Here is a 1,153,433-nt window from a genome sequence, read left to right as displayed (position 1 = left end):
ACTCGTTGAGTGCGGACGTTTCTCTGCAAAGGTCTTCGCCTGCTGCTGCGCCGGGACTACCAGCACGCAACACAGCACTCATGTTTCCCGACGTATTGCCAGATGGCGTCCATATCTCACACAGCGCCTCTTCTATCGTCTTTACACGACATTTGCAGCGAAGCACGCAGATACGCGGCCAATTTTTCCAAACCAGTTTATATACCTGGCGTGGCTCTGTGGTAGGATACCTAATTGCCACGCAGAATTGTGCTTGGGTTAGATTCCTGCAGGGATCCTAATCTTTATTCTTTCCATTTGTCAGGTCAACGCTGCCGATATCGGTTTCTCTTAACGTTCTCGCATTTAAATTACCAATGTCTGTTTCGCCGTTCCTGGGTAGATATAAACTGTCAATCACCTGTGGCGCATACCCGTACACTGCGGCCCGTGGTAAACGGGTACGTGCCACACGTATCTGGAGGAAAGCGTTTGCCGACGTACGCGACAGGATTTTCACGTTATTCACGTCAAGACCCGACAGTCATATTCGTCAAATCCTCTTACCCTTCCCTGCCAATTTTGGTCTACACCAAGTTAAGGAAGCGATCAAGAGAGCACCCAGACTTAGGCGGATAGATAGATAGATAGATAGATAGATAGATAGATAGATAGATAGATAGATAGATAGATAGATAGATAGATAGATAGATAGATAGATAGATAGATAGATAGATAGATAGATAGATAGACAGATAGATAGATAGATAGATAGATAGATAGATAGACAGACAGACAGACAGACAGACAGACAGACAGACAGACAGACAGACAGACAGACAGATAGATAGATAGATAGATAGATAGATAGATAGATAGATAGATAGATAGATAGATAGATAGATAGATAGATAGATAGATAGATAGATAGATAGATAGATAGATATGCCCAAGGTGTCAAGTGTTCGCTAAGAATTAAAACAATACAAATGCTGGTACATTGATGAGTTATGCAAAGCACTGGGTGCGAAAGAGCCTGATGCAAGAGAAACAAATTGCAGAAGGCTGTGTTGAAGGGCCAGTTGCTACATGTTACTGCGTCGAAAACAGCGCGAAAACGGCCCGAATGCTAAGAAAACATAAGAACAGCGCTTGTGTTGTTTGTTACCCTTCGTCCCGTTTTCGCGCTGTTTGCAACGCAGTAACAGGTATACCAACTGTCCCTTCAAGAGACCCTTCTGCAATTTAAAGGAGTAAATAATTAAATTGATAGCTACAGGCAAATAATTATTAAGTGCAGATATATAGTAAAAAATAACTGAAGGTTAGGATTGCAAAGCATAGGATGATAGCCTAAAGAAAGAGGGTGAATGCATTAGGAGACTCTTGCTAATAAACCTTTTTCAAGCAATCCCAGAACGCCCCACGGGAGCGTGAAGCACTATGGGAAAACTGTGTACATCGAGCGAGCCAGCCGTTCGGTCGCCCGCTGCTTGTTGGCGCCGTGGGAGCGCGACACGAAAAGAACACGTTGAATATTCTTACATCGTAAAACAATTCACATATCCGAACGCATCTGCATGTATCTCTACGCATGAAATGTGAAAGGAATAACGCAGTCAGTGTAGGTATTGCCGAGCGTATGTATATATATCGGACGTAGCACTTAAACGGCATGTGTGGTACCGTGTGCCTATGCCGTCAAGACGTTCTGCTGTCATCAATATGAGCCGAACACCGAATTTTAGTGTCCGAATACTTGTAATGTACTAATGTAAATGTAACGCACTCAGTGATGCTACCGAGGACTTCTGATTTGGAGCAATTTTTGGAGCAGCAAAATTTCCGTTTTGGAGCACTTTGGAGCAGCAAAATTTTCATCTTGGAGCACTTTGGAGCAGATAATTTTGCATCTGGGAGCACTTTGGAGCAGCGAATTTTACATCCTGGAGTGCAATACAGAAGCATATTGCATTAACATTCAAGCACCTGAGTATTATTTTGGGGCTCTTATGAAGGCTAGAAATATTTCGATTCATTGCAAATCTCATGGAAAAAATCATCTCAGGAGAATAGGCGTGCACACAGGGGGGGCAGGGGGGGGGGGGCGCAAAATCTGCCCCGTACATTGACCCTTGCGATAGCAATTATATGGACACTCTCGGCGGATTTTTGCCGTCGCCGTTGCCGTAATTTTCCGTATAAAGTCCAAATTAATAACGTCACCACGCTTATTCTAGCCGCGGGTAAATGCTCGCGAGCGCTGGCGACGAACGCGGCTGAAGCGGAGATTAAACTAGCCGGCCTCTGTCTCCGCCGCACGGACAGCGCATGAGATAACATCTTCCCGCGTGCGGGCCTGCCGTCGATTGCTCATCAAACAGAGAGGAAACGCCCCGCCCGTCTTTCGTAAGGAGCATGAAGGGACGCCAGGGGAGCGGAAGGGGGGGGGGGGCGCATCTTTCGAAGGGCACAGTCGCTTGCGCGCGCGCTATCTCGAGGCATCAGGAGACGGCTCGTAAACTTGCTGTGCTCTCAACGCTTACTTCGCGTTTAGAGAACTCGGAGCAAGAAAACGCTTCGGTTCCTGGAGGGGCCATATTCTCTTAAACCAGCGTTTTGTTGAGTTACGCGAGATCGGATCCAAAAGAGTTAGCCGCTAGTCTTACTTCGTTTCACAATACAATTTTTTGGTATCGCATTCAGTGCTTCGCTCTTAAGCGAAACTGAGTTTTTTTAACCGTTAGCTATTGACCCCCGAAAGCGAGGGGCGGACGTGTAACATGGCGTAGCCGCTTCACTGTGGGCCGTCAGCGACGGGCCCGCTACTGACAGCTGCGCATTTGCGGCTGCTCCGACCAGGAGATATGATTTTACTAATGAGATGACATTTTTAAAAAAGCAAGCAAAAAATTCGAAATGGAACCCTAGCAAGTGAGCTCGAAAGGGCAGGACCTTTTAGGGGGTATTTACCGCAGAGTGATTACAAACTCGGACGTGCTGGCGGAAGGAATTACGACAAAGCTGTTCTGGATGAAGATCCATGGATAAAGTATATCTGAGGAAAAGTGTCAACGCGTTTCCACCGTTCGCGTGCTCTTCCATAAACGTGAAGCAAGGAAAATTCGATATTGTCCCATATATCTACGGCGAGCGATCACAGATTTCATTCCGCGATGTCCGGAAACAGAAGTGACAGACATTTTAGCGGCACTCATGTAGTTATTACTGAACATTGCTTTCCTTACGTGCCGTGCGACGCTTGAAACGAGCTATCAGCAGCGTTTCTGGAACAGACGACGTCCGCCGATGAATCGCCGTAGCACTTTCTCGCTACCGATAGGCCTAGACGTCACGACCCTCTGCGGAGAGCGCGTTTTGCTGTTGAGCCGACTTGCAGAACAGAAGCTGCGTCGGCACCGTGCATGGCATCGTGGCTTACTCGGAACGCACGCGCTAGCGCTATTTATTCAGCGGAATAATTCTTGGTCTATGATTGCGACTTTATTGGCAGCCCCAAGATCGAGCTGCACATGTTCTGACGCGCCGGCGGTGCGATTGCCGGTGATAGACGCCCCCAAACCCGAGACTTTGGCGCAGTTTGGCGCAAATTTCGTCGATATTATCAGGATGGCGCAGTAAATACAATTTGGCGCACTTTGGCGCAGTTGGCGCAGGAGTGGAATCACTGCGCACTTAATCGCCATAGACACATTTCCGTTTGAGCATTTCGTGTCGAACACTTTTGCGCTTGCTCGCTGCGTTTAGCCGCTACGGCCTATTTAAAAGGTAATTTCAAGTTGCAGGTCATCTTGCTCACGACTATACATATCTGCGGCATACATTCACCTGCTAGCCAACACGCGAAAGCACAACCAGCGTTTCTAAAATGCAACAACTGCAGTTAGTATCAACGAAGGGTGGCAAAATCTTGTCGTTTGATGCATATATGGTGCGAGCGACGCGCACGCGATCTATCTATACTTTATTTCAGTATACTTTATACTTAAATGTGTACTTTATTTTAGTAAACACCGACTATACTCTCTCGAGTACTCTCTGAATATTGCAACCTCACCTTGAGCTGGTCTACAGTGTCGATGGACTTTGTTTCCAAATGGATCCGCGAATAGCAAAGACCGCTTCTGAACATCATTCAGGAAGCCGAATTGCATTGTTTTACTTAATTTATGGTGTAGGGGCAGGGGACATTGCCCGGCTCGCACGTGAATAACTTCGTCCTATGTTTTTATTAGTCATCTCTAGAACGGACGGAGCCTCAAAGCGGTGAAGAGAAAACTGGGCACAGGCAAAAACCAGATGTATGTACTAAGGGACAAGAAAGGCAAAGGCACTAACACAAGGGTAGGATAGCTTAAATAGGTGAGGAGCTTTACGGAGATCTGTACACTAGCCGGGGACACCGGGAAGATAATGTAATAAGTAGTAGTAGCCCAGAGAAATCGGACATCCCACCGGTAACGACAGGGGAAATAAAGAAAGCCTTGGAGGGAAAAAGAGACAAAGCCCCTGGTGAGGATCATGTAACATCAGATCTGCTGAAAGAGTGGACAGACTGTGTTATAAAAACTGGCCACCCTGTATACAAAATGTCTCTTAACGGTGAGGGTACCCGAATCTTGGAAGAATACGAAGATAATCTTAGTCCATAAAAAGGGGACGTCAAGGACTTGAAAAATTGCAGACCAATCAGCTTACTGTCCGTTGTCTACAAGCTGTTTACAAAGGTTAGGACAACATTAGAACTCAGTCAACGAAAGGACCAAGCAGGATTCCGTACAGGCTACTCGGCAATAGACCACATTGACACTGTCAATCAGGCGATAGAGAAATGCGCAGAATATAACCAACCCCTATATATAGCCTTCATAGTTTACGAGAAGGCATTTGATTCGGTCGAGTATCAGCAGTTGCACAGGCGCTACAGAGTCGGGGTTTCCACAAACCATATTTAAAAATACTGAAATAAATCTTAGGTTTAGGCGCACGTTAAATGGCCTCAGGTGGTCAATAATTCCGGAGCCCTCCACGACGGCGTCCCTCATAATCATATCGTGGTTTCGGGACGTTAAAGCTCAAGAATTATCATTATTATTATCAACAACACTTGATACTGGTAGAGAGTTGGTTTATGTAAATTGAATTACCAAAAATGAAAGCTCGAAGCCTTTATATTCAACCTGGTTGAATGTTTCCTCCGCCGTGCATTGTGGTTTAAACCGCACTCGTCTTAAGCATCTAGTCGTGTTTTGGATTTCTCATCTTGCAATATGACTGAAAAAAATACAAAGACCAGGACAAGCCATTTCTTGACTTGTACCCCGCGAAAATACACACTGCGGTGTAGCTTTTCGCATGCGACAGCAGCGCCAGAAGACGGCCTAGCGAGCAAAGCAAGCAAAACTAGAGGAATATTATAAACTTCTCCCTTTATAGACTTTTTTTTTTATCCTGCGACAAGAGCATCTGTAATTCCGAAGTGTCCACGTGCGCATTCACGTGGCTACTTGCGAATTATTAAAATAAGCAAATGATAGAACATGCACAGCGTTAATTTAGGCAAAACTCGGTATGTGACACTATCGCGTTAATCATGAAGCGTGTGTACGGAGTTGTTTTTCACGTATTATTTCTGTTGTCGCCGAGCGGCCTATGTAAATAATAATAATTTAAGGGATTTTACGTTCCATAACCACATGGTCATTATGAGGCAAGCCGCAGTGAGGAAGTCTGTAATAGGTTTAAACACCTGGGGTTCTTGAACGTGCACCTACATCAAAGTAAGTGGGTGTTCTTGCATTTCGTCCCCACTGGAATACGGCCACCATGGGAGGCAATCGAACCCGCGACCTCGCGTTTAGCAGCGCCCGCTTTACCTGCCAATCGCTCCCACGGCGGATACACATTATGTCGGTGGCGCTGTAATAAAATTTAACCCCTATAGCTGACGCTTAGAAGACCAGAGTAGGCTATGCTCTGGAGAGACATTCATTAATTAAACTACTTTCACGTCCTTAGTCAATTGGATTGGTCGTCCCACCCTCACCCTGAGGCATTTTCCACCTCACCCGTTGTTACACAGCCTCCGGGTATCGGCCCACACGAGTTTTGGTACCAACGGTGTTCGCGCCGACGAAAGCCGGATTTTTAAAATCACGAGCCATACAACGCTCTCGCCTTAATGAATGATAGTTACTCATCACCCTCTGACGGTGCGAAGTGTTTATTGACATTACTCTATGATTGAGACGATGATAATGAGGGATGCGATGAAACCGAAGAATTTGATCATCTAAGATTCCTGACCAATTAGGTCGGTAGATTAGTAGGTGAACATCGTGTCTGCCAAGTATGAAAATAATAAAAGGTAGTCCGTGCATCTCAGAGGGGCCACCCTTCCTGCGAGATGTGAGTCGCGCACTACGGCACACTGCTTTTAGCGTCATTTGTTACAGCACGTGACTTCAGTTAACCTCCCACTGCGAGACGCTCAGTGCGGTCACTCTAAAGGCGCCGCGAAGAAAAACACAAAGGTGGGGCTCGTCATGTAAGCAAAACAGGGCACATTGCCTACGATACGTAAGGGAAGGCAGGGAAAGAACTCCGCTTGCAGAGTTCTTTCCCTGCATCGCCTTGGCAAACGTAAGGCCAGCGTTAATAAGAATATCTGGGGTTTTATGTCCCAAAACCCCGATATGATTATAAGCGACGCCGTAGTGGAGGGCTCCGGAAATTTCGACCATCTGGTGTTCTTTAACGTGCATTGATATCGCACAGTACACGGGCCTCAAGCATTTCGCCTCCATCGAAATGCGACGGCCGCGGCCGGGATCGAATCCGCGACCTTCGGGTCAGCAGCCGAGCACCATAATCACTGCTCCACCACGGCGGACAAGGCCCGCGTTGACAGTAATGTTTACCTTCTGGCGGCACGGTAACAGGGCAGTTCAGTGCCTTCCTACTCTTGCAGTCGTGAACAGCGAACTTATTGACCAAAAAAAAAAAAAGACATTTGTGAAAGGTTGCTCAGCTTGCCCCAAACATCGCCGGGTGAGGTGCTACGTCGTCTTACGGTAAACAAACACGCGACACAGAGAATAAAAATAAAAGGGCTTTTCGAGACCTTTCTAGGTCCCTTGCTCACATAAAAGAAATATTTCAGCTCGTAATCAATATATTAAACGGGTCCTGACGAGGGGCCTTTTAGCGAACTTTACCATGTAAAAATAGAAACGCGCTTATTCTGTCCCGAATAAAGCTGGCCGCAAGAGCCGGGTTTCAAGACGCGACCTCCTACAATTCTGCAGATCAGCATAGGCAGTCAAACAAGAAGGCGAGTTTCTCGATACTTTATGTGAATCTAATCTGTTTCATTATTCTTTCACCAACACTTAGCAGAGAGGTAAACGCGGCCTGTGTAGCATGTCATGCGTAAGTCAATGCACTTTCCGGCGTTCAGTTATGTTATTTAGAAACAAAAAGCGCGCTGTTAAAACTAAAGCGACTTTATTAAAACCATTCTTTTTAAGATCATCGAACAATATTCTGCTTGCAAAGGTATTCTTCCTTTACTTCTGCTGCTTATTGAGCTTTAAAGAAAAATGTCTGTGGCAGCGAATATAACGCGGCCAGGCGTCTTCACATAATAGCGCAAAATATTGATTTTATGAATTGAGGCCCAAAAAAATTAGGGACGTCAAGACTCCGCACATTCGGAAACCCGCGATCGTCGTCACCGCCTCCCAAGCTTGCATTATTTTCTGGAAGTTAGTTTTTTTTTTTTACATTACAAAAACAGCAGCGCTAAAGGACGCGTTCTTGCTTTCTTTTAAGAAACCCTTCGGAGCCAACAATATCATCGGACGAAATATATTGAAGAGGCAGGGGATGAGAAGAAGGGCAGCGCGCTCTTTCGAGAGTTCGTAGTTATCAAGCACAGCCAAGCGACGTGTATGTGTGCACCCTTTCAGTGCAACAGAACTGCTAAGTCACAGTCGAGCAGCCCAACCGGCCGCGCGTCGCATGCGTTGCGGTTATCACTCGGCGACGGAGGTTCGCGCTGGCTGGTTGTAGCGGATATCGTCGTCGTGCTTTTTTTTTACGTATTGTGGTTTTCTCAATCCGCGCGATTACGGCAAGCGTCATCGCGCGAATTTTGAACGTTGAAAGTCCGTACGCCACGTGGTGTGAAAAACAGTGAACTAGAAGCGATGTCCCGAATTCCTGGGTATGGTTCAAAACTAAGCGCGCTTTGCCTTTACTTCAATTCATTGTATTACTTAATGAATATTTGCAATGAATACAATTCATTGTATTGTATTCATTGTATTACTTAACATGTTGACCGTTCATGATGAGTAGTGCCTATGTTGTGCTCCAAATTCCTAGGTTGTACTGACCTAGTGATTTGGAGGTATGTAGACGCGAAAGGTAACGCCAAGCGGTTGCTCAACACCACCGCAGCACTAATGTCATTGTTACAAGAGAGACAGAGTGCGTCGTGTTCATGCTTCTTTGTGTGCGCGTAAACACCGTATTCTCATACTGTAATCAGTAGGTTAATATTAACCGCGATATTTACGCCGCATAGAAATGTGAACCTTACTTCATATATCCAAAAATATCGCAGTGTCGTTATATATCCTCCTGAGACCTGAGCAAATTTGTGGCCACACAGGTGAAATCAAAACACATTTTTGGAATGTACACACATGCTGTATGAAACCAGAGAAAAATTGCGTCTGTATGGCAAACAGTTTTTGCACAGCAGTGTGTGCATTATATTGCACACTGGGTCTCAATGCACGGAAAACGAGCGACACTCGCCTACAACGAAATTTTGCATTTGCTCGCGATAAGCACGCTTATTTGTTGTGGAAACTGCCTCCAGAAGTTTCGCGCGGATGTGATGCAAAGAACAATGTTGCACGTGATGCACCGGAACTTTGTGCGTTGAGCATAGGCGTGCGTAGGGTACCTCATCAGGGGGGGTGAAGGTTCATCGCAGCGCCCCCCCCCCTACTAAGTCAATGTACGAGGCAGATTTTGCGCCCCCCCCCCCTCTTAGGTGACTAGGGGCGTCAACGTATGGGGCAGATTTTGTGCCCCCCCTCTTAGGTGACTAGGGGGAGCGGCCGACCCCCCCCCCCCTCTGCGCACGCCTATTGCGCTGAGAATATCCTGGGTTTTGGCACCTCGAGGAGGATCCCTAGTTCTCAAGCTCTGAAATGTGGCTTGCTTGCGCAGTTCTTGGCTCAGCAGGCATGGGCCCAACCTTGGCTTTCAGCAGCTTCTGTGGTGACTCATTAGGGAGCTTTCAAGTAGCGTATGCTAAGCTTTGCGTTGGCTTTTCGCGCAACTGCGCATGCGTCGTATGCTTCCGCTTGCCGGCTCCCGTTAAGGGATGGAAATAGCGGGCCGCAAACGCTAACGCTAACTTAGCGTACACTATTCGAAAACTGCCTATTGTCAAATTCTGCACCACACCTGTCTTCCGGCCACAGGTAATGGCGAAGGGACAGCCTCATCGTATTAAAATTCTAGGTCTGAGGTGTCGTTGCTGGTCATTTACTCAAGAACACGTTTCTTTATCATTGATTCCTAGGTAAAACAAACGCCAAAGCTTAATGCCAAAGAGTAACGAACCGCATCAGATTGACAAACATACGCAGGAAAAAGCACCCATTGAGACCGAGTGTGCATTAAAATGCACATTTGAAGAAGATAGCTTGTGATAACAAATATACTCGCCCTTAGGGTTACATGACGTGTGGAAATTATCCCTAAACCCTTCCTCAGTAGATTTAAACAACAATTAAGAAATATGACACGACGATTATTGAGCAATTTGTGAATTACTTGGACGCCGTGAGCAGAACGTCGAAGACGAGAATGACGCCATGTTTCAAAGCGGGAAAACGGGGCTTCCACTGTAGTATGCTTCCTGTATTGCTGACCAGATGGCACCACATGATAGAGCATGCGATTGCACCAAGACTGTTGGCTCTAATAGTGGCGCGAATTTCGAAAACTGGGAAAAAACAAATGTACATTTTAATGCACGCGGGGTCTGAAGAGGATATGCTTTCCGTTCAAGCGAAGTTGCAGTTTTTGACACCATTGCTTATCGCATGACAAATGTAGTCCTCTAGCTTCAGATATCATCGCACTATCCAGCTTTGGATACGATAACTCTCCATCTATGCAGGCGAGAACTTTTTTTTCTGCCAGATCATGAACAATTATTATTCCACATTTCAAATAATAAGCTTGCCTTGAGAGGACTCCTGCCTATATAACGGGACGGATTCCGTACGTCACCGTGTACGTAATTTTTTTTTATCCTCATGATATGCGAACTTACGCAAAGCCTGCACTGAAATATCTCGACGTAAACTCTGGACCGACTATGCACATTTCAGCGCCTTTTAGTGCCTTACAAAATGTAGAACAAAAGAAGGACGACTTTTTAAACTTCGCAAAAATTTTATTGCTATATTTTGATTTCACCGGTATACTCAAACTTGCTTTTGCCGGCGTTTCCTGCATGAATTGCTGAAAAAAAGTAAGACAGACTTAGAGAGCAAGTGCCGTAAAGAGTAATGTGTATGACCTAACTTTGGGACATAAGACTTGGTAACAGTAATGATACTTTCGGATGAAGTAGGCAACTATTGAAAATGTGGTGTTTTCTAAATCAGGCTTCTCGTTGCTGAATCATTTACAGTGTATTCTACGTAAAAAAGTGCGAAAGGCAACATATGGATATCGGGGCCTTTTCACTCAAAGGCGAGATTGGATCATGATAGTTAAACACCTGTAACGACCGAGTGGTGGTTCGTCAAGTTTGCGAGTGCGTGGCTCCACGGGACAGGCGACAAGAGAATACGCACGAATGAGCTTCAATCAACATTTATGGGGACAAGGGATTCTAGGGACGATGACGGAGAAGAAGCACAGAGATAAAAACACATAAATCAGTATGAAAGTCCTAACCGCGGAATGTCCGATCAAGGTTACCAAAAAAATCTCACGACTTGTAGATGACGTTGTCTTGCGGAGGATCAGTCCACGTGCGGCGACCAGTCTCGTCGAAGGCGAGCCCAAGCACGCAGGTGACACGTCCTGTGTGCCTTACAGCAGGAAGACAAGGCCTCCGGAAGGCCTCCCGTTGATCACGGCCTTGCGCCGTCCCAGGTGGCGACGGTGTTCAGGAACTCTGATGCCTGCCCGCCGACACAGCAGGAGCCGCGCCCGGTACCGGTAGCCCCAGGCAGGTACCTAGGCTCCCCAGGTCTCACCAAGAACAGGAAGAGGAGCTCCCCGGACAGCGCCCTGGTCCGGCACGTCCTCGCTGGAGCCACCGCCAACGCCCGAACCACCAGGCAAGCACCAGACCTCGCCGAGCAAGGCCACGAAAATCTTCTCGGACAGAGCCCTGGTCCGGCGTTCCTTCGGCTAGCTTCGCTCAGCCCTCTGCGCGTTCCACACGCGCCTCTTCTCTTTCTCGTCTTCTTTTCTTGTTTTTTCTTCTCGTGCCGCCGTCGCGCGTGCCACCTGCCCTTGGCTCATCTTCATGTCGCCGTCGTCTTCATTTTCATAAATCCGCACAAACATATCAAAATTCCACCAAAAGATCACAAACATATAAATTCCCTCTAGAAATTTCCTCCATTCACTACAACACCCAACAGTTTTATGATGTGCTGTGTCATCTCTCTTATTGTATTCGATTATTTGTACGCTTGTTTTCTGTTGTATTCGAAGCTCTCAAAGCTAGTAAGATATGAAATAATCAGTATTTTATTGAAACACGCTGATAATGTACACATAATGTACTTAATTCTTTGAAACATTCGGAATACCTGGCTGTGTTTTTTTTTTTGGCCACCACAAAAAATGTCGGATTACAATTTATACAAAACAGCCTTAACAAGGGCATTTCATAGAGACAAACATAGCAATATGCATACGTTTGTTGTGCAGCACAGTGGAGTAGCCTAGGCACCGAGACCGATGCCGTAGCTCACGGTGTAGTTTCTCAGTCCGTAAACACAGGATGACGCACCATGGCCAAGTCTGTCACCATATGAAGCGAGTGGGGCTTGATATCCCCCATAGGCAGCATTGACTGCGCCGGAGTAGCCTTAGGGTTATCCGGAGTAGACAGTAAAGGCGCAGGTGGTCAGGGCCAGGATGATGCAGGCACGGATCTGTCAGAATATTGGAATAAGAGATGTTGTCACATATAGGAGGTGACAAATAAAATGTGATCGAAGAAGAGGAAGACGTCAAGCGTAGCCTGACGTGTAACCGCACGACGAGAAGAAGAGAAAAACGAAGGAGAAGATATAAAAGAGAAGATGACGTGGGCAGTGGGGCCCGGAGTGTTCGAACGGCAGCGCGTGGGCTTGGAAAGCTGGGGACGAGCGTCGCCGGCCTGTGTTCCGGGCGCTCCGGCTCTTCCTCGGGCTACGGCATCGCACCGTAGCCACTGCCTGTTCGAGGACACGTCCACGGACCTGGGACTACCAGCAACGCTGTTATCCGGAGATCCGTGACAGATGTGTTTGATCCGCATTTGGAAGGAGCATGATGCCAAAGTGGTCTAGCTACCTTGGACGCAGTATACAGAACAACGAGAAGCAAAATGGGAGGATAGCTTAGTTTAAGTTTGAATACGCGGCATTGTTTGCTGCCAAACTTGCACGCTAATGCTTTGCGTGTGATACCTCATTTCTTATGTTTGTTTGTCTTTTACTGTATCCGCTTCAGTTGTACCTGCAAGTGGCGTGCGGTGTTTTATAAGTAAATACATTTATAAATTCGTTTTTCTTAGATTTCGCAATATTAAAACGTACTTTGTTTACATTAGGTGTAGCGTGGTTTGTATTCTACCATGCTGCATTCTCAAACATATTAACCTTCTGGTTCCCGAAACTATAGGACGCGTTATGCACTGCCATGTAGCTGAAGATCAATGTTCTCGCTAAAGGAATATTCACTGCCGTTTCGAACGTATGACATTCACGTAAATTGATTGTTAAAAGCAACACGCCTAACAGCACGCCCTGTCTTTTTAGAATGAATACTTACCAACTAGCTCAGCTCTCTGTTATTCTACGCCTAACAAGTCATGCTATGTTGATGGCGCTTCTTATCTTTGCTACGAAAAAAGAAAACTTTTCAGGCGTTCTCGAAAACGTTTTCGTAGTCTGAATTAAAATTAGACTATACGCGGTTTTATAGTTAGTGTGAAAAATATTTTTTGCAACGCATTTGCTGCCGAAGATACCCACGCTTTGTACACCACAAACCAGGCAAATAAGCACTTAATATGCTTTTTCTTAGGGGATTTGAAATTAGAAATGATAAATCCTTCCGGATGTGACCCGAAACGTGTCGCACGTATATAATAGCTCACAATAACTCTTGTGCGCAAACATAAACCGAGGCGGTGTGTTCTTGAAATGGTTGAATAAGTCAGCGGATGTTCACAGAAGCAATCGACTGAGGCTCACACTGAGCGACAGTGCCTATATGGTGAGGGCACCATACCCCGTCACATATGTTCTGCTCTGACTTTTATGCTATTCGTTCCTTTCGCACAAAGCTCAATCTACGCAACTTCGTCGTATCGCACGTAATATTACAGTTTATCGTGGGTTTAAATTCAGCAACAATTTACACTTGAATTCCACTATGACCAAGCAGGGTAAAATTGTTCCGTGTCCGCGCGATTTCCTTACGAGCTTTACGGCAGAAAAACATGTTTCGCACGCCATCGCATGAATCGGTTAAGTGCATAACTTTCAGAATATGTAAATTTTTCTTCATACACGTCGCAGGAGGACGGTTTTCAAGAGTACGTGCATTCTATGGACCCAAGCATGTTGTGCACTCTAGTTCGAAGAATGCGCTTCATTTTGAAATGTTCTACAAGAGAAAATGGCCTTTGGTCGACTTAGTTTTGTTACATAGGTGTCTACAGTTTAGATTTATGCGCCCATTTTTTTCCTGTACATTTTGGTTCTCGGGGGACTGAAATAAGCAAAATATACAAACGACTCATATCATAAATAAAGCTGACGTTTTGGAAGCTTGCTATACGTTCACTGCTTTGTCACTATCCGCCAAATTAGCACAAAAATATAGGTTACGGCTTCATTCAGAGAACTACACTTCTTGTGATCTAGATTTTTACAATATATGCGTATTGCGCAGCCGTATGGGTTAGTCGAGAGCCATGCAGAAGTGCATATTGCGCGAGTTAGTAAGTGGTTATGTTCGTTTTAAAAAGCTGTAAATATATTTGATTGTCCATGACTGACCATTTATTATCGGCCGGCTCGCAAGTCAGCGGATGTAATTTTCTTTCTCTATTCAATGGAAAATATTTTGAAAAGTTATCGAAAGAACAAAGTATGCGCCAGTTACGTTTCTGCACTGAATATTATCAATATACCTAAATGTACAGTAGAAATCGTTGTTCTTTCTTCATATGTGATTTGATGTGATGGACGGCGATGCTGTTCTGTATGATCTAGTACACACTTCATTCTTTTATAGTATAATTGTCGCAATTTAACGTCCCTGAACCACGCTATGATTATGAGGGACGCCGTAGTGGAGAGCTCTGGAAATTTCGACCACTTGGGGTTCTTTAACGTGCACCAAAATCTAAGTACATGGTCCTCAAGCATTCTCGTCTCCGTCGAAAATGCGGCCGCCGCGGCTGGAATTCAATGCAGCCGCGGCGGCTGAATTTAATTCAATTTTCACCAAATTATTAGCCCGTTTTCGCTGGTTTCACGGTGACCGAAAGCGTATCTTTTAAGTGGTATTCTGAATTTATGCTCGTGAGAGTAATTTTTTTCACGCTGTACCACTCTATGCTTAGGCAGGCGCATACGTATACTTCCAGTAACATAGAAGTGCGCACTGTGTATTGTCATTGGCTAAGCGTACATGAAGGATTTTAATTTTGACGAACTCCTCGTGATTCCTGCTCTCATTCCTCACCTCTCTGCACAACACTGGTTTGTATTTCCCACTATTATGTTATCACGCAAATCGAAGAAATCTATAAGAACTATTCTGGATTTCTTTTTAATTAAAACCCAATTTATTCGAATTACCATGCTCTGGCGAAAGTTGGTATCTTCTAAATTACATCCGCATGTCTGCCTACTTTTCCTGAAACCACCTTAGTGTGTTACGGACGTCTCAACATAGGACAAAGTAGCGTTTTTGCCAAATTCAGGATAATATCTTAAAACTTATTCGCTGCACATAAGAGAAGCGAAAATTTTAGTATATATTGAGCTTTAGGGAGTGTTGTATAACTTAAGCTTTTGGTCTAGGAACAATGTTTTTGTAAAAGAAATCCCATATATGCTTAAATTTGCTCAGACTTACCTCGGTGCTAAGGAATTAAGAACATAAAGCTATTTCTTCACACTGTCTCTTATTCAGTATACAATGCCAAGATAATGCGAAAACGCAAATACTGAAAGAATGCGCAATACGGTTGATTTTTCGAGAATATTTTCGGAACTGGTTTCCTACCATTTCCTACAATTCGAGTGACCCTGAAGTACCCAAAAACTTTTCGCTGCCCGGGTTATTTTCGGAAAATACTTTGACACTAGCGTTCATTTGCGTGTGCATTTTTGCAATTCTTTTAGAGAAGCTGATTTTGGTCGGGTACTACAGTTCGGAGAGTTCGCGTAGAATATCCCAACTCTAAGATTGATACAGCTCTAAGACTGATAATATCAAGGAAAACTTGTGCGCGGATATGAATTTGCAACCCGGAAAGAATGTCTGGAGCGCCATCTCCAGAGCCCGTGCCTCCGGATGCCACAAAAAAGAGTAAAGTAACAGAAAGACAAGTTTAGCAGGTTTCAGATGCTTTATTGCAATGCCTTCAGTTCGCAAGTACTGTACATTGCAATTGCGGGTCTTTTTTTCTTGGATGCATTTCTGAAAAAAGTACAAAAAAGACAGGTGTCAGATCAAGTACAGTAAGGCGTATGCTATTTCCTATATGTCTAGGACATCAGGTTCAATAGGAATAACTCTAGCGGAAGAGACAGGTAACACTTAAAAAGGGGATGTTTCTAGTCCAGGCTTCGAGTTTTTGAGATAATATCATAGACAAAACATGAAATGCACGAAGCGGATATCCGGCCCCTTCCCTCAGCGCAAATGGAAACAACGTAACGATAGTAAAACCCACAGCAGATGCAGTATATCTCCGGTCGTCTTTCTGGATGCACCGAATTATTTACACGCTCGTTTGTCATATCACAAGTTTTCGAAGATCCTCAGGGCGAAAATCCTTAGTATTTCATTACAACCATCTGGTAACAAATTGAAAATTTACTTCATTCCTGAAGATACTTCAAGTGTCTAGCTGCGTTTATTGTGTTAGTCCGTAAACGATATCTCTAGTTCCGATTTATAGTTATAATAGCATTGCGAAGAGCAGCTCCGAGGCAGAAATGTAAGAATATGCTTACATTTCTTGTGGAGCACAGAGGAGTAGCCTAGACCACCGAGACCGCTCCCGTAGCTCACGCCGTAGCTTCCCAGTCCATAGCCATACGACGGCGCACCATGGCCAAGTTCGTAGCCATATGAAGTCACTGGGGCTTGATAACCCCCATAGGGAGCAGAGATAGCGCCAGAGTAGCCGTAGGGATAGCCGTAACCGACGGCAACGGCACAGGTGGCGAGGGCCAGGATGATACAGGCACGGATCTGTAGACGAGTACAATATGGTACGTTAACATTGTGACTTTAGTGGAACACTGATGCTAAAGCGATCGACGGAAAGGAAAATGATAGGTGTAACCTTAAGAGACAGGAAGAGAGCAGAGTGGGTCAGGGAACAAACGGGGGTTAAGGACATCATAGTTGAAATCAAGAAGAAGAAATGGATATGGGCCGGGCACGTAGCACGTCGGCAGGATAACCGGTGGTCATTAAGGGTAACTGACTGGATTCCAAGAGATGGCAAACGCGTGAGGGGGAGACAGAAAATTAGGTGGGTAGATGAGATTAAGAAGTTTGCAGGTATTACGTGGCAGCAGAAAGCACAGGACCGGGTTGATTGGCGGAACATGGGAGAGGCCTTTGCCCTGCAGTGGGCGTAGACAGGCTGATGATGATGATGATGATGATGATGATGATGCTAAAGAAGGCTGGCTACCTGGTATGTAATTTAAGCAAGCAGTGCGAAAATAAAATGAGCCAATGCCGTAGCTCCAATCTCAACACACGTCGATGCCTGCAAGCCTGCACATATATTCAGGCTTCTGCAAAGTATTTACACAAGAGTTCCTATCATGACAGAAACTTCTTTCCATAACCAAGCGATTGTGCTAATGAGTTCCATGTGTTACTTAACTTGTGAATTGGGTTGTTATATTTGTATCTGCCCCATTAAGTTTACAAATGGAGCGAAGCGTTTCACCCAATAAATGAAAAGTTGCTTCATTTTGCGTTCCTTTGGAAACATGAAAAGGTCACTAAGAAATGAATGTGCTGTGTTTTAAATTGTTGCATTCTAGAGCGTCATAACACGTTACTTTGTAATGCCTGGGGACATTTACTTTCGAGTAGGTTAGCAAAATTGATTGCATTTTCAGAGATCTCATTCGCAAACAAATGCATTGTTCAAGGCAGCGCTCATGCGTAGGGCATATCAAAACTTCATGTGGCATAGCCTTTCGTGTTGATTGGAGCTATTTCTCTGGCACGACTTATTCCGTCCAGGTAAGACTTGGTTCAGCGCATTCGCAAAAACATTCTCGTAGACCGTATTGACAGTAGTTTCAACTGTCGTGCTTGAAGGATATGTTTTTCGTGTCTGATTTACTGGAAAAGGCATGTGCAGTTTGTACGCCTTAAGATATGCTGAGTAAGTGCTGAAGCTCTTTCCCATATACGCATCTAAGTTAGAAGATTTTCAATGTTATTAAGTGTGCCCTAAAATTATAAACTGGGTAATCGGATGACGGGGCGATAAGTGGTACACTTCTAATAGCGCGAAATAACACATAAACCTAAAGGTTAGCTCAAGTAGTATGTCCTTACCATGGTTGAACGAAGAAGCAGGAGTTCGCAGAAGCAACTGACTGACTTTCACCCACAACCACAGTGCTTTTATAGTGAGAGATCCACCGCGTATCCTCGATGTCTTGCGTTTACTTCTGTGCTCTTTCCTTTCGTACAAAGCTCAGCTTTCAAAACTCCGGAGAATCGTGCGAAGTATTACAACATCTGTATAAGTTCATATTCAGCAACAATTTTAACCTTGGTGGCTCGTACGGCCATGAAGGCTGAAATTGTTGCATGACAGCGCGATCTCGTTACGAGTAGTCCAGCAAGAAAAGAGCGTTTTGCGCATACAAGTTTACCGGTACACTCACCGCATAGAAGGAGTAATCCTCGCCCTCATGCTGTCATATAAGGACCATGTGCAGAAGTGCGTGTGTTTTGGCATTCATAAAACCTGTTCACCCGGATCTTAAATATAAAATGCTTCTAGTTGGAAGGTTTCTGCAAAATGATGTTGAATAAAGTGGTTTCAGCTAGGTTTAAATGAGTAAAGTCAAGCTTGCGTGCAAGGTTCATAAAAAAGGTAGCAATGGTGTTTTGCACTGTTATTAGATAGTTGCTTTACGTTATACAGCGGAGTCCTCATTTCGCCTGTGTGGGAGCCGGAATAAATGAAAACACACAAGGAATATATCAGATTCCAAAAAAAGCTTTGGGTGCATAGCACAGCTTCACTAATTCTTCATAAGGTATAATGCCAGATATTGAAACAATAGTATGAAAAAAATTAAGGCAGCTTTGCATCAGTGGTGCCAAGCATGAAGGGTGTGCGGAGCTGGGGGTCTTCTTTGCTTCTCTTTATTTTTTTCTTTCTTTTTTCATCTCTTTTTAGGGGCGAAGCTCCTCTTAGTCTAACCTTGTCACGTCTCCGTTGTCCGGCGTAACCACCTTTGCAAACTGCCCACTCCTTCGTCTTTGCAAACATCCCACTACGATCCATCCCGATCCATTACGTGACCGACCATAAAGCCGTTATAATGAAGGGGGCACGGAAGCCACCTTTGCAAACTGCCCACTCCTTCGTCTTTGCAAACATCCCACAACGACCCATCACCGATCCATAACTTCACCGACCATAAAGCCGTTATAATGAAGGGGAAACGGAAAGGACCACTTACGATTAATAAAATTTCTTGCATAAATCAATACACTGTTTGTCACGTCTTTGATGATGTACTGGGCTATCGCTTTGATTACTGCTGGGCGAAACCACTGAAGATTTCACGGTGTAGCCATGATTGCTTCAGGAGCTTCGCCCAAGCTCTTCATCATTCACCCGTGGATATGCTGTGAATTTAATTTTTCTCTCGCCTCTCTATGTTTATTTTTATACCCGCCAAAGTTGTCTTATGCTTACGGCGCTCGACAGCTGACCCGATGGTCGCGGGATCGAATCCCGGCCGCGGCGTCCGCATTTTCAATGGAGGCGAAAACGCTTGAGGCCCGTGTACTTAAATTTAGGTGCACGTTAAAGAACCCCAGGTGGTCTAAGTTTCCGGAGCCCTCCACTACGGCGTCCCTCAAAATCATATACTGCTTTGGGATCTTAAACACCAGCAATCATTTCTATGTTTATTTTTGTTTATTTCTTTCTCTCTATATATATTTCTTCCTCTGTCTCTCTCTTTCTATTTTTCTTTCTCTTCCTTCCCTTTTTCGCTCTATTTCTGACTTCCTCTTTCTTTCAATGATGAGCTTTACTCTCTCTCTCCCATGCTCGTTTCACTCCACCTCAACCTAACCTATCTTTTCCTCCGCCTTTCCGTACTATACTATGCAAGGCTCGGTTATGCTCTGCTAGCGTGCCTGGATAACTGAGTAATTACGATGCTCGCCTTTGAATTGTGGGAACGCGGGTTCGAATCCAGCATCATCAAAAATTTTTTTTCGGCAAAAATTTCTCTCTTTCTCTTTCTATCACCCATCATAGTTACTGCATCCCACGCTGGACGAATCGGCGAACGTGTTGTGGGAGCGAAGCAGAAGATGAAGAAGTGGATGGGAGGAAGAAGATGACGAAGAGGAAGAAGTGGACAAAGATAGCGTGTGTTGGCTCATTTTCTGTCGACGCGAAACGGCATAACGAGAAGCTTAAGAGCTCCGCTACAAAAGAAAAAGTTATGACATCAATTAGCAAACTATATTTTTTGATGTAAATTATGGCATGTCAAGAGGTGCGTTTTCGTATTGGATCACACAGTGCTGCTCGTGTACATTGTGCAACATGCTCAAAGGCAGCTACCCTTTGCAGTGTTCCAGGCGTGAAGATTTACGACAACATTTCTTATTGAGCAGTGTGAGATGCTGGATGTAATAAAATTGCCTTTTCCTTCTAGGGGTGAAATCAATCTTGGGAAGCCGCGCGTAATATCAGTGAACGTCTCAGCAACCTCTCTACTTTACACTTCACCATTTTGTCTTAAAACCACTTCTAGTACGGTGCACTGTGCTTTATTTTATCTGCTTTGCTTAAGTGAGGAACGAACATGCGAGTTAATATGAGCTAGCATTTGCGTCATCTTCCAAGAGTAGCGACTACCAATGACTTCAGCCAGACATATTTTCTAGAGAAGCAATGTAACTCAATATTCTCGCAATAACCAATTTTTCACAGATGCAATGCCATCCCAAGAAAAAACAGACAAACTTCAGACGCGAAGAGTGATTTTCTGCAATTACGTACGTGGTGAGAAAATATTGCGACTATTTGTAAACGTCAACAAATCCGATTGTAAAGCTTCTGGAAGAAACGTGAAGGGTAATATCAGTCATATTAAGTTATAAACATGTTATATTGAAATAAGAACTAAACCTGAAATGCTGAATTATTGTAATATACGCTGTATTTAGACAGTGTTCACGTAAACAAGCCACACAAAGCATAGCAGAATATGTCGAGAACCGTGGCATTGTCAATAGCGAGGACAGTTATGACTGCTAAAGTTACCTTAAATAAATATTTTCAGACAAAGGTATAACTTGGAAGAATGTTAACACATCATATAACTTATTTCACTGTATTGAAATTGGTGCAGAATGCCCATTCTTGGTGGAAAACTGTTGACATTGTATCGCTGCTACGGTAATACCAATATGAAAAAAAGTGCACAGGCATTCAAGACTCTTTAGGTACATTCAATGGTATAGCTCGGCTTGTCTGGGTATAACGACGGCATATATTGTCATACTATTTCGACGTCCATGCCACCTGATGGTGCCATTATGACGCTAGAGCCTGATGCCTTTACTTGGTCAAGCTAATTTTCATGCCATGAGGTGGTAACGCCGACGCTCTCCGGACGGACAGCGCATTTTCGACTTCATGCGGCGTACAATGGATTGGCATTAATATTATTAGAGAAAAGCGACCTAGCAAAATTCTCACTTTTCTTGTGCCCTAGGGCGTTTCAATTGAAAGAGCAAAAGCATGTGCTGTATATGGCATATGGCGACATGAATGTCTTCATCACGTTGAGCTTCTTCGTTCAACGTTCTCTCAATGTTATATAAAAATGAAACAATAAATTAGGGGCTATTCTACTCTTTGAAGGCGGATGACCAGTGGAACTGTTTGGCACACGACGAAGAGGTGACAGATAATATGGAAAACAGTACGACTGTTAAGAGGCTGTGGCCATCTAAACTCTTAAGTTGTAACATGGCAGCCCACGACTGACCTGAGCAATGGGAAGAAAGGAATATACATTCTGTTTTATAGTACACGCCATCTCAGTATCTCAGGTAAGCTTATTTTCGACTCATAGTTCACAGAAAGGGGAATTACACGAGGTGTCAGGATTAAAAATACCAGGATTGTCCTTATGCAATATTGTCAGTATCTTAGCGAACGTATCAGGCGGAAATTAATCTGTAAGAAGTAACACAAACAGTATCAATATGCCAGCCACGGGGACGACAGTCATTCTTGGACACACACAAGTAATGTGTGTAACGGAACTCAATAGCTATACATCACTGGAAACTTGTTTATCTGTCACCTAAACACGTTCTTAAGCAATATTTCTGGGAATTCTTGTTTACCTATATTCCTTAGTGACCTCTCTAGAAAAAAAAAGACTTTCCCTTAATTCGTAGATTTTTTAGACAGTTAAATGGCATTACTAAACCAAAAATCTCGTCCAGTTTTGTGACCAACAAAATAAAAGCGTAAAGAATTCTAAATATAGACAACGTACTATACCGCTTATCGCAAACGCCACGCGTCATTTTTTGTCCGAGTCAAGATTAAGCTGCAGAAATTCTTAGTTTGTGCTATGTATCACACCATGTCAAACACGCTCCTATATGTGTGCAATCTTTTTCTATAAACAGCAGTAAGAACCAAATGTCACAATCGTCTACGTTATAAGCTCTGTACGTGCTAACGACGCGTGCGAAATCAGTTTTTCTTCCTAGAGCTCTGGTAGCACCATCCTGTCACTGAGGCCAAGGCTATGGTCGTTACAAAATTTCAACCAATACGCACCAAGAAATATTGCGCAGCAGACGCTCTGCTTGCGCAAATAAAAGCAATAATATAAAAAAGCCAAAGTGCCTAACTAAGATGGAAAACAGCCGTGTACTCTTGAAGAGCCCGCAGTATAAAAGCTTTCTTGATCTGCACGAATACTTGTCAGTTGCTCCTGAGAACACTTGTTACTTCATTCCACCATGGTAAAAAAATGCCAGTTGGGAGCTTTCAATAGATGGTATTTAATGCAATCCGTTATGCAGAAAGTACATAACCTCCGCATATAGTAAGCTTCTCTTCCCATTTAGAACCTACAGTTGTCGATTCACAGGCTTTCCACTAACGAGAATTTTTTGCGAGCGTTATGCTAATTTACAAGAATTCCACAGAGAATGTGTTTTCTTTTCAGGCGATACCAGTCAAGCGAAAAATTTTTTGCAGACAGTGTTCTATTGAGCGAAGTTTGCTACCTTGCGGTTTTGCTTATTGTGCTTCCGTATTTAGTTTCTGTACGTGTTTCGGTGCTTAGACACTAATGGTCATAGAAATGTATATCTATGAGCACTCATCTACGTCGTCGCATTCGTTTAGGTGAACAGAAAGCCAGTCACATATATATGAGAAAAAGGTGTAGAAATGACTCTTATACTGCAGTTCTATCCGGAGTGACTGCAGTAATTGAACAGTGTGAAACGGGCGTCTCACTGTTTCTGTATATGTTAATGGAATAAATTATTGCTCATAAAGTCATTGGCACAATTATTTAGACACATGTTTTAACATCAGTGCTCACTGTCCGAACGCCTGCTAGGAATATAAAACCAGTACTTGTTTGATCAGCTTGCGCAGACCACCCTTTCATACAGTACATCAGGATTTGGTTCATTTCCCTAGATAGTTCAGATAAAAAACATATCTTCTCTTCATTCAGCCTCACGCCTTAGCTTTTGTCTTTTATTGTTGCATGAGCAAGTGGCACTTTAAATGTTCTCCACATTCATTTTTCTGGCGAAAGTGATAATGTAGTAGCACGACCAATACAAATTCTTCATTTGCTTGAAAAAGTAGTAGCAGTGAAACTGCACCATGCTTCACATCAGGCTCCTGATGTTGCGTGCATAAAGCTTGGCATTTCTCTAGAACATTTTAGCTTATTAAAGGAGCCTGAACAGTGTAAAGTGTTCAATTGGTTGAAAGCGCTGTTACACTCGTATTTTTTGCTTATTTATTCTCTCTCTGTATATTATGCTCTCATATCCACTGTGCACCAGTTAACTACTGAACTGTACTAGGTAGTTTATATGATCTTCCTGTCGGTCCTATTACAGATCCGTTTCTGCCTTCTTCTGGCCCTGGCCACCTGCGCCTTCGCTGTGTACTCGAGCTATCCCTACGGCTACGCTGTCGGCGCTCCAGCCTCCTACGGAGCTTACCACGCCCCAATTAGTTCTCTGTCCTCGTATGGCTATGGTCTCGGTCATGGTTCGCCAGCGTACGGCTACGGACTGGGAAGTTATGGCCTCAGCTACGGACACGGTCTTGGCGGTGTCGGCTATTCAACCCCACTCCACAAAAAATGTAAGCGCATTGCTACATTTCGCATGTTCATGCGTTGACTTGTGATACAATGCGCCATCACTTGTCGACACTACGAACCCTTTGCATCAGCTTGGCTTCGGCTTGCAAAAAGAGATGCACGGCTTCTGTACGAAACTAGAGAGTTATGACTTCAGGAATAGAGACATATTGCTGTAATTATTCATGTGTGCTTCCGAACCTTAGATATTCGATCAGTTTATACAATAATCGTCAGTAAAAAGGCTGCAAAAGAAAGCAGCCGATGGCTCGTTGCTTGATATCTCGCGCTGTTTCCTATTACAGTGGAAATTTTATGTACCATTGTATTGTGGTGTCACAAGTTGCATTCTGTTCATACTTACACTACAAAAGTTTTGCTTTACTCTAGATGCACTTACGCACTATACATCAATCAATGTAATAAGTTGGAAGTTACAAACCAAGGTTACTTAAACCAACAACTTTCGTGATCGTACATATGCATCGCTCTGAAAAGGCGCGTATGTGTCAGCATATTGTGACTGGGTGTAATCCCGAGGGATTCTATCTTGTATGCTACATCTTGCCGCAATATGTATGTTATTTTTTAGGTTTTTCCCTACGTGACCTAATTATATTATCTTTTTTGTGTTTTCAGAAATCTATCCAACAAAGGCCCGGACTGTCCCTACAAGTATAATGAAAATAGTAATTTAGCAAAAAAATTTGTTTGAAGCAGGTAATAGGTCACTCTTTCCTTTAAGTTATCCGCTTTTATAGCGTTGGCATGGCGGCCTGGAAACTTTTGACATACCCTGTACCTACCTTACAGACTTATTATATTCGCGCTTCGACTGTACCACTCTCGCCAGCGGAGGAAGCTAGACAGCTACCTGTCTTTCATTCAGTGGGGGTGTTGACGTAGTCACGCATGCTTGACGTGTTCTACCCTATCATCTCATACGTTTTTAGCATGATGTGCCACCAAAAGTTGGCCACTTCAATATTTTGATGAAAAGCAATCAACAATCCAAGATGTCTGTTACTGGTTATTGCGAACTCTTCAGGTAATACTACGTCTTGTGGGCTTAATTGCAGAAGCCTATGTATATTAAATTGCAAAGCAAAGCGCATCTTTCTTTGCCAAACTGGTGAACTGAACTTCCCACTCAGACTGTTCTCCACAAGGCAGTCTGCTCAGTGGGCAGCATCGCAGCAGAAGTGTCGAAGTTCCTTGCGATATCTTTCAGATAATCTGACAGAATATTAGCTATACTGCTTTTTACCCCCGCTAAATACACAGATCATAGCCTGCACCATGATGCCCTTCATATATCAGTGGTGCTGGAAGAGAACGCTGGGATACGGGTTCATGTCAGCAGTACCTCTTTCAGTACCTGGGCTGAGTCAACTGTGCAAGAGTAAATCATGTCCTTACACGTAAAGTCCTTCATATACAAGGATACCTCGTACCCAGTATTGAACCGTTAAGTGTATAGCACTGCGTTGCTACAGCGTTCCATTTCTTTTAGGGGCGAAGCTCTTTAGGGTCTAATCTTGTCGGCGTCCGTCAAGCTACACAAAACCGGAACCGAAAGTGAACACCTGCACACCGAAAAACGAAAAACACCTTAACAACTTAATAGAACGCATTGCTGGGCGAGTTGGTGCATTGTCTACAAATAAAAGCAGAGCGCGAAAAAGACGGGACACAAGAGACAAGAACGCCCGTCCCGTCTTCTTGTCTCTTGTGTCCCGTCTTTTTCGCGCTCTGCTTTTATTTGTAGATCTTGACAACCTCTACCTTCCCTTGTCGGCGTTTAGGGGCGAATCTTCATAGGGCCTAGCCTTGGCGTCCGTCACGCTACGGAAAACCGAAACAGAAACTGAACACCTGTACAACGAACAAGGAAAAACATCTCTACAGCCTCTACCGCTCCTTGTCGGCGTACGTCACGCTACACAAAACCGAAACCGAAATTGAAAAACGAGAAACATCTTGACGACCTCTAGCTCTCCTTGTCGGTGTTTAGGAGCGAAGCTCCTTAGGGCCTAGCCTTGTCGGCGGCCGTCACGCTACACAAAACCAAAACCGAAACTGAACACCTGCACAATAAAAAATAAGAGAACATCTTGTCAACCTCTGCGGGCAACGTACGCAAAATCTCGGTACCACCGAAACTCTTTCCGGGCTTCACTCGTCAGTATTCACTTTGTGGATATGCGGTGATTTTTTTTTTCTTTTGCGCAAAACGGAGTGTGTTTTGTTAGACATAAAAAATGAAAACAAGCAATCTGGTAGGCTTCTTTTATTTCAGTTTTCATCTAAAATTCTACCTTTTTTCACTTTGTTGTACCTTGATGAGTTTCTAAAAAAATGCAGACAGTGATGTTTACAGAAATGTGAAGTCAGAAAGACTCATCAACACACAGCAGACGCAATGTAGGTCAGAAAATGTCTTTATTATGTAAAATTTATACAGCAATATTTTTAACCCTTTTCACTATCACTCTCTTAGATGGAGACAACAGTAGCAAACGACGGAATAACCAGCTGTGAAAGTCAACAAAATTTGTTAAATTGCAGGAAGCACATGACTCTGGTTATTAGTTTTACCACGGCAAAGTATTACTATTTGGTTATGCTCGAATTTTTTTTTTTTCGAACTCGTTGGCCCGTAAAATGTTTTCAGAAACTGTGCAGTCGTAATGACTAGCAGAAGAATAAAATTACGTTGAAATAAATGAATCTGCCAAAAAAATGCCTACATTTCTAGAGCAGGAAGGTGCTGTAGCCAAGGCCTCCAAGACCGTAATCGTAGCTGAGCCCATTGCTGCCGAGTTCATAACCGTAAAGGGTAAGTCCATAGCCGAGGCCATAGCAAAAGCCGGCTGCATGATGTACATTTGACACAGATGTCAATGGAGCACGATAAGCTGCGTAGGCCGGCGCAGCTACGCAGTAGCCGACGGGGTAGCCAGCCTATCCGGCAAACTTGTTGGTGGCCAAGGTGAATAGTACGCAAGCACGGATTTGTCATTAAGTAACGAAATACTTATGCCATCACGGAGCTCATAATATATTTTAAAATATTTTTCTGCGAAACCACGAAATATAAAAGCAAAATCAACTGATTCAGTGCCACTACCGCCTGAAATAATAGAAAATGTTTGAAAAATATTCAACGTTATACTTCTTTCATGTCATGTAGACACGACAAAATATCACAGCTATACGAATGTTACGTAGACAGTAAAACCTCTCTAGTTGTGGCGAGCATTTTTTATTGCTAATGCCAATATCATCTCAGAGAGTTCAGGTAGTTTTTCACATACTAGATACCCCTCGAAAAAAGAGGGAGTATAGTTTTTAAATCTTTGACTTTTTAAAATGCGAGAGCTGCAGCTATGTACCTGTGTTCCGAGGGTCTGATGACTCTGTAGATGAGTGATTGATGAATCCTGAAATGTTGCGATGCTTATAAAGCGCGGCGAGCTAATGGTAACTCTGTCACTCTGAAATAAATTTACATTCTTTCCTATAGAAGTACGTCCGCTGCGGTGGAGCAGAGGTTATGGTGCTCGGCTGCTGATGCGAAGGTCGCGGGTTCGAACACGGCCGTGACGGTTGCATTTCGATGGAGGCAAAATGCTAGAGGCCAGTAGGCTGTGCGATGTCAGTACGCGTTAAAGAACACCAGGTGGTCGAAATTTCCGGAACCCTCCACTACGGCATCTCATAATCATATCGTGGCTTTGTGACTTAAAACCCCACATATTATAATTATCCTATAGCAATACATTCAGGGATCACTTCTGCTGATATTGAAATTCACCTGAACCACTGCAGAGCTTCAATAAATCACGCGCCGCTTCGTTATCTCCAATGTTGTCTCTTATGTTCGACACCATGGTGCGAGAATTTCACTGTAGTAGCAGATAAGCCCTTCTCAGGCGCAACTTAGGGCCTTGGAGATCACGTGAAGAAGTAAAAATCCTAAGAGTTGACACTTGTTTACCGAGGGCCGAGAAGTGAGAGCCCTTTTATTTTTCGTGCTTTCTTGTCAGCATTTGTATCACGTACAGAATTTCTATTATAATCACGTACCCTTACTAATGCCTGCAGTTATGCGAATAAAATCAGTATGACGCTCGCATGCTATATCGAAGCGCGACGTTTCTCATGGGAATTACCTTAATGATGCGGTGTCGTTCCACTGGCTCGAATTCTTCAGGAATCGGTATACTGTTTGCGAACCGCTGCTCGAGCCTATTCTTGCTGATTTTAACTCAGTTAGGAATTATGAAAATCTGGTTTGGTATATTACAACACACGCTGCGGTGTGGCACTGTGATTTTTGTGAAAAGACAATGCCGGCACAAGCTTGTATTCTGCGTGACTTTAAAGCTTATGAACACTTTTTGTAACATGAGGGGTTGCACATATCTTTCAAAAGCAACGGGATTACTAAAAAGGGTTTACTCCGACTTAACATTCTCCCACTGTTGTTTGAAATGTCAATTCGTAAATGTTACTGCGAAAATGAAACAGACGTAGAATTCCTAAATACGCAGAAGGCAATTTTATCTACGTGCACATAATTTTTCTTTAAAGTGCACAATAAAGTTGTTTCCATTCCACAATAAAGTTGTTTCCATTTAGAGTGCACAGCTTCGAGACCGATGCGACGTGCCTTTTCAAAATTTAATTTGTGCATTCTCTAAGAGTCTTGCTTAAGGCGTTAAGGAGTGGCAGAAGGATGGAGAGGGGCGTCACTAAAAGAAATAATGTAGAAGAGCAATATTCAGGCATTCAAAATATTATTAAGCAGAAGAGCATTGCAACGGTGATAAGAGCGGCTTGCAATGCATCAGAGACAGTCGATGCATGAAATTTTTTATTAAATATGAATCTACCAACTCACCTTTCTCAATTATTTTTGATAAGCACAAGAACCAACCAGAGACACGAAGATAGCACCGTTTTCTTTCTAACTAGGCACTCACTGCGAAGCTTGGTGCAGACGCATAGGTCAAATACTTCTAATCAGACAGGACCGTGATCCCATACGACTGCCTTGTGACGAGTGTACCAACTCGTTGTTGCTCCTAGGCATTTGAAGCTTTCACAGAAAACCCTACAACTGCATTTGAACGTGTGGTTGCTTCAGGAATCAGCGTTTGATTTCCATAGTTTTAATTTTTGACTGCCCTGCAGATTACACTGTAGTTTGTTTAAAACATATTGCTAGTAATTTACTGATGATTATCCCGAAGATCGCTTTCGTTGAGAATGAGTGTTGTTTCCTGCAAACATATATATCCTTCCAAAGATTGCCTGCGATTGTGATTGCCTGCGAATGTTTGTGATTATTACTTATCTTATTGCTAAATAAAATGTTCTGCATTCGACGCAATATGTAGAATATCATTAAAAGGGCTAACATGCAAGACGACCCGGCGCTAAACTGCAAGTGACATTTTACTCTCCCGAGGACATTCTATACTTATGAGAGAGGTGGTTCGGCTCCTCCTGAAGTGTATCCAAGATACCGCGTTAAATTTTTAACGGTTAAATGTGTGGCTCGATGAGCTTGGATAGAGCTTACTTGATTGCTGCGAGGTTTTTCGGCAATTTAATTACGCATGGTTGTATGATGAAATGAAGAAAAAGAAACAAAGCTTGCTCTAGGGCGCGACAAAAACCTGCTATTTGTACCTGCGCAGCTCCGCTTTCACGGCCTTTTCGGCTGCAGTACATAAAAAACAGAAAAAAAGTATATCTTCTATTGAAATTGCACTCAAATTCGTTAAATTATGGGATAGCTCTAAAGATGTAAGACTGGGTGAATTGGTTAAGGTTAGCTTAAAGCAGCGCAAAGCATGGAAGTGAAAGACCTAGAAGACCGCAGGGACAAGGTGCTGTCTTACCGCCTTGTCAAATGGTCATCTCTATCTTGTGTTGCCGTCTTTTGCGCTCTTGTAACCTTCTAGGCCTAACGATACACGGATTATTTGATGTTGAGAATTTACTGTAATGTTTGCCTCTTTTCCTCCTCTACAAACACTGTAGGAAATAAACGCATGTCATAAAAACTGAGAACATCTTCAAGCATCACTGCTTGTAGAAAATGGGCTTGACAAGCATACTATGGAACATTTATTCATTTGGTGGCGATACTTCGGCAATTGAGCACGTTTTAGAAAAACGTGTTCATATGTATCCATAACAGCCATTTACGCTTCGAGCCGTCCATGTCGTCGTTATTAAAGCGGATACCTTGAAGTATTAAATATGAACGAGGTTAAGTGCTGCTTGTATGGTTCTTCAAGAGCATGTTTTATTCAGAAGTGTTTTTATTTAGGGTGCACGGGCTACCCTGCTGCCAACTTGTGTTCCGTTCACGTTGTCTTCCGTAAACCCACTGAAAGAAAGGCAAATATTATTTCTTTAGAAGACTCGTAGTATGTTATTAAACGCCATGAAGGAAATTGGGGCAGCTACGCACTAGAGCTCCTGCTCACCCTCACGTCAATCCTCATATTCCTCGCATACCTTTCCAACCTCTTACAATACTATATTTTACATGGCTATGCAATGATTTACTTTCTCCCTCCCCCCTTTCCCTCCTCCTGATCCGCGCATTCTTGATAGTGAACGAAATTAAGTGATATATGTGTGGTTCTTCGAGAACATTATTTATCCAGAAGTGTTTGTTCTTAGGGCGTACACGCAATAAGAGTTCACTAAAATGTAGCTATTGATTCGTTTCGTTCTGTTCCGTTCACGTTGCCTTGGGTAAATCCGCTGAAAGAAAGGGAAACCTAAGTTTTTGAAGTGCCCGCGCTTCCCGGCTTGTCATTCATCCACTGTATCATGTCGCATGGTCACGTTGGGGTCCATACAGGCCTAAAACAAGGCTAACAATGCTCAAAGCCAGAGCACAATAAACTGCACAAGGTCTAAAATAAATCAAATACAGAAATAATCACGAATGAATCTATATAATTCACCAAAAATTTCGAAAAACGCTTATGAAAGATCCGGCTGATATCCGCGCCGCGCCACCGCCTCGGCAAGTGCGTGGTTGCCGAGGCGGTGGCAAGCCAACACTTCAGTGCGCGATTGCAAAGAGAATTGCTGGGTAGCCACAGCTAAACACTTCATCAGGTTTCACGGTACTGAAACCTGAGAAAGTTCTTAGCCCCGGCTACACAGCTGCCATCTTAGCAAAAAAGAAAAAAAAGCAACCTCGATAAGCGAATCCAGAACTTACAACTACGACCCACAGTACTGAAAGGCAGTTTTTATGTGTACTTGCGTTGCTTCTAGCTCTTCGTATATAAATATACGAGGGCGAACCAAAGAAGTAACGGCCGTTTGCTAATATTTGAACATTTACACATCAGAATGGAGATTTATTGTGCAGCGCCATTCGTTATTTCTTTGCGAATGTATTGAAGTTACTGTTCTGACTCAGTAGTCGTCTGCTTGTCGGGGAATGCAAACTACAATGTCTGCGAAAATTGTTACTCGCGCCTGCTGTGAGGTGAGAGCTGTACTTCGATTTTCGCTTCCAAAACGATCATCAGCTTCTCACATTTATGCGGAATTGTGCCTGGTTTATGGACATAAAGTGATGAGTCAAGGAAAGGTAATAAAATCGTGTTGAGACTTCACAAATGGCTGCACAAATGTGCACGACTAAGAGCGGAGTGGATGGGCCAGAATCCAGACCAATGAAACTTCTCAACAACTGGACCTGGCCTTGCGATTAGATCGACGACTGACAGTTAGTCGTCGGCCGGATGAATTTCCTCTTCTCAGCCGCACAACAAACTGCAAAACTGTAACTGAAAAGCCCAGATATCACAGTCCGTGTAAGGTGGGTACTAAAAATGCTTACCGACCAACTCAAACAGCAAAGACCGAGCTTTAAAGGAGCGCTGACATCAAATTTACGCATGTCAAGATTTTTGCATCCACGAGTAGTTGTCTACCCCCTAGTAGCGATTCGCGACCGAAGGTGCGACTGAGGGACGAATAACTATCTGTTTTATTGATTTATATCACCGGTATCTAGCACGATTCAAAACGGCCGGCAAGCCCGCCATTTCTTAGCGCTGGCAGCGCTCCCTCGCGGTCAATTCCAGACCGCGCCCCAGTTTACCACTTGTCTACAGAAAGGAGTGACGTGAGGATCAGCTGCTCAGCTAACCTTTCGTCTGCTAGGCGCGCACGTTCAGTCATGCCTTGTCACCAGCATCGCCGTCGTCGCCGTCAAAAGTGTCGACTAGTGTTGAAGACGGCATTTTAGAATCACCGCGATACGCGACGTCGCGAATAATTTTCGCTTCGAGCCTTTGCAAAACAGCGATTCAAAAATGAACGCTGTTCCAAGCAGCAACGAGGATGTGCCCGGGGACGCACGCTTGGGCCACACTCGCTGGTGTGTCTCAATTAGCAATATCAGAGAATTTTAGCGTGCACAACATTCCGGTATACGCAAATGGGTCTATGCAATATCGGCATAGCGAATGCACACCAGCGGAGAAATAGAATACGATAGGTTTCTACAATAACAATTCTGTGCTTGCCAGGTTCTTCTTTGCGCCGCCAGATGGCCCCACCTATCCGGCCTCTCACAGTTACGGCTGCAGTAACCCAGTATTACGCTAGCGCAAGGAAGTCCACGGACGAACTAACATTCACTAATAACGCTACATACGTGTTACTTGTTCGCGATGATATTTATCTATAGGCTGCTCCACTGATAGCTTGTGGCCGTGTTGGCGTGTACCATACGTGTAATGAAACGCCACGCACTTTCCGCTTTTTCCGCGCCTCGACGAGCAGGTCCGTACTACGCAGCGGTTCCCCGACATGCTGGCACGTAGTCGCTCCGATTGATCGCACTCGCGCTGAGGATCACACGACAAATCAGTCGATACAAAACGATGAATCTCAGGCACGGATCGGGACAGCGAGGAGAGCCACTGGCTGGGAGTGAGAGCCGGTGAGAGCATCTCCTGGCTGGCCTGGCGTCGGCGGCACAGTAAATACACTCAGATCGTCGACGTCATTGTTACTAGCGTATCGTCACTCAGGATGGTATTTGCGGAATGTATCACACCTTACACGTAGCACTAGTGTCGATGTTGCAGCGTGATGAATCTTCCGTTGAGCTTTCGTACGCTGTTTGCCCTCGAAATAAAATTACTTCCACGCGATGGACGCCATTCAAATTTGGCCAAGGAGACCTATGCATACCGAGCAATCGAATGAAGGGCACATCTCGACTTTGAAATTTGATGTCAGTGCTCCTTTAAACCACCCACTCGTTGCCCAATTAGCATTGTGTTTCGCCTAGTTGTTATCTTACTCTTCTGGCACGCTATAATACTTATGGTAACGCGATTCCTTGCCCGACATGACTCCTCTAGAGGGTCTTTTTGCAAGGAGCTTCAAGTACCAGCGTGGCTCTGTGGTAGCATACTCAACTGCCGAGCAGTCGAGTCTCATCCAATCCTGGATATTTTTTCTGATATCATTTTTGGCTTATTTCGCAGGATAGCGGTTTCTGACACCGATGGCGGAGGCGGTCAACTACGGCACTTTTGTTGTGACATCATAACAGCGTTCGCTGTAAAACTGATGAAAATCACAGCAGTGGTTGCCGAAGCTACTTTTACTTCAAATGCCTTGCTCTCCACCAAGGTCGCCGCGAAATTGAAGTCGCAGAAGATTTCTGCGTGAAGGTTGCCGGTCAGGTGTCCACGTCCACCACGCGTTACTTAGGAAGCGCGCCAGGTTCCAAAGATTCAAGAATGGATATTCTGTTCTCTCCAGAGGAACTTCAGGCAGCCTTGACTGCATGCAAGCGATCTTCATCACCTGGACCTGATGGAGTCACTTATCTGGCACTTTGCAACCTCGGTCAAGCAGCTCGGCGTGCCCTTCTGGCCGTGTACAATGACTCATGGTGCAACGGACTGGTACCGTCTTCGTGGAAATCCAGCCGCCTCGTTCCTCTGCTTAAGCCAGGTAAATCTCCTCTAGACTTGACCTCATATCGCCCCATCGCACTTGCCAGCTGTTTTGGAAAAGTAATGGAGAGGATGGTATTGACTCGCCTAGAGTGGTACTTGGAGCACTATAAGATATACCCTGAGGCTATGACCGGCTTTCGGCGTGGACGGTCGTCCATCGATAACGTTATCGACCTGGTTTCGTCGGTGCAACAGCAAAAGAGCCAAAAAGATTAACTGCGGCGATGTTCTTGGACGTGAAAGGCGCCTACGACAACGTATCGCATGAAGCCATTCTGGATGTCTTGGCAAGTATTGGATTAGGAGGCCGTGTTTACCAATGGATTGACAGCTATTTGAAGGCCAGGACCTTCTTTGTACAGACTGAAGATGGTCCAACCACGCACCATTACACCTGTCGCGGCGTGCCTCAAGGTGGAGTTCTGAGCCCCACACTTTTTAACTTAGCGCTTCTCGGCCTGGTTGACGCACTTCCACGGTCTGTTCATCTATCAATATATGCCGATGACATCTGCATCTGGGCTTCGGGGGTGACGCGTCTTCACGTACGTGCCAGGCTTCAGAGAGCGGCTACACTGACGACAAAGTACCTTCAAGGACGGGGGCTGGAGCTGTCATCAGAAAAGTGCTCACTTGTTGCCTTCACGCGCAAGGCGATGGGCCCGTATGTAATTAAAATCAACGGCCATGCTATCACTTATGAGAAGACCCACCGCTTTCTGGGGGTCATAATTGATCGCGACCTGTCCTGGAGCCCTCACATCGCCTACATGAAGAAGAAACTGACCATGATCACCCACGTCTTAAGGTTTCTTGCTGGAAAATCGTGGGGTGCATCTGTGCGAGCGATGCTTCAACTTTACACCGTTCTGTTCCTCGGTTTCATGCGCTACAGCCTACCTGTGCTTTGTAAAACCCGAAGAACGAACGTACGTGTCCTCCAGTCGCTTCAAGCTCAAGCACTGAAAATATGCCTTGGCCTTCCGAGATGCACATCTACAGCAGCGACTGTCGTCATCGCGCGTGACCATCCAATCACTACATACATACGCGTCGATGCTTTGAGAATGCACATCAGACATTTTGCTCGGATTCCGTCGCACCACCTCGCCTCACTTCCTACATCTAGGCCGCACTCTGCGTTCAGCGGTACTGTAGCATCACATCGAACAGTGATTCCCTCGACCTTCAAGCATGCAGAAAGACCGCCGTTACCATTGTGGTGTCTACACCCACTCGAAGCCCTACTCACCATTCCCGGAATCCAAAAGAAGAAACAGTCGTCATATTTAGCCCTACAACAAGCCACCTACTGTACCTGCACGAGAAACACAGCGGACGCCTTCACATTTACACGGACGGTTCTGTCTCTTCTGAAAGCTCAGCAGGGGCAGTATTTATTCCCGCGAAGTCAATCACCATAAAATTCAAAACAACGCATTTGACATCATCAACGACCGCAGAACTCGCCGCCATCCGTGCAGCACTAGAATTTGTAATTGAAGAACCTTCGCAAGCTTGGTCCATCTTCTCTGACTCCAAGGCAGCTTTTCAATGTCTTATGTCGCCATTTCGTTATGGACCTAATGAGCAGTTAGTCGCTGCTATAAGGCTTCTCCACCACCATGCAGTCGAGAAACAACACAACATAGCGTATCAGTGGATACCGGGTCATTGTGGTATATACGGTAACGACCGTGCGGATGAGGCCGCCCGATCTGCACATGACAGTGACCACTACGCAGATATACCGTTCTCCAGAACCGACGCAGCTACAAGACTTCGTTCGCTGGCACGTGAACTCACACTTGCCCAGTGGAACTCGGCTGAATTCTCCAACGCTCGTCTACACAGCTTGGATCCCAATCTCCAGCTCCGTCTTCCGTCAGGAATATCGCGAGCTGAGGAGACGCTTCTGTGCCGCCTGTGGCTTGGCGTGGCCTTCACGAATGCCTACTCCTGTCTGATTGGAATGGCCAACAACTCCACATGCAATTACTGCAGATGCGAAGAAACGATCTCCCATCTTCTGTGTGAGTGTCCCCGTTTCAGTGCGCCAAGACAAGAACTTTCCAATGCGCTAGATAAACTTGATAATCGCCCTTTGTCGGAACAAAGGGTTTTGGGACCCTGGCCGAGTCCATCGTCAGCACAGAAGGCTTTAAAAGCATTATTGCGCTTCTTGCGGACAACTGGTCTTAGAGACAGACTCTAAGAAGTGACATATTCTCGTTTCCTTTTTTTCCCCATCTTTTTTTTTTTTTTTTTTTCCTTTTCTGGCTCTCCTTTTTCTAACATCTCTCTTCTATCATCTTTTATCCCCCTTACCCCTTCCCCCAGCACAGGGTAGCCAGCCGGTCTAAGAACTGGCTAACCTCCCTGTCTTTCCGCTTGTTTCTTCCTCCTCCTTAACATTTACCTTGTGTTCCGGGTAGAGCTCGAAATTAAAACTACAGTGTATTTATGTATATTGCGGCAGCATTTCGTTACACAATTCCTTGACAGTGAAAGGAATAGCACAGATCTTTTCGCGTGAATTTTCAAAGTTTAGTGTTGTAGTTTTAATCACAGTGACTAATTATGTCGAGAGGTGGAGCTGTCACTCAGTTATTTCTAACCATACAATTCCACGTGGAAGTGGAACGTTCTATTGAATACGGAGTTCGTTTTATTGTTTCTGCTGTACATTATAATAGACATCGTGAAAGCGACAGTACCATGTAGCATAGAGGCTTAAGCAGCCGTACTTTTAAGATATAGGAAAGCCATTTTACCCTTCAGAAATGAGTGGAAGGGTTGATCGATGAATTAGAAAAAAGAACTTCGAATAAATATGAATATACCATGCATGTATACTTACGAGCATTGCTTCTTGCAATATCCTATGTGGGAGAATGAATTAACGTTTGCCGCAATGGACACGAAGGAGCACATGCTGTACTTATGGCAGTCTCTCGACGTCACATTGTAGAAGTATCTTGTTGGCTTGTCTGGAGAGCTTGTATCATTGCACGCGCCGGGTGGACTTGCGGCACAGAACGGCGCGCCTTGGCCTAAGTGTATTAGGTAAAAGTCAATGTACAGGGCTTTATAATAAACTCGCACATACACACACGCACACGCACACACACACACACACACACGCACACACACACATACACACACTTGAATGAAAACAACAAATCCATATGCCATTCAGCAGGAGCATATGCCGTTTGTCCAACTGATTTGACAGGATTATCGGTCATCATGTCAACCTTTTCGTGCGAGATACGCATGCAGCATAAGTGTCGGATACTCGAGACGAAGAATCGTCGAATAGGAACTCCGTTGAAGTAATAAAGCGAAAACCTTGAATGCCTCATCAAACAAGAAAGTTCACCGGCGTCCCGCGTCGTCGGCGTCAACCCAAGTGATGAAAAAATAGCCTTCACGGGATGTCATCACCATATGGCGTCGTCATGCCGCCACAGATCGCCAGAATTGGGGACTTCATCATGACCTCACTGTGACGTCACATAACGTGACGTCACATGGTGACGTCATCACATGACATCCTTACTTGGTCAAAGGTGGGCTGGTCACGGGGTAGTGCAAAACCACGTTTGGCGCAGAAAGCTTTCAGAGGGAGGCAGGCAGGATCAACACATCGCATGAGAAGAAAAAGAAGATGGCTTCCGTCTTCCAGTCATCTTTGATTAATGCATAAGGGACCCTGTAGGTTTTTCGAATCTACACGAGAAGTAGTCGCGTATGTCTTCGCCGCTATCAACCCAACTACTTTGTTTTGTTTTTTTTTTCTCATGCACGAGGATAGCAACCAAAATGTTTTATTGCTTCTTTTGGTGTTTGTCTTAGAGAGTTGGAGCACTTTAGCAAAATATTTTTTTAAGGCATTGAAAATAGATAAAAAACTGCCGAACTGCGCATGCATCTATTAAGTGCTTTCCTTCTTTCCATTGAATAGTGATCGATATTTCACAGGCACTTAGTTGTCAAATAATTCGTCAACGCTTTAAAGCAGGTTGGCCGCGAGTGGTCAGGTGGCCGAGCGTTCTTACTTTCTCTTGTCGATAGCGTTCTCGTATTTTCTGGATATATCTTTGTATTGGCAATTGATGTGATATATCACGTTAATTTTCGATTATAGCAAACAACGTACCAACTAAAGCCCTTTAAAGACACTTCTACGTAATTTCTTATTGTTAACTACGGTTACACCTATTTGTCAAGTTACCTCATTACTCAGCTTCTTCTTGTACACAAACGGTGAGACGAAAGCATTAAAAGAAGGCGCAGCCTCTTTTGTTACTGCGAAATGAGAGAAGCTGTCATTGTTAAAACGACATACAAGAACGCTCTTACGAACTAGCTCATTTGCTCTCTCAGCTTGCACTACTCGCCGCCTTGCATCGCCACGCGCAGGGTGCGGAGGAATGAAACAGCTCAGCTCCCTCTTATTCTAAACACACTTCCTCACGCACCACCAGACACGTTCATGCTACGTTTGGTGCTAAATGCCCTGAATATTCAAACACTATAATGTTAGTAATAAAAAAGCAATTGGTTGCTTGATTGATTGATTGATTGATTGATTGATTGATTGATTGATTGATTGATTGATTGATTGATTGATTGATATTTGAGTAACGAGTGTTCAATTCACATTTTCTCCCTTTGCAGACAAAGTTCAGGTTGAATTAGGTAGCGCTCATTGAGCCTGGAGCGCGGGGAGCCTTCGCCTGCGAAAATTATCTCACGTAGCAGCTTTGGTTTTGGTGGCGTTCTAGACAAAGAGATCACGCTCCTGTGCGTGAGCACTTGAGAGCCGAAGTTTCATAATTGAGACGATGACGCTTTTCTTGTCAAGGTTTTTTTTCCCTAATCTTTACCCATCGCCGCTCTAGGACCATACGCGTAAGCAGCAAACGGCGATCATAGGAGAGCTCAAGAGCTTCCGGCACCTTCCTGGGTGGAGCCACCTGGCTGAGCTAGCGGGACCTCCAGTCGCGTTCAGCTTCTGCCACTTTTGGACCAAAATAAAGTTCTGACTCACTCACTCAAGAGATCATAATGAAGCGGGTGGCGTATAGTCTACGCAGAACCTAAGAACCGCTGAAGAGATAAAATCTGGAAACATGGCAGTAAGTTTATTAGGGCCACTGAAGCAGAAACAGGCCAGAAGGTAATTCTCTAGTGAAATTGAATGTGCGTGGTACAGTCGAGCTTATAGGGGACCTGCGACACTTTTATTGCGATAGCAATTATGTGGATACTCTCGGCCGGTTTTTCCCATCGCTGTCGCCGTCAGGGCCCGTGAATATATATATATATATATACATATATATATATATATATATATATATATATATATATATATATATATATATATATAGTATGTATATATATATATTATATATATATATATATATATATATATATATATATATATATATATATATATATATATATATATATATATATATAAGGATGTTTCAGCTAAAAAGCACCAAGTATTAAAAAATTAAACATAGGTGCTATGCACCTCTAATTAGTGCAGTATTGTTCTGAGACATATAGAGCACGTGCGAATATTTTTTCTCATCCGCCAAGCTCGGTAATTCACAAAGATTGCCTAATGAACTTCTTCAATAGCAACTCTAGAGAAAATTTTTCACTACAAAAGTTGTAGCGCTTGTTCCGAAACATCGAATTTTTAAATCTCTGCTAAGATAACTCCCCTGCTTAATTTTTTTTCCGGCCTTTCTTTAAAGCGCGCGAATTTTTAAAAAATAGCACGTGACTGCCGCCAAAAGCGCGGCGTTTCTAGGGCTCTCAAATGTAATTTAAACAAATTATTAAAGGCTGCTCCATGCCCGAAGGTCGATTGAGCAGGCTACCGGTGACTGCGATGGACGCTGAATGATGATAGAGGTGTACCATCTAAAAAACAAAAACAGAAGATCTACGAAAGAGCGGCCGTCACGTGTGAGTGCATCTTTTATCTCGGTCCTTCATCACGCTGTCATCCTCACCCCTGCCAATATGTTTCTTCATTGGTGCGAAAACAAAAGAAAAAATACCTACGCTGCACCAAATGCTGCCTACAATCTCAGGTAGCATTTGCTCCTTGGCTGCCGTTATTTCATTGAAGAATTTTTTCGTTGTTGAAACGATATGCTCATTTTGCCGCTTGACGTCCATCGCAGTCAACGGTAGCCTGTTCCATCGAATTTCATGCGCCAAGCAGCCTTTGATAATTCGTTCAACTTACATTTGAGGGCACTAAAAGCGCAGCGCGTTTGTGGCAGTCACGTGGTATTTTTTTAAAATTCGAGTGCTTTATGAAGGCCGGAAAAAAAATTAAGCAAGGGAGTTATCTTAACAAAGATTGAAAAATTCGACGTTTCTGATCGAGCGCTACAACTTTTTCATTGAAAACATTTCTCTAAAATTGCTATTTAAAAAGTTCATTAAGCAATTTTTGTTAATTGCCGAGCTTGGCGGATTGGAAAAAATATTCGGACGTGCTCTATATGGCTCTGAACAATATTGCGCTAATTGGAGACGCGTAGCGCCTTTGCTTATTTTTTATTACTTGGTGCTTTTTAGCTGAAACACCCTGTATATATTAAAAGCGACAAAGAAAAATAATTCAGCTAAATTTTTTTCCGAAGCGAGGAATCAAACGGGTGACCTCTCGCTACGCAGCGCGTCGCGTTATACGGCTAGGCCACGAGAATACGTCTTTCAGCATGCTCACGCCGAGCTACTTATATACACCATTTACTTCAACAGGCTTTCTTGGTCACCAGCGATATGGTGCGAAGTGCGCGCGGGGCGCGCTTTAAGGTCGTCGCTCCGCTCGTTGCGATGCGTGCGCGCTTCCTGCCACGCCCGTGCTCTTCGCCCTACAGGGCGTGGTCGCCTGCGCGCGCGCTTATCTTGTGGAGGAGGGGCGGGGTGTATGTCTCGTGCTTTCACCGCGATGCCACGCTTGATGTTACAAAGCGTACGAAGGTCACTTCGCTTGATGCGAACATTTTCTTGCGTACAGTGCTGTCCCAGTAAGCAGGTTGCATTTGTATACGGAAGAAGACCTCATTATTTTATCACCCTCCCCTTTTATTCTTTCGTCTGAAAACATTTCAGGAATGGCAGATTAGAATATTTCTTGGTTAGTATGGGTTAGTATACGTACTTGGATTGCAGAAATACACACACTCGTGAAGGCTATCAAACACGCCATCTTCATTGCAACCAGACCATTTGAAGTTTTCGCATTTCTTGGAAGTTTGATTGTAAAAGTACATGAGAGTGATGCGATTACAGCTTGCGTTACGTTCGTTATTGGGAGTCACGCAGTAATTTGTACTTGCATCATCCTGCCCGCTGACCTCTGAGGAGACTGTAAGGCAAGAAATTATGGAGACAAACGCTCTTTCATTGGCGTATTTCGACATTGAAGTTTCAATCGACTGCATGTTTAAGCGCAAGAAGGGTGCAACTGTGCATATACTGTGCAGCGCATGCGCTCATCCAACTGTGATGAAGGAGATGCACTTTTGACTATGCTGAAAAACCTGCTCTATGTCTGAAATGGAAATTATCTATATAGGAACTAAAGCGAGATTTGTCAAACGTATTTTTCCGTCCTCATCAAAAACAGAAACTTCCGAGCTGAAACAGCTTTACGAATTGAACGTATGACATTACAACTATCACTGACAAGTAAATTCAAGACAAAATATACAGGAGAACAAGTAAAATCTTGTTTACACAGCCCAGAAACATTACCTTCATGCTGACATTTTCCTGGATACGCCCACTCTTGCCACCACCTGAAATTTCTGCGCATAGATAAGGTAGCAGCACGCGAACGACGTCCTGCCCAGACGAAGTAACACAGGCAAGCAATACAGACTGACCGCTGCTACACTCAGCGGCAGCGGCGCGCTCGAGCGCTTATTCGCCCGTACACGTCACCAATGCTTGCAATGAGAAGCAGTTAGTAAAGGACCTCAATGACATATTTTTAGCGTCTTATACTGTCTTCGGTTGTGCCTCGCACATTCATCCGTCCAAGCGAGGCTACTGCTCTTCAATAAAGAAGGCAGCCGAAATTCGGGAAAATGTTCGTGATGCGAAGATTGGCGCAATCGTTGTAGCACGTAAACTGGCTAGTAGCATAGCGCAGGAAGACACAAGGGCAAAGAAGAAGTACGAGACGAACACAAGCGCTAAATTTCAACAACCTCAATTGTTCGTCTCGTACTTCTTCTTTGTGTCTTCCCGCGCTATGCTACTAGCCAGTTTACGATGAACCAACAAGCCCATATTGGTACCCTTGTTGTAGCACGATGCAGGAAGGCGTGCGTAGCTGGCGGAAGCGTCTGTCCAGCCAAAGTCGTTCAGTAAGAAGACAGGATAAATGTTCAGGCGTTGTGTTGTCGAATATGTGTACACACGTTTGTCAGGTAACGGAACGCTAATGCGAGATGGCTCCAAAAGTGGGACGATGGTGGAGATAAATGGGTGGATGGATGGAAGAACTTTATTAAGGTCTATTAGGTGACGCTAGTTGTCTAGCCCGAAGAAGGCCGCTCCCACGTTGGGACCGAAAAACTTATTCGGCCATTTCGCAGGCCCGTTGGACTGCCTATAGCTATTGTTCTAATGTGCGAGTGTGTAGAGCTGAACCCCACCACCCTTCAGTGTTGTCCTTGTCGCTGCGCAGCGCGGAGCCACGCCAGGTAGTGCAAAATTGAACTACATTTCATTAGTTAGGTATCGGCCAGTCAGATTCACCTAACTACACTTAAAAAAAGGAGTCACTTCAGTCTTTCTTGCGAATGCTGCCTTACCTTATACATGACTGCTTTTAAAGAGGCACGTTAACTCTCTTCAGAGATCATTCTAGTCCCGTCGAAGAGTCGCAGGACCTAAAAGACAATTACAGTGCCTTTTTTTAACGCGGGCGGCAAAGGTTAATAGGAAAAGGTTGCATTCCGCCTCCAGCTGGCGTGTCTCTCGCTCCTACAAGGTGTGACATTCGCCCGTCGAGATCGTTGCCTTTCTGCGGCGCTTACTGCACCACTTTTATTAGTCGCTGCTATCGCAATCGAAACAGTAGGCGGAGGAGAACACATTTGATCAATGTGGAAGCTGCACTATTCCGACAACGAGCCGTCACACGCTAACACGACGCGAAAGGCAAAGCACGTAACTGCACTTAGGGAGCCTCCCCCATCGCTTAGGGTGCCTCCCGCCTCTATGTCAGCTAAAGACCCTAAGAGATCCTTCGCTGACATAGAGGCGCCCTAACTGCATCATCACTAAATCCCTCCCTACGGCGCTTATTAGTGTCATGACGCAGCACTCCATTTCAACGCCCCCAGACGGCGACATCCGCCCCGCCATTTGTGGAGCCTCGTACGTGTACAACGGTAGCCCAGTGGGTAGAGCGACGGGCACTTACTGTCGCGCACCGAGAGGTTGCGGGTTCGACCTCTAGGTGGTTAGCCTCAGTGAAACATTTTCTTTATAATCTGTTATTGTGAGTTTTATCACCGTCATATCCGCCATGGAAATACTTCGGTGAAGTAATGGTGGACCCCGGCATAAAACACCTTCGCGTGAAAAAAAGATGGGATCACTTCCACTACAGGAAAAAATGGGGCAGGTGAAGCTTGGCGCGTGCGTGACTGACCTACTGCATTTGTTTCTTTCTATCGGATTGCGCATTGCTTCCTCCTAACTTTTTTCTTCATCCATGCCGGCAATTGCATGGTCCTTCATCCACTGTCCACAGCAGTACAGGCAGCAACGATGGTCATGAGTTCATATCCAGGCAACAACAAAATGTTGCCACCTGAAATAACCCGAAATGCGCTTGTCCTTGTCTTCCGATGCCCCTGTTTAAGTTACGCGCTCGTGTTTCAACTATCTGAAATAACACGTCATTTCGATAAGATATCAGATCGCCATATAAGAAAGGGCTCATAGCTGACAAGCTCACAATCTAGAAAGCATCAATTATTGACAAAAAAACGCCAGGCCTGCGCTGAAACCGCAGCACAGTCACAGCGAAAGCTGGAAGAGCGGCATTTCTAGAGCCCGTTGTAATCTCTCTTGGGGCTACTAATACAAGTACACTAGCAAGGCACCCACTACGCAATAAATCACAATTTTTTGTGAAGTTGGTAAGCACCTATTAAGCCATTATTCGTCATTCTGCGGAGAACCGAGGCACCAGCTACACGTCTGTAAGGCATTATGTGCACTTTGTTGACGCGACGACTGATGACAATGAAGAATTATGGCTCAGCCCTTTGTAATGGGTTGGGAGCTTTAAACGGCCCACCAGTTATGTAAATTGCATTGGGTGACGCCCGGTCGCTATTTCCCTCTCCCGTCATGCTGTATAACATACGTTGACGTGGGAGAGAGGAGGGGGGGGGGCGAAGAACTTTACAGAGACCCCGAGGAAATGGATCATGCGCTTATGGGCTTCCTTGGCAACCAATTCAAGTGCACTTTTACCTGGTTTTCAATGCGAACCATTTTATGGGATCTCCTATACATGGTCTCGCACATCTCCATATGTCGCGCAAATGCAGGTATCTGGTTTACTGTGAAAAATATATCTAGCACCCTGACGGATGAATGAGCTACGTCATCTAAAACTACCACAATGGTTGTGCTGGTTGCAATCTCTGTTCAGTCCAAGACCATGCATTAAATCTAGGCGTCATGAGTGAATTTTTTCAGGGCAAAAATGTACGTCGCCAAGAATACATCTCCTTTTATATAGAAAATTTTCTAAGGGGGGAGGGGGCTTTAGGCCTGTTCCGTTTGCTTAATCGGTGTTCCACAACTAACGTGCAGTCCATTATTGCGCTATCTCCGGCATCGGCCCACTATGGTGGTGATGTCAAATCGCGATGCCCACACATTCCGTTTGCTTAATCGGTGTTCCACTACAAACGTGCAGTTCATTATTGCGCTATCTCCGGCATCGGCCCACTATGGTGGTGATGTCAAATCGCGATGCCCACACATTGTCTGATGGCGCACAGGTAGTGTAACAATTTTTACTCCGTTTACCGACAAACTAGCTGACAGTGAACGTATGAGCTCCACCAACTAAGGAAGCGTCGAGTTCTTGTGCTACAAGTAGTCGGGAAATGCATCGCACAGGGACATTCTTCCGAAATTTGGCCGCATTATCTTTATATGTAGCTTACAAACACGGCATTGGAAAGTTAACACGTAAGAGTTCACAGGAGAAATATCAGGTGAACCCAATAAATCCTACAATGAACCTGTCACTGAATGTCTCATGCATTTTCTACGCGACAGTATTTTTATTCTGCCAGCAGCGAAATGAAGAATAGCCGTATTTCACATGTGATGCCTTTCCATACATGTGATACCTGTCTTAGAGCAACTCTTTTTGTAACTTTATAGGGAAATGTTTGGTATATCTGCCAACATGTGTTCGCGGAACCACATAGTAAATATTTCCTACATTCTAACCTTCTAGCAAAGCGTTTGCGGGTAAAACTTGAACCATAGTAAATGTAGGAATGATTTAGACAAAAGTAACTTTGTCACATTACCGAATCCCGAAGCGATGAGGGTGCTCGCCTTGACGAGGAGAACTGCTAGATGCATTCTGTTATTGATGAACAAAAATTGGCAAATATATCCAAATATTTGTCACTACTCGGACACTTGGGCCTGTGCAGACAAGGCTTATATACTTGTAAGTACTGGGCCAATGTGCTAAGAATATAACAAAGGTCGTGACAAAAATGACAATAAAACATGACCCCAACTTGAAGTAAGAGGGATATGTGTCAGATGTCCCTAGAATTGCGAAACTGACATTTCCAGAAGTAGTGTGCCGACGTTGGACGTAAGGGATCATTCAGCATGATCATCGTCATGAGTACAAATTTGGAGCCACGACGGGCATTTGTAGGAGGATTGTTTTTAAAGACGTAGTAGCTACTAGAAGTTCACCTCTTCGAGGTTGGCATTTCAGGGAAATCGAATATCTAGCTCATGAAAGAAGCGTTGAGAGTTTTGTTATTGCTTTCCATTTAAACGAATATGCTATCCGTAAGTTCTCCCTCCGAAAGTTGGCGCGTGACGCAGGAAGACATAAAAACCCTGCTGACGACGTCCCATTTTCAACTTATTTTTGTATTCTGTGACAAGTGCAACCACTCAAAACATTAGAGGGCTGCTGGAAAAGAGCGTCTGAGCCCAAACGTTAACTGAAAAACACATTTCTATATTCGTGTCTCAAACCTTCTGTCGAAGAAAAGATCAGAGTGAAATTTGTGCAGAAAGCAATGGTGATGATTGTCGACCATGCAATTAGGACTGCGCTTCAAGAAATGTATTACTAATAATAAATAAATGGCGTAAATAGTGGGTGTACGTTATTACACTGAGGACAGTTTATATTGTTTCACACTTTTTCTTGTTGTACGGTCGGCATGCTTCGCGAACATGCGGCACAATAACTCCGTACAGTCCAGATGATCTTTTGAGCGGAACTTTTCTACGGCTGAATGACGTGCTGAAGAGGGCCACTTTCTCGCTTTCGCCTTTAAGTTACATAACAAAGAGCGCGAGAACACTTGGTGCGACAAAATTGCGGCGCTCACTTTCCTTCCTGGGCCGCTTGTGTGCCTGTCACTTCTTTCAAGTGCACCTGGTCTCTCATCGGAACTCTGCCCAAGAATCAGGGCCCTTACTGTATCATCGAGTGCACGTCTCCTGTCAACTATGGTTTTGAAACCGTCACAGCTTCTTCAGACCTGCGCCGCCTTGGACGAGACATCGTCCACGTACAGCGCCTCAAGCCATACTGCGATCAATGAGAGTCGCGAGCTGCTAGGTCACCGGCGGTCTCCCTTTTTGTAACCGCCGGTAATTACATTTATGAACAGCGCTTGGCTCTGAAACGGCGCTCCTGCTGAGAACCCGTGCCCTGTTCTGACGGTTGACCGTTGCACTGCTGAGCAGGAAGTTGCTTTAGATTTGATTATTTTACCAGTGTATCTCTCACTATAGAAAGATGTCATCTAGTAGAGAGTGAGAGAGAAACGTAATGGAAATAGATAGGGAGAGAAGAGGAAGAAATAGAGAGAGAAATGTGACGTAAAGACAGGGAGATTAACGAGAAGAGACCTCATATTGGCAACCCTGTACTTGGGACGAGAAAGGTTTGTGTGAGAGACTGAAAGAGAAAAGTGTACGATTACAATGCAAAGTCATTAAGACTACGCCAATGTCCAGCTAATGCACATAAACATTGTCAATGCACAGTAACAATTCGCGATTCAGTCCAGTTTCATTCCAGTTGCACCATACATCTATATCAAAGGGGTGCGAGGCAGCCAAGGGTGCAGTTAATATCTGTTGTTCTAACTTCCCTCCATTAAGTCAAAGAAATCTCGGCTGGATAAAATCATGTCATAAATCAGACCTTACGCCTCTCGTCTTGCAGATGGAAATTTTCTGATTTCTGGTGCTTTACCTGGATCATAAATCTGGTAGCCACTGACAGCGACTTCAAATCCACTATAGATAAGCTGTAGGATCATTCTACCCTGAGCTGCGATACTGGGTGTATACTAATAACCTATAAATACGTTGCATCTTTCACATAACAAAAAGTCGTATGATAGTATTGCTGTCGTTGATGGTGGAAAAATATTAAGGTCACACTAAATGTGTGCTGAACGTCTATCAGACGCTTCTTCTGGACATTGATGTTGCATACCGAATATTCGATCGCCATATAACGCCTTTCCCACTTCTTGCTCTCTGCCAGATGAATCAGTGTCTCTTTTGTAGAAGAAAAAAGCAAGTATATTGCATATTGATTTATTTCAACATCAAAATACACGACGTCCTTGTATCCATCGTTGGTATTTCCTTGTCTAAATTCTGAAAAATATATGAAAGAAAAAGCAAACCTTTTATTGAAGATTATGTCAACATGAACAATATAACTAAACGCCCAACTAATTATGATTTTATTAATGAAATATGAAAATAAACTGGCGCATGCATTGTAGTGTTTGGCGGTATTCACAGGTTTAAATGTTTGACAGATTGCTGTTATCATTAAAAAACGTAGCACACAGATTAAAACACAACCTCCGTATTGAAGCCAACTGCCAGTTTCCGGGCCGCAGAGGTATTTAGAGTACTTGAAGGCATCGAGCACATCAAAACGCCCCTTTCTAAAGTTTAAATCTGCTCAGCGAACGTTTGAGTAGTACCATAGTTCAATACTTTTTCTGGTCACGAAACTTCGCCGTCACGCTATGGGAGAGCTTGATATGGCGCGGAAAGCTGCCGCGCCGCGGCGCCACCATCGCTTAAGGTATACATTCACACCGAAGGCGGGGCGGCAAAGTGGCCAAGCGGGCTTTTCAAGGCGGCGAGGCGGCGAGCGCGCGTACCTGTTCAGACCGCGTGGCTCTCTTGGCTGCCCGCGCGGCCGAGGAAGCGGGGCCTCTCGCGCTTTAGCGCACGTGTCGCTATCACGTGGCACGGATTCTCCCAAAGAGACACCCGCTCCACCACCGCGCCACCGCCGCAGCGCGTTCTGATTGGCTGCGGCAAAGCGGCGAGTATACCAACGAGCGGCAAAAAATTGGTCCGAGAGCGATCGGACCTGCCGCCTCGTTTTCCGCCCCGCTTTCGCCGCCTGGAGAGGAGGTTTTCCCGCTTTCTGCCTCACCGCTTTGCCGCTTTGGCCGCCCCGCCTTCGGTGTGAATGAGCCTTTAGGGTTCACCTTTCTCCGGGTTGATTCCGCAGTGACAGCAGACGCGGCCGCGCGAGCTGAAAATCTGACACTCTATCAGTACCTCCTTTTTAGATGCGAAGTACCTTAAGGCGGAGCTCAATCCGGTGGTGGCGGTGGTGGTGGTGGTGGTGGTGGTGGTGTGCGGCGCGACCACCCTTACTGCGCATGCGCATACCCTCTCCACACACCTCCTCTCCAATCACCCTCTCCCCTTCCACTCTCCACTTTCCCTCTCCACTATCCCTCTCCCCTTCCTCTCTCCACTCTTCCTCTGAAACGCGGGCTAGACATGCCGAAATTCTCTCCTGCGCAACGACGCGATGAGCTCGAGCACATGCGCGTCCCCTCCCCTTCTCGCTCCTCTTCTATGCTGCCCCCTCTCGCCCGCCTGTCGACCGCGTTCCCCGCTCGCCCTGTGAGAATTAACGGCCAGGCTAGATGGAAGATACGACGCGCGTAGCGTCCCTCTTCGCGTTCCACGACGCGAGGTCGGTAGCATGCCCAACGAACGCCAACGGAACGCGATCGTGCAAGTGCTCCGGCTTCGCATCGCCTCATGGTCCCCTTTAGCGGGAGATGTTTATAAGGGCCATGTTCAGATATTGTACAGATAAAGCGGCACGGTCGCGTCAGGATGCCGTTCAGGTGCTGTGTACCGAGGTGCCTTTTCGGCTACAAGGGCACTACTGAAAATGCATCGTTATTTTGCATGCCAAGTGTTGTGCAAAACTGGAAGTGAGCCATAACGCGGCGAGAAACGGACGACTTCAGCGTTGATTAGAAGCATGTGCGTGTGTGTGCGAAGCACTTTGATTCATCGGACATAATCTATGTGGACGATTCCGAGATAACGGTGACACCGTATCGTCGCCGACAAACAAGCCACGCTTCAGGCCTAACGCCATTTCTCGTGTGTTCGACGGCCCGCCAGCCTACTCTATACCAAATCGGACATCGCAACCACTGACAGGTTTAACGCCACTTATACTACTGAAACGACCTCGAGAGTCATCGTGCGCAAGGGGGGTTTCCAGCTGGGATAAACGTGTCATTAGCTGCCTAATCTAAGAAAAAAAAAACAAGATGCAAGATTTATGTGTCAATACTCTTTTAAGATGTCTTTTGAACTATACACTACTCTAGTGCTGAGTGAAGGCGAAGATTATCTGCTATTTCTCATTGGCATGTATACGGTTTCATTTCCTTCAAAGGAAGATTGCGATTACAATCCTGTTAAGCGTCCTGGTTCGCCAAGGAAGCACGCCACTCAATGCAAAAGTGTGTCAATCCTTCTCACCCTGCTCTCGCGAGGTAGAGATTAAGAAGCGCATTGCGGAGTCAGGTGGATATATTATTCTATGCGGTTTGCATAGCGGATATTGGCAACACAAACCGCGTTAGAAAACTTCGTCGCACAATTGGTCTGATACGCACGAAAACTAGCAAAGCATTCGAGGCCTGAAAAACGACAACATTTCCCATCAAGAAAGCGTTTCATTGACGGCTAGGATCTGCCGATGTATCTGTTCTAGACAGATTACCGGCAAATGCAAGCTCACGTCTTAGAACATTTGCTGTTACGTAAAATTAGTCCGTCACCAATGCTGAAGTTCATGAAATAACAGTGCACGACCTACAGCTCAAGTTGTCATGCATTTAATGGTAACGCCGCTGATGTCTTATTCGTTGCACAGCGCATGAAAGTCACGTCAAAGTCTTTTTTCTTTATTTGAGGCCCTACTAAAGACAAACCGCAGTAACAAAAGGTATACGCGCGTCGTCTGCTGCCGTCAGCTGAATTTGAGAGTGTTTGCTTTTTGTATGCGCCTTGTCTACGGTACAAAGACATTATCAGAAGTTCAAAGTTTAGTGCATATAATTGTTACGAGGAAATAGAATGTAAATAATGTCTACAAAGAGCGGGGCTTTCGGCCGCGATGTACCAAAGAAACAGATAAGCGCTGCCTGCTGCGGCCGTTCCACAGGGTGGCCTTTCTTTCACTGTGGCACCCACAGCGGCCGCCAGTAGCTCTATGTTAAACTGAGGCGGCCGTTTAGTCACCAGAAAAGCTATTGAGGGACTGCGGTAGTACAAAGCGTTCGGCCAGAAAACGGCAGTTTTGAATATTGGAGGAATGAAAGCCCGCAGGGAAGAAAATCTGTAAGCACGACACTCACACTTCTTGCGAAGGAAGGTGCTGTAGCCAAAGTCGTCGAGGCTGGAACCATAGGCGCGCCCAAAGCTTCCGATTCCAAAGCCATAGCCCGGAACTCCGTGTTCAAGACTGTAGCCAAAAGCGGGCGTGTGGTGAACGGTTGACACTGAGGCTATCGGAGCATGATGAGCAGCGTACCCGGGAACAGCGACGGAGTAGCCGATCGGGTAGCCAGTGTGGCCAGCAAAGGCACAGGTGGCCAGGGCGAAGAGGATGGAAGCACGCAGCTGAAGATAAAGCAAGCAAAACGGTAAACATTACCCGTAGCGTAACGGCTATTTCGAAGAGCAGTCTATTCAGTACAGGGATCGAATGAAAAGATTTGATGAATTTCGAAACTTCAGGTTTTGTTCTTAATTGAACGCGACTTACAATTTTAGTTGGTGTAATTTTCGGTATCTTCGCAAGGAATAATCCAAAGCGAGAGGAAAAAGTTGCCCGATGTTTGGACGGCTACAACGAGTCATCAGAAATTTCCAATAGTCGAGACCATTACGCATTGCCAAAGCCGGAAACACATTGGGGTTGCGGCTATCGCTTTTTAAAATAAAATGCACTTAACCGAACTATGGCTCCGTAACAATGAGGCACTTTGTATAGCTGCACCCGCACAAAATCTTACCATGGTTGTAGTCAATCAGCTCTCCTGGAAAGGGACCAATGAATCTACGAGAAATGTCGTGGTGCTTTTATAGTCGAACCAGCCATTAGCGTGACGGCTATTTCGTGCAAAATATGGTGTTTTCCTCAAGCAGTTCTGTTTTCGCAAACATGGCATCGTACATGCAGTGGCAAGCTGGCTGTCATTATTCACATGGCCACCTGCCTCACTGTCCTGCATTGCACGCTTGTGTGGTACGTATAAGAGAGATACGGCTGATATGCGTAGCACGAGGTACAACTCAACGCATGCAATAAGAAGGCGGAACGCAGTACATCTATGACCTTGCTGCTTTTTCAGTTAAACGAAACCCTGCGTCTCTTCCGTTCAGCTCTTTGCGCTCTTGTACACACATTTTAAGCTTCTTACTGTGCATGTATTTCCGTCACGTTGCCAAGCAGACAACTCATCTTTTTTAGTTCAGAAGCCTGGATTGAGGTATGATTATAAATGGGCTTACATATAAACACACAGATTTATTTCGTGCAGGTAGCCTGACAGGGAACAGTAGTAATTAAGGCCCATTTATCAAGTGTACAATGTCGATAACGCTGTCCGGGAGAAGACGTGTCCACACGATAGTGTCGAAGAACTCTTGACTGCGAGATGAGAATCAATATTCTTCTCACACGCTAGAAACGCGCTACGCCTTCCATAAGAACTGTCTTATTGCCTAGATTGCTTCTAGTAAGCCTACCTGTATTAGCCTCGAGATTCGGGGATGAAATTCCTTTTTTTTTCTCTTTGACGACAATATTATTACATACCACCGACGTTCTGAAATATTTATTTTCCTTTTTAGCATTTAGCACCAGTGTTTTGTTACTCAGTTTATAGCTAATAACCGGGAAACTTTATTCGGTAACATGAGTGCTTAGGATCAGCAACCGATGTAAGGCACATGTCGACCAAAAATGTGAAATCAGGCACGTAGGCAAGGGAGGGGGACAAAGAGGCCCGGTCCCCCTCCCCCCGAACTTCGTCCAGCCTTCTATATTCCCGGGCAACTTTTTTTCTTCTTGCCATGGAAATACCTTCTTTCAAATAATTAGGCCTTGCCGCCCCCCCCCCCCAAAAAAAAAATACTGGCTACGTGCCTGTAAAACCAACCAACATTAGCATTTGCCGGGGCACGTCAGTCTCGTTCTACAGTAACTGTGGAAAATAGAGAGAGAGAGAAATGTTTTAATGAAAAGCAGGAGCTGTTAGCCTGGCGATTCACCCGACAGGTGTTGGGTGATGATTATGGCATATACACTGATAAATACATAACAGCACATACAGCCACACGCACACGCATAGACTACACTGCTTACAAAGTTTCGTGCACACTCTTAAAAAAAAGAGAGTCAAAAGGGAGTCACGTCTGCTTGACTCTCTTTGTGGCAGCCGATGACCACCTTTTTTTCTAAGGGGAGTCACAATGCTCTGGTCGACGCTCCTGAATGAAATAGATGACTCCCTTGCTCCAAGGGAGTCAGTGATGGTTCTGCATATACAGGGTGGGTTTTTTTTTAAAAAGAAAGCTTCACTGGCTGCGACCAAGATACAGTTCGCTGCTTTGGCTTGTGGTATACCGAAAAATTTTGGTTGAGAATATATAACATGGATTCGTAAAATGTGGAATTACGCACGTATTGTGTTATGGCTTCAGTTACGATATTGCTGAAACGGCGCTTCGAAAACGTCTACAAGTAAACAGGGTTCTTAAAAATCTTGCCCCCAAGCGAAACATTCAGAGTTATGACAACGTTTAACAATGGCAGCGCTGACAAATTTGCGAATCTTCGCACGTTTGCAAGCGAGGTTTGTAGATTCCTACGACAGCATGTATGGCAGAAAACATACATTTATTAGTGAAATGGACGTGCATGGTGTCGAACGCACTGGCGATCGGGAACACATCTAACTCGACGGCCGTAAAAACATGTGCCGCAAAGCTGGCATGATAACCGCGCAGACCGGTTATCAAGGCGACGCTTTACCGCGTCTCCTAAAGAGCGACAATACTACCAGAATTATAGCTCGCGTGGTCATCATTTCTGCCCGCCACAGCTAAACTATATCTTCACGATAATCCGCGCGGGCCACCAAATCGCTCAGCAAACGTTGAGCACAGCTAGGCACGCACACACGGCCTCACCGCACTCTCCCTAGCCCCTAGAGCAGGGGATGCACGTTCACCTGCGCCCCCTCCCACCGTACAGCCCTTACAGACACACACAGGGCACGCTTCGCCTCCTCCACCCTGATATTATTCAATGGAGCTTTAACTATGCATGGATGTGTGTTCTATAGCACCAAAACAAAACCGAAGCCATTTAGGCGTTCGTGGAGGCTACTTTATTCCAAGGAGGATTCCAAAGCCGAAGCCATCAATACGAGACAGCCATTTTGGCCTGGCGTCGTGAGACGGCATTGTTCGTGATCCGTCTCGTTGTGGTCGTTCTTTAGTCCGCCAGAATAATCTGTGTCGTCAGGCGTGATTGCAAGTGATTGTTTTGCGTGACTTTCCTTCCGTGCTATGCATTCGTGGCGTAGTATCGTGTCGTCGGCTCACGCTTGCCGTGACTGGCTGAAGCAGTGTCACTCAGTGTTTGGGAAAAGCAGCCTCCGGACGGAGAAGTCCCTGCAGTAAGCTTCGTTTCGTCGTGAACTTGCCTGAGCAAGATGGCAGCGCATGACGGATCCCAGTGGCACCGACAGACGAAGCCTGTGGACGACGCTCCTACGGTCGTTATAGATTTCAGGTGAGTTCTGCCGGCTTCTGCCTACAACTCTTTTATTCGCTTCACACGTAGCTTTGCCACTTGCCTTTCTGATGTTCCAGTTGCACGGATTTTGCTATCGTGTTTCAATGGCTTGGCAACGACGAAAACCGCACTGCACTATCCAGTAGCGGGTAAAACGGAGTGGTGCGCGCCAATATCGTGTTTCCTTATTCCATACATGCCAGAAAAACATGAAATTGCGAGTTGAAATCTCGGTTGCAAGTCGAGTGTGGTGACACGTAGAGCAACGTTGCACCGATATATATTTGAAGGGTAAGTAAGATCATCTGATCAAAATCAATCTAATGCACCCGGCCCGAACATGCCTGATATCCAGATCATGATTTTGGCTCGTGAAACTCTAGAATTTAGTGTTTCTTTCCTTTGCTACCCAGACGTTGAAACACGTTTGATACGTATTTATTCGCTGCATATTCGAACTTCTCGCCGTGGTTGCTTGTTTGTGTGTGTGTGTGTGTGTGTGTGTGTGTGTGTGTGTGTGTGTGTGTGCGTGCGTGCGCGCGCGTCCGTGCGTGCGTGCGTGCGTAACTGCTATAAAACTTTGATGCAATAGCTTTTGTAGCACGGTTTCATTTAATTGAAACAGTGGTGACTTGATCTTATGATGCTAAAAAATATCATGCAACAAAGGTAAATGTGAGTTCACTTCAAAGTTGTAGTTTTTTTTTTCCACAAACTGCATACGAGCATAACCTCATCCTCCTGTGATACTTGCTTTGTCTAATGTGGTGTGGTGCTAGTCATCATCATCATCATCATCATCAGCCTGTCTACGCCCACTGCAGGGCAAAGGCCTCCCCCATGTTCCGCCAATCAACTCGGTCCTGTGTTTTCTGCTGCCACGTTATACCTGCAAACTTCTTAATCTCATCTACCCACCTAATTTTTTTCTCCCCCTCACGCGTTTGCTGGTACCTAATAGTAAACACAACACCGGCTAGTAATAATGGCAGTAAACATACTGCTCAAATGCTGTGTTTCGTGGATACTGGATGCCTTTGTTATACCAGCCGTGGTTCAGTTCGTTATTATTTTCAACACAAAGATACAGTCTACAGTGATGTTGTGGGCAGTGGACAAAAATCCCTTAAAATGGACTTGGAAGCGTTACGCTGCGAAGCCCAAGGACGCGGGTTCTATTCCTCACCCCGGCAGCTGCATTTAGAAGGGGGCGAGATACAGAAACTCCCATGCCCTCTGATTTGTGCACGTTGAAGAACTCCAGGTAGTTGAAATTAATCCGTGATCTCCCACTATGTAGCACCGCTTAATCGCATTGTGCTTTTCGCTCATAAATCTCTAGCAATTATTGCTTCGTCATTATACCTCGAAACACTCGCTGTATCCTATTTGAATTCTATTCGCCATAGTCTGCAATGAATATTTAGCACTTTTTACAGCAGGGTACCTCATTTGACATTCTTTTACAATGCACCTTAATTGTCCCAATTTCGTGCCATAATCAGCTGTTGTTTTTAATATGTATATAAGTCACTTCAGCACTGTTCCTTTTGTTTGACCGCTTCTCATCACCTCAATTGTTTGAGGTTTGAGGTGATGTTTGTGCTGCACAGTTTGCCCGAGTTTGCTCCCAACCCTCTATACTGGTCAACGCTGGCTGGTGGGTTGTCCTTCCAGACAAACGGAAAAACGAGACCTTTGCCTGTTGATATAGATCTGAAGAAAAAATGGCACATTAGGCCTTTAGAATAGCTGCACCTTCGTGCAGCTGTTCTGAAGCCAGGCACTAGAAGGGCACGCTCACAATGATGCAACAGAAAGAAGGCAGTAAAGGCAAGCCTAGTCTTGTCGTACATTCGCCATATTTCGTGTAGCTGTATACACATTTTGCCGTTTTCTTCGTTAAACTAATAATAACATTTGGCGTTTAACATCCCAAAACCACGATATGATTGAGAAACGCCGTAGTAGAGGGCTCTGGAAATTCCGACTACCTGGGGTTCTTTAACGTGCAGCTAAATCTAAGTACACGGGCCTCAAACATTTTCGCCTCCAACGAAAATGCAGCCGCCGAGGCCGGGACTCGATCCCGCGACCTACAGGTCTTCGTTAAAATACTGCTAGTCTAGTGGTTATGGTGCTCTACTGCTGACCCGCAGGTTGCGGGATCGAATCCTGGCCGCCGCGGCCGCATTTTCGATGGAGGCGAAAATGGTTTAGACCCGTGGGCTTAGATTTAGGTGCACGTTAAAGAACTCCAGGTGCTCGAAACTTCCGAAGCCCTCCACTACGGCGTCTCTCATAATCTTATCGTGGTTTTGGGACGTCAAACCCCAACAATTATTATTATTATTAAAATACTGCTGCCATGCTATACAGGGTGATTTTTTTTCAGACAGTACATATCTTTTATAAAAAAACTCTATGACAGTCACGCTCCAGTAGTACTCTAGTTCGAGGCGGAAATATTCTGCCGCAACAAAAAATGCGTTGACGGGACTAATTAACAAAAACCCGTTAACTAATTTTTATTTATTGACTTGAGGGCAGTTGTTTATATTAGAAATTTGTAGTGCGTGCCGCTTTATGGTATACACATTTTTCAGAAATCATGAAAGTTTTACGTAACCCGAGATATTTATTGTGAAATTTTAAGGGCTAAATCAAAACTGATCGTGTCCGGCACACAGAAAACGCGGTTTTTCTGTTGCGTCAGACCGGAGCTGCCCGCGACAAGGGAGTGACGAAATTTGAATGAAGGCGCGTCGTGGTCGTACCTTTTCGTGAAAACTGGCAAGTCATCTAACTTGCGTCAGCGGATCGCCTTACCTTTGCATGTGGCGTTTGGTGCTCATTTGTTTCTTTCGAGATGCGCACATCCGAAACGGCAGTAATATCAACCTTTTCTTTCTATGTTTACAGATAAGTACCACACATCGCACCCAAATAATAAGCTGTTTACTTGTGTATTTCTGAATGCTTGCAGATTTTCCTGATCACATTCTGCTTCGGCCCACCTTCATTAAACTATCATCACCTTCTTTTCACGTGTAGCTCCGAGCTTACGTAACAGAGAAGCGACGTTTCCTGCACGTCAGGTGCTATCAGTTTCGATTTCGTCCTTGAAATTCAAGGATGAATATCACGAATTACGTGTAACTTTCGCGATTAAAAAAATGTGTATGCCATAAATTGGCACGCGATACAACTTTCTAATATAAACAACTACCTCCAGGTCAGGAATTAAAAGTTAATTAATGAGTTTTTGTTAATTAATCTCTTCATTGCAATTTTAGTTGCAGCAAACTATTTCCTTCTTGACATAGAGTGTGTGCGCGAAAACATCTTGAGCATGACTATTATACAATTTTGATAAGAAATATGCGTTCTCTAAAAAAACATCCTTCTAATTGTACGGAGGTCATGCAGCGGAAACAGTTGCAGCTGACTAAGGGAGTAACAGACCCTCAAAGTACAGCAATGTTAATGAGTATCCCTGGTTTTGTTCATTGCCATGACACTTCATGGAATCTGGTGTGTGAGCGCTGCCCTTGTCAGATTAAAAGGTGATCGATCTGTCTGTCATCATGTGTTTATTTTTGTGCACTTGACTATTTCAGGTTGCTTCAAGACTGCACATTGAAGCTCTACAGCTGCATTTGACCAGGAAGCCTCCTTGGAAACTTCGTGTCTCGAGGTAGTCAAGACGTGTCCAAGAATTCGGAATAGCCACGCTTAAGGTCTGGCCGTGAGTGTTCTCGAATCAGTGCAACCTGCTGTCCTTTTCGCCAGAATGCCACCTGACCCTGACATGGTCTGGGAACACGACACTGCCAAGCTCATGCACGCAAGCTGTGTCACCTATTGGGGTCCTGTATCTCAGATGACTACATGAGAATCCTGTACTACATGAGAACTACACATGTTGCATGTTTTGCGCTGTATGCCACATAAAATATGTAATGGATGTCGCAAAGAAGCGCTTGATGGCTGGCCATTGATTCCTATTCATAAAAACTGACTGCTGGCTATGCTAATGTTTATGCCAGGTCTAGTATATTGCCGCATTTGACAGTAATGAACGATGTTAGCGAAACTATTGCTTTTCATATCTCACTCATTCTGACAGTAATGTGTCTCGCTGTATTTCTAGACGGTGTTTCTGTATTTCAGTTCTGTACAGAACTCTCCATACCACCACTAAATATATATATTTATATATATCATACCTTATATATATAAGGTACTTGACACACGACGTACGTTTTAGCATTAGCATAGTGCTAAAACGTACGTCGTGTGTCAAATGCCTTCCTACAGTATCAGGACCTTCGTGATCTTTCTGTAGCTCTTATATTTAAGGGTCATTCCATGCCAAGTGTCCCAGACGTGGCGCTCGCACATCGCAGCTTTTGCTGATAAAATTTGTGCCTTTTTCCTGTGCCACATGGAGTATTGTGGCAAAACATTCTTGCTCGAAAAAATTTTTGACGGTCCTGGCACCCCCTCGAATTTCGCTTCTATTTATTAAACTGTACCTAATAGAAAAATGTGTATAAAATCTACTTTTGTCTGTTGACCTTCTAAACTGCGCTTGTGCTATCGCAGAGGTTCTGTTTAGTTGTCCCATTCATTATTTCCGAATTTTTGTGTTTCACTACCAGCTACGTAGCTTCAAAAACTACAAAAATCTTCAAAGTTCGTGAATTTTTCTTGAGCTATCTGGAACTCACCCTAACCAATATTAATAATAGCCTGATTTCCAGGAAAGTGTATTTTAGTACAGAAATGTTAAGGGGTAAAATAGACTTCAGATCTTTCCGAAAAAGAATTGTGAAATTAGAGAAAATGTACGATTTGTTGCATGTTTGACCATATTTTTCATACTGATGCGGTCAAAGTAAAAATCCTCGTCATGCGGCGTTTGATAAAAGACTTTATCGTTAAGTAATGAAAAAGTCTTATCAAATTATTTTTTTCTTTTAAGGAAGAAAATAATTTTTGAATTTGGCCCTCCGAACGCGCAGTGCATTTCATTTTGTTGCCACTTCGCCGCAAAGCACGTGGTAGCCCTTGCAGCTGACACTCGTCACAGGCAACGGCCAGATGCGAGATGTATGTCAGTGGCTCGTGAGTGGTCGAAAGTCTTGTCACGTTGATGTCAGGGCGACGAGTAATGAATTCGCGTTACAATGTGAGCTTGCTTGGCGGGCCCAATGGGAAGTATGGACGCCCGAGAGCAGCCTATGGCGTCGTTGGCACATTGTGCTAGAGGCCGTCTGTACAACATGTATACCCTGAGAAAGAAGTGTGTACAGTGTGCATTATTTCTTTCAGTATGTGTATGCTAGTTGTGCAGACGTCCCTCTAGGACATTGTGCCAACGACTCCACATGCTGCTCTCGGGCGTCCATATTTCCCATTGGGCCCGCCTAGCAAATGCTCATTGTAACGCAAATTCATTACTCGTCGCCCTGACAGCGCGACAAGACTTTCGACCACTCACGAGCCGCTGACATACATCTCGCATCTGGCCGCTGCCTGTGACGAGTGTCAGCTGTAAGGGCGCCCACGTGCTTTGCGGCGAAGTGGCAGCAAAATGAAATGCACTGCGCGATCGGAGGGCCAAATTCAAAAATTATTTTCTTCCTTAAAACAAAAAAAATGATTTGATTAGACTTTCTTCGTTACTTAACGATGAAGTCTTCTATCAAACGCCACATGACGAGGATTTTTACTTTGACCGCATCAGTATGAAAAATACGGTCAAACATGTGACAAATCGTACATTTTCTCAAATATCACAATTTTTTCGGAAAGATTTGAAGTCTATTTTACCCCTAAACATTTCTGTACTAAAATACACTTTCCTGGAAATCAGGCTATGATTAATATTGGTTAGGGTGAGTTGCAAATAGCTCAACAAAAATTCACGAACATTGAAGATTTTTGTAGTTTTTGAAGCTACGTAGCTGGTAGTGAAACACAAAAAAAATCGGAAATAATGAATGGGACAACTAAACAGAACCTCTGTGATAGCGCAAGCGCGGTTTCGTAGCTCAACACACAAAAATAGATTTTATACACATTTTTCTATTAGGTACAGTTTAATAAATAGAAGCGAATTTCGAGGGGGTGCCATGATTGTCAAAATTTTTTTCGACCAAAAGTGTTTTGCCACAATACTCCATGTGGCACAGGAAAAAGGCACAAATTTTATCAGCAAAATCTGTGATGTGCGAGCGCCACGTCTGGGACACTTGGCATGGAATGACACACACACACGCGCACACACACACACACACACACACACACACACACACACACACACACACACACACACACACACACACACACACACACACACACACACATATATATATATATATATATATATATATATATATATATTGAGAGAGCGTAGGCATCGGCAAGTTGGTAATTCATGTTTGACTTTTTGAGCGCGCAAAAGAACAGGGACGAAAAACGACGCAGACACAGCGCTGACTTCCAACATATGCTTTATTTTCTACAGTGGTACATATATATATATAGACAACAAAAAGCAACGCACGCAGGCGCATTGTACAGGGAGGCTTCATGTAAAACCACAAATAAGTATGCATGATAAGCAATCAAACAACCTGATACCGGATTTTTTTCTTCTTTAAGAGATCAAGCGGTCATTCCTGACTACCACTATCGTCTAGTCACCCCGTGGGCCTTGCTTAGAAAGTCTAGTTCTTTTTGGATAGGTCAATTGAAGGTGCACTAATGCACATGTCTCCCAAACTTGCAATCTTCGCCGCTTCAATTATCTCACGTGTTGTTTGTGCCTGGCTCCTTCCTGTCGCAGTGCGCTGCGAATACATGGGATCGCACCCACACTTCCTGCAGTGGAAAGCCAAATGTCCCACACCTCCAGTTCGCACATTATTTGCGTGCTCACGCAGCCTGTCATTGGCACACCGTCCCGTCTGCCCTATGTACTTCTTGCCACAGGACAGCAGTAACTCATAAACGATGTTGTTCTCACATTTACCAAAGCTTTCTTTGTGCTTTTTTTGGCACCTGGGTTTTTCAGAACCACTGTAGGAGGCCTTGCACAGATTATAAAGCTTGTTTGGTGCTGAAAGGACGACTCTTACGTTGGCGTTGTTTCCTATCTTTTTCAGCCTATGTGAGACATCGTGAAGGTACGGTATGACGGCGCATTTCTGCTTGACAGGCTCCGTTTCTGGTGAAGCCTGCTCCTCACCCTCGAGAGCATGTTTGACAGTCTTGAGAAGACCCTCCGCCACAGATGTGACGACATACTGAGGAAACCCCGCCTTTTTCAGGCAGTCAGCTTGCGCCTGGAAACTACACGAACACTTGTGAGGACATGAGCGGCGAAGCGCATTCATTAGGGTTAATTTTGCAATACCCCTTTTAACTAGCTTGGAGTGGCCCGAAGAAAACGGCAGAAGCGGCTTATTGGCCCTAGGCTCGTACGACCAGCAGACCTGGTCTCGCTCAAAGAACATTCGTAAGTCAAGAAAACGCAAGGCGTTTTGCGGCATTTCATGCGTGACTGCGAGCGGTTGCAGGAAACGCGTGAACAGATCAAGTACGTTTGAAGAATCATTGCCAAATTCGCCTGGACTTGATTCTAGAAAGACAACGTAGTCGTCTACATATCTAAACACCTTCTTTACATTTGTGCCTGTTACTAAAAACTAGAAACAGAGCTAACAGGCACAAATGTAAAGAAGGTGTTTAGATATGTAGACGACTACGTTGTCTTTCTAGAATCAAGTCCAGGCGAATTTGGCAATGATTCTTGAAACGTACTTGATCTGTTCACGCGTTTCCTGCAACCGCTCGCAGTCACGCATGAAATGCCGCAAAACAACGCCTTGCGTTTTCTTGACTTACGAATGTTCTTTGAGCGAGACCAGGTCTGCTGGTCGTACGAGCCTAGGGCAAATAAGCCGCTTCTGCCGTTTTCTTCGGGCCACTCCAAGCTAGTTAAAAGGGGTATTGCAAAATTAACCCTAATGAATGCGCTTCGCCGCTCATGTCCTCACAAGTGTTCGTGTAGTTTCCAGGCGCAAGCTGACTGCCTTAAAAAGGCGGGATGTCCTCAGTATGTCGTCACATCTGTGGCGGAGGGTCTTCTCAAGACTGTCAAACATGCTCGCGAGGGTGAGGAGCAGGCTTCACCAGAAACGGAGCCTGTCAAGCAGAAATGCGCCGTCATACCGTACCTTCACGATGTCTCACATAGGCTGAAAAAGATAGGAAACAACGCCAACGTAAGAGTCGTCCTTTCAGCACCAAACAAGCTTTATATTCTGTGCAAGGCCTCCTACAGTGGTTCTGAAAAACCCAGGTGCCAAAAAAAGCACAAAGAAAGCTTTGTTAAATGTGAGAACAACATCGTTTATGAGTTACTGCTGTCCTGTGGCAAGAAATACATAGGGCAGACGGGACGGTGTGCCAATGACAGGCTGCGTGAGCACGCAAATAATGTGCGAACTGGAGGTGTGGGACATGTGGCTTTCCACTGCAGGAAGTGTGGGTGCGATCACATGTATTCGCAGTGCACTGCGACAGGAAGGAGCCAGGCACAAACAACACGCGAGATAATTGAAGCGGCGAAGATTGCAAGTTTGGGAGACATGTGCATTAGTGCACCTTCAATTGACCTATCCAAAAAGAACTAGACTTTCTAAGCAAGGCCCACAGGGTGACTAGACGATAGTGGTAGTCAGGAATGACCGCTTGATCTCTTAAAGAAGAAAAAAATCCGGTATCAGGTTGTTTGATTGCTTATCATGCATACTTATTTGTGGTTTTACATGAAGCCTTCCTGTACAATGCGCCTGCGTGCGTTGCTTTTTGTTGTCTATATATATATGTACCACTGTAGAAAATAAAGCATATGTTGGAAGTCAGCGCTGTGTCCGCGTCGTTTTTCGTCCCTGTTCTTTTGCGCGCTCAAACATGTCAAACACACACACAGATATATATATATATATATATATATATATATATATATATATATATATATATAATGCTTAACAATTGTGGTGACGTGGCGGCTAAGGACTACGCATTATTCGCTGGATGTTGTGCCTATAGTTTAGGTGCTTACTGATAAAACAGTAGGTTGTCATTACAATGTGAACATGTATGAAATGGCATGAAGTGTTTAAAACCGATTCAAAGAATAATTTTACGAATCGCAGAAATTTCAGTTTGTTTATAGGATGAAGGCATGCAGACGTGAAAGAGAAGACACAGACAAACCAAACGCTTGCGTTTGAGCTGTCCGCATCTCTTCTGTTTCCGTGTTGCATGGCTTACTTTCTTCTAGAATCAACATTTTTTGTTGTTTTACGCGAGCGGAAATTGTTCTGAGACTCATCTATATAAACTTCGAGTAGTATTTTATTTCCCCCAGAGGAATCGAATGCAGCACTGTAAAGTTGCTACAAAAATTGTTGCGGCTGTCATGCATCCACCACAGTGTTCCTGTTTGAGTAAACCCGGTGGAAGTGCCTTGTTGAGTAACAAGAGGTAGCGGCACCAACTTTCGTCGATTGTCAGATAAAAACCCTAATGGTGTTCGCTCTGATTTGAAGTTCTTTTGAAATTCTTGATCAATCTCTATAAAACTTGTTTAGTTTATGTGTATTTGTACGTTGATTTTGAAAATGCAAATATTTTTCTACTATTATATGTCGTGTTAAGTATATCAAACATTTCATGTGCCATGTTAGGCCTGCACGAGTTACAAAGTAAGCATATCACAATAGTATGAAATGGGAACTGTATGCAACATAACCAGAATGCATGTCCTAAACCCACTTAACAATAGTCATAGTATGCTGAACATTGACCAGTAAGTGCATGTCTAGCTGGTGATTCGCTCACGAGAGTTCAATATTACGTAACTTTTAACTCAAATGGGTTTAAAACGCGAGTTCGTATGTGGGCTAGTGGGTTCATGAACATTATGCCAGAACAGCGCAGTAAACTCCTTTGCCAGAACAGCGCAGTAAACTCCTTTAAAACTATTGCATACAGTTTTTATCCCCTAACTATAGCGATATGTCGATTTACTTTGTAACTCCAAGTTTGGAAAGGCTTGCTCATCAAGACACATGAAATTTTCATGTGTAAAAACTGCGTTTTCTTCCAGATAATTGCATATTTGAAATCGCCACATAAGTAAACCTAAACTCAGCAAGTTTCATCAATATCGACCAAGAAGAAAAATAAACGCATTATTTGTTGCAGAGTGTCTCATTGAGTACCACGAAGTGGTCACACTGACTCTTGCCAGGGGAGTCATGTACACCACTGTCCTTAAGGACAACGGAGTCAAAGGAACGCTCCAGTGGGGGTCAGCGTTACCATGGCAAAGGGGTCACTGACTACCTAGAGGTACTAGCGGGAAATAAAAGGTAGTCATGTAGACTCCTGCGTTGGGAGTAACGTAGACTCTCTGCTTGTGAAGAAGGGAGTCGTTGGTCTGAAGAACGAAGGGAGTCGTTTGACACCCCAAATTGTGAAGAAGGGAGTCGTTGGTCTGAAGAACGAAGGGAGTCGTTTGACACCCCAAAAGGTCATCATATGTGTAGCGAGGCGATTACCACCCAAAGGTAGTCAGTACAGACACCCTTTTTTTTAAGAGTGCAGGCTTGTGGCCCGCAAGAAAGTCAGCAGCGCTTTCGTGGCGCGTAACTCACAGGTGTTGCTTTGCCATGGGCCCAGAATATGTCGCAGTTCTAAACACGAGCCCCGTTGAATGTGCAAGGCCTTCAACGCTCAATGTTCAATGTCCCCGATGTCACCGCAAAAGTACAAAACGGGGAAGCGTATTGCCCAGTCTTGAATGACCAAGCCGGGGTGTATGCGGTGCCGGTTATGCGGTACAGCCGCGTCGCTTGTTCTTGAAAAAGCCTATGGATTACACATGCTCGAAAAATGATACATTTGTGGGTCAATATATTGCCACCACAATAAGCGTGCACCTTAGTACTGCACTTCAAGGACCCAACGCACAAGTATTGGTCTCCCTCAATTATTGGTTATTTTGTCGATTTATAAAGTGTCACGTGCAGGATGATCGTGTTAGAACAGCACGTACTCTTGACATTTCGTCGTGGCCATATCCTCAAAAAAGCAGCTGCAACTGGAAATATCAAGGTGAAAAAACATTTGCGAAACTTTAACTGGCATTGATGAAGTAACATTGCGCACGTACTCTCAAGCATTTTCAAGAAAAACATTAAGGCATAAATCCCGATGGTCACCGAAACGCTGTATTTGTCCTGTTCGCACGCGCACCACGCGTTTGTAAAAGGGCCACAGTCCGACATGAACTACTGTCAGTTTCTACTGTGAGCACCTGTCACTCGCTTCAATCATGGTAAGGAAATTGTCAACGCCAACATGTATAGAATTTAGATTGCTCGCGCAGTTGTACAGTTTACTTACCGTACTTGCCGCACCCCTTATATCTTGCGGCTCAAATTAATCGAACTAGAAATCTTGGCATTCTGAAACCTCGACGCGAACATCTATGCTCGCTTTGCTCACGCATGTCTGGGAGATACAACCTTGGCGCAAACGCACTTATTGATATATACTTCATATTGTAAGAATGGTTTTGGTATAAATATACGTTGTCTCTAAAAAGTTCCTACTCGAAACGTCTGTAAAAGAGAGGTAATGGCTAATGCATAAATGTATTTTACACACGTCATTGTAATTTTAGTGCCGAGTTTTCGTGCACGCGCTGGATAGAGTGCATTTTTTTCGGTATACGCCGGGTATTATGCGCCATTAAAAACGCGTTTGTTCCTAGTATGCTATGTGTAGCAGTGCATTTTTTAGCGGAATTTATAACGCATAAGTGCAATTATTTTGTCACAAAAGGCCTCTCATAGACCTAAAACACCCAGAATAAATTGTTCGGCAGTAATTTCCGTAATTTTCTGGGCAAATATTTTTGTGCATGGCAGGAGAGTATTACGTCAGGAGGTAATGAAATAAAAATAAATCCTAACAATAATCGCAGAATAGTCTCCCTGAAACTCCTGTGAACTTTCAGTATGTTATTCCGTACACAAAAACAGTGTGTACTAATGCTCCGCCACTTGCCTTCTGTGAGGCATTTTTCAGTGACACAAAAAAAAATCGTCGTCTTTATGTCCTCATCCTATGCTTTCAGATCCGTACCTGCTTTCTCCTGGCCCTGGCTACCTGTGCTTTTGGCGTCTACTCGGGTTATCCTTACGGTTAGCCTCTTACGGAGCATACAACGCCCCAGTTGGTTCCCTACTCTCATATGGCTATAGGCTTGCTCATGATGCGCCGCCCTACGGCTACGGACTGGGAAGCTATGATCTGAGCTATGGAACCGGTCTTGGTGGTCTTGATTATTCTACTGTTCTGCACTGCCCCGCCACGGTGGTCTAATGTGTTTCTTGTGAAAGTCGTTAAACTCTTCAGCTAATGTTCTTCTTTTGTTGTTTTATGCAGAAGCTACAAACGAAGAGAAGTCACCAGAAATTACAACAACAAATGATCAATAAGCTGCAATAAAGTAGTAAACTGTTTCATTGCTCTTTCTTCTGTGCAAACGTTGCTATAATCAATATCAGGAAGGGATACCAAAGGCACGTCAATATTCTACACCATCGTCTTAAGGCGTAGTGACACCAAATTCCGTAGATGAGTTTACCCTGCCATATAAATCACCTGTATACAGAGACGGCTCTGAGCACGTGTTAAGCTCAGCAAGTGCTCATAAAATATTTGATTTTGACAGTGAAGTCGTTTTGTTATACTGCGCACCCACTAACATCGACGCTATCGCGACGTCAAGCTACTGTGTCAATTCTGGTGACTTTACGCAACGGTTTGCTTAGTTGTCATGACGTCAGGTACCAAAATATTCAAAATGGCCGCTTTTGCGTCACCAACAGAGCCATGGAACAGAGCGGCCGTGAAAACGCCACTATATCATTCGCGAGCACGTGACAAAAAGCTGACACCATGCTGTGACGTCAGGGTACTGTGGGAACCAAACTAGCTGTTAGAAACATACAAGTACATTTTTGGGCTCTTTAGTGCTTGACCTTTCGTTTGACGCAAAGAAAGAACAACTGAAAATTTTCCTGTCAGTACCCATTTGAGAGTCTCAGGGCCGCCGTTGCAAAATGTTCAACTTTCGTGGGGACCTGTCCACTTCGTGGCACTCTGATCAATTTCGTCGCTGTATAGGATATATAGCCCTGAGTCGGTTTCAGTAACTAGAAGTTTTTGCCAGCTAATATTTTTTTTTTTGACTGCTTGCCAGTCATTTATGGCGGGATGCGCGGCCGCCACCGAGAGATGGTGTGAAGTGTATCTGCCCGTAAGCCTCGTCAAGAAAACCGCAAGTTTAATTTCTTCTCCACTCTATTTCTCCATTGACTTTGAACAACATATTCCTCTTTGAACCCTTTCGTTCGCATATATCGCAGCACATATCGAGATTAATCAGATGCAGTAGTACACAACCTAGAGCAATAATACACTATGATTGAAATCTTTAGGTTTTGTCGTTGTGTGGCTAGTATTATGTCGAGGTCATTTATATTGTTGTGTACTTACTGGCATCATTTCCTAAACGCAGGCAGGACCGATACTCTATATATAGTAGCCCTTAATTTACTCTTGATAAGTATCCTAAACTGATTAGGATGTCGCAGTATTAAAGTCCTTCAAATATCGAAGCCTGCGTCACGCTTTAGATGTACAGTCTTCTTTCTTTCTTTCGCCGTTCATGCTAAAGCAAACTCCAGTCAAGCTCAAGTTATTAATGCGTTGGAACGACTTTTACTTTTTATATTCCTTCGCCGACCCTTCTACTTATCACAGAAAATGTACATAATATTGTACGAAGCTCCAAAGATAACTCATAATGGCAGTTCCTATATTGGCGTGGATCAATGTTGGCGGTAGGGCTATAGGTGGGCAATTGGATTAATGGCTGTGAAACTGCGATCGCTTAATTCTACTATGCCTTCCCCGAAGTGCCTCTTCAGACGCTTTGGCCTGCTACCTCCTGCGTTGAATACAACCGTTTCTCGACTGCCGCTAATGCGCCTAGCGAAACATTGCAATGAGAGTAATGCTGCGGGCATCGCCAGACTTTTTTTCGTTTTTCTCATCGAATAGAGTTTCCAGATTTTGTTAAAAAGAGTATCACGTAGCGAAATTATACAAACGCACAACAAGGTTCTTCTTCCAGGCGTCACAAGAATCGCACCAGAATTGCTCGGTTGGTGAATGCCTGCACTAGTGCGTCTGAGGCCAAATATTTTATGCAATCGCTCGTTATTACAAAACACGAGTTTTAAAAGTATGGTCGGTCTTAAACCGTAAATTTTAATCGGCTTCAAGAATCTTTACAGGGGGCTGTTTATTACCGTGTACGATTATTTATCGGCAGGTTTCATTTTCGTTTAAATATACGAAGCCACATAAAATCAATTATAATAGCTATTCCCGACGTACTTCCTAAGGAATCAATGAATATACGGCTGTTAGCGCCGTTTCGCAGTAACCAGGATGCAGAATGGCTGTAAATCTCTCGCTTGACAGTGAAATATCGCCGCTAAAATTGAGCATTTCAAGGAAGCTCCATACTTACAACTTTGGAGAGTGAGAGGCCGGAGGAGGCTGATGAAAGGGGGGAAATGCTGATATAAATGAACGAAAGGCAGGTAGGTTAACTAAAATTGAAGCATATGGTCTACTACACCACACAATGGAACACGTGAAAGGGAATAAAGATGGAAAGATGGGCTGAGAGCAGCAGCAGGCGGGCGCGAAATGAATAATAACACAAAATGTGAGCAATTGAAGCTATATAGTTTGTTTAATGGCCCACTACCCCGTAAAAATCAATGAAGCATTGACGGACTTCCTGTGAGACGGCAGTTCGGGCCGGCATTGTAAGATTGCCTCTTCCGACAGGGCCATATTGCCAAAGCGGGCGCACAATAACGCTAGCGACATTTTGTGCGCGTCGTAGCGAGGACAGCGGCAAAGAACATGTTCGGTGACGGCAGTTCGGGTCGGCATTGTAAGGCTGTCTGTTCCGACAGGGTCATATTGCCAAAGCGGGCCGACAATAGAACTAGCGACATTTTGCGCGCGTTGTAGTGAAGGCAGCGGAAAAGATTATGTTCGGTGATTTCATCACTGCCGCAGGGGTTAAAGCTTTATAATTTGATTAGACTTATGAGGACGCCTGTCTAAGATCCCAGTATCGGCCCGCAGGGCTATCTACCGTTTTTTTTTTCTTTTTTACAGCTGAGCTGTTTAAGCTTTGATTAAATCCGGTGGCGTTTTCTAAAGCTCGGGCGGTTTTGCGCCACAGGAATTAGGGAAGCCCCACTGCCACGGCAGAGAACAGATCTAAGGATCTCTTCTCTGCCATGACACGACTGAAAACAAAATGAACGCGTGCAGCGAGTAAAAACTGTCCGAATGAGCTTTTTCGCTATGCTTTGACGCTGTATAGCAGATTGTGGCTGCCACTATAGGAATGGTGTAGCTTTCCTTCGTTAAACGGTAAATATTAAGCAAAGTCAACTTAGTTTCAATGTTCGGCGAGTAAACATACCAATCGCTTTCTACAAGAGCATATACTCGTTCTCTTCGGAAGCAATCGCTGTAAAGCATCACATCGTGTCTTACATCGTTCAAGGTTCTCTCACCTTGCATCGCACTATTCAAATGAGCGCAGGACGTGACCTGTGTTCAAGGAGCGCGTTGTCAAGCGAAGAGCCAGGTAGACATAAAATACACTATTTAATAGCGCGAATCCCTATCAAGGTGTTCTCTGTGAAAGCAAAGGTGTGCGCACTGAGAATGGAGCAATTTAAATGAATTTCAAACAACCAGGGAAGCATACCAAGCTGCTCACGGAAATATGAAAACTTATCAGACTAAACTCACTTTTACTAAAAACACTGATTCTCAAGTGCTTGCAAAAATAACAATCCTAAGATCTCCGATACAAAGCGTCATAAACTCATCTTTATTTTGTGGTACCTCCGTTTAATTTCGGACAGTGCTACTCTACGATTGAGCGCTTGAGGTGACGCACTTTCTGCTAGTAGTAAGAACAATAATCGGTTACCTATTGAGTGGGACGTAGTCGACTCTATTATAAGAGCTTGAAGCTGTTGAGAGGTCATTATGAACGACCTATATGAAATTACAATGGCAATTCCTAAGAAACACCCTGCGAATGCTGTCCACTGATTATGGTAGCCTTGTTCAGTTTGCTATCGCAAGCATAATTTAATAATAATAATAATATCTGGGGTTTTACGTCCCAAAATCATAATTTAAGTTTAAAATTTCACGCTACTTTAAGAAATTATTACGGCAAATTACTAAATATTAATAACATCTTCAAACTGAATGTTTTTGGCTCTAAGAATTCCTAAAAATTGCAGAATTAGCTATACCCTTATGAGCAACAAAGCTTCTTACGTTGGTTCTAATAATTCTGGGAGCCACCATATGGAAACACAATTTGTTAGGCAGGTTTCATGAGCATAAATAAGAGCAACGACAAGCTAGGCGACATTTCTATATAGGTGGACCTGTCTTTCAAGCGAGACTCTTCATCCTTGGCGTGGTAATATCACAGGGGTCTGGTCGGTGACGTCACGCCGCGTGGTGTCGCTGTCAGTAATTGCCATCCGGGTACTTGACGTCAGCGACTAAATTCCTTTAAAACTAACACGCCAAGGATTACCAGGTGCCTCTAACATAGATAGGTCCTGCCATCGGAACGTCGGCCAGCCTCTCTGAGGCCCATTATTCCTTGTATACCTCTACAGCCGATTGCTTCTTCAAGTGTTAAGTTTATTCAATCGTCCCAGAAACATGGCCCATTTGGGTTACTTGCCGCGCCTAGTGGGAAAGTTCCATCACGAATTTTTCCGCCGTATGGTAAACTACGAGGAGTTGTCACGCGCAGCATAGCTACCGGCACTGCAACTGCGTACAGGATACCAAAGGCCGTATCGCGCGTGACCCGTCTTCGCTGTCTGCTGCGTGCCGCCACGCGCTGCGGAATTTACCCGATGGACGCTATGGATAAGAAATAGCGATCAAGGCCCCGCGTGAAAGTTACACGTTAGACTAGAGCAGTGGATTGAGGCAGTAGGGCGTCGGAAAAAGATTCAAGACCAGCCCAAATAAAGTATATACTCTGATGACGTAGTCAACGTTCCTTAGTTTTAAAAAATTCTATTCTGTGAATGTACGACAAGCTTAACGTCACATACCGTCATGCGAAATTACCAGAGAACCCAGGTCACTAGTGGGCAGGGGACAATGGGCCTTGCGAGTAAAGTGCGACTAAAGTGCACGTAAAGTGGTCTTTTTTAAGTTCATTGAAAGGAAGAAGTGAAGATTTATCGTATATAAAGATTGCTTTTGAGACTGCGAGCATGCAACTCATGCCATTGACGACAGTAATATTCCCAGAAAATATCCTGAAAACGTAAATAATATTTTTTTTAGATCTCACTCAAGGCCGTCAGATCTACGAAGGCTGCTAATACCTCAGCCCGCAATAGAGCAGCTGTAGTGTTTCAGCATGTTAGCTCGCGTTACCCGGTCGTTCTAACAAACACTATCTCAACCAATGCAAAAAAATCTCCCTTTAGTTTTGGTACCTCAAGATTGAACAGCCAGACCGTCATTTATTGTTTAAGAGACATTTCACCTTGTGCGTTTAAGCAACGTTATCATTAAGCGTTCAGCACGCTTCTTAATAAATGTTGTAGCTTGTTCGTACCTCTAGAACGCTGCCAATCTCTTGATCTAGCTCCTCACTTTTATCAACATTTTCTTCGTTCCGGCTGTGAAGTTCCGCGAGCGCAGAGTTTTTCTTTTTGTCCCATCAATTATGCGTCAGCTTACCGAACCATTCAATTATTTTAAAAATAACAACGCACTGAAATGACCCTGCTCCAGCTCACACTAATTGCGAAATCATTTCTGTTACACCTGCATGTATTTACGAAACCAAAAGGGCATTTACTTAGCGGGCGCTTCCAGATTCTGCATGGTTTCAGAATTTTCTCCCAGATAGTGTCGTCTAATATATTCTAATATGTTCACTTGTCAATGAACCGCCATTATACATTGCTTCATTGATACAACGGGATCTTTACAACACGAAATGATAAGAAATTCACTGTATATCGCTTACTAATTTGTACTTCATAATCATACTATTTTTATTACACTACAGTGTTCTTTCATTAGGTAGTGAGCTCGATAGAAGGTATTTATCGAGATTAACATGACCAATATCTTTCGGCGCGTATTATTTGTCAGATTTATATTGTGTGTTTCTTGCTTTCTTTTGAGGTATTGAAACGTTTACGTATGTGCCAACGGCTAAATAATGCGCCTTTACTCATTGAGTGCCCTGACGCTTGTAAGAGGTATTTTAAGGAAATAAATGCTACCTTTCACCTGCACAAACTGTCAATCATCAATCCGCTTATTGTTCTTCCAAATTTCAAGCAGCATATCTTGAAGATTAGGGGCTGAATATTAAGGTAACTCGCTTTTTATGTCGAGAAAAACGTGGCAACGCACGATACACATTAAGATAGTCTTGTCACTACTTTCTTTAGACTTTGGCGTCAAATCACTTGTATAATAATAATATCTGACATTTAACGTCATAAAACCACGATATGATTCTGAGGGACGCCGTAGTGGAGGGCTCCGGAAATTTCGACCACCTAGAGTAATTTAGCGTGCACGTAAATCTAAGTACACGGGCCTCAAGCGTTTTCGCCTCCATTGAAAATACGGCCGCCGCGGCTGGGATTTGATCCCGCGACCTTTCAGTCGGGTCACTAGTCGGGCGCCATAACCACTAGACCACCGTGGCGGAGTAAAATCGCCTGAATGTACACGAAGAAGCCATACAGGGAATATATATACTACGATGCAACATAGCAGAGCATTCAGCATTGAATAAGCACTGCACAGTTCAAATTTACCCTGCATTCGCGGGACACATAAATTATTTTGTTGTATTCTCACCTGTAATCACAAAGTGAGAAAACGAATTCAGCGTCGCCAGCTATCGGAAACACTGGGAACTCATTTCGCGATTACCTATTTGTACGCCAGGCACGTAATGGAGGTGTACGTGCAGTGTTTGCTGCTTCGCTTCTCAAGATATAGATGGCAGCACGCGGTCGTTATTTCTTCCTCGGATTGAGCCCCGCATTCGCTTAGGGCAATCTTTTGAACTCTGCACACAACTAGCTCAGATTTTTATGATATGAATTAACTTATTCTACCGAAATATAAGGCAGACATAGGACAAGAAACGGTGACAGGTAGTTCCTAATACGCTGATGCCAGCTCCTCTTTTTTTGTTTTTTGACGAACGAGAGGCGTTACCGACGTACTTACAAACATTCCTCAACCGATTTCTGTGCTTAAAGAGTCCATGGGAGAGTACATAATGAGCCGCATTAGAACATGCAAGGAACAACAACACGAAATGTATGTAATTTAGCGGCAAACCCAACACAACGAACAGAAACAGTGAGAGAATGTTCAGCGATGTTACTAAAAGATGCGTAACGCAACAGTAAAAAAAAAACTCTGAATACTTTTCTGATTTAAAGTGTCGCGCAAACACGAAGAATTCTCTCTCAATAAGCCTAAAACAAGAACCTATGTGTCGGTCATTAGGGCTCCTCTACACACTTGAGTATACCAACCGATTCGTACGCAGTTATGGTGGGAAAGTGACAAGGCTGGTACCCTCGAAAATGTAACAGTTCTTTCCCACAAGGTAAGTATACCGTTTGCGATTTCCCGATATCATTCCTAACTTTACCACTTGCCAGCTGCTTCCTCAGACCCACTGCCTGGTAACGCTTTGGTCAAATGTACAAAGCGAATTATTTTGGGCAGCGTTGAAAAGCAGCAAAATTTCACCAGTGTTGCTGAGCAAGATTTTTAAATACAATAATAGGTCTTTCGAAAATTGAGAAGTGAGGTGTTGAAAATACGCTTTAGGGCACGGGGAGAAAGTTCAGGGAAAGTTGTGCCTTGTTCCTTCATTCTACTTTCTACAAATCCGACCAATATTGGCAGCTAAACAGTGAACGTTTCAACTCTTCTAATCGATCGATCCACTGTGATCGCCACCTTGCCAAGGCACTCGTTATGGGATTGTTGGGTATAGAAATTATATGTATGCTCTTCACGTGGGCATTTTGACTGAGCAAAAGAAACAAATGACAAGCACAGCAGCAAGGCTACTAAAGTCCTTGGACACCTACTGCTTTTATGTGGGGCTTACTCACCATTTGTCTATTTCTAGACGTAAACGTACGTGTGTTGTATAACGTGTGTTCTCGCGAGTTGGTAGTGGCCTTGACAATCAGAGGATTAAGGGGACTTACTACCAGCTCCCAGACCGATTGTCATCTTGAACACCGCAAGCTTAAATATCAATGAAGAGAGTAAAATAAAAAAAAAACTGCCTTATGAGGCACTAAGGAGCAATATTGATTATTTTATTCTGCGTTGGCATGGTGTAATGATATGGTGGTACAGGGAACGAAAATTTCGCACACGACAGTTGATTTGACAACAGAAATTGGAAGAATTACAGCAAGCTAACTAACACTAATGTATTCTGGAGGTAAAAACGCGAACGGTCACTCTGACTTCAAATATTATCAACAAATTTCCGTTCGCAATATGCCTTTGGGCAAGCGCGCACTGATTAATCCCTGACCTTTCGTATTATTCTTGTTATAAACAAAATGCGCATCCATTGAGAACTACTGTGTATTTGAAAAGTAGTTAACACGCGTTCGACGAATGGCGCCGTTTCAACAATTTTGCTTTAGGTAGTTTCCGTGGGTCAGGCAAAAGGGCGACGACACTCAATATATCAGTTAAAGTTGAACACAAAGCCGCACGGCTGATAAAATGCCGCTTTAGGAGCTTGCTTTTTCTGCACAGAAAAATGGAATGTTAAACACGCTTTTTCAGGAACTGTAGCCTTCATCACTCAAAGTTTTATTTGAAACCTTTATCTGCCCCTCGTGGTAAGTCAGTAATAAAGCATTTTGCGTGCACTAGCAAACCTTTGCCATTTTCCATGTGATCACGTGCGTGTAAGTATGGAACTCCATAGGTGTGCACACAAGGGGACAGGGTGGAAGAGGAGGGCAGGCATTCGATACAGTAAGCAGTCAGGACTGGCGATGATCTCCTACACCATAAGCGGTTCCCCTCTCTCGGCACTATCATACTCACAAATGTCTCATATGTCAGATGGGCTTTTATTTGTTTGAACGACTTGCGATATAAGAATCGACAGCGGACTATTTAGTGTTGCCGGTTTGGGTTTTACCCCTGTTGTTGCACCCTGCACAAAAGTGCTTGCTCATTCCGATCAGAACAATGAAACAGGCACGTTCGATAACAACACTGCACAGATAGTGTTTCCGAATGCATTAAGACATAGCGAGTGACGAAAGGTGCTTAGGTGCCCGGTTGACTCGACTGGCAACTACGCTGCTCCATGAAGCGGTTGCGATCCTACGTCTTTGTGAAAAATCTTTTGAGAAAGGAGCACTTTGTGCAGCGAAATGAAGCACATGAGTGTAACGCTGTATGTAAAAATGGTGTCTTCGATTGTGCGCGGTTTCAATTTTCGGGCGCCACTGTTGGGGACTAATAATGTAAAGCACGGGCTAGCAAACTTGAGCCTACAGGTGAAAGACGTTGCATATGGTTCAATGTATGAGAGCCGCAGAAGTGTAGAAAAAAACGGAAACGTGCACGTAAAGCTCTGATTTCATTCCCTGCCAAAACTTGGCGTTGCCTGCAGCTCATCGTGGGAACATCTACTTACTTAACGAAGCCTCGCAGATGATGCACACATGCTGTGGGAAAAAGGGCTCATATCAACAACGTCAAAGTGTACGAGGAGCAGTTCACGGAATATTGTGGTGAGATTAACGCCCACCAAGGGCACTCACTGACCTTGCGTGTAGTTGAGTTGTATAATGTGACGACGTGTATGCAAAAGCGGACTGCACGTTTGCATGTGTTGGCTCTTCTTTTGGTCCCTTTGTATTCTACTTTAGAAGTCCTCCTCTCCATCAACGAAGCCGCGCCCTGGTGCTTTATTTCTATATAAGCAGAGACGCGCTCAGGACTGAAAAAGACATTCGCAGGAGCAACTTCCATCATGGTGAGTCACCACTTTGTAACAAAGCAATCTCCCTTGTAGTTTTTAGGAGCATCGTTTCAGGCCGGCGATTTTACTTAGTCTTTCCTGAGTGTATTTGATAGGATCGCAGGTAGCAAAGAGAATGTTTTCTTCTCTGAAATCTTTTATTGCAGTTGAAGTTTTGACTCGTACATCAAAATAATCACAAGTAGCACGTTCTAATGGGACTGAGTACGTTAAAACGCATACGAAAACGCTGCTTTTGAGCGGTCAAAATTGTGAACACCCTTGTTCAACTGCCTCTTTAGCTGCATAAAAAAAAAACAAAGCTTCCCTCCATCGACAACCCGTGCTCAGAAATTTTCCATCACTTCAAGCTTCCATCGTGCCTTGAACTTCTGCCTTATTTGAATTTCCTCAAATTAGATTTTTTTAATCCACCCAATTATGAGCGCGCTGTTGACCTGAACAACACTGGCGAAAGCATCTCACCTTCCCTAACGATATGCCCAAAATGTGCACTGATGCAAGTTTTCTCGAATAAAGTATGATGTCGTAAGATATCGTTATGTATGGGATCTGCTTATTCCCAGGACGAATGAAGCAGCGAAAAGTGGAGGTCGCCGACAGTCAGGCATAACCTAGTTCACACGCATTCAAATCCTCACTCTCCTCAACATCTCCGCCACGAAACCTAAATCTATTTCGTTTGCGTAAGCCTTGAATTTCCTCTCTATGCTGCAAAAGGAACAGGTAGAGTGAGCTGAAGCAGAACTGAAATTGTAACCGGGGTGAAAAGTGACTGGGCAGAGCAGGTTGACCTGCTTGGCCTGTGTCTTTTCTGGGGGCAAGGGCGAAGTTGCCGGACGATACAATGCAACAACCTGTGACTATGTCACATGACTCACTCCAGTTGCGAATAATATACCGTTGTATCTATCGGTTCATGCTAATACCACTGTTATGCCTGTACTTGTATATTGCGCAGATTCGTGCTTGCATTATCCTCGCCCTGGCCAGCTGCGCCATCGCGGGCTACATTGGCTATCCAGCTGCGTACACTTACGCCGCCCCGGCAATCACCACGTATCAAGTGCCTGTAGGAGCCGTTTCCACAGTCTATCCTGCGCCTACCATAGCCACTGTAGCTGACGTCCCAGTTTTCGGGTTTGGCAACAGTTTCCCTGCATACGGCTATGGATTTGACTCCTACGGCCTTGGCTTGGATGGACATAGTGGTCTAGGCTACGCTGCGCTACTCAAGAAGTGTAAGTGCTGTATCACGGCAGTTTGTTTATATATCACTGTTACAAAAACCAAATGTTGGTGTAATTGTTGACTGCTTTGACTTGATGCTCCAAAAGTATTGCGACCACTGAACTAATCATTGATACGATCTTTGACTTTTTTTTCTGTTTTGCAGGACCTTGACGTCTGCGCCACGTTCAGCACAAGAAACGTGAATAAATTTCTGATGAAAATCAAATACCATTTGTTGTTCGAATATTTGCAGAAACTGTAACAAGTGCGGTTTTGAGTCATCGTAATGTTCATGTGAAAGCATTAATCTTTCAATAGTAGGTGACATAAACATCTCAGAATATATAGAAAGCCTTCAACCGGGCAGAAGATTTACGCCAAGAAAAAGTGAAGGTAGCAATCAGTGAATGAACTATCTGAACGTTTATTTTTGCGTTAATGGTGTTGATGAAAAGATATCAGCCGTCACAGTTACCTCTTTGTAAATGTCGTTCATTCGAGCTCATTTTTAGGGTAGCAGAAAAATTATTAAATTTTTGTTAGACACCTCGTCTTTACCCTTCCTTAATATATGTATATTCGGTTATATATTCATTCTCAAAGCGAGATGTGGTCACCAGATCGCGGGGCTTGTTATGAGAAAAGGCTAAATTCAGATAGGAGGCCAATACTTCCACCACAAAAAAAGAGAATTGAGCAACAGAAACACAGGCACAGTCAATGTAATGTTCTTAGAGGCCACACTGAGGGATCGAATCAAGTGTTTATTTATTTTTTTTTTGCCAAACTTGGACGCGCGCAGCGCACAGATTTTCTAGACGCTAATGAATCTCAACGTAAGAGCTGCGATGTCACATTTGCCTTTTCTAGAGGTGCAAATTCATAATGTATTCTCATAAATTCGCGATCAAAACTATTTCGTTTTTCTTGCTTTGGCCATCTGGGCTTTAAGGTTTTCCCTTTTTTTTTCACGCAGCTACATTCTCTACGACTTCACCTCAATTTCCCATTCGTAGGTACAATATTTTACACGAGCACCTAGTGTATGAAATAAGGCACGACTACCTGCCCTGAGGAAGGACACGATATTATACTTCAGTGGTTGCCGAGCTATTGTGTAATTGTTGGCAAAGGCGCCTCACACGAAGCTGCACGGTCGGCTGATGAACAAGACCTGTGGATGGCCATACCCCTCTCGAAAACGGACGCTGCGCGGCAGCCACATTACCCTTTTACAATGGAATACAAAGAGCTTCTTCAACTTGCGCTTGTATTCTATTGACCCTCATTTGCGAGTTCGCTTGCGGTCCGCGGTCTCGGAACGCGATGCCACTTTGCTGTGTCGCATGTGGTTGGGTGCGGCCTTTACGAATGCATATTCTTATCTCATTGGAATGGTCAACAGTGCGGCATGTAACTTATGCGGCGGCGAGGAGACGATTGAGCACAATCTACGCCACTGCCCACCCTACCAGACCCAACGACGTGTTCTTGGAGCCAAATTCCATCGTCTTGATGCAAGAACACTATCAGGAAAGAAAATCCTGGGATATTCTTCTACGGTTTCCTGTATGCACAGTGCCACGAAAGGCCTATTGTGCTAACTGAAGATGAGCGGAGTTCACGAGTGTCTGTGAACTACCAGCGCGACTTCGTGTTGTGTGCGTTCACACTAACTTTTCATTTCTTCGTTTTATTACTGTTGTTCTTTCTTCTCTATCTTATCTGTTATTCCTCCTTTTCCCAACCCCACGTGTAGGGTAGCGAACCGAGCAAAAAGCTTGGTCACCCTCACCGCCTTTCCTCCTCGTTTCTCTCTCTCTCTTCACCCCATGCCGTGGTCTATTATTGCAAGAATTCATAGCTGCCATATCAAATTTTCTAACCAAGGTAACATGGTTTACACGCAAATTTAGCAGAATAGTTAGCAGTAGAGGCACTGTAACTGGAGCAAGCTTCTTGAATTTTTTAGTTTTCATTAAAATTGATATTGATGGGTGGCATTATCCCGTCAAGTGCTTCTGTTGTCGTACTAACAGTTATTTGCCGGCCACTTAGCTCAACAGAATGCGGAACTTTGATATTCTCATCCTCACGCAAGGTCGTGTGGTGTTCTAACGTTGCTTTATTCTCGGTGTCTTCAATAAGGCACTCACGAAAACTCTAGACCTTCTTTGAAAAATTTTCTTTTTTATCGGTTTATTGCGTTGGCCTCGGTGCCATCCCTCCTCTTTTTTTATTTATCTTTCTTTCTGTCTATATATCTCCTAATGGATTTCTGGACCACTCGTACCCGGTTTCAAATTAAATTTGATGTTGATTATGTGTTCTATCTGTATAGTGGACCTTCCTTTCCAAAGAGTGCTAGAAAAATTGCGCAAATCCTGCGTGCATAAAATTATGCCTTGTGCGGTTCATACTACTATAGACGTCCGTTGGCTCCGTTCTAGGGGCCGTATCACGAGACGTTTAATTTCGGCGACAGTACCGTTATTGTGTGACGCATAATCTCTTTTGTGCAATGATTTAAGCGAGCACTTGTCCGCCGTTGCTCGGCCAGCCAATGAGCGCGCACTGCATGCCACATCTCCGATAGTGATCGTCTCAGAATACGGCCCCAGTGTAGAGGAGACGGCGCCAGAGTTACAGTTTTCGGTTATGTTGCTGAATAAGTGAAGGACGTTTAGGGACATTGCTTATAAGGAAAACTCAGGAAAGGATGGAAGCTTGAAGAGAGGGGAAACTGGAACATGGGGTGTCGCTAGTGCAGCGATTCGACAAGTGGTCTTGCTATCTTCAAGGCAACAACTTCCTACCTTAGCGCGTGTATGTGTAGAGGCGTGCCTTGCACTTTATGCCCTTCTTTTAAACTGCACTCTACAACAACCAATAAGTTTCCAGGCACTCCTGTAAAACGTTCAAAACTAAATTGTCGAGTGATGCACCGGAATTCAACGCGAGCCTACCATGATGCCCTAAGATGGCAAGATGAAAAAATAAGGTCCTTCTCTATATTTCTGCAATACCGGCTAATTCATTTGGCCCATCGCCGAGCGAACAAGCAAGCTCTCAATTTAATCATGGAGTCCTGCTTTCTTTTTTCGTTCAGCCTGTCTGCTAGATAAACAATTATCCCGCGTAACTCATGACTATTCCTTCCGCCAATTTTTCTTTTCTCTCATTGTGGCTAACTTCTTGAGTTTCTGCACACAAAGGAGTGCTGAAACGAACATGGAACGCACCTTGGGGAAACCGTCTTGAATCACAATCACGCGGCAAACATGATTGTGATTGGAATAATCAATTCGTGACCGATAATCTTTTGTTTGGCTTGGCGTTTCGTAGAAAACTGCCTTCCAAGACAACTAGACAAGCTTGGAAAGTGTGAAGCGGTGACATATAAAAAGAAATAGGAGCACTACTACTCACACAACCTCATTCTTTTTCGTTTTCCTTTTTTTTTCTCATTCAACCAGATGCAGACGTATGACGTGGTAAAAAGCAAGGTCGCTTTTTATTTATTTCGTCCAAGCCGCGTCATGGTCATCTTGATTTTTTTTCGAAGCCACTAGTACTCACCTCATGCAAAGCTGTCTCGCTTTGTACCATTCAATTCAAGGCTTTTGAATGTTTATACACATGGCCTAGTAGCATAAAACCGAGGATAATGAAATTCCACCACGGCATGGCCACCCATTCAGTTTAAAATAAAAAGCAAGAGCCTAGCGTAACCACTCAACTACTTATACTCAATCACCGCAGATACCATTGCACGTGAACGGAAAAGAACAAGCAGATTAAACAAAATGTTGGAAAATAAATTATTTGAAGCTTCTTCGTGTATGCAAGGCATTCGCAGCATGCAAATGACGCACGTGCAGTGTTGTCGCCTGCAGCTTTGAACTGCCTGTGTTAGGTGGACATAGAACTATTTCTTAAGCGTGTCGCGAAGAAAGGCTCGTCCAGATCGGCGCACGTATCGCCGGCTGCGCTGCTGCGACTGGCGACCATGGAGCGATTCAACGCGACCGATGCAGGCATCGGCTAGTGCGATCTAACAAGCGCAACAACACAGAATTCCTCTCTGGTCGCATTGCCATATCCACGTAAAGTAAGCTCGCTTCCTGCTCCGGCTTCTCTAACTCGTTCACAGAGGTTTGCGATTGCAGTCGCGCGACAGAAAAATCGAGCTTGCCGCAGATGTGAAATGAGCTTAAGGAGGTATGGTAGGTTAGATCGACCAAAAAAGCGATTTTTTTTATTTCATTTGGACCAAAAAATGCCAAACAATGGAAAGGTGAGCGCGTAGGAGTGCTCCAAGCCCTTTAAAAATGGCGCCAAAGACCGCGCCGCGTCACGGATACGCAGACCCTATTCCATCATTGATTTTTCGTGTATGCATTTTTTATAATAACTATGGCTAGATGGGTGGAATATATTCACTTCCTACCATTTTCATACATTTTGATCGCAACTTTTTATGCCAAAACGCTTTTTTTTTTAGTGTAAGTATTGCTGTACGCTGTGAGCACGTTCCACGCGTGTTTTTAAGCATAAAATTGTGTTTTAACACGAACGTGTTTCATTCCGGGGTCCACCAAGACTTCAGTGACGTATTTCCGTCACGGGAATGACGTCGAAAAAATGTACACGATCAGATGGCAAAGAAAAAAAATTCCGTCAACGGGCATCGAAGCCACGACCGCTCTGTCCCCAACAACAGATGCCGGGCACGCTATCCACTGCGCCACGGTCACAGACTCTAGAGGCTTTTCAAACGCGCCTTTTATATTTATCACTATCCCGGTCGGCGGGGTGGTGTTGCCCTCCGGGAGCGGCAAATTAGAGTAATTCATCATTACTGTGGCTTCCGCGATTAGTACCTGCAACGCGTTACACGTTCGTCCTATTCGGCGCGTTTTCAATAGAAGTTCAATTTTGTCAATGCCTTAACACACCGCCAGGTGGCGACCTTAACGCAAGCCTCGCAAAAGTGTCGGCCTCGCTTGTAGCATCACGCTAATCAAATCAAAAATAGCTCTGCGACGCGCGCCTGCCTCTCCTGGCTGTAACACCGCGTTCCCCGCCTACGCGCTCGCCCCGACAAAAATTGCGGCCGAGCTACCGGAGCGGCACGACACGCTTTGCGTTTCCCTCTAGTCCAGCGCTTGGTGTTCAATCACATTTTAACATGCCGCGGGATGGTGACCAAGTTCTGCGTCCAATATGCGACGCTCCTCTGGCTATCACACCTCGTTCTCTGAATACGCTTTCACCGTTAACTACTACAGCTACCACAAGGGTTTGTTTAATCATTTAACATAGACGTTGGTCGTCGGGATGGAGGTGTACCATCAATCATCAAAGTGGGTGCATCCACGTTAAACGGTGCTATAGCTACCAGACATGAATACACATTGTGCAAGCTCTCTTATATCAATGTGCAGTAAACATTCCGTTACTTCTGTAAGGGCACGCTTTACTTTCGTGTTATTCTGATTCCTATGACGGAGGGATCAACCATAATTTTTTATAAAAGCGGATAGGCAACACAGCATGTACAGTTCGCGCTGCCTCGACGTGATGGTCTTTTCCCGCAGCAGTTTCAAGCACTGACGTGGCTCTGAGGTATAATACTTAACTGGCTGGGTTCAATTTGGGCACGAACAATAATATTTATTGCTTGACAGAATCGCGATCTTTTTCTTCACCGACAATGCCGCCAGTGCTATCGGTCATAAATGTAAAGTGATTGGTGCTTTTCTTCGCTGTAAGCAAACGTTTTATATTGCTCATGGTAAGATGGCGGAGGTCTCGCTTCACCTGCAGGATATAATTTTCATTCCGGCTATTTTTAAGCCTGCTCTGGCGCGCCACGGTTCTGAGGGTCGAGCTTAAATTTATTCTTAAGGGGACAGGGTAAGCGAAAATTCGTAAAAAATGTCGATTTTTATTTCTTTTTTTTTCTGAAAATCAAAATCGATTTTTGCCGCATTTTTTATGTAACACACTCATCCTGCGTAGTTTTTATCAACGAAAAAAAATCTGTGTGAAAGCAAACTCACCAGCGACATGCCTACTTTTACGGACACTGCTTTCGTAGTTTTCTTTCATCGTAAATCGAATAATAGCCTTAAGTTTTTGTGTTCTTAGTTATAGGTAAAAGCCGTCTAGCAGCAATGTTTAGGTTTTTAGCTACAACTGAATAAATAAGTCAGAGATGCTGGCGGAGTGAAAAACGTGAAATTTAAGTTATTTACTTTGAACTCTTTTTTATAAAAACGACATTTTTCATTATGTCGGTGCACTCATTTTCACAATGAAGGAAGATGGCATGCTGATTTTTTGCGCACGTGCTCAGACTTTATTTGGCAGTGCACTGAACTAAACAGGCTCTAGGACGAATAGTTTATTTTATGTTAAGACAATATACCGAAAATGTTATAAAATTTTGTGCTGGAAAAACAAAATTGTTAATCATTTTATTTTTGGGATGATAAAACGATTTCAGTTGAGTTGATAGAACACAAGACACTCAATAAAATGATTTAAACATCTGGACGCTATCTCCATTAGTTACTAAAAAAAGTGCACCAAAGTATGCCCTAAATGCATAGGAAGTATACGCCTTACCCACTTGCAGCCGACCGCAGCTAAACCATAAACGATCAAACATCATACAAAGTTGCTACCATGAAAGCTACAGGTCATACTGACCTTTTTAAAGACGATAGTCTTTCTTGAGATACTTAAACGAAGAAATTTTGGTCTGTCTTTCTGTTTTTCTGTTTGTCGGCACGTCACTCGATTCAGCCAATCGGCCAAAGTTGAACCACATGCCCAAGGACCAGCCATCTTGAACGGCTGACTAGGTTCATACTTGTGTACATTGTCGATCAAAAAGCAAACATTACGCATATCTGAGGCGCAACATGACTAGGTAAGTATTAGGTGGTGTGTTCCTTTAGTAGAAAATGCATACATATGTAATTCTAAAGACCCTAGTTTCTTAAGCTGCGCTGAAAATGCGACTGCGCTGAAACTTGCCTTCATCTGTGCCCTCTGAACGAGCTCATACTTGTGTTTCGGTTTCGGTTCTGTATTGCACTGTACGAATGCCATGGGGCGCCGCTCTGGCATTCATGTTTCACCCAGGCGACGTGTAAATAAAAGAGTGTGTGGAGAGTACTCGTTGAGTGCGGACGTTTCTTCTGCTTCAGTGCTTCGCGCCAAACCGCGTGTTCGGGCTGGCTGGAGTCCCCGCAGGTCGCGTTGGTCACCGCCGGTCTTCGCCTGCTGCTGCGCCGGGACTAACAGCCTGCAACACAGCACTCATGCTTCCCGACGTATTGCCAGATGGCGTCCATATCTCACGCAGCGCCTCTTCTATCGTCTTTAGACGACATTTGCAGCGAAGCACGCAGATACGCGGCCACTTTTTTTTAACACGAAAGTGTTTTATGCCGGGGCTCACGAAGACTTCAATGACCTATTTGCGTCACGGAAATGACGTAGAAAAAATATACACGATCAGATGGCAAAGAAAAAAAGTTCCGTCCACGGGCATCGAACCTACGACCGCTCGGTCCGCAACAACAGATGCCGGGCACGCTATCCACTGCGCCACGGTCACAGACTCTAGAGGCTTTACAAACGCGCCTTTTATATCTACCACTCTCCCGGTCGGTGGGTTGGTGTTGCCCTCTGGGAGCGGTAAAGTAATTCATCATTACTGTGGCCTCCACGATTAGCACCTGCAACGCGTTACACGTCCCTCCTATTCGGCGCGTTTTCTATAGAAGTTCAGTTTTGCCAATGCCTTAACATACTGCGAGGTGGCGACCTTAGCCAAGCGTCGTAAAAGCGTCGGCCTCGCTCATAGCTCTGCGACGCACTCCTGCCTCATCTGGCTGTAACACAGCGTTCCCCGATCACGCGCTCAACCCTAGAAAAATCGCGGCCGCGCTACCGGGGCGGAACGACGCACTTTGCGTTTCCCTCTGCTCCGGCCACGGCGTCCAATCACACTTTAACATGCCGCGGGATGGCGACCAAGTTCTGCGTCTAATATGCGACGCTCTCCTAGCTATCACACCTAGTCCTCTGATTACGCTTTCACCGTTAACTACTACAGTTATCACTAGGGTTTGTTTACTCATTTAGCAGGGACGTTAGTATACGGGATGGAGATGCACCACCAATCATCAAAGTGGGCACATCCACGTTCAATATACATTGTGCAAACTCTCTTATATCAATGTGCAGTAAACATTGAGTTACTTCGGTAAGGGCACGCTTTACTTTCGCGTTGTTCCGATTCCTATGACGGAGGGATCAACCATGTTTTTCCAGCTATGTTTAGTACATTAATTCGTCGAGCATTAATTGTTGTCAATGCATTAGAATTAAAGCCTAATGGGCACAGCCAGGTTGCTATGCTCATTGGTCTCGGAGAAAAAATGGGACACTTTAGTGAAATATGCCTCATGGTTTCTTCTATGTTCTCACATGCTCGGGTTGCACGGTCTACAGTGGACGAACCTTCCAGGATATGTGAGCTCAGCGAATAATTATGTCCTCGTTTCTGGATAAGTTTTTGTGGAGGCAAAATTACTGCTCCCCCGCAATACAGTGCTTAGTACTCTGAATAGTTCAACTTCCAAGCTTGTCTTGACTGACATGTGAGGATGGCGGTGATGGTGTTCCGAAAAACCCGTCGCCGCGGAAGAAGCACGTGACGCGCTCACCCAAGAACACTCCTCAACCATAGCTGGCGCGACCCAAAGGAATAATAAATGAAATTAAATAAGTATTCCTTCCGGGGCTGTGGTTTGAACCCGATTCCACCCTGTCCAAAAGCGAGTGCCTTGACCACTATGCCACGCGCCCATGCTTGCCGAATGTGAACGGAACTGAATTACAGGAATGCCCGCTACTGACGATGCAAAAAACAGTTGGGGGCAGTACACTTTCTATGAGCGCGTCATTGAAATATTTCTGCTCGGCGGACTAAAATCGATCTACTGCAGAGAATGCGTAAGGTCCATATCAGGAATCCCACATTTGAGGAAATTTCAAAGTGCACTGTAAAGAAATTTTCTTGAAAAAAACAGAAATTGTCTGGCAGCTGGCCTGCCAGAAAATTTCTGTTCTCTTTCTGTTTTCTGTTTTTACGTTTTTGTAAATTTACATGTCTTTTCTGTTCCTGCTAACAGAAAATTTCTGTAATTTAGATGTTTTTTTCTGTTTTCAGTAACAGAAAACTTCTGTACCTTGACATGTTTTTTTCGGTTTTCACTAACAGAGAATTTCTGTAATTTTACTACACTTTTGGTTTCTTAGTACAGAAATCTTCTGTGACTTGACAAGTTTTTTGTTTTCATTTGTTCTGAACAGGGAGTTTCTGTAATTAAAATAGGCTTTCTGCTTTAAGTAACAATAAATTTTTGAAATTGTATTTCTTGCTCATCGCAGCAACGTCAGTTGACAAATATTCTGCAATTTGACAGGTTATGCAAACCTAAAATGTATGTGGTGCAAGAATAGAAAATCTCACAAACAGAAATCACCACAATTTTTTGCATCTGCATTGTCCCCTTTATAGCACGCATCCTCTCTCACAAATTCGTTAATTCAGTAAACCATATATAGTGAAATGCAAACAAGTTTATTGACATGAAACGCAGAAGTTCAGGCAGTTGCCAACATGTGCATCTTGAAATACAAGAGATGCCCATATTCCATGCGGTCACTATGCATTATTCGAAGGTCGCCGGTTCGGTCCCTGCCAGCGGCACGTTATCTTTTCGTCCGCTTTGCTTTCTTCACATTTGCTTCGTAATGACTACAAATAACATCCCCTGTAGTTGCCTTGGCTTTCTTGTCTGTTGTAATTAATGTTGTGTCTAACAAAGAAAAACAAGTCATTACAATTCTCGTTTCGTTCACTATACCCACAGTATCACAAGGGGTCCAGATTAAAGGGACCCTGAAACGGTTTTGACGATTATGTACGAATACATTGAGCCGGTAGAACAAGTCCTAAGGAGCATTTACAGACCGATTTAAGCTCTGTGCGAAAACTGTGTAATTTATTACAAGGCTTTAAAGCTGCGAATCGCCACCGATCACAGCGGCTCAGCCAAACGCGTTTTCAAACCGCCCACTTCCAGTGCGCGTCGTATTGGAAGCGCGACGTCACGCAGGCGGCTGATCTGATTGGATATGTCCAGTACACGTCACTGAACCTCCTGTGGGCAGCGAGCGTCGTCTGCCTGTGTTACAACGTACTCCGTGTTGACGTGAGCTGAGCGAGAGTGTTTATCTTGAGGTTTCTTTTCTTGGACATAATAATTGCCCCAGCCTTGTTGTGCACCACGAATCTAGCAATTTCTAGCAATTGGTGACTTGTAAAGCTGCGACATCGTGCAATGTTCGTGAGGCATCTGGCGAGCGGAATCCCTTCAGCTCGTCGCTGCGATGAGCGTCGCGCTCTAGCTATACATCCAACGCCACGATCCACGTTTTTGTGGCTGTAACTTCACACCTGCAGACACAACCACATTGCCCGAGTTTACGCTTATCGATATGACCGTTCTCGAATTATTTTTGTTTGTCCGCATGCTGTTGCAGATTGTCGCCGTACAGAATAAAAGAATATCTGCTGGTAGTGTGGCGGCACCTGTCGGAGCAGATATCAACCACTCCGCGAGCTTCGTCTTTGTTGGGCCTCCGAGATTACGCGCAACCCGTCGCGAAGCTCAAACCGTCGAGTGCGCTCATGAGAGCACTGCGATCGCCGGCGATGTCAGGGTGTCTGTGAGTTGAGGGTGCAAGGCAGCGGTGAGGAGGAGGGTATAGATATAAATTCCGTAGCGGCCTTGGTACACAGTGCGGCGCTTAATTTCTGGTGCGAATGATTTGGGGATGCTCCTGCCTAAACGCTGACAAAACTTCAAAAAACCGTTTCAGGGTCCCTTTAAGGAATCTCCCGGGGATATTGTTCGAGTTGGCAGGCACAGATGTTTAAAAGTCAAGTCCTTGAGGGAGCTAATCAATGACGCCACTTTCGGGTTCATGTTGTGCTGTTTCCCACGTGTATGCTCAGTCTTTATGCCCTTTCCGGAACTGACAGTGGCAACTGACCTAAAAAGAAGAGGCAATTCTATTTAGCAGTCCAGAAGTACCTAAATATTCTTAGATACAGTGTAACTACAAAGGCACCCACTTTAAGAATAGGCTTTTCTGCATACCTCCATCTCTAGTTACATTACGTTCACTTTATATACAATATTGCCACATAAGTCTAAAATGAAACTTCTAACCTATCTAACACTAAAATTAGAATTTGAACCTTCTAATGTCTAAGTACTGACAGCCAGTATGTTTGTGGATACTCGCAAGCAGTATACCATAAAACAGGTAGCTTTTCATTGAAGGGATAATGGTTTAGTTTTAGTATTTTGTTCCAAAACGCTTTCTTTTCCTTTTAACTAAATGAAGCCATCTCAATAAATAAAGGTATTTTATGTGAGCAATGTACCATACAGTTTTTTTCAATGTTACCGGAAAGCTAGAGTTATTGACGAAAGTATCGTGTCCAAGATTTAGTTTCAGTCTCACGTATGAGTGAACTCCAGGGTAAGACTTGCCTCTTTTGGGTAGGCAACGTTGACGCAAAGTGTGCCAGGAATAATATCTTGAACGCCTCTCTCGGACTGGATGCTTGCATGAGAGGAATTGTCAATGCAAACTGTGAAGGACTTCGCTGTCAGGAAACCACCCCCTGCAAGTTGAAAATTTGGGTTCATAATTTACTCATATTTAGAAGGGGAGAATAGCATACCTTTCGCAAATATGAAAGGCCAACTTGGCATTTCCTGAAGGTCATCATCCCAGATGGTATCCTTGAATAAAGAAACGAGCATTGATCGAATAAGTAGGCACGAGGCAAAATAGAATTTGTTAATTTGTTAATAACAGGAAACAGCGCGGGCAAACGGACAAGAAGGGCTGACAGGACTTTCTTGTCCCGTCTTCCCGCGATGTTTTCTGTTATGAAGCCAAGCCAACAAGCTCAAGCCCTTTAAACAATTTGTTAAAACTGGATGTTTGCACATATTTTAACACTGCGTACTCTCAAACACTTTGATCGCCCCAGCGATGCTTAACAAAAAGCACAATGCAAGAAAAAGATAAAAAATAAACAAGCGATATTCAGTCTGCATTAGCACCGAATCTCTTGCCCTAAGTGGAAGTGAAATGGCACATTTTGAAAGTGCTGGTCTGCACCTGCGATGGTTCGCTCTATTTTCGGTGTACAATCGAGCTCGGATATATCGAACTCGATGGAGATTGTGAAATAGTTCGATAAATAAATATTTCGATATTCGAAATTGTGCTCGTAATAAGAACTTAGCACGTCTCTGACAAATGTGTGAACTCGCAAAAAGACGGCAGATTACCGATTCGCGTATCCAAAAGCAGCAACGTCGATAGGCACACGACGGTGATAAATGATTTATTCGATGAGCAAAAAGCCGATCAGATCAACGTGGCTCAACTGCCAGCACACGTGAAATGCGCAAGAAGGAAGAAGTGCTGAATGAAAAAAAGATTGTTGCAGTGGCTTAGCTCGGCTATTCCAGGATAACGTACCGTTAGCAAAGGTTCAGCTAATTATTCTTAGCTTTCCTGAATGTCTAGGATTAGCTTGATTATAATGCTTACTGCTGCTCCAATAACACACACACGGTATATGTATTATGTGGCGCATGTATATTTATTTTGTCAGGCAACTACTTCGCGATCCGATGAGTTAAGCTTCTCCGCTCTTCTGCGCCGTTGAGCAGCATTTGCGCTCTCCTTCTCCATGGCTATACCACACTGGCAAACGCCAGTCAGAGGCACTATCAAGCGGCTCCAGCGCAGTGTCAGACGGCGACTGCACAGCGAAGGCGAATAGCTGCGCACGCGCCGGCGCAAATACGTCTGCCACGGCTACGACGTCACTCCTCTGGAAAGCCCAGACCGGCAGTGGCGAGTCGCGCGCTGCGGTGGCTCCTGTGCGTGACATCACTGATCCTCGCGCATGCGCAGCATGGCTATTGAGGAGCCACGCGAAACTGGCTCGGCTAGGCCAGTGGAGCTAACACTACAAAAGGTCAGTTTGGTGCCGAGAAAGACATACCCTCTCGTCATATGTAAGCGCTGTAGTCACATTCAAAATCCAGCGTCAAATCACGGCGCCGATACCTCCGACGGAGCGCAAATTCATCAAAAGCCGCCACTTTTTCAAAGCACCCACCCTCCCCCCATGCCAGCGAAACGCGTGCAAGAACAGCCAGCGTGTTTCAAACAAGTAAGCGCTTACACCACATTCAAAATCCAGCGTCAAATCACGACGCCGATAGCTTCGACGGAGCGCGCATTCATCAAAGGTTGCCACTTCAAAGCACCCACCCTCCCCCAAGCCAGCGAAACGCGTGCAAGTACAGCCAGCGTGTTTCGAACAAGTAAGCGCTTACACCACACTCAAAATCCAGCGTCAAATCATGGCGCCGATACCTTCGACGGAGCGCGCATTCATCAAAGGCTGCAACTTCAAAGCACCCGCCCTCCCCCCCAAGCCAGCGAAACGCGTGCAAGAACAACCAGCGTGTTTCGAACAAGTAAGCGCTTACACTACATTCAAGACCCAGAGTCAAATCACGGCGCCGATACCTTCGACGGAGCGCGCATTCATCAAATGCCGCCACTTCGAAGGGGCGCCGGGCGTGCTCAACTGCGCATGCGTCAAGTCGACGTAGTGCTCGGTTTTCGCGTCAACGTAACGTGACGAACCAACGAACGTGGCGTCGCCAACTTCTGCTGACGCTGGTTTATAACGGGCAGTTTATAAACTATAAAGGGCAGTTTATAACGAGGCTGGCAAAGCAGAACTAAAAATCACGCATCACAATCTGACGCACGCGATCCGCATAAATGGGCCTCATTCCGCCAGCGCCACATGACACGAACACATTCTTTGATGGCAACATTAGCGGAGGACCTGCTTCGGTGCGCCTGAACTAGCTCCTGACAGATAAGACAAAGGACGAACACATTGCAGTGTGACGCAATCTCGCGCACTCAACGCCTGAACTCGGCGTGCACGACAGTACGCTCTGCGCGGTAACAACGAAGCACACTGCGCAGACGGCGGCAGCCGTTTGGCACATTTCAAATTGCAGTACTGTTCTGCTTACACCTCCTGCCGCACGGCTAAGCGCAGCTGCACAGCTAAATACGACGTGCACTAGCAACCAACATTTCTACATTGGTTCAAAAAACGTTCCTAACTGTGTATGGCTACACGAGCCGTTGTCATCAAGCGCTACAGCAGCAACGTAATCACGTAATAGCACTTCAGTAACACAGAACAGAGTTCAGTAATCACATAAAGCAGCAAGGGAACTCTTACTCACCTTATGGACGAACTGTAACAAAGCGAAGTGGTTCAATGGCAGCAGACCGTCGACGAGCAAACAACGAGGAGCATCAGTTGGTCCAGTCCACAAAGAAGAAACTAGGCCTACGCAGCGTGAAATTTGAATCTGTGCATTGAAGCGCGCCGAAAGCAAGGACTGCAACATGTACTAATACGCATATTATTTGAAACAAAATTAATTACTACCGCTCGCTTGCTTCCTAAAATATAAGCAATTTATTACTTGGTGCAGTCTATTTTTTATAGTTGTTTTTCAAGTACTAAGAAACACGTGATCAATCATCTGTAAAGCGCCCACGTTAAAGACAGAAATTCTCTGTTTTTTTCAGGTACATATCTCTGTTAAGGGCAATTAACAGAAATTTTCTGTGTGACCACAGACATTTTCTGTAAAGATGTCTGTACTTTTACACATATTTTTTACAGTGTGTGTAGGGATTACGAAGTCTGCAGCAGGCTTTCGTCTTCGAATGGTACAGTGTGTGTCACATGCTGCTGACTTTTTTTTCTTAACGAACACTCTGTCGTCTTCCTTTTGTTACAGGGTAGTTTTTGGTAGCTCGCCTCCCTGATTTTGCGCTGTCTGTCCGTGTTGACACTTCTACCCTAGCGCGAAATGGGCAGTAATAGCACATTTTGAAGCACTTAGCTGGAGCCTCGGGTGCATCTATGGAGAGGCGGAAGAAAGTATTGCATTAGAGAATAAAAAAAATAAATGAATAAACAAAAAATGCAGGATAGGTGGCCGCTCTGCAGCCGCTCCTCAACGAGTATCTGGAAGTTGGCCACTAGCCTACGCACACTATTTTCTGTTATTGCCGTGTGCAACATGGGGCACGAACTGAAGACAAATGCATATATATATATATATATATATATATATATATATATACATATATATATATATATATATATATATATATATATATATACATATATATATATATATATATATATATATATATATATATATATATATATATATATATATATATATATATATATATATATATATATATATATATATATATATATATATATATATTGTAGCGAAGCGTTGTTAGTCTGTAATGGGTCGCCCTCTCGAGCGCTTTCTAGTGGGTCGTCCCCTTCGGCTCCGCTCCTCGCGCTCAGAGCCCGCGCTCTGTCTTGACTGTCGCCTTTGTGCTTCGTCGACTAGTGCTGTCAATAAACGCCTTTATAATTTGGTGGAGAGTGCTGCGCCGTCCAACCAGCTTCGGTCCGTTCGATGCCCCTGGCGCTTCAATCCCGTACCGTGCCCTCTACCATGCCTCAAGACGCCGCCCAGCAAACGCTTCCCCCTGTACCGACACCATGCTCCGGTTCCCCCCGCATCCGCGACCCTCCTATATTCACCGGCGCGGATGGCACTGACGTGGAGGACTGGCTCGCGATATACGAGCGCGTGAGCGTACCCAACAAATGGGACGAGGCAGGAAAGCTGAGCAACCTGGTTTTCTACCTCGCGGGTGTGGCAAGCCTGTGGTACAACAACCACGCAACCGATTTCCTCACGTGGTCCGATTTCAAGACCGCCATCATCAACGTGTTTGGCCGACCTGCCGTACGTAAACTGCAAGCCGAACAGCGTTTACGTGAACGAGCTCAGCAGACTGGTGAGTCGTTTACCAGCTACATCGAAGACGTCCTCGACTTGTGCAAGAAGGCCGACGTAACCATGTCTGAGTCTGACAAGATCCGACACGTTATGAAAGGCATCGACGACGATGCCTTCACCATGCTACTCGCCAAGAACCCTCGTTCCGTGAGAGAGGTGATCACGCTCTGCCAAAGCTACGAGGAGCTGCGCCGGCAGCGGTTGCTGACCCGTCGACCTCCATCACGCGACGCCGACCTCGCTGGCTTGTCGGCCATTTCTGATCACTCGGGCTTGCTCGCCGAGGTCAAGTCATTTGTGCGCGAGGAAATTGCCCGCCAGTTTTCTCTACTGACCTTGCCTCAGTCGCAGCATGTTGAACAGCCGTCCACCACACTGCTGCCTCCCTTACGCCGCGCTATTCAACAGGAAATCGCGGAGGTCATGCCGGAATACCACCAGCCACCTCCGGCGCTTGCGCCACTCAGTTACGCGCAAGTTGTGGCCAGGCCACCCCCAGCGATCCCTGTGTCTGCCCCACATCCTTACGCCGAAGTCGTCACCAGACCACAGGCCTTCCAGGCGAGTGTGCAGGCTGCGTACGCCGACGTCATTCCTAGGCCACGACTGCAGCCCACCATGCAGTCCTATCAGCCGCCGCCCCGTCCACCGCGTCTTGGGCCATGGATGGGACCCACCCCGGCGAACCGATGGCGCACTTCCGACAACCGCCCCATCTGCTTTGCGTGCGGTTGCGCCGGTCACGTCGCCCGCTATTGCAATCGCGTGCAGTCGCCCCCAGTCGCCTCAACCATGCCAAGCCAGTCGAGCCGCCCGTATTACGATTCACCGCAGCCTATGTCACCGCCGTCTCGCCCAGCGCCCTCTACCCGCCGTTCACCGTCACCACGACGCCGCTCACTGTCCCCGATGCGGCCACGTCTGGTCCCACGCGACCAGGAAAACTAGTCGTCACGGTCCACCCCAGGAGCTGCTCAGCGATCGAGGTCGTGTCTTCTTGTCGGAAGTCGTCGAAGCCATCCTGAAAGAGTGCCACGTTGTTCACCGGAAAACTACTGCTTACCACCCGCAGACGAATGGCCTCACCGAACGCTTTAACCGCACGCTCGGCGACATGCTCTCGATGTACGTCGCCGCCGATCACACCAATTGGGATGCCATTCTGCCTTTCGTCACCTACGCCTATAATACCGCCCCTCAGAGCACTACTGGTTTCTCCCCCTTTTTCTTACTGTACGGCAGACACCCGTCGCACACAATCGACACAATCCTTCCATACAAGCCGGATCCGTCTGAGTGTGCGCCTATTTCTGCCACAGCCAGACTTGCTGAGGAGTGTCGGGAGCTTGCCAAGACGTTTACTACGCATGACCAAGAGCGGCAAAAGAGCATTCGCGGTGACACCACCACTTCTTCGCCCACGTTCAGCCCTGGAGCACTCGTATGGCTCTCAGTCCCTACCACTGCACCTGGCCTCTCTTCCAAACTGCTGCCCAAATACGACGGCCCCTACCGTGTCGTCGAACGCACATCCCCGGTCAACTACCTGATCGAGCCCATTGAACCATCTTCGGACATGCGCCGTCGAGGGCGCGACATTGTCAACGTCGAGCGCCTTAAGCCCTATCATGACCCGCTCATAGTGACAAGCAGTTAGGTCGCCAGGCGGCTTCCTTTTTCGTACCCGGGGTAATTGTAGCGAAGCGTTGTTAGTCTGTAATGGGTCGCCCTCTCGAGCGCTTTCTAGTGGGTCGTCCCCTTCGGCTCCGCTCCTCGCGCTCAGAGCCCGCGCTCTGTCTTGACTGTCGCCTTTGTGCTTCGTCGACTAGTGCTGTCAATAAACGCCTTTATAATATATATATATATATATATATATATATATATATATATATATATATTAATGAGTTCTCAATATCATTGTGTTAAACAAAAAACAAACCCTTATATATATATATATATATATATATATATATATATATATATATATATATATATATATATATATATCGATTTCATGATGTACAGGACAGGCATCTTACATTAGATAGATAGATAGATAGATAGATAGATAGATAGATAGATAGATAGATAGATAGATAGATAGATAGATAGATAGATAGATAGATAGATAGATAGATAGATACGCTCAAAGTCGCAGAAGTTCGCTGAGAAATGCTCCGCGTTTAAAGAGGGAGTAGGCGCGTGTTGCAATCAGTTACAAAAACATGCAGGGTGACAGAAAAAATGCAAAGTGGTTGGAGATTGAGAAGTTAAACAAAGAACTTACAGGCGTTTATGTGGTTACAGAAGCACACCTTAGACACTTGGAAGAGCCACCACATATTGATATTTAAGTTTCGGAAGTTTGCAACATGACCATATCATAAATGAAAAGTGGGGATGTGGAAATGCTAATTCACCGCGGAGTCAAATGGGATAGATTGAAACAGACGTGTTCAGAGCACCTCAGGTTTTGGGCACAGTAGGTGAAAAGAAAACTTGGCTCGGCGTAGCTTATTTGTGGACGTCGACATCGTTGCGTTTACTACCCGGTGCAGCGCCTCTGCTATTTCTTTCAATGCCAGCCAGATGCACCCGATCCGACTATTCACCACCCTCTCCCATGGTCCTTTCCTACTCTCCTCCGTCGACTAGCGTTCGCGCCTGCTTTGCGTCGTTGGGGGCGAGTACCCTTTAGGTGGCGCCTCTCAAAGGAAGTCAGAGGAGTTGATTTTTTGTTCAATTGTGTTTTTATCCGTGGAGCGGCGTCTTGTATCTATGTTGTCACGCTGGCTCACAATAATAGCAGTTGTTCAGTGTACGAATACAACCGATGCGCGCAGCTCCTTATAAATGGGGCGCAAACGACTATGCGCCTGATCTCGCTGCTGGCTTTCATGAAGGCGGTAGGGTGGGGAGCGGGTGGCGAGATCGTCTGCGGCGGTCGGTGGCGGGAATGACTGAGCGAGTGTGTGCGGCGCGCGCAGCGCAGAGAGAGGGTACAGGAGGGAGAGCGGTACGAGTGGTGATGCGGCGGGGAGCTTCGACGGCGGCAACGGAACGCCGCGCACAGCGTTTCATTGTCTTTTTGCGCCGGCGCCGGGCGGGAAGAGCGTCTGCTACTACCTTCGACAAAGCGCCCGTAATGCGCTAGAATGGTGGTTGTCATTTCACAATCCACGACTCCACAATCCACGGTGAAAGTGAACACGACCATTATAACCAGTTGTGCACAGAGCTTATTTCTTTGAACCTCGAATTTCTGGTGCGCTAGAACCAAACCGCTCAAGACCTAAACATTTCCCCTTAAACCAACGGTCACTGAAAACTAAAGCGATGCTTAAGAGAATGGAGCTCCGATGGCGACGGCGGGGTGCGGCCCTAAGGAGCTTCGCTCCTAAAAAATTCTAAAGCGCACTGGCCCGGATTTAGGTGGGATTCCTGAAGTGGTTTTGCACTACCTCCTGCATCGGAGGCACCTCGCCTGGTTTTGCACTGCCTCCGTGATTGGCCCACCTTTGACCAAGCTACAATGTCATGTTATGACAGCTATAATGCTGAACATGGTGAGGATAGAAAAGGCGCTAGAAGGTAGCAAGATTGGTTTTAATTCGTCACGCAGTTAGGCCGGCGTGATAATTAAGAGGTAGCTTACAGGTATATTTTATGATGACGATGTTTTCTTATTTGCGGACAGCCTAGATGATATACCGCGGCTGATGGATATATGCGGAAGGGAAGGTGAAGCTACAAGGTTTAGTGTAACAATATGTGGACTGATGGTACTCAATGATTCCAACGATCAGGTGGTGTCAATACAGGACCAAGAAATACGGAGCGTAAATGAATGCAAGTAGGCCTACCTCGGAGTATGGGTAAAGAAGGCTGATACGTAGGTGGAGGTACAGGAAAAATCCTTGGCAGCAGAGGGAAAGAGGAATGCTGCAATATTAAGGCACAGGGCGTTATGGGGATACAATAGGTATTATGTGCTTCGATGTCTGTGGAAAGGTACAATGGTTCCGGGGCTTACATTTGGGAACTCAGTGGTACGCATGAAATCAGAGGTGCAAATCAGGACTGCTTGTGAATCAAAGGACTGTGGGACGCCTCTCGCGTTGGGTGCTCAAGACGAGACGACAAATTGAATTGAATTCAATTGAATTGAGTTTATTCGCAACAAGTTTGCCAGGATTACCAGGCAAACAAGCTGCATTGGGCAGCTTGAGGGGAACCTGGCCACCTCATACACTGGGCAGCTTCACAACGGGCAAGCAGAAGCGCACAGTTTACCTATTGCATGAACAAACTAAATGAGTTAACAACCAAGGTCAGAAATTAATAAGCAAAGTTATCATCGAAAGTTGGAAACATTTCGCGCACTTGAAGTGAAAAAAAATGTAGTTATGGAGACGGAGGAGAAGAAAAGGCAGATGAACTTATGGTAGCACAAGCAATCACATAAATATGTCGCGTAGCTTTTTTCGCGACCGTATAGATACACTGGGACCATTTCTTTTGTGTATTTGGTTGTAAATGCGGCTGTAACGGGCGATATGGGATGCACAAGTTTTGAGGTGAGGGAAGCTCATAGCAAAATAAGGTTTGAAGAGAGGCTAAAAAATATGAAAGCGAGTAGAAGGGGAGAGAAGGTGTTCTGGTACTTGTATAGGAAGAGCGTTGACTCACAGAGGAGAAAACGAACTAGGAGACTCACCAGCAAGTATACGGCTGGCAGTGTAGGTGATTTGGCAACAAAGAACGTTAAGAGAAAATTGAGCGAGGCGGAGAGAATTTGATAGTAGCGATGGAAAAAAACGGCTCTGAGTAACTACCACAAGGCCAAAAATGAAATAAGGAGGGAGGCATCTTATTATAATTCAAGGGAAGGGCTCTACTGTTTGAAGCAAAGTCGGGTTGCCTTACAACGCTTAGTTATAAAGCGACATTCAGTAAAGAAGAAAAAGTGCACATGCTGTATGGAGCTTAGAAAACGGCGGGGCATGGTCTGATTGAATGTGGACATATCCACCCGGGTGTATGTTTCGCCACGAGCCTACATGTAGCCTTGGGTTTTAGGGACAACAACGGAAAGCTCAGCACGTCGGCGATCGAATTAAGTAATAGACCGTTAGAGTATTGGTGGCAGAAAAGTAGAGAGCAAGGACAAAAAATAAATAGTGGGGAAATAAAGTCACTCTGCCGTAAAGGGCAGAGAGCTGGGCTGTGCATTTATATATTTTTTTTCTATAGTAGGTTCGATTTAATCAAAATAGAAAAGGCATTCGGCCAACAAATGTTTTTTTTTCTTTTGTATCGATCCTGGCGGCACACATGTCACCGCCCAATTATAAAGGCGACGCTCATAACATCCATCCTTTCATTTCTTAAGAGCACAGTCACGTGTTATTTTTTATATTTCGCGAAATATGAACTTTTTCGCGTTTTTGCAATAGTACCGGCTTTTCCACCGGTATTTATGCAGAAATTTGCAAGGTCGCATCAGCGTCACACTGCCGCTAATGGCGATACCAGTGGTATTGATACCACTAGTACTATGCCATTGACTGGCACTGCCACCACGACCGGTAGCCCGCAAAGCCGTCGAAGCTTCCACGTGACGCTCCTGTACCACGTTACAACACCTCGTCGACAGCACCACCATTAGAATTACACGGCTATTTTACTCTAGACTATTTCAGCGATTGGCAAATGAAAATGACCATGTATAAAAACATTCTTCGATATCTCTGTAGTTTATATACATTCGAAGACTTGGTAGAATTATAACTTTATAAGTTTTGCGAGTAATAATAGTGCTTCTGTTTGCTAATCGCTAATTTTGTCAGAAAGGCCCTCCCACAATTACAAATTTAGTGCACGCGTTTTCATGCGGTTACTCTCATTACACATCTCATTGCAAAAAATGTTAGTCCAGTCACGTGAAGTGGCATTCATGAAAGCGGAAGATGCTTGCTTGAGTATATTTCACAACTTCTTTTCGATAAAAAACTACGCCGTATATGCACATAACCAGAGTTGACTGCAAAGAAAAGAAATGCTTAGTCTCTTTGTAGACGAAAGGCTTTTTCTAATCTAAACCGTCTGGGGTCATGGGGTGCGACCTTCGCCGGCGGGCAATGTGCGTATATACTGAATCCAAGAATATTCACATTCCGCCTTGCTTATCAGCTCTCCGTTTCACTAGAAAACGTTGGGTAATATTGGAAAACATTCGGTGCACGTGCATCGAAGCTGCCGGAGAAAGCCACACTCCTGAGGTGTCGGGATGGAGGGTGTGCAACTGCATAATCTATTCGCCACCCGTTTCTGGCAGCGGCTTGCGAGAAACAGGCTACCCGCATGGAGGTTTCTCGCTTGCCTCGGGTGCCAAGTTCTCATGAATAATGCCATCGAGTAGGACAAATAGGAAGTCTACCGTGTGGGGACGTTCGTTTTCAGAAAACCACCTTGACTTCTAACGTGGTGCTTTCCCACAGCTATGTATCTTCTATTTTCATTTCTGAATTGCAACTATGCATTGCTCTCACTTCCAGTTTACACTTTGCTTGACACGCATTGTTCTGAACAAAGTGAAATATCATGGGTGAGGACCTGAAATAACGACATAATTCTTAGGAAGCGTAGCATGTTCAAACATCGAGCGAAACGAGCAGGTTTGAGGATAATCTATCGCTTACTGCACCACCAAGTAATTAACATTCAAACACGCCGCGCAATGTTGCCAAAGCCAAATCAAGAAACACGCGGGAATGCCACGTAATGAAGATACTCCTTGTAAGTTCCATGCAGATGCCATGCCATCTGACACTCGTTTTTTTTTTCATTGACAGAAGGAGAAAGGGACTATCTTACTACTCGCATTCCAAGTAGCTCGTCGTCAGAAATTCGCAGAAAAATGATTTATTAGCCAATTCACAGCCGTGTTATGTGTGTTTAGATTTGCTACCTTTGATCGTAAACGCTGTATTATGAATTTCCATTTTTTCCGAGTTAATAATTTTGTCGTGGACGGACGCGCACAGCTCACGACTGTTCGCCGGCAACTCTCCCCCGGGCCACTCTCTGTGCTGGCTTATGAAGCATTCGCATATGAAGGCACATGCGCAGTGGTGCTCGTCGCCACTTGTCATCACCGCCGCTGTGGATGAGGGCATGGGTTGCTATCCGTGTTCCCCAACGGCTTGATTTGAACCCGGGTATCAATGGTCCGAGGGCGAACGCCGTAACCACTCGGCTATCCAGGCACGCTAGTAGATCAAGCATTTATGGGAACCATATGATTTCATTGCTATGGGCGAAAGAACGAGACAAAGTGAGCGAGAAAGGAAAGGAGGAAGAAGCGAGAAAGGAGGAGGAAAGAAGGAGGGTAAGTGGTAAAGTCTGGCATAATCTTGTATAATGCAGTTTAGCAAAAGGATGAGAAAGGGATGTTGGAGTGAGAAGGGCTGATGTTAGGGTGAGGAAGAGGCGAACGAGGAGGTGAAAGGGTATAACAGAGCAGAACCATGTGCAGTATAGAATAGCAAGGGACGGCAAAGAGTGTTGCGAATGCGAGAGGCCAGGCCGCACCGCAATGAACGGACAGGCGTCGACCAACAAAACACGTGCGTTTATTCGAAGCACGCCAACATATAGCAAAACGGGGTGGGGGAGAAGGAAGAAAGAAAGATACACGGCACGCGCAGTGCTCTACTGCGCATCAGCAACAGGTGACTTGGAGGTTGCAGCAGAGAGAAGCGAGGTTGAGGAGGAGTGAAAGGGCAATGCACCAAGGGTGCTATGCAGGATGGCCCGAGTTTGGCGAAACTCGGTATCTTTCCGAGCTCTGGCAACACCCTCTTTTGAACGAGCTAACAGTACGAGAAGGTGAAATCCATCCCTCAGCGCGCACTCCGTTCCATTGGTCACGATGGAACGCGGCGTCACGTCAAGGGCGGTCGAGAAGGTTGGGTGGTGCCGTCAAACTAGAGGCAACTTCATTCATTTGCTTGTTCCACTGAGTGCAGAAGTGCACCCATGCAATGAAAAGTGGCTGAAAGCTCTACTGACTATATTATGTGTGTGCGGCCAGTTTGAATTCATTTTCAAGCGTTTAATGTCTGCACTAAGTATCCTTTAGAATAATCAGCACGGTGGCCTCTGTGATTAGTTCTGACCGAGCGCCTTACAACACCGCGGCTAGAGCTAATCGCCGAGGCCACGTGTATAATTACCATTGTCGGCCAATACATTCTAACGCGTTTTTCGGCCGGTGCGTGCCCTCGTCGTTCTCCTCTTCATCGTCTGCTTGATTCCAGAGCACATGCGCCCGGCTGATTAGCTAATTGGCTGGGCGGCATACCTAGCTAAGTCAGGACGTGCTATGACGAAGCTGATTAGGCCAAATCATCCTAAGGCCGAGCAAACTAAGCCACGTCTTACTAAGACCACGCTAATGAAGTTGTGTAAAGCTAAGAACAAGGTAATTAAGATCACGTTAATTAACACGACGCTAATTAGGAGCGCATAATTAAATCCAAGATAATCAAGACATTATTCACCGATATCGTGTTAATTAGGATCGTGCTTATTAGGGTTATACTAATTACCTTTGTACTATTCAGGACCTTGCGAATTAAACCTCAGTAATTAATGACGAGATCATTAAGACATTATCAATTAACGTCAATTAACACGAACGCGAAATAGGAGCGTGCTAATTAGAAGCATGCTAATTACCTCTGTACTATTCAGCACATTGTGAAATAAATCGGAATAATTAATGGCGTGGTAATTAAAACAATAACGATTAATGCTAATTAACAAGACGCTAATTATAGGCGTGTAATAAAAACCAACATAAACAGGACCTTACTCACCGAGGTCGTGTTAGGATTGTGCTAATTAGTATTATGCTAATTACCTCTGTGCTATTCAGGACCTTGCGAATTAAACCTGGGCAACTAATGTCGTGCCAATTAAAACATTAACAATTAAGAAAGGACTTTTCAATATCATGTTAGTTAAGACCTTCCTAATCAATAGCACTAATATTGAGACCGAACTGACACGGTCATTACTCCGAAGCAGGCCAAGCATACTGAGTAGACGAGCCACGTAAAAAGCTGGAAGAAGCTAGGTCATCACGAGCTCCTCCGATGGCCCCAGCCTTGCACAAGTAGTGCAAGCTGGCCAAATTATTATATATGCAAACAAGCTGCTGAGTAGCGTCCACCTCATGAAACACTTGAAAGGCACACCGGCACTATGACAGTCACGAGTTAAACTGGGGCATTTTCAAAATCAACGAGTTTGTGCCCGAGTTCGCGCGTCAATCAATTTGATTGACAGACGCCCGCGGCGAAGAGCATGTCCGCCCACCGCGTTTCCTCTTGCCGAGGAGCAGTGCTCACGCCGCAACGCCAGCGAGCGGCACGATTCAGCTATGAGCTTAATCGCACAGATTATGCACATATGCACGAGGAACTAAAGGTTACATCACCACGTGGCTACGACCGTCTCGCATTCAATTTCACCGCTCTCACGACGTACCACTCACAGCTATGAAGGAAGCGCCGCTGGTGGGATTTGCGGCGAGAAATGTTACTATTTACTTGTTTGTGGAGACATTGTTTCTACCGATTCGCTACTACAGAAAAATCTTCAGACGTGTAATGTAAGTATAGCAGTAACCTGTCCATTTATTTATCTGTAATATTCCAGAGAAGCAAAACGAGCTGCACCAGAGTGCTACGTGTAATCCCTTTTTGCTTTCGAGAGTGGAAATTTCCATGCTGCAAGCGGAATGATAGAATTTTCCGAAAGAGGACAAAACGCCCACGAGCACGCCTGTGGGAGGCGCGGTGATCAGTTGGCAAAAAGATAGCGCGACAATCACGCTGCCGTCGCTGCACTGTCAAAATGTTGACTAAGTGGCGGCGCTGACGCGTTCGCATCCGGTGTTCCTTGGAAAACCGCCGCAAATGCCACACATTCGTTTGGGACGCCATTTTCCTTCTTGTAGCCGTTTTTATCAAGGCTGCTATCGCGTGCTCCGCACTGTCTTCCTCTCATGACCGCCGTAATGCAAGCTCGGAGCAAACTCGCGTGCCCGAGAAGCTCGCGGCAATCTGCATAGCACCCTAAGAAAGATGAAAGAAGCAAGAAACGAGAAGATGTAGAAAGCTGTTGCCAGCCTCGCCGTTTCCTCATATTGCAAAAACGTGGAACTAGGTTTAATTTTTTTTTTTGCTACACGTTGGAATCATCACCTTATTCCCAACGAATCTGAACAAGGTGAGGTCTATGGTGGTTGTTCTTTGTAAATTACATGTTCAAGCATTGGCAAAAAATTCTGGAGAATTTCCCCAATCGTAGAAATGGGGATAAGCGAAGCTTGGCGGGGGCGTGCCTGACCTACTGACGTTATTTGTCTTTTTTTCTTTCTTTCTTTCTTTCTTTCTTTCTTTCTTTCTTTCTTTCTTTCTTTCTTTCTTTCTTTCTTTCTTTCTTTCTTTCTTTCTTTCTTTTTTTTCTTTCTTTCTTTCCTTCTTTCTTTCTTTCCTTCTTTCTTTCTTTCTTTCTTTCTTTTTCTATATCTTTCTTTCTTCCTTTCCTTCTTTCTTTCTTTCTTTCTTTCTGTCTTTCTTTATTTCTTCATAGGTAGCGGCCGTCCCCGGAACGCTGTTTTTTGCGCGGAATCGCAAAGGGAAAGTGGAGAGGGGAGGGGAGAGGGTGAGTGGAGAGGGTATGCGCATACGCAGTAAGGGCGGTGACGCCGTACACCACCACCACCACCACCACCAGATTTGAACTCCGCCATAAGATACTTCGCATCTAAAAGCGGACGGTCGCCAATGGAACTACGGCAAAGCCCAGCGCAAAAGCTGCTTCGCATATAAAGAGGAAGGGGGAGGGGGGGCAGTGTTTAAGTCACTCGTAGTCGGACCGCGGGGTCTCGGGCTCTAACGCCTGTCCGGGAAATGAAATTAACATTTTATTTCATCTATTATTGCATCCGTGCGCGCGCGCCAGCTGTGGGCGGGCAGGGTTTTTTAACACGAAAGTGTTTTATGCCGGGGTCCACGAAGACTTCAGTCACGTATTTCCGTCACGGAAATGACGTCGAAAAAATATACGCGACCAGAAGGCAAAGGAAAAAAAAGGTACCGTCAACGGGCATGGAACCCACGACCGCTCGGTCCGCAGCAACAGATGCCGGGCACGCTATCCACTATGCCACGATCACAGACTGTGGAGGCTTTACGAACGCGCCTTTTATATCTACCACTCTCCCGGTCGGCTGGGTGGTGTTCACCTCCGGGAGTGGTAAGGTAAAGTAATTCGTCATTGCTGTGGCCTCCGCGACTAGTACCTGCAACGCGTTACGCGTCCGTTCCATTTGGCGCGTTTTCAGTAGAAGTTCAATTTCGTCAATGCCTTAACACACCGCGAGGCGCGACCTTTGCCCAAGCGCCGTAAAAGCGTCGGCCTCGCTCAGCATCACGCTAATAAATATCTCTGCGACGCGCGCCTGCCTCACCTGGCTGTAACACCGCGTTCCCCGCCTACGCGCTCGCCCCGAGAAAAATCGCGGCCGGGCTACAGGGGCGTCACGACGCGCTTTGCGTTTCCCTCTAGTCCGGCCGTGGAGCTCAATCACATTTTAACATGCCGCGGGATGGCGACCAAGTTCTGCGTCCAATATGCGACGCTCTTCTGGCTATCACACCTCGTTCACTGATTACGCTTTCACCGTTAACTACTACAGCTACGACAAGTGTTTGTTTAATCATTTAACATGGACGTTAGTCGTCGGGATGGAGATGTACCACCAATCATCAAAGTGGGTGCATACTAAGGAGGTTGTGCATACACGTTTAACGGCGCCATTAGCTGCCAGACATCAATATACATTTTGCAAACTCTCTTATATCAATGTACAGTAAGCATTCAGTTACTTCTGTAAGAGTACGCTTTGCTTTCGTGTTATTCCGATTCCTATGACGGAGGGATCAGCCGTGTTTTTTTTTTGGAACCCCACCAGCTGCACAGGTCCGTCAGTAAAAGCTTCTCTCGTAAATTTCCGTACGATATTGTGTTTAGAGCAAATGTTAGATCAATTAAAATATAATGTAGTCCTCCATGGGAGAACATTAAGCTGTCGCCGCGTGTCTTTAGGGACGTTTTTGACAAAATCGAGTGGTATCAGAACGCGCTTAGTACTCTCTCTGTCGCCGTGCTCTAAAACGCAAGGGCGCTCCCTGTTATTATGTGACGCTCTAACGCACCCAGGTGCCTTGTCTTACTTTATCCTAATTACACAAGCCTCTAAAGAAAGTGGCAATTTCATTCCCGGCCTTTTTTATCCAAAGTACCGTTAGGTTTCGGCCTTTATTACAATTTTGAGAAAATATTTATTTGAATTGGCCATCCATAGCAAGTGCACTGCTTTTAACTTGTGCTACAATCGTCGGTAGGACGCAATTATATGCTTCCCATATAATGATGTTCTGCAAGCGAAGGTGTTTAACCCGGCGAATAAAAAATTGCGGAGGGGCGAAGTATGTAGGGCGGGGTGTTTCAGATCGACTAACGTGAAACTTGTGGAGGGGCGAAGCATGCATCGTGCGCCGGTGTTTTTACACAGCGAAATCACTGCTAATGAGCAATGCGAGATAGAAGGAGATAGATTGCGGATAGAAGACACAGAGGCCCGCAGTCCATCTTTAGTTAACGTGCAGGCGGCGAATCTTTTTAGATGCGAAGCAGCTTTTGCGCTGGGCTTCGTCCGTAGTTCTATAGGCGACCGTCCACTTTCTAAAACCTACCATAGCCATATATTGAGCGCCCGCTCGCGCCAAGGAGAAGTATTCTTCGTCTTGTTGTTCGACCGCCTTGATGATGATACGTGCAGAGCACTTTATTGGCCCGGGCTGCCGTATGCTGTCCTAGCTTGGTGTAACGCAGACCAAACCACCTGTGCTGGCACGCGCTAGCACGTTCGGGCCTGTGTAAGGGGCTGGGTAAGACGCTGTGGCCTCTCCCCCTTACACTCTCTCAGCAATCATGTGATGGCGTCGGGGAACGAGATTCTGCAGACGCGCGATGAACCCGCTTTGCGTGCTCCAACAAGAGTTCGGGACGTGTAACAGCAACAGCAACTACAGTGAATTCATAGAGTGCTTTACATGAAAGGACGCGTTAACATCGGGCAAGGTGCCCGTGATGAACAGAACTTTAAGTCGCCCCATGCGCTCCTTCGCATCCCCACATGATACCCTTTAGTGGGAGATGGTGAAATTTTTTGTTCAACTACGCACGCGAAATCTCCCACCGGCACTACATTGCAGGTCAAGATCCAGTGGCCTATATATACGGGGTGGCCGGTGAACCGTTGTGCAGCTCGAGCAGTCGGTTTTTTCAATAAAGAAACTCGCTAGCAGACGCTACCTGCGTCGGCCTTGTCTCTCTCGGGCGAGGGCGCGTTCTCGTTACTTGCGAGCCGGTAGTTCAGCGTTTCCATATTCAACGCGCGCCTTCCGCTCTATCTTGAAACATGGCGAGCGCTGAGGCGGGGGCGCCCTCTCTTGCGCTCAAGCAAATGGACAGTCACTACAGCAGATGGCGATGCACGCCAACACGCCGAGACTCTAAGGTGCTTCGCCCCTAAAAGAAAAGTGTTTCTCTAGTCCAATGGTTCTGAAACTTGCCTTCGGACCGTGAGGGCCCGGATTCAAACCCCGCCTCGCCAAAAAAAAAAAAAAACACTTGGTTTTCTTTCTTCCCGTGACTAGCGAAAGCCACCTCCGGCGCACGGTCGACTAAGGCAGATTACGATCAGTTACGATCCCTTGTAGAAAAACGCGACCACTTGTAAATCACAAAGTTTAGATCGAAAGATCGCAAAAGTGGAGGTCATTTGTAGAACACTGTCGTGGCTTGCCCCCATGTTACTTCGACCGACGACACAGCAGGATACGTAGAAGCATAAGTTTTCGTAATCCTAACCGTACTTATCATCCTGCTCAAGATACGACTATTTTACGTGCCTAACTAGAAGAAGACCTCTTCGGGCAATTCCTAATCAGCCCATCTTGATTCAGGCGAAAGCCTCCTATGATTGCATAATTTTTTATCTCGTAAATCCGCATAATCCTTCCGCATCGTTTCCCTTCCCTTGGCAGCGGTCCCTTCTGCTGGCCTGGCACACATCCGGTTACATGAGCAGGCCTGCCCAGCCGTTTACTTTTAACGCGATCGCGTTAGAGAGCTTGTTTCGCCGAAATTCCGGCGTTGGTGTCGGCGTCGGCGTCGTTGGTTATGAGCGCAAAATGAGCGTTTTAATCACGAGTGGGATTCGAAACCACTACTACTGCGTGGCAAGGAGGTCTTCTACCACAAAGCCACGCCCATGCTCGAAACTGTTTCGAAAAATATACTATATGAATGTCATATAGTGCGAGGAGTTTCCTTGGCGCATGTAATATTGCGTGGTATAAGCGTAGAATAACGCCAGGCTTCAAAACGTGTGTATTGCACAAGGAGTGAGTGGTTTATAGGCCCACGGAATTACAACGCGCTCAGGCATAATTAGTCATCATCAGTAGCAACAGTATCAACAAAGTGAGTAGATGGGGAGGTTAGCGTGTTGCCTTACTGATCGGTAGTGGGTGCTCTCGCAAATTCGTAAAATGAATCATTAGGGCGTAGTAGGCACTTAACAACAGCACTTGCAGCAGGCATTCTAGGAATGTAACTCAAGCAGACGCTCCTTCTTTGGGGCACGGTTGATGTGTCCAGCGAGACGCAAACCCCGGCCAGCGATTCTGAAGGCGATGGGAGTCGTTTACGCTATTGCGTTCTGCTCTTGCGGACAAGATCAAGCGTCCTCCAAGTTCTGGCCAGTTTGCTCTATTATCCGTACAACGATGTCCTGATATATTTACTAGGGGCGCGTGAACAGTCATTTTCAGGTCTGCATTGAAGAAAACTCAATTAGTACCTCAAGTGCATTTTATCCAACGCCGTGTACCTTTGGAACAGTGAGGGTCATATCAATAGAATAAAAGTATTCAATTTTAACACGAAAGTGTTTTATGTCTGGGGGAACCTAGACTTCAGTGACGTATTTCCGTTACGGAAATGACGTCAAAAATGCGCACGATGAGATGGCAAAGGGAAACATGAATAAAAAATCGCCAGGCCTGCGCTAAAACCGCAGCACAGTCACAGCGAAAGCTGGAAGAGCGGCGTTTCTTGAGCCCGTTGTAAACTCTCTTGGGGCTACAATACATGTACACTAGAAAGGTACCCACTACGCCATAAATCACAATTTTTGTGAAGCTGGGAAGCACCTACTAAGCCATTATTCGTCATTCTGCGGAGAAACGAGGCAGCAGCTACACGTCTGTAAGGCATTATGTGCACTTTGTTGACGCGACGACTGATGACGATGAAGAACTATGGCTCAGCCCTTTGTAATGGGTTGGAAGCTTTAAACGGCCCACCAGGTATGTAATTTGCATGGGGTGACGCCCGGTCGCTATTTCCCTCTCCCGTCATGCTGTATAACATACGTTGACGTGGGAGAGAGACGGGGTGGGCGAAAAACTTTACTGAGACCCCGAGGAAATGGATCATGCGCTTATGGGCTTCCTTGGCAACCAATACAAGTGCACTTGCGAGGAACCCACTACGCTATAAATCATTCTAATTTTACTGAGACCCCGAGGAAATGGATCATGCGCTTATGGGCTTCCTTGGCAACCAATACAAGTGCACTTGCGAGGAATCCACTACGCTCTAAATCATTGTAATTTTACTGAGGCCCCGAGGAAATGGATCATGCGCTTATGGGCTTCCTTGGCAACCAATACAAGTGCACTTGCGAGGAACCCACTACGCTATAAATCATTGTAATGTTTGAGAAGTAGGGCAGCAGGCACTGTGCCATTTTTCGTCATTCCACGGAGAGCCGTGGTACCTGCTAAACGCATGTAAGGCATTATGCGCACTTTGTTGATGCTGTGCCTGATGACGACGAAGAATTATGCCAGATCCCTTTGTAATGGGTTGGAAGCATTCAACAACCTACTTGTTGCGCAATTCGCATTGTGTGACGCCGATTTACAGAATTCGCGTTGTGCGACGCTTGGTGCTTATTTTACTCTTCTACCACGCTATATTGCATATGCCAATGTGGTTCCTTCCCGACATGAAGCCTGTATAGGATCTTTTTGCAACGCAGTTTCAAGCACCGGCATGGCTCAGAGGTTGAATACTGGGCTCCCACGCAGAGGGCTCAGGTTCGAACCTCGTTCCATCCTGGAATTTTTTTGTTATTTCGTTTTTTTTCTTATTTCGAGCGATACTGGTTACGGACACCGGCGGCGGCGGCGGCGGACAACTACGGCGCCAAAAACGGCCGGTGAAATGATCTCATAACAGCTTTCGCTGTAAAAGGTTCCAGCAACGGGAGTCGAACGAACGACCTCTCAGTCCATGAAAACAGATGCCAGGGACACTATCCACTGGGCCATGGTCACACACTCCGGATGCTTTACAAACACGCATTTCAGGAGCTGACTCGCTAGGTTATTAAGCTGGGGCGAAGTCCCGCGCCGTACGCGTAACCTTAGTTCCAGAGGCGACCACTACAGGCGCAGCTCGCGCGAAAGAGAAGTCTTCTTCCACTTGTTCTTCGAGAGCCTTGATGATGGTATTAACGCAGGCAAAACAACATATGTGGCGTTTTTTTTTTTCTAAAAGAACCAAGTGCACTTTAGGTTAAACTGAGAAAAACGCATTTTTATGCTACTGCAAATATGGTCGGGCCTCCTCCAACATTGCTTTGCCAGTGTGTTCCTGTCCCCTAAATAAGTAAAAGCTATATTGTGGCTAAAATTTATATATCCCACTATAGTCGGTATTCAGGAGTAAACTTTGTATTTGGCTCTTACAGACTGGAAGATTTCATTTGGGCTTGAATTAGCTCGTAAAAGAAGTCTAAAATGATTCGAATGTACGATACAGTAATATTTTGCGATAAAATTAACATCCTGCTTGTGCTTCCGTCGGTGCCGTCCTTCATCGCATTCGCGTAATGGCGATGACTAGACTTGAAGAGCGAGTGGTGCTTTATGGCAAAAGGCGCCCTATTCTGGACTGGCGCCATCGTTTTCTTGTTCCTAGCATCTATTTAAGGCCTTGAAAAGTGCTCCAGCCTTTTGTCCTCTTCTTCTGAGCTCGTTTTATGCCGTGCCATTTCGGATCACTTCTTCTTCTTCAAGGAATAGATCGGTGCCCAATATCTTCATTTCATGTATTTTTATTTCAAATATACCGTCTTGGAGCGGTCGCTGCTTAGGCTCGCCAAGAGAAAAAATTGGCAGCGTATCTGCGTGCTTCGCTGCAAATGTCGTCTAAAGACGATAGAAGAGGCGCTGCGTGAGATATGGACCCCGTCTGGCAATACGTCGGGAAACATGAGTGCTGTGTTGCGGGCTGGTAGTCCCGGCGCATCAGCAGGCGAAGACCGGCGGTGACCAACGCGACCGGCGGGGACGCCAGCCATCCCGAACACGCGGTTTGGCGCGAAGCGCTGAAGCAGAAGAAACGTCCGCACTCAACGAGTACTCTCCACACACTCTTTTATGTACACGTCGGCTGGGTAAAACAGGAATGCCAGAGCGGCGCCCCACGGCATTCGTACAGTGCAATACAGAACCGAAACCGAAACACAACAATGAGTTCGTGCAGAGGGCACGGAGGAAGGCAAGTTTCAGCGCAGTCGCATTTTCAGCACAGCTTAAGAAACTAGGGTCTTTAGAATTGCGTATGAATGCATTTTCTATTAGAGGAACACACCACCTAATACTTACCTAGTGATCTTGCGCCTCAGATATGCGTAATATTTACTTTCTGATCGACAACGTTCACAAGTATGAACAGCCGTACCAGTTCAAGCTGGGTGGGCGGTAAGCAAGTGGTTCAACTTAGGCCGGGTGGTTGAATCGAGTGACGTGCCGACAAACAGAAAGACAGACCGACAGACCAAAATTTATCCATTTATGTATCCCAAGAAAGACTATCGTCTTTAAAAACGCGGCCGGGCTAGAGGGTAGACACGACGGGCGTTGCGTTTTCCTCTAGTCCCGCCTTGGTTAAACTTAAAGGGCCCTTAAGCCACCCAGAGGTCGAAATTTAGTTGGGGCGTTGCAGTTGTGTGCGAGTGTACAGCGAAACCTGGCGGAGTTGCACGCGTCTTCTCGTTTCGCTCTTTCCTTCGCTAGGTTGCGTTCGCCGGTTCGTCTATCCACCTGTCCGAGTGCCCTTCCTCAGAGTCCGAGGTGGAAACGCAAGAAGCGCGCGCATCTGCTAGCAAAAAAAACAGGCTCTTGTAAGCCCCCTGACAGCGTCTCTTGCTCGCGACGTCACCTAACCGTACAGATGACGTCATAATGGCTGTTGTCGATAGAGAAAAGGCACGGAGAGGAGCACGCGAGCGTCTGTTGGTGGTTTACGGGCCCTTTAAGTTCTCAGAATTTAGCTTAAATTCTGCGTCTAATCAGCGGCGCTCTTCTGGCTGTCACACCGCTTTCTCTGATTACGCCCTCACTATTAACTATTACAACTACAACAAAGGTTTGTTTAATCATTGATCATGGACGTCAGTCGCCGTGATGGAGAAGTGCCAACAAGCGGCAACGTGGGTGCATACATGTTACATGGTGTGATGGCTGCCAGACACCAATATTTTTGTGCAAGCTCGCTTATATGAATGTACAGTAAACATTCAACTACTACTGTAAAAACGCGTTTTACTTTCGTGTTATCCAGATTCTTATGGCGGAGGGCTCAACCATGTTTTTTTTTTCTTTAGTCATCGTAGGCAGTAACTGAATTCTAGGATATCTATGTGACCAAACAACATGATGATATCAGGAGGCTTGCCGTGGCGGGGTACTGCAGATTAATATTTACCACTCGCGTACTTTAACGCGTTCCTTAATATAAGTACGGCCATTTATTACTGAAGCGCAAATGGTGCGCTGCAGAGGTACACGCAGAGGAATGATCACAACGAAAGCAAGACACGGACCTTGCGCACTAACAACTTTTATTCATTCCCTTTCGCTCCTCAAATATTGACATTGATAGCGAAAAATAGCGTGTGCAATCACCCGAGAAAGTGTGAACCAAATAAGGAAGTTTAGGGAGTAGATATTTTTTAAGTTTGTTTAGACACAACATTGATGTCAACCAACGCATAATCAAGCCAACCAAAGTATAGAGGACGTTATTTGTAGTAATTGGGATATAAATGTGAAGAAACCAAAGTGGACGAAAAGACAACTTGCCGCCGACAGGGACTGAGCCTAAAACCTTCGATAGCGCGTCCGATGCTATACCAATTAGGCTACGGCGGCAGTCGTCTTCCTGTACACTTCAGCGGATATATCTGGGAGTTTAAACCTGAGAGTGTTAGCCAGTGCAGGTCGAAGCCATGACGGCGAGTGTGGAACACTTTTTTTTCGCCTGCTGACGTCACGCATCACGCAATCTTTTTTCGAGCTGGCAGCTGACCAATAATCCCTCACATACTACCTGAAGGCATCATGTCTGCCAGAACGACTCGACGTCATGGCAATGAGCGGCGCTTACTAACACTCCCAGTATGAAATCCACCGATATATGGATAATGTGTACGTGAGGACTACGGGCCGCCGTAATTCAATTCGTAGAGTATCGGACTCGTTATTCGAAGGCTTCAGGTGCGGTCCCCGCCGGCGGCAAGTTCTATTTTCGTCCACTTTAATTTCTTTACATTTATATCGTAATCACTACAAATAACGTCCCGTATACTTTCCTTGACTTGATTGCCTGTTGCTTGTCAACAACGAAGTGCGGCTTGACAAGCTCCAAACAAGCACATATCTTAAAGACATGAAAGGATTCGTCGACGTACGTGGAAGATCTCCAACGGAAACGTATGTGTCTTAATCTAACGCTACTCACGGAGCACTTACCCGATCCGATATCTTATTTACGAAAACAGTTTCAATGACATCTCTCTTTCTCCTCTCTTTTCCGGCATGCGCTAGCTTCTTCGTCATGTGATAACTCGGTCTACAGTGTGAAATAGAACAGGTCATTGCTAAATTGCCCTAATTAGGCAACTTTCCGATCGATTTTTGATGCTGTCGCAGTCTTTTGCTCAGGCGTTGGCCGATTCAGGCTGACGTATGTCTTGCCGCAGGTAAGTGGAATTTCATAGACCACACCTCTCGAGCATTCTAGATATGTATACTAACGCTTAAAGGACCCCTGACACCGAATTTGGAAACTCGAGATGCTTGTGTTGTTTGATAGTCCTGCATGCGGGTGCACTTCTGACCGATTATGAGTGACGAGCGTTGCCTTTAAGATATTTTAATTTGGTTTTAAAGTAAGCCTGAGTGCTCATCTGAATTTTGAACTCCTATCAACACAACCACTAGTATGACGTAGACGTAGGCCCCTTGTGACGTAGCGGAGGTAAAGCAAGTGTTGTCGACGTCGCAGACAGAAATATGCGCGGTGCATGCACTGTGGTATATTGCGAAGCATGTTTGCTCTCCCACCTTCTTCTTCTTCGGTACGTGTTGGCAGGCAGCGTGAGCTCTCTGTGTGTGTTCTCCAACTGGCAGTTCAACAAGCGCGTGGCTGACGTCACCCAATACTGAGCGCACGTCATCACGCGTGCCCCGAGGCGCGGCCGCCGCAGCGCGGCGCTAGTTTCTTATCCTCTTTCGGCGCGAGTTTTGAACCTACACTAAAAATGACCATAATTAACGCTGCTAGGATTATTTAGACATCACGTTGGAGGATTTATGGTGTCATTCCGTGATTACAAGACATAGACCTACTTATTACGACATAAATGTCACAAACAAAAAATCGGCTGTCAGGGGCCCTTTAACCGCGCACTTTTCATGAGTCACCTGCTCAGCACAGTTTCACTGGAGTGGCTTTCACCTTATTCCTGTCGCCACCTCGGCCAAACCGGCAGAGTTGGCTGTTTATCAATGCACTCAAAGAGTAATAAAAGAACTGGACAAAAAGAAAATGAAACAGTGTGCACCGAACCGGGCGAGAGCTGTCGCGACTCGCCTCTCCGCGCCATTCGGTTTCTTCGGCGCAGCAGGTTGCAATGAGAAACTTCTTTTACAGCGAAAGCTGTTATGAGATCTACACTAAGGTGCGTATTTGGGCCGGTTGGTACATGTTCAACGATACGAGAAACAGCGCGACACACAGGACAGTGAAAGAGAGAGACAGCGCTTGGTCCGTCTCTTTCACTGTCCTGTGTGTCGCGCTGTTTCTCGTATTGTTATGAGATCATTTCACCGGCCGTTTTTGGCGCCGTAGTCGTCCGCCGCCGCCGCCGCCGGTGTCCGTAACCACTATCGCTCGAAATAAGAAAAAAAAAACGAAACAAGAAAAAAGTCACAGTTTCGCCGCAAGGGCGAAGCAATGAATGCGATAGCAAGAAATTAATGCTATACGAAGTGAGGCTCGCCAATGGATACTCTCAGTTTGAACAGCGTTCTTGTTGCAAAGGCGGCCGAAGCAGCGAAGGAAACTAGCGTGCTTCAACTGTCGAGCTGTGACACTTGATAGTTCGCGCTCATCTTCTGTTTGTTCGTTTAGCGGCGTCCCTTCAGCTCGAGTGACTTTCGTACGCTCGGTAACATGAGCGCGGACATCACGGTGAAAGCGTGAAACATTCCTCTTCCCCTCACCGCGAGAAAACCGCGCGAGCAGACAACGGAAGGGCAATGTTCTCGCTGCGCAAATATAAGAAGCGAGCGAGCTCGACGACGACTTTTAAATGCGCCTGTCGCGCTGCTAGCGCCATCTCGCTGGTAATGAAGAAAGCTTATTATCGCCTGCCGTCTGTGAGTCCGTCCAGCGGTAAAGGGTATGTATATAACGCTCGCCGTTAGCTACGTGGAGGATCTGCGTTTCGTGGCGTAGTGGATAGCGCCACTCGCTGCGGAACAAGAGGTCCCTGGTTCGATTTCGCGCTTCGGAAGCATTTTTCTGAATTATTTTTCTTTGGGGCTTTTATATATATATACATACTTATACATATACGGTGCATGACGGCGACGGCGACGGCAAAGTCCAGCCGAGACTGTCCATATAATTGTAATCGCAATAAAAATTCCAGGATGGAACGAGGTTTGAACCTGGGCCCTTTGAGTGGGAGCCCAGTATTCAACCTCTGAGCCATGCCAGTTTTTTTTTTATAATTGTATAGCTCTACCTTTTTTTTTTGTGAGTATGTAAATAGTCTTGGTATGCAAGGCAATAAAGAAAAAAAAATCTGAGCCATGCCAGTGCTTGAAACTGCTTTGCAAAAAGGTCCTATACAGGCTTCATGTCGGGAAGGAACCACATTAGCATATGCTTTATAGCTTGATAGAAGAGTAAAATAAGCACCAAGCGTCGCACAACGCGAATTCTGTAAAAAGGCATCACACAATGCGAATTGCGCAACGAGTAGGTTGTTGAATGCTTCCAACCCAGTACAAAGGACTCTGCCATAATTCTTCATCGTCATCAGGCACAGCATCAACAAAGTACGCATAATGTCTTACATGCGTTTAGCAGGTACGACGGCTATCCGCAGAATGACGAAAAATGGCACAGTGCCTGCTGCTCTACTTCTCAAAAATTACAATAATTTATAGCTTAGTGGGTTCCTCGCAAGTGCACTTGTGCACTTGTATTGGTTGCCAAGGAAGCCCATAGGCGCATGATCCATTTCCTCGGGGTCTCAGTAAAGTTCTTCGCCCACCCCCCCGTCTCTGTCCGACGTCAACGTATGTTATACAGCATGACGGGAGAGGGAAATAGCGATCGGGCGTCACCCAGTGCAAATTACATAACTGGTGGGCCGTTTAAAGCTTTCAACCCATTACAAAGGGCTGAGCCATAATTCTTCATCGTCATCAATCGTCGCGTCAACAAAGTGCACATAATACCTTGCAGACGTGTAGCTGGTGCCTCGCTTCCCCGCAGAATGACGAATAATGGCTTAGTAGGTGCTTCCCATGTTCACAAAAATTGTGATTTATGGCGTAGTGGGTACCTTTCTAGTGAACTTGTATTAGTAGCCCCAAGGGAGCTTAGAACGGGCTCTAGAAACGCCGCTCTTCCAGCTTTCGCTGCGACTGTGATGCGGTTTCAGCGCAGGCCTGGCGTTTTTTTTTTTTTTTTTGCTTTGTCGTGAACTTGTCGCCTTACCTTGACGTTCCAAGGACTGCATGTAAAATAACGCCTATATGGAAGCTGATCGCCGTAAAGCTCATTGTGTATAGTTTGCTTTCCTGTATTCCTTTCCCGTTAAATTTGTGTTTCTGCGCGCACGAATTTTCAAGCATTCGTTTCAATTCAAACACTGAGCCATAATAACTGGGGCAAATGAAGTATTATGGCGAAACTTTACTCTTTTTCTGCACAGCTAGTAGCTCACTATTCCTAGCAGTGATTCGCATTGACTCGCTTTTGTGTGCAATCTAGATTAGACGGTTAAGGTGGTTTTTTTGCCTTTGTTGCCCAAGCCAGTATATCTATACATAATCTGTAGAAGTAGATGTAGCTCAAGCCACTGTGAATATTTCTGTTTTCTTAACCATTGTTGTGACAAGGCAAACTACAGCTCATAAAAAGGCAAGGCGTTGGTGCAAATGAAAGCTATTGTTAGTCAGAGCTTGTACTGTGGCCTTGTGTGGGCTGTTGTTTCTTGGGCTAGTTGGACTTGCATAATGGTATTGCGTTGCGCTTAACAAAGGTAGGGACTCAGCTAGGCGCACGCCAAAGCACAGTCTGCTTCACTACGCCCAAACCAGTTGGTTTTTAAACATATTACGCTGCGATTTGACCTAAACCTAAAAATAAGCGAGATGAGTTCAGGCTCACCATCCTCAAATCTCCAGGTTTACGATATGATATTTCTTCGAAGCACTAAGAAGACGTCTGATACTTATTAGTTTTGAGATTGAGAGTTTCTTTTGCATTTGTTCATTACATGCGGTTGGTTTTAAACAAAAGCTTAGAAAAATAGCTATGAACAATATCATTTGAGCTTTGTACAAATGAAGACATGGTGCGTGCCACTGTATCCTATTTTCAAGTAGACGCAAGGCCCATATTTTGGTTCATCTCAGAAATTTTGTGCAGCTTGCCGCAGCAGTAGCATGTATGTAAATACTTGACTTTTTTTACCATTCTTTGCAGCGTATCCCCGATTATGGTCTTTCCGGGTGGTACAACATGTCGCCAAGATCCACCACTAGACGACCTTCGCGATCCACGCCGACGTGTTTTATGCAATCTCCCCAATCTGTTCACTTTTTATTACACCATCGACATCATCGCGATCGGAACACTTTTTATGGCGCCGTTTCAGAGATCACCGACGTTTGATAATGCACCATCTTTAGACTCGGACCATATTCAAGTTGGATAGAAGCCAAATGAAAACACAGGCCGGACACCGCGGAAAAAGGCACACCAAGATTCGATTTTTTAAAGGTGAAAGCTTTATACGACTCGTCAGTCAAATAATCCGGTGTGCGGCGGCGTCTTGAAGACTAATGGAATCGAAAGTTTTGTGACATCGTTGAATGGCAGCAGCTACAAACACGAACATACACGGACCATGTCATCATGAACCACGTATATCCCGAATTATATAGAACTAATCTATGCCAGTGTATTGTTACACCAGAACCACGCTTGACCCCATCCTAGGCATACGTCCAGCATTATTCAGCAGTACTAGAGTCGCTGTCTCCAATGATGGCCTTCCGTCACGTTGGCGGACTGCGCCGCTCAGTTCCGGTCTGGACAAGTAACTCTGGGCGATCCAGCGGGCCGAGGAGGCTGCTGGGAGACACGTTCTCTCCGTTAGCTCCTACGTGGGTAGCCCAGCCCTGCAGTCACCAGAAATCAGTAAGTTTATCCCCCCCTATCTCTCTTTCTCTCTCAAATAAAGAAACGATGGTGTCAAATCATTAGCTGCACAAAAATAATGCGAATATAAAGGGAAATAAAAGCGAATTTAAGGTCAATAAAGAGTGAGTGAAAATACGTTAAAGTGAATCAAGTGAACGTAGTGTGAATAAACATGCATTTAAACAAATCAACAAAAAATCAAATCACTTCAGGGAATGAAGTGATTAAAGCGTGAATAAAGCATGAATCAACCAGCTGAACAATGCATAATACAGTCCTAAGGGAGTGACAGATGTTAAACGCTTCCACACGCTGCATCATTGTTGAGCAATGACTGCGTAAATCCACGCTTGAATACTGTCGCGTAAGGTGGCGATTGCTGGACCTTTAGGTTCAGTCGCCACTGACGTCTTTACCGTTTATTAACTGTTAATGAACGAATGAGCGTCTCCACGAGCCTACAACAACCTACACGTCAACCTGTCACTACGCTCAAAATTGAACCCCACTAATAGGTGCCTCAGCGAAACCAGTTTATCGCGCCCCAAGTTCTCTCTAGAGCTATGTTGTGATATTTAGTTTTCGTCTGGGATGAGGGTTCCGCAGGTTGATCACCTTTCGCCTTTCAAGGTCACAGACCACCGGCTCGAACGGGCGCTGGGGGTCTCGTCTTGTTTCGTTTGTGCGGGGATGCCTCTGAGGGCACCGACCATGCCCGAGTTGATATATGCAAGTCCGAGCAAAACGGAACCAAACCCGTCCGCGTGGGCTCGGCGGGCCAGAAAGTTCATAACCTCCTCGCCCTGTGTCTCCGCGGAACCATGCGCTTATATAAGGCTTCCCTTCGGTGCACAGCGCATGCTTGACTCCTGGAAGTCGTGAAAGCCATCTACCAACGATGGTAAGTCATCGCTGCGGGCCGTGTTACTTCCTTGCGACCTCTATTCATGTGTACCAACCACGAAACTTAACTATTTATTATGTGCAACGTTTTGAAGAAATTCAGAAAATACTCGTTAATTAGACCCTCGTTAATTTGGAAAATCGGATAATTAGGCCGTATTCTCTGGTCTCGCCCAGCATATTGACACGTGCATAAACATAAACGACGATGACGATGGCGAGGTTTCACAGACTCCGGCTAGTGGGACAGTAGCTTTCGGTGTGAAAGACGAGGAAGACGTTTTTCTGTTCAGCTGACTTGAACACGCTGCTTCTCTGTCGCAAGTTGTCCTTCTTGTTTGTTCGCGTTGCACCGCGACACTGGTGGAGGTGCTGGGTATGCATTGTTTAATATGCATTGTTTAACGGCATCGCACTCTCGTTAGTGCGGCCATATTTGTCCTCGACTCGGTTAATTCGGAGGGCCCCCGGGGCGCACCGAGTGCGCAGTGCCGCAAATGTGCGGCGCAAGAGAGCGAAAGCGAGTTTCGCGAAGAACCGAAAGAAAGCAGCGCAGTCAGCATCGCCATCGCCATGAGTGTGAACAGTACGTTAACGACGGGGAAGGTAGAACGCCTTATGTCTGTTTGCGTTGACCACCGCATGTGACACCGCGTTGGTCGCGGGCATTTGAAAAGGCGTGGCCACCACCCACAATCGCGTTCTTGGTGACCAAGGCTAATGTGTTTTAGAAGCGCTCTGCATAGGCTTCAGCGGCTGCGGCAAACTTCTTTCATGGCCTCCATGGTTTGCTCCGGCAACAGAACGGAGCGTTGCCAGAGCTAATCGCGGTGGTCAGGCTTCTTTTGTTTTTGTTTTATTTGGCGCACATTAACTACGAGGGTGCTATCTGTGGTCGCGTGGATAGCAGCTGCGGTATCATCTGCAGCGGTTGCGACAAGCAGTAGTTTCGTTTTCGCCGCATGCCTTCAGAACTGCGTAGTCTCCATCAGTGGCGTAGCCGGGGGGGGGGGGGGGGAGGGTTGCACACCGGGCACGTGCCCCCCACCCCTGAAATCTTTCCCATGGGATGCAGAGCACAAAATGACACTCCACCCCACCTATCTGCCCAGACCCAATGTTGGATCAAGGAATTGCACCCCCCCCCCCCACCCACCTCCGAAAAAAATTTCTGCCTACGCCACTGGTCACCATCCATTATTGTGCCAGTTTTCTTCCGCACCGGCTACGACGCTCAGTAGTTTTGCTTCAACTCTGTGTGCATAGGCCGCGCATGTGCCTTCAGAACTCCGTGAGGGCTGCCTATGATTGCGAAGCTAGCGACCACGTTTTTGTCCACAGCGGATGCGGCACTGAGTAGCTTCACTTTGACTAGCTGTAATGGCGTGTAATGTCACAAAACTCAAATGTGGCACAATCTGCTGAAGATTACCTGCTGTCAGCCGCGGTCGGCATGCAGGAAAAACAAAATTGTGGCTTTTACACTGCTCCTATGCAAAATAAGTACATGATTTAAGTCTGTTGATGTAATAGACGTTTATTTACTGTTTTTGTGATACTTTCAATAATTCGGCAATCAGTTAAGGCGGACATTTTTTCCGGTCCCGTGCAATCCGAACAAACGCGTTTTTACTGAAAGTTCCCCTGCGAGTGGAGGTCAGCAACTGCGCCCATGAGAAATATATGTCATCCTACTTTGGCTTGAATAACTGTTCTTTTAGAAAGAGAATATTAAAATGCCCTCATCCTAGGAATGTTCAGTGCCGATTATAAAAAATACCGAATTTTTTCCAGCGTTGAATTTTATCAATAATAATTAAAACAGTTTTTGTCAAGCATAGCAATGATCTGCATAATATATCAATTATAAAATCAACGGGTGCCATCGTAAATTTGAAGCATTAAATGGCTGTGCTTTCTTCATACATGACGTCCACTGCGCTAATATTGTAAGGCTGCTTTCGCATTCGTATGGCAAGTGCTATCGTATCGGAAGACTGTAGTACCGGTAAGAAAATTTTGCCGGTCTTAAGGATAACAGGATCATTGCAAATAAAAATGTCATCGGCATGATGGTATTACATGCGTCATGATTAGTAGGTGGGCGTAAACCTGAACTTACGTCTAGGTTACGTGATGCTCTTCCTCTCAACATATTATCTAACTGTGAAAGAACATACGCTATAAATACCACCATTTTTTGCAACTATGTATTGTCCAAGGAACTATTATCGTCGTTCTAGGATACCTTAGCCAGCTAAGAAAAAAAGAAAAGAAGAATAGAAGGCAGTAGCGCTCCAGCTACTCTTTGGAGCTGAACCAGTGTTCCAAGACAGACACCAACAACTATTCATGTGATTTAATTTATTGGCTCCGAAAGTCAACGTACATCTGAAATTCTGCCGCTCAGAAGGTTGCCACATAGTCATTTCCTGCATGTCGTAGCACTGCTGTTGATTCTCGACGCTATTTTCTTGAAGTTAACTTAAAGAGCGGACATCCACATAATGAATTCAACCCGAACCGTAGAAAAACATCCTCGTAGTCAGACATGTTGAAGTACACTAGTTTATTTACGTTCTCGCAGAAAACCAGCTTCCGCTAAGTTGTTTTTACAAGCGGTAGCACTGAATTCGCGTAATCTGTTTGAAGGGCTAAGCCTTATTGGGATATGTTGAAGTTTTAATCAGTCAGAATAACTCACAAATTTCGGCGAAAGGAAGTGAAACACGGTAAATCGGCAACAAAGGTTTACACGTTTTGTTTCTTGGGCATTATAATGTTGCAAACCGCGATAGAGGAGACAATGTTCTGTAGCTGCAACTGCTATGTACGGCTTTTTCATGATGTTATGTCCTAAACAATGCTCGGTCGGCCTGTGTATCAACAGCTGTACATTCCTTAGAGCATCGTCTCCTCTACACTCGACCGAAAGCGTGCGCATTCTCTGGAATAAGTCCCAGTAAAGTGTATCGTTACATCACTGCAGTGATCGTTATTTGACCTGCTCAGATCCGTGCGTGTGTCATCCTTGCCCTGGCCGCCTGCGCCTGCGCTGGTTACGTCGGTTATCCCTACGGCTACTCCTGGGGCGCCCCAGCTGTACCAGCGTACACGGCTCCACTAGGTGCCTACGGCTACAATTATGGATATGGCTTTCCTGCCTACGGCTATGGATACAGCCCGTACGGTCTCAATTATGGATACGGCCTCGGAGGTCTCGGCTACCCCACAATCATCGGCAAAAAATGTAAGTCATGGAGCACTTTTTCTTCACACACATATTGAAAGCGTATTATGGAAGTGAACTTATTGTATCGTCCTAATTCCTTAATTCAAACTTTTTTGTCACGTTCTTTTTTTGCGAGACGCAAATTTGTTTTTATAGCCTAGATGATCGTGGTAAAGCTATCGCGTGCAAGGTAAATTATTTATAATCCCGACAGGCTGTCGCGGTAGTAATGCACGTGTAAGTGACGCAATACCTAACCACAAAAAAGAGCCGGGAGAATACTTAATTCTCGCTGTCCATGTTTGATGTTTGGTGCGTACACTGATATATAATTTTAGTGCTACTTCACTTTACTCAAATGGACATTTTTTTTTCGTATTTGAGTAGGGTTGACTAATAGAGTGTGTATTATGTATCGAAGCACACTCAATGCCTTTGTTAACAGCGTCTTATGAAATTCCGACGCCATGGCACCTGTACCCTATTCAAGCACTTTGATACCATTGCATTGCGCGTCTACGTGAATGCTTCAGAACTTGGAACGGTTATCGTATGATATAAAATCAAAATCTATGACAGGTGAGCAGGAGCCATACGCACACAGCTGTTCTGAAGATATTAAAAAACTATCACTTATTATTACATGTACAAGTACATCGTTCATGTGCCTCTGTCTTCTTTCACAGAGATGTCACGACTTCTCACCCGGACAGCATCGCTGATCAGTTTTCACGGAACGAAAGAAGGAAACAACGCCGATTTCACCGTCATGACCAATCCTCGACACAATGCACAATAAAGACTCCAAACAGCATCATCGCTGCGTTTTTTTAATTATTCATTGTTCATGATAATGCAAGCATAAGACAAAGAAACGCGAGCAAGAAATTACAAAGTAGAATAGCCTTCATCATTATTACCTCTACAACACTGTCTGGGACCGCTAAATATGTGACAGTCAAACATGGTTCATGCCTCAGAATAAGCGTGCAAGTCAAAATCATACCAACGCTGAGCATACTGGCGGAAACACGAAGGAAAGAAAGCATTTTAGTTAACCCCAAAGTGTTCGTATTTAAAATGTGCACGGCTGCACACATCTCGAGAATCACAGCATCCAATGCAGTCTTTCTAGACAAATAAGATTATGCCGGTTTCAGTGGATTGGTCTTCCTTGATTTACGGATGAATGATCTCCATTTGCCAGTCAGCCGCTACGTGCATGGCAGAACGGCTACTGTGTCTGCCTAATGACCTCAACGCAACCTGTATGCCATCGACATAACCATCGGGCCCTTGAGTCCCAGCATGCTGAGTGTGAGGAATGAAACAGCGAGATTTCTCGCATAACCGCATAAAAACCTCCAACACCGGAGGATCCACGTGCACACATGGCTGCCACTTTACCTCAGGCCACCACATGCAGCGCTAAGGAGATTACGCAAGAAAGGTAAGAAAAGTTACAGGGCTATAAAAGAACACAGAATTTACGCTGTTGATCGAACGACATATAAAAAAAGCACAAGCAGTCCCATGACTGCCAGGATCTGGAGACACTGGCCTTCACGGGCAAGCGTGCACTGGCGTTCCAAACGTGCTCCGAGCACGTTTCCGAGCCTGCTCCGCGTCCATGGTGGGAAAGGAAACCTTCATTTTTCTCGCAGTGGCGCGCTCTGCTCTTCACGCTCATGATCGATCTAACTGCGCGGTATATAATATGGACGACAAGTAGACGGGGACAAGCGCAGAGGATGAACTGAAGGTTTATTTATCACATACCACATGTATATGACTGAAGCAGGAAAAATAAAAAGAAAAGAGAAGTTTTCCGCAACTTACAATCTTTCCCAGCGACATGTGTAAGCAACAAGCCCAGACGCTCTAGCAATGTCAGGCATAAAACCCAGTTTTTCAGATGTGACACGAATGTAGTAAACAGAATTCCGCTATCATGTGGTGCGTGTTACATCGGGCAGACTGGGAGACGCCTCAATGAGCGCCTGCGTGAGCACGCACCTAATGTACGCAATGGCAATGAGGGTTTCTCGGCTCAGCATGTCAGCACGTGTGGTTACCATGCGCAGTTCGAAAGAACAGCTGTAATGCATAAACACAAAGACAATCGTACCCGTATGATCACTGAAGCCGAGAAAATGGCGCTATAACCTGACAACCGCGTCAGAAAACCGTCTCTGCTAGATGAAGAGCTACAGTTCCTGGCAAATGGCACGCATGGCCAATGAATCTACTCTTCTGCCTCGTACATCGGGTGTACAAATTTTCTTTTTCATTGTTTGTTAACAGCCAACATTTCTTTTCTTTTTTCTTTTTCCTGTTTTAGTCATATATATATGTATATATATATATATGGCATGTGATAAATAAACCTTCAGTAGATGGTTTGCTCTTTTACCCGTCTTCTTGTCGTCCGTGTTCTCTACCGCGCAGTTGCATCAATCATGAATCGCCAACTAGCCCAACCGTCCGCTTTGATTAGCCTCCCCCTCATTTCTATTTCCAACACAATATACTCAACTATACAGGGCTATGCTATGTTTTACCCTCCCCTCCTCCTTTTCCTCCTCCTCTCTCTCATATCTCTCCTCCCGCTACCACTTCTCTTTTTCACACCCTTGTTATTCCTTACTATTCACGGATATGCTACGCTTTACCCTCCACCATTGCCCTTTCTTCCTCCTCACGCTCACACTACACATCCTCAACCGCAATTCTCTTTCCTGCTCCTATACATGGCTATGCTGTGCATTACCCTCTTTCCCCTCATATCAAAGCTCGTCACCCTCACTGTCCTTTCCCGCCTTTGCTATTGTATAGTAATGATAGCTATGTTATGCGTGGCTATGCTATACATGGCTGTGCCTGCGTTACGCGAAGCGACTTGAGATGACAGGAGATCACATCAGACATGGGATGACAGCCCACGCTCCTAAAGTCCTCCGAACATAAAGGAACAGTGCACCAATTTGAAAAAAAACACCTGCGCTAAAAGATTTGAACAATATACTAAAATATAATAAAATTGAAAGTTCGTTACAGCATTTTTGGTCACCCTACGTAATCCATCATCGATCCATGCTCAGTATCACTAGTCATACTCGCACAAAGCAAGATTGATGACGCATTACTCGATACGCTAATCTTCAATAGTTGTCCCAATTCACTTTTTTTTTTCGCTGTGATGGAAAGCACAAAGAAAAGGATGCTGGCGTTCTGCTGGCTGTCAAAACGGCGTTTCTACCGCATGTGTTCCAATTTTCGAATGTGCATGGGTCATCGAGAAACGACTTTCAGTTTATTAGTTTTATTTTATTTCACTCAGTCACAGCATGATCAGCATTTTCTCACATGCATTTCCGGGGCATCAATGTTGGTGATAAACGCTCTTCTAATTGCACTTTCACTACCATGCAATAAGATATGTGGAACTGAGAACCAATCATTGCTAAACACTATGACATACACAAATTATCGCTTTGTAGCAACCAATCAACGTTTCTGGCATGCACTAGAGCCACGCAGTGATCATGGAACTTACAAACGACAACAGGAATGTATCCTCTGATCTCGATGGTGCTAGACTGTTAAATAATATATTAACATGCGTTTTCACACTGGGACGTACATCCTCCACTCTGACATAGTGACACTTGTGATCGTGGGCGTTGGCGCCCTAATATTGACGCCCTAAGGCATCTGACAATCTCCGTTTTCATGAGAAGACAATAAAGAGCATACGGGCTTGCCTTCCGGTTTTCTATGTGCCCTTTTCACGCAATAATTATAATCTCACACTATTTCTGAAGATTGGTGAGTTGCCGGAAGCTTGTCACTGATAAATCAGGTGAGTGCTTACATCCAGGATTATCGCCCTATTGTCCTAACAGATACGACCCGCAAAATATCAGAACCTAACATATACCCTCGAGTAATAAAAAAAATTGAAGATCACAACATCCTTTGTGATCAGCAACTCACTTTTCTCAAGGCATATTCATGAGGTAGCCAACTCGCTGGGTTTAGTCACGACATCCATTCTGCACCTCACTCGATGCCGAAACGAAAGTGCGGCTCTAAAGGAAGACGAACTATCTCTAATAGCACTAGACTGTTAAGAAAGCAACATTATCTCTAATGTCGCTTTCTTTACTCGTAACAGTAACACTTTCACATTGGAAAGACAAAGTGCAGACGTCTGCATAATCACATTTCGCTACCACTGACACTGGCAAAAAAAAATAAACAACACATTTCGCCTACTCGTCAGCTCATCCAATCGCCCATCTCGCGACCGACAACATCAGTACATTAACTACCAATAGTTGGCGCACGTTATCACCACACGTAAAAGTGACGAAGTGTCGACTCGATCGCCTTCAATTCGTACCGGCAAGGACATTCGTCGACCTCTTTGGAGACGTCTCCACCAGCTTCGAGATCTGAATCGCTAGAGCAGTAGTGTTACGGTTTCAACTTCGAATGCAGCCGTTGAAATTTGAATGTCGCGAACAGGGAGCCCTAACGCGAATGGTGATGAATACAGAAGAAGCATTCAGCAAGAGCCTGTGAAGAAGTCGAAACAAAATTTAAAAGAAAGGAAAGTGATAAGACTACTACACGCTAGAAAGAGCGGGCGTGTATACCATAAAAAAGTTAGTCAATAGTACGTGCCACTGCTGCACTGGAGAGCTCGCGGACTCGCTGGACTGAGTTTGCACGAAGGCTTTTGGCGACTGCCCCACATACGTGACAGTTTTGTCTCATCGCTTTCCTCTCTGCGAGACACATCCCACTGGGCATCTTGCCACTGAAAGTCGTAATGAAGGGAGGAGAACCGAGGACCTGAAGGGTGGGTAACAAACGTGCTCCCACCTCACCCGACATCTGCATGAGCTTACCGAAACCAGTTTGTGTGTGCCTTACTGAAAATGTAACCCTCGCCGGCGCGCAGTGTTTATGTATTCTTCCATCGTTAAAATCCGCCTAGGTTATCCTCTCAGGAGTGTTGACGTGCGGTGAGGGCGCTGAATAACGCTATCGAACAGACGACATACCTGTCAAGGTCAGGGCGCTGCTTTGATTATGTGTAGCAGAACACGAGCTACGTTTCCGTCCCCTCTCAACCTTCCTTTCTGTAGCATAGGTACGAAGTGTTACCGTTGAAGTCTCTTAGATCGGGAAGAGTTTCGTAAAATATGCGGAAAAGACTGTTATATCACCTTATCTGTTTTTTTTTCGTAAGCCAATGGCACAACGTCTCTGCCGGGTCTGGTATAAAAAGGCTCAGCAGACGCATGGATGGCAGCAGTTGGACCGTCAGCAGCTGAAAGGAACCATGGTGAGAACACTTCTCCAATATCTCCAAGCAGCTTTAAATGATGCTTTATCGAGGATTTAGAATACAGCTGCTCTCTTGCCACAGGGGTATTGAAAATGATAGATGTATACGTATCTCAGGTAGCAACTAAGGGTGTACATTACGATCACGTAAAACATGTCTATGAGTATTTCACTAGACGGCGCTGCTTATCTTTCGAGGGATATAAGAAATAAGTCACGATAAATTTTGTGTGATTACGAGGCTTCATAAAATAATTTAAAAAAAGACAAGTGCAATAGTTGTTCCAAGCACGAAAAGGCCGCATACCGGTCCAGCCGCATCGGCTGCGAACTAGCCTTGAGTTCACCTTTCTGCACAATGCAAGCCAACAAAGTTGACGTGACTCTTTTCTCCTTTTCACGGTAAAAACCTCACGCTTCTACATAAATTGAATTACTGTTTTATGTATAATTAACTGGGTCATTGTGAATCGCGATAATTAACTTCACTGCTAATTATGGCAATTCACATTTATGTTATTCGGCTCTGTATTCTGAGAGCTACAGCTTCACTATGTAAATACCTCATTTATTTCTTCGGAATAATGCGACCACAAGTTTAGCATACAGCCTTCATCCTACCACCCTTGAAATGTTGACAAAGCAACTAAAAATAAAAAAAAAGTGTTGAGCGTTTCCTCGAGGGAGCTTGAATCCGACCTTTACTTTTATTTCTAGATCCGTGCCTGCATTGTTCTGGCTCTCGCCACCAGTGCCTTCGCCGGCTACGTCGGTGGTTACGCTGGCGGCCTAGGCTACGGCCTTGGTGGCTACGGCCTCGGCGGCTATGGCCTGAGCTCCTACGGCCTTTCCCACGGTGTTGGCTACTCCGGTCTCGGTCTCGGCTACACCTACGCCCCAGCTGCCAGCTACGCCGTCGCTGCTCCAGCTGTTGCCCGCACTGTCGCCACCTACCACGCTGCTCCAGCTGTGACCGCCGTCCACGCCGCCCCAGCCGTGGCTACCGTCGCTCACGCTGCCCCAGTCGCCACCTACGCCGCTGCCCCAGCTGTGACCCGCGTTGCCACCTACCACGCTGCTCCAGTTGCCACCGCCGTCGCTGCCCCAGTTGCCACCTACGCTGCTGCCCCAGCCGTGACCCGCGTGGCCACTGTTGCCCACGCTGCCCCAGTTGCCTCCTATGCTGTTGCTCCAGCCGTGACCCGCGTCGCCACTGTTGCCCACGCTGCCCCAGTTGCCTCCTACGCTGTTGCTCCAGCTGTGACCCGCGTCGCCACTGTTGCCCACGCTGCCCCAGTTGCCTCCTACGCTGTTGCTCCAGCCGTGACCCGCGTCGCCACTGTTGCCCACGCTGCCCCAGTTGCCTCCTACGCTGTTGCTCCAGCTGTGACCCGCGTCGCCACTGTTGCCCACGCCGCCCCAGTCGCCACCTACGCCGCTGCTCCAGCTGTCGCCACTGTGGCTCACGCCCCAGTCGCCACTTACGCCGCTGCCCCAGCTGTCGCTGCCGTCCACGCTGCCCCAGCTGTTGCCACCACCACTGTCCACCATGCCCCAGCTGTCGCCACCGTTGCCCACGCTGTCCCAGCTGTCGCCGCCTACCACGCCGCTCCAGCTTACTACGGCTACGGTGTTGGATCCCTCGGCTACGGTGTTGGCAGCTACGGTTACGGCCACGGTCTCCTCGGCTACGGCCTGAACTACGGCTACGGTCTTGGCTCTCCCTTCGACTACACCACCCTCCTCCGCAGGAAGAAGTGTGAGTACATAGCATCAATAGTATACAACTGAGTTAGGGTCAAAATGGAATAGGAAAATATGACCATACGTTTTTTTTAGTATTACGATGTGTTAGAGACATCTGGGACCGTTATTACGTACGCTCAACTTTTCTAAACAAATGAAGACAGTAACTGCGAAGTGTGAGGCGTCCTGGTGATTCCAAGGCGTCTTATTGCTTTGCGGCAACTTTCTAAAAACTATGTGCAATGAGAGTTGCAAGGTTTTTGTGCACTTATGTATTACGAGTTATTGACTCTTAGTATTTAAACATTCATTCAGGTTTTTTGCACAACTTTAGTGATGCGCTGTGCTTCAAGCTAGAAATAAGCAACTGAGTAACCCTTTCTGTTCTTCTTCCCTTTTCAGAAATTCCTTACTTAGGAACTGCTGCTTTCATCCTGTCAAGACTGTAAATTCAACAAATTTAGGCAATTCCTCATCATCTGCGTCGTTACCGCGGCACAAACGATGGGCTTTAATAAAATTTAGTATTTTTTTCTTTTCTACGCCAAGGCTTTTGTGTTTATTCAGTAACCTAATATGCGAGCAACACTGTTCCAGGCTCTGTCGCACAAACATTTCCTGAACAATAACAGAATTCGCTTGATACCATTGCGTCAACAACGTCAACACGAAAATGAAATATTACAGTCTACTTGCGTAGGGTTCGAGAGTGTGCAGCGGGTTGATTCCACGAACATTGTCGTGCGCATGTCAGTAAATGCACAATTGCACATAAAGAATACACGAACGCAGTATGAGTGCGGGCCGTTTTTCGTCAACGGAAAACATTAATTGATGGAACGATGCAAGACGAGTGTTAATTTGCCCACGAATCACGAACTTTCTCTATTAGGGCCTAAAGCAGCCTTCTAACTTTAGGTGTGAAAACACACCTGTTTTTTTTTTGGGGGGGGGGGGGGGACAGAGTGCACAGGTGCAACAGTAGCTGCCTGACTTATCATAAGTATTGTTCTTTAGCAGAGTGTGACGTAGGGCGAGTTGGTGCATAGCTTAATGAAATATTTGTGGCGCCATTGAGATAAGCGAGAAAACAAGAGAAGACAGGATAGGGCACCAGACTTTTAACTAGTTTATTTTCCGTACATCATCCAAATATATATATATATATATACATATATATATATATGCTCACAGAGAGAGGGCGCAGCACGAGCGACTATCACATAGCACAGAGAAAAAAAAAAGCTATCGCACAGCGCAATCTAAATATACGTATTCATTCTTGTACGAAGAGATCGAAGGGACACTGACGCATTCATCCCTCTTCTTCTGTATGCGGTATGGCTCCAGTACTTCACGTACTAATGTTTCCCTGCTTCTTCCTTACACATGAGTTTCTCCGAACATTGGTGCGCAGCCGCACGAAGTGCCATGGAATGGCAGGTGTGAACCCCCGCCATTCTTAATTGATGATATATGCTGCCTAAGGCGATCATTGACACAGCGGCTTGTTTGGCCTATGTACGACTTGCCGCAGGTCAACGGAATTTTATAAACAACGCCCGCCATGCAACGCAGAACTGGCCGGGCGTGCTCCTTTTCGCATGAAAGCTTGCTTTTCGCGCAGAAATGCGGGCACTAAGCTTCGAGAGCTTGTTGCGTGCCGAGAAAACCACTGGAACGTCATGCCTGTTTCAAACTTTTTTTTTTCAAATTGTGAGCGATCTTGTGCATGTAAGGCAGAACCAGTGGCTTCTTTTTTTCTGCACAAGTCTGCGTTGTTGAAGTCGTGCGAGCACACCATAGACGACAGTTTTCAGCTAGAGATTTCAAAGCTGGTGGCAGCCGGCTTCGCTTCGGCGGTCTTAACCAGTGTGTCCGAATCTCTGCTCCGGAAGCTTAAAGGACGCAGCAGGCAGCCAGAGGCACTGTGAGAACCTTGAGAGAAATGTAGCGATGATCTACAATGTCATTTATGCAACTAGTATATTGGACTTCATCTGACGGACGAGGCACGAAAACCGCTTGCGGAATAAATCCCGCCAAATAGAATACTTGCTTTGCGGCTTAGTGGTTAAACGCCGAATAATGGTGTCATTCTTGTTTTGATTTCGAACATTCTGGGAGATGACACTGCAGATGCACACGACGAGGATGTCGTTGAGCGAAACAAAAAAAAAAGCTTTTGATAACAGAGCATGCTGCTGTGTCAGAAAGTAAGTTTACTAACCATGTGATGATAATTGTTGGGGTTTAACTTGCGAAAACCACGTTATGATTATGAGGGACGCCGTAGCGGTGGGGTCGGGAAATTTAGACCACCTGAGTATCTTTAACGTGCTCCTAAATCTAAGTACACGGGCCTCAAGTATTTTCGCCTACATCGAAAATGCGGCCGCCGCGGCCGGGATTGATATAGAAATCCCTGAAGGCTAGGGATTTTTAAGGCGAAAGCCTCAGATCTATATGTTTAGAGATCGTTTGAGGTTGAGCAATTACAGCGTGAGTGGGAGACCTGCACGCCCACTTCGTCTTTCAGGCGTTAATGTCAGTAAAATACCATAAAAACCCAAGTATAACGTGGCAAGACGCCAGTATCGGGCAGGAAAGACTGAAAAATTAGGAGCCCTTCCCATATCGGGAAAATGGGGGCAAGCGAAGCTTACGTGCGCGTGCCTGACCTCATTATTCATCTTTCTTTCTTTCTTTCTTTCTTTCTTTCTTTCTTTCTTTCTTTCTTTCTTTCTTTCTTTCTTTCTTTCTTTCTTTCTTTCTTTCTTTCTTCTTCTTTCTTTCTTCCTTTCTTTCTTTCTTTCTTTCTATCACATTGCGCAATGCTCCGTCGTAACTTTTTTCCCTCCTCCATGCCGAGAATTGGACCTTCACCCACGTGCTCAGCTGCGCAATACTTCGGTTGCTACACACAGCAACGATATTCGTGCGTGAAACAATGAAATGCAACAATGAAATTTGGCAACGTGAAATCACAAGCGACCTCGATGAAAGATCTCTTTGCCATATCAGAAACGGACGATTGCCGACAAGCCCACGACCCGAGAGAGCATAAGTTATTGGGAAACGGTGCATAAGAATAGTATAGTGTTTTAAAGGCTTTAATAAATGTATTTAATAGAGCTCTGTCTGGCAGGGTACGGAGTATGGGACAACGTGCGGCCCGAAACCATTGGAATCCTTTCAAAGCTACCAACACCGCCAGGGGAGAACCTAACAAAACCTGAAAAGGCAGCAATTCAAGAACTTCGAAAAGACCCAACAATAATCATCCTTCCAGGAGACAAAGGTAACTCAACCATGATACTCGATCGAAAATCCTATGAAGACGAGCTCAAAAGCCTGCTCGACAACCCCGAATACGTGAAGCTCACGGAAGACCCCTCCACCCAGAGTCAAGAGCGTTCTAGTTGCGCCTGATATGCAGAAATGGCTCTGCGCCATTTCTCCGCCTCTGATGCCTGCAACTCATAGAAGCTTCGCTTAAAACTTCACCACGGCGGAAGGGGCTAGAGCAGCTGGATATACCGCTCGTCGTAAACGCCACCGACAGGAAGAGGCTGTGAATGAAGCTCCGGCAGGGGCCAGACGAGAGCAGGATGCGCCCTAATGCGACGCCCACGTTCTAAGAATGCAGAATCGCCGAAGAAAGAGGTCGCTTTCGCAGCAGCTGATCAGCAGAAAGGTCAAAAGTAGATTAACAGGAGGTCTAACTAGTCTTTCCCCTTCGTATTCTTAGAAAGTTCTCCAATCACATTTTCCTTTGTAAACAGTGACTGGCTCTACGCATCTTCGTCATTTGCTCCATGATCAAGTACATAACATACTGAACAAAGAAGAGACCCGAGTGAGTGAATGAAACTTTATTTTAAAAAAACATGGCTGATCCCTCCGTCATAGGAATCGGTATAACAGGAAATTGAAATGTCTTTGCAGAGGTAGTTGAGCGTTTATTGTGCATTGTTTCGCCGCAAAGGCGAAGCAATGTATGCGATAGCAACAAACTGGAATGTCACGCAAAGTACGGCAAGCAGCAAACAACTTGCAGGGCACTGCTCAAGCACAAAGGATGACCGAAAAGAAAACACACACAGCACGAGCGCGAACTAGCAACTGTCACAGTTGTTACTTTTTTGCGCTTGAGCAGCACGCTCCTTTAGCAAACGCGGCCGCTGCAGCGAGCGAAGTGAACTTCGTGCAGTCTGTAACTTCAACGTAAGCTGCTTGCGGCGAAAACACAAGACGTACAATTTCATGCGGTCCCCCCACGTTCACTCCTGCATCGCTTTTGAGGTGGGCAAGACATCGGGACTGCACGTCAAGCGTCGCAGCTCGGCACGCAAATTCTCGAGCTGGGGCGTGGGCCGTCTCGTTGCCCGCGAGGGAAACAAATATAATTTGAAATATTTGGATCTCTGCTTTGGCTTATGGCAGTCTCCCTTTACTATCTCATTCTATTGAGTAGTGTCTAGCGGTCCGAATCTAAACTATTTAGGACACCATAATTCCGGAATTGCAAAGTGCTAAATTCTGGACAAGAAAGAGACTAACATAGCAACGTTAGTATGTTTGCCGCTCATTCATGGGTGCTTTCATGCTGTTTTTCTTCGCGGGTCTATCTTCTGAGATGGTTCTCTAAGAGTTCGTGTAAGGTTTCGGTCTGAAGGACAATGCGACGTCAAACACTATTACAAACAAGGTTGGCAAATAAGATATATTATTTATTTCCCCCAATAGGATCTTCAAATTTCGCTGGACAAGCGACACGTATATATTGTTCCATCGATGAAGGTATCTACCGTAGTTCCAGGAACGCAAGGCAATTCTGCAAAAGAATGAGACAATCATTATACAGAGTCATAGAGAGAACTTTTGTACGGTTCGTCTCTCCTACACACACCGAAATGAGAATGCAAGACAGCATTTACCGTAACATACTATTACCAAGCGAAAGTACCATAGATGAGCTTTCGAAGAAACAGGGTATCTATACTGGCGACCCTGTTAGTGGTCGCAGCCAACAGGATTTTGACATTACCAAATTTTCATTATTTTTGAAAATACTGGCCTACAGCTTTGGGCAACGAAATGTGATAATATATATTGGTTTAACGCGTGCCGCTTTGTACACGTACTGTAGTATGCTGAGAATTCCTCCAAAATATCAAAGTGCGATAGCGAAGTGCGAAGTTGGCTGGCTTAAAGAGATCATAGAACTCACACTTCTTTCTGCGAAGGAGAGTGGTGTAGTCGTAGGCAGAGCCAAGACCGTAGCCGTAGTTCAGGCCATACCCGAGCAGACCGTGGCCGAAACCGTAGTTGCCAACCCGTAGCCAAGGCTGCCAATACCATAGCCGTAGACTGGAGCAGCGTGAGCCACGGTGGCCACAGCTGGGACATGGTGAACGGCGGTGGTGGCAACAGCAGGAGCGGCATGGACGGCAGCGACGGCTGGAGCAGCGGCATAGGTGGTGATGGGTGCGGCAACAGCAGTGGTGACGGGGGCATGAGCCACAGTAGCGACAGCTGGGGCAACGGCATGAGCGGCGACTGGGGCAGCGTGGGAAACGGTGGCGACTCGAGTCACAGCCGGCACAGCGGCAACAAGTGGAGCAGCAGCGTAGGTGGCAATGGCTGGCGCGGCAACAGCTGTGGCGACTGGTGCGTGGGCCACAGTGGCAATAGCTGGGGCAGTGGCGTAGGTGGCAATGGCTGGGGCAGCAACAGCGGTAGCTACAGGTGCGTGGCTACAGTGGCGACAGCTGCGGCAGCGGCGTAAGTGGCGACTGGGGCAGCGGCTACTATGGCGACGGCTGGGGCAGCAGCCAGGCCAACGCTGTATCCAGCGGTGCCGATGAAGCCAGCCAAGGCGCCGGTGGCCAGAGTGAGGATGATACAGGCACGGATCTGTATGAGAACAAAGAAGCATTACCAAGAAGGAAGCATTACAAAGAAGTAAGTACAAAGAAGGAAGTTACACGTGACAGGCGCTGGCTTAAAACGAACGCTTATTCTGAAGCGCACCTGGAATATCTACGGTTGTAACCTTAGTTATTATCATATTCGTTTTCTGAATGACCAACAAGCAAAAAACGCTGTCACCTCTAACAATAAAATGCGCAGGCGCATATGTTAATGAAACCGTAAAAACCGTAAAGGGACAACAGACAATGAGGAACATATAGCGTCATTGCAATCAGACAGACTACCTTATTAGAAGAAGGTATCCGGAGGCCGATCAAAATGATTTTAAAAAAATGTATAAACGTTTTGACTCCCGCATGGGAGCCATGTTCGCAATGAACATGGCTCCGAGGGGGGAGCCGGAAATTTAATACGTGTGTTTTCTTTGAAATCATTTTGGTCGGTGTCCGGATCCCATCTTTCAGTATGTTTCATCTAGTCCAGACGGCCGTTCGTCATAGTCCCGATATCGGACATACTAGCTATGTGGCATTGCTAACAGCGGTTAAAGAAGAACATTTCATTGTCCAAGAGGCTCAAGAAGGTTGGCTAACTCACGCAGCATCCAGCTTCCGGATATAAAGCGCCTCAATAAATTTCTTAATTAAGTGATTATTTTTCTGAAAAAAAAAAGAACGGCTGTGCCTTCCAATACGGGCTGGCAGCTGCATTCTTTGCAGTTCAGTGCCAAATTGGAGTAGCAAATCTTCACATTCATCCGGCAAGCTGAAGATTAAGAGCGCTTCATTTTCTGTCTTGCATTCATTGCGAAGTCTGTTTTCTTTCGGAATCGAGCACAGAGTGGGGGCTCTGCCGGCAAAATTTCACTCCTCCCCTTCATCACAGAACCCTACGAACGCCCATGGCTGAAACATTATAGCCTTCTAAGGAACTTATCATTTTCACTTCAGCGTTTCTGCTGAGCCAGCTGGTGACTTCGGTCGGTATCGGCGCACCTTATATAGGACGACTCCTGTACCCTAATATTATGCATAACGAGAAACTAGAATGATACAAGTGAGGACGTAGTGGCATATGCAATGAAAAACGTAGCTTCAGCTTGATTCCGGACGTTCGAACCACAGCCAAGGCGGCACGCACTGAGGAGAATAACGAAGCTCCACCCTTAAACATTGATAACCTTCAATGTGGGCCGTAAGGAAGGATGTCCAGTTCCCTGGATGGTAGACAAAGCACAGAGCAGACGAGCGACAAATACTAAAGCCAAACTCTTTCTTTTTTCTTCAGTCGACGGATGATCAAGGAGAGTATGAACTTGAAATGAATCACCCACCTTGAAAGCGCCTTACTGCGTAATAAAGCGACACCGATGCCAAGAATAGATCATTCCTGTGTCATGCAATTAATATCCGTATGTTGGTTTGGAGTTCCTTCAATTCAACGGGATAAGGCGCAGCGGGCGTTTCATACCCAAATTGTAGGGCATGGTATTTTGTGCTTCTTTGACAACCTCCTTAAAATAACGTAAGAAAATTTCAAAAAAAATTATTCATAACAATGCAAGTTGTATGTCTTTCTATCGAATTGTGAACTGACAGGCATCGTCTTCAGCACGCCGACAACAGTCAGAGGTCACATAAACTGGCTTTTCAATTATGGGTCAAGCGTAACGATCCTTATTGCTCTGTTTTCAAGCATACTGTTTTCGGGCTCTTCGATTTCTAAACAAGTGCTTGAATAAGGCGCGTGTTCCATATCATACAGTGTTCTAGCTGCTTGATAGGCCAGTATGTAATCTTCTTCCCAATATGTTCTGTTTTATTTCCGAGATTTCTCGGAATTCCCAGGTTGAATACAGCGGAAGCCGTAATCAGGCAGATGAACAGAACGATGTTACCAAAATCGCCGCCTAATTGGGGCGGTAGTCTTCCTCTTCTTCCGCTAACAGTTTTCCGTTTTTTGCGTTCTTTCATCGCAATGTGTTTGAGCCTCACATAACTACTTCGACTGTCCGCGACTAATGTGAAATCATACGTGCTCAAAACCAACATTTACAGTGAAGTAGAAGGTATCCGGGGTGACCTTGTCGAACTCCTCAGAACAATGATCGGCTGAGAGTGCAAGCGACATATGCGGCGTTCCTTTAAAGACGATAGTCTTTCTTGGGGAACTTAAACGCAGAAATTTTGGTCTCTCTTTCTGTCTGTCTGTCTGTCTTTCTGTTTGTCGGAACGTCCCTCGATTCAGCCACTCGGCCAAAGTTGAACCACTTGCCCAAGGGCCAGCCGTCTTGAACTGGTACGGCTGTTCATACTTGTGAACGGTTGTCGATCAAAAAGTAAATATCATGCATATCTGAGGTGCAACATCACTAGGTAAGTATTAGGTGGCGTGTTCCTTTAATAGAAAATGCATACATACGCAATTTTAAGGACCCTAGTTTCTTAAGCTGCGCTGAAAATGCATAAGAATGGAAGCTTGAGCGAGTTGCTATGCGTTCATCTTTGTTGAAACAGCGCTCACCATACCTGGCGACAACTTTCTGTGGCAGCACAGCCAAGGCTACGCAACCGAACCACGCACTTTTTTACTCCGCTTCTGTATGTAGTCCGCGAACGCTAGCTTTTGTAGAATACGTAGCATAAAAGAAAACATAAAACAAAAGAAATAGGTATTACGTTCAAGATTGCTTGCGTTGAAAGTAAGAATGATAATCCCGTAAAGGATTTGCGATTTTTCTCTTTCGAGTTTTCAGGTTTTCTGGTGTCCGTTTCACGTTTTCCGTCCCCACAAAACAACGATGGCGTCGCTCGGCTGCAACAGGTGCACGTCAAAGCTTGCAAGTGAGCATAAGCGCGTGTTTGTTAGGTGATTTGTGCTCATCGACCAGAAAGAAACGAAGACAGCGGTGCGTTGTGAATTATTTTGTTGATTTGCCCATACTATCACCGAGAAAGAAGTGTGCAAGTGATACAACCATCGCAAGTGGGTCTCTCATCGCGATAGCTTCCTTGACGTTGACGACGGCGACCTGCAAGTATTCAGCAAGAAGAGCCGCTTGAAAGCAAAACTGCAATTGGAAACAGTACGTAAAATAATTGGCCCATTTCATAAAATGCGTTGCATACATGGTCGGTATTTGGGTTGCCTACTATTACTAATACAGTCGCACCGAAGATTGCGTCTAACACCGTGCCCGTCGGCGTCTACGGCGGGAGGCGTTTTGGCGTTTTGAACGAGAGCGATTTGCGGTGACAAAATCACCCATGCACAGCTTTCCCTCGGCAACGGACGCGTTCATGACTAATATGCGACTGACAGCGTGATTTTCAATTTCCAAAAAAAGCATTCTTGACCACCGAAGTAAGGAACGCGTTTCACCCGTTTGTATAACCGCACACGTGAGACGCCCGCTCCTTACTGGTCGTGGCCAAGATATCTGCTGCCTTTCGATGCCTTCGCGTCCCCTAACAAAATAACGCGAGCGTCCTCGAGGAAGTAATAGCGTCTCCAAATGTAGGAAAACGACGATGTCGACCCTGTGTGCAACGAAATTCAGAAAATGGCTTGTTACCTTTGCGTAAGATTTCCATTTGCGCAGTTACTGCTGGGCCGTGGCTTTTCTTTTTTCTTTGAAAAGTAAAACCGACCGCTTTAATAAAGCTGATTCCTGCGTTCACTCGCAATTCAAGATATTCTATCGCTTTCCCAAAAATTAAATGTAAACAATACTAAATGGTGCTCGCTTTGCACGTGGACTTGAACCGCTTGCACATTAGCGTTATATAATTTGATTTGCAGAAGAGCTCAGCAACGATTCCAGGTATTTGTGCTGCATGCTTAAGTATATCAAGTCATGTGGTAGATTTCGACTATATCTGTGAATAATCTGCGTTATTTCCCAAATAACATCATGAGCTATGAATACTTGTATGGAAACGCACCTGTTGTATGCGCTCGCGAAACCAAAACCGAAATCGCCCGCGAACGGACTACTTGGCGTAGTGACACATGTGCAGAAGCTCCGCCCACGTAGCTTTGACTGTGCTGCCACAGAAAGTTGTCGCCAGGTATAGACGACGACGAAGTAAAAGAAGGCACAGGACAGGCGCTGCCTGTCCTGTGCCTTCTTTTACTTCGTCGTCGTCTAGTGAGCGCTGTTTCAACAAAGCTGAAAATGCGACTGCGCTGAAATTTGCCTTCCTCCGTGCCCTTCGCACGAGCTCATTGTTGTGTTTCGGTTTCGGTTCTGTATTGCACTGTACGAATGCTATGGGTTGGTGTTGAAAAACTTTAGTTTTGAGAAGGCCAAGAAGGTGAAAAAAAATATTTAAAAAATGAAAAAGCAGCGTTGTGGGCGGCCTTCAGGCTGCCGGTTGTGGGCGCCGCTCTGGCGTTCCTGTTTTACCCAGGCGACGTGTAAATAAAAGAGTGTGTGGAGAGTACTCGTTGAGTGCGGACGTTTCTCTGCTTCAGGGCTTCGCGCCAAACCGTGTTTTCGGGCTGGCTGGCGTCCCCGCCGGTCGCGTTGGTCACCGCCGGTCTTCGCCTGCTGTTGCGCCGGGACTACCAGCACGCAACACAGCACTCATGTTTCCCGACGTATTGCCAGATGGCGTCCATATCTCACACAGCGCCTCTTCTATCGTCTTTACACGACATTTGCAGCGAAGCACGCAGATACGCGGCCAATTTTTTTCTTTAAAAGATCGTAGTCTACTTTAAGTGACACTGAGAAAAACGCAGTTTTTTGCTACTGACAATTTGGTCGGGCGTGCTTCAACAATATTTTTCCAGCATGCACATGTCACCAATACAACTAAAATTTATAAGCGGCTAAAATTTACATAGCCCACTATCACCAGCATTTATTAGTAAAATTTCGATGAGCTTCTATAGATTCAAATAACTCATTTAGGTTTGAACTAGCTCGCAAAAGGAGTCTCAATCGCAGCGAATGAACGCTATAGCAATCTTTTGCGCAAACGTAACATCACCGTCGTGCTTTCGTAGGTGCCATGGGTGTCGGAAGGGGAGTGCAAAAGGGGCACCTTTTGCCGACACCCATGTAGGTGCCGTCCTTTGTTGCATAGGCGTAATGGCGATGAATAGGCTTGTAGAGCCAGTGGTCCTTCCAGGCAAAAGGCGCATCATTCTGGACTGTCGGAAGCGTTTTCTTGGTCTTGGCATCTATTGAAGGCCTTCAAAAATGACTCAGCTCTTTTTCTTCTTCTTAGCTCGTTTTATGCCGCGCCATTTCAGATCACTTCTTCTTCAAGGGGTAGAGCGGTGCCCGAAATCTTCATTTCATCATCAGCCTGTCTACGCCCACTGCAGGGCAAAGGCGTCTCCCATGTTCTGCCAATCAACCCGGTCCTGTGCTTTCTGCTGCCACGTTATACCTACAAACTTCTTAATCTCATCTACCCACCTAATTTTCTGTCTCCCTTCACGCGTTTGCCATCACTTCGAATCCAGTCATTTACCCTTGATGACCACCGGTTATCCTGCCGACGTGTTACGTGCCCGGCCCATATCCATTTCTTCTTGATTTCAACTATGATGTCCTTAACCGCCGTTTCAGTTTCAGTTGGTTTCAGAACCAACTATGATGTCCTTAACCCCCAGTTTCAGTTTCAGTTGGTTTCAGAACCAACTAGCCCAGAAAAAACAAATTGGGGACCGAAAGCTTGATAGTAAAGCAACTAGAACACAAATGAAACAGATTGGACGCGGCCATGTTGTTTGTTTTGATCACGAATGTTCACGCGGCGCTGGTTAATTGGATGTGGCTCAGTTTGATTCAAACTGGTGCACGACTTTGCTCATTTTAGATTCGAAACTGCCGTCTTGAGTTCACGTTTGTGGGAATTCAGGCGTTCACACCAGTGGCTCAACGCCATTTTCCCTTGAAAAATTCTCGCGTCACTCTCCTCGCGACCGGACGGTTGGCAGCTGGTCATAAATTGCCGTCACTTTGCTGCCAGCCCGCCCGTCGAAGGATTGACACGGTGTCCCATTGGCCTAAGTTTGACGGGATTCGGGCCTTGCTCGCGCCCGCCCGAGAAGCGAGGGCTCGAGACGAGGTTCGGGGAGACCACTTCGGGACATCGGAGGGTGCGTATGCGTTTTGGCCTCTGCGGCCTGCGGCGATCCTTTGTTCTTTGATCTTCGTCCCCGGCCGGTGGTTACGTCGTCGCGTCAGGACCCCGGCCTCGGCGAGCGCGCGCTCCCGTCCGCGGTCTTCAAGTCCCGAGGCAGCGCCTCGCGATCGTGCACCGTATGTTCCTTTCAAGTGTTCCCATGTCTGTTCTGTTTCTTCTGCTCTGGGGTGCGAGATCGCGGGAGCGCTGGCCGAAAGGAAGGTCGGCTATATAAAAATGGTTCTTTGTTTGTTGGTTTTATAGGTGTGACATTCGTGGCCACTAATCGATACAGTTTGTAAATTATATTAGCTAATTGGTGTCATGTGTTAATACGTCATTTACGATTGGTTCTGGTGTAAAACAGTTGATATCTTTGTCCTAAATCCCCGGTAATAAACCACCAATTTGGAGAATGTCGCCTAGAGTCTCCCTCGCTGCGCGCGCGGACTCGCCGTCTCTTCACGGTGATGGGCGAAGTTCTCGCGCGCAGCAGCGCGAACAGTACACGGCGCGGGACGAAGGAGGACGCGGCACCCTGCCTGAAGCTCCCAGTGCTCGAATCCGCGGTGGTGGTCGGCGTGTGCGGTGAGGCCGTACGCGCCGGGTGTAGGTAAGGTCGAGTAGTAACAACAGCAAAACAAAGCAGGCAAGCCCAAAGCATCAACACCACACTTAACAATCAGGAATTGCCCCAATTTGATTTCAATTGCTTTAAAAGGGAAAGATATTTAGGCGCGCTTCACGCTCCCTTGAAATTTAATTTAGCCCAGTTTCAGTTTCTGGATTTGGCTCTGTTAGGAAATAAACGCCCCCCTCCCCATATATATATATATATATATATATATATGTGACGCTATGAATGGGAGATGGCGAGCGGCACAGACGCCATACTTTTATTCTATCCACGCGCACTTCTTCATCCTCGGCTTCTACCAGCCATCCCGGCATGCCTGCTTACGTCACAGGATTCCCCCTCCCCCCGAAAGAATGCGCGAGTTACAGACAACAAAAAATGAAGAAGCAGTCTCACAAGCGCAAAAATGTCAAAATGCGGGTAGTTGCATGTCATAGGGAGTTCCGTAAACTCGCACAAAAAGATTCACAGGAGAGGCCAGCAGTCCAGGGATATCAAGGAGAGCTCTGGGGGGCGAGGCTGGCTGTTGCGCTCGGGCCAACATAAGCATGCCTTGAACGTGGACACTGATAATGACATAGCTGGTATTTGTCTGAGGAATGGAGGAGGTTTGAAGACTTTGCAGGATCGACCGCTGGGATTTCGCAGGCGTCGTATTCTTCGTTGTGATTGGTACACACGCCATGCATGCAGTTTGCGTGCCTGTTGATTGAAGCTGATTGGGCGCTGCCTCTCTGCCTGCAGAGTCCAAGGGGTGGTTTTATGTCTTTTTGGGTGTTTTATGTGGTGATGTCGCAGTTGTTTTGATCGAAGGCGCAATCTTGATCTTTGGTGCAGAAGGGGTCCACGACGATGGTCCTTTCGGCTGTGTCTTCTGCGCGGGTTTCTTTTCAGACTAGCTTCTTTAAGCCGTGAGCGAGGTTTCGATGACGTTTTCTTTCGTCGTTGCCCATGTTGATGTGTGCGTTGTAGCCGCTTGATTGTGTCGACTTGCTTGTGCTGGCCTCGCTGATGAGGCAACCCTTTAGGAACATGACTCTGATCTTCTTCGCAAGTTGATGTGATGTCCACTGGGTAGCTGGTGCACGGCGGGCTGTTGTATTGCTTGTCAGGCAGTGAAGGCTTGTTCAATGGTGAATGCGTGTCACATTGCGAAACTACCGAGCTAGGTCCTCCTGAAGCATCAAGTTCTGTGGAAGGGCATTGGCTTGCCAGTGTACTTTCCGGATACTTTAGCTGGTCTGTCACGGACGTAGTAAACTCGTGAGAGTTACAAGCAACTGAAAAGCCACTTGACGTAAAACCAGGTGGTGGGCCACGTATACAAGACGAGTGGTGAAGCGAGTCGGGTAGTCGAATATTGACTCGATTTTTGTAGCGGAGTGGAGAGGTAGGAGATGGCAATCTTTGCGCAGATGGGAAACGTGGTGGGAAGTCGGTTCTTGCGGGAAAACATCTTGGGTGACTTTCAGTCAGCTGATGCTTTGATTTGTCTTGTGGGAATGGCCGATTCATGCTCGGTGTTCGAATGCATGAAGACTGCTTGTGAAAATGACGACTGAGTGCGACTGTACGCAGATGGTGCGTTATAAGCAAGTCTTCATCGTAGTCTTTAAATCGGGTGACCATCTCTTCTTTGATTTTTGTCCACGACTCATTGTTTTCGAAGATGTGCGTGAGATAAAATCGGAAGGCCTCACCAGTGACGTATTCGTTGAAGTTGGTGACCATCTCCCTTTCCGACCATGATGCAGCGGTAGCGTGGAGCTCGAAAAGGTGGAACCAGTCCTGTACGGGTCCATCGTCCACTGATCCGGTGTACTTGGGGATGTCAAGGTCAACTGATGGTTCTGTCATGATGCTCGGCGCTGTGTGGAGCAGGCTCTGCTTCGGTGGTCTGCATGGGGTCAAGGTGTATTGCTGATGGCTTTGCTGGTGATGTGCGGCTGATGAGTCGGCTGCCAGGTCTCCATCCTGTCGACTTGTGTGACGCTATGAATGGGAGATGGCGAGCGGCACAGACGCCATACTTTTATTCTATCCACGCGCACTTCTTCATCCTCGGCTTCTACCAGCCATCCCGGCATGCCTGCTTACGTCACATATATATATATATATATATATATATATATATATATATATATATATATATATATATATATATATATATATATATATATATATATATATATATATATATATATATATATATATATATATACACCCTCGCAACTCGTGACCTCCGCATCACCCTTGACTCTTGACTCTCATCAGTTCTTTTTATTTTGAAAGGCTCGACTTCATTTCAAGCATTCGTCACCTGAAGTTATAACACAGGCGTAATGGACAAAAGCGTCGATGTTTACATGTTGTGGCGCTCAGGTCGCCTCAAGTCAAAAGGTCAGTAGACATCCGACGTTAGTGCACATGATGTACCATGAGGTTCCCTGTGTACGCTGTAAGCCACATTCCAGTCACGCTGTGACTCATGCAAAAAAAATAAAATAATAAGTATTATCTCACGGCAATTAGCTTCATAGACGAGGTTGAATAGTATTCTGCGTTATATTCCACTTTTAAGTGACAATTTGTTGCTTGATACGAATGTTTATATAGGTCCCCACGTCTTCCTTGCAGCTGTAGGACAGTATGCTTTTTGTTTACCGTAAACAAAATTTTATTTGTGCATGTTTTTGCATAACAAATAGTAGAGTAGCCGTGAGTTCTCCAGTGCCACCTGGTTGCTAAGCGCACGTCAGCTGTGATAGAGATTTCTGTGTTGTACGCTAGATGGCAGCGTACTTCCGCCGCATTTCTTTCACGTTCTTGGAAGCGGCAGGAATACGGTATGTATGTTGGTATACCCTCGCTGAAGGGGCACGCAATTTCCACACTTCTTGACATGAATGCTGCACGTTGTTTGCCTTTCTAGAGAAGGTGGCAAGGGCTGGGGCCTATGTTGCGCCGCTAAAACGGCCAATTTTCGCGCTTATCCATGCATATGGTACTTTTAAAAATAAATGCCGAAAGAAAGGAATGAAATGGTAGAAACTATAGTAGACTAGTTATATCCTAGAAGTGTTAAATGAATGAAAGTGAATGCAAGAAAAGGTACCAACGTGTCGGGCTGATTTTTTTAGAGTAACAAAATTTATGTGGTCGGAAATTTATCCGTTTTTTCACACGCGCCGTTCGAATGGTTCAGTGGCGTAGTAGGGTTGGCCACGCCCTTGACAACATATGACATTCTTTCAAAAAGATTTTGCAGTATCTTCTTTTGGACAATAGTAAAGACATTAAGCACAGAAGCATAACATAGGTGACCACGAACATCGACAAATGCAACCGCGTCTACTTTATCAAATGAGAAGCATTCACTAAAGTAGGGTCGGCTTCGCTGGTCGATGTTCGCGGCTTCACTTTAACCGTTTCTATCTATCTATCTATCTATCTATCTATCTATCTATCTATCTATCTATCTATCTATCTATCTATCTATCTATCTATCTATCTATCTATCTATCTATCTATCTATCTATCTATCTATCTATCTATCTATCTATCTATCTATCTATCTATCTAACCACTATTGGCTCTGCTGTTAAAAACGATCAGTCGAAAAGAAAAATACTGCGGAGCTATCGCCGCCCCACATTAGTACACCACGACCACATTACGTCTCAGTTAGGCCATTACCCGGTTCCCACCACGCAGAGGAAGTGAGAGCATAAACTTCTCTCCGACGCATACTGGCCAACGTAGTTTTCCGGAAAGGCCCGGCCGAGCGCAGTGGGTTCAGGCCCTGAAGCTCCCTGATAATGATGAACTAATTAATTTCTCAGGTTTTACATGTCCAAAACGAGCAAGTATTATGAGCTTGCCGTAGGGCGGAACTTGGGATTCATTTTGACTACCTGGATCTAAGTGTACATGCACTGACGTTTTCACATACGTCCCATCGAAATGCGGCTGCCCTTGTCAAGAATCGAACTCTCGTCGAGGACCTTGGCAGCGCGACACCTTTATCTCCTAAGTACAGTGTATCCTAAGCTACCATGGCGAATAAATGATGATGATGAAGGCGGTGCATACAGCGCAGCCCACTACTATATAGTGCGCCTTACAATGCCGGACATTAACGGCGCTGCACATCGCAGCGAGCCCCGTATCGACATCTCTACATCTTGCAGAGAACATTAATCTACATTAGTCGTCGGTCGTTCAAGAACAGGTGCACTTTAATTTCTATATTTCCCCTCATTATTATTGGAGATGTGTGGCGGTGCGGGCGCGTCACGATGTAAGAGGGAGAAGACCCACAATGAACCTGATCTGATTCTCAAATTTAAAATTCTACGGGCAATGCGCGATATCAGGGTTAATTTTTCTTGCGCGAACTGTCACCTTGTAGAAAACCGAATCATTAGTTCAGTCCAGGTGTTTCCCAACCTCGACCGCGCCTGTTTAAGGAAAAGCTAGGTCAGGCACGAGAAGCAACAAGCCAAAAACTTGCCAGAGCTTGCGTAATTTCTAGAAGCATCTGAGTGTGACTCATGCCATCGTTTCGCCAAGGTTACTGTTGGTATCATTGCTCTTGAGAAGGCTTCCTCAGTTGTATGGGCGCTTGTTTCTGGCTGCGGCTTTACTCGCCTTCGCATTTTTAAAGGCGCTGCGTGGGCTTTGTCCTATATTTATTGAAACAACGATAGGTACAAGTCTTCGCATTTATATTGCTGTTTCTGCCCGTAATAATTTTCGCTGATAAGACATCATGATGAAATTAGCAAGAATACTGCATCACAGCTATCAACATCGCAGAAACATAATTTTTTGGGGGGATATGCTTACTACAGATACTGGTTCCTGGCCTATGCAGAGAAGAGTGAAGATGGGTCTCTGCGAAAAAACTGACAATGGTTTAAATCAGGGGGTCGGCAACCTGCGTCCCGCGGAACAGTATTATGCGGCCCTCGGCACGACATCAGAACAACCCCCCTCCCGTTGTCACTTCCTATCTGATGGCCGACATGGCAGTTTTGACCTCAAATGGCGTTAGAGAGGAACAAAGGAAGATCGCTTCCAGTTGGCATTGTTCCGCCTTCTCACTTAGACAGACAGATTCTTCACTTCCGGGGGCAGGTCCAGAAAAGGGGGAATTGAATTGAGTTAAACAAAACTTTGATCGAACGTTCGGGTTTCGCAAATAAGGGGGAAGAAATATTCTTTGTAAAAATACAAGGTCAGAGAAGGCCCTTCATAAAATGAACAGGAAAACTCGTAGCCGACATGTTCGCAGACGTTAACGCTTTTGAGCTGAAACTAAACCTTTTTCAACAGCAGGCTAGTGAGTCTATTCTTTGTCACCGTTCCTTGCTGAAAAAGTTTTGTGGGAGATACGAGCACACCACTTCGTACAAAAAAACAAAAAAAAACTGTCAAATATAATGAGGTTTAGAAAAGGAGCTCGAAGTTGGTTTTCCGACTTATGAAAACATTCGAGTAGCATCCGATTCTTTCAGAATCCGTTTAAGGTGGGAATAAGTACCAGGTGAAACTAGCTGATCTGCAGACAGACGATGAGCTGAAAGACGTACTTGCTGCGAAAAACATTGTTTATGCTGGCCTCACAGACTCAAAGATTTCGAGTTTCAAGAAAATAGCAGCAGCCGTGATAACAGCGCTCGGCAGTAAATACACTTTATTGAGAATGAAATTCATCAAATGAAACGTTCCCGATTAGCCGATAAACACCTCCACGAACTTCTGCGTCTGTCGGTGAGCAACCGTGATTCCAGTTTTGTTCATTATTGTCAATTCGCAGTTTTACTCTTTGCCTGCAAAGCACCCCCCCCCCCCCGCCACCCCCGGTTTTGCTGTGCGGCCCCCGCCGTGTCGGCTTCATGCACCTCGGCCCTCCGCCTCAAAATGTTGTCGGCCGCTTGTTTCAATACACGCAAAAGCAGAGGGTTTAGCCGGCAGCATTTCATGCGGTGTTACCTGTAAGATGCGAATAACCTCCTTGCGAGTCTACGGTTTATTTCTATCTATCTATCTATCTATCTATCTATCTATCTATCTATCTATCTATCTATCTATCTATCTATCTATCTATCTATCTATCTATCTATCTATCTATCTATCTATCTATCTATCTATCTATCTATCTATCTATCTATCTATCTATCTATCTATCTATCTATCTATCGCAGTCACCGGTAGCCTGCACAATCGACCTTCGCGCGCGGAGCAGCCTTGGATAATTCGTTCAACTTACATTTGCGGGTACTAAAAGCGCCGCGCGTTAGGCGGCAGTCACGTGCTATTTTTAAAAATTCGCGCGCTTTAACGAATGGCCGGAGAAAAATTAAGCAGGGGAATTATTTTAGCATACATTTTAGCATAGCATTTTAGCGGCCGTGGTAACTACGCAGGTCACGATGCTCAATTCAGCCAATGGCCGTGGACTTGGCCTTTATGGAGAGGTCTATTGGGTTTATGGCATCATTAGTCGAGAGAATTGCGAGCGATTTTTAGCACACTTTGAGAAGTAATTGTAAATCCCAGGCCGCTTGCTGCGCTACAATCTTTGGCTCACGTGTTCTGAGGAGCCTCGACTACCGATTGGCAGCGTTTTCCTACCATGTTGAAAACGTGCTTCAGGGCCCCTTTAAGAAAGATTAAACAGCGCAACAAAGACGGTTCACACCGAAAGAACCACAGACGCAGCGCTGAATGTACACTTGGCATTATCACGTGTTGTTATCATTGCAAGATCTTATGTAATCACCGTTCCGTCTCAAAAAAATTCAGGCAGGTTCGCACTGTTGGTGCCAAGCCTGAAGAAAGTGCGGAGCTGGGCGAGCTGCCTTGTTTCGCTTTACTTTTCTCTTTCTTTCTGCCTGTTTTCTTTTTTCTTATTTTTTCTTCTCTCTGTTTATCCTGTCTTTTTTGTCTGTGTTTATTTCTGTTTCTTTATTTCTTTCTCCATCTATTTATATCTCGTTGCCGCTTTCTATCTTTCTTTGTGATCGCAATAGGGCTGCTAATGCTGGCTGGCATTGGCTAACACTACTTAACTGCCGGCTGTTGATGGCTTTTTCTGGCTAGAGCTTGCTCATATTTGCTAGTGGCGACTTATTGTGCGATAATGTTGGCTAACGGTCATCTAGCGTTGGCTAGTGCCTGTGTATGTTTGCTAATGGTGGCTTCTGTTGGCAAGCGCTGGCTGACTTTCGCCAACTGTCGACCAGTGTTCGCTGACCTTGGGTAACATTAGATGACGTTGACTAACTGTCAGTTACTGTTGAGTAGCACTGGCTAATGTTGATTACCTGTTGCGTATGGCTGATTAGAGTCACGCAGTTTTCGCGATCCGCTGTTTCAGCATTGGAATAAATATTACGGAAATACTGCATAACTAGGCAACTTATAATACAGCGTTGCTCGTTCCCTCGGGAGTATACAAACTTATGATAAGCACGACAGCCTACCGAAGAGGTGACCTCTGCTCGACCGAACGGACGCCTGCGCTCGAACGTATGTCCAGACGTTGCATCGGAATGAAAACTATCCTGTGTTACAGTGTTGTCGATGTGCTTGGTAAGCCCACATAAAGCCCACATCTTCCCAGTTTACATAATGACGTCGATTCGCCTCGCAATGCCTGTCTCCGAGGCAGACAATGTTTCTTACGGCGCTCCTCGCTGACTGTTTTGCTTAACGTCGATTACGCAGTGTGTGAGACCGTCTGGAATTTTTAAAACTAGAAATTCTTAAATTACATTCGCACTCCATGATGTTGCTAGAAGTTCTTCTGCCGCTCTTTTTTTTTCGAATGTACAAATTCTACTCAAATGAGCTGATTATTTTCCTGTTGCCACTTCTTATTTTTTGCATATTTAAATAGTAAAATCAAAGTCGCTAAATCTCCCTTCTAAAAATTGTAGGCTTTTAGAAAAGGTGCCCAAACTTTACACTGACTTTAGCATTCGCACTGTTTTCCTTCATGCCGCGAACGCTACTGTGTAGAATCTTGTCCCCAACAAACAACATTGCAGAAGAAATGGCACTGCTGTGAGTGAGCAAATTGACCGGCGCTATGGCTCCGAGAAAAATAGCATAGATTTGCAGGTGTAGTGAGATTTGTTTTGATGAGTGCTGAATGCCGAGAGTCTGATATTGTCCCAACAATCAGATCAGTAGCAACACACTCGAAGATTTTTTTAAAAAATGGCTCACCACGTGCGACGTTTTTGCATGCAGTCAAAATTGTAATGTAGCCATTAGCTTTAGCCAATATCCCAGAATTCAAATTTAAGCGTTTATTTCCTGCTTCCCACCGACAGATGCTCGTGTTCTGGTTGTAGGCTATTACTGACCCTGAGGCAGGCTCTCTGCTCACGCAGCGCAAACATTTTGACACAGGACAAGAGAGAGGACAAGATAGAGGACAAGAGAGAGAGGTTCGGTTCAGTTGTGCCTGCCCGTGCTCCGTGGTTCTGGTGGATTTGCTAAAACTCGAGTGCTAGTAGAGTTTTTCCTTTGCATTCTTGCGTATTCACTGATAAGTTTGGAAAGCGTCAGCTGAGGCCGATGTCTAAAAACTCTCCTGACAGGTGTTTCTCCCCTTAGACGGCATCTCTTCCATCTAATGACCTCCCTTTGGAGTTTTTCTCTCGCAGCGGAGTCACAAGCATCCCGGTGGCCTTGGTACCATCCAGCGGAGGTTCTATTCGTCTGAACAACGCTCAGGCTATCCAGGAATCACTTCATGCTGCCACTCCCTTATACCAGACAATCACGGATGTGAGACAGTTCGGTCGAGGAGGTATCGTGTGTAGATCGCCAGACCAGACCTGTGTTGCTGACTTGCTCAGATGTTCCACATTCGCGAGAACTCCGGTGAGTGCATTCATTCCTGCTCACCTAGCTTGCACCAAGATAATGGTAAGAGGTGTCGATTCTAGTCGAACTCCTCAGCAAACACTGGAGAAATTAGCGGCAGCTGCTGTTATTGCAGTTTGCCGCTGTAATAGACTAGTTGACAATACCAGGGTGCCTACTGAGTCAGTTATAGCCACTTTTGCGGTAACTACATGCCCTTCCGAGATTAAGATATGGCCACTGGGTATTCAGAGTAGATCAGCTAGCTCCGCACCTTCTTCAGTGTCATAATTGCTGGCGATTTGGTCACAGTGTCGGCGAAGTAAATCGGGCCAACGCTGCTGCAAATGTGGGGAAGACCATGCCCAAAAAGACTGTACTTCAAAATATGAGCGGTATTGCCTATGTGGTGGAGATCATGCCGCGGATTTTCCCAACTGTTCAGCTCGCGCCCAGGAAGTACAAATTCTGTAAATAATAGATAAACGGCGATGTTCTAGGAGAGAAGCAATCATTACTGTGAAAGAAAGGGCATATGGTTATGCAGGAATTGCTTCTAAACATAATACAGTCCCAGAACACTCCCTCGCTGCAATTATTGAAGCAGCTGTGCAGAAGGCAGTAGCGAAGGCTATGGACCAGATATTGGCGAACCTGGGAGACAGCATTTCACAGGCTATTTCGGATAAAATGAATGCCGCCATGCAAACTGCTGGTCACTGCTCTGTAACATCTTTGAACACTGAACCTACGCAGCGTACCAACGAGGAAAGAAATCAGATACCCAACTCTGAGTGTGGTATTGCATCAATGAGCTCATCTTTTCCTCCTCCTATCTCTGAGAACCAGCCCATCAACGATATAGAAATGACAGATGCAGAACATATTGCTAGGGCTCAAAAGAGAGCAATATCGTCTGCCAGTGAGGACTCATCATCTGTACCTCAATCGAAATCGAAGAAAAGTCAGCCTAAATCAATTTTGAAAGAAAGTATACTAGAGAAGGCAATTTCTACTGCGGCGCTTTCTTCACCATAGGGTAGTTGAAAGTGCTTCAGTGGAACTGCAGCTCCATTTTATCAGCTTCTGTAGACTTATATTGTCTTGTTCTAAAGTATCTAAAGCAAAGGATGACTACGACACTAAGCATTATGATTTCCTATATAAAGCCAAAAATAAAAGTGCGCTTTTCAAATTCCTCCGTAGTAGGAAAATTCTTCAGTGTCCAAACATAGATTCTTTGGTGTACTCTGACAAAGAAATTAAGCAAATGCTAAAACATATAGCAAATGGTCTCGAAAGCAGATTTTCATCTCTACTATCATCATACACTAAAGTTGCAATACCGAGTGATGATTATAACGAGATATCAATGACTGAACTGGCCACGGTAATGCAAGTACTTCCCAATTCTGCTCCAGGCAGTGATGAAATCACTACAAAAATGTTAAAAATCCTTTTCAGGGAGGCCCCTGATATTGTATTAGCTATAGTTAATCATTCTATCAAATGCTCATGGATTCCTTCTAATTGTAAAATTGCTAAAATAATTCCAGTTCTTAAAAACAACTCTGCAGGATACACCCTTGACAATATTAGGCCAATTGCACTAACTTCTAATCTGCTTAAATTAATAGAAAGAATTCTTTATGCTCGTCTAATGAAATTGGTAGAGGGTAATGAAGTTTTCAGCCCCTTCCAAATTGGCTTTAGACCTGGATGTTCTATTTGGCATGCACATGTGGATTTGGAGAGCCGAATCCAATTAGCGCGCCGTCACAGACAAATAGCAGCCTTGGTAACATTGGATATCTCGAAAGCTTACGATAGTGTAGAACATAAAATATTATTAGATCAATTAAAATTTCATGATATCCCTAATTATATAGTGAGGTGGTTCAGTGAGTTTTGAACTGGAAGGGAGTTTTATTGTTCACTAAAAGGTCATTCTTCAGGTATACATTGCCAGTCAAGAGGGGTTCCTCAGGGAGCAGTCACCTCGCCTCTTCTTTTTAATGTATTGCTCAGCACTATTGCCAGCCATGATGGTGTATACACATACGTATATGCAGATGACATAGCATTCTTTGCGTCAGACACTGATTTACATTCGCTATATACTCGCTGACAAACGTATATGTGCGCCATTGAAAATTGGTTAGAGGCTATCCATTTATGTCCTAATGTCTCAAAGAGCGCCGTGCTAGTTTTCCCTTTGGATAACCCAGCTAATATAACACTAACTTGCAACCTGCAGAACATACCACAGGTGGACTCAGTAAAATATCTGGGAATAATTTATGATACTCGTCTCCTCTGGCATACACACATTGAATACATAACAAAGACAGGAGTACGGGCGCTAGGAATCCTACGAAGACTTTGCAGCAGTCGATCGGGGATGCGAAGGGACACACTAATTATGATATACAAAATGTACGTACGTCCAGTATTAGAATTCGGATGTGTTTTATATTCGGGTGCACCAGCTTATAAATTGCGTCCTCTTGTACTGCTGGAAAGAGAGGCCCTAAGGTTATGCCTTGGATTACCGAAATTCGTAGCCAATAATGTCCTCTACTTAGAGGCAAGATTGCCCTCTCTTTTGTGCAGATTTAGGATTCTAACGGTTCAAACATTTCTAAAGATGTATGAATGTCATGTAAAGCTAAAAATTGTTTTCATGTATCACCCAGCGTTATTTTTTCAATCTTACTGGTCTCGGTTTCATACACCACAGGTTGGTTACGTATAAGCACTTATAGGACCATTAGATGTTAGTGAAGTTCCTTCCATTGACAAGGAAAGGCACAACCTTAAAATAATTTTTGACGATATATATCCAAATCATGCCGCCAAAAATTTGCCTTACCAGATAATAAACGGCCTACTTCAAAGACATTTAGAGGGGATAAATGCAACAAATAATATAGCTACCGATGCCACACAATCCGAAGAAAAATCTGGCATTGGTATTTTCTCCGAGACATTCAACTGGTCATTCTCATTAAGACTTCCTGATTTCTTATCAGTGTTTTCGGCGGAATTTCTAACGGTGATTATGGCTTTACGAAAGCTGAGCCCATCAACCTCAAGAGTGGCCATAGTTACAGATTCGTTATCTTTGTGTTCAGCACTGGCTGCACATATTGATTCTCAATTATCACGCACTTTTCATTTTCTTGTTCCCTCCCATGTAACTTTAGTCAGATTAATCTGGGTACCAGGCGAAAAAGGGATAAAAATGAACGAAATGGCGGACACTCTGGCGAAAGCCGCTCTCAGTGGTCCGATACTATCGATTATCCCCGCGTCAACACTCATAATTCGTGACAGATTTAGAAGGCGTGCCATAATCCAAGATTCCGGTAAAACATTAATCACTCATCTAAACGAATATCGACATCTCTTGTTCCCTTGGCGTAGGAATTTCTGTTTATCAAGAAAAGATGAAGTTATTTTTACTAAATTACGATGTCGCGTTCCAAAATTAAACTTTTATATGCATAGATCTGGTCTGGCTCCTTCCCCTCTTTGCTCGCTTTGTAACCAGGACGAAACAATTGAACATTATTTCTTATCATGTAACCGCTTCAATTTACCGAGGAAAAACATTCTCAAAGCAGCGTTTAATCGTATTAGATTGTATTTCATTACTTCGAATACTCTATCCTTGGGAGCCTCCCCATTAGGTCATTGTCACCGGGATGTCTGTTCCGCTGTACAAAAATTCTTAATTGAATCAGGGCGATTTTGATTCGGAATTTTTTTTAATTAGCATTAATAATATATTCTAACCTTCTATAATTCATTTTCTCATGTGACCACTTTTACCTATAAATTATCCGTTTCTTGTCCAATCCCCCGGAGTGGGTGTGAGCCATTTATAAAGCTCATCATCATCATCATCATCATCATCATCATCATCATCTTTTCTTGTCCTGTATCAAACTTTTTGCGCTACGGGAACAGATAGTATGCAGCACCAACAAGCCCAACTTGACACGTAAGGTTGTACATGTACCGCTTCAACAAGTCTGTCACATAATCTGTTATTGTTGTAGGATGAGTATTTTGTGAACGCAAGTTCTCCCTCTGTAAAGAATGTTATTCACATTGAGGGCACAGACATTATGATAGACTACCGATTTAAGAAACGAAGGTAATGATTGTACAGCGTTATTTGCATAACGTTAATTGCACAAGTTCCGCTCTCATGAAAGGTCACGCCGTAAGAAGCGGTTATATAGCTGTAATTTAAATTGCTACATTTCTAACCGATGAAACCAACCTACGCGTCTGTAAGGAACGCGAAAAACCCGAAAAATAAACGACGAGATCATGCGCATAGGCGTGCGCACAGGGGAGGCAGGGTGGGCGGCCGCCCCCCCTAATCACCTAAGAGGGGGGCGGGCGCAAAATCTGCCTCATACATTTCCCCCCTAGTCACCGAAGAGGGAGGGGCACAAAATCTGCCTCGTATATATATTGACTTCATAGTGTGGGGGGGGGGGGGGCTAAGATGAACCTTCGCCCACCCCCCTGATGGGGAACCCTGCGTACGGCTCTAATCATGCGTAAATTTTTTTTGCAGTATTCCCACTGTTATAAAAGAGGAGCGATCTCATGTTCATGAGAAATCCAGCGCTTATATTTATGTACGCTTTATACAGCAGGTGTTCGGCGCTCGCTTTTTGATTTAGTAACAGTCATTGGGCTTTAAGTAAAACTGAGAGCTGGGCGAGTTGGTATGAATTCATGTTGAAACTTTTTTAGCGCGCACAAAAGACGGAGGACACAGAAAGAAGGTACAAAACGAGCGCTTACTCACAACTGATTTATTTTTTGAAAGGGACTAAACATATAAGCACAACTAATCATCACAAAGCATGCGCGGAGCAAGTCATGAGGCATATTAGCAGAATACAACAAGTTAACCACAGTTCAAAAAAGACATTTCTTTATCAGTAAGCGCCACCGATGCTTGACTGATACACTTTATCCCACACCTACTTATATGGAACGCTTCCGTGACTTCACGTGTAAGTTTATCATTATGAGCAAACAAAATGTCCGTCTCACTGAAAACAGGATTACAGTGGCATGATTTGCAGTGATTGGACAAGTGCGAAAAAGTCTCTTTTCCCAAAGAACTTTTATGTTCTTTTAGACGTGTATTGATGCAGCGTGTATTGTGGGCTGAAGGAAGGCTCTAAGTTCATTAGGTGCAGAAAAGGGGTTGTTTATCGGATACCGTTAACTTGTGGAAATATGTATATCGGACAAACGGGCCGCTGCATCAATACACGTCTAAAAGAACATAAAAGTTCTTTGGGAAAAGAGACTTTTTCGCACTTGTCGAATCACTGCAAATCATGCCACTGTAATCCTGTTTTCAGTGAGACGGACATTTTGTTTGCTCATAATGATAAACTTACACGTGAAGTCACGGAAGCTTTCCATATAAGTAGGTGTGGGATAAAGTGTATCAGTCAAGCATCGGTGGCGCTTACTGATAAAGAAATGTCTTTTTTGAACTGTGGTTAACTTGTTGTATTCTGCTAATATGCCTCATGGCTGGCTCCGCGCATGCTTTGTGATGATTAGTTGTGCTTATATGTTTAGTCCCTTTCAAAAAATACAGCAGTTGTGAGTAAGCGCTCGTTTTGTACCTTCTTTCTGTGTCCTCCGTCTTTTGTGCGCGCTAAAAAAGTTTCAACATGAAGTCATTGGGCGAATACTAGATCAATAGTATAAATTAAACTTCGAGCTTAAGTAGCTGTAAAACAGCTGGAAAGTTTTCCTATTTTTTCAACGCTCTGCAGTGCGGTATAACCTGTGTCTATCACCCCTCTTTTTGCGTACTTCTTAGTAGAGCTCACTGAATATGCAGGTAGGCAATAATTTTCGTGCTTTCGATTATGCAAATGCGACGAAGGAATGCCACGATTACCAGAATAAAGTTCCTACGCCGTAAAGAAGTGGCGCTCTCTCAACACCACTAGAGCGGCTAAAGTCTGTGCTTGTATGCAACTTGCATTGATGCAAACCTCGTGAGAAGACTTGATAAGTTCGCAGTGAAAGTGTTAGCCACATTCACAGTTTTTGTGCGCTATATCATTTTCGCGTATTATCAACATTTTGTTGTGCATGTCTTAGAGAGGACTTCAGTTTCTTCACCGTCCGCATGAAAGGGTGTGCTCATGGCAGGGATGCCAGGCACGCTCTTATTCTGAACTGTGCAATCGATACCGTCTCGGCGTCATGAGTAACTAGCCTGCATAAAAATGAGAGGGCCAGAAACCTAAGGTGCGTCTTAGCGGGAGCACGTGATCTATCTTGTCCAGCCTTTTGACCTTCGAGAGCAATATTTTCCAGCGGTCATCTAACTCTTAATGCTGCGCCCATCTTCATTCGAGTGGTGCGCGAATAAATCCGAAACTCTGCCCATCAAGCGGAACTTGCTCTGCGGCGGACTGGTTTTGTTCGGTGCAGTTGATCCCGATCACCAACGCCGGGTCGATTAGTTTCACCACCGGGGCTTCTTTATGATTCGCCTTGCATCTCATTCGACTGCAGCTCGCGTGACATCACACGCTCGGCGCCAAGGAGAAGGGCTGTGCACTCGAGCTACCGGACGCTATACCAAGGCGGATCCACTTTAGCTTTTTTTTTTCAACGGTGAACTCCTAAAGACTCTGTACATGTAAAGCGCTTCGTATAAAATCAGGTATACATCAAGGACGCAAGGCAGTTAGGCCAATAGGAACTGGAAAGCAGACATGGTAAGCGGCGGTTTTACTCGCATCTTACACGCTTTATTGCCGATAAAACACGAAACGCATAGATGAATACCTAAACCACGCGGAACGTTGCATACAATTGTTACGCGAAACAAAACTGTAAAAAGAATATTTTGTGTAATTTGCTTGTTTAATTTGCCTCTTATTTTTTGTTGACTTAAAAACAAAGCTTTGCACGCTGGCAAAATTATCTGACAAACACAAACTCACTAGCTTGCATTTTTGTCTTCATTCGAGTTAAGATAAGCACAGTCCAGCTGGCCTTCTCAGCTAGCTATGAATGTCTTTCAGATTCGAACCTGCGTCCTTCTAGCTCTGGCCGGCTCGGCGCTAGCTGGCTACATCGGCCACGGTTATGGTCTCGGCTACGGGATCAGCCATTTCGGCGTCCAACACGGCATCGGCTACTCCGGCCTGACAGGCTTCGCGCACAGTATCGGCTACGCTCCAGTCATAGCATCTGGCTACTCGCTCATTCCAGCGTTCCCTGCCGCCGTACCTGTTCCTACCTACGCCGCCGCCCCAGTAGTGGCTGCGGTGCCTGCCGTCACCCGTGTCGCCGCCGTCCATGCCGCTCCAGCTGCCGTTGCTCCGATTGCCTCAGCTCCAGTCGTAGCCGCCGCTCCAGCCACAGTGACCAAGGTGGCCGCCACATACCACGCCGTACCACATGTTGCTGCAGTTGCCGCTCCAGTTGTCACAGCCGCTCCAGTTGTTGCCCCTGCTGTAGCAGCAGTCCACCATACTGCCCCAGCTGTCACCACCGTCACACACGGCGCACCAAACTACGGCTATGGCATCGGAGGCCTTGGATACGGTGTAGGGAACCTAGGCTACGGTCACGGACTCGGCGTGTATGGCCTCAACTACGGCTACGGTCTTGGTACGTCGTTGGACTTCAATACCCTTCTCAGGAAGAAGAAATGTAAGTTTCGCTTAATTTTTTTCTGACCACGTATGCTCCTGACCGAAGAGAACCTTGGTAGCGGAAAAAACACTAACGTAAATGCGACATACAAAGTGGAAGATTTCTTAGGATAGCAATATGCTATAATTGATCCCATACTACCAAATAAAATGGAGTATCACTACTGTAGTAATACTACCGTAGTAATGGAGTACCGAATCGCCCGGCGCTTAGTCCTTTTAAAAACCCTATACATTTATAAAAAGAATAAATGCTTCCCATAAACATGCAGCAAGCAGGAACTAAACTTATTCAGCGAACAATTTCACTCTATGTAGGTCCATAAAAAAAATTGTTTGTTTTTACTTGCCAAAATTATGTTCTCTTGAGAACGGTGTAAGTGCTCCTTGCTGGAGTAGTTGATTCGTGCTGAAACTTCAGGAAAAAAAGCAAAAATTAGGAGCGGACATGAAGGGCAGGTGTTGTGTCTTCTTGCCTCCGCGCTTGTATTTACTTTTTCGCCCGTTTTTTTTTTCTCATGTTTTTCTCATGTTTTCTCATGCTCCCGGGTGTTATTGCCGTTTCACTTACTCATAAAATGTCATGTCCAAGCCTAATCCGGATTTTCCAACCCGCTGCTCCAGACAGCCGTAAGCTCATAGAGCCATGGAATCTGTGATGTAATCTCTCGATGAGAGGACGAATTACCCTTTTCTCTTACACTGATTCCCGTAAGAAGCGATTCAACGCCTATCAAAATATTCGCGCTTCCAGTGATACTTAAAGTACGAGCTCACTGCACCGGCTTGACCTTAAATAAGGTGCTGTCAACGTGTACATGCACTAAAGCCGAATTACGAATGAAATCTCAAATGAGAATGATGTAGGCAAATAATAATAAAGGATTATTCATAAAAAATTTGCGACGATTTGCGGAAATATGTCGTGCACAGTGACGACTCGAAAAGACGTACGTAGTTTCGCAGGTATGTTTTGCTCGCGGATTGAAATGCCGGTCGCGGCTTGCGCGGGCTTTCTTCTTCTCTCTCTTCTCATGCAGAAATGTGATAGAAAATGGAATCTCTCAAGGAAGGGCTGCAACTTCGGTGCCTCAATAAAGTAGATCATAGCACGAGCAAAACTAAAGTGCAGCACTTGCCGTGTGAAGTGCAATGAACCTGAGACACCGCTGTTTTGATTTCTCTTCCAGAAGGAACCTCGGTTCGTTTTGTACATACTGCCGCCTTCCTGAAGACCTGCGAGCTGCCATAGCACTTTTTACCCACGTGGGATTCTTGTCAATGTTGGATCAAATAAATGGATCTACTTGCTATGGCACAATGAGAAAATGCGAAAACGTCTTGCTTCTGAGGCCTAATCCTTCAAGACATCTAAGGTCAATTATTTGTCATGTCACGTGTATTTACATGAGTGAGAGAGCTTCGGAGGAATTATTTGAAGTGTACCTGGCACTAAATGTAACAGTACGACATCTGAACCGCTTGCTGCGCAAGTAAATTTACATTTAAGAATGAATAAGTACATATAAATAAGCACAATTACAGGGCGCCCCAGCTATCCTTAGCCAGAGATTAAATATATCCAACGCACTCTATGACGAAGGTACCTAATTCATGTTGCTGGCTACTGCATGGAGGAAACCGCGCTATTTTGGTGTTCTCCTTTATCGCCTAACTACGTAAGACTACAATAACGAACATCGAAGCTAACGAAGCTGGGCTAAAAATCCAATTATAAAGTCCTAGGTCTTTTTGCAAAATGCTTAATTCGACAGTTTCTAACTTCCTACGTATTACCTATATTAGGGTTTCTTCTGCTTTCTGCAGGTGCCTGCAAAATACGCACAAAAAAAAAAGATGTACCGCGTGACATGCCCCCCGCTTTCGTACCGTGATTATACTGAACTCTAACATTCCGCGTGCAACCGACCATAGCATTTGGCTGGATGTGCTGCCACTTAGGTGACAAGGCAGCAACGAGGGTGCTGGCTGCGCGATGGCCTACCTGTTCCTTGCGGCCGCCCAAGTGATAACCGCTACGTCTGATTATCGCTGTCATGAACCGCCACGACAGAAGCATACCTTTTGTACACGGAACGTTAGGGAATACTATGATGATGATGATGATGATGATGATGATAATAATAATAATAATAATAATAATAATAATAATAATAATAATAATAATAATAATAATAATAATAATAATAATAATATCTGCGGTTTAACGTCCCAAAACCATGATATGATTATGAGGGATGCCGTAGTGGAGGGCTCCGGAAATTTAGACCACCAGAGGTCCTTTAACGTGCACTTAAATCTAAGTACACGGGCCTCAAACATTTTCGCCTCCATCGAAAATGCAGCCGCCGCGTTAGGCAACACTGCTGTCCGTACGTGGTGAAGTTTTATTGTACACGTGCCTTGTAACCATAAAGAAACACAGTATAGACGCTTCTCAGATATACACTTACAGACAGATTGCCGCTCTATATCCAGAAGTACACAAACTAAAATCAACAATAAACTGGACTACATTACCTACATATTGCATATTGTCTTGTGCACGCACACAGAAAATTGGGAGGTCAGCTAGGACGGGACTATTTCAAAAAAAAAAATCAGGAGCCCTCTCTCTATCGGGGAAATGGGGGCAAGCGAGGCTTGGCATGTGCGGGCCTGACCTAGGAAACAGTTCTGATTGGTCGTGGGCGTGGCGTGAGTGTGCCCATGCAATTGGCATCATCTCTAATGACTCGGGGTCTGGCGCCGGAAGGTGAAGTCATGCGTTCATATCTAGGCGACAATGAAATGTGGCAACGTGAATAACATGTGACCTAAAAAAAAAGAAAGATCACATTGTCATATCAGAAACCGGAGACCGCCAACCAATCCGCGATCGTCAACGTACCACTTATTGGAAAACAGCGCATACAAATACGCATGTAATCGGCGCACTTTCCAGGACCACCGTTATGTACGTTCGATGGCACCTGCTTTTCTTTTTTTTTTTAGCCCACGACAACGCCGCAAGGAGAGTGCTGTTCAGAAAAAGAAAAAAAGAAAACTGACGACGTTTAGAATGCTACGTAAGTACTCGACTATGAAAGTGCAGTAAGTTCCCCCTGTACAATAATGAAGTAACTTATTAAGCTCATTGATAGCAAAGGACGAGATCCCGGAACGCAGATTCACTATGAAAACGTAGGCTAGAAGCATTGTACTATCCGTGCTCTTATGCGTATGTTGTCGAACAGAACCGCCACCAGTTTACGAAGTTCGCACTGAACATACTTCTCAAATAATCTCTCATTTAAAAAACGCCAAAACGAAGTACAGTCGCAACGAAAAAAGATTAGCACAAGGGACTGTCGGCCGGAGTGGCGAAACTTTTGACGCGTGGCGCTGTTGTTCCCGAGAACGCCGATAGCGAGAGTGCCAAGCCCGTTCCATTTTCCAAAGCAGAGATGGCTGGCAAAAAGCAATGCCGCTGCTCGCAAGGCCAGCCAAAAAAAAGAAGAAATGAACTCACGCCCGCAGCAACGTTGGCGCACGGCTTTGCCGATAAGCAGCGAGCAAGCTGTCATTTCAAATGCAAGATATTTGTTGAAGTGCTTTCCGCCGGCCACCCCTGCTTGGGAAAATGAAATCTGCTTGACAGTCGCTCTCCGCGTGCTCGGGAACAACAGCTCCGCGAGTAGCAGTTTTGTCACTCCGGCCCCGGGTCACTTGTGCTAACCTTTTTCCGTTGCGACTGTCCAAATGCTGACCTTGTCCACTCAATGCGCAACGCGTGCCCTTTAACCTAGCATTCATGTCACAAACACGTGTGGTCTAACTTACACGTAATCGAAGCATAATGACCGCGCTTACTCACACGGGCCCAGCGTAGCTACGCGATATCGCGGGCTAAATCAAGGAGGCTTAAAAAATAAAGGAAGAAAAAGAGAAACTCCTTGGGCTAAGCATACGCAGTGTGAAATCCCAGGCATAGTCCACTCTGACTTTATACAAAGATAAAGTACTTACACGTATCAGTTAGAGAACATGGACTCCACTTCGTGTACAGGAGACACAATGATGCGCACAAATTTATTGTAAAAGCAGATCGTATGTGCACCTACTCTTTCAGCTGATTCAAGCAGAGGCCTAAAAATCCACGTGTGCGTTGAATGCAACAAAATTTAGTATATTTGCCTATTCATTTTCATATTCTCACAGTATTTCTCAAACTAAGCTCAGGTAAATAACTGAGAATAATTAATTATTTGTATATTGAAGTATTACTTGAAACGCATATTTAGAGCGAATAAGTTGTAAAACCTGATAATTGGTGTTCAAAAACGTCTTGCCATAATGCCTAATGGTATTTTAATTTAACAGAACTTCCGAGAGTATTCAGGAGATTTAAATTGTTGCGCGTGATTAGGCATTAAAAGGGTTACATTGAAAAATTCATTATAAGCTGGCTAAGTAGTTGCTGACCTAGTTCTCAGTTTGTTAAAGAGCCAGCAAATGATATTAACACGTTGCGATCTCGTAGCGCGCATGAGTTTTGTAAGCCCGGCTCGACTTACATGAAAGGCTAGACCAGCATATTTACAAACACATACTAACTATACGTAGTTGCAGGTAGCGCTAATTTTCAACAAAGACACAAACAGGGAATCACAAACCAGAAGCGCTTTCGGTTTGTCCCTCTTCATTTCACAGCGAGAGCTGTTATGAGATCACAAGGGCCGTTTTTGGCGCTGTAGTTGTCCGCCTTAACCGCCGCCGGTGTCCGTAACCGCTATCGCGCGAAATAATAAAAAACGCCAGGCCTGCGCGGAAAGCGCAGCACAGTCACAGCGAAAGCTGGAAGAGCGGCGTTTCTAGAGCCCGTTGTAAGCTCTCTTGGGGCTGCTAATACTAGTACACTAGCAAAGTACCCACTACGCCATAAATCACAATTTTTGTGAAGTTGGGAAGCACCTACTAAGCCATTATTCGTCATTCTGCGGAGAAGCGAGGCACCAGCTACACGTCTGTAAGGTATTATGTGCACTTTGTTGACGCGACGACTCATGACGATGAAGATTTATGGCTCAGCCCTTTGTAATGGATTGGAAGCCTTAAACGGCCCACCAGTTACGCAACTTTCATTGGGTGACGCCCGGTCGCTATTTCCCTCTGCCGCCATGCTGTATAACATACGTTGACGTGGGAGCGAGTGGGGGGGGGGGGGGGGAACTTTACTGAGACCCCGAGGAAATGCATCATGCGCTTATGGGCTTCCTTGGCAACCAATACAAAGTGCACTTGCGAGAAACCTACTACCTATAAATCATTGTAATTTTGTAGAAGTAGGGAAGGAGGCACTATGCCATTTTTCGTCATTCTACGGAGAGCCGTGGTACCTGCTAAACGCATGTAAGGCAGTATGCGCACTTTGTTGATTCTGTGCCTGATGACGATGAAGAATTATGGCGGAGCCCTTTGTAATGGGTTCGAAGCATTCAACAACCTACTCGTTGCGCAATTCGCATTGTGTGGCGCCTGGTTAAGAATTCGCGTTGTGCGACGCTTGGTGCCTATTTTACTCTTCTACGACGCTATATAGCATATGTTAATGCGGTTCCTTCCCGACATGAAGCCTGTATAGGGTCTTTTTGCAAAGCAGTTTCAAGCACCGGCATGGCTCACAGGATGAATACTGGGCTCCCATGAAGAGGGCCCAGGTTCGAACCTCGTTCCATCCTGGAATTCTTTTCTTATTTCGTTTTTTTTTTATTTCGAGCGATAGTGGTTACGGACCCCGGCGGCAGCGGCGGCGGCGGACAACTACGGCGCCAAAAACGGCCGCTCAAAGGATCTCATAACAGCTTTTGCTGTAAAAATATCCCAGATGGAACAGGATCGATGATTTATAGCGTACTGGGTTCCTCGCAAGTGAACTTCTATTGGTTGCCAAGGAAGCTCATAAGGCCCACATGACCCAATTCCCCTTAGGGTCTCAATAAAGTTATTTCCCTCTCTCTCTCTCTCTATCTCACGTTAGCGTATGTTTAAAAAACATGGTGGGAGAGTGAAATAACGACCGCGCGTCACACAATGCGAATTACGTAACTAGTGGGTCGATTAAAGCTTCCAACCCACTCCAAAAGGCTCAGCCATAATTCTTCATCGTCATCAGCCGCCACAGCAACAAAGTGCACATAATGCCTTACAGATGGTACCTCGCTTCTTCGCAGAATGTCGAATAATGGCGTCGTGAGTGCTTCCGAACTTCACAAAAATTATGATTTGTGGCGCAGTAGGTATGTTGCTAGTGTACTTGTATTAGTAGCTCCCAGAGAGTTTATACCGGGCTCTAGAAATGCCGCTCTTAAAGCTTTCGCTGTGACTGTGCTGCTCTTTCTGCGCAGACCTGGCGTTTTTGTCTTAGTTGAAACTTGGTACTAGCTACTGTTGTGTATTCGTACCAGCTAAGAGGATAAAATTGCTGTGAAGTCTCCCAACAAGCCCACACTGTCAGACGGGTAATACAAGTTTAATGCATGAGCATTCTTTGGCTAGGTCTCCAGCATAGAGCACGTATAAGTTTCTATCGCAGCGTGAAAGTGTCGCCAAAAACAGTCGGTGCAGCAATAAAGCAGAGCACTGCAGTATACGCAAGAGCTAACCAAGTAGAACTTTTGTACTCCTGCTACAACGCCCTGAAGCGGCAGTCGTAACGCCGATTTGGCGTTATAGTGACCTTTACGAGCAATCAGCACAGGAAAACGGTGGAGATCCTAGAGGAAAAGCACGACATACTAAGATTTGTCTCCCCTTTTTCAAAACAAAAGAGGCTCATCAAAATGTGAACTTTTTCCGGAGTTCGGCAGGCTCTTAGTTCCACGTTGTCAAAAACGCGGCATTCGCTTTGGTTAAATGATCTTCTATATCATTCCGAATAGGATATTTGTCACTTAAATATTATTCTGCACAATCTTCAATAGGATATGCAACACGCTAGAAAACGTCTGCATAATCATACCTTGTGGTTTATACTGGGCAGAGTAGGCGTCTTACATCAAACTTCCTTTGATAAGCCGTAACTACTTCTGTGCACGCCGGGGCGACAAAGCAATTGCTCTTACTCTAAATTTCAGTCTTGGCTATCGGTGCACATTCGTTTTATACCTGATAAAACGCTCAATATATGCAATTGGCTATCGCGACTAGACATTACTGCTGAACACTTACTGTCTTCTGTCCCTAGTTTTCTCTTTCTTTCGCGCAAACATATTCTACCACGCTACAACATATGTAGGGTACGTTCTACACGAATAGTAAACCTAAGGCAACAAAAATTACGTTTATGTGAACAAGATCATGAGACTGTTTACGCGTATGGGGCTAATTGGCGTATGAACAAATTGCTCCACAGATTTGATTACTATTACTTCAACGGCCTCCCCTGCATACCGACGCCCAGCTCGCCGCCATCGTCTGCACTTGCGTAACTCGCGAGCCTTTGCAAATATTCAGCACATGCAGCTTTTAGGGTACGCGTGGTGCATTGAAAACGCTCAACTACGACCACATCGCGCAAGGCGCTCTTTTCCCCATCCTCGCTATACTGAAAGGCTTACATTTTTTTCCCTGTGTTTCTTTCCTTAGCCTTTCTTGTTCTTTTTTTTGTCAAAAGTCGTTCTTCACTACGCTGTTACCGAGGCTTGATCACTTCGGTGCAATACCTGCTAGCTGGCAATGTGCCGCATACGGTAAAGCAAAACCCAGTGAAATATGACTTCCCGAAGAAGAAGTACTCTCATTTTGCTGTCTTGCAGAGAGCTGAGGATTTTCCTGCTTTCTATCATACTGCAACTGAAATAGAACACCGCCTCGAGCGCTCGTCTGTGCCAGTCTGTAACAACGCACCAAGGTAACTACACCGCCGGTGAAGACTGAGTAGCTGGTGCGCGAAGTTTTATGTGCTTCACTGCCTTTCAGGTGCCCAGGGGCGCTGAATGAGAACGGACGGATAAGATACTGAGATAAGCCGAGGCGAGACGCAGAAAAATTATGGTGAGAATTTTTCAGTATTTTTTTTGCATTTGTGTAAGAGCAGTTAAACACATTCCTATAGAAATCATCTTATCCTGCTTTTTTTATTCTGAGAAAAAATGCAAATACTAATAACAGCAAGGAACTTAAAAGTAATGTTATTACTACAGGAGCTACCGATGCGCTGTCGTAATCGGCTCTTCCCTGTGGTTGCAAACCTTAACTATCGAAGCTAGTTCATAGTACACTGATACGCGCTTTTGAGGTACCAGTTACAAGTGTCGCAAAACAAGGGAATACTTAAGATGTCTAAATATTGTTATGTAGCATAAGCGATATCTTTTTGCGGCCCGAGAACTCCAATTATGTAACACATGGTAGCTATGAGGCTTAATGAGTCCTCTGTTCAGTTAGTGGATGTTAAGTGTTATTTCATTCGCAAGCTATAAAGTGGTATAAAGAAAGTGCTAACAATCTCTTCGTGTGCTCCCACTTAGAATATGGCTATGTCGTAGAGGCATCTTGCTTACTGCCTTTTCTTTCAATGTACACGCTTCTAGTTAGCACGAATTATTTCGTCCATATACATTTAGATACATTGCAACTTGTACGAAACTACAAGACGCCAGATATTTTCCAACTTCTCAGCCCGAATATATCTGTCGCCTGCAGAGTAATAATGATGAGTATTTGATTGAAATTGTATGTCAAAGATAGTCCAAGACAACCAGTGAGCTGGCAAAGAACCCGTCTCTAATATTATATTAGCTATTGATGTCTAACTAAAAGCGCCCAAGGGCAGTTTTGTGGTCTACTCTGAAAGATGGAGGGAAACACTCAATTATTGCCTAAGCGTCAAACTTATGTCAACACAATCACATTCGTGTCTTACTTGGGAAAGAGCTATAATGTAAGGGCATATAAACGAACACTAGCTCACGGTGATGTGCCCGTTAGTAATTGGTTTTCCTGAAGAAGCACTTCAACCAGTCACTTTACTAAAGTGGATGAGCTTGATCTGAGAAGATATATATGGCATAACAAGCGAAGAATAGATGAGCGCTGTTGGAGTAGCAGCCACAACGCGAAAGTGGATCCTCTGTAAGGAAATGCACGAATGTGCAACATAGTAGTGTGGGCTGAGCAATGTCAGAGCCACTTGCTTGAAGAATGAAGGGTCAGTAATAACGTGCAAAATTAATGAAATATGTTCACTCAGGTGAGCATCTTCCTGTCAAAATGTTTCGCTTGACATCTACTACATTGCAGAGCAGTATTTTATAGTGGAAGTAGCGAAGGTGAAAGCCAAAATTAACGCCCTTGAACAATGAGCTGTCACTTGAACTCAAATTAGCAGGCCCTAAAGAGCCTGTGAACGGCCCGCCTGAAGGCTTCATACAGCGACCTGAAGACTCTGAACCCAGTGCACCCTATCAAGGCCACAAGACTATTTAAATTGTCATTAGCAGCCAGTGGTACTTGAGAGGTCATTACCTTCCAAGTACAACTTGTCAACTCGCATGTCAGTAACTGCGTGGCGGTAGCCCCTTATCAGGGACTGTGGCAGACCCCAGTGCTAAAGGGGGGGGGGGGAGTGGTTAGGTCTGGTTAATACTTCATTTAGATTAGAGTGAGGTGCACACAATAAATATACCGCTCCTGTGAATGTCTGTACAACAACTTTGAATGTCTGTGCAATGTCCATTCCAGCATGATACTGTATGTCTAGAACTAAATGCAGCCGCTAAATAGGCGCGCGTGCAGAAAGCGAAGGAGAGCGTTCCCCCACCTTCTCCTACCATTCACTGCCGTAACTGACGCTTCTGCTGCAATGTATACGTGTGGTCGATTTCCGGAATCGCATCGTTTGGCAATGGGCGCGTGATGAGGTCGTGCAGAAATGTCGGAAGTCATTAAAAGACTTACGGGCGTTTTGCAAAGTCCGTAACATCGACGTTTATTACCACAAGTACAATCGTGCTGCCAACGATGGCGTCGCCGCTATCGGTCGCTCGTATGGCTTTCCACCGGCAAGCGAGACTTGAAAGACAGCAACCTCCGTCGAGTCATCGTCGTGTGCAATGTTGCTCGCGTTTTAATTGTTGCGATTATTGCAGCACCTGAGGTGCCTCGACTATAGGCTAGTTAGTCATCTCCGAAGCGTCTTCTTAGACGTATTCAAAGCAGCTACACTTTCAAACCTTCGTATGCAAATTGAAAAAAAAATCTGTTGGTATAACTTAAGCGTGCGTTAATAGAGAGTTTTAGTCTGTCCAATACCGTAACCGTATACGTTAAATGCCGGATAGGTGGTGCCATCTGGCGGGGCCAATATGAACCAGGCAAGCATAGGCTTGTTACTGCAGAAACACAGGGCATTCTACTTCCCCGCTGGAGTAAATTTGCAGCAGCCGCGTAATATCGAATGAGTTGCCTTTTAAAACCTTGACCCCTCACGGACATGGCGAAAACAGACAAGCGTCTGTATAATTGTTGTTACACGAAGGGTCACACGATGTCGATACCAACCACCGGCAAGCCCGGTAAGCAGGCATTCCGTAATCCCCTTTGCGTATACCGGAATACCTAACAAGCTAGAAGCCTCTAATGTAACTCTTTTTGCGAAATATGGCGAGTAGGTGAGCGTCCCAAAAAGTAGCAATAAATACAATGGACGAGAGTCCAGCCTTCAGAAGCATCCCGTATGAACGAGGGAGGCTTCACCGCACAAATTTGAGTGCAAGATGGCGGACCTATGCGCAACTCAAGGATTTTTTAACCTCCTTGGCGCAACTCTGGCTCCTAAAGAAGCCATATAAGGTAACCCTAGCAGATAAAACATAAAAGTACCATTTCTCGTAGACAGCGCAACCTACCCGAGCTGGCTTGCAAGCGCAGATAAACAGGTCTCAGCGTGAAAAGATGAAAATCAAGTGTACGGTGCCGCTATACACCAGAGCACGCCTGTCTCGCACCCAGGCTGCTGGTGAGCCGAGCGGATACTCTCGCACCCAGACGCCGGGCTGCTAAGGCGCGCGCGGGTTGCACCAAGTTAACAGGGCAAGCTGCAGTTCTGAGGCTTTAAAGGGCGAAAAGGTACTCGTCCGCGCCGCTTCAGCGTATAAGAGCTTGTCTGGGCACTACTGCGTCGTCTTTGGATGCCAAAACAAGCAACGCAACAGGAGGATATTACTTAGCGTTGCCTGCGACGATCACGACGCGCCATGGGAATTGTGCCGGTGCGGTGTTTTTAGCTTCGTCGCGAATGGATAACTGTGATTCAAGCAGAAAAACTAGGAACCGAGTGAAAATGCGCGAGTAAGTACACTAACTGCGTGTATTCTGCAGTGTGATGCCCACCTATTTCATATTACGAACCTAATTTGCGTGACACGCAGCTGGGTTGAAGGCAGGCGCGAGCTTTGTGGCGGTGTGCACTTCATACCTTTGAGCGTTTCGTTTGATGAAAATGTAGTTCAAGGTAGTGCTTTCAAGCACAAGCAAGCAGCATGCTTTGCCACTTTCAACGTAGTATTAAGCTTTAGTGCTTTTGATGGCATCCACGTCTTCAAGATTTCGTCTTCAAAAGGTAATAAATGGTACGGTGTTCCTCGACAGCTAGCCAGAATTTCGTGCTTTCATTTCAGTGTTTGATGTCCGCAAATTTATTTGGACACAAGGCATAGTACTCGCGCCAGTGTCATTTACGTCGCAGGCGTAGCGCTACTCAAGCAGATAAACTTTTTAGCGTATTTACACAGCACACATTTAATAAAAGGCAGCTGGATGCCGCCCATGTCAATATCGGCTTAACTAAGAATAGCACAGTTTCGCTTGTAAATCATCATCGTTACAAGATCAAAATCGCGCAGATAGCTTCGAAAAGGGATCGATGAACGAAACTGCAGGTATACTCTCTGATAGCACGCTTTTGTGAGCAAGACGCATTATTGTAAGAGCGCTCGTGAAGCAAAAGTTACGTTCCGCGGAACTACCTGTAAAGCGTACTCTAATTATGACGCGATGAACGTTGAAATGATGAGCTTTCACAAAACTTTGTGCACAACTTGTAATATGGGGCACCAAAACATCGTTTCACTCTTTCGGACGTGTTTTTTTTTTTTTTTTTTTTACAAATGTAACGGCATACGTACCTGACGAGGTTGCTTCCGTAGCCTGCTCAGCACATACTGCATACATTGTGGACTTGCATGAGCAAGGTGTTCTCGATGTTCCAATAAAAACACCGAAAGTGTCCAGGCTAGAAAAGCCGCAAAACACGCTCTTCGACGGGCTGAGTTTCGCGAGTTTTACGTTTGCCCTGTGTAGCGTCTGCTGGCATGGCAGCCCGCGCATGTTGTTTCGTCGCGGTGCGATAGATGGCGCGAGGCGCGATGCAAATATGGCGCTGCGCATGGAATTCGCTGTGTTCTGGTCTATAGTGTACTAGAACAGGGGAGTGCCCGGAACGAGCTTCGAAATGTTGGAAGCTCGCGTGTTGCGATCGGTAGCCTGCAATGGGTCGCCGTTTAAGGGTTGCGCGCAGCTCCACCAAAGCGGTGCAGTGGTAGAATACCCGCTTCCCAATCAAAAGGCCCGGATTTGAATCGCAGCTGTAGATGGTGGGTTTTTACATTTAATATCCCTTGTTTTAAATAACTGAAGCTTATAATATCAGAAAAAGGGGAGAACAGTGCAATAGTGTGCCTTCTATTGCCCTACATGATAGCGAGGTTAGGTTTCTAGATAGCACAATATCTTAACTTCTCTGGTGTTGGAGAGTACACGTGCTCTGCGTGAGGCTCTTCATTGTTCAGGATGTCAGCGGACCTGCCGTTTCATTGGTTTTGTGCGTCACATGGGTGTGAGGATTGAAGTGTCCCCCCCTTTTTTTCATTCTTGTTTTCTAATAAAATATTCAGTTGCGAGTCAGCGCTGTGGTTTGTCTCCTCTTCTCTTGTGTCCTAGTCGTCGTTGCGCTGTGTTAAACATGTTCAAGTATTATCACCAACTGGCCCAGCTTTCAGTTCTGCCGTTATTCGAGATGACTCTGCCCGTCGCTACGAATCTCGCTGCTAAAAGAGATTGACTCAGATTTAACTGTCCCAGTCGAAATTACGCGGGCATGACACGAACTGCAGATGTCGGAAACAACGCCTTCGCATACTTAGCCATAAATTGACGCGTTTAAATGTACGACTACTGTATATATTTGTGTTTCAGATAAAATTGAACAGACTAGCGTTTCGTAATGATTTCACCCGGGTGTAATGTAACTATAGGCTGTTTTTTTTTTCTCTTCAGATTTCAACCGCACTTGTAGTGTTGTCATTGACTACGGGAAGCTTTGCCAGCTACATCGGCGCTGGCTACGGCCTCGGCTACGGCGTTAGCCACTTCGGCGTGTCTAGAGGCATTGGGTACTCCACTGTGACGGGATTCGCCCACAGTATTGGCTACGCCCCGACGCAGGGCTACTCACTCATTCCTGCCGGCACAGCACATGCTCCTGCCGTACCACTGCTCACGGCGCACGCAGTTCCAGCTGTGGCTCCGGTAGTCGTTCCAGCAGGTGTGGCCACGGTCACGACAACTTATCATGCACCAGCTACAATTACTACACTCACTACAGTACCAGCCACGGTGACCAAGGTGACAACCACGTATCACACTCCTGTAGTGAGTACAGATGTACACCTGGCTCCTGTCTATGGACACAAGATCGGCAGCCTCGGGTACGGAACTGGAAACTATGGCTTCGGATACGGTCTAGGGTCGTACGGCCTCAACTACGGCTACGGTCTTGGTACACCTGTGCAGTATCTGATTCTCCTGCGTCGGCGGAAGTGTAAGTAATGAAGGCAATTTATCAAAATCATCAAAGTTGATAGTAAAATGACTGTTTAAGCTGCCTGCAGCAAAGCTCACGTAAAAATGGCTGATACAAGTGCGGCGTTTTTTTTTTTGCTAAACGGGCCAAATGCAGAAACCGAAACTAGGCCAGTATCTTTCCATTTAAAACACTTGTAATCAAAATGAGGCAATTCCTGATTGTAACGTAAACTTAAAAAAAAAAACACTTTCGAATGAATAATGAGCCAAATCGTGCAGTTGTTTGAATCAAACTGAGCCAGATACATTAAACCAGCAGTGCCTCAACAATCGCGACCAAAACAACCAACGTGGCGCATCCAATATGTTTCATTTGTATCATAGGTGCTTTCCTATCCTGCCTTCGTTCCTTAATTAGCTTTTTTTTGGGGGGCGAGTGGGTACTTACTGAAAAACATGATGTCGTAGGGCAAAACTCGAATGTAAATAGTAAGAGGCCGACTTTCCTACTTCTTTCTGGCTTTTAGTGCTTCTTTTCGAGTTTAGCGCTGCTTCTCTCGCTCCAACCCGGTATACTGAAATAGTAAACAACTAAAATAAAGATATTGGGCACCGATCTCCTCCTTGAAGAAGAAGTCTTTTGAAATGGTGATTTATAAAACGAGCTAAGAAAAAGAAGAGCTGAAGCATTTTTTGAGGGCCTTCGATCTATGCCAGGAATAAGAAGATAAAACGCTGCAGACAGTCCAGAATGGTGCGCCTTTTGCCTGGAAGTACCACTGGCTCTACAAGCCTAGTCAACGCTATTACGCCCAGGCAACAAAGGACGGCGTCGACGGAAGCACGGGGATGATGATGATGATGATGATGGTGATGATGCAAACTTTATTGGGGTCCAGAGAAGACGCAGGGGAGACCCCGCGCCACCCGGCTAGTCCCACGTAGGGACCGCACGGGGATGGTGTTAATTTTGTCGCAAAATATTCCTGTATCTTTAATTCACTGCGATTTAGACTACTTTTAGGAACTAATTCATGCCCAAATAAAGTTTTCCAATCTATAAGAGCCAAATCTAAATTTTACTCCTGAATATCGACGATAGTGGGCTATATAGATTTCAGCCGCATTATAGGTTTGAGGTATTTTGGTGACACAAGCACACTGCCAAAAATTGGTGGGAACGCCCGACTGTATTGTCAGTAGCAAAAAACTGCGTTTTTCACAGTTTCAGTTAAAGTGCATTCGACTCTTTCAGAAAAACAAAATAACAAAGAAACACCACAAGTGCTCTAAAAAGCCATAGTCAGAACCGTTACAGCTAGCGCTGACTAGAAGCTTAAGCGGCGTATCTGGCAACTATAATGAGTGGATAATGTTAGAATTGTATAGGCGACAAGCAAAGCTGGGGGAGTTTGAAGGAGGCACTTTTCTGGTAACAACTCGTTATTAGGAAGTTTGAGAATTGGAGACCCAAGATGCTGGGCCCCCAAGCTGCGTTGGGTAGGCTGCTCTTGCGTTCGGAGGATAAGCAGAGTTAGAGAATTGGGTCAAACGCACGGAGCGCCACACGTGGCGAAATTCAAATTATGCATGACGTGGACCATACCGTGTCGTGGCCTCGGTGGCGACCCTAGACGGCAACATCCCCCCCTCTCCCCCCTAAAAAAAGAGGCCTGTAAGAGGGAGAAGGCTGCGAAAGACGTAAGGCGCGATGGTCAAGCTTCGTGTGTGAGTTTCGGTGGCGCAGTTCAAGAGACCTCGAACAATGTGACAGCTGTTCCGAAAAAATTCAACAGATCCCACGTATTGTCGGAATCGGTTTCATGCGAAGCAGTCATGCAGTAGTGTCCATGCTGCATTTTTTGGCGTTGAGCCAAGCGTTACGAGGTGGATCGGCGTGTTTTTGTAAGTGTGGTGGCATACCGCGGCCCACGGTAAACGGCTATGTGCCACAAATGTTTGAAAGAAAGGGTTTTTGACAACGTACGCGACATCATTTTCACATTATTCATGCCATGACCAGACAGTCAAATTCGTCAAGCACTCTTACCCTCCCATGCCAATATTGGTCTGCACCACGTTGAGGAGGTGATCACGAGAGCACCCAGACGTAGGCAGTTAGATAATTAGAAAGATAGGTAGATGCGTAGATAGAGGCGATCAAAGGGGCTTTTGGTTCGCTAAGAAATGCTTCGCATTTACAAGTAGCGGCATACAATTTCTCACACGTACAGATTGATGTACGTCACCCAGCCTATCTGCATTAACCGGTCTGAGCCGTCAACGTAGCCAGAAATGTTGTCATAAGAAGGGGGGGGGGTGTTAACTGTACTTTATGTATGTTCGTGCGCGCGTTTGTACGTGCGCGTGTATATACACATGCAAAAGTAAAACGAAAATCAGGGGGAATAGTTCGAACCACCCGAACCCCCCCCCCCCCCCGGCCCCCACATCCCTGGCGACGCCACTGGTCTGAACAGATTTTCTGGTCTCATAGATTCATAGGTTGATGGCCATATAAATGTTGCAAATTTGTGGCGAATTCTCTGAATGTACGACCAGCACAGTGCAGCACTTGTAATACATAAAATGACTTGAAAAAAGACAGAAAATGGTTGCAGGTTTCCGCTTTACCGAGAACGGAAAGGTCATGCGGTATAAAAAAATTGGCCGGGTATCTACGTGCTTCGCTGCAAATGTCGTCTAAAGACGATAGAAGAGGCGCTGCGTGAGATATGAACGCCATCTGGCAATACGTCGGGAAACGTGAATGCTGTGTTGCGGGCTGGTAGTTCCGGCGCAGCAGCAGGCGAAGACCGGCGGTGACCAACGCGACAGGCGGGGACGCCAGCCCGCCCGAACACGCGGTTTGGCGCGAAGCGCCGAAGCAGAAGAAACGTCCACACTCAACGAGTACTCTCCACACAATCTTTTATATTCACGTCGCCTGGGTAAAGCAGGAATGCCAGAGCGGCGCCCCATGGCATTCGTACAGTGCAATACTGAACCGAAACCGAAACACAACAATGAGCTCGTGCAGAGGGCACGGAGGAAGCCACGTTTCAGTCGCAGTCGCCTTTTCAGCGCTGCTTAAGAAACTAGGTTCTCTAGAATTACGTATCTATGTATTTTCTATTAAAGGAACACACCACCTAATACTTACCTAGTGATGTTGCGCCTCAGATATGCGTAATGCTTGCTTTTTGATCAACAATGTATACAAGTATGAACCTAGTCAGCCGTTCACGATGGCTGGCCCTTGGGCAAGTGGTTCAACTTTGGCCGAATGGCTGAATCGAGGGACGTGCCGACAAACAGAAAGACAGACCAAAATTTCTACGTTTAAGTTCCCCAAGAAAGACTATCGTCTTTGAAAAGTTAGCATAATGCTCATGGCCTGGAAGCCTTCTTGCACGTAAACCTGGTGAATGCGCCACCTGACCTAGAAGCTTCATGCGATTTTTCTCTACGACCATATATGTGGAGATTTATGCATGGAGTTTAGTTCTCTGTTGTTCTTTTTTTAGCAGTTTGGTTTTCAAACGAATATTTGCGCCGTGTATCACGCAATAATCTTTACGGATATCTAAGGCTGTTTCCGTTACCATTTTAAACCATAGATAGATAGATAGATAGATAGATAGATAGATAGATAGATAGATAGATAGATAGATAGATAGATAGATAGATAGATAGATAGATAGATAGATAGATAGATAGATAGATAGATAGATAGATAGATAGTTAGATAGATAGATAGATAGATAGATAGATAGATAGATAGATAGATAGATAGATAGATAGATAGATAGATAGATAGATAGATAGATAGATAGATAGATAGATAGATAGATACGCTCAAATTCGCAGAAGTTCGCTAAGAAATGCTTCGCATTTGAAATTTATTCACTTTCTTTTGTTTATTTACAGAAACAACGAACAACGGACTCCTTGAAATGTGACATGGGCTTCCGTTTGCCATTAGGAACACTTTGCTCATGCTACTACTACGAGAAAACGCGACTATTCTAAGTACATTTAGGTGTTATCTAGTCTTTTTAATAACCTTGCCGCTGTGTTTCTACGTATTTCTGCTGGTAATCTTACGGTTAATGGCTACGTCGCGAGAAGTTTGGAATAAATCACACTGGCAGCACTCGTGGAGTGCACGATAATAAATAAAAGACATTACTGTTGAGTTTGCCAGTCGGGTAGGCCGGAGTCAGGTAAGTGAGACGCCGTGTCAAATGTTTCTACACCACTGCAATGCTGCGCCATGGCTTGGTGCACCACATAAAAATAGAGCCAAGGTGTAACCACGTGTTGCATCACTGCTCAAAAATATGCCACCATTTCTTTCTACACAGTAGGACCTCGGTGTAATGAAGTAGCAATGTCGCCATAAACTAGTTCCTTATAACACATAATCATTGTAACAGCAGAAATAAAAGCAGGCTCTCACGCGGACCAAATATGTTTCGCTTCAGCGGACATCGTGGCCGCTCCTGCGTTTTTTTGTTTCCCTATAAAAAGAATAAGTGCCACTAAACTGCAGCGTCAACAAGCGAAGTGTGTATTTGGTTCGCTGTACCCGATAATTCACTATATCAGTGTTCGTTATAACGAGGTTAAACTGTAGTAATGGTGGAAGCTGCTTAACAAAAAGTGGAGCTGATATTCATACATGAAACTTTGCCTTGAAGACGGTCATGAGGTAATTAAATGTGTTCATTTCATTTCATTTAAGATTAACCTAGGGGCTCGACAACATTATAAGGGAGGACAGGAAGAACGCCAAATGACAAAGCAAGGTAATTAAATATGGCTGTAGCCATTTTACCGCCTGTACGAAGCACCAGAGATAGCTAGGGCTAACGAAATGAATATAACTGTAGAATTTAAAATATGAACATCCTAATCAACAATAAAAACACCGTTGCTCCCTTCATCATAGGAATCGGTATAGCACAAAAGTTAACTGTGTTTTCACAGTAGTAGTTAAGTGTTTGTCGTACATTGATGCATGAGGCCTCGCATAGTGTCTGCTGTTGTTTGACAGTTACAGCACCGTTTAACGTGGATGCATACACTTTGACGCCTTGTGGCACATCTCCATCTCTAAGAATAGCGCTCATGATCATGATTTAACCCTTGTGGTAGCTGAAGTAGTTAAAATACACCTGGGCACATCATGAATTCCGCGCATAGATGGCGTCAGCAAGCACATTATAAACTCTGGTACTCGATATGCAGTCCTTCAAAGCGTTGTGATTTGACGAGAGAAACGCCAAGGTGTGCGCTCCCCAGGAATAAGATAACCTACGCCTGTGCTCATGCATATACTATACAGCGCTTCACCGCGAGAGGCAGAGTTCGTAGCTTGAACCGCGAATGCGGAAAGGTGTTCCGCTTCCCGCTGGCGTGTCTCTGGCTGCACCGAAACAATCACTGCGCGACGTTCGCCCATCGACGTCATTGCCTTTCTGTGCTGTTGGTTGCAGCAGCTTTATGAGTGTAACCGGCAAGAAATTTCATGCATGCTTTTCGACATGTTACAAAATGTCGTTAATAGCTGTTTTGTGTGTTTTTTGTCACCTTGTCCGCGCGTCGAGATTGCGCTTTTTTAGACGTGCTTATATTAGATAGAACAAACCAAACAGGAGTTGTAATTCTGAGCCAAAGACATGTAGTGCCACCTACTTTTCCTTACACGTACTAATAGTTCTGCGCTGTTGAGAGTTAAAAGTGATGGCGTGGTGGTGGCGCCATAATATTCATTGCCTCTGTCCGAGTGCCACCAATTTATAGCGCTGAAGCCCAGCGCAATCTTTATTTTTTATTAACGCTGCGCTAAATAAAAGCGATAGTCAAGACACACGTGCGTGTGTGCTTGAAATAAAAGTAAATGGAAATCAACATGCAAAACAGCGCGATGGCTTTAAAAACTAGTTGGTCCAGTATGAATGGATGGGAAAGCTTTATTAAGGTCCCTCGGAACGCGCTCTAGCACGTAGCGTACCGCTCTCACGTCGGCACAGAAAAAGTAAGTCTCTCTGCTGCGTTGCGGGCCCGTAAGACTCCAGAAACCAAAGCAAACAAACTGGTACACAAACACACAACGGTTCATATTTCACCACACCATTTGACAACGTCATTCCCCGGAAGTCTACTCGACTCAAACACATATCACCAGCCAACGCCAAGGGTAGTAGAGGCAACAGCGAATCTTGTTCTTTCCTCCAATCACGTAAACTCGCCACAAACTACAGATTATATTTGATGAAATGTTCTAGCTACCTATATGAACAGAAAATTCCGAAAGGTCTTAAAATTAACCTCAGATGTGACCTGGGTACTCTACCACCCAACTTATTAGCAAAATGGAACTGCATTTTAAAATTAGCCTATTTTTCAGTAATAGATATTTCAAAAGAGCATTGCGGAAATCAGCCTACTTTAATATCCATCCAAGTTAATAGCATGAAACTCTCTGTAGAGGAAACTGAAAAGCTTGCCCAATTTGTAAAGCGTAGCGAAAATAAAGTGTTCATCAAAGAGCAGCGCTACCAAATTCATACTCGAACTCTGTCCTCAGTAATTTGATGAACAAGGAGGAAAGCGCCGTAATGCCTGTCAAACGCCCTAGAGCGCAGCAGCAAAGTGGTAGACATATCACAGTGCTTAACTCCCGTAGATGTAGATCTGCTGAAGCGCGGCCTTACATTTTACCCCGTAAACAATGCAGTGAATGAGTAGGAGCTCCACAAAGATTAGCTGAGTTTGCAAGACGTTTGTGAATTAAGGCGTTCTTTTTTCATAAGGCAGATACTGAAGACGTAAGCAATGACTCACTGCAACCGCCAAGCACTTGGCCACCAGATACACAAAGATGCCAAGAGTTAGACCAACACATAAAACTAGTCTCAAGGGAACTTCCGAGGAAAACTAGACCGAGTCGAAAGCTTAAGAACTTAACTTACGCAGAACACGATGTCTTCAAACAACTCGCAAAGAGAGAGGACGTTATTATAAAACGTGCAGACAAGGGCGTTGTATAGTAATCTGGCCTAGAGAAAAAGATAAAAACGAAGCTATCAGGCAACTCAGCAACAAACACGCACTACTGAAAATTAACTTCTCACCCGACTCAAGAATATAGTAAGAGCATGTAACATATGATAACAGGCCTTCTAGACAGGGAATTAACCACATCCTCCGAGTGCCGCTTCTTGTTGCCTAAAACAAACAAGACGGCCGCTTTTGCATTCTTTCCTAGACTCATAAGGTTTCCAGTATATTAGTTTCTGACCGTGGTTGTTCGCTCATTTTGTTAGTTTATGCGATATGTATAGTGTGTGTTTCTCTTTGACCGCTGTGAAGCCGGCCAGTGTATGAGGTGGCCAAGTTCCCCTCATTCTGCTCAATGCAGCTTTTCGCTTGGTCATCTTCGCAACCTTGTTGCAATTAAACTAAATTCAATTCAATTCAATCCATAGATGAAATACGACACCCAGAGCTTCGCCCACTCGTCATGATTCACTCCGTGGAGATGCGTGGTTTTTTCGTCTGTGCTGGCATGGGTAATATATCATTCGTTATATAACTTGGGTAGTTTTGTATGCTCCAAATAATGCTGCGAAGGCAAGAAACCAACAAAAAATGATGATTCCTTTTTTACGTGAATCACTCATAACACAAGTAGTTGCAGTTGTGTTCGAGGTTAAGAAATACAATTTGCCAATGTGTTTCCAATTTGCCAACTTGTGTTGACTCGCAATCGCAACGCCATACAGCGGCCTAGCAAAAATTTCTTTCGGGGTGAGGAGGCGGGAGGGTTCTGGTGCTTCGACCACACAAATAGTGGGGAGGGGACAGGGATGCTACAGATCCAACTGCTCTCTGAGACTGAAAATTCAGAGTCTATTTTAAGGAGGTTAGTAACAAGTAGTGATCCAGTCGGTCGGATTTAATAAGAGACATAGAAACGTAAATGCCGACAGGTTAACCATGTCACACTTCTTTGCTACTCTATCCGGATAACGTGCCTATAAGACAGCGTATGGAACAGAAGAAGTCGGCGAAAACGCAAGTAAACAAGCCACTCGCAGTGACCCATTTTCACCGCTTTTGTCCGGTTCTCTGTACTGCTCCACACACTTCGTGACGATTAGTTACCAAGCAGCCCGACCATGCTGAAGTTGTGACATTACTCGAGGGAAGGTATTTTTCTCGTTTTTATTGGATCTATCACAGCGTGGAATTCCGGCTGCCACCCTTTGGTCGTTTCTTTCTTCATTAAATGCAACTTCATTGTATATTACAGCAACCTTCTTATTCTTTTTTTATTTTTATGCGGATCTGGCTTACTTCAAATGCTGTCCAGTTATCACTTCCAACGGCATAGAACGCTAACGTTTCTAAAATTACGCCCTACCCCTCCACCCCTCCCCGCTTCGCTCACCTTTATACAAGGCCCCGCTGCTTCCTTGAACCTTGGCCTATACTGCACCTCAGAATACGAAAAATCATTCCGTTTGCTCCGTGTCGTCGCGCTTCGCGCCGCACATGGGGAGGCCCTGGCGTATTTCGAAACGGCCATTGAAAAGCGTTTTACGAGTGCTTTTCCGGATAGCATTCCGCATTCCATGGTACGGTAGAGGTCCGCTGTTATGTCTGCTGTGTGCCCCTTTTTCTTTTGCGCCCGCATCTTCAGATAAGGTTGCCACGTTCACCAACACTCGCTTTCCTTGTTATTTTTCCATCACCGTTGTTGGTCAAGAAACACATAGAAAGCGATTTTTCTCAAGAATAAACTAGATCTGTTTTGCGGGCCTCCGTGCTTGACGTCGCTTTCTCGACTACCGGAGCTCGTTCTAGCGCTCAATACGTAACACTACAACTCGTTTGCACATTCATACTTCTCTTAAATCAAATACGAATTTTACACTTATGACACCTTGCAGCGCACCTCCTCAAGATTGTTGTTTCGAGATGCAGAGAATTTGGCGGAATCACTCCGCTTCTTACAACACCTTTTAGCCGCCACCACCTGCAGATTCGCTTCGCATTCATCTTCATCATAAATTGAACACCAACTTTCCACATATTTTTATGCGCTGCACAATTTTCCGTTGCGACGGAAGAAACGAGAATGGGGGAGGGGTGTCAGATAATTTGGGGGAGAAGGAGGGGAATGTAGAAGCCTCCCTGTCTTTTGCACCCCGGTATGTTGCCATGCGCTTAGATTCTCGAATGCGAGAAGCAGTTCGTGGTGTGCGCCTCGAACGCGTGAAAGAGTGTGCTTTCCGCTTGCGATCGTCTCGCTCATCCAACGCGAGATCCAACAAAATCATGACCGTGCTGCTCGGAACGAGAAGGTCGCGCATCTTTTCGGGGTAGTACTGTCATCACTGCAAACTTGAGATGCATAAATGACGCGTTCCTGCCATCAAGCATGCTTGCGCTTGTGGCGTTGTGTCATCGTGCCAGAATTCTATCCTTCAAAGTAGTGAATTTGGTACGTCGAGTCCCGGTCGAGTAACCCAGGCTAGCTTTCTCTGAATTTAATTCGTCGCTGCCTGCGATCCCTTTTCCAGAAGTCAGTTCCGTGACGGAAACTACGTGCACATTTCTTGGCGTGCAGTGGCATAAAGCACCTTCATGTTAAAAAAAGACGGCAGATCCCACGCATTGTGGGAATCGATGTAATGCGAAGCAGCCAGCAAAGAGCTGCATACATCGTCTTGTATGTCATGGTTTTCATGTTAACTCCTATTATTTATGTTCGTCACACAATAACGTCGCGCAATACCAACTTCGGGGATCAAGCTAGCGAAACGGCCGCCAGCGCACCATGAGCGTGGCACGTAAGTCATGCTGTACGTGACATGCGTGTCATGATTTTCATGTTAACTCGTGTTATTTATGTTCGTCACATAGTCATGCCGCACAATACCAATTTCGTGGTAGATCAAGCTAGCGAAACGGCCGCCAGCGCCCCATGAGCGTGGCACGTAAGTCATGCTGTACGTGACATGCGTGTCATGATTTTCATGTTAACTCGTGTTTTTATGTTCGCCACACAGTCACGTCGCGCAATACCAATTTCGGGGTAGATCAAGCTAGCGAAACGGCCGCCAGCGCCCCATGAGCGTGGCACGTAAGTCATGCTGTACGTGACATGCGTGTCATGATTTTCATGTTAACTCGCGTTATTTATGTTCGCCACACAGTCACGTCGCGCAATACCAATTTCGGGGTAGATCAAGCTAGCGAAACGGCCGCCAGCGCCCCATGAGCGTGGCACGTAAGTCATGCTGTACATGACATGCGTGTCATGATTTTCATGTTAACTCGCGTTATTTATGTTCGCCACACAGTCACGTCGCGCAATACCAATTTCGGGGTAGATCAAGCTAGCGAAACGGCCGCCAGCGCCCCATGAGCGTGGCACGTAAGTCATGCTGTACGTGACATGCGTGTCATGATTTTCATGTTAACTCATGTTTTTATGCTCGCCACACAGTCACGTCGCGCAATACCAATTTCGGGGTAGAGCAAGCTAGCGAAACCGCCGCCAGCGCCCCATTAGCGTGGCACGTAAGTCATGCTGTGCATGACATGCAAGTCATGATTGTCATGTTAACTCGCGTTATTTATGTTCGCCACACAGTCACGTCGCGCAATACCAATTTCGGGGTAGATCAAGCTAGCGAAACGGCCGCCAGCGCCCCATGAGCGTGGCACGTAAGTCATGCTGTACGTGACATGCGTGTCATGATTTTCATGTTAACTCGTGTTTTTATGTTCGCCACACAGTCACGTCGCGCAATACCAATTTCGGGGTAGAGCAAGCTAGCGAAATGGCCGCCAGCGCCCCATTAGCGTGGCACGTAAGTCATGCTGTGCATGACATGCAAGTCATGATTGTCATGTTAACTCGTGTTTTTATGTTCGTCACACAACACGTCACAAGATACCAATTTCGGGGTAGGTCAAGCTAGCGAAACCGCCGCCAGCGCCCCATTAGCGTGGCACGTAAGTCATGCTGTACATGACATGCGTGTCATGATTTTCATGTTAACTCGTGTTATCTGTGTTCGTTACTGAGTCACGTCACGCAATACCAATTTCGGGGTAGGTCAAGCTGGCGAAACCGCCGCTAGCGCCCTGTGAGCGTGGCACGTAAGTCATGCTGTACATGACATGCGTGTCATGATTTTCATGTTAACTCATGTTATTTACGTTCATTACACAGTCACGTCACAAGATACCAATTTTGGTGTATATCAAGCTAGTGAAACTGCCGCCAGCGCTCCATGAGCATGGCACGTAAGTCATGCTGTACATGACATGCGTGTCATGATTTTCATATTAACTCGAGTTTTTACGTTCGTCATGCAGTCACGTCGCGCAATAGCAATTTCGGGGTAGATCAAGCTAGCGAAACCGCCGCCAGCGCCCCATGAGCGTGCCACGTAAGTCATGCTGCACATGACATGCGTGTCATGATTTTCATGTTAACTCGTATTATTTATGTTCGTCACACAGTCACGGCACAAGATACCAATTTTGGTGTATATAAATCTAGCGAAACCGCCGCCAGCGCCCCATGAGCGTGGCACGTAAGTCATGCTGTACATGACATGCGTGTCATGATTTTCATGTTAACTCGTGTTATTTGTTTTCGTTACACAGTCACGTCACGCAATACCAATTTCGGGGTAGGTCAAGCTAGCGAAACCGCCGCCAGCGCCCCATGAGCGTGCCACTTAAGTCATGCTGCACATGACATGCGTGTCATGATTTTCATGTTAGCTCGTGTTATTTATGTTCGTCACACAGTCACGTCGCAAGATACCAATTTTGGTGTATATCAAACTAGCGAAACGGCCGCCAGCGCACCATGAGCGTAGCATGTAAATCAAGCTGTACATGACATGCGTGTCTTGACTTTCATATTATGACTTGTCATTTATGTTCGTCATACAGTCATGTTACGCCATACCAATTTTGGCGCACATTCGATGAACCAAGCGACCAGGAGAGCACAAAGTCGTAGGCGGCTAGATAGATAGATAGATAGATAGATAGATAGATAGATAGATAGATAGATAGATAGATAGATAGATAGATAGATAGATAGATAGATAGATAGATAGATAGATAGATACGCTCAAAGTCGCAGACGTTCGCTAAGAAATGCTTCTCATTTAAAATAGATGTCGATCAACTGCTTATCACTAAAGCGTAATTCTGTTTGCTGTCCAAGAGGAGGACTGACAGAACATGACAGATACTACATGCTTGTGATAACACGTACTTGTGACGGTGTGTTTATTTGAAACGTGTCGTTGAAATACAGTAACGTAATTTTCAAACCGGACCGAGCAGCTGCTTTAATAGAGCAGTGGTTGGCAACGGGGCCATCCCTGTATTAATTCACTTGCTCTTCAGAGGTTGCATTTTGACGTTACGCTTGCCCTAGAGTGTTGTTGGCGTCATGGTGCTGCTTTTCCGTAGCCCGAAGGCACAGGCGCTGCTGCCTCGCTACCTTGTCGTACTGCTCGGATGCTCACATCTGATTTATTACCCTCTTCTGGCCGAGCAATCATTCACTTGAACGCACTTCGATGAATCAGGCAAATCAGATCATCTTATACAATGAAATATCGCTAACCAGTGTGTGAAATAAATAATAAATAAAATAAGCGCGACAAATTATTTTTGAGGGATTGAGAGTAATCTGCCCCCGCACATCAAGTGGGAAACTTCCATACCTCGCTCGGCATTGTGTCGTAGGTTGGAGAATATATTTCTACGTTCACGCTCTTAGTAAACAAGAAGTTACTTTGTGTCACACAGTAATATTTCCCCTACGCTTTATTAGAACGGTTCAGATCCCTAACTTTTGATATGCTGCATTCCGTGAAGTACAGGGTAGGGCCGCATCAAACGAAATTTGGAGTTACACCCAGCCTAAAATAATTGGTCTGTGTGGCAATGCGCTATAGCAAATTTGAACAACTTAAATAATTAAAGAAAGTAATAATTTGCACCGCTTTTCAAGGATGGGTAGTAAATAGTAATTTTCAGGCCCGTAGCCAGTACGTTTTTTCGGGGGGGGGGGGGGTGGCACTTGCTGAAAACCTTGACTATTTGAGAACAACACCTATTTTCATTATTTATTTTTTGTAAAAACACCTACTTCACAAAACTTTCGGGGGGGGGGGGGGGGGAGGGAGACCGAGCCTCTAGGGCCCGGGCGTCTGACGTTCTATCTGTTGTTCTGACGTTTGTATTAAACTGTGAACATCAGTAATGTTTAACCCTTTCCAGAATCATCGTTTCTCAAGAGCCATAAGTGACGCTCTGTTTCAAGGCAATCCTTCCGTATGTACTTCTAAAATTACTGCTTTTTTGTTCAGATATAGCTTACTTATTTTTGTCTATGAATATTGTTCTTTTTTTATACAATTGAGGAGTTATAAACAACTTTATTTAGGAACACCCTGCGTCTTGCGAAATAAAGTTGTTCGTTACTACTATTCAGCAGCCAGTGTAGAAATGATCGAACTATGTACCTAGTATACAAGCAGAATATAAGCGTTTTGAAGCGGTCAAAGAGCCCACACTAACTGCGTTAGGTGTCAGCGGTTGGTTTTATCACCGCACTGTTAGCGGGCCGATTGTGGAGTTATTGGACAGGTATAACCTCATTATAAATAACAAAGATAGAGAATGAAATTACCTGCTGATGCAGTCACATGATATAAGAACACTTTACTGGTAATTACCTGAGGACATAGGAGTGTAACGTTGCCTGGAATGTGAGAAGTACGGATACAAAAAGACGACGGCTTAACGATGACATTGCCCGATTCTCCACAGCATAAAATAAAGCTGTGCAGACAGTGCATGCGATTTCTGATAGGGATGCCAGGTCGAAAAGACGAAAAGCAGACAGAAAATTGGAAAAGCTAGCCAAAAAGTGGCTGAATTATGCCGCGGGCTGGAAAAGTAGCCAAAATAGCCACGCGTGCGTGAAATAAATTGCGAAGTTTTTATTTAAACGGCTAAATTTAAAAGTGTTTTAGCCGAAATGCAAATACGTACGGTGCGAACAATTCGAAATCGGAAGTGCTGCGATTTAGGCAATAATTGTTGACTCTATCAAGCACTTCGTTCAGCATAATGAAGTGTCTTTGGCTGTTGCAAATGTGGCGGCATTCACTTTACGCGTTTTACGTGAGTTTTTTGCAAAGTACTGGAAGTCCCAGCTTTTTGGTGACAACCAAAAATGGCCACAGCATGAGTGGGATAAAAATCACGGCTACTGTGATTCACTCAGAAACTGCAGTTATACACATTTTGTGGGAACAACGCACATCGGTTATCTGTACGGACGCTGCAATCGCTTTTGCCATTTCTTGTGTGTTGATGAAATCCAAGCAGTTAGCATTCCTGAGTGGCAGTCCGTATTTAATTTGAAAAAAAAAAAAACATGAGGCAAGCAATTTGTAGAACATCCGATTTCTAATGTCATTGTATGCATAGTGCGCTCGACGCGGAATACGCAGCGCTTGCGATTCTCCTGTTCACTTCCAACTTTGGTTTAATGTAGCATTAAGCAGTAGGTGCTGTGAAATTGAGGTATGATGCAACAGTTTTCCGTGAACGCCAGCGCGTATCCCAAAGGATTTGCTTTTGTATTCTTCAAGCGCCAAATTTAATCTTGGGGCTGGGGGACACACTTTGGCCGCCATGTTTTGACACCTCATACTCGAGCGACAGCGGCTGCGACGTCACCAGACATTAATAATTCGGCTCCACTCGAGGGAACATAATAGTAGCCAAGAAGTAGCCAAGTGGCCAAGACATTTTTTCTACCGCCACCAGCCTAGAAAAGTAGCCAAAATGGCGCAAAGTAGCTAAACCTGGCAACCCAGAATTCCGACAGTTGCAGTAGCGAAGAAACGTCCACAGCGAGACTTCTGCTGCATAGTCGCCAGAGCGCAATCTAAGAAAAAAAAAAGAGTATGCGTGACTCTTTTTCGGAGAGTTCTGGCTTGTTACGTATACAACTCTCTTTAAAGACTCGTGGTGACTCTCTTGGTGGGTCAGAGTCGGCGTGCTCTAGGAGAGTACCCTGACCGTCGTAGGAAGAGTGGAAGGACACTTATCCGAATGATCACATTACCACTTATGAGAGAGTCAGACGACTCTCGCCGGTAACACTCCTATGGGGAACAAATGACACACGCCGAAGCGTCAACCGACTCCAAAATTATCTTAAGTTATTCAGTTGGCCCATGCTCTACATTGGCACGACTACTGTTGAAAATAGTGAAGTATCCATTTTAAACAAGTCAAGTAATACTTGCCGTTGTGCCCAGCAACTGCAAGAAAAAAGTAGTTCAATATTAGCATTATTTTAATGAAACTCGTCAAAACAACAAACCTTTTCCAGCAGAGTAATCTAGAAAGCGCAAAAAGATGGCCTGGGATTTCCAATTAAGCAGTTGATGTAATCCTTATTTACGCGCTTGCATGAGTATAGTCAACTAAAATGCGTGAGTAACGTGCATAGTGTCATATGGAGCAACATAAACGGCAGAAATCGGCATCATGTTTTCATATTTATTCCTTATGATTATGAATAAATTAAAAAGTGATGACGCCTGTATGCATCAGACTTGAGACTTGCTATGTTGACGCTCCTGTTCAGCGTGAGCAGCCATGAAAAATTGTATTTGAAAAGCAGACGTGATCTCATGATGAGAAAACGGAATTACAGTAAAAGTTAGCAAAACCTGCAGAATAAGGTATTTACACAGACATAATGAAGGCTCACAACAAAACAACAAATGGAAACAGGTGTGGTAAGGAACGAAGTTTTTTGCCGTTATCGTGTAAAACACAGCTGGCAAATAGCAGCTTTTGTAACACGTCACTTGGCGGCAAACTTGCAGCACCAGATGATGTCAGCCCCTTTTAAACAGCAAACTAAACTTGTTTAGGCTCTTTTGCGTGGGCGTCACTCACCTCCTTTCCTACGTCGTGCTGTCGAACCAAAAGAAACGTAGGGCCGACTGCCTTGTTGACTCCCATCACGAGTGGTGAGGCGCCGTACCATAGCGACGCCTTCGTTTCTCTGAGTGTGGCTTTCAACTGGAGCGCAGAGGCGGGAGAAGCAATCCGGGATTCTGGGAATAACCAATACGCACACACATTGATTATATCTATATAAAACCACCCCTTGTTCAACACACCATTACTATAGGCACATCTGACACGAGTGTTTCGTTTGAAATAATTTTGCAACGAAAACACATATTCAAGTAAAGGGCGGCGGGAACCTCGTTTCGCAATAGCCACTGGCTATGCACGAATGAAAGCACTTTTTTTCTGAGAAATCGCTTCAAAATTCGCTTTCAGAATAAGCCCGGCTTTACGCCGGCATATTCCGACACCCAAGCGCATCCTCCGGCAGTCAAGGGCACGGCGTGACCGGTTATTGACGGCATGCTTTACAAATATAACCCATCCAGGCGCAACAGACGCAACAGGTGCAAGTTGTCCGTGTCCGCAGCTCCATGAATAGTGCACCCTCCAGCATCACTTCGAGCACGGAGCCTGGCGTGAACGCCACCGAAGGTGCGCATGCTTGCTCGAACACAAATGACTAATTTTAAGGCACGCAACCCGCGCAACCAACGCAACACGCAACCACGCAAAGCATTCCAAAGGGACCGAGGAAACTGAGAGAGGAGGCGGACGCGGCGTGCCAACCCGTCTCCGTCAGCGAGCCAGGCGAGCCACCGCTGCCACCGCGCCAGAACGGCGCCGAACGGCAAACGCGCGTTATGTATGGCGTATTCGATGGCGCCTTCATGATAGAAGCCAATCGAAACGCACTTTAGGAGAGTCTAGTGACTCCTGTCGAAATGCTAACTCTCTTTTTCTGCTTCTAGCTTCCAAAAAGGGTCAAATGGACACCCGAAGATAGTCACGGTGCCATGATCCTCTTCTGAATTTTACAGCGAAAGCTGTTATGAGATCATTTCACCGGCCGATTTTGGCGCCGTAGTTGTCCGCCGCCGCCGCCGCCACTGCCGCCGCCGCCGCCGGTGTCCGTAACCAGTATCGCTCGAAATAAGAAAACGAAATAAGAAAGAAAATTCCTGGATGGAACGAGGTTCGAACCTGGGCCCTCTGCGTGGGAGCCCAGTATTCAACCTCTGAGCCATTCCGGTGCCTGAAACTGCTTTGCAAAAAGGTCCTATACAGTCTTCATGTCGGGAAGGAACCACATTAGCATATGCAATATAGCGTGGTAGAAGAGTAAAATAAGCATCAAGCGTCGCACAACGCGAATTCTGTAATTAGGCGTCACATAATGCGACTTGCGCAACGAGTAGGTTGTTGAATGCTTCCAACCAAGGAGGTTTAAACCTCCTTGCTTCCAACCCATTACAGGGCTCTGCCATTCTTCGTCGTCATCAGGCACAGCATCAACAAAGTGCGCATAATGCCTTACATGCGTTTAGCAGGTACAACGGCTCTCCGTAGAATGACGAAAAATGGCACAGTTCCTGCTTCCCTACTTCTCAAAAATTACAATGATTTATAGCGTAGTGGGTTCCTCGCAAGTGCACTTGTATTTGTTGCCAAGGAAGCCCATAAGCGCATGATCCATTTCCTCGGGGTCTCAGTAAAATTACAATGATTTAGAGCGTAGTGGGTTCCTCGCAAGTGCACTTGTATTGGTTGCCAAGGAAGCCCATAAGCGCATGATCCATTTCCTTGGGGTCTCAGTAAAGTTCTTCGCCCCCCCCCCCGTCTCTCTCCCACGTCAACGTATGTTATACAGCATGACGGGAGAGGGAAATAGCGACCGGGCGTCACCCAATGCAAATTACATAACTGGAGGGCCGTTTAAAGCTTCCAACCCATTACAAAGGGCTGAGCCATAATTCTTCATCGTCATCAGTCGTCGCGTCAACAAAGTGCACATAATGCCTTACAGACGTGTAGCTGGTGCCTCGCTTCTCCGCAGAATGACAAATAATGGCTTAGTAGGTATTTCCCAACTTCACAAAAATTGTGATTTATGGCGTAGTGGGTACCTTTCTAGTGTACTTGTATTGTAGCCCCAAGAGTGCTTACAACGGGCTCTAGAAACGCCGCTCTTCCAGCTTTCGCTGTGACTGTGCTTTGGTTTCAGCGCAGGCCTGGCGTCTTTTTTTCTTAGAGTGCACAAAGTGCAATTTGGCTACGAGAGACGCTGTACATCATGGCCTCCTGATAAATTTAAGTATACACTGCCTTCGCCATTTTGCTCGGTTAATGTGCAACAAGCATTTATGAATTGTGGCAACTATAAAGACGACCTCCGCGGCCGACAATCCCTTGCGCTAACGTGATTATACTCGGCCGCAAAACAACGCGAGATTTGTGGGTACACTTACATAAGTTGCCATAGCGTGCTACTCTTGGATAATGAAGTCAAGGTAATTTACCAATGTTAATAATTCAGTATTTCTTACATGAAAATCAATGAAGCACTATACAATGAGCCTAAGTTTTCTTTATTGTAGTCTGTAGCACCGTCGCACAATAAGAATAAACTTTTAACATAGCGAGAGATAGTGCAACATAAATGCACATTTCTCAGACTTTAGCATCAATGATGCAGCGAATGCGGCTGTCAGGTTTATGAGTTAATACAGGGGTTTTAATTATTCCACCATTATTCCACCATTATTCATTCCACCAATCTAAGCGCTTTTACGCTTAGAGAAAAGACGAGGAGATTTCAGCGGCTCCTGAAAAGAACAGAGGTAAGGTGGCGGCGATAATCTATCAGAAAAGCAAGCCACGCGAGCGTTTTACGCCAACTCATCCATTATAACCTATTCCAACTTTTCTGCGTGAATCATAGCACACTGTTATTCTATCCTCGAAAACGAACATAAGCATCTTCCATCGACGTCTGCATCAACGCTGTCGTTAAATCGTAAAAGAAAAAAAAAGTCCACAAAATGTACCGAGTGGACTGATTACTGTGTCGAGCCTCATTAATTTTCGAAATGCGTGCCTCCGTTTCTATGCATGGCATGCGGTTGCATCGAGGTGCCTTAAGATACCGGCTATGCAGGATCATCAATTTTTTTTTCTTATTGAGATTACTTCGGTGCATAAATAAGCGTGGATCGCGCTGGTATATAAGCCACCGCCGACGAAGCACACACCAGCAGTTGACACAACAGCGGCTGTAAGATCAAGATGGTAAGAAAATTCTATTATCAAAGTTTCTACTTTATGCACCAATGCGCAACAATGTATTGCTTGTCCAACTCCTAAACGTTTTCGAAATGGGACGTTCCATTGTGCTGATGTCACTACCGCGCACTAGACATTCGCAATCTAATTTGGAAGTCAAGAAAGCGGACACTTAGCGAAATCGATAACTGTTGTCTAGTGCAATTCCTCCTTTTCAAAGAAAATTACCACCACGAGCTGTACACGGAATCTTACAGAACAATCGATGAGGTTTTATAGTATATTTGTATAGTACAGAAGTTGTATAGCACAGCACAGCAAAAAAAATGTCTTGACGTAAACAGCATGTATTCTTGCCCACGAATTTGCTTTGTCGATAATATTGGCGATCAAACCATTACGGCAGCTTCGAACTAGTGGCGCAAAGCCCGAAAGAACAACGCCACCGGGTGGCCTTCCTTGTGTCTCTGTACTTTTCTCTTTCTTTGTTCCTCTCTTTCCCTTCATTTTTATATGTCTTCATCCTCTCTGTTTCTTTCAATTTCTTTCTATCATTCTCTGTCCATTTCTTTCTAGCTCTTTCTCGATCTCTCTGTGTTGTTTTTACCTTTCTTCCCTTTCTTTTCTCTCACTCTGTATTTCTGGCTTCTTCTTTCTTTCCAACACTCCTTTCTCTCTCTATTTGTTTCTCTCTCTTTCTGTCTTTATTTCTCTTTCTGTAATGCTCTCTGGTTTTACTATCTTTTTTGGTGTCTGTATCTGTCCATCTTTTTCTATCTCTCTCTATTTCTTTCTTTGTCTTTCTATACGTTTCCTCTTGTTCTATTTCTTTCTCCGAATTTCTCCCTTTCTTATCGTTCTATCTCTTTTTTTTTTCGTTCTCTCTTTAACTCTTTCTCTTTCTCCCTCTCTCTACTCTTCGTGTCGCCCGTCCGAGTTCTTGCATCCTACGCTGGACAAATCGGCGCAGCGACACAGCGACACAGCGCACTTCAGGCGCATGTTTCGTAGAGCGAAGCAGAGGATGAACAAGAGGTCTTAGGGAGCGCGCGCCGGCGAGTCACTGCGTTGCACGCGCAAGAAATGTAGAGGCCATTCCTGGTCATAGTTTTTACGAACGCGTAACGGCATAAAAAAAACATAGCAGCTCCGCTGTAAAATATTTATAAACCTTTATCTGCATACAAAGTCGGTGCTTTGTCTGTTGTCGTCCTTTTGACACGTTTGTTTCTCTTAACAGATCCGTGCTTGCATTGTTCTGGCTCTGGCCACCAGCGCTTTCGCTGGTTTCGTCGGCACAACCGGCTACGGTGTCGGCCTGGCTGCTGCACCAGCTGTGGCTTCCTACGCCACTGTTGCCCACGCCCCAGTCGCCACCGCTGTTGCCGCCCCAGTCGCTTCCTACGCTGTTGCTCCAGCTGTGACCCGCGTCGCCACTGTTGCCCACGCCCCAGTCGCCACCGTGGCTGCTGCCCCAGTCGCGTCTTACGCTGTTGCTCCAGCTGTGACCCGCGTCGCCACTGTTGCCCACGCTGCTCCAGTTGCCACCGTGGCTGCTGCCCCAGTCGCTTCTTACGCTGTTGCTCCAGCTGTGACCCGCGTCGCCACTGTTGCCCACGCTGCTCCAGTTGCCACCGTGGCTGCTGCCCCAGTCGCTTCCTACGCCGTTGCTCCAGCTGTGACCCGCGTCGCCACTGTTGCCCACGCCGCTCCAGTCGCTACCGTCGCTGCTGCCCCAGTTGCCACCTACGCCGCTGCCCCAGCTGTCGCTGCCGTTCACGCCGCCCCAGCTGTTGCCACCACCACTGTCCACCATGCCCCAGCTGTAGCCACTGTTGCCCACGCTGCCCCAGCTGTCGCTGCCTACCACGCCGCTCCAGTGTACGGCTATGGCGTTGGCACCCTCGGCTACGGCGTTGGCCACTACGGATATGGCCATGGTCTTCTCGGCTACGGCCTCAACTACGGCTACGGTCTTGGCACTCCCTTCCACTATGGCGCTCTTCTCCGCAAGAAGTGTAAGTATTTGATGTATGTTGCATGTAAATTAGGCGCGTGTTTACTTATCAAGGTATGGTTATGAGGCATATTCCTTAGCGAGCGGTGTTATCAGGCAGCATTGTTGTTTAAAAATGAAATTATATCTTCATCTCATCTGTGAACGGCCAAACGTGGTATCTTGCCGTTGCTATCGTGTTATTTAATGGAACTTTGCGACGATGGCAAAAACTGATATTTGCAATCATTTCTAGTTTGATGTTCATAGGTGTATACCTAGCTCTCGCGGTTTATGAACACACAAAATGTGCTATAATGTGTAGGCTGGACGAACGTGCTGACGTTGTGTTTACATAATATTTTTTATTTGTTTGCAGAAACAATTTTCCTAGTTACAAGAAGAAGATAGAAAATGATGGACTAAATTATTCCGGCTGTTCTTGGATGGTGCTTCATCGACCATTGAACGCCACATCAAATGAAATAAAATTGTTTTTCTTGCATTTACATTTGTTCAGATTTTGTTTGATTGTTTGAGGGCTTGGCTATTCAGCACGCCTCTGCGGCACAAAGACAGAGAAACATTTGGGACTAAAACTAAGGAATACTATAGCAGGGATGCTGTACCACATTTGCCCATTTGAGCTTATAAAGCTGTGCTTATCTCTGGTTGGAGTCTTCCATCCCCTTTTTCATCTACTTGACTTGTGGGGAAATGCGTTCTCAGAGATTCCAATACTTTACTCTATAGGCAGTGTACTGTGAACGTTCGTACGATTTTCCCTGGTACTAGGCAAAGAGCCGTCTCTCACAATCATATCGTAGTTTTGGGATGTTAAACCCCAACAATTTTTATATGAAGGCAAAGAAGTAAATTCTAAAGACGTCTTTTTTGAAAGTCAGAAGCTAGAATAAATGAGTTAGGATAGTAAGGCAGTTATTTCAAAGTATTCGTCATAAAACAGTATAATTTATGTCATTTCACAAATTGTCGGTTTGGTAATTTCGTGTGATAGCTAAAGGAAAAAAATTGGCAGATCCCACGCTTTGTGGGAATCGGTTTCATGCGAAGGAGTCAGCGACTAGTTCTAATCCGTATTTTTTGGTTATTAGTCAAGCGTTATGAGGTGAATCGACGTGTTTTTGTAAGTGTAGTGTAGTATACATGTTTTTGTAAATGTAGACAACACTAGCGTTTAAAAGGTAACATATGGCCTGACGTAACGTCCGCACTCTCGTTAGATAATATACGCCGGTATTATCGAAAGGAAGTGCACTTTACGGTGCGATGATGCGAATATCATATGCAAGTTTTTTTAGAGTATTCTTCCAAGGTCGAGCAACGCAGGAATATAGCTTGCTGAATCATATGAATAAAATTTATAGCTTAAAACGCTGCTATAAAAGTGGAGTCAACACTGGAGCCACAGACGTAAACCTGACATGGCGCCTGTATCTTAGGAGTAGATATGTAGTATTTATTGCTTTGTTATCAAATTAGATAGCCAGCACCAAGTCCACACTTGACGTTGCACCGACATCATGCCTGCATAGGGTGTTTTTCCAAAGCAGTTTCTAGACCTGGCGTGGCTGTGTAGTAGAATTCCTGACTGCCACGCACACTGCTTGGGTTCGAATTCCTGCTGGGATCCTAATTTTTAATCTTCTTTACCCTTCGTGTCAACGCTGTGAATGTCGGTTTTTCTTAACGCTCGCGAACTTAAATTACCAATGTCTGTTGTCATCGCCCCTGCGTAGATATAAACTGTCAATCATCTGTGGCGCACACCCGTATAACGTGGCTCGTGGTAAACGGGTATGTGCCACACATGTCTTCAGGAAAGCGTCTGACGGCGTACGGGACAGGATTTTATGTTGTTGATGTCATGAGCCGTCAGTCATATTTGTCAAATCCTCTTAACCTCCCATGACATTTTTGGTGTACACCATGCTAAGCAGGCAATCACGAGAGCACCCAGACGTAGGCGGATAGATAGATAGATAGATAGATAGATAGATAGATAGATAGATAGATAGATAGATAGATAGATAGATAGATAGATAGATAGATAGATAGATAGATAGATAGATAGATAGATAGATACGCTAAAAGTGCCTAGGGTTCACTAAAAAATGCTTCGCATTTGAAACTCGAATCTCATGCGAACGTCTTATGTATGACGTCGAGCAAAGCTGGTGGCTCCTTCCCCATTGCACAGCGCATGTGTACAACTTTTTTTTGTAGATTTCGTACTGCACGTTGATCCTGCACTGAAGGGCCTCTCCAACTTCTATATGGAAGCTCTCACGTGTATGCAAGCCAAAGCACTTATGATGTGTCTAGAACACCGTGGTCTAGTCTTACAAAAAAAAAAAAACATCGACCAAAGGACCCGTGACAGAAATTCTACTTTCGGTTCCGCTGTTGCTAAAACTGAAATTTAGGTTCATTTGAGATCTTGATTCTGTCTGCGTCAGTATTTATACCTTGCTCGTGAGCATGTGAACACCACTTTTAGAAACCGCCGTCGCATTTGAACTGATAGCCGTCTCATACATGCATCACCATCTGCCATATATACGTCTGCGGACCCCTTCAGTGTACCTTTCCATATTTCTCATACTCAGTCATTGCACCTTAACCATTGCTGCTGAGATTTTCGCGCTGCGGAGGGCTCCTCTATATAGTATCGACGAGAGATCCCGTCCTTGGGTTGTATTCTCCAACTTAAGGAATGCTCTATGATTTCGCAAGACACAGCTCGCGTGAGAACTAGTCTTGGATACCAATCCCTTAGGTTCCTATGTTTAAGAACTCCACAACAACTTCAGTGTACCACAGTGTGCTGCGGTGTACTACAGTGGTTACAAGGCCACTGCGGTATTCAAGGAAATGTTAGTGCTGGCTCAGGCAATCGCTATACCTTTCTTAAGAAAAGGAGCGGTTACTCTGGTGTCTGCATTCCTTGGAATGTTCAACAACCAGCGCCGAAAGGACAAGGCACAAGAAAGGGAACATCGACAGCGCTTGTCTATGTTCCCTTTCTTGTCCCTTGTCCGTTCTGCGCTCGTTGCTGAACATGGATTACCACTAGTGCAATCTCAAACTTTACTTCCTTGGAATCTTGTGATATCTTTATGGTTTGTTGCAAGAAACCAGCACGTACAGCTGCGCGAAATGGTCTTGTTGTAGCTTTCCCGTGCCGCGACGGTTATATGGGTGAAGTGCATCGCTATACAGGACTCCATGAAGACTACATGATTTGCTTTAAGCATAATATTTGAGAGACTCTTCAATGTACAGCACAAACATTTCTCAGGAAGACGGTACACGCGTTTTAACTGCTGAGCTGTTTAGGCCGGAAGAAAAGACTGTCGTGCACAGGAAACTACCATCATCACGAGCGGCCTTTATATATGGAATCTCGCGTCGCCTGGCAACGCGTTGCAGGAAGGGAATTAGGAGGAGAGGAAAAGTGAAGAGGAGGAGAAGAAATAAATTAAACAAAAAACTCACAGGGTCCCAGATGCATTCAGCTAAGATTACTAGAAGAAGAAAACCGTCTTCTTCTTCTTCTTCTTAGTCGATGTAATGATCCGGCCCCGTCACCCTCCGAACGCTTTCTGCACCTAACGTGGTTTTGCCCAACCTCCGTGATCGGCCCACTTTCAACTAAGCTACGATAGCATCTGATGACGCTATATGGCGTTACGTCACGTGACATCGCACTGACGTTACGATTACGTCATAATGATGTACACATTTTGGCGATCAGTGACGTTGTGATGACGTCATATGGTAAGTCATCACGTGATGATGATTTCTTGCATCACTCGTGGTTCCCCGATGCCGCGGGACGCCGACGCCGACGGTCAATTTTCGTGTTTGATGAGGCATCTAAGGCATTTGCCTTAAAACGAAATTTCTTGGCGAGGCGAGATTCGAAACTGCCTACGCACGGTCATAAGGCGAGCGTTATAAATACTCGATTATCCAGGCACGCCAGACGAACAAGCATTGGTGGGAACAATATGATTGAGTTGCTAAGGGCGAGAGAACGGGAAAAAATAGAGAGAAAGAGAAAGAAGGAGAAACAGAGAGAGAGAGGAATAAATAAAGAAAGAGAGACAACGATAGATATAGAGAGAAAGACAAAGAAAAAGTAGAAAGAAAGAGAAAGAGAGAGAAGGAAAGCATAACATAGCTTTGTATTCCATAGCAAGGGGATGGGAAAGAGAAGTGAATGTGAGGGAAAGGAGGAGGGACAGATTAAAGCATAGGATAACCTTTTATAGTATAGTATAGGAAGATGTGCCAAAGGGAAGAGGGTGAAGAGGAGGAAAAGGAGCAGGGAAACAGTAAAGAATGACAAAGCCATGTCCAGTATAGTATAGCTAGGGGTGGAAAATGGAAGGGAGGGTGAGGAGGAGGGAAATAATGAGGTGAACGTCACGAGCTGCCTTGTTTCCCCCGTCTTCGCCCAACTGCATAGGTGCCCAATTTTACAGCGAAAGCTGTTATGAGATCATTTCACCGGCCGTTTTTGGCACCGTAGTTGTCCGCCGCCGCCGCCGCCGCCGCCGCCGGTGTCCGTAACCAGTATCGCTCGAAATAAGAAAAAACTAAATAAGAAAAAAATTCCACGATGGAACGAGGTTCGAACCTGGGCCCTCGGCGTGGGAGCCCAGTATTCAACCTCTGAGCCATGCCGGTGCTTTTTTTTTTTTTTGATCATGGTATTTAATAGAATGCGTATGAATATAGTATACAGTATCACAACAGTAGAGTTACACTACTACAGACACTTAGCGACAATGAAAGTACAAGCACTTCCACAAAACTGGAAGACTAACTTATAGTCCTTCATTCCAGGGAGAGTTCTTCATCAGGTGTTGCACAGAAAAGGTGGCGAGGCTAAGCACCTCGCGAATATTGTGTACCAGTCCGGTCTGAAATCAAGTTCGTCGTAAACTTCTTTTAAATTAATAACCATTCGGGTGAAATGTATACGTGACGAGGTGATCGGCTCTGCGTTACGGTCCTGCATTCGCGTCTTCCACAAACTGTGCATACCAATAACAAGGAACATATCGTACGGCACTTCATCAAGAGGTGTTGGCATCAAATAACGAATAGTGTACGAATTAATTTCAAATTCTTTCTGCAGAGTTCGCTGAAGGACATCCCAGAAAAGAATCGCATCTTTGCAGCTCACGAAGCAATGCTCTATTGTTTCAGGTACATCACAGAGACGGCAGTTGACCGAGGATACAAAAATGCCTTTTGTTTGTAACCATGTTTTTACGGGGAGTGTTTCAGAATGGAGTTTATAGAAGAATGTTTTTGAATTGGGAGATATATACATTTTTTGCACTCGTTTCAACACATCATGGCCTGGAAGATCAAAATATGATGATCGGTACAGCGGAGGTGGGAAGAGCATAGATATTAAGTCCTTATATAGTGTTTTGCGTGATACAGTATACAAATATTCTGTTGAAAATCGGGCTTTAAGAAATCGAACAGCAGAGTAAACTTCCTCCATAAATCCCCACAGGCATGGGCGTGCGGAGATGTTTGAGGAAACAACCAAGTCAGGGAAACAATTAACAAAGTTAACTTGCAAGAACGAACGAATGATGGGATGGGAATTGTCACGGAAAAAGAAGAAGCGTGAAACTGTTTGCTATAGATACAAATGTATTAAGCCCAAACCACCGTCACTAACTTGTCTGAAAATGCTGTCACGACGCATGGGCTCAAAAGTCGAAGACCATATGAACGTTGCAAATATACGATGGAAGCGTTGCACGTAAGACCTAGCACAATGAATAAGCTGCAGCACATAGTAAAGCTTTGTTGTTAAAAAAGTATTACAAGCTTCGGCTCTCCCAAAAATGGAAAGGCGATATGGAACAAATGCCTGGGCCTGCCGTTCAATCAAAGGGACACGTTCTTTCCAATAGCGTGCACTGAATCTATACGCATCTAGTGGTACACCAAGGTACTTTGGTGGAATGCGAGTCCAGTTAACCCCTGCAAACTGGTTCGGCGTACTGCGCCATGAGCCAAACCATAATCCTAAACTTTTTGAGGAGTTTAAACGAGCTCCAGAAACAATGCCAAATTTCTCAATTTCAGATATCGCATTTTCAACACTTGGTTTGTCGGTGCTCCATACAAAATAATATACACGTCATGCGTACAGTTCTTCAGTACTGCTACAGTTGTCAAAAACAGCTGGCAATGTTGCAGGTAGACCTCGCAAAAGCTTTTGATCGTGTGAGCCATTCATTTCTTTTTTCTCTCCTTGAACATGTCAATATTGGTTCCATAGTATTTAACGGAGTCAGACTTTGTTATAACGATTCTTCGACTCGTCTAATTGTTAATGGTCACCTTTCAAAATCAGTTGCTATTGGCTCGTCTGTAAAGCAAGGATGCCCAATGTCACCACTTTTGTTTGCCCTTTATCTTGAACCACTGTGTTTGAGCATAGTACAATCGAGTCGTATCCGAGGATTCAGTATATTAGGCAATGAAGTTAAAATATTAGCTTATGCAGATGATGTAGCGATCATGAGCCATGCCGGTGCTTGAAACTGCTTTGCAAAAAGGTCCTATACAGGCTTCATGTCGGGAAGGAACCACATTAGCATATGCAATATAGCGTGGTAGAAGAGTAAAATAAGCCCCAAGCGTCGCACAAACGCGAATTCTGTAACCAGGCGTCACACAATGCGAATTGCGCAACGAGTAGGCTGTTGAATGCTTCCAACCCATTACAAAGGGCTCTGCCATAATTCTTCATCGTCATCAGGCACAGCATCAACAAAGTGCGCATAATGCCTTACATGCGTTTAGCAGGTACCAACGCTCTCCGTAGAATGACGAAAAATGGCACAGTGCCTGCTGCCCTACTTCTCAAACATTATAATGATTTATAGCGTAGTGGGTTCCTCGCAAGTGCACTTGTATTGGTTGCCAAGGAAGCCCATAAGCGCATTATCCATTTCCTCGGGGTCTCAGTAAACGTCTTCGCCTCCCCCTCGTCTCTCTCCCACGTCAACGTATGTTATTCAGCATGACGGGAGAGGGAAATAGTGACCGGGCTTCACCCAATGCAGATTACATAACTGGTGGGCCGTTTAAAGATTCCAACCCATTACAAAGGGCTGAGCCATAATTCTTCATCGTCATCAGTCGTCGCGTCAACAAAGTGCACATAATGCCTTACAGACGTGTAGCTGGTGCTTCGCTTCTCCGCCGAATGACGAATAATGGCTTAGTAGGTGCTTCCCAACTTCACAAAAATTGTGATTTATGGCGTAGTGGGTACCTTTCTAGTGTACTTCTATTGTAGCCCCAAGAGAGCTTCACGGGCTCTAGAAACGCCGCTCTTCCAGCTTTCGCTGTGACTGTGCTGCGGTTTCAGCGCAGGCCTGGCAATTTTTTCGTATCGCCACCGCTACTGCTCCAAACTACAGGTTTCGGAGGCCTGTAGTTAGAGCATTTTGCTGAGGCGCCTTCTCAAACTCTGGCAAAGTACCACTTCTCCGCTACGCTACAAGATATTTTTTTATGGTCAACAGGCCACAACAAAGCACTTTGAATAAAGAGTGGTGTGTGTGTGTGTGTGTGTGTGTGTGTGTGTGCGCGTGTGAACCTTCTGAGAACTTCCCCCCTTACATTCGCCAGCCGAGGGTGAAAGGACAACATTTCTCATATTTTAGATGTGAAGCATCTTATAGCAGAGTTCAATCCGGTGGTGGTGGTGGTGGTGGTGTGCGGCGTGTCCACCCTTACTGCGCATGCGCAAACCCTCTCCACACACCTCCTCTCCCCTTCCCCTCTCCACAACCCCTCCCCTCACCCCCTCTCCTGCGCAACGCCGCGATGAGCGCCAGCACATGCGCGTCCCCTTCCCCTCTCTCTCCTCTCCTACACTCCCCCACGCGCGCCTGTCGACCGCGTTCCTCGCTCCCCCTGTGAGAATTAACGGCCAGGCTAGCGGGAAGACACGACGCGCGTAGTGTTCCTCTTCGCGTTTCACGACGCGAGGTCAGTAGCATGCCCAACGAACGCCAACGGAACGCGATCGTGCAAGTGCTCCGGCTTCACATCGCCTCATGGTCCCCTTTAGCGGGAGATCGTGTAATTTTTCCCTTTCTCCTTCCTGTTGTTAGACTAACCGCGGCACGCAACAGCCCCGTCTCATCGGAGAGGAGTTATGTGCCAATCCTTATTGCTTTTGTATGCGTAATCATGTGAAAGACGACTAAAATTTGCGGCTGAATATCTCGGAGTGTGGGTGTGCTAGAATAGTTCTGCCAACTGGAACGGCGTAAAAACATGACTGATTCTAACATTTCACTGCAAACATCCGCGGTTACTGCTGTCACGAAAAGGTTCGTGATATATTTGTTTTTATTTTCGTGGTCGATAGCAGTCGAAGACGTTGGTAGTGCCGATCAGTGTCAAAGAAGTGTTCGATCTCACTTCTTGGTCCCTATTGAGCAAAAACTTGCAGATTCAAGGAGTAATATTAATAATATCTGGGGTTTTACATCCCAAAACCACAATATGATTACCAGGGACGCTGTTGTGGAGGGCTCCACAAATTTCGACCACCTGGAGTTCTTTGACGTGCACCTAAATTTAAGTACACGGGCGTCAAACATTTTCGCCTCCATCGAAAATGCAGCCGCCGCTGCCGGGATTCGAGATTCCAGCAGTGGTCTTCATCGTGATAGTAATATGTGTTTGCGCTGTTCGAAGCGTAAAAAAATCTTTTGAAACTCCGGTATTCAAGTTAATTTTTGGCAGCTTCATCCGCTTTTTCGTTTCCCGAAATAACACCATGACTACTATCCACTAGAGCGTGAGACGATGCCCAGCAATACAACCTTATGGTGAAGATAGGCACGATCAAATGCTGCAAGTTGGTGATTACTTTGCTAATCCAAGTTCTACGTACTTAGTAGGGCTGCGCTACACGCTAGAAATTATAGGATCAACGGCGTTGAAATCTATAAATATCACCCATGTTATGGCAGCTGGCGTCGAAACATAAACACAAGGTCCTCCTTAACGTCATATAACTCTAATAATATCTAGGGTTTAACGTCCCAAAACCATGATATGATTATGAGAGACGCCGTAGTGGAGGGCTCCGGAAATTTCGACCACCTGGGGTTCTTTAACGTGCACATAAATCTAAGTACACGGGCCTCAAACATTTTCGCCTCCATCGAAAATGCAGCCGCCGCGGCCGGGATTCGATCCCGCGACCTTCGGGTCAGCAGCCGAGCGCCATAACCACTAGACCACCGTGGCGGGGCAACGTCATATAACTCAGCTGACGTAGAAGATGTCGCTCGCTGTAGGCGAAACGTGAATGATTTTCGTGTAGAGTGCACAAAATTTGCGCACGATTATGGACGTTGGGCTGCAGACCCATCCAAGAATATGTGTGTTTTGGCTGCGTATTTTTTGTGCATATATTCCAACGCTCCATGATGGTCTACTGGTTCGGGCCTTTTCTTTTTTTGCAGTGGCTTGAAGGATACATGGTTCAATTTCCAGTAGTGCCAGTAACTAGGGTAATATTATCCGTGGCATGTGTGACGTCCGGACAGGGACCGGATCGCGTGTAATATTATTCGTCGTTGCTAACAGTGCCAAAAACGATGACGAAGACAAGAAGGGGACACGGCACAGCGCTGACTTTCTACTGAATTTTTATTCAAGAAAACGATAACATATATAAAACGGGTCTTAATATATTTACATATACGTTATCATTTTCTTCAATAAAAATTCAGTTAAAAGTTAGCGCTGTGCCGTGTCCACTTCTCGTCTTCGTCTTTGTTTTTGGCGCTGTTAGCCACGATGAACCTGCACCACCTCGCCCAGATTTCCATCCTACATAATATTCGTGTGTATTGCTCAGTAAGCGTTGTGAATGTAATATTTGTGAAACATTGATTGCTATTTTAGGCTTTCATATGTAAATGGTTATTGCAGGTACCATTTAGTAACGTTTAGGGTATTGGTAATATTAAATATAAACATTTGGTGCAGGAGGCTGTTCGGTGCGAAAAAATGCCTCATTACAAGAGGTGTGCGAATATTCGAAACATTCGAATATCAGTTGAATATTACATTTGCAATATTCGTATACGATTCAAAAACCGTGTATTCGAGAAGTTTCGAATATTCGAGATGACTCGATTATTCGATGCTTCCGAATATTCGGTCGTACATATTACTGAAAAGAACGTCCAATTTTGCACCTTTACGGCAAGTGCATGAGCGGTCGACCAGTGATTAGTACCACGACTTCGGCGCGAGTGCGATGATGCCTACACTGATAAGGATCGGAAATACACGGTGCGTGATGACGGCTACCGACGAACGCGCCGCGGCACTTCTCCGCCACAGATCTATCAACGATAAGCATCTTAAGGAAACTAAATCATGAACTGCCTGCTTGGAAGTGTGTGTAGCGCTGTTGCCGCAGGCGTTCGCTGCCGCACACTTCTGCGGGACCGCTTCAATTGAAGTTCGTGTCGCTTGCAGAAATGAAAGCAGCTTGCCGTCGCCACATTGGCCTCACAGCGTACTCGGCGCTCTTTCACTCGGTCCGGTGCTTTCCAAGCGCGGAGAAATCTCACTGTGCACGCGCAAACGCAGACGTACGTTACAGCAAACGCCCCGGCACGTATATAGGTGAGCTTAGCAGGCGACGCGCAGCACACAACTAACTACGGACGTTTGGCTCTATGCTGCAGAATTACCGCGTCCCATATGTAGCTGCGACGGTTTTTGTTAACGGATCGCCATTGTGGGAATCGCGCGCGCCCTCCTCTTTGGCGCCTCGTTCCCCAGCTAGCGCGTGTGCTGGCCCCGCGTGGCTCGAGCGCCGGGAACCGCCGTTAATCGGCGATATGGCTACCGTGGCTGCGCCGCCCGGCCTTTTTGCCTGGTGTGAGCCATGCGTTGGTCTTCCCCGCACGGCACCACGTGTCCAGACATGTCAGAACACTGCTGGCGGCTTACTGCGCTAGACTACGTCACTGCGCTTCGCTGGTCCTCACTAGACCGCCAGTGACAACCCCCTTCCCCCATTTGCTCGCTTCTGTCTGGCGCGGGCTTGCCCGCGTGAGACGCTCGCACGCCTGCACCGAGGTATGTCACGCTCTGCCATTGCAGGCGACTTCTCGTTCGCGTGCTTCGGCGGTTCCCCCTTTGTGTGGTAACCGTAGCGCCGTTCGCAAGCGTACTCTATCGGTCTTGCGGAGTTACCTTGAGGGCCTGCAAACCCGTGATTGTCACACTGTGCTGCATCTTGCGTTAGTAAACTCGTGTTTGCTGATAACCTGCCTCGAGTGCCTTTTCTGCGCCGTGTCGGCGAGTCGATGAACCCGGCCGTAGCGTATTTGTGCGCTGCGGCAGTGGAGAATGTCGCGTCCCTTCCAGGTCGCATCGTGGGGTAAGCTTCGTACAAAACCTATCTGCACACCATACAAATGTACTTGCAAGCATTGACGAAAGCCGCACGAGACGACCGTCCGCTGTGCCGCGATGTCAGCCGTTATACGACTATACTTGGCATAGTTCTGAATTGATTCGGTGGTAGCGCCAGTTGTGGGCACTTTCGGTAACCTTTACTGTGGCGACATCATGTATATTTCTTTCTAGCCAGCTGCGGCGCACGTTAGGTGAAGAATATACCGCGTAGTTACGCAGCTCCCGGTAGCGCGCCTATAGACCTTATGCAAAATCTGCTGCCATCTAGCGGCCGCCGTGCGCATTTCCGCCATGTTGAAGGCTAAGCGCGCTCCGCATGTACACACACGAAGACTAAGTATTGACTTGTGGCGGCTCATAGAAATGGCAATGCCGGCATAATTTCGTGTGCCGTGTTGCTGTGATTGAGGGAAATGGGATGCTGAAAAAAGGTTTGCAGGAAACTAGCCTCCATGCGTCATCAGGTTTCCTTGCGGCCGACGAGAAGCGGCAGATCGTTCCGTTGCTCCCGCTACTGCTTACGACTAACGCCGTGTTTACGTTTTCCGTTCTTAGTAAATGTGGTATGTGACAGCATCGGCACTAATCAGAGAACACTATTTCGTGTCATGCCGGAACAAGACAGTTTTCACACCGTTTACTTGCAGGCACAGACAAACCGGCTCCGTGTACGAGCCCCATAGCTGCATCGCAGCTACTCGCGCATTCCTGCGCAGTTGTTGACACCATTACTTTGTTTATCACATTGAGATTACAGTTACATGTTAGGTAGCTCGTGCGCGTCATCAATTCTCAGCGAACGGACCAATTCGGCTGGAACGTGTTGTTCGCAGTTTGTTTTCGATTTTGGAGTTAAACAAGGTATCATTTGGTGGGATGCTTTGCGCGCTTACTGCTTCCCTATGCGTATTTTTCAAGCATGTCATTTGCTATTATTGCCAAATTCAGAGGGCCTGCCAAAATGGCCTGACCCCCCTCCCCCTCCCTACTTTATTTTTTATTTATACCTCAAGAAGAGCACATATCAGGTTCTCTCAGCTAACGCTGTTCCCCCTTCGGAAAAATCCTGTGTCCGCCCCTGTGTTCTATGTTAACAGATGCTTGTGTGTGGCACTTTTTGTACTGAACTGAAAAAAAAAATGCTGTTCCCGCAGATGCGTTACAATCGACCGTGGGTGCGCTACCGTTGGTTACGCACTGAGGTGGTTTCGCAATCGTTCTGTCAGCGACGCAGTACTGCCTTGCTGCAAATTGTCAGGCGTCAACAGGCCCCTAAAGCGACGATGTGAACGCGAATATTTTTGACGGATCGCGTTATTTACGAGTACATGTCGGAAGAATATTCGATAAAATTCTAGCTAATCAGTGCCCAATTCTTGGAGCTACTAACGCTTTTCATGTTCACTTTTCACGTGCGTGGGAAGCGGACCTTTCTTACATTTAAACCATGCGATAGCTCAATGCAAAACATAACTAAAGCTAGTTACTAGCATAACTAATGCTAGTAACGCGTACAGGGTCGTCTGACGTTTTTATGCCCGGATTGCCGTCTATCAAAGCAGATACAAGCAAGAGAAGTTTTAGCATCGATAGCAATACGATTCGGACACAGGCCTCCAACACGGCGCCGAATCGGTGGCTTCGTCAAACCTCCAACAGATGGCAGCAATTTTGCGTAAGGTCTATAGAGTCTATCGAACGCGCATCACACTCGGGCGTATCGTTCGTGTGATCTCGCCAATGCGGTCCTCGAAGAGGTGAAACAACGCGCTCTCCTCCGACACCGCATTTTGAACAGGATCGAATTGCGGCTCCGTAAATTGCAACAAAAAAATTACACCATCTCCCACTAAAGGGAACCATGTGGTGATGCGAAGTAGCGCATGGGTCGACTTATACCCTTGTCACATGGGTAGTCTAACCACAGTTAAGTACGACGGCCGTTAAGTCTATCGGTTGTTGTACCTTGTCACACGACAACCCTAACCGCAGTTAATCCGCTAACGACCGTTTTCGTAAACGGAGGTAGGTAACCCCTGTTAGCGCCGTAAACTGACAACTTGGCGGCCCCCGTGTCGGATGAGCAGCTCGGCTCCCAGCGAAACATCGAGCCAAAAGCGTGTCGACTGGACCGTTGCTGATAGAGTGTAAGGGGGAGGGGCCACATCCCCTTACACAGGCCCGAACGCACTAGCGCGTGCCAGCACACATGGTTTTGTCTGCGTTACGCCAAGCTAGGACAGCATACGGCAGCCTGGGCCCCTAAAGTGCTCTGTACGTATCGTCATCAAGGCGGTCGAAGAACAAGAGGAAGGAGACATCTCCTTGGCGCGAGTGCGCGCTCAGATGGCTATGCTAGGTGGCAGAAAGCGGACGGTCGCCAAGTGACGGACACAGCCCTGAGCAAAAGCTGCTTCGCATCTAAAAGGCGTACTTGGGGCGTCTTTTTGCCACCCAACAATAATGTCAACTATCTCGCGGGCTTTCCTTGCGTTATCGCCGCGCGCCCGGTACTTCACGGACATGAGCGACGTGCGGCTATCAGCATGCCATAGCGTTCGTGATAGGAAAGGGGCCAGAGCGCACAGTTTTCGAGAAAGGAGAGGCAAGCAACCCAGATAATGATCGTTGTGTGGCAGAAAGACACTGCAGATACTCCCGTTAGCCTTAGTGTTGGCCGGTGATAACAGGGGCGAAAATATATATAAAAAAATAACAAAAACATGAAAGTTCCGGGGATTGTAGTGCCAAACATAGGCATGCGCACGGCGAGGGGGGAGGGGGGCGCCGTCTCTCTTGTCACTTAAGAGGGGGGTGGGCGCAAAGTCTGTCCCATATATTGACTTAGTAGGGAGGGGGGGGGGTGCTGCGATGAACCTTTACCCCCCGCCCCTAGTGAGGAACCCTGTGCACGCCTATGGTGCCTAAACTCCCGAAACCCGGATATGATGATGATAGTGGGGGAATCCTGAGCAGATATGTGACCACATGGGATTCTTTAATGGGCACCGTTACATTTCACCCCTTCATAATGCAGCCGGGCAGGAATCAAGCCAGCGCCCTCGTGCTGACTAGTATGACGCCACAGCCGCTAAGCCACCGAGGCGGGTGCAAAAGCTTTTTTTTTTCTAATACAGTGCTACCGCATAAAGAAAAGGAAAGAGAAAGTTTGTTCAACATGTGAATTGAGCCAAGGCCAGTAAGTCACAAGCTCCACTAAATAAAATACAGTTATGCACTTCCTGGCAAGTACAGATAATTCTTTTGTGCAATAACAGATTTTGTGCCGATAGCATACAAGTGTACTGTTTTCAGCATAAGTATGTAGTAAAATAAAAGATTACTGGTGGAAAAAAAATTACCTCTTGATTATTCGGTATTCTATTCATATTCGAAGCTAAGTATTCGTATTCGATTCGTATTCGAAAATTTTGATATTCGCACATTCCTAATTATTACCAATGTATATCTTATAAAAGCCCTCGAGCTCGACCTTCCTGTCAAAATATTCATATTTTTTATGTAAAGACAATGTATGAGATGACGGGAAACTGACTGTATACGCATGATCACACATACATTCGGTTGCGAAGGAAACAACGCAGGTCGTAATTCCAGTTTGCGAACAGGCCACTCGCACTGACTCGTTTTCGCCGCCTTTGTCCTGTTCTCTGCACTGCTCCAAAGGTTTTGTGACCATTCGTCACCGACTAGCCGGACCGAGATGAAGTTCCTGTAACTCACCTTAGCGAGCGGGGTTTTCTCGTTTAGGTTGAATACATTACAGTGCGAATTTAAGGTAATTACCTTTCCTCATTTCTTTCGTCATTACAGGTCATGTCATCGTACATTACAGCAACCTTTTTTTTAAGCGCTTCTTGCTCGTTTGAAATGCTGACCAGTTATCGCTTCTAACGCATGCAATGCTAGTGTTTCTGGAGTCGATCCCCACCAACCTCCCTCCCCTCATCCTTTCTACAAGCCCCCTGCTTTCTTGAAACTAGCGTTATGCCTTGGGGGGCCTATAGACTATTTTACGGATGCGTTTTAGTGCTGCCATATTCGGTTGTTAACCTTGACACTTGTGATCTTGAACAGCTGAACGAACAGTGCTGCGGTGGGCGTATGCACATGAGAAAGTTTGGGTTGGTGCATTCGACTTTTCCTGTCCTTATCAGTTCACGTCACGAGATACATGGGTTTAACATGGGTTTAACAGTCTTACGTAGAATAGTCCATACCGTAGCATGGAATACGGAAAGCCATGCCGTTTGCTCCGTGTCGTCGCGCTTCGCGCCGAACATGTGGAGGCCCTGAAGTATTTCGAAATGGGCAATGAAAAGCGCTTTACGAGCGCTTTTCCGGATAGTATTCTGCAGTCCGTGGTACGGTATAAGCCCGCTCTTATGTCTGCTGCGTGCATCTTCTTCTTTCGCGCTCTCACCTTCGGATAATATTGCCACGCTCGCTGACAGTAGCTTTCCGTTTTATTTTTTCACCAACCGTAGCTGGTTAACAAACATAGAGAAAGTGCTTTCCTCAAGAATACACGAGATCTGTATTGCAGACCTCCATGCCTTTCGCGCTTCCTCGACTACCGGAGCTGTTTCTGCCGCCGACTACGCAGCAGACCCACTCGTTTTCACTATTCCTGCTTGTCTTTAATCGTATACCAGTTTACACTTAATTATGACATCTCACAGACCACCTCATGAAGCTTGTTGTTATGAAATACAGAGGCTTCGCCGGAATAGGATAACCCCGCTTCTCAACAGCCACATACGCTGCCATTCCCTCCGTATTGACTTCGCACTCATGTTCGTCATTAATGATACGCCAGCTTTCCGCATTTTTATGCACTGCGTAACTTTTTGTTGCGACGGAAGACAGGGGTGGGGAGGTTAAAAACCTCGAGGAAAAGGAGGGGGATCGGGCCCCCCAAACTCCCCGCTGGCTACGCCACTGCTAAGTAGAACTCAGAATATGGTGAGCTGGTACAGATATTATGTAAAAAAATGGCTTAAAGCCCTTTGGTCTTTTCCTGTAGCGCTGTATTCTTAATACGTCACTGCTGCCATATCTCGGAGTGCTTTCATTGGACTCCGTAACGTCTTTAGAATCCTGGTACGTTGCCACGCGCTCAGATTGTCGAATGCGAGAGGCAGAGTTTCTAATGTGCGTCTCGAACGCGTGAATGGGTATGCTTTCCGTTTGCGCACGACTGCCTCATCCACCACAGGGTCCAACAGAAATATGACTGCGCAGCTCCGCGACAAGAATTTCGTGCTGTTCTACGGCGTATTGCTTGGCTGCACCACTTCTAGATGGCGGCGTCAAGGCTGAACAATTGAGGTACATAAACGACGCGTTCCCACTATCAAGCATGCTCGCGCTTGTGGTGTTGTGGTCAGCGTGTCAGGCCTCTATCCTCTAAAGTAGTGGATTGGGCCGGTGGACTCCCGAGTTGGGTAAACCAGGTTCTCTTTTCTTAAATTTCTTACTGAGATGCCCACGAGCCCGTTTATAGGCGTCAGTTCCGCGACGTGCGCCAATTGTTTGTTTAAAGCGGCACAAAAACACGTTTATTTTAAAAAATTGGGGAGCAGCGAATCACGTAGGAATGGGTGTTTCAGCTCCACTAACGTGAAATCTGTACAGGGGAGAAGGATGCAGTGTGCGCCGGTGTTTCTCACAGCAAAATTACTGCCAATGGGCAATGAAAGACAAGAAAGATTACACACAGAGACCCGCAGTCCGCTTTTAGTTAACGTACACGCTGCGAATCTTTATTATTCAACTACGCACAAGAGAAATCTCCCGGCACTACATTGCAAGAGAAGATCCAGTGCCTGCATACACGGGGTGGTCGCTGAATGGTTGTGCAGCGCGAGCAGTCCATTTTTGTCAATCAAGAAACTCGCTAGCAGACGCTGCCAGCGTCGGCGTTGTCTCGCGCGCGAGGACAGGTTATCGTTCCTTGCGAGCTGGTAGGTCAGCGTTCATCGCAGAAAGAGCGTTTACATAGTAAACGCTCGCCGTTCGCTCTCTCTCGCCACTCGGCGAGCGCTGAGGCGGCGGCGCCCTCTCTTGCGGTCAAGCAGAGGGACAGCAGACGACGATGCACGCCGCAAGAAAGACAGCGACGACGATGCACGCCGAGACCCTAAGGTGCTTCGCTCTTAAAAATAGATGTTCATGAACTACGTATCACTGCTAAAACTGAATTTAGTTTACTTTCCACTAGGAGCAGTGGCAGAATATAACAAACCTTAGATGCTTGTGATAAGACGTACTTCCGAAGTTGTGTTGATCTGAAGCATGTCGTTTAAATATCTGAACGTAACTTTCAAATCTTCCCAAGCAGCCGGTTTAAAGGAGCAGCGGTTGGCAATGTGTGCATCACTGTATAAATTTACTGCAATGCCATCAGTATCAGAAAATGGGCCATGTGAACGGAATTTGGAGGTTTGCGTGTTTGCCCCCGATAAGCAGAGTCCCACAGAGCTGAGTGTCAAAACTGCCATCGATCGCAAGAAGCTTCATCAAGAGACGGTCCATTAATGAAAAATAATTGGAGTGTATTGAAGCAGATGGTAAGGGATGGCTCAACACACAAAGAAGCCACTGATATTGTCAGAAAGCGACAACAAGTTTCCAGTCACCGACGTAGTTCTAAGAATACTCGTACTCAATCTGGACCGTCACCGTGATCTTCTACAACATCGGACCACCGGAACTCTCTTTGCTGACAGCTGCCACCACTACCGCTACCACCAACACCACCACCAGGAGCCAACGCGTTACATTCGGAGATCCGAAAAGATGCGGAGACGATGAAAGCTTCGGCGGATGTTGCGTGGCCGTCATTACAATCATTGGGCATTCATAGAGAGCCAGCAGAAGATTTTACTAATGGTCTCCGCAATGAAGACCATTGGGTCATCGTTGTTTTGAGGCCATTTATAAGCACAATGCGCCCACTCCTCACCGGAATGACACCCGATCACCTCGCAGTGAACTGCAAGTCCTGGGTACGTTAAAGCCAGTCCATGCAAACCGTCAGTTAACATCATGGATTGCAGTCTACTTCACCCAGGACAGTCGAAGTGGAACCGTACTCTGAGACATTTCGCAGCATGAAAGCTTCTGGCTATGCGCGATGAACGCTGCTATGCATGCGAGCGTACTAGTTGTCCTCTCTTTCCTTTTCTTTCCTCTATCCTTTTCCTCCATTGCCCCCTACGCCCTTGAAGGGTAGCAAACCGGGTGCAACCTGGCCAACCTCCATGCATTTCTTTTGCATTTCTTTCTCTCTCTCTCTCTACTTTCTGCTAGAAGGTCGCATTTCGTCGTTACGCTGGATCTACGAGTGTTTTTGACTTCATAGATTGTGGTGCTTTTGTGTACCGCGGCGATACAAACGCTGCTACCTCGTTATCTTGTCGGACTGCTCATCTGGTCATGTCTGACTCCTCACCCTGTCCTACGTGAGCAATCATTCACTTCAACACGCTTCGGTGAAGACCGCAGAGTAGTTTAATAAAATACCGCTACTCACTGTACTAAATGAATTCAATAGGTGTGAGAAATTATTGTTGCGAAATTGCGAGTTATGCGCAGTGCAACGAGTGGAAAATTTCCAAACCTCGGTCGGCTTTCTGTCGTAGGTTCGAGAACTTCTGTCTACGTTCGCGCTTTTACTAAGCAAGAAGCTTCTTTGCATCAGAGAGTAAAGTTACCCGCTACGCTTCCTAATATTTCTACAGATTCATAACTTTTGATGAACGGCGTTCCGTAAAGCACGAGGTAGGGCCGCATCAAGCCGGGTTTCAATTACACCCATCCTCATATAATTGCTCTGTGTGATAATGCGCTACAGCAAATTAGAACAACCCAGATAATTAAATAAGACAATAATTCATACCTGAGTTCAAGGAGTGATATGAAATAATAATTCGGATTTATATGCCAGTAATATGATTTCGCGTTTGTAATACTTAATTCGCGTGGTCTTCCTTCGTTTGTTATATAAACACGAACACCAATAACATTTACCCTTTTTAAGAATCATCATTTGCGAATGGCCATAAGCGATGCGACGCTTCAAAGGAATTCTTCTTTTCGTACTTCCAAAAGTGATTGCTTTGCTTTTGTTTTTTTACTGTTGGTATGTTGCTGGCTTATTAAGGAGTAATAAATAACTTACTGAGGAAAACACACGGTTTTACGAAGTAAAGTAGTTTATTATTGTTGGACCTCTAAGCCTTCCAACTGCGGCGCGGTTCACATCGAGCCAAAAACACGTCTTGCAAGATGAACCGCTTTAATGGAACTAGAAAAAAAAGGAAAAGAGGGCGAGCCAGCACTGCCACGTGAGCACGCGTCAGCTCGTGAGGAGCATCCAATGATGATGTTTGGTCATCTGTAGACGAATGACGAAGAAAAGGAAGTCACAACAGTCTCCCGCGCCGACAGATGACGTTAGTTGGCTTCCAACGGGTAAAGTAGCTGTACGGGCCGCTTCACAACAGAGCCGTCGGGCAAGCATAAAGAGCAGGTCCTGACAATGCTGTCGCGTCCGCTGATCAGTTCTTCTATGCGGGCCAAACTCCACAGTTGCCTTGGAAGCTGTTTATCCCCGAGTAGAACTACGTTGCCTTTCTTCAAAGAGTCATTTCTTTTGGCTTGGTTGGATGTAAAGTTCCTGAGTTCATTAAGGGCCCCTCACCAGGCCACATAGCAAATTTTAGTTAGACGCTGGAATTTGTTGTGTGCCGAATGAAGAGCAGTATGCCGCAAGAATTTTTCAAATCGGTTCATTACGAGCTGAGAAAAACAATAATTTGTAGCGGCGCGAAACCATGATGCGAGGAGGCGAGTTTCAAACCCTTGCCACTCGCCCCGTGTAGCCTTAGCAAGCCAAATCCCTTCCCTGCCTTCTTCACTTGACACATACGCATGAACACGTCATGCGCGTGCATGGCCACGTGCGCATGACGTGCCCGAGCCAGCCCAAGCACGCGAGCGGCGTTGCACGGCCGCTACCTTTTTTTTTTATGTAGCGGCCGTGGGCGTTTTGTCGGCGTTCTCTGTGGTGTACTGCCTGTTTCTGCAGGACGGGCATGAAAGTTGAGACATTTGTACGGGCACGAGAGTGGCGGTATCATGAGCCAGTGCGGCATTAACGTTTACTTGGACGCGGTAGAATAAATGAGCATAATGAGTGCTCGAACACGCCAAAACATCACCTTCGTTTCCAGGACTGGCGTCTGCTCGATGCGCTAACCGCGGGGACACGAACGCACGGGAAAGGGAGGCACATTAGCCCCGCATCTTGCTGCAATTCACGAAAAAAAGATGGAAAAGACGCACACATTCCCTTTGTGTGTCTCATTATTTCTCTCAAGTTTTATTAATCTATTCAAGCAACAAATTACACAAACTACACATGTCGTGTCAAATAATTATCGCAGTGTCACGTGGTACTGTTGGCGACGTCAGAGCACAGTCGTCTACGTAGAGGAGCGACGTCACAGCACTGCCACCTACGTAGGGCCATTTTCTCATGTACGTCATGCCCTCATTCTCTAAAGCTCGCGCCCGCGAGAGGAAGGGCAAGCAGCGTTCACCTTGAAATTTGACCCATTTCCGCGGCACGTAGCGTTGCAAATTTTGGCAGACGTGATCGTGAACGCCCAGTGTATGCATTGCGCTCGTTAGCTCAAAATTGTCAAACCTGGTGAGGGGCCCTTTAAGGTACTCTTTATACCAACGAGACCAAAATGCTTGCAAATCATCTTCTCGCTTGCTCCAAACTTTCTTCAGTGCATCGTTGGTAGACTCGGGGTTGATTTTCAGTTCGTAATGTGGTAGCGTTGTCAGTCTCCTTCCAACGAGAAAATCTGCTGCAGATAGGGGGTACGGTTCATCCACGTCGTTGAACACGTAAGTCAAAGGTCGAGAATTCACCACGGCCTCCACTTCTGTCAGTAGAGTAACTAACTCTGTCCGACTGACAAGCCGTCGCCCAAGCATCTTCTTCAAGCAGGTTTTTACAGAACGAACGAGTCTCTCGCAGAACCTGCCCCACCAAGGAGCGCTCGGGCAAATGAATTTCCATTGGATCTTCGAGGAGGAAAAGAAGGCGAGTACGTCGGGGTGTCTTATCGTTCGCCAAAGCTTCTGTAGGTCCTTGGACGCTTTGACGAATGTTCGTGCGTTGTCGCTGTAGATAGTGTGACAGAGACCCCGCCGTGATACGAATCTCCGTAGGGCGCAAAGAAAATTCACTGTGGTCAAGTCTTCCACCAGTTCCAAGTGAACAGCTCTTGTCACCGCACACGTAAAAAGAGCGATATAGGAGCGCTCGTGGGGATGCCCTTTGATGTATAGTGGCCCCGCAAAGTCAACTCCACTCACGAGGACCGGAGGGGCTTGAGTAGCACGATCCTGAGGCATACAAGGTGAAGATTGCTCAAAGGTTTACTCTGTAGGCGTTGGCAGATGACACACCGTCTTATCGTTTTCTTCACAGACTGTCGTGCTTGAAGAATCCAAAATCGTTCTCGAACTTGAGTCAGAGTGTCTCGAACTCCCCCGTGGAAGACCTTTGCGTGAGCATGATTGATTATCAGCATACTGAGGTGTGAGTCTTTTGGTAGGAGGATGGGATGGCGAGAACTGTATGAGTCGTCAGCCCTGGGAGCTTTTCCTTGTATCCGAAGAAGCCCGTTTTCGTCTGTGAACAGTCTAAAATGCCCAAGTGGACTTTGTAAAGGGAGCGGTTTCTTGCTCGCGACACAGTCTGCTTCTTTACCAAAGTGAGATCTCTGTTCCTCTCGAAGCAAATAGCACTTCGCTTGCTGAATTTCCTCAGCACACAGCTCCCCAGACCTATCATTTTCCTTCTTCAACCTTTTGGCATAACGGAAGACCCATGCCGTTACTCTTAAAAGTTTGGTGAGGCTGATGAATCGTTCAATTTCAATCAGCGATGGCAGCAATGGTCTCGTATTAACAGCATGGGTGCTGACCTTTAGTTCTGTCTCAGCTGCCTCGAGCTTTCCGTTTTCGATGTCAATCCTTCCCCCGTACACGGGCCAGCACGTATCAGACATTGCAAGCCATGTCGGTCCAAACCACCACAACTGCGACTGCCTAAGTTTGAGTGCAGACAAGTCTCGAGTGAGCAAATCGGCGGGGTTTTCTTTTCCAGGACAAAATCGCCATCTGGTATACTCAGTCAAAGTTCTGATTTCTTGCGTCCGGTTCCGCACAAACTCCTTCCAGGTAACGGGATCCTTGTTAATCCAGCAAAGTGTAATCTGGAAATCGGACCAAAATGTTGCTTCACCAATTCCAAGGTCGCAATTCTTCACGATGTAGGCGTAGATTCGGGCTGCAAGCAATGCTGCCATCAATTCCAGCCTCGCTAGAGTGACCGTCTTTAACGGCGCAACTCTGGTCTTTGCCATCAGTAGCATAGTCCGGACGGTGCCACTGTAGTCGGCCGTACGAAGGTAGGCTGCAGCCCCGTATGCCGACTCGCTTGCATCAGAAAAGATGTGGAGTGCTGCCTTTTGGTACGGGCCTTCTCCGCCGGCTGCTAAGAACCTTGGAATACTGAGATCACTAAGCATGGTTACCTCCTTGCTCCATTTCAGCCAGACAGCAGACAATTTGGGTGGCAATTTCTCATCCCAGTTGAGGTTTTCCTTCCATAGATCTTGTAAGAAGATTTTCGCCCGTACTAAGAAAGGTGAAAGAAACCCCAAAGGGTCGTAGATCCTTGCAACAGCCTGAAGCACAAAGCGTTTTGTAATCCGATGCTCCTGTATGAACTGGAGGATATCCTGGGGCTTGAACGAAAAGGTATCCGTCTTCTTGTTCCAATGAAGTCCCAGTACTTTCAGAGGTCCAGAAGGTGAGCAAAGATATTTTTCCTGTGAAGTGATTCCTTGTTCGAAGGCGTCAGATATTAGAGGATCGTTGCTGGCCCACTTGCGAATGTTCATGGAAGCTTGCCTGAAGATCTCAATTATTTCTTTGTGCATCTGGATAGCTTCTTCAGCTGTGTCGGCTCCAATCAGAAGATCGTCCATATATATGGAGCTTTGCAATCGTCGAGCTGTCACAGGATAGAGGGTTTCTACGGACCTGAAGTGGTGTTTCAATGTAGCAGTCAGTAAGAAAGGACTTGAAGTAGCTCTGAAGGGCACTCTAGACATTCTCCAAACTTCTATTTCCGGCATTGGGCTGTTCACTTGTGGGGAAGCTTTGAACCACACAAAGCGGAGCGCATCTCTGTCTGGTTCTCTCAGGCCAATCTGTAGAAACGCCTTCTCGACATCGGCGTTCATCGCTACCTTGTAGCGTCGGAAACGAAGCAGTAGGGCCACTACGTCAGGATTTAGATTTGGGCCAGCTTCCAGGTTATCATTCAATGACTTTGAACCTGATTCGTGAGAGGATGCGTCGAATACGATGCGTACCTTCGTAGTAGATCGGTCCTCTCGTATTACAGCTCGATGTGGCATATAATACAGGGGTCCAAGCGGATGCTCTTCTGTTTCAGGTACTCTTTCAGCAGATCCTTCATCGAGGTACAGTCTAATAGTCTCATCGTATCTTTTCAAGAGCTCGCTGTCCTTGTCAAGTTTTTTCATCAAACTATGCAGACGTTTGGTTGCAACTGCATAGTTATCTGCCAGGTCAACCCTTTCCTTCCATGGTAGCGCGACTTCGTACCGATTGTCTTTCTTCTTGATGTTCTCGAAGTTTTCCAGCACTGAATCGGCGACCTTCGTTTCTTCGTGTTCGGCCTTGATCCCGATACTTTCAAGATCCCAAAACCGAGTCAGAAGTTTCGAGATGTCTTGCTCTGTCACCGTGGCTCGAAGGACTACGACACTGGCACTCTGTATTACGTTGGTTGTAGCAGACAACGGCCCTTGAACAGTCCATCCCAGTCTTGTCTCGACAGCTTTCAGCTTTTCGTGCACAGGCTTCACGGTACCAGTTACTAGATCCCAATAATAGTCTGAACCAATGAGGACCGCAATCTGTCTTCAACTCCTTGCAGAGAGAGAGCTTGCGTATTCAATTGCATCTTGTTCATTTCTCTCAAAACGTTTTCTTCTGGTACCGGAATGCATTCACTGCATATTGTGTCCACCACCAGCGCATCGATTGAAATCGGAATTTTCTCTTTCGCAGGGAGAATCGATACTCGCACCCTCTGCATGGTTTTCAGCGCGTTTTCACCACCGAACACGCCTACGGTCAACGTCTCCACTTCTATTACTTCGCAGCCAAGTCTTTGGGAAGCTTTCGCCGTAATGAAGCTCCGCTGACTTCCGCCATCGAAAAGGACTTGGTAGCGACCAGATGTTTTGGTTCCTGATATGGTGGCCGTCAGAGTCTGCAGCATTACGACTGAGCTTGGCTGCTTGGAGATTAGATTGACCGATGCAGATAGCACCTTCTCCTTGTCGCTTCTGATCTCTTCCGATGCGCAAACGGATGTTGCGTGCCTCCTCGCACACTTTCCACATTTCAGCCGGCTTCTGCAATCTTTCGCCAAATGGCCCTGCTTTAGACAACGGAAGCATCTTCCGGCTTTGGTAAGCATCTCCTTTTTGAGCGAGAGGCTGATCTCCTTTTTATCACAAATTTCAGCAGAATACTTTTCGGAACGGCAAAACAGGCACTTCTGCGGACTACTAGCTGAGCTTTGTAGAGCAGCTGTCATGGAAACGTCTCGTGGATGGCTGGGCTTTAATCCTCCTTTCTCTGGTGTGCGACGACTTCTGTGTATCTCTTGTTCGGCCACAGCTTCCCGACAAGTCAGTTGAAGGTCGAAGAATTCCAAAAGCATTTGAAGCTCGTTATCTTCTGTATTCGAAGAAGCTGCAGCTGATGATGATGCCTTGCGCACCTCATGAAACCGAAGTACCATGTCAGTCGGGAGAACTCTTAACAGGATTTCTCGCAGCATGGTGCAATAAGTTGTCGAGTTGGTGCCAAGCGCCTTGAGGCTTCGAATATGAACCTGTACTTTGTCGTACAGTTTCCTCAGCTGATGGACGTCTGCTGATGATGACACCGGTTTGAGGTCCAGCAAACCTTGTAGATGATCTTGAACGATGATCTGTTCATCTCCGAAACGCTTCTTTAAGATTTCAATGGTGTCTGCATAGCACTCTTCCGTAGCTTGCAATCCCGATATAGCTGAGGCGGCTGCTCCGGTCACCAGACTGCTCAAGTAGTTGAACTTGTCAGCTGTGCTCAGCTCGCTGTTGTCGTGAACTGCTGATGTAAACTGGGTCCAAAATCGCGGCCACTGTCTGCGGTTCCCGTCAAATTTTAGGAGTTCTAGCTGCGGAAGCTTGCTCTTGCCGGAAGGTAACGGGCGAATAACGTTAGTAGGGCGTGGGGTTGGAGGCGACAGACATTCATTCAGTTTGACGCGTAGGTTCGCTGTCAGGGTAACAACCTTGTCACGGTATTTTCCAGCGTCTAACGTCTCGCTGTCTAACAGGTCGTCTGGCGTCTCTTCAAAAATCGCCTCATCAACTTTCTCTGTCCGTAAAAGGAGCTGATTCGATCGAGGAGTACACTTACAGTAGCTTTCGTGACCTCTCGATTCTCTCGCAAGTTGCCTTCCGCCTCGGCCAACAGGACATCGAGTTGAGACCGCAGGCTGTTGCGTCGTCTAAGCTGTCGTTCCATTTTGTCGCACGCAGTCGGGGAATATCGCCGAGGTCGCAGGCGCCGTGTCTTCTTAGCTGTCGCGGCTCCGTGCGTCGATGATGTCAGCGGTGTCTAAAGGTCCCGGGTTTTCGGCACCATGTGTTGGACCTCTAAGCCTTCCAACTGCGGCGCGGTTAACATCGAGCCAAAAACACGTCTTGCAAGATGAACCGCTTTAATGGAACTAGAAAAAAAAGGAAAAGAAGAGGGCGAGCCAGCACTGCCACGTGAGCACGCGTCAGCTCGTGAGGAGCATCCAATGATGATGTTTGGTCATCTGTAGACGAATGACGAAGAAAAGGAAGTCACAACAATTATTACTACTTAGCAGCCACTGCAGCAGGTATCGAACCAGATACCTAGTATGCAAGCATAACAGAAACGTTTTTTTGAAGCGATAAAAGAGCCCAGTGTAAGCAAGTGCTTTAGGTCGAAATGGTTCTTTACAGCGAAAGCTGTTATGAGATCATTTCACCGGCCGTTTTTGGCGCCGTAGTTGTCCGCCGCCGCCGCCGCTACCGCCGCCGCCGCCGCCGGTGTCCGTAACCAGTATCGCTCGAAATAAGAAAAAAATTCCAGGATGGAACGAGGTTCGAACCTGGGCCCTCTGCGTGGGAGCCCAGTATTCAACCTCTGAGCCATGCCGGTGCTTGAAACTGCTTTACAAAAAGGTCCTATACAGGCTTCATGTCGGGAAGGAACCACATTAGCAAATGCAATATAGCATGGTAGAAGAGTAAAATAAGCACCAAGCGTCGCACAACGCGAATTCTGTAACTAGGCGTCACACAATGCGAATTGCGCAACGAGTAGGTTGTTGAATGCTTCCAACCAAGGAGGTTTAAAACTCCTTGCTTCCAACCCATTACAGGGCTCTGCCATAATTCTTCGTCGTCATCATCTACAAAGTGCGCATAATGCCTTACATGCGTTTAGCAGGTACCGCGGCTCTCCGTAGAATGACGAAACATGGCACAGTGCCTGATGCCCTACTTCTCAAAAATTACAATAATTTATAGCGTAGTGGGTTCCTCGCAAGTGCACTTGTATTGGTTGCCAAGGAAGCCCATAAGCGCATGATCCATTTCCTCGAGGTCTCAGTAAAGTTCTTCGCCCCCCCCCCCCGTCTCTCTCCCACGCCAACGTATGTTATACAGTATGACGGGATAGGGAAATAGCGACCGGGCGTTACTCAATGCAAATTACATAACTGGTGGGCCGTTTAAAGCTTCCAACCCATTACAAAGGGCTGAGCCATATTTCTTCATCGTCATCAGTCGTCGCGTAAACAAAGTGCACATAATGCCTACAGACGTGTAGCTGGTGCCTCGCTTCTCCGCAGAATGACAAATAATGGCTTAGTAGGTGCTTCCCAACTTCACAAAAATTGTGATTTATGGCGTAGTGGGTACCTTTCTAGTGTACTTGTATTGTAGCCCCAAGAGAGCTTACAACGGGCTCTAGAAACGCCGCTCTTTCAGCTTTCGCTGTGACTGTGCTGCGGTTTCAGCGCAGGCCTGGCGTCTTTTTTATCGCCGGTATGTTAGTGGGTTGATTCTGGAGTTAATCGACAAAGGTAACCTCTTTACAATTAAAAAAGGTTTGCAAATAAAAAGATCTGCATATGCAATCGAATCAAAATAGAACACTTCACTGATAGTTACCTGAGGGTATATGAGGGCTGGGCTGCCAGGAATCCACGAACAACGGAGACAAAAAGACGATGAACGCCTGAGGACGACATTTCCTGAGTCGCCACAGCAGATAAGAAAGCTGTACAGACAGTGCGTACCGTTTTCCGACTGTTGCAGCAGCGGGAAAACATCCGTAGCGAGATTTGCGTTAGGAGTATGAAGAGCTCAAAGTTCAATTTAGCTGGGAGAGACGGTGTATGTGATGGCCTCCTGGTAGACTTGAACAGCGCAGTGCCTTCGCAATTTCGTTCGGTTCATGTCCAACAAGTGTTCATGAACTCTGGCAACTGTAAATACGTCCTCCGCGGCCGGTACTCACTTGCGTTAGGGCAATTATGCTCGAGTGCAAAACGCAGTGAGAGATGAGGCACAGCACTGCGTGCAGTGGCATGTCACCATACCACGAAATTTTGGTATAATGCAATGAAGGCAATTAAGCAATTATATTACTTCAATATTTCTCATGTGATGCTGAGCGAAGCACTACGCAGTGATCCTAACTTGCCTTTATTGTGGCCTTTAGCACTGTAGCGGAATATTAATAATCTTTCTACATACTTGTAGACAATGCAACAAACAGCAAACATTTCTGTGACTTTAGCGCTAATGAATCTGCAAATGTGGTTGCCAGGATTATTAATTATAACAGGTGCACTAATTATATTTCACGATTATAAATCCTATCAGCGATTCTATGCTTAGAATAACGACGAACCACTTCAAAGCTGCTCGCGAAAAAAAAAAAATAACCATAAGTTGTCGGCGATATTCTGTCAGAAAAAGCAATCCGCGCGATCGTTTTTCTTCAACTCATCCGTTTTCAGCTATTTCAACTTTTCTGTGTGAATCACAGCCCATTGTTATTCTATCCTCGAAGGTGAACACGAAACATCTTTCACCGACACCTGCTTCAACGCCGCCTATATTATGTAAAAGAAAAACAAAAAGCCCCGAAAACGCCCCGAAAACGCCCCGAAAACGCCCCGAGTGGACTGATTACGGTGTCGAGCCTCATTATGTTTCGAAATGCGTGCCTCCGTTTCCTATGCTTGGCATGCGGTTGCATCGCGGTGCCTTATTATACCGGCTATGCAGGATCATCAATTTTCTTTTTCCTATTGAGATTACTTCGGTGCATAAATAAGCGTGGATAGCGCAGGTATAAAAGCCACCGGCGACGAAGCACACACCAGCAGTTGACACAACAGCGGCTGTAAGGTCAAGATGGTAAGAAAATTCTATTATCAAAGTTTTAAGTTTCTGCACTAATTCAAAACCATTTATCGCTGATAAAATTCCCAAACCTTGTCGAAAGGGGCTGTTTCATTGTGTTGTTTGCGCACGAGACATTCTCAATCTAATTTGGAAGTAAAGAAAGTGGACTTTTAGCGACAGCTATAAATGTTGTCGATATATAAACAATCGATGGGGTCGAGGCGGTGGTTATAGAGCAGTACGATTATTTTAAATAAATCCATATAAAAGTTGTAGATTACAGCAAAAAATGCCCCGACGTAAATAACATGTATTCTTGCTCACGCATTTGCTTTGTGGATAATATTGGAGAACAAAAAGTTAAGGCACCTTCGCACTAATGGCGCAAAGCCCCAAAGAACAACGCCACCGGGTGGCCTTCCTTGTTTCTCTGTACTTTTCTCCTTCTTTGTTCCTCTCTTTCTCTTTATTTTTATATGTCTTCATCCTCTCTGTTTCTTTCAATTTCTTTCTATCTTTGTCTGTCTATTTCTTTCTAGCTCTTTTTCTATCTTGTTTTCACTTTTCTTCCTTTTGTTTTTCTCTCACTCTCTTTTTCACACTTCCTCTTTTTTTCAATATCTTCTTTCTCTCTCTTCCTCTCTTTATTTCTCTTTCTGTTTTTCGCTCTTGTTTTTCTATCTTTTTTGTGTCTGCTTCTATCTATCATTTTCTGTATCTGTGTATTTCTTTCTTTGTATTTCTATATTTTTCCTTTTCTTTTCATTCTTTCTTTGAATTTCTCCCTTTCTTTTTTCCTTCACTCGTTATCTCTTTCTCCCTCTCTCTACTCTTCCTGTCACCCATCCGAGTTATTGCACCCCACGCTGGACAAATCGGTGCTGCGAAGCAGAGGATGAACAAGAAGCTGAAGAGAGCGCGCGCCCGCCGAGTTATTGCGTTGCACGCGCAAGAAATGTAGAGGCCATTCCTGGTCATAGCTTTTACGAACGCGTAACGGCATAAAAAAAACATAGCTCTCCGCTGTAAAATATTTATAAACCTTTATCTGCATACAAAGTCGGTGCTTTGTCTGTTGTCGTCCTCTTGACACGTTTGTTTCTCTTAACAGATCCGTGCTTGCATTGTTCTGGCTCTGGCCACCAGCGCTTTCGCTGGTTTCGTCGGCACCACCGGCTACGGCGTCGGCCTGGCTGCTGCTCCAGCTGTGGCCTCCTACGCCACTGTTGCCCACGCCCCAGTCGCCACCGCTGTTGCCGCCCCAGTCGCTTCCTACGCTGTTGCTCCAGCTGTGACCCGCGTCGCCACTGTTGCCCACGCTGCTCCAGTTGCCACCGTGGCTGCTGCCCCAGTCGCTTCTTACGCTGTTGCTCCAGCTTTGACCCGCGTCGCCACCGTCGCCCACGCTGCTCCAGTTGCCACCGTGGCTGCTGCCCCAGTCGCTTCTTACGCTGTTGCTCCAGCTGTGACCCGCGTCGCCACCGTCGCCCACGCTGCTCCAGTTGCCACCGTGGCTGCTGCCCCAGTTGCTTCCTACGCCGTTGCTCCAGCTGTCGCTGCCGTTCACGCCGCCCCAGCTGTTGCCACCACCACCGTCCACCACGCCCCAGCTGTCGCCACTGTTGCCCACGCTGCCCCAGCTCTCGCTGCCTATCACGCCGCTCCAGTGTACGGCTATGGCGTTGGCACCCTCGGCTACGGCGTTGGCCACTACGGATATGGCCATGGTCTTCTCGGCTACGGCCTGAACTACGGCTACGGCCTTGGCACTCCATTCCACTACGGCGCTCTTCTCCGCAAGAAGTGTAAGTATTTGATCTATGTTGAGCCTAAATTGGGGCATTGTTTGCTGAGCGAATTATTTTTATTGGGCCTTTTCCTTAGAAAGCGCTGTCCTCTGCCAGCGCTGTTGTGTAGTGATAAAAATTAGATTTTATACATGTTTGTGAACCATCAGATGTGATCTTTGGCCGTCTCATTTTTGGCATTTAATATAACTTTCCTAAGCTGGCACCGCACATATTTGCATTGTTCGCGAGTTTTTTGTGAATAATTGCATGCCGCGACTAGAGCTTTTTGATCACATAATTTGTGCCAGAATGTGTAGGCTGCACGAACATGGTGGCTTTGTGTTTACGTGATATTCGTTTGTTTTGTTTGCAGAAACAACTTTCATAGTTGCAAGAAGAAGATAGACAATCATGGCCTAAATTATTACGGCTATTCATGGTTGGTGCTTCATCGACCATCGAACGCCTCATCAAATGAAATAAAGTCGTTTTCCTTGCATTTGCGTTTGTCCTAATTATGTTTGACTCTTTGAGGGCTCGGCTTTTCAGCACGCGTTTGCGGCAGCATGATGGGCCTTTTCTAAATGAGACTACGCAATACTCTTGCGAGGGACGCCTGAAACACGTTTTCCGATTTGACCTTATGAAACTGTCTTTCTATTTTCTATTTGGAGTGCTGCTTTCTATTTTAACACGAAAGTGTTTTATGCCGAGGTCCACCAAGATTTCAGTGACGTATTTCCGTCATGGAAATGACGTCGAAAAAATTTACACGATCAGATGGTAAAGAAAAAAAAGTTCCATCATCGGGCATCCAATCCACATCCCCTCCGTCCACAACAACAGATGCCGGGCACGCTATTCACTGCGCCACGGTCACAGACTCCAGAGCTTTCACTGCGGAGAGCTCTTCTATTCAGTATTGACGAGAGACCCGATTCTTGGGTGATGTTCTCCAACTCAAGAGAGGCACTGCGATTTCCTGGATATCAATAGCCTAGGCTATATTGTTTATGAACTCCATCACAATGCTGTACTGCAGCAGTTACAAGGTCCCTGAGGTATTCAAGGCGATGTTCATGCTGACTCAGAGAAGCTTTATGCCTTGTTGAAGAAACGATGCGGTGATTCTGGTGTCTGCATTTGCTTGGCATTTGCAGCTATCTTAACGGTGGGAAGGAAAAAGCCAGCACGGACCAGTGCATGAAATACTCATCTTGTGCCTTTTACGTGCCCCGTAGGTTGTACGGGTAAGACGAAGCGTGTATTCGCCACAAAAGGCTCCACGGAACCTAAACGATTCGCTTTAAAAATTAAGTTCCCCAGACACTTCGATGTTATCTCTCAGTTATTATTATTATTATTTATTATTTGGTTTGAATACATAGAAAACACGAACAGGTAGAGGAAATATGGAAGGAACAGGATAACAACTGCCACCTAAAGGGGCACAACGCCTGGCTGCTCATTTGGGAAAGGGGAAACATAGAGGAAAGGAAGATAGGGGGAAGGAAAGAGGAAAGAAAACAAAACAAAACAAATAACACAGACGTAAACACAAGAAGACGGAAAACACGCATTTTTTATCCGCACCACCACAGCTCAGAGGAACAAATTTTGGAGGCCTCATGGCTTCATCAACGCATCTAGAGTATGTTGCTGAGGCACTTCCTCTACCTCTGGCAATGTACCACCTGTTGGTTAGGCTACACAAAATTGTTGCTGACGTTTCTAAGGACAATAGGACATAAAGAAGTCCGATAACGTTTGCGTGCGTGCGTGCGTGCGTGTGTGTGTGCGTGCGTGCGTGCGTGCGTGCGTGTGTGTGTGTGTGTGTGTGTGTGTGTGTGTGTGTGTGTGTGTGTGTGTGTGTGTGTGTGTGTGTGTGTGTGTGTGTGTGTGTGTGTGTGTGTGTGTGTGTGTGCCTGCGTGCGTGCGTGCGTGCGCGTGCTACCGTGTGTGTCATCAGGGAGTAGCTTTGTGTCGATCCTTAGTATTTTGGGTGCGTAATCTTGCGAAAGGTAATTAAAATTGGCGGCTGAATATCCCGGAGCATGGTTGTGCTAGAAGAGTTTTGTCAACTGGGACGGCGTAGAAACCCGACTGTGTCAAAAGTTTCGATGCAAACATGCGCACCTACTCCTGTCACAAAATGTTCATGATTGAATGTATTAGCTTCTTGAAGTAGGTTGGTTGGTACCCACTGATCTTGAACGAAGAAACAGCGCTAGAGCAAGACGAAGACGAGATGTTAGGCATCGCCGCGTTTGTGTATCCTCGCATTCGTCTTCTTATAGCGCTGTTTCTTAGTTCAAAATTTGTTTAATATTTTTTATACTTGGACGCCTGATAGCAGCAATACATAATTACTAATTGTGCGTCCCATGGTGATAAAGCTTATTTGCAGAAGTGGTCCTCAAGTAACGGCTGAGTTTAAGGGAATCATTAAATTCACCTTTTATCACTCTGTATATAACAAAAGCACAAAGTGTCTGAAGGTCTTGCGTGGGTAGAGCTTATGAAATTCGACAAGCACTAATATTTTGACTCAAGACATTTCAACGCAGTCATCGCATGGCTCCGTTATATCTACCTTTCTGGACAACTCAGAGATGACGTGCAATCTGCTTTTCGAATAGGCCAATTTGAGCGTAATTTGCGCCATCTGGGATAATAAACAAAATCAGCAGAAGTAAATAGCATGATGTTTCGTTGGAGCCCAAGGTTTCTCTATGTGCGTTCGATATTCAATTTTTCGAAGTATACAGGGGGAAAACTAAAAATTTCGAAATAATCCCACAAAAAAAACATATCGCTGTTCTCCAACATATCTTCATCAAAGCATCTGAATCGCAATATTAGGAATGCATTTCTACCATTCAAGAGGAATTAATGTGACATTTACGAAGTCATGGCGAATGTTTCCTTTACAAGGTATTGGCTCAGTTCAGTGTGATGTACCTTATATGACACATATGTATTTATTCGTGTATTTCTTCATTAGTTCTTTTGTACAATCAGCCAATAAATAAAGAAATCAAGCAAACACCTCATTCGATTTCGTCTATTTTACGAAGACAGGAGCTGCTAACAAAAGCTGCCGTCCGGCTGCATGATGAGCTCGTTGCCCATATTAGGAGGGCTCAGAGCAGCACAGAAATAATTGCATATAACATAAAAGCATACGAACAAAGAACCAAATAAATGACGTCAATATGAGCACGTTATTATGGACTACGTCGTTAAAGTAATACGATAGCAAACGTAATCACCGTGCATCAAATTTTATAGCAGGAAATGTTGGCACGATTCACAGCCCTGATATCAGAGAGACGTACTCCATATTGGAAAAATAGATTTTTCCTGGCACGTACATAACTGCTGACATGCTACTTTGTACAAGGATGGAGAATGGGCTTAATGACTCCTGAAGAGAGGGAAAAATAAAAAGGAATATCAATAAACATCAAATGCGCAAGTGAACCAGATACTAATTTCTATAAACAGGATGTTAGGTAAGTAGGGGCTTTTATATATATTGTAGCAAATCAATAAAGCTTTCCTATTAGACCTATTTCTCACAGGTATTTGAATAATGGCTCCAAACCCCGTCGTTGTTTTGATGGGTTGGACAATGGACCTTACATATGCTGCGTAACGTTAACGGGCCACGGCAAGTGATACTGATTTGTCGCTCCAAGAACTCTTTCTCGTCGAAGTACTCGGGGGATTCAAGTAATAGATGCAGCATTGTCTTTGAGCCGCCACAGTCATTGCAGTAGAAATTTGTAGTACACCCGGTGACAAAGCAATAGCTCTTCGTGTATACCACGTTCAGTCGAAGAGGAAGGTACACTGTCTCTATGTGTCGAGGAAGCGTTAATGATGCTTTAGATTTCACTTTTGGGAAAATATAACGCAGAAAGGTATGCTAATGAAGCGGCAGATTCTAGAAGAACTGTTTATCGTGATCGGCATATTTTTTTGCGATGTTCGAAGCGCCAGCCTTGGTGAAAAATATCCTGGAAATCGGTATTAGAGTCAGCTTCGGGCAGCTTCATCCGCTTTTTCATTTCCGGAAATACGAGGCGAGGTGTCTACTAGAACGTGATTCAATGCCCAGAAATTTAGCCTTGTGTTGTAGATAGGCAATATTGTATGCTGCAGGTTGGTGATTACTTCGCTTAAGCCTCTTCCGCGTATTATGTATTACGTGGAACAGGCATTGAAATACGTAAATATCACCCATGTTCTTCGCCGCTGCGGTCGAATTATAAATACAAGGAAGGGTCTCCTTAACGCCATATGACTCTGCTGATGTAGAAGATGTCGCTCGCTAAAGACGAAACGAGGATGATTTTTCTCTAGAGGACACCGAAATTGAGCACGGTGGTGGACGTTGAGTTGTAGATATATCTACGAATATGTGTGTTTCGGCTATGCATTCTTTGTACATATATTCCGAAAACCTCTGATGAGTCACTGTTTGGGAATTTTCTTCTTTGCCCTGACTTCAACGATGCATGACCCAATTTCTTGCTGACAGTGTCTAGGGTGATATGCTCCGTGGCATATGCGACGCCCGGGCAAGGATCAAAATAATAATAATAATAATAATAATATCTGGGGTTTAACATCTCAAAACCACGATATGATTATGAGAGACGCCGTAGTGGAGGGCTCCGGAAATTTCGACCACCAGGGGTTCTTTAACATGCACCTAAATCTAAGTACACGGGCCTTAAACATTTTTGCTTCCATCGAAAATGCAGCCGCCGCGGCCGGGATTCGATCCCGCGACCTTCGGGTCAGCAGTCGGGCGCTATAACCACTAGACCACCATGGCTGGGAAAGGATCAGAATACCTGTAATATTATTCGTGCATATTGCTTAGATAGTGTTTGGAATATAATACTTGAGATACTTTATCATCTTGTGATGCGCTTCCAGGTATGACACAGAACAAAAAAAAAAGGGAGACTTCGCAGGGTGATGGTCCGTGTCATAACTGGCAGCGTATCACAAGATGAAGACGTACCGACTAGCCCCTGTGGCAGCCTTACGCGATACTTTAAATATCAATTTTAGAATTGCATATGTCGATGGCTATTACAGTTACCCTTTAGTAAAGTTTATAGTGTTTGTAAGAAGCAATAAAAGATTTGTGCAAAAAAATGCTCGATCGTCGAAGAAATGCCTCATTACCAATTTATATTCTTTTAACACCACTAGAGCTATACGTTCTGCTCGAAATGTTCCTGTTTTTATGTAGACAATGTATGGGAGGATGGGAAGTTGGCCGTATATGCCTGACCACACGCATATTCAGTTGCGAAAGAAAACAACGCTGTTCGGAACCACAGTTTGTTTTACACCGCCCCATGTAACAATTTTTAATTCATCCAATGAAATAACCTTCTAGGATGTCTTAAGGTGTTGTTTGTATGATAGGATTATCCTGTGGAAGCAGTTATGTCGGGCACACAGATACTTGCCAAAACGTTCGATTAAGGTGCCTTGTAGGTGCTTGTAGATGCCACAAAGAGGAGGACAACAATTGGTTTTAGGCTGCCGTGACTGGGTGCGTTCCGCACTTCGGCAACACTGCGGTACTATTCAAAGACAAAGGTTCTTGCACGCGCGACATTGTAGAGGCCGCAGCGATGAATAGTGATGGTCAACAGTGCAATTTTTCCGTTGTGCTGCAGCTTATTCATGCTCTGTTCGAGTATGCCGGTCTAGTGTTCTGGCTCATGCCGCGGCAGATGCTGCGTGCCATCCTGTAACCATCATGTACCCCTTACTTCTGCTCCTGCTGCCACATTCTGACACTGTGGACATTGACAAAGAAAATCTTCGGCGCACCACGCGAGCTCTCATACCCCCGCGCGGTCATGACCTCCCGAGTGGACTTACTCGTCAAGAGGAGGTATACCTCCGAAGAGTTCGCGTGAGTGCGGCTGTGACGCCTTCAATCCGCGCTAGGTGGGGCTACACCGACACAACTTCAAGCTGCCCATTTTGTCCTGCGCCGGTGTAGGAAGCAGACTTGAACCACCTCTTATGGACATGCCCTGGGCTACAAGCAGCTCGTCGACGCCATCTGCTGCGTGCGGGACTTCAGCACAACAGGCCACCGGACTTGCAGCGATAGATATACGGCCGGAACCATAGGTCCCTCCTGGACTTCATGGAGGAAACACAACTGCACCATTTTGTGTAATGTGTATTGATGCCGCAGGGCAAACCAACGCAATAAAAAAAAAAAACTCGCCGTTTCTGGCGTTATCTGCCAAATAAGTTTTCTTGAGGGCATCTGGTAAAAAGCGCTTTATTATGCGCACGTGTTGTATGATCGCGTGATCAGTTGTGCTTTCTATTGCTTGCTGTATGTATGTAGGGAGTCTGGCACTAAACAAAGTGGAAGGTAGAACCTGTGCGCCTCGTGTCTTTGTGGCTTTCTTTTTTTCTAGATGGCGCTAAAATGAGATGACATCTTTTAAATACCTTATTACTTCACCTTCCCATTCTTCTAACTCGCGCAAGTGTGGAGTTATGGCGTGTAGTTCACAGCATGTCTACAACATTACTCAACCACCAGCATGCAAAATCACTACTGGTCGTAGAGAGCTAAAAAACACGGGGGCCATTCGGATGAAGACAAGACGATACTGAATTTTTATCGTTCATTAAACTGTGTTGCACAGTATGTATATCCTTACTTTCTTCAAACGCCCTAATGAATGACAAAACTCGTAACACACGAGCCTCGTGGCAACACGGATATTCTAAATGGAGGAGCATTTCTATGCCAAGTCAACGACAAAACTGTCCATCTGTCTCTCTGCCACGTAAGACGATCTTCTGTATTAAGAAATAATTATATGTAACAAAACACATTTTCTTGGCGGCGTGGGGGTCCGGACCCAAGCTCCCAGGCTTGCAGAATATGAATATATCTGAGTCATATGAATGCGTTGTACCCGCGGCGCAAAATAAGTGTAACACTTTATATGAAGACTTAATCGAAATGTCCCCTCTAAGGCAGCCAAAATGTAGGATTGTAAACGTCAGCAAAAAGATATTGGGAAAATTTATTTCCAAGCTGTCGTATGCGCCTTTTCAAAGACGTTCTAGAAGTTAAAGAACGCGAAGAAGAAGTAGCAAGAGGCCATAACAATGCCGCTGAAGACTAAGTTTTTGGGGAGGTGGCCACATGCAACGGAACTCTACGCTTGCGCACTACTTGCACAACTCGCAATGGCGAATCTGTGCTGATGTCTTGTAAACACAAGAAACACACATCACTCCAATGTTTCTATATTCTGGGTGCCTTTTTATGTCTGTCAATATCTCAAGATAAACACATTCCTAACTCATTTCTCTTTACCGGATTTCAGTTTTGAACAATAATAACATCGCAATGAGGTCTAGATTAGTGCGACAAAATTCGGCACCCCGTGAAAGCCCACACGAGCGACTACAATGCAGCCCGACACTACCTCACTTAAAATATTTAGTGCATAGGTTCAGTTAAGAAACACAAGTGCAAATGTTAATCAATAAATTCGAGTTCCTAGGTTGGCCTATGAATCAAGCGAAACACACAGCACAAGTTATTAGACTGGATACAAAAGGCACGATCATAACAGTACTCATAACAATCATAACAGTACGTTTATACCCCTGATTTACCGTTCAGGATATACTAAAATTTGAATTTCCACAAAGCGTTCGGATCTTCGAAAAATAATTTGAAAGCGTTACGCGCTCTTCTCTGAAGGCCCATTGATGGCCTTGGTCCAATATTTTGCTTGATATAAAGTCAACGAGGAATAAATACATGTGCACTTAGTTTATAACAAATGAACATTTAGTAGCTGTATAATTTGGATAACTCAGCAAACTGGCCAACAATTGCATAAGCATGCTGCATTTGTTTCGGCGCCGTCTGCAGCAGCTTTTCATCCTAAACTTACTCATGCAATGCACCATAACTCGTGACTCGTTAGGAGAATAAGTTTTGCGCCAGTATGGCATTTTGAACTGTGGGATATCACAGCATATACAATATCCCAAAATAAGAGCAGAAAGGCATAGGAGGGGCCGCTGCTGAATATTATAACACTTCTGAGCGAGCTCAGATATTGCTATTGTCAGCTACTGAAGTTCCGGGCGTAGGATAAGGCCATAGGAATCTTCAGTCACTTGTAAAATAATCTGTTTGAGGACGGAGAAAATGCGTAAAAAGCCACATCTGCGTCACGTGAGCCTTTTAATCTTACTTGTGCTCATTCGTTTTCAGAATTTCTGACTTTTTTTTTCATGCACGAAAAGCCATTGTAATTCCGTCCTGGGAGCTTGAACTTGGAACATCTTTCATCTACTCCGGCACCAACGCCCTGGGTAATGCATAGAAAAAAAAAGAGAAAATATTCCGAGAGGACTGATTACCGCGACGAACCGCATTATTTTTCGACACGCGTATCTTTGTTCTTATGCTGAACGCGCGACAATATTGCCCTACACTCAAAATACCGGCTCGGCAGGATAATGTTTTTTTTTTTTTTGGTCAGCTCTGTACGGAGCACGAATAAGCTTGGAGCGCGTTGGTATAAAAGCGAGCGCTAAAGTGGCAGAAACCAGCAGTTGACACAACAGCGGCAGTAAGATCAAGATGGTAAGATGTAACCTTATTTTCTTAGTTCTTTTTGTGCAACTTAATGGCATCGTTTAGACACCTTGTAAAGTATTTAACCTGAATTAAATGGCCCTGCCCTTACTATATTCAGCACAATGCCTGCGATCCAAGTTTGTAACGAAACAGTACCAGTAAAGTAAGACAGCGAGGAAGTAGGTTTTCTAACTATGCTCAGCTTTGGAGAGCAAGACTTGATATTAAAATGACTGAATCGGCGGGAACGTCTTTGCGAATCATACGATGGGTGTCTTCCTGCTGTAATTATATGCAAAATGGTATAACTTCATGTCCACCTGTAGTAAATTGTTGGCAACAACTTTAAAAGATCTCTTCCCCACATTATCAGTCAGCTCTGCGGAATTGCAGGAAAGCCAGTCTGACAGTCGTATACTTCCCTACAGGAGCTATGTGCTATGTGTTTTGCTTTCTCTTTGAAATGTTTTTTTTTTTTCGTTTGCAGATCCGTGCTTGCATTGTTTTGGCTCTGGCCACCAGCGCTTTCGCTGGCTTCGTCGGCACCACCGGCTACGGTGTCGGCCTGGCTGCTGCTCCAGCTGTGGCCACCGTTGCCCACGCTGCTCCAGTGGCCTCCTACGCCACTGTTGCCCACGCCCCAGTCGCCACCGCTGTTGCCGCCCCAGTCGCTTCTTACGCTGTTGCTCCAGCTGTGACCCGCGTCGCCACTGTTGCCCACGCTGCTCCAGTTGCCACCGTGGCTGCTGCCCCACTCGCTTCTTACGCTGTTGCTCCAGCTGTGACCCGCGTCGCCACTGTTGCCCACGCCCCAGTTGCCACTGCTGTTGCCGCCCCAGTTGCTTCCTACGCAGTTGCTCCAGCTGTGACCCGCGTCGCCACTGTTGCCCACGCTGCTCCAGTTGCCACCGTGGCCGCTGCCCCAGTTGCCACCTACGCCGCTGCTCCAGCTGTCGCTGCCGTCCACGCCGCCCCAGCTGTTGCCACCACCACCGTCCACCACGCCCCAGCTGTCGCCACTGTTGCCCACGCTGCCCCGGCTATCGCTGCCTACCACGCCGCTCCAGTGTACGGCTATGGCGTTGGCACCCTCGGCTACGGTGTTGGCCACTACGGCTTCGGCCACGGTCTCCTCGGCTACGGCCTCAACTACGGTTACGGTCTTGGCACTCCCTTCCACTACGGCGCTCTTCTCCGAAAGAAGTGTAAGTATGCGCTCGTTTTGAAATTTCCAGATCAGCTGGGTATGCTATAGAAGAAGAGGAACGTATTTAAAAATTGGGATTTACAGCATTCTTTATAACTGATATAATAAGGGAAGTAAGCTTCCTTTCTGCACAAACATATTGCTACGCTAATGCGACAGGCAGGACGAAAAGAAGAGGAGGACGAAGAGCTCTTGGCTTGCGAGTGTATCGGTGCCAGGCGGCAGCCATTCAGCCCTTTTGCCCATCAGCCCATCTTCAAATAAACATCTTTCATCATAACAGTTTGGTGGAGGTGCGGGGTACGATAACGGCGCTCCCTACGAACGACGACGCACCGACTGAAGAGACGCAGTACGTCGTGATTCGCCGAAGTAGACGAATTGCTGGTCTGCCGCCAGAGATGGATTCCGAAACGGACAACGAGCATCTGGCACCCGCTTCCGGTCTCCCGACACCGGCCGCCTCAGGTCACCCATGGCAACCCTACATCGAGCCACGAACCTTCGCAGGAAAAGCCGGTGAGGATGTGGACGCTTGGCTGAGCTTCTACCAACGGGCAAGTCGGTTCAATGGTTGGAATGCCACCGGTCAGCTTACCAATGTCGGCCTCTTCCTTAAGGGAACCGCGTCTGTGTGGTATGAAAACCACGAGGAGAGCTTGACAACGTGGCCGAAGTTCGTCGACGAGATTAGGAAGTGCTTCGGAGATCCAGCGGCCAAAAAGAAGCGTGCCGAGCAAACGCTGATGCAACGCGCTCAGGTTCCTGGGGAAACCTGCACAACGTACATTGAGGAAGTGCTCAAGTTGTGCAAGGTCCTAGACCCTCGGATGACCGAAGAGGACAAAGTGGGTCACCTTCTGAAAGGAATTGCAGAGGACGTCTATCACTACCTCATCGCGAAGGAGAATCTAGAGTCCGTGAGTGACGTCATCCTTCACTGCCGCACATTTGAAGCATTGAGAGCTCGGCGCATCACACCGAAGTTCGGCCGCTTGGCCAACGTAACGACTGTCGCCAGCGTTGACGTCGCTCCAGCCCCGTCTGACCTCGCGTCAATTATCCGCCAAGTGGTGCGGGAAGAGCTCGACCGACGTGAAGCGGCGTCTGTTCCATCTCCTCGGGCTCGGGAGCCTCTTCCTTCGTGCGATCCGAGTGTGACGTCCATCAACGCTGCTTCCGTTGATGCATACGACTTCGCACCGCGTCCAATGGTACCAAGCCCTGCAGTGAACGCCCATCTTGGTTACGAGGGCCACGACGGCTTCGTACGCGGCCAATCTGCAGTTTCTCAAACGTGGGACGGCCGCGCCATGTATCCTCCCGCTGGCAATTTCAGCATGTCTCGTGAGCGCCCCATTTGCTTCCAATGTGGCGTCCGCGGCCACGTCGCCCGATTTTGTCCCCAGCGACGTCGCATGTCAGCCCCATCAACTGAGCGACCACGCACTTTCTATCGGCGCAACAATCACCCTGGTGACAGAGCCAACTGGCCTCCCGGCCCTGATAGCAGGACACCCTATCGGCTGAATTACCGCAGCGACTCGCCAGCGTCCGTGCGGAGCTTGACGCCACCGCCTGGACGGCAACACAGGTCTCCATCTCCTCTACGACGTCTCACGTCCCCACCGCCGGGAAACTAGGCGGCGCGACCGATGGAGGTGAGGTCGCCGGTCATCTTCAGCCACATTCCCCTATGCCTCCGCCAGTCACCATGCATCACAACAAGATTAGTGTTTTAGTGGACAATGTTGCTACGTCAGCCTTAGTAGACACGGGAGCGAGTGTATCTGTCATCAGTCTGGATTTCAAAACCAAACTCGGTCGTAAAGTAATGTTTCACTGGGACAACGCTAACACATTTCGTGCTGTAAGTGGACAATTGCTCCGACCCCTTGGTGTGTGCACAGTGAACGTTTATTTCTCCGACAAGTTATATCAAGCCGAATTTGCAGTTCTTGCTCACTCTACACATGATGTAATTCTTGGCCTCGACTTCTTACAGCAGTGCGGTGCCACGCTTGACTGTGGGACCGGCGAGCTTTTCCTGCCCCCTCTTGCCGACCGACCTTCTACCTGTTCGCGCACCCTCGCCGTCCTTGAAGATGTCGTCCTCCCGGCACATTCCGTATCCAGAGTTCGAGTAGCTGCTGATAGTGTTGACATTGATGCACTTGCTGCTATTGCCGAACCGGTGTCTTCGATCATAACGAAGAAAAGTGCGTTCATACCTCGATGCGTCATCTCTTTGGCCCGCGGAACAACCACACTTTGGGTGTCAAATGTATCTGACGAGTCTATTGTGCTACCCAAGGGTATGAGGCTTGCATCGTTTGAAGTGGATACCAGCATCGATATAGCAGCTTTAAATAATGACACATCGCACGAAGAAGCCCGAGCAACTGATATTAGCCCTGGTGTTCCTCAAGACTCATCACTTTTCCTGAATATGGTTAACAAGTCACTGACCTCCGAGAAGCGTCAAGTGCTGGTCAGTGTCCTCAGGAAGCATGCATCGCTGTTTGATTTCAGCCAGGAAGCTAAGGAAGTGCGCATTCCCAACACACGGGCTCGTCACAGGATCGACACCGGGTTAGCGCATCCAATAAGGCAGAAGCCTTACCGCGTGTCCGCGTCGGAGCGTAAGGTTATCGCTGACCAGGTGGATGACATGCTGGCCAAGGGCGTCATTCAAGATTCTTCTAGCCCTTGGGCTGCACCGGTCATACTTGTGAGAAAGAAAGACGGATCCTGGAGGTTTTGCGTCGACTACCGGCGCCTCAATTCCGTGACGAAAAAGGATGTGTATCCGCTTCCCCGTATCGACGACGTCATTGACTGTCTCCACTCGGCGTCCTACTTTTCATCTGTGGACCTCCGATCGGGCTATTGGCAAATACCGATGCATTCCACTGACAAAGAGAAAACAGCTTTTGTGACACCAGACGGCTTGTTTGAATTCAACGTTATGCCGTTTGGTTTGTGCAACGCGCCCGCGACGTTCGAAAGGTTCATGGACACGGTTCTGCGCGGCCTAAAATGGGAGATTTGTTTATGCTATCTAGATGACGTCGTAATTTTCGGTCGCACTTTTGCAGAACACAACCAGCGGCTTGACGTTGTTTTGACGTGCCTCGAACAGGCTGCCCTTACCCTCAACTCAAAGAAATGCCAGTTTGGCCAACGAGAGGCGCTAGTACTCGGACATCTAGTGGACAAGAACGGCGTACGGCCAGACCCACAGAAGGTTGCCGCAGTGAGCAATTTTAAGCAACCGCAGTCGCAACGCGAGTTAAGAAGTTTCTTAGGTCTTTGCTCGTACTTTCGACGTTTTGTGCCCAATTTTGCCGAAACTGCGTACCCTCTGACCTCATTGCTACGCAAGGACACGCCTTTCACCTGGACAACGGATTGCGACTCTTCGTTTCGGCAGCTAAAGTTCCTGCTCTCTTCCGGACCCATACTCCACCATTTTGACCCTTCTGCCACAACGGAAGTGCACACCGACGCAAGTGGAATTGGCCTCGGTGCCGTCCTCATCCAGCGTTTTGGTGACGCCGAGCATGCCATTGCGTACGCCAGCCGTTCGTTGAGCAAGGCCGAACAGAATTACACCGTAACGGAGCAAGAGTGTCTCGCTGTAGTTTTTGCTGTCCAGAAGTTCCGCCCGTATCTCTACGGCCATCACTTCACGATTGTTACCGATCATCATTCGCTATGTTGGTTAGTTGGTCTCCGTGACCCGTCTAGTCGCCTTGCTCGGTGGGCGCTACGCTTGCAGGAATTTGACTTTACGGTCCGTTACAAGAGTGGCCGCCAGCATGCCGACGCCGACTGTCTTTCGCGGCTCCCGCTACCCACAACTGCTTGTGACGCCGACAATTTTGATGAATTCCTAGCCGCCATTGACGATACACGTTTTCCCGACCTCGCCACCTTCAGGAAAGAACAACGTGACGACCGGCACTTGGATGCCCTTTTCGACTCAGCTGCTCAGCCGACAAACAACAATGGCTTTGTTATGCAAGATGACCTGCTCTATAAAAAGAATTACGCGGCTGATGGTGCACGCTTACTATTAGTGGTCCCCACAAAGTTGCGACGAGACGTGCTCCGCGCTATGCACGATGACGGGACCGCTGGCCACATGGGTTTCGCCAAAACGTATCACCGCGTTCAAGGTAGATTCTACTGGCCTAGAATGAGAAGGACTATAGAAAAGTATGTGGCCAGTTGTGACAAATGCCAACAATTCAAGCGCCCGAACACTGCCCCGGTCGGACTCCTTCACCCTTTGACACCACCCTCAACACCTTTCGAAATGGTCGGAGTGGATCTTGTCGGCCCTTTCCCGCGCTCATCAAACAACAACCGTTGGGTCATCGTTTGTGTTGACCACCTGACGCGTTATGCGGAGACCGCAGCAATACCAACAGCCACGGCAATCGATGTTTCGAGTTTCCTCCTGTCTACAGTCATACTTCGCCATGGACCACCTCGCATTATTGTGAGTGATCGTGGACGCCAGTTCGTTGCCGACGTGGTCGAAGAACTCTTGCGTCTCTGTGATTGTCGATTTCGCCACGCGACCCCTTATCACCCGCAGACAAATGGTCTCGTCGAGCGCACGAACAGAACGCTCACCAATATGATTTCTATGTACGTCAATTCAAGGCATAAGAATTGGGATGACATCCTCCCCTTTATTACGTACGCCTACAACACGGCGAGGCATGAAGCCACTGCCTACAGCCCCTTCTATCTTCTTTACGTTCGACCACCTCGACTCTTCCTTGACACCATTCTGCCATTTCATACTCATGTGGACCTTTCTATTGCCCAGACTCTCTGCCGCGCAGAGGAGGCACGGCGTGTAGCTCAGCTTCGTACGCTGGCATCCCAGGACCGTTCCAAGATCACCTACGATTCACAGCACAAGGACGTATCTTACGACAAAGGCGACATAGTTTGGCTCTGGACGCCGCTTCGCAAGCGTGGCCTGTGTCAAAAGTTTCTGGCACGTTACACCGGCCCCTTCGTCATCGTCGATCGCCTCAGTGACCTCACGTACTCAATAGCTCGTCTCCTAAACCACGGCTACCGTTCTCGGCAGACGCAACTGGTTCACGTCGCGCGCCTAAAGCGCTGTCGTCCACGCGACTCCGCGTTCACGTAGCCGTTACTCGCCCGGCGGGCTTCGTCTGTGGAGGGAGGAGTGCTACGCTAATGCGACAGGCAGGACGAAAAGAAGAGGAGGACGAAGAGCTCTTGGCTTGCGAGTGTATCGGTGCCAGGCGGCAGCCATTCAGCCCTTTTGCCCATCAGCCCATCTTCAAATAAACATCTTTCATCATAACAATATTGTTGTTGCAGCAGTAGTGTTATCGTTTACTGCCTGAGAATCTCTCTCGCGTAAAACTGCTAGCGAAATGTACTCATGCTGTATGTTGGTGACAGACAGAAATATTGATGCTATTGCGTTGAGCTTCTTTCTTGACATTCGGGCTTGTGGATTTTGCCTTGTCTTTCTTATATTTACTTAGAGTATACCAAAGCTGGCAACCGAAGCGTTTTTAAAGTTTTCTGGTTGCATTCTCATAGCTTTCAGAAGGCACCTGGTGTGTTCTGATCAGATAATTTGTATTTGAATGTGTGCACTACACGATTATGAACGTTAACTTTTATGGGATGGTGTATTTTCTTCTTTGCAGAAACAATTTTGCGAATTGCAAGAAGAAGATTTACAATCACAGACTAAATTATTACTGCCATCTTGCGTTGGTGATCCGACGACTATCGACTGACACAATAAATGGAATAAACGTGTATTACTTGAATATTGTTGTTTTTATTGCTTTTGCATCAACTTCCTTACACGGCACGTAGTTGTGTGTGCGTGAGCGGAAAAATTAATTTTCCTACCACTGAGAAATACCGTACACCGACTTGTAATGCCACATCCGAAATTTCTGCTTCATAAACCTCTTCGTCTAAACTTTGGATATTTTTGGCTTCCTTCTCTCCTTGCAACAGGGCGAGCTATTCATAGTGTAACATTCGGAAGCTTTACTGTTGATTCTGTAACGTGCAACAGCCGTTTTTGTTCCACGCTTTATTATCAGTAGTAAACCATTATTTTGTGCATTATATTTTGGGTGAAAAATGGGAGATGAATTCTGTAAATGTACCTCGTAGTGATTGCAGCATTTAAGCCTTCAGTGTGAAATATTACCAGTACATCTGCATGGTGTATAGTTGAGGAACGGAAATCCCACAGAGGTGCACATGCATGATCGACAATAAACAGCTGCGTCGTAGCTGTATGGGCTCGACTCAGAATAGCTCAGAATATGGTTGAACAGGCGCTGACGCTTGTCGGAGCTCCTGGCGCACAATTTCAATCACGGATGAAAATGCGAACTCCTGTGATGACGGTGCTTACTTTTCACTTTCTTTTCTATTTTATGCAACCTCTTCGCACATACTGTGTCGCATCAGCGTTCAGAATTTTCACTAGTCGCCGCTATTCAAATAGATGTATAGCTGCTGATGTTGTTGACGATCTAACTCGTATCTAACGCCTATTTAATAAGCTGAATCTCTGTTGTCAGTGGCTTGAGCGCAGTCTCAGCGAGCACCTGTTCTTGGCAGACCCGCCTAAGGTTGTTCAGCGGTGGCTTCGCGAACGTGGTGGCACTCATTTGGTTTTTGCATCCGCGAGTCAATTACACCTAGCGAATACAACTTTTACGTTATCACGCCGATTCAGGCTCCCGAACGTTCTTAGTAACCGAGGGGAAAATTTGTTCCACATTGTCTAATTTTACTCGTAGTTATGGAACGTCGTTCTTGCGCCGTTATTATTGGCGAAAAATGCGTGAAAAAGCATGTAGTCGAAGTGCCAGTAAATAGACTTATAATGCATTTGACTACTCGCTACAACGTACTGACTGTGTCTGTAGCCATTTGGAGCACGCTTTTAATCCTACACAGAGAAGCCGTGTCGGTGCCGCACCTACCACCACTCGATCGCCCGAGCAATCAAAGGTTGGAAGATGATGCACGCCAGGGATTTAACGTCTTCTGTTGCAGCCAACCACGGCATGCAGGAGAGACAAACCACAGCACACGCTGGCATCACTCAGGTTATGCGAAAAAAAAAAGCAGCATGGGTCACGTGACCGAAACAACGCCAGATCTTCATCGTTCTCAGGAATCAAAGTTGAGAGCGTTCCGTGCTGGAGAGCGGTGCTCTAAAACTACCAAGTGAAGGCATTCAGGGAGGTCAATTTTGAGTTGACGAATGTGACGCGCATCGCCAGAGTTCTCTCAAGCGACAAACACAGGCAGGCAAGCGTACCATTAGCAAGCTGTAAACAAAAATTCATAGTTTTCCGCCTGTTCCTGAAATTCACCGTGAAATGCATCAGGAAGTGAAAACATTCTAGCAGCAGTTCTTGTTGGGCTACTTGCATATGTAAACTCTCTTCAGCTCTTGAGATGATACAGGGTCTCCCCTCCTAGACACTGTAACCACAGAGTACGTTGGCATTACCGCAGCGACAATTACACAGTCATAGTCAAAACGATCGTGAGGCGATTGGGAAGTACCCAACTGCTCGACCAGTATCGTGTTTCGCTCAGTACATGAGTTTCATTGCAAAATTCAAAGGGAGCCAAAGGGGGTACACCGCACGCGTTATTTATACAGTGAAGATAACCAAAGAAAACTTCGAGGACAAGCGCTGCTACTGATGTGGCAATACACTCGGAAATATGTCGCGGAATAAACAAAGATTACGAGAGTAAGAAGCTGGATGAAATGAAGGCTACATAAGGTCAACGATCACACCTGTTTTAGAAATTTAATGACGTTTGCAAGCAGGCGAATTGAGTTGAGAGTTCACATGCTTAGAATATATATTCAGCGTTTGTCAACTCGAGTAGCAGACAGCAGTCGTTTTCTTCCTAATTCGCCGCGTTTACATGACTGCGAAGATGCATCGCACCTAATGTGGGTTGCATAATTCTAAGAGAGAAATAAAAACATAAGGGAAATACAGGCAGGCTAACGAGGCGTACCTCAATTGGTTTCCCTGCAGTGGAAAAGAGACGAAAACGCGAGGTACGTGAAGTTCGCACATTGCATAAACACAAGCGCATAGAGGTGCGCTCTTCCTTCCCTTTGTCTCTGAGGCCTTGTATAGAAACTGAAGTAACTAATATTATTCTGCAGACTACAAACCTTTTTTGCAATTTTATTCGTTACAAATAACACCAAAATTGTCTCCGCAAACATTAAAATACATAAAACCTGCTAATTGAGGGTCCTAAGTTCTAGTTATATTGTCTTAAATTTGATTCGTACTCAGTAGCTTCATATTTTTTGGTCATTTGAAATGTTCACCCATTTCAATGTGGAAATGATTCGACGGAGTCTCGTACAGGCTTTCGGCTGCCCTCATTAGCCAAGCAACGTCGCACGAGTGTCATCGATTCTTGGTTCACGGAGCTCACAGTGTCCTCCAGTGGCGGACAAAGGATCATTGGTTAGACAATTTGTACTGAGATAAGCGAACCCGTGAAGTAGCGAGGCACGCGCAGGCACACTGACGTCCACCGGAATACATAATGAAACTGAAACTAGCAGAACGAGATACCTCCCTTCTTCTCCCCTCCACCAAGGAACCACCCGCTCCGAGCTTTCACTAAAAGGTAAAGATGGGGCACATTTGCCGACCCACTGCAGTTCACATAAGTGTGACCCGTGCTTGAATAAGATTCAGATTCTGGGTAGAAGCGGGGACACCACGGCTCGAGAGTTGTTGGAGGCATATCATATCAAAGCACGAGGTTCCATGTGTATCAGTGACACTTCATTGTCTGTTTCGCAGGCAGAGCGCAAGTTCATAGATAACAGGTTGTGATTAGGGTGGTATGCGCTCGCTGTGTGCGTAGTTTGCTGCGCATGTCTGTGCCTATATATTTGGTTGCACTGTCTCTTGAATAAACAGTCGAAAGTTTGCGCTCCCGTGGACCCCTTCCCTCGTTATTTCCTCGCGCAAGAGACAGCCACACTTTGTGGCTTGTACTTAGACACCCGCTCCAAGAAGGTATTTTTTCTTCGTCTGCACCTTCAATCTTTTTTCGAATATATATCCAAATGCATTCGTTAAAGCAATGTCGAATGCACTGAACATTAAAATGCAGCTTTGCTTTCTTCGACAGCTGAATTAGGCAATTCCGCGTCACCTTTGAAAATAGTAAAGAAGTTAGGGGACACAGTTTCGATATAGCGCAAACTTTAAAAGCGTTTCATTTCATCCCGTTCTTTGTCTAATCACTAGATTCTAAAAGTTACATTGATCTTCTGACCTGCTCTGATTCACGCGGATGATTTCTAGTACTATAAGATTTTGTGCACTATTGTGATCGCTGTATTTTCAATCACTAATTTTTCATGCCAGCCTCTAGCGTTTAAAGCGCTTTTATAAAGCTTGTTGTGTAGGGCTGCGTGCTGATATTCCGGATGTATTTTTGTGTCCTATTCGACCCTGTCTTATTTTCTCCTGATGCTCCCATGATGTGTTTTAATTCGTAAATTATAAATACCATGTTGAACTATCAGTGTCATTTCATAATTATTGTTACAAGTGCGCTTCTTTATTTGATAAAAACTTTATATTTAAGTGATTAGCGTCTGGTACTTACAAGCTGTGCGGGCAAGCACGTGGACAAATGACACTAGCTTGGCTGTAGTAATTCTTTCAGAAGTGCGGCATGTATCGATAGATGATGACGAGATCTTGCATCAAGATCATCGTACTGTATTCGCAAATATTTTGTTCCGTAATATCGACATGGTCGGCAATTAGCAGCTTTTAATTTTCGCAGTAATCAATTACATATCTCATTCGCCCTCTCAGCGTCGTTTTAATGTGCAAGCACTGCTCGCCTGCAATCGAAGCGGCACTGATGCCTTGTGAGCGCCCGCAACCTCGGCACTTTGAAAACTGCAGTTTGAAATGCGGGCGATAGCAAGAGAAACCTTGCCGCACCATGCAGTTTGAGCGCATTTGTTCTTTGTTAACAACCTTTTTGTGTTTATGTCAGGCTGGGGCGGCGTAGCAAGAAAATCCTTCCGGGCGTGTAGGGTTCAACCATCGTGCATGCGTTTCTATGTGTACGCGTATATGCACATGGAAAGTTAAAAAATTTCGGAGAGAGGCCAGGTGGGGTCTGTTCAACCATTAAGCACCCTTGCTGCACCAAATATGCCGGATACAAGGCATTTTAACAACTTTTATGCAGTTTGTATAACATGACTGGTGGCGCGGCCACTCGGCTCCGTTGGTCAGATTATACGCATTGTGACTTGTTAGCAACTAAAATAATGCAGAGTTATGCATTATTTTAGTTGAATACGTCACTGACTTCAACCAGATGCATTTAAAGAAATAAAATATGACATTTTTAGAAAACCACTTCCAAAGCTTGGCGTTTTTCGCGAACCATATACGCTTCAGCACAACTTTGAAGTATATGAGTGTGCGCGAAAACCAAGAAAATTATTTGAAAAGAATGAAGGTATAACATCAAAGTCAATAGGTAGCGACTTTTATTATCCTATGTTTACCTTGTATATTCCTTTAAAGCTCTAGTTTGAGCTCTTTACTATGCTTTTGATTTTTTCCCTCAGAAGTCCTTCCGCAGCAAAGAGGAATAAAATTCAGCTATGATTGCCTTTTACGAGATCTTTGATGGGAATGAGTACTGAGACCAAAAAGTGCACCATTTTTTCGCGAGGTGCGCTCAAAATTCAGAGATTGCGAAATCGTCAGACAAAACATGGCAGATCCCTCCGTCGTAGGAATCGGTTTAACACGAAAGTGAAACGTGTTTTCCCAGACGAAAACGATTATTGCATTGTGCATTGATCTAGGAGAGCTTGCACAATGTCTATTGGTGTTTGGCAGCTATAGCACCGTTTTACGTTGACGTACCCAGGTTTACGCCTAGTGGCACATCTCCATCGCCACGACTAACGTCCATGATCATGATTTAACCGTTGCGGCAACTGAAATTGCTAACGTATACCTGGGCACAGCAAATCGTGAATCCCGCTCAAAGATGGCATCATCATGCACAAATTAAACATTGGTACTCTATATGCACTTCTTCAACGTGACGTTAATTGATGAGACACGGGTCGGTGTACGCTGCAGAGCAATAGGGTAACCTACGCCTGTGCTCATACATACACTACCACACTGCGCTTCAGCAACGCGAGAGGCAGGGATTCGTAGCTTGAGCAGAGCACACGCGCAGGCGTTCCACGTCCCGCTGGCCTCTGTCTCACTCCACGAACGCACGACATTCGCTCGTCAATATCGTGGCCTGTCTGCGGCGCTCATTGCAGCAGCTTTATTACTCCCTGCTCTTCTTGTGCTTAAGGAAGAAGAAGAGAGCAGAGTGGATCATGGAACAAACAGATGTGAAGGACATGTTACTCGAAATTTCGTCCACCTGGGGTTCAATAATGTCCACCTAAATCAAAGCATACGGGCCTCCGGTATTTCGCCTCCATCGAAATGCGGCCGCTGTGGATTGGACCGAACCCGTGACTTTCGGGTTAGCAGCCCCGAACACCGTAGCCATTATACTATCGCGGTGAGCTAAAAAAATTTAAAAAAAGCTCGCATGGTCCTTATGCACTCGCCTAAGAGGACTCGAAGAAGAAAGCCTTCTTTTTTCTTCTCAGTCAATGTATTGATCCTCCCCCGCCCCTCTCCGAAAGCTCCCTGCACCTAACTATCCACAGGATCGGAGGCAGTGCAAGCTTTCTACACCCTGGTTTGCACTGCTGAGTGATCGACCCACATTCGGGCAAGCAGCGATGTTTTGCAATGGCGTCATGATGTGACGTCACGTCATAGTGACGCCATGGTGACGTCACTGCTTTGGCGATCTATAACGTTATGGTGACTTCATATGGTGGCGTCATTACGTGATAATTTTTGTGCATCACTCGTGTCGACGGTCGCCGACGGTCAACTTTCGCGTTTGATGAGGCATCTAAGGCGTTGTGATGAGTGAAGTGCGCGTTCGAATTGTGCGCCTTAAAAAAATGCGCAACATAAAAAGAAGACTAGCGCGCGCAAACAGTCGCCAACGAAGACGACGACGTCGAAACAACGTCCAGCACGAGAGCACGTGGCGCAAACGTTCGACGTGCAAGTGGCCCAATAAGAAAACAACACGGATCATCTCGGGGGCCAATCACTTGCCATCACCGAGATCCAGCAGTCACCAATGAGGAGTGGACAGGTGTGCCCGAGGGCAGAAAAAGCCTGGCCTCAGAGGGTTCCGGGGGAGTTCGAGGATACGTGGCGAAGAGAAGGTGTCACCGGACCGGGCGCTGAAGACGGGCAGTCGGGTTGCGGACCCGAGCCTCCAGGGCTTCAACCGGCCGGAGCATCCTGCCGCCTCGCTCCTGTGCGACGAGACCTTAACCATGGTACTCGAACACTACCTCAAGGCCTGCGGAGTTCGGCTCCGACAGGCAAGCAGCAGCAGTTGGGCTACGGGCCCGAGCTGTGCGTTCAGGCGCCTAGCCCTGCTCCTCCGGGCATCTCAAGGTGTCGCTCAGTAGCCACTTTTCCACGTCGCAGCCAGCCAGCCCGCGTCCACTCCACAAGCGGTAGCCACAGCGTTCCGGTTTCCCAAACGTCAGCCAGCATACACGACATGGTGAGACTGACCACCAGTTATTCCGCCGCTCCGCCGCTCGTCCGCGATGAACTGTAAAGCTTAGTTTGAATCTCTAAACTTTCATTTAGTTTGTCGGTAAAAGTGTTTTATTGTGTGCATTGACTTTTTTGTAAAATGTTTAATTTTATATAGATAGATAGTTGTTCGCTTTATTTAATTATTAAATGTTTTGTGTGGTTTCTGTAAAAACAAGCGGCCTTGTCCTTATTAAAACTCTCGGAGGCTCAGCCGCAGAGAGCTATTACTAACAGTAAAAAGAACCTGCATCACAAATTGGCGTCCGCGAATTGTCGCCTTAATGAACATGCTAGCTAATCATCTGGCAACTTGAGTGGTCACACAATCAGCACGTGAGAAACGCCGCTCGGACGCCGCTGATTTTTCTGCAGTAGAGAACTCCATTACTACGCATATTCGTGTGCGTAATGGAGGGGATATTGGAAAGTGGGTGTCATTTCTTTTTTAAATCGTTGCGTTTATTCTTCCGCGAGCAGTATTGCCAAGTGCAATGCAGTGCCGAGAATGCGGGCGCACCGCAGAATTTGCTTGAACAGATTATTTTCAGCGACCTAGACCGATTGACGCGGGAAATTTTGAGGCCTGGAAAACAAGAAATGGAGGTCATAACTATACGTAGCCAGCCTTCAGTCGCCTTCCAGGATGAAAAAATCATCTTAAATTAACCAAATCAGTGACAGTAAATTGTTAAGATGAGTCGCTCTATAACCACCAGTGACGGTCGTGAGTTGTTTGCTGCCTTATAAGAGCAGTCGCAGTTAGGAGTACTTTAACGTGTTCTGACAACAAAATTTACACTTGAAAGTGAGCGCTCGTGTTGTTTCCAGACTTCGTCAGCATTCTTCAAACCAACACTTACCCGAATCCGGTGGCCTACAGCCGTTATTACCCCGACCAATACGATGGCAAATGCCAGCTATGCAGGGAACGGGCGAATCTGCGACACATTCTGTGGGCTTGCCCTCAGGCGTCCCTACAGGGTCGCAATATAAATAATGATGAGCAGTGGGAGGCCTTACTGTTAAGCTCGGATCCGGAAGAGCAACTCTGGGCCGTCCAGCTGGCCGAAAACGCCGCCAGGACCCAAGGGCTACTGGCCGCCGTTTAGGCGGGGACCTGTTCCCCAAACCGCTGGACCCAATAAAGTTATTTCTCTCTCTCTCTCTCAGTCCTCGTCTTATTTGCGCGGTTTGCTTACATTCGCCGCGAATTGCGGATTGCAACGTTAGGTGTCACGTGCAAGGTGTCTGCATCAAACGCGCAGCTTTTTCCCGCTTATACATGGAAGGAAGGCCGACGGGATGTAGGCAAGCAGACGGCATGTTCACGCGGTTTGTATCGGAATTTTACACCTTCTCTGACGCAGCCTTCACATCCGATGACGACGCAATGCGCCGCTTGTGTAAGAGCAACGGCGATCGCAAATCCGTAGCGTCGATGATCAGTTAGGTCAATAAAGGAGGTAGAGCATGCGCGCCTGCTCGGTAAGTGCGAACTTTTTCTTGCGTCGGAAAGACGACTGGAGACAAAGGTGACCCCCCCCCCCCCAAAAAAAAAAAAATGGGATTCACGTTGTGGCTCCGACCACATGCAATGACCACTGAATTCAAATTTCTATGAGTAACGTCAGGATCTTCGGTTTGAAGCATATTATTCATACTTTAAAATGGTGTTAACAATCATGAGCATGCTCTGTCAAAGACACTATGGTTGACCCTTCAGCTTTATTCATGTTTCATGAGGTGGCGTTCAACATCCTTGTTATTACGGACTTGCTTGTATCTGTGCCTTCGCAGATAACAGCATAAGAGGCTCGGCCTTAGAACTCAGCACTGCTCACAATGTTCGTGATGTTTCTGGCTACTTATGACATTCAAAACTAATGAAACCAAACGAGGCATAAAGGCTGCGATGCCCAAACAGCAGCGCGGCTAAAGGATAGCTGGAACGTGCGCTCATACGCTGCGCTTGGCGCACGACAGCCGTCTTCTCCCGAAAGTACTTTATTCATATCAAAATTGAAAGGAAAACTTTTGCCTACTCCAGCCTGTTTAGTTTAACTACTATTGCTACATACTGTGACAATAGCAAGAAGCCCATCGGATCCATTCGCCGTCCTTGATTTACGTCAGCTGTTGGCCAAAAGCAACAATATGCTAAATCACGAAATGTGGCTGCCACCAGAACCTTTGAAGCATGTGAGGATGCCCCGCTGTATGACGAAAAAGGGGGCATTGAGAAGGTGGCAACATTGCACTCCGCTTGCTAACTGTGCGTGCCACTCACGACTGCCAAATTTTACTAAGCCATCAGAGCCGTGCTGGCTGTTCGAGAAATTTCTTTCTAACAAAGCGCGAGGGGTTGTTCAGGACCCCTCTAAGACAATCAAGTAAACTGGAGTGTCAGAGCGGCATCTCTATCACATTGCAATTGAAGGCGGAAATATTCATAGTGAATCACGGATCTCATGACATTTTCAATAGGCTGAATGTTGCCCTAGTGAATGACCACGACAGAGCTCAAGTCCAAGCTAAGTTGTTCCATATACAGGCTTAGGAATGCAGCAGCACAGAAATGAGGCCTATCATGGCGATCATTGCTTCAGTTGTGTCAGGCACTCTTTAAAGGGCGGTTAACGTAGAGCATGAAGATTATTATGAATATTAGCCCTTCGAACCCATGTACAGGTTGTTTCACGCTTAGGGCAAAATTCCGGGCGCATTGCAATGTGCTTCGTGTTTCCCCCACGTGTGAAATAACCTGTACGTTAGAGAGCTTAAAAGCTGAAGCATTGTGAACAAGCCTTGCATGCTGCAGTCAATAAAACGGTGTTATTAATATAACGGAGCCTCTTGATATTTGAGCTATTATTTGTTACTTTATTAGTAGGTGAAGCTTCGTGGGCAAGATGGTGAATCATAACAGCGCGAACGTAAAGCAGGGGACGAAGAAGGAACACACACGGTGATACGAGCGCTATCAACTCTTTATTTCTTGCGTTTGCGACGTGTAAATACCTACATGAACTATCAGCAAGGAACAGAAAAGAAAGGAGATTAGGTGATATTCACAGGACGACTCAGCGTTGTGCTTACTGCCAAGGATCTAATAGCGCAATCTTTCTGCTTGATAGTGCAAGAGATGCAGCGCTCACACACCTGTTTCCCGCACGTTCAATGTTCAAAGCCTCTGTAATGTCCTTAACATACATGTCTTTGTGACGACTGATAATCTGGGGTTACGGATACTTACTAACCTACTTGTGGTTAGTTCTGACTGATAATTTGTGGTAGGAAATAAAGAGTTGGAAGAAATAAAGAGGTGATAGTCAGCGCTCGTGTCGTCGTGTGTGTTCCTTCTTCGTCCTCTCGTGCTTTACGTTCGCGTTGTTCTTACGATCATGTTCCTTTCAGATAAGAATCAATTGCGGCCTTAAAAGAAGACCTTGATATCTCATTGCCGAAGTTATGGTGGCATTATATATTTATGCCCTGAGAACTAGGAATCGCACAATGTTTCCATATATTGCAGGGTACTGTGGCTTACATAACAGTGAGTTTGCTCACATGGAGGCATAAGTGCGCCATGATGATGTAGCGGAAGGGCCCATTCCGTTTTCTCGACGAGACGCCAAAAATTTAGCGCTAAAGTGCTTTAAAGGGACGCTAAAGAGAAACAATGAATTAGTTTAGATTGATAAAGTGTGCTTTTCACCACCATAGGCTTATTATTAGAGGAAAAAACCAAGTTCAAAGTGTCATTTTTAAATTTCGCGCCGAACTTTGTAATTCATGACGTAAAAGACTTCAAAGAGCATTTAACGTATTTTGGCGCCACTGGCTCGACGAAGTTTTCACAAACTTGTTATGTCAAGTCTCTGGCCCCCTCAGAGGACAATGTATTTCGATTTAACCGATTAAGAACTACGTAGGCCCAAGCAGGCGCCGTCAAAATTATGTGACGTCAAAGCAAATGGTGCGGGAATTCCAAGGTGGCGTCGCCACCTGTATTTCCTTTTTGCGCGTTTTCTCGCTTATTAAGCGTCTTCGCGCAAAAAGCGGGGTGTTTTTGGCATCGTGGAAGACTACTTTACTAATGCGAGAAAAATCGTTTTGCTCTTTAGTGTCCCTTTAAATCTGTGCCTCTTCATAGTGGTCCTCTTCCGTATACTCCATCCAATATACAAATCAAGCTTCAACTTGTTGTGAAAAGATGCAATACAAGATTGCTGTGTAAGTTACCACTAGGTGTAACTTTCACTTGGCGCTGCCTTGACCTCATACTCTGCAGATGGTCCGGGTTACGAAAAATGGGATATTTATGAGACGACGAAAGACTACTTGTAATTTACCCCACAATATGTTCGAAAACACGATCATTCGAAGAACATCGACAGAACGTTCGTCGAAATATACCATGAACCTTCCGCAGCAAGTATTGTAAATTTGACCGGGCCTTTGTCGTGAGCGCGATGTCCCAGAGGTGCTGAGCAAACTGCAATTAGCGAGGAGTCTGTACTTGATTCTTGGAACTGCTTGCAGTCGTTACGATATTACACGTCCTATGAATAGCGCCTTATGAATAACACCTTGCATCTCATATCTAAAGGCTGGGCGCAAATTTTGCAAGCTAACCAAAGTGATCACAAAAGATGAGGGTGCACACATTTTTTAATGCTAGACTTGAACACACTCTACACCAGTGTGAGTGCGCGGGTGATTGCCCCAGGATCGTCCCGCCCGCAGTGTGGTTAAGAACATAACAGCCCCGCTGTCTTCTCTTGTGGATAAATCCCGTCTGTTCTGCCTATCCCAACAAATATTTCTCTTAAAGCTTATTCCGCGGTGATGACAGATACCACCAGAACAGATGACAAGATATGTCTTGCGTTCGTTCATCAGGGCTGTACCGATTGCTGAAAGTGAGACTATCAAACCATTTCCGCTTAAAGTTCTAATTCTAAATATTTTTTTTCGGTCTCTTCCTCTTAAAACTCATTACCCTTCCTAATACTTAGCAGCAGGCCGAACTTTGATTTAAGCTGACCCCTGCGAAGAAACGTACGACGAGTGCAAATAATCATATCACTTTTGAGCGACCACAATACGTTCTGGAGAACGCGCGCTATGTGTTTTCATATGAGGAATAACGAATTATGTTTTGCGTAACTAACATGAGCGTATGAGTACATAAGAACTCTCATTACATGCCTAACGAGATATAAAATATCTGTTTTTCTATCTGTGTACACTAAAGCCCTCCTTTTGCAATAGCATGGATTTGTACTGAGATGTGCTTTCTCGCTGTCTAAACTTTTTTATTAATGTTGCCATGTCAGTTTTAACAATGTAAAAGACGCAGGAGCTTCATTTGGCTATTTCGACTGCCATTTGAATTCGAAATTCAGCCAGCGCTCTGAGATAATCGGCAGTGTCAGAAGAACAAAGCATGAAAGGTGGCCTCAGTTAGCTTCTAACTTACACCCTCATTAACCTTCCATAAGCGTCCATCTTTCTTGCTGCCGCTACGAGTGCACCGGTTACATCATCTTTAATCCGCTTCGTATGCAGGATGTTTTTTCTATTGTTTCCCCATGTTCATGCGATGCATGGGTTATTATCTGAATGAAGCAGTATAAAAAGCCCCGACTTACCACAGGAGTCAGCACTTGGCACAAGAGTAGCTGCAAGCATCATCATGGTAAGACGTTGATTTCACTATTCGTTTAGAACTCTGAAGAGATACGGACCTTGCTATGTCGGTATTACCAAACTACACATCGTTTTTTTACAAGGCAGTACCTGAAAGATATTGTGAAATTTCTTTTCCAGAGAAACATTTAACAGCTGGTAGACAGGAATGCATTTACTATTTCACAGCTTTATTCTTTCAAACATAGGGGTACCGATTAAAGTGGCTAGCAACTACCAGTGACATAAAACAAAAAAAGCAGTGAAAGTAGGTTATCTTTAAAAATTGTACGTAAAATATGGCTTAAAACGAACACAACAACCAACAATTAATAGTAGACAAAGAGGAAAATATTAGGGTAATGATAACAGTGATTTGTGAAATGGCGATAGGATAGTTGTAAGTCCAGGGCACAATACTGGAAACTTCCAACACATTTTTACTTTGAAATGTGGCAAAAAGACGTATAGATAATGCAATATTAGGTTTTTCCTCAATACACGATCTGTCATATGAATTACGATATTGGGTTCATCAATCCGTTTCTACAGATCCGCGCCTGCATCGTCCTTGCCCTGGCCACAAGCGCCTTCGCTGGCTTTGTCGGCACCGCCGGCTATGGTGTTGGACTGGCTGCGGCTCCAGCCATCGCCACTGTTGCCCACGCTGCCCCAGTGGCCTCCTATGCCACTGTTTCCCACGCTCCAGTCGCCACCGCTGTTGCTGCCCCAGTCGCCTCCTATGCCGTTGCTCCAGCTGTGACCCGCGTCGCCACTGTTGCCCACGCTGCTCCAGTTGCCACCGTGGCCGCTGCCCCAGTTGCCTCATATGCTGTCGCCCATGCTGCTCCAGTCGCCACCGCTGTTGCCGCTCCAGTCGCCACCTACGCCTCTGCCCCAGCTGTTGCTGCCGTTCATGCTGCCCCAGCTGTTGCCACCACCGCTGTCCACCACGCTGTCCCAGCTGTGGCCACCGTTGCCCACGCTGTCCCAGCTGTCGCCACCTACCACGCTGCTCCAGCTTACTACGGCTACGGTGTTGGATCCCTCGGCTACGGTGTTGGCAGCTACGGTTACGGCCACGGTCTCCTCGGTTACGGCCTGAACTACGGCTACGGTCTTGGCACTCCCTTCCACTATGGCGCTCTTCTTCGCAAGAAGTGTACGTATGTTCCTGCTCTTCGAGGTTAATTATGTGGCTTTTGTATGTAACCGTGCTTCATGTATACCCATGTCAATTAGTCAATAGTTGAGTGTAGACGAACATCCTCATATATTTCCCTTCAGCTTCTCTGAAGCAGATGATCTCATCTTCCAAGACACGATGTTTTAAATAACAACACTTTCTTTCTAGTTTATACAACGCCAAGTTGTTATACTGAGACGGTGTCTCCATTATGACTGTTTCTAATGAAGAGAACTCGGGCCGATCTCGATTGATATGTTTTATTTCTCTTCCTTTTTTCAGAAACCATCAACACAACGAGAAATCTCAAGGATCCAGTCATCGATTAAATTATTTCGGATTTCTTGCGTCAGTCTCCCAACGACGATGGAATCCCATATCACGAAAAATAAAGAAATTTATTTTTGAGAACATTGTTGTGGCTGTTTCATATTTCTTATGCTTCACTCTATATTATCAAGCCGAATTCCCGAGGGTAAGGTGTGTGGTTGGTCTTCGTAGGCCAGTTTTTTTAAGACTGGATTTTTAAAACACGCAGTGCAATGCTGTCAGAGCGTTGAATATGGCTCTCACGCGGGTGAAAAAATGTGGCATCATCCATGTTTTCCCGGCGTAGCAAAAAATTCGGCAGATCCCACGTACCTTGGGAGTCGATGTTATGCGAAACATGCGGTGGGTAGGTGACTGTGGCGCAACTTCTTTTACTGAGCGAGATGTTACAAAATGACGCTAAAGATTTGTATAAGTTTTATACACACATATATGGTGAGGAGCCGCATATGTGTTATATAACCAGTTGTTTACGGTTGGGTAACGCTGCCAATGGCAACGTGGGTATTACCAACGCCAGAAGCGGTAAGCGGATATGTAGTGCTTATACGTGTCCCGAGAACGCACGCACGTTTCACGAACCCGTGTGCATGTGTGCAAGAAGTTCTTAACTGTTCTTGAACAAGGGCACCATCACCGTGATCAGTGAGCACCAGCAGCTGGTCATGACTTGTTATAGGATCCGGTCGTGATCGTGGTGACGAGGCGTCCATATGTAGTGAAGTATGTGGCATAGTAGAGCTGTTGGAATTCGTGGATGCCTCGGTCATTTCGTCGACAAATTGTCTGTCGACAGAGCCGGCGACATGTCGGAACCTGAAGCCACCCTTCGCGTTGGTGAGGTATAGGCCGTCGAGGCTGGTAGGCCTGGAAATTGCTACGTAGACCAAAATCAGTGGAGTGTGTTTGTCGTTTTTGTAGACTACCTGGGCGTATGTGGCCTACGCAGCCTAGTCTAAAAAGCGGCTGTCAATCAATCTGGTATCATCCTTGGTCAGCATGAGGCCATCGCCCAGCCTCGTAAGAAATGAAGAGGACACTGGGTCGTTCTGGCGGACTAAGTGCACTTTACGGTGCGGTGATGTGGATATCATACGTAACTTTCGTTAATGTATTCCTGCGGGGTCGAGCAAGGCTTCAATATAGCTTGCTGAATCATAGGAATACAAACGTAATGTTTATTAGACTGCTATAAAAGCGGAGCCAACACTGGAACTACAGACGTTAATCTGATATGACGCCTGTATCGTAGGAGTAGATATCGTAGGAGTATCGTATCATATAGTGTTTATTGCTTTCTTGTAAAATTAGATCGCCAGCACCACAACCACAATTGACGTTGCACCGATATTACGCCTGCTTAGGCTGTTTTTCCAAACCAATTTATAGACCTGGCGTGGCTCAGTGGTAGAATACCTGATTGCCACGCAGAATGCTTGGGTTCGATTCCTGCTGGGATCCTAATTTTCGTTCTTTCCATTCGTTGAGTCAGCACTGCCGATGTTGGTTTTCCTTAACGCTCTAGAATTTAAGTTAACAATGTCTGTTCTCGCCGTTGCTGGGTAGATATAAACTGTCAATCACCTGTGGCGCATACCCGTACAACGCGGCCCGTGGTAAACGGGTATGTGCCACACGTGTCTAGTGGAAAGGGTTTGACGACTTATGCGACAAGATTTTAACGTTATTCATGTCGTGATCCGGCCGTCATATTTGTCAAATCCTGTTACCCTCCCATGCAAATGTTGGTCTACACCAAGTTAAGGTGGCGATCATGAGAGCACCCAGACGTAGGCGGCTAGATAGATAGATAGATACGTAGATAGAAACGCTCAAAGTGCCAGAGGCTCGCTAAGAAATGCTTCGCATTTAAAATGAATAAGCTGCTTTGTTTCGCCTAATTGGGAATACCTTGACTTAAACAAAAGTTCTGACAAGCAGTTTCTCATAAGTGTTGCTCTGATGAGTTGAAGGCGAGCAGTTTAATTGAAAATGACTTCGATGCTTCGATTAAACGAAACAGAAATGAAATGGGATTGGTAGCTCTATAAACAAGGGCACAGATGTAGGTTTCCCCTTTGCCGAGGTCTACACAGCCGTGTCGGCGTTAAGAGGTTGACTTCATAATTATACTACACGTTTAGTACAAAATGAAGCTTTGATTAGGGCGGCTTAGGTATGCGCCACCGGCTAGGAGACTAGGTATTCCTGTGGACGAGTTCGCTAAGATAAAGCGATCGCCCCCTTTGCAGCACCACCCTTGCCGTCTAAACGGACCACTAAGTATATGGTTATCTGCAATAATGTTGTACAGGACGAAGGAAGCGTTAGCAATAGATGGAAATGTCAGTACAATGACGACATGAAATTCGATCTTGCCAACATTTGTGCAAATAAAGACGGCTCGATAATGTTTGAAATAGCCCTCGACCTTGAGGAATATTTACATGGATGTCAATAACCCTAGTCTCACCGCTGGCTTACAGGAGCCGTGTTTTGCAAATGGTTAACAAATGTAAAATTCGGATATCAACTCAACACATCTGTTTTCATTTCTTGCGGTAATACCTGATTCATGGAGCGGCGACATGCTCCATTATGCTCTTATTCTTCAACACCGGATAGTTATTTAGTATTGGTCGGTCCTCCAACGCCTCCTGGCTCATAGAAGTAGGTCACGTGATCCAGGGAAGTATTCGTCCATTATTAGGCTCTCGAGCAAACGCCGGGGCGTTTTAGTTGGCGTCTATCTTCATTTGAACAGCGAAGCTGTTTGAGCGGTCGGTAACTTGTGCTCCGTCGTAAAAAAATTATCGTCATCATGAACCGGCAAGCGTTCTCATCGTTCTCTTCACAGTGATGCTGTTCAAGCTTTCGGTAACTTGTGCTTCGCTGTGTAAAACTCCTCAGGTGGGTATGTGCCACAGGGATTGGGCAAGCTCCCACTACAGTGTACAGCAGGTGCGAGTGTCAAACGAAAACGAACATGTGAAAAAGAGAGAGAGATAGAAAGAATGAACTAGAAAATAGAGAGAAAGAAAAGGAGAAAAATAGAGAGAGAGAGAGAGAAAGCGGTAGAAAGAAAGAGGAAGAGCGAAATCGCCAGGCCTGCTCGGTACACGCAGCACAGTCCCAGCGAAAGCTGGAAGAGCAGCCTTTCTAGAAGCCATTGTAGACTCTCCTGGGACAACTAATACAAGTACACATCCAAAGTACCCACTACTCCATAATGATCGTTATTTTCTTGACGTAGGGAAGTGTTCACTACGCCATTTTTCGTCAACCGTGGTACCCGCTACACATGTGTGAGGCATTATGCGCACTTTGTGCCATGGCTGATGACGTTGTAGAATTATGGCTTATCCCTTTGTAACGGGTTGGAAGCGGTCAACGGCCGACTCAATGTGCATTTCGCATTAAGTGACGCCTCGTTGCTATTTAACTCTTCTACCACACAATATCGCATGTGTTAAAGCGATTCCTTGAACGCAGGACGGCTGTATAGGGTCTTTTTGCGAAGGAGTTTCAGGCACTGGCGTGGCTCTCTTAATGCAACTAATACAATTACACATGCAGGGTACTACGCCATAAATCATAGTATTTTTTATTCAATAGAAAATCACACACCATGCCATTATTCGTCATTATCCGGAGAACCACGGTACCCGATACACATATGTAGGGCAATATGTGCACTTTGTGTTGTGGCTGATCACGATGAAGAATTATGGCTCAGCCCTATGTAATGGGTTGGAAGCAAGGAAGTAGGCGGAATTTTTTTCAGATGGAGGGGGGGGGCACCTTCTTCATCTGAGGTGGAGGCCGGGCAGGCAGATGTGGTCAAGTGTCATTTTGTGCTCTGTATGCCATGGCAAAAAAACAAAAAAAAATATTCGGAGCGGAGGGGGGAGCACGGGCCCGGTGTGCCACCCCCTGGCTACGCCACTGGTTGGAAGCATTCAGCGACCGACTCCTTGCACAATTTTTATTGTGTGACCCCTGGTTGTTACGTTACTCTTCTACCACGCTTTATTACATATCTTAACGCGATTCCATGCCGGACACGACGTCTGTGTAGGGTCTTGTTGCGAAGGAGTTCTAAGCACCAGCATGACTCTGACTCTGTGGTAAAATATTCGACAGCCAGGCAAAGGGCCCGGGTTCAAATCCCATCCATTTCTAGAATTTTTTTTCTCATTTCATTTTACGATGAAACCTCTTATGAGATCACAACAGCCGTTTCTGGCGCCGTAGTTATGCGCCGCCGCCGTCGCCGTTGTCCGTAACCGCTATACGCGCAGGCCAGGCGATTTTTTTTCTTACTTCGCGCGACAGCGGTTACGGACACCGGCGGTGGCGGGCAACTACGACGCCGCCGAAAACGCCTGTTGTCGTGATACCACAACAGCTTTCGCCGTAAAGAAATTTGGGGCAGGTCCGCACTAATGGTGCAAAGACTGAGGTATCAGCGAAGCTAGCTTGCGCTTGTGTTGCAAGGCTGGAAACAACAGCGGAGCGAGTGCTCAGACTCCCGAGGAAGAAGCTGCCCTCCGAAGCACCTGTCCTTTCCTGAATTAAACGACATGGGTTTGGCGGGAACATGTCACGTGACTAGTGTCGCGTGATTTTGGCGGGGACATGTCATGTGACTAGTGTTACGTGATTTCGCCTGGAACATGTTCCGCGATTAAGGGTATGTGATTGTACGTCACGTGACTAGTGTTACGTAATTTTGGCGGAAACATGCCACCTGCTTTTCGCGCGAACTTCTTGCCTATAGACAGAAAAACTTCTTCCCGGCATTTCTGTTCAAATTTAACTTAGGCTTTCCCGTGATCAATAAAAAGTGTAACAATTTCGAACCAAATCCCTGATTTGCGGGTCATATTACTGTTTCTGCTAATCTTGACAGTTTTCGGGCGTTTTATCTGTAACTGCAGTTTAGGATCTTGAGCGTAGCTGCCACTCCATTGTAAAAAAAAACACGTGAATTTTATTTAACATTACGTCAGCCCCTAAATGGGCCCGGAGTACACGTCAGGCAAAGCTGACTGCCTTGTACCAGTATCCTTCTACGTCGTTGTAACCACCCGCTAGTCGTGCTTTGCCACCAACTTGAAGGGATTCTTGCGTCCTCATTTACAAGGCATCGTCTAAAGTGCAATGCTATCGCCTCTTTGTTCGCAGAGCGAGCACTGTCCTCCAAAAGCAATTCACGAGGGACTTGTTCAGTGAACACTTGAGACAGCGAGGCACGCAGACATACTGTAATGCCCATCGGAATACATAAAAACTGCAACTAGCCGAACCAGATCCAGCAAGACCTTCTCTTGTAATTTTTTTTCTATTTGACTGTTGCTGAAAATTCAGCAAAACGAATTCATTAATATACAATAGAGGGCTTTCAACTACAGGATATGGCCTGGAATTATTGCAGGCGTGTACATGAAACCGTGTATGAAGTCATAAAACAGGGTGGGCGTGCAAAGACGGACACAGACGAGAATGTGTCCAGAATAGTCTCGTTCTCATCTGAGTACGTTTTTAGAAACAGTACAAGCGCTAAAGAACATTAACGATAAAAGGCATGGACACACGCACACGCACACAAACATACGCACAAACGCGCGCACACGCACATACTTCTAGGCGCTTTGTGTGCCTTTTTTCATGCGTGTTTTCCTTAGCGCTTTAAATTTTCTTGAAAATGAATTATCAACCTGTTATACTGCCATATACGTGTCCGTGTATGAATGCCTGCCTTTTTTCATGATGAATCCTTAACAACTTGCTCAACTCCCTGTCGTTCTTCGCGTAAAAGGTGCATTCTTCAATTAAGGAAAACTTCAAAGTGTTGCCTGATTGCATCTTTCGCCGCAATATTCACTTTTTAAACTGAGTTTATTTCTATTTCAGTATACATAATACGACAAGTGTCGAGAACGTCAGCTGGCTCTATACGAGCATCAGTTCTTCATCTATCACTTGATATAAATCATTGTTACCGCTTTAGCCTCTCAGCTATGAATACACTTAGGTCATTGATATTTACCCTCAGCGCAGAGGGCTACCAGATCATTTTAAAGACTGCAAATGAGAGACACTTTCATTATAACTTGGATCACTTTCTGCTTGGTCCTTTTAAAGTGCCTGATTCGGTCGGTGAATCTTTTCGAAGAGTAAAACTAAAATTTGGCAGATCCCACGACTCGTGGGAATCGGTTTCATGCGAAGCAGTCAGCGAGTAGCTCTATGCTGCAATTTTGGCTTTGAGGCAAGCGTTACAAGGTGGATCAATGTGTTTTTGTATATGTAGTTGCTGTGTGCAGATCGCGGGCTTCCCAGGCACGCCGACAACACTGGCGTTTAAAGGGTAAGTTATGGTCCAACGTAACGTCAGCACTCCCTTTAGAGTCCATACGTCAGTATTAACGACACAAGCCTACATTACGTTGCGATGATGTGAATATCATACGTAACATTCGTTGGCGTATTCCTGCGGCGTCGAGCAACGCTTGATTATTGCTTGCTGAAACATGAAGGAAAGAAGATGACTCTTAAGGGCTCGTTCTCTTTGTTAGACACAATATTAATGAGAACTAACAGACAATAACGCCAAGGAAAGTATAGGGGGTGTTATCTGTAGTATTTAGAATATAAATGTGAAGAAAGTAAAGTGGAAGAAAAGATGACTTGCCGCCGGCAGGGACCGAACCTGCGACCTTCGAAAAACGCGTCCTATGCTCTACCACTGATCTACGGCGGCGGTCATCCTCCCGTCTACTTTATGGGGTATATATGTGCATTTAAACCTAAGAGTACGAAATGTAACTCTTATTAGACTGCTATTAAAGCGGAGCCAACACTGGAACCACAACTGACGTTAACCTGAGATGACGCCTGTATTGTAGAAGTACATATGTAGAGTGTATTGCTTTATTTTAATATTAAATAGCCAGCAACACAATCACAATTAGCCTTGCACCGACATTACGCCCCCATGGGGTGTTTTTCTAAAGCAGTTTCTAGACTTGGCGTGGCTCCGTGGTAGAACACCTGACTGCCACGTGTAATGCTCGTGTCCGATTCCTACTGGTATCCTTATCTTTTTCTTTGCATTCTTCGTGTCAACGCTGCCGATGTCGGTTTTTCTTAATGCTCTCGCATTTAAATTACCAGTCGCTGTTCTCGCCGTTCCTGGGTAGATATGAACTGTCCACCACCTGTGGCGCATACCCGTATACCACGGCCCGTGTTAAACGGGCATGTTTGAACCTTAAACCAAACAGTGCTGCCAGCATTTGGCTTAACAAGAGCTTTTTCAATTCATTGGTTCTTTAGTAGAATCTTGCGGTGTCCAGGTATGCCCGTTTCCATAAGATACTCCAACAGCTTGGAGTTTTGCGCGAGTTGAAAGGAAAACAATGAGGCAGCTGACTAAACTTTTAGGATAAGCTACATTAGAGCCCCAAAGATATTATAAACGAATGACGGATGCTGTATGTATAGAGAGGCAATGAATATGAATCAACCAATCGGAATGAATATGGCCAGTGGTTCCGGTTCTTCTCTTGCGTAGAACAGCAGTTTTTCAACGAACCGCTTGAATCGATCGATTGATCAAGAGTTTTTGCTTCGAAAAAATTGGCATGGTTAAAAAGTACACATAATGGGATATGATTTTGCCTGCATAGAAGAATTACGTGAACAATTTCGCCTCAAAGACAAGAACACGCGCATAGTAAATAAACGCCATGACGTTTTTCAGCTTTGGAACAGCGGGGTTTTTTTATGCACTACTACAGGGCTTCAGTTTGAGACCTCCGTTGGCCGCTGTTGGTGAGATAACATGAGTCATGTAAATGAAACAGAGGGATTTCTCACTGCATATATCTTCATACGCTCAATATAATCAATAATAATTATATATTGTAGCAATCATCACTACAACTTGTTAGTAGGGTTATATGTTACCGCAGTGCGGTAGTAGAAGTTTACGACGGCATTTCGGACCACAAAATTGTGTCTTTATGCGTTCAACTATGCTTCGCTAAAAAGTCCGATAAAAAGATCGGCGTTGTACCCCTGCTTTCGCGTTCTAGTGAAGTGGACATTATAGACAATTTCGATCATTCTTATTCCTATTTTCTAACGTCTTCCAATGAAAATGAATGCCCTGTGGATCGATTGTGGTGCTTTTTCAAAGACCTAGTAAAAAAATGTCTTCGAAACACTTTTCCTCACAAACGCAAGGTATTAAACCGGTCTAGCCACTGGATGATGAAAGGAATCGTACGTTTGGCACGAAAACTTAAAAAGGCAAGAAAGCAGGAAATAAAGCGACCATCATTGTCTGGGTTAGATAGGGTATCAGAGGTTCATCGTACACTGAAAGGCAATTTGAAAAACGCAAAACAAAAATATGAAAGCGAGGTTTTGAAGAACTTTCTCTTGACGTCACCGAAGAATTTTTGGCAGTACCTTTAAACCAAGAAAAAAAAAAGTCCAGTTTTGAGCTTATCCATAAACGGAAAAATTGTAACCGATAAGAGGGAAATAACAGAAGCAATGAACGATTATTTTTGTTCAGTATACACACATGATAGTGACGTTGCCCCTGATTTCACTACATATGGCCTAATACCGCTTATCCATGACGTCTGTATCACTGAAGAAGGTGTATTATCGCTTCTGTTTAATCTCCATCCCAAAAAGTCCCCAGAGATCGACTCCATATCAAACGCCTTTCTCATAAGATATGCTGAATGACGTGCCAAATACCTATTTTTATTCTTTAAATCCGGTCTTTCGTGCACTGCACTTCCGATTGATCGGAAGCACGCCAAGAACACGCCAGTACCCAAAACTGATGGTCATTCGCTAGTATCCTCGTTTAGGCCTACCTCCTTGCTATGTTCTGTTGTCAAAATTCTGGAACATATAATATTTAAACGTTTGACTGTCTTTGCCGAAAGTAATAACCTATTTACATCCTTTCAGTACGGCTTTCGCAAAGGGTATTCTACGGTAAACCTGCTTATCGAGCTGTTTCATGACCTAGCAGCCGCGATTGATATAAATGGTCAAGTAGATGTTATATAACTGAATTTAGAAAAAAAAGCTTTCAATCGTTTAATCACCATAAATTGTTACTTCAACTCAAACCAATGCTGAAAAATGACAAATCACTTGCGTGGATAGCAGCTTATCTTTCCATGAGAAGCCAGTGTGTTACAATTGATGGCGTAAGCTCCACCTCCGCCCACGTGAAATTAGGTGTACCTCAAGGATCAATCTTCAGGCCGTTGTATTTTCTGTTATTTATTGTTGATATAGTGCTAAACTTACCCGTAAAAATAAAGCTTTTCGCGGACGACTGCATATTGTATCAAGATAGTCATAGTCATAGTGATCAAGAATGTTTAAACATTGCATTAGCCACGCTTCAAACGTGGTGTACAGAATTACAGATGACACTTAATTATAAAAAAAAGCAGTGGCAATGAGAGTTACGCGTAAAAAACAGCTGCTTTTGTTTATCTATCACATCGATGGCTATGCTTTATCGGAGGTCACTAGACACAAATATTTACGACTAATAATCACATCAGATTTAAAATAGAATGAAGATGTTGAGTATATTGAAAGAAGGGCAATGAAAAAGCTTCTCTACCTGTGAAGGAGGCTTGTAAATGCAACACCGCACATCAAACTTCTCGTGTACAAAACTTTTATTAGACCAAAATTAGAATACGCAGATGTAGTGTGGGCTCCCTTTATGTGCAATAATAAAAATAACTAGAAATGGGTAAAAAAAATCTGTTCGATGTATGTTTAACTGTTACAGCTGGCGCACACCACCTTCACTTCTCATAGTAGTGGAGATCGAAAAATAACAAGAAAGAAGAAGAACTGAGAGGCTGAAGGTTTTTACCTAAGTTTTCATGGCAAAACTTGAATTAGTACAACAGTGCACATTAAATAAACAAGTGAATGCGCTATGAACTCATGTCATTCAAAGAAAGTTGTAGATTACTTATCTCGCACAGACGCGTTCAAGTAATCTTTTTTTTTTTTTTTCTTAGAACAACTTGTGAGTGGAATAACATAACGGCCGATGTTGCAGAATGTACATCAGTTGACTTATCTCCAAAATGATTAAAAGTTGTACGATTAATGATATTATAATCATGCATTTATCAGAAATACGCAATGTTTCCCTTTGTGTTCAATATGTTTCAGCGGGTAAAATCATGTTATTCGTTCTAATATTTTTGTCTTGTTTTTCTTAAGTTGTTACAAAAGTGTTCTAATGTATACTTCTTGCATTGTATGTCGGGTTTTCTGTATGGTTTTTTTGCAATTATTACCGCTGTCACCGTGTCTGTGTGATGTTATTTGCTTATGTTGCTTTTGAAGCGAAGAGTTCTGTGTGCCCATTCCTCCTTAAGACCTAGTAAGCCGGTCGGCGATACGTTATAAGTGTAAAAAAATAAGAGATCCGTCATAGTCACACTTCACTAGCTTTTATCTTCACAGTAGTGTAATAACTCAAAATTTTAGAAACAATAGAAACATGGGAAGTGCTATAACCAGCATCGGCAAACTCTTGAAGTTCGCTCACCATCTTTCTTTCCGGTAAAGAGAACGCGCGAAAGGCGAGGATTATTACCAATGCATCGGCTATGTTTTTGGCACGACAATTTTGGCTGTCGCTTGTCATATTTGTTGGTAGGCTATTCCTATTCACATCTTCGGCCTACACAAAGCGTTTTCCATTCCTCAGCCGCATCAGTGAGGGTCTCTGCGCACAAGCGTTCATAGTCGCGAGGTGCCTTTTTAATCCTAGCGTACTTTCCCTCCCGGTCTAATAAGCTAGAACCACCTTACCTATCGTCACGGAAGTAATATAGTGGCAGCGGTGTCCTGTATTTTTCTCTGTCCTTGTGGGGTTTTTCTTGCTTTAAATGCGAATGCATTTCTTAGTCGGGCTATGTCAGGCGTCCGGCGTTGTCCGCGGCGCCCTCTCCCATAGCAACAGCTACGGGCGCGCACGCTTATCCTCGCCCCTAGCAACCGGGGCATGTGGTAGCGAGAGAGTGTAGGAGAGGGTAGGTGCAGTGCTTCGCCGCTCCTTCTCTCGCCGTTCGCTCTCTCTCCTCCCTGCGCCCCACTCTGCCGTCCGCTCGCGCCTCACTCTCGACCGTTCGCTGGCTGGGCGCCTCTCAAGAACATCCGGAAATGTGTGCTCGAGACGCCGCTGTGAAACGCCAACGCCGAGCCGAGAACGCTGGCGCCCCTCTCTCCCGTCCGCTCGCGCCTCACTCTCGACCGTTCGCTGGCTGGGCGCCTCTCAAGGCGATGGCAGAAGTCGGTGAAGGCGAATGTCTGACGGCAACGGTACCCTCTCTCGGCGCAAGAAATGCATTCGCATTTCCTCACGATTCCTTTCGGGGAGGTGTTTTTTTGATTTCCCTGCGATAACTTCAGTACATACAAACCACCTCTTTCACACACAAACAAAAAAAAGTTTACTGCAGATCTTAAAGGCTTTCATTGAAGATTTCGCGCTCGCAACATAAATTCAAAGGTTCGCTAGCTTGTGGCCGTTTAATTGCGGATGCGCATAGCGCAAAATACTTTCTCTTCTGCACTAGAATTGTAAACAATACGAACGTGTTTGCATTATCAAAAGAGACACGTTGATGTTTTTAGGCTAGGTATTACTTAGCTGACCACAAGGTTTTGCGACAACAGTCATGTGGGGCTTCATCTGGCAACAAAACTATTTTGTTTACTCACTTGCTTCGCAGAAAGCTCCAAGTACGCATTTACTTTGCACAGGCAAAACAAATAATTTGATACATTTTATTTTAAGTCAGATAGCATCGGGTTCGCTCACTCTATTGTCTCTATATGACACATCAACCGCTTACCTCTGATATCTACGCTCACCAATGCTCCGTGAAGAAGCCTTCACAGAGCAAAAAAAAAAAAAAGAGAGACACGAATAAAGCGTGGCAGGTAATAGAGTCAGGTGATCGCCAGTATAGATCGTGAGTAGCGAGTCAGTATATATTCACATGCTCAATTTAATTGCAGGTTTTGTAAAAATGACATGCAGGTAATCTGAGAAACGCCGGAGAAAAATTACAAATGCGTATTTGCAGCTACCGAAATTAATCGGTTCCCTTTACGCGTTTTCAGTATACACGTCACCACCTTTCGCATTGACAGGCAGGTGTGATCATTTATCTTTTTATAATGGTAGGCAGAAGCACCACGATACAATTTAGATCTACATTACGGGTGATTCTTCAAGCCAGCTCACGCAGCGTCTATTTAAATTCTGCTGTGGGTGTACCATGAATATACAAGAGGCCGGAACATTTATCTTGCTGTTACAAATTGACATCTCGACTCCGATTTGAGTCACTGTTCTCAGATGAGGGCCGTTTTCGAAGGAAAATTAAAACTTGCTTCACACTGCACCCTCATTAACCTTCCGCGGGCGTATATTTTTATAGCGCTCCGCGCAGCAGGGACAGGCTGGTTCATTGGAGTATCGCTTTGTATGCAAGGTCATTTTTTGCATTTTTTTGTGCGTTCATGCAATGCATGAATTATGTGCGGAATGAACAGGTATAAAAGAGCTCCGCCGCAACGCAGAAGTCAGCACTTGGCAGAACAGTTGCTCCAAGCATCACCATGGTAAGATTTTGTCTTTGCATTTGCGAGTCATAAAGAAAGACTGATCCTCCCTTCTTGTAGGTTCAGTTTCGCAGCTGTTACATTTTCGTATTGTTACAAGATGGAACATTTAGTTTTGGGAAACGACTTATTTAAGGGCCTTTTTCGGCGAATTTTAACAGACCACTAAACAGTCAGAGGTATGCCCCTGCAACTCAGCGTTTTATTCTTCAATTTTATTAGGTTACACATATTTCCATTCGTTAAATAATCGAAGAGGTACCCTAAAGCAAACACGCTCATGATTTAGGTGTAGTTCACGCAGGACAACTACACGGAACCATAGGCGTGCGCAGGGGGGCGGGGGCAAGGGGGCGAGAAGGGGGGGGGCGCAAAGTCAGCCCTATACATTGTAGGGGGGGCGAGAAGAGGGGCGCAAAGGCAGCCGCATACACTGACATAATAGGGAGGGGGGCGCTGCGACGAACCTTCGCCCCCCCTGAAGGGGAACCCTGCGCACGCTTATGCACGGAACAATATCACAGCTAGCAAAAAAGGTAGTGCTAACGTCCACAGGTCAGCAGACTACAGTAGTGGCAAAATTTAGAGAAGCACCTCATAATGTTGAAGTCGAAGTCGACAAATTGTACAGCTTTTTACACGCGAGAACATACTCCAACGTCTACGTGTACGCATATCAGTTCCTAATGACCAAGTCTGTTAGTTGAAATGGGAAAATATTACAAAAACTTTAGTGGGAAAGTATTGTGCATTGGGTAACTTGCACGGCCTACCATCATGTTTCCCGTTTAATAAACGTTTTTACCACAATTGCAGGATTGAAGTAAAAATGATAAGCAGCATGAAAGTTATAAGTATGTTTACCATTCAACAGAAAGTAGGTTGGGAAAAAGCTTCTTGAGCAAGGAACAGCAGGTTAGACAGCGCGAGCAGTTCACGAAATATTCTTCAAGCAATATTCTAAAATGCTCCACTATTCTTGAACCTCCTTCGAACTTAATAATAAGAGCAGCTTCCGATACGTCTTAACATGTGCATTGCAAATTCTGAAGTAAAAAGAAAACACCAAAGGTATATACAGAGAACATGGCTCAGTGCGCCTTAAAAAAAAAGACGAGATTACGACAAGTCTTGCAGTCATGGGATTTAAGTTTTTTACTGGGAACCAACGCACAAACACTCAAAGAGCACAAGCGTAGTTCGCAGTGGTACAAGACCATCGCAAATGCAATCATTGACTGGTCTCAATCATATAGTCCGGTCGCAATGGTTCAATTTGATGGTGTACTGTCGGCGTTTCACGTAGAAACGCTGCTACGAATATTGAGTTACTCACCAATAATTTCTTACAATCGGAGGCTATCTAACGAACACCAAATGAATAGCAGTAGAGCGTTATTTCATTTCGACAGCTTCTGGTTTAAACCACCGCGGCAGGAATTCTACCTTTCGCGTTATCAGCAGCATAACACGCTCTCAGTTGGCTACCCCGCCGGTAGCCAAAGATCAAAGCAAGCGATCGCCCTATGAAGAGGCAAATATCTCGGCATTTCTCGAATACTCATTAAAAGGCTATTGGATACAAAGTTCACATGATGCATAATCGCAGCAAAAAAAAAACTGAAGACAACCTAAGTTTAGGTTGGTAAACTACCGTGAAAGCAATACGTTCAACACTGTACAATTCCGAATGTCGAAAGTGTGACAGGGGTCCAAAGATTTTTCCCCTAAATCAAGTCACTCGCAACTCCAGATCCGCGCCTGCATCGTCCTTGCCCTGGCCACCAGCGCCTTCGCTGGCTTTGTTGGGACCGCCGGCTATGGCGTCGGACTGGCCGCTGCTCCAGCCATTGCCACTGTTGCCCACGCTGCCCCAGTGGCTTCCTACGCCACTGTTGCCCACGCCCCAGTCGCCACCGCTGTTGCCGCCCCAGTCACTTCCTACGCTGTTGCTCCAGCTGTGACCCGTGTCGCGACTGTTGCCCACGCCGCTCCAGTTGCCACTGTCGCCGCTGCTCCGGTTGCTGCCTACGCTGTGGCTCCAGCTGTGACCCGCGTCGCCACTATTGCCCACGCTGCTCCAGTTGCCACCGCTGTTGCCGCTCCAGTCGCCACCTACGCCGCTGCCCCAGCTGTTACTGCCGTCCACGCTGCCCCAGCTATTGCCACCACCACCGTCCACCATGCCCCAGCTGTCGCCACCGTTGCCCACGCTGCCCCAGCTGTCGCCACCTACCACGCCGCTCCAGCTTACTACGGCTACGGTGTTGGAACCCTTGGCTACGGCGTTGGCAGCTACGGTTACGGCCATGGTCTCCTCGGTTACGGCCTGAACTACGGCTACGGTCTTGGCACTCCCTTCCATTACGGCGCTCTCCTTCGCAAGAAGTGTACGTATATTCTCTTTAATTATAGTTTCGGCCCCTAATTCTCACATTCAATGCACAAACTTCCGTCATCACATAATTTACTCGTATCAAAATACATGCGAACTTCCCATAAATTTCGCGTTGCCAGTGCTTTTGTTATTTAACAGTCACGAACTTCCTTTCAAGCCAGTTAGCTTAAAGACACCCAGCACTACGCTGCCAATAGTTTATTGTGCTAAAGGGAGGCTTATGGGAAAAACGAGTTTTCTTACCATTGGAGAACACGATTCGTAAGCGAGAAAATGCGGCTCTCGATGCCACCTTAAAGGGGTCATGAACCACTTTTCCAAGTAATGATCTAATGGCCTCAGTATCGGAGTGTACTGCCTCCCGAATCGATTGCCGCAAAAATTTCTCGAATCCGTCAAGAATCAGCGGAGTTACGGGGGTTTGGCGCACGCTCCCAGCGCTTTCTCTCTTTTCTCGTGCCGACGAGCGCACTGGAAGCTAGACAGGGAGGGATGGCATGGGGGAAAGAAGTTACGCCAGCGCGCGTCATGAAACGCGATCGCTCTCCCGCTGTGATTCGCTTGCGCGAGTGCGGCTACCGTGTACTGAGGAGTGCGGCGCCGGCAAGTGGCGGCACCCCGCGGCAAGAAGCGCATCTGATCCGAACGCCGCTCTCGATTTACGTCGGCTATCGGCCAATAAGCATGCTATGTCTCTTGCGACGTACAGCGGACAGGCGCCCCGCCCACCGACGAGAGTGAGAACCGGCCTCTGTTTGAAAAGAGGGTGCCTGGGGAAACGGCAACTTCGTGCTCCGCTTGTGGCCATTACGCGGCGCGCACGACTGTAATATTTGGCAGAGCAGTTCATAGCCGTGTCAGCTTTCCGCAGGATGTGTTTTTTCAATCAGCCCAAGGGGTGCTTCATGACCCCTTTAAGACTTCCGAACCAAACGCTGTGACGTCATAGATTTTGACGATGTCTACTTGGTCCTGCTTAGTTTGTAACCGGTAAAAATGAAGCACGTTGTCCTGTGAGGGCGCCTTGACTTAACATGCCAAGTTTTAGCAAATTTAGTTGAGGCAATGTCGGTGAAACACGAAATATGCTTTGTAATTCGTGAAGTCATGCATGAAGATTTCGGCGCGAAATTCAAAAATAAAATTTTGACCTTATCTTTCCCCTCTATTATAAACATACAACATCGAAATTAACGACATAAGATTTCTCAGAGCACCATTCACGAATGTAAACCAATCCATTGTTTCACGTTAGTGTCCCTTGAAGAGGACTGTCTTTAGTGTGTTTTTTTAAAATGACTTCTCTCCGAAAAATTCATGGAACCTGGTGTGTAATACATTTAATCAGCGCGACTTTTCTTTTCTGTTTCAGAAACCATCTGCATAGATTGAATTATCAAGAACCCAATCATGCACTAAATTATCGCGGCTTCCTAACGGCAGTGTTTCAGCTGTGGGGGACTCGCACACCACCAGAAATAAAAGTTTATTTGAAAGAACTTTGTGCGCACCATTTTGTCCTTTACTGTACGTTATTTTTCTTCTTGGGCATCACTGTATATTAGCGCCATAGGTCGGCAGATTCACCCAAGAAATATATTTCGCGCTTGGAGCTCACTCGAACTCAGACTCGGCCGAATTTTCCGGAGCCTGACCACTCGGACTCAGGTTCCTAAATTTTTGTCCAGCAGGCTCACTCGGACTCAAAGCCACCAAAATATTAGTCACCTGGGCTCACTCAGGCTTACGGCTCGGTCTGAGTCTGAGTGAGTCTGAGTCAGTTGACTCATGAGGGACTTTGACGACCTAGGATTATCACACACGAAATCACAAGAAGGAGTGGAAAAAATTGTTCTTTCAGAGCATTCGGCCGGGCTTCGTTTCTTCTGTAACAGACATTTGGGGACAGAAAACTTAATTTACAGGAGCATACGTGATAGATAATATAATAATATTTCCTCGTTACATTTTACTTGTAAGAGGTCAAGCGTGTAAAAGAGATACATTCATTACATGGACACCCGCACACGCTCTCGCGGAGGACAGCAACAACGGGGTGGTACACGACGCGGCTCGAGGGCTTACGGACCGCGCTGCGATCTCAAGTGCCGCCGCAGCACCCTCCGGACGTGACGGCGCTGTAGACGAATGGGAGTGGGAAGACCGAATGACCAGATACAACGATATCACAAAACATTATAGGTTACAGAGGGGCATATTTCCGCCACCTCACCGAAAATTGACAACACAGCAGTCTGTCGAATGGCGGCTGTTACAAACTAGGACGTATCCGAATCCCGCGCTCTCGCACATCATATATCCGCATATATACGAAACGGACAAATGTAAATAATGTGAATCTAGAGCCACTCTGGAGCATATGTTATGGGAATGTCGATGGCTTAGTCACAATACCGAGAATGCGGCCTCTAGTGACAGCCTTCGTGCACACTGGGAAGCCACGCTGCTCAGCTCCGCCCTCAAAGATCAGCGTGAATATCTTTTTTTTTATTTCACTCGTTACCATAAAATGTCAAGGCAGGAACTTTCTTTTGGGTACAAAGTGTGTGCTACATAAATATGGCCATGCTGCGACTGTTCAAAATATTATTTTAAAAAGAAACAAAAAATTCACCACATGTCCCATTTTGCTCCAACCTGCGGCGCAAAACGAGACGCCGCGTGAGGCAAAACGAGACAGCGTGAAAAAATTTTTATCCTTTCAGTTCTTGCAGTAGAAACACTTCAATGTCACTCCGTGGACCGCCACGCAGTCTTCATGCACCCAGTCTTTGCACTCCACGCATTGAATCCACACAAAACCCAGCGCTGTGCTGCTCCGAAACTCCTGAAAAGCATTTAGTGCTTTTTTCATGTCGTTTTCCTCCCAGGAAACTCTAGATGATATTCTCTTGTACGTCGGCATCATCCTTAACAAAATCATGTCATATATAATGAGCGTAAACAAATGGTTCACTTAATAAGACACTCTCTAAGGCAATTCAGTGCCTTTTTGTCGCGTTTTGCCCCTCTCACATGCCCGAATTAAAAAAAATTTCCCCTTCGTCCCACGGCACCAAATGAACTGAACTTTTGGTGGCATGTAGCTAGTAGTATAAAGTAACAACATAAATACTTACGTTGTTGTACTGATGCGTAGTAGCTTCATGCACGGATCCGAAAATTTGGCCGAGCCGAATTTCGCCCCTTTTTGGCGGGTCACGAACTCACTAACATCAGCCGCGCAATTTTTTCCGCTTGAACGCTGTGAGCAATAATCAACATTTACACATAAAATGTCGAAAACTACCGGCATCTATCACTGAAATAGAGAAACAAAGAAAATGTACTTTCTGTATTAGCTTTAGAGGGTGGCAAAATCAAAATGTCACGTTTTGCCCCGCGTCTCATTTTGCCCCGCCTTACCCTAATCACTATGATCAGCAAAAACAGCATCAATAATAATAATATCTGGGGTTTAACGTCTCAAAACCACGATGTGATCATGAGAGACGCCGTAGTGGAGGGCTCCGGAAATATCCATCACCAGGGGTTTTTTAACGTGCACCTAAATCTAAGTACACAGGACTGAAATATTTTCGCCTCCATCGAAAATGCAGCCGCCGAGGCCGGGATTGGAGCCCGCGTCCTTGGGGTCAGCAGTCGAGCGCCGTAACCACTAGACCACCGTGGATGGGCGAAACAACACCAAGAAAGCGTGCAGCTGCGCTTGTGCGCGCGTTGCCGCACGGACGCGTAGTGGGTATTTCGCCAGTTCGAAAAAGGGAGAATTATGGTGTAGCGGGCAGTTCACAAAAGTATGTCCAGTAAACAGTCTGAGATACTTTGAAGCGGCGAATGTTACACACGCAGAGGTTCCTTCCCTTGCGGCACGTTTGCGGCATCCACCGAGAACCGAAACCAGGCTAGCAATTGAGAGGGCGATGCGCACGTGGCCCCATTTATAAGCGCCCTACTCTTGAAAGCGAAGCTCAAGCATTCCCCGAGTTTTTCTCCTTTCTGCCTTCCGCAGGCATTGTATCCTGTCTCTCTCACTCTCTCTGTGATGACTCCTGGTCGCCTGATAGCTGATTTTCTTGATCGCTTCCGCCATTCTCTGTCCATGCATTTTAGGGAGAAGTATTTCCGTACTTCTTCATGGTGTAACAGCGCAACAAACAACGGACGGAAACACAAAAGAGAGAGAGAGAGAGAACAACTTTATTGAAAATGCCTGCAGAATCAATTAGGTTTCCTCCACGCAGGGCAGACGAGCTTTCATCGCGACGCGGCCATCAGTCCCGTGCTTTGTGCTCCTCGAGGTCCCTCGCTACTTCCGCGGGTGCGAGAGGGCCACCGCCCCCTTCCTGGGGGTGCTGCCCCCCTTCTCCTTAGCTCTCTAGAGCTGCCGGGACCTGCTCTAGATCTGCCGGTTCCTGTGTCTCTTGATCGTAGATCATTGTCGCAGCCTCTAGCGGCGGCGGGATCATCGTCTTCCCACTGGCTTATCACGTATTTACGCTACAGTCTCAAAGGATGTGAGCCGCGGTAGCTCTCTCCTTCGTGCAGTCTATACACGTCACTCGCGCACACACTCGGAGACACGTGCTTAGCTAGCATAGGGGTGAGCAGACACCCCGTCGCTAATTGTCTGTATAACACTGCCTCCTTCCGGGTAAGCCCCGGGTGAGGTGGCGGCATAGTCTGTCTGTTCAGTCTGTATAGTTTCACGAGGGCAAGATGACCACTTTCAACGAAATAGGGAACACAAGAGAGGATAAAGTTTCAGCTGTTAGTCAGCACCTGGTTGTTCTTTCATCTCCTTTTCTCCGTTCCCGTCCTTCTCTTTTTTTTTTTGCGCTGTTGCACCATGAACCAGTACCAACTGGCCCAACTTATCACGCTTCTGCAATTTCCGTACTTTACCCCCCATTTCTTTAGAAGCATATTCTGCTAGAAGGACAGCGCCATCTGATATAGCGTCGGAAAGTAGCGGCTGGTGACGTGTGGATACGGACGGCGCAGCGCGTCGCGTCAGAAACAATAATAAAGGCGATGGTTACAGGTGTTGAAGATTGGGCGAGTTGGTTCGTCGTACTTGAAATGGTATAGCGCATTACGGGGAAGAAGAAACGGCCTAGCAGACCGACACAAGAGGACAGAGCGCTAACTTCCAACTGAGATTTATTGTCAAAATGCATCAAATATGTAGACTTGCGCAAGCATACAAAAACACCCCAACGCAACGCCAAGATTAGACACCATCGCACCGTCACACACCACAAATTCACAGACGGTTTCCCTGATTAAGAAAGGTCACTTCATGTTCAGATAAAGCCAAGGAAGGAGCGCTGATACACGTGATGCCAGCTCTGGCTATACAATGCGCTTCTATTATTTCTCGAGTGATTTGTGACGGGTGCTTTTTTAACACTTCACATTGATCAAACATGGGGGAACATCCACAATCGCGGCAGTGAATTCCAATATGGCCCTGGATTGCTTTGTGAACATTGTAATGGTGCTCTTTTAGCCTTTCATTAAGGCAGCGTCCCGTTTGGCCGATATACCTCTTACCACATGAAAGTGGTATCGAGTAAACAACCCCCACTTCACATGGCACAAACCGAGTTTTGTGCTTGGTTGAGCAAACAGTGGCTCAACCAACCAAGCAAACAGTTTGCTCAACCAAGCACAAAACTCGGTTTGTGCCATGTGAAGTGGGGGTTGTTTACTCGATACCACTTTCATGTGGTAAGAGGTATATCGGCCAAACGGGACGCTGCCTTAATGAAAGGCTAAAAGAGCACCATTACAATGTTCACAAAGCAATCCAGGGCCATATTGGAATTCACTGCCGCGATTGTGGATGTTCCCCCATGTTTGATCAATGTGAAGTGTTAAAAAAGCACCCGTCACAAATCACTCGAGAAATAATAGAAGCGCATTGTATAGCCAGAGCTGGCATCACGTGTATCAGCGCTCCTTCCTTGGCTTTATCTGAACATGAAGTGACCTTTCTTAATCAGGGAAACCGTCTGTGAATTTGTGGTGTGTGACGGTGCGATGGTGTCTAATCTTGGCGTTGCGTTAGGGTGTTTTTGTATGCTTGCGCAAGTCTACATATTTGATGCATTTTGACAATAAATCTCAGTTGGAAGTTAGCGCTCTGTCCTCTTGTGTCGGTCTGCTAGGCCGTTTCTTCTTCCCCGTAATGCGCTATACCATTTCAAGTACGACGAACCAACTCGCCCAATCTTCAACACTTGTGGACTTCATTTCTTGTACATCGGGCTCCCTCCTACCTTCTTCTGCAAATGCATCTTTCATTGCTGACCTTGTCGCGCTCGCCGTGTGTCGTGCGCGTTCTTTTGCCTACTGCATTCGAGTGAAGCTCCTTCCACCCGATGTCAAAGCGCTCCTAGCAGGTTTCACACCATCTGCTGGTCACGGAACGCGAATCTGTAAGATTCTTCGCGCCGAGTGGCTACGCCAGGCTCGCTTCTACAGGGATGCCTTGCGCCTCAAACTCCAGACTGCCGAAGGCATTATCAAGGCGAAGATGAAGTGGCGAGAACTGTGAGCTTCAATTGACCAAAAAGCGGAGTACCTGTGGCAGCATATGCTCTTCCACCTTCGTGCAATGACCCCCAAGAAGGTGACTCCGACGAGCAACCCTGTACACACTCTGGGCGGTGTTGTGCTCCCGGTTAGACGCGTGTTGTGCCGCGGACCTCAGTTCGCCACGGAACCGGCCAATTCGCCGTACGATCTGCTCACCTACGTCAGGCAAGTGGCTCGACAGATACCTGAAGGTGAAAGGGACAGGTGTGTTGCCGATGGCGTCGATGTGATTTCGCGTTTTATGCCTTCTACCAAAAAACTGCCAGTTAGGAAAGTCGTGGGTTACTTCAAAGACAATTCACTAACCCTGTTACCTTCTGACAAAGAGGGAGGTTTTGTCGCTTTACCTAACTCTTTATTTGTTGAGAAAGCGACCACAGCCGTTCAGTCCGTCTTTAGAACTGAGGACGACACTTCCCTCTGCAAGGTTAAATCCCAAGCAAAAAAGCTGTGCGCCACCTTGGGTTTTGAAAAACTTGCCAAAGCAATAGACAAGTGCAAGAAGCTTAGCCTTGATATCTTCTTCACGGCCAAAACACACAAGGTCGATTGCCCCCTGCGGGTAATTGTGACAGAGAGAGGAACATGGCAAAAAACTGTGGCATTATTTCTGCAAGAAAAGCTCCATTTGCTCACCGTTGATGACCCCTTTTTAATAAGGAATTCGGACATTTTGGTTAACTTTCTGGAACAGAACGACAGGGGCTTAAAAGCATTTTCTGTCGATATAAAAGATTTATATTACTCTTTGCCGCATGGGAAGTTGTTAGAGTGTGTTGACGATGCCATTGACTCATTTGGTGCTATAGCCTTCCAGAATCTCACGGGTGTCCATAACAGTAACCTCTTAGAGCTTCTGTTTTTTTATATCAGGTCGACTTTTGCATCTTTTAATGATCGGACATACATACAGAATAGTGGTGTCTGCATTGGGTCATGTCTCGCCCCGATCCTTAGTGACATATACCTTGCATATCATGACCAATTGCTGATGAGCATGCTTGACCAAAATATTGTCGCCAAAGTATGTCGGTACATGGACGACTTTTTGATTTTCATTGACTGCAGCGACTCTGCCTGCCAGCACCTAACCGACGGTATTGTAATGACTTTTAAAGAATGTTTCAAACCGCTTTTATTGACACATGAAATGCCAATTGACAACAGCTTACGCTTTTTAGATTTGAATTTGATTCTTTCACCTGACCATGTGTGCTGGCTATATGAACCTAGAACTGGAAAACCTCTTTTACCCTATGACTCTTCCCATTCCAAGTTAGTTCAGCGAAGCATCACAAATCTTTGTCTCATCAATCCCCTCAGGAAATCATGTCATCATGTAATGCAGCGCAGCTTTGCAGCTCAGGCTGAAAGGCTTTTGAGTGCTGGGTAACCAGCTATCCTACAGGTATCTATAGCTGAAAAGCTATTAAAACAGATAAAGAGAGACTGCAACTCCGAGGCTCAGCCGCAATCTAACGACCGAAAAAGACCCGTAGTTTTACCCTACGTGCATGACATTTCCCACCGGCTAAAAAAGATAGGGGAGAAAGTCAGCGTGAAGGTGGTGTTTTCGGCGCCGGATAAGTTACAGCGGCTTTGCAAAGCATTCAGTCCCCTCAAATCACGTGCCACTGTTTGCTCAGCCAAGCACAAAACTCGGTTTGTGCCATGTGAAGTGGGGGTTGTTTACTCGATACCACTTTCATGTGGTAAGAGGTATATCGGCCAAACGGGACGCTGCCTTAATGAAAGGCTAAAAGAGCACCATTACAATGTTCACAAAGCAATCCAGGGCCATATTGGAATTCACTGCCGCGATTGTGGATGTTCCCCCATGTTTGATCAATGTGAAGTGTTAAAAAAGCACCCGTCACAAATCACTCGAGAAATAATAGAAGCGCATTGTATAGCCAGAGCTGGCATCACGTGTATCAGCGCTCCTTCCTTGGATTTATCTGAACATGAAGTGACCTTTCTTAATCAGGGAAACCGTCTGTGAATTTGTGGTGTGTGACGGTGCGATGGTGTCTAATCTTGGCGTTGCGTTAGGGTGTTTTTGTATGCTTGCGCAAGTCTACATATTTGATGCATTTTGACAATAAATCTCAGTTGGAAGTTAGCGTTCTGTCCTCTTGTGTCGGTCTGCTAGGCCGTTTCTTCTTCCCCGTAATGCGCTATACCATTTCAAGATGGTTACAGATAAGCGAAGCAGACGTCGGGAAAGCTAAGCACAAATACGGAAAATTGCAAATCCGCATTACAAATTCTTATGTAAGTTTTCAATTGATCTGCATAAGATCTTTCAATAATGTTTAACGAAGGAAGAGAATTTTGAGGGCTCGCTTCTTTGTTTCACACAACCTTGATGAGAACCAGCAGATAATGAAACAAAGACAGGTATAGGGGACGTTAATTGTAGTGTAATCGAGCCTGCAACCTTCGGACTACGCACCCGACGCGTTTAGTAGCTTACCGTTTAGTAGCTTACCCTTTGTATCCTAGTAGTAAAAAGCAAGAAAATATAAAGAAGCTGTCGCTCAGTGAATGTTTGTATTATAGCACAACTAAACATTATTTCTGAAGTTTCACGCGCCAGCACCACGACATGCTTATAAGACACGCTGTAGGGGGGGGGGGGACTCTCGGGTAATTGCCACCATATGGGGTTCTTTAAGTGAACCTAAGTCCAAGTACACGGGCTGTCTGGTACTTCTCCAACATTGATATGCGGCCGCCGTTGTCGCACACTGCACCTACGTCCTCGAGATAAGCAACTCGAACGCTTACCTGGTATGCTGGCACGGCGAGTGCAGTATGGAACAGAGAATAGCACAACTCATTTCTAAAATCACGCCTCCGAGACGTCTGGGCTCTACGAGAACGACGCAAGTCCGAAGCCGCCAAATCATACAACACCGGCCCAGCGCCAGATTTTCCTCTTCAATAAACTGTGTGTTAGGGTTACATGAAATGGTTGTAGTCGTACGAGCAATAGTGGTTATATGTATCTTCCAGTGTATTGAGCCAAATATTGGACGGCGGCGTACCTTCCCCTATGTGCAAGTCTCCTGGACAGCTACACGAAGCCATTTCTGCGGTAACACAGGGAGTGGGGGGTGGGGGGCACTATATCGCTTTTGTTAAAGGGCCCCAAACCACTAAGAATTCAAAAACGAAAGAGCAGTTTCTCGCTTTCACTACTCTTCCTACAGGTACTATCTCCTTCTCGCCAGTTATGTTTCCTTAAAAAACGTAGGCTACGCCAACACTGAGTTCGAAGCCTATCAGTATTTCGCGCTTGTCGGCTATACGCTGTTAAGGGCGAGAGAGACGGTACGATTTTTCATGCGATTCGACGTCCGACACGGCGGAGGGGAAACCGGAATGGTGACCTTTCATAGCATCGTACAGCCACCATTCCCTCTCCCCCACCGCGGCGTCGGCCGTCGGATCGCATGGAAAATCGGACCCGTCTGTCCCCCGCTTTATCTCGGGTTGCGCAGTCGGAAACGCACAATACGAAGGGAAATCAGTTGATCGCACAGGATAGATATGTGAGGCAAGGCAGAAACAGGCGTGCGAATGCATGACAATTCATGGAAGGATGCGGATATCGGTTGTATATGGACCAATTGAGAGCATATTTCATCGTGACGTCAAATGACAAGAATGCTGACGTCACGAATTGTGCCGAAAAGACGGCAAACGCTAGGAGAGAGTAACGCGCTCATTTTTTTCTGTTGCCAGAGGTGGTTTAGGAGTCCTTTATTACGGTGGAATCCTTTCTGAAAAGCTGTTGGCAAAAATATTTATGGCGACCATCCCACATTAGCATATGTGTAGGTGAGTGCAGCTTCAGTTTGCGTAAAACATCAGACTGGCTTGCTAAAGAATGAAATATTATTGTACATCATTTCTTTCTGTATACGAAGCTAGCGTATGAAGGCAACACATTATTACCGAGTGAGAGAATACGATGAACTGCTTTCGAACTACTTTCTATCCACGTCCACTATTAGACATCTCTTAAATCGTACAACGTTAGCCGAAGAATGTTCTTTAAAAATGTGACGTATACGCCCAGTGAGCCTTCCTAATATATTCAGCCACAATACATTTGTATTCTACTGGTCTAGTTACTCTTTCCCTAGTACCCTATTTTATCGCCTCGTTCTTGCTTGCGCACTCGCAGTGCTCTGGAGCGTCCGGTGCTGTGCTGACAAAATCATGCGTGGGGCTAGTACTTCTATGCACGAGGGCAAGCAGTCGGCATACACAATCTCTGCCAAGATCTAGAATTCGGAATGCTCTCAGAATTCGTTATATTAGTAAGCGCCACCTCAGAGCTTTTATATCCCCCCTCCCAACTTTTTTCTTTTGATACACAGAAATTTGTAATAGTTAGCTTTCGCAAGATGCGTCTGACGAGCAATGTAACGTAGGTTTTACCATCACCTGCACACTGCTCAAAGGACCTTGAAGATTGAAACCTCTTGCGAAGTATATGTCTAGCTGTTCTGCACTGTGGTGTGTCGTAAATGTATCCGTATAGCCCGAGGCACAACGTATTCTTCATAATCTGCAAATCGTGTTGTGATGTTGCCGTGACAAATCAGACAAAGCAAGAACTTCATGACAGGAGAGAAAAAGACCCATAAGGTTCTGAGCATAGGCTTTATCCACTGACATTGCACTGAGGAGCGTCATCAGCGCGGAGTTATCATTTACGTGCAATGAAGAACAATTTAAACTGCAGACTATTATTCAGATATGGGTGACTTGTTGTCATGAATAATTATTAGTGTAATATTTGTTACTTGGCAGGTTGCCACTCTAGCAGTTTATATATTGGTCATACATTATTTCCTTTTTTGTGCACGGTTACAGAACAAATGTCAATTGATTTTTTGCCTTTGCTTTTATGTCTCTCGTTCTTTTTTGTGCCAAGATTGTATTTAGCGTTTATAGAGAGCCCCTTTCCCTTCTCAATATTGTGACAGGTAAGCTAATACTTCTCTAAAAACGATGTCCAGTTAAACTGGCCACTAACGTATCAAGCCAGCGTTCCCATGGGAGGTGCACTTAATGATGGAAGCGACTATTTTATAATCTATGAGGCAATCTAAATTCTTCGCGACAAAAATTTTTGGTGAGCTTCTTCTCAATGTTTCCTGTTCAGTGCATTTCCGTTAGTATTTCATTCAATGTTATTTGAATAAAATGTGCAAGTCTATCATTATATTTACTAAACATTTTTATGGTGAGGCTGTCTTCAACGTTGAAAGTGCCTTTTTCAAGTTTGCAGACGTTTATGTAGCTTTATTTTAGCTTCTATATAGGCTGCCTGTTGAAGCTTATTTCCTAAATTGTAGGTGCAACGGAAACACAATTTCAATTAATGTGCTTGTAACTACATATTTGGCAATCTTGGTTTCACGTTTCATGTGTCTTTCATTTGTATGAGTGAAACTTTTTGCATCGGGAATAGAGACTATTAGAAAGCTCACGTTCGCAAGACGCAATGTGCGGCCGGGAATGAGACCGCCACATAGTGACTCTGCATACAACCGTTCAAAATTCATTATTGCCAGCTTTCTTTTTAAGAAACACGCGTTCAATTACTCCCATTTTAAAAGCAGAAAAAGCTACCTCAGTCTTGCCGTATAGTTGTAAATGCGGCATGCAATTGTATTATGCTTTCAACAGTTCTAAATCAATGCAAGTTTTGTTTATAAATCGAGTTGTTTCGAGATCAAGCGCCATATATCGCGTTTCTTTCTGTTTATGTTTTGGCACTATGTTATGATCGATAAATTTCACTACACGTTTCAATTAATGTTTCACGTCCATAATTGTCCTTCATTTTGGCACTGGGCGTCCTAAAACACTTATATTTACGTATGTGCCACTTCGTGGAGTCTATTCGCAGTAAAAATAGTAGCGAGTAATATGGGCACACATATAAACACCCCTGCTTCATCAGGAACCTCTCAAAACCCGCATTAAGGGTTGCGGCTGGTGTCTGGGCAACCTGGCAGGCGATCCGAAAGTATTATGCAATTTTAAGGTGACCTGACCATATTGTAAGCTCACCAGGCTCCATAGCAAAGACCTAGCCAGACAAGATTTCTGGAAAAAAAATTGAGTGTCAGTTTTTTTGATGCCTATATGTGTATATGCCATTCTGCGGTGGTGTGTACTGTTGTACACAACGGCAAACTTGTCCCGCTACACCTTTTACATCAACTTGTTTCAAACGGGATGTGCTCATTTGCACATATCTCCCAGGTGGACAACTAGTATTCATTTAACTTTATTGGACTGCATATTCCTGCATATGATCACTTTGCTGAAGACACTACCTTGTTCTATTATCCCTTCAACACGCCCCGTTGCTGGTGCCACAAAAAAAAAATAAATATATAATTTTTGTTTGCTCGGAGTGCATATAATCAATGGCAAATCGCCCATTTCAAGCCTGAGTTGAATATTTTTATACAGAAATACAGCATGATCACCTCAAGATAAACAGATATTCAATTAAAGAAAGACTAATTAACACCAACTACTGAGCGAGAGAGAGAGAAAACGTTTATTTATCAAACGTCCCTTAAAATTGACATGGACGGGCTTTTCCGTGTAAGTTTCCACTGGCTATAGCGGCTCGCCGAGCCCGATCCAAGGTTGCCAATTGGATTCCCAGGCCCTTTTCGGAGAGTCGCGCCTCCCGCGACCAGTGTGGTAATGTGCTTGTCAGTATTAACGAAAACATGTAAATCAACATACCACGACCTTCCCTTTCTTGCAATAGAATATCATAAGGCTTAAAAATAAAGTTGTGCAAATTCGACACATCTAAAAACATTCCGTCATAATTCGCGCATAAAGGGGACAACTTGTGTTACGACGAAACACGTCCGAAGGCTCGAGCAGCAGGAATATTTTTACACTAATTATTAACGCCAAACAAGCTTTCCTCGACGGCTAGTACAATGAATAGGCAGGTCGTCGAGTTCTCATTTAAAAAGAGCATATTCGATTTTTCTTTCTTTTTAGAACAAACGCTAAGTAGTTACGTTAGGAGCTGAAACCTAATTAAGTATCGTTACACGTACTACTGTCAGTGCAAGCGATGTCAGCTAAGTTACGTTGTAGTTACAACCTGTTGCCGCAGCAGGATTTTTCATTATTTTTTTAGCTTTACGTGATGCGTAAATTAACCATTGTATGATTTGGTATAAAAGCCTGTGGATCCAAGGAGAGCATCAGCAGTTGGTACGGCAGCAGCTCTGAAGTCACCATGGTAAGCTTCACGTACGCTTCTTTATCGAAGAACACATTTATGTCAGGATCTGAGGATTTTTTGCCTTAACATATCGTAATAGGTTAAAAGTTATTTCGTTGCATGTGAACTTCTCAAAAACAACTCCCGGACATTTGCGAAAGTATCCGTCGGAAAATTATCAGTCACTCAATTTAAATTTATCTATTCTGCTCTAAAAAAGTGCAAGCACACCACACGGAAAGGACCAAATTACGACATTAAATTAGACCAGATTACATTAGAGCTCATCGAACGTAAATTCAAAATTTCTTTAGTATATTGCAGTGTGTGTTCGAGGCCATACTAATGTACCAAGGTCGACTAGGCTTCATTGCAGTTTCTCGGCATAGAAGAACGCGCTCGGCGAATCTAAGGAAGTACTGCAATATTTCTGTGCATTCCATAATATTTCCGTGCGCATGTTGGCCACGCTGTTTTTCGGTTTTCGTCTTAGTTTTTTTTTTATTTTGGTATTGTCGAGAAAAATTGTCAGACGATCAAACCGCATATAGTTTCGAATAACTATATAATACCGCATTCTTGCTCGTATTTTCTTTATGCTTCGCTAAACTGAGCTAGGAAACACCAAGTATCTAAATACCCTGCTACCGTAGAACAAAAAAAAATAAAGTACAGTAACTTCGTAAGGCTTCACGCGTAGGACGTTTATCCTTAAATCTACAACCTGACATAAGATTTGCGTTTGCAATAATCAACTTTCGATAATAGCATAATACAAGAAAATTAAGGAAGGATACATTTACAACGAAAATATTACATTCAGGGAACTCCTTGGGTAGACCAAAGCAACAGGATTCTCTTGCTACTATTGTAAGAAAAGAAACTTTAGTGGCCCCCTAACGAACATATAAATATCCAAGCTCCATTCTTTTGCTGACTAAAAGCAGCTACCTTTGGGGACAAACACGAATCTGCTGCATATGCTAATTATGAACCCCTGCGATTAATTCAGTTTCCCCCGCCGCATTCCTAAGCAATCTCATTACATAACAACATAACGTAGGCGGTCGTACATCATTGAAAAGTAGAAAATTTGCAGAAACAGGCTACACAATTAAAAATGCGTAACGTGGGTCACTTCTGTGTAAAGTTTATTTGCCTCTGTCAGACACAAACAGGGTTTTAAATATGTTTCCGGAATAGATTAAGGCCGCAGAATGCAAAATATATTTCGCCTAGATCCGCGCTGCATCGTTCTGGCCCTGGCCACCAGCGCCTTCGCTGGTTTCGTCGGCACCGCCGGATACGGCGCTGGCCTGGCTGCTGCCCCAGCCGTGGCCACCATTACCCACGGTGCCCCAGTTGCCACTTACGCCGCTGCTCCAGCCGTGACCACCGTTGCTCACGCTCCAGTAGCCATCGCTGTAGCCACCCAAGCCGTTGGCAGCTACGTCGCTGCCCCAGCTGTCGCTACCTTCGCACACGCTGCCCCAGTTGCCACCTACGCTGCTGCTACAGCTCTGACCAGTGTCGCCAACTATGCTGCTGCCCCAGCTGTCGCTGCTGTCCATGCTGCTCCTGCTGTTGCCACCACCACCATCCACCATGCCCCAGCTGTGGCCACCGTTGCCCACGCTGTTCCAGCTGTTGCCACCTACCACTCCACCCCAGCCTACTACGGCTACGGTGTTGGCTCCCTCGGCTACGGTGTTGGCAGCTACGGTTACGGCCATGGTCTCCTCGGCTATGGCCTGAACTACGGTTACGGACTTGGCACTCCATTCCACTACGGTGCTCTCCTCCGCAAGAAGTGTATGTATGAACTTTTTTTGTACATTGAGTTATTTCTTATACCTGTATACACAGACACTGTAAATAACGCATTACAACGCGACGAATGCATTAACCGTGAAAGTATATTTATGCGTTTTAGAAAAGAGATATAAATGTTCTTTCATTTGTGACAATAACTTCAGATAACTGGGGTCTATTGCTTAACGCTGGTTTTTATTTGCGAATATTATGTTTCTCACCGAATTTACCTGTCGTAATTTCATAGAAAAAGACGGTCTGTATAAAGCGGACAACGCGCATCCGTAGTTGTGTAACTGTATGAGGTTTTGTATTACATGTATTAGTTTTTGTGTATATTGTGTACGCCTAGATGACGTGTTATGAAAGCACTTTTGTTTACCACATCTCTCTCTTATCTTTCAGAGACGGTTGTCGTAATTGCGAGGAACATCGTCAAGATCAACGGATAAATTATTATTATTCGACATCCTTCATAGAAGGGCGGCGATGGAGTCATACATCGCCGCAAATAAAATTGACTGCTCATGTACAATTTATTGCGGACTCACTGTCCTACCTTTGCTGTGTCCATGTACCACAGTGCTTCTTTACACATATGGCTTTTCTCTACCACTATAGCATTCTCTAGAAGCGGAGTGACGTCACGGCTCGCCATGGTTAGGAGAAGCGGTTGCACTATGACGTCATGAATAGACACCTGTACGAAGCACGATGAAACCAGGCGCAGATGTGTCAGGTGGTTGCTAAGCAACGGGCAGTGACGTCATAGCCAGGAGAGTTTCTGCGAACGTCGTGCATAGGAACGGCCAGCGTAAACTGCTCCGCTGTTTAAACTACACTACGTCGTAGGGGCAGTCTTCTCTGATAATAATCAACATATGGGAGCTCCAGTATCATTACTACAACCAGGCACATACGCCTATGAGAGATAGTTTTTGCACAGTCATTGTGTGTCTTCCGTGCGTCACAGGGCCCTTGTAGAAAGGTGTTCTTGTTTTAGACGCCACAAATGCTCACGGGCCTGTAACCACCAGTGCTACATTATGGGCACAGACAAGATGATGCTGGAGAACTGAATTGTAATACAAAATGTATGCGCCAACTCTACAGTATGAAATAATCTTCTGTCTGACGCGATAAAACCAAATTCTATATATCAATTCCATTAACAAATTTTCACTAACATTGCAGGATAGTAGGAATGCCCTTCATAGTTCGCACGTAAAGATGACATGTCTCTATAGAAGGCATACACGACCGTAGAATTGTAATACTTAGAAATGCGACCACTCCTGCTCCGTGGTTTGGACATGTCAGAGCAGAAGTGAAGTACAAACTGCAACACCTATATTGACAACATCCTGTCTCCACGTTTTCTGACATGAAATGACAGGTGAATGGGTCGTTTTTCCTAAAAAGGTTTATGTTCTTGCTTTTATTTTTATGGAGAAAGCCTTCGATGCCTCATAAAAAGCGAAAATTGACCGTAGGTGTCGGCGTCGGCACGAGTGATGTAAAAAACGGCTTCGGCTTAGCTCGGTTGAACGCGGTTATGCAAGCGAAAGCTACTTTAGTTGGTTACGCTTGCTTACCCTCGTACCGAAGCAGTTTGCCAACCAACCAATACGGGTAGTCGAACGTTCCGTACTGCGTGTAATCACTACATTCGTTTCATCCTTTTCCGAAACTGTCGCCGCAGTCCAACCCGAGACGTCCATTGTCACCCCTAAAGCTCGTCGCTGTAGGGTGGCAATGGGGTGGCAACAGGGGTAGCAATCCTTCTCCGGAAGTTTAGCTCGCCGAAGTTCTCCTTCTACACTCGTTTCAGCCTGCCACTTTACGCTCTTGTACTGACGTTTCCGCTTTGACTCATTAGCAAGTCGAGCGACGTCCGCAGGATGGTCCGGCGCAGCTTACCGCCGTCGCCACTGCGACCGCGCAGACAAGTTCGGCAAAGATAACTTCGGCTCCCTCCTTCAATCGCACCACCATGGCACAACGGCTGAACTGAAGCCTGCTGGCCCGGCGTGGCAGAAAGACCGGTGAGTCACGTGGTTAGTCACGTGAACACGGCCGGAGAGGCAGCGGTAGTCATCCTAGTAGCAGTGGTGGAGCCCGGCTTGTCACAGGGTATCCGTTGTTCGCTTGAAGGCCACGCGGAGATACACAGGGAAACTCGCTCGACTAGGCCAGTAAAGCTTTCGCTTTAAAAATCATCGTACGTGATGTCGACATCACATATCGTCAAAATTTGTGCCCATCACGACGTCACAATGACGTCCGACAACGTGTCGTCACACGATGAAGTCATCACATATGACATCGCTGCTTGGACATATGTGGGCCAATCACGGAGGCAGGGCAAAACGAGGGGAAGGCAGCAAGCTTGCAATGCCTCCAACCCTGCAGGCAGTGCAAAACCACGTTAGGTGCAGAATGCCTTCGGAAGGGGTCGGGGGAGCATCAATACATCGACTGAGAAGCAGTGTTGCCAACCGTGGGATATTTACCGTACTTGGAGGGTATTTACGGAATTTTTCGGCCAGTGTGCGAGGTAGGGCAGGGCGGAAAGACGATTTTCTTTTAAGACGTAGCGTTATTTCTGCACTTTGCTCATCATCGAGCAGCGAAAAATGTTCACGATCCGCGCGACATATCCGGACGTTACATTCAAAAGTAAACCTTTCTTTTAGTAAAATTGGAACTGTCTCAGCACATGTCACTAGCACAGGCCAGAGACGAAAGATAATCTTTGACACATTCCTGTACTAACATTTTTTTTTCTCATGGATGGTTTATTCCCTCGTCGTCATCGCCTACCATTTGTTCGATGCGCGGAGGGGCTTTTTAATTTTGTGAGGCGGTCGGTTCCAGTTATGAAGGCAAAAGCCTTAGTTGCCTCATCAAACATGAAAAGTGACTGTCGGCGTCAAGACGAGTGATGCAAAAAATCATCATGATATAACGACGTCACCTCATGGCGTCAGCGTGATGTCACAGATCACCAGAATTTGTGACGTCTTCATGAAATCAGGGTGACGTCACTGTGACATTACAATGTGACGTCATATGATGACATCATCACCTTACACGGCCATAGGTGGGCCGATCCCGTAGGGACGTGAGGTGCAGAAAGCTTGCGATGCCTCCAGTCCCGGAAAATAGTGTAAGACGACGCTAGGCGCAGAAATCTCTCGAGAGCGAGGGGATAATTTGATCGACTTAGAAGAAGAAAATAAGAAAAACGCCTTCGCCTTGCAGTCATCTTAGGCGAATGCATAAGATACTATGCGAGTTTTTTCGATAACAATGAATGAATGGATGAAAAAGCGTCCCTTTCAGAACGGAGTGGTGACCTGCACTCCGCCAAGGTCAGGATTTTCTTCTTCTTCTTCTTCTTCTTCTTATTATTATTATTATTAATATTATTATTATTATTGCTATTATTATTATTATTATTATTATTATTATTATTATTATTATTATTATTATTATTATCATTCGTACATTGTGACCTAATCTTGTGCAGCTGAATTAAGGTTCTGCCCGACCACTTTACGTCTTCAGACACCTACTGGACTACGCCGACATGATGCCTCTCTGCTTTGCCGTTTATGGCTAACAGTGGCTTTCACGAAGTTATTCTTCTTTCGAATCGGAATGGCTGACAACCCGTTTTGTGACAACTATGGTAGTGCGGAGACACTACAACCCATCTTCTGCGACTGTCCTCGTTACGATGTGCAGAGAAAATCACTCGCAGTCGCTCTTGCTCGCATAAATCCCAGACCTATGACGGCAAAAACCACTCTGGAATGTCATCCGCCTTCATCTGCGATGACCTCAAGAATGGAGGTCATCGTGAGTGAAGGCGACGAAAGCAGTGCTAAACTTAAAGGGGTCATGAAGCACCCCTTGGGCTGATTGAAAAAACAAATCCTGCGGAAAGCTGACACGGCTATGAACTGCTCTGCCGAATATTACAGTCGTGCGCGCCGCGTAATGGCCACAAGCGGAGCGCGAAGTTGCCGTTTCCCCAGGCGCCCTCTTTTCAAACAGAGGCCGGTTCTCACTCTCGTCGGTGGGCGGGGCGCCTGTCCGCTGTACGTCGCAAGAGACATAGCATGCTTATTGGCCGATAGCCGACGTAAATCGAGAGCGGCGTTCGGATCAGATGCGCTTCTTGCCGCGGGGTGCCGCCACTTGCCGGCGCCGCACTCCTCAGTACACGGTAGCCGCACTCGCGCAAGCGAATCACAGCGGGAGAGCGATCGCGTTTCATGACGCGCGCTGGCGTAACTTCTTTCCCCCATGCCATCCCTCCCTGTCTAGCTTCCAGTGCGCTCGTCGGCACGAGAAAAGAGAGAAAGCGCTGGGAGCGTGCGCCAAACCCCCGTAACTCCGCTGATTCTTGACGGATTCGAGAAATTTTTGCGGCAATCGATTCGGGAGGCAGTACACTCCGATACTGAGGCCATTAGATCATTACTTGGAAAAGTGGTTCATGACCCCTTTAAGACATCAGACTTGCACCGGCCGTTATAGACTAACGACGTTATCATGACTGTGAGATGTGTGTGACTGTGCGTGCGTGTTCTCCTTCTCTCTCTATCTTTATATCTCCCCCATCCCTTCCCCCCGTGTAGGGTAGCATACCGGTCCTTCTCGACTGGTTAACATCCTTGCCTTTCCTTTCTCTCCTGTTCCTTCCTTCCTACAAAATAACCTTATAAATCCACAACTCGACGTTCGGTGCCTTATCGCAGATGAACATTAATTTTCCTCCTGTTTTTTTTTCTTTTTTTTTTGCTTTTTTGCTTATTTTTCTGCCACCAATCATCCAGTGGTCTTTTACCTATCTTTATCACCGGCCTGCTTACCTTGCCAATGTTGTCTCTAAAACCGAAGGCTTAATGTAGGCTAGTGGCCTAATATACACCTGAGTGCACTTCTCCACATTAAATTAAAACATGTTGCGTCGTTTCGCAACCTCACCTCCCGTCCTCTTGTGCAGTAAAGAAGAGATTTTTTAAACACGAAAGTGTTTTCACAGGGGTCCACCAAGACTTTCATGACGTATTTCCGTCACGGATATACGTCAGCAAAATTAATGCCATCCGATGGCAAAGATGGCTCTTCCATGCAAGTGCCGCAACACTTTCTCTTCCAATCTGCTGTCGTTCATGACCCTTCGTCTCTTTTCGAAATTAATTTTGAGGCGGCTGAAGTCGCTACTTCAGCGCCACCACACGTCTGCATGTAGTACGGTGAATTATAGTCGGTACTTTATTATTGTTACACTGCTGTATTTTAGGCGTCGGGTAAAATGTAGGGTAGTAAAAAAAGTTGTGTAGCTTGAAGTAGGGCAATTTTGACCGTGACGAAGGGTATTTTCCAAAACTTTGTTGGCAATACTGCTGAGAAGAAAAATAGCAAGAACATGGCTTCCGCTTTCGAGTCGTCTTATTAAGGTTTAAGGCATGGGGATGTAAACCACCGAAAGACGGGCTATTCAACATGGTCTTTCCAGCTAGCTTGGTATATCGGAATAATGTGGAAGACTTATTCGGACATAATTGTCAAAATAACTGAAGGCTTAAGGAGAAAGCGACAGTACATTGAACACAGTAGTGATATTTCTGGAGTAACCTTCTGGTATATTTCTTTTTACCGAGACCCTATTTGCTAGTGGGGGTACAAATTATCGTCGACGTCGCCACAGTCTTACAATAATTGTGAGATAGCGCAGAAATACGATAGCGTGATGTTATCACCATTACCCACTGATTTGCTTCATAGTTTCCCACTTGCGAAATTGTGAACTACGAAGTTGTGCTGAGGCGAATGGATGACGTCCGTAACAGCCAGCCTTGCCGCAGAGAAATGTGACTGAGCGCCCAACTCTCCGGTGTTCTCGAGTGAAAGCTTGCGCAAATTAGACGCTGCTGCTCAAGGAGAGATTAAACGCGCCCTTCAGCTTCGTCGGGCAAAGGAGCAAGAAAAAATTCCCGGGGGGGGGGGGGGGGCTGGGAGGGGCTGCGTCGTTAGGGCATCCAGTGCTAACTTTGATCAAAAGGGCGTGATTGCACGCGCTATCTCGATGGATATCAGTACATAGCTCCTACCTGTGTACATGTTGTGCTCTCCCCTCTTACTTCGCCTTGAGGCGACAGACAGCACGAAAATCGCTTCGCTTCCTGGAGCAGCCGTAATTCATTATTCCAGCGTTTTGTAGAGTTACGCGAAATCGTACGCTAAAGGAGTTAGGTGCTAGCTTTACCTTGAATAACATCCCGATTTCTTTCTCTCGCATTTATTGTTTCACTCTTGCGGTGAAACTGGCACTTTTTTTTTCCTTTTGCCTTTTATGTCACAACGGAGATCAATTGCTTGTTTTGAGGTGTCTAGGCTATCCGGGACGCCATAGTGGATGCAGTGTGTCTGCATCTAGCTAACAGATCGCGCCACTGATTGGCAATCTATTTGCGAATCTAGTGTATGAGAAATCTATTCCAGGAGCCTCATGGATGGATGGATGAATAAACTTTATTTCGGTCCCTCGGAACGCGCCCTAGCACGTTGCAGGCCGCCGCCACGTAGTTTTCAGCGCTTGATGGGGGACTCTTTGAGTCCTAATCACCACAAAGCAAGCTAATGATTTTACTAGAAACGACAACGTCGAGCCTATATTTCATCGTAGGCTTAAGATGAAAGTATGCATCGAGTGATGTTACCGCGCCTTTCTTACAGTAGCAAGGAACACGGCGGAATTAGTAGGGTGCTGTCTGGGTGTTGTCATGTCGCTGTGCTCTGACAACATACGGCAGGCACATGCATGTGAAAAGTGGGGCATGGTAACTTAGAGACATGCGCACTCATGGGAGCTGGTACCGGTAAAGCTAATGGTCAGATAGTGACGCCCTACTAGAACACTCTAGTGACGACATCGTGTTAGTGAAATATGAGACCGCTAGCTTAAAACGAAATTCAACCGACATAATTTTTTTTATATGTACAGCCGCGTCCAACGTTACTAGAGCAGGTTCAGTTTACAAACTGCGCCGCGTCGCGCGGAACCGCCAGCGATTCCGCTTTGACTGGCGTTGCAGTCGCATCCGGACCCCGCGCTAGGGTGGCCCGCGCTGCGCAGTTAGCTGCAGTTAGCTCGAGTAAAGTGGTCTAGATGTTATCTGGTAGTACTTCGTGTAGTCTCCGTTGGAACTGCTTGTGGAGGCTAACCTCCCGCATTCTTTCTTCTGTTGCTGTGTGTTCGGAACTTTGCCAGTGCTCTGTAGCTGATGTGTTTACATGACTGCTAATTCGATGAACTGTTGTGTGTGCGTCTCAGCCGACCAGGTAATGCCGACGTGTTGTGTGCCCGGTTGTACGAGTGGGTACCGGAACGACACAAGCCGGTCCGCCACTTTTTTTCCGCTCCTAGCTCTCTACACGTGCTTTAAAGTTTTATTGAGTAACTCGCGTGCATTTCTATGCAAAGTTTCTACGGCAACACAAAGACACGAGTGTGCAAGTTGCCAGAAAGCGTGCAAAGCTCTTGTAAGTACCGGCCGAAGCAATGATATCTGGGGTTTTACGTTCCAACGCCACGTTATGATTATGAGGCACGCCGCAGTGGAGGGCTCCGGAAATTTCGACCATCTAGTTTTCTTTAACGTGCAATGACATCGCCAGTACACGGGCCTCTAGCATTTCGCCTCCATCAAAATGCGACCGCCGCGGCCGGGATCGAACCCGCGACCTTCAGGTTAGCAGCCGAGGACCGTAACCGTTATAACACTGCGGAGGACATACGTACCGGCTGCACTACTTGAGATTTGTGCCGTGTGAACTTGAGCTTACACAAATGTGGAAGGACAACCAGCGCATTTATCCTTTATTTCGTGGCAGTAGGAGTAGACAGAAGTGAATACACCTGAATAAACTGATGAATGAAAGCCCTGTTGCTTTGTTACTTTCTAATCAATGCTGAATCGCTAGTGAGTACAGTGGCCACGATTAGCCCGCCGAGTTAGCATGAAGCAGCATTAACGTTGAAAGGGGGGTGCTCACGAGCATAAAAGCCACGGCCGTTAGTTGCGATGCGCGTGGGTTTCTGTGCGAATCATTTGTATAGAAATAAAAATGCAAGATGTTTTGTTCAAATGACGCGCGCTATAACCTTAGGCTAATTGCAAAAAAGCAGGGCATGCGGGAAAGTAGCGAACAATGTTACTAAATCGTAGCGAAACCACGCACGCAGTGCGAAACGCCTGATGTTCCGGGAGCTTTGGACTCGAGACTAAAGCATGCCGCGCTCACATGTTTTGAAGCAAGCAGAGGAAACGCCTGAGGCTAAGATATGTTATAAGGTCGAAGTCTGGGTCAGTTGGTACATGACGCTGAGGCAAAAACCAGTCAAGAAGACGCCCGACAAGGGATAGAAGTGACACACACAACGATTGGCTATGATAAGATAAGATATGTTGCAGCGATGCATTTGAGGTTTTCCACACGGTTATGTGTAGATAAACGTGCACATTGGGCACCTGAGCACAGCCTTGCGAGCCGCGAGGGTGGATCTCGATGGAACGCCCTCGCAACCTGTCGGCCAAACGGAATACGGAGACACAAGCGATGCACGGCGCCGGCGGAGAGTTTGTAAACTGAACCTACTCTAGTAACGTTGGTTGCGTCCACGTCTGTGTGTAGTGCCAGAGCAGCGGGATGGATGGATGGATGCTATGAGCATCCCCTTTATAACGGAGTGGGGATAAGTATTCCACCAGGCTCGACACAAAAAAATATTTTACCTTTTTCTTTTTTTTAAATGTTGGCCTATAATGTCTCTACATCGATTAAATCTATCTTACTACAGGAAAAAAAGACGTAAATTCTCAGCCCACTTCTCTGCCCTTTACGGCAGAATGTCCTTACTTTTTCCAATATTTATTTTTGTCCTCTTTCTTTCTAATTTTCTGTCACCAATACTCTAACCGTAACCGTCTCTTACTTGTTTCAATCGCTGGTTTGTTCAGCTTTATATTGTTGTCCATAAAACCCAAGGCTCCTGCCCAAACGTACACCTGGGTGGATATCTCCGCATTCAATTTCTTTTCCTTTCCAACCGTTTCCTTATCTTCCCCGCAGCATGTGCATTGTTCTTTTTTTTTTTACTGACTCTCGCTTTATAACTACGCGTTATGCGCAGTTATGCGGGATGGATGGATGGATGCTATGAGCGTCCCCTTTATAACGGGGCGGTGACATGTCTGCCACCAGGCTCAAAGGATAAAAAAAGAAAAAAAAGAAAAAAAAACTCCTTGTTTCATGTTGTCCTAATGCCTTATCTACATTGATTAAATCTATGTTATTATAACAAAAAATATAAATTCACAGTCCATCTCTCTGCCTCTTAAGGCGGAATAACCTTTTTTCCCCCAATTATTTATTTTTGTACTTTATCTCTACTTTTCTGCCACCAATACTCTAACCGTCTCTTACTTATTTCTATCGCGGGCGTGTTCAGCTTTCCATTGTTGTCCCTAAAACCCAAGGCTTCATGTAGACTCGTGCCCACACGTATACCTGGGTGAATATCGCCACATTCAATCAGTACATGTTCCATCGTTTCCTTAGTTCCCCCGCAGCATGTACATAGTTCTTCTTCGTTACTGAATCTCGCTTTATAACTACGCGTTCTCAGGCAGCCCGACCTTGCTTCAAACAGTAAAGCGCTTCCCCTTGAATTATCATAAAACCTTTCCCTCCTTATTTCGTTTTTTCCTTTTCGGTAGTTACTCAGAGCCGGCTTCTTTTCCATCGCTGTCCTCCAATAAGTCTTCTCCGCCTCTTTGACCTTCCGCTTAATGCTCCTTGTTGCCATATCGCCCGCACTGCCAGCCGTATATTTACTGGTGAGCCTCCTAGTTCTTTTTCTCCACTGCGTGTCAACGCTTTTTCTATACAAATACCTGAAAACCTTCTCTGCCCATCTACTCTTCTTCATTTTCCTCAGCCTCTCTTCGAATCTCATTTTGCTCTGCGCTTCCCTCACTTCAAAGCCTGTCCATCCCATATCACCCTTCACCGCCTCATTTATCGTCTTCCCGTGAGCGCCCAAGGCGAGGCGGCCCACCGTCCTTTGATTTACATCCATTCCTGATTGCACCTCTGACTTCATGCACACCACTGAGTTCCCAAATGTAAGCCCCGGAACCATCACACCCTTCCACAGCCCTCGAAGCACCTCGTACCTATTGTATCCCCATAAAGCTCTGTGCTTCTTAATTGCAGCATTCCTCTTTCCCTTTGCTACCGATGCTTTCTCTTGTACCTCCATATATCTATCCCCCTCATTTACCCATACTCCGAGGTACTTGTACTCGCTTACCCTCGGTATTTTTTGGCCCTGTATTAAGACCGTATGGTCTCCGTGATCATTGAATATCATTAATCCACATTTTGTTGCACTAAATCCTAGTCCTAGGGCCTCACACTCCCTTCCGCATATATCTGCCAGTCGCTGTATATCATCTTGACTGTCCGCAAATAAGACAATATCATCAGCATAAAATAGACCTGGAATTGGACCGGATTGGAAAAAGAAGGTCCTAACGTGCGTAGCGCTTATGTTTGGTTTAACGCGCACCCGACTGAGTCGGGCGCGTGTTATCAGTCGGAACGTGTCATCTTTTCGAATCGAGGTGCCGAAAGCGCCCGGACACAAGGTGTCCCCTTTTACAAGGTGTCGCCCCGCTCGGCGGGGCGACACCTTGCGGCAGTTGAGGGCTCTGACATGGTGCGCCTAGCAACACGCGCGGCCTTATAGACATGCAGGCCTGCTTTGCACGAGTGACAACGTTGAAAAGTGCGCTTCTTTAACCGAAGATGCGCGCTCCCTCCGGGCGCTTTCGGCACCTCGATTCGAAAAGATGACACGTTCCGACTGATAACACGCGCCCGACTCAGTCGGGTGCGCGTTAAACCAAACATAAGCGCTACGCACGTTAGGACCTTCTTTTTCCAATCCGCCGAGCGGGGTAATTAACAAGGACTGCTTAATAAACGTATTAGTTGGTACCTTTAGCGTAGATACTTCAATACAAAAGCTGTAGCGCTTGTCGTCAAATGTCGGAATATTTTATTCATGCTAACGCATCTGCCATTTTGATAAGCTGGGTAAATAACAAAGAGTTCAGTTTAAACTTTAAAATAGTTACTCTAACCAAAAATGTTCAATAGAAAAGTTGTAACGTTTGTTCAACAACTTCGGATTATTTCATGTATGCTGAGATAACTGCCCTGTTTAGTCTTGTCTCAGCCTTTTTTGACAGTGTGCGAGCTTAAAAACTACTAATGATTGTTGGGGTTTAACGTCCCCAGAACAACGATATAATTATGAGGGATGCCGTAGTGGAGGGCTCCGGAAATTTCGACCACCTGGGGTCTATTTAAAGTGCACCTGAATCCAAGTACACGGGCCTCAAGCATTTTCGCCTCCATCGAAAATGCGGCCGCTACCGCCGCTATTCGGTCCTGCGCCCTTCGTGTCAGCAGTCGAGCACCATAACTGCAAGACCGCCGTGGTGGGTGGAAAAATACCTGAAACATCCTGTGTGTGTTTCTTGCATTTTTACACCATTTCGCGACTTCTTTTTCAAAAAGGACAAGAATACGTTGTTTTCAGTTTACTTATTTAGAAGGTACTTAACATGGTGTAGCGATCCTCAATAGTTAAAAACGCAGTGTTCAGGGTACGGGATGGCGCCTCATTAACCTTCGGTGCGCGTAGCTTTCTCGCCAAACGCCACGAAAGCCGGGGCTTACGTTACACTGCAGTGCTGGTTATGCAGGCGAATCAACTCTCTTTCCTAGCTTCAGTGACATGCCGCGCATAATTAAAGGCAAGCAGTGGTGGTATAAAAGGTCCGCAGACTTGTGCACTTCAGCACTTGGGAGAACAGCAGCTGCAAGGTGACCATGGTAAGGCACTTGATTTTGCAATAAGTTATAAGGAACACCAAACCCCACTGCAGCCTTCAACGCTTGTGGCGGTATTGATGCATATCTGCGTAAATTTTTCCTGCTATGTTATTGAATTGCATATTTCGTGGTGTTGCATTTAAGTCTACTATGCAGAAAGAATACGAAAATCACTAGCCCGTATTCTGTAAAGATGTCAATATTTTTAATTTAAAGTTCGCATTACAAACCTTACCGATTTCTCATTAATAATCTTAGCAACTGTCCAGAGCGTTGCGATAAGTCATCCATCAATAACACATATTCAAAGACCATGAAATGCAAATTATGTGCCACGTCAACATTCGAGGTACTGGAGGCTTACTCCTATAGGTCTGACCGATAAAAATAACTTATGTCTCTTTTTATTGATCACGCAGAAATGATATGCAAATGACAGAGTGTTGCGTTGTACGAATTTCGGAAGGGCCATATCCACGCTGATGTGCCTTGACTAGAGCTGATTGCGAACATAAGCAGAGTACAAAAACTTTGTGAGTAATAGGGATTATGCCTTTTGGAGTAATAGAAAATTCAAGTCATAGGTTCAAATTACAGTCAGAAAAAAACAACTAAAGCATATGGCATTTTTTCTACAACTACTGAATAAATGCCCCCAGTAACCTCACTTCTTTTCTTAAGATGCATTATCACTAGTCCCATTGATGATGGATGCGCACACCCTGCATGATCGACCTCATTTGACTTAATTGTTTATTCCGAAGTTCAATAAGCATTCTACCTTGCAGTGACCCATTAGTGTCTGATTAGACGATGCATTCTATAAACTTAAAAATATGCCAATAACTACGAATGATATCGATGAGGGAGGCACTAAATTCAAAGTATATCAAAAGCTGTATCAATAACACAGGGTTCTACGACAGATCATTTTGCGAGCGGTTAATATGGTTAACTGCTTACGAAATGCAGCGCCCTGGAATAAACTCTGCCGCGTAATCCTCTCAGTATGCACCTTCGTAACAGACTAAGATATTTCCTCCTGCCGAAGAAGCTGATGGTGTTGACATCCTACGAATGCCCTGCACTGTTGGTAGATGTTACATCACGCACGTAGCTCATGCAGTGTTTTAGAGCTACTGATTTCGCCTTCTTCAAATTGAGTGTAGGTTCAGCCAACAGAAGGCGTCTCTAGAATGAGAGCTATTGTCTTTTTCCCAATCCAGAGAGGCGTACTGCTTCGAACTTACAGCAGCAGCGATTGCAGTAAATAAACTCGTTATGCGCTGTACTGTACCCCAAATTTTCATAAAAAATATCGAACAACAGGAAATATATCTCACCGTAAATAGATGAACCGAACCGCGGCTACTAAACGAAAGTGCATGTCTACCTCTGTTCGTTCCTTTTTTTTTTTTTTTCAGAAATCGTGGTCACGACTGTAGAGGTCATCATACTGTCATGGACTAAATTTTATTTTTGTTCCCTCGTTGGCGCCACATCGCTGTAATAATACGTCGTCATTAATAAAAATACATGAATCACTGGGTATCATGTTTGTTCGTTTTTGTTTTGTTTTCGCTCTGTTTCTCATGTAGAGCAATATTTTTACATGGTGCATCAGGTGTTGTATTTCTGGGTGACGGGCTCTCAAGGTGTTCGTTTATTTTTCTCAGGGAACGTTTCAAACATTCGCCGCCTTTATATGACAAAGAAATTGAACGACCACTCCGAAATATGTATGATTTTTTCGGTGAAGTATAAGGATATGTCTGTTGTTCATATTAATCGCAAAACAGTTTTCTATGTCGCTTTTGTATTGCTATTTCTGTTAATCACAGCAAATTCAAGCAATTTTTATGTCACTTTCTGTATTAGTTAGGTGATATTGAAACTGCCAACCTCTGATACCTAATGGTCTGCAGTATGTAACAAATAAATAAAAATAACAAATTATTATCTATTGAAGTATGCCATTTGCAATATCAAAGTTGCATGTTGGAAGGTCAGGTATCCCTTCATATTGATATGTGATCGAGCGAACTTGTTTCGTCGTAGTGATGAACATCCGAAAGTATACCGCACAGAACAAATGTGGTTGATTATACGAATCACGTCGCTTTTGTCAGTAGTTTTGTCTGCGTTAGTATTGCTGTATTCAAAATTATATAGAATACGTGGCTGAAGTATTAGCTCCCTGTAAAATGCGTGGTAGAATTGCATTCGAAGGGCTAGCTTTATACCCGGTGGTACGAATGTTCTAACACGCCTGCTTTGATTCATCACCGAATATTGAGGCTTCGGGTCCGGAAATTGATATCACAACATTATTCTTTATTTGCCATCAGCCTTGAGAGCGAAAGGCAAAATGGTGCTGCTCAGAATCACTAAGCAGCTTTAAGTGCCGCATACACCTCTGTCGATGTCTGCGCACGTAAGAAGGCCGCGTTGAAAGGGGGAAGGTCATGGACGATGACTGTTGCGAAGAGACACAACACGGCGTACACATGCATCAATTGAAGTTGAGCACTGAGCGGGTTTTTCAATGTGCTTGGCGACAACGCCAGTATTGCAAGAAGGACTGAATTGGAGGGTTGCAGTTTTATGAAGAAGGATATCATTGAAGCGTGTGCGCATTTATCTATGCGGCTACAATCATTACGGTTGTTTTAAACAATCCTTTATACTTCGGGACAATGAGCTAGTTTTAATACGGTAAAAGAGTTCCGTGTGTATTGACGTGTGACTGCAACCAAACCGCCGTTGTATCTAACCAGGTAAGCCGTACGCTGGTAATCTTCAGAGAGCTGGCTTTATTCCTGGCCACACCGGCTCCGTTCCAATGAAGACGAAATAGAACGCTGGTGTAACTAGGTGTAGGTGGATGCTACAAAGGCCCACGTTGTCCAAATCAATTTAGTGTTCCCAGTAAGGCATGTCTCATAATTGCGTCGTGAATTTGGTACTTAAAACCGTCGTGCCAAATATTATTACATGTCGGTGAAAACGAACGGTTGCCGATTGCGGGCATTTGACGAACTACCTAGCCTTCGGAGTGCTCGTTTAGCTGCGACTTCGATATAAGCCGATGCCATCACACTTTTTTTGCTCCTATTTAAAGCTTAACTACAGCTCTGTTTCTGTACGCTGCCGCTTACATCATGATTTCGACAATTATATGATATTATGGCATTTTTAAAATACAAGCGAGCAATGACTCTTCAGTGGATCTATCCTTGGTTTAGACCGCACGTATCGCAATTTGCTGCTCTAGAGGAAGCAAGGAAGCCTTGATTTCCAAATTAGGAGACAAGGTATTACGCTGATTTCAGCTGCTCATACTCTTTTCCTTTCAAAATGTGTTCTAGCATAATAACGTCTTACACAAATATTTACCACAATATTACACCTAATTCTACAGTTTCTCAGTTTTCCTTCTTACCTCTTTAAGTGTATTCTCTCGAGCATTTCCGCCTGCTGCGCTGCATGCCTGATATTGAAATGCAAATCGTGTTCGTATTCTGGAGATACCACTTCCATTACCAAGGAAGTCTCGCCAGTCGTGAAAGAGAACAAAAAATGTCCTACCATTGAATTCTAATTGTACGGTTCCACCCTTGAATGAGGAAACTACACTTCTTTGTTATAAGAAGTCTCAAGAATTCATGCTTATTCCAGAGCGGAAAAGGAAAGCGCTTCTGCCTCGCTGACGGCAGAGCAGTACCCTCATTAGCGTTCAAATCCCGTAACGTTGTGCGATAACACTTGCCACACCAGTTTCTTCCCTTCTTTCGTTTCTGGGAGGCTTTATATGTACTATCGCGTCGTTGCTATCCCAGGACAGTAAGCCGCGTCTATTCCGGTTGAGGCTATGCCTGGTATATAAAAGGCTGCGTGCCTTTAATACGAGAGCAACTGAACCAACCACCGAGAGCTTCAAATTCAAAATGGTAAGCACTTTTACCGTTAACTAAATAGGGATAGGCGCTGCGAATCACGAGGAGCATTGAATTCAAGCTCTTTCCTTTCAAGTTCGCCATGCATCAGGTTTCTTTTACATTAACTGAAAAGGGCAGTCAGTCATTGCAGTGCTCTACTGTAATCCATGCTGCTTATTCCTTTGAGTTCATTGAGTGTAGCGACAATAGGGCGCGAGAGCAATGATAACATTCTTCACAGACAGCTAATGCATTTTACCTCAGCGCATGGTTACTTCTAGCGGCCACCAACTTTGTTCACTAAAGCACCGAGCCAAAGATACCACTTTCGTCGAAGGCTCGAACCTTCCCAGATAGTGCAGGGGTTAAGCTATCGCTGGAACCTCTCGGACCTTTTTTCTATTTTTTCGCGAGTGACGCCGTGTTGAGGCGAGGCGTTATCAAGCGAGCTACGGCTGGACAGAACAATCTAGAAAGGTCTCAGTGGATCTAGTACTAGCTTAATCCTCGCGATACCTATTATTGTTCGATCCTTCGGAAACAATCTGTGCTTCACATGGTGCATTGCAGGCGTGTTTCGATGCTGCCGCGATGAGGAGGGACCACCTATCGCGATGAAGGCGTCGCCGATCGATGATGCACACAATAAGACCAGTAAAAATTTGACGGCATTAGCCAGCACGCGGCCAATGGTCACATATCGTTAGGTTGACATTTACTGTCCGCTCAATTTAGACCATTGTACAGACTAAGTGGCTTAGCTAGAACGCTGGTGTGCTGATAATGTGCATGCGCGGAGTACTCATGCGAGCGTACTTTATAATTACCAACGTAAGGTAGAATGTTGGGCTCACTCGGCAACCAAGCCATTCCAACCAAGTCCTGGCCATACGTCCTGTTCGCCTCGTCGTTTCCGCAGCCAAACGCACAAAGCCTCCTCAGTTCCGGTGTGTCAACGGCGCATGCGCTGTCGACAGTGGGACCGAGACGGTTATGAAGGCGCAAATGGTGATCCCATGAACGGCCCTCGGAAGTTGGCGTAATGTGTAAATAAAGACCACGTTGCAAAAACAAACTAAGCATGACCGTACCATTTCTGCACAATCCCAAACAGCTGTTTTAACGCTAACACCTCTTTGTATATGTTTACGCGGCGCATTGGATGTGAGCATCATTTCATCGTCAATGTACACGTGCGTGTTTGAGTGGTGTAAGTGCGTGAGCGTGCGTGAGCGTATGTCTTATGTATGCGCGTGCGCGGTGCATGTGTGTTCTTGTTTTGTGTGTGCGTGTGCTTGCATGTATGAGTGTTTGTGGGGCGTTTTCTTGCGTGTGTATGTGTGGCATGTCTATCGTGTTTGTGCACGTATCTATGTGCGTGAGAGTGCGTTGCATGTGTGTTTGCGCAATCGTGATATGTGTGTTCTGATGTCTTAGTCTGGTCTAGGCTCCAGCTATCTAATTTGTAAATATTTATAAATGCATGTGTTAATACATAGAATCTAGAGGTTGGACAGCGGAAAGAGCACGTGCTGCAGATTGGAAGGTTCTTTTATTTCTTTTTTAGGCGGAATCTTTAAAACTGTTCTGCACCGAAAAAAAAATATACGGCTGTTTCGGTCATAGATCTAAGTTGCCCTTTGATGCCGTCTTGGTACACTAAGACGGAATAGACGACCGGTGCTTCGGGACTGAATGTTCAGAGCACGCGCCTTGCCTTGTTGGTGGTTTCTTCACGCCATCTCTTGGACAATTATCGAAACACCATAAACGTTTCATCGGAATCCGCTATTTCAATTATGGACACATTGTTTTGTTGTCTCGTAAGACGTGGGTCATTTCCAGCGAACAATTTAACAGCAGCAGGAACGTCATCTAGATGTAGATAACATGTATATATGTCCTTCGTTTAGACAAGGCAGCCTCTGCTGTTCGGTTTGATCAAGGTTTGTTGCTTCTACTAGTGTCCGGCGCATCGGCTGTTTCTTCGTCACACTTTCAATGGTCATTCAAGCTGTTATTACTATATTCTTCAAATATTTACTGCTGTAACAACTGGGGTTGCATCGAGCTCTGTTTGCTTCTTCTTTCAGCTATATTGTGCCATGAAGTCGTGCAGTTAGTCGGGTTTTGTGACAGTGACCTTAGAAATATCCCCATGGTCATATTTACTGCCGGTCTAATGCCTCGTTTCTTTTATTTTTGCTGCACCATTCCGTGTTCATAGTTATCTGACATTTTTATGCAGCATCCTAGTTGGTCTTTCCTTTCTCTTTATGCTTACACCCAGGCATCTATACTTATTACCTATAGTCTTGTGTTTATGCTGAATTGACAGCACGACATTTACCTTATTTTTCAATAAATAACATATTTCTAACTTTGCCCATGGGAAAATTGAAACTTAGATATTCGCCAGACACTGGCGAAGTATCATGCACGCCATGCTAGCAAATGTATGTCATCCACAGCTTAATGTCCATCTGTTGCAATATAAGTCGTATTTCTATTACCGTAACACCAGGCGTAAACTATGCAGGCATATTTCTACAGTCTTTAATTCGGTGGCCTTCCACTAACACTCTGAGCTTTCGTTCGCCTGATAAGAGTTGTACTTAGTTTCTTTGTGGTTCTAACCCGATATCTCGACGAAATTGTTGTAATACTGTCGTTGCTTCTGGGTCCACTTTAATTCCCTTCCATTTATGTCATAGTTACTACATTACAGTAAAAAACTACAAATAATTTCCACTATGCCTTCTTTGACTTCAATGCCTGTAGGCTTCATGAGAGTGTGTCTGACAAAGAAAACGAGCTTTCGACCCATGCCCCTGCTTTCGTTCTTTCATAGCGAGTATCTCGTCCCGGAAGACTTGATGTCTTTAGATAACTTGCGAGGGTTTATTGGTCAGATGCCAGGTCGGAAAACGTTCGCGTGCTACGTGACGCACCTTGGCAATGGTCCACACTCTCCGCTTTGGCTACGAGTGATGCTAGCGAAGACCAACAGGTTTAGACGTAGAGAAATACCCGGTGATGTGCACGGGAAAACGAGCACAGTCGTAGGGCACCAATTGGTAGAGTACCAATCGGATGCGCTACCCGAAGGTTCAGTCCCCACCAAACAGCAAGTTTTTTTTTTCGTCCCCTTTAATTCCTTTTTATTTATGTATGAATTACTACACCAAAGTTTAAGACTGCAAGTAATTCCCCTACATTTTCCTTGGCTTCACCTTCTGTCGGTTTCATGAGGCTGTGTCTAACAAAGAAAGCGAGACCTTGATGCACCCCCCCCCTTTTTCTTTCTTCTGACTGTGCTTGCGTAGAAACGTAAACCAAAAATAAATATAAAGAAAAAAAAAGCGATTCGTCACACATAAGTAGCCAGTTTTACTACTGCGTACATTGCGTCCGTAACGGTGTTGCATGCGGAAGAACGGCACGTTCTGCATAATGCGCATGCGCAGATGTTCTGCGCTAGCTCATGGCGTGAAACGTGACGCTCTTGCGTGTGCAGCGCTGTCACATACGCAGTGCTGAAACTCGCTTGTTTGTGGCTACTATGAGAAGTTTCTTTTAAATATTTCCATGACAGTGTTGCGATGCAGCTGCAGCTTGTCTAATCAGGACTTGAGGTCCCGCATACGATACCTCAATTTCAAACCAGACACCTGTAACATCAATGAGTATTTAAAAGCATACAATTGCGTAACTTTCTCTTTTATTATAGATCCGTATTTTCACTGCCCTGTTCCTTGTCACGAGAGCTCTCGCTGGTCCGATTGGAAGCGTGAACTACGGCTCAAGTTCGGGTGTTTCGCGCGGTGCTCCCGCAACCAGTGACCCGTCTACTTCAGTTGCAGCATACGACTCTGGTCGTCTAGGAGCCAACAAATTTTCAGCCAATTACGCCGCTGCTCCTGGTGGCCCTGCTACTCCAGCTGCCACAAAAGTTGCCGCTCTCTATGGGTCATCCCAAGCCGTCGCCAATGGCACCTCAACATACAACGCTGCTTCAGCTAACCCCAAGGCTCCAAGCGGTTACGGTGGCTTTCGAATTATCGGCACATTCGCTGCACCTGTTAACAGCTACGCCACCCCTGATCCAGCTTTGCCAGACTTCTTTGCGGGCTACGCCGCCTCTCCACCTTATGGCGCTGTGCCTCCAGTACGCTTTACCAGCTATGGCACTGCCCCAGCTGTGACGTCGTTTGATGCCGGCTACGCATATGGCCCAGCCGTAGCGAAGTTCGATACCAGCTATGCCAATGGCCAAGCAGTACCAAAGTTCAATACCAATGGTGCATCTGTACCAAAGTATGACACCAGCTATGCCAACCCACCCACTGCGGCGAAGTTTGATACGGGCTACGCCAATTACCCAGCTGGGACGAAATTTGATGAGCGTACCAGCTACGCCGCTACCCCAGCTGCTGCCGCTGCCGCCCGGGACACATTTTCCGGTCTCACCGGTTCTCCAGCTGTGACAAAATTTGCTCCCAGCTCGGTTGCAGCTCCAGCACTTGGTAGCGCCACGCATACTTCGCCCGCCTCCACTAGCTCTACGGTTCAAGCTCCTAACAACGTTATTGGTGCTCGACTTGCCGGAACTGGCCCACACGGGAAACCTGTGATTGAACCTGTCTACGCCTCCCCGGTTGCTGACCCAGGTGTTTCCAACGTGCAAGCTGTCCCTGTGTTCGTCGATCCTGGTTTCCCTCAAGGCTTCCCTGCCTTCGGTGTATACCCAGATGCCCCTGCCTACTACGGCTATGGCGTTGGCGATCTTGGTTATGGTGTTGGCAGCTACGAGTATGGCCGTGGCCTCATTGGCTACGGACTCAACTACGGCTACGGTCTGGGCACTCCACTCGAATACAGTGCTCTGCTGCGGAAGAAGAAGAAGTGTGCGTATGAGACATTTATATCACTTAATTTACTTGAGATTGTTTTTGAGGAATAATTAGTGAGCACGATCTATGGAGTGGTAAAATTGCGCAGCTTGCTTACCCTACGTTTCATGTTAGATATTGGTGTTATTTGTAGTTCACTATTTATTACCCTTTCGCTTATCAAGCCCTATTGTTCGTGTTGCACCAGTTTCAAAAAGTGGCAAATGTTTACATTACTGTGAGTGCTATGGGTTTGGTTAAAGCTTTAAGACATTCTTCTTATAGGGTGAATGTTGTGTGGTCGTTCCACTTCATAATTTGCAATGAAAGGTAATTTTGACACTTGTTGATTTAAATTCATTTTTTTTTCAGAAATCGCCATCACTCGCGCAAGAACCATTCAAGTCATCAAGCTCTTATTTATTTCTTATTCCTGACAACGCCACCGCTACAACGATGGAGCCCTACCTCTTCGGAAATAAAGGCGCTTCAATACTTCAATAACAATTTTTCTAGGTGAATCACTGACTTTGCATGGTGTCAGCGAAGACATGCGATGTTGAATTGATGCATTTTGATCTTCCATCTGAAGGATCTTGCTAATCACCTTCTGTGAGCTTCGATCAAAAACACAAAGCCCATAAAGTCATAGAACAACTCCCATTTTATTTTGGGAGTTTTTCATAAGCGACTGCATTTATGTCAATAGCTTATTTTCTCTTGACCTCCAATAGTGTAACTGTACGAACCACAGCAGTTGTACCCTCTACATATTGTGGTCATTTCACAAAAGATGCGGGGCTCATACGCCAATGCCGACGTAGTGAACATGGCTTTTTAAAACGCACATCAAGTCTTTAAATCGCATGTCTGCAGGCCGTATCTTTACCGTTACATCAAAGAAGCAACGCGCATTGAAATGACGGCACTTTCGCAGGCGCACGCACAAACACAACACACACACACACACACACACACAAAAGAAAGAAACTACGCATGCACAGGATTGCGAATGATGTCTTAAAACTCGAAAATCTTCTCTTTGCGCAAATCGTCTGACACGTGCATGGGCTGCTGAAGCCAGTGAGGCGCGAAAGATGTCCACCAGAGCCACCAAAACCGCCGGTCTAAGGCATAGCGGCGAACTTTAGCAGAAAAAAATACTGAGGGGCAGCTAATACTCGTACACCAGTCCTTCTTTTTGCCTTCCAATTTCCACCGCTTCAACCATTTGCCTAGTTGGCCTTTCGCTCACGCTACCGCTGTTCCGGCGGAATAAGACCGCCGCCACAAAACCTGCATTCAGATCATACTGGAGCATGACCACAAGGTGAGCGATTTGGTTTTGATTCATCATACTTTAGGTAACAGGGACAAAACAGGGAAGAGGGCAGTGTCGTGCTTTTCCCCCTTTTGTTGTTCATGTCGTAATGCAGCGCTGTTACCCAGGTACAATGAATGAACCAATAAATGACCTAAACTTTTAGCCGAGCGGCAACAGGTGCGCTAACTTAGTCTCCTGTTCAAGGGCCTACCGCATTCGCACAATGTGAACCTTAGTTGATACTGTAAGACACAGTATCAACCAACGTTACTAGAACAAACTCAGTTTCAAAGCTCCGTATCTCCGCCAGCGGAGGAGGGTGGTCCGAACGGCGGTCGCGAGAACTAGCGGCGCTGCAGTTCCGTCTTGCTCCACTATCGGCGCGTCGTCTGCTGCCACGGCATAACGCTGCGGTCCGCCGCGCAGTTGTTCGCGCCAACTGCGCGGCAACTTTCTTATTGTACTAGTTAGGTGGATACTTAGGTGGATATGTATAAGGTCGTCTGTATGCATTGGCCCGTGTGCGTTGTTCATTGATTTGCTAAGAATCGATGTTCGGTCTATATTGCCACGCCCACTTCTTGTTTTATTTTGACGTATTCGGGTTTGACCAGCAAGGACGGTTATCAACGCCCGACGCTGTCCGCGAAGCAGTGTTCAGAAGCTTCGCGATTGTAGATCGTTTTGGTAAGATTGCGCGCTGCACGCGAATGTTCCAGCTTTGTCGAGAGATAACGCCGCCACCAGCGATATCGCTGGAAAGTTCGATAGCACGTGTATAAAAGCCGACGCGCTTGACCGCTTGTCAGTTGATCGACGGTCGACGCTGTGTTCGCCGCTGTCAGTGTATTGCTGTAGTTTGACTTTCAGTTTCCCGGCCACAAGTTCGGCCAAATAAAGAGTTTCATCTCGGACCTGGTGACTGCTGCCTTCGTCGACGTCACGAACATGTGACAATATTTGAGCTGTCTACATTGCGCTTAACTTCCAAGCATAGGAGTTTCTAAGCGAATGAGGGTTTTCAGAGTAATTTCTATAACTACCACCCCAATTTTAGCCGCTGCCGTCTTATCTAGACCAAGAACAACTCAACACTTTTGTAAAAGCCTTTATAGTGCACAAAGAAGCGTACTTACTCGAGATACAAAAACGTTCTAGAAAAACAGTACTCATGTTTCTACAATTTATTGAAAAAAAACTTTCTCGAAAAACGTCACCAATGCTTTGCAATATTTACAAGACACGTTTTCGCGACGGTTAAAGGGATACTGACCCAAAATCGGAAAATTTTACGAGAACTCGGTAAATGAAATCTCAGTGTGCGATTACATCGAATAGATATCGTCTCTGAGCAATTTTTTCAGCGGATAGTTGTATTTTCGGTGTTTCATCTTTCTACGTCGCATCCTTCTACGGTGCCTTAAACAATTCGAACAGATCGGCCGTGATGTGAGCACCGAGCAGTTATTCGCGCGTACTCTGTCGCTAGAAGAGTCGTCAATATTCAACTTCAGTTTTTCAATTTCACCGAGCAGATGTTCCATGCCCGCAGCCCTTTACACTGTACGACAGCCGTTTGCGTTTCGTGCTGTAGCCGTTCACTACGCAGTTAAACTGCTCGTCAACTACAATTATCTTTTGCACAAGTCTCCGTTCCCGAAGCAAAGTGTGGGATTGGGCTAGTTGGTATTCCATTATTAAACTGCTCAGCGCAAAAATTTGACACGGTACACATAGAAAAGACGAGGACCAGCGCTGGTCCTCGTCTTTTCTATGTGTACCGTGTCAAATTTTTGCGCTGAGCAGCCCGTACCCGAGCCGGCGAGTGTAAAATATTCTGCACATCTTGTTCAATACCTGGTCGTAAAATCTCTCGAAAATCCACTGCTTTGAAGGCATAGCGACAGCTGACAAAAGCTGATCGAATGTTAGTGTGATGCAACTCTCAGTCTCGGTAGCGTATATAGGTAATCGCCTGCCTTCCGTTTTGCTGTTCTCTTTCTGGCGGCTCCTTCAAATTGGGCACTGGGCTTTCGCGGGATGCCGTGCGTTTTGGGGGGGATTTGTGCCTAAACCCCGAACATTTTGGCTTTGAAATGTGGGGTGGAAGTGCGGGGAACAAGCGCGGCACGGCACCTGGCGCGAGTTCCCACTTTCCACGTGGGATAAAAACGCCTTGTCCCGCAACGACACGACGATAGTGCTTTACAATGTCGTCACTCTCAAAATGAACGTCACAGACCTTGCATTTCGCAGTAAGCTTTCCATCTTTGCGATGCAAAGCCTGAATGGCTTGGGGTCTTTTGCAGGTCCGAAGTGTCGTGAAGCGGAGTCGTCGTTGCGGTAGCCGCTCTTGCAGCCCGGCGCAAAGCAAGTCGGCATACCGCACTGTGAATCTGTTCGCCCTCGTTACGCTTCGTACATCACTTCGTACAAGACGCTAAGCCTGGTCAAGAACAGTCGCAAAAATGACGAGCTAACAAAGCGCAGACGACGCTGTAACCCACGTGCGCTCGTACATCGGTGGCGCCGATCACAACACGCGCCAGCCGCAGCCAGCCGCGGGAGCTAGACGTGACTGCAGCGCCACTAGTTCTCACGACCGCCACGCGGACCGCCTCTCCGGCGGAGCTTTTAAACTGAGTTTGTTCTAGTAACGTTGGTATCAACTGTGTCTTGCAGACTACAGCCTGCGTGGATGCGACTTACGCGTGCTGGTGCTTTATAGAACGATGCTGTTTATTTTCCGTCATGCTGGACAGATTATTAGTGGAGCCACCCGGCAAGTTCACGAAGTACTTACGGCCGAAATTCGCGATATTTCTTTCCCGTAAGCTGTCCAGAGAGCACTTGATGCGGCGGTGAAGCTAGGCCGCACCGTCCCTTCGCACGAAGGGACGGTGCGGGCCTGCGACGGGCCTGCGACGTTGCTCTAAAAGAGCAGTGCTTTTCCCGACACAAATAAAGTTCTGTGTCTGTGCCGTAAGCACGAATCACTTACGGGATTGAAATATTGTTCATTTGGCCCTTGGTCGAATTCATAACCTCTTCATCCAACATTATGAAACGTTCAGCTAGAACCCAGAAGCACCATCATATTAAATGCGAAGCATTTCTTAGCGAACTTCTGCGACTTTGAGCGTATCTATCTATCTATCTATCTATCTAGCCGCCTACGACTTTGTGCTCTCCTGGTCGCTTGGTTAATCGAATGTACACTAAAGTTGGTATGGTGTAACATGACTGTATGACGAACATAAATGACAAGTCAGAACATGAAAATCATGACACGCATGTCATGTACAGCATGATTTACGTGCCACGCTCATGGTGCGCTGGCGGCCGTTTCGCTAGCTTGATATACACCAAAATTGGTATCTTGCGACGTGACTGTGTAACGAACATAAATAACACGAGTTAACACGAAAATCATGACACGCATGTCATGTACAGCATGACTTACGTGCCACACTCATGGGGCGCTGGCGGCCGTTTCGCTAGCTTGATCGACCCCGAAATTGGTATTGCGCGTCATGACTGTGTGACGAACATAAATAACACGAGTTAACACGAAAATCATGACACGCATGTCATGTACATCATGACTTACGTGCCACACTCATGGGGCGCTGGCGGCCGTTTCGCTAGCTTGATCTACCCCGAAATTGGTATCTTGCGACGTGACTGTGTGACGAACATAAGTAACACGAGTTAACATGAAAATCATGACACGCATGTCGTGTACAGCATGACACGTGCCACGCTCATGGTGCACTGGCGGCCGTTTAGCTAGCTCAATATACACCGAAATTGGTATCTTGCGACGCGACTGTGTGACGAACATAAGTTAACATGAAAATCATGACACGCATGTCATGTACAGCATGACACGTGCCACGCTCATGGTGCGCTGGCGGCCGTTTCGCTTGCTTGATATACACCGAAATTGGTATCTTGCGATTTGACTGTGTGACGAACATAAATAACACGAGTTAACACGAAAGTCATGACACACATGTCATGTACAGCATGGCTTACGTGCCAGGCTCATGGTGCGCTGGCGGCCGTTTCGCTAGCTTGATCTACCCCGAAGTTGGTCTTGCGAGACGTTACTTTGTGACGAACATAAATAATAGGAGTTAACATGAAAACCATGACACGCATTTTGCTAAACGACATACAAGACGATGTATGCAGCTCTTTGCTGGCTGCTTCGCATTACATCGATTCCCACAATGCGTTGGATCTGCCAGCTTTTTTTTCTCTCGATTACTTGAGTTGTTGCTCTATAATTTGTGTGAAGCGGACGCACTAGTATTTCAAAGAAATACGTGTTTATGCATCAACAATTGGACAATGGCTAACATAATGTAAAATCCCGATCGAGAGTTTCAAAAACCAGAAGACACTTCCAAAGAGTTTTTACTCGCACTGATTCCACAAGCAGTTTGCCAAATGTCATAAAACAGACTATCTCAGTACTGCATAAACACAGTACATTGCCTGGAGAAAAGAAATCACCACTCGGTACTCGCTGTCATATTAACACAAAGTCACAGTTTTGCCGCGAGGGTGAAGCTATGAATGCGACAACAACAGAAGAGCCAAGCTCCGTTTCGACAACGCCTCCGTTTGCTATGCGGGATCGCCTTCTAACATTAAATCACACCTGCAGCCACTACCGCCTCGACCGTTTAACCTTCCCGCCGCTGATAACGAAATCCCCGCGCATGCGCGAAGTACTGTGGCGACAGCTGCAGACTCGCATCTGCCCCTCTCCTCACCTTCTTCACCCCCCACTCTCTACCCGTCCTCTTCCTGGGAATATTGCTCCGCAACAAAGGCAACTCTTAATCATATCATGTGGGGGTGCCCCGTCCCCCCGAGGAGTAATAAATAATGTGGAGCAGTGGAAGGCTGCCTTGCTGAGCTAGGAACCCGACGTCCAGGAGGCCATCCTGGGTTGGGAAAAGAGGGTTGCGGAGGACTACCATGTCTAGCAATCTCTCCCTATCTCTATCCCTTTGCCCCTTTCCTTTCAAGAGGAAAAATAAAGTTTTTACCTACCTACCTACCTACCTACCTAGCTACCTACCTACCTACCTAGGTATATATAGCTACCTACCTACCTACCTACCTACCTACCTACCTACCTACCTACCTACCTACCTACCTACCTACCTACCTACCTACCCACCTACCTACAAACTGGAATATCATATTTAGAAAGGCTAGCAGCTCACTCCTTTAGCAAACACGGCCGCTGCAGCAAACTAAGTGACCTTCATTAAGTCTCTGGCTTCAACGCAATCATCGCGATGAAAGCGGCAAGTGCGCGAGCACAAGCGACCACGTTCTGTAGGTCAAAGTACGAAGTCAAAAGCGGGTTTTCCCACTACAACGAAACACGGGCCGGGCGACACCCTAAGCGCGCCCTCTGACCCTTTCCGCCATCTCCCACATGATAAGGAACGCGCCTCTGCCACGGTGAAGCACGTCAGCGATGTGCGTACCACGAATGATAAATGGGGGATATAAAATGCTCACCGTTAGGGTGGTGCAGTGTGAGTGCACTGTGGCCGAATGATTAAACCTGTCGCGTCGGGGAGCGAGGGGTTGCATGTTCGAATCCCCAGTCGTAGCGTTCCCCAGTCGTAGCGATCCCCAGTCGTAGCAATCCCCAGTCGTTGCGTTCAAACGAAGTTCACAGCCGAGCATTGCTTTGACACACTCATTTCATTTATTGAACAGGCTGCACAGGTCATAGCAACTGTACATGTCATTTGGTTCGCCTTGCCACATCAGAGGTTTCGTGTTAATTTTATTTTAGCAGCTGTTACCTAGAAAAAACTCATCGGGAGCATTAAGCATTCGTCTAAGACAACGCGAAGGAAAAAGCCCTCCGTTGTGGCTATTTTGCCGTGCACGCGTACCAACGCCCAAAGTCCCCAAATTTGATCTCACTAATTATATGTCACGAAGTTTACTAACTAATTAAGCTGTAGTATTAACGTTGAAAAAGTAACTCGGGGCTCACTTACTTGCTTTTTCATCATACATTTGATAGAACAGTAGCTTGCGCTAGTTGGTGATTAAGCATCAATGTATTTGCACAGCACAAAATGAACGAGTACAGATGAGAGGCTGTGTTGTGTCCTCTCATCTGACCTCGTTCGTTTTGCGCTGTGTAAATATTTCGATGATCATAAAATTAACTTTTACTAAGTTAACATCAGCTGCGCCAGGGGATCGTCTTCTTTATTTTCGTCGTTACCGCCTAGATTTCGCACTTTCGCAAATAGAAAGTGAGAGTCACGCGAACGGCGTTTTTTGATACTTTTCATCACGCGGACGCAGCAAATACGAAGTGAAAGCGCAGCTCGCGCGGCTGTAGCTACGACGTGCGCGGCTGGTATTTGCGATTCATGTACTTTTTTGTACCCCACAACGCGACCTATAAGCATAAATGTCTAAGGCTGCCCACATCAGCTAGCGGACCGTAGTCACTAAAATTAGCCTCCAGCAAGGGCCAGGATGGTGAAGATGGCCGCAGTTGGAGAGGGGGGGGAGGGAGTTTGAAAGGGTGTGGGAGGCAGTTTTAATGAAATGTCAGCTAAGGTTGCCATTTGTAAAAATAGTACTAATTGCTGGAGTTATACGCCCGAAAACCAGGATATCATTATGAGGGACGCCTTAGTAGAGGGTTCCGGAAATTTTGACCGTCTTGTATTCTTTAACGTTCACATAAATATCAGCAGACGCGTTTCTAGCATTTCGCCTCCATGGAAATGCGGCCGCCATGGCCGGATTCGATTCTGCGAGCTTCGGGCCAGCGATTGACATTTGAATGAATATCTTCCCCAAATCTCATATAACGGTCATTTCAGAGAGAGATTTGACGTTACGTTTCGAGAAACTTGTCGATAGTGATGTAGAGAATGCCCAAAATCTGCGCGCCGATTCCGAAGTATAGCTTTCTTGTTCCACGCTTATGTTTAAACACTATATGACCGCATGAGGGGCCTCACGAAAAAAATGTTTGAGACCAGTCACGTCTGCGTAGCTCATCAACGTACTAAGAAAATTAAAAAAAAATATGGCACGGAGACAGTCATGTACGGGCCGGGCAGCTAGCGAGAGGTCCGTAGGCTGCATGCGGCCCGCGGGCTGCGTGTTTGAGATCCCTGATCTAAGGCTTTCACGTTTAAAAACACAACAGAGAGTCACAATTGCGACTGCGAGCGTTTTAGGCAGCCATGGAGAAACTAGGTTTCAAGTGCGCTTGCACAGAACAGGAACCAGTATTGGCATGCTGAACTTAGGTTTACGCACGACGCTGAAGCTCAAGCACCATTTCGATTTGCTTCACTTCGGCGTCCCGAGAGCTCGACTCAACGGTGTTTCTTCGACCCAATTCTCAAATTGAACTGCCCCTCACATGGCAGGCCTAAGGAAGAAAAGCGATGCGCTCGCGAAAATGCACCCGCGTAGCGTCTCTCCTCAAGCCCAGCCATGTCCCTCCTAATCCAAAAGGAGTCTACCGAAAGTGTTTTGGGGCTTCAGAGTGTAAAACAAAAGGCTTGGGAGACCTCGCTACGCTCCATGGAACCGGCAAGGCAGAAGATCGCCGCTAGCCGGGCTGCCATCGTCATAAACTGATTAGGCATGAACGTTTGAGTATGGCGAGGTCGCACGGTTACCCAGGGGGCGCGGGAGGTCCCGATTTTCGTCTCAATAAAAAGTAGAATCAGTCCTCGATTCTATATCTCCCTAATAACGGAGGAAGCAAACCCTGGTAATTTTTTTCCGAATCAGAAAACTTTATTTCCGAAAACCTGGCGGCACATCGATTCCTTTCCCGGGACACAAGGGCACCATGGTGACATCTGTGTTCTTAACAATGGAGACTAGTTGTATCGTTGTGGGAAACATTTCTGCAAAAGAGAAGAGAAAAAGGGAAAAGTGTAAACATACTTCTGAAACATAAAACGACCAAGAGAATGAAATAAAACTAATAAACTTGTTCTATGCCGGTAACTCTTTTCCACTTACACTTCTTGCGGAGGAGTGCGCCGTAGTGGTAAGGCGTACCAAGGCCGTAGCCGTAGTTCAGACCGTAGCCGAGGAGACCGTGACCGAAACCATAGTGGCCAACGCCGTAGCCGAGGGTGCCAACACCGTAGCCGTACACTGGGGCAGCGTGGGCAACTGTGGCCACTGGGGCGTGGTGGACTGTGGTTGTGGTAACAGCCGGGGCGGCGTGGACGGCAGCGACAGCTGGGGCAGCGGCGTAAGTGGCGACTGGAGCAGCAACAGCGGTGGCGACTGGGGCAGCAGCAACGACTGGAGCATGGGCGACGGTCGCGACAGCTGGGGCATGGTAAGTGGTGGCAACCTTCGTCACAGCTGGAGCAGCGGCAACAACGGGAGCAGCAGCGTAGCTTGCGAAGGCTGGAGTGGCAACCGCGGTGGCAACTGGAGCATGGGCAACGGTGGTGACAGCTGGAGCAGCGTGGTAGGTAGCCACAGCGGGGGCAGCAGCCACGCCAAGGCCGTAGGTGTAGCCGGCGGTGCCGACGAAGCCAGCAAAAGTGCCGGTGGCAAGAGCCAGGAGAATGCAGGCACGGATCTGTAAGGTCGATGATTGAATGAGCATATAGAAGCGCGACTACCTGGTGAAAATAATTTTGGACCAGCAATAGGTTCCACGCATGTATCTCTGAGGCAATATAAACAAATGACCATGTTTTAAGCTTCTTGCGAACACTGCGACCTATTATTGCGATAGCAAATGTACGGACACCCTCCGCGTATTTGCCGTCGCCGTCGTCGTTTCCGCCATCTTCCGTATTAAGTTCTAAATCAACAACGTCGCCCCGCGCATCGTTTGTTCTATGCGCCAGTAGTGAAAGCACACGAGAGCTAGCGATGAACGCGGCTGAAGAGATTTGAAAGAAGTCCGCCATCCCCGTCGCACGAACAGCCCATGCGATAACATCGCCCCATGTGCGAAGTCTGCCGTCGATGGCTACTCAGGCACAGAGGAAAGCCCCGCTCGACTTTCGTCGGACGAGTTCAATCAGCAACTCCGAACTTCTACCAAAAGGGCGCGGTCGCGAGCCCTGGTGCGCGCTCTGTTTCACCACACATCTACGTGCTGTGCACCAGAGATCAGGTGACGACCCTTGTACGTACTGTACTCTCACCGTTTGCTTCGCGTTCAGACGACGAACTGCGCGAAAACCACTTCGCTCTCAGGAGCGACCGTATTGCATTGCGCCAGCGTTTTGTAGAGTTACGTGAGAGCAGGCCCAAAAAAGTTAAGTTTAGCCTTACTTCACATTTCAATTTGTTTTTATCGCCTTAATTGTTTCGCCCTTTCGGCGAAACTGTTATTTCTTTCATGACGCTCCTATCGATCAATGCTCAAGTGGAACGTAAAAATCTGACCTCTTGTACACTTTTTTGTTTCCTTTGAAGAGTACCTATGGTGATGGAGCTCATTTTCCTTGATCTGTTCGATGTCACTTCGCAAAAATACGTCGTGAATCCAGGAAAAACATGCTTCCGTACAGACGCGTGAGCGGATATATATTTCCCTAGGCCTCACAACCGTTATTCCAAGATGTCAGCTGTAATAGGCGAACGCCGATGTTTTTTGTATGGTTGCATTGCCACTCAATAACTTAAATCTGCAGTGTTCATCGTTTCGGTTTTATGTCTGTGTATGAAACTCCTCCGGATAATGTGACATCACAGGACCGGTTGAAGCGAGCCTACAGATATAAAAGCCACTACACAATATTATAGAATGTCCCGTCGCGAAGTAATTTTTTAATTTTTGAATCTCTGTTTTAGTTTGTTCAAATATCTTGAGAATATTTACAGATAAGGGTGCCTTATGGTCTGTTTTGATGTGTTAGAAGAGTTTGCTGCGATCGTCACGTGAAAAGAGACTGTTGAGATTCTAGGACACTGCTCGTTCAATGAAGACAAAGAAGGCTTGATTGTTTTTTTTTCGGTGTGGTAGTTCGGTTCAACCAGCGTGGCATCTTTAGCTTCCTAAAACGAAGTTTATCCAAAAACGAAGCTTCCTAAATCGAGCTCGCTTCTCTCCGAACTTTTAAGTCTCCTTGAGCGTGGTACGCGAGAGTGGCCACTTCGCTCTTGAAAACGAGGCAGTGGAGAGGCCAAAGTCAGGTATCGACATGCGGTGCGTTTGTCTACTTACCATGGCGATGTTAGAGCGAGCTGCTGCTGAGCCAACTACTGGCTTCGGCGAAGTTACGAGCCTCTTATATAGGAACTCTGGAATGCGCAAGTTGTTGAGCAATCGTAGGTGGTAACTGATGGAGAGCCAGTCGAACAGCTGAAATCATAACAGGAATCCAGCCTTATCGTACTCTGCGACCGCTAACGTTCTACGCGCGACGAAAGTTAATGAAGCTCCACCCTGGAGCACTGAGGACGATTCTTGTTATTCATCCGTCCATATATTTTTCAGGGAACTTTGAGAAAGAGCAAGTAAACATGAATATATTCCCTATTTGCCATTGGTTGCAGCAGCATGTTTTATTCGTACTGATAAAGAATCCAGCTAGAGCTTTTTACGAGCGAGACGATATCAGAGCTTCGCAAGCGGGACAGAGTGCATAGTTACATCTGTGAATAAGGATGTGAAATTGTGCGAGACAGATTACGTTGATGGCTAACAAAGCGACGAAAAAAAGGGAGAGAGGACGACCTAAGCCCTGAAATAATTATACGTCATAAGGAAAGTTTAGGCGGAGCAGAACCACTTTTAGAATTTTCTTTTTGGGAGGAAGATATATTATTTGTGGAAACGGTTCACTATATCGAGATTTTCTGCCATAGCAATAGATGAATATTTTGTAATGTGACAACAGTCACATTACAAAGTCATGAGTCATGAGTGTAGCATGAGTGTAGTCATGAGTCATGAGTCATGAGTGTAGCCAAACAAAGTCATGAGTCATCAGTGTAACCAAACAGCAGTACATATGACTCATAATTTTAACAAAAGCAGTTCGAGGGAAGCGTTCAATTATGTACCTATTTTTGTTTTCTCAGTCATCCCGAGGCTAGAGGTTTGGTGTGGTGGTGTGATTATAGATATAAGAACCAACGGTTTCGTCTGGAGTTAAGAATGACAATTATGGGGGGAGGAACGTGATTGCAATTGTCCGAAGCTGTTTGTCTAAGCGAGTCGTAGTAGTTCTTGGTGCGATGGAAACATAGGACAGCGTTTTGGCGATGCTATGTGCTAGATGATGATGAAGTTGGAGAATTAATTGATGCGAAAGCATTATGAGGGGCCCATAAGTTTTTGTGCCTGATTGTTACAGTTATTTGGTTCAGTCAGAGCAACGACGGACTAATAATTATATTTTTTTTGTTGTGATACAAGACACTTCTATATTAAACATGTCTTGTGCGCATCACAATAAGACACTTCTATATTGAACATACACCATGTTTCTCAGGTTGCATTTTTAATTTTAAAAAATATGGAATTTAATTGTGGCATTTTTTATTTCAACGCCCGATAGCAGCATCGTGAAGAAGTTTTCCTCCTACAATCACCTTATACATATCTGTCTGGCATGCGCGATTTAAAAACTACTGATTTTGCTACAATAAAGGCAGCTGAAAAATACGCCGAAAATGGAAAGAATCTTCATGTGTGGAGAATTGCGCCACCGCGCAACAATTACATGTTTATTTCGATCATCCACTTGGGTTTCTCACCGCTGTAGAGTACGTTATGTTTTGAAAAAGCAGATAAAAATCGCAATACCTTGCCTTGCAAATCATCAATTGCAGCTGAAATATGCCATCGCTTCTCAGCCATTTGGCTAAAATAACATGTAAATGTGCCAAACTACAAGCGCTGTGTCGTTACCGGCTCTTAACACCGCCGCGGGGGCCTAGTGGTATGATGCTCGACTACTAAGGTAGCGAGACCAATCCCGGCCGCGGAAGCCGCGTTTAGATGGAAGCAGAATGCTGAAAGGCCATGGGCTTGGATAGAATCGCTCGTTAATAAACTACAGGTGTTCGAAATATGCGGAGTTTTTCACTATGGCAGCTCTCATAATCATGTCATAGTTTTCGGCAGTTTGTTTTACAGTTAACACATATGTTTTTAAATACCATCTATATATAGCACATGGAAAGCATCTACTCAATGAGTTGATCGTTCGAAAAGATGGACATTACTTAAACAGCGAATAAAAGATTTGCATACAAAATCTCACTATCGCCTCCTGTATTACTTTGGCCGCGCGCACATATCTCTATAAACGACTCTAAGTCATTTGATTGACTTAGGATAACTAACTGTGACAATACCGCTAGTTTACAGATGGGTGATATAAAATGCAGTTGCGGTGCATTTACTTTATTACAACACAATTTTTTGAGCACTGACACCCAAAAATTATTCGAAAATCAGTGTATATAGAGAAATTCAAGGAAACATATCTTGCAACGGGTTTCATCGCCAATATTCATTCCGAATGCATAAGGCATTAGAATTCATATGCTACGATTGGCGATTTGCAACATGTGCGTTGGAGTAAATATTTTAACGCGATTTGCAGAAATTTCGGCGTCGGCGTCGCTGTCGGAGTCGCCGGTTGTGAGCGAAAAATCGTCATCTTTTCTGTCACAGAAAAATCCAAAAAAAATAAAATAAATTATTTAAAATGTTCGGTCCGACGGAGAATTGAACCCAGGCCGTCTGCGTGGCAAGCAGATGTCCTACCACACAGCCACGCTTCTTTAACTGCCTTTATTGTCACAGTCACGCTTCTGCTTGCAACTGCACTGAAAGTAACTTTAATATGCTTCGCAAACATACGCGTCCTGTATACAGGTGTCACAATACGAGATGCAATATCGCAGTAATATTGCGTGGTGCAAGCGTACATTGCCATGGTCGTCACATCATGTGAATATCATTAGGACTTGGTGGTTTAAAGCCAGCCACCCATTACAGAAGGCACACACATTACTTCGTGTATTCCCTTAAGACCACGTAGTGAGTGCATCACAACTTCGAAAAAATTTATCGCGCAGGATTGCTCCTGATTTAAAGCATGCTGCCCGTTACATAAGGCACACACCTTAGTGCGCGCATTCCGTTACACACACGTAGAGGTCAAAGTACGCACTAGGGGCCCGATATCGCTATCGCGTTCAACTCTTAAAGGCGAAGCTTACGCGTTCCCCAATTTTTTTTCAAAAAGTTTTTCGAGATCATTTTCTTGCTCAGTATCTTACATTGAACTCACATGGAAATATTTTCCAACGTGATATTTCATGCAAGCAATGACAATTGTGAAATATTAAATGCAGGATGTGATGATAAAATAATATTTAGCTGCAATGACCAGTCATAAACCAATAACGTGTCTTCATAAAACCTGGGTCATAAGGCAGACGATTATTAGAATAGGGGCGTGTTGCTGAGAAGAGCGCTTCTATTTGTTTGTTCTCCCACCTAGGCTGTATGAAATCACAGTCCTATTTCCTTCCCACATGGTAGGTATAGCACTGCTTATCTTGTCGGGCATTGAATTGAGAGTTGGTGCTCGACTGCTGACCCGAAGGTCGGGGGATGGAATTCGGGCCCCGGAGGCCAAGGGGCGCAGTCATAAATTTTTTCAGGGGGAGGGGGGGAGATGGGGGGAAAGGGGGTTTAACCTTCCTTTATCTCTGTTCGTGTGTGCGTTTCTATGTGTGCGTGTATATATACGCAAGCAAAATTGAAAAATTCTGGGGGGTTGAACCCCTCCCACCTTGGCTACGCTCCTGCTGCGGCCGTATTTTGATGGAGGCGAAGTGCTCGAGGCCCGTGTAATTAATTAATCCCAGATGCTCAAAATTTCCGCAGCCCTCCACTACAGCGCCTCTCATATCATGGTTTTGGGATGTAAAACTCCAACAACAAATAATAATAATATTGAAATAACAGTGGTCAATTCTTAGGTGTTATTTATGCCGACGGCTCTCGGAGGTCACGCGATCAATTTGTTGCCAAATTTTCTAGCACACTGAAGTAGCGAATCAATTGAAAAATCTTGCACGGAGTGACAGATCCAAAGCAGACGTTTCTTTTTTTACAAAAAGCTACTATTGGTGAATATTTGCAGCATGAGTGCGCTTGAACATTTGCGGCCAATTTTGCCGCGGGCTCTGCTGACCTCCAGTGCACGCAGTCCGTAAATTTCTGCTGCGACGTATGGTCCTCAGAATTATGTTGGTTAAATCGGCTTATTCATCGCTTCGAGGACATATAATCCAGACCCCTTGCCCAGCTCCAAGAACTGTTTAATGCTTCAGATAATCCCCGGTGTGCCTAAGTCCGTAAATTTTTCCTGTGAATTATGGTTATTGGGGTTATATTGGTTAAGTAGGCTTTTTCAACACTTGTAGGGGATATGTAATAAATCCTCTGCTCAGTTCCAACAGCATAGGAATGCTTCTGATAATGTCCGGTGTGCGTAGTAAGTCCGCGAATTTTTGCTCTGATGTATGGTTATCAGCCTCATATTGGTTAAGCGGGTTTCATCAGCACTTGAAGGGCATCTAAACCAAATACGCTGCTCAGTACCAACAACCGATGAATGCCAATATATGCAGTAAAAAGCAATACTTTCTCGCCGCATTCACTCGTAACGCGCTGGCCGTACAACGTGCGGCGCAATATTGGCACTACTGAGCACGCCTCCGTCACTGTTCATTACCATTCCTTACACGTAGAAATTCTGCGGTCGGTGGGTACGCGTAAAATAACGAATGATCCTTGTTGCGACGTCAGCTGTTCGAAGGCCTCTCCCTCGCCACTACAGCGAGCGATTATGCAGTAAGTGATAGGCTTGTGAATTCGTATATAAAGTGCCCGAAACCTCACATAGACCAGCAGTTTGCGCCGCAGCAGCCTGAGAATCACCATGGTAAGTAAATGGTTGTTATTCATCCGACAGCATGCATTTTTGAAGCTTTGTCTAGTGCATCGCTACGAGTAAATTGTCAACACGGTTCGTTTCTGCGCCTCAAGATTTTTTTTTACTGTTTGCGATAAAAGAGTTGACTTTACAGCTACTGACACACAAAATGAGTTTACAATTCGTAACCGTTGCATTTGCGAACAAACGCAGCATTGTGACCAGTAATCCTGAATGTTAACCACCCGGCTTAATCTATCTTCAGGAGACCGCATAGGAGGATATGAGAAACGCCATAACACATGAGCCGAAAATCCAAATATTTTGCGACGCTAAAGTGGAATCGAGAGGTTCATTCGATGACACATTATAAGAACAATTCTGACTTTCCAAAAACACTGAATAAAATACAGCTTACACTCGATATACTATAGTGTATACACCTCAGTGCTTTCTCTAATGCAGAAAATTGGATTGTTAACTATATTGAAACATTTCTTTAAGTAGGAAGTGTAATGACACGAGCTTTCTTTGTTTTTTGAGTCAGGATAAAAAGAGAACTAATCATGCTTAGAAACGGTGAGTATAGCATCGCGTGCTTCCGCAGCGCTGCATAGCAACGAGACACTAACCCACCGCGAAAAGCTAAATCAAAACAAGATTAGAGAATTATGTTCAAGTCACAGTTACCAATCATTAAACGCAAAACATAGACGTTTTTGTTATAACCTTTTCTGTTCCTGATTTTTTTGCCATCACTTTTAACTTCAGATCCGTGCCTGCATTGTCCTGGCTCTTGCCACCAGCGCTTTCGCTGGCTTCGTCGGCACTGCCGGCTACAGCTACGGCCTTGGCGTGGCTGCTGCCCCAGCTGTGGCTACCTACCACGCCGCTCCAGCTGTCACCACCGTTGCCTATGCTCCAGTTGCCACCGCGGTTGCCACTCCAGCCATCGCAAACTACGTTGCTGCTCCCGTTGTGGCCGCTGCTCCAGCTGTGACGAAGGTTGCCACTACCTACCATGCCCCAGCTGTCGCGACCGTCGCCCATGCCCCGGTCGCCACCGCTGTTGCTGCTCCAGTCGCCACCTACGCCGCGGCTCCAGCCGTCGCTGCCGTCCACGCCGCCCCAGCTGTTGCCACCACCACCGTCCACCACGCTCCAGTGACCACAGTGGCCCACGCTGCCCCAGTCTACGGCTACGGTGTTGGCACCCTCGGCTACGGCGTTGGACATTACGGTTACGGCCATGGTCTCCTCGGTTATGGTCTGAACTACGGCTACGGTCTCGGCACACCATTCCACTACGGTGCTCTGCTCCGCAAGAAGTGTAAGTGCATTTGCTGCAAGCTTTTTCGAGCGTGGTTTTTGATGGTTAGGGTTTTCTTCAGATGACAGTTATTGAAACTATTCATAGCTCACGGGTATCCTTTCTCTTTGTCTTTTTTTTTTACAGAAATAGTTCTACCGGGGCAAGACATAGCCTCAACTATGCCGCGCGTAATGACTATGATTGTCCTCGGTTGCTACCGGGGCTACGATCGACTGCCAGGTTGACCACAATAAAATTATTTGAACAACATTGTTTGAGTGGTGGTTTTTGTATGGAGGCTTAGTTACGTGGTAGCAATCAGAATAAGAATCACAATCAGTTCACTCTGATCATTATAATTCCAGCCAGTTCTCCGCTGTCAAAACCGTCCGACAGCGAAGCTGTCGCCACATTCCTGAGGAGTTACATGTTGCTCCTAAGTTTTGGCGATGGTTAAATTATGGATTTCTTTGTTTTTTCTTTGTTTTTTAGGTTAAGCCATGGGAATACAGCGTGACGATATGGTTATTCACGGCCGCGCGGCAACGCTGCGGTGAAGTTCCGGTGTGGCCGTGGTCAATTCTGTCCAACCACTCGCCCAAATAGCGCATTACTATCACGGCAGCGCTGGAACGCAAGCAGCGTTGCCCACGCTGCTGCTCAGCATGACATGCACGGCCGCGCTGGTGGCGTTCCACCGCAGCCGCAACTCTCATAATGCCGTGTGCGAAAGCAGACGATGCAGCACTGCGTGCGTCCCACCCACGGAGTATGAAATACAGGACCGTCGACTCCACCACCTCGCAACACATTCACTAGGAACAAAACGTGCAACACAGACGCGGAGTCTAGCTGCATCCTCTCCGGTTGACCAACTTTCTGAAGGTGCAATTTGTTATCCTCCTCATTCCTCCATCAGTCACACCTCTTCTCCGCGGCCGATCACGTGACCTTTTAACACGAAAGTGTTTTATGCCGGGGTCCACCACGGCTGTACTGATGTATTTCCGTCACGGATATGACGTTGTAAAATATAAAGACCAAAAGTTGGCAAAAAAGACAAAAAAAATCCCTCACCGGTAGTCGACCTTACGACTCCTCGCTCCGCAGCGCGGGCCGCGAAACTATCAGCTACAGACGTCAGGTTCTTTGCCATGCTAACGGTGAGCTATTTGTATGCACCATGTGCCGTAGGCGGTACTCAGAGATCGATGGTACATCAGCGCGTTTTCGTTATCATTAGCGAGATGGCGCGGAGGGCTCGAAGAACGCGCTCTAAAGGCACGTTCACACCGAACGCGATGCACGCAAGCAGGCAAACGGATTTTCAAAGCGGAGAGGCAGCGAGGCCGCGCGGCTGTTCAGACGGATCGCGTTGCCTTCTGCCCGCTCCGCCGCGGGGATGGAGCAATCCACCAATCCACGGCGGATGTGTCACCATCTTGCCGCACTACGCGAAACTGCGCGCGCGCTTCTCCGGCCCTGATTGGCTGCGGTCAAAGCGGCCAACTTTTCTGCGCGGAGAAAATCGGTCCGGGAGCGATCCGGGCTAGCGGCCGCGGGTTTTCCGCTTTTGCGGATAATCCGCGTCCGCTTTCCGGATTCGCATCACCGCTTTCCGGATCCGCGCTTGTTGTGAACTTGCCTTAAAGGTCGTCGCCCCACGCGGATGAGTGCGCGCCTCTATAGGGCGTAGTCGCTCGTGCGCGGGCTTATCTTGCGATGGCGGTGATGTGTACGGCTTGTGCTCTCCCCGCAAGTTTGCGTTGAGAGCATGAAGATGATTTCGCTCACTGCAGCGACCGCTCTTGCGAAAGGAGCCCGCTGCTCACACAGAATTAATTTACAACTGTGACAGTTCGCGCTCATCCTGTGTTGTACGTTCCGTGTGCTCTTTCTGCTTGAGCAGCGCGATGCAAATTTCGAGCTGCTTGCCGTTCTTCGCGTTACATTACGGTTTCTTGCTGTAGCATTCGTTCCTTCGCGCATGGGGCGAAAGAATGCACAACAAACGCTCAACTACGTCTATAAAGGCACTTCTCACTTTCCTGTTATACCGATTCTTATGACAGAGGATTCAGCCATGTTTTTCTCTTTCCTCCCTCGCGAGGCCCACCTTTTCCCCTTGGCCACGTGATCACCGGTAAAATATATTCAGATTCCGCGACCCATCGTGTGCGAATATGCGGCAGAGGTGATTCTCAGTCTATGTCAACCCAGACTTTGGAAATCTTAACCAGACAGTGTGAAGGAGCCTGCATCACAGAAAATACGGTGCCGGGGTAGGCGGTGTTTTCGATCGGTCAAATATCCTCACGTAAATATAGAATAAAAATCATGGCTCGAGCCGGGGATCGAACCTACGCATCCTGCGTGGCCATCCAGTATTTTACCACAGAGACACGCCAGTGCTTCAAACTGTTATGGAAAAAAGGCCCGTCACAAGCGTCATATCATGACAACGCCCACTGGGGTGGCAGTCTCGGTTATTTGCCTTTATGTCAGTGTAATGAACATTAGCCTACATGTCAACGACTGCCCAAGCTATAGCCAAGCGTAGCGCGAATACGCTTACGACCACTACGTATGTTATGCACATGATCGCCCGACATTGAGAACGTTGTTTAGAGTCATTTTGCCTAGTCACGTGATGCAGGTATCCCGTCTATGGGTGGATGGTTGGTACTAATAAGGCATCATTGCACCGTTTCAAATGCCTGAAATGCGAATAGTAGGCTCACAAACTAACCAACTTGAGTTTTGCAGAAATAAAGTCCATAATTGCAGCGATTACTGTATCTATGCTATAATCATCCCCAGCGATATCACAGCATTAAGAAAAAGCTTACAGGATATTAGGATTTTACTTGGTGTTTCAGCACTTTATTTAAATTAACAATCAGCTGAAGCGTTCTCCTTCATAATGTTGCTAAGTGGAGCCGGTTACCAATATACAATTATCAGGCCTTTCATTGTACACATCAAGCACAGTTACCTCTTTCAGTAAGATCGACAGGCACGAAGACAGTTTCGTTTTTCAACAAGTAAGCCATAATACAAACCACCTGGTATTATACTCCTCCACTACCGTCTAAGGCTTATATACGTAACCATAGGCGTGCGCAGTGTTCTCCATCAGGAAGGGGGTTGGGGGCGAAGGTTCATCGTAGCGCCCCCCCCCCTTGTAAGTCAATGTGCGAGGCAGATTTTGCGCCCCCCCCCCCCCTCTTAGGTTATGAGGAGGGGCGGCCGCACCCCAAACACCCCCCCCCCCCCCTTGTGCGCACGCCTATCTAAGTAACTGTGTCTGTATTTGATAAGGTAACATATATCTATTTTTATTTATTTTTCATAAGTTCTGGTGCCCTCTTGAATGTTACTAAAAAATAGATTACAAAAATACCAAAACTGTGAGACGTGTCACACGTCTCTATGTATGAAAATATTTTCCTGATTTAGCATCCCTTTCAGCAATGCTCCCGCTAGAAAAACAAATATTTATTTTCCTGACTTTATGCTAGGCAAGCATTCGTTTTGTTTACCTAGCTCCTCCAAAGATGAACCAGCATTAAGAAATATCTCGTTTATGCGATGTTTCAGAATGTTTCTGAGTATTTGTTTTCATGCGCTTCATTTAAGTACATCGATCAATTTAGATGAAATCTTCAAAGAAGAGTTGCTTGATCCGTCATCATACAAGTCATCTTGTATTCATCGTTCACATATCATTAGCGTTCCAGTTTGAGGAATCAGTGTTCAGTCGGCCTCACTGATACCAAGAACTTATGAACATTGTGTACCCGCCAGCTGTTGACACCACTGCGCACCTTTCATTATTTTTTGCCAAGACAGCACAAGATTGGAATGGCCTTCCTCCTGACGTTGCGCACCACTCCAGTGTCATCACCTTCAAAGCAGCGATTGAGCATCTACTCATTTAATCCATTCTAAAAGCCCACCCCTCATGTAAAGCCCCTTACTGGGGCCTTTGAGGTATTGTAAATAAATAAATGAATAAATAAATGAATAAAGAAATAAATAAATAAATAGCATTCGAACCCATTGGACCTCCGACTGAGTAATTTCTAACTCAAGATCTTACATGAAGCAGGCATTGTTGATACTTATTCTTGCCCTTACGCATCCTCTGTATATAGCATAATCAAGAGTTCGACGAAAAGCCGCCTGGCGAGGAAAGAACTTTCCAATAAAAAAAAAGAACACTCGCCAAGAAGCAAAAAAAAAATGAAATGATCTTTATAACATCTTAGAGTGTATAGTATCCTGGAATATATAGCATCCTGGTGTCTGAACGCATAAAAGTAAACAGATATTTATACAGCTAGCCCCCTGAAACTTTCTAGCAAACTAGTCTTGTTACTTGGCGCAAGTTTATTCATTTTCTGAAAAATACTGACTTGCTTTAAAACTTGGCTATATATAGTGATCACGTTCATTGCAAAGCCTTATAAAATTCAAAATCCTTATAGTGTTGCATATTACACTCCCTTATTTGTAAGCCACCGTACTTTGTTCCTTATCAGTGCGAATAAAAGTTCGTGCTGGAATCTGCGACAAATAACGAATACCTTCATGTCTGCATACGGTCTGAAATTCTCCTGAAAAACGCATGTAAGTTTGATAAGCAAGAATCGTCCTGGATGCTCCAGGGTGGAGCTTAATTAACTTTCGCCACACGTAGAAACTTAGCGATCGCATGAAGCGGTCGGTAACTTTCCCGTTAAACTGTCAACACTTCGAGACACTCTCTCCCGCTGCGACCGCCTGACATTGCTCAATAGCTTATATATCCCCCACTTCCTATATAAGGTGCTCGAAACACGACACAAGGCAGCAGTTGGCTAAACAGCAGCTTCAAAGTAACCATGGTAAGTGGCTGTACTGCATGATGGAACGTCTTTCTGCTGTAAATCTTTCAGATGGCATATGCTTTAATTGGTAGAGAAGTGTGCATTTAGATGCTTCTAGTGACAATCTCCTAGCAATGAAAACAGTGACCAGCTCTCTAGGAGAACATATATTTGGGTGAAGCTTCGCTTTGTAGACAAAATGGAACACTGAAGTTGTACTGCCGCACTTCATGTTGAGCCGATTGACGGAAACAGATGGCTGGCGCTTGTACGTGATTGGGCACGTATTTGGTACGATTAGTAACGCCTTGCACTACAATCCTGAACTCTCTAATACCTGCGCATGTAAAATATTAACCAATGATTAAAATAAAATATCAGTTCACAGTAGGAGGAAGCAGTAGCAGTCCTCACGAGAATCCGTCAAAGTGGTTGAGGGCGCTTCATGCAAGTACTAACATGGAAGAACGACGATTTTCGTGCAGTGATTCGCAAACCATCATCAAAGCGGCAACTTGCCTGCATAATGTGGTTCCACGCCTATACCAGTTTGCGGAGGCGAGAATGCTCACTAAATATACCGTATCCTGCAAGCTAATCGCTTCGTCTGAAACAAATATTTTTATTAACGAACGATCTTTATAGACACGTGCGCTGTTTATTTAGCCAGAATACAAATTTCTATAATTCAGTACCGAACGGCTGAATAAGTGGTACACCTTAACATACAGGTCATAGCTAGCGGAAAAACTCGAAATCTCAGAAAGCGCAGAAGAGTTGATATCTGAGCTAGCTGGTTAATGTTACTTGGAGAAAAACCAGCAAAAACACGGCACACGAGAAAGAAGGCCGACGCACACAACGCTGGTACTAATAACTGTGACTTTATTGAAGGAAACCATTCGACCTGGAAACCTCACAAATTATGTGCTGTACATCAGTATCGCCTACCACGTCACCCGGTGAAAGAAAGAAAGAAAAGATAATAATTCGTCTTGGCATCGTCGCAAAATACTAAATTCCCTGTCAAGGAGGCAAAGCAACAGTGTGCTTACACAGTTATCTCCGCTTTTCTTAATCATAGTATGCCTCCACAATTTCACGGTCCTCTTTGCCACTTTCCAGATAAGTGACATGACTGAAAAGCGGGTGGCAACAACGTACAGGACAGTGACGGGCCAGATTAGCACCATCATTCGAATTCAAAGAAGCGTAATGCTCACGCAGCCTAGCATTAATGCATCAGCCGGTTTGACCGATGTATACCTTTTCACAGGTCAATGGAATCGAGCAGCCAATTCCGAAAACGAACAGCCAACTTTGCTTAACCATTGCTCACACGGAAACGCCAGAAGACAGGCAGTAAAACATGAGAGCGTGTCAGCACTTTATAGTACCACAAAATTCTTTATTAAAAATGAGGCATTCCAGTCACTAAAGCATTGCACATAGCAATTTTTATGTGGTAGCGTCATTTCCAGTCACCTCTTCTTTCGTCCATCTTTCAGATCCGTGCCTGCATTGTCCTGGCTCTTGCCACCAGCGCTTTCGCTGGCTTCGTCGGCACTGCTGGCTACACTTACGGCCTTGGAGTGGCTGCTGCCCCAGCTGTGGCTGCCTACCACGCTGCTCCAGCTGTCACCACCGTTGCCCACGCCCCGGTAGCCACCGCTGTTGCCACTCCAGTCATCGCCAGTTATGCTGCTGCTCCAGTTGTGGCCGCCGCTCCCGCTGTGACCAAGGTGGCCACCACTTACCATGCCCCGGCTGTCGCCACCGTGGCCCACGCTCCCGTTGCCACCTACGCCGCTGCTCCAGTCGCCGCTTACGCCACTGCCCCAGCTGTTGCTGCCGTCCATGCCACCCCAGCTATAACCACTACCACCGTCCACCACGCACCAGTGGCCACCGTTGCCCACACTGGCTACCACGCTGCCCCAGTCTACGGCTACGGAGTTGGAACCCTCGGCTACGGCGTTGGGCATTACGGTTTCGGCAACGGTCTACTCGGCTATGGTTTGAACTATGGCTATGGTCTTGGCTCTCCTTACCACTACGGTGATCTCCTTCGCAAGAAGTGTAAGTGCACGTTTAGTAATGTTTTGCTGGTAACGTGTTTTCTTTATGCCTACATACATATTTTCTATTCGTAGTGATTCAGTCTAATGTTGGCTCACTGATATCCTAACTTTTTCTCTTGTTTTCTTGCAGAAATTTCTTCGCAGGACAAGGGACGAACTCCTATATGTCGCACGAAATGTTTACGATAGTCCTCTGCTGAATCTGGGGATAAGATCGACTGCCACTTTGACCGCAATAAAGCAATTTGTTCCGTAGTATGAGACTAATTGTGTTCTTATCGATGCGTAGTTGTGTTGTGGCATATGCTAAAAGGAAGGTATATTTTTCTTTGGCGAACCACTGCTAGAATAGGAGCATCTTAGCTCTGAAGTTTGCCTATATTTATCGGTCGTAACATATTTTCTGTGCGTGTCTTATGGTATTACGGCGAATGATAGAATTGCTGACGCCGTGCGTTCTCTAAGCACGAGTACATTTCTAATTTGAGCATGTCTTCCTTTTTCTGCAATGGACTGCCTGGTAGGTAAAGAACTTGATCATCGCACTCTTCTTCAGTTTTTTTCTAGCAATGACATTCTGCATGAAATGCCCATAGAAAATAGCACTCTTGAATATGCGGCTCACTCTACATTTCTTTGCCTTTCTTTTTTTTTTCAAGGCGCGTGCGATACGGTTCATCCCTTTTGAAATGCTAAGGAAATTGTTTCGAGAACCTGTTAGTTCAGCGATCAGTTCACAGCTTTCATAAAGGCTTCAAAATCGCGTCATTTCTCTACATGATAACGTTTCGATTTTCTGCTACTACGATAACTGCTGATTTTTGCCGACAATCTCAACGATGAGCCCTTTGTTTTACCTCTAACCTGCTGTACCCTTCATATAGAGATTTCTCTTCATTTTTCATCGGTTACAACTGTTAGTCGCCTTACTTAAACTGACGGGCGCACACAATATTCTGCTTCCTCTATAAATATACCTACTGCATGTAACATTGTTCATATGTAATACAAGACGCATATCTTATCCTACTTCTGAGCACGCAGCACTGACCATACAGTGATCGTATTGGTGAACCTTTATAGAGAAATCTTGACTAAAACAGGTTTGCTAAGCCAGCAGTAATGAGCGTATGGTTCAACTACAGTGCATTGAATGCTGCCCACGGAAGACTAAAATTTCTGCTTGACAGCTGTTCGTCTAAAGCGCCACCTGTTTTACTAAGCGTACGTCGTATAATCAGCTGCGTCCATAGGCGTGTGCACTAACGGAGGGGCAGAGGCAAGGGGGCGCCCCCCCATCCCCCTGTCACCTAAGTCTGCTTCATACTTTGACTAAATAGGGATGGGGGGCGCTGCGATGAACCTTCGCGCCCACCCCGAAGGGGAACCCTGTGCACACCTATGGCTGCTTCTATACCTCGCGACAGCTTTCTGTAACAGCACAAATAAAGCTACGTGGGCAGCGCTTCAGCACACGAGTTACTACGCCGCCGACTAGTCAGCTTGTACCTTTGTAAGCAGTAAGGCAATAGTGAAGGCAGAGTCAGTGGCATTTTCAACCAACTATTTTGCTATTATGAAAACTGTTATGCGTTGAAATGTGCTAAACTACGAAAAAACTTTTCTGTTCTTGCGTTCAGTCAGTTTATACGGGCACGGTCACTAAGGTCGTGCCAGAGCCCATGTATTGCAATAGCCGCGTCTGCCTCGTTTATACAAGTTTATTGTAAGGGCCTGTTTAAAACTATGACACATTATCAGTTAAATATTGTCTAAACAAAAAACATATATACTGCTACCGACTCAACCATCCCCAATACAATCATTTCCAGAGCGTCTCTTTCCCGTGTAGCAGCGCGCGGCGTAAGTTCACAGTCAGTGAGTGCACTCTCACGCAAGTTTGCGTTGAGAGCATGAAGATGATTTCGCTCACTGCAGCGACCGCTCTTGCGAAAGGAGCCCGCTGCTCACACAGAATTAATTTACAACTGTGACAGTTCGCGCTCATCCTGTGTTGTACGTTCCGTGTGCTCTTTCTGCTTGAGCAGCGCGATGCAAATTTCGAGCTGCTTGCCGTTCTTCGCGTTACATTACGGTTTCTTGCTGTAGCATTCGTTCCTTCGCGCATGGGGCGAAAGAATGCACAACAAACGCTCAACTACGTCTGTGAAGACGCGTTCCACTTTCGTGTTATACCGATTCCTATGACAGAGGGATCAGCCATGTTTTTTTTTTCTTCTTGCTCATGCGCTCTTACGTTTACATATCAATATGTAAGGAGCCGCATTCACAGCTCCTACTTGGGTACACGGGGAGCTACCTTTATGTGAAATACTATGTATAATCCTTCATTCAATAAATAATTTGAACGTGAACTTATCATGCGCAAGCAATTATTTGGCATTTTATTGCGAATCACGACCAGGGAGTTCTTCTTTTTTTTTTCAATGGCATCAGTATCAGGCAGAAAGAAAGCTGCGCTTTCAAACAAGTGAGCGATATTACACAACACCATGTATTACAATACCCTGCCATTGGTTAAGCCTTATTTTAAGCGTTGTCTATTTCAGAAGGTAGCATATCTCTGTTGTTTTTATCGTACATACTAATGCACTCTATATTGTCGCTAAAGACAATAGGGTTTCCGAAATGAATAAAGATTTAGAGGTGGCACAGGTCCGACATATGAATATCTTTTTCTGATTCACTTTGTCTTGTATCAATTTTCGTGCTAGCAACCTGAACGTTTCTTTTTTTTTTTCAATTGATACAAGAGAAGAATTTATGCAGTATTTCAATGTGTAGCATCCTACCATGTTGGGAGATTCTGACTTTGTTATCGTAAACAATGCACTTTGGTCGGAGTTATAGTATCATGCATGAGCGTCTTCATGTGCAGGTACAATTTATTTCACGAAAGTCAACAAAAAACAAGCTCCGAAGATACTATAACACTCAGGAAGATTCAGTTTCCTCCTATGTTTCAGAACATCTGTCAAACTCTCTTTTTCATTATGCTAATAAGTATATCAATCAATTTATGCTAGTGAGATATAAAAACAACAGTTACTTCATCAGTCATCGCATGTGTCACTTTGCATTCATCCTTCCAAGACGATTAGCGCACCTCTTTTAAGTGCGAATCACTTTAGGTGCCCGGTTTGTCGTCCATCCGTAGATCTCAAGTGGCGTGATCCCGCCCACAATCAAGTGGTCAAATACAGGCATAAAACTAGGCTAGCAATGCTCAAAAGCGGTTTAAAATAAACAAGGGCTGAAATATTATCACTATAACAGAAATAATCAAGATGTAATCGCAACAATTAACTTAATATCGCTAAAAGCACTTCCAAAACAAGTCACTAGTGAGAGGGCGCCACCGCCTTGCCATCCACACGATTGCGCCTTATAAAGTTTATTCCTCCTCCTTGCTCCTTCCACCGGCGCATCTCCGGAGCTTCGTCGCTACATCTTACGGGGTAAACAACCTGACAGAACTCACTGCAGAGGCTACGAATCTCAACTGCCGTAACAAGCAGAAAGTCGATTAACCGCAGAAAGAAAGGTAGCGCACATGTCGCACACCAAGTTTGTGTATCTGCCTAGCAAGATTCTACTCGTGCCGGGGAAACCCTCAAGCATGGTCTTCATTGACGCTTTGGCCAACGGAGCAGCGGGAACTCTACGAACGGGAATCGCTGGGTGCCCGTGCTATCATTTCCTCAGAGTTTAAAGCTGTGGAACGGCATTTTTCTTGTCCAGCTGCCATCTCGTATGTTCGCGCACTAGTGATATCTGCTGTTGAGATGTCCGGCGCTATCGCCTTGAGTAGGGTGACTGGCTAACCATCCCAGGGCTTAGATCTGATATACATGTACTGATACACGAGAAAGTGGACGGGGCAACGGCAACGCGATAGCTCGATTCGCAGAGCATTGGACGCGCAGTGGGGAAAATCTTGTTTCTGCTTCCAGGGGGGGGGGGAGGTGACGGCACACAATTTTTTTCCCGCCATTGTTTATTACGACCCGCTAATACACAAGTTTATCACGGTTTGAACCCCTTCCTTTTCCAGCAATGTAGTTTCAAACTTCAAGATACTTCATGAAAGGGAATTGAAGGCGAGGAGTATAACGATACCAGATGTCTAAAGAGTTCCTTGAAAATTCAAGCTGACACGTCTCATGAATGGTTACATGTCCGTTCCATATTTGTCATTCAAAAACATTATTACAAGAATCATGTTTACTTCGAAGCCCTATGATATTGCAGTGATATTGACCAGCGGAGGTCATTGCGATAGACCGTTTTTCGTTCGCTCCCTACCTGTCTCTACCACACACACACACACACACACACACACACACACACACACACACACACACACACACACACACACACACACACACACACACACACACACACACACACACACACACACACACACACACACACACACACACACACACACACACACACACACACACACACACACACACACACACACACACACACACACACACACACACACACACACACACACACACACACACACACACACACACACACACACACACAGCTGTCGTTCTGATCGCTACTTCTATTTCACATTTACTTTGTGAGACACAGCCCTGCCATTCCGTGCACGCTTCAAATGCTTAAATACTGTCTTGTTTGAAGGTCACCCTAGCCAGTTTCTTATCGGTGTGAATAAAACTTGGTGCTCGAACCTGCGACAAGTAATAAACGCCTTCGTGTTAGCATACTCTCCTAAATTTTCCTGAAAAAACATATGCAGAGATGAAAAGCAAGAGTGCGCCTCGATGCCGTAAAGCTAGGTTCATTAAGTTTCGTCACACGTAGAAGCGTAACAGTCGCAGTGTACAAGCCGGTAAGTTTCCCGTTAAAATGTCAGCACCTCCCTCTCCCGCTGCGACCATCTGTGATTCCTCGTTAACTTTGCATTCCAGAGTTCCTATATAAGGTGCCCGAAGCATGACACAGAGCAGCAGTTGGCTAAGCAGCAGCTCCAACGTCACCATGGTAAGTTCTGTATGCTGGGATATCGGCCTCTCTAAGTGAATTCAGTGGGTCCGTACTTTCTTATGTACGGCAGTGTATTTTTCCACGTTTTAGTGATAATATGCTATGGATCAATACGGCCAACAGCTCTATAGACGCAAAGACATTTGGGTGAAGCTTCGCGCTGTTCGCTGAGAGCATTTGCACAGCCGCATATTGTGCGAGGCCTCTGATTGCTTACGTATGGCCGTAGGTGATTCATTGCGTATTTGCTGCAATGAGAAACACTTTGCATAACGATTCCCGGCTTCCTGAAAGCTGCGTAGGAAATAATAATCATTACTTAAAATAATCTATTCCTTAGGAATAAGGAAGATGCAGAGGAATAATGTGCGGGTAGACTCTATAGCTGTTCCTTTTGAAAAATGGCCTGGTCTTCGCCAACACACAGCACAGTCATAGCACAGGCTGGAAGAGCGGGCTTCTAGGAGTCTATGAAAAAATTTGAGGAAGCTTACTGCCAGCACTGAGCTTCAAAAAGCGATGACGTGCCTGTAGAGGTAGGCGTACCATTGTCTAAACGGCAACTTCCCAGCAAACTGCGGTTTACAGCTTATACAAAAAACGAAAGGCGTGAATAGACGCTAACTATAGGGTATCTGGTGAGCCGGTCTTTTCCTTTTCAAGAAATACTTATATTCACAAACCGCATATAAGGACACTTGGTCTTTTTTATTTAGCCCCCATACAAACTTGCATGAGCTGATATCCAGCACCCCAATAAAAGATAAACGTCACTAGTACATCTCACACCGAGTGCACCAACTTGAAACGTACGAAAAAAAACTGCCCACTTCCCTTAAGGACGGTTCACATCAAAACACCAGAAAATAGCCATAATTGAGAACGTTTCAGCGCCTAATAGCCTTACACATGCAATTATTATAACGCAGACATTCTAGTTGGAAAACCATTGTACTAAGTTATTTTTATATAGTAGCATCGTTTTGATTAACCTGTTTCGTTCATCTTGCAGATCCGTGCCTGCATTGTCTTGGCTTTTGCCACCAGCGCTTTCGCTGGCTTCGTCGGCACCACTGGCTACACCTACGGCCTTAGAGTGGCTGCTGCCCCAGCTTTGGCTACCTACCACGCTGCTCCAGCTGTTACCACCGTTGCCCACGCTCCAGTTGCCACCGCTGTTGCCACTCCAGCCATCGCTAGTTATGCTGCAGCTCCAGTTGTTGCCACTGCTCCGGCTGTGACCAAGGTTGCCACCACTTACCATGCCCCAGCTGTCACCACCGTGGCCCACGCTCCCGTCGCCACCTACGCCGCTGCCCCTGTAGCCACTGCTGTTGCTGCTCCAGTCGCCACTTATGCCGCAGTCCCAGCTGTCGCTGCCGTTCACGCAGCCCCAGCTGTTGCCACCACCACCGTCCACCATGCCCCAGTGGCCACCGTCGCTCATGGGGCCTACCACGCTACCCCAGTCTATGGCTACGGTGTTGGCACCCTCGGCTACGGCGTTGGCCACTACGGTTTCGGCCACGGTCTTCTCGGCTACGGCCTGAACTACGGCTATGGTCTTGGCACTCCCTTTCACTACGGCGCTCTCCTCCGCAAGAAGTGTGAGTGAATAACACATTTTGCATGCAGCATGCTTTTCTTGTTGCTTTATTTTAGGTTTATTTTATAGTAACTTACCCATTATCTAATTCCTTTCGTTTTTTTTTTTGCAGAAACCGATTGCTTGTGACCAGGGACGCCCAATATGATTACGATTATCTTCTGTTGCCGTAGAAGGTATACAGTGGACTGATACAATTACCGCAATAAATCTATTTCATCAAGAAGATTTGCATCGTTGTTGTTATATCCTTGAATAATCGCAGCTTCTTCGGGCTGTTTGAAGTCTCGATTGGTACAGTTCGCTCAGGCGCACTTGCACTGTTTAAAGAAAACAGAGGATGAAATAGCAATCATGTTTATTTTAAACATATTTCGGAAATAAAAGAGCGCTGAACAATATTCCAGTTGAGTCTTTCATGACGCGACAAGGCGCGGACGCAAAATTCATGAGATCCTATGGTTGGCAGGAAAATAAAAAAAAATTAAGTGAGCTTCGCTCTAGGGATGTAAAGCCTGAAGTAAGTGCGGAGCTGGGCAGGCTTCTTTGTTTATCTTCGGTGTTCTCTTTCTTTCGTCCTTTCTTTTCCTCTTTTTCTTTTTTCCCCGTTTTTTTTTCTGTTTTCTTCTATGTATATTTCTACGTATTTCTTCCTCTCTCTTTATTTTTTCTTTCTTTTTGTATTCTTTCCTATTTTTTTTCCTTTCTTACTCTATCGTTATATTTCTTCGCTTGCTTCATCTGTTTTTCTGTTTCTATACCTGATATTCTCTGCGTTCCGCAGAGCGACGACAGCCAAGGCCCCTAAACTGTGCCGTGCTTATCATCATCAAGGCGCTCGAAGAACAAGAGGGAGAATACTTCTCCTTCGCTCAATATGCTACAGATGGCTATGCTATTCGTGGTGTTGCCTGCGTTACGCCAAGCTACGGCAGTATACGATGACAGAATGCGACAGCATACGGCAGGCCGGGCCCCTGGAGTGCTCCGCACTTTAAAAATATACGCCTCTATGCGCGGTAGCGTGGGGCACGTTACCCCGGACAGAACTGTGTCTTTATACCGTTTAGTGTCCCAGAAAGCAAACGCGCAACATAAACGCTCTCGAAAAGTAGGCGCAGGGAAGTTTGGTCGAAATTGTGACCTTTGCGATGTCACTTGTTCCATTAAAAATAATTCGGCACAGATAGCTTTATTGTGAACACATTCAGTTGCCCGCACGCACACCTGATTGTTCAATGGACCTAAATGCAAGGCGAATCATTTCATGCGGCTACATGCGTGTGAGCTATTCGATAATATGGCGTCACCTAGAATAACGATTTCGATTATCCGCGGACGACGCGGACTGAGCGAGAAGCTTTTTCGAGGATACTTCGGACAGAACAGGGTACTTTGACGTCTCGGCGCACTCGACTACGAGGTTGTCCCCGACGGCATCTCAAACTCTCAGAGGCGCCGAGCTCGACCCGAGGTCGTGCATGTGGTTCGCCTTAAACCGTACTATACTCGTTAACGCACCTGAGGACTGTAATGTTTGCTTGCTTTATTAGTTGTCTTTAGTATTGCATGTATTCATGTTCTGTTTTTAAGCATCGGGACGATGCTTTTTTTTTTCAGAGGGGGGCATTGCCGCGCGTCTTATTTTTCATGAGTTGAAGCTTCACCCACAAAGACTGTGGGCAACGCGCTCCGCAGGCCACGCCGCGATGTGTAAGAAGCTTCGCGATTGTTGTAGACCGTTCCGTTAAGATTGCGCGCCGCGCGTGAATGCTCCAGCTTTGTCGAGAGATAACGGTGCCACCAGCGATATCACTGGAAAGTTCGATAGCGCCTGTTTGAAAGCTTGACCGCCTGTCAGTTTTTCGACGGCCGACGCCCAGTTCGCCGCTATCTGTGTACAGCGTGCACTGTTGTAGTTTGAGCTTTCATTTCCCGGCCACAAGCTCGGCCAAATAAAGAGTTCCATCTGTACCACGCCAACTGATGTCTTCGTCGACGTCACGACCCCGTGACAATACGCACGCGTTATCATTAGCAGCTGTTTAATTTCTGAGGTTCGGAGATGGGTCCAAATATTGCTGATATGCACAGTCCCCCTTGTATTCTTACAGGTTTTTCTAGAGAGGGCTTTTATTCCAATAACACAAAATACAAAACAGCCATCAAAGAAGGTGTTCTCTACAGTTGTTTTGCACCGCAGGTACAATGCATGCTATGGTCGAGATATATTTGTAGTCTGCAAGGGTAGGTGTGTTACTCATTGCTAAAACAGTGGTGTTCTGACAGTGGGTGCCCGGGTTCGAACTCAGCCCTGACAAAAAAAAATTATTGTTTTGTTCACCTATTTCTTTATGTCGATGATCACCTTACATGACAGAGGGACAGTTTTCACGTTCAGAGAAAATAGAAGTGCAAATTACGCATTTAAACCCACTCAATATTTGAGTACAGGCATTGCTGATAGCCTCTTGACTCATCGTTTGCTGTGAACAGCTCATGAGTGTTGTAATTTTCTGTTTTATATCCAAGCATTTAAAAAGTGCAAACTTTGACCCTGTTCAGCAGCAGCTAACTTACCACAGAGAACACTCCTCAGTGCAGAACAAGAGAACAAATTGAAATCGCCATAAATTATGCTTGGTGCAGTAACCTGCGCTGAATATATAAGTGTCACTAGGCGTTCCCCCCCCCCCCTTTATTTTTGTGCATAAGCAACGCTGCAAGGGGCCTGCCTCCGAAGAAACCACTAGATATCTTAATAAAGTGAAGTAGTATTTTGAATTTCTTATGTTACGGGTTACTCCTGCAGTTTCCAATTCTCTTTATGAGTAGCTTGTGCGAATGCAGATCTATCACATGTCGTAATGGGTTACACAGAAAGGTGGTATGTATGACTGCGACTATTGTGCTCTGTGGGAATCGATGTAATGCGAAGCAGCCAGCAAAAAGCTGCATACATCGCCTTGTTTGTCTTTGAGCCAAATGAAATCATTTATGTCATGGCATCTAGTCCACCATATATCGCATGTTTGCCATGCACTCTTGCATGCACAATCTAGTATACACCACGCCAATGAAACGCATATTCTGGTATATACAATGCATGACCTGTCGCTTGTGTTCATCACGCACTCGAGTCGTGCCATACCAATTTCGGTATATATTCAGTTAACAAAACGGCCGGAAGCACACCATGACAGTGGCATGTAAATCATACCGTACATGACATGCATAACATGATTCGCATGTTAAGACCTCTCATTTATGTTCGTCATACAGTCACATCGCGCCATATCAATTTTGGTGTATGTCAAGCGAGCGAAATGGCCGCGAGTGCACCACGAGTATAGCATGTAAATCAAGCCATACATGACATGCATGTCATGATTTTCATGTTAACACCTTTCATTTACGTTCGTCATACAGTCGCTTCCCGCAATACCAATTTTGGTGTATATCAAGCTAGCGAAACGGCCGCGAATGCACCATGAGCGCGGTATGTAAATCATGACATACATGACATCATGTCACGGTTTTCATGTTACCACCTGTTATTCATGTTCGTCATACAGTCGCGTCGCGCAATACCAATTTTGGTGTATATCAATCTACTGAAACGGCCGCTAGCGCACCATGAGCGTGGCATGTAAATCAGGTTGTACATGACTTGCATGTCATGATTGTCATGTTACCACCTCTCACTTACGTTCGTCATACGGTCGGGTCGCGCAATACCAATTTTGGTGCATATTATGCCAGCGAAACGGCCGCAAGTGCACCATGAGCGAGGCATGTAAATCATGACATACATGTCAAATATGTCATGGTTTTCATGCCAGCACCTATTATTCATGTTCTTCATACAGTCACATAGCACAACACCAATTTTGGTGGATGTCAAGCAAGCGAAACGGCCACAAGTGTGCCATGAGCATGACATGTAAATCATGTCGTACATGTCATGCATGTCATGATTTTCATGTTACCACGTCTCATTTACGTTCGTCATACAGTCGCTGCGTGCAATACGAATTTTGGTGTACATCAAGCTAGCGAAGCGGCCACAAATGCATCATGAGCGCGGCATGTAAATCATGACATACATGACATGCATGTCATGGTTTTCATCTTACCAACTGTTATTCATGTTCTTCATACAATCACTTCGCGCAATACCAATTTTGGTGTATATCAATCTACTGAAACGGCCGCTAGCGCAGCATGAGCGTGGCATGTAAATCAGGTTGTACATGACTTGCACGTCATGATTTTCATGTTACCACCTCTCACTTACGTTCGTCATACGGTCTTGTCGCGCAATACCAATTTTGGTGTATATCATGCAAGCGAAACGGCCGCAAATGCACCATGAGCGTGGCATGTAAATCATGACATACATGTCATGGATGTCATGGTTTTCGTGCTACGACCTGTTATTCATGTTCTTCATACAGTCACATAGCACAATACCAATTTTGGTGTATATCAATCTAGCGAAACGACCGCGAGTGCGCCATGAGCTGGCATGTAAATCGTGTCATACATGACATGCATGTCATGATTTTCATGTTACCACGAGTCAGTTATGTTCTTCATACAGAAATGTCTCGTCATACCAGTTTTCGTATATATTCCTTCATTTAAACGGCCGCGAGCGCCCAGAGACCATGTCATGTAAATCATGCTGCATATGACATGCGCGTCATGATTTGCATGTTAGGACCAGTCATTATGTTCGTCATGAATTCTTGTCACGTCGTACCAATATTGGTGTATATGAAATTAACAGAGCGGCTGCAAGAGCATAAGGTCGTGGAATGTAAATCATGCTGTTCATGACATGCGTGTCAAGATTTTCATGATATGACCTGTCATTTATGTTCGTAATAAGGCCATGTTATGACACACCAATTTTGGTATACATCCGATTAACGAAACGGCCAGGAGAGCACAAAGTCGTAGGCGGATAGATAGATAGATAGATAGATAGATAGATAGATAGATAGATAGATAGATAGATAGATAGATAGATAGATAGATAGATAGATAGATAGATAGATAGACAGATAGATAGATAGATAGATAGATAGATAGATAGATAGATAGATAGATAGATACGCCCAAAGTCGCAGAGGTTCGCTAAGAAATGCTTCGCATTTAATAATCATTTGTGCTGTCTACGTACCTTTAAACATTCCGCCTTTTGCAGTTACATCACATGTATGCTGATTCAACTTTTCTAACCACAGTGACACGTTGCTTTCTCCCTATAACGGAACGAGAACAAAAAAAAAAGTTATCTTATTGCCCGACAACAAATTTTTACCGCCAAAAAACTGCTGTAAACAGTTTCAACGCAAAGCACTGAATATGACAACAACAAAACTTTCTTTTTAGCTGTCTACGTACCTTAAACATTCCGGATTTGTCACTTTCATAACATGCATACCGATGCATCGTTTCTAACCACAATGAGACGAAAACAGCGGACACTTGACGAGGACTCGCAAAGAGAACACAGGTCACAGGCGTTGAGCTCCATTTGTTCGACAGCGCCTTTGCCCTGTCTTCCCTCTCTCCGTCATTGTCAAGTGTGCGCTGTTTTCTCCTCGTTAGGTTCAACCAAGTAGCTCGAGGTGTGTTATTCTAACCACAATGAAGTGTGGCTATGCTATGCTTTGCTCTCTCCCGTTTTTTTTATCCTCCTCACCCTCTTCCCTTTCCCACCCGCTTGCTATACTATACTATACAAGGCTAGGCTACGTTCTGCTATTGTGTCTGGGTATCAACGTGGTTAAGACGGTCGCTTTGGATCGTCGGTACATGAGTTCGAATCCCACCTTGCCAGAAAATTTTTTTCCAAAGAATTTCCCTGTTCCTCTTTCTTTGTATCTCTTTCTTTCTTTCGCTCCGTATCCGTTCTCTCGCGTATCAGAATGATTACAGCCCGTGCCGGACAAACGGGAGCACGTGTTCTGGGAGCGAAGCAGAAGGTGACGAAGAGGACGAAGAAGAAAAGAGCGCGCGATAGTTCCAGATAATGATCATTTTTGTTCGCCTGTCAAGGACCAATGCTCGGCCTAAGCAGCTCCACTGTTCAAAGCACCCAGGATGCTGCCCTCAGTAACTCCTGTCGGTGAATCCTAGATGCTGACACAACCCGTAATAGCCACGCTCTGGAGTGCTTATTTGGGCCGGCTGCTACATTTCCGTAGAAAACGAGAAATGGTGCGAACCACAGCACGACTGCAGGAAGGAGCCAGAACAGCCCTTAGTCCATCTCTGTCCTGTAGTCCTATGTTTCACACAGTTTCTCCTTTTCTATAGTCATGCTCCGTTGCATATTACGCAAGAGCGAATGCGTCACTCTGAGCGAGTCAAAAGATTTACTGTAGTCTATGGAAATGCCAAGTGTTGAATGCATTTGTTTTTGCAATAGAGTCAATAATCAGTTGACCTACCTTTGGTGGAGCCATGCTGGCAGTCGCGCAAAGTGTCGTATTTAGACAAAAACGCATTTAATCGTGATCAAACGATTTATTCAAGGCCCTTGCAGAACACAGGTAGCAAGGATATGGGCAGGTAGTTAGAAACGTCAATCCTGTCGCCACATTTATGTATTGCCTATACGCTTACACGCCGTGGTGGTCTAATGGCTACGGTACTTGTCCGCTGGCCCGAAGTTTGTCTCGCAAATGGCGGATTGTCTTGCCATTTGTGCCTTTGTTTTCAATCAAAAGTCCTAAAATCCGTATTTTATCACCTGTCAGTATGATACGTCCATCGGTCGTCTTCAGGGTAGTGTCTGCGTATGAGCATGTCGGACTACATTGTTCGGGGGGTATGCATTTGATTGTGGGGCAGTATAGGAGGAGTTCGGACTTATCCGCCGAACAAGAGAACTCTGTGCCTTTAAGTATCGTTCGACCACGTTTAGCGCTTGCTGTCGTCGTTCTTTTATAGATCCGTTGCTGCCGTTACATATCCAGAGGGTAATATTATCGGCATAGATGCTGTGATGAAGCCCAGGAATTATGGACAGCTGCGAGTGCAATCCGAGAAGAGCCAGGTTCAATAATGTATGAGGTATCACCGAGCCCTGTGGAGTTCCTGCGCTTTCTATGGGTTTCTCAAATGATGTGAGTGAGCCCATTTTAACGATGGCTTGTCGGTTCGTGAGGAAGTCACGAATTAAGTTACACGCCCGAGGTCCCAGATTTACGAGATTAATCTGTTGGAGTATTCTAGTGTTTGTAACGTTATGAAATGCTTTCTTATGAATTGCTTTCGTTTGTAATCACGAATAAGCTTATCTTGGATAAGTTCGCGGGGTCTAAAAATGACGGAGAAGGTGACATGTCTTGCCGAAGCCTATTCGGTTGTCCATAGTGTTGCAAATTTCGTGCCAGTGTTGCTGGCTTAATTCCTTGGCGTATGTTTCGATCTTTGTGCTACACGTTTTGGAAGGGTTCTGTTTATTTGTGGGCTTTCCACCTATTCTCCATAAGACTCTTCTGGATCTTACGGTGGCAAGATTTCTTCAAAGCGTTCCCAAAACGTGGATTCGCCATGCTCCACTTAACGAGCTTCGAGTGCGCGGCTGATACGGAAACAGGGGTTTACGAGCCCAGGGTTTATATTCCCAACATCTGCGCTGTTCTGGCAATTAAAGCTCATTATCTAGAAACCGCAGCACTTTATCATACGGCAGTTCAACCTTTAGGGTAAGTGGGCTAAGCCTAGCAGAAAAAACCTCTACTGATACGTGTGCACCCGGTTCGAACAGGACAAGGTAGTCGCCCACGTACCTAACAACTTATACTGCGACGTGATGCGTGCCAGATGTTTGTTATGGTGGGCTAAAAATGTCACTTAGTATACGCGTCAAACAGGAACCGATACAGGACGCCCTAGTTTTGAATGAAAACTTCCTTATTCCATCTGGCAGATGTCGAGCGAAGATGACAGCGAAGCAAATCCAAAAGCATTGAACTGATAAGCCGGCCGAGTTTTGAAAAGCAACCACGCCAAAGTAGCCGGTGCACTCTTTTACGCATGCTATTGGTTTGCTTTGAGGAAAGCAATAATACAAGCCCTTATGTCAAAGGAGCAAGCCCATAAGCTTTTCTTGACTGGTTTATTTTTCGCATTCAGCCTTCGTCCTGTGCCGGCGCCGCACCGTCGCCCTGGTGGATCACCTTGTAGGCATCGTCCTGCGCAAGTTCCGTATGTTTGCAATAGTTATACGATATACAATTGGCAAATATTCGCACTCGGGCTGAAGGGCAACGACAGAGACGCGTGTCCAAACACATTCTATGACAGAACACTATACCAGCATTGACCACTTCCTATGTACTTCAAGTATGTGCTCGTAGCGTTTATGCTACAGCCATTCTGAAACCACTGAGCTCGTTTCCATTACGAGGAGCGATAGAAATAGTTTTTCTAAACCAGCAGATACAATTGCTCGGCGTCTTTTAAGTAGTATTCACGTGTTATTCTAAGTTTATTGAGCTTGCAGCCATGATATTACTACACGTATTGAATTCAAACATGCATTTGCGTATTAAAATATCATATAGACTCGCGGAAAAGCTACCACCTGAACTTGACGGCAGGAATTCTGGGGAAACATATCCTACCAATGTAACTTTAATTTTTGCGGTTTAATGTCTCCAAATCACGATATAATTATAGTATATGATAGGATTATGAGCCATATAATTATGAGCCTACCAATATAAGGTACATACATTAAAAACATTTTTAAAAAAGCACCATTCGCTAGATGCGAACAAATAATTTGCAATTGCGAGATCTGTGGGCCAAGAATGCGCCCGAATGGTTAAGAGTCTACCGAAAATTCTGTCAAGTTGAAACGTATCTAGAACTTTTGAACTTGTGGGAAAGTGTCCCCCACTTCTTAGACATCATAGCAGGTGACGAGGCTTCGGCGTTTCAATACGACACCGAAACAAAAAGTCAAAGAGCCGAGCAGCACACGTGAGCGAACCCTCGTCCGTAGAAGGCCAGATTAAGGTGAGACGTCGAGACCATGCTCATTGGACTTTTTGACATCCGAGGGCTTGTCCACCATGAGTTTGTACCACACGGCACAACCGCCAACGCGAACTTCTAGGTGGAAGTCCTCAAGAGACTCAAACGATAGGTTCATCGCGCTCGGCCTGACGTCGCGGGAGGCTGGAAACTTCACCATGACAACGCGTTAGTCCACAGCGCCTTCGTGGAGACAATCTTGCTGGTATATTCAAAGTTGCAAGGGTTCCCCAGCCACCCTACATTCCTGACCCCACTTCAGACATTTTTTGTTTCCGTGGTTGAAAAATCCCATAAGAGGACTTCATTATAGGATATTTGACAAAGAGGCTTGCTCCAAGGCTCTAACGGACCTTCAGGAGGAGGCCTACCATGACGCCTTCAATGCCTGAAAACCTCTCTGGAAGCGATCTATCCGCTCTAAAGGGGCCAATTTGAGACTTTTTCATGTGTTGTACTGATCTGATCACAGATCTTTTTAATAGACTCACTCATATTACTTGACGCACATACACATTACGGCATGCAGGTCACAACAATACGTATACCTTTACAATAAGTGATATAATAATCAGAATATATTTTCCACGCTTATTATGATCAGCAAACAGATAGAATGCATGGTGGACTTTGTAATAACACATGGGAGTTATATAACAAACGCTATGAATACTGTAGATCAATAAAATAAGCTATACGAGCATATTGCGCAATCACCCTCATGAAGGTGGAGAATTTTTATTTAAACATTTTTCAGGTATGTACAAGAGCATTGATACATTGTGACCAACACAATGGGAAATGTAATTTGTTCTAAGGCACAGTAAGGCCGACTTCTCACGTTCCCTGTCAAACGACTACTGAAACGTGCTACAGGGTTAGATACGCTCTTGTTTGTCAGTTTTTCTTACTTCAAAGAGAGGCTCCTGCAAAAGGCAGTAGTTGTGCGAGTGCTCGATATTATTTATCGTGTTTCTACGAAATAATTCTTTTCGTGGGTGAAAATAGTTGAGAACGATTGCGCAGTGAATGCCCTGCTATTTTAAAAACAAGAGCCTACTAATATTACGTTTTGTTGTTGTGCCCCATAATAATAAACAGTACCTTAAAAGTGAAGTGATCGTAATGCTGACTGCTAAATTTCGAAAAAGATCTGATGTACACGTCAGTAGCCGAGTACGGCTTTTTTATATTCATGTCGATGTGCGAATTCCACAAAAATAGTCCGAAATTGTTACCTTTCACACCTTATCCTCTTGCACTATTTCAATAGACTGGGGCACTATGATTAAGATCGTGGCAGTTACAATTTAGTTTTTTGTATTGAAAACGATGCTTTTTCAGTTTTTTTAGTGTTAATGTGAAGTCTTTTTAAAAAGACTTGAATTAGAGCTACTAGTGTACCAGTGCTGTTAGCCCAGCTGAGAGTGGCTCAGTCCACCCACACTAGATTGTGCTATTAGTGTGGTCCTTATTCACACTAGGTAAGTGGAATAGTCAATTTTAGTTAGCATAGTAACCGTGCTGAAGCTTCGATTCTCATTTCGTGACTGGCCAGTACATTCTACTGTGAGGGCATCGTGTTATCCTTCAAAGTGCAGGTGCTCCACAAGGCCCGTAAACCTTTCATAATCCTTATCAGCTTATGACATGCTTGTGACATAGCATACAGGTTACAATGAGTGAAAATAAGATTAGTTATCGCCGAAACCCCTGCAGATAAAACCACGTGGTTGCTTTGGACAGAATCATTATGGTGATCACGGCTTTGGAATGCATGCAGCTGGCGGGTACTGATAAAAAGCTACCGCTTGCCACAGCAGATACTACCATGGTACACTTTTTACACGATGATTGAACGTCATTACTTAGTTCTCAATAGAAGCTATCAATACATACAATAGTCATAAAAATTGTTAGGGTAGTGGCTTTCGAACCCCCAAGCAACCCCTGTAACTCCTTTGCTAGGCCAGTAAACACAGCGCATCATGTTTCTTGTCTAGTTGTTTTTCAGTAGTAAGAAGGGAGCATTCGTTTTTCAACTTTCAATTGCTCTCCAATTACTTATAATGACATTTGTTTTGACAACACAATTTTACTCCTCAAAGAAAGCACAAAATCATTTATATCTGTTGGAAAAGCCAGTTGTGAAATAGCCAGGCCCTTCGAATTCGTAATTGCGTTAGTTCACAGTTTTTTTAAATATTTGTATTCCATAGCACTTAATTGAACAAGCATTAATGATCACTTTTCGCAGTATTTGAAGTACGATAATATAAATTTCGTGCAATGGGGCTGTTTAATTGGGCTGTTCCGCAATGTTTATTATGCATTCCGTATCATACATTGAAATGTGCAATGCGATTTTGTACCTCGGAAGATATTGTTCGCTGGTAAAATATAAAAACAGCAGAAACCTTAAGATATATGAAAGTGAAACTAATAAACGATATTCACCTATGAGCAAAAATAACAACTATGTTGATAACTGCACGACGGTTATCGTTCACCATTAACATCCACATTAAGAGAAGTAGTTTTACCGCGATGGCGTTAGATGGGGATTAACGAATCATTTGAACTGGGGATAAACAGTTCATCCGAATGCAGCATTTGAGTGAACCGACCGTTCGCCGGCGAGGTGCAACTGCGGGGACTAATGGTTGCCCGGTAAGATGTGAATGTGAGGAATAAATATTAGTCCATTGAGGTTATCTGTGGAGACTAACAGTTGCCCGGTAAGGTGTAAATGTGAGGACCAAATGTTATTCTATTGAGGTGATCTATGGGGACTAATAGTTAGCTCCTTGGGCACTAACGGTTAGACCCGGTGCCATTAGTTATAAAAGGGATTATTGGTTGCGGCAGCCACATTAGTCCCTAAAGAGATAAACCACACACCCTATTGCCTTAGAGTGTTTGGTTCGCTAAGAAATGCTTCGCATTTGAAAAAAGCTCACAGGGCCCCCTATGAATTCGCCTGAAACGACTCGAGAGCGAAAGCCATCTCCTTTTTCTTTCCGTCGATGTACTGACACAACCCCCCCCCCTTCCCTGAAAGCTTCCTGCACCTAATGTGACCTTGCACTGTCTCCAGGATCGGAGGCATTGCAAGCTTTCTGCACGTCACCTGCTTTGCAATACGTCCGGGTTTGTACTAATCGCCTTCGACGAAGCGGCGATGTCATGGATGACGTCCCCATGTAACGTCTCAAATTGTGGCGACCTGTGGCATCGTGATTACGACTTATAGGGAGGTCATCACGTAATAGTGACGGTTTTTTGCATTAGTGTTTTAATGCCGAGGCCGTGGGACACTGATGCCGCCAACACCGACGGTAAATTTTCGCGTTTGACGAGGCAGCAAAGGCTTTCGCCGTAAAATGGACCTACCTGACGGTGAATACAGTGGCGTAGCCAGTGGGGGGGGGGGGGGGGGGCACACCGGGCCCGTGTCCCCCCCCCCAGAAATTTTTTTGCCATGGCATACAGAGCTCAAAATGACACTCGATCACATTTGCCTGCCCGATCCCCACCCCCACTTCAGTGGGGATCGGGCAGGCAAATTTGCGCTTGTGTTCGTGTGGTTCAGTCTTCGTCCTGAAAGTGGTGCGCAATAAGTAACAATGAACAGATCAAGGAGGTGCCTCACCCTCCCCCCCCCCACCCCGAAAAAAATTTCTGGCTACACCCCTGGATGCCTACAAGTCGCTGCAGCGTCACATTGGCTAAAGCTTAACAAAATTATTTTCGAAAAGCTTTGATAATTTTTACGCAGCGACGGTAAAATAATATGCTGCTACCATGCGACCAGAGACTTGAGCCTTCATCACGGCATATTCAAGTTATTATACAGACTACTCTAACAGCCCATTTCACATAATTCGGCGTCGGCGAGCCTCTGTCTTACGCTTGAACCCGTTCTGGGGACCGCCATCGAGGCGACCGCGTGTAATGTGTGCTCACCGCACGCATTCTGTAAACAGGCCGCGTGTTGAAGAAGGTTTATGCTTGGTGTTTTCGCAAAGCGCCGACAGCCATACCTATTAGGAGAGCGCCGGCGTTATCCTACCTAGCACGTAAGGCTGGCGCGCCCGATAGAGGGTGACTCCGTTACTCCTCGCCCCAATACAAAAAGAACGCGAGAAATCTTGTCTCAGTTCTCGCTCTGGCGTAAACGCGTAAAACACACCTGACGCGGGTCGGCCCTATTATAGGCAGGGGCGGTAATCGGTGCCGCAGAGGAGGAAAGAAGTGTCAGGGGGGGAGGGGGTAGAATGGTCTGGAAACGGCGGCGCCCCGATGGGAAGGCGCTTGCGCGATGGCAGGTCTGCAGATAGTTCAAGATGTTTAAAGCAGATGAATAGGAAAGACCAACTAGGCTTTAGCCTGCACATTTTACAGCGAAAGCTGTTATTAGATCATTTCACCGGCCGTTTTCGGCGCCGCCGCCGCCGCCGCCGCCGGTGTCCGTAACCAGTATCGCTCGAAGTAAGAAAAAAAAAACGAAATAAATTCCAGGATGGAACGAGGTTCGAACCTGGGCCCTCTGCGTGGGAGCCCAGTATTCAACCTCTGAGCCATGCCGGTGCTTGAAACTGCTCTGCAAAAAGGTCCTATAGAGGCTTCATGTCGGGAACGAACCACATTAGCATATGCAATATAGCGTGGTAGAAGAGTGAAATAAGCACCAAGCGTCGCACAACTCGAATTCTGTAACCAGGCGTCATACAATGCGAATTGCGCAACGAGTAGGTTGTTGAATGCTTCCAACCCATTACAAAGGGATCTGCCATAATTCTTCGTCGTCATGAGGCACAGCATCAACAAAGTGCGCATGATGCCTTACATGCGTTTAGCAGGTGCCACGGCTGTCCGTAGAATGACGAAAAATGGCACAGTGCCTGCTGCCCTACTTCTCAAAAATTACAATAATTTATAGCGTAGTGGGTTCCTCGCAAGTGCACTTGTATTGGTTGCCAAGGAAGCCCATAAGCGCATGATCCATTTCCTCGGGGTCTCAGTAAAATTACAATGATTTATAGCGTAGTGGGTTCCTCGCAAGTTCACTTGTATTGGTTGCCAAGGAAGCCCATAAGCGCGTGATCCATTTCCTCGGGGTGTCAGTAAAATTACAATGATTTAGAGCGTAGTGGGTTCCTCGCAAGTGTACTTGTATTGGTTGCCAAGGAAGCCCATAAGCGCATGATCCATTTCTTCGGGGTCTCAGTAAAGTTCTTCGCCCCCCCCCGTCTCTTTCCCTCGTCAACGTATGTTATACAGCATGACGGGAGAGGGAAATAGCGAGCGGGCGTCACCCAATGCAAACTACATAACTGGTGGGCCGTTTAATGCTTCCAACTCATTACAAAGGGCTGAGCCATAATTCTTCATCGTCATCAGTCGTCGCGCCAACACAGAGCACATAAGGCCTTACAGACCTGTAGCTGGTGCCTCGCGTCTTCGCAGAATGACGAATAATGGCTTAGTAGGTGCTTCCCAACTTCACAAAAATTGTGATTTATGGCGTAGTGGGTACCTTTCTAGTGTACTTGTATTGTAGCCCCAGGAGAGCTTACAACGGCCTCTAGAAACGCCGCTTTTCCAGATTTCGCTGGGACTGTGCTGCGGTTTCAGCGCAGGCCTGGCGTTTTTTTTTTACTACTTTAGGCATTTTAGGCATCCCCGCAATTTTGTTGTTACAGCGTGGCATTTCTAGCTTTTACAGAGCGTAATTTATCCACCACTGTAAGTTCCGGTGATTTGCTGGCTAGACCTGCGGAACCAACGTTCGTAAGCTTTCGGAGTTAACGCAATGTCAACGCAAGAGTTTTCATGGCCAGCCACTACAGCAGAATGGACACAATAGGTTCGCTTAACACTGATTTTCCACAGGGCACTGGATCTGCATTTCTTTCGGCTTCACCTTTGACGTATGGGCGCTGTACAGAGGACTTCACCGGAGCGGCATTAAGCCATGCTCGCCCGAGGTCAGGTTCCTAAAAATTGATTTTCTAACGTTATTGAAATTGGTTTTTCGTGTTGCCGTAATATTTCGAACATTCTTGGGGCGCTTGCTGTGTAAAGTGGATCCTTCGACGAGTGTGGCCGGCTTTGGAATGTATACGTCTGCAAATTCGCTTCTTTATTTCACTCATTGTATATACTGCGATAATGAACTTTTTCAGGAATTTCATTACTACCCACTGTCTTGTTCCTCTTATATATTTGTGATGATTATATATCTGGTTACAATTTGCTTATGATGAGTTTTTTGTTTAAAAGACTGCTTTCTAACTGCGTCTAAGTTCTCTATCAAATGTCTTTGCGCCAGACTGCATTTCGGAGCAAAAACCTTAGTCAGGCCCTGTAGCATTTTGCTTTTGCTCCGTTTCCTTATAACATGTATTGAAAAAAAATAGCAACATCTGTCACTGTCACTTTCGTTTGCTTGCGCTTGTTTACTACAGCTGAAGCAGAGTACACCACTCACTATACGTAAGCGTCTGAAACTGCGGCTATAGATATTGCACGCGGTAACCATCACTCAGCAAAAATGTGGCAGATGTACGCGCTACTCGAGTGACAAAGCTCGAGAGCACCATCCTACATGCATGCATTGCACCTCGTGGCAGAACATGAAGGCTACGGATTCTCAGATTGCTTCGAGCTCATCATGCCGATTCGCCTTTAAGCGCTCAGTGTAATGGTGAGCGTGAATTGAGAAAAGGAATCAAGCGTAACAACTTCCATGCGCGATGCAATTAGGTATTATGCGGCGGGAGCATTCCCAAATATTTAGAACGAACACGAAGTGGGCATTGTCAGGCATTACCTGCTCACACATACGGGTAAGCAGGAACTAAGATATGAAGGCTACCGTAGAACAAACGAACAAAGAAAAACATTCCTGGCGCAGCTGACAGGATTGATGTCCCGTGAAGGAGATGATCGACATCGATGAAGCAGGAGGCAGGTTGGAGGTAATAAAAACTTGACGGTATATTGCAGTGAAATATTTACAGTCATATGTACAGCTTTCCGAAGCACACTGATGATAACATTGACATCAAGAGCGTCTTACTCTTCTACTTAACTTTTCTTAAGTTAGAGCCTAGAACACTGTTACAACATACGACGAACCGAGTCTCACTATTCGACCACCAAGTGGTTACGGCCCAGACAAAAGTTGCGTCATACGGAGTCTTACTGATCGATCAGTTAATTGATTATAGCCTAGACTGAAGGAAAGCGAATTCCGTCCAGTCTTAAGTACCTTGCGATAAACAAAGAAAAGGGGAGGTGGCTACTGCTGGTCCGCCTCAACATTCTCTTATTCAATCCGTTTACCACTCAAATTAAGCCACTTCTTACTCGGCTGTCCCTAATCTTGCCAGCAGTGTTTTTACAGTTTAGACAGGCGTTTTGGCACTCTTTCCTATCATGGCTCTCCCTCTCCTCATCCCATGCTCTCAGGGATTCCCACGCTCGAGATATATCGGCATTGTAGCGCTGGTGCATTCACGCCATCTCCCCACACTCATCGAGTCGAAACCATGGTTCCGGTCTTTAAAGTAATGGGGAACAGAGCGCCATTGTCCCCTCAAACGGTTCCGGGAAACAAAAGGCGTTTGTCTGTCCTCGCCTCCCTCGCGTACGGACCGTACGTCGCTGCGCCTCGACCCTGAACCACACTCAGCGAGCCGAAACCACGGTGCCGGTCGTTAAAGGGGTCATGAACCACTTTTCCATGTAATGATCTAATGACCTCAGTATCAGAGTATACTGCCTCCCGAATCGATTGCCGGAAAAATTTCTCGAATCCGTCCAGAATGAGCGGAGTTACGGGGGTTTGGCGCACGCTCTCAGCGCTTTCTCTCTTTTCTCGTGCCGACGAGCGCACTGGAAGCTACACAGGGAGGGATGGCACGGGGGAAAGAAGTTACATCAGCGCGCGTCATGAAACGCGATCGCTCTCCCGCCGTGATTCGCGTGCGCGAGTGCGGCTAGCGTGTACTGAGAAGGTCGGCGCAGGCAAGTGGCGGCATCCCATGGCAAGAAGCGCATCTGATCCGAACGCCGCTCTCTATTTATGTCGGCTATTGGCCAATAAGGATGCTATGTCTCTTGCGACGCGTCCATGCAGATCCGCGACGTCACCATGCAGACGCCCCGCCAAACGACGAGAGTGAGAACCGGCCTCTGTTTGAAAAGAGGGCGCCTGAAGAAACGGCAACTTCGCGCTCCGCTTGTGGCCTTTACGCGGCGCGCACGACTGTAATATTTGGCAGAGCAGTTCATAGCCATGTCAGCTTTCCGCAGGATGTGTTTTTTCAACAAGCCCAAGGGGTGCTTCTGACCCCTTTAAGGTAATGGTGAACAAAGCCCCACTGTCCCCTCGAACGGTTGCGGGAAGCAGGAGGTGTTTGCCTGTACTCGCTTCCCTCGCGTTCGGACCGCGCGTTACCGCAACTCGACCTTGAGCCCACGCCCGCTTTAGGAAGCAGAGCAAGGTCGCGTAGCCGCAGCCACGGGGAGTTTGCGCCTGGCAGCGGAGGAGACGAGCTGCTCGAAGGAAGCCGTTTGTATTGAAGGGATAAGTGCAGTCACAGACCATGCAGATAGAGAGAGCCGGGAAAGAAGCTTTGTATAACGTACAGTGCCGCGCTGTCCGTTCTGCACGATCGACTTATGAGCGGCAAAACATAACAGCTACCGTTACATTTTTTTTTCGCTTACATTACGATCTGGCCCGCCTTAGTACAGTATAAAAATATTTCAGAATCTTTATCGCACGTAAACGCCAGACGAGTTGCGAGAAGAATCTTCCTAACATGTTTGGAAAAGCTCTATAGTTCCGGAACAAAGCAGAAGCTAACGCAGTACTTGTTTCTTTTACTGCGTTCTCAAACGAGCGAATTATGTCACGAATCATCACAAACGAGGTTCTCACGTTAGTTCCCTTACGCGTTTCTTTATGACTCACCACAGTGAAAAGGAAACGAAGACAGCAGCAATGCACTCTGAACATCGCCCTCGCACGCACTACTAAACTTACACTACTTACCCGCACAACAAAAATATCCGATTACATTTTCGTAGCATCGGGATCGCCGTACATATCTTTTCTAGCGATGAAAACCAACAAAAATCATGCAAGCTTGACGATTACTTCTGCACTAGCTGCCGCACTAATCCACGGAGCACTGTTTGAGGCCCGCGTAATTAGATTTAGGCGCACGTTAAAGAACCCCAGGTGGTCGAAATTTCCAGAGCCCTCCACTACGGCGTCTCTCATAATCAAATCATGGTTTTGGGACGTTAAACCCCAGATATTATATTAATATTAATCCACGGAGCACATAGCTCAGCGCGGAAACCGAACTAAAAATCACGACAAAACACCATGGTTGCTTACGTCTTTTCAAATCAAATGCTTTTTCAAGTAAAATTGGAACAAAAACATCGAGTGGAAACAATCGCGAAACAAAACTTTGAAAAGCAAAGCCGTTGTTACGCCACAAATATTATACCTCTGGAAAGGCATCTAGGCTCACGTGAATCATTCAGACATTCTTCTTTTTTTAAAGACGTGCCACATGGTGGCAACACTGACGAAAAGAATAGGCAGAGGAAAGGTTTCGGTCTCGAATCCGCTCTTTAACGCGCATGCGTCACTTTTTTTTTTCTTTTTTTTCACGCAAGTATTTTGATCCCACAGGAGCATTCTGAGGATCAGTGTTGGCTGTTTTGTTTTGATGTTGTGTTTATGAAAATCTTTGGTCCTGCAATGACTTTCTAGGGCTCTTTATGGTGCTTAGTAATTTTTTAGTTTTTTTTATATCTCTAGAGAAAAGGTTTCAGCAACATTTAGGAAACATTGCTTTGGGAGCTCCACATTTGGGTTATTTCGATAGATGACAGGGAGGTGGTGTGGTTTGTTGGGAAGCTTTTTAGTTGCAGAAAAACTCGTATTATTCCATGGATCGAACACGGGAGCAACCCCTTTCCGGGGCGGTCGCTCTACCAATTGAGCTAACCAGGAAGCTAGCAAGAGCGACCGCCCCGGAAAGGCGTCGTTCCCTGGTTTGATCCCCGGGCGAAGACGAATTTTTCGGCATCTAAGAAGCTTTCTTTCGGAGAAATCCGTATGTATTTCTTGTGGATTCGTGCTACAAACGCATATTTGTCAATTTCTCTTTGGTAACACGAAGCGTATTTTAGATGTCTGGAAGGCTTAAATGCAGAAACATATATACACACAAGCCCAAATACTTCAATAGAAAACAACTACGCTTGTGCGTATTAGAACGTTAAAGCTTGTTGTAATTGACGCAAGCGTACTTTACGATGTACGTATATTAGATGTCATCTAGCGCGCCCCAGTGCCGCCAAGGTGCCGTATATGACTATCATCTGGTGGTCTCGGGGGCCCTGCATGCGTTGACGTCTCTCGCTTCGTGCACAACAGGGGCATAGCCGCGGAGAGGTTCAAAACCCCGAATTCTTTACGCTTTTGCATGTGTTTATGTACACGCACGCATTCATGTACGAATATATATAACATATAAATTACTCCCCCCCCCCCCGAAAATTAGGAATATTGGACGTTAAACTCGAAGTTTATTGCTCAAATCCGAATTGTCAAAAATTTTGCCGGCGAATGTTTATCGGACTTTTTCAGATTTATCCGAAAACAGGGAGTTCTAGTTAAAACCCCTGTCTTGAGGATAAAAGACATGCACACATATTTATTTATCCATCATAGTACCCACAGCGCCCAAGGGCATTACAGTGGGGCAAGAAATACAATATTTCGATACAGAATAGATTCTAAAACTTCAGCATTACAATAAACTCAATTCACTGTCAACTTAAGTAGTGATACATGGTATACACACGGTATAAATCGGGTTCATAGTAAAGTTTACACAACCGCGCGAGTACACTACTGGAGACCCAGCAGTGAACTGAAAATACTTCATGTGAAGTAATTTCTGCTACTTTAGGAGACAACCTACTCCACTGGCTTATCGTCCTGAGAAAAATGACATTTTAAATGCGTCAGTCCGGCAGCTTGTTTCCGTTGTCTTATTTGCATGATCTAGTCGCTTCGAAGCGTAATCCAGTTTTTGAAAGTATCGCGAGGGGTCCAGACCTGTTCGGTTATCAAATACGGTGTGAAAAAGTTTCAACCTCAGATACTCCCTTCGTTTGTGTAGAAGTTCCCAACCAAGCCTTTATTTTGCTTTTGAAACACTGAAATTCCTGATATAATCAGAGCAGACAAACCGAACATCCATGTTCTGAATTCTTTCTAAATTCGACACGTCACGTGCCTTCCACGGATCCCACACACCACAAGCGTATTCTAAGATAGATCGAACGTTAGACATGTATAGTTGAGTCTCGGCCTCAAATGGTAACCTTTCTGAATTTCTGCGCAGGAAACATAGCACACGTCCGGCTTTACTAGTGAAGTGATTGATGTGACGGCTCCAGGAAAGTTCCGGTGTGAAATATACACCAAGATGCTTGTGTTCGCGAAATGATTGCAGCCTGGTTGAATTTACAACATGAAATGAGTCATGGGGGGCCTGTTTTCTCGTGAAATACATATGCACTGTTTTTTTTTTTCATTAATAAACACACGCCACTTATCACACCATTCTAAGACCATGTGGAGGTTGTTTTGAAGAGTAGTACAATCATGGGTGTTGTGTATAATTCTGTACAAAACACAGTCATCGGCAAATAATTTGATATGTGAAGAAATACCGGAACAAATGACATATATGTAGATGAGGAACAATAGCGGACCCAAGAGAGTGTTAACCCGAAGAGACGACATGACCTTAGCAGTTCTTTGCCTGACTGGCTGCAAGTACTAGAACTGGGATCTGCCGGTGACCAATTAATTTCTGGAAGATTGAAATCTCCACCAATAAAAAAGTAATCAGTGCTCACTCTTTCAATTGCGCTGGCAAGTTCCTGTAGAACATTATTCTTACTCACTGGTGGACGATAGAACGAACAACCGACACTGATCGACCATTTTTCAGCCCATTCTTTACCCATAACTTTTCGCTTCCAATGCACTCAATATCTATTTTCTGGGAACAAATTGTCGCATCTACTAGCATAAACACTCCCCCGCCGAAACGATTTCGATCCCTGCGATAGCAAACATAGCCCCTTAGAAATACTTCTTCATCAGCAATATGTGCATCAAGCCAGGATTCTGATCCAAGAATGATAGTCGGATTAGTCATTTCAACAAGATTAGAAAATTCATAACTTTTATTGCATAAACTTCTGCAATTCACAATAAGAAAAGAAAAAGCCGACCCATTCACTTTTGGCTCCTGTCACTCCGGCCGCACAATCTGATCCAGGGCTTCATCGCATACGTACTTTACCTTAATAATATAAAGAGTAGTGAACTTAAGATTTATTTTGTAAAGGGTGCAACATTAACATCAGGAGGCTTAAGCATCTATTATTCAATAGAAATTGAAAATAGCGTTACTAGGCGGAGAGACAATTGGTATTGTGGTTTAAATAGAAGGTGGGAAAAACTTACGGGGGGGGTGGACATGCTCAATCCAATGCATAATTGAGCTTCGTCTTTCTTCTAAGGTAGTGTAGAGGTCCTGCTCTGGCTGAGCCCCATGTGTTTCTAATTCGTGTATTTGTTCATACGATTCGATAGCAAGGTCGAGGGCATGTATAACACGATTCAGGCGGTGAATCCGGTACTGGAAGTTGGAATAGTGGCCGGGCACTGCATGAAAATTTCCAACACGTCAACATACCATCTTAGTGGTTTAAATAGAAGGTGGGAAAAACTTACGGCGGGGTGGACATGCTCAATCCAATGCATAATTGAGCTTCGTCTTTCTTCTAAGGTAGTGTAGAGGTCCTGCTCTGGCTGAGCCCCATGTGTTTCTAATTCGTGTATTTGTTCATACGATTCTATAGCAAGGTCGAGGGCATGTATAGCACGATTCAGGCGGTGAATCCGGTACTGGAAGTTGGAATAGTGGCCGGGCACTGCATGAAAATTTCCAACACGTCAATATACCATCTTCAAGGGACAAACTGGTAAATTAAAGCCGACGCAATTATGCAACATATGCTACATATATTTCATTGTTGTGCAGCGAAAATACATTCAGAGATCAACTGCTTTTTATTCTATTGATAGAAGCGGCAAAAAACATGGCGCTGGAGATGTCCAGGTGCGCATAAATATTCTCCTGTTCAGTGAGCTAAGTTCTTCGGTGCAAAATTAAGATGTAGCAGGCATCTAGAAGCAGGATAGCATGAAAGACAAACACAGCATCCAGCTCTTTTTTTCTGACAAAAGGATAAACTACGAACGTGAAGGAACGTGCACCTAGGTACCATTAAAAGTCCTAGGCGCTACGTTTTAGCAAAATACCTGACAGTTGGGCGAGTTTGTACTGATTCCCATTTGGCTGCACGACACGAACACGGTGAAGAAGAAAAGACACCGCGATCGCAAGCTCAACTAGTTTATTAGATCAGACGCAGTGCAATTATATCATTAACAGACTCACTATAGCGGCAAATTTTAGTAAATACACACAAACCGCCGCTATACCGCAAAAGAGCATCGAACAATAAACAAACGTTCATCATGCCACAACTGACAAAAAGAAGACTTATCAAGATCGATCGTAACAGAAGAGAACAGATGGGTCGCACATCTAAAACGGTTGCTAAATGCACGTGAACAGCGAGAAATCGAATTTCTTGTGTGAAATCTTGATAGAAGATTGAGTAACACTGTTCTGTCCAATACTTATATGCAGATGGTTTCCGCTCCTAATGTTTGCTTATCAATCGAAAAAAATCTTTGTCTGTGAAGATAGTTTCACTTTTAAATGCGTGAGCATTTCTATGCCTACACTCTAAGAAATAAAAAGAGTTAAACGAGGGTCACGGCACCAAGACCCTCTTCGGGTATCCATTTGATCTCTTCGGAAGGTAGCAGCAGAAAAAGAGAGTTTGCACTTTTGCAGGAGTCACGGGACTCTCGTAAAGCGCGTTTCGGTTGGCTTTAGTTATGTGTAAAGCCGGTCACTTCAGTAAGCGGCTCGGAACGGCTCAGCTCACTGAAATGAGCGGGTCATTTGAACGGCTCACCGGTTCACCGAAATCCATGGAGGAAGGAAAAATACTGCGGGAGCGTCACGAGCTTCCGCTAGTCTCGGCAAGCTTCTCTCCCATTATACTTCCCCTGCCGCCATAAGCGTGCGCAGGGGGAGGGGCGGGGGCAAAGTCTGCCCCATACAATGACTCAGTAAGGGTGGCCGGCGCTGCGATAAACCTGCCCCCTCCCCCACCACCCTCATTGGGAACCTTGTGCACGCCTATGCCTACCGCTCTTCAGGGCCTTGTGCACGATGCCAGAAATAGCAAAACTTTTGGACAGAAACATGAAGCGTCCGATTGGCACCGGCCGAGGAAGCCAACGTCGATGAGGTTGCGACCACCGTGGTTACAACTCTTGCAAGCACGGGCAAGAAGGGGGTTGCTTTTTCGCACCGCAAGTAGATGGCGTGGAAGTCGCATCCAGAAGAAGACCCGGCCCGTCCATCGCGCCTGCTGCATCGCGTCTGCAGCCGGCAGAAAACGCATGGAAGGGCTTTAGACCCAGCTACAGTGAACTACCATGTGTTCTGTAGCACTACTGTAACCCGGCTCATGCCCGGCTCTGAGCCACTATAAAGGAACGGTTCAGCATGGTTCGCTGAATGGTAGAGAACCGGCTTCCTTTTTCCCAAAGAACCGCCGCTCACTTTTACTGAGCCGCGGATCACCCGTTCTTTCAAAAGAGCCGCTCAAAAGATCCGGCTCGCTCCTGAACGACCCATCGAGATGGCTTCAGTGACGAAGGCGCCGCCGTATACGCCGTACATATCGCGCGTTTGCCTTTCGGCGCCGTTGTGGCACCGAAAGGCCCGTGGCTAGCTCGCCGACGCAGGGCGCCGGTTTGGCGCGGCGCCTCCGTCTCCTCTCCCAGTCTGCTCAGTCTTTTGGAATGTCTTGCGTTGGTTGCGCGGGTTGCGTCAGTTGTCTGTCTTGTAGTTTTGTGTTCGAGCGAACATACGCATCTTCGGTGGCGGTGACGCTATGCTCCGTGCTCGAAGTGACGCTTGGTGGGCGCGATATTCATGGAGCTGCGGACACGGACAACGTGAGCCTGTTAACGGCGAGTGTACTGCTTTCGTCGGTACGAATTGTACAGCTTTAGGTAGGTGTCTGCAGCAGCTCTGCGGAAGTAGGCTGCTAGGCCTTTCCGACAACGCGGGCTGTTGCGGATCCCAAAGTAAGCTAAAACGGCCAGTTAACGGGTTGACACCGTTGTGCCCGTTGATGTACAAGCTCCCATAAATTAGCGATGCAAAGAATTATAAAGGGTCATTGTTTGCTGATCGCACATTGTGTCTGTACTGCTGAAAGTGCAAGATGTCGTTATGAGATGCGCCTCAGTCTACTTCATAATAACATTCCCATCGACATTGAGTGTGCAGCATGCTTCCGTGCGTGGGAACGTGAAAAAAAGTCTATGTACGCAACACTAGACGTGCTATAGATAATGGTTATTTTTGGCTTAAAGACAGTAGTTTAAGATGCAGATATAGTACGATGTTTCCAGCGCGTACGCGGCACTCCCTTAAGTTCGACACGCCTCGCCGGTAAGGTGAAAAGCTCGAGACTTTCGACGGCGCGCGTTGTTGCGGCCGCCGCCGTGCACTTTTTTTCCATCGTTTCTGTTTGCTGTTTTCGTGTTTGCCTACATCTGCCATGACGTTTGACGCTAAAACAGAATTGAGTGAGTGCACGTGACTGTGGGAGATGTGTGCGGTAATTCCAACATATGACATGTCTGAACTCGACGTAGATGGCGTCGGCGCGCGCTGGTAGTCGTTCGGCCGCTCGTAGTCCCATGTGTTTATCTGAGCCCTTAAGGATGGGTTACGTTTGTGAAACAGGCGGTCAGTAACCGCTCAAGACGTGCCCCTGACTGCTGGAGGATGTGACTGGCTGTTTTAATATGCCGGCGCAAAGCAGGGCTTATTCTAAAAGAAAATTTTGAAGGGGCTTCTCAGAAACGAATTGCTGTCATTCGTGCATAGCCAGTTGCGAAACGAAGTTCGCGCCTCCTTTTACTTGAAAATTTGTTTTCGTTGCGAATTTAGTTACAAAGAAACATACGCGTCAGATGTGTGTCCAGTAAGGATGTTTTGAATAAAGGGTGGTTTTAAATACAACTAATCAGTGTGTGTGTGTGTTGATTATTCCCAGAATGCGAGAACGCTTCTCTCGCCTCTTCACTCCAGTTGACAGCCACACTCGGGGAAACGAAGTTGTCGTTATGGTCTGGTGCCTCACCATTCATGATGGGAAAATCAACAGCGGCGTCAACGCGGTCAACGACGCAGTCTGTCAACGAGGCAGTCGGTCGTACATTTCCTTTGGTTGGACAACACGACGTAGGAAAAGAGGTGAGTGGCACCTACGCAAAGGAGCCTAACCAATTTCCTTTGTCTTTTAAAAGAGGCTCCCATCATTTTGTCCTACAAAATTATCGCCAAGTGGCGTGTTACAAAAGCTACTATTTGCAAGTTCTGTTTTACACGATAACGGCAAAAAACTTGGTTCCTTACCATGCCTGTTTACAATTGTTGTTTGTTGTGAAAATTCATTATGTCTATATAAATCCCTTATTGCGTAGGTTTTGAAAACTCTTACTGTAGTTCCGTTTTCTCATCATAATATTCTCTGCTTTTCACATACAATTTTCCTGGGTTTCAACATGAGTACCTTGCATTCATACGACATGGTCGATATACGACGCAAACCAGTTAGAATTGGGCTTTTTTTCCAGCAATTCTTTAACCAGTCTCCGGTTATGTTCCCGGTTTATCACCGTGAGAGTGTCGTCAGGTGGTGCTTACTGTTGAAAGGCATGATTAAGCGAAACGCCTACCTCCCTTTGATTCTTTCGAGGCGAATCCAGCCATTTGCCTTTTTTAATAAGATTTTCCTGTTGACTCATCCTGACTCATCCCTGTTATGATCTGGACTGCTTTCCCCGAAAGGGGGAAAGAGGACGAACGTGCACAGGCGTCCAGGTGCCATCCACGGCGGCAGCGCCCGCGTGTGAACCACGCCGACAATCTTTCCCAGGCGTTAGCCCACGCGGTTGCAACGTGACCGCTGCCTGAACGGATGACCCCACCTCGGGATATACTTGGAATGCAGCCCGCGTCGGTGGGAAAACGGGGCGAGCAAGGACCACGAAGCCGGCCGGTGTTCAGCGGGACGTCCCCCGAGCTGCCCCGATGCCGATTGGGCTATGCCGTACGCACTCCTTGCCCTCATGCGCTCTGCCACAGCCAATGGAGGAGGAGTCCAGCCTTAATTAGCGGAGAAGATGGCTCGAAGCCGTCAGTCATGATTTTTGGAAGATATATCTGTAAACATCCTCAGCTGTACATATTTGTATATACAGTTGTTGTTCTTGTCAACTCAGGCGTCCTGAATGTCGGGCCCCAGACTCTAAGGTCTCCCAATCCTTCGTGGTGGCATCAAAGTACTCGCACCCGGTCCACCAGTCGCAACAGTGGATGGCAGCGGTGAGATGATCCGCGCGGGAACTCGACTCCGGCTTGGTGAGTACGCGATCTTTTCTCCTTGAAAGTTGCCAGGCTTAACTTAGTACTTCTTCCTGGTTCTTCCTGGAAGCCTGTTCACGGGAACCCTGCTTCAACACATTTCCTTGAGAAACGTGTCGGCAAAAGAGTGGCAGCCATGTCTTGGAGAAAGTTGCGCAAATCGTACCTAGACGCGATATGCGAGGAATTCGGGATTGATTTCGGGCTACACCTAAAGAAGTCGGAGGTTATCGAGGCAATAGAGGCAAGCGGCAGAGATGACGAGGAGATCGTGGAGTTGCAGAAGGATATTAAGGAAACGTAATCAGCAAAAAGAAGATGATATTCAGGAACATAGGAAACGTAATCAGCAAAAAGAGCGCGAACGGGAAATGGAAAGGAAGAGCATAGATTTAGAAATAGCTCGGGCAACTGCCTCAGGAGGCGCAGCACTGAGTGCTCCAGTAAGCAAGACACCGAAAACAAAAGACCTCATGAGCCCTTTTAAGATGGCTGAGGATATCGGTTCATTTTTGGTCAAGTTTGAGAGATGTTGCGAGGGCAACTTCGGGCGGCATTATGGCCACAAATGCTCCTAACCGTGCTTGCATGCGAGGCAGCAGAGGTACCCGCTCGTTTGCCGCCAGATGAGGCGGATGACTACGATACTGTAAAGCGTGCGCTACTAAGGAGGTATCGGCTGTCTGCTGAAGCTTTCCGTCGACGTTTCAGAAATAGCAGCAAACGGGGCAGTGAGTCATTTATTGATTTTGCGTACAGTCTCATGTGCAATCTCACTGTGTGGCGTAAGGGCAAGAGAGCATTTGGAGACCATGACATGTCGAGTTGATTTGCATGGAGCAGTTCCTGAATGGCCTGAGTGATGAAACACGCTTGTGGGTATTAGATCAGCCCGGGAAAAAGAATTCGGAGCGCACCGCGGAACTGGCTGAGGAATACACTATGAGGCGTGGGGAAACGAAACAACGCTACAAACCGGCAAAGGAACCGCCCCGCGAGAATTCTAAGCTACCTGAGCGCAACAGTCATGCCTCTAGTGTAGCAGGAAGGACAAAAGAAAAGGACAGGCCCAGAGATTTGACTACGAGTGGGCGCGCAGACATAGAGAAAGTAGAACAGCACAAGAAAGGCGATAAAGCATTGTAGGCAAAGAAACGCATTGTGTGCTTTCGATGTAACGAACCGGGGCACTTAGCAATGGGTTGCCGTAAGGAAAAGCTCGTTTTTTCCCTTTTAAATCACACTGATGAGAACATCAGGTAACTCGAACCGTACTTAAGGGAGATGACTATCAATGGGCAAAATTGCCGGCTTCTACGCGATTATGCTACCACAGTGCATGTAATACACCCATCGTACGTGCACGCGGACGGGTTCACCGGAGACTGCGCGTGGATTAGACAGGTAGCGCAGGAAGATAGTGTGCGTCTGCCAGTGGCCAAAGTCCTCATTAAAGGTCCTTTCGGAAGACTGGAAACAGAAGCCCCCATGTCACAAAGTTTGCTGAAGCAGTACGGTTACCTTTTCTCTGACCTTTTGGAGGACCTGTTGGGAAAAAAAGGTCTGAGCTTTGGAGAACACACTGCATGCTCTAACGCGTTCTAGGGCAAAAGAGATTGCGAAGGCACCTGGGAGCTCCCAAAACAGTGAGGTACAGGCCCCCAAGGAAACTGACAGACGCAGATCAGGAGAGCGCCCCGGACGATGGCGAAAATAGATCTCAACGTTCCAGTGAGGCCATCGCAGAACTTAACCTTCTTTTCGTGCCACCTTGCATAGGCGGGTTCTGGAGCTATCGAAAGTAAGCCTGGAGGTTATCGCTGCGGAACAGGCAGAGGATGAAACGCTTAAGAAATTGAACGATACGGTGGAAGAAGTGTTGGCGCGGAAGAACGTCTTTTTTTACGCCGCGGCGCGGAATTTTGTACCGTCAGAACAAAAGACGCGAAGGGGGTGCACTGTGATCAGCTGGTGGTTCCACAGTAATATCGAGCCAAAATACTGGAGCTGTGTCATGGTAGCGGGTGGGCGTGCCATCTTGGCAATTTAAAAATGAAGGCGCGTCTACTTAGGGAGTTCCATTGGCCCAATTGTTTCAAGGATGTAGAGAAGTATGTGCAATCTTGCGATGTGCGCCAAAGAATAGACAAAACACACGACTAGCAGAAAGCACCCTTGAAGTTGGTGCCACTCATTAGTGAGCCTTTCCGCCGCCTTGTCATGGACGTTGTAGGCCCCCTGCCAGTGACAAAGTCAGTGTGCCGCTACATCTTAACCATTATATGTCCTGCCACAAAATTCCCGGAGGAGGTTCCCTTGAAGGAGCTGTCATCTGTAGAAATGGTGGATGCATTACTTTAAGCGTTTTCGAGAGTGGGTTTCCCGTCAGAATTACAGAGCGACCAGGGCAGTGTTTTTACTAGCGCACTAACTACCACAATTGTGGAGAGGTGTGGCATTAGGATAATTCACAGCTCGGTCAGACATCCCCAGAGCATTTTCGTTCTCAAAAGAGACTTACGGGCAATATGCTACGAGAATCGGAAAGGTTGGGAAGCATGCTTGCCAACCACCATGTTCGCCCTGAGGTCGGTGCCGCTTGAGGCCACTGGCTTTAGTCCCACCGAACTAGTATATGGGAGATCATTAAAGACCCCGCTTCGCATGCTGCAAGAGTCTTGGGAGAGAAGAGGTGAGGTTCCCACAGTGATTATGTGTTGGGCTTACTAGGGCGACTGTAGACTAGCAGGGAGCTCGTTGAGGCGAACATGACAAGGGCACAGCTTAAGGCGAAACGTCGCTACGATAAAAACGCGCGTCAACGTTCGTTTTCAAGGGGAGACCAGGTGATGATCGTAGCCTCGTCTAAAGTTAAGAAGCTCGCGGTTCAGTGGGAGGGCCCTGCGAAGGCAATGCAGAAGTTGTCGGACACCAATTATGCGGTCAAACTACAGTGGAGGAATTGGAGAACCTACTACACGAGTTTGAGGGAGCTTTCTTGGACAGGAAAGAAAGAACCGATATCGTTGAGCACGGCATTGAACTAGCTTCCGAAGAACCCGTTCTTCCACGGCCTTATCGTGTGTCACCTGGGCAAAAGGAAATTCTCGCACGCGAGATTAAAAAAATATTGTTAATAGGTGGCATCATCCCGTCCGAGAGTGAGTATACCTCTCCTCTAATACTGGTGGAAGCGCCCAGGAAGGAACCGAGACGCTGTATCGATTACAGGAAATTGAATGCAGTCACGCGAGAACAGCTGTGTTGCATAATAGTGCAGAACGGAGCAACCTGGAGCGTGCCAGACTCCACCGAAGAAGAGGAAACCGAGAAGGCATCGAGGGCGCGTGCACGTGGCCGGTGCGGCAGTTCGCCTTTAGTATTGCCATTAAACGGACGTCTCTCTTTCACGTCTGGGGAGCAAGTCATTTCGTAACATTTGGTGCTGCGAAACCCGGGACTGCCCCTCGAGAGACGCCTTCACGTCACGGCCATGGCGAACTCGGACCAGCTGCGCACGAAGCGTGGTGCCATAAGGGCTGGCGTCACGAGAGCGCTCACGCTTTTAACGGACCTGCTGCAGCAACCGGATCCTGACGCCTCTCAGATTAGCGGACACATGGATTACCTTAAGGCCAAGGAGACAGCACTGTCGCAGCTCGACGACGTCATCCTTGCGACCACGGACGAAGAGAACCTCGACCAGGAAGTAGGAACGGTGCAGGAATACAACGAGAAGATTCTGTACGCAGTATCACGCGCCAAGTTCCGGCTTCAAGAACGTGAGAGGAATGCCGGAACGCAGGCTCGAGCAACTGAACCCGGGCCTAGCTATCTCGGATCTCCGAACTCCGGCGACGCGGCAGGCCAGGTTAGAGAGCACCGTCAGCGTTCAGTTCAACTGCCGAAGTTACAGATACCGACTTTCGATGGTAGTCTCCGAGGATGGCAGTCTTTTTGGGACCATTTTGACCTCACCATCCACAAGAACGCTGAGCTACCGCGGATTGAAAAGTTCAAGTACCTCCTCACCTACTTAGCCGGCAGCGCGAAGCGGGCTATCGAAGGCATCCGCTTAGCCGAACAAAACTATGACCTTGCGATCAAGACGCTCACGGACCGCTTCGGACGCCGGGAGCTGCTCGTGAACGATCATATCGATCATCTTCTCGCGCTAAGCCCAGTGAAATGCTCATCAGAGGTCCCGAAGCTTCGTCTGCTGCACGACAATGTCCAGTTTCACGTCAGCGCCTTACAAGGGCTTGGAGTTTCGCCTAACCAGTACACCGTGGTGTTAAACCGTGTCCTTATGCGACGTCTGCCAGAGGATCTCGCCATCGTATACAGGCAGAAGACCAAGGAAACAAATTGCGCATCCAGTATCGCCAAAACTCCTGAAGACAGAACGAGGCTCGCCAAGGAGATGCTAACCTTCCTCCGCATCCAAATGGAAATCCGGAAGGAAGGCCGGCAGCTGTCGCGGCGTGCACTGCAAGACGAACCCAGGACTCACATGCCTGAATAAATTTATGGCGCGGAACCTATACCATCAGCGTCAGCTCTAACCGGGTCCACCTTGCCTGTCAGACCAGCGTGTCCGCTATGCCAAAGCAAGGATCATATGATCGCTTTCTGTAACGCTAACTTATCGGCTGAAGAGAAGCGTGCAAGGCTGCAGTACGCTAATTGCTGCTTCCGCTGCGGAACGCGCAATCACATCGTCAGATTGTGCAGAAAGTTCATCAACCTCAGGTGTGGTACCTGCCAGCGACGCCACCTGACGATTCTCTGTGGATTATCGAGGCCAGCCGAAGACCTTCAATCAAGCGGTGGATCCCCGGCATTTCATGAACCACCACCCCAAACAATGCGAAACGTCACAACCGCCCAGAGTAGTTACGTCGAATCTACGCCTGTATTATTGCAGACAGGCCGAATTTGGGCAGAGTCTGGAGACTGACGACTCCTCGTGCGTATACTGCTAGACAGCGGCAGTCAGCGCACATACATTCGTGCAGACGTGGCAAAGATACTTAAGTGCTCGGTCGTGGATAATGAAGAGCTCTCCCTCGTCACATTTGGTGGCTCCAAGTCACCAATGTGGCATTGAGGGCGCGTGCACGTGGCCGGTGCGGCAGTTCGCCTTTAGTATTGCCATTAAACGGACGTCTCTCTTTCACGTCTGGGGAACCAGACATTTCGTAACAAGCTGTACCCTATTACCAACATAGAGGATAGAGTGGAAACTGTCAGTGGGGAAGGCTCAGTATGTCTCCACGTTACATCTCACACGCGGCTACTGGCAGGTGCCCATGACCGTACGATCCAGTAAATACGCAACGTTTATCTCCCCCATGGGCACTTTCCGACCCCTAGTAATGAGTTTCAGGCTGAAAAACGCACCCTTTTTTAGGGGCGAAGCTCCTTAAGGCGGCACCCGTTCGTCCCTCGTAGTCGTCGTCATCGTAGTAGTGCGTAACAAGTCTTACGCTTTGACCTCCAAGGTGGTGCCGGTGGGAGATTTCTCCTGGGCGTTGTTGAACAATAAAAAATTCGCAGCGTGCGCGTTAACTAAAAGCCGAATTCTTCTGTCTCTCATTCCCCATTAGCAGCCATTGGCATGTTCCAGTAGGAAACGTTAGTAGAAGTAGAAGTGTAAGTGTTAGCTAAAAGCCGACTTCTTCTGTCTCTCATTCCCATTAGCAGCCATTGTTTACCTCCAAGGTAGTGCCTGGTGAGATTTCTCCTGTGCGTGATTAAACAATAAAAATTTTGTTCAAAACGCCGTTGATTGATGAAATAAACCAACTAAAGACGCCAGATGTTTTGTAAAAGCAGAACGAAAGAAAGCCAGATGTTTTTCTTAAAGTGTAGTAGTAGTAGTTGTATGTAGCCACCTCGCCCGATCGTCAACGGGCGAGGTGGACCGGCAACGGCGCGAGGACCCTGCCGTACGAGAGTTAAATCACACTAAAAGACATACTTTGCGGGCGATACACTCTAGTGAGCGTTCAACTTTTCGTCTTAATGTACATGATAAAGAAATTATTTCTACGAAAAACGCAAGGCACACCTTGAGCAATATATTTGGTTTTGGGACGCTAAATGGAACCATGAGGCGATGCGAAGCCGGAGCACTTGCACGATCGCGTTCCGTTGGCTTTCGTTGGGCATGCTACCGACCTCGCGTCGTGGAACGCGCGTCCTGTCTTCCCTCTAGCCTTGCCTTTAATTCGTACAGGGCGAGCGGGGAATGCGGTCGCTCTTGGCGCTCTTTCGCTCGGGAGCGGACTTCTTCCTTGCATTTCACCGATCACAAGTGATAATGAAGGGACCACGTAAACCAACAGTACAATAAAAGTTTGATGTTTAATATATACACGATGTTTCACACTCTTTATATTATGTACTGGGCGCATTTCACGGAAGAGTTTCACGGTTTACAGATGATTCCCTCCGTAGCTTCGCCCCACTCATCATCATTCACCCCGTGGATATGCTGTGATATCTTTTTTTTCACGGCTCATGGGTCGTGTGCCGGCAGGAGCAGAGCACTACGCTGTTCCTTATCTTGATCAAATTGCCGTTTTCTTTTGGACAGCCGGGAAGCACACTTAAGCCACTTGCGACCGAGGCGTTGACCCACGCGGTTGCAACGTGGCCGCTGCCTGACTGGATGACCCCACCGCAGAATACTCTTGGAACGCAGCCCGCGTCGGGGAGAAAACGAGGCCAGCAAGGACCACGAGCCCGGCCGGTATTGGGGACATTGGGGTATTGGGGACGGTATTGGGGCGGTATTGGGGACGGTATTGGGGCCGGTGTTGGGGACATCCCGAGCTGCCCGGCCGGGCAGCTCGGGATGTCCCCCGAGCTGCCCCGACGCCCATTGGGCTATTCCGTACGCACTCCTTGCCCTCATGCGATCTGCCACAGCCAGTGAAGGAGGAGGCCAGCCTTGATTAGCGGGGAAGATGGCTCGAAGCCGTCAGTTATCATTTTTGGAAGATGTCTATGTACACATCCTCACTTGTACATATATGTAAATACAGTTGTTGTCCTTGTGATGAATGTCGGGCCCCAGACTCTATGGTCTCCTAATCCTTCGTGGTGGCATCAACGTGCTCGCACCCGGCTCCCCAGTCGCAACACCCCGTTCGCCACGCCGACCCCTCCTTCTACTCCCCCCCCTTCGCACATACCCTTTCCTCATCTTTTGTTTGGCTTGGAGGACTGAGTAGGCAGCATACACACATACGTCCTAAGGCAGCCAGTTACAGTCTTAAAGAAGACAACGCCGTTTGTCGAAACGTTGGCTCCAGCAACACCACGTGTTCACCTATTTTTAATTTTTCACTGCTGCGGCAGCGAGTATGTCAGCCTTTTTGTTGATAATTCGTCGCAATTACGTCCTAACCGAACTCGGTCCAAAACACACGCTAATTAGTGTTGTTTTAATGTGAAATGAGAAAGCGCATCACTTGAAATTTGACATTTCTTAGAATGCTCGATTCTGTTTGAATACCTGCCTTTTTATAATAATAACAATTATTATTGAGGGTTTACATCTCAAAAGCGCGATACGATAACGACAGCCGCCGTAGTCGAGACCTACGGAGGTTTTCACCATCTAGTGTTCATAAACGTGCATCTTAATCTGAGTACATAGGCCTCTAGCATTTTCCATGCATCGAAATGCGGCCGCCGTGGCCAAGATTTCATTCCGCGACTTTCGGGTGTGTAGCCGACCACCAGAACTCCAAGTTGGTCAATCGGCCTCTTTGTCAACGCGCGCAACTGTGGCGAAATTCGAGGAAATACGAATATGACCTACCGAAACGAGTATGCTTCTAATAAGGAAAATATTTTTTTGAAATATTTTAAAATTATTTGAAAATATTTGAAGTTTTGATGTTCGCACAACCTTAAAACGACAAATACTAACTCACGGTCCGAGAGGTCTTCTTCAAATACGGCTTCGTACTGGGCTAGAAGGTTATTATACAAATCCACATCGTGTTCGTTCTCAAGACGCGTATTTTCAATGTTGGTTAGGCCGTTCCGGATATCAAGCATGTCGCTTCGGAAGTCCGTCATCGATGTTGGCACCCCCTTGTAGTCGAAGTCTAGAAGAGGTAGACGGTCACAACATATATGAGCACTGTAAAGGAAAAAAAAAAGTCCTCACCCACACTCACGGCCCAGACTTGAACCTGCATGAGAAAAAAAAATGTATTATAATTTTAAAGCACCCTTGTGTCCAATGGCAGTAGAAAAGAGAGTTGGGCAGAAAAGTCCCATTAATTCACAAATAGGTCAAGAAACAGTTAAACAAGGATACAATATTGGTTCAAAGTTAAAACAATCACAAATTTTCACATATAAGCACAGAATAAATTAGGTACGAAGCGATAGGTTACATGCGAATGGTAGCAGCCGTTTCGGTTAAAAAGGTCGTCAAGGGGATTTGCCCGAAGAGTATGAAGGAGAGCGCAACCGAGGGAGAGCTAGTACTTGAGAATTTCAACTAGAAGAAGGCTGAGGGAAACAATTCGGCAGACCCCATGCCTTGTGGGAATCGGCATCATATGAAGCAGTTAGCTAGCAGTTCTATGCTGCATTTTTTGTAGCGTTAGCTACACTGGCCGAGTCGGAGCAGTTCCGCGTGGCAGTTTGAGAGTCGTGCTGCGCATGCGCAAGGAGCAGTGACGGCAGTCACACGCGCACAGCTGGCGCACCGGAGTCGCCGCCACCACGCGCGCCTTGCAGGTCTGCGCATTCCAGAGGAGTGACGTCATAGCCGTGGCAGACGTATTGGCACCGGCGCGTGCCCAGCGTTTGCGTCTGCGCGCAACCACACACGTATCTCAGGGGGTATACATATAGAGGGGAGGAGGAAAAAAAAAACGGAAGGACAGGGAGGTTAGCCATTTGTCAGATGGGCTGGCTGGTGTTTGCCAGTGTGGTAAACAATGGAGAAGGAGAGCGCCAATCCTGCTAAGCGGTGCAGAAAAGTGGAGAAGCTTGACAACCAAGAAGGCTGACAATTATCAGCTGAACCTTAGCTAACGCTACGTATATCCTGGCATCAGGCCCGTAGCCGGGGGGGGGGCTAGTCCCCCCCCCCCAAATATTGGTGATGTATGTGTTTTTACCAAAAAATAAATAATAAAAATAGGCGTTTTTCTGAAAAAGTCAAGGTTTTCAGCAAGTGCCCCCCCCCCGAAAAAAATTCCTGGCTACGGGCCCGCCTGGCACAGCCGAGCTAAGCAACTGCAACTTTAGATGCGAAGTATCTTATGGCGGAGTTCAATCCGGTGGTGGTGGTGATGTGCGGTGTGACCGCCCTTACTGCGCATGCGCATACCCGCTCCACTCGCCCTCCCCCCTCTCCTCTCCCCACAGCCTCCCTCATCCCCCTCTCCGCTTTCCCTCCCCCTCCATTTCCCCTCTCCACTCTCCCCTCCCCACTCCCACTTCACCATCTCCACTCTCCCCTCCCCACTCCCATTTCACCCTCTCCACTTTCATCTCCCCTCCCCCTTTCCACTCTTCCTCTGAAACGCGGGCTAAACATGCCGAAATCCTCTCCTGCGCAACGCCGCGATGAGCACCAGAGCACCAGAGTGGACACGGCGGCACGGCCGTGAAAGCGATGGCTCACGCACCTTTGTACATGCAGATCCTGCTTGGGTGTTTTTTCGTCATCGGCGGATCGGCGGGACAAGTGAATGGCGGGCACCGCTCTGCGAAAGCGTCGGTGATCATGCCCTCGTTCTTCAACGAACCAAGTTGTTTTCACAACGCAAGCGCTGTTCCCTGCCAGCCGCCGTGGCTGAATCTGCCCGTGGAGAGCGTCTCCTGCGCACCTTCTTCGAGCACCTTTACGTCATCAGAAAAGTACCGGCATGCCTGGTTTTTGGACTTAAAAGCAGCAGCGGCAGCGATGGTCTTCAGTGGACACGGCGCCACGGCCGTGAAAGCGATGGCTCACGCACCTTTGCACATGCAGGTTAGTGAGAAGAAATATGGTATTCGTAGTGATTACCTTTGTCTTGTAGTGCTGCCGTGTCCACATACCATTGTGAAATGTATTGGCGAGTGTTTTTCTCTGGCCGGAATTTTGTTATTATCGGGAGATGTTGAAAAAAATCCCGGGCCTACACAGGCGGAAATGATTAGGGAACTTCTTGAAACGCAGAAGGTAATCTTGAGCAAACTTTCAGAGATTCAGGAAAAACAGGCGTCTTCTGAAGCAAGCTTGGTTCAAATGAATACCAGACTATCAACCATTGAAGGAAGTTTGAAGGAATTTGAAGCTGTGAAAAACAGACTAACCAACGTTGAGGGTACTCTGAATGAAAGAGACAGGAATATAGATTCACTCAACCGGAAGGTTGATGAATTAGAAAACAGATCCAGGCGAAATAACCTAATAATAAGAGGTATTAGAGAAGAGGGACGTGAAACTGATGACATTTTGATGAAAAAGGTGAATGACGATGTATTTAGCGGCGTCCTGACACTTAAAATAAATTCAATTGAAAGAATACATCGCCTAGGTCAAAAGACTGCAGGTAGAGACCGTCCCATAATCCTCAGGCTAGCTGACTTCCGAGATAAAACTAAAATTTTGAGTCACTGTTCAATGCTTAAGGGAACGAACATAAGCGTCAGTGAGGATTTTTCGAAGAGGCTTGTTGAAATAAGGAAATGCCTTTGGACGTCCTCGGAGGAGGAACGGTCAAAAGGAGCAAAAGTTAGGCTTCTTCACGACAAAATCAAAATTAATAATGTCCTTTACGCGTGGAACGAAAACACGAAAGAGCGATACGAGTGCCAAGCTCGTCAACAGAATAATTCTGCTTGAATTTTGGAAAGGGATTGCTTCAAGATATTGAATGTGAATGCTAGAAGCATGTTAAATAAGGTCGAGGACATCGAAGCACTGACAATAGAACATGAACCGGATATTATGTTGATTACGGAGACATGGCTTCATAAAGATATATTAGATAGCGAGATAACTCCCAAATCTTATGTCATAGTCAGGAAAGACCGGAATGGTAGAGGTGGGGGGGTTGCATTGCTAATTCGTGACAATATTGAGTTTACTGTACTTTCTGTTCCTTATGACATTGAGGCAGTATGCATTAGGGCAGTTTTTAAGAATCGCGTAGTGCATATATGTGGTATATATAGGCCACCAAGTTCTCCAGTCCAGGTTCTTTCTAGTCTCCGGTGCTTCATGGATCGCAATGTGCAATATGGTGATAATATTATACTTTTGGGTGACTTCAACCTACCTGGAATAAACTGGAACGACTACTCTCCTGGAGTATCAGAAATTTCGAATTGTGAACAGCTCCTTGAACTTGTTTTTTGTTTTGGTTTAAGCCAGGTGGTGAGCGACTATACAAGGGTCTGTACGCGTACTTCATCTATCCTCGACCTTGTTTTTGTGTCTAATCAATTGTTGCCTTTTCTACTGGCCTGTGAGACCAGCGATGGTATCTCGGATCATAAGCTTGTTGTACTCTCTTTAAGTCTTTTGCCCACTGTTGTCAACCATTCACCTAAATATGTTTTAAACTTTGCTAGAGCTGATGATGTTGGAGTTCTGGATTTGTTAGAGGGCTCCTTTGAGCGTTTCTGTGAGTATTGCAAGCACAACCAGAACCCAGATTATCTCTGGGGATACTATTATAACTTGGTCTTGTCTTCTATAAAACTCTTTATACCAAAACGTCTTAAGAAAACAAGTAATAGAAGCCCTTGGATAACAAGAGAAATAATACACTTAAAAAGACAATTAAAACGAAAACGTAAGAATTATAAAAGTAATCCTAGTGCTCAGAATCAATCAACCATTCGACGTCTTGGTAAGGATATAAAGGTACTTGTGAAGGAATCCAAACAAAGGTTCTTTGGCATCACAGTTTCGAAATTTTTAAGGGAGGCCCCGGATAAGTTTTGGAGATATGTTAATTCATCAGTGAAAGCTCGCTCATTGACTCAGTTTACGGGGGGTCCTACCGCTGAGAGTTTTAATGAATACTTTGCATCAGTGTTTACAGAAGATAACGGAATTTTGCCAATCATTGAATCACCATTAGACAGGCCACCTATGACTGACGTCGAAATTTCTGAACAGGGCGTCCTAAACCTCTTGCTCAATTTGAACATAAAGAAAAGCCCTGGGCCCGACGGCATCCCTAATGAGTTTCTATATCGATACGCTGAATGGAATTCGAAATACCTCGCATTAATTTTTAGGTATTCACTTCTCTGTGGTTCCTTACCCAAAGAGTGGAAGAAAGCTAAAGTTATTCCCATTCCTAAAAGCGGCAGTACTGAAAATGTAGCAAACTATCGGCCGGTTTCAATTACTAGCACTTGTTCAAAGCTGCTTGAACATATAGTCTTGAAACATCTATTAAGCTATATAAATGAACACAGTCTATTAACTGCCAACATGGTTTTCGACAAGGTTTATCTACAACATCCCAGCTCGTCGAATTAGTCCATGATCTTTCGAAAACAATTAACTCTTGTGCACAGACGGATATGATTTTCATGGACTTCGCGAAAGCTTTTGATAAAGTATCTCACAGTAAATTGCTAAGAAAAATTGATGTTACGTTCCAAAACCCTACTATTACAAACTGGTTTTCATGTTATTTTCATTCTCGTGAACAATATGTTGAAATTGGTGGCACTAAGTCTCCAGTTTCAGCTGTTAAGTCGGGAGTACCCCAAGGCAGTGTTCTGGGACCACTTCTTTTCCTTTTATTTATAAATGATCTCCCGAATGAAATAGACGTTTCTATCAGGCTCTTCGCAGATGATTGCATCATATACAAAAAAATAGACACAGTGAATGATCAGGCAAAATTGCAAGAAAACTTAGAGAAAATAAGGAAATGGTGTGAAGAATGGCAAATGGTGCTAAACCCTCTAAAAACTGTAGTTATGACAGTCTCTCGAAAGAAAAATTACTTTAACTATACGTATTATATTAATAATCATGAACTTAAAAGAGTTGAACAACATAAGTACCTTGGTTTGATTTTTACGAGTGATCTTCGCTGGAATCGTCACATAGATTATGTATGTGCAAGGGCCAACAAGTCTCTCTGGTGTCTTAGGCGCCATTTGCCATTTGCAACGCAAGAAACAAAATGTTTAGCCTACAAGACGCTTATTAGACCCATCATAGAATATGCTAAAATTGTCTGGGATCCTTTCTCTGTTACCAACATCTCGAAAATTGAAAAAATTCAGCGTCTAGCAGTCCGGTTTATATTCAATAAATATCGTTGGACGGACTCACAATCTCAACTGTGTGCACTAGCCGAGCTACCCACGATTCAGGCTCGAACTAAATACGAAAGACTTAAATATCTTTACCTGATTATTAATCATCATGTTCATATAAGGTATGCCGACTATTTTGATATTCTTCGTCGTGAAACTTCTAGACATCGCCATTCAATGTTCATTCGTGCTCCTGCGGTTTACACTGATTCTTTTAAGTATAGCTTCTTCCCACGAGCCATTAAGGATTGGAATTCTTTGAGCGAAGAAGCCGTTTCATGCTCATCTCTAGATTTATTCTTAAAACACATAGATCCCATTCTCATTTGTAGTTAACAAAGCTTTATTTGTCTGTACTTGCTCTAGTGCATTTAATCTTATTATCTGGTTGCGTTTCTTGGTGTACTTCATTTTGTCCCTTTACCTGTAAGTTCTGATTGTACATGTTAATTATGTTCTGATTCTACAATGATTGTTATGTTATTATGTATTGTTTTCCACTCCTGTTATAGCCCTTTGCAAGGGCTGACAGTATCTGTAAATAAATAAATAAATAATGCGCGTCCCCTCCCCCTCTCTCTCCTCTCCTACGCTGCCCCCCTCTCGCACGCCTGCCGACTGCGTTCCCCGCTCGCCCTGTGAGAATTAACGGCCACGCTAAGGGAAGACAAGACGCGCGTAGCGTTCCTCTTCGCGTTCCGCGACGCGAGGTCGGTAGCATGCCCAGAGAACGCCAACGGAACGCGATCGTGCAAGTGCTCCGGCTTCGCATCGCCTCATGGTCCCCTTTAGCGGGAAATGGCGTAATTTTTTTTACCTTTGAGCCAGGCGCTACGAGGTGCACGGATCGACGTGTTTTGGTAATTTTTGTAGTTGTGTGCACATCGTGGCTTACCAGGCACGTCGACAAAAATGGCGTTTAAAGTATAACTGATGACGTAGGGCCAGCATTCACGTTAGAGCACATACGTCAGTATTATCGAAACAAAGTGCACTTTACGGTGCCATGAATGAATATCGTAGGTAACTTTCGTTAGCCTATTCCTCAGGGGTCGAGCGTCGTTTGAGTGGAGCTTGTTGAATCATAGGAGTACAAATGTAAGGTTTGTTAGACGTCTATAAAATCGGAGCCAACACTGGAACCACACACGTTAACCTGACATGCCGCCGGTATCATAGGAATACGTATGTAGCGTTTATTTCTTTGCTATAAAACTAGATAGCCAGCACCACAACCCCAATTGACGTTGCACCGATATTGCGCCTGCATAGGGTGTTTTTCCAAAGCAGTTTAATGACCTTGCGTGGCTCTGTGGCAGACTTTTTGACTGCCACGCAAAATGCTTGGGTTTGATTACTGCTAGGATGCTAATTTTTATTCTTTGCATTCGTCGTGTGAACGCTGCCGCTTTCGGTTTCTCTTAATGCTCTCAAATTTCATTGCCAATGTCTGTTCTCGCCGTTCCTGGGTAGATATAAACAGTCAAGCACCGGTGGCGCATACCAGTACACCGCGGCCCGTGGTGTACGGGCCGCAGGGGTATGTGCCACACGTGTCTGGAGGAAAGGGATTGACGACGTAAGCGACAGAATTTTCACGTTATTATCATAAACAGACAGTCATCCTCTAATCCTCTAACCCTCCTATGGCGATTTTGGTTTGACCAAGTTAAGCAGGCGATCACGAGAGCAACCAGACGTAGGCGGCTAGATGTATAGATATAGGTAGATATGCAGCTAGAAACACTCAAAGTGGCTGAGGTTCACTAAGAAATGCTTCGTATTTAACATCTTAATGCGAACAATTCAGGGTTTAGATGGCCTTTCCCTCTGCCTCACTTACGAACCAGGACATAAAACTAAAGCACTGTTGAAAGCCGTAGAAAAGTGCTTGCACGACAGACAAATACCGGGCATTTGGCGAAAAAATAGAATGAAGTTAATCTATAAAGGCAAGAAAGAAAACGATAACATTCGCTCGTACAGATCGCTAACTATTGCATCGGTGCTAAATGTGTTGGCGATGCAGGCAAAAAAAAAATAGAAATAGAAACATGGCCAGAACGTAATATTTTGGGAGAACTTGAGAATGAATTTCGAGTGGACAAGCGGTTAGACGATAACCTGTTTGTTCTTACTCAGTGTATAGAAATACCTAAAATGGAAAATAGGCCCTTTTACGTGGCTTTTCTAGACATCACTGGGGCGTATGACAGCGTTAATCAGGAACATTTGTACGATATATTGAAAGAAGTGGCCATAAGCGACGACTGCATACAGCTTTTAAGGGAGATATACCGAGAAAATTCAGTTTGCGGAAAATAGGAAGTAATAAGTAGCCAAGAGAACATTTATATTAGCAAGGGGCTGAGGCAGAGATGTCTTTTCTCTCCGCTGCTATTTATGCTGTATATTAGCAACGGTGGTTTTAATTTGGCCCACAAACAGGGCGGCGTGATGGTTGAGCAGCAGCTTCCAGGTTTATTTTATGGTGATGATACTGTCTTACTTGCAGACAGCCAATGCCTTCTATCAAGGCATCGGCATCAAGGCAAGTTCTATCAACAGGATTTAGTGTGACAAAATGTAGATTGATGGTATTCAATGATCCCAATGATCGAGCAGTGTCAATACAGGGCCACGAAATACCGAGGGTAGGCGAATACAAATACCTCGGAGTATGTGTAAAGGAAGGTGTTTGATTGATGGAAGTACAGGAAAAAGCCTGGGCGCAAAGGGAAGAAAATGCTGCAGTAATGATGCCCAGAGCGTTATGGACTTACAATAGGTACAACGTGCTTCGAGGTCTGTGGAAAGGTGCTGTGGTTCTGGGGCTTACGCTTGGGTACTCAGTGGTGTGAATTAAGTCAGAGGTACAATCAGGACTGGATGTGAATCAAAGGACTGTCGGATGAGTCGCGTTGGGCGCTCACGGGCAGGCGAAAAATGAGGCTGTAAAGGGTATTACGGGATGGGCAGGTTTTGAGGCGAGGGAAGCTCAGAGCAAAATAAGGTTCGCAGAGAGGCTAAGGAATATAAGAGTAGATGGGCAGAGAAGGTGTTCCGGTATTTGCATGGGAAAGCGTTGATTCACAGTGGAGAAAAACAACAGGAAACTCACCCGCAAGTACATGGCTGGAAGTGTAGGGGATATGGAAACAAAGATCGTTAGGCGAAAAGTCAGAGGCGAAGATCGCATAGCAGCGATGAAAAATAAACACCTCTGAGTAAGTATCGAAAAGGCAAAAACGAAATATGGAGGAAGGCATATTTATGATAATTCAAGCGGAAGCGCTTTACTGTTTGAAGCGAGGTCGGGTTGCCTTAAATCTCGTAATTACAAAGCGAGATTCAGTAAAGAAGTAAAAAAATGTGCATGCTGTAGGGAAGCAACGGAAACGACGGAGCATGTTCAGGTTGAATGCGGATATATCTACCCAGGTGTGTGTTTTGGGCATGAGCCTACACGAAGCTTTGGGTTTTAGGGACGACAATGGAAAGTTGAACACGTCCGCAATAGGAAGAAGTAAGAGATGGTTACAGTATTGGCGGCAGAGAAGTAGACAAAAAGGAGTAAATAAATAGTGGGAAGGGAAAAATAAGGTCATTATGTCGTTAGGGGCAGGATGCTAGGCTGTGAATTGTTGTTATATTTTTATGCTAAGATCGAATGAATCGAAATGCACAAGAAATTAGGCCGATTAAAAGTGTTGTTTTTTGTCAAGCCTGGTGGCACACGTCACCACCCCGTTATAAAGGTGACGCTATAATATCCATCCATCCATGCATCCATCCATCCCCTATTGGGCTCGCTTGTAGGTTTCTGAAGGCATGTGGTTCTGAAGGCATGTGGTTTACAATCCGATGTGTCCTGCTGTTGCGTCACTTAGGCTATCACAAAGCGCAGCTCCTGGTTGTCAACGCTAACCTGACGAATGGGAGAGGCGTGACCAGGGTGGCAACATGGGTGCATCCATCTCAAATGCTGCCATGCCGGTTCCCGCGATGAAATCAGCATTTCCGAAACAAACGCCAATTAAAGCGGCAGCATATAAATGAAAACCTGTTTACCCTCCTCACGTGTCAAGACCTATTTTTATGGAAGAGCTACAGCCAGCGTTTTTAGATGCGAAGCATCTCTTGCTCGGGGGTTTGTCCCGTGGTGGGCTAGTCCGTACTCACACTACGCATGCGCAACTCTCCTTCCCTCTCTCCAACAGCTGCGCGTTACCCTCTCCACGGGAAAGGAGGGAGGAGGCGAACCGGCCAAGCGGGTTTCCTCTGGGCTGCTGTCCGCAAGAGAGTCGGCGGGGGAGCAGGAGGGCGGCGCGGTGTGCTTCCAGGGGGGACGTCTGAGGCGGGGGTGACGCGCGGCTGCTTGTCTCACTCTTATGCTGTGGGGGTGCGAACGGGTTTCTGTCCTATTCTGTACAGCATTCCTCCTGATTGCTTCTGCTTCCCGGCTCCAGAAGCGGGTTTTGAGGAGAGGGTTTCTGGCTTGGGTGCCTTTGCGACGAGGCTGGCGGCGAGATGGCCGCGGTTGTCTGCTGGGCCGACTTTCTTGACAGGGATGAAGGAGGGGTAGTGGGGAGTGCTGTCATGGCGCTCGCCTGACCCTTCCTGGCTTTGCCTGGCTGTGGCGCGTTCTTCGGGGTGGTCAGAGCCCTGGCGGCCTTCCGGGTGCGTGTGCGGTACGCATGCGCAACTATCCTCCTTCCCTCTCTCCAACAGCTGCGCGTTACTCTCTCCACTTCTCTACCAGCCCCTGCTTGCGCTTCTCCTGCGTTCTCGCTTCTGGCCTCGCGGCGGAAGCGCTACTCTCCTTATCTAAGCGGGTAGAGCGCAGCGCGAATTTCAAGATCAACCCACTGCACCAATATCCCCTCAAGGTTCACTTCAGCGACCACAAAGCCATCCTCATCAAAGCAAAGTGCACAGCTCAAGTACTACACGCTGCTCAATAAAGACCTTCGCTAACTGTTTCACCATCGTACATTAATACCACCGTTAAAACAACGTTAATAACACTGTTAATAACAATACGTGGTCGGTAGCACGCCCGAGGTCGGTAGCATGCCCAACGAACGCCAACGGAACGCGATCGTGCAAGTGCTCCGCCTTCGCATCGCCTCGTGGTCCCCTTTAGCGGGAGGTGGTGTAATTTTTTGTATCATCAGTACTCTCACCACCGGCAGTGCGGTTCCAAGCCCAAGCTTTAGCATTGGCAGCAGAGAGTTTAATACACTTAACATACACTACATAAAGGGCTCCTTTGAACAGAACAAATAAAGGCGAGAGACACGTTCACTGTCAGTCGTTCCGCTTTGTTTAATTAAAACGCGTGTTTTTTCGCAGACCTAATCAAGCGAACTGACAATGAAATTCTCAAGGCAATATTATTGGTCGTTTTCAACAAATTGAAAAGAAATCTACGTCGACGAAAAAACTGCTAATGGAAAGCCATTCGCGTCCCGTTAACCTAATACGCAAACTTTTAAACTTCCCATGCATCGATGGACTGCCTTGAGACAGAATGCTAGAAAATAATTGCTATTGTTTGCCACTTCCACAAGTATATGAACTTTGTTTACTCTATAAGACCTTTGTTGCGAGAGTGACAGTAAATGTGACAGGGTGAACATCCACAAGCACGTTTTTTCCAATTAGTAAGGCTTAAAACCTATGACGAGTCATGTAGGCATCTTAGATCACCGAAGCTGATCACGCATTAAACCACGCTGCTTCTATACTTACATCCCGGTTGTGGCCCATGCTCATCATGCGTCCGAATGGGATTTTGAACAGGTTTGTGTATGCTTCATGGCAAATGGGAACCTTAGACGCACCAGCGGATTGTGAACAGCCACTGGCCCACAACTTTGTGCTCATGTGCGGATGGGTGCCAACATTTTCAAGGGCTGCAACGATGCAAAAAAGTATTTCGCTTCAGCAAGATTTCAGCCACTAGGCAACCTACGTGCACTGCACACAAATGAGTACGGAGGAATGGCCCCAGTAAGCACTACCCCTTAGTCGATGTTCAAATTGGCTCGGTTCTCTATTCGCCCTGTGCGCCACCGATGGCGGCGCTGTGAACGGCACTCAGGTGACGCAAAGGCGGGGATTTGGCTTCTGTCGTCTGCTAAACTCTGACTAGATCACCATTGTCGTTATAGTTCGCTCGTGTCGGACGGCGTTCCTCGACTACCAGCTGTATTTTCTTGTAATGATAGTTCTTTAGATGGCTGCTAGTACAACAGGAGGTTATAAAACGTTAACATTTAACGTATCTTCTATATACACAGAGCGATCGCGGTGAGGATCACGCCACCGAGATCGTAGTGTCACTCACTAGGCTGGATGGCTTTGAAACAGCTTACGTGAAAGCGCGAACGTCCCGCCAAGCGAGTTAAAGAACGTCTGGTCTGCTCCGAAAGCCAAACGCGATCAATTTTACGGCTTCTTCGCAAAAGTTAGCGTTGTGGAAACAGACTAGTGTCGAATGAAAATTCACACTCCACTCCCACTTCATGTGGACCTGTGTACACAATACGTTTGCGACCAAATAAAGTTAAAACTTCATCGACCAGCGAGTTCGACCAGCGTATTTTGGGCGAGATGGATGCATATTAAAACTTGTTACACGTACTATCGGCTCCGATTGAAACGCCTGCAGTGGTGCGCGTCGTACAAGTTCGCACCCGTATGATTAGAGATACACTCTTGCGGTTTGCCGCTCGTAAGCCAGATTCATGCTTTCCATTGCGCAGTGCTGCCTAATGAGGTTGGCCTGCCTTTCAATGGTGATGGCAGGACGACGCGCATTATACAGTTCGTAAGGCTTGGGGAACGCGCTCCGCTGTTTGTGTTTCACTTGGCACCGTTAGTACAGCTTGGTAAACAGTACGAAAATTCGGCGAATGTGTCCAGGAAGAGGAGAAAGAGAGCTCTCTCCCACCATTCATTTGGCCCCTTTGACTGCTAATTGCTATTCTTCACCGCGCTGTAACAAGCCTTGGATTCCTGATCAAACGCGAAACTTGACCATCGGCGTCTTCAGTCGGCAGCGTCAACACGAGTGATGCAAGAAAACATCACATGATGACGTCCTCATGACATCACAGACCACCAAAATATGTGACGTCATAGCGTCACGTCACATGATAACGTCATCCAATAACATCCGCGATCCAAGGCCTCCGTGATCGGCCAACCGATCACGGAGGCAATTGAAAATATGGTGCTGTGTAGAAAGCTTGCAGTGCCTCCGATGCTGGAAGCAGAGCAGAACCAGGTTACGTCCAGAAAAAACACGGAGGGGAGCGGGGAAGGAACAATACGTCGACTGAAGAAACAGAAGACGGCTTTCACCCTCGTGTCACATTAGGCAAAGGCATAAAGGACCCTTTGAGTCTAGTACAGCGACCGCATCACGCCGTATCGGGAGTCGACCGCTGAGTGATTTACATTATTTTATTGCAAGTAAATCTTATTATGACTTTCGATAGGAAGGCTTTGCATTTATCTACGTTAATACACTAATTCTGTTCAGGTTACTTTCAAACGACCGCGAACACTGGCGCCCCAGTGGTTCTCATCACCGACAGAAATACGGCCTTTACTGCAGACCTAACTCAGGCGATCTTGAGATACAGCCAAACGAGCCACCACCGGACCATAGCCTACCACCCACAGACCAATCACCTCACCGAGCGCCTAATAGGACCGTCGCTGATATGCTGGCCATCTACCTCGATTTCGAACAGAACACGTGGGGTGCCATCATTCCGTACGTGACCTTCGCATACAGCATGGCCATCCAAGAAACGACGCAGCTGACGTCGCACAAGATGGTCTATGAAAGGAGCCCGGCAACGACGCTCGACGCCATGCTACCGAACGTCACCGACGAAGAAAACCTCGACGTCACCATCTACCTTCAGCGCGCCAATGAAGCCGGACAACTCGCTCGTAAGAGCACACAAAAGACTAACAGCCGTCGTTACAACCTTCGACGGCGCCACGTGGAATATCACCCCGGCGACCATGTTTGGGTCTGGATGCCAAAACGCCGAGGTGGGCTCAGGGAAAAACTTCGGCGGTACTACAGGCCATACAAGGTCCTTTGACGTCTCGGCGCTCTAGACTACGAGGTTATTCCTGGCGGCATTGAGATCTCGCAGCGGCACCGCGCACGACCTGAAGTCGTCTATGTCGTGCGCCTCAAGCCGTTTTATGCGCGTTAGCGAAGCTCAGGACGGTACTTTTTTGAAATATTATGGTACTTCCTTTGTGCATGCATTTCTTTTCCCCTTCCCTGTTCTGTTAAAAGCAGCGGGACGATGGATTTTCAGAGGGTCAATGCCACGCACTTTCCTTGCTGCCTTTATGTAAACGGACCGTTACACGTATAAGCACAGGCTTCCGCAGACCACGCCCGAATCTCTGGGAATGTAAACGGACCGTTACACGTATAAAGCACTGGCTTGCGCAAACCACGCCTGAATCCCTGGGAATGTAAACGGACCGTCACACGTATAAGCACTGGCTTGCGCAAACCACGCCCTAATCCCTGGGAATGTAAACGGACCGTTACACGTATGAGCACTGGCTTGCGCAAACCACGCCCGAATCCCTGCGAATGTTAACGGACCGTTGCACTTATAAGCACTGGCTTGCGCAAACCATGCCCGAATCTCTGGGAATGTAAACGGACCGTTACACGTATAAGTACAGGCTTGAGGAAACTACGCCCGAATCTCTGGAAATGTAACGGACCGTTACACGTATAAGCACTGGCTTGCGCAGACCACGCCCGAATCTCTGGGAATGTGAACGGAAGCCGTTTGCATTGCAGGGATAACTGCACAGTCAAAGACCATGCATAGAGAGAGAGCCGGCAAAGAAGCTTTATATAACGTACAGTGCCGCGCCGTCCGCTCTGCACGATCGACTTATGAGTGGCAAAACATAACAGGTACCGTTACATTTTATTCCGCTTACATTCCGATCTGGACCGCCTTAGTGTATAATATTATTTTAGAAGCGTTATCGCACGTAAACGCAAGACGAGATGCGAGAAGAATCTTCCTAAGATGTTTGGAAAAGCTCTATAGTTCCGGAACAAAGCACAAGCTAACGCAGTACCTGTTTCTATTACTACGTTCTCAAACAAGCGAATTAGGTCACGAATCATCACAAACAGGTTCTCATGATAGTTTCCTAACGCGTTCCCTTAAGACTCACCACAGCGAAAAGGAAAGGAAGACAGCAGCAATGCACTCTGAACTTCGCCCTCGCACGCACTACTGAACTTACACTACTTACCCGCACAACAAAATATCCGATTACAACTTCGTAGCATCGAGATCGCCGTACATACCTTTTCTAGCGATGAAAACCAACAAAAATCATGCAAGCTTGACGATTACTCCTGCACTATAGCTGCCGCACGAATCCACGGAGCACATAGCGCAGCGCGGAAACCGAACTAAATATCACGACGAAACACCATGGTTGCTTACGTGTTTTTCAAATCAAGTACTGTTTGAAGTGAAATTGGAACAAAAACATCGATTAGGAGCATTCGCGAAACAAATCTTTGAAAAGCAAAGCTGTTGTTACGCCAGAAATATTACACGTCTGTATCTAGGCTCATGTGAATCATTCAGACATTCTTTTTTTAAGGACGTGCAACATGGTGGCAACACTGACGGAAAGAATAGATGGAGGGAAGGTTTCGGTCTCGAATAAGCTCTTTCACGCGCATGCGTCGCCTTTTTTCCTTTGTTTTCACGCAAATATTTTGATCTCACAGGAGCATTCCGGGGATTAGTGTGGGCTGTTTTGTTTTGATGGTGTTTTTATGAAAATCTTTGGTCCAGCAATGACTTTCCAGGGCTCTTTATGGTGCTTAGTAATTTTTTAGTTGTTTTTATATCTCCAGAGAAAAGGTTTCAGCAACATTTAAGAAACATTGCTTTGGGAGCTCCACATTCGAGTTATTTCGATAGATGTGAGGGAGATGGTGTCGCTTGTGTGGAAGCTTTTTAGTTGCAGAAAAATTTGTCTTATTACATGGATCGAACACGGGAGCAACGCCTTTCCGGGGCAGTCGCTCCACCAATTGAGCTAACCAGGAAGCTAGCAAGAGCGACCCCCCCCCCCCCCCCCGGAAAGTCGTCGTTCCCTGGTTTGATCCCCGGGCGAGGACGAATTTTTCCGCAGCTAAAACGCTTTCTTTCGGTGAAATCCGTATATATTTTCTTGTGGCTTCGCGCTACAAACGCATGGTTTCAATTTCTTTTTGGTAACACGAAGCGTATTTTAATTGTCTTGAAGGTTTAAACGCAGAAATATATACACACAAGCCCAAATAGTTGAATAGAAAACAAGTACACTTGTGCGTATTAAAACGTTAAAGCTTGTTGTAATTGACGCAAGCGTACTTTACGATGTACGTATATTAGATGTCATTTAGCGCGCCCCAGTGCCACCAAGGTGCAGTATATGAGTTTATCGTCTGGCGCTCCCGGGGGCCCTCCATGCGTTGACGTCTCTCGCTTCGTGCACAACAGGGGCATAGCCGGGGGGGAGGTTCGAACCCCCCGAATTCTTTACGCTTTTCCATGTGTTTATGTACACGCACGCATTCATACACTCGCACGAATATACATAACATATAATTTACTCGCCCCCCCCTCCCCGAAACAAAAAAGTATATGGGACGTTAAACTCGAAGTTTATTGCTCAAATCCGAATTGTCAATAATTTTGCCGGCGAGTGTTTATCGGATTTTTCCGGATTTATCCGAAAACAGGGAGTTCTAGTTAAAACTCCTGTCTTGGGGATAAAATACATGCACACATATTTATTTATTTATCATACTACCCACAGCGCCCATTGACATTACAGTGGGGGAAAATACAATATTTCGACACAGAATACAGATTCCAACACTTCAAAATTACAATAAACGCAATTCACTGTCAACTGAAGTCGTGATACATGGCATACACACAAAATAAATCGGACTCATAGTACAGTTTGCACAACCGGGCGAGTACACTACTGGAAACCCAGCAGTGAACTTGAAAATACTTCATGTGAAGTAATACTTTAGGAGACAACCTAGTCCACTGGCTTATCGTCCCGAGAAAAATGACATTTTAAATGCGTCAGTCTGGCAGCTTGTTTCCTTTATCTTATTTGCATGATCTAGTCGCTTTGTAAAGTATCGCGAGGGGTCCAGACCCCTTCGGTTATGAAATACGTTGTGAAAAAGTTTGAACCTCAGATATTCCCTGCGATTGTGTATAAGTTCCCAGCCAAGCCTTTATTTTGCTTTTGAAACACTGAAATTCCTCATATAATCAGAGCAGACAAACCGAACATCCATATTCTGAATTATTTCTAAATTCGACAGGTCACCTGCCTTCAACATTTACAACATAAAATGAGTCATGGGGGGCCTTTTTTCTAGTGAAACACACATGCACTGTTTTTTTTTTCATTAATAAACACACGCCACTTATCACACCATTCTAAGACCATGTGGAGGTCATTTTGAAGAGTAGTACAATCATGGGTGTTGCGTATAATTCTGTACAAAACACAGTCATCGGCAAATAATTTGATATGTGATGAAATACCGGAACAAATGACATGTATGTAGATGAGGAACAATAGCGGACCCAAGACTGTGTTAACCGGAAGAGACGACATGACCTTAGCAGTTCTTTGCCTGACTGGCTGCAAGTACTAGAACTGGGATCTGCCGGTGACCAATAAATTTCTGGAAGATTGAAATCTCCACTAATAAAAAGTAATCAGTGCTCACTCTTTTGATTGCGCTGGCAAGTTCCTGTACGTAGAACATTATTCTTACTCACTCGTGGACGATAGAACGAACAACCGACACTGATCAACCATTTTTCAGCCCATTCTTTACCCATAACTTTTCGCTTCCAATGCACTCAATATCTATTTTCTGGGAACAAATTGTCGCATCTACTAGCATAAACACTCCCCCGCCGAAACGATTTCGATCCCTGCGATAGCAAACATAGCCCCTTAGAAATACTTCTTCATCAGCAATATGTACATCAAGCCAGGATTCTGATCCAAGAATGATAGTCGGATTAGTCATTTCAACAAGATTAGAAAATTCATCACTTTTATTGCGTAAACTTCTGCAATTCACAATAAGAAAAGAAAAAGCCGACCCATTCACTTTTGGCTCCTGTCACTACGGCAGCACAATCTGATCCAGGGCTTCATCGCATACGTACTTTACCTTAATAATATAAAGAGTAGTGAACATAAGATTTATTTTGTAAAGGGTGCAACATTAACATCAGGAGGCTTAAGCATCTATCATTCAATAGAAATTGAAAATAGCGTTACTAGGTGGAGAGAAAATTGGTATTGTGGTTTAAATAAAGGTGGGAAAAACTTACGGCGGTGTGCACATGTTCAATCCAATGCATAATTGAACTTCGTCTTTCTTCTAAGGTAGTGTAGAGGTGCTGCTCCGGCTGAGCCCCATGTGTTTCTAATTCGTGTATTTCTTCGTACGTTTCGATAGCAAGGTCGAGGGCATGTATACCACGGTTCAGGCGGTGAATCCGATACTGGAAGTTTGAATAGTGGCCGGGCACTGCATGAAAATTTCCAACACGTCAATATACCATCTTCAAGGGACAAACTGGTAAATTAAAGCCGACGCAATTATGCAACATATGCTACATATATTTCATTGTTGTGCAGCGAAAATACGTTCAGAGATCAACTGCTTTTTATTCTATTGATAGAAGCGGCAAAAAACATGGCGCTGGAGATGTCCAGGTGCGCATAAATATTCTCCTGTTCAGTGAGCCACGTTCTTCGGTGCAAAATTAAGATGTAGCAGGCATATAGAAGCAGGATAGCATGAAAGACAAACACAGCATCCAGCTCTTTTTTTCTGACAAAAAGATAAACTACGAACGTGATGGAATGCGCACCTAGGTACCATTAAAAGTCCTAGGCGCTACGTTTTAGCAAAATACCTGACAGTTGGGCGAGTTTGTACTGATTCCTATTTGGCTGCACAACACGAACACGGTGAAGAAGAAAAGACACACCGCGATCGCAAGCTCAACTAGTTTATTAGATCAGACGCAGTGCAGTTATATCATCATTAACAGACTCACTCTAGCGGAAAATTCCAGTAAATACACACAAACCGCTGCTATACCGCAAAAGGGCATCGAACAATAAACAAACGTTCATCATGCCACAACTGACAAAAAGAAGACTTATCAAGATCGATCGTAACAGAAGAGAACAGATGGGTCGCACATCTAAAACGGTTGCTAAATGCACGTGAACAGCGAGAAATCGAATTTCTTGTGTGAAATCTTGATAGAAGATTGAGTAACACTGTTCTGTCCAATACTTATATGCAGATGGTTTCCGCTCCTAATGTTTGCTTATCAATCGAAAAAATCTTTGTCTGTGAAGATAGTTTCGCTTTTAAATGCGGGAGCATTTCTATGCCTATATTCTAAGAAATAAAAAGAGTTAAAAGAGGGTCACGGCGCCATGACCCTCTTCGGGTATCCATTTGATCCCTTCGGAAGGTAGTAGCAGAAAAAGAGAGTTTGCACTTTTGCAAGAGTCACGGGACTCTCGTGAAGTGCGTCTCGTGAAACGCCTCACCGGTTCACCGAAATCCATGGAGGAAGGAAAAAAATACTGCGGGAGCGTCACGAGCTTCCGCTAGTCTCGGCAAGCTTCTCTCCCATGATACTTCTCCTGCCGCCATAAGCGTGCGCAGGGGGAGGGGCGGGGGCAAAGTCTGCCCCATACAATGACTCAGTAAGGGTGGCCGGCGCTGCGATAAACCTGCCCCCTCCCCCACCACCCTCATTGGGAACCGCTCTTCAGGGCCTTGTGCACGATGCCAAAAATCGCAACACTTTTGGACAAAAACATGAAGCGGCCGATGAAGCGGCACCGGCCGAGGAAGCCGACGTCGATGAGGTTGCGACCACCGTGGTTCCAACTCTTGCAAGCACGTGCAAGAAGGGGGTTGCTTTTTCGCACCGCAAGTAGATGGCGTGGAAGTCGCATCCAGAAGAAGACCCGGCTAAAGCCCGTCCATCGCGCCTGCTGCATCGCGTCTGCAGCCGGCAGAAAACGCATGGAGGGGCTTTAGACCCGGCTACCGTGAACCAGGTGTTCTGTAGCACTACTGTAACCCGGCTCATGCCCGGCTCTGAGCCACCATAAAGGAACGCTTCAGCATGGTTCGCTGAATGGTAGAGAACCGGCTTCCTTTTTCCCAAAGAACCGCCGCTCACTTTTACTGAGCCGCAGATCACCCGTTCTTTCAAAAGAGCCGATCAAAAGATCCGGCTCGCTCCTGAACGGCCCATCAAGATGGCTTCAGTGACGAAGGCGCCGCCGTATACGCCGTACATATCGCGCGTATGCCTTTCGTCGCCGTTGTGGCACCGAAAGGCCCGTGGCTAGCTCGCCGACGCAGGGAGCCGGTTTGGAGGCGGAGGCGGCGCCTCCGCCTCCTCTCCCAGTCTGCTCAGTCTTTTGGAATGCCTTGCGTTGGTTGCGCGGGTTGCGTCAGTTGTCTGTCTTGTAGTTTTGTGTTCGAGCGAACATACGCATCTTCGGTGGCGGTGACGCTATGCTCCGTGCTCGACGTGACGCTTGGTGGGCGAGATATTCATGGAGCTGCGGACACGGACAACGTGAGCCTGTTAACGGCGAGTGTACTGCTTTCGTAGGTACGAATGGTACAGCTTTAGGTAGGCGTCTGCAGCAGCTCTGCGGAAGTAGGCTGCCAGCCGTTTCCAACAAGGCGGGCTGTTGCGGATCCCAAACTAAGCTCAAAAGGCCAGTTAACGGGTTGACACCGTTGTGCCCGTTGATGTACAAGCTCCCATAAATTAGCGATGCAAAGAATTAAAAAGGGTCATTGTTTGCTGATCGCACATTGTGTCTGCACTGCTGAAAGTGCAGGATGTCGTTATGAGATGCGCCTCAGTCTACTTCATAACAACATTCCCATCGACATTGTGTGTGCAGCATGCTTCCGTGCGTGGGAACGTGAAAAAAAGTCTATGTACGCAACACTAGACGTGCTATAGATAATGGTTTTTGTTGGCTTAAAGACAGTAGTTTAAGATGCAGATAAAGTACGATGTTTCCAGCGCGTACGCGGCACTCCCTTAAGTTCGACACGCCTCGCCGGTAAGGTGAAAAGCTCGAGACTTTCGACGGCGCGCGTTGTTGCGGCCGCCGCCGTGCACTTTTTTCCCATCGTTTCTGCTTGCTGTTTTCGTGTTTGCCTACATCTGCCATGACGTTTGACGCTATAACAGAATTGAGTGAGTGCACGTGACTGTGGGAGATGTGTGCGGCAATTCCAGCATATGACATGTCTGAACTCGACGTAGATGGCGTCGGCGCGCGCTGGTAGTCGTTCGGCCGCTCGTACTCCCATGTGTTTATCTGAGCAGTTAAGGATGGGTTACGTTTGTAAAACAGGCGGTCAGTAACCGCTCAAGACGTGCCTTTGACTGCCGGAGGATGTGACTGGGTGTTTTAATATGCCGGCGCAAAGCAGGCCTTATTCTAAAGGAAAATTTTGAAGGGGCTTCTCAGAAACGAATTGCCGTCATTCGTGCATAGCCAGTTGCGAAACGAAGTTCGCGCCTCCTTTTACTTGAAAATTCGTTTTCGTTGCGAATTTAATTAAAACGAAACATACGCGTCAGATGTGTGTCCAGTAACGATGTTTTGAATAAAGGGTGGTTTTAAATACAACTAATCAGTGTGTGTGTGTGTTGATTATTCCCAGAATCCGAGAACGCTTCTCTCGCCTCTTCACTCCAGTTGACAGCCACACTCGGGGAAACGAAGTTCTCGTTATGGTCTGGTGCCTCGCCATTCATGATGGGAAAATCAACAGCGGCGTCAACGCGGTCAACGAGGCAGTCGGTCGTACATTTCCTTTGGTTGGACAACACGACGTAGGAAAAGATGTGAGTGGCACCTACGCAAAGGAGCCTAACCAATTTCCTTTGTTTTTTAAAAGAGGCTCCCATCATTTTGTCCTGCAAGATGGTCGCCAAGTGGCGTGTTACAAAAGCTACTATTTGCAAGTTGTGTTTTACACGATAACGGCAAAAAACTTGGTTCCTTACCATGCCTGTTTACAATTGTTGTTTTGTTGTGAAAATTCATTATATCTATATAAATCACTTATTGCGTAGGTTTTGCAAACTCTTACTGTAGTTCCGTTTTCTCATCATAATATCCTCTGCTTTTCACATACAATTTTCCTGGGTTTCAACATGAGGACCTTGCATTCATACGACATGGTCGATATACGACGCAAACCAGTTAGAATTGGGCTTTTTTTCCAGCAATTCTTTAACCAGTCTCCGGTTATGTTCCCGGTCTATCACCGTGAGAGTGTCGTCAGGTGGTGCTTACTGTTGAAAGGCATGATTAAGCGAAACGCCTACCTCCCTTTGATTCTTTCGAGGCGAATCCAGCCATTTGCCTTTTTTAATAAGATTTTCCTGTTGACTCATCCTGACTCATCCCTGTTATGATCTGGACTGTTTTCCCCGAAAGGGGGAAAGAGGACGAACGGGCACAGGCGTCCAGGTGCCATCCACAGCGGCAGCGCCCGCGTGTGAACCACGCCGACGATCTTTCCCAGGCGTTAGCCCACGCGGTTGCAACGTGACCGCTGCCTGAACGGATGACCCCACCTCGGGATATACTTGGAATGCAGCCCGCGTCGGTGGAAAAACGGGGCGAGCAAGGAACACGAAGCCGGCCGGTGTTCAGCGGGACGTCCTCCGAGCTGCCCCGATGCCGATTGGGCTATGCCGTACGCACTCCTTGCCCTCATGCGCTCTGCCACAGCCAATGGAGGAGGAGTCCAGCCTTAATTAGCGGGGAAGATGGCTCGAAGCCGTCAGTCATGATTTTTGGAAGATATATCTGTAAACATCCTCAGCTGTACATATTTGTATATACAGTCGTTGTTTTGTCAACTCAGGCGTCCTGAATGTCGGGCCCCAGACTAAGGTCTCCCAATCCTTCGTGGTGGCATCAACGTACTCGCACCCGGTCCCCCAGTCGCAACAGTGGATGGCAGCGGTGAGATGATTCGCGCGGGAACTCGACTCCGGCTTGGTGAGTACGCGATCTTTTCTCCTTGAGAGTTGCCAGGCTTAACTTAGTAGTTCTTCCTGGTTCTTCCTGGAAGCCTGTTCACGGGAACCCTGCTTCAACACATTTCCTTGAGAAACGTGTCGGCAAAAGAGTGGCAGCCATGGCTTGGAGAAAGTTGCGCAGATCGTACCTAGACGCGATATGCGGGGAATTCGGGATTGATTTCGGGCTACACCTAAAGAAGTCGGACGTTATCGAGGCAATAGAGGGAAGCGGCAGAGATGACGAGGAGACCGTGGAGTTGCGGAAGGATATTAAGGAACAGAGGAAGCGTAATCAGCAAAAAGAAGAGGATATTCAGGAACATAGAAAACGTAATCAGCAAAAAGAGCGCGAACGGGAAATGGAAAGGAAGCGCATAGATTTAGAAATAGCTCGGGCAACTGCCTCAGGAGGCGCAGCACTGAGTGCTCCAGTAAGCAAGACACCGAAAATAAAAGACCTCATGAGCCCTTTTAAGATGGCTGAGGATATCGGTTCATTTTTGGTCAACCTTGAGAGATGTTGCGAGGGCAACTTCGGGAGGCATTATGGCCACAAATGCTCCTGACCGTGCTTGCATGCGAGGCAGCAGAGGTACTCGCTCGTTTGCCGCGAGATGAGGCGGATGACTACGATACTGTAAAGCGTGCGCTACTAAGGAGGTATCGGCTGTCTGCTGAAGCTTTCCATCGACGTTTCAGAAATAGAAGCAAACGGGGCAGTGAGTCATTTATTGATTTTGTGTACAGTCTCAAGTGCAATCTCACTGTGTGGCGTAAGGGCGAGAGAGCATTTGGAGACCATGACATGTCGAGTTGATTTGCATGGAGCAGTTCCTGAATGGCCTGAGTGATGAAACACGCTTGTGGGTATTAGATCAGCCCAGGAAAAAGAATTTGGAGCGCACCGCGGGACTGGCTGAGGAATACACTATGAGGCGTGGGGAAGAGAAACAACGCTACAAACCGGCAAAGGAACCGCCCCGCGAGAATTCTAAGATACCTGAGCGCAACAGTCACGCCTCTAGTGCACCAGGAAGGGCAAAAGAAAAGGACAGGCCCAGAGATTCGACTACGACTGGGCGCGCAGACATAGAGAAAGTAGAACAGCACAAGAAATGCGACAAAGCATTGTAGGCAAAGAAACACATTGTGTGCTTTCGATGTAACGAACCGGGGCACTTAGCAATGGGCTGCCGTAAGGAAAAGCTCGCTTTTTCTCTTTTAAATCACACTGATGAGAACATCAGGTAACTCGAACCGTACTAAAGGGAGATGACTATTAATGGGCAAAATTGCCGGCTTCTACGCGATTATGCTGCCACAGTGCATTTCATACACCCATCGTACGTGCCCGCGGACGGGTTCACCGGAGACTGCGCGTGGATTAGACAGGTAGCGCAGGAGGATAGTGTGTGTCTGCCAGTGGCCAAAGTCCTCATTAAAGGCCCTTTCGGAAAACTGGAAACAGAAGCCCACATGTCACAAAGTTTGCTGAAGCAGTACGGTTACCTTTTCTCTGACCTTTTGGAGGACCTGTTGAGAAAAAAAGGTCTGAGCTTTGGAGAACACACTGCATGCTCTAACGCGTTCTAGGGCAAAAGAGATTGCGAAGGCACCTGGGAGCTCCCAAAACAGTGAGGTACAGGCCCCCAACGAAACTGACAGACGCAGATCAAGAGAGCGCCCCGGACGATGGCAAAAATAGATCTCAACGTTCCAGTGAGGCCATCTCAGAACTTAACCTTCTTTTCGTGCCACCTTGCATAGGCGGGTTCTGGAGCTATCGAAAGTAAACCTGGAGGTTATTGCTGCGGAACAGGCAGAGGATGAAACGCTTAAGAAATTGAACGATACGGTGGAAGAAGTGTTGGCGCGGAAGAACGTCTTTTTTACGCCGCCGCGCGGAATTTCGTACCGTCAGAACAAAAGACGCGAAGGGGGTGCACTGTGATCAGCTGGTGGTTCCACAGTAATATCGAGCCAAAATACTGGAGCTGTGTCATGGTAGCGGGTGGGCGTGCCATCTTGGCAATTTGAAAATGAAGGCGCATCTACTTAGGGAGTTCCATTGGCCCAATTGTTTCAAGGATGTGGAGAAGTATGTGCAATCTTGCGATGTGCGCCAAAAAATAGACAAAACACACGACCAGCAGAAAGCACCCTTGAAGTTGGTGCCACTCATTAGTGAGCCTTTCCGCCGCCTTGTCATGGACGTTGTAGGCCCCCTGCCAGTGACGAAGTGTGCCGCTACATCTTAACCATTATATGTCCTGCCACAAAATTCCCGGAGGAGGTTCCCTTGAAGGAGCTGTCATCTGTAGAAATGGTGGATGCATTACTTTAAGCGTTTTCGAGAGTGGGTTTCCCGTCAGAATTACAGAGCGACCAGGGCAGTGTTTTTACTAGCGCACTAACTACCACAATTGTGGAGAGGTGTGGCATTAGGATAGTTCACAGCTCGGTCAGACATCCCCAGAGCAATTTCGTTCTCAAAAGAGACTTACGGGCTGTATGCTACGGGAATCGGAAAGGTTGGGAAGCATGCTTGCCAACCACCATGTTCGCCCTGAGGTCGGTGCCGCATGAGGCCACTGGCTTTAGTCCCGCCGAACTAGTATATGGGAGATCATTACCCAGGCAGCACACAACGTCGGGCCGATATTGGTTTTACGGCGGCTGTGCGCGGCCCCACCTCGGGCCAGCATTGCCAGCCTGACGGCGATATCGGCGGAGCCGTTGAATTTTGCCGGCAAAACTGGGCCGATTTTGCCGCCTTTCAGCCGATATTGGTCTTTCACCGGCAACATTGGGCCGAGTTATCCGGCCTTCTGCCGTCTTCCCGCCGATATCGGCATAGCCGATTTCTTTCACCGGCAACATTGGGCCGAGCTTGCCGGCGTTTTGCTGTTCTTCCGCCGATATCGGCTTAGCCAGTGGCTTTCACCGGCAACATTGGGCCGAGTTATCCGCCGTTTTGCCGTACTTTCGCCGACATCGGCCGAGCCGATGGTTTTCACCGGCAACATTGGGCCGAGAATGCCATCATTCTGCCGTGCTTCAGCTGACATCGGCGGAGCCGATGGCTTATCGACGATGTTGGAGCTTTCTTGTCTCCTTTGAGACAGTTATACTTGCCCTGTTGAGAACGTCCTCCTGCGTCGCGGCGCTCCAAAAGTCCTCGTCACCGACAGAGGTACGGCTTTTACGGCAGAGCTAACGCAAACCATCTTGAAATAGAGCCACACAAGTCACCGACGGACATCACCCGCAGGCGAATGGCCTCACCGAGCGGCTAAATGAAACCCTCGCCGACATGCTGGCAATGTACTGTACGTCGAACACATGACATGGGACGCCATAATATCTTCCGCACATAACCTGAAGTTAACACGGCAGAGTAAATAACGGCACACATATGACGCCGTTCAAACTAGTTCACGGAAGCCCCTCGGCGACGCTGGACGCCGTGTTGCCGGCCGTCAGTGACGAGAGTAACCTCGACGTTGCACTCTACCTTCAGCCCGCCGAAGAAGCCCGCAGCTCGCCCGCCTAGGATACAATCGTAATGCAATAGAGCATTAGGCGCTTGAATACTTGTAGCTTATAAGCTGCAGAATGCCGCTACATGGATTGCTGTACTAGCACAAATAACAAAGTTCAAATATTGTACCGTGCTAATGCTGCACGTACGACTCGGGGCGCGAAGTATCGCCGACTGAACAGCTTGCATTCTCTTATTAGTTTCTGCTATGACAATGACTAACAACTATCACTAGCACAGTCACTTTTCTTTCAAAAAAAGGTGGTCTTTAGAAGAATAACTGACTGAAATTAGATGGCCACTTCGTTGACCAGTTGTTCAACGCAATCAAAAATGTTGAAACGTTATAACACATACCATTAAGTTCATGGGCCTAATTCGAAGTACTTCTGTTTCGTAAATGTTTTTGCCACTGGTCGGCCGACTTCACTAATGTATCCAGCATCAAAATTCACCCAAACATTCCCGCACGAATGCTTTTAACGGAAGAAGTTTTATGTGAATACTAATTCTGTGCACAAATCGAGCCTGTCATCATATTTATAGCGCTATATCATTTCAGCCGCTGAATGTGTGGCGCCAGCGCTCATATACTACACGGAAAGTTTCCGATCTCTGTGTTTACACATATTTACTCACGCGCGCGTTTGGATAAAGCGTAACAAGCGCATTTGCTTCAGTGATGTCACATAATTTTACTTTATGAAAATAGTAAAAAGCTCAGCAAGGCGTGTTGCTGAGCTAGTAGGTTCATTACTTGAGAAAAATAAGTATGGTGCAAAAAAGACCGGGCGAAGTGAAGACACATTTTGTCGTTTGAATGTTTACAAATCAACTAGCCCGCTAACCATCTTTAACGAACTGACAAATACGTGTTTGCCACGTGTTTGTCAGTTCGCATTTGCACTTCGTTGCCGTTCATTTTGTGACATACATATCTTTTTCAAGTAAAAATCTCGCTCAACGATTGCTTCCCACGTGCTTTCAGAAACAGTCGCATAAATTTGTTATTATGGCACGTGAAATACGATGAAAAATGCGGCTCCAACGTGGTGTACGCAAAGTTTTCATGTAGAGACATGTGGCAAGAAGTGATGCACTGAAAATTCGACGAACGCCTTTCTCAAACGGCATGCGTATTCTCTATTGACCATCGTGTTTTGTGTATTCTGATATGCTGGGGGGATCGCACACCATTGTGGTAGGCTGAGCCGTGCTTTCAAGAAGGGAGAATTCGCATTTTTTTTCGTCTTCTTCAACCTCTACCCCCCCCCCCCCCTCCGTTCCCCTCGTTCAGCGTCATTGTCGCGAAACTCACTTGACCAGGCAGGGTAGGGTAGCCGTCCAGACGGAGGGACAATCGTAGCTGCGGGAGCAGGTTTTTTTCACTCCGACCAGCAGAATTTTTCAAGAAGTGCGGTGAGTGGACATGTGTGGTGGAAAGCCAAATCGTGCACGAGACGGATACGCGGCAGGATTCCGGCATTGTTTTCGGCAGAGATCACCGCAGCGAGAAACCAGTGGCCCCCTGCTTCCATGTTGAACTCGCTCACCTCATATAAGGCCGCGTGTTTACTGCTGTTACGTGTCATCAGATTTTTGTTCTCTTCTTATCGCGTATTCTCTATTGACCATCGTGTTTTGTGTATTCTGATATGGTGCGCTTGCATTTTTTATTCGCTCGTGTTTTTAGCGATCCAACGGGCACACGTGAGTGGTTTTTATGCACGATTCCTTTCTTTTACAATCTTACCTTTAGATTAGGAATGCGTGCGTGTCTATCTTGTTTAGATGAGCAGTTCATGGGATCTTGTGGTACCGCTCGCAATGTTTGTCGAGTCGCGTGCAGCAGTTTATCCATCTTTTTGGCCCTTCAGATATCACAGAAAAAATTGCAATTCCCGCTTAAAGGTTAACGCTAATTTAATTGCCAGTCATGTGTTGCGAATGCCTACCGTTCCTTGGTGAACTTAATAAACGTGGGGGGGGGGGGGGGTGCTCCTCTGCTCGTAATTAGCTCACGCGTATACACAATCTTCTAGTCTAGTTGCCACTCTTAATCTCGCTTTTTCTGCAAGCCGTCTAACATTATCTTTCTTTTCTTCGGGTCCGTCTTTAATCCTACTTTAATGCTGCCTTCGTTTACATCTCCAGAATTTTTTTCGTGATTCGGCACCGTCGTTACTGAACAGCGCTATACCGTCCGCAAAACGCAAGTAGCTAAGATATTCTTCGTTAATCCTTATTCCTATTTTTGCCCGTTCTAGTTCTTTGAATATTTATAGTGAATGTGCCACGCATAACGTTGAAGAGATTGTAACTCTTCGCATAGGCGTGCGCACAGTGGGGCGGGGGGGCGGCCGGCCCCCGTAGTCACCTAAGAAGAGGTGGGCGCAAGGTCTGCCAAACACATTGACCTAATAGGGGGGGGGGGGCGCCGCGATGAACCTTCGCCCCGCCACCCCCTCTGAAGGGGAACCCTGCTCACGCCTATGATTTTGCGCCTGATCCCATTCTCGATTAGGATTGTCCTGCTTTTTTTGAGGAATACGGTGGCTGTGGGGTTGTTTTAGATGTTGGCTACGGTATCTATAGATGTTTAGATATTCCTTTATGGCATAATTATTCCGGAACTGCTGGCGTGTGTTCATATCTGAATAAATTTGTGTTTATCACCTTGCAAATGTGTTGCTCCTTAATTTTTCAGACGCATGCGTAGTTGGTGCAGCAGGCCTTTCATCAATTTAGATTTGTTTGAGACAATATTGACTTTCGTTCTCGGCCTTGCACCGTTCGACAGAATTGTGGGTTTAATCGCACACTAAGACATCAGTGGAGCAGTCGTTTTAATTAGGAAGCATTTTTCGAATATGGCACCAATGGCAGTCGATGAATGTCGTTGGGCCGCGAATAGTCTATTTTAGCGCTGCTGACTTACAGTACAGTAACCACAGTAATACCGAACTGCCGTGGTCGGCACGCAGCCATTTTACTTTATAACACATGTATCAGCCTGCCTGATCAGGTTACTTTACGCATCGAGCAACTACCGCCGGTGTCTCCATATAAACTAGCTACGTGCCGACCACGACGGTACAGTACTACCGTACTTAACGCACGGTAAGCCACCACTGCTAAAACATAATAATGGGTGTAAACGGTCACGCCGGCGGCTACCCGACATCGGCGGGGCCGACACCGCGCCAGCATCGGCTAGCATACATAGGCCCAATGACGGCTTGCCGTCATCGGCTGATTAACGGCAAGCCCGTCTCGGACCGACGCTGGCTAGCCCACGTCGGCCCGAAGCCGGCAAGCCCGAATCGGCCAAAAGGCGGCTAGCCGACGTCGGGCCGATGCGGGTGAAAGTAGCGCGAGCGTGATTTGCCGACGTGGGGCCAATATTGCTGCCGTCATTTGCCGACGTTGGGCCGAGATCGGTCCAATGGCGGCGTGCTGCCTGGGTAAAGACCCCACTTCGCATGCTGCAAGAGTCTTCGGAGAGAAGAGGTGAGGTTCCCACAGTGATTGAGTATGTGTTGGGCTTACTCGGGCGACTGTAGACTAGCAGGGAGCTCGTTGAGGCGAACATGACAAGGGCACAGCTTAAGGCGAAACGTCGCTACGATAAAAACGAGCGTCAACGTTCGTTTTCAAGGGGAGACCAGGTGATGATCGTAGCCTCGTCTAAAGTTAACAAGCTCGCGGTTCAGTGGGAGGGCCCTGCGAAGGTAATGCAGAAGTTGTCGGACACCAATTATGCGGTCAAATTACAGTGGAGGCGGAAGGAGGTAAAGATTTACCATTCAAACTTAATGAAGCCCTACCACCAGCGGTTAGCACTAGTCCAACTCTCGCTTAACGTTCCCGAGGAAATAGAGACAGATTTTGTTTTTCCCGGGCAGGCTTCTAATTCACAGTCGCTCGACAGCTTGCTTGACACGGTCACCCGTAACTCGAATTTGAATGTAGAACAGAAAGGGGAATAGTAGAACCTACTACACGAGTTTGAGGGAGCTTTCTTGGACAGGCAAGAAAGAACCGATATCGTTGAGCACGGCATTGAACTAGCTTCCGAAGAACCCGTTCTTCCACGGCCTTATCGTGTGTCACCTGGGCAAAAGGAAATTCTCGCACGCGAGATTAAAAAAATATTGTTAATAGGTGGCATCATCCCGTCCGAGAGTGAGTATACCTCTCCTCTAATACTGGTGGAAGCGCCCAGGAAGGAAACGAGACCCTGTATCGATTACAGGAAATTGAATGCAGTCACGCGAGAACAGCTGTGTTGCATAATAGTGCAGAACGGAGCAACTTGGATTGTGCCAGACTCCACCGAAGAAGAGGAAACCGAGGAGGCATCGAGGGCGCGTGCACGTGGCCGATGCGGCAGTTCGCCTTTAGTATTGCCATTAAACGGACGTCTCTCTTTCACGTCTGGGGAACAAGTCATTTCGTAACATTTGGTGCTGCGAAACCCGGGACTGCCCCTCGAGAGACGCCTTCACGTCACGGCCATGGCGAACTCGGACCAGCTGCGCAAGAAGCGTGGTGCCATAAGGGCTGGCGTCACGAGAGCGCTCACGCTTTTAACGGACCTGCTGCAGCAACCGGATCCTGACGCCTCTCAGATTAGCGGACACATGGATTACCTCAAGGACAAGGAGACAGCACTGTCGCAGCTCGACGACGTCATCCTTGCGACCACGGACGAAGAGAACCTCGACCAGGTAGTAGGAATGGTGCAGGAACACAACGAGAAGATTCTGTACGCAGTATCACGCGCCAAGTTCGGGCTTCAAGAACGTGAGAGGAATGCCGGAACGCCGGCTGGAGCAACTGAACCCGGGCCTAGCTATCTCGGATCTCCGAACTCCGGCGACGCAGCAGGCCAGGTTAGAGAGCACCGTCAGCGTTCAGTTCAACTACCGAAGTTACAGATACCGACTTTCGATGGTAGTCACCGAGGATGGCAGTCTTTTTGGGACCATTTTCACGTCACCATCCACAAGAACGCTGAGCTACCGCGGATTGAAAAGTTCAAGTACCTCCTCACCTGCTTAACCGGCAGCGCGAAGCGGGCTATCGAAGGCATCCGCTTAGCCGAACAAAATTATGACCTTGCGATCAAGACGCTCACGGACCGCTTCGGACGCCGGGAGCTGCTCGTGAACGATCATATCGATCATCTTCTCGCGCTAAGCCCAGTGAAATGCTCATCAGAGGTCCCGAAGCTTCGTCTGCTGCACGACAATGTCCAGTTTCACGTCAGCGCCTTAGAAGGGCTTGGAGTTTCGCCTAACCAGCGCACCGTGGTGTTAAACCGTGTCCTTATGGGATGTCTGCCAGAGGATCTCGCCATCATATACAGGCAGAAGACCAAGGAAACAAATTGCGCATCCAGTATCGCCGAAACTCCTGAAGACAGAACGAGGCTCGCCAAGGAGATGCTAACCTTCCTCCGCATCCAAGTGGAAATCCGGGAGGAAGGCCGGCAGCTGTCGCGGCGTGCACTGCAAGACGAACCCAGGACCCACATGCCTGAATAAATTTATAGCGCGGAACCTGTACCATCAGCGTCAGCTCTAACCGGGTCCACCTTGCCTGTCAGACCAGCGTGTCCGCTATGCCAAAGCAAGGATCATATGATCGCTTTCTGGAACGCTAACTTATCGGCTGAGGAGAAGCGTGCAAGGCTGCAGTATTATTGCAGACAGGCCGAATTTGGGCAGAGTCTGGAGACTGACGACTCCTCGTGCGGATACTGCTGGACAGCGGCAGTCAGCGCACATACATTCGTGCAGACGTGGCAAAGAAACTTAAGTGCTCGGTCGTGGGTAATGAAGAGCTCTCGCTCGTCACATTTGGTGGCTCCAAGTCACGAATGTGGCATCGAGGGCGCGTGCACGTGGCCGGTGCGGCAGTTCGCCTTTAGTATTGCCATTAAACGGACGTCTCTCACGTCTGGGGAACCAGTCATTTCGTAACAAGCTTTACCCTATTACCAACATAGAGGATAGAGTGGAAACTGTCAGTGGGGAAGGCTCAGTATGTCTCCACGTTACACCTCACACGCGGCTACTGGCAGGTGCCCATGACCGTACGATCCAGTCAATACGCAACGTTTATCTCCCCCATGGGCACTTTCCGACCCCTAGTAATGAGGTTCAGGCTGAAAAACGCACCCTTTTGTTTTTCACGGCTCATGGATCATGTGCCGGCAGGAGCAGAGCACTACGCTGTTCCTTATCTTGATCAAATTGCCGTTTTTTTTTGGACAGCCGGGAAGCACACTTAAGCCAGTTGCGACCCAGGCGTTTACCCACGCGGTTGCAACGTGGCCGCTGCCTGACTGAATGACCCCACCTCAGAATACCCTTGGAACGCAGCCCGCGTCGGGGAAAAAACGAGGCCAGCAAGGACCACGAGCCCGGTCGGTGTTGAGCGGGACGTCCCCCGAGCTGCCCCGACGCCCATTAGGCTATTCCGTACGCACTCCTTGCCCTCATGCGATCTGCCACAGCCAGTGAAGGAGGAGGCCAGCCTTGATTAGCGGGGAAGATGGCTCGAAGCCGTCAGTTATCATTTTTGGAAGATGTCTATGTACACATTCTCACTTGTACATATTTGTAAATACAGTTGTTCTTGTGATGAATGTCGGGCCCCAGACTCTATGGTCTCCTAATCCTTCGTGGTGGCATCAACGGGCTCGCACCCGGTTCCCCAGTCGCAACACCCCGTTCGCCACGCCGACCCCTCCTTCTACCCCCCCCCCCTTCGCACATACCCTTTCCTCATCTTTTGTTTGGCTTGGAGGACTGAGTAGGCAGCATACACACACACGTCCTAAGGCAGCAAGTTACAGTCTTAAAGAAGACAACGCCGCTTGTCGAAACATTGGCTCCAGCAACACCACGTGTTCACCTATTTTTCATTTTTCACTGCTGCGGCAGCGAGTATGTCAGCCTTTGTGTTGATAATTCGTCGCAATTATGTCCTAACCGAACTCGGTCCAAAACACACACTAATTAGTGTTGTTTTAATGTGAAATGAGAAAGCGCATCACTTGAAATTTGACATTTCTTAGAATGTTCGATTCTGTTTGACTACCTGCCTTTTTATAATAATAACAATAATTATTGAGGGTTTACATCTCAAAAGCGCGATACGATAACGACAGCCGCCGTAGTCGAGAGCTACGGAGGTATTGACCATCTAGTGTTCATAAACGTGCATCTTAATCTGAGTACATAGGCCTCTAGCATTTCGCATGCATCGAAATGCGGCCGCCGTGGCCAAGATTTCATTCCGCGACTTTCGGGTGTGTAGCCGACCACCAGAACTCCAAGTTGGTCAATCGGCCTCTTTGTGGTGGCGAAATTCGAGGTGGCGAAACCGTGGCGAAATTCGAGGAAATATGAATATGACCTACCGAAACGAATATGCTTCTAATAAAGAAAATATTTAATTTGAAATATTTTAAAATTATTTGAAAATATTTGAAGTTTTCATGTTCGCACAACCTTAAAACGACAAATACCAACTCACGGACCGAGAGGTCTTCTTCAAATACCGCTTCGTACTGGGCTAGAAGTTGATTATACAAATCCACGTCGTGCTCGTTGTCAAGAGGCGCATTTTCAATGCTGGTTAGGCCGTTCCGGATGTCAAGCATGTCGCTACGGAAGTCCACCATCGAAGTTGATGTGCCCTTGTAGTCGAAATCTAGAAGAGGTAGACGGTCACAACATATATGAGCACTGTAAACGAAAAAAGAAGTCCTCATCTACACTCACCGCCCAGACTTGAACCTGCATGAGAAAAAAAAATATTATAATTTTAAAGCACCCTTGTGTCCAATGGCAGTAGAAAAGAGAGTTGGGCAGAAAAGTCCCATTAATTCACAAATAGGTCAAGAAACAGCTAAAGAAGGATACAATATTGGTTCAAAGTTAAAACAATCACAAATTTTCACATATAAGCACGGAATAAATTAGGTACGAAGCGCTAGGTTACATGCGAATGGTAGCAGCCGATTCGGTTAAGAAAGGTCGTCAAGGGGATTTGCCCGAAAAGTATGAAGGAGAGCGCAACCGAGGGAGAGCTTGTGTTTGAGAATTTCAACTAGAAGAAGGCTGAGGGAAACAATTCGGCAGACCCCATGCGTTGTGGGAATCGGCATCATATGAAGCAGTTAGCTAGCAGTTCTATGCTGCATTTTTTGTTGCGTTAGCTACACTGGCCGAAGCGGAGCAGTTTCGCGTGGCAGTTTGAGAGTCGTGCTGCGCATGCGCGCGGAGCAGTGACGGCAGTCACACGCGCACAGCTGGCGCACCGGAGTCGCCGCCACCACGCGCGCCTTGCAGGTCTGCGCATTCCAGAGGAGTGACGTCATAGCCGTGGCAGACGTATTGGCACCGGCGCGCGCCCAGCGTTTGCGTCTGCGCGCAACCACGCACGTATCTCAGGGGGTATACCTATAGAGGGGAGGAGGAGGAGGAAAAGAAAAACGGAAGGACAGGGAGGTTAGCCATTTGTCAGACCGGCTGGCTGGTGTTTGCCAGTGTGGTAAGCTATGGAGAAGGAGAGCGCCAATCCTGCTAAGCGGCGCAGAAAAGCGGAGAAGCTTGACAACCAAGAAAGCTGACAATAATCAGCTGAACCTTAGCTACCGCTACGTATATCCTGGCATCAGGCCCGTAGCCAGGGGGGGGGGGGGCTAGTCCCACCCCCCAAATATTGGTGAAGTATGTGTTTTTACCAAAAAATAAATAATAAAAATAGGTGTTTTTCTGAAAAAGTCAAGGTTTTCAGCAAGTGCCCCCCCCCCGAAAAAAATTCCTGGCTACGGGCCTGCCTGGCATAGCCGACCTAAGCAACTGCAATTTTAGATGCGAAGGATCTTATGGCGGAGTTCAATCCGGTGGTGGTGGTGGTGTGCGGCGTGACCGCCCTTACTGCGCATGCGCATACCCTCTCCACTCGCCCTCCCCCTCTCCCCCCTGCCTCCCCCATCCCCCTCTCCACTTTCCTCCCCCTCCACTTCCCCTCTCCCATCTCCCCTCCCCACTCCCATTTCACCCTCTCCACTTTCCCTCTCCCTTCCCCCTTTCCACTCTTCCTCTGAAACGCGGGCTAGACATGCCGAAATCCTCTCCTGCGCAACGCCGCGATGAGCACCAGAGCATGCGCGTCCCCTCCCCCTCTCTCTCCTCTCCTACGCTGCCCCCCTCTCGCACGCCTGCCGACTGCGTTCCCCGCTCGCCCTGTGAGAATTAACGGCCACGCTAAGGGTAGACAAGACGCGCGTAGCGTTCCTCTTCGCGTTCTACGACGCGAGGTCGGTAGCATGCCCAGAGAACGCCAACGGAACGCGATCGTGCAAGTGCTCCGGCTTCGCATCGCCTCATGGTCCCCTTTAGCGGGAAATGGTGTGATTTTTTTTACCTTTGAGCCAGGCGCTACGAGGTGCACGGATCGACGTGTTTTGGTAATTTTTGTAGTTGTGTGCACATCGTGGCTTACCAGGCACCTCGACAAAAATGGCGTTTAAAGTATAACTGATGACGTAGGGCCAGCATTCACGTTAGAGCACATACGTCAGTATTATCGAAACGAAGTGCACTTTACGGTGCCATGATATGAATATCGTAGGTAACTTTCGTTAGCCTATTCCTCAGGGGTCGAGCGTCGTTTGAGTGTAGCTTGTTGAATCATAGGAGTACAAATGTAACGTTTGTTAGACGTCTATAAAATCGGAGCCAACACTGGAACCACACACGTTAACCTGACATGACGCCTGTATCATAGGAATACGTATGTAGCGTTTATTTCTTTGCTATAAAACTAGATAGCCAGCACCACAACCCCAATTGACGTTGCACCGATATTGCGCCTGCATAGGGTGTTTTTCCAAAGCAGTTTAATGACCTTGCGTGGCTCTGTGGCAGACTTGTTGACTGCCACGCAAAATGATTGGGTTTGATTACTGCTAGGATGCTAATTTTTATTCTTCGCATTCGTCGTGTGAACGCTGCCGCTTTCGGTTTCTCTTAATGCTCTCGAATTTAATTGCCAATGTCTGTTCTCGCCGTTCCTGGGTAGATATAAACAGTCAAGCACCGTTGGCGCATACCAGTACACCGCGGCCCGTGGTGTACGGGCCGCAGGGGTATGTGCCACACGTGTCTGGAGGAAAGGGATTGACGACGTAAGCGACAGAATTTTCACGTTATTAATATCATAAACAGACAGTCATCCTCTAATCCTCTAACCCTCCTATGGCGATTTTGGTTTGACCAAGTTAAGCAGGCGATCACGAGAGCAACCAGACGTAGGCGGCTAGATGTGTAGATATAGGCAGATATGCAGCTAGAAACGCTCAAAGTGGCTAAGGTTCACTAAGAAATGCTTCGTATTTAACATTTTAATGCGAACAGTCCAGGGTATAGATGGCCTTTCCGTCTGCTTCACTTACGAACCAGGACATAAAACTAAAGCACTGTTGAAAGCCGTAGAAAAGTGCTTGCACGACAGACAAATACCGGGCATTTGGCGAAAAAATAGAATGAAGTTAATCTATAAAGGCAAGAAAGAAAACGATAACATTCGCTCGTATAGATCGCTAACTATTGCATCGGTGCTAAATGTGTTGGCGATGCAGGCAGTAAAAATAGAAATAGAAACATGGCCAGAACGTAATACTTTGGGAGAACTTGAGAATGAATTTCGAGTGGACAGGCGGTTAGACGATAACCTGTTTGTTCTTACTCAGTGAATAGAAATATCTAAAATGGAAAAAATGCCCTTTTACGTGGCTTTTCTAGACATCACTGGGGCGTATGACAACGTTAATCAGGAACATTTGTACGATATATTGAAAGAAGTGGCCATAAGCGACGACTGCATACAGCTTTTGAGGGAGATATACCGAGAAAAGTCAGTTTGCGTAAAATGGGAAGTAATAAGTAGCCAAGAGAACATTTATATTAGCAAGGGGCTGAGGCAGAGATGTCATTTCTTTCCGCTGCTATTTATGCTGTATGTTAGCAACGTTGGTTTTAATTTGGCCCACAAACAGGGCGGCGTGACGATTGAGCAGCAGCTTCCAGGTTTATTTTATGCTGGTGATACTGTCTTACTTGCGGACAGCCAATGCCTTCTATCAAGGCATTGGCATCAAGGCAAGTTCTATCAACAGGATTTAGTGTGACAAAATGTACATTGACGATATTCAATGATCCCAATGATCGAGCAGTGTCAATACAGGGCCACGAAATACCGAGGGTAGGCGAATACAAATACCTCGGAGTATGTGTAAAGGAAGGTGTTTGATTGATGGAAGTACAGGAAAAAGCCTGGGCGCAAAGGGGAAAAAATGCTGCAGTAATGATGCCCAGAGCGTTATGGACTTACAATAGGTACGACGTGCTTCGAGGTCTGTGGAAAGGTGCTGTGGTTCTGGGGATTACGCTTGGGTACTCAGTGGTGTGAGTTAAGTCAGAGGTACAATCAGGACTGCATGTGAATCAAAGGACTGTCGGATGCCTCGCGTTGGGCGCTCACGGGAAGGCGAAAAATGAGGCTGTAAAGGACGATACGGGATGGGCAGGTTTTGAGGCGAGGGAAGCTCAGAGCCAAATAAGGTTCGCAGAGAGGCTAAGGAATATAAGAGTAGATGGGCAGAGAAGGTGTTCCGGTATTTGCATGGGAAAGCGTTGATTCACAGTGGAGAAAAACAACAGGAAACTCACCCGCAAGTACATGGCTGGAAGTGTAGGGGATATGGAAACAAAGATCGTTAGGTGAAAAGTCAGAGGCGAAGATCCCATAGCAGCGATGAAAAAAAAACGCCTCTGAGTAAGTATCGAAAAAGCAAAAACGAAATATGGAGGGAGGCATATTATGATAATTCAAGCGGAAGCGCTTTACTCTTTGAAGCGAGGTCGGGTTGCCTTAAATCGCGTAATTAAAAAGCGAGATTCAGTAAAGAAGTAAAAAAATGGGCATGCTGTAGGGAAGCAACGGAAACTACGGAGCGTGTTCTGGTTGAATGCGGATATTCTAACCAGGTGTGTGTTTTGGGCATGAGCCTACACGAAGCTTTGGGTTTGAAGGACGACAATGGAAAGTTGAACACGTCCGTAATAAGAAGAAGAGATGGTTACAGTATTGGCGGCAGAGAAGTAGACAAAAAGGACTAAATAAATAGTGGGAAAAATAAGATTATTATGTCGTTAGGGGCAAGATGCTAGGCTGTGAATTGATGTTATACTTTTTTATGGTAAGATCGAATGAATCGAAATGCACAAGGAATTAGGCCGAATAAAAATATTTTTTGTCAAGCCTGGTGGCACACGTCACCACCCCGTTATAAAGGTGACGCTATAACACCCATCCATCCATGCATCCATCCATCCCCTATTGGGCTCGCTTGTAGGTTTCTGAAGGCATGTGGTTGTATTTACAATCCGATGTGTCCTGCTGTTGCGTCACTTAGGTTATCACAAAGCGCTGCTCTTGGTTTTCAACGCTGACCTGACGAATGGGGGAGGCGTGACCAGGGTGGCAACATGGGTGCATCCACCTCAAGTGCTGCCATGTCGGTTACCGCGATGAAATCAGTATTTCCGAAACAAACGCTAAATAAAGCGGCAGCATATAAATGAAAACCTGTTTACCTTCCTCACGTGTCAAGACCTGTTTTTATGGAAGAGACATGAGCCAGCGTTTTTAGATGCGAAGCGTCTCTTGCTGGGGGGTAGGTCCCGCGGTGGGCTAGTCCGCACTCACACTACGCATGCGCAACTCTCCTCCCCTCTCTCCAACAGCTGCGCGTTACTCTGTCCACGGGAAAGGAGGGAGGAGGCGAACAGGCCAAGCGGGTTTCCTCTGGGCTGCTGTCCGCAGGAGAGTCGGCGGGGGAGCAGGAGGGCGGCGCGGTGTGCTTCCAGGGGGGGACGTCTGAGGCGGGGGTGACGCGCGGCTGCTTGTCTCACTCTCCTGCTGTGGGGGTGCGAACGGGTTTCTATCCTGCTCTGTACAGCATTCCTCCCGGTTGCTTCTGCTTACCGGCTCCAGAAGCGGGTTTTGAGGAGAGGGTTTCTGGCTTTCTGGGTGCCTTTGCGACGAGGCCGGCGGCGAGATGGCCGCGGTTGTCTGCTGGGCCGACTTTCTTGACAGGGATGAAGGAGGGGAAGTGGGCAGTGCTGTCATGGCGCTCGCCTGACTCTTCCTGGCGTTGCCTGGCTGTGGTGCGTTTTTCGGGGTGGTCAGAGCCCTGGCGGCCTTCCGGGTGCGTGTGCGGTACGCATGCGCAACTATCCTCCTTCCCTCTCTCCAACAGCTGCGCGTTACTCTCTCCACTTCTCTACCAGCCCCTGCTTGCGCTTCTCCTGCGTTCTCGCTTCTGGTCTCGCGGCGGAAGCGCTACTCTCCTTATCTAAGCGGGTAGAGCGCAGCGTGAATTTCAAGATCAACCCACCGCACCAAGATCCCCTCAAGGTTCACTTCAGCGACCACAAAGCCATCCTCATCAAAGCAAAGTGCACACCTCAAGCACTACACGCTGCTCAATAAAGACCTTAGCTAACTGTTTCACCATCGTCTACAACATTAATACCACCGTGAATACAACGTTAATAACACCGTTAATAACAATACGTGGTCGGTAGCATGCCCGAGGTCGGTAGCATGCCCAACGAACGCCAACGGAACGCGATCGTGCAGGTGCTCCGGCTTCGCATCGCCTCGTGGTCCCTTTTAGGGGAAAATAATGTAATTTTTTGTATCATCAGTACTTTCACCACCGGCAGTGCGGTTCCAAGCCCAAGCTTTAGCATTGGCAGCAGAGAGTTTATTACACTTAACATACACTACATAAAGGGCTCCTTTGAACAGAACAAATAAAGGCGAGAGACACGTTCACTCTGTCAGTCGTTCCGCTTTGTTTAATTAAAACGCGTGTTTGTTCGCAGACCTAATCAAGCGAACTGACAATGAAATTCTCAAGGCAATATTATTGGTCGTTTTCAACAAATTGAAAAGAAATCTACGTCGACGAAAAAACTGCTAATGGAAAGCCATTCGCGTCCCGTTAACCTAATACGCAAAATTTTAAACTTGCCATTCATCTATGGACTGTCTTGAGACAGAATGCTAGAAAATAATTGATATTGTTTGCCACTTACACAAGTGTATGAACTTTGTTTACTCTATAAGACCTTTGTTGCGAGAGTGACAGTAAATGTGACAAGGGCGAAAATCCACAAGCACGTTTTTTCCAATTAGTAAGGCTTAAAACCTATGACGAGTCATGTAGGCATCTTAGATCACCAAACCTGATCACGCATTAAACCACGCTGCTTCTATCTATACTTACCTCCCAGTTGTGGCCCATGCTCATGATGCGTCCGAATGGGTTTTTGAAAAGGCTTGTGTGCAGTTCTCGGAAAATGGGCATCTGAGACGCCCCAGCAGATCCTCACCGGTCACTGGCCCACAACATAGTGCTCAGGTAAAGTTTTACTGGATTGGCGCCGTTACATTTTCAAGGGCTGAAACGAAGCAAAAGAAAGTATTTCGCTTCAGCAAGATTTCAGCCACTAGGCAACCTACGTGCACGCAAATGAGTACGGAGGAATGGCCGCAGTAAGCACTACCCCTTAGTCGATGTTCAAATCGGCTCGCTTCTCTATTCGCCCTGTGCGCCACCGATGGCGGCGCTGTGAACGGCGCTCATGTGACGCAAAGGCGGGGATTTGGCTTCTGTCGTCTGCTAGGCTCTGACTAGAACAGCTGCATTGTCGTTATAGTTCGCTCGTGTCGCACGGCGTTCCTGGACTACTAGCTGCATTTTCTTGTAATGATAGGTCTTTAGATGGCTGCTAGTACAACAGGAGGTTCTGAAACGTTAACATTTAACGTATCTTCTATATACACAGAGCGATCGCGGTGAGGATCATGCCACCGAGATCGTAGTGTCACTCACTAGGCTGGATGGCTTTGAAATAGCTTACGTGAACGAGCGAACGTCCCGCCAAGGGAGTTAAAGAACGTCTGCGCTGCTCCGGAAGCCAAGCGCGATCAATTTTACGGCTTCTTCGCAAAAGTTAGCGTTGTGTAAACAGACCAGTGTTGAATGAAAATTCACTCTTCACTCCCAATTCATGTGGACCTGTGTACACAATACGTTTGCGACCAAATAAAATTAAAACTTCATCGACCAGCGTATTGTGGGCCAGATAGATGCATAATAACACTTGTTACACGTACTATCGGCTCCGATTGAAACGCCAGCAGTGGTGCGCATCGTACAAGTTCGCACCCGTATGATTAGTGATACACTCTTGCGGTTTGCCGCTCGTAAGCCAGATTCATGCTTTCGATTGCGCAGTGCTGCCTAATGAGGTGGGCCTGCCTTTCAATGGTGATGGCAGGACGACGCGCATTATACAGTTCGTAATGCTTGGTGAACGCGCTCCGCTGTTTGTGTTTCACTTGGCACCGTTAGTACAGCTTGGTAAACAGTACGAAAAATCGGCGAATGTGTCGAGGAAGAGGAGAAAGAGAGCAAGGCGAATGATTTCATGTAGCTGCATGCGTGTGAGCTACTCGATGAGATGGCGTCACCCAGAATAACGATTTCGATTATCCTGCAGGTTTTACTACGTGTTGCTTTAGTCAAGAGAAGGGTAGAGGCAGACAAAAAAGCGTAAGCTCATGGCAATTCGCGGAAGGCCTTGATAATCTGAACTAAAATTACTTGATAAATGAAAACAAGCTTCATAGCTTGAAAGATTCGAAGACTTCAAACATTCATAGCTTGCGGCATCGCAATTCCCATGGTACGTGCCCTCGTGTCCACTTCTCCGTTATTTAGTGCAATGCACCGTCGAATGTAGATAACATTTTTTAGCGCATAAGCAAAACAAGAAAAAAACCTGGTTGATTCGTCTATCATAGGAACCGGTACAACACGAAATTAAAACGTGTCCTCACAGACGTAGTTGAGCGTTTGTGGTGCATTGTTTCGCCCCGAGGGCGAAGGAATGAATCTTATAGCAACAAGTTGTAATGTCACGCGAAGAACGGAAAGCAGCTCGAAACTTCCAACGCGTTGCTCAAGCAGAAAGGACGCACGGAACGAACATACACAGGATGAGCGCGAACCAACAACTGTCACAGCTCGACAATTAAAGCGCGCTTGTCAAATACAAAGGAGGACGCACGAAACGAACGCACAAGTATATACAGGATGAGCGCGAACTGTCGCAGTAACTTATTTGTTTGTGAGCAGCGCGCTCCTTTCGCAACAGCGGCCGCTGCGGCGAGCGAAATGACCTTCGTGCTCTCTGCAACTTCAACGCAAACCTGCAGTGAGAGCGCAAGACGTACAAGATAAGCGCGCGCGCAGGAGCGACCACGCCCTGTAGAGACACACGCTCAGCACAACGCGGGGGCGACGACATTTAAAGCACGCTCTTCGAGCCCTTCGCGCCATCTCGCTAGTGATAACAAAAAACACGCTGATGTACCCTGATCTCCGAGTACCGACAGTGACATATGGTGTATATAAATAGCACCCCGTTAGTATGACGAAGAACGTGCCGTGTGTGGCGGAGTCCTTTCGCGCTGCGCGCTGGGAACGCGAGGTCGCGAGTTCGATTCCAGGTAACGGAACTTTTTCTTCCAGTTTTTTCTTTGCCATATGCTAGTCTTTATATTTTACAACGTCATATCCGTGACGGAAATGCGTCAGTGGAGCCGTGGTGGACCCCGGCATAAAACACTTTTGTGTTAAAAAAAAGCCGTATGAAAAAAAGAAACGTCCGCCACCGGGAGTCAAACGTGCTCCCTTCGGATCCCGAGCCGAGTACTCTACCACTACGCCACGCTGACACTTGCTTTGCTTCCTGCAAAATGACTAGTCAACGCACCAATACACCGTTTAGCTTCAGCTTTGTATGTCTCATACTGGAGATCATACGCGATCTTCACATCCTACTAAAATTTGCATAGTTATTAAACGCAAACAAACTGCTGCCGGTAACGAATGGCACGTCGATAATGGCAACAGCGCTAATTTTCTTTTAGAATTCACAACGTAACTCCAAAAAACAAATGTCAAGTGGACCGAGGAGCGGGTATAGGTAACCGGATGTTACTGCGAAGTTTAACAGCCGTTTCTCGCTTTTTCCAAAGGGCGACATGTGCAGAGGCTTTATTTCGACTCTAATCTCACTCGATAAATACGCGCGTACAATTGATAAGAGTATTGTGATGTTTTTTTTTTCGCGCAACGTACAGCGCAGCCGTGCCAGCGCACTGATCTGACGCTGTATCGTTAGCTACAACTGCATAACAGCCGAGCCAAAAACAAGCGCAGTGCGCGGGAAAAATACGCCATCATATTGGTTCAGTAAGGCGTGCGAATTGACAAGTCCGTGTTCTTGCATAGGTGTCGTAGAAGCGCCGGCGAGTGCGACCGGCGGTGGTTGGTGACCGGAGGCGTTTGCTGGTCGTGCGTCGCATCTATGCTCATCGCTTCTTGTGCAGACACCGTACAGAAGAAAAAAATGCTTCATTTAGGTTAGCCGATGCCACAGCTGTGCTGTAAAGTCATTCGTACTCATTGGAATCGTGTATCCTGAAACCCAGAAGCGCCGATAACACGTACACGGACTCTGTCGGTACACTCTAAAAAAAAAGGGAGCGAGAATGGAGCAACGGGCTCCGTTCCTCCTTCGGAGCAGCGACTTTCTCCTTTGCGGACGATTTACTCGTCGCGCCCTCTTGCGGCAAGCGCCAAGGGAGCAACGTTTCTCCTCAACCACGTGACTTGCGCGCGCGCGCATGCGCACGCCGAGTTACATCGTGATTCCGTGCTGCGGAGAGCGGCTGCCCTTTCGCGCTCACTCGGCAGCCTCAGACCAGACTATCCAGTGCTACCGATCTCGGCCAGTCGTGTGCAATTACTTGTACCTAGGATTGATGCGAGCAACACACGAGTGACGTTCATTGTTTTTGTTCTATGTGTTGAGTAACGTGTGTGGCGTTTTCTTTTTCTTTTTTTATAGGCTCGGCGTGTGCACGATGCGCCGCATACTTCCGTGTGTCTCGTGTTGTTTGTATACGTTTGCGCACGATCTGCTTGTCATAAATACAGTAAGTCCCGCTTCACAAAACAGTCGTTTTAATAAACACCTTAGACTGTACACCAATAATTCAATTTTTTTCGGCGTTAACATACTTGGCTAGAGCACGCGTTTTTAGTTTTACACAGCACTTATAGCACTTATCAATACAACAAGAAATATAAAGAAGCATGAAGGTTAATTTTTACAACATTTTAGCAAACGTGATACCACTGGACAGTGCATGCGTGAAAGTACGATAACATATAATTGCTGGAGTTTGTGTCGAAACCACCGTATGATTATGAGGCACGCCGTAGTGTGGCACTGCGGATTAATTTCGATCAACTGGGGTTCTTTAACGTGCACCCGAACATAAGCACATGGGTGTTCTTTGCCTTTCGTCCCCATTGAAGTGTGGCCGCATTTTAACGTTAACCTGCATCATAATTGCACATATACGAAAAATAAGTCAGTGACTTCTGTCAATTAAGCCAAATTTCTCAATCACTTGCGTTTTGGAATACGCATGCTATCACTGAGAATTAGGACGGACTTATGCACGCGTTCAGTATGTATCTCTCGTTCTCAGGATTTTGCTTTGGCGTACGAAACTCAACACAAAATGCGCTTCTAATGACAGCTGTGCACAGTAGGTAATCACTAACACTCTCACTCACCTTTGTGAAAAGAGTATTCCAAATCCAACGCAAGACAAACCACCGCCACAACGACAACTACACAGTTGTCGCACAATGACCGCAATTTCGCACGCCAGGCGAATACCGTGACGTAACAGTAGCAGAGCAGCATGTAGGTACAGCGTACTGAAATATTACAGAACACGTAGTATGGGTAGCGTTCTTTTCCATAATTCGCGCGGTGTAGCGCCAGTTTCTCTACTCAAGTAATCGAGCTGCCGCGACGCCGAGAGCCACTGACATCGCTCTCGAAAGACCACCGTCCGGTGCGAGGCCATCTTGTCTTGTTTCTTCGCACGACCCGCGTTGTAACGTACGCATACACAAATGAGACGGCCGTACCGCATCAGAAGTATTGTCACTGAAAGGCCAGCAGTTGAAAGAATCCATGGCCTATCGTCATACTTGTGGTCAACGCATAAATAGAATGTGAACAGATGTCAACGCCAAACCACTCAACGAAGTCGACGCGACGAAGGCGACGGAATCTGAACTCTGAACTATGTTGCCGATGTTGCGCCCTTACACAGTAACTATTGAAAATAAAGAAATCAGAGAAATTTCATCTGTGGCCGCTGTCAGAAGATGGCGCTACTTCAAAATGTCGTCGGAATGGTATGAACGGTTCTCAAATGGTCGTTTTCGCACTAACTTAATCAACTCTCTGTAATTATATTGTTCATTATTATGCGGCTTTAGATTAACTGGTGCGCTTGGCTAAACCGTAGCTACTATTTGATAATGTCGGCGTATATTGTGACGCAGCCATGAAGTCGTAAAGAGTTCAAGAAAAATGACGCATCTTTGTGCCACCATGGTCCACTGTAATTCAGTGACTATATAAGGGCCAGCGCTTCGTAGAGGGGTATGTGTAAACGTTTGTACGTATGCGTCTGTAGTAAATTGTTTGTGTTGTAGGTTTTATACATGCGAATGAATTGTGTATGTATTGACACGGCCGCTACATAAAAAAAACAGGTGCGGCCTGCTGCGTCGCGTCACCGTCAATGGGCGAGCGCGGGTCGGCTGAGCGGCAGCTGTTTTGGGTGAGGGCGCCACAAGCGCGGTCCGCAAGGCAGACGCTGGTCCGTGTTACTATGTGGTCGCCTCAGTATTTATGCGTGTCCGTGTGCTTTCTCGTGTCTTTCTTGTGTGTGACCGCGCGTGTGAGCAGCTTGCCTCATGTTTCCTGCGCATGAGTACGGTTTTTTGGTGTGCGCGTGTGTGGCAGACGTTTTTTTAGCGGATGAATGACGCGAACCTGTTGTGTGCCGCTGTGCAACTCGAACGTGTAAAAAGACGCTACTGTGAAGTACCACGTATTCCCGTGCGATCTACAGTGTCGGGAAGCGTAATATTCGTAAAAGAGCACTTCTTTCTGCCTCAAACGAGCGCTAAAACAGCCGCGCGCCGCCGCATCCTGACTACAGCATCATGCCACTGCGCTGACTGCTACCCCCAACGGGTGCGCGCAACGAAACAAAAAAGACAAGCATCAAAAGGCGCCCGGGGCGAACCCCTACCCTCTCCACCGAGAACGCCGTCGCGGTCGCGACAGCCTAACAGCCACGCAGATCGGGAGAATTCAAGAAATCAAAGTGGAACCGACCGATTCCGCAGACGAACCGGCGAGACGAATCCCTTTCCCCTAGCTGTCGCTGCGCTACGTGCTACGAGGCGAACAATCACTTGGAGTGTTCGCGAAACCGGGAAGGATCCAAACGAAAGACGACGGAGGGTAGGACGGTAGCGACGGTAGGATGAAGTCGGCGAAGAAATTATGTTGTTCGTGTGAGTCGTGTAGTGCGGTCAGTTGATCTTGGATAATCGAGTGATGACACCGTGGGAGCACTGTTTAGAAGAGTGTCGCCGAATGACGGTGACCGGAGCTGGAGATTGTTTGACTGTTTCATGGAAGAGAAATATACGAGGAACGTTCAAAGAATTGTGGGCTGCACATGTTTGGTGAATATTCAAGGCCTTTAAGTGTTCTTCGATAGTTTCTGATGGATGAGAGTGCATTTGTAGCACGGTAAGTTTGTTCCCGTTGTTTTAAACACCATCTAAGCATAGTCCCTAAAAAAGTATTGAGGGACTATGGTTGTAATTGGTACCTGCCGAGTGTGGATGTTTGCGTGGTGCTTGTACTGCCTTAACTCAGAATATATTTTGTTTGTGTTGTCAACTCTTGGCTCTAACTCTTGCTTTGGACCACAACCGGCATTAGTTGGCGCACTAAAAGGACCTACATTTAAATTGTGTGTTTTTTCGTGGTGCGTTTCGGTGGGCCGATAAGTCAGCCCTTGGAACTTTCCCGGCGGCTGCCTGTCCATTAACGGGATCAGTGACTGAGTGACACTCTTCATTTCAGTTGAGTCAAACGGGCAGCATTCATGGAGAGTATTGAGGCCCACTCTACAAAACATTGGTACTCCAGGGCAAACTGTTCATATATGTGGTGTAATCGGCAGTTCTAATAACGACTTCACTATTCGACCTGTAATGTGCAACTATAAAACGCTTTATCTACGGCCTGATTGGAGTAAGTGTCGTGCGTACAAACGCGGCTGTCGAAGCGCTTCTTCGTGAACAGCTGGACCGTTGTGGTGGCGCCAGAGCGGGCGCAAGGAGAACTAGGACCCGGACGCTGTTTCGGCGCCACGCAGCAGGCCGCACCTGTTTTTTTTTTTTTTTATGTAGCGGCCGTGGTATTGAATTGAATGTGCGTACTATGTGTCTGCCTAGTGAACGTGTGCGTATCAACTTTCCGGTGTCTTTGAGTAATCAATGAATGGCCCTACCTCCCCGAAATGCCGTGTGCAGTATCAACGTAGGCCGCCTCAGTCAGAAACAACTTTTTTTAGTATCGTTTAATCCCTCTAGATGGCGCCAGCTACCACCTACTTCGCGGCCGCGGCGCTCTCACAGCTCCACCTACTTATATGAAGTTGAACATCTATCTATCGAAACTATGCTCTGCTGCGCCGGGATTGTTTTGATGCGACAGAATGTACATTTTGGAGGCACAAACGCGTGGATAACGTCGCTACACCGTGTGATCGTGTGATGCTTCGACAAATAAAGAAAGCAAGCCTAACGTACAGTCTCCGGGTGAGAGCCCCTTTGCAGTATCCGTCTCTTTTAAAGTGAACGCCGTCTCGCTGGCCGAGCGAAACGTACGAGTTCCGTCGTTCCGTTTCGCGAGGCTTTCATCACTACAGGTTTGTCTGCTTGATTTTATTGTCATAGCGTTCGATATTAAGCTCAGAGGGACCGTTTTTTGTGACTGCCAGTGCCGCATACTCTTTATCAGTCGAGAATCGATGCGCTCGCTAGGCCTAAATCTATTGCTCGCTTCACTGGCATGGCGTCAGCCATCTTGATTTTGACGGTTTCTCTATTGAAAAGGGAGGAACGGTTTCTCCATTTGAAGACGAACATTGGGGACATCGCCGTTTCTCCCTTAAAGGAGAGAGGGTCACTCGATTTTTTTTAAGAGTGTACGCTATGCCTAACCTTTGGTGGCAATCATGGTGATAGAATATGATGGTGGAAGTCATACTTGGTGGGGCTTATCTCGACGCAGGCCGAAGGTAAAAGTTTGTGCATTTTAGCTTCGCATTCATTTTCACTGTTACCTTAAAGTGCCACTGAGGTAAGTGCGTGTGCAAAAATTGCCACAGTTGCGTTTCTAGCGTGGCGGTATCAAGCGGCGGCTGTTTTCTGGTCTACCCGCTTTAAGGGCTCATTTACTTCTCGGCAACTGCGCGGCGATGTAATAGTTACTGTGGCTGTTCACACCGACACTTCTAGACTTGTAAACATCACAATGCAGCAGCACATCACGGATGTAAACCTGATAAGTACGTGCGTAAAATGTAAACATTCACGGCTGCTGTGCTCCACAAAACTTGAGGCGGTTATTGACGCCGCATGAATAAAAAAAAGCGTGCTGGAAAGCTTAATCATCGGCGTTGGCTTCTTTGAACTGTAAGCATATTTTTCTGCACATTCAACAGGAAAACATTAGAAGTGACAGTGATTTCACATAATATCACGTGCACTTCCATCATGCCACCGTCATCCAGCTTGTCCACCAAGCCATCCACCAAAATATGTTTTGCTCGCCACCATCATCCACCATATTCCGCTTAACACCAAAAGAAGCTCGCCACCACCACCACCATCTGCCACCATTTTTTCCACTCTCGCCATCATCAGCCATTATGACCACCACAGATTCCACCACATCCTCTATTCTTTCCACCTTGTCCACTATTTTTTCCACCCTATCCACCGAGAATTCCAACATCCACCAACCCACGATTTTCAATAGGGCTGTTTCCTTTTTTATTGTTAGATGCATGAAGAGGAAATAAGAACTAAAATTTTGACATGATGTGTATCATCATCCGTCAGTCAACACGGTGCTGGTAACAGCCATGCCACAGTTGCGTATTTGCAGGGCTCCAAGCGCTTCAGAACGCGCGCGGTTTCAAGGTCGACATCAGATCGCCGCAGACACTCGCGTACCGAGCGCGTTTTGCCGCGCTTGCTTCGTCTGCGCCTGCGCGACCTCCGGAGCGCGTAAAGCGCGCGCTCGGACAGCGTACGTGTGGTTGGGACTTTATTGTTCGAGTCGCAGATCACCCATCGGCAGCAGTTCAGCGACAGCCAAGCCGAAGCGACCGTTTGGCGGCATTTGCCCCAAAGGCCGGTACTTCAAGCCGTCAACGCACGCATTCCAGAGCAGGGAGCGGCGACACCATACAGCAGCAGACATAGTCAAGGCGAAAGGAAAAACAGCAAAACAGCTTCCAGTCCCAAATGGCCGCGGCGGAGGAGAATTCACGGAATCGCCGCACAACCCGACGCAGAGTTGCGGACCCGGCGACCGAACTACGGAGTGCATCCTCGGTACGAAGCATTGTAACCCGCTGCGCAAAACGGGGGTTGCAACCGGCTGGCCGCCGGCGTCGGGGGCATTTCGACTACAAACGCCTTAGAAGAAAAAGAGCAAGGGAGAACAAAGGGCTGGAGAAGCAGCAATGACTAGGCGAAGGGAGAAAAGGAGGGGAACCATTCTACCCCACCAGAGGGCAACGATTGATGAGCGCCCAAGCCAACTCTCCTGCGTCGATACTCATCGATACTCACGTTCAACTCACATCTACTCACGGTCATCGGTACTCACTCACATGCACTCACACTTGTCGATGCTCACATTCATACTCACGTCTACTCACGCTCATGACTACTTACGTTCATACTTATGACTACTCACAGTCATCGGTCATCACTCACGTTATACTCACGGCCACTCACGCGCATCGGTGCTCACTCACGCTCATTCTCACGTCCACTCACACTCGTCAATACTCACTCACACTCAACTCACGAAATCTATACCGCTTGAGATGCATATTACAGGGCTATGCTAAAAAATAGTTGATTGATACCTCCGTCAAAGGAATCGGTATAACACGAAAGTGAAACGTGTCGTCACAGAAGTAGCTTATTTTTTATAGTGCATTGGTATATGAGGGCTTGTACAACGTCTTCTGTTGTTTGGCAGATATAGCACCGCTTGATGTCGACGCGCCGCACTCACGTTGACTCCTAGCGGCACATCTCCGCACCGACGGCAAACGCTCACGATCACGATTTAACCCTTGCAGTAGCTGAGGCTCTTAAGATATACGTGGACTCCGCATATGGTGAAGCCCGCGCAAAGATGCCATGAAAACGCACATATAAACACTAACGCTCAATATGCACTCCTTCAAAGCGTCGTGAAATGCGAAGAGAAACGCTACGCGCGTCGTGTCTTCCCTCTAGCCTGACCGTTACTTCTCACAGGGCGAGCAAGGAACGCAGTGCGACAGCCAGGCGAGCGTCGGAGAGCGTCGGAGAGCTATTTGTCGATATGGATGGATACTATGAGCGAGGCTTGCGCTAAAACCGCCACCTCACGGTGTGTTAAAGCGTTGACAAAATTAAACTTGTATTGGAAACGCGCCGAATTGGGCGGTCGTTGCAACGGCGCGTTTTTGGTTTGTTTGTATTTTTCGAGCCTGGTTGCACAGATGTAACCGCCCCGTTATAAAGGGAACGCTCATAGCATCCGTCCATCCAAGATCACAGTGAGAGGCAAGTGTGAAAGATAAAAGGTGCGTTCATGTCACCTCCGTAATGTGTTTGGCGGTAGCTCAGTGGGCTAAACGCCTGCCAGCCGTCGTCGCGGACCCAGAGGTCATGGGTTCGATTCCCACCAACGGAACTTTCTCTTATTGTTTTTTCTTTGCCATCTGATGGCATTCATTTTGCTCACGTGCTTCCGTAACGGAAATACGTCATGAAAGTCTTGGTGGACCCCGGCTTAAAACACTTTCGTGTTAATAATACATTCTGGGTTTTTGCGTGCCAAAACCGCGGTACGATAAAGAGCACGCGGTAGCGGAGTGCTCCGGATAATTTTGCAACCTGGTGTTTTTATCGTGCACTAAGATCGCACAGAACACGGGCCTCTAGCCATTCGCCTTCATCTAGACACGACGACGGCGAATTCCCCTCCCGCTCCCGCTCCCCTAGTGCGCACGCCTCTGCTTACCAGTTTATTCGGGGCATCTTGAGTACAAGGATTGTGCAGCGCGAGAAAAACGGACACGAAGAAACACACAAACGAAATAGATGCAGACGTGTGGTCTTTGACTGTTTGTGCGTTTGTTCTAGTGTTTTCATCTCGTTGCACGATCTCGATCATTGTACTGACTACATATCAAATAATCCGTGAACGAATTATTCTGCAGCAAATATTCCATGCAAACAAGTCAACAGTGTTTTCAGCAGCTAAAATATAGTAAAACACCGCAAAGGAACAGGATCCTGTAACTGTGTCTAAAGGTATGCTTTGCCTTACTGAAACTACATATTTCGCATAAGTTGCAGCGCACATACTCAGAGGTGGTTAAATCCTCCAGAGAGAAAGCCAAAATGCTGAGATAACGTGGTCAACAACGCTGAATGCAAATATCGCTAAACGTCACTAAAAGATTCACGTCGAAGTTGTCCCTTCGCACGACGTTTCAGTATTGTATCTAAACGTTTAAAGACAAATGCGCACGAGAAGCCCATTTTATATTATTTAGAAAAGATAATTCACTAACAGGCAAGTGAAAAAGCCTAAGTCGGAACTATCCCAAATATCCGTTCTTCTTCTAAGTCGGAACGACGAGAAGTTCGAAGCTTCATTATAGAAGATATGACCAAGAGAACATAAATGTTGTGTGCTCCAGTAAATTTGACGCGCATCTTCGTCCAGGTGACATGGCTGCGTTGTATATCACGAAGTGTATTTGTCGAATTTGACGTTTTCATTTGGAGATGGCATGTGAGCAACTCGCAGTGCATCGACGCCAATGTGCTTGCGACGTTTGCAGTACATCAACATGAGCATTATTGGAGTTTACCCGCTCCATAGGATCAGAAACATATGTAGATCTACATGCACACGGTATCAAACTTGCACTTAGCTGAACATTAGTTCCAGTGTTGGTTGGATCTCGATCACTTCTTCAGGGGCAGCAAGGAATTAGCGAAAATTTGTTATTGTAGGGTAACTCACGCCGATTAAAGCGTCCTGTCTTGTGGCCTCTATATTGTGTGTCCGGTCCTTGCGGCGACTTCGAATTTCAGTATGTACCAAAAAGCCCGCATTATTACACGTTTTCAGAGAAATGTTTAATTTAAAGTAACAACACTGGTGTAGCTATAAACGCCCTTGGAGATACATTTCCGCAATGTTTCCTCAGTTTTTGCTCTTATGAACAAATATTCAATAACGCTGGCTCTAGCGTCTTCCTCCATTTCCGTCTCTCGTATTATGGCTACCTTGTTTGCAATCATTGTATTCCCTAATTAAGACGGGGAACAAACGGCGCTGGACACAGGACGCTGAAACACGCGTTCCAGTAACACGGCAGACACAATCCGGTATTCTGGTAATACGTACAACCTAAAAGGCCCTAAGAGCGTTGGTAAATGTCAAAAATACATAGAAGTGCCTTATTGACCTTTTGGTATTTAGGTGAATACTTTTCAAATTACAATGTTTATTACAATTAACTAACGCGGTCTCATTAACGAAATAATTACTAACGCCACTCCAGTGTACTGGACACAATATGCTCTTGGGTTTATTCCCGTTACCAAGTACATATAAATCTTGATGTACCTAGTAAACCAATATTTCAAGAAAGATGAACATAGGCTGCTCATTTTTTTTTTACTTTTCGTGCTCCAGAGCACCTCGTATATATTGAATACGTGGTTTTAAGTTAACGGTAAAAGGGTATACACGTCACCTGCTTTCGTTGCCACCCAAATGGCCACCCCCACGCAGATGGCCGTGAGGATGACGAACGCGCTCACACGGGCAGCTTTCGACGTCATCTTTCTTGTGCCTGCAAAAATGTGATATAAAATAGTGCTTGAGACAGCGTTCACTGTGGGGAATCGTGTGGCTACAGCGAACGCAATCCTCGTGCCGTCTAAATTCTGCGTCGTTCACACAGCTTCCAAACGCGCCGCCGGGACGCGATACAATGCTGGTAATGGTAACTGCAGTGTAAGCGCTAACTTAACGAATCAGAGCAGGATATCTCGGTTGTGAAGGTGTGAAATTGAGCTTGTTGATACCTATCCATAAATTAACTTCAGCACAGGGACTTGACGCTGGGAAATATACAAATCGCAAAACGAGCTATCATGCAGCGGCATTAGGTGGTGGTGATGGTGAAAAGCATTTATTTGGAAAGAGAGGTGTGGCACCTCTTTAGAGGTTCCTACAGACTAGGTGGGGTCTCTATTCCGGGACCCCATTGGTTGAACCCGCCGCCCGTCCCATTTGAGGGTTGATCCCGGGCCGTCTGCGTGGCAAGCAGGTGTCCTACCACAAAGCCATGATGTTACTTGCAACTGCTTCGAAAAAAAAACACTACATAAATGCCATGTAGTGGAAGGAGTCTCCTTAAGGCATTTTGTTCGGCAGGCGTCACGACGAAAATGAGTCCATTCGGCGATTTGTAGGCGTATTGACGAGGCCATCAAACTACGTTTTTTGCGCGACGCCATGCTTCGAAAAAAGCCGGGATAGCGCACCCATTGCCGCTAAAAAGAAACACACGCAAACTCGCAAACAACTCCAAAAATGAACAACAATGTCCATCTAGCGGAAACCATATCAAGCAAACAGCAAACAAGAGACAATGTGCTGTCATCTCTGAGGCATTGTGACTACGGCATAGTCTATATGGTTCCGCCGTTCTAGCACAGGGAAGTGCTTTAGATCGAACCCGTACCATTACTATAGATACATCGCGCGCGCGTGTGCGTGTCTGTGTGCGTGTGTGTGTGTAACAACACACATTAATAATTATGCACTTAGTGGTTCAAGCGCGCACTAGGGGCCGGATTTCGCTATCGCGTTCTACCCTTAAAGGCGAAGCTTAAGGGTCCCCCAATTTTTGGTTATGGTTTGCTCGCGTCGCACGGTATTCCTCGACTACGAGGTGTATTTTCTGCTAGTGATACTTGTTTAGATGGCTGCTAGCATTACAGGAGGTTAAGAAACGTTAACGACTAACATATCTTCTATAGACCCACAGCCATCGCGGTCAGGATCATGCCGCCGAGTTAGTAGCGTAAATGACTGGGCCAGATGGCATTCAAAGAGCTTATGTGAAAGCGCGAACGTCCCGCCAAGCAAGTTAACGAGAGTCTGCGCTGCTTTGAGAGCGAAGCGCGATCATTATTACGGCTTATTTGCTAAAGCTAGCGTTGTATAAACAGACTTGAGTTGAACGAAAATTCACACTTCACTCCCAATTGTTGTCACGTGGACCTGTGTACACAAAACGACCAGCGGCTTATTGCGGACAACTACCGTAGAATGGGCAAGTTGTATGTACATTCAAACTTCTCACACGCACTATCGGCTCCGAATGTAACGCCAGTAGTTGCGCGTGGTACAGTTCGCACCCTTATGATTAGAGATAAATACATTCATGCGGTTTGCCACTCGTGAGCCACATTCATGCTTTAGATCGTGCAGAGCTGCCTAACTGGGTGTGCGGGCCTGTCAATGGCGACGACAGGACGGCGCGCACTATACAGTTCCTGATGCTTAGGCAACGCGCTCCGCTGTTTGTGTTTCATTTGACACCAATAGTCCAGTTTGGTAAGCAGTAAGAAAAATTGGCGAATGCGTCCAGGAAGAGCATAAAGAGAGCTCTTTCCCACCATTAATTTGGTACTTTTGGCTGGGTATTGCCATTCTATACCACGCTGTAACAATATTGAATATGTTCAGGCGAAAGCAGATTCCTCATCAAACGCGAAAATTGACCGCTGACGTGCCGCGTCGGCCGCTTCAACATGAGTGATGCAAAAAATGACTGCATGACGACGTACCCATATGAAGTCATTATGACATCACAGACCACCGAAATTTGTGACATCACATAATGCGACGCCTCATGATGATGACATCACATGAAACCGTCGCTTTGCATTGCCTGGGTGATCGGTGGGCCGATGACGAAGGCAGTGCAAAGCCAGGTGATGCGTAGGCAGCTTACAATGAATTCGATCCCGGACGCAGTGCAAGACCACGTTATGTCCAGAAAGCATTTTAAAGAGGGCGGGGGAGGCACAATACATTAAATGAAGAAAAAGAAGATGGCTTTCGTCATCGAGTGGTCTCAGGCAAATGCATAAGGGACCCTGCAAGGTCAATCTAAATAGGTCGCGAAACTCGGAACGAAAAGTGGTCGGAAACCTATTGCGACAAACATCAACACCCGCGTGACGATTAAAGCGCTACCAGGTGAGGGGGGGGGGCGGCAAATAATGAAAACAAAAAATTAATTAAACGTTTATTTTCATTAGTTTTAATTTTATTTGTCACGAATTAAATTAGTAGATTACTTTAATCAAACTTTAGTCTTGGATATGTGGTTGAGTGGCCAATTTTTTTTTCGTTTATTTTCAGAAACAGCGGGCACATGCAGTCAGTCTGGTAACATGGGCCAACGGTTTTGCGCATTTTGAGATGCAAATGGCGTCGCTCGTTTTTGCGCAGTAGATTTGTGCCTGTCGTCCGTAGGTGATTTCCTCGCATAAGCGTTGTTTTCTAGTCGCGGTATTTGGCAGAAGGTAATATAGCCCATCGCAGCCATCGGGAACCGTTTCAGTGACTGTGTTTTGCCAGCGCACGGCCGGCGTGCTGTCGTCCTTCGGGACGATGAGTCCGCCACGCCACGCGAAGAAACGCTGCGCTGTCTACGGATGCAAGAGCAAGGCCCGTATTCTCAAACGATCGCAAAAGGCGATAGTATCGCGTTTGGTGACGTAGAATTTGATGCGTTCGATAAGTAAAAAAAAGACTTGCCTGTGACATCATTGTTGCAACTGGCCGTTGGTAGTACGAATGTCTCACAACACGGGAGTGAGCGCACCGTACGAGCGCAGAGCAACCCGAGTACGGCGTTTTCGAGCGTGTGCTGCTGCTTCTACGCAGTGGCCAGGCTTGGCCGGCTTGGCTGTGGCTACTTGAAGTGTAAGACGTGTTGAAAGTGTTTTCAACGTTTTTTTGTTCGATTATTTAATGCACAGTATAATATTTAAAGAATGCAACTTTGCGTGAAACGTATTTTCGTTGAGAGTTTAACACGGCGTACTCGGAGAGTTCAGCTGTAGCGTGCCGCCGCAGCGACATCGTCTCAAGATCTCAACATGTTGCCGGCTCGCGATAAGCCACGCGAGCAACGCACGGTTCATGCTGTTGGGACGTTCAAACCACGAAAAAACACGCGCTGGCAAAGAACGAGTGCTGATAACACCCCAAGGTAATGCTCGATGAAAGCTTCAGCGTAAAAAAGGCTGCGTATATCCACCGAGGATTGAATACTAGAAGCTACCGCCTACGTCACTGAAATGCTAGACTTCACCACGAACCGTCGGTTAACGGTGCCTTCGCTTATTGCAAATATGTCGAGAGCACCGTCGAGCACCATGACGCAAAATTGACGTCGGCGGAATTACCAGATGGCGCCCTAACTTTTCCGGTTTGCTCAATAGCCAATCAGCGCGCACCAAAGGCGATACTTTTGCGATTGTCGCCTTTTGGGAATACGGGCCCAACACGTGTGCAAGGTTTGTGTGTGTGATGATGTGGATTGTGTGGCCCGTGACGGGGCGAAGAGGGAACGACAGTTCTGCTCTGCGGTACGCCTTGGAGGGGAAGAGGACGAAAGGAAGCGCGAGCGGGGCGTGCGGCTCGAGGAGTTGGAGCGCGACACGGTTGGAACGGCAGCCGCTGGTCGGCGGCTCGGCTCGCGACATCGCTTAACCAGGCGTCCGGCAGCCATGTGGACCTGGTGAGCCTGATTCCCGCTCTGTGCCCGGTGCTGACACAGAGACCGGCACTGTCCCTGGCCTGAGGTCCTGGGGCCCGAGTGGTGTCACGAGGTGGCCGCGGCTCATGTTGGCGACGGGCAGCTAACCTGCGCTGCAGTGGCCTGGTGATCTACCGGCCTGCAGCGCCATTATCACCACCACAACCACCTCGCCACGGTCAAGGCAGCGTGACTGTTGACTGCCCAAGGAGTACCGGTGACGACCGACCTCGCCGCAGCGGCAACAGTTCATAACGGCGAGTAGGACAGTTTGTGTGCGAGGCGTGTAGGACGTTTAGGATGTAAATAAGGAATGCTGTAGTGTTGTTGTGTGTGAATCGTCAGAGTTATCGGTTGTGTTAGTCTGTGTTGTGTGTACAGAATCACCTGACTGCCGGTTGAATTATTTCGGATCCTGGGCCCACATTACACCATCACAGTGTGCACGTTGAATTGTTATCCTACTTCTGATTTCTTTGTTATATATTTTGAGGTAATATCCTGTTCAACTGCAATATTTCGCCAATAAAATACACCTTATTTATCAAATCTGTCTTTTTCGTCTTCCCGTTATCTTGGAGGCTTCCATTATGGAGCCGTCATAGTGATAAGAACAAGAACATGCAGCTATAAAAAAAGTAAGAAGCGGCGCCCTGTCAAAAAATTTCATAATTTCGCGCCCATCGCGTTAAAACGTGACGTCATTTCCGCTTCCGGTTGTGACGTAATCTTTTTCTTTTTTTTTAATTCTGTTTGTCCCCTCCTCACATAGATGGCGACTGTTGCAACAACTAGCCACCGGCTTGACACGTGGGCTTCTACGGAAGTTACGCTACCAGTTTACATATACCTTGGACCCTGTGTGTCTTTGTAGTACAGTGATCGCACCACGGCCTTTAAGGAGTTGACTGATCAGAGTGATTACACCTGTGGCATACTTTTCTTCTTCTTCTGGCACGACGCACTTGGGACATAAACTAGTAGTGGGTAGTCTGCTGTGGAAAAAGAAGAAGGAGCACCTCTGGAAGCACTACTCTCGACTACGCAAGCCGAGTCAGCCGCACTTTCCTGGGACACGGTCGCGGATCAAGCTTTTTCCGCCGTTAAGACCAAACTCGCCCAGGCCACCCTCCTGCATCACCCTTCACCAACTGCTCCCACTAGCCTCATGGTGGACGCTTCTTCAGAAGCAGTTGGAGCCGCTCTTCATCAATGGATCAATGGTGCATGGGCTCCAATTTCCTTCTTCTCCCGCAAGTTACGCGACACTGAGCGCCGATACAGTACTTTCGGACGGGAGCTCCTCGCAGCCTACCTTGCGGTGAAGCATTTCAGGTACTTCCTTGAAGGGCGACAATTTGCCATTCTTACCGACCACAAGCCACTTGTTTCGGCTTTACGTTCCTGCAGTGCCACGCACACTCCTAGAGAACTTCGGCACCTTGCTTTCATTGCCGAATTCACCACAGACATACGTTATGTAAAAGGCAGTTTTAACAGTGCAGCGGACGCTCTCAGTCGTATTACCATCAATGCCACGACAGGCACCACCGACCTTTCATTGTCTTCGCTCGCGGAGGCCCAGGCATTAGACGATGAGCTTCCACGACTCCGATACTCTACTTCCCTCCGACTGGAACAAGTCAACTTTCCCGACGACGACGTTACGCTCTGGTGCGATGTTTCACACAACTGCACTCGTATCTATGTTCCTTCACAGCTGCGTCGTGCTGTTTTTGACACCCTCCACTCCATCTGCCATCCAGGCGTAAGAGCTACGCAACACCTGGTCACTGAACGCTATGTCTGGCCGCGCATACGCGCTAACATTCGTGACTGGGTTCGCACTTGCACAGCGTGTCAGCGTATCAAGGTACAACGGCACACCAAGCCTCCATGGGGAAAATTCCCTCTCCCTGATGCACGTTTCGACACCATTCATTTGGACATTGTCGGGCCTTTACCTCCATGTCGGGGAAATACGTATTTGCTTACGTGTATTGACAGGTACACTAGGTGGCCTGAAGCAGCTCCAATGCCTGACATCACGGCAGAAACAGTTGCTCGTACCTTTCTTGCTACCTGGATTAGCCGTTTCGGTGTACCATCAACGGTGACTACCGATCGAGGCAGACAGTTTGAGTCAGCGCTTTTCACCTCTGTCACATCTCTACTGGGTTGTGCGCGTATTCGCACAACTGCGTATCATCCAGCATCAAATGGCTTAGTGGAGAGACTCCACCGTCATCTAAAAGCAGCACTCGCCTCGCAGCCTCACGCCGAAGATTGGGTATCACACCTCCCTATCGTGCTTCTCGGCCTGCGTTCAACACTTCGGCCAGAACTTGCCTGCTCTGTAGCCGAGATGGTTTATGGCTGCACACTCCGTTTGCCTGGTGACCTCGTCAGCCCCGTTACTACGCAGAGTGTTTCGGATCCATCTTCTTTCGTCCAGCGTCTGCGGGTCTTCATGCAAAACTTGCGCCCATCACCAACTTCAGCTCATACTAAGAACGACGTTTTTCTGCCGGCAAACCTACAGACATCTTCACACGTTTTTGTTCGTGTCGATGCGTCTCGCCGTGCTCTTCAGCCTCGCTATGACGGTCCTTTCCCAGTCATCAAGCGTTCTGAACATCATTTTACAATCCTGCGTAATGGGCATGAAGACACAGTCAGCATTGAAAGGATCAAGCCGGCACCCATTCTGACAAGCTCAGTCTGACCATTTTTTTTTCTTCAAGTGCCCACGGCCACTTGTCTGCAGGGGGGGCCTATCTGTGGCATACTTTTCTTCTTCTTCTGGCACGACGCACTTGGGACATAAACTAGTAGTGGGTAGTCTGCTGTGGAAAAAGAAGAAGGAGTTGGAACAATGGCGGAGATACATTAATAAACCGCGCTGTGTTTTCGGAACCGCGTTTCAGAGTGCTATACACCTTTTATTGCAAATACATCTTTCGACTTTCCGATGCGAAAGCTTTGTATTTATGTACTATCGTGAGCAATATGAGCTCGAACACGCGAGCGCGTGGCAAACAGCCTCAAAGCCGAGATAACGTGATAACGTGGATGGCGCTGCCGGAATCGGAGGGGAAAGGAGGGCGCTCTTCCGCTGACTGTTGGCACTCACGCTTCGCTAGCGTTGCTGTGAAACAGCAGCTGATTGCGTGCCATCGACCGCTAGCAATGATAACGAAAAAAAAATTGCACGGAAAACAAAAATAAATAAAAGAGGCGTATCAAAATGATCAGCTAACACCATCTATGTATAATACAAGCGTGGCCTGTGCATCACGTCAGGCTACGTCACAGCCACGGTGCAAGAATATACTGTCACAGCCGATATCTCAGCAGCTACATAGGCTGATGGGTCATTGGGTGTGGCTGTGTGCGTTGATGCGAATTCATATCGCCGCTGTGCATACGTTAGGAGCCGCCACAGTCGCGCGCTGCCTCCAGCGCCAAAGCGGCCACGGCAGCAGATTTGGCAGGATGGGAGGAGGGGGGGGGGGGGGAGGAGGGGAGGCAGACGACACAGGCGGTGGCAAGCCACTGCGCCGTGTTTTGGTGCTTCGCTTGAAGCGTTCTCTTTCCCGTTTGCTTCCAAAAGACGTCAAATTGTTATCAGCTGTCAGAGAACGTAGTGCTAGCGCATGTGCTTCTTTTCGCCAGACCTCGTGTATCCTCAGGCGGACGCGGCAACATAAAATGCATTAACTGGGGGAAGACAACGGAGGTGACGAGCCCGCTGAGCGAAACTGCGCACGTGTAACGCGGGCCGTCTCACTCACTAAACAATCACAGCTTATCACCCTCGAGCTAACGCGGCAGCGAACTCGGCGGCAGCTTGAAACCGGCAATACCAGCAATTGCACTGTGACGGCCGCTGAATGAAAAAAAAAACGCTTTCCATCGAACGGCCATGGCACTGCATTCGCTGCGCCGACTTATTCAGTGCAGCCGAGTTCGTCGTCGCGGCTCGTGTTTTGCTGCCATGGCACTGCAAAGCGTGCCAATTATTATTACGTTTGGATTCAGAGAGCTACGGGATATAGTTTCTTCCGAGGAGCTAATCTGAAGAAGGGCAGGGAACTCCTCGAAGCGGCTCACGTTCACGGCGTCGTGGAAGAGGTGTTGCTCGGCAGATCAACAATCACGGGCAAATGCAACCCCAGAAAAAAAAAAAAACCATCTATTTACAAAACTCACTTTCGTCGTCGAACGAGTGCGATCCACGGTTCACGCCGATTCCGTTCATATTCTCTAAATGAAAACCGGTAAAAACGCGTGCCCAGAGAATTCCTGTAGGGGTTATTGCACCCAACAACGCAGCAATTATTCCTGGAGTTCGGCATTCCTACGAACAGCGGAACCGGCACAAAACGAACTGCCCGCGAAAATACCTCGCGCTGTCACAGCGGGAGCGTGGAGCGAGCAGGGGTGCAATCGCGGAGCGATGTTGTATGCTATATTATTAGGGGCGAAGCTCCTTAAGGTGGCACCCGTTCGTCCCTCGTAGTCGTAGTAGTAGTCGTAGTGCGTAACCAGTCTTACGCTTTGACCTCCAAGGTGGTGCCGGTGGGAGATTTTTCCTGTGCGTTGTTGAACAATAAAAAATTCGCAGCGTGCGCGTTAACTAAAAGCCGAATTCTTCTGTCTCTCATTCCCCATTAGCAGCCATTGGCACTTTCCAGTAGGAAACGTTAGTAGAAGTAGAAGTGTAAGTGTTAGCTAAAAGCCGACTTCTTCTGTCTCTCATTCCCAGCAGCCATTGTTAACCTCCAAGGTAGTGCCTGGTGAGATTTCTCCTGTGCGTGATTAAACAATAAAAATTTTGTTCAAAACGCCGTTGATTGATGAAATAAACCAACGAAAGACGCCAGATGTTTTGTAAAAGCAAAACGAAAGAACGCCAGATGTTTCTAAAGCAAAAAGAAAGTACGCCAGCTGCTTAACGAAAGACGCCAGATGTTTTCTAAAGCAATGGTTTTCTAAACAATGAAAATTCACAGCGTACATGTAAAATTAAAGTGAGCTACAAGTCGTCATAACTCATCGAACCTTTAGTATAAACGCGCCCGATCTCACGTCGGTGATGATGTACTGGGCAGAATTCACGGAAGATTCACGGTTTACCGATGAACCTCCGCAGCTTCGCCCACTCATCATCATTCACTCCGTGGATATGCTGTGATTTTTCTTATCGTCCATCACCTGCGGCTGACTGATCGCGTTGATAACGCGGACGTACCGTCGCTCTGGTCACTAGCCAAGCGCGAGAAGCACGAAAAGTGTAGTCATCGTAAAAGGCATAGTTCCTCGACTTCACCCCATTGCGAGCGCGTCAGAGCATCCCGCCAAATCTGCGCTTCTTGCCGCTAGGGACGCCGAGCGGAGTTACGTCTGCACGGAGCCTTTTGCAGCAACGATATCGAGGCGGGAGCGTCAACAGCCAGCGGAAGCGCAGCGCCCTTTCCACTTTGTTTCCGACAGTGGCCGCTGCAAATCAGCTGATGTAGCGTTCGACGCTATTCGCCACGCACTCGCGCGTTAGAGCCCATGTTGCTCACGATAGTACGTTAGTATGACTACAGTAATTCTGTTCAGCGTACTTTCAGACGACCTAGAACGAGAGAGGGATAGAAATATGTTGCAAAAAAAAACCTCCGCACAACCTCTCAATATTTGATGTCACCGGCATGCATCCCCATTTTTCTCGTGCTCTGAACCTTGTTATTTCTTGTTCACATTTTATGTATTAAGACGCGCTTACACAGCAGCTGCTGAAAAATTGTGTCTAATCAAAGGTTGTTGCCTGCAACGACCACTTAATTTATTTTAATGACATCACACCTTGTTTGCCATACGCTTAAAACTCCAAACAATAGATTTTGAACCGAATGAGCAGGTTTGGCAACCGAACACCGCAGCACACGGTATACGTACATTGCGCTTGTGATGGGAAAACGGTTCGTTTCTTAAAATATTCAGGTTAGGAACGCGGATGGTGCCCACCTAACTGACGAGGCTACTTGCAGGCTCCGAACAACACTTTTAAATACATAGAATTAACCCAAACACAACAGCAGACAAAGCAACCAAAGGAAGAAATAACTATACTCGCGGACAACTTTTCTTGGCAATGAAGCGAAGGCTACAGAGCCACAATGCACGTATCCTACCGCTAATGAATGTAGTCCCACGATTGCGTCCGTATTTTCTGCGAGAAATGTATAAAATACTCCTTCATTTTCTAGATGTAGCTTTTTGAGACGGAACGCAGCGCACACGAGCGAGATACTTGTATTTATTTTACTTTCTACGTTGTCACTTTGCGTTTTTGCGTGAGTGAGAAAGTCGCGCCTTTTACCCGTACCTTAGACGCTAAGCAGTGTGTGCGTCGACATGCAACGCTTGCCATCACTTTCCACGGCGTTACGAGACGCGCGCCAAACCGGACACCTTCGCATAGCAGTACATGCGCAGACGCTGCGCCCCCGTAGCTTTCCCTTCATTGCCAAGAAAAGTTGTCCGATAACAACAGTTTCTAATAGCGAACGTCCTTAAGAAAGGCAATCTCGGCTGAAACGGGCTCACCCATCAGAGAGTCGAATGCATTGAGCGATGCCAGGAGATTAGCGGCGCGGCAACTCTTGAAGAGGCCAGCGTTGGTTTGTGGAGGCTGACGATGAACGTGGCGTCTTGCCGTCTTGCCGTTGGAGGCGGAGGACGTCAGCGGCCACGTGAAGCCCGTAGCTTCAACTGGTGGACCGCGTTCCAGAGCGTCGACACTCGGGCACGGTCATCCGACTGCGTCGAACGCCCAACACCGTCTGCCCACTCGTGTTTTCTTCTCGAACGCACGCGACTCTTCTTTATCTTCTTCTTCACCTCTCAAGCTAACAGAGTTGGCGCATTCTTGCGCGAGCACCGGCGTCGTCGTCATCGTCGTCGTCGACTTTCTTTTCACATCACACAGGAGACACATACTCGGGGACAACTTTCTGTGGCAATGAAGGGAAAGCTACGGGGGTGGAGCGTCTGCACATGTACTGCTACGCGAAGTAGTCCGGATTGGCGCGCGTCTCGTAACGCCGTGGAAAGAGATGTCTAGCGTTGCATTTTCGCCGCAAACGCTGCTTAGCGTCTAAGGTACGGGTAAAAGGCGCGACTTTTTCACGCACGCAAAAACGTAAAGTGACAACGTATAAAGTAAAAGAAATACAAATATCTCGCTTGTGTGCGCTGCGTTCCGTCTCAAAAAGCTACATGTAGAAAATGAAGGAGTATTTTTTATATCTCACGCAGAAAATACGGACGCAATTGTGGGATTACATTCATTAGCGGTAGGATACGTGCAATGTGGCTCTGTAGCTTTCTCTTCATTGCCACAGAAAGTTGTCCCCGAGTATATGAATGTTCTGCGCGCCCATCACATAGGCCCCCAATCAGGTCTTTTGTTTATGGACGTTGCAGCTTCCCAGGAAGCTGCAACGTCCATTCGCGACACCGTGGGGTGTAGGCCCGAGTGTTGCTTCGCGTTACTGGACCAACGAGTCGGAGCACAAGGTTCTGCTTGACCTCCGGAGCAGCTGTCCCCATCATCGCTCGACCCTACGGCAGCGTCCATTCATGCGCTGCAGTTTACCTCGCCAAGCCACTGCGACAGCTACGTTCTCGTGCCGACGCTCAATCCACAAACGCGTATCCCGCATCAGCTGTTTGTTCTGCCCGGTGAGACTTTTCACGCTGAGACTAAGCATGTGCGTTTTCTTTCTGATTTTTTTCCAAGTGTTGTAAGACGTCGTGCTCCCGTATAGCTTCCATTGTTGTGTGTCATATGTTCGTGTGTTTTCTCTATCATAAAGTGAAAAACAGAATCTAACAGCCTCGCTATTTTCTTAACGTTGCTGTCGTCGACACAACGTGCTCTTCGCACGGATTATTCCAAAGAATCCCATCACTGCTCTATACCGCAGACATGGAAGCCGAAGCCTGACCGCTGAAGTGAGTGATCGAAAACGGGCAGGAAAGTCATTTTGAGTGCGCCTCCGCAATACAACAGTCAGTAATGAATGTGCTCCTAACAGCAACTCCGAGCGATTTTACGGGGCATTTTGCTTGAACATTCAGTACATATTGTTTTGTGAACCTGCGCACTAATGTTTCAAAAACTCGATCAGGACAGACTTCCCGGCAGCGTCGAGCAGCTTTCCCGCAGCGCGCGGGCGCGCGAAGAGCGGCACCCGTGTCCGCCCTTTGACGTCACACGTAAGAGGGCACCAGCCATAGATCTCGAGGCGAATAGGCTACATTAACGATGTAACTTGGTGAGATGCCTTGGATGTTGTTTTTCATTGTGGTGCTATCATATCCCTGGTTCTTGATAAACATGGACCTACCCCCTGAGAAATAAAATTTAAATAAATAGGCGGCTGATGTTCCTCGTGTAGTAAGCGAAACTGCTGTTGGGCACACTGGGCACAAATATATATATATATAAACATATATATATAATATATATATATATATATATATGTTTTTTTTGACGAAGGTGTTACCACCGCCGAAACGTAAATGAGTAAAAATATGCATATTTCTTAAGTGTGCTCCTTCATTCCTTCCACTACATGTGCACCGAACCTTGGGAACTTTCTTTTGAATATATATATATATATATATATATATATATATATATATATATATATATATATATATATATATATATATATATATATATATTGTAACGAAGACGAAGTACTCCGGCGCAGAAGCAGCAGTATCGAGGGTGCAGCAGAGCCTCGCGCTAGCGGACTGTGCTCGGTGCATTACGCGACCAACGATAAGCTCGACGCCCAATAAATCTCCTTTATAATATATATATATATATATATATATATATATATATATATATATATATATATATATATATATATATATCTATATATATATATATATATATATATATATATATATATATATATGTTTTTTTTGACGAAGGTGTTGCCACCGCCGAAACGTAAATGGATAAAAATATGCAAATTTCTTAAGTGTGCTCCTTATATATATATATATATATATATATATATATATATAGATATATATATATATATATATATATATATATATATATATATATATATATATATATATATATATATATATATATATATATATATATATATATATATATATGCAGTGACAGTGACTACCCAAGTAGCAGCAGGCAGGGTGTAGCCAGCGAGTGAACAGCCGGAACGATCCAGCCAATGGCGATGGGCTTCTGTGCGTACGGACCTTCTTCCTCACAATCAGCCCCAGTATTGAGAGGTAGCCATCCTGGCGAGCTAGAGAGAGGTCAGTGGATCATAACACATATTTAACCCTGTCATTGTTGACTGCGTCTCGAACGCGACGACGGAGATCGGAGCATGGCGATGCGGGGGCGACCACATAATTAACAGGAGAGGTTTGCGCAACCACGCAGTAGGGTCCTTGGTACTTCGGAATTGGAGCTTACACAAAAGGCGAGGAGCAGCAACTGCAGGGACCCAAATTCACACGATCGAGTCGATGGCGAGAGGGTCAGGAGGTGGTTTGGAGTCATGAAGCTGCTTTTTGGTTGCAGCAAACTTGTTTCGTTTTCGATTTTACTAGGCGTGCGTGAATTGCGTGGGCTCCATCCATAATTGCGTCCATAGCGGCTGGGGTCAAAGCTGCGACGAGCAGTAGTTTCGTTTTCACCGTGTGCCTTGAGAACTTCGTAGTCGTCATCCGCGATTGTATGTTCATGAGCAGATGCGGTGCTCCGCAGCTTCGTTTCGACTCTGGACGTAGGCCGCGTGCGTGCCTTCAGAATTGCGTGGACGCTATGATCAGAATTGCGTGGACGCTATGATACTGATTGCCGCATCCGCTATGAACAAAGCGACCACCGCTTTGTTCACAGCGGATGCGGCAATCAGTATCTTCGTTTTGACTTCGGGAAATGCGCGCGCAATGTCACGAAATGCAAACATGGTGGAAGCTGTTGAAGACGAAGAGCTTCAGCCGCGGTCCACATGCTGGCATCAAACTGGCTTGTTACATTGTGATTGACGAACATCAGTTAGAGCCTATTTTTCCGGCGAAAAAAAATTATCGTCACGTGCACGTGGTGGTGTTGGTTGTGGCGGTACGTAATAAGGGGTGGGTTCAGAGCACATTTCGGCTTAAGACACGGGGGTCTTGAGCAGCGCTCATATTATGAACGAAGTCGCGGATGATAAAAATAGCGGCTTTTACACTGCTTCTCTGCAAAGTAAGTACTGGATTTACATATTCATCAAGCAAATGAAGATATATAGATGTAACGGCCACTTTATTAATTTCTTGATAGTTTCGATAATTCGGCATTCGGTTAATTCAGAAATTTCTTCTGGTCTCATGAAATACAGATTCACGAGCTTTTGCTGAGTGTATTTATACGCGCGTTGCAGTAACCTGAAGAGCATGTCTATAAATTTTACGCAAGCGCCTGCTTGTAAGATTAGAGAGCCTGGGTATATAAGGTGTAGCAGGCCACACGAGACCCCACTAGCATAGGCTTAGCCAGAAAGAGGGTTGGAAGGCTGAACCTCTTCCCTACTAAACGATTTCCAGTTCGTGTGCATATCCTCCTGAGACCCGAGTAAATTTGTGGCCGAACAGGTGAAATCAAAACATATTTTTTCGAATGCACACGCATACTTAATTATACAAGAAAAACATTGCGTCTGTACGGCAGTTTTCGCACACCAGTGTGTGCATTATAATGCACGCTGGGTCTTAATGCACGGGAAACGAACAACACTCGACTATAACAAAATTTTACATTTGCTCGCGAAAAGCACTCCTATTTGTTGTGAAACTGCTTGTAGCAGTTTCGCGCAGATTTCATGCAAAGAAAGATGTGACACGCTATGCACCTGAACTTTGTTCCCTGAGAACACCCTGCGTTTCCGCACCTCGAGGAGGATCCCTAGTTCCCAAGCTCTTGCATGTGGCTTGCTTGCGCAGTGCTTCTTGGCTCATGACGCAAGGGCCCGGCCTTGGCTTTCACCAGCTTTCGTGGTGACTCATTGTCAAATTAGGCACCACCCTGTCTTTCGACAATAGGTAATGGGCAAGGGACAGCCTCATTGTCAGACAATTCCAGGTCCGAGGTGTCATTGCTAGTTATTGCCCCAAGAAGACGTTTCTTTATCACTGATTGCTAGGTGAAACAAACGCCAAAGCTTAATGCCAAAGTGTAACCAACCACATGAGGCTGGCAAACATACGCAGATAAAGCAGCTTTTGAGACCGAGTGTGCATTATAATGCACATTCGAAAAAAAAAACAGCTTGTGATAACAAAAATACTCAGCCTTAGGGTTGCATGACATGCGGAAATTATTCCTCAAGCCTTCCTAAGTCGAGTTAAACAATAATTAAGAAATATGACTCGATGATTATTGAGCAATTTGTGAATTACTTGGACGCCGTGAGTAGAGCGTCGAAGACGAGAATGACGCCATGTTTCATGGCGGGAAAACGTGGCTTCCACCGTAGTATGCTTCCTGTATTGCTGACCAGGTGGCACCGCATGACAGAGAATGCGATTGCACCAAGAATATTGGCTCTAACAGTGGCGCGAATATCAAAAACTGGGAAAGAACAACTGTGCACATACTAATAGGGCACCTACAAATAGGGCAGTCGGGCCCTTCGCGGAAAAAAAACATCAGTACACGCGAGGTACAGACAAGACCACTCGTGCTGCTCCCATAAAATTAGTGTCGTTGGCTCTGGATCTGTGATGTCATTGTGATGCGCCATTTAGCCCATTTTCTCGTTACTATCATTACTTCAAGCTTACGTCAAAAAAACTGAACAGCAACGAGTTTTGAAGAGCTTAACGCTCTTACATGGGTCAACTGTCGGCGCTTTATAGTCTGTGATAGAGAACGTAACAGCTAGGATTGAATTCAAACATAAGGCGACATGTTCCGTAAGCGACGTATGCTGCCCGTAGAGGACAAAAATATATAGTTTTTCGTTGTACTGGGCTATCAAAGCTATTCAAAATGGAGTTTTTTCATTCTCGTAACAGGAGGAGGGCGTGTGAAAAAGGAGATAAAACAATAATAAAGGATTTCACGTTGTCGCTGCCACAAGTCGTATAAAAGCTTTACTAATGCTTTTTAGCTTAGATGTTTTCTGATAGCCCGATGACACTAGGATGAAAAACTCATCCAGTTCGCACGGCTCCATTAATAAAAATGCCTCAAGACGACACCCAACATTGGTCTGCAGGCTTATTGTGCGGTGTCCTTTACCCGTGTGAGGACAACCCTGGATTTCTTTTTCATCCGCAAGCGTCATTGAAATACACCTGTAGTCAATTGAAGCCTAAGAATAAATAGAAGCTCCGTCCGCAGAAGCTCCTTCCTCTCGCTTGTCTATCAGATATGAAAGAGACTCGTGCTAGATGGTTTTCTTTCGAACCATAAGTACCTTTCCTGTGCCGATGTAAATGCCACGTATATCGAAAGCGGAAGTTTCGTCGTTCCTACTTAAAATATGGTCTTTGGCTCAAAAGTGACTTAAGAATCCGTGGTGAAATTTGTCAGGACGTTCAAATGTTCGACCTAAAACTAGCGTCAGGACAGTTTGTCTTCGTGGGAACACCAGCTATCTGAAACACGTGTGAAGTGTTCGACGTCATGGAAATAAGCGAATGTAGTGGAATTGAACGTCGGTGCAATTCCTTTTGGGCTGAGGACGGCTATGGGTGGGCCTTGTATTTACTATTATCTTGGCTATAACCAGTAGTAGCCGACTATAGCCGAGCTAAGCCGCTATGGGGAGCACGACTACACCACGTTACAGTGCACTAGAAGGGGGCACTGGAACGAACGAAGCGGCCGCGCTGCATCTCGGGTGACGCTCCAAAGGGCGATCGTAGCGCCGGCGCTGTAGTCACTTTGTACTGAAGCTGTGGAGAGGTCTGCATTTGGCGCGCGCGCGTCGCAGCCTACGAGATCGTGTAATTGTGCGTTTTCAGCTCATTTAATACATTACTGAGCTTCATTTGGTGTCTCAACGGCGGCTACGCACCATGGTGAACGAGTGAATATGCAGGCGTGCCAAAATTGCTCCGAGATATTTCCTGTTTTTGGAGCCTGCCGGCCCCCAAAGAAGGCGACAATCGGATTTTTCACGTAGCTGCTCACTGATTGCTGTGCGGTTTGCAAGCAACACTTCGAGCCGCGCTACACTATAAGTGACTACGAAGAAATAACAAACCAGCGACGAAAGCCTACCATTCTTATGCCGGCAGTCTCTACGATATCCGGAGCATTGCTCCAATGCGCTCGACTGTTCCATGGGTACCCTGAGTACAAATAACTCTATCACAACATTTGTATTAGTGACGGCTCAGTTCTGCCAGTTTTGCTCTGTTTCTTTAATGCCGAAAGGCTATCTTGTTTCAGCAGCGTGCTTCCGCGCATAGGCGTGCGCAGGGTCTCCCTTGAGGGGGGGGGGGGGCGAAGTCGGGCGAAAGTTCGTCGCAGCGCCCCCCTCCCTATTAAGTGAATGTATGTGGCAGATATTGCACCCCCCCCCCCCTTGCGCACACCTATGCTTCCGCGGTTACTATGCATCGGCTTTGCGACCTCTGAGTGCTTAAAATACCAGGAAGTCGAGCCAGCTGCAGGGGCCGAGCCGAATTCGCGCGTTCACCTCCGAGGCACAAACTTCATGCATCAGGGCTTATCTCAAGCATCTTAAAATGCGCAGATGTAAAAATATAGCCCGTCGGTTATTCTGCCTAAATTCACAACCAGTTCTCCTTTTCAATGGACAGGTTATATTGCACTTTTCCTGACCTATCAATGCCATTGCACAAGCTTCTTTTTGACAATGCATGTTTAGTATTATAATTTCGTTGCTTTATCTGTAAAGTGTCAAAAGTGAAGCCAGGAGGGGCGGTGGTGCTCTACGCTTTGCGATATGTTTATATATATATGTGCATATACATTTACATGAACAAATACGGGCAGTAAAGTCTCACCTCCCCACCGGGCGCCAATAACAATATCCATGCAACGCCCCTGAAGACGACCGTTATTCGTACCGGTCGAGTTACCATTGACTGCCAATACCTTTGAGCCCTCGTAATGTCGTAAAAGTCACATTTGCACAGAGCATTTGTAAAGACACTCATTAACAACGTAAAGTAATCATTAACAACGGTTAATGATTATAAGTATCTCGGCCTGGTAATATCAGATAACCTCAGGTGGAACTCTCATGTTAGTGCTATAACATCTAAAGCTTTAAAAAGACTTTTCTTCCTTCGAAGGCGCCTCCGTCATTCTACACCTGAAACTAAGCTTCTTGCGTATACTACATTTGTTAGCCCTATCCTAGAATATGCTAACGTCTCCTGGTTTCCACATACTAATAAACTAATAAAAATGTTAGAGAGAGTACAGAGAAAGGCAATCAGATTTATTTACAATGAGTATAACCTAACTTCCTCACCATCACAACTAATCAACAGAGCCGGACTACTAACTCTAGGAAATCGTGCCAAACTTGCTCGTATGAAAGTAATTTATCAGCTTATGCATAACATGCTGTCTATAGATACCTCCCGCTACCTGTCCAAATCTGAAACAAGACAGACCAGGCATAAACATCCCCACACCTTACAAAACTACCGTTTTAGTACCAAATGCTTCAGATTTTCATTCTTTCCACTCGCAACTACAGAATGGAACAACCTACCCTCTCATATTGTCCTTAGTCCCACGTTAGAAACTTTTTTGCAGTCTTATGAGTTTCACTTAATCGCGTCGCAAATATGACTCTGTGGCCTTATTGCATTGTGTAACGAATTCTACTAATCCTTATTATCGTATGTTAAATCATTTACTCTTTGTAAAAATTGAATACCACATGTATTAAAAAAAATCTGTAACCTATTATCATATATCGCACCCACTGCGTTTTGTGTATGCTTGGTTTCCAATGGTGTACTGTTGACTCTGTAGTGTTGCATGTTTCTTTCTTTCTTTTTTTATATAGCATTGTGTTACTTTCCCAGATGTTCGAAAATTTGTGTGCCTGTATAATTTCGCTTTTTGACTGTATTTATGTATTGTATATTCTTGCCCTCCCTGCAATAATCCCTCTTGGGATTGACAGTATGATTAAATAATAATAAATAATAAAATAATAATACGCAATGTACACATCCTTCGCCAACGCGCGGTAAATGTTCGGCATGCTTTCGGCAGAATATCAGCACACAGCTTTCTGAACGCAGTTAAATTTCTATGAAGCAGCTCAGTTCTCTGAATAAACTAGATGCTGAACCACCACAAGAAGAAAGCATTAAAACAGAAGAAATCAGAATAAGGCACACTCTTTCTGTTTCCTCTGTCTATTTATTCTTGTGGTCGTTCGGTGTCTAGTCAAATGAGAGTAATGTACTAACTAGCCCAGCAATGAGTTCGGATCAATTACACCGAGATCGTGAATCTTCACGGTCGGTATCAGCCCATTTTCATTTTTATATTTTGCGTACCTTCCTGCAGTCTCTTCGGCTACAAGAACTCGGCGGCACCGGCGGGGCGCTGCAATCCTTTGTAACACACGCCCGCCAGCTCCAGCCGCTTTACTCACCGTGGCATATAAGCGCAGTGTGTTGAATACATGCCCAGTAGCGCTTCACGAGATCCACCAAGGATCGCAGATTGAACGGCCGTCTACCGGATGCAGTCACCATGTGTCACGAACGCTCTTGCCAATACCGTCACCCTCACCGCCAGCAGCCATCTGTTTCAATCACAAAACACTGTAGATATGCAACACTGGCCAGTACTTGTACCGATAGCAAAATTGTTGGTGGTACCTCTGTGCTTGTTGGAAGCACGCTGTATAATATTACTGAACGCATCGCGTAATAACATGTGCCTGACAATTCTCGCAGGTAGATGCCAAAATCTAGCATTTTCAGCTTCACGGTGATAGGCAAAAATGAAGGACTCACTTGAACCGACGAAATCGAACAGGGCGAATGACCAACCACTTCTTCTTCGTCACCTTTCCCAATGTTGTGGGTTCAGTATCACTCACACCTTAAGGTATATTGCCTCCCTTAAAAACGATGATTTTTTTCAAAAAAATGGAGTTTTATTTTTAAGAATTTTGATATTCTAGAGACATTCAGAATTGTGCTACCGCAAAAATTACGCCTTATCTTGTTTGGTTCAAAAGTTACGTTGTTTTTTACAACTGCCAGCAGACCTCCCTGAAACCGAAAATGACCCGCTGTGAAAACGAAACCAACACTTCAATTTCCAAAAGTAATTCACTATTACGCTCAAATGCAAATGATAGGTTTATATTAGTTTTTTTGTGCGCAAACTTGAGTGCATTGGGCACGTTCAAAAGCGAGTGGGATGCCGACTGAGAAAATTGAAAAAGACTACTCATGGACTACGAGGTAAAGGGAAGCTGACGGATGTCATGATCGATCGATTGCAAAACTATAAGGCATTGCAATCAGGGCCAATGTGGGCAACCTCCAAGCAATGAAGCAGGCCACACTAGCAAGTCTGTTTCATAGCAGTTCAACTGACGCAACTGCGAGGTACGGCCTGTGTCTTCTAGGAGTGAAAAGCTTGTGTGCCTACAACCGAGTAAAAGCTTTAGACACAGGACATTACAAGCATAGGGGAGGCTTTTCGAATGACATACTCAAGAAAGTGAAGCCGGTGTATGCAGACCTGTGTTCAGAAGTACTTTTGAAGAAATGTCTTCACGGAAAAACAAAAAACGCGAACGAGTGCTTCAATGGGATGCTCTGGCAGCACGTCCCGAAAGATGTCTATGTAGGCCTGCGCACTGTTTTGTTTGGCCTATACGACTTTGTATGTCACTTCAACAATAGAAATAGTGGCACGCTAGGCATCTTAAGGCAGGCTGGTGTAAACCCTGGCTACTACACTAGCTTGCCTCAGCAGGGACCGATCACTCTTGAGGAGCGCCAAACGCCAGTCAACGGGCGACCAAAAACAAGCCCGAAAAAACAACGAGCCGCTAAACGTTCTCACAGGAAACTTGTAGCAGCTAAGGAGGGACCCAGCTACGAGCCTGGCGGTTTTTAGCCTTCCACGGCTATCTAATGATGTGTATAGCACGTTTCAAAAACTTTATTGTTGATTTTCTCAAAACTCCATTTTCATTTGTCTTTTGTTGCGCCAAAAGTCGTAACTTAAAGGAACTGTCTACCGCTCGGAAATATTTTTCGGATTGTGGTGAAAATGAGAAGATTGTTCGTCACATCGGCGGCAACGAGCATGCTTTTGCCCCATAAAAAAAGGAATTGTATTTTTAATTTCACGTTGAAAATCGTGAAAGAATGACCGCTAGCGTCAGCCAACGGCGATGTGATTCAATCCACTGGTATGACAAGAAATCCTCGAAAGTAGACTCATTTTGCTTAAAAACAATTATGTATAACTTGAAATTGTATTTTACGCACTTGAGGCACCTTTCGGTTGCTTCAGAGAGTAATTTTTTGCCTTTTTTCTCTCACGCATCCAAAAAGGCGCCCTGTGGCGCTGCTTGCGGCGCCGTCTTCGATTTCTTCTGCTTCAACTCACGCGCTATTCCATGCGGCTCTCCGTGCTGGTCGTACCGTGCCACTGTATTGTTGTTAGGATGTCTCACATGTGCTGCGCTGTGAAGGGGCGCATATATTGTCTCTTTTTGACGAATTGACTTGGCTTGGATTGCGGCAGCAGTGCTAAAATAAACGCATAGACTGCGATTACAGAAAAACAAGTGTTCTGTACTCGTATAATAAGGCATCATTTAATCGCTAGCCCGCTCAAAACGACTGTTACATTCATTACAATAGTGTTCAGCGAAAATAAAGTAATCCTACAGAAATCACATGTGCTTTCGGTTTTAATTTTTACCGGCACTATAATCGTCATCGCGTCCACCAACCAGTGTTGTGGGCATGTTTCACGGCAATGGAAGAAGAACGAACGCAGATAAAAAAATTCTCTTTAAAAAATTTCTACTCACTTTCCAGAGAAGCCGCTGCAAGGTTGGACACTTCAGACGGTACGCCTTCTACGGCGGTACAAAACAGAAAAGTGGTGAAGAATGGTAGACAGTCCCTTTAAAGGGACACTAAAGGCAAATATTAAGTCGACGTTGATTGTTGAAATAGCGGTCCAGAAACCTCGTAGTGCTGCTTTTGTGCCAAGGAAGTGCTTATTTTGAAATAAAATCACGTTTTTAGTGGTCCGCATCGCGTTAGCGCGCATAAAATCTCCCGCCTGAAAATACGACTTTCATACGTCACTGCTGCCGTGCCCAACGTTGCCCGCTTTTACTGCGCGGCCGCCGACACTAGTAGCAGCCGAGCGGAAGTAGCGGGACCCACAGTAGCAACAACGGCGCTGCCGCAAAGACTTGCTCGGATGGGCACATTCAAAGCCTTCACGAAGTTGCGGTTGGTCTCGTAATCCTCAGTACGAAAGTGCAGCGAGCACACACGCGGAGGTTTTGACTGTTTAGCACGCTGGCGCAATGGCATGACACTAAGCCACTTCGAGCGTAAGGATTCATTCCGCGGCACCCAGTGAAAAGACACACCGGTTTCCTTGCTGAAGCACTGGTGCTGTGCACCATTCGGGCATCCGGCAGTATCACACGGATGCGGCATTTTGTCGAACTTTCTGTCACAGCGACTTTCACGAGCGCGCAAAACACGCACGGCAGTACGCGATCCCAAAACTACCACTGAGACGGGCGAGGCGCAGTTCGGCGAAAACGGAACCTTTGAACCACGCGCGCCGTTCCCCATGGCAACGCCACGGAGTTTTTGTTTTCCATGAATCATGCGGAAACGAACAAACAGCATTTTATTACTTCTTTTGATGCTCGGAATGTTCTTTTTTTACTGCTGCTAGTTTGATTACTAGTGATTTATTGTAGGCCGACTTCCATACGTCATCTGGATTACTTCGAAAATGTCCCACTCGTGGCACTCATCATGTGATACATTTAGCTTAATTTCTCGGTAAGTAGGGCACTGCTGTTGATAATATTGCCGTTTTAGAAGTTGTCATACATTGGGCTTTCACTCTGACATAAATTGTTATTTGTCTTTAGTGTCCCTTTAAGAATAAACCAATACATTTCTTTGAAACTTGCCATGCTTATTTCTTGAACACTATTCTGTGCAATGAACTAGGATAATTGAAATCCATGCACAACTTTTTATGTTATAAGACTTCGACTGGAATGCGACCGCGTGAAATTATGAAATTTTTGGTTTTTCGGCTATAAAAAAACCTAATTTTGTAGATTGTGCAAACATTCCAGTTCATTGCACAGCCTGCATATATAGCTATACTGCTGCCAAGCCATTTTTGTTTAGTATCACAAGATCATGACTTATGACCATTTGCGTGATGGTCATATTTTGGGTAATTTCAGTAATTAAATGGTGATCAGATTTCAATTTTTTGGTCTAACACAATTGAAGGGTCTTTTTTAAACAGCCTTTCTTATAGCAAACACAAAGCTATCAGTTTAGAATCAAAATCCAAAAAGTTTTCCAAAAGGAGACATTATACCTTAAAGCAGGCTCCAGCATTCTGCTCTGTCTTTTGCTTTTATGTCGCAGCCACGTATTTCATGGTATTATAGCAAGAATTATCGTTTGTAACCTAATGAATAAAATAATCAAACTGCCTCGTTCTTCTTCGTAGTGGGCATTAGCCACGAAGGAAACAATGATGCATGCTTGCAATACTAGTCAATCCTGTTTTGTATACTTTGTCAGCGAACATAAATAGACTTACTAATGCGAAAGCCTTAACTAAGTTGTCATGCGTGACGTTCAGTGTGACCTTGCAAGAGGCATGGTGAGCGAGAGTGAAGTCATAGTTCAAGAATCTCCTACGCTATCGCTAAGTCAACCTGAAAGCAGAGCGTAGCTGTAGACGCGCGAGCTGCTCATTCAGGTCCTCTTTGCGGCGTTCGCGTGACTGAAATATTAACAAAAAATCGGAGCCGTTCCCCTATCGAGGAAATCGGGGCAAGCCAAACTGGGCTTGCCCTCATTTCACAGTCGTTTTCCCGTGATGCAGCCCGGCGTGCGGATTGCGAACTTCGGGAAACACACGCGGTGTTTAAATACATTGAAATGTACTTGTAAAAGCTAGAGAAAACTTTATTATTCTTATGCCTTCCACATAAAAGGAAAATTGCCCGTTTGCCTTAGCTAGGATCTGATAATGTTCTTTCCCGATGTCATATTTCATCGAACCGACTTTCGAGATAATCTAGCCAGTATACAAAATGACACTTTAGTGTTGTCGCCTTAGGACTATTTGTCCAAAATGCAACTACATGTCAGGTGTCTTAAGCGCCTCAACGTCCACGTTACTGTGTGATTGCGGCCTCTTGTCAGCGCTGGACTAAACATCCAAGGGGACAACAGGGCTGTCTTTTCCCGACCTACGGTGTCCCGGCCAACCGCCACAGACCCTTTCCGACGACCAGCAAGAATGGCGCCAATATCTGTCGCCCCAAGAAGCACAATTTTACATTGAAAGGCTGCGTATAACCCCCGTTTTAAGATTTGCTGCCCATGTCTCCTTTGTTTCCTGAATTTACGCTTAATTCCGAAAGTATTTGTTCATGACTAATTGCTAATATTACGAGACCGCGAGAACTGTTGATAGAAAACCATTACATACTGCAAGAAGAGTAAGCTCATGGGAATTCCGGGAAGGCCTTGATAATCTGAACTAAAGTTACTTCATAAATGAAAAAAAAAAACTTCATAGCTTGAAAGATTCCAAGACTTCAAACATTCATAGCTTGTGGTATCGCAATTCCGCATGGTTCGTGCCACGTGTCCGCTTCTCCGTTATTTACTGTAATGCACCGTAGAATGTAGATAGAATATTTTAGCGCATAAGCAAAACAAGGGAAAAAAAACTTGGAGGACGCTTGAGCTTCGCCTTCAAGATTATATAGTGATAGCGTAATCTGGCCCCGTTACCATAGCCTTCTCATTCGCTAGCCAGGCTGCGCTTCTGGGTGCACATCTCAACGAGGAAAGTGTCACGAGGAAAGGAACTTTTCGCCATTTTCAACTATCCTTGAATGCTTATCGAAGTACAGTTGTGAAGTGCCCACTAGGTCATAATTCATCATTTTGCAAATTACACCCTCCCCCCCCCCCCCCCCCCGTGTCCGTAAGGCATTACATGCACGATTACTCAGATGCACACTGGGTGCTATTTGGACATTGTGAAATCGCAGTGACTATTCTGTGGTCCAGACCACAGTATAGACTGCAGCTTTATTCTGTGGACCAGACCACAAAATAAAGTGCAGCCTTATTTTGTGGACCCCACAATAAAATTGCGCGCTGTGGGCTGTGCAGAAATGTTCTGTAGCCCAAGCAGCCCACCTCTCTTGACAACGGTTTCTGCGCACCAGACCACAGAATAGAGTCCCAATCTATTCTGTGGACCAGACCACAGGGTAAACTGCAGCTTTGCTCTGTGGACTACACCACAAAATAAAGTGCAGCTTTATTTTGTGGACCACACCAAAGAGACGTGCTGTTGACCGTGCGCACCAGACATCGCTGTAGCCCAAACAGCCCACCTCTATTGACGACGGGTTTCTCTCAAAAATTAGTAGGGTTTATTCTGTGGTCTAATTCACAGAATAAGCACTGCGCTCTTGCGCTCTTGACGACCGCTTCTCTCGCGAATCGCAATATTCGCTCGCAGCTTTGTGAATAAGTCCGGACCAAGGAGGTCATTTCCGGGCATAGTACGCGAGATGGAAGACGCTTATGCGTGAAAGGTTCGAAATACGAAGGCGAAGCCCACCTTTGGCATGCTTGGTGGTCTGACATGCCAAAGCAGGAAAACTTGTCGTGAATTGAAGCAGCAAAAAGAAGGCGTATTATAACAAATGACAGCGGTTCTAAAAATTTCTGGACCTGATCTATCGAGTGCGGAACACTAAGTCACTTTCGCCAGAGTACATTTGCGTCATGCAAAAAGAAAATGTGCACTGAGATCTGCACGGGAGACTCAAATTTTGAGTGATCCCCCCGATTGTGAGAACACAGCCACAGATCCTTCAAAGAACAAGGTCAAAGCCACCGCGAAAAGGGAATCATAACGACAAAGGGCGACACTACTAAAATACTCTGGCCCTGATCTCTCGTGTCAGGACACGCTTCAGTCACTTTCACCGCAGTGCATTGTTGTCGTGCAAAAAAAAGTGCACTGAGATTGGCAAGGGGCTACTTTAGCTGTTTCTGTAAAGTTTTCAGACGTTGACGATCATACAAGTACTCGTAATTGTATGGCACGTGCAAGTGTATCTAATTAGGTGACAAAGTGTGCTGTGTCCAGTGACTAGTAGGTTCTCGCCAATCTTATTGCGCTTTTTTTTTGCCTGACACAGGTGTACTGCGGCGAAAGTGGCCTAAGCGTCGCGCACTCGATAGATCAAGACCGTAAAATTTTATACACGCTGTCATTTGTTATTAATGTTTTCTTTTTGCGGTGGCGTTAGTGTTCTTTTTCGGGTGATTTATGGCCGCGTCCATTCAGAAGGATTGCTCAAAATTCGAGTCTCCCATGCAAATGTTGGTGCTTTTTTTCACAAGACACAAGCGTACTGTGGTGAAGGTGACTTCAGTGTTCCGCACGCGGTAGATCAGGTCCACGAAATTTTAGAACCGCCGTCATTTGTTATCATTATACGCCTTCACTTTGCTGCTTCCATTCTCAATAACAAGTTTATCTGCGGCTGATATCAATACTCGCATATGTCAAAACATTGGAATCTTTCACGCATACGCGTCTTCAATAGCGATTCACAAAACGGCGAGCACATATCGAGATTCGCGAGAGAAGCTGTCGTTAAGGGAGCTCGAACGTTGGCAAATCGAAGTCTTCATAGCCTGGGTTCAGTTCCTTTTGAGGACATTTCACTGGCTCATCACAATAGTGCCTGTTCTGTGGACCAGACCACAGAACGAACCCTCGCAATTTGTGACAGAAAACCATCGTCAAGAGAGGTGGGCTGCTTGGGCTGCAGTGCATTCTGCACAGCCCACAGCGCGCAAGTTTATTGTGGTCCACAAAATAACGCTGCACTTTATTTTGTGGTCTGGTCCACAGAATAAAGCTGGAGTTCATCCTGTGGTCTAGGCCACAGAATTGTCACTACGTTGTGAAATTCCGCCGTTTTATCGAATTCCACCATCGGTAAACTTCAATGTGCCCATTTGGCTGGTATAACCTCTCTGAATAGCTTAAAATGCCGCCATTAGGAAATTTGACAATATGGAGCAATTTGGCAGTATCCAGAAAATGACCCTTTGTTGCCTCTGATGATTGTGATTAGTTGTGCTTGAGCGCTTTGTAATGAGAGGGCCTTTAAAACACCCACTCGCAGCTCAATTTAGATGGTGCGACGCCTGGAGTGATTTCACGCTTGTGCCACGCAATTTTTACCTGGTTAACGCGGCTCCTCGCAATATATCGCACCTGCATAGGTTTTTTTTTTTTTTAGGCCAATTTCAAGCACTGGTGCAGCTCTGTGGTAGGACACCTGCGTGCCACGCGTAAGGACCGCGCTAGATTCCAGCTCGCAGCTATTATTTTTATTACTTGTATTTTTAGAGAACTTTTGTTCATGGATGAAGCTGATTTTGCCCTCACAACCAGCGACGACACACAGGCACCGACACCGACTCTGGAATTTCTGGGAAAGAGGCTCTGTAACGCTCTCGCGTTAAAAAAGAAAGCCAATTCCGGTTTTTCGTAAGTGTATTGCTTAGGCGCCAAACATTCTTAGAATTTGTTACAAAGAAAGCAGAATTTCGATTCGCGTCGAGTATAGCAGATGATTCGGAGAAGCGTTTTAGCAGGGCGCAGGATTCTGTAAAAAAAGTGAATCAATGCGCAGACGGAATGAAGCTTGTGGCGCTAAGCCTTAGTGATATCGGGCAATGTGCTTCCGCGTATATGAACATACTCAAGCAGTGGCGCTGGGCGGCTATTTCGAGTGGCAGCAAGCGTGCGCCAATTATTCACGCTGCGAAATGCTACTGAACACTTTATTGGCGAGACTGAATAAGCAGGCATACCAAAGCAGGCATACCAACAAACGCGGTATGTAATGGTTTGGGCTATTGAATGCATTGTACACGTTAGCGCACATTTAGTTGCGAAGAGGACATTGAGGTGGGCATGCCACTTTTCTCTGTAGTCGCGCATAAAAAAGACTCATCAACCTGCAAACCTACGCAGGGAGTTCGAGTTCTGTCTATAGATATGTCGATAGGAGCGTTACATAAATAACGTTTCTATCGGCGAGATTTGGCAAGACATCGCGGCACCTGGAGAGGTATTAGGGCCCCTGCGAGAGCTTTCTTAAGAATGCTTCGCCTGAAATATTTAATATGTTCTGAGAGCTGGAATTCAAGTCTGGGCCTCTACAAAAACCCGTGGTTCTAATCACTGCGCCACACGTGCTTTTAGCATAATCTGTATGTCCCCCAAAGGTGACCCTGAGCCCTATCTCACTGAAGTGCCGGGCCGATCGTCATGCCTCAAGTGGTGCTAAAATAGAGTCCCGGTCCGAGCTTTCGTTTGATAGACCGCGTTTGTGCTGTCTTGTTCTCCTATGCCCATGTTTCCACGGCTTGTCCTAGTTACATATAAACCTAGGTTCTGAAATTCGCCTGTATGGACCATGATACTCCTGGACTACCTGCGTCAACCGCACCGTTATAAACAGATGCGTTGTGATACATGACTAACATCACGTGTTTCGCACCCTCGCAACTGTACAAGACACACGCGATGACCAAAAGCTTTTTGAGCACTTCATATCTGTGGCTGTCACTCCGAGGAAGTCGTCACTGCGGCGCAAAGTCGTGTGGCTTTGGGAACTTCAAAAATTATTATTTTCATATTGCGAAAAACTATACCAATAGTTTGCTACTCAACAGAATAGACAGAACTTACCCACTACCTCAACCCAAAGGAAGGAGCAGTAACCGTAAGGATTTCACAAACGAATGCTTATGTTCGCGGCATCGTACTGCGCTGAATATCAACCAGTGAGCACTGATTCCCCTCCATGAACTATGATACGAGGAACACCTTCTGCTATATGTCACGAGGAAGTGCAGAAAATCCTGGCTCTGTAGGCACCGAAACACTAACCGAATTGCAGTGGAATGCCACGTTGTCAGATCAATTCCCGAAGAATCAGCCGAGCCTGATTAAACGGCCAGAACAGATGGCCATGGCTTGCGACTACGCGGAATAACGAGGCTGTCCACGTATAGTGTACACAGCTCTCGCTCACACACAGAGGTATTATCTTCATCTTACCCTCCAAGAAAATGAAGTACATTCATTCATTCATTCATTCATTTACAAAACTTTATTAGTAGTCCTGAAGTCCGGTCTTTTCAGACCGAGGCGGGCCGCGTACACGTCGGCACCGTTAGGCCGATCCTTATGGCGCCATCGTGAACCCTCTGGACAGCCCGTAGTTGATCTTGATACGAACAGCTGGAGATCATGTGCCAGTGAAGCCATTTTTCTTCGGGATTGGCGAGAGTCGCGGGAGAGCCCGCCAGCATGCGTCTGATTTCAATGATGCCATCGCAAGCGTCACATTCTTTTCTACTTTCACCTTCGGTATTTCACTTTGAGTATTAGTAGTAGAGTACTGGTTAAAGTATCTTATTGAGGATTTGCCACGTCAGCGAGTTAGAATGTTTTAGTGGAGTCGCAACTCGTGTCTTAAAGTTACTTTAATACATTGGTTACTAAAGCGCTATCGATAATACTGGAATCTAGATCTTCTCAAGCATAAGCTACATCATCATCCTCATCAGTCTGACTGCGCCTCCTGCAGGGCAAAGGAATGTTCCATTTTTCGCCAATCAGTTCGGTCCTCTGCTTGCTGTCGCCCCATTCTACATGCAAACATCTGTCTCATCTGCCCATCTAACTTTCTGTATCCCCCTCGTGCGTTTGCCTTCTCTTAAAATAAGCTATATCAATGTCGCCTAACCTTTCTTTAGCTTTGGTTTCACTTGAAGGAGCTGGCAAAGTAAGCTAATTGCGGGCGTTATGATTTTGTGCCGCAGCTTTGGATTCTCAAGCTCACCTAAAGCGTAGAAATAGTGCAATGGTACTGTCATGGTTAGAAGCAACCGCATTATGGCGAATTAGTAGTGTATTTACGAAAAAATGGCTACTGATATTTTGGGTCGTCTGTGGCTGCAATTCACGATACCATGGTTATCATATCTATCATGGCCAAAGAGGAGGTCTTCCGCCTTTGGCTGGTTTAAAGTGTTGCGGAGGTGAAGCCTTTTTCAAATTGAAGACAGGGCAGTAGCGTGGAATGTGTTCTATGGTTTATTCAGTCACGAGATTGGATAGCAATCTACTTTTCGTGGTGATTGCATGCTAGAATGAGCGCTGCATTGGGCTTCAGTGGTTATTCTTTTCAAGAATAAGTGCAATGAGCGTGCCTAGCGACTGCAACACTAGCGGTAGATGGCGAAGTGATACTTTTTTGCTCCCCGTTTGAACGAGCAGAAAGCACAGATATATTTAGTGGTTCACTGCAAGCAAGTGAATAAGTAAGATAGCGTCCGCTCTCGGCATGCCTCTGTGTATAAATGTCTTTGTATATGTGGGGGCGCCCTTCTTAACCGTGATAAAATTTTGCAAACCTTAATGTCCAGTAGCTCTGCTACATGTCTTTCTAGGATACTATTTTACCTCCGGAAGCACAAAAAGCGTGCCCAGATGACGGATCTTTTTGGACCGGAGGTCAAAGAACCGCGGGTTAAAGGACGACTGAGGAGCCACCTGAGATTTCAGACTGCGGCGTTTGATATGAACATGGACCGCATGTCATTTAGAGGAACAATGTCATGGCCACAGACGACACGACTATTCAACGCCGTCACATTTCGGTGGAGAACTGGAAAATTGCCCTAGAAAGATGGCGCTTAGAAGGGCTGAATGCCGACCCAAAGAAGGGGCAAAATAATGGGGGCGTCGATGTGGCAGAGTACCTCCTACAAAGGTCATCTTGAATAAAAAGAATACAAAATGGGCTTGGTGGCCTCAATAATTTAAAGAAGATCCTGATTTATTTAACCTACACCATGGACCAGAATGAAAGCAGTGGGCGAAACATTTTCTCGTCAAGTGGTGAGCTGTGTCGAAATCCAGTGCAGCTGCAGTTAATTCGACGCCTCGCTTACGTACGGACACTATATCCAGGAATACAATCGACCGGTCTTATACCCAGCCAGTGTCCAGCATCAGAAATTATGAAAGGCAATTTAGAGCGGACGATTCTGCCGCTCCACCATGCCATCCGCCTGTGGGTGGATAGTACATACGTTGATAATGTGGCGGGGGCATTGAAAGTTTATAAGCTAGTGGTAAAGGTCGCAGCTTGATCAGCCCCATGGTCAGTGACGACAACGCTTGAGCCGCTGACAAGCGCAGCTACTATTCTAGTTGCGATGTCCTTGAGCGGAAACGCAACGGGTAGGCGAATGTACTAGTTCGTACAAGTGAGTATGTATCAGATAATTCTGGAGGTAAATGATTTGTTCATCGCTTCTTTTGAAATCAAATCGAAAGGGTATTTTATTGCACCATATCATCAAAAAAGCGTACATAGATATTTGGACCCATAGACTGTGCGGTTTTCCCGAGTGGGATTAGAATCAAGAAGCATGTTATTGTTTATTCGGCGGCTGAGAAACTTGAGGAATCATGGTAACATTATATTTTCTTTACTCTAACGTCCCAAATCACAGCTTAATGCACTCACTAGATTGAGATCACCTTTCTGGTTGAGTTTTGGAAGCTCGCCACGTTCACGCTCATCGGCTAGGCCTTGAAGGAACTGTAAATTTAACTGCTTATCTCGACTTGCGTAACAACAGCATAATCTTCACATTCCGGTAGTTCGAACTCGCGGAACGCAGTATCGTGTGCCAACATTCCGATTCGCATTCGCTCCCTTACGTAACAAGCAGAACAAGATTGCACTCTGTTATCTCAAACAATCTCCTGACATATGCGGACATTGAATTTAAAACAACGGCTTCGTCGCAAAACCTTCTCGTTTCCCATATTTGAAAAATGCAGCTTTCTTCTTACGTGCTATAAATTGCCACCTCACTTACACTGGGTTGAGAACCGGTTTTCCAACCATCCATTCATAGGGTTACATAATAGAGCCCCGCTCAAAGCTCTCATTGGTGCTCGAATAAGTACAATTGAGCACTAAGCTATTCAGCATTCTTGAATTAGAAAAAAATTATTGGGTGCTGCCGTAAAAAAAGTGATGTTGACAACTACTAAGCATGTGGCCTATTCTGAATTTCGGCAATATTTATCGAAAGAAGTTGAAAGTTTTTCGGGAAAAACTTAGAGAAATATTTTTCATTCTCAAGCCGTAATAGCTTTCCTCAAGTACCTCCTAATTAAGACAAGAAGATGGTTCTTAATAGCTACTTCTCACACCAGCTACACTGTTTATGCGTGATGCTAAATTCCAGCAAGAAATTTGAACCAATGTAGCTTGCGTACAGCAGGTGCGAGAATACACACATGTCATTGTGACGTCTGGTTACAGCCTCCAGTCAAACATTTGACATTGGGGCTTGTTCAATTCGCTATTCTTCCCAAGCCTTCCAATTCATCCTCATGAACTGCAACGCTATCTGCACTGCCAAAACAACGGGCTATTTGTATGACAATGTGAGGGACCGAATTAACATAGCTTTTTGCTCATTAGGACTCTCTGCCGTGTGTCGCTGGTAGGTCCAACGGCCTGATTAAATGGCATTGACTCGTACGCAAAATCTCCGTGTTTAAAACAAAAAGGCATGTTACACTACAATTCTTTCTCCCAAGAAACTTCAGTCAGTCCTCTTCTTCTACGTATAATTTGTGAAGATAACCAGCTAATATAAAACAAAGCTTGTGGTATAAAAGCTTGTCGTATAAAAGCTGTGTATATTACATGTGCTCCAGGTGAATCTAGCCGCAAATCAAATGTCACGATCGGAACTTACCGACCACAGTGTGTAAACAGTGCATGAAGTGCTTGATCTTCGCTTGGATCTGTGGCTCTTCTAACAAAACTTGAAAGATTATTGCGCAAATCCGCGATTGCGTTGGTCATGCTCTGGCAACAGCACCTACGCTTGTTACATCGGCACATCGGCATTACCTGTTACGGACTCGACCTTGCCGATGCTCCAGCAGGAGCTATCTAAAACGCATGTCCTGCGTAGACGGGTCGCTGTGTTAGTCAGGGACTAATGGAGCATAAGAGGTGGTTGTGGCTCATCATCTAATCCTTCTTTACTCTTTGGAAAATGTTCCTGCTCGGCGATATTCAATAAATGGTAGGTATTATACGGAAAAATAATGACGAAACGCTTCCAGTGGCCGAGACCTGGCATATCAATAGTAGTGGAAGCGGGTGCGTGCGGCAGCCTTTGATTAACTTCCAGAAAAAAGAAAAGAAATGCCTGAACAGTTATCTCTGGCGCAGAACACTGCATGTACCGGATTCACAGGTAGCGCTACCATACCAGCGCACGCGCGTATGAGTTTCTGTGTCTTGTTTCTTTCTCTACGCAGTGTACCCTTTTAGTTGATAGTCAGCGTTTATACTATCTCATATTTTCTTGCGTGCTTGTTTGCGCGTCTTGCATCCTTTTATGATGAATCCTTCTTTACTAGTTCAACTTTTAGTCTATGTCCACCTCGATGGTACACTAGTTACAGTGCTCGGCTACCCAACAGAAAGTCATGGGTTTTAGCCCGGCCGCGGCGGCCGCATTTCAGTAGAGGCGAAATGCTAGAGGCTGATGCACTGTGCAATATCAGTGCACGTTAAAGGACACCATATGGTGAAGATGATGAAATGAACTTTATTTTGTCCTGGAGAACCTCGATCAGACAACCCCGGTGGAAATTTCCGGAGCCCTCCACAACGGCGTACCTCATAACCAGATCATGGTTTTTGTAGGTAAAATCCCATACATTAAAATATTTCTGTCTATAATGTCACTAGCTTTGCATTATCGGGAAACTGGCTGTACCTGGAAGTAAAAAAAAATATGTACCACGTCCATGGGATATCGTTGGCTTGCGTCGTGGCCGCCAATTTGCATTTTCAACATGAAAGCGCATAGCAGCGCCCAACGGGCAGTAAAAGAAGGTAGTAGCGCGCAAGTGACAACACATCTCCTACAGGGGTAGGTAATTTGTGTTGCTAAAGGGGCAGGCGCACCTCTTAAGCCCACTTACCTATTAAATTAATCCATTCTATAGCACGAAACAAGCCTTGCCATGTTTTTGGGATGTCCACCACAGTGGTACAGTGCTTACGGGTGCTTGGCTGCTGACCAGGAAGATACAGGCTCGATCCTGGCAGCGGCGGTCGAATTTCGATGGGCGCGAACTGCTAGAGGCCCGTGTACTGTGCGATTTCAGTGAATGTGAAAAAACAGTAGATGATCTAAACTACCAGGAGCTATTCACTACGGCGTCTCTCATAGCCTGAGTTGCTTTGAGACGCAAAACACCGTACAACAACCAGCCAACCGCTTTTGCGGCGCACGTTTGCCTAATTTTTGAAAATGATGTCATTTGAGCAACTAAATTAGCGTTCAACAATTAAATCCCAATGTCCGCCTTAAGAAGGCGCTTGGTAAGCCACAAAAGCAGCCAGGAAAGGAGCCGCAGATTAAACATGACATGTTTTTGGGAGCTTTTACTGAGCTGGTGTGGTCATAATGCGAGAAAAGGACAACAAGAAGTCCAGATACTAGAAGTAATTCATCAAAGAAGAATGTAAGGCGTACAAACACAGATAAGCAGAGACGCAGACAATTCAAACGCCGACTATGTCTTCAAAGGTCACCTATGTCTGTAAAAAAACGCCCACACACAACGTTTCTGCGCATGCTGAGGAATCGCAGCGCCACCCGTAGATATGAACCACAGGTGCGCCATATTGGCTGTTGCCGGAACCATTATCGAACATGGACAGGTAATTATTCTTTCAGCGTTATTTTCTATCACAGTGCGACCATTCCGTTGATAGTATATGTTTCATGTGTTCCCTGCTTCACTTATTGTGTGTCTCTTTTTACGGACTTAGATTGTTCTAACACGAAAAATGATGTCAAAATTTGTGACGTCCGACCAACCTCCAAGAGCGGTGTTTTCGACGCAAAACGTCAAGTTGATTCAATGACTTTCATCAATGAAAGTCAATGTAATGACGAACCTGTGCTCGGAAAATTATTGACAAGATAGCTCAACGATTTGTCCCTGCAAGTTGATTTTTTATCTCGATTCAGTGTCCAATAAAGGCTCTGATATCTGAGGTCCATAAAAAGTGATATTTAAGAAACCTTGGTAGAATAAGAAATTTCATCGCCTTTGAAAAGATAGCGAGACGGTAATGTTAGTACAGTCGGAAGTATGAACATGAGATAAAATACCCACTTCACTCCAAAGCAGCATATGTGAAATACAAATGCCATAGTTCGGTACATTGGAGCGACTTTTGATTCGGTTGACTGATTTTAAAAAGTGTGTGAATTCTAAGCGCTACGCATTTTGCATCTTTTTAAAGTGAATCTTCATTATTCTTCCTCCCGCGTACCGCTTGCTTGCCTACAGCGCGCGGAGAAGTGGTCTTGCCGCCTCATTCTGGTTGCGTAAGAAGACGGCACAGCCCTCACTGTTTCATGAATTCAAGAAGCCAGGAGATCGTATAAAAGGGCCCTCAAACTTCTCACAATTGAGCAGTTCGTTCAAACACAGCGCCAGCGTCACAATGGTAAGCCGCTTCAACTTTGGTTTCTGCGCTCACACAAGACATATCTGTGGCTATTGGCATGCGCACAGGGGGTGCAAGGAGCGGCCACTCCCCTTGGTCACCTATGAAGAAAGGGCGGGTGGGGGTGGGGGAAGGTGCGCAAAGTCTGCCTCATACATTGACTTAGTAGGGAGGGAGGCGCTTCCAGGAACCTTTGACAACCTCACCCCCCCCCCCCCTGATGGGGAACCCTGCGCACGGTAATGTCTGTGGCACCAAGTTCTGTTATAAACGGCAATATTTCATGCGGCCATATTGAGAAGTTATATGCAGTGCACTGCATAATCACGTATTCAGTTACTGTTCAGATATAAGCGTACTTTGTTAGTGAAGGAAATAGAGTTCATACTACATCGATCTTTCTGAGCCCATGTTCGTAATTTGCCAGAGCACAATACTATATATATGGTCTCGAATGGAGCGAATTTGCTCGAAGGCTACAGAAATTTGCAGGGCTCAAAAATACGTGCCACAGTAAGCAGTTCTGTCATTGCGTGCAAAGAGGTTTAGCTATTACTGCCTACATTGCACAGCGTGCATTCTGTGCTTTCTGACAATACAATGCTCGAAATTTATTTCGCAGATCCGCGCTTGCATTCTTTTCGCTCTGGTCACCAGCGCCTTCGCTGGATACATTGGTACCGCCGGCTACGGAATAGGTCTTGCTGCCGCTCCAGCTGTAGCTACGTACCACGCCGCTCCAGTCGCTACCGCCATTGCTACCCCAGCTGTGGCCACTGTCGCCCACGCTGTCCCAGCCGTGGCCACTTACCACGCTGCCCCAGCTGTCGCCGCTGTCCACGCCACCCCAGCTATTGCTACTGTTGCCCATGCTGTCCCAGCTGTGGCCACCTACCACGCTGCCCCAGCTGTTGCAACTGTCGCCCATGCTGTCCCAGCCGTGGCCTCCTATCACGCTGCTCCAGCCTACTACGGCTATGGTGTCGGCACCCTCGGCTACGGCGTAGGCCACTATGGCTTCGGTCATGGTCTCCTCGGTTACGGCCTGAACTACGGTTACGGTCTTGGAACTCCCTTCCACTACGGTGCCCTCCTTCGCAAGAAGTGTGAGTAGCTTCGAGCAGTTGTTCGGCGTATACGTATTACGTGCGACAGGACTGATCGTTATTTAGTCCATTTTGCAAAAACCCGTTTTTTTTTGTGGTATTTCCTAAAATGACTTTATTCCATGCGTTGCCTTGTTTCAGCTCTTCAGAGCTAAGGTGGCCATAAGCTCAATTTGCTTCCTAGCAATACTGCACAGGGCGTGCTTATTCGAAGTAGCGATTCTGATGTATAAATCGAAATTTAGCTTTCGAATAGAGCCCACTCGTGCTTTAACGTCCTTTTCTTGCGTGCGGTGTAATGTAAACACCATGGTCAGTATTTCTGTCAGCTAATATAATGAACGGTTGACAATATTATTGCTGTTTCTTCTTTTTTTCAGAAACAACAACCACTCCAGCATCCATCAAAATCATATTCATAATAAAAAATACAAGGGTTCCTCTCGAGTTCCGCCACTTGCAGCTATGGAGCACACAGAAAGCCAAAATAAAAGCTGTTGATTGGCTACATCTGTGTCGAAGTCTTAATGTTTTCATTTCACTATTAATAACGCATTACCTATTTCTTTGTCATGCAGAGATACGAGGCACTACTAGTCTCTTCAGTGTTGCCAAATTAGTTATTTTGTATTAAATTGCAGCGCATAGTTTTGACGCATATATTACAGTGCACATTTTACACATGCTAAGTATAATTCAGCAATTTATACAAAACTGATGAGAAAAGATAATAAAATTTATGGTATTTATAACTTTAGCGGGAGTCTAAGGTCAACGGGTTTACTGAGTTTTCTTGTTGAGGTTTCTGGAGGGAGACCCTAAACCGCTTTCCATGAAAGCCAGTTTAGGTTGGAAAATAATTTCAGGAAGCATGCGTAAACAGCGCGATAAAAAGTAAGGCCAAGATTTCGCAAACATATTTTAGACAATTAAACTATAAACTTTCGCTCATTAGTCAAACATCTATGCAATCTCCGAAGCCAAGAACTCTGAGCATAGATCAATAACTATCCTCTACGGAGATGTTCTCAGTGCGCATTGCTCTTTGTTTGCGTATCTAACATGTCGAACTTGTACGCTTATTATCTACAGACTTGTAACTGCCAGCGTTATTATGTAGCTTAACTTTCAAGTCACTTATTACAAGCTTTAGGCAACCAGCTATATATAAATGAAGCACACGGTTGTGCACATCAGAAGTCTTTCCTCCCCTATTGCCTAGTTACGTAATTGCATTCTGCTAAGAAGCTTTTATTGGTTAAAGTATTTTTGGAAGCTAATTGGTTTATACATAAAATAATAATGTACCGCGCCAAATAATCTGAGTTAATGGTGGGAAAAGAGACAGTATCAGAGAGGGCCCACACGGCATAGCTTTTCGTTTAGAGAAGCACCAGCAGGTTAAAAAAAAAGGTCATTTGATACAACCCACTCGTACTTAACTCGCGTGCTCATGCTTCCAAAAACAAAAGAAGCGTTTTTCCCTAACTTGCGTCTTTTTCTCTGCCGTAGAGTGAACATATCCCGCAGTGCATGAACAATCTCAGTTGCACTGTCCATTTTTTATCATAGTATGCATCTAATAAGCGCAACAGTTAAAAAAGATTACAGCTGTCATCGCCAGACACCGACGCTCAATTTCATTACAGTTAACAAAGGCAAATCTTTTGACAGAAACAAGAGTACTTTTACGCTGTTGGCATCCGGTAGCCCCTCACAGATTCGCGAACATCTAAACATAGCAGAACAGAGTTCTTAAGTCGCTGACTTCATTATATTTTAATACTTTAATAAGACAGAAACGCACAAGAAACCAACCGGAATAAACGAGGTCAGCACCGCAGGCCTTCACGAATAAAGGTGAGCTGCTGCAGTGTTCGTTGTTGCACAGGAAACGGCCGCAGTGTACTGGGAAACGCTGTTCCAGTTCATGGAGCTAGGCAAAAGAATGGGTCTCCAGCTATTGCTTTTCGCGTGTGCTGACACACTGTTAATTCAAATATAGGATTTCCTCTACATCGACGGCCTTACTGCTCCGAAACGTAGGCCGGTTCTTCCGATAAGAAAGTTTGAATTGACTATTTCAGTAGCAGTCTAGACCTTCCACGTTAAACGCAGACGGCGAATGAGCCTATCCTAATGGACAAAATACTCACCGGCCTTTGGATGCGTCAATGTGAATGGATGGAATTGTTAGTGCGAAAAAAATTCGCCGCGTATCTGTGTGCTTCGCCGCAAATGTCGTCTAAAGACGATAGAAGAGGCGCTGCGTGAGATATGGACGCCATCTGGCAATACGTCGGGAAACATGAGTGCTGTGTTGTGGGCTGGTAGTCCCGGCGCAGCAGCAGGCGAAGACCGGCGGTGACCAACGCGACCGGCGGGGACGCAAGCCAGCCCGAACACGCGGTTTGGCGCGAAGCGCCGAAGCAGAAGAAACGTCCGCACTCAACGAGTACTCTCCACACACACTTTGATTTACACGTCGCCGGGGTAAAACAGGAATGCCAGAGCGGTGCCCCATGGCATTCGTACAGTGCAATACTGAACCGAAACCGAAACACAACAATGGGCTCGTGGAGAGGGCACAGAGGAAGGCAAGTTTCAGCGCAGACGCATTTTCAGCGCAGCTTAAGAAACTAGGGTCTCTAGAATTACGTATATATGTATTTTCAATTAAAGCAACACACCACCTAATACTTACCTAGTGATGTTGCGCCTCAGATATGCGTAATGTTTTCTTTTTGATCACAATGTACATAAGTATGAATCTAGTTAGCTGATCAAGATGGCTGGCCCTTGGGCAAGTGGTTCAACTTTGGCCGGGTGGCTGAATCGAGTGACGTGCCGACAAACAGAAAGACAGACAGAAAGACAGACCAAAATTTCTGCGTTTAAGTTCGCCAAGAAAGACTATCGTCTTTAAAAAAAGAAATGGCTGGCATTCGCTAGAATTCTTCGCAGGGAATACGCTACTACACCCGCAGAACAAAAGCGTGTCGCAACGTTATCGTCGATCATTGTGAGCGCGCGCATTTGATTTTCTTTTTTTTTCTTTATTGCCTGCTTTGACATACACGTCGGAACACAAACACAATCAGAGGTCAAACGTAAGAATACATATTACATAAGTGCGTAAAGTGGGCATGGACGCATTTGATTTTCAATCAGCGGAAGTCGGTGTCCAACCATTCGCCTCTCTTCAATATCAGCCGTACGCACGCGTTGAATTTTTGCAACGCTCAGTCGTTGGCGCAGCGTGTCGGTTAATTTCGCGACCGCCGCCGCTGGCATGCATTCAACGGCTTATTCGCTTTTCCTTCGCACGTGTTCGTTGCGCAACCAGGCATCAATATCTTCCTAAGACGTCCTGCGCTGATATTTTAAATATTCAGATCACGTTACCTGGCGGAAGATAACGGACTGCCAGACCGGATTTGGAAGGCGCTCCGACTGGCGCTGAATGAATGCAGTGATTCGCAGTCGATGAACGGTCCATTGAGAAGTAACTTTTCACACCCACAAGTCACAGTTTTCACTGATGCACGAGCTATGTATATATACCACCAATATTAATTGAAAGTGTAGCGACAGATGTCGCCGTTGTGGCGCGCACAAACCACAGTCACCTATATTCCAGCCGGGCATGAAACCAAGGAATGTTTTAGTAAAGAGAAAAGATAAGCTACCGCATGAGAATTTCTCTGGTGTAGTCTACGCCATAATTTGCGGGGACTGATTATATGTATACACGAATATCAGTGAGGCTTGTGACTTGAAGAAGTGCGTGAAATGGCATGAGTAAGACGTCCGGACACGGCACATGGCCTTGAATACATTTGCTCAACATTCGGAATCTAAAGGCTGCGAAATTGACTGTGCAAGTGCATGTGTTCCAGCTAAGACAAATAAACTTACGTCACGCCCGCATCCAAAATCTTTGTGCATTCACGCTATAAAGCACGTGCCACTTCCGGGACACTTCCGGTGATGTGAAAGCGCTGCTTGCCGCACTAAAGTGCACTTAAATGTGCTGTGTTTCTTTCATGGGAAAAACAGCAAACATATTTTTTTTCGGCTCCCCACGCGGGAGTAAGTGGGGAACCGAGACAATAAATTTGCAGTTCTTTTGTTTGTTGTTACTTCTCGCGATGCTTCCTCGTCCTAGTAGAACCCAGAAAATGGTGCAAGCCTTTTGTAGTATTACTATAACGGCTTCGTGCCTGACCGTCATATTATGAACGAATTACTCTCGGTAAAAATTGGTATTAACGCGATAGTGTTAGAGAGCTCGTTTCGCAGAAATTCTGCCGTCGGCGTCAGCGACGGCGTCGCTTGTGAACGAAACATCACCCGTGAGCGAAAAATCGAGAAAGATGCAAATAATACATACAACAAAAGTCTTCGGTCCCATTCAGGATCGAACCCGGGCCGTTTGCGTGGCAAGCAGGTGTCCTACCACAAAGCCATGATGTTACTAGCAACCGCTTCAGAAAAAAAACACTACATGAATGCCATGTAGTGGAAGGAATCTTCTTGACGCATTTTGTTCGGCAGGTGTTACGACGAAAATGAGTCCATTGGGCGATTTGTAGGCGCATAGGCGAGGCCATGAAACTACGTTTTTTGCGCGACGCCGATTTTCGAAAAAAGCCGGGATAGTTCACTCATCGCCGCTAAAAACACACACAAACTTGCAAACAGCTCCAAAAATTGACGCCTATGTCCATCAAGCAGAAAACATATCAAGCAAAGAGCAAACATTAGATAATGTGCTGTCATCTGTGAAGTATTGTGAGAAACATGTCTCGACTCTAGCACAGGGAAGTGCTTTAGATCGAAAACCTGTACCATTGCTATAGATACATTGCGCGCGCGTGTGTGTATGTCTGTGTGCGTGCGCGTGTGTGTGTAATCACGCACATTAATAAGTATGCACTTAGTGGTTGAAGTGCGCACTGGGGGCCGGATTTCGCTGTCGCGTTCAACTCTTAAAGGTGAAGCTTAAGGGTCCCCCAATATTTCGACACAAGATCTACAAGACCATTATTCACACGTTCGTAACAGTTTTCACTGGGCTCTGACGTACAGTGAAAATGAATCTAATTATCGTAGCTAATTGTTCGTAACCGCCGCAGTCATTCACGTTCTTTGAGTGGGATATACTGAATGAGAAAATCATCAAGCTAAACATCATTGGCTCAATTCACAAAACAAAGGCGTGTCCAAGAGAAAATATTTAAATTCTGACGAGATGAGTGTCCAAGCGATGACGGAGGTGATATTTTTCCTCCGGTAATTGTGTCTTTCGTGTAGGAATTGTTGCCAACCTGGCAGCGGGTGGCTTGCCTTTCCTTCCCCTTACGCAGGTTTTTTTCCCCGATGTTTGATCTTAGGAACCAAAAAAATGCAAATACAATCAAGAAGAGTTCCGTACATTTGGCAGATTTTCAGCCGACTAACCAGTTCCACTAAGTAGTTCGAAACCTGGGTAACTGCAAGCAAACAATAAATCTATATGATAGGGTGGTTTTGAGCATCTTTAATTTGTAGTAGAGTCAATATCAGCTCGTTCTGAATACCACTGAAATAAAGTCCACATGTAATGGTCAGCCTTCATTGTACTCTATTCGACCATCGTATCCACTCCCGGCCACTCCCCGCCGTAAAAGCGTATGCATTGAAATAAGTGCGGTCTTCCCAAATAAAAGGTGGAAATATAAGTAATGACCTAGCTCTATCTCAAGCAATAGCGTCACCGCGAGACGTTCCAAATAGAACATATTTAGTGAGACGTGCGGACTTCCGCTCCGCACATTCCTTCAAATCTGACGTCTCCCTTTATTCATTAACTATCCTACGGTTTTGCCGGTGGCGTTGAGCTGTGCAGCACGAGCTGCTGAAAATAATGTAGGCTTTCTTTTTAACACGAAAGTGTTTTATGCCGGGGTCCACCAAGACTTTCATGACGTATTTCCGTCACGGAAGTACGTCAGCAAAATGAATGCCATCGGATGGCAAAGAAACAAACTGTAAGAAAAAATGCGGCAGATCCCACCCCTTGTGGGAATCGATTTCATGCGAAGCAGCCAGCTAGTACTTTATGCTGTATTTTATGGCTTTAACAAGCGTTACAAGGTGGATCGACGTGTTTTTGTAAGTGTAGTAGCTCTGTGCACATCGTGGGCTTACCACGCACGTCGACAACACTGGCGTTTAAAGAGTAACTTGACGCTAAAGATTTGTATAAATTTTATACGCACACATATACATGTTGAAGAGCCGCATATGTGTAATATAACCAGTTGTTTACGGTTGGGTAACGCTGCCAATGGCAACGTGGGTATTACCAACACCAGAAGCGGTAAGCTGATATGTAGTGCTTATACGTGTCCCGAGAACGCACACACGTTTCACGAACCCGTGTGCATGTGTGCAAGCCGTCCTTGACAGTTCTTGAACAAGGGCATCATCACCGTGATCAGTGAGCATCAGCAGCTTGTCATGACTTGTTATATGATCCGGTCGTAATTGTGGTGATGAGGGTTCCATGTGTGGTGAAGTATATGGTATAGTAGAGCTTTTGGAATTTGTGGATGCCTCGGTCATTTCATCGACAAATTGTCTGTCGACAGAGCCGGCGACATGTCGGAACCTGAAGCCACCGTTCGCGTTGGTGAGGTAAGGGCCGGCGAGGCTGGTAGGCCTGGATAGTGCTACGTAGACCAACATCAGTGGATGGTGTTTGTCGTATTCGTAGACTACATGGGCGTATGTGGCATACGTAGCCTAGTCTACAAAGCGGCTGTCAATCAATCTGGCATCATCCTCGGTCAGCATGAGGCCAACGCCCAGCCTAGTAAGAAATGAAGAGGACGCTGCGTCGTTCTGGTGGACGAAGTGCACTTTACGGTGCGGTGATGTGGATATCATATGTAACTTTCGTTAATGTATTCCTCCGGGATCGAGCAATGCTTCAATATAGCTTGCTGAATCATAGGAATACAAACGTAATGTTTATTAGACTGCTATAAAAGCGGAGCCAACACTGGAACCACAGACGTTAATCTGATATAACGCCTGTATCGTAGAGTACACATCCTAGGAGTATCATGTAGTGTTCATTGCTTTCTTGTAAAATTAGATAGGCAGCACCACAACCACAATTGACTTTGCACTGATATTACGCCTGCGTAGGCTGTTTTTTCAAACCAGTTTATAGACCTGGTGTGGCTCAGTGGTAGAATACCTCACTGCCACGCAGAATGCTTGGGTTCGATTCCTGCTGGCGTCGTAATTTTCATTCTTTCCATTCGTTGAGTCAACGCTGCCGATTTTGGTTTTCCTTAACGCTCTAGCATTTAAGTTACCAATGTCTGTTGTCGCTGTTCCTGGGTAGATATAAACTGTCAATAACCTGTGGCGCATACCCGTACACCGCGGCCCGTGGTAAACGGGTATGTGCCACACGTGTCTAGTGGAAAGGGTTTGACGACGTACGCCACAGGATTTTAACGTTATTCATGTCATGACCCGGCAATCATGTTCGTCAAATCCTCTTACCCTCCCACGCAAATTTTGGTCTACACCAAGTTAAGGAGGCGATCATGATAGCACCCAGACGTAGGCGGCTAGATAGATAGATAGATAGATAGATAGATAGAAACGCTCAAAGTGCCAGAGGTTCGCTAAGAAATGCTTCGCATTTAAAAGTTCCGATAACGGGAATCGAACCCATGACCTCTCGGTCCGCGACGATGGCTGGCGGGCGTTTAGCCCACTGAGCTACCGCCAAACACATTACGGAGGCGGCATGAACGCGCCTTTTATCTTCCACACTTGCGTTTGGGAGTGACCTTGGATGGATGGATGCTATGAGCGTCCCCTTTATAACGGGGCGGTGACATCTGTGCCACCAAGCTCGAAAAAAAAAAAAAGACGCGCCGCTGCAGCGACCGTCCCATTCGGCGCGTTTTCAATACAAGTTTAATTTCGTCAACGCTTTAACACACCGTGTGGTGGCAGTTTTAGCGCAAGCCTCGCTCATAGCATCCATCTATATCGACAAATAGCTCTCCGACGCTCGCCTGGCTGTCGCTCCGCGTTCCCTGCGCGCCCTGTGAGAGGTAACGTGCAGGCCACTGACCTCCATTAAAAAGGCTGGACGGTGCATCCCCGCTCCGCGAGGCGGGTGCTTGTGAAGCCACCGGAAGGTCCCCTGTTTGTCCCGGAAGCTGGCGTCTTCTGTCCGTCTGAGTCGCGCAATTCAAATATTCCCGGGTTGCAGCTGTTGTTATGATCGTTTTCTTTTTTATTTTTTCAAACTCTGCGATTACGCCTCACTTTAGACGCCGACGAACGCTACACGAAAGATGACAGACGCCGTGCCGACACCGTCCGAATACGGCGGAGTGCTGCAACGTACAAAACGCGTAAAAAGTAATGCAACTTTGAGGTACTTACGCGTGAAATGTCTTCCCTGACGAATTTTCCGGTCGATTCGTACAGTTACTGCGCTACAGGCACGTATTTCTTTAAACAAGAAGAGAAAAGCTCTCTTCCGGGACAAAAACAGCGGTTTCCGGTGGCTTCACGCCCGCGTGCTCGATGCGCCATCCAGCTCCTCCTAGTGGAGATCAGTGGTGCAGGCTAGAGGGAAGACACGACGCGCGTAGCGCTTCTCTTCGCATTTCACGACGCTTTGAAGGAGTGCATATCGAGCATTAGTGTTTATTGTGTGCTTGTTGATGCCACCTTTGCGCGGGATTCACCATATGCGGAGTCCACGTATACGTTAAGAACTTCAGCTACCACAATGGTTAAATCAGGATCATGGGCGTTTGTCGTCGTTACGGAGATGTGCCACTAGGCGTCAACGTGAGTGAGATGCGTCCACATCAACCGGTGCTATATCTGCCAAACAACAGTAGGCATTGTACAAGTTCTCATATACCAATGCACTATAAATAATAAACTACTTCTGTGACGACACGTTTCACTTTCGTGTTATACCGATTCCTATGACGGAGGGATCAACCAACCATTTTTTTCTACCATAGCGCCCCCCTTCCTCCCTATCTCTCTAACCCAGGATATGCAGTACTAACCCATGAGTACATCACGAAGTAAGAGATATTGACATTTACACCATTGTACTAGTCTATGTGGCTAAAGGTTATTTAGAAACGAAATCGCAAAATAAACTCAAGAGCTTGAACATCACGCTCACGTCGCATTGTGCGTCAGTGAACATGTGTGCTGCAGCTGATACAAAAGCTTATGCGGTAAATACCGAATAAATGGGGGACGAAAGTGATAGTTGATGAAAGTGCCGTGATATTTTGTTCCAAACAAGATGTTGCTTGCGTAGACATTTCTTGAAGAGTTTTTTTTTCTAAAGTAATCAAAGAACCATCGGGTGATTTATGTTTGCATTTCCTGCAGCAGGGTTTATTTCACTTTACATTCAAACGCGTTCGAAATAACGACATTTGTAATTAATAATCTTAATGCTTATTTATGTTGTTGATATGCCGCACGCACGGTGTAAGAAAAATAATTTAGGTGTGGACACTCTCCGCCTGCCGCGAAGGAGAGCACGTCCAGATAATGTTCGCCTTTAATACATGCGCCGGCCGCAGTTTCGTGGGGGGCGCTTCGACATGGGGGGGCTTAAGAAACCTATTGTGACGAGGCGAACGCGCGTTCTTCTTCATTTTTTTTTCACCTCATTGCATTTTTTTTAACCGTGCACGCTAGCAACTAGAGCAAGGAACGCATACCGTGTTTCTAACAGCGTTGCGTACGTAAAAGCGCGGCGTCTTGCTTAGAGCGCGTGAGCAGTCTTTCTGCTCGCTGACTTCTCACGTGCGCAACGCCGTTACGGACGCTACGCACGCAGCTCGTCTTCTATAGTACATGCGCCGGCCGCGGTTGCGTGGGAGGCGCTGCGACATGGGGGGCCGATAAGGTACCTTAGGGGCCGAGAGGAGGAAAGAGGCGAACATTATGTGGACGCCATAGTAGTGGACGCGCCGTCGGGCGGAGTGTCCACACCTAAATTATTTTTGTTACACCGTGGCCCCACGTCTGTGAACATCTATTCGGCACAAAGCATCTGCTCGACCTTAGCAAGATGGCAAGTTGAGCCAGTAAGCGCTGTCCTGTCTGCTTCTTCTAGTCTCTGTTTTTCGGTGCGCTTCAACCAAATGCTCAAGCAGCAATACCTACTCGTGATATCAAATTTCACTCCCTTCCTTCGACTTGGCAGAGACGGGCCCCTGTCGTCCACTCTGTACCTACTCACAGGATGCTTCGAAGACTTTTCAAGGTTCTTTGGGTGACTCCTCAGGAAGGAATTGCAAAACGTTTTAATGCGTGAATGTCTATTCAAATCACGCTAGTTGCGGCGCATTCAAATTGAACTGATTACTATGGACACATTGTGGCAACGAAGCTATGTTCCGTTCTGTCTTTTATCAGCACGTGTCGGCAAAAAACGCAATTACGTATCATCAAAGAAACTAAATGTTTAGATAGTGAATGGTATATCTATATGAAAGAACTAGTGATGCTACTGTGCGTCACTCTTCGAAATGATAGTGTTTCTTCTCTTGAAAGTGCAGCACGTGCTGAAGCTGTGTGTTTCTGAATGTTTTCTTCTTCCCGGCGTACTCGTATAAATATGGAATGGACTTAAGCGAAGAAGCATTGAGGGGCTTCGACCTTTCGTGATCGTTGCAGGGCAGTATGGCAAGTTCATATATCTTCAGCGTTATTCTAAAAACTTTTTGTGTATCTTGTATCTGAATTATAATACATTCAGCAGGTGAGATATCAGTCTCTGTGTTTCCGATACATCGCGTGAAGTATCAGGTATATTTTGAGACACAAGATAGACCTTTGGCACAAGTGTCCGAAGATATATACATAGCATAGAAATTTCGGGCGTTTCACGTTCAACGTTATATATATATTTTTATTAATAAACAAACACTATTGACCAAGACAGATGCTGTGGGACAACGGTAAAAATAGGTAGCACATTTTTATTAGTTACTTTCTTGATTAGACTTGTTACGTGGAATGTTGAAACTTCAGGAGAATAAAGCCATCCAGTCAGACCATTTAAATTTTTTATGCTTCGAAAAATATGTTCTCCACACGCGTCACGGAATGTATTCTTGCTGTCACTTCTGGCTAAGGGGTTCACATAAGATATATTGCATAGTGGATACACGTATTATCAACTTCATGAATATATATCTCTGCATGTTTGAGTACATAGATTGAACTGTGCGACAGCTCTTTCGTTTGCAGTGAAATGTCTGCTGCCATGTTCCGTAATACTATCCGAAACGCGAAAGCAAGTAATAAAGAGGACAGCAATATTTTAATAAATCATTTGAGTGGCACTGACACCTCGGTCGCCGCTGCCCACATGTCTCTTAGCTCCAACAAGCTATTCCAAGTCGCGCAAATAGACAAAGACTCTTTGCTAGACTATATCATGACAGTATCATGCCACATGTTCGACTATATCATGTGCCGCGTCATTACTATGCTGCGTGCTCCTCCCCTGCCAACTTTAACCTTCAACTACGAAGGGTAGACCGCAACAAAATTCGAACAAAGATGAGCACAGAAACAGCATATGCTGGGTGGCTGTCGCTTTGTTTTCTGTGGTTCCTAGGTTCGACTGTCGTTGTCGAAACGTATTGTGGTTGAACTTTTATGCAAGGTCAACTAGCCCAAAGTAACCTTTTAATTAATCTAAACCTACTGAAGATTACGACCACATTGAGTCATCGACTTAAAGCAACATTCACTTTAATCATGATGATGATACGAGGAGCCCCTATGAGGCAGGCATTTGGCATGTATATCACGCACTTCTTTTTTTTGCTGTATTCAATGTGTTTACTTCATGCCTTGAGCTGCTTTTAGTGCATGTTACTAATACTTTGAAATAAGCGAGGAGGAAGTGCAATGTTTAATTGCAGAGACACTTCAACATATATTTTGCGCCTGTCCAGCGTACGCACGAGAACGACAAAAACTGATCTCATCGATTGGGCAGTATCATAGTAGGCCTTTAACCGATGAGGTTGTGTTAGGTCCTTGGCCTGACGTCAGCAGCACAAGTGTGGTCATCGATGCAGTCGTAACCTTCTTACAAGCCACTGGACTGGATGCACGTCTTTAGATTTGCCCCAGCGTCACGAACTATATTCTCATCTCCCTACCTTACCATCGTCATTCATCACTCTTTCGCTCCCCTGTCCCCCCTCCCCAGTGTAGAGTAGCAGGCCAGAGCAAACTATAGCTCAGGCCGACCTCTCTGCCTTTCTGTAAATAAATTCTCTCTCTCTAATAAGATATTCTTATTGCATAGAGCGCGCCCAACCGATTTTATATGGACTATACATACACGACGCTATAGGCGACCGCTTAGTAAAACATACCCCAATTTATGATTGCGAAGCAATAAAGACTTCATCGTGCTGTCTGTGAACACAAATTCTCGATTACACTGCGTCCCTTCCCTTATACTATGAAATCCTTCCGACACCATAGAATGTTGCGCAAACAAAGTAAGATGTGCTGTTGGAACGCTGAAAAAAAGTTGCATTAGAGGGGATATTCAAAGCTGATTCTCCCGCTTTCTGTGGGAGAGAAGTGCGAGAGCGCGTTAACTTAGGCTGCCTGGTGGCTTTTAGTCGATTCTCCTGTAGCGCAAAAAAGACAATAAAGGGATAGAGAGATGAGCACGACGAGTGGAATCAGTTGGCGTCTTGCTGTCCTCGTTCGTGCTTTAGCGCAAGAAGAAACCATGAATGTCGGAGAGAAGTTCGCAAGCAACCAACTGCTAACTTGCAACAGCCCCAACATTAGAACTGTACTCAGGAAATAACTAATTTAAAGGAGATACAAATGACAAGTATTGAATACAATTATTTCGCTAGTATCTTGTATCTGTATCGAAAATACTTATCTTCGAACTTTAAAAGGGTATGGGCTTGAGCTTGTTGGTAAGGCTTCATGGTTTCGAAACAGCGCGTAAAGTACGAGGACACAGAAAGTAAGACAGGATCAGGCGCTGAACTGCCAACAATGTTTTTTATTTGGGCGAACACGAATAAATAGGCAATTCACATGAGAGGAGGGGGAGAGATATTGCAAAAACGCATGCGCCCTACCCTATACAATGCATGAAATTAACGGTGCAGATAGCTAATCTCTTTGTCTGTTAACGCTATCGAAGGTGAACTGACACATGCTGACCCGACGTTATGCATTTCGTAGGCTTCATAGATTTCGTAGGCTTCATAGATCTTCGTATCTTGCATTGTATCGAGATACAATCGCAAAGTATCTTGGTGCCGCCCTCTTCGTGATCAAAACTCAGTAATGCACATGCATAAAATAGTGCAAACAAATTCTATCTAAGGCCGCTTATTTTACATTTCCGTAACTAAGGAAAATTTAAGGTATATTACGCTTTCAAAACTGCTTACTACAAACCATATCTTTGCTTTCGTTTCAGCATATCTTTTTCTCTACATGGTAACTTACACGACCGTCTCCAAGCTCGTCGTTATGATTCTACTCACATACGCACACACAATTTTTATCGTCATCATTCTAATGTTTTACCAGTGTTATGAATCAATTGTGCGGTTCATGGATGTATCGAAAACATGGACTACTCCCACCGGCATCTGCTGGAACGTGATCACCTTGGGTAATACAACGCTATAATTGCTAATCATACATAACCAGTGTACAGGGATCGGGAAAAACTACCAAAACACTTGCCTCAAGTACTCGGCTCCAGTGGCAACTTCACATTCTATACACTTGATTTAGATTAGCCTTGACGCACAGCCAATCCGAGGAAACAATTTAAGAAAGGTTCAACCATAACACACTGTCTTTAGGTAACAGACCCCAAGCATGCACAGTCGGGAGATCAAAAAGAAAAGAGGTGGCACAATTATATAAGCGCGGTCTTCAATACTACAAAGTAGCTGATGCGTTGTCTTCTCTATACTCCAAGAAATCCTGCGCTGTTTCAGCTGCGAAAACCTGCGGATTTATTAGCTACATTCGAAGCCTACAGAAATATTCATAATACAGCTTTGGTCGCTTGCTTGTATGTAGCCGATTTTATACTATGCTGTGATCACAATACCTATACGAGAGTACTTCATCATGAGCGCTAAGATAATGCCGCGGTAGCTTTTTAATCAATGTAGCACAAAGCCGTCTGTAAAAAAAAAAAAAACAGGTGTTTTACGGTCGAAAATCACGTTATAATTATGAGAGACGCCGTAGAGGGGAACTGCGGATTAATTTCCACCACCTTTTCTTTGATGTGCGCCTAAATCTGAGCACACGGGTGTTCTTTGCATTTTGCCTTTATCGAGATGCGGCCGCCGTGACCGGGAATCGAACTCGCGCCCTCGAGCTCAGTAACGCCACAGCCGACGTGCTAACATCACCGCGGGTCAAATGAGTATGCATCCACGTATGTGGTTTCAAAGACATAAGCGACTCTTCAAGATTACACCAAATGAGATCACTCAAGTGGGTGTGTGAAAAATGCACTTAAAATCCTTACGTGGGAGTTCTAGTAATAATCATGCGACGGCAGTGGCAGTCTCAAAAATCACAGTTTCAGAACAGGAGTTTTCCTCAGAGCTTCAGGCGATTTATAGAGCTACACTTTCTTCATTTGGTGAATCAATACGGCGTTTGTAGTTTGCTTTGAACGTGGGTCGCAGGTCAATTGTTCGCAGTTTTAGTTGTCTCGAGAAACAACCTCACCTGAGTACTATTAATCACGCTCTTTCCACTTGTCCGCTTTCTGTCCGGTTAGTTCATAGGTGCGAGAATACGTCTTCGCGTGTGTTCCCAGAAGTTTATCTAAAATCTCTGATGGACGGTGGCGTTCTATCTCTTTGTTTCAAAACGTTGACACGGCGCGAGAAGAAGCAAGAAAACTTGGCTTCCGCGTTTTCGGGCTGGAGCCTGATTATTTAACATTGGAGATATGTTTGCAGCACTTGCCAAGCGTTGCGGCGGAAGTGCTTTCTCCGGCTACTCGTCGGATTGCGCAACAAAGTCTGACACGATGTCTTCGCTCAGCTCGCAGACATTCCGGGGGTCGGCTTTATATAAAAGCACCCTGAAAGTTGTCAGAAGTCAGCAGTTGGTCCAACAGCAGCTCTACCACTACCATGGTAAGCCACAGCCCATATGTCTGTAGAAAACGGTGCTGGGTTTTCTTTTTTTTTTGACCATTGAGACTTGTTTGCTAAGATCGTACTTTTGCACAAAACTTACTTTTGAAACATAAGTAAAATATGCACCTGCGCTTCGTGGTGATAACTAGAAAAGCGCACGTTAAATAAAAAGTGTAATGAGGTCCTCTAACTCGAGCAGTGTTTTTGGAACGAGGCGGTAAAGGCCAACCTGACTGGTTCACAAATGAATAATATATTAGGCCAAAATTCGTAAGTTCAGGTTCCTCATACGATGACCTTGCCGTTTAAACCTTATCATGTATACCACCCGGAAAGGCGTTAGTGCCGGGTTCGATCACCGGACCGGGACATATTTTTTTTCCAGGCTATGAAGAAGCTGGAGAAATTCATGCGAATTTCTTGTGGCTTCGTGCTACAAAACGAGTGGCTGTCGATTTTCTTTTCTTAAAAGCATTCCGCTACCTTACGAGATTCTGCGGAACCAATTTGTAAAGTATACACGCTTCACCGTTACACATTTATATGAATCCGCTTTCGCAGCCTAGAAGCTAAGGTGTCGCGCTGCTATGCTCGGGGACGTGGGTTCGATTCTCGGCCACAGCTGCCGCATTTCGATAGGGGTAAAATGAAAGAACGTTCATATATTTACATTGAGGTTCACGTAAACAAAGGCCAAGTTGTCAAAATTGTTCCATAGCCCTCCACAATGGCGGGCTTTATAATGATATTGTGGTTTTGAACGAGAAACCCCAAAAATATTGTTATTAAACAGTGATATGAACTGATAAATGACTGAGTGAGCGAAATATTAACAAGCGAGATCTGTTCTTCAACAAAACGTCCTGTTGGGCGAGTTGGTGTTATATCACATAGGACATTTTTTAGCGCAAGAGGGCAAAGGAAAGAAATCTTGGTAACAGGAGAACAGAGTGTACAGGGCGAGGGCTCTCCCTTTGCACTTTGTTCTTCTTCTCATACCAAGAATTATATCCGTTCCACTCTTGCGCTAAAAATGTCGTATGGGAAATCTGTTTCTTGAGCTACACTCACCGGATGAAGACAAATTGGATAGCGGATCACATCAAGATTTTTTTTCACCTGCATAGCTATGTTTTTTTTCTCAAAATGTCCTTAGGAGTTTTAATTTGTTGCATGCAACAAATGCCACAGCGTACAAAACTGGGCGCGTTTGTTGAACAAATGCGTGCGTTCCATTTTGTTCGTTTCTCGAACTTTCCTCCATCTTTCAGGCTTTTGCGGTGCTGATATGCCCTACTCCACTAGTAAGTTCGTATCATCGTAGTGAAAGAAGTACAATTTCTTTGCGCCAACAGCAGATTCCCTTTTGCTACCGTAATGGCCACACGTTAACCTTTTCGTTCAGTCCTGGGTCTGAATGCCGCGGCTCCATTTCACAGATTTGCGCTTTCATCATCTTTGCCCTGGCCGCAAGCGCCTTTGCTGGACACATCAGCTCACATGGGGTTGGTTTCGCCGCCGCCCCTGCTGTGGCCACCTACCACGCCGCTCCAGCTATTGCGACCGTTGCCCACGCTCCACTCGCAACTGCTGTTGCCGCTCCAGGCGCCACCTACGCCGCTGCTCCAATTGTGGCTGCCGCTCCAGCCGTGGCAAGGGTAGCCACCACCTACCACGCCCCAGCTGCCGCATCTTACGCCGCTGCTCCAGTCCTCGCTGCCGCTCCTGCTGTGACCAAGGTTGCCACAAACTACGCCGCTGCCCCAGTGGTTGCTGCTGCTCCAGCTGTGACCAAGATTGCCGCAACATATCATGCCCCAGCCGTCGCCCCCTACTCCGCTGGCCCAGTCGTCGCTGCCCCTGCCGTAGCCGCTTATCATGCTGCTCCAGCTCTCGCTGCTATCCACGCCGCCCCAGCAGTGGCTACCGTCGCTCACGCTGCCCCAGTCTACGGATACGGAGTCGGAACACTCGGCTACGGTGTGGGCAGCTATGGGTTTGGCCACGGCCTTCTCGGATATGGTTTGAACTACGGTTACGGCCTCGGCTCTCCGTACCACTACGGTGCTCTCCTTCGCAAGAAGAAATGTGAGTATTGTCTCGAGCTTTGTTGTGTATACTTTGCATCAATTGCGCGCTTTGACGGCAGTCACAGAATGGTTGGAGCTTTTGATGCCTTCGCTACACACTCGAAGTCCCTTGCCTGCCAGGTATAGCAGCTTTCTTAGCGTATACATAGCAGCTTTTTGGGCGTGTTCATGCCAATCATTCCGAATTCTAATTGTATTGCTCTCTCTCCCTACGCCGGTTTACGAGTTGGTTGTTACTTGCAATGTAGACTGCCAAAGTATTTTCAATATTTGCTGTACTTTTCAAGCATCATACCCGAATGTTCATGTATATTGTGCTTGTTTTGCAGAAACTACCATCGCGCAGGGGAGGCTCAAGGTCCTAGACATGAACTACGCTTCTCTCATCTATTCTTCAGTGAAGTTCTGCAGCGACCCAGTCTCATGTTCAGAAAAATAAACATATTTATGTCCCGTACTTCTTTCACCTTTTCCAAAATGCGCTACAGTTCGTACAGATGTACGAAATGTAACGAACTGTTTTTTCTCTGGACGTGGAACATTCGCTGTTGTTGCTGCACAATCAAGACAAATAGCACCGCATCTTCTTCAGGGGGCAGCATTATATGCGCTCGCATTTCCATTTGCTAAGGCCCGGATGAGCACATTGCTGGGGCATGATGAGGTAGATTTATAGGGCATCATGGCTAGTAAAATCGGGACGCGGAAAAGGAAATTCGAAGTCATGGAGTCCTTACTGCTAGCCGGGCAGAAATAACACCGAATTATATATACGCGGAGAAGAACTTCTGCATGGACGCCTATCCGTTAGCGTTTAGCTGAGAATAATATAGAAACTTCAGGGGTTTTACGTCCCAAAACCATCATGCACTCAAGGGGCACGCCGCAGTAGTGCAGAAAAAGGGGGCTGTCTACCCCATTATTTTCCTGTCTGGACGGCGTTACACTGGACAATCGGGCCTGGTGTTTCAATACCAAGGCTTAGAGAGCATCACAGCTCTCCTAAAGGCACGACCTATACCCACCTTGCACTACACTGCTGTGATTGTGGACGTGAACCTGTGCTGCTCACACTTCTGTCATTTTCAGACACAGTAATACACTAACAGGGGAAATTGTAGAAATATTTTATAATAAAAAAAGAAACGGCGAGGAATGTGTCAGCCAACCTTCACCGAGTCTGCGGGATAGCAAATTTAACCTACTGCAGAAATCTGGTGTCATAGCACAGTGACTTTGTTGTGGTTGTTTGTGGGCGTTTTGTGAGCCGTCTGTGCAAGCGTGCGCACGTCTGTGCCATCTAAAGTGGTTTCCTTTACCGTTCTTTTTTGTAATAAACTCATTTTCAAGTCAACGCTCGTGGTGTCCGCTCCTTATCGTCGGTCCTTGTTTTTCGGTGCTGTGCCATCATGAAAAATCCTGCTCCTCTGGGGCCGCCCAAATAACTAGAATACGTGGGACATAGACGAGACAGATGTTCATAGGAATATGTTGGTTTGAGGCGGTAATAAATCATTGAACAGAGAACGTCGCTGGAGCCAACGTTTTGACGAGTGGGCTTCTCTTTGTAGTTCAGAAGAGGGAACGTTTGGGCGTGTTGGTTGTTCATCGTTCATCGCTTGTCATCGTTCAGCGCTTGTCCTGCTCACTTCTTTGTCCCGTGTTCTTTATTGCGCTATAGTTGCTGATGAATTCTTTGTAGATTTTCCTTTGTGTTGCCTTGACGCCTCTGGATCGGTCAAAACCCGCTCTTCAGAAACTGCAGAGGAAATGGCGATGGCGCTAGCTATAACTAATTCTCAATAAGACCTGATTCTTATTTATTCAAAAAACAGCCATTCGAAATCAGGCAAGGGGCAGAATATCGGTCAAGGCCGCACAATGGCTGAATCGATCCACGTGGCGACAAATTCGGGAGGTAGAAATTGTGTGGGTACAAGCAGACTCTGGGAATCCTGGGAGCGAGGCGGCTAACATTAATGCTCCAGGTTTCGTCAGCCGGGCAGGTGAGCATCCCGCTCAGGGGAAGTCCGCGAGAGATGTGCTGGTGTCCTTTCACATCACAAATAATTTCAATCGAGAGCGGAGGTTTCATCTGCACCCGCAAAGCAGTTGATCAAGGCGCAGGAATGCGTCTGGAGAAAGTTACATACAAGATCTTTTTATACCTGGAGGACATTAAGTCGGAATGCAAACGCTGCCAGTCAGTGGCAACATATGTCCATTTCATGTGGTACTACAGCATGGTGCGGCCGCCGGCGGACATTATGCGTGATCCCTCTCTCGAGCTGTGGGAGGCCGTGTTGGCCAGCTCAGACGCAGTCGTCCAAACAAGGGCCGCGGAATGGGCAACCCAGGCCACCGTCACCTTGGGTTGATGGCCATCTAACACGGAAGCGTCCGCACCTGTTCTTTGACGAAATGAAGTTTTTTCTATCGATTGAGGAACACAAGTCCACTTGTTGCAACGTTAGTTACAGCAAAATTCCCCCACCGATCTCTCATCGCTTGGATACGTGACGGAATTGTGATTTGGGAGTCCTCGCCTTTTCAAATACATGAGCTCACATAAAAGCAATATATCTTGTTCAAAAGTGAATACTACTTGCCTATACCAACGTAAACGAACCTCCGAATTAAAAAAAAACTACGTAAAAAAACGATTAACTTACTGGAGTAAGCCCGCTGACTGAGCGCAATAGCATTGTCATGGCATTTACGTTTTGCTTGCTCCTGCGGTACTTACTATAGTGTCCCTACAGAGTTGGTTTTGCTCCATAGATCGTGTGTGTACACCAATATTGTCCAGCAAGAACAGCTGCAAAGTTTTAAACAAAATGGACCACGCAAATTATGCCAGACGTGCTAACTTTTCAAGGTGCTGTCCTTGATTCATATACATTGCAAGAAGGAAAAGAAGTAACTGGGGAAGAGAAGGTTAACAACACATCGAGGCAGATACTTCAGTTCTAAGTTCTGATAATTTTAAGAGCAAAAATACGTACTCTTATACGCCAATTCATCACATTGGTAACAATATATTAGTGTTTCTGCTTCAAAACAAAACTTGGACCATCTCCCCGAAGGGAACCCTGATGGGATGCGAAGCAGCAGCGGTGCGCACAGCGTTGACCCGGTTGAAACGGGCGTCGACGCGGGTGCTGGAAGAACGGTTTGAAGCGAAACTCGGTTTAGCGTTTACTCGAGTAAACGTTTGTTTGAAGCGCAATAGACACGGGAGGCGGGTTGGGTTTCGTGTAAGTTTCATTAAAGCGTTTGACAAGACTTCGTAGTCGTTGTTTTTTCAGAGTCGAGACACGGGCGCTGGACCGGAGCAGGCGCGCGCTTCGCCTTGACTACCACGGGTGAAGCGAAAGAGAAGTGACACGTTCAGAGGTGTTGCGAGCGGGCGGAGCAGCCGGCAGCTGCGGGCGCTACGGCGAGCATGCTGCGGGTGAGGGAGAGAGTGACGTCAGCGCCCACCTGCGAGGGAAGCGTGCGAGGAGAGCGTGACGTCAACGCAAAGCTGTGGCGTGACCTACTTGGCAACGCTCCAGCACCTACGGCGAGGGGAACGCGTTGAGGCGCGTTCGCACGGACGCACGTAACGTACGGCGTTACACACGTGAGTCAAAGAGCTGCTTCGCATCTAAAAGCTCGCAATTCCAGTGCAACTAGAAGTGGGTTTCAATTTTGGCAGTGCTTGGCGTTTTAAAGCCAGAGCTGGCTGCTTGAAGAAAATAAATACCGGTGCAAACTTTCACAACAGGATGAGGCATTGGTCGCCGGCAGCGAAGGTGTTGAAGTTGCAAGCACACGGTAAATTACTTCAAGGATAATTACTAAGCAAGACCCCGAAAAATGTGTAGTACATAATATACAGGTTCTAGGTTTCAAAGCGAGTGGAATGCAATCAAGATAAAAGTTGACGAGAAGATGGATACTTGAAGCGATTAAAAATTAGTTGAATAGGGAATGCGCTGGAGCCCATCTATATTCCCTGGAGAATATAGGATCGAAATATCGTTTAATCAGCGCTTCAGATGTGCAAGAGACGCTTAGAAAGATGGTGAAAAAGAAAGCTAGGATAGATAGATGGAAAAACTTCATTCAGGTCCATTAGTTTGGAGCCCTGTTGCTCTCACTGCATTTATTTTAAAGTGAATACTACGACGCAGTTAAATAAGCTGTGTGTTTATTAAGGGGAAACGTTTGGAACATCAAACGCGAAAATAGACCATCGGCGTCGGCGGCGTCAACACAAGTAATGAAAAAAAATCATCACCACGTGATTACGTTACCACATGACGTCATCATGACGTCACAGATGAACATAATTTGTGACGTCACCATGACGTGCTCACATGACATCGTCGCTTGGTCAAAGGTGGGCCGATCACACAGGCAGGGCAAAGCCAGGGCAAAGCCAGGCGAGGTGCAGAACACTTGCGATTCCTCCGATCCTGGAGGCAGTGCAAAACTACGTTCGGTCCACAAAACTTTCAGAGAGGGGAGGGGGAGTATGAATATATCGACTGAGAAGAAACACAAGAAAGTGACTTTCGCCTTCGAGTCGTCTTACGAGAATGCATAAGAGTCCCTGTGATTTTTTGTAAGATCTGCCCGCACGGTAGGTTTTTCATTGGCTGTAGGCATAGTAAAAAAGAACATAGACATTCACAACTGGTTGTGCAATTTCGCATTTCTAACAAGTTGCTAAAGCAATATGGAGTTAAACGGCGAAGCCGCAATAGTTTACATATGACAATACTTTAATGCACGCAGCCGGTGCTTTGAAGGTAAGGTTTCTGGCGCTACCTCTACGTCGGCACCAGAGCGTCACAATCGGGCTCATCGAGCGGTTCCGCGAAATGGTCCCTGAAGTAATCGACGAGCTTGCGAAGCGTCTGCAGGCGGCTGAATGCGTTGAACTTATTTTCCTGGCGGCACGAGTTGCTGTAGTCCTCGTAGTCAAGGTCGAACGCAGCCAGACCAAACCGTAGCTTCGTGTAGTTTGCCTTCACCCTACAGAGCTGTAAAAGCGTACGAAACATCCGTAAATCGATAGGAGAGGGCAAATACGACCGGCAATCAGGGACTACTGCTGGGCTGTTATAGTTCACTTTGAGTGACCATGGTGAAAACATGTGCGGAGCCTGCTCTCCGTCTTCGGAAACTCACCCCCTACTCGTTTGACGGCAAGCGCGGAACGAAGGCACCACCCTGCCTGCGCTTTTTGGACACGTGGATAGATAGATAGATAGATAGATAGATAGATAGATAGATAGATAGATAGATAGATAGATAGATAGATAGATAGATAGATAGATAGATAGATAGATAGATAGATAGATAGATAGATAGATAGATAGATAGATAGATAGATAGATAGATAGATAGATAGATAGATAGATAGATAGATAGATAGATAGATAGATAGATAGATAGATAGATAGATAGATAGATAGTCCCATCACCGAACATAGTTTCTCATCTTGCATCGAATCGCAACGAAGTGCACAAATTATTAAGTAGCTTGAAAACCAAAAAAATACACTTGCAGTTTCCGTGTTCAGTGATCGTCGGAACAGTTAGAGTTATAATCTTTATTTTCTAAATTCTTGTGATCAATATGGCAGCAAAGAACCACCGCTCCTGGTATACCGATGGAATTGCTAAATTTACTGAGTGCACATTTCGTAATCGCATATGCGAATAGGACGCAACCAAGAACACGTTTGCTGAAACAATAAAATACGTAATTATTAAGGCAATTGATTATGATATGGGACGCTCAAGCTGTCGCTTATCAGACTAACTATTTACAAGATGTGGTTTAACCGCTACACAACCTTCAAAAATATTGAACTTTCAATGTTTTCTTTTCCTTCCGCAATTTGAAACATCTGAACAGAAATCCTTCTCTTAGTTACCTTTCTGCAGAGTGACTGCTCGTTGTCGTAGACGAACATCATATTCGTCTTGGTGTTCCTGGTAAGCATAGCGTCGTGCTTAGTGTCGTAGGCCGGTTTCTCCCAAAGCTGCTGGTTGTTGCAGACCTAGAGCAGGAGCAGCACCAGTTAACGTGAGGCCGGACGGGCTCTCAGGCGTGTGTGTGTGCAATAACGAAAAATCAGACAGAAACCACATACAGGGAAAGAGTCATGTATTCCATGGAATTTACACCGCGCTAGAAAGTTACTCGCACCACGATTACATGCCCGTCAGACAAGACTGCTTGCCGCAGACAATGAGCACGTGAACGACGCGACGCCTATTATACTTGGTTGAGCACTTTCATGTAGGACTGCCTGTAGGCGCTGGTGGCTGCGTCGTCTATAGAGTGGGCCAGGCCCGTAGCCAGGAATTTTTTTCGGGGGGGGGGGGGGGGGGCACTTGCTGAAAACCTTGACTATTTGAGAAAAAAGCTGTTTTCATGATTTATTGTCGATAAAACACCATGAGTCATCAAATTTTCAGGGGGGGCCGGGACCCCTGCCCCCCCCCCCCCCCCGTGGCTACGGGCCTGGAGTGGGCAGACTGCAGTTTATCAGGGAGAGATAGAACAACCAGGCGCACCAAATCATGAGACGACTACGTAGTTTCGCTTCTTTTTTTATGATTGTCCTCGGGATTTCCATGTTTCAGAGGCGAGGGGCATAGGACCAACGCATAAATGATATAGACAAGAGGGACAGCAATTTGAACACAAAAGATATTTAAAAATGAAACAAGATGTTGGTGCTCAGGTGGCAATGTAAAGATCTGCCACTCACATATCAGTGAGATTAATGAAACTCAATGACAACGTCATTGTTCGGCACATCAGTTAGACTACGTGATAATTAATCAGGGGCTTTTACTCTCCCATCACTACTGAGTGCCTCATAATCGCATCGTAATTTTGGGTCGTAAAATTTCTGAACGTAGCTTTTTTTTAATTTTCTACGTGGCATATACCATAGATAGTTCGCGGGTAACGTCACGCACCAAACTTTTTACAGTGGTGTAAAACACATTACAATTATTGCCACGATGACGTAAATGCTCGAAATTATCACGCGTAAACCGATTTTGCTTTTTGACCGTTGCGTAACTATTTCAATAGATTATCACTACTACAATCGTCTCGATTGGTGGAAGCCGCAGTGTAACGTTTGCGTTTGTTTGCGCCTATCCGTGATCTGCTATAAGATTGAATCTGGTAGCCACAGTGCCGTGAATGCAAGCAATCCGTAAATGAAAAATTTCGTCGCTTGTATGAGGGCGATGATCCTTTACTGGCTGCTGCGGTTCAGTACCGTGATAGTTTTCCACATGTTGTTATCAAACGCGCGCCGCCAGTGTTTGCTCGCCTATAGACGTCGGTCGTTTGCCCCGCCTGACCCGCAGCTCCCGGCAAGATATGGGTACCCCCGACAAGCAGCGCTATTTGTGGTATATACGGCTGGAAGGCTGACGCGCTGTTTCAGCTCACCTCTGTGTACGTGTCGAAGGAAGGAGCGATGGGGTTTTGGTAGCACGGGGAGAATATCTCGAGCGGGAACTTGGGAAGGGGCGCAGCCAAGCGTCCTTTCATGCCCACCGATATGGCCCAACGACCCGACGCACCTTGAAACTCGAGCTGTTGCAGAGCCAGTGCTGCGGTGTTCTGCGCGCAGCGCAAAAATAAGTGATTACCATTTCTGCATATAAGCTCATCGAGCGACGACAAACTTCGCCGTGCTGATATCACAGATGAGCGTCTGCCGTATGCCGCAGGTGAGCGTCTGACAAACTTCGCCGTGCTAGCAGCAGCAGCTACTAGCACGGCGAAGTTTGTCAGACGCTCACCTGCGACATACGGCAGACGCTCATCTGTGACATACCCTTCAAAATACAATATTAATGAGAACTAACAGACAGCAATGCCAAGGAAAGTATAGGGGGTGTTTAATCCACATATATACCCTATAAAGTGGACGGGGAGATGACCGCCGCCGTAGCTCAGTGGTAGAGCATCGGACGCGTTATTCGAAGGTCGCAGGTTCGGACCCTGCCGGCGGAAGTTATCTTTTGGTCCACTTTACTTTCTTCACATTTATATTCTAATTACTACAAATGACACCCCCTATACTTTCCTTGGCATTGCTCTCTGTTAGTTCTCATTAATATTGTGTCTAACAAAGAAAAACGAGCCCTTAAAAGTAGGGGTGTGCGAATATTCGAAAGTTTCGAATATTCGTCGAATATTACATTCGAAATATTCGTATTCGATTCGAAAATCATGTATTCGAAAAGTTTCGAATATTCGATAGCTTCGAACATTCGAAAAATTCGAATATGCGATTCGATTATCATGCATAAAATAACTCGTCTTCCACATTTCTGCTGCGTTCGTATCGCTAAAAACGTTGCCGAGAGGAGCGATAAACATCCTAAGTACACGGAGGCACGATATCTGCCTGCGACGAGCGCCCCAATACGTATGGTTTATTGCTGGTGCATCTCCGACGTGCAGCGCTGTTGGCGATCATGTAACCGTACATTTTGAATATTATGCGGCCGTAACGTGCCGCACTACCACTCGTTCACTATGCGGGACCACTTCTGAAGAAAGACAGCGACCCACGTGACTGGTGGCGGACTGTAGGCACCTTCAGATACCCCAGTCTGGCAAAGCTTTGCCCCATGTATATACCAGCCACTATACCAGCCACTTCTGTTCCAAGCGAGCATGCCTTTTCAGTGGCAGGGGGGGGGGGGGTGTCTCTGTTACAAGGGAGCGCCTGCTGCCTGATCATGTGGAGCAACTCATATTTCTTCGTGATAACATGTATTCATTACTTTCATTGTGCCGTGATATTTGCTTGTGTTGTGATGTGTATTGTGCTAACCTGGACATTGTGTTCTGGAGATAGCAGGGTATGTTGTGTTGCCAGTCAGGCTGTTAATGGTTTTTTTTTTTTTTTAAATAGCTACGTGTTACATAAACTATTGTTACTGTGGAGGCATTTTTCCTTTGCTATTCGATATTCGATTCGATATTCGAAGGTGGATATTCGTATTCGATTCGTATTCGAAAAATTTGATATTCGCACACCCCTACTTAAAAGTAATCTTTCCTTCCTTCAACATACAGTGCACGTGCAACATCGACTAACGTGCTATAACCTGAAATCACATGAGCTCTTGACCATCTAACCTGAGACGCTAATAAAAGTGCCCTTATGTTCACAAATAAAACGTACGTTGCGGAATAATGCGCTGCATGGGCGTAACAGGGGGTAAAAAACACAGAAACACAGCCAGAACAGGTGGCCGCAATATTCGCTGTGCCACCGTTAATGCCGCCCCTGTCACGCCTATGCATCGCAATATTCCGCAACATATGTTGAACTTGTACTAACTAGCCCAAGGGAGTGCTTTATTCACAAATAAAACTAATTATTTGAAACATCAGTGGATTCGTGACATTTTGTCGTGACTGATTCAAGAAGAGTGGTTACAAAGTACTCGAGCATATTTTGACTGTTTAAGCGCCCTAATTGGTTTAGTGTACCTTGCTACCGTCACTGCGCACCTTATCAAGCTTGTGCACCTTTTTATCGTCCGAAGAAGGTATAAGAGAGTCAAGAAAAAATCTCAGAATTACACGTATTAGGCACGGGTTCGTAGTTAACAAAATGGCAACTCGTAAATCGTGCTTTTTGGTTACATACAGCGCAGCGCTGCGGCACCGTGTCTAGAACCACTGAATTAGGTGTGAACACGGTGTAAGAATATACTCAGCTGATGACACTCTTCCCCCAACGCATGGGAAACCGCAATCCACGCGCGTCCAGATAATGTTCGGGTTCTTATCAGATGACTTGCAGTTTCATCGGCGCCGTCTTGGAGGGCGCTACGAAAAGCGGGGCAGTCGTCTCTATAGCAACGCGCATGCTGCTGATAACGTGCATTTTTCTGTGCCATTTTGCTGGATAATGTGCATCCGCCAAGCGGCGTCGAGGGGCGAAATCGAGAGAGCAACAGGAGAGGGCACGGCGAGCGCGGCGGCGATGACGAAGCACCACCGTGATTCGGCTACTCGCGGGGCATCTGCGCCTCAAGCCATTAGATGGCGCACCGCTCAACGGACCGACGACCGAACATTTTCTGGCCGCCTAGGCGCGCGCACTGTCAACACCTGAATATTCTTACACCGTGGGTGTCAAGAAGGCGTATTGCGATATTCAATGACAACGCGGGGTTGCGGAAGGTAACGCCACCTTCTTCTTCCTTCAAGAATCACATCAGCGCCGCAGCGGCACCACGTAGTACTCGAGAAGCGGCATCACACAGTGCCATTAAAGTCCCTGGATATTTTTGGGAAAGTACCGTCCTTCTTTTAACCGAGCCGCCACGCCGAGCACCCTCCTCTCCCGCCTTCCACCTCCCCGCTTCACGGGCCGTTGCCTGGGAAACGCGCGCGTTATCTGCGTGACATAGCATTCTTGATAGGAAGTGGCGCGTGCCGGGTTATAGGGCCGGCGCCCGCACGGTGGTCGTTTGGGAGAGGAGATAGATACGGTTTGGACACTTGGGAGAGGAGGGTTGGACACTTGGGAGAGGATATGGAGGAGAGTGTCGCTACTTTCTCTATATCAAGGGAATTTAAGTGCCATGGGATTGCAGCGCCACAACGGGTTGTTCACGCAAACTAGCGCACACTTAATTTCCGCCTCCGAGACTTCTAACACTTTCAAGTGAATGCCTCGCCTTTTTGCGCGCTTCCTCTGCGAACATTTCCTCCGTACAGGGATGCGCTGTGTCACGTATACGTACTCGCTCCGGATTATTGCGCATCACCAGGTAAAGAAGGCCCGCATATAACATAAAAGCGTTAGTGAGCCTAGACCAATGAGCCACTTATAATGTCACAGTGGACTCGTCGGTTGCCCGAAATTCCTCCGTGGGACATTACGTGGTGAACTTATAAAAGTTGCAGAGCGCGATGTTGGGCTAGTTGGTTCATGCTTGAAGTATTGGAACAAAAACTATACGAAAAGAAACGAAGCACACAGCGGCGCTTTTTCTGGCCTTCTTCATTTTTCACGTGTAATTTTTTTTACCTAAATACTTCGTTTAAAACGTATAAGTAGTAGACGGAATACTTCTACAAGTAGATTATACCCAAGCAGCGTGGCGGAACATTACTCGGAGCAAACACAGTTTGGTGCTTACCAAGTCGTGTGCGTATCCAAGCAGCTTGCTCGGTCTAAAGAGAGAAGTGGGAGGCACGATGGCGCAGGTAATCGCCTCATTGTTTCCGTACGTGTAGTGGCCTTGTGAAACGAACAGGTCGGGCTGGTACACTGTCCTGTATCAAGACAATGTGCATATTCATAGCGCAACCAAAAAAAAAATGCGGATTGGAGTAGTTGTTTTTTACGGAAGCTTAAGTAAAAGTCCATTCTACTTAGAGTTTTTATCGTCCATTCTTTCACACCATACGTTGTAGTTACCGCAATATAAAATTGTTGCTTAAATAAACGACAAGTCAATAACAATGAGACCACGCTAATATGCGGATTTTTAAGGCTGACCATAGTCAAATATTCGTTAACGGAAAGGACACGAATGACCCGTAACTTCCCTCTGTCTCCTGCAATAATAGGCTACATCAGGTTTCGGAGACATTGTATTACCGGAAATTATCTTCCGCACATTCTAGCGTATCGAAGCAGCATTAAAGCGAGGTTGTGTAAACACTACGGCATATTTTATTACTTTCTTACCAACCTTAAGTTTGATTTGTTGAATCGGGCAGAAGATTATGCACTGCGGCGCATTAAAAAAAATGCTAGCAGGCGATCGGAACCAGGTTCCAATATTTTCTTAATGTTTTGGCCATGGTTCCCATAATTGTTTTCACCTGGAGGCAGAGTTACCAGATGCTGCCGAGCTCACAAGCAAATAATCATCACAAAAGAAGCCCCAAAAAAGCGGTGCGACTTTCCCTAAGAAGCCCTAAAGACGCAGAAATTTAATTACTTTTCCCATTCTTAGAAATCTTTTTAATTATAATATGAAAATCTCACTCAAATGCGCAGGGGAGTTGAAAAATCACTTTATTTATTTTGTACAGTGAAAATATACGCAACTATGAACGAAAACACATATTTAATTTTTAACTTTGCCTCCACGGTTTTTTTCCATTCGGTTGAATGAACATTTGCCAGTGCGTAATTAACGTTACTTGTTGATTCCCCCGACCTATGTTTGACATCAAAACTCAACTATTCAAAGTCATCGACAAATACACTATTGGTGAACGTGATGATCACTAAAATACCTGTATTTGATGGAAAAACGCAAGTAAGCCCAAAAAACGACAAGCGACTGGAAAATTCTACAAGCGAATCGGCGAAAAAACAAGCCCAAATCCGCTTATTTTGAGCGGAGCTGCCAACTCTGCCTGGAGGCTTCGCAAATGCAGCAATATTAGTGCAGAACATTATACAACACGCTGGCCAACGAAAAGTCAGTCATAGTAAGGAAAACTTAGAATGCAACCATGTCTTCAACGTATATGCATGCCACGGATAAATTGCTGACGAACTATTTGAAACCAACCAGGCGTAAGTACGCTGGTGAATTTCGTGGGTCAAAGGACATCGAGTTAATCCGAGTGCCACTTCGTACAATCAAGCTTTCTGTTACCCTTGAGATAGACATTTTCCAGTGCATCTCGCTGAATGAGCAACACCTGTTCGTTTATTAGAACGAAGCAAACGTCGTGCGCGCTGGCATTCATAAGTTTCGCTTAAATAAACGCGTTTGCCCATTTGCTAATATTATGGGGACAACTAGTTGTATTAGCGATAATGTGAAAAACAAGTTACCTCGGATCTTATTAATCACGGACGGCGTTTCGAATACAGCACTTTTGCGAGCACATAGCTTGTCGATTGCTATTGACAAGCGAGGTCAGCTTGTCAAGCTATGTTAGCTTGTAACTTACTTTGTAAATTTCCGTCGGCAGGCTAAGTCAAAGCCACGGCGTAAGACATATGTACTCTTTAGATGAGGACACTCGCGAGAAGCGATCGACCGGATAAAGTAACAACGCCGATAGCCCTTCGGTTCGCTGACGGCAGCGGATACATATCGGCGGAATGATGGAACTTAAACACAAGAACGCGTTTCCGTAGCAACTGACGCTTCGCGGGAAATCTGAATTTCCTAGTCAGCGAACGCGGCTACGGCACGCCAGCAACTCAAGTTGGAAACGCATACCGTGTTTTTCATGAGCGAAAAACGAGACATGCGGAGTACGCCGGCGTTGCAGCCGACCTTTCTTAAGAAAGCGCTTTCTTTATGTTGCGTCTTACCGCCGATAGATACCCGCTACGGTCACCGGACCCACATGCCCGCGCCGTTGTTTCTTAATCTGGTCGAACGCGCTCTATGCAAGCCGAGAAGTGACCCCACCAAAAGAGTATATATCTTACACCGTGCTCAAACGACAAAGACTTCACCGGCTCCCGTTTCGTTAGCATTTGAACTACGATATCGTAACACCTTGTTATCATTAACGCTAAAGTAAAGTGAAAAGTTGTAGCAGACGTGTTTTCCGAACCTATGTGAAATGCGTAAATACTTGAAGTTATCAGTAAGGCATCACAACATCAGTAAAACAGATTTGTCAATGATGCTCGCAGCGCCTGCTTCGTCAATGTAGCGGTAATTGGATATTATTCTACAACCTGTCCACATTAGCTTGTATTTTCTTAAGGAATGAACCAGAGAAAAGCCGGCAATTCACTGTTCTTCCAGATAGTCATGTCCCACCTGTACCTGTCATTATTAGCGCTTAAGTATTTTACTGTATTCCCCCAGTAACTTCCATCTAATAAAATATGCTGAAATGTAAACCCTTTTCGCTTCGTCAAGAGCCGTGTCATAAGTTGCGTTGTTAAAAAGTTCACAAATTGGCCACCTCCACTATTCTTTTTTACGTTATCATTTTGTCGCAACGTTCGCTAATATAAAGATTCTTTTTTGATTTTCTTCAAAAATTATCTTTGTTCCTGTGCTCTGTCTGTCATTGGGTGACGTTTCCAGAATGAAAAAAAAAGAAACTTGATGCCACAGGAGACATGTCAACCAGACTCCACAATCGTGTACATGTAGCAGGTCCAGGCTCTACCAGCTCCGCCGAAATTTCGCAATGTCAGTCGCTTCCTGCACCATTTATTGATTCATTAAGTCCGCCGTGGTGGTGTAAGGTTACGGAGCTCGGCTGGTGACCCGAACCTCGCGGGTTCCATCCTCGCCGTGGCGGTCGCATTTCGATGGAGGCGAAATGCCAGAGGCTCGTATACTGTGCGATGTCAGTGCACGTTAAAGGGGTGGTGCCACCAAATTTGTGGCTTGCGCGTTCTTTGCTGTAAGCGTTTCCTCTAGCTCCAGGGAGTATGATGCACACACCAAAATTCATGTATTCTCGCTAAATAATTGAATATCGCCTTTTGATGTGGACAACTTTCGGTTTCGGTTTCTGGGCGCCGAGGTTGGGCAGTGACGTAGAAGTGTAGGAGGCTTGGTCACGTGACCACACAAGGCTGTGACGCACTTAGCCAGGAAGCGATCGAAACTCGGCGAGTGATGTAGCAACCGATACTTTGCCGGTGCTACAGCGAACTAGAATATATTCTAGTGCACTACAGCCGGTACGTACGTTGCGGAGGGTGGCGCAAGTCCGGAGGTCACTCATGTCACTACAGCAGATCCGGTGTGACGTCATCACAACTTTCGTTGCCCTTCCTATACATCTACGTCAGAGTTGGCGTGCTAGCGATGGGTTTCGATCGGGAGAATGGGCATTTAGGTACACTTTGGAAGTGAATTAAAATATATTATAAACGTTTGCTGTGTTCGACCCTTCGTGTGGAGTGTCCTTGGATACAGAGAAAACCCACAACAGGCTTGTTATAGCCTCGAAATTTGATGGCACCACCCCTTTAAAGAACACTAGATGGTCAAACTTTCCGGAGCCCGGTGTCTCTGATAATCATATGGTGGTTTTGGGACGGAAAACCCCAACAATTATTATTGATTCATTAATGCTCCTTGTTTAGTTATGAGTCAATCTGCGTAAAAAACCGTTAACAAAGGGAGAACAGCAGAAGCGCATAATAACAACTGAAAGCAACTAACAACTAACAACTCCTTCTTTAGGCAGTCATTATTCCCCTGTTGCGCAACCATTCGTTCCATGTTCCTTTCTTCTAATAAATGTATATTGTCGCTATGCCAGGACTTTCCTGTGCTTCAGCAGCTTCTAACTTAGCTTGACGGCCTGCGATAGTTGTGTTTTCAGAATCCTGTGTATATTTGTAAAGTGCAAACATTCTAGCGTGTAACGTGCTTACTTCATTTTATCAGCAACGTAGTTCACCCATCCTGCGTTGTAAGGCACAGCGCTCAGCACGATGTACGCAGGCTTGCCAGACTTCCGCAGCCTTTGCGACATTCCATCGAGTGTCTGCAGAAAAATCAGATGAATATCCCGACGGAAATCATCTTACAAGTGATAAAACCGATTCTTTAACATGGCGTGCCATAAGCGCTGTCGTAAACGATGAGGTAAATGTTAGTTTGGGGACGTCAGAGCAGTCTCTCATCACCTAGTGTTCTTTAACTCATACTGAAACCCAAGTCTTCTCTTCCCCCTCCCCAGCAAATGCAACTGCGAAGGTTGGATGAAATCGGTCAGCGCGAGCTTTGAAGCGGAACGCCATAGCCAGTAGGCTACGCAAGCGGGTAAATGTTAAATTCATACGCAGACGCGGAAATGTGGTACCAAGGCACGTTCTAAATGGCATAGCTTGCAACATTTACATAAACGGCATTGTTAGTAACCCAAGAAAGTTACTTGCGAGTCACGGTGCAGAGTTGGAGGTAAATAGTCTGCACTTTGTCTTCGTGCCAGCTACTGCGCTACTTCACACTCCCTTCACAACTCACTGAAGCTATCACATAAACTGGCCCGGGTTCATGTTTTTTGAAGGATAAGACGCCTGATCTTAAGATAGTGTTTTACGAGGGTGACGAATGCGCTGATGCTTACCATCAATAAATATCTTAATCTAATTCCCAATGAGCGTTTAACTACAGAACAACATCCAGGAAGTAATTCGTGAGTGTGTTGCGTGCCGCAGACGCTGGTGTTGTGCACAAAAAACTCCAAGGGGGTTGAGGGGTCGGGACATTCCGTGCAGACCCTCTGGATACGCGTATGCATGTAACTCGCAATTTCCATTAAAAGCCGACGGGCTATTCACATTTCGTTATCGCTAGTGAGCCCAAAATTGGCATCTTTTTATTTATTTATTTATTTATTTATTTATTTATTTATTTATTTATTTATTTATTTATTTATTACAATAAATATATAAATAACTATAAGTAAAGGTCAAGTTCGGGCTGACTAGCGACTCCGCCAGAAGCTGGCATCCTTGATTAGAGGTCGCACATTTTTTGATAAAAGCCACTTCGCACCTTGAGGCACGTGAAGACGTCGTCCATGTAGAATGGCTTGAGTCCGAATACCGGCACATCCAGTATGCCGAAGTGATAAACTCCCTGCTTCCAGAAGACCTCTAATGGTACCGGGTCCGTCCTGGTCAAATCCTGAGTCAGGCTGCCGCGGTACCTGGAATGAGTGGTTCGAAATAAAAGTAATGATTGGGACGTTTTTCAAAGCGTTAATTGGTGTTCGAGTTTAAGCGAAACAGCAGCATATCTCAGAACTTATGGCATTGCGGTAAACACTACATACAGTGTCGAATAGTTATCCCTCATCACCTGTCCAACGAGGCCATCTACAGAAAGCTGCGACTATTATTGGGATTCTGCTATATCAACGAACGTGAAAAAAAAAAAATAAACGCGTAGTGCTGTACACTGCCCTCGCCAAACCGCTTCACCTGTAGGTTGATATGCAACACAGAAAAAAAAATGGCACAAACTGTCCCAAATTCTGAAGTGTTTCATCTACATAGATGCGTGTTTTGTGTTCCTCACGGTGATCTTGAATGATTAATGTGTGGTGGCTTCTTTAAGGAGTTCAGATTCAGTTATTATTGAAAATGCGGCATGATAGGTATGACATACGCATGCACTGTTGTTTTCACGGTAGCTGTCATCTCATATAGATTTTTATTAATAACATGATCGATGACATTGTGGAGCCATCTTCCCAACAAACAAAGAAACACAACAAAGAAAACATTTACGGTGCTGTGAGCTGCTTGTTTTTTATCGGGATGGCTGCAAGAATTCGAAACTTCCTCAGGAGACTAAAATACAACCTTCACTCAGGAAACTTACTAGTTCAATATATCAATTATTGTCTTAATGCAGAATTTACGAAACTGCATATTAACATACACAATAATTTAACGTCGTGATTTTAAAAATTGTTACCAATGCGCAGTGGCTATTGCAAAAAAAAAACCTGTTAATACGCGTTGTACCTGACGTTCAGGGGTCATTGGTTGTCTGTCTTGTTTTGCACATTATTCTGAATCAGAGGCTTAAGCTTCTCTTAAGCAGAATTTTTTATAGCTGACTTTAAACGTTGAAAGAAAAGTTTGTAATTCTTGGGTGAGCGAAAATATACACTGGATACTCACTCAAATGCGAACCCCACGCCAAACGAAGTCTTGGAGTACTTGGGAATCACTGACAAGAATTGCCGCAGATCGACGGCGAAATTTTCGGTGTCAGCAAGGAAGTTCCGGTCATTCTTGTAAATGGAGTCAAAGAATATAAAGTCGCAGAGCCCATCGGTGGGGAACGTGGTAGACGCATTAGTCTTCGCCCCGTACGTGCAGAGAAGTACTTGCACATCCATAGGCCTTACTGAAAAGGAAAAAAAAAAAAGACTGATGACTGACCATCTGCACCTCTTCACTCTTATTGAGATAACGCAAATCAGTAACCAGATACTGAGGTTATTACGATAATGAATTGAGAATTGAGTTGACGCTTGCAAACTCATTTGCGGAGAAGCATAAATAATAGAATTCCTAAACAATGATCATTGTTAAGTGAATGTTCTTATACACCGAAATTCCCGGACGTTTTTGTTATAAATAACTCACAGGGCACCTTATACATTCACCTAAGACGACTAGAAGGCGATAGCCATCTTCTTCTTTTCCTTCTCAGTCGATGCATTGATCCTCTCCCGCACTCTTTCTAGATATTTTTGCACCTAACGTGGTTTTCCACCACCTCCAGGATGGGAGTCATTGCAAGCTCTCTGCACCTCACCTGGTTTTGCACTGCCTCCGTGATCGGCCCACCTTTGACCACGCGACGATGTCTTGTGATTACGCCATCATGAGACGTCATAGTGACGTCATCTTGTGATGATGATTTTTTGCATCACTTGCATTGACGCCGACGCCGCAGAACGCCGCAGAACGCCGCCAACGGCGACGGTCAACGTTTGCGTCTGATGTTGCATCTAACTTGCGCCTTAATAATACGATCCTCATTCACAGTCCTTAATGATCTTGTTGCTGCACAGACCGATTAGTGAGTACACGCCTAGAAGAGATTTTCGGAGTCCAGTGCCCTAATCTGATAAATGCTTAAATTACTGCGCTATCTGGTGACCAAATGGCGTGACATGTGTCCAGCATTACAACAATTATGTTGTCAAATACTGACGTATTTTTATTAAAAAGCACATAATCGACCAATATCTTTTGCGAAAGGGGAATGGTCTTTGTAGTCTTCATTATACGAATGTCTATGAAATGATACAGGGTAGGCTTTTGTAGCGCCAACAATTAAATTATAATCCCATATTTAACAGATTCATATGTACTACAATCTGCGGCATTCTGCGCCGTTCAGGCTTAAAAATATATACGGTCGCGGACACGTTGGGACCCTTTCGCATACACTCTATGGCGTAGTTTTAAAAATATGTACCTTAAAACAAACACGGTCATTTTAGAATATAGAATTTTTTTTCACATTCCTTGCAGTCTACGTTGTTTTTCTAACCTTAGGGGATAAGTTTTTTCTTATCGCTTTACCCAGCGTTACCATGGTTTTTTTTTGCCTAGAATTGCCAACAAGCGCAAATAGAGTGCCTAAACATTCAGTAATATGTTAAGCGAATATTCTAAGATACCAAAATTCATTACGCATAAAAATTGAGAATTTGTGGTTTTTATAGTGACACAGTACTTACGGTTTTGTGTTGCGTAGAGGAGTTGGTAAGAGTCACATAAAATTGCGTGACTGAGTATATCAGCATTTGTATGTGTTGTGACTTCCTTTTCTTCGTCATTCGTCTACAGATGACCAAACATCATCATTATGGACGCTCCTCACGAGCTGACGCGTGCTCACGTGGCAGCGCTGGCTCGCCCTCTTCTTTTCTTTTTTTTTCTAGTTCCATTAAAGCGGTTCATCTTGCAAGACGTTTTTTTGGCTCGATGTTAACCGCGCCGCAGTTGGAAGGCTTAGAGGTCCAACACATGGTGCCGAAAACCCGGGACCTTTAGACACCGCTGACATCATCGACGCACGGAGCCGCGACAGCTAAGAAGACGCGGCGCCTGCGACCTCAGCGAGATTCCCCGACTGCGTGCGACAGAATGGAACGACAGCTTAGACGACGCAACAGCCTGCGGTCTCAACTCGATGTCCTGTTGGCCGAGGCGGAAGGCAACTTGCGAGAGAATCGAGAGGTCAAGAAAGCTACTGTAAGTGTACTCCTCGATCGAATCAGCTCCTTTTACGGACAGATAGAGAAAGTTGATGAGGCGATTTTTGAAGAGACGCCAGACGACCTGTTAGACAGCGAGACGTTAGACGCTGGAAAATACCGTGACAAGGTTGTTACCCTGACAGCGAACCTACGCGTCAAACTGAATGAATGTCTGTCGCCTTCAACCCCAGGCCCTACTAACGTTATTCGCCCGTTACCTTCCGGCGAGAGCAAGCTTCCGCAGCTAGAACTCCTAAAATTTGACGGGAACCGCAGACAATGGCCGCGATTTTGGACCCAGTTTACATCAGCAGTTCACGACAACAGCGAGCTGAGCACACCTGACAAGTTTAACTACTTGAGCAGTCTGGTGACCGGAGCAGCCGCCTCAGCTATATCGGGATTGCAAGCTACGGAAGAGTGCTATGCAGACGCCATTGAAATTTTAAAGAAGCGTTTTGGAGATGAACAGATCACCGTTCAAGATCATCTACAAGGTTTGCTGGACCTCAAACCGGTGTCATCATCAGCAGACGTCCATCAGCTGAGGAAACTGTACGACAAAGTACAGGTTCATATTCGAAGCCTCAAGGCGCTTGGCACGAACTCGACAACTTATTGCACCATGTTGCGAGAAATCCTGTTAAGAGTTCTCCCGACTGACATGGTACTTCGGTTTCATGAGGCGCGCAAGGCATCATCATCAGCTGCAGCTTCTTCGAATAAAGAAGATAACGAGCTTCAAATGCTTTTGGAATTCTTCGACCTTCAACTGACTTGTCGCGAAGCTGTGGCCGAACAAGAGATACACAGAAGTCGTCGCACACCAGAGAAAGGAGGATTAAAGCCCAGCCATCCACGAGACGTTTCCACGACAGCTGCTCTACAAAGCTCAGCTAGTAGTCCGCAGAAGTGCCTGTTTTGCCGTTCCGAAAAGCATTCTGCTGAAGTTTGTGATAAAAAGGAGATCAGCCTCTCGCTCAAAAAGGAGATGCTTACCAAAGCCGGAAGATGCTTCCGTTGTCTAAAGCAGGGCCATTTGGCGAAATATTGCAGAAGCCGGCTGAAATGTGGAAAGTGTGCGAGAAGGCACGCAACATCCGTTTGCGCATCACAAGAGATCAGAAGCGACAAGGAGAAGGTGCTATCTGCATCGGTCAATCTAATCTCCAAGCAGCCAAGCTCAGTCGTAATGCTGCAGACTCTGACGGCCACCATATCAGGAACCAAAACATCTGGTCGCTACCGAGTCCTTTTCGATGGCGGAAGTCAACGGAGCTTCATTACGGCGAAAGCTTCCCAAAGACTTGGCTGCGAAGTAATAGAAGAGGAGACGTTGACCGTAGGCGTGTTCGGTGGTGAAAATGCGCGGAAAACCATGCAGAGGGTGCGAGTATGGATTCTCCCTGCCAAAGAGGAAATTCCGATTTCAATCGATGCGCTGATCTGTCGGCGCGGGAGACTGTTGTGACTTCCTTTTCTTCGTCATTCGTCTACAGATGACCAGACGTCATCATTATGGACGCTCCTCACAAGCTGACGCGTGCTCACGTAGCAGCGCTGGCTCGCCCTCTTCTTTTCTTTTTTTTCTAGTTCCATTAAAGCGGTTCATCTTGCAAGACGTGTTTTTGGCTCGATGTTAACCGCGCCGCAGTTGGAAGGCTTAGAGGTCCAACAGTATCCTTTAGAGTGCTTGCCACCGGCCGGATATTTTTAAATATATTAGCGATTCTCAGAGAGCGAAATTGCTTATGCTTTACCCACGTCATATTAATGAACAGGAAAGATTTTCCAATATGTTCAACTGGGCAAAAATACATTCTACGTTTTTTGTAGCGTATTCAATTCATTATGATAGCAAAAATGTACTTTGTGTCACTTTTCAGCATTGCATCCCTCACTTTACATTCCGGCTTTACAGCTTTTAATGCGAAAATATCTATATGCAATTACACGGATATTAAGGCGCGTTACTTCCCCGAAGTGTTCAATGAGAAAAGTTCGTGGCATCAAGTTTCGTGGCATCAAGTCGCGCACCTTAACTCCTCACCTTTTTGCGTTCCCACACTGTTTCTGCAAGTCTGCCGGCCACAGCATCACGTCGGCCTCGTCTAATCTCATTCATGGCGTTGTTTTTCCCTCAACATCAGGGAGTTCAAACAACTTTAGCGTTGATGCAGGAAATGCATATATGGAGGTGGTTTTATTACAGATTCAATGTGCACATTGCAACGCCACGACATGTGAAAATGTGTCGCATCATTATGTGTCTCTGAGAATATTGAATGCTGTAAAAGACTCCATTTTTACGGCTATGCAGCGAGAAGGCTACAAAAGTCAGTAAGCACGGAGACGCGGACAAACGACACCGTCCTTCTTTTGTACATTACGTAGCTGTTGCGCTGTACCTCCTCGAAGGTGATTGACCAACAAGCCCAAACAACCAATTTGCATCTTCCGACTCCGGGCGTCATGTCCAGCAATATTTCGTAATGTACACCTAAATAAAGGCGCTATATAGATGTCTAATACCAATAACTCTGGTAATACTATCGCATGCAGTAATTGTAAAAGTTACGGTACGTATGTAATAGTGATATCACCTCATAGGAAAAGTCACATCAGCTGCAGCGCTGATGTACTCACCTTTGGTCTTTACCGGTGAGCTGGTTTCCAAAGTGTTCCCGCTTCTGGTCTCAGCTACTGTTGTTGACCAGGTCGTTGGATTGGTGGCCGATGAGTTCGCGCTTCCGGGGTCTGATGAAGCAAACGGCGGGGCAGTAGGCACATTGTTTTCTTCACTTGTCCCTATAGACGCTCCATAACTTTCCATCGCAGGCACTGATTTGTTCTTACCATGCACTGACGTGGTTAGCGTTGATTGAAGCGGAGTGTCTAATTTGAATGCCTTGGCCGACGTCGCCTTGCTCCGTCTTTCGCCTGAAGGTTCAGAAGACGCGTTCGTTGGCTCGATCGTATTCTTGTAGGATGCCACGGGGTTGGTGTCTATACTGTCGTCACGTGAGGCCTTCGTCCGAAAAATATTTCGTGTAGAGGCTGTCGTGGTTTCTGCTCCTTTTGTTGAACTTGCAGCAATGCGAAGGCCGTCAGGCTCATTTGGGATCGGTACGCGCTTAAAGTGTGGCGTATCGTAGGCATCACCGGCTTGCCTCGGAGCCAGAGTGTCGAAGACCTCATCTGAGTCATACATGTCCGTACCTCTTGCGGAAGCACTATCACCTGTAATACAAGATGATACCCCATAACATTAGAAGCCCTTGCGAAATCACGTGTTCTCTCAAAACTAGGCTTGTGCGAATAGTAAATTTTAGGTCCAAAGCGAATTGGAAGCGAATAGTGATTTGGTCGAATAATTTCATATCGAATTCGAATAGTATATATCATATATTATAAAAAAATTGAGCATATTTGTCATGACCCAACCAACCTGCACAACGTTTTTTTTTTTTTTTTTTAATTTAACAAGGTATGTGCAAATGTCATTCTTTTTGGTCAAAGGAAGTGGAATCAACTTTAATTGTAGCAGGATTTGGCTTTCCGTAGAACGCAAATGATAACTTGTAAAATATGTTACATTGTAAAATTTACTATACTTGGAGCGTAGAAGCCAGTATAACAAGTTTTTAAACTTAAAAAATGATGAATCGATGTGAGGATAATATGTTCCTTTAACATTGAAGTGTGGCTTCACGGCAGTGCGCATTTTTTCTGGAAAGGTGTATTCACGGTATAGCTGGCCCCAACCGCAGTGAAACCACCTTTACAGGAGATAACAAACGGACAGTGCGGATTTTCTTTTTGGAAAGATGTACTCACGGTACAGCACCCCTCTACTGCAGTGAAACCATCTTTACAGGGGGGGTTGTAAGCGGACTAATATACATCTATTCGTTCATTTCGAATACTTTGAAATTTTCAATAATTTAAATTCTAATTGAAGCGAATTCGAATACTTTATTATTCGTTCGAATATTCGAAGTGCTGAAGTATTCGCACGAGCCTACACAAAACCTTAACTGAGACTACTCAAGTTTTCTCTACTCTAAATATTCAACACTTTTCGGCTTATATGGTAAGCTCACATCTAAGCATACTTGTCTACATATAGGAATTAGCGTGATTAGCGCTGCCACAGTCATGTTTTCTCAAAACTTTCTTGCTACGGGTCAACGAGTCAAGCCAATGTTTAAGAAGGTTTGTCATCTCGCCATTTACATAGGTACATCCCGGAAACTATGCAATAAGTTTAAAGATAAGTACAACTTGATGGCGTCTGTATGTAAGCATGGGGCTATTCGTCGCAGCGTTTAGTCCTTTGTTGGACGTTCACACACACATTTGTCCCAACTGCAACCGCAAGAGGCAACTGCCACAAGTGCTCAGGGGGACGTATAAACTGGTAGCGCCATCTCGTAGAAGACAGGGCAACTCTTATATTTAATTTGTATTTGAACTGCGAAGCGGCACTACTAGCGCAAGTTGTTTTCCTTGTTGCCTCGTATTTTGGCTCTCCTCCAAGTTCACATGCCTGCGTTTGCTAATTTGCCGCAAATGATAAACCCAACAAATGCAACGATTACTTCTCAAACTAATAAAGGGCAGCTAGGTGTGTTGTGGATAGGTTTGGCGTGAGAGCGAGTCATTGTTTTCATCTCCCTGGAAATATCTTGAACGTAGTGGTTGAGGAACGAACTTAGCAAGCTCCTTTAGCATTTGTTTTATCCGTACAAATTTTCAACGACGTTTTACTGAAGTTTTGCTATTGTTATGCAGATCTTGTGATTCCATAGATGTGTTCTCAATTGTGCGTTCGAAGTGTTTTTATAATGTGCAACGTTTATTTTGCAATACCGTAGTGTGGTATATGTATATAATGACCACTCCTGCACACGGTTCCATTCTATGGCTAACAGAAACCTCGTAAATTAATTATATTTAACTACTTAAATGAATAACAATGAAGAGAAGTTCACATCATTCCCGTCATATTATTAGGGGTTGGAACCACCCCCTAATTTTTTCACTTTTCCTTGTATTTGAACATTTACACATACAAATGCCAACACGAACATGCATATTGTATGGTTGTTACGGCACTGGCACTACATACCGACCAATTGTAGCTTTCTTATGTTCACTTGCGGTGGACGTACATGTACCTTTTTGTGCTTTCAGGGTGCAAGTGTCCCGTTTCACTAGGTTTTATTTACCTATCCATAATGCTAACTATACTTGGTCGTTACTCAACGTAATGCTCATTAAACTGTCTATCCTATACAGCCACTCAGTTGAACCATTACTACCTTGTTATAGTGGTTTCTTTCATTCATCAGACTTTCGTTACACCTTTTATGACGCTATCGTTAGGCCACGAGAGGCCAACCTTCCCGCCATAGCCGTATGTAGCTAGAAGCTAGAGCCATAATAACTGAACGCGCTTGTGTTTTGCTTGCCACGCCCACGCCGAAACAACCTGTCATTTTGGCAATGCAATGCCAGGCCGTGGTATACAATCAGCGCACCGGCCGCGTTATGAATGATATCAGTCGGACATGGATATAACTAATGATAGTGGCGTATACAGTCGAGGGTAAACAATGTACCTAAACCTGCGATACATGGTGGAACTCGCCTCACAACACTGTCAAGATACAGGGCGGCGGACAACAGGCAAGGTGGTTGCTTTCGATTAGGTCATTTAAGGTCGGGGCTTTCTTACGCGGGGGAGAGCGTAGTCACGTGGCGTTTTCAAAATTTCGCGGTCTTTGTTAGTGAGACGGAAAACATTAGCAGCTAATTAGTACTTTGCTAAAAATAGCAATGTAAGTAGCAAATAGTAAACATGCGTACAAGCTTTTAGCTTGTACGTATGCTTATTTACGTTACCGTGTTACCGGATACCGGATGGAATCTGCGCATGCGCGGCCCTTTACGGAACGTAGACTTGCTTTTACGGAACGTAAACTACTCGCCGAATAAGTTTCACGTTTGCGGCCATCTTTGTTCGTGGCTGCTCGCGATATCCGCTTTTCGAAGACTCCAGCCGCCGAGTCAAAATAAGCCAACGTGCGATCGCCAACTACGACCACGTTGTTTGATCCGGATTACCGATGCTAGATTGACCTAGAATACCGCAGCCATAAACGCGAGAGGCCTAAAGACCCTGAGAGGGCGGATAGGAGGTGCGATCTAGCGGGATCGAGATGTACCAGGCAAGCACGTGATTGGCCTTGTAGAAACGTAGCGCATTCTTTTTCTGGCGTAATTGCCTTGTGGCGGCGTAATTATGAATGAGTTGCCTTTTCAATGCGTTTTTCTCTCAGAAACACTAGGCGAACACAAACGTGTCCATGATTGTGGTTGCACGAAGCGTCGCACGATGTCGGCACCATCGTTCGGCAACCCGGGTTACCGTACACGCTATAAACCTCTATTGCAATTTTGCCGCAGCGGTGATTGAGTCTTATCTAAATGTAGTTTTGAATGCAGTTATCATCACCATTTTGTGCTTTGCGCAAACGTAAGGGATCACGATTATGTACGTACGTAAATGTTTACATATGGGAAGCTAAAACTTTACTAAAACACGCGTTCCGGTAACACGGTAAACGCAATCCAGTATTCCAATAACATGGTAACGTTGAAACGTATACGTACAAGCTAAAATATTCTAATAGCGTTTTCATATATCAAACATACATAGATGTGCCTTATTGACCTTTTGGTTTTAGGTGATTACTTTTCAAACTACAAAGTTTATTAGAGTTAACTAACCCGATCTCCTTAAAGAAATAATTTTATTGCTACTCCAATATACTGGGGACAATATGCTCTTGGGTTCATTCCCAGTACCAAGTACATAAAAATCTTGATGTCCCTAGTAAACCAAGAATTCAAGAAAGATGAACAAAGAATGATTTCTTATTAAAATTTCGTGCTCGATAACTAAGCCTACCCGTATATACTGAATACCTGGTTTTAAGTGAACGTTAAAAGGCCATATACGTCACCTGCTTGAAGCGCCATCCAAGTGAGAACCCCTACGGAGATTGCAGTGCTGATGGCCAGCGCACTGTACACCACAGTCTTGCACGTCATCGTGCTACCCCTGCAAAAATGCGATATAAGATTGGGCTTGCGACAATGTTCACACTGGGCAATCCGGTGGCGACAGCGATTGCAATCGTCGTGCCGTCAAAATTGTGCGACGTTCACACGGCTTCCAAACGCGCTACCGGGAGGCAATACATTACTTGTAGCGGTGTCTGCAGTGTAAGCGCTACCTTAACAAACAAAAACAGGACATCTTGGATATATATATATATATATATATATATATACCAAAACAACAAAGGGTTTCTAGGTCCGGTGAAATATTCCCAGAAACAGCAAACAGACGCGCGTGCGAAGCAATTTTTTATTTACGTATCGCTCGGGGTCCGAGCTTCATCATCTATATATATATCATCATCATCATCTATATATATATATATATATATATAGATATACAATATATATATATATATATATATATATTGTAGCGAAGCTTATTGGAACTCTGAAGTGGGTCGTCCTCTCCGGCCCCTTCTAGTGGGTTGCCCTCTTCGGACAGCGCGCAGCTCGCGCAGAGTCGGCCCAGCCTTGACTGTCGCTGTCGTTCATCTTCGCCGAGTGTCCGCCAATAAACATCTTTATAATTTGGTGGAGGTGCTGTGCCCTTCAAACAGCTACGGTCAGCATTCAATGCCCTTGGAGCTTCGATCCCGTGCCGTGCCCTCTACCATGGCTCAAGATGCCGCCCAGCAAACGCCTCCCCCTGCACCGACATCCTTTCCTGGTGTCCCCCGCATCCGCGATCCTCCTGTTTTCACCGGCGCGGATGGCAGCGACGTCGAGGACTGGCTCGCGATTTACGAGCGTGTCAGCGTACCCAATAAATGGGACGAGGCAGGAAAACTGAGCAACTTGGTTTTCTACCTCGCGGGTGTCGCAAGCCTATGGTACAACAACCACGCATCCGATTTCGCTACGTGGTCCGCTTTCAAGACCGCCATCGTCGACGTGTTTGGCCGCCCTGCGGTTCGTAAGCTGCAAGCTGAACAGCGCTTAAGGGAACGAGCCCAGCAGTCCAGCGAGTCTTTCACGAGTTACATTGAAGACGTCCTGGACTTGTGCAAGAAAGCCAACGCGACCATGTCTGAAGCTGAGAAGATCCGGAACGTCATGAAAGGCATCGGCGACGATGCCTTCACCATGCTACTTGCCAAAAACCCTTGCACTGTGGCTGAGGTCATCACACTGTGCCAAAGCTACGAGGAGCTGCGCCGGCAGCGGCTGATGACGCGGCGACCTCCATCACGCGACGCCGATCTCGCTGCCATGTCGGCTATTTCGGACCACTCCGCCTTGCTCGCCGAAATCAAGTCCTTCGTGCGCGAGGAAATTGCCCGCCAGTTCTCTCTACTGGCCTTCGCTCACCCGCAGTCTGTTGAACAGCCGTCGACCCCACTGCTGCCTCCCCTACGCCGGGCTATTGAGCATGAAATCACGGAGGTCATGCCCGAATACCACCAACCCCCTCGGGCGACTGCGCCGCTCAGTTATGCGCAAGTTGTAGCCAGGCCGCCTCCAGCGATCCCTGTGGTTCCACCACTTACTTACGCCGGAGCCGTCGCCAGGCTTCAGGCCTTCGAAGAGAGTGTGCCGGCTGCGTACGCCGACGTCATCCATACGCCACGACTGCAGCCCACCATGCAGTCATACCAGCAGCCACCCCGTCCCTCGCGTCCTGCGACATGGATGGGACCTAGCCCGGCAAGCCGATGGCGCACTTCCGACAACCGCCCCATCTGCTTTGCGTGCGGTTGCGCCGGTCACGTCGCCCGCTATTGCAATCGCATGCAGCCGCCTCGAGCCGGATCGACCGTCACCAGCCAGTACAGCCGTCCATATTACGAGCCGCCGCCGCCTATGTCACCGACTTCACGCCCGTCTCCATCTACCCGCCGTTCGCCATCCCCAAGACGCCGCTCACTGTCACCGATGCGGCCTCGTCCGGTCGCCCGAGACCAGGAAAACTAGTCGTCGCAGTCCAAGAGGCAAGGGCTGCGACGCTATCGAACTGCCAAAGCCCTCAGCAAAGCGCATCGAACGTAGTAGACGTGTTTGTAGATGGCGTGCGCACATTGGCCCTTGTGGACACTGGAGCTGCCGTATCCGTTATGGACGCTAAATTTAGCCGACTACTACGAAAAGTGACGACGCCGCTTTTCGGGCTCTCCCTCCGTACAGCCAGCGCCCAAAGCATTCACCCGACAGCGGTGTGCACAGCCCGTGTCATCATTCAGGACGCTCTGTACGCCGTCGAATTCATCATAATTTCTTCATGCTCTCACGACGTCATCCTGGGTTGGGATTTTCTCGCTCGCCACGACGCCGTAATTCATTGCGCACCAGCCGAAATAGAGCTCTCACCATTCTCAGATTTGACGCCGGCGGATAGTCCACCGGCTGCGACCAAGGTACTCGTCAAAGACGACACCACAGTTCCTGCCCATTCGTCAACGGCTGTGTCCGTCTATTGCACCGGTCTCTCCGATACCGTTGCACTCCTTTCCCCCTCTGACCGCGTTTTCACCAGGAAAGGTTTGCTGGTGCCATTTGCGACCGTAGAAGTCACTCAGGGCGACACCGATATTTTCGTTACGAACCCATCCCCGTACATTGTTACGTTGGTGCGAGGGGAATGTCTCGGCCGAGCGGAAGCCCTCGAAGACGCACAAGTTATGGACGCACCGGGTGACACGCACTGTGCCAGCTCCCGTACGCTCAGTGCTGTTTCCACATCTGACTCGTCACCCGCTGATGTATTTGCTTCCTCAATTGCTGACAACCTTACGTCGGTCCAGCGTTCCCAGCTTCTCTGCCTGTTGGAAGAATTTCGTTCTTCGTTCGATGTCGCGCAAACTTCTCTCGGCCGCACGTCTGCTGTCACGCATCACATCGACACTGGCGCCCAACCACCACTGCGGCAACGTCCATATCGCGTATCTCCAGCAGAGCGTCGTGTAATTAACGAGCAAGTCGAAGACATGCTTCGCCGCGATATTATTCGACCCTCAAACAGCCCGTGGGCGTCTCCTGTCGTTCTCGTTGCGAAGAAGGACGGCTCTGTGCGGTTCTGCGTGGACTACCGCCGACTCAATAAGATCACCCGTAAGGACGTTTATCCCCTCCCTCGAATAGACGACGCCATTGACAGCCTGCAAGGAGCGGAATTCTTTTCGTCGCTCGATTTGCGCTCAGGGTACTGGCAAGTCCCCATGGCTGCTGACGCTCGACCGAAGACAGCGTTTGTCACACCCGACGGCTTGTACGAATTCAACGTCATGCCGTTTGGGCTGTGTAATGCGCCCGCGACCTTTGAGCGCATGATGGATACCGTTCTGCGCAACTTGAAATGGCACACGTGCCTGTGCTACCTCGACGACGTCGTCGTTTTCGCCCCGGACTTCTCCACGCATCTTCAACGCCTGCGACTTGTTTTGACGCGTTTGAGCGACGCCGGGCTACAACTGAACCTAAAGAAGTGCCGATTTGCAGCACGGCAGCTGACAATACTAGGCTACGTCGAGTCCAAGGACGGAATTCTCCCCGATCCGGCCAAGCTTCGGGCCGTGACAGAGTACCCCAAACCTACGTCCGTCAAAGAACTGCGCAGTTTTGTAGGACTATGCTCCTACTTTCGACGCTTCATACGAAACTTCGCGACTATCATATCGCCGCTGACAAAGCTCCTTGGTAGCAACGGGCCTCTCAATACGTGGTCGTCAGAGTGCGACGCCGCTTTCGCGAAGCTCCGTCGTTTGTTGACGTCTCCTCCGATACTACGCCACTACGACTCTACGGCCCCTACAGAGGTACACACGGACGCCAGCGGTGTTGGCCTCGGCGCTGTCCTTGCACAGCGCAAACTTGGGTTCCCGGAATATGTCGTGGCATATGCAAGTCGCACGCTTACTAAAGCCGAGACCAATTACACCGTCACGGAGAAAGAATGCCTGGCAATCATCTGGGCCCTTACGAAGTTCCGACCTTATTTCTATGGTCGCCCATTTGATGTCGTCACCGACCATCATGCGCTGTGCTGGTTGTCGTCATTGAAAGATCCCTCAAGCCATCTCGCCCGTTGGGCACTTCGCCTGCAAGACTACGACATCCGCGTACTGTACCGCAACGGACGCCAGCATGCTGACGCCGACGCCCTGTCGCGCTCTCCCTTGCCTGACGACAATGCCCACAGCTCAGTGTCTCCCCTTGCCGTTTCTTCCATCGACATTCAGACACTCGCTACCGAACAGCGCAAGGATCGCTGGATTGCCTCACTGATGGACTTGCTGACTGATCCATCGGCAACACCATCCACTCGCGCTTTGCGTCGTCAAGCCCACCATTTCGCCGTCCGCGACGACCTCCTCCACCGACGCAATTACAGCGGCGACGGCCGCCAGTGGCTACTAGTAATACCCCGAAGTCTGCGTTCTGACATATGCGAATCGTTCCAGGCTGATCCACAGTGTGCGCATTCTGGGGTATCGAAAACTTACCACCGCATCCGCCAACGGTACTTTTGGCGAGGGATGTACCGCTACGTGCAGAAGTTCGTTCGCTCTTGCATCGATTGTCAGCGCCGCAAAACTTCAACACACCTGTCGCCGGCAGGTCTGCAACCTCTACCTTGCCCTGACCGGCCGTTTGGGCGTGTTGGCATCGATTTGTATGGCCCACTTCCTCTGACGTCTGCTGGTAACCGCTGGGCCATCGTCGTTGTTGACCATCTAACGCGATACGCCGAAACCGCCGCCCTCCCAGCGGCTACAGCGCGCGATGTGGCCTCCTTCTTGCTCCACCGATTCATGCTGCACCACGGTCCACCCCAGGAGCTTCTCAGCGATCGAGGCCGTGTCTTCTTGTCGGAAGTCGTCGAAGCCATTCTAAAAGAGTGCAACGTTGTTCACCGCAAAACTACTGCTTACCACCCGCAGACGAATGGCCTCACCGAACGCTTTAACCGTACGCTCGGCGACATGCTCTCCATGTACGTAGCCGCCGATCACACCAACTGGGACGCCATTCTGCCCTTCGTCACCTACGCCTACAATACCGCCGCTCAGAGCACCACTGGTTTTTCTCCATTTTTCTTATTGTATGGCAGGCACTCCTCGCACACAATCGACACAATCCTTCCATACAAGCCGGATCGGTCTGAGTGTGCGCCGATTTCTGCTACCGCCCGACTTGCTGAAGAATGTCGCGAACTTGCCAAGACCTTCACTACGCAGGACCAAGAGCGGCAGAGGAGTATTAGCGGTGACAGAATCACTTCTGAGCCGACGTTCCCCCCTGGAGCGCTCGTATGGCTCTCGATCCCTACCACTGCACCTGGCCTCTCTTCAAAACTACTGCCCAAATACGAAGGCCCCTACCGTGTTGTTGAACGCACATCCCCTGTAAACTATCTGATCGAACCAATCGATCCATCCTCGGACATGCGCCGTCGAGGGCGCGACATTGTAAACGTGGAGCGCCTCAAGGCGTACCATGACCCGCTCATTGTGACAAGTTGTTAGGTCGCCAGGCGGCTCCCTTTTCGCACCCGGAGTAATTGTAGCGAAGCTTATTGGAACTGTGAAGTGGGTCGTCCTCTCCGGCCTTTCTAGTGGGTTGCCCTCTTCGGACAGCGCGCAGCTCGCGCAGAGTCGGCCCCGCCTTGACTGTCGCTGTCGTTCATCTTCGCCGAGTGTCCGCCAATAATTATCTTTATAATATATATATATATATATATATATATATATATATATATATATATATATATATATATATATATATATATATATATATATATATATATATATATATATATATATATATATATAGCCTGCGTACGCGCGATGACGCACCGCAAAACGAGCAATCATGGAGCGTTTGCCGCGCATGTCGCACGAATTCGAGCACTTTGCTTGAACTTTCAAGCTATTCGATCGAACTAGAGTGCTCATACGTGTGCTCACAGGTAACCCTTTATATCAGTAGCCCGATATTCGACATACTTGCACGATATGTGAAAGCCCGAGCATTTGGCTTACGCCGTATCTCGATAAACACATCTACGTAGTCAGTTTTACAGGTAGTGTAAGGAGTCGCACTAGTCTTTTGTTATTTTGGTAATAAACGTTTACTTCGAGCGTTGACTGCCCTTGTAAGCCGTGTGCAGTCGTGAATATCAAGGGCGATTGTTCTCACATTGTAGAGCACTGTTCTGAGGAGCGATTTCCTGCGTTAAGCGGTTGCGCCTCTCGTCCGTCTTCGTAACCGAGAGAACGAACACAGCGAAAGATGAGAGGCGAACGTGGAACGCGGAGAGAATCAACGTTACTAGAACAAACTCAGTTTAAAAGCTCCGCCGGAGAGGCGGTCCGCGTGGCGGTCGTGAGAACTAGTGGCGCTGCAGTCACGTCTAGCTCCCGCGGCCAGGCCCCGGAAAGTCTCAAGTTCCAGCGATCGCCACAGAGGGCGAAAAAATCGACCGCGGCGAGTTCCAGCTTCAAACACCGGGAGTGGATCTACTAACCTCTGCGTTAGGATAACATGGCGACCTTGTGGTGGCCGCCATTCGCGCTATTTGACTTTTTATGTAGGGGCGCCCTCGTCGGGCCCAAACTTCAAATTAAAATATTCTTGAAATAAGGAAGTTTAGTTGTTGGCTTACTGTTACACTTCAATAAACAAATTGCTGTTTATACGAAGTGGCCTTGCCTCGCCAGGTACCACGTCATCAATCTTTTGTAATAGTTTTTGCTCCAACAAACTCGTAGTTGTCAGCAGCCTATCGGCATCATTATCTTCATTTCAAAATATACCGCGGCGCAACGACAGGTAACGGTTCGCGGTGCATTGGGATGGGTCTCGCGCTGTTTCGTTTCGCTGTAAATGTTTCGAGCCACTGCCGGCCGACACTCGCTTTTGTTCTGTTCGTTTTGACTCATTAAAATCCCTTCGCGAAGTGCATTCAGCTGACTTCAGGGGAACGAAGGGACCGTTGAAGCTTTCACCGGATGACACTCGTTTCAAGCCCGAGAATACACGGACCGGTGAGTAAAAACCCATTGCTTCAATTTTTTTTTTTAACCAATGGCTTTGTGCGGGTGTCACACAGAGGCGACGCACTGCAATATTCAATTTTTCAACGTCATACTCTGTCGTTGAGAAAACGTGCGTTCCTTGCGGCGTGGCTTCACGTGGGAGCGGGTTGCTGAGTTTTATCGTTCGGTTAACATTAACCAGGCCACTGCAATAAATAAAGGGAGACAATTGTATCACCAACGCCTCGCATGTATCTTCGTAACTAGCCCGTATATCAGTGCAAAAAACATATGAGTTATAGTTTGCCGGATCGCATTTGAGAAGCCAGGGAGGTCTCATTTCTCCTGCTGTTAGTTTAGGTTACCTTTACTACACATTTAGTGTAACAAAAGCTTCACATAATTATAAGTGTACTTTCACTTCAGTGTGATAAAAAACCGTCACTATAATCAGAAATATTTTTTTTTCTGCTGTAGCCTCCTGGCCTGACAAGGAAACAGCTGTGTGCAATGAGCAAGGCACCTGTTACATGACACGCCTTGTAAAGAAGCTAGCCCGAGTGATACAACATGCATTATGAGGTACGTTTACATATATGTATAACAAACCGCTGTTTTTGTTCACTATGTTCATATGTTTACTTTTGCAAAATTTAATATTTAATTGATTATGCTTATCAATATCTGGTGATGTAATTACTTGTTTTTCCAGGATTGTCAGGCAACGACAGGGTGACTACCCCCGAATGTCCACTCTGCAAGTGCGGGGAAACATGTGAACGTCTGCTGCTACAACAGGTCATCTTGAACCTCACGCTTGCAATGCTGTATTTGTGAATGGTTTACCAGGCATCTCATGGAGCTGTGCCTACAATCGTCTACAAGTATTAGCTGTCTACTGTGTCATGCAATCTACACCGCAATAGCGTTGAAATTGAGCACTAGCTCCGTGCATTAGTTACGTTACCTGGCACTGCTGAGCTCAACGACGCAGGTTTTATACCCAGCCACGGTGGCCACGTTTCATTGGGGGTGAAATGCAAAGACACTCGTGTGCTTAGATCTGCGTCTGAAGTTCAGGGAAAGACAGAAGCTTGAAGAGACGAAAAATTTGTGAACAAGAGGTGTCGCTGGAGCAAATGTTTCGACAAGCAGTCCTGTCTTCTTCAAGGCTACAACTGCGTTTGTTAAACTCCAGTCAGTTAGAATCAATCTAGAGTTGCCCACTACTGTATGACTCATAATCATATCATGGTTTGCATGTGAATCATCAGAAATTATAAATTTAAGGGTAAATATATAGAAGTCTGTCTGGCTGGGCAAGATGATAAGAATAGAAAGACTCTCCAGCCACATTTAATCATTAGTCTTCTTAATTTAAAAAAACTAAGAGACCAAACGAGTCTCGAAACGTAGGGTCAGTTTTTTTTTTTAAATTATAAATCACATTACAAAACGAACATCACGGCAGTGAGGGGAATTAACAGTATTTCCAACATCTAATAATATCTGGGGTTTAACGTCCCAAAACGACGATATGATTATGAGGGACGCCGTAGTGGAGGGCTCAGGAAATTTCGACCACCTGGGATCTAAGTACACGGGCCTCAAACATTTTCGCCTCCATCGAAAATGCAGCCACCGCGCAACATAAATGGAACATTTAGTTGTGTATTATGAGACAGTTTACAAACTATGCTCAAAACTGTTTTGCCTTAATTAACTGTGTTTAGATCATAGAAGTTTACAAAAAGATACGACAAAGCTTTACAAGGCTGTGCTCAATTACATTAGCCTTTGCACATATGTTCAATGGGCTCCTTCAAATTATTTACAGCTAATAAACAAATTATAAGTGTGACGAGCACTTCTTCCAGCACAGCTTCACCAAGCACGTTTACGTTGTCGTGATGAGTGAGATTGTGTTCAGTGAGTATGGTAGTGTTTTCTTTTTTACATAGCAGAGAAACGTCCCAACTTTGTTTGAACACACCTAGTTCTGCTGTTTGATTAAATTAACATGTCGCAGTTGTAGCACCTACCACTATGAAGTGAAAGTCTGTGAACTACTGTCACGAAATAAACCTAGGAAATCGAAGAGGTAATTTAAAACATACATGAACTTGGACTTATCCACAGCCACACTACAAGATTTTACGTATTGTCACGGGGTCGTGACGTCGACGAAAGCAGCAGTCGGTGTGTCCAAGATGAAACTTTTTATTCGGCCGAACTTGTGGCCGGGAAACGAAAAGTCAAACTACAGCAATACACACTGCACACTGATAGCGGCGAACAGGCGTCGGCCGTCGATAAACTGATCTGTGGCAAGGCGCGTCGGCATTTGTACCTGCGGCATTGAACATTTGAGCCTTATTACTGGTGGCTGCGTTAGTTCGACAATAAAGTGAGCTGTTTGCAGTTGCACGCTCCAGCCTAACAGAAGATCCTAAAATAATCTGGAATGTTCCCAGACATTCTGGCACGGTTTGCGCAACGCAGTAACTACACGTGCAATTGGCCAATAACATAAAACATAGAAAGAAAGGTGCGCATGTGGCAGTATTTCAAGCCGGAGCTTCTAAAAGTGGCAGAGAGAATACATACTTGAGCTCCCAAGCCCAAATATATTGAAAAAGTAAATAACACAATAACAAGTATGCAATATATATATGACCTTTATTTATCCAGCATTGGCACAGGTTCACATCATGCCCCACAGCTTGATTTCGTGAGTCTGCTTGCAATAGAGTGCTCAAGTTCTATCGACATGTCTATGTGATACAGAGATTGTGCTTACGGCTGAGCAGTTGTTTAGTGTTCTGTGCGAACACCAACAAAGATGTACACTGCTTGCCTAAAGCTTATTTTCTTAGAATTGTGCTTCTAGAATCTGTAAGCACTCGCCTTATATCTCTGTTTCTTTAGCATTCATCTATGCTGCATACTCAGCAGTCCGATTACTACTAGCGCCAAGAAATTCTAGCTGTAGAAAATGTGTAACTGAACTATATCGAGGAACAAAACGAGCCTGAAATATTTTCTTCCACCTATTACCTGAATACGTAATACCTATGGTATGGCTTCACGGCCGAGAATATAGCCGAGAAATTCGTGCCTGCCCTGTAGACACAACGCGATATTCTTTATTTGTAACGCATTCAAGGTGACATCGCAGAGCGAGAAGGATGCAGAACTGTACGCATCCGAGATTGTTTACGTAAAAGATTAATCAAAACTACATTGCTCTCACTGCGCCAACTATCTGTCGGCGTAGCGCACGTTTCGTTTCCGACTCCACGCCATGCACTCAAAGATCAACACAAGCTGGCAAGCGCCGCATAACTAACGGAAGGATAAGACCCTTGTCCTAAAGCTATGCTGTTAAAACTTGGACGCTGCTACACAACGAGAGCAACGTTCTTTCAGCGATCTCGGTGTTCACTTATATGCACATATTTGTCAGCTTTCAGACTGATTACACACGTACGGGTTGAAAGCTTTCGACGTGTATGAGTGACTTGTTTTGCTTGGACCTGACTGTATACATTGCTTGTACCAGCTTGGGCACTCACAATAAACGATGCAAACCTTACTTGATTGACGTTGTTTTTGCCAGTCGAGGCCAGTTTGGTCACCTGGCGATAACTATTACACACGCGAGCAGCGATTTAGCAACGACAAAGAACAATATACCACAGGGAACAAAAAGCGCAGTAGCGCGACCAGGGCGAACCAACCGTAAAAACGCGTTTTTCTAATGATGATGATAGTACTTGCAGCGCCATCTCGCCTCGCTCTATTGCAGTTCAGTACGCCGCCGCTACCCTTATTTCCGTACTACAGTCAAAGGTACAGTTTCCGTTGTCTAAAGTGGTAGATATTCTCTGCCGCGGCTGGCGCTTGTTGTGATCGGCGCCGCCGATGTACGAGCGCACGTGGGTTACAGCGTCGTCTGCGCTTTGTTAGCTCGTCATTTTTGCAACTGTTCTTGACCAGGCTTATTGTCTTGTACGAAGACACGTGCATGATGTACAAAGCGTAACGAGGGCGAACAGATTCACATTGCGGTATGTCGACTTTGATGTGGACGCACTCACGTTCACGCCTGTTGCCACATCTCCGTATCGACGACTAACGCCCATAATCATGATTTAACCCTTGCGGTAGCTGAAAGTCTTAATATATATGTGGGTACCGCATGCTTTGCGCCTGGCTGCAAGAGCGGCTACCGCAACGACGACTCCGCTTCACGACACTTCTTCGGACCTGCAAAAGACCCTACGCCATTCAAGCTTTGCATCGCAAAGTTAGAAAGCTTACTGCGAAATGCAAGGTCTGTGACGTTCATTTTGAGAGTGACGACATTGTGAAGCACTATCGTCGTGTCGTTGCGGGACAAGAAGTTTTGATCCCACGTGGAAAGTGGGAACTCGCGCCCGGTGCCGTGCCGCGCTTGTTGCCAGCACTTGCACACCACATTTCAAGGCCAAAATGTTCGGGGTTTAGGCGCAAATCCCCCCCAAAACGCACGGCGTCCCGCGAAAGCCCAGTGCGCAGTTTGGAGGAGCCGCCAGAAATAGAACATCAAAACGAAAGGCAGGCCATTACCTATATACGCTACCGAGACTGAGAGTTGCATCACAGTGGCATTCGATCAGTTGTCAGCTGTCGCTATGCCTTCAAAGCAGTAGATTTTCGAGAGATTTTACGACGAGGTATCGAACAAGATGTGCGGAATATTTTACACTCGCCGGCTCGGGAACGGGCTGCTCAGCGCAAAAATTTCACACGGTACACATAGAAAAGACGAGGACCAGCGTTGGTCCTCGTCTTTTCTATGTGTACCGTGTCAAAGTTTTTTGCGCTGAGCAATTTAATAATGGAATACCAACTAGCCCAATCCCGCACTTTGCTTCGGGAACGGAGGCTTACTTGTGCGAAAGATAATTGTAGTTGACGAGCAGTTTAACTGCGTAGTGAACGGCTACAGCACGAAACGCAAACGGCTGTTGTACAGTGTAAAGTGCTGCGGGCATGAAACATCTGCTCGGTGAAGTTGAAAAACTGAAGTTGAATACTGACGACTCTTCTAGCGACAGAGTACGCGCGAATAACTGCTCGGTGCTCACATCACAGCCGATCTGTTCGAATTGCTTAAGGCACCGTAGAAGGATGCGACGTAGAAAGATGAGACACCGAAAATACAACTATCCGCTGAAAAAATTGCTCAGAGACGACATCTATTCGATTTAATCGCACACTGGGATTTCATTTACCGAGTTCTCGTAAAATTTTCCGCTTTTGGGTCAGTATCCCTTAACCGTCGCGAAAACGTGTCTTGTAAACATTGCAATGCATTGGTGATGTTTTTCGATTTCAATAAATTGTAGAAACATGAGTACTGTTTTTCTAGAACGTTTTTGTATCTCGAGTAAGTACGCTTCTTTGTGCACTATAAAGGCTTTTACGAACGTGTTGGGTTGTTCTTGGTCTAGATAAGACGGCAGCGGCTAAAATTGTGGTGTTAGTTATAAAAATTACTCTGACAACCCTCATTCGCTTAGAAACTCCTATGCTTGGAAGTTAAGCGCAATGTAGACAGCTCAAATATTGTCACAGGGTCGTGACGTCGACGAAGGCAGCAGTCAGCAGATCCGAGATGAAACTTTATTTGGCTGAACTTGTGGCCGGGAAACTGAAAGTCAAGCTACAGCAATACACTGATAGCGGCGAACAGAGCGTCGACCGTCGATCAACTGATAAGCGGTCAAGCGCGTCGGCTTTTATACAGGCGCTATCGAACTTTCCAGCGATATCGCTGGTGGCGGCGTTATCTCTCAACAAAGCTGGAACATTCGCGTGCAGCGCGCAATCGATCTATTAGACGATCTAATACAATCGCGAAGCTTCTCGAACACTGCTTCGCGGACAGCGTCGAGCGTTGATAACCGTCCTTGCTGGTCAAACCCGAATACATCAAAATAAAACAAGAAGTGGGCATGGCAATATAGACCGAACATCGATTCTTAGCCAATCAATGAACAACGCACGCGGGCCAATGCATACAGACGACCTTATGCATATCCACCTAAGTATCCGCCTAACTAGTACAATAAGAAAGTTACCGCGCAGTTGTCGCGAGCTACTGCGCGGCGGACCGCAGCGTGGCAGCAGACGACGCGCCCATAGTGGCGCAAGACGGAACTGCAGCGCCGCTAGTTCTCGCGACCGCCGTTCGGACCACCCTCCTCCGCTGGCGGAGATACCGAGCTTTGAAACTGAGTTTGTTCTAGTAACGTTGGAGAGAATGGCGACAGGGTGAGGAGGAAAGCAGTGCGCCCCATGAGACTACAAGATGGCGCCATAGTGTCTGCAGTCTCCGACACTGAAGAAAAAGCTTATCTCCGCTGCCGCCAGGAGGACTAAACAGTTCGCGCCGCAGGTTCTCGACAATTTTTATACATTGCCTTGTACCGCGTTTTCGATTTGGAAAGCCCTGAACCTGGCTGCTACAGCTAGTTTAATAAAACATATTGTTGGGCTAGTTGGTTCACTCTGTGCAAAAGATAATGACGCAAAGTAAGACGAAGTTTGTTTTCCTCTTGTTTTCTTCGCCTTGCGTTGCTTCATTGCCTTTTGCACATGCTATAGTTTGGTGAGAACTCCACAGTGGCCGACGTGCTATGACATGCGTGTCCTTTCCATCGAAGTACCACGATAAAAAAATACGCCGCAGACATTGTTTCGGGTCTTAAATAACAGCAGAGCAGCTATTGTGAGTAATGTAGGTTCGGAACGATAGGTGGGCAGAAGCTTGCAAAGAATCTTATCAGAAATATACTGCAGGTAACCAACAACGAAGTATTTTCTTGTCGAAAGTCAACTGTAGTTTCGCGAAATCATTGGTGACGAAAATAAACACTGTAGTGGGAAGGTGCCTGCCCAGTGTGCTTGAGAATGCCTGGACATACTTACTTTGCAGCTTCATGACCTGTGGAACGAGTAAAAAGATGTATTCTTTTTGTGCCCTGACCAATGAAAAGCAGCAGGGACATTTGCCTTTCCCACGTTAGATGAGCATACAGGCGGCGGAAACTTCACCCCTACACTGCATTCGCGTTGTAATAAACTAGCATGTACTCGTACTTCATCGTCCCATCTCCCAAAGACAGACCTGATATTACTGACACTGTCTCCTACAAGAAGCACGAACATACTCACGATACCAGGGAGCAGTTGTAATGAGTCAATGCGAACGCTACCATCAGTTGGAGCCTATGGCCCTGAGATACACCTGAGTTTCGTAAAGCTATTTGTCGGGCCACCATCAAGTCTTTTTAGCATTTTTCTAGAGTGAGGCGGCCACCATTCGGCGTTGTAATACAACAGTACACTCTAAAAAAAGAGTATGTGCGACTCCTTTCGGGTATTCCTGACTTACCACGTACATGACTCTCTTTAAAGAGGCACGTTAACTCTCTTGTGAGTCACACGACTCTCAGAAGAGAGTACGTCATCCAAAGAAAATTGACGTGACTCTTTAAAGAGAGTCATATACGTGGCAAGTCAGGACTACCCCAAAGGAGTCGCACACTCTCTTTTTTTTTCTTAGAGTGTACCTAATATGAGCGTAAATACTTCTTGATAGAGCCCCGTATGTATGTACACTAGCATTTTACGAAATTACAGACTCTAGGTTCAGCAAAGCATCTCGATTCTCGCAGTCAATTCTTTGTGAGTCACTAAACGTGCGCTGTCACGTGATTACCAAGACACAACCAGGAAGTTAGTTCTCGTGTTGTTCTATATTCGTGCAAACCAGAGAGCAAAGCTTAAGTTGATTTCCAGGAGTGCAGTTGGGCATTTGCAACGATACCTGCAGCATGCAGCCTCTTTAGGGCTGGTTACGTGCGTCTAACCCAATTTTCATGCATTTGTAAGCTGAGTAGAACACAAGCGATCGACCATAGTGGATGCAGCTTTATATATAGGACTAAATGGGTGATGTGGACTAATCTGTTTAGCCTTGAGTGCGACGGACGCTCTACGCTTGTACATGCTGGATGATTAATGTTGCAACCCACAGGTGGTGAGTGGTAGCGAAAGAAATTTCGCTTATCATAAAGAGAACATCACCGAAATGTGTGGAGGCCGAGTTCTGCAGATAGAAATCAGAAAAAAGCTAATTCCATTCTTTTAGATCCATTGATAATTTATTTTATGTTTAGCGAAACATTACATTAGTATATCTAGGCGGGTTTGTAAAAATATCTTTTTGCGGAATATCCTGCAATTCATCATCGTAGTGATGCTGGTGGCCAAAACCATGCAGCAGATGACTATAACTCGCTTATCGTGTCCTAAACGAGAGTAGAACACTGTCGAATGTCATCGCGATTACGTTAAGTGTGCAACAAACATCCATATTAAGCTCTGAAGGAGTGACCCCACAGTCACCTTTACCTTTGCATATATGTACAAGTTCAAAAGATCTATACGGAGAAGATTGAAATACGCACCGGTTGAAACAGCAGTGCGCATCCTCTTCTGTTGGTGAAGAACACCTGCATATTGCAAGGTGGAAGAGGTTATACGCGCTTACACAGTGCAATCTACGACTATGAGTGTTTCATAGGTTAGGTTTCTCAAAGTTCCCACGAAGTCATAAATTTCCTCACTTTCTTATCAAATACACTGCCACCGCTGCAGCTTTATCGTCGTTAGATATGAGTACTTCATTAATCAGGTATTGAAAGCTTTAGTTATATGGAGCAAGCACACCACTTTTTAGAGAGAAGTAGGCTACATTAACGATGTAACTTGGTGAGATGCCTTGGATATTGTCTTTCAATGTGGAGCTATCATATCCCTGCTTCTTACTAAACATGGGCGTACCCTCTGAGAAAAAAAAATATCTCGCTGATATTGCTGTACAAGGGCTTTATTAAGCGGAACTGGGGCTGGGCACACTTGGCACGTAGCTTTAAGGTGAAAATTAAGCGCCAGAGCCTGCCTCGTCTATTATTTGTGGTCTGCCTCATATATATATATATATAAGTATATGCGCCTTCATTAAAACAACTGTTTATTTGGTCTACGTTTCGACGGGAGAACCGTCTTCTTCAGATACGCGTATACGCGTTGCAGCAATGTGAAGATCATGTCTGTAAATTTTACGCAAGCGCCTGCCTGTGAGATTAGAGACCCTGGCTGTATAAAGTGCAGCAGGTAACACGAAACCGTACTATCGTAGGCTTAGCCAGAAGCAGGGTTACAGGGTTCAACATCTTCCCTCCGAAAACATTTGCATTTGGTAGGCATATTCGTAAAACACGCACATATACAAACAGACATGCAGATACTCATAGGGCAGTCGGGCCTCTCCCAAATAACGAAATCGTCCCTACACCCGCGATACAGTCACGGCCGCTCGTACTGTTCCCGTAAAGTTAGTGCTGTTGGCTCTGGATCTGGGACGTCGTTGTGATACGGTATTTAGCCCATTTTTTCCTAAATATCACAACTTCACGCCTAGGTCGCAAAATTGAACAGCAACGTGTTCTAAGAGCTTAGCACTGTTTCATATAGGTCACCTATCGGCGCCTTATACGCTGCGATAGAGACTGTAAAAGCTACGAGTGGATTCAAACATGAGGCGACGTGTACGGTAAGCGACGTGTGCTGCCAGAAGAGAACAACAATATATCGTCTTCCTTTGTACATTAAGCTGTTCAAAATGTAGTTTTTTTTTCATTCTCGTAACAACACAAGAAGAGGATGAGTGAAAAAGAACGAGATGAAAGAATAATAAAGGATTTCACGTTCACGCTGGCAAAAGTTGTGTAAAAGCTTTACTAAAGCTTTTTAGTTAAGGCGTTTCCTGATACACCGATGACACTAGGATAAAAACTCAACCAGGTGGCACGGCTCTATTTATAAAGATGCCACAAGATGATAGCCTGCATTGCTACTGTCCTCTTAAGTGTGTATTGTCGTCGCTGTCTTTTACCCGTGTGAGGACAACCCTAGGTTTCTTTTTTATTCAGAAGCGTTATTTAAGTACATCGATAGTCATTTACAACCTAAGACTAAAGAGAAGCTCCGCCCGCAAAAGTGCTGCTCGCTTGTCAGACAGTTAAATAAGAGAGTCATGTAAGCTTCTTTTCTATCGAATCATATGTATTTTATCGTGTAAATACCACGCGTATCAAAAACTAAGGTCACGTCGTTCCCACCTAAAATATGACGTTTGGCTCAGCCATGACGTAAGAAAATCGGTGGTGAAATTTGTCAGGACGCTCAGGTGTTCAACTTAAACCAGTGACACGAACATTTGTCTCCGTGGGAACACCAACTATCTGCAACACGTGTAAAGTGTTTGACATCATGGAAATAAGCGAATGTATTGGAATGGAACGTCTATGCAAATTCTGTTTGGGCGGGACAGGGACGGCTATGGGTGGGGGTTGTATTTACTATTGTCTTGGCTATGACCGGTTGTAACGGTCTATAGTCGAGATAAGTCGCAATGCGGACCACGACTACACCACGTTAATAAAGAGGTACAATGCTCGGCGATAAAAACGCGATACTCGGAACGCGAGGCTGCTGGCAGTGTCGGTGACGAGGAGGGCTTTCGTGACGCGTGTTGACTGCATCCGGTAAACAGTCGTTGAGCCTGTGGTTCTCGGCGGCACCGGCGGGGCGCCGCAATTCTTTGTAACACACGCCTGCCGGCTCCAGCCGCTTTACTCGGCGCGGCACATGAGCGCAGTTTGTCGAATACATGCCAAGAAGCGCTTCACCAGAACCACCAAGTATCGCAGATTGAACGGCTGTCTACCGGATGCAATCGTCGTGTGTCAATAATGCTCTCGCCATCACCGGCACCCTCACCGCCAGCAGCCGCGTGTTTCAAACACAAAACACTGAAAATATGTAACACTCGCTAGTACTTGTACCGATGGCAAAATTGTTTGGTGGTACCTCCGTGCTTGATGGAAGCATGCTGTATAATATTACTGAACGCATCGCTTAGCAACATGTGGCTGACAGTTCTCGTAGGTAGATGCCAAAAGCCTAGCATTTGCAGCTATATGGTGATAGGCAAAAATGAAGGACTCACTTGAAGCGACGAAATAACAGGGCGATTGACCAACCACTTCTTCTTCGTAACATTTCGCAATGTTGTCTGTTCTCTAACAGTCACACCTTAGAGCAGGCTCCAGCATATTGCGTTGTCTTTTGCTTTTATGTCGCAGCCACGTATTTCACGGTATTATAGCAAGAATTATCCTTTCTAACCTAATGAACAAAATTATGAAACTGCCTCCTTCTTTGTAGTGGGCATTAGCCATGAAGGAAACAATAACGCATGCTCTCAATACTAGTCAATCCTGTTTTTTATTCTTTGTCAGCAAACATAATAGACTTACTAATGCGAAAGCCTTAACTAAGTTATGCGTGATCTTGAGTGTGGCCTTGCAAAAAGCATGGTGAGCGAGAGTGAAGTCAAAATTCAGGGGTCTGCTACACTATGTCTATAGTGCCTAGAATATACTTACTAGTGTGCCGACCACCGAGCATTTCCAATGGGAGGCGCCTGCACCGGCGGTGATGCCTTCCGCCGGACGCCACCAGACGGCGACACTCTTAGGGACCATGCAAACGAAGCGGCGCATCAAGCCAAGCGCGTGCGTTGCACGCGCGTCGCTCAATTGCGCTTCGGATGCCTGTTCGTAAGCGCAGTCGGTTGTGATCACGGAGTTAAGAAATATTCCGTTACGGTAAACTTGTGGGGCGTTGTCGCATTCGAGCCTGTGGCTTATGGTGTCTCCGCATGTTATTGCTAGGTCTCTCTTCTGTGCGCGCGCTTCGCACTTGTTTCTGCTCACAGAACCGCGATGTGGTCGCAGAAAACGAGGCGTAAGGAGAGAGAGAGAGATATATATAAGATTCTTTAATGAAATGCCCGGAGAGGTTAGCCTGGTTTGTCCCCTGGCTTGCTACTCCAGGTGTCGGGTGATTATGGTATATACAAAAGGACAGCACCTGTTTTGCCCATATTGTACGAGTGGCTACCGCTAAAACAAGGAGCGGGTCTCATTATACAGCGCTCCTGTGGACACAGAAATTTAATTAGGTTTAGCCGAGTGGGAGAATAATATAAAGAGTACAAATCGAAGGCTAACTCCGGAGGCTCTCGTTTGTGAGAAACACTTCAATAATTGCTACACTGACCGTCGTTAGGTGATTACATAGATAATTAGTAAAATATGTGTCCTTAGGTAAATAAACTGATTATTAGTAAATATATGGTAATTAGCTACAAATTGCCGTGAATTTAGCATTTGTGGTCATTTGTTTTTTCCAAGAAAGAGCCGGTATCGCGCAGCGTATTAATGATAACTGTGCGTACGATCGCTTGTACATTTGGTAGTAACGAACGCATACGCAATCTACCAGGCGAGATTTGCATTGAGGAACTCAGGAGTAATCTTCGTTGCATCGAAAAAGAGCGGGTACTCCGCCGGTGCAGAAAAAGGCAAACGCGGGAGGCGGAGCAGGCGCGTTTCGCCGCAACCGCAGCGGAACGCCGCTACTGTAGCAGGCAGTTAAATAGTAAGCGTACAAGAAGTATGTCAGCAAACACTAAGAATGACTCTGAAGCAATATATTTTGTAATTTGTTTTGACCGCTGCCAGTGTATGTAATGCGGTTCAGTCAGAAGGGGTGACTGCCAAATGCCGCACTTTTTTAAACTTTTGGGTAGATTGCCCGGATGTCTCGTCTCAGATGTTTTCGCTCAGAATCCCGGATGCGTCGTTTGGAGTGCCCGGATAATGGCGCTGTAATTTGACTCAAGGTCACTTGAAGGCCGCCGATAGCGGAAGCTAAAAGCATTTGATGCCTAGTAATTTTAACAGAATGACATGAAAATCGTTATCAGTGATACAGACGCGCCGCTTTGAAGAAATATGTGGTGGGGTGTTGTGTGCAGCAACTTCACGCTATCATCGCAATTGGTGGAGCGAGGAGGAGAAGACCTTGCTTCAATCAATCAATCAATCAATCAATCAATCAATCAATCAATCAATCAATCAATCAATCAATCAATCAATCAATCAATCAATAAGTTTATTATCGTGATATAAAAGAATGTTACAGGGTGTAAAATATACAGACGAGGGTCCCAAAGTACACGACTGCAACGCGACCCTCGGTGATGATTACAGATAAATAAAACAACAATAAGCAGCTGTTAGATCGCGGTCACGCTAATAATAATAATAATAATAATAATAATAATAATAATAATAATAATAATAATAATAATAATAATAATAATAATAATAATAATAATAATAATAATAATAATAATAAGAATAATAATATCTGGGTTTTAACGTGCAGCTGGCGGTCAGACTAGCCACATAATGTCTGGCAACAGTTTCTAACACGATTGTCCGCTTGTTTGCGCGTTCGTTAGAGATGTCGCCTATACAAGCGCAAGGCTATACTATGGTGGCAAAAAGCGGGTGTCTTCTAGCCACCATAGCGATATCTCTCGAGGTGAAGCAGCAAATTAAGCGGCGTTTTCGGCAAGGTATCGAGCTTGGAAGCCTGACGAACAAATATGGGCCTAGCAGTCGGCCATTTCGACTGTCTTCATGGCTGGAGATTTCAAGAGTTACGACTTTCTCGCAAATTTTGTAATTTCTCAGCATGTTTTAAAGGGTCCTGAACCACATTTCCAAGACATCATCTAATGAACTTAGAATCGGAGTTTATTGCCTCGCGATTCGGTTACCTAAAAAAAATTCTCGAATCCGCCGAGAACGAGCGGAGTTGCAAGGATTTTTCCCACACTTTATGCGCTTCCTATCTTCTCTCGTCCCGATGAGCATGCTGGAAGCTACACGGAAAGAGATATTGCACGGGGTAAACAAGTCACGACGTCAACTCGCGTCACGACCTTGAGCACTCGTGATGAAACGCGATCATTCGTTGCCGTTGTGATTACTGTTCGCGCTAGTGTGGCTACTATGTAATCTTAGGAGACCATGGAGTGCGGCGCGGGTGCGTGGCGGAATGTGTTGCAAGAAGCGTATTCGATCCAAACGTCGCTCTTGATTTACGTCGGCTATTAGCCTCTAGCGTACTATGGGCTGTGCGAGGCGTATAGTAGGTGCGTGGAGCTCGGAAGAGAGGGAGAACAGGCCTCTGTATAAAAATAGGGCGCTTGAGAAAATGGCAACTTCGCGCTCCACTCCTTGCGGCGTACCACTGCAAGATTTGGCTGAGCTGTCCATAGTAATCTCCGCTTTCCACAGGACGTGCTTCTCAACTGCGAAGCTGTTATTGCCGGCCGCAAAATGTCGGTGTTCAGTTCATTGAAGTAAATGTGGTTTGCTCGATTTAGACCATTGGCTCTGGCGCTGCTCGGCGTTGGCCGGTGATGATTCTCAAGGTGAACAGTGGCGGCAACGGATGCTGCACAGTGACGTGCTCGCGGACTAACTCAGGGCTGCCCAGAGGGCCCGTGTGGCGGCAGAGGGGCTTTGGCCTCTCTGTCCCGAGGTGGGACCGGCCCGCATCAGCCCCGGACTGAATTCTCAGGAACTCAATAAAATTATTCATACCATACCAAAAAACTATCGTCATCAACGAGTATGTGCCAGAGAAATCGGGCAAATCCCACTACTCGAGTCGCACTGCTCCACTAAAAATGAAGAAGGCAACGGTTAGCCCAAGAAATGGTTTTGAATCGACGGCGGCGAGCCAAAAGAAGATAAATAAGCAGCAAGACATAGGCAGACAGAAAAAAAAAAACAGAGAGATAGAGAAAGAAACCGATAGAAGTAAAAAGAAAGAGAAAAATAAAGAGAAATAAAGGGAATAAAGACATAAAACGATAAAAAGACAGAAAAACATAGAGAGAGAGGGAAAGAAAGAGAGATAGAGATAGAAAAGAAAGCGATAGAACGGTAGAGAAAGATAGAAAGACAGAGAACGACATAGAAAGAGATAGAAAGAAACGGACACGAAAGAGAGATAGAAGAAACAGAAAGCAAGAGAGAAATAAATAGAAGTAAAAAAAGAGAAAGAAGTAGAGGGAGAGAGAAAGGGAAGAAAGAAAATAAAGATAGAAAGATCGAGAGCGAGAAATAAATAGAGAGAGAAAAAAGAAATATAAAGAAACAGATACAAAATATAAATAAAAGAAACAGAAAGAGAACGAAAAAAGATAGAAATAAATAAAGAAAACAAGGAAGGCCGCCTCGCTGCGCTCTTCCTTTAGGCTTGGCATCGCTAGTGCGAAGCTTGCATAATTTTTTTGCAAAGCCCACAGGGTGGTTCATAGCCCCTTTAAATAATTTCATGAGTATTTTCGTAGCTTTTCATACAGCGCTCAGTGTTCCTTACCCATGACTTGCATCGTTTGACTCAATTCACATATCGCTGATGCGTAACTAGGCCTACATACACGATGAATATGGGGTCACGTTCTTGTTAAATTTTTTTTGCCGGTCCAGATATCCCACAGAAGCGCACTGCCCGCATATGTAGACGCAGCTTCTTTTTGCCAGTCCTTTGGACCAGCGGTAAAAAAAAGAAAAAGGCAAATTGCGCATAGGATGAATAAACCTACTGCGTAGTCATTTTGTCTTGACTTAACTTCAATGGGCTGCGTATGACTACAGCTGATCACTTTGTTGAAGGCACCAAAATGTTCTACGAGGCGTCAAACGTGCCGCGTTCCAGGACTAACGTCAGAGTATTATTTTTCTTTGCTGAAAGTGAATACAACCAAAACTAATTGCGCGTGCATATTGGGCCTAGGGATTTGATTCTTTTTATGCAAAACAAGAACACGGATAACTGAAGAATAATGAAGTATTTATTTACACGCTAATTACGATTATCTACTGAAACTCGCACAAAACTGCATATTACATCATTTCCTTTCGCGGAATATAATATCGAGTGCGTTGGAATTACATTCTGTGAATTTGGCACCTTTGCACGCTGGCCATCACAGTTGTGCCTAAAGGGGATATAATGATGGTTGGTTGTAACGATTGAATTTTCTGGTTTTTTTAGGGGCGTAGCTCCTCTTAGTCTAACCTTGTCACGTCTCCGTTGTCCGGCATAAACGGATCTCCCGTATGATGCAATAGATGGCGCTGTCTCATAGAAGTACATACAAACTGCAGTTCAGGGACGACATTCTAGATGGCGCTGTACACAATCTGTGTCGTCATCACCATTTCTCGTCTCATTTCCCAGATGGCGTTGGTCCAATAGAATTGTGTGCAATATGCGCTTGTGTGAATCGACACTAGATGGCGCTGGAAGTGCCGCTGCTCTCCGATAGGCTGCTGCGCGGGGATGCGCGGGGAGCGAGCGCCTCGCTCATTCTCCTGGATCGTCGCCGTACGTGTCGGATCGTTGGCGGAGCATGGACGATGCGCAGCGGCGGGCGCTCGCTTGGCGGCAGCCAGGCGGATCCCGTGACGGTGCGCGCCAAGGACGCCGCTGCGAAACGGGCTCAACGAGAAGCGAATCCCGAGACCATGATTGCTTCAGGAGCTTCGCCCAAGCTCTTCATCATTCACCCGTGGATATACTGTAATTTTTTAGGAGCTTGCTCGCCAAGCTTCTTATGCTCGCGCCTTGTCCACACCTCTGTGACCGTCGGCGCGGCGGCACACACCACGCTCGGCGCAGCTGCGCTCTCTCCGGTGATTTCAAAAATGCTCACTAGATGGCGCCGCCGCTCAAGGTGGCACACACCACGCTCGGTGCGCTCGGCGCAAGCGCTAGTTAGGTGACTGCTCGCTGGCCGCACCGCTCGTTTCGCTGGCTTCCTTTCTCTTCGCCGGGAGCTCACTAAGTGAACTCTCTTCGTTGCCGCTCCGCAGCATGAACGGCAGCAGCGCGACGGGCTCGCAACGCAGCAGCAGCTCGGGAAGATCTCGCCTTGCCAATAACCAGCCGACACATGATGTCACGTTACGCTCTCCGATGCGTATCGTACGACTGCAAACGTCCCACCACCATCAGGGGCACTTGCATCGATGTTGCCTTCTCGAACTTTCCATTGCGTCCCATCATCGATGACCCCTTGGCAACATACTTTACTGATCATAAAGCAATCATCTTTAAAGGGAAACGAGTCCCCAAGCTCATCGAGGGACGCCCTTGTACTTTGTAAAAGAACATCTCTTGTATATATGTAATGCATATAGTTCAACCATCACAAAGCAATCATCTTTAAAGGGTAACCAGTCCCCGAACTCATCGAGGGACGCCCTTCATCAAAATGTATATAGTGCATCCAACCGTAAATTTAAAAAAAAAACATTGTGGATTTAATGTATGTATAACAACGTTGTCACGTCTATATATGATGGTAGAGGAATGTGCACGGAGCATTCGCGGGTTACCCGATCATCTCCGAGCAAGCTCCTCTAACATCATTCACTTCGTGGATATGGCGGTGAATTTTTTTCTATATCGTTATAAGTACATTCAAATGCGTAAGAGCTCTTGATATAAGACAGCACAGGTATTGGAGGGGAAAAAATGACCATAGAAATTCCTAGAACATTAAAAAGTTGAGCTAGTTGGCAAGAATCGATCATGGAAGAAGGTAATACATGCAGAGATGGACAAAATAGGCTACATGTTTGGACGCTTTACTTGACTTTCTGAGACACATGCCTATGTGCTTTGTTGCGTCAAGATATCTTCTGTAGATGGAAAATTAACAGCAGCGTGTTACAGACGACGACTTGGCGTGAGCGAACATATCTTCAAACAATCGAATAAACACCTACTTTCTCGTTGATACTACAGCTGTTGTAACATAGGTCAACTTTTGCAGAATTCGAACATGTAGCCCAGAATTTGCATCGCATGAAGCAGGCAGCCATCGTCCGTGGGGCGGCTGCGGGTCAGGCTGAAGAGACGACTACCATATCATCCTGTCTGTACTAATTTCACGATAGCCGCCAGTGTTCGCTCGCCATCAGTTGTATGTAACCTAGCCCGGAGACCATAAGGAGGTCTCGCGGGCAAATTATAACTGGGGTAAAGATTATGTACGCTTGCCTAAATGTGGGTGCGAGAGTTAAAATAACCTGGCCTATATGACCCTTGTGGAGGCAGTATGAGTGTGCCCGCATTCGAATGTCCTGCGCTGTTTGTGTACCCTTTACCCGTAAGGAAAAGTAGCACTTCTTTTTTGAGGCAGCAGGGCCGACTGCGTTCTGCTATGGTGTCTTTAGCGCTGCCTCTGAGCCAACTGCTGTGTGAGCTAATGCTCCAGAGCTTATATAGCTGAAGCATTTTAAAGGCCTCTCAAACCTGGTGTAATGCATTCCGAGCCATATTTTTCACAGACTGTGTATGCAGTTCACACGTAAGGTGTACATTCTTCGGCAATCCGGTGAAGAGAACCTAAACCGTCCCATGCGCACTACACGTGAGCTGTATTTCAAATATCGCTGTAGTAGCGCGTGAATCACGGAAAGCAATAAAAAGTGATGAAATAATGCTTCGACACGCCAATTCGATTATTTCATCACATTAAATATAAAACCACCACTGACAGAGAAAAGGGCAAGAAGCATTCCAACACTCGCTGATGAGCTCTTGAAACCTGCAGTAACGCTCGCTCGAGAATAACACTGGTGATTGTGAGCATTAAAATTTAACAGAGCGGAGTTCCTCGTGACTTGAGTTGTGAGCGCGTACTCAGAGGCCGATGATCCTCGAACGTGCTTGCAGTGTAGGATAAAGTGTTTTTAGTGTGCTTACACGAAATTCCTTCTGCAGTTGTATGCGTCACAAAAGAAAAAAGAAGCAACTTGTACTGATTGTTGATAATGTTTACGTAAGTGTCACGGTGTGAAGTAAACAGATATGAAATCTATAACTATATTTAGCTAACTGGTTGTCATCGTTGCTGAATTTAGGTTTGTGTACATTGTAACGGAAGACATCAGTTTCTATTCTATTCTGTTCTAACTTACCTGCTGTGGGGAGCTTGAGGTTTTGTACCACCTTGACTAGTACATTTCTATATGTTCTGCAGCGCAAAAAAATAACAGAGAGAAAGAATGACTACCCAAATAAAAAGAAGCGTGAATTACCTAGGAATCGGACAAAAGATCTCATTCTGCTTTATTTACCAGCCTAGCGGTTAGCGGTGTGAATGTGACTGATTTGCCCGCCACAGTAGCTGAGCAGGCGCAGATAATCTCGACATCGCTGATTTGATTCCCAGCCACGGCGACCGCAATCGGGGGAGATGCAATAACCGCCGTGTGCTTAAATTTAGGCACACGTTAAAGAATCATGTGTAGTCAAAATGAATTCGCAGTCTTACATTATGGCGTTCCTCACTGTCATATCGTGCTTTATATATGTGAAGTCGCAGAAATTAATAAAAGGAGAACAAAATACGACAGCGAAGCTGACAGGAACCCCGAAAGAATGACACTGCGGGCTTTGTTAAACATTCTGGCGTTAAACGCTTCGACTTCGCATCGCTTATACAAATGCAATGGTTAAGACAGTCAAAGAAATAACGACAGGCCAGAACATTTACGATTACAGTGAAGCATTAAGAATACACTAGCAATGAACAAACAAGATTTTGTTGGTGGTTTGTTCGAAAGAACGTTTTCTTCACACTACGACATGCAAAAAAAAAAAAAGAATTCTATTCCTTGCAAGTCTGGCTTTTAAGAACCTTCAAAATCGCAACTCATGTGTGACCATCGCCTGAAGGCTTTTTCGGTGCAAGTCACAGGAACGTCGGCATACATTGTTCTTTACCCGATGGCATTTTTATTGCGCTGTGCTTCATAGAAAAGAACGCACCCAGTGGTTGTAAGTTCAAAAACCATGAAGCGATTATGAGGCAGCTCGTTGTAGGAACCTCCGGCGTTGGCGAAATTTTTGAAAAATGCCACTTCATGGCGGAAGGCCTTGCGTCACTTTGAAGGTGAAGCCACCTTCTGTGATTTCAGGGGAACTTGCTCATTTCGCCGCCATCCTTCGGCTTCCACAAATAGAGTTTCATGGTCAGTTCTTTGTCTTTCGCGGTCTTGCGCCGTCTTTGTTGTAATCTCACCATTGGTGCATCGTATTACAAAAATGAAAGGCAATATACAGTCAATGGGGCGTATATCGAACTAGCAAAAGAAAAAAAATCGCGAATGAGTTCGATATATTGTATAATTAGATATAAAACCTGTGTAGAACTTACCGTCTGTTTTGGTGCGCAACTTGGCCTCACGGCACCGCTTCCCGATAATGCGAGGTAGGCGACTTGAAAGCAATCCGCGGTGCTCTTTTTTTTTTCTTTTTAACTTTTAATGCGGTTAAAACGGTTTGTAGTTGTGGGCGTGGGTTACACGCAGGTATGGCTTATAGAAATAAAATAAGGTATCAGTGTAATCAACGCCTGAGCATCTTCATACACAGCTGTGCGTGCTCGTCGGGCGACGGAAGCCTGTAGTCAGCAGGTTCTTACCTCTCGCGGCAGCCATTGCGTTAACAAAGCGAGCATGGCCGCATTAACGCGGACATGGGAGCAGTGACCACACACTACGGGCCGACGGGCGTGTCGACGAGGAATCTTGGGAGAAAACACCTGCTCGAAAGCGATACTTTCTAATGGCTCCGCGAGGAGCCCTTCTAATCCCACCTAATGGTTAGTCACCGGAAGCCTCTTGTCCGCCTTGGCCCTAACGTCGGCCTTGTTCTTCAATATTGTACTACCGTGATTCGTAAGTTGCGGGAAATATATGCGGGAAAGCCCTCTTCCGGCATGAAAAAGCCAAATTTTTGTGTAAGAAAAGCGAAGTTCTTGGTGCGTATCACGCTGGCCGATGTTAGGTGTATGAGGTGCTCCGGCTGTCATGTTCGACGCGTACCCGTAGGTTTAACGCAACAGCGTTGAAGAGCTTGTTCCGCAGAAATTGCGGTGTCGGCGTCGGTGTCGGCGCCGTTGGTTGTGAGCGAAAAATTCGCGTTGTCAGTGAGAGAAAAATCGAGAAAGATAGAAATAAAATAAATTATAGAAATATTCGGTTGGGGCGAGAATCGAACTCAGGACTACTGCGTCGCAAGCGGGTGTTCTATCCCAGAGTCGCGCAATTGCTTGATACGGCTTCGGAAAAAATCACCGCCAAATCCACGAAGTGAATCATGTTAGAGGAGCTTGCTCGGGGATGATCGGGTAACCCAGGAATCCTCCCTACACATTCCTCTACCATCATATGTAGACTTGACAACGTTGTTGCATATACATTAACCCTCTTCGCTTCGGCTTGCCGGGCTCTCGCCGCAGGGTCTGCGGCGAGCCCGCCGCGCAGCAGCATGAACGGTAGCTGAAAACCCCAGCCTTGGCTGGGGTGTTCAAGCTGCGGAGAGGCAACGAAGAATGTTGACTGAGTGAGCTCCCGCCGAAGAGAAAGGAAGCTCGCCAAACGCGAGTGCCAAACGAGAGGCGCGGCCCTCTAGTGGTCACCTATCTAACTAGCGCGTGCGCGAGCGTTGTGTGCGCCGCCTTGAGCGACGGCGCGCCATCTACTGAGAATTCTAGAAATCGCCGGAGAGTGTACACACCGGCGACAACGGACAAGTCGTGAGCATAAGAAGCAAGCTCCTAAAAAACATTATATGAAGATCATGTAGTGGGAAGAGCCTCCCTAACGCATATCATATTGCGTGCCAAAAGCGTAGAATCGCGCCAGGCGTCAAAACACGTGAATCGCGGAAGGAGCGGGTGTTTTAAAGGCCCGCACATTGGAAAGCGCTGAGACATACTCAATCATCATGATCAGAAAAAGTATCAACAAAGTGAGCAGCTGCGTAGGTTCGCTTGTTCCCATACGGACGCGTAGTGGGCCCTTCGCTGATTCGCTAAAGGAAGAATTATGGCGTAGTGGGCACCGCGCAACTGCACTTACAATGGGCATTCTAAGATAGCGGAAGCCGGCCTCTACCTGTAAATTTAAGTATGTATGCCGTTGGGCAAACTCTCGAAATTAAAAAAAAGGGATAGTTTGAAACAACCAATGTTACTCGCACAGACGTGCGCTTCCTTGAGGCGCGAGGTATGCAGCGAGAACCGAAGCTAGGCTAGCAATTGAGAAGCCGATACGTGCAGGGTCCGATTAGGCTATCGCGTTCTATTCTTGATGGCAAAGCTCAAGCGTCCTCCTAGTTTTTTATTTCATCAAGAAATATCATGTGCGAAGCATTTCATAGCGAGCCAAAGGCATTTCGACGCTTCTATTTATTGTCGCGTACGTTATCAAACTCTTTCCTCCCCTCACATGCGGCGCATATCCGAATGTCACTGTCCTTGGGATGCAGCTATGCGCCAAACGTGATCGCTGTCTATATCAATTAACCATGGAATGGTGAGACTGGACAGAGCGAACTTCATGAGAAATTTTGCTGCCGTTTAACAAGAATACACCAACTACAAAAAGTTTGTTGTAGTTGGTGATTTTAATTAATCCGACGAACTCTGACCAAGGTGCTGCAACCACACCGAAATACAAAAAAGACGCCTACCATCGAAGAAGAACTTAAGACAGGACAGAATAGGGCGTCACTCGCAGCTAACTTTATTCTAAGAATGATCGGCGACTTATACAGTAGCAACCAAGCCCACGCATATCGCCTCACATGCTCGTCAAAATATACGCGAAAGAAATGACAGAAACGACCTAATCGAAAAACGATTTGAAGAAATAAAATGCACCACCATGCAGAACAACAGATGTGTCTCTTACACACCAATCTGTCCTTTTTTAACACGAAAGTGTTTTATGCCGCGGTCCACCAAGACTTCAGTGACGTATATCCGCCACAGAAATGACGTCGAAAAAATATACACAATCAGATGGCAAAGAAAAAAAGGTACAGTCAACGGTCATCGTACCCACGACCGCTCGGTCCGCAACAACAGATGCCGGGCACGCTATCCACTGCGCCACGGTCACACTCTGGAGGCTTTACGAACGCGCCTTTCATACCTACCACTCTCCCGATCGGCTGGGTAGTGTTGACCTCTGAGAGTGGTGAGGTAAAGTAATTCGTCATTGCTGTGGCCTCCGCGACTAGCACCTCCAACGCGTTTACGCGTCCGTCCCATTCGGCGCGTTTTCAATAGAAGTTGAATTTTGTCAATGCCTTAACACACCGCGAGGTGGCAACATTTGCCCAAGCGTCGTAAAAGCGTCGGCCTCGTCATAGCCTCGCTCAGCATCACGCTAATACAAACCAAAAATAGTTCTGCGACGCGCGCCTGCCTCACCTGTGCCAGTATTCTCAAACGATCGCAAAAGGCGATAGTATCGCGTTTGGTGACGTAGAATTTGATGCGTTCAATAAGTAAAAAAAAAAAACACTTGCCTGTGACGTCATTGTTGTAACTGGCCGTTGGTAGTACGAATGTCTAACAACACAGGAGTGAGCGCACTGTACGAGCGCAGAGCAACCCGAGTGCGGCGTTTTCGAGCGTGTGCTGCTGCTTCTACGCAGTGGCCAGGCTTGGCCGGCTTGGCTGTGGCTACTTGAAGTATAAGACGTGTTGAAAGTGCTTTCAACGTTTTTTTTGTTCGATTATTTAATGCACAGTATAATATTTAAAGAATGCAACTTTGCGTGAAACGTATTTTCGTTGAGAGTTTAACACGGCGTACTCGGAGAGTTCAGCAGTAGCGTGCCGCCGCAGCGACATCGTCTCAAGATCTCAACATGTTGCCGGCTCGTGATAAGCCACGCGAGCAACGCACGGTTCATGTTCCTGGGACGTTCAAACCACGAAAAAACACGCGCTGGCAAAGAGCGAGTGCTGATAACACCCCAAGGTAATGCTCGATGAAAGCTTCAGTGTAAAAAATGCTGCGTATATCCACCGAGGATTGAATACTAGAAGCTACCGCCTACGTCACTGAAATGCTAGACTTCACCACGAACCGACGGTTAACGGTGCCTTCGTTTATTGCAAATATGTCGAGAGCACCGTCGAGCACCATGACGTAAAATTGACGTCGGCGGAATTACCAGATGGCGCCCTAACTTTTCCGGTTTGCTCAATAGCCAATCAGCGCGCACCAAAGGCGATACTTTTGCGATTGTCGCCTTTTGAGAATACGGGCCCTAGCTGTAACACCGCGTTCCATGCTCACGCGCTCGCCCCGAGAAAAATCGCCGCGGGTCTACCGGGGCGGCACAAGGCGCTTTGCGTTTCCCTCTAGTCCGGCCGTGGTGTTCACATTTTACCATGCCGCGGGATGGCGACCAAGTTCTGCGTCCAATATGCGACGCTCTCCTGGCTATCACACCTCGTTCTCTGATTACGCTTTCACCGTTAACTACTACAGCTACCACAAGGGTTTGTTTAATCATTTAACATGGACGTTAGTCGTCGGGATGAAGATGCACCACCAATCATCAAAGTGGGTGCATACACGTTAAACGGCGCCATTAGCGGCCCGGCATCGATATAAATTGTGCAAACTCTCTTATATCAATATACAGTAAGCATTCAGTTACTTCTGTAAGGGCACGCTTTATTTTCGTGTTATTCCGATTCCTATGACGGAGGGATCAACCGTGTTTTTTTTTAATGCAGCACACTTCCATGATTTCATGCGCTAGGGTATCGTTACTCTTCCCAAGAACGGATGCACTGGAAAACCCAGGCTCACGCTTGCAGAAACCGCAATGCACAGGCAAATGTGCTGAAAGTTTGTTTTTCGCGGAACGTTTATGCTCCCTAACTCTGTCGTTTACACACCGGCCTGTTTGGCCGATGTACATCCTACCGGAACTGAGCGGGATCTCGTACACCACGCCTACTTGGTTTGCGTGGTGTAAGAGAATTCGCAGTAAGAGTAATGGTACTCTAGCACGTGAAATTATGCAAGCATACCACATTAAAAAGAAGAGCGATATGTGTGTGACACATCTGTTGTTCTGCGTGCTGGTGAACTTAGGTTCTTCGAATATTTTGTCGATCAAGTCGTTTTCGTCATCCATGTCTTGTATTTTGACGAGTATGTGAGGCGATATGTGTGCGCATGGTTGCTACGACTATATATGTCACTGATGACTCTCAGATAAGAGTTCGTTGCGTGTGACGCCCTTTTGTGCCCTGTCTTGAAGTTCTTATTCGATAGCACGCGTCCTTTTTTGTGTTTCAGTGAGCATATGCCAACTAAAACGCGTTCTTGTGCTAGTTGGTGCATGGTCTGACCAAAATTTGGAGGCACAAAGGAACGAGGACAAGAAATTGCAGGACTGGTGTCAAACTAACAACTGGTTTATTGGAAAGAACATTGCATTCCAGGTAGCTTGTGCAATTCGTTGCGATATAAATTCAAAGAAAGCACACTAACACATTGCACACCCTTCTTATTCATGCAAGAAGCCTCCAACAATTCTCTTGGCCTCGTTCCTTTGTGCCTCCAAATTTTTGTCAGACTATGCCAACTAGCTCAACAACAACCACGCGGTACAGATCAAGCAGTTTTGAGTGTTGTTGCCTAACATCAGTTGGGCTGGTATAGTGCTTGTCGAACGTCGAATGGGGTTTCAGTGTTTGCTGTCCTGTGTTATAACAACGTAAGAAACACAACATATAGACTTCTACGATGCAGCAAGCTGTTGCCAAGCGTTGCTCGAACGTCGAGTAATACGCCAACGAATGCAACGTATCACATGCACATTGCCACACACTGCTCTTCGCGCGCACATTGTTTCGACGAAAACTGACGTACTCGGTACTCTCTCTTTATATATATATATATATATATATATATATATATATATATATATATATATATATATATATATATATATATATATATATACATATATATATATTTTTAAGACAATTTTGACTGCTTCACCCATGCCTGAAGACGACAATCTAATCATCTATTGCCGTCGTAATTTAGGAGCTGCAGTAGGTAATCCAATCCATGAAACTGCGATTATCACAGCAACGACAAAGACACTGTGGTAGATGGAGTATACTGTTCAATACTAGCGAGCCCGCCTGCCCTACTCATGGCAGATGCAACCTATTCACTCCCGACACAATTATAATTCTTCACACGGGAGCCACCACCGCTTCGACGATTTCCTCAAGCTTCTTACAAGTGACTTTCCGCGTCAGTTACAACTGTTTTCCTGGACGTCATCGACACGTGGTGAAAAGCCTGTTTTCGATTTTTTGTCACGTACAGCTCAGAGGGCAAGCGAAGTCTGCGAATATTAATGCTCAAACCGTACGCCCTCCTTTAAGTGCATTAACTTATTCTCACTGTATACATTCCATAAAGAATTAGTACCGTCTACCCACGTCTACTAATCTTCAAGTGAACAGTACAAAAATAAATGCGTAGCGTACAGTTTTCATAACCTTCTGTAGACACGAGAACCAAGTCACGTGGATAATCAGTGTCACAGCCATCGCAAGGCATATGTGTTGGAAACATTGGCAGCTAGGGAATGAAAACTACAAAAAAAAGATGGTTTAACAAGGTTTCCATAAGGGAGCCGAAACGTTCTCTTTTTTCGCCTTTTTTTTTCAGTTTTATGATTTCGGGCGCCGACCGTGTTACCTTTCGCTATAAAAGCTTGCGGAGAGCACCCTCTGTCAGCAGTCGGCTCAGCAGCACTTCTGAAGACAACATGGTGAGCACAGACATCAGTGTATTCACAAATATCGCTTCCAATGGAACTTAAAACCCTAGGTTTAACTGTATATGCACATTTACATCTAACACGTGCAGAAGGTACACTTATTAGACGTAGCTCAATTTTATTGCTTAACCATTATGCACTGTTGATACGAAGCCGTTCACTTGCACTACATTTGATTTTCACGATTTTACTCTTACGCATACATATCTTTCAGATCCGTGCTTGCGTTCTTCTGGCTCTTGCCACCAGCGCATTCGCTGGTTACACTGGCTATGGCTACGGCCTAGGCTACGGACACGGTTTTGCTTACGGCGGCTACGCTCCAGCTGTGGCCACCGTGGCTCACGCCACCCCAGCCGTTGCAACTTATGCCGCCGCTCCTGCTGTGACCAGCTATGCCACCTACCATACTGCCCCAGCTGTCGCAACCTACGCCGCTGCTCCGGCCATCGCTACCTATGCTGCTGCTCCAGCGGTGACCAAATACGCTGCCACCTACCACGCACCGGTCGCCACTTATGCTGCTGCCCCAGCTGTCACCACCTATGCTGCTGCCCCTGCTGTCACCACTGTCGCCCACGCTCCAGTCGCCACCGCTGTTGCCGCTCCAGCCGTTGCTGCCTACGCTGCTGCTCCAGCTGTAGCCGCTTACCACGCCGCCCCAGCTGTTGCCACTACCACCATCCACCACGCACCAGCTGTGGCCACCGTAGCCCACGCTGTTCCTGCCGTCGCTTCCTACCACACCGCTCCAGCCTACAACTATGGAGTTGGAACTCTTGGTTACGGCGTTGGCCACTACGGCTACGGTCACGGCCTCCTTGGCTACGGTCTCAACTACGGCTATGGCCTTGGCTCTCCCGTCCACTACAGCGCTCTCCTCCGCAAGAAGAAGTGTGAGTAAATGTTCATGTGTTACCGGTTGGGTAGAAATGATGATTAGTGCTTGTTGATATGATGTTATCTCGACGAAAAAGGGTACTGTAATTATCGTCTTTATGATATTTTTCATTATGCATTTGCAGCTGTTCATTTCGAATATTATGTTCCACAATGAATTAATAAGCTGATCTCTTGCTGATCGTTTTTTTTTTTTGTGGTAGAGTTTCTGGCCTATCTTGCTCAATTCGATTCTTGTGTAGAAAATAGTGATTTCATAATGATAGCCTAATAAAGCAGTGACTTGTGGAATTATGTAACGCATATTTGCAATCTGCAGAGTCTGTAAATCGCTTCAGACATGTCATAGCAACTGTAAATAGATTATACCACTGCATTGTAGTGACGAAAAATCGATACCTGCCTTATGCCCTAACCAACAAATGAATTTATCAGATCGCTACGCACATATATTGTTTTGAAATTTTTTTAAAGTTAAGATATGTGCTCCCCTAATAATTTTTGTAAATTAATTTCTTACACCTGTATTCCACTGTTTCAGAAACAACCGCAGAGAAAGATGCATCAGAGGAACCCGGAAGAAGCACACTGCTCGGTATTCACGCCAGGAAAGCAATGTTGAAATAAAGAAGTGCTCCACTGAATGAGGCTACTGAAATTTTTTTTTTTTACCACGAAAGTGTTTTATGCCGGGGTCCACCAAGATTTTCATGATGTATTTGCGTCACGGAAATACGTCAGCAAAGTGAATGCCATCATATCAAATCAAATCAAAATCAAAAACTTTATTTTCAGCAACGAGAAAGGGGGTTGCGGGAAAAAGCTGCCTTACTGCAGCTTGACTAAGCGCGGCCCCCTGTGTTACAGCTCGACACTGTGCAGCACCGACTATAGGTAGATGACGTGCTAACAGAAATCATGGCACTTTGCATATATATAGAAATAAGGGAAAGAGTAATACAATAACGTACATGTAGTAAGTTGAACATTTCTTTTTTTCATAAATATAACACAGCGCAACGCCACGGCATCAGATAGATAGATAGATAGATAGATAGATAGATAGATAGATAGATAGATAGATAGATAGATAGATAGATAGATAGATAGATAGATAGATAGATAGATAGATAGATAGATAGATAGATAGATAGATGTCCGGAAGAATCTTCACCCCGTTTTTATAGGGGCAAGACTGCGGGCCGCTCCCACATTGGGACAAGGAGGCTAAGCCTCACCGCCGCATCGTGGGCCTTCCGGGCAGCCCGGAGTTGATCAAACCTGTCGTGGCTCGTGAGGAAAATAGAAAAGGCCTCCTCCGTCAAGCCGTGGTCCGCGTGGTGCTTCAAAGAGGGGCACGCCGAGAGCATGTGTTTAAAGTCGCTAACCGTCCCACAGTCGGTACACAGATTGGAGACCTCTGTGTACTTACTGAAGACGGAGAGTGTGGGATACGACTTTCTCTGCAGAAGCCTGAGAGTCACAGCCTGGGGCCTCGTGAAATTTCGATATGGCCAGGGGAAAGCCCTGCGGCTCATCTGGTAGTGGCTAGTGCTCTTGTTAAAGGTGGAGAGGATGTACCTGAAACGGTGTGGATCAGCCTCCGAAAAGGTCGGACCAAGCCAGTCGCCGGTCCCACCTGGCACACTGGCGGCTCAGTGCCCGGCGCGGCCAGCAAGATTTCGCGCCTGGGCATGGACCAACTCATTAACGTTGGCCAACCCCCCTACCTCGACGCCCACGTGCGCTGGGAAGCATGTAATGACGTGATTAGTCAGCTCCTTACCCTCAAGTGCCCTAGCAACCTCCTCACAAACAGCCCCAGTTGAGAAAGCTCGAAGGGCTGATCTCGAGTCCGTAAAAATCTCTTCCCTGTGAGACCTAAGTATTGCCAGTGCAACGGCCAGCTGCTCTGCCTAAGATATACACAAAATTAATTTAGAAATAATATGTGGCAATGAACAATCGTAAACAAATAAGAGAAAGAAACGCAATGACCACATGAAACATCAAACTCAAAACTCTATGCAAACAGGTAATAAACGCTTATGTACATTTATATATACACACATACTAATAATGCTCTGCTGGAATCACACAGCGGGATCTATAGCGAAATGAAATGAGTGAAAAAGGAGCGAGGAGACATGTTATTCGGGTTTAATCCATGTGTAGTTAGAGTGTTCAAAAGTTCAGCAATACGTTAGGATACGGATTGCTGCCTATAGTTATTACGACAAAAACGTGTTATCCAGAGATCTGCATGTCTTGTGCTATATGGAATTTCCCGACGATGCAGAAAACAGTGATTTGAGGTCATGGCCATATGGCAACGAAAAAAAAACTATAAGTAGTAGTACGCTGACAGGAGTCGAACCCACGACCCCTACGTCCACGACGATGACCGGCGGGCGTTTAGCCAACTGAGCTTCCGCCAAACACATAACGCAGCCGACATGAACGCGCCTTTTATCTTTCAAACTTTCCTGTCACAGTGCTCTTGGATGGTTGGATCGATGCCGTGAGAGCCCCTTTATAACGGGTTAGTGAGATGTGCGCCACGAGGATAAAAAAAAAACAAGAAAACTTGTTGCCTCCGCAATTCGCTCCGCCAACGCGCCGTTGCTACGACCATACCATTCGGCGTGTTTTTAACAGGAGAGGTGTAATTTCGTCAACGCTTTAACACACCTCGAGGTGGCGGATTTAGCCCAAGCCTGGCTCATAGATTTCATCCATATCGAACAATAGCTCTCCGACGCTCGCCTGGATGTCCAGTCGCCCTGTGCGAATTAACGACCAGCCTAGAGGGAAGACACGACGCTCGTCGTGTTTATTAAAATAATTTTTTAAAATGTTGTGTCCGAGTGAGAATCGAACCCAGGCCGTCTACGTGGCAAGCAGGTGTTGTACCACGAAGCCACGCCTCTGCTTGGAGCTGCGCTGAAAGTAACTTTCATGCTTCCCAAAAATACGCGTCCTGTATACAGGTGTCACAGTACGAGATTTAATATCGCAGTAATATTGCGTGGTACAAGCGTACATTGCCATTGGGCTTCACACCATGTCAATGTCATAACGACTTGGTGATTTAAAGACCGCCACCCGTTACAAAAGGCACACACATTACTGCGCGTATTCCCTTAAGACCACGTAGTGGGTGCATCGTAACTTCGAAAGAGTTTCTCGCGCATAACTGCTCCTGGTTTAAAGCATGCTACCCATTACATAAGGCGCACACCTTAGTGCGCGCATTCTGTTAAACACTCATAGTGTTCGAAGTGCGCACTAGGGGCAGGATATCGCTATCGCGTTCAACTCTTAAAGGCGAAGCTTAAGCGTCCCCCAGGGCTGGGCAGAGATACTCAGAAAAGTATTCCGGAATACAGATATCGAAATACATGAACTGGAAGCCTAAAATACAGATACTGAGATACATTTGCCTTTAACGTAAGGGGATATTACGGAGATACTTTTGCAATAAGACGTAAAAAGTATTCCGGGATACAGATACAGCGATACAGATACTGGAATACTTTTTTATTTGAAGGATGCTCATACTAAGCAAAGAGACTTATCTTAATGCAGCATAATGTTGTAATTAAAGTTACAGCGCATCGAAACGTTCAGTTCATTTACTTATTTATTACAGTACCCTCAGCGCCATTAAGACATTGCAGGGGAGGGGGTGGACAAAGTACAAAATTAGTAATAATGGCATAATTACAAGTATCAATTGCAATAAAAATACCCTATTTCACGGCAACACTAACAATGATTGGACACCGAAATCGACATACTTGGCGAACAAACTAGGCTGTGCTAGACATAGCACGCTTTAAGCAAATCACTCGAATCACTAATGAACACCAGTGAATTGAGAAAAAGCACACATTTATTTTGAAGATCTGCTTTGCTGAGAAGGTTGCTGTGTAGGCTTCTCAAATAGCTAACAGCGTCCGTTCAGCCTCAGCACAAGACTCACGAAAGAAAAAAAGTCTGTCTACCGCTGAAGGCGAGCACAAATTCGTGTTATAGTGAATAAACATCGCCTTCATAGCCGGATTGCCCTGCAGCGTGGCGATATCTCTTCTCGGGTCATCTAGATACCGAAACGCTTCCGCCCTCACTTGGGTTATTCTGACTGTTCAGAATCCGAAGTCTGTCCCCATCTTCGGAATCCTAAGCCGTCTGACCCTGTCGGCTTCAATGAAGCTCAGTCAGCACCGACACTACCAGCACCCATTTCAGAAAGCCGCAACAGGCGAAGTCGGCTCCGGCGGTGGGGGAGCCTGCTACCACAAAAGACCGTTTCACGCATGTAATCAATTAGGAACGCACCCTGACATTGGAGAGGCGGCTGAAAGCGCGTCAAAAATAGCCATCTTGTAGTCACTTCCGCCGCGACTACGGGAACTGCTTTTGGAAGTGCCGCCGCTTTGAGAACTGAACGCACGCGAAGCATTACAAAGCCTGTTCCAAGGCGGTATCCGCGCGGGGGGTCGCGAAGTAATGGCTTGCCACCCGAAAAAAATTAGGCGTGCTGCACTGACCTTGAGAGAGAGCTACTTTCGTCGGCAGAGGCCGACAACACTGCCCCCGCGATTCTGCCGTCTGTGGCGTCGCGCGCTTTACCACATAGACCATCCTGCGCTTGAGGGGAAACCATCGCCCTATCTGTCGGCGACCGGCGGCGCGCCTTTGCTTGTCTTGGCACAAAAAAGAAAAAGAAACGCCATTCCCCCATTGGAAACACGCCTCAACTCATTTGCGAGACAAAAAAAAAACAATGTAACGAGATACTCGTGTCCTGCATAGTATCGCGATACAGGCGATACATCGTAAATGTATTTCACTACTGAGATACAAATACATTTTTCAAATGTATCTCGATACAGAAATACAGACACTCAAAAGTATCTCTGAAATACTATCGCGATACTGCCCAGCCCTGGCGTCCCCGAATTTTTTTGGCCGAACGTGTGGCAGGGAAACAAAAAGTCAAGCACACTGTACACTGATAGCGGCGAACAGGATGTCGGCCGTCGATAAACTGATCCTCGCTGGTACGCGCCGTCTTTTATACGTCACGCGTCGAACTTTCCAGCTTTATGAATGGTGGTCGGCAAGCTCTGGAATAATCTTGACTATTCGCGTCCTGCGCGCAATCTTAACAAAATGATCTACTACAATCGCGAAGCTTCTCAAACACTGCGGAACAGTCTGCGCCGAGCGTTCCTTACAGTCCTCGCGGGTCGAACCGGAATGCATCAAAATAAAAGCAGTAGCGGGCGTGGCAATATAAAGTATCAGTGTTTACTATGTGCTTGCTGATGCCATCTTTGCGCGGGATTCACCATATGCGGTGTCCAGGTATATGTTAAGAACTTCAGCTACCGCAAGGGTTAAATCATGATCGTGGGCGTTTGTCGTCGGTACAGAGATGTGCCACTAGGAGTCAACGTGAGTGCGTCCACCCTCAAGCGATGCTCTATCTGCCAAACAAAAGTAGACCTTGTACAAGCTTTCATGTACCAATGAACGATAAGCAGTAAACTACTTCTGTGACGACACGTTTCACTTTCGTATTATACCGATTCCTATCAGCCATCTCTTTTACTGCTATTTATATCGACGATATTTGTTCCTGCATGTTGCAGCACCCGCTGCATTCAACCGAAGTTCAAATTGAAGAATACGTTCTACTCAGGCGATATCATTTAGTATAAATATTTACGTGCGTGTCTGTGGACATTCTACGACGTATTGAGCGATGTACACACGATGTTTTGTAGCACGCCAACACTATGCAGGCTTGTACTTTGTTTTGTGACTTCCCTCCATTTAAGTGAAATTAAGTTTCCCAGGGCGTGTTCTAAAAATTTTTGTTTACACTGTAGTACTCAGAACCATGATCATTTATTGCTGTAGCCTGATTAGGCCACTGCTCAACGCTCAACATGGCTAGTGATTTCGCGGGCGCAATGCCTTCGTGCTGGTAACAATGCAGCGACCTGTGCACACTGAGGCTACGCACGCAGGTTTTCTTACTAAGTCAGATGACACCTAAACTTTCTCATGATTCTGTGTTTCTTCCTGAAGCCGCGTTCTAGCTTTCGGTCATGTGCTTGGCTAGGAGGACTTCACAATGCTAGACGTTTACGCGAAATGTAGTAGACGCTGAGTAAATAATTGCGACAGCCGTTTACAAGCGGAAACGCACGACGCGTGTACCTAATTCAGAATTCTGAACGTTATCACAAAGCACGTCCGCGCAGCCTGCATTGCAAACTTTGCATTAGAATGGCGCACTGGGTCGATAACTGTGAAATTCTTTTCTTCCCGAAACTTCCTCATTGGTGATGTGCTACAGAAGAACGTTTGTACTTGATAGCGACTCCATGTTACTGGGCCCGCACCACTCTCCAACATTTGTGACACTTTCAACACCATGCAGCAGATAAGTCTCATGAAGTAGCATAGCCAATACCTCAATTTATTATGTCATTATAATGCTCTTCGATGTGAGGGCAATGTATTCAACTAATGTAATTCACCAGTACTTTTTAAAAACGTGCTTGCAGATCTCATGACAGTAGAGAGCATTGAGCGAATAATTATAAAAATGACGATAAAGAAACTCAAACGGACGTTCGCCTAAGACGACTGGAAGACGAAAGCCTTCTTCATTTTTTTTCCCTTCACAGCCGATGTCATTGATCCCCATCAAAGCTTTCGGCACCTAACGTGGTTTTGCACTGACTCAGGAATCGGAGGCTTTGCGAGCTTCCTGAACCTCAAGTCGCTTTGCAGTGCCTGTGGGATCGGCCTACTTTCGTCGAAGCGACAATACGATATGATGTCGTCATCATGTGAGGTCATAGTGACGCCACGATTCCGTCATCACATGATTATTATTTTCGCATCACTTCACGTCAGCCCCGACGGCGGGCACTTTTCTTGTTTGATGAGGCAAGTAAGTCTTTTGCCTATAAGAAAAAACTCGAACCCCCTGCTTCTTTTGACTGTGAAGCCGTGTCAGTACAGCCTGCGTGACATGGTAATGAATATTTTAGGTTTCCTAGCTAGCAACACATTACGTTATTCTTTACACTGCTTGTTTTGTTCCCCACCTTGTTGAATGCCGACATACCTGTTAGACGATTTCATTCCTCTATACTAATATTCAGCGCACACAAATGAGGCTGTTTTAAGCGGCAAATACTATCTAACCTTAACGCATTCCCGTCTATTAGCGCTCAAGAAAGAACAAATGGAGGAAAAGTAGTGACGTACAGTCTAGCGCGATTTGAAGGTTTTCGCGAAAGCGTCGACCAAGAACTACAAAAGCGCGACGGCCCACTGCAGAATCCTCTTTCGAGAAGAGGGAAGTATAAGGCTAGCTTCTGTCACTCTTTTTGCTGTTCCTTAAGCGGTGATCACTCCTGTCTGAGGAAGGTGCATTTTCATTTCTTTCGTTCTTTTTTTTATGACGACGCGGACGCTATATATTCTGATCAACATAGCAAGTCGTTCACATGACGCAGTTCGAAGCGTCAGCTTTACCATATCATTACCATCAATTTCGTTATCGCCCACGGAGATTAAAGCCTGCGAAGTATGCGCTTCATCGCAAGGAATGGAAAGCTTAAAATCGAGAGAAAGGGGGGAGAGTTCGTCATAGGGGTGATTGCTATAGCATGGAACAGCCAACGGGTGAGAGAAAAATGGGAAATCTTGATTTTCACTCTTCCGAAACGCGCCGCTAGGTTCCTGGGACGCTAGGCTGGTCGACGTTCGCGCGATAACCTTCAGGTCGCGCTCGACTGTACAATATGAGGAAGCCACGCATATCGCCCGGCTGCCTTGACAAGCTTGACTGTGACACGTGCTGCGCAATGGAAATGCGCGTGGCCCGCTGGTGCTCTTTAAAAGCCGGTAGCGGCTCACGGGCCCGAGAGTTGTCGACAGAGTGGCAGAGTGTGTGAGCGCGTGTGAAGGACGGCCGGCGTGGCGAAGTGCACTCGGTGAACGGCAAGTGTAGTGGGCGGGAGGACTATGTTTGGTTTATAAGCGTAACCGATGAAGGTTTCTTGTTAATAATAAATGTTTTTTTTTTAGTTTAGACCATAGGTCGGCAAAAATGTGGAACTCACTCAGACCCACTCATGCAATAAATTTTGCAATTAGGGCTCACTCGGACTCAGGCTCACCGAAATTTTCCTCAAGCGGACTCACTCGGGCTCAGGCTCACTAAATTTTTTATAAACCGGACTCACTTGGACTCAAACTCACCATAACATTACTCACTCAGACTCACGGCTCAATCTTAGTCTGAGTGAGTTGACTCATGAGTCCGTTAGCTCATATTTAGCTTTTTCGACAATGGTGTCACCGCTCTTTAACAACATAGTCGGTGCTCTACTGGGCGCCTTTTGATCTCGTACCTTCAGGCTCACTCAGGCTCACTCAAGAAGTATATTTTACGCTTAGGGCTCACACGGACTCAGACTCACCAAATGTTTCCTCAACCGGACTAGCTCCTACTCTTACTCACTAAAATTTATGTCAGCTGGACTCACTCGGACTAAAACTCACCACAGTACTACTCAGCTGGACTCACTGAGACTGAGACTCACGGCTCGATCTGAGTCTGAGTGAGTCTGAGTGAGTCGACTGATGAGTGAGGTTGCCGACGTATGGTTTAGACGCAGCGTCCGCATTCCGTTCTTTGGCCAGACGGCGAGCACCCCCTACAAATACTAAACGTTATGTTTGAAACGCTGCACAGAGTCAAACGTGAGAGGATGTAGCGGAGAAAGAAAATGAAAGGGCAATAAAAACATTGAAGCACACACAAAGAATTACCATCATTACGATATGTGGGTAATCAGGAAGTCCCATCACATAAGCCATCACAGGCGCACGTGGTTCTTCTTATTTGGTCGATGGAGGGGCAGGAGTGTGATCGTACGATCGGAACTTTTTCTTCAGATCTCCCCCTTCTTCATCTCTAAACCTTCCTAGCCGGCAAACTAATCTCCGAACCATACCACCACACAGCGTCCACATTTCACTCGTCGCAGATTTCGGTCACCCAGTCAAGCTGTCAGGCGTCAACTTTATACGATTTAATAATTGTTGGGGTTTACGTCCCAAAACCACGATATGATTATGGAGGATGGCGTAGCGGAGAGCTCCGGAAATTTCTACCGTCTGATGTTCTTTAACGTGCACCTAAATCAAAGCGTGAAGAGCTTTGGTCAGAAACCTGGAGACTTACAAAGAGGGTTCAACTTAAATTAAGGACGACGCAGCGAGCGATGGAAAAGAAAATGATAGGTGTAACCTTAAGAGACAGGAAGAAAGCAGAGTGGGTCAGGGAACAAACGGGGGTTAAGGACATCATAGTTGAAATCAAGAAGAAGAAATGGATATGGGCCGGGCACGTAGCACGTCGACAGGATAGCCGGTGGTCATTAATGGTAACTGACTGGATTCCAAGAGATGGCAAACGCGTGAGGGGGAGACAGTAAACTTTGTAGGTACAGAAAGTTTGTAGGTATAACGTGGCAGCAGAAAGCACACGACCGGGTTGATTTGCGGAACATGGAAGAGGCCTTTGCGCTGCAGTGGGCGTAGACAGGCTGATGATGATGATGATGATGATGATGATGAAATCCAAGCGCATGGGCTTGTAGCATTTCGCCTCCATCAAAATGCGACCGCCGCGGCCGGCATTTACATCACATCATCTCTTAGAGTCGCCGCATCATCGCAACGTCACCAAGAGATGGTGTGACGACACTGCGCACCCGTCGTTCTCGGAAGCGGCGGGGGGGACAAGAGTAGAACTCGATAGCGATCTCCATCGAGAAGCGAAGGCTTCTCGATGGAGACCTAAACCGTGCCGCAAGGAAAGACAAAGTGCGGACGCCATCTGGCTCCAACCTTTATTTGAATGTACCTCGAATTTTCGCTCACGGAGAACGCAGATTTTTAGCTCACAACCAAAGACACTGCCGCCGCCGACACCGCCAGCAGAATTTCTACGAAACGAACTCTTTAACGCTATCGCATTAAAATACGGTTAGCGGAATTTAACGGAGAGTGACATATTTTATCCTGCACACTATTTCGCGGTGTAGCAGCTATGACAGAAGTCTACGTTGTGAATCTATGATGCCGCGCTGCTGATCATTATATAAGCGAGCGGAGCCTGATATGCCGTTGCGTGCGATACCGCCTGGACCGGACTGGACGACCCTCAATGTCGCAGACGCGAGGTCATTAGGACATAGCATCTAAATTCGTGTCGTGCTGTCGAAGGCATGCTGTCAACGCCCGTTTTTTTTTTTTTAACGGAATGTGAAGATCCAGGCAAGGTTGTCGTTGTTTGTCACGTTCCGCGGTATCTCTTGCCGTAAGCAGCTTCAAGTCACGCAATATCATACCTTGTTTGTTCGTTTGTTTGCATTTTCTTGAAAGCCAGCCTTCTTCTCATTACAAAACACATCACGAAAGGCCGCAAACAAGGCACGTAGGTCTGCTACGCCGGGGTGTTTACAAAACACTTCTGTCGAAACATGTTAGCCACCTGACGTGCATAAATGTCACCTTGCCTCCAATAGAATTTGTTTTGCTGTGACTTCATGAGAAAAAAAAACGGGATTTTTCCCTCGTTTTGCACTGTTTAGGTATACATACGGTCTTCCGAATAGAATATATTGTTTCGTGGTTAAGATTTCCAAATAACAATATATACACCTATGCCGCACATAACCCATAAGATGCCCCCTGTTGCCTATAAACGTCTCTAATGGTGTTGCAATTGAGAGCTTGCCGTGATGTGGAAGAAACTCGCATGTAAATCAAGCAATTCACCGCGAAAGCTGGAAATCAGCCATGCTCTTTAAACTTCCGCCACATATTGCTTCTAATACTCTGCTCATATTTCAACAAATTAGAAAGCCCCTATTTTATTTCGCAGAGAAGGAAGCGAAACCACATTAGGTGCATCTTACGGTGCGAGAAAACAGCTAATTATTTCGGATGTTCTTGATTCTTCTAAGCGCTGAAGCCCTTGCGCACACACAGCCGAAGATCTGACCACCATTTGTATTTCCACTGCTCTTCGACTTCCCCTAAGAGCTCTGAATAATCATTTTTGAAGCCATTAAGAAAACGCTACTAAGGTGGCAATAAAAACGAGGCTTTGAGTATTAGAAGTTGACCATCACTTATAGATCCCAGTTCCCCAATAATTTCCTCTACATATAAACTCGCATACAATCTTGGCAGCTTTCCTGCTAAAGCAACAAAACACAGAAAAAAAACTATTCAAGTACTCGTAACTATACCTAACCACTCAAGTAATCACTGAGGCCTGCTGCATGATAGGAAATTAGGAAAAATGCAAACACACAGATATACTTTCTATAAAAGACGCTATGCGGCACGCGACGTGCGTAAGTTTTCTCAACGTTACTGATCACGTGTGTTTTCTAAATTAAGTAAACAACATTTACAAAACAAATAATTGAACTTTTCTGTAAATATATTTCCACAACAAAGTTGCAGAACACTCATCCACACAGTGGTGGACGTTTCCGCTAATCGATCACTGTGTCTGTCCTTTTTGCTCACAGCCGGTCGTGGCTTAGTGCTAAACGTTGCAATATGTCAGGGAAGGTTGTATGTTTCTCCACAAAAAATGCAAGGAGAACTCTCATTTTGGGTGCCCGTGGGGTGACAGAACGTTATAAAATTAAATCAGGTGGGCTAATCATTTCGAGCCCAAGGTATTTATTATGTTCACCTATAGTGCAGTTCATGTTAAAAGATAGCCGAGATGCAAGGGTGCCTGTTATTTTTCACTACCTGCTTGAGATTTCCTTTGATCGAGCTTCTAACGACCAAGGAAAACATCATTTCTGTCATCGCTCCGAATCTATGTTCAGCAGCTGCCATAAGTAATCCAACCTTAACTTCATTATAATCATCACAGACAGCATAATACCAAATCGAGTGTGATACGCCGAACACCGTGGAATGCTGCATATCTCACCGGCCCTTTAATATGTGAGCAGAGCAGTCTCCCCTGTTATTATCCTCACTACATTCTACGTGCTCTAAAGACGAAGGCCTCTCGTAATTACCTCCAATATCTCCTATCTTGTGCAAGCTGATATTTAAAATGCGAAGCATTTTTCCAAAGCAAAGTCAATTTGACCATATCTATCTATCTATCTATCTATCTATCTATCTATCTATCTATCTATCTATCTATCTATCTATCTATCTATCTATCTATCTATCTATCTATCTATCTATCTATCTATCTATCTATCTATCTATCTATCTATCTATCTATCTATCTATCTATCTATCTATCTATCTATCTATCTATAGTTTTGTCTCACGGTCGCTTCATTAACTTAGCATATACCGAAACTCGCATGGCATGGCACAAGTGTGTGACACCACACTAGAGCCTTTATTATTGAGACGGAGTTACTGCAAGAAAGGTGGTGATTCAAAGTAAATTCTTTTTTTTTTCACTTTACATTACGAAAAAGCACGGCGTTTCGGGTGCCACTCGGAACCTCCTTCAGGGGTACCTGGGGGGCACCAGAAAACAGCATTTATATAGCGTTCTTTTATCGGGCCGCGGGGTCCCGCCTTTTCGAAATGATGTGCCGAAGTCCGTTGATGTAGACGCTCGGCAACGCACCTGTAGACCGGTTGACGTTACCGGGTGTCGCCTGAATGCGCCGGGATTCCACAAAAGGCCGCTCATGGTGATTTGCCTATACGTCGACGACTCGGGAGTTGTCAAAAGCGATGTTGTGGTCGTCCACCTCGCTGTGCTCAGCTAGTGCACCCTTCTGTCGGTCTAGCTTCCGGACTTCATTCTCGAGCTGTTTATACAGTTTGACAGAAACACCAATGCACTTCTAGAACAGTGGCACTTATAGTGTAGCATATTGTTTAAGCCTCTAAGAACATGTCAATAACGGTGATGATATGCCTGTTAGCACGACAGGGCGTGCATTTTTTGTCTAATAAACTGGCGTCAGCGCTCGAACGCGAGTGTCGCCGATACGTCTGGCCGAAAGCTCGCCTGCTCATTTCCAGCGCCTTGCTAACTGCATCGCGTAATATCGATTCCTAGAGTGCGTGAAAGCCACCGGATATCGTTTCATTTCCGCGAAGTTCTTTATTATATGACCCCACCTAACTCGGTGCTGCCATCAACTCTGCTCCGTGCACTGGTATTCATTCAATCGTTCTAACTTCATGGGCACCGGTAGTTTTCTTTACGAACTACGTTGCCCGTTAGGTCCAGTTCAGTTTTTTTTTTTTTGCTTGATGCCAACCAGAATATTGTTGACCCCTGTTCGTTTTATGATTTATTTTGCTGTCTTACGAACTCGTAGTTTTACTCGCCTCATTTTTTTGTTTCATGGCACGCAGGGGGCTCCATAATTCAATTTAGTTTCTGTGTCTTCCTACAAGTTTAGGATCCGTAAATTAATAGCGGCCATATGCAATATTTGTACAATTTTCCCTTTACGGACAGTGGTAAATCATCCGCCCATATTTGGGAATGTCTCTGGTATGAGCTTCAGCCCATCCTTATTCTTCATTGAATTTCCCAATGCACAATTGCAATGCGTAGCACGGGAACCGCTATCACTCCGTCAATTTCCTCAAACCTCTCACAGGTGACATTCAATGTGGATTCCAAACGTTTGACTGTGTACCATCCACACGAGGTAAAAAGCCTTCTCATTTTTCATCACGTATGGCTCAGAGGTAGCTGGAAGACAGCGTATGGTACTCGCCAGATCGAGTGCCCCTCTATAGCACCATTATCTTACAGTCACTGTATATATCATTCAGTTAAGTGGCGCTTTCTTCCTCAGCTCTTACTATGGCTACGTGGCCACTATAAACATTGACGTACATTATGGAACCTGAAAACCGATTGTGCACTGCATTCAGTTACTTCTCAAAAGGCCACGCCCTGGTCACGTGGGCAGTCGCTATTACATACATACAAAGCAATGTGTATTGAAAAAAACGGCAGCCTGAGTATAAAAGCTTACGGTGTGCATGCTATCTCAGCAGTCGCTTGAGCAGCACTTCTAAAGACATAATGGTGAGCGCACTCTTCCAAAGTGCATTCTCAGTTAGCAACGCAAATGAACCGTGTTATGACGACATTAATCACCATATCTACTTGAAGCTTCGAAAACGTGGAAACTGCAATTATTATTTGTTTCTAAAATTCAGTCATGCGACAATTAGGTTGTGCTGTAGAAAAATAATTGAGTGCAACCTTTCATTTATTCGCACAGCTTTTAGAGCCCTTTCAGATATTTTCATACACGTATTTGTATTGCAGATCCGTGCTTGCCTTCTCCTGGCTCTTGCCACCAGCACGTTCGCTGGTTACACTGGCTATGGCTATGGTCTTGGCTATGGACATGGTTTTACCTACGGTGGCTACGCCCCAGCTGTGACCACCGTGGCTCACGCCGCCCCAGCCGTTGCCACTTATGCCGCTGCGCCAGCTGTGACCAGCTATGCCGCCTACCACTCTTCCCCAGCTATCGCCACCTACGCTCATGCTCCAGCTATCGCCACCTACGCCAATGCTCCAGCCTTTCGTGCCTACGCTGCTGCTCCAGTCGTTGCCGCTGCTCGATCCGTGACCAAGTACGCTACCGCCTACCACGCACCGGTCACCACTGCTGTCGTCGCCCCTGCTGTCGCCACTTACGCTGCTGCCCCTGCTGTCACCACCGTCGCCCACGCCCCAGTCGCCACCGCTGTTGCCGCTCCAGTCGTTGCTACGTACGCTGCTGCTCCAGCCGTAGCCACTTACCACGCCGCCCAAGCTGTTGCCACCACCACCGTCCACCACGCACCAGCTGTGGCTACCGTAGCCCACGCTGTTCCTGCTGTCGCATCCTACCACACCGCTCCAGCCTACAACTACGGAATTGGAACCCTTGGTTACGGCGTTGGCCACTACGGCTACGGTCACGGCCTCCTTGGATACGGTCTCAACTATGGCTATGGCCTTGGCTCTCCCGTCCACTACAGTGCTCTCCTCCGCAAGAAGAAGTGTGAGTAAATGTTTCTGTGTTAACGATCAGGTACATATGATGATTAGGTGTGGTGGTGTCTCGAGATAAAGGGATGCTAAAGTTATTGGGCTCGTAATACTTTGCTTTATGCAACAACAGCTGTAGCCTGTGCTGTTGCTTGTTTTCGCTTTTTTTTCGTGATGTTTCTGCACTTATATTGCTGAATTCAATCTTGCTGCAGAAAACAATAATTCTGTAATGATCGTTTACACTAGCAGTGACTATGTAGCGTACGTATTCAACGTGTTAATTCTATAAACGTCTTTAGACATATCATAGTAACCATTAATACATGATGTTCTACTGCATTTTGATGCCGAAATATTGGTACCTGCCATCGGCCCTAAGCATTAAATCAGGGGTCTCAAACTCACCTCAGCTAACGGGCCGCACTCGCGAAATTGAGTCTCCTGATGGGCTGAACTGGGAAGAAGGTAAGAGCGGGCGGATGGAGTTCGCACAAAATGTTAGCTGACGTTGCCATTTTTAAGACCTTTCCCATACTTCATGTCTGGGTATTTCTGATGGAGATTTAACGTTGTGTTTTGAGAAACATATACACACCTATCTCCAGAGTGACTGAAATCTGGACGCCGATTCTGAAATATAGTTTTTTCTACCACGGTTATCAATTGACACATAGGGACCGATTGACACATAGGGACCGAGTCACACAGATGTCACTGCTCTCACAGGGCAGTCACATATGGGTAGCTGATGAACATACTTATTAGGAAAACAAATTATGAGACGAAGACAGTCATGTGCGGGCCGGGCCTTCAGGGAAAGTTCCGCTGGCTGCGAGATTGAGACCCCTAGAATAAATGCTGTTATCAGATCGCTACGCACGTACACCCATTTGAATTTTCTTCAATATATCTTGTGTGCTACCGCACTAACTTTTTCGACTGTCCTTCTTACACATGTGTTCCACTCTTCCAGAAAAAGTCGCAGAAAGAAGTCTGTCCACACCATCAGAAGGAAGCGCACTGCTCCGTATTCGCACCAGGAATGCAATGTTCAAATAAAGAAGTCCTTCACTGACTCAGTTGTTTTAATGTCGTTTATAACAACGGGATTGGTTTCTGCATTTTGCCTCCCGCTCCACTGAACCGAAGTTCTAATTGAAGAATTGGTTCAGTTCAGGCGCCCTCATTTAGCAGGGTACTCAAGTTCAGTTCAGTTCAGTTCATTGAGTTTGTTGGTGACATAAAGATTAGTTACATAATACGTGTATACATATGAGGGTCCCAGAGTATAAATACTGAAAACGGGACCCTCAGTGCTTGTATATTGACACTGTACAACGAATTAATTGATATACACAAGATCTGAGTTGCATGCCAACAGCATGGGGGCTAGTACTTTGTTCCGTGACTTCCCTTCACTTTAGTGAAATGAGGTTTCTCAGCGCGTGGCCGAAACATTTTTTTTTCCCGCGTTGTGGTACTCAGCAGCTTTGTCACTCATCCCCATAGACTGTGGAAGCCACATTTCCACGCGAAACGTGGCTAGTGAGATCGCGTGCGACATGCCTTCGTCCTGGCGGTGATGCAGGGGGCTGCGAGCATTGAAGCCATGCGCACAAGTCTCTTTACTGAGGCAGATGATACTGAAAGGGGCCCTGCAACACGTTTCCGAGTAATCAACGAATGAATTCATTGACGGAGTTAAAGGAGTGATCGTGTGGGCACGTCGCGGCATCACGCGGCGGCTGCGGTAAATATGCAGCACACGATGCTGAAATCAGCCAATGGCCGTGGACTTTGTGTTTATGGCGCGGCCATTTGGGTTTATGGCATGATTTGTAGACGGGACGGCGAGTGATTTATAGCTGACTTTGAAAATTAATTGAAAATTCCACGTGGCGTGCTGCGCTATAATGTTTGGCTCACGTGTTCTCAGGAGCCTTGCCTTTCAATCGGCAGGATTTTCTGATCATGCTATAAAAGTGCTTCAGCGCCCCTTTAAAAGTTCTTATGGTTCCATATTTCTTCCTGAAGTTGCGCTCAAGCTTTAGACCACATTCTAACTATGAAGACTTCAAAAAGCCACAGAGATTTGCTAAATACAGTGAAGGCTGCGTAAATAATGGCGGCAGCCAATTCGAAGCGCAAACGTAAGACGCATGCTCCTAATTCAGCATTTTCAACGTTATCCCAAAACACGTCGTCATAAATGGCGTTTAATATGTGCAAACTGTGCACTTGAATGGCTCCCTGGGTCGAAAATCGTGGAAGTTTTCTGCACGAAACTCTCTCTTCGTTGCTGCGCTATTGAATAACTTTGTATCAGATAGCGGCTCCGTGTTACGGCGGCCACTCACCACTCTTACACATTGATGACGACTTCGACTCCAGTTGCTGATAACTTTCACAAACAAGCACAGCGAGTAGAAGACAATTAACTGCGTCTTTGTCCATGCCGTTTGCGCCAGGAGATAAGCGGCCTCCGCAGTCCATCTAGCCATGAGCTTCAGCGAATAGCCAAGCCCTGTTCACCAGCTGTGGTTGGTCCTAGAGATTTTGGCTTGTCAGCTGTGCCTCTGAATGGTCCTGGCGAAATAATTTTATTCGTCGTGTGCGGTGCAAGGCCACATCTGTGTACTGAAGTACTTTATTCTACTAGTACCTAGTACACACGTGGTTGAACATGCCATGTAGTAGGGTGTATTCAGGTAAGCGCTTTCGACTGTACATTCTTTACAGCCCAGCTTGCCTGACATATTCATAAATGTTTTTGTTTTCTCAGATAACAACACATTGCCTTATAGAGTTGTTTTACTTGTATTTCTTGTCCTCTCTGCTCTCATGCTGACATACCCGTTAGAACATTTCATGTCTCTATACTAATATGCAGCGGGCACAAATTAGGCTGCTCTTGCAACAGAATGGCGCCTAATATTAACGAATCCTCGTTTAGTACCGCATAAGGTAAAAAAAAAAGCTCGAGAAAAAGTAGGGACGTTCAACAGAAAACGTCACATTACAAACACTACGCAGCGTCAAACGTGCATGGATGTAGCAGAAAAAGAAAATGAATCGACAATAAAAACACAGAAACACACGAATGATTCACACATTTACGGCAAGTGGGTATTCAAGATGTCGCATAGAAGAACCCACAAACGTAAGTTGTCTTCGTAGTAAAAATCATGAGTTAAGTATTATATGAACTCTGCAGAGTTAGTGTTTTTTTCTATCAGTGATCTGTCACCTGTTATAGTGCCCTCAAGAGGAAGGTATATAACAGCTGCATCTTACCGGCACTTACCTACGGAGCAGAAAGAGGGTTCAACTTAAATTGAGGACGACGCAGCGAGCGATGGAAAGGAAAATGATAGGTGTAACCTTAAGAGACAGGAAGAGAGCAGAGTGGGTCAGGGAACAAACGGGGGTTAAGGATATCATAGTTGAAATTAAGAAGAAGAAATGGATATGGGCCGGGCACATAGCACGTCGGCAGGATAACCGGTGGTCATTAAGGGTAACTGACTGGATTCCAAGAGATGGCAAACGCGTGAGGGTGAGACAGAAAATTAGGTGGGTAGATGAGATTAAGAAGTTCGTAGGTATAACGTGGCAGCAGAAAGCACAGGACCCGGTTGATTGGCGGAACATGGGAGAGGCCTTTGCCCTGCAGTGGGCGTAGACAGGCTGCTGCTGCTTATGATGATGATGATGATAGTGCCTGAGCGCCATGTGTTAGATAATAGGTGTGCCTTCCTGTCTGTACGTGTCTTTGGAGCCATCCTTCGTTGCCCGGTGCAGCTCTACTCACCTGTTGTTACCGGTATTCAATAAACGTTCCTGGGTGTGGTCGATAGGGGAGAAGTGCGGACGCCCGTTCGCACTTTTCTTCAAATCTCCGATATCTATCAGCCCTATAATCTTTCGCAGCAGGCAATGAAATATTCGAACCATACTACCACACAGCGTAGCCTTTCTGTTAGTCGCGGATTTTGGTCAGCCAATCAAGTTTGCAGCCAGCAAAAATTACCGGTCGCCGTTATCGCGATCGCGGCCGACTGGTCCCGTGCTCGACGACTACTGACGGAAACGTTTCTCCTTGAAGTAAAGATCAAAACGTCTACTCGATGAGAACGAGAGCCGAGTTCGCAGGCTTATCGCTCAGGTTGTTGGTCGACAACGAATCATTTGCTGCAGATAGAAACCCGCATTATTTTGAATGTATGGTGACAGCCCTAAGTTCGTGTCCATGATTACTCGAAGCTGATTTTATCGTCGTACGTGTACAGCAGTGACATTAGAAACATTCCTGCCCAAACAGTAAGCGCCAGTAGAAGCCGCCCCTGGCAACTCTTATATAGCTCAATGCTTTCTTGTATTCAATGCTATAATGGAAGTTGAGCAAAGCGAAATGCAACGATAGTTTGAAAATGTTCAGAAACCTGAACTCATTTATTCCCTGCGCTACTCAGCAGCATCACAATTATCTTCATTGATTCCTCGTTAGGTGCTCGCAAAGACACATCACAAGGACACATTTTAGACTCTTAGTGTGACATTTGAGGTATTTTAGTGCGACTAACATCGGCTTCAATAAATTTCCCTATTGAAGCCGATGTTACTCACACTTGTTTTCATCCTTCCTTCATTACTATACGTCATTTTAGTGGCAGTCACTTCGAGGGTAAGTACAGTACGGTCCACTCTTAGAGGGAACACGCGAGCGCGTGGCCGGCTGTCCGCGGAGCGCTAACTGCTGGCGAGATTTATTACGTCGTCTGCTACTTCTATGCGCCATCGCTCGGCGTGCGCTGATCCTTACCACTTTTGTTTTCGAAGTTCGAAGCGAGTGATACCAACTCTGCCTTCCCGTTGTTGAACAGGCAGTTATTGTATTGTCGGAAGCGCAAGCTTGGTATATATGTTCGCTGCATCAGGCTTCAATTGCCTTGTCTGTTATCAATAGTGGCCAGTTGCTGTAGCAGTGTGTGAAAAATGCATGACTGGCATGTGCAAGCCCTTGGTGCTGTTTTTCTTCCACAAGTTGAATTTTTTTTCATTTAAAAGATTATGGGACGTGCACCAACACACCAGCTTTGCATCCTTCAAAAGTCGTGTGCCTAGTTCTTGCCCCATATATCCTCTGTCGCAAAAAGTATAATAAGCGAGATGTCTCCTTCAAGTTTACCTTCAGGTATCGTTCTGTGCACGCCTTATTTCACGGTGCGCATCTGTTGTTGTAACACAATAAGCTTGTAAAAAATAGTCGATCTTAGGAGCTCCTGCGCATGATCCTTAAGCGAGCCTAGAAACTAGTCCAGATAAACCTTGCGAAAGAGTGCAGCAAAGACAAATGCGGATATTTGTTTTTCTGCGTGCTGAATGCAGAGCGACGGCTAGATAAATCGCACCACGAAAAAACAGAACCACTTTCTAGCGTTTTCCAGGAACTGCCTGGCGCATGGGCGGAGAAGTAGCAGACGACACCGGGTGCCCGCCGCCCTTACAAGTGTATGCGCATGCGCCGCATTTAAAAATCTCGCCGCTAGTCAGCGCCGTGCGGGCTGTCTGCCACGCGCTGTGGCAGACAGCCCGCACGGCGCTGGACCGTACTGGACCGTACTGTACGTCAACTTGTACGCTTCGCAACAGGACGCCACATGCACTGTAGGCCGACGAGTGTTGCTTTTCTTATTGCGAGAGCAATTATATGGACACTCCAGACGCACTTTTTCAGTCGCCGTCGCCGTGAGGTACCGTTAAAGTCAAACGGCGATAACATCGCCCCGCGCGGCCTATGTTCTATGTGCGAGAGAAAGCGCGCTAGTGGAGCCGATCATCGCGGCTACAGCCGACAGGGAACTCACTGGCTAGCTTACCTCCCGCTGAAGGTCCATGGGGGAGGGGGGGGGGTGGAGTCCAGAAAGTGGGGCTGCGTGACTCCGACAGGAAGTTCGAACTGCGTACTTTTCAACGCCCGTGGGCAACCGTACGAGTTTTGCCTCAGTAGGAATAGGCAGATGGCTCATTCCTTTGTAAGTGCCCTTTTCTAATGGCACAGTTTGCGTTCAAGCGATAGACAGCCGGAACGTCGCTTTGCTCACTGCAGCGTCCGCTTTTCCGTACGCTAGCGTTTCGTTGAGTTTCGCTAGGTCCGCTTCTGAAAGAGCTAGCTGCCAATCTTCCTATACCAATGCTCTTTTCCACCTCGCATTCGTAGCTTCCCCCTTGCTGCGAAAAGTGCGAACTTTTCGTAGCATACATACAGATCAAAGACCATGTACGGCTAAAATTTACAACTTATTTTTTAGCATAATTGCGGCTTGCACCATCCATCTGTTCAAACGTCTTCTCATTCATTACCAAAACAACGCGAAATAAATACATGTGCACGTGTGCAATTTGTCGTTGCTGTTTTGCAGATAGGTGACAGAGGAAGGAAAGGCTACTTTTCAAATTGGGTACCTACGTCAACGAGCGCCCGTTTGTAGTACCTCTCTTGCTATTAGAAAAGGCATTGCATTCCCGGTGGGGCCGAGTGAATCAGAAAATACAAGGCCACTGTATGTATGAAAATAAAAGATCTTGTTGGCAGAGGCAGGTCTGGACGGCTAGGACTTTCAGCACTAACGAGCAAGCGATATCATCTTCAGAACCTTCTCACTAGAAACAGTGTAAGGTTAGCGTGAAGCAATGAGGCGACCTGAATCCTTCGCTTAGGCATCTCGTAGTTGCACTCGCATCTCGGCCTTCGCGTGCCCCGGTGTATTGCTTCAGTTAGCCCCGTGTTTCGTCGCTCTACCGAAGCGAATCTCATAGGCCACGTATAAAGAAGCACGTGGTTGAGATCAGCTCCGCCAGCTGTCGCAACATGCCCTGCTGCTCAAAAAAAAAAGAAAGAAAGAAAACCAGTGTGCTCTTTCAATGGAGTAATTCAATTATTCTCATTGTTCAAATAATTATTCAATTATTTCAATTTATTGTGAAAGTTAGCTGGACCTTATCTGAAGCAAACTTATGCTCGAATATCGTATCTATCCAATCTAACTCTTAACTCGAACCGGCGCCATACGATTCGTACCCGATTTAAATTGTAAGATACTTTCTGAATATTCGGAATAGCGGAAGTAAGCGCTCTACCGGAAGTGCTCGTAAGACAAGCAAGATTATCACTCGTTTCTCGTTCCGGTATTAAGAGCTCATTCCATTCATGCGCCCATCCACAGGTACGTTGAAGGTTCCGTAACGAATGAAAGGATGAAAATAGCGAGTTTTATTATAGCGGAAAGCAGCAAACGCAAGGATTTAGCGTTAGCGTTAGCGTTGCGTGCTCCAGACTGCGCGTGCGCAGAACGTAAACGTAGCCCGAGCTCTTACGTACGTACGCCATTTCCGGAATATAGCGTTGAGCGCTGACGCACGCAAGGGATTCCGTGCGAGGGCAAGATGGCAAATCCTGTTGAAGCGAGAGTCATCCACTTCGAACCTTTCGAGTCGTCGGCCTGCATTATTAAACTCATTTATTCGCAAATAATGCTCGTATTTGATTTATATTGAATAATGATGCTTCACCAACCATATACTCCGATAAAACATCTCCGTTTTCGAGAACCATTGTCGATTATTGGTGCAGAAGGCTTAAAAACGTTTCTTTACAACGTACGATCATGTTTGCTGTAGCTGCGCAGAGATGGCGACGCTCTCTTCATTCGCCTGTTTCCAAGATACGGCCAATACGGCCAGAAGTCAAGCCGAGACCTGTCACTATTGGCATCCATCTTGTGACACTTTTCCGCGGCAGTGCACGAATCTGCGGACGGCTATAACGGGGGCGCAGAAACGGCGACTTTGGATCAGCTCGACGTAGTGGCGCACTTGTGGATTCTACAGTACATATAGTGTTCTATGTCTAGATGGCGCCGTATGTGATTGCGTTAGCGTTAGCGGGAATGCCTTCCGCCGTACTAAATGACCATCAATCGGTACGCAGCGCGTTCTGTCTTAGCGTTAGCGTAACGTAGAATAATATGTCTTATCCTACACACTCATCTGCGGTGGAGCAGCTTTCACTGAGGTGTCTGCTGTGGATCGGTGCCACGCTGCTGATCATTATATAAACAACTGGATTCTAAAATGCCGTTGCATGTGATACCGGCTGGACAGAACTGGGCGACCTTCAATGTCGCAGACCCAAGGTGCTTAGGACAGAGCATCTAAATTCATGTCGTGTTGTCGATAGCACGCTGTCAGCGCCCGTTCTTTACCGGAATGTGAAGATCCAGTCAAGGCTGTCGTCGTTTGTCACGTTCCATAGTATCTCTTGCCGTAAGGAATTTCAAGTCACTCTTCATTATGTCTTGTTTGTTCGTTTGCTGGTATTTTCTTGAAACTGGCTGTCTCTTCATTACAAAACACATCACGAAACCACACAAACAACGCGCGTCGCTCTGCCGCACCGGGGTGTTTACACAACACCACTGCCAAAACATGTTAGCGCCTGACATGCACAAATATCACTTTTTTACTAACGCAACATGTTTTTGCGCCACTTCAAGAGAACAACACTGGTTTTTCGCATTCATTTTTCTATTATTTAGATGTACATGGCAACTTGCGACTGGAATATCTCTAGACGTATGCCGCACATCACGAATTAATTTCCCACCCGTACAGCACGTCGAAGTCTTAAATCATGTTGGAGAAGCTTCCTACAAAAGTGAAGTGCTTTGTAGAACTAGCAGTTTACTGCAGGAGCTCTAAATCAACGATGCAGTTTAAAGCTTCCCCACAAATTATTTGCCAATATTTTGCTTATATTTAACGTTAAGCCCCACATATTATTATTATTATTATGCTTATATTTAAACAAAACACAAATAAAGTACGTAACTTATTTTACAGAGGAGGAAGCAAAACCTGGTTAAGTGCATCTTACGATGCGTCATAAAAATCAGAATAAGTAATTATACTTAATTCTTCCAAGCAGTGAAAGATCTCCGTATACAGACCCAAGATCTGACTACCATTCTTATTGCCACTGATCTTCACCTAGAGTAATAAGTTTTTGCAGCCCTTCACATACCGCTACTGAATTGGCAAAAAACGGGGGTTTGGGTATTTTTGAAACGGGCCATGATTTACATATCCGAGTTCCCCCGCCTCTTCCTCTGGATATGGACTCGCAGAAAAGTCTCTGTAGCTTTTCTACTAAAACAACGAAATATATTCACATCTATTATACACCCATATAACAGCGCTACATCAGCATCAGTCCAGGAAATGCAAAAAAAATTAAGAAATAAATAACGGCAATGGTACAGCTTTCATGAACGATGATACGCGACCCACGACGTTCGCTGGCACTACTCGCAGCATTTGGTTTGACATTTGCTGATTACGTAAGTTTTGTAAAACTAGTGAACAACAATTACACAAGAAATAAAGACACATTTCCTGTAAAAATATCTTCATAACAAAGTTGCACAACGCCGATCAACACCCTGATGGCCGTTTCCGCAAATCCGTCCAATCTTTCTTTCGTTTTTGAACGCAACTCGTTGTGGAAGTCGCTACGCGTTGCAATATGTCAGGGTACCCTGTATGTCTCTCCACAAGAAAAAGAAAGAAACACTCATAGGGAACTTATATTTAGGGTATGCCTTGGATTTAGGGTAATGTTGACGACAGTCGTGTGATTGAATGTCTCAAAAAAATCAGGTGGACCAAATATTTTGAACGTTAGTTAGTTATCACTTTCACCTATAGCGCGCAGTTCATGCTAAAGGACCGCCAGAGTGCAAGGGTGCAGGTTATTTTCGACTACCTGCTTGGAAATTCATATGACACAGTGAAAGATCCGTTCTGTCATCGCTCGCCATCGTTCTCCACCAGCTACCGCGAGTTATCCAACCTTCACGTCATTGTCATTACCAGAGAGAGAATAACCACAAATACAGTTTCAAAAGCCGAGATACATAGAATGGTACAGAATTCACTGGCCCTGCAAAGGGTCTGAGCCCATTCTACGTCCACTAAAGACAAAGGCCTCTCGTGATGATCTCCATTTTATCCAAAGGCAAGTTCAACGTATCTATCTATCTATCTATCTATCTATCTATCTATCTATCTATCTATCTATCTATCTATCTATCTATCTATCTATCTATCTATCTATCTATCTATCTATCTATCTATCTATCTATCTATCTATCTATCTATCTATCTATCTATCCATTTTGTCTCCCGGTTGCTTCATTAACTTGGTATATACCAAAATGGGCATGGCGTGATAAAAACGTATGACGAACGTCTGACTAACAGGCCCTGATGTCAACAGCACAGCATGCATGCCATGTACATTATGATATAGATGAGGTGAGGACATGGTGATCCCACAATGATGCTTGCTAATGTTTGCTAGAAGTAGCTAGATGTCGGCTATTGCCAGGTAAATTTTGTAAGGAGTGATGAATTGGCAGTTATTGTTGGCTAGCAGTAGATAATGTTGAATAACTATTCATCATCATCATCATCAGCCTATCTACACCCACTGCAGGGTAAAGGCCTCTCCCATGTTCCGCCATTCAACCCGGTCCTGTGCTTTCTGTGCTTCCCACATGAATAACTATTAGCTAGTTGTTACTAGTACTAGCTCATGTTGGCTTACTATTGACAAGCACTGGATAACGTTGGCTAACAGACAGTTAGTGTCGACTAACTCTAACTTTGGCTAGTCTTCACTACCGCGGTCTACTGTTCTCTGAGAGCTGCCCAGTGTTGACTAAAGCTGGCTAGTGCATGCTAATGTTCGCAAACGGCAGATAAGTTTTAGATACCTTTGGTTCACTTGGGGCTAGATATGGCTTGGTGATTTTGGCTAGTGGGGGGTCATGTTGGGTAACAGTGGCGAAGGGTTGATTATTGTTGGTTACAAGTCGCCCAGCACTATATTGCGTCGCCTACTTATTTGTTTCCTTGCACGGTCTAACATTTGCAAGCACAGGCTAAATCTGGGTTAACTGAGGGGCTAGCGTTGTTAAATTTCGCTGTTGCTGGATAACGTTGACTAGAGTCGCGTAGCATATCAAACGGGCTGTTTAGCAATGCGACCGAAATCACAAATAAACTCATAGGACTTTGGAACTTATAGAGTAGCATGTTGCTTCAGCCTGGTAGAATACGTCAACGAACGTTGCTGATAAGCGCGTGAGCTCCCCGTAGAGTGCATCCCGTCGCGAAGAAACTGGCGTCAGCACTCCAATGCGAGGTGCCGAGGTTAGGCTATATCTGGCAATATATTCGCCCTATAAAATTTGGTTCAAGTTAAAATACCGAACCATAGCCACCGCCTCGCTAAATTCTTCGCATAACATCGATTCCCAGAGACAATGGGGCCTGCCGAATTATATTCCGGCGCAGTTGTTAATTTTATCATCCCAGCTAACTCAGTGTTGCCATCATCTCCATCTCCATTCCTGGGTATTCCTTTTATCAAGCTAACTGGCCACCGGTGGTTCTGCCTACAGACATTTTTGCATCGCCTGGTCGACTTTAATTTTGCTTAGTGTCAGCCAAAATATCAGCGAACTCTGTTTTCTTGCCTACTCCGCTGTCTTCCGATCTCCTAATGTTCAGCCAATAATTTTTCGTTTTATCGAACGCAGAGTAGTATCTGAATTGTTTTGGAGTTCCCTAGTTATCATCAAAGTTTCAGCCCAATATATTACAACTGGCACTATTCAACGATACTACGAATTTATCTTAAAGTGTAGCGGTAAATCACCTGTACATACATGGAAACGTCTGTCGCATGAGCTTCAACACATACTTATTCTCCGTTGAACTTATCATTGCACAATTGCAATGCGTAGCACGCGACCCGCCACCACACCATCAATTTCCTCAGACCTCTTTGCTGTGACATTCGACGCGGACTCTAAACGTTAGCCTGCGTGCCATCCACACGTGGTAAAAGGCATCCTTATTTTCAATCACGTATGGCTCAAAGGCGGCTCGAAGACAGCGTATAGTACATGAAGACTCGTGTATCTTTGTATAACTCGATTACCTGCTGTCACTGTATATATCAATGAATTATTGCGTCCTTTCACCCACTCTTACTATATTTATGTGGCCACTATATAACTTGACGTACATAATGGCATCTGAAAACCGATCGTGCACTGCTTCACTTATTTCTGGAAAGGCCACACCCTGGTCACATGGGTAATCGCTGTTACTCACATAGAAAGTCAGATGTGTTGAAAAAATCGGCAGCCTGAGTATAAAAGCTTACAGCGAGCACAGTATCTCAGCAGTCGGCTCAGCACCACTTCTAAAGACAACATGGTGAGCACATACATCGAAAGTTCATTCTCAGTTATCTATTCAAATGCACCGTAAGTCGCGGCATTATTCACCATATCTATTTAATGCTTCGAAAATGCGTGAACTACAATTATTCATTGTTTTTCGAAATTAAGTTATGCGACAATTAGCGTGTGTTGTAAAATATTTCAGTGCAACTTTGCATTTATTCGCGCATATTTTCGAACACTTTCAAATTTCTTCCCACTGGTATTTGTCTTGCAGATCCGTGCTTGCGTTCTCCTGGCTCTTGCCACCAGCGCATTCGCTGGTTACACTGGCTATGGCTATGGCCTTGGCTATCGACATGGTTTTACCTACGGTGGCTACGCCCCAGCTGTGGCTGCCGTGGCTCACGCCACCCCAGCCGTTGCAACTTATGCCGCTGCTCCAGCTGTGACCAGCTATGCCGCCTACCACTCGGCCCCAGCTATTGCCACCTACGCCCACGCTCCAGCCTACGCTACCTACGCTGCTGCTCCAGTCGTTGCCGCTGCCCCAGCCGTGACCAAGTACGCTACCACCTACCACGCGCCGGTCACCACCGCTGTCGCCGCCCCAGCTGTCGCCACTTACGCTGCTGCCCCAGCGGTCACCACCTATGCTGCAGCGCCTGCTGTCACCACCGTTGCCCACTCCCCAGTCGCCACCGCTGTGGCCGCTCCAGCCGTTGCTACCTACGCTGCTGCTCCAGCCGTAGCCACTTACCACGCCGCCCCAGCTGTTGCCACCACCACCGTCCATCACGCACCAGCTGTGGCCACCGTAGCCCATGCTGTTCCTGCTGTCGCTTCCTACCATGCCGCTCCAGCCTACAACTATGGAGTTGGAACTCTTGGTTACGGCGTTGGCCACTACGGCTACGGTCACGGCCTCCTTGGCTACGGTCTCAACTACGGTTATGGTCTTGGCTCTCCCGTCCACTACAGTGCACTCCTCCGCAAGAAGAAGTGTGAGTAACGATTTCCGTATCTTCGGATAACGCGAGTATTCTATCTACAGGGTCTAGTTAAAACAACGAAACCCTGCTTTAATTTATTCGCTCCCCAAATAATTGATTTGGCGCGCTTTTGTATGCCCCTTTTGGACTCTTAGTTGATAATGTGGGCTTAAAATGCGGTTGTTCACTCAATAAAGCATTCACTTATGGTACTACATCTGCACTAACTTGGTAACTCTTGTTACCGCCAGAAATGCCTGGATCCTATTAATCATTACTTACACTACGTATGATGTGTGGCAAAGGGTACCGCAGAATGCAGTAGCTTAGAAACTTTTTAACGATCGCAGTTACATCGCAGGTGACTACGCTTACGTAATGAGTATAGCTAATATCCACGCACCTACAGAAGGTATTTCTATGTGCCACCCTTTTGTTTCCAAGACGTTAATATTCTGCAAAATAATCATCCCTGGCCCCATTGGGACGAATTAGTACGATTTTTGCTTTAGTTGGGCTTCTGGAAAAAAAAACAATTGCATTATCTGCAAAGTAATATGTTGGGCGAGTTGCTTTCTTGCTTTCATATTTGCAGCGCGAAACAACACCACAGAGACGGCGGCGTGGCTTGTGTGCCTTCTTAACTGTGGTGTCGTCTCGCGCTGTAAATATTGATGCATTATCTAGTATTTACAGACTTTTGCGACATGTATTCTTATACCCGTTTTTCGCTCTTACAGAGATTACTGCATCGAGAGGTGTGTCATTGCCATCAAGGTGAAACGTGTCGTTCATCAAGTATTCGTGGAAATAAAGAGTTCCTTCCCTAGCCCAAGCCAGATCTCTGTATGTTGTCTTTCACACTACAGGAAACACAACATTCCTAGGTTCCAATGAGCTGCAGCGAAATCTAGTAAGTGATGCACGTTAAAGAAACTCAGGTGGTTGAAATTTCTGGAGCCCTTCACTACGGCGTCCCTCATAATAATGTCGTCGTTTTCAGACGCTAAGCCCCATCAATTAATGTTATAATCTAGTACGTAATTTCATTGTTGCTGTCATGTAAACTGCGTTGGGGGGCTAGTTGGTACGACATTGAAACGGTAAGGAACTGCGCGGTTGACGAAGCACAAGAACAAGTAGTACACAGGACGAGCGCAGTCCTGTGTACTACATCTTCTTGTCTTTCGTCAACCGCGCAGTTCCTTACCGTTTCAAGTTGCTGTCATGTTTCGCAGTACGCAGACCCTACGACATTTCAAACTTGTTACGAGCGGCACATGAACCCATAGTCTAAGGTTTGGGTTTCGACATGCACGGTATGGGCACGTCGGTCCTATACACATGCCAGAGCCATCGCATTCATTACCGTAGGCGAAGTTGTTCCGGTATGTTTTCGTGAAACTTGGCAATGTGGCTAATTACCACATGCCCTGCTCATAGGCGACAATATATTCGAGTGTGATACGGCTGCCTGGAACGAATGCGCTCGCCCGTCCTGGTCACGATGCACCGGTCCGAGCGCCCTGGGGTTGCGCTTACAGGCCTCATTACTGCGTGGCAACTTCAAAGAACGCGAAGCTCCGCAGTGCGGCCTATATCCACAACAAAAGTGTGGGGCACTCGTCAGAGGGTGCTAAGCTTGAAATACTTTGCAATGCTACACGAAGATGCAAGGCTGAGTAAGAGCTTCGCGCAGGAAGGGCACCAATACTTCAGATGTAGAATGCCTGCCCTGGCATTATCAACAGACACTCATGCCTCCTAGTTGAAGTACGTTCCGAAATTCGAAGTTTTATATTAACAGAAGAGCACTGCGAATAACAATGGAGAACCTCTTTGCGCACACGTTTACTTCGTATTACGGCTCCTACAAATCACGTCTGACCGGGAAGGTGCCTGCGTTTTATCAAGATTCCTCTTTTCCTACACTTGTAGAATCAGTTTATCATTTCGATTCCAGGCAAATTATTTTGGCCGTGACTTACAATAATTTCTACGTTATATTTTATTCGCCCTGCGGGCTGCGACCCCGCGCATTGCAGTGGCTTCTTCAACAAGTCGCGTAACGGGGTACCAGCTAGGTGGCACGCAGATTGTGTGACATTAGAGCAACATAATAAAAGACAGACAACTATAACAGGCCAAAAATGTATGTGTGTTCTACGTGCGGATGTGTGCAGCCTCCATTTCTTAATAGCCAGCCCCACAGTTTCACGCATGTTGCAACAGATGTTTTCTGGCCATTTGGTCGCCCAGCTTAAAATGGATCAGAACGCTTTGCATGAGGAGCCTCTCGTAAAGCATTAAATAGCCGTGAGCGCTGCCCGTTTTGTTGTCCGATTAACCACTGGAGCGAAATCTCTCATGCGCAAGTCGATGGAGCTGCCTGGGTGTTACAGAGAAACACGACCGAACGAAAACGAACGGGCGTCCGTTCTCATCAGCGCGGGCCGCTCGGTGTATCGAAGGCTGTTCTCTTAAAAAATGCATCCGCCGATACATTAACCCGGCACTGATTCCGAATAGCAGTTACATGTCTTCACCGCTGGGTTTCTGAAGTTGTAGCTTGAACACTAACATGCTTTTTAATTAGCTCTAAGATACCATTTAGCTAGTTCAAATGGAATTATCTATTCAGCCACCGACCTACAACTGCTGGCAGCGCTTTATATTATCCAAACCTCAGTCGGTATTAAGAATGGCTACGTTGAAAATGCCCCTTTCTTAATCTTTCTTATTCTGCAATCATTCTTTTTACTCGTTCACTCTATTTTCTAGATTTACGAAATTCCCAGGGTCCTTAGGGCCTTCGTATGAGACATCAAGACGACAGACTTTTCACCTTTCTTGTCCCTTATTGAACCTTTTCTTAAACATTTTCCTCGCCCTTCCTCGAACCGTTCCTTGAATCGTGTTCTTCCTCATCGACTAGGGGCGCATGTGGTGATATCATGTTAGGCCAAGTGACGTGAATGCCGTTGTTGATACGGTGGCCGATGAAGATGATAAATTGTAGCTCAGCCCTTTGTAATGTGCTGTCAGCGTTCAACCACCCACTAGTTACACAATTGACATGATGCGTCGCCTGCTACGATAATGCAAAAAAGTCACAGCTTCGTTGCAAGGGCGAAGCAATGAATGCGATAGCAAGAAACTAATGCTACACGAAGTGAGGCTCGCCAATGGATACTCTCAGTTTGAACAGCGCTCCTGTTGCAAAGGCTGCCAAAGCAGCGAAGGAAACTAGAGTGCTTCAAGTGTAGAGCTGTGACGCGATAGTTCGCGCTCATCTTCTGTTTGTTCGTTTAGCGGCGTCCCTTGAGCTCGAGTGACTTTCGTACGCTCCGTACATGAGCACGGACATCACCGGTGAAAGCGTGAAACATCCTTCTTCCCCTCAGCACGACAAAACCGCGCGAGCAGACAGCGGAAGGGCAAGGTTCTCCCTGCGCAAACATAACAAGAAGCGAGCGCGCTCGCCGACGACTTTTAAATCCACCCGTCGCGCTCCTAACGCCATCTCGCTGGTAATGAAGAAACGCTTATAAGCGCCTAGCATCTCTGAGTCCGTCCAGCGGTAAATGGTGTGTATATAACGCTCGCCGTTAGCTAAGTGGAGGATCTGCGTTTCGTGGCGTAGTGGATAGTGCCACTCGCTGCGGAGCAAGAGGTCCCTGGTTCGATTGCGCGCTTCGGAAACATTTTTCTGAATTATTATTTGGGGGGGGGGGCTTTTATATATATATACATACTTATACATATACGGTGCATGACGGGCGACGGCGACGGCAAAATTCAGCCGAGACTGTCCATATAATCGCTATCGCAATAAAATGGAATTTTTTGCCATGAAGAAGACATGACCGCATGTCAAAACGTTGGCTGCAGCGACAACCCATGTTGCAAGGTTTTGTCAAGCACAAATTAAGGTCACAATTACACGTTGTCTGAACATTTGCCAAAACTGTAAACTCACTGAGACCGCGTAATTGGCACCAATTAGAACAATCTGGTTTACTTCATGGTCAACGTACTCATAGGCATGCGCAGGGTTCCCCTTCAGGGGGGGGGGGGGGCAAAGGCTCATCGCAGCGTCTCCTCCCCTTACTAAGTCAAAGTATGGGGCAGGCTTTGCGCACTCGCTCCCTCTTAGGTAACTAGGGGGGCGGCCGCCCCCCCCCCCCCCTGCTCCCCCCCGTTCGCTCGCTTATGTACGTACTCGAGAAACAATCGCGAATTTCGCCACGTGTGCAAGGGCGTGAACCGTTGCGCATCCTAATGTGGTGTCCCCTGACATTCCAATTCACAGTGGGAAGGCTGCCGCCATAGGCTAATAAAGGAAGGTGCCTTGCGAATCTAGTGACTTTACGCATGTTTTCTTGATTTTCACGAATTATGAGCGCTGTCACTTTAAGAGCAGCTTAGCGAAAAACGAGTGTTAGGAAGGGCTGCGCGCCTGTTTCACCTCAGATCAATGACTGCGGCTTCACGGCTGTTTTTGCCTAGCACCGGCCGTATATCGGAATGAAAATGCAAGACTACCTCGTTGCCCACGTGGCGTATTTCTCACCACAGATGTCGCACTAATATATGTCTTTAGACTAAGCCTTTTCAAGGGAGTCCACTTAACAAAACACGTTGTGAGGCTACGTGGTGATACGTCCTTACTTAAAATATTACAGTGCTACTTTTCATGAAGGCAGGATGGACAGGCATGACAGGACGGGCGCTGCAACCAGGAACTTCTGTCCTCAAAGAACTTCTTTTCCGACATGCCCGAAGAAGTTTACATGGCCACTGCCAAACGCGATTCCGCGAAAATTACTTCCTGCTGTGTCGACAGGCTGGAAAAGATACAGTGCACGCACTATAAGGGGTGCCTGGAATAAATCAGCTTTACGCTACAACCATGCATCCGAACCGTACTTGACAGCGTAAAAATAACCAGAAATAATATGAAACGCGCCTGCGGAACAATAGGTTTAAACAAAGCTTTCACTTCTGGTTACGAAGATAGCTGTTATTCTCTCCTACCATTTGCAAGTACAGAGCGCGCGAGCCTCATCAGCACTATTAGTGCGTTTTAAATTTTAAATTAGGTGTATTCTGTTTTTCTTGCATTACATTACTCTTTACTTCAAACTAGTGATGCGGTCGATGCAATAATGGGCGAGACCCGCAGATTTTCTTTAAAATTCCACTCATATGCTCGGAAACACGGGGCTCCGTTTTGCGACACCATAATATATGCTCACATTGCTTCGCATAGCACTGCAGCTAACGGGGGAAAATTGTGGTAACCTTGCACGGCAGCGGCTGCATCAATTATAGATGCGGCGCACGTGGGGAATGCGCTATCGTGGGAAGCGCGAGCACTAACATACCAAATAATGTTCCCCTGCGTACCTGTGCAACGCAGCAGGCGTCACACGGGGCGCCGTTTTTAATGTCGTCCCGGCTACCTGGAAATTTACATACGTACTGCCAGCAAATGAACGTGCACTAGGGTACACGTTATCTCATGCATCTCTGTTGCGGCTCATCCACGTGCCGTAAACGAACGCAGGGCATCTGTGACAGAATTTTCCGAGACCTTGGCTTCTCTCCCAGTGAGCCCCATTAGTCTAAGGAAAGGGTGCGGTTTGAAAATGCACCAGCTTGCACAATATTACCTTATAGGTGTCACAGTAACTCAAATATCCTGCACAGGTCCTGGCTTCATGAAGAGGGCGGGCACCTTGTGACGCGTGCGAGGGGCAGGCATATAAAAGCCCTCGTCGCAATGGCAATTTCAGCAGTTGGCTCAACAGCAGCTCAAGCGACATCATGGTAAGAGCTCTTCAATATCTCACAATACAGGAGCCCAAGTATTATTTTCTCTTGCAAACTATTTAATCACAGAACTAAAATAAGTGTGGTGCTTGGTAGATATAGAGCTTGCATCGAACGATCGAATATACAGAACGGCCTCAAATGCTAGAAATGGTCCCTTCTATTATAGATCCGTGCTTGCGTCCTCCTGGCTCTTGCCACCAGCGCCTTCGCCGGCTACACCGGCTACGGTCTGGGATACGGCCTCGGCTACGGCCTCGGTGGACTTGGCTACGGCTATGGCCTCGGCTACGCTGGCTATGCTCCAGCTGTGCACACTGTCGCTCACGCTGCCCCAGCCGTCACCACTGTTGCCCACGCCGCCCCAGCTGTCGCCACCTATGCCGCTGCCCCAGCTGTGACCCGCGTCGCCGCTGTCCACGCTGCCCCAGCTGTCACCACCGTTGCCCACGCTCCAGTCGCCACCTACGCTGCTGCTCCAGTTGTTGCCGCTGCTCCAGCTGTCACCAAGGTTGCTACCACCTACCATGCCCCAGCCGTCGCTACCTACGCCGCTGCCCCAGCAGTCGCCACTGTGGCCCACGCCCCACTCACCACCGCTGTTGCTGCTCCAGTCGCTACCTACGCCGCTGCCCCAGCTTTCGCTGCCGTCCACGCTGCCCCAGCTGTTGCCACCACCGCTGTCCACCACGTCCCAGCTGTCGCCACCGTTGCCCACGCTGCTCCAGCTGTCGCTGCCTACCACGCCGCCCCAGTCTACGGCTACGGTGTTGGCACCCTCGGCTACGGCGTTGGCCACTACGGTTACGGCCACGGTCTCCTCGGCTACGGCCTGAACTACGGATACGGTCTCGGCTCTCCCTTTCACTACGGTGCCCTTCTCCGCAAGAAGAAGTGTGAGTAGCATTTCATACCAAGCAATGCGAAAGTAACTTGCTAATATGTATGAGCAAAGTGCACAGAGAGGCATCATGACCAGGGAAACCATGAAAAACATTAACGCGCTTCCCTCTTTTATATTCGCACATGGAATATGGTTGCGACGTTCAGAGTAGCTTGTAATGGCTTCATGACCTTTGTAACCAATGTGTTTTCCTTCAAAGCGTATACACATGCTCATTTGAAAAATTTAAATCAGCCATTCGTGTTGACATCTTTCTCCTAATGCATTACAGCTGTGTTTGCACCCGAGAAAGTGTTTGCCTTTTCTCACGCTTGTCTTTTCTTGTTTCTTCCAGAAATTACGTACCCCGACCACAACCTAAAGCACGCAAGATCGACTGCCATGCCTGCCTTGGTCACGGCAAACAAAACAGAGAAATAAAGTATTTTATTGTCCCTCAGCCACGGCTTCAGTGTCGATCGTTCTGACAGTATATGAGAATTACTCTGCTGCCCTACTTTATTACAACACTGACGCTGACACCTATAGCCGCGTATGCCAACGGTGCCGCCATTCTCTCATGATGCTGTTGATGCGAGATAGATCTGCAGAGAGCGGTACACTAAACCAAAGTGTAGCGCGCACTGCTTCGGAAAAAACAAAAACAAAAACAAATTAGCGCAGGTTGCACTAAGTCGCGCAAGGCTCGGTCACAGCAGAGCTGGTGGACACGTAGCTGGTCTTGGCTTGGCTAGGCTCTTACTCTCTCATATTTTTCCCACCCATTGCTACACTATACTATGCTATACTATACCATAATTTACTGTAATACACTATACAATACCATACTATACTATACTATTCCATACTATACTATACTATACTATACTATACTATTCCATACTATACTATACTATACTATACTATACTATACTATACTATACTATACTATACTATACTATACTATACTATACCATATAGGCTATGCTTGCTCTCGCCAAGAAATTCTTTCGCCCTAATTTTATCTATTTCTCGATCTTTCCCTATACTCGTTCTCTTGCCCATCAGAGTTATCGGATCCCAGCCGGCGAAATGGGTGTAAGTGTTCCAGGAGTGAAGAAGAAGACGACAATAAAGAGGAGAGCGCGTGCCGGTTCATGATGACGATAATTTTCTATCTGCGACGCACAGCGAACATTGAGCATAACAGCTCTACTGCAAAACCTCCTAGCGCGTATGTGTCACAGAAATTGAGCAAGCCCCGCTACTCAGCACTTGGAGAACTAAAAGACGCCAGGCCTGCGCTGAAACCGCAGCACAGTCACAGTGAAAGCCAGAAGAGCGGCGTTTCTAGATCCCGTTGTAAGCTAGCTTGGGGATACTAACACAAGTACACGCCATAAATCACAATTTTTGTGAAGTTGGGAAGCACCTACTAAGCCATTATTCGTCATTCTGCGGAGAAGCGAGGCAGCAGCTACACGTCTCTAAGGCATTATGTGCACTTTGTTGACGCGACGACTGATGACGATGAAGAATTACGGCTGAGCCCTTTGTAATGGGTTGGAAGCTTTAAACGGCCCACTAGTTATGCAATTTGCATTGGGTGACGCCCGGTCGCTATTTCCCTCTCCCGCCATGCTGTATAACGTACGTTGACGTGGGAGAGAGAAGTGGGGGGGGGGGGGACGAGGCGAAGAACTTCACTGAGACCCCGAAGAAGTGGATCATCCGCTTATGGGCTTCCTTGGCAACCAATACAAGTGCACTTGCGAGGAACCCACTACGCTATAAATCATCGTAATTTTTGAGATGTAGGGAAGCAGGCACTATGACATTTTTCGTCATTCTACGGAGAGCCGTGGTAACTGCTAAACGCATGTAAGGCAATTTGCGCACTTGGTTGATGCTGAGCCTGATAACGATAAAGAATTATGGCGGAACCCTTTGTAATGGGTTGGAAGCATTCAACAACCTACTCGTTGCGCAATTCGCATTGTGTGACGCATGGTTACAGAATTCGCATTGTGCGACGCTTGGTGCTTATTTTACTCTTCTACCACGCTACATTGCATATGTTGGTGGTTCCTTCCCGACATGAACCCTGTATAGGACCTTCTTGCAAAGCAGTTTCAAGCACCGGCATGGCTCAGAGGTTAAATACTGGCTCCCACGCAGAGGGCCCAAGTTCGAACCACGTTCCATCTTGTAATTTTTTTTTGTTATTTCGTTTCTTTTTTTTTTATTTCGAGCGATATATATATATATATATATATATATATATATATATATATATATATATATATATATATATATATATATATATATAACACGTGCTCAGGAGTACTCACACTCGACCAAGTACACACGTTTACTGAGTTTATTGGAAGACCGCCAACACGCTCCTTCGCAATAGCCTCGTGTCGCTGCCCGTCCTATATACGGGTGAACGTTCAGTGCTGCCGTTGCCATCACAGTTCAAGTAAGCGGAACTCCTGTAATTCAAATGATCCACTAAATCCCAACAGCAAACGCTTGATTACAGTCAGCTTATACTACGCATAAAATAACTAGTTTTGTATGTCCGCGTAACCCTCACAGGCTTTGTCTTCTATGTGACACTAGCATAAGAGCATGGCTGCGGCGAAGGCGGTGGAAACGCAGGTGAAGTGGTAATAAAGTGCTCGTCCCGGCACACCGTAGAGACGGTTAACCTACGAAGCTGAAACGTGCGGCCCCGGCGTTTAGCAGCGGGTGAATCACGATGGTTTATTAACGCCTTCCTCAAATATTAGTTGCGTTTTTCCAGAAACCTGAATTGGTGTTTGCCGCCCGTGTGTTGTTCTCTTCTTCATTTTTAGTGAGTTGTCGGTCTTGCCCAACTTCTCTGGCACATACGCACTAGCAGTTTTTGCGTATGTATGATGGTCGAAATTCTCTTTCACTAAGGCTTATACAGCCTCGCCTTAAAAAAAAATAACAGCAACAAAGACATTGACAGTCTATGTATCGTGACTGCGTGGTCACAGCTAACACCTCAGTTTGTAGCACTCATTTAGCTGATCTTCACAGGGGGAGCAACCTATCACTCTCTTTAACCAAGCATGGAGAAGGTGGCTGGTTTGGTTTAGTTCACCGATGACATCGGCAAAAATATCAGTGTGATGTGTTCGCAAACACACTACACGAAATCAAGAAAATAAAGCGTGACCGGTAGCGATTCGCTAAACACATTAACAAACATAAGCACCACCGCTTTTTTTTTTTCGAAAAGAATTGTTCGCACGTCCCTGCATTCATCGGGTATTTTCGCAAAACTTTGCGATCAAGCGGGACGTTATTAATCTAATGGCGAGTGAGCGCGATCCAAGAATCCCGGCCACGCGTCAATAAAGCGTGCGTAGCGATCAGAATTCGAGATATCGTTGGGAATGAAACGTGCGCGACCTCGACAAGAAAAACGTCAGCGAGGAAAATCGTGCGTCGCCCGTGCCTGCAGCCCACTATAGCATCCGCGCTGCTGTGTCGGGAATTCTTTTTTTTTGTCTTTTAACATCGTACGACACTTCTTTCGCATTCCTGACATGGAATGCATTGCCGGCGTCTCCTGTTCTCCACCTCAGGACTCGATCACTCATTTCGTGTTATGCTACGTCGGGTAGGAATAAGGCTCTCCAAAGCCGTTCGGTCGTCTCCCCGCAGGGTTCGCAATAGCTTTCACTGCGGTGGCCAGAATGCGCGCAGGTTGTGACAAGCCGCAAGGACGTATCAAGATCCGGGTCTGTAGCATTTGCGAAATGATCAGGTCGATTACGTTTTACAGCTAGGCCACTGGAAGGGTTTTCACGTTGGTCGTCTGTTTTTCTGAAAACAAGAAAGAATGTCTAGATCGCACAGTAAGTTCCCATCTTGAGAAAACCTTGAGGGCTGTTAAAAAAGGACTATTCGGATGCCTGCGAGTTACACAGACGTTTAAACAACATTTTCTAAGTTTTCCTTTTTGCATATTAAATGCGTAATAGAAAAAGCTTACTATGCTTTCCAGTTAAGATAGGCGACGGAAATTGCATACATTTTTATATTAGTCCAGCGGGGAGCCAGTCCCCTCACACACCGTGGACAATGTTGGAGGAAAGGTCTTCGCCGGCTCCCCCCTCCCCATCACTGATGCCTGTGGTTGTCGCCAAGTATGGCTTCAACGTTGGTGGTTTGACCAGTTATGGCTTCAGCTCTTTTTGTTTTTCGTCCGAACAGTCAACGAGTGAAACAGGCTGACCGTGAAGCGAATGCACTCTGTAAACGAAGATGTATTTAATTCACTGTTGTCCCCTTCATGCAGTATCCCCTTTCGGGGATGCGTAGTAACCTGTGAATAAGTATTAACCAACAAAGAACGTTCTCATTCCACTTATGGCTCAGAGGCAGAGGAGAAGGTACGGTCCGCAGCAAAGAAAGGCCGTATTAATGTTGCCGCTATTTTTTCTGGAGTTGTAGTTGGACATACGGCTATTATTTGAGGAGACCTCATTTCTGTAATTTGTACGCCTTGAAGCAAAACGTTGCTTATTGTCAGTTCTTCGACGTGTGCAAGCATTATCGCTCGCAAGCTGGTTAACGTGTAACAGGCGCTAGCAGCTGGGAGTTCATATGGGAACAAAATATAGCAGCAAGCGGAGAAGGTGGTTTTTCAGAAGTAGGAAATAAGGAGGCAGTTATGCGCATTGTTGAGAAGCCAATTCTATCTGCAGTCGCTCCTTCTCTCTCCTTTTCTACCTGTTGTTTAAGGGCCCCTAAACAGCCGACTTTTCGGCGCACTTCGTGACGCCAGAAGGATGATTTGCGTGATGTAATTATGGTACGAGCCGTCCATTGGTCTATACGAAAAATATCAGTTATGAATTGTCTCCCACCCTGCTTTGCCATGTAGTCAGCCACCCGTTGTTCCTTGCCTCGCATGATTATCGTTCGCGACCAACTGATTTCACTTCGTCTCTTCTGTTTCCGACTACGCAAACAGAGATAACAGCATGCAGCCGACAAGCGCAAAGTCCACGAAGGCTGAACGCTTAGTGCTGACATTGTACACATGCTTTATGAAGAAAGAAGGGGCGAGGAGGTGATATCGCGTGTAGGAAGAGTAGCGAAGGTCAGGAAGAAACCACTGCCTTGTCTTTGAACTCGGAGGGAGTGGTTTAAAGGCTCTTTAAGCGCAATGCAGCCTTGCAACTTCACCATGACTAATAACGAAAATACAGAGAAAGAAAAAGGAACTTGTGGGAATGTGCGCAGCAAACATGGGAAGCGTGTGGCACTGACGAAACCACCAAACAGAGAAACACCCGTGAGAGCATGCGCTAACACAGTGGGCAACTGTATGCCATGGCCAGGCGTGCGGCGAACGCTCACCTATCGTTTTACAAGGTCACGTGTGTATGTTATTATTTTCAGGGTTAGTTAGAACTGTCCTCCCTGTTTTGGCATGGCGCTGGCTGGGCGTCATAGTTGTCATGTGACGCTCCCGCTTTTTTTTTTTAGTGCTGCTTCACGCACTTCAGCGTGCCGCACATCATGTGCCGGCGGTCTCAGACAAGTTCAACAAAATACCCCATAAAATCCAGAGTGCGTGCCACAAGCCGCGTCACGTAACGAAACGCAAGAATCAGAGACGCTCGGAGGGCATGACGCTTATCGGGGACCTTAGAGCCACAATCGCTGCTGAGTTTACCTCTATGGAGACGTAGTATACACTGCGTTGTGATGTTCGCCATCTTCTCATTCTCGACATAAGTAATTCATTCCTGGCCCACCCCAATCATTCAATGGTTGGTGCTATAAAGCGGTTATCGAAATTTATTTCCGCATACTGCACGAAGCGTGTTTATCGCAAAATAATTTGCAGCTGTACGAGCTGCGCGCCCACATTCGCTGAGTGTACAGGAATTTAAAAGCGTGCGTGGAGACCTTACAGTCAACGAAAGATCATTTTTAAGAGCGGAACTATAAGATTTTCGTTGCGACGGGTAGTGCGAACAGAAACTAGCATCATCATGATTCGCCACGTGCATCTCTTCATCCTCTTCTTCGTCTCAGTTCTCTTCGTCATCATCTGCTTCGCTCAGAAAACATGTTTAGCGATTTCTCCGGCACGCGATGAAATAACTGTGGTAGGTGACAGAACGAGTCCAGAGAGAAAGAAAGAAAGAGAAAGGAACAGCTAGAGAAAGAAAGACAGGAATTCTTGGCGAGGCGGGATTTGAGTCCGCGTACCCACGATCCGAAGGCGAGAGTCCTAACAAAACTCAGCTGTCCAGGCACGCTAGCAGAGCATAGCATAGCCTTGTATAGTATAATATAGCAAGGCGGCGGGAAAGAGAAGTGGGGTTGAGGAGGAGGGAAAGGAGGAGGGGAAAGAAAAATGCATAGCATAGAAATAAAGAAAGAGAAAAGGAGAAATGGAGATGAAGAAAGGGAACAACGACAAAGAGAGAAAATCAAAGAAAGAAGCACACAATTGGAAGGAAGAGTGAAATAGAGAGAAAGCAAGGGAGGGAAGACAGAAAGAGAAAGTATGATAGAGAAAGAAATAAAGAGAGAGAAAGAACTACAAACAAAGAGAAAGTAAGAAATAGAGAGAGAGAGAGAAAAGGGCAAGAAAGAGAGAGATAGAACGAGCGAGAAAGGCAAAGATATACATGGATACAGAAAGAAAGGAACAGAAATAAACAGACCAAAATATATCGAAAAAACAGAGTGTGGAGAGGAAAAGAAAACAGAGGAAGAAACAAAGAGTAAAATAAATAAAAACGAAGAAGGACGCCTAGTTCCGCACTTCCTCCAGGATTGACGCCCCTAGTGAAAAGCCGCCTCAAATTTGTTTTTATTGCGATAGCAATTATTTGGACAGTCTCGGCTGGTTTTTGCCGTCGCCGTCGCCGCCGTCATGCTGCCTATATGTATAAGTATATATATGTATATATATATATATATATATATATATATATACATATATATATATATATATATATATATATATAAAAGCCCCAAAGAAAAATAATTCCGAAAAAAGCTTCCGAAGCGCGGAATCGAACCAGCGACCTCTCGATCCGCAGCGCGTGGCTCTAACCACTATGCTACAGAACGAAGATCCTTCATCCAGCTAACGGCGAGCGTTATATACACACCCTTTACCGCAGCACTCAGAGACGGCAGGCGCTAATAAGCGTTTCTTCATTACCAGCGAGATGGCGCTAGGAGGGCGACGGGTGCACTTAAATGCGTCGGCCAGCTCGCTCGCTTCTTCTATTATTTGCACAGGGAGAACCTTGCCCTTCCGCTGTCGGCTCGCGCGTTGGTAGCTGCCGGGTAGTTATGGGCGCGCGGCAGTTGCAGCGCGTCCATCACGGGCCGCTTTTCTTGCAATCGCATTCATTGCTTCGTCCTTGCAGTGAAACTGTGACTTTTTTATTCTTTTAGGTCGTCCTTCGTATAGATTATTTTAGAGAGGCAACACATGACCCTTAGTCAATAAAGAGATGCACATGTTCTAATTTCTAGCAATCGGTTATGCAGGCTGCCGTTGAATGATATACCCAGTGAATGCTGCATAGCAACGTACACAACATGTTAGATCTCAAGGGCTGTAAATAATCACACACGCAATACAATGATTGAAAGCCCACATAAGGCAAACTTGTTTTGTAGTGCACGCAGAAATGTCGGCTAATTAGAGATACCTTAACTTGCCCATCTACGCACACAAGCAAGAGACATGTCGACAGGACGGGCGCTAAACACAAACTGAAGTTTTACACACGAAACCAATGGCAACGCGTATACAACGTACAAGCAACCTACAAAAAGAAGGAGCCGACGGCGCTGCTGCCACATATAACTACAATGCAGCATCAAACGCAAGGCGGACTGCCCGTCCTGTCTACGTGTCTACGGCTGCCGCATTTTCGATGGAGGCCAAAATGATTGAGGCCCGTTTACTCATGATCATATCCGGTTACCGTGCTCCTGATCATAGCGTGGTTTCGGGACGTTAAGCCCCCCAGTTGTGATTATTACTATTCCTTGTGTGTCTGGGTATTTGTGCTGTTTTGCGTTTTTTTACATGTCTGAGTTATTCGTAATGGTTTAGGTGAACGTAATGTGTGACATGCACGGTGCACGCAACGTTACATCGTTGCCATGTATACGTGGTATAAGGTATTCGTGTTATCTTCCCATAAGCGGAAATTCTCACTTTTAGATTGGCGGTTACACTCATGCGTTCGTGTACTGCGCCATACTTTGCAGCATAGCAAGTGCGTGACTGCCAGAGAAGAGCAAAGACGAGAAGATATGCTTGAAAGGACACCAACGTGACCCACACCGCTTCGAAATACGCTATCGCCTTGATCGGCTGCTTTAGGAGGAGGAAGGAAATGAAGGAATGGCAGGGAGGTTAACCAGACGCGCGTCCGGTTTGCTACCCTTCACTAGGGGGGAAGGGATGAAGGGATTAAAAGAAAGAAAGAAGAGGGATCGGCTGATTTAATCGCCTAAATGCTGAGGGACCTACCAGGAAGACGATAAAATCATCTGTTCCATGAATGAATACCGTGTGGGATGGCATAATTCTGTTACAATGAGTGTAGTTGCGTACAAGTTTTGCAACTTTATTAGGGTTTTTCAGAAGCGCTGGTAGCACCGCGCAGTTTGCGCTACGGTATTACCATTCCTTGTTATCGTAACGCGATATGAAAAGATTTAGCTGCGCCAGTTGCTCAATGCGTACATTAACATGATAAGATGATGGTAGCGGAGCTTAGAATAACAGAGAGCTGAGCTAGTTGGTAAGTATTCATTCTAAAAAGACAGGGCGTGCAAACAAGGACACAAGAAAGAAGGCGTTTGTGGTGTCCTGACTTCTTTCTTGTGTCCTTGTTTGCACGCCCTGTCTTTTTGGGATGGTAGTGGCATGGCGAATACAGGTCTTGCACAACAGAATATCTAGACGCCGGACTCGATGATATGATATTACCGTATTTACCGTGTGGTAAAGCAGCACTGCCAGAAGAACGTATTTCATAATGCCTAGGAAAACAAGGACGCTATGGCCTAGATCTGCACGCGGTATCCGCGGCAGTAATAGTCACGGTGCTTGGCTGTGACTCGACTATCGCTGGTTCAATCCCAGCCGCGGCGGTCGCATTTTCAATGGAGGTGAAAATCCTGGAGGCCCGCGCATTTACATTTTGGTGCACGTTAAAGAACCACAGGTGGTCGAAATTTTGGGACCCCTCCATTAAGGCCTGCCTCTTAGCCCTTTCAGCCCTGAATTTTTTATTTTGGCCTGAGACATTTTATATGCGTGTTTTCCTAATGTTTAGGACCTCAGAAGACCAAAAACGAAAAATTGAGCCCGTGGTGCAAGTATTTATGGATTAATTAGCATGGAATCAAATTAGGTCATCAGGGCTCAGTGGTTGTGAAATTAGGAAAATGGCTTCTTTATTTGTGCTACTCACTAGAGTACACAAAATGTGAACCACCTCTCATTTTTCAGTGTGGTTCTCCTTGAAACAGCCTCTGTACGACGTCCCGAAAACGGCGCTTAGCCGCCTCACCTGACCCGCCTCGGCGTCACCCGTGACTTTGGTCAAGCTTTTTCTTTTTTGTGGCTCCCAGTTCCTTTGGTGTAAATCACAGTGGGGTTCATTGAAAAAGTATTTTCCCAAGAATGAGCAGTTTTGGTTTCATTTCCGAGGTGCTAGGGGAACTTTTGTGCGGTGTCGTCAATTGACGACGCCAGGTTTTGGTTTTCTGAGGTCCTAAACATTAGGAAAACACGCACAAAAAAATGTCTCCGGACAAAACAAAACATCCAGGACTGAAAGGATCATCTCCCAATGAGTTCGGCTGTGGCTTGCGTCCTAGTGGGCACTTCAGCTTCTTTTTTTATCCTATGTACTGCTAAAACTGAGAAACACTATGCGCGCCATACCTCTGCCCATTGTAATTCGTCAGAGTTAGTATTTTGCATACGTGAACCTGACCTTGCTGCTCAGATAACTTCCTTGGCATATTGCGCAACTGCTTCAGTGTCACAACATGACGCGTTTGCGTTTTTACAACCCCACTTGCTATTTACGTGGGAGCCTTGCAGACAGCCTTACTTTACATGAATAAGATGGTTTCACTCACATGCGTTTCTATAATTCCGCCTTGGCCGATCATACAAAAAACTGCGTTCTCACTATCACTATAAACAGCACCTTCGCGAAGCACTCTTCATCGGATTCTCAAGAATACTATCACTGCAATATTGTAATGCGAAGGTCATTTACAAGAAAATTATAACTGCTTGCTATATTGTAGGTTGGACATAAAGAAAGGACTCATAAAAAATAGGGCGCTGGGGGGCGATATGAACATCGTCTCATCTTATGGTGTAAGCGGGAACTTTGACATTTTACGTGACATAAAGTTTGTGTCATATAGGACACTCTTCCATATAAACACCAGTGAACTGAAAAAAGAAACAATGCAGAAAATAAGCTCAAAGGAGTTTTCGCATTCCAAGTAGTATACCCCTGTTCCCACCCTACTGATGTATGCACCCTTCTCCCTCCATCTTATAAAACTATATTACATTCGCATCTTTAGAAACAGTGCACCTGTGCATGCACAAATGACCTTATTACCATGACAAATTCACTCACTTAGAACTACAATACAAAAAAAGGAAGCTATATTTGTGAGACTGCAATGTAACGAATTGAACACAAAATCATATCTTTCCGCTTTTCTACTAACAAATGCCGATTTGAAATCATATAATACCCTTCATCACGGCAGAGCATTAGCTCCATAACGAACCTATTATCTATTTACTTCAGCACCGATTGCAGGTGGCTTATCTGAACAGATTCCTGCAATCTGCCCATGAAGGCAGAATGACAAAAACACCGTTTTTCAAAACAGTGTCTTATCTGCTCCAAGTATATTTACGCGGAATGATTTATAACAAGTGCCAAGATTTAGCAGCCCAAGAAATATATGAGACCAGCTAATATGAAAAAACGCCAGGCCTGCGCGGAAAGCGCAGCACAGTCACAGCGAAAGCTGGAAGAGCGGCATTTCTAGAACCCGTTATAAACTCTCTTGTGGCTACGAATACAAGTACATTAGGAACGTACCCACTACGCCACAAATCATAATTTTTGGGAAGTTGGGAAGCACCCACCCCGACATTATTCGTTATTCTGCGGAGAAGCGAGGTACCATCTGTGAGGCATTATGGGGACTTTGTTATTGCGGTGGTTGATGACGATGAAGAATTATGGCTGAGCCCTCTGTAATGGGTTGGAAGCTTTAACCACTAGTTACGTAATTCGTATTGTGTGACGCCCGGTCGTCATTTAACTGTCCCACCATGATTTATAACATACGTTAGCCGGAGAAACGGAGAGCGAGAGAGAGAAGGAATTAACTTTATTGAGAGCCTGAGGAAATGGATCATGGGAGCCTTATGGGCTTCCTTGGCAACCAATAGAAGTGCACTTGCCAGGAACCCACTACGCTATAAATCATCATAATTTTTGTGAAGTAGGGAAGCAGCCACTATGCAATTTTTCGTCATTTTGCGGATAACCGTGGTACTCGCTAAACACCTGTAAGGAATATTGTGTACTTTGTTGATGCTGTGGCTGAGGACGATGAAAAATTATCGCAGAGGCCTTTGTAATGGGTTGGAAGCACTGAACAACCCACTCGTTGCGCAATTTGCATTGTGTGACGCCCGGTGACAGAATTCGCGTTTGTATGACGCCTGGTTGTTATTTATCCTTCTAACACACTACATTACATATGTTAATATGGTTCCTTGCCGACATGAAGCCTGTATAGGGTCTTTTTGCAAAGCAGTTTCAAGCACCGGCATGGCCCCGAGGTACAACACTGGGCTCCCACGCAGAGGGCCCGGGTTCGAACCTCGCTCCATCCTGGGATTTTTTTCTTATTTCCTTTTTTTTCTTATTTCGTGCGATAGTGGTTACGGACACCGGCGGCGGCGGCGGCGGCGGCAGCGGCGGCGGCGGCGGCGGCGGCAGCGGCGGCGGCGGCGGCAGCGGCGGCAGCGGCGGCGGCGGCGGCGGACAACTACGGCGCCAAAAACGGCCGTTGAAATGATCTCATAACAGCTTTCGCTGTAAAAGGTGCCACTTCGCAACGCACAATCTACGGCTTAGTATGGCCACGCGGATATCTGTTTCAATCATCATCGTAGCCTGCACTTCGTGCGCGACGTAACTCATTACTGGCTGTTTATCGCGGACACGCGGAGCTACTGGCGATCGTCAGTACCCGCGGTACCATCGTACCGGCTACGACCAAAGTCTGTAAACGCTCTTTGCGTGACCGGTTATTCAACCACTCGGCTTCACACCAATGCAGGTATCAGCGTCATCGGATATGTCGCCGTCGTACAAACGAATCTCAGGCGAGAGTGCACTGGGCACTTTCGCTGTCGCATGTTTCGCATGCAGGTCTTGTTCTCCAGGTGCAAGGTCTATCACACGGCGCTGCCTCGTGCGGTCATACTGTGGCCTTCGCGGCGCACAATTATTTCGCTCCCTCGGCGATGTGCCTGAGACAAGTTATTTATTATTTTTATTTTACTGCAACTCTCTTACAACGCATGGCATAATGCTCGGTCACCCTTTCACCGCTGCGTTGATGTTTCATGACCCTCAGCTTCAGACCAAACAGGTCCTCGGGCCTTTTATTTATCGCTTTTTTTTCTTCCGCATTTCTTACAAGAGTGCTTGCCAAGGCCAGTGCGTGATGCTTGTCTACAATTCGCCCAGATTGTACCCTTTCAGCATACTCGTGTATTATTCCTTGAGGAACACGGCTGGAATAACCAAGTTAATGCTGGACTCTCATGTTCGTCTTTCTTGCTCTCTGGATGAATTTCATTATCTATCTTCCCGCAAGAGGGCGCGCACAAGAAAACATTTCTTGTATAAAAGGGCCCTCGAACAGAGCTCGATCAGCAGTTGGCTCAACAGCAGCTCTAAAGTCACAATGGTAAGAAAGCTTCTCCTCGTATTTCGTGACTAATCGGAGATAAGGAATGACCACACGAACAAGAAGAAAAATAAGCTGTATTTCTTACAAAGCAGTCTAATACAGAACTTTCTTGGGCTGAGTATGGCAGCTGATGTATTCTTTTCATAGCTGACATTTCTTTGATCCTAAACGATTTGAACCCTAATAGAGTAGTCAGACCCGTAGCCAGGAATTTTTTTCGGGGGGGGGGGGGGAGGGGGGGCACTTGCTGAAAACCTTGACTTTTTAAGAAAAACACTTATTTTTATTATTTATTTTTTTGTAAAAACACATACTTCACCAAAATTTCGAGCGGGGCGCAGGCCCCTAGGCCCTCCCCCCCCCCCCCTGGCTACGGGCCGGACAGTAGTTCAAAAAGAACATAGCCTCATTTTCTGACTAACAGTGAAAACCATTATGATAGAGGAAAATTTTGCATGATTTAGCACTCAATCGGGAGACATTCAGGAAATTTGCTTTAAAAGCAAATACATAACTTTTGCGTGAAAGATAACCTCGTACCAATTCAGTCTTCAAGACTGCTTAAATTATTTGGCTAGAGCTGTTAAATATATTTCAAGTGAAGTGCTAAATATACTAGAAAATTCACATTTTTCGTGATAGAATAAGTGCACATATTGCGTTACGCTACTCATAAGACGAGCGGATGAACAACCACCGCACGCAAAACTGTGCACATCCCCAAACAAATGCCCATAACCTTGCAGATCCGTGCCTGCGTCCTCTTGGCTCTTGCCACCAGCGCTTTTGCTGGCTACACCGGCTACGCCCTCGGCCACGGTTACGGTCTCGGCTACGGTCTTGGCTACGGTCTCGGTTACGCCGGCTATGGCCACGGCTATGGCCTCGGCTACGCCGGATACGCTCCAGCTGTGCACACTGTCGCCCACGCTGCCCCAGCCGTTGCCACCTATGCCCACGCTCCAGTCGCCACCTATGCTGCTGCTCCAGTTGTTGCCGCTGCTCCAGCTGTGACCAGGGTTGCCGCTACATACGCTGCTGCCCCAGTTGTCGCTGCTGCTCCAGCCGTGACCAAGGTTGCCACCACCTACCACGCCCCAGCCGTTGCCACTGTGGCTCACGCTCCAGTCGCCACCTACGCTGCTGCCCCAGTCGCCACCTACGCTGCTGCTCCAGCTGTTGCCACCTACGCCGCTGCCCCAGCTGTGACCAAGGTCGCTACCTACCACGCCCCAGCTGTCGCCACCGTGGCTCACGCTCCAGTCGCCACCTACGCCACTGCCCCAGCTGTCGCCACTGTGGCCCACGCTCCAGTCGCCGCCGCTGTTGCCGCTCCAGTCGCCACCTACGCCACTGCCGTCCACGCTGCCCCAGCTGTTGCCACCACCACCGTCCACCACGCCCCAGCTGTTGCCACCGTCGCCCACGCTGCTCCAGCGGTCGCTACCTACCACGCCGCCCCAGCCTACTACGGCTACGGTGTTGGAACACTCGGCTACGGTGCTGGCAGCTACGGTTACGGTCACGGTCTCCTCGGCTATGGCCTGAACTACGGCTACGGTCTCGGCTCTCCCTTCCACTACGGTGCCCTTCTCCGCAAGAAGTGTGAGTATATATTTTTGAAAAGGAATATTTACGTAAGTTTACGTCAGTGACGCTTGCTTACCTTGACTTAAATTACGCCAGTAAGATGAAGCGGAAGATTTGAATTGGCATTGCTATATTTTTTCACTGAATTACACATGCTAGCATACTTCATTTTGGCAAATAATGGTTCTGCTAGAGCCGATATGGAATTGCAGTTTTACGCAAATATTAAACTGTGGTGTTTATGTAATTGTAGTTCCTAGCTTATATTCTTTCCTTTTTTTCCCTCGTTACAGAAACCATCTAAGTGAAACTAACCTGAACATCAAGAAGAGAAGTTATCGACATCAACTTCCATCATGCACCATTTTAGATAGTAGTTGCAGCGAGAGAATAAAAATGGTCTGCACTGCATTTATAGCCTGTCTCCCATTCTTTTCTTGTGCGTTCCACCATACGGGCTGGAACAGGAATCCTTTCCCAGAGCACGCTTCCAGGAACTGCGTTGTGCTCATACATAAGTGTTAAATTGTTTTATCTTCATTGATCTTTAGCAGCCTACCATCGCAAAACTAAGGATCAGATCAGGTCCATTTCTGAGCACGTTATTCTCGAAGTATTTACAAACGAAGGAAATTTGATGATGCTGACAATGAGCTGTTTTCATTCAAATATATCCCAAATATCCAAACAAATGTAAACACTAACAGGTCTAACAAGTAGAATCCTAATTTCATAGGTAATATATTTCGAAGGATTTCTCAACAATTTCGTGAGAAATAGGATAAGGCGTTAGCATATTTGTAACTGCACACCAATGATGGATACCGAAGTTCTGTATCCTGCATGAGCTAGATTTTTTGAAAGTGGCGGCTTGATGTGACTGTGCAACGTTAAAACATTAGCGAGTGTTAAGCAAAAAAAAATATTACAAATGAGTCGTACATTGCGGAGAGGTTTCACAGATTGACTTTTCCGCTTTAATTCATGATTAGGCGCTGTGTACTAATTTGAGACATTGTTTCTTGTTACTGCGTTTCACTTCTGTGATTGTAAACATGACACATTTTGTTCCACCCTAAGAAAAACCTAACATAAAAATATCACGACGTCAATTGCAAATTATTTTGCTACAATCGATAGCTTTGAGTGTACGCTGTAGAATACGAAGGCAAATGTCTTTCAAATCGGTGACGGGGCTATCAAGGAAATCAATTTCAGGGTGCACACGTATTTGAGTTAGAGCTCACAAGCGAATGTTCCTGAGCCTACAAACCGGAACAAGGAGAGGTAATTTCTGTTTACCTGGGCATAATTATGTGTCATGTGCTCTTTTTACTGTATAAAGGGAGCCTCAGCTACCGGGCACCAATATTATAAACAGAGTAACTGCAGAAAATGTGGTAGTAATTGTTTCATTATTTATACTTCATTAGATAATAATAATTATAATGATATTTATAACGCGAGAAGTACCCGCCTAGTTATAAGAAAGCCAAGTAGGCGCCTGTAGGTAGGTTTAAAGAGGCATGACACCCAGTATTCGATCATATTCAGTGTGGTTTAATATTTGTGCGTTTATAAACAAGCTAGCAAAATTTATGCGCAATTTGTCGAGCGCTTATTTGCAGCTGAATATTTTTTATAAACAAGCAAACAGCCTGATAGCCAGGCAAAAGTGGCGCACTCGCGAGCCGTGACGTTACAAGCTGCTTGCTTTGAGGGCGTCCCCATACCGGCGAACCATTTTTAGGGTGACAGCCTTAGATGCCTCATCAGACGCGAAAATTGACCGTCGGCGTCCCTTGTCGGCGGCGTCAACACCAGTGATGCAAAAATCATGTTCACGTGATGACGGCGTCATATGACGTCTTCTTGACCCCACAGATAACGTAACATTGTGACGTCATCATGATGTCACATAACGTAACGTCAAAGGATGACGTTATCACATAACGTAATATTGTGACGTCATCATGACGTCACATAACGTGACGTCAAAGGATGACGTTATCACATGAAATCGTCGCTTGCTTAAAGGTGGGCCGATCACGGAGGCCGTGCAAAACCAGGTAAGGTGCAGAAAGCTTGCACTGCCTCCGATCCAGGGGCCAGTACAAAAACACGTTAGGTGGAGAAAGTTTTCAAAGAGGGGAGAAAACTTTCGGAGAGAACAAAAAGAAGATGGCTTTCTCCTTCGAGTCGTCTTAGGCAAATGCATAAGAGACCCTGTGAGTTTGTTGCGTGTTCAGCTGCATGTGCAATCGAGCTGTTTCAGCTTCCTTCAGCTTGGTACTAAAATTGAACAATTTGTAGCTCTGAAACATTTTTAGAAGACAACGGTAGCGCTTCATGTAGCACATGAAGTCACACACGCCATGACAAAATGGCGGACGTCGGCGGTGGGCGGGGTTTATAGCCGCCTTCTTCTAGGGCTCATTTGGCACGCACCGAAATATTTCTTTAGAATCTATTTTTGATATATAATAATAATTGTTGGGGTTCAAAATCCCAAAACCACGATATGATGATGAGAGACGCTGTAGTGAGGGCTCCACAAATTTCGTCCACCAAATGTTCTTTAACGTGCACCAAAACCTAAGCGCACGGGCCTCAAGCATTTTCGCCTCCATCGAAAATGCGGCCGCCGCGGCCGTGATTTGATACGGCGACCTGTGGATCGGCAGCCGAGCACCATAACTACTAGACCACCGCGGCGTGTACTTTTCACTTAAGTACAAGCACAATAGACCCTTTTCGCTGAAAACTGCAAATATTTGGGTTGCCGTTTCGTGGCCCCTTCAAGTGTTATCAATCTGCGCCACTTTCAGCATATTTAATGGCGTGGCAGTCTTTCCTCTGAAATAAAGAAAGCACAAGAAATATATATGAGGAATACCACGTGACATTGCTACTACACGCATAAGAAAGTAGCGTCATCGAATAAGCTTGGTGGAAGCAACCGTTTTGCCTCCCGTGCGCCAACAAAGACAGCGTTTAGTACCTTGTCGACGGCATGCAACAAGCGCCAGCAAAAACGCCATATTCATTGTCCATATCTGGCATTGCCGGCTGAACTCATTCATGACGCTGCTGCAGCGCTCTTGCGATAATGGACTGACCTATGAGCTTGCTTTTATGGCGATAGGTGTAGCCATGAACTCTCATCACTGCTCTTTTATCTTTTAAATGCGAATCATTTCTTAGCGAACCTTTGGCACTTTGAGCACTTCTCTCTACGTATCTATTTATCTATCTATCTAGCCGCCTACGTCTGGGTGCTCTCATGATTGCCTCCTTCACTTGGTATAGACCAAAATTGGCACGGGACGGTAAGAAGATCTGACGAATATGACTGTCGGGTCATGATATCAATAACGTGAAAATCCTGTCGCGTACGTCTTCAAACCTTTTCCTCCATACACGTGTGGCATATACCCGTATACCACGAGCCGCGGTGTACGGGTATGCACCACAAGTGATTGACAGTTTATATCTACCCAGGAGCGGCGACAGGAGACATTGATAATTTAAATGCGAGAGCGTTAAGAAAGACCGACATCGGCACCGTTTACCCGACGAGTGAAAATAATAAGAATAAGGATCCCAGCACGAATCGAACCCAAGCATTCTGCGTCGCAATCAGGTATTCTACCACAGAGCCATGCCAGGTCTATGAACTGGTTTGGAAAAGCAGCCTATGCAGGCGTAATGGCGGTGCAACGTCCACTTTGGTTGTGGCGCTGGCTATCTAATTTTACAAGAAAGCAATAAACACCACATATGTACTCCTACGATACAGGCGTCATATCAGGTTAACGTCTGTGGTTGAAGTGTTGGCTCCGCTTTCGTGACAGTCTAATAAACATTACATTTGTATTCCTATGATTCAGCAAGCTATATTGAAGCATTGCTTGACCCCGGAGGAATACATTAACGAAAGTTACGTGCGATATTCACATGGTTGCACCATAAAGTGCACTTAGTTTCGATAATACTGACGTATGTACTCTAACGTGAGGGCTCACCTTACGTTGCAACATAAGTTACCCTTTAAACGCCAGTTTTGTTGACGTGCCTGGAAAGACCAGGATGTGCATACAGCTACTACACTTACAAAAATACGTCGATACATCTCGTAATGCTTGGCTGAAAGCCATAAAATACAGCATAGAAGTACTCGCTGACTGCTTCGCATGAAAGCGATTCACACAACGAGTGGGATCTGCCGAATGTTTCTTTCTTTTCATTGATGCGAGTTTCACATGTCCTATTATATCCGAAAAAAGGTGTATAGAAAAGCGCCAACATCTCCTCAAGGTCATAAAGTTAAAAACAATGGAATAACCATCTGAAAGGAATTTATCAACGCTGCAGGAACTGTTATATAGAGATCTGTCACGGCCAGACCGAAGCGATGCGTTGCTTAACGGTGGCGCCGCAGATAATGCGTAAGCTCGGGGATGCTATACATATTTTTTTTTTTCTTTTCACGTTATCCGCTTAACTCTGGCTACCTCAAAGTGAGCCTGTTGAAGGGCGTTGCTTCCTGGCGCGGGGTTTCGGGAACGTGGCATGTTCATGTTAGAGCGATAGCTCTACTCTCCCAGGCACACCCCACACGGTGGTCTAGTGCATGGGTTCTCAAATTGGTTTCCGCGGAACCCAGCAGTTCCGTGATGGACATCTTAGCGTTCCGTGAACGTACCAGAATGAATGCAACCCGCTCCCTTTTTACCCCCATTAGGAAATAATTTATTTATTTAGTTAGGTAAATTTGCATTGCACTTTGCGTTTAACCAAGCCATCGCCCGCGGCCTCTGCTCATCGGGTGTCTGCGGGTAGCGAGAGACCCACGTGGTAGCAGCACTAAAGACTCGTCGTCTACTGCGCACCTTGAAACTTGCGTGATTTGCGGACACGTGGTGACAGAACGCGCGGAGCGCTGGTAATTGAAGCTCGTGAGCGTTCAGAGCAGTTCTAATGACATTAACTGACACCTCGGCGTTTTATTCGTAGTTCTTGGTGCGTCGGCGTTCACGCGGCACAGTTTTCATACATACCACTGCTCTATGGCGATCTTGTAATCAAAACGCGCAGCACTTTGATACACGTAAGAGGCGTGGCTTCGTGACGGCTGTGGGCTACACGAGCATTTAGGTTTAGCTTTACGACCGGTGTATCGGTCGACGGCCGTTTCGCTGTGTGACTGGCATGCCTCCTTTTTCGTTTTGCAGCAAATAAAACATGCCTCTGTAAGTCCGGCGCTTAGTTTGCGTGAGCACATTGCTTACACTGCGCGGAGCCTGAAGCATGCAGTGTGTGGTCAGTGGGCGCTTTACGCGACTCGTGGAGCGGCGCGGGCGGGAATCGCAAGTCTATATATTATCGGGAGTTCTACACCAACGACGATGGCCTTTGATATTATTCGCCTCGAGATCTTGAAGTGGCGCCCTCTCGCGTGTGACGTCAGAGCTGGGGCTCCGCTCTCAACCGCGCTGCAGCAGCCGCTGCTCCTGTATGCGGATCGTCTGCTTCAGGTGGGAACTTTGTCGAACGAAAAGCCTCGCGACGGTCAACTAACGCCTGCAACGAATGTTTTCGAGTGTAATCTTGAACTTTTTTCAGTTGCGGCCCAATCGACAGGGCCAAGAAATCCCCCGGATGGTCGACGAGTGCGTCGATGTCACCGGCCGTATTGCTGGTTAGAAAGTGAAACTATGTGTGAGTGTTCTCGCTCGTTATCTTGTTTCCGCCGTACGATACTGATTAGTTTGGGTGGTGCTTTCGATATTTCAGTAAGCGTGCCCTTCTCCAGCATTTACAAGTATGTACATAAAGCTTGTGAAAGGTAGCGGTGCCTCATCGAGGGTGAGGCAGTGTACGACGCAGGCCACGTTGTTGAATGCGCGGTCGAGGCCGTCAACGGAGATCGCATCACCGCCGCTGCTTTCGTTCTGCAAACAAGCGCGCAAGTGCCGCCTTGTTGCACACCCCCTTGCCGATACCCATGACCGCAGTTTGTCCCGTAATGCTGGTTCAGTGAGAACGATAATACGTCGTAGTTGTTATTAATACCGCACAGGGCCGTCGCATGGGTATTAGAGTATAACAAATAGTTAATCGCTGATTATACCACGCACAGGTCCACAGAGATTAACGTGGCAAAGGCAAGATGGGTCCACTTTCACGCCACGCAGCCTAACGAAAAGCTTAAAGAACTCCGCTTTTAAAAAAGTGTCTGCACTGCCTCAGGTGACAACTTTTAGAGAATGTGCACCAAACAGTGGCAACAGGTTTCGCTTATGACATTATGATAAGCAGTCCACTAGGCGCGCGCTTGCCTTCATAAGTAAAATACGTATGTACGCCACCCAAATGCAGCCGTATAGTCTCAGATATCCCCCGCCGCTCAGCTGAGCTCACGAGGCGCGCTTTCCTGCAAGGCAATTCGGAGGCCGCGTCGTCGGCTCTTTGTCTAGGGGCCTTCGCGGCAGGTTGTGGGACGGCACCACACTTGGTGTAAGTCGCCTATGCTTATAGCCTGCGTGCAATACACGCCTTAAGTATTGGCGGGGCGCTTAAACACGGTCACAAGCTTACCTAAGAGTCGCGCGTACGGTGGGTAGCAAAAGTCACTGTCCGCGAAGTGCTTGCTGCACGCAGTCGATGAAGGCGTGGGGCGCTAAAACTTTCCATTCTGAGCTTGCAATGCACTTCTTCTTCAGGTTTGGATCCTTAGGGTAGTTGTGAAAGCTAACGCCTTTTTCACGAGCGGACGAAGTACACTGAGGCACAGAGCACTACTTCACCATTGCGCAGCACTCGCCGCGGTGACAAGCGGCGGCAGTTCTAAAGAACAAAGAGTTGTAGTTCTAAATGAACGTTAAAAGCAGTCCCACGGTTGTTCGAACAGCGTCAGTAGACACCATACGCAAGATGACCAATTGAACTGCTTTTTTGTTGAGATTTACCAAAACGGTGGTTTCAACACGGCGCCGGGCCTACGTAGCAGACGAAAGCGCGCGAATCCCCGCTCTGACGTCATACAGGCGCCGTTCGCAGCGCCGCCATCGGTCGCACACCAGGCCAATAGAAAAGAGAACAGGCCAACGCTGGCAGCGTTAAAAAATCGGGCGACGCTTTACCTTTAAGAGTTGAACGCGATAGCGATATACGGCCCCATCCACATCGTGCTCTGTTTCGCTTGCCATTATGTTCAGTCACGCGGTCTCTCTCTCTCACACACACACACACACACACACACACACACACACACACACACACACACACACACACACACACACACACACACACACACACACACACACACACACACACACGCACACACGCACGCACGCACACACATACACACACACACACACACAAACGCGCGCGCACGCACGCACACGCACACACACATACACACACACACACACACACACACACACACACTCGAAGTACCTATAGTAGTAAAGGTTTCCGCCCTCTTCAACAGCACTTTTATGACAACAGTGTACCCACTACGTGTGTGTAAGAGAATGCGCGCAATAATGTGTATGCCCTTTGTAATGGGTGGCATGCTTTGTGTCAGCAGGAAACTACGGGCGTGGTATTTTTCGAAGTTACGATGCGCCCACTACGTGTTCGTAAGTAAGGGAATACGCGCAGTAATGTGTGTACCTTTTGCAATGGGTGGCCGGCTTCTCCCCCACCCCACTTCTTTAGTACCTGTGGTGTTCGAGTGTTGACCCGAAGGTCACGGCACCGAATCTCGCCCGTGGGGGCCGCATTTCGACGGAGGCGAAGTGCTAGAGGCCTAGGTAGGTAAAATTTCCGGAGCCATGCACTACGGCGTCTCTTCCTTACATGATATGGTGGCTTCGGGACGTCCCTCATAATCAAATGGTGGCTTTGGGACGTAAAATCTTTGCAATTTTTATTAAAGTCTCCGCAATTCGACCACATTACACACGTCTATGCTTGCCTTGTAATAGCTAAAGCTACGTAGAAATAATGCAGCCTTGTGCTGTCATCATAATAGGCCCAAGATAAAACCGCTTTGACGTTCCATTGACGGACCGCATTACATAGCTACGGGTACCTAAACCTGAACCGCATATTATAGCTATGTTAATGAAAACCAACAGGTAATGAAGCCAATGAAAGCGTAGGGCCGTTAATTCTACTGTTTAAGTGTATTGTACTAATTATGATATAGATGTGAAGAAAAGAAAGTGGACGAAAAGACAACTTGCCGCCGCTGTAGGGACCAAACCTGCAATCTTCAAATAACTCGCCCGATGTTCTATCAACTGAGCTACGACGGCGGTGGTCCTCTCGTCCACTTTATCGGGTATTTATGTGCATGCAAAGCCTGGCAGTGTTAGTCAGCGCCGCTCATAGCCATGACGGCGAGTGTGGAAAACTACTCTTTTTTACCAGCTGGCGTCACCTAGCGCGTGATCTTTAACGAGAGGACAGCTGACCGCTGTTGGTTTTCATTAAAGGGACACTAAAGGCAAATATTAAGTCGACGTCGATTGTTTAAATAGCGGTCCAGAAACCTCGTAGTGCTACTTATATGCCAAGGAAGTGCTTATTTTGAAATAAAACCACGTTTTAGTGGTCCGCATCGCGTTAGCGCACTTCAAATCACCCGCCTGAAATCAGGCTTTCACACGTCACTGCTGCCGTGACACACGTTGCCCGCCTTTACAGCGCGGCGGCGTGCACTGGCGGCATGCACCATTCATCATCACATGCATGCGGCATTTTGTCGAACTTTATGTCAGAGCGACTTTCACGAGCACGCAAAACACAAATACGCGCTACCGAAACTACCACTGAGACGCGACCGCGTGAGCGAAGCAGGGCGCCGGGCGAAGCGCAGTACGGCGAAAACGGAACCTTTGAACCACGCGCGCCGTTCCCCACTGCAACGCCAAAGAGGTTATTTTTTCCATGAAACAAACAGAAACGAACAAACAGCATTTTATTACGTCTGTTGATGCACGGAAGGTTCTTTTTTTATTGCTACTAGTTTGATTACTAGTGAATAATTGTAGGCAGACTCTCATACGTCATCGGGATCATTTTGAAAATGTGCCGCTCGTGGCTCTCATCGTGTGATACATTTAGCTTAATTTCTCGGTAAGTAGGGCACAGCTGTTGATAATATTGCCGTTTTAGACGTTGTCATACACTGAGCTTTCACTCTGACATAAATTGTTATTTGCCTTTAGTGTCCCTTTAAGGTTGTATCAAAAAAAGAAACAAGCCCTCAAAATTTCCTTTCTTTCGTTTATTCATAGCGAGAGCTTCGTTCCGGCAGACTTGATGCCTTCAGGTAGCATGCGAGGGCCTATTGGTCAGCTGTCCGCTCGTTAAAGGATCACGGGCTACGGGAGGCCAACTGGCACAAAAAAAAAAAAACAGGAATGTTCCGCACTCGCCGTCAGGGCTGTGAGCCGCGCTGAATAACACGCCCAGAATTTGCATGCTCATAAATACCCCATAAAGTAGCAGAGAAGACGACCGCCAACGTAGCTCAATTGGTAGATCATCGGGCGCATTATTCGACGGTTGAAGGTTCGGTCCCTACCGAACGCAAGTTGTCTTTTCGTCCATTTTATTTTCTTCACTTGAATATGGTAATTGGTACAATACATTTAAAATGTATAATTAGTGTCCCCTACACCTCCCTTGGCTTTATTACCTGTTGGTTTTCGATAAGTTTTATCGAGGAAAGAAATGAGCCCTCAAAATTTCCCTTCTTTCATTTGTATCATAGCTTTGGGCCCTTAAAGGACCCCTGACACCAAAATTGAAACCTCGAGATGTTTGTGTTGTTTGACTTTCCTGTATACGGGGGCACATCTGACCGATTATTAGCGACGAACGTTGCCTTTAAGATATCTTAATTTGGTTTTAAAGTAAGCATGAGTGCTCACTTGAGTTGGCTGCACCTTGCGACATCCTGGTATGACGTAGATAGAGGCCCCGCACGACGTTGACGTCACAGAAGGTTTGCGGGGCGCACGTGCGCAATACGACGACTGGCACCCGGCGAGGCCTATTGTTCCGCATTCCTCTCGCTCTGTTGTCGGGCTGCTCTCGAGGTTGTTTTCGTGAGGGGTCACGCGCTTAACAGGTTTAACCCATACCGAGGCACCTACATGCTTTCAATCTCTACCACGCGCGGGGCCCCGATTTGAAAACCGCGCTTTCAACGTCACCACAGCTTGAGTGCACGTGGTCTTTGACGCTCCCTCGCATGGGTCGCTAGTTTCTTGTGGTTTTTAGGCGGGCGTTTTGAAGTGACGCTAAAATGGTCACAATTAACTACGCTAGAATTAGTTATACGATACGCTAGAGCATTTACGATTTAACTTAGGGATTACCAGACCCAAAGCTACAAATTACAGTAAAAAAGTCACCAACAAAAATTCTGTTGTCAGGGGTCCTTTAAGACGGCACAACACATTACCGTTGCGGACGTCACCAATATATTTCTCTTTCGACCAATACCCATGTATGACACCCCAGTCAGTTTGTCGTAAGCTGGCATGCAATCGACGCAGTAGAAACATGCCATCTACTTCCTACAAATGTTACCATGGTGAGCTTACTACTGTGGTCACACACGTGATTGTGTGTCTCACAAAAGGCATAGGTGCATCACGTAATCCGAAGCGCTGCCGGGCAGGTCGGGTCGGGATCAGCAAAATGATTCGCATAGCATCGGTTTCTGGTAGTCTGACGTAGAAACTGCTTAGTTTTTAAGGTATTTCCCTTCCAACACATTCACTATTCTCAAGAATAGTTTTGAGGCCAGAAAGGCTACCCGAAGCTCCGTTCGAATGCAGCCATTCTTAACGCTCGCTGCTAAAGTCGTGTGCAACTTAACACAATGGGAAACATGAATGTAAGCTATTCCGAATTTAGGTCCCCATAAATTGCGCGAAATTGAAGAGTTGAAAGAAGGATATCCATGAGAACTGTACACACCGAACTGCACACGAGGAATTTCCTCATGTGCAATTTCATCCTAGCGATCGTCATTTTTTCACATCGAACTCATGGTGCACACGTGTCCGATGAGTCCGTCTCACCCTTTCCAGGACATTCACCGCCTTCAACGCTTCGCTATCTTTCACAGCAAGGCAGTCCAGTGCTGCGGCAGATCTCGAGCTTTTCTTTTTGTGTGCATTGAAGTCGAAAATATCTCATTACCGTCCTCTTCAAGGTTAAAGGCGCCACGCTTCATTACACTTCGGCGAACGTACGATTTCACATCCAACTCCGGTTTTACTTCTTTACGGAGACGCGCGGAATAACAAGACGGCTCGAGATACTCCGCCCTTACAATTTTTTTACTTGAATTTGTTGCTTGGTCTCGCCTTACAGCATAATGCGAAGAAGAATTTTTTCGTATAAAAGGGCTTGCGAGCTGCTCACATTCAGCAGTTGGCTCAACAGCAGCTCTAAAGTCACCATGGTAAGAAAGCATGGCTACTAGGTGCCCGAATAAGCAGGGTGTTGACTATGGCTAGTTGGTATTCCTGAATAAGATTGTTAACTATTACGATAATGTCCACAAAACTACAAACACAACCAACTTTTTTTTTCGCCGAATGCTCCGTCTCCTCGAGCAGCTTCCATGCCCTAGCACTACGGCTGATAAAGAATAATGGTAGAATTCCTCATAAGGAAATTAAAATGCCCACCATTCCTGGGTGGTTTCAAACGAGGGCTGCGCAACCTTTTCTTATCAGTTTGTGTACCAAGAAAATCAGGATGAAAAAGAAACGGATAAGGCAGTAACGTTTTTAACGAAAATATTCGATATATCTCTTCTGAGATTTACGAAGTTTTTTCTAAGTCCTAGTACATTGTATACATAAGTACGGCTTATTTAGGTGTTTGTCACATGTACTGTTTATAGCGCAGTGTTCTCCTAACTCACCTGCTACACAATATTACAATGAAAACAATAATTACCAGGTTACAGAAGCCTCAGTGGTTTGGCAATGTACCTTAGAAAAGCTGATTTTATGCTGTGTCTGCAAGCTCGAACATATGTGAAGCGAACACCCAAGAAAGTTATCGACGCTGAAAATCACGACCAAAAAAGCACCTTCAAAAGGCATGTCAACAACTCTGCAGATCCGTGCCTGCGTCCTCTTGGCTCTTGCCACCAGCGCTTTCGCTGGCTACACCGGCTACGGCCTTGGCCATGGCTACGGTCTTGGATACGGCCTTGGCTACGGTCTCGGCTACACCGGCTATGGTCACGGCTATGGCCTCGGCTACACCGGATACGCTCCAGCTGTGCACACTGTCGCCCACGCTGCCCCAGCCGTTGCCACCTATGCCCACGCTCCAGTCGCCACCTATGCTGCTGCTCCAGTTGTTGCCGCTGCTCCAGCTGTGACCAGGGTTGCCGCTACCTACGCTGCTGCCCCAGTTGTCGCTGCTGCTCCAGCCGTGACCAAGGTTGCTACCACCTACCACGCCCCAGCCGTCGCCACCGTGGCTCACGCTCCAGTCGCCACCTACGCTGCTGCCCCAGTCGCCACCTACGCTGCTGCTCCAGCCGTTGCCACCTACGCCGCTGCCCCAGCTGTGACCAAGGTCGCTACCTACCACGCCCCGGCTGTCACCACCGTGGCTCACGCTCCAGTCGCCACCTACGCTGCTGCTCCAGCCGTCGCCACCTACGCCGCCGCCCCAGCTGTCGCCACTGTGGCCCACGCACCAGTCGCCACCGCTGTTGCCGCTCCAGTCGCCACCTACGCCACTGCCGTCCACGCTGCCCCAGCTGTTGCCACCGTTGCCCACGCTGCCCCAGCTGTCGCTACCTACCACGCCGCCCCAGCCTACTACGGCTACGGTGTTGGATCCCTCGGCTACGGCGCTGGCAGCTACGGTTACGGCCACGGTCTCCTCGGCTACGGCCTGAACTACGGCTACGGTCTTGGCTCTCCCTTCCACTACGGTGCCCTTCTCCGCAAGAAGAAGTGTGAGTATATGTATTTCAGCATTTTGTGCAAGGCTCAGTTAGTCAACGTCATAGAACATGAATTTATTGCAGCTCCAAAAGGAGCTTTTTCTTTACCGGAACGAGTTCTTTGTGGATGGCTTAATATTAACGGCATATATTTAACAGTGGCAGACATGGCTGTTCAGATGCAAAAAAGAAAAAAAAATGTTTTAGATATCTTCAATATTCACGCGATTTCTCTCTAAGCATTGCCTAATACGCTCGTTTCTTTTTCTCCTTACAGAAACCTTCAAGCTGTAACTTATTTGAATATCAAGAACTACAGTTATAGGCATCAACTTCCATCAGGATGCAATGGACGAATAAAATTTATCTACACAACATCTCCAATATTGTGTCACTCTTTGTTTATTCATTCGTGTTTTACCATTTTGTTTATTGATTCATGTTTTAGTCAATCATGTTTAAGCCGGATAAAAAATGAACCGCCTCGCTCACTTTCATACTTCTCTCAGATTTATTGAGTATGGGGTGTGCTTTGAGTTAGTCGTCACACAGAAAACGACTTTAAGATTGATGTAGCTTCTTACAGAAGCATCTCTTGATGCAAGCTTTGAGCTTTTAGAATGGCGTTTATTGCATTTGTAATCAATAGTTGTTCTACCATTTGACAAGCAGTACACAAATCGAGTAGCAAAGAGTGATTTTCAGAAATCGTCGAAGTCAAAGCATAAAATAGAGTGACCACTTTTACTAATGCATATACTTACCTCAAAAAGTGCAAGCAATATTTAATCACCCCATCTTTCAGATTTCTTTAAAATGAAACACCTTTGCCGTCATGGCAGTGCTTGTGCAGCACTTTTAGTATATGTATAGATTGTTTAGCCGAATTCCTATGAAACATTTAGCAATCAATTCTGAGATGAAATTGATAGCTGGGTGGTATCCCCTATACTTGAGAAATAATATATTGATGAAAAGATGAAAAGACCTGCGTTTACTGAAAACATTTATACATTGGGTGGTGCTGAATTTATTCCTGAGCCTAGCAAAGTATTCTGCTGTGGTGTGGAGCACAGGAATCCACGTTATATTTACTGTTGGGTATTGCATACTTTGATTACTATTAGGGGCGAAGCATTGTAGGGTCTCGCCTTGTCGGCATGTCATGTCGTTGTCAGTATCCATCATAATCGGGTATGAGCCACAAAAATTGGGTAAATCACACTACGCGCCACCGGTCTATACTACGCATATTATGAGTTAAAGGTTCACCGTCAGTGCCTATATCATTATTGTTGGCTGAGCAGCGGTGCCAGAATCCCCGACGAAATTTATCAAGGCAGACAAGCTTCTTATTTAAAACTACAGACACAAAAGTGCATCTCCATGGTAAAGTCCCCTATTTGAAACACCACTTCTTGAAACATATCTGCACATGCGCCACAAAAAAATGGGGTAAATTCCACTACTCGACACCGGTCCATACAAAGTGTATTACGATGTAAAGATTCACCATTACTGCCTAAACATCATGTTTGGCTTAGTAGCGGTGCCAGAATCCCCGACGAGATTTACCAAGACGCTCAAGTTTCTCGTTTAAAACCACAAACACAAACGTGCATCCCTACGGTAAAGTCATCTATTTGAAACATCCCTTCTTGAAACATATCTACAAAGTGATGGTGCGTTAGTGGACCGCTAGTGAGTAAAGCGTAACGAGTAAAGATTTTGCTGTGGGAATTACCGGCGCACACTGCATGCTTCGCCCCTCCCCAGGTTTCACGTTAGTGTAGCTGAAACACCCTTCCCTACATGCTTTGCCACTCGTAGCCCGCGGAATCGTAGGGGGCAAACCGAGGTGAGACGGTGGCTATAGGAGTCATTGTGCTCTGGCAAATAATTTTTTTCCTTTTTTCTCCTGCTTGAAGAAATATTTGTGAATATGATAAGTGTTTTATCAATCGTCGGTAAATATCGCCAAAATGGGTGTCACAAGCAGGTTATTTTCATGCTTTTCTTCTACACAGCTACTGTTTCTTCTACACAGCTGCAGAATAAACCAAGCTCGGTTAAATGTTTGGACAAAAAATATAGTATCACCGGACCTTTTATGGTCGGCAAATCCCCGTAAAGCGTTCGTGAAAGCTATCATCATCATACCAACGCATGCTCTCTCCACCTGCTTCTTCCTCTTCTGCCTCGCTCCCCGAAAACCTGCGCTGCGCCGATTTGTCCGTCGTGAGATGCATTAACTTGGACGGACGAGAGAAAGAGAGAGAGAAAGAAAGAGGGAGAGAGACATAGAGAGGAAGAAAGAAAAGAAAGAAGACAGAAAGACTGAAAGAAACAGTCAGATAAAGACAGAGGCACGAAAAAACAGACAGCGAAAAAGAGCTGGAAAAACAGAGATCGGGAACGAAACAAAAGGAAAGAGAGAAATAACTAGGGTAAGGTGGGGCAAAACGCGATAAAAATTTGAAAATAGTGAATGTCTTTTTTTTATTTCACTCGTTACCATAAAATGTCAACGCAGGAACTTTCTTTTGGGCACAAGGTATGTACTACATAAATATAGTCATGCTGTGACGGTTCAAAATATTATTTTAAAAAGAAACAAAAAATGCACCACATGTGTCATTTTGCCCCAAGCTGCGGGACAAAACGAGACGCTGCATGAGGCAAGACGAAACAGCGTCAAAAAATTTCATCCTTTCAGTTCTTGCTGTAGAAGCACTTCAAATTGACTCCGTGGGCCGCCACGCAGTCTTCATGCGCCCGGTCTTTGCACTCCACGCATTGAATCCACACAGAACCCCGCGCTGTGCGGCTGCGAAACTCCTGAACCACATTCAGTTCTTTTGGCCAATGCAGCATACACACCACATGTACTTGACAAATGGATTAGACCCAGACAAGCAATTGCAAACACTTCTCCTCGATGCCCACATTGTCAAGAATTATGCAGAGCAGATTTACACCACCTCATTTGGATTTGCTCAGCTTTCTCGCGAGGAAGAACACGCATCCAACACTTGCCACGCGACGACATAAGCGCTTTAGGAACCGTACTACAGTCGAATGATGAAGCACAAAAAGCACTTGCGAACTATGCTAGTATAAGTGGCCTGTTTGAGTGGTGTAGAAGAGGTCGACGATCTCGCGCGAGAGCGACTCCATTGAACTTATACCGAAAACGGATTCACACCAAGTGATGTTAATTTATTGTGCATATGCTGTTTACCGAACAATCCCTTCCCCACCTATTTCCAAACTGCGGCCGAGCGCCTTCCTCTCCTGCGAAATAAAGGTTCAATTCATTCATTCATTTTCAGGTCGTTTTCCTCCCAGGAAACTCTAGATGATATTCTTTTGTACTTCCGCACCATCCTTAACAAAAAATATAATATATAAAGAGCGCAAATAAATGGTTCGCTTAATAAGACACTCTCCAGGACAATTCAATGCCTTTTTGTCGCGTTTTGCCCCTCTCACATTCCCGAATTCAAAATATTTCTCCTTTGGATCACGGCACCAAATCAACTAACCTTTTGGTGGCATGTAGCTAGTAGTATAAAGTAACAACATAAATAATTACATTGTTGTACTGATGCCGGAGTAGCTTCATGCACGGATCCGAAAATTTGGCCGAGCCGAATTTCGCCACTTTTTGGTGGGTCACGAACACCCTGAAAGCAGCCGCGCAATTTTTCCTGCGCGAACGCTGTGAGCAATCATGAACTTTTACACATAAAATTTCGAAAACTACTGGCACCTATCGCCGAAATTGAGAAACAAACAAAAAAAGGAACTTTTCGTATTAGCTATAGAGAGCGGCAAAGTCAAAATGTCGCGTTTTTCCCCGCGTCTCATTATGCCCCGTCTTACCCTATATATAGGAGAAAGAAATACAAGGAAACAGAGACAGGAAAGAGATAGAAAAAAGAGAGAAAGCGAGGAAGAGAGTGAGGGAGAAAGAAAGAAAAGGTCAAGAGAAATAAGGAATGCCGCCCAGCTTTGCTGTTGTTTCCAACCTTGCGCCACTAGTGCAAGCCGCACCAATTTTTTTTCATCGCCCTGGGTTTTGAAAATCGCTCCAGAGTTAACGATTCCGCATAAGGCATTAATCGTCAGCGGCAACTCGTCGGCCGGGCCCAGCGGATAGGCCAGGCCAGACTCCTCCTACCTTCACTAACTAGCCATTCTTCAGTGAATGTTTTCTCTCTCTCAGCCATCCGTCATTTCGGGCAGAGTTGCTTCTTTGACTTTGCATAGCTTTACTTGCTTGAAGGTATACACCTGCTCGATGGCGTCTAAATAAGCAATGGAATTTCTCATGGTAACTGAATCACATCTGTTCGGTTTCACGAGCCAAGAACAATATAATTATGAGCCATGCCATAGTGGGTACTCCGGATTAATGTCAGCCATTTGGGGTATTTTAATCTGCAGGCATATTGAGTCATGGCTCTTTAGTCTCCAGGATAAAGCTTTATATTAAGAGACATTGTCTTTCCGTTTTTAATGTTGTTGTTACATCAGTTTTTCTAGAATAACTGAAGTGAATTGTTTTTCTCATTGACTTCCCGAATGGCGCGTAGTATAAATAACTTTAGAAAGAGCTCCCAGCTTGCATAAAGTCACGTTACTGTATTGTTAAAGTTACGACTACTAGTACGGGAGTAGAAGTCTGGCTGATGGGAGGATGCGGACTTTAAGCGCACTGTAATTGCATCTGCTGAAGACAAATTATTACCATGAAGCCGAACCTTGAAAAATGACATGACTGGCTCCAACCCAATGCATCCTGTGTGTTTTGCAAAGGTTCTGCATAATATTTGAGTGAAAAGCTGTTCGCATGCAGCTAAAGGTATCTTGTATTGCTGTTGAATATAACTTTGAAATACAGTGCTATACATTCAAACTCACATGCGGACAAAAATCTCGGTGACATCCATCAGTTACATCGTGGCTTTCGAGGGGAGGAAGGAGAGGAAATTGCGTGTGAAAAGATAAATATGAGGCAAGAAAAGGAGAGAGAGATATGGGGGAAAAATGCAGATAGGGTGGTGTGATGCCACACATCAGGACGCGATGTGAGTGCAAGCGCATGACGTCGCGCTTCAGAATTCACAGCTGGCACACTGCCAAGGGAGAGGAGGGGCGTGTACTTGGGTTCTTTGTGGTGGACTTGGCAGATTGTCTGTGACATTCCAAAGGTTGTGACATTTGTCGTGGATATGCGTACCATTAAGTACACATCCAAAATGTTGCGTTAATGTCAAAGAGCCGTGTGGAAACTGTATTGGCCGAGGCATATGAAACGTGTAAGGTTAATCTTAACTCCGCATGCCGAAGAGAAGCGCCGTTCACATGCGGCAGAGCGATTCGTTCTTATTGACGAAAAAAAAATCAATGCATGGTCATCTTGAGCGGTCCACTTGAAAGCATGGCTCAGCACTACAGTGAGGAGAGTAGGGGATTAAGACTATAGCAGAGATGGGAGATCTGAACCAACATATTGTGCTGTCATGCAGACGTCTCTTGCCTATATCGATTAAGCGACTATCAGGAACCTTAATTTACAGGGTTTGGAACTAATGCCCCAGAGGTGCCCGAAGAATACCGATGGAGTAGAATGGACAGCTATTGATTGTGCAGGCTGCCATTACCAGAAGGGGAAGCCTTAAGACATAGTTCAGTGAGACGAGCAAATCGCTCGCTCTTGTAATATAGAGCTTTGCGCAAGCGCGCGGTTGCAGTATGTTGCTTGCAATAGAGTTCTTAAACGTCCTGCCTTTAAAATTATTGCCCTATGTCTGAGAACAATCGCCGCAAAAGAAAAAAAAAGAACGGAAAAGAACAAAGAAAGGCATAAGTTAATTTCACTTATCGTGGTATTGAATATCACTTGGAACAGAAAAGTACACAGGATGCAAGGCTGATTTTTCGATGGCTTCTTTTCCTGCATGAGAAATCACAGTACACGCATATGTATCAATCCTTCAGAGGCAGAGTGCTGAAAAGCCGTAGAAGTGGAATGGCACATAGGTTTAGAATAACAGAGAGCTGAGCTAGCTGGTAAGTATTCATTCTAAAAAGACAGGGCGTGCAAACACGCACACAAGAAAGAAGTCAGAACACCACAAACGCCGACTAACAACTGAAGGAACGCACAACGGCGGAAATGAAAGAAGGCACGAAAACATATCTGCGCATGCCCATGCAATAGGCGAAGCTATCAGTCCGGCCCGCGTAGGGGGTTTACGCGGCAGATAACTGTTAAGGCATTCGATTTCATCTTTATGCAAGTTTTTCAACGGTTGGCTCACGCATGCGCTACTACTATTCTCTATATGTCATGCCTCAATCATCAGGCGCGTTTATTCATTTCTATGCCGGTACAACACTGCGCATTCATCGAATTTTGGCGTGCACTTACACTCTCGACAATGTAGGTAGATTAGAAGGTGAGCCTCCGGCTAGCGATCTCTTATGTTCCAATAATCTCTGGTTAATGCAGCGGCCCGTCTGTCCTACCAGTAGCACAAGCAGTTGAAAGGGACCTTGGTCTTCAACATCATCGTCATCATCAGTCACAGCATCAACAATGTGTGCAGCTACATAGCTGTGCATATTGCCGTACATACGCGTCCGTCGTAGCTGCAACTGCATATGCGCCATAGGGAGTTAGCAACGGCCAATGTCTCGTGCACAAATGTTCCTTCCCTCACAGCATGGTTTTGGTGTCCACAGAGATGCGAAGCATGGCACGAGAATCAGTAAGGTAACGCGAATGGGGCCTGGTAACGCTACCGCATAGCACTCTTAAAAGCGAAGCTTAAGCGTTCTCTGAGTTTTATATATATTTTTTATGAAAATGCACAAAAGCATCTCTTCGTACAAGTCTTTGCTTTGACCTATGCAAGCAGCTTCAACTCCGATCTAGCAAGTCATCCTGTCATGAAAGCTCACTCCACCGAAATATTCTCAGTTCTGCTAAGACGGGCCATAAACATCATGAGTAAATATTGCGATACATTCCCCTCTTTCTTTCGGCTTGGCGTACTCGCTCAGCCACTTGCTTGGCGACTGTGCCGATTCCTGTACATGCTGCAATAATACTTTGTCGAGATTGCCATATCAAGTTGCGATGGTGGTGTTACAAGATTTTCACGTCTTGCATTTTTTGTCGGGCCATCTTGTGACTGCTATGCTGCAAAGCGTTATTTAAAAGACCAATACTTACGCAGTTTTTCACAAGCGCTGCTCATCCGATTTGCATGAAACATATTCCGAAATGAACGTCGAAATTAGATAATTATTTTTAAAAGAAATACTTCTCGATAGACAATGTGCCGCTTTAGTAAGGTCAGACAAAAAAGAGAACTTCAACTACCTGCAAACATAAAATTTGGTAAAATGGGCACTCGGAAGAAAATTACCACTACAGTCACGTATTTCGCCACATTTCAAGCGAATATAAGTTCTGTTTCGCCACTTTTTCTGTTTCATGGTTCACTAGTGTTATTCCTTACAGGTGCATAATAATTCCTCATCGTATCGTAATACTAGTAACTATTCGCGGCGGCTATACCCATAGGCGGCAAACATGCATGCATTGTAATTTAATTTTGTCGAACTCCTTAGAATGCATCGTACCGTCAATGATAGGTGATGAGCTTACATGGAAAACGTGGTACGTATTGAAGTTGGCATCGCACCAACAATTTGCAGAGGAATATTGTTGTTATTTGTTGTTATTGGTTTATTTGTTGTATTGGTTGTTATTTTACCCTTCTACCACACTACATTACATATGTTAATGTGGTTCCTTCCCGACATGAAGCCTGTATAGGGTCTTTTTGCAACGCACTTTCAAGCACCGGCATGGCTCTGAGGTAGAAACCGACCATTCTAGCCCAGAGCCATGCCGGTGCTTGAACGTGCGTTGCAAAAAGACCCTATACAGCCCCTGGCTTACCTAAAGGAATTTTAGGAATGTAACTAATTATACGTGTGCACTGCTTTGACATTGCTTCAATTGTGTCTATTGTTGTATTGTCTGCTGTTATTCCTGTGCCGTGTTATGAAACCGGTAATAAAGAAAAAAAAACCGGCATGGCTCTGAGGTAGAACACAGGGCTTCCACGCAGAGGGCCCAGGTTCGAACCTCGTTCTATCCTGGAAATCTTTTCTTATTTCTTTTTTTTCTTATTTCGTGCGATAGCGGTTACGGGCACCGGCGGCGGCGGACAACTACTGCGCCAAAAACGGCCGTTGAAACGATCTCGTAACAGCCTTCGCTGTAAAACGTACATTCCGAAATCATATGTGAGCCAGTTAATGGATATTACGTACCAAAGGGTACAAGCACAAAACGATAAGAACAAAAGCGTGTCATATCGCAATGCATTTTTACAGGGGAAGTCTGAGATGCCTCATCAAATACAAGTGACCGTCGGTGCCAGCGTGAACACGAATGATACAAAAAATCATTCTCATGCGAGGACGCCAACCTATTGCGTCATCGTGACGTCACAAATGCCACAATTTGTGACGCCACCATGACGTCATCATGTCGTCACTTTTTGACGTCATTACATGACATAGTCACTTGGATATAGGCGGGCCGATCCCAGAGGCATGTGAGGTGCAGAAAGCATCCAATCTTGCAGGTAGTGCAAAACCACGCTAGATGCAGGTAGGTTTTGGGAGCGAGGGGATCAATACAATAATCCAGAATAAATTAACAAAAATAAGATGGCTCACGCCTTCTAGTAGTCTTAGGTAAATGTATAATGAACCATGTGAGTTTTTAAACATACAGCGAGGTTGATAACTACACTTTCTGTAAACATATGGTATTCGCGACTTTATTACTGGCTATGTGTCGAAATGTAAACACGATCCCATGGGCGTACGCACTGAATAGTGTCGAGGAAACAGTGCCATCAGGTTGGATCTGGCATGCACCCGATCCCATAGTAAGTAGAATTCCGTAGTTCTTATCTAGTATTACAACTCTGTGAGCAGGGTTGCCAGGTCAAAGGGAAAAAAATAGCCATGAAATTACAAAAAAAAAAAACTAGAGGAAAAGTAGCCAACTTCGGCCAAGGGCAATAAAAGTAGCCAAAAGTAGCCAAACTTGTGTGAAAAGAACTTCGACGCTTTTACTCAAATCACTAATGCAAGGACCTTTTGGTGGAAATGTCAATGAGTACACTAAGAATCCTTCAAAATCTTATTTAATGAGGCTAAATCATATATTGTTGACTTTAGCAATTATTTCGTACAGGATGACGAAGCTTATTACGCTGTTGCAGATATGACACTCTCGTCACGCATATTCTGCGACTTCTCTTAAAAGGACGGCAAATACCAGCCTTGTGGTGGCAATAAAACTGAGTACTGCCTGAGAGTGCTCAACATTACAGATGCTGGGACTAAACAACAACCTGTAGTCACTTCCCACGTCTCTCGCGTGATGACGATGTCCGAGCAGTTAATTGTTCCGAGGTGAACTCCGTGCATAATTCTAAGGAATAACACAGACAGCCGCTGTCGTTCTTGCGGGCGTCTTCTTCTCTCGCGCTAGGCTCGAACGTGCGGAGCAGCTGAGGCGCAACTTCGTCGTTTCTCTCGCGCTGACGGCTCGCCATAGGGCCCCCCCTCTAGCGAGGTAGCCAGTGCGCGAAGGAGTAGCTTTTCTTTTTTATGTAATGCAAGCGCTAATTTCAATTTCGGGAACTGGCAGCACGCCTTGATCGTCATGTCTTGACACTGCATACTCGAAAACCAGCGCGTGCGACAACACAAGATATTGATAGTTTAGTTGAAATCGAGGGAACAAGAAAGTAACCAAAATATCCAAGCAGCCAAGACGCTTTTTCTGCCACCACCGGCCCAAAAAATAGACAAACTGGCGCAAAGTAGCCAAACAGGGTAACCCTGGCTGTGAGAAACAAATATCAGGACACAAAACGCATGAACAGAAGAAGCATTACTGTTGCGAAAAACATATTTCATTTAGTCTTCTGATGTACAGGGGTCTGGAAGAAATGTACTTGAGTGAGAAGTATAGAAGATATACTTATCTTCAAAAAGAGTATAAAGTATAAGGTTTCACATCATTTCAAGAGAATAATAATAATATCTGGGGTTTACCGTCCCAAAACCACGATATGATTATGAGAGACGCCGTAGTCGAGGGCTCCGGAAATTTCGACCACCTGAGGATCTTTAACGTGCACCTAAATCTAAGCACACGGGCCTCAAACATTTTCGCCTCCATCGAAAATGCAGCCGCCGCGGCTTTTTCAAGAGAAAGCGAGAATTAGTTAAAACCCTCGAAGTATGCATGTAATTCTGTTCGCAACTTTACGTGAAGATGGAATACTAGCTTTGAATTATGCTGTACACCATGGCGAAAAAATTCTGCTTGTAATCATGGGTGCGTCACTGATGTGCTCGTTAGGGAGAAACCATGGTACTGATACAAGTACCGACACACTCAAGCGCTGAACGATGATGTGGCTAACCGAATTGAGGCGGCGAGTTCATAAATGGGCTAAAAGTTCCAAACATTTTTCCGTGGAATGTGTGAAAAACATTCACCACAAGACTGACTAGTCAGCCCTTAAATGGGACACTGAATCATCGGCAAAACGCCCACATGATTGGCATTGATCTTAAAGACCTAATCAGAGCAGCATTTTGGGCTTGCTTAAACACTTCACTGAATCCACTTATGTTTCGCATGTAAACAAAGAGAAGCAACTATTAGACAAGTTCAAATAGTGGATCATCACTGCAATGCGAACAAGAAGAAGACTTTGAAACACTATTCGAATTTTGTAGCAAGTTCTTTATATTCCAATGAAGAACCAGAAATATATGCTCACATGGAGAGGTAGTTCCTCTTCACTTCTCGAGTGCCGATCTCATGGCGTTCCATTACTAAACTTATCGAAATATATAGTGTACCACAAATTTTTAATCGAAACATTTCCACGCAGCAATAAAATTACAACTTCTCTTCATGGTGATGGAGTGCACTAAAAAAAATAACTCAAGGAATGTCTGCCCTGTAAATCGGAAAAAAACGCAATAAACCGTGTTATATGGATCAGCTAATTCAGAACTCTCGATGGCGTATCAGGAGGGATAATAAAGGCCGCACCTTATGGCTGTTTTATTGAATGTTCGTTTAGAAAGATGAAAATACCTTATCGTAAATTTTCCTGAAGAACATACTAGGTTAAATGTTAGACTTGTCAATAACAGGCGAGGCGGGAGCATTCCGTAGGATCCCTATTGGGACCGTGTTGGTTAATTGGATCGAAAAAAATATTCAAAAAATTGCTCATTTCCAGCGCCAAATATCGTTCAAATGAAGCGGTAATACCTTTCTTGTGTAGCGATTGGCGCAGCTCCAAATCTTGCGCTAAATGCACCTCCACTACTGGGAAACCTGAGGGGGCGCGTAAAACGAGCACCCAGCGATTCCGTTGTTATTCTCTGTCTGTTAATGATCCCTCGCAGAAGTTCGTAATACCGGTGCCGGAAAAGCGCTGGTGACAGGAGCAATTGCGCCCTCGGCAAGGTATTAACGATTTCTCCTGCACGGTACAGGTGATGGCCACATGTTTTCGAGGCGTTTTTGCGATCTTGAATTATTATTGTTTACTTCCTTGTTATTTCTGTATTTACATTCTTGTGTTAATAATGTAAATACAGAATGTGAGTGTTTTATGCCGGGGTCCACCAAGACTTTCATGACGTATTTACGTCACGGAAATACGTCAGCAAAATGAACGCCATCAAATGGCAAAGAAAAACTAGCAGTTGTTCCGTGTACGAATACAACCGATCATCGAAAGCTCTTCAGAAATGAGACGCAAACGACTATGCGCATGATCTCGCTGCAGGCTTTCATGAAGGCGGTAGGGTGGTGAGCGGGAGGGGAGAGCGCCTGCCGCGCTCGGTGGCGGGAACGACTGAGCGAGTGAGAGTGTGGTGCGCAGGGAGACAGGTATGCGAGGGGGGGGGCGAGCGGTGATGAGGCGACGAAACACCGCGCGCACGAGCGGCACGCGCAGCGTTGCTTTGCCTTTTTTGTGCCGGCGCCGAGTGGGGAGACCATCTGCTACTACCTTCGACAAAGCACCGGTAGTGCACTAGAATGATGGTTGTCATTTCGCAGTCCACAATAATAGTGGTGAAAGTGAAGACGAACATTATAACCAGTTTAACCTCGAATTTCGGGGATGCTAGAATCGAACCGCTCAAGGCATAAACATTTCCTCTTAAATCACCGGCCACTGTAACATAAAGCGATGTAAAAGGGAAGGGGGCTTCGACGGCGTGGAGGAGTGCGGGCCTAATGATCTTCGCTCTTTTTAAGAAAAAGTTCTGTTGACAGGAGTAGAACACATGACATCTCGGTCCGCGACGATGGCTGGCGGGCGTTTAGCCCACTGATCTACCGTCAAACGCACAACAGAGGCAACATAAACGCGCCTTTTATCTTTCACGGTTTTCTTGTACAGATGGATGGATGCTATGAGCGTCCCGATTAGAAGGGGGCGGTGACTAGTGTGCCACAAGGCTAAAAAAAATACGCGTCGTTGTTCCGACCATCCTATTCGGCGCGCTTCCAATAGATGGGCTTTAACAGACCGCGAGGTGGTGGCTTTAGCCGAAGCCTCGCTCATAGCATCAAGCTATATAGAAAAATAGCTCTCGGACGCTCGCCTGGCTGTCGCACCGCATTTCACCTCCCCCGATGCGTGGGAGTCACTCCTGTCATTCAATGACCAACGTATTCAGACAGAAGTTATTACCTGGGCACAAAAAGGTCGTGGCGAGTACTTGCCACCCCATTGGAACTACCGGCAGGCTAGCATTTGAACAACCGGCAACCACCTCGCTGTGCCGTCAATAAAGTTGTTCGTCCCTCTTTCCCTCGACCTGTGAGAATTAACGTCCAGGCCAGAGGGAAGACACTACGCGCATAGCGTTTCTGTTCGCGTTTCACGACGCTCTGAAGTAGTGCATATCGAGTATCAGTGTTTATTATGTGCTTGTTGATTCGATATTCGCGCGGGATTCACCATATGCCACGTATATGCTAAGAACTTTAGCTACCGCAAGCGTTAAACCATATCATGGACGTTAGTCGTCGGTACGGAGATGGGCCACTAGGCGTCAACGTGAGTGCATACACATGAAGCGGCGATATATCTGCCAAACAACAGTAGAGATTCTACAAGCTCTCATATGCCACTGCACTATAAAGAATCAACTACTTCGGTGATGACACGTTTCACTTTCGGGTTATGCCGATTCTTATGACAGCGGGATCAGCCATCTGTTTTTTAGATTTGGTTCATTTACTTTAACGCGGTTTCGACCATTGCTAGCTTGGAGCGTCATAACGCCACACGATATCTATGCATGGACGACAAGTCGGGCCTCTAAAGGGCTACGGACTTAAAAAATGGCACCAAGTTCATATATTGATAAATATGTTCCGAGGACCTAGATAAGCCACCAGTGTCGTGAAATTAAGAAACGCCTTACAAATCTACTATGCCTCCAAAACAGAGGGGGAGACGCGTCTCACTCTTTGTATGGTAAAGATTGCTAAAACAGGAACAAACGATCGATATCCGCGTAAGAAACTCTTCTAAATATTGCGAGCCTGTATTGCCACCAAGCACATAACCTTGAATATAAAACGCGTTCTCGCGTTTCTGTTCTAACTGTTCTGTTCTGTTCTAACTGTTTTGCTGTGGAGAGGTTGAGGTCCATATTGCCTCGGCTACTCCATATCACGAAGTTATGCAGCGAAAAAAACAAAGAATAATACTGAACGGTACCTAAACATGAACAATCCGAAAAAAAAAAATCATACCAATACACAGTTTGCTTGCAGCAGTTCACACTATCATAAACTGTTCACCCGCACACCTTCCTTTTCTACTAACAGTATATGCACTAACACATTTCATATAAATCAATCCCTGGCTGTTTATCACAGGCGCTTATCCAGTCCGGTCTCCACTAAAAAATCTGTCAGGAAGATGTTCGCCTTTTTCTGAAGATGCATCTCAGGCCATGGTCCAAGTAATTTCTTTAATGTGAGGGGCCGTCTGTCCAAACTTGCTAATTTCTTCTTTAATTTTTCTCTTTCATTCGCGTATTTAACGCACTCCAAAAGAATATGGCGAACATTTTCTTCTGCTTGACCACAATGGCATTCCGGGGAGTTGGATCGATGTATCTTGTGCAGGAAGCTGTTTGTGTAGGCTACTTCCAATCGAAGTCTGTGGATTAAAGTCTCTAAGTGTCGTGGGAGATCTGTCGCTATGAAAAATTTTCTGTGTGGATCAACTTCATAAAGTACTGATTCCTTTGATTTAGTGCTATCAAACCACTTCTCCATCGAACAATGGTTAGCTCCTTGCGTTATAAAATGTCGAATATCCGCCCCAGACACAGGGATTGCGCAATCCCGTCCTTCGTTCAATGCTTTCTTCGCGAGGCTGTCAGCCTCTTCATTTCCCTTTATTCCAGTGTGACTGGGTATCCATTGGAATACAATGTTGTTTCGATTTGCAAATAAGTATTGACTTTGCTTGTTCTGTGCTTTCCAACTTTGAAATACATACGCACAAAGTTAGAGGTGCATCAAACAATACGTACTCCGAACATAACCCGACGCTCTTTCCTCTTCTTTTCGTGCACACGACAGCAATATGATTTATATTTACTGACTGTACGAAGCACTAATCGCTTTCCCGTGAACTATACAGTGTTGGTACATAAAAATTGCTGGACAGTACGACTGTCAATGAATTAAAAGTAATATAAATGGCCGTGCGCATCAAATGTAGTGATAGAAAATTATTTTAACTGACATGCAAAGTAGGTTTCATAGTCATCAATTAGACCTAAACGATTTACTTTATTTCTTCATGCACTCTGAGCGTTTGTATGATCGCCAAAGAGGCTAACTGATTCTTTCCTTTGCATTCATTCGTTTACTTGGACTTTGAGGCAGGAAGGCTAAGCAATAACGCATTCCTCGCGGTTGTATTTATTGTTTTTAACACTGCTCTTAAGTATCCCATAAGTGTTTTCAGCAAAGCCGACGCGCGGTGCTTCATTACAGTTCGGAAAACGTACGATGTTCCAGTCAGCTCCGGTTTTACAGCTTACGGAGACGCGCGGAATAACAAAATGAGCACACACCCCGTTTTCTTTATTTTTGTTCTAAAATTTCCTTTTTTAGTTTTCACTGAAGTGATGACGTCAGGGAAGAGCTTTCGTATAAAAGGGCCCGCGAACCGCACACATTCAGCAGTTGGCTCAACAGCAGCTCTAAAGTAACCATGGTAAGAAAGCTTGTCTACCAACTTTCTGGATATATGAGTGAAAATGCCACCTACGAGACGAAGGGATGAAGCTAGGGCATTTTCGTTCAGACACCTTAATCCGGGATGCTTACATTCCTGCAAGGTGTTGCTCTTTATATTCATTTAAAATTTTCATGCCTTAATTACAGATTAGCGATAACGTGAGCATTTGTCCTGTGCGATAGAGGAAATATTTTCTGCTTTTAGACTGAGAGAGAGAACCAAGATGTTACAGCAGGATTGTTATAGAGTTGAAGTGTAGTTCGAGATTACCGTTGCACTCACTATTCGCTTTCGTAAATGTGTACAAAAGATTCACATCAAACATCAGGCCTGAACACGTAACTAGTACAAGCAGAGTGTTGTGCCAAATTTCGAATTGGCTATATCAATCAGGCTATTTGCTCAAATAACACAAAGACTTCCATGGTGCGTTAAAACTGCTTCATATTGTCAAGTTACAGAAAAAGGTAATAATAAATATGCGCACGAAAGCTATACGTAGCGACAGCTATAACCTCAGAGAAAACTCACGCTCACAACAAATACCACACAATTCACATTTCAGATCCGTGCCTGCGTCCTCTTGGCTCTTGCCACCAGCGCTTTTGCTGGCTACACCGGCTACGGCCTGGGCCACGGCTACGGTCTCGGCTACGGTCTTGGCTACGGTCTCGGCTACACCGGCTATGGTCACGGCTATGGCCTCGGCTACGCCGGATACGCTCCAGCTGTGCACACTGTCGCCCACGCTGCTCCAGCCGTCGCCACCGTTGCCCACGCTCCAGTCGCCACTTACGCTGCTGCTCCAGTTGTTGCCGCTGCTCCAGCTGTGACCAGGGTTGCCGCCACCTACGCTGCTGCCCCAGTTCTCGCTGCTGCTCCAGCCGTGACCAAGGTTGCCACCACCTACCACGCCCCAGCCGTCGCCACCGTGGCTCACGCTCCAGTCGCCACCTACGCTGCTGCCCCAGTCGCCACCTACGCTGCTGCTCCAGCTGTTGCCACCTACGCCGCTGCCCCAGCTGTGACCAAGGTCGCTACCTACCACGCCCCAGCTGTCGCCACCGTGGCTCACGCTCCAGTGGCCACCTACGCCGCTGCTCCAGCCATCGCCTCCTACGCCGCCGCCCCAGCTGTCGCCACTGTGGCCCACGCCCCAGTCGCCACCGCTGTTGCCGCTCCAGTCGCCACCTACGCCACTGCCGTCCACGCTGCCCCAGCTGTTGCCACCACCACTGTCCACCACGCTCCAGCTGTTGCCACCGTCGCCCACGCTGCCCCAGCTGTTGCTGCCTACCACGCCGCCCCAGCCTACTACGGCTATGGTGTTGGATCCCTCGGCTACGGTGTTGGCAGCTACGGCTACGGCCACGGTCTCCTCGGCTATGGCCTGAACTACGGCTACGGTCTCGGCTCTCCCTACCACTACGGTGCCCTTCTCCGCAAGAGGAAGTGTGAGTACATGGATTTCAAGTGTCAATGTGTGAACTTCGCTGACCTTGCCTTTATTGCAGCTCTAGAAGCAGTTAATCAAACCGGTAGGAGCGTAATGTTGGTGACATCCGAATAATATCTGTACATATATAACACTAGAAAACATTTGATGTGCAGCTGCGAAAAAATTCTAGAGAACTGTAACGTTCTTCTGCTTTATCTCGTGGAGGTCTCTAACGCGATTGTTTTGTTTTCTCTTTACAGAAACCTCCAAACGGTAACTCATTTGAAGACGAAGAAGAGAAGTTATAGGCATCAACTTCCATCTGGATGCTATGCAGAAATAAAAGTTGTTTGCACAACATCTCCAGTACAGTATCGCCGTTTTTTCATTCGTATTTCCCCATGCGAGCTGGAGCAAAAGTGAACTGCTTCGCTCAATTTCGAACATCGCATAGATTTAATGAGCATAAGTTTCTCGGAACATTGTAAACGCCTAGTAAGAATGTTATAGCTTCTTGCAGAAGTATCTTATGATGCAATCTTTCAGCTTTAGGAATATGGTTCATTGCATTTGTAATCAAATGCTGTTCTGCGATTTGACAACTAGAACACGAATCGAGTAGCAAACAATTACTTTCAGAAATCATCAAAATCGAAGTGTAAAATACTGAATCACCGCAGCCCTCACATTTCTTTAAATTGGACAAACCTTCGCTCGCATAGAAGTGCTTGGGCAGCACTTTTGCGATATGAATACGTTGTTTAACCGGACCGGTAAGAAAGATTAAGCATTCAATTCTGAGATGAAACGAGTAGCTGGAGGGCGTCCCGTAAACTATGGAAATATTTTATTGACGAAAAGATGAAAATATTTGTCTTTACTGAAAACATTTCTACAATGGTCGGTGCTGTGTTTATTCGTGAGCGTAGCAACGTATTCTGCTGTGGTGTCGAACACAGTTCCCCTTTCATATTTCTTTTTCGGCATTGCCGGTACGATTGCTATTACTTTTTAGATGCGAAGCAGCTTTTGCGCTGGGCTTTGTCCGTAGTTCCATTGGCGACCGTCCGCTCTCTAAAACCTACCATGGCCATGTGCAACATATTGAACGCACGCTCGCGCCAAGGAGAAGTCTCCTTCATGTTGTTCTTCGACCGCCCTGATGATGATACGTGCAGGGCACTTTAGGGGCCCGGGCTGCCGTATGCTATCCTAGCTTGGTGTAACGCAGACAAAACCACGTGTGCTGGCACGCGCTAGCACGTTCGGGCCTGTGTAAGGGGCTGGGTAAGACGCTGTGGCCTCTCCCCCTTACACTCTCTGAGAAATCACGTGATGACATCGGGGAACAAGTTTCTGCAGACGCGCGATGAACCCGCCTGACGTGCTCGAACAAGAGTTCCGGACGAGTAACAGCAAGAGCAACTACAGTGAATTCATGGTGTGCTCTACATGCAAGGACGCGTTAACGTCGGGCAAGGTGCCCGAGATGAACAGAACTTTAGGTTGACCCATGCGCTCCTTCGCATCCTCACATGGTTCCCTTTAGTGGGAGATGGTGAAATTTTTATACTGAAACGGTATTTCCTTATACATGGACCAATAAATTTGAGTTACCTCCTACGCAATTTAACAACCAATTTTTTTCTTGCGCAAAGAAATGTTAGTGAACATGATATCTCATTTATGAATGGTCGTAAATATCGCCAAAAATCACACCATCTCCTGCTAAAGGGGATCATGAGGCGATGCGAAGCAGTGTTTCGGCATGTAGAGCCCGCGTTCTAGAGGTGGAGTGGTGAGGGGGAGAGGGGGAAGGGAGAGGGGAAAGGGAAGGTGAGGGGGAAGTGTGGCGGGGAGAGGGGAAGTGGAGAGGGGGAAATGGAGAGGGTAGTGGAGAGGGGAAGTGGAGAGGGTTCGCGCAGGCGCAGTAAGGGTGGTCACGCCGCACACCACCACCACCCCCGGATTGAACTCCGCCATAAGATGCTTCACATCTAAAATGGGTGGCATAGAGTGGTTATGTTCATGCTTTCGTCGGTGTTTACTGTTTCTTTTAGACAGCTAGCTACATAGTAGACCAAGCTCGGTGAAAAGTTTGTAGGAAAAATTATACTATCAGCGTAGCCATTTGAGGTCGGCAAATCCCCGCGGAGCGTTCGTGAAAACTATCATGATGATCCCGGCGCGCGCTCTCTCCGTCCACTTCTTCCTGCTCTGTTTCGCTACCCGAACAAGTGCGCCCTGCGCGCACTCTCCCGCTGCGCCGATTTCTGCGGCGTAGGATGCATTAACTCTGATGGGCGAGAAAACGAGCACAGAGGTGAGAGAGAAAGAGAGATAAAGAAAGAGAGACATGGAGAGGAAGAAAGGGAAGAAAGAAAAAATGATACAGGCAGAAATGAAATAGACCGAGAGAGAAATAGATGTAAAGAAGCGGAGAGAATAAAGTGATTGAAAAACCGATAACAAAACAGAAAAAAAGGGAAGAGAGAAAGAAATATGTATATAGAGAAGGAAAGAAATACGTAGACACAAAGTTGGAAAAAGTGGAGAGAAAGAACGAGAGGAAGGAACATCTCCGCTAAAGGAGATCATGAGGCGATGAGAAGCAGAGTTTCGGCATGTCGAGCCCGCGTTTCAGAGGGGAAGTGGAGAGGGGAAGGGGAGAGGGGGACAGTGGCAGCGGAGGTGTGTGGAGAGGGTTTGCGCATGCGCAGTAAGGGTGGTCACGCCACACACCACCACAACCACCACCGGTTTTAACTCCGCCATAAGATGCTTCGCATCTAAAAGAAAAATAAAGGGTAACAAGGAAGGCCGTCCAGCTCCGCTTTTGGTTCCAGTTTTGCGCCATTGGTTCAAGCTGCACAAATTTCGTTTTTATCGTCATGTGTTCCGAAAATCGCTCCGTATTTAACGATTCCGCTTAAGGATATAGTAATTAGCCCGAAAAATTATTCTTTTTCAGCTATCCGTTATTTCGGGCAGCGTTGCTTTTATGACATTGTACAGCTTTACTATTTTGTGGACAGAGAACATACTTTCAAGCTTCTCCTTAAGTGTTGCAACGTTTGTTAACTGATTCTTATTTCTTAACACGAAAGTGTTTTATGCCGGGGTCCACCAAGAACTTCGGTTATAGTTATGACGTTGATAAAATGAACGCCAACGGGCGAGAAAGAAAAAAACACCAAGATTTGCCTCTGGGAATCGAACCCATGACTTCGCGGTCGCGACAGTAAGCGCTCGACGCTCAACCCACTAACCTACCCTGGATTTTTTTTAACACGAAAGTGTTTTATACCGGGGTCCACCAAGACTTCACTGACGTATTTCCGTCACGGAAATGACGTCGAAAAAATGTACGCGATTAGATGGCAAAGAAAAAATTTCCGTCAACGGGCATCGAACCCACGACAACAGTCCGCAACACAGATGCCGCAACAACAGATGCCGGGCACGCTATCCACTGCGCCACGGTCACAGACTCTACAGGCTTTACAAAAGCGCCTTTTATATCTACCACACTCCCGGTCGGCGGGGTGGTGTTGCCCTCTGGGAGCGGTAAAGTAATTCGTCATTACTCACACACATAACCTACCGCTGCCCCGAGCGACCGGCTACAGTCGACACAGGCCATACGCACCCATTACACAGGTAGTCGTGGGAGGCGCGACTCGCTGAACGGACATTGGGAAGCCAACTGGCAACCCTAAGTCAGGCCCGCCGAGCCCCTATAGCCAGTGGAGTCTTGGAAGAAGGGCCCCACTCATTTTCCACTTTTCCACTTTTCTTTCAATGAACCACTTTTCTTTCAATAAATGTTGTTTCTCTCTCTCGTCATTACTGTGGCCTCCGAGATTAGCACCTGCAACGTGTTACACATTCCTCCCATTCGGCGCGTTTTCAATAGAAGTTTAATTTCGTCAATGCCTTAACATGCCGCGAGGTGGCGACCTGAGCCAAACGTCGTTAAAGACCTTTAAGCGTCGTAACAGCGTCGGCCTCGCTCATAGCTCTGCGACGCGCGCCTGCCTTACGGGGCTGTAACACCGCGTTCCGCGCTCACGCGCTCGCCCCTAGAAAAATCGCGGCCGGGCTACCGGGGCGGCACGACGCGATTTGCGTTTCCCTCTACGAAAACGGAAATCTGGGCGAGTTTGAAAGAATTCATCAAAGAGCAGGTAGCGCAACATTACGGGGACACAAGAAAGCAACATAAACACGAGACGAGCGCTATCCCTCTGATCCGGCCATGGTGTTCAAACACATTTTAACATGCCGCGGGAAGGCGACCAAGTTTTGCGTCCAATATGCGACGCTCTTCTGGCTATAACACCTAGTTCTCTGATTACGCTTTCACCATTAACTACTACAGCTACCACAAGGGTTTGTTTATTCATTTAGCAGGGACGTCAGTCGTCAGGATGATGTACCAACAGTCATCAAAATGGGCACATCCACGTTAAAGTGCTCCTCACCAGGTTTGACAATTTTGAGCTGACGAGCGAAATGCGTACACTAGGCGTTCACGATCACGTCTGCCAAAATTTGCAACGCTACGCGCCGCGGAAATGGGTCAAATTTCAAGGTGAACGCTGATTGCGCTTCCTCTCGCGGGCGCGCACTTTAGAGAATGAGGGGATGACGTACATGAGAAAATGGCCCTACGTAGATGGTAGTGCTGTGACGTCGCTCCTCTACGTAGACGACTGGGCTCTGACGTCGCTAGCAGTAGCACGTGACACTGCGATAATTATTTGACACGACATGTGTAGTTTGTGTAATTTGTTGCTTGAATAGATTAATAAAACTTGAGAGAAATAACGAGACACACAAAGGGAATGTGTGCGTCTTTTTCATTTTTTTTGCGTGATTTGCAGCGAGTTGCGGGGCTAATGTGCCTCCACTTCCCATGCGTTCGTGCCCCCGCAGTTTGCGCATCGAGCAGACGCCAGCCCTGGAAACGAAAGTAATGTTATGGCGCGTTCGAGCACTCATTATGCTCATTTATTCTACCCCGTACAAGTAAAAGTTAACGCGGCACTGGCCCGAGTCGAGTCGAAAAAACTTTATTGCAAGGGAATTCAAGACCTCCCAGGCCCCCTGGGTCCCCTCATGATACCGCCACTCTCGTGACCGTACAAATGTCGCAACTTTCATGCCCGTCCCGCAGAAACAGGCAGTACACCACAGAGAACGCCGACACAACGCCCACGGCCGCTACATAAAAAAAAAGGTAGCGGCCGTGCAACGCCGCTCGCGTGCCCGGGCTGGCTCGGGCACGTCATGCGCACGTGACCATGCATGCGCATGACGTGTTCCTGCGTATTTGTCAAGTGAAGAGGGCAGGGAAGGGATTTGGCTTGCGAAGGCTACACGGGGCGAGGGGCAAGGGTTTGAAACTCGCCACCTCGCATCATGGTTTCGCGCCGCTACAAATTATTGTTTTGCTCAGCTCGTAAGAAACCGATTTCAAAAATTCTTGCGGCATACTGCTCTTCATTCGGCACACAACAACTTCCAGCGTCTAACTAAAATTTGCTATGTGGCCTGGTGAGGGGCCCTTTAAACGTACTATAGCTGCCAGACATCAATATACATTGTGCAAACTCTCTTATATCCATGTACAGTAAACATTCAGTTACTTCTGTAAGGGCACGCTTTACTTTCGTGTTATTCCGATTCCTATGACGAAGGGTTGAACCATAGTCTTTTTTTTTCTTTAATAATGCTGGACACTTCACGAAGGCACCTTATATCTTTCATCCATTCTCTCTCGCACGGTGCTCTCTGTTGGCGGTGTAGGTAGGCGGGGCGTTACCGCCGTCTGTGAGAGGTGAAAAGAACTAATGCGTCGCGATCGACACTTACTTGCGCTTACTCCCAGATTGCGAGCGATACCGGAGATTATGGTTAAAGCGTCTCGATACCAGCGAGATACACTGCCAGCGCTGGCGTCGCCGAGGCATTTAAACGCAGTTACGGTCTCTGCCTTTCGCTTCGTGGTAGCGTGCGCCGGCTCATCGGGGTGGTGCAGCTTCCACATGCACCAACGGGATTTCTCTGTCGCCGACTACTTCGATTGCGAGAGCACCGACTAACGAAACTGCTGCAATACGCGTTGCAGAAGGGACACGATTTCGACCGGCGAATGTCGTGCCTCGGTGGAGCGAGAATGAGGCCAGCGGGACGCACGCGTTTGCGGCTCCAGCTACGAACCTCTGCCTCCCGTGTTGCTGAAGCGCAGGGTGGTAGTCTGCGCGTGAGCACAGGCGTCGGTTACCCCTTACTATAAAGCGCACACCATGCTGCTTCTCTCCCTAAGTGACGACGTCTTGCAGTGCATATCCTGTACCAGTGTTGATTGTGAGCTTGCTGATGCCATCGTTACGTAGGATTCATGATTCGTAGTGTCCAAATGTATGTTCACAACTTCAGCTACCACAACGGTTTATTCATGATCATGGGCGTTAGTCGTCTCGATGGAGACATGCCATTAGGCGTCAAGATGGGTGCATCAATGTCAAACAGCCGGGATTCGAACCCGCGACCTTCGGGTCAGCAGTCGAGCGCCAAACCTCTAGACCACCGTGGCGGGCCGAGAAGGTAATGCAAACGGTGCTTGGTAACGCTACCGCGTGGCACTCACAAAGGCGAAGCTCAAGATTTTTTTGAGTTTGTTGCTTTTTCATGGAAATACACGACAGCATTTCTTCGCCAAAGCCCTTGCATCAACACCTATGTAAGCAGCTTCATCTGCTATCTAGCAAGTCATGCTGTCAAAAAAGCTCAGCTCAACTACATATTTTCAATGCTGCTAAGAAGGTCCTTCAAGTGCATGAGTAAATATCGCGATATGCTTCCTTCTTTCTTTCGGCTTGGCGTACGCGCTCGGCCATTTGCTTGGCGAGTGGATCGATTCCTGGACATGCAGCAAAAATTCTTTGGCAAGATTGCCATATTAAGTTGCGATGGTGGTGTGGCAGTGTTTCCACGCCTTGCACGTTTTGTCGGGCAATCTTGTGACTGCTATGCTGCAAAACTTCCTTTAAAAGATTTAATACTTACTCAGTTTTTCACGAGCGCTGCAAATGAGCTTTGCATCGCACATATTCCGAAATGAACACCCAAATTACATCATTCTCGTTAAAAGAAATACTGTTCGATAGACAATGTGCCGCTTTAATAAGGTCAAACAAGCAAAATAAGTTCAACTACCTGCAAATATAAAATTACGTAAAATTACGCACTCGGAGGAAAATTATCATTGCAGTCACGTATTTCGCCCCATTGCAACAGAATATAAATTGTGTTTCACCACTTTTTCTGTTTAATGGTTCACAAGTGTTCTTCCCTACAGGTGCATAATAATTCCTCATCGTATCGGAATACTATAGTAACTATTCGCGGCGGCTATACCCATATGAGGCCAACGTGCACGCATTGGGATTTAACCTTGTCGAACTCCTTAGAATGCGTCGTACGGTCAATTATATACGATACGCTTGGGTGGAGAACGTGTTACGCATTGAAGTTGGCATCGCACCAACAATTTGTAGAGGAATCTTGTGCAGGCATCTGACGAGAGGAAAAAATACTCTTGTCTAAATGATGCGTAAGCGTCGAGTGTTATTGTAAATTGCAACGTTCCTTAGAAGATTGATTCGGGAGATATTCACATGACGTAGTTCATCTCACTTCTATCGTTTGTCAGCGCCTGGAACGGTTCCATGAGATGGGCATTCAGCCACCACCAATACTGGCGCTTGGGATCATGTTTGCGCATAACTGAGATCTCATAATGTGCAAAATCCTCCATGTAGGTTGGACATGTTGTCCTATAAAGCGTTTTGGTTCCACTATAAAGACAATCAGGGAAGCCTACATGTGTGTGTCCTCCTTTTTACAATTGCTTTGTATCACAGCTACATGATAGTTATATGGTTCAAATATATTCACTAAATGGAAGTGTGGGTGGCAGCGAAGTGGAAAGCAATGAAGAAAAAATAAAGATGTATAGCCCTGTGATTATGACACTTGCCTTCGGAGTGTGAGGGCTTGGAAGCCAGCCGAACTCCGACAAGGAAAGTTATTTTGTTTTCAACCTTTATCTCTTTATGGCAGTGATCGCCTTACGTGAAACAGATACGTACAGCTGTCTCGTTGAGCCGGTAAAGAAATGCTGACACACTAGAAAAAACTTACATTCTGAAATCTCATGTGAACCAGTTACTGGATATTACAAAACGAAGTGTACAAACAGAAAACGATACAAGCAAAAGCGTGCCATATCACAATGTATTTTTACAGCAGAAGCCTGAGATGCCTCATCAAATACAAATGACCATCGGTGCCGGCGTGAACACGAGTGCTGCAAAAAATAATCCTCATGCGATGACGACAACCTATGACATCATGGTGACGTCATATTTGACACCAAAATTTGTTACGTCATCATGACGTCATCACATGACATCGTCATTTGGTCATAGGCGGGCCCATCCCAGAGGTAGGTGAGGTGCAGAAAGTGTCCAATCTCGGGGGTGATGCAAAACCGCGCTAGATGCAGAAAGGTTTTCGGGGCGGGGGGATCAATACCAAAATTCAGGAGATAAAGAAGATTGCCTACCCATTCGAGTAGTCTTAGGTGAAAGTATAATGAAGCATGTGAGGTTTTACACACAGTGAGGTTTATAACTTTACTTTCTGTAAATATGCAGGTATTCGTGACTTTCTTACTGTCTATGTGCCGAAATGTAAACACGAACTCATGGGCGTGCACACTGAAAGGGGTCGAGGGAACAATATCATTAGGTTGAAGCTGGCATGCACTCAGTCCCATGTTAAGTCGAATTCCGTAGTTCTCGTCTAGTATTACAAAGCTGCGAACACGGTTGCCAGGTCAAAAAGCCAAAAAATAGCCATGAAATTAGAAAAATGTAGTCTCAAAGTAGCCAACTTTAGCAAAGGGAAATTAAAGTAGGCAAAAGTAGCCACACTTGTGTGAAAACAACTCCGACGCTTTTACTTAAATGAATAAATGCCAGGACCTCTTGGTGGAATTGTCATTAAGTATAGCAAGGATCCTTCAAAAAATAATAATGATATCTGGGGTTTAACGTCCCAAAACTACGATATGATTATGAGAGACACCGTAGTGGAGGGCTCCGGAAATTTCGATCACCTGGGGTTCTTTCACGTGCACCTAAATCTAGCACACGAGCCTCAGATATTTTCGCCTCCATCGAAGATGCAGCCGCCGCGGCCGGGATTCGATCCCGCGAACTTCGGGTCTGCAGTCTAGCGCCATAACCACTAGACCACCGTGGCGGGGGGATCCTTCAAAGTCATAATTACTAATGTTAAAGCATACATTGCTGACATTAGCAATCATTTCGTGCACAATGGCGAAGCCTCCACGTTGTCGCAGATATCACACTCTCTTCACGCGTATTGCGTGACTTGTCTCAAAATAGTTTAAAGTACGTGTCCTGTGGCGACAATAAAAATGAGTACTGCATGAGTGTGCTCAACATCACAGATGCTGGGAATGAAGCACAACTTGCAGCCACTTCCCACGTCTCTCGCGTGATCACGATGTCCGAGCAGTTAATATCTTCGAGTTGAAGTACGCACATAATTCTAAGAAATAACACAGACAGTTCGTCGCACATCCGATTTCCAATGTCGCCGAGTGATCAAAGTGCTTTTCTTTTTGTGTAATGAAAGCGCCAAATTCAATTTCGAGAACTGAAAACACGCCTCACTCGGCATGTTTTGACATTGCATACTCGGAAACCAGGGGCTATAACGACACAAGATATTGATCATTTGGTTCAAGTCGAGGAAACAAAAAGTAAAAAAAAAATATCCAAGTAGGCAAGACGGTTTTTCTGCCACCACCGGCCTAAAAAAGCAGCTAAACTTATGCAAAGTTGCAAACAGGACAAACCTGGCTGTGAGAAGGAAACATCAGAACACAAAGAAGTATTACGGTTCTGCAAAAAAACATATTTCAGTGAATGTTGTGATGTACAGTCGAGCGCGATACTTCTTTTATTTATATTTATTTTGTCACATACTGCTGGCCTTCTATGAAGGCCTTAGGCAGGAGTGGGGCATAAATTCACAACACAGCAACACAGCACAAGCTCGAAGTATTGAATAGCGTTGCACATTAGGTTATGAAGGTTATCGCGCGAGCGTCGACCGGCCTAGCATCCCAGAGGCCTGTCGGTACGTTTCGGAACAGGGAAAATCAAGGTTACGCAGTCATTTCTCTGTGCTACAACAATCGCTCCTACGGCGAACTCTACACCCTTTCTCTCTATTTTAAGCTTTCCATTAGTTGCGATCAAGTGTATGCTTTGTTGACTCTTATCTCCGAAGATGAGAACGAAATTCGTGGGAAAGATCTGGTAAAGCTGGTGCTCGGCAGTGCTTCGTTTGAATGGTTTGCTAAGTTGAGCAAAGTATATTGCGTTGTCACAAAAAAAAAGGAAATGAAAATGTGTCTTCCTCAGACGGGAGTGCTCGCAGTTTAAGGAACAGCGAAATGAGAGGGTGAAGCTTGCCTGATACGTCCCTTTCCTCGAAAGAGGCTTCTGGGACGGGGCGCTGTTGTAGCTCTTGGTCGACGCTGGCGCGATAACCTTCATATCGCGCTCGAATCTACATGGGTCTGGAAGAAATGTACTTCAGTGAAAAGTATACAAGATATTCTTCTCTTTAAACAGAGTAAAGTATAAGGTTTCACAACATATCAGGAGAAAGCAAGAAGTAATTACAACACTCGAACTATGCATGTAATTCTATTCGCAACTTTACGTCAAGACGGATTCTGAGCTTTGAATTATCTTGCACGCCTTGGTGATACAATTCTGCTTGTCATCATATGTGCGTCACTGATGTTCTTGTAAGGGGGAAGCGATGGTACTGATACAAGTGCTGACACACTTAAGCGCAGCATGATGATGTGGCTAATCGAATTGAGGTGGCAAGTTCATAATTGGGCTAAAACTTGGAACAATTTTTCCTTTGAATGTGTGACAAACATTCACCAAAAGCTAGACGCATCGGCCTTTTGTTGAGACGCAGAGTCATCGGCAAAACGTCTACTTGATTTGCCAAGATTTTGAAAACTGAAAGAAAGCGCATTTCGGGCTTGCTTAAACACTTCAGTGAATCCACTTATGGGTCGCATGTAAACAAATAGAAGGAACTATGAAACAAGTTCAAATAGTGGATCACCACTACGATGCGAAGAACAAGTAGACTTCTTCGAAACACAATTCGATGTTTGCAGCAAGTTCTGCATTTCCGATGAACACCCAGAAATATGTACTGACAAGCAGATGTCGTTCCTCTTCACGTGTCGAGTACCAATATATTGGCGTCTCATTACCTTTCTCTTAAATATATGGGGTACCACAAATTTTTAATCGAAGCAATTCCACGCTACCACAGAGTCAGAGCTTCTCTTCGTGGTTATAGAAAGTATTTTTTATAAAAATAATTCAAGTAATGTCTGCCTGTCTGCCTTGGAAATCGGAAAACGCAACAGTAAACAGTGTTACATGGATCAGGTAATTGATAACTCTCGATGGCGCATCAAGAGGGATAATTAAGGCGGTGCCTTGCGGCTGTTTTACTCAATCTTCGAATAGAAAGATGAAAGTAATATCTCGTGAATTTTCCTTTAAGAAGGCAGGGTAAATATTACACTTGTCAATGACACGCGACGCGAAAGCATCCTGTAGGATCACTATTGGGACGGTCTTAGTTTACTGCATCGGAAAAATAATAACAAAAATTTGCTCAAATCCAGCGGTAAATGTCATTCAAATGCATCGCTAATATCTTTCGTTGTAGCGATTGGTGCAGGTCTAAAGTTGCGCTAAATGCAGCTGCACCACTGTGAAACTTGAGGAGGCACGTAGAACGAGCGCTCATCAAATCCCGGTGTTGTTAAACTGTGTCTATCAATGGTCGCTCACAGGGGTTCGTAATACCGGCGCCGGAGAAGCGCTGTTTGGAGGATCAATCGCGCCATCGGCGAGGCGGAGGCGTTCTCTCTTGCAGGGCGCGGGTGTAGGAGACATGTTTTCGAAGTGTTTTTCGTGGTTTTAAATTATTTATTGTGATTACTTCTTTGCTATTTCTGTAATTAAATTATTTAAGACCTCGTTGATGTTGATATATTTTAAGCCGGTTTTGAACATTGCTAGCCCAGAGCGTGATCACGACACATGAGATCTATGGATGGGTGACAAGCCGGGCCCCAAATGTGCCGTGCACTCGAAAAATGACACCAAGTACATATATTGCAATATGTGTCCCGAGAACCTGGATAAACCGCCAGTGCCATGAAATTAAGAAATGCCTTAGAAAGTGTCACGCTTCAAAAACGGTGGGGGAGATGCGTCTCACTTCTTGAATGGTAAAGATTCCTAAATGACGAACAACTACTCGATATTTTGTCAGGAACACACAAAAAAATTTTGAGCCTGTATTGCCACCAATTTTGATTCGCGTTTCGATTCGCCAATGAGTGTTGGCTTTGCCTGTTTACTTTTCAGCATTGAAAATACATATGCTCAAGGTTAAATTTTAATCAAATATTACGCACTTCTAACATAACTCGACCCTACTTCGTAGTTTTCGGTACACGTGACAGCCATATGATTTATATTTACAATTTCTGCGAAGTAATAATCGCTTTCTCGTAAACCAGTGCGGTACAAGAAAACTGCTTGACAGTGTGGTCGTCAATAAATTAGAAATGATATAAATGGCGGTACGCATCAAGTCTAGTCATCGAAAATTATTTTAACTGACACGCACTCGTGTCATCAATTAAACTTAAGCGATTTAGTTTAATTCTTTATGCACTCCTGGGGTTTGTATGCTCGCCGAAGAGGCTAACTGATTAATTCCTTTCCATTCGTTCGTTTACTTGGACTTTAAGGCAGCGAAGCTGAGCAATAACACATTCCTCGTGTGTTTTTTTTCTTGTTTTTAACACTGCTATTAAGTATCCCATAAGTGTTTTCATCAAAACTGAGGCGCGGTGCTTCATTACAGTTCGGAAAACGTACGATGTTCCAGTCGGCTCCAGTTTTACAACTCTACGGAGACGCGCGGAATAACAAAATGAGCACACGCCCGTTTTCTTCATTTTTTTTTTCTAAAATCTGCTTTTTTAGTTTTCACTGAACGGATACCGTCAGGGAAGAGTTTTCGTATAAAAGGGCCCGCGGACCGCACATATTCAGCAGTTGGCTCAACAGCAGCTCTAAAGTAACCATGGTAAGAAAGCTTGTCTACAAAGTTTCTGGATATATAAGTGAAAATGGGACCTCCGAAAGAGATGAAGCTCGCGTTCTGTACAGACAACTTATTCTGAGATCCTTACATTCCCCGAAGAGGTTGCTCTTTATATTCATTTAAAATTTCCATGCTTTAGTTGTAGACTAGTGACAACGTGAACATTTGTCTCGTGCGAAAGAAAAAATATTTTCTGCTTTTAGATTGAAAGAGAGAACCAAAACGCTACAGCAGGATTGTTAAAGAAGTGAAGTGTAGTTCGAGATTACTGTTGCACTCACCATTCCCTTTCATAAATGCGTACAAGAGATTCACATCAAACATCAGCCTTGAACAGGTAACTAGTACAACCAGAGTGTTTTGTAAAATTGGATTAGCTGCATAAATTAAGGCATGCGATTTACTCAAATAACAGAAAGATTTCAATCGTGCATCCAATAACTTCTCCATATTGTCAAGTTGAAAAAAAAGGCAATCATAAATATACACACGAAAGCTGTACGTAGCAAACTATAACGTTAGAAGAAACTCACGCTCACAACACAGACCGCACATTTCACATTTCAGATCCGTGCCTGCGTCCTCTTGGCTCTTGCCACCAGCGCTTTCGCTGGCTACACCGGCTACGGCCTGGGCCACGGCTACGGTATCGGCTACGGTCTTGGCTACGGTCTCGGCTACACCGGCTACGGTCACGGTTATGGTCTCGGCTACGCCGGATACGCCCCAGCTGTGCACACTGTCGCCCACGCTGCCCCAGCCGTCGCCACCGTTGCCCACGCTCCAGTCGCCACTTACGCTGCTGCTCCAGTTGTTGCCGCTGCTCCAGCTGTGACCCGGGTTGCCGCCACCTACGCTGCTGCCCCAGTTGTCGCTGCTGCTCCAGCCGTGACTAAGGTTGCCACTACCTACCACGCCCCAGCCGTTGCCACCGTGGCTCACGCTCCAGTCGCCACCTACGCTGCTGCCCCAGTCGCCACCTACGCTGCTGCCCCAGTCGCCACCTACGCTGCTGCCCCAGTCGCTACCTACGCTGCTGCTCCAGCTGTTGCCACCTACGCCGCTGCCCCAGCCGTGACCAAGGTTGCTACCACTTACCACGCCCCAGCTGTCGCCACCGTGGCTCACGCTCCAGTTGCCACCTATGCTGCTGCTCCAGCCGTTGCCACCTACGCCGCCGCCCCAGCTGTCACCACTGTGGCCCACGCCCCAGTCGCCACCGCTGTTGCCGCTCCAGTCGCCACTTACGCCGCTGCTGTCCACGCTGCCCCAGCTGTTGCCACCACCACCGTCCATCACGCTCCAGCTGTTGCCACCGTTGCCCACGCTGCCCTAACTGTCGCTACCTACCACGCCGCCCCAGCCTACTACGGCTACGGTGTTGGATCCCTCGGCTACGGCGCTGGCAGCTACGGTTACGGCCACGGTCTCCTCGGCTACGGCCTGAACTACGGCTACGGTCTTGGCTCTCCCTTCCACTACGGTGCCCTTCTCCGCAAGAAGAAGTGTGAGTATATGTATTTCAGCTTTTTGTGCAAGGCTCAGTGAGTCAACCTCATAGAACATCATTTTATTGCAGCTTAAAAGGAGCTTTTTTTACCGGGATGTAGATGATTATATTAGCGGCATATATTTAACAGTGGTAGACGTGGCTGTTCAGATGCAAAAAAGAAAAAAAGTTCTAGATATCTTCAATACTCACGCGATTTCTCTCAATGCATTGCCTAATGCGATCGTTTTGTTTTCTCCTTACAGAAACCTTCAAGCTCTAACTTATTTGAATATCAAGAAGAGAAGTTATAGGCATCAACTTCCATCTGGATGCAATGAACGAATAAAATTTGTTTACACAACATCTCCAATATTGTGTCACTGTGTTTTTTTTATTGATTCGTGTTTTACCATGCCAGCTAGATAAAAAATGAACGGCATGATTCACTTCCAAAGAGAGAGAGAGAAGAGGGAGAAAGGAAAGACAGGGAGGTTAACCAGAAGCAGTCTCCGGTTTGCTACCCTGCACGTGGGGAGGGGAAAGGGGATGTAAAAGAATGAAAGAGAAGAAGAAGAAGAGTTTGTGACGACAGCACGCGACAAAATACTACAACAACAATAAAAAACAAACAAACAAAACGAAGTCATAACAGCAGTCCAAGTACTACACAGCAACATCAGTCATTTTTCTTCCATCAGTCATTTTCTTCCATCAGTCACAGTTTGACATTTAGTCTGGTTGCTTGGAGAAACCGCAACAACGCCTTCAGAGCGGCTCGTGCTGAAGACCGGGTAGGCCAGGGCCCTAGGATTTTCTTCTCCGTGAGAGGGCGGTTGTCCAGCTGGCCTAGTGCGGCTGAGAGGGCCGCTCTTTCGGAATTGAAGCGAGTGCACTCACAAAGAAGGTGCGCGACTGTTTCGCTGCACCCGCAGACTTCACATGACGGGCTCTCCGCCATTCCAATAATAAAGGAATATGCATTTGAGAAGGCCACTCCCAGCCATAGACGGACCAGCAAGGTGGAGTCACGTCGTGATAAGCTGGACGGGATGCGTAATTGAAGATCAGGGTCCAAGGTATGCAGCCGTGCACTTGTAAATGTCGATGATTTCCACAAGTTCAACGTTATACGACGAGCTAGCACACGAAGCTCTTTTGCGGCGTCCGATCTTGAGAGGGGAATGGTGATACTGCTGACACCGTCGTGAGCGGATCGGGCAGCTGCGTCCGCTTGGTCATTTCCCGTAATTCCACAGTGACTAGGCAGCCACTGGAATATTACTTGGTGCCCTTTTTCTATTGCTGCATGGTGGATTTGCCTAATTTCCCCGACGAGCTGCTCATGTGAGCCATGACGCAAAGCAGAGGGTAGACTTTGGAGGGCTGCTTTGCTATCGCAGAAGATAGACCACGAAGTAGGTGACTGCTCCATGACAAATTGAAGAGCAGCACGGAGCGCTACTAGTTCAGCAGCTGTAGTTGAGGTTGCGTGATACATTTTGAGCTGTATTGTGGTAGCTCTTGCAGGAATTATTACGGCGGCGGTTGAGCTTGCAGTCATAACTGAACCATCAGTGTAAATATGGGTGTGAGTGATGTACACCTCATGTAAATACAGTAGTGCAGCCTGTTTAAGGGCAACCGATGACATTCTTCTTTTCGTCGTAATTCCAGGTATGGTAAGGCGCACTTCGGGTCGATGTAGGCACCATATAGGTGAGGATGGTCTTGCTGCAGGCGTATAGTTCGATGGCAAAAAAGTACTATGGTCAGCAATAATGCGGCTGAATGTTGTATGCGGTCTTTGTGCAGGTAAAGATGCCAGATGGTGCGAAGGTACCCGGGCAAGGTGTCGAATATGAGCCCTGAGGGTATCAGTGGTTATGTACGTTGACACAGGATGGTCTCCTGCAATGACGATTGTTGCCGCTGTAGACGCACATTTCGGAAGACCGAGGCATGTCCTTAAAGCTTGAGCTTGCAGGCCCTGGAGTGCATTCAAATTTGTTTTGCAGGTATTTCCAATCACAGGAAGACTGTACCTCGCAAAACCGAGAAATAAGGCATTGTAGAGCTGTAGCATAGACCTTACTGATGTGCCCCACGACTTTCCACCCAGAAACTTGAGAAGATGCGCTATGGTAGTCAGCCGTCTCTTCATGTACAAAACGTGTGGCGTCCATGATAAATCGCGGTCGATGATTACGCCTAAAAAACGGTGCTTCCGGTCGTGGGCAACTGCGTGCCCATTGATCGTTATTGTGTACTGCCGCATTGTCTTGCGTGTAAATGCGACAAAGCAGCACTTCTCGGGTGACAGTTCTAGATTTTGATTTTTCAAGTACAACGAGGTCAGCGTAGCTGCCTTTTGTATCCGGGCTCGTATTTGTAGGCGTGTCACTGCAGATGCCCAGATGCAGATGTCGTCTGCATATATAGACACATGGACTGTATTGGGCAAACATTTCGTGAGGCCAACGAGCACAAGGTTGAATAGTGTCGGGCTTAACACACCACCTTGTGGCACTCCACGTCCTGTCTGATGGTAAGATGTGGCGCCTTCCTCAGTGACCATGAAAAAACTTCTACCAGTCAAATAGCTGCGTATCCACTCGAATGTTCGGCCACCAATTCCGACTTCAGTCAACGCGTCTATTATTGCGCCATGCGTTATATTGTCGTAGGCTCCTTTTATATCGAGGAACAATGCTGCTGTGAGGCGTTTCAGGCGTTTCTGATGTTGGACAAACGTGACTAAGTCAATCACGTTGTCAATAGAGGAGCGCCCACGTCGGAAGCCTGCCATGGAGTCTGGGTAAACGCTGTACCATTCCAGATACCACTCCAAGCGTGTCAGCACCATCCTTTCCATAACCTTCCCAATGCAGCTGGCTAGAGCAATGGGTCGGTATGATGACAGATCTAGCGGCGATTTGCCAGGTTTAAGAAGCGGAACCAAGCGGCTGCACTTCCATTCTGGCGGCACCAAACCCTTCCTCCAGGACTCGTTGTACATACTTAGCAGCATGCGTCGCGCCTTCTCTCCAAGGTTTCCGAGCGCTGAATATGTCACACCGTCAGGCCCCGGAGATGATGAGCGCCTGCAGCTTGCCAGTGCCGCTTCAAGCTCCTCCATTGAGTACATGAGGTCCATGCGGGAGTCCCGGGACGCAGGAGTGGCGCATTGTATAGGTGCACATGTAGCCTGAGTGCCAATTACTTTCGCGCAGAATTCTTCAGCCACCTCAATCTCTCTTCGACCCTGCTTCAGAGCGAGAGACTTGAAAGGGAAACGCTGATGCGGTAGATCACGAAGTCCGCGAACGGTCCTCCATATTTTAGACAAACGCTGACGTGGATCCAAGGACTCACAGAATAGCTTCCATCTTTTAGATTGAAGTGCGTCAATACGGCGCTGAATCTTCTTTTGCAGCCGTCTTGCCTCTCTGAGATCGTGTATTGATTTCGTTCGTCTGTACCTTCTTTCCGCGCGTCTGCGAATCGCCCGTAGGCGCTGTAATTCGGCTTCAAATTCATTATAGTTCGGAAAAGGCTGAAAGGTGCGCGTAGCCTCTTTTATGGCATTGCGAATTTCATTGTCAAAACCTGTTGGAAGCGTACCTTCACAGGTTTCCTCCATGTGCAGCCGGAACGCCGACCAGTCAGTAGTTCGTCGGAGAGCGGTAGAGGTGCCCTTGGATAGTCCCTTTATCTTCAGATAAGTAGGAAGATGGTCACTTCCATGAGATTCGATATCCGCGAACCATTTTACGTGTCTTTCCAAATGCCAAGAGACCATGGTCAAGTCCAAGCAGCTGCTGTATGTAGTTCCCCGCAGATATGTCGGACTACCATCGTTGAGGCAGCATAGATTGTGCTGTGTCGCAAATAATGCCAATCTTCTTCCCCTAGAATCCATCTTCACGCTGCCCCATAGTGGATGATGGGCATTAAAATCTCCAGTGAGAATCCAGGGACCAGGCGTTGATGTTAACACGTTGTGCAGGCGTTTGAAATCAAAGTGGCTTGAAGGAGAAATATATACTGCAACAAGAGTGAATGTAATCTCCTTCGTTTTCACTGTTAGGCAAACGTACTGGTTGCTATTGTCCGGTGGCACTGGGTGCTCCACGTATGTAAGTTCACATCTAATATACACAACAACCTTGCTTCGTTCACCGCTGGTCGATGACAAGAATGCCTCATAACCAGATATGCGGAGAACGGTCTGAAAGTTCGGTTCACAAATTACGAGAATCGGGAACTGATTCTCGAAGACGAAGGGCCTAAAGTCAGATATTCTGGGTTTGAGGCCACGGGCATTCCATTGAAGAAGAGACGCTTTCTTGACTTCACTGCGGAAACACATCGATGAGTGGGCCATGACTTCAAACGATGGTCTCAAGCACTGGGGTCAGAGCATCCAGTACCTGTAGAGCGCTGCGAGCAGCCGGAGTATCCATGTTCGTCAGTAGTAGGCGCATGACATTCGTGAGAGACCTTAGCATGGTGATCACTTGTGAGTCTCTCTCTCGCATCTCGTCACCAGCTGCGACATTAGAGTTCAGTGGGCAAATGCCCTGCTGTGGCTCCGATGCTTGACATGTCTGCGGTAGTGCTGGCCATACCTCACCTGACGAAGCCGCGGCGGCATAACCGCTTTTCGTACGGATGGTCTTGTCTATATTTGGGTTGGCTGGAGGAGGAGGACGCGGAGGGGTGGAAGGAGTCGTTGCAGGACGTGACCTCTCCCTTATGCCAGACGATGACCTTCGTTTACGTGGACGTCGACGCCTTATGGCGGTGGCAGCATCTCTGTGTGATGATCCGTCACGGACCATCTTCCTCAATATCTGCTGCTCCTTCTTTAGCTGCGGGCACTCTTTCGAGGATGCAGCGTGAGGACCCTGGCAATTGGGGCACTTGAGCTCAGTTGCACGGCAAGTGTCAGAGTCGTGTGACTCGGAACACCGTGGGCATACTGCTGAATGTCGACATACTGCGCTGACGTGTCCGATCTTCTGACATCTTCTGCATTGCAGGGGCTTGGGTATGAAGGGCCGTACCGCATGCCGAAAGAGGCCTACCTTAACATGGGATGGTAGGGAGTCACCTTTGAAGACGAGTCTCACACAATTCGAACTGCCAAGGCGTCGAGTGTGTAGTATGGTAACGCCATCTGTCGCTGGCTGGATCAAAATCGGCAAGTCGCTGTCGATAATTGCTGCGTCAATGTCGTAGACAACCCCAGCGGTGGTGTCGTTGCTCTGTGGAACGACGTAGTGGACGTTAACATCGCCGAGGGTTTTTATTTTCATCAGAGCGTCGAGTGCGCTTCGGTTGTGAACATCAACTGCAAGGACATTTTTTCGCTTATTGATTCTGATATCCTTTATCTCTCCTGGAATGAGAGCTTCCAGAGACATAGAGATGCGTTGCCGATTAAGCCGGTTGAGATTGTCCGTACTTGTATCAGGTACAAATAGAATAGTGTGCGCTGACGGTCTACGTTGTGGCATCACAGTTGACTTACTTGATGACGACCTTCCGCTGATGTTTCTTCTTTTTGCCTTTCGGTGGGAAACTCTTTCGAAGCCTTCTTCGTCAGAAGTATCATCACTTGAGCACGAGTACAGCACGGTGTCCTCACTGCCGGCTTGACTCTGGGGGCAATTTCTCTTCCTGGCGCCAGCTCCTGCCGACGTCGTGACGTCGCGTCGGCACTCTGCAGGTTCCACTTCCATTGCCGAAGCAACGGGAGTGGTGTCTTCCAGTATAACACGGGAAAAATTGAAGAACTGTAGCGGAACGAAATAGTGTTCTGGCTCAGAACCACTTCGTCTTCCTTCACTTCCAAAGTTCACTCATACTTACTGAATATGAGGTGTACTTAGAGTTTCTCGTCACATGATAAACGTCTTTAAGAATGCTATAGCTTCTTCCTTAAGTATCTCTTGATGCAAGCTTTGTGCTTTTAAAACGTGGTTTATTGCATTTGTGATATAGTGCTCTTCTACAATTTTACAAGGAGAACACAAATCGAGTAGCAAATAATGACTTCCAGAAATCATCAAAATCTTTCTATAAAATAGAAGTACCAGATTATCTAATCCATATACTTACCTAAAAATGTACCATCAATTCCTAATTACCGTATCCCTCAGATTTCTTTAAATTGGGAAAACCTTCGCAATAATAGAAGTTCTTGGGCAGCACGTTTACGAGATGTACACAATGTTTAACGGGATTCTCATGGAAAAATTAGCAATGAATTCTGAGATGAAATTATTCACGCGGTGGCATCCTGTATACTTGGGAAATTATATATTGGTGAAAGGACGAAAAGTCCTTTCGTTATATTGAAAACATTTCTACATTGGCCGCGGTGCTGTGTTTCTTCGTGAGCGTACAATGCATTCTTCTATGGTGAGGAACACTGTTCCCCGCCTTTTATTTATTGTTAGGCATTTCACACTATGATTATCATTACTTTCCTGTCTTTCTTAAAGAAATATTTGTGAATATGATACATCTTGTATCAATAGTCGGTAAATATCGCCAAAATGAGCTGCATAAACTGGTTACGTTCATGTTTTCGACAGTGTTTACTGTTTCTTCTAGACAGGTGCAGAATAGACCTAGCTACCTTAAATATTTGGACGAAAAACCACATTATCATTGGAGCTGTTCATATTCAGCAAATCCCCGTGAAGCGTTTGTGAAAACTATCATCATCATGAACGGCGCGCACTCCTCTTCTTCACCTTCTGCTTCGTTCCCCGAACACATACGCCCGGCGCGCGCTCTCGCACTGCGCCGATTTTGTCCGGCGTGAGATCAGTGTTGCCAACCATTTTTCGAGTGAGTGAGTGAGTGAGTGAGTGAGTGAGTGAGTGAGTGAGTGAGTGAGTGAGTGAGTGAGTGAGTGAGTGAGTGAGTGAGTGAGTGAGTGAGTGAGTGAGTGAGTGAGTGAGAAGTTTATTTTGGTTCAAAAGTGGCAGAAGCTGAACGCGACTGGAGGTCCCGCTAGCTCAGCCAGGTGGCTCCACCCAGGAAGGTGCCGGAAGCTGTAGATTCTCGGCGATGTCCCGGGCCCTCTGGACGGCCAGGAGTTGGTTGTTGAGTGCCATGCAGCGCATGGCAGCCTCCCAGGAGGGTTTGTCTGATAATCCTGACCACTAATTAAAGGGGCACAGCCACAGCATATGTTCGAAGTTGCAGTGCTCGTGATTACAGTGCTGACAGTGACGTGAAAAGTCTGGATCGATTCTGTTTAGCATGGCTTGAGTGATGTACTTTTTTGTCTGTAGTTGTCGTAGTGTGACCGCTTGCGATTTATACAATTTAGGGTCGAAATGTACCCTACATCATGGTCAGAATTACCCTACTTAACCCAACACAATTTTTATTGCCCTACAGTTTTCGTATGCCTAAAAATATAGCAGTGTAATAGTAATAAGTTAGAGAGATGCATACGTGTGGTTGCGCTGAAGTCGGTATCAACTTCAGAGGCTTGAAAATTAGTTTGGGAGAGAGACTAAGGAACATGAAAGACAGCAGATGGGAAGAGAGAGCGTTCCGGTATTTGTACTTGAAGAGCGCTGACTTACAGTTGAGAAACTAGGAGACTCATTCACAAATACACGGCTGGCAGTGTAAGCGATACGGTATCAAAGAGCATTAGGTGAAAATTCAGAGAGGCGGAAAATATTTATTGAATAGCTGCGATGGAAACGAAACCGGCTCTGAGTAACTATCGAAAGGGTAAAGAAAAAATAAGCAACGACACATTTTATGATAATTCAACGGAAAGTGCATTTCTGTTTGAAGCGAGGTCGGCTTGCCTTAGAACGCATAGTTATAAAGATTCTATTTCGCATTCGAAATGAAAGCTTTTGCACATGGCTTGCGAAATGAAAGTAGCCATTTTGATTAACAATATTTTACGCGGGAATCACTAGTTATGACCATGCTTCTTCATTGCACCTAATCGCAATACAAGGAGCGCAACAAATATAAATTTCAACCTATCAGTTGCTCGTAACACGTACGGCCAACGACTGCTTGAATTTCATGGCTCCAAAATCTGCAATGCAGTTGGCGCTAAGATAGAAGTGGCTAACAATTTCGTGCCTGCCGTGAAAAAAACTATACGAATAAAAAATTACGTGAATTTCCCGAGTTTACTGCTCGCCTGTTTCATACGGTGCCAGATTATTCATTCTCGGAGCTATGCATCGCAAGCACCTGCACACAGAACTTTGCAAAACTTCTACGCATAACGCAGACCTTCCCCGCATAATATGCCGTTTCTTTCCGGTTGAGTTACGCGGCTATGTATTCTTGCAACGATGTATTCTCCCAGTGATCCATATGTATACAATACACTGCTTCCTTTTATTTGACCTTGAGTGTATATATTTCGACTAACCGTATAAAGTTGTATTACTGATAACTAGATAAGCACTTGACGTTGTAGCTGCTGCTAGATGTATTTTGACTATAGGCCCCGGCCTACACTGCCTTTGGCTACTGGCCCAGCCGTTGTTTGCACAAAAAATAGTGCATCAATGAAAAATAAATGAACTGAATTGAATTGAAGCCTAGATTCAGTAAAAAATATGCACATTCGTAGGGATGGAAAGGAAACAACGGAGCATGTTTTAATTCAATGTGAGGATATGCACTTGGGTGTATGCTGTGGAACTAGCACATGGAGTCTTGGGTTTTAGGGACAACATTGGAGAGGTAAAGAGGTCGGTGGTAAACATAAGGAAAAGACGACTGGAGGATTGGTGGAGGAAAAGTAGGCATAAAGCAAAAAAAGCCGAAAAACTAAGGCAAATCTACGCTAAGGCGCAGAAAGTTGGGCAGCGAATCTATCAGTGTTCTTATAGGAAGGGAACCTTAATAATAATAATAATAATAATAATAATAATAATAATAATAATAATATTAATAATAATAATAATAATAATAATAATAATAATAATAATAATAATAATAATAATAATAATAATAATAATAATAATAATAAACTCTTCAGCTTGGTGGACACAGGTCACCGCCCCTTTATAAAGGTGACGCTCTTAGCATCCATCCATTCAGTGTCACACATGAAAAGAAACTCGCATCATGGTTCCTTATGCATTCGCCTAAGATGACTCGAAGGTGAAAGCTATCTTCTTTTTCTTTTTTTTCTAAGTCGATTGCATTGATTCCCCTCCCTGCCTTAGCAATATTGCTGCACCTAGAGGGATGTTGCACAGCCTCTGGGATTGTAGCTATATTACAAGCTTTCTGCACCTCAGGTGCCTCTCGGATCGGCGAACTATAACCAAACGATCATGTTTGAAAATTTGGTTGAAGCGCACCGAAAAAAATCCTGCCATGTACACGAAATTAATGATGATGAGTGGGCGAAGCTCTGGAGGTAAAACTGGTAAACCGTGAATCCTCCGTACATTTTGCCCACTCGATGATCATGTAAAGACGTGACAAACACGGGGGTGGTGCAGCATATGCACGATCTTTTATTCGTCATCGCCGTATATGGTAGTGAGACGCGTCTTCCGTGGACCCCAACCACAATCCACAAGCGAACCGCAAGCGGTCGCAAACCTTGCAGCTGTGGCCTAAACTTCGATCTAGAAAGTCGCGCTTAAAGCGCGCATCGGCGCCAGCAACGGCTCAGGATCCGCTTGTTGCCGCTTCCGTCTCGCTTCGGCTTCGCGGGCCCTCAGCTCCGGCTCGGCTTGACGCGCCCGTGCCGCTTCAGCTGCCCGAGCCCTCGCCGCCTCTGGATCGGTGGATTGTTGTTGTTGTTGCCGGCGCTGGCGTCTCGCTTTGGGTTTTCGAGCTCTCACCTCAGGGTCTTCACGGCGAATCTGCGCTGCAGCAGCCGCTTTGTGAGCTCCACCGCTCCGCCCCCCCCCCCCCCTGTCTTCTTTGTTCATGTTATCAGTATCGAAGCGCACTGACTAACGACTGTCGAAATAGAGAAGAAGCGCGCAGTTGTGGAATTCTAGCGGTCTCCTATCAAATTAGAGCACGCGCCGGAGTGGAGCGAGTGCCGCAGAGCCATCTAGTGGTCTCCATTCAAACGAGAGCACAGCTGCGTCTCTTGCGGGCGCTCGGAGTACTAGCAGCTGACTACGGCGCAACGGTGGACAAGCCTCGACCCAAAGGAGCTTCGCCCCTGAAACACCGTAAGCGCTGTCCTGTCTGCTTCTTCTACTCTGTGTTTTTCGGTGCGCTTCAACCAAATTTTCAAACATGAACGTTAGCCAACTGGCCCAACTTGCCATCTCGCTGCAATAAACAAACGACAATGTCATCCGATGACGTCATCATTGTACGTCACGTTATGTCATGTCGCAGTGGCGTCACTATGGCTTCATAATGATGACACAAATTCTGGCCATGTGTAACGTCCCGATGACGTCATGAGGTGACGCCATTATATGATGATTGTTTCTTTTTTTATCAGTCGTGCTGACGCCGACGGTCACTTCGTGTTTGATGAAGCATCTTAACGCTTTCGCCTTAATAACTGTAACCGACCACCGTCGCAAAATTTAAAAGCCCCTCCACGCAACAAACGAATGGGAGACGACGGACGGAGCGGGAAAAAACCATTCATGGAAAGAAGCAACAATGCTAGCACCGGGAATCTGCTCTGCGCTGTGGATATCGGAATTAGAAGAGTTCCAGTTCTATTTCAAAGAAAGATTTGGTTTTGCGGATCTCTTTAGGAATGTCACCCTCGGATATGTTGCGTCGATCGCCTACATTTTGGGCTGATCGATGACGTGCAAAGAGTGGAATTTACCCTACGTCTGATAAGAAAATCATATTACCGCCCAAGTGCCCTATGCTGCCCAAAAAATTTCGAAAGTACCTAATAAGTAGGGTATTGCCCTACGGTTGGCAACCTGGCGTGGCATGCATTAACTTGGATAGGTTGGATAGGCGAGAGGATGAGTAAGAGCTAGAGAAATAGAGAAAGAAAGAGAAAGAGAGAAAGTTCAAGTGAGACATATCAAGAAACCGAAGAAAGAGAAAAAAGATAGGACAGAAAGGAGTAATCAGAGGAAGAAAGATATATAGCAGAAACAGACACAAAAGAGATAGAAAAAAACAGAGATCAAGACAGAAACAGAAAGAAAGAGAGGAATAAATGCATAGAAAGATAAACCAAGAAATGTAAAGAGACAGAGACTGAAAACAGATAGAGAGAGGAAGAAAGAAAGAGAAAAAACGAGAAACAGGGAATGCCGCCCTGTTTTGCTGTTGGTTCCAGCCTTTCGTCGCTAGTGCAAGCTGCACCAATCTTTTTAACACGAAAGTGTTTTATGCCGGGGTCCACCAAATACATCCGTCACGGATATGACGTTGATAAAATAGACGCCAACGGGTGAGAAAGAAAAAAACCAAGAAAAAGATACCCAGCTGGGAATCGAACCCACGACGTTGCGGCCGCGACGGCAAGCGCCCGACGTTCTACCGACTAAGCTAACTCGGGAGATGCTAGACACGGCGCGAACGCGCCTTATATCTTTCACACATTCTCTTTCGCTGCGGCGGAGCGGGGCGGTGCCGCCGTCTGTGAGATGTGAAAAGAAGTCATGCTTCACGATCGACACTTACTAGCGCTTACTCCGAGATCGCACGCGATATCGGAGGTCATGGTTAAAGCGTCTCGATACCAGAGAGGTAAACTGGCCGAGCTGGCGTCGCCGAGGCACCCTTGACGCTGTTACGTTCTTTGCCTTTGGCTTCGTGTTAGCGTGCGTCGGCTCATCGGAGTAGTGCAGCGTCCACGTGCACCAACGGGATTTCTCCGCCGCCGACTGCTTCAATTGCAAGAGCACCGACTAACAAAACTGCTGCAATATGCGTTGCAGAAAGGACGCGATTTCGACGGGCGAATGTCGTGCCTTGGTGGAGCGAGAGCAGCGCCTGCGAGACAGAGGCCAGCGGGACGCATGCGTTTGCGGCTCAGGCGACGAACCTCTACCTCCCGTGTTGCTGAAGCGCAGTGTGTGTTATGTGTGCATGAGCACAGGCGTCGGCTACCCATTACTTGAAAGCGCACACCGTGCCGTTTCTCTCCTTAATTGACGACGCTTTGAAGAAGTGCATACCGGGTACCAGTGTTGATTATGAGCTTGTTGATATCATCCTTACGCGGGATTCACGATTCGCTGTGTCCAAATATATGTTCACACCGTCAGCTACCACAACGGTTTAATCATGATCATGGGCGTTAGTCGTCGCGATAGAGACATGCTGTCAACATGGGTGCATCCACGTCAAACGGTGCTATAGCTGCCGAACACGAATAGACATTGTACAAGCTCACATATATCACTACACAATAAGCACTACTTCTGTGAAGACGCGTTACACTTTCGTGTTATACCGATTCCTATGACGGAGGGATCAGCCATGTTTTTAACAGCGCAGCTGTTCTAGCTCGGGGGAAAGTGTGTGGATTGTGTGACCTTGCCCGAAAATTATTATCATCATGAATGGGTATGTGCTAAAGAATTTGGGCAATACCCACTACTCACCGCTAGGGCGCCCCCGGTAATAAGCCTGAGAATGAGTACAGATACAAAGAAAAGTATCATCAACATGAACGGGTATATGCCACAGAATTAAGGCCAGCGCCACTACTCACGGCTACGGCGTGGCCTGTAATAACCCTGAGAACGGGTAGAGAGAAAGAGAGGAAGAAAGAGAAAAACAAACACGGAGACGGAAAGAAAGATATAAAGAAAGAAAAAGTTCTTCCCGTAAAGGAATTCTTCACGAGCAGGGATTTGAACCCGCGTACGCTCACTCCGAAGACGAGCATCCTAACCACTCGGCTATCCAAGCACTCTAGCCGAGCATTTGGCAAAGCCTTGTATAGGCCTTTTCACCGACGGCTCCCTGGGCGCCTCCATAATCCTCTCTGGGCTGCGCTAAATAGGCGTGACCCCCCCCCCCCTCCCGAACACAGCAGCAGTCTGCGCTTCGAATTAGGTAAAGGTCAGAACACCGGATGTGTAAAAGAATAACACGAGATCAAACTTACTTTGCGCCCCTCACGCAACTCGCTTCATACGCATTGAATTACCTGCATAGGTCGCCTAGGACAACGTTACTGTGCAACGTAAAATACTCCGAATAAAATAACTAATGTAGATAGTGCTTTCGGATATGTTACTGCTGTTAAAGAACCGCCAGATTGTTAAATTTTGTCTCGGAGGGGCCACCTGGGACAGATTATATCACGCTCCGTTTCCGTTTATATAGAAATACGTAGGTAATCCAAGCAACGCCATCAGTAAAGCTTCTGCGATATTGGAATCATCCTAGGCTTTGCAACCAGTGAACAGTGTTGCTGTATTTTATATATATATATATATATATATATATATATATATATATATATATATATATATATATATATATATATATATATATATATATATATATATATATATATATATATATATATCTGTGTGTGTGTGTGTGTGTGTGTGTGTGTATTTATATGGAGCCCTCGTCGCAGAAAATGAGGTGTCGGTGCCAGTGCTGTTGTTTGTGAACGCTGTCCGTGAGCGAAAAATCCTGATGGATGCAAAGACAAAATCAGCGTTCAAGGCGTAGTCGAAACCTAGGTGTATTCTACGTGGCAGTCAAGTATTCCACCAGAATGCCACGGTAATTTTTTTTTTGCTGTATTGCCTTTCTATCAAAATGTTCACATTCTCACTACAAACCAACGCTTGAAGCTGCTAAGGCAAAACACCCTATACTTTCGTAATATCGGGCAAGGAGTCTCTTTAACAGATATAATAGTGCGTGGCAGAGGCGTAAAATCGCACCGGGCGTTCCACCACGAGAATTATACGATGAGTGGGTGTTTGAAAGCTTCCGTATATTCACAAAGGACTCAGCTGCAATTCATCATCATCCTCATCAGTCACAGCATGCACAAAGTGGGCAGCCACATAGGTGTGAGTATCACGTTACCGACGCGCAGTTGGTCACTCGTAAATGTAATTACATAGGCGCTAAAGCAGAGTTGGCAACCGCTAATCTCACGTGTACAGGCGTTCCCACGCTTGTGGGCTTGACAGCGAAGCGAAGTATGGCAAGAGAAGGATAAGGTGATGCGAACGGGGCCTGACAACGCTATCGCATATCACTCCTAAAGGCAACGCATGAACGTTCTTTGAGGCGCCCGTTCCTGCGTTGAGCGGCGTCCCGTTGTTGTCTGGCGTCGGCGTAACCGATAGAGCGAACGAGGACGAAAGAGAGCGAACGCGGAGCCTGTCGATATCACGAGCCAGGAGCCTCTAACCTCTCTTTCTTTCTCCGTCACGGGCGCTGGCCCCTCAGTCGGAGCTCGGGCTCATGCAGGGCTGGTACGTGTACTGCAGCTGGATTCGCTTATCTTAACGGGGCTGTCGGCGTTTCGCTTGGTTCGTGACACCTGCAATTATAGTGTAGTAGAATAATTATTCTGGTACACTACACCTGCAATACATAGAGTGGTGTGCGTGCAATGCGAGCGCTGGCAATGTCTGTGGCAATATGTAACGAATGTTACATTGCTACGACTGCGGATAGCCAAAACTAAAACACAGTTAGCGTTACACAATACGAAGCGGTGCTCAGAAGTGGGATTAGGCAGTGTCTTAATCGTCGGTGAAATTTTTTTTATGAAAGTACACGAAAGTATGTCTTCGGTCATGCCTTTTCTTTAAGAACACGTGTATAAGCAGCTTCATCTGCTATCTAGCAAGTCATGCTGTCATAAACGCTCGCTCCACCGAAATATTTTCAGTGCTACTAAGAAGGGCCTTTAAGCGCATGAGTAAATATTGCGATACTTTCCCTGGTTTTTTTTTTAGCTTTGGCACACGCGCTCAGCAATCGTCTTCCCAACTGGGTCGATTCCGCGACATGATGCAATATTACTTTGGCGACATTGCCACTATAAGTTGCGATCGTGGTGAGGCACGATTTTCACGTCTTGCCTTTTTTGTCAGGCAAGCTTGTCACTGCTACGTTGCAAAGCGCTCTTGAAAATATGAATAATTACTCAGTTTTTCACAAGCACATCAGCTTTGCATCAAACATATTCCAAAATGAATGTCGAAATTATATCGTTCTTTCTAAAACAAATAATTTTCGATACACAAGATACCGCTTTAATAAGGTTAAATGACAAGACAACTTCAACTATCGACAAGTATGACATTTCGTAAAGTGCGCTCTCGGAATAAATTTATCGCTTCACTCTCCCATTTAGTCTCATTGCAATAGCGTATATAATTTGTTTAACCGCTTTTCTGTTTTATGGTTTAAAAGTGTTCTTCCTTACAGGTGTACCATAATTCCTGATTGCATCGGAATACTACTAACTATTGGCGGCAGCTATACCCATAGAAGGCAAACGTGCACGCATTGTCTTTTAACTTTGTCGGACTCCTTACAATGCATTGTGCGGTCAATGACACACGAAACGCTTAGGTGGAAAACGTGTTACACTTTGAAATTGGCACCGCACCAACAGTTTCCAGAGAAATCTTGTGCAGGTATTTGACAAGAGGAAAAAATATTCTTGTCTAAATGATGCGTAAGCGTTGAGTTTTATTGAAAATTGCCCCCTTCCTTAGAACGTTCATTCCGATCGACATTGGCATGGCGTTGTTGATCTCATTTCTGGCGTTCGTCAGCGTATGGAACGGCCTAATGACATGTGCATTCATCTACAAAGCTGGTGCTTGGCATCGACTTTCTCTACAGCTGAGATTGTACTATGTGTAAAGTCATCCAAGTAAGCTTGACAAGTTCCCCTAGAAAGCACTTTCATCCCACTACAAAAAAAATCAAAGAAGTCTACATAAGAAGTGTCCTCCTTTTTACAATTGTTTAGTATCGCCGGTACAATATATTGACATGGTTCAAATATATACACATTATGGAATTTTGACTGGCAGCCAAGTGGGAGGCGATCAGGAAAAATACATAACGATATGTAGCCCAGTGACTAAGGTACTTGCCTTCGGAGTGTGAGGGACTGAGAACAAACCTAGCTGCGACAAGAATAGGTATTTTGTTTTGAACATTTACCTATTTATGGCATTGACCGCCTTACATGTGACACAGACGAACAGCTGCCTCCTTGGGTCGGTTTAGAAATGCTTACGCACTATGAAAAAACGTACATTCTGAAATTTTATATGAACCAGTTACTGGATATTGCATACCAAATAGTACCAGCACAAAACGATGCAATCCCAAGTCGGCCTTATGACAACGTATATTCAAAGCGAAAGCATGAGATGCCTCATCAAATACGATAAGTGACCGTCGGTGAGGGCGTCAACACGAGTGATGGATGAAATCATCGTCATGCGATGTCACCATCATATGACGTCATCGTGACGTCATCGTGATGTCAAAGCTGACAACATTGGTGACGTTATCATGGTGTCATATTGACGTCACGTTATGACGTCATCACATGACGCCGTCGCTTGATCATAGGCGGGCCGATCCCAGTGATACGTGCGGTGCAGAAAGCTTTCAATGCTTCCGATCCCGGAGGTTCTGGAAAACCGCGCTAGATGCAGAACAGTTTTGGGGGCGGGGGAATCAATACAATCGATTCAGAAGAAAAAGAAGATGGATTACGCCTCCGAGTAGTCTTAGCTGAAAGTATAATGGATCCTCTGAGTTTTTAAACACACTGCGAGGTTGATAACTTGACTTTCTGCAAGTATACATGCATCCGTGTGCTCCATTACTGGCGTGTGCCGAAATGTAAACCCGAACTCATGGGCGTGCGCACTCAAAGGCGTCGAGGAAACGATTCCATTAGCAGGCACTCGTTACCAACCGTCACAGATTTCGCGGGACTGTCCCAACTTTTCATTGAGCGTCCCGAGTCCCGCGTCGTCCCTGTCGGGACAGCTACATGTCCCGTATTTTTTCCGGGCCGTCCAGTTAGAGATTTTTATGCGATCCGACGCGCGTCATGCTACGAAACACAAAGGTCGCACGAATCGCACGCACGAAGCATTGCTGCAGTGGCTAACGGGGGCTGCGAGGGGCTTTAGCCACATCAGCTGAACTTCCGCGTGAAGCGCGAGAACATTTAGGAATACATTTTCCAGCAAGAGGAAGTGTTGCGAGCAGCACGTAGGCAGATGATGTACCACTTCAAGATGCCGCAGTAATAAAGAAACAATGGATTTGTCGAGAAATTTTCGCAATAAAAAAAAACTGATTTCGCTGGCTCCCTATGACAGTGTACGCGTACCCTCACCCCCTTCCCGACTTCATTGATTGAAGAGTTGGTAACCCTAACTCGGTCCCATATTGTCGAATTCCGTATTTCCCGTCTAGTATTACAAAGCTGTGAGTAGGGTTGCCAGGTCGAAAAGGCAAAAAAAGGCCATGAGACTAACAAAAACTAGTCAAAAAGTAGCCAACTTAAGCCAAAGGCAGTAAAAGCAGCCAATAGTAACCACACTTGTGTGAACACAACTTCGACGCTTTTACTTAAATGATTTAATGCGAGGGCCTTTTCGTGGAATTGCCAATAAGTTCAGCGAGAATCCTCGAAAATCATAATTACAGACGTTAAAGCATAAATTGTTGATTTCGCAATCATTTCGTAAAGGATGACGAAGCGTCTTGCGCTGTTGCTGAAGTGACACCTTCTTCACGTGTACTGCGTGGCTTTTCTTAAAACGACTGGAAGTGCCAGCCCTGTGGCAGCAATAAAAATTAGTACTGCATGAGTGTGCTCAACATCACAGATGCTGGGATTGAAGCACAACTAGTAGTAACTTCACATGTCTCTCACGTGATGACGATGTCCGAGCAGTTATTATTTCTTAGCAGAAGTCCGTTTCTAATTCGAAGAAATAACACAGACAGTTCGTTGAATATCCCATTTCCAATTTCGATGAGTATCTAAAACACTTTTCTTTTCGTGTAATGAAAGCACCAAATTCGATTTCGGGAAGTGTAAGCACGCCTTGCCCGCCATGTTTTGACACTGCATACTCGAAAACCAGCGGCTGCGACGACACAAGATATTGATAATTTGGTTCAAATCAAGGGAACAAGAAAGTATCCAAAAAATATCCAAGTAGCCAAGACGTTTTTCCTGCCGCCACCGGCTAAAAAAGTAGCCAAACTGGCGCGAAGTAACCAAACAGGGCAACCCTGGCTGTGAGAAACAAATATCAGGACACAAAACGCGTAAAGAGAAAAAAGCATTAGAGTTCTGAAAAAGATTTCAGTGAGTCTTGTGATGAACATGGGTCTGTAAGAAATGTACTTTAGTGAAAAATATACAATATATTATCATATTTAAACAGAGTAAAGCATAATGTTTCACGGCATTTCAAGAGAAAGCAAGAAATAGTTACAGCACTCCGAACTATGCATGTAACTCTCTTCACAACCTTAAGTGAATACGTAATACGAGCTTTGAATTATCTTGCACGCCTTGGCGCAATAATTCTGCTTGTCATCTATGTACGTCACTGTGCTACTCGTTAGGGAGACACGATGGTACTGGTACAAGCACCGACACACTTAAGCGTTGCATGATGATGTGGCTAACCGAACTAAGGCGGCACTTTCACAATTAGGCTGAGAGGTCGAAACATTTTCCCTTTGAATGTGTGAAAAACATGAATATCGAAAGCTACATGCATCCGCCTTTAGTTGAGACAGAGAATCAACGGCACAACGTCTAGCTCATTTACATTGATCTTAAAGACTTAGTGAGCAGGGGCGTAGCCAGGGGGGGGGGGGGGTTGGGGGTGTTCAAACCCCCCCCCCCCCCCCGAAATTTTTCAGTTTTGCTTGCGTATATATACACGCGCACATACAAACGCACGCACGAACATACATAAAATATGGTTGAACCCCCCCCCCCCCCCGAAAAAAATTTCTGGCTATGCCCCTGTTAGTGAGAGAAGCATTTTGGGCTTGCTTAAACACTTTAGTGAATCCACTTGTGTTTCCGATGTAAACAAAGAGAACAAACTATTAGACAATTTGAAATAGTTGATGATCACTACAATGCGAAAAACAAGACTTGAAAACACTATTCGAAGCTTGTAGCAAGTTCTCCATATTCCATTGAACACCCACACAGCAAACGGGTTTGAGCCTTTTAGGGAGTTTCGGGCTCGACGCATAACGTGCATCCAAAAGGTACTACGCAAAACCCCCTTCAAAAAGAGGTTCAAAAGGAGGTTTTATTTACATCCTTTAAGGGAGCGATTACACGGAACTAAGGAGGTAAATTTGTGTTTTTATTGAACTCATTTTGAGGGCTTGAACGGAGCGCATTGGAAGTTTTTCTGGTTCTTTTGAGAGCTTTTAAAGCCTCCTTTTGGAGGTAAAGTTGGTGTTTTTATGTAACCCATTTTGCGGGCTTGAACAGAGCACATTGAGAGTTTTTCTGCTTCTTTTGAGAGCTGTTAAAGCCTCCTTTTATACGAGGCCCTAGAGCGGTCGCCAAATGAAAAAAAAAAGTGCATCTTAGGCAGTATATTACGTTTACCGGCCAATTACCGCTACTATTCATCACTAGGACATAATAGAAAATGGACATCAAAGTATTTATGCACAATCATGACATTTGCATACAAGTACGCACGACACAGGAATCGAACTCGCGACCACACGCACTCAAAGCAAGCACTATAACCATTACACCACAGCGCCACCACTTGCAAGTTTGTTTTTTTCGTGGGCTTATATATGTACCAATGTATGTACAAAGCGGCTGGTAACCCGTCAGCACAACTTCGAACTTCTGTTCTTGTACCATCGGCGTGTGTTTGCTCTTGCGGAAGGTCAATACATAATTTGTGGGGCGTCATGCAGGCCGAGCCGATCGACGTAAACACCCCCGGCTCCGAATTCTCCGGTTCACCGTGTCGTGCCGATAGAAAAATTATAAATGTGTGCCCTCTTCGCTCGCGCTAAATTCGTGAATACCAGCGTGACAAAGGTATCTTCAGATGAGCGAACGTATGTGCATTCCATGAGCGTATGCTGTGGAGCAATTTTCGTTATTTCTGCAGCCGCGAACTGCGCGCGTCCAGATGCGGCAGCGTGTTATGAGCGGTTCGAAGACCGCCTGCGTTCTCATATGAAAGTTACACACGCAGAGGCCCGACTTAGAAGAACATTGTAACGCGCCTACATTAAGTGCATTTAATGCGCGCGTACTGCGGCGAGCTACACGTAGGGGCAGCGGCGCGCTCTGAGCAGCTGAACAAAAAACTGTTTCCGCAATTGGCGCTTATTCGCAATGCACCCTTTAGCGCGGACCGCCTGCGTTCGCATAGGAAAATTACACACGCAGAAAATTCCAGAGTTACAAGGACATTGTAACGCGCCTACATAAAGTGCGTTGAATGCACGCATACAGCCGCGAGCAGCGCCTTCTGAGCAGCTGAACGCTTATCTATTTCCGCAATTAGCGCTTATTCGCAATGCACGCTTTAGCACGGCATTCAGTGATTCTCTATAACACATATTCAGTATTTGTTTGCTTTCATACTCAGATACTACCTACATTTCTTACTAATTAGCTTTTATTGGAAAGCATCACGCCACCGCGTTAAAGCGAATGCCTAACGCGTGCCCCAAGGTCAAGGTCAACCTCCCCAGTTTACCAGTGACAGGTCTCCCACAAAACAAAAAAGTTAATGTACTTGCACTTCTCTCTTGTGAACGTCCATGTGTACTTGGCCCTCCCCTCAGACAGATGATGCAGTACCCATTAAAAAAAAGCATTACCCTCTTCCTCAATGGAACAGCTGTTCTTGAGAAAATATGGTTCTGTTGAATGACTTCACCACAGCAGCAGAGAGGTTGGCTTGTTTGCAATTCAGAATTTCACAATCGTAACACAGAAACACGAGGACTATAGCAAATATGCAGAAAACTAGAAAAACTATCACATGTGCACTCCCTCGTCCACCTGCACACTACGTTAAACTTTATTTATACAACAGCAACCTTCAATTATGCTACTATTGATAAAAGATCAACCAATCTACGTTAGAACACAGTGATGACTTTCTGTCTTTCTGTTGCCTATCTTCTACAACGTGTCATAATCTGCGAATCATCTGTTCAATGTGTTTGGTAATAAAACACAAGCAGTTACATTGAGCAGGCAGTGTTTCAGCAATTTGTTTTGCAAGCACAAATTCATTTCTTCAATTTGCATGCACGACAAGTAGTCATACTTCAATTGATACAAGAACCAGTGGTTGCAACATTTTATTGGAATCAAAACAGCAGCAGTTCTCGTGTCAATGTAAGGATATAGGTATATATTCCATCGTCGTGCACAGAACCTACTCCCAAAACTGAATACGTGGAACAACATATACAGTACAGCCTAAGCACTATACATAATTCACAGCAGTAAAGCAATACGAAAGTAGGGTGTAAAATCTCATCATGATGCACACTAACGTGTGCACTTCACCGTGCCAGTATGTAAGTATAATCCAAAAAAATAAGCTACCCAAGGAACTTGGTGTCAGCCTACACACGAAGGAAACTAATTAGTACAATAAGGCTAGCATCACTTTTGGGAAATATGAAACCGTGTAGACAGGCAGTTGTACAGTTTTTTATTGCATTAGTTTGCCCTATGGCATCAAAACATGTCGCAGATGATTTTGGAGTTGAGTTTCCTACAAAAAAGCCCAAAATAGACCTGTGGTGTTGACTGTAGGTCCACTTACCAAGGTGCATAAAAGCATTCAGCAATGCCCACAAAATTACAAGGTTGCCTTCATATGTTGCTGTACATATTTACTCACAGATACCTGGAAGCCATCGTAAATTTCTGGAAGTGTGCTTGGGAACTTGTCGGCATAATCACATGACTGCAATGTACCAATACTTCTAATATGAATAACAAGTAAAGCCATGCTTCTATGTTTTTATGCCAGCTAGTGCCATCTGTAACTCAAAAGTTCATCCTTAATTCCTCACTTGATGGCTTACGCATAATTACCACACTGAAAATAATCCAAGCACCATGGCTGCAACGTCAACTTGCAATTAGGCAATCACAGGCACTAAATACAAAAATTCCTATAAATAGTGACTGGTCGCTTTGCACACTGGATCCTAGGACTTGATATGCCATGAGGATGAATAAAAATTGACCACACATATATAGAGACTGTGAAACAGTCAGGAGTTCAGTTCATAGGTAAGGAAAACGTGAAAACGAAATCAGAACACATAGCAACAAGGGGGACGGAACGACACACTACTAACAACTGAAGTTGAACATGTGCTTCGCTTTTTTAGTCATGTGTGTTTATATCTTTCTGTGGTTTTGATTACACTTCAGTTACTAGTAGCGTACTGTCCTGTCTGCCCCCTTCATTCCTCTATGGATGTGTGATTGTTTAGTTTTGTAATTTTTTCGTACTGTGTGTTTACATCTTTCTGTGGTTTCGATTAAACTTCAGTTGCTAGTAGCGCGTCATCCTGTCCCCTTCATTTCTCTGTGCTGTGATTTTTTTTGCACCCCCCTCTTTAACTATGAATATACACCAACTCGCCCAACTGCCCCTGTTAAGACTTATGTTTGCTGAATAACACTGGGTCCACTCAGCGTCTTTTTAAACAATGCGGAATTTCTCAATGCACACGATATCAGAAAGGTTGCACGCAGTATTGCGCATAACACTCTGCATCAATACCAGTGTTGGCCTAAATGTGGTAAGATGTACGAGCTGTTCGACATAGTGTAAAGTGAGGCACATCAGGGTGTTCGCACAATCATGGGTGTCGGCAGGGGTTTGCACAAAGGGCACCTGCCGCCATCAAGACACACCAGCACTTGACCCCACCCAAGCTACACCAATGCTCTCCTGCTCACCAGGCCGACACGTTACGCCGCCTTGCACCCCAAGACAAAATCCTGCCGACACTCATGGCCACAATACACTTGACTTGAACACAGACTGGTGGGCAAGCAACACTTGCTGCTTTGCCAGAAGTGTATTCCTGAAAATTACACAAAAAAGAAGTCCACTAAGATTTCTGTATACATAAAAATGAATGTCTTACCGAAGATTCGCACTTGACTATCCTTATTGCAGACATTTTGTCAAAACACGAAATACATACAAAATTGAGATGCTGCTAAGTACTTCCTCGTGAGCGTTTCACTTCGTGTGCACAGGGCGAAAAACAAACGGATGTAAAAAAAATGCGAAACACCACCAGAAGTGTACCCTTGCCATGTTTACCATTATGTGGGTAGTTTTTGATGTCAGTAAAGTTATCAATATAAGTACACTTTAAAAGGGTTGTGAATGTTAGCAAGGTCTTGATTAACCGCACCTACTCTGTTTAGGAGTGAAGATTGGGCAACTTGGCACTGAACCATGGCAAAAATAAACAGCGCACTTCTAGTGAGGATAAACTAAGGCCTGGGCACAATAACAGCGCTTTCACCTTGTCAAATTGTGTCAACAGTCATGATACTATGTATTGACCTTGAAAACTATGGCAACATAATGCAAAACAGCAAATTAACGAGATGGAATAGACAAGATGATTCAACAATCTGGTTCAACAGACTCAACAGCTGACTTATATCAATGCGATTAAATTAGCCTTGCACATCTCATAATGGCTAAGAATATGCACATGTAACCTTGGCAAATTCCACTGTTGATACGTGACCAATGAAGTTGCATTCCTTCCATGCCGTTGAATGGCCGTTCCTTCTTTTCTGTTTTCACTGTTTTCTGATTTTGATTGTTTTCACTAGCATAAATGTTCACCCTTTTTGATTTTGTCACTTTGCAGATGGCGTACGTGTTTTGCCTTTGAATGTGCACGTTTCTTCTGCTTTGTCTTTCCTGTTTCTTTTTGTATGCGTATATGTTTTGCCTTTGAACGTGCACACGTTTCTGCTGTTCTGTCTCTCTTTTTGCTCTACTGGGCCTTGTGCACTTCTCAAGCTACCATTGTCGCTTTTCACTTGAGGCCCATTTCCTGTATTTTGCTGGAATAAACATTTATCCATTCATTCAATACCATAAAACGCATGTGCTTCACAATACACACTGCACTTAGCAGATGTCTGTCACATGATATGGCCGTCATTGTATAGCTTTAACATGATTTATTCGTTCTAGCTAAATGAATCCAAGCTAATGATGTTAATGTACTTTGATATGCTATTTCACTGTTCCTTGATGCATATGTATGAAGGTACAGTGCTTATGTACCTTAATATGCTATTTCAGGAGACGGGCAGAGTGCGCAATGCAAAATTGTTGCCGAAAAGTCTTTTCACTTCCTGACAATCTGTGCTTCGGTGGGTTCTCACAGTTGCATGGCGGGAGAAAGATGTCCAGGGTAGTTGACTGCATCCAAGGTAGATGCTGCAAAATGAGAGCGCACGGTCTTGTCACATGTCAATGGGCGCAAATTGACACGATGATGAAGGATTAAAACAAACAAATGAAGTTGGAGAAAAGAATAAATCGAAAACAAAGTTGTCCTTTATGCACATTCCATCATGTGACAATGTGATAACCGTGGCCTTTTGCTCTAATGTATATTCCCTGAAAGCATCATGCCTCATTCATGCTTTATCGCAGGCAAGAAAATTATATCGTGCAAACAACTTTATCAGGGCGCACTCCTGGGTCGATTGACTGGTCGTATGAAGCATGAGTGATATTCACAGAAGTTCCAAAACATGCATCACACATCATTGCTATCTGAGTTTAACGACTTAAATGCGAAGCATTTGTTAAACACTTCTACGACTTTGAACGGATCTATCTACCTATCTATCTAGCCGCCTACGACTCATAGCTCGTGTGGGTGTTTCATTAATGGGATGTATGCCAAAATTCGTGTGGCATGACACGACTGCATGAAGAACATGAATGATGGGTCTTAACTTGAAAATCATGATATGCATTTCATTAACGACATGATTTACACGTCACTCTCTTGGTTCTCTTGCGACTGTTTCGTTAACTTGATATTTACCAAAATAGGTATGGCGTCACAAGAGTGTATGACGCACATAAACGACAGTTTCTAACTTGCAAATCATGACACGCTTGTCATGTATGGCGTTATTTGGACAACATGGTCTCGGGGGCTCTAGTGGCCGTTTCGCATGCTCCATATACACCAAAATTGGTATTGTGCTGTGTGACTGCACGTCCAACATAAATGACAGCTGGCAACATGAAAATAATGACATGCATGTCATGTACACACGCCACGCTCATGGTGCGCTCGCGGCCGGTTCGCTAGCTTGACATACACCTAAATTGATATAGCGTGACGTGATTGTGCGACGAACATAAATGACATATAGTAACATGAAAATAACGACATGTATGTCATTTACGGCATGGAGCCTGGTGCACTCGCGTCCGGTTCTCTAACTTGATATCATACCAAGATTGGCATAGCGTGACGTGACTGTATGACGTACATAAATGACAGCTGGTAACATGGAAACAATGAATGACATGCGTGTAATGTACGGCATGGGTTACATGCCACGCTCATGGTGCGGGCATTTCGCAAGCTTGACATGCCGATTTTCTTTTTTCTTTTTTTTTCTTTTTTGCTTTTCATTGCACTTTTCAAGCGACGCAATGTGCAGAAGGTCATCTACAGGTGCATAAGCGACGATAAGGGCTCGCAAAGAGAGAGAACATCAGTATTACTTACCATTTTTGTTCCTGAATGCGCCGAGCACGCAGGGTGCCCATCATCTGCTTGGTAATGCACAGTGTTGGCGGTAACGCGTTACAAGTAACGGCGTTACCGGTAACGCGTTACTTTTTTCGGTAACTTAGTAACGTACTCGTTATCATTTCGGAACTGTAACGGGTAACGTACTTACGTTAACATTTTTTGGTAACGTGAGGTGTCACGTTACTCGTTACTTTTTTTCAATTATCCCGGAAGTTTTACACAAAATTCCCTCGTCTCATGGCGCCACTATTGCAGAGCTCGCCTTGGCATTCTATTGTCGCAGCGGTGTACTCATGCCGGCCCGCCAAGAGTTACGAATATACTGTTGGGCGAGTTGGTAATTCATGATGAATGAAAATAGCGCGAAAAAACGTAGGACGAAACGAAGAAGGCTACAGCACATGCGCTTGTGCTGTAGCCTTCTTCGCCTCGACCTACGTTTTCTCGCGCTATTTTCATTAATCAGGCGTTAAGAGTACCATCCAATGAGTCCTTCGAGTGCCTCTTTAGTGTAGGTGCGGACGTATTCATTGAGAAGAGAGGCAATCTGTCCGATGACAGTTTTGAAACGCAGCTGTTGCTTTATTTCTACAAGAAGCTGTAGTTATTAGAAAATTCTCCTTGCATTAATCTAGCGATGGTTATCAACTTTGTTTTCAAAATTAAATTAGCTTCTTTCTATCGGCAACTGCGGGTACACGTTTCTATAGTTACCCATTTTTTCAGCGAACGAGGCTGACCTTGAACACCTTCACATAAACGCTCGCAATTTTTGAGGCATACAGGTATACAGATTTTTAAAGGGGTAAAATGCATATGTGTGCAAATCTGATTTGCACACAGATGCCCACACACAAAGCATTTCTTTGTGACTATTTCATCATCTGTCTTGTTAGAAGAAGCGCACCGTCAGAATTACTGTAAATTTGTTGAGAGTCCTGGTGTTTCCTTCAAAAAAATCTAATTTTGTGTTTGATGTCACACTGAGAAAATGTATTTACCATGCGCCACAGAGTTAGCAGCCATCACATGCTACTGTACAGGTGACTTTAGGTCACTCCACTATTGCCAAGCACTGGCGTTGACGGGAGGGGGGGGGGGGAGTTGGGGGGCTTCAACCCTCCTTTCCCCCTGAAATCTTTCAATTTTCTGTTTGTATATGTACAGGCAGACATACAAACGCACGCACAACCATACATAAAGTATGCCTAAACGTCCCCCGCCTCACCCCCGAAAAACATTTCTGGCTACGCTATTGTTGCCATGGTACGACACATTTGTGTAACCTATTCTCGTTGAATCGGTACTTCGCGCAAAAATTGTCGTTTGTGATGGAAGTTTTGTGTGAATTAAAAATATCAGCTTTGTAAAACGGTTATTTGGGGTTCCTACTGTGGAAATGCGGTGAATAAAATTGTTGACCATAGAGAAACGGCAGAGGTAACGTCCGTTACTTTTTTAGGGTAACTGTAACGGTAACGCGTTACCTTTTTTAAGAGGTAACGTAGGGCGGTAACGCGTTCCTTTTTCGTTAGCTCAACGAGTAACGTATTTAGTTACTTTTTTTCGGTAACGCCTACAACACTGGTAATGCACAGCGGCACGCTCGCTTGAGTCGACAGGCCGTCGCGATTATCCCACTCGCAGCACAGCATGTCGCACTGTCGTCAAACCACGCATATCACATCCAGCGGCGAGAACACAGTGAGGCTGCAGGCACAAAACGCGCACACACGACCGACACAGCTGATCACTTGAGAAGTGGTGTTGACAAGGCCTAGCCGGCCTTGCCTAGCTACGACGATCTCGCCGCCGCGGGAACGACTCCCTCCTCACGTTTCTTTCTTTTTTTCTGTTTTTTTTTTCTTCGCGCGCGCATGCGGCGCGAAGCTTTGTCCCATTTCACTTCGGTAGCGCCTCGTCTGGCTTGCTTTTGACCTGGCGGGGGCGGGTCGAGTAGGCTGCAGCCGCCAAGGCCAAAGGGCTTGCTCGCTTCCTCTCCAGCCGTTCGGAGGGTCTCGTATATCTCTTTCTCTGGGCTATCTGTGCAAGGGATTTTTAGTGTGCTGAAGCATGCCGCCTCTTTCTTTTACTTCTTTCCCCCGCACAGCTGCATGCATGCCCGCCAGCACTGAAGGCACTATGGAAAGCTTCGGAAAAAAAAAGAGAAAACATGCCAGAGGAAATGAGATGGGAGTTTTTTGTTCCTCTAACTCCATTCGACGAATGGCGTCAGATAGTGAATTTACCTCCTTTCTTCCACATATTTTCTTAACGAAGTAAAATTGAGGACGCAGAACTTTATTGCACCCACCTCATTACACCCTAAGGTAGTACTGTCCAGATGGAGGTAGTATTAAGGGGGATTGTAGCCCTTGAAACGCCCAATTCGGCTAGTTTGCGTTTGCAGTGCAGAAATATGTACTCACATGCAGAAGTCGTTCCTTTTCACATCGCCAGTACCGCTCTCATGGCGTTACATTACCATTCTTATTGAATTATATAGGGTACCACAAATGTTTAATCGCAACAATTCCACGCTAGAATCAAATCGGAAATTTTCTTCATGGTGATGGAGTGTACTTTATAGCAAAAATACCTCAAGGAATGTCTGCCTTCTCAATCGAAAAACACACCAATAAACCGTGTTATATGGATCACGTACTTAAGAACTCTTGACGGCGCATCGGGGGAGATAATAAAGGGGACTCCTTACGGCTGTTTTACTGAATCTTCGTGAAATTTTTCTTACGGGAAAACAAAGTTAAATGTCACGCTTGTCAATGAGATGGTAGGTGGCATCATTCTGTAGGATCACTTTTTGGACAGTGTTAGCTTATTTCATGAGAAAAATACGAAAAAAAATTGCTCACATCCAGCAATAAATGTCGTTCAAATGCAGCCCCAATATCGTTTTTGCGCAGCAATTGGTGGCGCTCTATACGTTACGCTAAATGCAGCTCCAATGCTGTGAAACCTGAGGCCGTGCGTAGAACGAGCACCCAGCGATTCCCGGTGTTGTTAGTCACTGTCTATTAAAGATCTCTCGCAGGCGTTCCTAATACCGGCGCCGGAGAAGCGCTGGTGGGAGGATGAGTCGCGCCCTCGCGAGGCGGCGGCGCTCTCTCTTACACGGTGCGGGGGTCGGCCACATGTTTCTGAAGCGTTTTTCGCGATTCTAAATTATTTATTGCGATAACGTCTTTGCTATTTCTGTATTATGTTATATTTTAGACCTCGTTTATTTATTTTAACCCGGTTTTGAGCATTGCTAGCCTGGAGCGTCATCACGCCACATGAGATCTATAGATGGACGACAAGCCGGGCCCCTAAAGTCCTACACGCTCACAAAATGACACCAAGTAGATATGTTACAAAATATGTCGCGAGAACCTGAATGAGTCGCCAGTGTCTTGAAATCATGAAACGCCTTACAAAGCTATCATGCCTTCAAAACAGTTGGGGAGAGTCGTCTCACTTTTTGATGGTAAATATTGCTAAATCGCGCACACCGAACGATATTGGCGTCAGCAACTCTTCTAAAAAATTGCGAGCCTGTATTGCCACCAAGCACATTACCTTGGAAATAAAACGCCTTCGGGTGTTTCGACTCGTAAATAAGCGTTCAATTTGCGTGTTGTTTACTTTTGAACGTTTAAATTCACACGCTCAAGGTTAAAGGTGCATCAAACATTACGTACTTCCAACATAACCCGATGCTCTTTTTTTTTCGTGCACATGACAGCAATATAATTTACAATTACAAATTGCATGTACTGGTAATCACTTTCTCGTGAACTATACAGTGCGGGTAGGTAAAAATTGCTGCACAGTACGAGTCAATAAAATGAAAGTAATCTAAATGACGGTGTACATGAAAACTAGTCGTAGAAAATTATTTTAACATGCACCATATGTTTCATTATAATCAATTACATCTAAAGAACTTGCTTCTTCATGAACTCTTAGTGTATGTATACAAGGCGAACAGGCTAACTGATGCTTTCCTTTCCACTCTTTGTCTTACTCGGATTTTAATGCAGGAAAGCTACGCGCTCACGCATTCCCCACAGGTTTTTCTCTTAAGCATTCCATTACTGTTTTCATCGATGCTGAGGTGCGGTGCTTCATTACAGTTCGGAAAACGTACGATGTTCCAGTCGGCTCCGGATTTACAACTCTACGGAGACGCGCGGAATAGCAAAGTGAGCACATACCCCATTTTCTTCATTCTCGTTCTAAGATTTGCTTTTTTAGTTTTCACCGAACGGATAACGTCCGGGAAGAGTTTTCGTATAAAAGGGCCCGCGAACCGCACACACTCAGCAGTTGGCTCAACAGCAGCTCTAAAGTCACTATGGTAAGAAAGCTTGTTGTCCATACTTCTGAATATCTAAGCAAAAGTCTCACCACAGGCAAGAGATCAAGCTAACGCATTATGTTAAGAAAACTCAATCCAGGAGCCTTCCATTCCTCCAAGGCGTTGCTCTTTATTTTCATTGATATTCATCATGCCTTAATTCCAGAATAGTGACAATGTGAACATTTGTCTAGTGCAAAACAGGAAATATTTTCTGGTTTTCGATTGACAGAGAGGACAAGATGCTACAGCAGGATTGTTAAAGAAGTGAAGTGTTGTTCGAGATTACCATTGCACTCACTATTCTCTTGCATAAGTGCGTACAAGAGATTTCCATCGAACATCATCCCTGAACACCCAACTAGTAAAACTCGAGCGTTGTGCAAAATTTGGATATAGCTGTATAAATTAATGCATGCACTTTGCTCAAGTAGTAGAAGGACTTCCGTCAGGCAGCCAATCACTGTTCCATATTATCAAGTTAAAAAAAAAGGCAATGATAAATAGGCACACGAAAGCAATACGTAGCGACAGCAACTCACGCTCACAACGCATACTCTCACATTTCACATTTCAGATCCGTGCCTGCGTCCTCTTGGCTCTTGCCACCAGCGCTTTCGCTGGCTACACCGGCTACGGCCTGGGCCACGGCTACGGTCTCGGCTACGGTCTTGGTTACGGTCTCGGCTACACCGGCTATGGTCACGGCTATGGCCTCGGCTATGCCGGATACGCCCCAGCTGTGCACACTGTCGCCCACGCTGCCCCAGCAGTCGCCACCGTTGCCCACGCTCCAGTCGCCACTTATGCTGCTGCTCCAGTTGTTGCCGCTGCTCCAGCTGTGACCAGGGTTGCCGCTACCTACGCTGCTGCCCCAGTTGTCGCTGCTGCTCCAGCCGTGACCAAGGTCGCCACCACCTACCACGCCCCAGCCGTTGCCACCGTGGCTCACGCTCCAGTCGCCACCTACGCTGCCGCCCCAGTCGCCACCTACGCTGCTGCTCCAGCTGTTGCCACCTACGCCGCTGCCCCAGCCGTTGCCACCTACGCCGCTGCCCCAGCCGTGACTAAGGTTGCTACCACTTACCACGCCCCAGCTGTCGCCACCGTGGCTCACGCTCCAGTTGCCACCTACGCTGCTGCTCCGGCTGTCGCCACCTATGCCGCTGCCCCAGCTGTCACCACTGTGGCCCACGCCCCAGTCGCCACCGCTGTTGCTGCTCCAGTCGCGACTTACGCCGCTGCTGTCCACGCTGCCCCAGCTGTTGCCACCACCACCGTTCATCACGCCCCAGCTGTTGCCACTGTTGCCCACGCTGCCCCAGCTGTCGCTGCCTACCACGCTGCCCCAGCCTACTACGGCTACGGTGTTGGATCCCTCGGCTACGGTGCTGGCAGCTACGGTTACGGCCACGGTCTCCTCGGCTACGGCCTGAACTACGGCTATGGCCTCGGCTCTCCCTACCACTACGGTGCCCTTCTCCGCAAGAGGAAGTGTGAGTATATCTATTTCATCTATCGGTGTGTGAGCTTGGTTGACCTTGCTTTTATTGCAACTCTAAGAGCGGTTTTTCAAACCGGTAAGAGCGCTATGGTGGTTACAGCCGAATCATACCTGTACATATAATTACACCAGTAAACAGTGCATTTTTAGCTGTGAAAATAGTTGTTGGGAACTGGAACATCCGTCTGATTTACATCGTGGAGGTCGCTAATACGATTGTTTTGTTTTCTCTTTACAGAAACCTTCAAACTGTAACTTATTTGAAGATCAAGAAGAAAAGTTGCAGGCATCAACTTCCATCTGGATGCAATGAACTAATAAAAGTTGTTTGCACAACATCTGCCATATGGATTCGCAATTTCTTTTTTTTTTCATTTTTCATTTGTATTGAGAGTTGGAGGCAAAAGGAATCATTCAGGCTCAGCTTCGATGCTGGCTCAGATTGAATCTATAGGAGGTGTTCTTGCGGCTTCTGGTCGTACAGCAATCGTCTTATAGAAATCTGCACCTCTTTGCAGAAATATTTTTGAGCAGACGTTTCGCGCTCATAGAATGTGGTTTATTTCACTTGTCATCAAATTTTGCTAGAAATCTTGGCCAGCATGTAATGATCTAGTAGCAAGCGTTGTCTTCAAGGATAATAATAATTATTTTTTATTCTGGCTAGCGTGCCAAGGCCACCATATAATTATGAGGGACGCCGTCGTGGTGGGCTCCCGAAATTTTGAGCACCTGGGGTTCTTCAACGTGGATCTAAATCTAAGTACACTGTTCTCAAGCATATTCGCCTGCAGTGAAAATGGCGCCGCCGCGACTAGGATTCGATCCCGCGACCTCAGGGTCAACATTCAAGCACCGTAACCAGTAGACCACAGTGGCGGGTAGCTACAAAGATCACCGAAACGGAAATGCAAAAGAGAAGCGCTACGTTGTCTAACCCAAAACTTTACGGAAAAAAATTTTTTCCATACTTTGTGAGCGTGACTAAGATTTCGCTAAATATGACAAACCATCTACTTGAGTCGAGAGTTTAGGTAAAGTTCTCATATCGGCAATGATTCACAGAATTTCTATGAATAATTGAGTAAGGCATGTCGAAATGAAAGCAACAGTGGGCGCCATCCCATGCATTCGGGGAAAGCATAACGAACATACGTAAAAATTCGGCGAATTCTACGCGTCATAGGAATCTATTAATGCAAAGCACTCGAACTGTAGCAGCATATGCCGGATTTTTCGCATTGACCCAAGCTTTACGAGGTGATTCGAAGTCTTCCTGCAAATTGACTATTTGTGGGCATATCGTGTGCTTACCAGGCACGCCCAGTACACTATAGCGTGTAAAAGGTAGCCCAAAGCCCGGCGTAACATCAGCACTCACGTCAGAGCACGGAGCTCATTTCATTGCCACGAAGTGCACGCTACCGGGCGATGATGTGTATATCATACGTAGCAATTGTGGGCATACTCGCGCAGCGCTTGACTACAGCTTGAGGAGTCATGGATATGCAATGTTTGTTACATTGATACAAAACGGGATAGCCGACACCTTCAAAATCGGCATTGTCCTGACATGACGCTTGTATAGGGCCTTTTTCTGAATCAGTTTGAAGCTCTGGCGTTGCTCTGACGTAGAATACTTGACTGCCATGCAGGAGGCCTGGGTTGTATTCCGGCTGGAGTTATGGTTTTTATTCTTTGCTTACATCGGGATGTTCAACCTATCGAACACAGCGCCGACCGCGGCACCGCATTTTCTGTGACACTGGCTTCTTCACACCGGCGGGTTGAGATTTACAATGCTTGGGTTGATGTAGGCGGAGAATCACATGTGGCGCATACCCGCACACAATGGGCCGCGAAATGCGAGTATGTGACGCACGTGCCGGATGGAAAGGATTTGATGAAGTACGCGACAGAGCAACCACTTTATTCATGTCATGACGTGCGCATCGCGTTCGTCATACATTCACGTCCTCCTATGCCAATTTTAGAACCTACCAAACTGAGACGACCAAGATATCGCCAAGACGCAAGCGGCTAGATAGATAGATAGATAGATAGATAGATAGATAGATAGATAGATAGATAGATAGATAGATAGATAGATAGATAGATAGATAGATAGATAGATAGATAGATAGATAGATAGATAGATAGATAGATAGATAGATAGATAGATAGATAGATAGAAACGGTCAAAGTGCCTTTGGTTCACTAAGAAATGCTTCGCATTTAAAACATGCTTTTATTGAAATTGTTTCTACATTGGTTTGTTGTGTGTTCATTTTTAATTGTAGGAATATCGCCTGTAGTACCGTGGCAGACATTTTGCGACCTTGCATTATTGTTAGGCATTGTAGAGTATGAATGGTATTACTTTTTTGAATACTTAAACATGTATTTCTATATACGATACTTCTTTTATCAATAGTCGCAAGATATCTCCAAGATCTGTGGTATAGACAAATTAATTCTATGCCTTCGCCAACGTTTTCTGTTTCTTGTAAACTGCTCCAGATTGGTCCAACACCGGTAATATGTTTGCGCGAAAAAAGAGTTATTTTCATCCTCATGCGCTCAGAAAATCGCTCTGGAGTTAAACGTTCAATTTAGTCAAGTCACTGTTAGTCCTCGATGATTGTTCTCCGTTATTTGAGGCAGCTTTGCTGCTTGCGCTATGGACCGCATTGCTATACTTTAGATAGCAAGCATGCTGTCGAGATTCTCTCTAAATATTCTTTGTTTAACTAATTCACAATTGCCAATACAGCGATACGATTGTGAGGCACATCGATACTGGCCGTATGTAATATGATGAGTCGCGTTAAATAAAGCATAATGCTGCATGGCAGACGCGTAGAATCAAACCAGTCTTCACACCATGTGATTTGGGAAACGAGTGGGTAGTTTCAGGGTGCACCCATTACAAAGCACTCAGGCATGACTGAACATCATAATCAGCGACAGCACCAACAAAGTCTGCGGTTGCTTAGATGTACCAATTGCCTTGCAGACGTATAGTGAGTACTTTGATAACACAGAAAATGAGGAGATGTGGTGCATTGGGAAGTTCGCAACAATACTTGCAGTAGGCACCATATGAGAGTTTAAAACAGCCAATGTTACGCGCGCGGATGTTCCTTTCCTCGCAACATGGTTGAGGTGCGCACCGAGAAGCCTGGCAGGTCAACCAGAAGACAGTGCGAACGGAGCCTATTTACGCTATCCCCTTCATTCCACTCCTGAAGAGGCTGAAGCATTCGCCACGCTTTTTTTCTTTCTTTTTGCTGCTACCCGTTTCAGCTCTCGCACGAACGAAAATTTTGGTGGCATCCAACAGTCACCTCGTGTTCTGCGAGAGAAGAAATGTATGGACATCGCGTATGAAAAATAAAACGAGCAACAGAGAAACAGTAGGCAATAGGAAGAAAGATACACATGTAAAGAATATAGATAGGGTGCTGTAATGCAACACATCAGGATGCTATGAGACTGCAACCACGCGTGGCGTCAGGCTTCGGAATTCACGGAAGGAATACAAAAGGGAGAAGGCAGGGAGTTTAGCCAGACAGCAGTCCGACTTGCTGGCGAACCGCCAACGATGTGGAGGTAATTGTGCTCTGGTGTCGTGCGGGGGGCTTGGCAGATTGCTTTAGGCATTTCAAAGTTGAGAGAGCTGTCGTGAAGCTACGCCGCATTACGCTCAGTTTAAAGCACATGCATTGCTGTCAGCCAGCAGTGTGAGAAGTATATAGGACGCCGCATCTGAAACCAGGAGGGCTCGTTTTACCATAGAAGCCGAAACGAATTGCCGTTCACATGCTGCAGGGTGATTTTTCGTTATTGTTAATAAAAAGAAGGGGTAAATTTTCTCCTGTTATCATTCGCCCTTTATTGGAATGAAGCAACAGATTCCGATTGTGATGTAGAGTATTCCGCCATCATTTAGGCATATCGTGGATCAGAGAATCACTCGCCGCAGCGGATGTGTTTTTCCAGCGTTAGCCACACTGGCCGAGGCGCAGCGGTTTCGCGTGCGCGTACAAGAGCCGTGCTGCGCATGCGCGAGGAGCAGTGATGTCACACAGCTGGCGCACCGGAGCCGCCACCTCCGCGCACTCCGCCGCTGCCGCGCGCAACTCGCCGGTCTGCGCATTCTAGAGGAGTGACGTCATAGCCGCGGCAGACGGCGCGCGCACAGCTGTGCGCCTTCGCTGTGCAGTCGCCGCCTGACAAAGCGCGGGAGCCGCTTGATAGCGCCTCTGGCTGGCGTTTGCCAGTGTGGTATAGCCATGGAGAAGGAGAGCGCAAATGCGGCTCACCGGCGCAGAAGAGCGGAGAAGATTAACTCATCGGATCCCGAAGTAGTTGCCTGGCAAGTAGCGGTTGAGCGTAGGAACAACGAAAGGCACAAGGCTAAACGTGCTGCGGAGACGCTGGAGCAAAGGGAGGAACGTCTAGCAAAGTGGCGTCGCCAGGAGGCTGAGCGATGTGCCCTACCATCTCTGCAGCAGCCACAACAAGACGCCGTCGATGACGTTAAGGCTCGCCGATCGACTCACTATATGGTGAAACTTAGCGAAAGCGCCAGTGCGACTCGGACCTTCGAGACGGACTTCGTAAACAATCCGTTTGGACATGTGTGCGACGTGTGTGAAAGACTGTGGCACATGAAAGACTTGACGCCGCTAAGTAGTGCCATGTGTGAAACGTTGAGTTTAGCGGCGGCGCTTGAGTGGGGTGAAACCGTGGCGCGGGTTATAAAATAATGAGCTGAAACTTAGCTCACGCTACGTATATCCTGGCATAAACGAGCTAAGCCACTACAGTTTTTTTATCGTTATGCTGCTGTGCACGCGGACATTGGTTCGACACACAGCAGCAGCGTCTCCGCTTTTAGTGAGACCAAATCAAACTATAATTATGAGCTTAGACTTGCAGACACGTAAACTAACTGGCAGGCACGTACCCAGAACTTCTTTTTCGGAGAGGGGGGTGGGGGGCAACATAAGGTTGGTTTGCAAAGGAGAGGGGAGGGTGAGCGCGTAGTCTTATTCGCATAAACGTCTATAGTGCCCACCATTCGCAATGAAGACGCATAAACCTGCAAAATAGAGCTGCGGTAAGTCGTATCTCGCACATGCCCATGTGAGATATGCATCCACTTGGCAAACAAGGAACCCGACGAAATGCACTCGCGCAAGAAACAAACGCAGAAGGGACATTGCCAAGATCAAGTAATCAACAAGCGAAGGTTTAAAATAAAGATGTTTAGTAGCGTTCGTCGAATTCGCTTTGAAAGAATTGCAGAGATAAATAAATTTTAGGACCCACTGTTGTTTTTTGTATCCTTCGCTTACTGTTCAGCCTAATATTGTGCCAAAAATGACGTGTTGTTTTGGGGAAATTGCGTATCGATGCAAGGCCGCGGGGTCTATTCAAGCACATAGAGTGCAGGACTCGGTAGTTCGAGATGTGCAAACACCGCCGAAGGTAAAAAAGAAAAGTATAAAGAAAGAAAAAGAGAGAAATACTTGCCAAAAAATATGGTTGATTCCTCCATCATAGAAATCGGTATAACACGAAAGTGAAACGTGTCCTCGCAGAAGTAGTTGAATGTCTATTATATATTGATATACGAGAGCTTGCACAATCTCTATTGGTGTTTGGCAGCTACAGCACCGCTTGATGTGGGCGCACCCAAGTTCATGCCTGGTGGCACATCTTCATACCGACGACTGACGTCCATGAACATGATTAAACCTGTGTAGTAGCTGTAGTAGTTTACATACACCTAGACACAGTATATGGAGAATACCGAGCAAATATGGCTTCAATATGCACATTATAAGCACTAACTCGACATGCACTCTAGGGCCGTACCCAGGAATTTTTTGGGGGGATGTTTGTGTGCAGAACGGCTAACTTTGACAACTGATGGTCGCTGTCAAGGCGTGCAACTATTTAAGTGTCACCCGAAAAGTTAAAGCATGAAAACATTTCAGGGGTGTCAGAACCCCCTCAACCCCCTTAGTTACGGCCCTGATGCACTCTATCAAAGCGTCGTCATTTGAGGAGAGAAAGGTCCAGGTGTGCGCTCCCTAGTAGTCGGTGACAGTACACTCGATGCAGTAGTCGGCGGAGAAGCAGCATTAATTCATTTGCAAGCGGCCCTACACTGACGCCTCCTCGATGGAATGCAGCGCTTTGCCGGCGCCACCGCAAACCACACACTGAACGACTTTTACCGGATGCAGTCACAATGCGTCACGAATGCTCTCGCCCTACCCGTCACTCTCACCGCCAGCAGCCACGCGCACCGACTATGGCGTTTCAGTCACCGAGCAGTGTACCTACACTACATTACTGGCTATTTGCCGAAATGTAAATACAAACCCATGGGGCTGCGCACTGAAAGGTGTGGATGAAACGATGCCATTAGGCTGAAGCCGACAGGCGCTCGGTTCCATATATAGTCCAATTCCGTAGTTCTCGTCCAGTATAACGACACAAAGCGGGTAAACAAGAGTATTGCGGTTCTGAAATACTACAGAATTCCATGAGTCATTTTTAATACAGGGATCCGCAAGAAACGTATTTGAATGAAACGTTTACGACCAGCTATTCTTCGTTTACGACCAGCTATTACGACCAGTGAGTAAAATGTTAGCTTTCACAGTATTTCAAGAAAAAAGCAATAGCTAACTACAACACTCCAACTATGCAGTTATCATTACTGTTTTGTCTAAAAAAGAAAAGCGAGCCCTTAAAATTCCCCTCCTTCCGTTCGAACTATGCATGTAATTCCGTTCGCAACCTTATGGGAAGTCAGAATACGAGCTTTGAATTACCTTGCATGCCTTGGTGAAATAATTCAGCATGTCATTATATGTACGTGGCTGTTGTGTTCGTTAGGGGAAAACGATAGTACTGATACAAGTACCGACACACTCAACCACTGCATGATGATGTGTCTAACCGGTTTGAGGCGGTAGGTACATAATTGGGCTACGAGATTCAAACATTTTTCATTTGAATATCTGAAGATTATTCACCAAATGTTTTATGCGTCGACCCTTAATTGAGACACTGCATCATCAGCACGTCAACTTCATTTGCATTGATCATAAAGTCTTGCCTAAACACTTCAGTGAATATATATGCCCAAAGTGAAGGAACTGTTACAAAACTTCGAATAGTGAATCATCACTAAAATGTGAAAAACAAGAAGACTTGGAAACACTATTCGAAGTGTTTAGCAATTTCTCTATATTCCAACGAACACACAGATATAGGTACTCACATGCAGAGGTGGCTCCTCTTCGCGTGTCTAGTACCGATCTCATGGCTCTCCACTTCCATACTTTCTGAAAAATATTGCGTACCACAACTTTTTAATCGCAACAATTCCATATAAAATTAGAACTTCTCTTCATGGTGGTGCAGAGTAGTTTTCTACAAGAATAACTGATGTAATATGTGACTTGGAAATCGGAAAATACAACCTTATACCATGTTAAATTCATCGGCTAAATACACAGTGTAACAAAACTTACACCGTAGCTAAATAAGAACTCTCGCTGGCGCATCAAAACGGGTAATAAAGTCGGAGCCTTACGGTTGTCTTGCTAAATCATCGTTTAGAACAGGGGTCTCAAACTCACTTCTGCTAGCGGGCCGCAATGAAGAAGTTTAGTCCCACAAGGGCCGGAACTGTGAAGTAGGTGGGAGCGGAAGGGTGAAGGGGGGATGGAGAGGGTCTGAACAAAATGTCACCTAACGTTACCATTTAAAAGAACGCCTTTACCATGCGCCATATATGGGGCATTGCTCAAGAGGATTGACAATAATTTTCGAAAAACATACTGATACTGATTTCCACAATGACTTAAATCTGGATGCCGATTCTGAAATACACAGTTGTCTTTCCAGGGTGATATTTCAACTCACAGTGACCGCTTGGGGGGGGGGGGGGGGGGGCTCAAGGAAAAAAAATGTACGCAGTTGCACCCAACGTTAAAGCTGTAGAAAGTGCGGAGCAGTGCTTCGCTTGTCCTTCATCGCCTGTCCTTCAGGAGGGGGAGGGGGAGAATAACCAAAATGTTAGATAACGGTACCACTTCAAAAATAGCGTTTCCCATGTCTCATACATGGATCATTTCTGAAAGGGATTTGGCGTCAAGATTCGACAAACATATCAGTACTGATATCCACAATGAATAAAATGTGGACTTAAGTACATGGTTTTTGTTCTGCGGTTATGTTTCCACGCAAGTTGACCGCATTGGGTGACTCACGAAAAAAAAAAAGCTTAAGACCAGTCAGCTCTGGGTAGCTTACATGAACAAGGCGTTATTAATCACGATATGCGGGAAAATAACGCGAGCATCATTTAGCAATGTCAAAAACAGCCACAACGTCATAAAAAATATGGAATGAAGACTCTTAAAAAATATCTGATGTGGGGGCCGCGGGTCGCTAGTGGAAGGTTCGCAGGCCGCGTGTTTGACCTTTCTGCTTTAGATCACGCAAGGTTACATATTTACTTGTAATAACTAGAGGCCATATTTTTAGGCATAAAAAAAGGCGTTCTAGGCAGAAAAATGGGCAGGGAGAACATTTTAGGCCTCCAAAATCCTAAATATAGGCACAACAAATTTTTACGCGAATGCAAATAATTTCAAAGGAAGACGTGCGCGACTTCTATTTACGACAGGAAAACAAGAAATGATATTGTTTTAGGTTGCACACAGGCACCAAAGTAGAACGTAGCCGTTCAATTGTCCTTTGTCACACACACTTTGCAGAACACAGTATCTCCGCTTATTCTGTAGCGTGGTGAGTCTAGTGTCCACTGTCGTATCAACCCGCAACTCTGCGGCTTTCTTTTCGGCATGACTGAGAATGGTAGAGCAGGAGCAGACATCCAGATTGCTAAAAGAACAGAAGAAATTCTTCCTATAGGCCGGGTCGAATCGCGTAGAACCAGTTTCTACCCTGGTGTTGAACACCTTAAACCTTTCCCTATCGTGTTTTTTGGCCAAAAATGATACAAAATACCGAGTTTTTTCTTTGCTGATTTGATTATACGTGTCTTGAAACAACTAAAAAAAACCATTTAAAGGCGCTTTATCCGCAAGATACAAGCAAAACATTTTTTTCGAAAATATGCAGGGGATGGCTTCACCGAACTACACCACTAAAAGTGCCCTAAGCTCTCCTGTCATCTATGCAGAAAATGTCTCTGGAATGAAAAAAAATAATGCCCAGAGACAAGGAAACCCGTGAAAAGAAACTTAGAACGCGTCGGTGTGGGTTTGTTTACACCTATCGGCGTCTACTGCCGAAACGTTGGGACACGATCTTCGTCCCAATCCGATGACATAAAAATATATGCTGCTCTGTGAAGTCGCTGCTTTACTCGAAAGAGAACTGAAATTATTCATTCCACAAAACCTCGGCGATCAAGCGTTTTCTTTTTCTTTTTTTTTTCTGAAAAAAGCTCCTGCCGGCACGCGCGACCCAGGGGAGGACGCCATTTTCTAATGGCGGTTACCAGAATCCAGATCTTTGTCGACCAAAATGCATGCTTTGAGCGCGTTTGCAAGTATTTTACTACACCATCTTTTCAAGCCAAAGCGAATTCTGCAAGATGAATCAGAGTAGCTTAATTTCGCTGCCTGCAAACGCTTCTTTGAGCGTGGACGAGCCCAGCTAGTCTTCAGTTTAGGAGCGGTGCAAACTTTCTAAGCGAGCGCAGCTCCTTTTCGGCGGGGAAAGAGTTAAAAAGTAAATTACAAACTAACCAAATTTCGCGTGCACATCACATTTTTCTTTTTTATTTTTTTCTTCCCACTCCCCTGACGGCTCTCCGCAATTTCGCACTCGCCAACCGCTCGCGCCATGTCAGCGCGGCGGCATTAGTTCGCCCGTGCGTCTCATTTCACTGCTGCTTGCGGTTGTTTCCGGAAGTTGGTTGAACTAGACGACTAGGTTGAAATCCATAGAGTTCCGAACAGTCAATGTTGCGCGCTAACATGAATGACGGGCTCAAATTGCATCGGAAAGCAAAACTTGAGGTTAAATTGTGTTCATATAGGGCGCCAGTTTTGAAAATATACATTTATAGGCACTCATAGTCATATAGGCACGAACGCCAAAAATAGGCATTTATGGGCACTATAAAAACGCTATAAAAGCCATCGTTAGCCTCTAATTCATGCTCATATATCAAAATGGCGCGATAGGAGCGTAAGGAACAAAATAAGCGTTTGCCTAAAATCCGGTCTCTAGTAATAACATACCAGGCGGAGCATCGTGTAGGACCATTACATAGACGACATCGGCATGCCACATTGAAATAATATGAGGGAATGACACCAGGTACAAATATTGTTAAGTGTGTACCGAAAACTCGAATGAGCCGCCAGTTCCGTGAGAATAAGAAAGGCTTTAAAAACATAGCATGCCTCCAAACCTGTTGGGGAGAGAAGTCTCAGTCATTAAATGGTAAGGATTGCCAAAGCGCGCACACCCGATATTGGCGGCAGAAACTATTCGATAAATTGTGAGCCTCTAGTTCTACCAAGCACCCTACCTTGGAAATATAACGTAATCTCGCGTTTGCGTTCGCAAATAAGTGTTAACATTGGGTTTTGTTTAAAAATAAATTTTAAAATAAAAACGCTCAAGGTTAAAATTGCACCGAGAATTACATCTTTCTCACATTATCCGACAATGTTTCCTTCTTTTTCTGCACATGCAGCAATGTGATTTAGAATTACTAACTTTAGGGACTCCGAATCACTTTCGCGCAAACAATGCAGATCAGGTACATAAAAACTGCTTCACAGTACAATAGTCAATAAGTTAATAGTAATATAACTGGCGATACTCGTGCAATCTAGTCACAGAAAATTATTTCAACTAACACGCACAGTAGGTATAATTATCATCAACTAAATCTAAACGATTTACTTGACTTCTGCATGAACTCTTAGTGCATGTATACGTGGCGAAGAGGCTAATTGATGCTTTCCTTTTCGTTCTTTCCCTTAGTTGGAATTTAATGCAGGAAAGAAGCACTAGCACATTTCTCGTGGGTTTTTTTTCTTGTCTTTAACACTTCGCTTAAATATCCCATTAGTGTTTTCATGAAGGCTGACGCGCAGTGCTTCATTACAGTTCGAAAAGCGTACGATGTTCCAGGCGGCCCCGGTTTTACAGCTCTACGGAGACGCGCGGAATAACAAAATGAGCACTCGCCCGTTTTCTATATTTTTGTTCTAAAATCTGGTTTTTTAGTTTTCGCTGAAGTGATTACGTCAGGCAAGAGTTTTCGTATAAAAGGGCCCGCGAACCGCACATATTCAGCAGTTGGCTCAACAGCAGCTCTAAAGTCACCATGGTAAGAAAGCTTGTCTACCAAGTTTCTGGATACGTGAGCGAAATGGGATCTACGGAAAGAGATGAAGCTAACACATTTTATTCAGACAGTGCAATCCGGGATCCTTACCTTCCGCGAAGGGGTTGCTCTTTATTTTTATTTATAATTTTCATGCCTTATTGCAGAATAGGGACAAGCTTAACATTTGTCGCATGTGAAAGATGAAATATTTTCTGGTTTTCGGCTGACAGAGACACGGAAAACGCTACAGCAGGATTCATAAGGAGGTGAAGTGTAGTTCGATTTGCACTCGCTATCCCCTTGCATAAATGCGTAAAAAATTTACATCAAACATCAGCTCTGGACATGTCACTAGAACAGGTAGACTGTCGTTCAAAATATGGTTAAAGCTGTATAAATTAAGGTATGCAATTTGCTCAAACAGCACAAGGACTCCATATTGTCAAGTTCAAGAGAAAGGCAATGATAAGCATGCAAACGAAAACTATACGTAGCGATAGCGATAACCTTCGAAGAAAATCACGCTCTCGACGCATACTCGCACATTCATATTTCAGATCCGTGCCTGCGTCCTCTTGGCTCTCGCCACCAGCGCTTTCGCTGGCTACACCGGCTACGGCCTGGGCCACGGCTACGGTCTCGGCTACGGTCTTGGCTACGGTCTCGGCTACGCCGGCTATGGTCACGGCTATGGTCTCGGCTACGCCGGATACGCTCCAGCTGTGCACACTGTCGCCCACGCTGCACCAGCCGTCGCCACCGTTGCCCACGCTCCAGTCGCCACTTACGCTGCTGCTCCAGTTGTTGCCGCTGCTCCAGCTGTGACCAGGGTTGCCGCCACATACGCTGCTGCCCCAGTTGTCGCTGCTGCTCCAGCCGTGACCAAGGTTGCCACCACCTACCACGCCCCAGCCGTCGCCACCGTGGCTCACGCCCCAGTCGCCACCTACGCTGCTGCCCCAGTCGCCACCTACGCTGCTGCTCCAGCTGTTGCCACCTACGCCGCTGCCCCAGCTGTGACCAAGGTCGCTACCTACCACGCCCCAGCTGTCGCCACCGTGGCTCACGCTCCAGTGGCCACCTACGCTGCTGCTCCAGCCATCGCCTCCTACGCCGCTGCCCCAGCTGTTGCCACTGTGGCTCACGCCCCAGTCGCCACCGCTGTTGCCGCTCCAGTCGCCACCTACGCCACTGCCGTCCACGCTGCCCCAGCTGTTGCCACCACCACCGTCCACCACGCTCCAGCTGTTGCCACCGTCGCCCACGCTGCCCCAGCTGTCGCTGCCTACCATGCCGCCCCAGCTTACTACGGCTACGGTGTTGGCACCCTCGGATACGGCGCTGGCCACTACGGTTACGGCCACGGTCTCCTCGGCTACGGCCTGAACTACGGCTACGGTCTGGGCTCTCCCTTCCACTACGGTGCCCTTCTCCGCAAGAGGAAGTGTGAGTATATTGATTTCACATATCACTGTGTAAGCTACGCTGACCTTGCCTTTATTGCAACTCTAAAACCAGTTTGTCAAACCGGTATCCGAATAATGTCTGTGCTTATAGTATAACTAGTAAGCATTACATGTGCATCTTTGAAAAAAATCCTAGAAAACTGGAGCGTTCGTCTGATTTACCTTGCGGGGGTCCCTAACACGATGGTTTTGTTTTCTCTTTACAGAAACCTTCAAACTCTAACTTATTTGAAGACCAAGAAGGGGAGTTATAGGCATCAACTTCCATCTGGATGCAATGAACAAATAAACGTTGTTTGCACAACATCTGCAATATCGATTCGCAATTTTTTCATTCTTGCTTTACATTCTGAGTTGGAGGCAAAATGAATCGTGTAGGCTCAATTTCGATGCTGCCTCAAATTTAATCAACGGAAGGTGTTTTTATGGTTTCTGCTCTTACAACAATCGTCTTATAAAAATTCCGTAGCTTGTTGTCGAAGTATTTTTGATAAGACATTTCGAGCTCATAGAATGTGGTTTATTGCATTTTGTAAATTGTATGAGCGGACAAACAGCAGAAGCAGAAGAAAAGAAGTTTGCAGGACCGACAATCAACACACAACTGAAGTTTATTGGAAATTTTTCACACGAGAGCACGGAATCACGCAAGAACGACGTCGATATCACAAGAACGACGTCGCTCACAAGAAGGTTACGTATTCTCTCTTATTACTTGCCACTTCTTTAACTATTTAGAAAGCCTAGTTTTTTATCTATAGGAGTATAATAAACATTACATTTCTAATCCTGTGATTCAGCAAGCTATATTGAAGCATCGCTCGACCCCGGAGAAATACGCTAAAAAATTTACTTATTACATTGACATCATTGCACCGCTAATCTACTTACGTAGCTTTTAAACCAACGCAACCATCCAGCATGTACATACTGGAAAATAAAATTGAATTGAATTGAAAATAAAGTGTACTTTGATGCAATAATATGCGGTGGCTGTGCTCTGACGTTAGTGCTGACGTTACTTCAGATCATAAGTTACCCTTTAAACACGTGAGCGGTCGACGTACCCGGTAAGCCCACGATGTGCACAAAACTACTCCATTTAGACAAATAAACACGTCTATCCGCCTCGTAACCGTTGGCTCAAATTAAAACAAAATGCAGCATAGAACTGCTCGTCTGAATGCGTCGTATGAAACCGATTCCCGCAAAGCGTGGGTTCTGCCGAATTCTCTTTTTTTTTTGTAGAATGCTACAGATTGGTCCAACGGCGGTAAACTATTTGCACCAAAAAAAATTATTTACATTCTCGTGGGTTCCTAAACTCGCCCAGGAGTTAAATGTTCAAGTCAAGTCAGTGTTAGCCCTCAATGATTGTTCTTTTGCGAGCAGTGATTTCAGGCACGATATCAGCTTTTACTATGAACAGCATCGCTATACCATAGAATGAAAATATGCTCTAGAGCTTCTCCCTAAACACTCCTTTATGTAACGAATTCAAAATTGGCGACACAGCGATGGGATTATGAGTCACGCGGTAGTGGTGGGCTCTAAGTTCATTTCGGCCACCTGTGGTATTGTAACGTCCAACTAAAGGTAAGTGCGCAGGAGTTGTTGAACTTAAACCCCTTAGTTCTTGTATTCGACAGGCATATTGATTATTGGATCTTCAGTGTCCAGAGTGGGCGCTTATATTACAGCAGTTCACGTGCTTGTTTTTAATGTTATGGTTGCATTAAATATTCCTTGATTGACACAAGGGAATTCTGTTTCTCACTGATTTTTGAAATGCCGGTAAAAGGTGCGGCGACACCACTCGTCAGGACGCAATAGGAGTGAGACCCACGCCTGACGTCGCGCCTGACAATTCACAATTGGCGTACTGCCAAGGACGTGGAGGTAATTATGCTGTGGTGCTGTGCCGGGTACATGGCAGATTACTTTAGGCATTTCGAAGGTTAAGACATATTTCTTGAAGCTACGCCCCATTAGGCTCAATTTAAAGCACTCGCATTGCCGTCAACGAGCAGTACGAAAAGTGTACAGGACGCCGCATATAAAACCAGCAGGGCTTGTTTTACTGCAGAAGCCGATGCGAATTACCCTGCACATGTCGCAGAAGGATTTCTTGTTATTGTAAATAAACTTATGGAAGCTACGCACTAGTGGTGCCAAGCCTGAGGGTAGAGCGCAGCTGGGGGGGGTCTTCCTTCTTGTTCTTTCTCTATTTGTTTCTCTCTCTTCGCTTTCTTTCTATCTCTCTCTCTCTCTCTGCTTATTTTCTCTCTTTCTTTGTTTCTCTTTATTTCTCGTTTTCTGTCTCTTTTTGTCTTCCTCGCTATTTTTTCTATCTTTTTTTCTATATCTTTCTCTCTCTTTCTATGTCTTTGTGTTTCTATCTTTCTTACTATCTTTTTCTTTCTTTCATCCTTTCTTTCTTTCTTTCTTTCTTTCTTTCTTTCTTTCTTTCTTTCTTTCTTTCTTTCTTTCTTTCTTTCTTTCTTTCTTTCTTTCTTTCTTTCTCTCTTTCTTTCCTTCTTTCTTTCTTTCTTTCTTTCTTTCTTTCTTTCTTTCTTTCTTTCTTTCTTTCTTTGTCCTTATATCTATTTATGCACTTATTGCCTTTATTTCTACCTACTTTCCTCTTCCTCTTTCTTTCTATCGCTTTCTTTCTCTCTCTTTTTTTTTCACATGTTCGTTTTCGTTTGACCGGCTCTACACGATAGTGGCGATTGCCAAATTCCTGTAGCGCATACCACTCTGAGGAGATTTGCACGGCGCAGCACAAGCTTAAATAGTTTAACAGCTTCATTTTAAAGAGAATGAAGAGCACGCGTTCCGGTTCATGATGATAGTGCCACGGAGTCGTGACGTCGACGAAGGCAGCAGTCGGCGTGTTCAAGATGAAACTGTTTATTTGGCCTAACTTGTGGTCGGGAAACCGAAAGTCGAACTACACAGTAACAGGCTTCCAAAGCAACGTCGAGCGGTGCCACTGCTCTTATCGCAACTGGGGGCATCCACGGCCACAATACTGCCGCCCCCACTTCCGCGGACGCGCAGAGCTCTCGGACTGCCTCTTTGGTGCGTCACAATGTAACTAATGCTGACTAGCAGTGCGCTGGGCCGAATGAGGAACGCGTGCGCGCACGTGTCCTTGCCGCCACAACTTCCAAATGCGGCGACAAACCGCCTTCGCGGGGAGCGTCTGCCCCCAGTAACGCATAGCTCAGCCGCGTGAGCGTCGTTCTCAAGCCTGAGCTTGGGTTCCCTATACACACTGTACACTGATAGCGGCGAACAGAGCGTCGGCCATCGATAATCTGACCATCGCTGGGACGCGCCGTCTCTTTTATACATCACGCGCCGAACTTTACAGCCTTATCACTGGTGGTCGGGCAAGCTCTGGAATACCCTGACGGGTGCTAACACCGGAAATGCCCAAGGAAATGGAGCATCTACAGAGGCGTTTCTCGTAATCTGTCTCGGTTGTGCTATTCGCGGCCTATCGGCGCCACTGACCTCCATTAAAAAGGCTGGACGGGGCATCCCCGCTCTGCGTGGCGGGCGCTTGTGAAGCCACCGGAAGGTCCCCTGTTTGTCCCGGAAGCTGGCGTCTTCTGTCCGTCTCAGTCGCGCAATTCAAATATTCTCGGGCGGCAGCTGTTCTTATGATCGTTTTTCTTTTTTATTTTTTCAAACTCTGCGATTACGTCTCACTTTAGACGCCGACGAACGCTACACGAAACATGACATACGCCGTGGCGACACCGTCTGAATACGGCGGAGTACTGCAACGTACAAAATGCGTAAAAAGTAATGCATCTTTGATCTACCTACGCATGAAATGTCTTCCTTGACGACTTTTCCGGTCGATTCGTACAGTTTACTGCGTTACAGGCAGGTATTTCTTTAAAAAAGAAGAGAAAAGCTCTCTTCCGGGACAAAAACGGCGGCTTCCGGTGGCTTCACGCCCGCGTGCTCGATGCGCCATCCAGCTCCTCCTAGTGGAGATCAGTGATCGGCGCTATGTCCAGTGACGCAGTATTATGCGAGTGGTTATCATGTGTATTTATAGGTGATGCATTTGGTTTTCACTATAAATCTGTTGAGAGTTCAGCGCTGATGCGTTCCCTTGTGTGTCCTGTGGTTTTGCGCTGTTTTTTCTAATCATGTACAGCCAACAAGCCCCGCTCTCCGCACTTTTGCAAAAGGCATCTTCTCTTTTTCTTCTTAATCGGTGTGTGGCGTTTTTGTTCTGAAAGAGGGAAGTACGCTTTAACTGATACTGAGTAAAACGCAGTTTTTTTTTTCTACTGACATTATGGTCTTGAGTGCTCCAGCAATTTTTTTGCCAGTGTGTTCACGTCACCAGAATACATCAAATCTACATTGCGGCTAAAATCTATATAGCCCAGTATCGTGGGTATTCAGGAGTAAAATTCGGATTTGGCTCTTACAGGTTGGAACGTTTCATTTCGGCTTGAATTTGCTCGTAAAAGAAGCCTAAATTACAGCGAATGAATAGCAATATTTTTCGACAAAATTAACATCATTCTTGTGCTTCTGTCGGTGCCGTGCTTTGTTCTATGGGCGCACACGCGCAGGACTTGCAGTGAGAGGACGCCCCGTTTTTTCCGAAACCAGAAGGAAGGAAGGAAACAGAAAGGGAGAAGGCAGGGAGGTTACCCAGAATCACTTCCGTTTGGCTACCCTACACTGGGGGATCGGGGAAGGCGAATAGAAAGACGAGATATAGAGAGGAGGGAAGAGAAAAAGAAGAGAGAAGAGATGCAGGGAATTCACTGCAGCGTGCGGGATTGCACCACAAGTCATAAACTAGAGTACTCGGGAAAAGTAGCAACTAGGTGACCAGAGAATTGTTGGAGGCGTTTTGCATAAAGAAGAAAGGTGCACAGTGTGTTAGTGCGCAGTCTTTGAATTCACATCGTAAAGGATTGCCATTTTTAGACAACTATTGATCAATAAAGGTCGCTTGTCATTTGGCTACGGCGCTTATCAATGTTCACATCGATGTCTATGTTCGCATTGATGCGCCTGAAGTTACCTAGGGTGCAACGTTCTTTCAAATAAATCAGTTGTTAGTTGTCAATAGTCCTGTCTTCTCTTGTCCTCGTTTCTTTGTGTCTCCAAATTTTGTCAGACCATGCACCAACTAGCCTAAGAGCGCGTTTTAGTCTGTTAAAAGTTACGCTGAAGTTTCACTCCGTGAATTCGGGTGGCACAAACGCAATGTGGGTGGCGCATATGTGAATGCGGGTGACACACAAAGACAACGGCAGTGCAACTTTTAAACGCTCCGCTGTTCAAAGTTCCACTGACTTTTCACTCCGTGAATGCAGGTGAAACACGAGCAAATTGGTGTTCTTCCCTTGTGCGCCCGTATAATGCCTATTTAGGTTCACCAGGATGGCTTTAATAATAATAATATCTGGGGTTTAACGTCCCAAAACCACGATATGATTACGAGAGACGCCGTAGTGGAGGGCTCCGGAAATTTCGACTACCTGGGATTCTTTAACGTGCACCTAAATCTAAATACATGGGCCTCAAACATTTTCGCCTCCATCGAAAATGCAGCCGCCGCGGCCGGGATTCGATCCCGCGACCTTCGGGTCAGCGGTCGAGCCCCATAACCACTAGACCACCGTGGCGGGGCACCAGGATGGCTTTGTCGTCCTCAGTGTTACCAGTAAGCGCGCGGAGTATGGTAATAGTAACCACGGGCACATTGACTACCGACCCCCGAGTGCGGTATTGACGGTCAGTGTAGCGAAGGCACCGAATTTTATTAAACGGCAATCGGGCGGGATATCATGAGTTTCGCTACAGAGTTGATCTTTGGCAAGTGATTTCACTTGGGCGGATACACGTTGTCATGCCAGGGCTCCCAACCCAAACTTCATTGCTTCGGCAAGGTGTTCAAGCTGGCAGAACGTCTGACGCAAGTGGCGTCAACATAGATAGACTGCCTGATGGAACCAGCGTCCACACCGGCGAGGTGCCTTGTGCAACGGGCGCCAATCAAGGCGGGAGTGTCACGCAACCCTCGGCAACTCCTGCGGTGCGTCTGACGTAACTGACGGCAATTCCTCACGTAGCGTGCTGCAAGCCCTCTCATTGGCGGATCGGATTCTAGCCAGCGACCAACTGTGGCTCCTGATTGGAGGCTTCGAACTACTGACTGGTGCAAGGGATGCCAGAGCTATAAAATAACCAAGCTGCGCGAAGAGACAGCGACAGCGAACTAAGAAATCCCGGTTCGTCGTCGCACCTCAGTGCGAGCCCAATAAGCCGTCGGCCCCAGTGCCGAATATGTAGCGCCTCTGTTTATTCTGTATATAAGTGTTGCCTTAACTAACCGTCGCCTTGTCCGCTTCGTCTATAAGCGCTGCGCAGACGCAGACGCGACCTGAGACACCCTATACCCAACAACGTACACTCTAAGAAACAAAAGAGTTCTTTGGCCCCTTTCAGAGAGCCTTGTCACATGTATGACTGTCTTCAAAGAGCCACGTCAACCATTTTTGAAGACCATTGCACTCTCTTTGGAGAGTCATGTGACCCACAAGACAGTTAACGTGACTCTGAAGAGAGTCATGTACGTACGTGGCAAGTCAGAACTCTCCGAAAGGAGTCACACGTACCCTTTTTTTTGTGTGTGTACCTATTGAAAGTTGAGAAAGATGGGACCTCAACTTTCCGAAGCGAGTCTAAACAGGTGCTACAAGTGTTGAATACTGCTACGTCAAAATCGGGAGACTCTTGCTCCAGCACGAGAGCCTACGCCTCGCTGATGGAAACCATGTCTCGTAGACGCTACATCCGATCATACACAAACCTACGACTCCCTGTCACTGTAACGCGACACTACAGTGCAGGTATGTGCACGGGGCAGGTGAGCCCCGCTACCACAAGGCAGGGAGAGGTAGGAAAGTGCGCGTAAGTGGAGGTGCTCTGCTAACCTTCTCTGGCAATTGCGACGGAAGCCGTCTTACGCGTCGCCCGAATTCACGAAGTAAAACGCCACTCTAATTTTCACTGATAGCGGTGCTGTCAAGGCAACTGACCCGTTACCCCTTTGACTTGAAAGTAAAGTGTCAAAGGAAATGTTCAGGATGATCAAGTGAAATGTGTTTCTCTTTTTCCTGTGCTACCGATACCATACTTGTTTATTTCATTAGTACGTGAATTTTGTGTCAGCCTAGTGCCTACGCGTGTTTTGTTCTTGGCTCAAAAGCGCCTGCTCCGCGGCGCCTCATCGCTTTGGCCAATGAATCCAAATAAAAACACTACACGGCGCTGATTTCAAAAACGGGGCACGTACGCTGGCGCGTAACACAATGCGCTGTATGAGGAAGGCCAAATAAAAAAAGAGGCTTTAAATTACTTCCGAAATTGAAAGTTCGAAAGGAGTGTCCTCTGCGCACAATCGTCGTTTCCTACTCGTTACATTCAGGTTGCAGCAAAATATGAATTGTTTTCGCCGTGCGCCTTCCTGCTAAATGGCCCCGAAGTGCCTGCCTTGTACAGATGCGAATGAATTGATTATGGTATCGGATTTTAGCAACTGTTGGAATAGATCGAGATATCGCTTCTTTCTTACACGCGACCTCAGGAAGCCAATGAATGCATGTGGGACATCATTGGTTCTTTTGGACAGTAGTACAGTGATTATGGCATAAATGAAAAGGAATTAAAGTGGACAACTAGCCGTCCGTAGGCACCGAACCAACAACCTTGTGACAACGTGTCTGATGCACTATCACCAGCGTTACACTTGACGCCCGCTGGCTAAAAGAGTTTTCTATACTCGCCCCCGTGGCTGCGAATGGCGCTGGCTGACACTCCCAGTATATACACACAGAAATACCCAATAAAATGGACGGGGAACTACCGCCGTAGTAGCTCGATTGGCAGCGCATCAGACGGGTTTGTTACCCGAAGGCCGTAGGTTCGTTCTCTACATACAGCAATTTGTTTTTTTTTGTTTCGCTTTATTTTCTTTTGGTGTATGTCATAATTACAACAGTGCTTTTAAAACCTACAAATAATGCTCCCTACGGATTTCTTATCGTCATTGATTGTCGGCTTCATAACTTATGGACAAAAACACACGATATGCCTGGTTTGGACATACGCAACGATTTCAAGATCACCAGCAAGTCAATATTTGCTGAGAACTCTTGCCACATATTTGTCAAGGCTAAAAGAAGTTTTGCAGACCCATCATACATGCTGAAATCTCATGTGACCCGGTTAAGTCGATCTGAAATAGCAAATGATCAAAGCACCAGTGTCTCGTGAAAAGGAATTTTCGACAACGCAGCGCCGTTAGTAACATTTTTATCCGTAAATATCACGTAATTAGGTGCACTACGTTGCTGCCTACGTTCCCAATTATAAACATCAACTCATGTGAATGAGCCCTGACTTGCATGGAGGAAACTACGTCGTTGGGTTGAAGTCGGTAGGCACTCGGTGCAATATTTAGTCGAACTGCGTGGTGGTTCTCGTGATACAGATCCGTACATCCCCATCTGTGATATGGTTCTAGTCATGTGTCATCGAGAACAGAAAAACACATACCTTGACAAGCCTGATAAACAAAAGAGGTATTATGGTCGTCAAATAGAGAATTCTGTGAGCCTTGTCAAGTACAGTAATCAAGAAGAAATGCATTTCATTGCCACGTTCACCACTAGATATTTCCTCTCTTTAAACCGAATATACGGTTTCGAAGAGATTCAACGAAAAAACAAACAAGAAATGCTTAGTTAGACACTTGAAGTATGCACGTAGTGACGTTCACAACCTTGTCTATAGTCGGAATACGAGCTTCGAATTAGGTAGTGCGTATTGGAGATCAAAGTAAGAAGACAATAATACGTCCTCTCATCGTGTGCACGTCACTTGTGCGCTTGGATTGGAAGCTGTGGTACATCTCAAGAGATATCCTCAATTACAGACAGCCCCAAGCGCTGCGGAAACTCTATAGATCATGGAATACCATTTATTTAATAGGCGACCTTATTTCTAAACGAACTGAGCGATGGGAAATTCTCTTTGTATCTCAGAATAACATTCAGGTAATGTTATACGCCCAATCAATGGAAATTAACTGGTCGTTGTTCTGACGATTCAATGTTAGGGTATAACATTGAATCGTCAGAACAACGACCAGTTAATTTCCATTGATCTTAAAGGTTCCCTTCAAGTTTCGAGTGAAAGCGCACTTTCACATACTTAGCATACGAAAAATACCTCACAATTCACAACCTCAATTGCATAAACCTAGAATCCAGTACGAAGGAATAAGCAAATACTACTCGAGATTCATGACATGTTCTCTATACAGGCACGAGCACACGCAAATATCTATTCACACACAGCGGTCGTTCCTCCTATTATGCGCAGTACCGATCACATGTAGGGATGGTCGATTGAAATTTTAATCGATTAATCGTTAATCGGTAATCGATTTAGCATTTAATCGATTAATTGTTTTCGGTGGAATCTTTTAATCGATTAATCGATTAATCGGCATTTTTAATGGGTGCTTTAAAAACGATATCTCTTTCTTTAAGAGGCATCATTCGTGTTTAATATGGGCCCAAATGTTTTCATTAGACGCGCTGACGATCCAAAATTCCCACTTTCGAAAGTGTCGACGACGGGCCCCTTGTGTCCAGTGTGCGAAAATCCACACTTTCGCACACCGGACACAAGGGGCCCGTCGTCGTTGGTTGATGTCGCGGATGCAAGCATATGTGGCTATCATCCCTGGACTATTCGGCAGCAGGTCGCATTTTCTCAAAGCCTGCCTGCTCGAGCTCATCGAAACCGGAGGCGCGTTCGGGGACCACACTGGATGGAAAGTCGAAGCTGAAACATGCAGAGTGGTGGAGGGTGAGGAAATGCCGAGAAAGGTAAAAGAGAGACGAGGAGAAATTAAAGAAGACGCACGCTCTAGTAAGCAAGTCATCTTTTCTCGGTTTGTCGGTTAGATATTGTGGAAGCCCTACATAATACTATAATTGCGGACTGGCGCGATCTTTTTCTTGAGGTCACCTATGCAGAGATTACACAGATATATACTGGCCTCAAACAGACCATCCGTAAAGGCATGTGCGGGAAATAGAAGGAAAGAAAATGACATTTAGGGGCTCATTTTTCTTTGTTAGACACAATATTAAATAGAACTAACAGACAATATTGCCAAGAAAAAGTATAGGGGGTGTTATTTGCAATAATTGGGATATAAATCTGAAGAAAGGGAAGTGGACGGAAAGATAACTTGTCGCCGGAAGGGACCAAACCTGCGACCTTCGAATTACTTTTAAGGGCTCGTTTTTCTTTGGTACACACAATAATAATTAGAACTAACAGATAATAATGCGAAGGAAAGTATAGGGTGTATGACAAAGAAAAACGAACCCTTAAAAGTCACCTTCTTTCCCTCATTCTTAGCGAGGGTGTCGTTCTGGCAGACTTGGTGCCTTCAGGTACTATGCGAGGGGTTATTGGTCAGCTGCCAGCTCGTAAAAAAAAGGTCACTTGCTACGTGACGCCAAAATGCAGAAAAAGAGTGTTCCACACTCGCCGCCATGGCTGTGATCGGCCCTGACTAACACTCCTAGGTTTAAATGCACATGTGTACCCTATGAAGTGGACGGGGGGATGACCGCCGCCGTAGCTCAGTGGTAGAGCATCGGACGCGTTATTCGAAGGTCGCAAGTTCGGTCCCTGCCGGCGGCAAGTTATCTTTTTGTCCACTTTACTTTCTTCACATTGATATCCCAATTATTACAAATAACATCCTTTATACTTTCCTTGGCATTATTGTCTGTTACTTCTAATTAATATTGCGGGAAATAGAGTGGCATGAGTTTGTGCCTCCCGGCTAGAATAAACAGCAGCTACGCCAGTATACTCCGCAGGTTTGATCTGATCGTTGCCTTAACACGGCGACACTCGCACCTTTTCAATCGTGCGTACAGCCTGAACTGTGAGCGCTATCTAGTGTATCAGACATTGCAACATAAATTTCGCGACTGTCCTTCTTTCTTGTCACAGCAGAAGACGGGAGCCTCTAGCTGAAAGCTGTATTTCTCCCTAAATACACGACCATGCAGTATTACTAAGTGCTACAGGATCACTTCTTCAATAGTAATGCACTGGATGCTATAGACGTTCGGTAAACCGACGCGTAAAGTTGCGGATTACATAAAGGGTCTAAAGACCCTTTTCACAATTCGCGAGTGCGCATTCCTGCGCTACATTTTCTCTCAACTAATGGCAGCAACGTTCGTGCTTCAAGAGCAGACGAGGTCGTAGTTGCACGTGCTGTCTCTTTTGCGTGTTCGTGTAAAGAGAGCCGAGTCTACATTTTCCGCGCCCCAGCGCAAGCAAACCGCGCTTGAACACTGTTTGAAGAAGTAACTAGCTGCCATTAATTGGGCTAACTGCATCGCAAGAAAGCCAGCTGAACAATTATGAAAATGGTATATATACCCTATAAGACGGCACTTGGGCTAGTTGGTATACAGCATAATAAAAGAGGGTTACTAGCATCGTTGTCCTCTTTACGCTAGCAAACGTATCTTATTATGTATATACGGATTACCTAATCATCTCCCCATCATTGTACTTCATCACTCTTTTTGCCCCGTTGCGTTTTCCCCGGTGCAGTGTAGCAGGCAGGGACGTAATAGCTCACGCCACCCTCTCTGCCTTATAATACATTTTCTCTCTCTCTTTCATTGGTAAACAATATTTTATTTTCTAAAGAGTAAGACAGAACGGCACTAAGAACCAGTGAGTAAATAAACAGCGTAAATTACAATGCCGCACTTGCACAAGAAACGTGTAAAATCTGAGGGTTGAATAAAATACAAAGAAAGTTGCGATTGACGCTACAGGTGACGAAAACTACTCGTTTATCAAATGTAAGCAGGCATGCGTTTATGCGGCAACACGATGAAACAGCGCGGCAAAAAACAAACACGAACAAAATAAGCAACATGACGATGCGCTGGCACTTGTGAAATTTACAGAAAAGAATAAACTTCTCTGTTGAAAGTTGGCGAATAGCCGTGCTACTTACTTTCTCAACAGTCCCCTTTTGTTTTGTTTCGTGGGGTGGTTGCCGCTCCGAACAACATGCATTTTTCTACTGAGCGAAGAAATGTCAGTTGCCCGAGATGCTCGGGCGACAACCGACACCTCCTTTGGGTCGCCACACATCCAGCATGCAAAAAAAGGCACTCGGATGCTACTGACGTTGCAGGAATTGGCAAATACTCAATTGCAACGTCGAACACATGATCTAGGCCAGTTCGCATGCTGTGCCAAGTCTCGAGTGAATTCGGATTGGTGCGGCGATCGACTACAGGGTTACTATAGTATGTCTTGAACTGAGAAGGCATTTAGTTCATCGGATCGTACTCCAGTGCAACGCAATTGCGTAGAAGTGCATGATCGACGGCATCCCAAATAGAACCAGAAAAGTGGTTGTATTCGGCTTTGCAACTTCCTGCGTCTAAGGATAGCGATCAGGGTCTGCGTCTCAGGATAGCGCGCCTCGCAGTCATGTGCTCCGGCCAAGGGGCGAGGTTGGGAGCGGGAGTGGGGGATGCCGTAATCGATTAATCGAATAGTTTTAATCGATTAATTCGATTAATTGAAAGGCACAAATCAATTATGATTAATTGATTAATTGTGGACCTTTAATCGATTAATCGAATAAACGTTCATCGATTTTACCATCCCTAATCACATGACCTTCCGTTACCATTCTTATCAAAATATATGGTGTACTACTGTAATTTTTACTCACAAACATTGCACACTGAAAAAAATTAAAGCTTTTCTGCATGGTGATTCCTACCCCTTTTTTACAAAACTAAAGTAATACATCACTTAGACATTGTGAAATTACAAGATAAGTATCCTTATGCAGATCACCCAAATGAAAAATAAATGTCTCTAATATAAAGGCTTAATTATAAGGGCTCAGCGTGACGTTTGTCCGGCTGAATCATGAATTAGAGATGTGACTGCGATGGGGCCTAACTATATTATTTTTGTAGGGAAAAAAGGTTAAATATTTGTTGATAAATGATACGCAAGAAAGAAAAGCATGTAGAATACCTACTGGGGCAGAACGCGCATGTTACATCGAAAAATATGAGTGCCTGAAACAAGGTACTGATATTATTTCCTGTTCTATCTTTTTCGAAAAAGCCGGAGGAACCTCTAGTGCCTTGAGAATGCAAAATATCCCGAAACCTTTCATGTGTCCAAAGCATCGGTTAGATGCATGTCATCAATTATGTAGCGAAGTTTGACAAATCAATAAAACATACTCCTGGCGGTAGTATCTATTCAATAACTAATATAGTGTCAGCAGGCGAATTGCATTGGGAATACAACGTGGTTTCACGCATGTGCTCGCAATCAACTGATGCCATTGTGTTCCGTGTTTACTCACCAAGCTTTTTTTAATTAAATGCGCGAAAGCACAAATTTACATCTAAAACCATTTACTTGTAACAACCCCCAACGATCTTCCTATTCTTATCAAGTTGACAACGATGTGAATTGTGATCACGAATTTTTAGCTGTCGGCAACCATGTCGTAAACTATGAAAGGCGCGTACATTCAAATGTGCTTCACAGTATACTCTAGTCAATAGATAAAAAGCAACACAACTAGTTGTGCACGTCAAATTATTCTAACTCATACGAATAATACGTCTTGTCAAATGAAATTAAATCTAGGTGATTTACTTTAAAAATATTACTAAATGTACAACATACGAAGAGCGCACTCCGTAGTTTCATTGTACTTCAGCTCTCGGTGCTTCTTGAACAGAGAGAAGCCAACCACTACAGCATTTCTGGCGTTAGATTAACACTGCTCGGCAATGCCGCATTAGAGTTTTCATCAAGGTTGAGGCGCGACAGCTTATTACAGTTCGATGAACTTACGATGTTCCAGCCGGCTCCGGTTTTACAACTTTATGGAGACGCGCGGAATAACAAAGTCAGCAAATACACTGTTTCTTTCATTTGTGTTCTCAAATATGCTTTTTTAGTTTTTCCTTAAAGCATGCCATCAAGGAAAAATTCTGGTATAAAAGGGGCTTGCAAACTGCAGACATTCAGCAGTTGGCTCAACAGCAGCTCTAAGGTCACCATGGTAAGAAAAGTCATCAAGTTTCTCGATAGTTGAGTAAAATTGGAACCTACGGAAAGAGATGAAGTTAATGCATTTCGTTCAGACAGCCGAATCCAGGATCCTTTCAATTCCCCAAAGTGTCGCCTTTTATTTTCTTTACGTTATTAGCAACCCAATAAGTGCAAAATAATGCAACATAAATATTTGTCTATCGCTGGAGAGAAAATATTTCCGGTTTTTCCATCCACAGTGTGAATCGAGATGCTGTAACAGCATTCAAAACGAGGCGAAGTGTTCTTCAAGATTACCGTTACTCACCATTCCCTTGCAACTGTGCGTACGTTAGATTTGCATAAAACGTGAACTTTGAAGATGAAACAACTATAGGGACTGTGTTCTTTGCTATTTTTATAGACCTGTATAAGTTAATACATGCTGTTCGTAAAAAATTATACAAGAGCTTACATCGTTGGTCACCTAACTACTTCATGTTAACATGCACATTAAAGCTGCACGCATAATAGCAAAAACCTCTGAAGGCACACACGCTGACATCTTCACGCATTTAAAACTTCAGATCCGTGCCTGCGTCCTCTTGGCTCTTGCCACAAGCGCTTTCGCTGACTACACCGGCTACGGCCTCGGCTACGGTCTTGGCTATGGCATCGGCTACGCCGGCTATGGTCATGGCTATGGCCTTGGCTACGCTCCGGCTGTCCACACTGTCGCCCATGCTGCCCCTGCCGTCACTGCCGTTGCCCACGCTCCAGTCGCCACTTACGCTGCTGCTCCAGCTGTGACCAGGGTTGCCGCCGCCTACGCTGCTGCCCCAGTTGCTACTTACGCTGCTGCTCCAGCCGTCGCCACCTACACCGCTGCCCCAGCCGTGACCAAGGTTGCTACCACCTACCACGCCCCAGCTGTCGCCACCGTGGCTCACGCTCCAGTTGCCACCTACGCCGCTGCCCCAGCCGTGACCAAGGTTGCTACCACCTACCACGCCCCAGCTGTTGCCACCTACGCTGCTGCTCCTGCTGTGACCAGGGTTGCCGCCACCTACGCTGCTGCCCCAGTCGCTACCTACGCTGCTGCACCAGCCGTCGCCACCTACACCACTGCCCCAGCCGTGACCAAGGTTGCTACCACCTACCACGCCCCAGCTGTCGCCACCGTGGCTCACGCTCCAGTTGCCACCTACGCTGCTGCTCCAGCCGTCGCCACCTACGCTGCCGCCCCAGCTGTCGCCACTGTTGCCCACGCCCCAGTCGCCACCTACGCCGCGGCCCCAGCTGTTGCCACCACCACCGTCCACCACGCCCCAGCTGTTGCCACCGTTGCCCACGCTGCGCCAGTTGTCGCTGCCTACCACGCCGCCCCAGCGTACTACGGCTACGGCGTTGGATCCCTCGGATACGGTGCTGGCAGCTACGGTTACGGCCACGGTCTCCTCGGCTACGGCCTGAATTACGGCTACGGCCTCGGCTCTCCCTTCCACTACGGTGCCCTTCTCCGCAAGAAGAAGTGTGAGTATATTAAGCACATATTGCTTGAATATTGATGTAAGTGACCTTCACCTTAATTTTATTGAGCAAGTAAAACCAGCGTTTTGTAGTGCTCGTTAGGTGATATCGGAATAAGACATACACATGTCTTATATTTCGCATTGGCAAAGTATGTCATATACGGCTCTGAAAACAGAAATATCTTGAAGGACTTGAATATACGTGTGACTTACGTCTTGACGTTTGCTGACAGCTCTGTCTCCTTTCTTTTTACAGAAACCACCACACTGTAGGTTACTTGAAGATCAAGAACATAAGAAATAGGCATCACGTTCCATCTGGACGCAATGAAACAATAAAATTTATCTGCAGTACGCGCACAGTCATGTTTCCATATTTTTTTCTCGCATTCTTTTGTCATACAAACTGGACTCAAAGGGTCCTTTGGTCTGACTTTTTGTTATTAAAAAGAATGGTTTTGCCGCAACGGCGAAGCAAGGGATGCGACAGCAACAAATTGAAATGTTATATGAAGTAAGGCTAGCAGCTAACTTTATTGGATCCTATCTCACGTAAATCCACAAAACGTTGATTTAAGGGAATACGGCCGCCCCTTGGACCGAAGCGGTTTTCGTGCTGACAGTTCTCTAAACTCAAAGTAAGCGTTGAGAGCACAGCAAGTTTACGAGCCGTCTCCTGATGTCTGTCGACATTGCGCGCCCGAACATTGCATGGCACCGCGCCCTTATGACCCAAGTTCGCAGTAGCTGCTCGAGCGATGCAGCCCCCCCCCCCCCCATCCCCCAACCGACACTCATTCTGCGGACGAAAGACGGCCAGGGCGTTTCCTCTCTGCTTAAGTCGTGTTTGGCCCCAGCGCTTGCGTGCTTTTACTCGCGCGTACAACATACGATGCGCGCAGCGATGTTATCGATTTGGACTTTATACTGGACACAGCGGTGACGGCGACGGCCGAAACCCGCCGAGAGTGTCCACGTAATTGCTATTGAAATAAAGACTTTACCTGTATATTAGCTGGATGTGCATTTACGCTTCCTTGCCATAGAGCAAGCCCTTTAAAAGAAAGCTTCAGTCCTAGAGTAGAAATGTTCCAATGGGACAACCTTTAGAAGTATTTAGTCAAATGTCTTGCGTTGCAATTGCAACGCAAGACATTGCAATTGCAATTGCGAGAACTTCTAATAAATTAACATAGAGATTTAAGAGCACGCATTCATTTTAGAAGTTAACAAAATCTTTAAATAAAAAAATATAATGTACAGCAATCACAAATTGGCATCTGCATGAGACAAACTCTCGTCGAATAAGTTTCTTCGACTGCGCATTCACAATTATTGAGGTCATAAATGATATAATATTGTATAGTCTAGGCAAAATATTCAAATGCTGGCATACTTCTGTCGAGGGTCCTTCACGCTAACTAGTAATACATTTCATAGCTGTGTTAGACATAATTTAGCCGCCCTATATGTATTGTTAGGTACAATGTACAGAACTGCGGTATTGCTTGTGTTATCTTGGTACAAAATACAACTCAATATTTCATAAACGTTCTAAATTTTAAAATTCTTGCAAACTCGGAAAGGGATGTTATAAACCGATGCATATTAAGGCGGAAGCTTGGCGTGTTAATCCATTAGAAGATAAGCGCCGCAATAAAACAACGGAAACAAGAAAAAGCTGCGCATACACATCACTGTGTTCCGTCCAGTTGATTTCATTTTAATACCTTAAAGACACCATGAAAGGGGTATTTCATAAGGGGTGGTTACATAATAAATTATATGAAATACGATGTCTGTATTGCAGTGTGTTCGTCGCTCTATGTGAATGCCATTCTCTCTTGTCGCCGATTTTTTCTCGCGCTGCGCTTATATTGAACGTTAACTGAAACTTCATTTCCAACTTTTTACTAGCACTAAACCTTATTGTTAGACTTCACAGATCACACCGAATTTAGTAGAATGGCTGCGCAATATATCTAGTGGTTATGATGCTCGATTGCTGACCCGAAGGTCACGGAATCAAATCCCGGCCGCGGCGGCCGTATTTCGATAGATGCGAAATGCTCAAGGTCCGTGTACCTAGATATACATGCACGTTAACGAGCGCCATATGGTCAAAATTTCTATAGCTCTCTCCTAAGGCTTCCCTCTTAATCATATGATGGTTTTGGGACGTAAAATCTCAACAGTTATCATTGGTTGCACAGAAAGGAACGACGTGTCCATCCTTAAGTGTTGAGAAAGACTGATGCGTTAAAGCTTCCACTATAGAGCTCTCACCCGTAAGGATATGCCCGCGAATTCTACACCTCAACAGACCACAGCGGCTAGTATCGCTGTCTAGAGTCAACATCCCAGACCAACTAGTTTTTATGAGGTCATCACACGAGGCTGGTGCGGCTGATGCGTACCTGGCCTGATTACTTCACCTCGAGCCACAACGGACAGCCTTGCTTCACAGAAGAGTGAATCGACACAGGATTTGACAGGTGGCCATTAACAATAAAACTAGTTGAACAATCACTCTAGCATAGTTTATACCTTTGAATATAGTGGAACCAATGTTAGCATGGTCTAGAAGACAAAAGAGAAAGGAATGACGAACCCGATCAAACCCCTTCGCTAAATCTACTTGTAATATTGCCAGTTGGTCACACGAGTGGGAAGAATATTCCAATACTGTGCGGGCGATGTGTATGTTGGTTTGTATTGAACGACCTTTCAGGCCGCAAGTCTGGTGGGCGCCAATAAGAATTGACATTGCAAATTGTAGTCTGTTTGATAGTACTTTTGCAAAAATTTTATAGTCAACGTTATACAGTGTAATCGGTCTGTAACCGTCAACATGACGAAGCTATTCTCTATCTGAGTATTTCGGAATTAGGACGGTGTGGCTTCTTGTAAAAGATTGAGAAAGGGTCCCCAGATTCAAATTCTGCGTAAAAATGTCCAGCAGTACCGGGCACAGTAAGGATTTAAAGGTTTTGTAAAACTCGCCCGACATTCCATCGGGTCCTGGCGTTTTCTACATCGGTAACTGGTCAACGGCGAGTTCTATTTCTTTTAAAGTGATTGGCCCACTAATAGACTCACACTCTTCGTCAGATAAAGGAGTCAAAAATGACAGAAACTGCGTTACGAGATCTTCATTCTGTTTTTCATTGGAATCGCTCAACAATGCTTTGCAATAAGCTTCAAACTATGTGATTATTTCAATTGTATTAGTTACCAATGACCCTTGCGAGTAAAAATCTGGTATAAATTTGCTTTTTTTGCGTTCCGGTATTCATCGAGTAAGGCTTGACGTGTGGGTTCCTCTGAATGCAGGGTACGGACATTGCGTGATCGAACACGGGCACCTCTGTAGTGTAAGGGGTCGTACCTCTGGAGTGCGTATTTGGCATTAGCGATTTCGTCTGTGTAACAACCAGGCGCCTCACATTCAAATTCATATAAGTTTTGAAGATTCTTTAGCAACATCTTTTGTTCTAATCTTCTGGAAAGTCCCGCACTGATCCGATTTCGACAGCTACTGTCCGAACTTCTTGTTTGAAAAATTCCCAAGAGGCAAACAAAGGCATGTAAGCTGACAAGCAACAGCAGTAATTTTCTGGTCACTCACAATTGAAGAGTTCAGTTTCCAGAGTGTCCACTGCGGTCTGAAATATGGTCGAGTGTTATGACCAATCTGCCCCACAACAATGCAGTGATGTGAGAACGAAATAGGCTCCGTTTTGCATGACAGGTCGCGAGAAATAAGAGGCGCTGAAACATAAATGCGATCAATTCTAGTGTGAATACTACACTTTGCGTGTGTATATGAGGGTAATCTATTCAGTGCTCCTATGTCAACATGTCCCGCGTTTTGAACTATCAGAGATAGCCCTTCAGCACTCTTATCGCTGTGGCTAAACCCAGTACGATCACATGGACTGCAAACACAGTTGAAATCACCCATGAGCAGAATGTTACGGTCAGAATATAGCAAAGCGGCTAAGCTTTCAAAGAAATTAGTGCGCCGCCGTGCATCATCGAAGGCATATACATTGATTAGGCGCCACGGCAAACCATACAACATAAAGTCGCATTGTATGAGCCGCCCCTCTTCGTCAATATTATAAGCAACAGAAGAATAAGGTAAACTCTTCCTATGAAACAAAAGACAACCCGCCGATAGGCCTACAGCGTATGCGGACGACCTGGCGTTCTTTTGTGCAGACATTTCCAGTATAAAAACAGTGGTGTCCCCTATTCGGGAATTCGGAACCCTTTCTGGTGCACGAATGAACTTTGCTAAAAGTTTAGGACTGTGGTTTGGCCCATGGGCTTATAAACCAACGGATTTCGAGGGTATTGCATGTTCTTGTGTGCCACCGAAATACCTTGGCGTTCCACTGGATGCATATAAGTCAAGCGCACATTATTGGAAAGAACGTGTACCCCGCCTAAAGCGTTACGCCCAGACGTTTATTCCCCATAACCTCTCAATTTTGGCAGACATAAAGCATGCAATCTATTCCTGGCAACAAAATTATTCTACGTACTGTAAATACTACATTGTTCCAGGGTTTACATTCAGACGTTTCACCGAATCTTTGCTACCTTTATTTGGTCATCAAGTTACGAGCCGATGAAGCGTGACAATGTTTTTAGACCAGTTTGTGCAGGTGGTCTTGGGTTGGTGCATCTCTTTATTAGACAATTGGTGTCCCGTTTTTTTACATTTTCGGGACTGCGATCATCCGCTGCTTCGGACATTTTTACAAGTGAATCTCGTCGATGTTTTACCAAGTTTAGTGGTAACTGCTAATTGTGCCTCGCCTCCTTATTTGCAAGGATTCATGCGTGAAGTGTATGAATCACTGCGGTTTTTGACAGTAAGATTCTCTAATGACTATTTTATCTCTAGTTCACGAAAAGATCTATATAATGCCATATTAGATATGTTGTTTCCTGCACCTTTGTACCGCTCACTATATGTTGGATTGCCTGGACACGACGTGCTTGTGCTTGTAAAGAAAATGTCTATTTCACCAACATCGAAGACATTCTTCTACAAAGTGCACACAGACGCTGCCTGTGAAGACCTGGTTAGGCAGCAAAGGCATATTTGTATCTTCAGTTAATTGTCGCCTCTGTGAAGTTCCGGAAACTATAGAACATTGCTTCATCAGCGGTAAAGACGCCATACTCTTTTGGCACGTTCTACAAAGGGCTTTCAAAAAACAACTCAATTTAAATTCGTATAGCATACGTTATCTCATGCCACCCCAAAGCCATCCTATGCATGTTGACATGTTATTACTAATTATGGGTATGCACAGTTTATGGAAAACCCGCATATTAGACAGGCATGCAGAACCCATGGTATCATCGCGGTTGCATGTCATTCAAATGGATCTTCAGCTCAAAGTCTTTTATCAACAATCAGAGTTTCAACCGGACTAGTATCCACTCTTCATGAAATGTATAGCTTTAATACCCTTTTAGGACTTCTGTGTAACGCGTGTAAGCTGGTAGAGCCCGCCTTGAGTATTTTGTTCGCTATGTATGCTAATTACACACATTTGTAATAATACCATGAAAGAAAAACAAAAGCACCGGCATGGCTCTGAGGTAAAACACTGGGCTCCCACGCAGAGCGCCCGGGTTCAAACCTCGTTCCATCCCGGATATTTTTTCTTATTTAGTTTTTTCTTTTATTTCGCGCGATAGTGCTTACTACCACCGGCAGCGGCGGCGGTGGCGGACAACTACGGCGCCAATAACGGCCCTTGTCGTGATGTCATAACAGCTTTCGCTGTAAAACATGCGAATAGTGCAACGAGTGGGTGTTTTAAGGCTGTCCACCCATTACAATGTGTGCAGCTGCGCAGGTGCGCGTGACACCCTACGGACGCGTAGTGGGTGCTTAATCAATTTGCAAAAGGAAGAATTATGGCTTAGTGGGCACTTCGCAACTGCACTTGGAGTGGCGATTCTAAGATAGTATCAAACATCCTAAGTTACGCGCACGGACGTTCCTTTCCTTGAGGCACCGTTGTAGGCGATGTGCACGGGAAAGCGAAGTTCAAGCGTTGTCCAACTTATTTGATTCTGTGCATCCAACTACCCACAAGAGGTCGGTGGTGTCCACGTTGCTGCGACTGCGTGGAAACCACGTGCTCGAACGAAGAAGACTGCAACTTGGACTTCGACAACGTCCGGGTTGCTGGTTCCTGGACACCGTCCTGGAAGCCAGGTCGCTGCGCGATCTGGCTTCTAGTGGTTAACCATGTCTGACACGTACTCCCTCATACCATACATGTATGACATGAAAGGTATGGCGGACGACGTGTCATTGCAGTCATTTGGTTAGCTAGAATATCTCAATAGGCATGACATAACATAAGTGTCATTACATGACAATTTCTTTACCGTATTTCCACGCATAAAACCAACACTGATCGACCAGCTGTCGACTAGTGTTGTGTAATCGTGCCTACGGGTGGCTAACAGTTCACTAGCGCTTCGTAATGTGGGCTATATTACGAAGTGTTATCTAGTACCGGCTAAATGAGGCTGGCGTTTGTTAGTGACTCCTAATTTTGGTCGCGGTGGATAACGGATGGCTAATTTTGTCTAGCGGTGCATAATATTGGGTTGCGATAAGGATGGCTAGTACTTCCTAATATTTTAGCAATGTTGAATAGAACTGGGTAATCTTTGGCTGTTAGGCAGTTAGTCTTGCAAAGTTCTGGAGAATGCTTGTTATTGTTGGTTACCAATGGCTAACTTTGACTAATTGGCTACTTTCGCGTACCCGGATGGAATACCGGCAACAATCGTTTACAGTCTGCTATCCGCTCTTATAACAATGTAATGAATATTATCGAGCTTTAGTACTGCGCACGCAGCGTCCCTAACGACTTTGCGTACGCAAGAACGCCACTTTTTGCAATATCGCGCGCGCAGAACTTCTGCACATGCCCTGCATGCAACAGGCAGTGTTCTTGCGTACTCAACGCCTTTACAGACGCTACGCACGCACTACTAAACTTTGCTCTGGCGAGTCCGCTACGACGACTTTGCCAGAAATAGTTCAGCGTTGCTCGAACGCGCAGGAATGTGACAAGGAACATGCAACTGCTTATGGCATGCCCTTCAGTGCGCCGGGGCTTGCATCTCTACCTTGATGAAACTTACGTTTCAGCGGCTTTACTTCGCAAAACAGGGATTTCCAGACTGCTGGAGGGCTCATATATTTTTGGCGGCCGTTCAATGCGTACTGATAGTTAAGTTATATATATATATATATATATATATATATATATATATATATATATATACTGTCACGTGGTCATGACGTCGATGAAGACAGCAGCTGGCGTGTTCAAGATGGAACTGTTTATTTGGCCGAATTTGTGGCCTGGAAACGAAAAGTCAAACTACAGCAATACACGCTGTAGCTGTACACTGATAGCGGCGAACAGGGCGTCGGCCGTCGAAAAACTGGCTATGGCTGGGATGAGCCGTCTTTAATACATGATGCATCGATCTTTCCAGTCCTATCACTTGTAGTCGCGCAAGCACTGGAATTATGTAGACTATTCGCGTCCTGCGCGCAATCTTAACAAAACGATCAATTACAATCGCAGAGGTTCTAGAACGCTGCGGCGCGGTCAGCTTCGTGCGTTGATAACCGTCCTTGCTGGTCAAACCCCGAATACATCAAAATAAAAGAAGAAGCGGACGTGGCAATATATATATATATATATATATATATATATATATATATATATATATATATTCTTCATGCTATTCGCTAAGAGTGACGAAGTTGTTAAAGACACACACCGTGAGCAATCATACTATTGTTTGGAAATAATTGCATTAAAGAACCGTAGAGAGTGCAATATTAAATAAGAAATAGGCTTTGATTAAAAATATTGCGACCTGAAATTTCTCATTTTTAAACAAAATAACAAGAGGACCGTCCGTCTACCCGAGAGCGTCAAAATTTGTGCTCATTAGTCAAAAGAGCTATGTCTCACATAACGTCAGTTTCACGCGATGCAGGGATTGGGGGTATTGCTAGATAATAAAATGTGTTGCCCGCATTGAGGAAGAAAATTTCCAAAGGCAGTGAGAGAGCAGAAAGGACTTTTTGGCTGCATAGACATTATGAAACAAAAGTTAGCTACCTTTATCCTTATCTGAGGAATCACGAGACTCCACTGGCATTTTCTTTATCCACGAAGGCTCCTGCGAATTCAGTCATGCTTTGCATTTCCACTGTATCAAACATTTTCCAGCAGTGAACCCAAGCATCTAATACAAAACGAACAGTTAGCGGCATTCTATTTTAATACGAAGCAATTTATGCATTGCCGTAAGACAGTGGTGTAGCCCGGGGGTTTGTTTGTGGGGTTCAAACACCTGAAATTTTTACATTTTTTTATCTGTTTATATACGCGCGCACATACAAACGCAAGCATGAATATACATGAAAGGGCGTTGCTCCCCGCCCAGAAACAATTGCTGGCTACTGCCAGTGCCGTACGGAGTGTGCTGCGAAATCTCCTGAGGCCTCGCAATGCCTCGCCCCATCTCGCTTTCTGTTTAATTTTCCGTTGAAGAATCTCAGTAAATGAAACCCTCGATACGTCTCATATATAGAGCCATCTCAACTAGCTCTGAAGGTGTGCTGGATACTGACTTTGTCATATTGTTGACTACGCTGGAAAAGCGCGGCCGTAACTGACTCTACTTCATGCAACAGGTATGCGTGGTAAATCGCAGAACTCCTTTAACGCACTCCTGCTTTCTTGGCGCTTCTAGTTCGGCTCGCGTTCTTCGTCCGTCGCTCAGCAGCAAAAAGAAGTGATGGTAAGTAAGGCACTATCTCCTGGATCGGCACAGTTTTCCGGCAAACTTAACTCGCGGTTCAGTGACCCGATGAAGGTCTGTCCACGTATGCGACCAGCCATCTCCTGATGGGTGAATACTCAGAAGAACGAAAAGGTCTGTCATCAATGGTATCAAGCTAATCGCAGCATTTTCGATTCGTCTAGAGAAATTAACAATTTCACCACGAATCCGTGGGCCCCACCCGCTCGAAACGCGTCACGGTCATTTGCCACAACGTTTCGCGCAACGCCTCACACCGCAACAATTGATTGGGTTTGACGCACTGACAAGTGAATTGTAATTTCTAACCGTAATTACACTTACAATACACAGAAAAACTTGCTTTCCTCTATTTCTGGAGATAAAGGAAAACTTATATAAAATTTTCCTTCAATACTTAGCGAAATAGTATACCCGATAAAAATTATGACGTGAGATACTATGACAAAATATAGCAATACTTAGAAGTGTAAGGCCCGACCACGACATTGGCCAAAGAGAGAGTCATACACACAAACGGAGCGCTTATTCACACACAAGGATAGTTATTGTTTCGCTGTACCATTTACAGCCATAGAACCATCTTCGACAGTTAAAAAGTGACAGTTCAAAAGCTTATTCACACACAAGGAGAGTTAACGTTGTCCTGTGTTCCTTCTTCTCGTCCTCGTCTTTTTCGCTAGTAAACATGTCCTATTATTCACGTTACCAACTAGCCCAACTTTCCGCCTTAAAAGTTCAAAAGCACCCACTGTGAACATTTTTCTGTCCTCCGTTAGCAGCGCTCTGAAAATACACGGCGATATCAGGATTAGGCAAGCAAATAAAAACGGAGGCCTGTGTTTGCAGAAGAAATTGTACCAAAACGTCAGCTATGCCCAACGATGTCCATTCAATAGCTCCCGCTGTCTATGGAGGGCATTGGGAACAGCGATCGCAAATACTTGTGATATATGAGTCGTGAATAACCATTCTCCCAATCGTGCAGTGTGCATGCGTAAAAATTGATGCGCATAACGTGACAAATGGTATGAAGATTCACACCAACAATTTTGGAGATTGACGCAAATAATTCTGTTGACGAATAATGCGCAAATCACTGCGCAATACATATTTGATCATTTCCCTTACATCCGTGTGGCTTCTTTGGCTTGTATATGTAATCCTACTGTATACACGCGGAAAGGGACATTCTTTCCCGCAATGCCGGCATTGGTGCCTCTTCACTGATACTGCAGGGTAGCCTGGCACTACAGCACGGCTGGCTGTTTTTCTTTGTCGTTTTCTCAAGCCTGATCTGAAACCTCTCATAAACGTTTTTATCAAGGTTGTTGTGCCGTGCTTCATTACAGTTCGCCGAACATGTGGTATTCCAGCGAGCTCCGGTTTTACAACTTTACGGAGACGTGCGGAATAACAAAACGATTGCTGAATCTATTTTCTTCCTTTTTGTGTTAAAATTTGCTATTCGGTTACTGCTTAGAGGATACCGTGAAGGAAGAAATTTTGTATAAAAGGGCCCGAGAACTGCGCAAATTCAGCAGTTGGCTCAACAGCAGCTCTAAAGTCACCATGGTAAGAAAGCTTTTCTTCCACAGCTCTCAATAGCTGAACAAAGATTGCTACCGAAATTTCAGCCCAGACAGCCCCGCCGTGGTGCATTCTAAATGCAACAAAAACTGCGGATAATTGCATTTCATGGTTAGCTGTCTTGTATAAAAAATTATGTAACCATTTGGTTTTTCTTTGTAGACAATATCTTTTTTTGATCAGTGCAAAAAGAGAACAGCGATGCAAACGCAAGAGTATTAAGGCGGCCAAGTGGTTGAACAGTGGCATACTCTCAGAGTAATCGCTTCTGACTGCATTACCTTTACGTCAAACATCAGTCTTTACTGATTCTCGAGCATCAAGTTGTTTCCAATTTCGCGAGAGTTAAACAAACGTAACGCTACTTTTATATTAAAGAACAACGCTTGCAATTGGAACCTTCACATTTAATATATTCGTAGTAATAGCGTCGACAACTGAGAAGGCGGGCGCTCTAAACATATTATCTAAATCACTGCAGATCCGTGCCTGCGTCCTCTTGGCTCTTGCCACCAGCGCTTTCGCTGGCTACACCGGCTACGGCCTGGGCCACGGCTACGGTCTCGGCTACGGTCTCGGTTACGCCGGCTATGGTCACGGCTATGGCCTCGGCTACGCCGGATACGCTCCAGCTGTGCACACTGTCGCCCACGCTGCCCCAGCCGTCGCCACCTATGCCCATGCTCCAGTCGCCACCTACGCTGCTGCTCCAGTTGTTGCCGCTGCTCCAGCTGTGACCAGGGTTGCCGCCACCTACGCTGCTGCCCCAGTTGTCGCTGCTGCTCCAGCCGTGACCAAGGTTGCTACCACCTACCACGCCCCAGCTGTTGCCACCGTGGCTCACGCTCCAGTCGCCACCTACGCTGCTGCCCCAGTCGCTACCTACGCTGCTGCTCCAGCTGTTGCCACCTATGCCGCTGCCCCAGCCGTGACCAAGGTTGCCACCACCTACCACGCCCCAGCCGTTGCCGCCGTGGCTCACGCTCCAGTCGCCACCTACGCTGCTGCCCCAGTCGCTACCTACGCCGCTGCCCCAGCTGTTGCCACTGTGGCCCACGCCCCAGTTGCCACCGCTGTTGCCGCTCCAGTCACCACCTACGCCGCTGCCCCAGCTGTCGCTGCCGTCCACGCTGCCCCAGCTGTTGCCACCACCACCGTTCACCACGCCCCAGCTGTCGCTGCCTACCACGCCGCCCCAGCCTACTACGGCTACGGTGTTGGATCCCTGGGCTACGGTGTTGGCAGCTACGGTTACGGCCACGGTCTCCTCGGCTACGGCCTGAACTACGGCTACGGTCTCGGCTCTCCCTTCCACTACGGTGCCCTCCTCCGCAAGAGGAAGTGTGAGTATATAAATTTGAGCCATTTTTTACATTACTTAGCAACTCAGTTTCAAAGACCTGTATTTTATTTCACCTCTAAGACCAGCGTTTCTTGCCGACACAAGCGCTAAATTGGTGACATCTAAACAATGCCGACTAATGTTTAACAGTTGCCGACATGGCTGGTCTATCTACGAAATCTTAAAGGACTTCAGCATGCATTGGATTGGTCTTGTGGTGGTCCTTAACACGATCGTATTTTCTTTTCACAGAAACCTTCCAGCTGTAACTTATTTCAACACCAAGAAGAAAAGTTATGGGCATCTACTTCCATCTAGATGCAATGAAGGAATAAAACTTGTTTGCACGACATCTGCAATCTTGTTTCGAAATTGTGCCATTCGTGTTTCACCATGCCAGCTTTAGGAAAGATGGAATGGTGAGGTTTTCTTTCGACGTTTGCTCACAGGTAATGAGTGCGAAGTAGTCCTACGGTCTGGAGTGGTACAGCAACCATCCGCTAAGAATACTGTAGCAGAAAAGGCACAATTCTGTCAAAGTAAAGAAGTTACCAGAATGCTATTCAGATTTAAATAGTCACTGGCGCAACTGATAGATCCCTAAAATACGCAGTTACACATCAAGTGACATTAGCAGTGGCTCCCACAAAAGGGGATGCTCCTAACATCCATCCATCCATCTTTCGCGCTAGAAATGGTTAGCACTCGAGAGCCACTTTCCCTAGTCGTCGTACGCCCGCGGTTGATATATCTTGCCCTCTGAACTGCCATAAAATGCGCTGGTTACGAGCTCTTTTGTCTCCATAACTACACACCAATTGAGTGCAAGAATACGGTACCACGAACACAGGAGTGGGCCGTCCAGCGGGCCAGGGCCGTCGCCGTGGACCTCGGAAGGTGTTCGTCGAACAGTGGATCCCTGGCAGCCTAGCCCCGGGCACAGTAACAACCAGTGGGCAAATAAAGTTTATTCAACTCAACTCAAAAAATTTTTTTTTGCATAAAGCAAAGTTCCCTATTCCATAAACATCCTAGCCGACTAGTTGGTTCATGTTAAACTATACATGTGCTGCGCATGTACAAATGCAACAACACCATTCACGTGCTGTGCTCTGTCCTATCGACTATTTTCTTTCCTTTGTGCTGCCCGGCAGCAAGTCAATGCTTCTAATGCCGCGTTTTCCAAAGGTTCAAATTTGGTGCGTCAGTTCGGTCGATCTCACCAGTAAAGGGACCGTTTACTATTGCGCTATTCTATTATAAGGCCGTTGTAGTCGGTATGCCAAATGCATAGCAAACTAAGCTGACCCAGGAGACACCGTGACATATTTACCTAATCGATCACTGAACATTCTGATGCATGTTTTGGGGTGCGTTTGTAGCGGGACGGAACGTGAACTGTTATGGCACATTCAAACTCGGAAATCTGGCGTGGGCGTTTAAAGTAATGAGTAATCCAATTCGGTGGTGGCGACATCCGCCGGATTAGACATTTTCTCGGCCGTCAGTTTGAGATGAATTCAGTGGACGCTACCGCTGGATTTTACAGCTCTAGGGGACGCGCACGTTTTTTGGTGCCGTGCCGTCGCACGGGGCAAGCAGGGCAAGCTGTTTGTTCTAGATGCACATGAGTACACTACAGCTACAAATGTGTCATAGTTAGAGGCTTTGTTACCTAAAAAGATGCATTAAATACACAAAGGCTAGCTAAGTAGACTCTTCCTCCTACAAACACGCACCGCCAAGCGCAGTTATAATTTAATTTTGCGAACCGCATTCTTGAAGCCTACAGTTGCTTGCATGCATCGACAGTTTCTTTCGAAACTGTCGATGCACTGTTCTAACTGTTCTACGCAAGCATTCTAAGGTTTTGGATTCCTCATCAAACGCAGAAATTGACATTCGGTGCAGGCGTCGAGGTTGCCACACGAGTGATGCAATAAATTATCATGCGATGACGTGACAGGTTCCAAAATTTTGTGAGGTCACGATGACGCTTGTTCAAAGCTGTACACTTGACCAAGCTTAGTCAAAGGTTGGCCGATCACGTAGGCTCAGAAAAATCACGTGAGGAGTAAAATTATTCCGATTACTCCGATCCCGAAGGCTGGTCAAAACCACGTTGGGTGCGGAAAGCTTTAGGGCGGGATCGATACAATTGACTGAGAAGGAAAAGAAGAAAACATGCGCCTTCCAGCCGCCTTCGGCAAATGCATAGGGAACCATGTGACAGATTTTCCGCTCAGCCACCGTGGAATGGTTGTCTAAAGCCCTTTTGCCACCGAGATAGGAAATCGGGCGCACTGCATCATCTAACTGGTAGTGCATCGAGCAGCAAAGCAAAAACAAAAAAAAAAAACCGTGTTCGAAACCAACTGTTCGACCAAGAGGGGTCTCTCAGTAGGTGGGTGCCAATATTCACCTAGTCTCTTTCACGCCAACTTGATTTCCTCTGTGTGAGCTGCTATGTGCACGTCGCCTTTCAACGGACTGTTTTTGCCTAATGTAGCTCACAGACTATGGGCTGCTTCTGAAACGGATAATAAAGTCGTGCGAAATTACACCGTATGGGATGTTGTTACGGTGTATGCAGTGTACGTTGTTTATAAATTCCTCGAATTAGAGAGGATACAAAAACTATACAGAACGTTTCGTTTCTACAGACGTTTACACTATGTTTTACATGAAATATTTTTTTCCGCTACTGATGTCTACTGTTGTTTCGTGTTTTTGAGCTGATCCCAAGTACTCTCTAAATGTGTACCGGTGTCATGTTTTGGTGTAACATCACTTAATAAAAAAGGGTATTTTGCAATTCATCGTATTTCATTGACCAAATTTTATAGTGTGGGCGTTCCGCTAATTATACAAAGTGTGTTCACAATTGAAATTGAGTTGCTTATCCTGGTGCAAAGAGCTTGAGTGCAAGTGGGAATATTTCGCAACAAATAAGGCGTTTGATTCCGCACACTTGAGAAACCTCCTTGACATGACCGTAGATGCGCGACCCATGATTACCCTTCCCCGTGAGGCTAGGCTCTGAAACACATATGCCCAATAAAAACAGGGTATCAGTGGAACGCAGGAAGTGAAAGAGCTAAATGTACACTCTCGGAGAACTATCACCCGCTCCATCATCTTTTTACAGCCAAGGCATGTAGATGCCCGAGATAATTTTTTTTTTAGTTCCCCATTATCTTATAAAAAACGAGTGCTGGTTACACGTACCACTAGTTTTTTTCACATGTCCGCCCTGTATCCCCGCTCCCACCGTCGTCACTGGGAAAAGAAAAAAAAGAAGAACTATCTGTATTCGCCAGCACGCCTATTTCAAACCATGTTAATGAGACAGTATGTACTTGGAGGTCTCTCGCAGTAACGAGCGCACGATCACGCAACATGTCCTTAATTCGTGGAAGATAGGCTTAGGGGCCCGTAATGCACTCAAGATAGCGCGACATAGTACTCTCGAAGAGAAGGGAGATGTGTTCAGTTACAACATCCCCCCGTCTCCTGCTTTAGTGCAGTGTATAAACGGCGCAGACACGCTTCAATTTTTGCGAAAAGAAATACAGACCTCGTATATCAAGGGTTTCAGCGTGTCGTTTACAAATGTGAATTGGCCAAAAACTGGTTTCCTACAACGAGATGAACATATCAGATGAAGAGGCGCCAACGTAAATAAACGGTCCAAACGGTATCACTTCAGCCACATGTTGTCCACCAAGATAAATAACATTTGAGACATGTTTAATAAAAAAAATTAAAGCAGATGATCATGAGGTGGACAGTGGATGTACAGATGAGTCCACTGTTAAAGAGAACACTTTCGTCCAAGGTACGTCCGGACTTCGCCTTCTTGGAATAGCTCAGTCGTTTAGATTTGCATAAAACTACTGTTGGTTGATAGTTCTGACTCCCTTTTAATAGTCTAGTGCCGTGCAAGAACAATGTTTCCGCATCCATTTGCACTTAAGAGGTATGAAATAGATGAGGTGCTCATTCGAGTGTTGCCTTTAGCAGTGGACCGTATACTGTATAAATGTAATGACATTTATTAACTTTTATAGGGGCACTCATTTTGAAGCGTACAAACAACACACAGGCAGCCGTCAATGAATAAGAAGAAAAATTAAGGCAGCTTCGCCCTGTGGGTGCCAAGCCTGAAGGAAGTGCGGAGCTGGGCAGCCTTCTTTGTTTCTCTTCGGTTTTATCTTTTTTACTCCTCGCTTTCTTTCGTTTTGTCTATTTCTGCTTTTTCTGTTTATTTTTCTCTGGATTTATTTTTATTTCTTACTTTCTCTTTATCTATTTCTTTCTCCTTCTTGCTCTTCCTATTTTATATCTTTCTTTCTCAGTCTTTCTATTTCTCGCGCGAAGTCCTCTTTTTTTTTCTATTTCTATACGTGGTTTTGCCTTCGTTACGCCAAGCTACGACAGCATACGATGACATCATACGACAGCCGGGGCCCTAAGTTCTCCGCACTTAAAACGCTAACAAGAAATGGTTGTTTGCGCATTATAAGGGAAGAAAACCGGGACCAACAACCTAAGCACTGTGCTCCCGCACAGCGTCCACAAAACAAAGATCAAGGCAATAACCTTTCGCGGTCATGAATTCTAAAGCGAAAGGCAACTAGTGAGTCATTGGGATCTAAAAAAAAAAGAGACAAGAGCTAGCGAAACACTCTGAGAACATCACAACTGCTCAGCAGCCGTATAAATTTTGCTAGCTTAATGTGGCAAATCAACGTGGATAGCCCATTTGAAGAAGTAAACAAAGGATTATTTTGTAGCTTACAACGGCACTTCTGTGGACGTGCATATGAACTATTGGACTTTTAACCGCTCGTACAGATCCCGGACCGATGACGGTAGAAACCATTCTGGAATGTCGTCCGGAGAGGTCATCGCGGGTGAAGGCGGCGAAGGCCGGGCTCCACTTCTTGAGGGCATCAGACTTGCACCGGCGGTTATAGACTAACGGCGTTAATATGACTGTGAGATGTGTGTGACTTTTTGTGCGTGCGTGCTCTCCTTCTCTCCCTCTCTATCTTTATAAATCCCTCAACCCTTCCCTCAGTGCAGGGTAGCATACCGGTCCCTCTAGACTGGTTAACATCCCTGCCTTTCCTTTCTCTCCTGTTCCTTCCTTAACCGCGGAGCTGTTTATGCCAGCTGTTAATTGCAATCCGCGAACAGAAAACTATCATCATCATCATCATCATCATCAACCGGAATGCGCTATGGTCGTCCTCGTCTACATCATCAGCTCCCATGCCGGTACACGTGCACCAATTTGTCCGGCGTGGGATGGCATAACTCTGATGGGTGAGAGAACGAGTAGAGACGGAGAGAGAAAGAGAGAGAGAAAGACAAATTCGTGAAGAAAAGAACTTCTCCACGAGGCGGGATTCGAACCCGCGTAGACACGACGCGAAGGTGAGCATCGTAACCACTCGGCTATAGCATAGCCGTATAGCAGAGCAGAGCATAGCAAAGCCTTGTATTGTATAACAAAGGGGTGGCAAAGGGAACTGAGGATGATAATAAGGATAATAATAATAATATCTGGGGTTTAACGTCCCAAGAACTGAGGATGAGGAGGAGATGAAAGAGCAGGGGAGAGGGTAAACCATAGCATAGCAAAAAGAGAAAGACAGAAACTGAGAGAAAGAACGGGCAGAAAACAGAACGAGAAATAAAGACCACAAGAGAAAGAATGAAAGAAACAGAGAAATATATAGACAGAAAGAGGAAGCGAGAAATACAGAGAGAGAAAGAAAGGAAAGAAATAGAGAGAAATGTGTACTGAGAGAAAGAAAGAAAGAAGCAAAGATAAAGAAGACATAGAAAAATACAGAGAAGAGAGAAAAAGAAAGAAAAAGATGAAAGAAAGAGACAAATAAAGGAAGGCCGCCCAGCTCCGCACTTATTTCAGGCGTGGAACCACAAGTGCGACGCTGGCTCAACCTTTTTTTGGGGGGGGGGGGGGAGGGGGGGGGGGATCAAGTGTTTCATAAGTATTGTGGTAATGAAAAAAAATAGGGCACCTTCGTACTGGTGGTGCGAAGCCTGAAAGAAAAGTGGAGCTGGGCGGCCTTCCATATATTACAACCCATGCTTAACCTAGACATAGGCCCTGGAGTCTAGATACAGACACATGAGCATAGAGAGTGGCAGTTAAGCCTAGGGACGCAAAGTTGAGCCTCTCTCTTTCTCTGTCTTTATATGTCTTTCTTTCTCTCTCTCTCTCGATTTTTTCTATCTTTCTTTCTGTCTCTTTCTCTCTCCCATAGCAACGCAATCACATGGTTCCCATAACTGCTTGTACTGTTGCACCGCCTGAATAGACGCGCAGATAGCCACGCCAAGAAAATTTATTTCGTTTTATTTATTTCTCCCCCACCTCCTCTTAGCTTATAGCGTTCTCTTTTCCTCTTTTCCTTCCTCCTGTCGACAGTTTTTGTTTAACGTTCGCCTCCCTCCTCCTTCCCGGGTCATTGCCTCAGCACTTCTCCATTCACTAGGCTTTACTCTCTTCCACCCCAGGCTCCACACTCCTACGCCACCGCTCTCCATCACTCTCCTTCGCTCAGCCCTCTCCCACCACTGTCTTGGCTTTCCCTCGCAGCTGCTGCACTCGGTAGTGGGGCTTGCCCAATTTCTCTGGCGCATACCCAACCGAGCTTTTGAGGACGCCACCGCACTTACCACGAGACTAAACAGCACCGCTGTGCGTGGAACCCGCCACACAGTCACAGCGTTGCCAGCTGCCCACTGCGCCGGTCATCCCACTACATGATTTTGCGCAGTACTGGAGTAGCCACTACGCGTCTCTAAGGCAATACGCACAGAGATAGCTGCGCGCTTTGTTGACGCTGTGGCTGATGACGATGAAGATAAACGATAGTGGCTGAGCCTTTTGTAATGAGTAGAAATCTTTAGACCATCCACTCGTTACGCAGTTCCCATGGTGTGACGTCTGCTGCGATTCTACGCTCCTGCCACGTGATATTACCTATGTCAACACGATTCCTCGCCCTATACGATGCCTTTAATAGGTAATTTTGCGAAGAAATCCCAAGCGCCGACTAGGCTTTGTGGTAGGATGATTGACAGCGACGCAGAGTGCCTGGGTTCAAAAGCAGGGTTCAGCTCGGACTTCAATTATTTGTTTTCTGCGACGTACACCGTCGGTAGCGGCGGCGGCAGCAGCGGAGCGGACATCACCACCAAAATCGGCTGTTTTTGAGAGCTCATAACAGCCTACAATGTAAAATGTATTGCGCTCTTCGGATGCTAATCTGAGAGTGATAAATGCTATACACAAATTACAAATGTAGCTTAGGCCTTCGATGTTCAAGTGTTTGGCAGTCAAACATTTTCCTTGTAGCGATTACCAGATGGCGCGCACTCTGGCGCAACCGGAGCCGGCCAGAACCACTCCACCAGTGGTGACGGGGACCGGTAAGAGAGAAAGAAAATAAATCAGTGTTGAAGTGAAAGTCACGCTGTGAAGTCTACTTCATCTTCGTGTGCACGTATCCCAACACCTTTGAATATATCGCGCTGACTATCTTTCCACTCGTTGTCTTACGTATAGCAAACATAGGGAAGCCATGCACAGACAACTTTCAAGATTACTGCGTGCAAGGGAAGCGTCCCATACTATCGACGCATATACAGGGTCAGAGTGTTTTAAGAAATGTGTCCGAAAAATCCTAAAAAATGACCGAAATGCGATATTTGCTCGATACTTCACAATTACTTCTTCTCTAGCCGCAGGCATCTTAAAATGGCATTTTGGACAGTAATAAAGAAAGTTAAATTAAATAACTTTTTGATTAGTGAAGTTAGGTGTTTATGTTAAATGGGACAATTGAAGTCATTCATGCGAAGAAACCATCGCAGCTTTCATATTTCGAAAAAGCGGCCTCTAGTGATAATTGCGAAGTAATGAATTTCAACAAAATTCAGCGGTGAAACCGCAACGCGGAAGAGCAGAACCGCCATATTCTTCAGAGGCGTCCTGAATGAATGAGCGTGGTTAGATCAACCATCAAGGGGCTTTGTTGTGTGAGTGTGCGTGTGCGTGCGTGCGTGCGTGCGCGCGCGCGTGTGTGTGTGTGTGAGTGTGAGTGCGTGCGTGCGTGCGTGCGTGCGTGCGTGCGCGCGCGCGCGCGCGCGCGTGTGTGTGTGTGTGTGTGTGTGTGTGTGTGTGTGTGTGTGTGTGTATGTGTGTGTGTGTGTGTGTGTGTGTGTGTGTGCTCTGACTGCAATTATAGCTCGCATGGTGCACATACGCTAACGAACGCGGAATAACTACCGCCCGGTTGTCGTTGTCTTGCTCAGTGACGTCCTTCTGATTGTCTGCTGGTTGGGCTCGTCGGTGCTTCGGTTACAGTTTCGCCGTTGAACATGGTTGAATTTCATTACGCCACAATAATTACTAGAGGCCACTTTTTCGATATCTCAAAGCTGCGATGAGTTCCTCGCTTGAAGATCTGCAATTCTCTCATTTGCCATAAGCACCTAACTCCACTAATTAAATTGGTAAATAATGAATCTTTATTCGTTACTGTCCCAGATGATGTCTTTAACCATCTTAATGGTACCCTGCAACAAAGTTTCGGCACGGTCAGAAAACGCTGAAGATCGGTAGTCGAAGCTCCTCAGAACACGCAAGCAAAACATTATAGCGCAGCAAGCTGCCTGGAATTTACAAATAATTCTAAATGTCATCAAGAAATTGTTCCCTCTTCTTTCTGCAAATGATGCCATATACCCAAATTCACGGCCATTGGCTGATTTGAGCATCGCGAGCTGCATAGTTACCGTGGCCGCCACGTGCCTGCGCGCGCACGCGATCGCACTCAATGTGAGCCACGTGTTCTAAGAAAAAAAAAAAAAAAACAACTGCTCAAGGTCATGACGGTTTCTTCCCCCGTGCCATCCCTTCCTGCCTAGCTTCAAGCGCGCTCATCGGGGCTACAGACATAACTACTTAGCGCAAAACAACGGACACGGTGAAGCCAACAGACAGGGCTCGGCGCTAAGGGTAGGTTCCGTAGGCATGTGAACATTTGAAAGAGAAGGAAAAAGAAAAAAAAATGTACTGGCTTAGCTTGGCTATGCCAGGATATATGTACCGTGAGCTAAGGTTCAGCTGATTATTCTTAGCTCTCCTGGTTGTCTAGGAATAGTTTGATTATCATGCTTACTGCTGCTTCAAAGACACATACATGGTGTACGCATTATGTGACACATGTATATTTATTTTTTGCTGAACGCCCTTTCTCTACTGCCACAAAGACGGCTCGGTGGTCAGTGTAGCAACATGCTGCCGTCTCCATGGCCCCAACGCCCGGCGCAGCGCCGGCGTTGGGACCGGGCAACGCCCGGCCCACGGCTACGACGTCACTCCTCTGGAATGCGCAGATCGGCAAGGCGGGCGCGGTGCGCCAGCTGTGCGCGTGTGACGTGATTGCTCCTCGCGCATGCGCAGCACGGCTCTTATACATGCACTCGAAACCGCTCCGGCTCGGCCAGTGCAGCTAACGCTACAAAAACAGTGGCGTTTATGGCGGGCGTTTTTTGAGCGATCTTTTCCGTGTTGCACAGCCTCCTGCGCAGATTGTGTTTTTATGTTTTTTTCTGCGAGTAAACGCTCAGTTGAAGTTAGCGCCGAGTCCTGTCTGTTGCCTTCACCTTGTCAGTTGTTTTTTTTTTTTTTTTGCGCTAACTATGTCTGCAGTCAATAAGCACCAACTAGCCCAACTCATTTCTCTAAAAAAAAGAGAAAACGCAATGACAGCGTGCGCCAAATTTTTGTAACTCCACTCGTACCTAAATGATTCTAAAAATTTTTGCGTCGGTCGATTCATGAAGCAACAAACTCTTTCTCTGAAGCCATTCGATGGTTACTGGGAAAATTGTTGCGGGGCACCTGTAAAGGGGCCGACAACTGGCCAGAACGTGTGATTAGATCCTGGTAGAAATGACCAGACCGTGAAATACAGTGACAGGTTCCAGCATTGTTTTCACGTTGTGAATACGGTTGATATTTTTAAATCGTGTTGAAAAGGAAGAAAAAAAAACCGGAATGGTCGCGCAGCCTAGCGGCAGAGCCTTGAAGCTGGATTACAAAGTCGATCACTTTCCTGCACATAGTCTGATGCTATATCATGCGCGCCATAATTAGTCCTCAAAATTAGCGTATGAATATTATTATCTATCCCCGCTATATTCTGCGCTGCTTACGACGTAAAATGAGTTGCACGCGGCAGCCAGAGGACCATGTCGCGGCAGCCAGAGGACCATGTCGATCCGCGGCGGATACGCGCTGAGTGCACGCATGCGTAGTAAACCGCCACGTTCGAATACGAATTCTTCTCGCGCTCGGTGTTTGCAGCATGTGTTGTCACGTGTGTATACGACTTCATATTTACCGCAGATGTAAAAATTACGATTACAAATGTTTCACGGCGTTTTCCACGTTACCATACCGTGATTAGACCCTCTAACCGGTAAGCACTCCGTTGCGCTAAAGAAAATAGCCACCTTAAAAATTGGTTATCGGCCCCTTTAAAATGCCCGTCGCGACAGAAAAAAGTAATTGTGAAGGTAGCGAGAAAATATCGCTTTGCCCTTATTTTTGAGGATTTTTCGGTCACATTTCTTCGAGCACCAGAGTATGTCTGTTGATGTGTTTGGGGTGCTATAAGGAATACCTATTCTGTTTTCATTTACATACAATCTCCGGACGTCAAACATATAACTGCTGATGCGAGCATGGATAGTAACTGGTAACATAATTTCTGAATGTTCTGACTAAACGCTCTCCATGTTTACAGGGGGTTTCTGTGCGTTCGTTTGCTTAGAAGAGGAACCGCACGTCCAGCTCTGAGGCATTTTCTTCCTCTCGCAATTTACCAAGAGTCAAGTGATGTGTAGATGCGCAGAGGGTTTTAGTTAGCTAGCTCACTGAGTATAATCAGATCACCATGCTTGGAGGCTTGCGCCGGCATCTCTGATTGGTCTGATTCCGCTGGGTAATTCTGCGGTTGGTTGTTGACTATCGTAGCAGCTTGCAATGGAACATTATAACAAACGGATACTCCTATGATTTTCCTCAGGGAAAAATATTTTCCGCGCTACGTAAGCGTTTAGGTGCCGAAACGTCTCAAGAGCGCTACACTGCAACACATCGTGTTTATTACAAACAAATATTCCCATTTAGCCAGCCGCTACGAGCCCCTAGCGTCACAGTAGTCAATCGGTACCTGTCTTCTACTTAATTAGAAAGGCAGCGTTGGATGATTATTCCAAAGATGTTGTAGTTTTGTTGGTGACGTCAGGTAACAGACAGGCAATGTTTATTATTTACCAGTAGTGAAGAGCTAATGGCAACAAACGCTGCAGAGACGAAAATAATTTATGAGTTGCCCTCCTTCTTTACTGATTCATCATAAATAAGAAGCCTACACATGTTGCTTAGAGGTATGATGCTTAAGTAGTTTTTGCTACATCATGTGAGATCGCTTGTAATATAAAATAATTAAATAGCTTTGCACTGTAGTCACTATTATTACAAAAATATCGGAGGTATACGGGAACGTCACATCTTTTTCATTGCAAAAATTATGTTGCACCTGCGATCTTTCGAGGCTGTCCAATCTATGTGTCATTTGATACAGCTTATCACCATCAAATACCACCGTGCAAATTGCGCACTCTGTAGAAATTAGCACTGTGTGCTACTGTGATTGTACATCTGACGAAAGTCAAGGCCAGTCTACCCATCGCATATACCTGCGTGTAGAGAAATCGATTTCACATAACTCAGATAGCGTCATGTGAAACTCGATCAACATGCCTTTTTTTTTTTAATGCCAACTCTTATCGTGCACTGCGCCATACCAGCAAGCTCTTCTCATCGCATTTCTGCTTTCGGCTGTTCAATTTTTCTTAACTCTTCCCTTAAGGTTCTCCGTAGCATATTCTTCAAGGATAAGGCGTGGTGCTTCATTACAGTTCAACAAACGTACACCGTGACAGCCAGTGCCGGTTTTACTCCCGTGCAGCGACGTGCGGAATTTCAAAACGGCTCACCAACTTCAATGTGTATGTTTTAGTAGACTTTGTTATTTTGTATGCTCCTAAAGGGCCTTCTCTGGAGGAAACGCTATGAGTATAAAAGGGACCGCGAACGGCTCACATTCAGCAGTTGGCTCAACAGCAGCTCTAAAGTCACCATGGTAAGAAATGTTGCCTTTCTAGTCTTTAACGGCTAAACGAAGATCGGAATATAGTCTCAGTTAACAGAGCTGGCGTATTTTAAATTGCACTCTAATCTGGAACCTTTTAGAAATAAGCATAGCAGCTGACGCATTCTTTTGATCCCTGATCTTTTCTCGATACTAACTAGAGAGTTTAACATTAATCCAGTCCTTAAGAACGAACATTGTGACATGTTTCCTGGATCACAGTGAAAACAATTATGAAATAGGATAGTTTTCCCAACGCTCCATTGCTTCTTCACTCGAATCGAACATAATTTAGTGACTTTGTTCTGAAAGCAAATGCTTAACGTTTACGTGAAACATCAACCCGTAGGTACTGAGTGTTCAAAACAGATTAACTTCCTTCGCCTGTGCTATACACCCTAGTTCAGACTTGGTGTCAAAATATCATACATACTCTGCATTATGCGCAAAAGAACTTGTGCAAATATTCTTTTTGCTCGAGAACGAAATTAATCCGAAGACGAGAGGATTCGCAACGTACAAAAGAAAGAACAATTCGCGGTGATGACAGCTCCCACATTACGTACGCATAACTTTCCAGATCCGTGCCTGCGTCCTCTTGGCTCTTGCCACCAGCGCTTTCGCTGGCTACACCGGCTACGGCCTGGGCTATGGCTACGGTCTTGGCTACGGCCTCGGCTACGCCGGCTATGGCCACGGCTATGGTCTCGGCTACGCCGGATACGCTCCAGCTGTGCACACTGTCGCTCACGCTGCCCCAGCTGTCGCCACCGTCGCCCACGCTCCAGTCGCCACTTACGCTGCTGCTCCAGTCGTTGCCGCTGCTCCAGCTGTGACCAGGGTTGCCGCCACCTACGCTGCTGCCCCAGTTGTCGCTGCTGCTCCAGCCGTGACCAAGGTCGCTACCACCTACCACGCCCCAGCTGTTGCCACCGTGGCTCACGCTCCAGTCGCCACCTACGCTGCTGCCCCAGTTGCTACCTACGCTGCTGCTCCAGCCGTTGCCACCTACGCCGCTGCCCCAGCCGTGACCAAGGTCGCTACCACTTACCACGCCCCAGCCGTTGCCGCCGTGGCTCACGCTCCAGTTGCCACCTACGCTGCTGCTCCAGCCATCGCCACCTACGCTGCCGCCCCAGCTGTCGCCACTGTGGCCCACGCCCCAGTCGCCACCGCTGTTGCCGCTCCAGTCGCCACCTACGCCGCTGCCCCAGCTGTCGCCACCACCACTGTTCACCACGCCCCAGCTGTTGCCACCGTTACCCACGCTGCCCCAGCTGTCGCTGCCTACCATGCCGCCCCAGTCTACGGCTACGGTGTTGGCACCCTCGGATACGGCGTTGGCCACTACGGTTACGGTCACGGTCTCCTCGGCTACGGCCTGAACTACGGCTACGGTCTCGGCTCTCCCTTCCACTACGGTGCCCTTCTCCGCAAGAAGAAGTGTGAGTATATGTATTTTACTATCCTTATCGGTACACACGAAAAAACGGAAAGTACTACGGAAGCTTTATTGCATTGGTAAATGCAGCCTACTCGGGTTATTGCATTGGCGGCATTAGTGCAAGGGCCTTCATGCTATTTTTTTAGCTATAGAGTAGCGTCTTCGATAATAAAAATTAAGAAGGGACGTCATCTACATCAATACTACTGTGCTTCTTGGTATTTCCGTTGTGTGATCATATTTTCTTTATTTGCTTTCCGCAGAAACTGTCCAACTGTAACTTGCCTGAAGAAGAAGAAGAAACATTGTGGGCGTGTGCAGAAGCCTTGCGCCTTGTCGAACTGTGACCGCAATGGAATAATAAAACTGGTCTGCACAATATCTGCGATATCTTTTCCTATTCTTTCTTCCGATATTTCTCTATACATGACATGCGCGTAACGTAACGACAGTCGCTTCAGTGAAGCGGCGGCAACACCTGTTCCCGCGCTTTGCCTCGTTCTGTGCAGCGCAATTCACTCATTCGTTAAGTCTAAGTGTTCTGACGCTTTTCGCGATTTTATTGGTGCAATGCCGCCCGCACCGAGCGGAAATTCGCTTAGGGCAGCATATTGCGCTAAGTTAATTGGATCAGCGCACGCTCGATACTCACAAATGGCGTGAATGTGTTATGTTAATGACCCGTGGACGCTGCGTCCGGGCGCCTCGTCGATGGACGTTAATGCTCTATCGGAAGTGACGCACGGGTTGATCTTAAATTACCTGGTCAACCACAGAGCCTTGCTTCGTTATCCTGCATTACAAGAAAGCGTTCACGTCCCTTGTGACAGCAGTAAACCAGTTTAATACCTTAAAGGGCCCTGCAACGCTTTTTTTGCGTCGTGAGAAAACGCAGCCGATCGGTATTCGAGGCTCCTGAGAAGACGCGACCCAAACATTATTGCGTAGGACAAGGCATGACCTTTACAATTATTTTTCAGTCAGCTGGAAATCGTTCCGTCTTCTGTCTACACGTCATGCCACATACCCAAATGACCGCGCCACATACCCAAGTTCACGGCCATTGACTGATTTGAGCATCGTGGGCTGCATATATTTACCGAGGCCGCCATGTGCCCGCGTTCACATTGAATGTAAGCCACGCGTTCGAAGAAAACAAAAAGTAAAGTGTCCAAGGTCAAGACGCGCGCGTGATGCAACTTTACCCCATGCCATCCCTCCTTCTTTAGCCTCCAGCGCGCTCGTCGGGACGAGAGACGAGAGAAAGCAATTGCAGCGTGCGACAAATCTCTGTAACTCCGCGCGTTCTTGACGGATTCTACAAATTTGTGCGGTGGTCAATTCATGAGGCGATGAACTCCTTAATGAAACCATTCGACGGTTACTTAGGAAAGTGTTGCAGGGACCATTTCAAGGGACCCTAATGTGAAACACTGAATCAGTTTAGATTAATAAACTTTACTCTGAGAACTGTAGTGTCGTTAATTTCACCACATAAGTTTCTTAATAGAAGAGAAAATCAAGGTCGAAGTTCCATTTTTAGATTTCGCGCCAGAATTTCCACGCGTAACGTCACGCATTTCAGTGATTTTTTTTTTCTGTAATTTGTCGATATTGGCCTTACAAAATTTCCTGAAACTTGACATTTTAAGTCTATCGCAGCCTGAGAAGTCAATGTACTTCATCTTTACCGATTAGGGAAAACGTAGGACATAGTTGGCGCCGTCAAACTTATGACGTCACGGCGTTTGGTGAGAGAATTTCAAGGTGGCGTCGGCGCACTGATATTCTTTTTGTGCGTTTTCTCGCTTATCAAGCGTCGTCTCGTGGCAAGCGTGGTGATCTTGGAAATGTAAAAGATTAATTTACCAATAAGACAAAAATTGTTTTTATCATTTGTGTCCCTTTAAGGGGGCTTTAGCGTGTCTGTAACTAACACCCTTGACCCTAGAAACAGCGTATAGTTGCGAATCGAAGCAACCATATCATAGAGACTTGACAATCTTCGAAAAACCGTTATCACTAGAAAACAGTGAAAAGTGAAGGCTTCCAGTCACAGAACATCAAATATAGTCAGCGTACATGGCGCAAACGCGCTATCATCTAAACACAACACAGCCTTCTAAGACACCAAAATGGACTGAGCGCTCGCGCTACATAGCCATGCACTGGTATATATAGCTGTGGTATATTGAATCGCAGTTCAATTGCGGTGAGGGTATTCATTTTCTGCGCAAGTGAACGGCAAGCACTCACGGCATACGCTTAAATATTTGGTGTGCTTGCAGATAGCCCTAAAACAGATTGATCTGTTAATCTATACCCGTAAAATATTCAATACATTTTTTCAATTAGCGAGTCCCACTTATCAGTTGGCACTCTTTCTTATAAGCCACGGGTGCTTCGATAACCAATGGAACCCCTCTCTACTAAAGTGTGTCTTAGACAAAACATTACACCTTACGCATATCAGAAAGGTATTGGGGAAGCAAAACAACCTTACACTCCATTTCTGCAAATTCTTGTTGGGCAGAAGGGTGTTTTTCAACGGCGGAGCTCCTTAACCGGCCATAATCTGCTCAACGAAAAAAAAAAAAAGACTCCCTGCCGCCATGACATCACCACGCGTTGCCTTGCAACCGGTTGCACCGCCGGACGCCTGCTTCGCTAGCAAATACGCTGATGCACCACCAGCCCGAATGCCTGGACTTGTGGGCAAAAGCTCGGTCGTGCCAGAGGTGACGTCATGGGAGCGCATGCGCTCCTTCAGCTGCGCAAGTGCTCCTTCATTTTGGGCGGTGCGCGGCGCCAGATCCAGACATGGGGAGGCCGAAGAAGGTTCGCGCTGCCGATGTGGAAGCCGCAATGGTAATTGCGGCTCGCCGCCAAGCGACCCGTTTAAAGAAGTCGACGACGTTGTACGGCCGTAACGACGAGAGCCGATTGCGCTGGTCTCGACTGAAACTTGGCATCACTTAGCATTACTTCTTATAACTTAGCACCACTTGGCATCACTTCTTATAAACTGGCTTCTTATAGCCAGGACTAGCTAGGAACCGATCAGTTCCGCTGTGCCTTTAGCCTTGCGCCACTAGTGCATTCTACGCCAGGCTTTTTTCTTGCTTGAAATCGCTTTACCGGCTCAAACGGTTTAAAGTGAAACCAGGCTGATTTTCTTTTGTGCGGGTCTCTGCTATGTCGGACTGGCTTTCCGCTGCGTCGCCGCGCCCCTTGCCGATCGACTCCGAGACTGCTGCCACCACCGCATCAGCCACTTCTTTCTTGAGGCGCTTTCTTTTTACACGGTCCTGGCGGGCAGGGTCTTCATGACGCGCACTGTATTCTAGCAGATGCATCCGCGCCCTAATTCGGGATGCGTCACCTCCCACAGCTTGAATCACCTGCCTACGAATGCAAATCGTGCACACTATTTTATCGTGTCCCAGCATTTCAATCATCAAAAGAAAGTTTTTGTCCTCACCATATACAAAGTGATCGTCGATGTCGATATTTGTGCGCCTGACATGTGACAACCACAACTGCTCCGCTTTGCTCTTAGCGACTTCGTGCGGTGGCAATGATGGTGCACGCTTTCTGGTAGGCGGAAGAGATTTAAGTTCCCCGACTCCCATTTCTTCATCGTTTTGCTGCGGTTTGAGCACCCAAATGTAATGCGCAGCACCATGGCTCACGCGATCACAGAAACGCTTAGCACGGTCACTGCCACGGGTGGTTCCCCCATGATGGATGATATGCCACGCTACGTGGCCGTGACGTAGCCGTAGGGCGTGCCTATGAAATGACGCACAAATGTTATTCACGGCACAGTTCTTGGCGCTGTCTCTTTATAGTAGTTTTGTGTGTGATTAGGGCTTGTGGCCCTTCTAGAATTCATTAACTAATGCGGCACTGAACGCTTCGTCGATCTTTTATTGCTTGGTGTCTATCACGTTCATAAACATATGCATTTCTGACCAAGTCTGATTACAATGTTACTTCAGCGAAGTCCCCAGCAAGTCTGCCCACGTTAGTAATACTGGGGCCAAATGCGCAAAGCTTGTCTCTCATAAGTGCTCAGTGGCGTTGGCCTGGGAGCTTGGTTAATCACACGTCCAGCGTAAGCATTGGCTGAAATTGGCTGTCCGGCATAAGAATTTGCTGAAGGATTGCTTGAAATACGTGACTTTGTGCTCTACCATATATTCGATTGTCCGTTGTTTGAAATGGCTGAATGCTTGCAGCAGCCTCATCTCTAAACTAAATATTTAAGGCACGGTTTAATTTCGTTTCCGTCTTTCATTAGGTTGTAACAGCTACTCTTCCGAGGACAATTTGACGAAGCCATCTTTTTGTAAGTCCAAGTCACCATGTGCGTACATCATGACTAGGCATTGGCTAAAGCTTTCTCCTGCCCACACTTCTAGCGCAGAAAGTTATTGGTGATGTGGATCCTGACTACGATGTCAATATTCAATATCTACCTCGCTAACTGGCACGCTAATAGGGTTGCGGATAGAGAGACCGTCTCATGCTTTAGAAGTTTTGATGAACGTAGTCACAGATGAAGTGATCACAAGCGACAATGCTTGCCAAATGAACATGACTAATTTAGGCAGCCTAAAAGCTTCTGACTACGGAAGCCTCTATTTCACTATTAATGGGGTCGGTAATCAGAAAAACGTCTTGTGGTAGAATTAATTCCTAGAATGCTTCAGGCTAGGAAACTATGGCGAGGCCTGCAGTACCTGAATAAAATTTTTCATACAATCCATGCCATAAGCAGATGCGCTACGTATAAGTCAGTTATATTGCGGTCCGTCGTGGCGTCGCCATTGCTGACATTGTTATACAAAGCGCACGTTCTTTCTTTGGTCGTATATTAAATGTACCACGCGCGTTGCTAGGTCAAAATTTGCTGTAGTAGTCGTCACTTTGTAGCATCTTGATTCTCCTTTTTTTCTTCTACATTTATCATTTACGAGGGTGATACTTCAGGGTCGGTGAAGGCAATCACACACGTGTGACTAAGCGAACGTACACAGAGTTTGTTTTGAAGCAGACACACCGTAACGCCGAACGCTATCCTCCAACGACTTAATTGTTTTGAAATAGTGCCAAGAGGCAGCATATTGTTCGACGTTACTGGAATGACGCCGAATACCTAGTAAGAAAAATACCATTAAGGTGACTTTTACCGTATAAATTATTGGAGCATTGCGTGAACCAAGGGGCATGCCTCCTGCAACGTGAAAACGTGACCAGCAAAGTGTATTAAAAACAGTGAAGCGACTGGAATTTGCGCAACGCTTCTGGCCCAACGCCCTAGCCGCCGCAAAGGGAAGCAGCGCCATCTATACTTTTAAACATGAAGTAAAAATGGCGCAAAAGAGGTTGCCCATGCACGGCGCTCGTATTAAGTTGTTTTCCGCTCCCGAGACTGCGGTTATCGGGCTCATGGTGAAATTTCCTGTTCAGAATTGAGAACGATCGTTTCTTACATTGACGCAATATATAGATAGTTTCGATGAATGTTTTCCAGTAGCATTCTTCTTATGCCGGTATATCCTTTCAGTGAATGCGGGTGGGAAAACTGTCAAATGCGAAGTCATGTGTGCTAAGTACCGGAGCAAAGTTATATTTTCTGTACAAAGCCGAAGCGTATCAAGTCGAACCGAATGTGAAATACCGTTGAAATATCTTTGAAATATTTGACAGGTAATTTTAGGTAAATATAAAATATAAAGGGTAAATATAAAAGCATGTTTACATCATAGTATTCAAAAATTGAGTACTAGAACAAAGAAAATATTTTCACGCACGGAACTGTGCGGCTCCCCGAGCGGCGTAGGTCTTGGAGCAGAAAATGGAGTAAATCAAGGACGACGGAATAGAAACTACAAGGATGCGAAGTAGAATCCCAACTCCAAATCTATACATGCACTGAGCTGACCTGGTGATCACCTCTTTATATTCCTTTTGAAATGAGGTAAAAACAGTCAAACACTTTTTGCTGGACTGCCGACGTTTTTTCACCGTCTCAAGAACCATTGAAATTATAATGTGGCCTGGCACTTACTCCGACTGTACTGTCGTCATTTGGGGCTTCTGTGCTCTGTAACTCGGGCGGGAATATATGCAGTGCTGTAATAAAATTCATTTGAGAGTCAAATCAATTTAATAGATACATCAGTCGCGAATAATTTTACCGCATGGGTTCCTGTAATATTGCCTTTCTTTATTTTTTTTGAATGCTACTCCACATACTCTTTATTTAGCAGTCTAAAATTGTAATTCATTAAGGATAACTCTTCTTTCTAATTGATGTCGTACCCTGTGATAGGATTTGAAAGATATAAGATTATATGATCCGCCCAACTCTTGGCCAATCCCTCTGAGTGGGTGCCAGTCATTCCAGGCTCATCATCATCGTCATCATCATACATTACTTATGCTCTCATGCTTCACGCTTGCATAATGTCCATAGAGATGAAAATTTATTGCACTTATGCACCAATAGTTTGTTTATTAGGCGACGCTTAGCATTCTGAAATATTCGCAAAGTATTGTAAAAATGTTCGTTAGGGGTGTGCGAATATTCGAAAGTTTCGAATATTTGTCGAATATTACATTCGAAATATTCGTATTGGATTCGAAAATTGTGTATTTGAAAAGTTTCGAATATTCGAAACATTCTAATATGCTATTCGATTATCATGCATAAAATAACTCGTCTTCCACATTTCGGCTGCGTTCGTATAGCTAAAAACGTTGCCGACAGGAGCGATAAACATCGTAAGTACACGGAGGCGCGATATCTGCCTGCGACGGGCGCCCCAATACGTATGATATATTGCTGGTGCATCTCCGACGTGCAGCGCTGTTGGCGATCATGTAACCGTACATTTTCAATATTATGCGGCCGTAACGCGCCGCACTACCACTCGTTCACTATGCGGGACCACTTCTGAAGAAAGACAGTGACCCATGTGATTGGTGGCGGACTGTAGGCACCTTCAGATACCTCAGTCTGGCAAAGCTTTGTTTCATGTACCTCCCTATACCTGCCACTTCTGTTCCAAGCGAGCGTGCCTTTTCAGTGGCAGGGGGGGGGGGGGTGTCTCTGTTAGAAGGGAGCGCTTGCTGCCTGATCATGTGGAGCAACCCATATTTCTTTATGATAACATCTAGTCATTACTTTCATTGTGCCGTGATATTTGCTAGTTGTGTGATGTGCATTGTGCTAGCCTGCACGTGTTCTGGAGATAGCAGTGTATGTTGTGTTGCCAGTCAGGCTGTTAATGTTCTTTTCTTTTTTCAAATAGCTACATGTTAAATAAAATATTGTTACTGTGGAGGCATTTTTCCTTTGATATTCGATATTCGATTCGATATTCGAAGGTGGATATTCGTATTCTATTCGTATTCGAAAAATTTAATATTCGCACACCCCTAATGTTCGTATTTTCGCATAGAACTTATTGTACTCGAAAACCGATTACAATCAGAGGGTGTTGCAATCAACATTCAAATTTTTCAAAATATTAGCCTTTACTGGCAATGCCCATAAATACCATATGCGTTGCGCTGCAATACAGCCCCCGTGGTTGAAATCGAAAACCGATCCACAAAATCAAGGTTGCTTGGTTAAGCAATTTTTTTTATTATTGGAAGAAAGAGTTTCGAGATGCAGCTCACAAGCCACACCGATTGCTGCGTGAAGGAATAAATCTGGACTTAAGAACACAGAACAAAACATTTGCGCAGCGCTTGCTATCTGGTATGTTACGCGAAGAAAAATCTAGAGGGAACTCAGCCCGACTACCGCGCTACCTTGAGACGCGTTCTGGAAAAAAATATGCGGATTTCACGTTCCCCCACTAGATGGCACACGCCGCGCAGGTCGAGCTTCTGCCCGTTTTAATCCTACGAGAGTGGCGGTGGAAGGATTGCGCCGCTAAAGAGCTGCAATCTAAAGCTGCCACGAGAAAATCTCGCACTGCAGTCGGTTTGTGACGGTTGTCACCCATGCTATTTTAGCTTTTCCGGGAAAGCGCGTTGAAGCGGACTTTAAGTATTGTCTGTTACTGAAGAATCCAGAGTATTTCAAAGAACTCATAGATAGGAATTATAAAACATAAATTATGTGAAATGGTAAAGTTGTCTGAAGAATGTGAGCTATAACTTTGGCAAAAAAGATGCAATAGATGAGTCCAGGCCCTACCTGATTCATACAATTGCACGTATAGCGCCATGAAAGAATCGTGATAGAAAATTTGCAATAATTTTTCTTATGAAGCTTAATGCCGCGTGTTTTAAACGGTTGGGAGGTTATTCTAAATTCTGGTAGAATTATTCACGTGTAAAAGTCAGGATGCCTTGCGTGGGGAGGATCCTTGCAGAATATTCGTAGGTTTTGTGCAATATGTACTTCATAAGTATGGTACAATAAGACCGTGGGAAAATTTCCAGCAGATCTGTTATTATGGAGCAGATGACCTCTTAAAGGAAACAAGCAGCTAATAGTTCCGACGAAATATTACCGACGTACGTTCCAGCGGAACCCGCTACCGCTTTTTTTTTGTAGGTTGAAGAAATACTTCCAAAGATCGCATTAAAAGTAGTAAATTTTAAAGTTAAAGGGGAAGTTTCGTCCCTAACAGGTATGGCCGATTGAGTATAGTCGCACATTAAAGAAGCCCAATTACATGTTGAATAGTTGTCATACTGCGAAATGAAATTAATTCTAGACTTTTTCTTCGTAATATATATTACTAGGAAACACGGGTTAAATTAAGAAAGCCTTGCCACAATTATGCAAAACTTGATGACACTGACAATTAAGGATTGCCAAAGCAGAACGAACATGTTCGCCAATTCCTTCCTTTTCTCGAAAACGCATTTACGAATGGCGCCGTCTTTTAGTGGCGTGTGTGTCAAGAGTGAAATAAGATGTATCTTATGCCATAGTGTATCTTCCTTCCTCACACTAGAGCAGTAAAGAATTTGAACAAACAAAATAATTTGCTTCATTATAATAAGCAAATCATACCTACTAGTGCACGCCTCTGATGCTGACAACGATTAGTATGCCTGATTAATATCTTATTGCAGTTTTGTCAGCATCATTATGCATTTTTATTTACAGTTACGCCAATACGAACTCGTGATACTCTAGCCCTGTGTTTCTTTAAAATCAATAAGCAGCAACATTTCTAGCCACATAAGGAGCTTCAGCGCTGCTCATTAGTTCAGCGATGACCCTGGCCCTTTTGACAGTGGCCCATTGTAGCTATATTATAAATATTATATTATATTATAATATATTATATTATATTATATTATATTATATTATATTATATTATATTATATTATATTGTATTATATTATGTTATATTATATTATACTATTCTATTCTTAACTTTTTTGTTTCCTTCCTCTTAAATAGAAAAAAATTACCCTTTACTTTAAGAATTATATTCTAAAAACTATCCGGTTCTTGGCCAATCCTCCAGCGTGGGTGCGTGCCAGAGTTTATAGGATCTACTCTACTCTACACCTGATCACAGCAAGCTTTCGAGAAACCTGTTGGCAATTTCAGTTTCATCTGTCAACAATAAGGTTATGCTATTTCATGCGATTGAACACGAAACATCAAAAAGCCGTCTAGAAGCTACCTGTACCTCTAAATAGTAAACATGCTTTATGTCTTTTTAAATCAACGTATTCAAGCGACAGGTACGAGCTAGTCAGAGTAATCGCAAGCATATTCGTGTGCTTGCGTCACGGATATAATTACACCGATAACAGGGCCACGTACCCTGCGTTTAACTAAGTTAACTTAGCGTATCTTGGCAGCGCCTTGGGTGAGAGCCGCAGCACGCACGTATATTTCGAAGCTAATTGGGATACTCCACATACGGCAATAACTATGGCCATGAAAGGGCTAGATATCCTGCCATCACTGTGCTGTGAAGATTCAATTTGAATTTGAACTTAATTCATTTCCAATTGAATTGCGAAGATCATTAGGCAATAAAAGCTGCAATTAGGAACTTGAGGTTAACCTAGCCCTCTCATACACAGGGCAGCTGCATAGCAGTCAAATAAAACAGAAATGTGCCTGTGAACTTGTTTAAAAGTTAGTTCGCAGGCACACTATCAAGCTTCAACGAGCTCAGTCATGGTGATAACGTGGTGATGCCGATTACGCATCTGTGCTGATGAGCATAATGTGTAGAGTTAGATTGGAAAGCCGAGCAGAGAAATATTCAGATGAGGTAACATTCGAAATGTCCTGAAACTTTTATTGAGAATTCTCAGGTAGTGATGAACGCAGTAAAACGTCGATTCCATAGCAGCAATGGGGGGATGTTGACGCCAAGTCTTCCGCGATGAATAATTTCTGAAAAAGAAATATTACAGCTGTTAGAACTTCATGTGCCAAAGTGCTAGCAGTCATGGTGAAAATGGAATAGTTTGTCTGGTGGTGAATGCTGAGCATCGTTAATTCCTTTTCACTATTTTCGAGTACGTAGCTTTTCAACACAAAATCTGTAAGACTTCTTACTAAGCAAGGACAGATAGATTTTGAAGACGACATTCTTTCTTCGGATACTTGAATGCAGAAATTTTAGTCTGTCTGTCTGTCTGTCCCGATTCAGCCACCCGGCCAACGTTTAAGCACTTGCTGAACGCCCAGCCATCTTGAACTGGTAGCTGCGTTCATACTTGTGAATATTGTCGATCAAAAAGCTAATATTACGCATATATGAGGCACAACATCAATATGTAAATATTAGGTGATGCGTTCCTTTACTAGAAAAAACATCAATACGTAATTGTAAAGACCCTAGTGTCTCTTAGGCTGCGCTTAAACGGCGCAGAAACGGCCGGCAGAAAAGAAACGGCTGGCAGAAGGCTATCGTCTTGAGACGACATTTTTCGCCTTACTGACATTACTTGCTGACTGTTTGCATAAGGTTACTGCCTGCGCCCTACGCGATGTCCGAGCACTGAAGCTCCCGTAAAAAAATAAAACTGACTTAAGATATGACGACGCCTGCTTATTTATGTGGATAAAAGGGCTGTAGATATTCGTTTAACGGAACTTGCATGATACAACGTGCACATTTGGTGGCATCCCCAGGGGTTCATATTGGCGCTCAGCAGTATTCATAATCAACCGAATTTGTCGAGTGAACAACTTCCGAAGCTAGAAAACATGATTTGATTTCATGAACATAAAGTGATTCAGGTAAGTGAACAAAAGAGCGCACAATGGGGACCACTGTGAATAGAAGCTTTGACTTCGCTGGCGCTGAACATTGAAATGCTGGCTGCAGCTATATCAATGAACTGCACAGGTGGGCATCCTTCGTTAATTGCGGTACTTACACTTCTTCTTGTGGATGAGGTTGGAGTACTGCACGGGAGAGCCAAGGCCGTAACCGTAGTTCAGGCCATAGCTGCCGAGACCATAACCGTAGCCGTAGTGACCGGCACCGTAGCCGAGGGATCCGACTCCGTAACCATATACGGGGGCAGAGTGGGCTACTCCGTAAGAGGCGACTGCAGGAGCGGCATGAGCCAGGCCGACGCCGTAGGAGGCAACAGCTGGGGCAGCGTGGCCAAGGCCAACTCCGTACGAGGCGACGGCTGGGGCAGCGTGGACGGCAGTGGTCACCGCTGGAGCATGGTGGACGGTCGTGACAGCTGGAGCAGCATGGGCCAGGCCGACGCCGTAGGACGCAACGGCTGGGGCAGCGTGAGCGAGGCCAACGCCGTAGGAGGCGACGGCTGGGGCAGCGTGAGCGAGACCGACGCCGTAGGAGGCGACGGCTGGAGCAGCATGAGCGAGACCGACGCCGTAGGAGGCAACAGCTGGAGCGTGGTGGACTGCGGTGACAGCTGGGGCAGCATGAGCGAGGCCGACACCGTAGGAAGCCACAGATGGAGCCACGCCGTAGGAAGCGTAGCGAGTGATGGCCGGGGCGGCAGCGTAAGTTGCGTAAGATGGAGCAGCGTGGACAGCGGACAGAGCTGGAGCAGCATGGGCAACAGTAGACACAGCTGGTGCAGCGTGATAGGCAGACACTGTGCGGGTCACGGCAGGCGCAGCGGCTACGGTGCGGCCGAGAGCGCTGTAGCCATAGCCAAGGCCTCCGTAACCATAGCCGAGACCGCCGTAGCTTACACCGCCATAACCAAGGCCGGAGCCGGTGAGCCCAGAGTAGCCGGAGCCGGAGTAGCCGTAGCCGTGACCAAGGGCGTAGCCACCGTAGCCACCCAATCCAGTGGCATAGCTTCCATAGCCGTATCCGAGAGCGGCATTCCTAAGCAAGGAGCCACGGACATAGCCAGCAGCAGCGCTGGAGACCAGGGCCAAGAGTAGGCAGGCGTGAAGCTGTAAAACGATCTAATTATTACCTGTTGTGAGAAGTAACAAAGTAGGTTTGGAGGTTGCTTTAGTAGCGTCTGACAGGAGCACTCACGCATATGAAGCCGAAGTCACAACGCTTGTTTCAGAAAACTTTTGAATTTATATTCATGTACAAACATTGGCAAAGACTCTTGAACCAGCTGCTGTGAACGGTTTAAAGGGCACCAGTGCATAAGCGCTACCCACTGAAATAGAGCAATGCTTCTTATACTACAGTCTATAGTCTTAGGCACAGTGCCCCGCCACGGTGCCCTAGTGGTTATGGCGCTCGACTGCTGACACGAATGTCGCGGGATCAAATCCCGCCCGCGGCGGCTGCATTTTCGATGGAGGCGAAAATGTTTGAGGCCCGTGTACTTAGATTTAAGTGCACGTTAAAGAACCCCAGGTGGTCGAAATTTCCGGAGCTCTCCACTACGGCGTCTCTCATAATCATATCGTGATTTTGCGACGTTAAACCCCAGATATTAATATTCTTAGGTACAGTTGAATTATTGATACAACCCGGGCGCCGCCTATTCCTTCGGTCATGGCAGAATTAACCTAATATACAGCGAATAATGTGCAAGTAGTCCAAGAATAGTGTACACCCTCCGCTGCCCTGCTGATTCAGTTACTTCATGCTTTATGGACACTAGTTTACTTTAAAGCGTCTACTCCCAGTGACAGTGCTACTGACGTGGATGAGCGAACATTAAGGGGGCCATGCAACACTTTCCCATGCAATCATCAAACTTTTTTTTTGCTTATCCGTCAAGAACGAGCGGAGGTACCGGGATTCAAGCATTTCAAGCGCTTTCTCTGTTTTTCTTCACGATGAGCACGCAGAGAGCTGCACAGGGGGGATCAGTAAGGGGCAAGCCACATCAGTGCGCGTCATGAACCTCAGCACTTTCTCTTCGTTTCTTCTGTTTTTTTTTTTTTAAGTGTTGTCTCACTTTCGGTATGGTCATAAGCGCACTAGCATCGATACTGTGTGATTCAGCCCACGACATAGCGCGGCGCCGGCGCGCCGTGGCACCCCGTGGCGACCACGGTAATTAAACCGAACAACGATGCTGAAATATGAAAATGGCCACGTCCTTGCGTTTGTTGACGTAGTTGAGGCCTTCTCTTCGTTGACGTAGTTGGGGCAAGACCGGGGCCTCGCGGACACTGTGTGTCCCCACGACCAGGGTTAGCGATGGGCAGATTTCTAACAGAGCGAGACCGCAAGGAAAAAAGTACCCAAAATATTCTTCGGATTTATTCTTATCCCCACTTTGTAGACAAACTGAACACTAGCCTATTATGCACGGAGTTTTTATTATTGAAGAATGAATAATGCCAATAAGGTTGAGAGCTGGGCTAGTTGGTGACTGATCATTGTGCCTATATGGTTAGGTAGCGCACTTTCGATGGGGACAAAAGAAACAGAAAGGACACGACACTCGCTACACTCGCAACTGAATTTATTTCAGGAAAAATACTTCAATATATATGCACCCAAGCACCCCCGAGCGACACAGAAATGAACCCACCCTCAATATCGCCTGATTAAAGACAAAATTTTGCACACTCCTGTGAAAGGATAAGTTATGCACGTGTGAAGATAAACCGACAGTCAATGTATTCTTATCTAGGACCAAACTATCTGCGCACACTCAAGCGATACAAAAAGGTGACTTCCAGGTGACCTCCAGGGAAATAGTTGAAGCGTTTCACATTAACAAACGAAAAGACTGCTGCATTAGTCAACCATCACTTTCATTAAGTCATCGGGAAGTCACCTTCCTGGAAGGGCCTTAAATTGTAGGAATGCTTCTGTTGCGCCCTCATTCTTGCTCCTATTTCCGTTTTGAGCGAGTGTTGATTTCTTGTTGAACGTCTTGCAATAACCGTAGATTGTGCATGGTTTTTTATAGTGTACAAGCTGCTCGTGTTTCGTTAACTTTTGGTTTTTGTATCGCTTGAGTGTGCGCAGATAGTTTGGTCCTAGATAAGAATACATTGACTGTCGGTTTATCTTCACACGTGCATAACTTATCCTTTCACAGGAGTGTGCACAATTTTGTCTTTAATCAGGTGATATTGAGGGTGGGTTCATTTCTGTGTCGCTCGGGGGTGCTTGGGTGCATATATATTGAAGTATTTTTCCTGAAATAAATTCAGTTGCGAGTGTAACGAGTGTCGTGTCCTTTCCGTTTCTTTTGTCCCCGTCGAAAGTGCGCTACCTAACCATATAGGCATAATGATGAATAATGCCATTAAGAAGCACACATAAAATAATAAGCAAAAATTGCTTTCCCGTGTTTTCTGTTAAGGGCACATGTATGTAGCAAATTATTGGTTAAATATTTTTTTAATTAATTACATATAAGCTCAAGACACCTGCGCATACCTGATGTAAAAAAGGGAGTTTGTACGAGAGAACCTTTGGAATATTCTGGGCAGCAACTCAGTAGAAACGTCAAACATTGACGCGGCTTTAACTTGAAGCCGTAGATCGAAATTGGTCGGTAGAGTTGCCGTAAAACCAGTCCAGCTTAAAGTACTAAAATTTGCTTGAAAAGCAACAGTGCACTTCGTTTTGTTGCGGATCTGTGTTTTCGTGGCGTCCACATGCAGAACACACGCTGTGTATCAGCATAGGAAACTGGCACGTTGCGTCAGCGCCACGCTTTTGTTAAAGGAGCACTAACATCAAATTTACGCATGTCAAGACTTTTGCATCCACGAGTAGTTATCGACACCCTAGTAGCGATTCGCGACCCAGAATGCCACCGAGGGACGAATAACTATCTGTTTTATTGATTTAGATCACCGGTATCTAGCACGATTCAAAACGGCCGGCAAGCCCGCCATTTGTTAGCGCAGGCAGCGCTACCTCCAGACCGCGCCCCAGTTGACCACTTGTCTACAGAAAGGAGTGAAGAGAAGCTCAGCTGTTCAGCTAACATTTCATCTGTTAGGCGCACACGTTCAGTCATGCCTTGTCACAAGCGTAGCCGTCAAAAATGTCGAATAGTGTTGAAGACGACATTCTGGAACACGGAATCGCCGCGATTCGCGACATCGCGAATTATTTTCGCTTAGACGCTTTGCAAAACAGCGACTCAAAAATGGACGCCGTTTCAAGCAGCAACGAGGAGGTGCCCGGGGACGCACGCTTGGGCCATGTTCGCTGGTGTGTCTCAATTACCTCTATTAGAGAACTTTAGCGTGCATGGCATTCCGGTATACGCAAAGGGGTCTATGGAATATTGGTATAGCGAATGCACACCAGTGGAGAAATAGAATACGTTAATTTTCTACAATAGCAATTCCGTGCTCGCAAAGTTCTTCTTTGCGCCGGATGGCCCCACCTATCCGGCCTCTAACGGTTACGGCTGCAGTAACCCTGTATCACGCTAGCGCAGCGAAGTCTACGGACGAACTAAAATTCTCTATTAACGCTACCTTCGTGTTACCTGTTAGCGATGCAGGCCCGTAGCCAAGGGGGGGGGGGGGGGCTAGGGGCCCACCCCTCCCCCCTCCGAAATTTTGGTGAAGTATGTGTTTTTACCAAAAATAAATAATAAAAATTGGCATTTTTCTCAAAAATCAGGGTTTTCAGCACGTGGGCCCCCTCCCCCGGAAAAATTCCTGGCTACGGGCCTGTAGCTATGATATTTATGTATACGCTGCTCCACTTTGATAGCTTGTCGTCGAGTCGGCGTGTACCTCTCGTGTAAATAAACGACACAATCATTCCGCTTTTCCCGCGCTTTCAACTACATAATTCCCCGACATGCTGACTGACGACCACACGTCGAATCATGCTCTTTCCTTTCGCCTGTCTTTTCTTGGTGGTTTGCCCTTTTAATTTCATGATATCATTCAAAGCGGCGCGACGAAGATCAGGCATGAAGAGTGAGAGCGTTTCCAGGCGTCGGCGCCACGATAAAACCACTCGAATCGTCGACGTCATCGCTACTATTGCATCGTCACTCGGGATGGTATGCGCCACACTGAACCCGTCACAGTAGTGTCGATGTCGCAGGATGATGAAAGCCCCTTTGAGCTTTCGTACGCTCTTTGCCCTCGACATAAGGTAACTTACAGGTGACGGACGCCATTCAAACTTGGTCAAAAATACTTATGCATACTGAACAATCGAATGATGGGCTCATCTCGAGCTTGAAATTTTATGTCAGTGCCCCTTTAACATGCGTATAACTTGGTCAGGTTATCTTCGCATCGCGCCGCGTGAAGGAGTGCATCTTTCTGCGCCAGCTCACGGGTGAGGGAAGATATGAGCTGTCGTCGGCGAACACGATCAAAAGCATGGAAACAATGGGTAGTATTCAGGCTTGCTGGCTGCATTATATGTAAATAATAAGAAAAAGTGTTAATAAAAGAGCCCAAATGGAAGATCAAGCTAGCCAGAAAGTAGGCACGGAGCCAACCTGAAGCTTTCTTCGCCAGACGCGGTCGTAAAAAAGCCAATTTTATGTAAAGTATCCAACAATGGCAACCCTGTCCGACCCCCCCCCCCCCTCTTATTTCTCCTCGTTCTTTTAATGGCATTTTTTTCTATTGGGTGTACATGTTCTTTCCAGCATTCGCTGCATGATATTTGTAGCAGTTAGCACTTCGCAAAAAAATGTTCTAAAAAGCTGTTTTTATCTGTTCTGTATTTTCGGCGTCGCCCTTGAAAAACAACTCACGCGCTCATGATAACCTATGCTAAAACATGTATATTCTGCAAAAGGCACGGACGAAACAAGCCCAAGTGATAAGTTGCCTGGATGTTTTTTTTAATGAAAGTGAAATACACTATCCGGAGGACCCAATTTAGTTTTATTATTTTCATTGCTAATGTATAGAGCAAATAAATAAATAAATAAATTTACCCTGATAGACATGCATTCTCATTTTCTTTATTGTTATTTTTTGTTTATTAATGTTTTTGTTAACTACTAATAAGCTGTTAATCTCGCGTTCCGCGAGCTCCTTGACCATATATCGATTAACTAGCGCTCTTACTATTTTCCCCCCTGATGCGCTTCCTTCAGAGAAGGCTAAACTTCAAGGTAAGTAAACAGTTCCGCCATTATATTGCTACAAATCTCCCCCCCCCCCTCCCCGCATTTCCCTTACTCCCATGCTCGTAAGGCATTCGAAATATGTACATATTTTCGCCTTGCGCTGCCAATAAAGGAGAATAAACTTGGGATTATCGTAAAAAGAGCCATCGCTCTCATTATTTTGTTCGTTTGCGCTGAAATCAGCAATCGATCCGCTCGAATAGATAATATCTGAATTTGGAATTCGTCCCGCGCATCAAGGAAACATTTTGCGAACGATGTCACGCTGAGCTCTCCAATGACTCCGCTGCTGATGTGGCGACTGCATCGACTGCATCTTGCGTGCCATCGCCTCGTCACAACAAAACTTCCAGAGATATTCACGTTATCAGCAACCGTCTTTCTGATCTTGGCCCGTTACGCTGTCTACGAGCCCGCCAAACGTTTCTTCCATCGCTTTCGCTTCCTCACTGCATAGTGCTCGGAACGCGACTGATTGCAAATTCAATGTCATCATGGTGCTAACTTTAGAATCGAGTCGGAAAATAAACACGTCGTTTTACGGCCGCGTTACGCCGACGCATAGCGAGGTGTTTTTCGTTTCCTTCGCCTTCTGACCGTGTGAATCTTTCTTTTTTTTTCGGGAACCTTACACTGGCTGGTACGACACCGATTCGCCAAAGCTGCGTCCTCGCTTTCCAGGCGATCTCGCTACGAGGCGAACCGGGGCGCCCGGGAAACGATCCACCGTTTCGCTTCCATATCGCCCCATTCAAGGTCTCCTAGGCGGTGCGACTGAGGCGGATACGTGCGCGCAAGGATTCCGCTAAACACGCGAGAGGTCTGGCAGCATAGAAGAAAACAAAGAACCCCACTGAGAAATGCTCGCTGTAAAGCCTCGTCCGCTCATACGAGGGCTGGAATGCATGCACTGCGCCCCCGCATCGATTTCAAAAGAGTTTCCTAAGTGCTGATCAGTTGCGTTTATGCGTCCTATTAAGAACACGCAGCACGTTTTATATCAGTTGGCATGCCGTAGTCTGCTTTCAATATTTCATTCCTGAGGATACATCACTGCATGAAAGTGCTGATAGAAGTTTTTGGTTCCGCTTAGATAGGATTCGCTGGTTCAAGAGATATCACGCGATATTTAGGCGCCACATTTGCGCATTACAGAACTGTTGTGAGTACTAATCACATACTGCGCTCTTTCAGTTTTCACTGTTTCTCGGTTGTTTCAATGTGCTTTAAACTGTGCTTCTATCTCAATATTCTCGAATAGCCGGAATAAACGTTGGGTGTAGCGGGATACTGGTATTCAATATCAGGTTAGAGGCAGAAAGACAAGCGGCCGAGTCATTAGCAGGTGGCGACAACACTTACTCCGGTCATGGTGGTAGTTTCCTGCGTTCCGGGTCCGGCGTACGAAGAGAACACTGCTCGACTAGCGGTTGCGGCGATGTCCTCTTATACATAATGGAGAGCGAGCGTCATCTCTGCTTCCGCGGAGAGGGTCGCCAAAAGAGCGTGAGAAGAAGCGATCACCTTTGCTCACGTATTCTGCTTTTCTTTATTATTTTGCTCTGTTCATTACGACTCGTCTTCCCGTTCCTGATCTTGAACCGAGATGAAAATTAAGTCGCCTCAGTAAGCGGTGTAAAACAAAGAAAGAAAAAAAAAGACTGATTTTATTCAAACCATACCGTGGTAAATCTCGTTGGTTGGCTTCGAGGATTATTTCGTTACTCATTATGTAAGCGTAAGCAAATGTGCGCTTTGGAGATGTATGGTACCGGGCACGCGCCAGCCGGCGCAGGCTCTTCGAGAGATAGCGAAGTGTCTCAGTCTATTCAAGCTGTACCCGTAGCTAATCTAAGCGGCTGTCTAAGGGATGAGGCGCGAACGTACCCTGCGCGTCAATGGAGGGAAAGTACGCTAGTAATCGTGGTTGCAGTCCACGTTTACATCTGCTCGCCTCTTCAGGTCACGCATGCGATATACCCAGCCTGCACATAAATTTTGAATATTTGTACGCGTTTGTTTCGATATCAACATATAATGCCGGCTGTTTTATCTATTTCCCGACCGCGTGACGCACAAGCAGGGCAGGCAGTGAAAGTTATCGATACTTGACTGGGCTAATAGATATCCCGCTTTGCTTTACTTTGCTTGCTACGAACTCTTGTACCTTCTAGATCATGAGGAAGCTTAGGAAGCCTTAATGTTGCAGTCTTTTTTTTTATTGTTCAACATCTTTAGTGTCCGTGACATTAACCGATTGACTGGTCCTAGACAAGTTTAGCTGCGATAATTCGTTGAACGTACGAGACGTGCCGGAATAAATTGAAAGCTATACACCAGGCTACCAGGCCACCTTGCCCTATGAGTTATGGTATCTTTGCAGATCACGACGTGAACATCGTTTCTCAGCGTAAACGGCAACAAATCTGATCTGTTATGTCTCTTCTTAATCCAACGTTCTAGAACTATCGTCGAGCGAGGGTTACGCCCGGACAACATAAAGAAAGCACTTTTTTGCAAACCTTAGGCGACCGCACAAACTGTTTCATCCATGCTTCACGCTGTTGTCGGTCTGTTGTCGTACTATGGACCACGTTTAACTGAGACAAGTACATAGGTTTTGAGAGAGGGTGGTGGGGGGGGGGGGGGGGGGGGGGAGAGAGAAGCAGGTACCTATTATTCGTCAGTTCAGCAGGCACAAGCAAGTCGAGAGTGACCTCGTGCCAAGGTCATCGAGATATATCTCGCTGACCTTGGCACGAAAGGCAAAGCGTATATGTTTTGCATTTTATTATTTTATTTTTTATGTGAGTGCTTGTTTTGTTTCTAGTATACATCTATCCATAACGCTGCAACGGGCTCCACTTCATTTAGGCAATTAGTGTACACGCCAAATGCCATCTTTGCGATCAAAATTCTTTTAACCATCATCCAAGGCAATAATTTGTAGTGTTACGTTAGGCAAATGATTCAATTGCAGTTTCTATCGAGCGAGGTGTTCCGCGCACTGGTGTAACTCCTCGGAAACGTTATCAATCTCTATCAGACGATTTTGGTGAGAAGGCAAGCTGCTAAAACCCAACATTTAGCATATTCAGCAAGGTTGCCATAAATAACGGTCCGTCCAACTCCCCAGTTTCGCAACCAATGAAGTTGCATGTACGTCAAATACACATAGAGCTGTTGGAAACAGGCGAGACGTGTAGTATACTTTTTTTCTTAGAGAGTCGCGCATATGCTACAGAAAATAAGGGAAAGGCGCACTTCCTTGCGTCGTTGCATTATCACGCGAGAAAATGGTGAAATCTAAATGCATTACCATACCCACCAGTTTTACTAAATCTGCATAGGTTCGGGGTGCCTGAAGGCTGCAAACAATAAGAAATTGCCTGATCCCTCTTTTACAGGAGTTAATCAAAGCACGAAAGTAAAACGTGGCTCAGAAGAAGCAGTTGAAGCTTTGTTGGAAATCATAAGGAACACTGTTTTGGAAATTTTTGATTGCTATTGGACCGGCATTGCAGCCTTGGACGGGGATGCACCCATGCTGACGCCCATAGCGTCACACGTTCTCCGTGCATATTGGTCCGGCTCTGTAGTGTCTTGGGGGCTTAGTTTCAGGAATGCGAGGCGTCCGATTGTGGTGTGCGCCTTTGTTGTCCGAAAGCATTTTACTTCCCCCTGGCGTGTCTCTCGCTGGTAAAATGCAGTCCCTTTCACGAGACTCGTCCGGCGATATTGCTGACTTTTTGCTATGGCAGAGAATTCACGCAGACCTCAATGGACATTTCGAAGGCTATGCCCATTTATGAACGACACCGTGCGATAGACAACTGTAGAAGTCCTAGTCATTTTGATGCATCTATGAAAGACGAATGGTGACCATAAGAATACACAGCATCAATAAGAAATCATCTAAGGGGCCTACATGAACTGTTTTAAGTTGCTCACAGCAGACAGGTTATACTACGTCAGGACAAGTCCGATATTCAGTAGAAGGCGGAGGTTTGGAGAGATGAAACATTCTTGGAACAAGGGTTGTCCCTGGAGCCAACGTTCTGACAAGTGCTCTTGTCTCCTTGAATATAGCGACTGCTTTGTAGATAAGCCACTTGTCGAAACATTGCCTTCAGCGACACCCCATTTTCCAGTAATTTCCCTCAGGTTGCTATATCTGTTATTTACACTAATCTCAAAGCAGTTTTCTATGTCGCTCTTTGTATTATGCCTGTGATATCGAAAGTGCCAGCCTGATTGGACATAAGGGTCTACAGCATATAATAAATGAATAAATATATCGGCGGGCGCCGATCATGGAAGTAACCGTGAATGTGCGCAGAAAAGACATCGTACATTGCGTGCAGCATTTTGTTTAAAGGGGTACTGATACGAATGTCTTCAGTTGTCGTTTTTTTTCGTCAAACGAAAGGTCAAGCCCTCAAGAGCCTACAAGAGGTAGTGCTAAGCGTGAGCGCGCCTTGAAAAAGTAATTACAGTATGTTTTTAAAAGCTAGTTTCGGTTCCTACTGTATTCTGACGTCACAACACGGTATGAGCTTCTCATCACGTGCTCGCTCAATATATAGTGACGTTTCCACGGCCGCTCCGCACCATGCCTCCGTAGGTGACGCATAAGCGGCTATCTTGCAAGTTTTGGTGCCTAACGTCATCACCATACTGCGGCGTGAAGTCACCAGAATTTGTACTGTAGCCTGACGTCAAGCTAGCGTCGATGTTTGTAGCTGCGCCATTGAAAAATTGACTTTAATATCAAATTAAAATATCTTATCAGCATTTGCTGAGCTTCACACTTGCTCAGAACCGTCTCTGCATACAAGAGATTTGTATGGCAAAGTAAACTCGCCTTCGAAAAAAGGTGTCAGTACCCCTTTAATGGTCCTGGTTGCCTTGAAGCTGACGTTTTGTTGCACTGTCAAGGAAATACCGTTCTACTTGTTGCTCAGATGCTGCTTTATTATGAGACAGACAACGGCTCCGAGGCTCAGTGATCTCTGAAATGATCATACCCCGAGTGACTTGGTGGTAAGCAATCATCAGCGAACGGCGAACCAATGTGATCACGAATTCAGAGGTTCGCTCTTTGGTCCGTTAAAACAAAAGATCTGAACAATAACGATGAAATTTTCAAGCGGAATTGTCGTGCGCCAGAAGTGAATCTTTGTAATAATAAGCTTATAATATACCATCTAGGTGACGTGCTCTTTATACGGTTTCACACTTTTCTTCCAGGATATTCTTCCAAGTGCAATTTTTACTTTATTTTTGGCTCAGCTCGCTGCCTTTATCAAGCTTATATTCTATTGTAGCACCACCATACGTGATGCTGCTGCCCTGCTGTCATATTTACGTCTTGTCTCTATTGCCTAACTTCGCAGGTGCGAATGAAGGTATACGTGTGCTGCCGCGTGACCAATAACGTTAACAATGCCAAAGTGACCACTGGGCATTCAGCCCACGATTGTACAGACGAGAAATGAAATTGGGCATTATATTGATTGCACTCCTTCAAAAAATAGTGCCCACTATGGTAAATTATTTTTGTACTGGTTGTCTAATTTCTAGATTAAAAAGTGGCGTTTGGCCCTTCGCACACTTGTCCTTGTTGAATATTTTACTGTCAGTCGCTTTCTTCCAGGCACGAATAGAAAACGAAGTGAAATATCCGGGGCCTGTATTTATACATTTGTTTTTTGTTGGCTCACGGGCAAGTGTTGCGCTTGAACTTCAGTGGAACAGGTTGACGATGCCATTGAGAGACTTACACGCGGAGCGTTGTAGTTCATGTTATTTAGAACGAGGCAAGAGCGGACCAAGAAGTCTTAGGTTATATCATTTCGTTGTCGTTGCCACCATATCAGTGGTTTAGCGAAGCGACTACAAAGAAATGATACCGCGTCCGCAGACAGCCAACACTATAATGTGGCGGTTCAAGAAGGGTCCGCACACTACCTTAAAGACGGGACCTTAAATATTAGGATTCAGTGGTTTCAGCTATTCCTAGAATTGCTTATCGATGTTCAAAGGGGCTATCTGAATAGTAAACACTATGCTTAAAGGGTGCAAGGCTGAGGTCGGATGGATTGAGGGTAATTAACCGTGCACCGTGGTTAAAGCCTGCCATGGCCATTAGTCTCGGCATAATCGGCTGTCAGCCAATTGATAGCCACACTCCCAATGCTCGTACCCCTCATCCCGCTTCCTCTTTGTTGGTAGTTACGAATACAATTCTTTGTATAGGTGCTTTCTTACATTATTATTCATGAAATTTTCGCAGTAAAGGCAACGTGATTACGTCATACATTACCGCAGAATTTTGCATACATCTCTGCATTGCGTTACATAGGACAGTGGTACCGTCTACCACAGTTATGCCCGACTGAAGCGCTAATATTAGACACCAAACAAACTTCGGCAGAAATGCGTGCGAGCGCACGAAGTTGGTGCCGTTAACAATGTTTCGGCCTTCTGGTCCTCATAAACATCAATGCACAATGCTAAGTATTTTGTAGCATGACTTTCGCCGGATTGTGGACTCTTTGAATAACCCTCTAGTTTACATTCTTAGGCACTGTGCGGATGCGACGTGCTGCTTGCGTTGTATTCATGAGGGCGGTTCGTGAGCAGAAAGGGCACTATTACCTGAGATACTGCTGGAGTGAATACAGAAGGTTTCCACTTCCGCAGGAACATATGGATCCGCAAGCGGTATTCAATGCCGTGTTTTGCAAAACAAACCGTTTAATCAATCTTTATACAACATCTCGGGCTCAGCCATTCCTGGTCGAGACCGACGACTATCTACCAACCGCTCGAGCAGTGCACTTGCCGAGCGTCGCCGCTATGGTGACCCCGTGGTTGTCCCTGAAACGGTGTTTATTTACTTGATGTTCAGCTTCAGTTCAACGTCGAGGGTGGTTCCATTCTTACGTACCCGGTGCACGCCTTGGTTGCCAACATGTTTGCCTCGTCGTGGGGACAGCAATTGTTCATTCGGGACGCGTCGTCGCGAAGGAGAGTATCTCTAGGAGCGTGCGGGGCGGGCGGGCGTTCGACGAAAGCAAAGCAAAATGAAAAATCAAGACAAAGAACAGCGCAACACGCGGCGACCGAAGAGATCCTCCCGGATATATTTATCAGATGACGCTTTCCAGGCCGTGATCGCTCGGCGCGACAAAGGAAAGCCTACCGCGCTGACACGCGTGCAGTTGAAACGGTACGACTGTGCGCACTAGTTTCTCACCGTGATCGTATACGGTTTCTCATGCGCAGAGTACGCCGAAAAACAGGCGCGTCGAACGGTCGCGGTAAAAGCAAAGCACCCTTCGTTGTCAACGAAGAGGAAAACTATGGGAATACTTCCTTGTTTGCGACACACGCCTTGGAAGGAACGCCTCGTTGCAGATGTACACCGGCGAAGTTAGGCAACGTGAGGTAACGCAAGGTGCGCCCGGCGTTGCTCCCTAATTGAGAAAAGGTGCGCTCCCAGTTCACGACGAACGGGCGGTGAGCAAGGCTGCCGTTGGCGTTGATACCAACTAGATGTTGTTGCTCCCGGCGGTTACCGGCGCAGCGTCCTTCGAACCAGCGATTGCTAACTGATCTGAGAGTTGTCGCAGCTTGGGTTTCGAAGAAACAGAATATACAACAAGACCTTTCATTCGCTAATCGCGCGTGCAGCCTCACGTACTCCGCGCACAGCGGGAGATGCGACAAGCAGTACCGTTCTTAAACCAGAGCGAGCGGAAACTTTGTGGCATCCGAGCGTAGAGGAGGTAAGCGATACAAAGCTCTCAACCAGTACAGTTAAGCGTTAAGGCGCCCAAGGTTTGTGGGCTGAAAAAGCCGGTTATACTCGTGAAGCCAGCAAGTAATGGAAAAAAAAAGGTAACTTCGCACCTGCTCGTTGATGCAGATATTGGAGAAAGGCAGTCCTATCTTTTCGTTCCTGTACTGAATGTGTGTCAGGGGTTATCATGAAAATAAATTAAATACAATTGTTTCACGAAAACACGTCCAGCGTTAAAAAAGCCCCTTACATCGCCACCTATTTTTATTTTCGTCTCTCTCCTTTTTTATTTGCCAAATGAAGGTCTCCTTTTACGGACTCCACCCCCCGCCCCCCCACCATCACAAAAAAAAAATGTTCACAAGTGCTCAAACAGTCTGAATACTAAGACTGTGGTGCGTTTTAAACAAACGAGTTCTGATTTAAGGTTTAGTTTCTGGCGCGGTAGAAGTGCCCCACAACTCGACGCAGGTGGCAGTAACGAGGAACAGTGCCACCCTTTTGACCACACGCTGCTTCTTTAGCGCTCTTCAATGCTTTCTCATTACGTTACTCGTTGTTCGCGGCGTATTTGACGGCTGAGCGAGCCAGAGTAATTGGCAAAAGTTTACGTTGTCTCGCTCTGTCACACTAAACCTCGGTCGCTGAAAATAGCGCACCTCGACACTCACATTTGTGGTCCATCCAATATACTTGGTTCATACTAAGACGGGAACGAACAGCGCTTCCCGTCTTAATCTTGTATGAACCAGCTCAATTAGGTGAACACCTTGGTTCTTGGTGAATTTTCCTACAGCACTCAAGTCCAGTCATAATTTCTGTGGGGATGGGGTACAGTAAGGACCTAAGTTTGTCTTGCCACTGTCAGCCAAAGCGGGAGGCGAATGTCATAACTAGAGACCGGATTTCAGGCAAATGCCTATTTTGTTCCTTGCGCTCCTGTCATGTCACTTTGATGTATAAGCATGAATTAAATGTCAGGAAGGGCTTTTATAGTGTTTTTCTAGTGCCTATAAATGCGTATTTTCTAAATTAGAGTTTATATGAGCACTATTTAGCCTCAAGTTTCGCTCCCAGGTGCATTGTCAGACCATTATTCACGTTACCGCAAAATATTGACTGTTCGGAACTCTATGGGGTTCAACCTAGTCCTCTAGTTCAACCAACTCCCGGAAACAGCCACCAGCGAGCGTTCGCCGTCGCGCTGACAAGGCGCGAGCCGTTGGCAAGTGCCAAACCTCGGAGAGCCGTCAGCGGAAAGGGTAGCGAAGAGCAAAAAAAGAAAGGAAAATCTGATGTACACGTGGTGTTTGTTTTGTTTGTAATTGACTTTTTAAAGTGTTCACTGCCAAGGCACAAATTGGCTCTACGCAATTCGACCTGGCTAATAGTAGGAATCCCTCCCTTCTGGTATTTTGGCCATCTGGCTATCTGCTCCTCCTCTGCCTTTCTCAGTCATGCCGACAATACACCCAGGAGTGTTTTGATTCGACAGTGGACACTTGACTCACCGCGCAGAACACGGGAGAGATCGTGTTCTGCGAGCCGTGAGGGACGAAGCACAATTGCATGGAAGTGTTAAACTGTTCGCGCCTTTGTGCTGTCTTAAACAAAAACATTTTTGTTTCTCTGTCGTCGATAGATGTCGCGCATATCTTCATTTCAAATGATTTGCATTTATGGCAAAATGTATTACGCCTATATTTACGATGTTTGAGGCCTAAAACGTTGTTTTGTCTGCCTATTTTTGGCGTCTAAAACGAGCTTTTTTAATGCCTAAAAATCCGGCTCTACTCATAAAGCTTGGTCGTCCTCCAACCCACTCCCTAGGATCGCCTATGTGGGATGACAGGGTCGCGCACTTGCAACTCATTTAATGATTTAAACACTGCATTTATTTAGTCATTAGGTGTTCAGGACTAAAATAAGCTAATCGCAAGTGTTTCAACATGTCATGCCGCGCTTATTCAAGCGATGCTTGTTAGGAGTTACAGATTTCGGTGGCGGCGTTGTCGTACGCGACATGCGGCGTTCGAAGGGGCGGTGCTAACGTGCGTGCTTGCATGCACCTTCTTTCAATAATTGATGACCTTCCGGTCGTTGCATTGTCGGCGATCAGTCGTTTCTGATGCGGCAATCTGATCCTTTAACGAGGTCAATTGTCATTTCGTTGCTGCATGGATATTGTCACGTGGTCGTCACGTCGACCAAGGCAGCAGTCGGCATGTCCAAGATGAAACTTTATTTCGGCCGAATTTGTGGCCGGGAAACGGAAAGTCAAACTACAACAATACGCAATGTACACTGATAGCGGCGAACAGAACGTCGGCCGTTGAAAAAGAGATGGGTAATTCCTCTGTCACAGGAATCGGTATAACGAAAGTGAAACGTGTCTTCACAGACGTAGTTGAGCGTTCGTTGTGCATTCTTTCGCCCCAAGGGCGAAGGAATGGCTGGTATAGCAACAAATTGTAATGTCACGCAAACAACGGCAAGCAGCTCGAAACTTGCAACGAGCTGAAAGCAGAAAAGACGCACGGAACGAACATACACAGGACGAGCGCGAACTAACTGTCCCAGTGGTTACTTATTTCAATGTGAGCAGCGCGCTTCTTTCGCCAAAGCGGGCGCTGCAGTGAGCAATGTGACCTTCGTGCTCTCAACACCAACTTGCGGTGAGAGCACAAGACGTACAAACCACCGCCATCACGAGATAAGCGCGCGCACGAGCGACCACGCCCTGCAGAGCCGCGCGTTCATCGAACGCGTGGGATGACGACCTTTACAGCGCGCTCTTCCAACCCTTCGCACCATCTCGGTAGTGATAACGAAAACACGCTGATGTACCGCCGATCTCCGAACGAATGGATGAAAAACTTTATTGGTGCAAAGAAATTTTCCCGGCGAAGGTGGAGCCCTCAGTCCAGGGCCCCTGTGGCCTTTGCCATCTTGCGAGCTCTGTCGGTATTACCACCGGCAAATGGTGCATATAAATAGCTCGCCGTTAGCATGGCGAAGAACGTGTTTTCTGTGGCCGAACCGTTTCGCACCGCGCGCTGCGGAGCGAGGGGTCGTAAATTCGACTCCCGGTGACGGTACTTGTTCATTTATTCTTTTCTTTGCCATCTGTTAGTCTTTAATTTTACAACGTCATATCCGTGACGGAAATACATCAGTGGAGCCGTGATGGACACCGGCATAAAATGTTAATAGCTGATCACCGCTGGGACGCGCCGTTTTTTATACGGGTTCCGGAAAAAAACGTCCCCGGAATAAACGTCCCCGGATGATACGTCCCCAGAATAAACGACCCCGGAACAAATGTCCCTAGAAGAAATGTCCTCATTTGCGTTGTCGGAAAAAACGTCCCCATACGGGGGCCCTCAAACGTTGCACCTTCAAGTCACCAATTTTTTATTTCCCATTGCAAAAAAAAAAAGATCTGCGCGAAGATTGTAGTTTACTGAAATTCAAGTTTACTCCTATGTGGAATGCCTACTCGGCCACTGTTCATGGAGGACACAGGACGAACAATCATGCGGAGGCCTGAAACAGAAGAGGCTGGGAAGCATCGCGGGCCACAGCCGCCCAACAGTGGGGAGGGCCTCTGATGCCTTGCGCTCGGAAGAAGCCACCGTGACATTGGAGATGGCCTAGTCTCGAGTCGGTGCACCCCGAAAGAAGTGGCGCAAATCAGCGGTCATGGCCATGCAGCAGAGTGTTCACAACCTGTGTGAGGACTATACTGCCGGGACAACGAAACCTGAACATTTCCTGATCGAGGGTTATTGGACATAGGATTCGGCTTTACCTTCATTCTTTTTTTTAACCCAATGTGGCCGAAAATTTGCGAAGTGTCCGATACAGAATGCAGTGTTTTGTCAAGTGAGTTCGCATTGGATTAGTTGTTCGGTAAATTTTTCACTTGGAGACTTTTTTTCCTAGAGAGCCATGCTGACGGGGATGTTTCTTCCGGGGACGTTTATTCAGGGGACGTATCTTCCGGGGACGTATATTCCGGGGACGTTTTTTCCTACACCCTTTTTATACATCACGCATCGAACTTTCCAGCCTTATCACTGGTGGTCGCGCAAGCTCTGGAATAATCTTGACTATTCGCGTCCTGCGTGCAATCTTGACAAAAAGATCTACTACAATCGCGGAGCATCTCAAATTCTGCGATGCGGTCTGCACCGAGCGTTGCTAACCGTCTTTGAAGGACAAACCTTAATACGTCATAAATAGACACTTCCGGCGATATGGACGCGTGATCTCACGTTCCGGAATCATTAGGCGCGGCGTGCAGGCTACGTAGGCGCGCCCTCACACCACGCCCGCAACCAAGTAGAGCCGTTTCGCTTCCGCTGGCATTGGAAACGCAGACGCAAAGAAACAATGACAGAAAGAATGAAGAAAAGTAGCAGGTTAGGCGCACACACGGCAATCATTGCTTGCCCCTATTTTCCCGATATAGGAAGAGTTCCTAAATTTTAGTAAGCCTTTCAGCCCTGAGTCGTCAAGTGTTTTTGTAGCGTTAGCTACACTTTCTTAGCCGGAGCCGATTTCGCGTGGATCGTCATGAGCCGTGCTGCGCATGTGCGAGGATCAGTGATGTCACACAGCTGGCTCACAGGATCCGGCATCTCACGCGCTCTCCGCCACCGCCGCACGCGGCTCGCCGCTGCTTGTCTGCGCGTTCGGGAGGAGTGGCGTCGTAGCCGCGGCAGACAAACTGGCGCCGGCGCGCGCGCAGACTCCGCCACTGCCTCGCGCGGCTCGCCGCCGCCGGTCTGCGCTTTCCAGGGGAGTGACGTCCAAGCCTTGGCAGACGTATTGGCGCCAGCGCGCGCGCAGCTATTTCCCTTCGCTGTGCAGTCGCCGCCTGACACTGTGCGGGAGCCGCTTGATAGCGCCTCTGACTGGCGTTTGCAGGTGGGTAACGCCATGGAGAAGGAGAGCGCAAATGCTGCTCAACGGCGCAGAGGAGCCGAGAAGCTTATCTCATCGGATCCTGAAGTAATTGCCTGGCAATTAGCAGTTAAGCGTACGAAGAATGAACAGAAGAAGGCTAATAATCCTACACAATCTGGAAAGCGAAGAATAATCAGCTGAACCTTTGCTAACGCTACGTATATCCTGGCATAGACGAGCTAAGCCACTGCAAATTTTTGCTAAGGCTCTTCTGAGAATCAGTTGACCGGTTGTCAGTTGAAGGCAAGCGGCATGGCATATATTTTTAGCGATGGCAAGATCACCACCTTAACCTTTAACGGTTCTCGCATTATTATTATTATTATTATTATTATTATTATTATTATTATTATTATTATTATTATTATTATTATTATTATTATTATTACTATTATTATATTTTTTTGGCATTCATACGCGCACATAGGAAGCGCACCTCGATCACCATGCTTATCCTTTCATACAGCAAGGACGAGCCTGCCATGGGCATTTCTACATTTTGTGGTCTGCATGACATCGCTTCAAATTCGTTCATGGAAGAATTTGCAAGTTATTTTTACTGCGAAGTCAACGCAACGCTATGCTATTTCATCGGGCATTCCATTCACTGGCCAACCTTCGGTTCAACGTCATGGAGCCTAATAAGCTAAATCACGTATCATGTATAATCATGTACAATCGAAGCCTTCTGTACATTTTTTACTTTGTGTCTGTACCCTGAGCGCACTTTGTTATGCAAGGCTGTTTCTTACTACGTTCACCTTCCTAACCTTAGCTCATTTCTTGATCACTTTGCTGGGATCCCATTATATGCCTCTAATTGGAGCTAAAACTGTATAATAGGAAGCCTCTGTACTGAAACGTTCTATGTCCTTTGCTTTTATATATCTTTTTCTACCGTTTGTTGTAACCACTACCATCTGTAAAGCCTTTGGCCCTGCGGATTTAAATAAATAAAATACAGTAAGTAAAACTGGTGCACCTTCCATCATATTCTGAGGACCATAGCAGGCATACAGTTACACGAGAGGAACAGCAAGAATTTTGGGGAGTATGAATTCATGCGGCGTGATAAATTTCACTTGCAGCGGGCGTGTGAACATTGCGACTCGGATATATTTCCCCGATTGTACCTCCTAATGCCTTAGAAGTTCACATTTACGTCTCACTGATTTCATTAGACATTCACTGCTAAAAGCACCTAACTTAGCTTATCAAGCCTTTTTCTCCACATCCGGTTCGCTCGAACCGAAGCAGTATAACTACTAAAAGCGCAATCCGATGAGGTTCTTATTACTTAGCCAGGTTCCTCAGGTAAGTGCGTGGGCCGGCATGCCAAGTTTCATATTATGCCAGCGCATTATTGAAATGACGGTTGAAGCAATCTTTTTTTTTTTTTTTTAACGGATGAAGCAAGGTCGCCACGAAGGACGCCCATTACAATTCCATTCCTGCCCTAGTACACTTGAGTGGCGATTAAATTTGCATGATTTACGAAAAATGCTAAGTAAATATTGAAAGAAACCCCCCCGTTATGCAACACGCGTCTCCAATTTCCCTACACTAGGAAGCACGAATAATTACCGACGAGGAGCGTGCTTTCTTTATTAAGCATTGTTCCGCACGAATTATCTCTGATCTGTTTTACCTTTCCCACCCCCTGTACGGATCGTCGACAGCCTTAGCTCGGACCACTGAGTCGGCGCATGCAACTTGACACGACTTCCCGCTCGGAGAGCGCGTTGTGAAAGCGATAAGAGATAAGGTATTCGTCCCCGGCAATAAGCGACTAACTACACCGGAACGATAGCTGCGAAGCCTGCTCCTTTCTAAAAGAAAGATTCACCTTTCGTCTTTCTATTTCTTTTTCGTCTTAAGTTTGATTATATCCTCGCCATGCAAATTTAGAGCAAGGTGAAACCGAGCCGCATCGCGTGAAGCGATTAGATGGATCGTTCGAGCGTCGTATTAGTATTCAGGATCACCCTTGTGGGTCGCCCGCGGATTACCCTACGGCATTTAGGACTGTCTCTGTGTGTGGCAGGTACCTATTTGTCACCATGCGATAGACCGACTACAGGGTGGTGGACTATAAAAGAAAGCCGCAGCGGACGCAGAAATCTCTCTAGCCCTTCAAGCGTCTACCAGTGAAGTGAAGCGACGTGCTTGAATACTCTGTAGTGCGCAGGAAAATGTGCATTTAGCGTGAGGTTTAACGAGGCGTAAAACTGGTTCACAGAAAGTGTAAATGTACTTGCAGTGTTTTTATATTTCGTTTGGGTGACAATCGTTCAATACCTCGATTGGCAGATATGTTCAACGTGACGGAAGGTTTGGCGAGTTCGTTCAATGGCGTACTGTTTAAGGTGATATAGTTTCTTGGTCTTCATGCGGAGTATTATCAGTGACGAGCGTTTTAAATATGCGTCTTCGGAATAAAAATGTAAGTTGTTAATAATAATAATATCTGGGGTTTAACGTCCCAAAACCACGATATGATTATGAGAGACGCCTTAGTGGTGGGCTCCGGAAATTTCGACCACCTAGGTGGTCGAAATTTAACGCGCACCTAAATCTAAGTACACGGGCATCAAGCATTTTCGCCTTAATCGAAAATGCAGCCGCCGCGGCCGGGATTCGCTCCCACGACCTTCGGGTCAGCACCCGAACGCCATAACCACTAGAACACCGTGGCGGGGCAATATCAGTTGTTAGTAGACCATTGCCCTGTTCTCCACCTCTTTATTGTGGAGGTCTTTTCGCGCCTCTTCAAGTATGGTAGATCGACTAGACGATGTCACATGATGTACTAGCTAGAACTAGATAGGCTTTAGTACTAGATAGGCTACATGATAAAGCGGCATTATTGTAATGGTTTCTGGCACATTACGTTCCACTATCGCGATATGACTATGAGGCCCACCGTGGTTGGGGATTCCGGATTAATGTTGACGACCTGGGCTTCATTGACGTGCACTTAAATCATGCCCGCCAGTGGTCTCGCAATGACCCGACATCTAAACGCGTCCACCGAGACGAGGTATCGAAACCGCGTCATCGCGCTTAAAAGGACCATTAACAGCTCAGAACGCAAATTGAGATTACCCCACTAATAGAATGCTTGTTTATTGTATTGTCTGAAACTAACCCTGTTTTCCTAATTAAACGCGGACTCGTATGTTTATTTCTTCATTCAAAATTACTTTTGGCGCCTCTGGCGGCAAGAAATTGAACGTTGAATGTACCTATCACGTTAACTCTTTCTGGTGTACGCTGTTAATTATCTCTATATTAGCGCTTAAATATAGCGCACTTTTTAATATAATCTTTTCTAACGTAAAACGTGCAGATATTGATTTATTTGCACTGAGCAGAACAGTGGCGCCACCTTTGCTTGACATATGACCCAAACCTCATGAGCGGCAGTATGAACGTTGTTAGCTGAGGGCCTAGCGTCACCTGGCGACGTGTTGAAAAAGTACGAAGAGCGCCTCGCGGCCTCCGAGATTGCCTCCGGCGGCGCGCTGCCGGAACTAATCGCGGAGGCCACGAGCGCCTAGCTCGTGAGGGGGTAAAGAGATCTCACGTGACGACGAGCGTTCGGAAAACTTATTCTACCATTTTTTATATTCCAAAACGGTCGAAAATGGCAATGTGAAGGTGGTTAACCACAGTTTCACCCACTCTTGTGAAAGCAACACCTTCAGCATAATGCGAGGAGAGCTATCGGCAGCGAAAAATACCGCGGCTGTGAGCGAAGCAACGGCGTTGTCCGTGACCGAAAAAGCCTGTGGATGCACACAATAAACACCAGTGTCCGACCCAGAATCTAACCCGGAGATTCAGCGGAGAAGATCCTAGCCAGTGCTTGAAATTGTTTTGGAAAAACATCCTATACAGGCGTTACGTCGGGAGATGAGACACATTAACACACGCGATATTGCATGGCAGAAACTTATAATCGCACCAGACGTCCCATCACGTGAAGTGAGTAACGAATGAGGGGTTTGAATCAGTCCACCCATTACAAGAGAATCCACCATAGTTCACTATAATCATCGTCATCATTCACAGCATCGACAAAGTGTGCAGCTACTGAGGCGCGCACATGCTTTACAGACGCGTAGTGAGTACACAGTTTTTTTTCTCTGAATGGTAAATTATGGCGAAGTGGGTACTTCGCAACTGCACTTGCAGTAGACGCCCTAGGAGAGCTTACAATGAGAAATCTCACGCGCACAGACGTTCCTTTTCTCACGGCACGGTTGAGGCGTCCACCGAGAAGCGAGGCATGCCAAGCGAATGAAAAGACGATGTTAACGGGTCCCGAAACGCTGTCGCGTTCCGCTCTTAAATGCGAAGCCTAAGCTTCCTTCAGTTTTCTTTTAAGCATGAAATGCTTTTAGATCCCCTTGTCAGCGACCTTGAGGAAGAAGCAAGCGCTGTTATTCGGGCAGTCAAACGAGTCTATCCGGGCACTGAAACAATAACGAGACGAAGTATCCGGGCACGCAGTTGTAAGAGCTTCGCGGCGCGGGTCTTGCCGCCGCTTGGACAGATGGCGCAACCCAGCATGTGGCTGGAGAGTTGCATTATATGACTCCTGTTGCGACCGGCCTTTGCAGGCACCGGAGACTGGTGAGGAAGATGCGGAGGCAGCATGAAGAGATTGAAGGGAAACTTAACACGGTTTATTTACATTATTTACATGGCGAGCATTTTGTTCTTACATGACGAGCATCTTCTGTCTTACATGATGAACAACTTTTTGAGTGAGCCCGCGGGGGCTTATTATAAAGGGTCTGTTGTCCAAAGATCCCTAGATGGGAGAATTGCACGAAGTTGGGATGGTCGAATAACGTCATGCACAGCAATAATTAGTGTGCCGCCCACAGCAGCCCAGGACAACGTCCTCGACTCGGGCGTGGCCACGGCACTCTGATCCTGTGGCACCAAGCGGGTCCTTCCTTAAGGTGATGGCTCACATGCTCGGACAACCGTGCGCATCAAAAGGTCCGCCGCTGCGAAGTGCCTCACCGCTCAATTAGCGGGACGGGCTGTGATCCGCGCTGACACCGCTGGCTCTTCCAGGAAGATGTCGCGACCGGAGACCATTACGTCCGTCTGGTATCTCCCTGCTGTGTAGGGCTGCATGGCGTCTCATTTCCCGTTTCGGGAGGATAATTCAAGTGCTTGAACGGCTGTCAGCAGGCAAGCAGCCCATCGGCGCTTTGTTCAAAGTACAGAGGACGCCGCTTCGCCTTCCGCTCAGGTGCCGATCGCAACACTCCTCTATGCCGCGCACCAGCGTCCGGCCTGCGCACGCTCAGGCCTGCGTCGCGTTATGGCTGCGTACGTTAGGTATGGCTGCGTACCATACCTAATGTCATGGCTGGCACCAGTGCACAGTATGGTGACGTGCGGTCTGTCCACGCGAAAGCTAACGATACTCAGGTCAAGATTCTGGGTTGTACTCTCTCTGACCAATCTGCTTTGCAGGTAGCCATATCATGCTTGCATCTACTCTCGTTTACGGCAGAGCCAGCCACACTTCAGTAATTGTATAACGCCCGTTTCGTTCGCCGCGGTGCAGGTGTATTCCCTTCTTCTTTACAGCGCTTCAGGCTAAGAGCCAGGAGTTGCAAATTTATCGACATAGGGACGATATGGCGCTATAATATTTTCGGTGCGAACATATAAGCTCACATGCACAAACGCGCGCGCGCACGCGGCAACTATCTAAATCTTCTCTTTTTTTCCTAAACTGACCACTAGCCAGCCTTCCTGCACAAGAAATTTTGAGAAAGCAGAGCTGTGCAAGTATACCCAACTGCATGAACTACCGATCAATCTTTTATAGCTACTTAGAGGGAAGAATCAATTTTCAGTATTTCAAATTCTCGCTGCTTTCAGAGTACGCCAAAAGACGGTGAATGTTTGAATATACATAGCAAATAAAGGACATATGCGAACAGTGCATCTCTTCGTTGCTTGCTGTCAAAACACAGATTTGAGTCCAACAACATAAACAAGCACAGACACATGTTATAGGCAGAAGCGCAAGTAATGAGCCCACAGAGGCAGAGAGAGAGAGAGAGAAATGTGATGGGGAAAGGCAGAGAGGTTAACCGGAAAACAAATATCTGGTTTGCTAACCTACACTGGGGAAAGGGTGAGGGGAGACATAAAAGTAAAGAAGAGAGGATTGGGATGGGGGGGGGGGGGGGGGAGGGACTGCGCCGCGCTCCCTCAGAGGCTGCAGAAATAAGCGTCTTTTCTTCACCTTAACCACTACCATCAGATAGGGAGGGAGGGAAACAGCAACACACACACACACACAGGAGTGTCACAGTCGTTCAACGAGGCGGGTCGCTCGCAGAAACTTCAACAGCGCCTTCATCGCTTTCTGGAGTGAATCTTTCCGACATTCCAAGATTGTTTGCTCAGAAAGCGGCTGGTCGTCGAGGCGAGCAAACACTGCTGAGAGGGCTGCTGAGAGGGACAGTCTCTGAGCTGTACTGAGGGCACTGACATCAAACATGTTCAATGGTTTCTTCATTGCTGCAATGGTCACATGTAGCACTGTCACTCATTCCAATGCGGCGAGCAAAGAAGTTCGCAAAAGGCACCCCAAGACACATGAGGCAGAAAATGGTCGTCTCCGATGATCGGGCTAGGCCAGATAGAATAGTGAGTCGTGGGCACGGATTCAGGCGGTGAACACGGGTGTGGAGAATACCGGGCGCGTTCCACAGAGAACTTGCGACGTCTTGCGCGAGCGTATTATTCCTTGCTGCTGCGTCGCTTTTTGATAGTGGAATAGGTTACATCACGCCATTTTCGTGAGCATTGTTAGCTGCATCGTCGGCATGCTCGTTCCCGATGATGCCGCAGTGGGCTATATTGGATAGGTGCCTTAAACGCTCGTATCTCGCTGGCAACATTTCTTATCTTCATTGTCATCGTAATAATCATCATCCTCCTCAACATGACTTCGGCCATTGCAGGGCAAAAACCTCTCCTATGTTCCTCCTATTAATGTGGTCCTGAGCTTGCTGCCGTCACGTTACCCCGCCAACATCTTGATCTCCTCTACCCACCTAAGATCGTTCACCCCCCCCCCCCCCCCCCCCCCGGCTTTTTTCAAGCACGTGTAAAAATTCTTCATTTAGGTGCAAATGTCTTGCATATGAAAATGCGTTTGCATAACCTTGTCTTTTGGTGATTGCCTAGATTACATTTTTTTTAGCAAGCACCTAACAAAAAGCTCAAACATGAAACCTTCGAAGGCCTTTTTGTATAACAACCCGTGTGTCACTGTATACCTACACAAATTAAAGCCGACCACTTGCCTAGGAGTCATGCACCTAAACTGCAATGCTGAAGAATGTCCTGAATGCGCCCTCACGATTGAGTCTGCTTTCTATATAGCTGCAAGCGCTCGGGACATTTTATTTTAAACAGATATTCACGCTACTGCATAGTAAGACATGTTTTTCAAGAAACCGTGCGCGCGCACTCAACCGCCTTTACATGTCTGCGCCATGTATTACATTAGCCCGAGGCGTCAAAGCAAAACAGCAAATGAGAGATATGTATATAATACTTCACCAAAGTAATGAGAAACCCTGGGGTTCTTCGGGAGACCTTGAGAATGGGTAAAAAATATGAACCACGGCCATTCTTGGAACGGGGGAGCGGAGGGGGGGGGGGACTTCGCCAACGCATGGATACGTGACCGCGCGTCAAGCTTCACACAGCTCATAATGCGTGCTTCCAAGAGAATTAGTGTGTGGTGCGGCGATGTAGGGGCCCGGCACAACACTGTATGTGGGATAGCTCATACCACCGGCATGTGTGTTGTTGCATCGCGCTGCGCACGCTTTCTTTCTTTATTGACATGATGTAAGAAGATGTTGGCCCGCAAATAAGACGCAGGCTGCTTCTTGGATCTTAGAGGCGTCGCACATAGAAAAGAGGGGTTCTAAAGTTTCTGAACATAACAAATCCGCAGCACACACAATATACAACTTCTAAAAATGAATTGCGCAGCATTTTAAGAGCGAAGTCTTTCAATATGTGTAGAAATACTTCATTTGACGAAAATTCTAAAAACTCTGATTGATCATGTAGACTCACTTACTGAATTTTAAATACCGTTACCTTCGGACAGAAGTGTGGAATCCCTTATTCACCGATTAAGGCTAGGCACTGCCTACACCAAGCATTTTCCCCAGAGAAGTGGCCGCACTGAAACTCCTGAACGTGATTGTGGATTTGTAATTGAAGACATACATCACCTCCTTCTGAACTACCCACACTACGACACATCAAGACGCCGAGTTGAATCAGCGTCAATGGCATTGGACTGCGCGCGCCTTCTTGGTAGCCTGCCCGTGCTTCGCTTTTCTTTACTTGACATATTTTTAACATAAGCCGAAAGGAGGATACGAGGCTGGTCAATCGCCTGTATATTTGGCAGGCGAGATGTAGATGTAGATGTAGATCCTGTACTGCTGGCTCACACCCGCTCAGGGGGATTGGCCAAGAATCGGGTAGCTTAGAAAAAATATTTAAAATCTAGAAATCAGAATGATTTTTTGCTTTGTATAACAAGAAGACTTTTTACAAATTAATTTTACGAGAATAGTAATTAAGAAAAGGGAAATAGGTGGCTGAAATTAATTTTCATCAAAGATATGAATTATTGTAGAAAAGAATCTTGCTGTATTTTGCTTTTGGTTAACTATGGAACTTTGGGACTGTGGTTATTGTTTAAATATTTTTTATTGTTCTCCGCCTGCAATTTACATCCCATCCTCTTCCTCTAAGTGAACCTTGCAGGGACGAGCTATATATTGAAGTTTAAAAGAATTTCTTGTTATGCAGAGTTGGCGCATCTTAGCTAGCATTTTTTAGCCGCGCTAACGTGCGTGCGGCAACCAAAAAACGTGAGACAAGGACAGGAGCAGACTTACAGGTAACGTTTATTACACGTTGATTACATATAAATACATCGTAGGCATACACCGCTGATGATTGTGTTCTATATTCGGCGCACGCAAGTCTATGCCTGTGATTGTCTCATGTGTCTTTGCGGAAGTACGTTAGCGAAATTTAAAAAAAAAAATCTATGCTGTACATTGAATTCTCATTATGCGCCATTGTCATGTCTGCTACCCATTGCTTCCTACCATGCGTTGCTTGCTATCTCATTCCGAAGCTCCATAACTGTTCCAATTGGAGGTGCAAGGAACGCTATATGCGACAAGGGCGAGCCTCCACATTCAAAGAAAGGCTGTCGAAGAGAATTTTGAAGAGGGACCGCAGAGTCGCCCGATCCGCGATTAGCATCTTTCCTCGCGCGCGCGTCTGCCCAGTAGCAGAGCGAGCGATCCCGGCAGGGGCGGCGGCGAGAGACCTGACATTGTGAAGGTCGCGCCGCTAAGAGCAGCGGTGAAACCACAGGCAACGACACGTTCCTGTTCTGAAAAGCGAGAGCGCCGGCGAAACGCGTTCGGCTTATAAAACTCACAGCCGGAGAAAGGCGATGGAAAAGCAATCAGGGAGGGAGGGAGGGAGGGAGGGCAGCTGCCGGGAACTGAAATATCTGAAAGTCAGCCGAATGCGTTGGGAAGCTGAAGCGCACCCGAAGCAGTGTCCGACCGTCTCCGAAAAAATGGCGAGCGAGAGCGAGAGGTCGCTACGTAAGCTAAGGAGCGAGAAAGGGTCAAACATCGGCCTTCTGAGCGTCTTACGCTGCAACCCTTTCCCTCTTACGACGCAGCTTTCCAACCGTACTCGCCCCTCCTCGCCTTGCGTGCCGACGCTCGCCCGGCCAACATGCGGGTCGTACTACGCGGAGACGGCACTGAGCTTCTTAGGCGAGGAAGGCAGCGGAGATGTCGACGGCACGCAGGGGACTTAAGACTATGGCGGTCGGTGGGCACGTGAGCGTAATCGCCAATGTCGCACAGATCGCGCCACGCTCTGTAGGCGTCCGCCGCATCTCAGAGCAGCTGGAGACGTTTCTCCATGTTCTGATCTAAAAGCTGGACACTGTCTACGGTGCTTCTCGTACAAATACTGGCCCTTACTTTACGCTTTATTTTGGTTGGTTTTGAGGCGTGATCATTTGTATACCAACCTGTTTACGTAGCTGATATTTACTTTCTTTATTGAATTTAGAAAGGTGCCTCTTTGTTAAAGCTTAATAATATTAAAGCTTAATAATGTTAAAGCTTAAAAAAAAGAAAAAAGAAAAGAAAGAGCCATCAGTGGTTTATTTGATGCTGAACTCTTGCACTACTATCCAACAGTTTCGTACAGCGGGAAACATTCCCAAGGAGAGCGTGTGTTTGACGCACCCAATGTCGTGTGCTACAGTATTCAATGTTGTGGCCTTCGCGCTACCCGCGGGCACACCAAACCTGACTCTCTTTAACGACTGAAATCGGAAACCAAAATTACAGAAATAAAACTTGCCCAGATTCTGAAGCGCGATTTTTTCCATTCGACGGCACGGTGTGTAGACTCTGTTCAAGCGCAGATTTGCGCAACGACATATGCTCAAGTCGTATAGAGGCGACACCGAGGGTCACTACTTTGTTTCAAGCATGAAAACGCTGATTTGGCCACCCCTCAACGCGTTTCATCGAAGTGCATATGTAACTGCAAATGAAGAACGAAACAATGACCAGGATTTGGCGGCATGGGCACGTAGCTCCATCTCTGGTCGGTTACGTTCGTCTGTGACAGCTGTGGCCTGCCGTAACTTAATGGGAAATAGGCGAAAGAAATCATATCCGACGAAAAAAGCTAGTTACCAAAAAGAAAAGGACTCCCGGTTCTATACATCAATGACCTATTTGAGCATTGTGGTAAAATTACAGTGTCGCACTACAAACCTCGTGGCTTCCCAGAGTGCTTGATATTTTACAATGGGGCCCCGTGTGTTTATATTGGACGGTGCTCAATTGTTCTGGGAAGCCGCACGCTTTGTAGTGCGATACTAAAATTTTACCAAAATGTTGCAGTGAGTCTGTGCTTCATATAACCGGGAGTTCTTTTTTAAACCTAGCTTTTTCCGTCAAATATGAGATTTTTTTCGCTTATTTCCCATTCAGTTATGCCAGTACGCCGTTACTGCCGCCGACAGATTGCGCCACGGACAGATGTCTCCCAATTCTGGAAATCTTCTAAATTCAGTCATCAGCTACGTATAAGATATTCTTACGTCAACAGTCTTGTGTGACCTTAAAGTACCCGTGATCTGACATTATAAATGAGTCGGCATTTTACCCGGATTTATTCCCCATCAACGCCAAACAAGGATGGGCGCTCGTTCTCTCTAAAGTCTTCTCTATTAAAAAAAAACATCTGCGAAAGCTTAGTAACTGCTAAACTTGCTACCCTCGTGTCAAATTTACAACGTGTCGCTGGTATTTTTACAACCACAGAAATATGTGAGAGGTAGTAAACGTAACTATTACTGAGCGTACCACGGTTAGTAAATGCCACAACTTTTGTGCGTGATTGGTTAGTAAACGTTACTACCTCTACAGCTCGTATTATGTTATGCTGTAATTGTGAGAGTCCTATGGAAAATTTGGGCCACGTATGATAAATTTGATTATGTTGTAATAACAGTTTAGTGCTCCGTCGCAGTACACTTGTATGCAAGCAACAAGGTGTAAGAACTGAAGTGAAAAACATCGATTAAGTGCATGTGCATGGCTGCTCACCGATGCAACGTGCGCTACCCGGAAGTAGGGGTATACAGGGTGTTCAAAATTAAGCTTTATGGTGTTCTCAAAATTCAGCACTGGGAGCTACGTGCAAACCACCTTTGCAGGTCAGTTTTTTTATCCAGGGGGACTCAAAGTGAGACACTAAATGTCGCTGTCAGCCGCACAATTAACTAAGATCGAATCATGAACTTTTTAATGAGTGCAGTAAGCGGGCATGGTTGTATCGAAAAGTTCGAGGCCGTCGCGTTTCTACGTAGTTCCACTTGGAATAATTCTTCTAGCTTGTCTGTGCTCCGAGATATCTCGCTGCAAAGTTTAATTGCGGTTTGCATGATTACGCCTGCAAAGCAGTGAGCACTGGCACAAAGCTCCTCCCCGATGTGCCGCGGCACATCGGGTTGAATGCATAGGCAAAAATTATAACGGTTACCCTTTTGCTACTGGCTGGCGATAGAAAGCAATAACTGCTCGTCACATAAGGGAGGAACATTGCGCTGATCCTCACCGCTTTCCATGCGTCATCATGAAAAGCGCAATTAATCTTGGCAGCGGGATATCTCGGATCACAGACAAGCTAGAAGAATTATTCCAAGTGGAACTATGTAGAAACGCGACGGCCTCCAACTTTTCTATACCAACATGTCCGTTTGCTGCAGCCACTAAAAACGTTCATTATTCAATCTTACTTAATTATACGGGTGAGAGCTATAATTATACTCCAACTTTGTGCCCCCCCCTCCCCTGGATATATAAATTATCTGCAAAGGTAGTTTTTACATACTTCGTAGTGCGGAATTTTAAGAATGCCGTAAAGCTTAACTTTGAACACCCGGTATATTGTCTTAAAGCTGCTGTTAGTGTACAAGCATTTATGTTCTGTGTGCGCATGTGTATGAGCGTGTTCTCGTTTATAGTTTTTTCATGTTTCTACGAACTCCTTGTTGTTTGAAGATGTCATTGTAGTGTGTATTTACCATTGTATTTACATGAAGCATTAAGCAGTTATTACTTTAACGAGACAATGACGTTTCCATCGCCGTCTTAGACGCAGTCGCCTTGGGACGTTTAAATCACATAACGCCATCTGCTGTTGTTAATGAAATATGGAATGCTATGTTTTATAACTTGATCGATTAGTAGCCAAAGTTCAGGGGAAGATGGATGCCTGAAGAGTTGAGAAATTTGTGGACACAGGTTGTACCTGGAGCCGACGTTTAGACAAGCGGACTTATCTTCTTCAAGGATGCAACTAGACGTTATCTCTAAAAGCGTTGCGGAAAGGTGCCAAGCGTCTGAACAATCTTTCTTGCAAGTGGGACGTTCTTAAACGTGTTCTAGTGTTGTTAAATCTGCTAAAGCGTAAGAACCCACTCTTGGCGTAGAGGTTTAGGACATTAGGCAAGGGTACTGAATGTCTATAGTTCAATTCCATCGTCAGTGCATTTTGCATTATGATCACTTTGATTAATTATTTGCCTGGAAATGCTACCTCACCTTGTTTCGAGGCTCTTTCCGTCCAGCGCCCTACGCTCGGGCTGACAACCTGAGACCGACTCAATAGACAATTTTTCTTAGCGGACGGTCGCATTGCTGACACAGCAGTAAATTGTGCGACGTCAGGGATCCGCCCGACCGACGTGATGGCGTAGCAAGAGATTACATCACGCGCAGCGAAAAAAAAAAAAAGACCCGCAAGCATTCACTTCACACAAACAAATGAAAAATTGAAACAAACACTTCAGTGCTACCTCACTTTCAGCCCCCCCCCCCTCCCGTGCGTAATGTGCTTGTACACCTTTGCCCTTTTACGGTCGCGCAAGCTGCAGTGATCCTAGCGGTTGCATGCCACTGAGAATGCGTTCTCGTTTCTTTCAAGCGATACCTCCTAGGATTTCCACATTCCACCCTACATAAACGCCGGAATTCACTATCTTATGCCGCAGAAAATCTTTACGCCGGTCGCTTTCTTCACCGTTAATATCACGTGCATGTATCTGCAGCGCCAGGAATCGAGGTTGCTGCGTGCCGCCTCTGAGCCATTTTGTTGCGACACGAACGGCACGCTTCGCTCCTGCATTTCAGTGACGCTCAATCGACGTAATATATGCATAAGCTTACGAAGTTCTCTGGATGCAACATCCACTTCGCCAAAGGGGGTAGGCGTCACCCTGTGACAATTCGTCGCGCGAGCTCGTGGAGCAGCAGATGTAGGGAGGCCCACAGCGACAAGCAAAGCTGCCACGAAATTCGTAACAATTACAAAATTGGCAAATACGACCGGGAAGTAATACGAACACCGCGAAGAGTTGAGTCACACGCCAAATATCGGCGTCTGAGTCACGCGAGGGTTTCCGTTCCACAGGTGTGTTTGGCATAGGCCGGCGGCTTAGTTATTATCTCACTCACCATCAGGATTGGGTGGGGTCGACCCTATAGGAAGCAGCTGTTGCGTACACCGAGCCTTGCGGCCCCCACAAGTCGCCAATGCTTTCCGCAAAGACAAAGCCGGGAAGGCTTAAATGAATGGTTGCAATTAGTCGGCCCAATGGTAGCTGCAGTCACGCACAATCCCTCGCATGTGAGACGATAATGACATCAGCAAGAAAAGATTTCCGCGTCGTGTAAAAAAACGTGGAAACAACTATCGTCTTTACGCGTCGCTTTGTGTATGTGCACGCTTGGTGTTGGTCTGTGTGTGCCTTGCATAATTTACGTGTGTAAGCACACTTATGTGGATATGTGTGAGGTCGTCCATGCGCATATGCAGTAAAAAACAAATTATCACTACGCCGTCACAATTCGTGTGGCTGGGACATGCGTATATGTGATAGCATTTATCTGTGAAATGCATGCCGACATGCATTTCATGTATATGGAAGATAACTTTTTTTTTTCGTTTCATTAGAAGCCAAAATATGCGATCGGGGGAAATAATGCTCATTAATATGTAAGATGTTCTCTACGGTAACTAACCTTTGTATATAGAGCGGTGAGACCCAGCAATATTCATAATACATGCGCCGTCTATGTGACCTTAACACATGATTGCATATTGAATGAAGTTTGCATTTGTATGTTACTGTGGGCTTGCTGATTTAGACCCACGTCTTATCAATAGGGCCACACACAAAACGCGCAACATCATGTCGCCTCAATATCCAGAGTCGAGAGATTAGAGGAAACATCATTTTTTGCTGTCATCTACAGTACTCACGGACTGAAACGCGGCATTTCATTCATTATGGGAAATTTTCTCAGCGCGCATAAAACAAACAAGGACGCGAGGACAGAAGACAAACAAACCTATCTTCACGTCGTTCTCTGTTGTGTGCGCGCTCACAAAATATCCCAGATTGAATTCGTACGAACCAACCCAGTCTTCTATTCCTTTGGGACAATTTATTGCCAAGCAAAGCACGTACTTTCATTTTCACCTTCTATAGTTCGTGCCATGTTGCCGTAATTTCGACTCGAACGCTTACATGAGAGCTAACATTACACTCTTAATCAGGTCCCGGCTAGAGGCTGGCTATATACAGGACACTAGGCGAAAAATGTCCGGTTGCCTGGCTATATCTAGCACTTTAAGCGGGACCTGATTAAAAGTGTACCTTTAGTGGCCATATTCGTAGCGACATTGCAGGGTTATCTCGAGCAATCACTCATAGCAGTCGTTGTACTAAATGCTTTGGTTCCCCGTTTCAATCCCTGGGCACTGTACGTGTACTGGGCAAATGATAATTGAAATTTTATGAAATGATTGGGAAGATAGGCCTGCTCTTTCTGAAAATATATTTAATACTTATGTTTTAATAACGATTCCTTAGTTTACGAAAATTATGCATGAGCTCAATATAGTAAATATGTCGATGCACGTAATCACACGTAAATTTCGTGGCGTGAACACAAAACTCCTATAGCGCGTACGCGCCACAGAAATTGGGCAAATCCCACTACTCACCACCCTGTTCGACTAAAGATTAGCAAGGGAACACACGGGCGAACGCTGATTAGCGGCCGCACGTTTAAGATTCTCTCGTTTAACCATCTGTACGAATTGCTTTGGGCGTTGATTGCGCGCGTGCCGGTTCATGATGATGGTATCTGGATGGTTTAGGGGCCCTTTAACAATTGAAGACAAACGGCATATGTTTCTTTCAAATGAGGCATAAATCATAGAGCTCAGTATTCGTTTCAATTATGAAAACCACAAAACAAGCATCAAAATCGCATGATGGATGATAAGGCACCTGCGAAAAATGGGAACACCTTCCGACGCGTTCCCGGTAAAGATTAGGTTGCAGTGTACCGGTACGGGCTAGTTGGTATTTCCATATTGATCTTGCGTACAGCGCAGAAAAAGAGGAGAGGACAAAGAACCGGCAAAGACGAGCGGTAGACTTTGTCGCTTCTTTGTCATCTCATCTGTTTCTGCGCTGTATGCAAGTTCAATTAGGTTGCAGCTGCTTTGCGCTACTTCACACGAGGGCTTTGAATGACGTCAAACGGCCCTTTCTTCTCCCCGCGTGTGTTTCCAGCTTCCATATATAGAATGGAGACCCTTCTAGCAACTCATACAGTTCATTCTAATGCTGACATAGGCAGACCACAGAAATTAGGCACCAGAACAGCGTGAATACAATGCTCGATGAAAGGAACAAATTTGTATGGCTGAAAATGGTCGCGGAACCAATCATGGTCTACCACAGCGACCACAAAGTGATTATCACTGCCATTACCTTAAAGTAACAATGAAACATACACTCCCCCCTCCCCCCCATCAGCATTTGTGGTGTTTAATACGGCTGCGCTGGACATTGACGTTCGCAGAGCGGGATGGCGGCCAATTTATTTTTGTCTGATAACATTTCCCGCAATATCACTTATCAAACTTAAACTTTCAACATTTCTTGTGTCGCAGCTTGCTCGCCGTACGTAGTCCATCGGATCCTTTTGTTATCCTTATGAATATTTTGTTTGTAGTTCTTACTTCGTATTAAAAAAAAAACGAACTGCGAAGTGCACATATTGTCCATATTTTCTCACAAGACAATCCTGACTCTATGCACATACCCTCAGACGACAAAGTTCACCGCATTTCTTTTTCTTGTTAGGTGCACTTTGCCAATGAGATGGTCCCCTCGGCTACACATATGTACAACAACCCTTGAAAGAGATTAATGTTGGATGAGTTCATATTTTTACATTAAGTTCATCGTAAACAAGGCAACGAAACGGGACGTACAAAAAAAGAGACGAACACATGCTCATGTGTTCGTCTTCCTTTCGGTTTCATTGCAGTCTTTACAATGAATAACGTGCAGCATCCTAACTGGCCAGAATCGGTTCTTTAGCAAACTTTGAACCCAAGAACGCCACAAAAGCAATTGCCCTTTTGAAAAGAGGCCCGCACTGATGTCCGTAAATATAAATGCCAGTTACAATGTAATTTGATTCCTTAACGCTTCCTCTATTCTACGTCATGAGCTCGCAAATTCTAACGAGAATACCACCAAAAAGAATGGTTTTGTTTGTTTGTTTGTTTGTTTGTTTTTCGCACTCCTCCAACACGGAAATGTTTCAACCAAAGAGGAACCGGTCAATACCGCCCTCTCAAGGTGCCTCCAAGCCATCGAAAATTCGCGCAGCATTTCAATGTCATTTGCGTCCGCAATCCCTTGTCTACGAATAAAGAAATTCCTCTCGATGCTTTCGAAATCATCTGTAGCTAACACGAGAAATTGCACCCACGCAAGTGATCGGGACGCGATAGTTGTGCCGATGCTGGCAAAATGAGAATGCAGGCTGCCGTCCAGAAGCGGTGTCGCGGACAGCCCTCTGGAAGGGAGCCCACCGCTAATTCTCCGTCCTCTGTGGTCGCGCCAAGGACGGCCGATATCGCGCGACGGCGGACAAACGTGACCCGAACTCGTATGAGCCGGACGGGATGCTGCGGGAACGCCCTTGGGCAGATGCCATTTAAAGACCGCACTCTCAGCGAGAGCTAGGCGATGAGACCGCGTGTGAAACAGCAAACGCTCCCAAAACAGAACCTTCGCGTATTATTCGACTGTCTCGTGTACTTGCTTAACTCGCACAAACTTCACATTGGAGCCAAAAGTGTCAACTTCGATTATATTTCTGTATGAGCAGTCCAGGCAGATCTCATCTCCTACATTTAAACTGCTCAAGCATTGAAACGCGTCGTCACAACTTTTGGAATAACGAAGGGTATCCGGAATTGTTCGAGATAACCGTGTCGTATTCCTACTACATTGGTCGCTAAAAGGAACGTTTGCTGTGATGCAAGTGTTTGAGACAAAATTACGCTCGTATGACACGAATTGAAGACGGTGGAAGCGAATGTACGTGCATCACTTAGGCTCAGATTGTCACAATTCAATCAGAGAGCACCGCCTGCTGCCAACCTTAGGAAAAAAGCGCCGTGAGCAGATATTAATGTGGCTTTTTCAGCGCTCAATAAATCATGTAGCCTATGACGGAGAAGAAATCGAAATAGAATCACCCAACCTCAATGGGTAGAAAAATCATACTAAAAATACGTCGGTTCCATACGGACGCTGCATACAGGAATATGTTATATCGTAAGAAGAGTAACATAGAGTAGACGGGCAAATGCAGATGTGTAACGACAGGTTGCACGAACATAGTAACGAAGTGACAAAGGCACCACCAGACGGTTTCGTGTCTCTGTTTGCGAGAAATTCAAATGCAATCTACGCCCTAAAGACACCATTACACTGGGAAGAAATCGGTGCGTGTTAACACTTCTTACTTTAGAAGCTCAGTGGATAGATAGAGCTGGTAATAATGGGTCAGTAATACGTCTATTGGGGCTCTCAAAAAGAGATTTATAATTCGTACGCATGAGCTGAAGTGAAAAGTGCTTATCTTTTTTTTTCTTTGTTTTTTCTGTGATCATGTAAGAATACATTGTTAGCAGTTCAATTCGGATGATGTATTATTGATCATGTAGTCACACGTCCTCGTTGTAACGGATGGCAGAGTGTATAAGTGCGACGTGGTAACCGTTAATAAAACATTTGTTTGAAATGTAGCGCTGTGTGTGTGTATTCGAGCGCCTTTCTTGAGTCCCCGTTTATTCGCGCTCCAGTCATAATAATGAATTCCCGTGCCAGCAACTTCGCACTACAACTTTTGTTGGTCCTGGTGTCTCTTCAGAATGTGCGTTTTGGCCCATAGTGTGCTGTTTATCGGATAAGAAAAAATCAGCAGCGAGTCAGCGCTTCGTTTTCATGGAACTCATTTTCATTGTACGCGTGTGGTGGGTGCACTGTCATCTAAATATGCATTCGCCAACACTTACCGTTGTTTAGCCTACAAGAGGCAACATCGGCTGAAAGGCGTCCATAGTATTGCCAACGCTGGTCAATAGTACCAATCATTCAACATTATTTGGCCAACTTTAGGCAGAATTAGCCAAGATTAGCCGTCTTTTACATGACGTTGGCCTACACTATATATTCAACATCGCCTTGTGCCAACAGGTGTAGAGAGTATGCGATTAAATGCGATAGCCCGGAACATCGGGGCTCACCGCTTACCTTTCACAAATCGGAGTGAGGAAGAGAGGAAGACAGGAGTCACACTATGTTACGCTTCCGCATATAAAATACTTCCGGTTATTCTAAAGGAACCAGTCTTCACTTTCATAAGATGAAGTCAAACAGTCGCATGCTACCGCTAGCATCTAAATGTCTCTAGTTGGCGGTACGCTCTTAATCAGGTCCCGCCTAAAGTGCTAGATATCGCCAGGAAACCGCACACTTTTCGTCTGGTCTCCTTCATACAGCCAGAATTTAACCAACACCTAATTAAGAGTGTACCAAAGGAACGGGATTATGGTGCACTGTGTTGGTCTAACCCGAACATGGAGAGGTGACAGGCATTTTTGTTGATGTGCAACAGAATGGCAATGTGCGATTCGAGATTTTTCGAAACCATAGGCAGTACATCAAAGCTCGTGGTTACTACGGTACAAAAAATGCCTGCGCAATATCGTAATTAATCTTAACACGCTGAACCTGAACGTGTCAAGAGATAAAGCTCTGTCAGAGGCTGCTGCACGTTGCTTAACTTGCAATATTATAACTTCTTCTTAAGTGATGAGGCGCAGGCAGAAAACTGTAAATGCGAAAATAAAATTATTTTCACTGACTGCACCAGCGCCAAGGTGCACTATTGCCACTAACAAAGAGTTATCTCACATGGTACTGAAGAAGTGTCGGTAGGTCTCGGTGCGCATCCGCACCATTGCGTTGAATAAATCCACGCGGCGACGACGTATCTGGAACATTTTCAATACCTCGAAGCTGCACAGAATACGCAATATACCGATGTATCAACGATACACAGGTTCTTCCCTCGAATTTCTTCAAGTGAATATTGAGAGGTTCTAATAAAAACAAACGCATATACAAAACAATTAAAAGCAGCAGGCCCTACGTCATAGAACGTATTTGATATGCTACGTGTGTGTTGTACGAAACATCCATGACACAGGGCAGAGCATACAATGAAGAAAGGGATAGCAGACATTGCATGATGTGCTTCTTTCCTCTTGCAATGTAAGATATGTTCTTCTTTTTCCTTTTGCTGTGAGTGAGAGTTACCTTTGGCTTCAATTTGCTGCACTTACGATGACGGCCACGGAACTGCAGTATTGAGGAACACATTTCTCGGCCAAAGGAATTACCAAAAAAAGGACCGATGGCACTCCTAGTACTGCACAAGTCTCACTACAAGTGCCGCTTCTCGACCTTGATAGGGTGCCACGGGTCCATCTAGGAGCAACTAGACTAAATTTACGAGTAACTATTTTTTGTTCTGTTATTTAAGAACATGATAGTAACCTTCTCTTATAATCCAACGCACAAAGGTAGGCATATTTTAATGCGCCGGCTGAAACCACTTGAACCCAACTCCTTTTGCAATGTCGACTCTGTTCCATACTGAACATTTCATAGATATTTAACTAACAACCATAGCTGCGGAAATCAATCAAGAACCTGTATTGTTTTTTCGTGGAATATATCTTCATTATCAAAGACAGTCGTTCAAGCACCAAGCGGTAATGATGCGAAAGTGGCCGCAGCATGATGAACACGGCAATATTTAAAATTTTTTTGCTGCTCAGCATGCTCGCGGTAGTACGAGATGGTCAAGAAGCTACCCGAATGTACTCTGCCACTTGAACGATTACGTAATTTCAAAACACCGCGTTGAGTCATCGGCGCGCAAACATTCTGGCATGCTTCCCTCGACTTCGACGAGGTGTTGTTGGTGCAGACCGCTCGGCGACAAGATTTCGGAAGCCGCACATTTGGCAGACGCTAGGTCGTTAGAACCGTTTCCAACGCTCTATAGTGAAAGCCTATTTGGCATGGGCACGAATGTGTTAAGTGCTGGCACTGACCGTGGCTCTGACGAACACAGGCTAATGATCGAAAATCCCATTAGGCGCTGGGCTGCAGCTGCCATGCCATTCACGCGCAACACCAAGGGGTCGTAAAATTGTTTTTACGGGGGATCAGGAGTCAAATTAGCGTTGGGGTTGCAAACATTGACGCTGGTATACCTATAACTTGCACAATGCACCGTAAAGAATCAGACTCTCATTCCTTGAGATGTTTCGAGGTGATACCGGGAAGAAAAAGAAAGTTTAAAGTGCGCAGATATACGATCACGTGATTTCAAAACACAAGTTACAGAATGTAACATGCATGTGTAGCTGAAACAGAGCTTGACGTGTGAAAGCAGTAGACTATTTGTACTGTCGTATGCGACATTGGCACGAAAACAATATTGGAGAGCGTGCTCACATTGAAACTTAGAGCGTGAGAGAGTCGTCGTATAAATATTGCTCATTTTCTTGTAACTTAGGCCGGCCTCTAAGGTGATACTATTTAATAGACGAGATTTTGCAACACGCGCTGATCTTCAACATATGATTTAGGCGACGTTACATTTGATTGTTTTAATTTCCCTCAAGACTTCGAATACATCCGTTGTATTTTTCGTCTTCTTTATCTTGAGTAGCTTTTAGCGCAAAAAAAGGACAGGCACAGAAGGAGGGAACAAGACCAGCGCTAACTATCAACTGAAGGCTTTATTAGGCCAGAAGAAAACATATATACTCGGACTACGTCACCCGCGGCACATGCGCACGGTCAACTGTGCAAACCAAGGCACTATCTCTCCATACCTATCGTTAACCCCTTTCCTTTAGGAGCGAAACTTCTTTGTTAAAAATCGTTACTGACGGGTGACTGATGCAAGATGATCCCCTGATGTGTATGTGATAAGCCTCTGCCAGTTCTCGCGTGGTGCGATCACGGTGCTTAAATAAGGTGACCGTGTCAGAGAAGCGTGCTTCGCATCCACACTGCGCAGAATGCATTGCTAACAGCCAGGCGTCTTCTTTTTTACGTTCTTGTAGTCTTTTACGAACGGGGATGTAACGCGAATGCGTGCGCTGTCGTGGTTCATTTTGAATATCCACTAACAGGAACAGCGACACACGAGTGACTTCTGAAAGTTTGTCGGTTGTCTGATACGATCATCTTTCATCCATTCAAGACATTTAGATAATCCTGAAAATACGTCTCAGTTATGGTAGCCCAAAACGAGGAGAGAGAGAGAGAGAAACGTTTTAATGAAAAGCTGGAGACGTTTGCCTGGCTATTGGCCTGAGATGCTGCTCTAGGGACGACGATTATGATATATACAGTGATAAACGCATAACACATACAGCCACACACACGTGGACTACACTGTTTACAAAGTTTCGTTGAAGCTTGTGGCCCGCAAGAAAGTCAACAGCGCTTTCGTGGCAGGTAGCGCACAGGTGCTGCTTTGCCCTGGGCACATAATTTGTCGCAACTGTAAGCACGAGCCCCGTTGAAGATGTAAGGCCGCCTTCAGAGACTGTCGGTCTGATGCGTATCGCGTGCATTCACAAAGAACATGATTGAAACCTTATGGGACATTACATTGGACGAACACTGGTGAGTCCGACACCTTATTTTGCTCCTAAAGTATTGCTCTTGAGATATGAATGTCATCTCAAAATCGGCCAAACCATTCAAGATCATGTACGCCGGAATCCGTGATCCACAAATGTGTTTAGAAGCGAGTCGGTGGTACAACACCCTTGGTTTGGGGCTTTGCAGCTGTCGGTGTGATTTCATTTTCGAACAGGTAACATAATACGAACATGATACGGCGTCGCCTTCGAACTGATGCGGTGGTGTCTCACGAGTAGTGCGAGTATTGACACTCCCGTTATAACAACACGCCAAATATTTTCAGTCTTATTTATATCTCTAAAACAGCCTTCGTCCACAACGACATTGCTGGAGAACACACCAACACGTTTACAGTCTGCAAGATACGCCACAACACCCACAATACATAGGACTGTAACACATGCACATTACAAACCTGTTTCACGTGTTACAATGACGGCGCCGAGAATATACAGTTGCTGAAGTAGGGTGAGGCTTTCGAAGTTGAGTCACAAAATTTTCCAGAAGTTGGTAAGAAAAAGGCAATGGCTTAAAATACTAAAAACATTGTTGGAAACGTTGTAACATCGGGCAAGGTGAAATATGAAAAATCTACTTTTATTACTACTTTACATTTATATATTGCGAAGCCCCGTTTAAATGTGCCATTAGAAAGTGTTGAAAATGTGGTAAACGCTATCACCACATTGTCACATTTCTACACAAATTTCACATTTCACAGCTTTTACAGTTGTACAATATTGGAGTTACAATAACACGGGCACGTAAAAAAGCAGTGTATTAAATTTTTTGAAGAACAAGAGATTCGCAAATTCGAGGTTGGTTGTATTAAATAGTACGTAGCTAACAAAGATGAATTGATAATTAGAACAGTGATTAGGTCATGTGAAAGCTTTGGTTGATGCTCGCGCAGATTTTTTTTTTCTGCAGAAAACGCTCAAAGATACCGAAGAACAACATTTCCAGCAATTCATTTTAAGAGACTACGCGTGCAAATACGGAAACAAGAGTGAAGTCGGGACACAATAAACACCGACGAGGCTGTCGGCGTTTCGCTTGATTCGCGACGCGAATGTTACACTGCTACAACTGCGGATAGCCAAAACTTCACACACAGTTGGCGTTGCCCTAACACGAAGTTGCACTCAGAATTCGCATTAGGCCGTATCGTAATCGTCGGGGAATGTTTTTCTATTAAAGAAATGAAGAGCGCGACAGAAATCAGGTTTCCCCCTTTAGCATCTAATCGACAATGTACATAAATACGCTTAGCCACGTCACTATATCATTGCCTGAGCGTCGTTGTTTTTGCTTTGGTCGTTGTCTGCGAACAATTTATCATCGGGAAACCGAAATTAAAGCCACGCGCAGCGGTAAAGTCCGGGTTGGCTTTCGCGCGCCGCAGGAACAAAATCGAGGAGGTACGCAAGGCAGTTGACAAGAAAGAATACAGCACAAACGCTATTTCTCGACTGGTACGTAAACACCTGACGATATTTTCAGTTTCTCTTCGAGGATTCGCAGCGCTGTAGACGCCCGACATTTCGAAGAAAGCTGTCCACATCAAAGCTGTTTATCCCGATATGGGAACCGATAATGTGCGTGCTTTACTTGTGCTTGATTCCCAATAGCAAGGTACCCGAGTAAACAAAAATACTAGAGAAAAAAGCTAAGCGGCACCGACACTTGTACGTACCAGCCATATGAAACCCACGCTTGACGGTTTTTCAATGCGGAACCTATCACTTACCTTACTATAAACGCGTGACCTGATTTATATTGCATTGGTATGCGATTTGGCGCGTATCGCTTCGTAGGTATCCTGTGTCTAATTTACGATCTTCGATTATCATTTGATGACGCTACAAACAAATCATGGGACATGCGCTTCAGTCGTACAAAATCTATAAGCCGTGTGACGCACAAAAATCGCAGGAATCTAATTAATTTCTCCAGCGTATCGGATGTTCTCAAACATGAGTGAGCTTTTTAAGCGCATGACTCGCAGACAGCTGTAATAAATTTCTTGCGTTCAATGTCCTGCGGCTGGCAGCTCAGTAAGCGTGATCTCAAGTAGCGCTGTACCGTACAAACTTGAGAATTAAGAAGGACGACGTACACCAAGATCTACCAGACAGATTTGAAGAGCATTCCATATTAACCTAAAAAAGAACCTATTAGATTAGAAATATAGCACAATTGAACACGAAATCAGGATAGTCCATTTACACTAAGCATCGAATTAAACAACACTACTGAATAATACGCAAAACAAAGGAGCGATAGCTTAGGGCTTGGTATATACCAAGCCCTAAGCTATCGCTTAGTGTACACCTTCCTCCTTCGTTCTTGTGTTTCGGTGAGTAGCGCTTCTTTTAACGAGGCAAAAATTACACTAGTTTGGACTGATCGACGATTCTTCGACAACATTATCAGTGTAACTTTTGTTATATCACGTTAATTATTATAAAAAAAATTAAAGGGCAGTCTAATATTTGAATTTGTCCCCGAAACCTTAGCACCTGTACGGCAGTGTGACAGTAAGAATTACATCGTTGTTTTCAGTGTTTTTATTTCTTTTCGCCGTATTTCACTTCTTTCTAATTGATAGATGAATTCGTGGTATTCGGTGATACATGAACTGTTGGGCTGGAAGCCAAACGCTAGTGTAGGCCACTAGTCAATATAAAACTAGTAGCAGCTGCAGAGTTTAGTGTATGTCTACGCCTTAGACACAAAACTATAAAGGTGAACACGTACAAAGAAATAGAAATAAAGAAAGCAGTATTTTGTACATATAAGTAGCATATTCTGTTAAGGTCGATATGCACGTGTTTTTGCAAGTGTTAAAGCACGGCCGCTCGATCCAGCAGCCATGGCTGAAGTAAAGGCCATAACAATCTGCGGAACAAAACCGATAAAAAAAAGAGTATTTTAGAATAACGTTTAAGCAGCGCAGCTTTACGATGATATGCACGAAATTGTTAGCCATTTACACCTCATGAGGCACGGAACGATGAAACTTAAGATTGGCACCACGTTATACGAGCGACTAGTCGGTTAAAATTGCATTTGTGGCATTCCTTGTATTTGTTTTGGGTGTAACGAGCAAGCCTTGTGATAATGAGTGACTTCCACAAGAAATGTTAAACAAAATCGCAAATTCCATTTTAGATGCCTGAGAAAATAGCCATATACCGGGGCAACCGCGAACATCACGGTATTATTACCATATAGACTTGTGTTCATTTCTTCAATACGACTTCGCAAATTTTCCTTAAACGCGCTATGTTAGGTACGTAGCTCCCTTAGAAGCCGACGTAATTCTTTTTAACAACAAAGAAATATGTGTGCCCTTGCAGACGCCATCAAAAATCTGAGACGTCATGGCGAGCTGCAGCGGGAATATCAAGGTGATGCCACAACCGTTATTTTTTTTTTTCGCGAGCTTTCTGCATTACAGAGAGCCTTCTTGCGTTAACAGTCGTGCTTGGCTATTGTGAAAGAACACCCGAAGAAAAAAGTAAAATCTTTTACTTTAGTTAGCGTCTCCTCAAGCCTATATGCTAAGGGCAAACCAACCAGCGTATTTTTTTATTTTATATAACTACAGCTTTGTTGCGACAGTTTCATACGTGTATAAAAATAACTTTAATCAGACGTCTATCTCCGCTGCTAACCTCCAACAACAAAAAAAATCTGTGGAGTAAACAGATTTCTTGTGCGTCTGCTTAGCAAAAGAGGCTGCGTTCTCCTTTCATAAAAGTTTATTTTTTCGTCTTCAGTCCGCCGTTCCTGTCTCCAAATCTCGCAAACAGCGTCATAGTGGATCCAAAGCCAATCAAGTGTCCTAAACATCAGGATGACTACGACACCAAACACTGAGACATACGTGTCGCGTTGATGTCATCGTAATTTTCGGCACTCAAATGCGAATATATTGATACGGGGTTGTTTGAATGTCGAAGTTGAAACACAATGAAATTACGGAGTCTTAAAACAAATATCACTGGCATCGCTTTGAAGACCGTAGCTGTACGGGATTGGCGGAAATCAACTCACAATGAATGATTGTTTATATCTTTTATATTTCACGAGCAGTTTCAATGAAGCAAAATACACTTTGTTCATTTTAATTTGGAGAGTGCACTACATATCTCATTTATGTGCTTGCCGTCCTGATTGACATGAGCTCCACGACAGTTGTGGGTCTGTACGTTATTCGGGACACATTTTTAAGGACGCTGCTTAGTAGGTCGTGGCCCCCTAAGATGGCCTGTAAGGAATTTGAACGTCATGCGTCTTCTTCAGCTGAGGGTGCGCTAAAGAGCAAGTTTATCGCACAACACCAACAACTCTTGATGAAAACGAGGAAAGAGTTTGACCAAGCTTTTCCAAGAGCATCGCAGGAATATCGGCGGAAGTCTGACCAAGCATGTGAAATCTTCTACCAAAACTACTGATCAATGTGGCGCTTGCGTGGAAATTTGGCAATGCATAACAATTATCCGATTGTAAGGAACGAAATGATGTATTTATTTATTTATTTTATACTGCCCACCCCGTGCTTGGGTTAATTACAGGGAGGTTGTCACATGATACATAGCATTTTCAAAAAAAAAAAAAAAAAAGAAAGCAACATCCAATAGCACATAGGAATAACAGCTGAATAACCAGCTTCAGAAAAATAAGAAACATGAACAAAGACTTTACCGTTAAAATACACGAATAAAAGCTTACATCAGAATTGGTTGAGTCGTAAAGAAGTTATTAAAAATTTCTAACAGGGAGTTAATTTCAGGGCAACTTGTTGTGACACAAGAAAATATGTAATTGTCTAAGACGGTTTCATGGTTATTCCTTGCGGACAATGATTTTGAGAGTTCTCCCAAATTCTTCACTGTGCCCAAAGCTCAGATTATGGTTTCGCACAAAAGGGGCAAATTCTCAAGGATTACGCTGCGGAGACGCTTATTTCATTCATAAACAGAGGAATCAGGTTGTTATTAGGTCTCATAAATATCGATGAAACGTACTTAACACAGCAGGAACACTCTGAAAAAAGAACAAAAAACTGAAGGAACGTGGCCGAAGTTTTTAGCCTACTTGCTGCCGCTGCTCGCTGACCTTTTATCGATACGGGAAAAATAAATCGTCTGTAGCGGCGACATTTTCGCAACGACAACAAGAGCATCTACCACCAAACAACACAAAACAGTCCAAGTTTTATGTCCTTCTTTCCTTAAAATAGTCCATTCTCTTGTTGCGAGCTCGGCCAAGTATTGCACTATCGACCGACTGCGGAAAAAGAAAGATTTCTAAACGGACCTCATTTTCAATGCGATCGTCCCCAATGACTCGTTGTACAAAAGGGCAAGCCGGAGAATTGAGGCGTTTCGCAAGCATCGCCGGCGACCAAGCTTAGCTGTCTTGTTTTTCGAGTGAAGAGAGAAAGTAGTAGAGAGGGAAGGGGGGAGGGCGGGGGATTGTACAGCCAGATGCGTGAGCTCGCGCCGTAAGGCGTTGCGGTACGATCCGGAAGCGACTTCGGACGCTCATGCCTATACTAAGCGCGACACTGTGAGCGCAACACCGCTTCCAAGTAGCCGGAGGGATCAGATGTGGAGCATTTCAATGAGCTCCGTGGCGGACACCTGAAACTCCGGGAATCGGCATATGAGCCAACAGGGAGACAGTTTTATGTGCCAAGATTTCTATCTTTGTCTTTTTTTCTCCCTCTTTCACCACTTATTTCACTTTAAAAGACGTAAGGCTTACTCTTTTAGTCTAGACAGATGTTATCGCAGAGCGGACTCGTACGATTCTCGCCGTGGTCTCCAGCCCGGATATGCCGCTTGCAAATGCTGAAGCTGTGAACGAAAGGAAGCGCCATTGCGCGCGCACCCCTAACAAATGCGGAATAAGAGATAAGAGCAATGAGCGCATTATAGCTACGTATGGTGCACTTGGCAGGCCTGGGGCGAGAGCGCGGCAGTCTCAGGTGAACATAGCGGTGCGGGAGGGGGGGGGGCATTCCCCTAATAATCTAAGAGGGGCACCAACTCTGCCCTACACCTTTACCCTATCGGACCTGCCCCTTCATTGATTAAAGTGCGGAGTCATGGTCGTGCAGCTTTTTGACGATAATCGGGGCCGAGAAGCCTTGCAGTTGCATATTGACTGTTTGCTTCCCGCTTTTACTCCCGAAAAGTCGGGGAACAATGGGAGGCCGTTGTGAGGAGCCCGTCACCACACCCGTTGAGAAGATTCTCCTTTTTTCTTTTGGACTCGACCATTGGGCGGTGAGGGCACGCCTCTGGCTTTAGTTCTGGGGCTGATTTCACAGAAGCTCTTGTTCGTGATTGGTCAGTCGGCCTAAGATGTTGAGCTTAGAACCTAAACATCCCAGACATTTCCAGGAATTGAGGGAAAAAGTAGACATCGTAGGAAAAATGAAAAAGAAATAGCGACGGCTCCTAGTAGTTTTACTGCACAAAAAATTAGAATAATACGTCCTGGAATAGCACAGTTATAGCCCCCCCCCCAAAAAAAAAAAAAAAAAATATCACATAGGACAGGCCACATGAATGCGGACTCCTTATAGTGATTCGCGAAAAAAATAAAACAGCATGATGCATACGCAAACCGCCAGCGCATGACAGGTGGTATAGCGCATGCTCTATGTGACTGAATATTTGATTATGCCGTCTCATGACGTTTGAGAGTAGAGTTTACAAAGAGTAAAACTCAGTAATCCTTGCTAGCCAACCACAATCAGTGTCTTGTCTTTCTTAGGTTTTTTTTTTTTCGCTCTACAGCTCTGCAAGTGCCCTGGATTTCCACCTGAAATTCGTAGGTAGGTGAGTACTTATCTTGATTTTAAAATCGAGTTAAAGCAATAGCCAAGTGCAGGAAGAGTAAGCATCGCATTTTAATGGGCTTGCACATATCGCCGAAGCGAAGGTGTAGCCTTGCTGGGGAATTTAACGCATTTGAGTTATTGCTGCACGCACTCTATCTCTAATCACAGCATGATAATTTCGCTGCATCCTGCTGATGTTTCTATTCGGGGGACCTCGCATACACCGCTCGAGTATTGGACGAGTTTGTTCAGCCCTTAAGCACTCCATTGCAGTTTCGAGTTCTTCTGCCACGCGGATAGAATAGAAAAACACAAGATACGTATTCTCTGCGCGTATCAAAAAGTTGTTTCCATTATTTAAAACACAGTAACAAGAAATGCGGCCCACGTGTGATGCATTATTTGCAATCTTCTGTGTTTTCTTACTACGGCAAAATCGCAGAGCGCTATCTAAGCCTCCATCATAAACTGAGGAGCCAAAAACGGCAACGGTTGTTTCTCTGCTCAAGCGCCACTTGGGCAACGTGCTTGTCATAAGAAAGACGAAACACCGACTGCTCCTGAAAAAAATGTACATTTATTTTCACCTGTTGCAGTAACGGGTCTCAGCAATGTGTAGCCAATCTAAGAAGCTACTTCATGCGTGCGTCTTTTTTCACAGAAGTGCTCTCTCTCTCTCTCTCTCTCTCTCTCTCTCTCTATATATATATATATATATATATATATATATATATATATATATATATATATCAATTATGAAGAGTTTCTCTTCGGTTGTCTTAAAACAAATAGGAAAGAGGTATACACTTCTAAAAAACTGTTTATTTGTCGACGTTTCGATCGGAGACCGATCTTTATCAAGACGTCACGAAGATCAGTCTCCGATCGAAACGTCGACAAATAACCAGTTTTTTAGAAGCGTGTACCCTTTTCCTATATATATATATTTGACAAAGTCTGGTCCACCAGACGAAACGTTAGTGAAAATATACAGTGCCGAACCAACGAAAGTCGCACTTTCTGTCTTCATTCCTATATATATATATATATATATATATATATATATATATATATATATATATATATATATGAGATCATTTTAAAGCGCCTCATTGCTAGAATTAACGCGCCAACATGGAAATCTCGATGGTTATGCAACCCCCAGTGGGAGGAACGCAGGATCCTATCGACGTCCCTGTGGCTATTAACAGCGGAATGTCTCACCCACCGCAGCCATTATTCCCCGCTTATTTCATCACATATGTCCACAGGTCATACCTTAGGGGTGTTCAGATTTAAGTTGAGTTCCACTCACCTTAGTAACAAAAGCTACCCCCTTTTGTGTTGAGCGTATTCAGCATGCCAACAGTAGTACCACCCTCGAGGTATGCTTCCACACTTAGCGATTATAGTGATTGCACTGACGTGATACTTGTGTGCGGCATCGAAGCATGCAGTCCTTCCACTGTGTGTTTCTGTCATGAAATATCCACAAAAAACATTGTAAAAGTCTACTAGAGCTTCAAAAACCGAATAAGGGACTTGTAAACTACAGTGTAATGTTCAGTCCAGTATTGCATTCGGATACTGCTTTCGTATGCGGTACCTTAATAACAATATTGCTTTGACACATTTTCCTTCCTTCAACTCACACGACAAACGCGCTCAATGGACATTAGTCGTGGTTGGCAAAGAATTGGATGTGTTGCAGCAATGAATAGTTGTGCCAGTACACGTCAAATATTGTTTCGAGCCTTTAATTTACTTAGAGGGTCTGAGAAGAATGTGAAGACGAAAACGAATGTCATGGAATCACGTTGACTGACGTGTAGTACTTTTCTGCGTTTGTTTTCTCCTTGGAACAAGACATATGTAGAGTCCATGCCCTCTCCTATGACAACTTGCCTAAGCCGATAAAAGCTCGCTGGGATTTCCCATCGCAATGAACTAATGTTTCCCTCAGTGCCGTCCATCACGGATCTCAACCTTTCTCGGTATGTCTCAATGCCCCCGATACCGCAAGAATTCAATTACACACCCGGCGGATGACAGGGCAATGCGCTGATGCAAGGGAACAGATCTTACGTAAGTCTGTCGTGGTCGCATTAGATCCATAAATTACACACCGACCGTCTTCGAACACCCGCACCACGCGTGTCGATGCATTTGCACGGGCGGCACTCTGAGGAAAGCCTGAATGAATACTAAAACTTAATGCGTTTTAAAGCTTCCAGCTTCCATTGAGAACTAACCGCGACGTCTTGCGTCTGTCCAACCGCTTACGTTGCCTCAGCTGGTCTTATTACTACCCCTGCTAGCCTCTCGCGAAAAGACTGGCTTACCTTGCAGTCTGCAAGCTCAATATTGATTACCTTTTTGTACAGTCGTATTTCAGACATTCCTGGGTGGGCGAAATGGCCGATCTGAACGGAAAATGACTCCAGGTAAACTTTCGCTATAGTAGGTTTTTTTCAAAATGAACCCGAGCTGCAGTCAGCGCTCTCGACAATTCCTCTCCAACACCTAGTTCATGCATGTGCTTGCACGTGGTCATTCAGGAGGTTTAGGCGTATTACTTCTAGCCGACCGAGCAAAAGTGGGAGCCGGTCAGCGCGTAGAAAAAAAGCTTTTGTGCCCGCTCGTTCGTCCGCTGCCGCGTGCGGGCAAGGAAAGGTAGCAAAGAGACCTTAGCACATACCACCTTGCGCGACATAGTAACACCAATAAGAATATCTTCATAATTGCTGAAGGCATTCTTGCATATCAGTCGGTTTTCATCCATCATTTATTCTAACATTTCAATCTTTTTTTTGCCTGCTGCAATGATACCGTAGTACTAAGGTTGAAGTAACGTGTGCACCACCAAAACATGCTAAATTCTTCTTATATGCATAAAGTAATACGACTGCACAAAGGCGTAAAATACCAATTAAAAACAAGGCACTTCTCCCTGGCATTATCTTAGATCATCGTTAGCCTTGACGAACACAAGAAAAACCGGAGCTAAGGGCGTGAGCATTTTTCCTCTTCTGTCCACGTACTGGAGTTGCGCAAGAAGTTGAACTTCTTTACCTGGCCTTCTTGAATTGATCACACTGCAGAAAGAAACCTTTGGAACCGGATACTGCTGAGTTAGATGGGGGCGCCGTGAGATGCATTTGTCGGTTTCACACACATGACTGCTCACGAAAAACATGTCTGCAATGCAGCTCTCTCTTCGTGCAATGTGTGTCTCTTTCTTTCACTCTTGCCACAGGTATAAAATGAGAGCAAGAAGACGACACTGCTTCAGCAGCTCCTGGTTCTACCGACTGCTCATCCAACAAAAGAAATGGTAAGTATCCAGTTCTTAGTGTCCACGACGTTATGCATATTCATATTTGCCGCTATCCATGCACAGAAGGGAGAGCGGTGAGTTAAGGCGATCAAAAAATCCTGTTCAGGCACGCTCTTTGCTTTAATGCATTCGTGTTTAGTTCACTTTCGGCCTGAACCACGGCATGTGAATATAGGGCACTCATGAGTAGCGAAGTCCGACGTTGAAAGCGGTTATGCAACGTGACCTTACTCGGATGCACTATATATACCTGTCTAAATGCTTGGATAACTTCGGACATCCAGTGGAAATGGTGCCTGAGAAGTCTTAGAGGAAAGTTGTGTCCTTGCATGGCTTCTTTACTTTTAATTTTTAATTAAATGCACGGAATGTGTAATCTGTGTAATTCAAGGCCTTGACGTTCTTGCTTGTATTTTTATTACTCTCAAACACATGATTGTTCACATGAAACAAATTGACAATAGAAAAATGTTTTATTGTTCACCGTCTCATTAGCTGGTAATACCAGTTTCTACGCAAGACAAATTTGTAAACGGTATGGGTCTGTGATTTCTGAAGGTTGTACATGAAACAAAAATAATTGAAGGAACACATCAAGTGACAATATTAACCCTTGATCCGTGCATACGTATATGAAGTGTTGTTATGTGAATACTAAGTGCTCAAATATACGTCCGCATAATTTCTGTAATTGTTTCACATTGGTCATAGCAAGCTATCATTAGTGTGGTCATCTGTTACTATGCCCTTTCAAACTGCTTCGGACAACATTACAGTTAGATACTCATTGTTCTCAAATGGTAGCTGTTTCTCGAACGCTGACTTCTTACTTGAAGGTTTGTTTAGAAAATTTATTTACCTTTGCAGCTCTTCGCATACCTCATCCTTGGTTTGGCTACCAGTGCCTTCGCCGTTTATGTCCCTGGAAACTATGGCACCGGATATACTGGCTACGCCTTGAGCCATGGTATTGGCTACTCCGGCGTTACTGGCTTTGGCGCCGGACATGGTCTGGGTTATGCCGTGGCCGCTCCTGCTGTGGGCGGTACCGTTTCCACTACCTACCCCAATGCTCCACGTGTTACGACCGTTCACGCTGCCCCTGCAATTACCACGTACGCCGCCACTCCAGCGGTCACCACTTACGCTGCTGCACCAGGAGTTGCTAAGGTAGCAACAGCTTATCATGCAGTGCCAGCCGTAACTACCTACTCAACTGGTCCAGCTGTGTCCGGTGCCACGACATATCACAGTGGACCGGTAGTGACTACAGCCCCAGCTGTGCCTGGTATTGTCACCAGTTATAGAGCAGCCCCCGCCGTTAGTAGTGTTTACCACAGTGCTCCAGCTGTGAGCAAGGTATTCCACTCTACACCAATTGTGGCCACCGCGCCAGCACTTACCACATACGCCGCTCCAGCTGTTGCGAAGGTTGCCGCCACCTATGCCACGGCGCCGACTATAACTAGAGTATACCAAAACGCTCCTGCTTTGACGAGAATATATCAGTCCTCTCCAATTGTGGCTGCAGCTCCAGCTGTGTCTAAGGTTTCGACCACATACAGCACCACCCCAGCCATCACTCGTGTTTACCAGTCCGCACCAGCTGTTGCCAAGGTTGCCACCACCTATGCCACTGCCCCGGCCATATCTAGGATTTACCAAAGTGCTCCAACTGTGACGAGGACATACCAGTCTTCTCCAATTCTGGCTGCAGGTCCAGCTGTTGCTAAAGTCTCCACCACATACGCCGCTACCCCAGCCGTCACACGCGTCTACCAGTCGGCGCCAGCTGTTTCTAAGGTTGCCACCACATACGCTTCCTCCCCTGCTATCACTAGGGTTTACCAGAGCGCCCCAACCCTAACCAGGGTTTACCAGCCATCTCCTGCATTGGCTCCCGCCCCAGCTGTTGCTAGAGTATCTACCACCTACGCTACTTCCCCAGCCGTCGCCCGTGTCTACCAATCTTCCCCAATTGTAGCAGCTCAGCCAGCGTTCACTACATACGCTTCTCCAGCCGTTGCGAAGGTTGCGGCAACATATGCAGCTTCCCCAGCCCTTACTAGAGTATATCAGGGTGCCCCAGCTGTGACGAAGGTTTACCAGAGTGCTCCAGTCATTGCGGGTGCTCCAGCCATTGCCAAAGTGTCTACTACTTATACCAGAACACCAGCTGTTACACGCGTGTATCAGTCGACTCCAGTTGTGGCCGCCGCACCAGCTGTAACCACATACACAGCTCCCGCAGTCGCAAAAGTAGCTACAACCTACGCAGCTGCCCCAGCTATCACTAGAGTCTACCAGGCTTCACCAGCTTTGACTAAAGTGTACCACTCGGCACCGTTTGCTGTGGCTGCGCCAGCTGTCGCCAAAGTAGCCGCCACATATTCTGCTGCACCTGGAGTGACCCGTGTTTACCAATCTACTCCAGTTGTGACAGGAGGGCCAGTGGTCTCTACGTATACTGCTCCGGTCACCGCTAAGGTAACTTCCACCTATTCTGCCACTCCAAGTTTTACGAGAGTTTATCAGAGTGCCCCAGCTGTAACTAAAGTGTACAAAACAGCACCAGCTTTTGTTGCAGCCCCTGCAGTAGCCAAGGTTACCACCACTTATGCATCTGCCCCTGCCATCACGAGGGTCTACCAGAATGTCCCAGCACTTACAAGGTACTATCAGACTGCTCCGGTTGTAGCTGCCACTCCCGCAGTTGCCAAAGTCGCTACTACCTATGCCACGAGACCAGCCGTGACACGCGTATTTCAATCCACCCCAGTGGCTGCTGCTCCAGTCGTTACCACCTACACTGCTCCCGCAGTATCGAAGGCTACGACCACTTATACGACTGGTGCAGCTGTCACGAGGATTTACCAGGCTTCTCCAGCTTTCACTAAAGTGTACCCGTCCTCTCCCGCTGCTGGCCCTGTGCCAGCTGTTGCCAAAGTGGCCACCTCGTATTTCTCTGCCCCTGCAACGACTAGCTACTACCAGTCACCTGCAGTTCTGTCAGCTGCCCCAGCCATCAGAACATACACTTCTCCAGCAGTTGCCAAGGTGGCCGCGGCTTACTCGTCAGCGCCAGCTATCACTAGAATCTACCAGAATTCTCCAGCTCTGACAAGGCTATATCACGCGGCTCCAACAGTGACTAAGGTGTACCAAGCTGCTCCAGTAGTTGGCTCTGCACCCAGTCTTGCTACTGTTGCTGCACCAGCGCTCTCTAAGGTCTCCACCACTACATACCAAAGCGCACCAGCGTTTTCTGCTGCTCCAGCCATCTCTACGACGACCTACCATTCTTCCCCCGCCGTAGCAACTGTCGCTGCTGCCCCTATTGCTTCGGTTTCTACTGCTCCTGCTGTCACTACCACCACCTACCACTCTTCTCCAGCTGTAGCCTCTGTCGCGGCTGCTCCAGTTGTCTCCATTCCGTCACCGCCAATTGTCACTGCAACCTACCACGCTGTTCCAAGTGTTGCCACTGCCGCTACTTCCCCAGCTGCTCCTCCTGCTGTCACTACAACTTATCACTCTGCTCCAGCAGTAGCAACTGTCGCAGCTGCCCCAGTTATTTCTGTCTCTAACGCTCCTGCTGTTACCGCCACCACCACCTACCATTCTTCTCCAGCTGTAGCCTCTGTCGCGGCTTCTCCAGTTGCATCCATTGCCGCTTCTCCGGCTGTCGCAACCTACCACGCTGTTCCGAGTGTTGCCACTGTCACTGCTGCCCAAACTGCCCCTGTGGCTGCTGCGCCTGCTCTCACTACGACAACCTACCACGCTGCTCCAGCTATAACGTCTGTCGGTCCGGCTCCGGTTACCTCTGTAGCCACTGCTCAAGATGTCGCGACAACCAGATACCATACGTCCCCAGCTGTTTCGACGGTAGCCGCTGCCCCTGTTGCGTCTGTTGCCGCTGCTCCAGCTATCACTACAACCACTTACCATGCTGGCCCTACTGTGAACGCTGTAGCGGCTGCTCCAGCTTTCGCAAACATTGAGGCTGCTCCAGCTGTTTCAACCGCCACTGTTCACCACGTACCAGCCGTAGCCACTGCCGAACATGCCGCCGACCAATATGCCCCAGCCTACGGCTACGGTGTCGGCACTCTTGGGTATGGTGTTGGCCACTATGGCTTCGGCCACGGTCTTGCTGCCTACGGCCTCAACTACGGCTATGGACTTGGTACTCCTTTCGACTACACGTCTCTTCTCCGCAAAAAGAAGTGTAAGTATTATCAGCTTCGGTGGAAGGGCTTGAAGCAACAGAAAGCGCATCATACATGCTGCAAAAAGCGTTATATGCATCAGCACGTGTCAACTGAAGCATTATATTCGTCTTTTATTTCTTTCCCAGAACTGTAATGTGCCGTGTAAATAGTGTTAACAGTATTTGTGAGTGCTTTTATTAATTGTGTGCATGTGGTGTGTCAAAGTGCCCTAAAATGGCTATTTGACATGAGCTATTGACAAGCCTAACAGCATGTTCTTGAAGATAAGTTCGAAACTACGATACACATATGCAAGCAAGCGCTTATTTTTATTGGAGGTGAATCACACCACGCCTAGTGAATGTTCTTTAAGCAACTGCTGCATGGCTATTTTAACTCAGCTAATGTCACCAAATATAATGAAAAAACAAAAAAAATACATTTATTCTTCAATCAGTATTTCACACAGTTTTCTTACACTGTACGTTGAGGTTGGTGAGACAGAAAGCAGACAGAAATAACTGCTTGGGGAGACTCACCAACCCTTAAAAAAGCAAAAGACAAAAGTGTTGTTAGCAATATCTAAACATGTGTATCATGGTACATCCAGAACTTCGTAACATGACAAATCAGCATTAGATAGGTATCAAGACATAAACTGATATAAACTAAACATATAAAGTTAAATAGGCCCTGCTAACACCAAATCGCTCAGAATACCGACATAATAGTGTGACGTGGCTTGTATCATGCTCGTACATAGACATAAGAGTTAATCACCAAATGGTTACAAGTAAGATTAAGCAGTGACGAATGCCACAATAGGCCATAATACAATTAAGCATTTGGTTTTATTTGTGTTTTTACAGGAGTGGAAAAATGTCGTAGTTTATACAGCATGTATTACACATTCAAGAATATATTTAGCAATACAGATATTAGTGAAACATAGCAGCAAAACAGCCGATTAACTTTTCACACTAGATTCGTAGGGATCCTCTTTTAGTAGCTGTTGAAATGTCTTTGCTCAAAATTTTTAACGACTTTAAATAGAATCCTATCGCATCATGAAATCAAAACGATGTTTTTCCCGACGTGGTGCAGATAACATTGCATGCCTTGTAAGGCTTAGATCTCCATACCTCTTTTTATATTGTCGTAGTTCACGCGAGGATTTCGTTGCTAAAAAGATATTATCATTCGTTTTATATCTGTTGTGCCTTTTTTCAGAAATGTATTGGTAATTGGGACAATCAAGAAACATGGCCATGATCAAGGAGATGGCGAGAGATTTATTTTTGTGCGGTCACCGTAAGTATTTATGAGAGAAAGTTTTGTACATATATATACATAATAAAAATTCACACTGTTTGTACTCATCAAAAGTTATTGCTGTCGCAGAAGAACTGTACACGTTGCAAGCGTCATGGCTGTAGAATAGGTACCACAATCATATAAGCACCAATAAATGACGTTCAAATAACCTATATATTTAGAACAAAATTGATGTATACATAAGTACATACAAGCAAATATAATCATTAACTATACTAGCACATACTAGCACGTTCGCTGAATGTATCTCACATAAAGCAAATCAATACAGAGAGAAATGAAAACCCGAACGGCAGTTGTAGAGAAGCAATAATTTTCAAGATACGCGCATAACAGACACTCGACAAATAATAAACTTGTACCTTCCAAAAATCGTTCAAAACGAAGAAACGGGAGAATATGGCTAGATAATGGTACATCACTTATAGAGAATAAGTGGTGTACCAATAATACATCTGGAAAACATTGCATATACTCATGGTCAAGTGTGAAATATAATAATATTACGAACTATTCTTATATCCACTATATCAAAAATATATGTTATCGCATTTAAGCTAGAGACCCGGCGAGAGAAATGCACCAGCGAGCAAAACCAGTGTTTGTCCTTGAGCTGTATATATTAGGCCACAATTTGTTACATTATGATATACGCATGAATATTCCATGTTTCTTGCATAGCAGTTGTAAAGCAATATTAGCATGTTTTGTAAGAGGTACGGAAAAACGACCACGATAGCGGTTACTTATTTCATTATCGCAATTGCTTATATCACCATCTCAATCACCATTACCATAATTGAGCCCATGCTATAACTAAGCAGTTACTAGGGTAATAATAGCAAGCAGCTAGGTGTTAACAGCATTTACAATGACGTTTACTAACTGCATAGCTTCCCAAGTGTCCATTGGTGTGGTTTTACAGCGCATCTCTGACTCTTACTTTTTTGTATTTCAGAAGTTTGGTCGGCATGTTTTTTTCTCATTTTTTGTTTTAATGTTTACGCTCTGAAATGCGAACTTCAAAGAGCCGTGCGATCAATGCGCATGGAGGCAGAAAAAATATCGCAGACTTTTGCAAACTTATGCTATTTGAAAATGAAAGTGTTAGGGCTCAATGTGCTCATTACATTCCCGTCCCACCGCACATGTTACGTACTTCGAAATTTCCTATGTCTGATCCATTAAAATTGCCAAATATAACAAGCGACCTGTATTTCTCTTGTTTGATCTACAAAGAGGGGCTTAAAGGGTTGCTGCAACACTTTTCGAACATGCTCAGAAAATGCTGCTGATTTGTAGTAAAGGCTCCTGGTAACAAGTGAGCCAAACATTATGGCGCAGTGTTGTGGCATGCAATTTACAATTAAATTCAAAAGCGAGTTAGAAATCGCTTGCTCTTCTCTCAGCAAATGATGCCACATACCCAAAATCAATTGCGTCATATACCCAAAAGCACATGGACAAGGCGATTGGCAGATTTCAGCATCGTGAGCCGCATGGCCACGCGGCCGTCGTGGTGTTCTAGGATATGCCCACGCCACGCTACAACAGTGAGCTCCTTATGACACAGAACACGAGCTTCACGTTCAAGAGAAACCAGAAAAAAACACTCAAGGTCGTGACACGGACGTAGCTTCTTGGCCCATTGTCACCACTCCCACTGGGTCGCATGCAGCTTGTACGGCGTAATTAAAGGAAAGAGAAAGAGCTTAAACCGTGCAAGAAATCCTTGTAACTGAGCTCGTAATTGACGAATTTTGCGGCAGTCGCTTCGTGAGACAAATACATCTATGGTAAGGCCGTTCGATTATAACTTGAAATTGCGTTGCACGACTCCCTTAAGAAGTTTCGACCATACGTCGGCATAAAATGCGGAGCTCACTCGAACTCACTGATGAAATATGTTTTGCCCTCAGGACTCAGACTCAGCAAAAGTTTCCTCAACCGGACTCACTCGGACTTAGACTCACCAAACTTTTTCTCAGCCGGACTCACTCGGACTCAAACTCGCCAAAATATCACTAACTCGGATTCACTCAAACTCAGACTCACGGCTCCACCTGAGTCTGAGTGAGTCTGAGTGAGTCGACTAATGAGTCCGTTAGCGCATAATTAGCTTTTTCAGCCATGGTATAAACACCCATATTTCGCATAAATGGTGCTCTACTTGGCGTTTTTTGATCTCGTACCTTCAAATATGAATTATCAGGGGTTGCAATCTAGTAAGGACATTTTTATTGAAAGAGATGACTCACGAGTGATGTTTTTATCGAGAACTACCTGTGAAAGAGCTTGCGGTGGGAGGGGGATATCCCCTGCCCCTTCCCCCCCCCCCCCCTCCCTCCGTAACTCATGCCTCTGATCAATAAATATTGAGCAGGTGTATGAGCACTAATGCTTTGAAGTATGTGTGAGTCGACGGGAGTATAAACGTGAGCCGACATAAGGCTGATAATAATGCTGTAGTTGTTTAGGTAGAACCATAGGTCGGCAAAAAAGTGCGGAGCTTACTCAGACTCACTCAAGAAATATATTTCGTGCTTAGGGCTCACTCGGACTCAGACTCACCGAAATTTTCCTCAACCGGACTCGCTCGTACTCAAACTCGCCAACGTATTACTCACCCGGACTCACTCAGACCACACTCACAGCTCAATCTGAGTCGGAGTGAGCCTGAGTGAGTCGACTCATGAGTGAGTTTGCCGACCTATAGTTTCGACTGTCCATTATCGGCGTTCCTGGGTTTTTATATACTGTGAATCACGTGTGCTTCGTAACTGCTCATCACGTACCGTGGTGTGCAGTTATGCGCCACACGTGAGAGGGGGAAAAGTTTTATGAATTGCGTAATAGGTACGTCGCGTTATGTCATGAACTGTCAGTCACGTTCGTCATACACTCATGTCCTCCTGTGCCACTTTTGATAAACACAAAGTTAAGGTGAAAATAGCGAGAGCGCCCAGTCGTGGCCGGCTAGATAGATAGAAAAGGTCAAAACACATTTCGTTTACAAAGAAAAATTTGGCAGTTAAAAACTGGAACCCTATGAAACATTTAATCCAGCGGCCCCTACGATGGACACGTTAGCCAGGCCACGGTCTCGCAGCAAGGGTACACTGCAAAGTCTAGTGTAAATCACAAGCGCCCTTGTGTCACTGACAAAGCAGTGCACATAGTAACTCGCTTTCACAATACACATTTATTAATTTATTAACGTAGGTCACCACCTTCGAGAAAAAATGCTAGAGTTTCGTCCAAAAGTTGCAATTATAAATTTGGCTTGCAGGGCTGCGGTAGTTTTAAACTTTAAAATGATGAAATTGCTAAAATGTCAAAAATATAATTTATAAAATACAAATGCGCCAAAATGTGCACGTGTCTCCAACAGTCATAACTAAAAAGTGGTCGGAGCAATTCACACGCGGCTTGGCAGATAGGTAAAGAGGACAATAACATGTGCATCTAACCACCGCGATCACCACATCTCGAAACTAAGGCGCGTTATCAAAAGGCTGAAGTAGTTTATATCCGGCCGGTTTGTTTTCCATCCAGTTCGCCGTAGTACAAAAAGTTAACGCTTATGTTCAGTCATTCTGCTTGAATGCACAATCGCATATGTAAAGACATAGCACGCAAAATTCTCTGCCAAAATATTGATTAGAAGGAAAGTTATCACTGTTCGCGTAACTGCAGGATGCAAAATATTATTTTTTGAGAAAACGGCTCTAAAGATTTGAGCCACATGTCCTTGTAACAAACGATCAATGTGTCTAATATTCACCAGGCACATAGCTTGGGCCCCCTTTGAAGCTGCGGTCTCCTTTTGAGCGAGTTGTAGCAGAAATTTTTATTCTTGCTCGTTTTGCGTCTCCACCTGACTCAAATTCATGTGCTGCACAGCGGCTTCATGTTTACTATATTGAAACCTTAACTTGCGTGGACACTTCCTTTTTGAACCGCCACGATGTTCTAGCGGTTGAGTTGCTGGACTGCTGACCCAAAGTTCGCGGGATTGAATCGCGGCCACAGTTGTCACATTTCTGATGGAGGCGAAAATGCTAGAGGCCCGTGTACTTACAGTTGTGTGCACGTTAATGAACCTAAGGTGGTCAAAATTTCCGGAGCACTCCACTACGGCGCCTCTCATAATCATATTGTCGCTTTGGGACTTTAAAGCCCAACAATTATTATTCCTTTTCGTCTACATTTTGCCGTGTTTTATGGAGTACTATAACTTTCTCCTTGAAAGGCCAGAACTTAACCCGAGCACTCGAAATGGCTTGCGAAAAAGCACAGACAACCGAACGCAAACGCACGCAACGTGCCGCATCACCCCGCAGCCCTGTAGGGAAATCTTTAAACAAACTGAGAACATCATGTACGACAAAATGCTTCCAAAAGCTTTAGAACGTTCTTTAACAACTTAGAATTACGTAATATGTATACGAAGAGACATTTAAGACGAGATGACAGGTGCTGTGGAATCGGAAACCTTTAATTTGGGTTTCGTACTTGTGTAGAAGATTGGTTGGTTGGTTGGTTGAAAAACTTTATTTGGGTCCTGCAAGGCGCGCGTTAGCGCGCAGCGGGCGACTCCCACGTCGGGACCGTCAGACCAGGGGTTGGAAAAAATGGCCATCTTTTTAATGACTTAAGGTAAGAACTTAATTCATTTTGCTAAAATTCTTGAATGGACGGGGAAGTTGAAAATGCTAAATCCACAACAACCTTTTTTTGCCGCTCGTACACAAGGTAGTGTTAGTCAGCGCCGCTTCTATCCATGACTGCGAGTGTGAAACACTCTTTTTGCCAGCTGGTGTCACGTAGCACGTGGCATCTTTTCGAGCCAGCAGCTGTCCAATAAGCCCTCGCATACTACCTGAAGTAGCCAGAAGTCTGCCAGAAGTAGAGAGTTGCTGTGAATCAACAAGGGGAATTTAAGGGCTCGCTTTTCTTTGTTTGACACAGCCTTTAAATTCCTCTTCTACAGATGTCTCATGAAACGCTTAAGTGACGTTCACGTCAACACGAACGAACCAAAATGTATCGCGTGATCACAGAAGACGTCATGATGATGTCATTGATGATTGGTTACGTCATCATGACGTTAGACATTGCAAAACTTGTGACATCACCGTGACATCACCGTGACGTCCCTATGATGTCAAAAACTTGATGTCACACGATGCTGATATCACATGATATCGTCGACCAAGAATGAGAAAAAAAGAAGCAGAAGATCATGGATTTCACATTGGAGCCGTCTGAGGTGAATGCGTGGGGGATGTTATGACTTTTTACTTATTTATTTATTTACTTATTTATTCATTTCGTGAACTATACATAATTGTCGTGATGTATGAGACAAAAGGCGATGTTAAGACCAGGCCTCTTACACCGCAATTTACATTCATCACATAGTTGCCCTAAAAAAAGCATGGTTCATCCCTACGCCATAGAAATCGGTATAACACGAAAGTGTAACGTGTGTTCGCAGAAGTAGCTGAATGTCTAATATACAGTGATATACGAGAGCTTTCACATTGTCTATTGATGTTTGGGAGCTATAGCATCGCTTGATGTGGATGCACCCCCGTTGACGCCAGGTTGCACATCCCCATCCAGACGACTAACGTCCATAACGATGATTAAACCTTTGTGCTAGCTGTAGTAGCTGTGGTAGCTCGTGAGGCCACGACTCACGAGTAATGCATCAAGACACCATTAAGCGCCGACTGCGAGTGTTTTGGTAATCTCACAGCGCGGCGGAGGCTTTCACTGCAATATTGTAGAAAACTCTGTGGTCAGTGAAATGCGGCATCCATGGTGATTCGATTTGTTGACGACAGAGTCACGCGATTAGCCTTTCGCGTCAGCGTGTGACGTCTCCTCGCCAACGGAGAGCCGCTTCCAAATGGACTAACGGTGTTGCTCTGCCCCCTACTGCTTCGAGTGTAGCCTACTAGCACCGACTACTGGGGAGCGCACACCTTGCCGTTTCTCTGCTCAAATCACGACACTTTGAAAGAGTACATGTCAAGTACTAGTGTTTATTATGTGCATGTTCAAGTCATCTTTACGCGGCATTCACCATATGTTTTGTCAAGGTGTATGTTAGCTACTACAGCTACCACGAAGGTTTAATCATTTTCATGGACGTTAGTCGCCGGAATGGAGATGTCCACCACGCGTCAGCGGGGGTGCGCCCATATCAAGCGGTGCTATAGCTGCCACACACCAACAGACATTGTGCAAGCTCTCGTATATCAATGTATAATATACATTCAACTAGTTCTGCGAGGACACATTTCGCTTTCGTGTTATATCGATTTCTATGACGAAGGAATTAACCATGATTTTTTTCTTTGCTATCTGATAGTGTATTTCGCTTATGTACTTCCGTGACGGAAATACGTCATGAGAGTCTGGGTGGACCCCGGCATAAAACACTTTCGTGTTAATAGAATAAACAACAGTGCAATAACGTTTGTAAACAGGTAGACAGCAGAACTAAAAAATAAATAGAAGAAAAATATGGATAACATTGTGCGAATAAACTTAATATAACATAAGCAGACAGACATAGATATACAGGGGCCTTCAGGTATAAAAAGCACCAAGTATTAAAAAAAGGGGTAAAGGGCAACTACATAAAACCAAAGACACATGGTTTGTCGTCATGTGATGCTCGTTAGGGTATTTTTTATGTTTTGCCTAATTAGTTAAACAAGTAATATCAATTATGTAATGCTTTTAACATTCACTTTGGGGCCAAGAGCGTTTCGTGGCGTTGCAGAGGGCGCTTAAAAACGCCAATGTAATTTTTTTGTGTCAATGTTCCTTCTACGTGGTGATTTTTTTTTCAGGCGTTTTAAAAAGCCAATGAAATATCGAATAAAAGTTCACCGATCATTACGATACTGCCTAATGCGAATTGTTAGCGAAGATTCGTGTGGGGGCAAAGCCAACTGTGTTTAATGTTTCGGTTATCCGCAGTCGTAGCAATGTAACATACGTTACATATTGCCACAGAACTGCCAGCACCCGAGTGCTACCGCATGCCACTCTGTGCACTGCAGGCGTCGCGAACCAAGCGAAACGCCGACAGCTCCATTACAAGCGAAGCCAGTCCGCAGTGCACGTGCCAGCCCTGCATGAGCACGAGCTCCTATCGAGGGGCCAGCGTGCGTGACAGAGGGAAAAAGCGATAGGCACACGCATTTCGGCTGGTTGGTTCATGATTAACAGTAGAAAACAGCGCTAGAAAACGGAACGCAGAAAGGGGCGAAGAAGTACTTTCTTCGTCCCGTCTTATAGCGCTGTTTTCTACTGAAAAAACGGGGGTGAGGCCAGTGGCTCTCGATGTCGACAGACTCCGCGTTCGCTGTCTTTCGTCCTCTTTCGCTGTGTTGGTTATGCCGCCGACGCCAGCCAACGGCGACGACGCTCAATGCAGAAACGGGCACCTAAGAGCTGCGCTCTAACGGCCTGGCCACATGTGCGCGTTGAAGCGTGTGAGCGCGTGTCATGCCCTCTCCCCACATAGAGAGAGGGCGCGCAGCTTCGTGTAGCTACCCACCCTCTCTCTCTCCATAGGGAGAGGGCGCGGCGCGAGTCTACACGCCACGCGCTGACACGCTGCTACGCGTTTGCGTGGGCAGGCCTTAAAGGGGCCCTCCAACACTTTTTTTGAAGCGCCTACACCGCTGCTGACCGCATCAACGCGTAGTGGCGCTCGCCAGAACTATTGCGGGCGGAATTGACGAAGATGAGCGCTGGCCTATGATTGGATAAATGTAACGTTAGAAGTAATAGCGGCGTTGCATCACAAAAGGGGTTATTATTGGGTTTAGATTTTTTTTGAGCATGCTTTTTTCACTGAACACCAACTAGACAGACGGTCTTAGACATTTCAGCTTTAAAACTGCAGCGCCCAGCAAAGAATGCGCCGAACGCCACGGCGCTGGAGGGAAACGCGCTCGGGACGCTCCAGGCGCCGTTGTTTGTAGAAACTGAAGGGAAAAAAATGTAAGAGCGTTGATATAGACGCCTTCGCAACAAGAAACACGACTAAAACTAGAAAAAATGTAGAGGCGTTCACGATCTGACTCGTTTCGCACGCGCACTTCACTCTTAGTGCACCACATTGTTTGTTACTATCGCAACAGCGTCATCAATACCTTGGAAAGAACGGCCAACATTTTATGCAAGCTTCCCGTACGTAGGATCTTTCAGTTCATTTCATTGGGGCGCCATCAGACGTCACAGGGCGAGTGAAACGTGGTCAGGTGACCCCGCGAAAATCGAGTTGAGGGTGGTCCTCCCTTTTATTGTATTTTAAGTGTTCTAGGCTGAATAACTTCGACTGCGTGCCCCTACCGCTGCCGTTCTTGCTGCACTAATCTCTTCAGCCTCCAGTCTACGCAACCCGAAAGTAAAAACTGTAAAACAATGAGGTCAGGAAAAGTGTTAGAGGGTCCCTTTAAAACACTTGACTGCGCTCATGCGCTACCGTATTGCAGAGCTACCAATGGTGCTTCGAGTAGAATAACCGTGCGCGCGGCCGTCAAAGGAGTCATCGAGCATACCACCATTCACGCCCGAAAATGCCCAAGCGCGAGGCTGTTATTGGAACTACCACATGCGTTCTCGTGTAACTACCGATTGAAACGCATACGAATGCGTTGTTTTAGGGGCGAAGCTCCTTAAGGCGGCACCCGTTCGTCCCTCGTAGTCGTCGTGGTCGTAGTAGTGAGTAACAAGTCTTACGCTTTGACCTCCAAGGTGGTGCCGGTGGGAGATTTCTCATGTGCGTTGTTGAACAATAAAAAATTCGCAGCGTGCGCGTTAACTAAAAGCCGAATTCTTCTGTCTCTCATTCCCCATTAGCAGCCATTGGCATGTTCAAGTAGGAAACGTTAGTAGAAGTAGAAGTGTAAGTGTTAGCTAAAAGCCGACTTCTTCTGTCTCTCATTGCCATTAGCAGCCATTGTTTACCTCCAAGGTAGTGCCTGGTGAGATTTCTCCTGTGCGTGATTAAACAATAAAAATTTTGTTCAAAACGCCGTTGATTGATGAAATAAACCAACGAAAGACGCCGGATGTTTTGTAAAAGCAGAACGAAAGAACGCCAGATGTTTTTCTTAAAGTGTAGTAGTAGTAGTTGTATTTAGCCACCTCGCCCGATCGTCAATGGGCGAGGTGGACCGGCAACGGCGCGAGGACCCTGCCGTACGAGAGTTAAATCACACTAAAAGACATACTTTGCGGGCGATACACTCTAGTGAGCTTTCAACTTTTCGTCTTAATGTGCATGATAAACAAATCATTTCTACGAAAAACGCAAGGCACACCTTGAGCAATATGTTTGGTTTTGGGACGCTAAATGGAACCATGAGGCGATGCGAAGCCGGAGCACTTGCACGATCGCGTTCCGTTGGCTCATCAAAGCGAGTGGCAGAAGGTTACTAGCAGCAGTCCTAGGTCGTGCCGTCTCCCGGTGCCCGCGATCGGCCTAGCCGGTCGCCTGCAGCGCGAGGATGGCATTCCGAGCCCCACCCCCTAAAGCGCATTGCTTTAGTTTTAACACGCCCACCGACTCATCCGCCGATGACATCATCGACGCGATTGAGGAAATAACCGGACCAAGAGGACTCAAGTCTTTACAGCACCAAGGTGGAACTAAGTTTTGTATCGCCGTAGCCACGGCTGCGGCGGCAGGGAAGCTTTCGGCACGTGGGAGCTTCGTGCTCAACGGTGCTGCAGTACCAGTAGCCCAGATCGGCCCTCAAGTTGTCACCGTCACGGTCTTTCGGTGTCCCCTCTTCGTCGGCGACGCCTCCCTGGCCGCGGCGTTCGCGCAGTATGGTAAAGTCCTGGAGATCTACGAGCAAACTTTTAAAGGACGCCAACATGTGGGCAACAGTCTACGGGTCGTGCGACTGGAAATGTCAAAACCCGTACCCAACTTTATGTCTGTACAAGGACATAGAGTTATGTGTGACTATAGGGGCGTGACAAAAGTTTGCTCCCGATGCGCCCAAGAGGGCCACGTTGGAAAGGACTGCCACACGCCGCGATGTGCGAGGTGTGAAGCGTTTGGCCACGACACGACCGGTTGCTCCGCCCCGTGCCGCCGCTGCGCCGGGGATCACGCTACGGCAGACTGCTTACAGCCAAGGTCGTACGCAGCGGCTGTGGGGGAGAGACCAGAGGCACGTGGGAGGACAGTTGCTACGGAAGATGAAACGCGTGGTCAAGACATGGCGGCGCCAAACGAAGCACACGAGGCACAAGCCAGAGAGACGGACAGCTCTCCTGAAGAAGCACGCGTCAAGGACTGGAGCACGTGGGCCGACGACGAGTCCTCAAGTCTACCAGCGGAACGAGGCACGGCAGCTTCTACGGATGCGGAGTCGCTGTCCGGACTGAGTCAAGCGGCATCAACGGAATCGGAGAGCTCGGGAACGTCAACATGCCACAGCGCGAAAGCGTCGCAGTCACCTTCCCCTTCAGGTGCCGAGTCCGCGCCGAGCAAGGCCCCGTCCGTGAAGCACACCGGTAGCCAGGTGGCCGCCGGGCGAGGACACCGCACGCACGTGGTGGATTCCCCTATTAGGCGGACCACTACCGAACCGGCAAGCACACCACAATACCAGCAGCCGCTGAGCCCGATATCTCAGGCGGTTAAACAAAGCCGAGACCCCAGCCTTCGAAACCCGTTGTACCAGTTAACCGACGTCCTCGGACAAGGAGATAACATGCACGTCGACAAACCGGACCTGAAACGGCCACACTACTCGTCGTCGTCAAGTGCCGACGAGCCCGGAAACCCCCGCAAGCTGCCGGCGACGGAAACGTCGCGTCCCGGGGACCACCCCGGGCCCGAGACCCAAGACCTGTAACGGACGTTGTTTGGCCCGTCGTTCGCCGACGGGAAGGTATTGGTTTGGTTCTTTTTCCGCTTGACCTTCTCTAGAGCCATGGTTAACGTTCTAACTTTAAATGTACAAGGATTTTGCAAACCAGATAAGCAGACGGAAGTTATACATTACGCTAGAGAACAGTTCATCGATATTTTATTTCTACAAGAAGTGAATTTTGTGTCGCCGTCGGATGTAGCCGCCTTTCAGAGGCGGTTTAATCTTCCATGTTTCTTTTCCCTCGCTTCCACACGCAGCTGCGGGGTCGGCGTTGTGATAAAGAACACCGCCCCCTTTTCGTCTGTCTTCAATACGGTTGATAGTGAGGGGCGCGTGTTGGTTTTGAAATGCGCAGTAGGAAGCCTGCGCATGAGCTTCGTTTGTGTGTATGCGCCAACAAGGACAAGATATAGAAATGCGTTTTTCCGATCCCTGACACTCTATCTCTTAGATGATTGTGCCACAGTTTTGTGCGGGGATTTTAATTGTGTCTTAGATAGCATGCGAGACGTCCGTGGCCCAGGCCAGGGTAGGAACACAAGCAATGCACGAGAACTCGCCACCTTAGCCCGGGACTTTGGCCTTCACGACGCGTGGATCCTTAAGAAAGGCGGAACATTTGTTCCGACGTGGAAAAGAGGAACCTCCGAAACCAGATTGGACAGGTTCTACGTGAGTGAGGGCCTAATTCCCGTGGTAGCTGACGTGGCGGTAGGCTCGTTTCCGCCAGAATTGGGTCGCATATCCGACCATTATCCCGTAATCCTATCTATGGCTTTGCCAGATCGTCGCCTAGAAGGGAAACGTTTCTGGAAGTTTGACCTCGCGGTGCTTGCAGACGACGAAGCGAAAGATATCCTACGAGCGGGGATCAACAGAACGCTGACAAACGCGAGAAACCCTTCCCTGGAGTGGGACGCCCTCAAGTCGCAGTGGCAGCACTGGGCGAAGGAGAGTGGCAGGAATGCGAAAATGAGGCTCGCGCGCGATCTGAATGAAACCCTGAGAAGGATCAGGATAGTTAACGCCGGAGCCCCGCTGACCCCAACTACAAGAGAGTATTTGGAACTATTGAGAGCGAGGTACGATAGGCTCTTCCTGAAGACGACCCAAAAGGCGAACCTATACGCACAGGACACCATTTTCCGAGACGCTCCGGAGCTCACCCGATTTTTGCGATCGCGGCGCTCGCCAGACGGCCCGAGCAGTTATGTAATGTCAGTTAGCATGCCGGACGGGTCTGTGTCTGAATGTGTCTCCGATATAGACAGGCGCTTCTCTGAATACTTCGCAGACCTGTTCACCGAAGGAGATATGGCCGCAGATTCGGACGCGCTCAATAATGAGCTTGAAGGACTGTGCGCGACAGTATCAAAATTGCCGGCTGCAGCGAGCGAGAGCCTCTTGAAAACGGTCTCCGCGGCCGAAGTATTTTCGGTATTACAGTCGATGAAGGTGGGTTCAGCCGCGGGCCCGGATGGCCTGCCTACGGAGTTTTATAAGGAATTCTGGCCGGAAATCGTTAAAGGCCTTGTAGGAATGATAAATGAAATCCTATGCAATGAGAGGGTGCCGGAGTCGTTAAAAGAAGGGAAACTAATTTTAATACCTAAAGAAGGTAAAGATCACCGACTACCCGGGTCATGGCGACCGATAACCGTACTAAATGCCGACTATAAGATATTTGCGGCGGTCCTGGTGAGCCGACTCAAACACTGGTGGCCAGATGTGATATGCACCCAACAAGCGGGCTCGGTCGTCGGTAGAAACATCTTTAACGCCCTGACGCTCACTCGTGACCTTCTCGCCTACATGGACCACACAAGGACACCGGGCCTTTGTGTATCCCTCGATCAGGAACATGCATTCGACCGAGTTCGGCACGAATACCTCTTTGCCATATTAGGAGTATACGGATTCCAGCCAAAAGTAATCGATCTGTTCCGGATCATATACGGTAATATGACGAGCACCCTGGTGATAAATGGGGTGGCAAAGGGGAAGATACGGCTAACCAGAGGCGTTCGACAGGGGTGCGCCTTGAGCCCCATGCTGTTTGTCCTATGCATCGACCCCTTCATACGCTCGATATCGGCGGACGCAAAAATACGCGGACTCCCCCTTCCGGGAACAGAGGCGGTGACAGTATCTGCGTATGCGGATGATGTAACGGTTTTTGTTAGAGACCTAGATAGTTTGTTTCAGGCTCTGAGGCGCTTTGAAGATTACGGTAGGCTCTCGGGAGCGAAACTAAACATCAGTAAAAGCAGTGCCTTGGTGCTGGGCGACCTGCACCAGACGAACCTACCTTGTAATCTAAGGATAGAAAAAAAGATCCTTGGGGTCACGTTCGAGAAAAAAGGAGTCGCACCAGATGTCTGGGACGATTTGGTGCAGGAAGTAGTGGATTCCACACAAAAGGCAATGAGCTGTAACTTCTCGTTTGCTGAAAAGGCATACCTCATTAAGTGTATCTTTTTGGCACGCGTCTTCTATGTTGCACGTGTAACGTTGCCTCCGCCACCAGTGTTGCAGGTTCTTCACCGAGCCGTGTTCTCCTTTTTTTGGGACGGAAGCACGGAGCGCCTCCAGAGAGACGCGCTACGCCTACCGCGGTGCCTCGGCGGCTACGGTCTCCCGTGTATAGGGACGATGGCGCAGCTGCTCGCACTTAGGACAGTGCTAGGAATATTGGATGATGTAGGGGCACCCGCAAGGCCACTGGCCATGTTTTTTCTAGGCCCGCTGCGCAGAACACTCGTCCCCAGGGCATTAGGAAACCTATACCCGAGTGCGGTGATCATCCCCGCTTACTACCGAGCGCTAGTTGCGCTTTCACGGGAACTCACGGCTTTGGACCCCGACCTAAATCCACGGGAAGTTCCGCCAGCAAGGCTGTGCGAACAACTGGTGTCAGCCAGAACGACACTAAATAGCCCGCCACCAACGTTCCCTTGGCTGGAACTGACGTCAGGTAGATTACCCAAAGAGGCTGCCGACCTACAGTGGCAGAGGGCCTGGCGTATCTTGCCGACCCTGGATCGCCTCCAGCGATGGGGGATAGTGCAGTATGCGAGGTGCCCCAACTGCGGCAGTACCGAAACAGCGGCACACGCCGTCTCGACCTGTGTGGTCGCAAGGACCTTCTGGCTACTGGTTCATAGAAGTATGCCCAGTTTGCGTGTAGCGAACTACTACACGAGAGACCGGTGCCCCCGAGGGGCCCTCGGCAGGTTAGCTATAGCCGCGGGCGAATATGTGCTCTGGCGCAATCGCTGCAGGGCATGCGTCCGTCGGAGACGTTTGTGGCTACAGTGGCCGTTGTTAGCTCAGTTTAGGAGGACAATATTAAGCTTTCTGGAGGCCCAACTGTCAATACATGGCGAAGTCGAGTTCCTGCGGCACTGGTCCTGCCCGTTCTTGAGCGTAGTAAACGGTAAAGTGAGGCTCTCGGTGGTTTTCCCCGACCAAGAAGTGCTTTGAAATGTACATAATTTCTGGCCGTGCCATGGCCACGTGTGAGGTTTGTGGACAATACTTTCTGTCACGGCTACAGTATGCCTCAATATCGTTGGTTGTGATGTTTAGACAGTAAAGAAAACTGTCCTGTGTGAAGGTGTTCAGGTGTTAGTGCTGTATGTCGAAATGAGCATTGTAGGTTTCAGTGCCTTTCTGTAACACTGTTGGTGTGGATTTCTCAGAAAATAAACATTTTCTCACTATGCTACCGACCTCGCGTCGTGGAACGCGCGTCCTGTCTTCCCTCTAGCCTTGCCTTTAATTCGCACAGGGCGAGCGGGGAATGCGGTCGCTCTTGGCGCTCTTTCGCTCGGGAGCGGACTTCTTCCTTGCATTTCACCGATCACAAGTGATAATGAAGGGACCACGTAAACCAACAGTACAATAAAAGTTTGATGTTTAATATATACACGATGTTTCACACTCTTTATATTATGTACTGGGCGCATTTCACGGAAGAGTTTCACGGTTTACAGATGATTCCCTCCGTAGCTTCGCCCCACTCATCATCATTCACCCCGTGGATATGCTGTGATTTTTTATATCTTGTCGTTAATAAAACAACCAAGTACATGTAATTGATTACAAGGAAGCTATTTATTTCAGTTTGCCTTCTTCACTAAGAATTAACGTACAATGTAATATTCCCAAACATGCAAAAATATATGTGAGTACAGTGCGATAATTTACATGTACTTTGTTACGTGCTAGTATTACACGATAGAGTTCTACAGCACTTCTGGCGAATATACGTTCAGCTGGTAATGCTTCGTTTTTTGTTATGGTACTCAAGGTGCTAACAATGCTGACTAATTTAAAGAAGAAAATGTTTTGTGCGCTGACACTACTGTTTGCTCCGAAATTGCCTCTCAGTGCAGATTAGCGTGGGTGCATTGATTCTTCTAGAGCACACTGGAGCTGTTCCATTGGACCAGCGAAGCTCAGTATAGTATCGTCGTGCGATTACGGCTCAACAACAAACGTGCTCTTGTGAGCACGTTTAAGGGATTTACGTGCTTACGTCCGTATACAGAAGAAGGTCTCAGAGCCCATAGAAAAAGGGGACCTCCCACCAGAAGAACATGCATTTTATTAACAAGCTAAGCATATTACATGATTGATGTGGTAGTCACTAAGTGGAATAGTATACAATATAAATGTTGTGCCCATTGCAGATGAATACGGTGTAGGTGTCAGGTATTAAAAAGAAAACAGGACATAAAACGTTGTTAAGTTCTTCAGCGGAATACAGTGCCGAATAACGAAGAAACGTCAAGGACAGGACAGACACTCCATTTTTTTCCGTGCTCCTTATCCGCTCTGTGACTTTACATTGACGCACCAACAGCCCCAACAGTCAACCCATCAGTGTTAAAACAATTGCAATAGAGTAAACTAAAAGAAATGCTTAAAAAGTTATTACTGTTCAGGTAAGAAATAGGGTTAATATTTAAAGGAGGATAAAAACCGCGATACAAATTAAAGAATAAGTAAAAGAAGGGCACGACGGAAGTGATTGCATATTGAATAGCCTTAGTTATCTGCTGGAAAAGTGTACAATCTTTTCTTGGTATCACCTACAGATCAAGACCGCCTGAAATGTAAAGGGATGTTGTTTCATGTGGATAGCGATGCAAAATATCCAGATTCTCTTTCACAATTACTGTGTATTGGCGGCAATACCTGACCGTTATAAGCTGCGAATTTAATCCTATTTAAACTAACGAAACTAGCTCCAGAAAACATATTTACTGCTGAAGAATTACTTTCCGCTTAAATAAAAGAGTGTGCAATGACGGTATACTGTGGTTATGAAGCCTTTCAGAAGCACTGCAGTACAATGGGCTGAATCATAATACCTGGGTGGCCTGATTCTGCAAATACAGTGGTGGTGCTTTCTGCGTTGGATACGCCTTACTCCAGGCTTTAATGTAGTAATTTAGGTGACTCAGAATAAAAGAATAATAGAGTTAATAACGTTAATTTATTGAAATAATATCTAGCCTCAAAGAGACACTAAAGGGAAAAACATTTCTCTCGCATTAGTAAATAAATATTTTACGATATCAGAAACAACCCTCTTGCAACGAGAAGACTCTTGGTATGCGAGAAAACGCGGAGGAAGAAAATGCTGGTGGCGACGACATCTTAAAGCTCCCGCAACAGTCACCGTGACGTCATAGATTTTGATGGCGTCCACTAGGTCCTACGTAGTTCGCAATCAGTAAAAAGGAAGTACATTGTGTGCTGAGAACGGCATAGATTTAACATACCAAGTTTCAGGAAAATTCGTTGAGTCAATACGGCTCAACGCTAAGCACTTTGAAATTCGTGACGCCACCATCGGAGATTTCGGCGGGAAATTCAAAAAAGAAATGTGTGACATTGGTTTTTTTTTCATGTATTAATAAACATATGGTGGGGATTCTAAAGTTTGCAGACTATAATTTATCAGTCTAAACTAATTAGTCCTTTGACTCAAGCGTCCCTTTAAAGGGGCCCTGCGACACAATTAAGCATGTCGTTTTCAACGCTTGTTCGGGTACTGTGGAATGGGCCGACATCGTTGCGAAAGTGGCATCGCCAAAAACGAAGCCGTTATAATTTTGTTGCACCGGGTAAACTACCTTGCTTTCGGACTACAGCAACACACATCGGCTATTTTTGTTATGGGAAGTCACTTTTAGTCACGTGGCGGTGAGGACAAAGGCCGCGCATTTTGATTTCCTTGACGCGACAAGTACCATGTAATATTCATATGGAGGGAGCTAGGCCATATTACTGGGCACTAAAAAGAATAAAAACCACTCTTTTTATGCTTTCTCACAAACAAATCGCTTCTGTTTCCAACTGATGTATTTTAAAAACAGTGGACACGACGCTAGGTGCGCCCAAGGAGGTTAAAAAATGCTGGAGTGGCGATTATTACGCAAGAGTGAAGCCGTGTCCAACAACGATGGCGGCTGCGCCTGCCATTTTAGTAAGGGCACGATAAACCGTCGCCGTTTGGCGAAGGAAAACGAGCGTTTTCCTCGCACGCCAGACGACTTTATTATGGCAAATTTTACGGCTCTGATATTGCTCTAAGTTTGTCTTTGTGTTACTAGTTAGGGCCGAGCCTTGTACCCCCCGCGTCTGGCGTACCTCTGGTTTACGCGGAGTCCGCCAGGGACACTGCGGTAGCGACGCTCGCTCCTGGCGCGTGCTCTGGTTTGAATGGTGGCCGCTAGGGGCGCTGCGGTAGCAGCGCTCGCACCCGGCGCGTGCTCTGATTTGAACGGAGACCGCTAGGGGCGCGTTATGCTCGCAGATGCATTTCATATGACCATAAACATCCAACAACAACCAGGGGGACGTGTATATACCTCGTGTTCGCTAACTTCAGATTACATCCAATTGAAGAACCCCTGCCTTTTCTTTCCGTCGATCACAAGGCGGTCCTAATGAAGGGGAAACGAAGTCCGCACCTCAACAGCATTTACGCCCTATGACATCAATAAAACTACATTGTATATACTGTACACTCGTGTTTGTCACGCATTTGCATGCTCGAGTGGGAAGTGTACGGGGGATTCATGGTTACCCGAATGATCCCTGGCGCTTCGCCCGCTCATCATCATTCAATTCGTGGATATGTTTTAAACCTCCTTGTATCAACCACACCGGCAGCTGCGAACCACGCAACGCACAGTTCGGTACAATGCTGTCAACAAAAAAATCACACCATCTCAGCCAAAGGGGACCTGAGGCGATGCGAAGCACCGTTTCGGCATGTAGAGCCCGCGTTTCAGAGGGGGAGTGGCGAGAGGGAAAGGGGAAGTGGAGAGGGGAGGGGAAAGGGGAGATGGAGTGGCGAGAGGGAAAGTGGAGAGGGTAACTGGACAGTGGGAGGGGGAAAGGGGAGAGGGAAGGGGTGAGCGTAAGTGTACAGGGGAAGGGGAGAGAGGGAAAGTGGAGAGGGTGAGGAGGTGTGCGGGGAGGGCTTGCGCATGCGCAGTAAGGGTGGTCACGCCGCACACCACCACCACCGGATTGAACTCCGCTATAAGATGCTTCACATCTAAAAAAGAGAAATTCTAAACTCTTACCAACCGACGCCTTCCACGTCATCGGGCGGTAGCGTTTCGTCCGGGCCCTCGGAGCCATCCCAGCGTTGCGCGGGGTTTAGCGACGCACTTTCAATTTACAATGGCGTGTCCAGATACCGCACTACATGCAGGGCATGGCTACGTCGCAAGATCTCGCGCTCAAGGTTTGTTAGATCACCCAGACTCATTGTGTGCACTACACGACAAACCATGGGACTGCCTGGTAGGCGACGCGTATGGTTCGTCGTAGCCATGGTTGCAACGCCGTGAAAAATAGCGGTGGCATGCCACCATGAGGCAAGACTTCCGGTATGTCTCTATAAGAAGCGCGCGGTGATTGGAAATGGCCTTTGACGTCAGCGGAAGAGTGCAATGCGAAAGGGAACGTTTTGTGTCGTCGTCTGCTCGAGTTTTGAACTTTGAAGATTAATAACATCAGTTTTCTTGCACTAATTTTCGTAATTGTTTTTGCGTTAGTCTCTGCATTCATTACTACACGCATTTCAGCGCTAAATTCGGCAGTCGCAAAAGTGTCGCAGGGCCCCTTAAAATTCCCATACCAGAACATGGCTTGCGTTTCTCTATCCTATGTGCCTTGGGGAATTTTTGTTTCGAGGCTATTTCTTATAAGTGTTTAGTAATGTCTTTTTCCCTCTCTCTCTCTCATGATTCTTGCATGCTGTAAAATTATACCCCAAAATATCACTCGGTCGCCTGCATATCCCGTACAGTTGTCAGCATCCTGAAAATATTGCTTGTTCAGAAAAGCGCGCATTGTGGGAAATGCCACGTTCATGCTGTTACGTTTTTGCGCGGTTATTGAGAGAATTAAAGCTGTTCTACTTTATTACCAGTGCTCTTCTATCGCGTGCGTCCTACTCTTTCTTCTACACCAAAAAAAAAGAAAATCTTCATCCGCCTTTGGTCACTTCAATAAATACAATGTTTTGTTTTTTTTCTGTTGTTATCTATCACAAACATTAAATCTTTAAAAAAATGTACACTTCTACGATGCATGGTGCCTTTTCTACGTTGAGCTGAAATTTGGTTTGTTTTGTGGATTAATTCTAGATTGTGTGTCTCATCCCGAGAAAGAAAAGTAATGGCTGATATTTATGGGAAGTCGCTCCTTGTCTAGATTTTGATAGGTGTATAGTGTTACCTTGCAAATATCGGTGTTGTGTCGAATTTGGATCAGAAGTTATCCAAATAATGGTATAGAAGCATTCTCTAAAGGAAACAAAAAACCGCAGCTATGTAACAGGCATACATCGGTGTTTTTCTGTTTCGTTTGCATTGTCGCATTATCGGTCGTGCATTGTCGTATTATTACAAGAGCATTGTCATCATGGGTTGAAGCCATACAAACAAGCTCAAGTCCATACCCTTTTAAAATGCATTATCATTTGCGAGGAGGCTCTGAAGTTATTCGTTAGACTTTCTTGTCACTCCGAGACCGGTACTAATGATAACGATCCGCGGTAACAGTAAATACATTTACCGAATTCAATGAAAACATCGGCGTTAACTGAGGTATAGCTAAGCAGTTCCACGTGATCTACTGCGAAGCAAGGGACACAAAGAGGAGAAAATTTTTGGTGTGAGTGCGAACAGTTCAGACTCAGAAACGCTAAGTATAGCCCAACAGGCGAAGGCACGGATTGTGTTCTGCAGGTGGAAGTAAGGTCCGCAAGAAGTTATTGCGCGCAGTTTGCGAAAAGCACCTACGAAGAACTTGGGAGAATATTGTCCCACTTTTTCATAAACACTTGTCGGAGTCAATGAGACTCATACGCCTCAACTTTTTCAACAGCGGAGCTATTTAAGGGCCAGCCATGTCCGTCGAAAGTCTGTGGTCTTCACGCAGGGTCACGTGACCCCGCTGGGTCACGACCGCTTTCACGTGGTGGATCTTGCTCGATTTTTTCACAAACAAGTGGTTATTTTGGTGAAAATTCCTAAATAATATTTCTTAGTACGTTACTTCGCTATCCCGCAGGGATCTTTTGGGTTATCATGTGAAAAAATAATTGAGCAGCTTGCCGTGAGTCGCGCAAGGCTGGGGCGGAGCAGAGCTGGTCGGCACTCGGCTGGTCCTGGCATGACTAGGCACACGTGCATTCACGTGCCGATGCACAAAGTGTTCACGTGATCCCATTGTAAGTCAAGAGTATTGCCTAGGTATCGATGGGGTTCTGTTGGGAATCGCTTGGCAATCACAGCACCAAGTTGCTTATTGACCTTAAATACTTTAATTAGACAATTAAGCCTAATTGGCCTTACTTGCATTTTCGAGACTCGGTCTCAATCAGCTTGCATCTCCACTCAACCTACGCTTGATTAGCTCACTAGCTTAGTTTGCACTATATAAGCTCAGTCTTAATTAGCCTTAATTAGACTTAGCTCGGCTCATCTCACAAAGCTCGGCATGACTGGGAACACTAAAATCTCCCCTCGGTTTAATGAAGAATACTCAGGCATTTGCAGGCTGAACTAGGCCTAATTAGAATTTGCTATGATGAGCATGGCTTAACTAGGCCAAGCTATGGTTAACATGGCTTGACGTGACCGCGCCGGCATTGATGTTTCCCATAGAGGGAAACATCAACGAAGTGATCGCAATAACATATCATTTTTACTTGTGCAACGGCCATGATAACCAGACTCCTTATATTTTGGCCTGATCACCCTCTGTGCGACTGCATTTGTAGCGCAACCAGATCATACTTTCCTTACAGGTTAAACTTTTTATCAAGCCCCACTGCCTGCCGTTGAGCACCATATTCGCAACGAAGGGGTTTTGTATCTCAGACACAATGTGAACGTCATTTTACATAAAGCTATTTAAAACAAGGAATAAAGTGAAACGCTTAAAGAAATTTTTAGTATGACGTTGAGATCGTCGCTCTTCTGACCAGAATATTTGCAGCCTTTAAAGAAAATGCCAGCACAATTAAACAGCTCTTCTGAGAATTCGCAAAACTTGCAGCGATTTTTCCTAAAACAACGTGTTTCTTCGTCCCGACTCCGTGATATGAGAAATCTACCATTGTACTTTTCAGCTTATCATGCCAGAATATATGTTTGAGTTGAAGAGCATGCTCCTTCATCTGGCGAACAAGTTGCTCCTAGATTGCGCCCTAAATAAAGCCCGAGAAAAAAGCACGATGTTTGATTCACTGATTGAAAACGCCCTTCTCTAACAAAGATATCCTATCCGTCTCTGCTTACTCATATCCGACAACAACAGAAGCAGGTTTGCCGCGCACTGTCAGCACCCCGCTTGAACTAAATGCACCAAAGCCGCTGCGCCTACTGCCGGCCCAGTTTTTATCTCGCATCCTTGAAGGCGCCATTTACTGCCGATTGCCTGCTGTGCGCGCGCCACTTTACACACGCAAGGTACAGTACACAACACGCGCTGAAATACTGGAAGTGCTATCTTCCGAAGAGGCGCACCGTACGCCTCGCCGGCACCCCAGCATTTCAGCGTGGCACTAAACAACAAAAATAGATAGAAGTCACGTAACTAGAGGCGCGAAACTGGAGAAAGGCCGCGATCGCTGACCTTCGGATTGCTAGCCAGAATCAGCATCTCTCTAGTCGCATTTCGCCGTCTTCACGGCGGAAAAGATCGTTGCCAGCCTCCGCCGTATCGATACGCTCTTCTTCCGCGAGCGCAGATTCCGTTTGGCTTTTGCGCGTTGCGTGTGACCTTGTTTTGCCTCTTTTCATGTGGTTCTGTTTTGAGCCCATCAAGCCAACACCGCACCTTGAGAGAGATGTCGGCGAGTGCATCGTCGGAATCACGTTGTGGTTCCACACCCGAATGCACTTTCTCTCCACCAGTTCTCCCTTGCCCCGCCGCCTAACTTGCAGAGTATAAAAACACGACATGGAAGCGGCAGTCTTCAAGCTTTCGCTCATCGTCTCACCAGCACTTCAAAGCCAGCCATGGTAAATACCGACACCCAACCCTTCTGAGCCTTTCCCGTTGTTTCGGCGTAGGTTCTCGACGGGGATAACACTGAATGCAGTTTAACCAGGAGCAAGGAATAACTTCTTCAAGTCTTATATTTACTCCGCCACAGCAATCTCAGGAAGTTCTGTTAGTCAGTCATACTGATTTTGCAACAGCAAGAATGGCTGCAATAGTGACTGTCACCGTTAGAAAAGGATGCGTACCTATCTCGCGTTCATTGAATCCCCGAAGTGCAAGTCGGAGTGATCATAATATAGAAGAAATGTAGGCACCGCTTCGGTCGTCAAATCGAAAGCCCGTAGGAACAGGTATTCTCTTTAGTTCCGACAAGATTCAGTTAGCACGGATGCGATAGCGACATGGAGCGCTTCGAGAGAGACAAATTTCGTCACAAGCCATACATGATCGCACACTTTAAAAGCAAATGTAGATTTAAAACTAGTTGTATAGCTTACAAGCTGTTTTCCAAGTCACATCTAGTGATCCAGCAAGTAATCTCACGAGAGGCGATATTCGGCTGTGAGACTTCTCATCATCCTGGTCACAAGTCTCTTTGACAGGGTTCACCTAAGCGTAGAATGCTGTTTCCTGCCTTTCAGTTTTTGGCCGAAGGCCCATATAGGACCTCGTAGATTTACTAAAGTACCAGAAAGTGCCTTGGATATCTGTGGCGATTTAGCCTCTATCAAGATGCCAACGCCAGAATGATTATCGTGACTAAAGAACTGTACATACCTAGCTTACTGCATTTATACGTCTCCTGAAATAACTTCCTTCAGAGCCTCAAAGGAATCGCTAAGACGCAAATTTGTTTGAAATTCTTAACCTGTGAATGTGTAGCTCAGCTTCTATTCTCCCCAATGCAGATTCGCGCCTGCGTTTTCCTTGCATTGGTCTCCTATGCCGCCGCCGCCGGAGCCGTTGGCTATGGCCTAGGTCTTAGTCACTATGGTTTGGCTCATGGAATTGGCTACTCTGGATTGACTGGCTACGGACTCGGCTATGCCCCTGCTGTGGCCCGCACCTATGCCGCCTACCACGCAGCTCCAGCCGTCGCCACTGTTCACCACGCCCCTGCTGTGGCCACAGTCGCTCACGCTGCTCCAGCCGTCGCCACGTACCACGCCGCTCCCGCGGTGAGCGTCGTCCGATCCGCTCCAGTTGTGGCCGCCGCTCCAGCTGTTGCCACCGTTGCCCATGCCGCTCCGGCCGTCACGTACGCAGCTCCAGCATACACCAGCGTCTATCGCTCTGCTCCAGTCGTGGCCGCCGCTCCAGCTGTTGCCACCGTTGCCCATGCCGCTCCAGCCGTCACGTACGCAGCTCCAGCATACACCAGCGTCTATCGCGCTGCTCCAGTCGTAGCCGCCGCTCCGGCTGTCACCACCGTTCATCACGCCACTCCAGCCGTGTCTTATGCCGCTCCGGCCGTCACCAGCGTTTACCGCTCTGCTCCAGTCGTAGCCGCCGCTCCGGCTGTGACCACCGTTCACCACGCCGCTCCAGCCGTGTCTTATGCCGCTCCGGCCGTCACCAGCGTTTACCGCTCTGCTCCAGTTGTGGCCGCCGCTCCGGCTGTTGCCACTGTTGCCCACGCTGCTCCAGCCGTGGCTTACGCCGCTCCGGCTGTCGCCACGGTTGCGCACGCCGCCCCAGCCGTCGCGTACGCGGCCCCAGCTGTTGCCGCTGTTCACGCCGCTCCTGCCGTGGCCACTGTCCACCATGCTCCGGCTGTCGCCACCGTTCACCATGCCCCGGCTGTAGCAACTGTCGCACACGCCGTCCCTGCCTACGGTTATGGAGTGAGCGGCCTCGGCTACGGTGTTGGACACTACGGATATGGCCACGGCCTCCTTGGCTACGGTCTCAACTATGGCTATGGCCTCGGCTCTCCCCTCCACTACAGCGCTCTCCTTCGCAGGAAGAAGTGTAAGTACTCTCATTCTGATGTTCTCCTGTACGCAAAGCAAAAGGCAACTGTCCCGAGAAAGTTCGAATTTTCGTTACAGTTTATTTGCCAAGACCGTAGTGCGCTTTCTACCCGGATTATGCCACTTTCAAAGCGCACTAAATCATAAAATTTCAATTACTTAGTACAGTTAATTGCGACGTTACCAAGGGGTGGCATGCAGCTCGGTAATTCCCGCCACCTCATAATAGAAAGAAGGCGTACATTATAAAATTGCCATATTTATGTAAACGAATTCCTTTGGTGAAACATTCCATCGTTTAAAAATGTGGTAGTTTTGAACAGCATGTACGTCATATCATGTGATAGCAGAGCCGATTTCCATTAAGCACGCTCGTTTGTTGAGCGCTCGTTCCTTTCAACTTTATTATGCGAACGTAAACTAAGTGTGTGATTCTTATTTATTCTTTTCAGAAACAAGATACTTAAGCCAACCAATCTGGCAGAATCTACACAGCAGGGAATCTCAGCGCGGCGTGCCATTCTTGGAGATATCACTCGCGTCTATGGACAAATAAAATGTTTTCCCTGTATCCCTCTTGAAAGACTGTCTTATGATACTTCTACCTAATTGCTGGAAAAGTTGCTCCTTCAGTTAGTCTCAAGCGGCATTTTGGACATCCCGGTGTTCCCATCACATATCTCTTCCCAGAATGCACAGATGGCAAGACGGCATCAGCATATGTTCCCCCGCTGGAAACTTTCTGGTTACGCGCACTAAAACTCAGTCAATAGGTGGGATATATACGATAATCTTCGTATAGAACATTTATGGCATGTAGGATACCAGAGCTTAAAGCTTCCTCTCCCCAAAGTCGCACTGTGATGCACAGACAAGCTAGAGGAGTAAGCGATATTCAGCGACATACTTTGGAAAGCGTGTCAGCATGTTTGCTGCTCATCTTGAATCATGTGTATTTGTTTGACTAGGCGACGGTGTGCTACAGCGTCAGTTCTCATAAATCACTCATAACGTGCACGACCGCGAAGAGAGCGCGACCGAATTGGTCGAGTTAAAGCAGACCGTCCTACAGGCACACATTATGCCGTTTAAGGTATGGTGTCACTTTCGTGGTCTCCCTGTCCAGCGATGGAACATTATTTTAGTCGCCCCATTACACTGTCGTGTCGCCTCATGGCCAGCAAATTTCCCCCATATTACTTGCACGCAGCTAGCATGGCCTAGACTTGGCAACTTGAAGCATAAGTTTAAAAAAAGAACTTGGACGACGCTTGAGCTTCGCCTTCAGGAGTAGAACGCGATAGCGTAATCGGGCCCGGTGCGCATCGCCCTTTCAATTGCTAGCCTAGCTTCGGTTCTCGGCGCACGCCTCAACCGTGCCGTAAGGAAACGAATGACTGTGCGCGTAACATTAGCCGTTTCAAGCTATCCTATAGAGGGAGAGAGATGAAGAGGAAGAGCGGGAAGTTAACCAGATGTCTTGGGTTGCCTACCGCAAGTACAGTTGTTAAGTGCCCAATACGTCAAAATTTGTCCTATTGCGAATCAGCGAAGGGCCCACTACGCGTCCGCAAGGCAACACGAGAACCTACGCAGCTGCTGACTTTGTTGATGCTTTTGCAGCTGATGATGACTGCACATGTCTGAGTGCTTTGTAATGGGTGGGCCTTAAAACACCTACTCGTTGCGCCGTTCAGATGTTTTGACACCTGGCGCGATTATACGCTCCTGCCACGCAATATTACATGTGTTAAGGAGACTCCTTTCACTACACGGCATTCATATAGTTTTTTTTCCGAAGCAGTTTCAAGCAAAAGCGTAGGGCGATGGCAGAACACCTGCTTGCTGCGCAGACGGTCTGGGTTCAATTGTCATTCGACCCTAAAATTTCATTACTTATTTTATTTGCATCATTCACCGTTTTTCTGTCGCGGACAAGATGATGATTTTTCGCTCAGAACCAACGACGTCGACACGGAGGCCGACACAAGAGTTTATGCGAAACGAGCTCTCTAACGCTATCACGTTAAAAATCAATGGCTTTTACTTTCGCGCATAGTATGCTGCAGTGCGATGCCACACAATAACAAGTGACAAGAAGCTATAAAAACATAGGAGAAGAACGCCACCGTGTAAATGCCGCTTAATATCGTAGCTTTCATCCTCTGGGGGTCTGTAGATCGCGAACTCGATTCCCGACCGCAAGGTTTGCATTTCGATGTAGGCGAATTGCAAAACTGTACGCGTGCTTTGATTTAGGTAGACGATAAAGAACTAAAGGGCATCAAAATCCACCATATGCCTTTTTCACAAGAGCAGTGTTGCGTTCGAACTCAAACACGAAGGAAGCATCCAAAGGCACGCAACAGCGTAACCTATGGGAGGACGGGTTCTTTTTTTTATATAGATATGATGTCAGCTCGTGCGAAAACGTGTTATCGTATAACAATGAAATTACGACGAAAGTGGAGTTATGAAAGTATCAAACACGCTATCAAATTCAAAACAAAGAGCTGAATACGTATAGCTGACGTGTTCTCCTATAGTTGCTGTAATGTTGAAGCGCCGGTTTCCTGCTCCATAGAAAAAAAATTAAAAAACGGTGATTCATATTCCTCACGAGCACATCTCCCCACAATGGGAAAGCAATTGGCTATTGTTGTGACGTATTACGATTTTCATGCTATGACAACTTTGCTCCTTCTGATTATGTTGAAAAATTTTGCTCGCATACATAATAATTTAGTGTCCATGACAGCGCGCATGACATGCGCATGAAAGCGACATTTCACGGCCACATCTCACATCACTCTACACAGCTTGGGACCATTGGTAAAACAATATAACGCCTACCAGGTGGTGCTCTCTGACGTAGGCCGGATGTTTTTCCCAACAATGCACCTCTAGAAAAATCTGACCGAAGCGAGACCCATTCCAGCAATATGAGCGAGTGAATTACCTGAGAACAATGAGTTATTTTCGCAACTTTTACGTGGCTGAAAACTTTACCAATATCGCATTACTGTTTTCTAAAATTTGAAAGCGTGAGCTGCAGCAATAATAAATTTTGCTGAGCCGGATAGTACGGAGACAGAAAACTAGTTCGCGCCGAGATTATTTTTTCAAGTTAATCTTAAAGGAATGACTGCTTAATTTTCTTTCGTCGATTGCTTTGAGAAGTCACGAATGCTTTCTTAACCATCCTATTCACATGCTATCGCTTATCCCGCTTTTTAAATAAAAGAATAACTGGTAGTATCAAAACATAATAGCTCAAGCCGTCGTCTCAGCTCTATCTCTTTAATACAAATGGAGGATTTATGCGCAAAACACGGCCCCCATTTCAAAAGCACGCCACGAAAACATCACTGCCTAACTTCCATTCACCGTGATAGCTAATCAGGTGCAGCTGTCGCCCTGCTAGGTTCCAAAACGGGGTCTCGATTCCCTGCCATAGTGCTCGCGTTTCGTTGGGGGGGGGGGGGGGGGAATGCAAGATAGCTCATGCACTTCACTTGGATGCACGGTTAAGAACTACGAGCGGTCAAAACTAACCCGCAGTCCCTTGATGCGACGAGCCTTGTAATTGCACAGGAGCTTTGGCAGCTTTGGCAAGTGCAATCCCATAATTACTGCGTAACCGTCAGCAAAAAATGGACGCTTCTTTATTGCTTGGCATCAGCGTCGTATTACCAACGCGTACTTCAAGAAATGTTTTATTCGCCCAACTTGCTGATCTCACCCTCCGAACACACCAAGGTGACGGCAACCAAACCAAGGTGATCATGTAAGTCCGATCGGGGCCAAGGTAGGTGCACAGCGTCAATGTAAATGATCATCGCTGTAGGTCGAGTTCTCGGAACGTGTCAAATCATCCTTGTTGACTGCAGATCGTAAAGATTCCTCGGTAGAGGCTTCTAAAGTATCTCGACTACGCAATTTCTTTATACCGTCGTAAATTCAATTCGCAGCTTTGCTATTTATAGCTCCCAGCGACAAAACGCACCGTTATTATTCCAACCGACAATTATGTCTTTGTGCGAATGCAGTGGGAGTATATCATCCGGCAGTTTGCCCATAATTACGGAAAGGGGCCCCAACAAGACAAGTGTACTTGCTATCTCAGGTAATCTTGACAATATCGCACTTACTGTGACACAAGTGGTGTTCAGTATTTCATGCGATACATAAAAAAAAATTGTTCTCGACATATATCATTGATAAAGCGAAGCGGAAAGATGCGGCTCGCGCAAAAACTGAACATTCTTATAGTTGCAGGCCCTCCGAGAACTGCGCATTTTATTCTGTATCTCCAATAATATCGTATCAAAACAAGTTGAAATGAATCGCTTCAATCAAAGGAAACAGTCCCTTCTTAACGCTACAGATATGAAGGTTGTCTTCCACCACTCGCGGGATGGGCGACGACCTTTATAAATACATTACAGATGATGAAGTACCGAAAAAAAAAACGGAAAGAAAAAAATGCCAGTCCTTCGCGGCCCACGCAGTGCAGTCACAGCGAAAGTTGGAGGAGTGGCCTGTCTACAGAGCCTGTTGGAAACTCTATTGGGCCGACTACTACATGTACAGTTGCAAGGTACCCACTGCGAAATAAATCATCATAATTTTCCTACGTAGGGAAGTAGCCACTGTGCCATTATTCTTCATTCTGCGGAGAAGCGAGCTACTCGGTACATTAACAAAATACGTTGCTGGGACAGTTGGTTCATAATGTTCAAGATTATCCTGTGCATCTGTGTTCTTTCGTAGTCCTGGTCGATTTCGCGCTATGCAGTCGTAAAGGAAGGAAACAGAAAAGGAGAAGGCAGGGAGGTTAACCAGAAACACTTCCGGTTGGCTACCCTACACTGGGGGATAGGGGAAGGGGAATAGAAAGACGAGAAATAGAGAGGAGGGAAGAGAGAGAGAAGAGATGCAGTGCATTCACTACAGCGTGCGGCATTGCACCACAAGTCAGAGGCGTTCGCACAAGCCCGTCGTTCTCAAAAAACACAAGAGTGCTTTCACTGCCTTGTGGGCCGTCGAGAGATGTGGACGGTGCTGTAGTAGCACTTTGTAGTAATGTGCACTTTGTGGATGCTATGGCTGATGAGGATGAAGAATTATGGCTGCGCTCTTTCTAATACGTGAGAAGCTATAAACCGCCTACTCATTGCACAATTCTTATTGTGTGACCAGCCAGTTTTGTTTTGCTGTTCTACTGCGTGATGCCACATCTCTTAACTTGATTCCTCGACAGATACGACGCCTGTATAGGGTCTTCTTGCGAAGAAGTTTCAAACACCGGCGTGGCTCTATGGTAGGGTGCTCTACTGCCACGCAGGCGACCTGGGTTCAAATACCATTCGATCCTCGAAAGAAAAATTTTTTTTTTCACATTGCGCGCGACAGCGATAACGGGCAACGGCGGCGGCGGACAACTACGCCACCAAAATCGGCAGGTGTTGTGATCTCATGGCAGCTTTCGCCGTAAAATACTAGGATGGAATCTTCTATTAATGAGAACTAACAGACAGCTTTATCTGTTACTCATGTGTCACCACGGCAATAATGGCAATTAAGTACATATTAAACGTCTCAGCAGACAATCACACTTTATGATTCCCATACCGTTGTTTTTAGACGGAACATGCACTTCCAAGTCCATTGGAAAGTATCTGAACCACTACTTTGTAGAAAAATATACAGCGTCGTTTCCAATACTGCAGTATGTAAACGCTTTAATTGCTGAAGGTGAAAAGTAGTGTAAATGACCACGGCGTAAAGACATTTGCACTTTTATTGGTGATTTTCTAAGGAGTAGCTCATCCCTTTACGCCTTCAAAAACGGGAGTTTCAGGGAACTAAACGAACAATAATCCCAGGACAGAGTCTGTAAAAGGAACTTCACGAGGACATGCAAATAAACAGACACAAGCACAGCGCTTGATTCTATATGTTTCTTTTTACGTCATGGTGAAGTTGCATTTACACACGCTATAGCGCAACCGATTCTAACCAATTGCCCTGTCTATGTGTTTCAGCGTAATGACAGCCCCGATTCATTTCGGAAAATACTTGGTCCTATAAATATACACTTTACACGTATTTTTGTTTCACCGCAATTGCTTACTGCTTAACTTCTCACAGTTATATTTGCAATATTATTTTTGTTAACCACGTCGACCTTTCCCAGCATCAACAGAGTGCCTGTATGCAGCATTTGTTTGACATTTAACACACAAAAAAATGAAAAAATGGGGTCCAAGCTTTCGATAGACAATCTCGTAGAAGTGAGCTTCACTGCACTACAGCGAATTCTTTTTAGTGGTGGCCATATTGAGAGCAGGAGAAGGGGCAGGGAATGTGAGATGTTAAGTTTAATAATTGCAAGTTTCTGAACGTCGAGTTTTCACGAGACACATCCGCATTTCATTTCTAGACACGCATTCCCGGCGATGCACATAGAAAATGCAAGCAAGGGCACTTGTGTCGTTGCGCTGGCACTGGAGTTGGAGATCCTTGAAACCTGAAGGCCACCTATTAAAACTCCCTTTTACATAACCAGGTGGCGGGGCATGGCACGATGGCGATGCACGCGCAAGTTGCTTAGTGGTTCCTCAGGAGCACATTTCGAAGGGTTCAGTCGAAGCGGCGGGGGATGAGCCAGGGATTCTATATATATACATACATACTTTTTTTTTTTAAATTACGCGCTTGCAGGATCAAGACGACCACCTCTGTTAACGTGTGTTGTGGCAAAGAGCACACCAAATGACATGGTAGTGCTTGTTGCCACACGCCCAATCAGCCAAAAGTGCAGAGAGAAATTTTTAATGTCTGCAGTAAGCGGGCATTCTTGCATTGAAAAGTTAGAGGCAGTCGTGCTTCTATGCAGTGGCACTTGTCAAAATTTTTCTGGCATGCCCATGCGTTCGCATTAAAAAAGGGTCATCCATTGCACTCTTCTTATTCAACATTTTGCGCATGCTTTAAGCACTTACATTCACTTGTGTTTTCGTCTTCAGAAGGTTTGCGAGCGGTATGGCATGGCCCAAGATAAAGTGTCGATAATAGTTATGTTGTGGACATTTCGGTGGAGAAATAAAAACATTGGATCAGGCTGCGCGCTGTTTTTAACCGCCGTTTTTAAGCAATGTGGGCATATGTGTAGTTCTAATTGTTATATTGGCAATATAAGCTAATACTGATACAGAAAGGATAATTTGATTAACTTCAGAGACAAGTACAACTTTTCGCTTCATGATCAGGTATTTCGGAAGGAAGGCTGCTCCTGCCTCTTAAAATAGCGTTACACGGATCAATTTATCTGGACTTGGTACTGCCTTCTTCAATGCAGTGTGGTGCGCAAGTATACATGCGGGATCATTTGATACCGGCAAATTTCATTATCCATTTGCTCATCGCCAATATCACAGCCGAATGCGGCAAGAGTAATTAAAGAACTTGCGCAAAATAACACACCTGAGATGATAGCTAACATGTGGCACTTTGCCATCCTTTACGACGCGTGCAGGTGATTCGTCAGCTAACTATGCGTAAACAGCTGGCGTCAGCCAGGGTTTTATAACTACGTAACGTGTTAAAGAAATCAAGCGTTGAAGAAAAGTATATTCGTTCTAATCGCTTCAAGTAATCTATAATTGAAGCAGCTGCTAAAGAGTCGTCAATCGCATGCGCATTCTTTACATATTTACAAATGTGTCCGTGAACTGACTTGTTATTTTCTTGGCAACTACTGCGGCAACACATTTGCTGTAACCTTGCTCCAAGCTCCAGGGGCGGAATATAAGGGGACAAGGGTGCGTTTCTCTTTTCCTTTAACTGGTCCACGGAAAGCCAACCCTCCTCCCCTGCTAGCATCCCTCCCCCTCGCTCCGTCTCGCAGCCGAAACTCTTGATATTTACCTGCTGGAAATGGAATGAACCTTGCTTAAAAATACACCCCATCTCCGTTATCACACCCCATCCTTGTTATTTTTCTATTGCACATCCTTTTTTCTCTGTATTGCGTTTTCAGTGTTTCTTTATTAGTACATAGATTCAATTTGTATAGAACCTCTTCTACATTGCTTTTAGATTCTCTATATACTTTGTATTTTTGTTTGTATGTTTCCTCTCCTGCCTCGGCCTTCTAAAGCCTGCTGTATTGGTAAATATACGAAATAAATAAAATTACCATGACGATCTGGTTAGCTTGCCTCCCTCAATATCCAACTACTGAGGTTTCCAACCTCTCTCCCCTTCCTTCACTAGTAGTCATCTTTCGGTTTGCCTCCGCCCGGAAAATCGGAACGCTACTTCTGCGCTGAGCTCCATGTTGTGGGCTCGGACGCGTCCGCGGCGGTTGCATATTGCTGAGGACAAATTGCATGAGTTCAGTCCACTCAGACTTAGTTCCACAATGAAAAGTCCTTATATTGGATAACATTATTTGAGGCAGGCGATAAAACAGGAAAGAACGAAAGACGATTGACAGCGTAAAACTAGCGCTTATAAACCTTGTACTATGAAATCAGTATTACGCCCCTTGGTGGCTTAGCGGCCATGGCGTTCCGCTCATAAGGCAGAAGGCTGGGTTGAATTCCTACTGTTTTACATTGCCCCTATGGCATAGCACCCCATAGTTCTTGTTTTATTCGGGCATAACAGATACATTATTTTGCGCGAGCCAATTAAGTCAAAATGATGGATTAAACCTCCTAACTAGGCCTTTAACCCGCTGGAGCAGCAGAGATAGCAGAATTTGGAAGTGATAACTAGTGAAGAAATAGCCGAAGAGGATAGGTCACTGTGGAACCTCGAGTGTTCTTTACAGCGGGAAACGGTACTCTGAAGAGGCCGTCGCTGTGACTTACGCTTTCACTGACGCGGTGAAGGAGGTGCGTCTCTCTTAGGTTACATAACAAAGACGGCACTGCTAAGTCGGTGACTTAGCCGGCGCTCTTATGGTAAGTGCTTAGCTTGTACTTTACGCAGAACTCTGCTATCCTACGCTACGCGCGCTAACAAAGAGCTACGCTGCCGACGCCTACAAGGCCCGCCTGTCTTTCAACCGCTCCTTCGCATTTTCCTTTCGCGTGTGATATCAGCGGCGGAGTTTGAAATAAGTATCCTAACCAAAGCTGTTGCATATCGATAAGCAGCAGGGGGGGGGGGGGAGGGTATCCAAGAACGACCGTGCACCTAGATTTTGATGCACATGAAAGGATCCCACTTCGTGAAGCTTCATCCGTAGTTCCATGCACTACGACGTCCTTCCTACTTATGTCGCCATTTTGGCATGTGATACCCTAGAATTATTAATCTACGATCGTCGAAAGGCTAGACGGTTAGGATGAGGCAGGTGAATTTGGCACGTGTTAGAATAAGATAACTACAGCGCCGCCTAAGTTGAGGCGTGGCCACTTCCTTAATAGCAATTTGAATGAAACGACTCGCGAGATCGTTCCCTGTAATTACCGGCAGTAGCTTAGTTTCAGCTTCATGGTGAAATGAATTCTTCACGTGGCTGCGCGTGGTCAAATGTTAAATCAAGCGTTCATATATGCGAAAAGCCTTGTTGCACACACTCGGCTAAGCATGAAAAGCAAGAGAACTGTTACTGCGACACGTTGAAGGTGAGAGGAGAATGTAGCTATATACAGGCGCCCGGAAAACGTTGATATATGTACGGAAGTTTTCCCTGTTTCTTCAAGATTCCAAGACGTGTCAGGCGCACGAATCACGCACTTAAAAATATCGGAAAATATGTCGTAGGCCTGGTAGCTGCGCACGCGCAATCGACGGCGTTCTGTTTGTAGGTCACCAAATAAATCTGACCTAATTGTCTGTCCATCAACGAGCCAGTCGGGGCCGTGTTTTATCAGTGCAGCGGTTTAAAGCGACCGTTAGTCCGTGCTGAGGGAACAGAAAACTAGTATCATCATGAACCGGCACGCGCTCGCTTCGTTCTCTTCTTTCTCTTCGTCCTCTTCTTCATCTGCTTCGCTCCCTGAACACGTGCGCCGATTTGTCCGGCGTGGGATACAATAACTTTGATTGGCTGGAGAGCGAGTACAGTGAGAGAAAGAAAGAAAAGAAATACAGAGAACGAACGGTAAGAAAGACAGAAAAGAATAGGAATAGAGACAGAGAAAGACACAGAAAGAAGCACACACAAAAAAAGAGACAGGAAAAGGAGGTAGAGCAAGACAGAAAGAGAATGAGGATCAAAGAGAGAGAAAAAGAGAGAAAGAAAGAACGCGAGAAACAGAGAGAGAAAAGGAAGAAAAGGAAATAATGATAGAAAGACCGAGAAAGAGAAAGACAGAAGTAGATATAAACAGAGACAGAAAGAGATTAAAAAAAAGAAAGAGCGAAAGAGAAAAATAAAGGAAAACAAGGCAGGCCGCCCATCTCCGCACTTTCTTCAGGCTTGAAACCACTACCGCGAAGCTGCCTGAATTTTTTTTTTGGTTTTTTGAAAACTTTTAGACGCAGCAAACGGCTTTCACTGTATAATCAAGTCTGGCGGTCAGCACGGGTTCTCACAAACGACCGAAAAGCCCACGACAAATATCAAATCACAGCGCCAGCCGTTGGCTGCTAATTCGAAAACAGACTTATCACAAGACGACGAAGGCCCTCCTCAACCCGCCCCTGGAGAAACGCAAGCAAGAACAGCTAACGTTCTTCGGACCAAGTGCTTGCGCAAAGGCTCGAATGATCGAGAAGCTTGTATATGACGCACTGTCAAGCCCGCACGGCCGACGCAGCAGCCAACGCCAGATGACCATATCAGAAAAGCCTCACCCTTTCCCAAGCTTTCGCAGTGATATGTGCGGTTGGGTCATGTCGAAGGATCTCGTACCCGGGTACAACCGAATCTAAGTGCGCAGCCGCGGTTGAAAGTGAGCCGTTCAGGAAGGAAGTGTTGTGTCGCGATGTTTTTAAATCAGGCCGTCTTGGAAAAAGTGTTTGAAGATGATAAGTGCGGTCAGTGAAGACATGATGTGAAGGAGTGGGCGATGTTTCTCAGACAATGACCTCAAGAAGAGACGTTTAATCATTCAGTGCCAGAGGGAAAGCCCTGGTCATCGCCACAGTCATCGTATCACGTGCGCGCGTGTTTCCACAAAAGGAACCTTCGAGAAGCGCTCAGAAATCGCAGGAGACTGGATTTCACAAGGTTTTTGACTGGGCTGGTTGGTGAAGATTCATTATAGGTTACAGCGCAGTCTGACACACGGACAAAGAAGAGGCACACGAAGACAAGCGTTGACTTACAACTGAGTTTTATTTCGATGGACACACATGTACATAAACGTACAAAATTGCACATGCGCGAGTACATGCTGTCGAAAACTTCCTTTGACAATGATAACACGTATGACAACGATAACATACTGTTACTGTTAAAACTTCAAGTAAGCAAAAAAGGTTCATTATTGAAGTTGCCGCAACTGAAGAAAAAAAGGCCATTAGTAAGCCTTTAACAGTGCTATCCCCCTAGGAGCTATCATTCTTGCTGGGAGCGAATTGTCAAGCAGGTGTTTCTTAACACGGAGTGACATAAATGATTACGTGTTATCGTTGTCAAAGGAACATTTCGACTACATGTACTCGCGCGTGTGCAATTCTGCATGTATATACACACGTGTGTTCCATCGAAATAAAATTCACTTGTAAGTCAGCGCTTGTCTTCGTGTGTCTCTTGTTCGTCCGTGTATCAGAGTGCGCTGTAAGCTATAATGGATTGCACAAGCCTGGTGCGTATGAAAGGACTTTCAGTGTTATTGAACATTCTAGAATGCGTGAGCGTGTATTTGAGCGCGATTCAGTTATTGCTTCCCCATTACTAGTTAAACTCACCTAGGGTGTATTGTTATTTAACCAGTCAAGTGTCTACGTCAGTCGAAACTTTGCAGTGGTTTAATTGAGTATATACATTTTTTTTGTTTTCAAGTGTCGGCTCTGATTCTGTCTTTGGACCACAATCTGCTTTTTCTGGCACACTAAAAGGACATGCTATTAAGTTGTCCGTCTTGTTGCGGTGCGTTTCGGGAACCGATTCTACAGTTCTTGCAATATTCTCGGTGATTGCCCCCCATAAACGGTTTGTGTGTCTTCCATTTCCGTGCATGTTTTTTTCTTTCTAGTTAATAAACCTGACCCAACACATCGTCAGCTCATAAATTATTATGTACGCAAAACTGCTGCACGTACGTATGCGTAGGTTTCAAACATTACAATTTATTTATCAACTGCAAACATATGCGTCATACAAAGCATTCACCTATTGTCGCTTACGACGATCGTCATGTTTCTTGCTAGTCATTGAGCAGCTGATTTGCCGAGATGATCGGCGTTCGTCATGAAAGAGCGTGATAGACTAAATGCCCGAAAACTCGCTCTTCATACTTTCCGCCACCATGCACACGAATCGAGTGCTGACGGGAAAATATAGCTGAAAATATGTAGGTCCACGAAGTTAACTGAACAAGCTTTGAACATTTCAGTGGTACGTGTGTGTAAATTCCGACAAACTTTTATCATCGTTTTGACAGTGAGAAGCGATTAGACGCGAGAGAGCACGTACGTCGCAGTGTTTATTTCGATATCGTACGCTTATTGCTGTACTAACGATTTGTAGTTCATCGAAGCAGCATCGAAACTTTTTTGACAGTATAGATCAAATTTGCCTTGCTGATCGAATTCAACACCCCCCACCATCATGTGCAGCGTGTTAGGGTAAAAGATGCTCGCCAAATAATGTTAGTGCTATCTAAACATTAGCTCAGCAATAGTAGGGAATCTAGACAGGCCTAAGCCAATTTGGTTCGGTGCAGCTCGCATTTCCCTAGACATTCTCCACCACGGAAGCCACGGCAGCACTTGTGGTTGCTTTCTGGGCAGCGCCGTGTGGACAGGGCAGGAGGCCGTCTACGTCAAATAATCTTCTATGAAGCCCACTCCGGAGACCTGACTATTTCGACCTCCAGGTGTTCGCTCCTGAACTGACTCAATATTGCTGCAATGCTTCAGATGTATGGCTTGCAGAACGACCTGCACGATCGATCAGTTAAACGCCGACGTTTGCTTTTACCTGCGGTGAGAATCGTTCTTTCCCTAACATTTTTATGACGCTTCTTCCTTGAATCTCAGCTAGCAAAACTACAGTATTTTAGCCGATCAAGATACCACAGGTGGCATTTTTATTCAGCTTGAATGAAGGAAGAGAATTTTGTGGGCTCGTTTCTTTGTTGGACACTACCTTAATGACACAACCTTAATTAAACTTATATCGTTCATTATTTTTCCTTTTGACTAAGCGAAATCTTGAAATATCGGCAGTGGAGATGCAGAGCAATTATGCCGCACACTGGATTGTTCAAAAGAGCGAGCACTAATCAAAAGCTACCGTTACCGCACCTACCTTTCAAAAAAGAAAGCCGCAAGTTGGACAGCTACTGGAACATCGATGTATTTTGTCGGTTGTAATTGCTTAGTTGTCGCTAGATCTCGCTTCGACTATGTTGCACGAGTATTTATTTTGTTAAATATTGGTGTCACCACGCCTATGAATGCCATTGTGGGGCTTCATGCGCGAGGATATATGCAACGCATCAAGATGAGTGCCGCGATCGTCCTCTGCCTTTCTAATAAATAACGTAAAAGTATTTTCTCTTTTAATTACATTATGAGACTTTCCCTTTCTTAAACATTTGCCGCTGATCAATATGTGAAATAATGCTATTGGTGTCGCAAATAAGTTCTGCCAAATCCCGCAAGGTCGAAGAAGCATCAAAAGAAAAAAATTGCAACCAGCCGTTTCCTACCACAAAGCTAAAGGAAATCCATGCGAATTCCTTCAGACAGAAAGATTTTTAGTAGAAGAAAAGTTCGTGCGGGTCCGTATACCCAACACCGAAACAACGCCCTTCATAGACAGCCACTATACTAACTGAACTTACCATTTAGTATACAGAGTGACCTTGGAATTCGCTTTATGAGGGGTACGTGGGGATTCAGTTGTAGCAATGATCTACAAAACAGGTGGTTCTCAGTTTTCCTTTTCATGGTACTGGTGGTAAAGACTTATATATTTAGCTTTTCACACAATCTCCTGTGCTGCTTGTAAGGTACCCTTAAATAAATAAATAAAAATAAATAAATCAACAGAGCTACATGGTCACTTCCGTAGTGACCACGGGGTAGAATTATGATCAGGAACTCCCGATATTTTTTTTTTAATGTTGAGGAACGAAAACCAAGTCACGACTTGATTAAAGAAGTCTGCAACGTTTTTGCCAATCGCAGCTATTTGCTAGGTTTTTATTTCTCGTTAACAGCACCTTGGGGGCCAGGAGGAACTCGCGGAAGCGGCGCGGTAGATGGGGAATAACAACATTCGGGTTACCAAGAAAGGGATTGGGCCAATCAGTAGCTCCCGGAAGTTCTATAACCTCGTCAGGTGACGGGGAAACTATGGCTGTGATGACACCGCCTTGAGGAAGTGGCGGGGGCACCGGCAGTGGGGGAATAAGTGCGTTCGGGGTACGAGGATATGTATTTGGCCAACACGTAGTTCTCGGAAATTGTGCTGCACCCTCCCGTGGCGTTGCACCTAAGGCTGGGAGACACCGCCATGGACAAGTGGCGGGGGCACCGGTAGGGGGGGAATAAGGAGGACGTTGGGGGTACGAGGATATGTATTTGGCCAATACGTAGATCTCGGAAATTGTGCTGCACCCTCCCGTGGCATTGCACCTACGGCTGCGATGACGCCGCGACGAGGAAGTGGCGGGGGCACCGGGAGTAGGGGAAGAAGGTCGTTCGGGTTACGAGGATAGGTATTTGGCCAATACGTAGTTCTCGCAAATTGTGCTGCACCCTCCCGTGGCGTTGCACCTAAGGCTGCGAGGACACCGCCAGGAGGGGTTTGTACGTCGGCCGCCGTACCAATGGTCGTTGGAGTTAGGAGTTGCAACGGAACTGGCCCTGTCACAAGTGGTGAGTCGTGGCGCTTCAACGCAGCAAGAGGGGCCGGTGACAGGAGGAATGCATCTTCCAATCCGGGGCTAGGATTCCTATCCGGCGGTGGAGGCTTCTTAGCGACCTTCGGAAGGGGGCCACCAGCCTGCAGGTACCGGAACTGGTAGGCATATCGTTGTGCCTGGGCAACACTGCCCAGGAGGAGCAGCAGGAGTGCGCTGGCTCGGATCTGCACGCAGAAAATTCAAATAAATAGATTACGCTTGAGCCATTTCTCAGCGGACTGGCCGAGAGCTTAGTGCATCGGACATGTTTTCTCGTCCAACGCGTCCATTGAAACACGCCGGTTGGCAATGTCCTTTGTTGAATAGTCGGTTAAGACCTACGAATAAGTGTAAGCTCCGCCCAGAACCGTCGCTATTCCTTACACAGTGAATTACCATAAATGACCGGCCCAAGTAATCGTGACGCCAAACACCCCTCGCGTTCTTCAGGCAGGTGATGTTCTCACACAGGCACATGTCCGTGTCGCTAGTTTTCGGTCAAATACTTGAGCTTCCTGGCAAATTTTATCTAAGGCTCCGACTTCCCTGCTCCGCGAAGCGCAACAGTCTAACAAGGGTCGACGAACTTTTACATGTGCGCAGCATTTCCATTAGCAGGAAAGAACTACTTATGGTTAGAACGGAGCTAACCACCAAGCACGACTCTCTTGCACAGATTAATGACAGCCGCGCCGCATTATGGGGGCGGAGCTTGTATTTTTTCGAATGGTGTAACAGATGTGTAACTTATTCGTGCGCTGACAAGTATCGGAAGATCTCAAAGCACGTCATGATATTGCATGGCAGCAAAATATTGGCTGAGACAAGGCAGTATTAGTTATGTGATTCTTTGATCGTGGAACCATCCTCGAAAAAAAATTTTTTTTTGCTCATTTTGACATTTTGTTTGACGATTGCGAACATTTTTTTTCTAGAGCGATCCTTCTCAACGCGTTACTCAAGCACCTTTAGTGTACACGTTCGAATAGCAATGAGATGTCTCAACCAGGCACATCTCACGGCATGCGTATCGATCAAAAACGCCATGTGACTGTTGACAAGACGAACTACGTTATTCATCAGCACGACTTTCACAACAAGTGCTGAAAAAAAAAAAGCTTTTTTTTTTTTCACTTCATCGGAAAAGGCTAATCATATTTGTACATGATGCGGGGTAGTTTCGCAAGTTTGCGCCTGCAATGTTCTTGTTTGTTTAAAATTACGACTCACTCCTAGGGTCTCATTTAAATCAATCAATGCATAGTTCGCGATCGTCGGTGAGCCTTATTAGAGTGGAACTTAGGTTTCTTATTATTTCCTGTAGTGCAGCGAGTTCCAGTACCTATAAAAAAAATGTTGCCAAACACGAGTGTTGTGAGAGCCGTGATGATGGATAACGTAGTTTATCTTGTCAACTGTCACATGATGTTTTTCATTGATTCGAATGCTGTGAAACGTTCCTGGTTGACGACATCTCATTGGCATTAGAACGTGTACACTAAGGGTGTTTGAGTAACGCGTTGAAAAATGTCGTTCTAGAAAAAAAAATGTCCGCGATCGTCAAACAAAATGTCAAAGGAATACAAAAAACGTTTTCGTGCTCATTTTTTTCCGGCTGATAAAGATGACCGCGAAATCTGAAAAGTGACACCTAGACTGTTACGCGAATCAGAAAGCTGCGCCCCCAGACATGCTCACTGTGAGGCTGCCAGCATAAAGGGAGAAAAAAATTGGCCGCGTAGCTACGTGCTTCGCTGCAAATGTCGTCTAAAGACGGTAGCCTCCTGCCGGCCGTACTACATGAGCCCTCCTCTGTCTTGAATCCCCGCATCTGGCTCATAGCGTCGCATTTTCAGCGCAGCCCAAAAAACACTAGCATTTTCATCGCAGCCTAACAAACACTAGGGTCTTTAGAATTACGTATTTATGTATTTTCTAGTAAAGGAACACACCACCTAATACTTACGTATTGCTGTTGCGCCTCAGATACGAATAACATTCGCTTTTTGATCGACAATGTTCACAAGTATGAACGGCGCTACCAGTTCAAGATGGCTGGGCGTTCAGTAAGTGGTTAAACTTTGGAGTTTATTTCGCGTAAATTCCCAATTCTCCGAAATTCGGAGTTTTGCATAATTCGCAAAGCCCCCAAATTTTAGATCAATTCATATCTGAATATTAAAATATCAAAACACACGAAGCACATTTTATTTTTCTGGACGGTTTGAATGCACAGACACATATATGCACAAGCGAAATTCTTGAACAGAAAACACATGTATTTGTGCGTATAACAACCTTAGCTTAAAGCTTATTGTAAAGAGAGAGAGAGAGAGAGAGAGATGAAAAAAGGAAGGCCGGGAGGTTAACCAGACCCACAAGCACACTTTGTGAGGTTGCTGTCAGTGATCGAAGCGCGCTCCTTTCTATTGACGACTCTCAGCTTTGAAAATCCCCTTTCAACGTTAGCGCTAGAAGCAGGGAGCACCGGAAGACGCAGCGCGCAGCGAGAAAGCACTGGCCACTGCACATTGTGAAGTCTCCAAAACAACAGGGTTTCAACAATGTTACAAATTTCGTAGCACTGATAGTTCGCAAACACACTCAGGAGCTGAATCATGTCGTAAGTTTCAAGAAGCACTAATTAAAAAATAGGCGCATAGGTGTGGAACGCGCAGGGCAGCTCATGCTTCACATTTGAATTCACAGTTTGAACACAGTACCAAAACGATTCTTTGCTGTACTGGAGTTGATCGCACAGGTTCCTCTCAGATGTCTGTCTCGACTTTTCGGCGACAGCAGCGTAGTATCGTGAATGCCTGCGACACTCGTTAAGCGGTCATTCTCGTCAAGGAGGTCGAACAGACTTGTGAAATCCGATGCGAAGACCCCGGTTGGATCACGCCATTGACCGATGAGTGCGTGCAAACGAACCCCCAGTATGGGATTAACTTTGTGTACCAGGGTACACTCTGCCTCAAGTTCCTTAACGATTGAGAGCATGGCACAGGAATTGGTCTTAAGAAACCTCATCTTAACAAGCAAGTCGGGTACAGCTTCAGGCGATGAAATAAAACTCTTGAGCTTTGTCGCTTCCCAACAAAGACAAGATAGCGCGGCAGTAGCCCAAAATATCTTCTAGAGCTTCACAAAACGAGAACCACCCCGACAGACATACGGTTTTCAGTGACTTCAACGACATGCCCATGGCCAAGCACACAAGGCAAAACTTACGGCACAGCTCCCGCGACCATTTCAACAGGGCAGGAAAGTGCACAACAAAATCTTGAACTACGTTAAACGAGCTCGTCCTGATTCCACACTCCACAGCATTGTTGAGTAGGTGGCACGGATCTTTGAAGTCAAGCACCTTGAATTCGGGGATGGAGGGTTGCAAGTCCTTGTGAAGCTTCTGCATGTAAGAAGCTGAGTCAGAGCACAATACAACTGCGGCCTTATACAGCTACGCGCTGTAAACTTTAATTCGGCCAAACCAGAAGATGTATGAATGAGCGCTTAGAACTTGTCCTTTCGATAAAGAATGGAACCAGTATAATAAAAAGCTGGGCGAGTTGGTGTTGGTCCAGGTCATATTGGCGCTTGAAATCGGAGTTTATCGGATAAATTCGAAGTGACAAAAATTTTGCCGGCGAATGTTTATCGAATTTGTTCGGATAAAATCGAAAACACGAAGCCCTACCTATGTGCCATTTCCCGGCCGAAGAAACGCGCTGCTTTGGTATTACAGAGTCGGGCAGTAATCAGAACCTGCCGCGTTATCAATGGGAACATTATCAATGAGAACCTGGATAATGATAGCGGCGTACTATCGAGTGAAATGAATCCCTGGAAGACTGCGAAGCATGTCGGCGCCCGCCCGACCTGTAACCTTGCCAAAGTGCGAAAGGCTGTCTCTGGCAACAGACAACAGGCAAAGCGGTTGCTTGCAGTTAGCTTATTTGGAGGTGCTGCTTTCTTTTGCTGGTTTAAAGCGTAGTCACGTGTTATTTTTATACACATAAAAATACACACCATAAAAAATACAGCACACCAACCAGCCCACCTTATAGCTCTCCTCAACTATTACGGCGTAGTGGGCGCTGCGCAAGTGTACTTGCTGTAGGCATTCTAGGATTGTTTGAAATGGCCAATGTTATGCGCACAGACGTTCGTTTCCTTGCGGCACGGTTGAGGCATGCCCCGAGAACCAAAGCCTGGCTAGCAATTGAGAAGGCGATGCGCACGGGTTCCGATTAGGCTATCGCGCTCTACTTTTGAAAGCGAAGCTAAAGTGTCCTCCAAATGTTTTTTTTTTTTTTTTGAAGAACACATGAATGTAAGAGAAAAAAAAAACCTAGCATCATTGTACAGAAATCTTGAAAAGGTTTGGGACATGTGCCGTTAAATGATACCCAATGTTTCTTTTGTAAACATTTTTAACAGTTATGCATGTTCCAAAGGGGCGGCGCAAAAACAAGGGACAAAGGAAAGACTACACACCACAGAGCGCCTTCTCACAACTGTTGTGAGAAGGCGCTCTGTGGTGTGTAGTCTTTCCTTTGTCCCTTGTTTTTGCGCCGCCCCTTTGGAACATGCATAACCAATTCCAACTTGCCCAGGAATCAATTCTTCTGCAGTACATTTTTAACAGTTCTGCGGAATATTGGTTCGCATTTTTTTGCTCTCACCTTCGTGTCTTCTTCAAATCAAATTTTTTCACCTGCGAGTCAGCGCTCGTCCATATCCCTTCTGCTGCACTCCGTCTTCGTCGTTTTCGCGCTGTGCCTAAACATGCTACCTTACCAGCTAGCACAGCTTACGTTACTATTGCAGACGTCACAACCTTGGCCCGACGCCAGGAACGGAAAACTACTTAGGTATTGCATCTAACACGCCCTTCTGGCACAGAGCGTATCACTTCCTCTGTGTTTTCATTCTTATTCAGGCGAAATTTTCAGATGCATCATGAAACGCGAAAAGAGACCGTAGGAGCAGGCGTCTGTGCCACTGATGCAAAAACGTCGTCATATGATGACGTCACCCCATAACGACATCATAACGCCGCAGGTCGTCAATTGTTCTGACGTCATGACGTCACGTAAGCTGAGGCGACATGATGACGTCACACAAGACATCGTCGCTAGGTAAAAGGTGTGCTGATCCTGGAAGCACTGCAAACCCACGCTGGTGCAGAAATCAATCGGGGATTATCATTGCAGTCGCTTGAACAAGAAAAAGAAGATGGCTTTCGCCTTCGAGTCGTCTTGGAAGAATGCATAATGGAACTTTTGACTTTTGCTGATATATAAGTAACAAAATGACGAAGCTTGCACTAAGTCGCGCAAGGCTTGAAACGGCGAAGCTGGAGAATTCTCAAGTCTAACCTGGTTGCTTCTTCGTTGTTGTTAGGCTTCGGCTCAGTGATGCTAGGTTGTTTCTAGGTTGCTTTACAGCGCATACAGATTCGAATCAAATGACAGACAGACACAGACACGGTACGGATGTCCAAACTCCCAACACAGAATGTCGCGCTGAAACCCAGCGTTCGCACCTCCCATAGATCTACCGGCACGTCGTCGTTGACGTAGGCCTTCCATCTCTTCGGGGTCTTCTCGCAGTGCCATTGCCTTTCTCGTTCCCTAGTACTCTCTCATTTTATGTACCGCTGAAGCACTCCGTACAGATCGATGCTTCAGAAAAGTTGAAACGTTCGGCCACGGTGTTCATCACTGCGCTAATCCCGACGGTTTATTAAAGCTTTGCGCAATTGCTGGTTACATCTATCTAGAAACCTTAATTGATCTCCACCGCCCGTCTATTGGCGTCTTCATATCTAGCGCGCCAGCGTTGAGTAGTGGAATTTGCCCAATTCCGGTGGCGCATACCCGTTCATGATAGTGATAGTTTTTGTACGCATTTTACACACCAAAGTGTTAACGTCCGGCTTCATCAGCATAGCTGTTACAAATAGAAAACTTTAAATTATAGCATTTGCGATAATTGTCTTTGCGGGCCCCAAACGGCGCACTTCGGCATGCGCGTTTGAGCGTTATTGGCTTCTTTGATTCCTATAATATCCGGAGTTTTTAGTTATATTAATATCGAGACTTGATATCCAGGGTTACAAAAGACGCCTGGCACAAGCTTCGTCAATGTCCGACTTCTCTGTGAGTGCGGTGTTAGCTCACGGCAATAAGTAAATAAAAATATTAAAGAAGCGACCCTCCACGACAACGTCGTGTTGTTCTACGGGTACCATGGGGCGTTCACAAAGGCATGGGGAGGCCACGTGACTTATTAAAGTGTCATGACGACGTCATCGCATGGCATCGTCGCTTGGTTACAGGCGCGTCGATGACCGAGGCTGAGCAAAACCAAGTGAGGTACAGAAACCTTGTAATCCCTCCGATCATGGAGGCACAGAAAAACACATTAGGTTCAGAAAGCTTTCGGAGGCGGAGGCGGGAGGATCAGTACACCGAGTGAACAGAAAGAGAAGATGGATTTCGCCTTGGAGTCTTCTTAAGCGATTAAGCGGGAACCCCGTGAGTTTTTCTCCATTGACTCCACTAGATTTTGTCCTGTGCGTGCTCTCACCGCACAGCGTGTCTTGCAGCTCACTTTATCTTCAAGGCGGAGGCGACCATACGCATTTGCACACTTAAATTTTCTCTGTCCACTACGCCAGCGTCATGAGATATACTGGTTCGCTTCCATCAAAGGAGGTGTGTTCCTGGTTGTAAGTGCACGCGTGACCTTCTTGTAGTTAACCTGGTTACTGACCGAGCTTTGGTTCCGTGTATGTGACCTATGAAATTGTGAATCATAATTTCCACAGCTGGGTAATTAATTGCTATAATTACTTGCCGCCGCCGTGGTGTAAAGTTATGCTGCTCGGCTGCTGACCTGAAAGACACGTGTTCGATTCCGACCGCAGCGGTCGCATTTTGATAGAGGCCAAATGCTAGACGCCCGTCTACTTATATTTAAGTGCACCACAGAGAACTCCAGGTGGTCGACATTTCCAGAACCTTCCACTGCGGCGTGCCTAATTGTCATACCGTGGTTATAATAGCCATATCTCGTTCTTGATCTCGCTAATCTATATTGTATGTCAGCAACACGGCGCAATTTGCTGACTCTGGCTTCAGATACTCTGACCTCATTTCGATGTTAACATCCTCTGCGGACGCGGCTTGATTGCAATAGTCGTGCATTTAACACAACGCTCAACCATCACTGCACGAGCGAGTGACATATTTACGATTATTGCACGGTGTCGTCGCAGTTCAAGAATTATGACATCGATCGAACATTTCCTACGCTTGCTAGGCAAATGCTGTTTACGAAGGACACAGGGCTTTATAATATCGAAAATTCTGGAAGAACATAGTTAACAAATATACGTAACCGTATTATTATAGTCTTGGGACAATGCTACTTGATTATATTAGGGGCAGGAGGAAAATTTTGTTCAAGGCCAGCTTCGTATGGTAGTAAAGTCAAATGGTCACGTTCACAAATTTTCTCATGCGTAACGCCACTCTCAACTCTGCTGCCCACATTCTACACTTACGTGCAGCACTGTTTGAGAAAGGAGAAGCACCTCCTAGAAGTCATGCGAGGGGCGCGTCATTGCGTCGGAACTTCCGCTTATACATACGAAATGAGCGAACTGAATGCCAACTTTGATGGGTAATTTTGAGGGCCATACCACTTTCAGGAGAATCACGCAAACTTACAATGAGTTTGCCAGTGACTGCTTCCCAATTTCTGGTAGAATCACATACCTACCGTATATAGCCACAATACTTTCCCAAGGTTATCAAGAAACTTATCTTAGTTTTCCGTACCTTATACACTTTGGTCGCAAAAATTCTACTTCACATTTGCAAAACTATACTACACACGTGCATGCGTGCCACCATCGCTTTCTCTCTACATGTGAGAATGGTATAAGGTCTTGTTCTTTGGAAGCTAACTTACCAGACTTTTCCGTTCTTAAGCGTCCATCTGTGAACAATGCTGTAGTGGAGCTAGCTTGTCAGCTGCGCAATAGTCACTAAGGACAAATACAGACGGAAAGAGCCCCGATTTTCCTTTTCTCTTCTGCCAAAAAACAAGAACGAAGCAGTTCTACCAACCGGTATTAGGTTTTTATTTCTGGTAAACGAGGTAGGTGACCGGAGGCACATTCGGAGGCAAGTGCCCAATGCGGCCCACCGTAGCTGGAAAAACGACGACCGGCTTGCGCGTAGTGGTGACTTTGCCGCCGACGGTGTCCGACTCAGTGAATAACGACGTGGACGTGCCCTCAACGCGCTGCACGCTAGTAGCGGTGACGCCACCGGGGGCTCGGAACACCGTGGTGGTCACACTTGGTCCCGAGGAGAGCTTCGACAAGAGGGTAACGTTCTCGGGTCGAGGAAGCCTGGGTAGGACAATGGGGGGCCCACGGAAAAAAGCAGGTTGCGGAAAGGGCCCGCGGGATGGTGTAAGTGTAGGTGGCGGTAATAAGGCCGCAAGGACACCGCCACGAGGGGTCGGTATGTAGGTCGTTGGAGGTACGAGTGACACCGGTATAGGCTTTAGGTCGTTTCCTGGAAGAAAAGGAGGGGGGAACCAGGAGCTAAGAGGCACCACCGGCGTGAGGAACGCATCTTGCAAACGGGGGCCAGGTTTCGGAGTGTGCTTGTGGGTTGGCTTAGCGGGTGGCTTCGGGCGAGGGCCACCAGGCTTCAGGTACCGAAACCGGTAAGTTGGAGCATATGGGAATGCCTGAGCGACGGCGCCCAAAGCCAGAAGCAGGAGTAGGCTGGCGCGGATCTGCACAAGAAGAAAAGAGAAATCCATGGCTCATACTGCGCACTGTGACGAACGATGTTCTGCGAAGCAGTTCATGAGGAACCGGCTACAGCGCTTTATGTGGCGTGAAGCCAAGCCTTACCACGCGAACCAACCTATTTTTCGAATCGAGTCTTTGGACGCCTGACGCGAGAACACCTGGTACGCCGACTACACGCCGCCACGCTTAAAGACTATGTTACAGCCTGGAAGAGCATCGCGTAGGAAATCACGTGAAATCAAGGCTAGACCGGGCGAGCTATCAACAGCTCCACCAGTGGTGGTGCCGACTTCGCACCAGAATGGTGCATGGATAATATGAGGCAGCGGGCAAACGGTCGCCGTTGTGAAAGTGCGACAAGCGTCTCAATGCGTTTGCACGTGGAAAATCACCAGCGCTGTGAAAAACAAGAAAAGCATCCGAACACCATTCCTTGCACTCGGAGCATTCTTAACGATGTTTAATTCCGCCTGAAAACAATGGAGTACGCAATATACTTCTTCCCGAATAGAAAAGCTGCCATTTATTGTAGCAGACTCCCATGCTTCCTGCATGGAGCGTGGAGTGAGGAGCCGCCCTGTGATTGGGTACAGTATCTCCGACACCTAGAATATTACCTCAATGGGAAAATGGAGCACTAGGAAGAGACGAATGACCATTGGAATGAGCAGCCAGACACAGCGAAAAAAGAGAATGACCGAGTGGAAGTAGATCACGTTTCCATGTCCTTAGTGGTAACTCTAGGCAGCCTTTTCAAATTGCATTTCGCTCTCTCTGGGCAACTCGATTATCTTACAGTAATTAATTAATTAATTAATTAATTAATTAATTAATTAATTAATTAATTAATTAATTAATTTAATATTTTAACATACTGCAGCCTCGATAGGCTATCGCAGGAGTGGGTACTGAATACAAGAAAAATTGCGATACAACAATTCAACGGAAAATGTACAGAGCATGAAGATCACTGGTTAATATTGATTATTGTACAAAATGAATTCATCACGTAATAAGGATTTAACATGGCCGGGCAACGCATTCCATATTTCAATAGTGCGGACAAAAAAACTGTATACGAATAAACTGTGGCATTTGGAAATATGTTGCACTTGAAACTTTCAAACTGACAAAAAGGTTCATTTACTACTTTCGCTATGTTACACCACTAATTAACTACTTTTATTTGTGACTCGTAGAGAGGAAAAGCCAGTGGGTGATGTTTTTTCGCCGCTTATAAATGAACTTGTTAAAATGGCTGATTGGGCGAGCCGGTGATTCATGATACTTAGAAATACGAGCGCGTAACTTAAACAGGGACTTAGAAAGACAAGCACAAGCGCCTCCAAGGACATGAGCTTTTCCTCGTCTTCTTAGGTCCCTGTATAAGTTACGCGCTTGTATTTCTGATTATTATAAATAAAGCCTGCCTCCAGTTCAGTTGGTCAGACGGCCCGAGTCCGATTTTTTAAACACCGGAGCTGTTTAAGCTCGAGCATGGTCCGTGACGTTCGCAAACTCCGCCGAGCAATGACGTCACCATGCGTCTCCATAGCAACCCGTTCCAGGAAGGAAAAGAGGATGAGACGTGGGGTGAAGTGGATAGTAGGAGGAGAAGAAATAAGTAAGACAAAATAAAAATTCTTGGCAAGGCGGCATTCGAAGCCGGGTACCCACGATCCGAACTCGAGCGTCGTAACCTCTCGGCTATCCAGGCACAGCAGCAGCACAAGCATTTATGCGAACCATACGATTGCGTTGCTAGGGGCGAGAGAACCAAAAGAAGATATAGAGAAAGATAATAGTATAGTAATAGCTGATGGTTTTACGTGCCAAAAGCACGGTATGATTATGAGGCACGCCGTAGTGGAGGGCTCCGGGAATTTTCACTATCTGGCGTTCTTTCAAGCACTGACATTGCACAGCACACGGGCTTCTAGCATTTCGTCTCCATCGAAATGCGACCAGCGCGGACGGGATCGAACCCGTGACCTGCGGGTCAGCAGCCGAAGCGCTGCGCCACCGTAGCGGGCTATAGAGAAAGAGAAACAGAGAGAAAGAAAGAAACAGAAATAAAACGAGAGATAGAGAGACAGAAGGCAAACCACAGCGGTCTGTCACAGCCTGAATCGATTTGGGACGTTTATTTCGACTATCCAAACAACAAATGCTGACGTTTCTGCAGTTATTAACAGCTGTAAGAGCTACAGAGGTTGCCTACGTAGTGTCCTTAGTGTTCATAACATACTCAGCACTCATTTTTCCACACGATCGCTCACTATTGCAAGCCCGAAGTTGTATCTCGCTTTGATTGATTTTTTTTTGTGTTTTGATTGATGTTTTAGAACAAAGTACTCTGGGCTCTTTAGACCAAGCAACCAAGAGAGAGAGAGAGAGATGCAATGGCCCGTGGACCATATATCACAGGTTGCTTTTATTAACTACATAGCATTAGCTTACCAGAAAAGCAACGATACGCAACACGTGATTCTTTGCCCCGTGTGAAACCAATTGTTGTTTATATAAAAAGCCAGCGACTAGAAAACGCATTCGCTGACGGATGAGATAACGTTTTCCCCTGGGAACGTTGCGTCAGACTCTTAAAAAGGAATTTTCAATTGCTCCATGTGGTGTTCAGTACTTGGCAGTGGAAAACACCGATGATGCCGCCTGCGATATTAATATACCTGTAAGCTAGAAGATTGTAGGAAATCCATGACGTTTGCGCTACACGTAGGCAATCAAGTAACGTTCGCAGCAGAATATTTCGTTCAAAGCATCGCGAATATAAGAGCGATCTTAAGGCACATAAAACCACCTGATTGGTTGCCTGTGTTGTATTGTAATCTTGTGAACTACAGGCAACTCTCACATACTCCCAACCATGTCAGTGGAGGGGCTGGTTATTCGTGAACATGTTGTTACATCGGAAAGAAAGAAAATTCGTGTCACGTAATCACTAGACCATCTGTTTTCTCTGCAGGAAGCCCTACAGTCTACACTTGGTAATGGATAAATGCGATTTTGCGCCCCTATATTAAGGGTTGCAAAGTTTAGAGTATTGGCAACACTTAATATAGGTGCACAAGTTCGCATCTCTCTGTTACCAAGTCTAGAGTGTAGGTTTAAATCCATGTTAACAAAACATCACGCGGGGCTAGTTCGTTATAAATATTTTCTTATTTGTGAGAGCAACTGGTACTTTGTTTCTTGCAAGGACACAGGACGGGCGCGGCAGCGCTCATCCCCTCGCGTCTTCCTGAGTGCAAGCTCGAATCTGGGATCTCGCTGTCTCTAGATCCATGCGACGATAGCGATGCGGACGATTCTCGCTGCGACACCGAAAAATGTCGCTTCACGTCGTGATAAACACTGGAAAAAGCCCGCAATAAAGCGGCCAGCTCAGTTGTGAAGCAGCGACATTTCCGCTACAATGCCAGATGCGTGAGGCTCACTGGCCTGTTTCCAAGTGCTTGCGAACTATATGTGCAAGCAACTAGGATATTAACAAAGTCGCATGCCCATTTGTCCAAGTACACGGGTTTTCTGCTGGGTACAACTGGCAGAAAACGTTTTATGGCTGGCGTTTTACGGCAAGCAAAATAATTTTGGCTGTTATCTTTGAAAAGGACGCGTTGTAAAGCAGCGCACCTTTGACCCAAGTGTACATGAAGTTAATCGAAGGGTCGAATTAACTGGACACACGCCTCCACAAAATGTAAGCAATATTGTTTCTCCTGTTTTCATGTGTTTGTAACACGAGTTATAGCACACTTTGAGATAACAAAAAGTCACAGTTTCGCTGCAGCGTCGAAGCAATCGATGCGATAGCAGCAAATTGGAAGGTTATACGAAGAAAGGTCACTCCTGTAGGAAACGTGGCCGCAGCTGCGACGAATGTGACCTTCGTGTTGTCAATTCGTGTTGTTTTCGTGTTGTCGTGACGTGACGTCAGGTCACGTCACGTTATGATGACGTCACGAATTTTAAAGTTATGTGACGTCATGATGGCGTCATATGGTGAAGACGTCACATGATGATTTTTCGCATCACTCGTGTGGACGCGGCAGACGCCGACGGTCAATTTTTGCTGCCTGTCGGAGGTTGGGGGGGGGGGGGGTTGTCATGGTGTCCAGCCGCCACGTATGAGTGTTGCACGCGTCACTGTTTTTTTTTTTATAAGTGACGGAGTTTCACCGATGATAACTGTAACAAGTCATTGCGCGTGTAACTGCGCAAGCCGCGCCTGTATCTCTCGGAGTATTCCAGAATGTGCAAGACGGTTCTCGTCTGTTCCCTGCGCAACGCGAAGAGCCGTTTACATTCTGGAAATCACCTGAGTGCCAGTGATAACCCACTATAGTGAACGATGACGGATTTATGAAAGTCGACGCACTTCACCCAAGGGCAGATCCTCGATGATCGGCAACCGCGCTCGCCGCCGTCGCTTTATTGAAAGTGCTTTCATTGTGCTGGGCACAGGTTCACACAATAAGAGTTCAGTCCTTGCTGTTTGACTGCTGAGCGTTTCGTAATCGTAATAATGTGACAAATTGAATTTACTTCATTGAGTCTCACAATTGATGCTCAATGTATATAGGCACTAACGCACTCAAGAAGCATAAAATAAAGATTAGTTCAACGCAGAAACAGGGGCCCCCTCCCCTCCTCATCTTTTTATAATAGAGCAGCGAATTTTCAAGAAGGTGGCTAACATTTCTAATCTGTATTTTGTGACTGTTTCTTTTTTACAGCGAAAACTGTAATGAAAACAATACAGCCGATTTGAATGGCGCAGTTGCCCGCCGCCACCGCCGGAGTTGTTATCAGCAACCGTCATCGAACAGTACTCCGGGAGCGAGCGGGACTTGAACCAAGACTCCATGCGTGGCATTCCAGTATTCTACCATAGAGCCAAGCCAGTGCTTAAAGCTCCTACGCAAAAAGACCCTAAACAGGCATCCTGTCGGGCAAGGAATCACGTTAACAGATCGAATGTTGCGTGGTAGAAGAGTACAATAACACCAGCCTAAACACAATGTGAATTGCCTAACTAATGGGTAGTTTAAAGCTTCCAACTCATTAAAAAGGGCTCAGCGATCATTTATCTTCATCAGTCACAGCGTCAACAAAGAGGACATAATGCCTTACTGACGTGTAGCGCATACCTCGATTCCGTGCAGAATTATGAATAATGGCACAGTGGGTACTTCCCTACTTCTCAATATTATGATGAGTTATGGTGCTGTGGGTACGTGGCTACTGTACTTGTAATACTCGTCCCAAGACACTTTACAATGGGAAGTAGAAAGGCCGCTCCTCCCAACTTTCGCCGTCACTGGTCAGCGTAAGCTGCGAATGCCTGGTGTCTTTTTTGTTCTAAAAGTTTTCTCGGTGTAATTAGCTACAGCGCTTGCACACACATCACTTGCCGTCATATTGTAGCATTTATTTAAAGTCGTATTCACACAATGCGTCAGTGCACTGCATATTTCGTGAGACTCTGAGCTGTACCGGCCTCTGAACATACCAACCTGCAAATGCAATGCCGCGGATATGGTACGCAGTTTAATTCCTCAAAATACGGATATAATATGGAAAACATAACGCAAAGGATGCACTCTAGTACCCTAAATGGCGTAATGACGTAGCAGTAGTCGGTAGAAGAAGTGGGTTTTCATGTAATGTTGGTCATACAAATTGTGCTCTAGGCAAAGAAGATTCCACTGCTTCTGCTTTAAAAATGTACTCACCACTGCGCAGAAGAAAATCCAGAATTCGTTTCTATTTTTCTTGGTCAGGAGAATATGTGGACGTTTTACTAGGGTAACTGCTAAAAAAACGAAGTAGTTCCTTTCAATGTTGCTGTGCAGTGGATTTTCATATAAAAGTGTAAGATTCGCTTAAAAGTTAACCTATATTGAAAAATTGCATTTGGTGGTCATACCACACTTACGAGTGCACCAACTTATTATTGCTGCGATAGCCGAAACCAATTTTATTTCCGAGGATGCAGTGACTTTTACATTCGATTTTCGACCGTGCTACTCCGCTGAGAAAACCCGAACGGTACACGAGAAAAGCCGATCATACTGAGCAGCTTCTTAATCCCCCCAAAATGAAGAGCTCTCACCATGATTTCGCTTCCGCCGCTCCGGAGTCCGGGACGCGTATGTTTGATGCACACTATCTGCACTTTATATTGTCTTCCTCGACTCGAGTTTTCAGTGACGTAATAACCTCCATCTTTGTTTTATCATCAGCGTAGAGATTATTACGAGCACTTCATAAAAATGAGAGTATGTGCATAGGTGCAAAAGCGAAATATTTTTAAACAAGAAAGTTTGGAGATACCCGGCTTTCTATTAACGTTTTCGGTATCCCTCATTGTCAGTTTTGATGGAGTACCCAAATCCAAACTGCTTTACCGCTTTTGCATAGAACGCCCTCCTCGTAAATGACGAAACAGTAGTGTCGAAAAAGCCGTGACAAACCAGAGATCCTCGCTTTTACTTTTTCATTTGTGTTATTCAATCCTTTACGATTCGACATGCTTTGCATCGGACAACTCATATTCTCGTAAACAAGACCATAGGCGCATTTGGCTCTTTAGACATGAAGGTCAACGCTGCAGCTTTATAGAATGGAGACGGCGTTAGACAAAATCCGCGTGAACTCTATTGTTCCTGCACGTACCTTAGGATGCAACCCTCTTTTTTACGCGTCGAGCCGTTCCTTACAGTCAAGTATTGTGTGCGGCTGTCACCATTTCCCAATATTTGCGGTTCTACGCTAAGGAATAGCTAGCGAAGCGAAAACAACATTCGCGATGCGTTAGAGTCGTGAGTGTCGCTTAAGTCACAAGACAATTCGAACCTGTCAAGTGGCATCTGCAGGGCCTTTTGAGAGCATTGGTATTTTCAGAACATAGGAGCTATATAGATCCGGTAGTACTGATTGTCATAGGTTCTGTTTTTTTTTTTCCTACTTATTTTAGAAAAACAACATGCTAACGAAACATATCCTCAAATTCCAGTTTCCAGTGAAACTATTTATGGAGTTCCCCAGAAAATCGTGGCAGATATTCTACTTCACACAAATAAAAAAAAGAAAAAAAAAACGCGTGACGTGCATTATAGCGTACAGGTCATCTTTTTTTATATAGTTTGAAGCAGGGGTGTCAATAACATCTGTACAGTTCTAGTCTTAGGAGGACGAAGGAAACGAAGGCAAGAATATAGAACGTAGTAAGTTACACACCAGAATTGGGGAACGACTTGCGACATTAATGTCGTAGAATTTGCCTAATGGTAAGTATTATTCAATAACATCTTGAGTTCTCATACGTTTCTCCTGCTATAAGGATTGGGCTGCCATATCAAAGCGCCACATGCCTTTAAAAAAAAAAGATAATCCTGGTACGAATGCGACACTATTCGACAATTTTCGAAACAAATGAGCCTTTAGTAGCAAACATCTCGAACATTCGCTATTCATGACGTTCAGATCATGGGTTTTAAGTATGCTATTACATTTGCTATATTGGTGTAATTATCGGAGTTCAAATAAATCATGCATTGGCAATTGGGCTCTGGCGAATGTACAATACTACGAAGACGAAAGCTTAGTGTTAAATTTAGCTTGGACAAATCGCTTTTATCGCAACAATTTTGTTAAAGGGAGCACGAATTCGTTTCTAAGGCTTCGTGCAAACACAGTGATGATCATGAATTAACAATTTCACTTGAGCACACTGAATACGCCGTGCAATATATTATAAGGTTTTAATACCCGCATCCCTACAGATCGTGCATGTCCAGATTATGAGGAAGAAGGCACACGAAGCATTAGTTCAGCAAAAAATTCGGCAGACCCCACGCTTTGTCGGAATCGATTTGATGCGAAGCAATCAGCGAGTACTTCTATGCTATATTTAATGGCTTTGAGCCTATCTTTACGAGGTGGGTCGACGTGTTTTTGTAAGTGTAGTAGCTGTGTGCACATCGTGGACTTACCAGGCACGCCGATGTCACTGGAGTTTAACGGGTAACTTATGCCGCGACGTAACGTCAGCCCTCACGTTAGAGTACATAAGTCAGTATTATCGAAATTAAGTGCTCTTTATGGTGCAAACATGCCAATATCATACGTAACTTAAGTCAATGTATTGCTCCAAGGTCTAGCAATGCTTCAATATAGCTTGCTGAATCATAGGAATACAAATGTAACGTTTATTAGACTGCTATAAAAGGGGAGCCAACAGACGTTAATCTGATATGACGCCTCTATCGTAGGAGCACACGTTTAGTGTATATTGCTTTCTTGTAAAATTAGATAGCCAGCACCACAACCTCAATTGACGTTGCACCGATATTGCGCCTGCATAGGCTGTTGTTTCCAACCGAATTTATAGATCTGGCGCAGCTTTGTGTTACAATGCCTGATTGCCACGCAGAATGCTTGGGTTCGATTCCTGTTGGGATCCAAATTTTTCTTCTTTTTATTCGTCGGGTCAACGCTACCGATGTTAGGTTTTCTTAATGCTCTCGCATTTAAATTGCCAATGTTTGTTCTCGTCGTTCCTGGGTCGATAAAACTGTCAATCGCCTGTGGCGCATAACCGTACACCGCGGCCCGTGACAAACGGGTATGTGCCATTCGTGTCTGGAGGAAAGGGTTTGACGACGTACGCGACTGGATTTTACATCATTCATGTCATGACCCGACAGTCATATTCTTCAAACCCTCTTGCCCTGCCATGTCAATCTTCGTCTACACCAAGCTAAGGAGGCCATGACGAGAGCACCCAGACGTAAACGGATAGATAGATAGATAGATAGATAGATAGATAGATAGATAGATAGATAGATAGATAGATAGATAGATAGATAGATAGATAGATAGATAGATAGATAGATAGATAGATAGATAGATAGATAGATAGATAGATAGATAGATAGATAGATAGCAACGCTCAAAGTGGCAAAGGTTCGCTAAGAAAGGCTTCGCCTTTAATACCTTACGCCGTACGAATGCAAATATTTGTTGCTCTTCAGACACTTCGGTATTAATTCTTTTATAGCATAATTCTCTGCAGCAACAAGCCGGCTGCGAGCACATCAGTAAATTCAGTACAGATGATTATATATCAGATGGGTATATGTAGCGCCAGTTGCAAATTCCTTCATCTTGCCCGACTCCGCCTTTTCCCCTCCAGTATAAAAGATAGTAATGTAGAAGTATATACACTAATTCCTTCTACAACCCTTGTCCTATTTGTGACATTCGGCAATACATCAGCAGCCATGGTCGACAAAGTGAACAAGAGTCCGCAATGAAATACGCGCCTTATATATGCCGTATATTTTGGGTTAAAGTCTCGAAATTTCAAAAAGATATGGGATATATGTGGAAGCCTCGAAGTTTCAAGAAGATATGATATATAATAATATTGTTGCCTACTTACATGCACTATGCGTTATACTAGGTCCATCTTCTTCTGCCTGTAAATTTTGTGCAAGGCTTTTTTGTAGCCCAAACAGATTCCACAGTATATCTTAATTGCCAAGAGGTATAGGAGAGAGAAAGCACGTATTTCTTCGAAGAGATATCAATGCCGGCTTGCATGCGACAGCTAATGTGGTGAACTTCATCTGAAAGAGCAAAAAGCTTTATGAAACTTCAGGGTAGTGCGAGTAGAGAGAATATAAAAACAAAGCGACCATACTGGACAAAGGTATTTGTAAGTTACGTTATGGGTATTAGTGAACAAATGAATGGGTGATGTTCAGGTTCTTCTAGGTCGTGTGTGAAACATTCATTCATTCTTTAAAGACAAACTTATTATAAGCATCGGAACAACCATTCCATGGTGCGGCGGTCCTTCGAAAGACGAAGGCTCGTAATTGAGATGCGAAGGAGCTGGAGTGGTAACGAATCATTCAACCTTGAACCTCTGATCGCGATGTGCCGGGACTTCGACTAATCTGCTTACTGCTGTCTCTTGCAGTCACACTCATGACAACACAGATTACTCGTACGTTTGTGCATTGAATTTAACTCTCCGGAAGTGTTGCATTTTGTTGAAGCCGATTCTGAAAAGTAACTTGTGTAGAGACAGTGCTCGTGAAATTCTTGCACAACCCTTTTGAACAATTTATAAGATGATTTATTTGTGCTTCATGTGCTGCTCTCGAGGCCATCCTGTTCTTCCTGGGAACATTATTGTCAGGTTCCAATCGAATGACCCAGTAAAAAATAATTTTCTGAAGTTTATGTGTTGAAGCTGACTTCGGGCCACATAAACTCACTTTTTCGTTTCCCGAAATATCGGGGCTGTGAGGAGTCTACTAGAAAGTCATGCAATGAAGTACTCATGAACCAGAAGCGTAGCCATAAATTTTTTTCGGGGGGGGGGGGGGGTTCATCTCCCCCAACCCCCCTGACACGACCCTGCCATCAACTTCAGATTCTGGTTACGTAAGGCAATGTCGCAAGCCGAAAGCTAGTTGTTACACTGGCTGTGCGTGTTTCATACGCCCGGTACAGTCGTAAAGTTGCTTGTGTGCACAGAGCAATAATATATAGTTATATGCTATAAATTTATAACGATAAACATATAACATACATGTGAGGCGAAGATATCGAGAGAAGAGGCAAAAGTCGTCATTAGAGTTCAAGAAATCTCGCGTGACTCTACTTGTCAAACTTGCTGCAGTTTGTCAGTCATGCACCCTGACAAGACAATCGGAAGGTCAGAGTAGATTCGCGATAGTCCAGTGTTGGTTGCACCACCGCTCCGGTGACTCTTACACTATATTGTCACGTGTCTGTGATGGTGAAGAAGGCTCCAACAGAACACGGAAAATGGAAGGTGAAAGTACAAGCAATTCAAGCTGTACACCCATAGCGGCGAGGACAGCGTCGGCCGTCCAGTACTCTGACCAGAAGTAAAGCGCGTCGACATTTTACACATGCGGAATCGAACATTCTAGCTTTATCGTTGGTACCGGGGTAGTTCCAAAATAAACTGTATCGTTCGCGTGCAGCACACAGTCTTATCGAAATCTTCTAAAATATTCTGGAAGTTTCCGAGACACTCGGGCGGGCTTTGCGAAAGGCAGTGGTTATATGCGTAGCCTTTCGTAACATACAAATGGTAAAAGAAGTGCGCATGGCAATATTCAACACCTACGTGATGCGCATCGTCAAATGACCTTCTCAGTTGACATAAATGCATCACCTTTTTGTCTGTAAATCTCGTTGGTCATAAGCACCAGCTCTGCATGTATAACACGCTGAATTGTTCTGAATCTTTAATAGAACCACTGAAGCTGCAGCCTACTAACAATAACGAGGCATGGGGGAAGAATACCTTAATTGCAGCGTCTGTAAATCGCAAGCACTTGTGAAGCACTGCTACACAAATCGCTGGGTAGCAGCTTTACGTTTTATAAAATACTTATTCAAAACATAAGCCATCGAGAAGTTGGACTACCACAATCACTCAAGAGCCCACTTTCTCCAAATAGATGAAATGAAATCATATGTCACATATGATTATCTACTTCTTTCTACTCTGGGAGTGAACCTTATTAACGGCACAACGTCCTGTGCAAAAATGCAAGTTTATATCGCAATAAGTTATTTGGTAACACAAAGCATGGAGAATTCTGACCAATTTAAAGCCAAGTGTAAGAACCCCGAAGATGGCTGACTCACGGCGCCGTACACTTTATAAGTACCTATTCAGTAACAAATCGTCACATCGCCCTTCAAAAACCAACCTTTATATCTGACGTACTGACTATCGTGTTTGACAGAGTTATATCCTAATTTCGATAATATTGCAGAAGAGTCTTGATTTCTTTCGTTATATCAAGGCTGTAACAGTGTAACTTATATTTTTATTTCCTGTCTGCTAGTTCTTTTGCCTTGTGCACTGAACAAGGTGGTAAAGTGGGCATGTTGGTATTCGATGTTTATGAAGGGTAAGAGCGCACTGAAGATTATTTATTTATTATTTATTTGATTCGCATACATATAAGCACAAGGACACAGAGGAGAGAGGGAGAGAGCAAACTGGCAACTGCCACCAGAAGGGGCACAACGCCTGCCTGCTCTTTCGGGAGGAGGGAAGAGACAGAGGAAAGGAAGTTACGAGGAGAAAAAGAGGAAAGGAGATAGGAAAGTGAAGAAAAAATTGACGAAGACTTGGACAAAAATAGGTAAACACACACATACACATACACACACACACAAACACACACACACACACACACACACACACACACACACACACACACACACACACACACACACACACACACACACACACACACACACACACACACACACACACACACACACACACACACAAAGCGCTTATAAACGGGTGGCCAGGTCTGTTTGGTCCATAAAGGCCAGCAGAGCTCGATGGGCCTGGTCACGTCGAGATGCACAACCTCTCGGAAAGAGGTAATCGTCGATGGTCGCGCATTAAAATCCGAGGAATCTATATTCCTTAATCAGCAAAGACCGCTCCGTAGCAAAAGCGGGACAGTGTAATATAAGATGCTCAAGTGTTTCACAGGAGCCACAAGCTGCACACAACGGACTGTTTCACACGTCCTTGACGATATAAGCGTTCGCGCACCAATCCTGAGCCGACTCTTAGTTTATATAACAGTGGTCTGGAACGACGAGGCAAGCCACGACCACGAACACGGGGAGGGAACGATCCGTGCACGACACGCTGGTCTGGGTGCTGCTTTAGGAGGTGGCGGCGTATAAGCAGACGAGCGTTGTCCATCACAGACGAAATTTCCGGGCAGTCACAGTCATCATGATTACAAGATGAAGCCAGGCGATCAGCCTCTTTATTTCCAGCTATTCCCACGTGCGGAGGTAGTATACACTGGGCAGCTAGGGACACCCCGCGTGAGAGAATTTTGTCGGCTGATTCCACGATACTGCATAGAATAGGGCTGTTGGCCTCTTTTCCAGTGAGTCTCCTAAGGGCACCACGAGAGTCTGTGAGGATGACGACTTTTGATGTGGGCAATCCTTCTTGCACGTACTTAAGGGCGACATCAATCGCTGCTATTCCGCAGTCACTGATAATGATGGATGAGGTATTTTAAACACTCGGCTGATCTCTGTCGAAGGACAAAAGAAAGCTGCGGAAGCGCCAAGACGAACACACAATGAAGGCACGCACACGCACACACATAGCGCTATGCGTGTGCGTGTGTGTGCCTTTATTGTGTGTTCGTCTTCAGTGCGCTCTTACCCTTCATGAACTTGTGCACTAAGTTGCGCCGTTTTTGGTGAGAAAAAGGGAAGGTGAGGGAAATCAATTTATTCTTTATGGATAGTTTTACCCACCTTCCTAATTCTCTACTCACTATGGGTTATCTTGATTGAAAAAAATGGCAATAGCAATGTATTTTACTCTCAGTTTTCTTTTCAGGGATTCCCTTACGTCTGGCTGACCCTGCTCACTATAGTACTCACCGATGGTGCGATCAGCGCGGACGTTTACGCCTACGTGCCGGCCACTATGCGCCTTCCTCAAGGAGAAGCTTTGCAGTTTATGCCCCTACACTCGCTAGCACGCACAAGATTTGCTTGGTACCAGTTCCCTTATTCAGTGGCTCAGCTAAGTCCTCCACGTCCCATGGCGGAAACTTCGAATAACGAAGAAACTAGGAAGATTGAGATGACAAGTTTTGTACAAGGGCCGACAAGGGTGAACACGGCGACTGCAATAATATTCAATGCTCCCCCTGGCACCAACTTTTCGCTCGATTCCCATCCGTTGGTGGTATCGAGTCCAAACGCTACGAAAAGCTCGGCGAGAATTTCCACGAATGATGGAAGCGAGGTGGCGACATTAACTACAAACGGGGTTCCACACGATGTGTATGCGCCGGTCAACACGATATTGCACATTCGAGATCCCAGACAGTATGCCTTAAAACCAGCACCCCATTTTCCTCCTCCTGCCTTTCTCAATGACACTGATAACTCAACAAAACACAGTGTTCCCCACGTTGTGTATGCGCCAGTCAACACGGTATTCCAAATTCCGAACCCAACACGGTATGCCTTAAAACCACCACCCCATGCTCCTCCTCCTGCCTTTCTCAATGCCACTGATAATTCGACAAGTCCCGGTGTTCCACAGGTTGTGTATGCGCCGGTTAACACTGTAGTGCACATTCCGAACCCACCACAGTATGCCTTAAAACCACCACCTCATGCTCCTCCTCCTGCCTTTCTCAATGCCGCTGGTAGTCCAACGAATCACGGCGTTCCACACGTTGTCTATGCTCCGGTTAACACGGTATTTCACATTCCAGACCCGCCACGGTATGCTTTAAAGCCCCCGCCGCATGCTCCTCCTCCTGTTTTTCCCAACGCTGCGGATATTTCAACAAAACATGGCCAAGACATGTCCAACAGACGACACGTTATAATCTCAAGTGGTAGCAGCGTGGTTCATATTGATTCACCCTCTGCCGTCGGCGCAAGAGAAGTGATCTCTGAGTTTTCGCCCAAGTCGGCCAGCACGACAATTAGGCATTCTGCCCAGACCCCGCACAACGCACATTCAGTTATTGTTTCGGCTGGACCCGCGGTAGTTGAAATTTCGCCACCATTAGTTCCGCATAGACCAGCAAATATAGTACCTACAGTAAAGGCGCCAAATAAAACCGAGAGTGCAGTGCATACCCCGACCGTAGTTTTCATGCCTGGTCCTACGATAGTAAAGGTGGCCGTTCCAACACCATATATGTTCACAACGCCTCGTACGAAGCCTGCGTTACCTCCCAAACGGGTCGCCAAAACTTCCACTACTTCACCGCCTGTTGTCTCTGCCCCAACGCCACCCGTAGTCGCAAAATCTCCAGCTGTCAACCCTGTCACCAAAGTGGTCCCTTCCCAAAAGACTACAGCGCGTCCCGCGAAACAAGTGACGAAGAAGACGGCGGTTCCAAATAAACGGCCCCTGCCAACTGTCGCTGTCACCAGGCCTTCAAGTGCTCCGCAAGTACCACCGCCCCCAACAAAACGCGCTGCGCGCTCTAGTAACGAGACGTTTACACACACTGTGATTACAAAGACTATAGTAAATGTCACTCGGAACAAAACTTCCCATCAGCCTGGTCCATACATACCCTTACCTAGGCCCGCGCAAAGCCCTCCCGGTGCCTTGACGCGCCAAACGACTCGGGCGTCTGTGAAAGCCAAAACAACGCGCTCGTACCAACCAGTCGGTACGAAGGTTACTCAGGCCGCTCACAGAGTTACGACAAAACGCTACCAACCAATCGGGAAGAAGGGTACTCAGAACGCTCACAGAGCTACGACAAAACGCTACCAATTAATCAGGAAGAAGGTTACTCAGGACGCTCACAGAGCTACGACAAAACGCTACCAACCAATCGGGAAGAAGGTTACTCAGGACGCTCACAGAGCTAGGACAACACATTACCAAGTAATCGAAAAGAAAGTTATTGAGGACGCTCACAGAGCTACGACAAAACGTTCAAACGCAGTAAACGTTTCGTTGTCTTCCGGAGAACAGGTGAAAGTGGTGAAATCGGCGATCCGAAACCAGACATCTCCGGTAGTCCTGAAGCTTCCGAATAACACGACCACTTCTCCAACCGTCGTGGCCACCACTCCGCCCACACCTGTCGAAGTCGTTCCTGCCGGGCGGCATGAGCTAAGCGCCAAACATTCTATGACCAAAACAACCGCGCATAGGCCACCCTACCACCCTCCTCCTACATACCGTCCTCGTCCTACTAACCGTCCTCCTAGACGGGCCTCATCCGCTGTCAAAATGAGCAAAGAGCACAGTGTTGTGAGCACGTCAAGTACTAGCAAAGTGGCAGAGATGAAGAATTCGGTAAGTGTATCTTGGTGTATTGAGACATGAATTTGTTCTGTTAAACCTTCGCGAAATGTACTGGCCTGCAGAAATGTATTGGTATTCACATGTCGATGTTGTCATCTCGCTGTAGTTTACCATTTGAATGCAGACAAACGGAAAGAAAGTTATATCGACAGATTAGCAGGGATCTATTCAGAGTTTAATCATGGGGGAAAAGCACTAAGAAGCTCGTGTACGTTGTATTGAATAATAATAAACCCCCCAAACTAATAAAATTAATCCAGAGTTCCACCTTACGCTACGCTACGCATTAAAATCCTAATTTCGGTACGGTAAACCTCAGAAGTTAATTAAATTGCCTTCAAGATTTATAATCTACTTGTCAAGAAGTCCATATTAATACTTTAACGTTATGTTAATACATCGTTCATATCACTACATTAATAGTACTTTTATACAAGAAAATCCAAAAGCAAGATGAAAGCCGACGGACGGAAACACAGTGCACGTATTTGTTTAATCAACAGGAGATAGGGGGACCTATATTTGTCAAAGGATAAGTCCCCCTATCGAAACGTCGGCTAGCCTGTCTGAGGCACTTTATTCTGTTCGTTCAACCACTTCACACTTTAATGGATCAACACATTACGTCACTGAATTCCCCGCTGCGAGCCAGCAATTTGCTTTACGCGCGACAAAGCATGCATGTTGCCCCAGTTCCTTTCAATGAATGAGGCACAGCTGACGTCACATGACAGGTACCATTTAGCCGAAAATAGGTATTGTCATTGCGATTTCTGATTTTTGTAATTTTCTGGTGCACCGTCAGCGATGCTTTAGAGCCTGTAGAAGCTATAATATTCTATATACCTGACTAACATTTGGAATTAATTCAAGTAAGCTGAAGAGGGTGAGGTGCCTGCTGCACTGTTCGCAAACCAATCCCTTTTAAATGGTTGTATTAGACCTGCAAACGGACCAAGTGAAGAAATAGGCTGCATCGCTGCGAGTTGATTGCTATTATTAAAATGAACAGTGAATTGTGTCCGAAACTCTTCATAATGACGGGTAATTCTCAAGAGAAGAGATCAAGACACAACAAACGCGTTTCTGTTGTCGTGATTTCATCTCCTGTGTCCTGGTTTTTCTGTTACGATGGAAATAAAAATGTTAACAATAATTACGAATAAATTTGTGAAGTATCGGTGAGTTTTAGATAATCATATTTATAGAACAACTCTGTGTGATAATTTCGCTGCTTTTAAGAATGATTTATTTTTATTTATTTATTTATTTATTTATTTATTTATTTATTTATTTATTTATTTATTTATTTACCACAGTACCCACAGCGTCCATGGACATTACAGTGGGGGGTGGGGGGGGAACCCAATTTATCAAAACATAACACATGTGACAACACATCGAGTATACATACACATATGAGTATTTTGTCATACACAAGAATATATAGTATAGCGCACTACTCACATAATAATATTGGTGCGTATTGTGCTCGAATGCCTCATCTAATGCTAACCTGCGGTAAAAGAGAGGAAAGATTTATTTAAGATAACGAAAAAATTGCGGTAAGTGCCTCAACATTTCAGTTGAGTTCTTACCACTGACGACACTCGTGGAACTGTCTTTAACTCAAGACGTTTGATAAGTTGAACGGAGTCGTAAATGACAGTAGTGAAATAGCACATCAGTGCATGCAAGTACAGCTGCAACAATATAACGAATTCTTCTTTGGGTTATATCTCTGCTTACTCGTATCACGGCTCCAAAGTTCGTATTCCTTGTTTTTTTCGCTGCTTTCAGGGTATCTTCAAGTTAGCAGCGGGCTTGACCTCATCAGCTGTAGAAAAAGCGATGGAAGCAGCTGGATCCATCACCGCGAAACCAGGGAGCTCGCTCATTGGCGGAAGCGGTACGGAGATCATTGCGCAGCCAATGGTGGTGCTAGAAAATGCAACGATGCAGCCTCCACCGCCCGTGATCTTTTTCTAATGCCGCATTCAAACGTTCTCTTCGTGCCAGGTACTATGATCGCGCGCAACGTTACCCGTGAGCTGGGCACCCTCGGAACGTTTTAAAAGTTGTGAGTACATTTCTTCATCGAAGAACGTAGCGCGGCACCAGTGGATTGTCGTAGCAATGCTTCAAGCTGCAGAAAATGACCCAGTCTAACTTATACCTCTATAGCCGTTTAGAAAAGGGCAGACACCATCTTACATATCAACGTTAATCAATAACTAAGGTGATCGTGCTTTTCAAAAATATTCAGTTAAAGAAAAACATTACTACTAAGCGTACTATAACTGTTGTTTTGTATATGTGTACTTTAATATATCCTATGAACTGAACCGTAACGATAGTAAGTTCTTACATGTTCAGGTAATAATTGTTAATGAATTAACTTCTAACAACTTACTTGTTACTGTATTAACTTGAAAAGTAATGATGTCACTTTTGTTACAATATACGTGTTTCTAAAGGGATTCAGTACGTTCTTATGCTGTCTGCAGCTCCGGTAAGAAATCTTGCGGTGGGGTCCGCACATGAGTACACAATGCTCTTCATATATGATGGCGATCGATTACCCACATGAACAAAGAATACCGCTTCAAGTCGCCCAATAAAAATCTGAAGCAAGGTGTGTGACCGGGCTAGTTGGTATTCCGTAGTGACGTAAACAGCGCGTGAAACACACAAGCGAGGAGGACTAGCGCTGACTTCCAACTGAAATTTATTAACACAAACATGGAAAAACGAGAACAAGATGGCACACGTGATCACCGCTCATTCAATTGCGCATGACGGCAGACATGGAAAGGAAAGCGAGAGTCACAAAGAATCAATATGGCAAAAACCACAAAAACCGCGAAAAGACATCAGGAAAAGCAACCGGAGTATGTCTAGGTTATCTGACCGGATGAACTCAGGTAATTTATTTCTTTGTAAGTGAGAACGACTGAAGGTTTGCTGATGCAATTGCCTATAGCGACATCTGCAGCTTCAATGATGATGTGCGTGCTATCCTGACGATGCCTATTTAAAATCTCTGTGTTATGAAATGCTGGAGACCTCCATGCTGTTTGTATTAATGTTTGTGCATGTTAATGTGCATGTTTGTGTTAATAAATTTCCATTAGAAGTCAGCGCTAGCCTTCGTCGGTTACTCGTCCTCGTGTGTTTCACGCGCTGTTCACGTGACAATAAAAATTGCCGCACCCTCTTGTAGAGATTTGCCAGAGCCGAATATCGCGACGTTCGACCAAGACGCAAGGCTTGCAACAGGGGAGCCTCCTGCAATGTGTTTTGGACTAATGTTACGTGCTACTGTTTTTGAAAGCTCAACGCGGTGGCGCAACCCACATGTATTTGTTCCTGCATACATTTTCCCAAAAATTATCGGTCTTCAACCTTTATGACTTTGAAATTCCATCATCTCTAGTCATAGATTGTGTTCTCGATGAAACTTTGCATTGATACTGCGATGTTGTGAAGTAGAGGCGGAGAAATTAGACGCGAAGAGCAGGCCGTCAAACCGGAAGAGTAACGTCCAATCTGCATTCTTGCCCAAGGGAAGGCGTATAGGTTTACTCCAAGAATGAGAATTATTAGTACATGCACACACATAAAACGCGCATTCGTGCGCGTTCACACGAAATAGCGGCAAAGTGTCAGTGTCCCACGAAAAGGTAACTGCACATTTTAATGAAGCAACTTTAGTAACGCCTCCATGAGTTTGTAGTGTGCAGACCGGAGTAAGACCAGCACCAAGTTTATGTACAACTAAATCTCCTTGGTACTTTAGCACATTTTAACTGCGAAATGGATATATCAAGCCCTGCACAAACAAAAATAGAAGAAATTATTCAGTAGTCGATAAAAGCGTTGCTTGGGGAATATTTTTACATACCTACTAAATAAAAGTATCATCTCTAGAAATTATGTAATATTCTGTATGCCTTCCAATTTAGCGATGGTGAATGCACACCTAGATGCCTACTTGCCTGGTCCCACAGGCGTTCATATTCCGATGCTCATGACATTCCTCGATGAAACAGATGGGAACGCAGAGCAACAGGCTTTCGGGGCTCAGTAGATTTAGAGATGGATACTTAATTACCGCATTCATCCGCAAGTACCAAATCGTACGCGATCGCCTTTCGTGGTCACCTATGTGCAGACGCCGAACGTTACCGTACTCTTAGTTACCGTGCTGCTTTTCTCAAATAGTATGCATGCCCAGGAAGCCTAGCGCATAGGTAGAAATTTTAACGCGATAGCGTTAAAGGGCTCGTTTCGCAGAAATTCCGGTGTCGGCGTCGTTGATTGTGAGCGACAAACTAGCTTCTCTTCCATGACCCAAAAATCGAGAAAAATGCAAATAAAGTAAATAATAAAAATATTCAGTTCGAGTGAGAATCGAACCCAGGCCTTCTGCGTGGCAAGCAGGTGTCCTACCGCAGAGCCATGCCGTCGCTCGAAATGGTTCCTGAAAAATATCACTATGAATGTCATGTAGTGGGTCAAATCATCTTAACGCATGTAATATTGCGTGGCAGAAGCGTAGAATTGCGCCAAGTGTCAAAACATGTGAATTGTGCAACGAGCAGGCGTTTTAAAGGCCCACCCATTACAATGGGCTCAGATATATTTAGTCATCACCATCAGAAAAAGCATCAACAAAGTGATCAGCTGCACAGGCTCGCTTGTAGCCTTGCGGACGCGTAGTGGGCACTTCGCTGATTCGCAAAATGAAGATTTATGGTGTAGTGGGCATTTCGCAACTGCTTTTGCAATAGGCATTCTAGGATAGTTTGGAACGGCCAATGTTGCGCGCACAGACGTTAGTTTTCTTGTGGCAAGATTGAGTCATCCACCGAGAACCGAAACCAGACCAGCATTTGAGATGGCGATGCGCACGGGTATCGATTACGCTATCGCATCGTGCTCTTGAAGGCGAAGCTTAAGCGTGCCCAAACTTTTTAAAGCTCTACTACCCGTCGCGTTAGCAACCAGACTACTTTGCGCTGTGCGCCAGGTGATGGACCTAATCATAACCGGCTTGGCTGCAATGCAAAGAGGGCTACTTAGGGAGATTTATAATAGTGACCTCGAAGCTCTGGGCGTTCTCTTGAGCATGAAATCGGCTTGCGAACAGAGCAGCTGAAAACTTTAGGGTCCCCATCAGTTGGGGCCCCCTATACTAAAAGTCTGTAATGAAGAATCCCGGTTAACTTAGGTTCAACCTCAGGCGATTAGAGTAATTTCCCACTTCACAGGTGAAAAATTATCGCGGGCGTCTTCACTGCGAGGTGTTTCATAATCAAGCAAAGTTTTCGCGATCTAAGGCCTAAATTTTGATTTGAGAGTCGCGTCAGTTTAGAGCAACAAAAACAAACAAATGAAAAATTCGGCAAATACATGTTAGCGAATTGTCAAGATATTCACCCTACAAGCCTTGTGAAAGGCCGCTGGCTTTGAAAATTCGGAGTATAAAGCAGTATTTTTCGGTGAGCCGTTCATATATGAAGTGATTGATGTATAGTATTGGTGGACTAAAAGTATAGAATAAATAGATAGAACCGGGGTCGTTACAGATGCACGCATCACAAAAGAAATAAATATAAAATTTCGTATGCACGAGTGCAATACAGAAAACAATACCCGATTACAAAAAAATAAAAAGACTGGCTGGTTGACTACACCGGCTGCCACCACCTTCTCTTAGGGCATGCCAATAAAGATAGTCGATCGAAACAGCTTGTACCCTCATCTTAAGGTCGAGTCTCATTGAGACTTTTCATAGAATTTTCACTGTGGAAATCATGATTTTTATAACTTTCTTTTCCTAGTTATAATGGCAGTATTTCATCCAAATGAAGCTGCACTTTTTAGTGATAATTCAGCAGAGTTCTCTTGTTCACAGCTGCTAGTGATGGCAATTGTGTTATTATAATGACGCTGTCACTCTAGTCAATGTTTTTATTTTTTTCGACTTTCTTGTACAGGAGCTGGACTGCGTTGGAAAATATTCGCCCTGCAGCTTCACAAAAAAACAAAAATAAAACACTACAGGAAAACAAGGAGAACATCTGTACCTTAAATGATTCCGGCATATAAAGTTTTCTGCAAACCAGCACCTGGTGCTCAAAATCAGTCTTGTTATTCACCTGGCAGTGAATTTGTTGTACTGTTTTGCGGCATTTGTCCGCGTTAAGTTGCGCTTGCTTGCAGCAAAACTTTGCTGGCGCAATCTTTCTTATCATATGTCCAGGCAAGTTATTGTACCTTCTTTTTTTGCCATTTCCGCCTTATATTGCTCAGCCTAAAAAACACAGTCGAGAAAAAAGTTTCCAAGCGTAACTAGAGAATCTGAATAAATTTCGATAGATCCATGGCTTTTGTACTTTAAGTATACATGATTGGGCTTAATGGTCCACTGTTCTTTAGTATTTCGCAGAAGGGTCTTGTTTCACCAAGTGGAGATTGACACATTCTAGCATTGCAATTGCTTGCAGCGAAGGCGTTGCTGGCGCAATCTTCCTAATTACATGACCAGAACCACGGGTAAAGATGTTTCAGACATCCAAGAGATTTTTACAAACAAGCGAAGAGAGGCTCTATGGCCTACCGCACTGCGGATGTTGATAATGTGAGATCACATATTTCGCGAATTGTTTTTTTGCACATATTTATAGAAGCTGAGCTGGCATCCCTTTGTTCTTTTCAACACCACCTACGGAGCCGTTTCATTAAGCTATTTCTGAATAGTCGAATTTAACCGAACTTGAACAGCGTGCAATAAAACTGGTCTGCTTTCACACTAACATCTTCACTCTTTGCCGGCAATGTGTATGCAAAGAAAATTGCGCTCATGACGAGAAGATGCCCGAGCTGACAGGTGATGTGCGTGAGGGTCGTTTGTCGAAAGCAGATGTCCTATCATTTGCGTTATTGTCTTAACGAGAGGCGATACACCTGCTGTTAGAAAGGTGTTGGCAGGAGAAAAATGGGAATACCGGGTACTCTGTCGTGCACTGTGACGCCTACTTGTACATATCTATTCCGACCGTTTTCAATTCGTGCTATTACTATAGGATGTGCTGCTGATTGTATTCATGGAAGAAAACAGAACAAATACGTTAGACGTTACGCAAATTCAGAAATAGAACCATTGCTTGATTACTTTAATTTTGCCGCGTTCCCCCGCCTCGTTTAACTGCCTTCTAACAATATCGATCAATTTAAAACGATGATAGCAACCAATACAAGTGCACTTGCGAGGAACCCACTACGCTATAAATCGTAATTTTTGAGAAGTAGGGAAGCAGGCACTATGCCATTTTTCGTCATTCAACGGAGAGCCGTGGTACCTGCTAAACGCATGTAAGGCATTATGCGCACTTTGTTGATGCTCTGCCTGATGACGATGAAGAATTATGGCGGAGCCCTTTGTAACAGGTTGGAAGCATTCAACAACTTACTCGTTGCGCAATTCACATTGTGTGACGCCTGGTTACAGAATTGCGTTGTGCGACGCTTGGTGCTTATTTTACTCTTCTACCACGCTATATTGCATATAGCGTGGTAGAAGAGTCGGCGTTCTCTGCGCGAATGGGCAGTGAACTTTAATGCAGACACCACCTATTGCGGTGACGGCACGAAAAACACACCTTAGGGCGCTGTTTGTTTTCGCGAACGCGCCGTACTAGTCTTTCGCTGAAGCTCTTGATGTTTGGCGGTATGTTTGGCTAAGCTTGGTGGTCAGATTCCCTGGACGAGGCGTTTCGGTGTTTGTATTAGGAGAAGTAGAGCTGTCGCTCAAATAAGGGGCCTCAAACTCACCTCAGCTAACAAGCCGCAGTCCCGAGAATTTAGTCCTTGAAGGGTCAGGCCACACTGACGTAGGTAAGAGAGGTGGGCGATACGGAATAGCTTGTACAAAACGTGAACTAACGTTGCTATTTGATAGAACTTTTTCAGATCTCATATATGGGTCCCTTCTGAAGGGGGTTTGGCGCCAGGATTCCAACAACATATCTACCTCCAAAGTGACTAAATCATGCACGCCGATTCTGAAATGCAGAGTTTTGTTTCACGGTTATGTATCAACACATGTTGACCTCGGGGGTTGCCTCACAAAAAAAATGCTTGAGACAAGACATGCCTGTGCAGCTCATGAACATACTCATTAAGAAAATATTAAAAAAATGCAATGAAGACAGTCATGTGCGGGCCGCGGGCCGCTATAGCAATAAGTCGGCGGGCCACGTGTTTGAGACCCCTGCTCTCAAGGAACATTCTTTCAAATAAATGACACTCGGAAAGCTAAAAAAGAAATCTCAGAGCGGAGGACGGTCGCAAACGCCATCTTGAAGCTCTGCGCTTGCTTACTATCATGCCTTTGTTATTTCCTACCTCTGCGAAAAGCTTGTTAATGGTTTTCACTCCAGCACCAAGGCCATGAAAACGCGAGAACATGACCGCTTTTACAGTGACGAGATATCGCCTATCTTTGCCAGCGATGAATGTTGGAAAGGCAACAGTCTTGCGACTGCGCTGATGATGTGGTTGGTGTGCACTGGCAACGCCGTGCGTCAGCTCGGCCGAGTGATAGTAGCCAAATCCTGATAGCGCATTGTCAAGCGAATTCAATTTGCTAAACACCAAGCGATGTGTGGCAAGGCCTCTTCCTCGCGAGGCCAGTAAAAGGTACAAAACGGGCAATGCTAAGCGTACCGGTGGTTTTGAAACGAAGATTTGCGTCGGTATGTACTGAGGGAGCGACCTCGAGACAAGACGAGTGACCGATGGAAGCACGAAGTGTTTGAAACAGTATCGGTGTAGCCCACATGTAATTCGCGGCGCTGACAATTAGCGCTGCATACAAGCTTCGCAAGGTTTGAGGCAGCCTATCACATTCAAAACTAATCGAAAGAAACGGGAAACAACGGCTGCGATGCCGAAAAGGCAGCACGCCGAAAGATTCGCTCGAACGTGCGTGTGCGCGCACAGATCAACCGACGGCCGTTGTCATCTGCCGGAGGTGCGTAATTGATATGAAAATTTAAGAAGACACTTTTGCGGACTTCATCCTGCAACTATTATACACTCTGGTAATAGCAAGACGTTCTCGGACTCCCTCTGCAGTTTTTGGTGGATACACGGACGTACTGCGCACGCTCACGTACTAAATTTATGATATGTTGGTTGCGAACAAGCTGTTCATTCTATTCATTTATGAATTTTAATCAGAAACCAGTGGGAAGTTATAGCACTCATTCGCTTTGTCGCCGTCTCTCGTCTGGAAGTTTTTGCGCTTATTATTGTTGAGTATGGAGTACCATCTAGCTCGAACCTTCACGTTAAAGACTGAAATATTCTCTTGTCAGGCTGTTAGACATGCGAATGTTATATCTGATTTAGTCACAATAAAGTCGCCGAGACATGCTTTAAACATCAAATGTAAAGACTGACAGTTTATCACATTGTGCGAGCGTTATCAAAATATGCGATTATGCTACATGTAAAAATAATGAGTGCCACTGTTATAGCTCTCATTATTTAACTTACTGCCACACGTATATAAACAGTGTTTCTTAAGTTTTGCTCGTACTCGGAAAAATGTGTGCTCATAAATGAGTTTGTGTTCAATGAATGCATGTTAGCAACACCTCGCTTTGCACCATCACAAAGCCTGCAGAGCAAAAGCTCCGAGCAAATGACTATAATTGTAACGTAAAGTATAACAAGGTCCTAAGCAGGGGCATTTATAACATGTGGTGTTTCTTCGCGCACTCTTTACAATCTGTACCTAAGCATTTTGATTAGTGCCTTTCCAATTATGTATCAAATTAACATCGTTCCATTCGTTGCCTCACTGACTGAGACAGTGTTGAGTTTTGAGCTACCCTTGATTCATCAAGATAAGTGGGATTAAAGAGAACTGCAGGTCAGCCTTTTTCATGACAAAAACTCAATTGTAACGGAAGAGTGCCATTAACAGATGTTTCTTCCTCGGTTTATTAAGTAACCATAAAAACTACCTCACACATTCATTTTGTTCAGCGAATATCACCTTCAATTCTTTGCCTGATGGCGGAGGGCCTACATCTTCATGTGATGCGCAATAGAGCTAGAAAATTAACTTATTCTTTTCTCCAGCGGAGTTCTATATTTATTGCGCCTGTCCGTGCCCTAAAACAAGTTAGTTCGGCCCAAACACTTAGTTTTTAACTTTTCCCGACTGACCACAAGGAGATGTGCTCCTGTGCCTAATTTGGCCACGTAGGTAATTTATTAAACAATATTTTTGGGCAGCAGACACATTATCTCTAATGACAGGAATACAAACCTCGCAGAATCTGCGCATATATGTTGCTGACGCCATTCTCTCCCTCTCTCTTTCTCTCTCTCTCACATTTAGCAATGTTTCATGCTAACTCCGATGACCGACAGGAAGAGGTGTAAGTGAATTTTCGAGAAAGCCGAAGCTGCACAACAAAAATAACGAAATTAGATTTTGAGTGAGGGCTTTGACCAGCTTAACGCAACATCTATGATAAAGGAAAAAAACAAACTAACACGATATCATCTGGGTATTTAAGTAACCTTATTAAATATTTCTTCTTGTTCTATGGTTTCTTTGAATATACTTTCGGTACATCGACAACACAAGAATGTTGACTTCGGACATCAATAAAGCAATCAGAAAGACCTCGATTTGAAGTTTGATGACGAAGTGGCCCCTGGCACTGCTTGACACGCTAGAGAAGGCACTTAGTAGGTCATCTGAGCTGCCTCGACCACACTGTATCATGATAAAAACTAACACTGCATATGTAAATGACCACTGACCGCACCTTGGCCGTGGTTCTATCCTCTTTGGATAGAGGACAGCAGATGCGAAAACACCGCCGCAAAAAGAACAAAAAACATATACGCATGGAAATATTACCGCCGACGGCCGTCCTTCGCACCGTAGAACGGAAGGCGAAGACCGCCAGGAAAACGCTCGCAGTTAACAATCTAATTGGTTGCGCAAAGAGTCATGCCTCAGTTTTTTTGGCGACGAGCAAAGACGAATATTAAAGGTGGGCGTTCACTTTCTCCTCACCTTCCGCTGGAAATGCTTTGCTGCTGATTCTCGCCGGCCGAGTGCCAGCTATAAAAGCATAGCCCCGGGACTTGACCGTACAGAAGCTTCGGCTCTTCCATCGGATTAAGATCTACAACATGGTGAGTACATGGGACAAGGGTCTGCGCATCGCCGGAGACGACTTTACGCTCATGAGCAATTCCCAGAGAGAGTCGTTTGAAAGTAGCACTTTGTAGCTTTTCGAAGAACGCGCCTCACCAATACTAGAATCGAGAGATGCTTTCATTTGAAAGCAGTGCTGAGCAATTTCTTCTTTTCGAATCCACCTAAGCGCGATGAAGTACGCCTTTGCTATTCCAGTTACAATCAATTTACAGAAATTACCACTTAGGGGATAATTCTATTAAAGTAATATTCACTGTATTGTATTCGTTAAACGCGCATTGGTCTGAATAATTCCACATTGAGATTTCTAGTTCAAACATGGCTTTTAGGTCGCAAAAAAGTAACGCGTATGCAGCTGGTGTGTATTGATGTAAATATTAGTGACGAAGAATACATTTTCTGAAAACCTGGGAATTGATGAAGTTCGCAACGTCGCCTCGCATGTGTTGGTGTCCACATCAGCCAAAGACAGAGTATTTTCGTACGTGCTTCAAGCTATAGGAGAGACGATTGTGCGAAAATATGCAGTACTGGCCAGAAATCGCACACAGATTTCCATATTTATTGTATTTTTAGGCCAACTGTTCATTTAAAGGGGCCACGACACGGTAACCCAACAATCTGGGGTTTTCAGTGAAAATTAAAAGTAGAGGTTCTAGCATGCTTGTTGATATATGAAAAATATGCGGTAAAATATTATTTAGGTGCAAAATTAGCCCTAGAAGTCGCCGGCTATATGCCTCGCCCTCCGCCGGCGACCGCCATTTCGCCATGGTGTTTATGACATCATGTGCCGCATAGAGCGGAGCCGTGGTCTTCTACCAAAGTTTCAGCCGCTGCAAATCGTTCAGTTTCAGTGCCAAGTTGAAGAAAGCTGAAATGGCTGGATTGCACACGCAGCTGACAACAGAATAAAATCCTTCGCCGGAATGCAGACACTCGCAAAGCAAGCAGCTCATTACGACGCGGCGCGCGAGTGTGCCAGTGTTACCCGACTGCCAGACCACTCGCGAGTTTTGTAAAAATATTCAATTATAATTTAAGTGCTCGACCAAATGCGCTAAAATTTTGCCATCTTGAATTTTGAATGTACAATGATTAACCCCCATAACACATATTATCATCGAAAAATGGATATCATGGCCACTTTAACATTGCGATAGGACACCAATTTCGTTCCTTCTATGTGGCTGCTTTTGTGGTTATTAAAATGCCTTCTGACTGATAGCAAGAGAAGTAACTGCCATTCGGTTGCAGATTTTAATGGTGCATATACGTGCCATGCATTGAAAAACCCAAATTTCTCGTCGTACAATGAATGGAACTTGTACTTCACATTCATTTTTAACAAATAGTGTGACGACTACATTACATGCTTAGTCCCATAAATAACGGTGGAATTGCAGCACCACACGTAATAATAATCAGTCAACGTTCTTGAGGTGAAGAAGCAGCAGATTGTTATTTTTTTAAATAATACCAACTCCTATGACATCGAATAATGTTGAAATTATGATTTCGTTAACTAGCATGAACTAGCGTTATTTATTCTCTAATTGCAGAAAAACTTGACATTAAAGTAGACCTTATTTAAGATGATGATGTCATGGCCAGCTATTTTTAAACAAATTATTTTCGAAATATTACAAAAAGCTGTAAATTAGTTGTGTTGTGCACTCATTCGCTACTTGTTGTAATAGTAATTTTGTTTCAGCTGCGCACTGCCGTCCTCCTCGCTCTTGCCACCAGCGCGTTCGCTGGAGGACACTTTTCCGGAGGTTACAGCCTCGGCTACGGTCTCGGTTACGGCGGCCTAGGCCTTTCCCATTATGGTCTCGCCCATGGCATCGGATACTCTGGCCTGACTGGCTACGGTCTTGCCTACGGCTACGCTCCAGCTGCCAGCTACGCCGTCGCTGCCCCAGCCGTGGCTGCATACGCTGCCCCCGCCATCGCCAGGTACACTACAGCTTACGCGGCTCCAGTGGTAGCCGCTGCTCCTGCCGTGTCTTACGCTACTGCTCCAGCCGTGGCCAAGGTAGTGCACTCAGCTCCAGTTGTGGCCGCTGCCCCAGCCGTGGCTTACGCTACTGCTCCGGCTGTCGCTAAGGTCCACACGTACACTGCCCCTGCTGTGACGAGTGTCGTCCGCACTGCTCCAGTCGTCGCTGCTGCCCCTGCGGTGACCGCTGTACACCACGCTCCGGCTGTTGCCGCCGTTACCCACGCCATACCAGCCGTGGCCGCCTACCACACGGCCCCGGTCTACGGCTACGGTGTCAGCAGCCTTGGCTACGGCCTTGGACACTACGGTTACGGCCACGGTCTCCTCGGCTACGGTCTTAACTACGGCTATGGCCTCGGCTCTCCCTTCCATTACGCCACTCTTCTCCGCAAAAAGAAGTGTGAGTATTATTTTAGTTTTAGTATTTGCCTGTTTCATTTCCTATTCTGAAAGTAGACATGTCGTTTCATGATCCCGTGTTTTCTCGTTTCAGGAATTTCTCCAACTTAATATATGGGGCGGGACACAATGCACATAGGGATGACGGAACAGTCTTGGAACAGTCTTGGAGGCTGCAGCCGCTTGTACTGACTGTAGCAGACAAATAAATTTTCGCACGTGAACTCCTTGTCTCTGTTTCTTGATCTATCAGTAAGAACAACACATTTCTTTGAGCATGCACAGCAAGAAAGAGGTTCAAAGACTGCCGTTTCAACTTAGTCCACCATTTCTGGATCTTGGATCGGTCGCATGCATCCACTGTTGTCAATTTTTGGCCGTCCATTTGTCTGCTGTATTTCTCTTGTCTTAGTTGTCCTCGGAATTATGTGGCTGAAATGACGCCCAACAACATCCCAGCGTGGATTCCGCACCTTATGAGCTGACAACAGTCCCACGTTTACGTTACCGTATTTCTAGAAGCGGCGTTTCTCAAGTTCAATTTTCTTCGCATATTATCTAGGCGAAAACACCTCGCAGGTTTACGTTATAAGCAGCGAGTGCGGTACATTGAAGGGGCAATCTGGTGGCTTCGCGAACTTGCTTCTGCGCCATTACTGAACACACACATACATGAAACACAAACGAGTGCGCACCATGATACTTCTTTTGCGTCTGTCCATTTTTAGTAACGTGCCAGCGTATACGCAAGTATGGTGAGAAAAATTGGATTACACATCCGTAGAAAGGGGTGGAAGAAGAAGCCAATAAGATTTGAGGGAGGTTAGCCGTTTCTCAAGTTTTCCGGCGTCCCTGTGCGGGGGGAAAGCGGTAGAGGGGAATAAATAATAGAAAGCACGTCTCAAAAAACGAAGAAAAAGGAAGAAGAAACAAGAAAAGGAAAAAAAAAAGTCACAGTTTCGCCGCAACGGCGAAGCAATGATTGCGATAGCAATAAATTGTAATGTAACGCGAAGAACGGAAAGCAGCTCGAAATTGCCAGCGCGTCGCTCGAGCCCAAAGGACGCACGAAAAGAACGCACACAGGACGAGCGGGAACTAATGCGTCACAGCTCGACACTTCAAGCGCACTGCTCAAACATAAAAAAGGACGCACGAAACAAACGAACAGGTACACACAAGACGAGCGCGAACTAATTGTCACAGTTGTTACTTATTTCTGTTTGAACAGCGCGCTCCTTTCGCAAACGCGGCCGCTGCAGCGAGCGAAGCGAAGCACCCTACCGGCCGCCCCTTTTTTTCCTCGAGATAAGCGCACGAAAGCGACGACGCCCTGCAGAGCGAACAGCAACGGCGTTCGCAGGGGCGGGGTGACGATCTTTAAAGCGCGCACCCCGCGCGCACGTCGCGCCATCTATGTGGCCACTAAGAAAGCATGCTGAATTACATGGTGTATATAAATAGCTCGCCGTTAGCAGGTTGAGAGACGGTGCTGTCATGGCCTAACGTCTAACGTGGCAGGCTGCAAAGCGAGAGGTCGCCCGTTCGATTCCGCGCGTCGGAAAGAATTTCTTAATTATTTTTCTTTGTGGCCTTTCTATATATATACATACTTATACATATACGGTGAATGACGGCGACGGGGACGGACATTTTCCAGCCGAGACTGTCCATATAATTGCTATCGCAATAAAAGGAGAATGACACTGCATAATGACTGTCGCTAAGATTTTGCAAAAAACACAGGCGGTTTGAAAACGCCAACTACGTGCGTTTCAAAGCAACACATTCTGACGCCAAACCCAAAACGATGTCATGCTTGCTTTACATTGCTCGAACTGCGGGTAGAGAAAACTATACACGCAACTGGAACGATATAGAGTAGACTTTAAAATGCATTGGCAATGCAAACACATGAGTGCGCTGCTTACGTTACGCTGGAGCAATTGCGGCATCAGGGCGTCAACGAACCATATATAAACATACCGGAAGAAATCTACAGCGGCCCCGCAGCCACGATAGTCCACCATAAAGAAAGCGACAAAAACCCAATAAAGAAGGGGGACACGATCTCGCCAAATCTATTCACCGCGTGCTTACAGGAGGTTTTCAGGGCCCTTGATTAGGAAGAGTTAGAGATATGAGTTAATGGAGAGTACCTTAGTAACCTGCGATTCGCTGATGCCATTGCATTGATGAGTAACTCAGGGGAGGAACCGCAACTCATGATTGCTGAACTGGACAAGGAAAGCAGAATGATAGGTCCGAAAATTAATATTAAGAAAACTAAAGTAATGTGCAGCAGTTTCGGGAGAAAACAGCGGTTTGCTATAGGTAGCGATACACTGGAATTTGTTAAGGAATACTTCTACTTAACAGCTAGCAACCGCGGAGCCCAACCATGACACTAAAGTAACTAGAAAAATATGGATGGGATGGAGCACATTCGGCAAGCATGCACAAATCATGAATGGTAGTTTCCCACTTTCACTCAAGCTGAAGGTAAATAACAGCTGCGTCTTACCGGTACTTTCCTACGGAGCAGGAACCTGGAAGCTTACAAAGAGGATTCAACTTAAACTGAGGTCGACGCAGCGAGCGATGGAAAGAAAAATGATAGGTGTAGCCTTAAGGACAAGAAGAGAGCAGAGTGGGCCAGGGAACAAACGGGCGTTAAGGACATCTTAGTCGAAGTCAAGAAGAAATGAACATGGGCAGGGCGTGTAGCGCGTAGAAGAGATAACCGCTGGTCATTAAAAGTAACTAACTGGATTCCAAGAGAAGTCAAACGTGCGACGGTGAAACAGCAAGTTAGGTGGGCAGATAAGATTAAGACGCTCGCGGGTATAACGTGGCAGCAGAAAGCACAGGACTGGTTTGATTGGCGGAACATGGGAGAGGCGTTTGCCCTGCAGTGGGTATAGTCAGGCTGATGATGATGAACTGCGCCTGAACGTTTTTAAAACTTTCAGAGGAAGCCTGTGCACGTCTTCTCTCGATGAAGCCCACATTCCATCGAAAAGTGTAGTGTTACACACATATCCAACTATGTAAGAAGCACTGTCTACACCGTCACTGATTGCCAATCAATCAATCAACAAATCAATCAATCAATCAATCAATCAATCAATCAATCAATCAATCAATCAATCAATCAATCAATCAATCAATGAGTCAGTCCGTCATTCAGTCAATGAACCAGTAAATAAATCATGTTAAGATATTTCCGGGTACAAACAGAAGTGCGTCGGTAAAAATCGGCCATTGGGCACTTTGACGTGCCCGCAGCCCCATTAACAAGGGTTCGCAGCAATGTAGCAGCCGACAAAATAATGTTACTGGTTATGCAATCGACAGAAACACAGAAATTATATAAAACTCATCGGTAATGAAACCCGTTAAAAGGGTTATTCGACGCCAAGCGTCCCAGCCATGGTTCCTGTACATCATAGATAAGCCTAATTGAACACCTTGCTTTTTTCGGCTTCTCAAGAAGCACTGTGGCATATTATTTCTGCTCTAAAAGAATTTTATAGTCCCGAGGCGTCCTCTCCAATTTCGCACGCTCGCATTGATCTGTGTGCAATGGAAAGAAAAAACAATAATATTCATATTTTACTTTTCAACCTCTAGACTTCACCTGCGCCACGACAGAGGTTTTCTTTATACATCTTGTCATATGAATTATGAAATTACTGCCTTACATTGCCTTTTACATATTCTCAAAAGTAAACAAGTTCTCCAACGTTCAAGATTTTTCAATGAACGAACCGGCGGTCTTCCTGACAAATCTATGTATGTGTATGGTTTCCAAGAAAGAATATTTTCGTTTCAAAATGTTTAGGGGCAAAATATGCTTCAAATCCTCATGAAGAAATCTGACAAAGCAAAGAAAATATGTGATTTATCGCATACTTGACCGTGATTTTCGTACTGATGTGGTCCATTTGAAACTATTTTGGATGCGGCATTAGATGGAACAGTTCACTGGTAAGCAGTGAACAAAGTTTAACAAAAACTTTTTTTGTAAGACAAGTAATATAACTTCGGAGAGTATCGTTCAAACGCTCCCGGGATTTCTTCTTATTGACACTTGTGTTGCCACACAGCGCGCAGTCACTCTTGCAATTGACACTCGGCATACGTGGTAAGATGCGAAGTGCACTTCAGCATGGTGAGAGCTCAAGAATCTTTTACGCCTTATTCTTGCGATAGCAAATAAATGGACACTCTCGGCTCGCTTTTGCCGTCGCCACTGGTGTCACCGTCTCGTCATGCCATGTATATGTATATATATATATATATAAGTCACAAAAAAAATTCAGGAGAAATGTTTTTCTCCAAAGGGCGCGACCGGGGATTCGAACCTGCGAGCACTCGCTCCGCAGTGCGCGGCGTTTAACGACTAGGCCTCGGAGCATACGCCCGTCAGGAAACTAACGGCGAGACATTTATATACTCCACTTACCGCTGGCGGTACGCGGAGCTCCAAGGCGCTTCAGCGTGTTCTCTTCATAACCAGCAAGATGGCGCGAAGGGCGCGCTTACGCGCTCGCTTTTCGCCGGAGTTGCGAAGCGCGCGCTACCCCTACATGTACCACTTGTACTCTGCCCTGCAGGGAGTGGTTGCCCGTGCTCGCGCGCTCATCTCGTGAGGGAGGCGGTTTGTACGTCTTGTGCTTTCACGGCAAAGTTTGCGTTGAAGTTACTAAGCGCACGAGCAGTTCGCTCGCTGCAGAGGCCGCGTTTGCGAAAGGAGTGAGCTGCTAGCTAGAAGAGCCATAGTAGGGGCATTTGGCTGGGCACAGTCGACACTTCCAGCGTGCTGCTCAAACGCAAAGAACAACTGTCACAGTTGTTAGTTCGCGCTCGTCCTGTGTATACCTGTGCGTTCGTTTCATGCATCCTTTGTGTTTGAGCAGCGCGCTGCAATTGTTGATTTTGACAGTTGTTGGTTTGCGCGCGTCCTGTGCGGGTTCTTTTCGTAAGTCTATTGTGCTTCAGCAGTGCGCTGCAAATATTGAGTTGCTTGCCGTTCTTCGCGTGACATTCTAATTTGTTGCTGTCGCATTCATTGCTTCGCCCTTGCGGCGAAGCTGGGACTTTTTGTCATGGTTACAAGAGCTAAATTCGCGCCACGATCGTAGATTGCTTGGTGGAAACTATGACAAATGTAGACACCGGAGAACGCGATGGATTCCTCTCGTTTGATTACCATGTCTTTAAACCACGCGGCTTTTATGATGACCAAATTGAGTACGTCAAAGACACAGGCGTCGTTCGTCGATTCTTTCTCCCTCTATTCGAAAATGTAGGAATTTGGCTTGTACAGTTTGACTTAAAAGCACTCGTGTTTACGAAAGTAAGAGCACGTTCAATAAGTATAATTTTCTTTTTAAAAAAACGAGCTCATACTGGTCAGCCTGTGGATGTTACGTAAATTAAAAAAAAAGAACCTTCACCTTACGGGCACGTCTATTCAGCCTAGACAAAATAAAAGTGCTATTATCGACCAATACCCTGGCTATGTTTCACGTTCTTGAAATACCTCTACATAACTTGTGAAAACAATTTTTACAGAATAAAAAACCACGGCAGTATCGCTTTAGAAGTTAACCATCCGGTTACGCGGTGTTCGTGCGCTGCTGTGCGCATCGCAACATCAGTTTTGCTCATGGTTTTCGGTCCAAGGCGTTGGACAGAATTTGTAATTGAGTACTGCTCAATCAGAGGCAACTTTTTTTATTAAATCTGAAAGCGCTACTTGAACTAGAAAAACGAGCCATTTCTGGGACTCTTGAGTAAGGCTGTACAAAGAAAGAATTTGAAGCTGCTACTTTTAATTGTAGGTGCGCTGGTGAAGAAAGTAGTTATTCTGAATGAGTGCGTTAATCCCGTCTAACTAACAGTAAAAGTCGGTTAGTTACTTGTTTTCATGGCCAGTACTCGGGTATAAAAGCCCTCATTTCGCCCATCTAAATCAGAAGCATCTGCTCCTCCATCGGATAAAGACCACCGCCACTATGGTAAGTCCTCGGCTGACTTTGCATTGACTGCATTTTACCTTGAATGCAACATAATTGTCCAATTTTCACCTTGTAGCCTTTGATAGCTAGGCGAGTTCGAGTGAGAGACCGGCATCATTTCCCACTTTATTCGACCATGTCCAGCGAAGATAAAATCTGGGTGTGCTGTATTTCAGAGCTTTCATATACACTTGTGAATGTCGAACCATTATATCACGCGTTACAATTAAGCAATGCTATACAACACGCACAGTAAGACGGAGTAGGCCACGACTCATCACTTACACTGTGAGTTCTCGTTCTTGGCGATTTTCCAAATACAGGTATGATGCTTAAGCGACATAAGAACAAACTCGGCCAGGGCAAAATTTCGCTGCATTCGTCTGTCGGTTGCCGTTCAGTGTTACTTTGCAAATCAATAGCCGTCAGCTTGCTTTATTCGCCTTGTATGGATATTCCTACGCCAAAGACCCACGCCACTACTGAGTGTTTTCGTCTGACATCTAACTTGCCGGATTAACAGCAGTTTCGTAGAAACTATAGATATCATTTCGTGAATAGAGAAATCATATAGAGTGGTCAATAGTTGACATAAGCTAGTGTTTATATTCCCCTCATAAGTGATGTGCATTCGACAGAGGTCATACAGAGACACATCGGCAGCATTATTACGCACTTACCTTGCTAATTCGATCAATTCTTTAAAGCACCAACATGAAAGATGACTTCTGCAATATTTTCTACTGATTTTGCTTATGAAGTTAGTTTGGCGGGTGATCACGAGCGAATGAGGACAAGAGTCTTGTTCTGTAGTTAAACCTATTTCGCTAATAAGAACTGTGAACGAAAAAAATCGTATCTTAAGATTTCCAGTGTCAACCGGCGTCTGTAGCCTGGCCTATTTCTATCACGTAGATTGTTAAAATGGCTGCTGTCCGAAACCGTCATATCGGAAGTCTCGCGAAGCTTGTGGCAACATTAGCAGGCATCATCCAATGTTCAATGTGCATTGTAAAAGTTCCTGCGCTAACGCGTTCAATCGCCCACCAAACCATGTGCTTAAGTATGATCCTCTAAAGCATACAGATATCATGAATTTGAGGGGGTACCCAAAAATAACCGGAGTAGCGTTGCGCGGGGCGGAGCGAGTATATTATACAATTCTCCCGCTAGGCGAGCGTCGCTTAACTCCTTTCAAAAATCGCATCCGGTAGTTTCTCCAAGGGAGCTTGCCTGCGGGTGCAGTGACATTTTTTCCCCTCGCGAAATCAGATTGGCGCGCTCGGCATTCTTTTACTACATATATACTTTTAGTGACGGCCCTTTGAAATGAACAGCGGGCGGCTGAGAAATTTTGTTCGGTGCTCCGGCAAAATGACTTTGGAACTACTGATATTAAACACTGCTTACAGGGACGCGGTCATGGGAAAAGGTGAAGGGTATGAATAATTCTAGATAAGGGGAAAGTGACGATTCATTTCAAACATCGTTCTAAATACCCGTCAACTTCACGAACGGACGAAAATATCAAAACGTTTGCGCATTTGTGCTTGAAGACCAACGATGGACCATTGAAGAGTTGTAGAAGTTATCTTGTATAGCTTGGAGCTCTATTTAGAGAGTTTAATCACAAGATTTCAGGATCAGTAGGGTCGTTGAGAAATTTCTGCCTGGAAATTCGACAAACGAGCGAAACGATGGTTGAGTTAAAACAGGCCGTGCTTTGAAAAAAAAACAGCTCGAAACCGAACCATACATTTGCCCCAGGCTGCTATTAGTGACCAGTCATAGTGCTATTCTTACCGCCCCGACTCAAAATAGCCCATCCATGCACAGTTCACTTTAAGCGGCCACCATAAGAAACGCGGAGTGCGTGCAACTCATTTCACGAAAAAAATCACTGTAACTAAAGGAAAGCTCTCTGGAGAATCCACCGAATACAATGAACTCCAACGCTGTGTTACGACGCTCGCCTAGCGGGAAAATTGTGTACAATGGCAGCTCCGCCCAACGCAGCGCCAGTCAGTTTAGTTTTGGGTTCCCCCACGTACATAAACGCACTATTCAATGTGGTATCACGAACGTTTATTACACTGTGTATACTTAAGACGATGGGCGCAGCTTCATTATTAGCAATGTATCGTTCTTTCAGCTGCGTGCCTGCATTGTCCTCGCCTTGGCCACCAGCGCCTTTGCTGGTCACCTTGCTGGCGGCCACCTTGCTGGCGGCTACACCCTCGCCAGCAACCTTGGCTACGGTCTTGGCTACGGCAGCCTCGGCTATGCTGGCCTCGGCTATGGTGGTCTTGGTCTCTCCCATTACGGCCTTTCTCACGGTGTCGGCTACTCTGGCCTGACTGGCTACGGTGTTGGTTATGGATACGGATATGCCCCATCTGCTAGCTACGCCGTTGCTGCTCCAGCTGTTACCACTGTCCACGCCGCTCCAGCCGTTACTGCTGTCCACGCTGCTCCAGCCGTGACCGCTGTCCACGCCGCTCCAGCCGTGACTGCTGTCCACGCCGCTCCAGCTGTTGCTACCTACGCCGCTGCTCCAGCTGTCACCAGGGTGGTTCAGTCCGCTCCAGTCGTCGCTGCTGCCCCAGCCGTCACCTACGCTGCCGCCCCAGCTGTCACCAAGGTTGTCCAGTCCGCTCCATTGGTCGCCGCTGCCCCAGCTGTCACCTACGCTGCCGCCCCAGCTGTCACCAGGGTTGTCCAGCAGACCGCTCATGTTGTCGCTGCTGCCCCAGCTGTCGCCACCTACGCCGCTGCTCCTGCCGTGACCGCTGTCCACGCTGCTCCAGCTGTCGCTGCCGTCCATGCTGCCCCAGCTGTTGCTACCGTCGCCCACGCTGCCCCAGCCGTTGCCACCTACACCGTCGCCCACGCTGCTCCAGCCGTTGCTACCTATGGTGTTGCCCACTCTGCCCCAGCCTACTACGGCTACGGCGTTGGCTCCCTCGGCTACGGTGCCGGCAGCTACGGTTTCGGCCACGGTCTCCTGGGCTATGGCCTGAACTACGGCTACGGTCTTGGTTCTCCTCTAAACTACGCCACCCTCCTCCGCAAGAAGAAGTGTAAGTTCCGGTTTCTATCAGCATTTTCCCTCTTATATCATGTTTGCATAATATCCGTGCGTATTACTAATAGCACCTTCCTTCCTTGCTTTCTGCAGAAATTTGCGTCTTCTCTACCGTCGGATCCTACCGAATCTGCAAATGCATGGAGCAGCTTGTTTCAAGCTTTCAATCAAGTATATTGGTTGTGGCCGTGTAATAAACTGTTCTGTCGAAAATGTTTGTCTGTTTACCTGTGTGTTGATACATTGACATCTATATACACGTACAGTGACACATGGGGAGGGGTTTCACTGCTTATATTGTAACTTTGGCATATTGTAACGGGAGCGTATATATGGGAGGCATCAGATATTTTTCCCACCCGCCACCTGCTGTCCCGCTGGACGCGGGATCGAATCCCGGCCGCGGCGGCATTTTCGATGGAGGCGAAAATTTTTACCGCCGGTACTCTACGATTAAGGGGCACGTTAATGAACTCCAGGCCGTCACAATTTTCGAATCTCTCCACCACGGCGTCCCTCATAATCATACCGTGGTTTTCGGACGCTAATCCCCAACTATTATTATTTATCTTCGAAATGACTCCTATAGGGCAGGCATCACCGCCAAGCAGACTACAATGTGCAGTGCACGGTACCGTTTGAGAAACGTTGGTGAGCAGCTGCACATAGCGTGCAGATAGGTGTTTTCGCCTTAGATTCCTACGAGACAGAACGAACCTCTGAATCATGCGCTGCTCTACAAGTACCTGGTACTATGTCCTGAAACTCTTTTAGGTGGTCATACAGTAGATTTTATATTTGTGATCGCAAGCTTCACGCTTTGAAACTTTATTCATTCCACTCAATCTATGGCTCTTCGGCTTGTGCGCTGATTGCTGTAAGCATATCGTGAGGATCAACTAGTGATATATCACAGGTACAATCATATTAGAAAGGTCTACTAAGATTTAAGATGGAAATAAAGCACGTCATTGACAGGCAAAAATTTGCCAATTTGATATGATGCTTAAAATCCATGAGTCTTCAGCCCTTCCGGTCCCCTTCTTTCTCCTCAGACTACAGCCTAAGGGGCAGTGGCAAAGCTAACCAAAGAGACATCCATGACACTTGTGTATCATGATACCAATAACCTCAGAATCCTTGTTAAAATACTATGGATTAATAAACAGCACAAATTTCAACGTTAAAATTCATTCGTGTAGAGCTATCTTTTGCGCTTTCAGTGTTTATAAGCACCACTCGATAATGTATAGATATAGCGAATCGCAGAGAATCAAGAAGGCTTACGTACATATGAAACTCAATTCTCGCCAAGCATTATAATAATAGGTTGAGAGGAACCAGTCACCGCATTCCTATGTTCGACAATTGGTGTGCATTTGTGGGCAGAGAATTAGAGTAGCCCAAGTGATGTGAACTTATTATGCGCTTAAAAACATTTTTTTAATAATGGTGCCAGAGTGCAAAGGAGCGTGCTTACATAGCCTAAAGAGCTGAGATTCAATAAACTTGTTTCAACTTGATTACAACTTGGTTTGAGCGCCAAAAAGAACAAATGAGAGACGACAGAAAAATCTGTTTTGATATTTTTCTGCCCTGATCTGACTGGCAGCCATTCCTGTCTCTGTCCATGACACTGCCGGGGTGCTCGTGCTATTTCCTAAGGTAAGCAATCGTCGTTTACAGCCGAAAAGCTTACTACGCTCTGAATTTCAGTACTTCATAATTATTGCGGTGCTTGTAATACGCCGACCATGCTTGTATCTCAAGTGTATGAGTTTATCTTCAAACATTTACTATAGTCGTTTACCATACAGACGTTCATCCCTACCCAAAGCAGCAAGGGCAAGCCCCGCCTATGCTCTCGCTGTAGTCAACCGGGGCAAACTTGCCGACTCCGCGACCATACTTACTTCATCCTCCGCGGCAGCCGAGGCAACTGCTATCGCTCTCGCCATTCGAATGGCAGACCAACAAGGTATCTCTGCCTACGTGGTCTCCGACTCGCAGGCAACTTGTCGAATGTACCTCAAGGGCATATTACCAACAAGGGCAATCCGCCTACTGGGAAGCGAACTCCTCTTCGATCACGGGATAGTCTGGTGTCCGGCCCATACGGGCCAGGATGGCAATGAACTAGTTCATTGCCAAGCTCGAGTACTCAGCGTCTGAGCCCCAGGACCACCCGCCACTGAAGAGGACACAGATGATGGGGTGACACGGCGTGGCATCCTAGACAAACAAAGATTAGATCGCCGCATCGGGGCACCTCCTCACAAGGACCTCGACAGACACCAAGCGCGGGACAGGCGCCGCCTGCAGACCAATACCTTTCCTAATCTGCATAAGCTTCGCGTCATGTACCCAGAGAGGTATCCCAACGCATGCCCGTGGTGCGGATATATTCCAACGCTCACACAATATACGTGGGCGCTTGCCAGGTCATGTTGATCTTGAGGTGAGTGCACGCTGCAGAATCGTAAACGGAACGTGCGCAAAGCCGACAGATAGTTGGCGGAGCAACAGCAATTTACTTTTACTAAATTTTAGAATAACAGAGAGCTGAGCTAGTTGGTACGTATTCATTCTAAAAAGGCGTTTGTGGTGTCCTGATCTCTGTCTTGTGTCCGTGTTTGCACGCCCTGTCTCTTTTTAGAATGATTACTAAATTTGTTACGCCAGTAATCGCGGATGCGTACAGTGCTGCACCCCTGTCGCTGTGCGATATCCCCTCGAATGCGTTACGAAGAAACAACATTGCGCTGTGCCGGCAGTATAGGCACGAATTTTTAATTCTCGGCCGTAAGCCCACACTCTATGTAGGTGGTACGTGGAAGAAAACATTCGAGGCTTGTTCTGTTCCCCATTACAGTTCAGTTGCACAGTTTCTACAGCTAGAATTTCTTGACGCAAGTATTAATCGGACTGGTGAGACGAAGTGTGGTATGAATGTAATATAAGTGACAAAATGTATTCTGCAAGTTATGCACTGAAGATGAATACCAAATATATATATATATATATATATATATATATATATATATATATATGCATATATATATATATATATATATATATATATATATATATATATATATAAGTATGGAGAGGTGGCACTCCAAGAAAACCGACACCCACTTAACCCCCCCCCCTTTTTTTTGCTTTTTTTTTTTCTCCGGTCAGCCTGTTTGAATCGCACACCGGCTGTTTTTAACTCGAGCCGGCTCTTCGTCCAGCCCTACGGGACAGAATAGAGCGACGAATTTTAACGATGAATAATAGCCGCCGCATAAGTATAAGCTCTGTCGCGAAGCACTCCGCTGTCGGCGGTGGCGTGGTACTCCTCGCTCCTGATGGGCCCTAAGCAAACTTTTTCTCCCTCCCGCTCCTTCTCTCTCTCTGTCACCTCCTTCCCCTCTCATTTGATGTCCATATAAACACGGAAATATGCACGAACATTTCGTCTTGAGAAAGGTCAGGCTCTGACCGAAACGTCGACGTAATAAATGAAGTTTTCTTGAAGTGCCACCTCTCCATACTTATACTTATACGGCAACCAAAGGCAACCACTCCTTGAACTATATATATATATATATATATATATATATATATATATATATATATATATATATATATATATATATATATATATCAAAACAACAAAGGGTTTCTAGGTCCGATGAAATATTCACAGAAACATCAAACAGACGCGCGTGTGAAGCAACTTTATTAACGTTTCGCTCGGGGTCCGAGCTTCATCAGAATGCAATGTGTAGCGACAGTGCTGCTAATATACATGGTCATATCAAGCGGAGTGAAGATATGTTAACACAAAATGATGTACAAACGTATAGTGATCGGAAAAAATGCTACGTGAGCCGCACAAGACAATCGTTGATACATGTGATAGGCTGGCGACGCTGAAAAATATACACATATGGAAATGCACAAGTAAGAAAAAAGGGGGAAAAAAAACGAAAAAAACGATAAAGAGATCAGGTATACGCAATAAGAAACAAGAACTCAAAATATTCACAGGTCAATCTGATGTGCTAGTGCACTACACTTTTATGCCTACGTAGGTTAGATGGTTTGAAGAGACAAGCAACTCAATTTGCCAGCGCATTCGTTTAAACCAGACGCAATGGTGTCGAATTTGTGAATCAGAAAGGATTCCCGGGCTTCCCGGTCATAATTTGAGCGAAATCCAGATTCAAGTAGCGTCACCTTAAGGTTATTGAAAGAGTGACCGGGGAGATGCACGTGTTTTGAAATGGGCAGGTTCGGCAACGTGTTAGCGTGGGATTTATGATTGTTAAATCGTAATCGGAAAGGGCCCTCTGTTTGTCCGATATACTGCTTGTTGCATACCGTACATCCAAGCATATAAATAAATCATAAATAGATTTATGATTTAACAATCATAAATCCCACGCTAACACGTTGCCCAACCTGCCCATTTCAAAACACGTGCATCTCCCCGGTCACTCTTTCAATAACCTTAAGGTGACGCTACTTGAATCTGGATTTCGCTCAAATTATGACCGGGAAGCCCGGGAATCCTTTCTGATTCACAAATTCGACACCATTGCGTCTGGTTTAAACGAATGCGCTGGCAAATGGAGTTGCTTGTCTCTTCAAACCATCTAACCTACGTAGGCATAAAAGTGTAGTGCACTAGCACATCAGATTGACCTGTGAATATTTTGAGTTCTTGTTTCTTATTGCGTATACCTGATCTCTTTATCGTTTTTTTCGTTTTTTTCCCCCTTTTTTCTTACTTGTGCATTTCCATATGTGTATATTTTTCAGCGTCGCCAGCCTATCACATGTATCAACGATTGTCTTGTGCGGCTCACGTAGTATTTTTTCCGATCACTATACGTTTGTACATCATTTTGTGTTAACATATCTTCACTCCGCTTGATATGACCATGTATATTAGCAGCACTGTAGCTACACATTGCATTCTGATGAAGCTCGGACCCCGAGCGAAACGTTAATAAAGTTGCTTCACACGCGCGTCTGTTTGATGTTTCTGTATATATATATATATATATATATATATATATATATATATATATATATATATATATATATATATATATATATATATATATATACGAGGTTAGTGCTTACAGATTAAAGAAACACAATTCTTAGGAAATAAGTTTTAGGTATACATATTTGTTGGTGTTCGCTTAGCCATGAGCCCACTCAATGAGATGTATAGACATTTCGACAGAACTTGTGCACTCTAATACAAACAAATGCTCATGAAATGAACTCGTGGAACATTACGTGAACCTGAGCCAATGCTGGATAAATAAAGGTTATATGTGTTATCTAATTGTTATTGTGTTATTTATTTTTTCGATAGATTAGTGCTTGGAAGCGGAAATATGTTTTCTCCCTGCTACTTTTAGAAATTCCAGCTTGAAACACGTGAAGCATTTCAGTGTGGCTGTGGATAAGCGAAACTCACTTTTCTTATTAGCTGTAAATAATTTGAAATATCCCATTGAAGATATATGCAAAGGATAATGCAATTGAGCGCAGTCTTCTCAAGCTTTGGCATATCATTTTGTAAACTGCTTTGATCAGAATAAAAATGGCAATATTTCGAGCACAATTTGTAAACTGTCCTACGAGGCACAACTAAACGTCGGAAGGACTCTTCATTACTTCTTCCCAGTGCCATGACATTTGGTTATAGTGTAATTAATACTTTTTGGCGTTCTACATGCAAATCATGATTTCATTCCATTCCTACAGCAGTGGACAGCTTTAGATTGATTCCGACTGCCTGGAGTTCTACAACATAGACGTAAGGCTCAGCACACGAGTGTTCTAGCATTTCGCCCCATCGAAATGCGGCCACCGTGGCCCGGAGTGGAACCCCCATCGTTGAGCTCATTAGTTCCACGTACTATACCTAATGTACAGTATAGTGTCCAATTTTAGCATTATTGTTGTGTAGACTGCGCAACACAGTAGACGGCTAATGCCAGTCGACGGGCATAAGTAACCCTCCAAGAGGTGCCTGATAAGTCATTCACAAATGCACACTTGCAAGCATTAGGTTCGAGAAGACCTGTTGTAGTATATGTTCAGATCTTTCACCGTCCTTGCAGAGTGGGCTTTCTAGTGTAGTTAACCTCTCGCTGCATGGCAGTCTTGAAAAAACAACTAATGACATCACCAGTTATTGATACGCATAATGTATGAATACGAAATCTCGCAAAAATAACCATGTAAACATAGTGAATGAATAAATAGCTCTTTACTATACATATATGTAAAGGACCGTTAAAATGCTTGTTGTATCACTGGGGACAGCCTCTTTAGAAGGCGTGTCATGTCTCAGGTGTCTTGCCGATTGTGTACAGATATTTTCTTTTCAAACAGCCCAGGAGGCTGTGACAGAAAAAAAAGCAAGAATATTACTGATTAAAATGCCGGTTTCTTTATCAAACTAAATTGTAAGTACACTCAGAATTGCGTGAAACTTTTGTTGCAGTATATGTGTCTTAGAAACAACTTAAACTGACAACATGCCGGAACGAGACCTGTAACCAGGCCCGTAGCCAGGAGGGGTGCCCTGGAGACCCGCCCCCCCCCGCCCCCCCCGACATTTTGATGACACATGGTGTTTCATGGAAGTAAATCATCAAAATAGGCGTTTTTCTCATATAGTCAAGGCTTTCAGCAGGTGCCTCCCCCTCCCCCCCACCCCCGAAAAAAATTTTTGGCTACGGGCCTGCGTGTAACCTTGCTTCTCAGTTGCGATTTTTGCAAAATATAACTCACATGTGTTTTACAACGATATATGGGGCTAGTTACGAAGATAAATGCGAGGTGTTAGCAATATATTTGCCGCTTTTGTATCGCAATAACAATCCGGAATGCACTCGTATTCACTCAGCAACTCGCCCCCACGTGAAGTCACGTCACAAAGAACGCATGTTTTCTAGGCAGCAGAATATGACATGTTGAAAATTTAACATTACAGCGCATCGCCGCCACGTGACGCACACCTAAACTTATTGGTAAAAGGAGAAGCAATGGGTTTTTTTACTCACCGGTCCATGCATCCTAGGTTGTTGCGTTGATAGGTGGAAAGCGCAACGACCATGGCGCCGCAATCGCCAACTCGAACGCACCCATACAGTCCCTACTAAATAATAATCAATCAAACGCTTATTTAACGTGCCCAGGAACAACCGTAAGGTGTTTGTACTGGCGCACGCAAAAAAACAACAAAAAAACAAAGGCTAACACTCATAATGAAATATCAGGGGTAAAAAACGTTATAAAATTGCACATATACAACTATGCGCAGGCAGAAAAAAAGATGTCAACAGTGTACGAGGCTATGTAAGTACAGTGCAAAGCTCGGAGCGGAACAACGACTGGGAGCTGTGAAAAACATCGATCTTTAAAAAGTAAGCATTTTAAAGCTCGATGTTTTTCACAGCTCCCAGTCGTTACAATAATAATAATAATCAATCAATCAATCAATCAATCAATCAATCAATCAATCAATCAATCAATCAATCAATCAATCAATCAATCAATCAATCAATCAATCAATCAACCAATCAATCAATCATTTATTTAACGTGCCCAGGAACAACCGTAAGGTCTTTGTGCAGGCGCACGCAAAAAAAACAATAAAAATAAACTATACAATACAGACAGTCTTCACAAATAAAAAGAGCAAATACACGTAGACAAAGAGAAATGAACACAAAAGGGGAGGGGTAAAATAAGACAACACGAGAAATATTGAAGGGGAATGAAAAATTAGATTGCATATATACAACTATGCGGAAAGACGGAGAAGGGAAGACTTTGTACATTGTGCCATACTATGTCAAAACAGTACAAAGCTCGGATAAAAACAATGATTGTGGACTATGAAAAATGTCAAGATCAAGAAAATTAACATTATAGAGACTTTGTATTCTGTGAACGGTAGAGTGTTGGAAGAAGCAGGCGGGTACATGAAATGGTCTGTTCTCTTTGGTTAACTTACGCGGAATTCGAAAATTAACACAATTGAGAAGTACAGGGCAGGATATGATACCGTGGACTAGCTTGTAAAGAAACAAGAGATCAGAACGATTTCGTCGGCAGTGAAGTGATGGCAATGATAATAATTCAGCAGTATTTGAACGAGATTTTTTAGCAAAGCGATGGTTATATATGCTAAGGAATTTTTTCTGGACTCGTTCAATGGCGTTACCGCTGGATTGAGCAATGCCATTCCATATCACGGACGCATACTCCAGTTGAGGAAGACATAGCGCGGTGTACAATTTTCGGAAGGGCATAGGAGAACGGAATTCTCTAGACAATCTGCAAACACAGCCTAGGGTGCGAAGACCCCGCAAAGCAACACGCTTAGCGTGAGCAGAAAAGTTTAACGTGCTATCAACAACAACACCAAGATCACTGATCTCATAAACCTTGCATAAGGACACAGAATTGACAGAGTATTGAAATGACACGCTAGATGTTTTGCGAGTGATAGACATGAATTTTGTCTTGGAGGCATTCAGAGAAAGGTTATTAGCGTTGCACCATTCGGAAAAAGAGCGCAAATCTGACTGCAGCAAGCGACAGTCGTTAACTGAATGAATTTCCTTAAAAATCTTGATGTCATCGGCATACAAGAGGAAAGAAGAATTACGAATGGCAAAAGAAACATCATTAACGTAAATTAAAAATAGGAGTGGGCCTAATACTGACCCTTGAGGGACCCCACTAGTCACTTTATACAAAGAAGATGATTGGCCATTTACCGCTACATAACAATATCTATTGAGCAGATAGCTCTGCAGGAGATTCACAACCGACAAGTCAACATCAAATTGCGCAAGTTTAACCATAATCAGTGTGTGGCTGACTACGTCAAAAGCCTTGCTCAGGTCACAGTAGATTACGTCAACCTGTCCTCTCTGAGAAATAGGTGTGGAGATCTGCGTCATGAAACTAGCAAGATTTGTGGTAGTTGAGCGGCCAGCGAGAAAACCATGTTGATTAGGAATCAATGAGCTTTTAACACTAAAAGACAATATTTTGTGAAGAGCCAGCTCGAAGATCTTTGATGTGGCACATAGTAGAGAAATCGGGCGATAATTAGAAACATCTGTTTTAGAGCCCGACTTAAATACTGGGAAAACACGAGCAGTTTTCCACATGCTAGGAAATGTGGAAGTGTCCAGGCAGTTATTAAATATCGTAGTCAGTACTGGGACAAATATACTACTATAAGCTTTTAGTATGGCGGAGGGGATGCCATCTGGGCCACATGATAAGGATGGTTTTAAGCACTTAATGCATTCGCAGATAAGATTTTCATCCAGCGACAAAGCACTGGGTGAGCGAACTGCCTTAGGCGGTCTGATATCAGTGCTAGAGTCTGAGGCCTTATAAACGGATGAGAAATGTGCGGCAAAACAGTCAGCGACGGCATGCACTTCTACCCCATTTGAGTCTAGTAGTCTGAAAGACTCTCCGCTTTTCTGGACCGTTTACGTACATACTTCCAAAACTCAGCTGGCCTGTCAGAAGCGCTTTTTTCTAAGAATTCAATATACGAACTATGATCCCGTTTATATAGGCGTTTAGCGAGAGTTCGAAAAAAGCTGAACTCTTCTTTCCACTCGCTCGATGGAGAACATTTAGATTTCCTGTGCGCGCGATCTTTATGCTCTAATAATAATAATAATAATAATAATAATAATAATAATAATAATAATAATAATAATAATAATAATAATAATAATAATAATAATAATAATAATAATAATAATAATTATTATTATTATTATTATTATTATGAAGATGAAGATTCCATTTCAGAATGCATTAAGCGCTTGAAACCATCCTTTTCAGCTGGCCCAGATGGCATCCCCTCTGCCATACTAAAAGCCTATGGCAGTATACTTGTCCCAGTATTGACTACCATATTTAATAGGTGTCTGCATGCTTCAACGTTTCCTAGCATGTGGAAAACTGCTCGCGTTTTCCCAGTGTTTAAGTCTGGCTGTAAAAGTGACGTCTCGAACTACCGCCCTATTTCCCTTCTTTGTCCCGCATCCAAAATCTTTGAGCTTGCTCTTCACAAAATATTGTCTTTTGATGTAAAAAATTCATTGATTGTGAATCAGCATGGGTTTCTCGCTGGCCGCTCAACTGTCACTAATCTTGCCAGTTTCATGATGCAAGTCTCCACGCCTATTTCGCAGAGAGGACAGGTTGACGCTATTTACTGTGACCTTAGCAAAGCTTTTGATGTTGTCAGCCATTCGCTGCTTGTGGATAAACTTGCACACTTTGATGTTGATTCTTCAATTGTGAATCTCCTCCATAGCTATCTTCTTGATAGATTATGTTATGTTGCCGTTAATGGCCAAACGTCCTCTTTGTATAAAGCTACTAGTGGGGTTTCTCAAGGGTCGGTACTGGGCCCACTCCTCTTTTTAATTTATTTTAATGATGTTTCTTCTGTCATTCGGAATTCTTCTTTCCTTTTGTATGCCGATGACATAGAGATATTTAAGGAAATTCATTCAGTTATCGATTGTCGCTTGCTGCAATCTGATTTGTGTTCTTTTTCTGAATGGTGCAGGAGCAATAACCTGTCCCTAAATATTTCAAAAACCAAGGTAATGAGTTTCAGTCGAAAAACATCTAGTGTGCCATTTTTATATTCTGTCAATTCTGTGTCGTTGTGTAAGGTATGCGAGATCAATGATCTAGGTGTTCTTTCTGACAGCACCTTACACTTTTCTGCTCACGCTAAGCGTGTTGCTTTGCGGGGTCTTCGCACCCTAGGCTGTGTTTGCAGAATGTCTAGAGAATTCCGTTCTCCTGTGCCCTTCCGAAAATTGTACACCGCGCTATGTCTTCCTCAACTAGAGTATGCATCTGTGATCTGGAATGGCATTCCTAATTCCAGCAGCAACGCCATTGAGCGAGTCCAGAAAAAATTCCTAAGCATTTACAACCATCGTTCCGCTAGAAATGACTCTGGATCTCGTTCTAACGCTGCTGGATTATTATCATTGCCATAACTTTGCTGCCGACGAAATCGCGCTGATCTGTTATTTCTTTACAAGCTTGTGCATGGTATCATATCCTGCCCTGTACTGCTCAACTGTATGAATTTCCGAATTCCACATAAGCTGACCAGAGAGAATAGACCTTTTCATATAACCGCCTGCCTCTGTGAACATTGGACCATTGGCAGGATACAACGTCTTTACAATGCTTACTTTTTGGAGCTCGATGTTTTTCACAGCTCCCAGTCGTTGTTCTGCTCCGAGCTTTGCACTGTACTTACATAGCCTTGTACACTGTTGATATTTTTTTTCTGCCTGCGCATAGTTGCATACGTGCAATTTTATAACGTTTTTTATCCCTGATATTTTATTATGAATGTTTCCTTTGTTTTTTTTTGTTTTTTTCGTGCGCCAGTACGAAGACCTTTCGGTTGTTCCTGGGCACATTAAAGGGGTCATGAAGCACCCCTTGGGCGTGTTGAAAAAACACATCCTGCGGAATGCTGACACGGCTATGAACTGCTCTGCCAAATACTACAGTCGTGCTTGCCGCGTAAAGGCCACAAGCGGAGCGCGAAGTTGCCGTTTCCCCAGGCGCCCTCTTTTCAAACAGAGGCCGGTTCTCACTCTCGTCGGTGGGCGGGGCGTCTGGCAGTTTACGTCGCAAGAGACATAGCATGCTTATTGGCCGATAGCCGACGTAAATCGAGAGCGGCGTTCGGATCAGATGCGCTTCTTGCCGCGGGGTGCCGCCACTTGCCGGCGCCGCACTCCTCAGTACACGGTAGCCGCACTTGCGCGAGCGAATCACAGCGGGAGAGCGATCGCGTTTCATGACGCGCGCTGACGTAACTTCTTGCCCCCATGCCATCCCTCCCTGTCTAGCTTCCAGTGCGCTCGTCGGCACGAGAAAAGAGAGAAAGCGCTCGGAGCGTGCGCCAAACCCCCGTAACTCCGCTGATTCTTGACGGATTCGAGAAATTTTCGCGGCAATCGATTCGGGAGGCAGTAAACTCCGATACTGAGGTCATTACATCATTACTTGGAAAAGTGGTTCATGACCCCTTTAAATAAACGTTTGATTGATTGATTGATTATTATTATTATTATTATTATTATTATTATTATTATTATTATTATTATTATTATTATTATTATTGTTATTATTATTATTATTAAGAAGGAGAAGGTGATTATAATGAAGAAATCGCTGATTTACTTCGACGATGAAGGATAGTACAGGTAAAAGTCACTTGAAACAAGGAGCTTCACTGAAGCCCGCAACCATCGCTACAATGCAGGCAGAGATAGCACATATATTCAGAATAGTAGAAATCCAAAACTAGTACATTTTCACATGCGAAAGTGAGAGAAGCAAGAAATGCAAAAAGGCAAGGTTGAAGAATACTCTTATTGATCGTACGAGCAGGGACTGGTAAAACGTTGAGAGGAACATCAAGTTCTTCCTTGATATCTACGCTTCTTCGAATCTTCCTTTCGGTGATGCATCAATATCCCGAAGTCGGTAAAATCGCCAATTTCCTTCGTTATATATCTAAACTTCTTTACAGTAAAATTCGATCTTTTAACCAAAATACATTCGCCACAGGCTTCGTTTTTTGCAGTGGAAGTGGCAGAAGAATGTTTTAATAGTACGACAGCAAAAAGAGAAATAATTTTCATAACGCGAAAAAATGATTTTTCTTGAACCCGACACCCCGCGACCTCGGCTTGTTTGATGCTTCGCTGGCGAAGAAGTCCTCTTCAGGGCGGCCGAACGTGACGCCTGAGCCCAAAAGAAAGGCAGGTCAAACGCAACGTGGTAATACAGAATAAACGTTCACAGAGCACGCGTGTAGCTCAACCATACGACCACAGGCCCCAGCAGACCCTTCTATTTATCGCCTCGGTCTTCCTCTGGTTCCGCACTGAAACTTCGCTATATTGAAATTACGGATAAAGGTGCTTTGTCATATTACACAGTTATTGTACAGTGGGCTTAGCGGAATAGCGGGATCGAAATGCGCATGCGCAGTACGCTAAACGACCCGTAGCGTTTACCGTACGCACGCTATTTTTCAGATTTAGCGTTACCGTGTTTGCGTGGTTAACGTAGTCTACGTAAAAACTGGCGGTGGTTTTGAACGACCGCTTCAAACTGAATTTAGCGTTGATGTGGACGGATTCACTTCTTTCACAGCAAGCGACTGTGTAAAATGGCTTCGCTTGCCTTCAGGTAGCTTCGACGCCCAATGTTACGGATAACATAGCGTACCTTTTCAGATCGCTTCCTATTTCGAACGTCCCTAGGCCTAAGTAGGAGATCTGTGTAAACAAATCTGCAACGTAAAAATTTTCGTTTTTCATGCATGGTTCACATTCATTCACTTTTATTGTTGCTAAAAAAAGCAGTAATATTGCTGCGTGCGGGGATACAGGAGAGCATTTTCAGTTTCTTTTTCTATTCACTTTTTTAATGCATTCACCCTCTTTTAGGCGGCGCCACCGTCCCAGCTTGGGCACGTAAACGTTATCCCGCTAATCTAAAAAGCGTTGTCGGCAACGAACGTTTGCGGTAAGGTAACGCTATTCCCTTAACCCCCGCTATCACGCTGACGCTAAGCTATAACTTTGTATTGATGTTCAAAATGCATGGCATTCTATGAGCGTGAAGTTAAGAAAAGCGAAGTACTTCATATTATCAAGAATTATGTTATATTGAAGTTCGTTAAATCGAGGGTTAACTGTATATGATCTGTGAAATGCATTGCAGTTTTAAGCAGAATGCGAGGCAACGTCTAGGCAAACAGTAATTTTGAAGAATCGCAAGCAACTATCGGCACCCGCGTTGCGCTGTGCGCTTAGGGCAACCTCTGCCGCACCGGTAATGGCTGTAGTGCAGGGGCATAGCCAGGCGGGGAGGGGGGGGGTGGGGAGTTGAAATCCCCCTCCCCCGAAATTTTTCGAGTTTGCATGTGCGTACTGTATACACGCGCACGTGCAAACGCACGCACGAACATACAAAAAGGATGGTTGAACCAGCACCCGAAAAAAGTTTCTGGCTACGCTTCTGCGGTAGTGGTATTTTCCGTTTTGGCAGGCCGCCGCTTCAAACTGCTGAAATATTTTTAGCGCTGAAAAGTTCCTATTCTTCTACCTCTACGCTGCTTAGCCTTAAAAAAATAGCTGAACGGTGCACAAAACTAACATTTCTCATCAGCTAGTAATCGTGACGTGAAAGCACAGTCATGAGCGTCAAGTGACATAAAGCAATGACATTTAATTACGGACCCAGTTTACTTTCTGAAGAGAAAGGGAAGTTCTGTAAATTTACCCTCTACTGCAAGTGTGACAAGTTCTTCAAATGTATCAACGTAATGAAATAAAAAAAAATAAAGCCAGTTCCACGCCTGTGAAATCACAGTAAACAGTGGAGCGGGCAACGAAGCGCCACCACCTGGCAAACGCAGATTGAGTTCTTTCTTCATCCTTCTTCATCTTCATATTCTTCTTTGTTCGTTTTTCTTTATCTCTGTCTGGATATTGATCTTGTTCTTCAGTCTTACTTCATTCTTTGTTTATCTCTCTCTATATTTCCTTTTCTCTCCTCATTTCCCTCCTCCTATCTCTCAAGTACATCACTCCGCCTCACTCTCACTTTCCTTTCCCACCCCTTTCTATGCTATACATTACATGGTTATGCCATAGTTTGCTCTCTCACCTCCTTATTTCCCTCTTCCTCAGCTCAGCATCAGTCCTAATGACCCTCACTTCTCTTCCCCATCCCCTTGCTAAACTGTACTATTCCAGGCTATGCCATGCTTTATCCTCGTCTCCTCCTCCTTTCCTTCCCCCTCACCTTCACATAACTCCTCCTCCCCCTCCCTTATCTTTCCCACATCTTCCTAAAAAAATCACGCCATATCCACGAAGTGAATGATGATGAGTTGGCAAAGCTCCGGAGGTAATCTGGTAAACCGTCAGTCTCCGTAAATTTTGCCCACCCTATCATCATACAAAGACCTGACACACAAACGCGGGGGTCCTCATATAGGACGTTAAGCTCAGGGGAACGTTTGTTGTCGGCGTTGTCGTTTTGCCTTTCGAGGGCGAGAGCGCGTTCACGATCGTTTTCATTCATGGCAGAAAGAGAATGTGTGGTCTGGAGCGCGCTTATACTTCATGGTCATCAGCGTCATCGTCATCGTTATCACGCGTAATGGGTACATTCCACTATACTGGAACGCGCTTATTCTTCATGGTCAGCAGTCGTCATCGTCATCTTTATCACATGGAGTGGATACATCCCACTATGCGTGGCTACCTACTACTACATACTACAAAGGAGGGACAGGCCCACACCCTGAGGAGCTTCGCCCCTAAAATACCGTGCGCGGCTATGCTATGCTAGGAGCTGCCTGGCCTATACCCACTTTATGAGGGTCATACCCGCCGAGCTTTCTGTCTACGACACCGGCGTTACTGCACACTTAAATAGCTTCGCTGCTAGAAAACCATTTTCATGCGAGCCTGGCGATCGAATGAAAATCGAGCACCGCTATACTGTGCTCTTTACTAGACGACATCCGGTTATGCGGCGGTCTTGTGGCTCTCTCAGCACTGGAACTTCAGTGCCGCAGTGCAGTGGTCGTCGCGAGGCGTCGAGATGAATGTGTAATTCCCTACTGTGCAATGAAAGGTCGGTTATTTGTGTTTTTTATCGTGTCTTGCGCGACGGACGAGAGCGTGCTGCATGCAACAAGAAGTAGAAAAAAAAAACCTTCCTTCCAACGCTCAAGCACAACTAAAAAACGAGGAAAGCGGTGAAAATTTCGTCTCCTGTCACACGCACGTGTCCTTCGGCCGCTGGTGTACAGCAAAATAGTTAGTCTAGAAGCGCGGTCACGTTTCTCTTCCCAATCGTAAAAGTCGGTTTGAATTTCTTTTTCTTGAAGCCAACCGTCCGGTATAAAAGCTGCAGTTTCTGACCGCCAAATCAGAAGCATCTGCTCCTCCAACGGATTAGGACCACCTTCAACATGGTAAGTAATCGTCCAAGTAAACACTAGAACCACCTCGTACTGTAAAGAAGAGTACTGATGAAATTAGTTGCAAGCATTTTTAAGATCCCTAACTTTTAAGCCACTAACCCAAGTTGCACTCACTTTCTTGCACATCTAAGAACTTGCCTTGCAAAGACGTTATGCTTGAATGAACAGATGCTAACCTTAATAGAGACATTCATATAGGCTGAATGTACCGATCCAGCCAGATATTTTGTAGGGCAGATGGAAGCAGATATCTCATGCAAAGCACCGGTCATCTGCTACTCAGTGGAAACGAACGTCGCAAATGATTAAAAGAAACTAAACAGCGCTAACATCAATGAACACAGGAGAAGGCAACAAACATTGGCTTATAGGAGTGAATTGTCAATCAGTAGCCTTTAGTATGCCGATGTTATAGCTCTCAAATTTAGCAGTTTTTTAGCATAATCATGCTCATGCTGTGATCTATATGATCGCACAATAAACTCATTGTACAGACCAAATTTCAGTGCGTGTCAACCTTGCTAAATTCAAGCTATTGCGTAGGCACGGTATGTCGATTCGAGATGTACAGGTTCTACGCGCACGTAAAGTGAAAAGTTCTTCTGTTCAAGCGAACAGAAAATCTGTTGTTTGAATGGCCGCATAGACAATGCAGTCGTTTCTCAAGATGACATTCATTATCAATCACTTCTCGGAAGTTCTGCTAAGCAAAGACAGAGCTCACACAGAGACATATGAAGGCCACATACGTTTCAAGTGTATTAAGACAGCACCAAAAACATTTCACTACGACGCCGAAACGTCCCTAAACGAGCGTATTTGGCTTTTCTGTATTCCCACAATTCTCATTGGTTGAACCACAAGCACGTAGCCTTAATCTCCTCCAACCAAACCCACATATGCGAACGGCAATTTCACGGCTTATACATAAAAGGTCCTTCATCCTAGTATTAATCCTGTAAATGTGCCACATGGATTTTTACCGCATGCATATTTCTTTCGACTGTGTACACCCCTGTTTAGTAAGCCTCGCTAAAGCACTTTCTTAAGCACTTCTGCATTGTTCCACTAAAAGAGTCCATATAACAAACACATTTTTCACCCCTCGACAACCTAGGATGCTTGGTGCCGATTTATTTACACCTATCTATCTCTCCTTCAAGCTGCGCGCCTGCATCGTGCTTGCCCTGGCCATCAGTGCCGTTCATGGTCACCCTGTTGGTAGCTACACCCTAGCCAGTAACCTCGGCTATGGTCTCGGCTACGGCAGCCTCGGTTATGCTGGCCTCGGCTACGGTGGTCTTGGTCTCTCCCATTACGGCCTTTCTCACGGTGTCGGCTACTCTGGCCTGACTGGCTACGGTGTTGGTTATGGATACGGATATGCCCCATCTGCTAGCTACGCCGTTGCTGCTCCAGCTGTTACCGCTGTCCACGCTGCACCAGCTGTTACCGCCGTCCACGCCGCTCCAGCTGTTACCGCCGTCCACGCCGCTCCAGCCGTGACTGCTGTCCACGCCGCTCCAGCTGTTGCTACCTACGCCGCCGCTCCAGCTGTCACCAGGGTGGTGCAGTCCGCTCCAGTCGTCGCTGCTGCCCCAGCCGTCACCTACGCTGCCGCCCCAGCTGTCACCAAGGTTGTGCAGTCCGCTCCATTGGTCGCCGCTGCTCCAGCTGTCACCTACGCTGCCGCCCCAGCTGTCAACAGGGTTGTCCAGCAGACCGCTCATGTTGTCGCTGCTGCCCCAGCTGTCGCCACGTACGCCGCTGCCCCTGCCGTGACCGCTGTCCACGCTGCTCCAGCCGTCGCAACCGTTCACGCTGCTCCAGCTGTTGCTGCCGTCCACGCTGCCCCAGCTGTTGCTACCGTCGCCCACGCTGCCCCAGCCGTTGCTACCTACGGTGTTGCCCACTCCGCCCCCGTCTACTACGGCTACGGTGTTGGCTCCCTCGGCTATGGTGCTGGCAGCTACGGTTACGGCCACGGTCTTCTCGGCTACGGCCTGAACTACGGCTACGGTCTTGGCTCTCCTCTGAACTACGCCACCCTCCTCCGCAAGAAGAAGTGTAAGTTCCGGTTTCTTCTCAGTATTTTCACTCCTATGTGATGTTTGCATAGTAAATGTGGGTAGTACTAATGGCACTTTCCTTCCTTGCTTTCTGCAGAAATTTGCATCTTCTCTACCGTCGGATCCTACCGAATCTGCAAAGGCATGGAGCAGCTTGTTTCAAGCTCTCAATCGAGTATATTGGTTGTGGCCGTGTAATAAAATGTTCCAGCAAAATCTTTGGCTGTTTTGCTCTCTCTCTCACGTGATTGACAACTATCTACACGAAGAGTAGCCTATGACGCGGGCTTCATTGCATATGCTGTATATTTGTCGTATAGTACCGTGAGCGTATATATGTGATAAATCAGAAATGTTTCCTTTTGTGCAGACATACTGCGGAAAATATTGCCTCGCAGAGTGTCTTAAGAAACATTGTTAAACAGCTGAACAGAGCACATAGATTAGTGTTTGCTTCTTGCTTCCTGCGAAACAGAACGAATCTCAATGAGGACACGCTTTACGAGTTCCTCGTGTAAAGTCTCATGGCTTATTTAGGTGATCATACTGTAGGTTGTAGATTTGTGATCACGAGATTCATCTTCTGATTATTTATTCATGCCATTCAATATGTTACCCTTAGTCTTGAGCGCAGATTCCTGTAAATATATCATCAGAATCATCATTGCTGTATCTATACAGGCATAAATACATAAAAAGGTCCATTAAGATTTAAGACAGAAATAGAGCACCTCATCTTAAGGCGCGTACTTTGTCATTTTGATCTGATGCTCCAAATAAGCAAGTGTTCTACCCTTCTAATCCTCTTCTTTATCCTGAGGCTACAGCATAAGTGCCAGTGGCGAAGCTTACGAAAAGGACAGTCGAGGCACTTGTGTATCATAATCCCAATAACATCACAATCTTTGCGAGAAGACAATGGTTACTAAAACAGAACAACCTTTAGAGTCAGATTCTCTTTTTGGGAGCTATCTATTTCAAGTGCAACATTTAACAACACCATCCTTTTATGTCGGATATAATGCAGCCCACAGAATCCGTGAAGCATACACATGTATGAATTGCCGTTACCGCCAAGAATTAGAGTAATAAGCTGAGATGAACCGGTCATCGCATTCTTATGTCTGATAACTGGGGTGCATTTGTGCGCAGATCATGATAATGGCGCAAGAATTGTGAACGTAGTTAAAGGTTATTAAGATTAGGTATTGCATGATGCCGCCAAAGTACGAAAACGCGTTACCATAGTTAAAAGAGCTCAGTAGCGCAATATTCTGGTAGCCGTGCCATGCCGGAAGATCACTTGACATCCGTAGACCCTTCACGTATGGCGTCATACCACCGCTCTAAAATTTGAATGAAAGAGAAGGTACTGCCCGGCGTTCCGTAAGTATCGCTATTTTGTCAGTGTCCGTTGTTTGTCCTTGTTACCGGTACGAGCACTAACCTATACTCAGGGACAACTTTCTGTGGTAATGAAGGGGAAGCTACAGAGCCACAATGCACGTATCCTACCGCTAATGAATGTAGTCCCACAGTTGCGTCCGCATTTTCTGCGTGAGATATATAAAATACTCCTTAATTTTCTACATATAGCTTTTTGAGATGGAACGCAGTGAACACAAGCGAGATATTTGTATTTAATTTACCTTATGCGTTGTAACTTTGCGTTTTTGCGTGCTTGAAAAAGTCGCGCCTTTTACCCGTACCTTAGACTCTAAGCAGCGTTTGCGTCGAATTGCAACGCTAGCCATCACTTCCCACGGCGTTACGAGACGTGCGCCAAACCGGACTACTTCGCGTAGCAGTACGTGTGCAGACGCTCCGCCCCCGTAGCTTTCCCTTCATTGCCACAAAAAATTGTCCCCGAGTATAGGCACCGTACAGTCGAGTTTTCCAGTGTGACTGCAGCGCCAGAGCTCAAAGCCTAGCGGATAAAAAAAAAACCGCATTTCCCCGAAGGGGAGTATGAGGAAGTGCGAAGCACGGGTTGATGCTATGAGGCGGCGCGCACGACTAAACTGCAGAGCCGAGCGAAGGAGACGGCAGCGAGAGAGCACGCGCCAGCCGACCCACGGAGGTCTGGCCGTTTTTAAGTGCAAAGCACTTTCACTGATGATGATGATCTGTCTTCCGAACTCGTTCCAAAGAACCCGCAACGCGTTCAACTTGTTGGCGGCGTTGCGCACGCCCGAGATGGGGCTCAGGTTGTTGTCGAACCACAGTCGATCGCACACCGCGCAGCTATATCCGAAGCTGCGGTCCAGGAAGTCTCGCTTGAAGCGCGCGTCCGGCCAATCGAATTCGAGGGCCCGTGCTCGTTCGCGCATCGCGCGTCCCCGCGCCAGATCGGCTTCGGGGTGCTCGGCTCGCTTCGCACGCTTTCGTTCGGCGTCTCGCCGCCGGCCTGCATCACCACAGGTAATGCGCGGGGCGCGCGCAGCCACGGAGCCGAGGGCGGAGCGCGCGCAGTCACGTGGGGCGTGACGTCGCTGCGCCGTTGCTACAGACGCTCCTCTCCTCTGCTCGCGCCGTTGCTATGGGACGGCGGACACAGGGTCGCTTATAAAGTGCATTCGCACTTAAAAGCAATAATGAGACGGGGTCCGTCAAAACTGAACGCGATGCGCGCGTCTCCCTCCCTGCGCGAGTGCGTGGATTGTGGCCGGGCTACACGGGGGACGCGTGAGCGCGTCTACTTTCTGCGTGCCCCTAACGGCCAATGTCAGCGGACTTGGGACGGGCCAGTGCGAGGAACACAGCTCCCTCTGGCCAGTGTACGGTGCCTATAGGCATGGCCACTTCGTGGCTCTCATGGTTTTTCCAGCATCACTACAGGCAAATCCTGAGGTGCCAGCGATATGGCCCTGTACTAATTTCATCATATGTGACGTTTTCGCTCAGGATGTGGAAACAGGTATGCAGCCGTCGATGCTCAGGGTCCACAAATGATATATTTCAGAGGCAATTGAAACAGATTCGAACAGGAACAGGTGCAGCGAACTTGTGGCACGCATTCTTGTTGCAGCAAACGTGTGCCCCCCCCCCCCCCCCCGCCTGCTAAAGAGGAAGTCGCGAGTATGTTACAGGTGGCCAGGAGCAGATTGTTGAGCTGCGAAATATCCGCGGTGAGTATGGCTGCCTGGTATGATTGTGAAAGCAGAAGTTGCTGAAGAGTCTGGTACGCAGGTTTGAGACGGTCTACGGAAACCGCATCTTTCTTGCCTTTATGAGCAGGAGGAACTATTTAGGTGTGCGGGTGAGGAGTTTAAAAGGGGTATCAAAGGGGGGTCGAAAGGGAGGCCGCCCGGCATCGTGTCGAACAAATACGTGTGTCCACTTTTGCAGGTCAGGACTGATATACACACGACGGGATGTTCGTCGTTGTCGGGGAGGAACTACGGTATGCATAGCTTTGCGCAGATGGTATGCGTAGTCGAAAACCTCTGCAGGTATTATGGGTAAGTCGCTGAAGAATTCGCCAGGAACTCGAAGAGTGGCGCCAAATGTCCGGTCGGCGGTGCTTATGGAGCCGTCAGTACGAACAGACGTGCGGATGCCAAGCATAACGAAAGGAAGCCGTTCGGTCCACTATTGCGGAAAACAGGAAGCCATGAGGGACGCCTCAGTTGGCGATGAAAACGATGATTTCGTTGGTGGTTTGGTCGTCAGAGGTAGTCTTGATTTTATTGACACCGTGGAGCCGAGATAGATGGGCGAACCTGTTAAGCCGAATTGGCGACCACGGTGAGTCGTAATGGTGAAAGGAAAGTCGTAATAGTGGGTCAGTCGTAGTAGTAGCGGCTAATACCCAGAGAGACGAGTGCTCGAAATGTCGACTCCGCCGTTATGTCCTGAAAAGGCATCGCTTCAGGCCCTTTTGTGAACCTGTCAATGCAGGTTAACAGGTGGCGATGGTGCCCGCATGTAGTAAGGGGACCGACAATATCGACGTGTAGGCGGCTGAAGCGAGCGTCCGCGGAAGGAGACGTACAAAGAGGGGTCGCAGTGTGGCGATACACATTAAGCTGTGGGCACCTGAGGCACGAACGTGACCAACGATGAATGTCTGCGTTAATATTCGGCCACACATAACGAGAAGCGATAAGTAGCTGTGTGGTCCGAATACCAGGGTTAGCGAAACAATGCAGGGAATCAAAGTCTGCTCGACGGAATGAGAGGTAGTACGTAGAGACGAGGACGTCCTGTCAACGTATCTCCAAATCGCTTCTCTAATGTCTCTAAACGCGCGCTCAGCCGTATCGTTTCAGGGTACGGGAGTACTCGGTATATTGGGCCCGTGACAAGGTCGTTTAGAAGCTGCATTGTATCGGCGCAGCGACTAATTAAGCGACGGTAAAAGATGGCAAGGTGAAGAAATTCACGCAGCTGCCTAGTGGAGCATGGCTGCGGAAACTCACGAATGGCCGTTACACCAGTCGATAGTAGACGAATGCCGTGTGCGTGGACGCAATGGCCGAGCAAGTCCAGCTGCGTGGCATTGAACTAACTCTGAGAGCAGTTAACAATGAGGCCTAACTTGCTCAGTCTCTCGAGCACTTGACGTAGATGGGAGTTGTGAACTTCAGTAGTAGTACTGAAGACGAGGTTGTCCCCGAGGTAGGCAAAGCAGCCGGTCATGCCATGTAATACCTAATCAACGAAACGTTGAAAGGTCTGCTGCGCCGGGTTACCATGACCTAATGGCATGCGCAGATATTCGAACAGGCTGAAGGGTGTTATAAAAGTGGTCTTGAAAATTTCTGTCGCTTCGGCAGAAATATGCTGTTAGGATTTCACCAGGTGCGTCGTGTTAAAGATGGTGCAGCCGTGCAGTGCCTAAGTACAATCCTGGATATGGGGAAATATGGGTAACGATCCGCGATAGTGGCCTGGTTAAAAGCACAGTAATCACAGCATGAGCACTAGTCACTAGCATTCTTGGGCAGCATGTGCGGTGGGGAGGCCCAGGAGTGTAGGAGGGACGAATTAAACCACGGTCAAGCATGTGCTCAATATCTTTTTTGACAACTGCGAGACGATCTGGTGCGACGCGACGAGCCCGGGCAAACACGGGAGGGCCCTTAGTGACGATGTGACGTGTCAAGCCGTGGGCGATTGAGGACTGAAAGGAGGGTAGTCGGACGACGTCCGGAAACTCAGCAACGCCGCTTGACTAAGGATAGGCAACGGTTGCGTGCGCCTGGAGAAGCCGGAGCGCTGAAGCATGATAGGAAACGCCTTGGACGGCTAAGCTTGTTTCGGAGACTCGGATGCAGCTGTGCCGCATGTCGACGAAGAGCTTGTAGTGCCATGGGAAGTCGGCTCATATGATTGGCTGGCGCACGTCCGCGATTACAAAGAGCCAGCGGAAGGTACGTCTGAGGTCGATGTCAAGAGTTACTGGCTTTTGGCCGTAATGGTCGACCCGTTGACCGCGGGGACAGGATGGGAGTCGGTAGGATGACGTCTTCAGCTAATATAGGAGGCAGATTTCAGCGTCAGTATCGACGAGATAGTGGACCTTGGTGATACGATCGATGACGTGGAAGAGGTGACTGCGCAAGGGGGGGGGGGGAACAGCGGTCGCCGTCACTGTTCGGCCTGGTCGTTCCCCGCGTACGAACAGAACTGGTGACAGTTATTGCGCGCGACCCTTAGCGGAGGTGTAACCAGCAAAGGCGGCCAGAGTGATTGGGGCTGAGGCGGCAAGTTCGCGACGAAGGACGTGGTTGGTCTGTTCGGAAGGCGGCGACTTCCGTTGTTATTTAGTCTATTTTTCGAGTGAGCTCCTCGTTAGCGAAGGGGGGACGCGCATAGCTATCGCCACCAGCTACTCTGTTGGTAGAATGATGTGTAGAATGACAAAGTGTGGCCAAGGAGGTAAAACTGACATCTATAATTTTGTCAGCCAACTGAGCCAGAGATTCGAGTGCCGATGATGAAGACACGGTCAGAATCATGCGCACCGGCGTTGGAAGGCGCCATAGAAAAATTCATCGAAGTGTTTTCTTCGGTGACGTAGCGACACCGGCCGCGAAGGTTTGCATGCGACGCAACGGGCAGTAGGTTTGCGATCGCCGAGCTCCTCTAATGTAAGGTGTTGCTGCGGTCAATGTTGTTCGCTGTCAGTAGTGCGCCTGATGAGCATTTGCTTAACATGATCATAGGGCTGGTCTGCTGAAGGAGAGCGTAGAACATCGCGAACGACCGCAGCAGTATGAGGCGGAAGCTCTCCAACAACATGGTCATATATGGTCAACTGGGAAGTGAGCTGATGACGACGGAACAAAGATTCTACGGGGATGAACCCAAGCTCCGAGTTTGACGTCCAGACCTCAGGGAGGTTGAGAGCGGAAACCTCGGGCTCACGGAGTTGTGGTGACGATGACGGTACCTGATGAGAGGCCATGACTTTCTGGCTTCGGGAAGGACTGCGAAGACTGCGGTGCTCGAGTTGCTGGCAGCTGCAGGCCAAGGGAAACGTTTTCGTTATCACTAGCGAGATGGCGCGAAGGGCTCGAAGAGCGTAAAGTCCCTTGATCTTGAGAAAGTACCGCCATTCATTGTACTTTTACATTGTACAATGTACAATGTACATCGTACATTGTACATTGTACATTGGACGTGCGCGCGTCCTCCACTCTCCCTCCTTGCCCCTTTGTGGCCTCCCATTCTCCGCCGCTTTTTCCGCGCCGACGATTGGTCTCCTTCGCCGTTGCCCTTAGAGACGCGTGAATCTTGCGTTTTGCTGGTGTTTTTCTTTTTCGTTCGCGCCATTTTACGCCGGGGCTCCTCGCGTAGGAAGGTGCCGCGAGAGGGAATAGCGTAATTTTAATGCGACTGAAATCACTTCTGCATAACATCGGAAGAAAGGAAACTAACCCTTCGAAACACCCACTTGTTTCCTAGAAAGTAAAATATCGTCGCTAATGTCTTCAGCAAACCCGCCACGGTGGTATAGTGGATATGGTGCTCGACTGCTGACCCGCAGGTCGCGGGATCGAATCCCGGCCGGGGCGGCCGCATTTTCGATGGAGGCCATAATGCTTGAGGCCCCTGTACTTAGCTTTAGGTGCACGTTAAAGAACACAGGACGGTCGACATTTCCGGAGCCCTCCACTATGTCGTCTCTCATAATCAGATCGTGGTTTCGGGATGTTAAACACCAACAATTATTATTATTAACGTCTTCAGCAAAGTAAAAGCGATTATATTTATGAATTTAGTGATTCATACATCTGAAAATTATTGCGGCACCGAAATATGCGCCTTCGGTGTAGGAGGTTGTTCTTAAGACTCAGTGACGCTCTGTTCTTTTTCTTTTAAATTAAAATGTCTCCTGAAACCCTTTAACTTCTGGCTCACGAGCAGCGAATGTTGCGTTGATAGCTGAACAGCATGACGACGATGACGCCGAAATCGATAACTGGAACGCAACTAAACTCTTTGTAGTGAATAATAATAATAATAATAATAATAATAATAATGATAATAATAATAATAATAATAATAATAATAATAATAGAAACCAGAACGAAAAGCACAACAACAGTATAAGAAAGGCATGACGAAGAAGAAGAAAAACTTGCTTATTTCCGTCGACGATGGGGAAGAGTGCGAGTAAAAATCCCTTGAAAAACAAGCAACTTGACAGAAGCACGTGGCCCCCTTTACAATACACGCAGCGATAGCACATATATTCTGCATCCAAAAGATTCAAAACCAGTGCACTTTCGCATGCCTATGCCACAGAAGCAAGAAATTAAAAAAATAAAGGGCCAGATCATAGTCTTATTGATCATGTGAGCAAGGATTAATGAAATGTTCGCCTAGCGCTCATGCAGAAGTTTTCCATAATTATATACACTTAAACCTCGATATAACTAAGTCGGTAAAACCGGTAATTTACTTCGTTATATTGAAATATCGTTAAATTGAAATTCGACCTTTCAACGAAAGTAAAGTCACCGCACGCTTTGTTTTTGCGCGGGAAGTGCCGGAAGAAGGTGCCAATAATACGACAGCACAAAACATAATTTTCATAACACAAAAACATGAATTTTCTTCAACCCGAGATTCAGCGACCACAGCTTGGTGCAGCGCTGGCGAAAAAGTCTTCTTCATAGCGGCCAAACTTCGCCTGAGCCAGAAAGAAAGGCAGGTACAATGCAGTGTGGAAATACACAATAAGTTATTTAATTTAAAGTTAGTTATAGGCCACATGTAACTCTACCGTACGACCACTGGCGCCAACAGACCTTTCAATTGATCGCCTCGGTCTTGCTCAGGTACCGCGACGAAACTTCGTTACGTTGAAATCACGGATATAGACACTTTGTTGTATTGATGTTGAAAACGCATTGTATTCTATGGACAGAAGTTGAGAAAAGTGAAATAATAACTTTTTTTTTCAAAAATTGTGTTATACTGAAGTTCGTATATTGAGGTTTAACTTATGCGATCTATAAAATGAATTTCTGACCTAGGCATATAATACGAGGCAACGTCTGGGCAAGTAGAAACTTTGAACAACTGCAAGCGACGGTCGGCAGCAGCATTGCGCTATTCGCTTCGGCCAACCTATCCCAAACTGATAACGGATATTGTAATATTTTCCGTTTTGATAGGCTTGCGATTCAAGGAAGTTTCGAATATAGGTCTGGGTGTAAAACACGCGTCAGTCGCACTTCGGATAAAATGTTAGTATAGGGTATGGATCCAAACTTTCTATTGGATCAACACATCACTGGTACGGATGCAGAGAGCGCTCTTGTTCCTGGAGGGGTAAGGTCACGATCAACAACGTGACGTCCCTTTTCATCTCACTCATGTGGTCTAGCGCAATTACAAAAATTATACAAAGTCAAAGCCGGCTGAAAGTTTCCCACAATAAAATAACCTCAGTCTTTTGGTTCTGTATTTTCTCGGTTCTACATTCGAGAAAGTTGAACGTGGAATTCAGTGTTCATGCGGCAAGGTGTATGCGGGACCGACTGGGCGGTGCATCACTGAATGGTTTCGAGAACATAAAATTCATCAAAAACTGCTGTCGGGAGCAATTGCGCCACACATTGTGCCAAGCATGGATGCACCCCCAGCTTGCCAGGCGGTACCTGCCTAAGACGCTATCGTTATAGGCTCGCTAGGGAGATTTTTGAAGCCCTTGTTTTCAGCCAAACGAACGAGCAGCCCCTAAGGGTGCCGGAACTACTAGATAGGGAAGTCTGTTACCTGACATCGCTTATTTAATAGAAATGTCACCTAATATTTGTTCATGCTTGTTTTGTTTTTGTTTTTTCGTATGTATATATTGGTTTCTTACACTAAATAATACGTTCGCATAATGCGCCCGTCATCGCGCTTTCTTTTCTTCGTCTTGTGTTTGCACTGTTAATTCATATTCTTCGAGACGAGTACTAACTAGCCCGTGTTTCGCCCCTCATGTGTTCCTACGCGTCTACCTCAACGGTGCTTAGCCTTAAAAATTACGTGAACATTGCAAGAATTTTCAATTTCTAATAAGCGAGAAATTGTGCCGTGCAAGTACAGCTATGAGCGCGAAGTGACCTAAAGAGATGGCATTTAATTACGAAACCAGTTTATCTTCTGAAGAGAAAGCGAAATTCTTGTAGATCAACCCTCTATTACCAGTGGGCTAAGTCCTCCAAATGTCTTAACGCAATGAAATGAAACACATTTTCATGCGTGCCTGGCGATCAAATGAAAAATGAGCACCGCTGTGCCGCTGTACAGTAGTATATACCAGATGACATCCGGTTATGCGGCGATCTTGCGTGATTCTCTCAACACTGTAACTTCAGTGCCGATAGGAGTGGTCATCGCGACGTGTTGCTGTGAATGTCTAATTTGTTACTAGGCTATGATATGTCAGTTATTTGTTTTTTTATTGCGTCCTACGTGCGTGCTGTATGGAACTTGAAGTAGAAAGAACCTTTCCTTCCAACGCTGAAGCATAAGTGGAGAACGAGGAAAACGATGAAAAAAATTGTCTTAATCTTCTTCGTCTCCTGTAACACGTACATGTTCTTCGGCCGCTGGTGTAGAGAAAAATAATTTTTCTGAAGAAGCGCCGTACCTTTTCTCTTGCCAATGGCAAAATCAGATTTAAATTTGTTTTTCTCGAAGCCAACCGCGAGGTATAAAAGCTGGAGTTACTGGTATCGAAACCAGAAGCATCTGCTCCTCCAACGGATTGGGACCACCTTCAACATGGTAAGTCAGCCTCTAAATTAACACTACACCATCTCGTATTCTAAAAATCAGCACTGATGAAATTAGTAGCAAGTATTTTTATTAGCCAGAACTTTTAAGGCGCAAGTCCCTGCTTCGCCCACTTTGTTGCATGTCCAAGAACTTCGTTTGTCAAAACATTTTCCTTGAATAAGCAGACGCTAACCTAACGTGCATTAGTGATATTTCTGTAAGTTCAAAGTATCGAGTCGGCCAAATATTTTAAAAGACACATGGAAACAGAGGTTTCATGCGAATCACCAGCGATATGCTGCTCAGTGGAAACGAACGTCGCCAATCATTAAAAAAACTAAACAGCGCTAAACACCAGTGACTACATGAGAAGGCAACAAACGTTGACTTGCAGAAGTAAGTGGTCAATCAGTTTCTTCTAGTGGTTTTTTTGTTCTAACTGCCAAAGTTAACAGTACTGTTTCATTATAATGCCCATGATGAGACCTACATATATTATCGCACCATAGATTTGTATTAAATTGCTTGGCAGTGCAGACCTACCATTGTGTATGCTACGTTTACGTGGGAAGCAGCGCACTTTAGACAAGGCCCGAAAAGGAACGAAGAAAGACATGACGACCGCTGCACTCGCAACTAGTTAATTTCGAAGAAAACATAGTTAATATACATACATGCAGGTGTACCACGTGTGACCATGACTTTGATATTACAACGGTTTTTCTATGATTTTCCAAAAAAAAAGGCACTTCGCTATCGCTCAGAACTACGGATGCCTGGGTGAAATAAACTGGTGCATGATTGCATGGTTGCGAGTGCAGCGGTTGTCCTTTTTTTCTTCGTTCCTTTTCATGCCTTGTCTAAAGTGCGCTGCTTCTTACGTAAACATGAACTGTCACCAACTCGCCCAACTTTCAACTTTAGTGTACGCTATAACATCGCTGAATTTGAGCAGTTGCGTAGACACCTATGACGTTCTATGACGTACAAGTTGGAAACGCAGGCAAAGAGCGCTACTCTTCAAGAGAACAGATGATCTATTGTTTCGACGATCGTCGAACTAATACAGTCGTTTGGATAACCACAATCATTATTGATGGCTTTTCATAAGTTCTGCTAAGCAAATATAGAGCTCCTGCAGTAGACGTATGCTGGCTACATATGTTTCGACTGAAATTGGGCAACACTGAAAACATGTAAATACTAGACCAAGAAACGTGAGGTAAACGAACATACCTACTCGGCTTTTCTGTGTACACGCGATTCATGCTGGTTTAATCACAGGCACTTGGCCGCAATGTGTTCCACGTAGAACAGATATATCGGGGTTGCAATACAACTACTTAGTTATACCTCAAAGGTCCTTCACACTAACTTCTTCCTTTTATTCCTGTCACATTGCTTTGACAACTTTTACCGCATGCGTGTTTCCTTAGTTTGTGTGGGCCGATACTTAGGAAGTCCCGGTAACGCGGTTTCTTAATAAGCATCTATGCAATCATGCACCATCTGAGCCCATATAACAAAAAAAAATTACATCTGGACAGCTTAGGTTGCCTCTTGCAGCTTTATTTACTCCTATTCTGTCTGTCCTTCCAGCTGCGTGCCTGCGTCGTGCTTGCACTGGCCATCAGTGCCATCCATGGTCATCCTGTTGGTAGCTACACCCTAGCCAGTAACCTCGGCTATGGTCTCGGCTACGGCAGCCTGGGTTATGCTGGCCTCGGCTACGGTGGTCTTGGTCTCTCCCACTACGGCCTTTCTCACGGTGTCGGCTACTCTGGGCTGACTGGCTACGGTGTTGGTTATGGATACGGATATGCCCCATCTGCTAGCTACGCCGTTGCTGCTCCAGCTGTTACCGCTGTCCACGCCGCTCCAGCTGTTACCGCTGTCCATGCCGCTCCAGCTGTTACCGCCGTCCACGCCGCTCCAGCTGTGACTGCTGTCCACGCCGCTCCAGCTGTTGCTACCTACGCCGCTGCTCCAGCTGTCACCAGGGTGGTGCAGTCCGCTCCAGTGGTCGCTGCTGCCCCAGCCGTCACCTACGCTGCCGCCCCAGCTGTCACCAAGGTTGTGCAGTCCGCTCCATTGGTCGCCGCTGCTCCAGCTGTCACCTACGCTGCCGCCCCAGCTGTCACCAGGGTTGTCCAGCAGACCGCTCATGTTGTCGCTGCTGCACCAGCTGTCACCACCTACGCCGCTGCCCCCGCCGTGACCGCTGTCCACGCTGCTCCAGCTGTCGCTGCCGTCCACGCTACCCCAGCTGTTGCTACCGTCGCCCACGCTGCCCCAGCCGTCGCCACCTACAGCGTCGCCCACGCTGCCCCAGCCGTTGCTACCTACGGTGTTGCCCACTCCGCCCCAGTCTACTACGGCTACGGCGTTGGCTCCCTCGGCTACGGTGCTGGCAGCTACGGCTATGGCCACGGTCTTCTCGGCTACGGCCTGAACTACGGCTACGGTCTTGGCTCTCCTCTGAACTACGCCACCCTCCTCCGCAAGAAGAAGTGTAAGTTTTGGTTTCTTGTCAGGACTTTTATTCTTGCTACATGATTTATGCTGAATATCTTTGAGTAGAGTTATTGACTCCTTCGTTGTTTCCTTTCTGCAGAAATTTGCATCTTCCCGACCATCGGATCCTACCGAATGTGCAAAGCAACGGAGCGGCTTGTTTCAAGGTTTCAATCAAATATATCGGTTGTAGCCATACAATAAACTGTTCTGTCCTAAATGTTTGGCTCTTTCTCTCCGCCTCATGGCACTCATATCAGTAAACGTTGATTTCTGAGGACAGCTTCCCTGCTTTTAGATTTGCTCTTCGTAATTGGAGTATATATACCCATAGGTCTGCAAACTCACTCATGAGTCGACTCACTCATGCTCACACAGACTCAGATCGAGCAAAGAGCCTTAGTCTGATTGAGTTTGGGTCAGCAATATTCCACTGAGCCTGAGTGCCAGAGAGTCCGGTTTTAAATTATTTTAGTGATTTTTAGGCCGAGTGAGTCGGGTTGAGAAATATTTTAGTTAGTCTGAGTCTTAGTTAGTATGGGTGAGGCAAATTTTGGTGAGGCTAAAGTATGTGATGCTATGATCCTACTTACTCAACTCCAGCTTTACTATCAGGCCTATGTCATCTCACTTTTATGCTCACGTCTACTCACACGTACTTCAGCGCACAAGCGTTCATAAGCTAGCTAAATAGTTAATAATCATAGGCCCGAGTTTTCACATTCCTCCCGTAAACTTTTTCACGAGAATTTCTTGATGAAAATATTTCGAGTGAGCATCTCTTTCAATAGAAAAAAACATGGCTAATCTATCCGTCATAGGAATCGGAATAACACGAAAGTAAAACGTGTCCTAACAGAAGTAGTTGAATGTTTGTTATACATTTATATGAGAGAGTTTGCACAAGGTATATAGATGTCTAGCAGCTATAGTACCGTTTAATGTCGATGCACCCACTTTGGTGCTTAGTGGTTCATCTCCATCCCGAGGACTATCGTACACGTTCAATGATTAAACAAACTCTTGTGGTAGCTGTAGTAGTTAACGCTGAAAGCGTAATCGTAGAAGGAGGTGTGATAGCCAGAAGAGCGTCGCATATTGCACGCAGAACTTGGTCGACATCCCGCGGCATGTTAAAATGTGATTGAACACCACGGCCAGACTAGAGGGAAACGCAAAGCGCGTCACGCCGCCCCTGTAGCTCGGCCGCGATTTTTCTCGGCGGGAGCGAGCGGGGAACGCGGTGCTACAGCCAGGTGAGGCAGGCGCGCGTCGCAGAGGTATATTTGGTTTGAATTAGCGTGATGCTATGAGCGAGACCAACGCTTTCACGACGCTTGGGTTAAGATGGCCACCTCACGGCGTGTTAAGGCATTGACAACGTTGCAATTCTATTGAAAACGCGCCGAATAGTACGGTCGTTTAGCAACAAGCATTACAGGTGCTAATCGGGGAGGCCACAGTAATGATGAATTAATTTACTTTACCGCTCATAGAAGGCAACACCACCCCGTTGACCGAGAGCACTGTGAGAGGAGAGTGTGAGATATAAAATGCGCATTTGTAAAGCGTCGAGAGTCTGTGAGTGTGGCGCAGTGGATAGCGTGCCCGGCCTCTGTTCTTGCGGACCGAGCCGTCGTGGGTTCGATGCCCGTTGACGGAACATTTTATCTTTGCCATCTGATGGTGCACATTTTTTCAACGTCATTTCCCTGACGGAAATACGTCACTGAAGTCTTGGTGGACCCCGGCATAAAACACTTTCGTGTTAAAAAGTCGTTACTGGAGCGCAAGCACTGATAAGCACTGATAACTCGTATTTGAGTGTGCGAGATCAAAAGGCACGAGGTAGAGCACCGATTATACAAGATATTGGTGCTAAAGAGCGTGACACCATGGTGCAAAAAGCTAATTATACGTCAAACAACTCAGGAGTCGACTTACTCAGACTCAGATAGAGCCGTGAATGTGTGTGTGAGTTAGTCCGAGTGAGCAATAGTTTAACGCGATCGCGCTAAGGAGCTCGTTTCGCGGAAATGTCGGTGTCGGCGCCGCTTGTTGTGAACGAAAAATCAGCATTGTCCATGAAAGAAGCTTAGAGAAAGGTGCAAATAAAAGAAATAATAAATATCTTCGGTACAAGTGACATTTGAACGCAGGCCTTCTGCGTGGTAAGATGTTCTACCACAGTGCCACGCTATTATGCTTCGCAAAAAAAAACATATATAAATGTCATGTAGTTAAAGGAGGGTCCATAACGCATGTATTATTTATTTATTTATTTATTACTGCCAACTTCTTTTACAAGCCATAGACAGGAGTGGATTGTACAAAAGAAAATGTTGAGGAATCTGTGAAAACAATACGAAACAAATCTGTGAAATGGGACTAAAAACAGTGTTGAACAATCTTTACTGTATGTGAAGCGTAGGAAACAATAGAATCCAGTAAAACACATAAGGTGATACAGGTGAAAGTGCTCGTAAGAAAATACAGGGTTCACAGAGTGAAATTTTGACAGTTTAGGACAAATAAAAATAACTACAAGGGAAAAAAATGACAAGAATGTGCAAAAGAGCGCATGTTCACACCGTAGTCTGCTCGGCAGAAGCGTAGAATCGCGCAGGCGTCAAAACATGTGAGTTCCACAACGACTTATTACAAGGCGCTCAAACAAAGTGCAGCGCTAATTTTGTTACCTTGTTCCTTTCTTTATCTCTCGACAGAAATTCATGTTTCCTGGGATCTGGATTGACCGTAATGCAGAAAGCAACGAAGCAGCCTGCTTTAAGGCTTGAGTCTATCGTATTTATTGACTGTGGCTGCAGCATAAACTCCTCCTGTCCAAAATGTCTGGCTGCATTTAATTGTGTCCTCGGCAGAAACTCACAGTGCGTGACAACACGTGCGATTAGAAGCGGCATATGCTACATAGTTCCGACAACCATAGTGAAAGTGGCACCAGCAGGCGACGCAGAGTGGCTCTATATGGGACGCACACTGCGGGTTTATGTCAGATATAAATTTAGTTTGCTAAAGTCGAACTATATAGGAGTATTAGAACAGAACGATAACTACATAATAAAGTTCATTTTCTACTACGAAATAATCAGACACGAGTCAACCAAATGTTATGGGTCTGACCTCAAGCTGCTCGGCTCTATTGTAAAAATCATTAGTCAAATGACCTTGGCCTTACTGTGGACCTCCGACACCGAAGCGGAAATAATACACCCCCTAAAGTATAGAGTAGGCCCAGCTTAATAAGTAACTTCAAATTATATCGTTTTCAGCCTTGGCAGTCATATTGTGCTGGAGTTGTGCGAAGCTCAAAGAAGTTATATTTATAAGTGCATTAGGTTGTGTTCTGGTGGCTTTCCCAGTTAGCGCGCGTGGTTTGAGTATTTCTATGCTGGACAATAGGACTTCTAGGTTCCATTGTTGCAGAGTTTTCGCCAGCTGTCGTCTAGACAAATACATACGGTCCACCAAAAAGGCACGCTGAACACGGGACAAGCAATTGTAAAAAAATGAATGATCCTATAATTTCTCCCTAGATATATTTGAACTTACGTCATACGCAGCGACGGTGTAGGTTATACTCCGAAATTAGGAGAATGCGAGTTGTTAAGCGTTGAGTTGTGCAACATAGTTGTTGTAACGTTGCCTTTTCAACTAGAAGTGCCTATGTTCTGTATTGCAATGAAAGTGTGTCGTCTTCCTTGCTAAAGAGTAACAGACAGGAAACGAACGACTCGATGAATGGTTGTGATTATGTGCATTGTTTGATTTTCGCACGGGCGTGGTCTTGCCGTGCAATGCCAAGAACATCATCATGAGTGCCTAATGTAACAAGTATTGACAAATGGTAGGTGTGGTGGAATGCGTTGTACGCTGCATAAAGTTATTACAAAACACACACACACGCGCACACAAACACATACACACAGAAACACATGCGGCCACTTAGCCCATTTTGTCCCTCTTCCCATCCCGGCGCGTCGCTCGAAGTTGTGCGCGGTGAACGCGGATGTGCGAAAATGGCAACGTAAAACGAGCCCCGCTTGCTTTTTTTGCGGCTACGGACGAATAGCAAACGTTCAGGAATACTTCAAAAGAAGCAGTTCGATTCGGCGTGGCGACTTGCATGCCACTAATCATGTTTATTGCGTGAGATAACTGCGCAGTGCCGTCGGTCCGTCGGAAATATTCGGAAAAGGCGTTGCACAAATGAAGAGCGTAGAGTACGACATGCGTTTTGAAGCGAGTAAACCTCTTTCTTGGCATGCGATACAAAATACTTTATATCGGCAGCCTCGCGTGTCGCTTGTCCGATGACCAGCGCGCATTAGCAGAAAGATGGGATAGTGGAAATAACATATGAGCAACGAAAAAAAAAAGTTAGATACCGCATGAAGTGCCCGTCTCTTAGTTTTCTAGCGCTATGAGTACGTCGACGACTTTGCTAAATAATATTTGAACATGTGCAACTGTGTTTTTCGTCTAAGTCCTCCGATCGTAAAGAAAATCTTGAGGCCCCTCAGCCCGACAGTCGTGCACAGACGACAAAGTAGGCACTGCAGAGCAGTGTTTTGCGTCGCAATGGTTGCCGCAAATCTCCGTTCGGGCTAACAATAATAAAAGGAAAAAGAGAACCAACAATGTGTCAATATTACCTGGAGCAGGAGCATAGCAAGAAATGCTTTTTTTTTCGGTGGGGGTTCAATCATAATTTACGTATGTTCGTCCATGCGTTTGTATGTGAGCGTGTATGCATACACATGAAAATTTTTAAAAAATTCGGAGGGGGGAGGGAGGGGCTTGAATCCCCCTGGTTACGCCAGTAACTTGGATAGAAAGCGAAAGAAACCGTGCGAAGACCGGCCGTGTTTGTTTATTCGACGTGCCGAACGGCTGCGTTTCAACGTTTTCGTCGATGAGCCTAGTACAACTGCCATGGAAAATGATGAAATTCCAGCTTCGGCAGTTTCCTGGCCGTGTTCCTGTAGCTGTTATGACATGCGAACTCGCAAGAGCAGATAGAAGTCGACTTTTTTCGCCGCGTACACACGCTTGCGCTGGTAGGGGCCATTGCCAACCTGCTGCGGTCGAGCGCTGCTGTGCGGAGGGAACATTTTGCCAGCCGCCGCCGCAGTGGCGCTGCATGTCCGATTTTAAACAGCAGTGCGCCAGGCCTGCACCACTGTCCTCGATTCGCGTCGGAAAGACCAGAACCTTCTAATGTGTTGCGACGCCTGCAATATGACGACCTTTCCCTGCTGATGCTGCAAGAACACCGTCACCATCGATCGCAGGCCCACGATATGCAAAGCACGTTTGCATTTCTTGAGGAAGACGGGCTTGTGCCTACGCCTTTGGCTATTGATGCAGTCCGGCACGCGTCAGAAGATACGCTAAATATTTGCCAAAAGAAACGAAGCAACTGTATAAGCTTTCTAGCATTCTTTTACTCTTGCACGGCCTTGTCGTGACGCCACGAGTCCGTTACATTACCTTGACTTGGACCAATTGGTTCGTCATGATGGTGTTCGTGAAACGTGCTAAAGACGAAAACAAAATGAACACGTACAACGAGATGACGCTCAACTTTCAACATACGTTGATTTCAAACGACCGCTCATTGTTAAGAAAACACTTAAAATTACACCATTTCTATCTGAAGGGAATCATGTGTGGATGCGAAGCAGCGGGGAGCCACTGTCAGCGCCCGTGTCAGCGCTGACGTTGACACTGGCTCTGACGCTTGCTCTTTTGCTGGCGCTAACTCTGACACTGGCGCCGGCGTTGACACTGGCGCTCATCTCGGCGTTGCGCAGGAGAGAATGAGGCGCGCGCACTCCGCCATTTGGTACCGTGGAACTACCGTGCCGCCCCCAGGGGATTATGCAGCTGACGCACCACCTGTCGCGCGCGCTGCTCCGTACAGTAGAGTATTCTTAGAGGAGAGAGAGGGGGGAGCGTAGGAGAGGATAGAAAGGGGGAGGGGACGCGCGCGCCGCTCCATAGAGTAGAGGATTCCTAGAGGAGAGAGAGGGGGTAGCGTAGGAGATGAGAGAAGGGGAGGGGACGCGCAGGAGCGGGGGGGGGGGGATGGACGCTGCGGGACGTGGAGGGAGGAACGCAGAAAGCTCCCGCCATCAGCTGCTTTGCATTGAAAAATTTACCCTCTGCGCCCTAGTGCGTTATGACCTAGAGAGTGAAATTATTCTTCTTCAACCCGTATTATATCGAAATACTAGGTTTGCGAATCAACCGAGTGTAGGAATCACAGAAGATATTTTTTTGCACAGCCGGCAGGGAAGTTTCAGCTTACCGACACATGCACCTGCACCCCGTAACCGCATTTCATTTCGGTGGCCTTAAATTACTCGTCTTCATCTTTCATTTGATTCGAGAGCTGATTCGGGAACTGATCTGTTGAAGTTACTACAAAATTTGTGCAAAGAACAAGCAGCAAAGTGGACACCTGCATTGAACTGGGAGGGGCTACGAATTTTGCCAATAATGCACACAAGTTTTTCGTTCACACAAAACACTATTTCAATCGACCTTGGTGAGGCCTGCGTCATACTGTCGGTATTCAAAAGCAAACAAGGTATTTGAAAGCAGACAACTCACAGACATACTTCCTCAAGCAGAACAATGAAATGCACATTACAGAGTTCACTACTGCAATAGGCATTTATGCAATACGAGTGGCTCAACATGGTAGTATTCATGCGGGAAATTGTTAAGGGCATTCATTTTATGTGGCGACATTCACACGTGGAACAATTGCTGGAGTGTTTTCATTCTGTGCCCGAGGTACTCTCTTTGAATTCGCCTAAGAAAGTTTCAATAATCCACACTCATGCTTTTAGCTGAAAATTTATTATTTAAGGCGAGGGATGAAAAGTATTAAAGCCAATATCCCGATGCACAACAATGTATGAATGGACTATGCATTTATGCGAACCATATGACCGCTTGCTATGGGAACGAGAACCAGGAAAACAAACAGCGACAGAAAAATTGAAATATAGAGAGAAAAACGAGAAACAGAGAGAGAGAGAGAGAGAGCAAGAAAGAAAGAAAGAAAGAAAGAAAGAAAGAAAGAAAGAAAGAAAGAAAGAAAGAAGGAAAGAAGGAAGGAAAGAAAGAAAAAGAAAGAGAAACGCTCAACATCACTTTTTTTGGCTCAACTTGTCTTTCCTAGGCTATCTATGCATATGTGGCTATATCTAAGCCTAACGGGTTAATCTCTAGGCTAGGCTTGGCCGGGATACCAAGGAATGCCGCCCACCTGCACTCTTCCTTAAGCTGCCGTAATTTTTTTTAAGTTTTATTATGGTTCTTCAGTTAATTGGTGTATTCATGTGGGAGGTAGTGGCCCAGTACTACACCAGGGTGGCCAATCCTGCTCTGGTGAGGGAGTGCATTGCTGGCTGTGGTCGCCAGTGAGGCTGCACCCCAGGCCTTTTTACACAATTCCATCATCACGCGGATTTTCTTTTTTTTTTTTAATCCGGTTGGGAATTGTCCGGCACCGGGATTCGAACCACGGACCTCTTGCATGCGAAGCTGATGTTCTACCCACTACGCCATCGCTGCGTGAGGGGAAGACAGAAAATTAGGTGGGTAGATGAGATTAAGAAGTTTGCAGGTATAACGTGGCAACAGAAAGCACAGGACCGGGTTGATTGGCGGAACATGGGAGAGGCCTTTGCCCTGCAGTGGGCGTAGACAGGCTGATGATGGTGATGATGATGGTTCTTCGCCCTGTTGCTTTCTTTAAGTTTAGCACAGGGGTGTGAAAAAACACCAGGCCACACAATTTGTTTAGTCTTTTATGCTTGATGAAAAGACAAATGGCCGCCGCCAGGGGCCGAACCTGCAGCCTTTGGCCTACGCGTAGTCCGAAAGTTGCAGGTTTGGTCCCTGCCGGCGGCAAGTTGTTCTTTTGTCAACTTTGATTTCTTCACATCTACATCACAATTATTACAATACACTTAAAACAGTACAATGAACGCCCCATATACCTTCCTTTGTTTCATTGTTTGCTGGTTTTCATTGAGGTTGTGTCAAACATTTGTACACGGTAGTGCAAATGGGTGCCACACATATGAACCTATCCATCGCGTGCGTGAATCTTCCCCCTTAAGGTGATGGCTCTAGTGTCGCCAGCGCGGGCACGGAGGATGACTTCAATGATTCTTTCCCAGCATCATAGCCTTACCGCGCAACCAACAAAGGCACAGAGGGCAACAGTAGGAAATCCTGGCTGTCCTGTCATTGTGCTCATCCACGTGTTACGAGTGAAGTGCGTGAATGAGGTGCGTCTGATGGTTGAAGCAGTAAAAACGATGAGGATGACGTACAACGTGCTACTTGCGCGAGCACGCCGAGCATCGGAGCATGGAAAAAATGCACACGCAAAGTGAAGAAATGACCGAGAGCCACTGCGCCGAAAAGGAAAAAGAAGAGCTGTGCTGGCTGTTCGAAGAACGTGGCTAGAAGGAGGAGGAAAAAGACTTTATCGCAAAAGGGAAGGGTGCGGTGGTGGAGGGAGCAAAGGAGCCTACCCGGTCTAGGTCTCCGCTAAGGGCATAGCCAGAAATTTTTTTCGGGGGGGGGGGGTTCAACCATACTTTATGTATGATCGTGCATGTGTTTGCATGTGTGCGTGTATATAGACGCAAGCAAAACTGAAAAATTTCGGGGGGCGTAGCCCCCCACCCTTGGCTACGCCCCTGGTCTCCGCTACCCTCTGGGCCCAATCCAGGATCTGGTCCTGGACCTCGGGCGCCGAGCTGCACATGGCAGCCTCCCACTGTTCCTCACTACTAATGTTTAGTGAATTAGGTGGTGGCTATGGTGCAGAGTGCGAGCTCGTCGGGCGCTTGTACCCGGGCTCTGAAAGCTTCCATCTAGCAGCGCAGTCTTTCACGCGGACCTGGCGACCATTCTGCCGGCGTGGCTATTGCAGACGCCCCGGCCTGGCATGGTTGTGATGCTCGGGCGGGAGACAGCATCTACCGGGGGCGGGAGTGAGCCATCGGGCTGAGGGCCCGAGATTGTAGACATCCACCGCCCCGTCTTCTTCACTTGACGGCTAATGTGTCCAACGCGCTTGTGAGCCGTACCACTCTCTTTCTGCATCAGGGCTCTGCTGACGACTTCAGTTTGTGGACTTGTACGACATTTAGGCTCAATATAAGTTTCCATTGTTTAATGAGAACTCTATGTATTTGTGGTCAGGCTGACGTTCGTTAACTTACCTCTAGTTGATTCTAATGTTTCCCTTCCGTTTATATTTTGTGTGTGCAAATATATTTTTATTTTTCTGAAAATCAAGCGCTCACCTCCTTCTCTTATTCGAGAATAGTATTTCACAACTAATTCAACTTGCTTCGTTGCACGAACCTGTCACACCACTTCACTTAGACTTACACAGCCCTGTCGTCAAGGGCGCCAGGATGACCTAAAAACTTGCTGCCGAGGTGGGATGAGTGGTAGCGAAATGGTACAGCGACTCTAGAGCCCCGTGAAGGGGCGCATGGGTTATAAACGGGCAACGGCTGCACGCTCCGCCTGAAAGAGAAAGCTGAGATCCGCATTACCTGAGCCCGCATCGCCACCCTAGCCGCATTATCAGACGATGACGAAGTCCGTGACAGAACGCGAGAGAGCGCCGGAAAACGTTCCGGCAGTGTCTCTCGTGTCAGAAAAACATTCCCAGCGATGCAGAATTTCAGCATATATAGTGCTGTTTCACTTGCCAATGCCTTGACAACCTGAAACCGCAATTTGTGCTTGTCTACAAAGCACCCCAGTGCATGCACCAGTTGTGCTTTGGCTACTGCACCCATGCACTTAATCTTAAGAGTTATTCTTGGAGCACAACAATAACAGTGCGCTGAATTTCTCCATTAACCAGCTCAGTAAACGTCACGTCGGAGAGATCTTTGTCGCCAGTAGGCTGCTTTCTTCGTGCTGCTTATCAATTTGACTTATTGAGTACGTAGTTTGCGCAAAACGACAATATCATTGCACGCAAGAAAATACATACAAAAGAAGGTTATACGCTGTCCGTGAAGGTAACACACCGTGGTTACACACAGTCCCGTGTGTAAGCTTCTTTCGTGTCACGTCTTTTCTTGCGCTTAAGAATGTCGCGCTTATCAATTGTTCGCGCTGTTGGCCACGTGCGCCCCCATGCCGTGAATCTAAATTGACAACTGCTAAGAGCAGGCCACGTGAAAAGGATGCATATTGCGTCCAACAAGGCGATGTGACAGCTTTATAAGGCGGATCCAATGGAAAATACATGTCTAATGAAGACTACTCATGCGAGGGTGTCTGCTTTTACCACATAAAGTGCATGCTCTTTGTGTTTGCAGGATGCACCATTCGAGTTATACGGTGGTATCCAAATAAGTGCAAATTGTTGGGTGTGCAAAATAATTGCGAAAGTCAATCGTAAATTGGCACGACAGTTGTCTTTTCAACTTCTTTCAGCGTTCTCCCCTGCGTTCACTTTTCCCATAAAGGGTGTTTATCATGTCTGGCACCGTATTTGTACAGTGCATCCTGCTAGGGCGAAACCCGATGTGCGCCTTGCTAATAGCTCGAGTTGCATTTGTTTTCATGGTAACGGTAGAATATATGGGCTGCAGTATGGGTGAAGGATGCTTTCTTTTGAACAAAATACTCTGCAAAGAATGTTTATCCTATCAGGCATCAGTTAGTCTAATCCGCTATGTTCTTCTCGCAGAAATATTAATATTCAGCAACAGTGACAGCATTGTTGCGTTTATTACAACAGCGCGTCAACTACTCGGTCCATTGCGCGATTTCATTCTGGAACGACAGCCGACCTCTAAGCACTTGCACAGATTTAAGCAATTATATGGCAAAGTTGGCTTCAAAAGGTCCCCCTTACCGAAAGCACCTTGTGTTATAAGCGTCACCCGTAGCGGCGGTCTAGTAGGTATGGTACTCGACTGCTCACCTGAACGTCGCGGGATCTAATTGCAGCTACGGCGGCAGTATTTTAGATGGAAGCCAAAATGCTTGATGCCCGTGTATATAGGTTCAGGTGCATGTTAAGAAACCCCAGGTGGTGGAAATTTCCGGAGCCCTCCACTACGGCGTCTCTCATAATCATGCATGGTTTTGGGACGTTAAACCCCAACAATTATTAATATTATCTTTTAAGCATCGCTTTGCGAAGCAAGCTTTCGTCTACATTTGTAGGTTGAAATAAGCGGCGAGCTTCTGTGAACGACATAGGACGAATGCTTGGCCCTTCAGATTTCAGAAGCGTCGCACTTACGTTTATGCGTGTTATGAAACGGATGCGACCTCGTAACAATTAAAGAATCTGTGCTCCGAGTAACGCGTCCCGGAAAACACTCTACTTCGCCGAACCGATCTAAAAATCGGGAGCTTTTACCCGTGTCACTGTTTGCAGCTTATCTGTTACGCTAGCATTCAGTTGATGCAGTTTCTTCGGGCGACTGTTTCCATGCATTCCAAACTACTACTTTCCTCACTTTTCGTTTAGCTCCTAAATTTTAATTTAAACGCTGATCTAGGGAGCCGACCAGCAACAGTAAAGTTGGTTCGATTACTTCCTTTCATTGCTGCATATTCGGTATTTGGAGGAATGAAATAGAACTCAATGCATTTCAAAATGAGCCGATTATGAAGGCTGAGCACATTCGCGACATGTTATCCGCCACTTACAACCCAAGTCTCGCAAGTTCGCGCACGAACAGAATTTTCAGTCACCTTATATGCAATACACGTGCAAATGTGGGGTTGACAAGCACGAGAAAAACTGTAAAAAAACTTGGCTATGCAAGTCAGCATACGACATAAAAACGTCAGACGTGCTCAGCGCCTTAAGAGGTCACCCATTGCAAAAGGTTCGAGCGTTTAGTTCTTTACCGTCAAAGGAAGGACTACGTGTTTTTATAAAATCAGGGTCCGTTTGCGAAAACTGGCGGAGGAATTTGAAGTTTATTACACTGAGCTAGATTACTTTCGTGCATTCAGTGTGCACTGCCAAGGACATTATACTATATGTTGCGACAACTAGTGAAGAAATATACAAAACTCCGCAAATCGTGTCTGCTAACACGTCCACACAATATAGAACTCGGGCAGCGAAGCTAGGCTCAACAACTTACTCCTAGTCGCCACGACTCTGATGAAATGTTAATTAACGAAACGTGCCGCCACCTACTTCAGTTAGATGTAATGAGAAGCTATCTTCTATTCAGTGTTATGAGATCAATGTTAGCTGCCCACGATTCCGAAAACTTGCATTTACCCACAGTGTTGTAGTTTCGAAGGCAGATGATTGATGCCTATAAATTGTTTAACGGCAGTTCACAGATAGAAACAACGCAGTCGCGAAGAAGCACGATGGTTTCTGCTGACGACAATATCAAAGAGCCGTAGAGCTTCCCAAATTTTCTGATATGTGCTCTTCGTTTCTAATTTCAAACAGACCCCTAATCAGAGGACTAGCGCACCAAATATAATGTTGCTGCGGTTAAAATAGCGCAAACACAACAGTACGAAAATGCCTCTCAGTGCGCCAGATTACCTTCACAATGTTATACCACGGGAAGTATTACGGCCCTTCATGCTTTGTACGTTTTCTGTTGAATATTTTGATTGCAAATATCATAGGTTTATTAAAGCTGTGCTTAGTAGTACAATCGACGAATAAGTTGTACGATCGGCTGAAGTTGCATGATCGACATACTATGTCGTTGAAGCGGATGCAAATATACCTCTACAGTTGAGTGGCTGCGGGATCGTTCCTCACAGCAGAGTCCGTTATAGCTGTTATAGACGAGAGGATCGCAACTTGCGATCCTCTTGTCGCTATAATATGGGACATCGGATTAAGTGACGGTGATCATGATGGTGTTTATTCATGTACCCTAAGTATTCCTGTGACCATAAGAGCTGTCGATGGCGATATCAATAACTTTCGGCTATGTCGAGAAATTAGACATTGCAAAATAAAAACGTACATGCTCGTGGCCACGAGAACATAATAAACTACAATGTGATGCAACGTAATACAACATAAAATATGTATCTATCACAAAATTCACAAGCGTCAGAAAAGAAAAATATACTAGACGACACTAAGTTAAACACGTTGAAGAAACAAGACACCAAATAACACGTCTTATATTAGTTGAACTCAACAAAAAAACTTTAGAGAATTTAGCATGGAACGTTGAACATGCCCTTCAATGTATCATCAAATATGTTGCCACATAGCGCAGTTAAAACATTGCTTCGAAGTTTGTTCCAATGTTAAATTGCAAGAAGCAGTGGTGAGTTGCGAAGCAATTTTGTACGCGCAAGCATCGCTTCATTTTCTGTAAGCGCCGTCCAAGCATGGAAAAAAGGAATGTGTTTATTGGATCAGCGATTCAAGAAACGACTAATCATTGAAACAGAGAATCACTGAAACCAAATGCAGACCCAGTTTGCCACCATGCGCTAGTGGAAGGGATAAAGGGGTGAAAAGACAGGCAGAATACAAGAGTATAGGATGGGCAGGATCACGAGCGCACTTGCGGCAGCGAATCAAGTGAACAGGCGTTCACACAAAACTGTTGACATTAAGTACATCACTACTGCTTTCACAGCCTGCTCTGCCTTCGAGATACATTGTCCATGGTCCTTGAATTTTGGTTGCAGGTCTTGTGTCCAGTTAGTTCTGCAGCTTCCGGAACGGGTATCGCAGGGTGTCATAAGGAGCGCAGCTGCAGCGCGGCTGCACCGAACGTGTTCAGTTGTCTCTCAGGTTCCACAGAAGTCGCATGTAGAACTTCCCGTCATTCCCACGTGAAACGCGTGCGCCTTTGAGAACGTAAGACTTATCCAGTTACGGCATTACAGCATCGCATCGTGATTGATATGCCATATCTACGAGCTTTCGGAAACTGTACAGTGAGCTCTAATACTGTTAGGCGGCATTCTGCATAAGCACGTCGTTGGAGACAACCCAGGGACGAAGAGACAAAGAAGAAGCTGGAATGCGGCGCGAGATGCTGGCAGCCATTAGGTAACACAGCTACTTGTAAATATTGTAATGTACTCGCTCCTGTCTCTTCAGTGTATTTATGATTCCCGTGACAATTTGGTGGAAGTGCGGGGTATCGATCCCCGTACCTCTCCTCCGCTGTGTCCTACGCAATGGCGTTCTGTATCGCCGCAAAATGCAGCCTGATGGTCCAGAATGTTTGCTAGTTATTCGCCAACACCTACATGGTGCTCCGACTGCGGGATACCTGGGTGATTCACGTACCTACGACTGCGTGTGACAATGGTTCATTTAGCGTGGCCACTATCGCCCTGTGCACCGATATGTCGCTGCTTGCGAGCAATGTCAGCATCTCAAACGTCCTGCTCTTCCTCAGGCTGGACTGCTCAAACCTATTGAAGTTCCATCGAAACCATTCTTCTGCGTCGGTTTCAACTTGCTCGGATCTTTTCCTACATCCTTATCGGGCAACAAATGGATTGCTCTCGCAACGGACTATGTGACCAGGTATGCCTGAACACGTACCGTGCCAACTAGCTGCGCTACAGACGTCACAGATTTTCTGCTTAATAACGTCATTCTTCTACACGGGGCTCCGCGCCAGCTTATTACGGATCGTGGCCGCTGCTTCCTCGCAAAGGTCATCGACGAAATCCTTCGAAGCTGCTCTACCGAACATCAACTTAATACAGCCCACCATCCACACACAAACGGTCTTACTGAGTGCATCAACCGAACTCTCACGGATGTGTTGTGAATGTATATCTCTGCTGACCCCCGCGATTTGGACGCAACCCTACCCTACGTTACTTTGCTTACAATTTATCCCAGCATGACACCACTTGCTACTCGCCGTTCTTTCTTCTGTACGGCCACAGCCCTACGTCGTCATTCGAGATGCTTCTTCCATCTGATACCGCCGTACCAACCTTGTATGCTGAAGACCACGTTTCTCGAGCCCGCGTGGCTCGCCGAATCGCTCACGCTGGGCTCTGCGCTTCTCAGGCCTCGCAGAAAGTACGCTACGATAACCGGCACCGCGAAGTCAACTACCCTCCTGAATATCTTGTCCTACTCTGCACGCCGTGTCGACGCGAATTCTCGTGTGAGAAGCTCCTCCCTCGATACACAGGACCCTAAAAAGTTATCTGCAAGGTCAACGACGTCGATTGTCTCATCAATCCCGTCCTGCGCTCGTCTTCTTCTCCTACACCACCTACTGATGCAGTTTAAGTGTTGCGCCTCAAGCACGATTATACTGTCAGTCATGAATTACTTAGGCGTCGGGACGGCGCTCTGTCCTCCGGGGGTGATGTTTCGAGGCATTGTACATGGGGACGGCGTTGGAGACAACCGAGGGACGAAGAGACAAAGAAGAAGGTGGAATGCGGCGCGAGCTGCTGGTAGCCATTCGGTGGCACAGCTACTTGTAAATACTGTAATATACCCGCTTCTGTCTCTTCAGTGTATTCGTGATTCCCGAGACAATATAGCGTACTCACTTCATAAGGAGTGTCGACAAGTTCTGGTTTAGACAGGCCACTCTGACCATGCTCGCACTTTCCTTTCGTTAATGGTAATGTTTTTATTTCATGCCGTGTGGTGCTGTGTCATAAAGGCTCTTGTCAGCTTCAGTTACCAGCTGGTAGCGCCAAATTACCGGGCTGATAAGATGTCACGGTATGCTGAAATGGTCGATCTTGTCGAAACAAGGATACTGAAAGCTCCAACATCAATATCCATTACTACTCTATCTCGCGCGGCGAACAAGTATGTTCTCGCTTTGCTACACCTCATGTGTGGCAAAACGCTTTCAGCTAGAATTCCACGAAGCGCACTTTATACCAACGAGCTCTAGAAAGACCCCGTTCTGTGAAAAACAGGCAATCGCAGGCTCCGCACACCCCATCGTTGACCACACACAGCGCATAATGAACAGCGCCATTCCATCGGTCTCATGGCTGCGGTTCGCATTGACTCGCGCCTTTGTGCCTATAATCTGTTCAAAATGAAAATCAAGCAAAATCAGCCGGTAAAACCAATAAGAAATCTTGCAACTCTAGCTCTCCCACTTGGCCACCGGCTTAAACATACAAAGAGGCAGCGGAGATGACGAAGTCAATCCCTGGGTTTCGGCACGGCCGATTCAAATTGAGCGGTGACACCAGGGGCATTCAGCAGCTTTGTGCGAGGCAGCAAGATAATTTATCGGAGGGCTAAAAGTAGTGATAGAGCTCTGCACAGTTGATATATCGCTCTAAATAAACTTCGTATTTCACTTTAGTGCCAAAAAGCCTATTTGATATTATCATTTATTACCTGAAATTATAGCTTAGCGCGACAATGACAAGTAACACTCATAGTCAAGCTTCATTCAATTTCCCTCGCGGTCGGCTCACAAGACATTCTCAAATTCAATATTTACCTCCGCGTATATTATTTGGAAAGCGGGAGTCACAAATGCAATATTTATGCTTTAATTTAGTTTTACATACATTTCAACGTTAGACGCAAGAGCGACTAAACAAAGAATATAAGTGTTTTCAGTATTCGGGGGGCATGAATTTTCGTTTGACTGACCAGTAAATTATTACGCTGGTAGAATCATACATACTTATCGACCGACAATCTATATGTAGATGAAGGAACGTCACCAATACATGGCTGCGGCAGCGTCGACGGAACTGCGCAAGATAAAAAATGCGACACACGTTCGTTCGGCCACAGCCTATTTAGCATGAAGTTATTCTGCGCTCCAAAACGTGCCCCACCTTCTCATCTCTACTTCTCTTCACGTTACAACAGTACAACGAGAAACGAATTCTTAATAGAGCATTGCTAGGCTGCGCGTGTCTTTACATCCAGTCTTACACGCAAGCGAAAATGCGTTATGAAAAAGAAAGGAAAAATTCTGATCAGTGGCGGATCAATGGTAACAACGCCAGCCCGTGTACCATTGGCAAAGATTATTCAGGAAGCCAAGTGAGCGTTAACATTTCCCTCTCCACTCCTAAAGTCCGGTTTTTCAATGCCCCACATCAACCTCAGGTATAAAAGCTCACTCATCACCAGCATAGTTCAGAAGCTTCTGCTCCTCGATCGCACTAAGGCCACCATTATGGTAAGTGGCTTATCTGATCAATTGATTATGAAAGCCTCGCCAGCGTAAGGACCGCCATATGTACAGTAATTCGATTGTATTAGGCTATAGATATTCGGTAGCGCAGCAAACACAGCTTCAGAACACTATTATCAAAAGCTTGCAACTGTATATTCCCATTAGATAGCTTAAACAGCAAAATATATCATGTTGCAACACCCACCTTTCATAGATGTTTGCTTCAATGCAACGATTTCTGGCTCTTATGATTAATAGGCATTCGTGCATTTAGTGTCATTAACACCATTCACTAAAATTCCCAAATTTCACAAATATTTCTATCACAGCTGCGTGCCTGCATCGTCCTTGCCCTGGCCACCAGCGCCTTCGCTGGTCACCTTGCTGGCGGCCACCTTGCTGGCGGCTACACCCTCGCCAGCAACCTCGGCTACGGTCTTGGTTATGGCAACCTCGGCTATGCCGGCCTTGGCTACGGTGGCCTTGGCCTCTCCCACTATGGTCTGTCCCACGGTGTTGGCTACTCTGGCCTGACCGGCTACGGTGTTGGCTACGGATACGGATACGCCGCCCCAGCTGCCAGCTATGCTGTTGCTGCCCCAGCTGTCGCCCGTACCGTCTCCACCTACCACGCCGCTCCAGCCGTGACCGCTGTCCACGCTGCTCCCGCCGTGACTGCTGTTCACGCCGCCCCAGCTGTCGCCACCTACGCTGCCGCCCCAGCTGTCACCAGGGTTGTGCAGTCCGCCCCAGCTGTCACCTACGCTGCTGCCCCAGCTGTCACCAGGGTTGTTCAGTCCGCCCCAGCTGTCACCTACGCCGCCGCTCCAGCTGTCACCAGGGTTGTCCAGCAGTCCGCTCAGGTTGTCGCTGCTGCCCCAGCTGTCACCTACGCTGCCGCCCCAGCTGTCACCAAGGTTGTGCACTCCGCCCCAGCCGTCACCTACGCTGCTGCCCCAGCTGTCACCAGGGTTGTTCAGGCCGCCCCAGCTGTCACCTACGCTGCTGCCCCAGCCGTCACTCGCGTTGCCACCTACGCTGCTCCAACCGTGACCAAGGTTGTGCAGTCCGCACCAGTTGTCGCTGCTGCCCCAGCTGTCACCACCTACGCCGCTGCCCCAGCCGTCACCGCTGTCCACCACGCTGCTCCAGCTTTCGCTGCCGTCCACGCTGCCCCAGCTGTTGCCACCGTTGCCCACGCCGCCCCAGCCGTCGCCACCTACGGTGTTGCCCACGCTGCCCCAGCCCTCGCTACCTACGGCGTTGCTCACGCCGCTCCAGCCTATTACGGCTACGGCGTTGGCTCCCTCGGCTACGGTGCTGGCAGCTACGGTTACGGCCACGGTCTTCTTGGCTACGGCCTGAACTACGGCTACGGCCTTGGTTCTCCCCTGAGCTACTCCACCCTCCTCCGCAAGAAGAAGTGTAAGTTCTGTTTTCATATCGGAAGTCGATATATTTACTTGTGTTCTTTGCTATTGGTAAAGCGTGACCTAATGATAACATTCTTCTTCATTTTCAGAAATTACCTTCGTCTGAATCATCGCAATGAAGAGAAGAGTGAAAGTGACAGAAAAACTTGTTCCCATGGGTCTTTCAAGTTTATTTATCCTCAACACAGAATAAACAGTCAACATATAAATTCCTGGCGTGTTTACTAGAACAACGTTACCCTCGCCCTGAGGGATGTCGAACAATGGCGTCACGCCAGAATCGGCAACAAAGCTTTCAATATAAAAAAATCTTTTGCGATTGTGACACCTTCATATTATTAAAGCATGATGGTCTCTTCGATAGCTCGATTTCCTGTATTGCGTTTACTGAAGACATGTTCAACGCATATTGTTAAAGATCCAGTTTTAAGGGAGCATGCTTTATTAGGAGAGGTGATATAGACCGTTGCATCGGGCGAGAAGGACCGGACTGGCAACCAGCGCTTTCCTCCTTTCTGGCTTGTGCGCGACGGCGCGGAGTGTGCGGGCTGGTGCTTGGATGAGTGGCGTTTTCGAACAAGTTTTGCGTGTTTTAGATCCACCTGCGGAGTTTGTTCTCTTTTATTGCGATGTCAGCCAGCAAAAGGTCAACGGGAAACCACTGTGAGGTTTAGGTTGTTATAACAACTATAAAAACGAAACTGCTGTCAGAAAAGTATGCGACGTGCATCACCAAACGCGGAGTGTTTGCGGTGGTGCGCACTCTTCAGGTACATCGTTTGTGTTACGTTACAGGTTCTAAATCGGCAAGTGCCGCAATATATCCAGAATTACCAGTGGTCCACGCAGTCAAAGTCAATCGGAAATGGCCAGACTGGCGAACAAACATAAACGCGTCAAGTACAGCGCTGTCCGGTAAAGTGCAAAAATCTAAGTACCACTCGAGTAGCCACCTGAGTTATTTTCGCTTCGTTTTAATATTATATTTTAACATAACGTGTTTGGTCTAGCAATTAGCGCGTAGCTCGGCTCAACACAGTGATGGCTGCAGTTGATGTATACCGGTATTAGTAGGGACGAGAAATCCCTCACTTCGCAGCGGGGTAACCGGCATCATACATTCAATTATTGCTCCGTACCAGCCTTGTAAAACCCAGGATTCAATGAAAACTACATCAACAGGACGTGGCCAGATCTTTGTCGTGAGGTTGTAACTTCCGTAAGACAGCGGGGTGTATATATATGATGAGCGATATGAAAGCCGAATAGTAAAAAAAATAAATTAAATTAAAAGAATTCTGTCGCTCCGTGTGTAGAACAACTACCTCAGGAAGACAAATTTTTACGTGGTCAAGAACCGCGTCCGACAAGTCGCGCAATGATATACAACATAGTTAATTTTCTTCTAAGCGCGATACGAAAACTACGTTGTTACGCTTGTCTAGTGCATCTTGAACTGCCACTTTTGCTGCTTAGCTTTGCGAACGACAGCAAGAATTTCGAAAGACCAGTATATCTGGTATACGAAGTTATAAAAAAAAACCGAATCACCTCCGATGCAGATCAAAGACTCGAGCCCGAGCGCGCTTCGTCCCTTACCGGCAAAAGAAACTCTCTAATCATCTTCATCTCATCGCAGCCTAAATCCAATCAAATATCACGACTCCTAAAAAAAAAGAAGCGTGCCGGCATGTCAACGTCAGCATCGTTTTTATGTACCAGCACTTCTCTGTAAATAGCTATAACTTCGTCCACACCGGTGGGCAATAAACGAGCGAGTAATAAGCGGTCACTTAAAAATTGACAAACGAGATAGGCAACTGTTTGTGAGCAACAAACAGATGCCGCGCCATGAAATCAAGACTGCGTGTTCACGCACGACCGAATGTACGAGCGGTAGTCGGTGCGACAGCATAGACATACCGTGAATTAAAAAAAAGTTAACTAAAACATCACAGTCCAAGAACAAAATTCATTGTATACCCCAAGAGTGGCGGAACTTGCTTGCCCTGCTAGAACGAGCCGACTTATTTGCGTGGTTTTCCAACAGACAGTGCCGAAAATATATTACATCGACCACTTGCGACACGTTCGCGCCGACGTATATTACCATCACTGACTTTCAATGAATCAAACCTTCTCAGGACGTCTCACAGACTCACTTCCTACGTAGAGCGCATCTCTTGATACGAAATCCAGTGCGCCAGAACGAAAAAAAACCGACTGCAACTGCAGCAGCACGCATACCTTCCATACAAACGCGGAGCTTCGCGCATGCCAGTTGGTTGCCAGACCAGAGACGGCGCCGCCCGCTAGGCAATATGGCGGCGCCTGCGAAAAAAAAGGTCTATACGACGGAAATGACGATGGAGCCGGATCTTGTCGCATAAATAAAGGTAGGCGGTGCATCGACAGGAACCAGGGATTTAGGTATTGTCATTCGCATTGCGTTTGTTTTTTTGGTGCTGCGGCGGCAGTTTGGAAGAAAAATTTCTAAGAAAAGGCACGGACTAGGAGAGATGAAAGCTGACACACCACGTATCTAGCAACTTAATGCTAGTCAAGCCGTGTGTCATCGTTCTTCTGTCCTCGTCAGCGCTTTCGTCTTGAAAGCTTTGTTGCTATGCGTCATCAATGTGTCATCAACCAGTTTTCACCAGCACCCCACTGAATTACTCAATATCCTCTGTTATGAGCCCTCTGCAAAGAACTACACCTTTCGAATTCAATTGCCGTCTGCTACAAGTGAATAAAAATTGTCGAAAGCCAATTATAGTGTACGATGGAGCAGTTCACGGGCCAAATTTTACGGCTTGGGGACTGGCTCGAACTCGGCGCTTCGAGGCCTTACCCTTGGCCCTCTCTGGGTCCAAGTGGATGCAATTACGAGGTTGGCGCCAACTAGTGTAGCTTACGGCAGTACGTGCCTCAAAAGAACAGTAAAGAGACAAATGGTTTTCCCTGCGGGTAGTGCCCTTCTGTAATACCGAAAGGACCACTCTTGCCGCAAGAGGTATGCATTTGTTCGCATGACGCTGGTCGTGGCGTGGTGTGAGCACCTATGTATTGGCTCAAGCTCGAAACCTGTCCTCTGGAGACATCAGTGACAAACAGTGGTGTCAATAAGCGCATTTAGCTGAAGCGCCACTCTTCATGCTCTGTCTTTTCTTTCTTTTTATCCACCATTCTCTTCGTCCAGGGCCGGGTAGCGATACGAATGTGCGTCTGGTTGACCTCTTATTTTTAGTTTGCTCGTGTCTCTCTTTTCCTCTGTTTTACTCGAGAGAGAGAGAACAAAACATTTATATCTAAGAAGTTGAGACTCTGGTGGGTGGAACCCTGTAGTCCGGAAGATCATTGACTCTTGCTGCCGTCGGGCGGGACTCGGCCGACCACACTTGTTGCTGACCTGGGTGAGAGATGACAAGTTCGCCTGCCACTCGAATAATGTCTAATTAATCGAGAACAAAATGTATGTCGATGAAGACGGAACAAGAAAAGCCAGATCGGGTCGCTTTATAATTCGCGTAACTGATCGCCACGACATCACAGATTTTGATGGCGTCTATACTAGGGACTAGTGAATGGTTTTTAAGAAAACTGCACTAAAAGGTATCTTATTATTGACCCAAACCGCCAGTGTAGGGGATGTTCACTAAGCCACCCGGCTTTACTGAGCCAACAAACACGAAAAACAAAAATGTGAAACAGTATTTCACACTCACGTACCGGTGTAGGCTCACGGCGCAAAACTGTAAAACTGAAACTTTAGCGTTCATTTTCATGTCTAATAATAATGTTTTACGAAATTGCCAGATTACGAATTATGTCACCGTAAGTTGTCCCAGTATATTTATTCGTTTATTTAATTATTTACCTACTTTTTTATTTGCTTTTACAGTGCCCTCCGTGACGCTATCGGAGTGGGACGATCGACTCGCTCATCATCACCGAATGCGAAAGCGGAGGTATACCCACCGCCTCACTCCTCGGGCCCAGTTCGTTCAATGTCGGCTGCTAAAAGCACAAACATACATGAACCCCATCATCATGAGCCATATATATCCTGAATTATATACAGTCAATTGATACCAATATGACAACACCAGACCCACACTAGTTAACACCCTGCGGGCATGTCCAGCATTAATCACCAATCCTAGGGCCGCGGCCTTCAATGAAGGCCTTGTGGCGCGTTGACGGGCTGCGCTGCTCAGTTCTGGCGCGGACCAGCAAGTTTGGGTGATCCAGCTAGCCGAGGAAGCTTTCGGGATACACGGCCTCTCCTTCGGCTCCTACGTGGGAGCCCAGGCCAGTAATCTGCCGGATAATCAACAAAGTTGTCCTCTCTCTTCTTATATAAATGTCGCCGGCTACAGGTGCTGAATCGAGATACAGTATAATTGAAGCGGTAGTGAAAAAAAAAACATTACGCACGACCTCTTTCGAAAGAACAACTGTATGGCTTTCATAAAGAGGTCGACCGAAGCAAAAGTGGAGTCTAGAATTTGGGGCGCCGAACTTCACTTAAGAATTGTCTTTCTGGACATTTTAAGGCGAAAGCCTTGGAGGCCTCGTCAAACGCGAAAATTGACTGGAGTCCCGCGTCGGCATCCCACGCCGGCGGCGTCAACACGAGTGATGCAAAAAATCATCATCACTTGACGGTGTCACCTTATGACGTCACAGATCACAAAAACTTGTGACGTCTTCATAATGTCACTGTGACGCCACATAACGTGACACCTTCGCCTGGTCATAGGTGGGCCGATCCCGGAGGCATTCAAAACAAGGTGAGTTGCAGAAAGCTTACGATGCCTCCGAACCTGGAGGCACTGCAAAAATACATTAGTTGTAGAAAGCTTCCTGGTGGGGGGTGGGGGGGGGGGGGGGGGGGGGGGGGGGAGGTTCAAAGCGCTGAATTAGTGGATCCTTTCGCCTTCAAGTCGACTGAGGCGGATGCGTATAAAAACCCTAGGAGTTCCTTTTTTCCCTTTTTTTACACCGAGCAAACAGGCTTCAAGATAGTGAGAAAGCTGCGCTAGAAATCGATATATCGAAAGCAATTGCAATTGACCATTACACGTCTGCGATATGGCGTGACGCAGAGAGGCAACCAGGGTGTCGGAAGGGAACGAAAACCGATAACGAAAAACGAAAAAAAAACGATATTTTTGAGCGGAACGAAAACGTGACCGAAACATTATCTATTATTTTGTTCCGGAGTGAAACCGAAATTTTTTCAATCGTTTTTCGGTCCACGAGAAAATTTCGCAATCCGGAACAACTGAGCTCATGCAACGTGAGCAGTTATGCGTATCTCAGGGTACAGTATTAGCGCGTACCTCAGGTAGGAATTCCAAAGCAAAGATATGTTGAAATTGTGCGAAAAACGAAAACAGTGGCAACCAGAGATGTTTATATTAACGCAAGTGGGCTTTCGTGCGCCTGTCACGCAAGCGAAAGTGGAGATGGCATTGTCGGTGCTGAAGTGTGTCACAGCGAAAGCTGTTATGAGACACAACAGCTGACTTTGGCACCATAGTTGTCCGCCGCCGCCGGTGTCCGTGACCGCTATCGCGTGATATGAGAACAAATTAAATGAGAAAATTTTTTCTAGGATCGGATGGGGTTTTAACCCGCGCCCTCCCTTCGGCAGTTCGGTCTTTCACCAGAGTGCCACGCTGGTGATTGTAACTCCTTCACAAAAACACACTATACAGGCGTCATGACGGGCAAGGGATCGCGTTAACATATGTAATGTAGCGTCGCAGAAGAGAACAACAACATCCAGTCATCACATAATGCTAATAGCGCAAAGAGTGTGTGCTTTAATGCTTCCCACCAGTGTTGCGGAGTTGCCCCACCAGAATTGGAATGACTCCGGAATCATTCCACACATTCGCGACCCCGCGGAATGCAACGGGGACAACGCTTGGAGGAATGCAATGAGAATGGAATTAAGCGCCTCTTGTACGGAATGGAACGGGAATAGAATTACCTCTTTTTTCGAAAATAGAGCACATTTTTCTCTACGTCCTGTTTTTGAAACTTCAAACATTAGTAAGTCAGAACCTCGAAATTAACAAGAAAACAGTATTTTTAAAATGGCTTGGCTAATTACAAGCATGGTACATTTATAAGCAACGCGCCTACTACAAACCGAGGCGTAGATTAGTATACAATCAAATCCATTATCCCAGGAGATACAGAAGGGAGAAAACAAATTATTTCTGCGCGTTGGTTCCCATTGATACCCCCACACAAAATGGGCGAATACTCTCTGCACAGCTTGATCTATATTTCACGAGCAGTTTAGTACCAGACACACGTAAAAACCTTTGCGACAAGGAAGACATTGCATACCAGCGCACAGGCGAACACAGAAAGTTCTCCTCACCCCATGCAATGCTTGCGAGGCGTGCTTGACAAGCATGTGCGCTGACGAGCAGTGCAGCCCAGTGTTCCGTATTCGACGCAAATGCGCAAAGTGCCTGAGCGGTGCGCCGTTCCATGTAATACCAGCAGATATAGAGGGTTTTCTTCCCCATTAACCAAATCTTAGTTTTCTCCATATTCCCGACCGCTCCAGGGGCGTGACAAAACTGCTTAGTCTTCTTGAATACTACTTTTGTCAGCAAAAAATACGCTATGTCGTCATTTTAGCATTAACACATTTAAGCTTAAACAATATTAAAACACTACCATTCGTGCAAACACGCTGACCATGCAAATACTATAGGTAGCGGGAGAACTGCCCCTATGGGAATTAGTAGGCTGGTTGTAAACACGAGATATGTCACCAAGCTACTATCCCTCGACCTGGGTAACGTGTTTTGTGTACTTTTGCAGTTCCTAATGCATCTGATGACATCCGTTTTATGGGGCGTTCATTATTAATTCGATAAAACTATCAAGATGCCTTTCCTACGCTGAAGGAATGTAAGTGAACTGCCCGGTCATTCCCAGAGTCCGAATGGGCTAAGTTTTTTCATTCCGAGATATGTCACCAAGCTACTATCCCTCGACCTTGGTAACGTGTTTTGTACTACTTTTGCAGTTTCTAATGCATCTGATGACATCAGTTTTATGGGGCGTTCAATCTTAACTCGATAAAACTATCAAGATGCCTTTCCTACGTTGCAGGAATGGAATTGAGCTGACCGGCCATTCCCAGAGTCCGAATGGGCTGTTTTTTCATTCCGAGGAATTGAAAGGAATGGAATTGCGGCAAGTTCTAATTCACCGGAATGGTATTGGAATAGAATGGAGGCGCCTATTCCGAAATACTGCTTCCCTCCCACTCCAAAGTGCCCAGCCATAATATCTCATCATCATCAGCCACAGCACAAAGTGCACATAATGTCTTACAGATGTGTACCGGGTACCATGATTCTCCGAAGAATGACGAAAAATGGCATAGTGGGAACTTCGCAACACCAGAAGAATTGCGATGATTTATGGTGTAGTGGATACCTTGCATGTGTACTTGTATTAGTTGCCCCAAGAGATTGTACAATGGGATCTACAAAGTTCGCTCTTCCAGCTTTCGCTATAGGGCTGACGCGCTGGAGTTTTGAGTACTGTGGCGGAGCCTGGTGGCGTGCGCCGAAGTTGGTTGGGTAGTCAAAAATAGACGCCGACCGTTGAGTTACACAGTTCTCACTTGCTTTGAGCGTTTTATTTAATTTTGTACGTAGTTTTCAGACTCAAAAAGTGCTTAAAACATACGCAGGAACTTGTCCGCTATGCCTGCAAAGCCTGAAATGTTTGACGAGCGATTCCTGCTTCAACAAACCGTTCCGAAAGCAGGTGGACCGGGCGACGGCTCTGAGAAGCGCGCGGTCACGAAGCGCGGTCGCCGCCGTTATAGTTGCGTGGTTAATTGCCACGAACATGAGGGTAAGGATCCTAATGTGCGGTTCTACCTGTTCCCCGGAAAGCCGTATGAAGTGGAGCGACGGAACCGCTGGATACGTGCCGTCCGACGCGTGAAGTGAGTACGCGAGAAAAACGCCGTCTGCGACGTAACGTGCTGATTACTTTTCGTGCGCGCGTGCACGCGTTCTATATATGTATATGTTCCCTGTGTGCAGTCCTGACGGCACGCCGTGGCTGCCGACGGCTAACACAAGGATATGCAGCCGGCATTTCGTGGGAAACGAGAAAAACGATGCCATGAGTCACCCTGCATATGTGGCAGATATTATTATTATTATTGTATTAGTTACAGAATGAGAGGTGCGCGCCCTTTGAGAGTAGACCACCAGCTTAGCAGTGTGTAGTTCAGGCACCGCAAACTGCAGAAGCATCAAAGAATTTGTAAACAATTCATCATTGTATTGAGCATCAATGAAAGCGAAATGTCATTTATTTTTTATTGTACTACCTTCACTTCAAATTTCATTGTATTACTTGGCTTTGTTTTTTATTTGCATCTCTTTTTGCTTCTTTTTGTTTTCATTGTTTACTTCAAGCTGCCCTTTCTTGCTGTTTGTTTCGGTCAGAAATATTTACCGTGTGGTGGTCGAACCATGGCAAACGTTTTCAAACGTAAAAAAACAAAAAAAAAAACACTAGCGTTATCTATAAAATTGGCAGGGTTAACACGCCACAGCAAGTAAAATGAGGTTGAGGGGGCATTTACGCTCAAAATATCACCTTTGTACAGCAATAAAGAAAAGCTCAAACGATGATTTGATGCACTGACCAAAGGAGAAAGCAGTGTGGGCTCGTTTAGGTGCGGCGAAAATGTGGAAGGAAGGTCGATATTCGTAGTGCGCCTCCTAAGCCGCTACCTCCTCGTTTTATTCTTGTACTGTGAGCCGAGCTCACTGTGGGGCGCAGAAAAGAGCGCCACATTTAATTTCCGGACAATACCCCCCTCCCCCCCCCACCCCCCTTCGAAGCGAAGCTTCGCCACACAACAAACATTGCGCGCCGTCGCTCCTCGACCGCCACCGCACGCTAACAGAGTTTGACGATTTCCCTAGAAGCAAATGTTGAAAATTACGACCGTGCATGGTGCAAAAGTGTGTTTGCGATTGAATGCGGCAGAAAACGGCACACGGCGCGAATGCGCGCTCATTTGGGCCGCCGATGGCTAGCCTTCGTCACTGACCTTTCTTGATTCCGTTTCGTCATGTAATACAAATCATTCCCGCTTTCTTAACAGCAATCTTTTCGTTTATGCACTGTCCCTAATCGCGCGGGCATGCCTCGTAAAACTTAACTCGAGTTCAATGTCGTATGAGATTCGCTGCACTTACGAGTTGCAGCGCGCCGAAACGATTCCTTCAATCTCCTGCACGTCGTAAACATACTTGGCGTTGACGAGCTTCTTGCCCTTACGCAGATTGCTTGGCCTGAAGAACTCAGCCACGCCAGAAATTGGCCGGAATCCAAAGCGCAGCGCAACCGACAGCGGCGGCTCCATTGCGCATCTGAGCTTAGTGCTGCATGCGGCCGCCGGTCTGACTACTCGAAACCAACGAACTTATCGTAGGGGGCGCTTTTTAGCACCGCTTTCGCAGCGCCGCCTGGGCAGCCAGGCAGGCCTATAACTTTGCTGCGTATTCCGCGCAGGCCTGGAAAGCATTGAGCCCACTAAAAAATTCGTAATTGTCTTTTAGGAAAAAAATACTATGACTGAAATAATACTGGTTTGTGGTAGCTGGTAGGAATTCGTGGTACAATTACTCCCACTCCTCTGAAGAACATTTTTTACCCTTGTCCCGCTTTCTTAAGAGGAGAGCAAGTAAGTACATCACAAATCCAATGTTTTTATGATTACATTTGCTTCAAAATTTTGCATACATAAAAAAACGTTACGAATCGTTACGGAACATTTTTATTTCGATCCTGAACAGAAACGGAACGCTACTTTTTGCGGTGGAACGAAACTAAAACCGAAACGAAAAACATTTAGTTTCGACAGCCTGGAGGCAACTGCTAGTTCGCACCAAGAATGGCAGGTTTACAAAGAGAGCAAATACAAATTTTAAAGCATACGCAATGTGCATACCAAAAAAACCTTGTGCATAGCATGACCAAACTGCCCAATCAACGCATTGATGCATTACGGTATCAATTATTGGTGTGACAAGAGAAGGCACTGCAAGTTATGGTAAAAAGAAAAAAACAGACGTGCAGTTTTTGCACAAGTTTCAGATGTGAGCCTTCGCAAGCTGCTTTGTATGTTTATGGCTTTTTGTAACAGCGAAGCTGTTCTTGGTCAAGCGTTTCATGTCCGGGATCCGTGGTAACGATTGTGGGCATCATAACCGGGTATGGGCCACAAATATTGGGTAAATACTATATATATATATATATATCCTCCTGAGACCTGAGCAAATTTGTGGCCACACAAGTGAAATCAAAAGACATTTTTAGAATGCACACACATGCTGTATTAAACCAGAAAAAAATTCCGTCGATACGGCAAACAGTTTTTGCACAGCAGTGTGTGCATTACAATGCACACTGGGTCTCAATGCACGGAAAACGAACAACATTCGCCTATAACGAAATTTTACATTTGCTCGCGAAAAGCACGCCTATTTGTTGTGAAACTGCTTGGAGAAGTTTCGCGCAGATGTGATGTGAAGAACGATGTTGCACGTGCTGCACCAGAACTTTGTGCGCTGAGCATAGGCGTGCGCAGGGTTCCCTATCATGGGGGTGAAGGTTCATCGCAGCGCCCTCCCCCCCCCCTACTAAGTCAATGTACGAGGCAGATTTTGCGCCCCCCACCTCTTAGGTGACTAGGGAGGTCAGTGTATGGGGCAGATATTGCGCCCCCCCCTCTTAGGTGACTAGAGGGGGGCGGCCGACCCCCTGACCCCCCCCCCCCCTTCCCGTGCGCACGCCTATTGCGCTGAGAATATCCTGGGTCTCGGCACCTCGAGGAGGATCCCTAGTTCCCAAGCTCTGAAATGTGGCTTGCTTGCGCAGTTCTTGGCTCAGAAGGCATGGGCCCGACCTTGGCTTTCAGCAGCTTCCGTGGTGGCTCATTAGGGAGCTTTCGAATAGCGTACGCAAAGCTTTGCGTTGGCTTTTGGCGCAACTGCGCATGCGTCGTACGTTTCCGCTTGCGATCTCCCGTTAGGTGACGGAAATAGCGAGCCGCAAACGCTAACGCTAACTTAGCGTGCGCTATTCAAAAACTGCCTATTGTCAAATTCTGCACCACACCTGTCTTCCAGCAACAGGTAATGGGGAAGGGACAGCCTCATCGTATGAGAATTCTATTTCCGAGGTGTCGTTGCTGGTCATTGACTCAAGAACACGTTTCTTTATCACTTATTCCTAGTTGAAACAAACGAAAGCTTAATGCCAACGAGCAACGAAGCGCATGAGATTGTCAAACATACGCAGGAAAAAGCACCCATTGAGACCGAGTGTGCATTATAATGCACATTTGAAGAAAACAGCTTGTGATAACAAAAAATACTCGCCCATAGGGTTACATGACGTGCGGAAATTATCCCTATACCCTTCCTAAGTAGATTCAAACAACTATTAAGAAATATGACACGATGATTATTGAGCAATTTGTGAATTACATGGACGCTGTGAGCAGAACGTCAAAGACGAGAATGACGCCATGTTTCAAAGCGGGAAAACGGGGCTTCCATTGTAGTATGCTTCCTGTCTTGCTGACCAGATGGCACCACATGATGGAGCATGCGACTGCACTAAGAATGTTGGCTCTAATAGTGGCGCGAATTTCGAAAACCGGGAAAAAACAAATGTGCATTTTAATGCACGCGGGGTCTGAAGAGGATATATATATATATATATATATATATATATATATATATATATATATATATATATATCATGTGCCACAGACCATGCTATATATAATGTGCCACGTGCTATATAGCACGTGCCACAGAAATCGGGTATATCCCACGACACACCTTCTACTACAATTGAAGGACACTTAGTAAATTCCAAAGCGTGTTCGGCGAAAGCGTGTGGCCATTCGACTATGACATGGTATCGGGGGAATCTACATTCTTGTGGCGCTTCTCCGAACCGCGTGCCGCGGAATCATCACCGCGCCGCTTGGGAGCCACCTGACTAACTCGACTGCACGCGGCCACTGTACGCCGCCGCCGCGTTGCGGAGCAGTTGCGCAACGACTGTCGAAGGAGCAACGAGCACCTGTTATTATGCGCTGTTGTGCCATCACGTGACTGCTGAGCGAGTGTGAGGGGAGAGGCCACAGCCGGCCCCGTGCCACGGCAAGTACGGGCACCGCGAGCATGAGACATTAGGCTTTGGCCTTAAAAGAAGACAACAATTAGCCCAACAATTGGCGTGCGCGTTGCCACAGTGACACCACTGTCACGTTATCATCGTGGTTATAAAACGTGGTGACCTTACTACCACCTCAAAGCTAGACAAAGAGTGTTGAATAAAGAGTAGCGATACAACATACCGGAGCATTTTAAGCAAAGGCTTCTTTGTAAACCTGTGTATAAGAGTGGTGTGGTCAAGCTGCAATAAAACTATACTACGACCTCAAAGCTTAACAAAGAGTGTTTAATAAAGAGCAGCGATACAACATATCGGAGCACTTTAAGCGAATGCTTCTTTAAAAACCTGTGTATGAGATTGATATGGTCAAGCTGCAATAAAACTATACCACCACGTACAAAGAGTGTTTAAAAAAAACATGGTTGATCCCTCTTTCATAGGAATCGGAATGACACGAAAGTAAGGCGTGCTTTTACAGAAGTAACTGAATGTTTACTCTACATTGATGTAAGAGAGTTGGCACAATGTATATTGATGTCTGGCAGCTAATGGCACCGTTCAACGTGGATGCACCCACTTTGATGATTGGTGGTACATCTCCATCCCGCGACTAACGTCCATGTTAAATGATTAAACAAACCCTTGTGGTAGCTGTAGTAGTCAGCGGTGAAAGCGTAATCAAAGAAGGAGGTGTGATAGCCAGAAGAGCGTCGCATATTGGGCGCAGAACTTGGTCGCCATCCCGCGGCATGTTAAAATGTGATTGAACACCACGGCCGGACTAGAGCGAAACGCAAAGCGCGTCGTGCCGCCTCGGTAGCCCAGCCTCGATTTTTCTCGGGGCGAGCGCGTGAGCGTGGAACGCGGTGTCACAGCGAGGTGAGGCAGGCGCGCGTCGCAGAGCTATTTTTGGTTTGTATTAGCGTGATGCTATGCGCGAGGTTATACGAGGCCGACGCTTTTACTACGCTCGGGCGAAGGTCGCCACCTCGCGGTGTGTTAAGGCATTGACAAAATTCAACTTCTATTGAAAACGCGCCGAACGGGACGGACGCGTAACGCGTTGGAGGTGCTAGTCGCGGACGCCGCAGCAATGACGAATTACTTTACCTTAGCACTCCCAGAGATCAACACGGCCCAGCCGACCGGGAGAGTGGTAGATATAAAAGGCGCGTTTGTAAAGCCGCCAGAGTCTGTGACCGTGGCGTAGCGGATAGCGTGTCCGGCATCTGTTCTTGCGGACCGTGCGGTCGTGGGTTCGATGCCCGTTTACGGTACCTTTTTTCTTTGCCACTGATCGTGTATATTTTTTCGACGTCACTTCCGTGACGGAAATACGTCGCTCAAGTCTTGGTGGACCCCGGCATAAAACACTTTCGTGTTAAAAGAGCAGTGGTACAACATGTCTGAAAGGCTTGCGAAAGAAGGAAATTTGTTAGCCTGACGAAGGGAAGGCCACCAGTTTCGCTGTTGCAACGGTGTCCGCGAAACGGAGCTGGTTGGTTCGTTGGTAACAACTTTATTGATAGTCCTGCAGAGCTTTCGCCGACTGGGCCTTAGGTCTCCCACGCGGACGTGGTTAAATTTTAATATTTTTGTAAAGCGTGCTGGGAACGAACATTATTTATGCTTAAGGTAAGGCAATATTCCAGTTCGTACGACTAGGTCCCCCCCCCCCCCCAAAAAAAAAAAGCAAGCGTATCACCTACGGCACACGTGCTGAGAAGAAAGTTGGGGAGGGGCGAAGCATGTAGGGAAAGGTGTTTCAGCTTCACTAACGCGAAACCTGCGGATGGGCGAAGCATGCAGTGTGCGCCGGTGTTTCCCACAGTAAAATCACTGCTAATGGGCAATGAGAGACAGAAGAATGATTACACACAGAGAACCGCAGTCTGCCTTTAGTTAACGTGCCCGCTGCAACTCTGTTGTTCAATTACGCACAAGAAAAATGTGCCACCGGAACTACATTGCAGGTCAAGATCCAGTGCTCATATATACACGGTGGCCGGTGAACGGTTGTGCAGCGCGAGCAGTCAGTTTTTTTAATCAAGAAACTCGCTAGCAGACGCTGCCTGCGTTGGCGTTGTCTCTCGCGGGCGAGGGCGCGTTCTCGTTCCTTGCGACCAGGTAGTTCATCGCATAAAGAGCGTTTCCGTAGTCAACGCGCGCCGTTCGCTCTCTCTCGTCACACGGTGAGCGCTGAGGCAGTGGCGCCCTCTCTTGCACTCAAGCAAATGGAGCAGGCGAAGATGAACACGCGACAGCAGACGACGATGCGCGTTGCACGACGAGACGCCGAGACCCCAAGGTGCTTCGCCCCTAAAGCGATACACGTATTTAAGTGAATAGATAGATGCCCGCCGCCGAACCTGGGTGCCAGCATAGCGGATCTGGCGTTGAGCCCCTTTGCTTACCATGCGAAGTGGTTGTGGGTTGCGTATCTTTGTAGGGAAGAGCGACGAAGCACTAAAACATTTGGTCAATTCATTAAACAATTCATACCTACCAGAATCTGCATCTTTGCAAAGAACATCGTATCCTCGGTTCACACGGTGATCACACACGGTTCACATACACAAGTTCACACTGTGTTCGCGGCCGGACGTGCTCTCCCTTCTGCGATGGATGTTGAACGAAGACCGCTGAAAACGACATCCGGTGATTTTACCCAGTTCTCATCTGTCTGTACGCCTTCGGTCATGGTGTAACACTCTTGGGAAACGCTACGGTAAGCGAGGAGAATATTTGTGCCGCCAGATAACATCAATGTGGAGGAGCAAAACAGGATATCATTTGGCGTATCATAGCAGGCAAACATTGCGAATGTACTGTTCAGTAGACATGAACGCCCACCTTCTTTGCGAAGGCAAGAATGAATATGACATATTTTATTCAAAACAGACAGAAAGGCAATTGTATCGTGTTTGCGCAATACATCTATTTAAAGTTAACCAGCAATGGCATTCTCTCTTATTGAAATGAAGCTTCCCATTTTCCTTTAATTTCAAGATTTATTCTTGCTTATGATGTTTTATGCTGCTCACCTAGTCCCGCTTCGACTGCAACTACCATTACCCATTTGCATGATATCGCTTACAACTTTTACTGGAAGGGTTTCCTTCCAAAGCTTAGCGACCATGTGAGCCGACCTTGACCATTTCTTTAAGCCGTGCAGAGAACACAAAATTCCAAGCTCTTCCGACGTGGGTTGCATGCGTAAACCAAGTTTCACAGCTGGTGGGAATACGGGCATCGCATATTAGCATTCCCGACAGCAAATAATCAATCTTAAACTCGAAAGAGCGTCTATAAACCTTTCCAGCGAGAGCTCCCTGTGCATCGCCATATACCTCTCCAGACTGTTGTAAGTTTGAGTGAATCCCCAAAAAAAGCACTGCCGACGTAATAGTGCCAGCCTTTGTACTCCACTGCAACACTATAGAAAGGAGTTGCTCCCTGCCTCAGATGAAAACGCCAATGCGCTTTTGCAATACAACACCAACTAGCCCGAGAAGAAGTTTTATTGTCGCTTTTGTTGTGTTGAACAGTAGATTTCGCTATTGCACTTGCAAGAACTCACTTTACTCCGCAGCTTTGAAATAACGTGGAAGTCATTTACACAAATCAATTCCCTTTGGGAACCTATACTGAAATATCTTGAAATCGTTTACGGAACGTTCATACACATGTATAATGCCTAAACAGGCCTTGACCGTATACGTTTGTATAAAAGTACCTAGTCCGCCTCCTCAGGTTACGGAAAAAGCTGTTCGCGTTCCATCGAAGCTTCCTGGAGGTATCTAGGTGACACTTTTTTTCTACAATTTCCTTACACATCCTTTCACCACCACCTGAGAGTGTACAAGGTAAATGAGCGTGAACATGTTAGAATTCCAACTAGAAAGTTTATTTTTCAGCGAAATTCCTGAAAACCTTGCGGCACATTGAAGAATCTAATAACCAATTTGCACTGAAAGTTGGACTGTTACTGAAAGGGACGCTAATGAAGGCTTACTTGTTGAAGTGCTCTTTTATGTACGTTATCAACTTGTCACAGGTACTGGCCCTCTGCTGATGGTATACAGTGAAAGTTAGCCGCGTACACTTGTGGAGGCATTGTAATTGGTGCATGTTATAAAGCAGATGAGAGCAAAATAACAATATTGCCAGCTGTACCCAGCGTAACGCCTCCTAAAAACAATCGAAGTACGCTGGATTACCCGTTCTACAAATCTGCAAGTTTTGCTTAAACACCCTCGGGGTAGTGTAGATGCCTGCTTATATTTATAGTACATGCTTTGTGGTTGTTATTTGGTTATTTGTCTCCACTCCTCCGGGGAATTATTTTCGCGCATTCCAAAGTACGTTCCTTCCACACTTTTTCTTTTCCTCGTAAAGTATGCATTAAAATCTGACCAAGGCAAATTTTGAGCCGACTAGATACTTAAAAGTTGTTTTATAATTGACATATTCATTCTGCAAACCAGAAGCTGATAAAGAGACGCGACAAAAGTGCCTATGTTTGAAAGCGAGCAAATTATGCAGGCTGAGCACATTCGCAAAGTAGAGTATGCCACTTACAGTCTAAAATTCTGCGCAAGAAGAAGACTTCAGCTTACCTTTTATGCTCATATGCACGTAGATGTGCAAGGCTGGTATACGCAGATTTGAAAGTGTAGGATTAGTTGTCTATGCACATCACGACTAGCGTAGAACTTCGAACGTACAGAGTGTGGCAACCGTTCACTCTTTGCAACAGATGCGCGCATTTGGAGCGTCCATTTCGGTGTGCGAAAACAGACCAAGCTCTTTGAAAGACATGACACAAGAGCCAGACGTCTACTGCTACGGACACATATTTTGTCGCACCTAGCGAGAATGCATCTGAAGCTCTGCGAAGTCATGCCTCACACATCCGCACTTTCAAGAATTCAGCTTACGAAACTTGGCTTGGCCATTTATATTTTAATGACAGCGACTCCGACGAATTCCTAGTTAACGAAACTTCGTCATGTGCACCAGCCGGCTATAGGAAGTGCCTAGGTTTTATGGAGAGTATGCGATAAATATTTGCCCCTCGGAATTTTAGAAGTAATGTGTTTATACACTGCACTGCGGTATTTCAAGAAGGAAAGTTTTCACGATAAGTCTTGTTTTGCCAGAATTTGTTTTATTTAAACAGAAAAAAACTGTCCAGTCGATAACTGATAAGCCAAAGTTCTGGTGGAATTGTCCACAGCACACAATTTGCTCCTTTAAACTCCTGGTCTTTTACTACAGTGTATTCAGTGGCATCGTTCTAAAGGTGCTTTGTTCATATCAGCGGTCACTTGTTCTACATGCTACAATGGTACATTAATACAAATCTGGCAAGTCTTGGTACCAATTATGGACATGCGCAAGTTTATAGATGAATCACTTTTAAATTCAAGTGTTCTTATTGAAAACCCCTTCACGGTTCATGGTAGCCTCGGCTTCAAGCTTTCGTAAAGACGAAGGCAGACCGCAGCTCGCGAGCTTCGAGCCACCCTTTTATTACTCCGCTTTCATTTGATCATTCGTGTTGACGTGAACTACCCAGAACATTTCGATTGTTGACACGTATGAGACTTTCGCCTTAATAAGATGCCGTTTTCATACCATGGTGAGCATTTCATTCTACCGACCTATATAAATATGTGCTCGGCATGACGTGAGTATAAGCAAATATAAACGAGAAGTTATGAAATAATTTGCGTGACAATCACGCCGTCTACGTCGTGAAATAAATACTAGGGGTGTGCGAATATTCGAAAGTTTCGAATATTCGTCGAATATTACATTCGAAATATTCGTATTCGATTCGAAAATCGTGTATTCGAGAAGTTTCGAATATTCGATAACTTCGAATATTCGATAACTTCGAAATTCGAAAAATTCGAATATGCGATTCGATTATCATGCATAAAATAACTCGTCTTCCACATCTATGCTGCGTTCGTATCGCTAAAAACGTTGCCGAGGGGAGCGCCAAACATCGTAAGTACACGGAGGCACGATATCTGCCTGCGGCGAGCGCCCCAATACGTATGATTTATTGCTGGTGCATCCCCGACGTGCAGCGCTGTTGGCGATCATGTAACCGTACATTTTCAATATTATGCGACCGTAACGTGCCGCACTGCCACTCGTTCACTATGCGGGACCACTTCTGAAGAAAGACAGTGACCCATGTGACTGGTGGCGGACTGTAGGCACCTTCAGATACCCCAGTCTGGCAAAGCTTTGCCCCATATACCTCCCTATACCAGCCACTTCTGTTCCAAGCGAGCGTTCCTTTTCAGTGGCAGGGGGGGGGGGGTTGTCTCTGTTACAAGAGAGAGCCTGCTGCCTGATCATGTGGAGCAACTTATATTTCATCATGATAACATGTAGTCATTACTTTCATTGCGCCGTGATATTTGCTTGTGTTGTGATGTGCATTGTGCTAGCCTGGACGTTGTGTTCTGGAGATAGCAGTGTATGTTGTGTTGCCAGTCAGGCTGTTAATGTGTTTTGTTTTTCAAGTACCTACATGTTGAATAAAATACCGTTACTGTGGAGGCATTTTTCCTTTGATATTCGATATTCGATTCGATATTCGAAGGTGGATATTCGTATTCGATTCGTATTCGAAAAATTTGATATTCGCACACGCCTAATAAATACCAAATTACCGTGATCCCCATCTCAACTGGGATAGCGTAATGTATAAATGACAAGCATACATGTTTCAAACTTATTGACATAGTAAACATACCATCGCATGATTGGCATAAATATTGTCACGTGGTCGTGACGTCGACGAAGGCAGCAGTCAGCACGTCCGAGATGAAACTCTTTATTAGGCCGAACTTGTGGCCGGGAAAATGAAACTCCAGCTACAGCAATAAACTGATAGCAGCGAACAGAGCGTCGACCGTCGATCAACTGACAAGCGGTCAAGCGCGTCGGCCTTTACACAGGCGCTATCGAATTTTCCAGCAATATCGCTGATGGCGGCATTATCTCTCGACAAAGCTAGAACATTCACGGGCGGCGCGCAATCTAAAGAAAACGATCTACTACGATCGAGAAGCTTCTCGAACACTGCTTTGCGGACAGCGTCGATCGTTGATAAACGTCCTAGCTGGTCAAACCCGAATAACACAAACTAAAAGGAGAAGTGGGCGTGGCATTGCCCCCCTCTGAAAAAGCATCGTCCCGATGCTTGTGAAAGAACAAAGAAGTGAGAAAAAAAAACAAGTGCATACATAAATAAATTACAATAACTAAGGAAAAGTAGAGTCCCCAGGTTCGCTAACGCGCGAAAAACGGCTTAAGGCGCACGACATGGACGACTTCAGGTCGTGCGTGGCGTCGCTGGGAGTTCGTAATGCCGTCCGGGATGACCTCGTAGTCAAGAGCGCCGAGGCGTCGAAGAACCTTGTATGGCCCGAAGTATCGCCGAAGGAGTTTTTCGCTAAGCCCACGTCGGCGTATCGGCGTCCAGACCCAAACACGGTCGCCGGGCTGGTATTCCACGAAGCGTCGTCGAAGATTGTAGCGACGGCTGTCGGTGAACTGCTGGGTCTTGATGCGCAGGCGGGCGAGCTGTCGAGCTTCTTCAGCACGTTGTAAGTAAGCGGCGGCGTCAAGGTTTTCTTCGTCGGTGACGTTCGGTAGCATGGCGTCGAGCGTCGTCACCGGGCTCCTTCCGTAGACCAACTTGTACGGCGTCATCTGTGTTGTTTCTTGCACGGCAGTGTTGTAGGCGAAGGTCACGTACGGAAGCACGGCGTCCCACGTCTTGTGCTCAAGGTCGACGTACATGGCCAGCATGTCGGCGATGGTCTTATTTAGACGTTCGGTGAGGCCATTGGTCTGCGGGTGGTAGGCGGTGGTGCGACGGTGGCTCGTCTCGCTGTATTTTAAGATCGCCTGAGTTAGGTCTGCAGTAAAGGCGGTACCTCTGTCTGTGATGAGGACCTCTGGGGCGCCATGACGCAAGACGATGTTCTCCACGAAGAACTTGGCTACCTCGGCGGCGCTGCCTTTGGGCAAGGCCTTTGTCTTGGCGTAGCGGGTGAGGTAGTCAGTCGCTACGATGATCCACTTGTTGCCGGAAGTCGACGTCGGGAACGGCCCCAGTAGGTCCATCCCGATTTGCTGGAACGGCCGGTGAGGTGGTTCGATTGGCTGCAGAAGTCCCGCTGGCCTAGTCGGTGGTGTCTTCCGTCGCTGGCAATCTCGGCAAGTCTTAACGTAGTGGGCGACGTCGGCAGCAAGGCGTGGCCAGTAGTATTTTTCCTGTATTCTGGCGAGCGTGCGGGAAACACCGAGGTGTCCAGCCGTCGGGTCGTCGTGTAGGGCCTGGAGGACTTCTGGTCTCTATGATGAGGGCACGACGAGAAGGTAGTCGGTTCGAAGTGGCGAGAAGTTCTTCTTCAGGAGAACGCCGTTCCGTAAGAAAAACGACGGCAGTCCTCGCTTGAATACCTTCGGGACAACGGCGGCCTTGCACTCGAGGTACTCAATAAGGCCCCCCAGTTCCGCGTCGGCCCGTTGCCTTTCGGCGAAGTCGTCGGCACTTATAGTTCCGAGGAAGCAGTCATCGTCGTCGTCTTGCGGCGGCGCGTCGACGGGGGCACGAGACAGGCAGTCGGCGTCAGAGTGTTTTCGTCCGGACTTGTACACGACGGTAATATCGAATTCTTGAAGCCTCAGACTCCATCGTGCGAGACGACCTGAAGGGTCCTTCAAGTTAGCTAGCCAACATAAGGCGTGATGGTCACTGACAACTTTGAAGGGCCTGCCATAGAGATAGGGGCGAAACTTTGACGTAGCCCAGAGAATGGCAAGGCATTCCTTTTCTGTTGTGGAATAGTTTGCTTCTGCCTTGGATAGTGACCGGCTAGCATAACTGATAACCCTTTCAAGCCCGTCAGTCTTTTGCACAAGGACGGCACCGAGTCCTACGCTGCTTGCGTCGGTGTGTATTTCCGTATCGACGCAATCGTCGAAATGCGCAAGTATGGGTGGCGTCTGCAGGCGTCGTTTAAGTTCTTGAAAGGCTTGCACTTGCGCCGTTTCCCACCTGAATTCCACGTTATTCTTCGTGAGAAGCGTCAGTGGTTCAGCGAGCCGTGAAAAGTTTTTGACGAAGCGTCGGTAATAGGCACATAAGCCGAGAAATCGGAGCACGGCCTTCTTGTGGGTGGATGGCGCAGAGTCGGTGATGGCAGCTGTTTTCCGCGGGTCTGGGCGCACTCCAGACTTGCTGATCACATGACCCAGAAACAAGAGCTCCTCATACGCGAATCTGCACTTTTCTGGCTTCAGGGTCAGTCCAGAGGCCTTGATTGCTTGAAGTACTGCCTCAAGCCGCCGGAGATGCTCGTCGAAGGACGAGGAAAACACGACGACGTCTTCCAAATACACAAGGCACGTCTGCCACTTCAATCCGGCCAGTATGGTGTCCATGACACGCTGGAACGTCGCAGGTGCCGAGCAAAGACCGAAAGGCATGACCTTGAACTCAAAGAGGCCGTCGGGTGTTATAAAGGCAGTCTTTTCTCGGTCTCTCTCATCGACTTCGATTTGCCAGTAGCCGGTCTTGAGGTCCATCGACGAAAAGTACGTCGCGTTGTGAAGTCGATTCAGGGTGTCGTCTATTCGTGGGAGGGGGTACACGTCCTTCTTCGTGATTTTGTTCAGGCGCCGATAATCAACGCAGAAGCGCAGTGTCCCGTCCTTCTTCTTCACTAACACCACGGGTGACGCCCACGGGCTCTTGGACGGCTGGATGATGTTGTCGCGTAGCATCTCGTCGACTTGTTTCTTTATCGCGTCGCGCTCTCGAGTAGAAACTCTGTAGGGGCTCTGACGGAGTGGTCGAGAATTTTCTTCTGTTATAATGCGGTGCTTCGCGAGGGGCGTTTGTCGGACCCGCGACGACGACGAGAAACAGTCCTTGTATTGCAAGAGCAGGGTTTTGAGCTGGTCTTGCTTGGCCTTCGGAAGGCTCGGGTTGACGTCAAAATCCGGTTCGGGACCTCTATTCGTCGAAGCAGGTTCGGTAGCATCGAAGAGGGCGAAAGCATCGCTGGCGGCTACACATTCGTCCATGTAGGCAACCGTCGTACCAAAGTTGAGGTGCCTATATTCGTGACTGAAGTTTGTCAGCACTACTTTTGCTTTACCGTCACGCAGCTCGGCTATACCTCGTGCGACGCAAATTTGACGGTTCAGGAGTAGGTGCTGATCACCCTCAATGACGCCTTCAAGGTTCGCAGGTTTTTCGGTGCCGACGGAAATAATGACGCTGGAGCGCGGCGGAATGGTCACCTGCTCTTCTATCACATTCAATGCATGGCTGCCTGGCATCGCGTGGGGCGGGAGCGCTTTGTCTGAGTTCAGTGTTACCGACTCAGACCTCAGGTCGATGACTGCGCCGTGGTCACTTAGGAAGTCCATTCCAAGTATCACATCCCTGGAGCAGTTTTGTAGGATTACAAAGCTCGCAGGATAAGTCCGGTTATTGATGGTGACTCTCGCCGTGCAGACACCAATCGGCGTTATCAGGTGGCCTCCAGCTGTCCGGATTTCGGGTCCACTCCAAGCGGTCTTTACTTTCTTCAGCTTGGTGGCGAACGGTCCACTGAAGACAGAACAGTCGGCTCCGGTGTCGACGAGAGCTGTGACGCTGTGGCCGTCGATAAGAACGTCGAGGTCGCTAGTTCGTCGCCTCGCGTTGCAGTTAGGTCGTGGTGTGGGGTCACGGCTGCGTCGGTGTGTTCCGCTGCTTCCATTTTGCGTCGTCGGGTCTTCTTCAGTCCGCGAGATTTCGTCGTCAGGGGTCTGTCTGGTTCGCGTCGTGTTCTGAAGCTTTCGTCGCGGCGTCGTCATCGGCGGCGGAGGATCTTCGGTAGTTCGTCGTACAGCAACCGCACCTCCATCGGTTGCTGCCCTTAGTTTTCCGGATACGGGCTAGGCGACCGGCCCCGGTTTGGGCCAGTGTACGGCCGGCGGTGCGGTGACATGTAGCGGCCGGGCGACGGCGAGCGGGAAGGTCGTCGTTCTTCCCACTGTGTTCCGGTGAGGTAGTCGTCGATGTCGCGCGGCCGTTCGCCTGGCTGCGGGCGCGGCGCGTTGATTGCGAATCCGCGTAGTCCCATCTGTCGGTACTGGCAGCGGCGGTACGTGTGGCCGGCCTCTCCGCAGTGGTAGCAGAGCGGGCGGTTGTCGGGGGCACGCCAGACATCGGTCTTCCTCGGGGTGTTGCGCTGGCCGACAGGTGGTCGATAGGGCGTCGGTGGCGGCGGCGGCGTCTGGCGACGGTACTGCGGCGGTGTGGCGTCTTGGCGGGGGCGTGGAGGAGGAGCATGGCGGCGGGCTGCAGCAGCATAGCTAATAGCTTGCGGCTGCGGCTCTGCTAGCTGAGGCGCGCCGAGTGAATGCTGGATCTCCTGGCGCACGACGTCGGCGATGGACTCTACTTGAGGTTGCGACGAAGGTAGAATTTTTCGCAACTCCTCTTGCACGATTGCTCGAATCGTCTCACGCAGGTCGGCGGGTCCTAGGGCTTGAACGTCGGCGTAGCTTGTAGCCGAGAAGCTGCGGTTGTATTGCCGCGTTCGCATCTCGAGCGTTTTCTCGATCGTGGAAGCCTCCGATGCAAATTCAGCGACCGTCTTCGGCGGGTTCCTTATCAATCCAGCGAAGAGTTCCTGTTTGACACCCCGCATGAGGAACCTCACTTTCTTCTCTTCGCAGTTCACGTGCTACGTGACGCCAAGGCAGAAAAAGAGTGTTCCACACTCGCCGTCATGGCTACTGGCGGCGCTGACTGACGCTCCCACGTTTAATGCACACATATACCCTATAAAGTGGACGGGGGATGGCCGCCGCGGTAGCTCAGTTGGTAGAGCATCGGACGCGTTATTCGAAGGTCGCAGGTTCGGTCCCTGCCCGCGGCAAGCTATCTTTTCGTCCACTTTTCTTTCTTCACAATTACCGTACATTTATTACTAAAAAACATCCCCTATACTTTCCTTGGCATTATTGTCTGTTAGTTCTCATTAATATTGTGTATAACAAAGAAAACGAGCCCTTGAAATTAACTCTTCTTTCCTTCATTCATAGCGAGGGTCTCGTTCTGGCAGACTTGATGCTTTCAGGTAGTATGCGAGGGATTATTGGTCAGCTGCCAGCTCGTAATAAGTTCACGTGCTACGTGACGCCAAGGCAGAAAAAGAGTGTTCCACACTCGCCGTCATGGCTACTGGCGGCGCTGACTGACGCTCCCACGTTTAATGCACACATATACCCTATAAAGTGGACGGGGGATGGCCGCCGCGGTAGCTCAGTTGGTAGAGCATCGGACGCGTTATTCGAAGGTCGCAGGTTCGGTCCCTGCCCGCGGCAAGCTATCTTTTCGTCCACTTTTCTTTCTTCACAATTACCGTACATTTATTACTAAAAAACATCCCCTATACTTTCCTTGGCATTATTGTCTGTTAGTTCTCATTAATATTGTGTATAACAAAGAAAACGAGCCCTTGAAATTAACTCTTCTTTCCTTCATTCATAGCGAGGGTCTCGTTCTGGCAGACTTGATGCTTTCAGGTAGTATGCGAGGGATTATTGGTCAGCTGCCAGCTCGTAATAAGTTCACGTGCTACGTGACGCCAAGGCAGAAAAAGAGTGTTCCACACTCGCCGTCATGGCTACTGGCGGCGCTGACTGACGCTCCCACGTTTAATGCACACATATACCCTATAAAGTGGACGGGGGATGGCCGCCGCGGTAGCTCAGTTGGTAGAGCATCGGACGCGTTATTCGAAGGTCGCAGGTTCGGTCCCTGCCCGCGGCAAGCTATCTTTTCGTCCACTTTTCTTTCTTCACAATTACCGTACATTTATTACTAAAAAACATCCCCTATACTTTCCTTGGCATTATTGTCTGTTAGTTCTCATTAATATTGTGTATAACAAAGAAAACGAGCCCTTGAAATTAACTCTTCTTTCCTTCATTCATAGCGAGGGTCTCGTTCTGGCAGACTTGATGCTTTCAGGTAGTATGCGAGGGATTATTGGTCAGCTGCCAGCTCGTAATAAGTTCACGTGCTACGTGACGCCAAGGCAGAAAAAGAGTGTTCCACACTCGCCGTCATGGCTACTGGCGGCGCTGACTGACGCTCCCACGTTTAATGCACACATATACCCTATAAAGTGGACGGGGGATGGCCGCCGCGGTAGCTCAGTTGGTAGAGCATCGGACGCGTTATTCGAAGGTCGCAGGTTCGGTCCCTGCCCGCGGCAAGCTATCTTTTCGTCCACTTTTCTTTCTTCACAATTACCGTACATTTATTACTAAAAAACATCCCCTATACTTTCCTTGGCATTATTGTCTGTTAGTTCTCATTAATATTGTGTATAACAAAGAAAACGAGCCCTTGAAATTAACTCTTCTTTCCTTCATTCATAGCGAGGGTCTCGTTCTGGCAGACTTGATGCTTTCAGGTAGTATGCGAGGGATTATTGGTCAGCTGCCAGCTCGTAATAAGTTCACGTGCTACGTGACGCCAAGGCAGAAAAAGAGTGTTCCACACTCGCCGTCATGGCTACTGGCGGCGCTGACTGACGCTCCCACGTTTAATGCACACATATACCCTATAAAGTGGACGGGGGATGGCCGCCGCGGTAGCTCAGTTGGTAGAGCATCGGACGCGTTATTCGAAGGTCGCAGGTTCGGTCCCTGCCCGCGGCAAGCTATCTTTTCGTCCACTTTTCTTTCTTCACAATTACCGTACATTTATTACTAAAAAACATCCCCTATACTTTCCTTGGCATTATTGTCTGTTAGTTCTCATTAATATTGTGTATAACAAAGAAAACGAGCCCTTGAAATTAACTCTTCTTTCCTTCATTCATAGCGAGGGTCTCGTTCTGGCAGACTTGATGCTTTCAGGTAGTATGCGAGGGATTATTGGTCAGCTGCCAGCTCGTAATAAGTTCACGTGCTACGTGACGCCAAGGCAGAAAAAGAGTGTTCCACACTCGCCGTCATGGCTACTGGCGGCGCTGACTGACGCTCCCACGTTTAATGCACACATATACCCTATAAAGTGGACGGGGGATGGCCGCCGCGGTAGCTCAGTTGGTAGAGCATCGGACGCGTTATTCGAAGGTCGCAGGTTCGGTCCCTGCCCGCGGCAAGCTATCTTTTCGTCCACTTTTCTTTCTTCACAATTACCGTACATTTATTACTAAAAAACATCCCCTATACTTTCCTTGGCATTATTGTCTGTTAGTTCTCATTAATATTGTGTATAACAAAGAAAACGAGCCCTTGAAATTAACTCTTCTTTCCTTCATTCATAGCGAGGGTCTCGTTCTGGCAGACTTGATGCTTTCAGGTAGTATGCGAGGGATTATTGGTCAGCTGCCAGCTCGTAATAAGTTCACGTGCTACGTGACGCCAAGGCAGAAAAAGAGTGTTCCACACTCGCCGTCATGGCTACTGGCGGCGCTGACTGACGCTCCCACGTTTAATGCACACATATACCCTATAAAGTGGACGGGGGATGGCCGCCGCGGTAGCTCAGTTGGTAGAGCATCGGACGCGTTATTCGAAGGTCGCAGGTTCGGTCCCTGCCCGCGGCAAGCTATCTTTTCGTCCACTTTTCTTTCTTCACAATTACCGTACATTTATTACTAAAAAACATCCCCTATACTTTCCTTGGCATTATTGTCTGTTAGTTCTCATTAATATTGTGTATAACAAAGAAAACGAGCCCTTGAAATTAACTCTTCTTTCCTTCATTCATAGCGAGGGTCTCGTTCTGGCAGACTTGATGCTTTCAGGTAGTATGCGAGGGATTATTGGTCAGCTGCCAGCTCGTAATAAGTTCACGTGCTACGTGACGCCAAGGCAGAAAAAGAGTGTTCCACACTCGCCGTCATGGCTACTGGCGGCGCTGACTGACGCTCCCACGTTTAATGCACACATATACCCTATAAAGTGGACGGGGGATGGCCGCCGCGGTAGCTCAGTTGGTAGAGCATCGGACGCGTTATTCGAAGGTCGCAGGTTCGGTCCCTGCCCGCGGCAAGCTATCTTTTCGTCCACTTTTCTTTCTTCACAATTACCGTACATTTATTACTAAAAACATCCCCTATACTTTCCTTGGCATTATTGTCTGTTAGTTCTCATTAATATTGTGTATAACAAAGAAAACGAGCCCTTGAAATTAACTCTTCTTTCCTTCATTCATAGCGAGGGTCTCGTTCTGGCAGACTTGATGCTTTCAGGTAGTATGCGAGGGATTATTGGTCAGCTGCCAGCTCGTAATAAGTTCACGTGCTACGTGACGCCAAGGCAGAAAAAGAGTGTTCCACACTCGCCGTCATGGCTACTGGCGGCGCTGACTGACGCTCCCACGTTTAATGCACACATATACCCTATAAAGTGGACGGGGGATGGCCGCCGCGGTAGCTCAGTTGGTAGAGCATCGGACGCGTTATTCGAAGGTCGCAGGTTCGGTCCCTGCCCGCGGCAAGCTATCTTTTCGTCCACTTTTCTTTCTTCACAATTACCGTACATTTATTACTAAAAAACATCCCCTATACTTTCCTTGGCATTATTGTCTGTTAGTTCTCATTAATATTGTGTATAACAAAGAAAACGAGCCCTTGAAATTAACTCTTCTTTCCTACTTTCTTCTCTTCGGGCATACTTGGGTCGGCGTGTCGAATCAGGCGATTCATCTCTTCCGTGTAGATGGCAATATTTTCGATGGGCCGCTGCACACGGGTCTCCAGCATGGCCGCGGCCCGTTCCTTGCGGACCACGCTCGTGAACGTGCTTAGGAACGTCGTCCGAAAGAGATGCCATGTTTGTAGGGCGGATTCTCGGTTCTCGAACCACGTCCTCGCGGCGTCTTCTAGGTAGAAGTATACGTGGCGCAGCTTCTCTTCAGTGTCCCAGTGGTTGAAGATGGCGACTCGCTCGTACGTCTCCAGCCAGCTCTCCGGGTCTTCAAACGACGATCCACGGAAAGTCGGTGGCTCCCTTGGCTGTTGCATTACTACCGCGGGCAGTGGCGCAGTGTCTGTCATCGTTGCCGCAGTCGTGGTCCTGGCCTTTCTGTTCCGAGTGTTGTCGGGTAGAGGCCCGTACTCCGGTGCTAGGCCTTGTTGCCTACGGCTTGCTCGCTGGTCGTGGTTGGCGTCGATGTCTTCTCCGCGCTGAGCGCTGGGTTCACGGCTTGACGGGGGCGTCCGGATCATGAAGAAACAGCACCTCCACCAGATGTCACGTGGTCGTGACGTCGACGAAGGCAGCAGTCAGCACGTCCGAGATGAAACTCTTTATGAGGCCGAACTTGTGGCCGGGAAAATGAAACTCCAGCTACAGCAATAAACTGATAGCGGCGAACAGAGCGTCGACCGTCGATCAACTGACAAGCGGTCAACCGCGTCGGCCTTTATACAGGCGCTATCGAATTTTCCATCAATATCGCTGGTGGCGGCATTATCTCTCGACAAAGCTAGAACATTCACGGGCGGCGCGCAATCTAAACAAAACGATCTACTACATTCGAGAAGCTTCTCGAACCCTGCTTTGCGGACAGCGTCGATCGTTGATAAACGTCCTAGCTGGTCAAATCCGAATAACTCAAACTAAAAGGAGAAGTGGGCGTGGCAATATGGTTGTTTTAATCAAGCTGTGTGGATATACATGCATGACACACTCTAGATAGGTAACATGCAATGACATGAAGGACGCTTGATGCATGCGATTCTATTAACTTGTGACACCCGTGCGTGACAAATCAATGATGGCATGTGTATCATTAGCTGCAGGTTAGATCGAACGTCGAAATTTCCATCACATTCGAAAAAGTTAGAACACGCTTGATCTTCGCTTCAAGAGTAGAACGCGCTTGCGTAATCGAGCCCCGTTCGCATCGCCTACTCAATCGGTAGCCTCGCTTCGCTTCTTAGTGGACACATCGTACATGCCGCAACGAAAAGAACACCTGTGCGGGCTACATTGGCCGTTCATTGATCCTAGAATGCTTACTGCAAGTACTGTGGCGAAGTGCCCACTACGCCATGTTTCTTCCTTTTGCGAACCAGAGAAATACCTACTACGCCTACGTAAGGCCACATGTGAACTTAAACAGCTGCTTACTTTGTTGCTGCTTTCGCTGCTGATGATGAATAAATGTGGTGTTTTATTTCTAGAAGAGCCAAATCCAGAAACCGAAACTGGACTAAATTTTAGGGTAGTGTAAAGCGCGCCTAAGTACTTTTAAAACAACTGTAATCAAAACAGGCCAATTGCTTACTGTAAAGTGAACTCAAAAGGGCAGCTTTGAATAAAAAAATAAGCCAAATCCTGCATCTGTTTGAATCAAACTGAGCCATATCCATTGAACCAGCGCTGCACCAACGATTGTGACTAAAACAATCAAGATGGACGCATCCAATCTACTTCATTTGTGTCCTAGTTTCCTTCTTATAGTGTTTTCGCTCCACAATTAGTTTTCCTTGGGCGAGTTGGTACTTACGAAAGGACATGATGTTGCAGGGCAAAGTCTGAGTCCGGGCTTGTTGGTATTCCATTTGAGATTGTGATTACAGCGCAAGGGAAGACACGAAACAAAGAGACCAGGGAACACGAGTCTTCGTTGGTCTCTTTGTCCCGTGTCTTCCCTTGCGCTGTAATGACAATTTTTAGGGAAGGAGTTAAATATGCCTCTTAGCGTTACCTTTTCAGTTTTGCGGTGCAGTTTCATGTCCTTACTTTGTTCCAAAACGGTATGTTCGAAATAGAAGACAACTGAAGTGAGGATATTGGGCACCGATCTATTTCTTGAAGAAGAAGTGATCCGAAATGGCATGGCATAAAACGAGGTAAGAAGATGAAGGTGAAAAGCTGAAGAATTTTTTGGAGGTCTTCAATAGATGTCAAGGATAACAAAACGCTGCCGACAGTCCAGAATGATGTGCGTGTTGCCTGGGAGGACCACTCGCTTTGCAAGTGTAGTAATTGCCATTACGATCATGCAGCGAACAACAGCACCGGCGGAAGCACAAGGATGGTGTTAATTTTGTCGCATAATCTTGGTATATCTCTCATTCGCCGCGATTTAGACTTCTTTTACGAGCTCATTCAAGGCCAAATGAAATATTTCAATCTATAAGAGCCAAATCGACATTTTTCGCCGGAATACCGACGATAGTGGACTATATAGAATTTAGCCGCAATATAGATTTCAGGTATTTTGGTGAGATGAGCAGACTGGCAAAAAACTGCTGGAGCAGACCCGACCATATTATGAGCAGCAAAAAAATGCGTTTTTCTTAGTTTCAGTTACAATGGACTTGGAACGCAAAAAAATGGAACGCATCTCCACGAAGTGAATGGATGACGAGTGGCCGAAGCTAGGTCGTAAGGTCCATAATGTCTACGTTGTAGTCACCTACTAGTATAAAGGCTACCAACTAGCCCAAGGTTCCACCCTCCTTAGAATAAAGGGTTTGTGCTCGTAGAAGTTTCATATTGCTCTGTCACAATTATGATCGATGTTAGCGTACTGTGCAACCGTTTTTTGTGCCTCATATGTTGCCCGAGCTTTGCCCCATTTATTGTAAATTGAGTGACATAAAGTGTCATAAAGAGTCGACGACAAGGCTCGGTCATAAGGTCCATAAAATCTGCACATTGAAGTCGCCGACTAGTTTAAAAGGTTTGTGCTTGTAGGTGTTTTATATTGTTTTGTCACAAATATGATTGTTGTTCGTCTATTGTAAACCCCTTTTTATTCACATACACATATGTTTCGTCTATAGCAACGGTTTTCTAACCACCATGACAGCAGGCACTGACCGTCGACGACAAAGCTAGGTCCTAAGGTCCACAATGTCCATGCTGAAATCGCGGACTAGTATGAAGGGTTGGTGCTGCTAGGTGTTTTAGATTGTTCTGTCACAATTATGATTGATATTAGTCTATTGTTAAACCTTTTTAGGGGATTTTACACGGTGCTGTGCAGGGACACGGATACCACCCAACGGACAAGCCTAGACACCAAGGTGCTTCGCCCCTAAAACACCACAAAAATGCCTGAGTGCTTTGTAATGGGTCTATAATGGGCCTTTAAACCCCTCACACGTTGTGCAATTCACATGTCTTGAGGACTGACGCGATTCTATGCTGCTGCCATGAAAAAGTACATGCGTTAAGGAAACTCCACGCATTACATGGCATTGGTGTACGGTATTTTTCCAAAGCAGTTCCAAGCAACGGAGTGGCTTTCAGGTAGAACTCCTGCTTCCCACGCAGAAGGTCTGGGTTAGATTCCCACGGCAACCGAAGTGTTGTTATTACTTATTTGCGCCTACCTGAAATTTTCGCTCAGAGACAACGCTGACTTTTGTCTCGCAAGCAATGACGCCGACGCCTACACTGACACCGCAATTTCTGCGAAACGTGCTCCTTAACGCTATTGCGTTAATAATGAGTGTCCATTTTTTTAAGTTCGCAAAAAATTGCGTAGTTATTTCACCCTGGATTTAAACTTTAATGTAGTGGCCCAGGTCTCACATAGCTAGTATTGATGGAGGTTTTGAAATGACAGGTGTAGTCTCAAGCATCGTTTAAAGTTAAAACAAAAATGTTTACGCAATTTAGTGTTTGCTATGTTCGCGATGCGAGTGTCCTATTTAAAGGGGTCATGAAGCACCCCTTGAGCTGATTGAAAAAACACATCCTGCGGAAAGCTGACACGGCTATGAACTGCTCTGCCAAATATTACAGTCGTGCGCGCCGCGTAATGGCCACAAGCGGAGCGCGAAGTTGCCGTTTCCCTAGGCACCCTCTTTTCAAACAGAGGCCGGTTCTCACTCTCGTCGGTGGGCGGGGCGTCTGTCCGCTGTACGTAGCAAGAGACATAGCATGCTTATTGGCCGATAGCCGACGTAAATCGAGAGCGGCGTTCGGATCAGATGCGCTTCTTGCCGCGGGGTGCCGCCACATGCCGGCGCCGCGCTCCTCAGTACACGGTAGCCGCACTCGCGCAAGCGAATCACAGCGGGAGAGCGATCGCGTTTCATGACGCGCGCTGGCGTAACTTCTTTCCCCCATGCCATCCCTCCCTGTCTAGCTTCCAGTGCGCTCGCCGGCACGAGAAAAGAGAGAAAGCGCTGGGAGCGTGCGCCAAACCCCCGTAACTCCGCTGATTCTTGACGGATTCGAGAAATTTTTGCGGCAATCGATTCGGGAGGCAGTACACTCCGATACTGAGGCCATTAGATCATTACTTGGAAAAGTGGTTCATGACCCCTTTAACACAGGCTCATAACACGATACTACCGTAATTCTGTTCTGAAACATTTCTCGAAGGGTTGGTTCCCGTGAACATATAATATAGAGTTTGAGCAAATTCTTTTTGTGACAGTCAGAGCAGCGTAGTTTTAGGTTAACTGATATCTACCAATTATTGCACCACTATTTTTAATGTATTTGTATATTACGCAGTTGTCAGAAAATGACACTTCGCTGCGATGTATGTTTGTGCTCACTATCATAGGTATCGATAACAATCCTGGCTTACAATGAACCTGCAGAACTTTAGATGTCACAGCTACTCTACGAGACGACATATTTGTATTGGCAAAAGTCGAATCCCTTAAATAAAATGCCTTTAAACCACACAGTTGTATCGCTTCCAGGTGAACTTCTAATTTGGTCGCTACTTTTGTGGCACACAGAATCAAACAGTTAACGCGACCTACTAGTATTACATCAATTTGACTCCTATTGCTCATAGCACAATCACGACAGGAGCTACCTAGGTGAGCTGTGAAATGGTGGTTAGGTTATGTAGTTCAGCATTCCAACAAAAGTAGGGATGTGTTGTAGAAGGTTCAAGTACTTTACCTTGACCACACGCTATCGATGTTTATTCTCTTGTTGGATTTTCATGCATTAGAACACTCGTAAATAATGGTGAAAGTCGCGCTTCTAGCAGTTTTTCGCCAACTCTGCGGACCAGATTTTTCAAAGTACTTATTCGCTCCAAATTGAGAATAACACACAGATTTAATTGATTGCTTGAATTTCACTCTAGAAACAGTTAGAAGCCAATTCAAGATGCACACCACTGAGAATATAAGAATTGTCTAAGATATTCAGTGCCAACCACATTTTTTTCAATGCCAGTGAGATATAAATTATGAACTTCTTCAACTCATATGTTATCGTAGACGGAGGATCTTGAGGAGTCTGAAGACACGTCTGCAATACTAAGTTGTCTCCTTGTAGGCAGCACTACGTGAAGTCATAAAAAAAAAGATTCCGAGAGCACGTTTGTTCTGCCGCAACTTAAGCGACATCCGGTTATTCCGTGCTCCAAGCGTGTTCCGCCCTTTCGTCTGGAGCTCTCTTCACGGTATTCAAAGTACAACTAGAACTGAATGTTTAATTGAGCAATGCTTGGTCGCACGCTTTCCGATCTGTATAGTCTGGCACGCGCATGTGAATGCGTTCAGGAAAAAAGGGTAGATTTTGCGCTACGGCAAAGAGTCGGAAAAAAACCCATGAAAATTAACATTTCTTTTAACTTACAAGGCAAGCACGTGTATCATTGGCACTGATTATTAACGAATCGAAGGGAGCGCTCACATCCCCCTCGCCACTCGCAAAGGCCGGTTTCTACCTTCTACACGCCAACAATCTGGTATAAAAGCTCACTCGCCATAGGCAAAGATCAGAAGCGTCTGCTCCTCCAACGCACAAAGACCACCGTCATGGTAAGTCTCCATTGAACTGCCCTATTCGGTATGAAAACTTCGGCCGAAAAGAAAAGAAACGCTACCCGCCGATACAAATACTCCACCTTATAGGAGTGTTCATATTTAAAGATATTCCTTAATATAGTCTTCTCACTATTGTTACTGCAAGCTGTCGTTCCTCCAGGAGTATCGTCAAGGCGTTTGTCTCCTGAGGAGTGACTTACTCCTCCAGTGTTCAATATGCGCTTCAACATTTAGTCTCTCTTTGTGCTGAGCACCTTAGATAAGCCTAAAGTAAGAAGCCAACGCTCCTGTACAGCCTTACGTAATCCTGCGCTCTCCGGCTTCAGCGATCGCGTACTACCCCTTAAAACAGTGTACGCACATTCATTCATCTTCGAAATACAGAAAAGATGCATTCATTTTTCCCTCTCAGCTGCGCGCCTGCATCGTCCTTGCCCTGGCCACCAGCGCCTTCGCTGGTCATCTTGCTGGCGGCCACCTTGCTGGCGGCTACACCCTCGCCAGTAACCTCGGCTACGGTCTTGGTTATGGCAACCTCGGCTATGCCGGCCTCGGCTACGGTGGCCTCGGCCTCTCCCACTATGGCCTGTCCCACGGTGTTGGCTACTCTGGCCTGACCGGCTACGGTGTTGGCTACGGATACGGATACGCCGCCCCAGCTGCCAGCTATGCTGTCGCTGCCCCAGCTGTCGCCCGTACCGTCTCCACCTACCACGCCGCTCCAGCCGTGACCGCTGTCCACGCCGCTCCAGCCGTGACTGCTGTTCACGCCGCCCCAGCTGTCGCCACCTACGCTGCCGCCCCAGCTGTCACCAGGGTTGTTCAGTCCGCCCCAGCTGTCACCTACGCTGCTGCCCCAGCTGTCACCAGGGTTGTTCAGTCCGCCCCAGCTGTCACCTACGCTGCTGCCCCAGCTGTCACCAGGGTTGTTCAGTCCGCCCCAGCTGTCACCTACGCCGCCGCCCCAGCTGTCACCAGGGTTGTCCAGCAGTCCGCTCAGGTTGTTGCTGCTGCCCCAGCTGTCACCTACGCTGCCGCCCCAGCTGTCACCAAGGTTGTGCACTCCGCCCCAGCCGTCACCTACGCTGCTGCCCCAGCCGTCACTCGCGTTGCCACCTACGCTGCCCCAACCGTGACCAAGGTTGTGCAGTCCGCTCCAGTTGTCGCTGCTGCCCCAGCTGTCGCCACCTACGCCGCTGCCCCAGCCGTCACCGCTGTCCACCACGCTGCTCCAGCTTTCGCTGCCGTCCACGCTGCCCCAGCTGTTGCCACCGTTGCCCACGCTGCCCCAGCTGTCGCCACCTATGGTGTTGCCCACGCTGCCCCAGCCCTCGCTACCTACGGCGTTGCTCACGCCGCTCCAGCCTACTACGGCTACGGCGTTGGCTCCCTCGGCTACGGTGCTGGCAGCTATGGTTTCGGCCACGGTCTTCTCGGCTACGGCCTGAACTACGGCTACGGCCTTGGTTCTCCCCTGAGCTACTCCACCCTCCTCCGCAAGAAGAAGTGTAAGTTCTGTTTTCAACTTCAGAGAAAATGTTTGTTAGTTTTGTTTTGTTGTTCTGGAGTACAAAACATTAACGTTATTACTTTCTTTATTTACAGAAATGTCCGTCTTGATCCTAGGACGTCGCAAGAAAATCACCGTAATGGAGCAATTTATTTCTTGGTTTCAGTCAAGATTGTTGATTTTTGCCACAGAATAAACTGTTTCCACGGAATGAAGCTGCCCCATTGGTCATCACTTTTTGAATCACTTCTTTTCAGAGCAGAGTTCTTATGGTCGGGGTTAGCCGTGTGTCGTAGATAGAATATTATGATCATCAACCGGCACGCGCTCTCTTCGTCCTCTTCTTCGTCGTCTTACTCTTCTTCCTCTTCGCTCCCTGTACTGTACATGTGTGGCAATTTGTCCGGTGTGGGGTGCAATAACACTGAGATGTGAGAGCACGAGTTCAGAGAGAGTGAGAGAAAGAAAGGCTAGATAAAGTTAGAGAAAATTCTTGGTGAAAATTTCTTGGCGAGGCGAGATTAGAAGCCGCGTCCCCACGATCCGAAGGCGAGAATCGTAATCATTCGGCTATCCACGCACGCTAGCAGGGTGTAGTAGAGCATTGCATAGTATAGTACAGCAAGGGGGCGGGAAAGGAAAGTGAGGACCAAAGAAACGAAGGAGGCGAGAATGAGTACGGAGAGAAAGAGAGAGGAAGAAAGAGATAGACACTTAGATGGAAATAAATAGATGAAAGAGAGAAAAAGATACAAGTCGAGAGAACGACTACACAGAGAGAGAGGAAGAAAGACATCGAAAGGAAGAGAAAAATAGAAAAAGGGGGAAAAAAGAGAGAGAGAAATCGTTAGACAGCTGGAGAGGGGAGAAGCATGTAGCGAAGTGCGTTTCAGCTCCACTAACGTGAAAACTGGGGACGGGGAAGCATGCAGTGTGCGCCGGTGTTTCCCAAAGCAAAGTCTTTACTCTTTACTACTTTACTCTCCACCGGTCCACTAACGCACCATCCCTTTGCACATATGCTTCAAGAAATGGTGTTTCAAATAGATGACTTAACCGTAGAGATGCACGTTTTTGTCACTGGTTTTAGATACAAAATTTGAGTGACTTGGTACATTTTGTCGGAGACCACTGCTAAGCCAAACATAAGGTTTTAGGCAGTAACAACGAACCTTTAACTCACAATATGCATAGTATGGACCGGTGGCGGGTAGAGACGCAAATTTTGGGGTGCATAGCCTTTTATGATCGACCATGACTACGACATGACACGCCAACAAGGCGACACCCTAAGGTGTTTCACCCCTTCAATATGGAAAAAGACAAACAGACAGACAAAGAAATTACGCGGAGAGAGAAAGAGATAGAAATACACAGACACAAAAAAAGATGGCTGATCCCTCCGTCATAGGAATCGGTATACCACGAATGTGAAGCGTGTCGTCCCAGAATTAAGTAGTGGTTTGTTCGTAGTTCACTTGTATATGAGAGATTGTACAATGCCTACTGTTTGGCAGATATAGCACCGCTTGATGTGGACGCACTCACGTTGACACCTAATGGCACCCCTCCGTACCGACGACTAACGCCCACGATCATGATTTAATTAACCCTTGCGGTAGCTGAAGTTCTTAACATATACGTGGGTACCGCATATGGTGAATCCCGCGCAAATATGGCATCAACAAGCACATAATAAACACTGATGCTCGATATGCACTCCTTCATATAGTCGTGAAACGCGAAGAGAAACGCTACGCACGTCGTTTCTTCCCTCTAGCGTGGCCGTTAATTCTCACAGGGTGAGCGGGGAACGTGGTACGACAGCCAGGCGAGCGTCGGAGAGCTATTTTTCGATATGCATGGATGCTATGAGCGAGGCTTGGGCTAAAGCCGCCACCTGGCAGTGTGTTAAAGCATGGACGAAATTACACTTTTAGTGAAAACGCGCCGAATGGGATGGTCGTAGCAAGGACGCTTTTTGTTTAGATGTGAAGCATCTTATAGCGGAGTTCAATTCCGGTGGTGGTGGTGTGCGGCGTGACCACCCTTACTGCGCATGCGCAAACCCACTCCACTCCCAATCTCCCCTCCCCTTTCTCCCTCTCCCCTCCCCCTTTCCCATCTCTCCTCCCCTTTCCCCCTATCCGCTTCTCTTTCCCTCTTCCGTTTCCCCCTCCCTCTCTCCTTTCCCCTTCCTCTCTCCTATCCCCTCCCCCTCTCCACTACCCCTCTCCCCTTTCCGCCTCACCACTCCACCTCTGAAACGCGGGCTCTACATGCCGAAACACTGCTTCGCATTGCCTCATGGTCCCCTTTAGCGGGAGATGGTGTGATTTTTGTTCTTTTTCCGAGCCTGGTGGCACACGTCACCGCCCCGTTATAAAGGGGATGCTCATAGCATCCATCAATCCATCCAGGAACACTGATATAAAAAATGCATTCATTGTGCAAGGTCCAAGAACACTGTGAAAGATAAAAGATGCGTTCAAGTAGCCTCTGTTATGTGTTTGGCGGTTAGCTCAGTGGGCTAAACGCCCCACAGCCATCGTCCCGGACCGAGAGGTCAGGGGTTCGACTTCTGTCAACGGAAGTTTTTCATAGTTTTTCTTTGCCATCTGATGGCGTTGATTTTGCTGACGCATTTCCGTGACGGAAATGCGTCATAAAATCTTGGTGGACCCCGGCATAAAACACTTTCGTGTTAAAAGAAAACAATGAGAGCAAGCGTAGCCATGTATAGTATATTGCAGCAAGGGGTGAAAAGAGACAAGTGTAAATGCCTAGCAAGCAAGGACCAGCTAGGTACCCGCCAGCTAGGCTGTGACCCAGCCTTGCACGCGTTAGCGCGAGCTGCGCTAACATATATATATATATATATATATATATATATATATATATATATATATATATACACACACATACGGGGTGTCCTAGCTATGGCGCAGCACGAGTTGAAGAGGAACGGCGTTACGCGAAGCAAACGTACTGTACATTGCTCCTAGTACACTGGAGTAGCCACTGCCAGTTTTCTCAATTATGAGGTTTAATAATTAGTCATAATTATATTTGTAACTCCGCAACTGCTCACCTAATTGTCAAAAGGTCAATGAAGTGTATCTAGGCATGTTCTAATGGCATCTATTTTCAACAACGTACTAATTGCGGGATCATTTTTTCCGGTTGCTCAAGAAAGCCCGCGAAATATGAAAAGTGATGCTTGACTTGGTCGCTGCGCCCAACGGGAACCAGCGCCCTCAGACAAGCTTGCTTGGAGGTAGCCAGTATCAAGGAAAAACGGTAGAAAAAATTACACCATTTCCCGCTAAAGGGGACCATGAGGCGATGCGAAGCCGGAGTACTTGCACGATCACGTACCGTTGTGACCGTTGGCGTTCTTTGGGCATGCTACCGACCTCGCGTCGTGGAACGCGAAGAGGAACGCTACGCGCATCTTGTCTTCCCTCTAGCCTGGCTGTTAATTCTGACAGGTCGAGCGGGGAACGCGGTCGGCAGGCGTGCGAGAGAGGGACAGTGTAGGAGAGGAGAGAGAGGGGGAGGGGACGCGCATGCCCTGGTGTCATCGCGGCGTTGCGCAGGTGAGAATTTCGGCATGTCTAGCCCGCGTTTCAGAGGAAGAGTGGAAAGGGGGAGGGGAGAAGGAAAGTGGAGACGGGAAGTGGAGAGGGGGATGGTAAGTGGAGAGGGGAGAGGGTGAGTGGAGAGGGTATGCACATGCGCAAAAAGGATGGTCACGCCGCACATCACCACCACCACCGGTTTGAGCTCCGCCATAAGATACTTCGCATCAAAAAAATATGGATCACTTCGCGACGCATGTTAGGCAGGGACGAACTGCTACCACCGCGCGAGGGCAGGGGCCGACGGCCGCCGCGGCTGTGGTCACTGCTGCGGATCGGCTGCGTCGGCGTCGCTGCCGCTGGGAGGCGGCACTCACCCTAGCAACTTTGGGCCGTCCGGCAAGCCGAAGATGCCGCCCGGGTCCAAGGGCTTCAAGCCATCACCTGACGCCATCATCATCGACGGGGCGTGGGACGGGACAGGGGTTAATCCCTTCTTCCCTTCCCTTCGCCCTGACTTTTACTAAAATTCATTCATTCATTCATTCATTCATTCATTCATTCATTCATTCATTCATTCGTCCTATCTGCCACTCCCCGGCCGAAGAAACGTGCGCCTTTGGTGTTACAAAGACATGCCGGAATCAGAACAGCGCTCCTGCCGCGTTATCAGTGACAGCAGTCGGTCGTGAGATATGGATAATGATAGTGGCGTACAATCGAACGGAATTAATCGCAGCGAAATTGCAACACATATTATTGGCACCCGACCTGTAACCTTGCCAAAATGCGGAACGCTCTGGCAACGGACAAGAGGCAAATCGATTGCTTGCAGTAAGCTTATTTGAGGGCGTTGGTTTCCTTTGCGGGTGGGAGTATATTCGCGTGTTATTTTTCATATTTCGCGGGCATTCTTTATCAGCTGGAATAAATGAGCACGTAATGAGTACGTTGCTAAAAATTGCGCATTTAGAGGTCGTTTGGACATGCCTAGATATGCCTCAGTGACACGTTCATAATTACGCGCGTATTTGTCGAGTTACAAATGTAATTATGACTAAGTAATTAAACCTGATTAACCAAAAAAATTGGCCGCGTATCTGCGTGCTTCGCTGCAAATGTCGTCTAAAGACGATAGAAGAGGCGCTGCGTGAGATATGGACGCCATCTGGCAATACGTCGGGAAATATGAGTGCTGTGCTGCGGGATGGTAGTCCCGGCGCATCAGCAGGCGAAGACCGGCGGTGACCAACGCGACCGGCGGGGACGCCAGCCAGCCCGAACACGCGGTTTGGCGCGAAGCGCCGAAGCAGAAGAAACATCCGCACTCAACGAGTACTTTTCACACACTCTTCTATTTACACGTCGCCTGGGTAAAACAGGAATGCCAGAGCGGCGCCCCATGGCACTCGTACAGTGCAATACGGAACCGAAACCGAAACACAACAATGAGCTCGTGCAGAGAGCACGGAGGAAGGCAAGTTGCAGCGCAGTCGCATTTTCAGCGCAGCTTAAGAAACTAGGACCTCTAGAATTACGTATATATGTATTTTCTAATAAAGGAACACACCACCATTATACTTACCTAGTGATGTTGCGCCTCAGATATGCGTAATGTTTGCTTTTTGATCAACAATGTACACAAGTATGAACCTAGTAAGCCGTTCAAGATGGCTGGCCCTTGGGCAAGTGGTTCAACTTTGGCCGGGTGGCTGAATCGAGGGACGTGCCGACAAACTGAAAGACAGACAGGCCGAAATTTCTGCGTTGAAGTTCCCCAAGAAAGACTATCGTCTTTAAAAATTAGCAGCGGCTATTCCAGTGTGCTAGGAACACTATGTAGTAAGTTCGCTTCACGTAACGCCGTTCCATTTTTGAAAATCGTGCGACAGAGAGAGCGTTAGACAGAGCGTTTGCGTTTATTTGAACGAAAATCTTATTTTTCCGGTAACTTCAAAACTTGTAGCACTGTAGGGGCCCCTGTTCTACGTCCTCAGCATCTCCGCCTCGCTAGGTTTAGCCGTGGCGGGCATTTGCAATGGCAGCGTCGCCCTACTATTGATAATGTCTTCAGTGTAACGTCTGGCACCACCGTATTCTTTAGAATTTTTGTAGGTATGTGCTAAGTTCGAAAAAAAAATAGCGAGAAGTAGTCATACTACCACGCGCGATACCGAAGCCGACTTTGTTCCACAAATAGAAAAGAAAGAGACGCGCCCATATTTACTAAAGCCCGAGTTCCCATTTTTGACGTCATGCTTTCCCGTTTCGTGACTAGGCGACTGGAAGGAGGCAGCCCAGACGGGGACACTTGCACGGAGGGGAGGGAGGTGGAGCGTTGAACAATTTGAAACAGTTGTGTTTTATTGGAGGGGGAGGACGTTATTCAATGCTGTGCTGAAAAACCGCAGTTTATTTTCCTGAGGTTTCTTCCATTAGCATACATTATGTATGGAATGTCAATTCGGCTAATAATTCGAAACGTTAAAGTTTTCCTGCGGAATAAAACCTCCCCCCCCCCCCCATCGCATACAGGTGATCCAGATTAGCAGTAACAGAAGCCTAAGTTCTCAAATATATGTCCTCAACAACTTCTACGAGGTACCACATTACGGCCCATTCTCGAGAACATTTCTACATGGGCTCGTTTTGCATCTGCGGCCACACCATTTTCTTATCTCGGGTGCACTGAAACATGTGCCAATACCAGTTTAGTTGTTACAGTCATCGTTACCCACCTGATCGTAAATGTCTCTTCGCTCTAGTGCTTGAAGCCCAGCTTTTATACGTTACCTGCCAGCGCCGCCACTGGAGCCGTTGACCGCTTCACTGAATTTGTCTCGTTTTCTGCCCATTCATTCGTTCCTTTTACTTCGATACCGCCCTTTTTATTATTTGGCTGCACAATTTTTTCGTTGTTTATCGGCACAGCATGGTGGTAAAGACCATGTTCTCATGCTCAAGGGCTCAAGTGGAATCACTTTTGGTAGCGCCAGTACCGAGTGACACTTTGGTTTTTTCCCCAAGCGCTTCCGGTCGAGCACTTACGCCGGGTTGTTTGGTTATTCGGAAAAAATCTTCGAAAATATAAAACTGGTATGAAATCGATGGTTCTAGTTCAAGTGAACAGTTTCATTGGACGCACATGGTATCGGATAATACGTTTATTTAACATAAGAGCCAATTAGCTGTCAGGATAATTAATGAAAATCAATTCAGTCAGTTCAACGAAAGAGCAGGCCTTTTTGCTTGTGAGCAGCTAGGATCTTTGAGGAACCTGGTGGAGCGGATCTCAGCCATGCGCTTATTTCTACGTGGCCTCCGAGATCCGCTTCGGCAGCGCGACGAAATACAAATTCAAACCAAGGGATACACAAGGGAATAGGAACGCCCACGTGCGAGCGCGACTACGAGGCCCGTAATTCAAGGATTAGGCTCACCTCCAGTTTATTTTATTCCTCGACGTTCCTATTATGTAAAGATATTTAGAAATCGTCTTGGCACAATCATACGAAGAAACCTGCGAAACTCGTGAAGCGAATTGACTCCTTCGACTTAAATATAAAGACTCATCTTCTGATTCCACTTGGCCCACCTTTCACCGTACGTTCACCCCGTAATGTGTCTTTATTGACGCATTACATTTATAAAAATCGATTCAATTTAAACTCGCTTGCGTTTATTGGCTGCTGGTTTCAAATGCGTGATTCTTAACTTTATTTAGCCCCTTCGTTTTTTTTTATTCTAGTTCGACATTAGATGAACTCTGAAGAATACCTACGCTATTTTGATGACAGCAGCACAGGGCGTAATTATGTTAACGAGCGCACGAACTGGAAGGAAGTAGTGCCTGTCGCCATTACGCGGCACTTAGTGTGAGAAAATATGCGCGAGGATGCTGTACACCTGGGTAGTTTTAACTGACGATGTATCATGAGGTCCGGTTAAAAGAACTGCGCGGAAGATTCTTATTAGTGTAACAGCCCTGCATCTTTATTATAGAAAGTTTTCAGCACGCACGCAACAAACAAGTACGCAAGGGATGAAGATAGACACGCGTTCACTCACAACTCAGGTTCATTTGTGAAAAGATAGCTCACGTGTATATACACGCAGGCTAACTCAAGAACGCATGTCCCAAGATAACGCGAAAAAATTCACAAAGAGACCAAGAAATGAGCACAGAAAATGTGCACAGTCCTATATCTCGCACAATACGCAGCACTACTACGTGTTTGAGACTTATTTACTTAAACCTCCAAGAATGAAAAGATATATCGGCACACTGGCAATCATGTAAACACCGGGAAGTCGTTTAGGTTGTGAGAGCGGCGCCCATCGCCAGGCAGTTATCATGGCGACACATGCTGCGCATTGGCGATGCGCGCAGCCCACTCGCTCGCCTCAAAAGGAGCAGGTGACAGGCTGCCGAGGGGAGTCGGCTAGGGACGCGGAGCAAGTGCGGTAAGCACAGTGTGCGCGTGTGTTGTACGTGCCTTGTTGCGGAAACGGCTAATGCGCCGTCGAAGTGGCCCCCCGAATTTGTAGTTCTTCAGATAACATTTAATGTTCTGTTCTTTAAAAAAAACGTTTATTTTGGAATTTGAACCCGCGCATCAATGTCATTGGCAGCAAAACGGGGCCCAAAACCGACAAGGTGTACGAGGTTTTTTAATGGGTGCGTTTGAACCACTTCGCATCTTGGTAACGCCGATATTACACTCACCGAGACATTTGACGTGGAATGAGCTCAATTGTGCAGGTCGTGCTCGGCGCTGTGAAGGCGTATTCAAGACACGCAAAATAAGCCCTTCTCACAGGCACTGAATGTCACTTTTCTGACTCTTGGAACAGGAGTTATCTATGCGAAACACCTGTTTTTGCACATGCTTCATAAATTACTTGTGAAGAGGGAGACTTAAACACTGCTAAGCACGCTGTCACCTTGCTCTTATCTTAACTGGCATTCCTTTCTCCCGCGCAACATAGAGAAGCTCAGGCCGGCGTGCCATAAAAAAAGGTTGTTTCGATTTCGCAACTGTTACGTTCCTAATTCGAAATAAGAAACACAGAAACGTCTGACCAACGTACGTGTGTGTGGCAGCGAATTATTTATGCAAGCTAAGAATCTTGCGACAGTAACGGTGCCAGTTGCACTGTCAAACGATAAGACTTAGCGCACTAAAAAAATAAATTGTAGATCGCCTTTCGTGCAGGCATGCACCTGCGATTCAGACAGTTAAAATTCTACGCAGGCGCATGTACTGTTATGTACTTATGCGAGTCATAGCAAATATAAATGGCGAGCGTGTTTTAACATGCTGCGTATTTTTGTATAGAAACATCAGGCTTCGCACGTTGGAAGTGATTTGCGATCTTGTTCATGATGTTATGGAAAGGCCACTTTTTGAAGGTGCATTTTCATGCTTTTCGCAGTTAGACGGCGGCAGCATTCGGTTATTTGTGTCACAAAGTCGGTTGCTTCTTCTGCAACCTAATCTATTTTTAAAATTACAAATACGAATGCGATTGCTTTCTTCGGCTGCGTGATGACGGCTACCGATTTTCACGCGGTAAATATTTTTTTTTATAAAATAAATATAAATTTGTTCTTTTGATGTTAAAACCCTATAAGCCCGTAAGAAATGATGCAGCTACGCTAAGAGTCCTCTGACGAAAATTTCGGCGCTGTCTACTTCATTTCCGTATTCAAGGAAACACGAAAGTCTTTGGTTACACTGAGAATAATCTGCTCGCGTGAGTATTTATGACCGTACAAACGAATACTTCACCTCCTCTGTCAACGCGTTGGTTTCCTCAGTACTGAGTATCATATACGCAGGAATGCCTACGATATTGCGCTTTGCTCAAAACACAAATGTGGTGGTAATTCATAGTTGCTGAATTTAACCTAAATGTGAATGCATATATTTTGATAAACCTTCTGGCCAAGATAAAGATTAATGAGAGTCTTGTAATTAGTGCAGGCTCCTCATGCAAAATACAGTACACATATCAACATATCAACGTCGTCAATGTGACAGCGCTGCACGGTATGTAATGGTTGCTACAAGGTTGTAATAAGATGTCATCTGTCTGGTTCACGCACCAGGCGCGTGAATCGGGTAGTAAACTTCATCATTCCGACATTTTATTGTTTTTTTGGGGTGGGAGGGGGCGAACAATCACATCTTATCACAGTCACTGACATAATTGACACTTGTCCTCATCGACGTTGCATCATTGCTTCTTCACTTTTCATCGTCAGTTTAACCGACGTAGTCGCTATACAAGCAGCTAACGTTGTAGATAACCCTTGTCTTGTTCCAGTCTTTTTGCCTTCCGCATCGGGTCGGAAGACAACTTTCCTTATGAACGCTATGGTAGCAAGTAATCTATCGAACATGTTTGTTGGCGCTTTCTTAGCTGTAATGCACAGCAGTAGTCGCTACCAGCGGAGCGGGCCAGTCTCAACGACAGGACGCTTTCGGAGCTGACAAAGAATACAGACCTAAGCATTCGTCGAGCGAGAAGTGGAAGACCTTAGCGATATTTTTACGCGGCAACATGCTCGGCAAAAATAACTATATTAACCCCGGCCCAATAATACCATCCTGTAATATTCCTTCGCAAGCCTGTTTCTCTTCGCCGTCTTTCAGCCCATCTTTCTGTCATCATTTCCATTCGCCCCTAGGTCAGCCTAGCAAATCAGATGTTTCTGTTGCAGCTATCCCCTTGTTGTTGTCCAATACATCTCTCTCGCTCCCTGCTCAGCTTCTTGGAAGATATGTGCGCAAAACCCTGATCTTACGTGGATAAGAGGCACGCCAAAGCCAAGCTGGTTCCAAAAATCTCTAGTGTATGGGCAGTGACTGTTTTCTACCTTTTTGTTTTCTTGTTGGGATTTTAGGACATGCATTGTAGTACTTGTAATGAAATCACCGAAATAATCGCAAGCTTGAAATTTACGGCGCCTGCTCCTGCGCTTCTTGATGTTCATTGCGGAAAAAAGCTGACGTGTGTTGCTCTCATCCCTAGTGGATGAGAGCAACACACGTGTTGTTTGCTACCAACCAGCAAACAAGACGCGCGCATGTGCGTGTCCTTTCGATGAATTAAAATAGATAAGCCGCCCTTAGAATGACAGCAGAGTAAGTCGGAAATCGGTCGGTGATTGTTATTCCCCAGCTCGAGGATAAACTGTATGGCTGTCATAACCGCGCTGATGGTTTTATGGCTGACGTCCTGTTTCTAAAATATTCTAGATAACTATGTTTACGAACACTTTCGCCGAATGCAGACTTGATGTCCTCAGGACTTTCTGTTTCTACGCTGCTTCCATACCGCCTTGCGCAGACTTTACCTATATAGGCGTATCACTTCTGCTGGAATATCTCGAAGCAATTGAACAAATAGCTGTTATTTACAAAGAATAGAAGCCGCTCATATAGTTCAGCATGCAAAGGTACCCTGTATGCCATATTGAATTTAGGTTACAGGAGCCCCTTGCATGTTACTACAACCCATGGAATCTTCTAATGCGTTTGATAATTTCAAAAAAATACACTGCCAAAGGCACCCAATAAAATAACCTGGCGACACCCAGTATAGCTAGCGTGGTTGCAGCCCGATCTTCCATAAGTGTAACATGGTCAGAAGATATCGAGGAGATCGTAGGCGGGAGATTTCCGAAACCTTGAGCATATTGTCAAGCGCGGACTCGTGCGCCAGTTGCCGGTCCCTATACTTACGGAAAAGAATTTCGGCTCTTTCTGACGCTAACGTCCATAAATTTTTTATTCGCTTTCTGTCCTTGCATGTAGCATTAACGGTGTCTTTATGATATACCGCTTCCGGGCATAAACCGTTCGGTTGTTAGCCATATGTCCCGTGCACTCCGCCTCGTCCTGCATCCCACTGTTCTTTATTATTACCATGCCTGACTTAAATTCAAGCCTCATTGTAATGCCAGAACAACCACACATACGGTGGAGATAAGCAAAATACCGCACATAGTAAACGGTGTCAAGTAATTTCCATACAGTAGCACCTCATATGTAAACCCTTGAGATCAATAGCAAATTCTGAGCTAAAAGAAAGAAACTTTTTGACCGCTTAAGACGTGAGCAAGCAGCGCTAAACACTGGACGGAGAAGAAGGACAGACACAAGCGCTGAACTAACAACCACTGGTTTATTGCTTGAGTATGTAATATATACGGAAGCATTGCGCAGAAGAACAAAAACACCGTAACTGCACAATGCGGGAAGAGGGGTAAGAAATCGTCATATCAGATGCATCGGCAAAACAGGCTGTCACGTTTTGGACATATAATTGATTTTGTAGTTATGTAGATAAGTTGATGGAACACTGACGCAAGCATTTCCGCACCACGAACAGAAGAATGTTATGAGAGCAACCAAGTGCAGCGACTTCAGCACGCAGGCATCAAGGCCCTGCTGTCAATTATTGCACATGGTCTCTTGATATTATTGATGGGCCAATAAAAGACACATCTCTACGCAACCAAACAGACCATACTCTAGCACGGCTAAATCGCTTGCGGATGTGGATGAGTTGTTGCCTAGGCTAAGTTAACTCGCAAAATAGGTGTAAAAGTTATGTTCTGCACCTGTGGCAACCTCTCTGCTCTTTATCGTGGGGCCAACGGTGAACGTGCTAGAAAACAAGCCGGTGTAAAGAAATACGGAATGCGTATTGTCGAATGTGGATGTGCAATTGAATACAAGAAACCGTTTTCGTGTTGCGCGCTTTTACACGGACCAAACTGGCGAATACATAAACGATCAACCGAGAGAGCACGCTTACTCATACAGAACCTCTGTCCCCATCCATTTGGCTGAGTATTGTAAAATTGCAGATGTCAGCTGGTTCTTAATATGTGCGTGGCTATGCAGTGCTGTAATGAGAAGCGCACACACCAGATAAGCGACGCTTTACACACACAACAACACGGTGTTTCTTGTGTCAGCTTGTCTTTCGTTTTCTTTGAAAACAGTGAAATTGGATACCTATGGGAAAATAGCACGACAGCTGCCGAATAAGGCAACTAAGATGATTGTCATTGCTGTACGGCCTGTTTGAGATGCATGCGAATATTCTGATTTGTGTTTTGTTATATGCGGAGATTCTTCCTTCATATACATTGCAGTTGAATTGCAATAAGCTGTGGTTGTTATCAGGCGCCCTGTTGGTCGTTTGAAACTCATCCTCTCCAAAGCACTGTTTCATTGCCGTCAGTAAGCAAGTGACCCACATATTCCACATGGATGTTTTCATTCGTACGAAAACGAACTAAGCTAACCATGCTCCACCCATTTGTCCTCCTCGCGAAATCTATACAAGTGATTCAAAATGGTTGGTTGAAGTGCCTTGTCGAAGCACTTGAACCAACAGGAATGTGAACTTCGAACGTGTTTCCTCTACCGCGGTTTCGAGTGGTATCCGGTTTTTCCAAGCTTGTGAACGTGCGGCCACGTTTAACCTTGCACTGCTCATTATGGTATTCACAGTAGCAGTCCCGCCTGAATATTCAATTCGACACAATTACATCAGTGTCCTTGCTTTCATCACGTCTTATAAGCGAGCGCAAGCGCAGGATGAAACAGTAACAAAAGAACCACCTTTTTCGTCACGTTATAGAGTAAGGAAAATAATGTATATCAGGCATACTGATGCAGGTCATGTACATGCTCTTGGTAGAAATTAACGAACAAACAAAAATAGCCTTCAAACAAGCCGGACTTGGAGGCTTGTTTGCGACATCTTCAAGCGAACGACCAGGTATAAAACACCATTCGCCGCCGACCCACATCAGAAGCTTCTGCTCCTCTAACACACCAGGACCAACACCATGGTAAGTCACTGAGGAACTGCTTGCTGCCATTTCCAAAGCTCACGCCACTAAAGATTCCCCGCGAAGGAATATCTACCAGCTCCTCACGGCTAGCCGTCAGCTCCATGTGGCCGTTCCTCGGCCAGACAAATTTTACATTATAACACGTAAAATTTGTCTGGCCGAGAAATCATTGCGAAGAGTTCTTCTTAGCAATCAAGAAATGCGATAACCTCATGGTACACCATTTTAGATTTCACAAACGAAATCGAAAACGCGAAGTACTTTTGCAGCAGACACACAATATGCGAGGCGTGCAATAATTGAAGTCGACAGTGTTTTTGTTTGGACCATTTGGTGCGTTTTAGAACACTTAACAGGGTAGCATGAAAAGGCGCAGACAGAGGGTGGCACACAGAAAAGGAGCAATTTTTCTTCGTCAAAACGTTAAGACTCATGCAGGTGACTTCGGCTGCATGTCTGTTTGGTTACACATAAAAGAACCCAGGGAACTAGAAAGATGATGCAGTAACGCTTTTGTTTGGGCATATTGGTGAATTCTACAACACTTAGCAGGGCAACACCACAATACAGGGACAAAGAGTGGTCTTCCTTCTTCGTATCTTTGGCGCTGTCCTGCTAAGTGTTCTTTAAGTCAACAAGAGAGCATGTGGCCCAAGTGGAATAATTAAAAACTGATGCTAAAAGTCTACTTATTACACAGATCTACCTGTTTCTAAATACCGGACTCGTTTTTTATCCTTTAGCTGCGTGCCTGCATCGTTCTCGCCCTGGCCACCAGCGCCCTCGCTGGTAACCTTGGCCATGTTGCTGGAGGCTACACCCTCGCCAGCAACCTCGGCTACGGCCTTGGCTACGGCAACCTCGGTTACTCTGGTCTCGGTTACGGCGGTCTTGGTCTCTCCCACTACGGCCTTTCCCATGGTGTTGGATACTCCGGCCTCACCGGTTACGGCGTCGGCTACGGATACGGCTACGCGCCAGCCGCAAGCTATGCTGTCGCTGCCCCAGCCGTCACCCGTACCGTGTCCACCTACCAGGCCGCCCCAGCCGTGACCGCTGTGCACGCTGCTCCAGCCGTGACTGCTGTTCACGCCGCCCCAGCTGTCGCCACCTACGCCGCCGCCCCAGCTCTCACGAGAGTTGTCCAGCAGTCCGCTCACGTTGTTGCTGCTGCCCCAGCTGTCACCTACGCTGCCGCCCCAGCTGTCACCAGGGTTGTCCAGCAGGCCGCTCACGTTGTTGCTGCTGCCCCAGCTGTCACCTACGCTGCCGCCCCAGCTGTCACCAGGGTTGTTCAGTCCGCCCCAGCCGTCACCTACGCTGCCGCCCCAGCTGTCACCAGGGTTGTTCAGTCCGCCCCAGCTGTGACCTACGCTGCTGCCCCAGCCGTCACACGCGTTGCCACCTACGCTGCCCCAACCGTGACCAAGGTTGTGCAGTCCGCTCCAGTTGTCGCTGCTGCCCCAGCTGTCGCCACCTATGCCGCTGCCCCAGCCGTCACCGCTGTCCACCACGCTGCTCCAGCTTTCGCTGCCGTCCACGCTGCCCCAGCTGTTGCCACCGTTGCCCACGCTGCCCCAGCCGTCGCCACCTACGGTGTTGCCCACGCTGCCCCAGCCCTCGCTACCTACGGCGTTGCTCACGCCGCTCCAGCCTACTACGGTTACGGCGTTGGCTCCCTCGGCTACGGTGCTGGCAGCTACGGTTACGGTCACGGTCTTCTCGGCTACGGCCTGAACTACGGCTACGGTCTTGGTTCTCCCCTGAGCTACTCTACCCTCCTCCGCAAGAAGAAGTGTAAGTTCTGTTTTCATTTTCAGAGAAAGTGTTTGCTAGTTTTGGATTGTGGTTCTGGAGTACAGAAGATTAACTCTGTTTCTTTTCTCTATTTACAGAAATGTTCGTCTTGATCCTAGGAGCACACAACAAGGTCACCGTATCGGATCAACTTATTTCTTGGTTTCAGTCAAGCATGTTGATTGTTGCCACAAAATAAACCGTTTCCATGGAATTAAGTTGTCCCATTTGTGATCACTTTTTGAATAACTTCATTTTAGAGCAGAGTTGTTATCGTCGGGGCTAGCCGTGTGTCGTAGACAGGAACTTGTAATCATGACCTGGCAGGCGCACTCTCCGTTCTCTTCTTCGTCGCCTTCCTCTTCTTCTTGTTCGTTCCCTGAACAAGTCTCCCTTATTTGTCCGGTGTGGAACGCAATACCTCTGAGTGGCGAGACAACGAGTACAGAGAGAGTAAAAGAAAGAAAAGAAAGATAACGAAAGATAGAAATTCTTGGCGAAAGCAATTTCTTTCTGCGCGAAGAAATACTAATTCAAACCAAGGAGTACACAAGGGAACACGAACGTCGACGTGGGAGTGTCACTACGAGAAACCGAAGTCTAGGATTCGGATAGTCTCAATTTTTTTTTATTCCTCGGCATTCACAATGTGTAAAGATATCTCGAAATCTTCATGGCACAATCGTACCAACAAAGCTAAAAAAAAACCCATGAGGCGAATTGACTGCTTCAACTGAAATGTCAAGGCGCATCTTCGGATCTCACATGGCACAAGTTTTACCGTATGTTTGCCTCCTTTATGTTCGTATCGCTTCACTATTGACGCATTCCAATTATAAGAATCAATTCAACTTAAACTTGATGGCTGGTTTTAAATGCGTGATTCTTAACTTCAATTAGACCCCTTGGTTTTTTTTTTTGTTCTCGTTTGACATTATGAACTCTGAGAACTCTGAACATTGTGTACGTGATTGTAATGACAACAACACTGGACGGAATTACGTCAATGATTGCACGAATTGGAAGGTGGTAATTACTGTCGCCAATACGCTGCCCGTGGTGGGAGAAGATATGAGGAAGGATACTCGAGACATGGGCAGTTTGATGTGACGATGTCTGATGAGAGCCGGTGAAAAGAACTCAGCTGGGGATTTTTATTAGTGTAACAGCCCTATACATTTTACGAAGGGTTTTCAGCGCGCACGCAACAAACAAGTCCGTAAGAGAAGAAGACAGACACGCGTCTACTCAGGACTCAGCTTCACTTGGAAAAGAAAGTACACGTGTATTCACACCCAGGCTAACTCAAGAAGGCACGTGCAAGATAACCTGAAAAAATTCCCAAACATTGAGATCCAGAAATGTGCGCAGAAAATGTGCGCAGTCTGATATCTCGCACAATACGCAGAAATATTCGGTGCTTGAGACAGCTTTCTTTAAAACTCCTGTAATTCAATATTATTTTGGCGTTCTTTGAAATCGCCTAAACACCGGTAAACTGTTTAGATGTACGAGGTTTTTTATGTGGTGCACTTGTTAATGGCCCCTTCGAATTCTGGTATGTTGCCTTTAGGCACGCCGATATATTCGATGTGGAATGAGCTCAGTCGTTCAGGTCGTGCTCGACGTTGTGAAGGCTATTCAAGACACGCAAGCGAATCCCCTTGTCACGGGCACTGAATGTCACTTTTCACACCCTTCTTTCTCAAACAGGAGGTAGCTGTGCGAAACACCTGTTTTTGCGCATGCCCCATGAATTACTTGTGAAGAGGTAAACTGAAAAACTGCTAAGCATGCTGTCACCTTGCTCTTCTTTTAACGACAGTTACTTTCCCCCGTGCAACAATGCGAAGCTCAAGCCAGCGTGGCATAAAAAAAAGAAGGTTGTTTCGATTTTGCAACCGTTACGTTCCTGATGCGAAATAAGAAACACAAAAACCACCTAACGACGTACGTGTGTGTGGGAGGGAATTATTTATGCAAGCTAAGAACACTGCGACAGTAACGGCGCCAGTTGCGCTGTCCAACGACAAGACTTTTCGCACTCAAAAATAAATTGTCGATCGTCTTTCGTGCAGGCATGCGGCTGCGATTCAGACAGTAAAAATTCTACCCGTATGTATGGGTTGTTATTTTTTTATGCGAGTGACAGCAAATGTAAATTGTGAGCATGTTTTAACACGCTGCGTCTTTCTGTATAACAAAATTACACATCATCTCCCCCTACGGGCAACCATGGTGGTATGCGAAAGCATCGCGGGGGGTGCGCATCGAGTTTCAGTTTCTCTTATGCAACTTATGAAACGGTGGTTGTCGAGGCGTTTGAATTACCGCTTGCCGACGCTGACGTTTACGTTAGGCCTCCCGAGCCTTCCTCTGCTCCGCGGCGGTGGCGCTTTCGCTGCAACTAGTGCCGACGTTGACATTGTTCATGGCGTTTCGCACACCGTTGCAGAGAGAGAGAATGGCGGAAGCCCAGCGAACTTGCGCTTTCACAGACTCGAAGTTTCGAGATTCGCTTACCGGCGTTGCCGTTTACGTTCAGCTTCGCGAGCGTCCATAGCGCCGTTGCGAAGGAGATTGCAACGCTTGCCGGCGTTGCCATTTACGTTCAACTTAGCGAGCGTCCATAGCGCCGTCGCAAAGGAGAGTGCAACGGGAGCGAGTGCGCGCCGCGTTATATACGAGCGCATAGCTGTGGCGGAGAGAGAGAAACGGGAGAGGAGAAACAAAGTGGAGACAGCGCTCTCGCCCCCTCCTCACGCTCACGCGAGGAGAGGGAGAGTTGGCGCTTGCGCAGTATGGTTGCCGGCGACGCAGAACGGACACTGCCCCTGGCATAAGATGCTTTCGCATCTAAAACAGCCGGCTTCGCGCGTCGGAAATGATTTGCGATCTTTTTCATGATGGTTATGGAAAAGTTACTATTACAACAGAGCTGTTGTGGTCGAGGTTGGCCGTGTGTTTTAGATAGAAAGTTATCATCATTACGAACCGGCGCGCGCTCTCTTCGTCATCTTTTTCATCATAGTCATTTTCTTCCTCTTCTGCTTCGCTCCCAGAACACGTGCGCCGATATTTTTGGCGTAGAATGCAATAACTCTGAAGGGCGAGGGAACGAATTTGATACAGAAAGATAAGGAGAAATACAGAGAGAGAGAAAGAAAGAGATATAAATAAAAGGAAAGAGAAAAATTCCTGGCGAAAAAGGTTTGTTGGCCAGGCGCGATTCGAACGCGCTTGGCCACTCTGCGAAGGCGAGCGTCCTAACAACTCGGCTATCCAGGCACGCGAGCAAAGAATAGCATAGACTTGTGTAGTATAGTATAGGGAATTGGTGGGAAAGTGATGCGATTGGTGGGCCAGGGAAGTGATGGTAAGGAGGAGAGATGTGAGGGTGATGAGGAGGGAAAGGAGGAGGAGAGAACGAGTAAAGAGAAGTGAGGACGAGGAGGAGAGATGTAAGGGCGATGAGGAGGGAAACAGAGAGACAGAGTGAAGGAAAGACAGAGAAAGAAATAGACAGAGAGAGAAAGGGATAGAAAGAAACAGTCACAAAATGATAGAAAAGAAAGAGAGCACGCATAGCCAGGTATAATATAGTATAGTATAGTATAGTATAGTATAGTATAGTATAGTATAGTATAGTATAGTATAGTATAGTATAGTATAGCAAGGGGTCGTAAAGAGAGAGGTGAGAGGTTAAAAGCCTATCCAAGCCAAGACAGACCCGCTAGGTATCCACCGGCTGCGACCCAGCCTTGTGCGACTTAGTGTAAGCTGCGCTAAATATTTTAAAGTCCATTTTCATGTTTTTCGCGATAAAACGGCGGCAGCATTCGCTAATTTCAGAGCTGATTGGTACTTCTGCCACCAACTCTTTTTTTTAATATGAACATCAATGGTACTGCTTCATGATGCTTGGTGACGACCGGTACGGATTTTCGCGCGGTAAATAGCATAGCATAAAGTCAATATAAATATGTGCATTCAATGTTTAACTCCGATATGCCAGTAACAAATGCTGCAGCTACACTAAGAGACCTCCGACGAAAATTTCGGTGCTGTCTGCTTCACTTGCGTATTCAAGAAAACACAATGATCTGTGGCTCCACAACGCATGACCTGAACAGCCAAGCATACAGGACCGTACAAACCAATACTGCACCTGCTCTGCCAATGCGTTGCTTTCCGTATTTTTGTTCCTCACACCCTGCGCCATATGGTGCTGGAGTGAAAGAACAATCCGGATGTACCACCGTCATCATCCCTGAGCGAAAACGAACAGGAAGGAGCGGGTCGAGAGAAAGAATTAGAAGACCAGTGGGAGGCTCTGCTGGTAACGCAAGACCCTGAGAACCAGCTACGATTGGTGAACAGGGCTGGGGAGGCGGAAGCGAGCCATGTCTACCTGGACTGAGTAGGCCACCCACCTTAGGGTTGAAGCACGAAGAGCCTGGTCAAAAATAAAGCTCATTTCTCTCTCAGTACTGAGCATCACATGCGCAGGACTTCCTACGACAGTGTTCTTTGCTCAATACACAAATGTCGTGGTAATTCACAGTAGCTGAATTTATTTAGCCTAAGTGTTAATGCACATATTTTGATAACCCTTCTGGTCAAGTGAACACTTCATGAGTCTCGTATTTAATGCAGGCTCCTCACGCACGATGCAGTAGACATATCAACTTCATCAGTGTGACAAAGTGGCACGTTATGTAATGATTGGTACAAGTTTGTAATAAGATCCCATCTGTCTGGCTCACATTACAGGGCGCGTTATTTATCAGTAGAGAATCGGCTAGTAAACTTGATCATCACGGCGGTTTTTTTTTTCGTTTTTAGTGAACACTGACACGTTGTTCCAGTCACCGGCATAAATGAACTTGCGCGCATGTAGCGCTAGCAAATTAGGCACACACTTGTCCTCATCGACTATGCGCCTGTGCTACATGTTTTCATTTTCGGTGTAACCGATGTAGTCGCAATTCCAGCAGCTGATGTTGTGGATAACCCTTGTAATTTAAGTTTGTTCCAGTTTTTTGCCTTCCGCATCGGGTCGGAAGACAAAAAAAGAAGAGAAAGAGCAAAGGAAGGCAGGGAGGTTAACCAGAAGTTTGCATCCGGTATGCTAGCCTGCACTGGGGTTGGGGAATAGGGGGTTGAAAGCGAGAGAGAGAAAATAAATAATAAGGAAAAAAAACAAAAAAAAAACAATCACAACCACACACACACAAGAGCGTTCCGCTCAGAGGCGCTCTGACAGGCCAGTGGATCGCAGGAAGGCGAGTAGTGCTTGTAAAGCCTTCTTCTGCGACGTTATGTCCGGACGATGGCGTAAAAGTCTTTCTTCTGATAGAGGCTGGTCGTCTATCTTGTTGAGAGCATGACAAAGAGATTGTCTCTGTGTTCTATACTTCGGACAGTCACACAGAACATGCCGAACTGTTTCTTCGTCGCCGCAGTGTTCACAGGCGGTGGAGTCGGCCATCCCTATGCGAAATGCATACGCATGGGTAAACGCGACGCCCAGCCATAATCTACAGAGAACGCTAGCGTCACCTCGGCGAAGTCTTGATGGCAGTCGAAGGCTTAACGTTGGATCAAAGGTGTGTAGTCGTGCATGCATGAAATGTGGCTCATTCCAATTTGACATGGTGCATTGGCGAGCGAGCATGCGGAGCTTCCGAGCAGCGTCTGTCCTAGAAAGAGGTATCGACAGGTCGCGGTCCTCTGTATGGGCTGAACCGGCAGCTTGATCGGCCCGTTCATTGCCGATAATCCCACAGTAACTTGGTAGCCATTGAAATGTAATGCAGTGTCCTTTCTCGGTGAGGTGGTGGAACATCTCGGCAGTCTCAAATACCAATTGTTCGTGCGGACCGCGGCGTAAAGTCGACAGTAGAGACTGCAGTGCCGCCTTGGAGTCGCAGAAAATCGTCCACCTTTTTCTCATTTGGTCGTTAATGAAAAGCAGCGCAGCGCGAAGCGCTGTGAGCTCTGCTGCCGTCGATGTTGTTGGGTGAGCCGTCCTGAACTTGATAGTTGTGACGATCGTTGGAATCACGACCGCCGCTGTTGAACTGCTCGGTAGGACGGAGCCGTCAGTGTAGACGTGAGTCGAGTCGTGATACTTCTCGTACAATTGAAGTAAAGCGAGCTGTTTAAGAGCTGGTGCTGACAGATCTTGTTTTTTCTGGACGCCTGGTATTGTCAGGTTGATGACTGGTTGTTTCAGGCACCATGGAGGAACCGAAGGTCTCGCCGCCGGTGTGAAGCCAGTCGGTAGAGAGTCGCCGTGTGCGGTTACTGTTCGGCAAAAGGAGGTGCGTGGTCTATCCGCTGGTAGAGAGGCTAGGTGGTGGTGTGGTGTCCGGGCAAGATGCCTTATGTGGGTCCTCAGTGCTTCAACCTCAATATGAGTCCTTATGAGGTGGTCCTTGGCGATGGCTATGGTCGCCGCTGTTGAAGCACTTTGAGGCAGGCCTAAACAAATCCGGAGGGTCTGGGCCTGAACACTCTGTAGCATGCGTCGACTTGTCTTGTTTGCGTTAGTTAATGCAGGCAAACTGTATCGCAGGAAACCGAGAAACAGCACCCTGTACAGTTGTAACATAGCACTGGGCGACATTCCCCAAGTCTTTCCAGCGAAAAACTTGAAGAGGTGAGAAATGCCTGCCAACCGCTTTTTCAGGTACGAGACGTGAGGACTCCATGATAGTTCTCTGTCTATTATGACACCCAGGAACTTGTGTGATCGACAATACGGTATACTTTGACCATTGATTGATACACTGTAGTTAGACATTGGTTTGCGCGTAAATGCCAGAAGAGCACACTTTCCGGTAGAAATTTCCAGGCCTCGATCACGGAAGTACAGAGCAACTTGAGTGGCTGCTCTCTGGATTCTCGCTCGCAGCTGCAGGCGAGTTACCGCAGATGTCCAGACGCAGATATCATCTGCGTAAGTTGACAAACAAACAGTGCTTGGCAGGTGTGTATGGAGAGCAATCAGCGTAAGATTGAACAGCACAGGGCTGAGCACACCGCCCTGGGGAACACCACGATAACTGTAGTGTAGGGAAGTGTCCCCGTCCTCCGTGATCACAAAAAAGGATCGCATGCAGAGGTAGCTGCGTATCCATTTGAACATTCGACCGCCCACTCCGACGTCTTCTAGCGCGGCAAGGACGGCTTCATGAGTAACGTTGTCACAGGCCCCTTTGACGTCGAGGAACAAAGAAGCGCAAAGACGCTTGCGGCCTTTCTCGTGCTCCACGAAGGTGATTAGATCGATGACGCTATCAATTGATGATCGACCACGGCGAAAGCCGGCCATGGTACGTGGGTAGATGTTATTGTATTCCATGTACCACTCCAGGCGTCCGAGGATCATCCTCTCCATCACTTTGCCCACGCAACTTGCCAATGCGATCGGACGATAAGATGCCAGTTCCAGCGGTGACTTGCCAGGCTTCAACAGTGGTACCAAACGACTTGTTTTCCAACTTAAGGGGAGTGTGCCCTCCTGCCAAGATTTGTTATATAGCTCAAGCAGAGCAAGTCTCGCGCGCTCACCCAGATGACACAGGGCTCTGTAGGAGATTCCGTCAAGTCCTGGCGCTGACGAACGTTTGCACGAAGCGAGCGCTGCCTTCAGTTCTTGGATGGAGAAGGGGAGGTCCAGGCGGGGGTCACGTGGTGGTGGACAGCTATTCGAAAGTTGTAAACTGTCGGGTGCTGTAAGTTGTCCAGTTATTCTGGAGCAGAATTCTTCTGCTAAGTCAATATCTTGTCGCTTTTGGTAAATGCCTAACGCCTTGAATGAAGACCTCTCAACGGGGGATGACCGCAAACCTCGTACCGTCCTCCATAGCTGCGATAATGGCTTACGAGGGTCGAGCGACTCGCAGAAAGCAGTCCAGCGTTGGAATTCGACCTTATTCAACCGGCGCTGCATCTTTTCTTTTTCTGCATACGTCTGGCAGTCCGTAAATCGTCAATGGCCTTCGTGCGTCGGTACCTCCTTTCAGCACGTCGCCGGATTGCGCGAAGTCTCTCCAACTCTAGGTCGAAGTCCGTGAATTTCGAAGAGCAGTTGAAGGTACGCACAGACTCCTGTACAGTGCTCTTGATTGCCTGTTCCAAGTCTAGTATGTGGTCTTGACATTGATCTTCCATTCGAGACTCAAATTTCGTCCAGTCCACTCTTCGTATCGTGTCGTGTATCTTGGAAGGTGACAATCCTCTAATCTTGACGTATGTGGGAATATGGTCACTCCCATGCGTTTCTATGTCCGTGAACCACCCCGCATGCCTCACTAAGCTTCGTGAAACAAAAGCCAAGTCGAGACAGCTGCTGTATGTGGAGCCACGTAAAAATGTAGGACTGCCATCATTCAACAACAAAAGTTCATTATCGGAGGCGAAAGACACCAAATTTGCCTTTCACGTCGGTCTTCGGGGTTCCCCATAGAGTATGATGGGCGTTAAAATCCCCGATGATAACACATGGATCAGGGGCTGATGATAGGATATCTCGTAATCTTTTATGATCAAACCGACTTGATGGTGATAGGTATGCGCCCACAACTGTAATGGTAAGTCTCTTCTTTTTCACTCTTAAACATACATATTGATTATCATCATGAGGTGGTACAGGCTGAAGGATGTAAGTGAGATCGCGGCGAATGAACACCAGAACCTTACTTCTTTCAGTAATGGCAGACGACATAAAAGGTTCGTATCCAGAAAGTGCTTATTGCACTGGATAAATTCGGCTCGCAGATGACGATTACGGGAAACTTATTGGCGTACACGAATCGCCGAAACTCAGCAATGCGCGATCTCAGTCCTCTGGCATTCCACTGAAATATTGCTGCATTCCGGACCTCATCCCTGAAAGGCATCGGTGACTGAGCCATGGTCTATTCAAGGGCTGCCAGCACCGGACTGAGAGCGTCCAGTACTTGAAGGGCACTTCTAGCTGACGTCGTCTTCATGTTGCCTAACAACATGCGAATGGCGTTCATCAATGATCGCAGAATCGCTACCACTTGGTGATCTGTGTGCCATGCCGTTGTAGCATCTTGCACTTGTGGTTGAGGCTCCCTCTGCTGTGGCTTCTCTACTGGTCGCGTTTCCTTAAGTGGTGGCCATTCCTTTGTTGAGAGAGATCTACAAGTAGCCTCTCTTTCAGCGGCGTTGGTGTTTGCCGCGCTGGGAACCGGAGGAACGGACTTTCTCACTGAATGCGACATTGTCCTTCGTGACGACCTTCGACGGCGACGTCGTCTTCGCCTCACTTTTTCCGCTGCCTCTTTGTGAGTTGAGCTGTCTCTCACCATCTGTTTCAGAACAGAAATCTCCTTCTTTATCTGAGGACATTCCTTGGAGGAAGCACTGTGAGCACCATGACAGTTCGGGCACTTCAGCGTAGTTGCACTACAGTTGTCTTCTGAATGAGGTTCGGCGCATCGGGGGCACACTGCGGAATTTCTGCAAACGCCCTTCACGTGGCCAATCTTCTGGCAGTTGAAACACTGCATAGGCTTCGGTATAACTTTCCTTACAAATAGGGTGGTAGCGAGGAATCTATCGAACATGTTTGTTGGCGCTTTCTTAGGTTTACTGCACATTGGCCGTCGCTACCAGCGGTGTGGACCCGTCTCCAGGACAGGATGCTTTCGGGGCAGACAGTTCCAGAATAGAAACCTAAGCACTCGTCGAGCGAGAAGTTGATGAAGACCTTAGCGATATTTTTACGCGGCAAGTGCTTGTCAGAAAACCTATATTAATCACGTTATTGTCATCCTGCAATATTTAATCACATGCGTGTTTTTCTTTACCGCAATTGTGCCCGTCATTCTCTGTTCATTTCTTTTCGCTCCTAGGCCAGACTAGCCAACCAGATCTTTGTTTCCTTTGTGGTTTTCTCCCTGTGGTCGCCTAGTTTGTCTTTATCTCCCTCGCATTTCGCTCAGCTTCTTGAAAGGCATGGGCGCGAAACCTCGGTCTTACATGGGGAAGAGGCGCGACAAAGCCCAGTTGGTTCCACAATTGTCTAGTATATGCGGCGAGCATCTTTTGTACCATCTTGTTCTCTTGTTGGGAATGTAGGGCATGCATCACAGCACTCGTAATGAAACCAACGGAACAATCGTACGCTTCAAATTCATGGCGCCTCCTACTGCGCTTCGTGATGTTCATCTCGGAGAAAAACCCAGGCGTGTTGTTGGGATTCCTAGTGGATGGATATAAAGGACGCGTGAAGTCCAACCCAGTAGCAAATAAAATGCCGAGTCCGAGTAATGGTAGATATACGTGTCCTTTCCATGAATCAAAATGGAGATGCCGCCCATATAACGGGAGCAGTGTAAGACGGGAATGGGCCATTCATGTCATTCCGTAGCTTGAGGATAAACTGTATGGCTGTCATAACCGTGTTGAAGGTCTCATAGCTGACTTCGTGTTTCTGAAATATTCCAGATAATTTGTTCCACTTACGAATATTTACGTCGTATGTAGGCTTCACGTCCTGATAACATTTTTTTCTACGCTTATTCTATCCCGACTTTCGTAGGCTTTACAAACATGGACGTATCACTGCTGCTGAAATATTTGGAATAAATCCGAGAAATAGGTGCAGTTTACGAAGGTTTCATGCAGCTCGCAGGGTTCAGCGTCAAAGCGTGCCCTGCCTGCGAAATTGACGTCAAACTGCAGGTCTTCTTTGCCTGTCACTACGGCCTGCGGAATCTTTTAATGCATCTCATAACGAAAAAAAAACTGCCAAAGGCACCCAGTAAAATCACCTGGCCACACACAGTAGCTAGTGCGATTGCCCACCCAACCTCGATAAATGTAACATAGACAAAAGGTATTGTTCTATGACGGCATCGTTCCACATTTTTTGACCCTTGAAGAAACACTAGCCATTGATGACACCACTATAAGTGAGGATAGTGTTATACCGATTTTGCTTAAACTGGACGTCAAGAAATCATCCGGGATAGATAGAATCCCTAACGCTTCCCGACTCCAATATGTTTAGTGGTGCGCAAACTTTTTATGCTTGATATTTCTGAAATTATTATCAGAGGTGGAGCATCCTTGTGACGTGAAATGTGCCGGAATAACCCCAACACCCAAAAAGGCTGACCCACCCTCTGTTGCCTCCTAAAGGTCAATTTCTCTTCTCTGCACTTGTACGAAAGTATTCGTACACATTATTTTCAACCATATTTGCAACTTATTTTAAGAAAATAAACTAATTGATAGTCGCCAGTAGGGTTTCCGACGAGAAGTTTCTACAACAACACAACTACTTCGGGGCATTCGCGACATCGCCTCAGCGTTAGATAAATCTGGTCAAGTCGATATTATATTCCTCGACTTCGAGAAGGCTTTTGGGTATGTATCACATTCTAAGCTTCTTTTAAAACCAAAACCTACTTTAAGAAACGATTCCCTTCTTGCGTTGATCGCCGCGTACATGGCTTCTAGGCAGCAATCAGTGGCTGTCGACGATGCCAGTTAAGATTCGGCCTCCGTTCACTTAGGTATTCACCAAGGTTCCGTTCGTCGGCCGTTATTCTTTCTGCTCAGGACATACCAGTAAAAATCGGTTTATTTGCAGACGATTGCATCTGATATAACAAACTCTCTAGTACTGACGATCGGGTTTCTCTTCACAAATTGCTAGCCCAAATTAAAACTGGTGTACTTAGTGCAAGATGCAAATAAACCACAGCAAAGTGGTAGCAGTTACACTCACGCTGAAGAAAAATTCACTCAGTTTCACTTATAGCAGAGTCATTCAATTCTCTTTATTGTCACGAAACTGCACCGTCACGCTATGGGCGAGCTTCATACGCTGCTCGAAAATGCCGCAACACGCCGCCGCTGCGCCACAGAGGCGATCGTCTGCGCCGTCCGCGTATTGAAATACTCGCGCAGTGCGAGACAAGCTGCTGGATATATGTTCAAGTTAGAGGAAACGCTGTCGTAGGACTAGGATGCCTAACAGATGTTGCGTGCCGGGGTGCCGTTCCGGCTACAAGGGAAACAAAAAGGTGTTGTTATTTTGTTTACCGTTAGACAAGCAGCAGCGCGAGAAATGGAAGCGGGCCATACCGCTGCAAGAAAGCGGTGATAATTAACTTTGAGTCGAAGTATACACGTGTGTGTGCGAACCATTTTGACGCCTCGGACATTATCACTGCGTATGATTTTAACATCAACGGCGACTCCGTGTCGCAGAAACGCGACAAACCAACGCTGAAGGCTGACACCGTTCCAAGGATTTTTGAAGGACTTCCTTCGTATCTCACAAAGCGCAAACCTCGATCTCGCTCATCTACAGTGCGACCACCATGCAAACGACCACGTGAGTCAGCCTTTGAAGAGCTCCGAGCGTCGCCGACGCCCTGTTTAGACCGCACCGTAGTGCGTGTCGTGCGGAAACGCCTGGCAAGAAAGGGACCAACGGGCAGTGTAACTGCGCGCGGATCACCTGCTAAGTGCTGCACTGCTCGGCCCTGTCGGCTAGACGAAAACAACTCATATCGGTTGTACGCCAGAGTGAAAGCGAAGCACTATTACAACGAATAGAAGCTGCTATGAGAGTCAAGTGCAACTCTCGCCGGCGCACGCAGCGAGCGAGCGAGCGCGCTCACCCACGTTTCTTCCCTATCGAGCTTCCGGACCCAAACAAGTGCAAGCCTTCGAGCCCGGACGCCACGGATAACTCGCTTCAATGTGCCGAATAAGGAAGAACTACGAAGAACACTGCCAGCGTTAACAAAAGTAAGCTGTTCGTAAGCGGTTGTATTGCCGCAGAGCTACCTGCTACAACTACGAAGCGATACGAAATAGGCTTCGCTACGTCGTCGGCACCATGCCGGCCGGCGGCCGGTGTGAGTGCGTTGCCGGTGCAGGTGAAAGAAACGTTGCGTAGAATATGCTTCACAGAGAATAATGTCTTCTGGAATAAAGTACAGGCCAAACTGTGTCTTTCCCTACTGCCACAACTGTTGTCAAACATCTAGCGTGAAGGCGAGACGAATCAACTTGCGGCCGGCGGCGTACAGCGAGCGACTTACAAGCATGGTGAAACAGCTGTGCCTGCAGGTGGCAAACGTCATACAGAAGTCCCCTGCTACGGCGTTCGTAATTATATATCTTGGTATTCTGCCGTTAATCTCCGAATTTTTGTATTTTTTCTGCTGATACCACTGCGAGCTGCATGTTTTAATTGAGCTGGTTTTTTTCCTCCCGGGTGCTCATTTTAAAACAGAAAACGCGTTCAGAAATGTATTTATGCATGCTTAGTGCTAGAAGTAAAAGCGTGAAAGCAAAGCGGCCGTTGCGGAAGTTTAGAAAGCTTAAACACCGAGGCTTCCCACACACAACCCCAGCGATAGCAGCGTTCGCATCGCCTCTCAAGCACAGCTGCGCTTCTGGCGGCGGCCGCTGGCTCCATATGAAACTGACGCGGCAGTTTCGTGACCATAAGAAGCATTGAATGACTCTGCTTATAGTAATAACGGTAATAATCTGTCGGTCGTTTCTAGTTATAAATAATTGGAGGTTGTCATTACGGCTGATCTTCGATGTAATGATCACGTCACCTACATACGCAAAAAGTTCATGCGGCAACTAGGGCACTTGCGGCGGTCGTTTTCCGAAGCTTCAAGGGATGTAAAGCTTTTGAATTAAAAAACAATTGAAGGCCACCGCTTGGGTACGCTGCAGCTCTGGGGGATTCACCCACAAATGCAAATAAAGGCGAACTAGAAAAATATCAGAGAAATTCAGCTAGGTTCATTTTTAATTCGTAAAGCTGGAAAACGTCGCCAAGCACGCTTTTAATTTCTGCAAATCTAATAATAAGAATAATTTATTGGGTTTAACGCCTCAAAAGGACGATATGAATATGACAGACGCCGTAGTGGAGGGCTCCGGAAATTTTGACTACCTGGGGTTCTTTACCGTGCACCTAAATCTAAGTACACGGGCCTCAAGCATTTTCGCCTCGATCGGAAATGTGGCCGCCGCGGCCGGGATTCGAACCCGTGACCTGCGGGTCAGCAGTCGAGCACCATAACCATTACACCACCGTGGCAGGTAATTTCTGCAAGTCTAGAATCCCTACAAAACCAGACGCTATCACGAAAGGCTAAAAATATTCCATACGGTATACCTTGACAATCTCGGAATTAACAAAAGCAGTTACTTAAAGCTCTTCGTCCCACTGGAGTTTTCCGCTCAAAAAAGGTTAGTGAAATCTCGTGTAAAACAAACGCATCAACTCTTTCTTTCAGATGTGAAGCATCTTATGGCGGAGTTCAATCCGGTGGTGGTGGTGTGCGGCGTGACCACCCTTACTGTCCATGCGCAGACCCTCTCCACACACCTCTTTCCCACTCCCCCTCTCCCCCTTACCCCCTCTTAGCCTCCCTCCCCCATTTGCCTCTCTCCCCTTCTCCGCCCTTTTTCACTTTGCCCCTCTCCACTCCCCCTCTGAAACGCGGCCTTGACATGCCGAAACGCTGCTTCGCATCGCCTCAAGGTCCCCTTTAGTGGGAGATGATGTGAGTTTTTCCCTTACCATCGGAGATTGGAACCGTTTGCCCAGAGAAACAATAAATTATGCTTCTGTTTCCACTTACGTGACCGCAACTCAAAACGGAAAGGATAGTGTCCTTACCGCCAGTGGTGCAGCAACGTGCCATGAAAATGTCGGCCCTGTGCTTTCGTTGTGTCATGTTTTTTAGGGGCGAAGCTCCTTATGCCGTGGGTCTGTCCATCCTCCGTTTGTTTGTAGCGTTGTAGTAGCCACCTCTAGCTCGTGAGAAGCGCCCGTTATGGTATGCAGTAGAAGAAGAAGACGACGTTGACGAGTGAGACTCTTCTGCGTGTTCGCCTGTGTGGCATTCTTTCTTCTTTACTGCGCGCCTTCTGGTATGCAGTAGAAGAAGAAGACGACGTTGACGAGTGACACTCTTGGCACGCTTTCTCTTTAGCTCGAAGTCGCCAGATGGAAGACAAGGCTGCGGAACGGAGGGCACGGAAGGCAGCGGCAGCGCGCGCTCGCACACAGAATCCTGAGGTGAGAGCCCGCGAGGCCGAAGCTGCACGTCGACGCCGCGAAGCAGATTCCGCCCTTCGAGCCCGCGAAGCCTAAGCTGCTCGACAAGCTGCACGGCTGCGGCGCGAAGACCACGCCGTTCGAGCCCGCGAGGCCGAAGCTGCTCGACAAGCTGCACGGCTGCGGCGCGAAAACCCCGCCGTTCGAGCCCGCGAGGCCGAAGCTGCACGGCTGCGGCGCGAATCGGATCTTCAAAATGTGAAGGACCGTGAAGCTGCGAGTAAGCGCTCGTACCGGCAGGCAGAGCCCAAGGCTGTGCGAGCACGTGAAGGGGCTGCAAAACGCATCAGGCGGGTTCTGCCCGAAGGCGCCGACGCGCGCTTCCAGCGGGACTTCCTTGATAACAGTTTCGGCCATAGTTGCGGTGTGTGCAACAGATTGTGAATCTCGCACAATCTAGTCACAATATCTTCCATCAAGAAGGACCACGCTCGCGCCAATGCCATCGCCGTGTTGCAGCGCGAGTTTGCTTCGTGAGATTAGCCGGCGGCGCGCCGTTGCTACGGCCGTCCCATTCGGCGCGTTGCCCAGCGGAGAAGCGTAATTTTGTCGCCTCCTGAAGGCGCCGCGAGATGGCGATGTTTCCCCAAGGCTCGTGCGGCGCTCGTTTGGCTCGTCTGCTTGGCACAGCGTGCGATTTCAGTCACAACAACAACCGTGTTGGCACATAGCACGCAGTAAACGTGCATCCACACCTTGCTGCAGCTACAAAGACGTTCAGGTACGTTATTAAAAAGTTACTCCTTGCTCTTGCATGGAACTTTAGTGGCCGTTTAAAAGCCGATTTGGGCAACAGAGGCTGCTACCGCGGAATATTTCATCTAGGTTGAATGCGAGCTTGCCGAACGGCGTTTTCCAAGTTGTCGCGAAATATGACAACACGTAGGTATGCATTTTAGATGCGAAGCATCTTATAGCGGAGTTCAATCCGGTGGTGGTAGTGGTGGTGCTGGTGTTGTGCGGCGTGACCACCCTCACTGAGCATGCGCATACCCTCTCCACACGCCTCCTCTCCACTCACCATCTCCCCTTTCCCTCTCTACTGACCCTGTCCCCTTCCCCCTGTCCCCTTTCCTCTCCCCTCCCTCCCTCCCCTACCCTTCTCCACTTCCCCTCTCACCTACCCCTCTCCACCCTTCCTCTGAAACGCGGGCTAGACATGCCGAAATCCTCTCCTGCACAACGCCGCGATGAGCGCCAGCGCATGCGCGTCCCCTCCCCCTCTCCCTCCTCTCTTACCCTGCGCCATCTCGCACGCCTGTCGACCGCGTTCCCCGCTCGCCCTGTGAGAATTAACGGCCAGGCTAGAGGGAAGACAAGACGCACGTAGCGTTCCCCTTCGCGTTCCACGACGCGAGGTCGGTAGCATGCCCAACGAACGCCAACTGAACGCGATCGTGCAAGTGCTCCGGCTTCTCATCGCCTCATCGTTTCAGTTGTGTTTGTTTTTGTATAGGCTGAAAATCAAAGCTCTGCCTCTTGTGTTTGTAAATAAAGTGTCTTGTATCCTCGAGTGATTTCGTCTGCCCCCCACCCCCTCCCCCATCCAGACTGTGGCCAGGCACGTAGCCAGGATTTTTTTTCGGGGGGGGGGGGGCGAGGCGTAATTGTTCGAAAGAAAGTCTTTCCATGGCAAAAAGAAGAAAATGTTGCCCGAAAATATAGAAGGCTGGACGAATTTCGGGGGGGCGCGTGCCCGCCGCTCCCCCCCCCCCCTTGCCTACGTGCCTGGCTGTGGCTTTGGTGCATCAAACACCTTTCTTGCTTGTCCAGCACGCACACTAAAGAGGTTGCTACATTCACCTCAATTCCATACATAATGTCAAAAACCATATACATTGCAGGCTGTTATGCACAGCTATACCCAGAACACTGTATTAAGGTCGCCTCATGTCCCTCACTCACCGGTCGCCTCACAGTACAACACGCGAGGCGACCGATCACCGCTCATGTCTATTCCGTGTGTGTGTTTTTTTGCTACAAACCGTCCCCGAGAGAAAATTACCAGCGCGTAGCAAAACGTAACGTATGGCATCAGCGAACGGTCTTGTGGCGATGTGCCTCTCCCCGCAGTCCTAAGTATGCGTCAGAATTGAAGAGGCAATAGCACCAGTAAGCGACATTTTTCCTTTAGTCGGCGCATATGTGGGTTGCAATTTTCTATTACGCGTCGCACAGAGGCTGCGATTGCCGAACTTTCGCCCTCCGCGCGTGCCTGCGTCGGGGCATGGCCTCGGCGCACCGCCGGCTAATCTCGGAGGCCATGGTTGGGGGAAGCGGGCCATGGGGAGCGTGCGCCGCGGTGCGGTGGCGGGAGTCGTTAACCCGCTTTCTCCGATTACGCGCTCTGCGTGCGAATGGAACGGCCGTAGCAACGGCGCGCCGCCGGCTAATCTCGGAGGCCATGGCCCCACTCATCATCATTCACCACGTGGATATGCTGTGATTTTTTAAGTATATTCTCTGATAATGCGCATCTTGTTGATATGTAATATCGCAAATGGTGTAGCAATGTGCCATGAAAGCGTCACCCGTATTTCGTGCTTTTTATTATTCGATCTTTTTTTTCTTTCATTTATATTGTGTGATACTGTGCATCGCGCTGATATGTCTCACGCACTTAACAGGTGCTTTCATTTTTTTAACAAGAAAGTGTTTCATGCAGGGGTCCACCAAGATGTTCATGACGTATTTCCTTCACGAAGATACGTCAGCAAAATGAACGCCATCAAATGGCAAAGACAAAAAAACTATACGAAAAAGTTCCATTGAAAGAAGTCGATCCCGTGACCTCTCGGTCCGCGACATTGGCTGGCGGGCTTTTAGCCCACTGAGCACCGGCAACACATAACAGAGTCTACATGAACGCGCCCTTTTGTCTTTGACACTTTCCTCTCACAGTGCTCTTGCATGGATGGATGGGTGGGTGCTATGAGCGTCCCCTTTATAACGGGGTGGTGAAATGTGTGCCGCCAGGCTCGAAAAACAAAACAAAAAATTACACCATTTCTCGCTAAAGGGGACCATGAGGCGATGCGAAGCCAGGGCACTTGCGCTATCGCGTTCCGTTGGCGTTCGTTGGGCATGCTACCGACCTCGCATCGTGGAACGCGAAGAGGAACGCTACGCGCGTCGTGTCTTTCCTCTAGTCTGGCCGTTAATTCTCACAGGGCGAGCAGGGAACGCGGTCGACAGGCGCGCGAGAGGGGGGCAGCATGGAGAGGAGAGGGGAAGGGGACGCGCATGCGCTGGCGCTCATCGTGGCGTTGCGCAGGAGAAAATTTTGGCATGTCTAGCCCGCGTTTCAGAGGAAGGGTGGAGAGGGGAGGGGAGAGGGTGAAATGGGAGAGGGGGAGTGGTGAGGAGGTGTGTGGTGAGGGCTTGCGCATGCTCAGTAAGGGTGGTCACGCCGCACACCACCACCACCACCGGTTTGAACTCCGCTATAAGATGCTTCGCATCTAAAAAACGCGCCGTTGCTGTGACTGTCCCATTCGGCGCGTTTCCAATAGAAGTGTAATTTCGTTTAACACACCGCGAGGTGGTTAAACGCCGGCGCCGTGGAGCCTCGCTCATAGCATCCATCCATATCGAAAAACAGATCTACGGGCTGTCGCACCGCGTTGCCCGCTCGCCCTGTGAAGATTAACTGCCAGGCTAGTGTGAAGACACAACGCGCGTAGCGTTTGTCTTCGCGTTTCACGACGCTTTGGAGGAGTGCAAAGTGCTTATTATGTCAGTGCTGATTATGTGCTTGTTGATGCCATATTTACACAGGATTCACCCCCATATGCGGTGTCTAGGTATATGTTAAGAACTTCAGCTACCGCAAAGGTTAAATCGTGATCATGGGCGTTATTCGTCGGTACGGAGACGTGCCACTAGGCGTCAACGTGAGTGCGTCCACATCAGGCGGTGCTACATCTGTCAAACAACAATATACATTATACAAGCTCTGATATAGCAATGCACTAAAGCAATGAACTACTTCTGTGACGACACGTTTCACATTCGTGTTATACCGATTCATATAACAGAGCGATTAACCATCTTTTTTAGGGGCGAAGCTCCTTAAGGCGGCACCCGTTCGTCCTTCGTAGTCGTAGTAGTGCGTAACCAGTCGTAACGCTAGTACCAGATCTTGACCTCCAAGGTGGTGCCGGTGGGAGATTTTTCCTGTGCGTTGTTGAACAATAAAAAAATTCGCAGCGTGCGCGTTAACTAAAAGCCGAATTCTTGTGTCTCTCATTCCCCATTAGCAGCCATTGGCATGTTCCAGTAGGAAACGTTAGTAGAAGTAGAAGTGTAAGTGTTAGCTAAAAGCCGACTTCTTCTGTGTCTCATTCCCATTAGCAGCCATTGTTTACCTCCAAGGTAGTGCCTGGTGAGATTTCTCCTGTGCGTGATTAAACAATAAAATTTTTGTTCAAAACGCCGTTGAGTGATGAAATAAACCAACGAAAGACGCCAGGTGTTTTCTAAAAGCAAAACTAAAGAACGCCAGATGTTTCTAAAGCAAAACGAAAAGACGCCAGCTGCTTAACGAAAGACGCCAGATGTTTTCTAAAGCAATGGTTTTCTAAACAATGAAAATTCACAGCGTACATGTAAAATTAAAGTGAGCTGCAAGTCGTCATAACTCATCGAACCTTTAGTATAGACGCGCCCGATCTCACGTCGGTGATGATGCACTGGGCAGAATTCACGGAAGATTCACGGTTTACCGATGGACCTCCGCAGCTTCGCCCACTCATCATCATTCACTCCGTGGATATGCTGTGATTTTTTTCACACATTGCAACAGCTGAGCGATGCATTGTGTAAAAGCGTCACCGTATATGTTGATGTACCGAAGGTTTGGCACTACAAGTTATATTGTTATATGTAGTGCCGTATTTGACACACCTGTCGACCTTTTCCGTTGCTTTGTTTGTAAGTGATCTCTTTTATTGTTTAGGAAATTTTTACAGTACGTGAAACCTATCCACTCCTGCTAAAGGCTTGGGAAACAGGCAAGCAGTATCAAATAAATAAATAAATAAATAAATAAATAAATAAATAAATAAATAAATAAATAAAAAAATTGTCGAGAACATCGTAGGCGGGAGATTTCCGAAACCTTCAGCAGATTGGCAAGAGCGTACTTATGCGCGAGCTATCAGTCCCTCCCTTTAAAGAAAATAATTTGGACTCTTTCGGACGCCAACGTCCATTCATTTTTTCTTCGCTTTCTAGCCTTGCATTTAGCATTCCCGATGCCTTTATACTATGCCGCTTCCGGGCATAAAGCGTTCGGTTGTGAGCTCTTCGTCCTGTCCTCTCTGCCTCGTCCTGTGTCACACTGCTGAATGCTTTTATCAGATTCCTTCAATACTTTTACTGGTCATGAAGCTTCTGCAAAAATTTGATATAGGGACAGGAGCAGCCGCTAAGGGCGCCCTCGCCCGTGTTGGGGCATCGGTGCGGAGTCGGCGCTGCAGTTCTACAGCACGCATCGGAACCGGAAAACTTGATTGAATATACCCGTCAACGCTGATTATATCTTCAGAGCGATATTGCCTTCAGGTACATTCGGGGAAGCTCTAATACAGTGCAGTTTAGCGTCGAATGGCCCTTGAAGCACGAAATTCGTCGGCGACAACCGCATGATGCCTCCGCTGTGCGATATACTAGCGCTGTAAAATCATGTTTCTGCCGTTTTCTTAAAGCATCTAGTGGATATCTGCGGATGATCCAGAGTCCTTCAAGGGCTCTGGCGGATCATAATGCGTCGCCCAAGTACAGTGGCTTCAACTCTTGAACGCGCATATCAAATCTTTCAGTCTATAAACCTGGTGATTCTATACGAAGATATCTTAAACTAGCTTCGTATTTATCGAACCAACAGTCAGTTTGAATGAATCAGTGCTTTGAATTTAGCAACTGAGGAGCACCAAGGAATACTTTATACGGCTTTTCCCTGGTTTTGTGTTTTCTTTTGCGTTGGTTTATCACTACGGCTACGGCGCCGTGCCGCGTTTAAAGTTCGATCGCTCATGCAATACGGCGTAGTTTTCGCAGTGCTTCTTCACAGCTGTTAAGACGGAAGCCTTAGATGCTTCATCAAACGCGAAAATTGACCGTCGGCGCCAGCGTCGCCCCGTGTTGTGGGCGTCAACACGAGTAATGCAAAAAATCATCACGGGATGACATCACAGATCGCCAAAATTTGTGATTGCATCATGACGTCACGTAACGTGGCGTGACACGATAAAGTCATCACATGACATTGTGGCTTTGCATTGCCTCCGTGATCGTTGGGCCGATCACGGACGCAGTGCAAGAACAGGCGAGGTGCAGAAACCTTGCAATGCCTCCTATTGTGGAGGCAGTGCAAAATCACCTTAGGTGCACACAGCTTTCGAAGGGGGCCGGGCAGGATCAACACATCGACTGAAGAAAAAGAAGAAGATGGCCTTAACTCTTCGATTAGTGCAAGGCGAATTCTTAAGTGACCCTGTTAGTTTATTCCGCTCTTCAGTTGAGACTTCCACTAAATAATTTTTCTTTGTTTCTTGCATTCGTAAGCGTCGCGGTCTTCATCAGTTAGCGTGTCAGAGGTCTACATCTACAGTTAGCGTGTCAGAACCAGACTTGTTTTGTACGACGGTTAGGAATTATTTATTGCTTCACCAAAATCAAACCTTATGATACCGGCTTTCGGAACGAAATATTTTTATTTAGTTCAGATGTTCGCTCTGATACACATGCACAGCACATACCTTGTGTGTATCTCTTACGCTTTTGTTGTGTAGGCGGGCGAGCTCTGGACGTTTTCGCGCTAGACAAGTACGCTGGGAGGCCGTCGAAAATCCTCGGCGCAGCGTCCGCTAGAGTTTTGGAACATGGCGCTGCGACGTCACAACACCACCTCCGACTAGCCATTGGTGCACGCGAACAATGTCATTCTCATCGAAGTGCTTTATAGAGACAGACACATGCGGGGAGTGAAATGTGAAGCCACCGGTTTCTCGTCTTGTTTCGTCATTGCCCTTGTATCCTGATCGAATCCAGGGTACGCAGCAGGTACGCGGCACCTCTTCCGACCCTCACGCATAACACACTGGGCACAATACAGGACACAAGGTGAAAACTGCATGCTGACTCGCCAATATATTTTGCACTGACAGCGGCAGCTGCCTTCGCTGCCGTCTGCCCGATGCCAACAGACTGGACGCAGCGCCGCGCCGCGGCCCCCACTTGCAGCGCACAAAGCTCCCCCATAGAGTTACGGCGAAGCTTCATGACCAGTAAAAGGATTGAAGGACTGCTTTTATTAAGCCTGACTTGAGTTCCAGCGTGATTGTAACGCAACAACAACCACACATACAGCGGATATAAGCAAAATACAACGCAGAGTAAACGACATCAAGTAGCTCGCATGCAGTAGCACCTCATACACTACCACTTATAAACCGATGATAAACTTTTTTTCCAGAACATGCGAACCCATGGCAAAAATAGCAAGTTGTGAGCTAAACAAATGAGAAACTTTTCGTCTGCGCCACAAAGAGTGGAATGTTAAGGAGTCAAGTGCACCAACTTAAGCACGCAGGCATCGAAGGGCCTGCTGTCATTTATTGCACATGATCTCTTAATATCATCGAGGGGTCAATAAAATACACATTTGTACTCAACCAAGCAGGTCGTATTCTAGCACGGCCATTATCACCTATGTGAATGACTTGTTGCGCAGGCTCGGGTAAATGGCAAAATAGGCGTAAAACTAAAGTTCTGCGCCTGCGGCAACCTCTTTGCTCTTTGTCGTGAGACCAACAGTGAACTTCCTAAAAAACAAGCCCCTATAAAAAACATGCAAAGCGTATTGTTGAATGTGGATGTGCCATTACATTACAAAAAAAAAATAAAAAACGCCAGGACTGCGCGGAAAGCGCAGCACAGTCGCAGCGAAAACTGGAAGAGCGTCCTTTCTAGAGCCCGTTATAAACTCTCGTGGCTACTAATACAAGTACATTAGCAACGTACCCACTACGCCCTAAATCATAATTTTTGGGAAGTTGGGAAGCACCCACCACGACATTATTTGTTATTCTGCGGAGAAGCGAGGTACCATCTGTGAGGCATTATGTGCACTTTGTTATTGCGGTGGTTGATGACGATGAAGAATTATGACTGAGCCCTATGTAATGGATTGGAAGCTTTAAACAACCCACTAGTTACGTAATTCATATTGTGTGACGCCCGGTCGTTATTTAACTGACCCACCACGCTTTATAACATACGTTAACCGGAGAAACGGAGACCGAGAAAGAGAAGGAATTAACTTTATAAAGAACCTGAGGAAATGGAGCATGGGAGCCTTATGGGCTTCCTTGGCAACCAATAGAAGTGCACTTGCCAGGAACCCACTACGCTATAAATCATCATAATTTTTGTGAAGTAGGGAAGCAGCCACTATGCAATTTTCCGTCAGTCTGCGGAGAACCCTGGTACTCGCTAAACACCTGTAAGCCATTATGTGCCCTATGTTGATGCTGTGGCTAATGACGATGAAGAATTATCGTAGAGGCCTTTGTAATGGGTTGGAAGCACTCAACAACGCACTCGTTGCGCAATTTGCATTGTGTGACGCCCGGTTACAGAATTCGCGTTTGTGTGACGCCTGGTTGTTATTTTGCTCTTCTACCACACTACATTGCATATGTTAATGTGGTTCCTTCCCGACATGAAGCCTGTATCAACGTTTTTAGAACCAATACAGTTTCGCAACTCCGCTCGCGTGCCGGCATGCGCGGCCGACGCGTGAACTTACAGCGCTGCTGTTCCATTTTGCTTCACTTACCGTGGCCCCCGGGATCGGATACAGCAACGCACCGTTGCTCTCAAAGGCGCGTTGCCGAAACTAATCGCGGAGGCGACGCACCTGCCGCAGCGATCTCAGACGCGCGAGGAGTAGCCGCTCGCGGCGCGTTGCGCGTTTCTCTGTGTTCGCTTTCTTCATACTCCGTGCGTGATTGTTTGCGAATGGTGATCGCTTGGGAAGCAGTTCTTTCGATTTAGCGTATGTGAACGGGGCAAAGCTGAAGAATGCCATCTTGATGCGCGTGTTGCACGAGCGGCTCGGAAACGAGCACCGGTCATCACTTCTCCGAATTAGAGCAGGGACTTGCAAGAAATGTCTTCTGAACGCCTAACCCACCAAAATCATGAAGGCTAACGTCTCTACAATCGCCTAACCGAGCTCAGCGAACACAAATCAGGTACCTTGATCAACCGTAGTTAGGGTTGTACGCCTTTCTCAAGAAATTGGAATTAACTCGCCCGAAAATTAAGAACGGTATCACGAGCGATAGCAGGCGACGTTCGGTGGGTGTCTCGCGCTTTCGCGCGAAGAAAACGAAGATCGGCGCCTTGCTCGCGCGCACTCGGGCAGCTTCGAAGAATAAAGAAAAAGGTCTAGCAGTCCCTTCCTGGTCTCCAGTGTGTTCGGTCGTCTTTCTTACGCCGCCTCGGAACCCGTAGAAACCGACGGCCACAACGGCACGTCACAAACGGTCCTCTGTTTTACGACTTGCTTAGGATGAAAAATCTAACTACATGAGCCAGTGTCATTTTCGCCTTCGTAGACGAATTTCGACCACCGTAGTCGTGATCGATCCCGCAACCTTCGGGTCAGCAGCCAAGCACCGTAACCACCGTTTCACTGTGGCGGCTAAACACAAGTTGACGGCAATGGAATATTCGTGCGAGAGGACAGCTAGACGTGTGAGATTGTGCCATTATTAGGGGTCGCGTTTGATTATCTTTTTATGTCTGTGGAGCATAGCTTGTGAAATGATCGCTTTTTAAAACAGTCGATGTTATTGAAAACGTTTAAATGTCGAAATCTCGGCTGTCACGGCCCTCGAAAGCTGCAGCGACGATTGGTTATATGGGTGTTGTAGCAGACGACGCATGAGGCACGATGCAAGATGGAACTGCAGCGCCGCTAGTTCTGCGTCGGCCGTCGCGTCCACTTCGGAGAGCACGCGTTTATGGGGAGCTGCGAAACTAACCTGGTTCTAGAAACGTTGGCCTGTATAGGGTCTTTTTGCAACGCAGTTTCAAGCACCGGCATGGCCCTGAGGTAGAACACTGGGCTCCCACGCATAGGGCCCAGGTTCTCACCTCGTTGCATCCTGGTATTTTTTCTTATTTCCTTTTTTTTCTTATTTCGTGCGATAGTGGTTACGGACACCGGCGGCGGCGGTGGCGGCGGCGGCGGCCGCGGTGGCGGACAACTACGGCTCCAAAAACAGCCGTTGAAATGATCTCATAACAGCTTTCGCTGTAAAAACCATTTACATGTTGGGAGTATTTAGATTGAACAAACCGGCCGATGTATAAACGGTTAGTTGAGGCGGCACGCTTCATGAATCAGAGCGTCGGTCCCCAGCCATTCGGCTGACTATTGTAAAGACTGCAGATGGTTCTTGATATGTGCGTCGTCACACAGCGCTCTAATGAGAAGCGTGCTCACTTGATAAGCGAAGCTTGACGCATGCAACAGCATGGTGTTTATTTTGTCAGCTTGCCTTCCATTTTCTTTCAAACCAGTGAAGTTGGATACCCGTGGGAAAATATTGCGACAGCTCCCTGACAAAGTAAATAAGATGATTTTCATTGTGGTATGGCGTGTTTCAGACGTATGCACATATCGTGGCTTGTGTTTTGTTATGTGCTTCCTATACATTGCAGTTCAATTGCAATAAACTTAAAGGGGCACTGGCACAAAAATTTTGGTCTCGCGTTTTTCAGCTGCAATGTGTTGCTGGGGGCCTTTTAGTCATAACACGGTACATCATTTGCGGCAGCGCGATTCAGATACATATTTACAGGCTCCTTATTACCGACCACTGTCAGTTTCGGTTTCAAAAACGACAAGCCTCAGGATGCAACTATCACCACCTAGCGGGTGCACCGCTTGATCACGTCAGCACAGAGAACTGTGACGCATTTCCGCGTGGTTCGCGAGCAGCTGCCGAGAAGTAGGCTGCTAAAGCGAACGCGGCAAAAAAACATGGCGGCTATGACGTCACCATAACTTCTCGCAGCGTGGCCACGTGAGGGAAGTAGGGGGTCCCCAAGGGTCCCCTCTGAGGGTACCAGTACCGCGAAGATGTCGATCGCTCACGCAAACTTCAAAATTAATTTAAAATAACTTCCGTGCTATATTCGCTGTTGGTATTTTGCAGATGATATACGCATGTGCACTGGAATCTATTCCTTAGGTTATCTCGGCCGCGAAATTTTGTGTCAGTACCCTTTAAGCATGTTTATTGTACTTAAACGTCCATAAGCAAGTGTCCTACATGTTCCACAAGGCCGTTTTCGTTCGTACGTAAAGGAACTAAGGTAACCTTGCTCCGCCCATATGTGCTTCTCGCAAGAGGCTATAAAAGTGCTGTGAAGTACCGGTTCCAATACTAGTCTCCCCACGACCTTGTCGAAGCACGTGAAACAAAAGAAATGTCAACGTTGAACGTGTTGGTTTTACCGCAGTTTTGAGAGGTATCCGGTTTTCCAGAGCTTGTGAACGTGTCGCCACGTTTCGCTTTCACTACTCATTATGGTATTCGCCGTGGCAGTCCCAGCTGAATATTCAATCTAACACAATTTCATCAATGTCCTTGCTTTGATCACGTCTTTTAAGCGAGCGCAAGAACAGGATGAAACATTAATAAAAGAACCACAATTTCGCCACATTAGAGCGCCAGAAAAATAAGGGACGTGAGGCATGCCGATGGAGTTCATGGGCGGTCGGTAGAATTTTACGAAGAAACAAAAATAGCCTTGATATGCCCCTCCACGGACATTAAGGCTGGTTTGTGACATCTTCAAGCCAAGGACCAGGTATATAAGACCATTCGCCGCCGACCTAGATCAGAAGCTTCTGCTCCTCTAACACACCAGGACCACCACCATGGTAAGTCTCTCATTAACTGCTTGCTTCCGCTTGCAAACCTCAAACGGATTCCCCGCGAAAGAACATCCGCAAGTTCCTTAAAAAAATCCTGCATTATAATGTCATATTTTGTTGGCTGAGAATGCATTGGGAAGTGATCTTCTTAGCATTGAGTAATAAAATAAATTCACGGTACACGTTTTCATATTTGGCAAACGAAAGCGAAAATGCCAAGTTGCATTTTGCAGCAGATGCATAATATGCGAGGCGTGCAATAACTGAAGTCAAGAACGATTTTCTTTGGGCCAATTAGTGCATGATAGAACGCTTAGCAGGGCAGCGACAAAAGACGCTGACAAAAAAAATCATGAAGATTTCATGAATAAACTTAAAAGTTATTTTAATGAAAGTTAATATTGTTCTTGTGCATATCTGTTTTGTTGTACTTGTTGTCGTTGTTCTTTGTACGCGGAATTTCAATGAACGGGAATTATCCTTTCTTTGCATCCTTTTGTTGTTTTGAACCCTGCGAAAATTTTCCTTAGAGTTTTTGTTGTCCTGTTCTTTTCTTTTTGTTTCTTTTTAGTAGTACTTTCTTTATTTTCTCCACGTAGCATCTCTGTTCTGTTAAGTAATAATCTCTACATATGTATAGCGTATGTGCATATTTATATATATTTGTATTTGTTATTCAATTTGTACACTGTAATTGTAACAGCTTTATTGTGTTATAACTCCCCTATGTAATGCCTACCCAGGCCTTTAGGGTACTTGAATAAAAAAAAAAAAAAAAAAGAAGAGTGGTACACAGGACGAGAGCAATTTTTTTGTCGAATCTTAGGGTTTGTCAATTTTTTGTCGCCGCCATGTGATCTCAGTTTGCCCAATTTAAAACTGCAGTAAAAAGCCATATTTTATCCTTGTAAATGTGATCTACTGCTGTTTTTTTTTATTTTTTTGTTATTGTTGATGCTGTTTTTGCTTTTTTGCTTTCTTTTTATCTATCATGTTTTCTTGCCCACCCCTCATGCATTGCCCCTCGACGTTTGAGGTACTGATAAACGAATAAACGAATTATGCAGGTGACCTTGACTCCATGTCCGCTTTGGTAACACATAAAAAGCTCAGGGGACTAGAAAGATGATGTAGTAACGCTTGTTTCGGTAAATTGGTGCATTCTAGAACAGTAAGCAGGGTAGCGCCATAAAGCGCGGACAAGGAAAAGTGGTATTGCTTATTCGTATCTTTGGCGCTGTCCTGCTAAGTGTTCTTGAAATCAACAAGTGAGAATATGGCACAAGTTTAATGATGAAGAACTGATCATAAAAATCTACGTACACGGAGTACTGTTCATTTGTTATATAGCTGTACTCCTTTTAAATACCGAAGTCCCTTTTTTCTCTTTTAGCTGCGTACCTGCATTGTCCTCGCCTTGGCCACCAGCGCCCTTGCTGGTCACGTTGGCCACCTTGCTGGCGGCTACACCCTCGCCAGTAACCTCGGCTACGGCCTTGGCTACGGGAACCTCGGTTACTCCGGTCTCGGTTATGGCGGTCTTGGTCTCTCCCACTACGGCCTTTCCCACGGTGTTGGATATTCCGGCCTCACCGGCTACGGCGTCGGCTACGGGTACGGCTACGCGCCAGCCGCCAGCTATGCTGTCGCTGCTCCAGCCGTCACCGGTACCGTCTCCACCTACCATGCCTCCCCAGCCGTCACCGCTGTGCACACCGCCCCAGCCGTGACCGCTGTACACGCTGCTCCAGCCGTGACTGCTGTGCACGCTGCCCCAGCTGTCGCCACCTATGCCGCTGCTCCAGCTGTCACCAGCGTGGTCCAGTCCGCTCCAGTTGTCGCCGCTGCCCCAGCTGTCACCTACGCTGCCGCCCCAGCTGTCACCAAGGTGGTCCAGTCCGCTCCACTGGTCGCTGCTGCCCCAGCTGTCGCCACTTACGCCGCTGCCCCAGCCGTGACCACTGTCCAAGCTGCTCCAGCTGTCGCTGCCGTCCATGCTGCCCCAGCCGTCACCGCCGTCCACGCCGCTCCAGCTGTCGCTGCCGTGCACGCTGCTCCAGCTGTCGCAACCTACAGCGTTGCCCACGCTGCCCCAGCCGTCGCTGCCTACGGTGTTGCCCACGCTGCCCCAGCTGTCGCTACCTATGGCGTTGCCCATGCTGCCCCAGTGTACTACGGCTATGGTGTTGGCTCCCTTGGCTATGGTGCCGGTCACTACGGTTATGGCCACGGTCTTCTTGGCTACGGCTTGAACTACGGCTATGGTCTTGGCTCTCCTCTGAGCTATGCCACCCTTCTGCGCAAGAAGAAGTGTAAGTGCCCCATTTCTTTCCATTCTCGTATATAATTGTCGACTACGCGCTTTGATTACCGAAGTTCTCACAATTAATGCCGCTTATGTTTTTTTCTTGCAGAAATTGTCCTCGTCCATACCGTTCCACGGAAGCCATTGTACAGAAGGATGGCGAAATAGCATTGAAGTCTCCGGTCACGAATTCTGGATCTGACGGGACAATAAACTTGTTGCACCATCTATGCGTTACTTTTAATAGCTCATCACTGAATCGACACAAGCAACATTCCATTCAATTAGCATCGGGGGCAAGGTTTCGCGGCAACAGCATACGAATTGAAAATATAGTGACAAAGAACTGGCAACGTTCACGTAGACAAAGGCCTTATGGTCATACTAGTTTAGCTGTTACTTGAAAGGCTTATGGTATTTTGGTAATGTACTCCATCATTGCGGACGGCCTGTAGCGGTTTCAATTACGCTAAGATTATTGTTTTTGTATCGCGCACGTTCATTAGTAATTGGTCGATATGAGAACGGAACATAGCTTGCACTGTTCATTTATGTATATTCCTGAACCTCTGATATTTCATTCCACTCGACTTCCCCGCATCCAGTGTCTAGTCACCCGTTAAAAACCCATTCCGATTTCTTTACAGCATATGCAAAAACGTACTGGATATATCTTTACACTTCTTGTAAAGAACGGTAAATGTATATGCTTTTTAAATAGTATGAGAAAACAAGGAGTCATACACTTGCACTCAAAGGGTGACCTCACAATACAACACGACACAATGGTGTGTATGAAAGAGTTCGCCTCGCATCACAGTAGGCAGTGTAGAGGCTTCAATTGTGCGTACCGAATGCAGCAGTCTCAAATACGTTCCATGCGAAATGTTGGCGCTTGCCTGGCATCGTTTTGAAGAACTCTTCAGCAAGGAGATTTTTGGCTTTTTTCGATGAATCAATGTACGCTTTCCCACGCTGCGCATAGAGGACGCGGACATGTGCTGAAGAATAAGTGGCTCGTCACAATTACTGCGCCCACAAAACTGGTCCTACGTCAGTTTCGTCACTGAAACAATAACTCGGTCTACTTGCTCGCCTCACACTTGATGTGTCGTTTCCATCGTTCAAAATTATATGACCTACTTAAATCACTGTCAATCATTTTCTAGCTTTAATTCCAGCCAAGCAGTAAGGCATATAAACGGTCACAGCACGTCCATGATTTCAGTTCTCCCCCGCCCCAAGTAAAAAAAACATAAACAAGAAAACAGCGCTTTGAAATTGACTTCATGGGCACACACTCTCATGCACGAACAACCGTAAAATACTCTAAGAAGAGCCAACAATATAGCGTTATACTCTTCCCACTCGATAAAGTGATGAATCGTGCTCCAGTATCAACTATTGAATGCGAAGAATTAGCGAACCCAAGACACTTTGAGCGTATCTATCTATCTATCTATCTATCTATCTATCTATCTATCTATCTATCTATCTATCTATCTATCTATCTATCTATCTATCTATCTATCTATCTATCTATCTATCTATCTATCTATCTATCTATCTATCTATCTATCTATCTATCTATCTATCTATCCGCCTACGTTTGCGTGGTCTCGTGATCGCCTCCTTAACTTGCTGTAGACTAGAATTGGGATGGTAGGGTGAGAGGGTTTCACAAATATGAATGTCTGATCATTACATGAATAACATGAAAGTTCTCTCGTGTACTTCATCAAACCCTTATCTCCAGACACGTGTGCCACATACCCGTTCAGCACGTGGCGCGGTATGCCGATATGCGCCATAGGTGAGTGACAGTTTATATCGACCGTGGAACGGCGAGAACAGACATCGGTAATTTAAGTGCGAGAGCCTTAAGAAAAACCGACACCGGCAGCGTTGACACGGCGAATACAAAGAAAAAACAAAAACGCCAGGCCTGCGCTAAAACCGCAGCACAGTCACAGCGAAAGCTGGAAGAGCGGCGTTTCTAGAGCCCGTTAAGCTCTCTTGGGGCTACAATACAAGTACACTAGAAAGGTACCCACTACGCCATAAATCACAATTTTTGTGAAGTTTGGAAGCACCTACTAAGCCATTATTCGTCATTCTGCGGAGAAGCGAGGCACGAGCTACACGTCTGCAAGGCACTATGTCCACTTTGTTCACGCAACGACTGATGACGATGAAGAATTATGGCTCAGCCCTTTGTAATGGGTTGGAATCTTTAAACGGCCCACCAGTTATGTAATTTGCATTGGGTGACGCCCGGTGGCTATTTCCCTCTCCCGTCATGCTGTATAACATACGTTGACGTGGGAAAGAGACGGGGGGGGGAGCGAAGAACTTTACTGAGACCCCGAGGAAATGGATCATACGCTTATGGGCTTCCTTGGCAACCAATACAAGTGCCCTTGCGAGGAACCCACTACGCTATAAATCATTGTAATTTTACTGAGACCCAGAGGAAGTGTATCATGCGCTTATGGGCTTCCTTGGCAACCAATCCAAGTGCACTTGCGAGGAACCCACTACGCTATAAATAATTGTAATTTTTGAGAAGTAGGCCAGCAGGCACTCTGCCATTTTTTGTCATTCTACGGAGAGCGTTGGTACCTGCTAAACCCATGTAAGGCATTATGCGCACTTTGTTGATGCTGTGCCTGATGATGAAGAATTATGGCAGGGTCCTTTGTAATGGGTTGGAAGCATTCAACAACCTGGTCGTTGCGTAATTCGCATTGTGTGACGCCTGGTTACAGAATTCGCGTTGTGCTACGCTTGGTGCTTATTTTACTCTTCTACCACGCTACATTGCATACGCTAATGTGGTTCCTTCCCGACATGAAGCCTGTATAGCACCTTTTAGCAAAGCAGTTTCAAGCACTGGCGTGGCTCAGAGGTTGAATACTGGGCTCCCACGCAGAGGACCCAGGTTCGAACCTCATTCCATCCTGGAATTTTTTTCTTATTTAGTTTTTTTTCTTATTCCGAGCGATACTGGTTACGGACACCGGCGGCGGCGGCGGCGGCGGCGGACAACTACGGCGCCAAAAACGGCCGGTGAAATGATCTCATAACAGCTTTCGCTGTAAAAAATTAGGATCCCAGGAGGAATCGGACCCAACCATTCTTCATGGCAGTCAGGTATTCTACCACGAAGCCACGCTAGGTCTAGGAACTGCTTTGGAAAAACACCCTATGAAGGCTTAATGTCGGTGCAACGTCCAGTGGGGTTGTAGTGCTGGCTATCTAATTTTATAACAAAGCAATAAACACTACATATGTACACCTACGATGCGGGCGTCATGTCAGGTTAACGCGAATTGAGGTTCCAGTGTTGGCTCCGCTTTTATAGCAGTACAATAAAGATTCCATTTGTATTTCAATTACTCGGCATGCTACAGACGGTTTCGCTTTTGTAAACAAACTGGAATGCGCCGAGTGGTCTGCCGAGGAAGACTTCCGGTGCGGCACTTCTGTTGATACTTTTTCAACGATCCCAATGGTGTTTGCCTGGTGTGTTTGACTTTGTTGCTCTATTATTCATAGCGCATTCCTGCAGATGTGTTTAGAGCGATGCCTCGACGGCATCGCACGTTAGAAGTACACGCAGAAACTGCAGTGGTGAGAACAGTTGCCTGATCCGCTGGATAGGAAAGTTGTGCAATTCAGCTTTTCGAGTGGAGCTAAAAGCTCCAGTCGCGGACATATTTATGTAGTGTGGTCTGGGCACACAACATCGTGATAAAAAGTTTTTTACCGCGCCTCCGTCACACCGGGTACTTTTGATATGGACTGGCGCTGATCGGCATTGATCGCGATCCAAAATGTTCGGTGTGACTGAGATAATATAAAACGTGCTCATTATGTGATGACGTCAGGTGCAGTTGAGTCACGCGAACAACTACGGTTTACTCACGAGTACACTATTCATTATCAAACTTTCAAGCTAAAACACCAACATCTATAGTCCGCGCTAACACCTAAAGATAAATTATTCAGAGAGCGACAATGCCCATTGGCAGCAACATGACAGGCGATGAGTCATTTGCTTGCATCGATGCGAACCCACTCGCAGTCGTCTATCTCATTAAAAGCGAATGCAACGGCAGCACTGCATTTGGCAACAAAACATGGGCACCGCGACGTACATCCTTTGCTGTCTCGAGTATTGCTTCGAACACATCACTGATTAGGCTCCAACTATATAAGAAACACCTTTACGATGGATTTTCGACTTTGGCCAGCTTTCCCATTTTGCTATCAACTTCAGATACCAGCGTAGTTATCTGCCATGTGTGGAAGACGACGGCGTCCGACGTTCCCTCGTAAATGGGGACCTTCGACTAACGTCTGAGCATCGCCTCTGTGTCGTTAGAGCACGCGTTCAACTTTACTTCTTATAATGAAGTGGGCAGAACAAATATTTGCGATTTTTGTGGGAATCCAGTTTTCTCGCCTGATCGCTGCAGTCCAGGCGCATTTATGCCTACATGTCCGGAAACAGAACGTTTTGAGTTGCGATAGCATATTCGTTCCGGATCACAGGCCACATCCTAGCACCACACATCAGTGCCCGAGTCGCGAGCGCTTCATCGCAATAATTCTATCCGCAGAAAACATCGAAACACAAACAGCAACCGCCAGCAATGCAGGCTAAAGCCACACTAAAACAAGGTAAACAGGAAGTTTTATAGAGTGAGTTTCCGGTGAACGCACAATGTTGCCAGAGAACGGCAAGCGCTGGCGAAACCGTCTATGTTCAAGCGTTACTCGACCCTGGAGGAATACGTTAACGAAAGTGTAGCCGAGCCGAGCGACGCACCCGTACATCCGGAAGTGAATCAAACAGCTTCTCCAGGCATAATCCGTATTTTATTCCCGTCTCAAAAATATGTAGGAAAGGGAGAGGAGGAGCAGAACAAAAGGTAGCACACGGCGCATGGGCGGCTGCCGCATGCAGATTCGGCTGCCGTAACATTGAGAGTAGTCCTTTCTCCTTATTAACCGTAGCGCTGTACCGGCTTCATACGAGCAGAACGCCGCGGCTGGGGCGGAGCTCCGTCCGACGCGGCACAGGACTCTGGCACCCTTTCCTCTGTGGGCATCGGGTCTTCCGGTGGTTCGACGGATGGGGTCCCGGATGTGTCGGAAGAACGCTTGCGCAGTTGATGTGTGGGTCTGCAAATCACACCTTCATTCGTCTGAACAGCCACCAGCCGGGCACCCGTGGTACACTTTAGTTTACCAGCCGTCCACTTGTCCTGGACTCCGTAGTTTCGGACGTAGACTGTATCGCCTGGGGCGAAACTACAGGTAGTATAGTCGGTGGGCTTCCGCCGATGTGCTGTCTGGTTCCTGGTGGAAAACACATGTATAGTCTCGTCTGCAGCTTGTACCTCAAAATCAATTTTTATGGAGACAACCCCGATGGCTCTGGCACGTTCCTGTACTTGCACGAAATTCTAGCCAGGGCAATCCTAGGTGTTGTTTTGAGCGGTTGTCAGGTCCTGCAGGATCCTTCTCTTGTTTCAGTTGCACCCTCGTCGCCACTATAGCCGAGCTAAGCTCCCGTGCATGCGGAAGCGAATCAGACAGCGTCTGCAGGCACAATCCGTACTTTTAATTCCTGCCCGAAAATATATAGAACAGGGAGAGGAGGAAAACAAGAAAAGGTAGCACACGACGCCTGGGCGACTTCCGCATGCATCTTTGGCTGACGTAACATTGATAGCAGAAAGTTACGTATGATATTCACATCGTCGTCCTATAAAGCGTCCTTCGTTGTCGATAATACTGAGGCATGTGCTCTAACGTTAATGCTGATGCTACGTCAGACCATAAGTTTAACGCGAATGTTGTCGACGTGTCTGGTAAGTCCGCGATGTGCACACAACTATTATACTTACAAAAATAGGTCCATCAATCTCAGAACGCTTGGCTCAAAGCCACAAAATGCAGGATAGAACAACTCGCTGACTGCTTCGCATGAAACCGATTGCCATAAGGCAAGGGATCTGCCGAATTTTTATTCCCACTACATTACTAATCATTACAGGCAACAGAATGTTTCGTCTAGGTCAATTGACCAAGAGTTCTCTTTTTCCATATGCATACCACCGTAGACCTAATAGTGTGGTTGTTTGTTGTATATTCTGCAACTCCCTACAATAAGTCTCTTTTGGCTTTCTCTAACTACGTGAAGTTTTGCCTGTCTTCTCATCCACCCTTACGTAATGCCCTCGGGCACTCAGAGAGAAATTAACATATTTAAATTAAAATAAACTTGCATGGACTCTGCGTGCCATGCCTGCTGTTCTCTCTTGTCCAAGTCGCATAAGCGGTACTGCCAGAGTACCAGTGTGAAACCACCTAACCTGCAATCCTGTGCTTGAACACATTTACAAGTTTCCAAGATCGAAACGGAATTTCGCTCGCGAAAGAATAAATCGAAAATTCTCGACAGAACATCAGCGGTGACTTCTGAACCATTCGTTTAAAATGAACACTGGGGAAAGCTGGTTAGCTTTTCAGTCAGTTATTCTCTGTAGACTATTAAAACACCTTGGGGCTCATGTTCCCGACCAAAGTTCTTTTTATGTACTTTGAACATAATTTCCTTTGTGGTTAGGAGCTCCTTGATTTGAAATTAGCAGGCATTTTTCACCGGTAGAAAAAAGATCACAACCCCTGCGAGTTCCATGATTCAGATATCCTCGCCCATACTTCAGGGGGAGGAGGTTGACCCCGTCTGCCATAACCTCTGTAGGTCTTTTCACATAGTCTGCCACTCACCATTCGTAGCAAGAGCGGCCTTGCACCCCTAACCTCTGAGAATACCCGCACACAAATTATTTTAGCGAAGCAATGGAGTTTTTTTAATAAATTCCAGCTTCTTTCTCAGTGACTCTTCATGTCTGATGGCTAATTATCCCTTTGTGCTGGATGTTTAGCAGAGTTCGTGCTTATTTTGAGCATCACCGAATGGTGAATTGCATAACGTAACAAGCGCTTATAACGGCGTTTCGTTCAAGCACATTTTGTGGGTTGACTCGCCGGAAAGAGGTGACGCTGCGAAGGCTGCGCGCCGCGATTTGACTCATGCTACCTGTGACCGCATTGTTGGCCTCAATAATATTGCGGTCTACGTGAACATAGCGTAGCTGCCTGTGAACCCAGACTTCATAAGGCCGGTCCAATTCAACTTCGTGTGAAAGACCGTCACCTACATATGCACTAGCGACATAGACGTGTAGATACATAAACCTTACTATATATACTTCATGGAAGCAAGTAGACCGTGCAAACATGGGCACGAGGCAAGATAACTGCAACAGACAAAAGGTGAATTTGTTTACAATTTTCTTCTCTTGTGTCCCAGTTTGTACGCCTCCGTTTCTTCCACGATGAATTCTTACCACCTATGTCAACATTATGTCGTTCAAAAGTTCAGTTATTGTACGCTGAGCTACTATCAATGTGCTGCGTCGGCATTTCAGCGTGATGGCGTTGAAGAGGTCGTTTCGCAGAAATTTCGTTTTTGGCATCGGTGACGGCATCGATGTCGATGGTTGTGAACTAAACATCGATGTTGTCCGTGAGCGGAAGAGCGAAATAGATTCAAATAAATAAATAAATAAAAATCTTCGGATACAGTGGAATTCGAACCTAAGACTCCTGCGTGTCAGTAGGTGTTTTACCGCACAGACATGCTAGCGATGTAAAGTGCCGCGGAAAAATGCCTATACTGGTGTCCTGGTGTTCTAAGAGTCTTGTTAAGAGGTTTGGACGGCAAGAGGGTGGAATTGAACCAGGCGTCACAACACTTGAATTGCACAACGTGTGGGTCATTGAAAGGCCCACCAATTGCCAAGCGCACCGGCCTAATTAATCACTGTCAACGTCGTCGACAATATGAACAACATGTCTGGCTGCGTGTATTGCCGTACGGACCCGTAGTGGTTACTGCACTCATTGCCGATATGATGAATTATGTCGTAGTTCTAGGAGAGTTCCAAACCGCCACCGTTACTTTTCTCGTGGCATGGTTCAGGTGACCACGGAATCGATGGCTGGCAAGCGAATAAGACTATGCGAGCGGGGCCTTACCACGTTCAACTGTTGAAGGCATAGTTCAAGTATCTTCAAGTTTGCGCCTTAATTACGTATTTCTCTTCTCTCGTTCTCGCGTTTTCCCGGCTTACTTGAACTCAAGCGATGAATCTCGCCAACTCGTACAACGTTCCGTTGGGCGACGCCTCATTTCTTGTACTCAAGCTCCTATCCATGTTATTCCTCGGTGCTTGTGTTGTCTTGTTCATTTCTCTTGGATCCTTGTTTGCATGCCTTGCTTTTTTTTTCCACAAAGAATTTCTACCATGTATATCAGCTTTCTGTCGTTCTTGCTATCTACTGTGTCTTATGGGGCTACCAGCATGGACATGGATATGTGCGTCTATCTGCAGTCATGTATTTATCCATGTGGACGGTAATTAGTTAGCCTGGAGAAGTTATATTTGTTCTTTATTAGCCGCTCAACAAATCACGAGGCAGTTCGAATTATTGTCCTTAATAGTAACGTGTGAAATATTGCCGATCCGCCCAAGACATGGCCGTTTTTCAACTACGTCTCAGGGAATATGGCGTACGGGGATAATACTTGCCAGGTCGCTATACATATCGGATATTCTCTATCATTCCTCGTTAACGCAAAATTTCACATTCAGTTACGCTTTTAGTCACGCGATTCAGCAGACTGCACCATGAACTCATCTCCGCAATACCGTATTGGTACACTGCAATGAAAGCTTTCCTGGCAGTAGAACGAAGGATCAGTTTTACGTTACATATATTTCGTGTTCCATCCTCCAAGGTAAAGCACCGACCACTTCAAAAATAATTTTCTTGTGAATGTAGCCTTCGGATAACGCGTTCGAGGCTCTCGGACGCGTTATCCGAAACTTGTAGGCTCGGTCCTTACTTGAGGGAGCTGTCTCTTCGCCCGCTTTAATATTTTACACTTAAATCATATTTACCACACTACAGTAAAAGAATAGAGATAATGTTCCCTAAACCTTCTTTGGCTGCATTGACTGTTGGTTTTATTAGGTTGCTTCCAACGAGGCTGAATGTTTTTTAGGTCTAACTTCGCGTAGCACTAGTTGAGGCGGAATGTACATTTTCCGAAGTACTTATCGCATTAGCCAAATGAGGACGACATGAAATTAAAGCGACCTTGCCCTCGATCTGGTCAAAGAAGCTATCGAGTGCAGCACTATGACGTCCCACAAATGAAGACCTTAGCTTGCTTTCCCTCATACGTTCTCTTCTTTCCCCCAATCTTTCGTCTCAGAGAGAGAGAGGGGGAGGAAAGAGCGGTTTGCAATACAGCTGCCACGTCGTTGGTGTCCAGAACAGCTACGTGATGTGCACACTCACAAGGCTCTTAGTTTTTTTTTTTTTTTTTTCAAGTACCAAAGGCACGATCCGTCTTAACCACCGCTGGCTGTGCCAGGATTAACGTAACCGTAATACGTTCTGGAGGATGAAACGGGCTTTTTTGAGTGGACAGAAAGCGAAACCGGCGTTAATAGAAACTCGCACCATGCTCTTGAAATACCTGACCGTGACGATCCACATACTAATTTTTCATCGTGCCTTCAGCGCGCACGGTAGCGATAATGAAAACTGAAACAGGTCTTGCCGTTTTTGTTCTCCTGTAAAGTCGGCGACATCCGGTTACGCCGCGCTCGTGCACGCGTCTGTACGTTTGGTACTGAATGTGGCTGACGGTGTTCCGCATAACAAATGCGACTGAATATGTAATCGAGCACCGCTCGATCACCAGCCAGTTTTGTTCCATCACATATAGCACGCCGGAGCAGAGAGAGTTGCAACAGGTGGACTGAGAAACGAGAGATGTTAATGAGATGCTCCAGTGGGAAAAAAAGAGATAACAAACCAAGATTAAGGAAATTGAAGAACATCAATTCTTAAAGCACTTCAATTGTTGCGCAAGACAGCCAGCGATAGCAGAGAGAGTGTTGATGAATCTCAAAACGTACATTGTGTTTCCCTCCCCTACTGTTTAAGCCGGTTTATAACTTGTTCTCGAAGCCAACTATCAGGTATAAAAGCGCGCTGGTCAGCAGGTGAAATCAGAAGCTTCTGCTCCTCCGACGGATTAGGAACACCACCATGGTAAGCCACCGGCGAAATCCGTACTATTACAAAGTCATGCGATCGAGGCATCTCCCATTTTCGCCCCGCTTTAAAAAGCAGGAGTTACATGAGTGGCCACATTATCGCTTCGCCACAAACTCCACTCCTTTCGTAATCAAATCGTACCCTCTTCAGTTAAGCCGGCGGTCACCTAGAACCACGCAGTTACGATCATTTATGAGTAGTTGCTAAAGAATGCATCATTACTACTATGAATAATATTTACGACCAAAGCCAAATAAATGGAGAGTAGCTCGCATCCGAATGACGTGTAAGAAGCAAACCTCTTAAATGTTCATAAATGTGCTTCCAATATATCTACAGCTAAACATAGCCTAAAACTGCAGCGCCATGCTTTTCGGAAATCAGAACGTAACTACTAGGTGATTACAAGCTGCCCCCGCCGCGAATCAGTATTTTTCTACCCTGCCACTAATATACCTCACCTTTTCACCTTTTCAGCTGCGTGCCTGCATCGTCCTTGCCTTGGCCACCAGCGCCTTCGCTGGACACCTTGCTGGCGGCCACCTTGCTGGCGGCTACACCCTCGCCAGTAACCTCGGCTACGGCCTTGGCTACGGCAACCTCGGCTACTCTGGCCTCGGCTACGGCGGTCTTGGTCTCTCCCACTACGGCCTTTCTCACGGTGTTGGCTACTCCGGCCTGACCGGCTACGGTGCTGGCTACGGATACGGATACGCTGCTCCAGCTGCCAGCTATGCCGTCGCTGCCCCAGCTGTTGCCCGTACCATCTCCACCTACCACGCTGCTCCAGCCGTGACTGCTGTCCACGCTGCTCCAGCTGTCACTGCTGTCCACGCCGCTCCAGCTGTCGCCACCTACGCTGCCGCCCCAGCCGTCACCAGGGTTGTTCAGTCCGCCCCAGCTGTCACCTATGCTGCCGCCCCAGCTGTCACCAGGGTTGTCCAGCAGTCCGCTCAGGTCGTTGCTGCTGCCCCAGCTGTCACCTACGCTGCCGCCCCAGCTGTCACCAGGGTTGTTCAGTCCGCCCCAGCCGTCACCTACGCTGCTGCCCCAGCTGTCACCAAGGTTGTGCACTCCGCCCCAGCCGTCACATACGCTGCTGCCCCAGCTGTCACCAGGGTTGTTCAGGCCGCCCCAGCTGTCACCTACGCTGCTGCCCCAGCCGTCACTCGCGTTGCCACCTACGCTGCCCCAACCGTGACCAAGGTTGTGCAGTCCGCTCCAGTTGTCGCTGCTGCTCCAGCTGTCGCCACCTACGCCGCTGCCCCAGCCGTCACCGCTGTGCACCACGCTGCTCCAGCTTTCGCTGCTGTCCACGCTGCCCCAGCTGTTGCCACCGTTGCCCACGCTGCCCCAGCCGTCGCCACCTACGGTGTTGCCCACGCTGCCCCAGCCGTCGCCACCTACGGCGTTGCTCACGCCGTTCCAGCCTACTACGGCTACGGTGTTGGCTCCCTCGGCTATGGTGCTGGCAGCTACGGTTACGGCCATGGTCTCCTCGGCTACGGCCTGAACTACGGCTATGGCCTTGGCTCTCCTCTGAGCTACTCCACCCTCCTCCGCAAGAAGAAGTGTAAGTTCCGCTCCATTTTCCCTAGTGAGCGATGTGGTAGGAAATTCATTCAGCTGATATATATCCTTTGTTCTCGTTCCAGAAATTCTCGTCTTCTTGGAAGTCAGACACAACTGAAAGAATGCAGCTATGAAGAACCAGTCTTTCATGCGTCTGTGATATATAGTCATTGTTACAAAATAATAAAATGTTTGTCTGAAGCTCATGTCTCCTTACTAAGATACCACTGCTGAGGTGTAGTCGCTTGGTGTACTGTGTTATACACATCCACAATACAGTAAAAATTATAATAATACAAAGTTTTTTGAGGTGGTCATGTGCCTCGATCAAACGGACAGCCTCCTTGAGATGGTCAAAAGCAACATACCGGTATTTTTCACCAGGATATCCTTGTCTGGCGAAGCCACTTATTGTGCCAAGCATGATTATTTTTCGTCTTTCCTACTAATATATTAACGCCCTTCTACATCTTTTTGCTGCTCATTCGCCACTACCAACCACTCCATCTGATTCATTTGCAAGCAACATTGACAAACTTTAGATGTAACTTTACTGTACCCAGCTTATTCTCAGGCATGATACATTGCCGTATATCACAATGATGTGTTTATTGCTGCAAATGAGTTTTGCAGATTTCCGCAAGGCGACGGAGGGGCTAAGAAAGGAAAATTCACAACCACCCGTTTTAAGCAAGAAGCCATAAGTAAATTCGTACGGATTTCGCCGATAGAAAGCTTCTTAGTGCCCGAAAAATTCGTCCTGATCCGGGTAGCAGGATGAATATTTCAGTAACTAACAAGCTTTCCTTCCATTTATTTGTGGCTTCGTGCTACAAACGGGTGGTTGTCCATTGCCATTTTTTAATGTAGTGTTTACATTTATAGTGAGCATATTATATTCGTAGTTCGCAGTAGCCGATGTGTCTTAGTGTAGAGCGCAACTTTTTCTGCCTGGACAAAACTGTGTGAGACGCCGTAGTAATTGAGACATTGTATACCATGAGATCAAGGGCTTCTGAAATATAATAATATCTGGTCGTTGACGTCCCAAAACCACGATATGATTATGAGGGACGCCGGAGTGGTGGGCTCCGGAAATTTCGACCACCTGGGTTTCTTTAACGTGCACCTAAATCTAAGCACATGGACCTCAAATATTTTCGCCTCCATTGAAAATGCAGCCGCCGCGGCCGGGATTCGATCCCGCGACTTTTGGGTCAGAAGTCGAGCGCCATAACCACTAGACCACGGTGGCGGGGCATGGCTCCCGAAATAATGCTCGGGCTTTCTGCACTCCTTAAATTCTTGCGATGAACACAAAGTTCCAACGAAAGGCGATGTTCTGTAGTGCACAGAAGCATATGTGGATTGCCGTACAAAAATATTAAAAACACGCTTCAGCTGCGTGAATGTCAAAGCGCTGCTTTGCAAACCAAGAGAAACTTGTAGCTCGGCTGTTTGGTAGTTCTCGGGAATAAGTTAGGATAATGAGACCGAGTGTGCCCACAGTTTGTCCTGGCTGGCGTTTTCGCCCCTGGAGAACTCGAGAAAGAACCTGGCCTGGCACAGCAGCTCCAATTGAAATCACCGAATCCGAAAGAAAAACGTTAGTCCCTTGTGACGTACGTGTCCAACAAAGAGAGTCGCACAATACGTGTCACCATCGTGCAGAAGCAATGAGAGCGGCTAACATAGGTGTCCTTTGAATTACTTGTTGAAAGAGTTTCCTCAAAAACTGGAGAAAAGGAAGGGACAGTGTTACGAGTTGTCGCATTATGTTGTTTCGTTTCAACGGAGGTGACGCAATTCGAAAACACGCATCCTCTGTAGACAGTGAAGCAAGCACACCTTCATTATTGCGAGAGTCCCCCTGTTCTCTTCACCCGTGACAGGGGGCCAACTCATTCGAGATAGCCTTCCGCCTTTGCTGCACCCCGGGACGAAGTCGTCAGTTTTTATGCAGGAGAAAACCTCAGATGTCTCATCATGCGCGAAAAGTGACCGTCCACGTTAACAGAAGTGGTGCGCAAAATCATCATCACGCGATGACGTCCCCCTACGACGGTATCATGACGTCACTGGTGGCCAAAATGTGTGATGCCTTCCCGACTTCACTATAGCGGGACATAAAACCGCAGCACATGATGACGTCATCACGTGACCCCATCACTTGATCAGAGGGGCTTCGATCCGGGAGGCAGTGCGAAACCACTTTGGGCACAGTAAGCAGTTGGGGGGCAGGGAGGCTGCTGCTATCGATACAATCGAAAGAAGATCACTTTCCTCCTTGAGTCTTCTTACTGAAATGCATAAGGAAGCGTGTGACTTTTGGTCTTGCAGCTTCTGGGTCAAGAGCGCACAACTCTATGGGGTCCGGTCAGAGAGCATCTATACCATTTTATAGAACGGAAACTGTACCTTTGGCTGTAGTACGGAAATAAGGGTAGCGGCGGCGTACTGAACTGCAGTAGTGCGAGGCGAGATGGTGTTGCAAGTACTATCATAATCATTAGACAAACGCATTTTTGCTGCTGGATCGCGCTGGTCGCACTACTGCGCTTTTAGCTCCCTATGGTATTTTATTTTTTGTCGTTGCTAGATCGCGGCTCGCATGTGTAGTAGTTATCGCCAGGTGACGAAACTGGCCTCGACTGCCAAAAACAACTTTAATCAAGTGAGGTTTGCATCGTTTATTGTGTGTGCCCAAGCTGGTACAAGCAATGTAGGCAGTCAGGTCCAAGCCAAACAAGTCAATAATACCCATCGAAAGCTTTCAACCCGTACGTGTGTAATGAGTCTGAGAGCTGACAAATATGTGCCCACACCTGAACACTGAAATCGCTGAAAGAAAGTTGCTCTCAATGTGTTGCGGCGTCCGAGTTTAACAGCGTAGCTTTAGGACAAGGGTCTTATTCTGCCGTTAGCTATGCGGCGCTTGCCAGGTTGTGTCGATCTTGAAGTGAGTGCATGGTGTGGAGTCGGAAATGAAACGTGAGCTACGCCGACGCATTTTTTTTATTCACATAACCTAAAGGCCTTTGCCGGGCATTACACAGGGGCGTTTACAGTAAACAGGGTGGGGGTGGGTGAGGTTACTTTGGAATAGAAATACACTTCTTAACACCAGTATAAGCGAGGCAAATAATAATGAACACTATCAAACGCAAAATAATTTACAAGGTTTAGACGTACAGGTTTAAAAAAAATAAATGATAAAATACCTTTTTTTCCCTTTTTTTATACAATATTAATCGAACTTTTCAATATTTCTACAAACGCGTCGTGGTTTTTTATAGACACAACATCGTGTGGTAGATCATTCCAATGACGGATGGCACACAACAGGGGCGAGTTATATAAGACGTTAATGCGCGCATATGGTGCTAAAACTTTGAAAGGGTAATCTAGGCACGGAAAATTGCGATGGGCAGGCAATATGTAAGTGGTAGCATATGACGAATGATTATGATAACGCTTGTAAAAATGGGATAGCAGTGCTAGAAGTCTTCTTTTCTATAGTAATGTGGGGTTCAGTGATGCTTTCATATTAGTGGTGCTCGAATGACGTAATTAGTTTCTCGTTATGAATCGGGCAGCTTTATTTTGGAGTGATTCAAGTTTTTTATTTAAGTATATCTGGGGTGGATTGCAAATGAATGAGGCATATTCTATATTAGACCGAACCAGTGAGGTGTATGCTGTAAGTTTTGTCTTCCTGTTAGCTTGATGTAAGTGGCATCTAATGAATCCAAGTGTTTTGGATGCTTTAGAGGTTATTGCGTCAATGTAGGCATTCCATGTCAGGTCGGCGGAAAGGTGAACGCCTAAGTACTTTATTGATGAAACGTGTTCTATTGGCATTGCCTTAATCAGATAGGAATTCAGCGGGGGGTTGGTAGTATTAATAAACGTTATAACTTTTGTTTCAGAAGCGTTATATTTCATTTACTATTCATCGCACTAAGGAGAAATGCTGTCGAGGTCTTTTTGTAAAACTGTGTGGTCGTTTCGGTTAATAATCTGTCTATAAATCACACAATTCTCGGCAAATAATCGAGCAGTAGATGTCAGGTTTTTAGCAATGTCCTTAATGTAGTTGAGAAACAGTATCGGTCCAAGTACTGAGCCTTGTGGTACTCCGGATTTAACTTGAATCAATGCAGATGAAGAATTATTTACAGTCACGAATTCATAACGCGTACACAAAAGGTTATTTATCCAGTTGGTAACGTTTCGATTTATGTTAAAGCAGTTAGCTTCCTTTATAGACGACTGTGGGGGACTTTGTCAAATGCTTTTGCAAAGTCGATAAATACGGCATCAATTATTGTAGACGCATGAACGGCATGATGGAGGTCGGTAACTAATTCGAATAATTGTGTTTCGCATGAACGCCCGCGCTGAAAACGATGTTAAATAGGAATGAAGTAATTATGCTCGGTTAAGTACTTCGTTACTGCAGATGCGGTTAAGTACTTCGTTACTGCAGATGATATGATGTGTTCAAGTAATTTGCAAGGTATGCCGGTGAGTGAAATGGGCCTGTAATTTGTTGGCATGGTTGAACCACCCAATTTGAATATTGGCGTCACGCGAGCGATTTTCCATGTGTGAGGCACACATCCAGTATCTATTGATTGTTGAAATAAAGCTGCAAAAACACGGGATATGACTGGCTTAGTAATTTTAAGTTCCTTCGGGCATATACCATCAGGTCCAGGTGATGAGTTGTTTGCAAGGCGTTCATTAGCTGATTCGATACCTTCTGGAGTGATCACGATGTCATTCATTATGGCGTTAATGGAGTCAAATTTTAAATTGGCACAAATGGGCTCCTCCTCAGTGAAAATAGATCCAAAGAATAAGTTCAGTTCTTCTGCAGCCTCTGACGGTGACAACAGTACATCGTTTCTAGTTAGATGAAGTGACTGTCCAGAACAATTCCCAGGATTTACCACTTTCCAAAATTTTTTAGTATTGTTTGTTATAAGCGCAGGTAAATCTTCATTAAAAATTGTCTTTAGCTATTTCTATTTCTTTGTCTCATAACTTTGCATAGTTTCTGTACTCTTCCCAATCGGCATCAGTGCCTGAGAATCTTGCTTTAGAATACAAGCGTTTTTTTTTTGTTGATGCACCGCATGCCATGCGAGATGAACCATGGGTTGGGAGTCGAAGATGTGATTTTGTTTGTACGAATGTATTATTTTTTAGTTGTAAGAGTTCCTGGTGAACCATTCACCAGTTTTCATTAGTGTCACGAGAATGGAGGCTGGTGAGAAAGTTATCAGAGAAAGACGACAAGTCAGACAGAAGGTGCTCTACGTCAGCTCATTTGTAGTCATACAATAATTTCTTTTGTTTTTCTGGCTTTACGACTTTTATCATGGCCTCGCAGTGCAGAAGATTGTGGTCACTAATACATTCTAGTACATGGACGCGCATATTCTCAGGTTTGTTAGTGAGTAATAAATAAAGAACAGAACTTCCGCGTGTAGGGAGAGGAACCATTTGTGTCATGTTAAATAGTGAGAGCATATCAAGGAATTCTACACATTCATTTCTCCTTGTAATACCTATAGGTGTGCATGTCCGCCAGTCTATTCCTGGATAATTAAAATCTCCAGCTAATATTATTGGTAATGTTGGATGTTTGCATTGAACAAAACTAAGTGAGTCGTTGAAATTATCGACAAATTCGATAGAAGCGTCTGACGGACGATAGCACACCCGGCGATACAAGTTACACCTGCTGACGATAGCAATACAATCCACAAAATATCTAAGTGTGTGTCTGTGTCTAATAGTTGGGCCTGAAAATGACTTTTTACGGCAATCATTACGCCGCCACCTCGCTGGTATGACCTGTCCTTTCTCAAGATATTGAAATTAGCGGACAAAGCGAGTTCGCCATTAGACACATCAACATCTAACCACGTCTCCTTACCGAGAACTAGATCCACACTGCAGCATTCAACGAATGTGGCAAGTTTATCTTTTTTGTTATAGATGCTGCGAAAATTCGATACAACAAGAGATAATGTATGCGCACAACAATTCCTGCGTCAAGCAGTGTTTACACGTGGTTCGTGCCTTGGTGTTTCAACAATTGTGCCGTCATTAGCATTTTCAAATCCGTACAATCTGTTTTCCAGGAGAACCTTATCAAAGAGCAGCTTATACTTTTCGCCAGGCTTTCATTCTACCTTTACGAAATCACGAAGTTTCTCTCTTATCATCTGTATCCTTGGCGAGAAGCCCTCTTCTACCCAGACACGGGGTGAAGATAACTTCTGCAGCTTGTAGGCGTTTCTTAGAATGTTACTCTTATCTTTGAAGTTCAAAAGTTTCACTACAATCGGCCGAACTCGATCATCTGCGACTCGCCCTACTGTGTGGGCACGTTCGAGTTCATCCGGCTGAATGCCATGATGCTGTGTGACAAATTCAGAAATTATTTTTTCTGTGTCCTTCCATTTTTCGGCTGTCTGCTCCGGAATACCATTGAAAACCAGGTTATTCCTTCGCATTCTGTTATTCAGGTCGTCGACCAGTAAACCCCCTTGCTCTCTCTGTTTAGTTTCAAGGCTTTTCAACTGGGCGTGTGATTTTTGCAGGACTCGTTCACGTTTGTGACGTCTTTACGCAAGATTTCTACGATGTCAAGTCGTTCATTTATTTTTGAATGTCATCGTTTCGTATCTGTAATAGTCATTTGAAGGTCCTTCAATTTTCTTGACGTTTCTTTCTGGAAGTTGTCAAGTGACTGTCCCATATCTTTCACCAAAACCAATAGCTGCTCTATTTTGTCAGGCCCGGGGTTTGTTTCGATGTCGCCGGCGCAAAGCAGTATGCGTGCAACACTGAACAAAACCACAAGTAAATGGCAACCTGGTCTCCAGTAACCAAAAAACGCCGTTGGCCAGAGCCAGACAGCGAACTGCTGTTTTAGTTGTACGTGGCGCGCGAGGAAGCGTCCTGTGCGCGCGCGATACGTACACACATGAACACCCATAGCAAAGAAGCAATTGTATAGAGTTGGGATTTGCAGCTAGTGAAAATGGTACAAAACGTGGTGAAATAGGTGGCACACACTAACCTACACAAGGTAAACAGCCACCGTTAACATCGAGCCTTCAGCCGCAAATCCCGCAAGCCTGTCGTCGCTGCAGTTACTTGTAGGTGACCATGGACCCCGGGGTGCCGCACTTGTCGATGCCGTTGACAGCGCAGAGCGAAGTGGGAAAAGCATGCGCGATTTCTTAAGATGAGAGGCCCAGATCCGAGGCCTCTAGATCGGTGATCCGCTGTTTTCTCGCAATCAGCTGAACTGGTTCAGCATGCGCAGAACAAGCGTCTTTCACGATAGCTGAGCTCGGCGTTGCGCAGCAGTTGCGTGGTCCACCTACACAAGGTAGACAGCCGCCGTTAACATCGAGCACTCGGCCACAAATGGCGCAGTGAGAGCATTGTAGTTTTGCCAAAATTGTGACGTAAACAAAAGCGGATGCGTACAGTTCTGTATCTTTCTCTCCTCCCGATGTCACCTTGAACATGTTACAAATAAGCAATATCGCGTTGTGTCACAGGGTAGGCACGAATTTCTCGGCAATATTTTCGGCCGTGAAGCCATACCCTAGGTATTATATATTCAGGTAATAGCTGGAAGAAAATATTTAAGACTTGATTTGTTTCTCGTCATAGTTCAGTTGCACAGTTTCTACAGGTGAATGCTAAAGAAACGGAGATATAGGTCGAGTGCTTACAGATTCAAGACGCACAATTCTAAGAAAATAAGCTTTAGGCATACATTGTACACTTTTCTTCATGCTCGCACAGTACACTAAACAACTGCTCAGCCACGAGCACAATCTCTGTATCACATAGACATGTCGATAGAACTTGAGCACGCTTTTGCAACCAAACACTCATGAAATCAACTGGTGCGGCATGATATGAAGCTGTGCCAATGCTGGAAAAATAAAGGTCATATATATATTGAATGCTTGTTATTGTGTTATTTACTTTTCCATATATTTGTGCTTGGAAGCTCAGGTATGTATTCCATCTGCTGCTTTTAGAAACTCCGGCAGAAATACGTAAAATCTTGCAGTGTGGCTGTGGATAAGTCAAGTTCATGTATGTTTTAAGTTACCTCTTCGATTTCCTGGGTTTTTTTGTGACAGGAGTGCACAGACTTTCACTTCATAGTGGTAGGCGCTATAACTTTGAGATGTTAATTTAATCAAACAGCAGACGTAGGTGTACTCAAAGAAATTTGGGACGTCTCTCTGCTATATGAAAAAAAAAACACTACCATATTCAATGAACACAATTTCACTCGTCACGACAACGTAAACGTGCTTGGTAAATATGTGCTGCAAGAAGTGTTCGTCACATTTACAATTTGTTTATTAGCTGTAAATGATTTGAAGGAGCCCATTGAACATATGTGCAAAGGCTAATGTAATTCAACACAGCCTTGTAAAGCTTCGCCGTATCTATTTGTAAACTTCTACGATCTAAACAAAGTTAACTAAGGCAAAACAGGTTTGAGCGTAGTTTGCAAACTGTCTTACAAGGCACAACTAAATGTCGGAAATGCCGTTATTCCTCTCACTGCCGTGATTTTCGTTTTATAATGTAATTTATAATTTAAAGAAAAGTGACCCTACGTATTGTGACCCGTTCGTTCTCTTAGTTTTTTTTTAATTCAAAAGTCACAGTTTCGTCGCTAGGGCGAAACAGTGAATGCGATAGCAATAAATTGGAATGTCACACGTAGAAAGACAAGCAGCTCGAAATTTGCTGCGTGGCGCTCAAGCACAAAGGGCACACGAGAAAAACACACACAGGATGAGTGCGAAGTAACATATGTCACAGCTCGACACTTGCAGCGCGCTGCTCAAACACAAAGAAGGACGCTCGAAAAGAACGCACAGGTATACGCAGAACAAGCGCGAACTTACAGCCGTCACAGTTGTTACTTCGCGTTTGAGCAGCGCGCTGGAAGTGTCGACTCTGGACAACCGAAAGCTCTTGAATATCTATTTTTCGTTTTCGAAAACTGCGGCGCGTTGACTAACCCCTTTGCGGCACGTGCCGCGCGTTGGCGTCCGACATATTGTGTGCTCGGTGTTCCTCACTGCAAGTGGGTACAGAAAGGGGCCACTTTTTCGTGCGCGTCTCACGGGCAACATTAAAATGGAAAATCTAGGAGCGTTGCTTCCTACGCGGGTGTTAGAACATCTCGGGTGTTAGAACACGCTGAAGCATCTCCTGATCTGCTGCGAGAATACTGTTGAGTTGTGTTAAGTTGGAGAAAATCTTTTAGAATCATGAATTCACCTGGCTTTTGGAACAGTTCCGGATCTGCTTACCACCAGCGGTAAACGGTATATATAAATAGCTCACTGGCAGATGCGTGGCGTGTGGCAGAGTTGGCTAACGCGGAGCGTTGCGGAGCTAGAGAGTAAGTTCTACTCTCCTGTAGCGCGCTTGGGAATTATTTTCTCATTTGTTTTCCTTATATATATATATATATATATATATATATATATATATATATATATATATATATATGCGACATGACGGTGACGGCAACGACGACGGCGGTGGCAAAACCCCGCCGAGAGTGCCCATATAATTGCTATCGCAATAAAAGCTAAAGACTAAACGTGGCCGGAGAGTCTGCCGCAATAACAAACTGAAGACTGAACGTGACTGGAGAGTCTTTTTTATTCTTATAATCTTACCGAGCCACACAAATTTCTGTCGAATATGTCTACCTTTATATTTATAATTTCGAATGATCACATGCAAACCATGATATGATTATGAGTCATACAGTAGTGGACAACTTTAGATTGATTCTGACGTCCTGGAGTTAAAACAAACGCAGCTGTAGCCTTGAAAAAGACAAGACTGCTTATAGAAACATTTGCTCCAGCGAAACCTCATGTTCACAAATTTTTCGTCTCTTCAAGCTTTCGTCTTTCCCTGAACTTCAGGCGTAAATCTAAGCACACGCTTGTCCTTGCATTTCGCCCCATTCAAATGTGATCACCGTGGCTGGCAATAAAACCTGCGTCGCTGAGCTCAGCAATTCCACGTGATGTAGCTAACGCACGGAGCTAGTGTTCAATTTCAATGCTAGTGCAGTGTAAATTGCATGACACAGTAGACAGCTAATGCTTGTGGACGATTGTAAGCAACCCTCCATGAGATGCCTGGTAAACCATTCACAAATCCAGCATTGCAAGGGTGAGGTTCAATGTGACCCCTTGCAGCAGACGTTTACATGTCTCACCGCACTTTCAGAGTGGATGTTCGGGAATAGTCATCGTGTCGTTGCATGACAGTCCTGGGAAAACAAGTGATGGCATCACCAGATATTGATAAGCTAATCAATATGAAATTTTGCAAAAGTAAACATATAAACATAGTGAACAAGTAAAAACCAGTTTTTTATACATATATGTAAACGTGCCTTATAATGCGTGTTGTACCACTCGGGCTAGCTTCTTTACAAGGCGTGTCACGTAACAGGTGTCTTGCCCATTGCACACAGCTGTTTCTTTGTCACTTAGACCACGCGGCTGGGGCAGACAAAAAAGAATATATCTGATTAAAAAGACGGTTTCTTTTAGTATTGCAGTGCGTCGCATCTGTGTCACACCCACACAAAGTTATTGGTAAAAAAACTGAAGCAGTGAGTTTTTACTCACCGGTCCGTATATTATCTGGCTTGAAAAGAGTTTCATCCGGTGAAAGCTGGATCAGCTGAATGCGCTTCGCGAAAGTATTTTAACGAGTCAAAACAAACTGAACGAAAGCGAGTGTGTCGGCCGGTAGTGGCTCGAAACATTTAGAGCGAAACGGAACAGCGCGAGACCCATCCGAATGCACCGCGAACGTTACCTGCCGTTGGCCGCCGCATATTTTGAAATGAACATAATGATGTCGATAGGCTGCTGACCACTACGTGTCAGCTGGAGCAAGAACTATTGCAGAAGATTGATAACGTGGTACCTGGCAAGGCAAGGCCACATGGTATAAACAGCATTTAATTTTATTGAATTTTAGCAGTACACAAAGGAATAGTCTTCGGTTACTTGAAGAATATTTTGATTTGGAATTCGGCCTCGATGAGGGCGCCAATACATGAAAGTGCAATTGCGCGAGTGGCGGCCACCATGATAGCCGCCATGGGATCTTAACGCAGAGGTTAGTAGCTCCACTCCAGTGTTTGAAGCTGGAACTTTCCGCGGTTGCTTTTTTCGCCCTCTGCGAACACTGGAACTTGAGACTTTCCGAGGCCTGCTCCGGTTCCTTCTTCATTTCTTTTTGTACATCGGAATCATAAGGTCTAAGACAACCAGTTACCACGTGGTGAAGACTCTTCAGTTTCTGGCAGGTCCTCCATGCACACTCATATCTTGTAGCGTAGGTTTTATCTCACACGTCGCCGTCAACGCACGAAATCTGGTTGAAGACGTCTTAGTATTACTTCCTCGTCCATCGTTTATACATTGTATGGACTAGGGTGTACAACCTCCTTTCCACATTGTAGTGTTAGAAGCATACAAATAATGGTACGATTTGCTTTCGAAGCTTCATTTAAAGGTGCCATCAAAGCAATGATTCAAGGTTGAATTATGCAATACATGTTAATCTGGACGCGTCCGACATGCTGGCAAATTTTAGCGCGTTAGGTGGGTACCAATCGACGCTTAGGCACCGTGCCCTGCCAGCAACCTTATTGCTACGGAATCCGTAATTTTTGACGCGGCTGCCATTTGAGCAGTGGTCAACGTTCTAAATAATATTAATTGATGGGGTTTAACGTACGAAAAACACGATATGATTACGAGGGATGCCGTAGTTTAGGTCACCGGAAATTCCGACCAACTGAGATTCACTAACTTGCTCTTAAATCTGATTACATGGGCCTCTAGCCTTTTAACCTCAATCCAACCGAAAATGTGGCCTCCGCAGCCTTCGGGTCAGCAGTCAAGCATATATATATATATATATGTATATATATATATATATATATATATATATATATATATATATATATATATATATATATATATATATATATATATATATATATATATATATTCTTTTAATTTATGCCAGCAATGCGCCTCTCCTTTTGCAACCGTGAGTCCTATTTGTATTCTTTTTCTGGGTATTCTTAGTATTGTTTTGGCATTTAATTAAATTTATGACACAATCTTGCTATCACATTACACTATAATTGTAGTCACTTTTCACACTCATGTATCAGGTTTCTTTTATTTTCGCTTGTTCTCTGATGCTCCCCTTACTCAATGCTCCCCATGGGGCCTTCAAGGTACCTTTAAGCAAAATAAGATATATATGAGGACAGTTGCCTTGACGTCAATCTTGCCCTCATCCTCACTACCACTTGGCTATCCTATGCTTTCTTTCTCTCTGTTTCTCTTTCTTTCTGCCTTTCATTCTTGTTATATTTATTTTTATTTCTGTCTCTTTATCTCGTTCTGTCGCACAAAGCAACGCAATCAATGGTTCCCTAAATGCTTGCTCCGCGACCGTGCCTGGATAGGCGACTGGTTGCGACGCTCCCTTTGAGACCGTGGGTGCCCAGTTCGAATCCAGCCACGCCAAGAACTTTTTTTTTGTTTTACTTATTTCTCCTCCTCTCCAATTATCATCTCTCATCATCTTTTTCTTCCTCCTCTGCACTTCCCCGAGCGGAGCTTTCGCTTTACTTTCGCCTCCCTCCTTCTTCCGGGCTCCTTGCCTGAGCACTCGTTTTACCAGGCTTTACTCTATCCCAACCCAGGCTCCAACATCCTTGCCCACCGCTCGCCTTCACTCTTCTTCGCTCCGCTCTCTCCCTCTAATGTCTTCGATTTCCGTCGCACTTGCTCTACACGGTATTGGGGCTTGCCCAATTCCTGTCGTGCATGCTCGGCCGAGTTTTTGTGAACGCCTCGCAGGGAATTGGCTAGCTTAAACAGTTCGACTGTTAAAATAGCCGTGAAGGAATTTTTTTAAGAAACACGCTACCCGGGATTCGAAACCGCAACAACTCGCTCTGCCACGTGACGTGTTAGTCTTCGGCCACAACGCAACACACTACAGCTACTAACGCCGAGGCATTGATATACATCATTTACCATTTTTGGTAGGCCCATTTCAGAGGTGTTTCAGCGTGGCAGAGGCCTGTTCCTATCACCAGCAAAGTGGCGCGAAGGGCCAAAAGGCCCGCTTCAAAGGGCATCGCCCAGCACGTCTATAGGAGCCGGAGGGCTCCCGCACTTTTTTTCACAGGGCGTGGTCGCCAGTGGCCATGCGCTTATCTCTAAAGGGAGGTTCAAAAGGTGACCCATTGATTAGTGCTTGTTGTGCTCTTATCGCAATGTATGCGTAGAAGCCATAGAAAGTACGAAGGTCACTTCGCTAACTGCAGCGGTCGCATTTAAAGGAGTGAGCTGATAGTCTTTCTTCGCATAACATTCCAATTCGTTGCTATCGCTTTCATTGCTTCGCCCTTCCAGTGAAGCTGTGACTTTTTAAGTAATCACTACATGTCTCTGACTTCTGTTCTTCCGAGATTTTCTAACCTATTTGCTGGCTGGTCAGTTCGTATTTTACGTATTTTGTGATGCCGCGTTTCATTCTTGTAGCATCAGTATTGAGGCGAAAGCCTTAAGCGGCCTATGAGAAGGCTCCGTCGTGTGACAAAAAGTCACATGACCACCTAGAGGATCGAGGCGCGCAAGCTGCGCCCTCACTTCGTCTTTCCAACGTTCACTTGACTAAATGGAATAGAATATAAAAGTGCAGCTCTCTAAAGTACATGGTAAGGTAGCCGCACCAGATGCCTTTCGCCTTCGAGTCACATCAGGCGAATGCATAAGGATCCCAGCGACATCTTTTTTTGCCTTTTTCTTCTACAATATTTGCAGAAGAAGCCCTGATAGTTTCGCAAATAGAATAAAAATAGATATTCGTGTGTTAGTACATCCACCTAATTTCTAGCGTGAACACGTGGGCGTCTATGGAGCTCCCACTGTAACTGGGATTTCTTATGCTGCTAGTCAAGAAAACAGGAACGTTTAGAGAACTAATACACTTCCTGATTGTTTGCATGTTTATCACTGCGGCCTGTTTTCGCTGGCTGAAGCTGTTACACCTGTCATTGCCTGGTGGAAGCCGCGCCTGGACGCATCTGAATCTTCTCGACTTTTTTCAATAATTCTAATGAGAGTGCACGCGCGACGCGAATAATTTCGTACATTCTGGTTTGACCGCGAACGCCAAATAAAACATTGACTCGTGCGCGAATAACCGACGCGTTAGATCGGAAAGTGGGAGTTTCGACGAGCGACGGCTGCTGTCAATGTACTGTGAGCCACTGTAGTGTCGCTTTACAGTCCTTGCACAGTGTTACTTGCTTGGCTGGGCACAAGTTCGACCATTCAGAGGGTTCGCAAATCATTTCGTTACTGTATTTCTACAACCTCACCACAGCGTGCAAATATCCTTACTGAGATTTAACCGCCCCTGCAGGACGGAAGCGAACGCCTTTAAAAAGCCAGGCCTGCTACCCCTGTTTTCCACCTGTTCAACCTCAATAAAACCGCAACGTAAGTAACACAAAAGTAATTCATTGATGTCCTATACTGGCCCCATTATTTTCGTGCGGCCGTAAATAGGAGTGTAGTAAATACTGTCTCTTATGAAGCCTTGTTCTAATCAAAAGGTTTTAGCGAACACAAGTTTTTTCAAACTTATAGTATATTCAGTTACAAAGGCTATGTTGCTTTTAATGCGATACAGCAGGCACCCTACGGTCTAGTGGACATCGACCACACTAGTGAGGTTGTTATGATGGCTGCACTTAATACTCTGGCGACTGAAACGGCTTGGCAGGCAATGCTGTGCCCATTTGCGCAAGCCCCCAAAGATGTGTGCCGCAGGCCACGCGACTTTCCCCATCGCCGCCAGCGTATCATCGCCATGGGTCATCTTGATGGCCCGGTGAACTTAGCGTGCCGGAACGCCACCTAATTTCCGCGATGTCAATGGCTCGCTGACTTTGTAGCTACCGTAAGTTACGGTGTTTAAGGGAGTGCGCTTCTGTCTGGCTCTCAACCGTCCTGAATCATTGGTGAGTGGTACAACATTCAAGTTTAACTGAATGCAAAATATTTATTTATTTATTTATTTATTTATTTATTTATTTATTTATTTATTTATTTATTTATTTATTTATTTATTTATTTATTTATTTTTACGACACTACAAATCGCCGAAAAGTAATGCTGTAATGGGGGATGTTCCACAGCAGGGAAAAACGCTGAATAATGGATGCAGGGTTAACACACCAAGAGTAAACACATGAAACATAATCACAGTATTGTTGCTGCTATTCACAATAAGCGCTACGCGCTATCTCAAACATGCCATCTTACTATACTCACAAAATATTTCTCATGAATATCAATATGATTGCTGGACGCTATTAGACAAAATGGTCCTTCAAAACACGACTTCAAAGCATGGTTACTTTATGATAAACATGTCAATCATGGGCAGTCGAATGTAGCATACTAGCTTGGGCCCGCACTCACAAAAATATCTTACGTTATAGTCGCTCGTAAGAAAAAAAATTCAGCGATTTCCTAGAATCAACATCATTTGCATCGGTGCCCAGAGTAAATGGTATTGACAATAGGAAATGTGTCTTTTTTTTTAATTCGCCCATTACTTCGTAATGCTTAGTCACTAAGATCTCGTTGCTCGCCAGTCAAAATATGTCTTTTGAATGAACCCTTAGGCGTTGATGCAACCGTTATCGCTATGCTACAAAGCCAAGAAGTACGCTCATGACGACAAATGGGGAATAACAAATAACCAAATTTATATGGACGTTAAGGCGCACGCTGTTTTGCAGGTTAACGATCTTCGTGCGCGTTTCCATACACCGGCGGCGAAGACCTCCTCGTGATAGAGACACCGATAACAAACTATCATCTTTAAAGTGTTTGAAGAACCGTGCTCTGTAAGAAAGCAAATCCGTCGTGCCTATTAACGTAAGCGATAACGGTATGCACTGTTTGTTACACACGCAAGGTAAAACTCCGCGCCAAGCGAGCGAGCGCCCGCTTCTCGGTGGGAGGATTGCTCGCGCCGGCGAAGCGCCGGTGTTCCCAATGCTAAATTATAAATTCGTCGTGAGGTCTGCCAAACACGCGGATCCTTACCTACGAAGAAAGCTTCGGGGCAATTAATGCGGCATCAAGTGGGCCATCGCGGTGAACTGCGCCGCACTACGTGAATGCTGTGTGGAAGTGCACACGACCCTGATGAATAGGTGACAGATAGCAGAACAGGCGCCTGCAGTGGAAAACAAAGAAACGAAAGAAAAAAACGTTTCTGATAAGGGCTTACAAGGGGAATCTATAGAACCGATCTTTGGTGTAGATGTTTACTTTTCCGGCGCTTCTCTCCCTTGATTTACACAATCCAATGCTCGTTCTTCTTTCCTTGCTCCTCCGGAAGACGGGTTTGCCGTGTGTTGACAGAGGCCAGAGTTTGCGCCCCGCCCAAATGCCCCTCGGCCTGCTTTTTTTTCCACGGGAAATTCCGTATATAAGGAGGCGCTCTGCAATTGTTCTCTCAGAAGCTCATTCTCCTTGAAGAAACAGACACCATGGTAAGCGTTCTCCACCGGCCCTGCTTCCCTCGCCGTATAATTCTCAGCATAAGTTGCTTTGATATCCAAAATTTATATACGTACAGCAAACTGGATCACTTCTTTTTCGCTCAAGAACCGCTTTAAATGACGGAAGTTGCGAAGCTCGTTTAGCATGGATTGAACATTTTAACTAATTTAGCAACGCTTACTGAACTCATTTTCCAAAACCATATTTCGTTACGGCAGACAACTAACACGGCATTCAAAGGAACGTAACTTCGCGTGTAGGGCACACATCTTAATTAAACTATTCCGAGAATGACAACTACCAATTAGTGATTTTTCTATCTCCGTCCTCGCTATTACCAAAAAGCACGTCGTCATCAGGGTAAACGTGAACAGTCCGAGGCAGCATTCTTCCCTTAGAGATCAAGAGATGCATATCCATGGAGCAATATAATTAAACCACAACATGCAATATTTCCAAGGCATACGGCTCCGTCTTCTTTGCCGTTAAGTAAAAATTTTCCGTTCCCATAATTACAGGCTTTTTCAACGCTATTGCTAAATGTCTTCCTGAGGTCAGCGATTGCTCTACGTACAATTTCACCAACACAAGGTCTGAACAAAACATTCACGCATATTATATCTCGGCCCCAAATAATAAGCTGCGTCATTCCTTTCTCTTGAGCGCTTCTAATTCGTCTCTTGTTGTTCTGCTTCGCCGGTATTTAGTAGAAGGCATGTTGCATGTACAAGAAGTAGACGCGCTACGAACCATTATCTCCAGATATTGAAGCATAAAGACGTGAATATCTTGAACACAAATCTCAAATTGCCGAGTGGCTGTTTCCGAAAATAAAACATTGATAACTATTCAGCAGTACAGCTACGTAACTCTGCAATGCGAAGCTTTGGAAAGCTAACAAAAAAAGCTTGCAGAGAAACAAGAGCCATTCACTAAAATAACGCAGCGATACACTGAGGGTTGTAGCATCTACACAGGTGGCCATAACGATATGATGGCGCTTTCCGTAGCATCGCTTTTTACTGCGCATGTTACACATGAAGTCATTGCACGGTAAAAAAATACCAGCATAACTTCAGCAACTAAATCACAGAAGCACAGCCGCTACAGCATTACAGTCAGCTTATATGAAAACATAAGTTAAGGCTTAATAACTTCCTTGCAAGCCGTCAATCAATAGCTGCTCTCGCATCGGTATTAGCATTGAACCAACCCCGTCTCCCTGCTTACTTCATTATTGAAGTTATAAAAATAAACAAAATAGGCATTCGCGCACACCTTGCGCTGTCGATCGATTAGGCGAAGAACTTGACCAGCCGCTATTCGACAGCGGTTCCGGTGTAGTTGGGCCTGCAGTCCAAGACGCCAGCGGCCAACTGCTCCGAGAAATATTTTTCAACGTTTGCATATAGGCCACGACGCTGCGAGATGCCTGCGCCAGAAATGCAAACTTTATGCAGCAGTCAAAACTAAACTATATTCACCTCTGCTCACGAAGTTCCTATGATAGAAAACCGTCATAATTTGTCTACTAGTCCACTCACCTATTCACATGGACATAGGCCTTGCCAAGCGATCACGCGTTATAAAGCTACGTAGCATATATCTTCAAGAATAAGAAATATGGTGGTAGAGAAAGTGTATTTGTGAGGTTTTAAAATTCTGTGTCCATGCAGATTCGCGCCGCTATCATCCTCGCCCTGGCCACCAGCGCCTTTGCTGGTTACGTCGGAGGCGGACACGTCCTCGGTCACGGTCTAGGCTATGCTGGTCTCGCCGGATACGGCTACGGTCTTGGTGGATACGGCCTAGGCTACGGATATGGATACGCCCCCGGAGCAGGATACGCCGTCGCAGCTCCCGCTGTCCGCACCGTCGCAACTGCGGTTCACGCCGCACCAGCCGTGGCTGCTGTGCACGCGGCCCCAGCTGTGACCGCAGTACACGCCGCACCAGCCGTTTCGTACGCTGCGCCAGCAGTCGCTCGGGTCGCCTACGCTGCCCCTGCTGTTGCCAGGGTTGCCTATGCTGCTCCCGCTGTCCACGCTGTCCATGCTGCACCAGCCGTTTCCTACGCTGCTCCAGCAGTCGCCAGGGTCGCCTACGCTGCTCCCGCTGTGACCGCTGTCCATGCTGCCCCAGCTGTTGCCAGGGTTGCCTACGCTGCGCCCGCTGTCCATGCTGTCCACGCTGTCCACGCTGCCCCAGCCGTTTCCTACGCTGCACCAGCTGTCGCTAGGGTCGCCTACGCTGCACCAGCAGTTACCGCCGTCCACGCTGCGCCCGCGGTCGCTAGAGTTGCCTACGCCGCTCCTGCTGTCCACGCCGTCCACGCTGCCCCAGCCGTTGCCTACGCTGCTCCAGCTGTTGCCACTACCGCCGTCCACCACGCCGTGCCGGCAGTGGCATCCTATGGTGTTGCCCACGCTGCTCCAGCTGTAGCCTCCTATGGAGTCGCTCACGCTGCCCCAGCCTACGGATATGGCGTCGGTTCTCTTGGTTACGGAGTTGGCAGCTATGGATATGGCCACGGCCTCCTCGGTTATGGTCTCAACTACGGCTATGGGCTCGGCTCCCCCTACCACTACAACACCCTCCTTCACAAGAAGAAGTGTAAGCAACCCATATTTTATTCGCAGTTCAAAAGCGTTTTGATAAGGAAGAGTGAAGCAAGTGTCTCTAATCTGTCATTTTCATGACGCTGAAGACCCGAACATTCCCCGTGCAAAAATTGATATATATTAAGACAAAAATATCATTCTGTTGCAATGGCTGAATTGTTAGGTCGAGTACTTTATTTGATTAGGGCAAAACTGTTTTCCAACACCATTGCTAAGCTGAGCGTGCACTCCTGTATACGCCTCAATGAACCTTTCAATAGAATTTGGATTCGAAGTCTAGGGAACACGCGACTCCTCGTTTCGTTCACCACAATGAGTTATCATCAGAAATTCTTGTAAACTTATTCGTCCCGTGCTCACTGAAAACATTAAAATCCCTTTTCAAATGTGTTGCCGCCAGATTCGCTTCATACAAAATTGACTTCAGCAAAACATTTTATGAAACAAGTAGGCTTTTAAAACATAAAATGCGTCCATTTAAAATACAGAAATAGTTTAAATAGTTTGCAGGGGCATTTTTTTTCAGAAACGAAACAAAGAGCACATGTATGTACTCGTTGTACAATTATGTTTAAATGCCATTTTACATCTATTTTGAAGCCCACAAAGCGATCATTAATTCGTTCTCTAATCCAATAAGAGAGGAAGGCCGCGACAAAGTACTCTTCAGAAAAAAAAATAATTCTCAAGGCACTGCAATTTACATTGTTTTTCACTTGCTTTCTCCGCACTTTCAGAAACGCTTCCTGTGACCGACAACGAGGTTCTCAAGGACGCAAGTCATCGCCTGGACGTTTCTCTTGGAGTTATGATGCTTCGAAAGAAATAAACCTATTTGTTATATGTTTCACAACGCTTCCATGTTTTCAATTTCTTTGAACCCGAACATATCTTCTTCATAACTTCTACCAATATGTGAAGGAGCACCACAGCACTGCAATATCGACCCAGCCTTCACTGTTCGTGCCAGCTTAATTGCCAAATATCAATCCCATAGTAAGGCTATTCTATTGCCAGTGACACTAAGTTTAAAACATGGCCTTTCTCTAAATAAAAAAGAGTGCCGTTTTGCACACATGAGCAAAGCATGCCGAACGCGCATTTCCCGAACGCGAACGGTTAAAGTTTTAGTGAGATTACGATGTTATATATAAGCCATAAATATCCATGCACCGGTTGCTTCAGCCTACAAATATGGTATGACTGCACAACACAAACATCGTCATTCATGATAGTTCTAAGAATATATCTTCAATCAGTATTATTAGGCTTCTAATGTCTGACATCCAAAATTTTCACAAAGAACTTATGGCTCCTACTCTGAATTTTTCACAGAGGTTGGTATTATCAATACGGCTTTTTAGTTTTACCAAGCTATTGTCAGTTATACTACATTGGCTCCGATCAACACTGGCTTTCTTGACGCTCTTAGTGCCACCTTCTTTTTTCATATAGGTATATGTATCTCTATGCAAACAATTACAGTCAATTTAGCAGTTTACCATTTCATCATATTGCAGATTATCTTTCCTCTATGTGACAGATGATGTCCCGACGGTAAAGTGGCTATGATGCCCGGCTACTGAGCCGAAAGATGCGTGTTTGATCCCGATAGCGGTGGCCGCGATCGAGTGGGCATGGGCCGTCAACGCGCAACAACCCCATTTGAAAGCAGGCTGTACATTGAATGAACTCATTCAGCTAACTTACATTATACATCCTGACAGGTGATTCCTCGTCACCTTTAGCCCCGCCACGGTGGTCTAGTGGTTATGGCGCTCGACTGCTGACCTGATGGTCGCGGGATCAAATCCTGGCCGCGGCGGCTGCGTTTTCGGTGGAGGCGAAAATGTTTGAGACCCGTGTATTTATATTTAGGTGCACGCTAAATAAACCCAGGTGGTCGAAATCTCCGGAGCCCTCCACTACGGCGTCTCTCATAATCATATCGTGGTTTTGGGACGTTAAACCCCAGATATTATTATTAATCCTCGTCACCTTTACTAAACTTTTGCTCCGATGTCATATGCATCACATGCAACTCATAACTTGGCACCATTACCTCCGCTTATATACAGTTACTTTTTGTTGGGGTTCATAGCCTTGTGATCCTTGAAACGACTTCCGGTGTGTTCCTTGAAAAACAATGTCGCTAGTTGCTATCGTCATAATATATTACGCTACCCTTTAAATAAATCAAATATATGCATTTAATTCAAGAATTCACACTTCCACTTGTCATTACGTTATTTGCTTATTGTATTCAAAGAATTCTATATGGTCCAGCAGCAGTATCTAGGAAAATGGAGGGAGAACTCGTCAGGGTGTTTTATTTTCTACTAAATTTGAGATATTTTTCTTTACGACATAAATATGACAAATTATTTCAACACTTTTACACACAGATGTAAACAGATAGTGAACAGGAAATCAAGTACGGAAATTTAATTACCATTTTCTTGACTTCACTTGCTGAAGTCAGCATGATTGTCGCTGTTGAGACCAGTCCATCGCATATTTGCCGTCACCTGCACAAATCTACAAAAGGTGTTGGACCTGTAGTGCATATCACCCCGCTTCTCTAATCACGAGGTGAACAGCGCATTGCCTCTCATATTTATGCACTTTTCTGTGTCTCTACTTTCCGTAGAGGCATCTGGTAAACCTTTACAGTTTGCCGACATCTAGCTGCTGCTACGCTATTAAAATAAGGTGTGCCGCCTGCATTACGAAAAGATAAATATTATACTCTTAGGTCTTATGTCTTATGACTTCGGTCTGATGTGTCCCAACGGCGATGATTCTGAGGCATACAGCAGCAAGGGACTCAGGATTAATTTTGAACAGCTGCGGTTCTTTAAAGTGAATTGAAAACACCGAAGAAAATTACCCGTGCCATTCTGAGAGCTTGTCTGCGATGTGCCGTAATGTGCGCACATGCAATCAGCCTGATTGTCTTGGCTGTTCATGCACAGGTTCCAAGGAAAGTTGCTATAAATTGCTCTCCTACTTAAGTGTTCAGACAAATAATCATGGCACACCCAACAAGCAGATGTTCATCGGCAGCACCTGCCTCGCGTATGACCCATCAGGACTTAGTATTTTCATAAAAAACAGACATCTATAAGAACCCGAATCAGTGCATTTGCTTATGGCGCTAATTTTAAAAATTTGAACCTTTCTGACTCTCCACAGAAATGTGGAATGGCAGGTCGACCACCCGCGACAGCCCGAACTGGTTCGTCATCAACCGCCGCATCAACAAACAGCACATAATCGCTTACATATGGTACCTCGCTTCTCCGCAGAACAACGAATAATGTCGTGCTGGGTGCTTCCCAACTTCCCAAAAATTACGCTTCGTGGCGTAGTGGGTACGTTGCTAATGTACCTGTATTAGTAGCCACAGGAGAGTTTATAACGGGCTCTAGAAATGCCGCTCTTCCAGCTTTCGCTGTGACTGTGCTGCGCTTTCCGCGCAGGCCTGGCGTTTTTTTTCGAACGCGCCATTGATGAGATACGCTGAACTAGGTTCAATTAGGAGCCTTTGTGCCCAAGCGGGCTCATCGAAATTCTAAAAACGATTCTTTCTCGCACTATTTTCTTCTTGGGGTGGCGTGCTATGACGGTGCGGTGGTGTTGTTTATTGCTCCCAGAAAACGTGCGAGCGATAAAGAATGCCCGACATTTGTCCGCTATCCAGTCTTTAGTGTTTTCTGAAACCATTAGCCTGTTTCTCAATTCGATGTGGCTGCCCCGTTCTCATTTGTACGGAAATACACGCTGCATCGAAGCCTCATTCCCCTCGCGTGACCTTTGGGCGTAATAATCATTAAATTCGCTGAGATTTCATTCAGTGGTGCCACATCTCTACTCCACAGCATCTTTATTGATTCGTGGCTTCTTGGACAGCCCGTTCTGTACTTCACCTCATAAATACAGTAAACTAATATTTAGGAGCACGATGCTTATGGGTAGTGACAGGAGTTTCGCTTTTAAACACAGAAGTTGTGATTGCAAAGATGTTCGCGAAAGGTACAGTTGGAATGATCTCATGGTTACCAAACGATTGCTTCATGGTACATCTATTCATATAGCTGCACTTCAGTTGAGCTGAAGTGCTGAACAAATACTTTTACGTACTCTTTCTTTCCTCGGACAATCGCCCATTTGAACGCCTCATCTGCTGGTGCTGTGGAACGCCCTAACATTGAATCGTTTCTGCAGGCGATCAAAAATGCAGCTCCGTAGGCGCGTCTACGCTTAAAGCGTCATATTACGTCATGTACTCGCTTGCTATCAGTTTTTTTCACTTTGATGTTTTCGAATAAATGGTGATAAGTCTGATTTTTTTTAATTTTATTTACCTTTTGCGCCTTTTTGTACTATGCATGTGAGTACTGATTGTCGTAGAATGGGTTCCCTTTCCTTGTTTGTATATTTTTCCAATGTCGTTGCTTCGCAGAATGTTACTTCATGTTTTGTTTTGTTATTCTCCTCCTAAGCGCAACGCTATCCATTACTTCCAGCTTCTGTTGTGTCGTTGTGTTGTGTGTTTTTGTCCCACCACTCCTGCCTAAGGCCGCCATAGAAGGCCGGCAGTATGTAAGAAAATAAATAAATAACACAAAATAAATGACATACACCGTAGCTCTATCGCTTGACGCTAGGAATCATGTGGGTCTGGCGTATCGAGAAGACACTGGTCGTCATGCAGGTAATCTTCACTGTTGCCATGCGACAGGATGAGAGACAAGCTGTAGCATTTATTTTGCCCGCACCAAAGGTCGCGCTGTGTATTCATTACAAGAGTGTCAATTGGAAAATCTGGCTCCGTTGCCCACAGCCGCCGCAAATCGCGAAGCGCCAAGTAACAGCTCTGGGTCTTAGGAATAAAGCAATTTCGCTACATGGAGCATAAAAAAGAAGAGAAAGCAGAAAATTTGAAAGAGCAGTGTATGGTAATGCAGAAGAAAAACAAAAGGAAGGTAATAAAAAAGCCCCGGGTAGATATATTACTGTAGGACGACGTGAGGTGACACATTCCAAACAGAATCTAAAGGCAATGGCAAGAAAAATGGAACTCGGCAAGCGAAAACAAAATACACACAATAAAACCTGTAATATGAAAGCGTGCTCATAAAAACGCAAAAGACGCGAAGATATGTTGCCCTGTGCAGACTTAGGATAAGTCACACACTGGCAGAACACTCGCCTCTCGTAAACGATTGTCGAACACAAACGGTTTGAAATGTGCTGATGCACTGTCCGACGTCCGTGCTTTAATCATCTGTAGGCAGCTTGAACCAGAAAAGAGACGTCACTTCCAAGAGCTGTACAAATTACACATACCACCACGCCCATGGCTTTTTCTCGGTGATCAGCCCATGTGCTCTTCCTAAAGAGTTTTAAAGTTTTTTAGCTAGTGCAGGCTTCCTAAGTTACATTTCATACTACCATTATTCTAAGCCTTATTTCAGTCTTGAGGAAATTTTCCTTCCAATTTTAATGCAACCCGCACTGCTTGCCCTCATAAGGACTGCTGCTGAGGCTGCGTGACATTGCAAAGCCCGTAAGTTTTGTCCGCTTTTACACTCATCACACATAATCATTACTTAATTTTACGCCTTAGGCACCACTGTCTACTTTTATTCTTTATCTTGAAGACGGAGGAAGCCCTAGCGGAAGCGCTCGCCTTCAAAACAAAACAAGTCCTCAGGCAGAGATCCTATAACCTCGCGGACTCTCAAAGAGGGCGTCGTTATTTCTCTAGTGGCCGTGTACCCGCGTGTGTCGGCCACCTCTTAGGTTCAACACTAGACCAGGAGCACCATATCATATGGTTCCCGGGACATATAGCACAAACGGGTAGCGACAGACAGGCCCGTGCAGCTCGAGATATTACTCGCCGCGTGACTGTCCTTCATCCAGGCCATAGCTGTCCTGGCCCCATAATAATCTACTGTCATCACCGTCCTCATCAAAGATCAAAGAAAGCAACGAGACAAAAAGCAAATTTTAAAACAAAACAAGTGAAGATCATAAGGCAAGGTATTTTTTTGCGCTGCAACACTTATATATATGTGTACTTTAGAGTTACACATTTCTGCCTCATTTAAAATTCTGAGTTAAAGCGAATCAGTTCAAAGCATGCTTGAAGTTACAGCCGACAGTAAGCGCGGGCATAAGGCTTGAGCAAGCGAGCGGTAAAACAGCGAGAAAATAATGAGTAGCATGCAAATTTACGTAACGGTAGTGCCTTCGTAAAGTCCTCATTACTGCTAGCTTTAGCGAATTTAAACCTTTGGGTTCCTAATACATTACAACGAAAATGAACGAAATAAAATTGAAATAAATAATTGAATAAATGTCTGATTACTTTCATAGATTTATAAAACGAAAAAGCATCAGTAAGAAACTGTGTTGGTTACATCTGCCGATCCACTCGATAGACGAAATGTTGAAGCGGGAGCTTGTTCTCGAAAAGTGTCATTAGAAATGTAGGTTACAATGCACTGTTTCGCACCAAAATACGAACTCTGGTAATTTCTAGAATTGTGGAGAGAATGGGAAATACGTGAATTTGTCTAATTTTTCTGTATGGTACTTAAGGTGTTATTTAAGCGATAATTATGTAAGTTTACGTGTTGAATTTTGACGCACTCGATTGCTTCAAATCCTAGGAAGCCAATTATATCTCACTCTGAGGTATAAATTTTTACATATTTAGCACCACCCTCTCATTTATTTAGGGCAACTTAAGAGCCGGAGTAAATTACAAAAGAAATATAGATCAAGATGTCAAAAAGCAATATTTTATTCGGAATCACCGTCTTCCAAAGACGTAACGCCTTCTGATCGCAAGAAAGGCCGTATTTAAGGCAAATATATATACAAACCTACACACTGAACAAAATAGGTATGTTCACAACACGAACATCCTGACATCAAATATCATTATTGTTAGTCTAATCTTGTACCAACAATAATGGTGTTTAACATTTCCATTCGTATGCCGAAGCACAATACGTTACTCTTAATAAAACTGAAGTCATCGTTTTGATAGATTCCTGTTAAAGCACGCTTATCTTTTTGCCAATGTGTACAGTGGCGCGCTAGCTATTACTAGTAATAAAGCTATTAAACGCAAAGCATTTTTGGGCGGTACCAAGTGCACCTTCACTTGTTTCTATCTATCTATCTATCTATCTATCTATCTATCTATCTATCTATCTATCCGCCTACGTCTATGTGCTCTCGTGGTTGCCTCCTTGACTTGATATGTACCAAAAGCGGCATAGGAGGACATCCTTGTATGACGGAAATGGCTGACAGGCATCATAACATTGCATACCCATTTCGTGTTATACCGATAGCAATTATATGGATACTCTCGGCGGATTTGTACCGTCGCTATCATGTCCCTGATATGTATATGTTAGTATATATAAATAAAAGCCACAAATAAAATAATTCAGAACAAGAAAAGTTCCGACGCGCTCGGCCGGGGTTTCGAACCTGCAAACCCTCGCTTCCCAGCTCGCTGCCTCAGGAAATAACACCATGCCTCATTCGTTTTCCAGGATACTAAATGCAGAGTACAAACGCATGCGGCGTTGGGTGAAACGTACGCGACGCCACACGTGGCGAAATTAAAATTATGTGAGACGCGGGCCATGCTGCATCATTGCCCGCGCTATGTTTGCGCCGTGTCGCTGGCAAGAAACACAAGTTTTGCATTTTGGGGTAGTAGCGCCTTGCCACTCGTGGCCAGTCGGCCAGAGAAAAAGAAGAGCGTCCCGTGTCTCGTGGGGGTGCGAGCTAGTGGGAACACTGTGGCTCTTGTAGGCTTATGCCACAAAAGGAAAGAACCGATTGTACTAAGATTTAGGTGCACGTTAAAGAACCCCAGGAGTTCGAAATTTCCGGAGCCCTCCACTACGGCGTCTCTCATAATCTTATCGTGGTTTTGGGACGTTAAACCCCAGATATTATTAGGAAAGAACCGAGACGGCTGAGCCAGAATCACAGTACGTATATACGTTACACTGCTACCAGAACCCTGAGGCTAAAATTACAGCGCAAACGCACAAGATGCCCACGAAGAAAAGAAGCCTACGACACAAGTGCTGACAAACAACTGCTTTATTCTTTCATATGCCAATGCATATGTCAGGCCAAGGTAAACTTACTGCGCATGCGCACACAAGAATAGCTCTAAACCGAAACGTGTAACAAGGATGATAGCGTAATAGAAAGGCGAATACGTGAAATTATATTCAGATGGGTGCAAGGACAAACAAGTAAATTAAAGTAAGAAGGACTAAGAAGCGTATTTGCGCTGTAATTTTAGCCTCTGGAATGTGTACCAACTGGAGCCAAAGGAAGACTTATCTTAGTGACCAGAATCGACGCCCTCAGGGAACGTGAGCCGTGCCTGCCAAGCGGCCGTCTTTATTTTCTTCTCTTGAGGTCTTGCGCTCTGCGGTTTTGTTTGGCCCCCAAGGAAGGAGCTGCAGGGTCTTGGGACAACGCGAGCGCAAGTGTCCGTGAGTGGCTTGCGTTCTGCGCACGCGTCCTGGCGGTTGGCAAATTTCTTGGGTCCCCAATTCCAAAACTCTTTAGTGGTCTCGCCGGACATGGGACGTGTGCCTTCAAAAAGTACTTTGACATGCAGGGTGTTTTCGACTGTGCCCGTACGATTATCTGTTGGGGAGGGGTTAGCTGAAGTAACAGCTGTGACAGTTCGCGCTCGTCCAAAGTATACCTGTGCGTTCTTTTCGTGCCTCCTTCTTTGTGCTTGAGCAGCGCACTGCAAGTTTGGAGCTGTGACAGTTGTTAGTTCGCACTCGCCTTGTGCGTTTTCTTTTCTTGCGTCCTGTGTGCTTGAGTAGCGCGCAGCAAATTTCTAGCTGCTTGCCGTTCTTCCTGTGGCATTCCAATTTCTTGCTATCGCATTCATTGCTTCGTCCTTGAGCGGAACCTATGACTTTTTTCAAGAAACCCTTTCCTTAAGGGACGTGTGGTGCATGCCCACATATCTCAGACACAGTAAGCGGGTATGTGCCATATGTGATTCGCAGTAGATATCAACCCAGGATAGCAAAAATAGGCATTCAAAAGTCCATATTTCTTTCACCCACGTGCACATTCAATGCTCGAAAAGTCCCTCTAGGAACAACTTCAGCGGAAACACAGAGGGTTAACGGAAAGTTTTGCTTTCGCGACTCATTTCACTCTCAGCAAATAGAGCATCGTCCCAGGCGTCACTGAATTCGTGCGGTCGAGCCGGAAAAACTCCCAACGAGACGAGCCTCAGAAGCACAGTAATTACCTTGGGACTGCTGCCACGTGTGGTCATTAGTGATGCCGAACAGCTTAGCACGCGGCTCATATGAATTCCGGAACAGTGCTGCAAGACCCAGGAAGCCGCTTTATTTGATAAGATTCAGAAGCCCACTGGGAATCATTGCACGTAATAGCCATCTTCGACAAAGCGGCCCAGACCGGCTCTTGCAGAACGAGGAAGGGAACGCGACATCTCTTCGTGTTACGCGCGATGAGAGAGACAACACGAGAGTTTCACAATAATGTACCGCTTCTGCGCTGAAGCTTTTCAACTGGTTAATTCGAGAGAGGTTCACAAGAAACGCCCACATAATCGCACGCTAGGTTCCCAGTTTCCATGGCGTATAAAAGAAAGATCTGTGCCCGTTCGAATCTAGAACCACCTTCACCTCCGTGATCACCGCACCTCAGACATGGTAAGAGCTACCACACGCTCCGAATTTCGCTGTAAATTCTAAGGGTGCCTAGGCTGATAACGTCATAGACATGTGTGAAGAATAGCACCGGTCCTTCAAATATATTCTCTTGAAAACACGCGCTACAATAAGTTTAAAGCTGTGAATCAACCTATCCTTCTGCAAACTCTTGATTTGTTAGTTCGTGACTATGTCCTGCGTTGTCGCTTGCATGTCGCAGCTCTTGAATTTCTTGACTGTATCAACGCTCACGTACTTAAACGAGCAATTGCATTTACGCATCTGTTCAAAATTATTAGAAACATTAGGCGCTTAGAATGCAGCTTTTTACAGGCAGAACATTTATTCCATGCTTTAGTCGTTCAGGTACCATTGCACCACAAGCTGCATTGGGACACTGCACCTTTTTTGAGAGTCGTATAACGAAGTCCTGTCCCAATCATACTGTAATTAATATGTGTGCTGCGTGGCCATGGTATGAAAACGTGGCAGGGAACACGAAGCCTGAAGGCATGCACAGGAAAATTCGCAGCTAAGCCCGGAAGTTATACTTTGGCACACAAACTGACATTAGGTAGGCTTTACCTCGCTCTGCGGCGTGCCCTTTGTATTTACAGCTTGAAACTTATACACTATTACGCACGTCTGCGTCAATGTTCACAGCAGCCGCCAGGATAGCCCTGAGCTATGATGTCCTCTGCTGAAGGTGCAAGCTCATGTGTGTGGGAAAAGCAAATCAAGTAATGTCTGCGTTGATACACTAGCTTCTTGGAAATATTTCATATGTGGGTGCATTTCGATGTTTTACAGCGTGTTCCCTTAAAAAATCGAGATTTATAGATGTTCTATCATTCCCCGTGAGGCCCTTCAAGCGCTCGATACGTCATTACGTGAATCTATATATACCATAGGTAAAGAAAATTACATTTTTACGGGACGTTAGCATTGCTTGACAATGTATTTTAACCTGTTGCTGCAGTTCCGTGCCTGCGTTCTCCTTGCCCTCGCCACCAGTGCCATCGCTGGCTACGTTGGTGGCAGCTACGGACTTGGCCCCGGTCTTGGCTACGCTCTTGGTTACGGCCTTTCTAGCTACGGCCTGTCCCATGGCATTGGCTATTCTGGTGTGACCGGCTACGGCCTGGGCTACGGGTATGGTTATGCCCCGGGTGTCGGCCGCACTGTGTCCAGCTACCACGCTGCCCCAGCGGTTGCCTCTTACGGGGCTGCCCCAGCTGTGTCTAAGTTCGCCACAGCTTACCACGCTTCACCAGCCGTCGCATCCTACGCCGCTGCTCCAGTTGCCACATATGCTGCTGTCCCGGCTGTAGCCAAGGTGGCCACATACGCTCCGGCTCCAGTCGCTACCTACGCTGCTACCCCAACAGTCGCAAGGGTTTCCACTTACGCTGCTGCCCCAGTGGCCACCTACGCTGCTGCGCCATCTGTGACCAAGGTCGCCAATTATGCCCGCACCCCAGTTACCACCTACGCGCGTGCCCCATTTGCCAGCTATCCTCCTGCCCCAGTGGCCACATACGGCGCTGCGCCATCTCTGACCAAGGTTGCGACTTATGCTCGTGCTCCAGTGGCCACATACGCTGCTGCTCCAGTGACCACATATGCTGCTGCGCCATCTGTGACCAAGTTTGCCACTTATGCTCGAGCCCCAGTCGCCACCTACGCCGCTGCACCAGCTGTGACCAAGGTTGCCACGTACACACGTGCACCAGTCGCTACATACGCTGCCGCCCCAGCTGTCGCGAACGTCGCCACCTACTCTGCGGCTCCAATCACCACCTACGCTGCTGCTCCAGCTGTGGCCAGCGTTTCTCACGCAGCTCCAGCGTTTGCCACCTACTCTGCCCCAGCTTTCGCCTCCTACAACGCCGTACCCGCCTATTACAGCTACGGCGTTGGCAATCTCGGTTACGGTGCCGGGCACTACGGCTACGGTCATGGTCTCCTTGGCTACGGCCTGAACTACGGGTACGGCCTCGGCACCCCCTACCACTACGGTGCCCTTCTTCGCAGGAAATGCAAGTACTTGTTTCTAAGCTTTTCCTAATTGCAATCAACTGTTTTGCGTGTTATCTCGTCCCTCTTGTGTTTATTTTGTGCAGCTATCACTTCAGTATTGCTAAGCTTACTCAACGACAGTTGTTTACTACGTTATTATCATGTTTATCATGTTCGATAATGCAGCGTTTTGTTATTTCTTACTTATTTCATTGGCTAGCATTAGCACTTATGGCTATCATAACCAATGTTTTTTGTGATCTGTGTTTGTGATGTCACTTTTTCTGTTAATTTTATGCAGGAAATCATCAACGCACATATCAAGAACGCATCGCATTACATTATACACATCACGACGTCCTGGGCAAACGGCTTCAACTTGTTGCACTGATGACTGGAGGTCCAATAAATTATTGTTTTTATCTTTATCAAACAAGCATAGTGTGTCTTTCAAGAGCGGACATGCAGGAAAATTCCTTATTGATTTTAATCTGCTATTTCAATGCACGAATCCTGGGACATTCCTTGGTGAAGCGCTGCAGTTTTGTTTAGATCATGCGGGTTTTCTTGATGTACACAAGGAAAACACGATAAAAAAAAACGTTTTACATAAGACAGATACAGAAGCTTCTTTGCCACTCACGTCATTTGCACGTGGAGAAAATGAAGTGTCGCTCCAAATTAGCCCTGCCATCTGCCCTCAAAGATTTTCGGCAGATAAACGCGTTGCAAAAAAGGGAGCATATTTTATTGTAGCTATTAATTTCAAGTTTCATGTTCAAGTTTATTGGTTCTCAAAGTAATATATAAGAGAAGAAATTATACAGAAAAACGCATGCGCCCTACCCTAGAAAAGGCATCAAATTATTGGTGCAGATAGGTAATCTCTTTGTCTGTTAGAAGGTGAACGGACATATGCTGACCCGACGTTATGCATTTCGAAGGCTTCATAGATTTCCCGGGCTCGGGAATCTTGGTGACAGCGAACGATGCGCATCTGCTGGAAATTGCGGCTACACCCGCACCTAGCGCAGTGGGTTGCCAAACCACTGCCGGTCTTCGCTCCAAGATTGCTGGCGTATTCTCGTAGACGGTCATGCACACACCGGCCCGTCTTACCGGTGTACAATCCTCCACAAGACGTCGGGATCTCGTACACCACTCCTGTTTTGCAGGGAACAAAGCCAGTTGCATGTTTCTCCTGGCACGCGGGTTTCTCAGAACTTACCGTATTCACTCGCTTGCAGAAGGAGCTTAGTTTAATAGCAGCCGAGTGAACCATTCCTTCTCCCGCTCACGCATCCGCTCTTTCCACCCGGTGGGATGCGTCATGCAGGTAGGGGATCACGGACACTTTGGCCTTGTCAACTTTAAATGGGGCTTCTTTTCTTTTCGACCTAGATTCGCGTAGGACCACTTCTGCCAGTCCTGCCAGGAACTGTGCTGGAAAGCCAGCCCTTGTCAACCAATCCACTTGAAAGGCGAAACTTGAAGCGACCTTAGTCACACTAAGGAGCTGCCTGAAGGCAGAAAAATACGCTTCCTTGGTCTCACAATTCACGTGGACGACAGGCATACCTGCTGGATTTATACTCCGCGATCGAAGAAGAACCTATTGTCGTTTCCATCTCATCATTCGAAGCTCATGACCACCATGATTAATGCCCTAGGTCGTTCCTGTCCTCATCAAGTCGTTTCGAGTTCGCTCTTCAAGTGGATAGGTTGACGAGGGCTCGCTTTCCAGACCAGTTCGCCATTCTGTTCGCCATTCTGAAAGCGCAAACTCCTGAAAACTGACATGCTTTTCTATACTCCGCTGTGCCTCACCGTCAATCCCATCATGGCGCGTTTCTCGAAGGTTCACCCTTGGATATCCTCCACCCTCGCCCTCGCCTCTCGCAGGACGGCGCAGCCCTCCCCTTTCTAGCGAGCCTTACTCTCGCCACACTGCAAGGTCACGTGATCAACTCTACGCCAGCCCCGGACATGAAAGCCTCGACTAAAAACAGCAGCAGCAAGCAAAATGACAGAAATACAATCTACTAACATCCACGTACTAACAACTACTAGCAACCACTAACAGCTATCTAAGAAAAAAGACAAAGAGCAGCAGCAGCGAAGACACAGGAATACTATCTACTGAGGCATCTTTATTAAAAAAAGCTTGCGGGTGCTTGAAAACGAACACACCCCGGCACCACATCTATGTAAAACAACGCACATGTAAATGCACAGGTGTTAGATTTAATGCCTGGGAGTGTTCGTTTTCAAACGCCCGTAAGCTTGTCGCAGACCGTCGTCCCGTCACCATCTCGCAGACCAGTATGTCGCAGACCAGTCGTTCTGTCGCTATGACAGCCGCTTCGTCATCATGTAAACCCGCTATTCCTTTGAACGCCGCATGACGGCGCTGTCATTCAGTGGGCCTTATATTTAGAGACTCAGTAGTGTTCTTGAAATCAGAGTTGTTATTACGACTGGATGTAAATGAAAGAAGTGTGGGATGCTGTGTGTTGTGGCACAACATAGCCGATCCTCAAGCACACGGTATTAAAAAACTCGATGCCGTGCAAATCGCTACGGAGATCGCTTTATTGACGTAGAAAAAGCTCTTAAGAAGAAAAAAATGTGCGTAGTAGGTCGTCCCTGCGCTTCCTCTTCATCCTTTTTACCTAGATTTCAACATCGCCGCGTGGTAAATCATGAGCTTCTGCTCGGGCCTTTTCAAAACTCTTGCGTTACCCAGGCCTGAGAAGAACACACGAGTGATTCTCTGATTGCTGAGGTAAACTTCAACTATTGCCGGAGGCCACGTAATCTTTGATCTGTTGGGTGGGTCTACAATCCCTCTGTTTCCCACCATCAAGATGCGAGAAGATCCTGAGAAACCATGAGCTGATGGAAGAGTGAGTAGATACTCGCGCCTAAAACGTTTCCAAAAAGGACCCAAAAATATTTGGCGATGTAAATGGCGTGAAAAGTCCTTCTGATTGCTCTAATGCGTTCAGTCTTCCGCTTAATCACCATCCCGCAAAGACCCAAATTTATGACCTATTAGGATGTGTTCTGGCGTAATCGCGGATGGCTCACTGGCTTCGCAACAGGCATAAGCAAGAGGCCTCAGCAGATGTTGAAACCTAGAAAGGGATTAAGAGTTACCGGAGGTAGAACCTACTACGCACCTGTTTTCTTTTTCTAGGCTTCAGCACTGCGCATTGGGCCCTGACGTAAAGCAGACAAAAAAGACTCCAAAGGACGATATCAGCTGGGCAGAATTTATGTAAGCGAAACTTAAAGGCCGCTTGTGAGTTTGGAATACATTAGACGGGCAGAGTTCGGACATTTACATAGGAAGAGCGTTGACTCACAGAAGAGAAAGAAAAGTGCGAGGCTCACCAGCAAGTATGCAGTAGGCTGTGTAAGCGATGTGGCAACAAAGAGCGTGAAGCGCAATGTAGGAGTGGCTGCAAAAATCTATTCGCAACTTTCACGTACCGTGGCGTCCCCGAGTGGTGGCCGCCGGAAGCTCTGTTGAATTTAGTGAAATGCGAGACATGCTTAGGACAGCATGTGTTGCCGCTTCTTTTGTCTCGTTTATGGTCATCTCGCAACGTTGTGAGCAGTCTCCGTATTAGCGTGACACTTTGAGTTCCTCATATTTGAAGAAAACGTGAAAACACCGCAACACAGAGAAACGAAGGGGACAGTAAGACGCGCTACTACCAACCGAAGTTTAATCGAAAGCGTATAAAGATATTGCCACGTGCGTTTGTTTATCACTTTTGCTATATTCGGTTTTCGGCCACAAAGACTGCCAGCAACGCTCATCGCGAACCGCGCCTCATTGTTCGAGAACCTTCACGATCATTGTAGATCGTTTTGTTAAGATTGCGCGCAAGACGCGCACACTCGAGCTTATTCTAGAAATTGCACGATAGCCAGCGATAACGCTGGAATATTCGACGGCACATGTTTAAATGCCGACGCGCTTTACCGCTTGTTAGTTGATCGACGGTCGACGCTCTGTTCGCCGCTATCAGCGTATTGCTGTACTGTGAATTTCAGTTTCCCGGCCACAAGTTCGGCCAAATAAACAGTTTCATCTCGGACGTGCTGACTGCTGTCTTCGTCTACGTGACTACCACGTGACATCGTCGTCGTCGTCGACGGCGGAGGATCTTCACCATTTCGTCGTTCAGCAACCGCACCTCCATTGGTTGCTGCCCTTAGTTTTCCGGATACGGGCCAGGCGACCGGCCCCGGTTTGGGCCAGTGTACTGCCGGCGGTGCGGTGACATGTAGCGGCCGGGCGACGGCGAGCGGGAAGGTCGTCGTCCTTGCCACTGTGTTCCGGTGAGGTAGTCGTCGATGTCGCGAGGCCGTTCGCCTGGCTGCGGGCGCGGCGCGTTGACGGCGAATCCGCGTAGCCCCGTCTGTCGGTACTGGCAGCGGCGGTACGTGTGGCCGGCCTCCCCGCAGTGGTAGCAGAGCGGGCGGTTGTCAGGGGCACGCCAAACGTCGGTCTTTCGGGGGGCACAGCGTTGTCCTGTCGGCGGGCGGTATGGCGTCGGTTGTGGTGGCGGCGGTGCCTGGCGGCGAAACTGCTGCGGCGGCGCGGCGTCTTGACGTGGGCGAGGAGGAGGGGCGTTGCGTCGGGCTGCAGCAGCATAGTTCATGACTTCCGGCTGAGCCTGCGGTGCTTCGGGAATTCCAAGCGATTGCCGGACTTCCTCGCGGACAACGTCGGCGATTGAATCCACTTGATGCTGTGGCGAAGGTAACAGTTTGCGCAGCTCCTCCCGCACAATCGCTCTGATGGTTTCGCGCAAATCGTCGGTGGCCAGCGAGTGCACTTCGGAATAGGTTGCAGACGGCGGAGAGCGGTTGTATTGTTTCGTCCGCATGTCAAGTGTCTTTTCGATAGTTGTGGCCTCGGTGAGGAATTCGGTGACTGTTTTCGGGGGGTTCCGCACCAATCCTGCGAAGAGGTCTTGTTTCACTCCCCGCATAAGGAAGCGGACCCTTTTTTCCTCAGGCATGGCAGCGTCGGCCAGGCGGAAAAGTCGCGTCATCTCTTCCGTGCAAATGGTTACGCTCTCATTCGGTAGCTGCGCTCTTGTCTCCAGCAAAGCAGCAGCATTTTCTTTGCGGACGATGCTCGCGAATGTATTAAGGAACGTCGTCCGAAAGAGGTCCCAGGTTTGAAGGCTCGATTCACGGTTCTCGAACCACGTCTTCGTGGCGTCTTCTAGGTAGAAGAAGACGTGGCGCAGCTTCTCTTCAGAGTCCCAGTGATTGAAGGTGGCGACTCGCTCGTACGTCTCCAGCCAGCTCTCCGGGTCTTCAAACGACGATCCACGGAAAGTCGGTGGCTCCTTTGGCTGTTGCATCACGACCGTTGTAGGCGGCATGGGGGCTGTCATCGCCTCGGCGGTCGATGTGACGGTCTTGGGCTGCCTGGTGTTTTCAGGAAGGAGCCCGTACTCTGGGTGCAGTCCCTTCTGCCGGCGGCTGGTACGACGGTCCGGGTTGTCTGTAGCGTCGTCTTCTACGCGGCTTGGGCTTGGGTCAGCGCTCCGCGGTGGCGTCCGGATCATGAAGCAGCACCTCCACCAGATGTCACGTGGTAGTCACGTAGACGAAGACAGCAGTCAGCACATCCGAGATGAAACTGTTCATTTGGCCGAACTTGTGGCCGGGAAACTGAAATTCACAGTACGGCAATACGCTGATAGCGGCGAACACAGCGTCGACCGTCGATCAACTAACAAGCGGTGAAGCGCGTCGGCATTTAAACATGTGCCGTCGAATATTCCAGCGTTATCGCTGGCTATCGTGCAATTTCTAGAATAAGCTCGAGTGTGCGCGTCTTGCGCGCAATCTTAACAAAACGATCTACAATGATCGTGAAGGTTCTCGAACAATGAGGCGCGGTTCGCGCTGAGCATTGCTGGCAGTCTTTGTGGCCGAAAACCGAATCTAGCAAAAGTGATAAAGAAACGCACGTGAACTGAAGGGCCTTGTGGAATACCTCGAGGGCAGGACCACCGTCGTTCCGAAGGTATTCACGCGGGGACGGACGTCGTTTCTCTTGCGCAACGGTGTTCTCCTAAAGAAGAATTTCTCACCGCTTCGAGCCGATTGCCTTCTCGTGGTACCCTCGACATTGCGGCCAGAGGTCCTCCAGGCTCTACACGACGCCCGACGTCTGGACACCTGGGTGTTTCTCGCACGCTAGCAAGAATACAGAAGTACTACTGGCCGCGCCTTTCCGCCGACGTCACCCGTTACGTAAAGACCTGCCGGGACTGCCAGCGACGCAAGACACCGCCCACTAGGCCAGCCGGACTTCTACATCCTATAGAGCCACCTCGACGGCCGTTCCAGCAAATCGAGATGGAATTACTGGGCCCGTTCCCGACGTCCAATACCGGAAACAAGTGGATCGTCGTGGCGACTAACTACCTCACCCGCTACGCCGAGACAAAGGCCTTGCCCAAAGGCAGTGCCGCCGAGGTAATCAAGTTCTTCGTGGAGCACATCGTCTTGCGTCATGGCGCCCCAGAGGTCCTCATAACAGAAAGAGGTACCGCCTTTACTGCGGACCTAACTCAGGCGATCTTCAAGTACAGCGAGACAAGCCACCGCCGCACCACCGCTTACCACCCGCAGACCAATGGCCTCACCGAGCGTCTAAATAAGACCATCGCCGACATGCTGGCCATGTACGTCGACGTCGAACACAAGACATGGGACGCCATCCTTCCGTACGTGACCTTCGCGTACAACACGGCCGTACAAGAAACGACACAGATGACGCCATACAAGTTGGTCTACGGACGGAGCCCGGCAACGACGCTCGACGCCATGTTACCAAACGTGACCGACGAGGAAAACATCGACGTGACTACCTACCTACAGCGCGCCGAAGAGGCACGACAGCTCGCCCGCCTACGGATTAAGAACCAGCAGACGACTGACAGCCGCCGCTACAACCTTCGACGACGCCACATGGACTACCAACCCGGTGACCGTGTATGGGTATGGACGCCAATACGCCGACGGGGACTTAGTGAGAAGCTTCTGCGACGATACTTCGGACCGTACAGGGTACTTCGACGCCTCGGCGCACTCGACTACGAGGTTGTCCCTGACGGCATTACGAACTCTCAGCAGCGCCGTGCGCGACCTGAAGTCGTCCATGTCGTGCGCCTCAAGCCATATTACGCGCGTTAGTGAATCTGAGGACTGTACTTTTGCTTACTGTTTATTGTTCTTTCTTGCTTTATTCTTGTTATTTATTGTTGCATGTATTGGCCACCCCCCCCCCTCCCCGTGTCATGTTTTAAGCATCGGGACGATGCTTTTTCAGAGGGGGGCATTGCCACGTGCGTTTCTTTATCACTTTTGCTATATTCGGTTTTCGGCCACAAACGCTGCCAGCAACGCTCAGCGCGAACCGCGCCTCATTGTTCGAGAACCTTCACGATCATTGTACATCGTTTTGTTAAGATAACGCTGGAATATTTGACGGCACATGTATAAATGCCGACGCGCTTCACCGCTTGTTAGTTGATCGACGGTCGACGCTCTGTTCGCCGCTATCAGCGTATTGCTGTACTGTGAATTTCAGTTTCTCGGCCACAAGTTCGGCCAAATAAACAGTTTCATCTCGGACGTGCTGACTGCTGTCTTCGTCTACGTGACTACCACGTGACAGTATACACGCAGTGCAAAAATAACAACATTAAAGAAATACGTAACCGCAGAATTAGTATGCATATCACACAAAAAACGTCAAGCATGTTTAGGCCATAAGATAAAGTGACATCAAGGTATTCTACCTCGAGGCTAGATTGCACTACCGAAACAACTAATGTACGAAACACCCGCTTTCGTGATTTAGGCGGCTTCAACAATTTCTCGAGTCCTCTGATCTCGGTTTGAAAACAAAGGGCACGTTTCCTTACCAAAGGCCGTCACCCACAGGCCTAACAATGAGCAGAAAGGTACGTAGCTTGCCATTCCTCAAAGGCCCTTCGTGCTCACAGAGGTGTGTGTTAACACATCGCCCAATTTGACCGATATACGACCGTTTGCAAGTTGTCGGTATCTTATACACCACCGTGACGAGGCAGGGCAGATACGTATTGACAAGCACGGCAACATCCGTAATATGAGCGTGAGCTATCAGTGTTCCTTTCCACATCAGGGAACACGCGCGAGAGCTCCTGAGGCGCACTGAAAACGACGTTAACGTGGAAGCGCTTCGCAATGTTTTTTAAACGGTGCGAGATGTTATGCATGTAAAGTACAACAGCGACCTTCCCCTTTTCAGCGTTGTCATTGCGAAGCACTAAAAGGGAGGCCCATTTTACCCATCCGATAAGCTTCTCGCATGCAGAGCCCAGCAGGTTGTTGAGAACCCAGCGGGTTTTAGTCTACTGACCTCTAGTGCAGAGCTGGCACAGAGTGAGGACAGTATTTTGAGAGGGATGACTTGATACATGCAAGCACTATTTTTAACAGCTTTCGAGTGAGCCAATCCATACTTGAGGAGTGGCTTAGTCGACCTAGGAAAAAGAAGCACACATATGGAGAGTTCTTTTTTTCGCGTATTCTTCAAATATGAATTTGCACCAACTCACCCAATTTCCCCTGTTATTTGAGTTCCTCAATTGAACGCAAAGTAAAAAAAAGAAGGCAACAGATTTTGCAGCGTACAATGGGTGGAAAAGTGAGCTTTCTCTACAGGTCAACGCCTCCAAAGAACGTCATTTGTAAAACGAGTTAAAATTCGCAAGCAAAGAACTATGCAGCACATATTTTGTACCGAGTACATACTTTTTGAGGTGATAGCACCTTATATTGTGTTCTCGCCCTTCGTTTCACCGCCTGATACGGTCGCCGTGCAAAGAGCACCGGAACTGGTGACGAACGTGTCAGATATGTAAAATATAACAAAAGGTCCGGTTTCAAACGACCATGGCATTCTCCCGCATCTGAAGTGCCTGCAAATACATATGTGACCTTCACATTTCGAGGACGTGCTGTTCCCCCAAGTTTCTGTGCGGTTATATGTGTTGTCGCTGTTTTGTAGCCCCTGCCCAATAACCGGCGAGTTAATTCTTGCACACAAATAATAATAATTGTTTTGGTTTTACTTCCCAAAACCAAAATATTATTATGAGAGACGCCGCAGTGGCGGGCTCCGGAAATTTCGACCATCGGGGATTCTTTAAGGTGCACCTAAATATAAGCACACGGGCCTCTAGCACTTTGCCTCCATCGAAATGTGGCCGCGATTCGAACCCGCGACCTTCGGGTCAGCAGTCGAGCCCCGTAACCAGCAGACCACTGCGGCGGTTTGCACGCAGATTAGGAAGTGGAACGTTGCTTCATAATATTGACGATTGGGTCCTGTCGCTCGTTCCATTCGCTGCTTGACGACTTCTCGTGGTGTTCCGCAGCTTTTTTTATTAAGTAATCATAATGAAATGTCATCGCCGATAATCGGACATGTGGCAAGTGGATTCGTTCTTCGGTCGCAAAAGCCAGCATAATTTTTCGTCTCCTTACTCTCCTTCGTGCTTTCAAGTGAGATGAACAAGCTACGCGGCCGAATGCAATGCACGCAAATATACGATAACTCGTGTCTCCAAGAACTTTTCTGACACTACTGCGAGATAATACACGTGGCATATTCATTCTTTGTGACAAACTGCCATCGTAATACCGACCAGGAAGTACGGCAGGCGTTGGAATATATATATATATATATATATATATATATATATATGTGTGTGTGTGTGTGTGTGTGTGTGTGTGTGTGTGTGTGTGTGTGTGTGTGTGTGTGTTAAAGCTCCCCTGCTTGCACCAAAAACAAGAATCGGCGGAAAACTGAAGCGCAGCGAACTGCACTCTTCTCCAAACATGCAAGCCCCATTACCGTCTGCAACGTTGTGATAATCTTAACCATCGCCATGGTGAATGTGCAGTGGAGCTACCTATAGACCGTAAAAGTAAAAGTTGCGAATTGGATAGCAGCGACGAAAGAAAACTTGGAGGATGCTTGAGCTTCGCCTTAAAGAGTAGATCGCGATAGCATATTCGGTCCCCGTGAGCATCGCCTTCTCAATTGCTAGCCTAGCTTCGGTTCTTGGTGGATGCCTCGACCATGCCGTACGGAAACGAACGACTGTGTGCGTAACATTGGCCATTTGAAAGTACCCTAGAATGCCTACTGCAAGTGCAGTTTTTAAGTGCGCACTACACCATAATTCTTCCTTTCGCGAACCAGCGAAGGGCCCATTATGCATCTGTAAGGCAGCAGGCGAACCTACGCAGCTGTTCCCTTTGTTGATGCTTTTGCTGATGATGATCATTAAATACGCCTGAGCGCTTTGTAATGGGCTAGCCTTTAAAACACCCACTCGTTGCGTAATGCACATTTTTTGACGCCTGGCGCGATTCTAGGCTTCTGCCACGCAATATTACATGCGTTAAGGCGACTCCTTGCATAACATGGCATTCATATAGTGTTGTTTTTTTTCGAATCGCTGTCAAGAAATAGCCTGGCTGGGCGGTAGAACACTCACTTGCCACGCAGACGACCTGAATTCGATTGTCACTCGGACTCGTAAGTTTTTATTTTATGTGCATTTTTCTAGATTTTTTCGGCCACGGACATGATGATGATTTCTTGCTCACAACGAACGACGCCGTCACCGACGCCGACACCGGAATTTCTGAGAACCGAGCCTTTCAACGCTATCGCGTAAAAACGCCGACACCCTTGTAACAGTCTAAAGGCTAAAGACAAAGCCAGGTGGTAAGCACTTTATCATGAATCAATAGTATGCGTTTTGCTGTTTTGAGCGAGATCGAGTTGGCATAAAAAGCCTCGTTAAAAGATGAAATTCAGTAAATAATAGGAGGCACGTGCTTGCTGCGAAAGAAGCTAGGGTAAGAAAGGAGTCTGTCTGAACACAGTGGTATTGTTTTAATTCAGTGTTTTTGTTCGAAACTTATGATTCAGTGTAATTGCTGCTATATGAGGCGGAAATGTAAATCAACATTTATGGATTTATTCGTTTTTATTGCACTATGAAGAGGTCATATCAGATGATGCCGTCGTTTACATTTTGACATCCGGATATAGGCGTTCTATACTGGTGCATAGTAAACGTAGCCCTCGATTAAACATACATAATGACGGAACGCCAAGACGGCGTTGCTTCTTTAAGACAGCTTTCTAATATTCAGTGTACAAGATGGTGCTCTGTTAAGAACTGGAGCAGGCATGTGGAACAACGCGTGCATTTCAATTATGACTTCGACCTTGAAGCAAGGGTACTCGTCTCTTTCGCTTGAATATCACGTACGACTTACAAGGTCTATGGGACAACAAATTTCAAAAAGGATATTCAGTGTAGGAATATTGATATATAATCACACGTGCCTACTCATCTTGGCCCAACGAGGCAATTCCAAGTAGCACTACGTTATTTATGGTTTTAGTGAGGCTACGGAGTCTTTTAGTAAGCCTTGGTCACGTTTCAAGGAAACGTTGAAGATCGCTTCTATAACTTTCCGCATTGATAAAGGATACCAATACAAGATACGAATGTGGCTGTAATGTAGCCATAGCCATCTTTCGTCGAGTGAATAGGTATGAATAGCTTGGAGTGTAATCCCAGATTAATTGTTATGCGTTTTTGCTGGAAGCCTCGGAAGCCCCGCGAAGCAAACGAAATTATTTGAAATGCATCACGTTACGGTGTTTAATTGGCGATCGAGCTTTTTTGGGACCATAGGCATGATGATCTTTGTTTCTTGGAACTCCCAGGCGCACGACTAGACCAATAGTTCGATCAGAGCAGCCTCTAAGGGCAAGGAAAGTGTGTTTCAACCGAAAGCAGCGTAGTAAGTAAGACTTGCAGCTTTCGAGGTTTGACAAATATCAGTCTGATGCACCGCATCAAACGCGCATGCCCTTCAAGTGTTGTATCGCTGTCGTCCATGTTAAAGCGGGATACACTCCGTAGACTCTAGGGAAGCCAGCCATACTACATCACATAATTCGCTCGCTATGAGACACCATCATCTGTGACGCGTATCGTGCGGCACATTGCACGTTTTGTCAAAGTTCAAAGTGTTCCATCACTAAGGCCTAAATGCCCAGTACTCTCAGGGCCATATATCGTCAAACGTTACAGTCACAGCTTGCACTTGGCTCTCACGTTGCAAACTGCAGCGGCAACGTATTTGAAAAAAACATTGGGAAACGTTCCCTTCCGATGTTTATCGTCTTGTTGCCTGTCCTGGATCTATTAGCTAACACCACATAGCCTCAAGTGCTAGTAAAGGCACTGCTTGAAAATTGTATACGTCCCAGTGTCGTGATCCAAGTGTTCTAAGCTTCCGCATAGCGTGGGGAGTGTGAATGCACACAGTTATGCCAATTTTATGGAGTGAAACCACCATGTCATCGTGACATCACGACACTCGAGAAATATAGCGCCGTATTTTACTTTGCTGGCTAGGCAGCGTACAAATACTTGCTTCAGATTTTTCTGCAAGTGAACCCGCCTGAAGATCGTATTTGGCCCGGGAACGGTGACGGTGTAGCTTTTTCTTGTATTTTTCGTAAAAATGACAATATTGATGGTCCAGTTCACGTGCGCGTACACTTTTCGCCTTATCGGTACGGAAGCTTTCTTTGTAAACTTCTCTTGTAAGTGTAGTGGCCGCGTCTGTCCCCTTTCATACGTGGCCAGATTTTTTTCTCCCGCTAAAATACTATATCTGGAAAAAGCATCAGCGAAGTTACCATTCATAAATTACATGAAATAGTAATAATGATATCTGGGGTTTAACGTCCCAAAACCACGATATGATTATGAGGGACGCCGCAGAGGAGGGCTCCGGAAATTTCTACCACCTGGGGTTCTTTAACGTGCACCTAAATCTAAGTACACGGGCCTCAAACATTTTCGCCTTCATCGAAAATGCAGCCGCCGCGGCCGGGATTCCATCCCGCGACCTTCGGGTCAGCAGTCGAGCGTACATGAAATTGTAACGGCGTCTCTCATAATCATATCGTGGTTTTGGGACGTTAAACCCCAAATATTATTATTATGAAATTGTAATTACTACTTCGGGAACAGTAGCTTTTCAACGCACATTGGGCATAATATGCCACCATTAACAACGAGAATTACGGCAAAATATAGAGCTTACTTTCGAAACAGAAAATATTATTGGTAACGGCCACATAATCGGCACTTTAGAACACATTCCTAAATTAGGTTCTCCAAATTACGTAATAAAGCTGATCGCCTGAAAAACCTTTCCCGTGCATAACGCACAAGACGTACACCATGCCCGCTAGATATAAGCTGTGTGACATCTACTTTTTCATGATAAGGAATAAACTTTAGACAAAGTTCGCGAGATACCGCATGAAAAATTTGGAGAGCTACTATGGGTAATCTTGCATAAAGGATATTGCACATTTACACGATCTAGTGCTTTAATTGTTACGCAAACGGTAATTAGTTCAGTCCATAGTGATAACAAAACTGACATTTAAGAACTTGATAAAATTGAGGAACGAGCGTCCTGGCACCGCTGGCAAGACACCTCAGTATGTTTCGCTTTCTCGTCTCTCAGTCATTCGTTTTTGTTTTTACCCTTCAGATTTAAATGGCGCAAGCCTGCCAACCCACATCAACACTTTAAGTTGCTCGTCCGTTTCCTTTGTATCGATTTCTAGACGCCTTCGCTTTGCGAAATCGAATATATAACGACGAGAATGGAGCGCCGAAAATGGTAGAAGCTCTGTTGACGTCCTGGCGCTTCGTCATTAATGTACGTAACGCTGATTCCTGGTGTTCCATTATATGTCCGCAATGCTGGTGTCTGTAGCTCACGTAGCAACTTCACTGGAACTCTCTGTACAAATTCTTATCTCGTGAATTTTAAACAATGAAGACATTAGTCGCATAAACCGCATGAGCTATATGGCCGTCACAATTATTTCCTTTTTTCTGCACTATCTCGCGTACTCTCAATGCTGAGTGACTCCGCTGTGAGGGGCTGCATGATTCCGCTCAAGGCCCATGCGGTTATAAATTGGGTTCGAAACTAAGGTGATGCTTTCAGAAGGACGCATTGCTGGGCAACTTGTTGTTTGCTAACATACGTATCGTACCGCTGAAGCACATTAGCATAAGTTGTAGAAGTTCATGGGGAGATGGCATGTTGAAGCGATGAAAAATCCTTGGAACAAGGGTTGTCGCTGAAGCCAACGTTTCAGCAAGCGGACTTGTCTTCTTCAAGGCTGCAACTGCCCACCTTAACCAGTTCATCTGCATGTTTCGTACCCTCTCCTCCGACCCAAACAAAAGAGCAGGAAAAGACAACTGCGCAAATCGGAGTGTCGGGAGGGGGCGCAAGGGGGCCGGCGTGCCTAGAGTCACTGTATATGCTACCTTTAGGTAGCAGAGTAGCGCATAGGTCCGGCTAGCAACCACAGCTATGCGGCGAAGTCGCACTCCATTTCTGCAGGCGACATGTCTACCGCGTCGCCGATAAACATGTCTGGCGTGTCGAAGGCTGGCGATAAACATTGGCTGTCGATGACTAATGTTAATTGAGTGAGCTGCAGCGGCGGCGTCGAGAAATACAAAAATTGGCCCGAGCGTCAGCTTCTCCGCAATGCATGGTTGCTAGCGGCGTTTGGAAAACAGATGCGCAACTCTGCTACCTAAAGGTAGCATATACAGTAACTCTAGGCGTGCCGAATTGAGTGAGTCAAAGGCAAAGAGAAAACAGTTAGTAAAAAAAAGTAAGAGCGGAAGGGGCGATGCTGCGAGATGCGCGACGAAAGCGTAGAACGGGAGATAGGTTTTCCCCGAATTATGATTGTCAGAAGTCAGTACCAGCTGAAAACGACAATTTCAGGGTGATAAGAACGGGTAGAAATTCCTAGAAGAAAAGCTTATTTCTCACTGGTTTTCCTTGTGCATCTACTATATACCGGATGGATGCAAGCGCTCCCTTTGAAACGTTTCTACATATTGGTTGGAGTGTAATAAACTTGTGAATGACTCTTTATATATTCTGCTTTTCGAGGACCGGAAGTTGGGCAAAGTACGTAACGTTTAGGATCATCGAAGTTGTGACCTGCTACATTAAAATGCTGTACCCCTTCTATCGGTAATTAATTCGCCGTGTTCGCGCAATGCCTGTTTAATCTATTATTAACAGGCTGTCCTGTTTCACCAATGTACTGTTTGGGAGAATATGAGCATTCGATCATGCAGCTGATGTTTGACTAGTACAGGTAAAACTATACTTTACAGCACAACGGCCATAATCACTTCCGGTGCTTTTAACTGAAACGTCACATTGAAGGTGTTTGCAAGTCTTATACCTCATACAAGAAGAGGTACACTAGCTTAAGTTGGCTTATATGCACGATAGGGGGCGTTTGTTGACAATTATCGCAGTGCGCATGAGCGAGCGCTTTATCCTAACCAGCGTGGTTTTGAACGTATGGCACCATTCAATAAACGTTTGTGGCGCTCCATGTATTGTATTTACACGATTTCGTGTGTCGGTTAAAAAGATTCTGGTCACGGGATAAGTCTTAACTTGGGGGAACCGGCTCGATATTTGGGCGTACCCTAACGTTGGCCTTCACATGTACATTAGAGATGCGAATTGACGATGAGTACACATTGCCACGCAGTATAATAGATTACTTGAGTTGGGAAGTGATACAACACTACTAGAGGTGAGATAAGTTTAGAAACAATAATGCTAGGAGCATCAGGTCACTCAGCATTCCTGTATTTTGGAAAGAGCGGGTCGAAGCGCCACATTTTGAGACTTAGAGCCCTCTAGCTTACATACCTAAAATCATAATTTTTTGTTGCTTAAAGGGACACTAAAGGCAAATAACAATTTATGTCAGAGTGAGAGCTCATTGTATGACAACGTTTAAAACGGCAGTATTATCAACAGCAGTGCCCTACTTACCGAGAAATTAAGCTAAATGTATCACACGATAAGCGCCACGAGCGGCACATTTTGAAAATGATCCCGATGACGTGAGAGAGTTCGACTACAATTAATCACTCGCAATCAAACTATCTGCAATAAAAAAAGAACATTCCGTGCATCCAGAGACGTAATAAAAGGCTGCTTGTTCGTTTCTACTTGATTCATGGAAAAAAGAACCTCTTTGGCGTTGCCATGGGTAACGGCGCGCGTGGTTCAAAGGTTCCGTTTTCGCCGAACTGCGCTTCGCCCGGCACCCTGGTTCGCTGACGCGGTCGCGTCTCAGTGGGAGTTTCGGTATCGCGTAATGCCGTGTGTGTTTTGCGCGCTCGTGAAAGTCGCTCTGACAGAAAGTTCGACAAAATGCCCCATGCATGTGGTTCCGGATGCCCGAATGGCGCACGCCGCCAGTGCACGCCGCCGCGCAGTAAAGGTGGGCAACGTTGGGCACGGCAGCAGTAACGTGAGAAACAACGCTTTCTGGCGGGTGATTTGCAGTGCGCTAACGCGATGCGGACCACTAAAACGTGATTCTGTTTCAAAATAAGCACTTCCTTGGCACAAAGGTACGACGTTTCTGGACCGTTATTTCAACATTCAACGTTGACTTAATATTTGCCTTTAGAGTCCCTTTAACCTCCACGCGTCGCCACACGTTTACCGCCACAGTTCTAAAAATTCACATGATAGGTATTCCTTGAACAGAACTAAAAATTCAGTAGATGGCTTTGGTGAACAGGAATGCGCTCAGGAAGGCACGGTTTTCTGCCCGCAAAGCTTTTTTGGCACTGCGATGGGCGATTTTCTTAATATTCCGCGTTCATGCAAGCATTTAGTTAGAACAGTTTTCTGCCAATTTTTTATTGAACGAAGTTTAAGTCTTTTTTATGCGCCCGTTGTACGGAAAAAATATTTTGCTGGAGAATGTAAATGGCTCTGAAGGCAATATTTTCGCGCTTAGAGCCCTCTAACTTCTAAACATAAAACCGTAGTGGTTTGTTTTTTAGCCAACATGAGCCGCCAGATGTCCACTACTGTTATCCTAAACATTTACGTGATTGGTCTGCCTTGAAGAGAGAGAGAGAGAGCAACAAATTCGGAAGTGAGTGTCACGCTCTTCACTTGACAGAGTGCTGTTAGCGAAGGAAGCGAACAAAACAAATACTGCAACTGCTGCGAAGAAAGAAGTAATATTAATAATATCTGGGGTTTAGCGTCGCAAAACCACGGTATAATAATGAAAGACCCCATAGTGGAGGGCTGCGGAAATGTCGACCACCTGGGGTTCTTTAACGTGCACCTAAAGTCTAAGTAGACGGGCCTCCAACACATTCGCCTCCTTCGAAAATGCAGCCGCCGGCGAAGAAAGAAGGGAAGAGAAAGTAAGTTAGCTCTGCTGCAAAAACAACACCTGCTGGAAAGAAGAGCGGCAACTGAAAATCATCCTGTTCTTTCATCTAATTTACCGATTTTGGCCTGCGATACTTACGCAATGCAGACAGGGCATAGATATTTTTTTTTCAATTTAAATTTCATTTAGTTTTCGCCCAACTCCACTTTAATGTAACGTATCCAATGTGCGAGAAAATCGAAAGAGTGAAGCTGCTTAGATTATGGCGGCCTTGAGAAGGAGGCAGCTGCGGCATCTCTCTGGATTTATTGTTGTTCGTGAGGGCGATGGGCTCCCGAAGATTGTGTTGGTGAACGCGAAGTAAACCACGTGCGTATTTCATGCAGATAACGGCTAATGTTCCCACTGGTTGTAGCAAAGTGAGACACTTTCAACGTTCAAAAAATCAACCATAAAATTGCTGTATGTTCCTCTCCAGGTTTGCTCTTCCTGTTTGCTGGGAAGGAGGCCAGAAACATGCCAAATATTATGGTAATATCTGTTTTTCGTGCCCGTGAAAATATTAAAAAACTGCAATTTGCAAATTTCTGTGGCGTTTTGAACCGCTCCCCCCCCCCCCCTCATCCACAACACACTGGTACACTGCATGAAACTGCCAGACAACAGCCGTCACAAAATGGCAACCGAAGCGACGGTTGAGACACCAATAAAAACTTCGCCACGTGGCCAACGGCGCCAGTTTTTATATCTATAATGTGAGCTGATGGTACGCAATAAATATACAGGTTTCGGGCATTTGTACAAAATTTATTCGGTGATTTGATGACGTTCGAATTCTCAGGTATCTGTACACATGTTCATCCTGTACATTAGGAGAGCGATTTCTGAAAAAAAAAAGAGAGGTGAACATTAATAGCAAGACACAACCAAGACATTTAATATAATACCTGTATCAATATATAGCAAGCTATGCTAACTTACAGTAACGGGCAGCAATATATACTCAAGTTCAGAGCTTTCCCAAGTGTAAGAACGCGAAATGAATGGCGAATAATGTACACGAGGGCAAAACTCAGTAGCATATGATACATCGCAGCCAGCACTACCATAACGCAGAAAGCTGAATAACGAAGTATTCATTATATTTCTCTTTCCGTCATGTCTTAGAGACCCATTTTTTTGTGAACGCGCACGTAGCCTTCGGCGCACTGCTATCACCCATTTCATATTGGATTATAACAGACAATATGTACTCACACTTCTTCCTGCGGAGGAGTGCGGTGTAGTCGAAGGGAGTGCCAAGACCATAGCCGTAGTTCAGGCCGTAGACACCGATGCCGTGGCCGAGGGCGTAGCTTCCAGCGCCATAGCCCAGGGTTCCAACACCATAGCCATAGACTGGAGTGGTCTGGTAGGTAGCGAAGGCTGGGGCAGCGTGGGCAATGGTAGCAACAGCTGGTGCGTGGTGGACGGTGGTGGTAGCAACAGCTGGAGCGGCGTGGATGGCAGCGACAGCTGGGGCTGCGGCGTAGGTGGCAACAGCTGGAGCAGCAGCTACAACTGGAGCAGCCTGGTGGAAGGTGGTAGCAGCAGCTGGAGCAGCAGCGACGACTGGAGCAGACTGGGTGTAGGTGGTGACGCGGGACACAGCTGGGGCAGCGGCAACAGTGGCAACAGCTGGAGCAGCGGCAACTACTGGAGCAGACTGGTAAACCCGGGTGACAGCTGGGGCGGCAGCGACGACTGGAGCAGCCTGAGTGTAGGTGGTGACGCGGGACACAGCTGGGGCAGCAGCAACAGTGGCAACAGCTGGAGCAGCGGCAACAACTGGAGCAGACTGGTAAACCCGGGTGACAGCTGGGGCAGCAGCGATGACTGGAGCAGCCTGGGTGTAGGTGGTGACGCGGGACAGAGCTGGGGCAGCGGCAACAGTGGCAACAGCTGGAGCAGCAGCAACAACTGGAGCAGACTGGTAAACCCGGGTGACAGATGGGGCGGCAGCGACGACTGGAGCAGCCTGAGTGTAGGTGGTGACGCGGGACACAGCTGGGGCAGTGGCAACAGTGGCAACAGCGGGAGCAGCGGCAACAACTGGAGCAGACTGGTAAACTCGGGTGACAGCTGGGGCAGCAGCGACGACTGGAGCAGCCTGGGTGTAGGTGTCGATGCGGGACACAGCTGGGGCAGCAGCAACAACTGGAGCCGACTGGTAAACCCTAGCGACAGCTGGGGCGGCAGCGACGACTGGAGCAACCTGAGCATAGGTGGTCACTTGGGACACAACTGGGGCAGCGGCAACAGTAGCGACGGCTGGGGCAGCAGCCACAACTGGAGCAGACTGGTACACCTTGGTCACAGCTGGGGCAGCAGCGACAGTGGCCACAGCTGGAGCGGCAGCCACGACTGGGGCAGCATGGTAGGAAGTCGAGACGGTGCGGGTGATGGCTGGAGCGGAAATGGCGTAGCTGGCAGCTGGACCAACGCCATAGCTAAGGCCAGTGACGGCATGACCGACACCGTAGGTTGGGAGGTAGCCAGCGAGAGTGCTGGAGACCAGAGCCAGGAGGACGCAAGCACGGATCTGAACACAGGTGTAGCAAAAGCGTACTATTTAGGTATTGTCGCCTTTTAAGCAAAGCACAAGGGTTGTTCTCTTATGGTAACGTCTATATGAACACAGAACGGAGGGGGCAGCAACGTCCCTCCTAATGGACATCCATGTAGCTTGAATAAAACTTTAGCGTCACCAATATCATCCAAAACTCCGCAGACGTTTTTATACGTGGCTAGGATATTAACATGACCATTTTTCTTGCATTTAAGCCAAGCACACCACACTGTTCTTGTTCTTATTGCGGAGGCGTCGTATGGCTTCTAAATTACCGTATATGTTCTGAACAACAGTGACTCTTCTGAGGATGCTCAAGGGCCCGTAGAGACCCATACCTTCCATGATACAATCCATCACAGATAATATACTGCCGTAAAGGTCGCAACTATTTTCTAACTGTATCCTTCCTTACAGCCATAATTGCGACTGGCGTTAAAGAGCCTGCGTGAAAGCTACCTAACGCTGTCAATAAAAGTTAAATTGCCTTTCATTTCAGTCTACCAACACGCCTTAATTTGTAGTCTTATTTTGATATTTGTTTGGTCTGAACGTAATAAAGGAACCATATATAACACAACCGCACACCATCGAGTCCACTCAGTCAATTATGACTCTTAACAAATATCCCTTGAGAAGCTCAAACAAACTACAAGGATTACCATGGTTGCAGTGGAGAGCTGTCGGCGTACCAGTAGCTGCTGACTTTCTGCAGCTGGGACACTTGCTTTTATACTCGACAAAGGCCATTCTGGAAAAAGAACAATGACGGAATGTGTAGGAAAGACAGCGTTCACCGCGCCTTTGACTTTCGCACGTCCGGTTTCGTACCTGACTGGACGCAATAACAAGGGAAACATTATCAGGGGAAAGATTCGCGAATAATGCTCTTGCGCGGTCAATGGTACTGAGGAAACTCTCGCCACAGATGTTGGGTCATCCTGAAGGCCGTGTCCTGTTGAATTTCGTAACAACGAGCAGCCCTATCATGCCACATTTTTCTACGACACCGCTTTCACTAATGCCGTCATTTGTATTCTGTCTTGCAGCTCACTATGCTCGACATAACAATCAAGGGTCACACAAGATGCCTTCAAAATTTTTAAATGTTTTTTTTTGCTCAAGGATATGACATCGTCTCTCTATAGACGCTTAAAGCTTGGGGGCATCTCCCCAGTCTAGTTGCGCCTACAAGTTTCGCGCAATATAGGTCACTGCATTATTTTTGCTTCAAAACGCGCACGGAATACATTCGACTTTAGGCGTTCTATGATGTATCTATTGATGGTCACAAGTTTTTCACACTTTCCTTCTTTTTAGCAGACATTAGGCTCAACGTTGAAATGGTAATGCGGTTGACATTGCGGCGCCGGCCCAGCGTGTTCGCTCTTAAATAAAAAGAAGTTGAGTCTTACATCCAAGTGTGATTTAGTACGTGCCATTCTTTCCGTTAGTGCTGCCTAATTAATAATAATTGTTGCAGTGGCGTAGGCAGAAATCATTTTAGGGTGGTTGCACCTCCTTCATCCGACATTGGGTCTGGGCAGATAAGTGGGGCCGAGTGCCATTTTGGGCTCTGTATCCTATGGGAAAAAAATTCGGTGGGGGGGGCATGGGCCCGGTGTGCTCGACTGCGACCGTCGGGTCAGCAGTCGAGCACCTTAACCACTAGACCACCGTGAAGGGTCGTTAATGCTGCTTTAAGGAGTCTGCTAATTCGTTCCTTTTTTCAGTTACTGTCGCCGCGGCAAATATCGCTAAAGCATCAGCGCAGGGTGACAGCTGTTGGATATCTCGCGCCAAATTGGCTACTTCAGTACCCTGTCTGGCAACGACAATTTCAGATAAGCTCTAAGACTAACTTCTGGCTGCATTGAACTTCTAGTCTGGCGCATTTAGTAGTTATTTAATTATATATGCTGATCAAATGAATCGTTTCCAAGGTTCATTGTCGTGTCAACCGATGCGCGAGTACATCCTCCCACGCCAGCAAGCTGGTGCGCATCGAGGCCCCAAAACGAAACGCAGCTAGGGCCCGCCTGCAAAGACGAGGAGCCGAATTCCCCAAAATTCTCTTTCATAAATGCGTTTTCCCATTGTTGAGCCACCTTCGCTGATCATATATCCAGCATCGTTCGGTGGCTGAAACATCCTTTTACGAATTTTTTTGCCGTGAGACGTTTTTGTGAGCACCGGCCTAGTGGCGTGGCCGGAAACCTTTGTCGTGTCATGAGGGGGTGGCGGGGACAAGTTTGTGTGTGCGCGCATATACCGCAATTCCATACCCATTTTCTAAACCCTTATGAAATGCAAAAATTTCAGGGGTAGGGAGGTTTTCAAGCCACCGAGACTCCCCCCTAGCTGGGCCCCTTGTAGAGACGGAAAGATGAAGTCGCGCGCACGTTGGCGAACGCACGGCTATCACGCTGCTCAGCAATGCGGTCTACGTCAGCCCGTATCGACCGGGGGCGGGGGAGACAATCCGGACTAGCTTCCACGTTGTCGCAGAAGTACACCAAATAGATACGTTGTTGTTGCGATAAAAATGTGGAAGTTTGTGTAAATTTTATTTCGGCCTTATACTGGATACCTTGGACAAAGTGCAGAACTAGTTGGGGCTGCAAAGTAATGCGGTCAGGAGGGAACAAGGGCATGGCGAGCTCTCCCGAGCCCCCTTTCCCGGCTCCATCTTTGCAACTTACATCCTTACATCTCTGCTGAATTCATGCTTGGCATGGGAATATATTCATGAGTAAGAGTCTCCACCTGCAGTAGTTTTTGCACCCTCTACGGTTATGCGAAGATCAGGAAGCGTCATGAATTAGTGGACCAGAAATTCACAGTGGCCGTAGAGCGCGGAGCCCGCGATCCCCGTAAATTTTTGTCGCCGTGTGTCCGTGTAGTATCAAACTCTTTAAAAAACTTGAGAAAGGCATTAAATGCAGCAATCACCGCCCCTTAACGCCTTTACTACGTTTTGATAAGGTTTTCTCCTTTAGAATAATATATGTAGGGCAGTAAATATTGTCGTTACTACATTTTTTTGTTTTGTTTTACATTCTGCAGCCTCATTGAGGCTATTGGAGGAGTGGGAAGAAAACAACAACAACTAATGAATATAAATGAATCCAGATATTGTTTAAGTAGTAAGGAACGGATGAATGCCAAACAATGAAAGGGCTTAAACCTCGTTTCAAGAGACTAATATTTGTGATAAATATTGAGCGGACTACATTGCAAAAATTACTGCGATTTTATACCTGCTTTGTTCAAAAGAGAGCTTTTGAGCATACCCGATGTAGGATTATATATATATATATATATATATATATATATATATATATATATATATATATATATATATATATAACATTCTTGTTACCTTGTTTTTCACATCCTAACAACGAAGAGGACAGGGGGTAGCCATCGCCAGGCAGTCTTGACAACTCCTTCGTTTAGCAAATACGTAACATTTATAATATACGGATCTTAACGGCCATGCCTTTTCGCGCGGTCTTTCTAACACGTCATAGCTAGGTTTCGTGCGTGCGCATAGGCCTGCGCAGGGTTCCCCTTCAGGGGGGGGGGAGCGAAGGTTCGTCGCAGCGCCCCCCTGTTAGGGGAATAGGGTGGGGCGGCCGTCCCCCTGCCCCACCCGTGCGCAGGCCTATGTGCGTGCGTACTGTAGGCAAAGGTGTGCCTTACTCCAATTTTTCCACTTCTCAAAAAAATATAGATAAGCCTATATCCGAATAATCTTCTTTACTTCATGGAGAGTACAATATATAGGGGTGGACCTATACGCGTGCTGGATATATAATCGAGTAAGTACGGTTAGTTGACATTTTCAAGCATCTTCCTGAATATTGTTATGAAAATGCAACTGATCTTAAAACATTTCCCGTGGACCATCCAAACGATTTATTTTATGCCCGCTAGGTACAAACTCCGCCACGTTTACTTTTTCATGATAAGCAACAAACTTAACATAAAGTTCTTAAAGGGGCCCTGCAACAGCTTTTAAGCATGGTTAGAAAACGCTGCCGATCGGTCGTCGAGGCTCCCGAGGACCCGCGAACTCGCAATGCCCATAGACTGTCACGCCACGAAGCGGAAAGCAGATGTAAGGAGGAGGGTTAGCAGACGACAAACCGGCGGCCGCTCCCTAGTTCGGCTGTGCTAGCCCGATTGACAACGCGTTGGTTGGAAAGAAACGGTACGACTTTACATGTTTCGTTAATCCGTGAACAAACCGGGCTGTTCGTGACAAGATAAATTTGATTCTTTTTTGAGAGACGCGAAGTTTTCGTGAAAATACTTGGTGAAGCGCCCTCGGCAAGTCGTGCTGCCAATGATGGCACACAGCGTACACATTTCAGTTCAACGAAATTTTCTGTGGCCACGCAGGTTAGGGAACTACGGCTGTCGTGAACTACGACCAAGTACCGGCCGCGTTGCGGGCTCAATCTTGTCTTGAGCTGATGCATTACGACGGAGATTGAACGTGATTGATTGATTGATGGAATATGTGTAACGTGGACCCCAGATGGCGAAATTTGATCGGCAGCCACGCGATCAACGTCGTCCTTCGCCCGTATGTTGCTTTCACAGCCAGCGCTACGCTGCATGTTTGTTACTTTGTACCCATGTGGCAGCACACTGCAAGCAAAGTGTTAAATGAGCCCTGAACGTGAAGAAGTTGAGGCAGCTCTCGGAGGTGAAAATTCTTTCGATTGATTTTGACAGTGGTATTCAAGGAGACCATGCACCTTGACGACGATGATTTTTCATTGGTCATTGAAGGCTTTGAAAGCACCAATAGCGACAGCGTCGATGAAGATGCTACAGCAGCGATTCTCTTTAAAGTGCTTTGCTGGTTAACCATCTGTACGGCAAGCTTTTCACAATCGTAAGTCACTTTGACTGTACTTGATGTACGATAGTGTTATGATCAACATAAAAGCATCACTTTGCTGATGCGATGTACGTAGTGCAAGTTTTGTGGTCGCATGCTGCCAACAAGCTAGACGAGCTAACCGAAACGAAACGTGCAATCGCGTCCGCAAGCCGCGCCGCTCAGTTTCCAAATGAACTTGACCATTACCCGTCCGAATGGCTTCGTTGTTCAGAAATTCTTCGTCGTTGCGAAGAGCTTGCGTGCGCATTCGTTTCGAGGTGCTCGTCAAACCTGCACCCGAGAGAAGGGTACTGTGCACTCCGCCTTCATCACCACACAAGTAATGATGACGCAGCAACATGTTTAGAAACCATCGTTAGGCCGTCGTCGGCCCTGTGTAGCAACGATGGCGTTACTCGCTAGTGGCCTATTACTACGGCAAATCCTACAGGCAGGCGCGGTACGTATACTTGGAGTGATGTTCAGTTCATACGTTTTCTGTAGCGCGCACAGGATTTCATAAAGCATCGTTCATGGGCGGTAACGGAGCTGAAATATAACCTGTCACACCGTGGTGAGTAATGAGGTAGCGAGCATTTCGCACTTTTATCGGTTTGGTCGAGTATTTTCGCCTGAACCACTTCAGCGCAGTTCATGACCTCATCCGGTGAAAGTGGCACGGTCCGTGCGTCCGCACGTCCTATCTGTTACTATGCAAACAAGCGGGTTGGCCCTCCTTCGGGCGCCATCTTAAATCGCACAGCGCGCCACCTATAACTCGTGTGCATTGTGAATAGCGCAACACGTGGCCTGGGATTTATAAATTCTCACAGTCAGCTAAAAATCACTTCCTCTTCTCTCTTCAAGTGATGCTATTGACTCAAAATCACTGCGTCACTGACACAGGTCCCACGCCGTTGGTTGATTTGAACATGGCGCGCTCGGTAGTTACTGCGGCCGCCGCGGGAGGCCGTAACTTGCTCACACGCGCGCGCGATGGCACTGAAAGTAGGCCGAGCGTTCGAAGAAAGAAAAAAGAAAATGTGCTCAAGGTCACGAGGCGTGTGGCGTAACTGATTGCCTGTGCAACTCTTCCCTGCTTAGCTTCCAGCGCTTTCGTCAGGACGAGAGAAGCGAGAAAGCAATTAAACCGTGCGATAATTCTTTGTAACTGCGCTCGTATTCAACTGATTCTAAAAGTTTTTGCAGTGGTCGATTCGTGAGGAAATAAGCTCCTTTGTGAAGCCATTCAATGGCTACTTGGAAAGGTGTTGCTGCAGGGTCCCTTTAAGATGCGGTGTGAAATATCTGGAGAGCTTGTATGGATCATTTTATATAAAGGCTATTGCGCATTTACAGAAATTAAAGCCTAAACGTACATAACCGGCCACAAATCTCCTATTTGACTGCACTGAAAAAAGTGCACTCGAAAGATTCAAACATTAAAGTGTATTACAACAAGGTAAAAATGAACTTCCTGTCAATATTTCCTAAATATCTAATTTGAGTGCACAAAATTAGCTTGAGAAGTAAAATCTCGTGCAAATTTCTACAGACCAGGCGTGCCCGTGTCAAACTTACGGTTCCACGGCTAACTTCGAAAGCGTGTACACAGCACGCGTGTCCTTTTACAGCGAAAGCTGTTATGAGATCATTTCACCGGCCGTTTTTGGCGCCGTAGTTGTCCGCCGCCGCCGCCGCCGCTGTCGCCGCCGCCGCCGCCGCCGGTGTCCGTAACCAGTATCGCTCGAAATAAGAAAAAACACGAAATAAGAAAAAAATTCCAGGATGGAACCAGCTTCGAATCGGGGCCCTCTGCGCGTGAGCCCAGTATTCAACCTCTGAGCCACGCCGGTGCTTGAAGCTGCTTTGCAAAAAGATCCTATACAGGCTTCATGTCGGGAAGGAACCACATTAGCACATGCAATATAGCGTGGTAGAAGAGTAAAATAAGCACCGAGCGTCGCACAACGCGAATTCTGTAACCAGGCGTCACACAATGCGAATTGCGCGACGAGTAGGTTGTTGAATGCTTCCAACCCATTAAAAAGGGCTCTGCCATAATTCTTCGTCGTCAGGCACAGCATTAACAAAGTGCGTATAATGCCTTACATGCATTTAGCAGGTACCACGGCTCTCCGTAGAATGACGAAAAATGGCACAGTGCCTGCTGCCCTACTTCTCAAAAATTACAATGATTTATAACGTAGTGGGTTCTTCGCAAGTGCACTTGTATTGGTTGCCAAGGAAGCCCACAAGCGCATGATCCATTTCCTCGGGGTCTCAGTAAAATTACAATGATTTATAGCGTAGTGGGTTCCTCGCAACTTCACTTGTATTGGTTGCCAAGGAAGCCCATAAGCGCATGATTCATTTCCTCGGGGTCTCAGTAAAATTACAATAATTTATAACGTAGTGAGTTCCTCGCAAGTGCACTTGTACTGGTTGCCAAGGAAGCCCACAAGCGCATGATCCATTTCCTCGGGGTCTCAGTAAAATTACAATGATTTATAGCGTAGTGGGTTCCTCGCAACTTCACTTGTATTGGTTGCCAAGGAAGCCCATAAGCGCATAATTCATTTCCTCGGGGTCTCAGTAAGTTCTTCGCCCCCCCCCCCCGCCTCTCTCCCACGTCAACGTATGTTATACAGCATGACGGGAGAGGGAAATAGCGACAGGGCGTCACCCAATGCAAATTACATAACTGGTGGGCCGTTCAAAGCTTCCAACCCATTTCAAAGGGCTGAGCCATAATTCTTCATCGTCATCAGTCGTCGCTTCAACAAAGTGCACATAATGCCTTACAGACGTGTAGCTGGTGCCTCGTTTCTCCGCAGAATGACGAATAATGGCTTAGTAGGTGCTTCCCAACTTCACAAAAATTGCGATTTATGGCGTAGTGGGTACCTTTCTAGAGTACTTGTATTGTAGCCCCAAGAAAGCTTACAACGGGCTCTAGAAACGCCGCTCTTGCAGCTTTCGCTGTGACTGTGCTGCGGTTTCAGCGCAGGCCTGGCGTTTTTTTCTACCTGCCAGTATGTTCGTTCGATCGCTTATATTGTGTGCGCAATGGTCTAGCATGTTATTAGCACATATATTAAAATATCTTAGAGGGCTTTAAATATTGTCCGAGTTTTAAATATTCCCCGTTCGATAAATGTCTTAAAGCAACATCAGATGCCCAAAGCAAACATCCGGAAAGCAAAAGTTATGCTTTCTGTGTAAATACTGAATGCCATTTCATGTGCCTTCACAGTTATGGACAGGAACACAACATTTGCAGGAATTCACAGCTGCCTTAGTATTTTCCCAAATTCCAGCTCCGCTCCTCCGTTCTTGCCCTACATCCTTACTTAACTGTTACGCAATAGCTAATTGCATCTGTACATAGCGCTAAAGAAATTCATATCTAAGAAATGCGTTAAATTGTGCAACGTGAATCTTGGCGACGCTGGCAAAAGCCCTCCGTTCGTTTCCTGTTGTCTTGTTGTACATTTAGAAGCACTGCTCTTAGGCGCCCATTCCTGCAATGAGGGCGTCGCCATCGCCGCTGCGGGCCGTAACTAATACACATTAAAAAATAAAATGAGAAAAGAATACTCAGGCTCGCATGGGCTTTAAACCCCGAGCCCTCTCAGTGGCTGTCGAGCATTCTACCACAGAGCCATGCTGGTGCTTGAAACTCGTTTGCAAAAAGACCCTATAAGGCGTCATCTCGCACGAGGAATCGCGTTACCCTAATATAGCAAGGCAGAATAGTAAAATAACAACCAGTCATCACACAATGCTAATTGCGCAATGAGTGAGTGGTTGGTTTAATGCTTCCCACCCACTGCAAAGTTCTCAAGCACAACTGATTGTCATCAGCAGTATGCAGCTTCAAAAAAAGTGCACATAATACCTCATAGATGTGTAGCGGGTACCTCGCTTAGCCGCAGAAAGACGAATAATGCGTAGTGAGCGCTGTTCTACTTCACAAAAATTATTATTTATGGCCTAGTATATACCTTGCACGTGTACTTGTATTAGTTGCCCCGAGAGAGTTTAAAACGGGCTCTAGAAAGGAGGACGAAAGGGAGCAAACGCGTAGCTCTAGAGCGCTGGCAGTTTATGTGGCAATATGTGACGAGTTACATTGCTGTGACTGCGCAAAGCCAAAACTTCAAACACAGTTGGCGTCGCCCCAACACGAAGCTGCGGTCAGAATTCGCATTAGGCAGTATCGTAATCGTCGGAGATTTTTTTTTTCTTTTTACCCTTCAGAGTCAAAAGGCGGTTGGCCTGCCAACCTGCATCAACACCTTAAGTGTTCGTCCGTTTTCTTTGTATCGATTTCGTCTCGCCTCGACTTTGCGAAACCGAACATATAATCAACGAGAACAGAGCGCCGAAATGTCAGCAGCTCTGTTGACGGTTCTGGCATTTCGCCATTAATGTACGCAACGCTGCTTCCTGGTCTTCCATTACATGTACGCGATGCCGATGTCTGTTACGTAGCGGCTGCAATAGAACATTTTGCGCGAAGTCTCGTCTTGTGAATTTTAAACAATCAACGCGTTATATTCACCTGAAACGCAAAAAAAAAATACGGCCGTATTAATTTCTTTTTTCTGCACTATACCTCATTTGATTTCCATCCTCAATCACTGCGCAATGAGAAGCTACATGATGACGCTGAAATCGCTTGCAAACAGTGGGGACACTTTCAGCGCGTCCGTGTCATCCCTCCGTGGCGCCTTACCTTTGCACGCGTCCATAACGCTGTTTCTTACCGGAGAAAGATAACTTATTACAATGACGAAATCAGCATGATTTAATATTCATTAAGAAGCATATCTTTTTATAGCTAAAGGTCACCCGTTTAAACCCGCATGCCAAACTGTACAATGCTTTACATTCAACCATAAGATATACAGGAAAATACCATTTTAACGAACGCCAGTTAAACAAACTATTCAGTTGTACGAAGCTTTTGTAAGTCCCCCATGAAAGTGCCACGAAATTCAGTGCACAGCGCATTTCCCTTCTACGAACACATTACGTGGCATCACCATCGCCTCCCAAGTCATGTTGACCATTTCGTCAAGGAAAACCGTATTTTTTTAGCATAGCCTTACCGTGGCATTCGCGATCCGCTCCTCCAAGGCGCGCCACCGGAGCTAATAACGGTGGCTATGATTTTACGTTGATAACGGCACTTCATTACCACGCGACGAAAACAGAGCTTCGATTGGCCTTGAAGTCGATTGGCTGCTTAAGTAATTTCGAAGCCAGCCACAGTCATAACCACGGCGACAGCTGCAGCCTAAACCCTACAGCCGCGTGCTGGCTATCTTCAGTAGGAAACGGAAGCGCATGTCTCTGCATAAAAAACTGACCGTGTTGTGTAGATGCACGTATTCTTTTAGAGAAACTGAGGTTATGTTCTGCCCTGAGGAAAGTTGTGGCGGAGTAGGTTCATGAGACATTGGACACAGTAACTTGATTCGTGGCAACTGCTGTATCTTAAGAGCACAAGTATAGTAAAATATACTACTGCACTATTGACAAGATCACTAATAACCATAAACTCGCTTGGAAATGACAGCCAAGTAGACGAGAGGACAACCGCCACCGCAGCACAATTGATAGAGCATCGGGCGCGTTATACGAAGTTAGCAGGTTCGGTCCCTGGCGGCGGCAAGTTGACTTTTCATTCACTTCACCTTCTTCACATCTATTACAATTACTACAATACACTTTAAACAGTACAGTTAACTTCCCCTATACCTTCGTTGGCTTAGTTATCTCGTGGTTTTCATTAAATTTGTGTCAAACAAAGAACGAGCCGTCGAAAATTTCCCCTTCTTTCAGCATGGCAAATAAGTTAGTAGAAATTTTATTTGAACATCTAATATTTCCTTCAGCTTGTGATAACAAGCAACAACAGAGCAGTTTCAGTTTAGCGAACTTTCACTTTAACAAAGTTTTAATGGGGTCACTTCAAGTTCGTTCAAGCGCATATTAACTCTATACCGAAATACAGCACTGAATGGCGCAGTACTTCGTGATTTAATAGACTGGACATTCTCATTATTATATGACTAAATGTTGTTTCAAGGTAAATATTACAATAAAAAAAGTTGGCAGATTACACGCATTGTGGGAATCGGCTTCATGCGAAGCAGTCTGCGAGTAGTTCTGGGCTGCATTTCCTGGCTCTGAGCCAAGCATTACGAGGTGGATCGACGTGTTTTATTGCGACAGCAATTATATGGACAGTCTCGACGGGTTTTTGCCGTCGCCGTTGCGGTCATATCCTTCCGGTATGAAGTCCAAATTGATAAGATCCCCTCGCGCATCGTATGTTCTACGGCAGGTATAAGTGCGCGAGTGGGGGCGACGAACGCGGCCGAAGCAGAGATCAAACGGGCCGGCCCATTTCCGTCGCTTGGAGGGTGCATGCGAAAACATCACCCCGCTCGCAAAGCCTGCCGTCGAAGCAGACAGGAAACGCCCTGCCCGTCTTTAACGACCATGAAAAGACACGAGGTGGGAGGGAGGTGATTGCCGCGTGAGGAGCAACTTTCAACTTTGAATCTGAGGGCGCGGTCGCGATTGCTGGCGCGCGCGCTATCTGGAAAGCCATCACAGCGGGCGGCTTGTATACCCTTCTACGTGCTACGTTCTCAGCGCGAAGGGAATATGCGGCGACCATGTTTCCCTGGAGCGGCCGTATTCGCTTACACCAGCGTTTTGTAGTGACGCGAGATCGGATACAAAACAGTTAGCTACCAACCTCACTTCGGATTACACAACAATTTGTTGCTATCGCACTGATTGCTTTGCCCTTGTGGTGAAACTGTGATTTTTGCAAGCGTTTTAGTTGTGTGCCCATCGTGGGCTTACCACGCACCACGGAAAAAGAATTCTTGGAGGCGAAACTGCGCCGCTCTTTCAGGCCTGCTAATAAAGTCATATAATCGGGCACAGCTCTGACGCGTTCTAAATCGAGAGAGTCCGCTAGCGGAGAACGAAAAACGCGCGCGTCGTCCTCGCCGACGAAGCTCGCCGGTTCAAAGGCATTGGGCGCCGATTCAACGTTCGCGCTTTACGCCCAAGGGGGTGCGTTTCTGGAGCGTTCTCGTCGGCTTCATATTTTTCGGTAAATTAACGAAAACAATGGCGTCACATACAGGAAAATTACCTCAGTGATATATCTTGTCAGACGCAAAATCCATAATTTTTGATAACGTGAACTCGAAAGTTTAGGGGTAATTTTAAAGGCAAAACTTTAGATGCCTCATCAAAGGCAAAAATTGATCGTCGGCGTCGGCATCCCTCGTCGGCGGCGTAAACATGAGGGATAAAAAAAATCATAATCACGTGATGACGTCTCCGCACGACGTTAGCATGGCGTCACACATCGCCAAAATGTGTGCCGTTATCATGACGTCACGATGACGTCACATGATGTAACGTCGTCACAATACACCGTCGCTTCGCATGGCGTCCTTGATCGGCGGGCCGATCAAGGAGGCAGTGCAAAACAAGGTGAGGTGCAGAAGCTTGTGTGGGTCAGGACAGACACATCGATTGAAGAAAAACGAAGATCACTTTCGCCTTCGAGTCGTCTTAGTCTAATGCATAAGGGACCCTGTGAGTTTTTTTCAAAGAATGATGGGACTTCCTTTCCGAGAAGTGCTTCTCGCAGACGTAGTCACGAGGCATCAGCTCTCGATCCTTCCTTGGTATGACACTAACCCACGCTTCCAACCTCATCGAGTCATTAGAAACTTTGATGGTTATTACCTTCTCCTTCCAGGATAACGTACCGACACATTTCCGCCCCATCCTAAAGTAGCACTGGTGGAAGTCTGCAAAGTGCTCTTTTTTGTTCATCGAGCAATACTTCTTACTCCGTGCCTTTGTTACACTGTGTGCACTCAGGTTATAGTACATACGTCCGTATTATCGAAACGAAGTGCACTTTACGGTGCGACGATGTGAATATCATATGTAACTTTCGTAAGCGTATTCCTCCAGGGTCGAGCAACCATGGACGTTAACCTGAGATGACGCCTGCATCGTGGAAGTACATATGCAGTGCTTATTGCTTTGTTATAAAATTAGATAGTCAGCACCACAACCATAATTGACGCTGCACCAACATTACGCCTACACAGGGTGTTTTCAAGAGAAGTTTCTAGACCTAGCGTGGCTCTGTGGTGAATACCTGACTGCCACTCAGAATGCTTGGGTTCGATTCCTGCTGAGATCCTCATTTGCATTTGTCGGGTCAACGCAGCCGATGCAGGTTTTTTTAGCGCTCTAGCATTTAAATTACCAATGTCAGTTCTCGCCGCTCCGGGCTAGATACCAACTGTCAATCACCTGTGGCGCATACCCATACAGCACGACCCGCTGTAAACGGGTATGTGCCACACGAGGAAGGTTTGACGACGTATGCGACAAGGTTTTTCCCGTTGGCGAAAAACGTTGTCGCTTACGTCGTGAAACCGTTTCCTCGTGAGCAGATAGTATATTATTGAAGCCCTCTTACCCTCCCATGCCGATTTTGGTCTATACCAGGTTAAGTAGATCACAAGAGCACCCAGACGTTGGCGGATAGATAGATAGATAGATAGATAGATAGATAGATAGATAGATAGATAGATAGATAGATAGATAGATAGATAGATAGATAGATAGATAGATAGATAGATAGATAGATAGATAGATAGATAGATAGATAGATAGATAGATAGATAGATAGATAGATAGATAGATAGATAGATAGAAACGCTCAATGTGCATTTTCTTCGCTAAGAAATGCTTCACATTTAAAAACTTTTACAGGCCTACAAAATAATCACCGTTGGCTACAACTAGCATCTGACATCTTTTGAAGCTCTTAGACGCTTTCAGCGACAGCTTCTTCTGGAATGTCTCGAGGCACGGTAGCCAGTGGTCTTTCATATCCGCAACATCTCATTATAATACCTTCCTTTCCGTGTGAAAACCGCTTCCACATTCCTGTACTAATCTGTTACAAACAGGTACAGTGAGCGAAAATGCCAGAGAACAGCTGTGATCAAGTGCAAACTGCAGCGCCTCTTGGGACGCGAGTGAAAAGTGCACTGCATGGTCAGAGGTGCGCATTCATGTGTCGATTCGTGTGTGTATACGGTCAAAGATACAGATAGGCCTCGGGCATTTGTACAAAATTTATTTGATGACTTGGTGATGTTCGACTTCTTCTCGCGTATCTGTACACATGTCCATCCCGTGCATTAGGGGAACAATTTCTGGAAAAACAAAAAGTATAAACATCAACAACAAGAATCAAATGACCTTTGACAAAACAATGCCTGAAATAATTCATAGTAATTATTGCTAACATAAACATACCGTGATGAGCAGTCCCATATACACAAGTTCAGAGCTTTCTCAATGGTATGAATATAAAGTATACGAAAGCAAATAGATTAGCATATGATACACTGAAGCCAGCGCAACCGTAACACAAATTCCACTGACTACGCATTGATTTAAGGGGTACGGATACAAAATTCGCGGCCGAGATAGCCTGCGGGATCGATTCATTCGAACATGCGAATATCATCTGCAAAATATCAACAGCCAACATAGCTTGGAAGGTATTTATGCAAATTTTGAAGTTTGCGTGTGCGCTCGAGCACCGCCCCCTCAAAACTAACCCATGGTGATCCCCCTACTTCTCTCACGTCCCCACGCTGCAGTCAGCCAATTTATGATGACGTCACAGCCGCCATTTTTCTTTTTGCCGCGGCGCACGTTTTGAAAGTTTTGTATTTGGCGCCACTGCTGTCCCGTTTCCTGTTCGAATGGACTTCTTGATGCGTACCGTGAGGAATTGCGTCACAGCTCTGTGTGCTGACGTGGTCGAGCGTTGCACACGCTAGGTGGTGATAGTCGCTCCCGTCGGCTTGTCATTTTTGGAGCTCTCTAAAACCGAAACTGAGACTTGTTGGTAATGAGGAGCCTATAGTTAATTATCTGCCAGCACGGCAGCAAACGATGTGCCGTGTTATGGCTAACAGGCCCCAAGAAACACACTGCAGCAAAAAAAACGCGATGCTAAAATTTTTGTGTCAGTGCCTCATTAAAGTATTTTTGCCGTCATGTTTTTGAAAAGTTTTCTTATTGCTCTTGTCAGCACGTGCAGATAGTGCATTGTTTTGTGCTGGTTAATATTACAATTTACGAAACAATATGTACTCACACTTCTTCCTGCGGAGGAGGGTGGTGTAGTCGAAGGGAGTGCCAAGACCATAGCCGTAGTTCAAGCCGTAGACACCGATGCCGTGGCCGAGGGCGTAGCTGCCAGCGCCATAGCCCAAGGTTCCAACACCATACCCGTAGACTGGAGTGGTCTGGTAGGTAGCGAAGGCTGGGGCAGCGTGGGCAATGGTGGCAACAGCTGGGGCGTGGTGGATGGTGGTAGCGGCAACAGCTGGAGCGGCGTGGACGGCAGCGACAGCTGGGGCAGCGGCGTAGGTGGCGACAGCTGGAACAGCAGCCACAACTGGAGCAGCCTGGTGGAAGGTGGTAGCAATAGCTGGAGCAGCAGCGACGACTGGAGCAGCCTGGGTGTAGGTGGTGACACGGGACACAGCTGGGGCAGCGGCAACAGTGGCAACAGCTGGAGCAGCAGCAACAACTGGAGCAGACTGGTAAACTCGGGTGACAGCTGGGGCGGCAGCGACGACTGGAGCAGCCTGAGTGTAGGTGGTGACACGGGACACAGCTGGGGCAGCGGCAACAGTGGCAACAGCTGGGGCAGCGGCAACAACCGGAGCAGACTGGTAAACCCGGGTGACAGCTGGGGCGGCAGCGACGACTGGAGCAGCCTGAGTGTAGGTGGTGACACGGGACACAGCTGGGGCAGCGGCAACAACCGGAGCAGACTGGTAAACCCGGGTGACAGCTGGGGCGGCAGCGACGACTGGAGCAGCCTGGGTGTAAGTGGTCACACGGGACACAGCTGGAGCAGCGGCAACAGTGGCGACAGCTGGGGCAGCGGCAACGACTGGAGCAGACTGGTACACCCGAGTGACAGCTGGGGCAGCAGCGACGACTGGAGCAGACTGAGTGTAGGTGGTGATGCGGGACACAGCCGGGGCAGCGGCGACAGCAGCGACGGCTGGGGCAGCAGCCACAACTGGAGCAGACTGGTACACCCTAGTGACAGCTGGGGCAGCAGCGACGACTGGAGCAGCCTGAGCGTAGGTAGTCACTTGGGACACAGCTGGAGCGGCGGCGACAGTAGCGACGGCTGGGGCAGTAGCCACAACTGGAGCAGACTGGTACACCTTGGTGACAGCTGGGGCAGCGGCGACAGTGGCGACAGCCGGAGCGGCAGCCACGACTGGGGCAGCGTGGTAGGAGGTGGAGACCGTGCGGGTGATGGCTGGAGCGGAAATGGCGTAGCTGGCAGCTGGAGCAACGCCATAGCTAAGGCCAGTGATGGCATGGCCGACACCGTAGGTTGGGAGATAGCCAGCGAAGGCGCTGGTGGCCAGAGCCAGGAGGACGCAAGCACGGATCTGAATACATGAAGCAAAAGGGTACTTGTACGCTTCGTCGTCCATGAAGTAAAGCACGAGTGTCATTCTCTTGTGGCAACATTTATATAAACAATGAAAATAGGGGGCGATGACAGTCCTCTCTTAATACGCATGCGCAGAGCTTTAATATAGCTTTCGTCGGACCAAGATTATCCTAACCTTTGCAGATGTTTTTATACACGGCAGGAGTTTGAGCGTAGCCTTTTTCCGGAATTTAAGCCATACACGATCGCCTGTTCCTGTTCTTGTTGTGGATGCATCCAAGTTGTTTCCAAATTACTGAGATGTTACCAGCACTGATTTTTCGTAAGTTGCTCCAGGGTAATGAAATACCCATACCAACCAAGATACAGTTTATCATAGGCAATATCCGTCCGTCTGCGTTACTAGGGTTTCCTAAAGGTATGCCTCCTTACAGCGGTTGGTGATTTTCAGTTAATGTCTAACCAACTCTTTAACGTTATCCAGCACGTGTTCGATTTTTTAGCGGAATAACAATGCAAGATACATACTGTCCGGCAGCTCAGGAGGCAGTTCATACTGGTAGGCAGCTGATATTGTCTCACAAGTCGTGCTTCACGTTAAAGATAGATACAGATCAGGGGCGTAGCCAAGGGGGGGGGGGGGGGTTGGGGGGTTCAAACCCCCCCCGAAATTTTTCAGTTTTCCATGTGTATATATACACGCACACATACAAACACACGCACGAACATACATAAAAGTATGGTTGAACCCCCCCGAAAAAAATTTCTGACTACGCCCCTGATACAGATGTATAATGCTGGACATAACAAAATTGATCAGTTTTTATGATTAAAAGAAGTGCCAAATGCTACTGCTCTTAAACAATTGAATAAAGGCCATAGAAAGATGCTTCAGATCCAATCCTAAGGAAACTGAAAATCACTTCTCTGCGAGGACTCATTCTTTGAAAACCACATATCTGTTTCTGCATAATATGATTTATCACTGTAATATATAGCTGCAATAAATGTATGAAGAGTAAACGCGAATGAAACTGATTTCTTTTGAGGATATTTCATAGGAGCAATGTTTAGAGAGCCCAAGTGAATGCTACCTCAAGCTCTCAATAAACGTTGAACATCCTGTCATTTGAGATCACCATGAGCTACGGCCTTAGAAGCCTTATTTTCGCATTTGTTGAGTCTGAACGTAATAAAGGCACCATTTATGTATAACTGGTACACAGTCGCCTCCACCTAGTCAATTGCGACTCTCAGCAAATATCCCGGGAGAAGCCCGAACAAGCTGCAAGGATTACCATGGTTGTAGTGGAGAGCTGTCGGCGTACCAGTAGCTGCTGACTTTCTGCGGCAGCGGCACCTGCTTTTATACTCGACAAAGGCCATTCTGAAAAAAGAACAATGACGGAATGTGTAGGAAAGAGCGCGTCTCACCACGCCTTTACCTTTCGCGCGTCCGGTTTCGTACCTGACTGGACGCAATAACAAGGGAAACTTTATCAGAGGAAAGAAGATTCGCGAATAATGCTTTTCGCGGTCCCTGGTACTGAGAAAACTCTCGCCGTTTATGCTACGCCATCCTAAAAGCCGTGTCCCGGCTTCTTGAATTTCGTCACAACGAGGCATCCTATCGTGAATGTGAATACGAAGCCCCATTTCTGACACCACTGCCGCTAATGCCGTCATTTTTATTCAGTATTTACAGCTCATTGTGCTCGACATAACGATTGAGGGTCGCAGAAGATGTCTTCGAAAATTATGCGTTTTGTTTCTTGCTCAAGAACATTAAATCGTCTCTTTGTACTCGTTTCAATCTTGCTGCCTCTCCTGAATCTATCGCCAGTTGTACTGCAAATTTCACGAAATATAGGTCACTGCATCGTGTTTGCTTCAGACCACGCACGGAATAAAGTCGACATTAGGTGTCCTGTAATGTATTCATTGGCGGTCGCAAGTTGTTCATACTTTCCTTGTTTTTCGTACGCTTTACCCAATACACTGAACTGAGGTGGTTGACATTGTGACACCGGTGCGCTGTGTTCATTTTCTTTGTACTAACAAAATAAAATATAGTCATAATTGTTGAAATGTGATGCACTTCATTCTTTCAGGATTTCGGATATCGTCAGGATTTCGGATATCCACTTTACTTTCGAAATAACTTCGGCAGACAACCCTCGCAGGTCATTTTGGCCACATTTTCCTGATCCCAAGGTCATCCCTAGCAAGTCCCGAAGGACCAGGGTGTCGGAACGAAATGTTTTTCGTTTCGGTTTTAGTTTCGTTCCACCGCAAAAAGTTCCGTTCCGTTTCTGTTCCGGAACGAAAAAAAAATGTTCCGTAACGGTTCGTAACGTTTTTTTATGGAAAAATTTGAAGCTAAAGTAATCATTAAAAAAAAAACATTTGATTTGTGAAGTAGTTACTTGCCTTCCTCCTAAGAAAGCGGGACAAGGGTAAAACACGTTCTTCACAGGAGCGGAAGTAACTGTACGATGAATTCCTACCAACTACCACAACCAGTATACCCTTCAAAGTCATAGTATTTAGTTTTTCCAAATTCAATCACGATTTTTAGTGGGCTCAGTGCTTTGTGTCAAGGGAGTCAGCACGATCTCAGAAGCAGCACGTCACTGAATGCACTCTGTGATATGCGAGACCGCTGTTTTGATAGAAGATTGCCAGGCCTGCGCGGATTGCGCAGCACAGTCACAGCGAAACTTGGAAGGGCGGACTTTGTAGAGTCCGTTGTAGAGTCTCTTGGGGCACCTGATACAAATACACATGCAGGGTGCCCACTACATCATAAATCATCGTAATTTTTCTGAAGTACCGAAGTTCCCACTATGTCATTTTTCGTAATTCTTCGGAGAATCGTGGTAGCCGCTACACATCTGTAAGGAATTATGTACGCTTTGTGCTGTGGCTGATGACGATGAATTATGGCTGAGCACTTTGCGGTTGGTTGGAAGCATTAAACCACAAACTCTTTGCGGAATTAGCATTGTGTGATGACTGGTTGTCATTTTACTCTTCTGCCACGCTGCATTACATATGTTAACATGATTCCTTGCCCGACATGACGCCTGTATAGAGTATTTTTGCGTTATAAGTTATAAGTTTTGCGTTATAAGTTATTTTTGCGTTATAGAGTTATAAGCACAAGCGTGGCACTGTGGTGGAAGACTCGACTGACACGCAGGGGGCGAGGGTTGAAATTTCATCCGATCCTATAAATTTGTTTCTCATTTTATTTTTTCTTACTTCACGCGATAGTGGTCACGGACACGGGCGGCGGCGGACAACTATGGTGCCAAAATCAGCTGTTCTGATCTCATAAGAGCCTTCGCTGTAACAAACTTCAGCGCCGACAATACCCTCTCCACTTTGGCCTGCGTGACAGGCCCGCAAAAGTCCACTTGCGCTAATATCAACATCTCTGGTTGCCACTGTTTTCGTTTTTCGCACAATTTCAACATATCTTTGCTTTGGAATTGCTGCCTGAGGTACGCGTTAATACTGTACCCTGAGATATGCTCACATTGCATGAGCTCAGTTGTGCCGGACTGCGAAGTTTTCTCGTGAACCGAAAAAGGATTGAAAAAAATTTCGGTTTCACTCCGGAACGAAATAATAGATAAAGTTTCGGTTACGTTTTCGTTCCGGTCAAAAATATCGTTTTTTTCGTTTTTCGTTTTCGGTTTTCGTTCCGTTCCGACACCCTGCGAAGGACACACTGTGGACATGACAGGGAGATTAAGGGATCTATTTCACTCAGGGTGTTTTCTAAGAGCAGTCTTCATTGCACTTTCTTACACTCTGAAATTGGTAGAATGCACTGAAATTGCTAAAATTGGGCTAAACTACACCCACAAATACTTGTGACGAATTGCGTTTCTGACCAGAAGCACCCAAATTAGCACCTGGAAGCAACGAAAACCTTATGCATGATTAAAACTTCTGAAATTGCGGCAGTTTCAATAAATGAAATTCCATAGACGGCAACATCTAACCTAAACGTCCGCTTGTGGTAGAGAAACTCTTGAGCCAAGTGCATTGCAAACACACATCTTTTTTATTTAAGAACAAAGTTGTTCAAAAAAAACACGTACATTGCATACTGTGACTAGGCATTGCGTAAGAAATGAGAATTCATGCTCATTTGAGCAAGAAAGAACCGGTTTAAAAAATATTGTTTTTTCCTCAGATTAAAATAAAAGATGCAAAAGCAAGACGAGCGTGTCATATGAAGGCTTTGATTCTATCTGCACCAAACTTTCATAAATATCAAATCAGTACACTCACATCATCATTTGAACAAGTTTGCCTTTACAAAGTAGCCTGTTTAACCCAACTTTTAATTACACTTGCCGCAACTATTTGCTGTCCTAAACAAAAACTTGCTTTGAATAGTGCGGTCTGAATACCAGTGCCAAGAGAGGATATCTTTAGCATATCCTTTGTGGGACATATCAGCTTAAATTGCGCTGGATGTCCGACTGCTATCTCTTGCAAGTCCGTTGATGTCCACGGATGTTGGGAGTTGTTTCGGATGTCCGACGGATATTGCGTTTTTATGGGGTGATTCTTCTTTTCAGCTACCGTCCCAGCGACGTATGCGACGAACGTATCGGCGTTAAATGCAGCCAGGGATATCTTGCTAGCTTTAGTCTTGAACTTTTTAAAAAAACTTATGAATTCGAAGGCCCCGTACTTCCCGTCCTTACTGCTCCCTTTATTTGTGAGTGACCCTACACGTACCCGCGATTTGTAAACAGGATAAATTGGCGCTTAGCATGGAGATAACTCATTGCAAATAGTCTGAGCCTGTAGCAGTTTTCGTACCCTGCACAGTGATGGATAAAACAAGGTGCATAGCTTTTGGACTAACAGGTCAAAAATTCACACCAGCAGTACAGCCTGCAGCCCGTAAACTCCCTAATCCTTTTTTCACTGGGTGTCCGTGTGCTATCACAGCAGATGCGCAATAGGGAAAGCCTTAGAGAAGAGCTAAGGCAGGCTGTATCGCAATGCGCGAAATTTCACAAGAATTAAGCAATTCTTCCACGTCTCTCAATTCCCTATTCCCTTTCTATTTATGAGCCGGACCACCTCACCAGAACAATTAATTCCCATGTTCGGACAACTTCCTCGTTATACGTATTTAACATAGGTAATTTGTCTTTTTTTATACTTTGACTATAATAAGCTTCATGAGTGCCAATATATTGCCGTTCGACGCTCAACGTTAAAAACGGATCATTAAGATAAGCGCCGGTTCCTTCGTAATACAGTTATGATTTCAACCGAACTCGTGTACATAACAGGAAAACTTGTTATTTACAAAATAAAATATGTGCAGAATGGTAGCTCATCACTTACGAACTGCGTTTATTTACAATAATATATGAAGTGACGCACCTATGCCCCGGTCTGAAACATATACTTGAACTTACCTCTATTTCCATCTTTTACACTAAATAATGAAGAGTACGTTAAAGTGAGCGCTCGATCATTAATTCTTCAGTTACGCCGCAACATATTGTGTAACTGTCACTTTAGTAAGTGTCGCTTCTTCATCGATGTCGCATGGTGCATGTGGTTGCAATGCGCATATGCGTAACGCGTATATCCGCACAAGAGCATATTTTCGCGATCACACGTATTAGTGTAAATTCGCACGTTTCTTACGCAAACCTGTTTACATTAGCGCACTCCTGCGATTGCGCACCCTTTGTGTGAACAGAGAAAGAGTGGAACCTTCTGCCCGGTTTGGGCTAATTGCTTAAAGAAGCAAACCGAAGAAATGATTGAATGTTTGTTAAAGCTGACTGTTCATGTAAAACACCGCGCGGGACATCACGGGCGCAATAAAAAAAATGTAAGTAAATGCGTAAATTATGCACATAGGCTTTCAAACATAGGTTTTCGATGGTGAGTGCTTCTCCGATGCAACAATGCAACACTACACTAAATCTTTATTGGTATTGCAAAAGTAGCGATAAAAATGAGTCTGCATAACTTTGTGTGTATTTAGTCTGTGGCAATTTGGTGCTTCATTCGTTTAATATTGTTACCGGTCATGGTACCTTCACGCAAGTGAAGCGTCCCACTGCTGAGCTGTAGGGCTCGGGTTCGATTCCCGGCCTCGGCGGCCGCATTTCTATGGCAGAAAAATGAAAAGAACACCGGTATGCCTATATTAGGTGCGCATTAAAGAACTCCAGGTGGTCCAAATCAATCCACAGTCGTCCGCGGCACCATGCATCGACATCATGGGGCAGTTTTAGCACTTAAAACCCCAGCGAGTTTTATTATCATGTTTCACGCGGGTTATTCATTTTAATATTGTTTTATTTTTAATTTAATCGAGGTCCTCATTCGCTCCACATCAGCACATGCGTAGGGATGTTGGGTTCTAACACAAGTTTGCATGAGTTTGCAAGTGTGCATGTAAGGAGATCCCGACAAATATTTATATGATTGGCAGCTGTACAGATTTTCATCTGAGTTGGTTATACGGAGGAATCTTGAATGATCAAGTCGTGCACATAACTGAAATAAAGCCTATCTGGCGATTTACGTTGTCTTAGCTAGTAAAACTGGTTTATTACCGTTTTACATTCAGACCTTGCACGTTATATTTTACGTAATAAGATACGAAAAACAGTTATTCCACATGTTCTCAATGCATACGTAATTGCGTTTTATAGGTATCCGGTTCGGTAACCCTGCATGACGTGCTCTGCCCTTGAAGCACTTATTCGGCTTCAATCTCTACAGTCCTCCAGTACCCGAGATCACTTTACTTCTCATGATTTTTTTACGAAATTAATCCGAAGAAATTGTTTCAAGCAATTCTTATCAAAAAAATATATCTTAATGAAGCAGATGCGAATGGAGTTGCTTTAAACGCATAACGTTTGTCGGCTTTGGCCAAATTTCGCGCCCCTTTGAACTACACTTGTCCGTCCTCATAGACCACGGAAACTGACCCTAAATGATGTTTCCAGTGCTACAAATTAATCTGTAATACCAAGACGCAGCCTAAACAAGTGAACCTATGAAGTCAGTTCAACAATTCACCTAGGTGTTCCTGCTAAACGAGGAGAGCGGTTCTAATAAATGAATGGGAGGAGGCGCCTACTCCTGCACGGCAGGAGACCCACGTACGTGGATGTCCTCCCATCACCATTTAAAAGAGATATGTAAACAAACAATTTGTATCCACGCTTGTAGGGCCGCATCGGTTATGAGAATGGAGTTGAAGGGAAACTGTGCCCACTCAGTCTTCGGGTATGAGAAGTTTAACGAGCCTCTGTTGTCTATGTTTTATTCTTTCAGAATAAGCTTTCTGAGAATTTAAATGTTCTGAATAGCAAGGTTAGCAACACTCCTCTGGTGATCGGAAGTGCTGCATCACTAGTGAACACGGTTGGACGAAATTGTCACTTCATAAAGAGAAATATGTTCTACCTGTGTTGTTTCTCCAACAATTGCATGTCTGCTGAAAATGAAATGGTTACTTTTGTGAAACGAAAGTTGAGACAAGATGTGTGACAACCGACGCAATCGTTGAACGATATCGATTGGCTTTTTCAGCAGGAGCCCAATGCCAGAAACCAGTCTTACTTCTTACCTTGAGATCACTCCGGAAGGCCTTGCTACATGCTCATTTTTTATTGAGTCAAACTAAATTGTACAGTGGCCATCAAAAGAAATGGCTCTATTAAGCATATTTAGTTTCGTTCCTGCAGCATACTTTGTTATAATAATACTTCACTGTTTCATTGAATTTTATTGATAACGCAATTGCTTCGCATTCTTGGGCCATATCTTACCCCTGCACTGGTGAAATTCACACATCATAATCACTCGTTTATTTGTTTAATGGAGCATGTTTGCTAGCCTCTCGTCGAAACCAAGTAAAAACTGCAAGATCCAATGAGCTCCGTAGAATCTACATAAAACTACGCTTTTATTAAGTATTCATTGGAATTCATTCAAACAGTTTGATATAACGAAACAAATCACACCATCTCCCGCTAAAGGGGACCATGAGGTGATGCGAAGCAGTGTTTCGGCATGTAGAGCCCGCGTTTCAGAGGTGGAGTGGTGAGGGGGAAAGGGGAGAGGGGGATGGAGAGGGGGAGGGCAAATAGAAAGGGGAGAGGAGATGTGGAGAGGGGAGGGGAGAGAGGAAAGGGGAGGAGAGTGGGGAGGGAAGAGGGGGTAATGGGGGGAGAGGAGGAGTGGAGGGGGAAGTGGAGAGGGGTGGGAAAGGGAAATGAGAGGGTGAAAGGGAAGGGGAGAGGTGATGTGGAGAGGGAAAGGGGAGAGAGGGAGTGGAGAGGGGAAGTGGAGAAGGTTGGCGCATGCGCAGTAAGGGTGGTCACGCCGCACACCACCACCACCACCACCGCCGGATTGAACTCCGCCATAAGATGCTTCACATCTAAAAGTTGTCGCATTACGATTAGGCTTCCTGCTGTCAATACACCACGAGCCCCACTGCCACTACATCATGACACGTGGGTTGAATACCATTGTGGATCGCGCTCCATCCAGGACCGGTGCACTTTTACAGCCAAAACTGTTATGAGGTCACAATATTCAGCCGATTTTGGTAACGTGTTTGTCGGCCACCGCCACCGGCATCCGTAAGAATTATCGCAAATAATGAGGAAAGACATTATGGCTCCAAACCACGCTGTGACGGTGGTTGGACAGCGAGGCTGTATCAAACACCTAAGGCGCTGACTGGGGGGGGGGGGGGGGGTATGTTTTATTACTGAGGCGAAAGCCTTAAATGCCTCATCAAACGCGAAACGTCGACGTCGGCATCCCGCTGCGTCGATGACGAGTGATGCAAAAAATCATCATCATGCGATGATGATCTCCATATGACGTCACGATGACGTCACAGATCGCCAACATATGTGACGTCATCATGACACAAATTTTGGCGTGATGTGACGTGACATGATGCCCTCATCACATGACATCGTAGCTTGGTCAGAAGTGGGCAGATCACGGAGGCAGTGCAGAAGCAGGTGAGGTGCCTCTGATCCTGGAGGCCATCCAAAGCCACGCTAGGTGCGCAAAGCTTTCGGAGGGTGGCGAGGCGGGATGTATACATCGACTGAGGAGAAGATGGATTTTGCCTTCGAGTCGTCTGAAGTGAGTGCATAAAGGACCCCGTGAGTTTTTACTTTAGAGCGTGCTGTAGTCGCGTCTCTCAGGACTGCTGAAAAAGTTTGGCCAGCCACCAGTGGTAGCGATAATTGCTTTGAGGCCGCTGCGGTAGACCGAGATCGGTTCCGCGACCATTTTCAGCAACACGAATTTGCTCCTTTCGTCGAGTAATGTATTCACGCTGTTTTTCTGGTGGGTGTAATTTCAGCGGTCTACCCATGACAGTTTTAGAATGAACTGAGTGAGTTGCTAGGGGGTCTCGCTTTTATATATGAAAGGGGAAAACACGCGTGAAGAAGAAAGGGCCGTTTAACATCACTCGAAGCCCTTGTCTGAAGTGCAAAGCAGCTGCAACCTAATATCTACCAGGAAGGCGTGCGAGGATGTTCCCATTGTTCACAGCCGCTTATCATTCAGCATGTGGTTTTGATGCTTCTTTTGTGGTTTTGTTTAATGAAAGGAACACGGAAGTCTATGCTGTATGCCTTATTGCAAAGAAAGATGTGCCGTTTGCGTTCAATTGTTAAAGGGCCCCTAAACTACCCAGAGGTCGAAATTTAGTTGTGGCGTTGCAGTGGTGCACGAGTCTGCAGCGAACGCGTTCGTCGGCCGTCTGTCCACCTCTCCGAGTGCCTTTCCTCAGCGTGCGAGGTGAAAACGCAAGGAGCGCGTTCATCAGCTGGCAGAGGAGCACGCGAGTGCCAGCGTCTGTTGGTGGTTGTCTAGGGGCCTGGCGTTTCTGCCCACGGAGACCAAACGATTGTGGGGTAAAGGTATACAGCTTCATTGTAAAAAATTGGGAAGTCTGCACTAAGTCGGGCAACGTTTGGGGCAGCGAAGCACGGGCCCGTCGCCGCTCGTAGTCGCTGTCGACCGACACGCCTACCTTCGAGGTGCGCGGCTTCCGCCTCGGGAGTACCCACTTTCTTGGCCCCATGCATAGTGAACTAGTCCCATGGCTGTCTCGGCACGATCGAGCGCAGCCAGGCCACTATAGAGCCACTATAGAGAAGAGGTTGCGCGCGATGTCTCCGTCGGTACCTGTGGCATAGATAACGAGCAAGCGCACCTTGACCAGGTGGTGCGGTATCTCGCCGCGATGATTGCTTCCTTTTTCTTTCTATCTTATTTTCTCTCTATTTGCGCCCATGGCTTTAAAGTGCCATTGGACGCTATGCGCAGCGTCTTCATCGGCGGTTGCCATCGCAGATGCATGAAGTCACACCAGGTGTGCTCTTTGCGTCCCATGGCTTTAAACCTTCTTTAAACTGCCATGGGACGCTATGCGCGGCGGTGTCCATCGCAGATGGAACCTTCGCGGCTTTAAATTGCCATGGGACGCCGTGGCAATTGGCTATGCGTGCCGTCACCATCGGTCGCTATGCGCGGCAGTCTCCGCCGTACACTCTAAGCCAAAAATGGAAAAAAATGACAGTAACTGCGGGTTTTAGTCCTAGAGACCAACTGTTACTCCCCAAAAAGACCAACTGGAACAAGATGGCTCACATGTCTGAAGTTGGGGGAGTAACCGTTTAGGGTTAGGTTGGAAGAGAGGAACAGAAGGACGAACGGCAACGGTTTCTATCGGCGCGCAACCGTTGCTCACCTGCAGAACGCACCCTGTATCGGTCGATGTATGGGCCACATTTTCTTGTGGGCTGGCGTAAGGAAACTATTTTTTGTAAACTGAACAGAGAGATACGCACGCTAATAGGGACATTTAGCTTGCACGTATACTTTTTAACGTTACCGTGTTACCGGAACACATGTTTTAGAAATGTTTTATCTCCCTGTACGTAAACGTTTACGTACATACGTAAACGGATACATTTAAGTTTGAATAGACCATGAAATGGTGATGATAACGGCATTTAAATTATATTTAATTTATATGAGATTGTATCACCGCTTCGGCAAAATCACGAGGGGTTTCTAGCGCGTCCCGATCTACGCAAAGGACTGTAGGATACCGGGTTATCCGACGATAGTGTCGCCATCTTGTGACGCTTCGTGCAATCATAGTCGTGGACACGTTTGTTTTCGCCTAGTGTGTTTCAGGAAAAACATGATTAAAAAGGTGACTCACTCGCAATTTTGCCGCGGCAAGGAATTTGCACCAGAAGTAGAACGCACGATGTTTGTGCAATAATTTTTTGCTTGCCTGGTTCATCTTGTTTCCGTTAGATGGTGTCACCTATCCAGCCTGTCGGCGTATTTATGTGAAGGCCTCTCACGTTTTTACGGCCTCGGTATTCTATTTCTAGGTCACTCTAGTGACTTTAACCTTGGTAATCCGAGGTGATCGCAATTGGCGCTCGCACTTCGGCTTATTTTTACTCGGCGGCTGGAGCCTCGGCGAAACGGGTATCGCGAGTAGCCGCGAACGAAGGTGGATTTGCGAGATAGGGCCGTAAACGTAAAGCCAATCTGGCGAGTAGTTCACGTTCTGTAAAGGCCCGCGCATGCGCAGATTTCTTCGGGCATCTTGTAACACGGTAACGTAAAGCTAAAGCCCCTAATAGAAGCTGAAAGCTCGTATAAAAGCCATGGTTGCACTAGAACGCCAGCAGCTGAAGCTGCTGTCGTCGCAAGTTATGTGGCGTGTTTGCGTATAACATTTGGCATAAATCTATAGCCTGAGAATGTGGCAATAAAATGCGAAGCTTCGTGAGACTCTGTATATACTTCACGACAAACAAGCGGTTGAGAGAAGTACACAGGTGATAAACTTTACATTTGCGGTTTTATGCTGAACGGCAGTCTCCAGTACAAAGCAGCAAAAGCCCAGACTGCAGGGTTGCAGCAGAGATCACGCAACGCACAATTATATCGCGATGCGCAGAAAGACTGACGGCGAGCTAACGCCGCAGCCTCCCCCCCCCCCCCTCACCGCTACCTTGTAACTGGCTGATTTTGGCGGGAGGGCAGCTATCGCCGAAGAAAACGCACCTCCGGGCAAAAAATAAAAAAAAGGAAATTACTGGCCTCTTAGATAGCGCAAAAGGGAGCACTGGCAAAGCCTGTGGTTTCGCGAGAGACTCATTCCTTGATGTTTTCAGATGTTTACATTGTTACTTTCTACTCTCTTTCGAACATCACCACTGGTTCTGCACGCCTATGCTCTTTTGACTAACGTGTCAGAACGCTAACGACCCATCGGTACCTACATAAGCCCGTTTCCTTTCAGATGGCGCCGTAGCGTGTGGTGGCTTAGTGGTTAGCGTACGCGCATGACGATTAAGTGGTCGCGAGTTCGAATCCTGTTTGTTTGTTCCAAATTTTCAAAAATATGTTTCTGAATGAGATGTCTGTATATCGTTTGTACATCTAAACAAATATCTGTATAAACCTCAATATCTCTATAAGTCAATCAAAAACGAATTTTTGGGGGTCCAAGAAGAAACTAAGGAGTAACGGGAAGGAGCATCCGTTGCTCCCTTGGGGATCATCAGCAAGGAGCAACTGGCGGGAGTAACAGTTGTTCCTCAAGGAGTAACAACAGGGGAATAACAGTTCATCCCCCGAAGGAGCAACTGAAAGGAGAGCAACGGTTCGTCCCCTTGCCGTCGCTCCTTTTATGAGAGTAATGGGAGTGGCAATGCACTAGCTCCCTCAAAGGAGGAACCCCTATACCACGTTTGCTCTCTTTTGGCTTAGAGTGATAGAGCATGTGCTGTGCTCGGCGGTTACTATAAAAGTCCATGCGCTGCTAGCGTGCCTGGGTAGCCGACTACATCAAGAACATGCACCACTTACAATCTCACACAACATTAAAACGCTTGTTCTCGACGTCTGTTGAAAACCTTCAAGATATGCTTCAGCTCTTCTTCTTCTTCTTCTTAGCTTGTTTTATCCCGCACTTTTTCGGATCATTTATTCTTCAGTAAATAGATTGGTGCCCAATATCTCCATTTCAATTGTCTTCTGTTTCTAATATGCTATCTTCTAGCCAAAGAAGGAGATAATGCTGTAGCGCAAATCTCGAAAAGGAAGGCTAAGAGGCAGAAAGAAGTAGGAAAGTCGGCCTCTTGCTCTTTATGTTCGAGTTTTGTCCTACAGCATCACGTCCTTCAGTAAGCACTAACTTTTTCTTTAGCACAGCGCGAAACTAAGTGGTCAGAGTGTCTAATAACGGAATGATAATGCAGAAAATGCCGTCAAACATTTATAATCAAAATGTTACTCTGTGCGGCGTTTATGGAGTCTTATACAAACAACACATGCTACGCACAGTGGGAGGACAGCGCGACAGCGCTTCGTGTTCGTGCGTGGTGGTTTGCTGCGCATGCGTGTACACCGCGCACATGCGCCGCGGCTCAGCATGATCCACTAGCGCCGCTTCTCAGCGAGCAACCTCATTTTTTTTTACCTCGTAAGCAGCAAAGAAACTAGCGGGGATGGATAATATACACCCCAATTTTCAGCGCTGATTATTGTGCGTACGAAAACATCTCACCATACACACACACACACACACACACACACACACACATATATATATATATATATATATATATATATATATATATATATATATTCCGCCAGGCTGCGCAGCATAACAGTTTATTGTGAGTTTAACGCAACTTAAACATATGAATCATACTCACCTCGCGAACACCATTTTTGGATCTGTCACTATAATTCACAATCTTTTCATTTCCACCAGGATCTAATCACGTGTTCTGGCCAGCTGTCGGTCCATTTGACAATGTGGGCCCACAAAGCAGGTTGCGGATGTACAGGGGTGTTCAAAAGTTTCCAGGCCGCGCTGCCATACGACTACATGGGATAGCGGCCTGGGAACATTTCGCATCACATGACCACACGGAGCCGGGAGCGTGCCACGGAAAAAGAATGTGTCCTCAAAGCGATTCTATGTAATGAGACTCCGCACAGACCATTCGTATTAACGTACGGCTGGAACTTTCAAGAACGTTTCTCCGCTTGGAACTCTGTGATCACTCTTCCGATGGTATGCTATAGATATAAATTTATTGTATAACATTTATTACTGTGATTACAACATAACATTTGGGACATAAAATATTAACGAGAGCAGTCAATTAATAAATCACAAAATAGCATGATGCTAACTATATAAGCGTATGGTCAATTTATTGTTTTAAATAAATCAAGTAGCCCCATATGTAAGAAGGAACATAAGCTCAATACTTGTCCCTATAGAACTTCTCCAAATGGCTTGCCAGTGTCAAGAACTGAGCAAAGTCCAAGCCCGGCCCGACCCGAGCCCGCCACCTCAAAACCGGCACTGGCTTAAGCCCGGAGCTTCAGGCCCGAACCCGGCCCGGGCCTGGCATGAAAACTATTTTACCCGGCGCAAACCCGGCCCGGCCCGGCCCGGCCCGGGTTTACGGGTAGGCGCAAGCCTGTGCAGTGCTCTAAGCGAGACAGGCCAGCGGGACGTGAAACGCCTTCGCGCGTTCGCGGCTCAAGGTCTGACTCTCTGCCTCCCGTGTTGCTGAAGCGCAGTGTGGTAGTGTATGCATGAGCACAGGCGTAGGTTACCCTTTTACTCGGGAACGCACATCGTGCCGTGTCGCTCCTCAATTTACAACGCTTTGACGAAGTGCAAATCGATTACCAGTGTTTACTATGTGCTTGCTGATGCCATCTTTGCGCGGCATTCACGATATGCTGTGTACAGGTACATGTCAACAATGTCAGCTACCACAACGGTTAAATCATGGTCCTAGGTGTTAGTCGTCGCGATGGAGACGTGTCACTAGGCATCAGCGTGGGTAAATCCACGTCCAATGGTGCTATAACTGCCAGCCAAGGAGGTTTAAAAAAAAATTCCTTGCTGCCAGCCAGATCTCATATATCAATGCGGAATAAGCAATAAACTACTTCTGTGAAGACACGTCTCACTTTCGTGTTATACCGATTCCTGTGACAAAGGGATCAGCCATGTTGTTGTTTTTTTTTTCGTGTAATTTAAACACTACGCATATTATGAATTAAAGGTCCGTGGTTGCTACACAAAGCGCTGCGTTCGGTTTGCAGCGATATCAGAATTCATGGAGAAATTTACCAGGAGGTTTAAGCTTCCGACCTAAAGCCAGCGACACAAACGCGTGTCTGTAGCCTTAAACACGTCCAGCGAAACAAACGTTTGCGTAGCCTTAAACTCACTTGAACCTGCAATGTGATTGTTCACTATCACAAAGGTGAATGTACTACAGCGTGCACAAGAGACGGCAATCGCTCTCCCATAGTGGAGTACCTTATTTATAGTACGCCGAATCATTCACATTTTGTTCTAAACACTGTTAACACTTTTCCTTACTTTCAGGACGGCTCTCCTCTCTCGCATAGTAAGTACATATAGTACTCCAAATCATCAACTATTTTAGGGGCGAAGCTCCTTAAGGCGGCACCCGTTCGTCCCTCGTAGTCGTAGTCGTAGTAGTCGTAGCGCGTAACCAGTCTTACGCTTTGACCTCCAAGGTGGTGCCGGTGGGAGACTTTTCCTGTGCGTTGTTGAACAATAAAAAATTCGCAGCGTGCGCGTTAACTAAAAGCCGAATTCTTCTGTCTCTCATTCCCCATTAGCAGCCATTGGCATGTTCCAGTAGGAAACGTTAGTAGAAGTGTAAGTTTTAGCTAAAAGCCGACTTCTTCTGTCTCTCATTCCCAGTAGCAGGCATTGTTTACCTCCAAGGTAGTGCCTGGTGAGATTTCTCCTGTGCGTGATTAAACAATAAAAATTTTGTTCAAAACGCCGTTGATTGATGAAAGAAACCAACGAAAGACGCCAGATGTTTTGTAAAAGCAAAACGAAAGAACGCCAGATGTTTCTAAAGCAAAACGAAAAGACGCCAGCTGCATAACGAAAGACGCCAGATGTTTTCTAAAGCAATGGTTTTCTAAACAATGAGAATTCACAGCGTACATGTAAAATTAAAGTGTGCTGCAAGTCGTCATAACTCATCGAACCTTTAGTATAAACGCGCCCGATCTCACGTCGGTGATGATGTACTGGGCAGAAGATGTACTGGGCGTAGGAGAGGAGACTGCGATACATATCACGTACTGTCGCAGCGCATTGTCTTTAGGGAGCCTTCATGTGTGCACGCCCCCTCCGTTTTTAAGGCTGGTTACACACTACTACGACAGGAACGAACGGGTGCCGCTATAAGGAGCTTCGCCCCTAAAGGATGAAACGGTTCACTATCTAGAGTTAATTGTTAGTTGTAACGCGTATGGGATTGAGCAGACAAAGCAACTGCGAATACAATCTCAAGCTGGTGTAGGCCCCGGTGTAATTCAAAATCCCGAGCTAAATCCTGCGCTAATGTCATTGTTGTGTAGGTCTTGATGTAGTTCTAAATCCTGCGCTTAATGCAGCTTTACTACCGAGAAACCCGAGGAAGTGCGCAGCACAGGCAACCGACCAATTTCCTTGGCAATCGAACGCTTGCCAAGGCTACGGCGCCTTTTATCGCGGCTATCAGGGTGTGGGTGTCAGGCGGTTGTTCCACAAGCGTTTTTCGTGAATTTTGATAATGTTTCGCTAATAATTATAGGTTATTTCTGCGGTGTTTATTATGTTAGACATTGTTAGTTTATTTTGCACTGGTATTGAGCATTGTTAGTCTTGTCTTAGGCCTGTATTGACCACTGGGTCACCATGCGACCTGAGACAGGGGATTGGCGACGAGCCGAGACCATAAAATGCTACGCACTTGAAACCACCATTATCATGATCGGCCTATACCTTCTAGGGTGTTGCTCGGCCAACGCGTGCTCTCTTCGTCCTCGTCTTCTTCTGCTCGCTTCCCGGACACGCACGCTCGACTGATTAGCTAATTAGCTAGGCAGTAGACCTAGCTAATCAAACCTTTCAGAAGCCGCCTATGAAGAACGGCTTCTAATTGCGTCAAATTGACACAATGTTATTTCATGGCACTGGGTATTATATTGTAATAAAAATATTGTATTAATACGTTAATTTACGTGTGTGATAGTAATAATTGCTAATTACTTTGTAATTAAATTTATATTATTCTGAAGCCATTCATGCTCTGCTCTTGCATAAATAGAATGAAATCTCAGGCTAGAAATGTAGTGCAAATTTGTTTTCGGTTATGTCCACCTTGAGCAAAGAAAAATTATACTATTTACGTGCGTCGCGGGAACAGGCACGTCGAACGACTCGTGGAATATGGTAGTGCCTTCAGCAAAGTGATCATATGCAAGAGTGCGCTGCAAAATGAAGTTAAATGAAGACAACTTTACTATGCAGGAGGTTCAATTCATCCAAAGCTCAATGTATCTTGCTCTTTTCGTGTCCCTAGTCGATACATATAGCAAAAACAAGAGATGTACACAACTGCGTACGCAGCGCCTCAAAGGGTTAAGACAGGACAAGGTAACTTCATAAGCTTTGTTATAGCGCGCCAAAGGACAAGGAGACCAGAAAGAAACGTGTGACGGCACACAGTGCTACAACACACAGCACAATAAGCCCACGTATCCATCGTTGGGACAAGGTAAGACCACGCTTATTAAGCCAAGTTAGGCTAAGACTAAACTAATTAGGCTTCGTCTTGCAAAAAACATACCAATTAAGACCACGTTAATTATGTCGCTTCATGCTAGACTTAGCTAATTAAGACCACACTTATTAATACGACGCTAATTACGACCGAGCTAAGAGATTGTCAATTAAGACCTTGCTAACTGACATCGAGCTAATTAAAGTCATGCTGATTAACAATATACTAACTCACGTCATGCACAGTAATGCCTTGCTAATTAAGCCCGAGTTAAATGCCGCGTTAATTAAGACCATACTAATTCAGACCAAGCTAACTATTACGACGACGATTGAGACTGCGCTGACGCGGTCTTCACTCCGAAGCAGACTGAGCAGACCAAGCAGATCGAGTTGATAGTGAGCCACGGGAAAAGCTGGAAGAAGCTAGGTGGCCACAAGCTCCGCCGATGGCGCTGCCCTTACACCACTTGTGCAAGCTGGCCACATTTTCATTGTTTCTTACTTAGCGTCGGATTTACATATATGCATGGAGGACGCAGCCGAATTGCAGGAGCATCTGTAATTCTGACACAGATGAGTGTGTGAACCGATTTTTTATTCGTCCTGTGGGAGAGTTATAAGGAAAGACAGCAAGCACATCATGTGCCACGAGCTGTGGCACCTCCTGCCACAACCTGTTCATACTCACAAAAGTGGAGGACTTGCGCAGGTAAGACAAGCAAGGCCATAGCTAATCGTGATCAGAATAACGACCGCATTGTAGAGCGCGGGACATAGGCAGAAACGGTTCACAAAACAGAAACGGTGTTTCTTTATCGACGCCTACTCCTGGCGCTAAATGCATATTAGACACCTTTGCGACTGGCCCGGCTATTCATCACGATACAAGAACAAAAAATAGAGCAGTTCGCACTGGTGGTGCCAAGCCTGACGGAACAGGCGAGTTGGGTGGCCTGCTTTAGCACACCAGTCGAGCCTAGTCGAGAGATAGCCAGTTAAGTCTAGATATAATAATAATGATTTTTGGAATTTAACGTCCCAAAACTACGATATGATTTTGAGGGACGCCGTAGTGAAGGGCTCCGCAAATTTCGACCACCTGGGGTTTTTTAAAGTGAACCTAAATCTATGTACACGGGCCTCAAGCATTTTCGCCGCCATTCGAAGCCTACATATAACCACATGAGCTTAGAGAAGGTCAGTTAAGCCTGACAAAGTCAAGTTAAGTCTAAGAAAGCCATGTTGAGGCTCTCTCTCTAATTATGTGTTTTTTCTCTTGCTTGGTTTTTTGGTTAACGCTCGCCTCCCTCCTCCTCCTCCCCGGCTCCTTGCCTGGGCACTTCTCGTTTTATCAGGCTTTACCAGTCCCGTGCGTTTGACCCAACGCCGCCTCCGTTTGATCCAACTGTCAAACGCCGCTGCTCCTCCGAACACAAGAGCAGCCTAGACAACGCAGATACTAGCGGTATGGTGGCCTGTAGGGCGCACCCTTCGCGCCATCTCGCGGGTGACAGGGCATATATATATATATATATATATATATATATATATATATATATATATATATATATATATATATATATATATATATATATATATATATATATATATGTGTGTGTGTGTGTGTGTGTGTGTGTGTGTGTGTGTGGGTACAGTCTCAACAGAAAAAGATTAGCACAAATGAATGGTGGCTGGAGTTTCCAAACACATTCCACTTTCCAAAGCAGGGGTGGCGGAAAGCAGCCCGTCTAGCTGTTGGCCCATCCGAAAGCCCATATCTTAATGAAACGCTTGTTGATTTCTTATCGCCAGATGAGGTTATGCGCGCGATATCCTTTTTGTTTTTCTTCGTTGGCTGAGGTTGCGAGCAACCGTATCGTTATCGCAGTTACCCAGGAAAAACTGCTTGTTCGATTGCTTTCAGCCGGCCTCCCCTACTTTGGAAAATGGAATGTGCTTGGTACTCTCGATATCGGCGTGCTCGGGAAAAACGCAGCGCCGCGTGTCGCAGTCTTGCTGCCCCTGCAACCGGTCACTTGTGCCAACCTTTTTCCGTTGATATTGTACATATAAGGGACACGACGGCGACGGGACACCCGCCATTATTGTCCATATAATTGCTGGCGCAATGAAAACTGGTAGACCACTGCAGCTAAGTATATGATACTGTACACAGCAGACCCTAACAATTAAGGAGGTTACGCGCACAAATAAACCAAGGAAGGGTTTCAATGGGAGCAGCGTAAACTTTCGACTGTTTATTGATATTGCTACGCACGCTTCTTTTGTTATTTTTATCTAACTAGTACGTTGCACGCGTAGCCGCTGCCTTGCGCAAGCCGCGCCTTAATGCTTGGGAACCTTCCAGATTATGTTAGAATCTTCCTATAGGCTTGAGCGCGAAATCGCGAACAGCTGAGGTCATTGTGGAACTAACGCGGCCACCAGCAATAGGGCTGGAATGTTCGATGCCGCATGTATAAATGCCGACGCGCCTTGCTGCAGATTCATATCATCGACGGCCGGCGCTCTGTTCGCCGCTATCACTGTACCTATTACTCCCAGCAACAGCAACTAGACCAGCAAGAGAATTTGTTGCTGGGCTGGTTGCTTCACACTCTTAATTACTGGATAGCGCGAATCCGATACCGAACTAGGAAAGAAAACAGAAGCGCAGGACAAGCGGTATGTCCTGTGCTTGTGGGCTTTTTCCTAATCCTGTATCGAATTCGCGTATTCCTGTAGTTTGAGTTTTCATTTTCCGGGCACAGGTTCGTCCAAACAAAGAGTTTCACCTTGAGCACGCTGACTGCTACCTTCGTCGACGTCGGGACCCCGTGACAATATTGCGTTACAACAACACATAAGCGCAATGACGTACGCACCGCACCGAAAACAATTTCGCACGTACAACTGCCCGAATCACAGCCTACTATCAGATTCCCTTCTTTCTGCCCTCGGGAGTAACACTGATGTATTGCTAGTACATTATGATCCTTGTATATTGATGCGAAACGCCTCCAACAATTCCCGAGCCGTGGTGTCCTTGATTTTTCCCAGAAGCCATTTTGTTGGGGTTTAACGTCGAAAAACCGCCATATGATTATGAGGGATGCTGTAGTAAAGGCTTCCGGTAACTTTAGCATCCGGTGTTCTTTAACGCGCACCTCAATCTAAGCACAAGCGCCTCAAGCATTTCGCCTGCACCAAAATTCGGCCATTAGGCCGGGATCCGATCCCGCTACCTTCGGGTCAGTGGTCGAGCACCATAACAACTTGCGTAACACAATATGAATAAACAGAAGAAAATTTGTGGTCTCCTTGATCGCTTCCTTCTTTATGTGTTCGGGCTAAACGCCCATATTTTATAACGTACTGTGTAGACTGACTTAACAAAATTTGTTTCTGGGCTAATTGGTTCGCACACTTAATTACTGGATAGCGCGAGTCCGATACAGGACTAGGAAATAAAACAGAAGCGCAGCACAAGCGCTATGTCCTGTGCTTGTGGGCTTTTTCTTAGTCCTGCATCGAATTCGCGCTATCCAGTATTTAAGAATGTATGTGTAAAAGGAATTGACCAGCCAAGTAACGTGTTCTTTCGGACGTCATACTGCGTCTTCTTAAACCTGTGGCAGTTTTATATAGTGTCCTCTGCGCCCTTGTCCGCGTCTTCTATGACGTTCGGAAGAATCATTTCTGGGAAATGCGACTTCATTAAACAGAACAGGCACGCACGCTCTCAATACGCGTCCGCTCCTCCTTTTACCTTCATCGCTCATGTTGCATAACCATGAGCCATTGTGTTCTGCAACCTCCGCTTGGGAGATTTCAGCGGCAGCCCCCGAATGGGATCTTCGCCAGCACGAGAATCCTGGGACTCACGCTATGTAGCGTCCAAATACCGTCGCGTAACATTCAAAGCACGTTAGTATTCAATCCCCACCGAAATCACTGATTCTAGATGACGATAGCCTGTCTTAAGACATGAGTTTATTTGGAGCACTCGTACCTGGTGGCTCCCTGCTCTAAACGTGGAATCTTTCCAAGCAACAAACCTTATCACTAACATAAGAGCGCCACTCTGCTAAAGCAGCCTGCATGACTGCAAAGCTTATCACTTCGGCGAACCAAATGTAGCATATTTTAGCATTCAGCCGTAATTTTCATCATCACCCAACCTTTTGCTACGATATTTTCTTCCGTAGCGCTTCTGCTGTACTACCTCCTCAAATGATCCCTTCAAAATGAAACTTGTTATTACTTGTCGCATGTGGAGATATACTTAACCATTTATAGCACACTCATTAGCTGGATAGAATAACCTCCTGTCTCGCATAAAATCTGAACAGGACGTAAATGAACTTCGATAATTGTTTTGCACGTTTTTCTTATCCTGAGAGCTAAATAATGTCTGTACGTTTCTGAGTTTTAGAGCGCGTGTTTGTTTTCCCCTTTTGTAAGTTCTTCGGGCATAGGCACTCACAGTGTAGTAAAATACACACAAAAAAATTCACAGAAAGGTAGTGGCGTTTGTCATCTGACAATCGCGCCAGCCTGCAACGAAAACAGGCGAAGTTCAATGGGAAGGAGTGAACATATTCTGTATATTTTCTTGCGCGAACTCAAGAAGCACTCGTTCGTTCGTTCGTAACTTTTAGGATTTTTCATTCTAAGAAGGTAAAGGTGTTTAAGTTCAACGCAAGTACCCTCTCAACCCCCCTCTAGGGCTACGCAAATGCCCTCTTACTTAATCGGACGCGTCTGGGCAGCGTTCGGTCCTTTTTTTGTGTTTTCTTGGCGTTTGCCTTTTCACAATTTAGAAAGAGAACAAAACTACACAATTATGCCTCTAAGAACCAAAGGTAGCGTTCGTGATGGGCACTCACAAAGGTCATGCCCCTCTTTAATTTTCGTAATGTCAGTGCTCCTGGTTAGCCTTAACTCGTAACTATTCTATCTGTCTCTCATCAATTCTACAGTCGCCAGTGTGTTTCTCCTTGATAGTTTTACTTGTGCACCAAGTATTCAAATAACTTTGCGCTTCTTCACCTGTCAATTATTTTATGTAATAATTAATTATCAAGCATATACGCTGAATCCTTAGTTTTTATCTCCTATATATATAGACTTCAATTGCGAAATATCTCTTTAGAGAATGACGACGTATTCCTTCATAAAACACGTGGACAATGTGAGCACTAAGCGCTGAACCTATCAGGATTTCTCGCTTTTCGGCTACACACCGTTATCTCCGCTTGCGCAGTCGAAAACGCACAAAACGAAGTGAAGATCAGCTGATCGCGCACGATAGCCGCGCTAGACAAGGCCGAGCGGACGCGCGACTGCATGGCGAAGCAGGACACTTCACAACTGATATTCCTCGTATATTGACCAGTCGAGAGCTTATTTCCCCGTGATGTCACTTGAACAGATTTCTGGCGTAAAGAATTGTGCTGGACAGACGGGAAACGCCAGGAGACAACAACGGGCTCGGTCGTTGTATTCTGAAAGCTTGATCAGAGGCCCTTTAATAAAGTGCAACTTAGCCATTAGACTCAACGAACGACATATTCTGCCACGGTGTTGCCACTTGGTCTAATTCAGCATGAAGCGTTTCCGTCGAAGACAGTGTTCCACCGAGGGTGCATACGACATTTGCACTCTATGCAGCATTTACCTCCCCGTACCTGCTCAAGCATGTGATTGGAATAATACGAAAATCCTGTGTTATGCACAAGAATCTCTTTGCCGACTCCTGTCATACGTTTATGAATTCGTTGAGTAAGTTAAGATCTCCGCTGAAAAGCAATATTTCCGAGTGCGCCTCAGCGCGAGCACCTGCAGAACTGGTATTTGATATTGTTTCGAAAGAAAACATCATTTCTTAGAACAACTCAAACGCGCGAGAAGCTTCCCCTTCGCAGTCGCGGATCCAACTTCGCTGCTCTTAGGCATACGATTTCGTCGTGTTTTGTTTTTGCGCTTCCGCTCCCGTCGACAAGTGAGCCAAATCTCCTCGCATAATGTGTGTAGGAACGTACGCTTGTCCCTTTCAGGAATCACAGGCTCCGCATGCGACGGCCTCCTTATCTATCTCGATCACGGAACGCCGTGCCGAACTCAATGACAGAACATGGCGGCATTTTTTTTTCCTTTCTAATGTCACTCGCTACGCGCCGGGCATTTCAATGGAGACCGCCTCTAGCTATTTCCGTACAAAGCGCACGCGAGGGAGTGTTTTCGCACACCCGGACCTACCGCTCTCGGTATTATAAGTGTTTCATTCACATGGACGCGATCTGATAACGGGTCCTCGGACGATGCGACCTTGCTCTGAGAGTATGCTCGCGCGAGAATCGGAACGCCTAGCCTTAACTACGACTGCGGGTATAACTGAGGACGGGAGGTAGGTGGGGAGTGATGGTACCAGGCAGAAACTATGGGGAGCTCTAGGAATAGGTATTGCGTTGGTTGGTAAAATGGTTACATCAGTCAAGGTCACACAGCCCTACACACTAAAATACGTAGATAAGAGCATCCTGTAGTATAGAGTATGGTACATCACAGACGGGAATGCTGCCTGCCCCCAGGTACAGGAAAGTTGCGCAGATGCATGGTATCGAAGTTGGGCTCGGCGTTTTCGCTCCTAATTTAATGCCAGCCTCGGGTAGCTTAAACCTCTCTCGCATATTCCGGCATCTTCTAAAGTGTTGACGCAAGCCTGATCTTTTTCAGTGGAGAAGTACACTTTGTGCGCCGTGGTTTCGTCATTGAGAAAGGTTATCGCGGCCTCTGCAGAGGTTAATCGCCATATCTGGAGCAGAGCCGTTCATTTTCAGGGTTACCGTAGGAACGAAGGATACTAGATGCTTAGCAGTCTAAATCTCTGTACGCTTCCGTCACGTAAAGGAAAGTGACTTCGCGCTCGCCATTGTGACCTCCACAGAAAGTACAATTCGGAAAAGGGATTATAAGAGTTAACACGTAGTTGAACACAGGTGTAAAGGCGCCTTCCATCCTTTAAATTTTTTCATTGTGTTAAGAACATGCACCAGCGGACGTGACAACCACAATACGCATATTTTAGTGTCTAAAATTACTTAACTCGCTCATACACAACAGCCGCCTTGTCCTGTCGCATTTTCTGGGTTGCGTTGTTTGAGAAAGAAATAATATAAATAAGCATTAGCTACATTAGCTATACCTGTCATGGCTTTCTACTGAATGTCTGACTTGCTACGGTGACATAAAAGGTATTGCCTAAGGGGCCCCTTAAGGTCGTTCCATGAAGCTATGATCAACGCAATAACAAGAAGCAATATCCAAGCGATGTTTTTGTTTTTTTTTCTGCTGCCCCACTTTTCTCTCGGAGAATGATTTATGTGCCTCAACTCAAAGGAGCAATTTAATATAGCGGGTGTTCAAAGTTAAGCTTTCTGATTTTGTTAAAATTCAGCACTGGGAAGAACGTGAAAACCACCTTTGCAGATAAGTTATGTGTCCAGGGGGACACAAAGTGAGAGAATAATTATCGCTGTCAGACGCCTAATTAACTAAGATTGAATAATGAACTTTGGAATGAGTGCAGCAAACGAGCATGCTTGTATTGAGAAATTGTAGGCAGTCGCGTTTCTACACAGTTCCACTTGGAAGAATTTATCTAGCATGTCTGTGGTCCGCGATATCCCGCTGCAAAGTTTAATTGGAGTTTGCATGAATACGAATGTAAGACGGTGAGGATCGGCGCAATGTTCCTCTCTGATTTGACAAGCAGTCATTGCTTGCTATCGCCAGTCGGTAGCAAAAGGGTAACAGTTATCATCTTTGTCTATGCCTTCGACCAGTCGTCAGATTAAACGCCACACGTGATTGCCGCGGCACGTCGGGGAGGAGCTTTGTGCCAGCGCTCACTATCTTGCATGCGTAATCATGCAAACCACAACTAAACATATCACCGGGATACCTCGGAGCACAGCCGTGCTGGAACAATTCTTCCAAGTTGAAATGTGTAGCAACGCGACTTCCTCCAATTTTTTCCATACAAACATGCCCGTTTGCTGTAGTTATTGAGAAGTTCACTATTCAGTCTTAGTTAACTGTGTGTCTGGCAGCGATAATAATTGCCTCACCTTGTGTCCCCCTGGATAAATAACTTATCTGCAAAGGTGGTTTTCACGTTCTTCCCAGTGGCGAATTTTAACACAATCAGAAAGCTTAACATTGAACACTGCATAGTGAAGCAGTTAATTTTTTTGGCATGACTTTCGTAGAATATGACCTGAGGGACGCAATTATTCAACCTGAACACTCACAGCTGACACAGCTAACAACGACACGGATTTCGGAGGTGCTGCAGGTGTAATAAACGGAAGCTGTCCCTCCTGGTTCGTTAAATCAGCCGTGTTGATTTTCGCTGTATGCAAAATTTCCTGTTTGTATACGCACATGACGAGTGTATCGAAAACACCAAAAAGCTTGGCTGTGCTGTGCTTTCGCGCCATTGCGCATTTTCTGAAGGATAACTGACGTGCCGTAAGGATGTATGTGACTGTCCTTTCTCATTTCTTTCCTTGTCAACCATCCTACCCCTCTTTCTTTTAAAGAAACGCTGCTGTAGATGCCACTATATCACGACACGCTTCGTTTAGCATTAAATACTTAAACTTAACTCGTCCTGTGACAGGAAATCAAAGCTAGCGCGTACTGCTCAGCGCATCCCGTTACCGTAAAGCTTCAGATATCACGACGAGCTACCTGAGAAACGATCAGCACTTCTCACGCAACGCTTTCTGTAATCTCATCACGTCACGGGTCAACATCATACGCACTCAAAACGTGAGAACGTACAGTCGTAAATCACAACTTGTTTCACTCTTGACGCTTCTCGCGAAACTTGTCACGAACAGGGAGCACACCTCCACAGCACCTCGACATCGAACGTGCCCACTGAAGCATGCTTAAAGGGGTTCGTGTCAAGCCTATTAGGTGAGCGCTACACAAGCGCTCTCCATATGGCCATCTCCCCAGAGCCTTCGAAGGACACGCACTTCAAGATGCGTGCAGGGCCTACAAACCACGCTACTTTTGAGCAGTGTCATCCGTAAAGCGCTGGCGATGCCGACGTGCTAGCTACTCGAGACACCTTGCCACTACTTTTGTTTTACGCCTCCTTCAATCGGAGAACGTCCAGCACGACTTCGCTTGGTGCCACTAAGCTGGTCAATTTTTCTTCTGTTCGCAAATCCGGTTACTCGATCAAACAGTCACACCGCGCATACAAAGGTGCTGGAAGTCGTTCAAGAAAGCCATCTTGTGGCCATTTCAGTGCGTCTCCGATGGTAGTCCTTATTCTTTTTCATATCGAAAGTCTTCCTCGTAAAAACTGATTAGGCGAGAAACACGCCGTGCTTCAATTTGCGATTTCAAGAAGACGGCTTCAATATTCAAGCCCATGAGACACTGTAATGTGAGATGGAACAGCTGTGTTATTACTAAACGCCTAGTGTACTACAAGACGCCTTTGTGATATGACTGGTTCCTGCGTGAAGCTATGGGAATCTCAACGCATACACATGTACCGGGTAGTAACAAACGTTGCTGTTAATAAACGTTCAGTGACTAACTCCCTTTGAAATTAGGAAAGTCCAGCTGCATTCGCCCACACACCATACAGGCTATGATACGTAGGTTAACAAAGTGACAAAAGCCTTGCTTCCTACGACTTCCGAGTGTCTGAGGCAGTAAATAAAAAGCGGCAGACAACTAGTCCCCGTCATGCTTGACTGTGCGTATGTTGTGCGTATGTATGACTGTGCGTATGTAGCGCTTACGACTTGATAATAAAACATGTTCGAATCGCTCCGCACTAGGTTTCGATCTCGGCGCACACCTACGCGCGCATAGAGACATTTCGTGCGCTATCTCTAAATGTGCAAGAATCACATAGTGAATATGTCGTAAAGGTAGGCTCAATTTTAGAAAATATAAGTGTAACTGAACAGGAGGCTGCGGTACAACCGTGCTCACACTCCCGCTTACACATTCGACCTCTTTGGGTCTTCACTTGCAATTATTCATAGGTTTAAATCACGCACAACTAGAGTTGAAACATAATTTTGTTTAACCCGACTTTACTAATTCCAATTTAACCAACAAATTCAGGTTCCCCCCGCAGTTGTCCATAGGCTTAATGCTTTTACGAACTCGAAATAACGACCAAACGTCGCCGCCAAACCTGATTTAACGAAACATTTCGTGAAAAAAAAATGTAGAAGAAACGACGTTTTTCCAAATTTATGGCGTCTATAGTGTCTGGCAGCACACTGCCAGCCATTCTATACGCCATAAATTCTAGGCGCAGCCTGCCAGCGCTCTGCCAGGCTGCGTCGAGGCTGCGTCGGGCTCCACAAGCCCGCAACACGAGCAGGGAGAGGCATCGTCCAGTTCTTGGGAAGAGCTTCGTCGGCGTGACGAGGTGGCCACAGATCATAACTTCGACGACTCCGTGATCGTCGATGCAGACGTAGACGCTTACACAACAGAAGTTCTCGACGACGAGGAGACAGTGCAGCTTGTTTCCGGCGCACAAGAGGAGTCTCAAGATGCGAACGATCTGCCGAAGCACCTGGTGCCCACACCAAGCCAGGTGATGGACGCTGTCGACCGTCTGAGGCGGTTTGCTGGGGCACACGAGGGTGCCGAGGACGCTTTGATTTCACTGGCCAGCTACGAGAATTGTGTGCTCCCGCTGCTCACGAAGCGCGCGCAGGCGAAAATCATGAGCTTTTTTTTTTTTTACTAGGTAAGAAATTTGTCGTTCTCTCGAACGAAATTTGTCGTTCTCTCGGTTTTACGAAGTTCACAATTTAACGAACTAATTCGTGGGTCCCGATCATTTCGTTAAATCGAGGTTCAGCTGTATTTCACTTACCCTAACTTTCTCTTTAACGAACTTTATCCTGGGGTCCCTTGAAGTTCGTTCAAGCGCCACTTGGACAAACTTCAAGGAACTGTTTTTCAAGTATTATAGTACAGTGACATTTGAAGTGTCACTGTACTATAATACTTGAGAAACAGCGCTTCATAATTCACGAAGAATTTAGTTATAGAATGACCAGTAAAGGCACCATTTTTTATAGCTGAGGCTGCATGTATTACTTCAATCAGAGCCTTTATTTTCTACCACTCTGTACCGTAACAAACCCGCCTTGCTGATGTCATCATTTAGAACCTATCAGAAGTAATTTTCCTGTCCTCAAGCTGCTATTTTATTTTCCTCTGTTGGGAACAGAGTCCGAAAATCGCTTTTGAACGATGTCAATAACGCAGTTACACCGCATACTGAATAGCACTATATCAGAACGAGTTTCTTTTTTCAACCACTTTATGTGACATTCTTTACTGTACATACTGTTGGACAATCGTACGGCGAAATAAAGGATTAAATCTACAAGCACGAAAGGAGACCTAGTGCATGCAGGTAAAGGATTTAAATTACTTGAGCATAGTAAAGACGTTCTGTCCCATAGTGCAACGCCCAGTCGCGATAAAATCCAGTTTCCAAACGCGGTGATTTTCAATTATGGGGTTTTCCCTGCGCTTGGTCAGAAACGCAGTCTTTTTTTTTCCTTGTTTTCTCGCGCACTCACAGACAGCCACGGCCTTCTTGGCAGACATAGCCTTTCGCGAACGTCCTTGCGAGTAACGCTGGTGACGCATCGCAATAATTTTTGTACGTCAGACTTTTAAACTCCAGATCCGCCATACGCCACTGAGTGTATCCTGGTGGAGCCAAGCAGTGTCTCACTATATCGACGTGCTCTCCATTCACGAGTGGCGCGTGTCTGCACTACTGATATTGCATGCGGCGAAGCACTGCTTACGGTCGTACCTGGCCTTTCTCCTTTGTAGCACCGACAGCACTTACCGGAGCAATGAGCGGGCATTGTCGCGACAAGAGACAATCGTATCTCCCCGTACTCTTTCAAACAGGGGCGTAGCCAGAAATTTTTTTCGGGGGGGGGGGGGGGGTTCAACCATACCTTATGTATGTTCGTGCGTGCGTTTGTATGTGAGCGCGCATATATACATATGCCAAAATGAACAATTTCGGGGGGGGTTTGAACCCCCCCCCCCCCCTTGGCTACGCCCCTGCTTTCAAAAGTCGTTGCGTAACTCGCAACTGTGCCGCGAATACTCCTCTGGCAAGCGATTGAATCCCACAAGTCCTCTGTCTGGCTGAACGTGTGCGTGTTCGTTGAATAAAAAAAAAACACATGAAGTAATCGGTCTCTAATGTCCAAGAGCAGCTCACATACGCAGTGATGATCTCACGGCACTATTGAGTTGCGCAATGATTCTTCGAAAATATTCTAGGACGAAGAAAGTGGTCCTACAGGAAGTTCTGAATAAAAGCACGGTGTTTATAATTTCATGCTCTTTTGGAAATTAACGTGCCATAGAAAACATTCACCCGTTAGGGAAGGCTAGTGCGGTTTTTTGTCCAAAAATACAGGTCGCTGCGCCGTCATCAAAAAAAAAAAAAAAAAACGCCAGGCCTGCGCGGACAGCGCAGCACAGTGACAGCGAAAGCTGGAAGAGTGGCATTTCTAGAGCCCGTTATGAACTCTCTTGTGGCTACTAATACAAGCACATTAGCAACGTACCCACTACGACACAAATCATAATTTTTGGGAAGTTGGGAAGCACCCACCACGACATTATTCGTTATTCTGCGGAGAAGCGAGGTACCATCTGTGAGGCATTATGTACACTTTGTTATTGCGGTGGTTGATGACGGTGAAGAATTATGGCTGAGCCCCTTGTAACGGGTTGGAAGCTTTAAACGACCCACTAGTTACGTAATTCATATTGTGTGACGCCCGGTCGTTATTTAACTTTCCCACCACGCTTTATAACATACGTTAACCGGAGAAACGCAGAGCGAGAGAGAGAGGGAGAGGGAATTAACTTTATTGAGACCCTGAGGAAATGGATCATGAGAGCCTTATGGGCTTCCTTGGCAACCAATAGAAGTGCACTTGGCAGGAACCCACTACGCTATAAATCATAATTTTTGTGAAGTAGGGAAGCAGCCACTATGCAATTTTTCGTCATTCTGCGGAGAACCGTGGTACTCGCTAGACACCTGTAAGGCATTATGTGCACTTTGTTGATGCTGTGGCTGATGACGATAAAGAATTATCGTACAGGCCTTTGTAATGGGTTCCAAGAATTCAGCAACCCACTCGTTGCGCAATTTGCATTGTGTGACGCCCGGTTGCAGAATTTTCGTTTGTGTGACGCCTGGTTGTTATTTTACTCTTCTACCACACTACATTACATATGCTAATGTGGTTCCTTCCCGACATGAAGCCTGTATAGGGTCTTTCTGCAACGCAGTTTCAAGCACCGGCATGGCCCTGAGGTAGAACACTGGGCTCCAACGCTGAGGGCCCAGGTTCGAACCTCGTTCCATCCTGGAAATTTTGTCTTATTTGCTTTTTTTTCCTTATTTCGTGCGATAGTGGTTACGGACACCGGTCACAGCGGCGGCGGCGGCGGCGACGGAAAACTACGGCGCCAAAAACGGCCGTTGAAATGATGTCGTAACAGCTTTCGCTGTAAAATACAACTCTCCAAGCTGGACTGAAAACACCCCTGCAAATTCGGCGCGAACCACGGCAACGAATTACTGGAAGTGGGTATGCGCAAGGAGGGGGCAACAGTGCGCATGCGCGGACCATTTTACTGATCAGAGGAATGTGGGGGGTTGAAAATTATGACTAACATGGCGTGCTATCAAGGCACAGCGACGATGCGGAAGAGACAAAACAGGAACGATGCTCGGCTCCAAACAGAGGATACGCAAAGCAAGACGCCCTCGTCTCAAGCCAAAATCTGCTCTGAAGCCATCGCTTATTACATACCACCACCATCAAAAATACCACGCGCATGTGACGATAATTTTCTGTGTTCCTTGTGTTTTTACGAGAAACCGCTTACAGGACACTTGGCCGCGACTGTACGCCATTTGAGACCGAAGCGGAGCAGACGGGGTCAGGCGGGCTCTGATGAAGCTATACAGGATGAACTTCATGGGCCGTAGGATTTCTTTTATTGGTGACCTTATTTATATTAAATGCGAAGCATTTCTTAGCGAACCCCAGACACTTCGAGCATTTCTATCTATCTATCTATCTATCTATCTATCTATCTATCTATCTATCTATCTATCTATCTATCTATCTATCTATCTATCTATCTATCTATCTATCTATCTATCTATCTATCTATCTATCTATCTATCTATCTATCTATCTATCTAGCCGCATACGTCAGGGTGCTCTCGTGGTCCCCTCTTTAACTTGGTATTCGCCAGTATTGTCATAGGGAGGCGTGAGCGTATGACAAACATCACAGTCTCGTAAAATGAATAACGTGAAAGTCCTGTGACGTACGTCCTCAAAGCCTTTTCCTTAGTCACGTGTGGCACATACCCGTATACCACGGGCCGCGCTAGGTGGTTATGGTGATTCAAAGTTTACATACCTAGGAACTGCGCGAGAATACATTTGTAATTTAAATGCGAGAGCGTTAAGAAAATGGGGCATCGGCAGTGTTCACCCAACGAATTCAAAGAATAAAAGTCAGCATCCCATACGGACTCGAACCAGGGCATTTTGCATGGCAGTGGAGTATTCTACCACAGAACCACGCAGGGTCTTGAAACTGCTTTTTAAAAAATACCCAATGTGGACGTCATGTTGGTGCAACGAAAATTGTCGTTGCTCTGCTGGCTTTCTAATTTTATAACAAAGTAATGAACATAACATATGCGCTCGTGTGATACAGGCGTCATGTCGGGTTAACGTTAGTTGTTGTTTCAGTGTTGGCACCGCTTTATTAACAGTATGATAAACATTACATATGTACTCCTATGACTTAGCTATAATCAAGCGTTACTCGAAAATGGAGGAATACGCTAACTAAAGTTATCAATGATATTCACATAATCGCACCGCAACATGCACTTCGTTTCGCTAAAACTGATGTCTGTGCTGACATTACGACAGACCATAAGCTATATTTTAAACGCCAGTGTAGCCGACCTGCATCATAAGCCAACGATGTGCGCACAACTACTCCATTTGCAAAAACACGTCGATGCACCTCGTAACGCTTGGCTCAGAGCCAAAAAATGCAGCATAGACAGTAACTGGCTGACTGCTTCCCATGAAACCGATTCCCACACTGCGTGGGATCTGCCGATTTTCTTTCTTTCTAACGCCTTGCGCAATGCTCCCTCCTATCTGTTTGCTTCCTCCATTCCGGGAATCAGACCTTCATCCAGCTGCTTAGCAGCGCAAAACTTCAATTACTAAAGCCAACAACGGCAGTTGTGCGCTCATACCAAGGCAACAACAAAATGTGGCAACGTAAGATGATAAGTCACCTCGATAAAATATCATTTCCATATCAGAAACGGCTGATATCGGACAAGCCCACGATCTAGAGAGCATCAATTACACGAAACAACGGCAGCATGGGCTAGTTGGTGATTTGTAATCGACATATTTCCACAGCGCTACGAGAACGAGTACGTATGAAAGGACACAACACAGGCGCTGACTTCAACTGAATTTTATTAGCGAAAACGCTAGAAATATATACAGCTGATAACACCAGCACAAACGCACAAACCTATTGCGTCAAAGACAGATACGCGATTTCCTTTTTGCTTAGGGCAACTGATGGCATCCTTACACAGAGGTCACCCAGCTGTTGGATATGATCATCCTACCTGCATAAAATTTCGCACAGCCTGAAAAAGATAGGGGACAAGGTAGACGTTAAGGTTGTATTCTCAGCTCCGGAAAAACTATCAATGCTTTGTAAGTGCGTCAATACCCAATCCACTCGAAGGAGCGTTTGCATAACAAAACACAAGAGGCGGTTTGTAGCATGCGCTGTGGGTGTTGTGTATTTGATCCCGTTGTCTTGTGGTAAGAAGTACGTTGGGCAAACGGGCAGATGCTTGAACGAGCGTTTAAAAGAGCATCACTATCATGTCACCACAGCTGTTCAAGGTCATTCGGCATACATTGTAGAGATTGTGGGTGCAAACCAGAATTTGAAAAGTGTGCCATTGTCGCGAAACACCGCGAGCAGCTTACACGCGAAATCATAGAAGCTAATCATATCCAAGCGCTGGGTGACCTCTGTGTAAGCATGTTAACAGTTGCCCTAACCAAAAAGGAAATCGCGTATCTGGCTTTGACGATATAGGTTTGTGCATTTGTGCTGATGTGTGCTGGTGTTATCAGCTGTATATATTTCTAGCGTTTTCGCTAATAAAATTCAGTTGAAGTCAGCGCCTGTGTTGTATCCTCTCATAGGTCCTCGTTCTCGTAGCGCTGTGCAAATATGTCAATTACAAATCACCAACTAGCCCATGCTGCCGTTCTCTCAAGTTACATTTCTAGTACAGCGGGCTCTTTTACGTGTTTTTCTGCTGATCCAAGTCACCTTGAGAACCTCATCGCCATTGCTGAATGCCAGGCGCGCACGCTCGGTTATTGCATACGCCTCAAGTTCCCTCCGCCTGCAGTCAAGCTGTTCTTTGGAGGCCTCACCCCGTCCACTGGACACGGCAAAGGAATCTGTAAAATTCTTCGCTCGGAATGGAAACGTCGAGCACGCCAAATTCGGGATGTATTCTTCTTCCAACTGAACAGCACCGAGACACCTCGCAGGGCCAAGAAGAAGTGGCTCGAGTTTTGCGCCTCCACTAGCCGAACGACTGAGTTTATCTGGCAGCACGTTCGGGCACAGCTTCGGGCCATCACTCCCAGGAAGAGACCCATGCCGACGAACCCAGTCCACACAGCGTGCGCTGCGCCTATCCCGGACAGTGTGCAGAGTGTGTTGAGCTTGGGTCCCAAGTTCGCCGTACAGCCTCAGCTGGCTCCACCGGAATTGCTGACTCTTGTAAGGCAAGTAGCCAAGCGGGCTCCCGAGGCTGAAACTGATAGATGTGTATCTGAAGGCATTAGTGTTTTGTCGCAGGCAAAATCAAACCGCAATAGCCTGCCTGTCCGCAGTGTTGCGGCGTTTTTTAAAGAGCATTCTCTCGCTTTGTTGACCGCTGACAAGGATGGGGGTTTCGCTGTACTGCCGAATGAGGTTCTTCGCTCAAAAGCCAGCAATGCCATAAATTCTGTTTTCGATTGCCGAAGCGAGGTTTCACTAAGAAAGTAAGGACTGTAGCCAAAAAGCTGTGTCTGAACGCCTGCTTAGTAGACATCAAGGACCTGTACTACTCTTTATCGCAGGACACACTACTTCGGTGCGTTGAGGACTGCATTGACAACTTTGGCTCGGTTGCTTTCCAGAATGCGGCAGCTGTGTCGGCGATTAGGGTGCAAAATTTCATAGCTAGGTCTAGCGGCCATCGTCGTCTGCATCGGCTGACTATTAATTATGGCGCGCACAGGCGCATGTGCATGCGCACGCTCCTCGTTCCTCGTGCTGCGGGCTGCGAGAAAAAGAAAACGAAAAATAAAGAATAGTCTTCTTCTGCTCCTGCCATCGGTCTGAACGGTTCCCTGGTTTTTACGCTCGCCGCCACACGCATTGTTATAGTGGACCTAACCTCAGTCCCTATAACGTGGTGACACGGACGTGATCGCAGGGCGAGCACTACATCATGGACGGGACCACAAGCGACAGACCGACGATCGGCGCAGAGGGCATCGCCACAGTGCAGATTCACCTGCCGTCGTTTTGGCCCCAGAATCCTGCAGCCTGGTTCACGCACGTGGAGGCCATCTTTGCCCTTCGGCGCATTACCTCGCAACAAGCGAAGTATTGCCACGCTGTCTCCGCGCTCTCAACGGAAGTGGTTGCAGAGTTTCACGACCTTGTGTGCACGCCCCATGAAACCACACCTTATGACCACTTTAAACGACGGTGCTGCGACGCAAGTCTGTGTCTGTGCGCAAGCGTCTCCAGCAGCTTCTCAACGAAGAGGAGCTCGGCGACCGGCGACCGTCAGAACTGCTACGTCGCATGCAGCAGCTTCTCAGTGGCTGTAAGTTGGATGTAAACAGCCCGCTGCTGCGAGAACTGTTTTTCCAGCGCCTGCCACAGAATGTAGTCCTTGCCTTGGCTACCGCACCTGACGACCTGCCGCTCGACAAGCTGGCGGAGCAGGCCGATCACGTCGCTGACTATGCAGTAGGAGGTACTGTGGCTACGGCATCTAGCGTTCCGTTGTCGCAACTCGAGGACCAACAGTCTCGCCTGGAGCAACTGATCGACGACCTCGCCGAGACTGTTAATGCCCTACGGCCACCGTCTCACCCCCGTCGACGAGACCGCGATTACCGTCCCAGATTATCTCCGAGGTCTAACTCCCGTTCCGGTCCTCGTCGACGCGTCTACTGCTGGTATCACAGCAACTTCGGTGCCAGCGCGCGTCAGTGTCGTCCTCCTTGCAGCTGGCAGGGAAACGTACCGCAGAGCCACTGATGGCGGCCAGTGACTCTTGCCATACGACAAGCCGCCTATTCTACGTCACTGACAGGATTGCCGGACATCGATTTCTCGTGGACACAGGTGCAGAGGTCAGTGTCGTTCCTGCCACACGACTCGACCGGCAACGCTCTCCGCAGACTGCTCCCCTTCAAGCAGCCAACAACTCTGCCATCAATACATATGGTCAGCGCTCTCTCACCATCGATTTGGGTCTCCGACGCACCTTCCGATGGGTATTCGTTGTTGCAGATGTACGCATGGCCATATTGGGTGCTGATTTTCTGACCCACTTCGCCGTCAGCGTTGACCTCCGGGCACGTCGACTCGTCGACACAACGACCAGGATGTCCATAAAAGGCATCCTCGCACCTCCAACATATACCGCTGGAACGGCGCCACAGATACCGGCATCTATATTCGCCTCAATTCTAGCAGACTTTCCAGCCATTACGAAGCCTTCCAAACTTGAGCTGCCTGTACGTCACAACGTCACGCATCATGTTGTCACTACTGGCCCTCCAGTATTTTGCCGACCCAGGCGCCTCGCTGGGGACCGCCTTGCCATCGCGAAAAGAGAATTCGACCACATGCTGCAACTGGGCATCATCCGCCCTTCGTCGAGCAGTTGGTCCTCAGCTCTCCACATGGTCCCAAAGCGTGATACAGGGGATTGGCGCCCCTGTGGTGACTATCGAGCCCTCAACGCGCGCACCATACCTGATCGCTATCCCCTCCCTCACATTCACGACTTCTCTGCCAACCTCGCGGGATCGGTGATATTCAGCAAAATAGACTTGGTAAAGGCCTACCACCAGATTCCGGTCGAGCCAGCGGACATCCCGAAGACTGCAATTGTGACACCATTCGGACTTTTCGAGTATGTTCGCATGCCGTTCGGATTGCGAAACGCTGCTCAGACGTTCCAGAGGTTTATAAACGAAGTAACTCGTGGACTTCCCTTCGTATTTGCATATCTCGACGACCTCCTGGTGGCTAGTGTTTCCCCCGAACAGCATTGCACCCATTTGCGTCTGCTATTTTCTCGACTCCAGGAACATGGCCTCCTCATCAACCCCGCAAAGTGTGTCTTTGGTGTCGACGACATTGAGTCCCTCGGACACCGTGTGACAAAAGAGGGAATCAGGCCGTTGGACAAGAAAGTTCAAGCCTTGCGCGACTTCCCTCGCCCAACATCACTCCGAAAGCTCCTCGAGTTCCTTGGGTTGCTCAACTTCCACCGCCGTTTTCTTTCCAACATTGCCCGCATTATCATACCGCCCACGGATCTCCTCAAGACCACCAAAGCTCCGTCCTCCCCACTGACTTGGACGTCTGCCGCCGAAGCCTCCTTCTATGCTGCCAAGAATGCATTGGCGGACGCTACATTGCTGGTACATCCTCTGCACGTTGCACCAATGCGTCTTATCACCGATGCTTCTAGTACGGCTGTCGGCGCGGTTTTACAGCAGTGGCAGCGCAACTCTTGGTATCCACTCGGGCTTTTCTCTCAGAAACTGAAACCGGCAGAAACGCGTTATAGCACGTTTGGTCGTGAGCTACTGGCCGTATATCTGGGCATTCGACATTTCCGACACCTGTTGGAAGGCTCCAGCTTTCACGTCCTTACGGACCACAAGCCTTTGACATTCGCTTTTCGCGGTAACCCCGATACTTATACCGCACGAGAAATACGGCACCTCAACTTTATTTCCGAATTCACTATGGACGTCCGGTACATTGAAGGCCCAGTCAATGCGGCTGCAGATGCCCTCTCCCGTATCGACGCGATATCGGCACCCACACTTGACTTCAAAGAAATCGCCACGGCACAACTTACAGACGTCGAACTTCGAGACATCCGCTCATCCACCACATCACTGGTGCTGTCCGACGTTCCCCTCCCATTTTCTTCCGGCACCATCACTTGCGACGTGTCACGGGGTCGAACACGTCCGTTTGTCCCACTCCGACTCCGCCGTCACATATTCAACAAGCTTCACGGCACAAGCCATCCAGGAGTTCGTGCTACGCAACGTCTCATTACGACCCGCTTTGTGTGGCCGAGTGTGAACTCCGACGTGCGCCGCTGGGCGCGTGAATGCGTGCACTGTCAACGCTCCAAAACGACACGACATACGAAATCACCAATTCACTCATTTCGCCCACCCGATGCTCGGTTTGATCACGTCCACATCGACATCGTTGGACCACTTCCGCCATCCAGAGGTGCTCGCTACATTCTCACCTGTGTGGACCGTTACACACGTTGGCCTGAAGCGTTTCCTCTCACCGACATAACAGCACTTACCGTGGCTTCAGCGTTTGTCAGTGGCTGGATCTCTCGTTTCGGATGTCCCAGCGTTGTGACCACCGATCGCGGCCGACAGTTCGAATGCGATCTCTTCCGCAAACTCACAGACCTGCTTGGCGTTCGTCATATCCATACGACCGCCTACCACCCATCAGCAAATGGAATGGTTGAACGCCTTCATCGTCAACTTAAAGCCGCCTTGATGGCTCGCCAGGCTCCTTCGTCTTGGGCTGAAGATCTTCCTCTCGTCCTGCTTGGCATCCGCTCGTCTTTCAAGGAAGACCTCGGCTGCACAACGGCGGAGTTGGTCTACGGTACAACGTTGCGTATGCCGGGTGAATTTTTCGCGTCAGCTAGTGTCGCTACGCCCGATCCAGACAGTTACGCTCAACAGCTTCGCTTCCTATTTTCTCGCCTGCGTCCTTGCCCTAGTCGGGATGCATCATCGACTGACGTTTTTGTCAGCGAGGACATGGCTAGAGCGAGCCAAGTTTTCGTCCGGCGTGAAGGAATTCGACCATCCCTTACGCCTCCCTACGACGGCCCGTTCAAGGTGCTCAGCCGGACAGAAAAAACTGTTACCATCGAGCTGAACGGGCGGGAAGAAGTCGTCGCTCTGGACAGAGTCAAACCCGCCTACTTGGCAACCGCCCCGCCATTATGCGCTTTCGACCACTAAGCCGCCCCTGCAACCAAGGATTCGCCCGGCCCTCTGACATCAAAGACATTTTCTTTGACGCCAGCGCTTCACCCCCCTTTCTCTTAAAGGGAGGGGGAGCCCTCTAGCGGCCATCGTCGTCTGCATCGGCTGACTATTAATTATGGCGCGCACAGGCGCATGTGCATGCGCACGCTCCTCGTTCCTCGTGCTGCGGGCTGCGAGAAAAAGAAAACGAAAAATAAAGAATAGTCTTCTGCTCCTGCCATCGGTCTGAACGGTTCCATGGTTTTTACGCTCGCCGCCACACGCATTGTTATAGTGGACCTAACCTCAGACCCTATACTAGGTTCCCAGTAGAGCTTGGAAGACGGCGTTTGGGGTTCTTGGCAAACCTCCAACAGTTCACTTATCACTTCTCTCATAGTTCGCTCATAGTGAAGGGTGAGAGAAGGGCTTGCGTCCGTCCAGTAGTGTGCGCCTCGCCTACCCCATGTTCACGGCGCTCGCGTCGCGCGGGCTCGGTGTTTGTGCTCCGCCGCGCGCTGGCTAAGTGGTGACGTCAGCGCTCGAGCGCTTGATGCACCGCCAAGCGAGCGGCGCGCAAGTCTCCACCGCATGGTGGCGCCCGCTTCGCATTTCACAATCCGCTATGCGCCAACGTTACGGGCTAGCGCCATTCAAGATATCTTGATGAACGTTAGGTCACCCAAAGTTTTGTTTTTCTAAAGAGAAATGAAAAAAATGTGGTCTCACTACAGAACCGAGGCAGTTAAACAAGATTTCTTTTGTAATTTATCATTTTCGTTTATTTCTAGAAGCTAACAAGTACACTGAAAGCTGCGTTGTTGTGAGTGCTGAGGATGTGCAAACAACTTTATTTACACTGAGAACTTTGTCAAGTAAGAAGGTGGGATTGAGTTCAAGGGAAGCAGGAGAAGGTGGGCCCTCAGGCCGCTCTAGCTGGCCGAAAGTCCTTGTGCTTCAATGAGCCCTATTGCCCAGCACACGACCCGGACTTGATCTTCCGTCTGTGAGCTGAGCAGATAAGCCTGTTGCCGATACTGTAGCGACAGAAGGTTGCGATCACATTCATTGGAGTAGCCTTCTCTCAAGATGGATGTAGAGGATCGTAGTGACTTGCGTGAACCTTCTCACATTACCAAGACGCACATGTAGAATTCCTGAGTGAATAAGCATACCTTGCATATGTACGAGACGAGTGTTATATTAAGAGTCAAATTCCGAAACTCGTTACCTGCCACACCGTATCATTACTCACCTGCAACTTTACCTCAGAGTGCTTCTGCACTGACTCTTTCCTTTACGCCTGAAATTTGAGAGGCCCATACACAAACCTATCAGAGACAAACGAAGAAAAGAAGCTTTAGATACTTCGCTAGGGTCAACAGAAACGGAGGGCTGGGAGACTAGACCCACCGGGGACCACCTTCCTCAGGCGGCCGCCAAATCTTGAGTCTTGGTAGCGTCTTCAACCAGCCGGACTGCCCAGAGTAGGTCATCCTGGCTCGGGCGTGGGCGTGGTCGGTCGTCCAAGATTTGGAAGGGATTATAATAAATTTATCGTTGGTGGTGTGTTGAAGTGTGTGTGTGTCGCTGTTGGTAAAGCCGATAAAGCCTAAAGCCGCGAAGGGCCCCGCACGCTTTGCATTGTGGTGTTAAACCTCTGGGTACATGCCATTGTAAAGTGAGGGTGCTGTGAATGTGCGTGTCTGTAATAATAGTCATGTTTATACCGGCGTTTATTTAGCAACTTGTCAGGGCTAGTTCACACAGCCGTCAAACGCTCCGTCACGTCAACGTCACGGCGCCGATTTCCGTCAGGGGAGAGGGTTTCCGAGACGTTTTCTCCGGAAAAAACGGTTGACGGCGTCGTAGAGCGGTGCTCTACGTTTCCGTCGCCGGCACGGGGACGGAGCCCCGCCCCTAGAAAACGGACCAATCAGAAGTTTACGTTTGGAGTTCCGAGTTCTGAGAAGAGCCACGCGTCTAGCATACGGCCCCCGGGTCCGTGGCCTTGAAACACTGAACGCGCGCCTGACTGAATGGGCCATAAAACGGGGGGACAAGTGGTTGCTTTTGTGTGTGTGTGTGTGTTTGTGGTGCGAGGAGGAGCGCCCAGCGGAGTCGGGAGAGCACCAGCGAAGCATTTGAGCTGCGTGGACAATTCCTATTTTGGTGCATCAGTCGGTCAACACTGCACAAAAACGTGCTGCTGTCGACGCTGCAACCGCCGTCGTCTGTTCGTACACTGCTACGTCGCGTCTGCTGTACGTTTTTTTACGTGACGGCGACGTGACGTGTGGTTTGACGCCTGTGTGAACGAGCACTCAGGCGGTAGATACTGCTTAAGTCTTGCCCTACGGTAGCACGTGGAGGTTTCACCGTATCTAAACATACTGTCTTATCAATATCACTGCCTAGGGGTTCTGCCGTGTCCAGCAACTGTAAACGCCGAATTCGGGATTTAAGTTCGCACTCCATTGCTGTAGGCATTCATGGGTAAAACAGGGTGCTACGTTGCTTGCTTTGCGCACAGATTTTAGCTGATGACAGTCTTAAACATTTGGATGAAACGTTCATTTTCATCATTCTTGGTAAAGCTGAAAAAGTGACAAAAAACAGCAAACTATATTTTGGCACCGAGCGGTCTGCACAACTACCATGACGAAGCTCCGCAAGGTGCAAGTTCTATACTTCGACATTTCTAGATACTTCAACATTTTCTACGGAGTGCGCGCTCGCAAAATATGTATTCGTGTCTTATTGTTAATCCTGCTTCAAATACACATAACCACGCTGACAATATATTGTCACTTGTTGATCGGCGGTTCCTCCGTACAGGACAGGAAAATGCGTGAGCGAAATGAGAATGCTATCAAGTTCGATCGTTGCCTCAGATGATTTAGCGGTCTATTTCATCGTGAAAGAGATCACATTGAGCCAGGGTCACTCGGAATTAGTCAATGCATGTTTATAAGTCTATCAGGGTCGTGCACACCATCAAAATCACTCAGAGTTTGAGAAGAACTGGCTTAATCTAGATTACGAAATTAAAGTAATCGTGCCTCAAGAAACCATGCACACACACACACACACACACACACACACACACACACACACACACACACACACACACACACACACACACACACACACACACACACACACACACACACACACACACACACACACACACACACACACACCTTTGCGGAATTCCAGCCTTAATTGAACTCATTCTCATATATCTAGGGCGTCATGATTCATAGATGTGGGCTGATGACATATCTGTAGTAAAGGTCACCAGCTCAAGACAACGGTATTTGCCTAAATCATGCCTCAGATATGAGTGCGTGTTGGATTGCGTGTGTGAGTGCGTCTGTGTACATGTTATTTTACCTGTGTATGCAGTCTGTGTGCTTGTTTGGCGTGTCTCAGAATGCCGGCGCAAGTTTCTATGAATATATAACTCTCACTCTGTAGGAGTAAAACCATGCATGAGCAAAATGTACCTTCCTGACTCTTTCTTAAGAACTGAAGTCCACTTTACAGAGAGCTTGCCAAATACCTGCTACACGTATGTAGTGTTTTGTATTTGGCCTCATAATTTTTCCATAACTGATGATGAAAATGACAAGCACTTTCAATAAAATAAAATAAACAAGAAAGGATGGTGACCCAGATGACAGAAAAGGATGAAAAACGACTTGTCGAGAAACGCTATTGCTTGTGCTGACGTGATTATAAAATTAACTGGGGATAGCACAAGATGCTAAGCACTAGATGTACACTGCACATCTCTGCACAGTTCAGTCCGAAACTTCAATCACTCCATTTTCATCGACGCGATGAACAAAAAAGGCGCTTTTCAGCGCTCGTTACCCGATTGCATATATAAGTGGGCTATAGCTCCAACCACGTTTCTACATCCTAAATTGAGTGATCCGTAATTTCATAATACTAATGCCAGGGACGCGAAGGTGTTGTAACAAATTCAACATAACAATGCACTGGGTGCTCCGGCATTCGTCATTTGGCACAGACGCGCACGCATGCAAATTCTTGAGCACGGAAATGAAAAAAAATCGCATAGCATCTGTCCATGACGCCAGGCAGTCGGTGAACACTCTTTATTCCTCAAGATCGATGACGCCTGAGGGTTCGGATACATGTCTCCATTAAAGTGGCCTGCACACTAAGACGTTCCGCGTAAGAACGCCCTCACGTCTCTCCCTTTGCTGCCCAGCCCCCCCTCCCCCCTTTCGTGTGCGTTTCTTGCTCAATCGCTCATGCCTACGTTGGCGAGGAGAGGGGCGTTCAAAAATAAAAAGATTACTCAGCTGCAGCCCGATCGCTCTCGCCACCGGAGAAGGTACTTCCCAAGATCGGAAAAAATAATACTCAACAAAAAGCGCCGATCCGCGTTAATATTGCTGCATAAAACGCTAAGCGGACCCTAAACCGGATCTCTGGCTCTAAATGGGCCCGAGATGAGAATGAAATTCTGGTTAAAAGCGTAATATATGTCACTGTTCCTTCCCTCACTACCATCACATCCTTTCCGTTTTCAGTTTCCCTCTTTCACATACTGCGTATAAAAATGGATCGCAGTCGGTGACGCCTCAGCAGTCCTTGGTTTGCCAACGGTACTACTGATACAATCATGGTAAGCCCGATTTACCTTCAGTCTTTAGCCTACGGTCGGCTTAAAAGATTTTAAAGCGATCCTTTCAGTCCTCACACGCAGCACCTCCGGTCTAACAAACGATGCAATCTACAATAAAGTAGTATCCCTCATTACCAAAGATCACTCGCGAACGTCAAGCGTAACTTACGTAAAACAGCCTCTTAATCTAACTTCGCTAGCAAAAAAAAGACTCGCAGCTCTTCAAGCCACTTTTCACAAATTTTATCACTGTAGACCGTCGTTCAGTGCTTGTCACATCAGGCCCGCCCATCGTATCTCCTCGCACATACATCGTCCCTTTAAACTGCAACCCGTTCTTCCATCTACTATGTCAGTAACTCCGCCCTCTTCCCCGCGATATACCACTGAATAAGTCACCTAACGACATCACTTCCCCGCTAAATCATAAAGAATTTCTCATTAAACTTAAAAACAATTAGCGTACATCCGTAGGTCCTCCTCACTGGATCAGGATATTTTTGCACATTCCTGTTTTGGCTCCTTGTACACTCATATTTATTACAAGCTAGCAACGGGGCTATTCAGCATTTTAGTAGTGTTTTGCTTTTATTGACCAGCGCAGTATCTGTTGGAACGTGCTTCCACTTATATGAAATTTCACATTTTTTTGTACTAGTAGTTGTATTATTTCTCCTTCTAACTGAATAAGTGCTTCCAACCTTGAACTATCTACTTGAATACATGTACTAACTTCTTGTTCTAGTGTTGTTGTTATACATGTTTGAATATCTGCAATCTAAGTTTGACTGACTTATTGTATTCTAACTCCACAATGCAATGCCTGCTCAAGCCTTTACGATACTGAGCTGGAAGTGCTCTAAATATGACAGAACACAAAAGACACAGGAGCTCACAACACCGGAAGACAGAACGGAAGCTAGGCGACTGACATAGCAGACAGATGTTCAAAAAACAACATATCTGCAACAAAACATTGCTGAAGTTAGGGTCAAGAGATATATTAACATATATATTGATATCAAATATTTCTTCTACGCAGCTCCGTGCTTGCGTCATCCTGGCCCTGGCCTCCAGCGCTCTTGCTGGATTCCTCCATGGTGGCCACAGCCTCGCTGGCGGCGTTGGCCTCGGCAGTGGTGTTGGTCTCACCAGCTATGGTCTCAGCCACGGAATTGGCTACTCCGGCCTCACCGGCTTTGGTGTCGGCCATGGCCTCGCCTATGGACCAGCCGCCAGCTATGCTGTTGCCGCTCCAGCTGTTGCCGGTGCCGTCTCCACTTACCATGCTGCTCCAGCCGTGACCGCTGTTCACGCTGCCCCAGCTGTCACCGCTGTCCACGCTGCTCCGGCTGTCGCCACCTACGCCGCTGCTCCAGTCGCCACCGTTGCCGCTGCCCCAGCCGTATCCCGCGTGACCACCTACCAGTCCGCTCCACTTGTCGCCGCCGCTCCAGCCGTCGCCACCGTCGCTGCTGCTCCAGCTGTCTCCCGCGTGACCTACCAGTCCGCTCCAGTTGTTGCCGCTGCTCCAGCCGTCGCTACCGTCGCTGCTGCTCCAGCTGTCTCCCGCGTGACTACCTACCAGTCCGCTCCAGTCGTCGCCTCTGCTCCAGCTGTGTCCCACGTCACCTACCAGTCTGCTCCATCTGTCGCTACCTTCGCTGCCCCAGCTGTCACTAAGGTCTTCCAGTCCGCCCCCGTTGTCGCCGCTGCCCCAGCTGTATCCCGCGTCACCTACCAGGCTGCCCCAGCTGTGACTAAGGTTTACCAGAGTGCCCCAGTTGTTGCTGCCGCTCCAGCTGTTGCTACCGTTGCCGCTGCTCCAGCCGTGACCCGCGTGGCTACCTTCCAGTCTGCTCCAGCTGTCGCCACCTACGCCGCCCCAGCCGTCACCAAGGTCTTCCAGTCTGCCCCACTCGTGGCTCCTGCCCCAGCTGTAGCCACCGTCGCCCACGCTGCCCCAGTGGCCACCTTCGCCGCTGCCCCAGCCGTTGCTACCGTTCACGCTGCCCCAGCTGTCGCTACTGTTCACGCTGCCCCAGCTGTGGCCACCACCACTGTCCACCACGCCCCAGCAGTCGCCACTGTCGCCCACGCTGCCCCAGCTTTCGCTGCCTACCACGCCGTTCCAGTCTACGGCTACGGTGTTGGAAGCCTCGGCTACGGCGCTGGCCACTACGGTCTCGGCCACGGCATTGGTGTCTACGGCCTGAACTACGGCTACGGTCTCGGCACTCCCTTCGACTACACCACCCTCCTCCGGAGGAAGAAGTGTAAGTACTTCAAGTTGGCTATATTTCAGAGCGTTGCATTTACCAAACTTGACCACTCATGCGTGTTCGTTTCTCTTTGCAGAAATTGTGGTTTTCTTCAGAAGACATGGTACGTCGAAAGGATAAAGAAGATTATTCTGAGCTTACGCTCAGTTGTGAATAGTGTTAAATATCTCCAAATAAATGATCCCTGTTGTACAAAGAATGTGGTTGTAGTGTTGAATACATTGCTTAAGTTGGTGGTGTTCTAGAAATATCACTCGTTTGAGCACTGCCCTTTCGGAGCCAACAGAAAGGATCTCTGCGGCTAGCTACTTCATGCTGATTTTGTGAACGCAATCACATTACAGCACATTACAAACTGATTTATGGGATGAACCAGTAAACGGAAGGCTATAACGAAACCTTAATATACTAGTAAATGTTTCTTCATTCCTGCCACTCTAACGCGCGACCAGTAATCTAATCGCATAAGTTGCGGCAAGCAAGGGACATATGCCTTAATTAGGTACACCTTCTTCTGCTGAGTGAAAGATAGGACACATTCAGCAAATATGTTTTTTTTTTTTCATTCATTCTGCTTTATGACGTCGTCAATTTGTTCTTGGGCACACGGACAGAGGTAATAATATATAAATGTGTTGCAGGATCAGCTGTCTGCTGTTTCTCGTAAGATGTGTTTCTGCGTCCCCTTATTCTTGATATCCAAGTCTTCAGGATTGTCCTACATATACTTTCAACATAACGCCTATACTAGGAAGTAAGAAGAGAGGGGCAATGTGAGGGCTCCTTGTTCTTTGTCAGACACATAATATACAAGAAAGGAGATAGCAAACATGATACACATAAAGAAAACTCAACGCCCCACGTACTAAAGTTGTAGAAGTCAGTTTATTTTGTATTAGGTTCTTCCCGACGGTTGATATGTTCGCGGCAACACGTTTAGGGACGGGACTGGACGAATACATCAAGTTCCTTGCAGGTAAACGGGTTTACATACGTGAGCCCGGGCGTCCATCTCGCTCATCAAACGTGAGAAGCAAATATTGCCTCATTTAATTTCATTTAACCGATCTATTGTACGTATAATCACTATCTATATTGGGCCAGAGGCAGCGCTAAGCTAAAACGCCGTACACCTTACAGCGTCTCCCACCGGAGCTCGCGCTATGCCTTCTTTTAAAACCGAAGCTGTTTAAAGGGCCCCTAAACCACCCAGAGATCGAAATTTAGTTGTGCGTTGCAGTTGTGCACGGGTCTACAGCGAACGCTGGCGGAGTTGCACGCACTGTCTCGTTTCGCTCTTTCCTTCGCTAGGCTGCGTTCGTCGGCTCGTCTACCCACCTCTCCGAGTGCCCTTCCTCAGCGTCCGATTGGGCAACGTAAGAAGCACGGGCATCTGCTAGCGGAAAACAGGCTCGTGTTCGGCCACTGACAGCGTCTCTTGTTCGCGACGTCACCTAATCATACAGGCGACGTCATGCCGGCTGTTGTTGGTGGAGGAAAGGCACGCAGAGGAGCAAACGAGCGTCTGCTGGTGGTTTAGGGGCCCTTTAAGCCGGAGGTTGGCCGGGGTACAGTGCACCAAAATATACTGGGTAGTGGGTTCAGAAGAGGGCGCGCTTTATGCGATCGCGTGAAACGGCGAGTGTTGATAGTGCTTACAGCCCACACTACCGCAGCGCCACCGCATACCTCTGGAACCTGTCAACGCTGTAAGCTCGGCATTCCCTTTACGGTGGCAGCAGCATGCTTTTGCTGTGTAATTTTTGTATCTGTGCCGTGTTGTTGGGCTTCGTACCCTCGCTGACAGAACGAAGCAACCCACGTTTCAATGCGATAGCGTTAAAGAGCTCGTTTCCGACATATACCGATGTCGGGCATTCGCGTCGTTGTTTGTGAGCGAAAAATGAGCGTTACTCGTGAGCAAAAAATCTACAAAACTACAAATAAAATATTATTAAAAATCGGTTTGAGAGGGAATCAGACCCACGCTTTCTACGTGACAAACCGGCGCTCTGCCGCAGAGCCCCGCCATTGCTAGCAGCAGCTTCCGAGAAAATAACCATACGAACCGTATGCACTTCGAGGAGTCTCTTTAACGCATGCAATATGTTGCGTGCCAGAAGCGTAGATTCGCGCCAGGCGTCAAGACTTGTGAATTGCACATTGAGTGAGGGGTTTAAAGACCCACCCATTACAAAGCGCTCACACATATTTAATAGTCATCATCAGCAAAAGTATCAGCAAAGTGAGCAGCTGCGTAGGTTCGCATGTTGCTTTACGGGTGTGTAATGGGTACTTTGCCGATTCGCAAAACGAAGAATTATGGCGTAGTGAGCACTTCGAACTGTACTTGCAGTATAGGCATTCTAGGATATTTTTCAACGGCCAATGTTACTCGCATAGACGCTACTTTCTTTGCGGCATGGTTAAGGCAAGGAGGTTTAAAAAAAATTCTGGAGTGGAAGCTCTCGAAACGCCTTGCCAGCGAAAGTGAAGCCAGCTTTTGCCCACCAAAAAGCTCGGAAACATGCTCTTTTCTGGTGGTGCCTACTTAGAGATCAAATGGCTTTGATCTGTTGGTGTAAATGCCACGTTAATTACGAAATAAAAGATTGTTGTTGCCGACAAAAGTAACCCGTCGAGAGGATTATTGACGATCGATGTCCAATAAAATTTGCCATGACTTTGAAGCTTACTTATGAAAACTAGTAACACAAAGACACACTTGCAGCAGTATCTGACCCCTAAAAGTTGCCATATTAAACTTCTCTGGCGTGCGTGGAAAACGCTCGCTTTCCTTCGCCAAACGCCGATGGTTTATCGTGCCCCTAGTAAGATGGCGGGAGCAGCCGCCATCTTTTGGTGGGCACGGCTTCACTATTGCGCAATAATCGCCACTCCACTTGGGTTAAGGTGTCCACCGAGAAGTGAAGCGAGGCTACCGATTGAAAAGGCGATGCGAATGGGGCCCGATTATGCAATCGTGCTCTACTCTTGAGGCGAAGCTCAAGCGTCCTCCAATTTTTTTAAGTGCGAATGCACTTTATAAGCGACCCTGAATCCGCCGTCCCATAGCAACGGCGCGAGGAGCGGAGAGGAGCGTCTGTAGCAACGGCGCAGCGACGTCACGCCCCACGTGACTGCGCGCGCTCTGCCATTGGCTCTGCCCTCCGCTCCGTGGCTGCGCGCGCCCCGCGCATTGCCTGTGGTGATGAACGGTGATGAAGGCCGGCGGCGAGACTGGCGAGACGCCGAACGAAAGCGTGCGAAGCGAGCCGAGCACCCCGAAGCCGATCTGGCGCGGGGACGCGCGATGCGTGTGCGAGCGCGGGCCCTCGAATTCGATCGGCCGGACGCGCGCTTCAAGCGAGACTTCCTGGACCGCAGCTTCGGATATAGCTGCGCGGTGTGCGATCGACTGTGGTTCGACAACAACCTGAGCCCCATCTCGGGCGTGCGCAACGCCGCCAACAAGTTGAACGCGTTGCGGGTTCTTTGGAACGAGTTCCGAAGACAGATCATCATCATCAGTAAAAGTGCTTTGCACTTAAAAACGGCCAGACCTCCGTGGGTCGGCTGGCGCGTGCTCTCTCGCTGCCGTCTCCTTCGTTCGGCTCTGCAGTTTAGCCGCGCGCGCCCCCTCATAACATCACCCCGTGCTTCGCACTTCCTCATACTCCCCTTCGGGGAAATGCGGGTTTTTTTCACTGCAGAGTAAGAGAGATGCAATGCCTGGCTGTAAGCGTCAATGCCAACAGCGTCGTGGTTTTTTTTCTTGATACACACAGTAATAAGTTGTTTGTACTGATGCTGCAAGGCCACGCTTGGCTACATTAAAAAAATCACAGCATATCCACGGAGTGAATGATGATGAGTGGGCGAAGCTGCGGAGGTTCATCGGTAAACCGTGAATCTTCCGTGAATTCTGCCCAGTACATCATCATCGACGTGAGATCGGGCGCGTTTATACTAAAGGTTCGATGAGAGTTATGACGACTTGCAGCTCAATTTATTTTACATGTACGCTGTGAATTTTCATTGTTTAATCACGCACAGGAGAAAACTACCTTGGAGGTCAAAATCCAGTGCCTATATCTACGGGGTGGTCAGTGAACGGTTGTGCAGCGCGAGCGGTCGGCTTTTTCAATCAAGACGCTGCCGCGACGCTGCCTCGCGACGCTCCCTGTGTCGGTCGGCGCCGCTGCGCCGCGAGGCAAGATAGGGGGGGGGGGGGGCGGGGACCGTAGGAGAAGGGAAAGAGGGGGAAGCGTAGGAGAGGAGAGGGCGACACATATCGCGTACTCTGCGGGAGATCCGTTTACGCCGGACAACGGAGACGTGACAAGGTTAGAGTAAGAGGAGCTACGCCCCTAAAAATCATCTCTTCCCTCTTGACCACCCGGGAATCTATATAACGGTCGTTTAACGTAGTGCGCGCTTTAGAACACGCAGCACTACTGAGCTAAATTTAGTACTTAAGCAACGCGATCGAAGCAGCTGAAGTGTACACAATAGCAGTCCCATTCTCACGACTACCTTGTTGTATGCAGGACGATTTCGCAAGCCCCTACCACATGCCGAATTACCCAGAAAATTCTGGTGGGCAGCGGTAACTATTAACGGAACACGCACCGAAATGCACAGTGACGATTCCGTGCTGCATTCCAGCGCCCACCGTGAATTTCATACAGCCTGCGCTCTAGTGGCGCCATCTCGTGCCGCCAGCGTGAGAAGCGTCCAAGAAGGATCCGTTGATCGGCGAGTTGGTACATGTCTTGAAATATACTGAGTATGTGCAGCGCAATGGTACGAAGACAAGAGAAGACACACAAACGACATAGACTGGCGCTGTCTATGTCGTTTGTGTGTCTTCTCTTGTCTTCGTACCATTGCGCTGCACATACTCAGTATATTTCAAGATGAGAAGCGTCGCTTGTGGGCGCACCCTGAACCCACTACCTAGTATCTTCTAGTACACTGTAGCCGGAAATAGTACGATGAAAAACCTCGCCGCGCGATGACATCGCCTAGCAACGCTTTGCCAGCGGCGCCGTCAGTTGGCAACGCGCTGGGGTTCCCGTCAGCCTCATTAACGAACTCGGACATAACACTAAAGAAGCACTGCTGAAAGCCGTAGAAAAGTGCTTACAGGAGAGGGAAATACCAGACAGTTGGCGAAAAAGTAGAATGAACTTAATCTATAAAGGCAGGGGAGAAAAGGATAACATTCGCTCGTATAGACCGCTAACCATTACATCCGTGCTATACAGGTTGGCGATGCAGGCAGTAAAATTAAAAATATTAGCGTGGGTAGAACAAAATGATATTCTGGGAGAACTTCAGAATGGATTTCGAATCGACAGGCGGTTAGACGATAATCTGTTTGTTCTTACCCAGTGTATAGAAATATCGAAAATAGAAAACAGGCCCTTATACGTAGCTTATTTAGATATTACCGGGGCGTATGACAACGTTAATCAAGAAATTTTGTTGGATATACTGAAAGAAGTGGGCATAGGTGACGACTGTATACAGCTTTTGAGGGAAATATACCGAGAAAATACAGTTTGTATAGAATGGGAAGGAATAAGTAGCAAGGACAGCGTTGAAATTAGCAAGGGGCTGAGACAGGGATGCCCTTTGTCCCCGCTGTTATTCATGCTGTACATGGTGATGATGGAAAAAGCGCTAGAAGGTAGCAACATTGGATTTAATTTGTCACACAAACAGGTCGGCACGATGGTTGAGCAGAAGCTTCCAGGTCTATTTTATGCTGATGATATTGTCTTATTTGCGGACACTCAAGATGATATACAGCGACTGGCAGATATATGCGGAAGGGAATGTGAGGCTCTAGGACTAGGATTTAGTGCAACAAAATGTGGATTGATGGTATTCAATGATCACGAAGACCATGCGGTCTTTATACAGGGCCAAAAAAATACCGAGGGTAAGCGAGTACAAGTACCTCGGAGTATGGGTAAATGAGGGGGATAGATATATGGAGGTACAAGAGAAAGCATCGGTAGCAAAGGGAAAGAGGAATGCTGCAATTATGAAGCACAGAGCTTTATGGGGGTACAATAGGTACGAGGTGCTTCGAGGGCTGTGGAAGGGTGTGATGGTCCCGGGGCTTACATTTGGGAACTCAGTGGTGTGCATGAAGTCAGAGGTACAATCAGGAATGGATGTAAATCAAAGGACGGTGGGCCGCCTCGCGTTGGGCGCTCACGGGAAGACGACAAATGAGGCTGTAAAGGGTGATATGGGATGGACAATCTTTGAAGTGAGGGAAGCTCAGAGCAAAATTAGATTCGAAGAGAGGCTGAGGAAAATGAAGAAGAGTAGATGGGCAGAGAAGGTTTTCAGGTATTTGTATAAAAAAAGCGTTGACACGCAGTGGAGAAAAAGAACTAGGAGGCTCACCAGTAAACATACGGCTGGCAGTGCGGGCGATATGGCAACAAGGAGCATTAAGCGGAAGGTCAGAGAGGCGGAGAGGACTTATTGGATGGCAGCGATGGAAAAGAAGCCGGCTCTGAGTAACTACCGAAAGGGAAAAAACGAAATAAGGAGGGAAAGGTTTTATGATAATTCAAGGGGAAGCGCTTTACTGTTTGAAGCAAGGTCGGGCTGCCTTAGAACGCGTAGTTATAAAGCGAGATTCAGTAACGAAGAAGAACAATGTACATGCTGCGGGGGAACTAAGGAAAGGATGGAACATGTACTGATTGAATGTGGCGATATTCACCCAGGTATACGTGTGGGCACGAGTCTACATGAAGCCTTGGGTTTTAGGGACAACAATGGAAAGCTGAACACGTCCGCGATAGAAATAAGTAAGAGACGGTTAGAGTATTGGTGGCAGAAAAGTAGAGATAAAGAACAAAAATAAATAATGGGGGGAAAAATAAGGTCATTCTGCCTTAAGAGGCAGAGAGATAGACCGTGAATTTATATTTTTTGGTATAATAACATAGATTTAATCAATGTAGATAAGGTATTAGGCCAACATGAAACAAGGAAGCTTTTTTTTTCTTCGAGCCTGGTGGCAGACATGTCACCGCCCCGTTATAAAGGGGACGCTCATAGCATCCATCCATCCATCCGCTGCTGAAACAAGCAGCCGGGAAGGAGGAGGGAGGCGAGAGTTAAACGAAAAATTTACTCGGCGAAGTGGAGAGGAGGAAGGAAAGGAAGAGAAGAGTAGAAGTGGAGAAAAGGAGAATAAATTAATCAAGCAAAATAAGATTTCTTGGCGAGGCGGAATTCGAATCTGGATACCCACGGTCGGAAGGCAAGCGTCGTAACCACTCGGCTAGGACGGCAACAGAACAAGTATTTGCGGAAATCATATGATCGCGTTGCTGTAGAGTAGAGAACGAGAAAACAGGCGAAAAAAAAGAAGGAACGAAAGAAAGAAAGAAAGAAAGAAAGAAAGAAAGAAAGAAAGAAAGAAAGAAAGAAAGAAAGAAAGAAAGAAAGAAAGAAAGAAAGAAAGAAAGAAACGAAAACAGAAAAAGAAAGGATAGTAGAGCCATGTATAGTACACCTTACCGAGTGGGTGGGAAAGAGAAAGGAGGAGGAGGAGGGAATGCAAGTGGAGAACGCCACCATCTCCGGTGTTTGTGCAGTCATTGCACAAGTAGGGCGTAGCTGCGCCATTTTTTTTTTTTGCTTTTCATCTTTCTACATTAAATAGCTGTGGTCTCTTCTGAGAACGCCTTCTGTGACCAACCCTTTTGCGTTACTTCACCAACTAATTACAATGTTTTCTACCGAGTTCCCTCTCTCTCCCATGAAACGTGCGTTTCCACCTCGCCGTTCGCACAAATCTCTGCCCTTATCATTTAAGACATACGCTAACGATATCATCAGTCACTCTGTCAAGGTTCCCCTTAAAGATGCCGAAGCGAGACCAAAATGACTATTCTAGCCATCCGGCCGCCTGTCTCGAGTCTTGTCTTAGACAAAAATGAATGCCGCCTCTAAAATTACTGTAAAATCATGTCCCTGCTCATTCTGCCAGCAGAGGTTTTGCGACCGCGACAAATTCTTCACACTGTCAGTGTGTTTCTCCATAATGCCGTTTCCGTCCCACAAGCAGTTCACCGGCGAAATGAGCAATGCACAAAATGTGGTGGAGTTCGGCGACAAATGCACGGGCAGGGGCAAGCCGCCGCTTTTTCAGAGTCGTCCCCTTTCCGTCGGGCGGCGTCTTCCTAGCAGTCAGTCACTGCTGCCCTGTTCCAGAGAAATCTACCCCGAACATAACTGCGTCCTCAACATTGCGGTTCGCCGAAAATGAACCCCCATAAGTAAGAGGTGCACTACGCAGGGACGTAGTAATTGTATAGACTAATCCGTGAACATGCGGAATGCATTCGCAATGTTTCAGGCAGTGAAGAAAGGACTGTCATCCAGTAAGTTTAATTCTGCAAATCGGGAAAAACTACTAAATCGTTATTTACGTATCTAATAATAGTGATAACTTCGCTAAATGCTGCGATTTCTAGACGCTCGTAGCACGCAAATGCTAAGATTAGTGACTCTAATGTCATCATTGTCTTTAGATGTGCAAAGACTACTATTACCATCGTGACCCTGCTCCGCCACCGCCGGACGCCTCGGTAGACGCGCCCTCTCGCGTTAACCGGACGCGCAAGGGACGTTAGATTTTCTTGCTGGGGAGCGCAGTTAGAGTGACCTAGAATAGGGGGAGTGTCCAAAGCGCCGGCTCCCGCGTGGGCCTTTTGCCGTGAACTCCCGCGCCGCGCCGCTGCTGCGCCGGACCCGTGGGCTTTCCGCGCTCGGGAAGCGCGCGGAAAGCGAGGGGCGTCTGCTACGCGCTGTAGTTTTTTGCGCCGCGTTTCCACACAGGGCACTTGAAGTCTACTTAACTTTTATAATGCGGTGCGAAATGGAGCTTATCCATCTTTAAGCGTTGTGTTAGTGTTGGGGCAACAACAGAATGCAAAAAATCATGTGTCAAACGGCATAAGCGTGGCCTAGTTCTGTTCACAGAGTTCGAGAATGTTGGCGCGTGTGTAAAAACGCGCAAAACGGACACGCACAAGCAAAGAACGAAAACAAAGCCCCTATTCGCACGAGTAATCGGGCAATAGCATCGCATATGAACGAATTAAGAGTAATAAAAAAAAGTAAATTACACGCGCAGTCAGCTGAAATACTTGCGCGCAGTGACTTCACGAGCTTTTTACTCATAATCGCCACTTGTTTGCTAGCCATATGCACACTGCTTTATTTGACAATTCATTAGCCTCCACAAGCTGTTTATTATGTACGGAGCACACCGGGAAGACGCAAGGGAAATAAAAAAAGATAAAAAAGAGTAGAGACGGCCATACGACCGCAATGCTGTTGGCTTATTTTTGTTTCTGAGGTAGCGTACAACAAAGCTCACCGTGCGCAAACATTTGAAAGAAGAGCAATGCCAGGTAAACTAACCTTATTCTAGAAGTTTTTGCATAAAAGGCGTAATATAGAAAATGCTTCACAAATATTCAGATATCATGAAACAAAGTTGCAAATGCCCCCATTCTTGCTGTACAAGCTGCCTGAACAAAAATACGGTAAGAAAAAAAAAAATATATATATATATATATATATATATATATATATATATATATATATATATATATATATATATATACTCGCCGGAGATGACTCGTTTTCGAGTCATCTCCGGCGAATGCATAAGGGACCATGTTTTTTATGTAATTTTTTTCGCATACATTTTACTTACGCGGTCAGTTCTTCAATACGCATGGGTAAGTCTAACATGTTGACATCGATATTGGTGAACACCACGTTTTTTTATAACCTGACGGAAACAAATCGTCAGACCACACATCGTCAGAATTATTTCTGGCTGAAAGCGGGTTTGCGCGCCATACACCATATTATTATTGTTAGTCGTTACGCAAATGGCAAGCATGTCAAGTTAGTGATGCCATGACCTATCGGTCGTGTTGGGCATACGTACATTCGTGCCCCTCCATGCCAATTTCCGTGTATACCAAGTGAACGAGACGCGAGTTACACGAGTAATTTTTTACTTTTTGTACCGCGGCCACGCCGACTGACACATTCGGCTTCGCATGAAATGGCTTGAAACAGCAGAGCGCCGGAGGCAGCCTTGTAAAACAAATCGAATGCGCGAAATAAAAGATAGGATATGAAGGGTGCAAACGCGTTAGCATGCATGAGCTAGTTACTACGTGCGTATGTGTTACGTTCTCCTGGTTATCTCCAGTTTATTCTCTCCTGCAGCAAGTTTACGTTCGTCATTCCACACGAAAGTAAGCTAAGCGCCTTTTCTCACGATGAAGTGCGCGCAGGATGCATTCCTAAAACAGCCACGGAAGTGTGGACCAATGCGGTGACAAACCAGCTGCAAGGATATATACAAAAACCCCGTTTCACAACACACAAACGCGTTCTCTGTGTGATGAGTCGCTGCAGTATTATGTTGCAATGACGCAGGATTAAATGTTACCCAAATTTCCACAATTTCATCTAATAGCGGCCAAAATATCAGGCGCGTAGCAGACGCTCGCCGCTTTGACGCGGCTTCCGCCGCGGAGAAAGCCCACGGGTCCAGCACGGCAGCGCCGCGGCGCGGAAGTTCACCGCAAAAGGCCCTTGCTCCTCCCATGTATTCGCGCGGCGCTTTGGACACTCCCCCTATTCTAGGTCACTCTAGCGCAGTGAGTGGAATTGCCGGAGAAAAACTTTCCAGCGCGCAATCTCGGTGGCCATGCTTCAGCGATTGTGCGCTTCGCGCCGCTCGCTTGGCGGTGCGCCAGTGTCCGCCGCATGGTGGCGCTCGCTTCGCACACTCTTCACACTCCTCCGCGCGAGAAACGCTACGGGCTCGCGCCATTCAAGACAGTTTAGTGAACATTAAGATCACCAAATGTTTTGATTTGTAAATACAGATGAAAAAAATATGTGTTCTCAATACAGAACCGAGTGAGTTAATCAACGATTTTCTCTGTCATTCATCATTTTCACTTATTTCTGGATACCAACAAGCACAGCGGAAGCTACATTGTCGTGAGAAGGAGGTGCAAACCACCTTATTGACACCAAGAACTGGGTCAGGTGAGGGGATGGCATGGGGTGAAAATCAAGGGGAAAAGGCGAGTCCTCGGGCCGCTCTAACTCGCCAAAAATCGTTCTGCTTCAGCGACCTGTATGGCCCAGCATACGATCCGGACTTGGTGTTCCAGCCGTGAGCTGCACAGATCAGCATCTTGCAGCTCCTGCCACAATAGGAGGCTGCGATAATTGTCACTGAAGTAGCTTTATCTTGAGCTTGATGTTGAGGACCAGTATGAATTGCCTCTACCTTCCAACAATACCAAGACACATACGTGGAATTCCCGACTGAATAAAAACTACCTTGCAGAAGTACGAGACGAGTGCTTCATTAAGAGTGCAATCACGCAACTCGTTACCTGCGACGTGGTAACACTACTCAGGCGCTACGTTCCCTCAGGAAGCTTCCAGACCGACTCGTTCCTCCTCGACTCATATTCGGCAGGTCCATACGCGATCCTCTTCAAAGAAAGTGAGACCAAACGTTATAGTGTGTAAAAACAGATCAAAAGCAAGCGCGAAACACAAGACACAATGAAAAGAAAACGCAGCACGGAAGTGAACAAAAACTGAACTTTTAAGGGGAACTTATACCCGCTAGCCACCACCTTGCGCATGCGTGAGTAACTATGCGTCGCAATATACAAAATCTTAGCTTGCTGTCGTGGTGTTTAGAAAGCTCATCTGTTTAACAGACAAGTCCAACGACGTATCGCCCATGCATTTCTTCCCCATTTCTTGACGTAGAACGCTTCCAAAATCTCCATTCGGGTCCTCGTCCTTCCCCGACCTAAAATACTAGCGTTGTCTAAAGCACGATTGCTCCCGCACAGCCTGCAATGGCTTAACAGATGAGGGCCGTCCTTCGTGCAAAGGGAGGCATTTTATTCCCTGGGGTGATGATTAAGACACAGGAAAGTTTGTCCAATGTAGGCGTTGCGACACGACAAAAGGATGCCATAAACCGCACGTTTAGCGCTAGGTACCGATTTCAAAATACGATTTGTGCCACACGAAGCCCTTCTCTGCGCGTGCCGGTTGATGCGGCTGCACAGACCACCCAACTTTCCGAGGCTGAGAACACCATGCGCATGCCATGGTTGATCGCCACCTTGTTCATACTGTGCCTGATTTATAAACGCATGGAATTATATTTGTTGCCCGAAGAAGCAGCGGCAGTAACTGCTTCTGCCCTGCTCAACTTTTTCTGCTGTTTGAGCAGCTTCTCGGCAATCGCACTCGTCACATGGTCTGGAAACCCAGCCGACTTCATTTTACTTGTCACTCCGCACTCACCTGTATTGTGTGAAAGCAGTTCTTTCGCGATGCGTTTTTAAAAGAAAGCATTGCTATGCCCCTTTTTGTTAACTTTGAGTGGTATGAGCTGGATGGTTGGGTGTTTTTCTTAGAGCGCGGAGCATGCTTCATGCACACATACATAGCTCCCTGTCGACATGCAGTCTAAAAAATTAATAGTAAGTCTAAAAAGCTAATATAGTAACTAAGTTAGCCTTTAAAGTAAATTTTTTGCTCAGTTGTAAGTGCTAGCTCGTCTCGTCGTTTCCTGTTCACTGTGCCATGCGTCTCCCACTGTTTTTTTTTTTTATCTATTTTGACAATAGAGCATCTGGCAGAGTTTAACACCCTGGTTTAATTTTGTTCTTTCTTTGGTCAAGGGAAGAGAAGGGCTGAGAAATAAGCCCGCCTGCGCCCCCCCCCCCCATCAGGCGGTGGCCACACCTAGAGTCTTGGCGGCGTTTTCAACTAGCCGTACTGCCCAGAGGCGGTCCTCCGAGCACGCGCTGCGCAGCATAGCCTCCTACTGCACGGGCGGGGTTGCATTATATTTAGGGTACGCGGTGCGTGGAATGGTGTGTGCGGCTAGGAGTAATGCCCAGCTAATGTGGTCGTGGCTGGCGCGAGCAGCCCCACACGCTTGTCATTGTGGTGTATGAACGTCTTGATAGATGCGATTATAAAGCGAGGGTGTGTTGAAAGTGTATGTCATGTTGAAATAATCGTCATGTTGCCAACTGGTGCTTGCATGGTGACTTGTCAGTGCGTGGGTACTAAAGTTTTGCCCTAGGGTAACGCGGGAGGGTTTCACCGCACTGGATCATTCTGCCTTATCGATATCGCTACCCAAGGGGTGCTACCTTGTCCAGCAACTGTGAGGGCCTTATTCGAGATTTGAGATCGCAGTCCATTGCAAGAGAAATTCACGGGTAAAATTAGATGTATCGCTGCTTGTATTGCGTAAAGATTTTAGCTGATAAAGAGACTTACGAACTTTACATGAACATTGCATCGTGATCATTCTTGGTGAAGAATAAAAAATTGGAGCAGATTCAATTAGTGGTGCAAGACTGGAACCAGCAGCGGATCGAGGGTTCGGACTTACGAAGAAACTTCCCCCCCCCCCCCCAGACCTTTTCTCTGCTCCGATTAAACCACGTGGTTTCGGCGGGAACATGTCACGTGACCAGTGTTACACGATTTATTGAACGGGAACATTTAGCGTGACTAGTGTTACGTGAATTTCGTAGGAACGTGTCAGGTGACCAGTGACAGGTGATTTCACTTCACGTCACTAGTGTTACTTCATTTTTACACGAACATGTCACGCGACAGTGCTGCGCGATTCTGGCGAGAATATGTCGCATGTCTAATGTTAAGTGGGATCTTGGCGAGAACATATTACGTGACTAGTGTTACGGGATTTTACGTCACGTTTCCCTCATGTTCCTTTTTCCTACTTTCTCACTTTCTCTTTCTCGCTTCTTCATCTTTTTCTATCTCTTTCTTTCTTCATTTCTTCTTTCTCTTTATTTCTTTCTCTCTCCTCTTTCTTTATTGATTTGTGTTTTCTATCCATTTTTGTGTCTGTTTTTTTTTTCTCTGTGTGTATTTCTTTCTCTGCCTTTCTGTCTTTTATCTTTCTATCTTTGTCCCTCTCTCTCCTCATTCTCTCATACATGCGCGTTATTGTATCCCACACCTGACTAATCGGCGCACGTGCTCGGGGAGCGAAGTAGAAGACAAAGAAGAGGGCGAAGAGAGTGCGCTGTCATGAGGATGATAGTTTTCACAAGCGCTATGAGGGATAAGCCGAGCAAAACAACTTTCCTTTTGGAATTGCGAAAAACAACAAACTATGTTATCTCACCAAGTGGTCTGCACAACTATCATAGTCAGAACCCCCACGATGCAAGTTCAAAGAACTTGATCCTAATGCCTTAGATAGGCAAACATTTTCTGCGATGTGCATACTCGCAGGATATGCATTCTCGTCTGATTGTTAGTCATGCGGTAAATAAATATAATCGAGCTATAGACATAGTGTCACTTGTTGATCGGCGTTACTACATACAGAACAGGAATAGGTGTGAGCAAAATAGCAATGCTTTCCAGTTCGATCATTTTCATAGGTGATTCCGGTGTCTTTTCTCCCGTGAAACGGACTATATTGAGCCGGGGTCACCCGGGCTTTACTTTAAATGCACGTCTGGCGGAGTCGTGCGCACCATCAAGATCACTGAGATTCGGAGAAGAACTGACTTAATCTGGATTACGAAATTAAACGCTCAGGGTAATCGTACTTCAAGGAACCATTTACACGCATACACTTGTGGAAATTCCAGCCTTATTTGAACTTATTCTCATATATCTAAGGTGTCGTGATTCGTAGTTATGGGCTGATGGCAGATCTGCAGTAAAACTCACCAGCTCAGTAGAGTGGTATTTGCCAAACTTAGGCACTATTTGCCTAACTCAGGTATGTGTGCGTGCTGGAATACGCGTGGGAGTATGTGTGCGCATAATGCACACACATGAGGTCCCGGGGAGCACCGCCCCTCCCCACAAAATTAACCGGCACAAGACCCGCCCAAGTCGCCATTGTCACTCCTGATACATAATCGTAAGGCACCGCCTCGAAAATGGAGAAACATTTTCACCTTTCCCGTTATTTCGATATTTGTTTCAAAATCGATCTCGAGGTGCAGCCGCAGAAAACACCCAGTGTTACTCTTTTAACGATCTACGATTCAAAGCAATCCCAAAAATTCTAAAATTTCTGGACTTGTTAATGTTACCTTGCATTCCACCTGTGCAATGCGCAATATTTTGTTGAGCGCTTCAACTGTATATATATGTGTGTGCGGCTGTCCTGGTGCATATTGTTCGCAACAGCTTCGTCTGTGTAACTCGCGTATGCAAGATGGGGCCTACTACGTCTCACAATAACAAATCACTTTATTAAGCTTTTCTTCTGCGTAATTTTCTGTCTATTCCTCTGTGAACTTCATGTTTGCTTCATTGAAGAATTTAGTTAAGATCTAGTGTGTATTATATGGTAAGACTTCTTTTTTCGCAGTCTAGGTTTTCTCACTTAGCCGAGTGCTTCTTTTCGCGCTTAATTTGCGGCTGGGTATGCAAGACGATGTTTCGTTAAACGATTCCCAAGCATGAAACTTCGTGTGTCGCATGTTCTTCTCCGTGCAATGCAGTTAAAATCTTCGGCGGAATTTTGTAGAGGCTGTGCTTTCCGCTGCCTTCACAACTTTTGGATTGCTGGTACATATCGGCATCTCGTGGAGTGTGTAGGCCAGTCTCCTTATCGCTTCGGTGCCTCTGCAATAAAAAGAAGACCATGCGAAACAGCGTCCATCATCAAACCTTCCAATGACCGTTAGCCGAGGAGAAATATGAGTGTCACCCGTTACGTCGTCTGGTTTTTCTCTAACTGTACAGCACTTCTAGTGCGAAAATGGCAACTGGAAACAGGAGTCACAAGCAGTTGATAATTTAGGTGATCTACTAAGGCAGAGAGCCGAAGCAACATCCAGACATAAATGAACAGTAAAAATTAACAAAATCAACCGTTCATGAAAAGGTTTATCAACCGAAATTGTTTGATTTAAAAGGGGAGCAGAGAAAACGCCGCCGGCACTGGAGAATAAGTCGGTATGTTTTGAACTATGCTTCTACAGTTATCAGTCAAGACGCCCGCCGACGTAGGCATTCCTTTCGCTGTGATTATGTGGCTGTTTTTCTGACCTTCCGCAGTGGGTGCCCTGGCGGCCACGGATCGTTAAGCAACTTCCCAAATAAGAATGCGAGTCGTTTTTTTTTTTGCACTTGTTAGGGCAGTAAACGAGGAACCCAAAACAACTGCTATCTTTTTCGCACATTTAACACACCGCGTACAAGGGAGGATTTCGACAACGGCCTCGCCCCGGAAGTGCGACCGATCACTGCTCGGTGCCCCACTCGGCGACATGTCGGACATACGACCACTTTGATAGATCGGCGAGGGCTTTTTGACCACCGCAAGTCATCGTTTAAGGACCTTTTATTGATGGAGCGGCAACAATTGGTGGCAGTTATGACCTAGTCTTTGCGCGTCAGACGACAAATGCGTGCAGATGCCCACAGGCGGACGCAAATGGTACACCGCGGTTGGCGGGTTGTGATGGGCTCGCTCGTTTGCGGAGCCCACAGACGAATATGTCGGCGGTTTGCTCTTGTCCCGTTCTCAGTGTGCAGAGAACCTACACAGGATACAGTACTTAAACAGCACTGCACCGTTCGTCGTGTGTTTGATGAGCGTATGCTTCTAAAAACACGTTTGTCGGTCGTTCACCTCTTCTCACTGACGGAGTGTTTGAAGGTACGAACATAGTAAGAGGGAAAATATTGTCAGCGAAAAACCAAGTTTCAGTTGGCCCAATCCGTGCTGGGATGTCATGCCTTGCTGTGAGGACACCGCGGACAAGCAACCAAGAGCTCAGAACTTGGCTCCTTCCGAGCGTTTTGGCCGCTTAAGTGGGCCTGTGCACTGCCGGTTCTGCGGAGTTAAATATGGTAACAGCTCCATTGTAAATTACCTCCTGTGCCAGTGTTTAAATGTGAACATAAAGTGTAGTTGTTTTGCTACCGGGGACTCTGGTTTCAACACTTGAGAAGAAACAAAACCACGCTGAAGGAGTGAAAGACGGTTTCTCCTCTTCTCCAAACGCAAGTGGTTGCGTCAGCTTGTAGAGTTCGCTTCTGCAGAGGAAGAGTTCACGAATTAGCTATAGCTGTCTCTGTAATTCTTCCAAATCCAAATAAAAAAATGCTACTGGAAATCTGTATCTGACACTTTCGTTTGTTATTGGCAGCCTGCGCGAATCCATTTGATTTGTGGTTCGCCACTTTGTTTGCCAACTAAAGTTGAGTTGTACCTCACAGGTGTACCAGTGAGATACGCATTATTTCATTTCTCATATGCTGGTTTACGTGTCTTTGTGGGCAACAGCAGGCGACATTCACGTTTGTACTAGTGAAGTGATTTCTGCCCCCCGCCGCCTTAATTAGCATGCCCCCCCCCCCCTTCCCTGAAAAATATCCTGGGTACGTGCCACGTGTGCATGTTACTACATGCCTGTGTATATAGTCTGTGTAGGTATATGTGCGGTGTGTGTGTGTGCGTGTGTGTGTGTGTGTGTGTGTGTGTGTGTGTGTGTGTGTGTGTGTGTGTGTGTGTGTGTGTGTGTGTGTGTGTGTGTGTGTGTGTGTGTGTGTGTGTGTGTGTGTGTGTGTGTGTGTGTGTGTGTGTGTGTGTGTGTGTGTGTGTGTGTGTGTGTGTGTGTGTGTGTGTGTGTGTGTGTGTGTGAGAGAGAGTCAGTGCCATGCATGAGCAAAAAGTGCATTACGGCCTCTGTTAAGAAATGAAGTCGCATTTATTAAGGGCTTATCCTAACACCTGCTGCAAGAGGAGAAAAAAGCTTCCCTGTGGTGCAAACGTCAAGTGTTAAGACCATTCATAACGTATTTTGTGTTCTAAGACCTTTTTCCATAATTTTACGGTAATTGATGATGATGATAAAAACTTTCATTTAAATCAAACAGAAAAGGAAGAATGATGGCTCAGATGAAAGGACCGGCTTGAAAACGATTTATTGGATGTACATATGTTATCATGAAGCTAAAAAAGAGCATCACAAGATGCTATGCGCGAGGATGCAGCATGCACTTCTCTCGTGTAGCATCTTATGACCCTGTGTTCCTCCGCGCAGTGTTGTCCAATACTTCAACCTCTCCTTTTTACATCAATATGAAGAACAAATAGAAAGAGCTTTACGAGATTTTTTGTATGTCTGAATATGAAAGTCTGCAGTAATTCCGAGCACGTTTCCACAGTCTACAATGATTGACCCATAGTTTTATAACGTCTATTTCTAGGGACACGAAACATTCAGAATGTTCTGACAAATTGTACATAACAACGCTCTAAGTAATTCCTTCATTCGCTTTTTGGCACAGACGCGCACGCATACAAATTCAAGTGCAAAACAAAAATGAAGACAATCGAACAGCCTCTGTCCATAACGCAAGGCAGTCCGTGCCTTCTCTTTTTCCCTCAAGATCGATGACGCCTGAGGGTCCGGATACATGTCTCCATAAAAGTGGTTTTGCCACTACGACCTTCCGCGTAGGAACGCCCTCACGTCTCACCCTTTCTCACCTTTCGTGTGCGTTTCTCGCCCAATCGTTTTTGCCTACGTTGGCGAGAAAAGGGACGGACAAAAACGAAAAGATTACTCAGTTTCAGCGCGAGCGCTCTCACCTCCGGAGAAGGTA

At 46.2% G+C, this 1,153,433-nt stretch overlaps 9 protein-coding genes, 4 long non-coding RNA genes and 1 pseudogene across 16 annotated transcripts; 11 read left to right on the top strand and 3 right to left on the bottom strand.

Annotated features, from left to right (window-relative positions):
* Nucleotides 1–26,927: 26,927 nt before the first annotated feature.
* On the bottom strand, nt 26,928–52,064 carry LOC119391339 (keratin-associated protein 19-2). The gene is made up of 3 exons (XM_037659021.1): nt 52,041–52,064; nt 51,220–51,484; nt 26,928–27,046 (listed from the first exon to the last, which is right to left on the bottom strand). The coding sequence occupies exons 1-3, from the start codon at nt 52,062–52,064 to the stop codon at nt 26,928–26,930; spliced, it is 408 nt and encodes a 135-aa protein (XP_037514949.1).
* A 76,781-nt stretch (nt 52,065–128,845) lies between these two features.
* LOC119390293 (cuticle protein 16.5-like) lies at nt 128,846–131,157 on the top strand. Of its 2 annotated transcripts, XM_049414735.1 has the most exons (4): nt 128,846–128,866; nt 129,586–130,043; nt 130,107–130,627; nt 131,017–131,157. In XM_049414735.1, coding segments are annotated over exons 1-4 (984 nt in total). In that variant the 5' UTR covers nt 128,846–128,863; the 3' UTR covers nt 131,019–131,157. The 2 variants fall into 2 exon arrangements, with proteins under 2 accessions (XP_049270692.1, XP_037513814.1); XM_037657886.2 differs by having other exon boundaries at nt 129,586–130,627.
* Nucleotides 131,158–135,853: 4,696 nt separating this feature from the next.
* LOC119391338 (cuticle protein 16.5-like) lies at nt 135,854–145,062 on the bottom strand. Its single transcript, XM_049415249.1, has 2 exons — nt 145,032–145,062; nt 135,854–136,533 (listed from the first exon to the last, which is right to left on the bottom strand). Exons 1-2 carry the CDS (start codon nt 145,060–145,062, stop codon nt 135,908–135,910), a joined length of 657 nt encoding a protein of 218 aa, XP_049271206.1. The 3' UTR covers nt 135,854–135,907.
* A 14,216-nt stretch (nt 145,063–159,278) lies between these two features.
* Nucleotides 159,279–161,260, top strand: LOC119390301 (cuticle protein 64-like). The gene is made up of 2 exons (XM_037657896.2): nt 159,279–159,942; nt 161,135–161,260. Coding segments are annotated over exons 1-2 (651 nt in total). The 5' UTR covers nt 159,279–159,293; the 3' UTR covers nt 161,137–161,260.
* Nucleotides 161,261–173,287: 12,027 nt separating this feature from the next.
* On the top strand, nt 173,288–177,968 carry LOC119390302 (uncharacterized). Its single transcript, XR_007415798.1, has 2 exons — nt 173,288–173,826; nt 177,741–177,968. It is a non-coding gene; the product is annotated as an uncharacterized LOC119390302 (long non-coding RNA).
* A 15,087-nt stretch (nt 177,969–193,055) lies between these two features.
* On the top strand, nt 193,056–226,573 carry LOC119391335 (cuticle protein 16.5-like). The gene is made up of 3 exons (XM_037659018.2): nt 193,056–193,100; nt 225,397–226,090; nt 226,449–226,573. Coding segments are annotated over exons 1-3 (699 nt in total). The 5' UTR covers nt 193,056–193,097; the 3' UTR covers nt 226,451–226,573.
* Nucleotides 226,574–234,737: 8,164 nt separating this feature from the next.
* LOC119390292 (calphotin) lies at nt 234,738–1,041,060 on the top strand. Its single transcript, XM_049415248.1, has 16 exons — nt 234,738–234,755; nt 235,237–235,776; nt 592,354–592,446; nt 622,149–622,286; nt 681,501–681,638; nt 697,418–697,537; nt 709,134–709,241; nt 878,887–879,020; nt 928,012–928,176; nt 928,306–928,359; nt 963,733–963,915; nt 979,122–979,229; nt 1,020,142–1,020,195; nt 1,020,271–1,021,015; nt 1,039,263–1,040,199; nt 1,040,945–1,041,060. Coding segments are annotated over exons 1-16 (3,522 nt in total). The 5' UTR covers nt 234,738–234,752; the 3' UTR covers nt 1,040,947–1,041,060.
* On the top strand, nt 661,466–669,537 carry LOC119390298 (cuticle protein 63). Its single transcript, XM_049414736.1, has 5 exons — nt 661,466–661,576; nt 668,277–668,428; nt 668,561–668,901; nt 669,049–669,195; nt 669,442–669,537. Coding segments are annotated over exons 1-5 (738 nt in total). The 5' UTR covers nt 661,466–661,480; the 3' UTR covers nt 669,444–669,537.
* Nucleotides 879,063–879,444, top strand: LOC119390296 (uncharacterized). Its single transcript, XR_007415795.1, has 2 exons — nt 879,063–879,226; nt 879,325–879,444. It is a non-coding gene; the product is annotated as an uncharacterized LOC119390296 (long non-coding RNA).
* Nucleotides 895,288–897,421, top strand: LOC119390290 (cuticle protein 63-like; annotated as a pseudogene).
* A 9,866-nt stretch (nt 1,041,061–1,050,926) lies between the features above and the next one.
* Nucleotides 1,050,927–1,052,039, top strand: LOC125758244 (larval/pupal cuticle protein H1C-like). The gene has a single exon (XM_049415247.1). It carries the CDS (start codon nt 1,050,927–1,050,929, stop codon nt 1,052,037–1,052,039), a length of 1,113 nt encoding a protein of 370 aa, XP_049271204.1.
* Nucleotides 1,052,040–1,070,196: 18,157 nt separating this feature from the next.
* Nucleotides 1,070,197–1,089,872, bottom strand: LOC125758068 (ice-structuring glycoprotein-like). 3 transcript variants are annotated; one of them, XM_049414734.1, is made up of 5 exons: nt 1,089,785–1,089,872; nt 1,087,796–1,088,481; nt 1,087,532–1,087,663; nt 1,070,667–1,071,304; nt 1,070,197–1,070,293 (listed from the first exon to the last, which is right to left on the bottom strand). In XM_049414734.1, coding segments are annotated over exons 1-5 (1,461 nt in total). In that variant the 5' UTR covers nt 1,089,788–1,089,872; the 3' UTR covers nt 1,070,197–1,070,291. The 3 variants fall into 3 exon arrangements, with proteins under 3 accessions (XP_049270691.1, XP_049270690.1, XP_049270689.1); XM_049414733.1 differs by having other exon boundaries at nt 1,087,532–1,088,481; XM_049414732.1 differs by having other exon boundaries at nt 1,070,667–1,071,464; nt 1,087,587–1,088,481.
* Nucleotides 1,070,689–1,088,159, top strand: LOC119390308 (uncharacterized). Its single transcript, XR_007415794.1, has 4 exons — nt 1,070,689–1,070,785; nt 1,087,277–1,087,480; nt 1,087,532–1,087,663; nt 1,088,033–1,088,159. It is a non-coding gene; the product is annotated as an uncharacterized LOC119390308 (long non-coding RNA).
* Nucleotides 1,071,052–1,071,703, top strand: LOC125758071 (uncharacterized). The gene is made up of 3 exons (XR_007415797.1): nt 1,071,052–1,071,172; nt 1,071,305–1,071,436; nt 1,071,569–1,071,703. It is a non-coding gene; the product is annotated as an uncharacterized LOC125758071 (long non-coding RNA).
* Nucleotides 1,089,873–1,153,433: the final 63,561 nt, after the last annotated feature.

This window comes from Rhipicephalus sanguineus, chromosome 4, assembly GCF_013339695.2.
Source record: "Rhipicephalus sanguineus isolate Rsan-2018 chromosome 4, BIME_Rsan_1.4, whole genome shotgun sequence".
Taxonomy (NCBI): Eukaryota; Metazoa; Arthropoda; class Arachnida; order Ixodida; family Ixodidae; genus Rhipicephalus; species Rhipicephalus sanguineus.
This window is presented reverse-complemented; position numbering and strand designations above follow the sequence as displayed.

Excerpts from the sequence above, each read along its gene's own strand:
- LOC119391339 (XM_037659021.1), bottom strand. The coding sequence starts at position 52,064 with ATGACAGCCAGCTTGCCACTGCAT. Across the intron at positions 51,485-52,040 it reads CAGCCAGCTTGCCACTGCAT|CTGCGTGCTTCCATCCTCTT; the intron begins GTACGATGCCAT and ends CTTTATCTTCAG. Across the intron at positions 27,047-51,219 it reads CACCTTCCTTCGCAAGAAGT|CCGGCTTTTGCTATGGCCTC; the intron begins GTGAGTGTCGTG and ends TACATCATGCAG.
- LOC119391338 (XM_049415249.1), bottom strand. The coding sequence starts at position 145,062 with ATGGTCACCAACTTCAACGAATACGTCACTG. Across the intron at positions 136,534-145,031 it reads CTTCAACGAATACGTCACTG|ATCCGTGCCTGTATCATCCT; the intron begins GTGAGGCCTTCC and ends GTTCTCATACAG.
- LOC119390301 (XM_037657896.2), top strand. The coding sequence starts at position 159,294 with ATGAATGTCTTTCAGATTCGAACCTGCGTCCTTCTAGCTCTGGCCGGC.
- LOC119390292 (XM_049415248.1), top strand. Across the intron at positions 709,242-878,886 it reads CCAAGGTTGCCACCACCTAC|GCTGCTGCCCCAGCTGTCGC; the intron begins CACGCCCCAGCC and ends GCTCATGTTGTC. Across the intron at positions 979,230-1,020,141 it reads CAGTCCGCCCCAGCTGTGAC|CTACGCTGCCGCCCCAGCCG; the intron begins CTACGCTGCTGC and ends AGCTGTCGCCAC.
- LOC119390298 (XM_049414736.1), top strand. The coding sequence starts at position 661,481 with ATGCGTATATGTTTTGCCTTTGAACGTGCACACGTTTCTGCTGTTCTG. Across the intron at positions 661,577-668,276 it reads GCACTTCTCAAGCTACCATT|ATCCGTGCCTGCGTCCTCTT; the intron begins GTCGCTTTTCAC and ends TTCACATTTCAG. Across the intron at positions 668,429-668,560 it reads TATGGCCTCGGCTATGCCGG|CTACGCTGCTGCCCCAGTTG; the intron begins ATACGCCCCAGC and ends GGTTGCCGCTAC.
- LOC125758244 (XM_049415247.1), top strand. The coding sequence starts at position 1,050,927 with ATGTATTTTAACCTGTTGCTGCAGTTCCGTGCCTGCGTTCTCCTTGCC.
- LOC125758068 (XM_049414732.1), bottom strand. Across the intron at positions 1,071,465-1,087,586 it reads GTCTGCTCCAGTTGTTGCTG|CTGCCCCAGCTGTGTCCCGC; the intron begins CTGCTCCAGCTG and ends CCACTGTTGCCA.